The sequence below is a fragment of the Aspergillus ochraceoroseus genome (genome assembly GCF_002846915.1).
Source record: "Aspergillus ochraceoroseus IBT 24754 chromosome Unknown P175scaffold_7, whole genome shotgun sequence".
NCBI lineage: Eukaryota > Fungi > Ascomycota > Eurotiomycetes > Eurotiales > Aspergillaceae > Aspergillus > Aspergillus ochraceoroseus.
Window position 1 is genome coordinate 1,082,071 of NW_024468482.1, and position 819,863 is coordinate 1,901,933.

Sequence of the window (819,863 nt, forward strand, 5' to 3'; positions counted from 1 at the left end):
GAGTAATATCTAGTTTTGGACTCGCGCTACTTGGATCTACACAGCCGCCCTAAGAGGAGGATGGAAATTTGCAGACGCGGCTAAAGTGGACCAGAGAGCAAAAGGTCCACGCTAGTGAATTAATCCCATCGTACTATAGGCTGTGGAATCAGGTTGATGGAGGGGGTGTGGTTCCACTGTCTACATCCTGTCTGGAAGTTGGACGTTGAAAGATTGGGGCGACTGGTGTCTAGTGATTCGGCTAGTGAGTGGCATTTGATCCAGTGAGATTCTGGATACCAGTGGGTTCTTCTGGTCTTGGGAATGTCATCTTTCCTCTCCTATACGGAGTTCAGATATAGCATAGCATGTACACTCCAAAGTTATCGGCCCCCATGAAAATTCATAAACTACATATACAAATAATGTAGATGTATCACTCAATACCTAGGTATGGTTGTGAACAGGCATATGCAATCCACCACAAACGTGATTCTCGCGTACTTATATCTATGCCTAGCAATATACCTCCTACAAACAGTAGCTCTACCGTCCACAATCATCCATACTAACCCAGGGAAAATAATCAGATAGCTCCCATCACCTTACGATTCACGAGACACCACCAGGTTCAAGCAAGAGGTGTTTCCAGATCAGCCCAACCTATACCAGTCCTCCGTAAGAGACGCAGGTAGAACCGAATGACCAACCCCAAGTGGACTGCTAATCTTCTTCTTCTTCTTCTTCTTCTTCATTCATACCACATGCAAGGGGGGTGAATGCGACTTGACGACCTTTCAATCTCTCCTCTCGAGCCGCTTTCTTTCTTTCTTTCTTTCTTTCTTCCTTCCACCCTATCTATCTATCTATCTACCAGCTCCCGTCTTCTCGCTTAATTGGGCTTTTCCTTGCCCCATGATCCGGACCTGACTCGCTTGCGGCCGTTTTACCCTGTACAGCGCACTCCTACTACTTCACCGGACTTAGGTAGATATTCGGTAGAGCATTAGGTAGGAGGTAAGTAGGTACTGCGCACCAGACGCAAGGCAGCCTGACTCTCTGCATAAATATTGGAACCCTCGGCTCCGGTTCCAAGTAACATACATAGCTAACTCCGCTGCTTGGGAGTGGGTATCGGAGTGTTGCAGACGACTTACCGTGTGCAAGCAAGCAGCTAACTATGTATGTATGTATGTATGTATGTATGCATTTCAATCCGATATTTCGCCGTTGAACATGGTGGTTTGTTTTGGCTGCATGACTCGCGTGGGTGCCACTGGTGGCGAGTTTGGGGATGCTGTTTCATGCAGAGGATTGGGAGAAGGGGTAATGACGAGTATGCAACTATGCAGCGATGTGCAAGTATGTGAGTGTATGCGTGTATATGGGTCTAAAGAAGAAGAAGAAGATGATGATGATGATGATGATGTTGTTGTTTTCGCTGAGCTTACGAGCCTACGTAGAGGATGGACTGTTTACTGTCTGCCTGAAAGCATCATATCATGGACTTGGGTTCAGGCTACCGTCTTAGTTAGCATCACCTGGTACAGTCGAGGCGTTGAAGAAAACGTAAGAATGATTGTTACTCTGCTGGTGTCTATCCTCTCGTGCTAAGGAATTCAGGCTGTCTCAATAGAATGCAAGAATACATATCCGCTCTGCCTGAGATACCCTTCGTTTCTGTGGTTCATTCTGCGCGGGCATTCTAGGAGTTTGTAAATCGCAAGTCCACGCCCGGCATAACAGGGATACCGGTTGTTGGTTGCCCTGTCCCTGCCCCGGAGCCTGGTCCCCTCGGGTACGGTTGTGAGGGAGTCGGTTGGACTCTCACAGGATTGTCCTGGTTATCTTGACCAAGGCCGCTATCAGCGTTTGCCTGGTTCTCTTTTAGCATCAGGGACAGGGAGGAATGGTCTTCATGGTAACGTACACTTAGGGCGAACCGTCTCCCAGGCATATCGACATAATCATCAAACGAACTTGCCAATGTTGCAAAGTTGAACCCCCCGCGCGACGTGACCGGTGCAAACCGCTGGCCTACACTCGCACGAAAGTCTACCGGCCGTCGACGACGACGGACGGCGCGGTAGCTGGGAAGAGCCAACCACCACCGAGGATAGCTACCAAACCAGGACTGAATCACCGGGTCAATCTCCAGGACGAACTGCACCCGGCTATCCGCGTGCGGTTTCTGTATCAACATAGCAAAGGTGAATTCGCGCGGCAGTCCCGATCGCTGGATATTATTCTCCTCCAGGGTCCAAACAATCTCGCCGGCGGCGACGTCGAACTTCTGTCCGCGGGGGCTCCTGAGTGATCGCACTGACCCCTGGATTCTCATCATTTCATACCGTCGAACCTTCCCGCCCACTGCTCCGGTGGGTGAAAGGCTAGCTATCAGCGGCAGCTGCGCAACCCCCAACGACCCAGACAAGCTGTAGTTCCACTGCAAGGTCTCCGGGGATACTGCCCCGTATAGCACATGCGGTGCGTGCATCAGAAACCGCGGGCTTCGGTTTGGACGACCCCCACGGGAACGTCGGGGCCTCGTGGATCCCTCCTGCTTATACCCATGCACAGAGGCGCGAATAGTGGCTGCTTTAAACCGGTGTCTGATCGTATCCGGGGAATGAAAAACAAAGCTCACCCCGAGAAAGTCGACATGGTCGTGATCTTGGTCTGAGACGGCAGGGGTCGAGTAGAACCCGTGCTGTAGACGCTGGACGTGTGCTGTGATGTAGGCATTTCCGGGGAGTCGACGCTCATAGATACAGGCTCGGTTGATGCGGAAGCGAGGATCAGATATGTTCGGGTCCGTGCCTGGTTCCGTCGTGTCAGGGAGAGTATCCTTGTCTGGGTTGCTAGGAGATGTATCTGGAGGTAGTGGAGGGGTTTCCGACAGTTTCAAGACTGGTGCCGTGAAATGGTTCAGCACCATAGTCATTCTTAAGCTCCTGGTTTGGATTTCGATGGTCCATGGGGGGATTGTTATTGAATGGGTAGACGTGGGTGAGGAAGAACTATTTCAGGGATGTAGGTAGTAGTGTCTTGTTTATTGCCTCCTGACAAAACAGCGGCGGTGATTGTTGTTGGGTGAATGCCCACGTCAGGTGAGGTTATCACGGCCATGTCAGATGAGGTACACCAGCTATAAGCGAAACAGCTGGGTAATCTGGGTAGTAAATAGAAACAAGTAGGCAGCTGCTCTGGGCAAGATTAATCGATTAATAAATTCTTGCTTTGTTTGCTCATCTTTTTACTGTTTTGGGTGGTTATAAGTTCTACTGAGGTGAAGCTGCACTCTATAACTATACTTCGGGACATCCGCAAGTCAGCTACACCACAGACCACCCTTATACTAAACCACTAGACAACAGTAATCAGTTCACATACTAAATACCAATCACCCCATGACAGGAAAATGAAGCAAAAGGACAAATCTGGAGTAGTTAATTCAGGCCTGTTGGTCATCCAACGACATCACATGACAACGGACTAACTATTATCCGGTACCGCACTTCCCGAGCCACAAGCCTCAAATCGGATGGATTTTGTATAGATTCACTTTTCATCTTTGATACTTTACCCAGTATACTTGTCAGTTTCAACTCTGTCACTCATTCTCCACCATAGAATCACCTCTCACTCTTTTGCATTTTCAATCCGTGGGTGCCACTGCGCAGCTCGTCCATTCACCGTCTATAAACCTGGGCCTCCACGTGAGCGCTTTTTTTTTTTTTTTGCAACCTGGACCTGGCTCGCAGGCGACTAGTGTAGTTCCGAGTAGGATTGCTATACGGATATCCTATTGTTCATATATCAACTCAATTAACATTACTCGAGACCTTTTTTTCCGGGAGTCTGGCTGGACATGCACCAGGTTGAATGAACCTGCAGTTGGAAGCACCCACCTGATTGTTTTCTACCTATTTATCGGGGCAATTCTTTATTCCAAATCTCTCGAATTGGGGCCGAGCCAGAATGGCAGCACGTCCGCTTTTGCCGGTCGCTGTTCGTGCGTCCAGACAGTGTCCCCGGTTGCTGGTGCTCAGCAGAATCCCGTCTCATTCATTCGGGTCAACCCTTTGTATATCCAAAGGATTTGAAAGCCTGCGAATTCAGAAGTTCCGCGGGTCATCCCTCTTCACATTAGCTGCAAATCAACCCCGGAAGAGACCCGGCATACCTGCCTGGGATCGTCAGAAATGTGTGGCACAGTTCGGACTGCAGAAGAGAGGCTCCGCTAAAAAGCCGACTGATGCACCTGAAGCTCCAGAGTAGGTCCTCAAAGGCAATTTTGTGCTTGTTTGAAGTCTGAGGTTCCACCTGGAATATAGAACTGACAACGCGTCCAGATCCCCCGAGTCCAAGAAATCGCCAGTTCTCTCGCGGCTTCCACTCCGCACTCACGAAAACATCTACACCATCCCCAATATTCTGACATTTTCTCGTCTGGTTGCTGCCCCGCTAGTAGGATACTTCCTGGTTTACGACCACCACGCTGCGGCTTTGGCTCTCTTCGCCTATGCCGGAGTCACCGACCTTGCCGACGGCTATATCGCCCGACGATTTAACCTGCAGACAGTCGTCGGGACAATCATTGACCCGATGGCAGATAAACTGCTAATGACAATCAGCGTTGCATGCCTAGCAGTCAACGGATCGATACCAGGTAAGCTATGTCTTGCACTCCCACAAGGCCATCCGGACTGACGTCGTTTATAGTTTGGCTCGCGGTCATCATTCTGGGCCGGGATATCGGACTTGCCCTATCTGCGATCTACTATCGATGGATATCCCTCCCGCCACCAAAAACCATGGCCCGGTACTGGGACTTTTCTCTCCCTTCTGCAGAGGTAAAGCCAACCAATATCTCGAAAGCCAACACAGCCCTTCAGCTGCTGCTTGTGGGAAGCGCGATCGCACTGCCCGTCGTTCCGGAGACTTTACTCGAGGCATGGCACCTCAAAGAAGCCATGATTGGATTTCAGTAAGTTAAAGATTTTTTTTTTTTTTTTTGCTCCTCTCATTTATGAATTTGAATTTTCCGGGAAGTGTTGGGATGTTTCAGCGGTAGATCAGCTACATTTTGGGTGAGATTAGCACATACGACCATAGGAAGTGGAAAACAGGGCTTCCCGTCCGCTCAGCCGTACTTAAGCCACTTGCCGGTCAGTTAGTAGTATGGTGGGTGACCACATGCGAATCCTGACTGTTGTATGTTTTTTTTTTTTTTTTTTTTTTTCCTTCTTTCTTTTCTTTCTTCTGCACATATTTCTCCCATGATACTAACCTAATTAGATACCTCGTTGCCGCAACCACTATCTGGTCTGGCCTGAGCTACGTTTTTTCCAAAGACGCCGTTAAAATCCTGACCAAAGAAGAAGTGCAGAAGCGGATCGTGCAGGCAGCCGGGAAACAGCGGTCTTGAATTGAAATACTACGAAGTAGCTGTACAGTATGTTTGAGTATATGCATTATATATCATAGAATTGAGCATAGGTAGGTAGGTAGGTAGGTAGGTAGCTAGCTAGCTAGTCAGTTGTTTTTGCTTTGCCTCTGATAGTATCTTGGGTCGGTAGCATTGTGGATAGATATTTGCATTTAGCATTGAGCTGTTGATTGACGATCAACTAATCCAATCCAATAAATTGAATGAACTCAAAGTAAGCCAAATCCTGGGTTCTAACAAAATTACTCTCGTTAGTAGGATCCTTCATCATAAAGTACCTACTTTGTAGAATCGGGCACTTGGGTGTTGAATGACTCAGTTGGACATACGTACATCGATTCGATAAAGTGAAGCCACGCGGTTATCCCCGATATAGGGAAGTACTAAGTAGGGTAATCTGCAGGAATGCTGGATTATAAGGTATAGGATAGGTCAGGAGAGGTAAGATAGTTGCATATGGTAGTAGTAGCCTGCTATAGCTGCATAGCACGGATAGTTAGTTAGTTTTAGTTACAGAGTTCAAGGAGGATTAGTAAATTGTATTACTGGGATTATTACTAGGATTGAAACCTAAATCCAACTTGTTTCATACAATTCCTGAGATCTCAAGGGATTAAGATTTTGAATGGGAGGCGGTAAACCTGAATCATGGAAGCTGCAGCGCCCCGAAAATGAAAGTCAGAGCATGACTCGTGATTGCGGCTCGGAGACTTTTGCGTTGTTACCGAAGACGGATTGTTAATCATCCGAACTGATAATAGTTAGTTAACTAACTAGTTAACGACCCTTTTCTTGGCATCATGAGTCATTCTGTGTCTTAATGATTATATTCGGACAACGACGAAGCTTCAGGTACTCCGTAAGCCGGATGCTTATCTCCGCTGGCATGCAGTCTGTTGAGAATTTTCTTCTCCATTTCCTATTCTCTAATAATGGAATTATCACTGGCAAGATCCACTATAGTAGTGGGTCTTGCTCTGAAACCACATCCTTAGCAAAGACTAGCCTATGGAAATTGCATTCATCGTCTGCATTCTTTTCTTCCAAGGACCCTCATTCTGCTCTCATGTATGTGTCTATCCTTATCCCCTTCGGCTACTTTCCATCTGACAAATCCTTGCTGACCTTGTCCAATTTCCAATTCCCTCCCCGGAGTGAGTAATCCATTTTTGGTCAGACATCAAGCGTCTATAATATGATGCACACCTCGTTTGATTTCATCGCATTCCTTTGATACCCTTCTTATCTTTTTTATCTGTCCCCTGGTAATCCTTGGGCTTTCTTTGGGCGGGGGAGAATTTCTATTTTGGCTGCATTGCCTCCCACTTGTACATATCCATCGCCATCATACCAATCGTATATATCATTGATTTTGGATGGATTGATTCATTTATCGTCCTCTCCCCCGCTGGTCGCAGTTTCTGGTCCCGTTCCATCATCACGTCGTCCACTGGCATTGCTGGAAATTGCAATTGCAAACTTAATTCATTAATCGGCAGTTTGACTGGGCAAGGTCAAGATGGCCACCAACCAGCCTCATAAGGAGGGCCTGGCCCAGGTATCGGCACCCCCCGAGGAAGCTCCTCGGATCACCGGCTCGGATTACACCATGATCTCTAGCTCAAGCAGTAACACTGATGTCTCAACCGACGGCCAATGGGGAGAACAGGGCGTAGAGCCCGTCTCTCGTCGCGGGGCGATGGAGGACTTCGAGGAGATGCGCAGAGAATTGACCCGTTCGACCACCAGGGATGCTGCTCATCGACTACGATCCCGGGCGAGCCAAACCCAAGATCCAGAAATGGCTCTTGACGAAGAGACTCTTTCCAAGACTGAAGACGAGTTTGGTACGTTTGACCTTACTGACTTTTTGATGGGCGGCCACCTGGAGCGACGGACGACTACGGGAGACCCTGCGAAGAAAGTCGGCGTGGTTTTTAAGAATCTCACAGTCAAGGGGGTTGTGACTGGCGCATCCTTTGTTCGAACACTCCCGGACGCTGTCGTCGGTACCTTTGGGCCCGATCTGTACAAAATTATCTGCCATTTCATTCCCCAGCTGCGGTTTGGCCAGAACCCCCCTGTTCGGGATTTAATCCATGATTTCACAGGCAGTGTCCGTGAAGGAGAGATGATGCTGGTATTGGGCCGGCCGGGAGCTGGGTGTTCGACGTTTCTAAAAGCTATCGCCAATGATCGGGCCTCGTTCGCCGCGGTAGAGGGCGATGTCAGCTATGGAGGGCTTACCGCAGAGGAACAGCATAAAAATTTCCGTGGCGAAGTCAACTATAATCAAGAAGATGATCAGCATTTCCCGAACCTGACTGTCGGGCAGACTCTGAAATTCTCACTCATGAACAAGACGACAAAGCATGACAAAGGCAGCATTCCGATCATCATCGATGCCCTGCTCAAGATGTTTGGAATCACTCACACAAGGGAAACCCTTGTGGGCAATGAATTTGTTCGTGGTGTTTCTGGTGGAGGTAAGTGTTGAATATCTTGTGCTGTACCGACGACGGTACTCCAACATGACTGACCCCTTGCAGAAAGAAAACGTGTTAGTATCGCAGAGACATTGGCGACCAAGTCCACGGTCGTCTGCTGGGACAACTCCACTCGAGGTCTCGATGCCAGCACTGCGCTGGACTATGCCAAGTCCCTTCGTATCATGACTGATGTCAGTAAGCGAACCACTCTGGTCACCCTTTACCAAGCGGGTGAAAGTATCTATGAGTTGATGGATAAGGTACTTGTCATTGACTCGGGACGTATGCTTTACCAAGGCCCTGCTCACTTGGCTCGGCAATACTTCATCAACCTTGGCTTCTACTGCCCTGGACAATCGACCACCGCCGATTTCTTGACCTCGGTTTGCGACCCAAATGCTCGTCAGTTCCAGCCAGGTCGGGAAGCGTCGACCCCAAAGACCCCAGAAGAGCTCGAGGCAGGGTTTAAACAGAGCGAAATCTACAAGCGCATCGGGGCTGACGTCGAGAGTTATGAACGACGACTGAGAGACACTAACCGAGAAGATACGCAGCGTTTTCAAAAGACTGTCGCGCAATCCAAGAGCAAGACCGTTTCAAAGAAATCTAGCTATACCGTTTCCCTTGCTCGACAGGTGGCCGCTTGCGTCCAGCGCGAGTTCTGGCTCCTGTGGGGTGACAAGACCTCTCTCTACACCAAGTATTTCATCATCATCGGCAATGCCCTTATCATGTCCTCTTTGTTCTATGGTGAACCCTTGGACACCAGTGGCGCTTTTTCTCGAGGTGGTGTGCTCTTATTTTCCGTCCTGTTCCTGGGTTGGCTGCAGTTGACCGAGTTGATGCCGGCGGTATCTGGACGCGGAATTATTGCTCGACACAAGGATTATGCATTCTACCGACCGTCTGCTGTCTCAATTGCTAGAATGGTTGTAGACTTTCCGACGATCTTCTGTATGACCTTGCCTTTTACCCTTATCGTCTACTTCCTCTCTGGGCTTGATGTCTCTGCTTCCAAGTTCTGGATCTATTTCCTCTTCGTTTACACCACTGCATTTTGTATTACAACCCTGTATCGCATGTTTGCCGCCCTCTCTCCGACCATCGACGATGCTGTCCGCTTTGGTGGCATTGCACTGAACGTTCTTGTCTTGTTCATTGGTTATGTGATTCCGAAGCGAGCTCTTGTGGACGGCTCCATTTGGTTCGGTTGGCTGTTCTTTGTGAACCCGCTGCCCTACAGCTACGAAGCAGTCTTAAGCAATGAATTTTCCGATCGAGTCATGGAATGTTCTCCTTCCATGCTGGTGCCCCGGGGTTCTGGCGTTGATCCGCAGTACCAAGGCTGTGCTCTTGCTGGGTCTCGGCTGGGATCTACAAGCGTTTCGGGAAGCCAATATCTGGAACAGGCATTCCAGTTCACCCGACACCACCTCTGGCGGAATTTTGGAGTCTTAATTGCCTTCACGGTGCTATATCTCTTGGTTACCATTGTTGCCACCGAGCTCGTCTCCTTTGTGGGAGGCGGTGGTGGCGCCTTGGTATTCAAGCCGTCTAAGAGAGCCAAGCAACTTAAAGCAAGCATCGACAAGGTTGATGACGAGGAAAATGCTCAGGATGCCGCCGGCGAAAAGGCTGCATTGCCGGGAAACCCTGTTCTTGAAAACAATGAGACTTTCAATCGTATCTCCAATAGTGACCGCATTTTCACCTGGCACCAGGTTGAATACACTGTTCCTTACGGAAACGGCACAAGAAAGCTGCTTAATGGCGTCAGTGGATACGCCAAACCTGGCATAATGATTGCTTTGATGGGTGCCTCCGGCGCAGGCAAGACCACGTTGCTCAATACCTTGGCCCAGCGACAGAGGACGGGTGTTGTGGGCGGAGATATGCTAGTCGATGGTCGTCCTCTGGGAACTGATTTCCAGCGAGGCACTGGGTTTTGTGAACAGATGGATCTGCATGATAACACTGCCACAATCCGCGAGGCTCTTGAGTTTTCTGCTTTGCTCCGCCAGGATCGCAATACTCCTCGTCAGGAGAAGCTTGAGTACGTCAACCAGATCATTGAGCTTTTGGAACTCGAGGAGATTCAGGATGCCATCATCGGATCCCTCAACGTGGAACAGAAGAAGCGGGTGACCATCGGTGTGGAGTTGGCTGCCAAACCAAGCCTTCTACTTTTCCTTGACGAGCCAACCAGTGGGTTGGATAGCCAAGCTGCTTTCTCGATTGTGAGATTCCTAAGGAAGCTCTCGCACGCCGGACAGGCCATTGTCTGCACCATTCACCAGCCATCGTCTATGCTGATCCAACAGTTTGACATGATCCTGGCCCTGAACCCTGGAGGTAATACTTTCTACTTCGGACCCGTTGGCGAAGATGGCGGCGAAGTGATCAAGTATTTTGCTGAGCGTGGCGCTGTTTGCCCCCCCGCAAAGAACGTGGCCGAGTTCATCCTTGAGACAGCTGCTAAGCCTACGAAACGTGACGGCAAGATCATTGACTGGAACGCGGAGTGGCGCAACTCCGAAGAATTCCAGAAGGTCCAACAGGAAATCGAGCGAATCCACGAGGAGCGCCGCAATATCCCCCTAAACGACGACAAGGCCGCAGAGTATGAATTCGCAGCCTCGACTTGGACCCAAACCTCGCTTCTCACCAAGCGTATCTTCACCCAGTACTGGCGTGACCCATCGTACTACTACAGCAAGCTGTTCACCAGTGTCATCATTGGTGTCTTCAATGGATTTACCTTCTGGATGCTCGACGACTCGCTCGCCAGCATGCAGAACCGCATGTTCTCTCTTTACCTGATCATCCTGCTCCCGCCCATCTTCCTGAACGGCATCGTGCCCAAATTCTACATGAACCGCTCTCTCTGGGAAGCCCGCGAATACCCCTCCCGCATCTACGGCTGGGTTGCATTCTGCACCGCCAACATCGTCTGTGAAATCCCAATGGCCATCGTCTCATGCGTGATCTACTTCCTTGTGTGGTACTTTCCCGTGGGGTTCCCCACGGACTCCAGCAGCGCCGGTTACGTCTTCCTAATGACGCTGCTGTTTTTCCTGTTCCAGTCCAGCTGGGGACAATGGATATGCGCCTTTGCCCCCTCATTCACCGTCATATCCAACGTAACCCCCTCCTCCTTCTCCCCCATTCCACTTCCCTTTCCTTTTTTTTTTTTTTTTTTTTTACTAATTTATATAAAAAAATAGATCCTCCCCTTCTTCTTCGTCATGACCGGCCTCTTCAATGGCGTCGTCCGGCCCTACAACGCATACCCCGTCTTTTGGAAATACTGGATGTACTACGTCAACCCCATGACCTGGTGGATCCGCGGCGTCATCTCCGCCGTCTTCCCCGCCGTCCAGGTCTCCTGCGCCACCAACGAATCCACCCACTTCAACCCGCCCCCCAACACCACCTGCAGCCAATACGCCACACCCTTCGTCGACCACGTCGCCCGCGCCGGGTACCTCGCGAACGCACACGCCACCACAAACTGCGAGTACTGCCCATACGCCGACGGCACGGAATACATGCGAACCCTGAACGTGCACGCCGGCGACAAGTGGCACTCGTTCGGGATTTTCTTGGCCTTTGTGGTCGTGAACTGGGGGCTGGTGTATTTCTTCATCTACACGGTGCGGGTGCAGGGGTGGACATTTGGAATGGGCTATCTGTCTGCTGGTCTCGGGAGGGTTGTGGCGGGTGTGAGGGGGGCGGTTAGGAAACTCTTTTCTTCTTCGACTGCTTCGCCTGGCGAGGAAGTGGGGCAAAAGAATTAATGCTTCGTTTCGCTCTGTAGTGAGAGAGAGAGAGGGACGATCTATATAAATATGTGATGTGTGTGTGTGTGTGTGTGTGTGTGTTTATAGACTAAAGCAGGACAGCAGAAGAAAGGGATGTTACGTGACTACTAATAGATAGAATAGAATCACTAACTAGCTAATTTGCAATCTGCAGGTGCAATTCCAGGGTGGATTTTGGCAGCGTTGTGTTTGGGTTAGATTATACATACATATATATAGGAATTCATACTGGTGCATGTTTGGTCGAGGCAATTTGTTATATCGATATATGCATATATATATATATGTAACTACGGTAATAATAGAGAATATTCTATGCACCAAATAGGTAATCTATTCCGAGTGACTGAAAGATGTAGAATGTAAAAAGAGGTAAGGAAAGGGTAATTCTGAAAGAATTTAATTATAATTTACATCTCCATAAAGTACCACGGCTTGCGAGACGGACCGTACCGCTGGCCCGGGAGACGCATTGGGATGGGTACAATGCCCTGGAACATGTCCAGCAGCCCTGCAGACTCATCTCCAGCAGTTGCCCTTTCTTTCCCTTTTTTGGTGCACGAGGACGCGTCCTGCTCTGCGTCCGATGTGGGCTGAGCGGTGTTGTTGTGTTCGATCACTGGAATCACCACGCCACATTCCCAGTTCCGACAGTTGAGTTTGGGCTGTTTGGTAGATCTGTCTTGGACGAGGTGGCCCCTAATAAAGCGCGGACGTATTAAGTTCTATCTTTTCGGAAATATAGGAAGACAGTGGAGGAGAGGCGGAGGAGGCTGTGTGCACTTACCAAGCGCTTTCGGAGAGATTCGCACTTCCTATATAAGCCCATCCTCGACAGCAGAGGGAGGAGGTGTCTGACATAGGAACAGGCTCGTCAGGTCGTACGTATAGGATCTAATCACGCCAAGTCAATTCTTAAGATTAGATTTTTTTTGCATCTTTTTTTCTCTTTTTACTTTATGGATTCAGGTAAGGGATCACCAAGGTAACGTGCCTTATTGTGCATCAACAATCCCTGACGCCGACTCTCACAGTCCCGTAGAACATGCCCAGGAAATTTCGGACCTTCGTACCATCTTGATTGGAAACAAACTGTTCCTGCGCACTGTGGACCGCCTTTGGACCGTGAAACGGTCTCCTGCGAAGGGAAATACACCCGGAACCTGTCCGTCCATTCATCAGCCGTGTTGCCCTGGATGAGTCGCTTGGGGTCTGAGAGGCTTCGCGCAGGGAACGATTTTGCTGTTCGGAGAACGAGCTCGGTTGCTCCGTCGTCTCCTACGGGTTTTTAGATCGCTGACTGGGTTTATATCCGCGTGGAAATAGGAGGCTTACCTTGAGCAGCGAGGTAGATGGATTTCATAAATTCCGCATTTAACGAGCCTAATGATGATGTCTGTTTGGGATTAGAACGTGCTCTGTAGTGGGGAGGTATGGATTTTATGTATATACCACGAAATCTAGGTTTACCGGGTTGGAAGTTCTTAAACCTAACAGTTCTATTGAACGACCCAAGCCGCAAAAACCCGTTCGTTTCCATGCGGTTCCTGAATGAGAGCCTCCACTATACAAAGTTAGATTTTGCTTTAACTTCGACTGCTGCAGAAGATACCTACATGGAGTGTACAAATGCAAGGCGTTCTGTCTTGCTAAAGTCGAAGCTTCCGAGCTTCGAGATGATATTTTCGTGCAAAGTACTGGATTTCAGGAAGTGGACCAGCTCGTTGTAAAAGTGTGTGCTCGGCTCGCTGCCCGGGGGTTTATCGTCTTTCTTGGGAAGATCGATGAGAAATACGCTCTGATTTCCTGGGTTAGTAACCTATTATAAGAAAGAATAGGGGTGTGTACGTTTTCCATAATACCTCCTACCTCACCCCAGTCGTAAGGAACAAGGTTTGCGGTAGGCACTGCAACCCGAAGATATCCAGGGTGGAAAAGTAACATGAGCTTCGAATGCATGCAATTAACTTGACCGTCCATAGGGGGGAAACACAGGCGAAGGTTTTTCATATCAGCTGTCTCTGATTCGTACTGTCTTTTCTTTCCATATAGTTAGCACTCTACGAAAGCAACATGACAAGCGTGGCTGAATATTTCAATATCATGAACATAATAGTGAAAGTAAACAGAGAAAGGCATTGCAGACAGAACAGGAGCAAATTAACATATTGACTTACCGTAGCATCATCCTTGGCCTGCATAACCATAATAAAACGTGTACTTCTGGTGTTGAATTTCGAGAAAAGCCATTCCATGTCCCACATGAAAGAGCTCAAGACCGCAAGCTCGAGATCTGATTTTTGAAAGACTTCCTCGATTTTAATATCATCGCCTAACCTGCGACAGCCAAATGCAAATGTTTTCTTAACCACACCTTCGGGAAACTGAATTGATGGTGTGGGTAATGGTTCTCGTCTAATTTGGGTGCTCTGTTTTGTTGAATTATGTGACTCTAGTGTAGAGCTAGAGACATCCCCAGTACTTTTCCTTGGGTTTGACTCAGTTCCAGTTCGTGGTTGCTTCGTTTCGCGTTCATCGACCGCCGTAGAATCCTCAGCTTTTCTTTTCGCAAGTCGTGCAAGTCGTTCTTGCTCCATCATTTTCCGATCCAGGCCAGAAACCCCTGACTGAGGTGGCTTTTGAACTCTGTCCGATGGAGGAGAAGGTTTCACATCTAGCCCAATCGAGGGCCCTTGGCCGTCAGAGTTTATCAGAGACAGTGCGATGGCTCTTTTCAAGTCTTCGTCTTCCTCATCTTCGCCGTCGTCGTTGCCACTTGCCTCATGACTTGTATCGGAGCCAATAACTGAGTGAGATTTTGGGAAGACGGGGATCACATCATCGTCGTCAGTATCTCCAGTCAGATCAACAAAATCTGTACTCGTATTCTGAGGCTGATCATGGCCGGAACCCTGGGCATCATTTAAAGAAGCAGCGATTGCTGCTCTCAGGTCAGAATCCTCTGAGCTGTCAGAGTCCATCTGGTTGAGTATAGTCTCAAAATGGTGGTTCTTTGAGGCGTAAAAAGGATGGCATAAGTGAGGAAGAAAGAAAATCGAAGCTATGATTGTCCGGTAGTTGGTCGGAAAATAGAACTTGAACGACGTTGATCTTGGAGGCTTTGATGTTTACTCCCAGAGCCACGAACGCGAAAAACACCACTGCATATATTTGGATAGGGACGGTTGATGGGCCTAAGGGGCCTCAACGGCGATTCCCAATCACAAAACTAAAGTGATATTGATGGAAGCTAAAGAAATCACAAATTATTTTGATGAATTTAAGGACTCAAGCATGTCGAGGAGATGAAATACTCCCTGGATCTCATCGCTGACACGTGACTCGCAACGCGCTCTAAGGGATGGCTTCAAATTTGATTCTAATGCGAATAAAGAAGCACGTCAGCGGTATCCAGAGATAACTCTTTCCTTGAGGGGCGACCTAAAGATGGTTGGGTCCCGGGTTGCACGTATTCATTCTACTGCCACATTCAAAAATTGTAGCTAATGGGCAGACAATTATGTATTATCTTGTCTTCAAATACTGCGTCTCATCACACTAGCAAAAATTACGTCTTGTTCACTAGATCCTCAACCTTCTTGATTACTTTGCTGTTCCGCCTCTGAGCTTTGCTAGATTCTGTTCCTTAGACAGATAATGAACCCTAATCTTGAGGAAGAGAATTTCTTGGAGGACACTGGTTGTCAGGGATTTTGACTGTCTCGACCCAAAAACACTGGTCAGTCGTACTGGACTTTGTCACATTCGCTGCCTGCTATATCGTGTCCCTCTCAAAATCCAATTCAAGATATACGAAGAACTGCTCAAACAGATGGTGCCATTCTGGAGATCGGAAACAAATGTACCCGCGCAGCAGGCATAGGTATCCTTAAGAGTTTCACATGCGATCTACCACGGAGCCTGGATTGCTTTGTACTATTCCTTGAGCTATCGCAAGGTTTTTATCCGCAATTACATCTCCCTCTCGGCAGACATTCATAGGCGCATTCCTAAGAATTTGCCATGCTCGAAGAAAAAAGGTACGAGATTTGAGTTGAATGTCCGTGTTTCAGCAACAAGAGTGTATGGCAGCGGTCGTTTGGATCTATTTCGCTATTGCTTGGGTCTTCCGACCCCAGCACAGCATTGGGGCGTCGCTGGTTACTCTCAGAGGTCATCGCAACTTTGTGAATGGATAAGCCTCTGCGCGCGTACAATCTGACAATTATGGCCACCCGGAATTGGAAAAGGACTGGCTTCGAGGAAAGAATCTGATCAAGGCTCTGTTTGGTGGAACATTTGAATTCCTCGGTGGATTCAATTTCCTGGGGTTTAATGAGCAGGGACGCAAGCACATTCACAAGCTAATCCAGGCCCTAAAGCTTCCATACCTGAAAGCTGCCCGCGAGAAGCAAAGAATCCGGCCAGGGGGGGTTCAGCTCTGATCTGTAAGTTGTCATATTATTGTTTCTGCTGTTCTTCAACAAGCAATCCTTAGATGCATTGAAGTACAAGATCAATAATGTTAAAGAAAACGTCCCGGTCAGCTTCAGCTGTTTCCAACCCCAATCCTACAACAAGCAGGCGACTCTCATGTGGCGTTTTCGTCACGATGGCACTGGCTATTTGACGAGCGTATAGCTGACCAACAATATCTTGGCTAGGGACCCGTCCTCCAAGGACTGAAGTAGCAGTTAGGTTGCTCAATGGGAGAAGGCTGTCGTCTCCAGAATCGGGAACAGTATGAAGCCCCTCTGTCCCTGGATTTCTATTCTCTAGCGGAACATGTAGCTGTGAGGATCCATTAGGAGCAAGTCTTGAGAGAAAAAATAACACTTATGAAAACCAACCCAATGTCCAAGCCGGCCTTTCTGCGATATGGTGATCATGATTCTATCACTAAATTTGATGCACATAACATCGGTGTGAATCCCATTAACCACCCCTGCAACTTGATTGGTGGCAGCGGGGAATGGAAGGTTTAATGCCTCCTGGAGATGATTTGAGTCGAAAATGTCTGCCATGACTGCAGATTCGTAAAGAAGGGTATTCTAGACAAGAGGTGTAAATATACCATGGTTTTGTTGTGAATATTGTTCCAGGTGGTAAATGAAGCTCCAAGAGGGGGAGGCCTGGGCGGTGAGAATAGATCTCACCGCTTTATGGCAGAATCCTACCGCCGCCTGATTTTTTTTCTTGGAGATTCTTCGACATCACCAACATTATACTTTGCATATAGCCTTTTTCGGTCTTCTTTTATCTCAAGGAAGAGATAACGGGCATTCCGGCATCATTTAAATCATGCCGAAGTTTGTCCCCCGTCAGCGAAAGCAAAAGCAACGACAGAAAGAGGCCGCAGATGCTCTGGTCGACAGCAATGTGGTTGAAATACTGCCTGCCTCCAAGAGCGAGAAGGAAGCAAGGAAGCAAAAGCTCAGAGACGAATTGAGATCACAGCACAGCAAAATCTCCGCAAAGAAACAGAAGCGCCTTGATAAATATATTGTATGCGCAGTCCCTTCAAGCAAAATTCCCCCATTCTTGGTTCTAACCTGCCTCCCAGGAAAATAAATTGAAGAAAGAAGAAAATCTTGCGCTACTTAAGAAGCTTGCTCAGTCCAAAGTTGAAGTCACCGGTCTTCAAAGCTCCAAAGAAATAGGAAATGGCAGGCGGGATTACTCCGACGATCAACCTTCCAGGCCTTCGGCTAGAGAGGAGGTCGATCAATCGCGGCCTGAACCAGAATGGTCTAGCGATGAGTCGGACGATTCCTTGCCGCGGAAAAGAACCATTTCTACCGCTGACGAAAGGAAAAAATCTCAAAGCCAGCCAGTGGCGATTCCGGCAACGGGAAGCGGTTTGAAGCGCCCACTCGAGCTAGGTGCGGATGGATTTCCAATCCTTAAAAAACGGAAGCGGACATCGAAAGCCCAGCCTGCGAAAGTGACGCTAGAAGACATACCGTGGGAAGGATTTGGATCCGAGGATGAGTCAAAGGAAGAGTCTGGATCTGATAACGATTCAGAGAGAGAGGAGGAAGGAGAAAGCCAGGATTCTGAGAACTCTTCGGTGAACTCTTCAGATGAAGATAGCGACGAAGGCGATAGTGATGAAGACGAAGATACAGACGAAGATGAAGACGATGAAGACGATGAGGCCAAGGAGGATTCTACACCGTCAGGTCGCATCAAACCCCGTCAGTCGGCCTTTAAAACATGGGCGAGGCAGCAAATCAATGAAGCTGTAGGCTTCAGGCCTACAACTGGCCCTATCACCTCCGAACCACAACCAAACATTCCTAAATCTAGCCTGCCAGTTCGGGATCATGCTGCGGAGCAGGAACCGTTGCCCCAAGAGCTCGAGGTGACTAAAGGGAATCCTTATCGCAAGGCTTTCAGTGTCCAGGTTGATCGTTCTGAAGATGTGCAAAATGCACGCTTAAAACTACCTGTTGTTGGAGAAGAACAGAAAATCATGGAAGCTATCCATAACAATTCTTCGATCGTAGTTTGGGGAGCCACTGGCAGTGGAAAAACAACCCAACTCCCCCAGTTCCTGTTTGAGTCTGGCTACGGTAACCCTGAGAGCCCCAATCCCGGCATCATTGGGGTTACTCAACCCCGCCGAGTTGCTGCAGTCAGTATGGCGAAACGTGTCGGCGATGAACTTGGTCAGTTCTCAGAGCAAGTCTCTTACCAAATTCGATTTGAGAGTACTGCTTCGAGCAAGACGGCGATCAAATTCATGACGGACGGCATCCTTATTCGAGAAATTGCCGAAGATTTTTCTCTGAGCAAGTATTCCATCATTGTGATTGATGAAGCTCACGAGCGCAGCGTCAATACGGATATTCTCATTGGAATGGTTAGCCGTATAGTTGATCTGCGAAAATCTATGAGCGAAGATGATTCATCTATCAAACCTTTGAAACTCGTGATTATGTCTGCAACCCTGCGCATCTCTGACTTTACACAAAACCCGAGCCTTTTCCGCCAAGGGCCACCACCTCTTGTCCAAGCACAAGGCCGGCAATACCCTGTTACTATACATTTCTCCAGGCGCACGCATCGTGACTATGTAGAGGAGATGTTTAGGAAAGTCTCTAGAGGCCATCGTAAGCTGCCTCCTGGAGGCATGCTTATCTTTTTGACCGGTCAGAACGAGATTAGGAATCTTTCCAAGCGTTTAAAGCAGGCCTTTAAACCAACACAAAGGGGCGAAGCAACCCAAGTGAAAGTCCAGATCTCTGCAAACGATGCACCTCTTGAGGAGGAAGATATGGAATTCGGTGGCGCCGATATCTCGAATTTTGGCAATGAGGAGGACGAAGATAGCGACCTGGAGATTACGGGTCTAGATGACCCCGAGGAAGATGATGAGTTCAACCTGGGGGAGGAAGCGATGGACTCATCTACCAAAGTCCATGTGCTGCCTTTGTACTCACAGCTCCCTACCAAGGAACAGCTTAGAGTGTTCGAGCCACCCCCAGAAGGCTCTCGGTTGATAGTCCTAGCCACCAATGTGGCCGAAACCAGTCTTACAATTCCAGGCATCAAGTATGTCTTTGATTGTGGTCGTGCAAAGGAAAAACGGTATGACTTGGATACGGGTGTTCAGAAGTTCCAAATCGATTGGATCAGCAAGGCCAGCGCCAACCAAAGAACGGGACGTGCTGGTAGAACAGGCCCCGGCCACTGCTATAGACTTTACTCGTCTGCTATATATGAAGGTGAATTTCCAGAATATACCGACCCTGAAATTCTACGGACACCCATCGAAGGCGTTGTTCTTCAGATGAAGAGCATGGGTCTTCACAATGTCATCAATTTCCCATTCCCTACGCCACCAAGTCGTCAGGGCCTTGCAAAAGCCGAAAAACTCCTGAAAAACCTGGGGGCTCTTTCGGCAGATGGGAGGATTACTCCCATCGGCAAAAGCTTATCCACTTACCCTCTGTCGCCTAGATTTGGCAAGATGCTGCATGTTGGCAACCAACATGGTTGCATGCCGTACGTTATTGCATTAGTCGCGGCTTTGGCGGTGGGTGATGTGTTTATCCCAGAGAACCAAATCGACCCCGTTCCGGGAAAGGAATCCTCTGGAGCCGATGGAGTGTATACGAACGCGGACCGTCTCGAAGACACTGCCCGGGAACAACGCCATAAGGACTATGCACGAGTTCATCGTCTGTTGAGTAAGCACGATGACACTTCGGATGCGCTCAAGTATCTATCATCGATCTGCGCGTATGGATATGCTACAGATGGCGACGTTTTCTGTGAACAGATGTTCCTGAGAGCCAAGGCGCTCAAAGAGGCTACCCAACTTCGTCGCCAATTGACAGATATTGTTCGCACCAACAACCCTGGTCTCGTTGAAGCGTATCAAGCCCGTCTTCCAGAGCCAACAGACAAACAGGTCAAAGCCCTTAAGCAAATTGTAACGGCCGGTTTCATCGACAACGTTGCCATCCGTGCAGACCTTGCCCCCGTTCCTCCAGAGATGCATCGAACACCCAAGCGGGCAATCGACGTGCCCTACCTGACGCTCTTCAGATCTCGAGATGGTTCTCCATCCCAGGAACTTAACGAAAAGGCCGTCTTTGTTCATCCTTCGTCGCTTATTGCCCGACTCTCGCCCAAGGAAATGCCCCAGTACATCATTTATTCTCATCTCCAGCAATCCGCTCCTTCTGTGGTATCGGGCGAACTTCCCAAGATTAGAATGTATCCACTCGTGACTCCCAGTGGACTCCAGCTATCTGCATTGGCCCAGGGAACGCCCCTCATCGAATACGGAAAGCCTATCGGAAAGCTAGAACAGATTGATGGGGTGCCTCCGCGCCGTTCGTGCTGGGTCATCCCGTCGTTAGTAGGCGAGGTGGGCAGTACAGGATGGCCATTACCAGCCAAGAAGGTTATACAGAAAAAGGACCCCAAAGAGGGCTGGGTGATTGAAAAGTTTACTTCTTAGATTTTGTACATACAACCAATGTCCAAATGGTAGTACCACGAATGTACGTACAGTACATACAGTACATACATGTTCATATGATTTCAACATTTCTTGCCTATGTAGATAAAAAGTAGAAAGATGATGGTCCATTCCCATTCAGAGTTTTTAACTCTCCCCAACGCCAAAACGAGCAGAAGAAAAGCAAGAAGAAAGAGAAACAACAAAGTAGGCAGGGTAGAACTATCGATCCCCTTTCTCCCTTTCCCTCTCTGCCTCCCTCTCGCGTCTCCTCCCACCATACTGCCCCCTCGTACTAGAAATCTCCCCAGTCTCTTTATCCTCGCGGATCCCCAACGCCCTCCGCAACCGCTCACTCTCCTCGATCTTCGCCTCCGCAAGCTCGTGCACCTGGTACGATTTAAACTGTCTTCTCTCCTTCGGCGGTAAATCCCGACCGCCACCCGGAAACCTCCTTCTCTCCGCGCGTCTATCCCAATCTCTCCCCTTCCTCTCTTCACCCGCACCACCTCCCTGCTCCTTGCGCAGATGCTCCTCCCTCTCCTCCCTCTCCTCCTCCTCCTCATCAAGCTCCTTAAGCAACTTCGCCCTCAACGCCTCACACCTCTCTTCAATCTCCTCCTCAGACAGCGCGTTCGGCGTCTCCTTTCCGTCCGGGCCCCCGGACCCCCGCGCCTCTTCAATCCTCTCGTTCTCCTCCTCCATCCTCTCCCGCTCCTCCATCACCTTCACCTCGATCGCGCGCCGCCGATCGTGTTCTAGAATCTGCTGATCCGGTACCCGCTGCTTGAATGCGCGGTCTCCCGCGCCAGAGGAGGAGGCAGACAACCCCGAGGATACAGGCGGGTAGGGGGCGCCGTACCCTGTGTTTCGCGGTTTCATGAACGCCCAGTTGCGTTGGACGTACCCGGATGTGCCACTTCCGCGCGGAGTGGAGAGGCCGACGTTAGAGGACATTTTTGTTTTTTTCTTTTCGTATTCCTGATACTGTGTGTGCGCCTTTCTTTCTTTTGAGGTGTGAAGGGTTGGTTATGCCCCGGGGGGGGGAAGAAAGAGTTAAGCTTGAGTGAGGTGGATGCGAAGCAGGATATGCTTGAGATCTGTTGCGGTTTGGGAGGGGTTTCGTCCGTTGTAGAAAGTGGTTCTGGATATCCCAGTGTTCGAGATAGAGCGATTAAAGCCGTAAAGCACCCCGCCGGAGGAAGTTTTGTTGTTATTGCGGTGCTCGTGGCGATGAAAACGGGAGTGAGGGTTGGAGGCTGCGGTGCATCACGTGATACTATCGGCGGTGTTGAAGTGAGTTATTGATTGGATGACTATCTAAGACGACCTTGCTACTCTACCTCTATTCAGGGCTATCACGTGTAGTTATGTGACTGTCCATAAACTTGTATACCTTGCAAACTCGGGACGAAACAGCTGAAAATTCATAGCGAAATGGCTCATTTCTCATTAATAATGGTCCCTAATATTTTCGCCCTTGTCACAATCTAAGCTACGTAAACTAGTTAAACACACATTAGAAAAGAAACCCCATCCTAGTCCATTTGAGCAAGGTTGCGAACGCTTTTTCAATCCAGCTGACTGTATACCGAGGAGAGAAGTCTCTACATGCTCCAGGCATTCCGTGTAATCTTCCTATTTTCAGGTCGCTCCATATGTTCAAAGGTCCCATTTTGCAAGCCGGTCAGGCCAACCAAGTCAAGCGTAATACCCCCATATCCGTTGTTCATCAACCAAGCAAGACGCCGACCCTCCATATTTGGACAAGGAAAAGAAAAGCAGAACCATTGATGGATATGGGGACGTATCCTCATTGTCATAACATCAAGCAAGTCACAGAAGTGAAGAAAAAAAAAAGCATCCACAATTAAAAAGAAGAAAGAAAGCGTAATAAAAAAGGTTCAACAAGTATAACGGGAGGGGGAAAAGAAAATAGAAATGACAAACTGACTCCCGCCATGACCCATTTATCCATATTTTTGCGCCGTTAAGCCGTTAAAAAGGTTGGAAGTTAGAAAAGGACAAAAGGGCAGATCCATGTATGTATACGCCCGAATTAAGAATAAGTTAAAACAACCTGAAGGCATTGAAAGTGAAAGAAAATATGTTAAAGAAGCAAGAGAGAAGATGAAAGTCGTTTCTTAGGCGGTGTCACTGACTTCTGCCGATCCGCAGGATCATAAGCTGCTAGAGTCGGACTCCGCACGAGGGGTCATGGTTTTAGAGTCGGAGGAGGCATCTGCATCACTCTGGCTATCAGTGGGCGGCGGAGTTGGAGGGGCTGCTCCAACAGACACATGGCCATTGTCAGTTCCATTGACTGAACGCTTGGACAGTTGTGGAGAGGATTTGTGGGAATTGGGAGGCGTGGTAGACGAATCCATCTGGCTCGGAATGTGGCCAGTCGAAGGTGAAGTCGAGTCTGGGATCAGCTTTTCAATGGCAGAGATTTGCTTGCCATAGCTGATTCTCTTCAATTGTCCTAACAGCGGAGTAAGAACATCCACAAAGGCCTCTCTTTCCGCCCCCTTCAATGTACAGAGGATCTTCTCTGCATTGGTTGTTAGTAGGGGGTTAATACAGGCACAGTGAAAGTAAGACTTACGAATAACATAGTTCCCATATTGATCCCGCATCAACCCAACGAGGTAACATTCGCCACCCTCTGGTGCAGAGGCTAGCGTGCTAATGATGTGATGGCGCTGAGTCTCGGACCCATACTCAATGCTTTTTTCAACGACATTGCTAGCAAACTTGTGCTTGGAGTGGGTAATGAGCTGCGAGATCACAACGGATACCATCGCGGACCGGTCCTTTTCCTCGCCATGCTCGATAACGTGTTGAATCACGTAGTTGCCGAATTGGTCGGAAATCAGCCGGCCAGTGCAGGCATGAAGTTCACCTAGTATGGATTCACGATCGGGCTGCTCGCAGTGCTCTAGCATCCGCTGAATGACACGGCATCCGTAAGGATGAGTGGCGAGTTTCTCCACCTGTCCCTTGAAGGCATTAATGATGAATTGCACATACTGGGAAGGAACTCGTTCGATGGCCTTCTGGATGACATGGTTTCCATTCTGATCCTTAACACAGCGAACAACATGGTTCTCCAATTCCTTGACCATCGAAGCTTGTTGGTCGGTGAGAATATGTTCAAGGGCCTATGGATGGTTAGATACTATCAGATTTTGAAACGAGAAAATGCTGCACATACCTTCTGAACTACGCGGCATCCATACATCTGCGTCGACAGGGACAAAATATGGCCCTTCATTTGATTGGCAAGAATCTTCTTCTGCGCCTGGTTGCCGTGCTCAAAGAGTTTTTGCACAACGTAATTGCCGAACACATCGGTCATGAGTTGCAAGCTGTTGGATTGGATTTCCCGGAAAACTTGCTCTTTCTCGTCGCTGTTGGCGGTTTCCAACTTCTGTTGGATAAATCGAGAGCCATGCTGGTCACCACTGAACTCAACTATATGGCCGTATATATCCTACCACGTTCATGTTAGCGGAAGCTATCTCACGATAAAAATCGCTATAATGTTGGGAGAGTAAACGTACCTTGAGATCATATCTCTTGGCTCCTTTGCTATTGACTCTAAATTCTTCCAGGACAGGACTTCGAACCGTTTGAGATGATTCCTGCTCACGTTGACCTCTGGAAACAAGAGCTGCAGCAGAGAGATGCGCGACAGGATAAAATCCTGACAAGGCTGACAAGCGCGCAGCCTGATAGCTCGCAAGGTCATAAGGACCTGGAAACATCGGTCTTTGAAGCGGATTGGCCGGTTGATGGGCTAGGTCGGCCTCAGGATGCATGGCTCTGAACTTGTGTTCCAGCATTGCCGCCTGAGTGTCCGAGAAATGAGTTCCAGAGGCGTTCCGATAGTGCGGACCGGCCATCGTACCACTGCCAAGAGGAGAATAGATAGGGCTATCCAGACGAGAATACTCTGCTGGTGAAATAGGACCAGCCTCGCCAAAACGCGACCTGCTCGCCTGGTATGCCATGGGGAGTTCTCCAGAAACAATGTCGTTTGGATAACCTCCTGCATTCTGGTACTTCGCTTCATCGGCAGAGCCTTGGTATTTCAACTGATGCATCGAGCCGTCCAGAGATGTCTGAGATACATATGCAGGGCGGCTGACACTGGGATGGCCAGTAAAACCTGCTTCATTTAATTGCAGTTTATCGAAATTTCCACTCAAGTCAACCGAGTTACTTCCGTATCGACTGTCCGAACGAAATGAGGGAAATGAAACATGCCCAGGTCTTTGTGGAGCAAATGAAGCTGAGTTATGGGAGGAATGGGCATAGCTGCTGCGGCTAAGCTGTTGAGGCATAGTTTCAGGAAGCCCTTGAGCAAGAGAGATACCCATTGATGCCTGTATCTCATCGGATCTGGCATTATCGAGAGTACCAGGGAATGTGGGTTTGCTTGGAAATGCTGTTCCCACAGGGCTACTGAACGTGGACGTATTAACATGTCTCCTTTCTCCGTTACGAAAACTAGCCAGGTTTGACAGAGAAATTCCGTCGCCGGAAGGAGAAATCCCATCAGATCCCGTATTCAAATACTTGGATGAAGGCCCGCTCGAAGAGGTCATTCCAGATCCTCTGGGCATACTGAAATAGGATGGATCGGTGCTATCGGAAAAGGCTGGACCGTTTCTGTCTGGAGCGCGACTTTGGGCAGGCGATGTAGCCATCGCGGAATTTCGCGCCCTTGGCAACCCAGCAGATGATGTGCTGATAGTACTCCAAGGCAGAGTTGACCGAGTAGTATTCCATGCATCAGTGTCGGCGGCAGCCAGGAGAGAGCCGGAGCCAGTCTGTGCATCAAAATCACTCTCCGTGTTATGTGGATCTGTAGAGCACGCAGCGCATCAGAATTTTCCGCAGTTAATCAGAAAACGCGATATGTATAACATACCTTCAAAGCTATTACCCCAGATGTTGCTGGGTTTCCAGCCTGAGTTGTTACCGAAGCCCTGGCCCATGCTTGCGTGGGTTCCGCGGGCTCTTTCACCATTCATGCCCATATTGGACCCTCTGTTCGATCGTGCCTATTCAAGGCATGTTAGTGAATGACTCAGGAGATCGCGGACGTAAAAAAAGACCAACATTGTGTACTGTGCTAGAATTTACTGCCATGACGGCCATTCCACCATACACAAACTACCTGAGATATTATCGATTATATATCTGCGTAAAGATCACAAATGTCGTACCCCTAAACTTCTCTCCGTCTTCTCGAAACGCGAAACGGGACGAAGGTGTGGGTATATAGATAGCAAAGACACGGTATCCCTATCAATGATGGCAAACTGCACGAGTGTCAGTCAAACAGGGATCACGGGCTTTGCTTATCAACACGCGTGGATGTTTTCTTTTCTTTTTCTTTTTTTTTTCGGGCAAGGGACAAGGTAAACTCACCAAAGAAGGGAGAGGCCTCAAGCGAATGCGGAGAGAAGGGATATGGAGGGGGAGAGAAAATAAATGAAAAATGATCCGAAGAGCAGGTTATGTTTTGATCACAACGGAGTGCGATAGTGTATGGATTAAACGGGGGATCAAAGGGGGATGAAAGGGAGGAAGAGTGGCAGGCGACAGGAAGCGAAAAATGCTAAATAGAGGAAACCCGTGAGAAGGGGAAAAAAATCAACGCAAGGTGACGACAATATCTCCCTTTCGTTTGCCAACGTAAAGCTCAGCAAGTAACCGTGGGCCGATATCGTCAAATGAGAATCGCAACGTTACCACGCTCCGTGCATGTTCAGGAAGCTCGAATCTCAAAAAACGCCCTCATATGCCGCTGTGGGGAGGAGAGGGATAACGGAGGATAGGACGCAGGTCTCTGAGAACCAGACAAGCGTTTGGAGCTTGGATGGGTCGTAGCGGCAAGGGATATGAGGGGAGGAAGGGTTGAATGAGATTGCAGCTGGTATGGGAGGAGAATGTGCCTGATGCGCAAATCGAGAAGCGATTCGACGTTATTAGTGGAGCGTCGAAGGGTGGGAATGTGGACGAGAGACAAAGCACGGCATTAATGTAATCCAGCTGTGACACAGGCGCAAGCAAGCATGACACCCAAAACGGCTGGAGCAGATCGATCTTTATCGCAGGTCTCTGTCAACCGCCACAACGGGAGGGAAGGAGAGGATGGAGGGGATGGAAGAAAATGCCCGCCAGGTGGGAGCGTTGCAGATCGATACGGAGGGATAATGGGAGAATAAATAGAGATGGAATCGACAACGAGCGAGGGCAGAAGCAGAAGGTTAAAAAACCCTGATGGATGAGGAAGAGAGTGGTCGCACAGAAGCAGCAATAAAAAGCCCGAGCCTAGAGGCGAAGCCAGACAGACAGAGAGAGAAAAAGAGAGTGAGAGAGTGAGAGAGAGAGAGAAAGAAGGGGGGGGTGATGGGCTTGGTGGAGAGGATTAGAGAAAATCCAGGGTTCGAAAAAAGGAAAAAAAAAAAAAAAAAAAAAAGAGTAAGAAAAAGAATTAAATAAAATGGGGGAGGGAGGAAGAGGGTAAAAAAAAAAAAAAAGAAAAAGAAAATATATGAATGAAGTCTTTTTGGCCGCTGGAAAAGAGGTGAGTGAGGGCAGAAATGAATAATGATAGAGATGAGATGAAGGGTTGACTTTTGAGCTGCTGGAAAAAAGATGCTGCGTGTCGTCCATGTTATTATTACGAAGTACAGTACAAGACGATCCGTCGATCTGGACCAGATACTTGGCTTCAGTATGGGCCCTACGCTTTGAGGGCAGGTACCCCCAGTGACCCCCGTGGTAACTACTACAGGCAGGGTTTCCGTACCTTACCAAATGCTGACCATTCCTGACCATTCCTGAACTCCGAGTCTGGGGCCGCCCAAATTCGCTCCCGCCGCTTTCTTTCCTTGTTTTAGGCTTCAATTCGACAGGACCCTTTCTCTGAAACTTTGCTAGCAGGAGGGGGGAGGAGTTTGTCTCTACAGCTTCGTTTCTATCATTTCTTGGTTCTCTCCCGTTACAGTGACTCGCCACAGTTACTCTGACTCCCTATTTCATATGTCAGTCCCTGCAATATCAGCCAAGTCGGAACTCAACCATATCTGACCGCCAAAACAAGGCTTTTTTTTGGTTTTGTTCCAGTCTTGACGTGTATCCATAATCTGCATTGGCGTCATCTGTTGCATTCACTCCATTTTATATAGTGTAAAATTAACAATTGAATTATTATATATATAAAAAAAATTGTCACTGAGACAATATCTTGAACAATGTACATTGATCGAAGCTCAAGCAGAAGAATCTGGTCTCGGACTCAACCTCCAACCATCCATCCAGCGCCGTTCAGGCTCTGAAACAATCCCGGACTCCTCCTCCAGAAGAGCATCACGGACACAAGATGTCGTTACTGTACGTACGACTCACTCACTCACTTTTCTCTGGGTTTTGATCCCAGCTCGAGATATTCCGGCCAGACTCTAGAAGGTCTAAAAAGGATCCGTACAATTAAACTGTCCCAGCCCGAGCGATCGGATCCACTAAACTAGCCTATTTATTCTTCTCGTCATAACTAAGGTACTCCGGCAGAGCAATTAATAGTATAATACTAATTTACCCCGAACTGTATTACCACTTCACCTATACTGCCTCCGCACTAGTGGTCTTTATAGAATCGGCCTTACGTCTAGCATTCCTCTTCCCTCGAAGTGTGGAGAGCATACTCTTCTACTGTCATCAATTTGGACCTTAACCTGACTTGAGTACCGCTCGTGGTTTCTGAACACCAGTCGCGTGACTCTATAAACAACTTCTATCTATTAAGTTTCAGCAGGAGGACGAGTCAACGACGACTCGCCCTGGTTTTCAGGGGCTTTAAATCAAAACATACTCATTTAGATTGTACTGTATCACATTACCGCTTGCCATCGTGTTAAATGTCAAACTATCGGCTGCCCTGGAGATATTATCGAATACAACCCATATCCCCCTCTCCTAAACCATCCACACAACACCGTTTAGATCATCGCGGTGCAAGACAAGCGGATATTGTTGAATGTAATATTTGTCCTTACCGCTTGTTCCGAATACATCCATTCCCGACAGACGTGCACTCCTCCGGTACGTAGCATGGAGCCGCTCGACTATCATCTCAAGCACGCATGGCGCATCTCCACCCCCCTTGCGTCGCGACAGTAACATTGATTTTTGTTTCATCCGCCCCGGAAATCAAGGGATTCCTTGTCTTGTCATCGTTTTGACCCACTTCCTCACTGCGTATGAATCCTGTAAAGCAGTAGAGGCTACGAGTACTGGTCCTACCAGTAGTATCTCTGGTGTACTTACTCTGTGGCAACATTCCCCAAAGTAGCTGCAGTAGACTACGGAGCACCGGTAGTTAGTAGTATCATCGGGCTACCTGGGTTACCGGGACCAAACACCAATTGCGATGATAAACAGCTTTTCTCAACGGCTCTCTTCTTTATTCCAGCTCATTTAATTTCTCATTCGAGAGATACATACTCGCTTCCTTAGATTAGGGTTTACATACACCACCAACCTATTACAGTGGTAATGATACAGCATCAACAACAACAACAACAACAACAATAATAAAAACAATAAAAAAATACATGTCCCGATGTACTGCTACCAAGAAGTAGTGGTAGTAGTACCTACACTAAGTATTATCAAGATAATGCTGGGGAAAAATATATCATTTGCGGAAATTAGTTCCACCCATTCTGCTCCTCCCCTGCTTGCCCCAGCATTTCTCTGTATTGCGTGCGATTGTAGATCTATACCCTACAAAAATAAATTGGATGATTGTATGCTCCTGTGCTATTCTAGGCTCCACGGGTCTGTTGGTGACAGTGACGCTTGACAGTGACAGACAGCACGGGTCCTATCATACCATGGATTCCTCATCCATATTTTGTTGAGCCTAGTGGAGGTAGGTAGTAAAAAGCAAGTTCACTTTGAGTTTATCACATTTAGGTATCCTATGAGCGAATCCTGTGGATCATTAAAGATGAATTTTCAAGATAATTAGCGTGTACCTGATAGTATATATGTATGTTACATATATATATATTCCGGAAGTGTCATCCAGCGTATGTTCCAGGTGTACGAGACATATATATATATAGACATATATATCCATGTATATCCATGTATAACATTACACTTTAAAAGCTAACAAGAATTTTTAAAAAAAAACTCTATGCTTTGAAAACCTTCCTCACAGCATCTGCACATAACATTCGGCCGACTGTTGGGACCCAACCCAACCAAATACTCAGTGATATAGCCTAGAGCCTACAGAGTACTAACGACTACCACCTAAATAACACCCAGCTATCTAAAGTTTTCACAACTACCTTTTAGGTTGGGCGTTGGTTACATCCGCCAGCGCCTTTCGGACAGGAGCAAGAGTATATTCGGACACCAGGTCGGAATCCAGGAGGCAAATTCGGGAAGTATGAATGCAAATGCCGAGATACTGACAGGTTTTACCTGGAAGATGGTGTCCACGGAAGACTGGGAGCTGGATCCTACCTAGCGAATTCTACCTAGATGAGGCACTAGGTAGCAACCTTGAACCCGGAAGCTTCGGAGAGTGAGGCAAGGCTTTCTCTAGGTGAAGAGGATTAGATCACGATGACATGATCGGGATTACGTCGCGATCGCGTAGATTGATATTTTTGGGTGTTCATTTTTGGTAGTACATATAGTATAGGTTTACAACTGAAGCAGGGCTTAACATTTCTCGTGGCTGAAGTACCAATACAGTAGGATGTGACTTCTCCTTCCCTCCTAAACACATACACTGACAGTTCCTGAACCCTAATATGCTAAGTTCTCTAATCCATATACGGTTAGTGTATATTACGCTGAATGTATGGAGATCAAAGGGTACAATACCAGACAGATGGATGGGCCACATGAGCTGTAATATGTGTGACAAGATACTCTGTAGATACGGCAACTCACCACCATGATGTCATCTTATTGCTGCTATAATTCAACCATAACACCTCAAATAGAGATATGCGCGCCGTGCAGTTTACCTACACCAGAGTCATATTAGGGTTTCGCGATATACGCGTGTTTGGTAGCATACGAAATATAGTGGCTGTGAACTTGAGGTCGCAGCAGTTGCGGTTCGCGTGGATTTAGATAATGCGGAGTTCCAGAGGCGTGATCTTCAACGAAGGGTGGGATACTGCCAATGCCGTTCAGGTTATGAGCTCGGCTAATATCATTATTCACCTGTTTTTGGGTGGGCTGGCTTGCTCGATAAACTTGGACATGTTTACCAAACCGAACTATTGCAACAGGGAGATTGTTTTGATCTGCTAGGTGGCCCTTCTCAGGATCGTAGTCGGTATTCGCAATATCAAATACAAGAAAGACATGTGCTAACCACCTTCTCTTCGCCAACAGTTTCATTGGAGGATGCTTGTAAGAGACATTCAGAAATCCATTGCTTTTGACCTCGCAAAAAGCTTTTGTGAGTAGGTCTTCAGGAGAAGACCAAGACTCCCCCAGAAAGCATTTACGCGCGAGACCATGACAAGGATGCGGAGGGGAGTGTCTTCCATTTCAGCTTCTACATGTTTGTCAATATTGTTAACTACAATAGTAATCTAGATATTCTCACTGTTAAACTCTTAAACATGCGGCTTTCGATTCTTGGAAATAAGTTAAAAACAAGTTGGATATGTAACTTGGTAGGATGCCCTCTTCTGACGGGAGATGGGAATTCTGCCCCAGCTCCTTTCTGGCTGGAGGTACACCGCCAACTTTTCAAGGCCATTTATTACAGGTATTATTCAAGCCATGATTACTCTTACATGTTTGGTACGTAGTTTTTAATTACAAAACCAGGTATATTAACTACGTTAAGCTTAGCGTAGCCCTAGGGTTAGGGCCCAGGAGCTCATATCTATGGGTTGATGGGAGTCGCATCCTACTTCACTATATAAAGGATATTTGGTTATAGTCCTCAAGAAATATAAAATGTAAATCTGGTTTGTGATAATCCAGACCTATTATTATTATTATTATTATTCCTATTTATTTGTAGCAGAGTAATCAAGGAACACTCGTTTCCAGAATAGAAGATTTTAATAATATATGAAAGTCCCCCTCAAACACCCGTGGTATGACCCGTACACCGTGCTGAGTTCTACGCGCACTGGCGGTTCGGAAGAACTATGGCCCGCAGGGCCATCTTTTCCGTGCTATAGAACCTGGGGATGTTGGTTAACCTGTTAGCTATGGAGATTTCTATATTATCTACTTTTATAAGCTATTACCATGCTAATACCTATTTGAATGCCTACTTGAATGCCTGCTTTAATACCTGCTAATACCTACTTGAATGCCTACTTGAATGAGTACTTGAATGCCTACTTGAATGCCTGCTAATACCTGCTTCAATACCTGCTTTATTCCCTGCTAATACCTCCTTTAATATCTACTTTAATACCTATTTTAATTCTAACTTCCATACTTACATTAATATAGTAGCTATCATACTAATATGCAAGCCGCCGAGCATAGCGAGGATTTGAGGCTAGTTACCCCTGATGAAGTACTGCTTAGTTCAGGTGATTCTTCACTAGTCCTTAAAACCAAAGCTTGCTTGCATCTCCTAATATCATCTAATCAATACATTTCTCCAATGGACCCCGAGCGTTTAATTACTCAAACCTTAGAGGCCTCTGTGGTGTTTGAAATCCTTAATATAATTCCTGGTAGTATCTGAGCTAGCCATAACTGTCATATGAGCCGCCTAATACTATTTATAGTATCACCTATCATGAATGGAGAACAATTCGACTATGTTCGACAGAAGGGCAAAATTGTACTGTAGACATGTATTACTGTAAGACGTATTTGAGGAAGGTTCTAATACAAAACTGCCATTTACGACTGCTATATTGGGCTTTTGCCTCGTTTGAATCGCTGCTATCAGAATTCAGGAATATTCTTCTCTTCTGGTCGACTCCTCTTCGAAACTTCTCCGTAGCGTGCCCGTCACTAAATAGTACGGGTATTAGCGCATCCGCCTCCACCGCAGCCGTACTTAGACAAGTCACATTTACTCCGTACAACATGACGAGTGGGAGAGGACATGGCCATGCTGAGGTTTTTGGAAACAACATCACCGACTAAACCGCCAGCGCTGCTACATAACACATTTCCCAGCTGTCTGTGATCCCTGGCTGTGAGGACGCAAATTATGTTTTCTGTGTCATGGTAGTTGATTAATTTTTGGCAAAAGAATCCGCAATCCAGCAAGGACAACAACGTAGTTATCTCGTAATTCAAGGGGTAGTGAGACAACAAAAGAAATTAGTGTAGCTCAACCTTCAAGTAATGTTATTGTCTCTGTCACTCCGCGTGCTTGGGTTTGATTAAATTGATTCATTGAACACTCTGGGAGGACTGTCATAAGTAAGTACCTCCTACTGACTGCATTGGATCCCTAGATGATGTACTGTGTAGTGTGTACGGAGGATTGATAGTGGATCGTCAGGGAAACTCGACGACTTGGGAATGGGAATACAGCGGTCTCTCATTTTCTGAATTCAGGGCGAATAAAAAACATGGATAACTCCGTAGGTTGACCAAGCTACTGGGCCATCAGAGTTGTACTAATAATAAAACCATCGTCATGGCCTGATTCTGTTGATCCGCCCAGGGGTCAACGCGGAGCCCTAAGAAAGAAAAAAATCCTTCCTTCGATGACGGACTCCGGAGTGAGTTGCTAACATTAGCAACAACCCCATACCTACCAGAGTATAGGTAGAGTGAGATTACGAACTCCATCGAGATTAAAATAAACCAATTAAGGAGGAACTGACAGGAACACAGCGAATAGGCAGACTGGGAGAGCGGGAGAGTGGGAGACGTAAGTTCACGCTGTCTCAGGAACAATAAATTCCTGATAGGCTCTGCTGGGAGATGGGGAAATTATAACTGGTACTAGTTAACACACTAAATCCAACTAGAGCAGAAAGGAATAAACAAACAGTCTCTTTATTGGACTCGCTGGTGATATTTTGTTCCCTCTAGACTGAACGTAGTTGGCCAAGTTTAGTCTGCAGCGTTCTAGCCCTGTCTGGTTGTCAGTTGAGGTGCCTAAACACCCTTGCGCCTCGTTCCTGGTTCTCTCCCTCTCCCTCTCTCTCCCTTTCTCCTCATCCCCCAAATCCTAACTAACCCTCCTCCTCCTCCCTCCTTCCTTCGTTCTCTTCCATTTTCTTCCTTTTGTCACCTCTTCCTCCTTCATTCCCTCTCATCTACCACGTTCTTTCGATCCCTAAGCAGGTGTCAGTTTCACTCTTTCAACTGTCCACCTTGCTGTCCGTTCTTTCCTTTAACCCAGCCGGCTTGATTTTCGAATCGCCCAACTCCCTCCTAACCGACCACACCGACCGACCGCCGGACGAACTACCCAACCCAACCGACCCCATACATTCCCTCTTTTTTTTTGTGATTGACCCAATAGTCTCGGAATAATTTTGGACTTGTATCTCCCTATTATTCATTCTTAAGAGACTTACTGGGACTTGGAGTACGTGGTTTTTGAGTTCCTTCGAACTCGATTTTGGGATGTTGACGCTTGACAGCACATCTTCGATTCTTGAACCATATTTGCCCGCCAGTCTATAAACCCATCATTCCCGTATACAAGGAATCTACGCCTCAAAGCCGTGTTTTGAGTCCCGACCGTCAATCTATCCGACCCATTTATCAAAATGCATTCATTTCCCCGAATTGTGGTGCGAGATGACAAGAGCGACAACGGTGATGGACTCTCTCCTGCCATGGTCGATCTTCTGATCTCTCTGTTGGTGCTTGTTTTGCTTGGTCTTGCTCTTGTCGGCGCCCTTCTAGTTCTACGTCGCAAGCGTTTGAATCGACAGTCACAACTTCCTATCCACAATGGACAGTGCGCCACCCACCACCACCGCAGCCTTACTATCACGGCAACACCGTATGGAAAAAACGAATCCGTATTTGTTTATGATGAGAAGCGCAGCCTGATGGAGAACTCGTCGAGCCCGCCTCCCAGCCCTGTTCCTGAGATTCGAATCACATTCCCAGAGGAGGAAGACGAATCGGGTAAACGCAAGTCGGGTAGAGTCGTGGTGGTGAGGATTAGCGAAGCTGGTGGTGTTGGCCTTGAGCCTTACCACGAGGAACTTCCGCCCTACCAGTCCAGCGATGCCGAACGTTTCCAGTCCTTGGATATCGAGCGCATGGGCGGACTGAAGGAGAAGGATGATCTCAAGCGATATTCTTAAAGGACTATGCAGCCGTGCCATTCGGATTTGTGTTTTAATCGACTACATTCATTCACTCTTCGTTTCTCCGCCTCACACTTCGACGACCTTCTAAAATCATAATGACAACTGGGGAAAGATCTGCTTCGTTCTTCTACCTGTACATCTGGACCATCCCGTTTGGATGCGTCTTAGCGACTTGCACATACCCAGATCGCCCCGTTCTAATCTTTTATCACGCTCAGATAAATATGTTCGGGGGGGTTTTTTTATAAGATTTGCTTTCTTCATATTCACCATCGTTGCCCGGACCAATCGACCACTAACCTCAAAAATTTCCCGCTAGACATCCCGAGTTTGAGCTGTGTACAGCAAGGGTTGCTAGTTTACTTGGGTTTTGCATTATCTTCCCCTTCTTTTATCACCAGGCGTTCGTTTCTTATGCTTGGTCACCGCTTTTCCTTTCCACCCTGCCACGTCACTAGGGCTGGAAAGAAGTTACGTACCGTTCTTGCTGAAGGTTTATTTATCATTCTCATCTCCCTTTTCTTCTTTACCATTATTATTTTTTTTTTTTAACCACGTTCCCCTTACAATTCTCGGTCTGCCTTTTGGTGACTTACTGTTAGATAATGTATGTAGCTAGTCAAGCCTGTACATTGAACGGGCCCCTTCCTAGGCGTGAGCCCCAATGAATGTACCTATTGATCCACAAGATGTACCTAGTCCTTGTGAGTTTTCTGAATACTGTGAATAGGTTATTATTGTTTCCCTGTGGCTTGAGTAGTGTCCTTCCAGTTAAAAAAACAAAAAAGAAAGAGAGCAAAAAAAAGCTCCTGATGAAGTAAACAGATGTCCAAAATTGGCAATGACCCGCTTAGAAAGGGGGTTTGATTATCCGGACCGTGTCCACCAATCAAAATGCGTTAATTCGCAGGTTGAGCTGCCGAAAACGCCGATTCCCCCACGTCACGGGAAGGATTTGGAGACCGAAGCTGGTGGGAGGTGCTCCGTCCAACGCTTCCCACCATCTGCAATTAATTGCTCTGCATCGATCCCCTATTTCTCCTGCTCTGTCATTTCTACCAGCTCGTATATAATGGAGTTTTCACTGTGAGCATGCGCAGCTCTATTTGTTAAACCTAATTCATCAGGAAGACCGTTTGACAGCTCCTGAACGCGGGAGCTCCGGAGGCAAAAAAGAAAAGGGCAGAACTAACCTTTTTCCTGATTTCAATGACTCTAACTTTAGCCCTGAAAACCCCTTGACCTGGTTTGAGCTACCAAAAGCCTTGTATTCCGATACGAGACACAATTCACCTTCGTGCCTGCGACAGGCGAAGAGAACACCGACAATTCTTCTATGCTCTCCGCGTTGGATGAGGAGTGTCCCCGAACCCTTTAAAAGTTGCTTCCTGTGGTGGTATCCGCGGCCAATACAGGCGCGGGACATGCACGCTCTGGATTAAACAACGTACCCCCCCCCCAAAAAAACCGTCGTTTCAAGATTCACCATCGCGGTCTTCAAAATTTCAGGACCTCCGGAAAGCACAGAGGCAGCGGGAACGTCGGAATGCAATCTCAAACAGCAAAGGCAAACAAGTCCCAGGAGGAGGATGTGAAGGAGTTGGAGCAGGAATTTAAACGGAAACACTTGAGCTTGCTTGGTGTATTCGTGTGGATATTGTGAGCTTTCCATCTCTGGCCACCCTTTTGTTTTAGTTTCGTTGCTCGAGTCGCCAAATCCTAATTACGTTGATTCTGAGTATAGGTCCCTCCACGTTGTGGGCATATTTTTCTTCACCAAGGGATTTCTCCTTACTCGCATGGTCCTGGAAAACAAGTCGTCGTGCGATGTTCTTCCATTTACCGACTCAGCGTCGTTTTCAAAGAGACCGGGAAGCGACGGATGCTGGCACCAGAAGTCATTTGATAAGGCTATTGTGATTATCATTGATGCTCTGCGATACGACTTCACCGTGCCATTTGTCCCAAATGCAGAGACTGAGAGTGCTCACCTCTTCCACGATAACATACCGGTACTGTATGAGACTGCGGTCAACCACCCGAAAAATGCCTTCTTGCTCCCCTTTATCGCGGATCCACCGACTACAACACTGCAAAGACTGAAGGGATTGACTACTGGCACTCTGCCGACTTTTATCGACGCCGGATCTAATTTCGCTGGAACGGCCATCGACGAAGATAACCTGGTTGCTCAACTACACGCAGCTGGGAAGAATCTCGTCCAGCTTGGCGACGACACCTGGCATGCTCTATTCCCGGGCTACTTCGACCCGGAGCTGACAAGGCCATTCGATTCCTTTAATGTCTGGGACTTGCACACGGTTGACAACGGCGTTAACGAGCACCTGTTTCCTCTCCTCGAACCACAAAACTACACTAAATGGGACGTCATCTTTGGCCACTATCTTGGCGTTGATCATGCCGGACACCGCTACGGTCCGAATCACCCCGCCATGGCATCAAAGCTCAATCAGATGGACCAGACCATTCGTGATATTATGGCCAAGATTGATGATAACACACTACTCGTTGTAATGGGCGACCATGGAATGGATTCGAAGGGAGATCACGGAGGTGAATCGAATGACGAAGTCGATGCGGCTCTGTGGATGTACTCAAAGAAGGGTATTTTCGGCCGCACCAGCTCTGCGAGTCTTCTGCCACCCAAGTATGCCCGGGAAAGATTTGTCCCTCAAATTGATCTTGTTCCCACACTCTCGCTGCTTCTTGGGATTCCGATTCCGTTCAATAACCTTGGTTCCCCCATTGAGGAGGCTTTCTCTGGCCCTAGTGGGAATGACTGGAAGAACTTGGTTGCTGTGAACCGCTTGACATCTGCTCAAATCAAAAGATACCAGTATGCATACGCGCAAACTCGTGGGGCCGATGACGGCCAAGAGTTTCAATCATTAAAGTTCCTGGATGCGGCAGAAACCGATTGGCACACTCTTTCGAAAAGTGGCAAGCCGAATGTTGCAAGCCTCGTTTCTGCTTACGAGTCTTATAAACAATACCAACGCCATACCCTCCACATTTGTCGAGGATTATGGGCGAAATTTGATGTCCCGAGCATGATGCAAGGCATTGGAATCCTTTTTGCTGGCATCGTCCTACTGGTTTTCTATGCCCGAGGGCTGCAGACGGACCGAACAGAACTTACGTCCACCTTGCTTACTCGTATCGGAGCAGGATCTGCTTCGGGTGCAGTGATTGGTGCTATTTTCGCATTTGTCGGTGTAGTTGAGGTTAAAGCACCTGAACTAATGGCTTTCATGGCTGCCGTTGGTAGCATCTTTGGCGCTTCATGGACAATTTTCGGCTCGTCTCAACGCTTGTCTCTGCCTCTACCGAACTCGTTGTGGGGTTGGCTCGCAGTCATTTTTACTGTCAGTCAGTCTATCGGATTTGCATCTAACTCATACACCATCTGGGAAGATGAGATCCTTTTGTTCTTCCTCTCCACCTTTGGTGTTTTTGCCGGCGTGTCCTCAATGCGCCAACAGTCAACTGCGGACAGAGTGTTAGGAGTTTATCATTCAATCATCTTCGTTATTCTAGGGAGGGTCGCGTCTCTGTCTCGTCTCTGTCGCGAGGAGCAGATGCCATTTTGTCGCTCGACTTACTATGCGTCTAGCACATCTTCCACCTCTGCGCCATGGCAGCTTGCCATTCCTTTTATTGTCACCCTTCTCCTCCCAACTGTTGTCAAGTCCTTCTACTCTGGGTCAAAATCCTATGAAGGAGCGGCTAGCCTTTGGATTGGAATTGGATTTCGTCTTGGATTGTTCGTCACCTCTATTTTCTGGACGCTTGAAGAATTTGACGACAATGAATGGTTGCCCCTTGGCAAGGAAACTCTGAAATCGATCCGAGTGTTCTTAGCTCAGCTTGTTCTTGGCCTTGCATTTGCTGCAGGTACAACTGCCTTTCTATACTCGAAACCATGTGTTACTGTCAGTGTCGCCCAAAGCGGCCCTGAACCAGAAACAAAGAGGCCGTCATCTCCTGGAGCACAGCAACCAGGACGAACGACAGTCACAATCCTGGGGTTTGGCAATGTCTATGGAACCCGCTTTTTCTTTCTTGTCATCAACTTCTGCCTCGGTATTATCTTGATGCAAAAGCCTATGGGCCAAGGCGCCATGGGCCTCCTCCTCTGGCAAATCCTTTCCTTGCTCGAAATTTTGGATACAAATGCGTTGGTAATGGGAAACTCCGCTATTGGTCCCGTCGTTTTAGGTCTTCTCGGTTCCTTCTACTATTTCAAGACCGGCCACCAAGCTACTCTTAGCAGCATTCAGTGGGAGACGGCTTTCATTGCCTTATCCACAATCAAATATCCCTGGTCCCCCATCCTAGTGATCCTCAACACCTTTGGTGCTCAAATTCTCACTGCAATTGCTGTTCCCCTCACAGCCCTCTGGAAACGTCCTCTTCAACTCCACGACAAAACTGGCTCCCAATCATCCGGAAAGCCGAAGAACCCTGCAACCAAACTCCTCTCCGACGTTGCGCAAGCGGCCTGTACCTATATTCTATATTTTGCCACCATCAACTTCGCAACTACGATGTGGGCTGGCCATCTCCGTCGCCATCTCATGCTGTATCGTATCTTCAGCCCGCGATTCATGCTGGGCGCAGCTGTTCTCGGTGTTGTGGATATCGTACTAATCTTGTTCTCCGTAGCTGGTGTGCGATGGAGCACATTGAGTGTTGGAGAAATTTTTGGCTGGTAGTGGTGGCTAACCCCCGAGCCAAAAAAAGAGAAGGGGATAATAAGAGGAGGATGTTGTTCACCTTCCAGAGAGAAAGGGCTCACCCTTCGTTTTCTTACATACTTTTTTTTTTTTTTTTCCCCTTCTCCATATATACCGAAGCGAAGAGAAGCGCTTACTTACACTTATACTACTACTCTTATAGTTAGTAGTAATATTGGGGGATCCTTGAGATGTATGAATTCTCCGAAGCCAAAGATTCATCCATCTAACTTCTGTTGTATTGAAAAAAAGAAACCCCCTCTTGTGATTTGTTCAGTTTCTGTTATTTTATTCATATATAGTATATAGTAAATAAAGCAATGTATTTATAGAATTCAAAACAGATATATCAGGTGTATACGAAACGTATATCAGAATGGCGTTGGGGGGGGGGGGGGGAACCTACGGAGTAGCTATATGTACTTATATACTACTGTAGTAGCTTAGAGAGAGAGCATGTTCGAATTGAACTTGCCCTAAGAACGACCGAGGTACCTACCTACCTACCTACCTACCAAACTAGGTACCTGCCTGCCTGCTGTCTGCCGCATATACTGTCAGTCTGTCGTGTTTCTATCTATGGCGTTAATAAAATCGGAATCTTCGAAAAATGGTATGAAGTTTCCGAGGTTGATCCTGGTGCATGATCCAGGACCATATGAACTTGACTTGGGGAAAAAAAAAAAAAGAGGGAACACTGCTTGGTTGATTCAAGTAATAAATATAGTTATCGGTATAGAATAGAATAGAATAGAATAGAATAGAATAGAATAGACCAGGTATTCTACTTTTGTGAGAGCTAGATGATAGGTGGAGAGATAGATAGGTTGGTAGACGAAAGACAAAAAAAATAAAATAAAATAAAACGCTGTCATCAGTCGTAACAGAACGAACAAAACACAAAAAAAAAAAAAACTTTTGGGATCCCCTCGTCATATCCTTTATTATCACATACATGTTGTTTTCTTCCTTCTTGCCAGTAGTCCTTCTTCACACTAATCCAGCCTCATTTTTGATCCTTCTTTTTTTTTGGCTTCTGTCTGTCACCCACCCTAACAAACTCATTGTACGATAATGTACACCAAAATATGGCAAATAGGAGGAGTAGTAAATAAAAACCCCAGTAAGGAACGCTGCAGAGCTCTGTCAAAACTTTCACAGGCAAGGCACTGTAAAAGATATCAGTTCTCTTGGGGAGGGGGTCTTTCTAGAGCAAATGCTGAGGCTTCAAAAGAGAAAAAAAAGGCCTGATGGTACAGTCACACCCGGTGCGTGGATTAAGTAGAAGAGTATTATGAAAGGGTGACATTTTTTGGGGGGGGAGGGGAGAGGGAGAGAGAGAGAGAGAAAGGAAGAGGTAAGGAAATAGTAGAAAGTATTGTTTTACTTTCCCTGTAGATGGCTTTCACAGGTAGAACCATTTGGGGTAGTGTCGTCACATGCGGAAGCAGATAAACTAAAGATATACATTCATAGTGGTTTCAGGAAAAAGATATATGATGAGACGGATTGTAGAGATGGAAATTTTCATAATGGCCAAGTTCATTTTTAGCCATGGTGAGTCATTTCCAGTCGTAAGTCATTGCTTGAAAATGCAGAATGGGGGAATCCTTTATCGGCCCCATCGGGAGAAATCCAAATTTTGAAGGATATTGGCATCTGCTGCAGCGTTCCAATCGGTGGCAAAATCAGTTCTTGCGGAGTTGCTGCGGAATGGCACTTCTTCGGAAAGGATATTTGCTTTGGTGTTGCGCCGTTGAGTGGGATATGTGGCTTCCGTGGTATCCAAACCCTGAGACTGGGACCCTAGCGCTCGTTCTCGAAGCCGCTTAATCTCGCGCAATCTGTTGCGCCAGGATGAAATATGTTCACCCTGGCTGTTCCAGACAAGCGAGAACACAGAGGCATTCAATGCGAGAATCCGGACAAAGGCTGCGAGGTTCTTTCCAGAAATTATCTTGGGAGACGCAGCAGGAGAAATCTCTGGGAATCCAGGCTTGCTCATTACCTTCACACTGTAAACCAGTTTCTCAGGGTGAATTGGTCCACAAATCGTGATTCCGTCCTCTTCTGCGAGTCGGCATACGGGGCTAATAACGATGTTGAAAAAGTTGAACTGGGAAGGGATTGTATTGAAATTGAACGGGGCATTCGACCGGTTGAAGATAATGTTGACGAAGTCATTGCCGATGTGACTTTTTTTCAGGATACACGAAGGATCAGTGTCGAAGTTTGTAGGCATCATAGTTGCCACATGGTAGATAATCTCTGTGACACGATCGCGCCATGCGTATGTGAATTCGCCGTCGATTTCAGCATGCAACCCTTGAGTATTGAATCTTGCACCTTTGAGGGGAACCTTGGTTCCGAGGCCTGACAGGAAGTATTCATAATCTGCACTGCCACTAGTGTTGGAAAGAACTTCGGCTTCTGTAGTTTGACCATTGTCAATATAAACGACACCGATTTTATGCCCATCTACAATATCATTTCGATCAAATATATCCAGTGCTCGACGAGTCATATCATCATCCGCAAGAGGAATGGGTTGCATCACGGTAGGTGTAGGGAAGGCTGTTGTCGTCAACTGGAGTAGAACATGGCTAGGCAGAACAGCCGTATGCATGTTGTCCGAATGAAAATGGGCGTCATGGGTGGCCGGGACTTGATGGGGGTGGATAGGTGCGGTGCGCTGTTGGTACACTGCATAGGTAGTCCCCGAGGCCTGTCTCTTGGTGATTTGGGTTAAACCGGAAACCCCAGCGGTCTCCACTGTGACTATGCTCATGCCAACAACCCACGATTTCTTGATGGCTGGCCCATCCTCGGGAGACGGTGGAAATGTTGGGAAAGGAATTGTGTCGCCCAAATCTGAAAATGCAGCGCGTTGCATAAGGTCGAGGAAAACTTGACTCTGCTCTTCAACCATCTCTTTTCCATTGTCATCTCTGAAGATCAGCCTGCTGGTTATCCAATTGACGTGTTTGGCCCGATCCTGCAGCTTCAATGACAAAAACCAGAATACCATGACGTGATGTGTCGAGGCATAGATATACCGGGACATAGCCTCTTGGAGAGATGAATCAGAAACCTCGGCAGAAGGAAGGCCTGAAGTCTCGCGGATAACGCTTCCTAGTCTTGCAGAACCCTGGAGGTTCCGCGTAGGCGATTCAGACGCCTTAAGTCTGTGCTCCCTTGATGTTTGCAAAAAACGAATACAGATACCAAAGACTGTGCGAATTTCTTCCTCTCGTAAATTGACGTACACTTCTGGTAGTCGTGCAAGAAGTGCCAAAAATTCAAGAATATGGACGGCAAGGTTGGATAGCGTGATCACTTTGGACATCTTGTCAAGGATTCCATTCAAAGACTTCGTGACAGAGAGGGGAATTTCGTGGCAACAAACCGAGAGGGCATGAATACAACCACGAGAAGTTCCTCCCCATGAGCCAATGATACCCATCATAAAGGACCGGACGAGTTCATCTTCCTCGCTCTTTGCAAAATGCTCATGGTAGCTGATTAATACACAGAGAGAATCAAAGATGTAGCCCGCCACATCGGATTTCTTGACGCCAGTAGATGGCGGTGGCTCACGGAAGGAATCATTTTTCACTTGATCGCACAAGACGCTTCGTAAAAGCTTGATCTGAGGAACAGCGTTACTGAAAAGGTCCTTGTTCCGAAGTTGAGGCGCCAAGTGCGTAAGAACGTAGCTGTAAAGGTCCCAGTTCGTTTCACGTTGTAGCAACATAATAATGGTTTCTAGCCAAACGTTTGCCTTCAGCGCGGCCCTTTGGGTTTTCTCAGAGTCGATATGAGTTGATGTAGCGGGTGTCGCATATGCATACACAAAGGGACTGGACTCGTCTGGGGGTTCTTCTGGAAGGACCTGGGGAGTAGTGTATGCCCAGACTGGATGAGACAATCTCGGAACCCGTTGGGAAATGCTTGTGCTGCGCCCTGTGGACCTGGATAAGGCACTAGTTGACGAATCACTTGTCGACTGTCTCCCTGGGGGGGTTGGCCGACCGTAATCATTGTTTGTGCTGTGATCACCACCTGGGTCTTCAAAAGCATGCGACAATGAGCTAGAGTCAACAATGCGACCGGAAACACTCATCCTGAAGTCGTTTTCAGAAAGTGGCACGACTGTAATGGAGCCAGAAGAATCGCATCGAAGTCTAAATAACATTTTGAGAGATGTTAGGCGGGAGTCTAAAGGCCGGTCTGTCGATTCCCCTATCTTCAAAAGGGCTTCGTACACCGTTACTGCCTTATTAGCTGACGTATTCATTGATCTTAAAAACATTCTCACCAGTCCCACACAACAGATGTTGCCAAGGGACACTTCCAGTGCAAAGCTTGACAGACGGCGCTCCGAGGAAGACATGGAGGGCGAATCGACCTCATCCTTATCCGAATCTTTGGTCATGGGCGAACTTATGGTATCGACTAGATATTTAAATGTGGAGTCATCGGAAACAGCGACGAAAGTGTCAACAACAAAGAAAACGAGACCCTCCAAAAAAAGGGCGCTATCCTCATCGTTGAAGTTCTTGAGCATAAGTTTCAAAAGCCCTTGCTCTTGAAAGAGGGACAGAGACTCGTAACTGACAAAAGCCTCCTTCAAGGTTTCTAGGGCTATGATTCGAATTTCGGCTGGCTTATTGCGAGCGCGAATAAAGCAGTTGATGACTTTTTGACAACACTGAACCCATCCAGAAGTTTCAGGGGAACAAAGCCTCTCGGCTCTCACGGTATTGAGGACAAGTTCAGCCTGAGTAGGTTCAATATGTTGACAAACATTCATTAAGAAGTTTGAGATATCTAGTCTCTGCTGCTTGCTCAAGCTGTCCCAAAGGGATCCCACGGCGGATGCAATTTGAACGATATTGGCAAGGATATTGGGCTTTACGTCGTCCACATTGATTCCTTTCAGTTGCGGTGACTGGGGGCTATGAGCAGGAACATAATCCAATTCAGGCTCTTGGATAACTTTGAGAGAACAGGAGTTCAGGACAGAAACAAATCCTAACCAGCTCTGCTTCAAGGCAACCTCGGCAAATTCACCATCTAGAGTGTTCAAACATAGTTCTAGAATATCTGCCTCTAACCGGCCATCGTCTTTTCTCACGACGATTTGGAGAGAGTCCATAAGACGCTCGAATTCAAGCTGTACTATTCCGTCCTGGCCGTGTGCGCGAACGAGTTCGGTAAAGACGTATACGGCTCCGCGGAGAACATTGAGATTGCGGCTTTGATTTTCAGAAGACTCGAGCAAAAATGAATAAAGAGTATCCACCATCTCAGTCCGTCGCTTTGACTTTGCCAGATTCCTAACAGCTCTTGACGTTGGGCCCGAAAGTGACTTCACCGAGGCAAGTATGCTACAAAGTAGCTCAAGCATTGGAACAAAGCTTCCATCCGGAACATTGGTATACAGAATTACTGCGTCGAATACGGCCAGGGAGTGCTTGATATCGGCAGCTACACTTGTCTTTCTGCAGATAGTAAAGATTTGGTCAAGAAGCTCCTGGACCTCCCCACTCTCAGGCGACCTGCGTTGTAATGTGATCAAATCCACGGCGAATTGCAAGAGGTCGTCTAGTATCGTGTCTTCATAGCCAAGACCATTGAATTTGCCGACCTTGGCTTTCCTGGCCTTTAGTCGAGCAGAGGAAATCACTTCATATAAAGGGACTATAAATGATGAAATCATAGGTAAGAGGGATCCTGTGGAGAACTCTAATCGCCTGCCATGATCTGATAAAGATATCAGTGACTGAGCCCGGACTGGGATAACATCGGATTCCGACGAGGCTGAAATCGATTCGAAGACTACCCGTCGAGCTGCGGGGGAAAGATCCTGGCGAATTGATATAGTCTCCAAGAGGCGGGAACCGCTGCGTCGAACCTCTGGAGATCCCACATGGTGTATGAGATGCGATCCTGCTTCCCAGAGAGCAATGGCTTGTTCTGGGCTATAACATTGAAGAGATTTTGCCACTTGTTCAGCTTCGTCAGCAGCATGATTGAGGTTCTGGCTCTGCGCCAAAACCTTAAGAGAGGCCTCGAAATCCCGGGTTCCTGAAGCATCCGAGGAACTTGATATGACGCTTCCACGATGCATTGAGTCGAACCCTATCGTACTCTGATTACTTGTGTGTCCATCCGTGTGCTGCTGGAGAGAGTCACTGCTATCCGATAGCGGGACTGCGGAGAGGGGTTTGGACCGGGAGACGCTTAACGACTTGAAAACGTCCGCGAAACTAGAAGCTGAGTATTTAGATCGAGAAGAAGATGAAGCATCGTCAGAAGACATGCGTCCCAGTGGACGGGAGAGGATATATAGGAATCGATTTCAGTCAACGGATTATATAACTAACTGGAGAAAAGCTGGTTAACGATAAGAGCAGTGATAATAAGGACATCGCCAAATAGACCAAGATCCCGGACCTCTCGAGGACTCATACTTGGAGTGGGAAAAATAGTCCACTTACCATTGGCAGATCAAGGAGGATTCCACAGCATCAGGATCCAGGAAGGCCGGGAGATGACGAGGAGGCTTGCAATCAAGTGCTAAGAGATAGACCCGCAATGACGGAGGCTATGTATGGCAACCAGCACATGAAGCAAAGACGGGGAAGGAGAACAACGTAGAGAGGAGACTATTAACTGGCGACTCTCGGGGAATAAATATAGTATAAGAATGCTGGGACGAACGAACGAGGTATCTCCAGGTTCACGACGTGCCAAGCCGCTTTTCCCCCTCCGAAAGTGCTGATAGGTAATGATGATTTGGGCGGAGTGACGGGAAAAGTTTGATCCGCAATTATCACATGACCAGGCAGAAACACCCCGCGGCAAAACATTCTCACCGCCTTGGAAATTCCAAAGCAACCGCCAAACAAACTGCCCGACCTGGAATAATAATCGAGCTGGGCCCGCATTTTTTTGTCCTCACGACTTTCGCTTTGCATATATACAGGGAAGCACTTCTGTTGTTGGAACTGAATCCTCATCTCCTATAATTAAATTGATTTTACATACTTTCTTTCCCCTTCTCTAACCCCTTACATCTCCGTCATTTCTCTCACCTTCTCTCAGCACATACCCCTCTCCAACCATGGCGGATGGTGTTGGAGCTGTTGCCCAGCTCCTGGAGGCGAGCTTGGATCCTAGACAAAATAAACAGGGTGTGTACAGAAGTCAATTTTTCTCCCTCTCTTTGTATTGTGATCATTTCGATATCTATTCGCTTTATTTGGGGGAGATTGTTGACATCCACTAGCCGAACTTGCGCTTCGCCAGGAAGAAAGAAAACCTGGCTTTTCCCTACAACTTCTCCAGATCACTGCGTCCACTTCCTATCCCTACAATACTCGTCTGGCTAGCGCACTATGTTTCAAGAACTTTATCAAGCGGAACTGGGCCGATGAGGACGGAAATTATAAGCTCCAGCAGTCGGAGGTCACGACCATCAAGCAAGAGCTCATTAGCTTGATGATTTCCGTGCCACCGGGTATCCAAACTCAGTTGGGAGAAGCTGTCAGTGTGATTGCAGACAGTGATTTCTGGGAGAGATGGGATACACTCGTGAAAGTAGGTTTCGGCTTTGGCATTTTTTGTGGCGCAGTGAAACTCATTTCCTTAGGACCTTGTCTCGAGACTTCAACCCGACAACCCGTCAGCTAACAATGGCGTACTACAAGTTGCACATTCGATCTTCAAGAGATGGAGGCCATTGTTTCGATCTGATGAACTTTACAGAGAAATTAACCATGTTCTGGATCAGTTCGGAAACCCTTTCTTAGCCCTGTTCCAGGTACGTACTTTAGATTTCCAATAGATATTAGAGTGTATTGACATGTGATGCTAATTGTGGCTTAAGGGCCTGGACACTTACCTCGAGGCGAACAAGTCCAACAAAGAGCAGCTTGTTCAAGGATTTACACAGCTCAATCTCATGCTCAAGCTGCTTTACGATCTTTCCTGTCACGACCTTCCTCCAATGTTTGAAGAAAATCTGAATGGGATCGCGTCGCTTTTGCTGAAATACCTGACATACGATAATCAATTGCTTCACACTGATGATGACTCTGAGGCTGGTCAGCTGGAATTCGCTCGGGCGGGGATTTTTGAAGTCTTGACACTTTATGTGCAGAAGTATATGGACGAGTTTAACCCCTTCGTTCAACAGTTTGTGGAAAGCTCTTGGAACTTCTTGACTACAATTGGGCAAGAGACTAAGTATGATATTCTGGTTAGTCGCGCGTTGAAGTTCTTAACTTCGATTGCGGGAATGACCGAACATGCATTGGTTTTCCAAGCAGAGGGTACTCTTGCCCAAGTCATCGAAAAGGTTATTTTGCCGAATGTCAGCCTTCGTGAATCAGATGAGGAATTGTTCGAAGATGAACCGATCGAATTTATTCGACGAGACCTTGAAGGGTCGGACAGTGACACCCGACGACGAGCCGCGACTGATTTCCTGAGGAAATTGGCTGAAAAATTTGAGGAGTCTGTTACCAAGACTGTTCTTCAATATACTGAGCACTACCTGAATGAGTCCACAAAGAACCCGTCGTTGAATTGGAAAGCAAAGGATACTGCAACCTATCTCTTTTCTGCGATTGCGGCGAAGGGAGTTGCCACTGCCAGCCACGGAGTCACGGCCACAAACGGACTTATAAGTATAACCGATTATTTCCAAAAACATCTCGCTGCTGATCTGGTTGCCGGTGAAGGTGTACACCCTATTCTCAAGGTTGATGCTATCAAGTATCTGTACCTGTTCCGCAGCATCATAACAAAGGAGCAATGGCAGGAGGTGCTTCCATTATTGGTGAATCACCTTGGGTCTTCGGACTATGTCGTCTATAGTTATGCAGCAATTGCAGTCGAAAGAGTGCTCTACTTAGCAGATGGTCAGGGCCAGCCAATTATCTCGCCGGATACTATCAGGCCGTTAGCCAAAGACTTGATGACACACATTTTTGCACTAATTCAAAAGGACCCTGCACCCCAGAAAGTACAGGAGAATGAATTTTTGATGAGATGTGCTATGAGAGTGTTGATTGTCGTGAAGGACGGTGTAGTCCCCTACACTGACATTGTTCTCCAACAACTGGTCAACATTACTCAAATTATCAGCAGCAACCCTAGCAACCCGAGATTTTACTACTTCCACTTTGAGGCTCTGGGTGCTTTCATTCGGTATGTTATCACGGGTCAAGTTTACTCCTTCGATGTGCTCCCCTAACTGCTATAGCTTTGCGGCACCCGCGAATCCCGACAAGCTCGAACAAGCTCTCTACCCACCTTTCGCTGAAATTCTGCAAGGAGATGTTCAAGGTGTGTATTGAAAATATTCTTCTTTATGGCTACGTTATCTAATTATATTTTAGAGTTTATGCCATATATCTTCCAGCTCTTTGCTGCTCTTCTTGAGGCCAACCCGTCCGGAACACTGCCTGCCTATTATCAGAATCTGATAGCCCCTATCCTTATGCCAGTCATGTGGGAATCGAAAGGAAATATTCCGGCTCTCGTGCGACTCCTGTCGTCTATTATCGGTCGTGGCTCGCAGTACATCATTGAGAACAATCAGATCGTACCCACGCTTGGAATTTTCCAAAAGTTGTTGGCCACCAAGGCCAATGAGAGCTATGGGTTCGACCTCCTGGAATCTGTGATTGAGTATTTCCCATCGTAAGTCGAACTTTCCAGATAAGGAAGAGTGTATCTGACTGAAGACTCTTTTTAGAACCACACTGGAGGCGTATTTTACCGATATCATGCAGATCATTCTCACTCGCCTACAGAATTCCAAGACCGAAAACCTTACCCTCCGATTCGTCCGCTTCTATCATTTCATGTGTGCAAATGATGCCAAGGGCTATAGCGCCGACTTTGTTATCCAGGTTGTCGACAAAGTGCAAGCTGAGTCAGTAATCTGGACTCCTGATCATATACCCTACGAAGACTAACCTGCTTCAGTTTGTTCACACCAATCTACCTAAACGTTATTCTGCCAGATACACAAAAGCTTGCGCGCCCGCTTGACCGCAAAACAGCCGTTTTGTCATTTACCAAGACTCTGGCTAATTCCGAAGCCTTTGCGAGTCGGTACAAGAAGGGTTGGGGTTTCACGTGTGAAGCTCTTCTCAAGCTTCTGGAACTACCACCCGTTCCTACCAGCAAGGACGATGTCATTGCCGAGCATGATGTCGAAGACATGGCGTTTGGCGTTGGATTTACCGCCCTTAACACCGTGCGACCGCAGGCTAGAGATCCTTGGCCGGAGACAGGGGCTGATCTGAAGATCTGGGTTGGCAAGTATCTAAAGGAGGCAGATAAAAAGCACAACGGACGCATTTCTGCGTTTGTCCAGGAACGATTAGGAGCGGAAGCAAAGGCTGTACTTGGCAGCTATATTGCATAAAGTGTACCTATTTGAAATGGCAATAGACCACTTGAATCTTTTGTTGGCTATGATGGTTAATTTGATTATCCCGACGCACCGTGAATATCTTATATGTTCCCCCCTCAAAAAATCTTCACAGGCATATTATTATGAATCAAGATTCATGCATTTCGCAAGCGGTAGCCTATTTCTACATAGACCCATATACAGTCGGGATTATTGGTACAACAGATGTTGCTAATAGTACGGAAAGAACTTGGATTTATCGTCCAAGAGAGCTGACGAATTGAGGGGTCCCCTGGGTTGTGTTGGATCGCCCAAGAGGACCGAGAGAACCTTGATTGAGAGTGTTCAGTTAATCATTACCCGTTGCCACGTCGTAGGCAACTTTATACGTCGTCCTTGTTATTATCCCGAGATCCTGCGTTTTCCGCGTTTTCTACATTCTCCGAAGTCTCCTCCCCTTTCTCTAGATCCCGATATTTGCGTCGACTTTTCTTTACCCTGCTCGCCTTCTTTTTGCGCTCGCGCTCCGCCTTAATCGAGACACGGCTTTCGTCTCCCTTGAGAAGCTGCTCGACCTTATCTGCTAGAAGATGGCGGGCGATTTTCTCATTCTGGGACCGGGATCGGGTGGCTTGGGATTTGACGACGATGCCGGTTGGTTTGTGGATGAGTTGGACGGCGGAGTTCGTTTTGTTCTGTGGGATTTTGTTCATAAGTGGATTGATTTCTGATGTATAGATAGATAGATAGATAGATAGATAGTGAGGCAGAGGGAAGGAAACGCACGATTTTCTGGCCGCCTGGGCCGGTGCCTTTGAGGTAGGATATTGTTAGGTCGGCATCTTCGATCTTGAGTCGGGGAGGGAGGGGTTTGTCGGAAAGAAGACACGAGGAGGAGAAATGTCTTTTGCAGGTATACAGGGATAACAATGGGTTTCGGGAGGGTATCAGAAGATTGGACCAAGTTATGGAGCGGAGCTGCATGATCGTTCTCCAAGAATTGAGCTCATGGCTTGACGAGTATTGTGACGTTGGGAGGAGCTTATGCTTAGCGCTCTGTGATTTGGATGCGGGTAGTACAATATGTAGGTATTAGTTCATAATTTTATGCACAGTCTACTAAGAGATGATGTACTCTCAAGTCTACAGAATTCGGACGCTTCAGATTGCCTGGAACTAAAATCACTACATAGATCGATCAGTATAAACTCCGTCAGTCAACTCAAAAATAATATCCCCAACAGACCAGGGGGATCTAATAGTTACAGTCTCCTCCGGTACTTTCCTTCCCGCCAGTTTGCCTCCCCGCATTCACAATTTTTAATTCTTTGAATCTGGTGGATCAACGCGCAATCCTCCCTAGTTGTCATTTTGTTGGGCCTCTCTTCTACTCTGATATAGTCTACTCCTTCTCTTTCTTTTGTTTTTCTTCCTGTCTCTCCTTTGGCTTATTTTTAACTTTTCGATTCATTTTTATCCTGGGTGCCTAGACCAGCATAAATAAAACTAAGCCACTCCATCCCGCCGCTCCTGACAATCTTGATCTGTGCATACACCCTTTAATTCGCAGCTTCAGGGGCCCCAAATTGAAACCGTTCCAACGTGCAAATCCTCTTGTAGTGTTTTGTTTTTTTTTTATAAGAAAAGCATTCCACATCTTGCAATTGCTCTTGGTCAATTTGTACAGAAACACACACAATAATGATGACATTCTTCCTCTGGTTGGCATCCAGCCTCGTGCGCTGGGTTCGCCTAAAGATCTACCAGTATGAGGTGACTTTCGCTGTATACATGCTGACACCTACCGAAAAGTTCATATTCAGTATGTTCTACTTGTCCGTGACGGTTTCAACGAGATATTCTGACAATTACATTGACTAGATTCCCTCCTCCTCACCCTCCTCTCCATGATCCTCACCGGAATCTGCGTCTACCTTCCCGACCACCTCAGATCTATCTACGGCCACATCTACTATTACTGCGTCGGCGAACGTCCTTTTATCGTCTCGAATCTTACATCCATCAGTTCTGTTTTCCGTGATAACGGCACCCCCAGCCTGGAGGTGATGTACGAAACTGCCAAACATGCCGCCGCGACCGCCACGAACACAATTCAAGAACTCTGATGATGATGCTTCACCTCCTTTTCTTCTCTTCACCTACCATGGCATGACAGCGCGGGTGTTTTCTTTCTGAGTCGATAGTTGGCTATGAGTAAAGCACGTCCCTTTCTCACCACGGTACCGACGGGAAACTCTTTCCTTTTTTTTTTTTTTTTTTTTCGTTTCGGGTCTAATATTTCGTCGTTATTGTTATTTAATCAACCTTAATACCCGTGCTCGGACTGCCCGCAGCATCGGTTGTATTGTCACTGTCCTCGGTAGGACTGAAGTGTCTTTCATAGTTTGGTTCAGAGTGGGAGTTGCGAGGTTGCTTTTTTGTTTCCCTTGGAGTTGGTGAGGTTGACCTTGGTGGCGCATCCTAGGACGTCTTGATCATGTCCCGTCTTCTCTGCTAAGACTTTTGCGGGGGTTATTCTCTATTGACACCTCTATTGTTATAATAGAATACCCTAAACCGTATTCCTTATCTTTCGATTCAATGTTATGGTTATACCAAGTAAGCCGATCACGGATATTGAGAAAGGATTTTCGATCAGGCCAATCTTTGCATACCGGATATTTTTCAAGGGATTGATGTCCATTTGACTGGCTGAGGAGCATAATGAGGAAATAACCTTTTTAGTTATATTCAAGATTATATGTAATGTGAAAAAAAAAAACCCCTTCCCAAAAAATTAAACAGACAACTCCACCATGCTCAGAGAAGAGTGTTATACAACGGGTATTCATCGATGTACATGTGTAACTTTCGCACACACGTACCTTCCCAGAAAGTCATGAGACGCCGCTCAATTCCGGACCCTGCCGAACAGCAGCTCTTTTATTTTCCACCTCATTTTGTCCTGAAAAGACTCCCCTAACAATTCTGTCCATGATCTATACAGCCGCACACACACACAATCACTCCGAAGCTTGCGAAGTAGACTCCTGGGCATGCGCCTCCAGGGCTTCTCGTCGTTCTCGTCGAATCGCATCGGCCATTCGCATCCTTGCTAGTTCACGATCAATCTCTTCCTTCTCGAGAGGGATCTTATGGGATTGATCCGCGGCAGGCCAGAATCCGGGTACGCTGAAGCGCTCGTCGAGGTTCGTCCCGAAATAGTACATCCATCCAATGGGGAATAAGACATACATGCCAAACTAGCAGAAAAGTTAGTGATGTGGCCCCCCCTCCCTGGAGAGGGGTATTCTGCTGAACAAGCGCACCTTGAAGACTTCCAGGTTGCCTCCCTGGAGTCTGCGGAGGATGGAGGACATTGTGGGTGGATGCGGGTTGGAGATTGTTGATGGTGTGAGAGAGAGAGAATAATTCAATGTAAGTAGGCGAGTGCGTTTCTTTCTCCGCCAGATAGTCTCTGATTGAACTTCCCCAGCAATGGATTTACGTCTTAGTCAATGGCCTGATGATCTGATCCGGTCGAGGCTATTCCGATAAAAGAATAGGTAGGTATGGATTATTATTATCCTGGAGCTTCTGACAGGCCGACATCCAAAACAAATGCAAACCATGCAAACTGCGAATCCAATCACGTGCATATCACCTGATATGTCTCACGTAATCTCACCTGGAGACAGCCTCGGCTCCCTCGTCGGTTCGTCGGTCACTCCCCCCCGCAAAAACCACGGCTGGTATAGCCGTCACAGGGAGACCGATGGAACACTAGAAGTTGGCTTCCAGGGGAGCTGGACAAGATACTAATCCTCGACTAATACCTCGGAGTGTTGCTGGCCAATTCCCCACGTTTTAGTTTTCTCCTTTGACAACCTGGGACAAGAAGCTGGCATAGGTACATCTCCGCTAACCTCCCCAGCTGTCTGTCTCCTTCCCTTGATAACGACTGGAATCGATTTATACTATTTAATCCTGAATTCGCACCTCCTGACTGTGCAAAATGGCCGAGGAAGCGATCACCCTTACCTACCAGGGTCGCATTGCGATCATCACCCTCAATCAACCTAAGAAACTCAACGCCCTAAACCAAGACCTGTACTACCTCCTCGGCGAGCGTCTCCGGGAAGTGGACAAGCGCGATGAGATTACCATCACGGTGTTAACCGGCAAGGGTCGCTTTTTTTCCGCGTACGCCTCTTTTTTTTTTTTTTTTTTTTTTTTTCTTTCTTGACTCTATACCCTACAAGAATTGCAACCTCCCCAAGTCTCAAACAGCTAACATATACGTATCTACTACATACAGTGGTGCAGACGTCACCAGCACCCGCCCCGGCGGCGGCGGCCTCAGCCAGACCTCCCGCCGCGAACTCGTCCGAACCTTCGTCGCCAACAACATCGACATCACACACACATTTTCACATCACTCCAAGATCCTCGTAGCGGCTCTGAACGGCCCCGCGGTCGGACTCTCCGCGGCTCTAATCGCCATGGCTGACTTCGTCTATGCCGCCCCGCACACTTTCCTCCTGACTCCCTTCTCCTCTCTCGGCCTTGTCGCGGAGGGCGGCGCCTCCGTTGCCTTCGTTGAGCGCTTGGGAATCGCAAAGGCCAACGAGGCCCTGCTCCACAGCAAACGGATTACCTGTGACGAGCTTGTCGCGGCAGGCTTCGTGAATAAGGTTATTGCGGCTCCCTCGGGGAAGCCCGATGACTCTGCAGGGTTCTTGGAGAAGGTTCTTGAGGAAGTGGAGGATCGGATGGGGCCGCATTTGAACCAGTCAAGTTTATTGAGGATTAAGGAGCTGGTTAGGAAGCCTGGCAGGGAGATCATGGATCGACAGAACACCATTGAGGCATTTGCGGGATTGGAGAGGTTTTTGCTGGGAGTGCCGCAGGAGGAGTTTAGGAAGTTGGCCAGTGGAGAGAAGAAGCATAAGCTATAAATAAGGTGAGAGGAAGGTGATTATTACTCCATGAGGAAGCTGGATACATGACTAGGACTTGTTATATATATATACACATACAGAGTAGGTATAGATATAGGTATAGGTATAAATGATCCAGGGTTTTAGAACCTTGAATGCTAGACCTCCAATTGATTGAGATTTAAAACTTCTCGTAAAAGGCTAAGTTCCCCGATATTCCTGATATTAAAACAAACGCCCTGTCCACCATCTAAACCCAACGCTCCCAAGAAAATACATGCTTTTGGTAGTTTCGTCTCATATGCAGCAAACATGGCTGGCTTTCACTCCGAGTCCGACTCTTGTGCCTGTCGAGCCAGGATATCCTGCCACTGGCCGAGGAATTCGCTCATCCCGCCACGCCCAGTCATCGAAGCCTCGACCACTTCCTTTGGTAGTTTATGCGCTGAGTATTGTGGGGTCGTGAACGCGTATGCTTCGGGGTCATCATGCTTGACTAGGCGGAATTCAGGGAGGAATGGTGAATGATCATCGTCGTCGTCACTGCCATCATCTATTTCGTTTTCTTCCGACTCTGATTCTTCGGCTTGGTCCGGGTGTGTGGCGTCGACATGGTTTCCCCTGAGGGATAGGCGAACAAATTGCTCTTCTGCGCCACTGCTCTCGTCTTCCTCCTGCACCCCAACCGGATCCTTCATTCCCAAGATCTCTAGCCAACTAAACAACAGCGGATCAGTTCTTATCGCCCACGGGTTGATATCGACAAGCCAGACGCGCTGATGCGGAGGTGGGATATAGACGTCGAAGACAAAGCTAGGGTCGGGGAATGTGTCCTTGAGTTTCTCGTCGAAGAACGCTTGGATGCGGGACCGAAGGGAGTCGCGCATCGGGAAAAGGAAGTCGAAGTGATTTAGGTCCCGCTGGCAAATACATAGCAGCACTCGATTGCGCACGAAGCATCGAAACTCAAGGGAAGGGTTAAAGTTGACGTATTTGCGGAGTACGAGATGGTATTTGACCTCGGGAGGATTGGATGTCGGAGTAGGAGAGTAGGAGGTATCAGGCACGCATCCGTCAAAGGGGTGTTCTAGGTCGTGCGTAATGAAGTCGCTGCTTTTAAGGAGGAGGTAGATATCGTTTGGTGTTCGGCACTGGAGATCATTCGTGGCGGACATCCAAGTGGCATCCTTGGGAGCGCTCCAGTTCAGTTTTGGAGTGACTTTGCCACCCAATTCAGATATTGTGGATTTGATCTGAGAGTGAATCTCAGCCCACTCGTTTGAAGGGTCTGGCTGTTCCTCAATATCAGAATCGTCTGAGAACTCATCTAGATTATCATCGTTGGTTGGCGGGGTAGTTTCTGGTGGAAGGACGATCCCGTTGGCGCGGAGATAGGAAATGAATGGCGCTGTTAAAGGAATTGCACGGGATTTGGGCGCAAGGGTACGGTACCTGCGACAATGACCGTCAGTTTATAATGCCAGATTTCTCTAAAAATAGATGAGAGAGAAGTAGAGCATACCGAGGCTGCCAATAGTCGTAGGAACAATGTAGGATATGTGAGTAAGGAACGGGAGGGAAAGGGAGACGTCGCAGTGGTTCTGACGGACCAGCTACGTCTGACTCGATGAGAGGCATTATTGATGAGAAGAGACGCAATCTCAGTATGTTCTCTGCTTTGTGTGTTGAATGCAAAAAGATGTAAAGAGCAACCCAAAATCTGGCCGCGGGGACTTTTTTTGCTGAGTCAAGAGAACTGCCTGTTCTAGAATGGTCGATCCCGGATTCGACCACGTGCGGCCTCAGGCACCACTGATCGTCATTCGTTACTTGTCCACTTGATGACACCAGCAGAGCTTCTGGCTTCCGGTTGTTCTTGGGAAGCACTCCACGCCCGTTGCTCGCTTTTTCCATCATGGCACTGGATGGGCCTGATCCACAGAGCCTAAAATCATGGCAGGATGCTTTCCAGTACCCAATTCCGACCGTGCGTCGCGTGGAGCAGGAACTCCGCCGAGATGTCGCAAGCAACAAGGAGAAGTTACGGGCTTTTGTTGGGTATGTTGTGGTTGAATTAAGACTGTATTCTCAACTGCTAATAGAAATGGCACATTTAGCACACGGTATCGAGAGCTTGTCGGCACCGCTGAGACAATTGTGTCCATGAATCGCGAGATGGAGGAGGTGGATTCGACCTTGGCCGATATTGGACGAAGATGCAACCCACGATTGATGGGGAAGAAATATGCACATCTCAACCAGATAAATAGTGACATCAAAGACCAGGGTATGTGTTGTATTGGAGAAATCTAGACCCACTGGCTGATAATGGAGGTATAGATGTTACGAAGCGGGTGTTTGGGGCACAACTTGCGCTGCTCCATCGTTGTTCGATTTTAATGTCGAGGCTGTTGAGGAAACGTAGCTCACCGTTACTAATAGCAAAGCTGTTTGTCATTTCTCGTCCTATCCACAAGACACTTTCCGAACAAAAATCCGTACCGCCATTCCTGGAGATTCTCCGTAACCAGCTTGCATCTCTTAAGCGCTCGCTGCGGAACCGAATTAATAAACGGTTGGCCTCCGCCAAATCGACCGCTGAAGAGGTTATAGAGGCCCTGGCCGCTTATTGCCTTGCTACGAGTTCTTCCCTAGATGATGCCGTCGCCTACTACCACAAACTCCGCCTGGATGCTATCGGAAATCAGCTAGAACTAACCGATACGTCGGGTGAGAACATCTTGGCCGCGCTACGTCTCTATATCCAGACCCTTCAAATTTCGAAGACTCTTCTCTCTCGTCGCTTCTCAGATGTTCTCGGCAAGTTAAAGGTGCGACCTCTCTTGGCTGATCCTGAGATACGCAACCTAGATGATTTGGGACTTGACGTCCTAGGCCGTTGGGTGGCCGCAGACATTATCAATTTCACCCCTTGGATCAAACTCAATGAATTCTCCAAACAAGATGCAGAGCGAACTATTAAAAAATGGTCAAAGAGTGCCTTCGACAGCTTTGTGCACAATTGTCAGGCTACCCTTACCAAATGGGTGGATTTCTCAAAGTTGCTGCTACTACGTAAAGAAACGCTGGAGCTTTGGCTTCGTTCCTGGGGCTCTACCCCTGTCCACTCGGCTTTGCAAGTACTAGAAGGAATCCGGACCGTGTTTAACTCGCGTCTTACGGATATCCTATCGGACGATGTCAAGGCCTTAGATTCGTTTGGTCAGACAGTTGCGTCTGCAATATCGGGTTGGGATAAGGGGGAACATAGTGTTTCTCAGTCTCTCTGGGATGATGCGCTGGTCTCTCTTGACTACTCAAATGGTGGAGAAGCTTTTAAGGAATCTATCTCGGACAGGCTGCTTGGCCGGGACGAAGATACATCCGCGGTTTTCGAAAAATACAAAGACTGGCTTTGTTGCGTTGAAAACTTGAGAGAAGCCATCGACGGGCTGCGACAGATTCGATGGTCTGATGTCCTCGATGAAGCTACGGACGAGGACATTGATATAGATGTTGCAGCGATCCTAAGCGAAGATGATAGACAGCTTTTATGGGAAGCACTAGGGTTATCCGTTAAGAAGGCTTTGGATGCTCTGCAAACTTCGTTTAGCGAGACCTTCAAGCCTATCGAAGACTCTAAAGAAGGTGTTAAGGCGGCATTCTTGCTAAAACTCGTCAGGCTAGTTCGCAGGGATCTCCCGCGTGAGTTTGTGTCTAGCGACTTAGAACTCTCTAAAGAGATTGTGCCCCAACTCCAGGAATTGCTTGCCGCAGATGTGGTCACAAACACCCACCCCTTGACATTCGCAACTCCCTCGAAATATCAGTCTCGTCAAATTCCAGGAAGAAGCCTCTGGGAGGGTGAACCCGAGATTCCTATTCAACCATCGCCATCTACGTTCAAGTTCTTGCGCCGAATGGTAGGGTCCATGGACAGGTATGGCCCGGGACTTTGGGATACTGGCACCGTGTACGTTCTCGAAAGCATCCTCCAGAAGGAATTGGCCGACCGAGTCCGCTTCTTCATCGACGAACTAAAGTCGTCTACTATGGACAAGTCAGATTCTGGGGAAGAGGCATCCCCAGTTCAAAACGGAAACAACCTTTCCGCGACTGCGGCGAACAAGGAACAGCATTTGGACGATCTCAAGATGCAGCTCTATTTCGATACAGTATTCTTGAACTATGCCCTGGCAGGCAAAGATGCAAAACAAAACGAACTGTCAAATGTTGCCGAGCAGCTTCGAAATAGTCTTGGGTCTAATACCGAAAGGACGATCAAGACCATGGATCAAAAGGCACAAGAATACTGGCACCGCACACGATTGTTGTTTGGCTTATTGGCAGTTGATACTCAGTAGCCGAAACATGTAATCGCATCATGTAAATAATGTTAATTCTTATACACCGATTATGTATAATGAATGCTTCCAATTTCTGACCCTTTCCTAAGTTTCCGCGGGGAGAGCCTCACCGCTTACGTCACGTTTCCCAAAGTTGGCCGCGGGAAAAAAAGAAGTAACCTTCCGTGATACTCCTCCGGTAACCTCTTCTTCATCCATCTCAACTAACTAGTCCCTGGTCTCCTTCTTCCACGCAGGAAACCAACCCGGAACTCTCGCCATGGCGAACCCAAGGCTTCCATTCCTTTATCCAAATTTGATGCGAGCAGTTAAAGCCTGCGAACCATCCACGTATCGCTCCATCCGCATTCCGTCAAATGCCCGCCCACCGCGAGCCCCCTTTCACACCACTCCAAGACACGCCCAAGACACATACCAGCGAAGATATGGGCCTGCAGTAGAGCCAAATCTACCCCCTCCGTCCCGGCCGAAGGATGGTTCTGCCTCCCAGCAACCCCATAATCACTCTCCGGAGAACACCAGCAATGTTAGTTCCCCGCCGGAACAGCCTCCGCTACAGGACAGCCAGAATACCCAGAAAAGCGATCCCACCACGACTGCTTCCCAGCCAGATGACCAGAGTACGACCAAATCTGACGACAGCAAGAGTCTTGAGGAGCAGGAACCGCTGTTGGAGGAAGAGCCTATAGTCGAAATCCACGAAGACAAGCAAGAATCGACTTCGCCCGAGGAGCCCACCAGTGAAGAACAATATGCATCTCAACCATTGGGCGATAATCCCCTTGATGAAGTCCTCCATATGCCCTCTCCTACGTCCTATCTGACACCAACTGCTACCCTCAGCGAGAACCCTCCGCATATGGCCCCTCCCCCTTACATTCACCATTTCGACTCGTACACTCTCGTGCGTGATCTCGGCAACGGTGGTTTTTCCGACAAGCAATCGATCACAATTATGAAGGCGGTCCGGAAGATTCTCCAGAAAAATCTCGACTTTGCAAACCACAGCCTGACCTCCAAGTCTGATGTCGAGAATGAGTCATACCTTTTCCAAGCGGCTTGTTCGGAGCTTCAATCTTCACTCCAGACGGCGAGAAACGCTGAAACCCAGCACCAACGTGCGTCGCGCGCACATTTGGAACATGAGTCGGATATACTTTCCCAGAGGACGAATCAGGAGCTCGCCGGTCTAAAGGACGATATCAAAGGGATGTTCAACGACCACAAAATGGTAGTCCGGGAGCTCCAGCGAAGCATTGATACATCAGTCCAAGAACTCAATTATAAAATCACTGTGTCCTTGAACAGCGATAGTAAGAGCGAGATCGAGGGTCTACGTTGGATTCTCACGAGACGCGCTGCAATGGCTATTGCCATTAGTGCTTGTAGGTTATCCCTTGTTGCTTTTCTCATGAATCATACCCTCCCTAACTTACTCTTTTTTTTTTTTTTTTTCAGTTATGATCATTCTCTTCCTGAAATATCTTTCTGTTCAAAAGACCCAGAACAACGCCGCCAAGAAGGAAGAACCCCCCAAGGAGTCTAAGGAGACTCGCACAACATCAGATTTTGCCCCGCATGCTAAAGAATCTGTCCCCGCGGCCCATCTCAGCGAATCTTTGGGCTGAATGTATGTATATATACACCTTACCTATTCACACCACCCCTCTTTTCATTTTTCACCAACTGTATATTATCTGTCTTGCACTACATCAGCATTCTTTAGACTTTCCTTGGCTTTCATATGTCTTCAATTTTCCCTATAACACTTGTCTTAGGTAGGGGTTTTTTTTTTTTTTTTTCAACATAACCTCCTCAATTCGGGCGTTAATCAAGGTTCAATACCTCACTTCGATACCCTCTAGACAGTGACGCAAATAGATCTCAATTCTTCTGACTATAAAATCCCATTTTTCCATCGTGCTGCCTAAACATAATAATACTTAATCCTAGTTTATATGCAAAAAAAAAAAAAAAAACAAAAGGAAGACTCCATGCATAGGAAGCTAAGCAGCAAAAAATGGGGTTTTCTATTAAGAAACGAGGGAACGATGATGATGACATGAAGTGATATCAAATCAACTCTTGTAAAGATCACCCTGTGTACAGGTAAGTAAGTAGGTAGGTAGTAGTAGGTATATATGCAATAGCCCCTTCGTTGTTATCGTTATTCACAGCATCATACGTTGTTATCATCAAGCTTATACGTATCAATCAAGCCCACCACGACGCACGTAAATCAATCAAGTCAAATAAAGGAAGAAAGAAGCAAAAATGGTATAGAAAGGTAAGATTAAAACACAGAGTGTGAGTTCGAAAGTAAAGAAGAGGGGGGGGGAAAAGAAGAAGATAGAATCATCAAGATCGTCAGCCTGACACAGTGCTTAAATTAAAAATCGAATCTCAGAGCAATACTGGGCATGTTTTGTTGCTCAGCTGCTGCATGCTCACTATTCTTTCGGCCTCTGTTTGTGCCTGAGCTGATATCCACGCTGCGAAGGATCTCCTCAAGAAGAGTCTTTTGTTCGCCCTTCATGGTGGCTACCAGGGTGCGGAATACGGTTTGATCGGCCTTTGCGAGCTCGAGTAGATATCCGGCTGTTTCTTGATACACAGATTGGCCCTCGCGTTTGCCGCGCGCGAGGATGGCTGACATGACGAGGGAGATAGCTGTTGGCATCTCCCGCCCCGGGAAAGTGGCGTTGGTAACGCAAGAAACTAGGGTGCGTGCGACGACTGTTCTTGAATTTTCTAGGTCACTAGGAACATCTCCGGCTTCGTTTGGACAGCTAACTAGGAAAGCGATGAGTCGCGGCGTCAGGTATCTAGCGATCACTTCGTCCGTGGGCGATTTTGGATTGGGCGTTAAGAGGATAGAACGAATGCATCCTGCTGCAACGCTGGCGAGACCAACATCCTGGAGGCAGTCGAGGAGTTCGTTAAGAATCTGGGGGATCACCGGGTCATGAGGAGGAATGATATGGCCTCCAGTTGTTAGGAGAATAGTGATAGCCAGAAGCGTGTTCTTGGCACAGGGCAATGACGATTCAGACTCGCGACGTTGAGCAATCATCAGGGTCGTGAGGAAGCGAGTAAGGCACCCGCGTAACTGGCGTGACACAACAGTAAGGCTTTCCAAGTCCTCTGCTCCAACCTCATTTTGGTTGCTAATGCTTGCAATAAAATGCTTGAACGTTGGGAGGGCCTGGGGCACAACGTCTGCTTGGCATAAGCCCGTTGCAAGAATCGTACTGAAGATGTGCAGGATACATGCGTGGAGATCATTTCGAATGATAGACGGGAAGATCGAAGCAACATTAACAAGAGACGCGAGAGAGACGCGAATAAGCGCCAGGGCATCTTCGGATCCGACACTGAAACGTGCAAGGGTGGTAGACTCGCGGAGATTGGGTAGCAACCCTGCGAGCACCAAGATGATGCTCCTTGTCAATTCGAAGAGCTGCTCGATGTCATCTGAAAGATGATCACTGCGATCTTCACTTCCCTTCGCAGAGGGATGATCCAAGGCCAGATTTCGAGCTATCGCAACAATGACGTTCTGAACAGCTATTCCTTCAGTCAAGGCCAGCCGGTCAAGGCTGTCCATTGTTTCGGAGAAAATGGCATCCTGATAAATGGCATTGCCTGAGATAATTGGCCTTAAAATTCTCTTGAGGGCTTGAAGAATTTCCATCCTTTGGGGTGCTGAGGTGGACTGATCGACAAGGGCTTCAAAGGCCAACCCGAAAAGAACAAAGAAAAATGCAACAGGCTCGTCGCGATAGTTAATGTCGTGGCCCTTTCCTTGCTTCTCCCCGTTAGGAAGATCGTTATCGGGTTTCTCAGATTTGTCCTGCAATTCAGGATTTGACTTTCCATCCAGTGCATCGAAGACAAAGTCGATGTCTCTCTCTACCAAGCCAGCAATAGCATCAACTAGGCTCAGCCAGGAGTCTTGATAAAACTGGAAGATTGTTAGTTCTGCGCGGCAAAAGATAATCCAAGTATAGGGAGGGTTTACCTTGAGAAGGGTTTCCCGGTTAAGTGCGGCGTAAACTTCGTTCAAATTGCCATTCTCCGGGCCTGTACCGAGGCTGCCAGAGATATCTGGTTCGAAACGCAGTCGAGCGTATTCTTGAAGGGAAGAAAGCCACAAGGGTGTAAGCTTCATAAGGTAAGGCTGGACAACATCTGTGAGGTATTCATGCTCGATACTTGCAATCTGAAGACGCGCCCATGCTGCATAAAGAGCCATTTTAACCATCACTTGTGCATTCGAGTTTAGGCCTTTCAGATCCCCAATCTCAGTAGTGTCGGGGTTTTCTATAGGCGGTTAGCAGCAGGTACAGCTGTGTGAAAGTCACGCTATCACCAACCTGAGAAGTTCTCAAGTCCCAGGACCATCAACTTCAAAATCCTCCCCATACGCTCGACATTTGTCACAATTCCTGTCGCAATAAAGGTGGCAGATACATTGATCGCCTCTGACGCCAGCTCTGGTGAAGAATCCACAGCAAAGGCCGGGGTAAGCGCTGACCCGATTTGAGCCTGATATTGCTCAAGTAGCGAAGCTTCTGCGAAATCTGGATCTGGAGTTTTGCCAAACATCTGGAATGAACCATTAGCCATCACAGGCAGCCGAAGCGAAAAGATGATGAAAGCTTACCTTGAGAACTTGATCGATTATTTTGAGACCCCAGACGCGGAGCTCGATTACATTAGCAGTAGACGCCGAGAAGGCCATTCGGACAATATCCCCAACCTTTTGCTGGAGAGCAAGCTCTGCAGGGATTGTTTGATCTGGTAAAATGGCTTCTTGGACGAGGTCCAATAGTTCACTCAGACAGCTCATGACAAAGTTTCGTGTTTGCCATTTCAGCAGTTCTTGCCCAGACACAGCATCATTGGATCCCTCCCCCTGTCCCGCCCCCGCGATGGCAGATGCAAAGCCCGCAACCTCATCATCGGGGATGTCATTGGCCGAAGGTTTGATGGCTGACATAGGAGGTAATTCTTCAGTTTTCACTCGCGTCTTTGTCAAAGTGTTGTGGCATCGTTGAATCCAAAGTTCCGTCTCTGAAAGTGCCGTTTGCTGCAGCCAATCCTTGATCAAACTCCTTAAAATAGGGTTGTCAGGTGTATCGTCAAAAGCCAACCATATGTCGTCCTCCAGTGCAGGTGAAGCCGCATTGATGACGGCTGTTGCATCGCGCTTCATGAGGTTTGTCAAGCCACGAATAGCCACATCCTTCATCAAAGGATCATTGGCTGAAAGCTCATTCTGTAGGCGTCTAACGTATCCGGAGAAGTCCACATAGTTTGGGGCATAAAGGGAGAGATGATCCAAGCATCTAGAACTCTCAGTGACTAACGCTGGGTTTTCCTCTAGTTGAAATTGTCGGAGGAGCGTTAGGATCAGATTGCGTGTTTTCGTGATGTCTTGGAGATCTGGACCCAGGACGTTGATCAAAGAATCAACACAGCGGCTTATGACGACGGGTGTAAGGAATGACATCTCGATATTTGACGTAGCCAAGGTTTGAGCTTCCTCATTATGGCTATCCGCATTATAAAGCTGCGCTAACATTCCGAGGGTACTGGAAACAAATGGAGAGAATGTCAAACCAGCAGAATTTGCTACCCTTTCTAGCCCTCCAAGGGCCCAGAAATGGACAACTGGGTGCGGATCATTGCAAAGGGACATTAAGACACCAACAATTGTTTTAAGGTGCAGACCAGCTGCCATGCCGCCGATCTGGGAATGGATACAACCCAATGCAGCGGCACAGCCAGCACGGGCATTCGGCTCCCTATTCTCAACGATAGTATCAACTAGCCAATTAATTTGAGTATTGGTAAAGGTATTTCCAGAATTTTCGCATATCCGTCCAAGCGCTTCAACGCCGATTGTGCGAACAACTGGATCTGGATCCATGACGAATTTCTGAGATGGTTAGTTAAGACGCAGATACTGTTAATAAGGATGTAGGCGGCATACCCGAACAAGCTCTTGAAAGACTTTCTCCGTCGCCGGGCTAAGTTTCCCAGACGTAGAGCCATCCTCTTTGACAGCAACCTTTAGAACATGGAGGAGCGCTACAGAAATATTGACAACCATGGCTGCCTTGCGTCCAGGATTACGCTGCAGACTCGAGGAAGAAAGGAATGTTGCGATCTGCTCCACGCTGCTTTCTTGCACTTTCGGCGCATGCAACGGAATAGCCACGGAGAAAAGCTCAATGGCCGCATTGACAACCCCCGTAGGGTGAGGATCAGCATACAGACAGTCTCTTTGCCTTGCGCAATAAAGGAGAATCGAATCATGTTCGCTCGCCTGAGAAACGGGAAAGTTCAACTACAGCTGTTAGTTGTTTAATTCGATCGAAAAGTGTTCGTGGATTCCATTCCATGACTTACAGCATCATCAACCACTTGGTCCGCCGCATCAATTGCAGACCAAGCAGGACCGTTTTCACCCTCATGCTTGCCAGAAAGAGTCACGCGAACGTATTCTCTCGCGAGACCTGTTAGTCCAAATCCGAAATTGTCGCATAAGTCCCACAGATTCTCAAATTGTGCTGTCGATGCAGCAATGGAGCTCTCCAGCGGACGTAATTGGGTGGCATCTGGGTCAGCAAACGACGAAACCGCTAAAGTCAGGAGGCTTGACTGTGCAATCACGTCTGCATGACTAAGCGGGTGGGCATGGAGGAGCTTTGTAAAACATTGCAAAACACGCAGTCGGACCAGAGTCTCAATATCTTGTAATTTTAAAGTGGGATGCAGGCGCTGTGAGAGATCGGCCACAGACTTCTGTCGGGGTATCTCATCGAGAAACTCAACTGTGTTTTGTAGCATGGTGGCTATTCTTCGCGCTCCATCCGCAGTGATCAGTTTGCTGTTAAACTCTATGAAGACTAGCAATGCCCCTAAGGCGCATTCTCTAACATGTGTTAGGAAACTCATCTCCAGATATCCACGTTGAGCAGAGTTTTCTTTGCCCAGATGCGTTGGAAGAGCGTTCTTCCACAACAACATCAGCTGGGAGAGATGAATCTTCACAAAATTCGGGCCAAGTGGCATCAATCCACCGATTAGAATCCAGGCCACTTGAATCTGCGTGCTCGCGGCACGAAGCTCAGAGTTGCTACTTGTCTTCAAAAGATCGGTTGCTTGGGTGAACACCCTCGAGTATACTTCAACGGAGCCGTACAAAGGCTGCAGACGTGAGGTACTCAGCATTGCAGAGAGTCCATTTGCATAACCAACACATCGCCGTGACGATTGGCGTGGAGTAGACAATTGTCCAACCTCCCTGTTGAGGCTATTGAGGCAAATCGTGACACATGACAGGAGCTGGTGGGGACAAGCGAGGACAAAATTACGAAGGCAGTGCGCAGCGTGGATTTGAACAGTGTAGTTAGGGTGAGGGAGAACCTGGAGCAAAGCGTCACGACAGGTCTCGGCCAGAGACCCAAATGCAGAACCAAGCGACGTAATCAGGGAAGATAAAGCATCTAGGGCGCTTGTTAAGGTGTACTTGCTGGGTTCTTGACGCTCCTGGATGACCTGCGGGAAATCCTTTAGTACCTCATTTATCAACCACTTAGTGGCTGTCAGTTGGCTGTTTTCCCGGAGCAAGTCGCGACCGACTGTCTCTTCCAGGATACTTGCGACAGCCTTTCTGGTCATGAGCAGTCGAAATCGGTTATAGGTCACCGTTGGATGATTGAGAAGGTCGAACAAAAGATGGCGGGCAATCTGATCGTAGCGCTCCTCGACAATTTTGTCCCCTCCTAAGATCCGAAGAACATGCTTATAACAAACCGCAATCCCAGCCCGCGCACGGTTGGACGTCGTGCTTCGGAAATATTGAGAGGAAAGTTGGCGAAGCAGATCTGGAAGTAAGAAGAACAGGCGCGGCTCGGATTTCTTGGGGGCTGAGGATTCGGAAACCTCTGCCTCATCCTCATCATCTCCAGGTCTAGGTGCAGGCTTCTTTGACATTCTTTTAGCTTTCTTAGGCTTCGGAGCAGGTAGAATTCGAGAGTCCTTTGCGTGTAATTTTGTCAACGCGCGCGCTAGACAGACGGCCGCTGCGTGTCTGACCGGAGAAAGAGGGCTGTCGATAACCCTCCATATCAGAGTCTTCAAGTTCTCAAAGTCGTTAGCATTGTCGAAATATGGCGTCGTATGGATCAATTGTTCGAGGCAGCGGCAAGCATGGACCTGGACGAATGTGGATTTGTCCCCGGCAGCAGCATTGCGGGCTTGCTTCCAAATATCTCTCGCCGTTCCTTCATCTACTGGGACGCCTGTACCGCCGACCACCTTCCTCAAGATCGCAAAGATTGACCCACGGCAACCTGTATGATTACTCGATGGCTTCAGGAGTTTAATCAGGCTAGAAACAACTATGCCCGACTGTGCAAACACGCTCTCCCCGGCAGCAGCGAAAATATCTCCCAGGCAATGAGCCGCGGCGAACTTTGTCTTAAGATCTGCCTCATTTTTCCCAGCATTCAAAACGCCCAGCAGGTCAGCCACCGTCTCGAAAAGTATACCGCGATCTCCCTTGCTAAATATAGCTCCAAAGCATCGTCCTAGATTGTTGCGGATAACTCGTGTGATCGCCGGCGATGAGAGGGTGAGGACTTTAAACAACTCCTGTTTCAAGAATTTCTGTTGAGAGGATACCTGGGCTTTATCCAGGGCTGAAATATGCTGTACCAAGTCCGAGGTAAACGTTAGGAGATAAAGATCTTGCTGTTCGGAGGGCAGCGCATGGAGCTTGGTGATATCGAGCTCCGCACGAGGGGTCGCATTGTTACTATTATTGTCGGAAGAAGACCTGGCAATTTCCGATGAAGACATTGGTTTCGACTGTACCACCTAGGGTGTCTGTCTCCCATACGGTCCTCCAAAAGAAAAAGGCTGAACCAAAGACAAGAGAAAGATAGTGAAAGATAGCGATATATTTGTACTCTGGGATGAAATTCACATTCAAGCATGTGTCCAGCTGGACTTCATCACCGATGGGGCCCCTTAATATCCATGTGTCTGGGGGCGGCGACGGAGAAACTGTCGGACCGGCTCCGCATAACTCTGTACCTCGATCATGTCGCAAGGCGCATTTAAAACCCCTTGGGGGGTATCGTTTGTTTTCGTGATGGCATCGATAGTGAGCAAAAGACTCGTGCAGCAGCGAGTTCGCGCAAACCAGCTCGGATGTGATCTTCGTCGGACCTTTACAAGCTGCCCTTCTTGGTCCGCGGGACACAACCGGTGGTCGCAGATCAAACATGGCAAGGCAAAGAATGACAAAGCAAAGAGTAAGGAGAGGCAGATGGTCGCAAAGGAAATCAGCTCTGCTGTTCAGAGTAAGTGGCCCCGGCATCCTAGCTGCACCCTATCATCTCTGACAGATTCCCAGTGTGGGGACCCGATACCAAGTTCAACCCACGCCTTACCCTCGCCCTCTCAAACGCGAAGCGAGCTGGAATCCCGAAAATAGTAATTGAAGCGGCAATTGCCAGAGGTCAGGGCCTAAGTGTTACCGGAGAAGCTCTCGAGCAAGTCACCATTGAAGCTATCCTACCGCATTCCGTGGCAGCTGTGATTGAATGTCAAACAGAACAAAAAGCCCGTGTCTTGCAGGATGTCCGCCACGCCATCAAGGAGGCCGGTGGGACCGTCACACCAACCGCGTATCTCTTTGAGAAGAAAGGAAGGATCCTGTTTGAAAGAAAGGAAGGTGTCAATGCGGATGATTGCTTAGACCAGGCAATTGAAGCTGGTGCCACTGATATCACCGCGGATGAGAACGGCCGCATTCTGGTGTTCACTGAACCAACTGAGACAAAGAGTGTGGGCGAAGCACTCTCCAAGCAATCCGGGCTCGTAATTGAAGAACTAGAGATTGTCTGGGTCCCAAACAAAGACACATTGGTGGAAGTCAAAGATGAGACAGAGATACATGAACTAGAGGAGATAATGAGTACTCTGCGGGAGGAAACCAGTGTCCGGGATATATACCTGAACACGACCGATGCGCTCTAATGACTTCAATTGTATATTTCACCACTCAAGTGTATACTAGTTGCATCCTAAAAAATGTATTTATAGAGACATTAGATATGTCACAAGAATATAGAGCATATTGACATTGTAATTGCCGTGGTTATTTTGTCATTATCTAGCCTGCTATTCTTTACGAAGCGCCTTCATTGCGCTGCGCATTAAAATTCCAATTCCATTGCTTCCCGTCGCATCCAGCCAATCGAGCATCTGTACTCTGTAATCCTTCCAGGTCATTTTGATACCTCCTTTGCTCTCGAGGGCATTGAGAGCTTTCTGGGTCACGGGTTTGCTTAGCCTTGGCTGGGTTTCTCTGATATTATTTTCCCTCTCAATATCTGCAAAGCAAGAAGCAGACATATTGCACAGTGCGGGATGGTGACTCAAAGAGAACGCTGAAGTGATAGGGTATGAGAAAGCAGCATCAGAATTTCGTTTCCGGGAATTTTCATTCGTGTGGCGGATAAACTGAGTGAGTGTATTTATGGTGGGCGGGGGTATTAAGCAACCAAGAGCGTTCTGATCATCGCTGTTGAGGGCTCGGTTTCGCCATAAGAGGTTACAAATGTCCATAATGTATCCATTGAATTGTCCTACCAGCTGGGTAGGGTAGAGGTTATCCGTGGAATTCAGACTTTGGAGGACGTCTGAGGTCAGGGATGCTTCAAATGACGATTTATAGCTAGCAAGCACAAAGCTCATAATCGAAATGATGGAATTCACGGGGGTGAACACCAGGCCATAAACTGTGGGAGCGAGAGGTATAGTAAGTCGGATATTCCCATTTGTAGATGCATAGGAGAACAAGTCTGCTAAAGTGGAGTAGAATTCCACAATAGTCGATGTATTGTGTTTGAGATCATCAGACTCTAAAGGTTGGTGCGTGGGGCTTTCGAGGATTGACAAGGCCAGAATCTCAACATGCGGGATAAGACGACCGAGAGGCTGTGAGTTTTTAGGATCGAACGGCCGGGTCCTCAATGTTACGCCCCATTGGCGAATCAAAGCAGTGTAAAAGTCGAGCAAGATTGCTTTAGAAGAGACCGAGTCGCCCAGCAACGCAGCCTCTAGAGGGAGTAAGAAGTCATTACGGACAGAGTCAAAGTTATCAAGAGAGAGATATTCGAGCAGCTCAAGGATCTGCTCTCTATTATCGCTGCCATTCCACAACGGTAGATATGACCTTAAGAAAGAAATGAATGCCTCCGGGATGTCCTACAATATTATGAGTTTTCTGCGTTAAAAAAAAAGGGGGGGGGGGGGGGGGGGAAGCCATACCTTAATATAACGCACGTAACTAACCGCCAGAGTAAGCACATAACCTAGAGTTTCTACTCCCTCATCATCAAAATCTCGAGCGTATTCTAGCTGGTCACTTAGGAAGCTTCGCAGCCAGTCATCCAAGCGACGGTTTGCAACTTCCGGCTGAGCTAGAAAGAGATATTTCTGAGCCAAACGGTCTCCAATGGTAGATATTATCTGGTTGGGGAGCTCGATTTTTTCAAGCCTTTCGATGAAGTGATCAACGCCGCGAAGTTCCTCCAAGGACGTGCGATTGTATGCAACCCTTGATGTCTGCACATCAGGCACAATAACTTCCATCTTACTTCTCTTCACAGGTCCACGATGGACAACCTGAAAACTCGAAGACTGGGTCGTTTGAAGCCTCTCCAAATTCGTCTCCTGAAGTTGGCGTACATGGGTAGTCCATTCAGGATCCGGGTGCTTGAAGAACAGGCCCTTTCTACCCGCATCTCCCATTATGACATCGGGGCAGTAGTTCTTAAACACTCTAAGTAAGGTAACAAGCTCTCTATCATCACCACCTGAAGTGGCAATAAATTCCATTAGCGCTTGGATCCTGAAAGGCTTGACATGCTTGCGTCTCGTGGTGAAAGACAGAAGGTGGCATAAATATTTGCGCAGACTAATCATATCAAGATAATTGAAAAGCGCTGCATAGAGTTTCGACAGGTGAGATCTATCTTCCATGTTGTCATACACAAGTATCAGCCATCGCAAGAGCAAAACCTGCGTGGCAGGACTAGGCTTATTCTTGGTCGGACCGAGGCAGCAGACAACTTGAGTGACAAATTTAGACGGCACCCTATCCAATGGATACAGGTTTTTAACAAGGGTGGTGATTGTTCCCTGGTCCAGATGGTTGGTCTTTGTAAGGATGTTCAGCAGGCGCTCAAGCGCAGCCTGAGAAACTCCGCTCTCGTACGCGTTTTCAGCTATCTGTTTAGCCAATTTCCCAGCATCTGTATAGCGCTGGCGGGAAGGCACGAAAGCAACTATGGTTGATTGTCAGTGACTCCAAAAAAAAAAAAAAAGGCAATATCCTGAAGAATTGATCCATTGAGGGACATACCCGCTTCAAGATGCTTGATTGCATCCCACATGTTGCTTGGTCTCGCTTCATCTGCGCGTAGTCTGTTAGCCCAGGGTATTCAAAAACTTGTAGGGAACAAAACAACACAAACCTCTCTCAGTATCTGACGACATTTTGGATGATATCAGAAGGAGATTTTCGTCAACGTAAGCTGGATTTCCTTTACTTGCGAAAACGCAATTGCGCAAAAACAGGGTGCCTCATAACATCCAGAAACATAGATGAGTGTGGAGGAGAGGGGTCGCGTCGTCACAACTAGCTTGCACCAAAGAAAAATGCGATGTAAAATACAGACAGTACGAGCTATGCGATCAGGGTGATTGTGGATTCGAGTCAGAGCCAACAGGCGCGTTGTTTTTTATTGTTGTAGATAAATTTTGTTTCCGATGATTATCGAGCGCCGCAGCGGGAAGATTGTATCGTCGATAACTTAACCAAATTTGGCGACTACAATGGGTGGATTCCGAAGGCGCCTCGACAAATCTATACCAACACCGCACGCTCTCTTCGGGTCTACGCAATAATTTAGACATTAATTCTGGAAAGTTTAACATTCGGCATAGATTAAATTCAATTTCAGGAAAAGAGAGAGCATATTTATGCATCATGTTTAAATTATTTTCACCATCTCGACCCCTTTCTACAGTATAGCATTCCATGACAACATCATAGAAGATACTGAATCATGCGGGTATGGATATCACAATGAAACACGGGGAATATCCATTAGGAATTCTGGAGGGAAGAGGAGAGAGAGTTGTGAATCAAAGAGAGCAATGACAGGTCATCACTTCCTCTTTCGAGCAGAAGCTTCAGAGGTCTCTTTTCCGGATGCCTGGGAGACCTCTGCCTTTCCTTCCGCTTTTGTGGCCTCTTCTTCTGGTTCTGGTTCTTCTTCCTCGTCGCTATCGCCTCCCTGGCCAAACTCGTTGACACGATGGTAATCGACCTTGTACTTATAGCCCTGATAGAGCCAAATGAAGAATATAATATCATCTCGGAAGGTTGCAAGTCTGTGAAGCCAAGGCATCTTGACGGTAAATGCAAAGAGATCATCAATGAAGGTATTGAGGAACTTGTAAGTCAAGGCTTTTCCGGGCATATGAGCGACGGACTACATAATTCCGTTAGAGCGTTGTCAATCAAAATAGCGAAAAGTACGAACCTTTAGTCGGTAGTTGATGTACAAGCTAGGCACCATCATCAAAAATCCGTAGGCGTAGACACTGCCAACAAGAGTTTCAATGACATAAGAATACCACGACTTGTGGGTATTATACATCAAGCTGTACACGGCATATGCACCCAACAGGGGTACTGCAGCGATGTAGAGATAGCGGAATGCAATCTCATCATACTCCTGGGTTTTTTTCTCCGTCTCAGTGAGTTGATGCTTATCTTCAAAGACAATCACATAAGGCAGGAAGGAGTAAAAGGACCCAGCGGGGGGTGGGCGTAGGCGAACATCCACCGTCTTCGTGATCTTCCAAGCTTCCAGCAAGATTCCAAATCCTTGGCTACCAAGAATCATCCAGGAGGTGTTTTCGCTGTTATCCACGAGGTAAAGGAAAATGATGGTTTGCATAAAGACATTGGCCAAAATAGTACGGACGGATGTTCCAACCACGTCCTTCTTCTTACGCCAATGAGACTGCCCGAAAGATTGAAGGTTAGCTATGCGCCCAAATAAGTTCATCAGCTTCGCGGAGACATCCAGTGACCTACAATATCGTTCTTGAATGCCAATGTTTCGAAGACCATGTGAAGGATAGTGACCACGCCCGTGGTAGCCAACAACCAAATGTTCGTATCCAGGAGGACTTCCTTGATCATCTCAAATTCACTGCCGTCACCACCGCCTGGAGTAGAACCTCCGAATGCAGCTTGTCTAGCAGTGGCCTTAGCGCTGTCATCAACACTGGCCATCATGGAGAACTTCCAGTTCTGGAGGTTGTTAAGGGTGAAACGCAGGGGCATTGTCTGCACCGTAGAGTTCAATTGCGTCATGTGGCTCTTCAGCTGCCAGAAGGTGTTCAAGAAAACAATAGGGTAATACCACCCATTCTTTCCGGAGGCATCCCTAGCACCAGTCGCCTCTAATTGCGTATGATGTCGGACAGCGGGGTGAATCTGAGTGAACTTCTGGACCCCGGAATCGGGAATCAACGAAAGGGTGAAGTTGGGATGGTAGTAAGATGCGACCGATACTTGGGGAAGACCATCATCCTCTTCCTCCTCCATCTCATCGGAGCTGGCGAGGAGATTCTTAAGCTTCTTCGTCTTCCTCTTCGGCAAGTACTGGTTGAGAGGACGGAGAAAGTGAACAGCACTGTCAGTGCTGAAGTCCTTGGCCGTAGGATCCAGCTGATGTCCGCTCAACCCAACAAAGAAGTGAGCCCAGAGAGTTCCATTATTTTGGACCTCCTTGGGAATATCAATAACAGTATCCACTTCCCTAACGTCACTGTAGTTTCCGAGAACAAACTTCTTCTCCTCCATAACGAGAGACTTGGCAGGAAGCGATTTGAACGAAGGGAGAACAACAGATGGAGAAACATAGACTGTGATGTCCAACGGGCTTTCCGCGGGCCAAATGGGGGCAATCAGGTCAGGGATGTTGCTATAGCTTTCGATTTCGCTCCGAGCCGGGCGATCTGCAAAGGCAGGTATAGCGCCTGGTCCGGGGTTTGCACCGCTGCCGGGCGCTGCATTCTGCTTATTACCGAAGAACTGACTCATGGCGAACTGCGTGACGAGGAAGATGGCGACACCTTGGATGAGAGGCCGGAACATGGACGACTAGAGAGAGAGAGGGAGAGAGAGAGAAAGCAAAAGTTAGCTAACGGATGAGCCATGCTGGCAAAAGAGTTCAGACGCACGCCTTGCTCCGGCTCCTCTCTGCGTTGCCTTTGTTCAGGCATTATGGCCTGGTTGAAGGAAGAAAAGGTCGGGAGGTGCTAAAGGGGAGGAAGGAAAAGGCCACGGATGAGGGCCGCCGCGATGATGAGGTTACTATCGCTAAGCCTCTAGTAGCATCGGCGAAACGGTGGTCCAGAAGCCGACGGTTTTCCGCCTCCAGGTCTTATCGTCAGCGCAGAACGGATGGAAAGCTGGGGGAACACTTATTGATTTGCGATTCCTCCCTAGACAAGATTCCAGGCGCGTTCTCGTGCGCAATGGGTATGCTGAGCTAGTGAACATCCCATCCCCCTTCTTTGGCCCTAATGACAGAGAATAACCCCTCCCCCGATTACTCCCGTCCGCAGTTTCCCTCCCATAATGAGCCGCGAGTCTGGGTAATTACAGCGGGGGATTCACCCATTGGGATTTCGGTTACTCGTCGCATCCTTGCGCATGGAGACTATGCCCTCGTTGGTCTGGCATATTCGAGCCTCGACCGAGATGAGTGCCGCCGCGATGGGTTTGAAGCCTTTATGGCTGAAATCGAAAGCCATCGTGATGATGGATGGGTAGAGCGATTTAAAGCCGTTCCGTTCGATATAAGGTGTGCAAAGGCTCTAGGATAGATGGGAAGGATAGTATGGGCTTATTCCTTACTATACAGGCTGATTGGTGAATGTCAAGCAGTAGTTGCTGAAGCAGTTGCGACATTTGGGAGGATGGATATCCTGTTCTGCTGTACCAGTCAAGGTCGGAAACCCATTCAATAACCCTAGTTTACTACATATCCAGTTCCCTGATTAGATCTCCAGCTCTTGTTGGCACAGTGGAGGAACTCGCAGCATCCCAGCAAACCTTGAACCTCGTCCGGGATCAGTTTGAGATGAATTATTTCGGCCCTCTCAACATCGTTAAGGCATCATTACCTCACATGAGAGGACAGAAGTCGGGGCATATCATGATTCTCTCCGGAATTAGTAAGGCATTTCTGGTCTTCAGTGTCGTGATTGATGTTTCATTCTAACCACTCGCAGCCGCTCATATCGGCACACCAGGGCTCGGGATGTATTGTGCTGCCGGTTGGGCTCTTGAGGGCTTTTGCGATGTAAGCGATATCGAAGCGCATCCTCTTTCTCTTGCTAATGACGACTTTATTCAGAGTCTCGCTTACGAAATTGCCCCATTCAACGTCAAACTCACCATCTTTCAATGCAGCATTGAAATTCCCATCCTCACCAACCTAGTCACAAGTGTACCTCCGATAGTTCCTACATACTCAGCGGGAAGAAACCCAGCACCGCTTTTTCGCGGAATCCTCAATCGACTCGTGCCTCAGTTACCAAATACACCAGATGCCAACTGGACAAATGGTCCCCAGAATCCGAGCCCACCCAGTTCTGTGGAAGAAGGGCCGTTTTCGGTTCCGGATGTCGTTTCAACCTACCCTCCACTCAGTTCGGCACACATGGAAGTCTTGGTCTCAGAGACCGTCTACGCCATTACTGCAATCGGCGGACACGAAAATCCCCCATCTCGCCATATTGTAGGGCAGGAGGGTGTCGCAAGCGTAAAAGAAAAGCTAAAAACTGTGAGTGAGGAATTGGAAGATTTCATTCAATCGAGTTTTGCGGTCGACTATGCCGCTGATGCAGACCCCAACCGAGCATCACGAGATGAAAATGCGATGGCTGGGTCAAACAATGACGGACTCTAATATGTACAATGTAATAATGTAATGAATTAGTTTTCGGATGATGGAAAGGGACAGAACGAAATAAATCCTGCCCAAGACTCGTTTATGGGCCTACCTAGACCCTACCATAGTAACGACACAGCTGTGGATGAAGTAATTAATCTGACACCTCTAGCTGTGCATAGAAAAAGAATCGAAAGATGGAGAATAGAAATGTGCTCATACGAAACCACCCGGAAGACTGCAGGATTATTTGTTTTTGACATACCAAGCCTGTCTGATCTCCCAAAGGGTCCCCATGTCCTGATTATCTCTGTAAGAGCGGATCTCTTTCCAAGCATTACCATTGGGGGGATTTTTGACACGTCCATCAACCTCCAATATCTTCGCGGAAAGAGCGGTAGGCCCTTGAACGTTTGAGATAATTACCTCTTCGGTTTCTGTATCATCCTTTACCGTCAACAGAGATTGTGAAGGCCCGTTTTGACTCAGTTCGGAGGCACCTGGAGACTTGTTGTCAAAGCCTGTGTCACTATCCTCCAGTTTCATAAGGGATTCCCCATCATTTATGGGACCCAACAGTGTTGATTTATTTTCAATAACAACGCTGCACACTGTCTTCCCGTTCTGAGCCGGCTGGACCTTGCGTGGGCGACCACGCCGTCTTTTGATGGGTGGAACTTCGATTTCAACATCAGCGTCTCGTTTGTTAGAGGATCCAGCCTCTGTAAAACATTCTGCATCTAAGGTGGGACCTAAATCAGTCTCGGGTGGATCTTTAGGCGAGAAAGATGGGGATGGTGTTGAATCAATAGCTAAATCCCCGGTTGTCGCTGGAATTTGAGTGTCGCTTTTCGGCTTTGTTGCAAGAAATACACGTTGCCCAGGAGGGACAGCGAACGTCAAGCGGAAATCGTTGATATCCACGATCTAGAAGAATTGTTAGACACAGGCGCGATAGCACGAGACCGAGGCGATTACACGTACCCTGGCTTCTTTCTCAACCAAAATACTTTTACAGCCCTTATTAGTGAAGCCTTTGGAATATTTCCAGACATCGCCTTTTCGAATAACTTCATGTTCAATGAGTTTGCTCAGCTTCACCCGAGAACTTTGCCCTGCAGCTAGGCTTCTATCCATCTTCTGTTTTTGACCCCAAAACTCTTCGAATTCGCGATCTTTGAAGTTATCGAATTGGCCCTCAGCCCTTTGTTGTATAGCTTCTTCAGCTTCGCGAAGCCACCCCGGATCGTAGCGCCCATTCTGGAGGTCTAATTGGAAATTACGGATACCATCGCGCCAATGATTCGAATAACGTAAGAAGGATTCTGGCAACGGTGGAATCTTCGCATTTGGGCCATCTGAAGGAAGATGGGGATTTGGATGCACATCGCTAGGGAGCAGGTTCAAGATTTCCTTTTTCTCATCTTCTTCGAGGCAGCCCCAAGCTTCAGGTAGCGCAAGTAGTCTCTATACCTCCCGATACCAGGCATTATTAGTATTTGACTGGGCTCTCTTAACCAGCAGCAAAGATCCATTCGCATAACTGACCACTATATCCAAATCTATAAGCTGTGAAGTATCGCTACTCATCAGCTTTTGTTCCTCCCATCGATCCTTGACTGTCCTCCTCGGGTTTCTCTTTGGCTTGGATTCGGTAGATGCCATTGCAACGCGCGGTCTTCCCACGTCGCTCGGGTCGGCTGCATCAGCGGAAGAGGACATGCGACAACTCCTGATACATGGTTGTCAATAAACCAGTAATAATTCGCAGCTAATAGGCCTTCATATGACCCCTTGTAACAAATCTGAACAGCGTATGCTTACCTCGGAGGCTGCTTCCTCGTACTGCCAGCATCGACCGCCTTGCGCTTGCGGGCCATTGTTCTGCAACGTCAACGGGAGCTTAAGATAGATGAGGACAACAAATCGAATGCAGCCGATAACAATCCACCGCCTAAGTAGCAGCAGGCTGTTGTCTTTATACGAAATATCGCCGATAGGATAGAGGTGAAGCAGCACGATGGTCAAATCAACCCAGATTGCCAGGCTCGACGGTAAGATACAAAGCAACGGATGGAGATGGAGGATGGGTGTAGCTGCTAACGTTCCAAAAAGGCCTGATGCTCGCAGCATCGGTAGACGATGACCAGGTGAGTTCTTAACTGGTCATTGGTATCTTTGTGTTTAATGAGCGCAATTCACTTAACGCCCACTAGGCTGAAAACGAGCTCTCTGAAATCAAATCCCAAGCTAAGATGATATTCCGTCGATTGAGCCGCAACTCAGCACCCCAAGCCAGCATTGAATCTGGGCAGTATAATCTACAGTATGTTCTTCGTGTGTGTGTTTTGTTCATGGACAGATTGTGAACAAAGAAAAACTAACTCATTTCTGAACATAGCTATCTAATCCAAGATGATGTTTGCTTCCTCTGCATATGCGATCATTCATATCCCCGCAAGCTTGCCTTTACATATCTCGCCGATCTTGCAGCTGAATTCACCACTACCTACTCTCCTGCTCAATACCAGTCTCCCAATCTGCGACCATATGCCTTCGTAGAATTCGATACTTTCATCCAGCGCACCAAGAAACTATACCAGGACAGTCGAGCTTCGCAGAATCTTGACCGGTTAAATGACGAGCTTCGAGATGTGACCAAGGTGATGACAAAGAATATTGAGGATCTGCTCTACCGTGGAGATAGCTTGGAGCGGATGGGCGAACTTTCTGGCCGCCTACGAGAAGACAGCAAGAAATACAGGAAGGCTGCAGTGCGCATCAATTGGGAGTTGTTGCTAAAACAGGTGAGTCTCTCGCGTGTAAGTCAGTAGCGGCGATCTAACTTTTCGCAGTACGGGCCGTTTGCAGGGGTCGGGTTCATATTCATCTTCCTTCTCTGGTGGCGCTTCTTCTAATTCCTCCGTGGAGCAGCCATATCACATAAATATTCGCTTGTATGACTGTATGCATAGATAATAATATCTTTGGTGGTTGCAGGACACCATCCTTATCCTCAACAACTTAGCCAATCCCAAGCAAATACACGATCCAGTGTTTTGATCCCAGGGTTGCCGGCTCCGCCCCGCAAATAAATAATGCCCTAGCCAATCTCATTCGTGGTCGCCATGCAAGACATGCACGGATTACGGCTAACTGGAATGACCTCAGCTATCAGGGTCGAATAACAGAAGCTTGCTTGCCTACCTGCATCACATTCAAATCTCGTCCTCTTCCTCGTCAAAGTCATCTTCCTCTCCCATATCATAAAGAATACGACCCCCTTCTCCAGGGCCATCACCATGCTGCGCATCAAAGTACGGCAGCACCACGCCCTCTCTTTCTCTTCTTTGTCTCTCAGTGAGGCGTAATTCAAAAGTAGACTCAGGCTCCTCGTCCCCGGCCCCGGCATCGGATTCCTCTGCCGGGCGATAAAGCGGATGATCATCCAGCAAGGTCACGATTTCTTTGACCTGCGTAGATGGATACCTGGAGGCCGGGGGCAAGATGTACCATTCCAACACGCCACGTCCACTCTTGCGACGATGCTCCATTTCCAGAACGACGCCCTCCCCGGACTCTTTGCCAGCTGGTTTGTCTAGCCTCCCAAGCAGGATTCCATCTTGCTCTTCTTCGAGACCAAAGACAGGCGCAACTAAGCTGCGGTCTCTCGCGGCTTTCTGGGCGAGAATGTGAGAGAAGGAATGCAGCCTTATAACGGTGGTGGCGAGATAGCTCAGTAACGTGAGAGGGGAGGGAGAATAAGGCGACTGAGCAGGGCGACCGGGGACATCTTGATGGAATGTGACGACGAGCGAAGTTTCACCTTTGGAGGCCGAGGCTATGGAGGGGGCAGCGGGTAGTATAAATGAGCTTAGGAAGGTAGATAGGTGGAAGTTCTTGTCGGCTCTTGTGGAATGTAGTAGTAGTGGGTTGATTGAGTCAATCAAAACAAGCCTCCCTTTTAACGATAGTCAGTCTAAGAAACATCTTTTCTTTTCAAAACTTCCAAGGAAAAGCCAAGCGAAGAAAGAGGGGGAGGGAGGACCTTACTTACTGCGTGCAGAGGTACCGGTGGACGACTCCCTTTGATAAACGGCCGCAACCTCTCTGACAACCTCAACCGGAGTCTTCCTGCGGGCTGAGACAAACGCATCCACGCCATCTAGGGGCTTCAGAGTTTCAAAAGCAATAAGGGTAACATGAACTTTGGAAAGCTTGTACAGGAGATGAATGATAATATTAGCCCAATACGTTTTTTTTCTACATGGAGCCTATGATGCAGCCTAGCTTACCCGTGCACGCCTAATGTATTCCTTAATCAGCGGTGTAGCCGGTTGCTCCAAGCTATCCAAGAGTAACGTCAGCGGCGACGCGGTGTCTCTCAGACTGAGGAGCTTCGAGATCAGGAGTAAATTATGGGTTTGTCGATGCGACAAATTCGAGGGAGCCATAGTGAGGACCGGGAAAAAAAGTCCCCCCCCCCCCTTTTCAAAACAAACCAAGTAGTAGAAGAAGAAGAAGAAGAAAAGGTACTCTCACGTCGTGCAAAATATTGCGGGGTTCCTAAATTTGTCTGATGAGGGGTTCATTTTTTTTTTTTTTTTAAGTGCGAAGATTTTCCCCGACCGCAATTTCCCGCTTGCGATTTGGGCTGAGGCTCGGCGGGACGGCCCGTCATGTCCTTCATCTTTGCGTCTAGGGCTAGGCTGCCTAAGGCTATCTATCTATTCCTGTTTGCAATGTAGGTATGGACAACTAATCAGTTTCATATGGGCTAAATGGGAGAGATCCTATCCCGGATTATTTCTAGTTAGGTACTGATGAAGCAGAATATATAATACTAATAACCAAAGTGAATTAATGCCTTTTAGACTATAAGCTATTGGTTGCAAGATAATTAACCAGTCAATAAGAACTGAGATAAACCACAATAATTTGATGTATGTGAACATTATGAGTGTCTAAAGACTCCACTCGCTGGAAACCCAATACCTGATCCGGTAATTCATCATCAACCCTGGCCAAGGGAAAGAGAAAGAAGAATGCATTATTGCAGTGTCTATATACTAACGTGATATCGAACAGTGGAGGAAAGAAAGATAACATAAAACAAACAATACAAAGTGTAAGACGAAAAGAAAAAAAAAAAAAAAAGATCAATTACCCGCGGACTTTCCGATAACTAGGAGGACTCCAGGATTGCTTGATCAGTTTCCCAGCCCATACGGGAATAATGGCAACAGCAGAGACAGCGATTACGCGCCAAACCCAGTCCACTGTGATCACATATTTGAGGTCAAAGTAGCTACCCAGGAATGGAACGCTCGCGGCATAGAACAAGGTCGTGCCTAGCAGACAAAAGATCATCACAGGGTGCCACGTAGTGACGGCAATGGCCACCATCAGCAGCTCGTTGATCACAAGGGCCGTAAACGATACGCTGATAAGTTGGGGTCCCGTGATAGTATCTAATAGAATTTGCGACACGCCCTGGATTACAGCCCCCTGGTAGACAGAGACAAGCACCCAGGTGAAGAAGGAGCGATAACTGAGACTGCGACCAGTCTTCAGTTCCTTGTAGAGCTCCGGGTAGAGATTAGCCAGCTGCTCGTCCACATCTCGATCAAGAACAAGCGAGAAGACAGGGGCGTTGGTGTAGACAGTGGCATAGCCGACCATAAGCCAATTGATGAACAAACCCTTGGGGTCAAAGTGGCTGGCAATACTGTACATGGTCTGGCAGGCACTGATAATAAGACCACGGTGCATGATAAATTGGGCCAGTTTCGCTGAGCGCTTGTAGGAGTTGCGTCCGTGCCAGACCAGCAGTTTGGTGATATGATGAAATTGAGTGATACTAAAATCGGCGGCGAGAGAAGCCTGTCGACCTTCCTTTCCGACGATACCAATGCCTACATCGGCTGCTTGGATCATGGAGACGTCGTTACCACCGTCTCCAATACAGCAGACGCGTTTCTTTGTATGATGACGGATCAAATCAGCGACCTCGGCCTTTTGAGTAGGAGAACACCGGCAGGCAATAACAGCAGGGAGTAAAACTGCCACAGAGATAAACGCGGTTTTAAATTGACTGAGCATGAGAGCCAAAGATTCACCGTCAATCAGCAGACAACAGTCAGTCTTGTTTCGGAGGAAATCCAACGTTTCCTGTGCAGCTGGCTTGTCCTTGAGCTTGGCGACAGTGTGAATATACTGGCCGCGAGCAACTAGTTTCGCGGAAATCGCAACACACCGTGCAGTCTCGACCTTGTCTCCAGTCAACATCCAGATCTTCACCCCCGCGTTGCGAAGAAGTTCAAGCGACGGTTTGACATCCCTCTGGAGGCGATCTTCAACACCAGTCACTCCGAGAAGTTCCAAATCGTGTTCCAAAAACTCGCTGATAACCTTGGCCATTCCAATATCTCGCCCTTGGAGGGAAAGAGAGGCATGCTTATATTTGCTAGCAAACTCCTGGTATTGCAGCGAGGAAAGCCGTTTTCGTGCAACAACCAACGTTCGCAGGCCTTCACGGGCCATATTGGCGGTTTCCTCATCAAGCCAGTCATTGGCAGCAACGATCGATGTCATAACAGTATCAGCGCCCTTTTGATAAAACCAAATTTCACAATCATCTTTAGGAGAATCCAGAATGTCGCCGCCGGCTTCAAATTGCACAATGATACCCATGCGCTTGCTATCCGATGTAAAAGGGAAGATCTCGAGGATACGCACACGCACAACAACATGACCGGTATGCGTAGACTCGAGGACTATCGTTTGACGGTCACGATATGAGAGCTTCAGGCCAACCTCTTCTGTATACTGGACAATCGCAATCTCGTCTGGCGATGAAGCTTGGTAGGTTGTGACTTTCACTCCATCTTCTTCGTCTGTCGTCGGAGTAACGTTGTGACATAAGGCAAGCGCCATAACGATGTCGCGAACCCGTGAGCCAATCTCTCTCCTTGTCCGTGGAGCTGTTCCAGTGCCTGCCTGGGTTCCAAATGCAGCAGAAGGTGTAGTCAACGTGTTCCCTGCAAAGCTTTGCCGGACATATGATGCCACTTCCTCCATAGCATCATTTGCATAAGAAACAGTACCAACGTGGATCTTTTTTAGTTCCATTTCTACTCCAGTCAGTTGATCAAATCATGCTCAAGAACGCGTCTATAAACTCACCATTTTGGGTTAGAGTTCCCGTCTTATCGGAGAGTAGATACTCAATTCTCCCCAGATCTTCAGGAATCGTACTGGTTCTCACAACCGTGTCAGGAATATCCTTGTCCCTTTCAATGAAACGTCCGTAGACAGATTTCGCCATGTCCAAATTGACTCGCAGACTCATAGGGATAATTGTGGAGAAGAGAATCAGATAAATCATGATCGCAATATACCACTGCTTGTCATTCGTTGGTTGGAATCTCTCCAATGCAACCAAAATGATTGAGAGGGTTAAGGTCAGAATACACAAGATCTTCGTGAGGTTATTGATCTCATATTCAAGCAACCCGACTTTTGATCGAGAAGGGGACGTAGAAAGTGCAGCTCGCGTCTGTGATCCAGTGTAGATGATAACGGCGTACGTGATGGTGTTCGATGCCAGAACAGTGTTGGCCCAGGCAGTGTTGTCGATAGTAAGTGGTGCCGAGTTATTTTGCTCAACTTCGTTGTCGTATTCTCCTTCATTGTCCGACTTGTCAACATGGGGGTCATAAAATCCTGATGGAGGCAAGACTTCAATATTCCCGACAAACTCATTAACTCGTTTATCGGGCGCACTTGCAGTGATCTTCAGTCTTGCAAAGTCAGCAAGTGAGATCGTCTGGGACAACACAGAGGGCAGACGTAGTTTCCAGTCCGTTTCGCCGTCCAGCTGGTCGGTTCGAATGAAGGTATCACTGCCGGAAGAGGCGTTTGCTTGCTCAGTCCCATGGCTTGAGCTGGGATCTGCTTCTGCCGATGAGGATTCCGCCTCTATACTTTCACGAATGGCACCAGAATCGTTTGATATACTCTTCAGAATAACAACATCGGCGGGGAGACGCTGGCTTTTGCGGACCTTCAAAACATCGCCGACTTTCAGGTCTTTAGACTTTTTGGTAATCACGGGGATATTTCCTCCTTGTGCGCCGTTATCCTCCGACAAAGGCCTGCGTCCCACCAGCTTGTCCAGCGCCAAGACAGAGAACTCCTCGGCATTAGCCTCTGCATCCCGCCTTCTCCTCCTAATATCGTCCAGAGCCTCCTTTCCCAAAGATATAGATACGACAAAGGCCAGAGGTGCAATGTATGAGGACATATAACCTATCCGAAGCACAGGAATAATCTGCGAAAGAGCAACAAGAAGAAAGTATATGTTAAAGAAGAAGGAGAATTCGTTATAGAGCGTGCGAGGAAGGAAGCTCCAGGGGGTGTATTTGGCGTTCGAGACGACGTTGGGGGGGTATTTCGTTCCCTGCGCCTGTCCAACGAGAACATCACGCGGGGGCTTCACCACAGCCTCATTATTCCCGCCTTTGGCTCTAGAGCCAAACCGGATAATTGCAGATTTCAACCATCCTAGCCAAGATCCTCTTTGTAGCATTCGTTCGGCGTCGGCAAAGGAGCGGGCAGAGCTTCTTCTTCCTTCTCGAAGCAAAGGTGCATTATCGTCGGTATAGTTGGTAGAGCTTGCATGGGACCGTCGAAGGCCATCCTCGTCCTGGTCTTCCAGTAACCCATCCATATCCTCCGCATGGGCTCCCGACATACTTCGTTTCCACATCCGCTTGCCAGCTCCCACGCGTAGGCTCCTCAAAGCTATACCGGGCCCATGGTGTCGTTGCGGGGCCGGCTCATCTCTCGACATTCGGGACCCGTGAAATGCGCTCGATGGATCGAGTTCCTCCAAGTCTAGGTCATCGTCGGAGCCGGAGTCGTCGGGAATGCTCGCATGCTCGTGAGGGGGGAGGTAATCTGATGATGAAGGCATGGTTATTTCTTGACGGTAAAGAAAGGGTCCTAAAATTGCTTTTTTAATGTCCACGGAGCTATCCGAGGGCTCCAGCGCCAACAAAAAAAAAGGGTCATATCCCGCCCTGTCCCTTCACACTGTGCTGCATCCAGGGTGTCCCGCCGGGACCATTGTTATTCTCGTAGGTACTAGTGGCAAGGACGTCGACGGAGCTGGAGGATACGTGCACGGCAGAAATCTATTCGGGTGCCACGATAGGGACAGTATCAATGTATCCCCTAGGACTGTTGTTCGAAGCGTAGAAAATAACTGTCTTGAATAATAAATGATGGGGGCCTATTCAATTGTCACCATTGGCAGGCTGCGATGGGCCATAGCGGAGACAGCGCGGATCACATGACGGGATTATGTATGAAACCGCGTAACAGGATAAATGTGCCCCTTTGGTGTTTCAAAGCGCTGGAGACGCTTGTTCCTGAATGATATCAGGAAATATTGGTGGAATTATTGCCTTGAATCGGTTGCCCTTTTCACCAGAAATCCAAGCAAAGTGATCGACGTCATATGAGAGGATTAAGGTAGACCCGGCGCAAATATATGTCTCCGCGTTACTATAACATTAATTAAGGAGTGTTTACTTATTGCCTTGACGATAAAGGAGTCGCGTTCTACGGGAGAGGCCTAGTAGCTAATATCGAAAGATTATATGCATGAATTAAACTCCATCGCAGGGGATACTTGGATGTTTACTTCGAAGCCTATGCACATGAAGCCGTGGTAATCGATTCCCAACCTCGGGTAGTTAACTATGGACTAGCACTACCTGCATAGGTACGGAGTAGTTAGAAAGGCAAAGGAAAGCATAACAGTTAAATGTAATCAATAATGGAAGAAAATAAGAAACAGTTTTCTACATTAGCTGAGCACGAGTATTCCCAACTGTTGCTCCAAACGAAGGCTAGACAAAAAAAAAAAAAAAAGTTGAATACAATTTCTATGGGAGTAGCGGAAAACCTGGGTCATCATATCATCGTGTCGTATTATTCTATTATCTTGTAGTAGTGGTCGCAGTAATTGCCGCAGCGAACAGACAGACAAAAAAAAAAAAAAATAAAAAATAAAAAAAAAGTAGACAGAAGCCGTCCGTTTATCGAATTCGGCCCGGCCCTGGATTCATCCCGACTGGCTTCCGAGCACTAGGATCGGAGGCACCAGGGTATTGGTTTGGACTAGGGGACCGGCCCCCATGAAGCCTCGCACGTAGCCGTTCCTGAGCAGACGTCGCCCGTTCCAGCGGTGGTGCGGGGGTTAACGGCCCCGGGGCTGTCTGATAAGATGCAGCCCGCTGACTAGGCAGTGGTCGTGATCCAGTAGGGTGTAGTGATGTCGAGGCTGAGTGTGAAGAGGGTGTTTGGGTGGGAAGTGAGTGGCTTGACCCGACAGCGCCTCGTCCTCGTCGCAAACTGGCTGTCTGGGAGGGAGGTGCAGCGCCACCTGAATCTCCCCACAGATCCGCCAGCCCACCGCCTCGACCGGAAGACATGCTCGAATTTGGGTTAACATTGGAGGTTGCAATAGTCCGTGAGGGAGCTTGGGAGCGTTCTTTCGGGTCCGGTGGGAGCCATGACGGATAAGGGCGGCCTTTTTCAGTGTAGTACGCGCGGAGAACGTTGGAGATGTGCGAGCAATCTTCGTTATCGGGGTCGTCTGCCTCGTCACCTGAAGTGATCGCGCGGCGCAGGGAGGTGAGGCGTGTTCCTAGGTTGGAAATGGCAGAGGAAGAGGTAATGGAAGAAAAATAGGAAGACATTGTGTTCAGGGTTTGGATTGTAGAGGGAAGTCAGGAAGAAGGAGGGGAAATAGGGGAGAAATGAGTGAAAGAGATGGTGGCTTTTCTTCAATCGTACAATTCTACCGTTTCAGTTTCTGCACGTGATCTGGAGGGTCATTTATGAGGCTTTGTCGCAGATTAGATGTACCAAGTGGTCCTATAACCGTTAATCGGACTAATCAAAATTACGCACCAGCTGCGAGACGAGAAAAGAGCGTGGAGCCGTAACCTAGGTATGTATATGTATATGCAATCGCTGGGTATGAGACGCCCAATGGCGGCGGCAGCAGACCAACACGACAGAAACCAAAATAACGCCAAACAAAGTAAATAGAGTTGACAAAAAGACCATGATATTGATGCCTTGCTTTTCTGTTTCCGTAACCCAACCTGGGAGATAATGGCTGTTTCCTCTATGCGAAGAGGCTATCCTTAGCGGCGCCCTCAGTTTCATACTCGATCTCAATTCGACCACCCTTCTTCCTGGGCTTCGGCGGCGGTGCAGAGAACTTTCGCTTAGACCCAGGCTTGGCCTTCTTCTGCTCTTCCTCATTGTCCTCGGAGTCGCTTGCCTCATCGCTGTCCTCCTCGTCCTCCTCGTCACTGTAATCATCACTCGAGTCGCCCGACTCGCCACCAAGCCAGTCCTCAATATCTTCCAAGTCTTCATCCTCATCAAGATCACTAACATACTCAACCTCACCAACACCTTCTTCCTCCTCATCCTCGATTTCCTCACCATCATCCAGGTCCTCATCCCGCTCACCCTCTCCAGAACGCTCTAAACCCCTCAACACCTTCTTCCAAATACCCTCCTCCACATTAAGCGGCCGATCACCATAGGCTCCACTGCGCAACCGCTCAATCAACTCCCTCTCAATTGCTCTCTCCACCTTAGCCGCAGACTCGGCCTTGCGCTCGCGCGTCTCCTCCCGACGTCGGATCTTCGGCGCCAACTTCGGCACAATCTTCTCACCCAGGCGCTCTTCCTCCTTTGCGAGTTTCTTCATGCGAATCGCTACCTGTGTCAGCCGCGTAAGACGCTGCTTGCACTTGTGTATCAGGAATTTCGGCCAGTAGATAAGCCGGTCGTCCAATTGCCCTAAGGCCTTGGCGTAGTTTGAGGACAGCCGGATCCGCTCCCACAGTTTGCTGGGCATGTGTGCTCGTTCCACAGTCTTCATGTATAGATACATCACGCCAGTCTCTGGGTCTGATCGGACCGTAGCGTAGCGAGAGTTTGCCAGCGGACAGGACTGGCGGTTGCACAGACCGCTGACGTTGTATTCATTGCGACAGAAGTTTTGGCCCTTAGTAGTCCTGTAAGAAAAAAAAAAAAAAAGGGCATTGTTAGCCGGCAAACCCTTGAATGAAGTTTCCATGGTGGAAGATCGAATTGGGGGCTGGGGGAGAAAAAAAAAAAAAAAGGCTTGAGTGGTGTTCTATTGACTTACTTGAGCTTGTAGGAACAAAATTGCTGGTTAATAACCTGCCAGACAATTTCATCGGAAGACATCTTGTCAAAAATTCAGCCACGCCGGCTTTGGCGCAAAGAATTTGGTCCGCTTGGGTTTGGGGGATAAATGTTCTCTTGGGGAAGATGAGATGGTGCAAGACCTGGCTTTGAGTTTGGTTGTAGAAGGAGAAAAAAAAAAAAAAAGGTTTCGCGGATTGTCACGTGAGAACATCGTTTCTTATCGATAAGAAGTGCCAGGAACAAAAATAAAATAAATAAAATAAAATAAAATAAGAAAAATATTCCAGCAACTCCAAATCTCGAAGTTGGTTGGTAAATACTAGTCAACCAAGTATAAGTAGTAAGGGTTGAAAATTTTGTCGAAGTTACGGAATTCATGATTCTCATTCACTATGGTGGCTCGTGTCTATATACAAGGAAGAGGGCCTGCGGATACAGACCTAGTATTTTGCGTGTTTAACATCCTTCCATTTGCAATGGTGCTCCGTCCCATTCTGTTCCGTTCGCCAGTGGGCCGCCTGCAGCCAGCTCGGCCTCATCAGTGATTCCATTTAGTAGCTCTTCTCCGGCGAACCCCCATCCCATTGCTTCAAGCTCACGTACGAAAAAGTCCCGCTCTTCATCCATGAGCGATGGCCCCTCTTCGCCACCCATTACGTCCTTGTATCGTCGTAAATGCCACCAGTGTGTTAGCCCACGAAGGGCTTGTTCAAGGGGCAAGGCCTCCTCGACTTCCGCATCGATATCAGATCCAGCTAGCCAGTCATCCCGTAGTTCGGGGCGGCAGTAAAGGTAGATTGCAGTAATCACCCGCATATTGCTTTGGCGCCATTTGCGACCACAGTAAGGGACTTGCGACTTGAAGAGCTTGAGGGTGTAGAAGCGCAGATGAGGGTCTGGAATCTTTAGTCCTTTACGGAGTATCGTGCTTGACTTATACTGGACAAGCAGGAGACATCGGTGAGCCTTGTCCCGGGTAATTTTCTGCATAATGTGAAGAAAGTTGATAGCCGAGAAGAAGTTGCGAAAGGAGAATGTTGTAATAGGCTCCTTGGGTGGCGGTGCTGTTGGATACCCCAATTCGTCGACTTCGGGACGATGGGGACCTTCTATAAATTCCTGGTTGGTCTCATCCAGGGGTTCCCCTCCAGGATTATGGTTGTGGAAGACTGTGTCCTGCCTATGTCTAGCAATAGGAGGCGGAACAGCCTCATCGTCGCTGTCCTGGTCTAAATCACTGTCGTCAGGAGGCTGTTCGGAGTGCAAGTGACAGAAATGGAAGAATCTAGAGGTTGTTAGTGTACTAAGACGACATATGAAGCAAACTGGCACATACCCCAATTCATCCCGGTCTGTTCGCTGCGCGACCGCTTGATCAACGTCTTGGTGAGCAAACATTTTTAGAATTAGAGGTAAATAATTCGAATCCAGTAGGAGCTGTGTCATGTATTCGAATTTCAATATATCTGGGTTGATTAGTATCTGGATGGTAGAAATAGAGTATAGAATGCAACTTACGAGATCTCTTGAACCACTTGATTAAGAGCAGGAGAGACCCGGAGATGGCTTTCCCGGTGATCTCACGTAGCCGAATATTGTCAAGTTCGTCAATAGCAGGATCACAGTTGAGATCCTCAGGATGATTGTTATAATTTGCTGCAGCCCCATTGACTGCGTTGTAGTTGTCACTATTGTTGAAGGTTAGGATTCTGGTTCACCCCAAAGGTATTATATGATACCCACATACCTCATGCCGTTTTGACCATTTCCCTGATTGACCATTGCACTCACATTTGTTAATACAATCTTTAGGAAAACTATGGTAATTGATTGTAAGTGCACTAGTGCTTGCGTCTATTGAAGATCGTGAGTAGACAGTTTCGATCGGGGAGAGACCATTCATTTTTACTCACATAAAAGGACTCAACCGCATCTAGGCGCCGTTGAATATCCTCATTATCGGTTTCCTTTTCGTAGGGCCTATCAACCATATGTTCTTTCTTCTCCTGTAAAGTGAGATTTTGTATGTTTTCTGCTACTTCCTCCCCAGTGTCTTCGTCAGGCGAAGAGTTGTTGTCATCTGGATGCCAGCCGCGATCGTACTTCATGAAGCGCTCACGTTCTTCCCAAAGTTGGCTCATCGCTCTGGTCATTTTCACATGGGTTGAGAAAAGCTTCCCAGCCTCAATGATAGAAGCTGGAACATCGCTGCCTTCCCATCTCTTCCCAACCAACACATCTTGAAGTTCCGTGGTGCCTTTCCCTCCAAGATCGTTGCTTGAATCATCGAGCGGGGGGTACATGAACGGGAAGTTTTGATTTGTTTGGTAGTTTTGTTTCTTCCCTGCCTTTCCACCGGGGCCAATCGGAGATGGCGGGGGGGATGGAGCTGGCGTTGCGATGTGAACGGACTGGTGCAAAATCGAGCCATTGGCACCCGCTATGGACGGACCAACCCCAGAAAATAGACCGTTTGAAGAGTATGCTCTGCTGGGATGCTGGGGTAGAGGAGGAAGGATCGAGTTGTTTTCTAATTCTAGAGGCACCAAGGGTGGAGGCGGATTGTATGAAGGATACTTAGATGTAATCTCTTGTCGAAAGACGTGGTAATCCAGTGGGGATGCAGTAAGAAAAGGCGTCCTTCGCATTGGATCATTTTTCCCATCGTCAACGGATGGTTCCAATTCCTCTTTGGCTTGTTTTAGACTATCACTACCTCCAAAAAAGAGAATGATACACTTCCAAAACAAGAGAATAATTCTCGTAAGAGGAACATTGGTAGAGTCATCCCAGCGCAGCCGTGCGATAATCTCAACTAGGAAAACCATCAAGTCCGGCTTTAGCCCCATAATTCCATGCTTTATCGGGGTGTGCTTCGGGTCCTGTACCTCCTGTCTTCGCCCGACCTCTACAAGCATGTAGAAAGCTGTTAGCACTAAGTTTGCTTCTTGCTCAGCGGCAGCCAGAGACGCGGCGTTTGTGTTTTCTGGTGCCGTCCCGTTGGGTTCCAATGGGGCGGAGACACGGGACTTCTCAAACGCCCGAAACAGGCAGTTGAACAACGGTTGTAGACCTGAGCATTCAAGGACCAAGTTTGCGTTGTTCTCTATCCACCGGATTTGTAAAGACTTTGACTGGGGTGTTTCTGCAGCGGTGAAAGCGGAGGGATTCTCGGGATAATCTGGGACACATTTCCCAGCAGTCGATCCCCAAACTCCAGTCACAGCATAGCAGATAGACTCTAAAGCTTCAATACGGGGCACGATCTCGTTGTCTTGCAAAATTTCAAGCACTTCGCTCATGAACAGCTTCTGTAAATCATGAGGGGCTTCAATCCAAGAAGTATGGGGGGAAAGCGCGGGCTGGTTATCGCAGAACAAGTCCCACCTACGCTCGAAGGACGATTTCATGCTGGTGAGCATGTCCCTATCAAACTCGGTGTACTGAAACCATTCTTCGATCTCCTCGGGAAACGGTTGAGAGTCCGCATATTCGAATGCATACGCGGGCTGTTCAGCCTTTGGCATCTCCTGGACCAACTGTCTTAACTGGGCAAGGCTCAACGAATCAGTTGACATTTCCAGATTCTCCTGAACCGGTGCCGGTGGTGGAGGTTGAAGAGGCGGCGGAGGAGCAGCAGCATCCCGCCGCAATTCTGGGCGCCTGGGAGACATTAATGTAAGCACTGGTGGTTCACTTCTAAGGCCAGGAATAGTTTGTGCAGCTTGCTCCTGTCGTAGTTCTTCCGCGACCTCTTCCATCAGCTGATCATCCGAGACGGGGCTAATATCTGTTCCAGTCTGGTCCACTTCATCCGCCTTTACGATGTGCTGTTCCTGCACACCGATATCGTCGGAAGCTGATGGGTCATCCATGATGAAGCTATGCGGAATCTGGAAGCTCTAAATCTGCAGATAAACTCCAACGTGGCGCTGAATGGCTGGCTAAACAATAAACAAGGGTATATGGCGGAATAGGAATCAGGAGAGAAAGAAAAATAAACCGGTGAAGAGAAACCTTTAAAAGGTTCGGAGTAAAAGATATTAAAGAGAGAGTGCCAAGTATAACATGTCAGCCAGTCAAGCACAGGGTATACATGTTGTGTTGCGTAGAGACTTGGACAAGAAACCTTCCCCGGCTTTGACGAATCTCCGATGTGGGCGAAAGTTGTGGATCGGCGGCGATAGTGGTCACGTGCAAGGAACCGCGGTGGAGGCTAGATCTAAGATCCATTAATCGAATTAATCGAGGTCGAACAGGGAAAGCCAAAGTATCTTAAAAATATTTTGAGCTGTTATGAGGGACAGTGTGTTGGAAGGGCTGCGCATCGATGCAAGCATTATGATTCGGACAAACTAATAAAGTACCTATAACTATACGGAGTAAAAGACTACAAACCCAAAGACAGGCAGCACACGCACTCTGGAAACACCATCGCCAAGGCTAAGGGCCTGTTCCTCAGGATTTCCTATATTCGTGGTATATCACAAGGATTCCGTGTAGACATGCAGATAATCGGATCTAATGGCCTTTTAAAGAATCAAAGTTTCTACCAGTTTCCCATGGGTTGGTGACGTTAGTCTACCTTCGCGGACGAGTGGTTATCCTTCTCTTTCCGCTTCAACTTCCTCTTCGATTCCCATCGCTGCCAGCCAGCTTCAATAAGATCTTCACTTACCACCAAGTCCCGGAATCTCAGCAACTTCGCTAACGAGAGGTCCAACGCCCAGTCAATCCATCCCGTGCTTCGCAGGAGCCCAGTGAAGTAGAACCAAGCGAAAGCAAACATGATCCCAACACTAAATCCAGCCAAAACCTGTCGGGGGGTATGATACGTCAAGTAAATACGACTGCCAGCCACGGCGATGGCACCGAGACCTAATCCAAGGGTAGGGAGGATGCGGCCGATGAAAAGAGAGATTAGCCCTGGGTTTGCGGGGTTTGGGGAATGTCGCAAAAGCAAAAAGAGGCCAAGATAAACTGCGAAAAAAGCCATGAATTGGGCATGCGATGACGGCATCCCATAGCCTTTCCCGAACATTTCTAACTCGACACATCTAGTGTTAGCTTTGGGGGTACCTCCAAGGCGGGGAGGCTCTCGCTCTTTTTGGTCCACATACGCTTTGGTCGTTCCTCTTTGATGATCCGCTTAAGAACGAAGTTCACAGCTTCACAACCCATCTGGCCGGCGAACATCAAGGCGACTTCCGCCTCCCTCGAAGCCCAGATGAGAGTAACATATATCACACATAGTGCTTGGGGAACGAGGGCGAGCCACGCTGACAGAAAAGACAGCGGATCATCGGGGTTCTATCACAAGAGTGAATTCTAGGTTAGCCTCTCTCCTAACTTTCTCTTGTCCAAGAACAACTTACATAGTGAACGTGGGTCAGAGACAAAGACGCTAGCGGTGTTTCCTTCATGATTGATATATTTATATTTATTGTATATCCAGATAGAGAGAGATACAGATAAGGAAAGACATATATCAAGAGAAGGAGGTGACAGCCATGTCGGACTCAACCGTACTCTCAGCAGTTTACTCAACCTCAGTTGTCGGGTGGACTGGGACTGGGACGATAAAGCCTCGTGTCGATATTCGATAACAAATCACAGCAGGTCTAAAAAGGCAAAGGATTTCGGAAAGAGGTTACTCCGGATCCGGTTTCCCCATATGGATAGTATTCAATGCTGCTATTAGCCACCCAAAAAGATCCCGCCCTGTCAATTAAAAGCAGCGATGGAAATGAGGGGGAGGGGAAATCAATGCCGGGCTGGCCTGAGGCCCACACCACGGATAACCGTTGATTGGAAACACTTCAGCAGCCAAAAAAACTAAGAGAAGAAGAAGAGGAAAAAAAGAAAAAAAAAAAAAACACAGAGAAGGGGATTATTACAAGAAGAAACTATCATCCAGGTATAAGTATGAATTGGTCTATTTGAGCTGAACCTGAATAATGAAGAATCATCCTTGATTCTGTTGGCACTGGGCACCAAATACTGCCTGACGCCGATTCTTTTCCCCCACAGTCCTCTTTTCTATCTCGAGTCTCTCTCTCTCTCTCTCTTCCTTCTCTTTCCTTTCCTTTCCCTCTTATTCTCGTCTTGTACCTCTTTTCCCCCTACATCGACAGCGGAAATCTCTTTAGTCTTGCATCTACTTGAACTCTCTCTTCTTATCTCGGGACAAACAATGACGCACTTTCTCTCCCCACGTCCGTACTCGACTTTCTCATTCTGCTTCAATTCATCGTTCTCCGCCACCGCTCAACGAGCCGTCTCTCGCTGCCACTCAGTTATTCTGTCTCGTCGTCTCCCACACGCTCATCCTATATCGTCGCTACCTCCAGGCCGCTTACTGCCTTGATCCTCAATTTCTCCCGATTACTGTCCCTTCCCGGCTGCTTTGACCCACCGATAATATAAAAATATTTTATACCCTGTCCCCTGGGCCCTTTTATCCGACGTTCTCGTCTTTAGTTCTCTCCGCTTTCCGCCACCACAGGGCTCGGTGCTTCTAGAAGTATATAAATTCTGGAGACTTTCTTTTTCTTCTTTTAGCCCATGGTTTTCTCGATTCTGCTTCTCCAACATTAAACGCTCACTGTTGTTGCCATTCTATTCGCCTGGTTCTCTGCCTTGATGATAAACTTGGTTCTTTTCTCCCTCTTCCTTCGAATATAAAAAATAGAAAGGAAGGTTCCGGCAGAGGAATCCCCCTCCCTCCCAAAAAGGAGAGGGGTGAATGCTTTCGGTGACACTTGCTTTGGGATACATTTACACAATTATACTATGGTTTTATTAGTAGCCCGTCACTAATCAGCCCACCTTGCCACCCGCTGCTATCGTCCATTGCCATATCGATACAAAACCCTGCCGAATACTCGCACCTTTCCCTTCTTTGCCCACCGTGATGGAGGCGGATCCATTGTCCGACGATGAGCGATCGGAAGAGGTCTCGACTATTGCTGCTATCTACCCCGAAATCAAGATTGACTTGTCGTCTCCATACAGGGCTTCGCTGGATCTCCCGGTGATTCCTTCGACTCCGTTAAGGGTTTGCTTTTACCAGCACCCGGAAGTTGGCTTTCCTACAGTCCTGACTCCTCCAACCTCCCTTGACGCCAGTGAAGTTGGTCTCGGCTCCACAGCGAAGATAGGTGACGGCCAAACAACCGTTGACCCCGAAAAAGACGTTCATGTCCTCTCTCACCTGCCTCCTCTTTGCCTTGAGATCGAACTCCCAAAGGGCTATCCCTCGGAGAAGCCGCCTATTTTTAAGCTGAGCACTAATCCACAATGGTTGCCATTGTGGATTATCTCAAGGCTCCTGGATGATGCCAAACGCCTTTGGGAAGAATTTGGCAGGGCCCCCGTTGTGTTTAGCTATATAGATCATCTCCAGCAAATGGCAGACACAGCGTTTGGGATTGACGCCATCCCTGGTTCAGAAGTACGGCTGCCGCGTGAATTGAAGATTGCCCTGTTGGATTTTAATAATAAAGCAGAGCGCGAGAAGTTTGAGCAAGAAACCTTTGAATGTGGGATTTGCCTTGAACCCAAGAAAGGAGTGCATTGTCATCGTCTCTTATTATGCTCCCATGTTTTCTGTGTCCCCTGCTTGCAGGACTTTTACAATACCTGCATCACCGAAGGAGATGTTGAAAATGTCAAGTGCCTTGCTCCTGGCTGTGGTAAAGAAAACCCCCCTACTGCGAGTGCCTCCGGACCTGTGAAAAAGCTCAGAAAGCATGATCGGACGCTCAATCCCTCAGAACTCCTACAAATACCCCTCGAGCAGGAAACCGTGCAACGCTATGTCTTCCTTAAACGAAAGAAGAAACTCGAGGCCGATAAAACTACCGTGTACTGTCCTCGACAATGGTGTCAGGGCGCGGCCCGGTCAAAGAAGCACCCCAAACCTCTTGATCCAATGACAGACAGCCTGGAGAGTTCTGATGACGAAGAGGATAGTACTGTCTTTGACCCTCTTGGAGATGAAAGCCAGCTCCCTCCAATGGCGGATCGCGTTGCTATCTGTGAGGATTGCAGTTATGCTTTCTGCTGTGTTTGCAAGAAAGGCTGGCATGGCGAACTCGTGCGGTGCTTCCCCCGACGAGAAGCAGAGCTCTCTGCAGAAGAAAAGGCAACGGAGGAATATCTCAGGCTCTATACATCTCCTTGTCCAACATGTAATGCCCCATGCCAAAAGCGTATGGGCTGTAATCACATGAAATGTTTCAAGTGCGATACACACTTTTGCTACCTTTGCTCCAGCTGGCTGGCTGAAGCAAATCCTTATCAGCATTTTAACGATCTCGCCAGTAGCTGTTTCAACCGTCTCTGGGATTTGGAAGGTGGTGATGGTATTGACCCCGAAGGCGCAGACGTTTTACATCAAGTCCCCGGAGAACTAGTTGAATTTGATGAAAGCAGCGACGATGAAGAATTCCAGCCATGGGAGTTAGAGCATGGCGAAGATGACGTGAGGCCCCGCAGACGACCTCCACCACCAGCTCCCATCCCGCCGCGGGTCAACCATGCAGCCGGCAATCATGACTTGGGGCGTAATGCCAATGGTTTGGATGCCGCTGGTCGGGCCGCCGCGGCTGAAAGACAAGCGCAAGCGCAAGCTATGGCCGAGATCCGAGCTGGCCATGGGCCTGAACGAGCCCAGCAGGCGCCCATCAGACGTGCTGGTCTTCAGCGATTCTTAGACCTGGTTCAAAACGACCGGGAAGATGAGTGGGATAGTGATGAGCTAGAAGACATCTTCTAATTTCATTGTCATGACAAAAATGCTTTTGATGCCTTTCTTCCCTATGATTTACTTTCTTATATTCTTACGACTTTGTGTTCAATCATCAGTGCATTCTTAAAACATTTTTACGACTTCACGATCATGACTATAAACCGGTTTTGGGGGCAACTTTCTGATTTGCAAATTTTTGTATTTATGATGACTTTTTTTTTTTTTTTTTTTTTTTTTTTTGCATTTGTATTAACGAATGATTGGTCTCTAGTGTTGGTTTACCAAGCTAGTCACTCATGTACAAGCTGATTTCCATTGTTCTGTTGAGATCAAGTCTGGTTCTCCATGTATGTATGTACATCATATCATGATTCTGTTAAGAGGTTTCAAAAAAAAAAAAAAAAAAAAGGATCAATAGTAAGCAATGGGTCGAGGGGAATAATATTGGATTATTTATTTATTTTATTTATAATTATCGGTGGAGTTTTATTTTTACGACGAAAATTTTCGCATTGAGGGCAGTCTGCATGACATGCTGGATCGGGATATCTTGCGCTCTCCTTCCAACGACTTTTGAACCCCGAAAAAAAAAAAAAAAAAAAAAAGAAAAAAACCATGCCCACTACCGAAACAATATATATACAAGAAGCTCGCAGATTCGGACTAAATCCTCTCTCCGCTCCGCAAGGGACTAGAAAGAAACAATCGAACCAAGTTGGAGATGGGATATCTTAATTGACAAACACACTTTCCATAGAAGTAACCAAATAAGGGATCTTCTACAAGGAAGCCCATGTGATATGCTGTGTCTCCCCATGTCCACTCTAAACGATAAGATACTCATCTTCGTCAATGGCAAGGCCATCACCGGTATCGGAAGAAGAATTCCACGTATACCAGAACTCATAGCTCATAACGGTATGGTCCGCAAACATGAGTAGAAGGCGATACCGGCGAGACGGGTTCCAGCCACGCCAGCTCTCCTCGGGCCGATATGCGCGGGTAGCTCTGGCATGGCACTCTGGTAACGTGAGAGGCGGTTGCTGTTGTCGGGGGTCTGGAGTTGAGGCTGAGGAATGCTCATTGTTGCCACCACTACGGCGTGGGCTACGAGCGGATGTAGATGATGTGCTGCTGCTGCTGCTGCTGCTGCTGCTTGGTAGTCGTGTTTCGGTTTCGGTTTCGGTTTCGGTTTCGTCGTTGTTACTGTCGGTATGGGTGTGTGTGTCTCTGTAATGGAACATGAGGGTATTGTCGTCGGCATTGCGAGGGATGTATGGGACGTCTGGGGGTGCTTCGAAGCCTTGCATAGGACCAACGGTCATGCCTAGCAGGGGGATAAGCGGGCGGTCGCCGTATTTTTCTTGGCTTTCGAAAGGAACAATCCAGTCTATTCGGAAGGAGAATCCAATATTCTTAGATTCGGTCAGTGCAATGACTGCTGCGCGGCCTTTTTGGGAGGCTGCTATGACGATACCGTGCTCGGGGATGTATTTGACCATGTTAAAGCGGTCGCAGGCTCGGAGGGATACTATAGGGTGAGTGAAGGGTTGGCGCAGAGGGGCACCGCAAACAACGCTTGCGTGGGAAGAGAAGGGGTGACAGACTAGACGGATGTCTGTTTGCGAGAAATGAAGAATTGGGAAGTTTGAGTTAGCTGGAGCTGAAGTGGTCGAATATGGATTAGCATATCTTTCCGTCTAGTAAGGCGGGGGATTTTATGTAGAGATACTAGGGTACATACGATCGAAGGTTTGGTATGCAAGACTACCGACTTCTGGGCTGTCGCTGTCTGAGTCATCGTCCGCTTCATCCATCTCCTGATCATTAAGATAATCATCCTCGTCTGTGGAGTCGTGATCCATGCTTTCACCAAGAAATTGCTCGATTTCATGGACATCACCGCCGAGCGCTTCGAGAAGAGCAAATTGAAGGAACTCTGGGGTTGTCAAAGGCCCATGTCCGGGAGGAATGGGGGTATTGATGTGTTCATCTGAACCTCCTAGGGCCCTTAGAAGTTCATTATGGCTTGCATCTTGCTGATCGTCCGGTTCTGGGTCTGTATCTGATGGACTATCATCACTCAAGTGATCTTCATGAAAAGAACCGTCCACAGCCCGGTGGCTAAAAGTGTCAGCGGATTCAGAAGGGCGAAAGCTACTGCTGACACTGGGAAGCGGGTTGATCGCTGCAAGATCACTAGGGTCGGGGGGCACTGAAGGATCACGGACACCATGAACAGCGGATTGGAGTGAACCATTTTTCGTACTTATTAGACAATCGGCTCCGAAAATATCAGGTAATACTGGCTCCTCTGGCTCGGCCTTGGCTGCGGGAGGGAAATAGTTGTACAAATGCGACGCATTAGATACTCGACTAATTAGTTTTGTCAAGTCAAGAATTGCATTTCCGTTCTTTATCCGTCGTTGGGGTTGACCACCACACGCTTCTTCTGTTGATCTGAGCAAGTGAAAGCTACGTGGGTCAAGAGCAATGACAGCCCATCCACGTTCGCTGCTGATAAGGTCAATATGTATATTGTCTTTTAACTTGATCAGAAGAATCAGAGCTTACTCGTTACGCAAAGTATCCGGAAAGGTCCTAAATGTGACTTCATTGAAATGGACCAGATTAAATGGCCCAAGGCTATCCCAAACCTTCCAAACTAGGAGTTTGTTTTCGATGTCTGTACTAACCATCCACACTCCATTGGGGTCAAGGTCACAGTTCAAAAAGGAGACTGACGGAATGTTGGTGAAATGGCCAGTGTAAGACAACTTAATGTTGCGAGTGCGGTGCTTTTCTGGCATCCAGTGTCGGAGCTGTGCGAACTGGTCGCTGGTCCTAATATGTAGCCAAGTTTGACCGTAATCAGCAAATCCACCATTGCTTTCCAACTGGGAGAACGAATCATCGGCACTCCCAGAGGCGGGATTAACAAGTGCGAAAGCGAACACAGTAATTAAACCAGTGTTTGCCGATACGGCGATCAAGCGGGCGAATTTGTGAATCGCCAGACCCCAAGCACTGGCCTCAACATACTCGACGAAGAAAGGGTCCACCTGGGAGCTATCCAAAGGCTTGGGTTCTTTTTCCTCTGAGGCTCTTTTTAGAGCTGAAAAGATTGCTTCAACTCGGTACCCGCAGACATTCCCAGAATCAGTAACGAGTAACAATACTTCCTCTCGACCCAAATCATCTACCAGGATGTTATTGATCGCGTGAGGGAAGGCCTGTGAAATATATCCACCGTTGTGTGGTTCCTTCATGACTGGCGTAATGATCATCTCAGGTTTAGATCCCAATATTTGGAACGATCCAGCGGGCTCCCAGACATAGATTTGATGATTGTAAGCAACAAACAATAGGTTACGACGCTGGGAGAGCGCAGTCTTCAACCAGTCAGAAAGAATAAAGTAAACGTAAATCGAGGACAGAAATTCTAGTTACCAAATTGTTGCGCCAAGTGGCAGTCTGGGGTGGGAAAGGATAGTCTGTACTAGAGCCATATTCAGTACCTGCGCCGGCCAGGATCAGGCAAGATAACATACGAGGAAAACTGATCCAAATGTCAGTGGACGAATCCTAGGGAGTTGGAACAACGTGCGACATAGTAAATCAGTCAATACGCACCCTTTTCGATCCTTTCTCGACGTTCAGCGCTCTCAGATGTAGGCCTTCGCGATGGCGAGACTTCGGACCTGGAGTCGGTCGATGAGCGTTATTATTGAACGCCATTCTGGAAAGTTACAGTCGTTATGGCTAAAATTTTAGTCACAGAGCACGACGGGTTGGGGAAATATAAAATTCCAGAAAAAGATTCATATATTAGAGAAAAGAAAAGAAAAAAAAAAACACAGTTGAGGTGACGGGAAGATACTGATATTTTGACGACACGAGGGGTATATGTATCAGATCCCGAGTGACATCACATGGAAGGAGGCGTCTATCCTCTGCAAACTACTTGCGATAAGCATTTTCAAATAGGGAGTAGCTAGAGTAGAGAAGAAGAAGAAAAAAACCCCAAAACACCCTCCAAAGTTCTCGGAAATATGGGGGAGTGTTGTCTCAATGTATGAAGTGCTTGAATGAAGTCTTCGAAACTGATGGGCTGATTGGCTGATTGGCTGCCTCAGGCTAAAATGCACGTGCCACATCCAGGTCTACTGCAGACCTCAGTTTGCGCGGCTTCATGCAGTCGACTGGTCTGAAGCCACTTGTGGAACGGAAACTACGTTGATATAATGGATCTTGTTGCGGGCGTTCGCAAGGAGGGGAGCCGGTAGGAAGCAAATCCGCTGTGATTAATCTGCTTTCGTCTGTGTAATTGACTAATCTCATATAGCGGCGGCCGCGGCGACTTCAAATGGTCCGATGTCAAAGATTCTACGCATCGCGAAAACTACCTAGGCCATTCTCTTATGGCTCCGGTAGGGCGCTGGCAACAGGGGAAGGATTTGCAGTGGTATGCTCGCGGAGAGGATGACCCGGATGAACAGGCTAGGAAGGAGCGAGAGGAGAGACAACGCGTCAAAGAAGCCGAGGAGGAGGCCATGGCGCTTGCTTTGGGTCTTCCGTTGCCGTCTAGAAGCACCGAATCAAATGCCAATTTGACTCCATTAGGCGGGAAGGATACTCAGAATGAGGGCGCGCTGCCCCGTGAAGCATTTTCTGATGCCGTCACAAAAGGTGGCAATATCCTTTTATTTACCCACCGGAGTGACGCTGATATGCTGATTATTGAGGAAAACATAGATCGCGATGATAGAGACAGTCGGAGACGGAGGCGCGACCGTTCAAGGAGCCCAAGGAAGGAACGCCAGAGGGATCGTAGCGGTGATCGGAACCGGGAACGCAGACACCATAGGCCTCGAGATGATCGCGATCGCCGCCATCGAAGCCATCGAAGCCACCGACACACATCCAGATCGAGGTCACGAGACCGGGACCGGGACCGGCATAATAAGCGATCGTACTCTCGATCTAAGAGTAGAGAGAGAAGACACCGGGATGATCGTTCTCGTAGATAGGTAAGCTACGGCAAAGTCTTACTACGCTGGCGACATTGGGTTATCTATATGCTGGAGGTAATGGACAGGGAGTTTGGCGTTTCATGGATAATCATTGGTGTACAAATTTCCGGAGTCCCATGTCTGCCCTATGGCTCTATACAAAACTTGAACGAAGACAAGAATTCTAAAGCTCGTCATGGCCCTTCTTTCCGCTGGCGGGGAGGTCGGGCATGGACATCATTTTGGCTACCAGGCTAGTCCACCCAGTAAAATGCTGTATCCGCTGTCCGTTTCCTGTCTCAGGGTTATACTGTTCCCATGCAAATCCAGACTTCTTCCATTCTCGGAAGACATTCTCGACCAAATTCTTTCTGAGCTTGGAGTACATCACACGGGCCCGTTCCTGTTGAGGGCCGGGTGCAGTTGCGGTATCCTATTTTAAATTGGTTAGTATCAGGTTAATTGTGCGGGTAATTGTAAAACCCACATGTAAGTTCTTAAGAACTAGATAGTTGATATTCATCCAAACAGGGCCCCTCCAATAGTTCTCCGCTGTTCCATATAGTTCGTCCCGCTTGCTCAAGCTCCGGATACCGTAGTCACTCCAGAGTTCCTCCGGGTCCTCAATGAGGTCCAGCATTGCCTTCAACCGCGGGCTGTCGGGGCCCACCATACCTGTCAAGAAGGGGGAAATGGAAACGTATCCTTTATGGCAAACATGAACGGACTCTTCATACTCGTCGATTGTAGCATCGCAGTACGTCTGTGCTCCGTCATCCCAATGAAGATCGTCGATGTTTCGTGCGATAGCGGTTTCATAGTTTTGGAACATCTCGGCATCTTCAGTCTCTCCAAGGGCATTGGCAATACGGCGAAGAGTGCGGGTCATCATACCCATCCAACTGATAAGATCAGCGTGGAGTTCACCTGGGTGCGGAGGCTGAGGTCGAGGGTAATCATCGAGGCCGGAAGTTAGGATGTGTTGGACAGTCCGCCCACGCCAGCGGTATGCCTCCTTGGTGGAAAACGCCTCCCGGTCATAAGACGTAATATCCCCAGTTTGAGTGGATCTGTACCAGAAATAATGCGTCTTTAGTAGAGGGTAAATCGAGCGCATGTAGGCCTCTCCCAACTCCGGATGCTTTAGGAAAGCAGAACGAAGGCTCTCTGTGTTATCGTCTTCGGCAAATATCCCAATCGAGCTGTTCTTCTTCTGAGCATCAAGTTTGTCGACAAACGCCTCGACAACTAGGAAGAGGGTCGGGGGATTGGCATAATGAGGGTACTGAACTGTGAACTCAGCTGGAACTTTGCTTCGAGCCTCGGCACCTAAGATTTGCTCCCTAGCAATCCAACCGTTTTCATCCATGAGATTAAACCAACTTTTCACGATCTCAAGCCTAATGGGTGCTAGTTAGTTGCATCGAACTTGCTTGCGGGTATTAAAGTAAAGCATGCTTTGATGCACACCCTGGGCAGTACATACGCGAGATCAGTATCCCAATCAATAACGAGAAGCAAATGGAAACCTTCATCCCAGAGAAATCCCCTCGGGAAAAAAGGGCGGGAAGGTACACAGGTAAAGAGATCCTTTGGCCCTTCCATCACAGGCTGTGCCCGGGCTCTAGCCTCCGCAGCTTCTTCCCAGAAACCCTCATCTTCTTCATCATACGCTGATGCAGCAGAACGGTCCACCAGATCAGAGCCGTGGAAAAAGCCGATACCGCCAACAAGGTTTGAGAACATTGATTTAGAGAACTCAAGGTACTTGGGCGAGTTGAAGGGGGCTTGGGGAGAGAGGATCTTCTCAAACCTCTCGGCGAAGGAGAGAGAGGTGCTTTCGATCTCGCGTGTAATTGTCTCGGCTTTAAATAACGCCATCAGTATTAAGTTCATCGCTCCCTAGAGTTTCGGTTTTACTCACAAGTGAGAGGTTGTGGCGCAGATCCCGAGGAGAAAAGAATATCGAACTACAAATCGTAAGCTTGTCGTTTGGGTAATACGGGATGCTGCATACCTCAAAAGCCCCTGCAAAAACCTTCTGCACGTACTGGACATTACCGTCGCCTGGAGCATTGTTGATGGTGAAAACCTGCGGCGGTGGAGGAGGATCCTCCGCTCCATATTTCCCGATGCATTCATCAACTGCCTTCTTCATCTGAGAGAATAGAATCACTGTATGAAATTAGTACCTAAGCATGAAAATTCAAGAACGGCAAGAATGGGGCCCTGTTACTAACTCTTTGACTGCCAGATGTGCTCTGGCTGTACTGATAAACTGGCTACGAAGGTCCGATCTAATGGCTTGTCTTCATATGAGGGATGATCATGCTGAGGATACGCATTGGTCTTAGCACCCGTAGTTATATCAATTGTAAAGTCTCCAAGATCAGAAGTGTAGCCAGAGAGCTTAACATCGTCTTCGAATCCTCGAGGATCTTCGCTTTCTGTGGTGACACCTAGATTTCCTAGCCCTTCCAATCCACTATAGAAGACAATCGTTACCGGCTGGTCGGGTAAGGCATCATCACGAGGAACACCTTTCACCCTAGCAGCCCAGCTGCCTCCGTGCTGTCCTCCAGGGACCTTGATGAAATCAATTGTCAAATCGAGAGAGTTTCCGGCATCGTGAATTGTTTCGCGCCCGCCCTTTCGGATATCGTACTCGTCCCAGCCATAGCCTGCCATTCCGTCATTTTGTTCGCAGGTGTGTCTAAAGTCTTTCAAAGGATCAGCACACGGTTATCTCTTAATTCTTGTAAGTACAGTTCAGGCTAGCTCTGGATGTATACTTTGTTGCGCAGTAGCGAAATTGTCCACTTTTGCCCACATCAAACCTGCGGAAAGACTGTTCGGAATTCGAGGACCGACTCCAAAGTACAGATTGGGCTTGTAAGGACCCCAGAGAAGTGACTGGTTGTTGGCTCTCGCGGCCTCGCTGGCCAGGACTGATACATCCTCCGTGGAGCCTTGCGAGAGGACCCCGACCGCACATAATAGCGGTGCTAAGAGGGGGGGGAGAATAGAGAGATGCATTATCGACAAGATATCACAAAGAGAGAAATCAATGCCTCTGAAATTGAGGCTGCAGCATGGATTGTGGCTGCGCAAATAGGCAGCTCCTGCGAGCTTGTCGGTGTCGTTGTCCGGAGTTTGTTGCTACTACTTATCTGTCATCAGCCGAGGGGGAGCTTTTCTCATTGCTGGCCTCCGGACCGCGCAACTTACCGTGGCTCCAAGCTCTTTTACATTTGACACACATTTGACACACATTTGACCTACAATTGATCTACAATTAGATTACCCTGATAGTCTTATCTCTTCGCTGTTGTAAATTCTATGTACATTAATCTGTTCTAGGGATTACAGAAAACTCCTGGGGTCCAAAGACCTGATATTCGCACTCTTTGCCCTACCATCAAACACAAACTCGCTGATTAGCTTTCCTGTGCCTGGCGCATTCTGAATCCCCCAGCAGGTATGGCCGGCAGCAAGGTAAAGTCCCTTAGTACCCGTATGGCCAATTAATGGGCCCCCACGGATAGCAGTGACATTGGGCAAGTAACAGGCCTGCCGCGCACACACCTCTCCGTCCCGTAGGACGTCAGAGATAGCACCGACTTGGTTGATGATGTCCTGGCAACGCTTTTGATCGACTTCAACATCAGCAGTGGTACTTGGCAGCGGAACAGTCTGGTCTCCTTCTCCACAGGCGTAGACTGTATCGTCGGGGCGAGCGTAGATCTCGGGGGTTGCCACAGTGGGACGTGATGGATTGGCCGGATCAAAATCAGCTGGGATCTCAATATTGGTGAAGAGAGTATGTGCGCTAGTTGGCCTAGTAGGGCGTATAACAACGCTATGCGCGCGTGTTGCAGAAATTGGAGCTTCGGGCATGACGGAAGTGGTCCAGGGGCCCGCAGCCACTACAACATCGGTTGCAGGGATGGTGTGCGATTGACCAGTTTCCTTGGCCGTGTATGTGACGGATTTGACGGCATCGTTCTCATAATCAATACTGGCAACTGATCCTAATGTTATCTTGGCGCCCTTCTCCTCCGCCAGCTTTGCAATTGACGTTGTAAAAAGATATGGGTGAACTTGTGCCGTTTCACCAGGGTCACTCATGCTTTCATAGCCTCTTACAAGGCCCGACTCAATCCAGTCTAGGCCCTCGGGCATTTGAGCCGTTTTCAACTTTCCCATAGCTGCTGGGCTGCGTTTCTGAAGAGACACCGAGTTGCCATCTCTGCCTGCGTCCTTCTTTTCCTGCAGTGGGCGGCCTCTAGCAACAAGCTGTCCGCAGCCAACCTGTCGATACCCCCATATTTCTTTACCATTGTGCTCCTTGGCCAGTTCCGCATGTAGTTTGTAACTCAAGGGCACAATATTGCTTGGGTATGCCCATAATGCCAAAAGACCGCCCGCCTTGCCTGATGCTCCCCCCGCAATTTCCGACGCTTCAAGAAGAGTCACTGAATGTCGCGAAGAGTCAAAAGAGGGATGTCGAGTTAAGTAATAAGCGGAGCAACAACCAATGATACCGCCACCTAAAGTGAAATCGAATTATCAGTATCTAGGATAGAGAAAACCGCCTTGGTCGTGCGGGGTAGCCCGCACAAACTCGTGGCTCAGCCATACCTATAATAACAATCTCACGACGCTCACTTGGAACTGACATCTTGCCGCACTGCGCGACCCGAGACCCGAGAGCACTTAAAGAAACCACGATAAGAAAGAGTTGGTAGTTTGAAGAAGCAAGTTTGACAAATCAAGGAGATAAATGGGCCTACGTCACTTGAGTCATGTGCCGCGCCCCTCCATTTCAGTATTTACCCCCCCAACATCGGATTTTTAGATGAACCAGGATGAACCAGATTTCCAATACTTGGGTGGATATTTGTTGTTAATGTGTCAATGTTTCAATTAATGCAAACGTGAGGCAAATAGCGTTGAGATTCTTGAAGATCGGGTGTGTCGAAAAAAGCACCCCTGAGATAAACCCGATAACCCATAAATAGCTCTAACTCCAGTGATGCATGTAGTTACAAACCCGTAGCGATAAAACGGCTCCAGTATTGAATCATTTGAGAAAAAAATTGACGACGAAATCCAAGCAAATGTTGCAGAATCGCAGACAAGGATCTAGCACCTTTCACCTCGAGGGACTGAGCGGCCTGTTGAAACCTCCTACACGGTTCATATATTGTCTGTATTCGCTCTTCTTTTCCTTTCGCACTCCGTAGATGTTGTTACCGGGTACTTTGGTGTTCTTGGTACTCCGGAATTTGGAGAATCCCATGCTTCGACGAATCATTTCCTCGATATCATCTTCTCCAGCCGCATCGTCAAGATCCATGTGAATATCATCCTTGTATCGGTCTGATTGCTTCTTCAAATCTGTGGTGCCGTTCAACTGGCCTCGGGGATCTTTGCGTTCGTTCCTGCGGTCGCCTCTAGAGCCTCGGGGTGGTGATCTGTCCCTGTTACCGTTTCGTGTCGGCGATCGAGAGCGGTCGCGATACCGGTCACTTTTCGAAGGATAACCTTTTCCACAATTAGAACTCTGGCCAATTGAACGGCGATAGAATACATACCTCTTCTATCATAGTATCTGTCTGCACTGCTGCTCCTCTCGCGAACTCGCGTTTCCCGTCCGTCCCTATCCCTATCCTTCCAGTCCCGGTCGCGGCGATCCCTTGACCTGCTTCTTTCTCGCCGCCGTTCTTTTCGGTCCCTTGACCGGGAGCGGTACCTTCTATCCTCGCGCGGGCCATCGCGCCTTCCGTCACCAGGCTGGGGTTCGCGTTTTTGGCGCCTATCCAAGTCGGAGTCTAACTCAGGAGAGCGTATCCTTCGATCGTCCATGTCCCACATTGCTGAGCTATCAACCCGGCGAGCGCGCTTTGCTGGTGGCTCTGTCATTGTCGCCAGCCGAAATTTCAGAGCTTGGTTGAGTTCCTAGTCAAGAAAGGTGGAAGTTTAATGTTCTCGAAGGCTAATAAACCGGAGAGTGATAGCCAATAAAATTAAGTGGATAAAAGTAGGCCTTAGACGTGCATGGGACAGATAGCGGAGCAGTATTCGAAGTGCGAAGAGTATTTCTCACAATCCCCCGTCGTTGTTATTAGATGATTTGGGTGTCGAAGCTCCCTGGGAATTATTACGGGAGGTGGTTTGTACCGGTTGCGCGGCTAGTTCCCTACGACAAGTTTCTCCAGATAATGGCACAATTCAAGACACCAATCCTAATAATGTCTTGAAAAAGGCAATGTTTAGCATTAATCATATAGCTTAGATGAGATATTAACAAGTAAGGTACCTACCGAATATATATATATATACATTCAAAAATCGAAATTGGTATGGGGAAACCGTCGGAGTATAATCCGCCGGACCCTAAGAAATTCCGGCCCGAAGATGACACGACCTGATTCTATGTTAGAATCATCATAATATAGCATCCACGAGGAGAGAAGTTGGCCGTTTTCAATTCATTCTCACCACGCAGTCATGTTTTAATCTTCCCTTCCTTGTAATGCTTTTCTCATTAATTCTTCACATCGGTGAATTCCCTTTTTAATTTTTATTTTATGCCATTCTATTCTATTCTATTCCTTTTGGTTTCCTCTTCCTGAATCTGTTTCATGTCTCGCGGAAATTCGACGTCTCCCCCATATACCACCGTCTACCCTGCCGATCCTAGGGCTGAGTAAGTTAGCTTAAAAGGGAAAACGTGTCAGATTCCTGTCTGACATCCTGCGGATGCGAAATCTAGTCTCTACGCATCATGGAGCTTAACGATGCATCCGCCGTCTGGCATCCGGCGCTGCGATCCGAAGATAACGGAAATCTCGTCGCGGCTGAGACGAGCGACGCATTGATCGAGTCCGCTTCTGCCTCCTGTCCTCCCCCGATACCCACCATGCAACCTGCCGATTCAAGCGCCATTGATACACCTAGTCTGGATGAACCTGCGCCTGTGCAGGACGCAGAAACACCGTCGGCTTGCGGTGAACTTCTCATTCCTACCGAGACACCAGTTGAGTCTCTAGAAGAGGCTTCGGAGGTCGTACCTCCGGTAGTCGAGGATAATCACGACTTGAAGACTTTCGAACCTGAACCCGAGTCCCGACCCGAACGTGAGCAGACAATGGTTGAGGCCGCGTCGGATCCATCACAAGACCATGTAGCGGAATTCGAGGTCTCGCAGACCCGCGAAAAGTCGTCCGAATATGTTCTCAATGGCGAAGCCGCTGCTGCGGGCCCGGTACAGGGGCTGAGTGTTTACAACGATGATCCATGGGCCATCGAGCGTCAATCGGAGGAGCCTCCTACGCCTATTAATGGGCATATTGGCGGTACCAATCATGACTTTTGGGGAAGCCCGAAAAGTGTCGACGATGGCGAGGGCGACTTCTTCGACCAGCTGAAGACACAAACAAAGCCGATTTTCGCCCCACCAGAAGCAGAGTCCAGATTCGAAGAGGGCATGCCTCTGTTGGATGATAACCTAGAAACACCGATTGAGCAACCGGCGAACCAGGAGAGCCAGCTGGACACTGTTTTTGCTAATGATGAGGATGAGGACGACGGGTTTTTCAGTACCAGTCGGATGCCAGCACCGGAAAACGGAAAGGAAGCTAAAATTCCGTTTCATATCAAACGCAAGAGCACCTCCCAGGTCTTGGGCACACTTGATGTTTCGCAAACCTCACCTACTAGTCCTCTTTCCCCGACGGCAGAAGAGTTCGACAACATCCTCGCGGCTGCGGCATCGGGATCAGACAATAAGGCACAGGAGCATGAACAGGAGCAAGTACAGGAACCAAAAGAGGAAGAGGACTTGGCGGCGAGGTGGGAGGCAGAACTCTCTGGTGATGAGCTCCCAGCTGCTCCGGCTGAGGAGGACCTAGCAGCACGTTGGGAGGCAGCCCTTGATGATGACGATGATTTACTGTTGGACGACGAAGCCACCGGGGATGCGAAAGCTACTCAGGAACAACCCTCTCAGACCGTTAATGGATATGTACCGGATGCGACCCCCCCAGGGCTCCGCAGCCCCTTTGGAACTCCGCAAGGCTCGAGTAGGCCCAAGGCGCAGCAAACTTCATACACTCCCCATCAGCCCTCTACTTCGGATCTGCTCCAAGGGGTCGTCCCTCCAGCGAACTCCGCATATGCCGCTGACTATTTCAATCCCCAACCCCAGCCACCTGCACCGCTGGGCAAGGCGGAGAGCTTTGCGGAACGCTCTAAAGAGGGCTACAAGTCTCCTTACGATCTCCCGGAAGATATTACCCGACGCCGCAGACCTTCCCAAAAGCCGGTAGTGGCGCAGGCTGCCCATACACCACCAACAATACCCCCCCCCCGAAGTAGCAGCATTCCAGTACCACCCCCAAAGTCATCGTCTCCGCTATCAGCCCCGCCGTTGGGCTCTACTTCCCCACCCAAACCAGTGGTTCCTCCGGTTGCATCTTCTCCGAAGAACTTCTACGAGGATCTTCCCCTACCCCCGGTTCGACCTCGTTCGCGGCCTGCAAGCTCGGGGCGTTATGCACAGAATTTCAACGCACCAGCTCCTCCTCCGGTAGGCCAGCTGCCTCCCCCGAATGACCTCTCAGTTCAACCCCAGCTACAGCAGCCGGAAAGACTAGCACCATATGCGAACACATTAACCCCGAGCGGCCTAGGCCCTCCTAGTGTCCCTAGTGTTGCTTCCAGGTATTCTCCAAAACCACCAAGCCTGCAACCTGGACCCAAGCCAGCTGCGAACCCCAGATACTCTCCCGCTCCTCCCCAATCTACCGCCCTTCCCCCCCAAAATCGGTACGTCTCTCAGCCGCCTAACATTCCGGGACAAGGGGTTGCTTTACCATTCCAGCCACGTACCTCGAGTCCACTAGCCTATCACGAAAAGGTTTCCTACCAATCCCAGGAAATCCCTAAACAGCTTCCTCCCTCGCAGCCCGCTCCCCCGGAGATACCTCCTCCTGAGCAACAATCCCTAACTGATACGGGGGTTATCTATGCATCTCCGCCTCGAGTCCACCCGGTTACTGCAGGTGTTATTGGCGAGGATACTCAGGGGGATGCTTCCACCAACTATCAGCAGACCTCTCCACCCAGGAACCCATATGCACCTCCTTCATATGTGGCGGAGTTTTCGCGCCGTCTTTCGCAATCAAGTACCGGCCCGTCAGCCTATGCGCCGTCTTCAGATGACTCGCCCCTTGTTCCTCCTCGGAGATCGCAGACACAGTCCCCTACTCAACAGAAATTAAGTCAACGGTTGTCTGTGCCACCCATCGATCCATTGAAGAGACCTGCTTCTGTTCATGGCTCTACTTCTCCGACCAAGACAGCTAGTCCGTACGCGCCTGTTGTAGGCTCCAGCCATACTCGCGCCATCTCCCAGTCACTCGAGTTCATTCCGCCCACCGATGGGCAAGAACTGGATCCTCTTGAAAGATGGAAAGGTGCCCCGATCGTCAAGTTCGGGTTTGGTGGTGCCGTGGTCTCTTGTTTCGCTAAACATGTCCCACGGTACAGTGCTGGCCAGGCCGCCCCGAAGATCAAGCCCAGCCCTGGAGAGGTGAAAATACTACAGCTCAGCGATTGGACTCCTTCACCGGAGAGCATTGTACAGCACCCCGGCCCTCTGAGAACCAAATCAAAGAAGAAGGACCTGATTGCCTGGCTTTCCAGCAAGATTGCTGCCTTTGAAAACGAAGGGGTTCCGGAAGCTATTCAGTCACACCTTGACTCCTCCGCGCGCCACGAGGAGAAGATTCTGCTCTGGAAAATTGTGCGAGTTTTAGTTGAGCATGATGGCGGCTTGCAAAGCTCGCCTGAGCTGCAGACCTCTGTGAGGAACGTGATTTTCCCTCACCTGCAGAATGCTGAGTCGGATCTTACCTATGGAAATAACGTCCAGTCTTTTTCTATGACCCAGCCTGACGCTAGTTCTCGACCCGATTCCACTGAGTCCAAGTCCTTAGGAGGTATTCAGAACAGTCTTCTCCTTGGTGACAGAGAGAAAGCGGTTTGGACAGCGGCTGACAGTCGCCTCTGGGGACATGCGATGATAATTGCGTCAACCATGGAGAAGTCTGTTTGGAAGCAAGTCGTGCAAGAGTTCGTCAGACGCGAGGTTAGGTCTACTTGTGGTAAAGCCGAGTCCCTGGCTGCTCTGTATGAAATCTTTGCTGGAAATATCGAAGAAAGTATTGATGAACTTGTTCCCCCCTCTGCCAGGGCCGGATTACAGATGGTCAGCAAAGTGGATGGACAAGGGTCCTCCAGGAATGCTCTGGCTGGCCTTGAGTCTTGGAGAGATACCTTGGGTTTGGTTCTGAGTAACCGCAGTCCTGAAGATCATCAGGCTCTCTTGGCTCTGGGCCGCTTGTTGTTGACGTATGGCCGGGTTGAGGCAGCTCATATCTGCCTTATTTTCTCCCGAGCTTCTGTGTTTGGTGGGCCGGATGATCCACAAGGCAACATTGTACTACTCGGAGCTGACCACCGCTCATCCTCTGCTGCTTTGCTAGATGATGATGCTATTTTACTTACTGAGGCATATGAATATGCTACATCTGTACTAGCGGGCTCTCCGGCAGCTACCCTTCCGCATCTTTTGGCATTTAAACTTATTCACGCTCAATCACTTGCAGATCGTGGCCGCATCTCCGAGGCGCTTCAGTACTGTGAAGCTATCGCCGCTGTCCATAAGACTAGCACAAAGCCCTCAGGATATCATCACCAACGCCTGTTCTACGGAGTTGACGAACTGTCTACGCGCCTGAGGCAGACCTCTGGTGATGGAGGATCTTCTTGGATATCTAAACCCAGCATGGAGAGAGTCTCCTCCTCTATGTGGAATAGGTTTAGCAATTTCGTTGCCGGTGATGACAGTGATGCCGCGTCTACGGGGTCGACTAAGGCTGGAGAGCCAGACATTGGCCCTTTCGCCAAAATTGCCGGCACACCCACCGTGAGCCGTTCACCTTCTGTGACAGACTTGTATGGCCCGTACCCTATCCCTGGACCGCAACCAATCCCCACCAGTGGACCTTCACGATATCAGCCGAGTAACCAATATGCGCCGAACTCGCCGCCCGATCAAGGTCGTGGTAGGTCGTCCCTCGACTCGCAGAGATCTGCGTCTTTTGGGCACTCCTATGGCCAGCGACGCGGATCGCAAGAGTATCCTCCTCCAGCACCCGATAACAGCTCGTATCAAGGAGGTCCGATGTATGGTTCACCCTCTGCTGGGTACCAGTCCACGCCCCCTCAGACCTCATGCATGTCTCTTGCCCCTGTTGACGAAGACATGGCAACTCAAACCTACCCAGAGACACCCTCTGCGCCACCGCAAGGGCTGTTTGCCAATGACTCGCCCTACCAACCCCCGGTACAGAATTCGTTCGATCACTCCCTGGACAACGCTTCCGCGCCAGATCTCCATATAGGTGAAGGCGGAGGATACATGCCCCCCGCTATCAATACTGGATATGAGCCTCCTGCTGCAAGCACTGACTACGAGCCTCCTACTGCAAACACTGGCTACGAGCCTCCTGCAAGCACTGGTTACGAGCCTCCCTCTGGCAGCACCGGTTATGAGCCTCCCTCCGCTAGTATTGATGGTCCAGAAATGGAAGTTAATGAAGAGGGTGATGAGCAGCTACGACACACCAGTTCAGACATGCAGGATGATGATGATGACCTTGCTGCTCGCGCCGCCGCCTTGAAAAAAGCCGAACGCGAGCGTAAGGATCGCGAAGCCGAAGAGGCCTTCCGGAAAGCAGCAGAAGCTGATGGTAAGTCATCTAATTTTTTTTTTCTTTGCTAATCACCTTGCTAACCATTTCTCTTTAGCTCAAAAACCTGCTCCTGCAAAGGGAGGCTGGTGGTTTTCTGGATGGGTCCGGCGTGGAAATAAAGAGGCCGACAATATTAGCGGAGGACCGATTCGCGCCAAGCTTGGCGAGGAAAGCTCCTTCTATTATGATAATGAGTTGAAGAAATGGGTCAACAAAAAGGATCCCAATAGTGCCACACAAGCTCGTGCTACTCCACCCCCGCCAAAGGGACTGGCTCCTCCCAGCAGAAGTGCCAGCGGTAGCACTGCACCTCCTCCGGCTCCTAGTTTGGGAGGACCCAACAGCCGGCCTCCGTCGTCGGCAGGTGCTCCGCCACCGCTCTCCGCTAGCCCTGTGCCATCATCACTTGGTCTTCCCCCACCAACACTGGGGCGATCTGTCTCTACTGGTGCTGTCTCTGCCGGTGCGATGAACTCCCGGCCAGGAAGCTCCTCTGGGCCTCCCCCTCGACCTGCAACGTCCTTGAGCAACGCGAGTTCGATTGACGATTTGCTGGGGGCTCCGCAGGCGCGCAAGGGCAACGCTGCCAGGGGGAGAAAGAAGGGCCGTGGCTACGTTGACGTAATGGCCAAATAAGATGGCAGCTGCTTGCTTTCAACAGCGAAGGCCTTTTAACACTTGGTGTTATCATGTCTTGACGATTCTCTTTCGCATCCCCTTAGCCCCCATTTGCATGCTGTAAAGTGTATACTCTGGTCTGGTCTTACACTTATTCCAGAATCTTGCATGCCGTATCTTTTATCTTTTTTTCGGGCGTTTTCGTTTGGGATGACTTTGCGTCAAACCCGAATCTTGTATCCCCCATCTGTATGGATCCATGTACATTTACAGACCTTGCTTTTTTTTTTTTTTTTTTTTTTCTTGTTTTAATTCCCTTTGTGAACATTGGAGATGATGGCCATGGGATGGGTTGATGGAAGAGGTTTGAACCATTATGATGGTTATTTGTGATTTTATGAAATATGATTCTAATTATGTGCTTAATTTAATAATATCCTTGATGACAGAATTTTCCATCGAGTTGCGATTCGAAGTCGTCAGTATGCCGGCTTTGTTACGAGTGCAGCAGGTTTCGTTCAAAAGTACTAGTTGAGGTATGAGTTGATGTAATACTGTCCGGATATTATCATTAGCATATATGATCCTTCCCATTAATTAATCTTGTATGAAAAGAAAAGAAAAGAAAAGAAACCCCACCGTTAGACATGAATCCTCCTCATTCCAACTCCCGGGAAGATACACATAGAGAATCAGCGCCGTTTCATGGATGAAGCCTTGGATATCATTAGACAGTGTGCTCGATGGAAAAACAAGAAAAAGAAAAAGAAAAGATGAGGTCAAAACTCACAAGCAACAACCTTGGGATTCAACCGTCCCACACTCAGAACCCTCGCCCAATCCTTCCCATCAATCCTCACTTTCGCCCACCCGGCCTCGTCGTCGCCCGGTAACGCCCTCATCCGCTCACTCGGCAACTGGTCGAGCTGCGTCTGGGACAACTGACTTGGATCGAGCGCCGGGTTCACGAGATCCGTCCACACACTCGAAATCCGCAGCTTGTCTGTTGTGATGGCCAGCCGTAACGAGCCGTGCATGTTGGCGGATAGCTCTAGTTTCGGCGATACCGAGGTGGTGGCGGAGGTAGGCGCGCCGCTAAGACCAGAGGAAGAAGAAGAAGAAGAAGAAGAGTCGTCCGCAGCGAGTTTCGTGAATCGCTCAGAGATACTCTTTAACTGGGCCAAGCCGGGGAGGATGATGTGGACGTCGGGGTCGCGACATCGCGGCTCGTGGAGAGCTTCGACCGCGGACTCGTGCAGGATCTTCACGGGGACTTCTTGCGTGATGACTGTGTGGCGTTCGCGTTGGCCTCTTGGTCCTAGTCCTTGTTCTTGTCCCTGTGGTGTGGTGGTGGTGGTGGTGGTGTCGTCTTGTTCTCCCTGGTTAACGTGAACGCCAATCGCATTCTGTGCTTGGGTCCAGGACTTGGTGCGAATGGTTAATGCCAGTAACGGGATGTTGCCTTTCTTGGTGAGACGCAATTGCACCCAGGAGGCGTTTGCGGCGGAGCGCAGCGCACGGTGCAGAGCGCCCAGGGGGACTTCGAGATTAATGACGCCGGTGTTGGATTCGAGGGTGTATGCGTCTTGTTCGAAGATGGAGTCCTGATTGTGTGAATATTCAACAGGAATAACGGATAGGTCAGATACGTACAACGGGTAGTTGAGCCCATACTTGGGTGCCTTGATCCGGGATTATGGTGAATCGGACGAGGTCATCCTGGAGGCGCATCCAGCAGACTTTTCCCAGGGATGAGAGAGACCCGATGAGTTCTTAGAATATTCGTTAGTCCCTCCACTTCAATCAAGTGCATCCTTTTCAAGTACTTCCCACGTACTGGTGAGGGTGGGATCATTGGTGAGTTGGCTGCAGAAACGCATCTTGGATCTCTTCGGAATTCTTCACTCATTCAGATTCCTGGGAAATGGATCATCTGCAAGGAGCCTTTTGTGAATTCATCCCGGGCGGAATTGATATTATTAGGATGCAGAAGAAATGTCCCGAGATGACGATAGACACAGAATTAAAATGAAGATTATAAGATCATATCATCATTAGAATTAGAGATGGTTAACAATAGTTCCATCAATAGTGCTCTTTTCTTCCCCCTTTTGGTGCTGGATCCACCTCGCGTTTTCTTCTTCTCTTCAGTTTTCTGTCTTTCTATTCTTAGGATTCAATTGTCATCCGAGACAACAGCGCTGGTCCTCTCTCTCTCTCTCTCTCTCTCTCTCTCTCTCTCTTACACTCTTTTACTCTCTGTCTTACTCTCTCTTACTCTCTTACTCTCTTTTACTCTCTCTTACTCTCACTTACTCTCTCTCTCTCTCTCTTACTCTCTCTTACTCTCTCTCTCTCTCTGTGTGATCTATCATCTCTCTCTCATCGTATATTCCTTCGTTACCTCCTCACATCTGATTCCCTTTCTCCTGCTGTTCCGGATTCTTGGTGAGATCGCGTCTCAGCATGCTGACTCTTCACCCTCTGATCATTTCTCCCATTTTTGATTCTGCTACCCGACCTCCGTCCATTAATTGATCCGCTCCATCCCACTCGTTATCCCCCGGAGCTCCGGCTTTTCACCTACCTCGTTATGGCGACCAGCCGCGTCACCCCGCCTCATCGGCCCATACAGCCCTCGCCCTCTGCCACTTCGCAACCTCTTGGTTCGGATCGGCTGGCCGTTCCGAATTATCATACCATCGATCCTCTCCTCGGTAATTTGTCGCCAGAGTCCACGCTGCAGGCCCTTTCGTCAACCAATCTGGTCCCCAAGAATGAACAGGTGGCGCATGATATCCTGACCAGGAGCATCTCGCAGGTCTCTCCCGCGGAACGAGCTCTCGGTATTCGTGCCGCAATCGCAGCCCAGAAGCTGGGTCTGTGGTACAAGGAAGTTCAGGCGTGGAACTGGCCGAAACGCAACGATGTTCACCTGGGACAGGGGTTCATCCCCCCGCCGGATGATACCCAACCTGCATCCTGTGGAAGTCTTCCCATATCCGTTGTGGAGGGACATGAGAAACGCATCGAAGAGATTCAGGAAGGGATGGATGGCTTAGGTGTGGAAGAATTAAAGGAACACGTTCTCAATGCCCACATTCCAGGCAGGTCTCGGCCCTCATCCTCGAATAGCACCATGTCTATGCCCCCTCCGCTTAGCTATGTTCAATTAAGCGACTTTACCGCCGTCATTACGGCTACCATTCTTCGCGCCCTTCCCCTACTATCCCGCCTCAATAGCCTACTCTCCACTTGGAATGTTCGCCTGGTCGTCCTCCGCCAGGTCCCCGGCCTGCTGCATAGCCTCAAGTTCGCCCGGTCCGAGTTAAATGCTGCTCTAGATCTGCTGACGTCATCGGATCCGCCGACCGAAACGGATGCGTTGTATTCCACTGCAAACTATCATGTCAAACGCGCTACCTTGGAGTCCACTGTTGTATCAGCTGGGAGGCGCATGGATCGGATATTAGACGCGCTGGAGGGACGCGAGGACTCCCTACCAGAGAGCTGGATCGACGACTTGGAAGCCATCGAGTCCGAGTTCGGGACGTGGGTTATGCAGGCGGAGAAACGTTCTGTGGAGAATGAATGGCGCCGCCTGGCAACGAGCTCTACCATGCACAACCGCAGCGAACAGACACAGCGCGATCTGACTGAACCTAAGATCCAAGAGCCCCTCGTTAATACTCCCCGTCCTGCACTGGTCGAATCTGTCTCTGAATCCGCAACCGCCCAAACTGACCTCGCAATCGTAACTTGCATCCCTGAACCAGAACCTCAACCCCGACTCACCCCCTTGCAAATCGGGCGAACTCCAATGGAAACGATTGTTGAAGAAACCGGCAGCCCTTGCAGACCCACCCCTCCTACTACTACTTGGGATCACCAGGCAATTTCGCCAGTGACACGAGAAAATCCTCTCCCGGCTCATCCAACGTCCCCATCGACATTGCCGACTGGCGATTGCGAGGTACATGAGCCTCTTTTTCACGCAAGTCCGATTATCGATGCGGATGAAGTCTGCAGTGCCCCTGCCCCTGCAGAAATGCCACAACCCGACATCGGTGCTGGAGCGCATATTGCTCCATCCTCTGTTGACGAGTCACCTGTAGAAACAGCTTCACCGCTTCTCGAAATCCTTCCCGTCAGCAACCCACAGGGCGAGGAGGTGTCTGTGCGTTCCTCGGAGTCGGGTTCGCAGAAACCCCACCTCGAAGAGCTGCCGCCTGGGACTGAGTCCGACATCAGTTCCGCAGGTCCCTCACATGATCCTCCTACCCAAACTGAACCAACATTGCAGGTGGTTGACGACATTCCCAGCCCTTCCTTGGCTTCAAATGCTCAGCCCCAGGTTTCTCCTGCTCAGGAGTTGGAGGCAGACCCCAAAACTCTTGCTCCACGTCTAGTCGATCCCTCCCCTGAAGCTAGATGTTTCCCCGAAGAGCCCATTGCATCGGTGGAAGATGCTGGGCTGCCAAAGATTCGTGAAGAACCGGAGCCTATCACCGATGTCGATGATCGTCCCCAATTCGCACCAGTCAAGGATACAAATACCATCCTAGCTAATGTCGTGCTCGCAAATGTGACTCCGAATCCCCCTGCCACGATATCGCCGATCCGGGGCGCAACGTCCCCTGTCCATCATCCAGTGACTTCTCTTTTAGAGTCCCCAACCCTTTTCATTCCTTTTGATAGTAGCAAATCGCCGGTGGACAATCGCCCAGTTGAAGTACCGGAACAACCAAGTCCGGAGAACACTCCAAAGCAGCATTTAGAGAGTCCCATTAAACTCTCCAAAACCCGGTCTGGACGGCCGGAGCATGACTCGAAGAAATCTCGGGTTCGACGGACTTCCCACGGATCTGACGGATCTCTATCCGATTTCCCATCACTCGTCTCAAGTCCCGAGATCCGTGAACCCCGAACTTGTTCCTCAAATGCAACGCCGCTTCTTCTGGAAACGCCTCCTCCTCCTCCTCATACCCCAACAGCCTACAAGCCATCTGACGCGGTTTCACCAAATAGCGATCATACATTGCGCGAGGACCGCCTTTTACGCCTAGACGCTCAAAAACCATCTCCACGAGACGTCTTTGCACATAATCGGGCACTCAGCCTCCCGTTGCAGCGATTTATCAACGAGCGGTTAGAAATGAATTTCGAACCTGGATCTGGTGCGGAGGATAGCGATGCCGCCACCCATTTAAACCCCCGACTGGGGCAGAAAGAGTCCGCACGGCGGCGCGACAAGACTACGTCCTCCACCCCGACCAGTGATATGCGACGTCTTGCCGGTCAACACCTTGCATTTACCCGGGAAGAGAGCTCCGGTCCCGAGTCCGACAGCTCACATGGGGTGGTACCTCAAGAGAAACCCAAGACGGCCATTTCGAAGAACTTGAGCCATGCCACATCCCGGAGTGACTCGCTTGGCCACATAAAGGCCGCTCGGCTGAGGAAGCAGCTTACTGCACATCCTAGCCTTGAAAGTATTGGAGCATATAAGTCCAGAGCTTCTTTTTCCGAGGTCCCCACCACCAATCCAAATCTTAACAAGACTCAGTCTCGATCCTCTACTCCAATTAATCGACTTCTGAGGCCGAAGGACCAGATGGACGAGAAAATCAACTCGATCCTGACAACACTCCCAGCCAGTATCCATCTAGTTCCAGCTGATCAAGATGATGACGGGATATCGGTCACCTCCTCCCTCCCCTTCCGACCAAGGGAAAGGTTCCGATCAAGCTCGCCTCAGGGCACGCCATCACGCAGCGGCACCCCTACGCCGTCTCTTACTCTTCGGCCTGCCGTCTCTCGAAGGCGGCACTCGCATGCGCACGCCCCAGAGGAGAGCTCAGTGAAGCTCTATCATCTTCATCGAGGTGGCAAGTCTGCTCCTACGAAGCTATTTGTCCGCTCCGTGGGCGAAACTGGAGAACGTGTCATGGTGCGAGTTGGAGGTGGCTGGGCAGATCTGGGTGAATATTTACGGGAATACGCCATCCACCATGGTCGTCGGCACGTATCTGAAACCCCAAGGGTCGAAGTGGAGGGAATTTCTTCCCGTGAATCCCCATCCTATTCACCTCCGGGAGGTCGACCGCCACCGCCGTCTAGCAGCGGCCGACATACGCCTTCCCGTCCCCGATCCGTCATCGGTCACCGCCCGTCGTCTTCCCTGGCCCTTCGCAAGACTCGGCGATTCTCCAATGTCTCGGACATGGCAGAATTCGGAGCAGTCAGTGCCGGTGAAGCACCGAATGTATCTTTTTCTCCCATGTCTTCTTCTACATTCGCCCGCAGGCGACTGTCGGTTTCCTCTAGCGTGTCCTTGGGCGCTATGTCCTCTGTCAGCGAGGCTCGCTATGGTTCTCCTTCAACCATTGCAGGAGGTGCATCATCTCATGCGATACCTCTTGGTCTTGCGGGGCCAAACCCACGAGCCAAACATGCCTCCATCAGCCCAGAAAGTGAAGCCTGGGTGGAGGATATCCTTGGCCAAGCTCGACGAAGCTCTTCCTTGAGGCCATTCAAATTCGGGGTACCGCCGCAGGACAATGAGCCTGACGCCAACACGCCCACTTTACCCAAGGTTCGGAGTATCAGTGATATCGGAAAAGCTGGCTCCAGCAAGCGTGTCGCATTGCGCGGCCTCGGTAGCCGCTAAATCCCGCAGCACCCCTATTCTCCTCATCCTCCCCATATACGTTCGAACCCTCCTTCATGGGCGTTGCGATTAGTTCTTCGGCCCTTCATATATATATTTTCTGTTTGCGATCTACTTGATCTACTAGCATGGCGTCTACCGTTTCCCTGGGTTTCTTGTTTCGGATCGGAATGGAAAAGTGTTGGGTCCTGCTCCTTTACATTTGCATTATCGGTGTTTTTCGTTTCTTCATCCATATCTCCCACATTATCGTCTGCTTAGCGAGTTGCGTCGATCGGGATTGCTTTCCTCTTGCCCCGACTCGTGGTACCTTTTGACGGTCGTTGGATTATTCATTTCTTCCTCATTCTTCGTGTCTTTGATGCGGATCCTATTTTTGTCGTTGTTTGTCGCAGAAAGATACCCTCAGATACAGGTTAGGCAGTTCCTTTTTTCCCCTTTGACTTTCTATTTTGCCATATAGATCTATTTCGATCGGGGGTGCCTTTTTGCTTCGATGTACATGTTAGACATGGTACCTAGGCGGGGATTTCAGAATACACTACTTTTATTTACCTTGCGTCGATCGTAGTGTACGAATAGGATTGAGGTAGTTCGTTCATCCATCCTTAACCGTGCATAATGGTATTTGTTACAAATCTGCCATCTCGCGGCAAACAATAATATGGGAGATGGGGAATAGTAAACGAACTTGAACAATCCCCAAGCAATACAAGGATCCAAATTCCCAGCTCGTTATCACAAGCATCTGGCAAGATGGCCGAGTGGTTAAGGCGTCAGCCTCGAATATGCGAGTACTACCAAGTGACTTCCATCTTTAGCTGATCCCTTCGGGGTCCTGGGTTCAAATCCCAGTCTTGTCGTTTCTTTCTTTTTTTTTTTTTTTTTTTTTTTTTTTATATCCCGCTTCCTTGTCCCGATAAACAAACCAACCACTTTGATTGATGCTAGTAAATAAATCAAATACCCCTTTGGGTCTATTATTTTCCCGATGCATAGGTGAAAAAAACCCCTATTGTTTGGACGGAATACTTCTTCCCTCGATGACATCAAACCACCTTTTACTGTAAGACAATCAATGCCCTTCATGATTCAAATCAGGGCACGGCTCGGATTCTATTGGACAGAATTTCTCCCTCGAATACTATCTGGGTACCTAGGTAGGTAAGTAAGTAAGTTCGCTTAACTCAGGTATTGACGATCACCGGAGCGGCAAGCTGTATGACGCCATGGGCTTGTATATTCTGTCCGAGACGATACCAGCCAGGTATGATATGATATGATGGTTTGGGGGAAGTGTGAATTGTGTAGGTGGTTGGTTCGTTCCCTTATTTCGTCGGTGATGTCACTTGTAAACTATATACATATATATACTATCTATATATATACAGTATGTACATACAGTACGGGAATATATAAATAGTACGACTTCTCTACATACCCATCCCAGGCCTCTTCCAGCTCTCCAAATAACAACCCAACCCCATTCAATATGGGTGCTGTTGTTTCGTGCATGCAATCGCAGCCGGAATCAAAGCCATCGTGTATGGCGTCGTCTCGATCATTGGCGTGCTTGTTTCCTGTCTTACGTGCGGGTATGGTGGGCGGGGACGGCGGCCGTTCTATAGATCGAGACGACATGGGAGGTTGCGTGCTGTTTATTAATGGGGTTATAAGTGTTCTGTTTTTCTCTCTTTCTCTCTTTCTCTTTCTCTTTCTTTTGGGATTAATGATGATGTGATTTTGTATGGGGTGTGAAGGTTGATATTTACTCTACTACTACTGCTACTACTGCTGCTGCTGCTGCTCCGGAGCAGTATATACTCATTTCTCATCATATAAGTATAAGCACAGCATACTAGTATCGACTAGTCTCTAACTGCACGAAGAAGAATCAACCATGGTTGCTTGCTAGGTGCTACAAGTAGTACCCAGGTATACTAACCAGGTATTCCGTCCGCCCGGTAAATAAACCAACGCGGATTCCACGAGTATAACCGGAGCAAGCGAAATATATTATAATCCCAACAGGACTGGATCTAAGGAGTGGGCCAGAGATTGGCGCCTGGGGTGGATGCTGGTATCATTAAGTGTTGTCTCTACGCTACGGGATTACGATTGTCTCGTATCTCACGGAGAGGTGTTCGTGGGGGGTTTTGGGCAAGACTACAACGGCGTCGGCGTTGAATAACCAACAGCGCCGGAATGGCCTGCGCGGGGATGCCGATTCAAATCAAATGGGGGATGCAAGTCGTACAATACGGGAGACTGGAGCGGATGTGGATTCCCAGTGCAGCAATTGAATCATCATGAGAATGCTCTACCTCTGTGGGAAATTAGAGTAGACATCGCAACCGCTGGCTGGGCCCAAAGTGATAGATGTATATCATCATGCTCAAGGAATCTCACCACGCCGCACCGCATCCACTGTTGTCGACCAAAGCCCTGATAGCGATTCTTCTACCGGTTGCCTTGCGCAGATCGAATTCTTGGATTGCCTGTTAAGAGTTCAAATTCAAGGTGGAAGTGGAAGTTTGGAAAGATGAAGGTAGATCAGGATGCAATTCGTGATGCGAAATAAAAACCCCTGGACTCTAGCAAACAAGAATTAAAGGTTCCATCATGAGTTCCATTTGCCCTGGTATAGTCAAAAATATCCTTTTCTTTTTTTCTTTTTTTTTTGTCCCTTGAACATATCATGATCATCATGAGTATCCGACCCGTAATAGCCCCCGGCCTTCATCCAACAACCATCTTTCCGTTCGACGTGGTTTAAATCGTTTATCGGAGGCGGCGGGCCTCACGTTCGGATTCGAGGAGGCAGAGGATGTCGTCAACACGGACTATACACATGTCCCATTGTTAGCCATTTCCTTCATTGAATCTCGAACTCCCCCCTCCCCCCCAGTTATCTTGTTTCTTCAATTTCTTCATTCTAGACTCGTTGTCCTTGTCGCTCCCCAGTCCTCGCCATAAATTCCCAATATAAAAATATCACGTACCGGGTCCCTTGACGTTACGGATGATAGAACGGGTCTGGTCATCCATGAATTCGACGCGCACCTGGGTCACACCACCGCGAGAACCTGCAGTCATTCAAATCAATCATCGTTAGCCCCCTTGTCTCCTTCAAACACGTATAATAATGACATCGACCAAACTCCCCAGCAGCCAGCCAACTCGATCGAAAACGAAATTAAGCGAGAAAAGACGTCGGTCGCGGGCGATACGGTTGGCTGGCTGCGGTTGCTGGTCGGAGGGTTGGATGTAGAGAGCAAATGCATACCGGTACGGCCGAGGACGCGGGTCACCTTCACCAGCTTAGCAGTAGAATCCATTTTGAGAGAGAGTGAACTCGGGTTGTTGGATTTTTTTTTTTTTGCGATTGAACAACGACACGGGGGAGGTGATAAGAGGAGGGAGAAGGCGTGAGCGGATAATAATTAGCGATGACCGCTTTTGGTGATGGTTGGGGGGACGAAAAAAAAAAAAAAAAAAAAAATTCAGTTTCAGTGCGATTCGGCAGGGTTTGGGGGGGCGGAACCCTCGGGAAAGGATTGGACCTATCAGCGTTGAGGATTGGTCACTTTTAAGAAGGTTGTATACCTACATTGTCCACCTACCTAGGTACCTCAGTACCTCCGTACGGCTTCTTTGATGGTTGAATAAGAAATCTTGTCCATTTCTATTTATTCAATCTTTGTATAGAAAGTAACCTTACGTAGTGGTTGTGAGGTTATCTACTTGTGTCAACGTGGATAGGTACCTGAGGCTTGGCATGATGGATGCCTGGTTATAGCACCATCGATTCGACTCCAAGATGGTATTACAGGTGGAGGGACACGACAAGTCATTCTTTTCACTAGGGTTCATAATGCTGAATTAACCTAGCTTTCCCTATGTTGGCACTTACTCTACATAGCTCAATGCTCCATGTCTTGAGCACCAGTATTATCTATCACTGCTGCGTATACTAAATCTCTGCCCTTTGACAACCCTAGGTTACGATCTCATGGTAGGAATACCTAAAATGATAACATGTAGGACTCGACTGGTGTTTCTATAGTCGAATGATATCTCTCTATAATATCCTGCATCGAAGTATTGCAATATCAATCAAGCAAAACAAAGAGCCCTAGTCAACAAGGGGGAGACTTAAGTTTCTATCAAGAGAGTCGGGTCTAGAAACCTTATATAAAGACTGTATATGGCCCTTTACTGGAGAACATGTACGAAAGAATTGCGGAAGATCTTCTAAATTGAACAGTTTCTATACACAACCCGACAACCGGCATCACACTGCCAGATATAGAGCTAAACACGCTTGGCCGGAGGGAAAACTTTGTCGTGTGAATAACATTGGTCGAAGGATAAGGGAACATGCAAGTGATACAGGGAATTAGTCGGTTTAAACAACGGACAGATCACCGAAGCGCTCCTACACAGTCCATTAGCACCAGCCAGCAGTGATTCAAAGGCGTGCGGGAAACCAACCTTGTATCCGGCGGGCATCCATCTGCCCCTGGAGACCAGGGAAGCGGTCTTCTCATCGATCTCAGGCTGAGCAGCAGCAACCTCATCCTAAAGTAAAGGGGAAAAGAGTCAATCAACCAAGCCCAACAACCGTAATATGGCCGCAACAAAATCCACCGGCAAGCAAAACATACCACAGTGAGTTCGTCGAACGGCCGGGCGGTCTCGATGTTCTCCAGGGTCTTCTCGAGGTTGCGGAGTTCAGACTCAACCTTGCCCTTGGTCTGCTCAGCGTTCTGGACGGCCTGGGCCTCGAAAGCGTCGATGGCCTTCAGTTGACGGCTGACATCGTAGGAAGCAGGCTTGAAGGTCTTGAAGTGGTTCTCAATCTCGTTGACGATGGCCTGGTTCTTCAGGATCTGGCGGTAGTGGGAGAAGTCGACAGTCTGGGGCTGCTCGGAAAGGAGCTGGACCTTGCGGCGCGCATCATCGTTACGCTTCTTGAAGGCCTGCAGAGAGGCAGCGGTCTGACCGCGGAGGCCGAGGGAGTTGGTCACCTTGACCCAGTCGATCTTGAGAGCGGCGCTACGCTGTAAAACGGGGAGCAGTTAGCACTTCCAATTCCACCACCAACTGAACAGGGACCGAAAGTAGAATCGGATTTCAACGTACGGCAGCCATTTTGACGTGTGAGGTGGAGAGGGGATGGGTGGAAAGGAGGAGTTTGACGTGCAAAGCTGGACGTTCCGGGATGAGGGTTGAACCGGCAAGGTTTGGAATGGAGATGGAATCACGTGACCAAACATGCTTCCCGTGCTCCGGAATGGCACAAACAGGTGCATGCAGCAGCAGCACAAAAGGGATGTGATTTGAACCCCGAGTATTCCGTTACAAATTATGGTTACAGGTGTTTTATGTGAATATGACAGAAGTTCAAGCATTGCAAAAGTGTTTTAGATCATTCAATTTTGCTTTTTTTTTGGGACTAAATGATTTACACTAAGGAGCTTGGCAGCACATACACCCGAGGGAATATCAGAATATCATTGATCTCACACCTCAAAAATCCATTCTGCCAACAGAGACTAACCAGTTTAGCCACCGGTAGCGTGCATTAAACCGGACTGACGTTATATGCTAAGGGCCATAATCGAGTTGACGATATCGTTGTCGTTTTCCCGCAGGGCCTTGACGGCCTTCTTGCGGGACACGTTGGCCTGTGCAATAACCAGCTCAATATCCTTGGGCTCCAGGCCGGTCTCATCAACTTCCTCGCCGTCGTCCTCCTCCTCTTCCTCCTTCTTGGCCTCGGTCTCGGGGGCCTTGCCCTTGCCGTGGTCGTGGTCATGGTCGTGGTCGTGACCGGCGTGCTCGCCAGCAGCAGCCTCAGCGGCAGCGAGCTGCTGAGCGGCGGAAGCCTGGGCCTGGGAGTTCAAGTCCTCAATCTTGGCCTCACCGAAGATGCTGTTTCAATGCGTTAATCACCCGATACACCGATAACGTATAGTGGGGGTTCGTTTTGTGGAGGGGGGTGGGGTTCTTGTTGTATACGTACATCCAGGTGTTGCTGGAGGGAGAGCGGTAGACATCGGGCTGGTTAATGACGAAGAGGATCTGAACCGGATGAATTAGCATCTAAGTTTGGTTTTCATGTTGAGAGCGACAGTCGAAGCAATCGTTTCAGGTGGAATGCGGGGAAAAGTGTATTCGTACGTTCTTGGGTCTGCGGAGAGTGACACGAGTGATGCCAGGGACGTGCTTCAGGCCGAGCTTAGCAATGGCTTTCCTGGCCTTCTTCTCGTTGCGAGAGTGGATGGTGACGGCGGCACCACCGGGGATGGTGGGCTCCTCGCCAGCCTCGGACTCAGAGTCGCTGCCGGCATCTTCGACGTTGGTCTTGGGGACCTCCTCGTCAGGGAGTTCTTCGACACGGGGATCAGCCATTTTGTGATGTAGGGAAGCCTAGGATGGCCGTAAAGTTGATCGTTAGCGAGCTACAAAATGGTCACAAATCTGGTGGTCCAGTTTTGAGTATTGAATCATCGAGCTCGAAACGCCGGTACTCCCACAAATCCGAGCAAATTTGGCATTTTCAAGTCTAAAATCCATCTCTGCGGCCACTCATTCAATTTGGACATACCTGGTAATAGGATAGAGAGCTGTTGGGGGGGAGGGTGGTTTTTTTTTGGCCTTGTTGTAGTTGGAAACTCGCAAAGCTGTGTGAACGTCGTCCTGCCGAAAATCGTTAGCGAGCTTATTGGGGACCCTCGCCCGAGACACACAGAAGCGACGCAACAACTATGAGGATTATCGCATACAGACTACCAAGGCAATTAACAACAAGGAATTTACAGTATTTCTTTTTCTTTTATTTTTTTTTCATGCATTTAAAATAATCGAGTAGATTTTTCTTTTGAGGTTTACAGAAATTCATGGGGTAATGCCGTCCAGTATCAAACGGAAGGCCCACCGATGTCGAAGAACAGATCCAACAAATGCTAGCCCTTCATGACATAACGTTACGAGAGTTAACTTCTTGTCAGGATATCAAATGCTCTTGAATCATTTTTATGCTGTCATTGATAATGCATACAGCGGATTTTAGCTGAAATAAATTAATCCCTCAGCAAGGTAAAACCGTCCCTAGGTACCCCATCACTCTATGCACCGAGCCTCATAAAAACCATCTATGACTTAGGAGCAGCCGCCCTGATCTTAGCGTGAGCCTTCTGGACCTCGAAGCGAGCCTGTGAAGAATCCAATGTTAGCCGTAGTCCGCAAAGTATGCCTGCCTTTCGCGTTTCCATTTCCCCTCCTGTACAAGGCTCATAGGACCACATGTATGCCTCCCCCAATATGCGCTAAAGCCAGAAAATTCGCATGTCGCAACGTACCTGCTTCCTGAGTCTGAGGACCTTGAAGCGCTCGAAGTCGGTGAGGTTCTTCCTGCGCTCATCGCGCTCGGTCTTCTGAGCAAAGCCGCTCTTAGCCCACTTGCCGTCGATCTCGTTCTTCTCCCAGAGCTTCTTCACGGGGCCAGTGCCGGCAGAACGGGGGAGCTTGGGGATAACGAAGTGGGTGAGGGTGGCGTGGGCGAGAGGAAGGACGTGGCGGGGGACGATCTTGGTCTCCTCGGTGGAAGGACCGTCAACGAGGACCTATTTGATGCCGATCGAGTCAATATCACGTTTTCGTTTTCACACCCCCGGGTTTCCTTCCACCGGAATCACGGAATCCTTCGCTTTCAAAAAACACGTACACGTCTGTGGTCGACAATTTCGACAATGGTAGCCAGCTTGCCGGCGAAGGGCCCGCGGCGGATCAGCACCACGCGGCCAACCTCGACCAGCTTCCATTCAGCAATCTTGACATCGATATCGGCCATGGCGAAGGCTTCCTAGAATGCGAACCAAAAATCGGGTATCTCAGTCACAAATCCCACAAGGACAGCAGGGCGAACAGAAACTCACGGTCGACAGACTCCGGGAGGACGGGTGGTGGGAATTTGTTGTCGAAAGATCGGGGTTGTCGAAGTCGTCCGAAACGCACAACTTCACACTGGGACTACTGGGATCGCGAATTTCGGTGTTGCCCACAGACTCTCGCTTACCAGCCAGTAGCAACCCTGCGAGTCCCGTGTGCGTGCGGCCTAGGGCTGCTCTCCACAAACGGGTTAGCGTTCTGCTGTCGGATCTACGTATTATTCCGTTCCGTCCAGGTGACTTTTAAGCGCCTTGCTTTTTTTTTTTTTTTTTTTCTATCTCTTCTTCTTCCTAGATTTTTCCAAACAACAATATCATGATGGCTTCTCGATACTAACCTCCCTGGTTCTATTATCTCCCACTAACGGTATGTATACATGCTTGTCCTCCATCTCTTTCACATGATGCGGTAATTTGCGATTGACCCAGTATCTGTGAAACTCTCGCCGGAGTCTTCAATACAGTACTGTCGCATGATATTCAACTTCTTACATATTCTGATATTCTCTCTCTCATTTCCTTGCTGCTACAAATTCCTACTGGCAATTTTTCAGACTAACCTGTTTTGAAGATAACACCGCAGAGCACTCCGCCCAGACGTGATTCAATCGTCCCAGTTGGTACGTTTATTTCGTCTTCTTCCCCCCCTGTCCGATGATTACAACCTATCATGCCTAGATAGTACTTGATGCCTTTGGCAATGAAATTTCCTTAATCACCAAGATCTCTGAGGAACTTCATATTCCAACTGGTCATTCATTCCTGTTTCTGGACGTGGACTAATTTGGTATTACTAGGGATCATTCGGATTGATTAGATCTAGCTATATATAGCTACCCCAATGCAATATTGTGCTTCTATTATCATATATCTCGTGTTTGTAGCTTTGTAATTGGTGCACTACTTGTCCTGTGTAGTCTGTAACTATCCCTACTAGCACATGATATCATGCTCAATCCCAAAAAAAAAAAAAAAAAAACCCTTCGGTATCTGGCGGATACTGGGTTTACGAGGTTGCCTTCCTTTTCCAGTATCCAAATGAAGTATTGTAAATATCACATTTTTCTAGCGTTTTACAACCAACCCCAAGTACATGAGAGTTTTCTACATTTGCTTGATTGGTTTCATGAGGTCCGTGTATATCATTATGTGCAACCCAAAGCCCTCGAAGCTCTCTATGATGACCCCGCACTACCCATGCCCGCAACTGCCACAGGGCCCTCCCGGCTTAGCACCCACATGAAAATAAACTGGATAACGTAGGCGTAAATAAACAAGAACTGCGTGCGCCGGTTGCGCTGAGAGCGAGCCACCGTGTGCATCGAGCCAGTGCGTATGGACGAGTCACTCGTCGAGTCCGGAAGCAGAACGTACTTCAGGGATCGAAGCTATAAAGCGTATCTCATTAGAATGATGTATGCTAGCAAGGTAGAAAGTGACGTACCAGGAAGAAAGCGTTTGCTAAGAACGTGTAAATAAACGCTACCCATCCCACCCAGCCGCCAGTTCCTCGTCCAGGTGTCAGGATTTCTGAAGCCAGAAGGGTGACAATAATGCCCACGAATTTATAACCAGAGTAGGCGACAAGATCTAGTAACTGCGATTCGTTGTTGATACTCAGGATATACGTAGCCAGTTTCAAGCACAGTATCTCAAACAACATCACCGCGATAGCTGTAGTTGTCGTTGATCCAAGAAGCTCTGGATGGAAGTTTCCCCGAAAACCCGCAAGCATTGAGGAGAGAAGGATGTAGGTAACAAGTGCCATCACGGGGATGTACATGTCTGGCGAGTTGAGATCATCTCGCGGCGGTAGGAACATGGATGAGTACTGCTGCTGGGATATTTGGCCATCTGGTCCTACTGAGGCGGTAGCAAGACGTGCCTGTTGGCGAGACCAGGGCTTATGCCGCCAAGGGAAGAGCACCAGAGCGAGTTTGTTGATCACATACGAATTCGAAACGTTGAAATAGTGCTTCAGCGCAGGTATGGATACGTAGCGGTTGAACTGGCGGTCGCAAGACACCAATTAGCAAGGTGTATTGCACCACTAAACCAGATCTTGAGATACGACTTACATTCTGTTCCATGTACTCCTGCCCAGCCGCCATGGCACTCTTTCCTACCTGGAACCCCATCTGCGCCGTGGGGTCGTTGATAAACCCCCCGAATCCAGGGGCATATGTCCCACTGCCACCCTGTGCGGGTGCTGGCTGATACGGGTTGCCATAACTTGAGGGTTGAGACTGCTGGGATGTGGGCGGAGGAGGCGAGCGCATCATGGGGACGGTTGAGACATGCTGAGGCACTGGGTGGTGCAGCGGAGGGGAGTGTGCAGGCGGAGGAGCGAAAGATTGGCGATACATGATACCGGAGTTAAGTAGACTGATCAATAAAAGGGTATATAGTAGCTTGCCTCGTTCGAATATGAGAAAAGCGCTCGAGGAACAGATTGGGAGTTGGGTTGGTTGAGTTATAGCAGGGATGGAAGGTTAAAAAAGGGAGTTTATACGTGGCTGAAGCCTGGAGACCAGATTATTATTTCTCTCGCCGCCGCAGCTGCTTGGTTGGACTCACTTCCTTCTTCCTCGCCGCCCGCAAATTCCCCACTCCGGCGCACGCAGATCTACGCCTCTCGCAACACAACCCAGCATAGTGACTACGATAAATTATAAAGATGCTTGAAGCTTTTGAGATTTTGACTAGCTCCGGGGTGGTGCTATGGTCCAAGTCCTACGCACCAGTTGGCTCCCACGTCGTGAATAGCCTCATCAACGATGTCTTCATTGAGGAGAAGGTCCAGCTCCAGAACACCACCACAAATAGTGCCTCTCCGGTTTTCAAAAAGGAGAAATACACCTTGAAATGGCGGAGGTCGAAGGATTTCAACTTAATCTTTGTGGTATGCTCTGCCCCTTGCGATGTCTTTTGCGTACTGTCGCATGTTCTTATGCTGAAACCTCTACTAGGCCGTCTATCAATCGCTTCTCCATCTCGGGTGGATCGACAAGCTCCTCGACAACATATCGACCATCTTTATTGACCTATACAAGACTCAACTAAAGAGCGAGCGTGTCCGGATAATTGAGTATCCATTTGATAAGTACTTTGACCAGCAAGTCCGGGAACTGGAGGATAATGCCGGATTTGCCTCCTCAGACGCTGCTATGGTGCATTCGGAGGCAAGAAAAGATCCGCTTGTCTCGTCTGATAATGGTGGCCCGCCGCCGCCATCATCCCCTGACCTTCTTAAAGGTACGTTACCATTCTCTCTTCGGCCATTAGAAAGTTGTGCTAATTACCCTCAAGCGCAGCATCAAGCTGCGCCCGGTGCGGTAACTTCTGATGAAGGTACACCCCCACAAACTCCCGAAATTTCTCGGTCATCTACCCCTCTATCATCCCATATCATCGCGGCCAAAGTTGGTCCCGGTGGGCGCGTTTCTCGCCGGGCCCGCAAAGCTGTAAACGCGAGCGCGAACATCTCGTCCGGTGACGAGCAAATTCGGAAAGGAAAGACGCCTAAGAGTGGGAAAAAAATGCGCAAATGGGATGCTGATGGGCTTGCGGATGAGGATGATGGAACTGTTTTAGATTACTCTGCGACTGCTGATGCAGAGGGTGCATCGGTGCCAGCGGTGGAAGGCGTCCCGCAGGACACTTGGGGTCGCCGTACCGGAAAGGGCCAATTTGTTTTGAAGGATCTTGGTGATGAAGTCCACTCCATTCTAGAGAATGCAGACAATGAGAAGGCCAAATCCGCGGCGCCCACAGGCTTTGTCGGCTCTGGCTTCAGTGCAATTGGAGGCCTTCTACGCAATATTGTTGGCGGTAAGGTTTTAACTGAAGCTGATCTAGAAAAGCCCTTGAAGGCCATGGAAGATCACTTACTCAAGAAAAACGTTGCGCGGGAGGCAGCAGTGCGGCTGTGTGAAGGAGTGAAACAAGAGCTTGTTGGGAAGAAGACTGGAAATTTCCAGAGCGTGGATGCTGCCTTGAATACGGCGATGGAGTCATCGCTGCGCAAGATCTTGACGCCTACCTCTTCCCTCGACCTCCTGCACGAAATTGATACCGTCACTCACCCCAAGAGCAAACAAGCCACCTCTCGGCCCTACGTGATCTCGATTGTGGGTGTTAACGGGGTCGGAAAGTCAACGAATTTGGGAAAAATTTGCTATTTCCTGCTACAAAACAATTACCGTGTTCTTATTGCGGCTTGCGATACTTTCAGATCTGGAGCCGTTGAGCAGCTCCGCGTTCATGCGCGGAACCTTGCGGAGCTTAGTGCCCGTGAAAGTGCCGGCGAGGTCGAGTTGTACGAGAAGGGATATGGCAAGGATGCCGCAAATGTGGCCAAGGACGCCGTGGAGTACGGCGCCGCCAACAAGTTCGATGTGGTTCTCATTGATACTGCTGGACGTCGCCATAATGACCAGCGCCTCATGTCGTCGCTAGAGAAATTTGCCAAGTTTGCCAAACCCGACAAGATTTTCATGGTTGGAGAAGCCTTGGTGGGTACAGACAGCGTGATGCAGGCTCGGAATTTCAATCAAGCCTTCGGTGCCGGGAGGAACCTGGATGGATTTATCATTAGCAAGTGCGATACTGTCGGCGATATGGTGGGTACCCTTGTAAGCATGGTGCATGCTACAGGTATTCCTATTGTGTTCTTGGGCGTCGGCCAACACTACGGTGATTTGAGGGGATTGAGCGTCCCTTGGGCTGTCAATTTGTTGATGAAGTGAGATTTTCCATGGGGGACTGGTTCCATGAGGCTGGACTCTTTTTTCTCTTCGAGTAGTTTGAATTATTAATTGTTCTTGTCGATTATATATTCTAGAAGAGAGACCGGTAGACGATGCCCTGTAATTTCACCAGCCACCCTAAAGTACGGAGTACTTGTGTAGTTAATAAGGAATTATAACATAGCAAGAAGGCCTAGAAGGGCCATTTAGCTTGTTGTCTTTCAGAACTATTCAAGCTTACATAGGTAACAATAGTTAACTAACTAGTTAGTTACTGGGGTGTAGTAGGTAGGGTAGCTTTGTATAATATATAATTTAAGATATCCGGATCCACATCATCTTATCCTCCAACTACAAAGAAGTTACCTAAACTACAGGCCTGCCTAGGATTGTCTCTGACGCCCATTAGGCAACAGAGACAGTCTCTAATACAATCATAACAGCCATCATCACTTCCTTCTACCTCCTCTCGATCCACCGAAATCCCCTTCCCAGCGCCCAGGGCGGGGTGAAGTACCACGTGAGAAACCTGGGCAGAGGATGGATCCCAGACCACGGCTTGACTGGAGGCATTTTCCAGTCCAATTTCCTGTGTATCCTTGTCGAGATCGCAAATGTCCCACAGGCAAATCATGGTCGTCTCGATCAGATGATGAGGTCTCGGGATGGAGACGTCAATTCAATTCCCGGGATAACCTGCCGGGTATGTCTAATGGTCATCCTGCAAGAGCTGATTCGACATGGGATAGATAGTACGCTGCGAGCAACATTGACGCATTGCAACAGGAATGTATGACTTTCGGAAACCAGTATAGTGCAGGGGCAGCAGACAACAGTCAGCCATGGCCTGTCGTTATCGCGGGAACACACACTATTGGGGGGAGCAGCGGCGGTAGATGAATGAGAAAACTCCACTGATTGAGGTGAGCTTGGGAGAAGGAAATGATGAAGGGTGTTATATACATGGAGATAATGAAGTATCAGGGCCCTAGTCCGGAAATAGTAAAACTAACCGCAATAGGGAATCCGCAGGTCCTCCGATTATAATTTCAATTGATCAATCACTTGCTTGCTTGCTCACTCACGCACCTTCCATCCAGCTTGCATGCGGCTTGTCGCAGCCCACTCTCCTTTCTGTCAATCAGTTCTCTTAGTATTTCATCTCTCATCGTCCCTTTGGAAGCAGAATTTCAGGCTCTACGGCAACCCTTACTTTTCGTCCGTTGAAAACCCAGTGTCTGCCCTCGCGCCTTCTTGATCTTAGTGGGCTTCTCCAGCCCACCCCGCATTTCAGTTCGCGATTGAGCCCCAGTATTTCTGTCAGGTCTTGTGTTAGAGGTCCCCTTGCTTATATCCTGCAACACACGCGACGATGAGGACGCCCGAGGGGGATCCGCTCCCGCGGCGTCGCTCTTCAACCCTTCACTACCACACCTTCGACACACCACCGCCAAAGTCTCGTGGAAGGCCAAACTCTGGCCAATCCGGCTCATCGGGCGAGGAATCGCGTCAACATCAAAATGACTTGTCGTCCGATGACTCATCCGCTCATTCGCCCCTCCCAAAGAAGCAGATGGCGGTGCTGGCGATGATAGCTCTTTGCGAACAGACAGCTTTCAACTCGATTAGTCCTTATCTTCCAGACATGGCGGCTTCGTTCCCCGAGGTGAAGCCAGGTATGGTTGGTGTCTACGTCGGAATGATTGCCACGGCGTTTGCGGTCGCACAGCTAGCTACAAACTACTTCTGGGGGTGGCTTTCTGACCGAGTGGGACGAAAACCGGTAATTTTACTCGGGACGGTTCTTACAGCAGCATGCTTTGTTGCCTTTGGGTTTTGCAGGACCTTGTACCAAGCTATCGTGGTACAGGCAATGATGGGTGTCGTGAATGGGAATCAGGGATTGGTGTCTACCTGTCTTGGGGAAATTACGGACCGGAGTAATCAGTCCAAGGCCTTTACGTACCTGCCTGTGCTTTATGGCATCGGAGGCATTACTGGTCCCCTCCTTGGTGGCTTACTTGTGATCCGACAGAACCCTTTCAACAAAGGCGACCCGAATCCGTTCCCTTACCTTGCCCCAAATTTGTTGTCCGCAGCAATTCTGTTGATAGACTTTGTTCTCTCCCTGATATTTTTGGAGGAGAGTCTGGACGATGCGGATGCTTTGCCGAAGTTTGGAAAGAAGGTTCGCGCCCTTTTCGCATGGCTGTGGCAGATTACCAGCTTCGGGAAGCGCCCCCGACATATTCGACCGTCGGATCATCTTCCATATCGCTTGATACGTGAGCAATCGGAAGAGAGCCAGGAGCATGACAGTGACTTGGATTCTGCCTCTGAAGTATCTGATATCCATCGCGGCCACCACCAGTCGTTGTCACGAAGTGAACTCTGGAACCGGGATACCATCCTCCTCCTCCTGACATACCTCATTTTTGCGCTGTGTAATATTGCCTTCAACGCGCTGTTTCCAATTTTCTCACAGGCTGCCCCACCTATTGGGCGTGGACTCAAGCCCTCCGAGATTGGCCTGGCTCAGGGATTCTCTGGAGTCGTAACGATTATTTTCCAAATCTGCATTTTTGGTCAGCTCAGAAATAAGATGGGAAATCGGTGGTCCTATCGAGCTGGTCTTTTCGGATTTGTGATCTCATTCATTCTCATGCCATTTATTGGGTACAAAGGCGATGACTCTGGAAAGGGAGTGACTGGTAAAACAGCTTTGATGGCAGTTGAGCTCTGCTTTGTCTTACTGGTCAAGACTGTGGCTGCTGTTGGTGGGCTAACAAGTGCTCTCCTGTTGGTAAGTTCTTCCCTTTGGCACAAATGGGAATGAGTTGCTAATCCCCCCCCCCCCCAGATCACCAATTCTGCACCAGACAATGCAGTTCTAGGCGCTCTTAATGGCCTCGCCCAAACGCTTTCGGCAGCTGGGCGTGCTCTTGGCCCATTCCTATCCGGAAGTTTGTTTTCCCTGACGGCCAGGATCCAACCTAGAGGCGAAATTATCCCATTTGGTGTCTTTGCGGTTGTTTCGCTGATTGGATTCGTCCTGAGCTTTGGCATTCAAGGTCGCTCGCTGGAAGCAGAGGACTGGAACAGCGATAACGAAAGCACCAAGTCAGACGATGAGGAATCATAATTACTACGACAATAAATCAGGCTTAGGAGCCTTTATGATACGATGAGATATTATTACAACTTAGATGGAGAAGTGGCTTTCTCTGGCTCCCCGGATACGGTAATCAACTTTCAACTGTCCTTATTCCATTATTTGCATTTCCGGTTTTTCGATGAATGGCGGAACTTATGGACTCAAAGAGTATAAGAAAAAAAAGAAAAAAAAAAAATCTAAAACTAACTAACTATCTAGATACGTTACGAGTTACGATCCTGCCAACAAGCTTAGCATTACAGCTTTCTACCCTCGGACTTTGTCGAGGAGACACGTCCGTTGGATTAGAGTCATGTGTGCAATGTTTCCCCCCCCCCCCCCCCCCCTCTTGTAAATAGCCCCTGTGGCCGAGCAAGTTTTGTATCTTTACCTCTTCTCTACACCCAGACTTGGAGAGAATTCAGTGTTTGCGTGACATGTATAATGAGAACCATTAACCCAGAAACACCAAGATAAATGTATTTGATATCAATAAATCAATCAACCAACCAACCACTCCAGAAGCTCAGCTTCCCAAGCAAAAAGATACATTAAAACAATAAAAACAACTATATACCCCTCCTCCCATACTTGAACAATGAAAAAAGAAGAAAAGAAAAGAATAAAGAAACACAAACGAAAGCTCCCAACCGCAATGTAAGTAGAAATAGACAAGACATAGAGAGCCAACTACTCCGTAACGTAACCAGGTAGGTAGGTCCGCTCACTTCCACCCCCACTCAATAACATACATAAATGCCTCCCCTAAATACCCCGTCAAGAGCAGGCCCTGCGCATACTCGATAAGCTCAGCGTTGGGCAAATCCAAGGGCCGGAAGAGTTCTTTGTCGCCACCCCCCCCGCGCGCACTGATTCGCTTGTCGATGATGGACTTGAGCATTTCTTTGCCCGGGGTGACGAGGATGTATTTCTCCTCGCTTTGTTTTGGGGGCGTTTTTTCTGCGGACGACGGGGATGGAGACGGGATGTAGGAGATGGATTCTTGGCGTTGCGGCGTGAGCCATTGGATGGGGGTTGATGCTGTTCCTGGGGTCGGAGTGGTAGTAGTGGTAGTGTTGTTGTTGTTGTTGTTGTTGTTGTTGTTTGATGATGACGACGACGATGACGAAGAGGAGGAGGAGGAGGAAAGTTTTGTTTTGGATGAAGATGTCAAGGGTCTTGTACTGCTGCTGCTACGCTTCGTTGGCTTGTTCGACTCGCATGCCGAATTATTATGAGTAATTGTTGCATACTGGATATCTGAATCAAGCGAGAATAGAATCACGGTGTTGACGTCGGGATTGAGTTTCATTCGGAAGGTGGTGAAGTTGCGCGGATCCAGGTAGAAGGTGTAGCTTGCGATTACGTTGATGGTTTTTAGGGTTTGGCTGATACTGACACTATTGGTGCTGCCACCACTAGTAGTATCGCAGTGGCCAATTTTGGAGAGGGCTTGGTCTCGCGCTGAGGTTGGACATTTGGTTTTCACGGCGAGAGATTTGGATTCTCGGAGGGAGACGGAGACGATGCATTGGGGTTTGTGGGAATGTGAGGAGAGTTTACGACAGGAGTCGTTGCAGAAGTGGGTAATTTTGCAGGCTTCAGTTGGCGGGTGTGTTATTATTACAGTATTCTTTATAGCGGAGAAAGGAGAGGAGAGCTTACTAGGACAAAGACTTGTAGCTGGAGAACCACAGCTCTCGCACCGGCCGGGGTTGTCAAGCCCCCATTCTTTTCTTTCCGAGGAGAGAATCTCACGTCGGCGGTTCAGTTCAGAGATCCGTTTCTCTGCATAGGCGATTCTTTTCCGCGAGTGGTGGTCCTCTGGTGTTCGACTGGCCATGTGCACGAGTTGTTTGTATGCGAGGATGGCTTTATCAATAGAGTCAAGGTGTTCGCGTGAGACACAGAGGGCGCTGAGAGCGTCAAAGGTTTCTGGAGCTTCGGGGCCTTTGGCGGCGAGAAAGTCCTCCACGAGGGTTTCGAAGAGGTTTGCTGCGTCGCGGTTCAGGCCCGAGTCCATGTAGGATCTTCCTAACCTGTGAATCACGCGGAGGCAATCGGGGTCGCGGGAGCGTTTGTAATGGTCAAGGATGTCTTTGATTTCTGGGGGGAAGTCGAAGTTATCCGAGCTTTGGAGATACCTTACCACTGCGTCTCTGGTGACGGGGCTGTTGATGCCGAAGACGCTGCGGCAGTTAGGGATGGTCTTGCTGCATATCGCGCGAGATTCTTTGTCGAGTCCGAGTTTCTGGTACAAAAGAGATAGCTGGTTCATCGCGTTGAGGGTAGTTGCATTCTGTATCCCAAAGACAGTATCGAGGGCTGGCACGGCCTTTTCGAGGAGGAGAAGAGCGGATTCGAGGTCTCCTAGAAGAACCTTCAGAGCAGCTAGGTCCTGCATGCTGCTAAGAGTCTCTGGGGCGTTATGCCCAAGCGTTTTCAGTCGACCTGCGAATGAACGTTCGTACAGCGCTGCTGCTTCGGTTGCGTAACCGTCTCTTTCGCATAGACTTCCTAGATCGTGGAGGACTGCAAAGTTCTTTGGGTGGTCGCGTCCCAGGGCTCGCTTGTAGAGACCCAACGATTCCAAATAGCATGCTTCTGATTCTGCGGCCATGTCAAGGTCACGATAGGCCTGTCCCAGGGAGTGTAGGATTGCTGCGCGGGATTGTCTGTCGATATCTAGCACGGGCGTGTCGTCCAGCATTCTCATGGCATCATGGAACTCAACCACTGCTGCTCTAGAGTCTCCCCGCTTGAGCAAAGCTTCTGCTTTCGTACGCGTTGTTACTGTCCGTGACCAGGTTGCCGCTGCTGAAAGTTCGTTCTGCAGGTGCAGAAAGAGCTTCGCAACCTCGTCCACCTGCAGAATTCTTTGGCGTCCCGATGCATCATGAACAATTGCTCCTCCAGAAAGATACTGCATATGCACAAAGATGCTCTGGCTACTGTGTAGTAGTGTAACGTACTCGGCATCTTGAAATGTGGCAGAGCTGGTATTCTGGCTTCTCTCGATTACCTCAGTAGCTAGAACTTCCTCAGATGACCCTTCGATATCCCGCACCGTTGTTCTGCTGTCGCTTCTTGTATGTTTGGCGACGAAGGAGAATCGTATGGTGTTTGCGTGTTTCATTAATTTCTTGCCTCGATTCGAAGTAGATCGAGCTCGAGATAGACCTACAAAATGAGTTCCTGTCCTAATAAGGGGGTAGCGTAGGAAAATGACACACCTTTTGGCACCTTACGGCCAAATATTTTCTGGAGGAACGATTGCCGTTTACATGACGGTACAGTATCGTCCTCGGGCTTTCTGCTCTCGTCGGGAAGCTCCTGTGAGTCGGCAAGGCCGCTTCTGTGATGATCGTTGTCGTCCTCGCACATAAGTCTCCCGGACCTGCTAGACTCGATAACTTTTACATCGTTAGATCCTGCATGTGGGATCGAGGGGGAATTGCATATATATCTAGGGACTCCATACCGCTCGAGCAGAAGCTCACATCAGATAGACCCATTCCACTCGTAGACGAAAGTTGTTGGTATATCCCATTGGGGGCGTGGACTGCCAACATTAGCTACCAGGCAGAGGATAGCAGACCGCAGCTTACCTCGCTCTAAATCAAATAACCCGGCAAAGCTAATTGCTAGTAACTCGTCTTCGTCGCCTTGAGATAATTCTACTGACGTTAGCCCTAGCTACCGAAAACGCTAGAGACAAATCATACTTCGGAATGACCATGAATCACGCAGCTTCCTCGCCCTCTTAGCCAGTGAGGGCTCTCCAGTAGATTCTGCCATGGAGAATTTCGAGGTCATCGAGCTCTTCTGAACTAGGCTAGGGCTTCGACTATGTCCGATGCTTCCTATCTCCTTCTGGATATCTCGGAAACTTGGGTCGTCTCGGGGGTCGTTTAGGACCGGTTCATATCTGAAGAGTATAAGAATCCAAGCGCTTTCACGGCCATCACACAAAGGTTAAACTGACAAGATATTACACTTGGTACCGCAGTAGGTGCATTCAACAAAGCATGGCGAATCTAATTTGGTTAGAATGTGTGTCGAAGAGTAGGAGGGTACACCAAGAACCTACTTCGCGGTCTTTCTATGATTTCCCCATCGTCACTGACGGGGAATTGTCTTTCACAAGTGTGGCAGAAGAACCGTATGGGGCGACACTCCAATGGGACAAGTCGCTTTTCCATGCGATAGCCCTTGGTAATTAAGCTAGGGAAACGCAAAAATAATTAGCAGAAGCCTCGAGCAGAGACAGAAGAAGTGAAGCATACCGATCGCGTGTCATCACGTATACAGCCACAGCAGCTCCGGCACAAAATCTCGTCAGATAATGTTGTTTCAGCTCGTTTCTAGAGTCCCGGTTAGACCATAGGCCATCTCCAAAGAGCTGTGAGGTGTTTGCATACGAAGAGGAAAATACTGCATCGCAATCGGGGCATTTGACCTCCATTGCACCAAAGGTGGCCCCATCATCATCACGGAAAGGAGGAAACAAGCGCAGAGCTTCTTGGAAGCTCTCAACTCCGGGTGAGCTTTCGAGTCTCTCTGTTTATTCAGGCGATACCGTATTAGCTGCACGCCGTAGCCATTCCCATGCAAATGGTGTATAGTATTTGGGTACGTATGTAATCAAGGAAGAATATACCGCTTGTGGACCTGCCGGCTAAGGACAAGAGGATATCCGATGCTCTTAGGATACGTGTCTTCGCTTCTAATCTGTTTGATGTGCCATGGGACGAGCCACTGAGGTGGATGTCCTTCTCTAATTCACTTTTCGCCTCATTGGGCAGTTGATATTTACTACTTCATTAATGATTGAGGGGAAGTCAGTAAACCGCCAAGGTTGCAGCTCAGATTGCATCATGGGTTGTATATTCTCTCACCTGTCTAACGATGGCTTCTTTGGGTAGGGAGCGTGGCGGTCCATACTCATGTTGACAAGGGGAAGAGCGAGCGAGTGAGATGGACGAAAAAGAGAGGGGCAGGGAAGAAAGAAAGACGGTGGAAGGACAAGAGAAGAGCAAGAATGAGACAGACTGTCTCAGGATATCTCAGCCCGTGGGCTCTCAAGCAAAATAGGGAAACAGAAATCAGACCCGAAGAACCGGGTGAGGCGTCATTTTCAATGAGCTGTTGGTGTTGCATATGTAGTCTTCTGCACATCCAGGACAGACAGAGGACAGCTGCGGGCCAACTGTCCCTCTGGTGCCAAACGGCTTTCCCACATACTTGCTTGTTTCAAGGAGAACTAGTGCCAGAGCCAGAGTTTGTTCCAGTGCCAGTGCTCTCCATCCCTCGCATATCCTCGAGTGGGACACAATAAGCCCGAGGAAGGGAGGATGAGAGGGAGAACGAAGGCGTGTTTGGTGGTGAAGACGTGCGATGAGATATATTGACTGATCAGTTGTTGATCAGGGGGGGATGGTGAGAATTGAGTTTGGATGATTCTGCTTCTTTTCGTCTTCTTTGCATGAAGCCAGTCTTTCAAAAAGCATCCAAGATTGAACAATCCCCAGAGAAATTCCAAGTTTTTCTTTCTTTGCCCTCGTTTCCACGCCCTGGTCGATTTCAATAACCATCCTCCCCCTTGCATCCACTCCTGTCTTGGACGGTAAGTTAGTTTAGCGATTTTCATCAAGTCCTCACTGACAATTTGACCTTCATTTAGAAAGGACCATAAGATTGGCATCTCACCTGTCAGAATTCCGATCCATTTCAGCTCAAACGCAGTAACCATCGTTGGGGATCGGCTTCGCGTACTTGCAGAAGGGATCGATACATCACACAACTCGATGGAATTATTGAATATTGGAATCCTGGGCTGATGATGACATGGTCAACCCACCTAGTTGGCAAGAAGAAGCGAACTCTTCCCATCCTCCGCTCGTATCGGCTGGATTAAGCTCCAGGTACATCAAACTAACGCAAAGTTCAGGTACATCTGCACTGTCGTTGGTATGTGATTCCTGAGTTGTCTTTCACAAATGATGAAACATTCCGCGAAGTGGCCTAGAATCCTCGGAAAGATGGCTGACTCTAGTACTATTTGTCAGTCATTTCACTTTTATCATTCGGTGAATATTGCTCCATGTTTGTTTGCATTTATCTTCTCTGCACGGACGCGGGATGCAAATGCAAGGTCTTACTGCACGTCTCTAAGCTCTACGGCGAAATCTCTACTTTAGTGCCGTTTATTCCCTGCATACAAACAGACATATTATAGACTATAGAGGATAGATTAGGTAGGATTTCGGAAAATTGATCCTATCAAGGCCCAACTCCTGCTGACCGGTTTGTAGGCTTGTAAAGCCTCGACTGTAAGGGTGGTGCTTCTAAAAACTAGACACGATCCTCTATGACTACAGGAATAGCGGATTAGGTGAATATTATTCTACCTGGTTTGAGGCTTTGGCATCCTTCCTGACCCTTATAATAAGGTAACTAACAAACACCTAGTAAATAACCAATGCATAAAATGTTAGCATCAGCATTATTAGTTGAGAAAGCAAATTTACGGTAAACTGGCCTTGTTACCGAAATCAAGTTGAAAGCATTAACATTGTGATGGGTTCTATAGGCTTACTACGAACTATACAGGGTTGCTCGGTCTGTAGCCTTCATTGCATCCACACCAACAGCCTGCCCCTTTATTCGGTTCATCACCTGGAAAATAGCTTGGCAGGAACCTCTAGGGCTGACAATTCAATATCCTTCAAAGCTGATCTCCAAGGATCTAGATTTGCCCTACTGGCCTTAGCTATACCAGGCCTTGTCAGTGGCGCGGATGGTGCCTGCTCTTCCTCATCTGGATGGTGTCCACCAAATGCTGAACCGGCATTGATGAGTGAGTTTCGCTTCATATTATTCGAGCCTGATAATCTGTTGGGAGTACCGATATGTTATTCTATGACTCTCTCCCGTGGTCCTGGTGATGTGTTGGGTTGGCGAAGGAGTTGTAAGCTTTCAACATCAGGCCAGACCCCGTCGATTGACATACCCATTTAGACGGAGAGCATCGACCAGTCTTCTGGTATATTACATAGATACCCGGGGGAGGGTGGGTCAGCGGAGATCCAGCAGATGCACAGTGCGTGAAGCACTAAAGATGACTTTCATTCGAATATTGAAACCGATCTCGATGTGCTTGGGCCACAACGACAGCTCTTTCGCTTTCTGTCCTCTGGCGATAGAAATCATCAACTTTGACATAACGTGGCACTATCTGCAATGAATGACTGGTTTCGAGTGGTTCGACTCGAGCATCCGTATGAACTCGGACCAGCTTGGAGACGTATCGATATTCATGTCGAGAGGAGTCAAACGTGCACAGATGTTCCGATATCACCAGTAGTAGCCTTGATGATTCAGGCCCTGGGTGACTAGAATCTGGCTAGAGGTTAGTGCTTGAACTGCTGTTGGACAATTTCTCACTTTCAATTCACCTCGAATTTGGCTTTCAATTCAATTACTGAACAGAATATGTTACCTTAGCCTGTAAGTGAATAAGAGCCTGTTATTAAAGCAGGTTCATTCATCATACCCTTTTTTATATATGAGTCACTCATTTTCTTTCCTCTCCCCAACGCTTCCCTTCTTCCTCAATACTGAGTTGCCTCCTCTCTTCAACCCTGTTCTTCTCGAGAATCTGAGGTTTTTTTTTTATTACAATATGTCTAACCCACCAGCAATACCCGAAAGAGTATCCTCGCTGATGCCAAAAAATAGACAGCTACCGGATCTGAGATTCACTGAATTCTGCAATTCACTGTACGTATCGCAGTTCGCTGCGCTCTTTGAACCAAGACACAAACCGGTGTCTTAGCCTACGGGCAGTGAAGTCTATCTTCGCCTGCATCGAGGATACAACATTGGCCCTGGGCCAGTAGGGTTCTCTCAGACTCCCAACAAAGCTACAGAAACAGTACGCAGGACCGTTTAAGGTCATCGGACGAGTGGACTTGTCATATTCACCCTGTGGTATCTATCGCGCAGCTGGAGCCTGCCCCGACTAGAAAGGATCCTTATGGCCGGGAATTACCCAAGCCAGGTCCTATTATCGACGGCCAACCCCAGGAAGAAAGATCAGTACGAGATTGAGAAGATAGTTGACAAGCACACTATTAAGGTTGGCCGCATGCGTACTCCGTTCACAGAGTATCGTGTGAGATGGAAGGGTTATGGGCCAGACGATGACTGGTGGATTCGCGCAGAAGACTTGACTGATGCCAAAGAAGCTTATTCGCGACTTTGAAAGTCGCCCTCTGCCACAACCAATGGTTGGTTGTGATAGATAATCGGCCACGGCGCCGAGATCGAGATCCATTGTTTGAAAGTTTCTGATTGGTTATGACGGCATCTTCTCTCAGGCAGGGTGGGCGTCCCCGCCGAAGCAATAGGGTCAAGTAGACACAGGCTGACCTTGCACACCAGGAGAAACGGTTCAGCCGTGTTCGAGCTTTTGGAGGCCAAAGTAGCCGCTATGGAGGCAGAATTAGACTGGATACGGCGTTTGAAGAGCCGGCCACGGACTTTCAGAAGTATCTGAAAGTTGTAGATGAATGCACATGGGCAGGGCCATTGCTCAGGGGAGACCCAGACAGGCCGGATGGGTTCAGAGCCATCCAAGAGCTAGAGCTGCAGGAACAAGTGATTGCGCTGTAAACTCCCCAGTTTCGTTGCGTGATCGTTGCCCTTTCTTTGCTTCCTTTTCTGACCCAAATCAAATCAAAATCTTTCTTTTCTCGATACTTTCGTTGACCTTTCGGTCCCCTTTCCACTATGCCTTGCACTAGAGCCACCACTAATGGCTCAGTCGTAAAGCCGAAGTTCCTCTGGTGTTTGCATTGTTTTAGGACAGTGGTAGGCGGATGCTCACCGATGCAGGACAGCATCCACGTCGTCAAGCCGGATGCGTTGGATGAGGTGAACGCGGCCGAGTTGCTAACTAGCAACGAGTTCATCGAGCACAGCCCGGGTCTCCTCTGAGCAATGTCCCTCTGCCCATGTGCATTCATCTACAACCGTCGTGGCCCCTGTACGCCCCGAGCTGGGAGAGATCCAGGCGATGGCCGGTGGCGCCGCCGGCGTCGCGGCTTGCAATATGTAAGTGGGCGCATGATACGGATATCCTCCTTCGGCGCTTGAAGAGGGAGGACCAGACCGAGCGACTTTTGCGATCAATAAACCGCAATCTCTTCCAGGTATTCGACCTTCAGCGCGTGGGGGCTGGCCCTCAACGAAATGGAGGACGACTTTTTGAAGAAATATGGGATGGTTATATGACGAATGAGGGTCTTTTCGCTGTCACTCTACTGGCGGCTGGCATCAGTTTTTTTTTTTTTTTTTTTTTCAGTTTCATATGTATGTATGTATGTTGGCCATCCTTTCCAATTGACCAGGTACTGACTGGTCTTTGCCCCGTACTTGTCGCCGTGCGAACAATCCTATACGCATTTATCATATTCTGAAGAAAACCAACGCTCTCACAATTCCTTACATATCCACACAATGCCCTAAAACAACCCTCCAACTGCCTCCCGAAACGCCAGCATGACAAGCCAAGCGCCAGCGGAGCCTCTCTGCCAGAGACAGCAGTGCTCCACACAACCTTTCCGGCCCTCCTGACGCTCTTCCAAATGACTATGGAGAACAACTGGGGGGGGAACCCGGCTCTCTGCCATCAACAACCGGCCCTTCCTCTTCTTCATGATCCCGGCTGCTTTCGGGGAGCTGCTTGTAAGGTATATCTTGCTTGTTATATCTACTTGAGATTCTATATAGTATTTAGGACTTGAAATAATCTAATAAATCCAGGAGCCAACTTTGGCGTAGGAACTCTAGAGAATTGTCCCTAGTTCTCCACTAAAAATCCCGGCGAATACCTGTATAATGAGTGGAATGGAGGGAGGCATTTTTGTAGTTGCATTGAATGCATTAGTTATTGTAAGCGTTATTCGGCAGTTCTCAATACATACATAGCTTCGGCCAAGTTGTTGTTTATTGAGTACATACATATCGATAAATAATCTGCTAACACGGAGCTACCCTCTTTCAACTTAATTTAATTTATTCACAAGCACAAGCACAAGCACACGCTCAAGTAAAATATAATGTATTTCCATTCACTGACTCAAAGCTATATATATATATATATATATATATACTCATACAAAGACTACGCGTGCAATATAACATAAATTGGGTATCGAACTCCTGAAATACCGAGCTGAAAAGAACAACCAAGAACGCTGACAGTTATATAGATATGTATATATATAAATAACTGGAGAAAGGCAGAAAAAAAAAAGAGCCAACTAAGCCCATCTCCATCCCGAATTCAGCGACTCCTGGCTTTGAATCACCGACTCAAGAATACTGGGTTGTTTCGGGTGCAGGGAGAACCGACTTGCGCGCTGCTCGGAGTTCTGGTATTCTTTCATGAGCAGCGACACGGCCGCGTTGGCATCGATGCCTTCGCCTGTGTCTGTGATCTTGAGAGCCCATTTTGCGTCTTCTTCGTTGAAGCCTAGTTCGCGGACCATCATGTCGATGGCTTTGTCGACGGGGTCGCGGACTTGGGGGGGCTGGTGCTGGTGGTACCCTTGGGCCGCGGGGGGGTTGTATGGTGGAGGGTCAGGGTAAGGGATTTGGGTGGGCTGTACTGGTGGTGGTGGTGGTGGTGGGATCACGTTCACTCTAGGGAGTGGTGGATGCTGCTGGGGGGTTGTGTGTGTAACTCCTGCGAGACGATCCATGATCATGCCAAAGCTGGAGATTGGACGCTCTTCGGCAAAGATCACTTCGGTTTGGGGCTGCGGTTTGTTACGTCGGTCACGGAGCTGGGCGGCGTACGCGGCTTGTCTGCGACGAGTGAGTCGGAGGGCGGGATGTCGGTCACTGCCCCGGCTGTTTGTTGGGGAGCTCTCGCGAGAGGAAGAGGATCGAATGGATTTGTTTGAACCGGTCTGCGAGGATTGCGGGGATCGTCGGCGGGTCAGGCCATCTCGTGGTTTGTAGGCTTTCGATACGGCCTCTCTGAAGAAGGCGGAGCGGCTGGAATCAGCCGGTTTCCAGGTTGTCAAGCCCATCGATTGAGCTTTTTGGAAGGTCTCGGTGGCTTTGTCGCTGTTTGTGATGGAACCGAGCGCGAGCACGGCGGAAGGACCAAGGGTGAGGATGTAGTATGTCCATTCCTCTGTTGATTGTTAGCTGGGACCTAGCTTAGTTTCATTGTGTGGCGTGTGTGTGTGTGAGAGAGAGAGAGAGAGAGAGAGAGAGAGAGAGAGAAAATACATACCTAACAGGTTTTCCGCTTTCTTGTCATCGCCTTCTGCTACGTCGTGGCCGTCATAGACCCCTGCGCTCCGTGCCTCGCTGCATCTCCCGTGCATTGGTTGGAGAAGTACCCCAAGACAGGTCCAGATCTCTGTCATATCGTAGAGTTGGCTCTGTGAAAGGCCACCCTTGTTTCCGAGTCCGAATCCCTCCGGAGGCTCGAACAAAACATCGTGCATGCCAAAGGGCTCGGTGACGGACATGGTGACTGCGGTGTGTCGACTCATTGCCATAATCCCGCCGTTCAGCCAGTCCATCTGCCCGACAATATCGCCCTCTCGACCCTTCCCGCACCCGAAAATGCGACAGAATGTCCAGACACGCCAGAAGGCATCATCGATTTCGGACGCACGAGAGTCATCCATGCCCGCCAGACCCCGAATCGTTTCCTGGCGGAGGAAGGTTCCGCAGCGCGCCAAGATGAGCGATTTGAGTTTCACGAGGGTGTAAATATCCTGCGTGTAGCGATCCAGGTAGAGCGCAGCTGTGTATTCGGGGACGGGGGCATCCACATCGAGGAGGACCTGCCACTCGTAGTCCCAGGGAGGGCTCATCTCGCGCAGTTCCCACGCAGCGGGCGACATGGCGAATATTGCACATTGGATGAGGCTGAGTTCGTGCGATTTGAACACCCGGTAGAACTGGTTGTTTATGATGGCGAGGTGGAACAGGTCGGGGAGAGAGTCGCATTGTTGCAAGATCCCGTAGACAACATCGTCCGGCAAGACAGGAGGCCAGATGATCTGGCCCAGCGGCGCAAACGGAGTAACAGGCGATTCGACCGGGTTCGGTGGGCAGTCGGCTGCCAGTTCGTACACCATCTCGGGACCGGAAACTAGGTCCATGGATCGACTCCCAGCCCGATCAGAGACTGCCCGTCGAATTTCCGTGCTGGAATCGTTTCCCAGCGAGGTGATGGGAGGAGAAGTGGGGGTTCTGGGCTTTGTGATGCCTTGCTTTGTTTGAAGGCGGGGGAGTCTTAGGCGCAACTCGCGCTCGCTGCTGACGGAGGTTGGTCTTTGAGCGGGTGTTCCCCCTAGTCCGACCGCGGAGAGATTACCATTTCTCTTGGTTTCGAATGCCTTCGCTGCAGAATCCTGGAGTTGAGGATCGGACTCGATGCCAGGCGGCCCGCTAAGCGTGCGGAGATGAATACGATGATGCTTCTTCCTCCCAAACCCGGGCAACGTGAAGGAAAACGCCCTGCGTCTGTGGGGGGGTTTCTTAGCGCGTTTCATGTCTTCGTCCGACGAAGCTTTGATCAGGAGTTCCCCCCTGGGGGGACAATCGATCGGTGGTGCCGGAGCGGGTCGTGTCGCGATCATGTCCATATTACCGCGACTGACTTGTAAAGGGCGGTCGAGACTGAGGATGGACGTCCGTGGCTTCTGGCGTTTGGTCAGGCCCACTAGAGCGTTTTCGAGCTCCTGGGCTGCCTGGGACAGGGTCGGGTTATGCTCATGATGATGGCGACGACGATGCGGCGGCGGCGTGGGACGTGTGGAATCGAGGGAATCCTCAAGGATGTCTTCGGAAATGGTGGCGGGATGTGTGTCTTTCCGACGGATTGATAACGGTATCAGTTGGATCGGGGGCTCGCGAGGAAGCGGCTTTCGTTTGGATTCAGCTACAGACGGTTGTCTCTGGGTAAAGCTCGAGCCAGACCGGATGATGGACACGGAGTCGTCAAATACACCTGCTTGGGTTGGCGAAATGATCGAGAAGGCGTCCGCTGATTTGTACGCAGACACGGAAGCCTCGGAGCCCAAGCTGGTGACGGATGTCCGGCGACTATAGCACGAAGAGGAGGAGGAGGAGGAGGAGAAGTTGTCTCTACCCTCGTCGGAGCAGAGTGAAGACGGGCTGGGTTTAATTTCGGCGGTTTCTCTCAAGTCTGTCGAGCTCTGGCGCTTGTGGCCTGTGACCGTGGGAACCCGATAGACGATGGGAACCGATACAGTTCGGGATCGAGTGCTGGCGGGAGGCACGAGGGAAAAGTGCGAGGAGAGCTCCGGAAAGAAGCGCTGCCAACGGGTACCCGACCATGGAGGAGGCGTTTGGTCAGAGATGGGGGATATCGAGGAGTCGTCCGAATCGTAGTAAAAACAGTCGGACAAGCTCTCGACGGAGTGGTGTCTCTGTACCATGTTGGCTTTGGATGGAGTAGGAGGTTTGCTCGAGAAATATGAAACAGCACACCAGCGGTTCTGATATAGGTATGCTCAGTCCTTATCCCCAATCAGGATCATGACCTGAAGTTATTTTGCGGTCGTCTTTGTTGCTATACAAAACACCACCTAGGAAATTGGCCGGGTTCTGCGAACTTCTCGAAGCCTACCAGTCCCAATTATAGCCGCCTGTACATAGGCATAAAGGGTTTCAGAAATATCCCAAGACAAAGAAGATGTTGCAAGAACCAATTGCGCCTTTGAGTTCGGAGCAGGGCCAGACAAAGACCAGTCTGCAGTATTGAGTGAGCCCAGCCTCGTCCTCATTGGTGATGATAGCATACATACATACCTTTGTGGAGCAGTAAAAGAGAGACAAAGAGGTCTCTCTCAATATTTGGGCTAAATGAGTTCAAAGGATGGCAGGAGATGCTCTCTTTTTTTTACTACTGGGAACTGGCAACACCACGTAAGAGATGTCAGCTCGGATCGGTTCTCTTCTGCATACGAGTCTGTAGAATCATAAGACTATTAAAAACACCCTAAGATTGTAAATCATCCTTGTTCGCATAGAAGCGCGAGGTCGTACTCCGTAAGGATGGGGGAGGATTTGTGCAGGAGTCACACATGGGAAGGCTGAGTAGAATTATTATAAGATACAGATACCTGATGATGTCAATCTTGAGTAGTCCTAAGATGAGATACTAGTAGAAAGATACATAGAGAACTGAACTGACTTCTGTTTTACTGTGGAATGTTGTTGTGATTCCGGTCGAAGTTCACGATGCCCTAATTCCCGGATCAACTTCCAGTCTTCAGATCTTCAACGTAGATAGCAACATTCTAATCTTTCTTTCTTTCTTTCTTTCTTTCTTTCTTTCTTTCTTTCTTTCTTTCTTTTTTTTTTTTTTTTGATATGACTCGTTCTCGAAGATCTTTCCTCCGATCGACATGACATGCATTCCCTCGTATTGGCCGGCCCCGTCTGCACCTAAGACTCTGCCCTAATATAGTAACCTGGAGTAACCGGCTTGAGATTAGTTGCAGTCCGCAGTCGGGGGCTATGTTTTTCATTTTGCATTCTCTTCCAGCTAGGCTGACTTGAATATTCCCTCCCTTCATAGGTACGGAGTGGTTCTATTACTTATGGTCAGGTTCCCTTTCGGTAAGAGGAGCATCGCATTCTAGTCCAACAAAGCCAGCATTCAGACCAGAACCATTAACCAAGCCCTCATTATCTGATGCACTCTTCATATATGTAACTGAAGTACAGTAATCCCGGAAGGGGCTGAAATATCGGCCCCCTTGCCCCCATGTGCGTTTCCAGATTATGCATCGAAGCACTACGGGAGCTCGGGAATGTATGACCCATCGGGTGCTATGCGAACGAATAATGATCTCTTCTCTCGTAGATAGCCATTCTGTGGAAATTATCTGGTCTGGTAGAGAGATCGAACTACCTCCTATCGTGAAGGCCACTTTACAGGCTGGGCTCGAAGGGGCCGATGGTATACTCCGGGCTTATCTGGAAGATGTGAGTAGGGACCCGAGTACCTATGTTACAGTCTTCTCTTATGGATCAAGATTCGCCGCAGAATAGCCGAATGAACTTCTGGAAGATAAACTAGGGTAGAATTTAAGAAGATAGGATTGGCTTGTCCCGTTCTTATTATAGCCAAGTGATGGTTATCGTGGTGGCTACTATTGTAGTATACTAACTAGGTACGAAAGACTTTCTTCGACTGACTGTGGCCTTGCATTACCAGCTTGCATTATGTATAATTAGAATAGACTATTGATTCGTCAATTCATGCTGCAGACTACCGGTTGCTATTCCATGCCCGCCAACATGCGATCGAATTGTGAACTGATTCCTCCAACTGAAACACCATGACTTCAACTACCACGAAAGGTTCTTTTGGCCTGTGCCGTTTTGGCAATCGAGCTCTCTGCATACTATAGAGAAGTTAGCATCCCGTCGAGATAGAAGCGGAATCACGCACGCTGCTCAGCTTGCTCATATTTGGCATTTGTCCTGGGTTCTCTCGTTGCGGGGAAGACTTCAGTCCCGCGAGCTTTCTCCAGCTGCTTGTGCTCTTTCAAGAGGTTAAGGATGCGCTGCTGCGTTTCTGTTTGCCGCTTAGATCCGGCACAAAATGTCTTCTTGGATTGCGAATTACATACCTGCATCTTCGGGGTCAAGCTTCGAAAGCAAAGACATCGAGTCCCTATATCTTGTTAGTTTTTTTTTTTTTTTTTTTTTTTTTTTTTTGCTTTTCTTAACGCTGTATGAGCCGCACCCTTTTTGAATAACGTATGAATCATATTCGGCCTCTATCTCTGCGATTTTTTCTTTCAAAGCAAAAGTAAACTTGGCGAGCAAAGCTTTGGTTGCTTCGTCTTCCAGCTTCTTGTAGCTGTACAGGTCGTACCGAACAGAGGTCTTCTGCTCAGAGAGAGGAAGCAAGCTCAGAGAGAACCAGCACCCTGAACTTGGGGTAGTGAATAAAGAGGTAATGGGAAAGAAGAAGGATGATCCTTCTGGCTTTCGCTGAAGATAGCTCAGCAGGGCTCCGATTGGAGAAGCTTTTTGGTCTTCGAATTCTGTTACATCCTGAAATTGCTTTGATCTCACTGATCCCCAGTTAGAGCCAGAGGTCGAAAAAAAAAAGGAAAGAAAGGAAAGAAAGGAAAAGCAAAGCTTACGGGCGGTCTTCCAGTTGAAACGCGCCTCTAATGTCTGCCCCGACACCCAGCTGCTCTGCGGAGAGATTCGATTTCTACAAGCAAACGTATCAAGGACCTCTGTCTCTGGCGAGGATGCAGTTGCATTGGTTTCGAAATTGACAAACACAAACCCGGAGTTTGAGGTAAAGGTGTGCACTGCGAAAAGCCCGTTCTGAGCTTTATCAAACCCTGGCACACTGTCGAAATGAGGTGCCCTGATGAGCTGCCCGTAGGTGTTATAGCTCCACCCGTGATATCGACAGCCCAGCACCGTGGATGAGCCACATTCTTTCTTCGTAACCGGGTATGCGCGGTGGCGGCATACATTGTGAAAAGCCCTGACGACGCTGTCCTTTCCGAGGATCAGAACGATGGGAAACCCAGCTAGGTCGATTGACTGATAGTCTCCGGCTTTGGAGAATCGGGCGCGATGGGATAGACAGACCCAGGCCTGTGTTAAGTATGAGATTATCATCGTTGTGCTGTCCGTTCAACAGATGTGATATACCAACCTTGCTGAAGAGAGCACGTCTTTCCAGTTCGAAAACCCCCTTTCCCGCCAGCCAGTCTTCCGGGAAATCGGACTCTTTGGACACAGCGTGCGTTTCATTCTGAGTCACCGCTGGAATTACCTCGTGGTGAATTTTTGCAGGCGATGGATGATTCCATACGAATGGACGAGACCACACTCGATACAGAAAAGTGACCCCGGCAAGCAACGCCACCAGTGCTGGGAAAGACGAGGTTAGACTTTCCATCTTGGCTCAATTCTTGAGTTCGTTGTACAGAAGGATTTGACCTGAGCTTGGTGAAACTTGATCGCATTTAAAGAGACCCTGGGGTGGTCCCCTCTCTATCTTTGCTATATTGTTGGCATCGATCAGACTAACTGAGCGGCAGATTTAGCTCTGAATCCCCCCCCCCCTCTTCATGCGACTTGCCGGATTTGGTGCAGTTTTCCTGAAGCATTGCTAATAATTAATGGCCAAAAGGAGTAGGCTCGTCCATTCATTCGTTTCTCGTGGATTAGGTTGTGTTCTATTAATGCTGCTAGACGTGCTACGGCCTTATCTCTACCTAGTGCTTGAAAGGGCAATTTTAAACTGCAGCATCAGCATCAGCATCAGCCACCTCTCCACCGTCGGTCCGGTTGCCATTCTCCGGTCTCCAACCAGGTCGGTCGATCACGCAGCTGTCTGAATGCTTCCCAATGCTGGCTCTTGGCCTGCCGGTTTGGCTTCGACTTTGGCCTCCTGCAACCGATCCAATGCATGCTGTTGGCAAACAAGTTCAAACACGCGACCTTGGTAGACTAAAGAGGTGTTAGCTTGAGTACACAGCAGTCATAGATAGGAAATACCCACAAGATACACCATTCTCCTTTTCGGGATTCAGGATTCCCTCGCGGTATACGCCTTTGGTAAGATTTTCCTGTGCCTTTTCACACAGCTCATAGTCTTCCGTAGCTACCTGGCGTACAAATCGATAGTACTCTTCGAATTTCTCGCCAGTCTCCATGTGGTAGTAGTCGAACTCCATTCGGCTTACATTGGGGTCCTCCGTTGGGCAAACCCGAAATGAAGACATTCCTCCGCCGTACACATTCAAGGTGCAGTTCGGGAAGAAGTAAAGGAATAGGCCATCATCTGGTTTCTTGGGGTCTGCAATATGCTGTGAGAAGTTCTTGTGGTTGTGAACTTTGTACCAGGTAGGAGGATAGTACACCGAAAACGATGGATGCGTATATTGACAGTGTAGACATTCTTGATAGCCATCAACCCTGTAGATACCCACATTAGATTCCACGGGCATGATCTATAAGCGATGGAAGACCAGAACTTACATCGTCTTCCAGTTGAAACGCCCCTCGTACTTGATGCTGCGCCTGAGTGGTAGCTTGGTGAAATCTACTCTTTGAAGCAACGGCTCTAACTCTGGGAAATACTCGTGGAAACTCGGTGCATCATCAGACAGGGTCGCAAAGAGAAGACCCGTGGGAGTAACATGATGACGCAAAGGCCGCTCCTAAAAACCAGTTAGAGACGCTGAGGAACATCCCACGGCCCAGGTTTCGAAAAGAGACTCGACATGCCGTTCTCGCACACATGACCTTAATTTCTTTAAAGGTAGGCAAAGCAGCTTCATCAAAACCCCGAACCGCCAGTATTGGCTGCTGAGCTATCTCATAGTTCACTATTTCGCCAACATTGCGGAATCTCGTCACAGGACCGAGCAAATACCAAGCCTATCAGTTTATCAGAGACCGGATCGCTCAGGATGAGTAAATCAAACCCACGACATACCTTCAAGAACACAGCCCGTTTCTCGAGCTGATAGAGCGGGAGGCTACAATACCAGGAGGCTGGGAGCGTGCGTGCAAGTTCAGCCATTGTGAATTATCGAGGTCTCTGCGTCAGACAAGCTCAGACTGCAATTCATCACGCAAACAGAGTGACTCCGCGATATCTCCCCTGTATCTTAAATAGAACTTCGATCTGGTCGGAACATTTCTGACGGATGGTTGGCGGGTGTCGTCCAATTGGCCAGGCGTAGTGTTACCTGAAGTGGATATGAGTTCCCGAATACTCCTTCGGGATCCATCCTGTGGGATAGGTGATGGGTGAAATGGTCTCCAAACGAGACGGTGGAAGCTATGACTCTGAAGGGAAGAAGCTCTATCGGGGTTGAATGTTTGGAGGGGAGAAGTTGCTGCGGTTATTTTCGTTATCACACAATACTTCCCCTCCTTAGGTATCCTCACTCATTTTGTCAGCTTCCAAGTGAAGAATTGGATTTATCAAGATAGAACAGATTCAACAGAACAAGAGAGCATAAGCAGCCTGAAGGGAAAGCGGAGAATAAATCCCCCATTGCCTCCATTTGCTATCCTATACCCCAATCAGGCAGACGATGATGAAGATATACTGGGTACTAGGTAGAGCTACTCCGTACAGGTGAGCATCTATGCCATATTCGAACTGACGAATCCTATAAATATCAGTTTCCACATCCTTTTCATTCCATCTAAAGAACCAAGCTAACCTGCTGATATTCGTTGAGAGGAAATCGATTTGCTGCTGCCTGGATCCGGCCGTCTTTGCTTGGTGGCGATGAACGCCCATCACGGAGAATGGAACCTCCTCCATCTTCTTCTTCTCTACTTCATCTCGGATTGTTGTCTTGCAGCTACTCAGCCCTCGCTCTGCTCGTTCGCTTTTCTTCAAATCCATCGTAAACGCCATATTTCGATCACGACCACTATCTTCTTCCATCTTGCCGCGGAGATCACATGGCTGGACCCCGCGTCTTTTGATTACGTCGTGACGGGACTTTCTCTTCAAGTCTCTCCCAGTCTATTTTGTCCCCCCGTCCCTTCTCTGCGTTTCGAAGTTACAAGGGGAGAAGAAAAACGAAAAAAATCTTCTATCTCGGGAGGCATGAGAGACTTCTCCCGACGATCGCCGTTTCAACCACATCTTTAGTTTCCCCGCAGAAATGGCCGGCTCCAGCAACATCAAGTACACCCCTCCTCCCTCGCCGCCTTCTCCGACAGCATCCTTTTATGACTTGAGCGACGATGAGGAGGATGAATATAATACCATCTCCCACTCCGCCTCTCGCAGAGGCGTAAAGTTACTCTTCTCCAAGAGCAAGGTGAGTCCTTCTAATCTAATCGCTGCCGGGGGTTCCGGGTCTGATCAAGTTATGTTCATCTCAGGTTTACGTCCATCCAACCCCTTCGGCCAGAGATAACATTCCTGGCTTCATTGCTCTCGTTCAGCAAAAGCCCCTCTCCCCTTCCTCGCAAAATAATACATATGCTAGTCCTTCGCAGCGTGATGACGTCGCATCATATCTCCTAGCCTGGGTTCCTGAATCCTCCCTCGGGGATGCGTACAGCACTTATGTTAAGGTCGACCTCTCCGATGACGATTCCTCGCCCCGGCAAAAATACTTGGTACCTGCTCTCCCAGCCACAACAACCTATAAGGATCCAATAGGGCTCTACGCTTTCGCTGTACCCCTATCCGAGATTTATTCTTTGCTTGTGCGGCCCCCCAGCTTAGGCTGGTGGTTCGGGAGCCTTGTGATCAATACGAAGGCAGGTGACAGCTTTCCAGCGTTGTTTTTCCATGACAGCGAATGCGAGTCAACTATCTTGCAAAAGAAGAAGAGGACGAAGGAAACCTTCGATCCGTTCGGAGAAGATGGTATTATGTTTTGGGGCGGCGATGAGGTCCTACGGTGGTTACGAAAATATGTGGAGGTGCAGCGGTCAGCCGTCGACAGTACCGTCTACTTGATTAATCCTTCCGAAGAAGATCAGATGTCTTTCGGGAAGCCATTGGCTGCTGGTGCTGCGGCGGCGACATCCCGGGATTCCAACGCCCCCGAAGCTCAACGGAGCGGGCCTGTGGAACGTGACGCTGGAATGGACCCATTCATGAAAGCGATCAAGGAAACAAGGTGGAAGGTCCTCGAGCAGCTGAGTAAGATCACTACATTTACAAAACGCACCGCAAACGAAATCGCCGACAATCCCCGTATTCCTCCCCAAGTGCGTCGGCTCATGCGGACCCCGGAGATCCAAACCTTGCAGGATGAATTCGATAGCGCCAGGATTTATCTCGCCCGATGGGCCATGAGCATTTCGGAGCAGAGTGAGCGCGAAAGAAACCAGCGAATCTGGACTGCTCGGGATGTTCTCGAAACGGAGAATAGCTCCGTGGGAGATTTTGAAATCCTTGATCTTGAGACGGGAAATATGTCCATCCATGAGCGGCGAAAGACAGTCACTCTAAAGGAGTGGAAAGGGTTTTTTGATCCACAAACGGGGAGACTACAGGTTACTGTTGATGAGGCAAAGGAAAGGATATTCCACGGAGGCCTGGACCCCAATGATGGCGTGCGCAAAGAAGCCTGGCTTTTCCTTCTTGGGGTCTATCCTTGGGATAGCAATCGTGACGAACGTCTAGCTCTGATGAACTCGAAGCGCGATGAGTACATTCGCTTGAAGGGAGCATGGTGGGAAAGAATGGTTGAAGGCGAGTCTACCGCCGAGCAGGACGAGTGGTGGAAAGAGCAGAGGAACCGTATTGGTCAGAGACCTTGTCAATCCTGTTACCATACGATTCCAATCATACTGACTATCACATGCAGAGAAAGATGTTCATCGTACGGATCGGACGATACCTCTGTTTGCTGGTGAAGATATCCCTCACCCGGACCCTGACTCGCCATTCGCAGATACCGGAACCAATGTACATCTTGAACAGATGAAAGATATGCTTCTTACGTACAATGAATACAACCCTGACCTGGGGTATGTTCAAGGCATGAGCGACTTGCTCGCACCGATCTATGCAGTAATGCAAGACGATGCCGTTGCATTTTGGGCATTTGTCGGATTCATGGACAGAATGGTTCGTTACCAAAGGGACTTTTTTTTTTTTTTTGCCTAGATCTCTCCATTGACACTTGGATATAGGAACGGAACTTTCTCCGCGACCAGTCTGGGATGCGTGCACAACTTCTCACCCTTGACCATCTTGTCCAACTCATAGATCCCCAACTCTACCTGCACTTGCAATCAGCCGATAGCACCAATTTCTTCTTCTTCTTCCGAATGCTTCTTGTGTGGTATAAGCGGGAATTTGAGTGGCCGGACGTTTTGCGACTCTGGGAAACTCTATGGTCAGATTACCTTACCAGCAACTTCCACCTCTTCATCGCTCTGGCGATCCTGGAGAAACACCGAGATGTGATCATGGAACATCTCAAACAATTTGACGAGGTCTTGAAATACAGTATGTATAGTCCTTGGGCTGTGGATCTTCCTCACTGCTAATCCCAATAGTCAACGAACTATCCAACACCATGGACCTTATCCCAATACTCACACGTGCCGAATCGCTTTTCCACCGCTTCAACCGTGCTGTTGAAGCGATCGACAAGAAAAACAACTTCCCGACCCCTTCTACGCATCACCGTAAACCCTCGCAACCTTCCTCTGACGCCAGCAAGGGCAAATCGCCCGAGCGGCCATCCAGCAGCGCTTTCAGCAGCAGTGTCAATCCAGGAACATCTCTAACCCCGGGAGACAAGTCAGAAGCAAAAGTCATCTCGCCGGAGCTCAGAGAGTTGTTTAAGAAGGATGTTTTCTGGAAGCGTCGAGCGAGCATTGATCAGGGGCATGATTCTCCTGCCCTCCCACGAGACTAGAGTAGACATATTTTGGAGTTTCATCCCCCCCCGATATGAAGTGATGTGTTGACGACCTCTACTTGATATATTATTTGTTCCTTTATCTTATATCTGTATCACTCTACAGTTTGCTCTTGGCCAAATTGGTAGGCTGGTGGCGTTTTATCTTTATCGAATTATACGAATCAATCAAACTTGGAGATACCATGTGTGGATGGAGTATTTGATATACCGAGGGTAATAAATAACAAAATAAAAATAAAAAAGAATCCAAAAACGACAAGACTGGGATTTGAACCCAGGACCCCGAAGGGATCAGATTTCAAGTCTGACGCCTTAACCACTCGGCCATCTTGCCACTTAGTGTGAAATACGGGAGTAATTTTGAGCTGATTACTAAGAAGCCTTTCCCCCCCCCAATGCTTGACCATGTCGAAATCTCCTCGCGACAAGTAAAATTCCACTCATCGTCAACCCCCCCCGTATGCTCACCCCGATCAAGATCCGTGGCCGCAGAAAGAGACCCTGGTCCCCCAATGATGGAGTCCCCAAACCAATCCCATCTGGTCCGAAAGGAGGCCGACCGATGTTGTCCCCCGAAGCCATAGCCGCAAGGTCCCAATCGCACGGTATATTCAAACGGTCCCGTCTGCTCGTCGCCAGCCCGGCGCCGCTGCGCAAGTCGCGGAGGAAGCTCTCCCGATTGGAAACTCTGCCGGTTGAGTTGATCGAGAAAATCTTCCTGTATTCGCTGAATGTCAATCTGCCGCGATGCTCCCGTTCCCTCGCTGCCGCTGTCTCCAGCGAGCGCATTTATCGCGCGTTAACCTTGTTCGCCTTCTGGGATGATTCGCTGCCGCCACAAGGTTTTGTTGCTGCTGCTCCTGGGACAGAGATTTCCAAGCTCCTTAGACCGCTGGAGTACGTCCTCCCGCTGGATCGGGACGAGCGTCGAGCCTTGCAAGCTTCCATCCTCCGGTGTCGATGGTGCACAATCCCCCATCTGCTCAACCAACTACCCGATCTCATGCGTCTCACCATCCACCGACACTGGCTCAATCCAGACATCCACATGCCTCCCGAGGAGAAAGAAAGTCTCCGGCTTTTCCTGGCCCGAAAACAAGACACTCCGCGCACCTTCACCGGCAGGGACAAGCAAAACACATACACGCTCACCATCACCCCACTAGTCTCAATCACCATCACCACCACCACCACCACCACTACCGAATTCACCCACACCACCACCCACCACCACCGGTTCCTAAGCATACTAGAAATCCCCGAGAAACTCCTCGCCCCGCCCCCAGACACCGGCTTCACCCCAGCACACATCCAACTTCTCGAAACCCTCCGCGTCGCCAGCGGACTCAACCAGCCCGACCTCCATCCAACCAGCGTCACGCTCTCCCGAGAAGCCCTGCAGCAGGGGATCCACACGGCCCTGATCGAACACAACGCAGCGGCGCTCTCCATTCTCCTAAAGATGGACGAGTACACCTTTCGCGCCGAACACCCTGCCCCGCCAGCTCCAGCAACAGCAACAGCAATAGCAACACCCTACATCCTCCCCGCAGACCACTTCCGCACAGCCGTCCGCGTCGCCCGAGACGACCCCGCCCTCTTCCAGCTGCTGCTCCGCGCAAACGCCGAGTCCCTCCCGCCCGACGACTCCGAGATCACCGCGTGGGCAATGCACGTCGGCGGCGCCCTTGGCGCGTGGCTGTTGGATTTCATGGTCCGCTTGCCGGGGCAGGTGGATGCGGCGCGGCGGGACCCGGGGAACAGCGCGGTGTTCTATCTGGGGAGATTGAATGTGGGGGTTGAGATGGGGCGACGATATCTGGGGGAGGTTTTGCGGGTGGCGGAGGAGGAGGGTGCGGAGGGTGCGGAGGGTGTGCAGGTGGGCGGGTGGATGGGGGAGGTGGTGTTATGATGTTTCTGGGGGGGGGGGGGGATCCTTGGATAATTTTTTAATACAATGTATTATATTATTCCTTGTATGATATGATGCTGGGATAGATGGGTATAATAACTACCTCACTCACTAACTCACTAGTTAGTTATAGGATTTGGTTACCAACATCCAGTAGAGGGATTTTTGCATATATATATATACAGCGATTTACTGCTACGTACGAGGTCGAAATTTAGAATGTTAGTGTGGGTGTATCGTATTAACTATCATTATGACCTATTATACATATACATATACATATACATATTAAGGGCTACATATTTTTCAATAATCGAAGAATACCATTCACCCTCCCAGCAAGCGTAAGCTGGTACCCCGTCTCAACGACGCCCTTGCACATCTCCCACGCGCCTGTCCCGTCCAGTTTCGTGGTTTCTCCCTTCTGGATCGGATAGTCCACACGCGGTGGGATCGCTGTGCCCACTAATTTCGGGAATCGATCTACACAGATCGCCTTGATATTGCTCACAGCGCGCAACCCCTCCTCGCCAGCAAACCGTCCGTATCCTGATCCCTTGACTCCGCCAAAGGGCAGCTGGACAGCGTAGTAGCTGCCGAAGTCGTTGACAGCCACCATCCCGGCCTTGATACTCTTCACACAGGCAGTCACATCTCGGTCGTTGAATCCGAAGACGCTGGCGCCCAAGGCATACTGCGTGGAGTTTGCGATTTCAATGGCGTGCGACACGGACTCGGCGCGCATCATCAGGAAGACGGGGGCGAAGAGCTCGGTCTGCGCGATTTGCATCGACGGTGTAACGTCTGCGAGCAGGGTGGGGGTAAAGTAGTGGCCGAGAGGGTGGTCTGGGTGGTTGAAGCGTTGCCCGCCGCAGATGAGACGAGCGCCTTGCTTGACGGCCTCGATGATGAGGTGCTCCAGGCGGTCGAATGAAGCGGGTGAGATCATGGCGCCGACATCTGGAGTCCCTGCCTTGCCCGGTTTGGCGTCTAGAAGAATCGAGCCGAGGCGGAGGGTTTTGATACGAGAGGAAACGGCGTCGAGGAGTATATTGTATGCACCTGAAACGGCAATGACGCGCTCTACACCAATGCAATTCTGTCCTGCAGACTGGAATACGCCGCGCATCAGGATTGAAGCGATTGACGATATTTGGGCGACTGTCCTGCTGTCGTCCAGGATGACCGCTGGGTCCTTTCCACCTAATTCCACGGTAACTGGAGTGAGAGCCCTTGCAGCCGATTCACAAACTTTGTGTGCAACTGGCCTTGAGCCGATGAAAGTCATCTGTGAGATCTCCGGGTGAGAGGTCAGGACATCCGCAACCTGAGGTAGGCACACGACGCTGTGCACAAGATCCCCAGAATGGCCGCAGCTCTCCAAAGCACCTCTGATAATATCTAGGAAGAACATTGTGCACCATGCAGTCTGCTCTGACGGTTTGACTACAATCCCATTTCCGGCAAAGATCGCACTGATAACCGGGGAAATAAAATTGTGGAATGGGTAGTTCCAGGAGACACACGCAGACACCACACCCAGAGGCTCATACGTGACCTTGTTCTTCTTGTACATCATGAGGAAATTCGTGGGCCGCGACTCTGCAGCCAGGGCCTTTTCGCCGTGATCGATAGTCCACTTCAGCTTCTCTGCAGTGACGAGGATTTCTCCGAACGATGCGTCGACTTTGGTCTTTCCGGAATCGAGGCAGCATGCGGTAACGATTTCATCTTGGTGATCGAGTACGTATCTTCACGGATTCTCGTTAATGATTACAGTGCACTTTTTTTTTTTTTTTTGTTTTTTCCGAGATTCAAGGACTATCACGGGACATACTTCAACAGCGTTCTGAGGACCTTCCTCCTCTCAGCAAAACTTGTATTGGCCCATTGAACCTGCGCGGTCTTCGCTGCCTGGATAGCTTGGTTGATTCCCGCGGCGGTCGTAGCTTTGATTCCTGTCCCGAGTACTCGTCCGTCCGCAGGGCAATAGCTCATAATTAGCTCTTCGTTCCATTTCTAAAAAGAATTACAGAAGAATCAGCACACACATGGCGGGGAAAGCGGTATGTCGCAGCGTGAAGGGAAGACGGGATGAAGACCTACCCCTCCGATTTGTCCCTCAATAATCTTTCTTTCTTCTCCCTGGAGCTCCTCCCATTTCTTGCCGACCCAATTGGCTCCGATTTCCGGCGGATAAGGCACCGTGAACGGCACTGCAGCTTCTCTGCCACTCACAACGAAGAGGTAGCCCAGGAACACGGCGCTGAAGGAAAGGAGGCTGACCCCGAGCGTGGAAGCATGGCCCCGCAGCAGCTCTGCGAGAGGGAGCAGAGCATCCATTTTCACGGCGCGCACTGGGGGGAATTGCGTTGCAGGGAGCGAGTGGTGTTGAGAAGGAGGGAGGAAGTAAATCAACAAAAAGTGGTTCGATCATTTCGCAGAAGCTCCGTGATGCCGGGCACGTGCCGGGGGTTTCTTCACAAACAACAAATTAATGGAAAGACAGATAATCGGGATACAGTAAGTCTGATTTATCATTAGAGGATTCTATGATTTAACTAGTATAACATATTGTGACTTTCTACAACCCACCCTTTCTCTTTCCTGTTCGTTTGACCAGGTGGTCAATCACACAGCCATCCTCCCAACCAGCAGAGGTTTGCCCGGTGATCGCCCGACAGCGTGGACACGACTTTCCATGGCGGATAAAGAGCTGGTGGAGAGAGTATTTCAGATGATCGGGAATCCGGACCTCGAGGTGACTGAAAGCCGTGATTTCTGTAGCCTTAGCTGGTGGTACCCAGTTGAGCCACCTGCAGATGCGAAAAATGTGGGTATCGACAGCAAAGCATGGCCGCCGGAGACAGAAAAGAAGCACGCACGCTGCAGTCTTGGGCCCAATCCCAGGGAATCTCACCAGTTCTGTCATAACTTGGTCTGTGCCGAGTGAGTGAAGATGGTTGAGGGATAGCACATGTGGGTCAGCGCAAGTAATTTCGTACTGTTTGTCGACCAAATTGGACGGTCTGTCGTCTTCACCCTTGCCCAGCGCATTTCTTCGTTGCTGATTCTCCTCATGGACCATATCTAATATTGCCTTGAGGTTTTTGCTTTTGATATCCGCCAACCCACCACGCTTGATGGCTTCGAAGACATCTTTCACAGAGGCCCGACGGACAGCATCCCAATTCACACTCCCCCTGCCGATCCCTTCTTCAAGGATGCCAAATCTCTGGACCAGCCCATTAAACGCCATAGCGGAGTTTTTCCCCGTCGTGGCACCACTGAGTAAAGTGCGTATCAGCGCATCAAGAACAGAGGGGACCTCCCCACAGCCGGTCACAGTAAGCGATGGCTCAGGAATCGTAGTGGGAGGAACAATATCCCCATGAAGGCTTGACAACAGCCTATTGACCTCTTCGCATTCCTCTGGCGTGGGATGAGCCCAGGTAGGAAATGGAGTAACGCCAGGTGTGAGGCCATAGGTATTGGGTTTCTTTGATTTCTTCTTTTCGTCTGAGCCTGGCTCTATATGTATTTCTGTAGCTTTGCTAACAACAGTCTTTTGTAGTTCCTGGGCAAGGACATCTACTAACTCTTCTTTCTTTATCGTGGAGACCGACCCTCTGGAGCTCTGTCGGCCAGTAGCAGCAGCCTTGGAAACTGAGGTAGTCACGGAACCAAGATTATGAGGGAGCTCGTCCAGATTGCTAGATTTAAGAATTTTGGCTTTGGTCCTTTGCTTCTTCTGAGGAGGGCTGAGATCGCCAGTGACCTTGGATGACAGACGCTTCTTTTCTCGTGGGGAATTTCTCAAACGTGTCACCCTCCCGGATATTCGGGACGAAATGCTCTCACTCTCGACATCGGGGGGTTGAGGGTATATCTGTTGTACTTCTGCTGCGAGCAATGCAGCCTCTCGGGCGACTGCAGAGCGGGTGGTACAAACCATTTCAGGAAATAACGCAGAGAAGAAGCCTTGTCATGAAACTGATCAAGGGTTAAGATTCCACCATCCGATTAAAAAGCCGACTGGACGTTGCACAACGACCGAGGCTGGTTGATGAAGAAACCCGAAGAAACCAGACGAAACCAAGATCAAGATAGTCAGGACTTATCACATGATCGCTTACACTGGAAATGGTTCTTCTTCTATGCATCAAACGTTGTGGTCATTGATCTAAAATCTCTGTACATCATAAAAATCAGGCTGTATTCAAATCTCATATCTTTGCCATGCAATGAATATATCGTCAAAAATAGCCTCCCTTTATCTTTTTGTCTACCTTCTACAAACTCCAGGACTCCGAACAAACATACCCCAAGCGTAGCAATGAGTGAAGGGGGAACCAGGTTGTATGATCATCAGTGGTGATCGGCGATATTGTGGATGCTGATATCCATGCGATCCTTGACCTTAGGAGGCTCTTCCTCGGTGGGGTACTCCTTGGTGGCAGCGTAGACACTGACTTGGGGCACCTCCGATTCGCTGGGGTTCGCAGCAGGAACAATATCGCCATTGCTAGCGACCTTGACACCGTTTGCAGCGATTTGGAAATCGGTTTCGCTGGCGAAGCCGTGTGTGACGGCTTCCTTGGCCCGATCTAGCGCCTTGATCTTGCGGCCTTCACCTCGGACTTTCTCCAGATGATCGAAGTATCCATCTGCAACAGGAGTGACGTAGTTACCACAGAACACGCCGACTTCAAAGTCGCGGGGCTCCTGTAATCCGTTTTCTTGGGCAATCTCAGCACAAGATCCCTTCAGGTCATCCAAAGTCTGATAGATGACGCTGTCGGCGCCGATGTGCTTAGCGATAGACTCCGGGGTCCGGTTATGGGCAACCAGCTCGGTGGGGGATGCGAGATCAATACCGTAAATGTGAGCGTGGCTATAAGAGAATTAGGTCAGGATATTTTCTTTTACAGAGAGAGAGAAAAAAAAAAAAAAAAAAAAAAAAAAAAAAAAGGGCGAGAACATACGTGATTTCAGGAGAGCAACTGGCAAAGTAGACCTTCTTCGCACCAGCTTCCCGAGCCATTGTAACGATTTCCCGACTTGTTGTTCCACGAACAATGCTGTCGTCGACCAAAAGGACATTTCGGTCCTTGAACTCAGCTTGCATAGCATTCAACTTGCGGCGAACACCCTTTTGACGGGTTTTCTGCTCAGGCATGATGAACGTACGGAAGACGTAACGGTTCTTAACAAAGCCCTGGCAGTAAGGCTTATCGAGGTAACGAGCGACGGAGAAAGCTGATGTGGTGGATGTCTCGGGAATAGGAATGACAACATCGATATCCTTGACGACTTCGGGTCCGAGGACATCGAGAACCCTTGCAGCAAGGCGGTCACCCATCCTTTGACGGCTGCGGTAGACGCTGATGCCATCAATGACGGAATCAGGGCGGGCAAAGTACACAAATTCGAAAATATCGGGGGCATAGGCCTTGCGAGGAGCCACTTGACGGAAGACAGGTTTGCCACCCTTTTCGATCAGAACGGCCTCACCGGGCTGGATATCACGGATATTGGTGAAACCAAGCTGGTGCAAAGCCACGGATTCGGAGGCCATCATGTAGTCCGTTCCAGGACCGTCCAAGGAAGGCCGTTCGCCAAGGACAAGAGGACGGATACCGTAAGAGTCACGGAAGCCCAAGATACCAAAGCCAGCCAGCAGGGCAGTGCAGGCCCAACCACCTTCGCACCGTTGGTACATCCTGCTCAAAGCGGCAAAGACGTCCTCCTGGTTGACACGGGCCTTCTTGGTTTCACTCAACTCATCAGCAAAGACGTTGAGCATCAGCTCACTGTCACTATCGGTGTTGATGTGACGGTGGGCCTCGAGATCCAGGTATCTCTTCAACTCGGGCGCATTAATCAGGTTGCCATTGTGGGCAAGGCAAATGCCGTACGGACTATTGACGTAGAAGGGCTGGGCCTCCGCGTTTGCGCTGCTTCCGGCCGTAGGGTATCTTAAATGGCCGATACCCATGGAGCCTGGAAGGTCTGCCACTCTGGAGCCGTCTTGGAACACCTTGGCGGCCATACCGTTGGCCTTGAGCTGGAAGATACGACCGCCCGCAGCGCATGTCGCAATTCCTGCGGCATCTTGACCTCGATCTACAACGAAGACCCAGTTTTAGCGCCATTTTTCTTTCCCTTACAAAAATGACGTAAACCGGGGGAGGGGGGGTTGAAATGTTTACTCACGTTGTAGGAGGTAGAGGGCCTCGTGAAGGTCAATGGCCGCGGAAGACGACGGATTCGCCTGAATCAGAGCGATAATGCCACACATTTTGCTTTGTCGGTAGGGATACTCTAAATTCAACGCACAAGATCAGTGGGTGTGTCCCAGCGTCAAAGCAATGGCAAATAAAAAAAAATAATATAAGAGAGCACTGATCAGGCCGAAAAGTATCCGCAATGATGCTTAGGAAGTCTAACATCTATAAAAAAAACGGAAATTCATCATACAGAGAGGGGAGGGGAGGGGGTTAACGGACAAACGGAAGGAAATACAGTACTCACATACGAAGCAAGAAGGAGTCGGAGGGGTCTGCCTTGAACACACACACACAGGGTGGTGGGGTAAAAGTGAAAAAAAAAAAATGGAACTCCAGGGAAGAGAGCGAAGTCGGGATGGCAGACAGCTATCGAGACATAACAGAATGAAGGGATGAAGAAGACAGAGAGCAGAGAGGCCCAAGGACAGGGACTACTCAAGACCACGGAGGGTGAGAAGAAAGAGAAGAAAGCAGAGGCGATAACATGGCTTCAGAAGAGTTAGGAGAAGAGGAAAGAGACCAAGTGACCTTCAGCTCAACCAAGAAAATTTCACGAACCACGAAAAATGGAGGGAAAAAAACGGTCCGGATCGGAACGAGCGGATCCGGCTTAGTCATTGGCCGGACTGGGAGAGAAAAAGAAGAGAAGAAGAAAAGAAGAAAAGAAGAAAAGAAGAAAAGAAGAAAAGAAGAAAAGAAGATGGTCGCATTCGGAGAATATATCCTCAAAAATAATGGGACCCTATTAACATGTCTCAGATCCAATCCCGACTGGCTTCTATTCCTCGATCATACTTCCCCCATCCCCCCTGAACATGACCCCACGATACCCGGAGGCTCTCATGTTGGCTATATCGTCGCACTCGCTCATATTGTTGCTTGATAGATTCTCGATCAACCGGCTGGGTGGCAGCTAGTCCACCGAAAAAGAGTGGAATAATCGCTAGGGGTGCCAGATCTTGTGTCTCAACTCCCGATATATTGGACAGAATATCCTGGAGGGCATCCTGGAGTTTCCACCCATCCATATCATTCGGATAAATGACAAAGTATACCCAGATGAAGAGGGCGGATCTATACGAGGCATACAATCTGCAGAGTTCTGGTGAGGGCCCTGCCTCTTCTGGATCCCAATGGTCAAGCTCATGCCAGATTTGAACGGCCTGGGAGATGCTCCGGGCGCTCACGCTGGAATCTCGCCTCGCTTTGCCGTGCAAGGAATGAATCCTTTGGATCAGTTCGAATAGCTCTCCGCCGGAGTTTAGGGCCGTTGCCTGACTCCTCGTGGAAGGGGTTCCTGTAGAATGAGGAGGAGGAGGAGGAAGAGGAGGAGGAGGAGGAGGAGGAGATCTGTTGACTTGTCTCCCGCGCAACACGTAAGCGAGAAAGAAGTCGAGAGTCGAGTCCATTGCAAGAGGATGGTGTCTATTTAATCACATTAGTTCGGATATATATATATATAAAGAAAGAAAGAGCCAAGAATCTGAGGCGTACTATCTAAATATTTGTCCTTTCCTTTCCAAACCTGTCATTTCGCAAGGGGCTCTCGCATTTCCATTCCACAGTAACACACCACAACCCGCTCAATTTATCATCCCAGACAATCGACTCCGGAGAATTGCCAGCGCCTGTCGCGGCTGGCAGTAATACATTCTGTTTGGATTTGCCGTTTTTGGGACGAACTCTTTAATGGAGATGGAAAAGTCGGTACGGAGCGGTGGGGAGAGGGAGAGGCCTAGCCTTTTGAAAGCGGCTGACAGCAGTCGGTCTACCAACTGTGTCTCTCTCTCTCTGCTGGCGCTCGGTAGGGTTGGGAGTGATTATTGGACAAACGTAGAGCTTGGTAATGCCGCCATGCTAGGAGTTGTCGAGCAGAGATAATGGGATAGACACGTAAATCGTGGCACAAGATAGCCCCAGTTAACTAGTCTGATCAACATGGAAAAAAATTGAGGCTACACGCAGGCTATTCCTGCCTGAATAATAAAGCAAAGATTACTAGTATCTAGATATCTGCTTCCAGTATATGTAAAGTAACTGATTATTTGGAAATCTGATCAGACTGGGTGTTATAAAAGAGTTGCATACAGAAGTATGCCTACGGAGCCATCCAGAGGGAAGCTTGCAGTGTATAATAAGAGGAAATATGTAAAAAAGAAATATTATTACTTTATTTGTTTCTGGATTAAAAAGCTCTATTTCCTGGTAATCCCTTTATTAGAGCTTTCTTTGAACTGGATACTGTACAGAATCTTCTCTCTCTGTGTATAAGAGGACATCAATCTCTTGTAGAGAAAAACTTTCTCCTTCTGCTTGTTCCGTTTTCTCTCCCATCCTGATCTCGTCCAGAATGACAGAACCGACTCACCTTATTGGAGACGACGACAGTGACACCAGCAGTGTCACTATCGACAACGATCCAGACCGGCTATACCTGTTGAGTGAGGCTGACTTTTCATCCCCTGCAACTCCTTTTCTCTCGCCAGGTTCCACGGAGATAGTCGATCTGACAGAGATATCTGGAGAAGCACTCTTGGACGGCGACTATGTCACCGATGAATGCGTTGAAATTCTTCGAGAAGACTGGAAGAGTTCTGTTCGCGTGCCTAAATCCCCCCCCCAAGCCGCCACCCCGTCCAAGAAGTTCCGAGAGGACGCATGTGTTGATGGAATCGTGTATATGCCAGGCCAGTCAGTTGAATTGCACGATGATACCTTTCTTCGGATTTCCGCAGTCTGGGAAGATTCGAGAGGGGAGGTCTATTTCGATGGACGACGACTTTTGAGAGCCAAGGGCCATGTCGGCACCTATATTCCCAAATGGTCTAATGAGTTGATCTGGGTGGCGAATGAGACCATGGAGATTGCGTTGGGCCTGGTGAGGCGGTTTGTGAATATCCATTTCACGAGTTGCTGTCACATTGATCGGGACGAGCACAAGATTAGCCGTCCGGGAGACCTGTTCTGCCGGTTGAAAGAGATTCCTGAGGGTGACATGGTTTCGGTTGAATATGTCTCCTACCACGACGCTGATCCTGGGTATGCGGTGGAGGCGAGAATCCTCCGTCAATCATGGCGCGGAGAGACCCAAGCATTTGGCAGCCGGCAGGACTCGCAGCAGCGGTGCCCTGTCATTGTGCTGGATGAAATCGAAGAGACCCCCCCGCATTGGGAGACGGTGCACGCCAGAGACGGGCGGAAATATACCTTTGGAGATGGGTTTTGCGGTGCTGGTGGTGTTTCTTGCGGCGCGCAGAATGCCGGCTTATCTCTCCACTGGGCATTTGATCTCTCTCCAGATGCGGCGACCACCTATCGGTTGAATTTCGACACGGTCGAGTGTGAGACGAGCGATATCTTTAGCTTTTTAACCAACGATGAGGCCTTCTTGAGGGTCGATATCACGCATGGCTCGCCGCCCTGCCAAACATTCTCGCCTGCGCACACGGTGGAAAGTAAGAACGATGATGCCAATTCGGCGTGCATTTTCTCCTGTGGAAATCTCATCCGCAAAGCAAAGCCACGGGTGCATACAATGGAGGAAACGAGCGGTCTGTTCGAGAGACACAAGGAGACATTTTACGGGGTCATTCAGGACTTTATTGAGACCGGGTATTCGGTTCGGTGGGCGGTTTTGAATTGCATGGAATATGGAGTGCCTCAATCGCGAAAGAGGCTGATAATCATCGCATCGGGGTAGGTTTTTATCATCATATTAACTATTAACTAGTTAACTAGTTATCTAGGTCGCTGCTGACTTAGTTGCAGGCCGGGAGAAACCCTTCCATCCCTTCCCAAACCCACCCATGGCTTGCCAGGATCCGGACTGCAGAAACTAACCACGATCAATCAAATGATATCGAATATTCCCGCGGGAACGCCAGATCACGACGTGGACAGAGCCAGGAGTCGAGCAGTGCAAAACCAACGGATTCCCTTCGATGCGAACCAGCAAGCGCGGACCATCACCTGCGGAGGCGGCGACAACAACTACCATCCATCGGGCAAGAGAGGGTTCACGAACCGCGAGTTTGCCTGTCTGCAGACGTTCCCCTTGACCTTTCGGTTTGGGCCGAGAGAAGTGCGCAAGCAAATCGGAAACGCGGTGCCCCCTGTTCTAGCAAGGACGATTTACGGAGAGATCGTCAGATCACTGCAAGAAACGGACGCGAGGGAGCTGCACGCCTTGATCCATGGAGGGAGCGAATAGCCGCGGGATCAGGGAGAGTTACATACCTGTCTGACCGACCGCGGGCAATTTCAGCACTCAGCCAGCCGGGAGATTATTCTTGACGGGAGGTCTTTCTTTCTCATGTCATAAACCATCAATGGAATCCGGAATATGTGATACCCTCTTCGCTGCTCCAAGTGTTAGTTACTACTAGGAAATAGGAAGAGAAATATCCGAGATCGGAATGAGCAAATAGACCGTGAGTAACCGCAGGAAAGTGAAGCTCAACGGACGGTTAATAAGTAAACAAAACTGCCTCGGTCCAGGTCGGTCAACGGATCTCTCTCTCTCTCTCCATCTCCTTTGTTGTCTCTCTCCTCTCTCCTCTCTCCTCTCTCCTCTCTCCTCTCTCCTCTCCTCCTCTGACTAGACACTTCTCTGCATCCATTTATCTCTGAGTATAGCTTTTTCTTCTTCTCATCATCATGTCTGCCTCTTCAGCTATGAGACGGCTGACCCACAGGTCTCCCCGCACTTTCCAGTCGTCCCGCATTTCGTCCCTTTCCCGCCCTTCGTTCATTGCCGCTCATCACAGCTTCAGAATTTCTACTTCTCCGGCCCTGCCTCGTGTCTCCAGATTCTCGACTATGGCGTCCCTGCAATCCGCTGCTCCGATCCCTCCTGTCGGTGACAAGGCCTATGATCCGGAAATTCAGGATATGGCCGACTATATCCACAACTATAACGTGGATTCCGATCTGGCTGTAGGTGGTGAACTTGTGTTTTGAATGTAATCGTGAAATAATTAGATTAATTGGGTCGGATAGTTTGACACTGCTCGTCTTGTCTTCCTCGATACGCTCGGATGTGGGTTGGAAGCCCTCAAGTTCAAGGAATGCACGAAGCTCTTGGGCCCTATTGTGGAGGGCACTGTGGTTCCTAACGGCACCCGCGTGCCTGGAACCCCCTACCAGCTGGACCCCGTGAACGGTGCCTTTAACATTGGTGCCATGATCCGCTGGCTCGACTACAATGACTGCTGGCTTGCTGCCGAGTGGGGCCATCCTTCCGATAACCTGGGGGGGATCCTCGCTGTCGCCGACTGGATCTCCCGCACCAACCGGGCGGGCGGGAATCTTGCAGGTGGTCGGATTTTCAAGGTCAAGGATGTCCTGGAGGCCATGATCAAGGCCCACGAAATCCAGGGCGTCTTGGCTCTGGAGAACTCCTACAACAAGGTCGGCCTGGACCACGTTCTTCTGGTCAAGGTCGCCACCACCGCTGTGGTTGCGAAGATGCTTGGACTCAGTGAGAAGCAGACCGCCGATGCCATCACCCAGGCTTGGGTTGACGGTCAGAGTCTGCGGACCTACCGCCACTCCCCCAACACCATGTCCCGGAAGTCCTGGGCTGCGGGGGATGCCTGCCAGCGCGCGGTGAACTTGGTTCTTAAGGTGCAGAAAGGCGAGGGTGGTCTCCACACCGTCCTCTCCGCTCCGGTTTGGGGTTTCTATGATGTCCTATTCAAGGGCAACAAGTTCCAGTTCCAACGCCCATACGGTAGCTACGTCATGGAGAATGTTCTCTTCAAGGTGTCTTATCCTGGTGCGTCGTCCCCGAATTAATGACAACGGGGAATTATGACTGATCGATCTGTGCAGCCGAGTTCCACTCCCAGACGGCCATCGAGGCGGCTGAGAAGATCAACGCCACCCTCCAGTCGATGGGCAAGAGCGCCAAGGACATCAAGGAAATCACCAACCGTACGCACGAAGCTTGCGTTCGCATTATCGACAAGCAGTTTAAGGCTCTGGATAACTTTGCAGACCGGGACCACTGCGTTCAGGTATGTCAACGACCCCCGGACTTTCGTCCCGAGACAGCAGTACTCACAGGATCTAGTACATGGTTGCCACGATGCTCGTCTTCAACCGCCTGACCGCTGGTGATTACGCCGATGGCTCCGAGGCCGCGACCTCCCCCCTGGTTGAGGATCTCCGCCAGCGCATCCGTTGCGTTGAGGACCCCAAATTCACCGCCGACTACCACAACCCCAGCAAGCGCACCATCCCCAACGCCCTCACGGTTACCCTGAACGACGGAACCGTGCTGGAGGAGGTTATGGTTGAGTCCCCTCTTGGCCACCGTCTGCGGCGCGAGGAGGCCAAGCCCGAGATTCTGGCCAAGTACCAGCGCCACCTGCAGGCTCACTTTGACCAGGCTCGCATCGACGAGCTTGTCAACCTGGGTAACGACAAGGCTACGCTGGAGGCCTACGAGGTGGACAAGTATGTTGACCTGTATGTTAAGGATCAGATGGTCGCTGCTGCATAGGATTTCCCAAAAAAAAAAAAAAAGGAAGGGGGTATTAGATTGTTTGATTTGGATTGAACTACGAAAAGAATCTGTTATAATAGCACACATACAACTTCCTGAGTTAGAAAATGCAGAAGTTTCATCCATCCATCTTTGTATTTTTCCAGATGGGATTTTTTTCTGAGCGTTAAAACCCAACAACGCCTTCTACTTAACCAGAAGCACCAGAAGTACAAGCAACCCCCAAATGCGACGGAGTATTCCCGCAAAGAACCTCGCCTTTCCCCGAAGGCGCCTTCACCGAGAAATCCCGCACCGTCACGCCGCAAGTGCCGCGCGCTCCGCAATTCAGATTCGCCAGCGCCGACCCATACTTGCTGTTCGTGGTGCCCGTGAACCCGGTAAAGGTGACATCCTCGAGCACGGCGTCGCCGGGGTGTTTCTCACAGTCCGCCGGGCTGGTGCCATAGCAGCTCTGGATCTGGATGGCGTAGTCGCAAGCCTGCACGTCGACATCGGCCCAGGTCACATTGCGCACGGTGGCCTGGCCGTGGCCCGCGCCCGCGCCCCCGGGGTACGTCTTTATGCCCGCGGCCTTGCTGCACCCGATCATCGTGGCGCGCTCGATCCAGATGTTCTGCACGGTGTCGGCGTTGGTTTTCCCCAGCGACCCCACGGACAGCCCGTGCGAGCCGCGGCAGGTGATGTCCTGCACGGTGATGTCGCTGCTTCCGGACTGGAAGGCGATGCAGTCGTCGTCGTTGGCGACGGTGGTCTTGGTGATGCGGATGTGTGTGGATTGTCCGATGTTGAACCCGTCCGTGTTGATCGCGGGGTGGCGCGATACGGACCGCGCGTCCAGGCGGAGCCCCGAGAATACGGCGTGCTCCGTGCCTGATTTCACCGAGACGAAGACGTTCGGCGGGTTCGTGAGGCGGAGGTTGCTTACCTCGAGGTTGCTGCTTCCGCCGATGCCCAGGAGCGTTGGGCGCCGGTAGTTGGAGTTGGAGGCGAATAGGTCCCATCTGGCAATACATCCATCCATCAATCAATCAATCAATCAATCAATCAGGATGAAGTTTGGATTTCGCAGTGTCGAGTAGAGAGAGAGAGAGAGAGAGAAAAAAGCATACGAATCTTGTCCGCTTCCATCAACCACTCCCGCCCCCGTGAGAGACCGCATCTTCAGCCCGGTGATCTTGTGGATGTTGATCATCGCGTACTTGCCGTTCCAGTAGCTGGTGCTTCCCGTGAACTTGAGCAGACCCTCGATTTGAAAGTCGCAGTTGGAGCACCCGCCTAGGTCCAGCACGCTGTTCAGATGGTACGTGCTGCCCTTGGGGATGATGATGGTGCCGCCGTGGCCGCACGAGGCGAAGGCCTTGGTGATGGCCGGCACGTCGTCGATCTTGGGCGAGCCGCCGGCTTTCGGAGTGCAAACGGCTCGAGCTTGCTGGACCCCAGAGGGATTCGCCCAGCTGGCTCCGACGAGGCCGAGAAGCACGACGCTTTGGAAGAAAAACATGTTGTTGTTGTTGTTGTTGGCGGCGGAGGAGAAAGCCCTCGGTGAGAATCTGTGCGGTTTATATACTCCTATCTCGTCTTGAATGAGGCATGCGGTGTAGATCTCATCTAGCAGGCATCGGGGAACGTGAGACAGAAATCATTTCCTAGTATGCTACGCCGGACATTGCAATCTACTCTATACCGTCGCCCTCAACGATCGCCGGTGTCACGGTGGAGAGATACTGAAACCCTCCGCGGCTTCCCCCCCCCCTGGCGCCTAGTGGGGAACCGTTCATTTCTGCACCGTAATCTCCTCGTATTCCTGAGGATCTCTGGATCCCTGTGTTTCAGAATCAAACCCTTCCAGTCAACGAGACCAGAGCATTCCGGCTCTCGACCGGGGGGTCTGCTGGGTTCGGGGAAACTCCGAGACGGGAGGGAGAGATGGTCCCATGCATGGCACATTTTCATATAGAGCAATTTATAGCAGACACCGTTGCTGTTTTGGATCCTCTACGGTGATGCCTCCGTGGCGGGCGCAAGGCCTCGGGATAGGGGTCAGGAGTAAGTGCAGGTCAGGTATTATTCACCAAGCGAAACTTGATTGGTATTGAAGCAATGCGACTGAGAAAAGGATCCGAGGTAGAAAGTGCTTGAGTTGAGACGTGACAAGATGCAAGTCTTGCTGATTCATGAGAGAGAGGTGGATTTAGGGTTGCTTGTCTAGAAACGCCATCATGCAACAAGCATCAATGGAAGAACCCTGGTCAGGGTTAATATCCAGCTCTAGCGGGACCGGTTAACTAGGTTTGACTGCAATAATGCGTAATAGGAATTCCGATTCACCGTGTTCCGCTGGCTAACGCTATACCGTGATTGTTAGAACCAGAGCCCTTATTATGAGCGGACTGTATTACCTCTGCTTCAGGACTCTTCACGTCAAGCAACGCCAATAACTTCAGTACTGACAACTCTTCATGCAGAAGTAGTAGGTCATGCGCTACGATGAAATCTTCCGAGCAATAAACAACTCACGACTTTGAGTACTATTACCGCACTACCATTACCGCTACCATCGCAAGAATCACAATAGATGCCATGTCATGTCCAGTTATTCATTCATCATCCGGACCATTTAAAGAGCAGGACCAGGACTATGCATTGGACCATAAGATGTTTGACACGTTGGGCACCTGTACTGGCCATACTTGAACCACGACACAAGACAGTCGGCGTGGAAGGCATGCTTGCATTGGTTGAGAATTAGGATGTTTGCGATTGTATCTAGAGCCGGGTCTGCCACGGTTGCCGTAGTGGTATCGTGACAGTGCGTTGCACCGTGGTCTGGAGAAACAGGAAGAGGAGAAATCGTGCATGAAGTGTGCAGGAGACGACGAGACGACGGTGGTATACATGCCGGCTGCGGAGGGGGAGGGAGACAAGGCCCTAACTTTGCGGTTGCTGCTAGCTCCGACATCGATGAGTGCGAGGGAGCGAATAGCGTGGAGAGACAGATGGGACTAACAAGGCAAGAAACCCCGGGCGATTTTGGCCCATTGATGCAATCAGTCAGCATGACGCGTCAAGAAAATCTATTCCCGCCAAGCACCGCCTAGTTCCAGCCCTGTCTTCTCATCCTCAGACCCAACCTCGACTGGGTAAGATTGAGCGCGGACAAGGACTCGGAGGAGACGGGGACGGACGGCCTACCATTGCTCACTTCCGTATCGGGCAAGATTATCCGAATGGGGCGTGGTTTGCTGGTCCAGCAGCCATCTTTGGATGGCGACGTATCGCATGGATCCGTTGCTTTCGAGATTGTGCAGCTCGTGTGGATGCCGTGCTGCTGCTCTGCGACGTTGGTACCAGATCACTATGCTAGATGGTTGAGACTGGTCAATTCATCGCTCAAGTGGTCTGGTGTCGCGTGTTTCGGTGCATCTTGGGATTTTGGGGGAAAAGAGGGGGGGGAAGGGGGCTCGCCCGAAGATAAAGAACGCACATTGGAATCACACTTAGGGCGCCGAATAAGAGCACAGCTCCAGTAACGACGCCGATTAGATTCTTGCCGGTTGGGTTGTTCTCTGCCATTGATTGGAGGAGTTCAAGAGATTAGGGCATACGAGACGAAAACGAACGAGCTAAAAAAAAAAAATCCCACATATCCAATAGTAAGAGACAACGGAACACATGGGGATCGGGGAAATCCCATATGACCGGTCAATTAACACCCGGACGGATTGATAAGAGGACCAGCAGAGACGGGGCCTTGATCTGGTGGGGAAGGGTTCTCTCCCAACAACGTAACAATTGCTAGCGGAGGGGGGGGGGAATCTGGCCCATTTTTGAAGGGCCATCCAGGCTGATGTTAGATCTCACCACGGGGTTCTCAGCTTAGGCCTCTCAGCGCTGCAACACGCCAAAGCTGCAGGCGGGAAATGGGCTCCGAAGAATCCCTAAGCGCCAAGGCTCCCGCGCTTCGGATACGTCTTGGCATTCCGCTGGGTCCGTCATGTCATGGCTTTGTGCCAATCAGACGCTGTGCCGCCACCGGATTTGCGCCAGTTTCGCTTTTCATGGACGTATGCCGAGATATTGCCCAGCTCTCCCGTGGCCCAGCCTGGTCGTATGCGTCATACTAGTCGGAACCGACAAGAATCCCATATCTCCAACCCAAGGTTACGGGCCAAGACGCCATGCCCCAGCACCTATCATTGGCACTTGGCGGGACTAATCCCGGAATCGAACTTGGGTGCCCGTCGTCACTGAGCATTTCGAGTTAAATAGAGTGCAACAACCCATGTTCTCGGGGGACTTCTTTCGGAGCAGGGACCTAGATCTCAAGAAATAAATCTCTCCGTTGGTGCCCACTAAGTGCAAGCTCTCTTGGTGTTGCATGGACTCACACTCTTTAAAGGATACGATCCATATGGAGCCACCCTAAGACAAGCCCATAGTAGAAAACGTGCAATCATCGAAACAACAAAACGACCCAGAATGGAGAAAAAGAACAATGGACAGCAACATGCCCAGCCTTTGTCACAACCGGCTCATACCCTCCCATACGAGGCCATCCTCCAAGAGCTTAGAGCGAACTCAGAGGAGGGTCTCACCTCCGCGGAGGCCAAGAAGCGTCTGGAACTGTATGGGCCCAATGAATTACAGGGGGGGGAGGGCGTCTCGATAATCAAAATCGTTATCCGGCAAATTGCAAATGCTATGATGCTGGTAAGTTGCTTCCTTCCAAATGTGTTGGGGGGGGGGGGTGCAGCGACTAAAGCTGGGTTCAACCGTAGGTCCTTATCATTGCGATGGCCGTCAGTTTCGGAATTAAATCCTGGATTGAAGGCGGCGTTATCAGCGCTGTTATTGGTCTTAACATCGCAGTAGGCGTATACCAAGATTATGCAGCCGAGAAGACCATGGATTCTCTCCGGTCTTTGAGTTCCCCGACTGGCGTTGCCACGCGTGATGGTAAAACCAATACTATTCCGGCAACTGAGATTGTCCCTGGCGATATGATTGAACTCAAAGTCGGAGACACTGTCCCTGCTGATGTTAGGTAAACTATCCCCCCCCCCCCCCCAAAAAAAAAGCGAGAGAACTTCTAAGAACCCAATTAATCAACCCGAGTTTAGACTCGTGGATGCCATGAATTTCGAAACCGACGAGGCTCTCTTAACTGGCGAGTCACTGCCGGTCCAAAAAGAAGTCGACGTGACATTCGACCCAGACACGGGACCGGGAGATCGTTTAAACATCGCATACAGTTCCTCTACCGTGACCCGCGGTCGAGCACGCGGAGTTGTCGTCGGAACCGGAATGAAAACTGAAATCGGTGCTATTGCTGCTGCATTGCGTGCTAGCGATTCAAAGAAACGTCCGGTGAAGCGTGGCCCCGAAGGTGAAACCAAGAAGCGGTGGTATGTGCAGGCATGGACGTTGACTTGTACGGATGCGGTGGGACGCTTCCTTGGTATTAACGTGGGAACTCCCCTGCAACGCAAACTTTCCAAGCTGGCCTTGCTACTCTTCGCCATCGCAGTTGTGTTCGCGATTATCGTGGAAGCGGCAAATGGGATGCGCAACGATAAGGAGGTCATCATCTACGCCGTTGCGACTGGCCTTGCGATGATCCCAGCCTGCCTGGTGGTGGTCTTGACTATTACCATGGCGGTGGGAACAAAGCAAATGGTCGAGAGACATGTCATTGTCCGGAGGCTAGACTCCCTCGAGGCACTAGGCGCCGTGACTAACATCTGCTCAGACAAAACTGGCACTCTCACGCAAGGAAAGATGGTCGCCAAACGCGCATGGATCCCATCATTGGGCACATACTCGGTTGGAGCCTTTAGTAACCCGCTGAACCCATATGACGGCCAGGTCAGCCTTCTGCCAGATGCTCCCGTTAAAATTGCGCGCGACATGGATGGTGAGGCTGCTGACCCGGCCGAACTGCTAAAGGACAACAAAGCCCTTGAGGATTACCTGAACGTGGCCTCTATGGCAAATCTTGCCCATGTCCACAAATCCGAAAACGAAGAATGGCAGGCTCGCGGTGAGCCGACCGACATTGCAATCCAGGTCTTCGCATCCCGCTTCAATTGGGGACGCAACCGCTGGATCAAGGGTGAGAATCCTGTCTGGCGCCAGAAAGCAGAGTACCCCTTCGACTCGACAGTAAAGAAAATGTCCGTGATTTTTGCTCAAGGCGAAGACTCCGAGAAAGGCCGTCGCCAAATGGTCTTCACAAAGGGGGCCGTGGAACGAGTTCTTGAATCGTGCACATCGGTCCTTTGGACTGCTGGAGAGCCACCAGTTCCCTTGGACGACAAGATCCAGCACCAAATTCTGCAGAACATGGAAGCTCTTGCAAAGGAAGGTCTCCGCGTTCTCTGCCTCGCTTGCCGGGATGATGGTACCGCCGTTGCCAGCAGCGAAACCGTTCCGCTTCGCGAAGACGTCGAGAAGAACCTCACCTTCTGCGGGCTGATCGGTCTTTATGACCCCCCTCGACCTGAAACTGCAGGGGCTATCGAGGAGTGTTATCGTGCTGGGATTTCCGTTCATATGGTCACGGGTGATCACCCGGGTACGGCCAGAGCCATCGCAGCGCAAATTGGCATCATTCCTGCAAATATGGACGAAGTCGCCAAGGATGTTGCAGACGCCATGGTTATGGCTGCTAGCCAGTTTGACAAGTTGACTGATGATGAGATTGACCAACTGCCTGTCCTCCCGTTGGTGATTGCCCGATGCGCCCCGAACACCAAGGTCCGTATGATTGATGCCCTGCACCGTCGTGGGCGTTTCGCCGCTATGACCGGCGATGGTGTCAATGACTCTCCCTCCTTGAAACGTGCAGATGTTGGCATTGCGATGGGCCAATCCGGTTCAGATGTGGCAAAGGACGCGTCCGAATTAGTTCTGACTGACGATAACTTTGCCTCCATCATCAATGGAATTGAGGAGGGACGTCGAATTTTTGATAACATCCAGAAATTTGTCCTCCATCTTCTAGCCGAAAACGTCGGGCTTGCACTTACTCTCCTTATTGGTCTGTGCTTCAAAGACGAAATGGGCCAGTCAGTCTTCCCCATCGCTCCCGTCGAAATCCTGTGGATTATCATGATTACATCTGGTCTTCCCGACATGGGATTGGGTATGGAGATAGCCGCTCCTGATATCATGAACCGCCCACCGCAAAGTGTACGTATTTCATATTACCATTCACTCTCTGTCTTCCGATCGTTGCGCTAACACATCCTAGAAACAAGGTATCTTCACATGGGAGGTCATTATTGACACCATTGTATATGGAGTTTGGATGGCTGCGCTCTGTTTGAGTGCGTTTTCTCTCGTCCTCTTTGCCTGGGGAGACGGAAACCTGGCGACAGGCTGCAATAGCAGCTATAGTGAATCATGCGACACCGTCTTCCGGGCGCGTGCTACCACCTTCGTCTGCATGACCTGGTTCGCTCTCTTCCTGGCCTGGGAGATGATCAACATGCGTCGTAGCTTCTTCCGCATGCAGCCTGGATCGAAGAAATACTTTACCCAGTGGATGTACGATGTCTGGCGCAACAAGTTCCTTTTCTGCGGAATCATGCTTGGATTCATCACCACCTTCCCCATTCTCTATATCCCCGTCATCAATGATGTGGTCTTTAAGCATGTTGGTATTTCCTGGGAGTGGGGTGTTGTCTTCGTGGAGGCATTCCTATTCTTCCTTGGGGTGGAATTGTGGAAGTGGTGCAAACGCATTTACTTCCGTCGCCAGGCTCTTCGCAACAAGGACAAGAAGGACGTGTATCAGGGTCCAAAGGACTTTAGCCGTTACACGACCATGAGCCGATCTGACACTCAGGCGACTGGCGACATGAAGATGGAACAATCCATGGTTTGAGAATTAGATACCCCCGACAGGTACGATGAGCATAGATGGCATTGCCCGGGTCGTGCCACTTTTCATTTCACCTCTCATTGTAATGATTCGATTGCTATATATTTTGGATATGCGTGTCAGTGTTGCATATAATGACTGTCAATAGACTTGCAAATATTACTTACCGTTAGCCTTTCGAATGTTATTATAGCCATGACAGCCGTCCTGGTAAGCAAGAACATGAAGTCGAAGACAGCTAGGACTCAGCCACAATACATCGATGGGGCTGGAAACGAGCCTCTCATATATTGATGATAGACTGTATGAGTGATTTACTCAGCCAGTTGTATTAACTAGCATTGTCTGAAAGAACTATGCATGATAGCGACTTCCAAGACTAATCCATTTGGTTGGGCACAGATTGTGTATTAGTCCTGGCCGCTGATCTAATTGACAATACGGGAATGAAACAACATTAAGTCAGGAGGAAAGAAACTGTAGATTGGAGAAGAAAGTTGTCAGAGTGATGATGTGTATATCGTAACCAAGATCTGCGCTGAACCTCAAAGGTTGCGGATGCAAGACCAACATAACATATATATAGATATCCAAAAAAGCGGAGTCATCTAGGCAACAATTTTACAAAGTCATGCTTCCAGCGGGTCTGCATCTCTCTTTTTTTTTTTTTTTTGCCAAGGTACCGGAGGATATAGGTACATGATTAGAAAGTATTTCTTTTGAGATTGGAATAATCATATTGGCTCTAACAGCGCCACAGGTGGTAGCGCTCCTCTATCAATCATACAAGGTGCCTGCGGCCGGCGCAGCGGAGGACTTTTAATTTTCAGCGGCAACAGAGTCGATCTGTTGCTGGGGGGAGACAACACTGGTCTCTTTCTCGAAGCTGCGCATGGGGTAGAAGCCCCATCGTTCGAACATCTCACGGTCTTCGTCCCAGCCGTTGCAGTCGGTGGTCAGCATCTTCTCACCGGTGAAGACGGCGTTGGCCCCGGCCATAAAACAGGCGATCTGCTGCTCCTCACTGAGGGAGATCCGGCCGGCTGCGAGACGGACGATCGTAGCGGGAAGCACAATACGGGCAGTGGCGACGGTACGCAGGAGCTTATCGAAGGAGATCATTTTGCGTTCTCCTAGAGGGGTACCGGGGATGGGAACGAGGGCATTGACGGGGAAGGACTCGGGATGCGAGGGCAGAGAGGAAACAGTGTGAATGAGACCAATACGGTCAGAATCCGCCTCTCCAAGACCAAGAATTCCACCGGAGCAGACATTGATGCCAGCATCTCGGACGTGTGACAGGGTCTGGAGACGTTCATCGTAAGAACGGGTTGTGATAATGGTTGGGTAGAATTCGCGCGAGGTGTCGAGGTTATGGTTATAGGCGGTCAGACCGGCGTCCTTTAGCTCTTTGGCCTGGTTTTCATCGATCATGCCCAAAGTCACGCAAACTTCCATGCCCATCTCGCGAACACCGGAAACCATCTGCTTGACATTCTTCAGGCTTGTCTTGCGACCCCGCATGTCGCGCCAGGCGGCCCCCATACAAAAACGAGTGCTTCCGTTCGCTTTGGCGATGCGAGCTGCCTTGAGAACCTCATCGACAGGGCTCATTTTGGTCGCCTTTAGACCGGTATCGTACCGAGAGGATTGGGCGCAGTAAGAGCAATCTTCACTACATCCTCCGGTTTTAATATTCATCAAGGTACACATCTGGATGGCGGAGGGGTCATGGAAGCGACGGTGAACGGCAGCCTGGTGGGATTAGTCAATGCTCGAATTGATTCGCATGTAATCAATAGAAGATCACAGTGTTGCAACGTACTGCAGCATAGGTTAATTGGTTCAATGGGGTTTCGTAAATTTGTTGCACCTCTTCACGAGTCCAGTTCGTCCGCGGGGTAGAAGCGGCTGTTGCGTCACGAAGGGCGGGAGGAATTTTGCTGGAGAGAGACGCAGCGGTCGAGGCAGACTGAACGGTGCCATAGGACCTTGTGAGGATGGCCCTGGATAGGGACCGTGGAAGCGACATGATGGTGGGATGAATGAGGGATGAGTAAAACAGGAGAGGGGGAGGGTTGGTCAGAGCAGAGCCAACTCAAGATAAGCGGGGAGGGGATCAAGGTAAAGCAATGGCGAAAAGCAGCGGAGTCAAGAGAATATGGGCTAAAAGAAACCTCGGCAGCGAAAGGAAGACGGACGTGTTATTGAGTGAGTGAAGAGAGAGAGAGAACTCGGAGACGGGTTGGAAGTCCCGAAATGACGATAACTGACTTCTTTCTTTTCTCTCTCTTTCTCTCTCCACAACCAACTACGCAATGCAACTCTACCTCTGTATCGAGTCAGTAAGAAACTGCTAAGTGGAGATCTCTTCCAATTACTCCGTACACCTCAGCACTACTGCAATTACGACCGATTTCCTACTGATAATTATTCCGGGGAGAGGTGTTGATGGTTGGGGCCAACAGTCTCAGCATTTTGGGACCTGGTTAACTCTCCCCCAGGGCCCCAAGAGCCAGAACCCGGGACACAAGGGAAGTGGATATTGCAGTGGGGATGACTTCCTGGTCCCTTGGCCACTCAGATCCTCCAGGTATTTACTCCGGTAATCTTTCTCCATGGTGCTGATTGGATCCCGAGGTTGACAGGCTTAAAGGAAGATGTTGAGCACTGGGAATGCGGGAGTCAACTAATTATTCTTTTCCTAGTTCTGGACTCTGAGTCTGAGATAAACTTCTTCTACCCATGGATCTAAAAATTCTGACGAACCACCCGGGCGTTTGTTGACTTTTACCCGGAGTATGATTGGCTTCCGTTTGACCGAGGTTGTCGCTCCTTCCCCCTGGAAACGGCAGTCGGTGTCTCGGTGAGACTGCATTATAGGATTCTCACAGGAGATTGGAAATGAATCGAACGGATCCATTGCAGACTTGGGGTTTGTGATGAATCACTGCAACAGTCCCTTCCGAACTAGCCTCTCAATATCCCTCAGTGTCTCCCTCTTCGAAGTCAAACTGGACATCAAGTAAAGCACATTCCCCAGAACCCTTGAATGCACATTAAACCCCGGACCCCCAGCTGCCAACCGTTCCTGGAGTCCCTTGGCTGCGGTCGATGTGTAGCCTGTTCAGTTGAGACGTCAAATGTTAGTGTCGCTAGGTTACAGTCGGCCATAGTAGTGTTCTCGAGGGGACAGAAATGCTTCGGAATGAATTCCTTACCTGCTCCGTGGAGATCTTTCAGTGAGATACTGAGCACAGTGCCAATTGCAAACACACTTTCTACCGATTCCGCGCAGGACAGGTCGTGCACAAAGCCCTGCGACCACACACTCCAGACTGCCGGGGAATTCTGCGACCGGGTTTCGTGCTCCGAGAGTGCGGGGCTCCAGTCGCTCTGGTATTCCGACCAGGACCCAGTTTCCTCCATGCGGTTCATCGTACGTAGGGAATCGACGGCGACTTGGCAACCGACTGCATGGGCGGTGTAGCTGTGTCCATGTAGAAGAGCATCTCTCTTTTCTGGGCTCGTAAATGCGTGGAAGATTTCGTTGCTCGCGAGGGTCGTGCACAGAGGGATGAGTCCGCCGGTCAAAAGTTTAGCGTTTACAGCAATATCGGGGTTAACTCCCAATAATGACGCTGACGAGCGACGGCCCAGACGGTACAATCCGGTAAAAACTTCATCAAACACAATCGGAAGACCAGACCAGGACAGTTCCGTCCGAGGAGAAGAATCACCCTTGGCCGGGGCAAACAATTGCGGGTTACTGCGGACGACATCTGCAAGGCACCGCTGGAAGAGCGGGTCACTGGAAGAGTGTATTAATTGTCAGCGGGCTTAGCCTTCTCCTTGCGTAGCACAGCACAACATTGGAATACTAACCAGAACAACATTCCACCAGCTCCTAGGATGATAGGCTCCATAATAAGAGCGCCAAACTTCATTCCCTGTTCCTTGACCAGGTGTTCAATAGTCTCTTTGATATACTTCCTGTAGCGTGCTCCAACATCCGAATCGACCCGCTGGTTGAGGTTAAAGACAGAATTCAAAGACGAAAACTGCTGATCTTCACCTAGAGCGGATTTCAAGGCTTCCGGGACCTCGACCTTCCATACTCCTTGTGACATTTTGACCAGAGGAAAGTCAAACCAGTAGCCACGGCCCCGGTACCATTCCACCCGCTGGTTGTATGTCGAAGGATCAGAGCAGTCCATCACTCCGATTGTATCGCCGTGATAGCTTCCCCGGAGGCCCAGAATGTTGATCTGCTCGCTGCTTCCATCCCATCCGTATCGGTCACATGCAGCGCGCAGACCCATCTTAAGCGCGACCTCCATTCCAGTGCTGCCGTTGTCGGTGTAAAAGACTTTTTGTAGACGAGGATTACCCACAGTTTCTAACAAGAGCTCGGCCAATGCGAGTGCCGGTTCGTGGATATTGCCCGGAAACATGACATGCCCGTAACGCCCAGCTGCGTAGGCAGCCGAAAGAGCAAGACCCGGGTTTCCGTGACCAAGGCCTTGAGTCCACCAGGATGCTGATCCATCAAACGTAGCCTGTAACTTCCCCTGCTGGGTGGAGCTCTCTGAGGCCACATACGTCTGGAAGTAGTCATCATAGGCAGAATCTATCGGAGTGATGTCTTTGCTTTCCATGCCATGATGCTGGGTGAAGGGATACCAGATTGTCTTATGTGCTCGGCTGGCCATCTCCTCTAAGCGTTCAATCCGGTGCTTATTCTTCGTCGCAAGTTCATCCAAGAGTCCCACAACATCTGTGCGTTCCGAAACGGAGTCGTAGTACGTAGTCATGGCTTCCCTATCCCGGGCCAACAAGTCGGGATGCTGCGATTGAGGTTTTTGGGGGGGTGGAGGCAACGGCACCAAGGGGATACTCTTATTACGGAAGTACTGACCCAGATACTCATGGTTCTGGTAATAATCGTCTCTGAACAACAGGACCGATTGGACATCGTATCCACGAAGCAACAGGGATTCGTAAGCAGAAATGGACGAAGAGATGCCCCCTAGACGCGAGTCGGCAACCAGGATAATCGGCAGGCGGAGCGGTCGGTAAAGATCCACCTGGGAATTGCCATTGGGACCTGGTGAATGGACGCCGCCTGCAGTCTCGACTAGAGCGAAAGTGATGCCGTTGTCTGCCCAGGTGGAAAGGGTCTTGTGAATAGATGCGACCAGTTCGTCATCTCGAGCAATCTGGTGACAGTTAATGCGTGATGATCCATTAAGCCTAAGAAGAAGAAGAAAAACAAAAGGCCTACCGTAAACTTCTTCTGCTGGGCCGCGATATGTGGACTGACAGGTTCATCAAACTGGTAAAGACACCTGGTGACGGTGTTGGGGGCGTAGCGTTGGAGATGCCTGAGGTAGAGGTCACGAGTAAGCCAACTCACTCGCCTTTTGTCTTCCTGCGTCTCAATCTGTCTTACCTATCATCAGCTTCACCCAATGGCCCCGTTGATACTGGCTTGAGAAACGCTGCCTTCCCTTCACCTTTTTGACGCTGAATTGCATTGCAAAGAACAGTCGAGACAATGGTCTTGCCGACATCTGTGTTGGCGCCGTACACCTGGTGGGCGCGGAGAGAGCGCCAAAGGGCTGCGCCAACAGGTGCCATGACGGGGAACAAAACAGCCGAACACAGCGGAGTGACGGAAACAGAAATAGGAAATGTCATCCGAATAAGAAAAGAAATGCAAATGCGAGATCATTGGCAGCCGGGAGCGATGGAACGGAACCAATGGACAACACCAGTTAGCTCTGACTAGCTTCTTCCATACCCCGAGGACCACGAGTAGATTTCCCTGGGGGCCGATAATATCAAGGATATCAAGGGCCAAAAATGTGGCTCTGGTATTTGTCAGTTGGGCTCTCTTGAATTAGTCCACTAGTTCACTATGAGGGCCGTTTTCTGACGCAGGACCAGGACGGACGCACCGCAAATTCGAACTCACCGTTGATCCCCAACAAGTCAGAAAAGAATAATTCCAGCGGGGCGAGGGAAACACAAGGTGGACATTTATGTGCTTCTAGCCGATGACGGCGCCAGAACCTCTAAAATTCAATGGATCCGGGTACCTAGTATTCACCATGCTCCAGGCCCCCAGTTGCTGATTCTCGGACTATCCGATTAGTGACAGTTATATTCACCAAGCCTACAAATCTTAAATGAAATCTGGGTATGATGGATAATCAAAAATCTTGTGTTATGTCTCCATTTTTCTCCACAGGTGAATATTGTAATTTTTTTTTAATTTTTTTTTTAGCAACTTTTGTTTGTATGGTCATCTATTTCTTCTCTTCAGCTGCTCACTTACTCACTTACACATCCCTCTCTACAAAACCCTTCTTGATAACAATTGAAAATTTGAAGCTCATCGAACCTACTGGATCCAGATGGGCGGTGCATCCTCTCCCAAGAGTCTTAGTGACTCATTACGCCAGGCTCTACAACAGAGAGAGGCCAAATCATCACGCCGAAAACTCACGGTCTTGCCGTCTTCATCGGTGGACTTCTCCTCCAATGACTTTCTCTCACTTTCAACATCGCCGGTCTTCCGTGCCCGCTTTCTAGAGCATCTGCAGCAAGCTCCTCCATTGTACCCGTTTGCTAGTGGAGGATCCCGGCTGCTAGACGGGAATTCGGCCTATGCGGAGGAGCTGGAGGATTTTATTGCAACATTCCACAATTCCCCCGGCGGTCTCTTATTTAATTCGGGATTCGACGCCAATGTCGGAGTCTTGTCGACCATACCTCAACCGGGGGACCTGATCGTTTACGATGAGCTGATCCACGCGAGCGCCTATGAAGGAATGCGCCTCTCTCGAGCGGGAAAGAGAGTCAAGTTTTCACACAGCAGCCCAGAGAGTCTAGAAGCTGCCCTACAATCGGAAGTTTCGGCAGATGCTCTGATTCAAGACGGCCGCCGGAATGTGTTCATTGTCATCGAGTCAGTTTACAGCATGGACGGGGATGTTGCGCCCATCCGGGAATTCATCGAGGTTGTCGATCGTCTCCTTCCTCAAAATAATGGGTATTTCATTGTTGACGAGGCGCATGCCACGGGCGTGTTTGGACCGCGCGGCGCAGGCGTGGTCCAGGAGTTGGGAGTGGAAGATCGTATGTTCATCAGGACGCACACGTTTGGCAAGGCCCTGGCAAGTCACGGCGGTAAGAAACTTTCATTGCGCAATGGAGGATGAATGATGCTGATACTCTATGTAGCCATTGTGCTATGCTCTCCCGAGACCCGAGATTATCTGGTGAACTACGCCCGCACTCTGATCTATACCACCGCGTTGGGATTCCCATTTCTAGCTTCAATCCGGACAGCCTATGAATTATTAGTAGAAGGAGAAACTGAACAGGTATAGTTCATTCATGTCCCTCTCCTCTAGAGTACCGCGTTTGCGAGAGAAACAAAAGAAACGAAAGAAGAAAAATCTAGCTAATCCCATGCAGCTTCAGCGCAAACTCGGAGAACTGATTCTGGATTTCCGAAGCCGACTTGAAGACCTCAGCTCGTGGGGCTCTACCACCTTTGAAGTTGATCATTTCACCAGCTCTCCCATATTCTCACTCCGCAGCCGCGTTCCCCGTCAGCTCGCAAGCGCATGCCAGCAAGAGGGATATATCGTCCGTGCCATCATGCCACCTACCGTTCCCGCAGGCAAGGAACGTGTACGAGTGTGTCTGCATTCCGGCAACTCCGTGGAGGAGATTGACGGGCTAATCGAGACAATCGAGACATGGCTTCATCAAAGCGAGAAAAAGGCAGCTCGACTGTAAGCATCTCAGCTTTTACGGATACGGATGATGTCTCGAATTGGAGTAAAGGGAAAGGAATAGATTTCTTATGAAAGCTTTTTTTTTTTTTTCATTCGTTCTGTTTGATTAAAACCAGCCAGCAATTGAATGCGTTTCAAATTCAAATTAAAAAAAAAACCATGTAAAAAAGAATTCATTCTGTTATCATAAAGCAGCACACCCCTCCAAAGTCAAGAAAAAAAAAAAAAAAAAAAAAAAAAAAAAAACCTGCTAGAATTTCCAATTCCGCCGACACAAAGGACAAGTAACCTCTGCTTCATCGGGAAACTTCGCTATCCACCGATTCATGCATGCAGCGTGGAAATTCACTCCACAGGAAGCCTTACACCACACCACCCCGTTTTTAGCATAATAGTCTCGCCCATCTATATCGTCGTCATCATCATCCTCGTCTTCTTCTTCGCCGTCGTCGTCGTCGTCGTCGTCATCATCATCCTCATGATCCTCATGATCATCATCCTCGTCCTCATCGATATATCGTGCTGTAGGGCTCCATCTCCCCTCATCAGACTCATTGAATTCATACCAGTATTGCCTGTGATGCTCGCTTGCCTGGTAGGTATACTCTGGCTTTTCTGAAAACGTAAACAAGCAAATCGGACACTCCCCCTCCACGGGCCGCTGGGTTACTTTCCCTTTTCCTAAAGGATTAGCGGAGACGACTACTGGTGCGGGTGCTCGGGCTGGTGGTGGTGCTGGCGCTGGCGCTGGCGCTGGGGCAGGTGCCGATACACGCGACGGCTGGGACCGGACCTGCTGAGCAGCCGCCCATCTCTGAGCCACCAGCGGCCTCGGGATCTGGTGATACACCGCAGGGATTTGATTTTGAGATTGATATGGGGAAGCGGGCTGGTGCTGGAGATGTTGGGTCGCGCGGGGAGGCATCGGGAAGGCCTCCAGCGGGATTTGACGGCGTTCGGCCTCCCGCGCGAGTGCAGAGTGGATCATCTCGCTTGCGATGAGTTCTAGCTCTCGGTTACTGCGGATGCGTGTCTGTGTCTGTGTCTGTGTTGTGGGTGGTACACGGATTGGGTCTCTGGACGTCATGGTATCCGGGGATATGCGGTGGTGACAGGCGCGAGATGCGATTCGGTCGAATGAAGGGGGAGAATCTGAATCCGGCGCTGGGAGCTCAGGATGCATGGAAATTCTGGTTGTGGTTCTGAGGCAGTCGTACAAATGGCAGCCCTTTGCATGTGGATGTGAACTGGTTGAGTGAGTGTCTTAAGAGTTATAGTTATACAGTTCATTTTGAAACTGGTGCCCCAACCATATGTATATTCTTGGGTTCAGCCTAACCTCTTTTGCTATGGCTCCGAAACTTTATTTTCAATTCCGGGATGGTATGGTATCGAGAGGTCACATGATAAGTAATATATTACATTACACGTTTTAGCTTTATGAGCGGTAGCATTGGCATGGAACATTGTTGTTCCATTCTGCTAGAAATTCAGTAAGCCGGCTGCCATAGTTATATAATACATCAACATATAGCCGTGTAATACAAGCAATAAACATGACATCATTTTAGATACGGTTTCACCCAATACAGCGGAACCTTCGGAATATCACTATTCCGGTGCCTTTCCGAATGCGGCATAGCGTCATAGCGCATATTTACGTTAGGGTTTGGTTTGGGGTGACACTGTAATCCTAACTATGCAGCAGAATTGCAACTATGCGCGCGGGTTATGATTCCTTAACAAGAAGTGCTGGGTGCTGGGACGGAGGTGGTAGACAATACCCACATGCGGTTGATTGATTTCTTCACCACCAACCCATCTACCTAGACATCTTCAGGGTCTCGACCGCTTCTCATTGAGAACTACTATGCGCGCCGATTCCAGTGCGCTGTATTGGAATTAGCAGAAGGCCAGGAGCGTAGGAAGAAAGTGATGGCCCCCAACGGATCCGGGAGAACTTTGGCTACGGTAATCATGACGATGCTAAAGAAGAACGTGGGAAGTCGACTATTTCAATCCGGGAAAGCATGACCGGACACGCTATCTGCGAGGCAAAGAGGTTTAACGAGTTGAATGAATCTGAACCCGGAACTGCGTTCCAGACCGTCATTGGAGTAAATCAATTAGGTACGTTCCGCAGTTGCCACTGCTCTCTCTACCTTTCAGGCGGCCGTCCCTTCCTATCTCTGCCAGAATTGGGGAACTTCACGAGCACAAATCGGGCCATCCATCTGTGTAAAAACGGATCAAACTAGCCAGGATGATATCAACGATATCAATTCGCACTATACCGACGACCACTCAAGATCAGCTATATGCATTTGATGCAAAATGTCATGTCATGTGAGGTGACTGAAACGCTACGGGCGGCATAGGTATCTCGAGCAAAATACATATATGCATTATAGCAACAAGTCTATAGGTATATAAGAAGACTAATAAACACCTGTCTAACCCACAACAAAAGAAAAAAAAAAAAGAAAAAAGAAAAAAGCAAATCATACAATCGTCCAAGCAAATCCGTTAAACCAAAGCGAAATTTTTATGCCTCATCGTCAGTATCGACTGGCTTGGGTGTGCCAGGAGGGCTGTTGAGCCTGTAGATGGAATGAATGTGTTAGTATCATCGAACCCGACAACACAAAAGGGCGAGTAAAACATACCATTCGATGTGGCGCAGGCGGCGGCGCACCTCACGCTCCTTCATCTGGGCACGAGTCATCTTCTTCTTCTTTCTCGCCTTGAACTTGAGTTCACCGGTATCCTCCGCTCCGGAGTTGACGGCGGATGCAGCAGCGCTGTTGGCCACCGAGTTGGCGGCGGTGCTGCCGGGCTGGGGAGAAGAGGCTGCGCTGTCCTCAAACCGGTCGAGGGCGACTGCGGTGTTGGTGCGGGACACAACACGACCCTCCGCGACATGCAGCTGCTCAGGGCAGAGAGCCCCGACGAATTCTTCGTTGTGGGAAATCATGACCACACCACCCTTGAAGTCACGGATCGCCACGGCCAAACCACCCAGCGAATCGCGATCCAAGAAGTTAGTCGGCTCGTCCAGCACGAGCAAGTGAGGATTGTTCCACATGGCACCAGCCAGCACGACCTTGACCTTCTGTCCACCAGAGAGACCGGAGATCTCATTGTGTGTGGCAATCTCCGGGTCCAAACCGACGTCCTCGAAGTGCTTGGCAATGACCTTGGGGTCCAAAACACGGAAGCCAAGACCTTCGCGCGAAGCCTCGTGGTCATCAAACTCTTGAATCATCTTGAAGAATCCGAGGTTGAGGAGCGTCTCGCGGGAGATCATCGTGTTGTGCTTGGGGAGGAGACCGACCCATTTCCTAGAATGTGTTAGCGATATCAACGCAGAAGGTAGTTCGTGGAAGGGACATCATCATATCATACACTTCATATTGGAAGGACTTCTTCCACTTTTGTCGACCAATAAGCGCTTCAACGCGACGGGGACCACGGCCATCACCGAGGTCGACAGGCTTCTCCATCTGGGCCTTGTCTTCTTCGGTGAGCATGCGGGTCTGCTTCAGGAAGACCTCGCGGTCGTCTCCGTTGGCGTACCGCCACTGCAGGTACTGGCTGGGAGTCTTCTCCAGATGCATCTCAACGTGCTCCAAGGCATGCTGTTTGATGTATCCAATGCGCAGATTGGGATGCTTTTCCACTTTTCCAATCTGGGGGATAGTTTCACCGGTCAGCATCTTAATGAAGGTGGATTTACCAGCACCGTTTCCGCCGATAATGGCGACACGGGAAGACAGCGTGAGCGATAGAGAGGCATCCGCCAGAGATGGTTTACTAGCCCCAGGGTAGGTGTAGGTGCAGTTGGTCATTCTCAGAATGGAGCGAGTGTTGGACTTGATGCCGGAAAGAATACCGGGGGCTGGGAACTTAAACTGCACGTTGCTGGCGGACAGAGTGTAGTAGCTCTTGCCTTCGGGCTTCACCTTGACAAAGCTGGAACTATTGTTAGAAGAGGAACGAAACTTTTGACAAGAGGGAGGACAAAAAGCTTACTCCGCCAGGTTTCCCTTGTAACAGACAAGCTTCTTCTGCTCGTAGTGATAGATGTCGGTGCAGACCTCGTCGAGGAAACCCGAGTCGTGACTGACGATCAAACTAGTAATATCGGTGTGCTTCTTCAGGTACTCTTGCAGCCACTTGACGTTGGCGACATCTAAATGGTTAGTAGGTTCGTCCAGCAGCAAAACATCGGCTTTGAGAAGCATGGCGCGGGCCAGCGCGAGCTTCATCTTCCAACCACCCGACAGGGATCCAACGCGCTGGTTTTGGCGTCCTTCGGGGCCATCGGTGAAACCGAACTCGAGCAAGACACTGCGGATATGATCCTCTCCTTCCGCAGCGATCTGGGGGTTCTTCTGGACGAACTCAAAGATGCTCAGATCGGCATCTTCTCCCTGGTTGTGCTCCACGAAGCAGGTTCTGACCTGATCCGGTGGAGGGAAGCCCTCGAGCTTATCATTGGCAATACTGCGCATGAGAGTCGACTTTCCGGCACCATTGCGTCCGCAGAGACCGTAGCGGTGACCCTTGAGGAGACGCAGGTTCGTGTGGGACAGCAAAAGCATACCGCCGTACGCCAGCGAGAAATTGGCGTTGACAATCTCGATCTCGTTTGGATCATCTGGAACCGGCTTGCCGTACTTGCGATGGTCCTCCTCGATGAAATGATCTTTCACGGCGGCGGCTACCTCGTCGGGCTTGCCTTCGGGAAGCATGCCTTGCAGATAAGGGGCAACGCAGGCCGGAATGCGGGCGAGCAGGCGACAGTTGACATCCTCACGGACCATTTCTGAGATATAGTTCTTGCCGAGTTCGTAGAGGGTGACGGCATCAGGGCGTGCAAGACCGCCGGCCTCCTGGAGCTTGGCATTGAGAAGAGACATGACTTCGTCGGGAGTGATCTTGGCAATGGAGCCGGCAGCCAGGTTGTTATCGGCCATCGCCTTCTCCATCACATCCATCGCACGGGTAGCAAGTTCACGAACCTCGGGAAGGGAGGCGCGGTCCTTGACAGCTTGCACACCGGGTTTGAGCTTGGGCAGGAAGGTGCGGGCTTCGGCGGGATCGTGGACAAGTTTGGTTAGATTCTCGACGACGACGACAGTCTGACGTAGGGTCTCCTGGGGAGTGGTTGGAGCATTGAGGGACCGCTCCAGAAGCGGGGTCAGCAGGGCGAGGACGGGGGATGTGACAATGGCAACGAAGGTGGTTTGGGAGAGAGCGTGGATAGCCTTCTGGAGGGTTTGCTCCGAGGGCTGCTCCATCGTCTTGATAAGCAACGGAATGCGGGGCAACACATCATCGTTGGAGAGAAGGGTGGTGAGGGCAGTCATGGTCTTGCAAGCGCGCTTGACGACTTCAGCCTTGAGATCGTGCATGCCGGATTCAACGAGGGGGATGAGATCCTTGAGCGTCTTGCCCATAGCCTCCCGCAGGACATCCTTCTGCTCTTCCTCTTCCTTGGTACCCTGGCCCATTTGCGATTCAAGGGCCATCTTCTCAAGGAGCGAGTAGGCGCCGACAAAGCCCTGCCACTTGCCGGTTCCCCGGCTCAGATAGCTGGAGAGCGCAGGGAGCAGGGCATTGACCTTAGATTCAGGCTTGAGGGCAGCATACAGGGCATCGATAGCGTACTGGGCAGCGTCACGTACAACGGCGCCTTTGTCAGCCAGCGCATCAAGGACCAGACCGAATACGCCTCCATCCTGGAGCAGGAAAACGACTTCACTCAGCGGATGGGCGGCGGGGAAGCGTTCGAACAAAGCACCAAGGATGAGCATAGCACTCTCACGTTTGGTGCCATTTTTCTTATCGAGAGCAGCTTTTCTAATATCGGGCAGCAGGGTGCCATAGGTCTGGAAGGCGAAGGGTCCGACGCTCTGAATGAGCAGATTGGTCAGGGCGTACGAGGCATCGAGAGCCTGTTGTGAGGTTTCGGTGGTAAAAATGGTATTGAGAAGAGACGAAACCTCTTGCTGGGAGGGGGCAATATCAGAGGTGATTTTAGGGACGATAGTAGCAGCCATGGCTGACTCTAAATGCGGCATTTCTCTCTCTATGTATTGTTAGTCCTCATACACCACCGAGACAATAGACGGCAGACGTACAGAAAGTAGTAGTATTATGCCAATATCCAAACTTTTAGGCTGACGGGTATCAACAGACAAAAAAAAAGATGCACAGAGAGGAAAGAAAAGATGATAAAACAGCACAAGAAACAAGAAAAAAAACCCCCAGTGATAAAAACTGATGGGGAGAAAGGGAGAAAGCACCAAAAAAAAGGAAGAGTGGAGGGGTTCAAGTTGAAGTCAAAGTGAAGAAGAAGATTAATTTTCGATGGAGGGGAAAAGGAAAATTATTTGCCGGCGATAACGGCCATCAGCCTGAGGCAGAGATTTAAGGCGGCGATAAAAGCTGATAGCCAATCAGAGGCGAGCCATCGAAAATTCTGAGAGCCAATCAGGAGCGAGATCCAGGGGTGTGGTCTCCGGGGTGGCGATCACGTGGCAGTGCAGCTTAGTCATCAATATATGCTGACTAATCATAAAAACTGGATGCCTCAATAACAAGGCAACCAGTACCCCATGTTCGGTCCTTCCTAATTGGGATTACCCCGCACTTCCTCGGTTGCTGCCGGCGTTTTCTCTCTCTCTCTCTCTCTCTCTCTCTCTCTCTCTCTGCTTCTTGCAGTGGATTTCTGTCCAGAGAGATTGAATATGAATCAAATCCTACTGGATTCCTGTCATTCAGCAGAGAAACCACAATCATCACCTACCATTGCTTCATCAAAAGCTAAATCAATGTGTGTTCTATAGTACCCCATATTTTATATACTAACTTCAGAATCCCGTCTCCGCTTATGTGATAATAACAACAACAATCACAACCATCATACCACCACCTTCAACCCGTCTCAATAAGACAAACATAGTAGAAACTGAAGGACCCTGGTATTTAATAGCTAGTATACCATGAAGTAGGCGTACTGCTAACATCCTTACTCGGCTTAACCTGTGTAATCGGGCCTCGGCCTATCCTTGCCTTTTGTCTCCGCGGCCAACCGGACCGCCTCATCCTCTGGCTCTTCCGTGATCGTCATCTGTCTCTTGTCTCCTCTCTCGCTATCTCGGAGTGTCTGTCTCTTCTTCTCTTCTCTCCTTCTTCTGAGCTCAGATCATTTCTTGCCGGTTATCCTGTGCTTGTATAATCCAATTTCTCTTGATATCCACCCCTTGTTATGGCTCTCCCCCTACGCACCGCCCGTCATGCTTCCAGGCTGGCCCAGGTACGTCCGTCCGGCCGTCCGGCCGTCTACAGAAAACAAAGAGAAAATGAAAATGAACTTTTCAAGACTTGGGGATCACTGAACCAATGACCTAATTCAAACAGACTATCTCTCGCCGCAGCTATACCACCGCTGAGCCAGACCTTAAATCTGCCCTCAGGGCCGTCATCCCTGCCAAGCGCGAGCTCTTCGCTGAGGTAAAGAAGCAGGGCGATGAGGTGATCGGTGAGGTCAAGGTCGCGAATGTCATCGGTGGTATGCGTGGACTCAAGAGCATTCTGTGGGAGGGATCCCTCCTTGACGCCGATGAGGGTATCCGATTCCACGGCAAGACCATTAAAGACTGCCAGAAGGAGCTCCCAAAAGGTCCCACTGGCACCGAGATGCTCCCCGAGGCCATGTTTTGGCTTCTGTTGACCGGCCAGGTTCCCTCCACCAGCCAAGTCCGCGCTTTCTCCCGCCAGCTGGCGGAGGAGTCCCACCTCCCTGACCATATTCTCGACCTGGTGCGCTCATTCCCGCGGACCATGCACCCAATGACCCAGCTCTCCATCGCGGTCGCCGCCCTGAACACCGAATCCAAGTTCGCCAAGGCCTACGAGAAGGGTCTGAACAAGGCTGACTACTGGGAGCCTACCTTTGACGATGCGATTTCCCTCCTCGCTAAGATTCCCCGGGTCGCAGCTCTTGTCTTCCGCCCGGATGAGGTCGACCTCGTTGGCAGACAGACCCTCGACCCCTCCCAGGATTGGTCCTACAACTTCGCAGAGCTCCTCGGCAAGGGTGGCTCCAAGAACCAAGATTTCCACGACCTGCTCCGTCTGTATCTTGCCCTACACGGGGACCACGAGGGTGGCAACGTCTCGGCCCACGCGACCCACCTCGTCGGTAGCGCCCTCAGCGACCCCTTCCTGAGTTACAGTGCGGGTCTTCTGGGTCTCGCGGGTCCTCTGCACGGTCTTGCTGCCCAGGAGGTGCTTCGTTGGATCCTCGCCATGCAGGACAAGATCGGTACCCAGTTCACCGACGAGGATGTCCGCACCTACCTCTGGGATACCCTCAAGTCTGGCCGTGTAGTTCCTGGCTACGGCCACGGAGTCCTGCGCAAGCCTGATCCCCGTTTCCAGGCCCTGATGGACTTTGCTGCTACTCGCCCGGATGTCGTCGCCAACCCTGTGTTCCAACTGGTCAAGAAGAACTCGGAAATCGCCCCGAGTGTCCTCACGGAACATGGAAAGGTAATTCCCCCCTTTGCTATCTATCCCATTGGACAACGTACCCTAACCAGTATATAGACCAAGAACCCCCATCCCAACGTTGACGCCGCCTCTGGTGTGCTCTTCTACCACTATGGCTTCCAGCAACCTCTGTACTACACTGTCACCTTTGGAGTTAGCCGTGCACTCGGTCCTCTCGTGCAATTGGTCTGGGACCGCGCGTTGGGTCTTCCTATCGAGCGACCCAAGAGCATCAACCTCCTGGGGTTGAAAAAGTAATGCGATGTAGTTTGCAATCGATCGGTTTTTTTTTTTTTTCTATATTTAGCAGTTAGTTCTTGTTCGATACACTAGATCATAAAGTCTACTACTTTCCTTTCTTATACACTATCTACACACACCTATACTCCGTACAAGAGACCCAAAACTAAAACGGAAACCAAATCAGCAAGGCCGAATCCATGGAAGGAAGCAATACCTCTCTGTAATACAGAGCCAAAGTTTGACCCAGACTCCACATATCCTTCCTCCCCGGGCAACCAACCAAAAGAACCGATCCGCCTCTCCCGACCTTTAATCTTCTCTGGATCAACGCCACTTTCCCCTGCTTGTGGCTATCTGGGTTGAGTTCTTCACGATCCGCAGGAACACTGGAACCGCGTACTTGGGGGAGTCGGGCTCGCGCGACCCCAGGAAATAATCGAAGCACAGGTAATTTCGCAGGAATCGGAATAAGACGAGGGAACGTGGCAGTGAGGGAAATAATAGCCTCGACAGATTAATCTATTTTGAATCCGCTATAATCCGATCGGTGATGCTCCAAAGGCGGATCGAATTGCGCGTCGAGCGTCGTTGCGTTTTTGCTTGGCTGGCGGCACGTGGAAACCCCGTGCCTTCTCCTGCTCCTCCTCCTTCTCCTTTTCATTTCCCTCTTCATGATTCTTCCATCGCTTGATAGTTAGTCGTCCTCTCGTTTCTTATCTGCGTTCTCTTGCTTAGGGCTAGAATTATACACTAGCCTGCTGTCTTTCTTCCCGTCCACCCCCGCTCCATGCCCGCCTCGTTTCTCCCACTAAGGCACCATGCCTAAATCCTACACCCCGTTACAGGAATCCATCCCCGAGGAAGACCCCCCCGATGAATTTAGCTCCGACTATGAGAGTAGCTTTCGCTTGCACGAAATCGATCGATCGAAGTCGTCTAGATCCCGTTCCCCCAAGGAAAACACCGAGCCGTCGATTCTTGCTCCCCTGGTCCGCAAATCGACCGATCTTGAGGCCTACTTGGACGCCCTGACTGAGGACGAGCAACACCTTCTCTCCGCTTCGAAGCAGTATGAATTAGGGGACGACTCGGATTCCGATGGGCCTGGGGACGGGAAGGCGCGTGCCGTGCGCCGTAAGATGATCGAGGCCACCAGGAGGAGGAACAAGAAGAAGTTGCTAGCAAACCAGAAGGGCTGGCGTGCGGTTTACTATTCTAAGTTCTGGTGGCGGACGCTGGTCGCCCTCATTGTGGTACTGGGATTGATCGTTTGGGGGTTTTCGAGCTACCCTTGGTCGAAATATCGTGAAACAGAGGACTATGTGTGTTGTTGCACCTGGGGGGGGGGGGGGGGAATTAACGATATTTGAGCGCTGACATGATTAATTAGGCTATGCCAGGTCCAGACTCGTGGTTCCCCACCCCGAAAGGAGGGACTCTAAAACATTGGAAGGAGAGCTATGCAAAGGCCGAGGCTCTAGTCCGGCAGATGACCTTGATTGAAAAGGTCAACATCACCACCGGGACCGGCTGGCAGATGGGGATGTGCGTTGGAAATACAGGTCAGTTGAAATTGCTGGGGTCTGGCTTGATGATGTACCTGACAACACCAAATTCCTAGGTCCCGCGGAATTTGTCCGCTTTCCCTCACTATGTTTACAGGACGGTCCCCTCGGACTGCGTTTCGCAGACAATATCTCCGCCTTCCCTGCTGGTCTCACCACCGGTGCTACCTGGAATCGTGAACTCATGCGCGAGCGCGGGGTCGCCATCGGCCGCGAGGCCCGCTTAAAGGGAGTTCACGTTATTCTTGGCCCTTCTATGGGCCCTATCGGTATGATGCCCGCCGGGGGTCGCAACTGGGAAGGATTCGGATCGGATCCTGTGCTGCAGGGAGTGGCGGCTGCGGAGACAATCCGCGGCATCCAGAGCAACGGCGTCATGGCTACGGCCAAACACTACGTGATGAATGAACAGGAGCACTTCCGTCAGCCATATGAGTGGGGAATCCCCACCGCTGTCTCTTCAAACATTGGGGATCGCGCTTTGCATGAAGTTTTCATCTGGCCTTTCGCCGAAAGCATTCGCGCAGATGTTGCCAGTGTGATGTGCGCGTACAACCAGGTTAATAACAGCCATGCCTGTGAAAACAGTAAACTTCTAAACGGGATTCTCAAAGACGAGCTAGGCTTTCAAGGATTCGTACAGTCCGACTGGCTTGCCCAGCGGTCTGGTGTGAATAGTGCCTTGGGGGTCTGGATATGTCTATGCCGGGTGACGGGCTCCACTGGGCGGATGGCCGGTCCCTGTGGGGCAGCGAACTGACTCGTGCGGCACTCAATACTTCCATCCCTATGGAGCGCCTCAACGACATGGTGACCCGGATTGTGGCTGCCTGGTATCATCTTGGCCAAGACTCGTGGAATCAGTCCGCTCTGCCGGGAGAAGGTGGTCCTAATTTCTCCTCGTGGACTAACGACAAGTATGGTTTGTTGCACCCCGGCAGTCCCGGAGACCAAGATGCTGCTCTTGTCAACAAATTCGTGAATGCCCAGGGGAACCACTCCATCATTGCCCGCAAAGTTGCCGCTGAAGGCATCGTTCTCGTCAAGAATGAGGATCGTTTCCTGCCTCTCTCTCGCGCCCCATCCGCCCCTGGTCGGCCTTACCGCGTCGGCGTGTACGGAGATGATGCCGGACCTGCTGCCGGCCCCAATGTATGCGCAGATCGCGGATGCAACCAGGGTACACTGGCCGTGGGCTGGGGGAGTGGTGCCGTCGAATTCCCCTATCTTGTTAGTCCAATCGAGGCTCTACAGTCGGCATGGCACTCCGAGGTTCAAATGACACCTTACCTAAGAAACGCCGTCATGCCAGCCGATGCCGCCGACAAAGACCTCTGTTTAGTGTTTGTCAATGCGGACTCCGGCGAAGGATTCATCTCCTCGGGTGGCATCCACGGTGACCGCAACAACCTCTTCCTTCAGAAAGGCGGCGATACGCTGATCGAGACGGTGGGCACCACCTGCGGTGGGCCGACTGTCGTCGTCGTACACGCCGTGGGCCCGGTTATCGTGGAGTCCTGGATCGACCTCCCTGGTGTCACAGCCGTGCTGTTCGCCCACCTTCCCGGTCAGGAGAGTGGCAATGCCCTAGTGGACGTGCTCTTCGGGGATGTTGACGCTAGCGGCCGCCTCCCTTACACTGTTGGAAAGACCCTGGAGGACTACGGCCCTGGCGCCCAGGTGCTATATGAAGCCAACGCCCCCGTCCCGCAGGTCGATTTCTCTGACGCACTTTACATTGATCACCGGTATTTCGACCGCAATAAAATCAGCCCGCGTTTTGAATTTGGGTACGGTCTATCGTACACCCAATGGGGCCTCTCTAACCTGGACGTCCAACACCTGAGAAAGCGCAAACCCTCCCGACTCCCCGCCGCACGCCCAGCGGACTCCGCCTCCCCTCCCACCTACGACCACTCCCCCCCGCCTGCTAACGCCTCTGTCCTTTTCCCTCTCGACTTCCGCGCCGTCTCCAAATACATATACCCCTACCTCCCCGCGCTCGACGCCACCACCCCGCCCCCGCCCCCGTCGGCCTCCCCCAGCTCCGAGCCCCAACGCCCCACCAAACCCTCTGACGCTGGTGGCGGCCCCGGCGGCAACCCCTCTCTCTACGAGGAATTAGCCCGCGTCGAGCTCCAAGTTCAAAATACTGGCCGACGGTCGGGCCAAACCGTTATCCAAGTCTACGTCTCCTTCCCGCGCGACGTAACCGAACCGCCTTCGTCGAACTCGGGATCTAAAACCAGCAATGTCAGCGGTGGTAACTCGCGCTTCCCGACTGAAAAAATCGACTTCCCCGAACGTGTACTGCGGAATTTCACCAAGGTGGCGCTGGCGCCCGGCGAATCCCAGACGGTCTCGATGACTCTCACGCGCAAGGATCTGAGCTACTGGAGTGTCCATGAACAGAACTGGGTGATGCCCGAGAAAGAATTTTATATTTCGGTTGGACATAGTTCGCGTGATTTACCCTTAGGGCAGCCTTTTGCAGCATATTAGCGGTTTTTTTTTTTTCTCCCCTCTCTGGAGAAAAAAAAAAAAAAGGGTTGACAAGTTATGGTATTCTTTTCATGTACAACTACAAGCTTTCCCGAGTGGATATGACAGAAAGAATCTTGCATTTTTGGGGCTCAAACTAAAAAAAAAAAAAACAGATAGAATTTCGTGGTCATAATCTAACATGTACATATATATTAATAATTTTCCCTTACAGTTTGGAGGCGGCACCGGGCGTTGAGATCTCGTTGTACAGCAGAGACGTCAAGAAGTCTGCGTATTCCTCGCCTGTCACCTGGCCGGCAAAGTAACTTGCCGCCAACTGGTACTTGTTGCCCTTGGGGCCCTTAGCGGCTAAGGAATCGGCCTGCTCCTGGAGCAGACGGAGAGCGTAGGCCTTGTCGACCTTCTTGCCCTCGGATGTGGTCACACCGTGACGGGCCCACTGCCACAGTTGGCTGCGGGAGACTTCGGCGGTAGCAGCGTCCTCCTGTTGTTGTTGTTTTCTTTGGTTAATATCCGGGGGTTGCAACTTCAGTCACTACCGGGGAGAGAGAAAAAAAAAGGGAAACATACCATCAGGTAGTTAATAGGGATACATCCCACACCACGGAGCCAACCCTCCATGTAGGATAGACCGATATTCAGGTTCTTGCGAATACCCTCCTCGGTGATCTTTCCGGGGACGTTGGTGTTGAGCAGGTCCTTCGCGGTGATGTGGACGTCCTCGCGACGAATGTGCATCTGGTTCGGGGTGGGCATGTACTCGTTGAAGACGTCCGAGGCAATCGCGGCAAGAGCAGGGTGGGCAACCCAGGTACCGTCGTGGCCAGCACGAACTTCACGGAGCTTATCAGCCCGGACACTCTCCATTGCCTTGTCGTTGGCAGCGGCGTTGTCCTTGATGGGGATCTGGGCCGCCATCCCACCCTGTAGAGGTCTGGTTAGTTGACAAATTTCGCACTCCTGGGAGAAAAAGAAAAGAGAGGGGGGGGGGGGGGGGGAGGGGGTACCATCGCATGCACGCCACGGCGGTGACAGGTCTTGATGAGGAGCTTAACGTAAGAGTCCATGAAGGGCACGGTCATGGTGACATCGGAGCGGTCGGGGAGAACAAAGTCAGGGTGGTTGCGGAACTTCTTGATGAAGGAGAAGATGTAGTCCCAGCGGCCGCAGTTGAGGCCGGAGCTGTGGTCGCGGAGTTCGTAGATGATCTAAACCAGCCAGCCAGTCATTAGCATTGATGGACCTAACTGGTAGCAAGGTGAAAACGTACCTCCTCCATCTCGAACGCAGCAGTGATGGTTTCAATGAGGACGGTACCACGGATAGTACCGCGAGGCATACCAATGTAGTCCTGAGCCAGGTTGAAGGCGTCATTCCAGAGACGAGCCTCAAGGTGCGACTCCATCTTGGGCAGGTAGAAGTAAGGACCGAACCCGCGGGCCACCAACTCCTTAGCGTTGTGGAAGAAATACAGACCGAAGTCGAACAGACTACCCGAGATAGGCTCCCCGTCCACGGTGAAGTGCTTCTCCTCTAGGTGCCAGCCACGAGCACGAGCAATCAGAGTGGGCAGCACGCGATCAGTCCGGAGCTTGTACTCCTTGCTGCCCTGCTGGAAATCGACCTGGCGACGGATAGCATCGTACAGGTTGACCTGACCGTTGATCATGTTGTCCCAGGTAGGGGCGGAAGAGTCTTACCACGGATTAGCTTTTATATATATATATATATATACATAAACAAGAGTTCAAGAAGCAGAGAGGGGGAAGGGGGTTATATGCGCACCTTCAAAATCAGCCATATAAGTCCACACATTCGCGTTCAAAGCGTTCACCACCATCTTTCGGTCAGTAGGACCGGTAATTTCCACCCGACGGTCCACAAGACCGGGAGCTGGGGCGGCACCCTTCCAGGTGGGATCATCACGGATATGCTTGGTCTCTGGGAGGAAATCGGGGAGTTGGCCCTTATCGATCTCGGCCTGGCGGTCGATACGGCGCTGGAGGAGAGCTTTGCGGGTAGGGTTAAAGGTGCGGTGCAAGATGGCCAGGAAAGCACAGGCTTCCTTGGTGAGGATCTTACGGGCCTCAGCACTCACGGTACCGAGGACGGCAACATCCTTGAGCTGTGCGTCGACTTGGGACATGGTGATATATGTACGAATGCTTTCCGTGAGGTTTTTCGTTTGGAGAGCGCGGATGGATGGAAGGATGGATGAATGGATGGTGAAGTCCCCCCCCCAAAAAAAAAACAAAAAGAACAGAAGAAATAACAAAGACTCTAAATCAAGCTGTCTGGGGAAGTGCCTAGACCGGACTTATATATATATGAAGAGAGCCAGACTTCCCTCCCCTCCCACGGGCAATGACTCTTCGGCAGGAAGCTACGTCAGAGAAGTATGTACAACCGCGGTCCATTGTAGGGCTCCCGGCTGGAACCGCTGATTGGTGCAGAGCGGGCTTTTGGATCTGAAGAGGTTTTCTCCTGGGACGAAAGGAGCGAAATCGGTAGCTACCCGGATTGCAGCCATTCAGAACTGATTGAAGTCCACTTTGGAGTCGCGATGCCTGTCCGTTTTGGGTAACTGGCAGCCTGAGGGTGTCGCGTCTCGTGACTTTCCCGCGGCAAAACCACGTGCACACTCGGTAATACGAATACCGCGTTTTTTTTCTTCTCGGCCGATTTGTTCCGGGCGAGGAATGCTTACATAATAGGGGAGGGGGTGCCCTGCAATTCAAGCAAAGACACTTCGTCTCTCTCTCTCTCTCTCTCTCTCTCTCTCTCTTCCCGATTCTACGACTTAATGTCATGATATAAAACTATCACAGCTGCACATGCATGGTGCTAGCAAATTGTTACAGACTGATTGATGCTCTGTAAGGTATGGAAACGTTCCCTAATGCCGAGGGACAAGTGGAAGAGATGGAAAGACAGGAATAAACTCCCCGCACGCCCGAAGCTCTGAGCTCTAACAACCGCGGTTGGTCCCAGAATCATTGCTCCAGCAATTCGTCACCAATCGTTGATCGAATCAGTGCAGCGCGAACCCTTGTTTTTCAAGAGCGGTGCGGCACCGACTTGTCCCGAGTGTTATCGCGACCTTGGATGTGGCGATTAGGTACAGTCACCAAGTACCCCCGCCGATCTGGGTATCACCCTTTCCTCTGCCCTCGTACACACGGGCAGCCTGGGAAAATATTACACCCAGGCCAGGACAATGACTGTGGATAGCAACTCATTTGTTTGTTGTCACCATGTATTAGTTAACTATGTCTATCCTGAGACTCCCCTGATCCCATCGCCAGCATGTGAAAATCATGAGAGCCTGCCCACTATGCAAATCACATGTGACATCGCCTGGCCTCCATCCAAATTCTTAGTTTCCGGGTCACTCCCGACCCCAGCTTAGAGTTCGGGTTCGAACGGGTCAGATCATCTATTTACAAGCATCGTACCGGGAACTTCCCCCAACGCCGTCCCGATCTAGACCGTTTCGATATACCGTCGCACCTCCCTACACCCCAAATCAAGTCAGCAGATATTCCAGTGCTAAAAGAGACAGCAAAAAAAAAAAAAAAAAAAAAAAAAACCTACCAATCCGTTACGGCTTCCTCCCACAAGCGCAGCTCATGCTCTCGAGTTCCGCCAAAATGATCCACGAACTCGTCCCCGAAGACCTCCCTTGCGATACTGTCCTTGTGCGTGAAGGCAGCGATGGCCGCTCCCAAGTTCTTTGCTAGTCTTACACCCTTGTCACCGGCACCACCCATGTCCTCTCCCTTGGATAGGGGAGGAACGGGGATTTCGAGCTTCTTCTCGACCCCGCGCCACCCCAGGGCGACGATGGCAGCGAGGACAAAATGCGGGTTCGAATCTGCCCCGGGAACGCGCACTTCGAATCGTGTAGACTTGGGGCTGGAAGTTGGCGGGCTGATCAGTCGAACAGAGGCAGCGCGGTGCTCAAGCCCCCAAGATACCGTAACTGGCGCCCAGAAGTTTTCCACCAACCGTTTGTAGGAGTTCACCGTGGGCGCCAACATGGGCATGATATCGGGAAGCCCGGTGAGAATGCCGGCGAGGAAATATCGACCCAGGTCCGATAGGTAAGCTACATCTGGATACGGCGGGTTGGGATCGGGGGTGGGACGAATAAACGCATTCGTTCCGTCCTGATTCACCAGGGATATATGCATGTGGCCGCTGTTTCCTGGCAGGCCTTCGCGCGGTTTCGCCATAAACGAGGGAGTGATGCCGTGTTTGGTGCCAATGGATTTGACGACATATCTATGGAGTCGACCCATCAGCAATTGTGTTCAGTCGTAAGCCCGCGCAGCCAGGGACGGACGTACTTGAAAAGACCCGCTTTATCAGCCATCTCCTGGGCCTCCCCAAACTGTAGTGCCTGGCTCCATTCCGTCAGTAACGGTAAATGACCTCAAGTAAGAGAGTGGAGTGTGTGGGTGAGGGTATGAAGAGTAATGAATTCCTTACAGCTTCAAAAACCCCCGGCCCGCTCTCCGTATGCCACCCCTCAATCTCGCAGTTAAATTGCTCGCAGGCGTCAAAAACCCCGTAATACCAGTCTTGATTATGAACAGGACGGGTCAAACTGTACCCAAACATCCCCTCCGTAAGCGAGGGTAACGCTTCGACAGGATTCTCTTTGAGAAAAGTCGCCGTTGACGAGGCATTCCGTTCAGGCGCGCGAAACTGATAAAATTCATATTCCGCTAGATCAATCCCATCAGTTAGCTCAGAATCACCACCCTTCCTTCCACCGTAGTACATATACATCAAAATCAAATCAACCCAACATACCTCCCGCCATAGCCCGATACCCCGCGGCACCCAACTTCCCCAACGCCCCCTTCACCAACCCCCTAGGACAAGCGCAAAGCGGCTGGCGCGTCTCGGGATCCAAAAAGCTCACCAGAAAAAAGGGCACGTTGTCCTCCCAGGGAATGCGCCGGAAGGTGCTCAGATCCGGAACCGCCAGGATGTCGCGGTACCCGTTATCCCTGTTGCTGATGGCGAGCTCGCGGACGTAGGTCCGATCGTGCATATCCCAGCCGAATATCACGGAGCAGAAGCCAAAGCCATCGGAGACGATCGAGAGGAATTTTTTCTTGGAGACCAGCTTCCCGCGGAGGAGGCCGTCGACGTCGATGCCGGCGAGCTTGACTCGGGTGTCGTTGTGGAGGAGGCCGACGATCGTTTCGGGGGTCGCTAGGGACATGGTGGGGGAATCCTTTGTAGCTGCGAGATGTGTGCGCAATGTTGTCAGTTGTGAGAGAAAGAACTTGAAGTACCTAGGTAAGGTAGTTGTGTGGAGGAATGACAGAGAGAGAGAGAGAGAGAGAGAGAGAGGTTTATCTCAGGAACAGCTTATCAGTGGAGTTCAACCTCTAGTCGGGTATAATTTCAGGTAAAGTAGTATTAACCACTTTCTTTTCTTTCTTTTCTTTCTTTCCTTTTGAATTTCAACCTCGAATTCAAGAATCAAAGAATTCATCGGCTACGATTATCCTGCTATTCTACCCTGCTCCGTCAACGGTATCGTCAGTATTGTCGCCTCGTTCGCCATGGAACCCATAGCAGACAAATCACCAAGATCTACCATGGAGAATGAAACCAATGGAGAGCTGATTTCCTGAATTGAATCTGGAGTTCAGTTCTGCAGTTCCGTGGATCGACCATGAGGGGACAGAGTGGCAATCAATCGTATGACGGAAGATCAGGCCATTCCATTCGGGTTGATGATGTCTCATTCCCACCACCAACACCACCTTAGCTTTATATCAAGCTTACTTCACTCTTATCTTCGATTCAGTATAGCTTGACTCCTTCAAGAACATCAAAGCTAAAAGGACAAAAGAAAAGAAAAGAAAAGAAAAACCAAACATCCCTCATATCATGCAGACACCGACTACACCCAATCTACCACAACAATCTCTCTTCAAACGTGCCGGGCTCAACAGACCCGGTGCATTCGGGCGCTGGTATCTCCCGGTAATGGTGACCATGGCTGTTGGTATATCTCTCGGGTCCCGTCGACGGTGACGAAAGAAGGAAGCTGAACGGGCCAGGTTTCGGAATCTCCAACGTCTATACCTCCAACCGACCGAACTATTACGACCAAGTCCAGGAGGAGGAGAGACTGCACAAAAACCAGCAGATCATGGATTCATACGGGATGAAGGACAGTGTTGATGATTTGGAAAGGGCACTGGAGGCTTACGATATCCAGTAGTTTTATGAGCCCAGGGCGTATGGCGTCTGACATTACATCGATTGTTATTCTCTTAAGGAAAAAAAAAAAAAAATCGTTCTCTGGATGATGAGGAGTTATCAGGTTTTCATTTTTTTTTTTTTTTTTATCTTTTGATCCAGGCTGATCTTAATTGCATGAGGTGTACATTCTGTGCAGGCTACCCGAATGAGAAACACTTCAAATCCCACCCGATATTCATTCACCAATTATTCCATACCTACCTACATACATACATACATACATAATATGAGCTGTCTCTTCCCCTATCCAGGAAGTAGTGCACGACGCCCTGGTTGCCAAGCTGTGAGGAGTTAAATCGAGGAAGAATCAGCCGGGCTGCTAACTGTACGAGGCGTTAACCGTGCGAATCGCGGGCCCCGGAGGGTGATACATACTAGGTAAGACGTCTTATGATCTCGATAGATTCGGGAAGCCCAAGCGGCGGGCAGGAAAATAACCAAGGGCGATCTTCCAAGCCGAGCCGCGAGAATGTAATTCGCAGCCTTACTTACGGATGCGCCTTGGATAAGAAGACGCCAGCCGACTGGACCTGCCCCATCTGGCATTAATTCCTCTTCCAAGAAGAAATGGTTCTGCTGATTCCCTTGCATATCGACCTTTGATCATCCGTATTTTTGGTGCCAATCGGAGTTCGCTGATCACACGCCAAAGGGCACACACGTCTTATCAGCAGTGAAGCCGTCAGAACAGAAGACCGACCAGGGACGGGAAGACTCGGTCAAGAAGCGAAAAGGGGGGGGGGGGGGTGGGTAGGCGTATATCTACTCCGTACATGGCCTTGGTTTTCTTTTGCACTCTGTCCTTCTATACTAGACTCCGATGCATCCTGTTGCCGTCTCGATCCTTTCTTGTCTCCTCGTAACTGGGGCTTTCGTCCGGCTTTGCGCAGGTTATGTGGCTCAGACCATCTTAAATGATCACCAATGTACAAAGACTACGGTTGCCATCCTGTAGGTTTTCTCTGTATTCTGGATATACCGTCTTGGTAGGGTTAGGGCAAGCTGACCTGATATTCGATAGGGGAGGTGGGATGGCCGGTATCACCGCTGCTGTATGTTGTTGACTCGATTCCGGAGAATAGATAAGAGGTCTAACTTGGCTTAGCAAGCGTTGACAAATGCCTCGATTACGGATTTCATCATCCTCGAGTACAGAGATACACTTGGAGGTCGGGTCTGGCACTCGGACTTTGGAAAGGATGAGGAAGGGGATCCGTATTTGGTGGAGTTCGGAGCCAACTGGGTAAGGAATATATATATATATGGCATCAAAACCCCAGGAGAAGGCTAAAACTATCCATAGATCCAAGGACTGGGATCAGATACTGCTGAAAATCCGATCTGGCGCCTGGTAAGAAGATCGATCAACTTTTGCCTTGGGAATCAGATGAAAAGAGCTCACACAGACCAGGCTCAAAAATATAACCTGCGCAACACATACTCCAACTATAGTTCCATCCGGACCTACAATGAAACGGGATATACAGACTACAGCAACCTTCTCGACACCTACGCGGCAGCCCGGAAGCGAGCCTCTGAGCATGCAGGGCAAATCCTGAACCAGAATCTCCAAGACATGACAGCACGCTCCGGCCTGGCGCTTGCCGGCTGGAGACCGCGCAAGGACAACATGGCAGCACAAGCGGTGGAATGGTGGAACTGGGGTATGAACCGAAACGCGGTGGAAGAGGAGGAGGGCCCATTGCGTATCGTTTGAATTCTCGACGAAGAAAAACAAAAAAAAAAAAAAAAAAAAAAAACCCCCTCTCCCAGCCGCCCAGCTAACACAATATAACAGATTGGGAGGTAGCCTACACCCCCGAAACTAGCTCGCTGGTTTTTGGCGTCGCGGGCGAGAACCTCACCTTCAACCAGTTTGGCGGCCAGAACAACCTCGTCCTCGATCCGCGAGGGTATAGCGCCATCATCCAAGGCGAGGCCGAGTCCTTCCGGCCTCACGCATCGCGGGATGATGCTCGAATCCGCCTGCGCACAGAAGTCACGACGATTGAATACAGCGACGACGGCGTCCTCGTGCACAACCGTGACGGGAGCTGCGTGAGCGCTGCATACGCGATATGCACCTTCTCCCTCGGGGTCTTGCAGAACGACGTCGTGCAGTTCCACCCCGAGCTGCCCGAGTGGAAGCAGACGGCGATCGAGAAATTCAACATGGGCACCTACACCAAGATCTTCATGCAATTCGAGCAAGCCTTCTGGCCACCGGACACGCAGTTCTTCCTGTACGCGTCTCCCACGACCCGGGGCTACTACCCCGTGTTCCAGTCGCTATCCACGGCCGGCTTCCTCCCGGGATCGAACATCATCTTCGTGACCGTGGTCGACAGCCAGGCCTACCGCGTGGAGCGACAACCCGACGCGCAAACCAAGCGCGAAGTCCTCGAGGTGCTCCGCCAGATGTTCCCCGACAAGAAAATCCCAGAGCCCGTCGCCTTCGCCTATCCGCGCTGGTCGACCGAGCCCTGGGCCTTCGGGAGCTACTCCAACTGGCCGGCCGGCACAACGCTGAAGATGCACCAGAACCTGCGCGCCAACGTGCACCGCCTGTGGTTTGCCGGCGAGGCCACCAGCGCCCAGTATTTCGGATTCCTGCATGGCGCTTGGTACGAGGGCCGCGACGTCGGCCAACACGTAGCCGCCTTGCTGCGGGACGAGTGTCTTCTTGGGTTACAGGGGGCCACGACGCTGGCCTGCGGGGAACAACAACAACAACACGCCCATTACGATGTTTTGCACGGTACCACGCCGATAGATGCATATACCCCACTGAATGGGTGGAGTGTTAACAGTACCAACTGGTAAAGCTACTCGAGAAAATCCCCGGACTGCTAAAAAACTGGACTTCCCCCTGTTTGACCGAGGGGAATGGTGTATGTGTTGAATCCAGAGTCGGCGCCGTAGCGTAACACAGGGGGTTTCAGGGCATTAGCTGAGTTGTACGGAGTACAATATGTGGTGTTTAGATTGGCTAGGAGCCGTCGTAGCCCGGTTGTATTTCAGGGAGGGAATCGATGTACGACTGTGTCCCCTGGTCCCTAGTCCCTGGTCTCTAGCTACCTGCTTCTTAGCCCTGGCCAAGTAGCTTGTTACTGGGATGGTATCCTCCTTGGATGTTGTCCAATTGGCATTTTTTTTTTTTTTTTGACAATGGTCATACCGGAACCTGTCTTGAAGTTGGTCAACGGATTGATATTCCCTGTACTATAAGGAATCAGGGGGGAGAGAGAGAGTAGTTCATCCTACGTTCTGACGTGCGCGGGGGAGTTGTTCGGAATCCGTATGAAAACCCTAAGCTATACTGGCTAAGGCAGCTACAGATACTCTGTCTGGAAGTTGGTAAAAGCAATCTGGAAGTTCATCTTCAATAACTGATCAATATTCTCAAAGTCCGTATCTTTAGGCAAAGGAAAGAGAACGTCCCCCGCTCGTTCGGGCACCTCCTAGAGTTAGGGTACAGAATTTAGATGGAGTTTGAAACAGAAACAGAAAAAGAAAGAAAAAGAAAGAAGAAGAAGAAGAAGAAGAAGAAGAAGAAGAAGAAGAAAGTCTCACTGACATGAGGATGAACAAATCACTGAGTGACACCCCGTAAATTCACAATAGAAACAGGCTGTCCATTTGCCAACAGAAAACGCATAACGGGGTAAAGCCACATAGGAGACGCCCATAGGCAGAACACCCCAACCCAGATGTAGCCAACGAGACGCCTGAGCGGAGTGTCTGTGGTGAAGACACCATATCGTTTTGCCAAATTCTCGGCGACATCCTCTACTGCAAAGGCAATGGGCTGGATCGTGAAAAATAATAAGCTCCTGCTCGATTCTACCGGTATGCCCGACGCCTCGTCAAGAAATGTATGTATCACTCCAGACAAGAAGAACACGACGAAGTAGCGGGCGTATCGGGCCCAGATCGTTCCAGGGCGGAATATCGAGAATACCAGAAAGTCGGCATTGGAACTCAGGAGTTGTCGGAGCGTTTGGTGCCAGGTTCGCCTATTATCGATCAGATATCAGTCTCGAGTCTCAAAGAGAGGATAGGGGTAGTTGGGAAATACCCCCATAAGCGGCGAACAGTCCATGTTTCACTCAAAGCACCTTGAAATGGTGGCCAGTCTGCAGGGTCCGATATACGAGATACTACCGCGATGACCGATGCTATGTTATAAATAGCTCTTTGGGAGAACCAGGCACTCGTCATGAACGAAATGACAAAGTAGAGGCGCGCGGATAGTGCTTCTGTCGAGAACCAGTATTGATTTGGAAATAAACTCTGCCGTTCTTCGGAAAGTAAGATATGCAGTCTAGTGCAATCATTTTCATCACACTGTGGGTGATACTGAGTAAAATGCACACAGAGCAATGCTATAAGTACCGTCAGAAGTCGATGTGCGACGAAGGTCCACCGATTCGGAACATATCCAGGCTCGGTTGGATCGAATGAAGGAATGTTCTTAATTTGCCACTTGGTACGGACTCGACGATAATTCCACGGAATATTCAACGCCAATTCGACTTTTTCTCTTGTGGTGTTGTAAAGAACGGGTGCGTCCTGGCTGGGATTGTGTTTCTTCCACTCCATGTGTTCCGGGTAGTTGATGCGACTGTGGAGGAGGACGTCTAGAGAATTGAGCACACTCATCCAGGTAAAGATCGAAATTAATCCAGCAATCAGCCAGCTCGCAGCCACGGCGCGGATATAGTTTTGCACGGAGATAGCTAGAGAAAGGATCACAACCGCTGCGGCGTATCGAGCTTCTGAGGAGGGAGAGGTGAAGGCAGCGACACAACCACAGAGCAGAGGGATAAGAACCCACTGAAGGAGCGGGAAGATCCAGTCCGGCATGGGTTGATCCTTGATTTCAACGATTGTAAGAGTGTATAGATGAAATGAGGTTGACAGATGTCTAGGAAGAACCACCAGGAATCCCTTCAGTAAACGCACAAGATGAAACTTGGTGCTGCTAGATGGAAATGGAGAAGACAGAAAATCGATGGGAGATACATATACTTGAAGCTCTTGATGGGAAGTTTTCAGAAAGGAATTGTAAGAGGGTTCAGATAGAGAGAGAGACTTGTGTTGAGGTCGAGGTTTTTGTTCACTTTAGTAAATCTGGCTGCATTCACCCAACTGTCACACCCCATAAATCTCCTAGAAGGATATATGAGAAGTATTTACATTTCTATATTTAACAACCTCACCCTGACACGTCATGATTTGTATACGGCCCAGAGGACTATTGATAAGTCCACTATATTCAAGCCTTCTATTATCAATTCTGGCTCTGGACCTCGAAAGGCTCTGACGTGGTAGCTATCGCCCCCCAGCTCATGAATAAACCCCTCGGTAGTTCTGGAAATGCTTCTCGGCTTTGCTTGAACTCATATGGAAACCCCAGCTACAAGGTTGGATGTTGTCGAGGGCCGTTGACGCGGTTGCTCACCCATCTTCGGGGCTCGGTTGAAGTGTCGATGGTTGACGCAAGCCGTGGAATTTCGCTGAACGTTATGCTTTATAAAGCAATCGCGGATGACAGTGTTGATATAATACTGTGCATGGATGGCTTCGTGACGGTATGGTATATATTGTGGCCATATTCTCTGATGCAAACCCCTAGATTCATGACCGTACGACATGCCGTGCGTTGTGCAGGTAACACATCCCTTGTACCAGGTCTAATGTCTATGAAGTCGGGATCTGCAGCTTGCAAATCCATCGTTCTCGCCTAGGATAATGATAGGTTTTACAAGCTACTCAAGCTGCTACACCAAGTTATCGAAACATCGTGCATCTCACCTCAAGGGTATGCCAGTGCAAAGACCCCAACAGAGGCATCCCTAAACCCCTAAGCAAGGGATATTTGCAACCCCCGTTGGTTAGCGTTTCGACTCCTTTGCCGGCAGATTCAAGTCTGTTGATGGTACTTTCCATCCACCTTCACGCGGATTCGATTAACTCTGCGTGGCTGATTTCCAATGCAACACCGATGGAGCTGTCAGGAGCATACTGGCAGATTCTCGCTTTGATAGTGCCCACTGATCCTATCGACTTGACGGTCATAAAGCAGTCAAGCAGTGCATGAGTTTCTAGGAAGGAGCCTAATTAAACAACAAAGTCCTACTCCTGCAAGGGCATAACTCCCGAACCCGAGAATTGCGTCGATCAATGTAGACATAAACAATGCAAGGTTAAAATATGCACTATATAAATAAGCAGTCACGCCAACAGTCCCCAATCCCCAGCTGTCCACCTCGTACCGATATACCCCCAAGCACGACCGAACTAGTATGTTGTTTACCGATGTTTCCACATGGCCCTGACTGACTCCATGACTAACGATTGCATACATAGACGAACGCCTTCAACATGAAGTTCCTCGTCACAGCACTGGCCGTGTTCGCCGCCACAGCCACCGCAGAAACCAGCAAAGACAAGATCGAGGCGTCTGTTTTCCAGGATTGCATCGACCATCTAGCGACAGACCTCAACGCCGGCATGAACGGAAACCTCACCGTTTGCTACCTGCTGGACTGCTCGAACGATATGGCCACGGATAAAGGCTACGGAGATGCATTCACGGACATGTTCAAGATTCTAGACCCTATCTGTGATTTCGACAAGCTGCACTAAGTACGTTATGTTGTGTCTTTTTTTTTTTCCAGGTTGTAGGTATGGATGCTAATGGGACTAGGGTGTTGTGGGATCCTCTTTGGATGGCACTTGACTTGGACGCGGGTTAGGCGTTGACGACACATCGATGTTGTATGAAGATATACTTAATGCAAAGTTAGACAGATTAAATGCACAATAGACTAAATGTGGCTACTCTTCCTCTATCCACTAGCACACGATGACTTGTCTTTACAAGTTTAGATGATAATTATGAGTTGCACCAGGGATTGATATTCGATTTTCTATATATGTATACCTGTATGTATATAAAGATCTCAGTCCTCTAAATGCCCTGGAGTGAACTCTACCTACCCTGGTATCTGGTTAATAGATATAAACATCAATCAGCAGGGTCGATACTCGTGCACAGTATGCACTATTCATACTCCCGGGATTTTCCTGCGCCTCTCAGATGTGCATTACCCGTGCCGAAGCTGAGTTTCCCGGGTGAAGCCTGGATAGATGTGGGTCGAACCAGCCGGGTCATACTGTGGTACCGTAGCTGTGCAGCTTTGTGGCTGAGTAGATCTATATCAGTCAGCTAGCTCACTTCTACATGCTGGAGAATGCCATGACATGCATTACTAGCTATATATATATATCAGCGTGGAGAGAGTGGTGGCGGTGTCAGGAGTGGACCCTGAACGGAGGTATTTCAGAGGCGAACACAGCCACTCTGCTGGGTTCTTGACATTATTTTGCTAGTTTGGGAAATCCCCTCCCTGGGTGTGTAGAACAAACTGCAGTAAGTCGAATATGCCACCTGCATCACGAGGTTATCGCTGCCTGCTCGTAGGGCAGCCATGCCGATTGACTCCACAGTAAAGCGGTGTGCTTCGTATATGTACTGTACGGAGGAGTACATAAATACCTTTACTTCGACCCTCTTCCAATTCGTATTCCGTTCCCCAAATCTGCCCGACGACAAAAAAAAAAAAAAAAAATGTCCTTCCATCTTTCTTCTCAGGATCTCAGAATCAGCCACGAGAATGGCTCCACCTGGCTTAATGCCCAGGTAAAAGATAACCACGGGAATCTGTGCCCGAGGCGGATCAGGCTAGACGACCATGTTGGCAACACAGACGGTATACCTACTCTGCTCCATGCTATACAGCACAACACAGCACAGCACGCGAGGACATTCTGCTGACGGGACATAGGATGGTTCATCTGGGGCGGTCACAATTTCACCGAGACCGCCAGAAACGTCCAGCTTGAGTTCACGGAGCGCGGCCCCAAGCTGACGGCCGACTTGGCCATGAAAGATGGAGGGTCGCGTGGTCTTCAAGGGCTTTTCCTGGCGGACAAAATTATGAATGTCGACGGTCATTTGAAATTCATGGTAGGTGGGCTGTGTTGATTTGCGGGTTCGGGCGGCTGATTGTGGATGTTTTAGGGACCTTGAGGAGGGGCATGCGGGGTGCATGGCATGTATGTATCTTACAGAGAAAAGGCGTGGACTAGCAAGATTTCTAGCGAACTTGAATTTAGCATAAATTCTTAACAGTAATGTAGTCGATTTCTTCAACTGGGCAGCCACAGCGTCATCGGTTGAGACTAGCGGAATTTCTGCCTGAGTTGGCCACCCCGCCATCGAGTGATAGAATCTCATGAGCTGGAAGGATTAATAGGGGCTTCTTACGTGTCATGCACTTGGGTAGTTGAACTTTGAATGGTTAAGAAGAGCAGCAGAGTAGAGGAAGCGTGAGGAGAAAGGGCAGGATCATGGCCTGAGGTTGGGATAGATTGGGTCAGCGATGCAGTTTAAAGAATACAGTGAAGATGGACAGGCAAGAAAAGGGAACTAATTGCATTATGAAGTCAGAGTCAGAGTCATATGTACATACTACAGGCTACCAACAGGATGGGGTCTGAGCTTGTAAGTAACCCATTCAAAATATTTCCCGTTAGACAACCTAGAGCAGATGTGCTTCGAGAAGACGGGAAAAAGACCCGATAGGCTCCCACGTATGTTCAAGATTTATTGTCTCGGCCTCAAGAGGAATAATTTAGGCTTGTCTCCTCTGAGGTAAGAATTGCCATTAATGCTCCTCGAAGCTTCGGTGGTCATGTTCTTCTTCCACATCAATCTGGTCCACTCCCTTCCCAGTTAATGCTTATCAAGAGAGGCTGCGAGCAACAGACCCAGTATGAAAGAAGACAGTCGGTCTAAAGTGAGGGAGATGAGGTAAAAACGGAGTCAGACGACTTCATGGGGCTGTGGCTGGTTGGTCAGGTTGTGGGATAACCATCTGAAATCTTGAAGTGACTGTGTACGGTAGTAAGGTATGTGGCAGCGGTGTAGAAGAGAGAGACAGGACGAGATCTCCTGCACTAGGCACGGAGCAATACACGAATGGGAAGAAGAGATCCCTCCCTGGTTGGCAGACTAAGGGAGAAACATTAACTAGGTAGTGCACAGTGGGCTGTAACATGGGCCGTTCACTACCCTCGGAAGCCTGGTCCTTAATATCATTTTCCTTTGAACTGAGCAGTGAGTGCTCCATCGATAACCCGGCCTGGCAGCTGTTGATGATATCCCCATTGACGCAAAACACTCACCGGATTCGAACCATGGGCACGTATCCCTGGGCATTGCTGGGTTCAAACAGAATTGTGTTCTCTTGATTCTTGGGGTTTCATTTCCTCGACCTCCTTTTTTACATGATTCCCCGCATCAAAAAGTCAACGACGGGGTATTATTGGAGTTCAAGCCTTCTCGGGGGCGGTTGAGGAGACACTAGCGCTGTAAGCAAAGTTAGCAAACCGTAAAAACTGCGAGTCAGCAACCACCCATGATGACCCAGGTTCGGACTCTCGGGTCGGGATGTGATGTTTGTGTGTGTGTGTGTGTTATGCTCGGCATTGGGGAAGTTGTAAGCGACGACCGTCGAACCCGGGGAGAGGGGGGGGGCGTTTATTGGGAATGCCTGTTTATATATGTTCACAACATATTTTTATTTTATTTTATTTTATTTTATTTTATTTTTTTTGATTTTGGAGGGGAAACTGGTGTCGACTGTCAAGTTCAGTATGCCGAGGTTTAGTTCGGGGAAGTCAGGAGGACTGGGGATGTCAAATACTCTATAGGCATGTTATCCGAATATAGCAAGTCTGATCACCGAATGCTTACCTACACAAGCTCCGTAGTCTTTTAGCCTCCAAGGGGAAAGTAAGAGAGTAAATTCATATCCCTCCCGGGATTGTGAGACAAGTATGGAGCATCGTCGAGAAACCGATCCTTCGGGATTGACCACGAGCCTCGAGCTACTTGCCAGGCATGGCTCTCGGCGAGGTCCGCGACCACTCCCGGTTCAGCTTCGGCCATTGGTTAGGGGCCGAAGGGACTGAGGGGACGCCTAACTAATGGATTAGAAATTTTCTAGCTCTGGAGAGGCCGAGGCACGACCAGAACCCCGAGTATCAACTGATTTGGCTTTTTTGTGGCTTACATACCACGAGTTCCAACTTCCAAACCACGTCCGAGCAGCTCTTTCTTTCTTCTTCTCTCCGTAGAAATAATAATATTGACTCATGAATCCAGAGTTGGCGCAAAGACAAGTGGCGCCTTCCAGAGGCTAGGCGGACTGGTATTGGATCTAAGAGCGCCACCGTCCACGTTATCATTAAGGTTACATCCTGGCAAGTCATCGGGTTTAGGTTTTCTGTACTCCGTACCTAGGTAGTATTATCCCAAGGATTTTAGTTTCTATGAGGCTTAAGTCTTGTCTTGATGTTGCGCAATGTGGCTGTTCCAAGTTCGGATATCATGATGGTTGTTGAGTTAGGGATAGGGCTTTCAACTCAGATCAGGGACAAGAGTATCTGAGAACTGATCAGGAACTTCCAGGAGCCTGAAAACCGGGTTCCTTTGGTTTGTTAGAGACACAATTTCTAAGAATAAACGAAGCTGATTTTTGAGCCCCAGATTGGGGAAAAAAAAAAAAAAAAAAAAAAAAATTCTCCGCACCTGATCTAATACACGTGATGTATTGTGCCATACCTTGTAGTAATACAACCCCGTGACTTGAGTCACTCTAGCCATATATAGCCTAGTGTAATGGAGATAATTTTAGATTCTCGCACATGATAGGTCAGTTTTCCTACCCCTGTCACTATTATCCAATCACAATCTACCTGAAACGGAGACTAACCTAATCAAGGAAATATGGCCGTGCAGCCTGGCAATTTTGGCATCAACCAAACTTTGGCTCAATTCTGACTTCTCTCGCTCTCTCTCTCTCTCTCGCTCTCTCTTGACCTCGTCAAGACCACCGACTACTTGTTTTTATGAATTGTCCCCAGCCCGAATGTCCGTCCGATGCAGACCCGAGTTTCTGTTTGGCTGAAATTTCCTGGCTCCACCTCTTGCCATGGATCTCAGTCCAATCATCTCTTACATGCCAAATTAGTGTCCTCATAGCATCGGGTCTACTCCGTACTTTGTTCGCTCACTTCTCAGTCCGTGGTTGCCTCCATGCAGGGTCAGCCTAGGTTGGACGAAGACCCGCCCCCAGTCAACTTCGATATGGGGGGAATTCAGAATACGACCTATCAGCAAAGCCGGGAAGGCACCTCTGTGAGCCCCCTGCGATGCCCATGCTCTTTCCTTTTTCTGATCGAAGCGTGTTAGTTCTCTGGGGAAGACTTTTCCCGCACCTGCGCTGTTTATGCCGGTCTACCTATGGAGTACGAAGTACCTACGTAGGTCTATCCAAGCGATTAACCAATGGCAAATCAAACCTCCCGGTGGCGTCTTTCAAGATTACTGTGTAGTCTAATAGATTGACATATGGGGCGAGAATGAAAATTTTTTTGGCTATGCATGACCCGTGGACTTGTGGAGCCGAGTTGCCAGGTGCATTCATTCCCCGTGGGCGATTCCCCGGAACCCGATCCTAAGCCGATGGACTCATGGTTTCAACCATTATGGGGAAACGGCGAGGGGAGGAGGAGAAATTTCTATTATTCTGGGCAGATCGAGCTCTCCTGCAAACAGGCTATAAATTGTCTTGATTATCCTCCCCAGCTGACATTTTCTGTCCCTGCACCTCATCTTTGTTTCTTTATTATCTACTCTTTTTTAGCTTCCCGGATTTGGTTACCTGGATTCATACACCCTTTCTTTCTCTGAGAATAGACAAGCTCTTACTATTGTGTACTTCCAACACCCCCTGTCACAATGGCTGACGGAGTCGCTACAATGCGGGTCGAGGCCCCCGTTACCATGAAGACCTACATGATGTGCGCCTTCGCTGCGTTTGGTGGTATCTTCTTCGGTTACGATTCGGGCTATATCAGTGGTGTCATGGGCATGAACTACTTCATTCACCAATTTACTGGAAAGGTGCGTTGGATTGGGGTGCACCATGCTTGTGCTGGATAGTTGCTAATTTTTTCCCCCAAACAATATAGGACCAGGCTACTACTCCCGCTGCTGAATTTGTTATTTCTTCCTCACACAAGTCCCTCATCACCTCTATTCTCTCCGCTGGTACCTTTTTTGGCGCTCTTATTGCCGGTGATCTTGCCGATTGGTTTGGCCGTCGTACCACCATTATCAGTGGGTGCGGTATCTTCATGGTGGGTGTCATCCTGCAGACTGCCTCCTCTGCCCTGGCTCTTCTCGTCGTTGGCCGTGTCATTGCCGGATTTGGTGTTGGATTCGTTTCTGCCATCATTATTCTCTACATGTCCGAAATTGCGCCCCGCAAGGTCCGTGGTGCCATTGTCTCTGGCTACCAGTTCTGCGTCACCATCGGTCTGATGGTTGCCTCCTGCGTCGACTACGGTACTGAGAACCGCACCGACTCTGGCTCCTACCGTATCCCCATCGGCCTCCAGCTCCTTTGGGCCTTGATCCTCGCTACTGGATTGTTCTTCCTCCCCGAGTCTCCTCGTTACTTCGTCCGCAAGGGCGATCTGGCCAAGGCCGCTGAGGTTCTCGCCCGTGTGCGTGATCAGCCCCAGGACTCTCAGTACATCAGGGAAGAGCTCGCGGAAATCGTCGCCAACAACGAGTACGAAATGCAGGCCATTCCTCAAGGTGGTTACTTCTCCACCTGGATCAGCTGCTTCCGCGGCAGCCTCTGGTCCCCCAACAGCAACCTGCGCCGTACCATCCTGGGCACCTCTCTGCAGATGATGCAACAGTACGTTCTTTGTGTCTTACCTGAATTTTCTCTTTTCTACTTGATTTTTTCTAACTCATTGACAGATGGACTGGTGTCAACTTTGTCTTCTACTTCGGAACCACCTTCTTCAAGTCCCTCGGAACCATTAACGATCCCTTCCTGATCAGCATGATCACCACCATCGTCAACGTCTTCTCCACCCCCATCTCTTTCTACGCCATGGAGAAGGTGGGTCGTCGTCCTCTGCTCCTCTGGGGTGCTCTGGGCATGGTCATCTGCCAGTTCATCGTCGCCATTGTTGGTACTGTTGATGGCAGCAACACCAAGGCTGTTAGCGCCCAGATCTCCTTCATCTGTATTTACATCTTCTGTAAGTCCACCGACATCGATAAACTGCCTCAAATGGGGCGCTCAGCTAATACGGTACCATAGTCTTCGCCTCTACCTGGGGTCCTGGTGCTTGGGTTGTTATTGGCGAGATCTTCCCTCTGCCCATCCGTTCCCGTGGTGTCGCTCTGTCCACTGCTTCCAACTGGCTCTGGAACTGCGTAAGTCTCCTCTGGAGCTCGTGCCATTTAGTTCATAAACTAACGAAGTCTCTAGATCATCGCCGTCATCACTCCCTACATGGTGGACACCGACAAGGGTAACCTGCAGTCCAAGGTGTTCTTCATCTGGGGCTCCCTGTGTGCCTGCGCGTTTGTCTACACTTACTTCCTGATCCCCGAGACCAAGGGTCTCACCCTGGAGCAGGTTGACAAGATGATGGAGGAAACCACCCCCCGTACATCTGCCAAGTGGAAGCCTCACGGCACCTTTGCCACTGATATGGGTTTCGTCGACAAGGAGCTTGGCGTCAAGACTGTCGAGGACGTTGCCGCTCAGGCGTAAGCTATAGGGTTCGCTGCTTCCTAATGGATGCAGAACCCGTTTAACCCTTAATACCTCTTATATTCCTCTTTTACACCGATATGCGATATCCCAGATACCACTAGCTATGTATTATGTCCTGATTATTTTTACGCCTTACTATAACTGAAACATTAATTTTATGTACGTCTCATGAGTTAAATGCCTCCAGACCCTAGTAAACCCGCAAGCTTAAAATTGTGTCCCTGATGCTATGGAGCATGCTTTGTTTCAAACATCCGCTGCATTATATTTTATATTTTGGTTCCGCCATGTAATTGATTCTAATCCAGCCCTACACAGGGACATTGAATAATTCATTCATTCATTCATTCATTATTATTCTGGTTTTGAGTTGGTGGCTATCTATGTCTACCTACCTACCTACCTATGTATGTATGTACGTATGTACTGCACAGTATAGGGACTGAGTACGGAGTACTTGAGGGAGGCAGATTTTAGGCAGGGCTTTTGAATTTGTAAGAAGCTCAGGTACCGTTTTACCTGTAACTGCAGTACATGTATATAAGATACGGTATGTATGTGCATAGTCGGAGACAGTGTAGGTGAAGACCAGCTGCTTGATGATATTAAATTATAATAGGATATGATATGATATGATATGATATGATATATATATATATACGTATCTAAGCCGTCCCCCCCCCCCCTCCCCCCGCTGTAAATGCAAGGCAAGGAAACCAACCAACCCACCAACCCACGCTTGCGCTTGCGCTTGTTTAACCGGCCGCATACGGACTCTTCTTCCGCAACACCTCGCCATATTTCCAGAGGAAGATCGGCGCGAGACTCCCTATCCCAAGAGCAACAAACCCGAGCAAACTATTCCCCCACCCGTAGTGAAGGGCGTCGTACATATACGGCGCGAAAAGCGGGAATCCAAATCCTGCCAAGGAACGCATGCAGGCGGAGGCGGCGAGCGCGCTCGCGGCGAATCGCGTATACGCGTCAACCATGTAGGTCTGTGCGCATTGGAAGGCAACGATGGTGCCCATGCCGAACAGGAAGGCGCCGATATCGGGGCCGATCCAGTGCGTGTGTTTCTGTGCTGTCCAGCCGTAGATGAAGAGCCCCGCGGGTGTCATAAATGCAGCGACAACGAGCAGCGGCACCCGGAACTCGGGCCTCCCGACACCGTTGTTGCGAGCTTTGAGACGGCGGTAGATGCGGTCGTTCAGCGGGGCACAGATCTGGGATCCGCCCCAGAAGCCCAGTCCGATTGCGATGTAGTTTAGGCCGCCGATGCCGGTGGATTCGTTGTAGTAATCAGGGCTGGTCCAGAGAGTGGGAAAGGTCGAGAGCACCAGATACATGAGACCGTAGGTGTAGGCGAGGTAAAGCGCGAGAGCCTGCACAATGGGCTGTGTGCCGAGGAGGCGAAAGGGACGGACGAGAGCGGTACGGAGCACTTCTGACAGTGGTTTGCCCTGTCTTTCGATTTCGGTTTGGTAGGCGGGATCGTTGGTTTCCGCGCGGATTTTCTTGGCACGGTCCCGGAGAATTTTGGGGCCATAGGTCTCATTGAGCAAAAAGAAGCCTGCAACCTGGATGACACCATCGGCAATCGAAGTGGCGTAGAATACCCAGCGCCAAGTTGTGTTTTCAGCAATAAACCCACCGGCAATTGGGCCGATGGCTGGGCCGAGAAGAGGCGCGAGACTGTAAATAGCCATACTTTTACCTCGTTGCTCGGGTATAAAGCAGTCCGAGAGAACACCGCCACCGATCTGTATCTCGTTAGAGCCTGGTGCGTACGTATCAAAGGAGAAGCGACACACATACTGCTAGCGGTGCACTACCACCGAGACCAGCTAGGAATCGAAAAACGATCATCTGGACCTTGGTTCGAGATACTCCGCACGCAATGTTGAAGACGAGATAGAACAAGTTGCTGAGCTGGAGAACGATCACTCTGCCGTAGATTTCGGAAAGAGGGCCGAGAAACAGCGGTCCGACAGCATAGGCAAGGACGAAAATCGACAGAGTAAGTTGCGAGATAACTGAGCTAGTTATGTGCAGATCCGCCGCGAGCGCAGCCAGAGCGGGCGCAACCATAGAGGAGGTGACAGGTGAAATAAAGGTGAACGAGGAAACCATGATAACAGTCACCCACTTCTTCCTCATGGGCCAATTTTTAGGGTTTTCGGGGTCATGTGGACTAGTCCAGGTTACCTGCCGTCGGTTAGATACTGTAGAGGGTTCCCCGAGGGGTCAAGATGGTTTCTGACTTACAAGTTTGCGGTCTGCCCATGATCGAGTTGATTGGGCAGTTCTGGTATTTTCCAGGCCAGATGTGCCCTGGCGTGTGTTTGCCTCTAAATCGAGATCTCGTTCATTTACTATTCCTCCTCTAACTTCCAGAACGGGCTCTACCTCTTTCTCAACACTATTTTTCAGCGATGAGCGGTCGACGTCGTCAGCTAAGCCATCAGCATCATTATCATCGGCACAATCGCTGTGGTAAACAGAGTGGTCGTCCAAATGTCGACCGGAATAGATTTGATGGATCTGGGCAGACCTAGGATCTGAGAGGGTGGAGTCTGAGTCCGAACTGGATAAGGACATTGAGTCACGGTTGAGAGATCCAGCTCTATGAGGTTCATGATGGTCCGGCATGGCTGTCAAATCTCAATCACAGAAGGACCAGGTTTTCTGTGGAAGATGTTCGCGGAGAATGGCAGGGATAGATAATCTTATAGTATGGCAAATCCCCGTATATATCGCATCCTCCCGACTCCAAACAGGGGAGTGAGCGGTGATAAAAACATATTAACACCGACTGTGGAGTCATGCCGTAGATCGATCAGCTACATACATCCCCATGCCGAGACCGGTAGTGAAATTTTTCGTTTCCAGAGCGGGCTGACCCGTCCGGAGATGCCCAAAGCCCCGGTCAGGAACCGCATTTTGGTCGGCATCGTCATCATCTGCTGGACAGCGATTGGCGCAGGCTGCAAACGTCAGCGATGAAGCCCAGAAATTTCTCCCCAACAAGTCGGAAGTCGGCATTTCTGATATCACGTGGTGTCACGTTATATCCTTATCGATAAGACACGTGCCGTCCATTCTGCATTTTGCCTTTTTTTTTTCCATGTTGTAAAGACGCTCTAGACAGATGTTTTGATGTCTCTGGATGTGTTGTCCCATTGCATACTTGATCTATCACTCCGAGGAAGAGGTGAGTACCAACTGTGAAGTCTGAATGAACTGTTTTGACGGGTTCTATACTAGACCGTGCCGAGTGCCGACTTTTTGGTCATCATCCCGTCGCCTCTCTATTTTTAACTGCATACTCTGGAAAATACTGCTACAGGGTCGAGTTATGCTGCCGGATTGCTCAGCAATCATGATCTAGTTAGTTCAGATTTCTGCTGCCTAACTGGAAACCTCGGAGTACACATATATTCCCAGGTCAACCTAATCTAATGCACTCAGACCCAGAAGGGAGCGATGAAGCTAGCGGACCACCGCACGACCTTAGTTCCAACGCTAACCGATTTATCGGAAATAAACGTCCCAAGTGCGAATTCGAAGCATCAGTCAAGGTTTTAGGGATCGGCTGGATATCAAGCGAGGTCATCAGGTAGTTAGAGTGTTTATTCCCTCGTCATTTCCGGCTTGAACTGTGACGCGGAAGGTGTTTATTCAGTCCATTGCTCAGCGCGCTGCAGCCCCGAGAACCGGCATACTCACAACACCAGAGTAATTGGTTTGCTTGAGGGTATTTAACTAGGCGTGGGTAGCTTGAGGTAGGTTCCGATGATGACAGCCTTGGGGGTCCTGGTTATATTGGACAAAGTTACCGATAGCTTCAAGGACTACCGGCGCTTGTTCAAACACGTACAATACTATACTGTGATGTATTCTCTCCGACTTTTGGTATAATTAAGGCTATATCACACCAGTGCTTTCAGGGCCCCAGGCGTTATTGATGCAAGTATACTAAAGTGCTATTTGACCTTCTTAGTCTGTATTAGGAAAACGTAAACATTCATTACATGATAGAGATATGAAAATAGAGCAAAATGGAGCTTGGAGCTCCTGAAGAGATTGTTATTACCACATAATCCATCTACCGTAACATGTCTACAAGTATATAGATATGGAATTTGCCTCACAGGATACATGGGAATGGTTTGGGAAGGATTGACTTAGCCGCGAATGAGTATATACTAGTATCACTGCGGGACGGGATTCTATAAAAGCAAGAAATCAACTGGTAATAACGATGGATACTATTTATGCCTGCTACTCCTTGATATGCTACAAAAGATACAAAATAATGGTACTCAACATTCTACCAATAGCATCCATGCCCTGCATAACAACTTCGATTAAATAGCCCGAATACATTGCTGTAAGTACTGTTCCACCCGCTTCACATCATCCAGCGCTGCAATTGTCCCAATGTATCCATCCGGTCGCACGACAGCTATAGCCCCATGGCTGTGGTCGACGCCGTAAGTCGAATATACGTCATCGATCTCGTACCCACTATAGAACCGCATTTCTGAGTGTTGTTTCAACTCATGAGGCACGTCCTTCCATGTAAATTCTCTCGACAATCGAGGATGGATAACAACCTGCTCAATAATGGACGCAGGGAACCGCTGTAGAACGGACCCCAGGGCTTTTAGGGCGGGTGCGGAGGTTCCTTGTGTGTCCAAGAGATCCGCGGAAGTCAAACACAGAATACGAAATCGACCCGTTGAAAGGAAGTCTGTTGTTGGATTATATTAGTTTCTATGTTTCTTTCTTTTCTTTTTGTCTCTCAGGGGTCATCCGAGCAGAAAACACGGGGTCAAGAACGTACCATCTTGTAAATGGCGTCGATTACCATCCGCATGCCTCTTCACCCTCACATCCAGAAGTCTTCTTCCAGGGCGAAGAATACCGCGTAGATAGTCAGTTCCTTGGATCGGGTTATTGATACCTGCTGCGAGTGTCTTTTCGACCGTCACATTTTCAGGATATTCAATACCACAGCCACTCGTGAACCCGTTTCCGGTGTTGAAAACCTCCAGGAATTGCTCATGTGTTAAACCGTCCGCACCGTCATTTTCTGAGCCGATCCTGCCGGAAAACATGGATGAGAATGCACGGTCAAATTCGATGAGCTGCTGGGCAATTGTGTGGCGTTCTAGGTGATATGTATCCAGGACTGGGTCAGGCTTTGCAGCCGTTGCTAAACCAGGTGTGAGGCCGTGGATAGAGTAGGCCAACTTCCAGGCCAGATTATACGAGTCCATCATGGATACGTTCATGCCTTGGCCGGCCTAACTTTCGTCAGCATCGGTTGACCTCCTCGAGGCTTGAATAGGCTTAGTAGGCAGTACGTACCTTTGGGCTGTGTGTATGGCAAGCTATGAGGTTATTTGTTAGCGAGGTATCCTTGAACCAAAAAAGTTGAGGTGATTGTGCATACCATCTCCAACAATAAACACTCTGTTAATTCCCTTGGAATCCTGGACAGTGAACTTCCCCGACACGCGCTGCCCAATCTGATAGGCCGCCCACCAGTCCACAGCACCGCCCTCCTTAGGCTTGATATAATAAGGCTTGAACGCCTCTGCAGCATGCTGGAAGATTCCCTCTAGCGTGACCTGAGCTCTGCGCGCTCTAGCATCCTCTTTCCCACTCGCACCCGCCTCTCCCTGCTCAGCAACAAGCTCCATCTCCGCCTGGGGAACCTGCACATACAACCTGGTCAAGTACTCCCCCGTCACAATCCGCTCGCGCGGGATAATCATCACCGACCCCGCCGGCGAATGAATGGCCGTGCGTCTCCGAATATCCGGGAAATCAGTCTCAACGACCAAATCCACGACGCCCCAGATATGATCCATCGACTCGCCCTCCAACGATAATCCCATCTCGCGCCTGACAACCGAATGCGCCCCATCCGCACCAACCAGGTACTTTGCGCGCGCCACCCTCTTCACCCCGGCTGTCTCCAGCTCCGCCACAACAGGAAATTCATCCTCGTCATCATCCACCCTCGCCGAAACCAGCCTCGTATCCCGCTGCACCCCGCGCTTCGAATACCGCAGCAAATCCGTCTCCAGGATCCGCTCAATCCGCCCCTGGTGAATCGTCACCTCATGCTGGTACCGCGCAGGCACACTCACATCCGGCACGGTGGAGGTCCGCTCAATCACTTCGTCGGGGTTCGCGGAGGGGTTCCAAAACGCTACTTCCTCCATGTGGCATCCATCGTTGAGGATTTCGTCCACGAGTCCCAGCGACTTGAGGACCTCGAGTGTCCGCGGCTGTAACCCGTCGGCTTGGCCGGATTTCAGCGTTCCCGGTTTGGCATCCACGCAGAGGAGTGAGTCGTCATCTAGACCGTAGCGGGCGAGTAGTAGATTGAGCATTAAGCCCGCGGGGCCGGCGCCAACGATGACCACTTCATATTGTTCTAGTTGGCCGGGGTTAGTAGTAGTAGTAGTAGTAGTAGTAGTAGTAGTGTTGTTACTGTTGTTGTTGTTGTTTTGAGTGGGGGTAAAGGCGGGGGAAAGACGGGGAAGCGGCGCGGCAAAAGAAGGGAGAACACGCAGTTCGCGAGAAGATGCAGTGTACTCGGTAAACACTGGCATTGCTTTGATTTAATTGTACGATTGATAGAAAATAAATAAATAAATAAATAAATAAATAAATAGGTAGAGAACTGAGGAAATTCAATTAAAGCGCGACAACGCATTGTATTTAAACAAAAAGCGAGGCCGGTTAATCTACTCTAGTATAAGGTTATTATACTCAGTATGATCGACAGAACTACTCGGAGAAACGGCCTAAATAGACCAGTTTATTTGAATTATTAAGACCTGACTGATGGGAAAGAATATCCACATTCCCCCTTTCTTTGCCCTGGGCTCTTGGTCCGTGAGTATTAAATTATGGTCTGATTGGTTGTGGAATCATCTGCGACCTCTGGCTGTAGTAGGGTGCTGCATTTATGAGCCCTACATTATGTAGATATATTGATTGAGACAGAAAATTAATCTCTAGAGAATATCATCCCTGTGCTTTTTGCCCCTGACATGTGCCCCCCAGTAGTTTTGCGCAGCCGGATTCATTGGCCACTATATATATTTGGGATGAGAATACCACTGAGCGGCACGACTGTGAGAATCACAATTTCTGTAGACCAGTATAGTACTATGTACTCCGTACGTACAAATTAGCGATCCCATATCGTATATACCAGAGTAGAGTGGAATCAAGATTGGGTTCGTCTGTTGGCGATCGATCAGTGGAGTAAATGTACAACGACGGATATCCGGATATATCTGGGGAACGAAGCGGTTTTACCTCGGATTTCTAGTCTTGTGCACATTCCACATGCCATCACTAAGAATCGTCACTGCGGGGAATGGGGCGTTTCCGTGATGGAACTCCCGAGCTCGGACCGCAATGTTTGTGGATATAAGCCTCGGAAGAAGGCCATATAGTCAATACAAGCCACCCATGAGAAGGGGGCACTCTGTATGTTACTGCCGGGGTTTCTCCATGTGGGCCTCCCTCCTTATCTCTTTTGGAGCGGTGCGATTCCGCCTCCAGGTTGATCGTTCTAGAATTCGGTTACCGAGTACGGAGCATCAGTGCTCTGAAACCATCGGACAACCTGCCTTGCTTTCACTCTAAATCACACAGCCATCCCTCTACATAATTGCTCCCGTCGTAAGCGTGAAGAGACATCAGATCAGGTACACTACCTAACGATGCATACTTCCCGTATTTGGACCCCATCCTCGTTGAGTAATCAGTGGCCGAACTCCTCAAGTTTTCGAAGGAAGTACTTACTGCTTTTCTTGCAAGTTTACGTTGCAGAGACCAGTTACAAGCTTCTTGTTTCCCCGTTTCCGCGCAATATGAGTGTTGGGGGGGGGGGGGGGAGCACTGACGAACCTCGGATTCGCTAGGGAAAGAAGTTGGAGCTCGCATAACTCCTAGTAAATTAGGATCCACTTGGTGAGTTATCCCAGCAAAACTCGAGAGTCACGGAACAGCCAAGGCTAAGAAATGAAGATAAAAATAGGTCATTGATAACAGCTGTGAATCAATATCTGAATCAACCCTATTTTGGCCTGCACGGGGAAGGCGCCGCTACCGGCGGAGGGAAGCGTCGTTCTGGGGGGTTTAGAACTAATAAATCTCCTCCCCCCAGAAAGGCGCATGTAAAATACTTCCTTGAAATACCCTCCTAACAATGGTTTTTCCTTGCTCTTCTCAAGCAAACAAAGCAGAATGAGACGCCTATCGCGATTCCTGGGCCTTGGTGGCTCTGAGCCCAACGGTCACAAAGGCACGGCGCCTGGAACGAAAGCTCCTGCGCGTAAGGCAAGGACATCAGGCCCGTGGGCTGTAGAAGAACGTTCAATTGATTCTAGTCGCCCGATCAGGGTTGTGGTCATTGGGTCTGGGATTTCTGGGATAATCTCCTCGATTCGCTTGAGGCAGAGGGTTTCCAAGCTAGAGATCTGCGTGTATGAGAAGAATGCAGATATTGGAGGCACTTGGCTGGAGAATAGATACCCGGGTTGCGCATGCGGTAAGTATATAGATCCTTTTTCTATTTGAATCTGTTCCCTTCCACGCCTGAAAGGCTGTAATGAAGACTTGTTGACTGATAATTGTGTCAATGTAAGACATTCCCGCGCACACATATCAGGCTACCTTTGAGCCGAACAAGGAGTGGTCAACGTTTTATGCTGCAGCCCCAGAGATCCACAGGTATTGGAAGCGTGTAGTAGACAAGTATGGCTGTATGAAGTACGTCAAACTCAAACACCAGGTTATTGGGGCAGTTTGGGACAACGCTAAAAGCAAATGGCAACTCGAGGTTAGAACATCACTTACTTCACGACATCAGGTACCTAAACTAACCTCCAAACGCTAGGTCAAAAACCTCGACAGCGGGGAGGTTTTGCAGGACCAATGCGATGTACTGGTCTCCGCAAGCGGCGCATTAAACCAATGGAAATGGCCTGAGATCTCAGGCCTTCACAATTTCGAAGGGAAGCTGCTCCATAGTGCTTCTTGGGATGAATGCTATGATTATAGTGTAAGTGACACGCAGGCTTGCGATTGCGACGAACTAAACGACTCGATAGGCCAAAAGAGTCGCCGTGATAGGAAATGGGTCAAGTGGAATCCAGATAGTGCCTGGAATGTTGCCCAAGGTGACACATCTCGACCACTACATCAGAGGAAGGACCTGGCTTTCGCCCACATTCGCTCGGGAACACATTGACAAGCGTGGTTCTGAACTTGAGAATTGTAAGATTGTTTGAGCGAGCCACCCATTAATGAATATTACTGACATCAGTTCCAGTTTCCTTTACTGCAGAGGAGATCGAGATATTCAAAAAGGATCACTCAGCGTATCAGAGATTCCGCAAAGGTGAGATTGGTGACACGTTCCCATAGATCGACACGACACTGTTCCTAATATCGTCAGATATCGAACGAGAGCTGCAGTCTGTTCATGGCTCTACGCTTATCGGCACGCCCGAGCAACTTGGAACTACGAATATTTTCGCTCAACACATGAAGCGCCGTTTATCGAGAAAACCGGAGCTTTATGATGATTTGCTGCCATCCTTCCCACCAATCTGTCGTCGACTTACACCTGGACCTGGTTATCTTGAAGCACTTACGGATGACAAGGTTGCAGTGATCACAAGTGAAATTGCGAAAGTCGTCGAAGACGGGATCGTGACGGTGGATGGCAAACACCACCCGACAGATGTCCTTGTCTGCGCTACGGGTTTCGACACCAGCTTCAATCCCCGATTCCCCATCATTGGTCAAGACGGGATTTCATTAGCTAAGCGATGGGAAGATACTCCTGAGACCTATCTGTCGCTGGCCATCGATGGATTCCCCAACTACTTCGTCTGCCTCGGCCCCAATGCCGCTCTGGGCGAGGGCAACTTACTTCTCCTGATTGAAAAGGAAATCGACTACATAACATTTTGTGTTGAAAAGATGCAGCGGGATAATATCCGATCGATGGAGGTGAAAAGGGAGGCGGTGGAGCGGTTCACTCAGCACTGTGACCAGTATTTCTCACGGACAGTATTCAGTCTCAAATGCCGGAGCTGGTACAAGGGAGGAACAGAAGCCGGGAGAGTCACTGCACTATGGCCTGGTAGGTATCTTTGTCGCGGCTGAGGTAGGTGAACTCCGCCGTGCTAACACCAACTAGGCTCGTCCTTGCATTCGATGAAGGTCCTTTCTTATCCTCGGTGGGAGGATTACAGCTATGAGTATGTGAATGATAACCCGAATGGCTGGCTCGGTGACGGATGGACGGAAGACGAAAGAAACAAGATCATCCACGTCGACTATCTGGATGATGAACAGGTCGACTTTCCACCAGCAGAGACGGGAAGTCCCTAATGCAGTGGGGCATTGAAGCTGCTGCTAGGTCCGTAGTAGGCAGCAACCGCAATCTTAGGGAAACGCCTTGCGAGGAAGATCCATATTGCTTTTTTTTCTCCATCAAACCATCAACCTCTGGAGAAGGAAGTACTGATACGCATTATGGGTCTTTGATAGTATTCCCGGGATAGCATCATCCCATGGGCTGGATGGAGGCTGCTTCGCGGTCAAAACGGGGAAGCCAAACGCCACGCATGGTCAGGAATTGGGGGGGGGGGATTGCCTATTTAGAGCAATATAGAGGAAACCTGAGTTATTAGATGGCGCTGTAGTGGTGCAGATGCAGGTTAAGTTTGTCAATGTGAACGAGAGGAGATGAAACGCGAAACTGTGGTGGCGTACCTCTGTAAGTACTCCGGGCCGTAATGTATTCCGAGATGGAATACGGGGTATTACCGGTGGTATTACCAGAGACACCTTTCACCTTTCAATCATTCTCTGTTGTGTAGATTATTATTATTATTATTGACTCTACATAGTGCCTCTCAAACCCCCATCTCTCAGTATTAAATTGTCAAGATTGTAGTGTTATTTTATGGAACCTCAGCCGCTAAGTGGGCCTTGATATACGTGAGTCGTTGCTGCAGGGACCACTTCACTTATACTCTCCTCTCCGCAAGTCCACTCTACTCTTGCAGCCGACTCCGAGTCGATACAATACGGTAATACGGTAACATCCTCGTCGATGACAAGACCCAAACGGTAATTCTGCATCCTCGTCGCTGTTCTCCCCGTCTGTAGTCGTTGATTGATCTCTTTCTCTTTCTCTTCATCTTTATATCTTTTGTCTTCTTTGCCTTTTCTCGACTTCTTCATCTCTCTTGGGTTTAAAAGGTGGTGTTCATATCGCCATTTTCTCGGTTCCAGAAACACCCAATCCTTGGGATATAATTTCCATGGTTTCCTCTGTACATTCATCCATCCCCCGTACATACCGTGACACTCGTTGAATACTGCTAACTACTAACCTTACTGCACCCCTCCTCTCCTTTACCCCAGAATTTTCCTCCGCTCTCCTCCCCGATGCATCCCAGATTATCGTCATGAAGCCAAGTAAGCATTTCTGCTGTACAATCTGCCAACGAGGTTTCACACGCATTGATCATTTGAAACGACACCATCTGCGACGTACGTTGCTGCCTCAGTTCCCACCCCTCGGGTTTGCGCTAATCCAGCAAAATCCGCCGCTTAGACTCCGGTGTGAAGCCTTATTTGTGCACTTTTTGCAACGAAGCTTTTGCTCGCTGGTAAGATTTTAGAATGCTTTGATCGCTCTGTGCGCTAGATAAGATCAACTTTTATTCTTGGCTCGACAGGGTGTCCGTCTCGCCCCCTCAGAGCACGATGCTGATGCTGGGATCCCAGTGATAATTTGCGTGATCATTACCCAGATTGCGCCAAACGTGGGGACCGTCAAATTCCCGAAACTGGACAGAGAGGTAGACGACGACATGCATGCCAATCAGTGAGCTTGTCCTGGGCTTCATTCGCGTCGAATTTTACTCATCATCATGTTCAGTGTACCTCCATGAAGTTGCGCTGCGATGGGCAGACGCCTTGTAGCTCCTGTGTGAAGAGGAACCTGGAATGTAGTAAGGACTGGACAAGTCCAGCCGCCAGCAACGACCTTAACTTCAACTCAAATTCCCCCGTAGTTCCAGGTTGGTGGTCCCCCCTTTCTTCTCTCTCTCTCTCTCTCAGGACATGTCTCATCTTGACAGGTTCTCCATCGGTGAAAAATGAGGGTTATGACCGACCTTCGGACCGGGGATCGATCAAATTTTTGCTGAATAGAGGCACGGAAAGTTTCACAGAGGATTTTCTCCTACCTCCCCGGAGTGATCGAACTCGTGGCCTCGACTACCATCACCAAAAAGAGGAAGCGGAGAGTTCCATGCTGCCATACCACCTAAAAGATGACCCTACAAGCTGGAACCCAGCATTCCTCGAATCAGAACCAACCGCTCTCTCTTTCTTTCAGGATACCTTCCTCGACTTTTTCAATGGTCCATTCGGCGACCTCCATAAATCTGTAGGCGATCCATATGCAGGCGGAATGGCTGGCTACCAGGCCACCCTCCTTCCTGAACAAAATCATAGCTTGGGATATCCAGGGCAGCAACCATATGAACCCGAGAAACCGTTTGCGACTGCCATGATTCAGGCGATTATATCAAGGGCTTGGTTGGTGCCTTTGGACGCAAAGCTCCATGAGGAAATCTCAACCAGTCTCACATTTCTCCTAAGAACATGGCGAATTCGGAAGTTTATTTCGCTCTATTTCAAATACTGGCAACCAAGCTGCACAATGATACACTGCCCGTCTTTTGATCCTGAAACCGTTTCTCTACCTCTTCTCGCGTCCGTCATTTTCATGGGCGCTATGTACTCCAAGGACGAGCGAGAGCTTTACATTGCAAAGCGCGTGCTTGACTTCGTCGAACTTTTCGTCTTCTCAAGCGAGCTCTTTTCGTGTGAATCTGAAATTGCCAGGACAATTTGCGGAGACCGGAATCCAGACCATGGGGCCCTCGACTGGCCTCAGTTTCAAAACTTCCAAGCCGGATTTCTGATGGTGGTCGTGCAATACTGGGCTGGGGGACGCGTCTCTCGAAACCGAGCAATGGAAAATCGATTTAGTGAAATTATCAAGGTACAGACTTATTTAAAATGAGAGGAATTTTACCGCTGTTAACATCTGAAGGTTGCTCGCCGGATTGGATTGATTAGATATCATCACAACCCGGAGGATAGTATGGACGAAACCATATGGATTCAAAGGCAGTGCCGTATCCGGTATGTGCCTTGTGATGCCTAAGAAGAAGTCCTAGCTAACCGAACCAGGACCATGAATATGGTTTCCCTCTTGGATTGTGCCTTTTCATTTTACCAAAACTACCCATGTCACTTGACGCACACTGAAAGCCACTGGGAGTTCCCATGTCTTGAATCCACTTTTGCCTTGGAACATCCATTTACGGATCCAGACTTCCAGGTCTCCAGGGGTATCACCATAGCCGATGCCTTCGATAGTTTATTCGAGGATTACAACGCCCAGGAAACTTCCCAGACCGCTTCAGGCATACCGGCCTCGGAAATCATTGCAACCCTAACAGTGCTAGACATGTTTATTCTCATCCACGGTATGGGTCTCCTCGCTGCATCGTCTTATATTCAGGCTAATTGCTTAAGTTCTATACGCTTTCATCAACACCCACATGACTGTTCTGGCACCCTTATTACGATTTCCCCAGAGATCCTCTACCAAATCCGAGGCTGGCTCCGCGAGGTCGAGCAAAAGGCGACCTTCCCTGATTCAGGAGGACTCGACGTTGACTGCCATTCGAACGGCACTATCGCGCTGGCGCGACCACTGGTTGGCACTCCGCAGCACCGTTTCCAGCCACGAATGGGCGTCGATGGGATTCTTCAAGAACGGATACAACTTCTGGCTTGTATCCCAGCTCCTTATTACCAAGAAGGAGAGCGTAGACGTGGTAATGAAGATGGAGGTGAGGTGCGAGGACAAGCTAGAAAAGCTGAAAGTCCTATTGAAGGACGAGAACGACTGATGGCCTTTACGCAACGAATATCCTTTTTTTTTTTTTTTTTTTTTTTTTTTTTTTTTTTTCCTGGCTGCTTTGGGGGACTGGCGTTCAGGAACTATATATGCAGCAAGCAAGATGGTTGGCACAGAGGACAGCGCCTCCTTCATGGGTTGTACATTAACTACCTAATATAGATTGTCAAGGGCAACAACTTTAGAGGGCCTAATATGAGAAAAAAAAGCCATTCAAAAGACACGCGACGAACGCAACTTGTTATGACGCGCTTGATCGATATCTATCTCGAGAGTATTCATCCATCGTAAGCACTCCAGCACTCCAGCACTCAGCACACCCAAACCAGAGCAGTATTCGATGACAAACCTCACTTCCAGAGTACAGACAGACAGACAATTACAATATACAAACAGATATCTCGCAGAAAGAAACGGATCTCTCAATGTAGAACTGAATCTATTTCCGGATTTCCAGAGCCCCATCCCCATCAACGTCATTCCTGTAAATAACGGGAGGAATCGATGCGGCTTCTACCGTGCTTTACTTCATGAACCAATCGATTCACCCTGTTTAGATCGGTGCCCTAGGCAGGATAAGCTTTTCTACCTAATCTTGGAAAATAGGGCAACTAGTAGGTAGATGTGATTGACCGTGTCGAAAATCAAAATATTTCTATATTCATCTCACTTGATTCATGAAGGAGTATTGATCTGAGTTGTATCGAAAATACCGCCGAGCGTGTGTACATGTATATATATATATATATATATATATATTATCCTTTTCGCAATTTAACCGGATGAGCAGTTAACAGCGAGCAGACTCTTGTCAACCTAGGATTTCAAATGTTAGCTCCAAGGCCAGACAAAGGTTGATTAAGGACTTACATTGGTGCAGACAAAGTTATCGGTGCCCCTTGGACTAACGACTTCAATGTCCTCCGCGTAGATATCCGAGCACACCTGTTTTTGCATCAGTGGCTGCTTCGGGTCTCTCCTTGAGCAAAGCGGGGACGGCAGCTTACACTGGGACTCGAGCAGACAATTGTGCCGACATTCGGACTGCGTTTTGCGGAAGTTACTCCCGTGAAGTGCTTGAAGTGAATGTCTGAGATGGTCAGGTTGCTCTGTTTCGTTGGTGTTAGCATGCGTCTCTGACAGAAAGGAGGGGGGGGGGGGAATATCGTACCGGGTACTTGTTGCAGAGGGTCAGATTGCTCTGTCCATAGCACTGGGTGACTTCGATGGCCCAGTCGACGTTCTCAACGTACATCTTGTCGTAGGTGATGTTGCTGACGGAGCCAAGTCCACCGCCTCCCTGGAGGTCCTCGGACAAGGCAGACGACACACCAGGCCAAACCTTGATACGGGCTCCATCCTAGTCAAATTAGAGTTGTCAAGCGCCCGGGGGGGGGGGGGGGGGGGAGATCGTACAGATGCATTGAACATGGAAACATTGTAGACGAGAACGTTCTTCACAATGTCTACCTCACCCTTGTACTGGCCGAGAGAGCCCACAGAAATGCCGTGGGAGCCGTTGCAGTGCAGGTTCTGGACGAGGATATCGGTGCTGTTGGGCTTGAAGGAAACGCAGTCTAGGAGGGGGTGTGTGTGTGTGTCAATTGAAGCTGAATGTGAACAGGGAAATGCCACACATACCATCGCCGTTGTTGATCACGGAATTCTGAATGACAATATTGCTAGAGCGGTAGACGTCCCTAAATCATACATGTCAAGCCTTATTCAAGAGGTCTAGACCCGGGCTCACTCACCATCCATCAGTGTTCTTCGCGGTGTTCTTGCTCGTGCTGTATCCCGAGATATCCAGGCCGTCAAAAAGGACGTCCGAGGAGTTGGCAACAAAGTGATACCACTGAGGCGAGTAGCGCAGCTTCAGCGGGCCAATGGTACCTCCACGGAGGCCAATGATGCCAACCAAGATCGGACGGAGGATCAAAGCGTTTTCCGCATAGAGATCATACCAGACCTGGCCGTTCCCGTCCAGGGTGCCTCCACCGTATACGTTGACGTCCTCTCCGCCGATCTGGAAGAAGGTCGTGGCGTTCTGGTAAACTTGCTTGAAGGCGTTGGCCTGCCAGTAGTCGGTGTCATTGGTAAAGACAACTCGTCCCAAGATCTCTGCAGGTGGAATTAGGGCCAAGTGATCACACAAGTAGCACGTACTCCTTCTCAACGAGCGACATACCCAAGTCGACATGCTTGAGGAAAGTCATGTCTAATGCCGTGCCAATGGTATACTCCTTGTCTTGATCGAACACAACCTTTCCACCGTTGTTGCATTTCCTCAACGCAGCCATGATATACTTGGAGTCATCGGTTCCGTCTCCATTGCTGCGCACATGGCAGGTTCTTTTCCGACCATGACTTTCAGGAAGGGGCCGGAATGCATGCTTAGGGCCGACAGCATCGTTTCTTGAGGGTGTAAAGTGTGCCTCTACTGTCAATCCCAGAGACAACAAGCTCACTGCTTGGGTGAGGAGATGTGAGAACTTCATTATCCCACTGATCAAGGAGGACGAAAAAAAAAAAAAAAAAACCAAAAAAAAGAAGGGAAAAGCCCAGAACCCTCAAGCTTGAATAGCTAGCTAGTGTATTTCCTCGCAGTCATCAATCACGAAAAGAAGAATTTTTATTTAAAAGAAGAAAGGAATCAAGGGTGATGGGAGCTTTATATCTGCTCCCTCCTTTCTCCCCTCCTTTCTCCCCACGGGGGAATTCGATTTCTCCCCAGAAAATACATATATTACCCGGGGGATCGAAGCGTATGAGTCGGGGGATTGTGGGGAACTGAGACCCATGTTTTGATGCTTCAAATGACGAGGTTACGAAGAAGCACAGAAGCTCTCTTGGAGCTATTTGAGCTGCGGGTGAAGCTGATAGGAGGGATAACTTGCGCCCGCAAATCACCCGAGTGGGCGGGAAAATTCCCCAGATTTCCCCTAGGAAATTAATTGGAACACGCTGAATATCCGTTTCCTATAGCCAGTCGTTTAAAAAAGAAAAAAGAAATGTATAGCTGTGGCTGGGTGGATTCAATCGTGGACTGGCCTACTGAATACAGTGCTCGACGATATAGGCTGACAGTACAGAGTATATAGTATAGTTACAGATCGCTTTTGTCTTCATTGATTGACAACTTGCTTGGTACAGTTTGGCGCGAAGGAAAATTCCACGGAGTCATCGTCGTTTCATCTGCACCAAGCTGTGAAAAAGAATGCAAACAATCTATTGACGTTGCGATAGATATGCCGTGTTGAACTAGTGTATTCCCCATGCAGCTACCTCATAGCTCTATATAGACAGTTTAAGCAGACTTCTTCACAATCTCCCCAGCCTTGGTTGCCGCAGCCTTCGCAGCATCCGCAACCTCGTGTTCCATATCCTTCACAGCTTCTTTCGAAGAGCCTTCGAGGCTTCGGTGGTACAGGAAGATACGTGTGACCTGAGCAACACCGACACATCCAAGGAAGAAGTTGACAGCAGCAAGACTAGGCCGAAGTTAGTCAGAAACCATCCCCTAAAAAACGCTTCCTATGCAGGCGCAGAACATACAGATAGTTCTTGGGCGTGATGATCAAGCACCAGCGAGTCCAGATAGCACCAGTAGCCATCAAAGCACCATTTTGAGTCAGGGACAGCTTCTCGGCAGGGCGGCTGAGATCGGAGATACCGGCGATGACAAGAGCCCACTGTGTTCAAATAGAAAGCAGGGATCAGTATTGTACATATCAAAAGGGCAGCGCGATCAAGGGACGAGGGCCGTTGCTTGGTTGGAGATGCAAAACGGCGCTGCAAAATGGTGGCGATAATATGCGTACCTTCATCACGGGGGCCCTGTAGATAGCCATCATCAGCACATAGCTCCTCTCACCAAAGACAGCACTGAGAGTGAGAGAGAGATAAGAATACATACCAGAAATGGACCGTCTTCACACCGACGGGGCTATTCCATATACGCTGGAAGGTGCTCTGCTGCTCAGCCGTCGCATCTGAAGTCTGAAAGCGGCGTCCCTGGGCACCAGGCCTGCGGAAAGCGCTGCGGAAAGCCGCTCTGGAGTTTTGGAAGAAACGAAGACCAACACGGGGCGACGACATCCTGATAGAAACAACAGTGAGGGAGGGGAGATTCAGTCGACACCAAGGGGAATATAGAATCTTTCTTTCTCCACCGATTACTCAAATTGAAGCTAAAGCCGACGTCGGCGACCGTTGGTTTCCGGCTGAGGTAAGCGGTGTGACAATCCCGCTTGACCAGATTGGTTCAGATGGAATTCATTCTATTCTGCTCGTCACATCTCCAGGTGAAGTCCACCACCAGTCTGCCCTTGTTGACATTGATATCGATTCCCTGAGTTTCTGTTTCTACCCGTGTTTCCTTGTCTTTTGTCCCCGCTAAATTTCCCCCGACAATGTCCTCCAAATACGTGTTCACCAAGGGCCTCAAGGAGCTGCGCTTCCTTTTTTGCCAGTCCTCTGAGCAGAGCGCCGCTACAAGGTGAGTAGCATATTCAATTCCGTGGTAGGCCCTGTAGCTATAACCAAGAGCTAATCAAGTGTTCACTTCCGGCAGATCATTCTTGATGCGCGCCTATCCTACCATGAAAAAGCACAACCCTCACACCCCCATCATGATGCGCGAGGCTGCGGGCACCCTTCCCCGGGTGTATGCTCGATACGGTACGTGGCGGAAGGATTGTGTTTACTCTTTATTTGGCGGACAAAGACTGACATGATTGATTTTTTTTTTTTTTCCGCCGGCAGACCTGGGAAGAGAGGAGGAGAAGACATTGAGCGGTAAGGGATCCCCCTCAATTTGTTCGTATTTGCCGGAGAACGCAGCAGTTGCTAATATCAAATATTTAGGCCTCTCGGATAAACAGATCGAAGAAGCTGTTACGCTATTGGTGAAGGCCTCTTCATAGAATTCTCAGCAGCGCGTTCGTTTTATGTCCATGTACCGCATTTCCAGCTGTGTCTACCTTGTATCTATAATCCAAATGAATTGGTTGGCCGATCATACTAGAGGAATCGAACATTTCTCGGTTTATTTTAATCACGAAAAGAAAAAAAAAAAAAAAAAAAAAAACACATTGGTTGTTTACAATTTCCGCCTGATGACGCTTATGCTATATGCTAACTATAGAGAACTACTGGCGTTGGCCACTTCACCAAACCGGTACTGGGCCCAGCTCATGCTTCCCTCCTTCAACGTCCACAATCGCTTTCCTAGGTCATCCCCAGCAGCGCCAGCTCCAATGTGAATGGGAAGCAAATGGTCGAACGTTGGGTGTGCCTGCCGCGCGTCTCCGCGCTTCAGCAGATCAGCCATAGCCTTGGCTCGTTCCGCTGGAGGAGTGACGACCGCATCTTTAAGTGCCTCGTCGAAGCTCACGGTATATGGCAGCGGGCGTGGATCCCCCCAAGTAAATTGCAGATCCCGCAGATTATGGACCGCCATTCCCGACACAACAATCAAAATGTTCTCATCGCGAAGTTTGGACACCGCCTGTCCCAGTCGGTAGTGCTGCATGGGGTCTTCGGTTTTGAACAGCGAGACTTGGACAACAGGCACATTCAGAGGATTCGAATCCGGTTCAAAGGCTAGATGCCGTTCCTTGCGTTAGTCAAACATACCCGACACGGGACAGATGAAGCATTTGTAGACACATACCGCATTTGAAGCTCGCCCAGACTCCGTGGTCCAATCCCCGCTTGACGCCTTCCGCCTTGATACCGGCCTCGCCCAATGCATCCAGTACCTTGGTCGCAATCTCCTTGCTACCTACGTTGGGATACTTTTCCTTGTAGTAATGACTAGGGAAGCCATAAAAGCTAGAGGGCGGAGAATGTCAACCGACCGGTCTCAAGCAAGCATGGGCTGGGCACGTACTCGTAGATCAAATCCGTAATTTCCGCCGTATTGACCTGGATAGTGTCCGTGCCAGCCTGCCAATGGGCCGAGAACACCACAACAGCACGCGGCTGGACTTTGGACGTAATTTCCCGCCCGATCTTGGTCAATTGCTTGTACGCGGGGTGATCAACCTCGTACATGATGTTGGGCTGTTGTATCCGTCAGCTCCGCGCTCTAATAACTAACTATACAGAGAGAGGGCTCTGGAATCATACCCCGCCATGGCTCAAGAAATAAACCGGCGTCCTCATCTTGAACTCGTCTATCCCCGGAATCTTTTGAATATTCTGCGCACGGTCAACCCCAGCCGCGGATCCTAGAGGTCTGCGAGCGCCTGACGATAACGAAGCAGCACCCCAGGAAGCCGGAAGCAACCGCTTGAGTCCGAACAGGTTGCCGGAGTTGCTGGTATTTGCAGTATAGCCGAGGAACAGGGCTATTAAGATAGCAACGACCAGAGTAAGTAATGAAAGCACTGTGACTGAGGATTTCCTACTGTCTTGCTGCTGGTTCGGCGCGGAAGCAGCAGAAGACATACAGTACGGCGGTGATGGGGATCTTTGAACCGGTGGGTGGTCAATTGGCTCTTTGGAGGGGGCCTTAACCACTGTATATAACGCAGGAAGTGCACCTATATGTAAAGAATGAGAGAAATTGTCATCAATTGTCATGGTCTGATTCTTCTTCTTCTCTAGAAAATAATTAGTTAGAAAACATCCATTAGTCAAAGTGCGGAATGAATCCGGCATTACTAATCCCATCTCCAACGGCATTACTTTGGCTTCATTTTCCCAGACGATCTCATTCCATAGAAAAGACAGCAGGAAGCAATCAAAGAAGGACAAGGGAGGACGTTTCCCACATGGAAAGCAAAAGGCCTACCTAGTGTTCTGGATCACTGATAATTTGGGCAACCTAATCTTCAACGACTGGTACCAGCGTGAATTAGGGCATCACGGACTAATGATATACAAGCTACTTGCTACACTTATGGATCTAACCTACCGGTAATTCTACTATAGTACCAAGTAGTACCAAGTAGATAGGAAGTCATCCATGATACCTAACTGGAACTTAGCCCTACCGTCTTACTGTTTTCTGAACAGTCAACTCGAGACATACTTGGAAGGAAAGACTCAATACGGCTGCGATTCGAGGCAGGTCCAAATGGCATGGAAATTTCTCAAAATCTATCTAGCAAAAAGCACATCCTTTTCTTCTTTTCAATCTAGTATCCGCTACTACATTACTCTACCAGATATCACGCTCTTTTTACCTTGTTTTTCTGCATACGTCAAGCTGTCTCCTATCCTTATCCCAAATTCCCACTCCATCTTGTGGCAGACTCAAAAGAAGTCATACTTGGAGTTGCTTGTTTGGTATGATCATGATGATGATTATCATGATTTAAATTCTCCAAAGTCTAGTCACTAAAACTCGTGTCTTCCTCCAAGTCGGTCTTGTTAGGCTCGCTGCTGCGTCGCATTAGTCTATACAACAGATACATGAAGCCTCAACATCCGCTCATAATTCACGGAGAGTTTCGATTAAATAAATAACGCAATCAATCCCCCAGTTTGAAATGGAGGATCCCAAAGATGCAAAGATTATTAATTTCACGCAGAACCTAAACAGGACGTGGCATACATACGTCGAAGCAGCTCCAAAGGACCATGTTCAAGATATCCGCAACCTCGCCCTCATTAATAAATGTCTATACCCTCCTTTCGACAATTGCGGTTTGTGCACCGCGGTTGTCAAGGAAGATTTTGGGACGTGGCAACAAATTTCATCAACTGGCAACACCCGCCTATTCTTCTCCATAGGCGGCGGTGCGGATATTCCATACTTCAGCCTAAGACTACGCCTGGGTAGTCATGCAGGCGATTTCCATGACCTTGATTTAACGGCTATCTGGACAGCCTGGCATGAGAGCGATTATGGTTATCGTCGGCCTGTCAACGAACCCTGGACGACCCCCAGAGACCTAGACAAGCGCACGTTTTCAAGCCGACTGCGCGACGTCGAATTCCAAATCTGTAAGCTTGATGAGTATCAGGCAGAGCGCTGTGGAGGGAAAGCAGGAGCACCCTGTTGTCGCATCTCGTGGGCCCATAAAGACCCGCCGTATAGATTCAACTTTCCGGATCCACGCAAGCACAGGAACCGGTTGAGGCCTATGGAATACCATAATCTCGAGATATTTGACCTGCTCAGGAGACCTCACGTCATGGTGTCTGTTGTCACCCGAGAAATAGGGTTGCTCATAAAGTATTGGACTTTCATGACAGCAATACCAGTCCCAACGCCGCCGCTGTTCCCCAATTGTGACTGCCGCTTCAATCCGAAGAAAAGATGTATTGAGCCCATAACAAAAATACCTCTAACTGTGGATCGCGCAAGAAACGCAATGCAAATTATGAATATTGGGAGTGTGAGCCAAAGCTTGTCCACGATATTCATCAATTCCAGACACTATGAGGCAGCTATGACCATGGATATTCTTTGCGATATGCAACACCAGGAGTCGTATCTGCATATTCTGAATTATGACCCGAAAATTCGCCTATTCCCCGTCACAGATGCCTACATGAACATAACCAGACCTATCGATGGCCTCTTTTACGCCATTGTTGATATGTGTGCACACGGCGGAGACAATGACTTGGGACCAGGTTTCGATCTGAGTCTCCCATCGCCCGCACCAGGAACGCTCGTGGAGGTTAAAGTTCAAATTAAAGGCCAGAACGGGGCCGATGATGTCGAATTTCGGTGCAAGGAAGTCGTCGTCAGTGGTCCTCCATGTGTTGATCTTAATTGGTATTGCCGAAGAGCAACAAACCCTATCTGTATTCAAATGGCCCATACATCCAAAATGCTGAAATTTCACTCTGCTGCTTCCTTCAACGTTATTGAGTTGCCCGGAAAAGTCAGTTTTCTTCCATCGGTTCTTCCTCATGCGCAAGCACAATCTGCAGTACAGTCTTTAATCCACGGGAACAGTCAGTTGAAAATGCCCTCTGACAACTGGCTACAAAGTATCATCCTGGCCCAGGATAATGGGCTCCGCAAGTTCTTCAGCACACCCTGGGCAATGACACAGCAAGTAACATCGTATATGGAGCATTTCCAGCAGTCTCTCAATGCCGACCAGATGTCTGCTATCATTTCTGGCCTGAATTGTGATCCACTTCCAGAGCTTCTGTTCACACTTATTTGTGGTGGCCCTGGTACCGGGAAGACTCTGGTTTCAGCACATATTATGAGCTTTTGCCTTGACCAAAATATCCCTTTCTTTATCCTGGGCTCGTCAGCCTCGAGCCTTGAGGCCCTGGAGGATAGGTTCATGGGTGTTTCCGATGTCAAGGGTTTGTCGAACCCGTCCGCGAATTTCTACCGGTTGGATTTCGAACTGGGAGACTGCCACGAACGCAGGATGGCAAACGGCTACCAACACCGCTGGTTCCGAGACTCACGCATTGAGGCAATGAAAAAGACAGCAATTCTAAATTCGGATTTTGGCCCTGAGGTTCTTATACCTCTTTGGGTTTGGCTAAAAAGTCGAATCTCAAGTGAAAGTAAGTTCTCGCTGGGGGCATACATTCTTAGGCGCCTGAAAAAGGCCGTTTTAATAGGTCCTTGCGGATGGGAATCTCCTTCCCCTGATCGGGATAAGGAAGAATTTCACCTCCTATGGGATGTTATTTGCTGGTATAGGGCTTTAGAAAGGGATGGGTGCGTCTTTGACGAACCTTTGCAATCCGATGGGAGCACTCTGCAGTCAGCCAAGGATACGCTTCTTATCGGATTCAGAGATGCGTTGGAAGCTCTTCAACGGTATTACACGGCCCGGGGCAAGGGCATCCTTTGTCCCGCGAGGTCTGTCGGGAAAGCTGCCCTCCGAGAATTACGGCCGCTGTATATCCTCATGGAAAACGCTTCATCGATCTCCGAGCCTGCTTGTCTAACTGCTTTGGTGGAGCACTATCCTTCAACAAAGAAGATTACGCTTGTTGGAGACTCGTGCCAGAGCCCTGTTCCCGTTACTTCCTGGCAGGGTAACGATTGCCTCGAAGTCGAACGAATCTCTCTGTTTGAGAGACTCCAGGCCACTGGAATGCCTGCTGTCGAGCTTCGCATCCAATATAGAATGGAGACCACCATCGCCCGTCTTGTGTCGGATATATTCTACCCTGAGAAGCTTCAAACTCATGCGAGTTGTATTGATCGGCCCCCTGCCCTTCTATATCGCGAGGTGATGAATGCTTTTGCTACTCACGGCAGCCCCGGAAATCTCGCCTTCATTTCAGTCAATAATCCCGCAACATGGCGACGACCAAATACTTGTTCTATGTTCAACCCGCAGTATATACACTGCGTAGTGCAGTGCGTTAGAAACCTTGTCGAAAATGGATTCTCGGATGATCAAATCCTCGTTTTATCCTATTATGCCGAAGAATGCCGGGAACTTCGTCAAGCCTTGCATGTCGACCGTCCATACTCCAATGTCGAGATCGCAACCATCGACTCATACGAAGGCAAAGAGAAAGACTTTGTCATCTTATCGACTTGCCGTCCGGGTGGGCAAGCGGGGCTCGGAATCGTAGCTGATAGAAAACGCACATGTCTCGCCTTGAGTCGTGCGAAGCATGGCCTTACGATCATAGGACACGAGCGAATGGGGTTCGCAAAAGATGGGTTTCGACAGCATGTGAAATACTGGGCTGGTTGGGAGGCTATCGTACGACGATTAAAACGAAACCATTCTTTTCGGATTTGGTCTGGCTCTGTACTTTTGGATAATAATCTGGAATTCCACGAGACCCGGGACAGGGAGGTTGTGGCGACATATAACTGGGCAAAGAAATGAGACGGATGTGCATCCGCTACAAAGTCAGGGGGGCCTCCTTCCAGGAGGTCGTTGGTGCTCGACGCACTGCATAGGCTGAACTCATACCTAAGTAGGTAGCTTACAGACAGACCCTTTATATAGATATTAGCCACAACACACATTATAACTCTCTGATAAAGGATGGAAAATATGACCTCGAAAAACTTGCCTGTCCCGGTGTTCCAGAAGATGATCGTATTCCGACTATGTCCCAATCATCTAAGGCTAGCTTGATATGACGGGATGAAAAAAATATATATATGTACTGTATGAAGAGACACTGCAATCGCGAGTAGGTATAATAACATAACCAGACCAAGGGGGAAAGAACCGACACAGGCAGAAAGAAGAAGAAGAAGAACCATTAAACAGCCAGGCAAAAGATAAAAGGGGGAAAGACGGGACGAGCACAACGGAATATCGTAGGGAAAATTGAAAGAGAATCAAAGGGTAGTAGAAAAGAAGAAGAAGAAGAAGAAGAAGAAAAGGTGGGAATTAGTTTTGAATTACATAGCATAGCACATTGCATCACATTACATCGCATCGCATCGCATTGCATCACGTCCATCACATCACGACACAGTCGCCTTCGTTGGGTTTTTGTTGATTCACGGCCGATCGCGAAAGACGAGTCTTTTGCATTCGGGCTCCGCCTTTCTTGAGTTCTTCGAGGCGTTCGCGGGCTTTAGGGAAGCCTTGGGCTGGAAGGGACAATAATATATTAGTATTAATTTTTGTTTTTTTTCGCCAGTGGTGGGAATTGTTGAAAAAAAAGAAAAGGAGGAGGTTTTACCTGCTGCTCGCCAGTACCATCGTTTAGCGTCGTCTAGATTAGCTGTAGCACCGATTCCAACCTCAGTGAAGTAACCCATTGCGTACTCGGCCTTGGCGAGACCCGACGCTGCGGCTTTCCTTGCCCAGAGGTAGGCCTCTGTGTCGCTTTGCTGGAGGATACCCTCGCAGCCTGTGAGATACCAGCCGCTAAGGGCGAGTTCACTTTGGTGTTCACCCTGAGCCGCCGCAGCGCTGTAGAGCATGATGCTTTGGCGCGAGTCGACGGGGCATCCCATCAGGCCGTATTCGTACGCCATTCCGAGACGGAATTGGGAGAACTTGTACCCGAGTTCTGCAGCTTGATGGAACAGTTGAGAGGCGTACGCTTCGTCTCGGATGACGACGTCGTTATCGCCGGCATTGCCATACATGAGAGCCAGTTCATGGAGAGCGTGTGGGTTTTCCTCGTCCGCGCGTTCTGCAGCGCGCTTGAGCCATGAGATACCCTCGCGAGGGCTCCGGGCTTGGCCCAGCAGTCCCTTGAGCTGGATCATTCCCATCTTATACATTGCTGGTGGGTCGCCAAGGGAGGCAGCTCGCTTATACCACTGCACTGCCTTAAAAGGGTCGCGTTTCGTTCCGCCTCCTTCCTCCTGGCCGATTTCGCAGCAGACAGCAACTCGATATGCAGCCTGTGCGTGTCCCGCCTTTGCTGCTGACTGGTATAATTGGAAAGCTTCCTTGGCATCCACCTGAAGTCCTAGTAGGCCCTGTCCGTAACAATCGGCGAGATAGAATTGCGCATCAGGATAGCCATTAGAAACCAGCTTCTTGACAATCTTATATGCATCCATAACGTATTTCTCCCGAGCCTTGCTCTTGGACTTGGGATCCATTCTACTGCTTTCAATTAAAACTCCGGAAGCTTCAACCAATTTTTCGGCGAGCAGCAGCTGAGTCTTCTGATCGGAAGGATTGCCTCGAGCTTGTTGCTGAAGGCGCTCGAGCTCAGCATGTGTCACTGGTGCTGGAGGTGGTGTCGGGTCATTTGGAGGAGGAGACTGCGGTGCCGGGGCGGGCGGTGCTTGAGAGTTAGGGGGGCTGCTGTACTGGCGCACAGGAGCTGGCCCTTGATCGTGTCCAGGACGGAAGGGTGCTGGGTGATATGGAAGAGCATCCGGGCTCTGTGGATCCATACCCTGATGCTCATCAATCAGCTGGTCGTTGGACGGTAAAGGTTGGTTTACCATATAAGGCTGGAGAGGACCGTTGTGAACAGAGCTTTCGCCAGGTGGAGACATATAACCGCCAGCCATATAAGCTGGCATAGCGTTACCCCGGCTCACCTGTTGTGGCGAGTACGGTGTATTCATCGGGTCCTCATACGGTTCATACCCATTACCCATCCCATTCTGGGGGTATCCAGCAGAGGGTGGTTCGCCAGGCAGGTCGAACTGGAACCCAGCAGTAGCAAATTGATTCGCCCCGGTGGGTGAGGTTGGTTCTGGCATGCTCTGCACCGGAGCCGCCTGGGGATTGAATGCTTTGTACTGTCCTTGAGGGGGCGCAGACTCCACGGGTTTCGGTTTCGGCTTGGGCTGTTCCAACCCCGGCAAATCTTCATCGATGGTGCCACCGTTGCCGTGTTCAGGAATCGCATCAAAGTTCGGCATATCGGGATCGTCAGGGGCCGTGTTGTAGTAACTATCCAGTAAGGTTGTTACAAAAGCGCTCTCTCTCGGGTCACGATACGTGCCTTGGCCAGGGTATGCCCCGCCTCCAGGTACGGGCATAGTCGCACTCCGATTGACATAGGGCATTGGGGGAGGGCCTTGCAAATCAACAGGAGGTCGCATACGACCTGCACTCGCCGATCTCATAGGAGAGCCAGAAAGGTCTGGCCGTCCACGGCCAGGAGACCCGGGTCTTGGCTGCCGCGGCATATCTGGAGGTCGTCTGCTGTTCGAGGTATGAGGACGGGGTGGCATTGGGCCATTGATGTTCATCGCAGCCATGTTTCTTTCAATTCCTTTCATTCCTTGTTGCTCTTTTGAAGGGAATGTTGGGAAGGGGTTGTCAAATGACATTTTATCCGGGGACATTGTGTCATTGCGCGGAGCTAGATCAAAGTCAGTCTACTACTGAGGTATCCAGAAAATGTCCCCCACTTCCTACTCACGTTGTCTCATGTGATCTTGTGACAAGGGTGGGCGCCTTTCTCCGTAGCCTCCCCGCTGACTATCATAACCTCTTGGGGGTGGTCGTCCATTTGGCGCATAGCCGCGGCCACCTCGCGGCCCATAACCTCCGCGAGACGACAGGGGCGCGCCCCGTGGAGGGCCATAGGATCTTGGAGCCGCCTGTTCAGGAGGATTCCCATAACCTCCGTTACTGTAGCCTCCATCCCCAGGTTCATACTGATTGCCATAGCCATAGTCGTAGGCCATACCTCGCGGGGGAGCTCCTCCGCCCCGTGGAGGAGCACCACCATAGTTCCTCACCGGAGGAGCTCTTTGCTGTGGATATGCCATGGACGGGACGAGGTTCTAAGGCGCAAGAGGGTAAAGGGTTTTTGGTACTGCCGATTAATCAAGCAGGCACAGGACGGTTCTCCTCCTGGTAAAAGCGTGAGAAATATGTAATTCGCAGCGAGTCCGACCGGACAGCTCTTTGTTTCACTATTTTGTTTACTCATCGAACGTTAGCAAATAGTTATGGCAGGAGGATGGAGTTGTAACAGGTTCTGTGTTGGGCGGGCGCGTACCTCCCCAGCGGAGAGAAACCACGAATCCGGGGGGAGAGGGGGGGGGGGATACGTACCAACATCTAAAAAAAAATCACCACATTGGATGGGAAACAGAGAAGTATTATAGTTGCGACTCCGTCGCAGAGAAAGGACTCTGCTCGATCGCAGCGAGAAAAGGCAGAAGATCAGCGAAATTTGCTGGGGGTGAGTTCAGCACTGGGGAAGTCGAAATCGTGATCAGAAAGTCCAGTGACCTAGGAACTGACACGAGGGGGGAAGAATGACAGTTTCCTGGGAAGAATGAAGGAGGGACCAGCAACAGAGTCAGGAGCAGTCGATAATGACAGAAAAGAAGAATGGGCGTAACGAACGTGTGGTTAGAGGGGGGAATTAATTATGTACTACCTACTCAGTAGGTATTAGATGAGACAACGGCGTGAGGGGGGGAGAAAAGAGAACAACAACAGCAGGAGAAGAAATTAGGCTGCAGGAAGCAATCTTACGGCCAGCACGGAGTAAGAATGAAATCCTTGAGAACAAGAAGAATAAAAAAAAAAAAAAGGGTCAATCATTCTTACTTCTTTTACCTCAACTTTACTTTACTTCACCTTGTATCTCCACTTCACCCACTGTTTCTTCATCCTCCTCTTCCTCTTCATCTTCCTCCTCAGGGCCTGATCGGATATCTTTCTACAGAGTACACTGCTCTTATTCTCCATCTCTACACAATCACTGAATAACTTATTCATCTATTTAGGTTAACGAATCTATTCCCCCATTGATATATTGGCAATTTATCGATTGACAATTAACGCTGAAGACTGAAAAACGTCTCTTAGCGGGTCTAAATGAGGATCTTCTTCCGGCACCAGAGCCACTCACAGCAAGAGCCGTCCATATTTATCACATTTCATTTTACTTCCTAAATTATGCAATATAGAATGAGAGGAAACCCGAAAGCCTATCCTGGATTATCGAGCATCAGGTCAGGGGCCGCCTTGGAGGATATGCACCTACATGCGCCAATCTATGCCATCAGGGTGCAATCTCCGGGCGAAACACAGGGGAACTTCAGCATGCTTCTCGTTTATTGGCCTTTCATGTCAAATTCCCGTTGTCTGTCTCCAGCGCGGCACTAACTACGGGCGACCTATAGTTACTGGATTCCTTTCTAGATCACTTCCATACAAACGCTAAGCGACACTTAGGCGACAGTTTTTATTTCGTCAATTTGTCCTTCAACTTCTTGTATCTTGTCCAACTTTTAGCCCACACTTGACACAAAAATTTTCAGAGCCTTTTCGCTAACTCCACAGCAATCTGATTCCGCGAAGAGGCTCCTTGGTGTATTCATCAATGATGATGGAGTCAACTGAGCAATGGAAAGGGGCTATAAGCCTACGAAATTAATATGTGCTAACTCGACCATATCATTGCAAAAGACTTATTCTTTACTTTTTTTCACGTATCTTTATGAAAGCTTGACTGACCTAATATCAAATATCAGGTTAGCCCTATTCTATTGTACTTCAAGGATGTTACTTCTCGAGAGCCTGTTATGGAAAGTAATGTGATGGAGACTCTTGAAGGGTTTACAGACTATATGATTATGTAGTTTTTCTGTGTATATTTATCATATCTCCTACTTTCAATCACTCTCTAACTCAAGTAATCTAGTCAGAGCCTTATCTGTTAAGATACTGTAGCTAATACCTTAGTAACTTGTTGTCTATAGTTAGTTAATACAAGCGTTGACGGTGTGTAGGCCAGACTGACACAAGGCATCCTTCTTTAAATCTGCCCACTCCCCCGCTCCCAGGCCAGCAGGAGAACAGTCATCAATCATAATTCGCATACGTATCGGCTTGGTCGATGCGACATAGGAAGAGAGAGGCGAAATCCGTTGATACAAAGTAACAGGTGTAGACTGCGAAAGTCCGCGGCCAACATGCAGTTCTCCACGTTGCCGTCGGGACCCGTGGGCGAAAGCACTCCGAGGTCCCTGATAGACACGAGGGAACGATCCCAGGCGACGAATTATCATAAAATGGGTTCCCCGGGATGCTAGCTAATTCTTACAATACAGGTCGAGTTGAAGTGTTACATTAAAAAAGCTTGCTCAGAGTTTAAAAAGCTCCTGAGCAAGGTTTTCATGCCTTCCTTCGGGAATTCCTTCATAATGTCGGCGCAAAAAAGAAGAGTGTCGAAGACCATCTCCGACATGCAGAGATAACAGCAGAGAGAGAGAGAGAGAGAGAGAGAGAGAGAGCCATATTTCAGTTATGTGCATACGATCACTAGCGTGATAACTTGGTTTTTGAGGAATCCGAGTTCAATAATATTTTGTGTTAGGGGGTAGACCCTCTCTCTGGTCATTTTTCTGGGGTTCGTGATGGTTAATATCTGATATTTAAGGCAACGAAGCAACACATACCAAAACCTTTCCGAAACTTTTGACAAGATCGACTTCATATTCGCCGTATTCTTTCTCACGGGAGCCCATCATATCAAAAGTTGTTGAGACATCGAAACCAATCCATACAATCCTACTACCGGATACAACCAACATATTCCTCGGGTAAATATCCTGGTGATGGATAAGAGCACCGTGTATCTCTTTAATACTCCGTACCATCAACTGCATACTGAAAGAGAGCATCGGAATAGTTCACGCAATTTAAACTTTCGGTATTTGGTAAGTACTCAAGCAAAATCACCCTTGGTTGGGATTGATCGATCATTGATGAAATGTTTAAGAGGCGGCGAAAAAGCTGATGGATCAATGTCGTTGAGCGAGCTACGTAGAGCTGAAAGTGAATTTGGCCAAGCATGAGGGCTTACAGCTCGGCGTTGGTAGAAACCCGGAGCGGATTAACCCTCGGCGTGGGTAGACTACCCACAGTTAGCTATCTATATTCTATACAGTGACAATCATCATCAACCAATAACTACCGATCGTCTAGTACAGAGTAGAAGATGACCTTTTAAAAATAGACTATTATATTATGTAAAAATAATAGTAACTAGTTAACTAGTTAACTAGTTAATTAATTAATAACTTATTAATTCGCCCCTAAGTCCAAAATTAGAAACACACACAATTTTGCAAAGCAATTCCTCCAATTGGTTATCCATTCGAATGCACAGCCACAGTCCCTATGCACCGCCCTACGTCACCAGCCACATGATCTCTGCACGGGAATCCAATGATGCCATCTCCAACTCACATTTGGGAAATACCCATTCTCGCTCCTCACTGATTTTTGGGCTCCTTGAAACGCTACCCACTTACGGAGTTTAATACTTCCCCCTCGGCAATAAATCTGCAGATACTCAACTTTCCCATCTGACATTACCGTTTCACTCCGCGCACCCAGCAATATGTCACGAGCCGGAACCTGGCTCAAGATGCTCGGAACGTAAGACAACAACAACAAAACACCATTGCTACTTCCACTTCTTCCGTGTCTCCGCCCGCCACTGGATAATGTCTGGGTGCTAACATCTCTCGACCAATCTAGCGGTGCCGTCATCTGTATTGGCGGCCCAGCATTGGTCCAGTACATCCGCCCAACAGACGAGGAGCTCTTCAAGCGCTATAACCCGGAACTCCAACGCCGGAGCATCGAGGACGGGGACCGTCGCGCCCGCGAATTCGATGAATATGTTACTCGGTTAAAGGAGTGGTCGAAGTCGGATAAGTCGAGTGCGTTCTTAAAACCAGTCGGGAAATGAAATGGTCCCGCGAGCTAATTGGCAGTGTAGTTTGGTTTGCGGCGCAGGAATATGAGGAGAAGCAGCGGGCTGAAATGGAGGCACAACGGAGCCAGGTTAAGGAGGATGCGAAGATACAGCGAGAGGAGATGCGCAAGGAGTTGCTCGGTGGGAAGTAAGTAGCGGGGGTTTCATTCCCCTTTTTTTTTTCTTTCCCTCGTGGGTTTGATATCCTTGATATCCGATTTTGTTCATGATCTCATTATTATCCTGTATTTATACCCCGGGTTGGGGGACATTTTTATGAAGAGAAAAGCAGCGTTTTTGCATAGGGTTGGGGATTGAACCCTTTGGAGTTTATATGTGGCGCTTACATGTGTTAGCAGTCGATGAGATACATATATGTATACGTACAGTCCAGACCTCGCTGCTCAGGGTAAATCAGTCAATATCCCTGTGTATTAAGAAGTTTCGTGGCTTCAATAATACTTGGATTCAAGGTATTCAAATTGGGGACGTGTTTCTAAGTATGCCAGTTAGCTAGTATTTATAGAAATGTACCTGCATATGATTCAACTCCGGTATGATTCTGCGTCCAGTTACCATCAGCCATCATATACTCTTGTCAACCTAGTTCCAATTCACATTGGAAGCTTGGAGGTCTATAAGAACTGTCCTGTCAATATGCACTACGCTAATCATTATAGGTACAAATCTAATATCATCACTTTCTCTCATTGCCTTATATCATCAATCAGATGATTTATCTGCGAGAACCAGCGCCATCTTGTTAAACAGTTCAGCAACCTCGTCATATCCTCCCATTTGAGCCAGTTCTTGAGCGGTTCTCCCATTGTCGTCCTTCCCATCAGTGGTCGCCCCGTGGCCCATCAGGAAATGCGCATCCTCCTCCAGCCCAGCCTCTGCGGCCATGTGAAGGGCAGTCTGGCCGTACATGTCCTTCGCGTGGACATCAGCCCCTTTATTAACTAGTAACCTCATGACATGGTGCTTGGAACCAACAGACTTGTGTAGTGCTGTCCGTCGGTAATCATCGCGCGCCTCGATCCGGGATCCGCTCTGAAGGAGGAATTCCACCATCTTTCGGTGCCCGTTGGCTGCTGCCCTGTGTAATGGCGTTTCTCCAAGGTAGTTGGTGACATTGATATCGGCTGATTTGGCTAGGACCATATCAACCATCTTGCGACGACCGCTTGCCGCTGCGAAATGTAGAGGTGCATCACCCTGCTGGTCCTGTGCTTCAGCATCGGCTCCCTTGGCGAGTAGAATGTGTGCTATATCTTCGCGCTCATTCAGTACAGCGCGGTGCAATGGAGTGGTGCCATCTTCGGTTGCGGTCTCAACGTTGGCTCCGCCCTCAATCAAAGCAGTAATTAGCTCCAAGTCGCTCTCCTTGCTGGCGATGTCGAGACTTGTCTGGCCCATTTTATCCGCAAAGTTCACGTCCGATCCTTTCTCCAGCAGCATGTAGATAATTTCCCGGCCGCGCTTGGTCCGATCCCAGAGCATGAGAGACAATAACAACGACACACCGAGCTCGCCATTTGCTGCGTTGATTTTCGCGCCCTTTTTGAGCAGGTACTTAACCGCCTCGATGTGGCCTTTCCGACCAGCTTGAAATAAGGGTGTTCCGAATTTGTCCCCTGCCCCTGCATCATTCGTATTTTCCGGTTGCAGTTCCTTGTCCGCGCCGTATCGCACGAGGCACCGCACGACAGGCAGATGTCCACGTCGAGCGGCCCACCACAGAGGAGTACAGCCGTTGTCGTCCGCAGCGTCAATGTCGATTCTATTTGATTCAATAAGCTGCCAGACTATTTCCACATTCCCCTTATCTGCGGCCCAGAGCAGAGGGGTTCGCCCCCGCTTGTCCCTCACCGTAGGGTCCGCCTTGGCCTTGAGCAGCATGTGCACTATCTCTTCATGTCCTTGTTCCACGGCGCAGGATAGCGGTACTCTCCCGCCCTCATCTTTGAGGTCTGGATTAGCTTTGGACTTGATTAGGAGCCTCGTTATCTCCACATGCCCTGTCTCCACAGCGTAAGACAACGGCACCCTTCCCCTGGTGTCAACGGCATTCGGATCTGCCTTGGCTTTCAACAGCAGCCTTACAATCTCCTGGTTCTCGTTCTCCACGGCATGAGATAAGGGCACCCTTCCATCTTTGTCCATCACAGCTGGGCTGGCTCCAGCTTTGAGGAGTAGCCTTACTATTTCTGGTTCTTCTTGTTGAACGGCATGGGATAATGGTGTCTGTTCATTGCCGTCAGGAATGTCTGGATCAATGTTACTATGCGCCAAAATAAGCTTCACAATTCCCTGATTGTGCTTCTCTACAGCGCAGAACAACGGGGTATCTCCACTAGAATTTGCCGTATTTGGGTCGAGATCCCCGCGGCCTGTGAGCAGCGTGACTATTTCCAGGTTTTCTTTCTCCACGGCATGGAACAGAGGCGTCTCTTCATCTGGACCTAGGACGTTGGGGTCAACGTCTCCGCGACCGAGCAGCAGCTGTACCATCCCCTGGGATCCCTTCTCGACAGCACTGGCCAACGGGGTATACCCTTCCGGATCAGGCTTGTTAGGATCCACATCATTCCGGTCCAGAAGAAGCTTCACTATCTCGTGGTGATCTTTATTCACGGCGCAAGATAAAGGAGAGAGCCCGTTGGGATGGCAAGTGTTGCATTCAACATCACTATAATCGAGTAAGAATTTCACTATCTCCTGATATCCTTTGTCAACCGCACAAGACAGGGGCGTCTGCCCGCTGGGGTCTAGGGAGTTAGGTTCACCCCCACGCGCCAACAGCATCTGGACTATCTCCTGGTGACCATTTTCCACCGCCCACGACAACGGGCTCTGTCCATTGCAGTCTGCGAGATTACAGTCCACATCCCCCCGCTCCAGCAGCCGGCGCACCACGCCTGTATGTCCGTTTTTGGCAGCCGCACACAGAGGAGAAAGGCCTTGCTTTGAATGTTGGGAGTTGATCTCCACATTGCCCGTTTCCAGTAACAACTGGACTACATTCTCATGACCTCCGTCAGCCGCCCATGCAATGGGGGTCCAGCTGGTTTCGTCGGTGCAGTTCAGGTTCACGCCAGGCGTTTTCAGCAACAGCTTTACTATCGTATCGTAGCCCTGGGTGGCGGCAAGGAATAGCGCTACCTCTAATTTGTCTCTGGGACCGGCAGCTGCAGATGCCATGGCTCGTTTATGGGGTGTGTTTCATTCGAATTCACGTGGGGGAAATTGGGTACCGCGGATCCAAATCCATGGACACAGGCCGATAATGGATGGTGGTGAACTTTTTTTTGATCGTTCACGGTTCTTCCAAGGTCAGCGAAAGATAGGAACGGATAATTCCTTTTAAAGGAAACGAAAACCCCCCCAAAAAGGGACTCGCTAGGGATTAGAATTAGACTAGTGTGCAGCTATCCTGCAAACTCTGTTCTTATACTCTTTGTCTCGTCTTCTTCGAAACTTGCAAGATCAGCAGCCACTAACAAGGTGACTTTGAGAAGATACGCAGTAGATAAATAGTTATATTCCAAGGCCCGCACTAGGGCTCGCCACGTGTGTCATCGTCACTGGCCATTAACTATTAACTAACTAACAGAAAAAAATCCTAAAGTCATGCCAGCAAGAAACAAAATCTAATTTTTAATTTTTTTTTTTTTCCCCTGTGGATGAAATTGTGAATGTGGCCCCATGGGATCGATGGATGGATACAGGCTTTGCCGGTTTGGGCAAAGCTATCACTACCCAAAAACTATATACATGCCTAATCACACGCAGACACACCCCTCAGACCTTCTTACCAAGGTTAATTGAGGGGAACCTGACTGCCAGGCATAGTATAGTTCCTGTCAAGTAAGCTCCTGTTCGTTCAGCGCTAGTTTCCTGGCCGTGGAGAGTTTCTTGTCGGTGCCGATGTCGATGTATAGAAGCCGTGTAAAGAGTAATAGCCCATCCCTCACAGATTACACCCCTGTATTCCTCTCTGCTTTTGCCTTTATGAAGCATGTATTCTAGTATATTAAACCACTTTCTTTGTAATAGCCAAGACAGACCCCTTTTGTGAGAAATCACAGACATCACTAGCCCCGCTTACTGGGATCCCCGCCCTCCCCAGCATCTACATACCAGACGAGAATCAGATCTCATAGGGTAGGTAGGTTGATACCTAGGTACACATGTTATTGTCATGCTTGTTCCATTGCATTAAGCAGTCTCCGTCTCTACCTATGGTAGCATGAGCAACAACAGCACTTCTCTAGGTGCAATTCACAGAGTCTACAGAGTAAGTACCTAGTCTAGATAGTAAGAAGTAGTTTCTGCAACATTAACCCGTTCCTTTCAGCATTGACGTGGTCCACTGATATCTATTGCAGGCTTTGGTTTCGGACGCACAAGTGCCCATCGTGCAGTTCTATGAACGCGTCTCCCCCTATTGGGAAATCAACCAAAAAGGCCCGGCTCGGGCTAATATACATACATCTTTCTGCAACTTTGGTTTCTCTTATCTTCATGGCTTCGTTTGTTGGGTATATTTACTCTTGCCTCCAACCATGCCTTGTCATAGGGACCTTGGATCAACGGGGAATTACAATTCTCGGGGCCAGTACTCCGTATGCGAAGTAGGGCTTTCAACCACGATAGTAGACATATGAGGGACTGCTATAAGTATTAAGGGATTTCCCTATTGTATTCCGCATGGTAGCTGGTAACTAGTTAACTATTTCCTTAGGTAGGTACATAGTTGTAGAACCCAGCGCTATTTTAGGAAAAGCGTACCGGCTAAACGCTATAAGGTTCAGGTTGACAGGCAGACCGTTCAATTAAATCTGGATTCTCAAGATTGTAGACTACCTACCGAGAATAATATCAAAGCCTGTACAATTTTCCTACTTTCCACGTGGGAGGTTATGTACTGGCTAGGTAATTAAGCGCGCATAATGATAGGCCGGCGAGTACAGCACGAGAATCACCAGTTTCCGCTTCTCCCTGAAGCCCGATCCGTGGGATCCGCGAGGACCATAGGTGGCTTATGATGCACTATCCATATATAATAGTTGAAGAATGCTTGTCAGCTATCTCTCACCTACTCCGTACTGAGGCAGAGGAAGTGTGGCTGTCCTTGTATGAAGGTCAGACAAAGAAGAACGGGTGCGACTCTTGGGTTACCCTTTTTGGATGCTCGAACACGGCAGGGAAATTCCCTTCCTGGTCGAGAATCAGTAGTCCGGATTTCTCGACCCCTTTTGAAGCATGTCTGGATTCTGGAAGTACTCCGTATTATAAGAACGCTCCCTCTCTTCCAGCCCCTCATGCATGATTGGTGCTCGAATTGATCGTTGCCTGTTCCCAAGAAAAACCTAAAATAACCAGGCTGGGCGCTGCCAGTCACGTGTTGCCACCCCGACCGAACCGAAACGCCTGTAATCTCCAGAAGGCGGGCGGCGATTCATCACACCTTGTCAGCTTCCGTTTCTCTTTCTCCTCCTCCTCCTCCTCTCTTCTTTGTATCCTATCTTATCCTCCTTTCCTCTCCTTCCCCAACAACCAGCATCCCTCCATCTTTGAGTCATCTCGCTGAGCGACCGACTTTCCCGCCTCCCTTCCTTTTTTCGCCCTTTTCTGTTGTTTTCCCGTGACGAACTGCCAACGAAGCCTACCACTCGCCAACTACGTGGCCTCGCGAACCACCTAATTTAACGACCTAAAGACCAAGAATATCCAGCCTCTCGTAATAACACCATGGCTGAACAACCCTACGATCCCTATATCCCTTCTGGCTCCAGCGCCCCCAGCGGCAGCACCGCGCAAAATGGCGACAATAGAACACGGGAAATCGACAAGGTGAGCAGCCGATTTAGATACCTGGGGTGTCGTGTTGCGAGATATCTCTGTCGCATTTCATGGTCTTGAGATCTTCGAACTGAAGGCTCTATTTTCTCAACCATTTGAAGACGCTACTTGGATGATGTTTGCCTGCGACGATGCCCCCTTTAATTTTGGTTCCCGAATGCCATAATAGCAACGTATTTCATTGCGAATATTCACTAATCCCTCCTCCGTTGAACAGAAAATCCAGGAAACCGTCGACACAATGCGTTCAAACATCTTCAAGGTCTCCGAGCGCGGCGAACGTCTAGACTCTTTGCAGGACAAGACCGACAACCTGGCCGTGTCAGCCCAGGGCTTCCGCAGAGGCGCCAACCGTGTGCGAAAGCAAATGTGGTGGAAGGACATGAAGATGCGCGTATGCTTGTTCATTTGTATCATTCTGCTGCTTGTAGTGATCATCGTTCCTGCTGGTAAGACCCACTTCTCCTCTGAACTACTTTCCTCTCACCAGGAAGGAAAAAAAAAATATACTGATATAGATTTTCCTTCTTTGCTCTAGTTGTCACTACCACGAAATAAGATATGAGAATTAGCGAAAGTCATGTTTTTCTCTCGATAAGTGGATGCGAGTTCCACGTGGATTCTGCGGGTTAAAACCGTTGAAGCTCTGTTTTCAGCCTCTCTAATACCTTCTGTGCTTTTGTGTTGGGCGTCGACTCCTCTTGTTCTCACGAATTCCGCCATGTCTTTGCGGGCTTTGGGCGCTATGAATTGATCTGGTTCTTTCGAATGAGGGCTATGTATGCCACACGATTCGTCGACGGTGAAGATGTAAATGATACTCTGGTGTTTCCCCGTGTGTTTTGACTATGTTATTGTTTGTGTTTCTTTTTCCCTCTCTTATGTGCCTCCTTTCTCTCTACCTCTATAATGAATGTTTCCATACCTCTATCCTCTTGAGGGTTTCTGCCTACCTTAGCAGATAATACCAGTAAAAAGCGAGCGGTCGGAGCCGATCGGATTCCACACGTGGTAAGGTAAGACTGACAGGAGAGCCCTTGGACAGTGGGTTTAATTAGCAGAAACGATATCAGATAATGAAAACGACCCAATGCAAAAGGGCTCCAAGGCTCCATCCACACGAGTCCAACGAGGGACTGCGATTCGTCGAGACCCCAAGAGTGGACGAGAGCGAGAGGGGCGTTAGAGGGAAGTAAAAATAAAAAGAAGAGAATAGACGAAATGAAAGATCTAATCTGATCATCAGCACAGCAAACCTGGGCAAAATTCCTGCTGCAGCGAGATATTTTTAAATTCCATCAATTAGGATTAGATTGAGAAATTACATACAGTGATTTGACATGAGAATTTCGGATCTGCTGGAAGAATCCATTTACTTAGTACTTGCTAAAAAAAAACCCTGCAGAAGTCGATAAAATTACTTGGTCATTTATGTAATTCAGTTTTGAGTCACGCTTTCCGGCTCCGGACGCCGAAAGTCGCTCGTAACGATTTGTACCTGATTTCTCTCTGTCTTCTTTCCCTTCTCTAGATCTTCTTGTTCTGACTTCCTGCACGCCAGCGGTTGGGTTGCTGCTCTTACATTGAGAAAAAAAAAAAGAATACATCAGATCCCTGTGCTTTCTCCCCTGTTAATCCCTCACCTCCCAACTTGCAGCGTCATTTTTTTGTCGCCTGCAGGATTTGGGGTTGCAAGCCGATACCAAAAAAAAAAAAAAAAAAAAGGTCCGTCAATATCTGCAGTGGTTTAAATAAATATTCCCATTTTTTTTTACCTTCCCTGTTTCTGTCTATTTCTTCCCCTTTTTAGGAAGAATCAGGGAAAAAATAAAATCGCGCTGCAGCCCAGGTTGTGGCCGATATCGATCTGGGCGAAGCAGTGCGGCAAATTCCTTGCAAACTCAACACCGCCAACCAAACCCATTTTTCCCTCATAGTGACTCCTCCTCCAACACACCCCCCTTTGTTTTTATACCTCGTCTAGCCCCTCCCTGACAATTCCTCTCTTGGAATCTCCTTCAGATCCTTTTTGTCCCGAGCAACCACCGCAGCTGCCGCATGTTGGCTGGTAAGATGTTCTCCCTTCGCACCGCTGTGCGGAGAGCTTCCACCAGCAAGCCCCTCCGAGCGTTCTCCGCACCGCACGTCGTCTCTCTCAGGGCCTCTGCAGTTCCGTTGCTGCAGGGCCGCCACTATTCCCGAGCCTCCGATTCGCACCTGTCGTCCACCCGGTCCACCGTGGTTCAGCTGCTGAGCAACATCGGCTCCAAGCGTGAGGTCCAGCAGTACCTCTCCCACTTCACCTCTGTTTCCTCCCAGCAGTTCGCTGTGATCAAGGTCGGCGGCGCCATTATTACCGAGCACCTTGAGACCCTTTCATCCGCCCTCGCCTTCCTGAACCATGTCGGACTCTACCCCATCGTCGTCCACGGTGCTGGCCCCCAGCTGAACCGCATGCTCGAGGCTGCCGGTGTCGAGCCTCAGTTCGAGGATGGTATCCGTGTCACTGACGGCAAGACATTGGCTCTTGCCCGCAAGCTCTTTATGGAGGAGAACCTGAAGCTCGTGGAGGAATTGGAGCGCATGGGCGTGCGCGCTCGTCCTCTCACCGCGGGTGTCTTCCAGGCCGATTACCTCGACAAGGAGAAGTACAACTTGGTTGGTAAGATCAACGGTGTCAACAAGAAGCCAATCGAGTCCGCCATCGAGGCTGGTTGCCTCCCCATCCTGACCTCCATGGCTGAGACCCCCGATGGTCAGGTCCTGAACGTCAACGCTGATGTGGCTGCGGGAGAGTTGGCGCGTGCCCTTCAGCCCCTTAAGATCGTCTACCTGGCCGAGAAAGGTGGACTTTTCAATGGCGACACCGGTGAGAAGATTTCCGCCATCAACCTCGATGAGGAGTACGACCACCTGATGACCCAGTGGTGGGTGCGCCACGGCACTCGTCTGAAGATCAAGGAGATGAAGGAACTGCTCAGCGATCTGCCCCGTACTTCCAGCGTTGCCATCATCCATCCCGCCGACCTGCAAAAGGAGCTCTTCACCGACTCTGGTGCTGGAACTTTGATCCGCAGAGGCAACAAGGTCCACACCAAAACCGCCCTCTCCGGGTTCGAAGACCTGGGTAAGTTGAAGGATGTGCTGGTTCGCGACCGTGAGGGTCTGGATGCCCGCGCAACCGTTGACCGCTACGTCGAGGGCCTCAAGGAGCGTGACTTCAAGGTTTACTACGATGAGCCTATGGAGGCCCTGGCCGTGGTCCTCCCCCCCCAGCAGGACGCCGTTTCCCCCGCCGCCCACCTGGCTACCTTTACTATTACCAAGGCTGGCTGGTTAACCAACGTCGCCGATAATGTGTTTGCCGCTATCAAGAAGGACTTTCCCAAGCTTGTCTGGACTGTGAAGGAGGATGACGAGAACCTCACATGGTTCTTCGACAAGGCCGATGGCAGCTTAAGCCGCGAGAATGAGGTTCTCTTCTGGTACGGCATTGAGAGCGGCGAGGAGGTTAAGCAGCTGGTTCAAGAATTCAACCAGCACGGCCGCCAGATGTTTGGCGATATTAACCTCGAATCGCGTCTGCACCGTGCTGCCCAAGCCGCTACCAACATTGGTAAAGGGTTCGGTGCCAGCGGTGCCTCCGCTGAGCAGAAGCGTGCGTTCTCCTCTGCGAGCAATGCGCTGCGCGCTGCTCGTTCTGGACGCCCTATGGTCCCCGTGCAAACCGTCCGAACTTACGCCACCACCAACCCCAACCCCCCTCTCGGTGCGAAGAACAACTCCAACCCCAAGCCCTCCAAGGTTGCTCTCATTGGAGCTCGTGGCTACACCGGTCAGGCCCTGATCAACCTGATCAATGGTCACCCTCAACTGGACCTGCGCCATGTTTCTTCTCGCGAGCTGGCTGGCAAGAAGCTGCAAGGCTATGACAAGCGGGAGATCATCTACGAGAACCTGAGCCCCGAAGATGTCAAGCGCATGTCCGCCAATGGTGAGGTCGACTGCTGGGTTATGGCTCTGCCCAACGGTGTCTGCAAGCCATTCGTCGATGCAGTCGACCAGGGTGCCCAGGACGGAAATGTCATTATTGATCTGAGTGCCGACTATCGATTCGACCCTAAATGGACCTACGGTCTGCCGGAGCTTATCAGCCGCTCCAAGATTGCCCAAGCTACTCGAATTGCTAACCCAGGCTGCTATGCTACCGCTGCTCAACTCGCCATTGCCCCTCTTGTTCCCTACCTCGGTGGACAACCCACCGTCTTTGGTGTTTCCGGATACTCTGGTGCTGGCACCAAGCCAAGCCCTAAGAATGATGTTCAGAATCTCACGAACAACATCATCCCCTACAGTCTGACCGACCACATCCACGAGAGGGAGATCAGCGCTCAGCTTGGCACTTCCATTGCCTTCATGCCCCACGTTGCTGTCTGGTTCCAGGGCATTAGTGTACGTTCCCGAGGTTTTTTTTTTTTTTTTTTTTTTTTGAAGTTCTGTCAATGATGCTAATAATCTGTCCAGCACACAATCAGCATCCCTCTCAAGGAGACCATGTCCTCCCGGGATATTCGCAACATCTACCAAGATCGGTATGCCGGCGAGAAGCTCGTTAAGATCGTCGGTGAAGCTCCTCTGGTGAAGAACATCTCTGGCCGCCACGGTGTGGAGGTTGGTGCCTTTGCCGTCCACTCCAGCGAGAACCGTGTAGTGGTATGCGCCACCATTGACAACCTCCTGAAGGGTGCCGCGACCCAATGTCTGCGTAAGTGCTTTCTATCTACCATGACCCTTCAACCAAACTAACTCTAGCAACAGAAAACATGAACCTTGCCCTCGGATACGGCGAGTACGAGGGTATTCCTCTTGAATAGATTTTTTTTAGCGTTTGATATATATATCTAGCCTCGTACCAAACTGGTTGGTCTAGTTGAATGGTAGGTATGTGAGATAATTCGAATCAGGGTCTGTTTTTTTATTTATATTTCTTTTTTTTTCCCCTCCTTCCTTTTTTTTTTTTTTTTTTTTCTTTTTGTGAATCAAAGAAAAAAAGATATTTCTCAGTGCCCACTCACCTAGTTAATTTTGTGCCTTGTCTGTATTGCTTTAACGCACCTGCTCATACCCTATGTGCGGCCTCCTGCATCGCTATGGGTTCTAGGATTCTAAGAGTGACGTTTTCTAATATCTTAGGAAGCTCCATAGTGAACATACTTTTCTTTTCTTCTTTGCTTGGTTACCTTTGCAATTTTCAATAGACACAACACCTCCATAGCCTCGTCTGTTTCGCACTGCCTATTTTCTTTGGTTTAATTCAATCTGCTTGGGCGAATATTCTCGGCGCTGATGAACCTGGACTACCCAAGTATAGAGGTTGGAAATCAAAAGTCTTCCTTTTATCCTTTGAATAGGGCCCTGATTTATAGTCTCCTTTTTGGTGCCTTCTTTTCTTGTCCCTTCCTACTACTCCCTAGTAGTAGTTGGGTAGCTTTTTTCTCTTTTACAGGTATGGCATGGGTCAGCGTATCACCGGTCCGGCTTGCTTCTTGCTTCAAACTTCAATTCATTAGGTCAGATAGGTAAATGCAGATCAAGATCAAGTACATATTATTCTAATACGCATCTTTAGATACCTATAGCGCTCGCTCCTCATAGAATTCCCTCAGCTCATGGTGGGCAAGAGGGCAATGGGCAGAAAAATACCCTCTCGGTCTTAAGAGAGCCTGGAGGAATCCATTACTTACCCTTTCTGCCACTCCTTTTACCTTTGATCTCATCTCTCCCTTCACAAACTTGCCCTTCTCTTTGACTTCTCTCGATATCCAACTCTTTTTTTTACCGTTCGAATTACTGGATAGGTCGAAACTAGTGCTTTTATAACGAGCTTGATAGGTTTCGGCATAATTGCCTCCAACCCCGTTATTTGGTTGTCAATTAGGCTTGGGATCAGTGAGTTTGGACTGCTTTCTCTGATTCTTGCGGAGAACATTCCTTGTCTATTTCATTCATGACTTTGATGATTGACTATGAATTCTTCTTCCAAGGTGAAGTTCGAATCGCCGTTGCTGATAGACGAGGATCTATTCAGCTACAGAAAGATAGCTGCGAGAGAAAGACATCAAGAATATCTTAGGTCAACGATAACTTCAAAATGTTCTATAGCCATGAAAGTATGTCAAGACATTCTGCTAGTCCGATTTGAGGTTTCAACAACGACGACTAAATACGATCCACTCGTCCGCTCCTAGTTCTCACATCCCCAGAGCATGGAGTAGCCACAGTATGGTATGTAGCTCCTTCTGCCAGGCCATTTAAACTTAGGACTGATGAATCGTGCCTCTGTAGGCTTGTCGCAACGTTGGGGTCGAAATCTATATCCAGACGACTCAATCGAAAAACGATATTAGATGTTGACGTCCCCAAGGCATGCGGTGTGATTATAGACCCAGTTGCGCCAATGGCATTGAGGCTCCAGAGTAACTTACTGTACGTATTCTTTCTATGCTCAATACAAGACCGGGGGGATTCATGACTGACTGTATCTAGGTACGGAGTCTCTCGAGTTTACAGCCAGCAATGCGGATACACACTGCTAGACACGCAAGCAATGCACGATAGGATGAAAACGATGCTGAAATCCATTCCTGCAGGCGGACTGGACCCTGCTGCAGGGAAAGCCAGGTTTGTGGTCCTTACTGTTCTCTCAATTGTTTACCTGGAAGTGAACTGAGTTGTACTGCTCCTAGGCCTGAACAACTCGTCCTACCCTACGATCCATCATTCCTACCGGAGAATAACCTCCCAGGGCTAGGATTGGATCTCTCAAAACTGAACATAGTGTTTGAGTCGAATGCAAGCCAGCAGTCAAACGTATTCTTGCCGGGAACCCCGGATCTAAGCCAGTCTGCGTTTTCGGGGATCTCTAGTCTGCAGCTGGATCTGGACCTGCCTTCTAATGACCAAATTATGGGAGGCGTGGGAGGTTTTAGTTCCGAACCTGACATTGTCGGTGCCGCTCAGTCAGGGATTGATTTCGGCGGGATGTCAGGTTCCATCTTCAATGAGGAAGCGGGTGTGCTTTTCCAGCCTGACTTTGAGTTTGACGAGGATGGAAATATTATTGAGCTTGGGGGGAGGCAGCACCATGAATCAAGAACGAACAGACATGTCAGCGAGGCACGCCAGGCAATAGCAGGTAATATGGATGAGCTTTCATTTGAAGATCAGGTAAAGCCCTTTGCTACAAGCAAATATACAACATGGTCTAACTTTGCTTCCGCTCAGCCTATGCTTGTTGGCGATGATATAGAAGTCCCAGCGGCAAAATTGCAGGCTACTCACCCCTCGACTCCTAGGCCAAGAGGAGTTTCTATCTTTGAACCGGAGGAAGAAGAAGAAGAAGAAGAAGAAGAAGAGAAGCCAAACGAACTAACCATGCGTCAACGACAGAGAGCTCCCAAAATCTTTCCTTTAGATAACAATCCCACACTACGCAATTCCGACCTATTGCACATGAATGAAAATTACCTAAAAAATATGGCTTCAGCCGCAAAGCAAAAGCAACAGAATAAGATACCAACTCAAGCAAAAAAGAACGCAGCTTACTGGGTCTTTCGAGCTGGGGTTGGATGCGTAGGTGCCGGTGTGGGATCAACTCATATCGTACATCCATTGCATTTGTTCTCTGGCGATGAGCTCTACGAGTCCCTGGTTCCGACTACGAAGAGGAACAGTCGCAAGCGTCCATGTGAAAGTGGCGAAGAGGGTGGCGGGAGACGGGTTCGTTCAAAAGAAGGAGACGAAGAGAACATAGCTAGGGGAGAAATAGAAAATAACAATCTTTGGAACGAGGTTGGTCGACCCAACCCACATACAACCAGGCGCTCGTCAATGTGGGTATCTCTAACTTCGTGTCTAGGAAGTTGAAATTGGCCGCCACCCCTCACCAAGCTTGAAAGATGGCAACTCTTCCCTAATGCCATGGAACATCACTGCCTCTATCCAAAGCTCTCGACATGAGACCTCCGCCGCCAATATCCTCCGCGGGCTCGGAAGCGTGGGCGGGCCCTCCTCCTGTGGTATTCCCGAATCCGCAGGTTCATTCGAGAGAGATGTCGGTCTTGCAGGGTTCAGAAGATCGCGAAGCCGTTTAACAAGCGCGAGTCCTCTAGCTGGACGTGGCTTCCCATTTGATATGGACAGAATCAACAGCCTATTCAGCCCAGGTAATCAAGAAGAAGACCTCGATAGACTCGAGGGTTTCGATCTCAGCAATTACCTCGAACCCGAGAATGTGATGGGTAGTAACTCGGTCGTCGACGGAGCAGGTGCAAGTACTTATACAAGCCAGGTTGCGCTTCAAAGCGGTCTTTCTCAATCATCCATGGACCAGGAGAGCCTAAATTTCCTTGACTTTTTAGCTGCCAAGATGGATTCGCTGAAAAGTGCAGAGGATGTGGAACCTCACAGCGATGCAGTCACTACTCCTCCTAGAATTGCCGCGGGAAAGAAAGAAATCACATTCTCGACTCTCCTACCTACTCAGAAGACGTCGCGCACGGTTGCCACACACGGCTTGATGCATGTTCTCGCCCTGGCTACCAAAGGGTTCCTTTCAGTCCGCCAGTCCACGTACACCGATCAAAGTAGCGAGGAACATGGTGTGCAATACGAGTACGGAGAGATCTTGATCCGTCTGCCCATGGTGTAGGCCAGGCTACCTTTTCATATTGGGTTTTTTTTTTTTTCATTTCGGGTTTTCTCTACATATTGTCGTATTCAGCATCATTTATGGTCTGATTTAAAACAGAAAAAAACGTACTCTGTCTTTCACATGGGTTTCTGTCTCATTTCATGCGTTCTGTGCGGAGTAAGTACATTGTCGGCGTCACTCTGCCGCTACAGTAGTCAATAGACAAGGATGTAATAATTCGGCTCTCTCTATCTTTAAATAACTTCCCGATCGTTCAGTAGTTAATCGTCAGGAAATACTTATATAGGTGGTTTTTTTTTTTTGGTTAGGTATGTGGTAAAACCACCGTCTGTGCAATTTGGATTCAGATACCCGAATGAAAGTAAGTACAGTATAGTAAGTAAAGTAAAGTATGTATGGTAACTAAATAATACAACCGAAAGATATCCCAGCCTTAAATTACTGTCTAATATCTATATCGATATAGATATAGATATAAACGCATAATTTTTATTTCAAAATCTATTCTCCTACTCTCAAGGATGATTGAGGAGGGAAATCCAAATGAGTGACCCCTCCCTCCTGCGCTCTCTCCACCTCACAGACCAAGCCCACCCACGCCCATAATTGGGCTGGTTGGAGGAAAGTTCGCGTGGATTGTGGTGGCTGAGTCCCAGGCGAGTTTGTTGAGCTGGCGGGGGATTTGGGTTTAAAGTGGTGAGTAGAGTAGAGTAGCAGCAGCGAGTATTATAGATCTATATATATATATATATATATATATATATATCTATATAATATATATACTCGGTATATACGGAGTATTCGCGATATGAAACTGGAGCTAGTGAAGATGAAAAAAAAAAAAGGAGTGCTGAAATACCACGTATTCTGTTGGGGGAAATAATTCGTGCCAATCGACAGGACAGCTGGTAAATTTAGGTTGTAAATGTGGTGGTGGTTCAATACCATACCGGAATTATAACCACATCGACTGGATCGATCCTATGGCGTATTATATATCTACAACTATTGCTTGAATATCTTTCTGCCCCTAAGTTTTAGGTATGATTATCATCAGAGTGAGAGGAGGGCAGGAGAAAAGAAAGTGCGATCAAAATTACGCAGCTGGTAAGATCTCGTTCTGACAGCCTCGCGTAACTTAACCGCCACGGTCCGTCTCGTCTCGTCTTGTCCTCGTCTCGTCTCGTCTCGTCTTCTGCCACTTTCCTTTTCACTTTCCCTCCCCCAAGTCGTCCCAGGCGTGCGTGTCTTGTCCTGCTCTTCTCGTCCCTCTCATCCCAGCGTCCATCGCCAGAGACATCTCAGTTATCTTCTTTTCCAAGTCAGGGACTCCCGCCAATTCTTCCACCATCGATTTATTCGCTCCTTTCGTCGTGAACATGGGTCGGACGGTCGACCAGGAAGTTCACGCGGCGTTTGTCGAGTTCCGCGCCAAGGAAGACGATAAGGTGCGTGACTTTGTATTTCCCGTAATATTTCAGCAAACGACCCGACACCACCACCGTCACTGACATACAAACCAACCATCGTCTATTTCCCCCCTTCTTAGTGTCTTTCCGTCCAATGTATCTACTGCCAGCAGATCCGCGCAAAGAACACCTCACGCCAGAAGCAGCACCTCCTCGAGTGTCCTGGTCTGCGCGGCCATACCAATCCTCCCCCTCAATCCCAGTCCACCCAGTCTGCTCCCAACGGCATCACTACGGCAAATGGATACCCTCCGAATCCCAACGGTGCTGGTGCGGCGGCACCAGGCGCTGGCCCAGGCCCGGGTGCTCTGTCGACGCCCACGGCCGCCATGATGTCTAACGGGGTCAATCCTCATGCTACTCCCATGCAAACTCCCCTGCAGAACATGTCCAGTCGTGCCTCGTTGCCCACCTCTGGTCCTCCGGGAGGTTCTTCGTCCGCGTCCGCTTCCCAGCAGGCAGCTCGCAGCACCCCCAAGGCAAAGCCAAAGAACGCCAACTCGAACCTCCCCGCCCCTCCTCTGGATGACGTCCATGCTGCGTTTGTTGAGTTCCGCGCGAAAGAAGAAGACAAGGTAAGACACGGTATCCCGGGAGTGTCAAGAAAGGAAAGAAAGAGGGAAACATGGCCTAACGGAAATAGTGTCTCTCCGTGCAGTGCATATACTGTCAGCAAGTCCGTGCAAAGAACACCAGCCGACAGCGTCAACACCTCCTGGAATGTCCCACCTACCTCAGTGTCATGAAAGACTCCATTCCCGCCAACAACCTTCTCCATACATTTCCCGAAGGCGATGTGGCGCGTTCGCTGCAAATCCCCGCGCCTAACCTCGAGCTGGACTTCCGCATGAGCCTCAAGATGAACCCGAAGGTCGCCGTCGGACCGAGCATCTGGGGTCAGAGGGATTGGGTCACATTCATCGGTGGTCAGTGGGCGGGCAGATGGGGTAAAGGTGTTGTTCTGGTAAGCTTTTGCAACTCAAAAAAAAAAAAAAAAAAAAAAAAAAAAGGCCCGATCGAGTATCAACGTTCTAATTGTTATTAGCCTGGCGGACAAGACTCTCAGGTGATGACCAAGGATTCTACCAGCCTTCGAGCAAACTTCGTGTTCCAGACCGCGGACGAGCCTCCGGCATATATTGTCGTCAAGACCACTGGATGGTTGACAGGTGCGAAGGATGTGCTTGACAAGGTCAACGACCCGGGGATGGCCGACTCGATCAATCCCAACTCGTACAAATATCGCGTCAATCTTAGCATGGAAACCGGTGATGACCGCTACACTTTCCTCAACACATTGATGTGGATTTGCAGCGGCTGCCGCAGGGGTCATGAAGGTTAGTAAACAGCGTTGATTCTCTGCAGTAACATTTTTTGCTCACCAAGCCTAGTCATCTTCGATGCATTCCGCATCAATTAGTCTGCTACGATATTGCAAGTTTTTGTGTCGGTTTTCGAGCGAGTAATAATTGTTTTATGGGGTAAAATTGTTCTCTTTGTTCCTGTATCTTTTTATATTGGGGTGAATTCTATATGTTTTGCGACGTCTTGTCATTCTGGAATCTATCGGATCGCAGGTTGATGCCTCATCACAAGTCTACCAAATGTTTTCCCCGAACATTGCCGATGTTCATCTTACTTATGACCTTTCCCTTTTGTGATCTTCTCTTCTATCTCTACTCCCGCTCTCGTCTGAGAAGCTATTTGATTTTTTTGAGGAGCAAGAATGTGAGTTCCTAGTCCCTAGTCGCTAGCCATTTTTTTTTTTTTTTTTTTTTTTTGTTTCCCTCCATGTTGGTGCTTGATTGGTTTTGATCGAGGCAATGAGGGATATATCCTGTACCTTTATTTCAGAATGGACAACCAACTCACTATCACTGTTCGTGTGATTGTAGATGATTACTACAATATATATTTTCTCCAGTGTTGTCTACTGTACCACAAGTCAGGTATAACAGTACTGTATTCGTACCCTGTACAAGGTCCAATACAGACTAACTAGCTGGGTACATATACATGTAAGCAAAGTTAGATACCGTAACAGGGAACAGTACCCGCGCCAATTATATACATACCTATGTACGGAGTAGTACGTACCTTAGATGAGGTAGGTAGTTTAGTTACCTTACCTCCATTGCACCGCAAATAGCAACAACAGCAACAACAACAACAACAAGAATAATAAAAAGGATGTAAGTAAATAAGCAGTCAGACCAATGAAAATTACTAGGTGGAGAGGTACATTACCTGAGTAGATGCTTCTGCACGGAGTACTTGTCTAGTCTATGTATACATACATAGTTAGGACTCCGTACCGCTGGCCTTTGCAAGTGCGCTTTACTACGTACATACCTAGGTACTAGTTACTAGTTACTGGACTTGCAATAGGTAAGAGATACTACTACTACGACTACACACTGCTAAAGTAATAATCATGCGCAGATAGGGAGTTGAGAAAGATGCTGGGATTTAGTACTGTAGAGTAGACCAATCTGTTTGACTTTCGCGGTGGAGAACCCTGATTGATTGATTTTCATATGTACAGTATAGTAACTATGGTCTGGTCTGGTCATGGGAACTATAGTTTAATTTAATTATATTATATCAGGATATATTACATTATCTAAGAACTTAAATGAGTCAAGTTGACGATTTAAAGTCAGAGTAGTAGAGTAGTGGTAAAGTAGTACTACTATCCATGATATCTATTTATAAATCTGTTTATGAAAATGTGCATTGATATACCTACCCTGGTTGTATTCAAGGTTACAGACTACTAGTAAACCTCATAGCTTGTTCTAATTGTATGATAATAAAATATATTGAGTGAAATTAATTAATTTCACTGATTAGTATGATATGCTGATTGATTCATAAACCATGAAATATATGATTTTATAAATATAAAAGATTTGATCTTTCTTGTCTTACTCCTAGCGTACTTAAAAACCTGTTAGGTGTTAGTCTTCATCTATCGTGAGTAGACAGAAATGACTCGCCTGTTTCGGTGTTCCCCTCTCCCATACTTTTGCTGCTGCTGCTCCCGCTTTGGATCGCACTGAGAATCCCGTCCATGTATGGCGCACCGCTCCAATTCTGGTGCGTGAGCACGTCGACGCCGAGTTCCTTCTCGCGCGCTTGGACTAGGCGGACGTATGCGAGCATTCCCTCGTCCTTGAATGCGCGAGAAAGCTCTGTGGTGATGGTGGCGTTGGAATGTAACCCAGCAAGGGAGATTAATTGCAGAACGAAACTGTTGATGAGTTTCTAATTAGTTCTGGTACAGTGGAATTGCATTGCAGAAAAAAAGTACACTTACCCGTGTTCCGCTAGATCCCAGATGAACGACTTGAGAGATTCCGCAGTAAAGCCTTGTCCCATCCAGTTGAACGACGGGCTCAGGTTGTAGACGAGTTTCTTGCCAGGGAGTGTAGCTCGCACATCTCCTGCGAGTTTTGCAGCTTTGGCAACATCCGGATCGCCGGTTTCAACCCACAAGAGGTCTGCGTAGGGTCCGAATTCCTTGGCTCGCTTTGTGGCCGCAGGGAAACCGGCACGGTAGTGGTAGAAGCCCTCCCTGGTGCGGGAGGCATCGCAGGACCAAACCACAGGAGTCTTGGTGTAGTCACTGGCCAGATCCCTTCTGCGGGAGATGGACAGGTCTGGGTTTTCATTCACATGCTTCTTGTACGTATCTCGGACGGTTTGGGATGCACCTTCAGCTTCGAGGTGGGCGTCCACAGCTACCAGAGGGGTTAGTGTAAGATCGATTAGAACGTGACAAGCTACAAACCTTCATCAAAGGTCACAAGCTGGTGCTGTTGCACCCAGGCCAACTCGAAGGTATCAATCTCTGCCGACGCAGCTCCTTCTCTCTCCATCGCTTGCAGGGTCTCTGCAAGAGGCGCGACGTCCTCTGCAACCCCGAGGATGAACTCGTGATCTCGTACGTCGATAGCGCTGCTGATTAGTCTCCCACTCTCAGAGTCGGTACGAGCAATGACAAGGTTCTCAACACCCATCATGTCCCACTGAAAACGAGCCGCAACAAGTCTGTTGATGTGCTCTCCCATTGGAACCAGCACTTTACCGGCCAGATGGCCGCACTTTTTGCCACCGTGAAGCTGATCCTCGAAATGAACGGCCGCAGCACCGTTTTCGGCGAACAGCTTGGCTAGCTTCAGGACAGCGGACAGTCCTCCATGCCTAGAGTCTCTTTAATTAGCACTCCCCTTGGGCTGGGTGGAGTAAACATACCCAGTGTCTCCATCTGCAATGATCGGCCGCATAAAGTCGGTATAGGGAGTGGTCTTGCGCTGTTCCGGAGTCATTTTCCGCCGCGAATCCCATTGTTTCCGATCATGTAGCTGTTGAGCTTTGAACAGCCGTTGGACTTGGTTTGGGACTGTGTTGTAGGGATAATCTCCAAAATCCGGGGACACCTCATTGGTAGTCGTTAGAAGAGATGAACAGGCCCAACCGGAGATATAGAGAGCTTCCTGGTTGGGAGCTTGCTGTGTCATTTGTACGGGATCAATTGCACCCACTACAGACGAAAGACATTAGCAGCGGAACAGAGAACTATTCAAGTTAGTAATCAAACATACTAGTGTGGACGGGCTTGTTTTCTGCAGCTCGCTCATTTAGTAGATTGAAGAGCTTCCTCGCCATCAAGGAACTAGGATACGACTGCTGCAAGGTTCCCCGTTTGCAGACCACATCGGCAGCTGAGTAGGGCCGCCTGATGCCCTCAAAACGCGGTGTCTTCCACCAAGCTTCCACATCCTTGATCTGTTGCTCATACAGGGCATCCTCTGCAGCTCCCACTTTATCAGCTGTTGATAAGAGTTGATACGAATCGCCTGGCAACGAAGTCGAGACGGGGGGTTGGACGGGAGGAAGTGATGACGGCGACATCCGAGGATAACCGCACGTGAAAGCGCGCAGGACGAGGCGCGAGGGACTGGACGCTGTCGAGAAGCGTCGAACAATTCGACAAGGAGCTGAACGCAGCATCATTCAAATCACTAGAAGAGAAGTCGATAGTGAAATGACCGACATGCAGATAAAGGGAGAAGTTTTGTCGGTGGGACAACAAAGGACGAGGTTTATCTCAGCCGGTGATCTTCCCCCAGCCGATGCAGCGACCTCGGTCTGGGGATGCCGTTTCCCCGCAGCACACGGTGTAATCGCTTATTAAACAGCGAATTATCATGGCTCCCAGGTGGAGTGGAATGGCCTCTATAATTCATTACTCTACGGCCCGAGTTTCGAAGGATGCTACCAGAGAGGTATTTGGAAATGTCCGAAAACCGGCTCTTTCTAGATTTACAATCCTGTGATGACAACCCAACCTCAGCAGTTTGTTCGGAACTGAGTACGGAGTACAGAATAAGAAATAATATCTATTGATAGTAATGTGACAGCATCCGGAAAAAGTAAGCATGATCGAACTGACCATTTTTTGTTCCTTGGCTCATATTCCTATATCGATATCATGGTCGATTACTATAAGTCAACGTACCACCATCGCTGTCTGGCTGTATGTCAGAGCCAGAAGAGTCAAGATTCGTAGATAACTAGAGGGCTAGTATACAGAGTCCTAGCCTAGCTAGTTGGTTCTTCCTAGGAGTTCAATCTAGGATGACTGTTGGGCAATCCGGTTCATGCAGCGTGCAAGAGTCCGCTTGAACATCCACGACCCAGATTAAACTTTCAAAGTCCAGATGTTATACGGGGAAGCCTATCAAATTCTAGTCGTTATTGGGTGGTGTTTTGCTAGATTCAAGATCCCCGTGGAGGTATAGCAGCGCTGACAGGAAGGGGACTAAAATGATCCAACTCGTTACACATAAATTTCTTTCTGAAAGGGAAGATCTCTTTGGCTCACATGAGATGGAGGGATTCCAGAAGAACCCCGTCTGAACTTTAGCCCAAGATGCTCGACTTTGGCTGCTCGACTTTTGACCTTATAACCTGGGGTCCTTTAGCATCCTTCCCAAACCTTCATGATATAATAGTGGCTGATATGGACGACCAGTAGGAGGTTCCCGGGTTTAGCATGGGAGCTTATCGGGTAAGACGAATTTCCGGGTGTTGTCGACTGTCCAGAATGGCATCTTCCTCGTCTCCAGCAAATGTTTTGATTAGAATCGTGCATGATATCGAATAATCTCCCAATATACAGCAGGACCAGCGTATCTAGAGAGCCCTAGGTCCTTTTTTCGTGATCCTACAGCATCCGTGCGTCTGCGGGATGCAATAATTAGCTTCAGTAAGCTCCAACAGGTGGATTCCAACAACCGGAATAGAGAATGATTGTAAGCAATGATGAACTGAGGGAGTCATCTGCCCCAAGAAGGTATCTCGGTTGTTGGATGTTCAGCAATAGACCGTCCCACTGGGAAGGATCCTCTATCCGCTATTACGGTAACCAGGGGTGTCTCCATGGTACTACCTAGGTACATACCATGCAAAGGCAAGGTATTTTCCAAGATAATAGTCCAATGGAATCGTGGTTTTCAGACGTTCTGAATCAATTCCATTCTGGACCACTGGCTCGGCCTGCTGCCGAGTGCTTTCCCATGGAATTCACTCGTATTGCCTCCTTTTCACCTATTTTGTCATCGGTCTCCCCGAAGCCAATGTCTTCGAAAAGGGGAGGACACCCCAGCAGCTTAGGATGACTCTTCAGTCTTGGATCTTGATCCATTCCTTCCTTCAACCCACGATCCAGATCTTTGGTAACCACGTCAGCAGATTCTCTTAGGCAAGGTGGATTCCCCACAGCCAACCGCGTCCCTTTTCTCATACCCAAGTTACTGAGGTCCCAACCAGTTGGCTTAGAATCCCTGTCAACCTAGAAACGACTGAAGACGCATTAGACCAAAGTCCAAACTTAACATGGGACAACATTGCAGCATCCCTGTGGGGATTTACCCTCTTCCTGCTGAACGTTGGAACTATGGATATGCGATTGTAAATTTCTTTTTTTGTTTCTTTGTTGCCGCGCTGCCAGGATTTAGGATGCACTCCTAACTTCAAATTTCCATTTCCAATGTGCCTTGGGTACGAGAAGTAAACAGAAAGTGAGGCGCTGTAGCATTTGAGGCGGAAATTAGGGAAGGTAAGGAAGCGCGATTGATTGCTGAACTCTGGTCAGGTGGATCGGGACTGCTCCAGTCTTCTCTTCGATCGATAGTGTATTCCAATCATTCCAAGTAGCAAATCCCTAAGTCCTATGTACTTAGGGAGTTCTCTGCGTAGGAAACCTTGGTTCCTTCCGAGATCCGTCCACCGTCTCCACGCCGAGAAACAAGGTGGATCGGCGCACGAACCTGATTATGGGACAGTCCTGTGGAAATGTTTCTTGCGTGGGACGAAACATTAATAATGGCCTCGTGGACTCGACTATATTTAAACCGTCAGCTACCAGACTTTTAAGATCGTCGTCCCTGAAAAGCTTGGGCCAGGCCTGATCTTGTGTCTTACATCAAACCCGTGTATCTCTCTGTCACTCACGGCCACCATGTGCGGACTAACAGCTTTCCTTGCCCTGGGTAGGGGGGATAACGGCCGTCAGTGCGGGAATTGCCATGGCCCACATCTCTTGAAAGGACAGATGGATGAGAGTCTGGAGTTGGTCAAACATCGTGGTCCTGATGCAAGAGGCCAGTGGTTTAGCCCTGATTATCGTGTTGGTGAGTAACATCTATATGAGATATCATCCTCTCACAGAACTTTCTCATCATACTTCCTAGGTCTGGGACATGCTCGTCTATCAATTATCGACCTAAGCCCTGCGGGAAACCAGCCTTTCCATGACAGTGAAGATGATATCCATGCCGTGGTCAACGGAGAAATCTATGACTATGAAAAGCATCGAATGGAACTTGCCGGAGAATTTAAATTTAAGAGTAACAGCGACTGTGAAGCAGTAATTGCTCTCTATCGCCATTATGGTGTCTCCTTCCTCTCAAAATTAAGAGGAGAGTTTGCTCTCGTCCTCTGGGACGCCAGGCGAAAGCGTTTCTTTGCGGCCCGTGATCGCTACGGTATCAAGTCTCTGTACTATACGGTTGTGAACAATAAACTGCTAGTTGCCACAGAAATGAAATCTTTCTTGCCCTTTGGATGGCAGCCGGAGTGGAACGTCGAGAACCTCATGGGAAAGGGTTGGTTGTATGACTCCGAGATGTACTTTAAAGGGGTACATCGAGTAAGCTTAAACCGAATGCTAATAGCCTTCTTCTACCCACCTTACTTACTATAATCTAGCTGGAACCTGGCCAATACTTGGTCAGTTTGAACCATCAGTCTCCAGAGGTGAAGACGTACTGGGACCTTGATTATCCTGATAAGGTGAGCAACATGACCAAGCCTAGTTGTTTTCGGTGTCTTACACGGCAAATAGAGAGCCCCTTGCCCACAGACTGAAGAGGAGATAGTCCTTAAAGTGAGAGAGCTTATGCTAGAATCAGTGAGACTCCGTCTCCGCGCTGATGTGGGAGTGGGTGTTTACCTTAGTGGTGGCCTGGACTCTTCTGCTATTGCAGGGATGGCTGCCCACCTTATCAAAGAAGGTCAGCTTTTGGGAAATGATGCTAGCGGGGATATCTCAAAGATGAGTTGCTACACTATTCGATTTGGAAAGGGAAGTGGAGTGGATGAGTCTGGTACAAACTCCGGTCCAATTTTGCAAGGGTCATAATCTTTAACCTGCTTAGATATCGCGCAACGAACTGCCGACTGGTTGGGCGTTGACCTCTATCCCGTTACAATGGATGAGGAAGAGATTGCCGTGAGACTTGAGGACACCGTTTGGTATACCGAAGCACCCATCCCAGACGTTAATGGAATGGGTCGAATGGCTGTTGGAGAGCTTGCTCATTCACACGGGAAGAAGGTCATTCTTACTGGTAAGCAAGATGACCAAGAAATATGAGAATTCTTTCTCCTATTAACATACCTGCTTATGAACTAGGCGAAGGATCAGATGAACACTTTGGAGGCTACCCTGACATGCTCACCAAAATTCTTCTGGAGCCAGATTACGCATGGCCCTCTACTCCATTCCCCCCAATGCCTAACGATGCCAAAATCTGGACAGCGGGAAGAGAGCCTGTACCACCACCTGTGGAGGCTCCTGCGTCAACAAAGAGAATGCTGAATAACACATCGGTATTCGCTCGTATAAACTCATTTTACGCCCTCCCCTTCGCTTCGTGGACCGCCAATCTTGGGATGGACAACCCTGAAACAGTCTTTGCGGAAAACCTAGGGGCTCAAGTCGTCGCCAATATCACGGATAAGTGGCACCCATTACACTCTGCAAGCTACCAGTGGACTAAATCTATTCTGGCGAACTACATCCTCCGCTATATTGGAGATGGAGTCGACATGGTCCACCAGATTGAAACCCGCCCACCATTCCTGGACCACCATGTGACTGAATATGTGAACCAGATCCCTCCAAGCCTAAAGATTAAGTATGACTCTGGAAACAAGATCCTCCGTGAGAAATACATCCTTCGCCAGGCTATGTGCCCATTCATTACTAATGAGATCATGAACCGTACCAAACGTGCGTACCTGGGACCAACGATCTACCGCGAGGGTGGACCGATCCACAATGTTGTTATAAAGCTTCTCACGGAGGAAAATGTGAGGAATCTTGGGTTTGTGGACTGGAATCAACTACAAAAGCAAATTGTGAAAGGTTTCCGCGATGGTGATGGACGATGCTTCCGAAGCTCGCTTTTTGTCGCTCAGCTTGTAGTACTCTCGCAGAGATTTGGAGTGAAGAAAGCCACTGATCCATTCCCAAGGCTGCAGCCTGAATATACTGAACGTGATGATCCCTATCTGGCTTTTACCCAGACTAGGAGCCGTCTCTAGTTATCCGCGTCTCTCCGATAATCCTTCTTGAGGAGACATCTTGGCGTCCCCTCAAATGACCAAAGCTTATGAATCAAATGCGTCATAAGATTATGTTTCTTTCTCTTTCTCTTTCTCTCTTATTTGGCCTGAAGAATTGGAAAAGGCCTTGCGCGTATTATTATCCATATGAGAATCTCGCTTGCCCAGACTACCAATGATAAGACGAATACTCTTTCTCACAATCGGCGAGCAGGGACATGAGATGAGGCCCAAAAAGTTTGATGTAATGGGAATATCATCATTGTACGACCTGTGTCGACGGCCTTGAACTATGCGACATATTACCACTGCCCAGATGAAGCTTCGGACGCAGAGGCTAGGTCACAGGTTTACACCACTAACTTGAAACCTAGGGAACTGGCTATTCTCTTCATTCGATAGAAGCGGCTGAAGACAGGATATATATATATATTCTCTCTGATGGAGGAAGGTGGTTGGGCCCAAGACTTTGATCAGTTGCATTGAAATAAAGTTGATTTATGCAAATAAACTTCGCCATCATGATAGCATAAACCGCTTCCCTGTGTATATACTAAAAACTACTAGGCAATGGCATCCACTTGATTTCAGAGATCCTAATGGCCAGGCAAGCATTAAGGTGGGAGTACCTGGGAGCTTCCAGCTAGACTGAAGCCCAACTGTTTGAAAGCATGCCTATTGGTTGCCATCGTGAGTGATTGATCGAAAGTACTTTCTGCTCTTCAAGTTGTGCAAACCGGAAATGCGCCCATCAATTCCAGGTGGATTTCAAATGCTGTAAAGGTCACCAGGCAACAAGACTGATCCAGTCACACAAGAACACGAGGAGTAAAAGTCTAGACTTCGCCATAATTCCCAGTAAGCTGTCCGAGGGCCCATGACATGTAACCGTAAGCCTTTTGTTTGACATGAATATCATATGTCAAGATAAACCACGAGCTTCCCCCTTTCCTTGCGTTTCAGTCTCCCCATTTATGTCACATCGTGAGGGTAGGAGCTGATGTTGAACTTTCAGAAGAATGCATTGGCTATGTAGGTCAGTTATCAGATAAAAGTATGCTGATTTGTCTTCCCTTTTTAGAAAGATTGAGGTAGTATACTTACTGAGTACGGAGTATGTCAAGTCGAATTGAGTTCCAATTGAGAACATGCACTGTGAAGTGGGAAGTTAATCACGGGGATGTTGTGAGCCAACCATGCCAGGCCTGCATCTTGATTTCTCGTCATTCCCAACTTCTTCCCCATTCGCGTGGCGTTTTCCATCCTATCAGCATCAATGCTCTGCCAGAATCTATTACATCTATTTCTCGCTGCTTTCTGTTTAATCATGGGTTCCATATTATTCCACGACCCCAGAGTCGTTTCAGCGTGATGGTATTCCCGGGAGCAAGGTATCTTGAGCAGGGAGCATGGATTGCTTCTTCTTCTTCTTCATTCCTTTCCTCAACCATCCTTCGTCCTTAGTTTACGTTACTAAATAATGCATGCAGAATGGCTCTCTATCTCATCGAGTCCCTCTGGGCTGCTGCTGCCCCAATAGGATTCGAGATTTTTAAGTCCAAGCTACGAAGTACATCACCAGCCTTGGATCGGCACATCCGCGATTCGTAACTCGCCCCAACTGTCTCCGCAGTCCGCTGGCTTAGTGCCAACTCTTATCAACCTGATGTCGGCTTCTCCTCACGCTTTAGGGTGACTTAGACTTGGGGCACGTCGAGTTATCTTTCCTTCCCCGACGTTTCGTGCCTATCTATCCTTGGTTGTCGGCTCCAGCACGACTAGAAAAGGGCCTTATCTGTGAACGACTACTATAATAGTGTTTCCAGCAGAACCCAACCCCTCTCGAACACCTTTACTGACCTTTACTACTTACCTACCTTTGTGTTTCCTTTCCATAACTGGAACAAATTCAATATCTTCACAAAATTGACTTGCTCCTGTCTTCTTTTTTAACTTCTTATCATCTTTTGTGTCTGCCCATCCATTTCTTAGCAAGACTCATGTATTAATTGCCGTTTGTTTCTGGCATGGAACAGATCCGGATTCCTTCCCCGTCCTCTATTCTGGACCCTCTTCCCACTGTTGCTTCTGCTGGGCGTTCCAAAGTACCCGCCTCCACTCAGAAGGGAGCATCAGCGCAGACCGCTACATTTGTTGCTGCTAACAAACCTAAGCAGTCAAAAAGCCGTAATGGTACAGTATTACTGGTTCTTTAAAAATGTTTGATCACAGATAAATAAAATAGAAAGAGAGGGAAAGGAAATATATATATATAAAGCAAGGCATGGCGAATCTATTAGTGCTCAGTGCGCTGACCTTCTCCTCCTCTTCACCTTCCAGGTTGTATCACCTGCAAGACAAAACGACTCAAATGCGACGAATCAAAGCCTACCTGTCTTCAATGCAAGAAACGAAATGTGGAATGTGGAGGATATAAGAGAGATTTTAAATGGCGCCCCTTTGGAGAAAGCAGTGTTCCTGCTAGAAACACTGTTCCAAAAGGCAAGAAAGGTTAATATGCCCCATTTAATCAACCCTTAGAAGTAGTATCCCAATAGTAACATTTGAAATAGTTACCTCATCTCCTACTACAGGGAAGCCTACCCTACACAATTTCATGACAGCTCATACTCAGCACGGTGGTATAAAGCCTCCCTCATTGGATACAAATGAGTCACTTTGTTCTCAACAAAGCTCTCCGCGTAATATTCCTTCCCGTCGTTCAAGCCGTTCTTCGGCTACGCAGAAAGATCTGTCAGCGTCAATGGACCAGCTGCTTGGATACTCCTTTCCAGAGAGCCTCAACGAAGATGACCTTGTACCACAGCTGGCAGAGATTACACCACCAGATCAGTCTCCGTGGTTATCAGACTTGCTATTTTCTTCCACAACAAATCGTGAGCACGCTGCCTTCATAGGAACCATGCCTGAAGCCCCACACGGAAATGAAATCTTTAGCTTTGAAGCCTTGCTCGAGGGGGATGGCGATGAAATTGAGGAAATTACACGGCTTCCTGATAGAGCTATAGGAGCTGAGATATTCGACTTCTCTGAAATGACCATGTCCCCGCATACTGAACAAACGAATGTGGCACCTAGCCTGTCTAGAGAGCCTGTATTTAGCGCAGAAAGTCCTGAAATGTTGGTCCTGCATTTCGATAGATCTACTTGCGGAATACTATCTGTGAAAGATGGTATTCACGAAAATCCATGGCGCACCCTAGTGTGGCCGTTAGCTAAGGACACCCCTGCTTTGCACCACGCAATCTTCGCGTTAGCCGCCTTCCATTCAAGCAAGGAAAATCCATCATTACGTGTTCATGGAGTGAATCACATGCGTCAGAGCATCACCTGTATGGTGCAAGATATCCAAAGTATGAGAGCTGATTCTGCATTGGCCACAAGTCTAGCACTTGCTTTTGCAGATACTTGGGACCAGCACACGCGAACGTGCATTCAACACCTCCGGGGTGCAAAAGCGTTGGTATCTCAGGTTGTAGAATTTGGGCTACAAGGAGGGGTCTTTGGGGGTGATCTCAGCAGGGTTCGGTTTCTGTATAACACTTGGCAATATATGGATGTTATTGCTCGTTTGACTTCTCGTGAGGAGAATGGAGAGCGGGAATTCGATGCCCCTTTTTTGCAGCTCCCTGATAATACCGTGCATGAAATTGACCCTTTGATGGGCTGTGCTACCACTCTTTTCCCACTGATCAACCAGGTTGCCCGGCTAATCCAACGAGTCCGCCAAACCGAATCCAACTCAATATCCCTCATCTCCCAAGCTATCGAGCTGAAGCGATTGGTAGAGCAGTGGGAACCGTCGGATTGGTTTGAGCCTCCGGAGGATCCAACCTCCGAAGTACAGCACAGTATTCAGACCGCGCATGCGTATCGTTGGGCTACTCTGTTGTATCTTTATCAGGCAGTTCCCGAGATGCCTTCAGAACCAGCGTCAGTGTTAGCAAAACGGGTTTTAATTCTTCTTGCCACCGTGCCCCCTAGTTCTCGTACGACGATCATCCAGATGTTTCCCCTTCTAGTCGCTGGTTGCGAAACAGATCAAGAGGAGGATCGGAATTGGGTGCTCATTCGCTGGAGTGCAATCCAGTCCCGACTAATGCTAGGATCTATTGATCGATGTATCGAAGTAGTTCGGGAGGTCTGGGCTCGTCGAGATGCGAACGAAGTCGAAAAGCAGCGGCGGCAGCAACTCCGAGGAGTCAGCCGCTCCGGAAATCCTGTTGCAGAGGCGCTTGGGAAAGACCGGGTTTTCTACAGCGGTCGAGGTATGGTAGCTTCTTCCCGACGGAGATCCGCAGTGTCTTCTTTGGAGAATATTGAATTCGACAGGACGGTGCGAGGGAGATCGCATTGGGTTTATGTAATGCAAGAATGGGGTTGGGAAGGTACGTTCCTTATCTCATCTTTCCTAAAGCTTTCTATTCGACATTCAAGATACTAACTCTTTGTTGTAGTATTCCTAGGGTAAGAGCATCATTTACCAAGTCGAAATGCGGAATCTTCCTTGGTAGCTAGCTTTTTAACACCAACGCGGTTATTCTTTCCGCCACCTGCACAAGTCCTCTCAGGTTGAGAATTTCGAAAAGGCTGGCGAGCCATATGGGGCGTGATCCCTTTGAGTTCAGTTTCGGATTCAGACGCAAGAGGGCTATCCTCCAAGTACATGCGAAGCGAAGCCAAATACGGCTCCAGATCACTTGTGATTGACACAGTCGCCATTTTTTTTTTGCTGGAATTTAAGGCGTTCTTCTTCTTGACTCTTTGATACGAATATGATGGTTATATGGAGTTGATTTCGGGGATTTTGGGAGCCCGGAGCGGGATCTTATTTCAAATAGCTGTCTCTACAGTCTAATATGGCAATTCATTAGTAGAGCGTTCTTGTTGGCCATTGCGGAAAATGACTTGCTATTCAAACTAGCTCACAGTTTAAGAGCCGTTCAATGGAGTTTCATTTGTTGCAAGGTTATTTCTCACTTTCTGGGCTGTACCAGTTGGGATCATTCAACAGGCCTGGTTTACTGGCGCATGGGACAGAAGTGATTGGTAGGACTTTTCACTGCCTTTGCAAGGGGCTGGCTGGATATTCGCTTTGGGGGGGTAATGGACAATACTATTGTCCGCAGTTGTTATATGTTGGATGTGATTCACACAAGCTGGCGTGAACTACTTTCAGTTGCTGAGGTTGACCCTGCGGATACAACTCGGGACGTGGAACGTGGAGTTAAGAGAAATTTCCGGTCCCGCCTTGGAAGTTCAGAGGTCGCTGAGCAGGAAAAATAGTAGCGGAGATCTGCATTAGGCCGTTTGACTTGGCCCCGTGGATGGTGCTGCTTGGGTATGGTGAGATGGGAGTTGAGATGATTGCGAGGTGCAAAAAGAGGGAGGGGAAATGTACCTAGTATTTAAAATGCCATCCATGTACTCCTAACGGATGACGCTCGTGGAGAGGAAGAAGAATTTTCCAAGCGGGGTAGAGCCATTCATTTTTTGTTCTCTCAACATGCCACCGGGACATAATCAGTCTTCCTTCAGTCTTTACCAATTCTGGTGGTAGTGGTGATGATGATGCTGGACTGGCCTGCTTGATAGGGGAACCTGCAGCAGCTACGAAATTTTGAGAGTTCCATTCTGCGTGAGGCCAGATTTGCAAGTCTTGAGAGGACCTGGGGAAGACGCTATCTATGGAATCAGGAAGGGTACGTGTAGTAGGTATAGTTGGGAGTTGGGAGTTAAGGTCAAAGGGAAATACTAACCCATCAGGGCAAAAGAATCCAGGCCCGGGACCTTGGACATGTCCGGTATCAGTATGGGTATCCTACTCCAGAAGGTGAATCCGGTGATGATTCCGATACCGCATTAGTATATCATGAAGAAGAGAGAAATGAAGAGTATAAATGGAGTTTTGTACTTGCGCTGGTATCAATCAAACCTTCATACAATCCTAGAACAACCACCACCAGATCTATAACAACTCAAAATGGCGACTGCAATGGTGTACCACGCAAAGGCACAATCAACATTCAAGCCTCCTCTTATTGCAAATGAGAATGCTTATTTGGGTGATGTTGACTCCAGGTACCTACCTCAACTCTTGTCCCCCGGAAGATCCAAAACTAATCAGCAACCGAACAATGCTCCAGTGACTCCTACAACACCGAAAAGCCCATCTCTGCTGGCTTCTACCGTCTCGAGAAAGGCACCCCCCTGGTTTATGAGTACACCTACGATGAGATGAAGATCATTCTCGAAGGAGAATTCGAGATCTCCGATGAGACTGGTCAGAAGGTGACGGCGACGCCGGGCGATGTGTTTCATTTCCCCCAGGGGTCGAAGATTACTTTCACAACGCCATCATATGGGCTGGCGTTTTACGTGAGTTCTGTTCTTTGTTCCGTTTACACCTTCAATGGGTTGGATTTTGGCTGACATGGGGGGTTCTTGATGATAGACCGGACAACGGGCAAAGGGAGCCGCTTAGTGGCATAACCTATGAAAGGAAGTTACTTGAAGCGAGGCTTATCGATCCCTTGATAGAGATTCTCCTTAGTTGGTCGACTATCAATGGATATTTCAGATCTGGCGTGTTTCCTGGGAGAGGAGCCCATTTGTTTACCCTTACCCAGCTAGCGATGGATATATATAGTGAGAAATAGAAAGTGCAATTCCTCGTAAGCAACCAAAACACCCTTGTGCGGTCTCTCTCTCTCCAAAAGGTTCTCTCTAAGAACTAGCGGACATGACTTGCATCCGAAATCCCAATTGCGACTCCATCACGCCCCTTGTTTTCCTCCCAGGCTTCCAATCAAGACGCAGAATCTCAGGAAGAGAGTCCAGATTTGTAGATTGAGATCGGGACAAGGGAGTTGCTGGGGTAACACGTTCAGGCACTTGGAATTGGGATATCCATTGATCATCGATAAATCCACTTGGCTTCTTTTCCTTTTGGTTTTGGAGAAAGCGATTTGGTGGCTGGCTGTTCAAGGGTGGATTAAAGAGTTGTAGACTATCTTAGTGGTGGGTTCCGCTCATCCTCTTCAGCTTCATCTTCATCGCGTCCACTGCTTTATTTTATCCCTCGCATTCTGTCTGCCTCTGACTCCTGGAAATCCTTATTCCCTCATCTTATTTCCCGGTTTCACATCCTGTTTGCCCCCTCATTCCTGCTGCTTCTTCAGAGCTCCAAACAAAGCCATTCTACTCCTTCTCTTTCCTCTTTGTCGCGAGTCGCGCCTATCTCTCTCTCGGCTTCCCGCTCGTTGCTTTTTTTTTTATTATTATTTATTTTGCTCTTCGGATCATAATCTCGGGGATTTTTTTTCCTTTCCCCTGTGATCCTCGTGCCAAGTTTGATATTTCTTTTTCCCACCCATCTTACCTCGAATCTTTAACCCCTCCTCGATTCCTCACCCAGTGGACAATCGTTTGAATCACTGTCGCGCTCCAACCACAAACAACAGCTACGGTGTTGAGGTCGGAAGCTCATGCCATCATGACGCTCGATATCGATGCGAAAGATCGCCCAGCGTTCCGTCTTCCCCATCCTCCTCCTCTCCTGCACACTCGCACCGGCAATGATGTTCTCGATCGCCCCTCCACGTCTGGCGAGGATGGATTTACCAGCCCAATCCAGACACCGCAAGGCAGCCCCAGCAAGAATCGGATGCCTCCCGGTGCCCTCGATCTCCCCAATGTTTTCGATAAGGCGTTGAAATTACAGCCCACGTCGCCCACCAAAAATACTCACAACCACTATAACCATCCCATGTTTTCGAGACCTCGAAGTGGCGAGTCCCTCAACGAGAGTGTCGTGCGCCCGGCGAGTCCCACACGCAAATCCAACAAAGAGAACACCCCCCCAAACTCCACCCGGCTGACCAAGAATCTGGGTCCGAATCCCGCGGCGGCAGCCATCTCGCGTCACGAGCAGTATCAGACCCGGGACCTGGAGAGTGTTCAAAGAAGGCAGGTTGCGATGCGGGGGCTGACGCCAGAGGAGTTGGAAAAGCTTCAGAGCCCCCGCGTGAAGCGTCTAGTTAATGTGACCCAATTATGTAAGTGGTGGGCTACTCTTCTCCGTGCCCGTCATCTTCACTAACCGATGTAGACTTTCTCGATCATTATTTCGATCTGCTAAGTTACGTTCACAATCGGCAGACGCGCTATTCCCAGTTCCGCGCCGCTTATCCAGAGCCCCCCACGACATCCATGGAAGAATACGAACCGGCCCTGTTGAAATATTTGGGTCGGGAGCGGGCCCACCTCCGCAAACGTCGTACCAGACTTCGCCAGCACGATTTCCAGATCCTGACGCAGGTTGGCCAGGGTGGGTATGGACAGGTATATTTGGCGCAGAAGAAAGACACCCGCGAGGTGTGCGCACTAAAGATCATGAGCAAGAAGCTGTTGTTCAAATTGGACGAAATCCGGCATATTCTCACCGAACGTGACATCTTGACGGCGGCGAAGAGCGTGTGGCTGGTCAAACTCTTGTACGCATTCCAGGACGATAGTCAGATCTACCTCGCGATGGAGTATGTCCCCGGGGGGGATTTCCGGACTCTACTCAACAACACCGGCGTTCTTCACAACCGCCATGCTCGATTCTACATTGCGGAAATGTTCTGCTGTATCGATGCCCTACATGCACTCGGCTATATCCATCGTGATCTCAAGCCAGAGAACTTCCTCATCGACTCGACTGGTCATGTTAAATTGACGGACTTTGGCCTGGCAGCGGGCATGCTGAGCCCCGGCAAGATTGAGTCCATGAGGGTGAAATTGGAGGAAGTGGGCAACACACCGGTGCCGTTTGGCCGGCCAATGGAACAACGCACCATGGCTGAGCGCCGCCAGGGTTATCGTAGTCTCCGGGAGCGACAGGTCAATTATGCCAAGTCCATCGTCGGATCTCCCGATTACATGGCCCCCGAGGTGCTCAAGGGTGAGGAGTACGATTTTACAGTGGACTACTGGAGCTTGGGCTGTATGCTATTTGAGGCGTTGGCGGGCTATCCACCGTTTGCCGGTGCAACCGTCGACGAAACCTGGCAGAATCTCAAGTGCTGGCAGAAGGTGCTTCGCAAGCCGGTGTACGAGGACCCGAACTACTTCCTATCGCGCCGCACGTGGGATCTGATCACTAAGCTGGTGGCTTCGAAGGAGAACCGATTCAAGAATATCCAGGAGATTCACGGACACGACTACTTCAGCGAGGTAGATTTCAATCACCTGCGTGAGCAACGAGCCCCGTTTGTGCCCGAACTGGATTCGGAGACAGACGCCGGTTACTTTGATGATTTTACCAATGAGGCAGATATGGCCAAGTACAAAGAGGTGCATGAGAAACAACGAGCGCTGGAGGACATGGCTGAACGCGACGATAAAATGAGCAAAGGACTGTTTGTTGGATTTACATTCCGGTTTGTTTTTTCTTTCTTTTTAGTTTACCAAGCTAACTCGTGCAGGCATCGCAAACCGGTACTTGACGGAGTAGGACGTTCTTCTCCACGCAAACCGATTGCAACGGATGGATCGTTCGGTACGATGTTTTAAGGGGGTTCCAGAACAGCTTAAGCTTTTATTTCGGTTTAGTTCTGTCCGCGAGCTGGTCTCGATTGATATGGCCATGTTGTTAGCGAGTATGAGTTTAATGCATGATCGGGTATGGGTCATGGATGGATGGAGTGGAGTTTGTATGATACACAAGCGTATCGTAGACCTGATAATACATTCTATTCTAGCCATCTTTTTTCCTCGTATGTCCGATTACTCGTTCGCCCGTCGTACCATTTTAAGAATCTCCGACTCATTATCCCCAACAACAGCCTGACCATTCGTCCAATCAACCGTCTAAAAAGTTCAGCACTCACTCAAACCCACTCAACGAAAAAGAAAAAGAAAAAGAAAAAACATACAATAGGCCGCACAAACCTCCCCGCATCCTCCTTAAACCGCCTCAGCGCATCCTCCGCATCCCTCGCCCCGCTAACAATCCGGCCAACCTCATACTTGCCGCCCGCGCCGCCCGCATCCCCCCCCGTCGCCAAGTTCCCAGCCACATTCACGAAATCCAGAATGCTGCGCAGCTGGTCGGGCGTGGGGGCGGCGGTCGTGATCTCGAGCTGGAATTCGCCGCGTTCGCCGGGCGCCGGGGAGTCGGCTGCGGCTGCGGCGGCCGAGGCGGCTTTTAGGATGTTGTAGGCGCGGGTTGAGGGGGTGCTGGAGGGGGTGTGGAAGAGGGTTATTGGGTCGAGGGTTTTGGGCTTTATTTTTTTTTATTTTTTTTTTATTTATTGTTAGTTTTGTTGTTTGTTGTGAGAGTTGATGTTAATGTTAAAAAGAGTTTTGGGGTGGGTGGTTGGAGAGAAATCAAAGGGGGGGGGGGGGGGGGACGTTACGAAGCGGAAAACCATTGTGTTTGTGCTTTGGGAGTGATTATTTGGATAGATTGGTTTGGTTGATGGATGGATGGATGGATGGATGGATGGATTGATTGATTGATTGATTGATTGACTGATTGCTTGTATGGTGGTTAAGATGAGGTTGAGGTGATGAGGACGAGACGAGACGAGACGAGACGAGACGAGGTAACGGTAAGTCAGGTGTTCGATTACATCATAAGCTACAATACATAGTTCACTAGGTAGTTACTTTGATAATCTTATATTTACAGATCTATCACCAACCATAATTCTCTACATGTAAATATATCCCCTGGGCCCCCGTCCCTTTATGTACCGCTCGTTCATCGCTAAGAGACACTACGCTTCGCCGCACATCGTCGGACAATCCCTGCGGTCCGCACACGACCACAGCACTCTCGCCTTCGGCCTTTTCGAGGACCTTTCGGATAATCGTACGTGCGATCGGTCGCCCAGATATCATTGTCAGCTCTGGGAGATTAGGCTGCGTTTGTGACGGAGTCTCCCCCGAACAGGTGCATCGGTGCGGTTGCATTGCGTCCTCGTCCTTAATAGCTGCAGTGCAGCAGCACCCACCATTAGGTAGGCAGCCCTGATTGAAAGAGGGTGGAGGTGGGATGGCAGAGTGAATGGAGGCGGTTTCTTTTTCGGGTATCTTTTCATCGGCCGTGACTCTTGTGGTCTCGGGTAAGACAGGAGCGGTTCCTCGTGGTAAACAAGATGTGCCCTGTGACGGCTGTTCGAGCTTCTCATCGCAGGTGATGTAGATGCTAATTTCGATCTCTCGGATGAGGTCGGGGTTTGCGCGTCGGCAGGCGTTTGCGTCCACAAGAACCGTTCGCAGCTGCGAGTCAAACCAGCTAAGCTGCGCGCGCGATTTAATCACCCACACAAAGCGGATGCGTTTTGTTACAGCCAGACGAGTGCGTGGGGGAGCGCCACGCTGATTGCTAGGTGGGGAACACTCTGCTTTCCATTTGGCAACAATATACCGCAGGCATGGCATCGTAAACGTTGCGCCCATACCCCCCGCAAGTAAAACCACGCTGTCAAATTGCCGGAGGTCCCGAGATGTCCCATACGGCCCATCCAGGAACACTGTGCGTGTTTGCTTCCCCGGGATTGCAGAGTCCGGGGCTCCAAGGACCTGGTGGTGTTTGGATGCGTACCGAAAGAACCGTCTCGTTCCTCCCTTCTCCGCGCGAACGAGGAACTCCATTTTATTGTCCTCGGGAATCGAGGCTATAGTGAATGGGTGGGATTGTAGGGGCACGATTGAGTGGCAAGTGAGGAAGACATGCTGGCCCACCTGCCATCGTGTTCCGGGATTCTCAATGGTGATCCGGGTGACATTTCCCGGCAACGGAGTGAACGATGCTCGGTTGGCCCAAAGCGCGTGCGAGGAGGACCGGTGGAAAACGGATAGATTGACATATGTTGCCCATGCGTACCGTGCAACACGGTCAAAGACAAGTAGTCCGATTGGAATCCACACCCAAACTTTAACCTCGTTTGTCGCATGGAGCCAAACTGCTGCGGTAAACCCGACAAACATCACTAGATGCTGGATGACGAAGAACTCGTAGCTCAGCCGGCGGACCGGACGTGAGGAAGAAATAACAATAAAGGTGAGAATAATCCACGCGGCAAATCCGCGCTTCGCAAAATAATCGTTATGCAGCTGGTACAGAATATAATCATATCGAGCCCAGCTTCGAAACCAGAACCCCATGTGGAAGGTAGCCGACAGCCAGACAGTTCGTGCGACCCAGCGATGAAACCAGTTCAGACGCTGGTAGCTGATGCCCGCTAGATATCCGATAATGTTCTGCCGGCCTCCGAGCAGATATATCATCGGCAACTGGGCAATCGTCACGAACCCCGTGCGATAGCCGATATCCTCCCATTCCCATTGGTTTGTCGTGTCGAGCTTGTAGAAGCAAAACACAATAACCACGATAACATTGGCCAAAACGATGGCCAATGGACCCAGCGGCGCAAAGTGGAATTGGTGGCCGAAGATGGTACAGGGAGGGAGAGATGCATAGCTTGCCTCACGAACCATCGCCGTGAAAGTAGCATATGTGCTGAAAAAGAGGGATTTGGGTTTTGAGGGAGTCAGGGTTGAGTCCCGTAGTCTGTCCCACGTTAGTGGCTGTTTCGTGGGGGGGGGGGGATGATGAAGAAACCGACTGACCTTTGAAACGCAATGAAGCGATTTAGAATATTGACGACAGTTGCGGCACCGATGGCACTCCCTATAACGGCCCAGTACATCTTCTGGAGGTAGAAGAGGCTGGGAACGCCATCGCCCATGTCCATATTCCCCATATCCATCTCCATGGCGGCGGTTATGGTATCAACGAGGTCAAGTCACTAAATGGTGGGGTATCGTTGGTTCTGGTCCTTCATACTACTAGTAGGAAATTCGTTCAAGAGTCATCAATCAAGTCATTGGGTGTCGAGAGCTCTCTGTTCATCCATTGTCTGATGGTTGAGAAGATGCAGGAATCATCAAAAGAGAAGACCAGGATAGTGAGATATATGGGTACCCCAACGAGAAACAGTACCACGTATTGTAATGGCTTTCTTTTGGTGGTAAAAAGAAAGACTAATAATCTGCTCATATGGAGATGTTTTCAGATATTATCTGGTCCATTGATTGGCTACCACGGGGGAAAAATGTGCTCTAGCGTCCCCTGCCAAATTCCCCATCGTGAGGTTCCTCCATAGGGAAGCCATCGCACGTTCCATGACCTTTATTACATATTATGGGTGCGGTTCTCCTTAAGATCCCGTCTGTCATCCTTTAATTTTCCTTCTATTCCTCATCTTGTTTCTTTCCCAGCCCAGTATATATATATCTATCCTCCATTGAACTTTTTTTATACTTCCTCTAAGCATCCCAGCCGTCAACTGCAAACTCCGCTCCACTATCATCATGGACATGAGTGGGATGGACTCGTCCTCCTCCTCTTCTTCCTCGACTATGTCAATGTCGATGGTTTTCGCCAATTCTCATACGACCCCTCTCTACTCCTCGCAATGGACCCCCTCCTCCAGTGGCTCCTACGCTGGCACCTGCATTTTTCTTATTGTCCTTGCCATTATCGGCCGATTGCTCGTTGCATTCAAGGCCTTCATGGAGCAGCGCTGGCTTAGCGCTCACCTCAAACGCCGTTACATTGTCGTTGCAGGGAAGACCTCTGAGGCCGGACGCATCGACACCGATCCAGATGCGAAAACAGGCAGTTTGTTAACTGCGCAAGGTGTGGAAGAGTCGGTCAGGGTGGTCTACCGTGCAACTCAGGAGCCTCTACCTTGGAGATTCAGCGTTGATCTTCCCAGAGCGTTGATCTTTCTCTGTATTACAGGCGTTTCGTATCTACTGTACGTCTTGATTTCCTGATCCGTTGTTTCCGGGCTGCTTCTAACCTTTTTTTTTTTTTTTAGAATGCTGGCGGTAATGACCATGAATGTGGGGTATTTCTGCTCTGTGCTCGCAGGTGCTTTCCTTGGAGAGCTTGCCGTGGGACGATTCATCCAATGGAACGAGGTGCATGGACATTAATACATGAATAAAGCTGTGCTTTTTACGACAATTTATGGTCTGGAGCTGACACTGTTACGATTGGCATCATTGGCGTTGGGTTTCAGGCGTTATCGCATCATTCATTTATCGATACCCATTCATTTCATCTCCTGGTTGGAATTTAGAGAATCTCGATCCGCCACATATGTAATTAGGATGTTTTGAATCCTTTAGCTCGTTAGGCAATCCGATCACAACGCAAAGTAAAGGCGTAGAGGAAGTTAATCACATTCAATGATTACGGGAGACATACACATACCATTGGGCCCTCTATCATATACTCGATGATGTGGAGACAGCAAGATGCAGAGTTTGGCAACAGTTCGAGTGGGTCGAGTTTTCAATTCTTGAGCGCATATGAGCACATTTTCTTACCGGATCCGTCCTAGAGTTGCCCGCTAAATCTGCTCTCGAATATGGCCTCCGTTGGTTTCCACTCCCAGAAGATATGAGATCTTCTTATACAAGTTGACATTTCATTCCAATGTATATAACTATTGCTATTTCGGACCGACTCGACTCATAAAACCTACAAGAGTTATCCCAATTTCTTACCAATTACTTCTTCTCTCTCTTTTTTTAATACTCATCACCAATTCACCTACATACCCAACCAATCACCATGAAGCTCTCTCTTTCTCTCCTCTCCCTGGCGCCTCTCGCCTCCATGGTCTCTGCCCATTTCGTCCTCCACTATCCTACAAGTCGGGGGTCAGATGAAGGCACCATGGGTGAATTCCCCTGCGGTGGATTCTCTGCCTCCTCCAACCGCACCCAGATCTCTCTCTCCTCCCCAAGCTTCCCGGTTGCATTGACAATGGGCCATGATCTGACTGTCGTGGAATTCCTGCTCGCCATCGGAACAAACCCGGGAGACAATTACAATGTCACCCTCAAACATACCTTCCAAGTAGAGGGTATGGGAGCTTTCTGTGTCCCTGACGTGCTCCTCTCCGAGGCCGTGCTAGGAACAAAACTCGTGGACGGAATGAACTTGACTCTGCAAGTCCAGACTAACGCAGACCCTAATGGAGGCCTGTACTCGGTACGTTATATTATCTCACCTGCGTGCCATATCCTAGGACTCTGAATAAAGCTCTAACATTCACATCTAGTGCGCTGATCTCCAACTCACATCCACCAGTGTTGAAAGCCCCTCCGCGTCCACCTGCGCTAACAACACCGGTGTCACTGCTGTTGCCTTTTCTGGAGCTGCTGCGCAGCGCAACGCCAATGTCTCCACCCCTGAGGGTGGCTCGCAGAGTGGTTCATCCGGTTCCTCGTCTACAACTACCGCCAGCACTTCTACTTCGACCTCAACCGGTGCAGCATCCGCTATGCAGACTGCTGGTTGGGGAATGTTGGGTGCAGCTGTTCTTGGTGGCCTTGCAGCACTTTAAGTGGTTAAGTTATGGGAAAAGAAAGATACGAGCATTTACGGACGATGAGTTGATGAGTTATTATACCATGTACAATACATTATTATGCACTCACCCCCTCTATATTCACACTGGAGCAATATCTGGTGGAAAGAGGCCAATTATGTATATATTCCCCCTGAACCCCCTGCAATAAATCGGCCTTGAGACCAAAGTATATCCTCTATGTAATTGACCATCCTCCACATGAAAATATGTATAGCTTCTTCCTCAATTTTTACGCGCCATGATAACCATTTGTTGCCGGGTGAAATGACGTTGATTCCATAGTCAACATAACTTGCCTATAGGAATTATTTAAAATAAACAACCCTGTTTTTATCAGTCTTTCTTTGCTTTCTTGTATTTTATGCTGGTACCTGGCTGCGGTCACGTGCATACTTATGCCCACAATCGGCTCTCTTCGTATTGTTCTCCATCCTTTATAAATCCTAAAATCCCCCGGGCTGCTTATTTTCCCGCACGTCTGCCTGATCAATGGATGTCGATTGACTCATCTTCGGCCTCAATTGACCATATAACAGCAGCCATGGACAAACTTGAGAAGCTGCGTCCAGTGGGTGGGTGCAGAATATTTGTCCAGCCCTGATTACCCCCTGACAGCTGTTGACTCCAATTAGGTTTACTGGAGAAGTTCTCCACCGCACGGCACCCTCTGGGGTTTTACTACAACGTTGCTCTGGCGGCGTCCTACACGCTTCCGGAATCCTTCGCTCTGCCACTGAAGGACTATATATATAAGGCTACTGAAACACTCATCAACCAGCATCCGATTCTGTCTGCAATCCCCGTGGATGAGGAAACGAACGACCCCTACTTCGCTCGCCTACCAGAAATCGACCTCTCCCAGCAGATTCTTTTCCAGAAGCGCTCTGTCAGCCCCACCGATATAGATGAGCCTGACACTGAGCTGCAATCTCTTCTCCAAGAGCAGCATGCCATCGGGTTTAAAAACCCGCTCCCCTACTGGAGACTGTTGATCCTCACCGACGATGCCAAGGACAAGCCCTTCACAGCTGTCTTCGTCTACCATCACGCAATTGGGGATGGCGGGTCGGGAAAGGCCTTTCATCGAACATTTCTAGAGGCTCTTCGCGGCGCGGCATCCCTGAAACCAGACGAAGCCCAGCAGATTGTCGCCTCCCCGGATACACCGCTGCTGCCTAACCTCGAGGCAGCGCATCCTCTCCCGCTCTCGTTCTCGTATCTCATGAAGCTCCTATTCAAGGAGAAAATCTACACCAAGCAAGACCGCGCTCTGTGGACCGCTGCAACGATCCGCAGCCCGCTGACAACGCACCTTCGCCTCATTGCGCTGTCCGCGGCGCAGACCTCCGCCTTACTCAAGCTCTGCCGCCAAAACAACACCACCGTCACCTGTGCCGTGCAGACCGTCATTGCGCGCGCGACCTTCCCACATCTCCCTGAGGAATACGCGCGCGTCATGTGCAGCGGGGCCATTTCGTCCCGGAAATGGTTGCCGGAGGTTATCAATGACGACTCGATGGGCGTTTGGGTGCAGGAGTTCGCTGAGATATACAGCCGCAACGCTGTAACGGGGGGGTCGTTTCCGTGGGCCGAAGCGAAGCGGTCTCGCAAGACGATCACAAAGGAGCTCCGTTTGAAGGGGAAAAATACCTCCGTGGGTCTGTTGAAGTTTGTGCATGATTTCTCCAAGTATCTGATGGAGGATCGGCTGGGAAAGCCGAGAAGAGCGTCCTACGAAGTGTCGAGTCTGGGCGTGGTGAAGACGGAGAATCCGGAGGACGCCTCGCTGCCGCAGATGGGGAGAGTCATATTCAGCCAGAGTGCGTCTGTCACGGGTAGTGCTTTCGAGGTCTCTGTTATCACGGGCCCGGATGGATGTTTGGCTATGGGCATCTCGTGGCAGGCTGAAATCCTCGAGGACGATTTGATGCTGGCGGTGATTGAATCGCTTAAGAAGGAGCTAAATGAGCTTTGCATATAAGTTCGGGGGTATATATTAAGTTTTTATAATGTGTATAATAATTATACTATTGTTTATATCCAATATAATATAGTGCTGCTGGTCCGCTTTTTATTGCTGCAAGAGATCGTGATTTTAATACAGGAATATATATATATATATAGATACAACAATATGTCAGAATAATTTACATCAGTATTGACTTTTAGCATTAAATATCCAGCTTAATAGAGGATATTTGTCAGTCTGAAAAAAAAAATTTAGGAAAATTAGTTAGTTAACTAGTTAACAAGTGTAATTAATAATATTTAGAGTCCATAATGATTCCTAATATAATGCGCAGGTACGGAGTATTCCGCACCAGTCGGAAAAATAGCTTCGTTCCGAGTGCTACCGACAAACTTGCACTCGGTTCTCCTATAACTATTCCACCAACTTTGCAACCCACTTGCTTTTGTCTCATTTCAGGATCGTCTAGCCACACAGTTATACAATCAAAATGTCACGAAGTCCTTATATCGTCCCCGCGCTGAAAAAGCACACCGCCACGGTGATCATGGCCCACGGATTGGGCGACAGGTTCGTCCATAGTCTCCGCAGATAGGTTGGATTATCGTCTCAAGTCCAAGCTGGCTGATCTTTGGTTTGGGGCACGGATAGCGGTGCGGGATGGTAAGTTTGCGAAATCTAAATCCAAATCACTCGACCGTGAGAAAATGAGAGGCGGGGCTGATGTGGTGGTATTCTCGAGGAAAACAGGGTGTCGATTGCTCACAACTGGCGCCGTCGCGGCATGTTCGATGAAGTGACTTTTATATTCCCCAATGCGCCCGCGATTCCGGTCACAGTGGTACGGTTATCTCCGAAGTAAAATTGAATCACTGGCTTACTTGATATTCTTTTTTTTTTTTTTTTTTTTTTTTTTTGTCGATCTACAGAACAGGGGAATGACAATGCCTGCATGGTTTGATATTGCCACATTTGGTCGCGAGGTGAGCTACCCGTCATTATAGAGAGGCCGTTGCCATTTCCATGACTGACATCCTCCCTAACGTACTTAACAATAGTTCGATTTCGAAGAAGCCCCCAAGCACCAGGACGAACCTGGCATGCTCCGATCCCGCGAATACTTCGACTCCCTGGTTAAGGAACAGATCGAGAAAGGCATCAAGGCGTCGCGAATCGTCCTCGGTGGCTTTTCGCAGGGCGGAGCAATGTCCCTATTCTCGGGAATTACAAGCAAGGAGAAGCTCGGAGGTGTCTTCGGTCTCTCGTGCTTCATGCCTCTCACTGACCGCATCCAAAATTATATGCCCGAGGCATTCCCAAATAAGCAAACTCCGATCTTCATTGCCCACGGTGAAGAGGACCCGGTCATCCCCCATGAATTTGGCAAGCTGTCGGCTGAGTTTGTGAAGAAGTTGGGAATCGAGGACGTTTCATTCAAATCTTATCCGTACGTTCCTGGGAGCTAGGGTTCGGAATTAGGGAGGGCTGTATTTTGCTAACAAGATGTTTCCTTAGTTATCTTGGCCACTCGGCTGATGCGACTGAAATGGAGGACCTCGAGAACTTCCTGCACAAGGCTTTACCTTCAGTGGGAGACAGCGAGGCTACACCAGACTTATGACTAGGCGACTCTGGTCCAGCACAGAGATGGGCGTTTACAGGAACCAGCATTTCATACAGCATCGTCCTGGGAATAGTGCTCCTATTAATAGCCGTTCTGGTATCTAGACGGGACCGGGAGTCCTCGAAGAAGCGATGAACATAGAAAACAGAATAGCATAATATACCAGATCAGATCATAACATTCCGAGAAATTATCCCAAGTTAACCACTACCCGGAGAAGAGGTAGAAGGGAGAGGGGGGGGGGTAGAGAGACAGCTTTTAGAAACATGCACTTTATCTATCACGAATAAAGAAAGAAAGAAAGAAAGAAAGAAAGAAAAAAAAAACATTTTTCTATCCCCTGAGTGCCCTCTGAATCGTCCTCTCAATCACCGCCACCATGGCATCGTTATTCTTCACATCAAACGGAATCATATGCTTCGAGCCATGATCATACAACTCCGCCATCGACGGCTCGCAGGACGCATAAAGGTCCATGCTCACCGGATACAACGGATCCAATTTCCCCACGATATGCGCCGTGGGAATCGAAACAGGGTACGCCTGGCCTTCCTTGAGAGAGAACAGCGTCAGTCCAGACAACTCGTACGGCGCCGCACCGCAGATAAACACCGCGGTTTTGAACAACGGCGGCGAGGAAGGGTGCGTTTGCGCATGGTGCATTAGCAATGAGAAGGCGAGGGCCGCGCCTTGCGAAAACCCCAGTACGGCGTCAAAGGGGCCGTCGCGGGCAATGATATCGAGAGTGTACTCGATTGCTTTGCTGAGGTCTGTGCCTGGGGCGGTGTCGCGGGGATAGTGGCTGTAGAAGGGGGGAGGGAAGATTCCCTTTAGTTCTGGGATGGTATACTATAGTTAGTACCTACGTAATTTAGGGTTCCGATGTTGATTACTCCGTATATCGGGTTGAAGAGAGAGAGTAGATACCAGGCTCGACTTCCGTGTTGACTTTGCCGTTGATGAATTTGAATTTGTGGCCTTGGCTTTCGAGGGCTTGGATTATGCCGCCTTTTTTTTCGGGTTAACTTTGTAGATATTTGGTTATATATGGAGTGGATAGTATACCGGATTGGATTTCAAATATCTATAGTTTAAGGGGTTAGTACTCCGTAGTAGTAGTAGTAACGGGGAGACATCAGGCAGACATACCTCCGCACCTGTGCCAGCACCATGTAAACACAGAAACCGCATGGTGGTGTAACTAATTGTCTCTATGAGGATTATATTGTAATGGATGAGGTGATTGCTGATGAATGGTTTTCTTCAATTGTCGGATGATAATTCCCATTCAAGGTAGTTTCCTCGTTACAGGTGGTGAAGGTGAAGCTACAGTGGGGTTGATATCACTTATAAGGCAAAGCACGGGATCTCGTTTCGGTGTAGTTCTTTTGCCTTTCCCGATCTCATGTCTGCTTATCCACTTGCTTCAATAATAGCTGGATAGTAAAGGTATATACGGTACTTGTTGGGGAGAGATAGATTGGACATTTTATTCTGTATTTAATTCAGGATGTCATTCGGTATGGGTATAATTTTGAGACACCGTCCATTGAATATTTTATAAATACTGGATTTATGTCGAGAATTGCTTGTCCGGAGTGCAGTGGCCTGAGGCAGGTTGGTTCTGGCTGATTACCGGATTCGGCATGAGATGCCCACTTGGAGGAGGTGAACTCGAACGCCCTCTTAATTTTGGAGTCTGGTACAATAGAAGTATTTTTTTCGGATACCTTCTTGCCCAATTTTATTCAAAGTCTTCTAAAGGATTCAAGAGAAAATCAATCATCCTCCGTTGTTGGTTTGTTTGGGAAATTGTGACCTCCCGTCTCCCACGATGATTGTTAGGGTTTAGCCGAGCAGCCTCCCAGAATCGTTCGTTCCCTTGAGAATCCCACAATAACCACCAAAGATTCTCTCGACCATCACAACAATATCACTCCAGCATGGAAAGCATTCACGTAGACCATCTCGCAAGTCTAGCTATACCCTCGTAATCCGTAGCAGTAATTCCTCCGCAGAAACAGACCGGGTTAGCGAGCGAAAAGTCTGCAGCCCGCTTTCGCCATTATTCTATTCTTCTTCCTGCTTCTCTGCTTCTCCCCACACAAACTCACCATCTTTGCGCATCATCCATTCTCTCCTCCATCACCACCTCACCCCCTCCTCTATCTCCAGGTAAATCCCGCCTATTCCCTCTCCGCTCCCTCTCATTCTCCCTCTCCAGACTATTCCTTTCTTAAGCGTATACCTTCGCCCCCTCTTGAACTCTTCCCTTCCCCTTCAAAGCCCACTCGCTCCATCTACCCGTCTGACGTCGTGAGAAATCCGAGTCTTGGCAGCTCTCTCTTTCCCACACCACACACATTTCTGCAAAAGACCTTGCCGAAGTTCCACCACAGCTACTGACATCCTGCTCTTTTTTTTTACCCTCTAGGTTCTATAACAGACCAAACAAACTTCCGTCACAATGGATCACGCAAAGTTGGCTAGGATGCAGGCGAGCGTGCGGATTGGTATGTGAATTTTTCTTTTTTCGCTTCTTAAGGATGCAATTGTGCGGCATGGGAGAACTGCTGGGAAGAACGTCAAAACCAAAACAAAGGGAATCAGATGAATTGCAATTTAAACTACGTTTCTCTGGATTTTTCCCTCTCTGTTTTTCTCTCTGGGTTTCTCCAGCTACAGCCTTTTTTTTTTGGGTCGAGAGAGGGGTCTGGATCTTTTCTTGGAATTTATGGAAATGATCAATGCAAACCTGGTGACATAAAGAACCCATTGTGTGCTAACATTTCTTTTTCTTCTTCTTCGTTGTAGGGTATGTATCTAGTTCTCGATTTCGCTTTCCTACTCCTACTACGACCCTCGAAATGATTTCGGAGCCACCTATTTCGTTTTACAACCAGATTCGCTAATCCTTTACCCCCCGGTTCCAGAGGCAAGGGTACTCCCCGCCGCAAGGTTAAGAAGGTCCACAAGACCTCCGGCGCCGACGACAAGAAGCTCCAGGCTACCCTGAAGAAGATGAACGTCCAGCCCATCCAGGCTATTGAGGAGGTCAACATGTTCAAGGAGGACGGAAACGTCATCCACTTCGCTGCTCCTAAGGGTGAGTTCAGCACCTATCTGAATTAAATACCTTGCCAGTTTCTTCGCCCAGACGCAAGAACCAAGAATACAATCCCAGTACAAGAGGAAAGCCAGAAACTAACTAGGAAATCAAAAAAAAAAAATGAAAATGAAAAACAGTCCACGCCTCCGTCCCCTCCAACACCTTCGCTCTCTACGGCAACGGCGAGGAGAAGGAACTCACCGAGCTCGTCCCCGGTATCCTCAACCAGCTTGGCCCCGACAGCCTCGCCTCCCTGCGCAAGCTCGCAGAGAGCTACCAGAACATGCAGAAGAACCAGGCCGGTGCTGAGGGCAAGAAGGATGACGATGAGGACGATATCCCCGATCTGGTGGAGGGCGAGAACTTCGAGAGCAATGTTGAATAAATATGACGCTTTTAATGTGTGTGTTTTTTTTTTTTTTTGAAATCCTCCTCCTCATCCTCAGCCGTCAAATCAATCAAAACCAAACCAATAAAATTTGAAAGGAATTGAATCCGAATCGAATCAAATCAAATCATCCCTGATATGATATGATATGATAAGATATGATGTGATGTGATGTGATATCTTCTTCTTCTTCTTCTTCTTCCATCTTTATCTGAAATGAAAAAGTACAAGGCAGGCAGGCTATTGATTGCATATTACATCTTGCATTTTTCTCTGCTTTGTTTGTTTGTTTCCCTTCCTTTCTATATTGCTGCACGAGGCCAAGTATTCGAGGCCTGGGACAGAAGAATGGTTAGAAAGGCGCTGGCGGTACAGTGAAGATAATAGTTTTATCTCTACTGCACTGGTATTTAGTACAGACTAGTACTAGTAGTAGTAGTAGTGTAATGGAATGAGTTGCGGGAGTTGAATACCTGATTCATCCTAGATGTAAACAAGAGTCACTAGATAGAATATTAGGGAATTTCGAACCAGTTCACGCGTTTTATTAGCCTCCGCTGCTAATTAACTACCATGATGCCGCAATTACAATATCCTAAGCGCCCCTGACGAAAAATGCTATTATAACCCCCCGTACAAAGCAACAGGCCCTGGAAAGAAAATTCAGGAACGATACACACGCCACATAAACAGTATATCTATCATACATGCATCAGGGTATAAGAATGTGGTAGGTAGGCAAGGTCATGGAACGTGAGCCCCCTATCGATTGCAAGAAAGTATCGATCGTAATGGGAACGAAAACGACCAAGGGGTTGGTTGGTGGGTTGGTTGGTGGGCTAGTTAGTGTATCACGATTCCTCTCGCAGCCCGCAGATATCGGTCCCCAAGATTTTGTCGACCATATACCAGAATCGCCAATACGAATTGGATTTATCGTAATCAAAGGTCCCATCTTCCCGGAGCTGCGGACCGTCGCCTACGATATCACCTGTGAACCAGCTGAGAATCGGGATCGACCGTAGCACACGCTCTGTGACCGTGGGCTGTGGCGGAAGAGCTTCTGACAGTGGTCGAAGCTTCGTTCGACGGACAGTTGGGATATGCGTCATGTACTCGGACTCGGGATTGGGTTCTTTCGCGACATGTCGCTGTTGAAGTGTGGCTTGCTCGATTCCAGTGGCTGTTGCTGAGCTCACAGTCGTGGTGGTGGATTGCAGAGATGCGAGTTCCTCCGCATCAGCAACGCTGGCGAGATTATTCAGGGCAAAGGATCGAGGCAGGGTGGAACGTTCTTTATCTTTGCTCTGGAGGAAAGTGGTGGAGTGCGAGGTAGTCAACGTTCTGGCCGCTTTCGACTGGAAGCGGTGGGCCTCTGTCGAACCATTAGGGATTGCAATGTCCTCCGCTGGGCCCTGTCCATGATATAATTCACAGAAAACAAGATGCCCGTCGATTGTCTGGGGAGAGTAGAAGCAAGCGACGTCTGCGGCATTCGCCGAGTCGAATGTGACCTTGATCCAATGGTAACCACCTGCATATCGCTTCGACTTCCGGTTTGCATCCGCAGACAGATTCGCACGGATAACTACATCCCCGCCGCTGAGGAGCTGGGAATACCCATTGCTAGAATTGGGGTCGCTTCGCGGATAGTCTTCACAGATCACTCCTCGCGAAATCCGCTCAAACTTATCAATCACCTTCCACTCGGAGTCCTTATTCCTATATCCATAGAGTATACATTCTGTCGCAATCTTTTCTGTCTGGTTTCTCGAGTTTTCGATGTTGGATGACGACGACGACTTGGGAAGGGTGTTTCTTGTCTTCTCCTCTTCTTGTTGTTGAGCGAACAGTCTTCCAAACTCTGCGACATTAGGATTCTCTTTCTTGGCTGGAGTTCCAGTACGGGTACGCGATCGGGAATGTTCGTAGCGCGCGTTTCTCCTCTTTCCGAATGGTCCAGTTTCCTCTGGTGGCCGTCGTGGGTTGCGAGATTCACTGTGTTCAGGTTAGAGAGAAACCAATCCTGGAGGAACGAGGAGAGCTTGCACAGCAGTTACAACATCAAGTACAAGTACTAGGGCTAACTTACTCCTTGTATACATAGCCCCAAGGCAAAATGTTACCCTTGTCGTCCTTTGCGCGCTCCTCCAGAGGAACGGCGTGGTACTCCATACCAAACTGAAATCAACAGTATGTTCAAATATATTGCGAGAAAGGAGGAGAGAGGGTGAAAAGGAGGATATCAGACAAGGTGCAGGCAGGGTGTGAATCAAGGGCCCTTGGAATTTAATGCACCTGGGAGGAAGTTTTGAATTCTTTCTGGCAAAAAATTAATGCTCCAGGCAACTGGACCCGACCAAAACTTTTGTTAGCAATAAACAGTGTCCGCCATTGCTGACGTAATGCATCCGAGGATCTTCTCTCGGCACGGGTTAACTATAATACGCCAGTCACGTGGTTACAAAAACTATCCCAAATTAGGAAATAGACTCTATTATGAAGATAGCAGCAATTAACTAACTACCTCTTTTACTTTTTATTACTCCGTTCTACCTTGGAGTTGGTGTGTTTACACACCCCATTCTATTTAGATCAGTGGCTGTCGCTGGGCACAGCAAACCACGGTGCTGCAGAAGATAATAAAGCCAAACCCGAAGGCGTTCTAACTCCGCGTGAAAGGTCTAGATTGATTACGGCAGACTGCATTGTTCCCGTCGTCCTGGCAAAGGCTTGGAACTGACAATAGCTGTTCTACATCACCGACATCGGATGACACTGGAAGTCGTCCCTGCAGGCTTTTGGCCCCGGCGGAACTGCTGCACTTTCTCAGCATAGAAAACTTATCCCCCCTGCTTCCAATGTCGGGTGGATAGTCAGGGGCACGGATAAAAACAGAGATCTAGAGGCTCCATGTTATGGCTAACAAAGTATATCATACCTATCATTTTTACATGTCTTTGAGTTGGGTCATATAATAGGGGCATTCGCCACAGCTCAGAAACCGGGTGAAAGCAGCCCTGAGGTAGCTATGAATACCCTTGTTAGGTTCTACTTCTCAGGGTAGAAGAGGACCTGTCGACTACCTACGTACCTAAGGAAATAAAGATAGAGCTACAGAGGAAGGTAATAGAGTAAAACGCATATTACTACCTAAAGACTAAGTAGCCTGATCCTGAATCCTTTCTTCTGCGGAGCTTGCGATCTCCCTTATAGGCAGATATAGATAGATGGAGAATAGCTAAGAGCCATTGGGCTAATAATATTTATGTTATCCTCTCTCTCTATTTACCTAGATAGGAGACTTTTTACTCCGTCTTCGTTTTCTCCTAATCTCCTGCTAGCTTAGCCTGAAGTAAAGGTTTAAGAAGGCGCAGTGGATGGCCAGTGGAGGATCTATGTCTTCTGTATCGGTTAATTCAGTTGATACTAGTTATGCTCTATGGTTACAGCACGAGCACAGGGATAATGGGGTATCTGAAATTGAAACCCTGGAAAAACTGGAATGGACAGAATTCCTGCCATCAAGACTAAATCTAATAAGAGGGTTGTAGTTGGCACATAACCGGTACTAGATATATAAGATTAAGATGTACTATTATAACAGGATGGTATTTTTTACGAGTCTCTCTTCCAAAAAGATACTAAGGTATATAAAACTGTATGTACATGAGATATACATACATTCCCCTCCCCCGGAAAGAAACAGGAAGGATGTTGCTTGCTTAGGTAGTGTATCGGAACCGAGGGCTTTTATCCCCCATTTCGTCAATTTCTTCGTCTGTCATGCCCGCAACTCTCTCATTCTCCAGACCTTGGTCTCTGCGCTGGTTCTTCTTATGGTAATAAAACCACATAAGTCCGTAGACTATCCCTGCAAAACCAACCAACGCCAGAGTCACTGCATTGCCTCGAACATAACGAGGTCCCTCCGTCGTCTTGTATAGAAACGGTGACATAACCCCGCTAACATTTCCAAACGTCAGCTGGAGACCAGTGGCAAAGGTACGCTTTGCGTAGCGAGGGAGAGTGGTGGGTAGCCATGCCAAAGGCAGACCGACGGCTACATATAGCCCCAACGCCACAAGTAGTGCGCCAAAGTAATGCACACCGGCAGAAGAGTCTGAAATGAGGATCCCGTATCCAACGACAGAGATTGCTGCAAAAATGCAGATGAAAATACCGCGACGCTGTGTACGGTCGCTAAGCCAGGCGACAATCAAGTACGCTATAGCTCCCAGTGCATAGCAGGGAATGGTAAGGGCCTGGATCTGTGGGGTTGACCATGTCCCTAGTCCTTTGATGATAGTTGGGAGGAAGGTGCTGTAACCATAGAGCATCGTATCAACACCGAACTGACCGATACAGAAGGCATAGATCCTCCAGTCCAGTGCGCCTTCTTTGACATCTGCCCAATGGAACTTTTGTGCAGATGCAGTGTATCCGACATGGCGGCTGCGGCACTTGACAACCAATGCTTTCTCCTCCGCACTAAGATAATAAGCAGTGTCCGGATCGTCCGCAAGAAAGAACCAAACTGCCACCCCAATGATAAACGTAGGGATGCCTTCAAGGATCATGATCCATCTCCAACCTTTTAGCCCACTGAGACCGTCCATAAACCCAATGGCGTATGCGAGGAGACCTCCACATGCCCCAGCGAGAGCTGCACTGCTGAAGAGATATCCGGTCCGCAACGCAATTTCGCGTTTGCTATAGAAAAGAGTAAGGTATGTCATGAGTCCCGGAAAAAGACCTGCCTCCACGATGCCTAAGAATAAACTTATAAGAACCCAGGGATTAACATGGGAGGACTGGAATAGCTTACCAAGCAGTAAACGGCAAGCAATAAGACCGCCATAGTTCTGAGTGATGCCAGTAAGAGTTGCAATGATACCCCAAATGACTGTTATCGATGCAATGTAACGCGATGGAGTAAGCTTTTTGATGACCAGGTTTGAGGGGACCTCAAACAACTATAGATAAAGACGGTCAGAGGCTGTATCAACTTTTCAAACGTTCACTGCTTAACATACACAGTATGTCACGAATAGAATAGATACTGCGACTTGATACTGATCCCCAACCAAACCCAAGTCATCCTCAAGCCCATATAAGCGGGCATTCCCAATATTTACTAAGATCACCTGGTCAATGAATGGCGCACAACAAGACAGCAAATCCAACTCACCTCTGTCTAAGAAACTGAAAAGATAAAGCAACACAACAAAAGGAAGGATGTGTATATCCATTTTTCGAATAAGTTTCTCTTCCTCCTTCTCATCAATGACTGAGCTATCGGAACTCATTTCGGTTATCGGCATCCCCATTTCTTTGGCCGGGGGCGCTGATTCAACGTCCATCTTGGAGGCCCCTCTATGCTCCATTGCCGAGCGCGATTTTAGATCTTTTCTCCGCCCTGTTCTCTTGTATGAGCAAGCTGTAAGCCGCTTGCGAAATCACACTTCCCTTGGTACTAAAGGATTCCCATGGCGCATATGTTCAATAGGAATCAATGCCTTGTATTCCGCTCAGATCCCTTGAAGCAACACCGAGGAACTCGTTATCCAACAGTATAGCCAGAAATGCGAGATCTTGGAGACGAGAACAGAGGAGGGAATGACAAAAGTGGGTGAAAATGTCGTGCCAAGAATCCAGACCAGATGCTTATCAACGATTCGGGGAGCGGAGTGGATTTTGTGTGGCCGTTCGGAATGGGATAGAACTTTACTAGTCTTTGCATATATCCTAATCTTGCACGGCGCTTCTCAGTATGGAGTAACTAGGTATGCAGCAAATATCTATTCCATTTCCCTCCTTGCTCTCCTTTCTAACGTCAATTTCTCGGCCGTATCCTTTCTTAATCCAGTGAAGCGTTCAAGGATCCATCCCTTACTCCAATCTGCATGTTGCATATCGATGAGTTCACAGTAATATTGAAGATTATCGGTACATTTTCTTGCATTTAATTATTGTCATACGTGATATGGTGAGGAAATTTCATGCCTGGTAAGGCGGTCGAAATGCCGTTCGGACGGTGTCAATCAAAGGCAGCTTACCTTGGTTGATATTGAAAAGTCCTGCGGTGAGGTTGTGGGTGAAATCGATCCAACCGATCATGGATCATTCGAGAATAGCATATATGAGACTACCTTGGAGCTGGGTGTAATTGTGCCTGGTAATCGTGCAGGGGGTGGGTAGGTAGGTGTCGCCTAGCCATCTCTTGGAATTTGACGGCTGCCATCGTGGATTCGGGTCAAAATCTGAGAGGGAATATCAAAAAGCATTAATCCGACTGAATCCAGAGTCTAACGAAGGGTTTCTGTCGAGTCACATCACATACCTTCGGTAAGCGAAGTTGTTACTCGGTAGTTAATGTTTCCACGGATAGGTAGTTGAATACAAAATCATTCATAACGCGACAGCACAACCGAAGCATAAGATACTCTGGAGTGCCAGCAGAGTAGTAGTACATAGTACTCCGTACTAAGAGACCTGTGGAGGTCTGGGGTTGACAGCTGGTTGGCAAATGAGGAGGCCAGAGTGGACGAAATTAATCTGTTTCTGTTTCTGGGATGGCGCCTGCGTTGTTCACATGGGGATCAGCAAGTGGAGAGTCATGACATTATGTAAACCAGCAGGAATAACAATTGACACCCGAGGAGTTCTCTTCCCTTTTCACATTTGATGAGATGAATTATAGAGTCTTTTCACCATAAGAGTCTCGAAATGCCAGAAAACTACGGACAGTATCAAACAGAGATCTACGGCCAAGGCGCCTTACTAGGCCTCAAGCCGAACGTCACCACTGATCCTCGGCTACTTGAAAAACAGGCCCGAAGGACGTTGAGCAACCGTTCTTTTAATTATGTCGCCGGTGGCGCAGGGGAGAAGTCCACAATGGACAGTAATCGTCTGGCTTTTCGTCAATGGAAGCTGTAAGCCCACGTCTCTGAATCATACTATCAATACTAGCTAGCTACATGAATCATGCTAAACTATCTGTATATAGAATCCCCAGAATGTTGAAAAAGGTTAGTGGTCTTTAGCTTCATTATTCTCCCTGCCATTCTTGAATGCATAATAACCATCCCATCACGATATAGATGGACAGGCAGGACCTTGCCATAAACATTTTTGGCCAAGAGTATCCTACTCCTCTTATTATGGCACCTATAGGCGTCCAAGGTCTATTCCACGATGATAAGGAAACTGGACTGGCTGAAGTCTGCGCAGAAGTCGGGGTGCCGTACACTCTTAGCACTGCCAGTACCAGCTCTATCGAAGATGTAGCCCAGGCGAACGGGAACGGCAAAAGATGGTTTCAGCTCTACTGGCCAGGCGACGATGCCATTACCCTTTCATTGCTGAAACGCGCAAGAGAAAATGGATATACTGTTCTGGTTGTAACACTGGACACATGGTCTCTTGCCTGGCGACCTGCAGACTTAGACAACGCTTATATCCCATTCATTCGGGGAGTTGGAAATCAGGTCGGATTCTCCGACCCAGTCTTCCGCACTAAATTTGAAAAGGAAACTGGCTCTAAAGTAGAAGAAGATATAGTTGGAGCTTCTAGGGCATGGATCGGAGGCGTCTTATCCACCTCACCCCATTCTTGGGACCAGATTTCCTTCTTGCGAAAGAACTGGGACGGCCCTCTTGTTCTGAAAGGAATTCAGCATGTAGATGATGCGAAACTCGCTGCTGATGCGGGTTGTGATGGTATCGTCGTCTCTAACCATGGAGGTATGTTCTCAATTACAAGGGCTGTACCGACCAAACTACAGCTTCCCTTTTTGTCCTCCCCCCACCTTCTGCTGTATGTTGATTTTTACCCAGGTCGACAACTTGATGGAGCCATTGGCTCTTTAGAAGTGCTCCCTGAAATAGTTGATGCAGTCGGTGATAAATTGACGGTCCTTTTTGATTCCGGCATTCGAACAGGTTCCGATATTATCAAGGCCCTGTGTCTCGGCGCTAAAGCGGTGTTGGTAGGTAGGCCAGTAATCTACGGCCTAGCAGTTGATGGGAAGAATGGAGCGAAGGCTGTACTAAAAGGCCTTCAAGCCGACCTGTGGCAAAGCATGTCGTTGGCTGGGATCTGTACTGTGGCAGAGTGCACTAGCGATAAAATCAGAAAGGTCCAATACCCTGGTGACGTGAAATCCATGCTGTGATATTTTGGGGGTACCGAATTTACATTGAAGGCTCCCTCGTTTCTCCAATGTTGGATGTCAATTGGCAATGTGTTGAAAGCAATCTACCTAGGTCCTGTGGAAGAAGACAGCCTGAAAGAGGAAGAGGTCCAGGTAACCTTCCTTAACCGAGGGGGTCATCTAGAGGAGAGAAAGCTGATTATTCCTGTATAAATCACTTTAAGGAACAAACCTACCAAGATATCTAGCCCAAGGTTCTAATTCTTTGATATTATTTCTGTCCAATCATGCATGGAAAGGTTGAAACAAGATTATTAGTTTGATTTCAAGGGCAATTCATTGCGGGGGAGGGGGTTTGGAAAGATGATCACATGTCAACTGCCCAACTAACTATCCCCAGACCAAACGGAGTACTAATATTAGGATCAGGGAGTTGAGCCTCCCAACACAACAACAACACCCGCGTTATCATCGATCATTAACATTCTAGCCCATTTCTTCCATTGTATCTCTTAATCCCTTCCTATTTTTAGTTCCCGCCCAGCTGTATGGCGGCAGGACGTGTTGTTTCCCCCTTTTTCTCGGAACCCATCAAACAGAACCAGATTTAGATCTAGCTCTTACGTCAATGGCTCGAGATGCCTAGGCTGCTAGGCTTTGGAAGCTGGAAAACGGATGGGGTTGATGGCGCCGATTCAAATGTCAAGGGCAGCGCAAGCCAGGCAACCTCATCTCCGGGCACGACACTACTTCCCAGGCCAGTCGCGTCTCTTGTGTCACTCGTAACCCAGTCAACTTCTCTTTCCCTTCGCTTGGGGACTTTCTTTGGTGGAGTTGCTCTTGATGGGGCAAGAATAACAACGTTAACGGGCTTGGAGCTTAGTCGCGCCGTTATTGAGGGCATTCTGACCAGAGCTGGCCGGGATGTCGCGATTCGAAGTAGCGGGGCCCATGGGAGAGCAGAGGCGGAATCTATGCTTGAGAGGAGTGTAAGTTCTATTTTCAGTATCTTGACATTCTTTTCTCTCTTTTTTTATCTTCCTGGTGACTAAACTAAGACTTAGATTGCTGCATTGCATACCACTGTGACGTCTGCGTCTTTCTTTGCGGCCGCAACCTTCCACTTTTCATCCACCACACTCTCGTCTGCCGCCAATATGTCCCAGGCCTTGCTTTCAACCCTCGATGCTATTCTTGGGTCAACAGAGTCATCAAGGGCCATTGCAGCTATCATAACCCTCATCCGCAAAGAGTTCAGAAATCAAGGCTCCGAGATTGGCTCCGAGAAAATCGGCGTTGGCGATCTCCTAGTGGGTACTGTCGGGTTTGCAATGCTCCAACGCTGGGGAAGAAAGAATACAGAAAGGTATATACGAGCTAACAGCGGTGAGGAAACTGTATGGGACGTGGTCATCTTGGACAATGGGATTAGAGCGGATGTTGTCGAAACACACCAAATAGACTCCACAGATGGGACGCATGAGAATATGCGTAATCTATCACGTCAATCCTCCTTTATGTCCCCAGGAATTGGGGAGGAGGAGTTCCGTGCTGTGCAGCGTCCGGTGAGCACCCCAGGCACAGCAGAGAACCCTTCCACTATCCTCCCAGAAAATCAACACCAGATATCAGACGAAGACATTCACTTGTACATAATGAAACAGCTCCCTCAAGGCTGCCGTGCGTCGATCAGAACTGATTGGGTAACTGCACGTACAATAACCGTTGATGTCTTTGATGACGACAATAGAGAAATTGCTGCTCCGCCTGGTACGATGATTGTCGAAGAGAGATTTCACAACGATCCTCACAACGGTAGGAGAACTCCGACCGGCTCACACACCCCAAGGCATACGATTGTATTTCGAACAGCATTCAACAAAACTCAGAGTGCCGATGTGCGACCCCACTCTAGACAGGTGGTTGGCACAAGTGAGGTAAATGACGATCAACAACGTTATAACCCACAAGGCCTTCAAAAAGTATCTCTCTCCGAAGCCCCAGACAGCGAATCCAATGTCCCAAATGGCAGCCTAGATATTGTGATAAAACAACCTTGGCCAGATGTCAGCATGCATCTTCAGAAGCAACATCGCGCCGAGGCAAGCGATGCCTTTAAAGAAAACTACGCGGCTTCAAAAAGCGGATTCACCAAGAGTTCACTGACCAAGATCGCTCAAAAGGTGAAGCCGATTACGAGGGAAAAGAATGAGCTTAGCAAACGGCCATCAGTACGTCCGCCCTTTGATAGGTCCAATACGCAACCTTCCCCTGGAAACTCAATCCAGCGTAGTAAGGCATATAAAGGATCTACTACTGAAAGGAAAGTACCAGCTCAGGCTCAAGCTAGCAAATCAGTTACGCAGGCAAGGCCTGGAAAACTATTGGTGCCTTCCAAGACCGCACCTTCGTCCTCTGTTGCGAACAGAGGCGTCCCAAGGACACCACTTCAAGATGCTCGAATCCGACCGAGTTCCCCAGAACCATCCTCACATCGCACGAATAAATGTGATCCCAATCATGGAAGAGGCCCAAGAGCCGGATATTATCAAGTCCACGAAAAAGAATCATACATGGCGCGGACAGATGCTTACTCTCTCTCTCGCGACTCTCGCTGTTCTTCACCAAAAGCAACCAGGACTCATGTTCGCAGTAGCAGCTCGTTATCACTCACAAGATCTGAGACGGAGACAACAGTGACACTGCATAACGATACTCGACAAAACCCTTCGTCTTTCTACCAAAGATCCACGTCCTATTCATCTAGTATATATTCTCTCGCCACAGCAGGATCAGAAACTTCTCTTGTACTCGCACACCGCTCCTCTAAGAGTGCATACGATGACACTTCTATAATTCAGGCCCTCAATCGGGATGGTCTTGTCCCGGGAATCTTCCCCCAGAAACACTTTGTTCAAAACATACGACGTTTTTGCCGATTCGCCTCTGCATCGTATGGCTCCAATGCTTTAAAGGTAATGGGTGTGCCACAGGCGCCTAAGATTGTTAATTTGGAGGATATTGGTAGCCAAGAGCACAGCGACTTCTCAGGCCATACGGGACTGCCAGCTTCAACCATTCTACTTTCATCCTTTGTCGATCCTGAGGGTGGCTCCAACGCAGCAGGGGAGACGGAGAACGGATTTCCTCTGGTCCATTATCTCTTTCTAGACCATGAATCGAAAGCTGTTGTCCTTGCGCTTAGAGGCACGTGGGGCTTCGAAGACGTTCTCACAGATATGACATGCGACTACGATGATCTTGAATGGCAGGGGAAAAGCTGGAAGGTCCACAAAGGAATGCATGCGTCTGCAAACCATCTTTTGATGGGAGGAGGAAAAAGAGTCATGATTACGATCAGAGCCGCGTTGGAGGAATTCCCAGAATACGGGGTCGTCCTATGTGGCCATTCACTCGGGGGAGGCGTGGCAGCGCTCCTGGCAACCATGATATCTGAACCCGGCAATGAGGCTTCAAGGACATCGTTCACAACAACTTCATACTCTAGCAAGCAGTTTATGCTCCGAGGTGGAAAAGCAGAGGATGAGAGCCACTCTGCCATTTACCTACCCCCTGGGCGTCCTATCCATGTCTACGCATATGGGCCCCCTGCGACCATGTCGCCATTTCTACGACGCGCAACGCGTGGATTAATAACGACAATTGTGAATGGCCAAGATGTGGTTCCCAGCCTTTCCTTGGGAATCCTACATGATATGCACACTGCGTCAGTGGCGTTTAAAAGTGATGTTTCTGACGCCAAATCACATGTACGTTATCGTGTCTGGGAAAGCTTACGACAAAGTATATTGAACAAATTTTATGTTCACGAGACACCTATACTCTTGCATGCTGGAGATGGTCTGGGCGAAGATGCATGGGCGTGGAAAACCCTAAAAACTCTGCGTGAAAGCATGTGCGCTCCTAAACTAGTACCTCCTGGCGAGGTGTTTGTCGTCGAAACCATGCGTGTTCTGCAGCGAAACGCCTTCACCTCCGATTCAGGCGAAGATGGCTATCCGCGACTGGGAAAACCTGCGACAAGGGTGCAGTTAAAGTTCATCCGAGATGTCGAAACTCGGTTTGGAGAGCTCAAGTTCGGTTCAGGAATGTTCAGCGACCACAACCCAGCAAGGTATGAAGCTAGCCTTGCTGGTCTTACACGAGGTATTCTGGATGAATAACAAGTGATGAATCCGTTTTTGGAAATAGGATAGGGATGTTGCATCAAGGTTATCATTGCTACCCTTATTGGGATCGCGCAAGTGATGTATGTAGACCTGTATTTACTTTTTTTAATATATACAACATCTCGATTAGAGATAGACTAGAAGAATGAACATCCAGTTAACACTCTCTTCCAAAAACATCTTGAGCGATTTGTATTTAGTCGAAAACCAAGGCGAGAGCAATCTTCCGGCTGCTAGGAGATGGTAGACGCTCAGTCAGGCCCCATCCACAAAATGGCTTTCACCCGAAGCCATGTATGTGTCTTCAAGCCGCTAGTGATTGCGATTCCCCAGTTAGGACGGGTATTGCAAAGCACTAGCATCGACACAGATTCTGAGCGGCCCAGGTGGTTGTCACGCATGTCGTTGAAGCTGGCCGTGGGAAGAACAATAGCTCCGTAGTAAATTCTCGGGGAATAACGAGACTAGAGGACAATTCGCTGGTCCCATCGGCCTCGGACCAGGGCGATAGATGCCTGAAAACAATAAGTTTCATGCAGCAATGAGGAAGGTTGTGCCAGCCGCTAAGCGTACCAAGTCGTCTCGGCCAGTGATCTCTTCTTATGGTGTCATCCATCATCCTCTCTTATTATCAAGCCCTTTATTCTTTCGTTCTTCGATCCTAGCGTCTAGGTCATGTATTTGCTTTTCCACAAGATGTTTCTTCATAGCTAAACCCTGCCGGTGATTCCGAAGAGAGGCAATGTGTTCGTCGATGGTGATTTCTCGAGACTTCTGGACTTGCTATTGCCCACCGATTAAAATCAGCATCGGATCGAGTAAGCAATTCACAAGGTCCTTACCTCAGAGACTTCGTTTTCCGTCTTGATGCCAGCACCGTAGAGTGTTCCGGCGATTGTAATCATAGTCACAGCACCGGTTAAAACGAGGCGCTTTGCATTTAGAGGTTGGCCCATGATGGCTAGCGTAAACCCCTTTCGGAGCAAAAAAATACTTCCACGGTACACTGGGTTCTTTTCTCAACAATCCGTCAATGTCCACTTGTGTATACCGGGGAAGTTGTTGAAAGTTGATGCAGGGACAATAATTTTGCCTGTTTATACCGCCTACTATACTCGGTTATAGATTGACTGGGGCGCGTCGCGTCCCACATGAGAGTCGCTGATTGTAACAAAGAAACTGTGAAGACATCCTCGCCTTTGAGTGCTTGATGGGTATCTTGAACACCATCATACCCATCAAGTATGTCTTCGCTGAAAACAGTACCCCGTCGGCGACAACGGTCCGAAGAAGAGGAGGAGTCTGATGAAGCCGCATCCTCATCTTCCCCGGAGCCCACCCCAGCAAGCAGCAGCAAGCGTCCTAGGCTATCAGTACCGGAGGAGGAGGATTCTGAACCCAGCGATGATGGTAGCCTCGACACAGAGGGAGGCGAGGACAGTGAGGAGGGCGGCAGTGCATCTGGACCTACTAAGATTGCCAATCATGGCCCAGCAAAGAATCTACCAATTATCCAAAATAGTGCAAATGCAGTCGGGCCAGAGGGATTCAAACCCGGGGCTATTGTTCGCATAAAGGTGACTGATTTCGTGACATATACATCTGCAGAGTTTTTCCCTGGGCCGAAATTGAACATGGTGATTGGGCCGAACGGGACAGGTAAGAGTACACTTGTGTGTGCAATTTGCCTAGGTCTGGGATGGGGTCCTCAGGTATGTGAAACCCTCAGCTATGAAGTGTCTCTGTTTGAAGTATGTGAATGCTCATGTATCCTGCCTTCTAGCATCTCGGACGTGCGAAAGACCTCGGAGAGTTCGTCAAGCATGGCTGCAGAGAGGCAGAGATCGAGATTGAGCTTGCAAAGGGCCCGAAGCATTCTCGAAACCCTGTCATATGTCGAACGATCAAACGAGATGGCAACAAAAGCTCATTCACGATTAACGGTAAACAGGCCTCTCGTGCAGACGTTCTAAATCTTGCACGGTCATTCTCAATTCAAGTCGACAATCTATGCCAGTTTCTCCCACAAGACAAAGTTAGCGAGTTTGCTGCCCTTACACCAGTTGAGCTGCTCAGCTCCACACAAAGGGCGGCGTCTGGACCGGAGATGGTTGAATGGCATGAGAATCTCAAGAGCCTAAGGGCTGCGCAAAAGAAGCTTCAACTGAGCCACGAGGGCGACAGGGATCTTCTGTCAAACCTTGAGAATCGACAAGAGATGCAAAGAGCCGATGTCGAGAGAATGCGCCAAAGAGTCCAGATCAAAAGGAAAATCGAAATGCTGGAAATGTGTCGTCCTTTAGTGACATACAAAGAAATGCACGATCGCTTTAAGGAATTAAAAACAGAGAAAGACAATTGCCAACGCGAGCTGCAAATCCTCGAAGCAGAATTAGAACCTGCTCTGAGATCCATGAAGAAGAAGCAAGACTATGTTCTTCAGTTAGATGAAGTGACCAAGCATAAACAGCGAGGGATCGAACATGCAAATCAAACTGCATCAAGATTCGGCAAGAAGATTGAGGAGTTTGAAGACTCTACAAAATCTTTAGAGTCGCAAATTGAAGACGAAAAGAAGCGCGCTTTAGGTTATCGACAAGAGGGCAGTAAGATCCAGCAAGCAATCAATAAACTTAAGCGCCAATTAAACGAAGAGCCTGTCGAGTTCGATGCTGATTGGTATAACGAACAAATTGTGAGTATTTCTACGCGCATGTTATGCAGCCCGCGCTAATTCGTTTAAAGAGGGAGAAAAGGAAAATGATAAGAGAGTATGAAGAAAAGGCGAACGAAATCAAAGCCAACCGGCAGTCGCTACTGGAAGAGCTCAACGAGAAAAACGATCGTTTAAAGCAGGCAGAGCAACAACTGAAGGGACTTGATTCACAAGCCGGACAACAAGAGAAAAAACTCCAGAGCGCTTCTTCCGACTCCTATAGAGCCTACAAATGGCTTCTACAAAATCAGCACAGGTTTGAAAAAGAAGTTTTTGGTCCTCCGATCGTCACCTGCTCAATTAAAGACCCCAAATACGCCGATCCAGTCGAGTCGCTTCTGCAGCGAACGGATTTCATGGCGTTCACAACACAGACTCGCAACGACTTCCGAACTTTACAGCGAGCTCTCAACGGAGAGCTGAAACTTCATGATATCAGTATTAGAACATCATCTATTCCTTTAGTGAATTTCAACCCGCCCGTGTCTGATGATGAACTTAAGCGTCTGGGCTTCGAAGGATGGGCCAAGGACTTCCTCCAGGGCCCAGAACCTGTTATTGCATCCTTGTGCAGTGAGAACAGAATGCACCAGACCCCCATCCGTCTTCAAGACATCTCTGACGAAGTATACGCCACAATGGAAAGCGGCCCGATTAGCTCGTGGGTTGCAGGGAAGCAGGCATACCAAGTTATCCGACGGCGAGAATACGGCCCTGGAGCTACATCTACTCGCGTGCGGCAGGTGAGGCCAGCCAAGGTGTGGACCTCCCAGCCCGTAGATGCATCTGCAAAGGGAGAATTGGAGCACATGGTCCAAACACTCAGAGATGCAAAAGCGGCCGTTGAAGAAAAAATTGAATCTGAAAGGAGCAGACTTCATCAGATGGGTGAAGAGTATAAAGGTTGCGAACAAGAAAGGGTAAGCAGCCTTTTCTTCTTGTTTTTTAGAGCGCGTTCTAATGCCACATACAGAGGGAGCTTGAGCAACAAAAAGCCGATAAACAGACTGCCTTCACTCGCTTTAGGGCAATTCCAGAACTACTCCGTAAGCTCCGTCTATACACTATTTCGGTTATATTACAACTGATACTAATGCATCATAATAGACCAGCAAGAAGCCAAGAAAAAGAGCAACCAAAGCTTCTTTGATGCGGTCAAAACTAGAGTGATAGAAATTCGCAGCCAACAGGATCAGTTGTCTATCAAAAAGGCAGAGGCAACTCTTGAATATGCTGTATGATTTTCTAGAATTCGAGGATTATTATTATACCATGCTAACAGTTACAGGATGCCGTTGAAACGCTTCGCGTCCTTCAAGAAGAACTGATCAAATTGAGTCTTCAGAAGATCGAAGGACTGTCGGACTATGAAACCCTAAGGACTCGCAGCACTGAGCATCGTAACAAGCTTAGTGCCAAGGAAGACGAAGTGAAGCAGAAGAACCAAGATGTCAAAAAAATGACAGAAACAATCAAGGAAGTTCGCAAAGATACGCAAAAGGTTCTGCGAATTGCAACACAACAAGAGGACCTGAAAGAGTTGATGCAGTCCGTGGGTTCACACTCTATGGAGCAGCTCGAAGTGGATATCGAGTCGGAAAAGGCACGACTCGAGCTCACCCACGGGGGCGGCAGCCACCTAATTCAGGAGTTCGAAGAGCGAGAGCGCCAGATTGAAAAGATACGCGCAAAGCTCGCCGAGTTTGAAACACAACTAGAAGACTACTCGCACGCCATCAACGAAATCCGAGGCAAATGGGAACCAGAACTCGACGCCATTGTCCAGAGTCTCAGCGACGCATTCTCTGACTCCTTCGCGCGCATCGGCTGCGCCGGCCAAGTCAGCCTCGATAAACCAGGAGACGAATCCGGTGCCGATGGCGAGTGCGCCGGAAATGACTTCGACCAATGGTCTATCCAGATCCACGTGAAATTCAGGGAACACGAGAATCTCTCTCTTCTTGACTCGCACCGCCAGTCCGGCGGCGAACGAGCCGTCAGCACGATCTTCTACCTCATGGCTCTCCAGTCCCTCTCGGCGTCGCCCTTCCGCGTCGTCGACGAAATCAATCAGGGAATGGACCCAAGGAACGAGCGAATGGTCCACGGACGCCTGGTTGATATCGCTTGCGCGCCGGGCCGCGACGGAAGCAACGGCGGTGGCCAATACTTCCTTATCACGCCTAAGCTGCTCAACGGACTAGTATATAAACCAGGCATGCGGGTTCTCTGCATCGTCAGCGGCGAGCATATGCCCGACGACTACAATTCCATTAATTTCGGCGGCGCCTTGAGCAAAATGCGCGCGCTACGGGGCCAAGGAAAGGGCAAGGGGCGGTCTATCGGGGGTGGGACAGCACAGGCTCCGAGCGTTTATGCTTGATTTCATGAATCCCATGAATTCAAGTGTTTAATAGCCGGGGTATTTTGCAATTCGTTTCTTTGAGCGGCCTAGGTGTTTCTTTTTTTTTTTTGAGCTATACTGTTTGGTTTGGGTTTTGTGTAGAAGAAGAGACGGATCGGCAGGTGGTTTGGTGGGTATATATGGGGGGGGGGGGGTGGTTTGTGTTTGGGACTTGTAGATAATTTCCTATGATACCAGAGATGGCTGCGTGGCATTTTCATTTGAATACTATCAATGCATAGTTAACTAGTTAGTTAGTTAACTAGTTAGTTAGTTATTTGGGCTGGTTATTGACTAAGAAACGTAATGTAGGATAGTTAACTAGTTACAGAGATATGCTTCCAATTCCAACACATTACAGTGGCATGTCTAATCCAAACACATGTATACTGACATACCAGTTAGAAGTAATAGTGTAAGGAGAATATAAGTAAAGTAGCTTAATTTCATTATATTGCATTGCATCTATATCTCACTCAAGGCACATACACATACACATACCCATACCCATACCCATGCCCTGGATATCTATTTCAAAGCCAGGAGATTAGGGTTCTAGTTACCATTACTCTGTACTAGGCAACAAACATAGAACAATAACATGAGTTTGGTATTTATTTTTATTTTTTTTTTTTTCTTTCTTTTTCAATTGAGGGGTCATTTCATTATCAGATCAGATCGTCACAGCAGAACAAAGGAAAATGACAAATGGCATAAAAGAAATGGGGAATAAATATATATATATATATATAACCCGAGGGAGAAGAAATATATAGGGGGGGGGGGGGGGTTAATGGTGGTGGTGTATATAAGTTGTGGTGGTATCTTTTCCCAATTTCCAAACCTGATTATGCCAGTGACGCCCTTGCTCCTTTGAATAATGGAATAAGTCAAATAAAAGAAGCCGTAACCGTACCTGATTGAGTTCCGTTCGAGATATGAGGGAAGAAGAAGAGATGAGAAGAAATGCATGTCTGTCCTTTCCAAACACCTGGGGTCCGTTCAACTCTGAAAATTCATTCCCAGTAATAAATAACAATGAGTCAGCACTCCAAAGGAAGAAAAGCAAAACATGAGAGGGTATCATGCAAAAGAGAAAAAAAAAAATATATAAAATAAAAAAAATAAAAAAAATAAAAAATAAAAAAGCCCCAGTCCAATCAGACAGGGAGATGTTTGGGTGGATATTATGGAGATATGCTTTGATGTGAAGCGAAGTGCTCCTTTGCTTTTGCTCTCCTTTTCGACCTCAACTCGTCATGGTAGATTCGCAAGGGTTATACAATGGCCGCCGCGACTGGTCGGCCAGTGTGACAACCGCGCTCGTGGCGCTTCATGTTGCTTCTCACGCTAAAGGCCTTGCCGCAACCGGCGTGTGTGCAGCGGAAAGGTTTCTCGCCTGTGTGGCTGTGAGAGTGAATGCGCAGGCTGGACGGCCGGGAGAAGGCCTTATGGCAAGTACGGCAGATGTATCGGTCATGGTTTTGTTGGTATGGAGTGGAGCTGGACGGAGGGAAGTAGTGGTGGTGCTGCCAGGCGGGGGTCACCGGGGAAATCATAGGCTGGTGCGACGGGGGTGGTTGAGGTACGCTGGCTGCGCTCTGGTATGTGCTGGAGGACACTGGGTGCTGGTAGTAGAGGTTGGAGGACGTCGATGGCTCGATGGGGGAAGAATATGACGAGGCACTGGGAGCCGGGGAGGCGTAGGCAGCGCCTGATGCATGTTGAACAGACCCTTGGCTTGAAATCGACGATCTATCCGTAGGGCTGGGGAGGGTAACGGGCTGTTGCGGGTACTCTGTCTTGATGATGATTGTGCTGCTCCCGGTCGAGACGGAGGTGGACGGCGAGTGAGCGGTGCTGTGGAAGCCAGAGCCCGGACGGAGTGGGGGAGTAGGTGGCAGGCGGACGGGAGGAGCCTTGTCAAATGAAGCTCGAGCATCCAGCTCGCGCTGGGTAGGCGAGCTCAACCTTTGGCGCTCTATATTTGTATTCCATTAGTTTTGCGCGACATTATGCGGGGCGTAGCCTTCAAGATAGAATCATACTTGCAGCCTGGGTGGAAACACCATCTGCGCTGTCAAGAAGCGCAGAGATCGAGGGAAGAGAGCAGCGCGGGGACCTGTCCTCTACTGGGGGTGACAGAGGGCCATGTGCGAAGTGGGAATAAGATGTCGTCGACGCTGTAGGATAGAAGGCGCCAGCATAAATCGCGGGAGGACTATTAGATGGTCGAGACCTGACAGTCAAGGCAGGATCAGGACCCGGATGGGAGATGAGGCTTGCGAGATCCATGACGGCTCTTGTCCAACGCACACCAGAGTATACCAGGCAGGTGTTGTTGATATATGGAAGGGGGAGTGTCTGGGAGAGCCGGAGACAAAGATTGGAGATTTGGGGAAGAAGGAATGCGGCTATGAGCGACCCATATATGAACAGACGACGGAGGTAGTCGAATGCGAATCGGATCCCAGGTACGGTACAGACACAAGTATGGCCTTCTATGGAGTGGAGACAAGTATGGGAACAGGGGGGAGAAGAGGAAGAACGAGGTTTATAGACCCAGTGGAGGAAAGTAGCGACAATGGGGATTGCTGGATGAAGTGGGGAGCAAGGTTAAGAGAAGAGTAATGTAATAAATCAAACAACCACGATTATAACAGTAAAATAATTAATCCCAAGAGGATCAATCCCAAGGTTAATTATAGCTGGGAGTATCTCCGCCGTAGTGGAAAATGACTCGGGAGGAGTGGAGAGTAATGGATACGGAGCCGAGCGACGAGAGGTACGGAGTAGTAGTATAATAGTATTACCTGATGCTCCAAAAATTGAGCAGAAAATAATATAATATTCTAGACCAGACAGGATGAAGGGGGAGAAAAAAAAAAAAAAAAAAAAAAAAGAATATAGAGCCAGAAAGCAAGTTGAAGTTGGTGATGAATTGTTGTACTGTGGTAATGGTATGTATTGTATGTACTGTATGTATTGTATGTACGGTGTATGTCACGGAATAATATTTTATTTTAGAGCCATAATTTTCCCGAGTGGCCAACCTGGATGGGAAAACTCTCGATTTGCTTCAATAAGGGCTGATACACCTCCGTTCCAAAGCTTAATTAATGACCAGTGGATCGGTATTTTTTTTTATTCTTTTTGATTTTAATTTTTCTTTGCTTTTTCTTGGGGGTTAATTTTAAAATTCCCCACTGGTAAGGTGTAAAATACGATCCCTCCCCCTAAACTGACTTGAGAAAGGAGGATGTATTATCAATTGGTAATGTTGTTCCTGTTTAAGGTAATTTGACGAGCTGCTTCTTTTGTTACTATCTATCTGCATCTACATCTCTGTACATTCACAATCCTACAAATTAAACCATATCATCTATATTCTAGAGTACTCTATCTATCCCTACGTATCCTGACTATATCTATCTTGTCTTTCAAGTCAAACCCTTGATACTCGAAAGAAAACAAGAACCAAAAGATATAATAATATAATTCACTAATAGTAAGTCTTTCACTAGTGCAGATCCACGGACACCTTTCCTTCTCCTCCTCCTCCTATCATGCGCCCAAAGTTCCCAACCGTAATCAATCGATCACCATTACGGATAATCATGGGGACAATTAAAAAAAAAAAAAAAAAAAAAAAAAAAGAGGCCCCACTGTACTACTATTCCCCCAATCCATGGCCATTCCACTCGTCCAGTAGAAACTAGAGTCCGGTATTCATTTAATTACCACGCGCTCTCTGTCTCTCTCTCTCTCTCTCTCTCTCTCCCTTAGACTCCGTGTGTCGGAATGGGCCTCGACACTGGACATCCGATGATCCTTGGGGTAGGTGTGGGTGTGCGCCATGGTGGTTTTACCTGTCACAACGATCCTATGCCCCATTAACGGCTGATCGTTGCCGCACGATCACGCATATTTTGTGCTGAGAACCTGATCTCATGTTCCAACAAAATTGCCCGTCGATCCTCTGGTTAAGTTGTTTCGGGGTTGGTCTCGGGAGAAAGAGGGCTTCCTAGGTATTCTCAGAATCCAGATGTCCCAGAGATCCAGTTCCCAATATCCACTCTATTGGGTATTTCTATTATTAAATGGTAATTTCGGTTGCCAACCATGGTCAAGGTTGGAAAAGAACTCACCCTCATCTGGAAGCTGTCTCATGCACACCATTCAACTGTGTAAGCTGGAACACGGCAGGCCCGGGGGGGGGGGAGGTCAGGGAGAAAGAAATAAAAAAAAAAATAATAATAGTAAAATAATAAACAAAGGCTGAGTCGACCTTTTCTCAGATTGGAAGTGACTCCGACTTCAGTGATTTTCAACCCAGCGTCAACCACGCTTCTGGGCTTGGACCAACCGAAAGCTAACCTGGGCAAGGACTCCAAGAAAGGAATCTGGGAACGATTTCCATCCTTTTGCATCCTTCGATTGGGGGCCAAGGGACTTGGGACTCTTTAGTGTGATAAAAAGGAACCGGAGATTATCGTGGAGTTGGCAAGAAAAAAAAATACACTGACTAAGCGCATGATGCCGGATTTCTCCCGCGGGCCATACTGCTAAATATGTCGTCTTTGGGGGGATCATTTTTGATTTCTTGCCTGATTTCTTGATTTATTTTTGAATTTTCCCTTTCTTGATTCGTTCTTTCAGCAGAAATGGATCATCCGCTGTCCAACAGGATGAGATTTCAGGAGTCTTGGATCAAAATTGGGGAGAACTCCCTCTCCTAGCTTCCAACCAACGCAGGCCCTGCATCCAGAGTCGACTGATCAATCATGCTCCAGGGCACAGCACCACTATGACTGGTCATGGCTGTGACGCGGCACTTTGTATTCGTACATAGATAAAATCTGTCCGATAGAACGGAAGACAGACAGACTTGCAAAAGGAGAAATGCAAGGCTCATCCTCATCTCATCTCATGCCCATGAAGTGGCAGCCTGGTAGCACCGCTCTGCATCCACATCCTGTCCGGCGATGCACTCCTCTCACCATTGATCTCCGGGGTGCAATGCCGATTTGTCCATATAACCCGCAAGGAAGGACGGACGCGTTCCCAATTTCCGTCCCATTGGGATCGACCATGGAAAGGCAGAGATCACAAGCCCTCCGACTCGACAGCTGATAGCTCCCGAGTCTACTCCATATAGTTAAGGTATATAGTAAGTATACTCGATACTCCGGAATCAGACCAGACCTTTTGCGTCCAAGCGGGAAACGGAGTCGGCACTCTTTAAAGCCGCAAGATGTAAAGCTAGAACGCCAAAGCGTCTTCCACGAGTTCCATGACCTCATCAAACCCAGCAAAGGGGGCAGAAACAGAATTGGGGGCCCGGGGGGGGGGGGGGGGGAAGAATCTAGCATCATCCTTGGTTGAATGTCTGGCTCTATCCGAGTTTTCTTGACCACATGTGCTGAGCCTCGGCCGGGCTGTACAGTAGGGAATAAAGGGACAACAGCCCCAAAGTGGTGTTGGAGACGAGCAGAACAGCCACTTAAACACGGCTAATAGATGATCATCAGCCTGCCAATCTTCCGGAACCGAGATCATGTCTCGCAAAAGCGTATTCTGTCATAAGAATATCATCCGATTTTGAGTCTATCTCGTCAAGATTTCCATGTGTGTGATCGTTACATCGTATACCGGGGACTACCCTGTACGGACGGAGTACAGTTAGATACCTAGCTAGGTCCTAAGATAACATTTTCCTGCTATTCTTAATTCGACTCTTTTTATTTTTCTTCCCGAGATGATCGTCCCATTCCGGCTACGGAATGGCACTACTACATAGTTAGCGTCTGCCAGGGGGGGATTTTGATTCGATTTCTTACTGGTGGTGGTGGGCAAGTGATCAAGGACGACGCTATACAGAGTATCCGTATACCACTATGACCATTCAAGACAGCAAACCAGTTAACTAACTATATGTAGAAAACTTTCCCGGTCCTCACCATCTACTGTATCCGTACTCCGCGACAGGCCCCAGTTTCCATGTGTGAAGTGGCTCCAAGCCGCCCCATCCCATCCCATCGTCCTCTCCAAACCTTAATAAATGAGATTTCTAGACATCCAGACGGGTGTCTCGTGGAGGGGAAGCTTACAAAGTATTAGTTAGTTAACTAGTTAGTTGGTTGGTTGGTTGGTTGGTTAATTAACTGGTAACTAAATACTAACCACTCTCAGGATTGATTTTCCACCAAGACGTTGGCGCTTATTGCTTACAAGCGTGAGGGGAAACAAAAACCTGCCTCGGAAAGAGAAAACTTACGATAAAAAAAAAAAAAAACCTTACGAAGGGGAGCAAGCACGTATTATGTACGGAGTACGGAGTACTGGTGCTATCTAACCTACTGTAACTCTATGGTACGAATCAACTCGAAAATGAATAATGAACCTAAACGTGGAAAACTTGGTGAACCCCGATCCTTGGTCCAGTGATACTACTTTACCTTTACTTATGACTGAGGTAGACTCCGTAGGCTCCGTGGTCCGTACTCTGGTACGTGAATGTACTTACTCCGAAGTATATCCAGAGGTCAAACTTCAAACGAACCCGAGATATGTTCAGGTTATTAGATTAGAATACGCAGTACGGAGTAGACAAGGCATCATGAGACATTCTTCTTCTTCTTCTTTTTTTTTTTTTTTTTTCCCCCTGAATTGTCTTTCCGGAACTGTACTTATTATTTGGCTCCCAGTCTCACTTCGTAGTAGAGTTCACGGATAGCCAAAAAAAAAAAAAAAAAAAAAAAAAAAGACAAAAAGACGGGAAGGGCACACATTCCCAATACAGAAAAGCAGATAAAGAAAGGGCCGACGAAATGGGAATGAGGAAGAGTCGGCCAGAACCGATCCACAACGCGCAAACCTGCCCGAGCTCTACCAAGCACGGAAATACGGAGTACTCCGTACTAACTATGAGGATGATCCTCGTCTGGATCGCAATGGTGATGATCATCAACCACGGTCTTGGAATTCATGAAAATTCCAGAACACAAAAAAAGGCCGGGTAATCTCCAATTGCATACGCGTTTCGGGCTACCTACTACTACTAGTAGGTTAGGTAGACCCGTACGAGCCAACCTATCGGGGAGACTGTGAGACTGGAGTGGTTATCCATGGAACTCACTGGTAGGTCGTACCTAGGAGGACAGGACCTCGCTTAATCGGCTATGGCCGCCAGCATTTATGGTTCGAGAACTTAATTAAAGATTGGGTTTGCGCATGAAAAAGGAAAGTAAGACTCAGACTCAGACTCAGACTCAGATTCATTGCCCCAAAAAAAAAAGACAAAACTCAACTTCTGCAAAAGGGGCTTGATCTTTCGTTGCCTTTTACGTTGTGTTGTGGCACCACTACGGGCTATCACCAGGGGAAACCGGAAACATCGTTATCGGAATAGCTTCCTAGGGCTTATTTGAGGCATTTGCTTGCCCATTATAACTCATTCCTCCTGGCTGGAAGGGATGAATAGACTTTGTGGCGTGCATTGTTCTCGAGTTCAAGGAATCCGCTTGATGTATGGAGTACTACTTCATAACAGGGGAAGCCAAATGTCGCAGCCGGACTCTTTCGTATGATGCATCAATCTATAAGGCGGATAATACTCCGTAGACTAAAAGTCAAGTAAAAAAAAAAAAAAAAAAAAAAAAAATACTTTCCGAATTCGTACAGAGTCTTGTAAGCCGGAGCATAACTCAAGTAGGCAAGTTTTCGGGGCTCCCCATCAGATTCGGACTAGTTGGCCGTACTTAGACTTCAAAAAAAAAAAAAAAAAAAAAAAAAAAAAACGAGAGAAGTTGAGATGAAATGATGATGTGCGACGATCACCCAACGCCCGCCAACGTTTCCAGCTTTGACCGCCAATTTAGTGCGCGGATGAACTACTGCAACCCGTCTAGTGGCGGGTATCTCAATCAAGTTTCTAGTTTCTAGTATTCTACATAGTCCGGAGCAGCGCCCTCAAGCTGGAAGCTATGCAACCCGATTCACTAGTGTTACTTGATATTGATCCTGATAATCGGCATCGAATTTATGACTATAGTTACCTAGAAGTACTCTGATGTTTCAAATCAAATATCGAGCATGATCTGTACATCGCTGTCGTCATGATTGAGGTTCTGAACTGACGATGGTCATCAAATCTCGGACTTCGCCGTATTATTAAATCAGGGTTATTATTATTGATGATTGCGACCGTCGGGCTTGATAGGAGGCAAGGGTCAGGTCAGGAACAAAGAAAGCAAAAAAAAAAAAAAAAGGGAAAGCAAGATCTCATGACACTGGAGGCTTTTTTTTTTTTTTTTTTTTTTTTCGCTTCTGTGCGCCTCATCAGGTTAAGCCTTGCACAACCTGACCTCTCTCTATCCAAGGTGCAAGGGTTTATGGCTGACGAGTCGACGGCATAACAAGATGTGATTCCAGCGACAGGAAGTAAAAATAAGCCAGTCATGAGAAGCAAACAGAAAAAAAAAAAAAAAAAAAAAAAATACAGGTTCAAAATAGGTAGTAGACAGTAGACCCCTACTGACAGTTGGGGAAAACAGTCGATAGACTGAGATAGGTTTGCGACCGGATGTGTGACGGACGTCGATCAAATTTAACGATGAGGTCATTCTCCAGGTCCAGAGGCCGATCCGCCTCTCAGGAGAAGAAATTTCTAAATAATGAGTCCACAGGCCATTGGCCAGACATCCTGGCTAGAGGTGAGCCACGCCGTGATGGATGGATCAACGCAGCTCCCGCCACGCGCGACTGTCTCTCCGTAATACGTACGGGCCACTGGACAAGGGGAAGTCGATCATTCCCGCGCCAATCGACGCCTCCCGCCTCCTTTTTTTTTTTTTTTTTTTTTTAAATCTCTCCTGGGAGCGAATATGTGAGTCTATCATTTGTGAGGTAGTACTCCGTACTAGTTATTGCTTTTGCCCCTTGCCCAATCAGTGCCCATGTAATGCGAATCTAGGTACCAGGCACTGCGATTTGTCTTACTGCGGCGCTTTTTCTTCTGCTCGTATTGTCGATAGCCGATGTTGCACCAAGGGGCATATTGCGAGCGACAAACACATGGAGACTATGTTGCAGCGGGATCACCATACTTGCTGCGGTGCAGGCTGCCCCTCGCAAGGTGACACGAAATCTGTAGAGTGTACTGTCGCGCAGATTATGTACAGTCGCATGAAACTGCATGGTCGTTTATAGATCACATCTGGAGAAGGGAGAAATTCAGCCTGGCTGCGATGACAGACATCAGTGCTAAATTGCAGGTTGATGGTGAGTTCGAGAATCGAGACTCTTATGAAATAGGGATAACCAGAGAGACAAAAACACCGGGCTCTGGAGTTTCAGAGCAGCACCAGAGAATATTAACCAGATCGCAGGCAGCCGCGTGTCTGGACTCTGGAACAATGACCCCGACCGCCACGTTGGTGAACCCAGCCATCGAGCGCAGATCGTCATCAGGGAAGCTCACTAGAAAGATGGTTGGGTGGGTGGGTTCGTGGGGAACGAAATCGCAAGCAGCCAGGCAGCCAGGGGTACGGAGTAGAGTCGGTTGGAATTCGATGGCATATACCTACAGCGCAGGCTCGTAGTAACTTGTGTACTGTGACGATGCAATAATAATTTATTACACCCTGGTAAAAAGACGCGCAAGAACTGCTGGAGCGGGCGTTGATGACCAGATCTACATTCGGATTAGCGTCCCTGCTGGAGTCTGGACCCTGGTTATTTCACGTGGCAGATTGTCGCGCCATCTTGAATCATCCTTCGGGCCTTCCCGAGTTTGGCACCAAAGCCGATGCGCTAGGATGACTGACACGCCTCATAGTGTTACTAGTGGTATGCTGGTAAATACCATACCATGACCGGTATTACCGGTATTACCCAACGCTTGCGGCCTTGAAAGTAATCATATCGTAAAGATCAAGAAGACAAATCAGTCTCCCTCAGCCTTGTTTCTTTTTCTTTTTCTTTTTCTTTATTTCTCACATGGCAAGAACACTCCAAAGCTAAAACTAACCTTGGGTGCCAGTGCGTAATGTAATTTCCGGGTGCTTTTTGAGTTTTCGATCCAGTCGATCATCTTATACACCAATTAATGGTTGATATTTCTTTGCTACTACCCTTCATTTGTTAACTGACCATCGGTGTCTGTCATAACTGTCACTGATCGTCTTCACTTCTACTGGTAATGACCCCCTAAGGACGGAGGAGAATTCTTCTCCTTCCCATGATTTTTCTCCTTTCCAATGAGTGAAACGAGTGACAGACTCAAACCCTCCTCTCTATCCCGTCATCAGACCAAGTAGTGCATCGAGTCATGTCACCCAGACCAACCAAGATCCCAAGTCTCGACTGATCTCCATGTATTAACAACGCATGCATTCCCCCCTTCCCAATGATCTCTGTTTCAAGGGCCCCCCACTGCCTAGTACTATACACCGTACACTGGTACAGCCTATGGAGCATCTCCTGCATATATGCCTAGCATATATTAATCTAACTCTTTATCCCACCTCCACTACGGAGCACTGGGTATAAACTAGTGAGTAAGTAGTAAGCAATAACTAACTAACTACGTACTGTGGTGGTAGACCGGGGGAACCTTGAAAAGTCAAAAAAAACCCCCCCCCCCACCACTCTCCAATAACCGCTGATTTGCCTGTGATTCCTATCATTGGACGTAAGGACATCTCATCGTTCTTCGGACGAAACCTGCTTCCTACGTAGGTAGCCAGCCCCCTTGTAAAGAGACAAGGGTTGATCTTTCTTGTCTTATATATATTTTCGTTGCGTGGAGGATATACAATACTATGATTTCCAGTGTACCTACCTAGGTCACCAAAAAAAAATTCAAAAAAAAAAAAAAGATTAAGCATCTAATTTCAACGCTCCCGACTTTCGACCGAGTGCTAACCATGCATAGGCTTCAGAAAAAAAAGGCTAGTAATGGAGAGAGTGAGCGGTTAGCCGGTAGGAATTCGTCCTCGCCCGCCACAATATGGAGTACCTGAGTGCGGAAACTAAGTCCTCCTCTCCAAAGACCAAGGAAAAGAAAGGAAAAGAAAAGAAAAGTGGAAGGGTCCACTTTTCGCTTCATCTTTCCGAATCTACGCGTCGGATTTCGGGCTTGGTTTATTTCCTACCTGTTTCTTGAAGTAGAAGTAGGTACCTAGGTAGGTACTCCGGATACTCTGTACGGAGTATACACAGCTAAAGTCAATGAGCACCTAGGTCCCAACTATGGTTCTTGATGCAGGTGGGTGATCATTGATACGATATGATAGGCTATAGAACCAAATCCGAGTAGATGGGACGATGGCAGGCCATAACGAGGCGGAGGAAGAACCAATAATGAAAGAACTATACTGATCCTACGATGTACGTATATTCAAACGACCAAATACACACAACTAACCCATACTACATAGTAAGAACAATCTCTGAAAGGTATGAATTAAAAAAGACCCCCACAAGCCCCCCACAATCTGTGCACTAAAAATCCAGACAGAATCCCGGAAATCTTCCCAGTTGTCTGCATCCACCGCAGCCAAAACTCGGTCAGGAACAACATCATCTTCTGGCCATAGCTCCTCTTCCAGGTGCCAGGTGGGCCAGGAGGATTGATCCTTCATACGGTATGGGTGGTGTTCTTCCTTGCGAAGTCTGTGAAAACAGGGAAGAAGATTCACAATGGCACATCCCGTAGTAAGTGAGTCATCGGATCGTAACTTAACTAGTTATCCCTACTAACCCCTTTTTCTCTCACCAGTGATCGTGTCATTCCATTTCATTATTTCACGTCCCAGGCAGATCTTCGGCGTGGCAGACGGAGCCTTACCGAAGCCAGTCTAGCGATTTGCCGTGCCGTGGGAACCCCCCCCCCCTCCCTCCCTCCTTATTGCTCACGATCATGAGTCGAGGAATCTTCTGGAGAAATTCGCCTGGTTAGTCTCCGATAAACGGATAGCACGGCCCATATGCTTTTTCTTGGTGTGGGTGCTGCTCGGTTCTAGCTGTTCCATGAGGACCCGAGGAAGGACCACAGTTACCACGGCTGGCCCCCTGGGAAATAATCATGACAACGACCGAAGTTGTTCCATATGTAGGGAGAGATCGACATGGACCGCCGCCGCCGTCTATTATCTTTGTCGAGGGAATGGTCGCAGGGGGGTGTTTCAGTCCGCTCAGCAACTTTGTTGTGTGGATTCTTTCTTTTTTTTTCTTGCTCAACCCCGATTATGATTGGTTCCCCGGATATAGGTATTATGAGAGAAAAAGAGAGGCCACACTTTGTTTACCTTTGTTGGGTGCCCACTACGTACTCCGTACTCCATCCTGGGGGCTGGTCGTCTCAATCCTGGAGATTCATCACTAACTAGTTATGGATTGGCATTGAAACCTTTGCAATCTGGTTAATATGAAGCTGTGTGGAGGATTCGGATTCTGTCACACATGGAGGACCAGGAGCATCCGTGCAGACAGACAACAACGTGGGATGTGATCCTGTATGGAGTAATTAATCTCTAACCCTACTTAACTACCATCTCCATGCATCTTTCTACAGCGTTAACAGGACTTGACAAGGCCACACACACATGCATACAAACCAGTCTAATTCAACTGTATATATCATAAAACTCAGCTGAAGCGCTTAAACATTTTCATACAGTAAGGTGTACAGAGTAAGAGTACAAATACAATACAAATACAAGTAAAACATGAATTGGCGCACAGACATCCTCTCCACCTGCATCAGCGCATACATACATACATACATACATTTTTTAACCTGCAGGACAGACAGACAGACAGACAGACAGACAGACAGACAGACAGACAGACTCGCAAGCACTAAACGGAGGTAATGATTTGATTACCATGCGAGATACCCCAAGAGAAGCTTGGTCTCTACCTACCTACCTACATTACTTACACTCTCAAGTCCCAACGCAAGTGAGCGAGTGAGCAAGACCTTCCTTGATTTCCACACGCATACTGTAACTAGTTATTACTACATGCTGTGCTCTGTATGCCACCCCATGCACTATGATGAAGGCGGCGGCAGATTATTTCCGATGACCACCCGGCGGACGGACTACTAACCTACCTACCTACCTACCTGCGAGGTTGGACTCGGACATCTGATAGCTTACAGAGTACGTGCAAGGACAAGAAGATAATCATGCATGCGTGCGTGCATCTGGTGTGATGAGGTCTGCAGGAGGGCGGTTTCAGCCTTCTTTCTTACCGGCATGAGACGCGACTCCTGGTTCGTATGGAGAAGTATGAGTAGGAGTAGGAGTAGGAGTAGGAGTAGGACTGTGCTGCGCTGTGGGCTCGGGGCTCTAATGCTACCGCGAGGGAGGCTTGACTTTGTACCTAGAGCAATGTATGGAGTAAGTCTATTGTAGGTTCTTTGCAGTACTTGCACTTGTGTGCTACTAGTATGTACTTCGTACAGAGTAATACACCATGTACGGAGGAGGATTTGGTCAGGCGGAGGCGGGGAGGCGGCCCGCTGTCTCTAGAGAAGGGCTCACGAGCTGTAAGATTTTCTGGAGTACACTACGGAGTATAGAGGGTTTTCTCTTGCGGGGTTTTCTTTCTGTCTCTATTTGCATCTGGACTGGAAGAGGGAAAAAATTCCTATCTAGTCTGCTTATGTATATCGGAATATGTCCGCAGGGGTAGTGTCTGGGTTACAGTACAATGCAATATACTTAGTTAGCTAACTAGTTAACTAGTTAGTTAGTTAGTTACCTCCTGTGATGATGACAAAGTGAGCTATTTTTTTCATTAAAAGGATCATTATTAATTATTTTTAGCCTCTTGTCGTCGTCGTCGTTGCTGGAAAGATCTTGGCTTATTGTATCCTAGTTGTATGCGAGTCATCTAACCGACGTCACTGTGGCGGTTATGTTCGGTGATTTGTAAGTGCTTAAGCGTGGTAAATTAATCAAGGCCATGATTCCTGTCCTGTGTTAAGGCCCGTGCTACCTTTTTTTTTGGGTGATAGATGACGATCAGGGAGCATGGCCTTGCAGTAGTACCGGCGCTGTCCCGTCCTCATGCTCAAAAACAAAGGTTCAAGGAGGAGCAGTCTGTCTCCCCAAACACACCCGCATGAGTCATCTGGCAATAGGTGCTCGCTCCTGGGCTTTCGTTCCAAGGACAAGGTCAGTGCAACCACCCTGTGATTAATAATAGAGACTGGGTTGCATACATCTGTTCCTTCCTGCTAGTCAAGATGAGTTAGTCCCGGAATCTAGACAAGGCGCAGAAGATACGGTGTAAGAAAATGGAGCTTGGAGATTGATGTACAATGGATCCGTCGTTTTGCCCCTCGTGCTACAACTACCTACTCCGGTAGCCTAATAGTCCTTCGCTTATCGATCGCAGGGTTGCACGGCTCGGCCGTTGGAAACAATTCGGCTTGGTTCAATACGGAGCATGGCTGCTCGTGGGATTGACAATCTGGGTGTCTATTTAGGATACGGAGCTTTGAGGTCTTGGGAAATACCCTTCCCCCGCCGAATTGATGATACTAGAGCACATGAGTCTTGTTAGCTCTGTAGATTGCATCATCTGTCTATGACGAAGACCCAAGTATATCCCGGGGGGGGGGAACGCCGTCCATGTCCAAGCATACTCGTGTATACTCGCTGCATGTAGTGATCCAGATAGGTAAGGCGAGAGAGAGACACTACCAGGCAGCTGGGATGAACCCATTTTAGCGGTTCCAATGCCCGCATCCAATTTGTATCACCTGGTCACTCGATCCCGGTCATACCCAATACTGGCTACGCCGAGGGAGTGGACCAACTCTGAACAGCCCGTATTATGAGCCCGATTCCCACAAAGACTTGATAGTGGTATTTCCATGCCCCTGGACGGACGGAACGGGAGGTCAGGAATGGCTACGGTCCGCTCAATCGTCCTGTATCCAGAGCGACGGCCATCGCAAGGCCCAAACGTCGTCGACAAACCATCCGCCACTTGTGACCTGGTTTTTTTCTCTCTCTCTCGTTTTGGTGTGATAAGTCGCCGGGGTTCTGCAGCTCCCATCGGAGAACGCCTGAATTGAATGGGCCACGTTGGCCCTCTACTCTCATGATTTACCATACAGAGGGACTACTGCCGCAATCAGTTAGTCTGTCCACAGCTTGCTGTTAGACATGCAGAAAAAAAGGAACCGGTCAAACCTTCTTTGGTACGAAGTAGGAGGATTGACAATTACTCTTTGTCCCTCGTCGCATTCACTCACCTCACTCCACCTAGGATATCACGTTGGCGCAGCATTTCTAGAGTACGACCCCGTCTCCACACGAGAAGGATGAGGCTAAGCTCAAAAATCACAATTTTCTTCTCTCCGACACAGACATAAGCGAGTGTGGCAAGGATAGTGATGGGATCATGAAATCATAGCAGGGTCATCGCTATATTGGCTCCCAACGGGTTTGTTCTCGCAAAATATTGCACCAATCACTCCTGCACCCCCACACATCCAATCCAGGCGATGGATGTGTCGATCTAATTCTTGGAGGGTGGGGAGACGGCAAATCAAAGACACGCGGGCAAATGAGCATAGCGTCGACTGCGAGCCCATACGACCATTGGGAGTCGGGACGTGCAGGACAAGCTGGGTCTGACTCTGTCCAATGTCTTGCCTGCTTGTTCTCTTGGAATAAAGTTGGAGGGGGACGGAGACGGTCACCCACTGGGTGAGTTGCGCTGGCCATCATTGACGCCTAACATCGACCATCACCCAGTTTCTGAGGCCTAGTGATTGGTGAAGAAAAATTCCGACCTAGATAGACCATGCGTTTCGTGAGTGATCCGCCACGGAAATGCCCGATTGTAAACCACAAGGAGGAAAAAAAAAAAAAAGGAAGCGGTCAGATCACCAATCAGCCTTGATGATCACCAGCATTTCGCGCTTTGATTTTCAACCTGCAGGTTTTGGATTCCCTTTGCCCACTTTCCTGCTCTTTGATCATCTGGTGTGCCTCATCGCCTCAGGCTGAGTACGACTCCAAGCCTAAACTTTGTACAGATCTCTCTCCTCATTATACAGAGAGTACGCGGGATGATGGCATCTTGCAGGCTCGCGAGGTTGGCTAGCTATGCAGCCTATCCGACATCCTAACCTGTAACAGGTGCCAGAGTCAGAAATGCCATCCCACGCCGTGAGCACACCGTAGCGCTCACTCTTGATACAACCGTCTCCATCGTAAAAGCAAAATCTAGATGAAATCAAAGCACCGCATGATGATCTGCGCTTCCGCTGCAAGCTGTTTGCCCTGTTCGATGTTGTTTTGTTCAATCTATCCCTGCCCGGGGGGTTTCTCCCTGGTTATTTGTCCAGCGATACACGAAGACCATGCTCCCAATACCATATGCATGGCCTCGGTTTCTGTCACACTTTTCCTCCCACACCTCCTCCTCCTCCTCGTTGCAATGTTCCCAAATGCATGGGCTGGCCTTTCCGTAGACGGTGAAACTCGACGACGAAGATTTCACGGCCCTGCATCGCCCCACCTCTTGGGTTTGCTGAAATTTTGAACTTTGCGGTTTCCTTTGTATTCCCTCTGTGCGCAGATAAACTCTCGAGGACGAGTGAAAATGTGTATACTTGTAGCCCCAAAGTATCGCACTGACTCTGCGGTTCGGTGCGCGCCCTAAAGTGTGGGGGATGCCTCGCCCTCGCTGCCAGAAAAACGGCGTTGGTGGTAATGTCATGTTCCTCGTCAATAACAATGTCGTATGAATTGACTCAGCGCTTCATGCACCAGGTAATAGTCATACTCGATGAGTAGGTGTCCGTCCAGACGGGTCGAGTCCTCACACTCCTCCCTGATCATTTCCATGTGATCGCTACGTGGTATTGCATCTGCTTCCTCATACCGGTTGTGTTGTCATAAATCCGATGCAACTTCTTTTCTTAGGACTCGGCATGTCTCGAGTAAATTTGCCATGTGCTCAATTTGGCCTGCTGTAAGCGCTTGCCTTTCAATGGACCGAGCGGTTTCACCATATTCTTCTTCACTTGTGGTCAGCGCAAGGCTAGAGTATGTTCAATATGGAGACGAATATGCCATGGGAAATCAATAGAAAACATGTCCATATACAATCAGTGATATGATATCACCGCAAATAGATTCAAAGATGAATTCTTTTGAACCAACAGCTAAGCAGAGACAGCGTACCCAATGCATGGAAATCTACTCTTCTGTTCTATGTATATATATGTATCACTTCTTCTGAGACCGTGTGAATGCGTATACTCTGTGTAATGTCGTCAATCATCAATTTGTTTGTCTTCCGCTGGGGCTCATCCACCATCAAAGACACTCTAGGCGTCTAGATTCAAGCTCTCCAGAATATCGTCAAGCTTGTCCATGAGGATCCGGTAGTTGATTGCGTCCTTCGTGAATTCATCAACTGCAATCTCACCATCCAGGGTCCGAATGACAGGCTCGTCGTGATTTGCCCCGTTCGAAACCAGGGGTTGCGCTGAACCATTACCATTGACAGATGCGGAATGGTCTTGAGAAAGATCAATTGCCTCAACACCACTGGTGACCTTCTCAATACTTCCATCAGCAGAATTGGTCTCCATCGGCTGCTGTTGCGGCATCTGCTCCTCCATCATCTCTTCAATACCCGCGTCATCAAACCTCAGTCTGAAACGCTCCCCTAGATAGAATCTAATGTCGTCCAGCAATTCGATAGAGTCGGTTTCTTGTCGTCCCCGAATACGGGACGCAGACTCTTGAATAAGCTCGGCGAACTCAGGAGAGTCTATGTGGGCCTCAAGACGATATGCAAGGTATCGGGCAGCAAATTCTTCCAGGCGCTGGACTCTCGTCATCCACGCTGCCCGAATAATGGCGTAAATATCCAAATAATCCTCGTCTTCGCCTCGGGTCTTCGCAGCTTCTGCTTGTGACATGTTACCACTACCAAGCGTGCTGATCACGACAGCAGCTCGGGTCTTCAGTTTCTCGATGAACAACATATCAGCCGCATACAACACATCAACTGCAACGTCGAGCGGAAAGTCGGCCCGCTCAGTGTACAGGAATGAGAGGATAATCTCCAAAACTTCCGGGGAGCAGTCTACTGGAATAATGTGCAGATGGTCGCCCATATGGGCTTCTCGGAACGGGGAGCTGAACATGGTTTGGAAGAACTCAGAGCGCAGAAGTATCGCTCTGTGACACGGGAACAAGGTTGACTTTTGTACAGGGTTTTCCTTGCCGGATGGCCCTGCCGGTCCGATAGGCAAAGCAGTCGACTCAATATTCTCAGTTGACCCAGTATCTCCGTTCGGGTAATCTTCTGACTCCTCAGGGAGTTCATCAGCTTGGAGCAAAACATCTGCAAAAACTGCATTGTTATGCCCCCATTTGACATCACTCGCCTTGGATGTTTCGATTTCGATTTTATTTCGGAGGACGTTCTTTCGGAACCATTCCTCAAGCTGGTCCCTTCCTCTCTCAAGCTCCATTGTTCTCCTTTGCCGGGCCAGCCGTCTGTCACTGCTGTCGAGGATGCTATCTAGAAGGGTGCTGATTTCGAGGTACTTGGCAATTTTATCGATCCCAGAAAAAACTTCTGATTCTGTAAACCCTGTTCCTGGTCCGCTCCTCAAATCACGAGGTGCCTCTCCCAGGTAGAGATATTTGATAGCAGTCCCAAATGCCTGTGGCGGTATGTTACTAGGGAGCTTCCATATTGTAGTGTCCGGCACAGCTTCTAGCTTGTGATGAAAGTAAGGCGAGCGTGCAGCTAAGAGGAACTTGTGTAAAAATAGAGACTCATCGGCTGCTGTCACGGTTATATCGGAAGTTTTAGGTTGTTCGCGCACGAGAAGTGACGCTATATGGGCAGCGAGAGGCTGGAGAGGATCTGTCGACTTCGAGTAATCATACTGGAGGAGCAAGTTTCGTATACGATCGTTCAAAGCATTATATAAACATCTTGCAAAGAATACAAGTGTTAGTTCCGTGACAAGCAACAAAATGTTAGATTTATAAAATCAAGTTGGGTAAAGGAAAACAAGTACCTCTCACCCTGAAAGGTGTCTCTTTCACACAATGCTCCAGACTCCAGAAGTAGCTGAGCAACTTCATAATGACCACAGAGACTTGCCTTGGGGAATGAAATGATTGTTGGTTACTACTTCACTCAACCATCTCAACTGAGGAGGGGTAACGAAATGCAATCAATCTGCACATCACTCACCAGAATCAAGGGCGTATAGTCATAAGGATCCCGTGCATTAATATTGACTCCCTCGGTAATCTTCTCCTGACAAACCTTAAGATCCCCCTTACGACAGGCTTCACAGAGTTCCCGAAAGGGGGCGCTTAGATCCAAAGGGTTGTCGTCCTTGATAGTCCCCTCACGGATCAGCTGCTGCTCATTATGCAAGCTGATCTCCAATTGATCTTTGCGCAGCATAGTCTGGTCACCCATTGCGAAGGGGTAAACCAAATCTTTGTCTTGGGATGATAAGAGGTAGCGGATGATGGCTCACTCGGAGACAGGAAGAGGAGGAGGAGAAGGAATAATGCAGCGGGAGTGCGGGACCCAAAACGGATGATCGTTGCTGGAGATGGCATGGCTTATCGATAAGCATCGGTCACGTGAGAACGACCGTTATGGTGTCCTGGGAGGAGAGTCAAAGGGGGGTGGACTCGGATTGAGTCCTTGCAAAAGGATAATTTGGAGCAATAGTTTCAGCTCGGTAAAGCTACGCTCAGAACATATTGAAGATTTGATCATGCATTCTGGGGATAGCTTTTCACCTCAAGGGATGCATCGATGCAGTTCACGACGATAATTCTGCGGAGAGCGTGGTTTATTTTTCACCGCCTTCTATTTACAGACAAGAGCGATGGCAGCCAGCGTTGCTCAGCAACAGCCATCGCTCTAAACATTTAATGCCGTCGACCCCGTTGCATACTTACTTCTCAAACGCTTCAACTTTTCTTCATACCCCAGTCTCATTGCGTCGTCTACTAACAAAGCAGGTTACCATCTGGGTTGGATCTAATTTTCAATGAGCTAGGATCCTCACCATTCATTCCCTTAACTACTTCTTTCCAAAATCACCTTTACCCTGGCCCGTGACGCTTAAGTACCTCCCCAGTCGCCACAATGGCAATCGCATTGGCGGAGGCAGACAAGTATGAAGTCCTAGAGAAAATCGGTAAGAAGACCCGTGCTCTCCCTGGCCCTATGGCTGGCAGGAAATTTTGAAACTAATGAAGCTTTGTCCAGGTTGCGGTTCCTTTGGAATCATTCGCAAAGTCAAGCGGAAATCCGACGGTTTTGTAAGGCAAAGTAACTGGTCCGGTGCTGGCAAAGGCTAACCAGGATTTGATCACAGATACTATGTCGCAAAGAGATCAATTACGTCAAAATGTCCCAGAAAGAGCGGGAGCAACTGACCGCAGAATTCAATATTCTCAGCTCTCTCCGACACCCGAATATTGTTGCCTATTACCACCGGGAGCACCTCAAGGCAAGTCAGGACTTGTATCTTTACATGGAATATTGCGGCGGCGGTGACCTTAGCATGGTCATCAAGAATTTGAAACGGACGAACAAGTACGCAGAGGAGGACTTTGTCTGGCGCATACTGTCACAACTGGCAACTGCTCTATACCGTTGCCATTACGGCACGGACCCGGCAGAAGTAGGACCAAATGTGCTGGGTCCTGCTCCAAAGCCTTCCGGTCTCAAAGGGAAACAGGCCCAGATGACCATTCTGCATCGTGATCTCAAGCCCGAGAACATCTTCCTAGGGACAGACAATACCGTGAAACTCGGTGATTTCGGCTTGTCCAAAGTGATGCACTCCCACGATTTTGCATCTACTTATGTAGGCACTCCCTTCTACATGTCGCCTGAAATCTGCGCAGCGGAAAAGTACACCTTGCGTTCCGACATTTGGGCCGTCGGCTGCATCATGTACGAACTTTGTCAAAGGGAGCCTCCTTTCAACGCCCGCACACACATCCAGCTCGTTCAGAAAATTCGCGAAGGCAAATTCGCTCCATTGCCGGATTTTTATTCAACAGAGCTCAAGAATGTTATTGCGAGCTGTCTGCGTGTAAATCCTGACCACCGTCCCGACACCACAGCGCTCATTAATCTCCCGGTTATTCGCTTGATGCGGAAAGAAATGGAAATCACAACTCTATGCAAGACTATTCGAAAGCGGGAGGAAGCCGCGGTGCAAAAGATGAGGGAAGTGGAACAGGCTGTCTCCAAACTCGAAAAGGAGAAACAGCAGATCAAAAGCGACATCGAGAACACGGTTCGTCGGGAGTGGGAGGTAAAGGCCCGCCTAGAGATCGACAGGCAAGTTCAGAGCGAGCTTGACAGACTCCGTAAAAGGTTCGAAAGTGAAGTACAAGAGCGCGTGGCTCTCGAGGTGGAAAAGCAAAAACGAAGTGCAAACTTTAGGGACGGTGCTGGTCTACGATCAAGCGGCCATGGATCCCAGTCTTCTTCCAGTAATAACGACGACACTGACTACCCTTCGAGCACTGATATCAGCCAATTGTCTTTGGAGTCTCCATCCAACAAACCGACCAGGCCTGCAAAGAAAGAGACGCGTACCCCGTTCAGTCGCTCTAAAACGGTCGTTGAATCTCCCATGGACGTGCAGATGGCTGAGCCATCTCCTATCTCAATCGCTTCCCTTTCTTTGTCGCCTCGTCGCACCTCGGCAACTTACTCGGGCAAGAATATCTTTGCTGAAGGGGAGCGGCACCGCGCTAAGTGGGAACCTTCTATAGCATACTCTGATGACGAAGATGACACGCCTGAACTTCCGTCACCTACTCGTCCCAAGGTCAAGCCTGACCCTTTCAAGGCGCCAGCTCGCCCTCTTCTTCGCCAAAATACGGCTGCTTTAATGCAGAAGCTAAGCACCCAACCGCCTCTCTTTCCGTCCAACCCTTCGAGGCTACCTCACGTTTCAGGAAGCAATCAGCCTGATGGCCATACGAGGGAAAACAAGTCCAGGTCTCCTCATCGCCGCCTATCCAAAATCCCATCATCTGCCAACTTAGCTGCCGATGCTGGCTCCCCAACCCGCAAGAGCGGCGCCAAGCAGGTCTTCTCCAAAGTGAACGGGGGTGGCGAAGAGATGTTCAAGGCTGTAATGCAGCGCAACATGGGTGGCCGGACTTTGGTGGAACTTGCACAGGCACGTGCTGGTGGCCGTCCCATCGATGAATTCAAGCGCTGTGCGAGTGATTCCCGTACCGTGGCTTGCTCTGTTGCATTGAAATCTTCGGATCGCGATCCACCCGCGGTGTGGGATCCCGAGAAAGACGAGATGCCGAGTCCCTTCTTAGCCCGTGGAAGAAAGGTCCTTCGCAACCTGAGGTAAAGGCAACCCCGAAGGGTTCTGGAATGGGACTTCCATGGGTATCACCTTTCAAGGAACGTGCCTCGCCCTACAGTGAATACTATATCTAGATGGGTTTGCCTGTGGGATGCGTGCATACTCTTTCCGCGGTTGATCCGCGAAAGACATTCCAGCAGAGCTTTCGCTATCTAACTGGGGCTCTTGCCTTCAATTTCTATCACGCGTTTTAATAATTGCACCATTTCTTGGAGTTACGGCTGGGTGGAATACATTTTAAGCAACCCCGCGCTCCATGCGAGACATGGAACATTGATGCATTTCCTTGCGCTACTGCATCTTTGTTGAGATTTTTTTTCATTGCACTGCGATACACCCCACATTTTCTTTTGTTTTAATGCAGTGACGACCCCCTTGCACCGTTCCTGGCAGTACTGTAAGCTACGTGCATCTGGCCCTTCGAGTTCGGCGCAATCTTGTCTTCGTGGCGCTGCACAGATCGTCTGATGCTCGACTAAATGAGTATAACGCGACTGACTGTGCATGTACTACCGAGGGATTGCTAGATTCTTCCACTCTTTTGGATTGTACATTTCATATATTTCCTTTCTCTTCTTGGTGTTTCCGGACGGCGTTGCTATAATGGATCTTGGGTACGGGCGTGCATGTCTTCAAAAGGCCAATGTATGTACATACGTACATTTGTACATATACATACCGATTTTTTCAACGAGTAGAGTCTTTTTAACATTGCTAGTAAGTACATCATGGTAGGTAGACTCCCAAGCAATCGAGAGAGGTATTTCTAGCCCAGTCGTCGACCACAACCACAAGCGCAAGTAAGTACTGTAATCTCATCATAAGTATATCGATCTATCTATCTATGTACACCCTTCCTCTACCTCACACTTCTCCCCCGAAAACAAAGTTATGAAGGCCCTTTTACGCAGGGCAATTCACTAACCGACTCACTAAAGTATACAAGAAATCAATCTACTGGCTTGAAAAAGGAAGGGGGATATAACTAGCTAACTACCTAGGTACCTACCAGCTAGGCACTGGCACTGCCTTGGAAAAAACCAAGTCTACCTATCGATCTGGATACCTCTCAAGGCAAGTGAGTGAGTTTGCAAGGCGATCGAAATGCGTGGACTACTACTACTACTACTACTACTACTACTACTATTACTAGTAAACAAGGTCTATGTGGCGAATTCTCAAGCTTGTTGCTCGAAAGGCACCAAATGATCCGATCGGTTCGACTGTCGGAGCTGGATGGTAATACATTTGATTTGGGTTTCAGCCGGTGGTATTACATAAATGTATATATATATATATTAAGACCAGATAAAATAGGGGCTTCTTTCTTGTCCATGTTAGCCCCAAGCACGGGGGATCCCAGTCGTAGTCATTATTTAGATCATCATTTTTGTTCTTCGGGTCCCCAGGGGGCATCATGCTTCCTCGTCCTCGACTTCTTCGATCTGGACGGACCTGAGCTCTTGGTTAAACCGCCGCTCTTCCTCTAGTAGCCTTGCCTGGTTGTCTTCAGTGGCCGCGTCGGATACTGTCGTTGTCCCACTTTCCTTTTCCGCAGGACCAGCATGATACCCTGCCTGCTCGAGTTTATCCATCTCCTCTGGCTCTAATAGCTTCCCTTGGCCTCTTATAGACTCCTGCTTCATTCGTACAGCTGCTGGGACAAATTTATTAATGGCCTCTTGTCGGAGATCTCGAATTTCGGGTTTTGCCTCGTATACCGTCCTTGATTCTACCGCCGCTGTAGGTCGTGCGGGCAGGGAGTGCGGACCCCGGCCACCATGGCGATTCTCGCTGTTTGCATTTGCTTCTCTTCTCCTCTGGTATTCGCGTGGGATAGGCGGAGGTGTATCCCGTGGCATGGGTATCCTTCTTACCTCCTCGTCCGTTTCGCTGCTGTCATTTTCTTGCTCTCCAGAGTGTTCGTAGCCATCTCTCCTCCGTTTCCCCAGTACGCCTCCATCCCTTCGTTCGCGGGGGTGGCCATCAGGTCCCCGCCTGTGCTGCGCGCCTTCAAATTTGGGCGCCTTATCACCTAGAGCTTCGCGGGCTTTCAGCACGGCCCGCAGATCCCGTTCCAGAGCTTCCAAAATCTCTTTCTCACGTGGCCGCAAGCTCTGTCCAGACTGCTCCATTTCTTTCAGGTCGTTGATCTGCCGCTGGATGCGCTCTGGATTGCGACGGGCCAATTTTTCATTTCGGCGGACGAGCGCCTCAGCCTTGCCTTTTTTGAGACTCTTCTGCTTCTCCAATTTCCGCTGCGCCATGGCAGGGTTAACGGAACGTTCCTTGTCTCGCGGCATTGTGGCTTAAGACACCCCGTCTTTTCTTTTCTTTTCTTTTTTTTTTCTTCTCTCTCTCTCTCTCTCCCGGAGCTGTGATTTTCAATTGGTCTAGAAGTAACGAGGTGGCCCTTAAAAGAAATATAACAAGGTTTTGGCTAGGAGGGGATTTCAAGCGGTTCGGGTACCGGAATGGGACACTAATTGATTATTCGACGAGAAGTCTGTTGAACCCCCGGGATATGGCGTCAGTCAAAGTCTTTCATATCTTCTCTCTGGAACATAAGACATAAAAAAAAAAAGGGCAACTGACGACTTTGGAGGGGTAGCGGAGAAGCCAAAGAGTCCTGCAGCGGACTAGACAGGCTTGAGGCGAATTGGGGGATGCTCACAGGCTGAGAGTCCAAGTAAGCTGCAGGCAGAAAAAATAGCCCACAATCGGATTCCTACTCCCCAAGCGTGGGACCTTCCCAGATCCAATGGAAAAAACCAAGGCAAGGGCACAGGGCTCTAGCCTCACAAGTTGGGCAGCGGACGTTTAGGTTGGAGGGACTGAGTCCGGAGATACGCGCAGGCAGAACGATGCGGCTGGAGGAGCGTCAAAAGCGGTAGATCTGGAGGGGGTGGGTTAATTTCTAGATGATTGGACGAGAGCAAGTAAATAGATGCGATCAGATTGGAGAGAGAGGATTTTGGGTGGTGGAAGAAAACTTGTCTGGAAGCTGAAGCTGAATGCGGAGAAAGAAAGAAAGTTGTTGATAGAGAAGGCGGTGGAGAAGAAGAAGATATACATAGCGATTTAAGAGCAGAATAGTGATTTCTTAGAAGAAATCTCTAACTATTATATATATACAGTTATAGAGGGATATATAGTTATAGTTATAGTTATAATATTATATATATATTAAAATACAAGTTATAATTGTCTCATTCCACCATCACCTCTCCTATTATTACCTTACTATAGTCCTATTTGAGTAAATATCTCCCCATCCCTGAAGCACCTCTTGTTTTAATTGTGCCATTATTATTATTATTATTATTTAATTCCCCTCCTTCTTGTTCGTTTTACTGATTCCTAACCTCTGATGAATTGATTGATTGATGAATTGATTTGCTTTGATTTTTCCTCCTCGTGCAACTTCCCCCCACCCTTTTCTCTCGTCCCTTTCATCTTCTTCCTTTTCGTCGTTCGGCTTCTCCACTTCTCCATCTTTAACTCTGCCACACCGCATCGCATCTCTTCCTCTCCCCCTGTCAGTTTCGCTCGTCAGCATCATGAACTTCGGTCCATTTCATCTCCATACATCGAGATCGGCCGGCGCTTCCTAGACTCTTGTCGCGGTTGGAGCATGTCTCTGTCCGGAACCAAATGTCCGTAGCCTCGATTCCCGATACCTCGCTTGGTCTCACTTCCTCCGAGATCCAGATCCTCCGGCAGCAGCAGCAGATTGCTCTTCAAGGTGGCCATACCGGTAATGGGATTGCCAGGGGCAGAGGGACTGGCCGTACTAGCAACTCCAGCTCGCGCGCGGCCAGCGCTGCCAGTAGCCATGGCCGTTTGCTGCTGGATCCTATGAGTCTTCGAGCGCTTTCGCATCAGTTAGACGCGTTACAACAGCAGATTCAGAATCGCATCGAATATGTACGTATATAATTTCATTCAATCCTCTAATTTCCTTTGCAAGGGCTTTTTGGGGGGGTCTCTGTATGTATTGCGTGATCGGTTTGGGGGGTGGGAGGCTTCTAGGGCGCCAAATCGCACTGCGCTTCATTTCAAAATGCCGTATTTCAGCCTCACACAACGCCCAAATCTAGCACCCGTTGCATAACATTAGTTCTAACGCCTACTAGCTAGAGGATCAAATGCAACTCTCTATTCAAAACACCTATGACCGCGCAGGAAACGTCATTCACAATGCGGACGCCGAGATCGCGCGTACTCGTTCCATCTTAGCCTCGATTGACGACTTGGAGACCGAACTCACAAAGATCGGACATATCAGAGAAATTGTGAAAGCCTATCGTAGCCGAATAGAAGGCTTAGATCAGCGCCTTGACCAAGCTGCTCGCCGACGACGTTGATGCCGCTACTTATACGCTCTGGACCTTTTCCCTACAACACATTATCTTACCGAATCGCATCCTTCCCACAAACATTCTCTGTAATTTCTTTATCCCTTATGTTCACGCGATCCCAGTATCTAGCTTAAGGGCGCTTTACTCTCAGCTCTGTGCCTTTGTTCGACTGATGCATAACCACTTATACCTTGCTCCCTCCTCCCCCGCCGAATGATACTCTGAACCTCTCAATGTGACTACGACAGCACGACCGACAAGTTCAACGATGGCTACGAAACTGCATTTATGAAAGCTACGAAAAGGAGAGAAGAAAATGACAACCATTCCAGAAGAACACAAACACTCGCGTGCCTATATATTGAATCCGTCCTCACGGACCTTGTGTTATTACAAATTTACGCCCGTCCACAGCCTTCTACAACCCCCGGTTTAATGTTTTTGAGATGTGACTATTGCCTGTGTGGTATTTTTTCGTTCTTGTTATTGTTCGCTTGCGGGTTTGGAGAGGATTGTTATTTAAAGATTGGATACCTGCCTCGCGGCGATTTTGGCTTTTAAGGAACAGTCATATTCAAACGAGAATCGACTGAGAAACACTCTTATCATGTTAATAGCGTCGGAGTTGATTTTCTCTTGGTTGGGGTTTAGAGGTCTATTTTTCATATTTTTTTTTTCCTGCCATGATCACTACTACTCTTGACTCAGAATCGTACTTGTTATTCGACGAATTCCTTCTTGTATTTCTCCCCTTCCGCACTGACACTGCGCTCTCGTTATCCCGTTTCAGTTTCCAGGAGGATGCCTGCTGTGACATGACGCCCACATGACCTTAATGTTTTCCGATTGTCTGTCTCGTCCCGAGATCCTCTGTGCACCTGTATACAGATAAAATCCTGATAACGATGCATGTTAAACGCTGCAGTTTAAAACATGGCTGCGCCTCATGATATATGACCGTCATCAGTCTCAGGTCCTCACCAAGCAAAATAAAATAAGGTTCCTAGCCGTCCTGGAAGAACCCCAGAGGTGATTTTCGACTTCCACTAGATTCCTCTACAGCCTTTATCAGCCCCTACTGTGCAAAGAGGATCGCATTATTATGAATACAACTCACTCTTGAGATGGAAGGGCCGTAGGGCTTGGAGCGTTTGACCTCGCGTCTTTCGCCCAGACTAAATCAGTTTGGGGTATCTTGACCGAAAAGCTGTATCACAATGTTTCGCCAGGCGAAGACTGGACTCTGGTACAAAAAGTCAATTTTGCATTGGCCAAAATTCGAACCATTGGAACTAATTCGCAGGAAATTATTCCCAGTTTGGCTGCACCTAGGGAAGAGCAGGGGATCAAGCGGGGGCTGCTGGATGCCCTTGTTCAGATGATTTCTGTTCTTTCTGTTCTTTCTTGCGTTGTGAAAGCTTTTTGCTCCGCCTCTCAGTTTGAGGGAAACGCTTTTCAGTGCCGCAGGTGTTACACCGAACAATCCGTACATCAGCCCATGGTTTCTTGGCTCCTCGACTTGCATTTCTGATCTCTTGCGTACAGTTGGCGCCAGTAATCAAGAGAGTGTCGCAGCGTTTGCAAAATGACCTCTTCTGTTCAATGGGTAGTCGAAGCTGCGATTTCAACGACACCCCGCGCATTTGAGAGATGCATACACGGGAGATCTGAGGGAGGGGTACACCAGACTTTTCAGTCCCGCTACCGCAGAGCGAATCTTTTCCAGAAACAGTGCTAGAGTCCATAACATGCGGCACAATGCGCGATGGGGTTGACATCATTTTGACCTCTCCGCTATTCCCCGTATTATCAATGTCGTCATTTTTGGATTGCTTTGCAGCATTTTGCAAGTAAATCGCGGCGTTATAGAGGTAGCTTAGCCGCGCACGTAAATGGCTATTGGCTCCCCCACCAGTTCCCTTTTGACCCTTTACTTTTGCCATTGTCGGACAGTGACTTTGATATGCGCAAAAATGATCATGGAGAGAAAAGTCTCGAAGCAACCCGTGACGGATGGAGCTAGCCCAAAACGGAAAGAAAGCGGCTCCTTAATGACTAATCAATGTCACGTGTAATGGGCTTCTTCCCATCCCTCGCAACCTGCCATCCATCTCTCCTCCTCCATCATCGCCCTCCCTCACCCTACACATCCGATTTATGTTCAATTCATCCCGCAGCATTTAGAGAAGCGGCTGTTTACCTTTTCCAGAATTAACCTCAGTCTCAAGTTCCAGTTTTAAGCCTTCTTCGCCTTCCCAACCGGCCATCCCCAGGTGTCGTGACCTTAGGGATCAAAGAACGCGCCGCGGTAATCAGAGTTTTTTTTTTCTTTATTCGATCCCATCTCGTTCCCCCGCCACTATTCAACATGTCTCACGAGGAGGATCTCATTGACTACTCCGATGAGGAGCTTCAGACCACTGATGCTGCCGCTACCACCGCTGCCCCCGCCGCGAATGGCGCACCGGCTAAGAAGGGCGATCTGACGGTGTCTGGCGGCCGTCCGGACAAGAAGGGAAGTTATGTCGGTATTCATTCGACCGGTTTCCGCGACTTTCTGCTCAAGGGAGAACTCCTACGTGCTATCACCGATTGCGGTTTCGAACATCCTTCGGAGGGTTAGTCCATCACGTATTCTTTCCCAATAATCTCCCTCCACTGGTCCAAGTTTCAACGTCCGTCCATCTCCTCGGGAAGAAAAAAAGAATAGTCGCTTGTCATCTGTTTCTTTCGGGCCTCTGAGCGGAATGAAAGATGTCTCTTCTAGACAGAACTTCACGAGCAAGGTCGCGCCGCGCAGAATGTATTCTGCAGCTTCTACCTGTTGCTTCATTGCTTCAGTAACCTATGGCGAAATTTACATTCGCCAAGTTTTCCCAGATATTTGTCTCGAGCAATACTGGGTGAATTTGATGGTGCGCTTCCAAAGCTACGGGGCGTTAGGCCACAGCTTCCAGACGGAAAAGCTTCTTCGTGCCGTTAGCAGAGGGTCCAACGATTTGAATTCCTCTCGCAGATGATTATATAAGTTAGCTCGTTTACGACTTGCACTTTCTTATAGTTTTTGTGGAGGAAAATGGCCCGCATTTTCCATACCTTACATAGTCGATCACTCGAGGGATGGACGGACGTTCGGACACGGATTGCCTTTCCTTTTTCAAGTTTATGGATCGAACAAAAATCTAACATACCGTTCCGCCTCATCACAGTCCAGCAAGTCTGCATTCCGACCGCCATTTTGAACGTCGACGTTCTTTGCCAGGCCAAGTCTGGTCTCGGAAAAACCGCCGTCTTTGTTTTGACTACCCTTCACCAGCTGGAGCCTGTTCCTGGAGAGTGCTCTGTCCTCGTCATGTGCCACACCCGTGAGTTGGCGTACCAAATCAAGAACGAATATGCCCGATTCAGCAAGTACCTTCCGGATGTGAAGACCGCCGTCTTCTACGGTGGTACTCCTATCCAGAAGGACGTCGAGGTGCTGTCGAATAAGGATACCTTCCCCAACATCGTCGTTGGAACTCCAGGTCGTCTGAACGCTCTGGTGCGCGACAAGAAGCTCTCTCTGCGCAATGTTAAGGCTTTCGTTCTTGATGAGTGCGACAAGATGCTTGATCAGATTGGTATGTTTTTTTTTTTTTTCTTTTCTCGACACATCACGCTTGACCATACCGCTTACGATGGCTGTTCAGATATGCGCCGCGATGTCCAGGAGATTTTCCGTGCTACCCCCGCTGACAAGCAGGTTATGATGTTCAGTGCTACGCTTTCTCAGGAAGTTCGACCTATCTGCAAGAAGTTCATGAGGAATCCTCTCGAGGTTTACGTCGACGACGACACCAAGCTCACTCTTCACGGTCTGCAACAGTACTACATCAAACTTGATGAGGCTGAGAAGAACCGAAAGTTGAATGAACTTTTGGACAGCCTTGAATTCAACCAGGTCATTATCTTCGTTAAGAGTACGCTCCGTGCAAATGAACTGGACAAGCTTCTGCGCGAGTGCAACTTCCCCAGTATTGCTGTGCACTCTGGTGTCAGCCAGGAGGAACGGTAAGAGATTTTTTCCTCTGGAATATTGAAGATATATATTTACTAACGGGAACGATAGTATTAAACGCTACAAGGAGTTTAAGGAGTTCAACAAGCGTATCTGTGTCGCTACTGACGTGTTCGGACGTGGTATCGATATCGAACGTATCAACCTTGCCATCAACTACGATCTGCCCGCTGATGCCGACTCCTACCTGCACCGTGTCGGTCGTGCTGGTCGTTTCGGTACCAAGGGTCTGTCCATCTCTTTCGTTAGCAGCCCCGAGGATGAGCAAGTTCTTAAGGATATTGAGAAGCGATTCGAAGTTGCCCTTCCGTAAGTTTTCACCTCTGTGATTCTCACCACAATGAGGGTATTGGGAGCTAACAGTGTTTACAGCGAGTACCCCGAGGGCGGTGTCGACTCCAGCACCTACATGGCCTAGTCGATCTCGCCGTAGTCTGTACCTGATCTGATGTCTGGTCTTATTTTATCATTGATTCCTCGATTTGTTTTCCTTTGGCGCGATGGTTTCGGATGTAATTTGTCTTGTAGCTTCACGTGAAGCATTGTTGGAATGCGCTGGGAAGGGGTCGGAAACATCTGGGACGAAAAATGTACTTGCCATAAGATATTTAGAGATGTCTAACTCTTCCCAATCTGCTTTCGTGACTGTATGTAATGTGGCCTCGAACCGCGCCGTTGGCAACGTTTCGGCGACTCAATAAGAATAAACTGAGTGTAAACCATTCCTAGTTACGGAGGCGCGAGAGAGAACACCATGCATCTAATTTCAGGTGCACAAAAAAATTGGGAAGTTTGATGACGCAACGTCTGTTTAAGTTGGTTGTTGATATGTAGGTATCCGTACTGATGTTTCGATGGCCATTATCTACGGAGTACTCCGTACCGGGGACCGCGTAGGCATGTACGTATATAGTTATATATATATTTGTAGTTTACCTACGCAATCCTCGGAGTCCGTATGTCTTCTGGGTTCTGCAAGGTTGAATTCAGGGCTCTGACTGACTTCCATGTGGAGTTTCCTGAAAAGATATCTATGGATAAAGTAACCTTTCTTTTGCAATATCGTGCCTACTCTGTCCACTTGATACAGAAGGATATTATGATAGACACGATGACGAGATGGTATGATGAGATCCACTCGAGACAGACCAGTCAGCGTCCATTAGCAGAGCAAATAAGGTACATAGGTACCTACCTAACTGTACAGCTGTACTGGAGGGTGTTGACGTGGTCTACCAGTTATACTGAAGATAAACATTCTTCAGCCAGGAATGAACTGTTGACCTAGTGATATCGGATATCGGACCTTTTCGGACATTTCGCATGCCCAAGAAAGTTCAGGGCTAAAGAGAAGCGAAGGTAATCTGCCAGCATCAAGAATTGTGAAAAGTTTTCCTGTTCTCGGTAAAGCCAAGTCCTCCGTATGTATCCTGTCCCGATACATACATAAATAATAAACAAATGACCCACCTGCAGATATTTTGGGCTGTCGTGATCATCTTCAATAACTAACCAACTAGTAGTTAATGTTCTGATTCAGTCCATTCCCGAGATTCTCTAAGAAAATGATTTCCCACCTACACGGGGAGCTGCTTGTTCACATTATTCGGTCCACTATGTAGTAATCTTGCTAGTGTCGCCCTCGAAAACATGGAAGCCATCCCAAGTAGATCAATCCGATTGGATTGTTGCCAGATGTAATACAGGAAGGAAATCACTGGCCTAATATTAATTAGTCGTATGAACGCATCCTCCAGGACTATCTACTCCTAGGAGAGAGTAGACTCAGTAGAGCCCCGACCCGGACCTTAAAGTGAGGGCATCAATATATGTCAAACCCCAACAAGCCACAACCCAACTTCGAAAGATCCACTTTTAATACCGAGTAATATGTGTGGTATCGATTCTAATTTTATTTGCTATATCATTCTATCCCATACAAAGAGAAGAGCGCATGAGCCTTAATCTCTACATCCCTACAGGGTCATAAGTTGTTCTATCAAGGAAACAACGGACGGACTCCGACGGAACAAGCCACCTGCCACCATAGTATACTATACTAATCCATCGGCCATAGTTATCTTGCATGAGGGTATCCGGATGCAATCGACACCTGCAAACAGCGTTGGCCGTCTCCTGTTCCAGCCCGCCGATCCCTGCTTCGGTCGAGTTCTGGCATGCCAGATGAATAACACTGCCTCCTTTTTGTTGTATCCCTAGATAAATTTACAGAATAGAGATGGGTTGAGTGATTTGAGGGGAGGGCAAAAAAAAGACCAAAAATCGAGGGACTTGACTGAAAAATTATAATATAGAAAGGAGGAGGAAAGAAAAAAAAAAAAGCAATACCAGGTACTGACTAGGTAGCTTGTCCTACCCATTCCCGATAACCCCGTTCAAATGGGAGGCACAGATTCATCATGGTGTTTCCCCCTCCCCCCCCCAAATAAGAACATGGAGATGATTAGGAGGTAGGGTTCTGCATTGGAAAGGGGTACGGACGTAGCTACGGAGTACAGGTACTCTTGACGAATAAGGGACAATATCTGTTTAAAAAAAATAGATTCTCTATAAAGTGTATAGATTGGGGAAGAGCACGTACATTAGGTACCTAGATCGAGGATTAGGATGAACTCCTTAGCTCGAGGACTTCCCGAGTAGAGACTAGTCACTAGAGAGCAACAGCGGCGAGCCTAACCAGGTCCGACCGATCGCAGCGCCGCGCCTCTGATCTCGACCAGCGACCAAGTGGGCTTTTGGGTGACGGGAGGATGTGCACCATCGCTGGTGGATTGGACCGGGCTCGCATGATGGTTGGTTCGGCCAGTTTTGGGGTGGGTTGGTCTGTCTCAGAGCGCGCATCCACCATAATCAGGATGATTCATTTAACTAGTTAACTAGTCCACCTGGTTTGTCAGGATTAGGGAGGGAAAAAAAAAAAAAAAAGGTATTTTTAGGTCATTTGATGATGAGAATATGAACTTATGAACCTGGGAGCTGCTTGAAGTATCATCTAACTAGGTACTTACCTAGATATGTATTTGTTGTGATTTCCGTCTTACCACCTGGGCAGATACTAAGTAAGTACTGGAGATATGGATATCAGAATGGATCCTAGATTGCGTATTCAAATACTCAATACTGGCTCAATTTCTGGTCCTACTAGATTCCCTACAGCTCACCATTATTCCTCCGATTGGAAACCTTTTTCCCCTTGTAATTCTGTAATTTCCCATTTCCGATCCCATCTTCACTATCACCTTTTTTTTTTTTTTTTTTTTTTTTTTAATGGGAAAAGCAACATTCCTTCGAGTTTCCCGTTTAGACAGTTCCTCTTCTCCCATCCCTCCAAAGTCCCTCCCGCTTTTTCTTTCTTTCTTTTTTTCTTCGCTTGCAGCCTGTTTCCCCTCTCTGTGTCTCTCCGTGGACAGTCATCCCTCCGTTTCCGGTTCGAGCTCTGGCGGGGGATCCACGACCGTTAAGAGGCTCGAACAACAGTAATTCCTCCTGCAAAGAGAGAGAAAAAAAAATTTAAAAAAAAAGAGGAGAAAAGAGGAGAAAAAAGAAAGAACTAGAAAAAAAAAAAAAAAAAAAAAAAAAAAAAACCGATACGCACGGTTCCATAAGGTCTCTCGGAGGCAGCCTTTTTGCCTGAAGCTGACTGTTCTTCTTGCTCTCGACTACTAGTTACTGAACTCATCCATCAATCCCTCTTACGCCTTCATCCCATCCTCCCCTTTCATCTATCTGTCATCCTCTCCTTTCCTCACAGCCTTTCTCTCCCTCCTCCTTTCGTTTCGTCCCTTTCTTCATCGCCCCTGTGCTATTGTTCTTTTCATATCCTCTCTCTTTCCCTACGTGATTCCCCGTACCTTCGTTAGCTTGGTCTTGCCTTTTTTTTTTTTTTTTTTTTTCCTTCTCTCTCTCTTCTCTTTCTGTCTCACTAGTTTACGTTTTTTTAATCCTGCACTGGAATCACCCTGGCTTTGATCAGCTCATCGCGTTCCTTCGTTCTGTGGTAGGCAGCGTTAATCGTGCCTTGAATTGTGTGTCCGACTACTATCATCTTTCGTTGTCAACCTGGTCTGTTGCGTTTTCTCGGCTTCCGCCTGGCGGGAACAGCTTCCTTCCATTTTTGATTCTTGACCATGGCTCCTCCGCCGCGCTTGCGCATTTTATCAGGTTGGTATTCCCTCTGCCCCGATTCCTACGACTCTCCCCTCCCTCTTCCACCTTGCAATCAACCCGTCAGACCTCTCTCCCGCAAACCCGGAAGCTCCGAGAATGGTCGTCCGTTTTCTAACTCGAAGAATCTGTATAGTCGGCAGCAATGCTATCTCTGCATTCCTTTCCTGGAGACTTCAGGCCACCACATCCTGCGACGTCACACTAGTTTGGAAATCGGGCTTTGAGTCGGTATCTCAATATGGTGTATCCTTTAAGTACGTCCGCCCTGGGCTCTGTTTCAAATGCATGGATCTCTAACAGATTGTGATTCAGGTCGAAATCGTTTGGAAATGAACGATTCAAGCCTCGCCATGGTAAGTTTTTTTTTTTTGGATCTGAGATTTCTTGAAACTGTTCATGAGTTGGCTTACTAATTCCCCTCGTTTGCAGTCGTTCGTACCCCAGAAGAAGCTGCCTCGCGCGAAAACGCCTACGACTATGTCATCCTGTGTATCAAAGCACTCCCCGATGTCTACGATTTAGCTGCAGTAATCGAATCCGTCGTTACCCCTCAACATACTTGTATTTTGGTCAATACGTCAAATACCCTCGGCGTTGAGTCTCACTTGGAGCAACGGTTCCCCACAAATGTTGTCCTGTCGCTTGTTTCGGGCGTGGAAATCACTCAGACTGGGGCCAGCGAGTTTGAGCACCTCAACTCTTCAGATCTCTGGGTCGGGTCAACAAGTAGCAATTCTAGCATTCCTGCTGAGATCCAGGACGACATGGCCTCCGCATTGGCGATGACTTTGGCCTCGGGACAGGTTGATTGCAAAGTATCGAAGAATATCCGACAGGAGCAATTCGAACGGATGATCGGGTAAGCAGCTAAACTGGAAACTTTTGGAAAAAAAAAAAAAAAACATCGAGACTAGTTCACTAACTTTCTCCTCTTTCCTTTTCTCTCTCTCTCTCTCTCGCAGACCTATTGCATTCTATCCAGCCAGTGTCGTGTTTGAGACTGCGAATCACAAACAACTCTTGGAAAAAGTAGGAGTCCGCCACTTGGTGACAGATGTCCTCGACGAACTACTCGACCTTGCGAAGGCTTCGGGCTGCTCTTTCCCCTCTGATTTCAGCCAAAAAACCATTGAAAAGATGACCAATACCGAAGCACCCAGTACAATGTACCAAGATTTTCAAGCTCGACGTCCGATGGAGATCGAGACCTACCTCGGCTCTCCTATCAAACTGGCTACCGATCTCGGCATCAAAATTCCCCGCATTGAAACCCTCTATGCAATGCTGCATCATATCAATACCACAAATCTCAACCGACCCCGAGCCGGCGATTCGCCACCACCTTTGCTAGCTCAACCCCCTCCACGAGTATCTTCTGTGCCTCCTCAAAGAGGTATGGCCAACGGCCCGATGCGCCCCTCCCCTAGCCGGATGGGCTCAGGAATGATGCCCCCACGCCGCGGGCCACCTATGCAGGGAATGCCTAGACCTCCAAGCGCTCAGCCTCCCGCCCCTGGACCCGGTCGTATTCCTCGTGAGCCTTCATTAGAAGGCCTAGAGGAGTTCAGCCACTTGGTTCTATATGACGATGCTGGCGAGGGTGGAATGCCCCCGCACCCTGGAGCCAACGGTTACCATGATAGGCCCGCTGGCCCTCCCTCGTCTTCTGCGGAATTAGCCTTGAGAGAGCGGGAGCTAGCGCTCCGGCAGCGAGAGCTGATGGTTCGGGAGCAGGAAATGGGTATGAGGCGAGGAGGCCCACGGAGAGCGCCCCCCCCACGAGCGGCGTTTGATGAAGAGGATGAGGATGACTACTTTGATCCAATGGATAGTCTGCCAATTCCGCATGTTGACCCTGATAGCGTGGATATGATGAGTATAACTTCCCGCAGAGCCAAGAAAGCTCCCTCTGCGAGTCAAATCCGCAAAAATCCAGAAATTAATGTGAACGGTGGCCGACCGGGGTCTTCATTCAGTCGCTACTTTGGAGGAGGGCGGAAACGCGCCAGTGATCGTATCATGCAAGAAATCCCCGGTCTTCATGACTCACTCATGGATAACCCCATGATGGCGTACTCTTCCAACCGATATGGAGCCGTCGACAGAAATCAGATGCAAGCCGGTTCTCGTGCCAATTCTCTGACGGCGAGTCGAATGGGCGACTTCCCACATCCTGGGTTCCCCGGGAGTAGAAGAAATAGCCAATCTCCGGGGACGCCATATGGCGGCCCTCCAGGCCCTCGAATGGGCCGGCCGGCCACTGCCCAAGACCCCGGTCTGGCTCCACCAAATGGTCCGATGAATGGGATGAATGGGATGAATGGCGGCCACCCGTCGCCTCCAGGGGCCATGCGAGCGCCTGTGCCTAGGTACCCGCCGGGACAAGGGAATGCGGTAGGTCCGCAGCAAGTGGAGCAGCATTATGGGGTGAGCAACCCGTATTCCGACAAGGGTCCTCCAAAACATAGAAGTCTGACCGGAAGTGCGAGCGCCAGCGCGGGGAGTGGTGATAGCGGAGCCAGTGCCAACCTTGATTCCGAGAACTCGGCCCATAGCAGTCAAATCAGCCTGGGCCGCCAACAAACGGCGGCTCCTGTCCGTTAAATCACGACGTCCACCCGTGCCACGTCGTCCCTTCCTCCTCCTCCCCCTTCCCTCCCCTTCACAGCATTCGCGCGATATATCTTCGAGAACCTTTTCCTTATGTACACGTCTGGTTTAGCATTCATTTCCTTATTTCCTAGGCCGGAAAATCCCTTTTGCAGCGCTGTTTACTTGTTATAAAGAATACCTTTCTAATGAGATGCCTGGCAAGGAGAATCAGAGCCGACTCCCTGCCGTACTACGTTTCTGTTCTCTACATATACACTAGGGACATAAGGGACATGTTTTTTTTTTTTTCCTGCTTTTCTTTTCCTTCCCCCCTTCTCGTTGTCTTTTAAAGTGGTTGGGCGTATGTGTGGGCTGTGGGTGTTCATATTGCATGTGGTTATTTGTCTTTCATTCCTGCGACTTTTTTTTTTTTTTTTTTTTTTTATTCTCATGAACACGGAGCAAAGAAGCTCAGCTGGAACAGGCGTGTCTTTTTGTTGGCTCGTTCCAATTATACCAAACGTTTCATTTCTAAATACAGCCGTGAATCATATCCTTGCATGGCAGATTGCGGTACACTACCTCGGTCTGCACCACATTTCATGCCGGTATTTTGTCATGACAATTCCCATCTTTCCTGTCCCTCGATTTCTTTCTTTGCTTCTTAATTCTTCTATTCATGCTAATACTGTTTTCCCCGTGCTGTTTTATACAGGCTTGTTAAGAGCCATTCAATTATCTTGTCATTTCCTTCATGGTCTGGTTTGCGGCGCATCAAAAAGAGCAATGGGTTCTTGATTTATTCGGTTGATTGATCATTGAGTGACTTTAATTGGCTGGATTTTCCTGTTCTTATAGCTTATTCTAATGAGTGAAGCGCGGTCCTGCTATGGTTCACTAGTTCCCGCCCTGGACAAACCATCGAATGCTTTTGGGTGATTCTTCTGACAAGGCTATAAGGTTGGTTGTAGATTTGCAGCTTTGCAGATAATGTAGTATTCTGCACCCTAATAAATACATGAGTTTTTCAAACGGGTCTTCAACAGAACAGCCACTTGAAAGCAATAGTGAGTTATTTACAATCACCGCCAACTAGTCAGTTTTGTTAGTTAATGCTATGGAAGAACTTACCTAGTCAAGACAAGTAAATCACCTGACCCACGCGCAAGGAAAGAGTGCAGTTTTGGAAGAGTAGAACTACACCTACAACTACCTCTACAACTACCAACTACCGAGTATCATCCTGAAGAGAGCAGCAGTACAACAAAACAATCCACAATGCCACCCTCCCACCACCACCACCACCACCACCACCACCACCAGCATACAACCTCTCAATCCTTCCCTCGCCACTCTATTCTTCCCTCCTCGTCGTCATCATCATCATCACTGAACCCGAACATGAACAGCAGCAGCAGCAGCTTCAGCAACGCGAATGCCTCATCCATGTCCGCTACCAAAACAAGACAATACGCCCATTTACACTCGCAGCTCGCGGTGCTGAATGCGCATCTCGCCGACACGGAGAACTTGCTCCGGATGACGGCTGTGCAGGCGGAGGATATGAGGTTTCTGGGCGGGTATGTTGGCGCGTTGTTTATGGGGTCTGCGAAGGTTTTGGGGGAGGAGGGGGTGAAGGGGAAGGGGAAGGAGAGGGAAAGGGAGAGGGAAGATGAGGAAGATGGGGAGGAAGAGGAGGAGGAGAAATAATGGTGTCCCCCCCGGAATATTACGAGGTAGGTTTTCTATTTTTTTTTTTTTGTTTTTTTTTTTTTTTTTTTGGATTTGGTTTACTTTATAGAGTTCTATGTGTGTGTGTGAACTAACTCTACTCCAACCCTAGCTATCCACGACGAAAGCTCCTCCGAGAATAATCGCTGGTTCTTCGATGTTCTGGTGCTCGTAACTGTGGCTGTCAGCTCTACTCCTGGCCATGGGAATTGGCGATGAAGGTCCTGTCCTGTCCTACCTTAAGGTGCCGACTCCGCCCGCTTCGAGGATCAGTGTGGTTTCTGTTAAAGACTTTCCCGTCCAGCGCATGGCGAACGCGCGCAGAATGTGCCCGTGCGCGACGATGAGGACATCGCCCTTGCCTGAGGCTTCCGACGAGCTGTCCAAACACGGTTGGTGGTATTTCGCCCTGATATCGGCGATCAAGGCGTCCAGGCGCTTGATGATGTCTTCCGGGGATCTTTTTGGACAAATTGCATGAGTGCCGTTATTGAAAGGGAAAGAGAAGGAGAATGCAGTTCTTACTCTCCGCCGGGACAGCCATCCCGCCAAATATCCCATGATCCCTGGCCCTGCTCCGCTCTCATCTGCCTGATCTGCTTGCTGGTCAATCCTTCGTAGTCACCATAGTCCCACTCCCGGATTGCATCTGTGACTTCGACCTTCGCTTCCGTTCGAATGGGCTCCTCATCTTCTGACTTTCTCCTCCCCGCCCAGGGAAGCCGTTCTTTGCAGCCGATCTCGAGGAGCTCCAGGGTTCGTTGAGCGCGGGCGCGGGGAGAGACATAGCTAATAGAAGATCGCGCGTCAGTCGCAATACAAAGCAAAAAAAGGAAATGTTAAAAGATATATAATAAGGGTTCCACATACACATGAACTAGCTTCTTCGGTGCAATAAGGCGGTCATTCCCAACGAGAGCCTTGCCTGTAGCCTTGATACGCTTCTCACCATTTGGTGTTAGCGGTAGATCCGTTGTTCCGGTGTGTCGGCCATTGAGGGACCATTCGGTCTCGCCGTGGCGGACAATAAAACAGCGGGGTGTCATGATCGAGTATAGAATTGTTATTTTGGGGGGATGGTTCTTTTGTTTTCTTCCCTTTCTTCCCTTTCTTCCTTCCGGTTTTAAATAGTTTCCCCGGTTGACTGTTGTCCGGAAGGTTGTCGGACGGACGAAGGTTAAATGGTGGGGGGGGGGGGGGTTTGCGTCATGCGAAAAGCAGTTCGGAGGATCCCAACCTAACCAACCAAGTATGTACTCCGTAGACTATACTTGCAAGAATTGCTTTTATTTACTTGAAGCTTCCTCGCCTATCTCCCTGTTTCTCTCTCTTTCGTAGTTATATTCTAAAGGGTTTCTACAATCTCAACACTGAGAAAAGAACGAGCGTAGATCGAGTGAATTGCCTTAATCGCAAGGCTGCAAGATGCATGCACACAGTGGTTGCAAGTCAGCATTTACCCTCAGATGACTCAGCATTAGGTTCCTCCCACGAAACCATGACCGAATATTCATTCACTCATCTATACTCGCTCCCCAAGGGCGAGATACTGGGCCAGTAAAGGCAAAAAAAAGGGAAATGGGCAGACACGCCAAAAGACCCCGAAGAGATGTGACCAAGCTGTCTGGCAAGGCATTATCTGAAACCCTAGAGCCGTCCTTGGTTCTGAGTGCGGAGAACACCACTGCAGAAGAGCAGTGGGTGACCTCGAACGATTTAACGGAAACTGGGCTCCATTTCATTCCAGAGGTGTTCCAGCAGACGACACTGTATCTGCTGACTAACGTCAACAAGTCTTCGAGTGTGCTGTTTCGGGCTGATATTCTCTTTGATAGTGAGGCGGGGTTGAGCACGCCCAAGGAGCAGGAGAGAGACTCGGGAGGGCTATCTGTCGAGGACGGAAGTGAGTGTGAGAGCGGGAATGATAGCGAAGAGCCCGTGGATCCGTTGCCTGCTCGGGAGGTCAATGGCTTTGTTTTGACCCGGACGGTGGTGAGGAGGTTGATTCCTAGGAATCCACAACTGGATCAGTCACTGGATCAAACATGTCATTTTTATAAGGAGGAGGATGCTGCTGCTGCATCGACTGATGGGTCGTCGACGATGAGACGGTTCCTAGTTGTGTATACGGCCCATGTTGCCTCGAAGGAGGATATGCCGTATTACCACCCGGTTGTTCGGTCTTTGGCTATGCTGTATGATTATGATACTAGTTTTATAGAGACGACGGTGTCTAAACCCGACCCGGGAGCCGAAACTACGCCTGAGACTGCAGGCGGCGGCGCAGCTGCAATTGGAACTGGAACTGGCACTGGTGTATTGTCCGTCCATTTTATCCCCTACCCAGACGAACCAATCCCCACTCGCCTCGAACGGACCCTAAACAACATCATCGAGGTGCAGATTCGACTTGCACAGGGCGCTCGTCTAACCGAGACTCTGGAATCAGCAAACCACAATCCGACCAAGGATAATGTGCTTCCGCAGCATCTCGTCCAGAATACATACAGTCGACTCAAGGCCAAATACAGCGCGGACCTCTGTGGCCGCTGGGTTGAGGCGACCGAGCCAAAGAAGCATGTTTTTGAAGATATAGCTGTGGCTGCGTTTCTCATTGAACTCTGGAGGAACATGTATGGATGTGTTCCTTCAGACGAGCAGTCCCAAACCCGACCAAATAACAGCACGGAAAGAAAACATCCATCAGAACCCTTCCCCGGCTTCGTCGACGTCGCATGTGGAAACGGCGTGCTCGTCTACCTTCTCATTCAAGAAGGATACCAAGGCTGGGGCTTCGACGCCCGGCGGAGGAAAACCTGGACTATATTCCCCAAGTCTGTACAAGACCGTCTGAAAGAGGAAATCTACATCCCGAAACCCTTTGCAGATGAACTCTCCCCTCCTCCTCCTCCTCCTCCTTCATCCCCTCCTACCCGCCCCTCTGACGACGACGACAAGGAGAAGAAAAAGAAACAAGATCCCAAGAACGACCTAATCCCCGGCGTGAAAACCCACACGGGCACCTTCCCAAAACACACCTTCATCATCTCCAACCACGCAGACGAACTCACAATCTGGACCCCGATAATGGCCACTCTCCTGAACCCAGCCTCGCCCTCGCCCTTCCTCGCTATCCCATGCTGCTCGCATTCCCTCTCCGGCGCAAGACACCGCTACCCACCGCCCCCGTCCACCCACAACCAAGAACAAGACAACGACGACGGCCCCGGCCCCGGCCACGCACTCGAACAGCCCAAATCCGGCTCCCTCAGGGACCTCCGCAAATCCAAACAAGACGCCGCAGACCCCAACCATCATCCATCGGCAGCATTCCTGAAATCCACCTACGGCTCGCTAACGGCCAAGACTGTTGCGGTTGCCGAGGACGTCGGGTACGCGGTTGAGAAGACGATCTTGAGGATCCCAAGCACGAGGAACATGGGAGTTATCGGTGGGAGGGTGCGGGCAGGAAGGGAGTGGAGGGCACTAGCTTCGTCAGAATCTGGCCTTTCTTTATCGGGATCAGTAGGGAATGCGAGTGCAGGTGCAGGTGCAGGTGCTGGTGGAGGGTACGATCATAAAGCTCTAGAGGTTGTGAGGAAAGAGTGTGCGCGTGAAGGAGGGGTATACGTTGCAGCGAAGACTTGGATTGAAGGGGCGAAGAAGTTGCATTTCGTTCAGGGGCGGTGCAAGTCAAGTCAGCATGGTGGTTGATTAGGGGGTTCGTTCATCTGCTTGATGGGATCTGGGCGTATTGAGGATCCGACGAGAACTAACTAATCCGAGGGATGTTGTAGATAGATAGATAGATATTAGATTAGATCCTTGATTGGGTTTGTATATACCGCATACATACATATATAGCACATGAGTTACGACTTAGGAGGTATGTATGGTATCAGCCAATGAAGTCAGTGTCATATCATGTACATTGATTGGGGTGTTGGCTACCGATGTTCTAGCCATATATATCTAAATCCGAGGTATAAAATCTATTTAGGGCAAAAAAAAAAAAAAAAAAAAAAAATCCAAGATCCAATCCGGAACAAGCGAAGTCGAGAAAAAAAAAATTAGTACATGAGTAGAGAGAGAGATGCACCAGTCACTCATACAGCCTACTAGTAGGTGGACTGGTAGGTATCAGTCATTCGATAAGCAGCACAAAACAAACCCAGACTCCTTCCTGTCTTGGATGAATTAAAACCTCAATGTGGAAATCGATAATGCATACAGTTAGCGATATGTGTGTATGTCATGAACATGAGCATAACACGGAAGAGAAAGGGAGATGGTTGGGCATTGAGATTTATGTGGAGGAATTGCCTTGTATATCGGCCTCTTGCGTTCCCGGTGCGCCACTCTTTGGCGAACCGGACCCAGCTGCAGAGGGGAAATTCAGGACCTGCTTCAGCGAAGCAGCTCTCTGCGACGCCGCGGTGGAAGCCGCAGACCGAGCCGCGTCCGACGCAGCAGACCGAGCTGCAGCTGCGGCCGCCCCGTCCCTGAGACGTTTCATGCGCTCCGCGCGGCCTTCACCGGGAAGACTGCTCCAGACCGGCTCGATCGAATCGGCTCGCCAATTTGCTCGGCCCGTAAGTGCGGCGCTTCTAGAGTGGAGAGGGACGATGGGGGTGCCGCCAACGCCAGCCTCACCCCACATCCGGACGCGTTGCAGCTTACGTAGCTTTGCGAGTCCGTAGACGCAGACGATCGCGGTGATGGCAAAGCAGGTGACTGAGACGGCCCCAAAGCCGAGATCGGATTCCTCGATAAAGTTTTTCAAGTTCATGCCGTAAAGGGCGGAGAATAATGTTCCTGTTGCGAGCCCGAGGGTGCCGATGCTGAATTTCAAATCGAGGAGCATGAGAGAGTTGCGGTTAGCGTCGAGAATAGCTTTGACTCTGTTTCAAAATTAGTAACGGTTGTCGGCTCTATTCCTCCAGGCGAGAGGGGGGATCTTGGACTCACACTTCCTCTGTGTTGCGGATACTAGTCACCAGGTTGCCACTAGATTGTACAATTTCATCGCACACTTTGTGATATGATTCTAGAAGCATTTCAACTTCCTGGTGGTCCTGCTCCTCTCGCTGGACACCCTTCGCTCGCTCGCTCAGGTACATGGCAGCAAGGTCATCGTCAGCGTCTAGTAGGTCGTCGATTGCGTCTCGAACCAGTCGCGCCTTTTGTTCGAAGGTGCCTAGCTTCTTGGAGTAAATGAGGAGGTGTCGCAGTTTGTCCCGATCAATATCTTCTTCTAGGGCTCGGAGAACACGCACAACTGGCTCTCGAACACCATTGAATTCCTCTTCCAGGCCGGTGGTGACGCTAATCATGACGGCTTCTAGAGCCCGGAACTCATAAGGCAAGGCACCTGCGCCCTGGGGCTGCTTCTGTCGTAGCTTTCCTTCCAAATCATACACAAATAATGACTGCATATAAGAATCGGTTGATCCGTACGCATCAAAGACCAGGACGCGATCCGCTTTGATAAGGACGCGAAGATGGAGAAGGTTGATAAGGATGGTGCTCGGACGCACAAAGATGTGAGGCAATGTCGAGGAATCGATTTTGCGAAGATCGCGCGGCAGAAGACCATACTATATGTACCACTTAGTTCGCTGTCTAATTCATTGGCGGCCTTATCACGCAGGTATTTCTATACTCACCTTGGCGATCAATTCGCTCTTCTTAAAATCTCCGTTCATCAGGGTCACATTCCCGTTAAGATCAAACTCCGTGCATCGAAGACGCAGTTCATTTGAGGCCTTGGCTGCCAGCGCTCGTGCAACACTTAAACTTCCGTCCACCCCGTCGTCAAAAATCGCCGGTCCACCCATAGGATTCAGCTTCGCATCAGTGACCGCCTTGTCACGTCTGAAATCCCAAAGCTTGCGAAAGAAGGAACGGCTCTTAGTAGACGCCGCTCGCAAGGGTGCCGATCTCGAGAAAGGATGGAACGCATTGGTAGGGGTGGATGAGCCTAGATTCGTTCGGGATCGGGAAGCGATGCGGTTTCGAGATCCAAAGTTGGGGGTAGGAAAGAAGCCCGCCTCTAGGGTTGCTCTGCATGGTAGGGGATCAGGGCTTGTCCAGCCCAACGGATCATTCGATGAGAAGAAACTAGATCGAGGACGAGTCGGAGCCTTCGAAGATGCATGGCGGCATCCTGACGGGTGGTTTGCTGTGAAAAACAGGGCCGACTCAGATTGAGCGCGCAGGAAACGGAGGAGTGACGCTGACGGAGCGGAGGGTTTCCATGGAGAAGTTGAGAGCATTTCGGTATGGCTCTGGCAAGCAGCTGGACAGAGACGCTGCTGCCTCTATCTTTCTTTTCTCACGCTCTTGTTTACACTCCTTTTCGCCTCTGTCCTTGGAGTTGTGCTTCTGGATGACTTTTGGTCGTCAGTTTTTCCCGCATACAAACAGCAACGGTCGGATCAACAATCTTCCGGCTCTCCTCTTTCCCCGGTGTTGTTTACGGGCGAAGCAATACTAAAAGGCTCTTCTTACGGAGTATGAATGCACATATAATTGAATTCACTCTTGTCTATCCAATCCGGAAGGGTGTGGTTGGGTCAAATTAACATAACCTCACAAGTCAACAGTGAGTATAGAACTGAGAGTCAAAAGAAGACAATAAAAACGAATTTTCGGCGCCTGCAAAAACAAAATTCTAAAATTGACAAAACGCCTCCCAATAGCTCACGCCTGATGAACAGCAAAATGAGCCAAAAAGGTAACGGAAGAAAAGACGGCAGCAAGGTATCAAAGCCCAAAGAAGTCTAGCACATGGTGGCATCGGAAGGAGAACGTCGAAGAGGCATCCGGCTATCAGTTGCTCACCAATCATCATCGTCATCTCTTTCGTCGTCTATGGAACCAGTTAGATACGTGACTCACATTCGCAATAGATTGTGAAAGGAATTAAACACTTACCGCTACCGCTGACCTTCTGCTTTCTCTTTGCCAGAGCGTCTTGCAAGGCTCCTGCCAAGCCGCCTTGCGGACCAGCCCCTGCGCTCGGTGTCGCAGCCGATTCATTGGCGCCTCCCGGAACAACTGCTCCGCTGCGGTCTCTTTTCTCGGAATCCTTGACCTTTCGCAACCCTCCGCCTCCTTGACCTCTAGATGCTCGAATGGCAGCCATAAGGTCGTTCCTACCACCACTAGGTTGCGGCAATGCTGGGGCTGCACCACCGGGGGGGGGTGGAGGTGGGGGTGCACCTGCTCCCGGGGGCGGCGGCGGCGGTGGCGGCGGCGGCGGTGGCGGGGCCGATGCGCCTGGTGCTGGAGGTGGTGGAGGCGGAGGAGGAGGCGGACCGGAGCTCGATGGGGGTGGCGGTGGTGGTGGTGGAGGGGGTGGAACGCTTGCAGATGGACGCGGGGGAGCATGCGCAAAAGGAGGAGGCGGGGGAGGAATGCTCGCAGAAGGAGGGGGGGAGGAGGAGGGGGGGGTGGGGGTGCAGCGCTCGCCGCAGGAGGGGGGGGAATAGGCCGGGATGCACCAGGTACTGGCGGAGGCGGAGGGGGAGGCTGTGAGGCTGGGCTTCTTGGTGGAGGAGGGGGAGGGCCTGGCGCTGAAGCGGTAGTATTGGGGATTTTGGGGGGGAGTTGGGGCGGCAATGCGGGGCTAGTTGTTCGTGGAGGCGGCGGCGGGGGTCCTGAAGGCAACAGACCGCGACTTGGCGGCGCCGGTGGGGCTGAAACCTTCCGCTCTCCTTGGAATGGCGGCGGAACCCCAAAACGGGTTGGAGTTTCATCCACGGGAGCTTTTGGTGGTCGTGGAGGGGGGGGTGGTCCAGGGTTGGCACTTGACATCGCTCGCGCGCGGGCAGGAGGAGGGGGGCCGACGGTATGGGCGAATTTACCAGCATCAGCGATCGGGGGCGGCGCACGGAATCTTAGCCGTGGTGGTGATGGTTCCCGTGGTGGAGGAGCTGGCTCTTCTTCTGCCTTTGACTGGGTCTTGCGCGAAGGAGGTGGTGGTGGCGGAGCACCGCGTCGGCTGCCTGCACTGTTGCCGGTGTTCTGAGGACTGATAGGGCCTGCCTTGGGAGCCGGGGGCGCAGACGGAGGGGGTGGAGGGGGAGCCTTTACTTTTCTCTGGTCGTCAGCAGGCGGTGTCGCGGATCCCAGCTCGTTAGCCTGCTTTTGTTGAATATAGGTCTTGATAAAGTCGGAGTTTTCCGCCAGCATGTCCTCCGTGAAGCCCATCTGCAGAAGCTCGTCAAGAACACCTTTCATTGCGGGGTCACTAGTGTCGAAAGGCAGCTCCTTGCGTGGTGGGGGAACAACCTGGACTGAAGGCGCAGGGGGGAGATCATAAGGGATTGGAGCTGGTGCACTCGACCCAGAAGCTGACCGGTGCCCCAATAGGCTGCCAAAGAGCGAACGACCTGTTCCGCTGGACTTTCCGTTGACCACCGGTGTAGGACCTTGTCCTCGAGCCGATGCAAATGGAGTTTGCTTTGTCTCTTTGCTCGCGGTCTTTTCCCGATCTGCCATCTTCTTAATGAACGTCTTTGCCTCCTTCTCGTCGACGAATGATAGACCGGCGGGGCAATCTTCAAGCTCGAAGGTGTGGAAGAACGTTCGATCCTGGTTGTATTGGAAGTTTTCGTAGATTTCTTGGTCCCATATAACACCCCTTCCGGCAGGCTGTGATTCCAAGCCGAAGATTATTATGCCGTTAGCCATCTGGATCTATTGATAGCAACCCTTTTCAACACTCACCGATACATCCACCAATTTCAACCAAAAGGTGCGCCCGACCAAGTCATTCGCCAACACGACGGCGCCCTGTAAACCGGTATATGTCCATCGGTGCGGATCTGGATAGGCCACATAAAGGCGTGCAACCGCTACCGCGTGGATTTTATTTGCCGGCTTCGGGACATTTCGCTTGACCGTCTCCTTGTCGGCCTCACTGAGAATAGAGGGCATTATCGAGTTAACCGGGAGTCCGGGGGTTCCAGCAAGTAACTGTAGAAGAAAAAAGAAAAAAGAAAAATCAGGTAATGAATAGAATAGCGACTCTTAGGTAGAATATCGTGAACGCATTGCAGGAGGCTGTCGCAAGAAGGATTTAGAAGCGCTTGTTCCCTAAGTGGACAACGGTAGCTGATCGTGTCAGCGGGCGACGGAAACGATTCTTGGTAGGAAACCGAGGGGGGACGGATACCGGTTGTTTAGTAGAGGAGAGAGCTGCCGAATTGAGAGTCGAATATAGGGGCAGGGGAAGGGACAAAGAGTATGAGGGAGAAAATGGGGGTGTGGAGAGGAGAAAAGAGGAGAGAGAAAGGGAAGAGAGAGTCGATGGTGAGAGCGGAGTGGCAGAGTGGCAGGCACCGCCGCTGGAGTGGGGAATTAACCATTAATTACCAGCCTATCCCCATTAGTGAGGAGAAAGTTAGGTCCTCCAAGATATGTTTTATTGGAAAACTCTCCATCTACATCTTTGATCTATAACTTGGTGGTTAGGTAGCAGAATTTCTGTATAGCTACCTATATATATACATACACCCTGATTCCTCAGGCACCACTCGAAGTATATCATGAAGTCAGCCGAGGGCACCTTACCATTCTTTCGATCAGGAGAGAATTTAGATAGAAAACATAGTGTCTACTAGCTCCAATATTACTATAATGAATACTAAGTATCTCATTAATACCTATAAAGGGCTGAGAAGTTCTATACAGAGTATGTACGGTACATATGTGGCAAGGACAACCTAAAGCTTCAATCTAACTATGTACGAATAACACCTGGAGAATCCCTGAAAGTGAATGAAGAATAACACTTGATTTCTCTTGATTGCTCTTGATTTCTCTGTAACCTCCAAGTTTTATTTTTATTTTATTTATTTATTTATATTTTTTTACACACCTAAATTCTTTCCCACACGAGCCCAGTTAAATGACGTCATCTTCTCACTCTCCTTATTGTATAATAAACCCGGCTTTCGTCCTTTCGTCCTGCCCATTCTACATACATCCTCCTAAACGCCCACTTGATGCCATTCCGAATCAGAAAAGTGCAGGATATTACAATAACTGGAGTCTGTGAATATCAACGATCCCTCAAAATCAGGATGCCGATTATTCCGTCCGATTCAGACCCTCATCCGCAGCAAGGAGGTAGCGGGAATTCCTCGAGCACTCACGATCCGAACTCCCAGAAACCTAGCATCTTTGATCATATCCGAAAGGGCCCTCAGATTCCTGACAGTGAGAAGAAGGCCTTGCCACGCCCCGGGGCTTAGGAGCACATTAAACTGCTAACTAGACTTGATAGACATGCCCCCAAAGGCATCCCGCGAAGAGATCGAGGCACGCATGAAGGAGTTGAACAAATAAAATAGGGCTTTGCTGGACAGTGATAACATTGGAATTCTTTTAAAAGTCATCTCATTCCTAAGTGTTGAGCGCTGACCTTGTTAACGTCTGGGGTTTACAAGTTAGCATACCTTTTTTTTTTTTTTTTTAGGAACGGCTTTCAAATTTTGTTGGTACAATCACTGTCGAGCTTATTATTTACGAATAGATGTAGAAATAGTGTTGACGGGGGTGCATAATTTGTACTTTTACGATCTTCTTCAAGAGAAATCTGATCTATACATAGAGGCTTGCATCATACCACGTGATCGCGTGTCCTCTTTGCTTCTCGCATCGCGACAGAAACTACCCTCGTGTATAGAGAGGCTCCCCATGCCGCCTGAACGCCCAAATGCACCGGTGAAGCTGTCCCTGCCTTTGGTAAGCTCCATGATCCTGTTACCGGAGTGATACTTCCCCAACGCTAACATAGGCGGTAGCAATACCAGCAGGACATCTTCACCGAACTCCGCTCAGAGGATGAGTTGGTCATCCTTGCCCGCGGCCTTGGGCTCCTCCGTTTGATAACGAACCTACTGCACTTTTACGATGCTGCTGGAAATAATCTAGTTTTACTAGTCGGGGCCAATGACCGGGAAAACGAATGGATCGGGGAAGGTATGCGGGAAGACCTCGGAGGGAGAGTACTGCTGACACCGTGACAGCACTGGCGGAGCATTATGCTATCAGCAAGTCTCCCCTTGCCCGGGGACTCAAGGTCATTAACACTGAGAGGGCCACGGTGCCAGTGAGGTGCGAGATTCCCTGAGCCACAAAGCAATTTAGGAATTAATCAAGATCCAGAGAGAAAATATATGCCGAAGGTGGCATCCTGAGCGTCACGTCTCGAATACTCGTGGTGGACTTGCTGTCAAGTACTGAATTTTGACTATTGACGTTCGGTCTCGGGTTACTAATTTTGACATCAGAGCTGCTCGATCCTGAAAAGATTACTGGACTGGTTGTACTCCATGCCGACAGGTAAGATCCAACCACTAGCTTGAATATTAGACTTGACTGAGATAGGATAGGATTGTTACGACCTCAACCGAAGCATTCATTATTCGGATTTATCGACATGCCAACAAAAATGGCTTCTTAAAGGCCTTTTCGGATTCTCCAGAGCCATTCGCTACAGGCTTTGCTCCCTTGGCTACTTCGCTAAGGAACTTGTTCCTGCGGAAAGCATCGTTATGGCCACGATTTCACGTTACCGTTGCCGAAGCCCTAGAAGGCCATAGGAAAGCGGAAGTCATTGAGCTGGAGATTCCTATGAGTGACAAGATGCGTGAAATACAAAACGCTGTACTCGAGTGTGTGGAGCTCTGTATCGGAGAGCTCAAGAAGGCCAACACAGGCCTGGATATGACAGATTGGACTCTGGACAGTGCGTTGCACAGGAGCTTTGACATTGCGATCAGGCGCCAACTTGATCCAATGTGGCATCGTGTAAGTTTCAGGACTAGGCAAATTGTCAGCGACCTCAGTGATCTTAGGGCGATTTTGCAGTATGTTGAAGCCCAACCCTCTAAACCTTCTGAGTTTCCCTTACCAATAATCATCAGTGCCCTACTTACTTACGACGCTGTCTCCTTCGTCAAATATCTTGATACTATAGTCACTGCAAACTCCCCACCCCCTGGGTCTACGAGGCATAACTATTCGCCATGGCTTTTCTTAGATGCGGCTCATGTCCTCTTTCAGACTGCAAAGTCGAGAGTGTATGAAGGGAAAATAACCAATGATTTGGCTCGCTCATCCTTGACCTCATTGCCTACCACTCTTCGGCCTGTACTGGAGGAACAACCGAAATGGGATGTTTTGGCCGATATACTTGAGGAAATTGAAACGGATGCATATTTCAACCCTGTCAGTGCAGATGAGTCAAACAGTACGGTACTGATCATGTGCTCCGATCAACGAGTCTGCCGGCAGATTCGCGAGTATCTGGGAACGATGCACACCCGATTAGAAAACGAGAGACCGGAAAACGCGGACAGCGATGAATCTAGTCAAGAAAAGGCACGCTCGGCGAATGTGATGCTGCGCAGACGACTCAGGGAGTATATTGGTTGGAAAAGCTCCTTGTCCAACGTCAATAAGAATCTATCCACAAAGTCGCCGAACGGAGAACCCCTGGCCGCAAAGGGCCAGGATTCACCCCGACCTTCAGCCCAACAAGGCAGACCACCTCCTAACAAACGGCGCCGGGTCCGCGGTGGGGGTACGGGCGCTGTGACTCCTACTCCTGGACGTGCACCAAATACCAGTGTACAGATGGATGTTGAAGCTTCAGATCAGATGTCCAGTCTTTTGAACGAGATCCAGCCCACAGAGGCTGAGGAGACCCAAAAGGAGGAGATCGTTATCGATGACTTTGAGGATATGGATGAATTTTACGAGCTATATGATATGGATGACTTGGTGATGGTCCACCCCTACGATGGTGACATGGATGAGCATATCCTCGAGGAAGTACGGCCACGGTATATCATAATGTACGAACCCGATTCCGCATTCATTCGGCGAGTTGAAGTATACCGCAGCTCTCATATTGGAAGGAATGTACGGGTGTACTTTATGTATTATGGAGGATCCGTAGAGGAGCAACGTTATCTGAGTGCAGTGCGACGAGAGAAAGATTCGTTTACCAAGCTCATCAAAGAGAAAAGCGTAAAAAAGCCCCCCCCCCCCCCCCCCCCCTCCTTTGGAGTTGATTTGAAACACTAACCCTTTCTGCACCACAGACTATGGCCGTCACCATCACACACGACAGAAGCCTCGAAGACCCCCAAGAGCAGTTCCTTCGAACAGTGAACACGCGAATCGCCGGAGGCGGCCGACTGACAGCCACAGCATCACCCCCTCGAGTTGTTGTAGACGTCCGAGAGTTCAGAAGTGCTCTCCCCTCCCTCCTACACGGGAACAACATGATCATCGTCCCCTGCCAACTCACAGTAGGCGACTATATCCTTACCCCGGACATCTGTGTCGAACGCAAGTCTGTGCGAGATTTGATCGCCTCCCTCCGAAACGGCCGTCTCTACAACCAAGCAGAGACCATGCTCCAACACTATAAAACCCCGCTCCTCCTAATCGAATTCGACGAACACAAATCCTTCACCTTCGACGCCTTCACCTCCGCCACAACCCCCGGCACCGCCTTTCTCACAGACTACAGCTTTTCCTCCTCAGGCACAGTCACTACCTCCGTATCCTCCAGCAGCTCCCTCGTGAACCCCTCTAGCCCCAAATCCGCCCAACACCTGCTCGTCCTCCTCACGCTCGCCTTCCCCCGCCTAAAGGTCATCTGGTCATCCTCTCCCTACCAAACCGCCGAGATCTTCGCCGAGCTCAAGAAAAGCAATCCCGAGCCGGACCCCGTGCGCGCGGTGCAGATCGGCCTCGATATGGATATCTCCGCGTCTGCCGGCGCCGATGATATCATGACTGCGGCTGGAGTCGAGCATAGGGTCTTCAATCTCCTGCCGCAGGATATGTTACGTGCTGTTCCCGGGGTGACGCCTCAGGTGCTCCAGCGGCTGATTGGCGAGATTGGGAATATCTCCGAGCTTGCGAATATGGACATTGACCAGCTGAATCCGCTTGTTGGCATCGAGACGGCTCGGAAGATCGTGGGGTTCTTCCGAAAGAGTGTGTTTGATCAAGGTTAAGCGGGATATTATTTTATCTTTGCTCCGGAATCTATCTCACTGCTCTGGGAAAGGGTCTGTTATATACATCCTACAGAGTATCTATGAAATTAAAGTTACGAGTAGTAAGTAGTGTTTGGAATGTGCGTAGAAAAGTTTCATGTTCATAACCCTTTCATAAATCTATCATCCAAGATTTTTTTTTCAGAGGAAAAAAAAAGGAGCAAAGTAGAAAGAGGAACCAGACAAAAGAATCGCTAACACGCAATAGGCAGCAAGTAACTGGAGGGGTTTTTTTTTTTCGTACGCGTCGCAACCAATTCTCTGTGAAAACCTTGAGAACGTCCCTCATGATGGGGAAAATGCGGTAGATAGATAGAAAGAAAAAAAAAAAAAAAAAGGATGTTTTTTTTTTCGCCCAATCTATTTGCATCATGAAGTAAGCCTCAGGCATTCCCCAAATCAATGATTCATATCCTAATGTTTGGGAGCAGCACTGAGCGAGAAGGATAGACCTTCTGCGGAGCGGGGAAGGCGCCGCAAGCCATGATTTCTCATCCTCACCGTCCTGTCACCGTCCCGGGAATATAAAGGGAAAATCGAAAGAAAACCGAAGTGCCAAGAAGAGCCTTTTACTGGCGTAAAAGGTTCTCTCCGGGGTAAAAATCAAAAGAGACTTGGTGTCGGTAAAAGAAGGAAAGGCCAAAGAAACCGTCGAGGCTGGCGGGAAGAACCCAGTGGCTCTTGGGAGGAGTATGAATGCAAAGATATGGGAGGTTGTGGGGTGGGGTTTAGAGCTCATCGACATCGATCTCCTTCTCGTCTTCGCTGTCGCGATCCTCGTCGAATTCGACATTGTCCTCGAATCCTTCGTGGCCATAGGTATCGGTCTCGTTGATCTTGGCGTGCTCGGGCAGCTCGCCGTAGGCCTTGAGACTTCTCGCCTCGTCGGCGGTGTACTTCATGATCACGTCACCCTTTTCGTCTTGGTAGTCACGAAGCGAGAGAAGGATGATATCGCCCTGGTTGATCCAAACCTTCTTCCTCAGCTTGCCTCGGATGTGTGCCAGTCGCTTCTCGCCGTCAAAGCAGAGGGCCTCGAGACGGCCGTTGCCGAGCATCTTCACGACCTGAGCATACTCCTGGCCTTCCTCCTTGAAGACGAGTTCACGCTTCTCGTTGTCGTTCTCGTTCTTTCCACGACGACGGTTCTTACCACCCTGTACGCATAATTGTGTCAGCCTGTGGTCTCAGTGGCGAAGGATGGATGCGCCTTTTGTTAGACCGCTTTTGCAACCCAAGTTCGTCTGCTCCAAAATAATCCCTCCAGCATGATGTTCGCACCTTACAGGCTTCACAAACACCGATCGTGCTGAAGGTATCGTGGGAGGAGCAAGGGGGCGAATTTGGGCGGCACAAAGCGAAAAGTCTGGCAAAAGGCGGGGTCTATCGTTGAGGGAGGGGGGAGGGCAAGAGTTTGGAATCATACCTTTCCCTTATTCTTGGGCATTTTGAAAAGGTCCCTGACAGTCGGACAGCAAGTTCAATAACTGAGGAGAATATAGGGATAGACACAGATGTCGATGGACAGCGCCAAAACGACGTGGAGGTGGGGAGAGGAAAGTGTGTTTTTAAATGTCGGTATTTCGATTTCAATTTTTTCCTTACGGCTCGCGGCTTATGTCAGCAATACAGCCTGAATCTTGCCAGCGGTGCCTTAGGCTTGCACGACGGTCGCCACAGGGGTTGACCAATAGAATCCGAGAATCCTCACCGCCTTCGTTTTGTCGATGAATTTCTTGAATGGATTCGACGATTCAATCCTACAGGACCCTTTCTTTCCCACGCTGCTTCCTTTCTCTGGATTTTGAGAAGCTCTGGTCTTACCCTACAGAGCGGGTCCTCTACTGTGCCTATAACCAGGCGGTTTTGTGGCGATTTAGTGACGATCAAGAAGACTACCTACCGAAGAAAGGTCACATCACATGTCCATGCCGGTCGTTCTTTCCAAGCCTCCATGAACTACATACAGTCCTGTGATTGAACCTTCCTTGCGTGATGAAGGTGCTTGTCTCAACGAAGCAGTTTAGCTTGCGCTTTTCTCCCAAAGCCGTCACCCCTCCGATCGCTTTGCGGTACCTGTCCTCTCCCGTGAATCCGATTCGACCCAAGATTGAGCACCTATGCGACAACCGCGATCCCAATACCCTCTGGTGGAGAGTTTCGGTCAAGGACATCCAGGACCATAAGCGAGTGGTTCGATCCTGGTGCGCTCGAAGAACCCGACATGCCTTCATCCGGGAGTTGAAAGGTCGTGGGTTTGATGAAGAGGGCAGAAGGCTCCCCAATTCTATCAAATCCCCACCCGAAGACGGAATAGGTGGTAACCTGAGAGGTTCTGTCAACATTTGGATTAAGCCGACCTGTATTGAGGAGAAATATTCCGCAGTTCAGGCGGAGGTCAAGACTTTGATGGACGCCTTGTTCCGGGAGCTGCAAATCCACCACCAGAAGCAGTTATGGCAGTCACGAAAGAACGAGAGTAAAAGTCGAGAAAAGCCCAAGGACGGGGAAAGCGAGAATGTGGATTAGGATTGACGCTGTCGCGCAATAGACCTTGTCAGATCTTTGAGAGATTGTACTATATTATTATCGATGATACCCTTGTATTAACAGATCGAATAGAGGACCAGACCCAATAGAATAATGATAATGAAATGTCAGGATGTCAAAACCACCCCCTTGCGATTTGCCGCAGCGCTACATGGAAATTCTCAATAAAGTCCGTCCATGAATTGAATGCATCCGAACCCTTCCGACGGCGATCAAGATGGGAAAATTCCGTAGTTAATTTTCCTTCTGTCTTCAACTTGATATCAGGTTATGTATATAGTGTGTAGATGCCGAATGCTTGTTGGTATTTCGCGATGGTTCAGACGGTGCCTGTTTTGTTCCTCCTCCTGCTCCAGCTTGGCATGTTCGCTAACTGCCGATCTCGAGACAACAACAACAACAACAGCCAGCTTTCCACTCCATCAACGAAGCAGGCAGCTCATCCGGTCCTCGTTCCCATCTGTTGATGCGCACCATCTAGAGGGGCTCCGCTATATCATCTCATTCGTCAATATGTTGGTCTCCCTGACCGTTGGAAAGGTCGATGCTGGGGTCGCCGTCCTCTTGACCCAGGATAATCGACTCGTAAGCTCACCCCGTCTTGCAGCACAGCAATGAATGCATTATGACCAATTATGGTTCTCTGTATTCAGGAAGCAATAATGGCTTCCTGATGAACGATCACATCTTTGCTCCCCCCTCCCCACCCCTTGATGGTTGTTCAAGATCTGTTGCTGAACCCTTGCTTTTCTGCTACCTAGATCGAATTCCCCTCTGTCCTTCTCCCCAAAAATATTACCTCTGGCAGCATCGTTGATATCACCGTATCGCGCAACCATATCGCAGAAACGGCCAGCGCAACCGCCTTCCAGAGCCTCCAGAAACGCATCCTCAACACCTACGGCATCAAGACCCCCTCCCCCCCGGTGCTTCGTCTCCGCAACGCTACACAAACCTCCCTCGTGCTCGAATGGGACCCCATCGACCTAGCCACCGCGTCTCTGAAGTCCCTTTCCCTTTACCGCAATGGCTCCAAAGCTGGCTCAATACCCCGCCCCCTCGAGACTAGTAGCACCAAGATTAGTGGTCTGGCCATTCACAATGAATACTCATTCCACCTGGTTCTCCGCACTACCGCAGGCACCTATCAGTCGGAGAAATTGACCTGCAGGACGCACAAGATGACAGACCTGTCGGGTATCACCGTTACAACGGGAGTCCTACATGCCCAGCGAAAGGAAGCCCTGGCTGCTGCGCTGGATCGCATTGGCGGAAAGTTGATTGACTCGGTCCGAATCGACACAACGCATTTTGTCTGCTCCGAGGGCAGAGGTCCACTCTGGGAAAAAGCGGTTGAGATGAACATCCCCGTGGTGGTGCCCGAATGGGTGGATGCCTGTGAGGCCGAGGGTACGATCGTCAGTGTTCGAGGCTACTATCTCAACGCGGATCCCAAGGCCAGACACCTCGGCCCCATCCACGGAACAACACAGCACCAGCGCACCACGTCCTCTGCCACCTCCACGCTGCACCGGCCCCAGTCCCAATCGTCCTTGGCTTTTAAACACCTTAAAGCGGAAGAGAAAGATCAGAATACCCCCGAACCTCCGTTGACTCCTTTCCCTGGAGGAGATATGAACGGCCAACCCAAGGCGCAAGAGGATGATAGGGTCTCTTCAGAGAATGCGGAGTCACCACCATCTCTCCGGCCTCCGAAGCATGAGGAGAGCTCAGCCAAGGAGACATCCCCGGAGAGTCCCGCTGCGCCAGACGGGGAGTCCACGTCAGAAACAGCATCCCAGCCCGACGAAGAGAAGAAAGAGAGCGAATTCGAAAGCGCTTCGGGGAGCACACATGAGCTGCCTGACGAGCAGGAAAAGGAATCGCCTGAGCATGAACCTGTAGACAAGGGCAAGGCAAAGGATAATGGGGAATCAGATTTTAATGAGGTGCCTCTTTAATTAATGTCTAGCGTTTGAGTACTGTATATTTTGCCTAGTATGATTCTTGTCGGGGGCTTCGGTTGAATGAACTGGATTGCTTCTATTCTTTATCATGTCATTATGTATTCTTCATTCACCCTTTATTTTCTTTCTTTTTTCTTTTAACTATTCTTCCCAATTTTTCTTTCCTCTATCCCCACTATGACTATCATTCTGTATAGTATAACTATAGGTTAGATCGTTGTCTTTAATATCAATGATAGGGTAAATCTTCCTTTCATATATATATATATATATTTATTAGGGTGGAATACCAAAAACCTACCCTAACCCAAGTAATATATACCAAGGCACCTGCCCATGATAGTTAACACAGAATCAAACCACTGCATAATCATTTATTTATGTTGGAGACCTGCCTGATTCCATTAACAATGACTATAAGCAAGGCAAGGCAAGACAAGGCAATGCAATGCTATATAAAATACACCACCACGCTCAACACAAACATGACATGAGACAATGAACGGAATCTCGTCTATTCTATGCTAACCGAATATATATATATAGAGAGAGAGAGAGAGAGAGTAAAAGATAAAGCACCGAAATAAAAATATATCCAACCGTCCATGCCTGCCTAGGCTATACTTTTAGTTGGTGTTTCTCACAATATCGTCAACTGCTCGAGCTACGTAGGTTACGTTCTTTGGGCTCACTGTGGATGATCACGATAATTAGTTGACTGTGCGCCCTTTTTTTTTTTTTTTTTTTTTTTCGCTGCCCTGTTTTTTTTTTCCCTATCTGGTGTATGGTATATGGAAACACGAAAAAGGAAAGAGGAAAAAAGGGGGGGGGGGGGGGGGGAAGACTTACAGCCGCTGATCGAGGCTCTTCCGGATTTGAGTAGGTAAATGTGGTATTTGTCCTTGAGGGCGTACACTTGCGCGGGAGTTAAGCCGGTGTAGGAGAACATACCGATCTAGTTATTTGGTTGGGGTTAGTCAGGTCAGGCAAGGTACCCAAGGTAGAGAGAGAGAGAGAGAGAGAGATCGCTCTCGGCAAGGCAAAAGAAGCAGAGACAAGGAAAGGGATGAAAATGGGGGTAGGTATACCTGTTCGACAATATGTTTCCAGGTTCCTGGAGTCTCGAGTCGAACGAGCTCATCGTAGAGCGCCTTGCGCATGGAGATAATGCGGGAACTCATGATTTTGAGCTCCTCGTGCCATTGGGCCGTGAGCTCGGGGCTGGTGAGCACCTTCTTGACGATGTTGCAGCCTGCCGTGGGGCCCATTGAGTACTCGCCGCGAATCAAGTGGCAGAGGTTATTGACGACGACGTCGCGGAGGTCCTCGGAGCCCTCGTTGAGCACGTAGTGGAATACGCCGACACGCTGACCGTATAGGCCGAAGTTCTTGGAAAAGCTCTGGGCGACGCACATCTCCATGTGCGGCTTTTCGGTGAGGAAGTAGCGGACGGCCCAGGCGTCTTCGTCGGCCGAGCCGGAGGCGAACCCTTGGTATGCGGAGTCGAAGAAGGGAAAGATGCGCTTGCGATCGCAGAGATCGGCGATGGCTTTCCATTGTTCTTTGTTTGGGTCGAGGCCGGTGGGATTGTGGGCGCAGGCGTGGAGGAGGATGACGTCGCCTTCCTGGGCTTCGGACTCCAGAGTGGACATCATGCCTGTGAAATCGAAGGAGCGGGTTGCCGCGGAGTAGTAAGGGTAGGTTTTGCGGGGCACGCCGGCGAGCTCCCAGATGGTGAGGTGGTTGGCCCAGGACGGGTTGGAGAGCCACACGGTTCGGGGCTTCATGTGTGTGGAGAGGAAGAGAGCGCCTAGGTGGTTTGCGCCGGTGCCTGCAACGGTCTGCACGGTGCCAATGCGTGCTTGCAGGGCTTCTTGCGCGGGGGTTGGGTTCTGAGCATCGAAGCCGAACATCAGGTCCCGCGCTAGTGGGAGGAAGGCAATATCGCCCTCGATGGCTGTGTATTCATGGCGGAAGAGGCTGTTCTCGGCCAGAAGCTGCTTTTCTGCTTCCTGGACGACAGGCAGCGGCCAAGGCTTGCCTTCGTTGGTGCGGTAGACGCCTACACCGAGGTTGACCTTCTGGGGATGGTCGTCATTGGTATACGCACGGTTCAAAGCGAAGATCTCATCCGGGGGCACCGGGGCCACATTTAAGACGGTCATTGTTTGTGATTGTGATTGATTGTGTGAGCGGGAAGGTCCTGCCGGAGAAAGTGATTGTGCTGGGACAAAAGAGTTCTGAGGGTCTGGTGGAGAATTGGAGTCGATCGGGTCGGTGGGCTGTTTATATTAACAGAGAAAAATAACTGGACCCAGAGATTGATCAAGTAGGCTAGTGTGTATAGGTCAATGCAAGACTCTTGTATATATTCCTTCGCATTGGAATCTGCAAAAGGTGGATCTCCACAGGCCTGGGGAAGAGAGTTAAATTATAACTTGTACGCCTTCGGACTGGACCGATATCGCCTTCATGCTTGGCCTGGCTGCTGGATCTTCACTTGTTATTGGCGGTTTGAAATTTTTTTCCCCAGCCGACGGAAAAGCGGCTAACTGAGGAGTGAACATTGGGACAGTTGTGGCGTGTGGGCCAACCCAAGGTTCCGGCGGCAGTAGAGAGCAAAAGTACCTGGATAGTGACGCATTTTCTTTGGCCTTGATGATCTGGTCCTTGATGGTGATCCTGCAAAGGCTGCACCACTAGGCAAAGGAGAGAGATTGGCTCCATTCCACCATCCTGTCCCCAGGGCGCAGGATCTCCAGAGGCTCAAAGCCTTGGAACACTCGAGCCTGCCTAACTGGACAAGCAAGAATCCCATGGTTTCAATTTGAGAGGAACCGCACGACCGGTTCATAAAGTCAGAAGTCAGCTGGATCAAGCCAGACAATAAATAATATCCGCGAGTTATCCGTTCAAAGGCTGGTGGAAACAGCCGTTGGTAACCGAGTCGCATCTGTCTTCATCGAGGCATCGAAGGAAGATGGCCGAAGATGTCAATAATCTAATCCATATCAGCCTAGTAACAGGAGATAACAGGGGATGAAGGAGGGGGACTGGTGGAGAGAGGATGTTGGAGATGTGGTGATCATCTGAGTGAGGGGATGAGATGAGATGAGATGAGATGAGATGAGTTAAGTTGATAAGATGATCAACATCGGAAACCCCGCGTTTAGGATTAACAAGAGAGCGATGGTTAGTTAGTTAGTTAGTTAGTTAGTTAGTTAGTTACTCACGTTCTTTGGTTTTTAATCTATTCTGTAACCTGAATCTATTTTCTATCTACAATACTTACCTGTACGTCATCTGTTAACTGCGTAACCAATGGATGGAAACAAGGACCTGCATGGACTGCACCCAAAAGGTCATTCAATGGTTCAGCCACTCCATAATAGTATTCCTTCGGAGTTACTTCCTCGCTTTGACACGGTTTACGGAGAGTACTACAACAAATACAATGCGGGACGACTGCACACGCATGAAGTACTACTGATCGAGGCCTGCTGCAAGGAGCCAGCTAAGTACTTGGCTGCCTATGGTCGTGCGACATGTCCGGAATGTTTTCCGGACCACCGAGCAGAAGGGCCCGGCTAACAACGGACAGATCAAAGTTCGTATCTTTTGAGCCCATGTCAATCGTTGATGGACCAGGTCAGCAGAAGAAGCGAGCTGGTTATATCAACTTCCACGGAGGGGTTCAACTAGGTTCGTTTCGCTCATCTTGCTTTTCTCTTCTTCACAGAGACGGTGTTCCTTTTACGAGACCAATCCTGGCTGTAGGTCCGATTCAAGTTCGAGGAGTTTAATCTCGATGTGAACAGAATCTCCATTGGCAGTGCATCGGCTGGAGGCCATCTGCCAGCGGTGGTAGCTCACCACTGTCGGAACGTCAATATTCCGCTGGTCTTCACTGCGGAAATGGATCCTCTTCGAGATGAAGGGGAAGTCTGCGCAGAGAAATTAAAAGCAGCAGACGGAGAAGTAGAGGTGAGAAAGTGATTGGACGGATGCGGGGGATTTCATTGTTTAAAGTTGGAGTTGGAATTCAAATAGCAGAGAGGATGATGTCAATCGATATATCTTCGTATAGGCAAAGAGAGCTCTTTGAAACTGTAGCCATATCGTATATAATCTCAGCAAGTTGTCTGGCTTGGATTCCAGGCGAAGCTGTAGTTGGAGTGATGCCTCAGGCGGAAAGCCACATGAGAAGGATAAACCCAAACCCGGAAATACCGATTACCATACCATACACAGATTGGCAGGCATTCCGCACAGAAACCAGTGATAGCATACGCGGTAATACCGGGCCGGGAGGAATCGGCAGCTGGATTTCGGATGTCAGGGAAAAAGAAATAGAGCCAAAAAAAGGCGACAAGGCATCGACCCTAAGAATTGTTTCCTCAGGCGTCGTTGAATCGTCGGAGCTCTCTTTCTTTCTTTCTTTCTCTCTCTCTCTCTCTCTCCTCTCGCATTGTGACCCTCTCCAGCTGTGACTGCTTTCTTCTCCTCTCCAATTGCTTCTCAATTCCCTTTCTAATTGTTAAGGGATACCACTTGTATACCATCAACTCATTGCTATTATTATTATTGTTAAGATCTTCCGTCGGGAGACGTTGGTGATCCATTTATACACCCCCTCGGCATTAGGTCTTTCGCCATGTTGAGCTCTCATCCCTCCCGAACCGCGGTGCGCTCCATGTGCTCCTTGACACAGGCGGTCGCCAGAGCACCAGGCAATTCACCGGCAGCTTTCCGCTCTGTGTCGCTCTTGGCTCGCTCCCCCACCTGCGTTACCCGACGCTCGTTGAGCTATACACTGCAACAATTCCCCCGCCTTCAGTCTTTCCAGTCCCTTTCCAGCAAGAGAGCCTTCAGCTCAACTGTCACAATGGTGCGTGGTACTCTCAATCCTTTGGTATTTTGGTTGTGGGGACAAGTTAGCCCTCTCTGCTCCGCTCCAGGGTGGCTGCGGTAACAGCGGGGGACATGAACGTTGTGTGGCAGTTTGGAAGGTTGGGCTAACTGCGAGGCTTATAGGCTTCCGAATTCCGCACGGAAAGTGATGCCTTTGGCGAGATCCAGGTATGTGAAACCAGTCTATTGACAAAGCGCTACGCTGGACAGACATCTGATCGAGTTTGGATCTAGGTCCCCGCCGATAAGTACTGGGGTGCGCAAACCCAGCGGTAAGGCGACCTACCACACGGAAATAGATACAATGTTTGGGGATACTGATGGATCTGCAGCTCCCTGGGCAATTTCGATATCAACCAGCCCCAGGATCGCATGCCCGAAGCCGTCGTCAAGGCTTTCGGTATCCTGAAGGGTGCTGCTGCTGCTGTCAACATGCGGTATGGCCTGGGTAAGGAACCCCTCCCCCCTGAACACTTGTAGAAGGCTTGAATGAAGTGATGTTAATGATCCTAGACCCCAAGGTTGGTGAGGCTATCAAGCAGGCTGCTGCCGAGGTCGCTGAGGGCAAGCTGCTGGATCACTTCCCTCTCGTTGTCTGGCAGACCGGTTCCGGCACCCAGTCCAACATGAACTCTAACGAAGTTATCTCCAACCGCGCCATTGAGATCCTTGGCGGTAAGATGGGCTCCAAGAAGCCTGTCCACCCTAACGACCACGTTAATATGTCCGCTTCTTCGAACGACTCCTTCCCCACTGCCATGCACATCGCTGCTGTTCTTGAACTGGAGAACACTCTCCTCCCCGCCCTGCAAAGCCTCCGTGACGCCCTTCAGCAGAAGGTTGAGAAGTTCCAGTCCATTATCAAGATTGGTCGTACCCATTTGCAGGATGCTACTCCTCTCACTCTCGGCCAGGAGTTCTCCGGTTATGTCGCCCAGCTGGACCGCAACATCGAGCGTGTCCAGGCCAGCCTCCCCCACCTGCGCCTCCTGGCACAGGGCGGTACCGCCGTCGGTACCGGGTTGAACACCTTCAAGGGGTTCGATGAGGCTATTGCCGCTGAGGTCACCAAGATGACCGGCACTGAGTTCAAGACCGCCCCCAACAAGTTCGAGGTCCTTGCCGCTCACGATTCCATCGTTGAGGCCTCTGGTTCCCTCAACACCCTCGCATGCTCTCTGTTCAAGATTGCGCAGGATATCCGTTACCTTGGCTCCGGTCCCCGTTGCGGTCTCGGTGAACTGGTCCTCCCCGAGAACGAGCCCGGCTCTTCCATCATGCCTGGAAAGGTCAACCCCACCCAGTGCGAGGCCCTGACCATGGTCTGCTCCCAGGTTATGGGCAACCACGTCGCTGCCACTGTCGGCGGTATGAGCGGCCAGTTTGAGCTCAACGTCTTCAAGCCCCTGATGATCCGCAACTTGCTGCACAGCGTCCGCATCCTCGCCGATGGCATGAATAGCTTTGAGAAGCACCTGGTTGTTGGCCTCGAGGCCAATGAGCCTAGAATCCACACTCTCCTTCACGAGAGGTATGTCTTTTTCCTTTTCATCGGTCACTCAACCAAGTAAAGTATCCCAAAGCTGACCTCCATCTAGTCTGATGCTTGTTACCTGCCTGAACCCCGTCATTGGCTACGATATGGCTTCCAAGGTCGCCAAGAACGCCCACAAGAAGGGCATCACTTTGAAGCAGAGTGCCATGGAGCTCAAGGCTCTTAGCGAGGAGGACTTTGACAAGCACGTCCGCCCCGAGCTGATGCTGAGCCCCAAGGAGAAGAAATAAACGCGCGGGTCTATGATGTTTGGGCCAGGGGTGTTTTTGGCTTAGATTGGAGTAGAATCAGATAGCGAAGCTCTAGCTGGCGCCTCGTTTTTGATACTTGTATACCGACAAATAAAATTGTACTATTTTCCCACATCTTCTCTTTCCTGAAGAGTCCTGGTTTGTCTTAAGAGTTATTTTTGGAACCGAACTATAGAAGTTTTCCGACCATTGAAAAAACTCCCTCCCTTTTTCGATCTCTTTTCGAGGATGGAAACGCCAGGTGGCCTTCCAATAATATGCGATATTATTTTGCACGAAAGAAATCCTAATAATAATCATAGTCATAATAATAATTCAGCTTTTGCTAAATTTGTCGAGAGTGGGATGAATCTATAAATACGACTTGAGTAGGTTGTGCCTGTGCTGCTTTCAAGTGGGACCGCAGTTCGGGCTCACACTTGGTTCTTATATCCTCCTCTCCCATCTCCCACATTGAACCCTCACAGTCTCTCGTTAGTTGCCATCTTCTCCTTCCTTAACTTTCCCTCGTTCCTACTACTCTCTACTCTTCTTCCCTAGCCCCGAGTGAATGAATTGAATCTCCACCGCAACTCAAACCCCGTCCATTCCCCTTGAAAATCCGGCTCAAGACTTAGAAAAAAAAAAAAAAGGAAGAAAGAAGACGTAAAAACAATTCTACAGGAACGGCACAGAAACAGTGATAGATAGACACCCCACAACAATGTCCGCCATCACCGAAACCACCTCCCTCTGCGCTGATACCCCCCTTTTCTCCACCTCCCTGATCTCCCCTGAGGTCGCCTCCGTCCTCCCAGAGGGCTACAAGATTCGCCCTGCGTGCCGATCCGACTACCAGCGCGGCTACCTCGACGTGCTCCGTGTCCTGACGACCGTCGGCGAGATCAGCGAGTCCCAATGGAACCAGCGGTACGATTGGATCTCTGCGCGGAACGACGAGTATTATCTACTTGTTGTCTGCGATGGCGAGGACCGCATCGTGGGAACAGGGAGTTTGATCGTTGAGCGCAAATTCATTCATTCCTTGGGGATGGTGGGCCACATTGAGGATATTGCGGTTGAAAAGGGACAGCAGGGAAAGAGGCTGGGGTTGAGGATTATTCAGGCGTTGGATTATGTCGCCGAGAAGGTTGGATGCTATAAGGTTTGTTTTGTTGTCTTTCTTTCATTCATTCATTCATCCGCTTGCATTGTTGCATGGTTAACTGATTCCTCCTTGCTACCGATGTATAGACTATCCTCGATTGCTCTGAAGCGAATGAGGGCTTCTATCTCAAGTGTGGCTTCAAACGCGCGGGATTGGAAATGGCCCATTACTACCACTAATGATTCTTACTTCTTTTCTTGTTCCCCCCCCTCCTTCTATGGGTGACTGGGTTTTGCGTCCGTGGCTATGTATGTGTTTTAATGGGGCTTTTTTTTCTTCTTTTCTTTGTCTCTGCTGGCGTCCAGAGACTGACTGATGGATCCTGTTTCTGTTTCTTTGGAGTGCTCTTTGTCCCAAATTCTTACCTTGGAGAATAGAGAATACATAGACTAAAGGATATTCGGGTTTACTTGTCATGGCTTTTTTTATATCAAAAGAGTTATTGTTATGAGCGTTTGTAGGCCGAGGTGCATCAAATAATGAACGAGTGGTTGGTTGTATAACTATCACTTGGAGATACCTGGTTAGTGGACTAACCCCCATTTACGCTATTATCCCCAAGAGAATGTGTTACACCCCCTACAATATTACAGGAAGAGTGACTGAAAATGGCTATCAAATTCAGGACAGAGTACCAGAAAGTCCGTTACGCCAAACATCATTCCGTTTGATGATGGGGCAAACAAGGCTCGAAACAACAGTAGAAAGACATATTTTTGAAATTCCCAGTAAGGAGGAGGTCGCATTTGATGATGATATTGTGCTCAAGCCCAAATAACTAGCCATGAAAAGTAAAACCACCCCGTTCCCATGTCCAACCCAAGCCAAGTCCGGGATATCGTTTCCTCCTCTCGGGTTGAATCTCAAGCCGTCCACGTCGGTTTTGGATCACTTTTCGCTGGCGAGAGGGCGACCGTGATCTGGATCGCCCTGGCCTTGCTTTTCCTTTGCTTTTTCTTTCGTGGTCGTCATCGTAATTTCGCCGCCGTCTTTCTGATTACCAGTTTCCCCCCAAGCTAGGCATTTAGTTTCCAGGGTTGGGGTTCATCTGTAGGTAGTTGAACAAGTCAGCGTTCTGTGCACGGAAAACCTTTTGCAGCCCACACGATTACTACGACAACTCCCGCCCAGGAGAAGCCCTGTAGTAATCACGCGGCCCCCCCCCCGCGAATCCTCCCATCTGCTATTTCGCTTCATGTGGATTCCGAACGTACCTTTCGCTTGCCACCGGTCATGGTAACGTTGACGAAACGACGAGTGTACTTGAGACGCTTCATGGCACGGCCCTTGGGGAGCTTCTTCTTCTCCTGGGGCTCGACCTATATTGTTGAAACAAAGAAATCATCAGCGGTATCCTTTTCAAGCATGATTTCCATCAAAAAAAAAAAACAGATTCATCATCGCATCTTCATTCCACAACCTCCCCCCTTTTCCCCCTCTTTCCCCTTCCTACTTTCCATGCACCGTTCTTCGCCCTGACGAGTCCCCCGTCTATCCATCCATCCATCCACTCCCCCATCACCCCCCAAACCCCCCATCAACAGAACAAAAAGAAAAGAGCTTCACCCACCTTAGGAGTCGCAGACTTAACCTTACCCGCACGGGCGAGAGATCCGTGAACCTTACCCATGGCTGCTGGTGATGTGTAACTTGTCGGATCGAGATGGAGAGTTGACTGAAGTCGCGGGCTTGAGGGGAAGGGGGATTCAGTCACACTTCTTGTGGGCAAAGCACGCTAGCGGTACTCGGTAAGCGAGATGGCAAAAAAAAAAAAAACCCCCCGGCCATGACTAAGGATGGGCTTTGCGGCTGCGCACCTGACATGGGTGCCTGAGGCATCACAATCATCGTTCTCTTGTTTGTTTTTTTTTGTTTTTTTTTTATTGTGGTTTCTTAGGGATTTAACTAGGCTGCTTCACTACATCTTTTATTTTTGTCTAGTCGATGCAGGCCGGTAAAGCAAGAGGTGTGTATATGTTACTTACTGTTCTTCGTCTTGGTTGACTCCGGACGACTGATTGATGGATGGATTTACTTGATGATGTATACGGATGCCTTAATCCGGTAAGAATAGGTTTGAGCCCTATAGCCCTTTTTTTTTTTTTTAGGGCCGTATTGTATTGTACTGTAATATCGTCATCTGTGGCTGACTGTATCTCTGGGGTAACTGTCTATGGCATGGCATCGGCCTAGGATTTTTGAATATCAAGACTGATTTACGTAGAGACCTGGCGTGGGCTTAAACTGGGGGCTCTTTAAAAGATGTGCTTTACTGGCTCTTCTCTAGGACATTGGAAGGTGATAGATAACCATCTGCACGTGTAAGTAAACCCGCTGGAGTTATATCCATATCGAGCCCGGTACAAGTATTCGGGCTGCTCTAGATTATGAGCAGCATATGATGCTACATTCAAATGTCGAATTATGCAAGTCGAGAGAGTCGAGAACGACGTAAAAACAACAGGATATCATATCACATCCATTTTTCTTTTTCCCATTTCCTGGTAAAATTCCATGGCGCGTAAATGATAAAGCCTATCTGAGAGCTGTACGGGATTTCTTTCTAAATCCGCAAGAACCCCATCTCGCTTGTACGCCGGTATGTTGGTAAACAGTTTATTTTGTGTGACAGGTAAAACACAAATTCCAGCTCCAGAAACCTCCCAAATTCCGTCCATGAGATTTTGCCTTCCTCCTCCCAAGCCCAAGCCAGACCGTCTTTTATTCCATTTAACGAGACTTGGCAGCGACCTTGGGGGCGGAGCCCTTAGCACCCTGCTTGCTCTGGATGCGCTGAGCAGCACCCTTGCCAGCAGCGGCGGCGTTCTTAGCCTTCTCGGCCTTCTTGCGGCTCTCGGTGGCGGCCTTCTTCTCCTTGGCCTCCTTGATAGCCTGTTGACGGGCAGCGGCACGAGCCTCGGGGCGCATGCTACGGCGCTCCTTGATCACATCGAGGGAGGCACCGACGATAGCACGCTGGTGCTTGACGACACGGCGAGTGCGCTTCTTGGCAACTTCCTGTTCACGGTGAAAATCCCCCGGTCAGCATTCTCGTTTCCCAATTTAGTAAATGTTCCCCCAATAGTTTCCTCAGGTTTTGCTGTCCCCATAGTCCCTTCCGGTTCTCCCGACCGATATGTCGTTCTGGCTATCGAAACAATCCTTCCCGGTTCCCACAACACACACAAAAAAAAGAGCAGTTCAATCCAGGGGGAGAAAAAAGGGCGGTACTGACTTCAGAGATACCCTTCTTGTGCTGGCGACGGTAGAGGACAGTCCAGGCGATACGGCGAGGGTTCTTGCGCTGGAGGAAGAGGGACTCGGACTTTCCATTTTGGAAGCGGAAGATCTTGCTGTCGCCACGGACGTACAGCTTACCCTATAGTTCACGAAAAAGAAAAAAAAACCAGTATGTTAACTTATATCCTCAAAATTATGTTGGGTGACAATGTTCATGCTCCTCTCCATTGATCTCGGGCTAACCGGGTCGCGGCGAGTGGCTGAATTGTCGAATATCGTGTCTGGCGGATGGGACAAAACGCACCTTTCCAGGGTAGATCTTCTGACCGCTGAAAGAATCGTCGTAGGTACGCATCTTGAATGTGTGAGATGCGCAGCCGGGTTGTCGGTAGGCGTTGGGTGGTTGAGTCGATTCGGTCTCTTCGGCGGCGTGCTGTTCGCGAGACTGACACAATTGTGAGGTGGTGCGGTGCGGAGCCTCGCTAAAGTGCTTCACGTGATCGCGCCTGCCCTTGACTGGTTGGCCGGCCTCCACCTTTCATACAACAACTACTCGAGTATGGGTATAGGCCTTGAATTACATACATGGCTTTTTATTTATATCACCTTTGCTTGTGCTTTACGATGTTTCTGTATGAAGTAGCGGTTCTTCCTAATTTTTCTCTAAATTAATTTTCCCTTTTTTTTTTTTTTTTTTTGGAAGCCCTTCAGAAAAAGTGGTTCATAAATATCCCATTAGTACGGAGTACGATCAAATTAAGTACGGTAGACCCAACTTGACGATTCCAAATATCATCTTTGGGCTTGTTTTACGCCGTATCTTGAACCATTCCATATGCATTCCCATTCCCTCGCCTTATTCGACAATCCTCTTGCAAAGTCTCAGTGTATCGCGATTTCACCCATGCCAATCGCAGGGCTCCCAGACAAGAGGTTTACACTCCTATATTCCCAGTAATCATGATTGTTAGCAAGACCGCTCGCTCTTCATTTCGAGAACCGAATAGGAAAAGAATTCTGAATCGCCTACCTTGCACTGAATGTCTCGACAGATCTCATTTGGACAGACACCGCAGCAGCTTCGACAGACATGTCGTCCGCATCCTCCTGGCTGGGAACAGAGAGAGAATGTACTAGCTTCCTTAGCGTAGGCTCCTAAGAAGTCGATAATCTTAAGGATTTTCTTTGCTTGCTGGAAATCTTGAGGATCTGTATTCTCATTCGACACCTTTCTTCGAGCATCTTCGCGCAAACAACATGGAGAGTCACATATTGGGCAGGTTCCACGGCAATTAATGCACTGGAGATTCTTATGATTCCATCCTCGCACATCATTCAGCGTGCCCGTGATGTGGCGGACGTATTCGATCTTCACTATTGTCAATACTCTGTCTTTGGGATCATGGGTAAGATTTATTCGTTACCAATTCATCAAATGAGCAACTTTCAATATGGGGACAATCTTTCTCCGAGCTGGGTAGATGTGCCACTTCTCGCTGACGCTCAGGAGATGGGTGATCTCCATTGGACGCATCGTTTGAGCCCGGGGCCGAAGCACTCTTTAGACCCTTATCCATCTTTTGGTTTTCAGCACCGCCTAGATCAAGAAACATATAATCTACATATAATTTGATCATCAGCCCTGAGCCCAAAGACAGAGAGCAGCAACGAGGAGGTAAAACCAACGAATTAACATACCACTTGGAGATCTCATACACTTCAGAACAGGCAAAGGAGTCGAATGCGTGGCCAAAGGAGCTGGTTTTGGACCCTTGTTTTGCTTTCCCTTTCCCTTGTATATTGGACTTGGGACGTTGTTGTCAAGCGCTGTGACAGGGCTGGAGCTTGTCAAGTTGGTGTTAAAAGTTGTGTCTGTATCGGAATGAACTGAATAAGGCACTCCTATTGTTAAGGCTTGGGTTTGTTTGCGGAAGGGGGGTCGTTTCAATGAACTATTATTACTTGGATTTTCCTCCTCAGGGGCTGGGGGAAGAGGAACACTGTTGTTGCATTCTAGTGACAATGAATGCTTGGTTTGCTTATTGTCTTCGATGTGGAAAGCTGTCTGTATAGGCTGTTTTATGGTATCCTCAGAGAAGTTGTCCAGGTTAGTAACACGGGGAGGTTTATTGTCCCTGTAGTGTTTGTCAATTGTTAGAACAGACATGAGCATGTTAACCACTCTTAGACCAGATGCTTTCGTTCGCACTAAAAGGAGACTCTTTTTACCTTGTGTGTACTTTAGAACTTCGTGATTTCTTCTTGGCTTTCTTTGGCATGTTGCTGGAGGGTGGGCTGTAAGTGTGCAGGTTCAAGGCACTTAGACGGCTATGTTGTGTTGGAAGAGAAGGAAGGAGATAAGTCTAGCAATCCCTAGGAGAGGAAGAAGAAGATAAATAAAAAAAAGCCTGACCTTCATTTTACTGCGTGATTTAATACAATTTTTGTAAACTGCTTGTCCTGGTGTATTTTGTAGCCGTCTTCACTACTAGGCTGGAATTGTCACTTAAGATGATGAATGCTAGTTTGGCTCCCAGGTATAGAAGAATAGGTACTTGATGATGAATCATTTAGAATACAATTCTATATTCACTTGGGCATTTGCACAGGAAATCCACTATCTCTTTTCATGTACCAAATCCATCTTAAGTATTCACGGCCACAATTAGAGTGAGCCAACTAACTACCTCCTAATATTCAAGTCACAAAATTCTAATAAAGAAGAGACAATGAGTCCTAATGGTGAAGTGATATTACTAGAGACTCGGGGCCTATCTTCTTGTGTCTGAAAAATGGCAAGTTATACAGAGATCGAAGTTCTATTGAATATGGAATTCTATTGAATATGGAATTCTATCGCAAGTTCTCGGGTAGTTAAACGGCAGTTGAATCATGGTTCCAAGTAACGCAAAGAGCTGAACCTAGAGCATGCCTGGAATATGAGCAATGAGCCGTTGCTCTTTTGCCGTCAATCAGCACATAAGTGTAAAACGAACCAACCCCAGAAAGTGCAGATTTATTGGCTGTTATGAAGCACCTGTTCTCTTCGACAAAAAGGATCAAGAGCGAGAATTTTTAAAAAAGATGAAGCTGATCAAAAGATCAATGCGGATAGGGCCAAAAGTTGTATGCATTTTCCTCATGGTCTCATCATGTCGTCGCTTACCATTTTCCATGGTAATTGAATCAGGGTCTTTTGTCACATAATATCTAAGTCATTGCGTGGGTCCTAGTCCATTCCCTAGCGGTTTGAATTGCCGCGGCCTCATCCTCCTTCCAGCGTTGAGCCACATCGTTTGCAAGGGGATCATCGGGATTTGGGGCACCGAGCAAGATTTGGATCGAGAGTAGGATTGTACGGATTTGAAGGGCCGGAGACCAGTTGCCTATCCAAGTGTTAATAACCCGACAACTGACTAGGAGGATAGATACCCCTTCCGTAGGACATACTCTTCAAAACATCTAAGCAAATTCGCCCAAGGCGGTCGATGTTGGGGTGGTAAATCTTGGTCAGAAATCGGATTTTCGGAGGAGTCATGGGATAGTCGTCTGGCAGGAACAGCTCAAGCCGGAAAATTCCACCTTTTCTAACCATTAACAACCTGTTTAAACTTTGGGATTTATGGGGAGTTTTACCTTCATACGGGGATTGGGCTGGGCCGTGGATGGTAACATCGAAATATCGGAGGTTGTCGTCATGAGGAACAGCCGTAATGCCGGGGACTCTGGAAAGAGAGAGAGAGAGGTACATTAATATAGTATACTCGCCTCGAGAATTTCAGCCACTCACGGCTCCGCCAAAAGGCGCTCTGTTTCCTTGATAATTCTCTTTGGCAAGGCCATCTTTTCTTTTCTTTTGTTTATAAACTGGGTCCTCCGGTCTTTTGAGGGCTTCCCAGGTGGGGGGAGATCCTTTAGTCTCTTCTGCGCTTCTAGCGATGTTCCTCTAGCAGTCTGAGGGGGTCGAATATCTCACCCAGGGGCACAAAGTGAGGCAGACTCTAGTCACACGGAAGTGACGTGAGCTGGACGGCAAGATCGGCAAGAAATAATCTAGGCGGGAGGATCCTTGTATGAGAAGCGCTATATCAGAGAGATATTAGAGCGACATCGTGAATAATGGAGGGGCTCTGCACTTTGGGTCCATCCCCCCCACCGTACACTATACGGCCAGTGGAACCAACCCCAGATGCAGCTTCCTGGCCATCCTTTTGCTCCTGCTTTACCTCGCTGGTGCATTTTTATACTCCAACCTTCAATCTGCATCCTTGAGGTAGCTCAATTGATCCTGTCGACCTTCTCCACGTGCACTGACAGTGAATCCCCGAGTCTTTAGAACGGAGCTCGTGCGAACGCTTTACTTTGATTCAAAGCTGAGTTGGTTGATCGATATCTGTGCGCAATGCACTATACGCCTGAGTAAATCCTCGAGCCTTTCTCCATCGCATATTCAGCAACAAATATTTTCATGCACCTTATCGAGATGAATGTGCAATATAGTGTTACACAGGATTTGCGGTCAATGTGCCGTCTAGCGTCTTGAGGCTCAATATCTCTCCAGACTGCGCTGGTGTAGCAGAACACAGACGCGGCCGTTTGGTGACCGGCACCCGAAAACGCAAAAAATAAAATAAAAATAAAAAATGTCCGACTCAAACGAACCACGGCCGCCGACTTCGGCCTTCGAGAGTCCAACTTTTGGAGAGGATAGCTCATTCCACGTGGATCAGCCAGTAGGCTCTATGTCCATATCCCCATGTGGACGGGATGTGGTCCTGGCTTCGAAAGAGGGTCTTCACATTATTGATTTAGATTCCCCATATTCACCACCTCGGTATCTTCCGCACCATACACCCTGGGAGGTTGCCGATGTTCAGTGGTCTCCATTCGCTGCCCGGGACTACTGGGTGGCCAGCACGTCCAACCAGAAGGCCTTGGTGTGGAACCTGGCGATGCAGACTTGCCAGAATTCCATTGAGCATGTTTTACACGGTCATACTCGCGCTATCACTGATATCAACTTCTCTGCACACCATCCGGACACCTTAGCAACGTGCGCTGTCGACAGCTTTGTTCACTGTTGGGATCTTCGAACTCCATCCCGACCGGCCTTTTCGTTTTCAGATTGGTTTGCAGGAGCCACGCAGGTAAAATGGAGTCGACAAGACCCAAATGTCATCGCTAGTTCTCATGACAAATTCCTCCGTATATGGGACAAGCGGATGGGTGCTTACCCAATTAGATCGATTGAAGCTCATGATACCAAAATCTACGGAGTGGATTGGAATAGGGTTCGACGCGGGGCCTTGGCGACGTGTTCCTTGGATAAGACAATTAAATTCTGGGATTATACCGTCGAGGACGATGTTCCAGAGAAAGTAATCAAGACGCCGTTTCCTGTTTGGAGGGCACGAAATACACCATTTGGCTGGGGCATCCTAGCTATGCCCCAAAGAGGCAATAGCGACCTCCATCTTTACAGCCGCAGAGCTGGTGATAGTGAAGATCCTGATGGGTATCAACCCCCCGTACATAGCTTTCCTGGCCACAAAGGCCAGGTGAAAGAATTCCTCTGGAGGGCGCGCGGTGGTGTTGTCGACGGTACCGACCACAGAGAGTTTCAACTCGTCTCGTGGGGTACCGATAAAGAGCTTCGTCTACACCGTGTTGACTCTGATGTTCTTCGAAGGGTCGGTCACGAAAAAGGAAAATCATATATATCTAACCTGAATGTCACCCGGAAAGGGGCTATTTACAAAAGCTTTCGTGACGAGAATGTTGGTCTGGAATATGCGGACACGGACCCATTGTCACCGACCTTTCAACCTGCGGTCCCTCCGCCTTCCCAAGAGATGGGTATGAACACCATCTCAGTCCCGTACCCACGGGCCTGGGTTCAAGGAGCCTCTGTCGGAATGCAAGGCAGATCGAATATTCGAGCGGATACCAATCCTATCTCCTGGATGCGTGGGGTAAAAATATCAGGATGGGATATTGAAACCTTGGGTGATGAAATCACACATGTAGGCGAGAAATTCACCAAGGTCGTCTTTGAATCAGTTGATATCAGGCGTCGAAAAACAACAATTTCTCTTCATGGCCCATGGGGTGTAGACGGAGCCTCCCTCTTCTTGAGGGTAGATATCAAATTTCCACCGGATTATCCTCGAGACTCAGTCCCGTCGTTCAGTGTGCAAAAGACGTCAGCTGTCACCGAACAACTCTCAAATAAGATTATTGCAGAGTTGCAGACAATCTCTGAAACTTATTTGTCACATAAGAGAGGCTGCCTTGAGGGAGTTGTACGATACCTTTTGGGCGAAAGCAGTCTGGAAGACAGCATCGCATGGATTCTGGGCGAAACAGCAGAAACTATTAAGTCACCGACAAATGGCCAAGTTGCGGACGAAGAATCAAGTGACGAGGATGAAGTCGGAATGTCTCAAAGTCAAGAGCTAGGAATGAGTTCTGAACTACTTCGGCCGATCAATGCCAATGTGATGGTACCGATGGCCAAGGTATGCGGTGCAGTCTGGGCTAAGGATGGCCGCCTGGTGTGCTTTTTCCCTACGAAGAAGGATAAGTCGGTATATTCTCTGGAAAATCTAGGGTTGAAGGAGATGACAAGACTGTCGAGATCTGACAAAGTCTTTGAGGGCTTTGGCCGTTTGCAAACGAGCTCGCCTGGTCCGCGAATAACCGGAACGATCACCAGCACCGACGATGGTGCTTCTGAATACTCTGACGATTCCGAGGCCGAAACTTCAAGTTCCTCCGGGTCTTCTGGTATCCTCTCAGGACTTCAGCATCGCTTCCCGACACCCCAAACATGGCGGAGTGTTGGTAGCCTTGGAATGTATCGACCTCGTTCGACCGATAACTCACAAAGATCGACTGTAGGGGGGATGACCACGAAATCGGCAGATAATCCACCAAATATAATTTCGATACATGACTTCGCCGATCTACTACCAGCCAAGCGAGAACTGGCCAGTAGTTATCGAATCTGCGGCAAAGTTGTTGATGTCTGTGCTCACAATGCGGCAGTCGCCCTCGACCATGGCTATCATGAGTTAGCTCGGATCTGGGGCCTTGTCAAGCTTATTCTCCACGATTATAAACCACCGCACTCATCAATTTCGAGCATTGCGGATAAGGCTTCACACATCCAAAGAAAAGATAGTGCTGTGGATTTGAGCTATGACGCCTTGAACCAAGATCAATCCTCTGATGAAGCAGGAGGAGGGGTTATCCAATGGGGCAATCATCCTTTCGGTGGTCATTGGCTCATTCCGGCTCTCTTCAAACATTTCGAACAGATTGGGGACGTCCAAATGGTTGCAATGCTTTCATGTGTATTGTATGAGCCGAACCTCGAGCGCATCCCGCTGGAGAAGGATATTCACCACAGCAGAACGGTTTCTAAAGGAGGCGACAGCCAGTCTTTTTCGTTGGAATTTTACGCCACCCCCCCCACGCCAGGGCAGAGTAAGTCACAAATTGCAACGCCTCTCACTTCTACTCCAAAGGACAGCCATGCAACCCCTGCTACACAGAGCTCTGGACAATCGTCCTCTGAGCTGTGGCGTACGGGTACGACACCACCTTATTCCACCGGTACCACACCTCCTTTCCTTTCACGTGCGAGTGGGTTGGCTGCAGAAAGAAAGGCAGGTACCCAAAATGCGTCATTAGCTGCTTCTCCAGACCTGCAGTCACAACCGCGGAGTGGCTCTGGATTTGGCTCTGTTCTTGCCTCTTCTCTCTCTCGGTCCTTTACATTTGGCCCATCCTCAGCATCACCTCCCGCGAGTATGTTGCCAAAGAAAAAACAAAGCCCTGGCGATAGCCCTCACACAGCGGGAGGACCTGGCATATGGACTACCACTGCCTTTACGGGTAAACCAGCTTCTGCAATCCCCGATTATCTGACTACCTCCACTGTTCTTACTTCACAGACTCACTCTGATACAGAGAGTGAACGGCCCCGAATATCAAAAGGGTCTGGGAAAGTTCAGGCAACTCTCAAGAATCAGGGCGCCTTTGATGACGAGACAAGGACACAAAATTCGTTCCTTGACCCGAAGAACGACTGGCTCTACCGATCATACCGTATTTCCTACGCTCGTTTACTCTCTAATTGGGGATTACCGGTGCAGCGCAGCGAAATGCTCAAGATTGGTGGAGCTGTATTTCACCCAAATCACACTTACGTAAGTCATTGGAATCCTAATGGCCCGGAAGACTCGTTTTCACTCTCGAGTCTTGGCGGCCGCCGGGCCTCTATTGCTGCAGGGATAGCTGTTGGCAAGGAAAGCCAAGGTCTAGAAATCCAAAGGCATTGTATTGGATGTGGGGAGGCTCTCCAGCTGTCTGTCTTTGCGATTCAAAGTGTAGCCGATGCAGCGGCGGCAGCAGCAAAGAATCATGTCAAGGGCAATAATATTACGTCGATGATTTGTCCAAATTGTCAACCAAAACGAGCCTTGCCCTTGAAGATCCCCTGTGTTTTATGCGGTGAAGTGGTGGAGGGGATGCTCACACCCTGTCTCAGCTGTGGTCATGTCTGCTGCTTTGATTGCTACCGTTGCTGGTTCTCAACCACCTCGATGGACACTTGCGCCGAAGAAAATACCCTACAACACAATCCGGATGAAGAGCTCGAGTTTGGATTCTGTCCCAGCGGTTGTGGTTGCAAATGTTCAGACCACAGCGAGGGCGAGCTACCGACTCCCTGGAGCCCATCCTCTCCGGCTCCCGAAAGCGAAAGCTTTACACATAAACCTCAGGGAAAGCGATCAGAAGGGCCCTCCCGATCCATTGACCAAGTGACCAATTCTGTCCATCCCGAAGACGAGCTTGAGCACTGGCAGACTTCTCCTTTTGCATCGCTTGCACGAGGTTTAGGGGGCGGCCTTAGTAAGGGGCTGCGTGGGAAAGAAGACAAGCGGAAAGCCAAGTCCTCAGCCACCACGTTTGTTCCCAAGAGATCTTCTATGAATCAGGTTCTGAGCTGATGGGGATGATGGGGGTGTCGAATGACTTTTTTTTTTTTTTTTTTTCCATATAGATATGCATATATATACCCACTGGCGTTGATATGAAATTCCAATTCAAGACACATGGAGTACATCATACTTTTATAAATGTATATATTTCTCGGATATATTATCCACACTCTCGGAAGTACTCACAGGATGCTGCCTAAATGTGTACACATACCCAAATGATTCGAGAAGAATAATCTAGTATCTAATATAATTTGCCTCGGAATGAATGAACCTTTAACAACTACTCGTCATTCAGAGGGCTCTTTGGTTGCACCGTGTAAAAGCAATCATCTGTAGGTATGGGGCTGACATACATACACACACATAACTATACGTACATACTGTATACATATATACCAAACGTAACCCATTCATTATAGCCATTAGGACTTTTAAAAATTAAATATAAATAAACATGGGGATTAATATAGTTCCTCGGATGTCCCACCCACACCCACACCCATCCATCCGCCCATCACTTCACCCAAGAACACCCGGACAGAGGAAGGGGGGGGGGAAAACAATTATACATGTTAGTGAATCACCACAGCAACATGGTCATTCATGTAATCGCCAATGTTCCCAAGGAAGCACGAAGCAATAATCGCCACGCTCCCGAACCCGATACTCGCATAGTACACCCACTTGTAGCTCTCCGCGAAGGCGATCTGGCCTGCCCTTACGACAGCGTCATACGCGGCCTCGTTGCCAGCGATTCCAGGGATCTCGTGCAGCCCCTGGAGAAGAGAAGCGCCGGTGAGTTCGATCGCCTCGCCAATTAGTTCGGGGCTGGTGATGTTGAGCTGGGTGGCCATGACACCCCCGATGTAGGACTTGGCGTTGGGGACGAATTTCTCAATGAAGATGTTGTAGTAGATGGTGTATCCGATGCTGCCGCCGACGACGCGGATGGAGAGGGTGAGGGCGGAGATGGTGGCGATTAGGTCCTGTGAGTTTGTTAGAGATCTTTCTTCTTTTGTTACAGATGGACGGGTCTTTTTTGTCTTTTTTTGGGGGGGGGGGGGGGGGAGGGGAGCATACATCTGGACAGATGATGGTGGTGATGATAGATGCAGGAACGACGATTCCTCCTATTCCCAGGCCGGCGATGACGAGGAGGCCCCAGAGTTGATGCAGGTTGTTAGTGTTTGCCACGGCCAACGCACCGCATCCTGTTATGGGAGAGATTAGTCGCTGGATATAAGTTTTTGAGAATGGGTTAAAAGGAGGGGGGGGGGGGGGGTTCTCGACTAACCTGCTGTCATGAAAACGCTGCTGATAATCAAAAGTTCCTTGTTGTGGCCTCGCAGGACGCTGAGCAACCACAGGACGATACAAGCACCGCCCATAATACCGAAACCAACGGGAAGGCTACGAATTCCAACTTCAACCGGATCATGGCCGTAGACATTGAACGACTGGGTAGGCCAAAACATAATGACGGAGAAAAAGTTTGCGCCGGAGATGAAAGTGATAACAAGAGTCAGACCTAGAGTGCGAGGCTCCTGCTTCAGACGGCTGGGGAAAATGGGATACTTTGCGCCGAAGATCTCCCAGAAACCGAAGGCGACCAGCATCATAAATCCCAGGATGAGGGGGACTAGGACGTGAGCAGATTTCCAGGGGTACTAATTCAGGGAAATTCGCGTTAGTCTAAACCCTACCTTGTCGAGTATTCAGATAAAGGTAGAAGTGACACTGCTTACCTGGTATCCACCCCATTGCATACCAGCCAAAAACAAGATCAGACCGCATATGCTGAGAAAGCCGCCAACGAAATCAATTCGCTTGATAATCTCAGACTTGCTAAGACCCTCAGAGTTGACACGGGGTGGTGGGAAGTAGAAAAGAGCCGTGATGAGCAAACCTAGACCACTCCATGCACCGCAGAACGCACCAACATAACGCCAGCTGCCTGTGTCCGCAATGAGTTGGGCCCAGAGCACGGAGGGGGCGAAGGGCGCAATTGTAAAGATCAAAACTGCAACGTATTTGCCACGCTTCCTGGTGGGCGCCATTTCAGATGTCGCCGCCAGCGCAGTTAATTCGTTAATGCCTGCGCCTGCGCCTGCAATTGCCATGCCCCCTAAAAGTGGCGGTTAGTGGTTACGCTAGAAGAGGGCGAGTGAAAGAAAAACCAACCGATGAAAGTATTCATGGTGTGTGCGGTCGAGCAGATAATCATTCCAACGGTGACCAGAGTAGCACCGATCAAGGCAACATAACGACGTCCGATGAGATCGGAGAGGGACCCAACGAACGGACAGACACCAGCAAGAGCAAGCAGGTTTGCCAAAACCTGTTAGGGTTGAGTACCGTGAGTTAATCTTCTTAGACCCCATACTGGAGGATGTTCTTGAAACGTACAAACCAAACCCATCTGTCTGCCCCCCCAATAGAGGCGTAGATGATGGGAGGGATGCCTCCGAAGAAATAAACAGGAATCTGACTCCCAGTCCACAGGAAAGCCATGGCAGTGAAGCCCATGAAACGGCCGAAGGTCATCTATCAATACCTAATCAATACCGTTTTGAATCGATATCACCCATCTCTCTCTATCCTTCGTGTCCTAGTTTTGTACCTTATTGACATCTTCATTCTGTCCAGTCTCGTCTGCATGCGGCCCAAAAACCTCGCGAGGGACCATAGCCGACTGGCCCGCAGTCTTCTCATCAACCCGGGAGTCCCCAGAGTCCGTAGAATTTGAAGCCATCGTGGAGAATGTCAATTCAAACCAGTAGTATTAGACGACAAAAGGGCGGGCAAAAAGAAACAAGAAAAGCCAAGGGGACGGGCGATATGTCGCGCATGGGCTCAGCATTAAAAAGAAAAGAAGAAGACAAGAGAATAATTCAAGCTTCGACTAAGCCTGGGAGTATTATCATTATACATGGGAGAAGAAAACCCCTCTCTTGCGGTAGGTCATTGGTGCTTGCGGGTTTGATGTATGTATTCTGGACGCAAAAGTGCGGAGACGAAGACAACGAACCATGGACATGATCTGACAGGCATACAAAGGGTTTATGAGGGAAATATAAAAATGCCGGTCGGCTTTCATCCCTTTCTAAGACATGCCCGAGGCAAGTTTCACACCGACTGTACCTAGTTGGATGGTGGCAGTGAACATCCACGACGGGTTGAAAGGCGGGGGTTGAGATAGAGAGTAATGTGGAGATGGAAAGTCCGGGGGTGGATTGGATCCAGGCGATTCTTTAACGACGACCACCGGTTTAACTGCATGATTCGGAGTTAGTTCGTTAGCTGGGAGTCAAAAAAAAAGGGGGGGGGGAAGGGGGACAAATTACTCTCTTCTCTCTCTGTGTCACTCTCTTCATGGTGGAATTCTCGTGGGAATCATATTTAAAAGATAACCACAGAGTCCAGTGGGAGTACAACTTCTTCCAAGGGGGCTCTAGACCCCAATGGGCAATCTTGTATGACTCCCCCAGCCCTCTGATTTGTGCCTTTTTTTACTACTTAGATTTATTAAATTGTTAGGGGGTATGTAGGTACTATAGACAGCTTATTCCAAAATCCAAACACGAAGCCGTCACAAATAAAAAACGCACGCCATGCCGATCCAAAGAAAATGCCCCGGAACCTGTCCCAACAGCGCGGTGATCTATCTCGTTTTGATGCGAGAATCGCAGGTGTAAATTTACTGTCCAGACAATTGGCTGACGGGGGTTATTCTTGCATGAGCCACGATCAGCATGAATGTCAGGGTCGGAGCTCAGCACCTTTTTTGTTTTTGTTTTTACCGAGTGGCTCAGTAAGTGTCTCCAATCTTGCGCAATTTATACCCTCGAGGCACCACAAAGAGTCCAGAGGCTTGGACACACAATTTCCCGAGGGGGTCGCGTATCTCCCCTGTGACGTAGGCTTTGCGATCGGTGCTTCGTTCTTGATCTAGGGTCGCGTAGATTGTGTAAAAGTTGCCCGAGTAAACCAGGCCCCGATAATTGATATCAAGGTTCGCAGTGACCCCCGTGCGTTCGGGCAAGTTTTGGATTGCGACTCGGGCCAGATGCTCGTCGAGGATGGTGCCCAGGAGACCGCCATGAACAATGGTTGGCCATCCCTCAGTGCCCGACCCTAGAAACACCACATTGACAGCTTTTTTCTCCTTATCGTTCCAAAAGACTTTCTGTGGCCAATCAGTTAGCTGGGAAGAAATAATCGGCCTAGGCTGAAGCACTTTCAACCTCCGGCACATGGTCGACTCGGCATTTAGCCCACTTTCGTGTACTCCAAACTCTGGCCTTATTATGATTTGCCAAGAATCTTTGGTACCCCCTTCGATGACTTTCGATCTTCATTGGGAGCGCCGGTGGATAGAGTTGAGAGGATCAAGATGAGACAAAAAGGAAAAACTACACACCTGCATTGCCAGTCCTCGGCTTCCACGCAATGGGCCGGATGTAATTCTTTGCCTCAGTTCTTCCTCCAGATAGTTCCCATAAACATCCGCCTCCCTGTAGTCCGGATCCTCCCGCAATTGCTTCACAATAGGCAGACCGTGCTCGAATGTGCGACGGATTTCCTCCATCTTACGCTCATCCTCCCCCGTTCCCGGGAATGGTGGCACGGCAAGCTTGTTATCCATCCACTTGCCAGCAGCGAGACCTAGGCCACCGAAAATCCCTGCATAGATAAGCCGTCGTGGCCATCGCGACGGTTCGGGAGTGACCCCGTGGGTGGTGGGATTGGTGTTGGTACTGGCATGTCTCGAACCGCGAACGATTGGCCGGGATATCAGTTGACATTTGGTCGCGGCATAGCGTAGTCGGGATTGTAAAATTTGACGAGGCCCGAACATGATTCTTACATTGCAGTTTTGAGGCGTGATTGTTATGTAGAGGGAGGTACTGTTAAGTAAGAGAGATGTGTATACCGAAGCCGCACGTCGGAAATATGATGTTCCCGTAGGAGTTACCTTTGTCGATTGCTGCCATCTTTACATAATATAGAGTTCATTTCCTACTTAGGGATGGTTCAAGTCGACAGGCAAATAGGCATTGCAGACATTGGGTTTTTTATTCTTCATCCAAGTCTATTTTCAGGTTGATGGCCACATAACTCTCAATAATCGCAATAATGAAACGGGGGAAGGCAATGTATGTCATGTCATGCTCGAAATCCAGCACCAAGATTCCCCCAGATACCGATTCTACGGTAATATATCCATAATCCGTGTGGAGCATCATTCATTCAATAGGGAGCACCATGACTCTATTCTGCGGTGGGCAAATCGACTGCACGATAGAGGAGAATAAGGGCGGAGTGGGATTCACCTAGCACAAGCCAAATCAGCGTCAGAACTCCCCCCATCTTAATCTTGAGGGGTGGCCCAGGGGTAGAAGCGAGGTATGAATAGGGAAAAAGGGAAGCTTACCACCACCAGCCAGAGTCTCGATCTTCGAGCCATCCACCTCAGTCACCTTATCGTCGTTGAACCACCACCACTTGCTTTCACTCTCGTCCTGGTTACCGCTGGAAGTATCCTGTTTCTTGACATAACATGTATAATGCCCACTATCGGCACTAGCACCTTGATGCGTAATCACACCTCTGAGATCATACAGTCCGGACTTGTTGGTGCCCGCGTCTGTGGACAGCTCAGGATTGAGGAGTTCGGCCAACTCTTTCTTAGCTGCGAGAATAGACGCGTTCCTTTCAGCCTCGTATTCGGCATCAGTTTTGAACACATCAGTCATCGCAGCATCCTCGTCCTTGCCAGAGCTTTTGGATTCCTCCTTACGCTCCTCCACAGCTTTCTTTTTCTGCATTGGTTCCATACTGGGCTCAGGCTCGACTCCTGCCAGTGCATTCCGCTCTTCTCTTTGATGAGCAAGCTTCTGGCGTTTCCGGGCACGCTCAACATCGACCTCGTCCTTTCGAATATCCCGTACTTTGTCCCTAATGGGGACAAGTTGCTTCTTAAGTTCATCAGTACAAAAGTCCACCACGTCAAGCTCAGCAGGGAAAGTGACTTTGCGCATAATCTTGGCCTTTTTCTGGGTCTCGCGTTTCCAGAAGAAACGAACAAAGTGAACAGTTAAATACTTGGGTAGGCGGGCGATGCGAGAACGCTTTGTGTATACAGCATCCCGATCCAATGTAGAAGAATGCTTCTCAATTTTCTCTTCGAGGCCCGCCATTATACCATCGTGTAAATGATTCGTTTCTTTGCCGATGTGGCAATCGAGCTTGTAGAACACATCGGAGCTACGGGTCGCTTCTTCGCCAGCCTCCTTTGCAGCTGGTTCATCGCACTCGGTAATTGACTCGAACCTTCCTCCAAGATACTTGTCTACAAATGACACTTCAGTAGCGGACTCTCCTTCGCCCTCCTTTATCATGAGCTTGTTTCGTAGTTGCGACACAATCTGAGACCAGGCCTCCTCCGCATCTTGTTGAGCATAACCATGACCATTTCGATCCTTCTGGGCAAATTGAGGGAAAGCGTTTCTCAAAGAGTTGAGGAACATCATTGGAGGGAACCCTTCCTGCGTTTCGGACATTTGCTTAAACAGGTCCCTCAGGGAGGCAGTAAGGTCCATAGAAAGGCCACCAAGGCCTAAACTGCTGAGATTTGAAAGGCTCGAGCCACCACTGGCAGAAGGTCGGTATTTCTGAAGCTCTTGCTGCAACTCTGGAACACTTCTTAGCGTTTGCAGCGTTGAATTCAGATAACACGTATTCCCCAGGTTTTGCAGTCCAGCCGGTGTTGCTCCCTCAGCTTTCGCGGCTTCCGCCTCGCTCATATCCTCAAGAAACTTCACTGCTTCCTTTGGACGTCCCAGGTCTCCAGCAGTCTGGCCCCCGGATGGGGTACCCATCATCATGAACGTCTGGCCAGGTTTGGCGTTGAGAGAGGATAACAAGGTATCATCTTTAAGTTGGCCGCCCTTCACCAAAATTTTCTGTCTCTCGGGTTCAACACCGGTGAGTGAGTATAGCTGATACTTGAATGTTTCGCCATTGGATGTAGGGTCGAGGTCGATGTCGTAACGCTTTCCCTGGTGCTTCACAACAACTGGGGTATCAGGTTAGTCAGGTATTCGCCAAATTTAAGCGACTGAAATTGTCATTGAAAAGCCATGCCTGGTGTAGAAGCCATCTTTCCGTCTCAAACGTATCTATTGGGCGTAAATGGGAGCTTCTCTTCAGCTTGGTGTGGTATATTGTGGTGTATAAACAGCTCCAGCTTCCGTCAGCGCCTTTGGAGGGCGTGGGGCTCACACTGCAAACAAAACAAACATCTCCAGGCGACACTGCGGGACGTTGCCGATTCCAGGTGTCGACCACTCAACAACACCTTTCGATTCCCCAAGCTACACCTTCTAACCAGCTCTTGATCCTAAGCTATTAATGCGCCGGAGGCTCGATTCGTAAGTTCCCGTCTTTATATATCCCCAGGCTTGCTAGGTTGGCGTTAACGGGCTTGCCACCAGAATAACCCCCCAGCCAGCCCCCGGATAGTCGCATTCTACGTCACTCACCAACATGGTAAGAATCCAGAACACCAAACGATATGAAGAGTGATACTAACAGTCGTAGTCTCAATCCTTGCGCCCATATCTTCAATGTGTTCGGTCCTCGCTTACTGCTGCGCTCGCCGTCTCCAACTTCGCCTCCCAGACCTCCGAGAGACATAATGTACCTGAGATCGAGGCCCAGAGCTCTCCTGAGCTTCTCCTCAACCCCCTTACGGTCTCTAGGAACGAGAACGAAAAGGTTTTAATTGAGCCTAGTGTGAACAGTGTCCGAGTCAGCATCCGGATAAAGCAAGCAGACGAAATCGAGCACATCTTGGTCCATAAGTTCACCCGATTCTTGACGCAGCGCGCAGAGTCCTTCTTTATTCTACGAAGAAAGCCGGTCAAGGTACGGATGTGCTTACCGGATTCCTCCTCTTCCACAGGCTTACAAACAAATAGGGATACGATATTTCATTCTTAATCACAAACTTCCACACAGAAGCTATGTTGAAGCACAAGCTGGTCGACTTTATCATCCAATTCATGGAGGAGGTAGACAAGGAAATTTCCGAAATGAAGCTTTTCGTACGTTATACCAATTAATTCCTCAATGCGCTGCGTGGATCAAGCCTAACTATCTACAGCTTAATGCTCGTGCTCGATTTGTTGCTGAATCCTTCCTGACTCCCGTAAGCCCCCTTCGATTCCTTTAAAGACATCTTCTAATTGAAATGTTCTAGTTTGACTAAATTATGCCGAACTCATGAACTTTGATCCGTAAATGATCGAAAAGTTCAATCCACCTCCTCTTGATTTCCGCCTTCATAAGTTTCTGTACAGACGATCTGGGCTGGTATGGGAATCTTCCTTTCTACAAAGTATTGTTCCCTTTCTTAGATCCTCAGGCTCGGGGTTACCTCGAACATAAATTTCCCTAGCAATATTGATTATTTCCTCTATATCTTTGTTTCATGATGACAATCACACCAAGTATATCGAATCGCCCGAATCGCGACTTAATTGTAGCCTATTCGTCCTTATGCAGCAAATTCTTACTTTGTTACCTGTCTAGCCTTAAGAGAATGTTCGCACTTGGATAATGAATTATAATCTCTAGTGCCCTAAAATCTAACTTACTTTAACTACACTGGTCACCGCGCCTATAATTCTATTCAGTATTCATCTGAATGTTTAAATTCGAACCTGACGCCATACCCTCCATTTACAAGTATTCATTGTCGTGGATAATCATACCCCCTGCGCAGGGGAATGAATATCCTACCATCAACGGCCTTCGCTATGCCCCTGATATACTTCAGAGAACATATTCTAGTACGACTCTAACATTATTCTGAAGGTTCCCAGATTTGACCCAAGCAAACTGGAGAAGAATTGATATTGCCTAATTAGGCTCTTATCCATAGATCAAAGTCTGGCATAGATAGACCTCATTGTGTTCACTCTGTAGAGTATCAGTCCTATCTTGCATCTATTGGTGGTAGTTACCGCTGTGTTCGTATAAGCATGAAAAACATCCTTTGCTACTGCATCTCATGCCTTGAACCCTTTCTGTGTTTACTGCTTGAAAATTCACTGTTTATGTGTTACATAGAGCGTTTTCTCTCATGAGTCTTGGAAACAATATCTCCCAACTTTTAGCTAACCTTCATTTTGCTTTCACCCTACTTGTTTTCTTCCCAACTATCAAATACCCTCTACCTTCTTTTTCTCGTGGAGGATCCATGGGACTAAGCTCCCAACGATCAACTTTTTTCTGGACTCAGGATGAATCCTTTCTCCCCCGTCTTCGTTCCTGGCTTCCCTCCCCCGAAAGGTCAGTGTGTTACTGAGGAGAACACTAACAAAAGGGATTCTTCATCCAACAACACTACCCCCATTCCTCCTCATTCGCTTCCTTTGTGGGTCATGAATCCTCAAAATTCAATCATTCATAACCCCAGTGCAGGAACGCGAATTGCCCCTTACCCTTCCTCGATGGCTCAGTCCCAGCACAGGCATCGTCAGGTGGAGATCGTCTCACCCATTTCACAACGTACTGCGTGCTCTCTGCTGCAGGATCTAAATAAACTCGATATTCAGGATATCCCAGAATCATCTCAGAACTTTATGTGTACGGAAAATGTTGACAAAGTTACTGACCCTAGCAAAATGCCAATTGGTAGCCTCGTACATCTCATGGAGCCACCTAAGTTGGGTGTTATAAAGATCTCAAATGTAAGAACCCTTGGTTATCTGCAAGAGCTTGGCTAATTTAAGTAAGATTCCTTATTCCATTACGAAGCAGGAGATCTTTCAGTTCCTCGGTCGTCCGGCACGTCTCATCACTCCTGATAGAGGATGTCCTGTTCATATCATAATGGAAAGATCTACTGCAAAAACTATGGAATGCTATGCAGAATTCGAAACTCCGTCGGAAGCGAGAGAAACCGTGGTTCGCATTAATCGGATTTATGAGACTGGTCGTGCTCCTCGCCTTGGTAATCGTCATGTTGACCTTGAATTGAGCAACCAGGATGCCCTTCTAAAAGACTTGTTTCCACGCGCGAAGTGCGTGGTCTGGAGAGATGGTATGCCTTATGTCATGCCTAACACTGATCCTTACTCCACTGGCTTTACCGGTTTCTTCACCACTGAGGAGATTATTGGTGCAATTCGCCATGCCGAGATGCCTCATCGCGTAAGTACTAGCCCGCCGAAGCCCTTGGACCACGACGACAGTGACAAACATTCTATAGTCTCCTTTTTGTGACAAGTGCCCTCAGCGCACCTATGAGTCAACCATAAGTACGATACACAAGGTAAAGGTTCCCTTGGATCAATTCATACCCTCTGCCTTGCTTGGTTTTGTTTAAACGTTAAGAGTATTGCGTCTCTCAGTTCCCTTGGTATGCCACCGAGCTGTACACGGTTCACGATCGTAATCAGCTGTTCGAATTGGTCAATCGTCACATCATCTCTCTCGTCTCTCGCGTTAAAAGAACCAATACCGTTGGACTTGACCAGAAACTGCTTCACGATCTCCTTCAGGCAGGCCTGAAATGCCCTGCTTTCAATGAGCGCCAAAAATACACCCTCTGTATTCACTCGGAGAATGTAACGGAGATTTTCAAATTCCCAGAAATTGGGAAATGGTTCCCGTTTGATACACTCGTGAAAATGCCAGGCTTCAAGGAGGACGTCTTTTTGGTAAGTATTTTTGTTTTCCATCAGAAGTAGATATAACTTAATTTGTTTTTCTTTTCCAGTACTATGTGAGCTTGATCTCACAGGGCTCCGTGCCCAATGTCAGAAACTCAGACCTTCCTAACATGTTCTCAATGCCCAATCCTGGGCTTCAGTCTCCCTATGGAGAGATTTGGTTCGAATGGCCATTAGATGTTACAAATAATGTTACTTGGGGAACCGCTGTTCATCATGAAATGGTTCTGCTCTCTAGCCTTGTTCTCAGTGGCTGGATTAATGATGACAAAAATAGCATGAACAACATTACGAGCCTCAGAAGAGTTTCTGAACACTCCTCTTCCTCAATCCCCCGGGCTGCCTCATACAACATGCACGCCTCGTCTTCCAGAGCCGATAAGCTCCACGCTCGCACCGAGTCTACTCCTCATGCTGATGCCCTTGCACCTACCTCCCGACGCGCAAGCGAGAGTACCACCTTTAATTCCTTGAACTTTGAAAGCAATGAAGATACTGGGAACCCTTGGAACCAGAAGCTGCTTTTGTACCCTCCCACCAGACCCCACCCTGGATTCCGTGGTCACAGAATCACTCAGTCGTCGCCAAATTGTCTCCCGTCCCCCACCGAGAATTGGCCCAGAGAAAACTAACGCTCCGCGGGTCCGTGGGACTGTATTGCTGCTCAGTCTGGGGTCATGTTTTTTGTTTATTCATGCAGGCTTCCTACCGCCGATACATGCATATGAAGATATCACGATTTAGGATGAACTGAGCTTGTTCGTGGTTGACGGCAATTTAGGATCAGGTCTTCGATATCATCGTTATGATTTCGCGTTGAATGAAGAACGCATGCTTAGCTTGGACCTTGGTCAATCACTTTCCTTATGTTGACATTGTGAACCAGTCATTTTATGAGACAATTATCCCTTTTTCCAAATAGCTGAAATGTAAATTAGGACTCAATCCAATCACGATTTATTGGGCTCTTTCCCTTACTTGCAAAAATTAGAATTCTTCATTGTGTTGGGCTAGTTCATGATGGTCATTCTGTTTTGCCTGGTTTTCAAGAAGCCTTTTCCTCATCAGTCCTTCTGCCCTCATTCTCTCTCTGCGTTTCTCGGGGTCCTCCCAACCAGGAGGCTTAGTTTTCCCCTTCGCCTTGGCGGTATTAGCAGAGTGTGGGAAACATGAACTGAGGAGAGCCGTCCGAAATCTTTCCTTGCGCTCCATGTTTATAGAGAATCTTTCATTTGAGATCGCAACCAGCATCTGAAGGTATTCTTCCGTCACCAAACTGCGGATGACGACCTCCTCAGTACCGGATCCGTCGTCATCGTCATTGTCATTGTCGTCGTTATCATCGCAATATCCAATTACGGACTCGAGTGACAATCCCGCAGACCGTACGGCGATAATAGGACTCGGGCCCTCGTCAGTTTCTAGGCAGCGGAGACTCTGTAATCCACTTTCACGGAACCCAGAGCTAGATGCTGCAGAAAGAACAGGTTGGGCGTGGTGAAGAGTTGCGGTCATTATGTGGAGGATCTATTAGGCGACTTGTTAGCATTGTCAATACTGCGGTCGTTTGTCTAGATACTGCTCCAGCGGTTCGAGAACAGATGAAAGGCTAACCAAGGGTAGTGACATGGACGAGTAGCAGGTGATTCTCGAGGAGTGGGGAGCAATGAAGCATATGTCTTCAGAACAAAGACAAGGCCAGTTTGTAAATGTTGGGGAAGGAATAGAAAAAGACCAAAGACTTACCATAGGCTCAAAATGGAAGCGTACGAGACGTGGGGCTTGACCTTGTCTATTCACGCCTGGTGGCTTGCCGTCACCAGGAACCATCCCAAACATCTCATGCAAAGACTTCCTCTTTTCATTCTCTTGGTTTTCAGAGCCGTTGCCCCCAGATTCTGCATTATGGCTGCTCATTTCCAAAGGTTCATGAGACACATACAGCCATTTTCCTGCTCCTTTACCTCCAGATGGTACGAACTGTCTCTGATTGTCGTCCTGGGTTTCTTGTCGCTTCTTTCTTCCCTCCAAAAACACACTGATTCGACCAGCACAGCTACTGGTCGTCACCAATCCAGGCAAAGCATTGATGTCTCTAATAAGATCACGGATCCCTTCGTCAACAGATCCTTTGGGTGAAAGGTCTGAATATTGTTCATCTGGGATGGAGAGCTCTGCAAGAATCTTGCTCTTGCGAGATTCGAATACTTGCGGTATCATCTTTGTCTGGGTCTTGTTCAAAGAGTATCTTTTTCCTTTCCTTATTTTCTATTCTTTGTTTCTTTCACTAACGGTTCGACCTTTATAAAGAGTTCCTTTGAGAAGACGAATGAATAAGCTATTATTAGTTGAGAGAGAGATACGAGGCCTGCCCAAACCTCTTCCTCGTCTTCCAGGTCCTTGTCGATGTTCGAAAGGAGGCGGGCGGAACAAAAAAAAAAATCGAAACGATCGATGAAGGTCTAGGCAAATAGCCAATCAGGGAGCGAAAATTAACGGGAAAATGTGAGAAGAGATACAGCGCTCTAACCTCACGCTCTCAAGACAAAAATCCTGGCGCATTTCTCTGCTTAACAATGTCTCTACCAGGTAGCCAACTCGCAAATCCTTCACGAAAAATCATGTTTGGCGGACAAGCGCACTAACTTTAATGGTGCCGGAAGCAAAGACATTCGCCCCCCTTCCCACGCGAAAAGCTGCCCCAGAAGCTATCAGCCAGCCCTTTCGGTCTTCGGTCCTTTGTGAGCTTGAAACCGTTATAAAGTCAATCGGCGACTAACTAACCACAGGCTGTTCAAAGAACTTTGAAGCAGCCGCCATAAAAACGACTTAAATGCCATCCGATTCTCTCGGCTTTTCTAACCCCCCCCTTTGCTTTCCTTTTTGTAGCTACCTGTATCTACAAGAACAGCTCTTAGGATATCGCTTTCGTTCTAAGGCCCGAACAAATCGCATTTGAAACATACTGGGCTCTCCGTTTGCGTTCGCCATGCCTCCTCGATCGACTCGGGCCGCTCCCGCATCGGCAGCGGTTCCAAAGCCAGCACCAAAGAGGAGCTCCTCCTCCAGAGCCTCAGGTACCGCGGCAAAGAGACAAAAGTACAACGCTAGCCCCGCCAACGAATCTGTGAAATCTACTACGAAGAAGAGCAAATATTTCCCGGATGCAAAACCCAAGAAAGTTAAGAGCTCAAACCCTTCAAATCGGCCAGACGACTTCATCTCAGAGAACGACGATGATCCAGACGCCGCATCCCCTGATCCAAACTGGGACTCACCAGAGCCCGGCCCTGCAAAAGATGAATCAACAGATGAGTCTTCTGCAAATGAAGAGACAGAAGCTGATGAAATAGTTCCAAAGAGAAGAAATAACTCTTCACGAAAGAACAGCGATTTCAGCAAGAGTACAGCACGGTCGAAGGCTTCGATCTCTTCTAAAAAAACCAAGGAATTGTGGAGAGAGGGTGTGAAGACCGGCCTAGGACCTGGAAAGGAGGTTTTTATCGAAAAACCCAAAGCACGGGACCCAGGAGACATATCGTACAAGGATGAAACCTTGCACCCAAATACCCTACTTTTTCTGAAGGACTTGACGAACAACAATGACAGAGAGTGGTTAAAAGGTACCGGTTAATAACATAGAGCTGAATTCGTACTTCGATTTCTCGCTAACCATGAGCCCTACTAACAGCACATGATCCGGACTTCCGTGCTTCAAAGAAGGACTGGGAAACATTTGTTGAGACCTTAACAGAGAAAGTCGCAGAGAAGGACAGCACGATTCCTGAGCTACCTGCCAAAGACCTGGTGAGCTTTGCACTATTGAAAAGCAAAATCAGAAGTATTTTTTAACATGATTGATCCCATTCAGGTCTTTCGCATACATAGGGACATAAGATTCAGCAAGGACCCTACTCCATATAAGGTATGTATGAGCTAGCTCCAGAAATCACATCATGTTATATTATAGACTCTGGTTCTAAGCAGTCACCTGCATGGCTCCGCTAACCATAATGATCGAGCAGACTCACTTTTCAGCTGCCTGGTAAGTGGATCTTACTGCCATATGCGATGCAGATATCAGCTAAATTTGTTGTCAGGTCCCGCACTGGTAAAAAGGGCCCTTACGCTGCATATTATGTACACTTCCAACCAGGAGCCTGCTTTGTCGGTAAGTTATGCGTGATACATTAATGCAATCATTCCCACAGTCACAGTATCCCCAGACAATCTGTTTCCATTATCCATTTACACACTGTGGACGGTCAAGGGCGCTTTTCTTTCATGGATTGAACGTCAACGCCGCTTCCTGCCGCCTTCACTCGGCTTGATATACTCATTCAAAGTCTACCCCAGCTTCAGGGAAATTTTGAGCCCCATGTGTACTGGAAGGAAGCAGAATGACTATTGCGGACAAACAGCTTTCCTTTAAACTTTGTATACCGTCACACATCATATTGACTAACAATATCTTTTTTCGCCTCGTCACTTTAGGGTCGGGTCTCTGGCATCCGGAAGCTCACAAACTCGCGCTTCTTCGCGAAGATATCGACGGAAGCTCACATCGTCTTAAGGCCGTTCTTAGGGAGAAGGAAATGCGCCGCGAGATTTTGGGGGGGATACCCGATGATGAAGGGAAAGCCGTGAAGGCTTTTTGCAGTCATAACAGTGAGACCGCTCTCAAAACCAAACCCAAGGTACAGTCCTTTTTCTCTTAGTATTCCACGCATTGATGCACATCACCCAAAACAACCATATCCTTTCATTCTTCCGCCCCTTCAAATCTTCCTTCACCAAAACGTAAATTCAGGGCATGGAAAGTCTGGGGTCGTCGCCGTCTGGCGGCTTTCGGACGCGTTCGATCAACAAGAAGGAAGATTGTTCTGGCTGTTAGCATGGTGTATCTTCACAACACTTCATTAGTCACAAGAAGAGGCCTAGGGCTTTTTCATGTTCCAGGTGATTTCAAAGTCAGTCTCGTCGGGGACGTGTCTCTGCTGTTGTCTCATCTCTGTTGCGAGCAGCCGCAGATTACGCACTTCGCACGAAGTGACAGACGCCAGGTGACGGGCATCAAAAGGCAGAGGCGAATTCCATGGCCTAAAGATAGTGACGCGAAAATTCTTCATAAAATGAAGAGTACCATGCTGCTAAAGCACCGCAGTTCTCTTTCCTGATATGAGAGTTTGCCTGTGTTGATGTTGCAAGCGCAGCCGCGTACGGGTGTGGCTCTGCCGTGTTTGGCTCGCTCCCTTTTTCCCAAGACCCCCCTAGGCTTTGCTTTCTCTGTGTCTGGCCGCTCTGGCTGGTCGAAATGTGGTCTTCTCTGGGTCTGGCGCGGCAATACCTTTACTGTCCCACACTGGTGTACCCAGTTTGGAAAGGTTTTTTGCGCCGTCTCATCTGCATTCCATGGTTCAGCATCTGACTCTGCCCCAACTGGGATTTTCTCTTATGATATTGACCATTACAATTTATTGCAAGACTAATTCTTCTCTTCTACGCAGGGCTATGAACTAGATAACGAAAATATCCAACTACTCCGGCTGCGCAGCTTTACCATTGGCAAACCACTCTCGGATGAAGAGCTTTTGAGTTCTAACGTGCAGGAGAAGATCGCTACTCTCATTGGTATCATGGAGCCATTTGTAAGCCATTCTTACCCTTCGCTTTGCAGCCAATTTCTGGCTTTTCCCCCTCCATTTGGCCGCGCCTGCGCCTATTGGATCCTAGCCCCGTATCAATTACATGGCCTTTCCTTATTCTCCCTGCCCCCCTCCCCGAATTTCCTTTTCTAGTACCTTCAGCGGTGTGGCTCCGGTCATAACGATGCCCGCTACGGATTCAGCCATGACCAAAGTGGTGACAGGGGTGCATTGACGAAATGACTTTTGTTAGCGGGATTTTACTGACCAGAAGAAACATTATCATGAAAAAGGTTACCTATCTCAACAGCGTCGTCATGCCTGACCTAACAGATCATGATAACATTGTTTCCGATTCCCCCCAAGAGTATTGAAAACGTTTCAGTGGTGGTATCAGGGCCACCAGACGGCCGCGATATTTGCTTACTTGCCTTGTCGGTGTGTGATTTCGCACTTTTCTGATACCAATAATATTAAAGTCCTTGGCGTTTCTCTGATTTGTCTTGTATCCCTTTCTTTTTGGCCCTTTTTTTGCTTTTCATTTTGCATCTTATAGACCTCGAATACAGTTTTCTTCATGACTTACACGTTTTGCGAGATTGGCTGCGTGCAATCTGGATTGTAACCCTTTCTTTTGGCCGGTCAAGGATGCTTGCCTTCCTGGGTGATCTTTTGGGCTCTGAATCAGGCTCGGAACAATCATATGCTGTCGCTTCCGTTTCTCTTTGAATGAATTTTTTTGTAAAATCGTTGCCAGATTGATCCTCGCTGAGCTAAGGGCTTTCATACCTAGCCCCGGATTTCCCTTACCGCCAGTTCTCGTCCCCCCCAATGATGGCGGTCCTCGTGTCAAGGCCCTCGAAAACTTGACAGGAATTGAGTCCTAGGCCTTCACAGTAATATTATTGACGTGCATAGTATGGCCTGCTTGCTGTCCGCGCGCCGCAGCCGGCCCGTCAAATGTACAGCTAGCTCCACGACACTGACTCTATTCCAGCAGCAATGATATCCACATCTGCACGCGTGCAAATCGGTCCATGGTTCGCCAATTTCGCCCTTCCCGCCCATCGAACCGACATCAACCCTCTGCATCAGTGCCCAAGCACCCCCCTCGACGCACAGTTACCTGTTCAGGTCCCTCTTGTCATGTCATGATCATGACAAGAGTGGGGTCTATGCGCTCGCCAGGCTGGTCATTTCTGAGGCCAAACAGCATGCATTTTTCTCTCGCAAAGAGGGGGTGGCAGGACTGGAGGGAGGGAGTGGACCAGCTGGAGGAAGAGAACACAGTTTGCATCACATCACACTCTTGAGTGACATGCAAGCCATGAACTTTGTCCCCTCGACATTGATCCATTGTGACCAAGTAAGTCAGCAAGATCCTAGTCGCAATTGATGCTTTTCCACGCCCCATTTTCCTGAATTGGCGTAGAGTGTCATCTGTTTCATGGCCGGCCCCCTCTCTCTCTCTCATTCTCAATTGACGTATTTTCGTCCTACATGTTTTTGTTTTTTTTTTTTTTTTTCACCGAGTTCTTTCTTCTTCAGACCCAGTCTTTTTTGTTACATGTATTTGTGTGAGAATTTGTACGTGTTTTTATTCACCTGCCCCTGGAATCTGTAGCTGAATTTTACGCTATTTTTTTTTGTGTGTGCGTGAAGCACGGATGGCGAAACTTAATATATACTAGGGGTTATTATGGGTAATGAGGTAGTATCTATCTAGTTGCGTTGGATATGACTGTTATTGAAGTAGAGGTCAAATTCGCCGAATAAAAGGATATTTATAGCATTGAGAAGAACAGTCTACGAAGTCTGTACTGTGAATGTATATATGTATATTCCTACCTGCATCCTCAATATCACCAAACAGGCAACTACTATTTATGATAAAGCATGCTATTTTAGTTTGAATTATCTTAAATATATATCTATAGTTATATCTATATATATATTCGTAATATATAAGAAAAAAAAAACAGGTTACACAATAATAAAAACATCTCATGATGCGGCTGATAATAATCAAAACCTCGCAGCAGTAAACAACACAGCGCAATCAATACACAGATAGCAAAAGAAAATAGATCCTTATACATACAGAGTCTAATCCCATTAACCTTCCAAAGATACTTAAAGACTTCTTAGAGCTAGTTAATAGCCTATAGCCGTTGGTAATATCCGGTAATATCTCATAACTAGTTAACTAACTATAACTACTACCATGGTAGTCCAGTAGAGATGATCATCTTACATATACTCCGCACTCTGTAGGTAACTAGTTAACTATAGTTATGAATGAACTTGGCTCAGAATCTATTCCAGAACCCGTTAGCAGAAGGAGGCAAGTTGAATTGACCGATACTCGAACCTTGGTACTCGAGATTCGTATTCGATAATCGCATTTTAAACAGAGTTACCACTTGCAATAGTTGCGTCTATCGTAATATTCATTTCCAGAAAATACTAAATGGCGTCTGTCGAGGTTAGTTAGTTAGCAGGTTGCAATGTAGGTAGTCCCGCTGTGTGTAATTGTTTTCTTTTAGCTAGGCAATAGTCATCTCTATCTCTTTTTCTCTCCTGCGAGGTGGTTTATTCTGTGTAGAGTGATGAGATCAAGAAGGGGGGGGGTGTTTTGTCTATCTATCTTAGGTCCTTTTTTGTCGAGTTTGTTGTGGAATTAGGCGCGATGCAGGACAAAGTAAGACCTATATATACTAGCTAACTAACTAACTAGTAAATTACTATACAGTGTATGGCAGGTTAGTTGACATGATTTCATGAATATGCAAAGCCAATGCTCATGTACTGATTAACTACCGACACAAAAATTGGATTCGAGAAGTGATCATGCGGGAGTACAAGAGAACTCACAAAATATGATACATCAGATAGAATACCTCGCATAAAAAGAGTGTGCTGAAAAGGAATTTATTTTTATTTTTATTTTCATTTTCATTTTCATTTTCCCAGTATTATTCCTCCCCCGCTCAGGGGTGTACGTACAGAGCACAGACAGACTGATGGGAATTGAGATGGAGATCGTATCGTATTCCACTATTTCCCCTTATTTTTAATGAGTAGATAGCAAGTGCAAGCCACGATTGAGACTCTGGTATCTCGCTATTTTTTTTTTTTTTGGCTGGTTCTCTGATCCAGTAGAGAGTAGCCCCGGAGCCTGTACTTACCCACCATCCATCGGCTCTAGGACCCGGTACTCACTCATAGTAAGGGATAGATGACTCGAGTCAGATGGCGAGCGATCATTTCTTCTTTTCGCCTTTGGAGCCTTGGGCACTTGGAACGCGTCTAAAGATTCGGGTTTTCAGGTGCCTGATCGCCGATTGTGCATTTATCATTTTCCAAGATGGGAATAACGTTGGCTGGCGCTTTGGAAGCGTTCAGGGGGGCTTGACTATATTAGACTTAGGACCTGGCCGAAATTCAAGATCGCCAGTTTGCGGTGGAGAGCTGACTGGTAGTTAGCCTTTCAGAGCCTAAGATAACTAAGAGGCGGCTGGTCGCGAATTTACCTTAGCCTGGGAAAGAGGGGTATGGAAAGGTCGTATAGCGCGTGGATCGCCGCGTCCAGGGAGTCCAGGATCCGGGATGGATCTCCCAGTAAGAAGGGGGGTTGTATGCTGGGGAGTTGGGAGGCCACGTAGAGAGTCAAGTGATGGTGAATTATCCGCGTAAAAGGATAAAAACGTCAGGCTTTCATTAGCAGGGTGCCCTTGCGAGACTAATTAATGTAATTCAACATCACACGATGATAGGTGAGGACGCTGGACAGAGAAGTTGAACTTGCCTGTATAAACACAAAGACAAATAGTTCGTACATGATCCAAGGCTCATTACCCAGATCACCATGCAGAAGTCCCATACATGGATGGAATAAACACGGCACCAAGTAAGAGTTCGAGATTGAAGTCAACTTGTTTAGTTTTTTTTTTTTTTTTTGTATTGACCAAGGGAAAATAGGGGTACACGGTCTGGAGGCACTGTTATCCAAGATAGAGAGAGAGAAAGCATCGATTTTGCTTCTTGTTTCGCCACGTCACTACCTATTTTAGGGGAAACCATACCTCTCTCTCATACATACTCCGTACACACAGACAGATTTGCACCCAAGCACAGACAAGTCTGGATTTACCCAAAACCAACGGTTGGCAGGCAGTGTGTGTCGCTCGTCCTTCCCTGTTGATGCAGACCGGTATCCCGCCAACCACAACCCTGGGCTTGCCGCCCTGTCACACCATTAGCACACCTCCAAGTGTTTACTGGCGCACAGGCAGGCCCAAAACGATAGATAAAGTAGTGATAGTCTTTGAATCCCTTTGCTCTCATAGGCCGGCGGGCTCTCACGTGACTGAAACCGTATGCGGGCTGATCGATGATCACAGGCAGCATGTTTCCTTTTGCCTGCACCCCCGGGGCAGCCGCAAACTAGGCAGTAAACTAGTCCATTAGCTCGTCATTAGTTTGTCCAGTAAGCAACCCACACTAGTCCCTCTCTCCCCCTCTCCCTCTCTCGTCATACCGCGCTGGCTGACAAACGCGGCTGCTCGGTCAGAGTTTGAGTGACTGGACTGGACGGTGGGAAGAAAGCGAGACACACAGATGTTGGGAGTCAGGAGTTAGTGGTACTAAAATCCTGGCGCTCACGGTCCTCCCTTCTTCTTCTTTCTCTCTTTCTTTCGTTCCTTTCCTTCTTTTAGACCTCAAGCCATCATTCATCCACCGTCTGTCCCGTCCGTTGATAAAAATCGCTCGTCAAACCCGCGTCGAGAAAAAATGTATGTTTGGCCGGGCACAGCTCAGGTTGGGCCCCTACCCTACCCTACGAGTTCTGAGCAGACATAAGGGCCGTCCGTGGCTTCGCAGACAACCGTGGAACCGCACGATCCGCTGGCGGTCAAGAGTCACGACAAATGGAGTTGGGAGTTGGTTGGGTGGAGTCGAGATTTCTGGAGATTCTGGAGACGAGGACCGGACTAAGCAGGTGATTGTGGATTTTGGTGGCAGCGGAAAGACGCGGACGGCAATGCACCGAGCCGATTGGGATCGAAAAAAAAAAACGTGGCAAAAGGAGGGAAGAATAATAATTAATTAATTAATTAATTAAAAAAAAATAAAAAGAAAAAATAATTTTTAATAGGGGAGAGAAATACCCAAAAAAAAAAAGTTTTTTAATTAATTGATTAATTAATTAAAAGAGGAATAACTACTGAAACCAGGTTTGTAACTTACAGGTCATGGTAATACCTGGTATTGTCTTTGAGCTCCTGTTTTGGTCCTGTTCTTTTCTGGGCTGTATTTCCAGGTTGCTTTTCTTTGTGTCTTGCGAAGATTATCCCATCATGTTAATGGGTGCCTATTCTTAAATCTATTCTTATAGAGAGAGGTATTGGAGGCAAGTGAGACGACCTGCGACGCCGAATTTGTGGATCCTCTACTTTCTACATGTGAAGGCACAGGAAGTAGGTGACCCAGCATTCTTCATTTGTGACATTCAGGAATCAGGACTGATTTCAGGTTGCAATCCGGTTCTTTTTTTTTCTACGTTGTAAAGTTCCCTCTTCTGCAGTTCTCAATAAAATTAGGAGCTATTAGGATCACTTCGCCTTACTTGAGGTAAGGAACAAGACGCTACTGACCCTCCGCAAAAGGAGGTAAGGGTAACTAACCAAGACCAACAGAAGAACGAATCTCCCTTTAGCCGTCCATTTGAAGAGGTATGGATCTACGAGTATCTTTCCCCTGGAAATACCTGTAAAAAGTAACTAGATTCAAAGGATCAGAGTATTCCTACCCTGATAATAATTTCCAAGGTAGTAGTAGGTATGCCACCGCCTACACTTCATGCATTAGATCGGCGGGAGTCGGCGCGGCCCGTCATAGACATGGGAAGGCGATGATTAGCGGAGGGATGAGCGGTACAAGCACCTGCATCCCATGAAAAGTCTTGGTTTGCGACCGCAGTCTTCCGATGGTCAGCGATTAGTGGGCGACAGACAGGTAGTGGACGGATTGAATGGATGGGATACCCTTGCTATTGCCATCGCCATCGGTGGACTCTGATTGACGAATACTGCATAAAATGATTGATAATGTGTAAAACAAGGACGCATGTTCCAATACCTAATCAAGGGGCCATCGCGAAGAGGATCAGAATGAAGTCATTCTTAAAAAAAAAAAAAACTCCCCCCCCCCCCCCCGAGTCACACGATCCCAGTCACGGGTCATTGGTCACGCAGCTCAAATCACGCCAGCGCTATTCTTCTTCTCCCTGCGGTCACCAGGGTATCCAGATCCAATCAGGATTCTGGGACGAGGGATGAACGGCTTGATGGAGGGCCGGGAGGAAACAGCATTAGTCGTCCTTATTGAAATGTGATGGAACTGCAGGTTCCTAATTGCGCGTATGTACACCTTGAAGTTCGGAAACTTGTCATCCTGGACGCCGTTGAGATCTCAATCTCGTCGGTTACTCTGCGGGTATATACATATGGACAACCACCGTAGTTGGGATCAATACCTTGTTGCTGAGCATTCGCCCAATACTCGCATCTTACCGTCATCGCCAGTTTTATCCTTGAATAAAAATCGCGATATTACGCTGCAGCTAGGATCCTATCTACGGAGTACACCCGCCAGTTGGATCCTTAGTATTTGTTACTCCGTAACCACCACAACCACTCATTACATAGGATTTAGTTACCTTGGAGAGTACAGATAAACAGTTTACTAATGGAGTACAGAGTACAGAGTACGGAGAACTAGTAGTTATTTACCTAGTTACCTAGTACTGGTTGGTAATTAGTCGAATAACCAGCATAAAACTCGAACCCAACACCCTCTCCCCCCCTCTCACCTAATTATTGGGTCTAGTTACTAGTAGTTAGACGTAGACCGTCGTAAGGAACCAGAAACGAATCCGTATCTTTTAAATTCCTAGCGGTGTGCATCGTACGGGGGCGACGAAGTAAAAAAAAAAAAAAAAAAAAAAATTAGTGGCTGTACTTTTCTTCAGCTGGGCTGGTTTCACTTTACTTTTCCCGAATCCGAACCTCTGGCTGAGTCGCGCTAATGCACACTTATTTTAAAGGGTAACAATGCCCTCATGGCGCATTCCCAGGGCTGTAGCACTGGGACCGGGACCCCTCCCTGGTCTTTCCCCTCTCTCTCTTGGTTCGTTCGCTCTTTCGGCGTTTAATCTGTTCTTATTCGGTAGGTAAAGGCTACTTGACGGAGGAACTTGGAATAACATTACGGAGTATTACGGGGATTAAGATTGAGTTTGCGAGGTGGTCACCCGGTGCGGTTGGCAAAAATTACTGTTTACTGTTTACTATTTACTAGTATTATGATGATTATTTATGTAGGGTAGTGTGTTATTATTTCCATCCTGGGCTAGCTACCTAGTAATCTCCCCATAGGCTGGGTTCGGATTAAAATTGGAAGCCAATGAAAAGTGTGTAGATGGGTTTGTGTTGTGACCTTGATTCATGATTCATTTAACAGATGACTCGATACTCAGAGTGCAAACTGCAAAGACGTCGCCGGGTGGTCTTTTGATTCCACTCTGTAATATCCATAGTTAAGTGTTGAGCGTGGAGTGCTGAGTGAGTAGATGACGGAGTGGCTGGGTTTGTCGTGGTGGTGGGAATTGTAACTTGCTCGTAGAAATCACTTCTTTTTTTAATTTCTTTTTTTTTTTATATTTATATTTTTAGTATGTGAGACAAGAACTACACATGCATATATAGTATTATGTTCTATTACTATTCACTTGTTATTCTTTATACCCAAGTTCATGAGGTTTAGTGTGGTGAGAATAAGTCGTGGTTCACCGCCTGATCTTGCCCTTTTGGTTCGAGTACATAACTACCGGCCGAAGCCGCTTTGTCCTAATACTAATAATAATCTAAAAAGGCACTACTCCGTACTATGGAGGATCCTAGAGTGAAATCCCTCCTCCTCACCACATGGGAATGGAGTTTTGAACCAAAATAAATGAAATGGAAAAAGTGGATGATGGTCTTAAAAAAACCGTACTCCGTAGTCGTCCTCTTTGTCCTCCACTTCGACGACCTCAGCGCTATATCAATGAGATCCATGGAACTGCTGATTCCCAGGACCCGCCGGATCCAATGATAGTCCGGAGCTACTCCTCCTGTGAGATGGAACTAGGTACTTACCTAGGTACCGAGTGCTACGAGTAGGAGTATCTTTTTTAGGTAGGCAGTATCTTTAATCGGAACCCGAATTACTCCCGAAACTGTAAGCTAACTGCTTTGCTAGTCGTGAGAGATGAAGAAAACTAGACTTCAGGTCGAGTGCCAGTCTCAGCGTCAGCTTCCGTCATATTTCCTGATAACCGTGGTTCAACTCCGAGTTAGCTCCAGGTTAGCTTGCTCATCCGCGCTGGTTGGGTCCATATCCCGTCCCAATCAGCTCGGCTAGTTACGCTGTGATCACTATCTACCAAGGTAACCAGGGAAGTTAGTTGGAGCTAGTAGTACCACCGACGGTTCGGAGCGCTCCTTTCTATTCCTCTTTGCCCCCCCCCCCCTCCCCCCCCAATGTGGTCCAACCAGAATCCTGCACTAAGAGGTCTGTTCCGAAGGGGTTAAGCCTTTCTTTGTTCCACTGGTTAAGTGCCGCGGCTGTCGCTTAGTTGGATAAACCTTTGGAATCTTGGGATTGTTTTGGAACCGCCTCGACTTTACCTACCTGGTAACTGGTTACTGGAGTCAGAGTTATTTCGCGGGGGTTCTTTTTTTTTTTTTTTTTCACTATTACGTGGCTAGATCTTTGGGGTTTGCTTGCTCTTATGTCGCTGTATATCTTGAGGTAGTACGATCGAGCCTATGACGACATCGATTTCCCCTCATGATCGTACTTCCAACTTCACATAGCTGAGCGCATGTCCCTAGGCAGGGATGGAAACGCTCTTTTTTGAATGCAGTAAATGATAACGCAACTCTCGCTGCTCTAGTCCAGCATTGAGTTATGGGGTCTGGACCGGTGCAAGGAACTTCCGGCTGTAGAGATTTCTGTTCCTACATACCTCCCATGCTCCTTGCAGACCCGGGAGTACTCCGTACGTGGGATAGACTATTACGCTGCAAAGGCTAGACACTGGTGTAGGCACATGCCTACCTACCCACCGATGTATTTCATCCTTGGATGATTAGTGTTAACTACCGGAATATAACGGTATCGGAATCTTATGCGTACTATTTCGAACTGCGCAGAGCACCTTTTCAAATCCCGAGTCTTAGGTCGTGGGCTGGCCAGCGGGTAACTGATCCCTGGACAATTTGCCTGCAAGGGGTTCCAGGTACCTGGGAGGGGGTGTTCCCCATGCATGCAAAGGCCTTATCAATCCTTGAAAGCGGATTTATCACAACCTTGGAGCACAAGCTAGTTACCTAGGTAAATGGTTACAAGCCCAGCAGCCAATAGTTAGAACTAGGTCAATGATGGGCATGAGAACCTGAGGAACTGTGGTTAAGGAGAATTGCTATCACGGCCTTTCGAGTAGAGATACCCCCTGTCTCGATGCTGGAGGTCTGGGTGAATACGTCCGCTACCAGCCGCTGCATGCGTGCGGGCACTACTGCGAGATGCACATGCTGAACTTAGTCTTGGATGCAAGCTGAGCAGATCATGTGTTGAAAAGGTCTATACTGTGTATACTCCGAATAGACCCGACAACGCTATGAGGTCTGTGGGTAGGTTACCACTCATGTAAGGGCCATGGCGCACACACATAACGAGGGTTAGGACTGTGCAAGGACTTTTATGTGCGTAGGTAGTACTAGTATCCGTGCTTGTTCCTTTCGACCCTCTGGGTCTAGTTGGTTAATTCATGTAAGGAGTCAGCACCACACCAAATCCAGGTAGCAGCAGCAGTAATTTAAAATAGTTGCCTGAAATGGTGGATCAGAATTGAGACGATTTTTGTTCAGAAGAAAGGGGGGGGAAAATAAAATAAAAAAGCAAAGGAAAGGAGCAAGCGCTTGTTGCGGTGACCTGAATTCTGGTACACTAGAAGAACAGTCAACCATGGTTCTCAACTTGTTCAAAGGATGGATGTCCTGCGGGATAAAGAAAAAAAAAAAAAAAATCGACCCGATTATCGAAAGATTCTGTGTTTTCGTTCCTTCGTGTGTTCCAAACTCGAGACTTCCATGGGTCAACGGTGCGAACAAGGTCGCACAAACCATACGGAAGTAAGGCTGCGGGACGTCGAGAGATCTGATGTGGTTGCGATTTGTTTGGGACACTCCAATCGCGGAGATAGGGATGGATTGCGCCACGTACGGTACAGGACTGTTGATTGAGGAGATCCGGTATGAGTGTACCTCGATCGAAGGAAACCGGATCAGAGAGTTGCAACTTACAAATTGTTACTCACAAGCCAAGTGACAAGGACAAATTATTTTTCTGCAACCAGTGTTGGTGTTGAGGACTGCGTAGAGCAGTACTCCATAACCCACCTGGCACGCAGCAAATAACGAGTCCGGTAGGGCTTCAACGACTTTTTGCCATCCACGGGCCGCTCAGCCCCTCTTCCTTCTAACTTTCTAAAACTCGGGCTTTACCCGGGTGGATCCAGGATTTCCCCTTCCCCGAAGTTATTGAATTCAACTCTGGTTGACCTTTTTTATTATCGTGTTCTACCAATGGGAGGTTGTTTCAAAGGGAGTTTTTTCCTTTTGGGTTCATTTTTTTTTTTATAAAATGACCGGGCAAATGGGCAGTCTAGAAGAGCGAGTTTCTATTAACTAAGCCAAGAATACGTACTACTTTAGTCCAGTCGTACTACATACAGTCAGTCAGTCAGTACCTTGACCATGGCAGCCTTACCGAGTATGACCTGCATAAGTACCAGTCGACAACAATCGTATTAATGGAATTATTGTGAGTGTAGGATACCAATGTACGGAGTACGAGGTACCCTCTTTAAGACCGAGTACTACTGCAGGTAGTTCCTATCTTAGTAGGTGTAAAGTGGCCGCCCAATGCGCAAAGCACCCACCGGCTTAGGAGCTGGAATCGGGATAGTCTCAAAAGTCCGTACAGCCATGGGTCATCTGTACAATCCACGACCGATTTCCCTTACTTTTGAAGAGAATAATACCAATAACAACATAAACCAGGGACAGAGGTAGTTTAAAAAGGAAGGTATTAAGGAAGGTGTAAGAGTAGTAGTAGTAGTAGTAGTAACAGCAGTACGGTACAGGTAATGTAAGTCGGGATGTATGAGTATTAATGTAAGTAATATTACACCAGGCATAACCACCATAATAAATTAAAAAAAAAATCCCAACTAGAGACGGAAGTGGAAGCGGTGGGTGGAGTTCCGCACGGCGCCTTTACCCGTCCCGGCGTATCCTCCTCTCCGTCATCAGTCGTCACTGGCGCCTTTTTCCCAAAAACTTACGCCCCTCTTCAGGCTCTAGACTCGATAGGAGTCGCTCCTCGGGGACTGCCAAACGCCCAACCCGAAGCGCAGACGGTGATTCAGCTGATCCTCATGGAACCATGAATGCCTTAGCACCGTCTTGGGGGGTGTCCTTTCCATGTCTATGGGTCGTTGGTGTGTTGGGTAGGGTCCACCTGTCCACTACGGACCGTTCATCTGTGCTTTTTCTCTCTCTCTTCCTTTCAATGACCGCTTTTTCTGAAGATAATTTATTTTGGTTGGGCCAGAAAAATTCTGTACTAGTCTGGAAACTAAGATTTGAACCTTTGAAGTGAAGTGATTGGAGAAAGTTCCTGATGTTATGATGCGTGGGACTCTTCATCTCTGTCCTAGCCTCCTAGGGATTCCTATCATCGCTGAAGCCCAAAGATACTGCATAAATAATCGACGCTTATACTGACTTCCTCGTAGCATCCAGGGGATCCAGGATCCAGTTCGAGTTCGAGTTCCAGCTCCAGCCAGACCCGGTTTCTGTTGCACTTGCATCCCTTGCAATTATTCCCCATCCGTGAATCTTCCCGCCTTCCGCTTTCCGCCAGCCGTGGAACTCGTACCCTGCGTCTCGTGTCTCCAACCGTTTTCTCTCTTTTTGCCTCCCGAACGGACCGGCGAGTCGGTGACCCAGACTTTGAGATGGAGTACTTGAGATCATCTTCATCCTCTAGATGAAGGCCTAACTTCATGAGAAACAATTTTTTTTTCTCGAGGTGGAGGATGCGGGTTGAAGTTCTTTTTAGGCATAGAAAATAAATTGAGGGAAATAAAAATGATTAAATCAGAATTCCAACTAACTACTTATTTGCGATTATTCAGTCACCACCATGCTTTCCTACTTCTTCACCAGAGCTTTCCTTCCGTTCTTTTCTTCCTCTTCTTCTTATTCTAGACAATTTGTTCAATCCTTTGTGTCACCCAACATCCAATCTCGATTGAACGAACCAAACGACCCCAGGGTTAGTCTCAACTATCTCACTGCGTTCTGCCCCTATAGAATCCTTTACCTCTCTGTTTACGTTCTATCCCAATCCAATATCGAAGAGCTTTTTTTTTTTTTTTTTGCTTTTCTCTCCTCTCGACTTATCATCCCGAGAATAGCAAGTTCGAAAAGGTCAGAAGAAGAAACGGTGGGCTGTGGCTAAGATTCCAGGATTATTACTGCAGCCGCCCCTGTCGACAGGCCGACCCTGTTCTTCTTGCTTGATCTATACTGACATTTGCATTGAACTACTGCCAGGCTATGTGGACACTAGCTACACTTGCTTGCTGACTCTCACCATCACTACTAGTAAGTATAATTTTTTTTTTTTTTTTTTTTTTTAATTTTTCTTCTCCAACGTTCATGTCATAATTAAAAACTCCCGAGGCTCTTTATGATTATTCTTTTTTATTTTTATTTTTATTTTCCCTGCTTCTTTGTCCCTTTTTTTATTTTTCTTTTATTTATTCTTGACTTATTCATTCGCCTCTTTTCTCTCTCTTTCTCTCTTTTTTTTTTTTTTTTTTTTCTCCCAACCACTTACTCACAACTCCATCCTCCCCCGTCTCTTCTACAACCCCTGCAACTTTTTCCTTTCTCCTCCTTCTCGGCCTAATCTTCCCTCTCAGGGTTAGATTTTTCCTTAATTATTGATTTATTTATTACTATTATTCTGATTATTTTCCTTTTCGTCATTGCTGCTTCCCCGTTCGGTTCCAGAGTGACCACGAGGCTATGCTAGCCTTGCACATCACCCGACGGGAGCTGTTCTGATTTGACCTATTTTCTTCTTCGCTTTTTGAACCTCTCCGCATCCTTTTCTATCCTGGTCGCCTTACACACATCTCTACTTACATACTTACGTACATCCGTTCCTTCAGCATACATACATAATTACGACTATTATTATTATTATTTTTATTCTTATCTTTCGTTTCTTTCCTCTTTCTGTTACATACATACATTCATACATACATACGCTTACATACCCTCTCCACCCCTACGGACTAACCCGCCCCAGACGTGACTCTCAACTCACATCATCCTGCATTCGTCCTCTCTCTCTCCTCCCCGACTCTCCCGTGTTTTAAGCAGCCTTTTTCGCTCCCTCGTCTACAAATGTCCAGCAACCCCCACGATTTCAACGACCCTAATCGACAGGGACAGTATCCACCGCCGCAGTGGAACGCTAGTCAACCTGAGGATAACCCTTCCGCTCACTACCCTCCAACCTCTCAATACAATGTAGGTTTTTTTTTTTTTTTTTTTTTCCCTCCCCGTCTAGCTCTTGGTTATCCTCGCTCCTCGCTATATATACATCCCACTCCCCCCCTTCCCCCCTCCAATTTCTTCTTTCCCTGTCCTTTGCGATCTTACTCATCTCCTCTCCCCCACTCGCTAATTGCTAATCCTATGGCATTGCTCCAGTACCCTCCAGCTTCCTATCCTCCTCCGGCTGGAGAACACCAGTATCCACCCCCACCGTCGCAGTATCAATCCCAATCGAATATGGCTGCCATTCACCCGCACGTCCAGGGACCCCAGGATGCCTATCGACTCCCTCCGCCGCCGGGTGCCTACCGTCCTCCAGATGTATACGCCCAAGCACCACCTCCTCCTCCTCAAGTTGTCTACCAAGCCGCGGCCCCACGACAGAGGACTGCCATCGCCTGCCGTTATTGTCGGAGACGCAAGGTATGCTGCCCACATGAACCTGGGTCTTGGGGGAGGTACAACAATATGGGGTTTTGCGTGGTTAACAAGTACTGGGGTTGAACATATAGATTCGATGCTCCGGGTTTGAGAGTTCGCAGGATGGACGCTGCAGCAACTGTATTCGCTTTAACCAGGAGTGCATGTTTACTCCGGTCTCTTCCCAGGCCCAGGCCTTTGTTCCAGCCCATGCAGCCTACCCTCACCTGAGAAACCCCCAAAATCAAGCACGTGCGGGTGCGCAAGGTGTGATGCTCTATGGTGCCCATGGCCAGCCTCTCCCACCTCAACAACAACCTCAGCCAGGACCCGAGACTACCCTTCCACCACCTCAAGGAATGTATCAGCATTCGTACGGCAATGCTCCACCGCCCCTTCCATCCGTGCCGCAAGACCATGTAAGTAACTAGTGACTCCCTGCGTCACCTTGCCCTTAGTCCTCCGCACGGCTAATCCCTTTTCCCCACTAAATATAGAGATCTACGGGCCGTCGGGGCTCCGGCTCTGGGTTTGAGTATCCTGATCCTACCAACCTTGCTCCGGTCACCCCAGCCACCTCCGCTGGGTATCAGTCACATACGGCGCCTTATTACCCTCCACCTCCACATGACCGTCGCCCTTCTCCCCAATCTGCCTATCCCTACGACAGCCGTCATTCATCCTCTCCTCATGGCTCGCCATATCCCCCTATCCACCATAGACAAGGGGCAATTACCCCCCCACCCACATCTATCCCCGGTGCTTCCGCTCGAAGTGGTTTGAATGTGCGAGATATGTTGAATCCAGGCGATAATCAAGGTCGTTCTAGTACCGACAGTGATATGCTCAATGCTCTGAATCGCCGGGGGCTGAACCAGTAAATACCACCAGTCAATTTCGGCTCGGGCTGGGTTTCATTTTCACATCGACGTGAAAATGGAATTGCGAACGGTCTCACTGGAAAATGGTTGGTGATGGTGGAGTGATGCAATTGATACTTGTGGAAAGGCTGTGTGCTGGCCACACAATTCTCCCACGTTTGGAAACCTTGAAGCTCTCTATGTTCTTTTTACCGGTCCAGATCACAGCGGCTGTTATGGGGAAACGAATGCAACAAGAAAAAAAAATTTTACATGAAAAAAGGGTGGGAAAAAAAATATCGGCGAGCTCTCATGGCGTTCATTACAAACTCTGGTGGGTAAAGGTTCCTGCTGGACTCTATGGACACGGATGATTATTGCATCAGTCATTTCATAGAACGAACGGCTACTTTTCGTAGTCAGAAGGGACGAGCATGGATGACATGACCTACGATCAAAGACTTAAGGTCTAAGGGAAAATACACTTCATACGCCACGTGTGTTCGACTATGAGTCAATGAAACGAGAAGCAAAATAAGATTACTATGAGTTGCACGATCTAGGTATGGGATTTTCCGTCTTGGTTGGCTCGTCTCCGCCCGAGACGAGGTCTGTGAGCTTCAACTTGGCTACCGAAGTTTTAGCCACTGCGCCTCGACAGTCGACCTCTCGATCTAAAATACAACCGACAGACAAAAAAAAATCTCATAAATCTCGCTTACATATTCCATTTCGGAAGACAAGAATCACGACTTTATACACTATTTGGGGCAACCCACTAATCGGAATTTCTTTTTGTTCCCCTTGTCCGATTCTGTTTGTATATCACCCGAGCTTTGGGAAGATTTCGACCAATGCCACGGCTGCATTTGCAATCGGAATCTCCCATGCTAGTAAGGTATCCCGGGATTTAGCATGAGACATCTCTGCGGCGAGGCCCAATATCCTTCCACAATGCAGTGAATTCTGGGACAATGGAACGATTCAATTGCACGACTGCGGAGCTAGGAAGACATGCATCGAAACCGGTGGCTATTTTGCGTCAGTTATCATGAAGCGAAGTCTGGTGTGGGATTCTGCGTTGTCCTTCAATTTTGAGGGACCATTTGCGAGGCATTTCGATTTTCTTTGCCCTGGTTACATTATTCTGTTCCATTACATTTCGGGTGGCTCTTTGTCCTGCGTTCATGCTTTGGTTGGCCTCAGTTGACTCATTTTGATACTCTCTATCTTATCTATTATTGGGAGGGCGAACTACACAGTCATTTTCGAAAAAAGGAGGTTCTTTTTTTAGCATCATTTTCGTTTTCGTTTTCGTTTTTCATTTTGCTTGTGATTTCCTTGTTATCTTATCCTGGGAGGCTGTCTGATCAATTTTACTCATGATTTGCAATTTGCAACACCCTGCGTTTTGTTCCTGTTTGTTGGTTTTCTCTTGTTACTTTGGCATTGTGCATATTACTTGATTTATCTATTGATCGATAGCTTGATCATTTATTTAACATCAAGTACCGTGATGGTTTACAGAGTCAATTTCTTCACTTTTCTTCAAGCTAGTATCCAAACATATTAATAGGGCTTTCTCTCTCTGCGTGTGTGTGGGTGGGTGGGTGCATATGTATGTCTATCTTGTCTTGTACTAATGTTGTCAGTCGGACGACTGTATGGAATCAAACCGCATTGGTATCAAGGTAGGTAGTTATAGTTTATGCATGTTGTAGGTTTATGCATGTTGTAGGTTCTTGACTTACACAAGGCTCTCAATCAAAGTTTGAGGAATAGATAAGTACATAAGATTAGAACTTGGTTGGCATCAAAGCAGATAGATATCAATCGCGTCGGAGAAATCATCCATCCATCGACTGCATCTCGAGTGAGGGGGAGTCTTGAGATTAATTAAAGCAGTGCGATAGTTGACTGATCGACAGGACTAGGTGGCGGCTCTACATGTAAGGAAATGAATGGTAAATCAATTAATTGAGTTATAGATACTATAGCTAATTTGCTAATTACTTATTACTCCTCTTTTCCAAGTCCCGGGACGCTGAGTCCGTGTCTGGAAACAACTGTACTCAAAGACAGACTAGAGAATGAACAAGCACCCCCCCCCACCTGTGTCTCATTTGAGTGAATGTTGGTTGGTTGGTTGGTTTGGGAATGCTCAACACTAACGAAGGCCAATAAGGTCAAGTTGATGAGTGACTTTTGATGCACTAGAAGAAGGTAATCAAACAATGAGAAGGGAACGAAAGGAAGTATATCAATCAATCAGTTTCCCAAGTTCGCCTGATCTTAGATCAGCGTGCAAAAAGAGCGTGGGAAGGAAAGAAATTCCAAGCAAGATAAGAACAGTGAGCGTGTGTAGAAAAAGTTTCCACTAAAAAGACGTTTTTTTGCTTGAAGTGTCTTGTACTCCGTAGGGTTGATGCTGGGCCTTGGAAGAAGCGAGACAATATGGTAGAGTGCAAATGCTCAGATACAAGAGTGGGTGCAAAGGTTTTGGGTGGTATAAAATGTAATTCAAAAAGAAAGAAAGCAATGACAAGATATGAGACCTAGAAGTTCGTGCATTGTTCAAGAGCTGGGGAAAGCATCCAGGACTTGAGCCATCTTGTTTGCGCGCGCAGAATCCTCAACCAGCAAACCGCGCTGCTTCATGGCCATGTAGAGAGTATCTACAACTTTGTGAAAGGATGAGGCTGCACCACGCTCTTGTTTGAAGCGAACAATACTAAGGTTAGCTTGTCGGCCGTCCTCGATGACAGTGTAGAAGTCAGCGGAAAACTCGACTGGTCGAAGATGCAGGACTGCTATCTGTTAGGCTATGACAGGACGGAATGAGAGAGGACAGGTGGTCTTACAATTAGATTCGCCTATTTTGCCGTAGATGATGCTGTTGGGTTTATCGAGATGGATATCCTGGACGCCGTACTGCTTCCATTCACAAAGCATTTTATACACCTCTTTGCGGCCCTTGACTTTGGAGGTATTCAGGGCTATCACTCTCGTGGCTGGTTTGAACTGGAAAACGCGGGCAAACCAGTTCTGGTTCTTTCCTTCTAATCGGGATTTACGTGGACTGCTGTACTCCATGTCCTCGGATTCAAGTATGTGCTCGGAGTCTGGGGATTGGTTGAGAAGGGGGTTTGTGGCCGCGATTTCGATATCTACGCGGAAGAGTAAGCTGTCTGGTCTGTCCACAGAATGATGTTTCCCTTACCTTCTCCAAGTTGTCGAGCATTCCTGTTAGTTTTTCTCTTGATAAGCTTCCTCAAGAATCCACCTTTGGATGTGTCGGGCGAAGACTTTCTGGGCGTTAGACGATCTTCAGCGTCGACTTTTGGGGTGTCCATTTGATGATTGATTTCATGAACGATAACCGTTGCAGAGCTGGGATGTAGGGGCTTGGCATTTCTGGATGACCTCGTCATATTTTCCTCGGAGGCCTGCGATCTCCTAAACCAGGACCATTTCTTGTGGTCGGAGGTGCGGGTGTCGCTGGGCCGTTGTGATACTGGTGCTTCATCAATGGGATCCAAGCCACAAGGATTCCTGCCCTGGGTGGAAGACAGGGCGCGTGGAGTCAAAGTGTTTTCATCGTCAACTTCAAACTTGGTACCATTTTTTTCAAATTCGGGGCGTGTCTTGCGAATAGTCAATGGTTTCGGGTCATTAATTGAGTGCAAAGAACTATCAGGCACCATGCGGACTGAACGTTTTCCTTCTTGGCCCACATGACTTCGACGATTAGTTGACGCATGTGGATTTGGAAATTTCTGTACTAGCTTTGGATCTGCGGTTTTATGAGCTGTTTTGGCCGCAGAGCCTTGGTTTTCTTCGGAGATGATAGGAAGCGGATTCGGCTCCATTGAGGCATTGCCATACAGATCGTTCGTCGAACTCCATGCCTCGTCCTTTTGGGCCAGTTTACCACGTTGCATCGCCTGGTCATGTTCTATAAGACGATCCAGGTGGCCAATTAATGTCGCGACGCATGCTGAAAGGTCTCCAGATCCATCCTTCTTCGAGTGCTCGATGAGCTTGCGGCGCGTCTCTGCAAGTTCCGTGCTTGGGTAGGTGAATTTTGGCGAGCCACCTGGACTTTGAGGTGTAGGACATGCTGCAGAAATTCCACGAGCCACATGATCATTCGATGCTCCCGTGCTAGTTATCGACACAGAGGTAGCTGGAGTCTCTGGCTCTGGGTAAGTGCTATCCGTGCAGCCCGTTGACATAGAGCTTCCATTGAACGCCTCTTCACAGATCTGACTAAGTTCATGCGAAACCTTACGGGCTTCGTCCCGCCATATAATATCACAATGTCGGACCCTCTTCGACTGCGGGCACTGTTTTATGGTGATTCCCATCCCACGGACCACAGTTGGCTGAGCAGGTAGCATGGGACTGCTCGGTAGATCCGAGAACGGATCGCCATCAAAAGTTGATATAAAACTATTTTCGCTGGGGTGTCCCTTAATGTTCCCTGCAGTCTTTTGAGCTTTTACAGACATTGAACTGTGCGAGCGGTTCCGGTTGTGCCGGAAACAGACGTTTCGTTTGTAGCTAGCAGATCGAGGTGTCGAGTTAGGGTTTAGTCCTCGGCGTGAGCCTGAGTACGAAGCCTTGGACTGGAGCGACTTCACGGAGTTTCCTTTCTTCCTTTTCCGTACTAATGTGAAAGGAGGACTCTGCGAGCAATATAGTTCGCCATTGCCATGGTCGAGAAATGGATTTGATGATGGAGGAGGGGCTTCTGGTTGGGTCTGTTTTGACGCCTCATCGGACTGGTTGCGGTGAATAGTTATGCGAGTGAATTGGGGTGATTCATCCGATGGTCGATTGATCGGAGAGCGGAATGGGTCATAACTTTGCACAGTGCCAGATGACATTGGCTCTCTCTGGGAAGCCTTCCGTTTACCAGTTTCTTTGATGACTGGAAACTGGGAACGTCTCCAAGAACCGCATTGTGAGCGATTGCGGGTGTGCTTGGACAGTCGAACTTGGCCCTTGGATATGTGGTGATAATCACTAGCGGAGTATTCCAGGGGCTGACCTTGGTAATTTTCCAGTTGCTCGTTCCTGAACTTTACCAGGGCATTGTAAAACATCCGTTCCTGGGTCGGTCTTTAATTCAGCTTGTCAGTATCACGCCCCGTGAAGCTCAGAACCTGCAGTTGAGAATGATTTTTCCCGTGTCCAATGACACTAGTGAAGAGGAAGGACTTACTCCGGCCGCAATAGTCTCTCTAGCAGTTCTTCTGGACGTACGTCATGCCAAAGTGTTTGCAGGTTCCTCAGAAGATCGACGTCGAGGTCGTGTTTCGCAACTGGCATCCCATAATCCTGAGGTTGCAAAGGAGATGCTGGTCCGATGTAATGATTTGCTATGGCCTGGTGGAACCTTTCATACTTCTTGAGGAGAGGATGCTTCCAGATATCGTCCATACGGATCCTGGAATCAGGTCTTTTCTGCAAAATACGCTGGATAAGGTCTGCCGCTTCCCTGCTTAAGTTTGGTGGAATAACATAATCTCCTTTCCGCACGAGCTTCAGTGTGGTACAGACATCGCCCCCGTCGAATGGCAGGAAACCCGTAAGCAAGGCGTAGAGAATAATTCCACAGCTCCAAAGATCTGCTTTGTCGCCCTGATACTTACGGCCGTAGATAATCTCTGGGGCTGCATAATGCGGGCTTCCACATGAGGTGTTAAGCCAGTGCCCTGCTGGTTGGAGAGCCGCCATCCCAAAGTCTGCCAGCTTGACATTGTGATTAGCGTCCAGCAGAATATTTTCCGGTTTCAAGTCTCGGTGGCAGATGTTGAAACGATGGCAATATCCGAGGCCGGCTATTATTTGTCGAAAAAGACGAACTGCCTCCTCTTCTGGGAGTGGCCCGTGAGTCTGGACATAATCGAATAATTCACCCCCTTCGACGTATTCCAGCACAAGATACCTAGGGCAATCATGTTAGTCCTGATACAGTAGAAGTCTTTCCATATCGTCGCCTACAGTTCTCCCCGATTCTCCCACACATCATACAAGCTTATAACGTTCGCATGTTCGATAAGCTTCATGATAACTACCTCACGCTCAATCCCAGAAGGCATTTGCCTCGTGCCCGTTCCGATAAAGTTCCCCGCTTGTCGATCCATCGCTGCAATACTATCGCTCTGAGAGATTGCGGCACTCTTTTTGGATACAATCTTGATAGCTGCTGCTTGTCCTGTAACAGCATGCTTCGCCAGCCTCACGCGGCCAGTGGCCCCGCTCCCCAGTGTTCTACCCAGCTGCCATGGCCCTACATGAGTTTTCCTCTTACCCCTCCCTGAGACAATTGAGCCAGCAGAAACGGCAGAATTTCGTTTTGATCCAGGCGTACAGTCAACCGCCGGGGAGATACAGAGTCTATCCACGTTGCCCTTGGGTGCCACTGGGCTGTCCACGAGAGACATCTGGTCCGGTGACGTTAGGAAATATATTCCGTCCCTAATTGCTCCTGGGTCCGTAGTTGGTGTCAGACAATTGTTGATTCTGTGACTGGCGTCCCTTAAAGGAGACCGCATCGTTTTTGTATCGAGAACAAAGCCCTTCTCCTCCATTGCCAGGCAAGCCCCTAGCACGATAGGTCAGTGGTGCCCAAATGGCACATATGGAGCGCCAAGGTGAATTGTTCCACGGCTAAAAACTGTCAATGCATCACGGTTAGAGTACTTCCATTCTAGTGACAAGGTGTTCATTCGCCTGAGGATATACTGACATCCAAGGATTAAATTCCCAGTGTAAACAGCTAGAATCACGTCGAAAAAGGGTCTCTAATTGCTTGGGGACCGCTTGAGATGAGAATCAAACACTCTTCCTGGAGTTGAGTGCCAAAGTACGCGATATCAATGTTGCCGGATGATTCCGTTTTTACCTAAGTTAGTAGTCACTTCATCACCAGTTGGACGAAAATCAAGCTGGAGGTGATGAAGGGTCCAGAACAACTGTGAGTGAATGCAGCAGTTTCTGGCGTGCGGTTGACAAGGGTCAATAGCACTGGACGTCCTGATGAATCCTAAAGGTAAGTGTAATTTCCCGAAAAAATGTCCAAAACACAACACGCCCAAAATCCACCACGAGCACGACTGGGCAAAAGAGCACGACTGAGGCATGCCGTGGCGAGGTAGAATGTTGTGGAATGGACCTTGAGTTGTTTGTTTTGCGCTGGATTCCTCATATCCCCCAGCCATCAAAAGACTTCAATTTGTGGAATGCACCACCAACACCATCATAGTCATCAGCCCCTTCCTTTTTTTTTCCTAACAAAAGCATCTTCATTGAGTCTTGAACTCTTCAAACACCTGAATATGATTGGTATTAGTTGTTATTCACTCCTATTTGAGGTATTAGTGGTGATTAACGCAATTCGAATTACAGCTACTACTAGTACTGGAAGTAGTCCACATGGGCTTGGATCAGCCAGGTCGTGGCTTGGTCTCACATATGAAATTCTAAGTTCAATACCTTACAGACCCGCTTTATTTCGAAAGTATAAGCTTTATACATACCATCATGTCTCTTTCCAGGCCACACAGCGACTAGATGGCACGTGAGTGTCCCTTTCTGCTCGGATACCTCCTATCTGCTCAAGTCCAAGGCAAATACAACACCATGTGTATCAAGCAATACTGACGAAGGCTTGTTGGCTTTCTCTCACGCTCACTTACTATCTATCTTTCTTTATTGAAAGTGGAAGCGCAGGGGGGGAATATGTTCAATTCCGCGAAGCCAAGGGAGAAGGGGCATTAACCTGATCCCAACCTAACATAGTTTACTAGCGAAGGGGCATTCCAACCACACTATCGCCGTTAGTTCGAAGCTTAGATGGTTTACAAGGATGAGGAATTCCATATTTAAAAGCTAAGACTGTGTTACACAGCTCCAATTACACATGAAAGTGAAACGACCGTATTTGGAAATGCGTAGTACTCCGGAATCCAAGACGACCTTAGATACCTCGATACTGGTCCTATAATAACTGCCAACCGACAGCGAAATAATCACTTTATACTCCGTACTCAGAGCCCAGTTAAGGAGGCCGCACCTCGAATCAATCACCAGTGTTCCTCCCCGATCACCACATCCTCGACATCCACCCCGTCTACAAACCACCGTCCCTCGCCGTTCCCATTAGGTCCAATAAGGATATCATTCCCGCTCATCATTCGCTTGCGCATCTTTCCAGTTTCCCTATCGAAAGTCCAATCTTCAAGCCCGTAGCATCGCTTCCACCGCATTTCATCATCTGCATCCTGGTACTCGTACCAGAACTGTACGGCGATGCGATCGTCGGTGAAAGAAAAGAGTTCTTTGCGCAATCTGTAGCTCCGTTCACGATTCCATTTGGCTGTCAGAAAGGCGATTATTCCTTCTGTCCCCGAGAGGAATGAGGTTCGGTTTCGCCAAATACACTCTGGTGTGTATGCCTGAGCAATTCGGACAGGATCCCTATCATATTATCAGTATAAGGCGTAAACGAGTCAGCTAAAACAGGAGGGAGTCATTGAAGACCTGGGATCATAGAAGAATGAGCAGTACAGGTGCATGGAAGTGGATGGTTTCAGAGAAGTAAGGGATGAAATCCAAAATACATGCATTCAATGCACTTACAACCCGTCATTGCAGATAAATAGATAGGGTTTCGACATATGTATCGGTACTCACTTGGTATTCCACAAATTCTGGGCTACCTTGACCTTCTTTCTTGCGGTTTCTTCCGTGAACGGAGGTTTAATGTCTGCCATCCTTACTCAAGTCAGGATAGGTAAAGAATCTAGACTGTTGTAAAGGAGTCATTTCTATCGATGTCATATTTATAAGCTCCATCACGTGTTTCCAGTCTATGCGTAGCGCCGCAGATAACAATAACCAAAGCCCGTTTTCGAAAATCCAAATCCCGGATTGTTGGTTGCCTATCTGACAGTAGGTAAGCGCATTGGATGATAGAATAGGATGTATACGGTCTCATATAGATCTTTCCGCCGAAGACATAAGGAGACCTTCGATCTATGTGCTAGTTTGCTCTCTTTATCCATATTTTCTTGGGTAATGTTTGATGGATGTAAACAATACCTTAGGGTAAGGTGGCGCCATTTAGACCTATCTGTTTTTAATAAGAAAAAGACAAAAAAGAATCGAGCCTGGCCCAAAATTTGGTCACAGCAATGATGTAAACCGCAACTCTTCTAGACCTTACTGATCAGTAATCGCTACCTAAGTTATCGCCTTTCAGCTTCAACTTGGCCACCCAGATGGCAAGAAGTCTAAGCCCGATAATCGGGGATATATATCTTAGAATCTTCGCAAACAGAGACTCTTTATCACTACTAGTAGGTGCATGTTGTAGTCAAAAATTTCGGGGATACGTTGCTAGCGATCGCCCTAAAGCGCCCAATGAAGCAGCCACCTCGTGGATGAAATCTTATCAGATTCTCGCCACTTCGACAGTAGCCGAGCCCAGATCCGATAGATGGCTCGGGATAGTTGAGGACGAAGTGACGAACCTCCCAGCAGCGAAATAGAATATTCATGAAGCGGTATTAAAAAATACGGGTCTGTATTCCAGTGCGTGTTTCTTTTTCATTGTCTGTTTCTACAAAGAACCTACCTCCGAGAAACGCTCTGCTCGGAGGAGTCGGGGATAAACCCGCCGGGTACTTCGTGGTCGTGAAAATACTGCCGAACTTATGGAGGGGTAACATACGGGCGGTGAGATATTCGGACGGCGAGCATGACGGAAAGGGGAAGGCGGTGGGTGGTCTTGGTGTTGGGGTCAAGCACAAAAAGCATTAAAATCGAATCGTGACAAGTCAGGAAAAAGGAGGGGCAATTTGGATGGGTTTTCTATCAGGGATTATCAAGAGGAGGGTTATTGAGAACCCTGTACTCAAGAGACTAACGGGACAGGGAAGCGAATGGAAACTAATTCTGAGCGAAGAGTCAGTCACTGAAAGTGCGGTGTGAAATTCTATTTATTATATTCGTAGTCTAATTCCCCCTCACTATACCGACCTCGCATATATATGTTGGGACTACCAAGCAGATAGATTATGGCAGTTTTCGTTGGAAGGTGTAGCTGCTACTGCTCCTCCTACCTAACTTGTAGGAGATAGTCTATAGATATCATTTCATTTGCACCAGTTCAGCCGTGGATTTGTCAACCCATTCGGTCTAGATAACCCACAGCCAGTATTGCGCGGTGCATCACCGAAACGGTCATCCATGGTGGGGGATTTTGGTTGCGAAGTCAGGTACTGGAAAGTCATTGGCGGGCCCCTGTGTCTCGGGCGGTCTTCTTGATAATACGAATTACACCAATCGAAAAGATTCGGTATCTTTCTGATTCGGATCAACTGATAGTCTTCCTCTCTGCGGCCCGGCACTGGTTACTGCGCCATTCGCTGTGTTTCTCGAAGGCGCGATCTCCAACTGGAATTGAATTTCTGGATCCGCGTCGATTTAATAATAATACCTCTCCCACCTCGACCCTCTCCACTCTTTGTCTTTCCCTGTCTCTCCCGCAGTACCCGCATTATAAAAGGTGGACTTCCTCCCTCAATCCTCCTTCAAAACGTTTCTTCATCTCTCCACCTACCTCACCTTATCTACTTCTTCCAAGTATCCCAATCAACTCTCTAACACCCTTCACAATGTCTGGATTCAAGGCCGGTGACAGCTTCCCCGCTGACGTTGTCTTCTCGTAAGTCTTGAGATTCTCTTTACCCCCCTCTTTTCATGATCCTGTAGCCATTCTGCTCCCTAACACTCGAGGCTTGGTTAGTCACATCCCCTGGTCTGAGGAAAAGGGCGAGATCACCTCTTGCGGTATCCCCATCAACTACTACGCCTCCAAGGAGTGGGCCGACAAGAAGGTCATCCTCTTCGCCCTCCCCGGTGCTTTCACCCCTGTCTGCTCTGCTCGCCACGTCCCCGAGTACATTGAGAGACTTCCCGAGATCCGTGCCAAGGGTGTCGATGTTGTTGCTGTCCTCGCCTACAACGATGCCTACGTTATGAGCGCCTGGGGCAAGGCCAACGGTGTCAAGAATGACGACATTGTACGTTTTTTTGTCACGCATCGCTCTCTTTCTTCTTCTTTTTTTTTTGGTAGAAGCTGGTTCCCTCATACTAACGGAATCCTATAGCTTTTCCTGTCCGACCCCGATGCCAAGTTCTCCAAGAGCGTTGGCTGGGCCGACGAGGAGGGCCGCACCAAGCGTTTTGCCATTGTCATCGACCACGGCAAGATCACCTATGCTGCTCTTGAACCCGCCAAGAACCACCTCGAGGTAAGTTGTGATGCATAATACATATATACCCTGTTGGATTGTACTCATGCTCACATTCTGTGCTACAGTTCTCCAGCGCCGAGACCGTCATCAAGAACCTGTAAATGCACTAATTAGAACCGATAGACAGGGCATGTGCTTAGTAGAATGCAGGCGTATTCCACCTGTGGGGTAATAACCTGCAAAGGCAGAGCGATTCATATTAGAATTAGACCTTTTCACCCTATAGAGGAATGCAATGCAATTACGACGCTATGAAAACATTTGTTCTGTTCCTTCTCTTCCCTATACGCGTTAAGCGATTGATGATGTCAGCTGAAGAATGATGTGAACCGTGAAGAAGAAAAACGGAGACGAAGTAAGCTTAATATTATTTTACCCCAGCTTCTATGAGATCTACGTGAATCAAAGCGTTGATGGGCTGTTCCCCTCCTTATACTGCTCTTGTTATTGGTTCCCACCTGGGGGTGTGTTTCTTTCGGCCGGGAGGGCTGCCACGCTAAAAAGTTTCATGTTCCATCCAGCACAAATTATTACGAGGTAGCTTCAGTCCAGGCCAGTCACGCTGCAGGCCTCCGAAGCTTCAATTCCGATAGCAAAAGAAAAAGAAAAGAAAATACGAAAACTCCTCTCGCTCAGTTGAAACGTCCGAACTGGGCTATCATGGCCCTCAATCCTCCCTCGAAGCGCAAGTCTGCCTTTCCGGGCCAGGGCCACCAGAACAACAACACCGCGGCTTCCCGCAAGCGTGCAAAGACTTACGATGCCCGATCCCTAGCCGTGCAGTCGTCTGAAGCTGCACTCTCTGCAACAGGAGAGCTCGATGTTGCTGCTTATCTTGCCGCTCGAGAATTTGAAATCCGTTCCCTGGAGTCAGGTATTCAGCGCTCAAAGGGTGCGCTTACCAGTCGTGCGTTCCAAGGAGTGCCTCGATCGCTGAGAAGGCGGACGGCGAGTCATAATGTGAAGAGGGTTCCAAGGAGGTTGAGGGCAAGGGCGAAGAGAGAGGTAGGTCTTCTTTTCTTTTCTTTTCTTTTTTGGTTTGGGAAAGGGGGGGGGTTCATACGCGCAAAGTATCTTGCATTGTTGTATTAATTCACAGGATTCAGTGATGGGATTCATGACGGGTTGCTAATCTCTACGTGAACTAAACTGAGTAGATGATCGAGGATAACACCCCCACCGTAACGGCTCGACGACGAAAACCGACAGAGATAATGCGTATTCGTCTCGAAACCGCCAGACGTCTGCAGAACCTCAACGCGAAGACCAAAGCTAAGCGAGCTGCCTTGAAGGCAAAGCGTGGTAAAGAGGAACAAAAATCGTTAGAAGAAGCTGGTGGCCACGCGTTCGATATCGCCCCGAGAGTCCCTAAGATCAAGAAGAACAAGCTTTCGCGACCCCCGGCGCCAGAGTCGAAATATAGGAAGCGGCAGCGCTGCAAGACCTGGCTTCCAACGCACTTGTTTCATGCGAAACGTGCGCACATGACGACTACGAAGGATCCTTTGTGGAGGTTTGCATTGCCTTTGTCTCCGACTGAGAAAAGTTACAGGTCTACTCATCGAGCTAGGGGAGCTAGGGGAGCGGTGGCATGGGATATGAGCTATGTGTCTACAATTCAGTTGGAGGGTACTGAGGCAGCGTTAGAAAGCGTGCTGAGGGCTGTCGGCGTTAACGGGGATGACGCGTGGGGTGTTAAGGGAAGAAAATGGAGGGCTGGAGTGAGAAGCTTGCGAGCTTGGGCTGTCGAACATGACGGTCAGCGGAAGCCTATTGCGCCGATTACATTGATTCGATGTGCTCAGCGCGTGGTAGAGGACGTGGAAATGGTTGATATTGATGACGATGGGAATACCGCCCAAGGCAAGAAGAAGCAGAAGCAGAAGCACAAGGATAGAACCAAAGTGTTCATTAGGGTCCACCCATCTGCGTTCTTACAGCTGTGGAATGAGCTCCTGGGCATTTCGAAAAGGCAGAGTCCACCGGTAATGGTTGAGGATCTTCGCTTTGAGATAGGCAGCATCGACGTCACGGGCCCGGGGTCTACAGAAGCGCTGATTTCGGCTTTGAGTCCATTGGCAACGAACGACAAGGAAATCCCCGTAGGCAGTACAGAAGCCACATGGAACTCCCTGTTAGGGGTCTCGAACCCTTCATCGCTACCCCAAAATGCTCTGTTGGCATTCTCTATATCCGATCCCCGTCTTCACTTCCCGCCTCAAACACTCAAGCCTCCATCTTCTGAAAAGCAGATCCAAGACTTAGCCATGCTACTCTCTTCTTGGCCTCCAGACAAAACCCAAACAACTCCGCCAGATCTCTTCGACCGTCCCACCCGCTTAGCTGCTACCCGCCAACTACCTAGCCAGAAGGCTATCAACCGACGACGAACCCAGGCTGGAGTGGGGAAGCACCCTTCTCCAGAACCTTCAGATCCTCAAATCCCAGTCATAATCCTTGCCACTCGCAGTAGCTCCCAGGCGAAGAACAGCAATGCCCCAGGGACTTGGACTGTTCTTCTCCCCTGGAAGTGTGTACTCCCCGTATGGTATTCCCTAATGTACTATCCGCTTTCCAGCGGAGGGAAACTGAGATTCGGGGGCTTGAAAGAGCAGCAGCAGCTTGCCTTTGAAGCTGGAGAGCCATGGTTCCCGGGGGATTTCCCAGGCACCCAGGCCGGCTGGGAATGGGGATTACGTGAACAGGAAAAGGCCAAGCAGGAATGGGAGCGGAGACCGAAAGGACGAAGGGTTGAATTTGACACCCTTGATCTAGGAAACGGCCAGAAGGGCGAGTTCGGGCGCGGCTGGGCTTGCGATTGGGAGCGGTTGATCAGCCCAACTAATAATGAGCCTGTCGTCAAAGGTCAGGATACCAGCAAGGAGATCAACGAAGTCTCCAAATCTGATAGCAAGACGGACGGAGAACCCCCTGCGGACGTTAGCCTTGGCCTCCCATTGAATATCCACCAGCTCCCTACTTCTCAGGCAACCCTGGCAATCAGCACAAATAACAACCCCTCCTCACTTGCAAGTGTGAAGATCTCACTCCAAGCCCGAGGCAGTCCAACCCCGCGAGCCCGTATCTATCGGCTCCCAACAAACAACCCAGACCTCCGCCAGAGATGGATCGCCCTAGCATCCAAACAACCATCTAGCAAACAAAAGGAAAAGGACAGAGAGCGAATAACAAGCGTGGGCAAAAAAGAAGACGAAGCAGACGCTAGACAGCGTCTCGCTGCGTCGCTCTTGACCCCCGTCTCAGATGAGTGCCCAGAGCACTTAGCTCTGCCGGGCGAGGAAGATCTCATTGGATTTATCACGACGGGGAACTATAATCTGTCTGAGGGTAAGGGAACCGGGATTGGCTCGATCCAGGTCTCAAAGGTTAGTGGTCCAGTCCCGGGTCTGGGGAAGAAAAAATCCTCCTCCAAGGCGCAAGAGAGAGAAAAGCATATGTGTATTGTTCGAGGAGCTGGGGAGACGATTGGGCGGCTGGGGTCTTGGGAGCTTGTTTGAGTTTTTATATCTTTGTGATACCCGGTAGGTAGAGTTACTCACTATAGTAGACTTGGGCAGTTGTGTAAATTGTATGTCCTCTATTGGGGCTTACCTTCTAAGAGAGAACTTGACAATGTATACATATTCTAAATGGAAATGAGCATTGAACTGACACAATGTAAGTAGATAGTAGTAGGTATACACATGCACGACAGCACAACAGCATGATAGCACGACACAGAATCCAACGAGTCTATTTTATAACACACTCACACTCACACAGCATGAAAGAGATCGAGAAAGAAGGAAGACAGGGAGGGAGGGAGGGAGGGGACAGGCAGAGAAATTATCCTACACCCTCTCATCCTTAACCAACAATCTTATCCACAAAGGCCGACTCCAGTCTCGCAACCTCCTTCTTAAATTCTGCCACCTCCTTCCAGCAATCCAACGGCCGTCGATCATTCAACCGCAAACAGCTAACCACATCCGCCTTGGCCTTCTCAATGCCGTCATCCAGCTCAGCCAGCTTCTTGCGGCCTGCAAGCTTCGTCCGCAGCTCCTCAATCTCCGTGTTCACCGTCTCCCGGCTCAGCTCGCGGTTGATTGGCTGTGCGGCTTCAACGGCAGCAGGGGGGACAGGTGTGTATTCGCGGCCGGCGAAGGGGATCCGGGGCGCGTCGAGATCCAATGATCCAGCTGGGTAGCTGTAGCTGTAGCTGGCGGGGCTTGGTGTGGAGGTAGTAGCGGCGGCGTTGTTCCCGCTGTCTTTAACTTCTGCAAGGCGTTTTTCGATCTCAGCTAGGGTCTGCTGCTCGCGGGCGCGTAGGCGCTCGAGTTCCTCCGATACACGGGCTTGGATTTGGAGTTCAAGGGTCTTTGCACGGGAGGAGTCGGTCTAAAAGAAGGAGATTGTTAGATTTTGGAGTTTTGGCTGCTTATTCGCCCTGGGGTAGAGACGTACTTCGGCATTGGATTGGAGGCCGTCGACCAGGTTCGAGGAGAATTGGATGGGGGAGTTGCTGTTGATTTTGGAAAGAAAAAAAAAAAAAAGCATTAGCGGGTTGAATTTGTCATGCATGGATAACTGGACAGCCTCGAGGGTGTAAATCTTTCTGGTGTGCATCGAGATATAGAAATCCGCAAGCCCAGGGTCTAGGACTTGATATGATTTCGCACGCGAGCCATTGAGATGCACACCACGCATCCTCCATGTCTCCCATCATCCATCTGGTAGCACACAGGGCGGGGAAATGAAAAGATCGAGAAGGCCCTGCGAGATATGACCCAAACAAGAAGTATCATACCTGGAGAAAATGTGTTTTGACCCGGCCGATGCCTCGGGCTTAGAGCTACCGGAGCCCATGATGTGAGTTTCAATGAAGTGGCTTTTCCTCCTGTGGCCCCTTTACTATATGATCCGTTATGTGTCGGCCCGATGCGACGCAGCAATGACCGTAAAGGCAGGAGATTCGTGTGGTATTTGAGCGTTGTCGTCGTCGTCGTCGTCGTTGTCGGAGAGAATAATTGCGCATCGTCCTTCTGCAGCCGACTTCCGCCGGCGGAGGTCACGTGGGTTGTATTAGTAATATTTGTTAACCATTCTGGGAAGAACTTCACGACCGGCTTCCAGGGTTCTCTCTACTCCGTACTGTATAGAGCACGGAGTACGGAGTACCTAGATAGGACCCTTGATTATAAGTTGGGCGAATGATTTTGTGCCTTATCACCTGTTTGGGTTGAGAACTACCTAGGTAGTTACCTAGGTAGGTTAGACATGTGAGGGAGGAAGGGAATTTGTTGGAGATTGTTTCTAACTCTACGACGTACATACTATAGTATGTTGTTTTGCCCATGGACCTCATATAAGTAAAAGAAGCATACATGATCCCATGGGAAAGAGAAAATATTACCTCTTGAATATACCTACCAAGTCTGCATTTTGCATTGTCTGTCAGGCTGCCATCCCACCTGCAGAGTATGTAACTATTATTTTTCCCTTTGTCATGGATTCCATAAAGCCTCAAACCTCAAACTAAGCCATTACATTTCTCTTGTGCAAGATCCTATCCTAACCATTGTTTCTCACCGGTGAAGAGGAGCCCAAACCATCCCCACTATGTTTCATGGCGTCATGGATGAAATTGGATGGATTCGATTCTTCAACAGGAACTTGGAATCCTTTTCTTTCTTATTGTTACTTAGATAGGCGAGTCAATAGTAGCAGCAGTGAACAATAATCAGAAGAATCAGTACGATATAATCTAATGATAATAATCGAGTATAGCCAGTCCATTGCAAAGTCCATGTGTACTGTAGTAACTACTTTTCTGGTGCCCCGCCAGACCCGACTCTCCCGCTACTGTTTTACCCACAGAAACTGACCTCATCGAACCCCTCCTCCTCCTCCCCCTCGGTTTCTATCGTCAATGGCGTTTTTTTGTGCATTGATCAATTGACTTTTCCTTCTTCTTCTTCTTCTTCTTCCCTCTTCTTCGCTCATGCATCATTCTTATTCCCCGTATTATTATCTTTGTTATTGTTTTATTTAACTTCCTAAGGCTCCTTCTGCACAGCCGCCTCCAAGACTTTTCCCCATTGTCGCATCCCACGCTCCGTTTCGTTTCCCCTCCATCTTACTACCCCTCCTCATCAGCTAACCCCCATCTCATATATATATATATATATATTATATATATATACCCAATCAGTACGATATTGATTCCTTTTCCTACTGTTAAACCTACTCCTCAAGTCCATTAATTCCATCCCTTTCCACTAACTCCCCTGTGCCTAGTTTGTTGTCACTACTCCGCCAACCATGTCTGCTTTGCTGCAAGAGGCTGCGCGCATCGCGCGTGAGTTCGATTACCCCGCGGAGGAGGTCCAGCGTGGGGTAAAGGAGTATATTCGGGAGATGGATGAAGGATTGTCCCAGGAGAATACAACCTTGAGCCAGATCCCGACGTTCGTGACTTCCGTGCCCAACGGCACTGAGAAGGTAGTGTATGATTCAAGAAATCTGAATTTGGCCGCGATTCTGACCTTGTCTTCCCTTCCTTGCAGGGCCTGTATCTGGCTGTAGATCTCGGAGGCACCAACTTCCGAGTATGCTCAATTGACCTTCATGGCGACAATACCTTCTCTCTTACACAGTCGAAAATCATGATCCCTCGGGAGTTGATGGCTTCAGGGTCATCCAAGGATCTCTTCATGTTTTTGGCTCGACAGATTGAAGCCTTCCTGCGTATTCACCACAATGAGCATTTCGAGGCTCATCTCCGAAGGAAGAGGGCGGGGAAAACGGAGGAGGATTTATTTGACCTGGGTTTTACCTTCAGCTTTCCCGTGCGTCAGTTGGGGATTAACAAGGGTACATTGATTCGCTGGACCAAAGGCTTTAACATCCCCGATGCTGTGGGCCAGGACGTTTGCGCGCTTCTCCAGAATGCCCTGGATGATTTGGAACTTCCGGTTCGCGTGGCCGCTCTGGTCAACGATACCGTGGGAACCCTGATGGCTCGTTCGTACACATCACCCGGTGCTACCGGGACATTCCTGGGTGCTATCTTCGGAACAGGCACAAACGGAGCCTACCTCGAAAAACTTGACAGAGTTACCAAGATGGACAAAATTGAACACTCCAATTACGACAAATCGACTGGCGAAATGATTATCAACACGGAATGGGGCAGCTTCGATAACCACCTGAGCGTCTTGCCCAACACAAAATACGATCAACAGCTGGATGCTGACAGCAACAACCCGGGCATCCAGATGTTCGAGAAGCGTGTGTCGGGTATGTTCCTTGGCGAGATTCTGCGTCTGGTCTTGCTGGATATGCACCGCAATAAATCCCTAGGGTTCCTTCAGCCTAACGGGTCGTCGGATGTTCATATCCCAGAGAGCTCGTCCCTCTACCGCCAATGGGGCGTCGATACTAGTCTGCTCAGCTTGGTCGAAGCTGATAAGTCTCCTAGCTTCGAGGAGACCAAGCTCGCTTTGAAGGACCACTTGAAGATCGAGCGTCCCAGCGATACTGATTGCAAGGCCATCCAAACCATTGTACACGCCATCGGCAAGCGTGCTGCTCGTCTGAGTGCTGTCCCTCTTGCTGCTATTCTCATTTCCACGCGTAAACTGGAAACCGATGACATGGTGGACATTGGCGTCGATGGAAGTCTGGTCGAATTTTACCCCGGCTTTGAGGGGTATATGAGGGACGCCCTACGAGAGGTACCGGAATTAGGCCCTGCTGGCGAGAAGAAGGTACGGATCGGTATCTCCAAGGATGGTAGCGGAGTTGGGGCCGCTTTGATTGCGCTTGTTGCAAGTAAAGAGGAGAAAAGGGCGTCCAAAAACGTGAAATGATTGAGATGTGGTGACGACTTTCCTTTTCTTGACCCCCTTCCTTATTCCGACCTCTCTTGTTCTTTTATCGCATAGGCCTCAAGGGTATTGCTACTAGCCGAAGCGTCTTGATATGTTCTTCATATACGCACCCGGGTTATCCTCCCGGATGCTGGTCTGGTTCTACCCTGGCCGTAGTCGGGTCCTTGGTGTCGACAAGCGGAGCTGGTTAGGAAGAAGGGAGATGTATCATTATTTTCTGGATTGAATGGCGTTCTTACTTATGTGTTTCTTTCTGCACGCATCACAAAGAATTCAGTATATACCTCTCAAGATAACCTTCGATGACAGAAGCAATAACAAGAGTTGTCTTTTGATTCTCCGTACCTCAGCACCCAACAGTCGGTATGAAATTCTGCCACCGAGTTTCCTGCGTGTTCGAGTCGGACCAATCCCAAGGCTATCTGATATTACCTTAGTTCTAGGGATCTCTTATCTTAAGATACATATGCAGCTAGGAGATTCCTGCAAGACTTGCGAAATCCGGTTGTATACTCTGGACTATCGTGGCAATGATGAATGCAAGGGACTACCCTAGTAGTAGAGACACCACAAGGAAGATCTTTGCTCAGATTATCACCTGGTTTGCAGTGCCAGGGAATACTAGTAGAATCGACGGGAATACTTTGCCCGCAGGAGCGAATCACTCGAGGTGCCGTCAGCCACTTTGCTTAAATAAAAAAGAAACGCATGGAATTTTCACCGACAGGGTCATTTTTTAGCGAAATTCCATTGGCTCTTAAAAGTCGAGCAACGCATTTTGTAGTGAATCAGAATAAATCGACGGGGTCCGCGGGTTCCCCCCCCCAGGTCTATAGCAAAATATGGTTTGCTTCAAGGAGATGATGCGACATATGTCATGTCAACGTACCTCTCTATAAACTTCCCTCCTCCCACGCTTGCTGATGTACCTTTCTGTCAATTCGGGGTATTCAAATATCTTTGGGGCCATACCCCTGATTGTTGTCCGCATTCGTCCCGCTACTGGTGGGCTTGGACACAGTCTCTGAGGGCGTGTATTACTCGCAACACGAATAAGAACATACCCTTTCTCTTGAAAACCCATCCTCCATCATGGCAGATACTCTCCCTCACGAAGTAGGGGATTCGATTCTCAAAACCCCCCTGAAAAATGAAAAGGAACACAGCGCGACCCGTTCATCAGACCGAGATAGCACCCTCTTTGATCCTTCCGACAGAGAACGCTCCCCTTCACTTGCCCCTAGCTTGACGGAGGGCAACAAAGACCAGCAGACACAAGACGAAGACACAGAAGAAAATGTCGAGTACGCACAATCTTGGGAGCTTTATATCATCACCATTGGGCTTTGCCTGGCGGTCTTTTGCTTGGCGATTGTAAGTACTTGCCATGGGATTTCTGCAAAGTCATCGACATCCTGCTCACCCCTTGATAGGACAACACCATTCTAGCCACGGCTATACCAAAGATCACGGATCAGTTTAACTCTCTGGGTGATATAGGCTGGTATGGAAGTGCGTATTTACTTACCTTCTGCGCGTTGACGCTACAGTTCGGAAAGATGTACACCTTCTACTCGACTAAATGGGTCTTTTTGAGTGCCCTCGCATTCTTCGAGATCGGCTCTCTCATCTGTGGAGTGGCCCCAAACTCACTTGCTTTGATCATTGGACGTGCGATAGCTGGCATCGGGTCCGCTGGGCTGTTCTCGGGCGCCATTTTGATTCTGGCGCAGTGCGTGCCACTCCAAAAAAGACCCATGTTCACCGGAGGGCTCTGGAGCATGTACGGAGTCGCCAGTATCGCTGGCCCTTTGATGGGTGGCGCTTTCACAGATCATGTCACCTGGAGGTGGTGCTTCTACATCAACCTGCCTCTGGGGGGGATCACTCTAGTCTTTATTACCTTTTTCTTCAAAGCCCCCAAACCTATCAAGGCCCTTCCAAGCTTCAAGGATGAGCTCGACCAGCTGGACCTTGTCGGTTCTTTCTTCTTTGTGCCAGCGATTATTTGTATACTCCTTGCTCTGCAATGGGGAGGGACCGAGTATGCCTGGGACAATGCCCGCATCATTGTTCTCTTCTGTCTATTTGGAGTCTTGACCGTTATCTTTATCATTGTCGAATCCTTTCAGGGCGAAAAGGCTACGGTACCTGGGCGCATTTTCAAGAACCGCAACATCTGGGGAGCTTCAATTTACTCTTTCTCCCTGGGGGCTGGATTCTATTCGTTCGTGTACTATGTGCGTCCACCCCCCCCCAAATTTTTCTTAATCCTCTATAATGAACTAACCTTTTTTTTTTTTTTTTTTTTTTTTTTTTTTTCAATTTAGATTCCCATCTGGTTCCAAGCAATTAAAGGCGTCACTGCAACCAAATCCGGCATTATGAGTATCCCTATGCTTCTTTCGTGCATCATCTTCATTTTAATTTCCGGTATCCTGGTCACTCGCTTCGGACATTACACTCCACTTATGTACATCGGTTCCATCTTCTTCGCCGTGGGTGCAGGCCTCATCACAACGTGGCAGGTCGACACCACACACTCGGCCTGGATCGGGTACCTGGTGATCCTCGGGATTGGGATCGGACTGGGGATGCAGGCTCCGCTGATCGTCGTGCAGGCGGTTCTGCCGGCGGAGGACATTGCAACCGGGACAGCGCTGCAGGTGTTTGCCCAGATGCTTGGCGGCACGATATTCATCTCTGTGTGCGAGAATATCTTCCACAACCAGCTGCTGAAGAACCTGGCCGCGCAGGCGCCGAACGTCGATGGGGCTAAGCTCGTTGCTGCGGGAGCGACCATGGTGCGAACGATGGTCTCGTCTGAGGTCTTGCCGACTGTGCTCCAGGCATACAACAAGGCGCTTGTACAGACGTTTTACTGCAGTGCCGCGATGGCAGCGTGTACGTTTATCGGGTGTCTTCCTCTCTCGTGGAAGCCGCTTAAGGGGAAGAAGATTGAAGCGACGGCAGCTTAGGTGTGAATGACTCACATGAACCTGATAACTAGTTATGATGGATCAGACTCGTTGTGTTTCCGTGCTTTCTTTCTTTCTTTTCTTTCTTTTTCCGTTCGGTTTATCTTTGGGAATCCCTCCTAGATGGAATAGAGATACAATACATATACATATACAATATGTTGAATAACCTGTGCCACACTCGTACTCGTAGCTCTCTACAACAGTATACGGAGTACTCCAAGATAACTAGTAGTACACACACACACACACACACACACACACACACATCCTCGCTAAACAGCAGCATAAAGACTCAAATACACACTCCAGATTACCCCACACGCACTGCCAAACACCACTCTCCGATCCGGGGCCACAACCGTGTACATCAACGTCGAAACAAGCGGTCTATACTTGAGCCGGGCAATCATAATGGGGGTAAAGTCCTGCAGGTCATGGTTGGTTAGTCAAAGAGAGCAGAACAGCAGCAGGCAATAGCCGTAGAAGAAGAAGAAGAAGAAGAAGAGATCGTCATTACCTCACAAACCAACCCATATATCCGACCCCCCCCACTCCCCTTCAACCCATTAATCAACACAATGAAGAGCACGATATTCGCCACCGACCCCACCGTCTGATCCAACAGAAACTTCATCGCAAAGTTGTACATTCCGGATCGTTTCCTGCCGCTGCTGCTGCTGCCGCTGCTGCTGCGAGGCACGGGCTTTTCTTTGATTTCGCCGCTGCCATCGTCGATGGTGATTGCTAGAGCGCCATTGTCGCTGTCGCTGCCACTGCCTAACCCTAACCCTAACCCTGGACCAGAACCAGAACCAGAACCTGGAACCGGAACCGAGACAAGTCGAGGAAGACTAATCGTCGGTGTTGATGTCGTCGCAGCGGTAGAGGAGGAGTTCGTCGCCGTGATGCGTCGGAACGAGGGAAACCCAGGATATCGAATCTCAAGCCATCGCTGCCAGGCGTAGTTCAGGGGCAAGATGATGATAGCATAGGTGACGAATTGGATTAAAGCGGTGGTGTTTAAGCTGAATGTTTTCTTTTTTGTTCATATTCAATTTTGTTTTTGTTTTTTTTTTTGTTTTGGTTCTTACTAGGGGGGGGTATGGTATGTATGTATGTATGGATGGATGGGATAGGCAGGGTAGGGATTTGGTCGGGGTTTTACGAACTAAGAAACGGGTTGAGAAGAAAGGGTTGAGAAAGTACAACGTACATGTTTCTTATGCTGGTCTATAATCTGGGCCAGGACGTTGGATATCGCGTTTAGAATTGTCGATTGGATCAAGGTCGTTGTTAGGGGGGATGATGGGCGCATGCTTTCCTTTCCCTTTCCTTTCCTAGTTGCCTGAGTTCGGGTCTAGGTAAATAGGAGGAGGAGGAGGAGGAGGAGGAGTGCGTCTTGGAGGGTGCTCAGGTAGAGAAGGTCATTGAGATAAGATGAAGATGAAGATGGGAATGAGAATGAGAAGAAGTCAGAAATGTATACGGGGATACCTTTAAGAAAGGGTTGTTAGGGGTGTGGGGCACGTGTCCTTCCAGCAGTCCAAATAGTCGACTTCCTCTTCTACTCCGTACAGATCCTACAATCGTTAATCCTTAATTACTTTATTTGCCTATTCAGGTATTTCTGATTACTTATATTTTAGTATAAATAACTACCTAGGTAGTTCACATACTCATCGCCACCATCATGGCAAACCTCATGAAATGCGTCACAAACGCCATTCGACGGGGTCCCTCCCCTCCTATACGTTTTCCCACCAGCGGTGGAGGTGCTTGAGGAGGAACAGTTTGAGCAGTTCAAATAAGAATAATATTACCCTGCTAACATTAGTAACTTGATTAGTTCCAAATACTAGATTATCAGTAAACTCGGATTTGGGACTACTTCTACTGTATGGCTCACTCGCAATCTTGAGTAAGTTAGGGGCACTTGATTTCAACTAAACACTAAACCTACTAATACAAGCAGAGGCCATCAATACATGTCACTTAAAATCTACATGCGCGACAGAAGTGACCAGGAAGAGTTTCAGATCTATAAGCAACTAGATCAGGGGAACTCACAGCACCCTGGCCATGCTTATATATATAAGGAAAGCACTGGATATCTTTACCATTGATTTACTGAAGACCTACTTAAACCTGGTCTGGTATAGATCTTTCTTGTACTAGACTATCTACATAATAAATACAAGCTTGTTTATACCAGTAAGGTATCTTTATACAACTTGTTAAATAGTATTACCCTAATATATATTCTAATAGATATTAAAAGTAATAATATTCTCCAGGAAATAGAGGACAAGTCAATCCTTGAAAGGTTTACTCAAGCTGAGCTAAAGAATCCTTTACAGTACCCCATAAAATTATTAATGGTTGGCCAGTCTATGCTTCACGGCGTTTTGACTTACCCAAGGTATTTAGCCAGGCTATTTTAAGTAATTTTAGCTCTGCTGTACAAGGAGATAAGAGGAGGAACCATAATATATAGCTAAATATTGCTCAAGAAATATCCACAGTTGTAATGTGGAAGCTTGTCAACTTCGTAAAAGCCCCCATGAAGGAGCCGTTCCCATTCAAGGAATTATTTCTATAATGCGGTTAACCTAGCTTCTATATACAGTGCCAAAAGTCCTCAGGAGCTATATAAAGGCACTTCCGGCTAATAAAATGCTCCTTCTTCTTCTTCTTCTTCTTCTTCTTCTTCTTCATGTGAACGTTAAACAGACCTACTGGATTCTCAAGACTCTACATTCAAGTCCGAGTGCCCGTGAATCCCCCCGTCGAGAATCCATTGTTCATTATCATTTTCGGCGTCGTCTTGAACACGACGCCATGTCTGCTTTCGTTGCCGGTGACCATCCGCCGTTTTCCCATCGGGTGCCTTCCAAATAGGTCGCATAAGCCCACCAGCGGCCAGTAACGGATTATGGCTGAACGCTTCGCTACTTCTCTGGCTGCTATCGTAAGTGAGATCCTCTGCTTCTTGCTCGTCCACTGGAGCAGAACTGGATTCCGTAGGTGCAGCTTGGTAAACCCTTGTAACGCGGCCACCCTTAATATCCAAGCTCATCACGGTCTTCTTCTTCTCCCACTCCGGTCGTGCTTTTTCCTCCATCTCGCGCATAATCCGCTGCTGCTTTTTGAGCGCCAAAGCTCTTTGCGAAGGAGTCATCCAAAGTGTGGACGACACATTGGGCGTCTCAAAATCAGCCGCTTCGTCTACCACTCGCGTGCGTTTGGCATTTTGCGCCTGGAACTGGAGTAGCTTGTCACGATGAGCCCGAGCGGCGTCTAGTTTGCTGGGAGACGAGCCCGGTCCCAGCCCAGGCCCGCCCTCGCGGTGAACACTCTCGTTGTGCGCGCGCATTTTTTCTTGGCCTCGCTCCGCCCGCAATTCGCGGATCATGCCCTGAATTTCCTCATTCGAGAGCAAAGGAGTTCCGCAAAATGAACAGGGCTGAAGGCCCTCCAAAGAACAGATAATCTTCCCGCAGTTTAAACAGTTCGGAGCCGGTGCAAAAACCGGATGGATAGCCGCATAGCAAGCGCATTTCCTTGGTTGGTTTGATAAAGTTGGATTTGTAGATACTTCTAAAGCAGCGATTGCAGCTGTCAGATCAGAAATGTTGTTCGTCGTCAGGGAGCCTTTGGACGAAGAAGGCGCTGCGGTGCCAGAACCCCCAGCGCCGCTTCTTGAAGGCTTCGCCGCCTTAGATTTGACATTTGGAAGAAGGTCCGAAATTACTAGTCCAGCTGCGGAGGGTGGGGCCTTCCCTACTGGAGGAGCGGGAGACGGGTTGCGCGAAGATGCTGCCGAAGCTTCGCGTGAAGGTATTCCCTTGCTTGGTCGAAGAGTATCTGCTGCCTTCCTTGAGCCTGGTTCCTGTGGCCTGCTCCTACCGGAGATGTAGTCCTCCTCCTGGTCCGCTTTCTTGTAACCCCCGGTGACATCTCCAAAATTCTCCGGTCTCCGTGGAGGCCCAGCGCTATGAAGGGGAGGTTTTGTTTTCTTGGTTTTCTTCACGCCCTTTCCAGCATTTGACGTTTGAGCAGGTGGGGGGGTGGCGGAGCGCGGTTGTCGAAGGGAGGGATCTTCTCGTCGTGAGTTAAAGGCAGATATAAATTCAAATGCAATAGGTGAATCTCCCAAAAGATTCTTGAGGTGGTCAGCGCCTTCTTCTTTGGATAGATCACCAGCGTAGGTGAGGATCTGGATGAGAGACTCTTCATCAAGTGGGAGAATTTCGGCAAGACGAGGTACGCCCCAGGCGATGAGACTAGGATTACTCATGTCAGTTAGGAATATAGAGAATTTAAGAGGCAATCTCAGATCATCTTCGCTCTAAGCATGGTTTGGGGACGGTGAAGGGAGAATTGTGGCGGTGGTGAAATGAATCATCGTGATACCTCCGGGAGGCCCTTCGGGGTAGTGTGCCTATCTTTTCAGGCATCAGCACTAATACTCAAGCACACAACAATATTCGACCATCTATAAAGGCGCAGCACATGTAGAAGGTACTAAAAACAGAAGGGAAAACATGATTAAATTCATTTAATCTAGCCCATTTATTAAACCAATACAAACCCTAAACCTAGCAAGTTATGAGCAAGTTATGCGAGGATACTGTAGATGCGTGCACCCATCCATTTGCATAATCATCTATCCCTAAAGTAAAAAGGAAGGGTGAAAAAAAAAAAAGACTTGGTGGAATAAGCGTGTTAAAGGGAGTAAAAAGAACAATGAAAGGCACGCCGAGGATTTCCCAGACTTTTAGACATGTGATGGTACTAGAGCAGCTCCCTGTTGACGCCTGTGATGCCGGATATTTACGTCGCGGTCATTATTAAAAGGGGTGAAAAAAATATGTCCAAAGGCTCCTTCGCTGTCGTAGATACACCCGTATATCTAGAACAGAAGGAGCGAGAAGTGAAAAGAAGAGAGGAAGAAGGAAGAAAAAAAGAGGCAATGCTCTATGCGGGATCGCCATTCGCTTCGCTCTTAATATCACCCTCCACAGATGCTGCGGCATCGGCGGCCAAAGCCATATCAGGCGTCAAGCCATTCTTCAATTTACTACTCGCAGGTGGTGGTTTCTTTCCGGATAGCTTCTTGGGGGCGCTCAGCTTTTTCTTCTTCGTCGGCGCGGCCGGAGTGTCTTCGTCTCCTAATGGACGTTTGGGAGCGGCGGAGCTCGGTGTGCTACTTCCATTCTCCTGTGGTGTCTTGTTCCGATTCACTTGTCTGCCAGAAAGGCCCAGGCATCGATCTAAATGCTGCGCGACACGTGTCACGACAAAATATCGAGGACAATTAGGACACTTGACCGTTGGAAAGGACACTTTCTCTGGGGCTGCCTGTTTAAAGGAGCTATCGGGGGTAGTAGGTGGACTTGACGCCGGTGTATTAGAGGCATTAGTTTGTTTCTTCTTCTTCGGGTTCAGTTTGTCAGTCGCAAATGGGTTGCCATGCACATCGTGGCCTGGTTTGGAAATCATCGGCTGTTTCTGGCAGTATTCCCGATACGGATCGGGGGGAGGACGAGCGCCAGCCCCAGTCACGGGGTACAATAGACGGGGTAATCGGCAGTCTGGGCAGATAATCTCTTTGGTTGTTTGGAGCGGGTTGCCCTTAAGATAAACCTTGCCGTCCTCGAACACAGCCCCGTCGGTCTCGACATGAATATCCTTAAATTCTTCGGAGTCGGGATCACCGGGCTTAATCAAGCCAGGCGGTTTTCCTCCGGTTTCTTCGCGACGTCTAGAGGCCTCCTCTTCGGCTTTCTGTCTCGCAATCACCACCGCGGAACGCATCCGGGCAACCTTTTCATCTCGATGGACTTTGGCGACGATGTCGTGGATAATATTGTAAAACGTATCGTTCAAGATATCACAAGTCTGGTCAGTCAGCATCGGAGTTAGAGGAAATGCATAAGACACCTAGGATCTATTTTCAGAAACATACCAGTTTCGCAACCGTTCCGGGAGGGAAGGAGCTTTGCGATTCTTTTGTTCCGTTTGATTCGCCCATTGTAATGATGTTCTGTCTAGTCCTGCAAACGATCAGATCTCGGAAACACCCCAAAAAGCAATCCAAGAATCCAAATATTCTCAAGCGAATAATTTATAGAGGAGAACATAGCCGTTAGAAGGATAGCAAAGGCCCCAACCACATAACTATCCACGGCATCGTAGGCTATCCCACACAAGGCCAATTAATGTGGGCCCAGGGAACAAATGGCCAACAGCACCCTCATATTCACACATATTCCCATATGAAATGCTATCACTGACCTCAATATTCCTAGAATCTAGAAGAGGCTCTCGAGCTCTCGACTTCTCCGGCGCAAGGAGAACTAGTAGAAAGTCTGATGCTTCGGCTCTGAAGAGACTGCCTAGGCTTGGAGTTATAACTCCATGTAATTCGTGACCGAGGAACAGGAAAGGAATTTGGGAGGAAATTATATTCCAAGTCGGTAGCTGCTCAACGGATTTGGGTAAGATGGTCGGGAAGGTGCGGTATGGCCGGGGGGGTTGAAGCGACAATTAAGAACGAGGACAAAGGAGCGCTAGGTGAGCAATGGAGAGGCAGGGTTTAGGAGGATAACACAAAGAAGCACAGTCATTTGCAGCCCTCAGCTTGTAGGGAGTGAATGGGATGATGTCTATTGTATTCACCAAGGTAAGAGCGCAGGTCAAGGGAGCCAGTGTTCGCATGGCAACAGTAACACGGGAGCGGGCTTACCTAGTTCACATCCAACAAACCATAAAAATAGTTGAGTTATATATATATAAAGGGCAATCAGATCAGGCGACAAACAAAAATAGCATGCTATATCAACTGAAAGTTGCGCGATGGTGTTGCTGTCGGAAGGAAAGCATAGGATGAAGAAGTCGTCAAGAGCCGCCGCCTGCTGTGTTGGCCTCAGGTTTCCATCCTTATTCATTCTGCCTTTTTTGGCTCTCCGGACATCTTATCTTATCGCATCTCCGCCTGATCGCATCACCTGTTGCCTTTCTCCTCTCCTCCCTCTTGCCCTTCTTGCTATTTCTCTACGACTTGCTCGCTCACAGCCTCATTCTCTCATTTACTCCGATATAAATCTTCTAAGAGTTGAGTTTCTCTTTCTCTCAGCGGGTCTCCGTATCTTCGATGGCCTACCAGTTCTTCGCAAAGGTCCATCAGGCCAACAGGTCATCGTCCGTTTCTCCCCCTCTCTCCCCGCCCCAGAACTCCTCGTCACCACCACAGTCTGCCAGTACCCATGCCAGACCTCCAAGATATCCTCCGCCCATGGTTGTTGCTCCGCCGTCGTCGTCCTCAACCTCATCTGTCAGTGTAGCTGCCAAATTCAGACCACAAATGGCGAAAGACGCTTCCTTCCAGCCCCCTGCGTACCCTCATCCTATTCAACCGGGCTATTCAACTCCCCACCCACATATCACAATCGAGCCGGTGAGCACGGCTCATATTCCTTCATTAACCCGAATTACCGGTCTCCTACTTCCTATTCGCTATCCCAACTCGTTCTATACCGCAACTATTACCGATCCCGTGATCGCTTCGGTGTCGCGCGTGGCCATATACCACGACCACCCAGTGGCTGCGGTACTCGCATCAGGGGCCTTGTCCTCGTCGCCAGCCACAGCGACAACCACTGGAGGAACGGATAAAGTAATCGGAGGCATCCGATGTCGACTAGAGCGCCATTCTCCAATCACCACTGAAGTTCTTCAAACGCAATCGGACCGACAGAAACAGGAACCGACCAATCTCTATATTCAAACACTCCACCTGCTCTCTCCATATCGTGGCAGTGGCGTTGCGGCTTCACTACTCAACTCATTGCTGTTTTCGTCTCCGCCAACCCCTGCCACGGCTGCCACGGCTGCGCGATCTACGTACCAGGTCTCGGAGCTTGTGAAACACTACAATATCCGGACTGTCACAGCGCATGTGCACGAGGCCAACGAGGATGGACTCAAGTGGTACATTTCACGTGGCTTTCAACTAGAAGAAGGCATAGTTGAGAACTACTACCGCCGACTGAAACCTTCCGGGGCCAGAATCGTCAAGCTTGTTCTCCAATGGCGTTACAGTGATGATAGCATACCTATGCAGAGTCCCGTTCAAGCTCCATCTGAAACAACGCAGTTTGGTAGAAAATCCTCCGAAGAAGACGAGGACTGGGAAAAGGTTGAGGCAGAAGATGATGACGACCAAGACGAACACGGGGTTCAATCCTTTACGGACTCTAAACTTTTTGATATCGAAGATTCCGCGAGCAGGAAACGCAAGGCCGATGAAGAGCCACAACGGCTATAGTGCTATTTCCCTGCCATTTTTCTTGCATATAACCCCTATCTCTCCTATGTATTCTCATCATATTTCATTCGTTTCCTTTTTATTTTTGCATGCTCTCACCAAGGATACCCTCATCAACTTTCCCACTATATAGCTCTCCCCCTAAGTTAGAAATACCTATACAAATAGACCGTTAAAGAAATCCTTATGTACGAGTTTACAAGACCACAAGATAAGTACCACCAAAAATATGCAATAAAGGCGGAATGAGAATGAGTATATATGAGTGTTCTATGCGTAGATATTCAATATATATGTACATTAATAATCACTCCATATCCTGTCAGTAAATGGGAAGGTCAAGCGGTCGCATACCAATCAAAAGCTAAACATCGAAATCAAAGTCGAACTTGACAATGCCAATGGTATCCAGCTCCCAAACGAGAAACAACATTGGGCTTAATGATAAAAAAAAAAATCAAACAGACAGCGAGAGCGATAGAAGAAGAAATTGAAGATTCATGGGCGTTAGGTTAGATGTTGTAGTTCTCAGCATGCAAGAAAACCTCATCTTTCGTTGGGTCAGTCATAACCAACTGCTGGAGTCGAGCAACAGCAGCAGAAACGTCTACTCGCAGACTTGGTGGGCCGCAGACATACACGCAAGTCCGACGACCAAACGTCTTGGAGAAGTCATTGAGCATTTTCGGAATATCTGGGCGGGCGTAGTCAATACGCCAACCGCTTCTCTTCTGTAGGGGAAGAGATGCGAATCGGGGGACTGCGCACGGTGCTGATGGGGCGAGTGATGGTAATTGGGAGGCTTGGGCTTGGGGTTTACTTTGGAATTGAGATTCGCGTTGGGGTTGTTGGTGATGAAGCTGGGGTTGGGCGAGTCCAAAATCAAAGGGAATATTAGCTGGGCCTGCTGGAGAGTGGAAAGTGGGTTGTTGTTGGTAGGGAGATTGATGAAAGGGCGCTTGTTGTTGACAAGGAGATTGCTGGAAGGGAGATTGTTGCTGGCTGGGAGATTGATAGGGAGACGGCTGGTATGGTGAGACGGAGAGGTTATGCGTTGGGTTCTGGAATCGAGACAAGTTCGACGTGTAAATTTTCGGGGGCAGAGCCGTGAGAGTATCTTCATTTTCTCGACGAAGCTCCTTCTCACGCTCTTCGTCACCTGCGGCTTCTTCACGAATGTACGCGGAACCGCGCTTTTCAATTTCTTGAAGCGTGTCATAGATTTTCTCCTGTACGATATCACGGTAATGCCGCTGATCTTGGGCCGCGAATGGCTGGCCATTGGCGTCCCTAGCTCCAGTAAGGAAGAAGTAGCAGTGTACCGTGTCGAAGGGGGCATGGTCCCTACAGATACGTAATTCTTCTTTGAACCAGTCAATAGATTCTGGGTCTCTCAGGGCCCAAACCACGCGAACTGACTTGGTGACGGCTTTGCCCTCGCGCATTTTCTTGATGAGGTTCAGTAAATGGCTGGCAATCGCAGTAATGCCACTTCCGCCAGCGAAGAAAATCACGTCATCAAATGCTGCCATCTCACGTCGCATGCCTCCATACGGCCCTTCGAGGAATGCGGTCCAGGTCTTGTATGGACCATATTCAATGGACTTGAGAAGCACATTCTTCGTGAAGCCATTAAAAGGGCGAAACACAAGGGCTAAGTCCCGATAATCCTCTCCATAGCTTGACGGGAAATCTACGCTGCACAAAGAGGCAATAGTGAACGGATGGTTCTGGAAAAAGGCAATGCCTGGCATGCGCAAATACACGTATTGTCCCGGTTTCCATCGCATCTGCGTGGGAACTGTGACCTTGATGGCGTTCTGTGGTAGAAGAGTGACTGCAGATTCCTCTCCGATCATAAATGAAAGCCGGAATGGATTGGTCCAGTTAAGGTAAACGACCCTCACAGCATATGAAAGTACCAATATTGCAACAGTGGCCCAGAGATAGCTCCACGATGACAGGAAGTTCTTGGTGTGCCAGAATAGCATAGCAATAAAGACCAGTGACACGGGTAGGTGAACCTTCACAAAAAGCTCATACATCCAGTGCCTGAGAATAGGAAGTGAATGGATGCATAGAAATGCCAGTGGCACAAAGGCGGCTAATCCAGTCCCATACACGTATATGTTCCGTGGAAGATATTGTTGATAGTATATCAGCATCCCGTCTTCCCAAATAGGCATAATATAGAACGGTATCATATGGATTAGACTCAGGAATAAACAGATGTAGCCGCCCCAGCGGTGTAGGACATTCAGCCTCTCGTGCCCAATACCAGTCAGCATACTGATGAAATTCGCTCGAGTACTAAGTGCCACAATCCATGGAACCATAGACACCGCGAGCATGCCAGCCCGGGTTGCCAAAGGAGGTGATCCAATGACAATGGATGTGTAATAAAGCGGCTGTGGGATAAAACAATAGAGCGTAACGAAAGTCAATGATGAAAAGATAATCGCAGAAGCTCCAGGAGACGGTGAAGAAACGCGCAATCTCCCAATCCCCATCTCCGGAAGTGGTCGATAGAAAAGCCATCGCACAAATGCGATAGTATTGTTCAGTAGTGCACTTGAGTCAATAGACGACGGTTTCTTCTTCTTGCCAGGAAGGGGGCCGTGGGCGGGGAAAAAATGAGCAGTAGAGCTATCAGTAGCGGCACTTGGAAGCTCATATTCTTCTTGAGGCGTTTGTGAGATGTCTGTGCGGTTCTCTTTATGTAGCTCAATTCGCATCTTATCGGCCCAAACATGGTAGAAGCGGACGGCCGTGGAAATCCCAAGCAAAATCAGCGAGAAATACACCCATCCTCTCCCATATTTCCCAGATTTAACCCATGGGTCGCGTTGACGTTCAGCGAGTTCGGCCGGGGTTGTGGATGCGACAGTTGGAAGGTTGATGCGCTTCACAAGCGAAGCAACAGAGTCCCAGGACGACATAGCTGCTTGCCTCGGAAGGCAGTCTAAATATTTTATAAGCGAGCGTATGATTTAGTGGCTTCGACTGTCACTGCTTCCAAAGTAACCCCACGCCCCAAAAGGCCAGCTTTGGGACCTTAGTTTTCAGTGAGATAAAGATGATCTGTCACTATCCAAGTTCTTCCTCAGGTGATTGAGCATGACCATCAGTCGAACACCATATAAAATATCCCAGGATACTCGAAGCGGTCGACAAACTCAACCGCTGTCTGTCGCAGGATCGCAGGGCAGAACACGTGTAGATCTGGAGATAAATGGGAGAAGATCGGCCCTGAGAGATGATATAAAACAGACGACATCCGCCGCGGGAGAACGAGAGGAGAAAAGAGAGCATTCCAGAAGAGGGGAAGAAGCAAGCAGAAGCCAGCGGGCGGGCTTAAGCTTGCGCAGTATTCTGCCGACCAGCCAAGATTATCTGCAGTAGATGATAGGCCATCACATTTTTTTCATGCGGGGAGAAGAACATCTTGACTATCTTCTCAGATCTCCAGCCAGTGGCACTGAATACAGAGTACCTAGATTGGATATTCGGGTTCCTGCTCGGGCCACAGCCAACCATCACCAGGAGCGGGATGTGCCATCCTCCACTAATGCAAGTGCCTGGACCTCCGTCACCTTCGGCAGCCCATTTACGGGGGTGATTGGGCGCTTACTTTGACCGTCAGCGGCTAGTCCGGCCTTCTCACTCGCTCTGTCTTTAGTTTCCCCTGGTGACTTTTGTGAGTATGTGTGCAGTGTGATTCGGGGTTGGCTGATTAACTGATTCTGTAGTCTCTCACTATTTGGCGCGGGCAACTTTCCGAACACTTGCTAGATATGGTTAACCATGGCTAATTCCTTAATGACGGCATCACCACACATCAAGACTGGTCAAGGCCGGTATCAGAATGTAGCGGTAGTTGTTAAAAGAGAAATACCGGTGGCCTCACATCGTCCCGATGTGTATTCGTGGGGTTATTTCCAAGAATTTGTTTCGCGCTCGGGTAGTTTTTTTTTAATTGCTAGTACGGAGTATGCAGTCATTCCTCATCATAGGGAACAGACGGAAGCCCACACGGAACGTCCATGATAATGAAGTCCAGGGAAGAGGATGAATTCCAAGTAAAGCTCCACCCAATTGTATCCCAGGAAAGATAAGTCTTTCATGCGTTGGCAAGTGATAAGATGTAGAAGGCCATAAACACGGGTTCATAGCAATAGGCAAACCCACGCAAAGGCGGCTTCATAGCGGCTTCAGCTCTCAAGCAGTCAACAAGCAGATATTTCCAGTTGGCTGATAATAAATTACATATCAGGGTAACCAACTATTAGGTATATACCTGTTGGGAGGAGCCGGATGAGGTTGGAGTGGTAACTTGCAGTTCTGACTTATAATCCTGTTTTGTCTGCTCTAATCTTACCGCCTCCAACACTGAAACTATTCTGCCGCAGAAAAACTGATTTTCACTGTGTCAATTGCATGAGCAAGCCTATTCATCACAAAGGAGATCTACACTTTCAGGACTCGAGATATTGGGGTCGCCATTATTTCAGAAGCTTCAAGTCTCACAGAGTTAGTTTCGGTGCAAGAGCCATGGCAGCCCAATCTGCGCCTCCGTCTCTCTCCCTACCTCCCTCGCAGTTTGCCCGACTCCAACCTCATGCCTACCTACTCGCTCATCTATCACCTCCGGCATCGAGTCAACAGCCCTCCATCCGAGCCAATGGTCGGTCTCCATTTCAGTTTCGTGTCACATCTGCAAACACAGGCTCTCTTACCCACACAAATGGCAGCGCTGTGGTGAGAGTCGGTGACACCACTGCGGTATGCGGCGTGACGGCGGAGATCTTACACACCGAAGATATCGCATCATGGAGCGTTTCTCGCCCATCCGTCTCCAACAAACGACGAAAATTGACAACCCCCTCTGAGAAACCCGGTGAAGACCGCAGAGACCAGCCTACGGAGATCGAGGATAACGAAAACCAATCCCACATCGAAGACTTTAACCTACTCGTACCTAATGTTTCTTTGAGCACCGGCTGCGCTCCTGGTTTCATTCCCGGTGCGCCACCGTCTGCGCTAGCCCAGTCCTTGTCACATCAGATTCTCTCATTATTGCACCGGACTCGCCTTGTGCGTGCTGAGGACTTGCAAATATGGTACCAGCGCCCAAACCTAGGACCAGAGGAGCTGGAACGTCATAATGAGAGCGAGCAGATGGATATGGATGCTGAACAGGCAGATTCCGATGGGGGATTTATCCCGGCCCGCGAGATTAAAGCATTCTGGGTGCTTTACATCGATATTATGATCATTTCCCTGGCTGGAAATCCGTTCGATGCTGCTTGGACAGCGGTTTTAGCTGCACTTCGCGACACAAAGTTGCCACGAGCATGGTGGGATATTGACAATGAAACAGTGGTCTGTTCTGATCTTGTTTCAGAGGCTCGGAAGCTTTCTCTACGAGGAATTCCAGTTGCCAGTTCCTTCTGCGTCTTTGAGGCTGATGCAGCCTCCGGGTGGAGGGCAGTTATCCTCCCCGATGCTGAAGAGGAGAGAAAAATTTCGGAGAGCAGTAGAAAGGGTATCCAGCGGAGGTGGATTCTAGCTGACCCAGATGGTTATGAGGAGGGTCTGAGCCAAGAAAGGGTCTGCATTGTGGTTGATAAGGAACAAGGCGGAAAAGGCAAGACGACTATTGTCAAAATGGACAAAAATGGTGGATTCGCAGTGGATAGGCGAGAGTTGAAGCAATTAGTAGATGTATCTGCTCACAGATGGGATGATATAAACCAAATTCTGGGGCAGTGTTGAGATGATAATTTCACGCAGCATTAATGGCAATTTTATACTGGATGATACCAGTCTTAAATTTATGCACAACCTTGCCTCCGTTGATCTACTACTACTATACATGATAAAGATTCCGGTAAACACCACCTAACGCCCCCTACGCTTTCAAAAAGTATCTTCCACCACCCCCAATATGATTAAAATCTTCAGTCAGAAATCGCAGCTGTCGTTCTAGGACTCCGTCGACGTCTTTTGGCAGGGGGCTCGTTGCCTTTATCTGCGGCACCGACATAAGACCAGCTTTCCCCATCCGACGAAGTGTCCTTATTGTCGGTCTGAGTTTGTGGCTTTTGTGGCTTTGTCTTTCGAGGGACGTAAAGCGAAATCGAGACAAGATCGAGGTGGTCGGAAATAGGCTTATCCTTATCATCCAATTCGGACCCTTTCTTTGGGGGTTTCTCATTCTTTTTAACATCTCCAGATTCGTTTGATCGGTTTTCAGGACTCGTGCTTCCATTATCGGTACCCTTCTGGGCATTTTGGGTGGGCGTGGTTTCGTTAGGTCGGAAGAAAATGCGGGAAAAGAAACCAGGTTTCTGGTCTGAAGAATGCGCCTGTTCGTCATTTTCCTTGTGGTCTTCTTCAGAAGATTCTTCAGCTTCCTCCTCAGAGTCAGTGAATTCCCACATGTCGTTGATCTGGTTCTTAAAAAAGGCGGTTCCCCATAAGGCAATCAGTACTCCTGGCACCAAGTACAAGAGCGCCGGTTGAGGGTGGTCGAATATCTGCATAACAACAAGAGTTGCAATCATTCCCAGCGTGTATCCAACGATGCTGGCTTTGAAGTATGTTTTGGGGAACGAACGAGCATCGTGATATGGGGGGTCCAGTTCTAGTCTACCCAACGAGGGCGACTGTGTCCAGAAGCGCTCTCCCCATCCTCCCGTTGCGGTCTGGTAAACTGGTTTGACAAATTCGGAAGCTTCACCCTGTACTTTTGCTTTTTGTACGCCCTTCCACTTATAGTAGAGGTACAAGTCAAATCGAAGCGCCAGTCCCACCATCATACCCGGGATGATAATGTCACCCAAGCCTAGCATAGCCAAGGAAATCGTGTCAGGAGCTTCCCCAGGGGCAGACGGACGAGGGAATAATAGTTTAATTGGGACATCTAATTTTTTTGCGACCGTCACCATTAACGGGGTGAAATAAACAAAGTAGATGTCGTAGAAGAACAGAGAAGTCAATATGAGCGACCCTGTAAGGAAGGTGGATGGTGACATGAATTGAAGCGTGCCGTAGCAAAAGCTAAAGCCCAGAAAGTTGGTTAACCACCAGGGCTTCGAGATGAAAGTAAAGTAGGCAACTGTCGGCAATGAGAGCAAGCCACTCAAGAGATCCAGGGTGCCAACGGAGCATTCAGCGTGGAAAGCACGGTGGATATGGACGCGGAGTTTTGCCCTCCAGTAGAGAGCGCTGCGGCAAGCCCAAAGTGTCGCTACAACAAAGCTAGGCAATGGTATTAACGCCAGACTGCCCGGGAGAGGAGACTTTCGCACTTCAGCGGGCTCTTGGCTACTGCAGTCTTGGGTAATGATAAAAGTACGGTTCGATGGCTTTTGTTTCCAAATATTACCGCCACTTGAGTACTTGCGGGGGAAGATAAAAGACCTCCAAACCGAAAGGCAGTCTTTCACAAACGCCATGGCAAAGAATATTCCCATCTGGGAGAAATAAAACCCGAGAATCTTATTCAGGGTGTCGGCTCCCATCCACTTGATCACTAAATACAAACCGCTAAGGGTAAGTCCAGCAGTCAATGGAAATATGAGGGCATCACTTGGTGCCAGTCCTTCCATTTTCTGGTCTTCATCCTGGTCTTCATCCTCCTCGTTCTCATCCTCTGACTCATCTGCAAGCCCACTACCGGACTTTTTGGGGGGCTTTGCAGCTGTATTAGGCCTTGCAAGCGATGCATGGGCTCCAATAACAATCGGAAATAGCGCAGAAAGAAGAAGATGCCCATACGTTGGCAGCAGGGGCTTGATAACCGTGAACTGGTAGATCGCCTGCCCCAAGAGCTCCGCGAGGGGACTCACACCAGCCATGTCAATCTGACAGCTGTCTATGGTATGAAACGAGCGTGAAATATGTGAATCAGTAGCTTAATAAATTTCAGATGTGAAAAGGGTGTGTATATATGTAAACTGCAAAAGCTTCTCAAGCCATGCTATGGGGTGTTGATTTTGTTTGAGAACCAAACGGCCGCATTGTCCTGAACAGCATTTGATGCCAAGACCACCACATGTCTCTCTCCGCCTCGCCGAAAGCTCAATCAAACTCAACCCGGAACTTCTGATCATTGACGACAGGTAGACATTATTCGTGACAACGGCTATTTTCTACAGTATGGCAACAGATGTGGCTTTTGATACGAGCATGGTAAGCTCTTTGTCGCATATTTACGTTGATATTGAGCTCTAACATATCTCTCAGGGCTCCTTCACAGTTGAGCTTTACAACACACATGCGCCAAAGGTCTGTCGCAGATTTCCAGCGCACAACATCTCCCAAACTATATCTTACTGACGCCTGCTTTAATCGACAGACCTGCAAGAACTTTGCGACCCTTGCCCAGCGGGGCTATTACAATAATGTCATCTTCCATCGTATTATACCCAATTTCATGGTCCAGACCGGCGATCCTACTGGCACCGGAAGAGGGGGAAGCTCTATTTACGGCGAAAAGTTCGAAGACGAAATCCGCTCGGATCTAAAACACACTGGAGCTGGAGTGTTAAGCATGGCGAATAGCGGTCCAAATACCAATGGAAGTCAGTTCTTTATCACGCTAGCTCCAACTCCATGGTTGGATGGGAACCACACAATCTTCGGCCGGGTTAAGAGTGGAATGAGGGTTATCCAGCGTATGGGACTTGTCAAAACCAATTCTGATGATAGGCCAATGGACGAGGTCAAGATCATTCGAGCGAGAATAGTGGAAGAAGGCAGTGAGGAGTGAAGGGGGCTACAACCTGGACTACTATCCCATAAGCCACCTTTGCTAAAGGCCACGCTCTAAATTCACCCGATCAACACCTCCCTCGGCGAAGGACGGAGGGTATTTATGGATGTCCAGCCTGAGTTGGGCACACATAGGCCACCTTGGCACTACACCACGCGTCGCTTAACCCCCATGGACAGCATATGTCTCACAGCGGCCAGTTCTTATACCAGGGGAGTTACTTGAGAATCCGATCTGCTAAACATACAAGATCTCGTGTCTACGATAGAAAACAGATACAATGCATGAGTGGGAGACAGAAGGTTCTTAAAATACTAAAAATGTATCACTACAAACGAACCGCTTCCATCAGTTGTTTCCATCCGGAGCAGCAGATACAGAGTGAAAAGTCCTATCTACCACTCCTATAGACGACAAGACCAGTGAAGGCTTGTACGAGGGAGACATTCTGCTACGGACAAGATCGCAGCATGCCTATGCAAAGCACCAGGAGTGGTGTGTAAAAGAAAGAAAAGATCTTTTTCGTAGTGGGAGAAAAGTTCCTTAAGAGCAAGTTAGCCTAACCGGATTTAGAATGGTGCACTTGGCGAGAAGCGACCACATTAGGCACATACTCTATAATCCTCAGGCATCCAAAGCTATAGTTATCATTGTCGTGATACTCCCCTAAGCTAAACGATCATCCAAGAGTAGCAAGAGACCGTCTCAATTACAATCTAAACCATGTTAGTCCCTTAGGAAAGCTCTAACCCACTACTTATGTAATGTCGCAAAGCTTCAAATCAACCGGCCTAGTTAGATCACGTGATTATAAGTAGTGGGTCCTATTGTATTTCTTTTCCAGCGCACCTTGATTTTCTCATTTTCTTTTCTCCCAACTTCTTCTCGTTCTCTGAACGAACGACTACAGTTGCACCACCAATGGGCCGTAAAATCCCCCATAGGTGTCTATCATCTATTCATCCAACGTGATGTTAGTTGGGTTTTCTCGCCACACAGACAACGTTGCATTTATTGCCCAACGTTGATCAAGTACGAGAACAATGGAGTCACTTGGAGAAACCCAGTGGGATGTAGTAATCTCTGGGACTGGGCTTACCCAGTCACTTCTGGCTCTGTGAGTATAGCTCTTGTTCTATATCAACTTCAGTTTTGCTCATGCTGTCTCAAATCAGAGCTCTTTCTCGCTCAGGTAAACAAGTCCTTCATGTGGACAGGAATTCATATTATGGGAGTTCAGAGGCTGCCTTCAGCCTCCAGGAGGCAGAAGAGTGGGCCACGAGGGTAAATCAAGGTGAGTTCCTTGTCAGTTGCATGAGACTTCGACATTTTCTAACCACTATATTGATAAGCTAGACACCGGGAATCTTCCATTTGAGGATGCTACCGTACTCTCGCCCAACCCTTCCGGAGCAAAGCCAGGGCTTTCGTCTTCCAGGGCATATACACTTTCTTTGTCCCCCCAAGTGATCTACTCCCGCTCTCGTCTATTGCCCGCCTTAATATCTTCTAAAGTTTATCGGCAGCTTGAATTTCAAGCAGTCGGAAGCTGGTGGATATTCAAACCCACAAGTAGTGCAAGCAAGCAACTATACAGAGTTCCTAGTAGCCGTGAGGATATCTTTGCAGACGACATGATTGGTGTCAAGTCAAAGCGGACACTGATGAGATTTCTCCGCAATCTCAACCAGAGTCAGCCAAACAGCGAATCAGCTGAAGAGGATAAATTCGCGCTAGAGGAAGAATTGGGGAAGCCTCTTCCCGAGTATCTCACTTCGAAGTTCCAGGTCCCAGCTGAGCTTTATGATCCTCTTCTTTCCCTTTCCTTATCTCAGGCCTCTCCTCAGAATACTTCGGCCAAGTATGCTGTTCCCCGCATACAAAGGCATTTGGCATCTATTGGAGTGTTCGGCCCTGGGTTTGGAAGCGTCCTTGTAAAATGGGGCGGGGGATCTGAAATTTCTCAAGTAGGGTGCCGTGCCCTAGCTGTTGGAGGCGGTGTATATGTCTTGAATTCTGGCATTGAGTCGGTAGATCGGACAGAACATGCCAGTGGGGAGGATTCACGCATTCAGTTGCAATTATCCAGTGGGGAATCAATTTTAACCCGCTACGTGGTTGGTTCCAGCTGGGATCTTCCCGCACAAGTCCGGTCTCCTTGTGACTGTGATAAAGTTGCTCGATCGGTGACCATTATTTCATCATCTCTAGAAACTTTGTTCCCAGTAACGGCAGAAGGCGGACCTATCCCTGCTGGGGCCGTTGTGGTATTCCCAGCAAGCTCCCTTGGTGTTACGGACGATTTACCCCCCGTTTATGTTTTTGTTCACTCGAGCGAAACCGCCGAATGCCCATCTGGTCAAAGTAAGTTCAACATTCCCTGCTTGTGTCACACCTCCGCACCCACATTCCTATGATGACTTATTTCCAAAACTTATCTACATTGCCTGAGATTGCATTGATGAGAATTTTATGGGACTGACTTGTGGAATTCAATATTCTTGACTGTTGACCACCTGATGTTCTTATGTCACTTGCTAATTGTTCCGTGCGACAGGTGTCTTATACAGTAGTACCAATATTCCTGGTCAGCAGGGGCAATCCTTGATTGAGAGTGCACTACAAAAGCTTCTTGAGTGCAGTACTGAACCCGATGCCGAGATTTTATGGTCTCTACGTTACACCCAGCTGGGACGGGGCGACAATGGGGGTAGTCGCCCTCTCAACAGTGTCTCCGGCAATATTATCCAATTCCCCGTAGGCAGCCTTGATCTTTCATTTGATGATTCTGTGATTGACTCGGCGATGGATGCCTGGACCCTGGTTATGGGAGATGAAGCATCTCCAGAGGATTTTTTGAAATTTGAAGATCGAGAGGAGTACAATGACGGGGAATAAGGTTGTGCAAATATAATCGACATGGTGTCTGTAAATACTCTTGTTATGCCGTTGTATTGCAGGCAGACAACGGCAAAATGAATTGCACATGGCCGCAGGGTTTTCTTTCGACTTTGGCTCCAACTCGGACCAATTTCGTCAGCACCTTTATCTAACGTACAACTACATTCTCTGAGACTATATATGGTAGAACAAGAGTCATCCATTCTTTCAAATACACACACACATATATATATATATATATATACATATCCGACGGATGCGGTAGTATACCAACATTGTTCAGCGTCTGTGGTCAAAAAGTTACCTAGGTACTGGTTATCCTCTACCAGGCAGGCTGGAATACTGCATTGGGAATCCCGAAGCTCTGACCCATACATAGCAAGGAAAGACAACGCAAATTACTTCGTTACGCGGCCCAGTAACCCCAAGAGATTTCAGGGTTCAGGGGCTCCCTCCATTCTTCAATGGATCGAATTAATTCCAAACCGGAACATTGTAATCCCCCCTTTCCCGATATTAGACTTGGTTGGCCCTGTATCGTAACCTAATCTATACCCACAATAGCGGAATATTGCGTGGCAAGAGGCCGGTTACTTATTTTGTATCGTTCAACCCATCTCTGTACGGAGCCTGTACTTCAGGAGTCCTCCTAAGTGAACACTTGGTGTTTAGAGATAGTCACATGGGGGAACTGCAGAGACCGCTGCTGCGTATCTATGTAGTATTGGTATTTAGTGTTTAGTTTTACGTTGAGATATGAAGGTTCCCACATGGGATAATATTAGTTAGCTGTTAGCTTAACTGTGCCAAAGTCTGGAAGTCTGAAAGTAAGTTTGAGGAATAAGTATTCAAATTAACCATAGCGGCCTATTTCTGTCGTTAGTTATGGTGCTGATATTGTCTCAGCGCCACGCCGGGAAAAAGAGAAGAAAAGGAAAAAAAAAAAAAAAAACACTTTGCCCCATCCTGATGGGGTAATCAGCATTAGTGATATGGTTTACTCCGTAGTATAGTTAGTTAGGAATTTATGATGATATCAAAGAAAAATAAGCCCCTGGTTGGGTTTGAGACAGTAGTAGGAACCGCGCTCCATGGAGAAATGATAGGTTACGTATTAATCCAAGACTAGTGCGCTTAGCTTTAATCTGGACTCAAGGATAATATCCGTCAATTGTGTCCTCGAATCAAGGAAGGAATTGATGGCTTAGTGGACCTAGGGCTATATTCGTCAGGGAGGGTTGAAATTGAAAAGAGCTTTAGTTGGCATAGATCATAGACAGTAGTTTCTTTCCAACGGAATCCCATCTTTTGCGATGTGTCCTCTTCATATTGACACTTGTCCTCAGCAACGAAGAAACCAGGGTCCGTGCCTCGGCAATTTTAGCTCTTACCTGCCAAGTTCCTTGTTGGAATCTGTGCAGCGGGAGAACGGTCAAGTAGACTAGACTATTCTGTCAGAGATGTGGTGATCAGGGGCTTGCAAATCTGACAGCCAAGTCCCCCTCACCTATCTTGCGTTTCTCGCCAAGGGAGGAGTTCCGAATTCCAACTAATCGACCAGATGGAATTTCATGGAGTACTCCAAAGGATTTACTGATTACTCTGTACCTAGGTAACTACTCCGTGTTCGAGCGGCGCATCAGGACGATCTTCTAGACTATGGCGGAAGAATGATATCACCAGGAAGATGTGAGAGTCTGCTAGTTATAACGACATCAAGGATCTTCAGACCTGGGAGGATATTCCCTCCTACCCTATATACCTTTGATGCTTACCATTGGATCGCTCTGTTCAGCTTCCGAGTGTTATGGCTGAACATGGCTGATCGCTCCCCACCGCATCCCAAAGTCTCTTCCCAGGTACGGAGGCGAAAGAAAACCTGCAAAGTTCTGAAGCTGGTGACTTTTGTTTGCCACGCTCGGCTTGTTCTCTGTATATTTTGGGATCCAACCCGAAAATAGCAGCACGGGGTTCCCATGTTTGAATGATGTACAGAGAGTATGATCAGCACACCCACTCTGAATAGTCATCCTAATCAGCTGGGTCAATGAATAATATTCTACTCTGTAGGTATCTAGGTAGTACGGAGCACTGGGAGGAAGAGTGAAGAATTAGGAGACATCCGAATCCATTCTCCATGTGTGAGGGAGGGTGAAGGACACGCGGCCCGTGGGGCTCTCCGACTGAGGATTTTAGAGCTGAGTGGCTGGACTGGCGGGAGGCCGCGCTGATCGACTTTTTTTTTTTTTTGGCGTATAATTTAATTATTATTTGCCTCAGCTGGAGGGTTTCATTTTACGAGCAAATGCAGTATATCAATGTGTTATTTTTATTTTATATCCTTACCTATCTAATACCGCCACAGTCAGAAAAATGGGTGGATTTTCCACAACCGTCCAATTCGAAAAAAAAATTACCCTTCTTGCACGCATCTGGTCGCCCTCCTCATGTTTGCAGCCTGAGATGGATCAAGAAACGGCGATCATTTGTTTGAGAATTACCGGAGTAGAAATGAAACAGCGACACATTTGACTTTCGAGTATCCAAAGATGTCCCTAGATAAGTAGAAGTCGGAACTTTTTCTACCGTTTAGAGTGCACAAGTACACAGAATATGTATCTGTGAGAGAAGAACGGTCCAAATCAGGAAGACTTGAAAATTACCAAACCACCTTGGTGGAGGGGAAGATCCAATCCATCTCGACGGCATTCTTAGACCAAAAGCTTTGTCGTTTCCCCTGGATAAGAGATGGGGAAGGCAGGCAATAACAATAGAAGAAGTATCATAAAGAAGAATTATTTCCCCCCTGTCTACAACTACCTTTTCTCTAATAGTGATCATCATTCTTCTTTCTTGGATCGCCTTGGATGCTCCGCTCCAACCAAAACCCTGGAGAGAATAGCGCAAAATTACAGTGTTACCTGACCACAGGGTAAATTTGCAAGATTAATTTACCGTCGAACAGAGAAGACAGATAGACAGCCAGCCTGTGGTCGAATTCCCGCTTCCCATTCTGTCTCTCTCCTGTCTTCATCCTTCCCTCTTCCGCTCTTCTTCTTCTTCTTCTTCTTCTCCTTCTTTCGTTCTGCACGCTTCCCTCCCCTCGTCCCTTTTCTCTTCTCCCCCTCTCAACTCTCAACGCTCGACTCCACGACTCTCGAACTCGATCTTCTTCTTCGGCCCCGGGCGTACTGTCCAGTACAGCTCTCCTTGCCTTTTACCTACAAAGCGTCTCCTCCCCCCCCCCCGTCCTCCGCGGCTCTGGATCGGTCACCTTCACAGGACACCACTTGTTTCTGTGGTCGTCTTGCAGATCTCGGCGCTGCAAGTCTCTCGTTGACAATACACCGGCAATAAATCGGTGGATTCATCAATTCCACTCTTTTGAATACCACTTCCTAGGAACTCCCGCCTCCTTTTTCTCCGTACCGGGGTGCGACACAACGGACTTCCGAACTCGACTGATGATCTTTTGATACACCAGACTACTAATATTTTCCTTATTTGTTCCAAATTTCCAACCCTTTCATGTTGAAGAACAATTATAATAATCCGAGCAAAATGCCGACATTCCGTCTGAAAACAGCCTTCCCCCTCATCGCTCTCGTCTCGATAGGGCTTTTTTTCTGGTGCATCGAGCGCTATGACCGTGAGGCTTTCCTTCGCTTCAAGCGCCCTATCGATCGCGTTGCCTCGCCCGGTGCGGCTCAAATCCAGCTGCAGTCTTCGTCGTCCACTTCGCAACCATGTGACGCGGATCCTGGTGTAATGCCCCCTCTGCCTTTCAACGAATGGCTTCTCCGCAAGAACTATACCCGCGCCTACTTCCGCCCCCGTCACGTTCCTCCTAAGACTGAATTTAGCTCCCTGGAGGAAATCGAGACTCCTGTGCTTCCTCCCATGACTGTGTTGGAGCGTGGCATGGTCATTTCCCCGAGCAATAAAGAGGAGGCCATGGCCTGCCCCCCGATCATCGATGTGGATGTCGCCGCCGACCATGATATTGACGAAACTGACAAGCTCCTGTTTGGCTTAGCTACCACTGCCGACCGCTTGGATCGTCTGCTGCCTTCCCTGCTCTACTCCTATGGAAACACCAAGGCCGGTATCATTGTCCTCGTCCCCGAGTCGGGTGATGACATCCCGAAGCAAGAAACTTATTTCCGCAACCGTGGTTTGGACTTGACTCTGATCCAGTCTCCTCTTGACTTCACCGCTCGTTACTTCGGCCTGGTGCAAGCCTTTGCTGAGCATATCCGAACCAAACGCCCCCAGACCAAGTGGGTGAGCTTCATTGATGATGACACTTTCTTCCTGTCTCTCTCTACCATCGCCCAAGAGCTGAACCTCTTTGACGTGAGCAAGAAGCACTACATTGGAGCTTTGTCCGAGGCTAGCTGGCAGGTCGATACCTTTGGCCACATCGCCTTCGGAGGAGCCGGTGTTTTCGTATCTAAGCCTCTGCTTGATGTTCTGGAGCGTTTCTATGACGAGTGCCAGTCTTGGGGTGAGCAGCCTGGTGACCAGAAGCTGGGTCAATGCATTCAGAGATATGCGGATACCCCGCTTACCCTCTGGCCCTCCCTGTACCAGATGGATATGAAGGGTGAGGTCGATGGCGTGTACGAGTCTGGTCGTAGGATTGAGTCTCTTCATCACTGGAACAGCTGGTATACTAAGGATGTCGTGAAGATGACCGCTGTCTCTGCCGCTGCTGGTCGTCGCTCTGTTCTCCGCCGGTGGGTCTTTGACCAGGAGGAAATCGTCAACAACTCGACTGGCAAATCCGTGCGAACCTTCTGGGTCTTCACCAATGGCTACTCCCTTGTCAAGTACACCTACGACGAGAACACTCCTGATGATGCTATCAACTTCGACCATGCTGAAAAGACCTGGGAAGAAGATCCTCGCGGCTATGAGGCCCGTCTTGGACCTCTGCGCCTTCGGGATCAGGAGGGTGTTATCAAGGATCGATGGCTCCTGCGGGAAGCCTTCGTTGTCGGTGACAATGTTCACCAGTGGTATGTGCGTGAGGAGGACGAGGGTCACAGTGTGATTGAAATTGTTTGGCTTGGGCCCAAGGGTGGCGGTGGTGCTGGTATCAGGGATTTTGCCGTCAACATGCATTAAATGTCTTTGCCTTATGGATGAAGTGAGAACCCAACAAACCTAATACCGAGGCTGGACCTTGGGATCAGTGAAAGACTTTCAATTCTTGCACATTTTTTTTTTCTCCTTTACTAAATTTCTGTTGCTCGACTTTCGAACTTTTTTTTTTTTTTTTTTTTTTTTTTTCCTGTTCTTCTTTTGCTACCACCACCAACGACAACGCATAACATCAAATGAATGCGGCAGAAAGACGATCCTGCGGCATTCCTATTTTGGATTGATCATTTGCCCGGCGTTGTTTTGGCGCAGTTTCCGATCGGAATTTGCGGGTTTGAGCAACAAGCGCATCTCACACCACCTTTTGGGTCTCTTGGTTGACCTGACTGACTATTCCCCTACGATCCAACCTCGCTCACAAAGTCGAATCTTTTCCTGGCCTCGATCTTTGCTCCTTGCTTTCCTATAATGGGGGGGCGTTTTCGTTTTCCTTCCTCTTTTGTGCATGTGTAAAAATAGAATTTCAAGCCTTCTTGTGGTCAATCTTGCTTGGTGATTAGCGCATTTGTCCTTATCCAAGAATATGATGAGTTAAAGTCTAGATCTTGTCTTGTTACAGACAGACAATATAGCCCGCTAGCTAGTTAATGTGAATGCCTGGAGCAGCAGTTGATTTCTTACCTTATTCTCAGTTTCAAATTCGTAGTAAAGTTGTTTACCTGCGGCAGTTTAGCTAGCTTACGTAGACCACTACCCGAGCACGCAGTCGCGCCGAGTCTTGTGTTTCAAATTAATGTTGACGATATCACATCACATCACATCACATCACATCACACCACACCACACCACACTATACCCTAGATCAGCTCTCATCTTGGAACATTACTTTATCCTAGAGAGAGAGAGAGAGAGAGAGAGAGAGAGAGAGAGAGAGAATTGCAAATTTACCTACCATTCATTACTCCATACAGCATGTGTATCTACGCTGTAAGTTAAGTTAACCTGTTCCGATCGGTTCCTCTCGGAACCCTGATAAGATGTCTGGGTGCGGAGTACTAATAGCAAGAGATAGAAATAGGCTTTCCCGTTATTCCGAGGTAGTGATCTCATAGAAAAAAAAGGAAAAAGGAAAAGGTATGCGGGATCCATGATATAGAACGGTGGGATGGAGCTGTACGTGCTTGGTATACTAAGTAGTATTATATAGTACTCTGTATAAGGTAGGGCCAGGCAGAGCAGGATGGATGTGTAGTGTGCTCGGTATAGGAATGGTTTATGTTAATATAGTTGGATTTCTTTTATCACTGCTGCTAGGATTGTATACATCTCTCTCTCTCTCTCTCTCTCTCTCTCTCTCTCTGTGTGTGGGTGTGTGTATATATATATATCTTACACTCACACTTATACCTATATATACTTACCTGCTAACGTGATATTTGCACCTCAATCAGTACTGGTACAGGTACAAGTAAGCTGTGAATATGGATTTCGGATGCGAATAAATGAGACTACCCAGGTCCTGTCCTGTCTGGAAGGGGTTGATAAGTTCCACTAAGGCTGAAGCAGGGTTAATAGAGGAGGAAAGTAAATGGAATAGATACTAGGGTAATAGGGAACAAGACGCGCAATATGCTTGGGTTTAAACTAGAGAAGCAGATTCCTGAAGAGATAAATAAATGAGAGAGAAAGAGAAAAGAGAGACACACACCGGTTCGTCTCACGGATCTACTTTTCCATCGATCATTAATGGCATTGCCATCGACTTGAGTTAGTCCACTTCCGCTTGGATGAAGCTGAGGAGCTATGCAGATGGGAAGACAAAGTACAGAATAGAATACGACACTGAATAGTCCCTGAGTCCCGGAATCTTGATCCACATGTATGGAGCATGCGCTGTGGTTTATATTCGCGTTGTAGACAACTGGCTTGGCCTAATTATAGCCCCTTCAGTGAGCAGTCGTTAAGTTGGAGGCGAGACCTATCATAGCCAAGGTGCACTGGAACTCCGTGACTCTTGCTATACCGGAAGAAGTACGAAGAATGGGATATATCAATTGCGTATTGGGATTTGCTGGAAGAGAGATAGGAGTCGCCGGGTAGGCCCATAAAGAGAGTTCGCTGGTAGAGGTGTGAGACTCTGAGTACTCTTGGATGCTTACCCCTGAAGCTCTGTCTTTGTCGAAGAGCTTTGATCTGTCTGGTGCATGTGTATGGGAGTTCGCTCCTCAGCACGTCTATCGACTGTGTTGACTTTATTCAGGGAGAGTGAAGGGAGGTCTGACACATCGCGAGTTGACGAAGAGAAGGTGGACTGTGAGGTCTATGTTAAATTTGTTAGCTTCAGAGATCTAACTTAGGATAACCATAGTAGGCTAGTGTATATATAGCTTTCTCAACACGAGTGTATGATGCTCCGGTCGAGGAGAGTGTATATAATAGGGCTGTGATGGGGGGTTCTGACTTTGTAGCATCTTGATCGGTGGGATGAATAACTTCTCTTCATGGACTTGATCATGCATCTGTAGGACTGCGGAGATCGGGTGGAGGTTTGGTAGACCTCGTACTGCTCATCTTGATTCCAATAATGAACTGGAATTGTCTCGTTGATCTGTTGTCTTGTGTGTAGGATAGAAAGTGGTTCAGGTACCGACGGACCCATCGTGATAGATCGCATCAGGACCAGTGATACTGACTGACTTACACCTTGCGTCCTGATAGAGAGCCAAGCTCCTGAGGTTCTTAAGATGGGCCTAGACCTATCCTTCTCTACGCTGTAGTTCTAGCCTGGGGAATAAGCTTTCGATGAAGGTCGTCAGACGGTGTGAAGTCGATACATCATCTGTAATTCCGCACGAGGGAGGTCTGCTCGTGCTGGAAGCTGCAGGGCAAAGCTGAGTTGAGTGAGCCTTATTGGTACAGGGGTTGCAGGATGATATTGGTATGGCTGGAATTATTGGGTGGACTATCGCTGTCTATAGTCTCTAGTGCGAGATCATTGGGCGGATATGATGACGGAGGTAAAGTACTTTGGTTCTCATTGAAATCTACTGGTGACTATTATTATACCGTTGGAGTACTCCGTAGGTAGCTTGTACAACAGTTCACGGTGCCTAGATTGAACTACCTATATACGGAGTAGCTACTCTTTTGAGTCTCTAAATGGAGCAAGGTACTTCCGACAGTGTGAATTACTACTAGTACGGAGTAGTAGTCGGAGTGGTGGACTATCCTGCATTCTTTACCCGCTGATCACCATATTATTATATTACTACTCCGTACTCGAGTGTATATTGGTTAGGGGCCAAAGGAGGTGGGCGCCGGTGCTTAATGGAATAGTACCATGCCCTAAGACTCTTACATAGTAAAAGAGAGAGAGAGAACTACGTAACTACCCAAAAACTAAGTAAGTAAGCTGAAGACTCTTCCTCTCACCAACATTCTTTTCTTCACTTTGAATGCTAATTTTGACTTGCCAAAAGTCACAAAATCATGACTCGGACGATTGCCGTCCAAACCCACTGATAGTCTGATACACAGCATGAAGTATCGAAAGTACGGAGGCAAGAGGTGGTAATATTACGCGCTTCCAGTGGGGAATGTGAGGTGGCCATCGAATCAAATTCTTAATGCCTCACTGAGGCTAAACCAATAATGTGAGATGCCAAGACAAGATCTTCCCCACCGTCGGGTCTGGACAAAGCCTGTATGAAATTACAGAGTACAACTTTTGTGATGGATGTGCTTAGAAGAAGAAGCTGGAAGACAAACTTGGAGAAGAATAGATATTATCCGTAGCAAGGTACAATTATAGTGGGATATAAATCATGAAGAAATGGAATCAGAATTACAAAACGTTATGTACGCCAGTAGGGAGAAAATAAAGTTTTACCGGCTCTCTCTTACAGCGCACGCAATACTAGTCGCTTACCGAACCGCCGTATGGTACGGTACGAGGCCACGTGACTGACCGCCTGCCTGTCCCAACCAGCACTTTGCCTTCTTCGATCTTCTCCTCCCCGTTTCTCTTTCCTTCTCGTCCTGAACCCAAACCCTGCGAAGCAAACGCGTTACTCGATTTGGTCATTCTCCCTTCCCCTCAAAAGCATCATTCCTCTTTGGGCATTCGTGTTCTCTCTTCCCAGTTCTTCGCCATTTCTATCTGGACCACTGGACTCGATCCATTTCTTGCTCCCCTTTTCTGCTCCTTTACCCTCTTCCGATCCCCAGCATGGCCGACATCACCGCCGTCGGTGAGGAGAACCCTTCTCCTACTCAGGACGACCTGCAGCAGGCCGCCGGTAACGGCGCCGCTGACAACCGCGGTTCCAAGCGCTCTCGCATGAGCGCTGATGATGATGACGATGATGATGACAAGCCCGGTCGCGAGCGCAGGAAGATTGAGATCAAGTTCATCCAGGACAAGTCCCGTCGCCACATCACCTTCTCCAAGCGGAAGGCGGGTATCATGAAGAAGGTTCGTGCTTCCCGTGTTTCTTCCTCACCGTTGGCCTTCCAACGAGTAGTTCCTTGACTGCTGCATTCCTTCATCGCCTCGATTCTCGTGCAGTCGATCCTCTAGTTTTTGGTTTCGCGCCGAATGATTGCTGTCCGACCCAGGCTAACGGTTCAATGCGATCGCGCAATAGGCCTACGAACTTTCCGTCCTCACAGGTACCCAGGTGCTCCTCCTGGTTGTGTCGGAGACTGGTCTGGTCTACACTTTCACTACTCCCAAGCTCCAGCCCTTGGTGACGAAGCCCGAGGGCAAAAATCTCATCCAGGTGGGTAACCCGTATTGAACCTCCTTCTCGAGTCCTTTGGGGGCCAAGACTGATGGTTTTCAACAATAGGCGTGTCTTAACGCTCCGGACCCAACTACCAGTGAAAACGGTGTTGATGCTCCTGAAGTCCCCGCGGAGACTCCAGAGGATGTGAGCCATAACAACGTCAATCCTCAGCAGTCCAACATGCCTCGGCCCGCTGGTATGCACCCGGGGTACATGACAAATGAACAACAGCAGCAGATGGCCTACTATCAAAATCTCCAACAGCAACAACAGACTAGTGGACAGTATCCTGGAATGCCTGTGGGCAACCGCATGCCACCGCATCAACCTGCTTAAGCATTTACATCCGTTCCGAAGAAACGGAAAGGCCCAGATTGTTACTCTGCATCTATGCAGATTCAACATGCGTAGCTGCGCTTCTTCCCGGTCTTCAATTGATACCCGACGAATCTGTTTCTAGATGATTGTTCCTCATAAAACCCAGTCTTCATTGTATCTCACCGAGCCACGCAAGATGAGGAGATCATTCTTGTAACCTGTGTATATCCAGAACCAGAAGTTCTGAAGTTTGCAGGAAGCTGGGTTGCCAATCTTAGTGTTAGCAAGAGTTTTTTTCTTTTCTTTTTTTCTTTGCGCTATTTATCCTGTTTAATGAAGTTTTCCTTTCCCCCTCTCTTTATCACTCGAGAAGAACACAGCAACAGAGAAAAAAAAAATTTAAGAAACAGAGGAGAAAGAAATACGGGTGGGCGGGATGGTGACTGAACAACGAAGGATGCGAGGAACTGATCTGGAATCCCAACTTTGTTATTTGTTCGTCCTGTTCGTCATTCCGAATCGTTTCCTAGACGAGGGGGAAGGATGGTGTTTCTGGTGCTTTTCCATCTACCTATTCTTCCATTACTTACCGGCGAAAGTGGTTATTTGTTTGATTCCATAATTTGCCTCTCTCATCGTGCGTTGACCAATCTTGCAACCTATTTGTTTTTCTTTTTCTTATTTTATTTGATTTCCCCTATGCGTTGCTTGTGTTGCCCTCCTTTCCTCGAAGATTGAATGTCTACCTTGATACCATACTGGCTTGCGGGCAAGTGGAAAATGACGGCTCAGGAAGCAGGAGACCAATCCCTATGGAAAAGGCACAGTAGGGCTTTCACTTATATAAGTAGCCTATTGATACTGGATGGAATCCCTTGATCGGGTATAAGTATGTTATGTATGGTACGGAAAAAATTGGACTGTTTCTTTCTTCAGTATCTTTTACCTCCACCCCATTTCTTATCAAATTTATGTTGATGCAAAGATCCTCCACTCTTCCTTTTTTTTTTTTTTTTTTTTTCTTTTTTTGGGAGTGAAGTAGGGCCAAGTACGTATAACTCTTTTAAGTGTCGTGAGAGATGGCAGGTAATTCACCTTGACAATGGCAAATGCACATAACTTAAATCTTGGACAGAAAAGGGACCGAGGCCAATTCAATTGAAAGCGAATGATCTTTTCCAGGGTGGGGGTAGCTGCTGTGTTGTGTCTATTCGCATTATAAAAGTTCTGCGGGAATCGAGGTAAGAATGCAGGCGGACGTAGATAGAATTGGTAAATTGGGAATAATAGGAGAAGGACAATAAAATACTATCGTGTCTAAATTGTTAATGTACATTTGTAGATCGGTCAATAAGAGAAGGCCGGGGGAGGGGGGGTATTGTAGATACAAATGTGGCCGATTGTGTGCTACAGAGGAAAACCTAAGGAAAGACCGCCAGGGTCAGGTACGGCAAAAGGGTCATTATTGGTCTGTTGAGTCGCTGTCTGAGGGGGTGGTAGGATCGGCTTCAGGGTCACGCTCCTCTCTTTGTCTTCCATGGCCGGTGAAGCGCGAGAGGTATTGTAGACCGGTTCTCCAAGCTCCGAGGGCGCTCCTCGAGCCTGCGAGGAGGCGACGCGTGGTTCCGCTGAACGTTGTTGTGTTTGAGGGTGACGAATGACGTTGCTCCTGGCGGGCATGTGGTGAGACTGGCTGATTGCCTCTGGGTTCTGAGGTTAGGACTGAATCTCGACTTGAGTAAGACACAGGCCCAAATGTCCGTCTTTTTGAGAGCAAGAGCCTGTATTCCGGACCCGGCAAAGATGTTCTTCGCTGTCGTTTACCTTCTGGGACAGATGGGGGGATCCGACGGGGGCTCCAGACTTGCTGGCTTCCCGATCCCGTTGAGAGATACGATCCCCGCAGTGCGGTGCTTTTACTTCGGGGTCGGCTATATACGGGATCGATAGAGAAACGAGCGAGTAACGATGAGCGCACGTCTGTGCCAGAGTCCTCGCCGTCAGAGTCGTCAAGTTCAGCCCAGATGGAAGCCGGGTCCATATTTGACGTTGAACTCCGTTTGGAAAACGTCGAGTACAAAGGAAGACTTGGGGTTCGTTGGTGAGGGGCCCGAAGAGGATGTAGGAGGGGCTCTTGCTCCCCTATCTGACCTTCTTCATCTTCTAATTCCAATCCAAGTGGTGTCGGTGCGTGTTCATCGACTGCTGCCATTCCGGGCCCTAAGGTCGCCTGAGATGGCCCAACGACAGGAACATGGCTGTCAATATCTTCTAATCGCCAGGACAGGCAGAGGACTCCAGCTAAAAGAACAATGGTGCCCAGTGCGACAAGTCCAGCATGCAAGCCTGCTAGCTGCGACATCTGTTGGAAGTAGATGAGACCATCTAGAATCGCGATAATGTTATAAATGCAAAAGACAAATGGGTAGAGGACACTGGTGCTGCAAAGTTTCAGACCACGGTGAAGGAAGTATAGCTGCGAGAGAGCCAGGCCGATCATAGCGATCAGGATGACCCATGATTGCCAGCGATTGAATTGATTCACGCGATCCACGATTGTCCGTACCAGAAGCTCCACAGCGGATTTAGCCAGGAGGAGAGAATGCGCCGAGAGAATACCGCTAATCAGTCCATAGCATAGCCCTCGGATAAGGCGGATGCGAGAGTGCGGTATATTAAGACGCGGTGCGTAGGAGTGGCGGACAGGATGATGCTTGGAACGAGAGCCTGACGTGAGGGCCTTCAACACTTTGGATCCAGCAAAGATAATAAGGACCAACACGGCTGTCCCTGCGACCCAGAGGATAAACTTTCGGCCCTGAAGAAGCTCGAGAAGTTGATCAAGGCTATGCGCCGGTTCTCCAATGGCACCAAAGATTGCGATTAGCACGGCACCAATACATACTAAGATGGTGCCAATAAGTGAGTATCTAGTGAAAGCCTCTCCCAGTATCAATGTCGCAAAGATGGTATTAAAGACGAGCCCAGACTGTTGTTTTAACATTTTAGCAAGGTTCAACAGGCATGGAGTCGGCACTACTGACTGCTTGCAGGGTCGAAAGCACGGGTAGTGGAAGTGTTGTGATCTGGATAGTACTTCCTACAACGTTCGAGACAACGAACATCAACATACCCAGCTGGAGCACATCAGTATGAGGGGAGTTTCGCAAAGTTGTGTTCATCTCATCCATACCTGCCATCTTCGCCGCTTATAGGGAGGCCTTCGTAGATCGTAGGGATGTTTTTCGTCTTCGAGGAGATGCGACTTGCGCTGGAGGGTCAGTCCGATCGCCTGGAGACTGGTTGAGATCACTCCAACAAGAACTCCGATCTGGCATATCATTTTCACGTCAGTCTCATTCAAGCCGTAGGATTTATATATGGTAAGAGGGACCCTACCGCAACGCTCCCCTGAGGCGACAAGTCACCAAGATTGCCCATCATGGGGTATCCTTATGCATTGGTCGTTGCGCGGGGAGAAGTGAGGACTAAACGCGGCACAGCATTAGACAGGACGAGGAGAGGATGGGAGTAAATGATGAGCCATTATATTCAAATTATAGTTGGGGATTAATGAAGCAGCAGGGGGGAGGGGAGAGATAGAGAGAGAAAAGGGGGACGAGAGAACAAGAAAAGAGGCAGAGAATAACACACAAAGAGGGGGGTGATCTCATATAGGATGCGGGCGGGAAAGGAAGAAGAAGATGAAGAGGTTCAGAGCTGAGAGCAGCCGCCAAGTCATCGGCTAAGAGAGACAGACCTCGTTGAACTTCCACTGGAGGTTTGTCTTTCTCCTCCTCGTCTGGTAACCCATTCTTCTTCCATTCCTAATTCTAATTCCCTTTTACAACTCATCTGGAGTTTGAAGATAAATAAAAGCTAGGTGACTATGCCTTCCCCCCCTGCTGAACCCTCCCCTTCTGACCCTGCCACATGCTCTTTCGGTATTCGTGTTGGGAACCCACTAGCTGACCTTGCCGTTGTTCAACCTCTACTCCAAATAGGAAGCTTAGCTCTCGCTCATTCTCTCTCCCTCTACGTCACCTATTCAGCTCTAGTTTCGGTTGGATATTTCAGACAAGATGTCGCAAACCCATGCTCTTTCCGACGATCAGGTATGCTGTGGTCCCGACCGGAGATATGCGGTGGTCCTCCTCCTCCTCCTCCCCCTCCTCCGATGCTCATGTATTCTCGATGGAAATAGGTCGCGGGGGAACTCCGCAAGATGACTGCCTTTATCCGGCAGGAAGCTTTGGAGAAGGCCCGTGAAATTCAGCTCAAGGCCGACGAAGAGTTTGCCATCGAGAAGTCGAAGCTCGTCCGCCAGGAAACCGCCGCCATCGACACCCTATATGAGAAGAAGTTCAAGCAAGCCTCCATGTCCCAGCAGATTACCCGCTCCACCCTTGCGAATCGCACCCGTCTTCGTGTTCTCTCCGCTCGCCAGGAACTGCTGGATGAGTTGTTCCAGGAAGCTCGTGGCCAGATCTCCGGAATCGCCACCAAGGATGCTAAGAAATACGAATCTGTGCTGAAGGCTCTGATTCTCGAGGGCTTGTATGCTCTTAACGAAGATAAGGTGGAGATCCGTGCGAAGAAGAGTGACTACGATGCTATCAAGAAGGTTGTGGGAGAAGCAGAGAAGGAGTTCAAGGAGAATGTCGGCAAGGATGTATCGGTAAGCTTGGACGAAGAGGAGCCATTGTCAGAAGATTGGTGAGTGCTTTTAGTCTGCGCCGTGCTGCGATCTCCGAAATGGCTTTCTAACACCTGATTTCCAGTGCCGGTGGAGTTGTCGTCATTGGTGGCCAGGGCAAGATCGAGATTAACAACACCTTTGAGGAGCGACTGCGACTGCTCGAAATCGATGCCCTCCCCGCTGTTAGGGAGACGCTATTCGGAAAGAACACCAACCGGAAGTTCCACGACTAGAAGCATACCTCCTTTTCCAATCTACTATATCTGCGCGCTTTCTTCTTGTTCCATCCTTGTATCTATGTAACTTCTGACCGACGTTTCTCAGCTTCCTGCTATTCCTGGGAAATCACCACAACTTGTATACAGATTTACCCTTTTCTGCGTTTCTCTTGTTCTTTTAAGATTTGCTGTTAGAGCGCTGTTAGAGCGCTGTGCGGAGCAAGTTCTTCAACAGGTATCATCTTAGAGGATAATGAAGTCATATATGGTATAAAGATATGACCTCAAGTAGACCATTGGCAGTAGCTCTGGGTTGAAATCACCTATACTCAAGTGGGTTCCCGAATATATAATTCGTAGCCAAAATCTTGCCATGCTAGCAACTGAACCAAAATCTCCTTCAATCTGCAATCAATCCAGGCCCCCCAATGCTGCCTTAGTATAATAGCCTGCCTCGATCAATCTAGCCATGGCTGAGCGAGCGCATCAATCCATCCCTCCAACCAGAGTCCTGCGCAATGCAAGCAATCCCCGAAATTGATTCCAGCCAATCTTCCAATCCCATAGTCCCTTTCCAGGTCTTCTTTCCCGTGTAGCCCGGAATCCAACGGACGGGACCTATGTATATCTTTTCTTCTTGCTCGGTAGAGAGACGGGAGGGACGGGAGGAGCGGGAATGAACAAATATAAAACGCAATGCAGGTGCAGGCAAAAACGTTCGATGGACGTGATCGATTTTGCTCGTGATGTACCTAGGTAGGTGGGCAGGCGAGGGGTTAGTTAAGCTGGCTGAAGAAAGGTAATGCGGTTGCGGGATTTATTAGAGTACCCGACTAACCGAGCAAGCAAGCAAGCAAGCAAGCAAGTAATTGCAATTGACTCCTGGAGTTAATTTCTTTTAATGGAGTACGGAGTATGGATGGGATTCATCCTTTGGTTTCCACTTCCGGAGCACGATTATCATTTGGCGCATACTAAGAAAAGGTAATGAATGCAATGCAATGCAATGCGATGTCTGATGAAACTACCTACCTAAGGGGCACTGAGAGTTTGTTGATCTGGGGTGAGGTGGTGGTTGGATGTTTCTATTTTCCATTCTTTCTCTCCTCTGACTAGATACCTATGTAGAAGCTAGGCGATTCTATACCTAACCCCCCCTCCTTTCCAAAACAGCCAGTGTCGGACGCGTCGCCGCTCAGCTCAGCTCACTACACGGCTTCAACTTCCTGACCGCATGTAGCTTCCGACGTACAGATTTGCGATCCATCTTTGACCCGATTGGGTGTTCGGGTTCATCAGCTACCTGGGTACTGCTTTGAAGAAGGCCTTCAGTCGGACCGCTAAGCTACCTGACTGACGCTACATACGGAGTACTTGTGTACCGTGCAGCCTGGGGAGGAGGGTTGGCTGGGGAACAAACATCAGGACTGTATTGACGTGGTGCTCGGTGCTATTCCTAGGGATTTCAGGAATCTAGAGATGGGAAGATTTCCGGATACAAGATTGTTCACAAGGTCTGAGTATCTATGAGAGGAAACCATAGCAAAGTAGAAAGGTAGACGTCTATGTTCATATACGCTCTATGCTTGGATGTGTGCGCTATATCTATCTGTGTTTCCAGCCTAAATTCCAAATAACATCAAGTCAAATAAACTAAAATGTCCTTGGTATTACCAATCATTCCCAAGCCGATAACTATTATTCAAGGTAAAGTGCGGGTCGACGCGAACAGCATCCACCTTTATTAACGGGTTGCCCGATCATAGCAGCTGGATAAGAGTAGATGAAAGTAATAAGATAGCTGCATTGGGGGTGTAGATAGTCAATACTCCGGGATCCTCCTGTAGGCGTTCCTCCCCCATGCCGGGATATATGGATCGCCAAGCGTCGAGAGACTGATTGTAAGTACTCTGCATTGTGTATTATTCACTGGCGACTCCCCCCCAAAAAAAACATCCACTTGCATCAAGTTTCAAGGGCTCAGCAGGAAACCTTTCTCACCGCCCGTTTCATGTTCCAATCTTGAGTTTCAACCTTCCATTTTGATGATGTGGACTAGTGGAGCCGTTATGAAGACCGAGTGAGTGAGTGGGTCGACGGAGGACTACTCAGGGGAAACCAAAATACCGCACCGCGTATGCTCCGTCCGTACTCCGCAGATGGCGTATAGTGCTAGGCACCCAGTATTAAGCCGGGCGGAGTAAACTTGCTGGCGCATATCCTTCGGAGATATAGTAAAATTGGACGGCCAAATAAGCGGGTCGAAGTGTAGAATTGTTCTGACTGCCAGGGTTCTCAAGATACTGTTTCGTTCTTGAAAGTAACCGTTTTGTCGTTCTTCTTTACGTATTTTAGAAGGTTGTGTTTTTTTCGCGGAGAACCGAGTTCACCAAACAGAGCCTTTTGCGGAGGTGGCCTTGATCTGACCGAGTACAGGATGCGATAATGCAAAGACTCGAGAGCTTCTTTCGCGAGGGTTCGCTTAAGATGAGAGGCACCGGAATCTTCAATGGCCGTGAAAATCTTCTTAATTCGATCAGCGAGCATGTCAATTTCGCGATCGAATTCCTTCTCTGTACCCCTGTCAGGAAACGAGGCCGCAGACCATCCAGAGTCAATGACAATGTTGAGGAATGTGATAATAGCACCAAGCTCTCCGTAGTCGCATTCCGTGTGCCTGTTCCGTTTGTGACGCTTCATATCGAATCGGTTGTCTTTGAGAATGTTGACGACTCGTCGTACTTCATATATCCTATCTGCGGACCCAACAGTAGCCAAGGGATCGTTGGTCAAGAATATCATGCCAAGACGGCGTCTTAGTGACGCGATCCAATCATTCGTTGGCGCCATATGTTCAAGAAGACGGGCCTGCAGTTCTGCGTCCTTTAGGGTAGTGTGGGCAGCCAAACAAATCCGATCGATCTAAGATTATTAGCTTTGTCTCTTAGCTGTTGGTGTAAAATTGAGGTTGTACAAATTCATTGGCATTCCCCCGATTTATGCTCTCCAAAACTGCAGCTATAGTTCTCTCCAGCTCGGAACAGATTATAGAATTGCGTGTCAAGGAAGCGTCAAGTGTAAGGCGAAACAGAATGTTTAGGACATACTCTCGAGTATTGTTCGAGAAGCTACTGGTGCGTTAGAGAGATCCAGACAACACAAGTATTATGAACTCACTGGGTTATGGTATCGCGAAGAAAGTCTAGAATGAAAATCAAAGCTGTGTGATGTTGAAATTGCCCATGAAGTGGATCACCTGTGAATAAGCATTTAGTATGAAGTAATCCCGTCCAGAGCGCATGTCTTACTCTTAGTGTGCGAGTCCGGGATAATTGGCTCGGAGATGGTTAAGGCTTTGGAGCTTGCACCTATTTGTTCAAAGATAGTTTTGATATCTTTTGGCCGAATTAGGGACTCTAAACGTTCTGGTGCGGTATGCTGGAGAGATTTTAGCCTGAATTATTTAGAAACAAATAGATACGATAACGTACCTTTAAAGCCCTGCAGTATGCGTGTCTCAAATTATCGCGTGATTCGGTAGGGACTTGACGAGAGTAAGCGACGTAGCTGCTTGGAATGAAAGGGTAAACTAACTAGAGTAGAAGATCCATGTAATTAATTCATCAGGGAGCATGTTTCTCGATGACGCGAAGTCAACCACTCCGGAATGGAAGGCTCGCTCTCTAGACTCAGGCTCTATGGACTGTGAGAATGGGAAATAACACGGAGAGAAAACTAGCAATGTACTAACCTCTCAGAGTACCCAGGTAGGTCAGAGGCAAGACAGAATCTCGAGGGAACTCCGGGGGAGGGGGGATAGGCCGTTCGAAATCAAAGAACGACCAGGACTTCCCTAAGTCGAATGCCTCCGTTCGTCGGACGGCGTCGAGCAAACGTTGAAATTCGGGACCATCATCGACATCATCTTCTAAGGCGGTTGCCAGAATTCCTTCGTGTAATTGCTTATTCCGGTTTGTACTGGACCAGTCAGAACTAAGATCGCGATCTAACATGGCTCTCAGTTTTGCGATACCAGCCTCGGTCTCATTGTCATCAACAGCTTGTGTGACTAGGTTATCAAGCGTATTTTTATACATTGGCACTGAGGCTGCGGCCTGGGAAATGCTCCAGGGGTTCTTCTTGTTCGCGGACCTGCCAGAGCGTAGCGACATTCTCTCAGTTTCGTGATCCATTTGGTCACCCCTTACAAGAGGAGGCTTTGGAGGCAAGAATCTCGCAAGCATATCTTCCGGGTCCTCAATAGACCCTATAGAATCCGTGTCATCGCCATCCGAACTGATTACAACCTCCTTCCCATTCTTGATCACACGCTGGGACAAATTCAAGGTTGATGCTGTGTCCGTGCTCTGAGAGCTCTCCTGGGTCCGAGAGGCAGTTTCAGTGATTTCTTCAGTGGATAAAAGTAACGATCGTTTCAACTGGGATGCTGGTCCATCTGGTGTTTCTGGAGAGGCAGCCTGTGATGGAAAGGATGAGGGCGAGAGCGACGGCTCGGGAAGAGGGGAGGCGGACGCGGGGTCTTCCACCTGCTGTGGTGAATGATGTTCCTTAGCAGTCACTACGAAATCCGGCCGCTTGAAATAATCGATAACCCTCCGCGCCCGAGGCATGCCGGATACTGGGAGAAGGGAATCCTGGTTATCTGGACCTGTATCCGTTTCCTGGTCCTTTTTAACTTGCACGTCAAGCACACGCGTAGCGCTTCACGAAGTCACCTGACTATGAGTCAGCAGTGTGCATTTGATGGAGATTTCTTTGTTTGTGGGGTTTCCAAAATGCTCTTTTATCCATGTTTTTGATAGTGATTCTATTTTTGAATCAGTTAGCGCAGCTGTTTTATTGTTGGAGCTATTGCTTCGCGAGAGAAATGGGTTCGAGTTTCTTTGTTTCTTTGGCCAGCTCAATTATCGAGCCCAAATGCCTCTACACTATAGTGTTGGATGTAACACCAAATTAATCCAAGTACTTTTCAGAAACAAAGAAAGATATGCGCGTCGTGGAGGATTTATCATTGCCGGATATCCTCCTAGATACAGAGTATTCCTGTCAGCTGGAACAATTGAGGCATGCAAGTTATACCTCCTCTTCTGCCTGGAATGGAATGTAACGTCCGCAAAAGCGTCCTGGGACATCAAGTAGCTAACAATGATCTGCTCTCTACAGTGCTTGACGGTATCAATCTTAAGCATCCTGGCATGTCTTACTCTTATGGAGCGTTCTACATCTGGAGGACAAACGAAGGTTCAGCAAGTTCAAATAGCCCATTTCGGAACAGGCTGGAAGGGGAAGAAGCGTCGATCTTCTCTTAGGCTCGCATCTTATTCCCCACCACAGTTCATGGCTGATCGGACCCGGGCCGTATTTTATTGCTTGGGTTTTCCAGCTGAGGGGGGGCTGATTTTGGTATTTTGGGGTGTACACTGTATGGAATATCGGGGAGGTATGCAACAGTATCTCCACATGGACTGTTCGGAGTCAGACGGAGTCCGTTTGGAAAGTCCGTGGACCCTGGGGTAAGATGGGTCAGAATTAGAAACACTGGAGGAGGGGGAGGTAAGATGACGGCAGAAAGATTTCAAACAAATCCGGCCGAATCACGATGTTGCGGAAGATTCAGGATAACTTGGGATTAGTAGTATGTAGTAAGATTCTACGCACCTTTTAACCTTTAACTTTATACTTGTAATAATAAATTTTGCTCACGTACTTCTGCCGCAACACAGGAAATCCAAAGACAATTGATATATTACCAGATACGGGTTTAGATACGAAACTGATGGCGGTCTATCTTTAATTACAGAGTACTCTGTATGATCTTCGTAATAAATACCTTTCCACCAGATTTTTAGAGCAAAGTTGGATGGCGATGGAGTATACCTATCCGTAACCTAGTATAAATTAAATAACGGGCAGTGCCCCCAGGGCTGAAACTATAGAAGATGATAAGATTTCTCCTTATGCCCAAGAGAGGCAGTGTAGAGATCAGGTGCTATTTTTCTTACGCCAAATTGAGTTGTATCGAAACGGTTTCGAGGAAACAGTCTGAGCTCTGAGGATTCGAAGATCATCCCTAAATCCCAGCCCAGCCCCTGGGAAGATGGTTGGCGATGGAAATTCATAAGCGCAACAGGGGGCCACAATTTACTCTATCAGGAAGGCGAGGTGGTGGAAGCCAAGACTTGAAAAAGGAGATGGAGAACTGAAGAGAAAAAAAAAGGGGGGAATAAATTGAAATGAAGGCTCGGAAATAATGCAGAGAAGCCTGACCGAACATTTTATCAGCGGAGTTAATTCCATGTCAGGACTCAAGAGTTAGCACCGAGAGGAGCCTGCAAAGATCGAAAGATAACTTGTGAGTTATGGGGCCTGTCACGTTAGGTTCCTCTCCATCGCCGACGGAGTACTGTATCCATAATTGTCATATTGCGTACACTCAGACACTGTATAAAGTGTATATTTGGAAACGACAGCCCTGGGCTGTGTTATGCATCTGTCCCCTGCCATAGGTGGGTGGACCTTCTGGCATCACCATGTGCCGTCCCAGGTGAGTCTTAGTCTATTAGCCTGTTTCAGACTACATCTTCCGAGTATGTGCTATTTCGGTGCACAATCAATTGCTGTCCCAGCCTTGGGATAGAATTGTTGCCATTTGGGAAAGAAAACTTTATGCATCGGTTGCTGTGGCGGCAGAGAATACATTCCCCAGATTGATACTGGTGAATAGTGACATGCCAGGGTAGGAGGTACATGCCGTGACTTCCGGAGCAGAGAAATCAAGACGACAGCGCGGCAAACTTAAGGATGATTGGTTTCAATGACGATTATTTTTCTGGTTTCCTTGGTAGCACTTTAGACCTAGCCCAAATGTTCCGTGCGGAATAAACTTGGGACCCAGTATCCGCGGGGGGGATTCATGAACATAGGTAGATAACTAGAATAGTTAACAAAATTAGTGGATGCTGAATAATAACTTCCTGGATCGGATCGGAAATTATTAACGGACTGAGCAATCGCCGTCTCCGAATAAGGAAAAAAAAAAAAAAAAAAAAAAACTAAAGCTTGAATCCAATACTTGGGACAATATTGTTATTTCTCTTTTAACTGCGAACCAGCATCGCTCTCTGTACAGTCTCTGGTGAGGCTGGAGGTTCCTCATGGTACTTCGTACTGTTGTACGTTATGTGTGTAAAATTACCGGGAGGCGGGATGTTGGCTGCATCATCAGCCTGCTAAACCATTTAGTAGGTTACCTAGTAGTGCTACCATAATAATCATGGATGCTGGGTTATGAGTAGAAGGTAAGAAAAGTAAATAACAGATTTCTAGACACAGAAATCACATGAAGCTGTTGAACATTCTATATCAAATACAGAGTAGACCTGGTAGAAATTTAGTACTCCGTACAAAGTAGACTTATAGAGTACTGTAGTATCTAAACGATGGACGGTATTTAAAAGGGTTGGAATTTACAAATTTCTCCCGGAGTTATGTAAATGGTGTTCCCGTATTACCGATGTGTTGACTCAGAAGAAATTAGTCTGTCAATCCCCTTAGCATTGTATTTGTACTGCATTGGTAATATACGCTCCTCGTTTCCCGCGCCTTCAAGAGGAGGGATTGTCAGCCTGCGGTCCAGGAAATGCTGTCCTTAACGAGTTTTGATTTTCACCTTGGACTCTTCCCTTCAGTTTCCTCGAGTGCTTGAGGTTCTTACCTGTTGATACTCTTGTCTCTTATATAACTTTCCTTAAGCATTTACCTGGCTTATGGTGTTTAATTCCTCACATTCGTTTCCTCTTTTCTTCTAAACCCGCCATCCTGTGTTTTGTCAGCCGCCGAACCTCCGTGTCTCGTCCTGATCAGCTCCTTTCAGCACCAACCAACCCTTGTTGCTTCACCAATTGCAACACCTAGCAAATATCGTCCCGAGTCCTCTCTTGATTCCGATCGATTCTCCGGCGTTATCCGCATATTTATCGACGGACTGGCTGCGCTTTAGGATCCGGCTCGTAGGAGCGGATGCTCCCCTCAAACTTCAATCTAGCACGGTTGCCCAATCTATACCCCTTTGCTGGCCAGAAGTAATCTAGATGGCTTCAGTTAATTTTGGCGCCGAGGAGAATGAGCCGACCCCGGGGGTTCGCCATGTCGACAGCAATATCTCGAAGCCGACGCAGCGCCAACGATGGGCGACCCAACGAGCTACTGGCACCGGAGGTATGCGGAAACGCGTTTCCATCATGGATCGCTTTCACAAGCGCATGGAAATGAGAGATGAAAAGCGAAGGTCTGCTACGGGTAACTCAACGATAGGGACCCCTCCGCCAGAAACCGTGGGGGAGCCAGGAAGTAACAGAAGGGTCTACTTCAATATCCCGATCCCTGAATCGGAAAGGGACGAAGATGGCCATCCCATCGCAGATTTCCCTCGAAACAAGATTCGGACGGCCAGGTACACGCCCTTGACCTTTATTCCCAAGAACCTCTGGTTTCAATTTCATAATATTGCCAACATTTACTTCCTTTTCATTATCATTCTTGGCGTAAGCTTTCTCCCCCCAATGCCTGCAAAGCGCAAGCTAATAGCTTTCTAACAGTTCTTCTCCATCTTTGGTGTCGATAATCCGGCGCTGAACACTGTTCCTCTAATTGTTATTATTGTTGTCACCGCTATTAAGGATGCTGTTGAAGATTGGCGCCGGACGGTTCTGGACACCGAGCTAAACAACTCCCCCGTATATCGATTAGTTGACTGGCACAATGTGAATTCCACCGAAGATAATATTTCATTGTGGCGACGGTTCAAAAAAGCTTGTACGCGAGGCACCATCTTGATATATCGAAAACTGAGGAGTGCGACGCAGAAGGATGATGACTCGGAATCCTCTGATGTCGATCGACGTGCGTCATTTTTAACCACCGCTTCTCCACGAACATCCATGGCCTCTGAACCAGGCAATCGTGGGATTGACGATGCTATTCAAATGACACCTGTTCCGTCCCCGGTACCCGACGCGCGCTCAGACTGGCCACTCCCAAGCCCAAATCGCAGCCAGTTCTTGCACCCAGACGAAGCTGCTCGTGACAGCATGGTGGCCTCCGAAGGCTCTGCTACTCATCCAAAAAAGAGTGGTAGTGTTGTGGATATGTCGAAGCAAATCGTTGGTAACGCTCGGTTTAAGCGCGACTATTGGAAGTCTATTCAAGTTGGTGATTTCGTTCGACTGTACAACGGCGACCCTATTCCTGCGGATGTGGTTGTTCTGTCGACATCCGATCCGGATGGTGCTTGCTACGTGGAGACGAAGAGTCTGGATGGTGAGACCAACCTGAAGGTTCGACAAGCCCTCCATTGTGGTCATCAAGTCAGACATGCCCGCGACTGCGAGAGGTCTGAGTTCGTGATCGAGAGTGAGGCTCCACACCCTAACCTATACGCTTACAACGCTGCTCTGCGCTGGGACCAGCGTGATCCTGATTTCCCCGAAGCTCCTCGGAAGGAGATGGTGGAGCCAATCACGATCAACAACTTGCTCCTGCGTGGATGTTCTCTTCGTAACACTGAATGGGCTCTTGGTGTTGTTGTCTTCACGGGTGTTGAGACCAAGATCATGCTTAATTCTGGCGTGACACCGAACAAGAGACCTCAACTCGCTAAGGATTTGAACTGGAACGTCATTTACAACTTCATTATCTTGTTCTTCATGTGTCTCATCTCAGGCATCGTCAATGGCGTTGCATGGGGCTCCGGGGACAGGTCGCTCGATTATTTCGATATCAAGTCCTACGGCGGTACTCCACCAGTCACCGGTATTATTACTTTCTGGGTCGCCCTCATCTTGTTTCAAAACTTGGTGCCTATCTCACTGTACATCTCTCTTGAAATCGTTCGTACAGCCCAGGCCATTTTTATTCACAGTGACATTTTCATGTACTATGAGAAACTCAACATTTATTGCATTCCGAAGTCCTGGAATATCTCCGACGATGTTGGACAGATCGAATATATCTTTTCCGACAAGACTGGTACATTGACCCAAAACATGATGGATTTCAAGAAATGTACCGTGAATGGGGTGTCTTACGGCGAGGCCTTTACGGAAGCTCAGATCGGCCTCGTTCGACGACAAGGAGGTGATGCGGATGCGGAAGCTGCACGAGCTCGTGAAAAGATCGTTATGGATACTACCAGGATGATTGAGATGCTTCGAAAGCTGCATGACAATCCGTATTTGCGCGACGAGAACCTGACTTTTATCTCATCGGACTTCGTTGCCGATTTGGATGGACAGTCTGGGGAAGCTCAGAGACAGGCTACTGCGCATTTTATGCTTGGCCTGGCGGTATGTCACACAGTGATTACTGAGCACACACCTGGTGACCCCCCACAAATCGAGTTCAAGGCACAGTCTCCCGACGAGGCGGCTCTAGTCGGTACAGCGCGCGACTGTGGCTTTACCCTTCTCGGTCGATCTGGCGACGATCTAATCGTGAATGTCATGGGAGAAGAACGGACGTACACTGTCCTGAATACTCTAGAGTTCAATTCCACAAGAAAGCGCATGAGCGCAATCATTCGTATGCCCGATGGCAGTATCCGACTCTTCTGCAAAGGTGCAGATAGTATCATCTATTCCCGTCTAGCCCCAGGAAAACAGCAGGAACTCAGACGGGAGACAGCAAAGCACCTTGAGATATTTGCGCGTGAAGGTCTCCGCACTCTCTGTGTCGCAGATCGGAAGCTTACTGAGGAGGAGTATCGTTCATGGAGCAAGGAACATGATATTGCCGCCGCCGCACTAACCGACCGTGAAGAGAAGCTCGAAAACGTTTCAAGTGCCATTGAGCAGAATCTCATGCTGATTGGAGGCACGGCTATTGAAGACAAACTTCAAGACGGTGTTCCAGATACCATCTCTTTGTTGGCCGATGCGGGTATCAAACTCTGGGTTCTTACTGGCGACAAAGTCGAGACTGCTATCAACATTGGATTTTCGTGCAATCTGCTGAACAACGATATGGAGCTGATTGTGTTTAATATCTCGGAGGACCAGCGGCAGCAAGCATCGCACGAGCTTGACACACACCTGCAAAAGTTTGGGCTTACAGGCTCTGATGAAGAGCTTATATCTGCCAGAGAAGACCACTCCCCTCCTGGGGCAACTCATGCCGTGGTGATTGATGGCGAAACCCTCAAGCTCATGCTCTCCGATGAAATGAAGCAAAGATTCCTCCTCTTGTGCAAGCAATGCAAGTCTGTATTATGCTGTCGCGTCAGCCCTGCCCAGAAAGCGGCTGTCGTACGACTGGTGAAGGAGGGTCTAAATATCATGGCTCTTTCCGTTGGGGATGGTGCTAATGATGTCGCAATGATCCAAGCAGCTGACGTTGGTGTTGGTATTATCGGTGAAGAAGGTAGGCAGGCTGCCATGTCATCAGACTACGCCATTGGGCAGTTCCGATTTCTACAACGTCTTATTCTTGTTCATGGACGGTGGTCCTACCGACGGATGGGAGAGACTATTGCCAACTTCTTTTATAAGGTATGTAAACCCTCAGAACAGTTTTGCTATCATTAACTGACAACCCGGGAAAGAATTTGGTATGGACTATCGCCCTTTTCTGGTATTCAATCTATAATGACTTCGATGGCTCGTACCTCTACGACTACACCTACATTGTCTTGGTCAACGTCGCATTCACATCGCTTCCTGTGATCTTGATGGGTATCTTTGATCAGGATGTGGATGACAAAGTGTCGTTGGCAGTTCCCGAACTCTATATGAGAGGTATTGAGAGATTGGAATGGTCGCAGACGAAGTTTTGGTAAAGTCCCTGCCAAAGGTATTTTGTGGGTCTAATCGCACTAATTGATTTGTAGGCTATACATGTTTGACGGACTTTACCAGTCCGTCATGTGTTTCTTCATGCCATATCTTCTGTATCAACCAGCGACTTTCATACACTCCAGCGGAAAGGATATCAGCGATCGCACACGAATGGGCATCCTTGTTGCTTCTAGTGCCGTGATTTCTAGCAACACATACATCATCATGAATACCTACAGGTGGGACTGGTTGACAGTCTTGATCTACGCGATCAGCTGCTTACTTATCTTTTTCTGGACTGGGGTCTACTCATCGGTTTCTACATCCGCCCAGTTTTACGAATCTGCGGCACAGGTGTATGGAGCGCTCTCTTTCTGGATTGTCCTTCTCTTGACCGTTACGCTCTGTCTCCTTCCTCGATTTACTGTCAAAGCCTTCCAAAAGGTGTTTTTCCCACGTGATGTGGATATTATTCGTGAACAAGTCACGCAAGGCAAGTTCAAATATCTGGATCAGTATGAAGCCTTTGTCCCGCGTAGGGCTGGTGGTGGCTCTAGTGACGATTCCACAGCCTCATCGGATCTCGGGAAACCGATAAACCCGAACCCGAGGCAGGATCCCTTTTCGGATGATCAGCGAATTTATCCAGAGTCCGTTGCCCCAACGGTTCGTACGCACAATCCACGCAGCCAAAACGGTAGTAACGGAACGAATTATGCATCTAGTCTTGATACCACTCAATATCCCCACCTTCAGCCAGTGGATTATGTACGGCCCTCGGCGAAACGAACCCGGCACTCCTTCGATAGAGTTCGACACAGTTTCGACGCAGCTGAAGACTTCCCGTCAGTTAACACCTTGAGCCGTGTGGAGTCGACCATAACAACCGGTAACCACGAACCGCAAAGCCCCCATGGCCCATTGAAAAGTCTTCACGATCCCCCATCGCACCGCGCATAAGTCTATCTGAATCATTTCTGCTATACATATACTAACATTATGTCCTCGACGGTTCCTGGCCGTTTTCTTGCCAACGCAGTTTGATCTGTTTCCTATCTTGTTTGACGAGTATCTGCCTCCTGTTTGTTAACTACCCTCTTGCTTTTTTAAAACCACTTGCTTATTCCCCGATAGAAGGCGTTCGGTATACATAATTGGGTGGTTGGGCGCAAGATTCCTTTTCACTTTATTCCCACGCTGAAGCTTTCACCCGTCATCTTTTGCCTTGACTGGCTCTTCTTTCCTTTGGCGTGTTGCCTAACTTAACATTCATTTTCAAGCTTCTTTTCTTGTACAAAAGCATTTCTGTGAATGCGTCTCCCACCCGAGATTTTTCTCTATATTCTTCTTCTTTGCCGTTTAATTTTCCTATAAATATTTCTTTCTCCTTTGATTGAAGAACACACAGCTGCTTTTGAAGCTAGCATGGGACGGGAGATGAGCTAGCTATACGTGGAGCGGAGGTTTATGGATGTGATGTGATGTATTCTAACTAGAGCCTCCACATACACCATTAGTGTGGATAATTCCCCGAAGGATAATGGGCTTATCTTTCAAAACCTGCATGTTTTCTTGGCCTAAAGCTAGGTCTTCTCTTTATGTATCCTGTAGCTCGTAGCGGTAAAATCTCGATCAAGAGCGCGCGTCTCTGCGCGTAAAGTGGTTCATTAGCGCGGTTCACCCACCCACCGCCTTCCGGTCAATATCCAACTAAGTAATGCCTCCAGCACCCATTACGATTTTTCTCCATTTATTGAAGGAACCTTAGAATTCGATCACCCTGCAATTAGATCTTTGATACCAGTGAGGGATTTTATGGGCTGCTCGATTCGGAGATTTCTCGAGTGATATAATCCCCCTTGGCCATTTGTTCATTCATGTTTCTCTTTTCGCACGATAGTGGCATAAACGTTTATCGCGCCTTCGAAGTGTTCAGCTTCTACAAGCAACTATGGCCATCTAGGCTGCGCTTTTAGGAGATCTGATAACCGGGTTGATTCTTGCAGAAGCTCTCTAACTCAATTACATTCACCCAACTGCTATCATCCCCACTTTCTCCCAGGAATGTGGTGTGATTTCTTGTCAGCGGAACAGACTACGCCAGGGTTATTAGCTGATAGCCATGGAGTTTATGGATATTGTCGCGTAAGCTATGAAAAATTGATTCATCTGACATCTACTCTTGTTTTTGGTTATGGCTACTGAGCGGTTTTCGATTTGCAGAGAGCTCCAGGCCCTCCCCAACGATGTCCACATCCTATGTCCCCGGCAGCATGATGACGACCACGCACGATATGACGATGAGACGGAGGTAGACGAGTCAGGAAAAAGTGTTGCAGAGTTGGTGTTGGAGGCCAACACTCGCAGGGAAAAGTTCTTGTCTTGCATGCGAATATTGGCCTTTAACCAGGAGGAGGTTGAAGAGCTGCAGAACTGGATTTGGCGCAAGATAGATGACGCGCTTGAGAAGTGCGATCTTTGTATCAAGCAGTACTACATGGGTAAAATATGGCTTATGGATCAGCTCAAGGAGAACTATGATGAGGAGGATATCGAAAAATTCTCGCGGATGCTAGACGAGTGGGACATCAAGCGGATCACAAAGAATTTGACGACAGCAACAACAAAGCTGAGAGAGGTTCCGGCGGAGCAGATTGGACTGCATGTGTTAGATCGGGCATCACTACTGTCGATTTTTGAGACGCTGAGCTGTGATGCTATGCTGCGTAATGATAGCCTGCTGAAGGAATATTTCGACGAACCTTTCCAGCTGATTCAGACCAAGCGCACTCTCAAAGTATCAGATTATATCCCGGCTGTCTCCCGTTTCCTGTTTGATCCCAACCAAAGCCGCAGCTTCTGGGCTATACATTCTTGGATGCGATATCCACGACCTCCCACGACCGCGGAGTTCGATTGGGCGATTAAGGAGGGGTTGCTTGCTGCATTGAGGACGGCCTCTCAACAGCCGATACAGGTAGCTGTCATCCAGCGACTTTGGCGTGGTATGCAGATTGTGGTGAAGAGATTGGATAAAGACCAGATCACTCATAATTTGCGCGCCCTTGAGATTGATCCCTGCCGGCTTTCCGTGGATCACCTTGCAATCCAATCTCCTGGGCTACGCTTTACTCTAAATACAATCCAAACTTTTCTGGAAAAGGCTCCCGGCGACTTCTGGGATGCGATGCAGACAATATCACCCCAGGCTATCGTCGAAGTCGTTTTTTATAACCCTCAAGTCGATGCTTTTCTAACGCAGGCTACCGACGGAGAGCCCTATGAAAAGTCCGCGATGAAGGATATACTATCGTGGGTCAGTCCATTCATGTCATCACTCAAAGGCGCCCATCAACCTACAGCATGCAGATCCCTTGTATACCAACTTCTCGATCGACTGCAAGATGCACGATTTCCAAACCTGGCTAGGTATCATTGCTTTCATGTGGGCCTAGTTAGTCTGCTTCATACACTTCGCAGTTTCACGGACCACGAAGCATCAAGAGGTTCAGTCGCCCGTGTCGTTTTATCGGAAACTCTAGGTGTCGTGAGTGAACATATAAATAAAATTCTTAAACCTCCTCAATTCGCCGTGGAGCAGGGACGCCAAAGGGAGATCAAGTCACTTTGTATGGATGTCATTCGCAATACACTAGCCCTTGAGTGCCAATCCCTAAAGAGTGATTATGAAGTCATTCTCCGGCAGAACTCCCTTCAGCACGGTGTCAGCACATATTCCTCTACTATTTGGGATGCGGTCGTTCAACACCTTCATGAGGATGACCTGGCTCTCTCAACATCGGCCTTGCTAGGTATATTACCCCTAGTTGGTCTAGAGAAATTCCCCACCAAAGGGGAGTCAAGCCCAGAGAAAACACATTTTAACTCCATCTATGGCCATCTTACTCATCTTTCTTGCCAAATTATTGAAAGACTGGCCGATTTCAAACCAGATCATCTTGACGAATTGTTTAAAAGCCAAGATACTGGCAGCGCTCTAATATCTGCCCTTTTCGCAGCCGATCACAATACCTATCAAGCTGCAGTGGATCTTATCAAAAATGTTAGCGGCCAGTCGGCTAGAAGGGATGCAATCTCTCATCTCCTCGAATCTTTCTTTACGACGACAATGTACGGACTCAGCTGGTCGTTCCGACGTATTTCGAATATGAAAACATTTGCCTCTGCACCAAGAATGCTCCATACAGGGACAGATATCGTGGATATACTCTGTGACAGCCAAACCGGTATGCTCAGAACCCGCAAACTTGCTGACCGCAGAGAGATCCTCTCCCTCCAGAAGCTCTGGGAGTACCTATGGCAGGCTTTGACGACAATTTTTGACGAGACGGAATCATGGCATCTCAGAGGTAATGATAAGGCTGTAATGCTAGAATTCTGCCGGGACAGTATCCAGTTCGCCGACCTCCTGTTCAGCCAGTATGGCGTGTTTTTAAGTGCTGTTGTGGACGCAGATCCGAACCAGGAGAGCTCTGCGCGCGAGAACTTCATTAAGCCTCCGACTGCTACCATGAGTGGAATGGTCAAATGGCTCCGACTCAAGGATGAATACCTGGCAACAACATTGGTTGGCCTTGTTGCGAAAATCCTCCGTCGTCTGGGAGAACTCAGTGTGACAACAGTCAAGGAAGACGCTTTGAATTTTATCGAGGGCGTTGCAGTAAAGTCCACTATAAAGACCATCATTACCCCACGGGAGAAAGCAGAGCTTGTCCGCGCACTAGAGGCTTACTATAAGAAGCCTGTCGTAACCGCATCGACGGCTAGTCTCAAGAAGCAGAGTATGATTACTGCATTTGCAAAGCCAGCCGAGCCTTCAGCTTCTCCCAGCCCTTCAAGAACAGCAGACGAGTTTGAAGAGGCCGATCTTTCCGATGATGTTCTGTTACAGCTTTCCCGATCTGTTGAGCTTAACAAAGAAAGGCTCGCCGCGGAAGCGAAGAAAAAGGCAGAACGGGCTGCAAAGGCGCTCCCTGTGATTCCGAAGCCCGCCCCTGCTCCACCGAAATCAAACCTTTCAGTTCAAGCCTTCCGCGAGAAACGCGAACGGGAGCGAGAAGCTAAGAAGAAACGTGATCTAGCTGAACTGGCACGGTTGAAGAGAGGTGCTCCACCGCATGGTGTTGCTGAGCAGACTGCTCATCAGGGTTCTGCGATTGCTGGGATTGGCATAAAAGGCAAGGACCACACCCCTGCTGAGAGCATGATGGTTTCATCCGGCTCGGAGTCGGAATCGGAAAGTGAAGATGAACTTGATAAAGAACTCTTTGGTCCCAAGACTGGTTCAAAACCAGATGCGGTAAAGGCGTATGAAGAGAGTAAACGAATGTCTCTCAGGCAACAAGGCCCTGTCAAGAAGATCAAGCAAGTACGTTCCGCAAAGGATATGCGAGCTCGTTTGGCGCCAGACCTATCATCTCTACATCGGACCATTCTTGCCTGGGACTTTTTTGCAGCCGGTGATCTTCCACCGAATTCCGGGCGCACTGATTACAGTCTGGTGTCCAATACATTTAGAGACCCTATCGAGTATCAGAGGACATTTGAGCCCCTTTTGATACTTGAGGCCTGGCAGGGGTTCCGGTCTTCCAAAGAGGAAGGCTCCTTCAAACCCTTCGAGGTCAAAGTCGCCACACGTCTGTCTGTGGACTCCTTTGTTGAAGTTAGCACGGTGATGCCAGCTCTTGAAGTCAAAGATTACGGTCTGGGTGAGGCAGACATTGTTCTCCTCTCTAAAGGCAATTCCCCTGCAACGGATTCGTCAGCACCTCACTGTCTGGCAAGGGTTTCTGGCATCAACAAGAAAAAAGGCACAGTCGAAGTTTCTTATAGGGTTAACCCAGGTATTCCTTTCATCAACTCGCTAGGCCCCGGTGCCACAATCTGGGGGGCTAAAATAACATCTCTCACACCACTAGAGCGTGAATATGGCGCTCTCATGGCCCTGCAATACTATGATCTATGCGAGGAGGTTATCAAAGCGAAGCCCTCACCAATCCTCAACTATTCAGATGCAAGCCTCAAGCTCGTGGCTGACAACTACAATGTCAACCCAGCCCAGGCAAAGGCCATTAAGTCTGCGTTAGACAATGACGCTTTTACCTTAATTCAAGGTCCCCCTGGTTCTGGTAAGACTAAGACGATTGTAGCACTCGTGGGTGCTCTTTTGAGTGGTGTACTCGGTGAACAGGGAGTATCAATATCACGACCATCAGCGACAAGCAGTACACGTGGACCAGCAAGGACGACCACCTCGAAGAAGCTCCTTGTGTGTGCTCCCAGTAACGCAGCTGTTGATGAATTGGTCATGCGTTTCAAGGACGGTGTTAAAACAATCACAGGTCGTCACGAGAAGCTATCGGTGATTCGCCTGGGAAGAACTGACGCCATAAACACCAATGTCCTTGATGTAACCCTGGATGAACTGGTGAATGCCCGATTGAATCGAACTTCACGCAGAGAGGGGGGGGAGGTGGACCTGCAGAAAATTTACATGGAGCACAAGGCTGCTGATACTGCTTTCAAAGAGACTCGCTCTAAGATTGATCAGTGCAGGGCCCAGGGCCTTCCCGTCCCGCTAGAGCTAGAGCGTGAATTTGATCTACTCAAAAAGAAGAAAACGCAGCTCAGTCAACAGATTGACAATGCTAGAGACAAAAACCATTCCGCGGCCCGTGATGCCGATTTAAATAGACGACGAATTCAGCAGGAGATAATTGATGGTGCTCATGTTATCTGCGCTACCCTTAGTGGAAGTGGACATGAAATGTTCCAAAACTTGAGCATTGAATTCGAGACTGTTGTTATTGACGAGGCAGCGCAGTCTATCGAATTGAGTGCCCTCATTCCGCTCAAGTATGGATGCTCCAAGTGCATTCTTGTTGGAGATCCGAAACAGCTGCCCCCAACGGTTTTGTCGAAGGTTGCGTCAAAGTTCCAATACGAGCAGAGTTTGTTCGTGCGTATGCAAGCTAATCACCCGAGGGATGTCCATCTACTGGACACCCAATACCGTATGCACCCGGAGATTAGTGTCTTCCCTAGTACGGCGTTCTACGATGGCAAGCTTCAGGATGGCCCGAACATGGCTCGCCTTCGTGCTCGCCCCTGGCATCAAAGCGAACTTCTTACTCCGTACCGATTTTTTGATGTGCAGGGTATGCATCAGAGTGCCACAAAAGGACATTCCTTGATTAATATCGCGGAACTGAAAGTTGCCATGCAACTATACGAGCGACTGGTGACGGATTTCCGTGACTACAACTTTAGTGGTAAGATTGGTATCATCACACCTTACAAGGGTCAGCTCAGGGAGTTGAAAAACCATTTTGCTGCCAAATATGGCAATGCAATTTTCAGCATGATTGATTTCAACACGACGGATGCTTTCCAGGGTCGAGAGAGTGAGGTTATCATTTTTTCTTGCGTCCGGGCTTCTAACAAAGGAATTGGTTTCTTATCCGATATTCGTCGTATGAACGTCGGGTTGACTCGTGCCAAGTCATCGCTCTGGGTCCTTGGTAATTCACAATCCCTTATTCAAGGAGAGTTTTGGAATAGTCTCATCAAAGACGCCCGCCGGAGAAACGTGTATACTGAAGGTGAAATTCTCAAGGTTCTTCAAAAACCACAATTTACCGGTTACAAAAACATCGATATGGTTGATGCAGATGCCTCTGAATCTGCAGTTCCATCTAGAGCTGCATCTGCTGCATCTATATCTCGACCATCATCCGCCTCCCTGGATAATCTTCCTTCGCAATCACCATTTTCTGCAACCGCATCCGCCAAAGGCACTCCACCCGCTTCTTTACCTGACGGTCCTTCAGGAGGTCCAAATGGCTTGGATGAGACCCGCATGTGTGGATACTGCGGGAGCTTCACTCATATGACGCATAATTGTGATAACGAGGAGGTCAAAGAAATGGCCAAAGGCACCTGTTATAGATGTGGAGAGCCAGGTCACACGCGTTTTGCTTGTGCTGCGGAACGCTGCACAGAGTGTGGGCAGTTCGGCCATGCATCGAATAGCTGTCGTTCGACCAAAGTTTTACCAAAACACGAAAAGAACCGAATTGCACGGGAAGAATACAACCACGCAAGGAATCAAAAACAGCGAACTGAAAAGCAACGGCTCAAGCAGCTTGGTGGACACGATCCCAAGGTGCCGGTTATCCAGGTTACCACCGAACAACCTGCCAATGACAACAGAAAGTCAGAGAGACCTAGGCCTGATCATGCTGCAGGCTCCAGCAAGCGCAAGCGTACCGACTCCCCAGTCGCAGATGCTTCAAAGAGTGCCCGGCCCCGAAAGTTCGAACAAGGCGCGCCACCTACCGGCCCCAAGAACCAGCGACACAAGATTGACGCTAATATCCCGTCCAATACGGAGGTATGTTCATACATTTTCAAATGTTGCTTAATCCCAAACCAACTGACACGCCTCTTAGAACTTGGTTAAGCCGTCTAGAGATGGACCAGCCTATACTCCCCTAAGTGGCAAACCTTTGAGCAGCACTCCTTCCGGTCCGGATCCTACCAGGGTATGATTGACTACCAATACGCTGATATATGAATTGCGTACTAAACCCATCTTCACGAATATAGCAAGCTCCTCGGCAACCACAGCAAAGACCAAGCAACGGAACACGGCCTCCACCGCCGATGCGGAAAAGGAAAGAAGTCGATCCCTTTATTCGCCCAAAGCGAAGATAGTGATATCCTTCTCTTCAAGCCATGCCCGCATGAGCACACATCATTTGAAGACTGATCACATGCAGTTGGGGATCAACTGATGTTTCTCCAGAACCATGCGTGTGTTTCTACTTTTATGCGCACGATTTCAACGGAGCTCATTCACTCGTTCTTACACTCTCTTTATTTTCCGTCTTTTTTTTTTTTTCACTTGGGCCTCATTTTGCATCCTTTATATCATGTCGCTAGGATCGGCCCGTTTTTGATGAAGCATTATTTCCGACAGCTGGCCCGTGGGGGCGAGGGCCGAGGTATTTTTGTACATGATGCCTTTCTGGCACGAATAAAACAAGCATACTATGGCGTTTGGGCATTTGTTTCCGATTTATAATTGCATCAATCAAGCAAAAGGCTTGAGCATCAGAGGGGGGAGAAAGGAAAGCTCCCTGTTGTCGATACATCTATCAAGACATGGAACAAATCTAGCATTTGGGTTTGAATTTGGAGTTACCAGTAGACATTGATATCCGGGATTATGAAAGTGCTCACATTCAGGGAGAAGAAGGAGAAGAAGAAGAAGAAGAAGAAGAAGCAGTTCATGGGGCCCAATTGCTTTCGAAAACCATCCGTTACAGGTTCGACCTTGAACCTTCAGGAGGTGAATCAATTACTCAAGAGATTATCATTTTGGGCTGTTCTGTTGACATGTTGGATGCTGTGAAGTCGAATGACGCCACCTCTTGAGGAAGTTGACCGGAGGAGAGGTTGCTAGGATGTACGTATCTCTGTTTTAGCTGTCTACAGTATAGTATTGAGTATTCAGAGCGCTTACCTCGAATCCCGAGCTCAGGTTCCTGGGGTTGAAGTTTCATCTTGTATACTCCGTACTAGTAGTTGCATATACTCTCCGTACTCCCCGGTGGTATACTATTATGCTATCAGTAGAGAACCCACACGGCAGTAGGTACCTTAGTCCGCATGCTGCTGAAGATCTTTTACTAATGAATTCTCGATAGCACCATATATTGCCATTTTTCTGATATCTGAGCTATTATTGGGAGAATGAATTAGGCATTGAAACTATGAACTATCTGCTGTAAGCCTCAAGGAGGTGGGCTCTGGGTTTCCTTTTTTTTTTTTCCTTTTTTTTTTTCAGTAACGACGCGGCTAATTTCCCTTTGACTTCAGCTTTGCTTATAGTCAGTACTTTCTTTCTCCTTTGTCCGCTGGACTTGGGATATCAATTAGGGCTCGGAGATGGTTAGTGGACTTACTATACGCCAATGGTTTGTTGTTATTTGTGGCTCTCCACAATATTAGTTAAATAGTGGTCTCTCTTTTCCCTCTTCATAATGATTCTTTTTGAGGGATTTGAGAGTAAAATTGATTCTCAATATTGGGGGAAGCTGTTGTCTTCTTGATTTTACTCTTGCTAGTTCAAAGCTGCAGTACGGAGTAATGTGACCTGTAAAAACGCCACTGGTAGTTTTCCCATTCAACTTAGCACTTCTCCACCTCCTTTCTTTTTTTTCTTTACGGAGTACATCCTAGGTATATCCATCATCCTGTGATCCACTCTCCCGTCTTTGCATCTGTCACATTCGCGCCTGATCTGCAACTATCCCATTGGCGTTAGCAAAAAGCTGTGTGCTCTTTTCCGGGCTTGGGATCAACCTCCCTATTCAGCTAGTTGATAGCAGGGTCCAGTCCAGTGAGCGAGGTATCATCCCTTCCCCATCGTTACACCACTCTCTGATCGGATCCACAGGTGATACCTCATATCGTTGGGCCAAGGTTTTCGAGCTGGTCTAGAAACAACCTGACCACCCTGCATCCTGGAGATATTTGCGTTCTGAAATGACAAACCTCTCCCCGTTGTCACCGGGAGGACTGTGGGTGTGGAAGGGATTGGAGGAATATAACTATCCCTTACGGACACCGGTGTTACAGGGTGATCCATGTCTGTCAAAAAGAATAAAGTCACATAACTGCCCGAACTCGGGGTCTTCGAGTCTCGGCCATTCTGGAAATTTGTACCAGGATTCAATGGAGTACAGTAACTACGGTCTAACTACACCTCTCCACTGCAGTTTAGCTGGGAACGGTCAGCTCAGAATGGCCAGCTCCTCTGGATGAGGCTGTTTAAGCCCAGGTCTAATAAGTACCTCCGCTGATTTAACACCTGGAGGCAACAGATCTTCCGCTTCGGAGTAAAAAAAAAGAGCAAAATGAAGATCGAAAATCACACCCATGTATTTGGAAGACGAAGATCTGTGTTCTTCTCTAGAGCTTCTGCGCTTATGGCCTGCCACCAGCAAGACACTAGTCTTGAAAACTAATCTGTCAATTTTCTTGGGCCCGATAGTCGATCATTCGCGCCATCAGGCACCATAAAAAATCCCGATCGAACCGCTTACGGGTGCCTCGAGAAATCAGGATTTCTTATTTTTGGGATTTGCTTTTTCTTCTTTGGCTCCCTGCTACGCCGCTAGCTCTTTGATTTCGATCAATTATGGATCCACTAGCCTTGCTTGTCGCTTCTCCCTGGTTCATCCCCCTTCTCATCCTACTATGAAGAAATGGTACGTACTACTTCGAACTTAGATCCAACTCTATCTTTCAATCTATCGAGAACGAGGTGTGGACATCATTTGGTGCTGCTTCACCTTTACATACCACTCTCTCACTCAGAAAAGATGTTTGACAACTCGCGATTTTGAGATAGTTCTTATTAAATCTTGGTGAACCTCTCTTTCAAGCGCCTTTTTGTTTCCTTTTTTTCTCTTATTTATAGGGTATTATTCCGTGCGTCTCGATTTTCAGAACATAGCCTCGTTTGCTAGCTTCCTAAGCATAAGATACACACACACACACACACACATACTGACACGCAAATTTCGATCTTTCCATATCGCTACGTTTCTTCTCTTCAGCGTCTTGGATATTTACTTAGGCTCGTTTACCTGATGGTGTCTCTATGATCTGATTATTATTCTTCCAAACGACAATTTTAGCCAACGAGATTGCTCGCATTGCGTTTGATACCTCTCGACTTCGGACATATTCTGCACTCTCGTTTACGGCCTCCACAGACATCAGATGCTGACCTCTCATCTTCCTCGTGGATATCATTAATATCTCACTAGTGGCTGACGTCCATCTCGAATTCCGTATGCCGGGGGTTAATAAATTCCAAGGGACCCTAGTTGCTCCGAGTCCAACTATTCCAACCTACCGCCCAAGTTCACAATCATCGAAACGACCAGGCTACAACATGTCTACCTTATCGCCAAAATATCAACAGTACCTATCGATGGCAGATGACATCCAACCTTCAGATCCCTCAAGCAGTCAACTGAATAGTGAGAACATCTCAGAAGTCATGCGATTTATCCAAACCCATGTGTCTTCACAAGGGTCTTCACATTCAAGCGGAGCTCGGGAAATGATAAAGGCTGGACAAAGACGTATACGACTGGCTCTTCGCAATAAGAAAGGAGCGGACCCGAAGATAAAGACCGACGAAACCTCTCGACACATGTTGGCACTCCAACAAGAAGGTTATCTCACTTCGTCTCTAGCTCGCAAACCAGGCCATAAGAGTGCCGATTCCACGGCATCTACTTCGAGGTCCGTCTCGAGCCTCAGTTTTAAATCAAACCCGAAACGGGATGTCGAAACTATCGGTCAACCATGGCTGGAAGATCCGCTCGAGGAAAGGCATTCGCCCAGTTCTAACGGCAGTCAGGTGTCGTCACTCGACCTTCGAGATCTTGCGTCCTTTGTTGAGGCTGCAGTGAACTTCTCTTGTCAGCCCGAAAGTCTCGCCCCTTCTGAGCACAACAGCTTGAAGGGTATCGAGCAACCTCTCGGTCAGAATCCTGCCTCCCCCACAAGGCCAGGACAAACCCCAAGGCCTCCAGCACCGTTGGTGACCAAACCTAATACCTCAGTCAATTCAGGTTTGAGCAGCTCAAGTGGTAACAATGGGACCGAGACCTCAACACCGTCGCAGCCTAGTGAATCGCGCCCAGCAAACATTTTGCCGAATACAGAAGTGAGACTACATCTATCTTACAGCATAAAATCCAGTGCTAATTTCTAGCAGTTTCACGAACCTCTCGAAGACGTCAAGTCAAAAGAAGAAACCCGAACACTCGTCGCGAAATTCCCCCAACCGTCAGCCGGCTTACAGAGTTCATCCGCTCCAACAACACCGGCTTTAAAGCTCTTCCCTGACACCATGCCTCCACGCATCTCTAGTAAAGGGGCCTTGCGCATTCCAAATACCCGTGCGCCAACCCCTCACCGGCCTATGTCAGGCACGTCGACCTCTGTCCCAAAAGTCTCTGCAGCAGCTGTCTCCGAATCGAAGAGCCGAGAAACCAAAGTTTTGTCCCACGCCTTGCCTAAGATTCAGGAAGCCCCTCGGGAGGCACACAATGAAGACCTAGCTGCTGCTGAGCGACAAGAATGCACTTTGAACCATGACGAAGCGAGCCCGGTGCAAGAGAACTTTCCCCAAGCAAAAAATATACGGCGGTCCTCATCTCTCCCAATGGAAACGATCGAGGCCTTTCCTCTCCCAGCACCGTTAAGACCACTTCCTACAGTTCCTAAGCCAGAGTTGCAAGACTTAGAATCCACGAACTTGATATCCTCAGAAGACAAACAGCCCAATCAACGCGAGCCAAAGCAATCAGATCTTGATCCTCCATTTGAACCTTCTTCCAAAATAAGAAGCTCAAAGAATGCCGCAGAGAATGACAATAGTTCTCTACATGCCCGAGTGACACCATCGCCGAGACTAGTATTAGGTGCTAAAGAGCCAGCAATTGCACAGAGCAGAAGTGCGGAAACGGATCCATCTGGCGATTCCGGATCTAACCCATTCGTAAGAACCAAACAAAGTCGAGCAGAAAGGGCGCGTTCATTGAGAATGCAAGACCTTGCCACGAATCGCATCTATCTTGACGGTTTTAATGACAGCCAAAATGAAGAGCGGCAATCGTCTGAGTCACTCCGAGAGCCGGCAATTGTGGAAAATCGGGATTATAAAGCCCGAATTCATGCTGACCGACGATGCCGAAGAGAAGCCTCGTCAAGTCATTCATCACCACCACCACCTCCCCCTCCATCCAATCCTCTACGGCACTCGTTCCCCGTACGACACAACTGCACTTCCCCAGGGAGCTCAAAGGCGGAAACTCGCGAGAGTAGCGAAACTTTGCCTATCCCATCTTCCAGCAGAACCTCTCGGGCGTACCGTAGTAGTCGTGCACAGAGTGCAGACACGAAACGTGAAAATCCCACCCTGGAACCCCGTATCCCCGATCTCTCAGAGGCTCCTCTTCCTTCCTCAGATGACGAGGTCACAGCAGGCGGGGTGTCCATGCCACAGCCACGGGCGACATCCGGGCGACGTCGACGATCGAAACACGCACCTATTGTTGTTGATGAACTACCTTCTCACAGGGGACGTTCATTGAAAAAGCACTACTCGAGAAACATAAGCCCCCCAACACCACAGGGCCGTCGAAAGCATGTTCCAGGGAATCGCACACACAAGCATCGTTCTCAGGGTTACCAGTCTTACAACTCTCATGACTATCAAGTTCCAGAGCCGAAGCCGAACCCTTCTCTCGAAGGGCGTATCGAACACCTGGAGCGGCAAAACAAGATCCTCCAGGCTGCGCTCCTCGCAGCTCTGGATGTCGGGATCAAACAGGATCTTTCAAGTATTCTGGGAGAATCGACTGCGTCGTTCTCTACAAATGCAATCCATCCACTCAGGGGACGGTCTTCCTCAGCTACGGTCAATACCTCTGCCTCGGAGGAGCCCAAAATCACACACGACAGACATAAGATGCACGACAAGCAGGAAAGACCCACCGGTAAAGGCAAACCTTTTTACCGACCAGAAAGTTGGATTGCCAGTCCTGATTCATTCGGGAAAGACAGTTATGCTAGTGAGGACAGTTCCAACGCCAGAGAACTGGAGGATATGATTGAAGAATTCGACCTCAACTGGGAGTCAGACAACTCACCAGCCAGCCAGAGGACCCGAATTATGTTTTAAGCCGCTCTCTCAACCTTTGGGTGGCCATCTCGCATTCGTTTTTAAATAAATTCTCCTTTCCCTGCTTGCTCCTTCTACCCTAAGTGACCTCAGCTCAACGGCCAGCGTCGTTCAGACAGACACAGTTTCCTTCTCCTAATCGTCACTCATTCGGGCTATTTTTATTAATAATATTCTTCGTGTCAATTATCTTCCCTTCTCTTTTGACGATACCATCTAGTGTTTTCTTGCTGCTCGGCTGCCTTGTACATAAACGAGTTTTATTATTCCGTTCGTTGGAAAGTTCATAGTCAGAGAATCCCAATCTACCCATTTAATTCTGGAAGATGTTCAAAACTAGAGACGAAACCAACTTGGATTCATCGTAGAATTGACACAAATTAAAATAATGCCGGTAAACGAGTACTAAGTAGGTATACGATCCGTTAAGTTAAGTTGGGAGACGGTTTTGCCTGACATCGCTTAGTCATCCACGGTTTGGTTGTGTCGAAGTTCTGGATGGACGGACGGACGGGATTGTTATTATTGACAACCACCGAATAGCTACAATCGCTTGCAATTAAAGACATTGGTTTGGTGTATACCCTGAGATTCCAGGCTATGCTATGAGAAGACTCTGGTGTGCCCAAGCATCCTCATGACATTCTCGCCTCTTCTCACCCGACCTAAACAAACACCTCCCTTCTACTCCCCGCACCACCTTGGGAAATGGCGAACTCTACCGTGGTATGTGTGCCCTTCAACAGACAAACCCAGAAATATCTAACCCCCTCCCTCTTTTTTCTCCCGAATCGCGAAACTAACAATGATAGTGAAATAGTCCCCACAAATCCCCCAACATGTGGCCGCTCTGCTCTCCCATCTCACCTCGCGCCCAGGAGTGCAATCCACCTTTATCCTCTCGCGCAAAGATGGCTCCATTATCCAAAGCACCGGACTCCTAGCCTCCTCCCCCTCCTCCTCTTCTTCGTCCTCTTCTAAACCCACCAGAAATGCTCCCACATCTCCAGCTCCCCCGGCACCTGGAACCGAAGATGCTATTCCGGACTCCGCTTCCTCCCCTCCTCCTCCTCCTACAGACCTACCCTTACCCGCCGCCCCTAGCACCAGCGCAACACCACCGAAACCGCACCAGCCCTCTCAGGCAGAGGCACTAGCGGCGCAGGTCTTCGCGTTCGTCAGCAGCGCGTCGACCCTCAGCTTTTCACTATCGCATCCGCTGGGGGAACATCCGACCCCGAAGCGCAGGGATTCAAGCAGCGTCCCGGACAGTGCAGCGCCGGGGGGGGGGACTACTCCTCCTCCTCCATTAGGCCGCGAAGACGGGGACGGCGATGGATCGGAACGGGAGGATGACGACGAGGTCAAGCTTCTCCGATTGAGGACGAAGAAGCATGAGATTGTGGTGGTTCCGGACCGGAAGTATTTGCTTTGTGTGGTGCATGATGCGACGCATCCGACGGCGGGGAATGTCGTCGTAGGGGCGGGCGGAGGACGGTTGTCGCGATGATTTTTTATGTTTCAAAATATATTATCTTTTATTTCTTTTTTATGTCTTGTAATGTCTTGTGTGGTAGGGAGGGGGGCTTTGTTCTATTGCTTGACTACGGAGCACCTAAATATATTATGGTTCTTTGAGATGACTACTGGTGTTTGGTAGTTATCCCTCAGACTTGAGGGTCGGGAATTAGGTTAGTTACATATATGGAAGGGAATACTATGTATGTACCTAGTAATATTTTCTTCCTTCGTCACAAGTACAATCCATCCATCCTTCTGACGTGTGGTGGCGGGCGGAAGACGAGATATTGGCCAGTCAGGGGAGGGCGATGCTGAGGAGGCCGGATTTGCAGGATGTAGATTGGATGGACCAAAAGTGTACCGGTCGGCATGACTCAAAAGTACGTAGCCTTACTCCGTACTGTTTATGAACCATCCTGAAATTCAAACAGGCAGTGAGGTTATTCTTAGCCACAGATATACACAGCTGTACGGATACTCGGTAGTTCAAGGTAGAAGAATGAATGCTGCCTGGTGAGGTGGAGGTTCCACAGCCAGTTGTTCATCCAGTCTCCAGCTTCTTTCTTTCTTTCTTTCTTTCTTTCGTGAGAATAAAGATTGATTGTGAAATCATTACGAGTCTTCGGATTGAAAGTTGTGGCGTGGTTGGCAAATCCAAATACGGTGGTTGGTTGGCTGACCACCAGAATTTTCATCTTGACGGGATTCTCTTCAGTTGGGTATATTATCTGTAGTCTGGTGTATGGTAGGATCAGTTAGATAGAATCATAATAATAATCAGAGAAAAAGAAGAGGATATATAAAGAAGAAGCCAGGATAAAAAAAGAAAAACAAAAGTGCCATGTCACTATCTGGATGACTCCCGTCTGCTTCCCTCATATCCGCATCCGTCCTCATCTTCCGATCCTCATCTTCTCTTTTTCTTTTCCTTCTCCGTCTTCCTTTCTCAGGGCTGACTTTTCCTCCTCTTGCTCCCCCCCCCCTCCCCTTTCTTCCTCATTATCTTCAACTGTATCTCGGGTTTCTTGATGTTTCTGTTCTTGTAGTTCGTATTAATATTCTCTTGCTTTAGAGTGGTCCCTGCATCCGCTCTCTCCCTCTCAGCTTCGCCACTCTTGCCACCAATTCCCTGTGAGTAACTGCTCCTCCTCCTCCTCCTCCTCCTCCTTCTTACCACTTCTCCCTTCTCCGTCTCTACCTGTCTGCCTGACTTGAAGATATCTACCTAAAGATATCTTTTTTTTCCCCGCCACTTAAGCTTTTCTTTTTCTTTTTCTTTCTATCCTCTGGGCAGCCAGGGTTAGTCTTTTGCCTATTACTCCGCCGCCTCCCCGTATAGTCACCCGGACGGCGGACCCTTGGGTTTTTGCCCGCTAAGACTCCGACTCGGAGTCATCGTCAAAACAGGCGCCAGAGGTTCCATAAATTCTCCTGGTTCTCTTTGCTGACTAGTTTCTCTTTGCCATCGCAGCCTCCCTTCTCTCATCCTCTCCTCTCGTCGCTGGATCTCGTGTTGCCTCCGATAAACACCTGACTGCCTACACAAGCGCCGGTCCCCCCCCAACGGTTCCTGCCTGCTTGTCTGTCAGTCCGGCCGTTCTATCGGCTCGCTATAACTTCTTTTGCGCCCCCCTACCTCAAGATGTACTTTGTTGCTTCAAAGTCTACTGTTCCGGTCACCTCTGTTGCAGAATCCACTACCCCAGATCTCCGTGTTTCCTTTGGTATGGTTGTTGCCTCATTTTGAGTCATATCCCGTCCAACTCTTTTGTCCTTGGGGAGTCACGTTCACTCTTTGACGTGTCTCGTTACTCTCATACGATACCCCCGGCTTGATCTACTTGGAATCTACAATAGGTGATCGGAACATTTAGACCCTGACTCTTTCTCTCTCTGTCTTGACCTGTTTGCCACCTGCCCCCCTCTTCCTTTCGACTCTCCTACATATCCTCCTCACCCTCTGGTGTTGTTGAATGACTCTTCATTTAACCTCATTACTCTAACCCCCCCCCCCCCCCCTTTTTTTTTTGATACTCTACAAACCTGGAGTACCATCGCTCTTAAGGCTCGCCGTCGCCTGCGAACAAAAGACGGTATCTTGTCTTATCGCTTCTCGTTAACGGTTATTTGCACAACGGTATAATTGATACACTCACGGTTACAAACTAAAGATCTTTGCATCATCCTTTCCCATATTCGGCTAGTCCCACGTTTTAAGGTTGTCCCTTTGGATCATCCTTAGAGAATACTTTTCTACTTCGATATCTTGTTGAGGGTATTCAGGTCGCGAGACTCTGTAGCTTCTCGGATATGTCAGGGATTGACGTGTTGGGCTCAAACCCAAGCATTCAATACAAAGCATCCTACGCTCACCCATATGCATCGTCGATCTCTTCTTCAGCCTCCTCCTCCTCCTCCTCCATTTTCTCCCTCGATGGACTCTCCACCCAGAGCTCGGTTTCATCCACATCAACGAACTCCGTCGATGTGATTTGGGAACATGATGGTGAATACCCTGCCGGAGGAAGAGGACTGGCTGCCCCTGGTGGTGTTCGTTCTTGTTCAAGGGGAACTGCCCCTAAAGCTGCCGAAGTTGCTGTTCCGCGGGAAATGCGCAAGCATCCCCGACGTACTAGCAATGTAGTGCAGTCAAACGGCGTGTCTTGCACGCGGCCTCCGCCCTGTCTGCTCCGGCAGTCCGAGCGGAAGGTTAACTTTGTCGATAATCTTGTCGGTGAGTGAATGAGAGGATACCCATGATTGGCCCTCCCCCCCCCCCCCCCCCAACACCTTCCTTTTTAGGGGGCGGCTTTTTTATTGCTTTTTCGAACCATGGAGCTAAGATTTTCGGTCCCCAAGACACCGCGTCGCAGATCGTCGAGATCATTTGGCCCTTATCCGCGGTTTCGCTGCGCAGTGATTCTAGCACGGGATGCAAGGGTGTTTTACCCCTGCGTACCTTTATCCAAGAAACTCTCCGCCGCTCCCGGACTAGTTATAGCACGTTGCAGGTCGCGCTCTACTACCTGATTAAGATCAAGTCACACGTGCCAAGCCATGATCTGACCCACGATCAGTCGCGGGCCAAACCTGTCTGTCGTGCCATGCAGTGTGGTCGACGCATGTTTTTGGCCGCTCTGATCTTGGCGTCTAAATATCTTCAGGACCGTAATTATTCTGCTCGCGCTTGGAGCAAGATTTCCGGCCTGAATACGACAGAAATCAACCAGAACGAGTTGATGTTCCTCGAGGCCGTTGGTTGGCGACTTCACATTTCCGAAGCCACCTTCCAGCGCTGGACAGACATCGTTCTGAAGTATACTCCCAGTGCGGGGGGTATGATTGCTCTTGAAGGACAGTCTTGGCGCACACTGATTCCGAAGCTCACTCCGGAGCTGGAGGAAATTGATGTTGAGCCCATGAAGCCTTCGAGTATGGGCGAATTCAACCCTCACTTGGTGACCGACTCCCCCTCGCCTCGCAGCACTGGCCCGCGCGGCGCTGACTGCCCGGCCCCCGTTTCTGTCGAGTCGACCGCTGTTCCGGCTCCCGAGTTGAACAGCCAAGCAGAAAGCTGTGTCCCAGTCCTCCCAGCCCTCCCCGCGATGCCCCGACTGCCGATGCTGCCCACCCCTCAGATGACCCCCCAGTCAAACAACGCCGCCACTCCTGCTGCGAGTGCCGGCGGCCAGGCTGCTCACCGGCGCCATATGTATGCTGCAATGTCTCAGGCGCAGAGCATGTGTACTGCGCGATCGATTTTCGATCAGCGCCCGTCACTTCCGCTTTGCCCTAAAACTAGCACGCTGGATGGTTACCCAACCTTGCTGCGCCGGTCATCCCTGGCTTGCTCGACGTCATCTGCATCTTCACCAGAGTCGATGGTTTCGGATGTCTCCACGCTTTCTTCCCAATCTTCCCAGTCTTTCCAGTCTTCCCAGTCTTCCCGATCTTCCTTGTCCTCGAGTTTCTCGGGTACCAATGGAGCTGCTTTGCCTCGTCTAGCGGTCCAGGCCACCATGCGATCCACTGGCAACTCTTTGAAAGAGACTCGGAAACACTTGGGTGTTGCATCTCCCATTGATGAAACTTCTTTCAGCGATGCATACAGCTCCCCGGAAACCTACTTTGGCCGCGGCGGCCGGGTTCCTGATCTCTCTAGCTTTTCGCTAAGAACTCCAGTAGATATCTCGTCTACCCATGAAGCCGCTCAGAGCCTCTGCGAATTGTCGGGTGCCATTTGCCGTCCTCAGAAAACGGTCGCGCCAGGGTCTCACCGTCGTCAATGTCGCAAGCGTGGCCGCACTGGATCCGAAGACCTGCAATTGCAGAATCACGTTCGCCGATTGATGCGCACTGACTCTGTTTCTGAAGGTCCCGTCCTGGCGGATGGTACTATGGCTAACGTCTTTCGCAAGTCTGAATCAGCCAACCAGACCCCTTCGTCGGTCTCGCAGCTCAGCGCTCTTGGCTTTGGTGCTTCGCTCTCTGGTCCCGCCGGCATGAAGCGTGCATGCTGTGGGAGCGAAGCTCGCAAGATTGCGCTCCATCCTAGCTTGCGTGCCGACTATATGAGCTAGATTAAACTCTCTTTCAGCTCAACTCCCCTCCCTTCCTTTGACCCTACTCTTATGGAACCCGCACCTCCCTTATTCCCTCATTTTGCGTTTCTTTTCTGTATAGAAAGGAAAAGTTCTTATTATTAACACCGGTTATTGCATAATCATTATTTTTTTTTTATCGACTCTACGAACTCGTCGATCGAGTAACTCTCTTTCTGAACTTCCCTCTCAACGCTACACAAGGAAGAGATGCGGACGATGGGTCGGGAAAAGTTGTGTGCGAACTCTCTCTCAAAGATCCTCTTTTTGCAATGGGAAAAAAAAAAAGTGTCTAATTTTTTTTTTCTCGTCATTGTATATACCCTACCGCTGTTGGGCTTCGGAGATGGGAGTCTGTATTGACCATTACTTTATTTTAGCGGCTTTGATTGAGCTTGCTGGTGTATGATGTATGCCGGGGTAGGAATCTTGCGATGTGTTTTTTATTTTATTTTCTTTGTCTTTTTTCCTTGGTCATTTTCATTGTTGTCACTTACTGGTTGCGTGCTTTTACTATCATCTGAACTGGAGTGTGATGGGCAGGAGGAACTGGAATGGATTATGGATTCTTTCGTCAATATTTTGTCCTTCGCTATTCGCCACTGTCAGGTAGGATTGCACACCCGCAGTCGTGGAGTTTACTGGGGTTGCTAGGAGTCTGCTAGGTGTTTTTTTTTTTTTTCGATTGAGAGTTTCTTCTGATTTCTATTCGGCTTTTTCCAGCGTAAGACCCCCGTTGCACGTACACTATCAGGTGTCTGGATATTTCCCCCCCTCTTGTATACTCGCATGTGCGGTAAGGACGATCTTTTCATCCAATACCAGCAGAATCTGAACTCTCACTATATTCCGCTTCCTCCAGTGCTCAGATTAACAACTACATACCGAAGTATGACTCACTGGGCCCCGGTAACTAACCAAGAGCCGGATCACGGACCAGGTGAGTCATGCCCGGAACGGTGGCGATGGGCTTGCAGCCTCAGGCGGCAAGGCTTCGGTGAGGTCCAAAGGCTGCCAGGCAGTAAGGCACCAATCATTACGGGAGATGGCGGATTCAAGGCGGAGAAAAACGGAATGGCGTGAATCAAACGCTAGCCTCATATAGAATAGCACGATCAGATAAGATCAGCCCACTGTCACGCGTCCCCAGAGCCGGTTATCAGTGGGGGGAGGGGCCCGGTATATTATGGACCGTTGACTCTTCCCCTCTTCCAGTTCTCCTCTCTCTCCGTAGCATTCTTCCATCACCTTTTGTCATCTTCTACTTCTCTAAGTCTCATGAGAGTCATGGGTCATTTCCTGATTACAGGGTTGGTTTCCGCACTGACTCTCTCTGGCTGGTTCTCCCTTCAAGCTACAGCTACTCCTGTGGTTACGGCGAGGGACAAAGGTCCCGCTCAGGCAGTCCTTGGTGAGTCTTCCGAATCATGGTCGACAATCCTGCGGGAGGAAACGGTCCCCCACGATGCCGTCTCTGTGGACGCCAGCGAAGGTGACGTGGAGGAGTCCATGTTCCCCCCTCCGTCCTGGTTCACCTCAACCCTAATGGCACGACGCCTCCTCGCCGTCTCGACCTCCGGTGTGGTCTCGACCATTTTTCCTGATCCCTTACCCTTAAAATCCCATGCGCCAGCCTCCGTCGCAGGCCAGCCTATTAGTCTTCGCGAGTACTTCGCCGACTGTGACGAAGCGCTCCCACTCGACTCTGGCTCTGGAGGAAACGGCGACCCAACTTTCCTCGCTCTCCGCGTCGCAACCACCTTCCGCAACACCGCTGCCGGCTCCAACCTCAGTCTCTCGATCGACTGGTGGGACCACGTCAACAGCACCAACCCCGTGTTCCCAGGCTTCCCGCTCAGTGAAGCTGGTCTGCCACGCGTCACGTTGTTCGGGTACCTTGAGCCCTTTGAGACCCCCATACCGCGTGACACTGAGGCCGCGCTGCGCGAGTGCTATGTGGATGCACATCCCGATGCCAAGGTATGGCTGCCCGGGAAGCCGTTGTCTCCGCACTCTAGCTTTTGGGCGAAGATGGTGGTGACGCAAGTGTATTGGATTGGAGGGTTCGGCGGACTCCAGCAGATCGGGTGGATGAATATCTCGGAGTGGAAGGGGATTCGACGACTGGGGAGTTTACCAGGGATCGGGGATGGAAGGGGATGGGAGGATGTGAAGCTTCCGGGGGAACAGTAGCAGGTTATCTCTAGGTAGTACCTACCTATGGCACGCAAGGGGGAAATTGATTGCAACCAGGTCTACTATTACTTATACTTACTAGCATAAGTAATCTCTTGCCTAGGACCGGTCAACAGCCGTATAATACAACATACTATAGCCAAGCAAAAGGTATGCAGGGGCTTGGAAGTTTTATAGCTGGAGCGGTATTTTTAGCCAGGAATAGCTGTATGCTGTTTATAGTATTTGTAGAGCGAGTTAAATGCCTTGCACGCCTCTGGGGCATGGCAACTCAATTTTACCCATCAAATAGCTCAAATGTTTATCTTTGCATGACGGTAGAAAAGTTTCCTATAGGCTGAATACAACAATTAGCTATTATCGATATCTGCTCATACATTTTATATACGAACCAAGTATTCATACTGTGCTATATTATATGACTACTTTTTGCAAACCCCTTGTTATACTAAGGGTGCTTTTAATGTGTTCTACTGTATAGGGTTAGCAAGTGTTCTAAACTTTTCGCACTTTACTAAAAGGGGGAGTACGGGAGTAATATAGCACTACTGCTTCAATATCCGTCAACCTACTGTGTTTATCCTTACCAACCTCTGCTTGATCTCTTGACAACATGACTTCATCAAACCCTCTCCTGAAACTAGGCCAGTGTCTTACTGGCAGAGCTAACTAGTAAATATACAGTCACTAAGCAACTTGGAGAATTTGTCTGGCAGGGAAGGTACATATTAAGCACACATTCTCATAATTTTAGTTGATGCTAACATGCCTGGATCGTTAACAGTACCCAAATTGGTGAGACGGTAATAATCAAAACTGCGCGCCATTTCCGTATCACGAAGGAAAGGGATGTTCTGAGGAAGTTCCAGCCCAGAACACCATACCTGCGTCCCTTGCTCGACGAGATCATGGAGCCACCAGCCCCACTCGCAATCGTATTGAAGAGCATCTCGAAGATGACCTCCAGACCGCTTCAGCAACCAGGAAGCTTAATGGAAGGGAGATCAAATATGTCTCGAAGATGGTACTTGAGGCTCTGAAGGTGCTCCATGAAGATGGTTATGTGCATACCACCGGTCAGGACCAAACCCCTGGATAAGTCTTTCGAACCAAAGTGCTTGTTTCTGACGGAAAAAAAAAACCCCCCCCTTTTTACAGATATTGAAATGGATAATGTTCTCGTGAACTACGCGCCAACTTCCTAGAGCGGCAATGGGCAACGTTTTACAGACGTCCAACTTGCAGACCTCGAGAGTACCGTGCACATAACCTCCCGCTTCTGTGAGGACCGGGACGAAATTGGGACGCCTATTTGGCGGAGTCCGGAGGCCCAGTTAGGACTGAAATGGGGCCCAGCGACCGATATTTGGTCATTCGGGACAATGGTAATGAATACGCATGCTGCTTCATGTTTGCTAATCAATCGAAGACTGATGGATTTTTTAAAAGGTTATATCCATGATCTGGGGCGACAATTTCTTCATATTTAAGCCCAAGGTCCCCCGTGGCCACGATGAATACGAACTGGAGATCCTTGCCAAACACCACATCTATTTTGAACCGTTTCCACTTTCGTATGCGGATCTTGCTGATCAGGAGACATTGGGGGTGCTATCGCTTATTATGAACGATGTGCCGCCCGAGAAATTAAAACCATTCTCCCTGGCTAGTCAACGAGAGATTTCAAAACAAGATAAGGACTTTCTCTTGAAAATAATGAAGCTGGATCCACGGGACAGGCCAACTGCAAAAGAGCTCCTTGAAGACGAATGGTTCAACCAAGGATGAAGACGCAGTATTCAATTCAAGTTCGGGTTTATCTCCCTATTGCAGACTGTGACTGATCCGTACGTCTAACAAGATGGCAGATGTGGATTTACACGCTATACGAGTCGTCTGAATCATTCATTACACGAACCGTTGATTTGCAGGTCAGAAGGCCAATCTTTCACGGTATATTTCGACCGAAAGCACTCTGTAGGAGGGCTGATATGATATGACTGATCTTTAGACAACCTGTCCCGGAGATGTCACGAAATCTAGGGTTAGTGGACTGTAGGAATTAGAACATATGATTCTAGATTAGGCTTAATGCCTTATCCAAGGGACTATGGCCGAGCAAAGTGAGAATGAGATATCAATCATGATATACACAAGACAACAGGATAAGAGATAAGCCTACAGACTGCTGGACGCGGTTTCCTCCAATGATGGGCGCTGGCGCTGGCGACTATCACCACAACGACAACCACTACTTATCATGCATAATCTTTCGGCAGGGGGGGTCACCAAGATGACCGGCATGTATAAATACAGTACATGCAGGGTCGAAATGCAGCAGGTTCTGGGAATCTCGATCTCCCTTCCAACCAACCGCCAGCCTCTCCAGATCGAACGAAAGATGAGGTTCCGCCGTCCCCAGCTCCGTGTCCCCCAGTCCAAGTCGGCGTTCGCCGATGGAAATGCACGCTGGACCAATCTTGATCTGGACCCGGTCCCCCAGTCAGCGCGACTCTGGGGTCCCTTGAGTTTCATCGGTACGTCGAACTTGAATTTCAAGCCCCCCTTCCCCTTCCCCGCAAACGAAAAGCGTTTTCGGTGACTTACCCAGATTTCGCAGCGTACTGGATCTCTGATGCCTTCAATTCGGCGACATGGCAGTTTGCTAGTAGTATCATCGCCGTCGGTCTGACCTGGAGGGAATCCATTGCCATTGTCGCCGTCTCCTTCTTCATCATCTCCTTCGTGATTTCCGCCAATGGCGCTGTCGGGGCAATTTACCATGTTCCCTTCCCCGTGATCGCTCGTGCGAGCTGGGGATTCTGGGGTTCGTACATTGCAATCCTCTCACGCTCGATTCTGGCAGTGTTCTGGTTCGCCATTCAAAACGTCAATGGGGGAAATGCGGTGAAGGCGATGATCGGCGCCATTTGGCCTAGTTTCTTGACTCTCAAGAATCACATCCCCGAGAGCCAGGGGATCGAGACCAATACCATGATCGCGTACTTGATTTTCTTCATTGTACAATTTCCTTTTCTCTGCATCCACCCTAACAAAGTGCGCTGGCTGTTTATAGCCAAGTCAATCATCGTGCCCATTGCCTGGATTGCCATCCTCATCTGGGCGTTCGTGGCGGAGGGCGCTGGCCCGATCTTCCAACAAAAGGCCACTGTCTCCGGTTCGCAATATAGCTGGCTGTTCCTGGCGAGCATGACCTCGGTGCTAGGAAACTATGCGACCCTCAGCGTGAACCAGGTGAGGATCACTGTCGGTTCTCCTTTCCGATCGGAACTAACGTTCACCCTAGTCTGACTTCTCACGATACTCGCGCGTCACCCCGAAATGGCAACTGCTATATGTCCCGATGCTCCCCATTGTCTTCACCTTTATCTCCTTCATCGGCATCGTCGCCTCCTCCGCCGGCTGGTCCCGCTACGGCGGTGACATCCCCTGGGACCCCATCGAGCTGATCAGCAACTGGTCTAGCCGCTCCTGCCGTTTCTTTGCCGCCTTCTCGTTCGCCCTGGCATCCCTGGGTGTCAACATCTCCGCGAACTCTATCTCGGCCGCAAATGATCTCATGGCCCTTTTCCCGACCTACGTCAACCTCCGCCGCGGCCAGATCCTCTGCGGCCTGCTCTCCTGGGCCCTGGTCCCCTGGAAAATTCTGGAATCCGCCGGAAACTTCCTGAACTTCATGTCCGCATATGCAGTCTTCCTCGGCCCCATCGCCGCCATCATGCTCTGGGACTTCTGGCTCATCAAGCAGCGCAAATACGACACCTTGGCCCTCTACCAACCGCAAAACCCAATCTACAGTTTTGCAGGCTGGCTGGTGAACTGGCGCGCGGTGGTTGCGTTCCTGGCTGGCGTGGCCCCGAGCTTACCGGGGCTGATTAACTCTGTAAATTCGGGCATCCCTGTGGGGGTGGGTGTTCATCCATACCAGTTTGGGTGGATTTTGGGGTTCGTCGGCACGAGTATTGTGTATGTGGGGTTGTCGATGCTCTTCCCAGTGCCGGCGGCGATGATTGAAAGGCCGGTTCTGGCTGATGAGATTTATGATATGCGGGAGGGGGCGGTAGACAGTGTGGCGCCGGAGTCGGCGGAGGAGATTCGGGTGCAAAATAAGGGAGAGAAGGAGTTTATCTGAATTATCTCCATTCCATCTCTCTACGGTATGTGTCCTGTTTCTGGTGAACTGTAATGTTGGTTAAATCTACTATTATTTATCATATCATACTTGCCCGGACCGCTTTGCATCAAGCCATAAACCTCCACAATCTGTCTACAAACAGAAGTAAATCACGATCATCGCTCCAAGCCCTCCGCCAGAGTGAAGATATATATTGTGTCAAGTCTCAGTTGCACATAAAAACTGCACAGTTCAATTGCGCCAGATCCGGACGGACACCACCACTTGGTTATAGTCAGGTCTAGCCTTACCTTGAATATGCGAGTACTCTGTATGTATATCTGTGCTATCTGAAGAATGCGAAACAATGTCATATTGTACCGGTATTATACTATATATGAGCTCCAATCCATAGTTCCTCCATAACGACCGACATCCAGACCACACATATGTACCTCAAGACAAGTCCAGTGGAGCCTAACCTACTACATAACTACGGGAACTATACTATACTATACTATACTATACTATACTATACTATACTATACTATACTACATCCTAGCGAACAACCTGCAAATCCATAGCCTTAATCAAGTCGGAGATAATCTACCCCAGTCAGTCAGTATCTCTCCATCAACCGAACAATAGAAGGAAGGAAAAAAAAAAAAAAAAGGAGCAACAGATAAGACTTACGGTTCCCACGTAAATATCAGTATCTCCGCCCACGCTCTCAAGCTTGCTGTCGATACTATCCTGGTTGTAAAGCAGGATATCCTTCGCGCCGGGCGCAGTGTGCAGCTCCTTCAGAGACTCCTCGGAAGACTGATCGTTCCCCACGCGGTAGAGAACGAACAGGACCGCGGGTCCAGTGTTGTTGGTTGCGTCAAGCTGGGCCTTGAAGTTGGTAAGGCCGGCGCCGAATTCCACGACGTTGCTTCCGAGCTGGGTTTGGAAACGGTTAGTATATATATATATATATATATAATATGGGGAGTAACTAATTGACTTACGTCTCCGTCCGTGATGATGACTACCACAGTTGGGTTGAGAGTCTTATCCGCTGCGGCTTTGGATAGCGGATCGAGGATCTTGTTTCTGAGCGGTGCGGCGACGCTGGCGCCAGTGTTGAAGGTCATTCCCGAGATGACGTCGGACAGATCCGACTCGGAGCTGACGTTGTCGTGATTGGAGCCTTCGAAGGAGCGCACTGAGAACGAGTTATCCGGGTTCAGCGTTTTGGCGGTCTTGTATAGGCTTCGGATGGTCTCCTGGGTCGTGGGGATACGGGATGCTTCGGTGGTCATGGAGCCGCTGTCGTCTGTTACATTTGCATTTCTTAGCATATGGATCGAGATAGAGATAGAGATAGAGATAGGAACAAGTTCACCATAGAGAATAGTAAAGTCGTAGAAAGCCAACTGCGCTGCCTTGGGGATCTCCTCGTCGGGAATGTTCGACTTGGCCGCGATACCCTGGATGCTTGCAGCCGCTTGATCCGTGATCTGTTCAATTTTCTCCTCGGAGAACTGCGGGAAGCTAGCCAGGTTCTTGCTCGCAAACTCGTTCAGCTGCTTCTTGGTCTCTGCTTCAGGCGTGGGCGGTTCTTCAACGGGCTCCGGTTCGGGCTGGGGCTCCGGGGTCGCCTCGGAGGGCGTGGCTGTCGAGGCATTGCCCATGTTTCTAATGGCTGGGAGGTCACCGGCTCCAGGGAGGCTCTGCTTTATTTGTGAATGGTGGTGTTCTTCCATGCTTCCATGCCCCATTGCAGGGTTGGGTGAACGAACAAAACGCACCTTTCCAAGAAGAACGGACAGCTCTGGCACGAAATCGGCAAGAATCTGATCTGCCACCTTGCCCGCGAAGAGGGCGAGGGCGCTCTGGAGCTCCAGACGCCCGAGTCCCGTGAGGGAGCCATTGGTGAAGCCCTCGATTTCCTTGCGGTACTTCTCGTATCGGCATCCACCAAGACTGGAGCTGAGAATCAACAGGAATTGCTCCATGATGGTGTTCTCGCTGATTAGGTGCGAGACCACCTGCACGCCCACAGGGACGCGGAGGTTGAAGGTAAGCAGATTATCCATTACGATCACGGAAAAGACCCTGGTTATGGTTCAAAGTATAAGGATGGAATAGTAGGGAGGCATGCAGGTTAAACTCGACTCCTCCTACGTGCTTCCACACGGGTGGGGGGGGGGGGGGGGGAAGCTGTCTTATATACGCTGCACATTCACTCCACACACTCCTCACCGGGTTGCATTCGCAATGCGAGTTCGGCTCTGGGGCAGCAAACCTATGGCTCCGTGCTTACTGAGAGTACTCTATGGTTCAAGACAAGATCCATCCTGTTTTGCCCTAAACTAGTGCTGTTCTGCCCCCCCCCCCCCCTTTTTTCTCTCGTGTCTTATCGTTTGGTTACACGGCAGGATATGACATCCTGCGGGCATCGTTCCGCCAATGCAAAGTCTTCCCTTCCAAGCATCGTGGGTCTGAAAGGATGAATGCGGAGCTGTCACCTGCCTGCGATCTGTGGGTACATGGTCTCGACCCACGTCGTGGGACACTTGGAGAAGGTGCAGAATTGTGGCCGGCTGAAGGGCTGCATAGGAGGAACTACAGCTTGCAGGTGGGAGTTTGTGAAGACCGGGGGTAAACGAACAATGGCAGGGATTATAACCGGGAATAAGGTTCGAACGAGGCCAGGATTAGAGGAGGAAAGAAGGATCTATGGGGTCCAATTGGTACAAAAGCAACAGTGCCTAGTACTAGTAGAATACATTGCTCTATACGTCTGATACGGGTGTATACAGAGTAGTGGCTGGCTGGCTACGTCCGGAGGAGCTCCAGTATCATCAGGACATGTAAATCATTCAATTGGCTTAGAGTATTGAGCTACGCGAGGCAAACGGCTGGCTTACAAGTTGCTGCTGCTGCTCATCAATCACAGTATCATTCGACTCAGATGGAATCCCCCGCTGACCAACGCGCATGGAGTGTCCTTCCTATCAGCTACATAACGGCTAACAGCTAACGCTTACTCCTGAATCCTCGGCGTCCCCCCCCCCCCCGTTCAACTAATCCTCTTCACGTATGCCACGCCAAAGTCACCCTGTGTGCCGACTCGTGGGATATTGTCGTGGATTGCGCAGAATTGCTGGTGGGGGAGGTAGTGGAGCGCCACGCAGTTACTGTGATCAGCACACATCTTGATGCAGTCCGCTAGTTTGTGCATTGTCGCCGTTTTGAACCCGTCCCCTCCGACCCAGCGGTAGCAGTCCACTTTGTAGACATGTCCCTTGTACTTGACTTCGTGTCCGTGTGCTTCTTTACACTCTGGGACACTCAATCCCTTTTCCTCAGTACCGCCGCCGCCGCCGCCATTACCACCATTGCCGCCGCCGCCGCCTGTCACTGGAACCAAAGCAACCCAGTCACCCTTGGGCTGGAGAGAGATGGGTGCAGTAGCGATGTAACACTGATTCCCGCGTAGAGAAATACCAGTACACTGCTTATTCTTAGAGCACTGTAGCGCACAGTTCATGTCGTTGCTGCTCGGAACAAGAGTCCACTGTCCGCCAGATGTCAACCAGGCGTCACAGTGATACTCGTAGCGCACACCGCCGATGTCCTTGACAGCCCAGTCTACATAGGGACATCCATAGCCAGGGAGCGGCTCCAACCCAATAGATCCGGGCTGCTTTGACGCGCTGGGTTTCTTGTCTGAGATACAACAGTGTCCGGCGGAGAAAGACGCACTGGCACAGTTGGTGTCCGTCGCGCACAGATTGGCGCATTCTTCATACGACGATGCTGGATGTGGTTTGCATGTGGCGGGATCTGTCACGCGCGTGTTGCAACGCAGGAGGAACTCCATTCCGTGGATCGTGTGCCGGGTGTTGTCTATCTTGGAGCAGTCATCGTTCGACTGTGGTGGTTTAGGGCCGTTGATTGGCTCCAGCACGACAGAGCCGGGGCCCTTCTCGATTGACCCGACTTTCGTAGCCAGGGTGCATGTCTTCCCGTTGTGGGAGAGCATCTTGCAGGCTGGGTCGCGCGAGCATTTCTCAGCACACTCGCTCAGCGTGTTTGTAGTGCTGACGGAGCTGATGGTAGTCGCGCAGAACCCGCTATGACAATGGTAGATGTAGTCCTTGCCGCCGAAGCGCTGGATTGTGCCGTCGATGGCGGGACATCCGTACATATCATTGAAACACTGGTCCGTTGAACCCGGCTTGGTAGGACAGCTACTGGGACACTCAGGCGGGTCGCAACACTGGTCGATGATCGAGCCATCTGGTCCCACAGTGACTTCGGCGTAATCGCACTCCATGCTCTTGCTGTTCAGATGGGGGATGGCCACATTTCCACAGTTTCCGGAGCATGAGTATGTCACCACGCACTCTCCACCTCGAGGTCGAGGACGGAGAGCTCCTTTTCCGCATCGTGGAATTGCCGGCGGAGGAGGAGGAGGAGGAGGAGGAACCTTGTTCTCCTCGCATTTATGGCAGATGGGAATCTGTGCAGGTTGGTCGGCGAGTACCCCAGAGAGAAGGGGGATAAACGCCGACACGAAAACGAGATTAAGCACACGCATTGCACTCTGATATGAGGAAGAGAGTGTAGCCTTGATAGAAAAGAAAGAGAATAATCACGCAACCAGCTCTGTGGATGTAGAAGGGGTTTATCATCTATATAAACCCCCCCCCCCCTGGGTCCCCCCAATTACTACGTATCTAATCTATTTCAACTCAGTACAGCTTCCAGGCTAGTAAACATGCATTGCCTGGCTTTTCTGTTTTGTATCTACTACGTCCCCGCTGCTGCCCAAAGGATACAGTGCTCGTCTGCCTATTCGGATTCGCCGGACTGTTGCTCCAAGTTCCACCCCCGGGGCTGCCTGCTACTGGTAGTGACTGAAGAACGGCGCGACGGCGACTGAGTCACTCACAGACCCAGAACGTTCAGTGTGGCTCTCAAAGCCTTGCTAACCTTGCAAATTTGAGACCAGTCAAGGACATCTTTCTGAATAACAGAAGGACGCGCGCCATCTCTTCTCGGTGGCTTGCGGAAATCAATCTGCAGCTAACCCGCGCCAACAGCCAGTAGTGGTGCGATTATTGGTCACAAAGCACTGAAAAGTAGTTACGGGGCAGAAGGATCAAGGAAACCACCGGCATACAAGAACTGAACTCAATTGACCCATGCTTGGTCCAGCCAGCCTCGTTCTTTCAAACCTCTGCAAGCCTTAACGCTGCATTGGATTGCAGCCAGCGTGGAACGGGGTGGGGTGAATCTAGCAACCTACTCTGTCAAGTCCGTGGTGATGCATGTAAGATGGCTTTTAGGGTTAAATCAAGCGAGCATCGAACTAGGACTCCGTATACCTAGTTCGTAGTACACGTACGCAGTACGGAGAATCCCAGGATTCCACCGCTTCGATAATTTGTCATTGATTTCAGCAGGAGACGTTTTACAGAGTATGGTCTTGAATTCAGAGTTTACAGTGTAAACCTTTATGCTCCTTGGGGCTTGCTTTTGTCGACACGACCTCTGCAGCACGCGGACAGTTTACAGACAGACTGACAGACAGACTGCCTTATACTGTTTATTACGTCTCTTATACCCGAGAGCTTCAACGTCCGTCCGTATGTACCCAGAGCACTGGCCATGGTCTCTGCCCACTACCCCAAATCAAGCATCGCCTTCATCGTTGGCTCGGTTTATTCAACATCCTGCACAAGCTTAACGCATAGAGATTGTGCACCCGCCATGTCAGTTTCGCGAGAACTTGCTACTCCTGCGCCTCCTAAGTGGGACTGAAACTAGGACTGAGACACACTTCATATCGAACGAACCGGTTAGCACCGAGTAATCAGACACAGCTTTATCCGGAGAAGCCGAACAACTGATCGAATAGAGCACCTAGAGGGCTTGAGCGATACGGTATGCCTAGAATTAGACTTACCTGACGTGGCAGCAGCACTCCATGTCTCCAGCCAGCCACCTCTGCAGCGAGAAAGCCCGGTGGGTGGTTCCCTTGCCTGGGGTTGACACGGTAAACTGAGCCGATCCTCTCTTGCGTGCAATTTCTTCGTTCAAGTCAGCTGGGGATGCGGACTCTATTTTTCCATGGGGGGGGGGGGCATGAGTGATTTACTAGGGTACTTGACTTGCCGTTCATGTTATATCCATGTGAATGTCGTAGCTATCCAATAAATCCAATCCAATCTTGGTAAGGAATGAGTCTAGCAAACAGAGACAGACGGCGGATCTCGCCCTCAAGAATAGCTACAAAAAGCAGTTGGGACATCCTCCGTACATACGAGTGTTCAGCGATCTACGCGTAGGGTACATACGGGGGGGGGGGTCCTAGTTACACAAATCCAAGCCAGCGTAAGACATCCACATCCCCCCCCCCTGGCCTATACAACCAGCATCTTATAACTAGTGACCCTGACCCTGACTCTGACTCTGACTCTGACCGACTCCTGTCTTGCTCCCCCCCAGGGCCCAGCTAGGATTCCGAATAGCCCAGAACCTTTCCAGCTGCGATAATATACACTGCTCCGAGCTAGTCGTAGCTACAGTAACATAGTCGCTTCGCACAAAAAAGCTGATATACGGAGTAGTTCCATCCAGTTACTCGGTAATGAAACTGATGACAGCAACTGAGCAAGGATGCCCCGTGTATAGAAATCCTTCCAATATACGGAAATACAAACTAACCAGCCCTTGAAAAAGCAAAAAAACAAAAAGGCCTGAAATTAGGGAACGACCTAGCCCTAGCCTGTACGGAGTAAGCGCTCCAATGCTGACTGAAATTTAGGACAGCGGTAGCTACCTAGTTATATATATATATATCTATATATAGTTAGCATGAAATATGCTGATAGGAGGTACACTACGGAGTAATATCAGGGAGAACTGACCAGATACTATACTTTAAATTTTTCAGGGTTGATGGGCGAGACGCGAAATGCAGATATAGATATGTACTCAATCTACCCTGGGCCTCAGTAATAAATAATAGCACATAGGGGCACTTGTAACTGATGGCTTATCTTATATTGAGCATGACAATAGCACTCATTCAAACGGTTGGATAGTTCAAGCAGTGAGAGTGCTTTAATTCAGTAGGTGCCTGCTCTGTAATGGTTTCCTTCAATGGCCTGTGGGCGTTCCTATTAATGTTTCGTGATTGTGTTGGCTAACTCGTCGATTATATATACATACATTTAGCCAGGTCAAAAAGGGTAGTTGGAATCTGTACTTGGTCCTCCGTAGTGACCGAGGATGTCATTGTGTTGATGAAGGTTATACAATATGGATGGATGGACATTGTTCATAAGCTTGAGTAAACATGTCGCTGTCTATCATGTGTAGGCCGATCTATTGGCCTGTCTATACTACCTAAGCTATAGCAAACAACCGGGAAGAAATCCATGTGATTTACCACCAAGCAAGCCAGCATTTCGATGCAGTACCCGAAAGGTCGAATCGAATCAGTAGTTGGGACCTGGTCTAGAGCAAGGTCCACGCTGGAATGGCTGCGTTCGCGTGCAAGCACAGTTAGGTGGCTTGTTGCTGTGGAAGAGACGTGGATAGTCTCTGCTTAAGAGGAAGCAGTAGATATCTGGATGTTTTGCACCGCATCAGCGCGAGCTAACGGGGCTCCTCTAGTGTAGAACGTGGAGAACCGACTAGAGACAGAGCCGGGATCCAAGTGTGATTAGCCGTGAGTGGAAGCAGATAAAAATGGTTCTGCCGTATTTCCCAAGTGGATGTTTTATCTTCTGACTGCATGATGGTGCTCAGACGGCATACTCTCCACTTTCGAACGAGCCTGTGGTTGTGGTGGAAAGCTTGACCTAAGGGTTAATAACGACCTGTCAGGGTCTGACAGCAGTAGAAAGAAAACAGGTCTAGTTGAGAGCTGTGTCCTCCGCATCTGATCCTCCCGCGTTAGCCTTTGACCCGCACTACAGACCAAGTCCAACTCACAGTGGTGCTGCGCTGCATCCAGCTAAGTCCTCCCCTCCGCCAATGCTCTTCTGACGCCTGCAGAAGCCCTTCCCACCTCCCCACCCTCTTGCCTCGCCCCTTCAACCCCCTTCTCCACCGCAGCCAAGAACCGGCTTTCGAACACCCGGTACCGGTCCTCGCGCGTCTCATACATCTCCCCCTCCTCGTCACGCGGCTGCCCAAACAGATTCAAATAGAGGTACGGCGCTGCAGTCCGCGGAATCATCTGTGCTTGCACCTGCACAATCGGAAATGGACCCCCCGCAGCAGCAACCTCGTCACCCTCGGAGTCAGCCTCCTGAAATCCAAACCCAGCTTGTAAAAACTCTGCAAGAACAGCAAGAACCTTGACCTGTGGCCTCCCCGCCGCACCGGCCTTCCCAAACGTTGACCGATTGGTCGACGTCTTCGTCGTAGCCGAAGCCGAAGCCGAAGATATAGACGTCCACTTTGAGGAAGCTTCCGTGTGCCATCCCAACAGCGAAAGAAAACAATTCAGCGTTTTAACCCAGCCGCCCGCAGAGGAAACAACTTCCGCCCCCGCGACGTGAAGAAGCCACGAAAGGATCTCGATTGCTGAGAGCCGGATGTCGGCTGCGAGGTGGGTCATGCCTGCGCGGATGTACGGCAGGAGTTGGATGACATGGTCCTGGACGTCAGATTCGGGGAGGGAGCGGAGGAGCTTGAGGAGTTGGGTGCGGACGCCGCTGTTGGCATCTAGGATGAGCGGGAGCACGGCGGGGAGGATCATGCTCACTGGCTGGGGGAGAGGCGAGTCGACGGGGCGCGCGGTGATGGAGGTTGTGAGGTGAGCGATTGAGTCACGTCGTTGGGCGTCTGACTTGGAGGAGAGGAGGGAGAGGTGGTGCGTGAATTGGGCGTTTGCGGTCGGAGCGTTGAGTTTGAGGGATTGCTGGTTGAGAACGATTGCTGGGGGTTGGTTGGTTAGTCTGCTACGTCTCACGCGGAAGACAGCCAAATCGTACATTTGGATTTGAAACTGGTGTCTGTAAAGTTATCCGGCTTGGCTTTTGCCTTGCCCACCTTCAGCTTGGGTTTCTGGACCTGATTAGCTTTTATCTCTGCTGTAGGAAGCTCAACGCACCTGGAAGTCTTTTTGCTTCTCTTTCTTCCTTTTTTGGCTGGCCCCCATGTTGCAGGTCCGTTCCGCAGCTGGCGATTCAGGGGTAGGGTGGCTGCAGCTAAGATCTCTCTGTGACCAAAGATATTGGAATCCACAAGAGAGCAATGAAAGCCTAATTGAGAAAAGAACTCTGTTGTTGGTAGTGGAGGATGCCGAGGGTTGAAGCTATAAAATTTATGCCATCACGTGGGGTCACGTGGAGATTAGATCTTGTCGGAGATACTATTATTCCTTTGGAACCAGCCTCATACCTAAGATGATAATATAGATGCGCAAGAAATTATAGTCTATTATTCACTACCTTAAAAAACAAAGAGATGCGCACTTCTGTCCGGCCTTGGCCTCGTATGCAAATGACAAACGAGGAAAGAAAAACAGAAAACTGACGAAGGCCAGGTTCCGGGACAGACGCGATTGTATCAAGCAGAAAGCACAAAAACACACATTGGGATCAGAGATGGGACAATCCCTCCCAATAGACAGACGTTCGTATCAATCGACTCCTGTCTCCATCCATCGAGCCTAGCCGCCGCGCCCACATTACATGAAAGAGATGGGAGAAGAAGAAAGACCCGGAGACAAAATAACCGAACCGAAAATTGCATCACTCGTCAACCATTAATCAGCGCCGCACAAGCCATCCTGGCCTTCTGACGCCGGTCGTATTAGCAAACGCCTGCTTGTTCTAGAGAGAATCTCAAACCGCAGCCGCGTAGTCATCAGGTCTATAGGTCATGGCATAAAACGTCCACCACGGGAGTTGAAGGGGGGGGGGGGGGGATAAACAAGGGGGGGAGAGTAACATGGGTGGAGAGTAACATCGTCAAATAAAACAGTGTAAAAACGTAAAAGAATAAATAAGCGGAGAATGAGAAAAGGATGGAAAGACGGGAGATGAAATCCAACTACAGACTCATCGTCAACCACTCCCACTCTTGGCTGGCGCCTTGGCCGGCAGCGATACTGTGATTGGCGGGGTTGGCTGCCGCCGGGGGCATGGCCGGAGCCAATGGAACCACTTTGGATCGTCCGGTCGATGAGGTGCTAGATCGACTAGCGTCATCAGCGATATCGATATCGAAGGCCTTCTCCAGCCGACGCTGGCGTTTTGGCGCCACCTGCATAGCGCTGCGGCTGTTGGTGGCAGCAGGGGACGTAGTCGAAGGCGTGGACTTGGGCGGGGCGGCAGCAATCGGTACCACGCCCGATCCACGGCTGGACGGGCCCCCAGACATGGCGGGAGGCGATTCGGATGTCGTTCCGCTCTGTGCCCTGCTCGAGGTAGGTGTGGTTACGGGAGGGGCTTGCTGAACGGAGTTCTTGCGCGCCGACTTCTTTGAGGCGCGGGACGATCCGACCGCAAGGCTGTTGGCGCTGTTGCGGTTCCGCTTCTTGATGACATCGGTCTTGAGCGATAAAGGACGCACCACGCCGTGCAGCTTGAGGAAGAGACCACAGGCGTTGCACAGCGGTTGACCCGCGGGGTTCCGCCGCCATAGGGGAGTAGTTTGGGTGAAGCAGTTGGTACAGGTGGTTGGGCCATTGTTCTGCTCGCCGTTCTTGGAGCCGCCAGGGCTCGCGGGGCGAGACGGAGCGGCACTGTTCAACCCCGATTCGGGCGGAGTGTTGGGCGAAGTATGCGAGGTAGGGGCGGAGTTCATACTCTGGCGCAAGAGTTGGGCGGTATTTGGGGTCGAGGTGGTCCGCGCAATCTTCTGGCGCCGAGGATCCTGCTCGCGGTTGCGCACCTCGCTGACCGATGCCGCCGATCCATGCGTGCGACCCAGGCCGCCTCCCTGGCTCCATTCGCTCGGGGTCTCCATCAAGTCCGTGGAGCCGATGGTGACATGCTTGCGATGTTGTGCGGTAAATCCCGGCAGCGAGTGGAAGGAGCCGGGGAACGATGCATCCCAGTGCAAGCCGGCATTCAAATCATTGATATTGTCATCGCCAAACTCGGCAGGCATGGCCAAGCCCCCCCGAGAGAACAGCGCGCCATCGTCATCTTCAACATCGGAATCAGCACCAAAGCTGAACATGGCAGTATTGGAGCCACCAGCCGCGAAATCGCTCGGACTCAAGACTTGGGTGGGGTCGACATGTTGCGGAATGGGGTAGCCCGGGGAGGGTACCGAAGGCGACGGGTTGCTCACGTGAGCAGTCGGGTGGGACGCCTCCTGCGAGGCTCTGGGGTTGTACATATACCGTGGCTGCAAGGAGGCAGACAAGTTGGATGATCGCTGAGCGACGTAGGTGGGGACGCGGCGCTGGGTGCGAGTATCGGTGCCCATATCGAAGTACATGGAATGTTCCTCGTCGTACAGCGGCTGCGGGGTGGACGCGGTGGACTGGTACCCGGAGGGAGGCGGGGAAAAGAAGTCGGTCGAGGTGAGCGAAGAGGCCACCGGGGTGTGAGCATAAATATTAGCGAAGGCGTTGCCGGTGGTCATGGGCGACTCGCTTGGGGAGAAGGTGAACTGGGACTGGTATGCGCTCGCCGAAGGGAGAATGGGGTCGTCGCCCAGGTTGAAGGTATCCAGACTAAACGGCACGCCCGGAGAGGTGTGGCTGTTGGGGTTGGTCGTGTGAGCCTGACTATTCAGTTGGCTGTGGTGGAGGGCAAGACCGGACGAGGCGTCGAGGGTATAATCCGGCACCGCACCCGCGAGCTCGGGGTCATGGGCCAACATGGTGTTGGACACGGGCGGGACCTGGGGAGAAGACTCCGCCGGTCGCTTGCGCGAGGGAACCTGCAGGCCGAAAAACTGGCGGTCGTCAATGCTGGTCTTGCGGACTCGACGTGGCACGTAGCCAAATTCACTATTCTTGCGCTGATCCTGAGGAGGGTGCGGGAATGAAGCCGGGACAGGGGTCGACTCGAAGTGCTGGTCTTTGCGCAGCTTGATGGGGATGGCGCCCGCAATGGCGCCGGCGGCCTTGGTGGTGGGTGGGGGTGGGGACGGATGATCCGAGGGAGATTCAAAGGGAACAATGAAATCATCGAGGTTCATGGGATCAAAAATGACGTCTGACGGGTGTGTGAGGTTCGAGATGGGGTCGGACTCGGACAAACGCAACTGAGCGATACCACTGGTACCGGTGATGACACTTAAAAAAAAAAAAAAAAGCAAATATCTAGTTAGCAAATTGAAAGCTTCCCATGAATATATATATAAACGGCCAGTGATGACCTACCGGGCCTGCTCAGCGCGTTCTCTCTCTTTTCGTTTTAAACTCATGGCCATCATCCGCCAGGTCAAGTTTTCCATGCGCTCCTGGTTGGGCAATTGGGCCTTGGTCCTAGAATACAGCTTCCATATCTGAGTCGCTAACGGGTCTTTCCTTTGCATCTCATCCGGGCTGTCAACCGCCCCATGGACGGCACTGGACTTCCATTCGGGGAATAGCGAGTCCTGGAGCAAAGAATCATGGAGCTGGGCGGAATCGGGCGGACTGATGGGGGACTCCAGCGACAAGTCGTCCGAGAGCTGGGAAGAGGTAGGGAAATTGTGAGAGATGGAGCCGTTGCGCTGGAAAGCGTAGGGCTGGTGGTAGGGGATTTTGGTGACCGTGGCGGTGGTCGAGGAGGAGGAAGACAAGCGATCGGGGTCGGTGGGAAAGGTGGTCACGGTTGGCGTTCGTCGCACACGGCCAGGAGGACCTCCCCCGCGGAGAGTCAACCCAGACATGATCATGGGTTGGGGATCTTGTGGGCTTCTCTAATTGGAAGCCTCTTTTTTGGATTCTTTTTTTGGAGGAGGGGGGGATGGAAAATGGGCCAGGAGAAAAAGCACCAGAAGATGTAGATTGGAAGAGCGGGAAGAGAAAAAAAAAAAAAAAACGAGACAAGACAAGCAAGACAAGACGAGACGAGATAGGATGAAGGCAGGGACGAAGATCCAGAAGAGAAGAAGAGATGAGAGGGAAGATGGAGAGAAGAAGAATGAAGGCGAGAAAGAAAGAGAGTTTCTCTCTCGAATGATTGTATAGCAGGAAATTCCTCGCTTACCGCTGTAAACGAGCAGAACCCAAACCGGAATACGACAGATTTCTTCCTCTGCTTCAAGATGGTTGCATACCCCGGGTTTTTGGCTTGAATCTGGGCAATTCCAGAAGTTCTGGGCTCTTGCGAATCCTGTCCCTGGGATTGATGGATTCTTCTTTATACTCGATGACGATGAAGCGAATCGATTCGGGTGGTATTTCTTGTCCCTTGGGTGGTCAGTGGGGGGAAGGGAAAGAAATGAGAGGGTGGGTTTTGAATGGTGGAAAGGATGATGATGACGCCGAGACTGCAGGGGATTTTGGCTACGGCTTCATTTCATCTCCCTGGATCATTTAAATAAGAGGAAAGGAGGGGGTATGATTCTGAAGATGAGATACTACTACTCTGTAGGAATAGACAGGGACCAGAATGGAGTCTTAAATTCCCCGCCCTTCCGACTTCAAGACTCCGGATTCTTATACAGATTCTATGGACAGTCGTTGATTCGTTCGAGGTTTCTTTCTTCCCGCCGTAAGAAAGCGAAAATCGTGCTGCAGAGCACTGGCCTCGGTTCCTTGGAGACTATTATTAGTTTGGATTCACTGGATTGATTTGAGCTTGGAATGTATCCGGAGTAATATAGAATTATAGATTATAGGCAGATTCTCTGGATAGACCAGAACAAAGAAAAATACAGGTCATTGTATTACGATTACCACTAAAATAGTGGGTGGGTTCCAAACTTTCCCGGGGTTCTCGAGAACATCAAGAATTCCGATTATAACACCGTCCAAGGGTCGGTCGAAGATTCCTATTCTCTTCCGCAGAATAAGTTTTCAACTCGATATAAAGACACGGGTTGATCAGAATGATCAACAGACTTCTAGTCGAGGATAATAAACTCGAATCCAAGACTTAATATCCTGGATAAGGATATTGTGATCCAGCCACCTCGTGCTAAATTGCACGCGATTCATGCCCTTTCCAGTCCGGGATCCACTCTTGTCACACAGATGCTTGATGCAATTGCTGTTCTCTCCTGAACGGTCGCAGCGACAGCGGGAATCAACCAGGAGAGTCCGTTGTCCTAGCTCCCGATATAGGACGTAGAATTTAAGTCTGAGCGCGATCGAGTCCACGGCGGGGCGGACGACAACTATCGGACAGTCCGTCTGGTCCGGAATATGCCTGGATTTCAAAGCTCGGGAGAAATTCGGAGGTATACCAACCTAGTATTCAATAAAACGATTCCTATCTTACCCGAAAAGGTATGACCCAGTATTAACCCCTCCGTACCGTTGGTCTCGTCAGCCCGTTTCAAGCGTACGATTGCTTCCTGATGGAGGATTCTCTTCCGCTCGTCAAATCTATCTCTCTAGCTCATCCACTCGAGTTGCGGGGCCCCTGGTCAGCACAGAATCATAACTGTCAACATCCCTCCCAGCCGTCTTTTTTTTTTTTTTTAACCTCCTCACTCCCGAGAGATGGGTTCCCGACCGTGCGCCTGGCCTTTGATCCGAAGCGAAAAAAAAAAAAAAACCAGCGAAGGATAGGAAAAGAGCCTCCGCCTGTGGCAATACCCGAATCCGAACGGGACGGCGAGATTGCCAAAGCGAGACAAGGTTGACATCAGCACGCTAAGTGACTCCAGACTCTTGAAAGTCAAGATTCGAATGGATGTACAATAATCGTTATCATGAAAAGCAGGAAGGTCCAGGACCAGTTAGTTCATCCTCCATCTCCATCTCCATCTTCATCTCCAAAACGGGAGAATCCACCGGAGCACTAAGGATGCAAATACAGACAGAGTACGAAAGACGTACCGAGCAATATTATTTGCCCCACTGACAGCATATAAGTTGTAACTTGGCAAGGACTCTGTAGACTAGTCTACAGAGTCCGGTTTGAATTCTAAATAGGGTCCACTGCGCTAACAGTCGTAGTCAACATTCAATGCAGAGAGAATCGATCCTTATAGGTTTATCCCACGCGGCCGCCATCACGGAGGCTGATAAGATGATAAGGAACAAGACGGTCATAATAATGCGCTTGATTCATTGGGGTCTTGTCTGGATTTCGGCTGGTGATGTGGTCAGTACTGCATATATCCGTATACAACCCTCCAGCCAGGTTAGAGTACACCATACCTCGGGTGAATCAAGGAACTGAATCATGTACAATCCGCGTGGCAAGAAGGACCTCCTCGTCTTTCCAACCCGCCGAGTGGATCAAGTGGCGGGTCGTAGTTCTCCAATCCTCCACTAACCGTCCTCCTAGACCCAAAGAAAGTGTCCAGATGCCTCGCTGAATTTTACCTCACATTCCCGCTGCTCCAGGTAATCAAGCAGCGGGGGGCCACCTCGAACCTTGGATCAATGCCAATCGTACTTTGTTCGAGACAGTCCAGTCAACACCACATCGGGTGGTCTTGGAAACACCTGATCGAGGACCGAAACGCTGTCGTTGTCGTTGTCATTGTCGCGTGCTCTGGACTTACTGGGTTGGCTGACTTGCGACCGACAATATCCTGTTTGCACCAACCAGCATTCCAATCCTCTTGTACAAACGAGGACATGGCGTCCGGAGGGAAATCGTAAATGACGCAAGATAAGAGTTGATCTGTCGCCTTCCCACTATCCAGCCCATTAGCCTCAAACTGGATTGGCGTTGAACCCCCCCCCCCCCCCCCCTCGGCTCAGGATGTTTGTCCAGGTCACTGAGAGTTGATAACTGGGAACGTTCTTGTTGGCGCATGTTAGGATACCTGATTAGTGAGTGGGCTCGTGAAGGTACCCCAGTCTGCGTTTGCGCTCGGAGTGGATCTCATGCGGGCTGCGCCGCACAACTAGCAACCAGGGCTGGAAGAAGAAGAAGCAATCAGGTTGGAGACAAAGTAATCAGAAGGGATCAACGCTCTTTTCCACTTTGCTTGCAACCCCATCCTGTTGTAGAACTTCAATCTGCAGTCTCCTCCTTATCCCTGGTTACGTTTCATGGAATTCACATCTTGGGAGTGATCCTCCCCCACACTATTTGTGCATGCAATCAATGCCTTGCTTCCCCCCCCCCCTTATCTTTTCTTGCGTGCTTCCCCTCTTTAGGGTTGGGATTGTTTCGGCGGCTGTGGCGGAGCTTGGGGGGAAAATCCCGCAGGAGGAATATTGACCTTGGATATCAAAAATGGAATACCCGGACACCGGAGACGTCCGTAGCACTGTCCAGGTGTCCAGGCCCTGCAAAGACATGAGTGAATAGATAGCAGAATCATAGGATGAAGGGGGTCAGACGCATCCAAGTCGGCCGAGAAGGAACAAAAGGAGGGCGGTTGGTTAGGTCGGAGATAGGATCTGGAGAGCACTGTCACTCTGTCTGGATGTCCACCAGACACACTATCATATATTCCGTATGGCCTGGTAGTCTCCGCCAACAAGAGGTAAGAGACGGGGAAATACCACCAACAGCTGGAGGCTTTCTTCTAGGCGACGTGAGGGAGTATATATGGTCTAGGGTTGTACCTTCGCTCACCCCCACAATAGGGCAGGGAAGTTGACCGGGTTTTGTATCGCCAGAGGACACTACGACGGCCAGAGAAAAGGGAGATAAATAAATAAATAACAGGCTGTAGACAGTAGGACACGAATGAAACCCACACCGACCATCGGACCCCAATCCGTGATGATAGTCAAAAGTCAAGATAAACACCAAGCAGGGCCTTCATTTGCCAACCACCAACCCTTGAGATAAGAACCCAGAAGCAGCCGCACCACGTCAGACAGCACCCTTACCGCCGGCATTTGGATACACAAGATGGACCAAGGGAACTCAGCGCGATCTCAGATTCAGTTCCTCCGTGCGGGAAGAGGGGTGACTCCGCATTCTACTCCGTACCCCAGACGGATTCTATTCCCATTGCGATGGGCCAATCCTCCCGTGGATGGATGTATCTGGAGTCCTCCCAACAACCCCCAACACACCCTCTTTTACTTACATAGTTAGGTATACAGAATTCCCCCACACTCAACTGCCTTCCACTCAATCTGAAGGGTATGTATGCCGGCTGGTGCAAGTTCGACCTGATCCTGATCGCATGCCGGTCCCAGCCGCTCCACCATTGCATCTCTGGGGATCTGTAGGCAAGTGCACCAAAGATAAGCCAGGTATGTAATCCATTGCTTTTTTTTCTTTTCTTTTCTTTTTCATTGGCAGAACCACCTAATGAACAGATATGTGGCCGTTATCAACCCAAGACATTGACCCGATCTCGCCTCAAACCTACTACCTAAGCACGACGATCACATCAGAGGAGCTCTGCTTGGTTGGTCCCTCTCGCTATGCCACGGGCATATCTAATCTCTACAGAGTCCGCGCGGTGGATACAACGACCATACACGTTTGATCCCCCGGATGTGACATCTGCTATCTTACCTACTGTATCTGAGCCACGGAAACCCTACGTGACTTGTCTGATAGCTCCCGAGGTATTTATAGGCGGGCAAGACGTGGAGATTCTCAATTGATCTACCTACATAGTTAGGTAGCTATCCTCACTAATCAATCAATGTGCGAAGATAACGCGCCCAATCAGATCGGAGTTATTGCTGGCTATCACCTTGTCTGAAATCGCAGGCAACTGTGAGATATTCCAAGTCTCCGGGAATGCTCTCTTGAGATTGCCAGAATCGGAAGTATATGGGATAAGCCCGACCTTTATTACTTTGACCTTTTGAGTACTTTGGCAACGGCAAGTTATCCATACTTGTACAAACGTAGAGAGAGATTCTTATAAGATGGCTGCTTCCCTATCTTGTCCTGCATGACCATGGACGACATACATCAAGAAGCGGAACCCGACGAAGAGTACGACTTGGAGCTTCACGATGTTGGTGTCATATATGAACCGACGAGTCATTACTAGAGACAGCAATTTGCTACTTATGCCAGCAACCCCCAAGGAATAATGTACTAGCTGAAAGTGAAAGCGACTACTATCTCATGCTGATGCTAACGATATATCCCTTCTGCTTCCATTTAGAGCTAAGAACAGCAGGGGGTTCGGCGTTCTCCACCCAGCCACCGATTGATTGATGATATATACTAGGTAGTCGGCGCCGGTCAGCCGCCGACATGTACGCTGCACTCAACGGAGTAATAATCTACCAGTAGAACGGAGTAGCTAGTGGACACGAGTGGGAGATGTGGCTCATGTCTTACGATGCCAGATGATCAGGTACATACTTAATACGCCATCCGCCGAAACGAAACCCTAAGCAAGTCAACCCGGTTTCACTATTCGGATCCCGTGTCATGGCACGATTCGACCCAGAGCCATTCCTGCTCTACGGACTAAGAGGAAAAGTCATCGTCCTAACCGGTAGGTAGGGTTTCCTGCATATTTCCACCATATCCGCCGGGATTACTGGAAGCCTGACAACGAGCTGAGACAGGGGGCGCCAATGGAATCGGAGCGGCCACGGTAGATCTGCTCTACGAGAACGGCGCCCTGGTGGTCTTTGGGGATCTGGATGCCGATGCAGGAAAGAAGGTAGAAGCCAGGTATCCGGAGCGCGTGCAGTTCGTCTCTACCGACGTGTCGATTTACTCGTCGCTTCTCAATCTTTTCCACGCGGCGTACGCCAAGTATCACAGGGTCGATCACGCATTTTCCATCGCGGGCGTATCGGAGCAGAGCAGCTGGTTTCATCCAAGTCTGGACCTCAACAGCCTTGAAAATGTATATATATCCCTATATGTTTATGGATTAAGGGAGTGCGCATTCCGGAATAAGTCGAGTTGACAACAGTCCCAGGTACCCGAGCCCATTGTGCTGAAAGTAGACCTGCTCGGCCCCATCTACTTTTCGCGGATTGCAGCGGGTTTCCTACGACAGCGAACCTCTACAGATGGGAACGAGGGCGGCACAGCGGAAAAAAAGTCGTTAGTGCTGGTGAGTTCTGTTGCAGGGTTCATGGAATCACCGGGGCTCCCGATATATTGCGCGGCCAAACACGGGGTCCTGGGCTTGATGCGTTCCCTGCGCTGCTCCCTCCCCCAAACCCACGGGATCAGCGTGAGTGCGGTCTGTCCGTGGATGTCGGCCACGTCCATGGTGGATGACATCGAGGGACCCTGGCAGAGAGCAGGGCTCCCCGTCAACCAGCCGGCGGAAGTGGCCCAGATTATCGTCGGACTTGCGGCCCTGGGCGACGAAGGCAACGGGAAATCCATCTACGTAGAAGGCGGGAGAGGCTGGGATATAGAAACCGGATTGGAGCAGACCCGGAATCAGTGGATGGGCCAAAAGCAGAGTGAGGCATGGCTGGAGGGAGAGAAGTTTTTACGATCTCATCCAGCGTCGGCGGCATACTGGTTAGGACAGAATGGGATCCAGGGGTCAACGGCAGAGGAAAAGAGCGATCAGGGCTAGATTTACCATCATCACTTCCAACTAGGATCCGATCCGATCAGACAAACCGTTTGAAGATCATATAGAAGCCGTAGACTCCCGCAGCCAGGAATGGGCGGAGCAAAGGCTCCACCGCCGCATTACAGTCGTAGGAGGCCCTCAGAATCACCCAGCGCTCGATCGTGGCGCGTGGCGCCCCGGGGCTAAAGTACATGCATTGCATCATGTTGTAAGTCAGCGACTGGGCCCTGTCTGCTCGCCGGAACATCTCCTTCTCATAGAGGGCAACCCCATCCAGTTGACGGCGGACCCCCCCGCGCGCATTAGCAACGATCACGTCCGCCAACCTTTTCGCATCATCCAGCGCGATATTGACCCCCTCCCCCGCAAACGGCGTCATGAGATGGGCTGCATCTCCTACGAGAGTCACTCCCCGGCGATGCGGCCATCGAAACCCCAATGGAAGCATGTAAAAGGCACTAGTTCTGATCGTCCCCTCTGTATGTCGAACCAGGTCAAGTAGTTCCGGCGTCCAGCCAGGGTGTTCAGCGCAAATCTCATCGCGGCTCGGCTGCTGCTGCTGCTGCTGCTGCTGCTGCTGCTGGTTTCTCTTCTCTCTCGCCCAGGCGGCATTAGCCCTGCGTGACCAAACCGAGACATGGATACTTCCATCGCCCATCTGCTGTCCAATAATCGATTGACCCCCCGAAAAGGCAAACAACGACCCACGACCGACGAGCCGATCACTGTCCGGCGCGGCCTCTCTGGCGTTGGGAATGGTCAAATCGTACCCGGCAATACCAGAGTACGTCGGCTCCGTGGGCGTCAGGCTCGCTCGCACTCTGCTCCAGGCACCGTCGGCCCCGACAACAAGATCGAATCCGCGCTGAACGGCTCCTCCGCCTTCAAAGCAGAGACTCCCGTCCTGGTGATCGATCTGCCGCAGGCGGTGATTCCAGCAGATGCTCTCGGCCGGAATCGAGCGCAGCAACAGCAGGCGCAGCTCAAGCCGGTCCACCTCGGGGTTTGCAGCGAGGAGCCTCGGAAGCTGGAAATAAGGCCGGGCGCTTTTGTCGCAGATTGTCAGCGCTGATCCCTCGAAGCGCGCCACTTGGAGGAATTCCTCGTAGAGCCCCGCGGCTTTGATGGCTGCGATGCCGGTCTTGGGATGCAGATCGAGAGTGCCGCCTTGGTTTCGGTGGTCTAGCGACGGCTCGGCTTCGAAAACTGTGAAGGCGATGTTGTTCACGTAACACATCCGGGCTAGTAGACAGCCTGCAGGGCCGGCTCCGATGATAGCCACGCGGAGCGACATGGTCGTGTCGTTTGCGGACTGCGTCACGATGGAAACTGTGAGTGATTACGAGGAGAAGGTTTCCTGGGCTGTCGAGGCTGCCACAAAGATTATACAGATATATATATATATGCGGCTTCAAACCGGTGGCCCCAACGCTGATCAGGAGATTCATGTACTTTTAGTAGCAACTAATCCGCTAAGACTATGGGGTATGTATAAGTGGGGTAAATATTCTGTGAACCAATCCAATAGAATACTGCATCAGCTAGAAATGGCTGTCTTGACACCTTTGTAGCTCAGCGGTAAAGTTCGACATATTCCTGTGGAGCCAACCGGGCAGTACGTATACTGATAAACGTCAAATCCTAATGGCGATGATGAATTCCGGTATAGAATGGGAATTACGTATGTTGAAGTGTGGAAATAGTTGGATTGTAGGCTTCCAGAAGGGTTCCAACATATACTACTATCCATGCCATCCATCAGTTCCCGGGACAAGGGTTGCGTGATTTCTACATGAATTCTCAATGACCTATCTACTACTATTAGGTCAATCCTCATAGGGATTCTTTCCGCAGAGTCTTCTGGCCTAGATCATCTAATGCCTTCCTCAAACGAGCCTCCTGCTCACTCAACGTCGAAAGGAGCAGCTCAATTGGCCTAGCCACCGGGATCAATTCCGGACCTTCACTCAACCCTGCGTCAAGGCCAGTTGCAGCTCCGGAGATTTGATCAGCGTCGGTATATCCCAAGTACGACGCGAGATATCGCCGTGTGCACCGGCTGACGCGGGTGATGAGATGCAAAGCGAGTTGCGCTTTCAGGCCGACCTCCAGTGCGGGAATAGACGGCGGCAAAAGAGACGCCCCAAGGGTGGGATCGGAGTAATGGGTTACAGAGCTTAGGGTAATTTGCTCTAGTCGCTGCTGCAGAGCGTCCACAAACTCAATATAGAGCACCAGCAATTGGATGTAGCAAGAAATCAGGGCCAGCGCGGTCGAAGGTCTTGAAGAACCCGAAGACGGCGATTCCACGCCGTGCGTGTAAAGGCTGTGGATGATAATGATCAGGGTTTGAGAGGAATTGATTATCTGGTTGGTCCGGCTTTCTCCCGCGGGGCCGTCGTTCACACAAGAGGTGGAGGAAGAGGAAGAGGAGGAGGAGGAGGAGGAGGAGGAGTAACATCCCTGGTAGAGGTTGAGGTGGAGTTGAAAGAGACTACTCATGCAATCATCGAGGGTTTTAATCCCGGCATTCACTCCGGTTCCGTTTGATTCAGGGTTATGTACCGGTAGCTGTTTGGGTTGCATTTCCATGCCCATTCCTGCACAGGTATGCCCCGAGGGTTCGGGGAGGAACTCATAGTCGTTCGGCAGACTGGTGGACCACTCATGGGGCAGGGGGAATAGCTGGAGCTGCTCCTCACCTAGGGCAGCGTCTACCAGGCCTGTTGGAAAACTGGGATTCGTGTCTCCTGCCTGATGAAAGGGCTGCGCGGCCGAGGTCGACGGCAGCTGGGGTGGGAGGAGGGCTGGCGCAAGGTCTGAGCCGGTGGTCTCCACGTCTCTGGTCAGCGGCGGGGGGAGGAGACCTGTGTTCAACCACGAGGCCGACTGAGGAATCGGCCGTAGATCGGTTTCATCTGAAAGCTGGTTCCCGGTTGAATGCTGTCGAGATCGGCCCTTCAGTTGCGTCGAACCGTTCTCTGCAACGTGGCCAGAATGCTGACGACCGGTTTTAGAATTGGGATTTGGTCTACTGGAAGGAGCACTGTAGACGCACGTTGCACCCACGCGCTGGCATCGGACACAAGACCCATAGCCGTTCGGAGCCCTTGTGCATCGGACCTTATGGCCATGGCACCGATCGCATGCCTGCCGTTCCATTCGCTTGGATAGATCAGGGAGATGGGGGTAGGGACATCAGACTATCAGTTGGCATTCATAATAGTTCACGCTTGAGCCATGAATCAGGGCCCGGGAAATGCACATCGGGGCTCTATAAGAGAAACGAACTTGAACAAGAATTCTCCTCTTCAACCAGCACAACCTAGTGCTTACAATTTTGATCATGGTGGCAGCGAGCACTTGATCGAAACAAAATGACCAATTACCTGCATACCTCTCCCTTGATGATTGTTGGTAGTAGAGACTCAGAGAACCATGACAAACGGCCCGTTATCACAGCTGTAGGGGATAGGAGATCGCTGCCCTGCTCTGTCTGAAGCGTCACTAATAGGAAGAACCAATGGAAACCAACCTGCAGCTCTTATGGCTGACTAGATCCGTTCGATTGAAATCGGGGGACGTGAATCCCTTCCATGTGGTGGGCTTCAATTCTGGCCCCATGCATACGGTATGCTGAAGACTACCGAATAGAACATATATTAACCAGCATATGATGCTTTCATCATACGACTATGATATGGGGGGGGGGGGGGAGTACGGAGTATACGAGGAAGCGTTCCATAGAGACGCTCTCGACGGTATAGTTTCAGCTTTGGCCCATAGGGGGGTTTCTGGGGCTGTCATTCAGTATCTCGATTCCAAGATGTGCAGAGAATTACTACATCCAGCAATTGGCGTGTTGGTGATAATGCGTCCAGACTGTATTCTTCGTTGGACTCAGAGTATCTGAATCGTAGTGAATGAACTTGCCCAATTGTTAGAGAGTTGGGCTATGCGCCCAGCAGTTAATGAACAGGGGGCAGCGGGTCTGATGAGCACAATTGCGCACATAAACCTGAAACTAACTTTCGAATGTCATATTCTGGCGAAGATGTGTCTAGGCTGCTTGTTCAAAGTCAAAAGAACGAAGAAGGATCGGTAACCCTACTACGTGCTGGCGTGGGATTTGTCCGGGGAACCAAGGGCTAAACCATAGTCTCCTTCATTACACTAAAAGTCAGGACAAAGAACTGCCAGATTATAGAAGTACAAAGCACCGGAGTAGATGAATTTCAACAAGCTACTTATTTCGAAGTAATGCTCAAAGATATGGCTGATATAAGGACTGACGGAAGGGCTGGGTTGTCCAGGCAAGGGGAGTACAAGATTAAGAGATGAGATATATGTAAGACGAAGATGAAATCCAAACAAGCTTCTTCCAATGAGACTAAAAGGATCATCATATCATGGGCTGGTTGGCTCGAATTGCATGACGTATATCTGTCTGTTCAGGCAGCTGCGACACCTGTCAGACCAGTCTTTGGCGTCTCGTATTGTCTACGATTAGTTGAAGGATGAATCTATTTATATACCAGGATTACGGTTGAATAGTATACCATAGTAACTATACATGATAACTGCTAGGGAACTATAGTGAATAGAATCGTTCTACAGGAGCCAATCCGATCTTATCAACTAGGGCAAGAACGTAAAGTCTATATACAAGACCAACATTCAGAACATCACCCTTAGCCAGGTATTATTGACCTGTAGGAAGGATTCGATACGTTGTTCAGAACGACAGGAGTGAGCCCTGAAATCTGCCGTGATTGGGGTTCGTTCCAGGACTTGACGCCGGCTGCCTTATAGAGAGAGGAGTTGAAATACCAAGCGATATTCCCCATAAGCCTCATGAAACCATTTCATGAAATAGATAAAACAAAGAAGCAAGCTGTTTACCATGTCGACCCAACTCCCCGACACGCCTGCTTGTGCGGAATATGATCCCACAGTCAACCCCGGCAGCTATGGCTACCGTCCGAGCCTAGCCTGGGGGATCACATTTACAGTGCTGTTTTCGTTAATAGCAGCGGCCCAGCTCTTCCACATGCTACGGACCCGGGCTTTCTGGACCTTCTTCTTCATTGTTGGGGCTATTCTGGAGATCATCGGTTGGGTCGGGAGGACCGTTAGCTACCATTGCCCGTACTCGCGGCCGTGTTTTCTCATGCAGACCGCGACTCTCATCATGGGTATGGCTCTCCCAACCGACAGGACGAACACATGAACACAACAACTCCCTGGGTGCTCACCATTCATACATAGGCGGGCTAACGTGCGCAACACATCTCGAAACAGGACCCTCCTGGACCCAGGCCGGCATTTACGTCACGCTGTGGGTTCTGATTCAGAATATCGGTCGACATGTCTCCCCCTTCCCCCCGAAAACCTACCTGTTCGTCTGTTTCTGCATCGATGTGATCTGCCTCACCACTCAAGCAACGGGTGGTGGGCTGGCCGGGAGCGCATATACTGAGGGGAAGTCAACGCAGCCGGGCACCATCACAATGGTTGTAGGGATCATCGCGCAGTTGGCCGCAGCGGTCGTCTTCTCATTACTTCTTGGGTTCGTTCTATACCGGGGCTCTCACGAGCTTCGCGTGAACCGGCCCCTCTTCTACGTCGCGGCCGCTACCGTTTTCGCGACATCAATGATGATCATGCGTAACGTGTACCGGTCAATTGAACTTACCGAGGGGTGGCGAGGGTACCTCATTACTCATGAGAAATATGTGCTCGCCTTGGATGGGCTGCCGATGGTCTTGTCGATGGGTATTTTTGTCTTCTTCAACCCAGGAGCTCAGTTTGGGCTACAGGCGGGGAGGAGGGAGAGGGACGAGCAGGAGGAGCTTGAGCTTTCGCAACAGGAGGGGGAGAGGCCGAGGAAGCATAAGCTGGAGCGCTATTTCCAGCTGTGATGATGATGGACGAACGGGATATTGAGGGGGGGGGATTTTGTATGGCGCACTACAGTCTAGATTTCGTCAACACCACACCTGATAGGGAAAACATAGGCAATACATGCACTGCGCGTATGATATCCGGGTCCTTTAAGCAAGCCACTGAGTTAGTTTCATGTGCCAAAGATCGTCTGACGCACTGGGCCCGTTCCACGGCGGATCTCACCTTACATGAGTCTGCTATCTACAAGTACTAAGAAAGCCCCGGAAAAGACTGGTTTATGTATGACTCGCCCCCCAACTATGAAACAACCCGCAAATATGCCTACTGTGCTATTTGATGACTTTGAGCCTCGGCGAGTAATTTCTCTATCCCTCCGCGTCGCTTGTTTACCACTACCAACAGTCCCGCGACGAGGACATTCGCCCCGGCAAAAGCAATCATAACAGCAAAACCACTATTGTATCCCCTGCCATAAATGCGACGAATGAAGTCTTGGTCGGTAGTGCTCAGACCGCTCCCTGGTTGGTCCCAGGATGCCCGATCTTGCATTACCTCCTCGGCGGTTAGCGACGAGGGGAGTTCTGCTGAAAGACGAGCACTGAGCATGGCCGTGTTGATAGCTAGTCCAACGCAGCCCCCTAGCGCACGTAGCATATTCATAGAACCTGTGGCGGCCGCTTGATTGGATGGTTTTTGTGTGAGCACTGTATTCAAGGGAAAGACATCATAACCTGTTAAAAGAGAGACTGCACTCACCGGTATCACGCGGGTGGAATATTATCTTGAGAGCGAAATACTGCGCCGTGGAGGTGATTCCAAGGCCAGCTCCCATAATCACTTGGAACCCGTACTGCGCATCAGAGACGCTTGGATTGATAGACAAACAGCTCAGGCAGGCAGTGGCCGCCAGTATGAAAATATTGCCCAACCCCAGGACGAACATTGTCCATTGCGGTCGTTTCCCGAGCACAAATCCCGCGATCAATGAGAATAGCGGGAGACACAGTGTCATAGCGAGGAGGAGCACCCCGGCTCTAGCAGCACTAAGGCCATTGACGGCCTGGAAGCGTTGTGGGAGAATAATGATCGCCGTGTAAAAGGCAAACCCTGCTAGAAAAATGTTTCTTGACCGGTGAGAAAGCGCGTCCGTCCATCACCGAGGGACTGGATACTCACAGTAATAAGAGGGCTTGCAGGGAATCCCGAAGGAACACAATGGGGAATATTGGTTCTCTCGCTGCGTGCTTCCTATGCAGCCAGGCTTCATACACAAGAAAAGTGATGAGAGCGACAATGCCACCGGTCAAGGTTCCAATAATCACACTGCTGTGCCAGGAATATTGAGATCCGCCTTCCTCTAGGGCAAACAGCAACGGGACGAGCCAGCAGACGGAGAGAATCGCCCCCGGGATATCGAAGTTTGCCATCCTTTTTTCACTGCCCTGGCTGTCTCGCGGCGCTGGCATTGCAAAACCAAGAATCAAGATTGAAATTGCGGATAATGGAATACTAGAAGAGATTTCTGTCAGTAGCCGTGGTACGTCCCGTTTAAAATATTGTGAGGTATACGTACTTGAGGTAGAAGATCCATCTCCAGGTTGTATGGTCCACGATCAAGCCGCCAGACAGCGGCCCCAGCAGGTTGGATAGGGCAAATACGGAACTGATAATACCGGAGTAAAACCCCGACTTCTCAAGAGAGATCAGCTGTAGGATGGCGATGAATACCAGACAGTACAGACCGGAGGCGCCGATTCCTTGAAATGCCCGAAAGACAATCCTACTCGAGTCAGAGCACTATGCAAGGCGACGATGGCCAACAGACAGAGGCCTACAGTTGCTGCATGGACTGAGAAACGCTGCACGCAATTGAAAAGACAAGGAAAATGGCATTCGAAAGGAGGATGAGGTGCTTTAAGCCCACAATATCACTCAGCTTCGCTAGAATAAGGACAAACGCTAGAACTGATAGTGAGAAGACAAGCCCACACCGGTGACTTGGAGATGACTCCTACCATTGTATGTGAGAAGATAGGATGTTATCACCCAACCGGACTCACTACTGCCATGGAGACTATGGGATATTGAGAAGAGTGCAGTAGAAATGATGGTGCTGTCAAGGGCAGCAAGGAACAGCGAGATCCATAGCCTAGGGTTACGGGAAATCATTCAGTTAACGGCCATAAACGTTACAGGACCATGCTACCAACCCGCACACAATGATATTAATGCGAAGAGAGCTGAGTTTCTGGTCTTGATCCGCGAGGGGTGTCTCCTCTGAAGTGCTCATGCTTGCGCCGGGGCAGAGAAAACAATGCAATAGCTTCGCCAGCCAACAGGAATGAACAGTCCACCGTCAGCCATGACGGCTTAATTTCAATCATTCCCCAGTCGTGCCCAGGTGCGATGGCTCCGACTCGTATCGCCGCCGGAGTCGGAGGCGGCTGGTAAAGGGGATTTTACAAGCAGCCACCACTCGTCCCTCGTCCTGTCACTGCAGGTTCCAACCATCATTTCCTAGATTTCATCTGCCTCAGAAATGGAGACTCACAAATTACAGCACTACCAGACCGTGATTGTGGCGCGCAACAATCAATACACCATCAATGAACACGCCCCGATACCAGAGGTAGAGCCAGACGCTGTGCTCATTCGCAGCGAGGCAGTCGCGATCAACCCCGTTGATGCCAACAGTATCCGGAATTTCGCCTTCGACGGCACTGCAGCGGGATTTGATGTCGCCGGAACCGTTGTTGCTGTTGGGAAGGAGGTAGACTGTGGGCTCCAAACGGGTGACCGAGTCGGTGCGACGGTGCATGGCATGAATCCTGTCCGACCTGCCGATGGTGCCTTTGCACAATATGTAGTCGCCGCCGCCGATCTGACGATGAAAATCCCCGCCGACCTACCGATTGAATCGGCGGCCAGTCTGCCCCTGGGCGTCGGCACTGCTGGGTTGGCCCTCCGATCGCTGACGCTGGATAAAAATGTCTCTGACGGCGTGGGCGGCCATCCAGTGTTAGTGAACGGGGGGAGCACCGCGACAGGGACCCTGGCAATTCAACTTCTACGCCATGCAGGCCACCGACCAATTGCAACGTGCTCACCCAGCAACTTCGATCTAGTGCGCAAGGGTGGAGCCGAGGCCGTGTTCGACTATCGGTCCCCCAGCTGCGCGATCGATATCCGGGCCTACACGCGGAATGGCCTTCGCTACGTGATGGACTGTATCTCAGAGACCGCATCCATGGAGCTCTGCTACGCGGCCATTGGGCGTGCAGGCGGTCGTTATACGGCATTGCACCCGTATTCATCCCGGATAGCCGCCACGCGTCCTACTGTCAAGGCCGACTGGGTGTTCCAGCCAGCTTTGTTCGGCCGTGATGTGAACTGGCCCAGCCCGTTTGGGCGTCCAGCAGACCCTGCACTGAGAGCCTTCGCGAAGCATTTCTATCAAGAGGCGCAGAAGCTCTTGGAGCAAGGGCAGCTTCGTCCCCATCCTGTCAGCGTCTCGTCGGATGGCTTCCCCGGCATCATAGCTGCGGTGGGCCAGATGCAGGAGAAACGTGTTTCGGGGGCCAAGCTTGTCTGTCGAATCCCCTAAGGACCCGATAACTGCGCAACAAATGCCATGGGGTTGATAGTTGGTTGGGGGCTGAAATCCTACAGCGGTCTCTCATTGGAGCTGACTTGAATAGCCCATAGGCTGCGTAGATGCAATCTAACATGTCCCCTAGTATCGGTGCTCTCGGGGCGTGCAATATTCACGAGGATAGCAAGTAGAGTCGGTGGCCCTCAAGGGAATATGTTGCCAATTCTGTAGCAAGTCTCATCACCGATGTAGTCTAGAAAGAGTACAAATACAGTGGATAGATTGCTACTGCGAGGGCCATCGGAGCCATATTGTTTTTCTACATTCATTACTTTTGATATCTCGAGAACGCAGACCAAGCAACCATGAAACGACAACAGAATGAGCCAATCGCCATTATTGGTAGCGGCTGTCGCTTTCCAGGCAACGCAAGCAGCCCTTCCAAGCTTTGGGATCTCTTGCGAGAGCCCAAGGACTGTCTGAGTGAAATCCCCCGGGATCGATTCAACTGGGAGGGCTATCACTCTGGGGATGGCCCGCGTCATGGTAGTAGCACAACCAAGTATACCCACTTCCTGAAGGAGGACATTCGCAAGTTTGATCCACACTTTTTCAATATCCAGCCGGGCGAGGCCGACGCGATCGATCCGCAACAGCGGCTGTTGCTGGAAACCGTTTATGAGGGCCTGGAGTCAGCTGGCCTGACAATCGAGGGACTCCAGGGCTCATCCACAGCAGTCTATGTAGGCATGATGGGTTGTGACTATGCTGATGTGATACAGAAAGATGTAGACTGCACTCCTACGTATGCCGGTACAGGAACAGCGCGGAGTATTCATTCCAATCGAATCTCGTATTTCTTTGACTGGCATGGCCCATCCATGACGATTGACACCGCTTGTTCTTCCAGTATGATGGCCATCCATCTCGCCATCCAATCCTTACGCAATGGCGATTCACAGGTTGCCGTTGCCTGTGGAACAAGTATAATCATTGGCCCTCGTATGGCCCCTTCTTCCCCTACCGGGTGTTGTTTGATCATAATACCACCCTTCCTTTTCTGGAGCTGATTCACTATTTGTGTAGACAACTATGTTGTGTTGAGTAATCTGAACATGATTGCTGCCGACGGAAGGGCAAAAATGTGGGATGTCGATGCAAATGGATATGCACGGGGCGAAGGAGTCGGCGCCGTGATTTTGAAAACATTGAGTGCCGCAGAAGCTGATGGCGATTACATTGAATGCGTGATTCGCGAGACCAGCGTGAACCAGGATGGGCGCACCCGCGGTATCACGATGCCCAGTAGCACAGCACAGGCAGAGTTGATTCGACAGACATATGAACGCGCCGGACTCGACCTCTCTAAGCGGGAAGATCGGCCTCAGTATTTCGAGGCCCATGGTACCGGAACTATGGTGGGCGATCCCAGGGAGGCCGAAGCGGTTCATAACGCCTTCTTCACGAATGGTGACCTCTTGGGCCCTGAAGATACCATTTATATTGGCTCGATTAAGACTGTCATCGGCCACACCGAGGGTGCCGCCGGGCTAGCAGGCGTTCTCAAGGCCTCACTTGTCCTGCAGAATGGGCTTATCCCCCCCAATCTGCTGTTTAATCGCCTCAGCCCAGCAGTGGCGCCGTTTGCGAAACATCTCCAGCTACCCACAGCCCTGACCCCCTGGCCGGCCCTACCAGATGCTCTCCCGCGGCGAGCCAGTGTAAATAGCTTTGGTGAGTTCTAAGCGCGGCCTTTGATAGGTGCATCAGAACAACAATCTTAACAACTATGGTTCCATTTTAGGCTTCGGTGGCAGTAATGGACACGCAATTCTTGAGAGTTATCAGGGAGCACGGCGCAGGAACGACGACAGTCAAAGTCCTCCACCGGTGACAACTCCATTTGTATTTTCAGCGCAGTCCGAACGAACCCTGATATCGACACTCGAGCGCTTCTCGGAGTATTTGAAAGCAAATAAGACCGTCTGCTTGAGAGATGTCTCTTGGAGTTTGCAGTACAGACGGTCCACACTACCAGTTCGAACCGTTATCACAGCCCTGACAGTTGATGATCTGCTGTCCAAACTGACCGAAAAACTGAGCGCCACACAAGACCAAGGTAAAGTCCAGGCTGGTGTTAAGTCCCTGGCGAAGCATAATGCCCAGATCTTGGGTGTATTTACAGGGCAGGGAGCTCAGTGGGCTGGAATGGGCCGAGAGATCCTGCGCATATCATCAGTAGCCCGGGAAATCGTGCGCAAACTGGATGACTCTTTGTCTCAACTCGCTGCTTCTGACAGGCCGCCTTGGACAATCGAGGAAGAATTATCCAAGGATACGGATACCAGCCGGATTGGCGAAGCTTCCATCTCGCAGCCTTTGTGCACTGCCGTGCAGATATTGCTCGTTGATATGCTCGAAGCAGCCGGAGTGAGATTCCATGCCGTCGTTGGGCATTCCTCTGGTGAAATTGCAGCGGCCTATGCAGCCAAGCTTCTCACGGCGTCGGATGCAATTCGCATTGCCTATTACCGTGGTGTTTGTGCCAAGTTAGCAAGAGGTGCAGATGGGCAGTTGGGAAGTATGATGGCTGTGGGAACGTCCATGGACGATGCCCGAGAGCTCTGCGCCGTACCCGATTTTGAAGGCCGGCTATCCATCGCCGCGTGCAATTCATCCACCAGTATCACATTATCTGGGGACAAGGAAGCCATTGATGGAGCAAAGCTTGTCTTTGATGAGGAGAAGAAATTTGCCAGAGTCCTTAAGGTAGACACGGCCTATCATTCGCACCACATGCAGCCCTGTGCCGAACCCTACCTCGCAGCACTGCAAGCATGTAATATCCAGCCCCTGACGCCTGGCGCCACAGCACCAATATGGCTATCGAGTGTCTATGGCGGCAAGCGTATGACTAACTCGCCAGACCTCTCAGCGGCGTATTGGGTGTCGAATATGACTCAGGCTGTGCTCTTTTCGAGCGCTGTCGAGAGCGCCCTGGCCATGCAGGAGTCACTCGATCTGGCTTTGGAAATCGGCCCACATCCGGCGCTGCAAGCCCCTGCAATGCAGACCATCCAGGATACATATGGTAACGAGATTCCTTATACCGGCGTGTTGAGTCGCGGTAAACACGATCTCGAGGTCTTTTCCGGAGCGTTGGGATTTGTTTGGACTCACTGCGAGCGCAACACCGTCCAGTTTGCACCTTACAACCAGCATTTCTTCCCTTGCGAGGCGCAGCCAGTATTTGTGAAAGACTTGCCTACTTACCCCTGGGATCATGAAAGATCCTACTGGTTCGAGTCCCGTACCGAGAAAGCACAGCGTTACCGCTCAGGCCCTGTTCACCCTCTGCTCGGGGTCCCATATGGCGATACGACGGAGTCAGAGATCAAGTGGCGCAACTTCCTCACCCCCAAGGAACTTCCTTGGTTGTTGCATCATCAGCTTCAGGGCCAAGCTGTCTTTCCTGCTGCTGCGTCGGCCGCCATGGCATGGGAAGCGGCCTTGTTGCAGGTGGGCGAGCAGCCCGTACGGCTGATTGAAGTCACAGATCTCGTGATTCATCGGTCTATCTCGTTTCAGAGTGAGACCACCAGCGTGGAGGTTGTCTTGACGCTTTTAAACATGCATCGTCGTGGTGCCAGCCCGGGAGAAAGATTCACGGCAGATTGGTCTCTTCACTCGCCCCTGGCCCCAGAGTCCGAGAAATTGGCCCCGGTGGCTAGTGGATCAATCTCCTTACTCCTCGGGGCTCCCACCATCAGCATGCTTCCAGTTCGGGGCGCATATCCCCCTAATATGGTGCGGATAGACGCTGATGAATTTTATGCCGCCTTATCGGAGCTTGGGTATGGATATACAGGCCCATTTCAGTCCATAACCCACCTGGAGAGAAAATTAAACTACTCCTCGGGTACATTTGAAGCCCCAACATGCGACCTGTTAGTCCACCCGGCAATGCTTGACATGGCGTTCCAGGCCTTATTTGCCGCCGTGAGCTATCCCGGAGATGGCGGGCTCTGGAGTCTTCATGTGCCAACCTCTATCCGAGGCATACGGATCAATCCATATCACTGCCCTAGGCCGGACGACCTCGGGGTTGACCTGTCCTTTGATGCTATTCTAGCAGAGTCCTCATCGAAAGGAACCGCAGGAGACGTCGTTATCTTCTCCGCTGACGGACGTCAAGGGCTGCTGCAAGTTGAGGGAGTCTCGTCAGTCCCTTTTACCAGGGCCACTCGCGCCGATGACCGTAACATATTTTCCGAGGAAGTCTGGAATCTTGCCGAGCCTCATGGTCCAACAGCGGTATTAGGTCACCGTGCGACGCCAGAAGAACTTGAACATGCCTATGCCTGCGAACGCGTGGCCCACTTCTATCTGAAAAGACTGCGCGAGGAGATCACCCCTGCAGAAGAGAGTGCCGCTGCCCCCCATCATCAGCGCCTTATGGCCTTTGCTAAAAGCCTGGTCTCCGGCGTGGCTAGTGGAAATTGTACGTACGCAAAGGCAGAATGGGCAAACGACACAGAGCACGATATTATTCCCACTTTGGAACGGTGAGTTCCATACATAAAGCTCCCAGTAACGGAAACGGAAAACAATGACATGGCGCAAGCTGATAATGCCTTTACACTTACAGATACCCAGATTCTATCGACCTCAAAATTATGCGGTCCGTTGGAGAGGCCTACCCTTCGGTTGTGAGGGGACAGTCTAACCCGCTGGAGCATCTCACGAAGGATAACATGTTAGATGATTTCTACACTGAGGGTCTCGGTTTCCAACTGGCGAATACGTGGGCCGGTCGTTTGATCAAGCAAATTTCGCACCGGTACCCGCATATGAACATAATTGAGATCGGTAAGACGAACTGACCCTATACGCGGGTATTGCTAAAGAATGAACAGGAGCTGGAACCGGCGGAGCAACAAAAACGGTGCTTGAGCACCTGGGCCAGTCATTCCGATCGTATACCTATACCGATGTGTCAACTGCATTCTTCGAAAAGGCACAGGAACGATTCAAGGATCATGCTCACAAGATGGTTTTCAAGCCATTTGACATGGAGAAAGAGCCCGGGAATCAAAGTCTCGAAGCGCATTCCTTCGACCTTGTGGTTGCATCGAATGTGCTTCATGCTACCAAGGATATCAGTCAGGCGCTACATCACGTCCGCGCACTATTACGGCCGGGAGGCTATCTAGTACTCCTAGAAATCACCGACCAGAGGCCAAGCCGTATGGGCTTCATTATGGGCGGTTTACCGGGCTGGTGGCAGGGCGAAGGGCGTCGCCAATGGACACCAACCCTGCCACCGGCCCAATGGAACTCCCTGCTACAGAAAACCGGATATTCTGGAATCGATACGATTGCCCTGTGTCCAGATAGCCTGCCTTATCCGTTCTCTGTTTCTGTGGCACAAGCTGTGGACGATGGCATTGCATTCCTGCGGCAGCCGTTGTTCTCCGCAGGGACGGACAAAGACCTTGGGGATCTGCTCATTATTGGCGGCAGCACCTTGGAGTCCTCGAAGTTGGCCACCGGCGTTATGCCGGTGCTGCGGCCACGATTTGGCACCATCGCAGTCTTCGAGAGCTTAGAGGATCTGCAACATGATTCGTACGTTGAGATCCCGAGCACAGTCCTCGTCCTCGTCGACATAGACGAGCCGATATTCCAGGACATGACGGCTCTGAAGCTCCAGGCTTTGAAAACCCTTTTCCAAAATGCGCGAAATGTGGTGTGGGTAACGAAAGGGTGCAAGAGGGCAGAGCCGTACGCCAATATGACCGTGGGCCTTGGACGATCCTTGAGTTGTGAGATGCATGAATTGCGACTGCAGTTCCTGGACATCGAGGAGGACTGGGACCTTGACGTCGGCTATCTCAGTGAGATGCTCTTGCGACTGCGCGTTACCGATCTCTGGGAGAGCTCTGGACCGCTCTCTCACGAGATTCTGTGGACTACGGAGCCTGAATTCCGTGCCGCCAACTCGAAGATTCTTATACCTCGTATGTACGAACACTCTGCGCAAAACGACCGCTACAATTCCCAGCGGCGGCAGATCTCGCACGAACAGGAGCGAGAGGCAGGCAGAATTTCCATCTCCCATTCTGGGGCTCCGAAGACATTCAAACTTGTAGAAGATCGCCTTTCCGCGCAGAGCACTCGTGCCGGAATGGTTTCGATCCGGGTTCTGTACTCGGTCCTATCTGCCATGCAAGTCGCAGACGGGGCATTCCTTTTCTTGTCAATCGGACGGACAGTAGCCGGAGGAGACACTGTTTTGGCTGTGTCCGACTCCAACTCATCCACCATTGACGTTCCCAAGGAACATATGGTGCGCATCAACGTGCCGAAGGGCGATGAGAAGCGCTACCTTCTTCTCGCCGCGTGGGAGCTGATAATACACCAAGCCCTTTCCAAGGCTACCACTAGGGCTGCTACAATCTTGACTCGCGATGTCGAGAAAGGTCCGTTGCAACTGCTCCAGCATCGCGCAACTCGGCTTGGTATCCGCGCTCAGACTATCACCAGCGATCCGAACATTGAGGATTCGGGATCGATCTTCATTCACCCATTCGAATTCCACAATACGGTAAAGGGCAAACTCACTTCGGGTGTCGTCGCATTGCTCGATCTCTCCCAAGACCCTCTTGAGGACAGTGTGCATAGACTATTAGTGGGCAGCCTCCCTTCATTCTGCACAGTCTTGACCACCACGACGCTTCTCTCCCCTGATGCCTCCAACCGTCAGTTCACTGGTGATTTCAGCAATCTGATGATCCAAGATGTTCTAGCAAAGGCTTCTGCAGAGATGCAAGATTCATCCTCCACAGAGGATCAGCTCGGGAGCATCAGCATCTGCTCCCTGAAGGAGCTAACTCAGGGTGCTAAATTGGAACCACTCCAACTGATCGACTGGCTCGCAGACACCCATGTTCCCGTAGAAATTGAGCCAGTGGGCAGCAAGGTTTCCTTCTCCCCGGAGAAGACCTACTGGCTCATTGGGCTCACTGCCGACTTGGGCCAATCGCTGTGCGAGTGGTTGGTCGCCCACGGAGCAAGACACCTGGTGCTCAGCAGCCGTAATCCCCGCGTTGATCAAGGCTGGTTAGACACGCTGAGCAGTGCAGGCGCGAACATCAAGGTCTGTTCAATGTAAGTCCAATATGTCCTCGTCAGCAGGAGCGCCGGACCTAACGATGACCAGGGACGTCACAGATAAATTGTCTGTATACAAGACCCACGAAGATATCTTACAGACCATGCCCCCCATCGCGGGTGTCGCAAACGCCGCCATGGTGCTACAAGACATCATGTTTTCCAACATGAAGCTTGACGATCTACTGCCCGTGCTGCGGCCGAAAGTCGACGGCAGCCAGTACCTCAATGACCTGTTTGCAGACCAACAGCTGGACTTTTTCATTCTCTTTTCGTCTCTGGGGTTAATTGTCGGAAACAGTGGCCAGAGCAGCTACACCGCCGCGAATGCCTTCATGGCATCCCTGGTTGCTCAGAGGCGCCAGCGCGGACTTTCTGCAGCCGTCATGGATATTGGTGCCATTATCGGTGCCGGATATATCACTCGCGCGGGACAGATCAAGGCCGCCGACCTGGCAGCCTACGGAGCCTACCCACTCTCCACGTCGGATTTCCACCAAATGTTCGGAGAAGCCGTGTTGGCTAGTCATCCAGAGTCCGGACACAACCCTGAGATTGTCACAGGGCTGCGCATGATTGACCCCGTAGTAGACGACCGGGTGTCCTGGCGCGCAAACCCTAAGTTCTCGCACTTCTGGCGCACGGAGGATGAGTTCAAGACCGACTCGGGAACCAAACACTCCATGGCCCCGGTCAAGGTCCAGCTGATGGATGCCACAACTAGAGCTCAAGCCCGAGAAATCATTCAAGGTATTTTTTGTTTTTTTTTTTCCCTCACCCGCTTTCCCGGTCAGTCCAAGTCTAACGAGACCCGCAGAATGCTTTTCGGCACGTTTGATGGTTCTCCTGCAGTTACATGAAGAAGACATGGACGATAACGCCGCCCTTGTTGAGCTTGGTGTCGACTCCCTGGTAGCAGTGGAGGCTCGGGCATGGTTCACTAAACAGCTTGGTGTCGACATTCCCGTCCTGCGCATGTTAGGCGGCGCCTCTGTGGTTGATCTGGTCGATGATGCTTTGGCAAACATAGGGCGCGGGTTGATACCCCAGGTCAACTTGGATCACCACGATGAACCTGCTGCAAAGGCGAATAATTCTAGCTTTCTTCCGCAGGAAACGGAGCTAATATCGGATCCCGCTTCAAGCGTTGCATCTATTGACACGCCATCAAGTGACAGCGAGCAGCAAGGGAGCTCCCCCACAGCCAGCTCCTTGCTGGATGATTTCCAGGACGGGTTCAAACCAGTGATCGTAAAAACCGAACCCATGTCCTATGCTCAGTCCCGTTTCTGGTTCTTGCGGCGGTCCGTGGAAGATCCCACGGCGTTCAACATTACCTTTTCTCACAGCCTTAAAGGGGACGCGCACCCAGCAGAACTGGCAAAGGCCGTCCAAGCAGCGGCCCGTCTGCATCAGGGGCTCAGAACCTGCTTCTTCGAAAAGGACAACCAGCCGGTTCAAGGTATTTTGGAGACCTCGCCGCTATATCTGGAACGCCGGCCAATCAGTTCCGAGGACGAGGTGAAGGCGGAATACCACCAGCTGCACCAGCACGAGTATGACCTCGAATCAGGGAGGACAATGCGGATTGTCCTGCTGGAAATGGGCCCTCGATTGAGCTACTTGATTGTCGGGTACCACCACATTGCTATGGACGGGGCCGGTTTCACCGGGTTCCTACAGGAACTGATGCGTATTGGAGGCGGAGAACAGGTCCCCGAGCCTATCCAATACGCCGACTATTCACGCGAGCTCCGCGAAGCCGTGGAGGCGGGGAAGATGGCCCGCGAGATGGCTTACTGGCGGAAGCAGTTGGCCGATATTCCACCCGTGCTTCCTTTGCTGCCCTTGTCCAAGGTACGGGTCCGCGCACCGCTGAGGACGTACGCGCTCTCGTCTACCAGCGTCAGAGTCGACCCCGTGTTGGTGGCGCGCATCAAGCGCCGAAGTCGCAATTTCCAGGCCACGGCCTTCCACTTCTACCTCACGGTCTTCCAGACTCTGCTATTCCGGTTCCTGGACATCGAGGACCTGTGCATCGGAATTGCCGATTCCAACCGGAGCGATGCCGACCTGCAACGCACGATGGGGATCCTCGTCAATCTCCTGCCGCTGAGATTCAAGTCCCACCTATCCCAAACATTCAGTGAAGCCGTCAAGGATGCCCGCCGCACCGCGTATGCCGGGCTCGACCATTCCAAACTGCCATTCAATGTGCTCCTGGACCAGCTGCCCGTGGAGAGATCGGCCACGCAGTTCCCGATTTTCCAGGTCTTCATGGACTATCGACCGGGCATCCAGGAGCGCTTAACGCTGGGGAACGTCGAAGTGCAAAGACTAGACTGGTCATACGGGAAGAACGCGTACGATATCAACCTGGATATCATGGAGAATACGGAAGGGAGTGCCTTCATCACGATGAGCACGCAGGACTACCTGTACGGACAGACCGAGGTGGAAACCCTGATGAAGGTCTATCTTACTCTGCTTGAGTCTTTTTCGCGAAACCCAGCTTTACACTTAAACGAGCCCCCTCTCTTCAACGAATCCGAAATCCAAACTGCTATTGATATTGGACGAGGTCGGGAAAAAAAAAAAAAAATCCATTTCCCCCCTACTCTATTTAGATGCTAACGTTGCAAAAACAGGACCTTCTTTGCCGTCGGATTGGGCCCCAACGCTGTCGCAGCGCGTGGAGGAAATTGCCCAAACGCATGGCAGCACTGTCGCCGTCAAGGATGGCGAGGGAAACCAAATCACATACCAGGATATGATGACCGAGGCTCACAGGATCGCGGGCGCTTTACTAGATGCCGGGGGCATCGTCGCCGGGGACCGCGTGGCGGTTTTCCAGCATCCGACTGCGACGACGACCATCAGCTCGCTGCTGGCGATCCTGCGAGTCGGCGCCGTGTATGTCCCACTAGACCTCCGGAGCCCCATGCCACGGTTGGCGGCGATCATACAAGACTGCCAGCCCAAGGTGATCCTCTCGCATGCCACAACGGCAAAATACGCATCGGCCCTAGCTTCCTCGCCGCAGGTGAAGCTGATCAATGTCTCGACGATTGAGGGCGGCGAAAGCCCGCGCGTCGTCCCGAACCAGGCCGCCCCCGACGGCAACGCCGTGATCTTGTATACGAGTGGCTCGACGGGGGTTCCCAAGGGGGTTATCCTGCGGCATGCGAACATCCGCAACGTGGTCGAGATGACGACGAAACGGTTCAGTCTCGGCGCCGAGACGGTCCTGCAGCAGAGTGCATTGACGTTTGACCTGTCGATCAATCAGATCTTTGTGGCGCTGGCCAACGGCGGCACGCTGTATATCGTGCCGCAATCGAAACGCGGGGATGCGGTTGAAATCACGAAGATGATCGAGGCGGAGCACATCACATACACCCTGGCCACGCCGTCTGAATATTCCTACTGGTTTCATTTCGGGGTTGATAGCCTCACAGCCGCCACCCGCTGGAAGTTCGCGTTCAGCCTCGGCGAGGAATTGAAGCCGCGCTTGGTGGAAGAGTTCCAGGCGCTCCAACGACCGGATGTGCGTCTGATAAACACCTACGGCCCGGCTGAAATCACTGTCCAATCGCACGCGGCCGAGATCGCGTACGGAGGCACTGCGGAAGACGTGATCCCGGCTGGGTGGTCTCTCCCGAACTACTCGGTCTACATTGTCGACAGGGATATAAAGCCGCTGCCGGTGAATATCCCTGGGGAGATCTGCATTGGAGGCGCCGGCGTTGCAGCAGGATACCTGAATCTAGAAGACCAGACACAGGAACAATTCCTGCCCGATGCCTTTGCACCGGCTGACTGGGTTGCAAAGGGCTGGAACCGCATGTATCGCACGGGCGACCGCGGCCGACTGCGCGCGGACGGAGCGCTTCTGTTTGACGGCCGCATGGACAGCAGCACGCAAGTAAAGCTGCGCGGGCTGCGGATTGACCTGGGCGAAATCGAGCATGCTATCTTGCAAACAGCATCTCCAGCCCTCGACGAAGCAGTGGTCTCAGTGCGTGGAGGGGGAGGCAACAACCAGCAGGCTGCTGAATTCCTCGTCGCCCATGTCGTGTTCTCGCGTGGATTCCATGGCGACAATAACCACGAAACCCGGCAGACCTACCTGCAACGTATCCTCGGCCAGCTCCCGCTCCCTCAGTACATGGTGCCCGCGATGATGATCCCGCTGGACCGCATGCCGCTCACGCGCCACCACAAGACCGACCGCCAGGCCATTGCAGCTATCCCGCTCCCAAAGGACAGCGCCACAGCAGCGGCCGGCACAGAGAGCGCGCAGGACCTCACGCCACTTGAAACAGAGCTGGTTCGTATCTGGGAGGTCGTCCTGTCAAGGGACCTGCTTCAATGCGGATCAATCAGTCCTAGCTTTAGCTTCTTCCAACTCGGCGGCAACTCGCTGCTGTTGATCCCGCTGCAGTACCTCATCAAAGACACGTTCCACGTCTCCCTACCCATGATCGACTTTGCCCAGGCGCATACCGTGCGCAAAATGGCGCGCCAGATCGAACAAACCGCCACCGCGCAGCCGCTCGACTGGGCGGCCGAGACCGCTGTCCCCGAGGACCTGCCCCTGCCCAGCATCCCCGCCGCTCTCCTTTCCCAGGCCCGCCGCCAGGGCACGGATCTCAGGATCCTGTATACGGGGGCCACGGGCCACTCGGGCAAATACATCCTGGAGAAGCTGGTGGCGGACGAGCGCATTTCCAAGATCTATCTCGTGGCGGTGCGGGCGACGACGGAGAACAACAACAACAACAACAACAACAACAGCAACGGCAACAGCGATGGATCGTGGCGTCCGCGCCAGCTGGCCGTGGTGTCTGACAAGATCGTCCAGTTCCCGGGCAATCTCCTCGACGAGCGACTCGGGCTGTCCGCGGCGCAGTTCAACTTCCTCGCCGGCGAGGTCGACGTGATCCTGCACAGCGCGGCCAATCGCTCTCTCTGGGACCACTACCAGGTGCTGCGCCAGCCCAGCGTGCTTGCCACGCAGGTGCTGGTCGGGCTCGCGGCACCGCGCCAGATCCCGATCCACTTCATGTCCTCGGCGGCGATCCACCTGTTCAACCGCGACGCGGCCGACGATGAATACCCGGAGACGATCGCGGTGGCCCCGCCGCCGGTCGACGGCACCGAGGGCTACCTGGCCTCGAAATGGGCGGTGGAAAAGCTGCTGGAGAAGGCGGCGGCCCGGTTTGGAATCCCCATGTACTTCCACCGTCCGGCGCCTGTGGGCGCGGTGCAGCGCGTGGCCACGGAGACCGTGTTTGCCGAGTTCCTGCGCGTTGTGCGCGCGCTGCGGCTGCATGTCACCCGCGACAGTATCCGCGGGTACATTGATCTGATTGTGCTGGGGGATCTGGCTGCCGTGTTGCGCGACCAGCTTATTGACAGTGCGAGCACCAGCAGCAGCAGCAGCAGCAGCCCCCCCGTCCACTATATCCATCACCGCTCCGATGTGCGCGTGCACATGGGCCAGTGGAAGGCATACATGGACCAGCACAACACCGACCTCACGCTGGACATGGTAGAGACAGAACATGCCGTGGAATGGGTGGGCCGCGCAAAGAAAATCGGGTTCCCTTATATGCTGGCGGCGCAGAATTTTGACATGGCAGGGGTGATGAGTACGCTGCCAATTGTACAGAGACGGTAGACTTTTTTACTTTTTTAACTTGGGAGTAGTCAGTATTAAGAGTTGAATTGGAAATAGCAGACTTTTAAGTATACAAATACTTTCCAGCTGGATACTTGACCACATTCATTCTATCATGATGCATCGCTTCCGTACTATATACAATGCACTATATCTGAAGTAACAAGAATGGAATCATAACGAGGACATAAGATAAAAAAAAAAAAAAAAAACAAAAAAGACTAAATAATGCAAGAGGACAACCAAGAGAGTGATGGAGCAGTTGGTCAGATTCAAGGACTGATCTGGTATCCATGATGCATTCATTGCTTGGACTGGATGAATGCCGGCACCTGTCCTGCTGGTGACTTGTCACAAGTCCACTGGATATCCAAGACGAAAAGAATGGAAATGCCGCCCAAAGATCCCTGGCGCCCGCTAATGACCAGCTGGTAAATCAACCCAGATATAGAATCAGGGATATATGAAGCGAAAGAAACGTAATACATCGCAGTGGGGTATTATTATAGAACAGAACCGCCGTCGTGGCCTTGTTTTTTGGCTTTTTTTTTTTGGCTTTTTTTTGGCTTTTTTTTTTTTTGGGGCTTTTTCCTAGCAATGTCACGATCCTTGCGGCTGACCGTGGGAAGGGTGGTGACCCATGGGCGCATTGTTAAATCCTGCTTGCTCTGGCACATCCGCTGTATACACTGGGTACTGGACCATCACGTCCGGCCATGACGGATACCCCATGGCGGCGGGCTGGCCAGGATACGAGACAGGCACCGGTCCCCCTTGCAGGTCTGGACCCCCCGGGAACCCCGGATTCGTCATTCTGCGCTTGAGATCCGTGGCTCGTGGCTGTGCGAATGACGCTCCCGGGGTCCCATACGGCGAAGAAGTCAGGTCGGGTGGCGCCGGGAACGTCATGGCTCGCGGGGGCGCCACGTGCCACAGCGATCCGTCCGGCTGCACCGCGTACGGGCTGGCTGGACTGAGCGGTTGTGATTGCGACGGGACGGTGGGAGCCCCGGGGAGCGACATGGGCGGCATGGGCGGCATCGGGGGGGGTGTTGGACTCCACACGCCGGGGGGCATATTCACCAAGGTTGGTTTGCGTGTGGCGGACATGGATCCTGCTGCTGCTGCTGCTGCGAGCATCTGCGGGTCGGCGGCGATGGTGGTGAACTCGTCCCAGGGGACCGAGGGGTCCAGGGTCGGCATCGCATCTAAATGCTGATCAATCACTGTGCTTTCTCTGTGGTTTGGATAGCGAAGAGAAGAGAACGCACCTGGCGCAAACCCCGGATAAGCGCCCCCATTAAACGGCGCGACGTCTTGCCCGGGACTCAGGGCAATGGGCTGATAGGCGAAAAAGGCGTCGGTCTGCTCGCCAACGGTCGGGGGGGACGACGAGGCCGTCGACGGGTCGGTGGACGCGGTCTCTATGCGGGAATTGGGCCGGGATTTCTTCTCGATCGGGGGCTGCTGGTCGACGGGGAAGAATTGGCACTCTTTGCACAGGCGAATGCAGTTTTCGCATCGACCCTGGACGTCATCTGCGGCGACGAGACAGCGAATTTTGCGCCGTCGACAGTGAACTAGCCAGAGCAGATTAGTACAGGCAGGGGGGGGGGGGTAGAGGTCTCTCTGCCAGACTGACTCACCGCATGCGACCGATGTCCGATGATACCCCAGCTTGTTGCGTTTCTTGTCGACGGTCGAGGGGTCCATGACGGCGATTTGTGGATTGGGAGTCGTCGAGGCGATATACTGAACCACGGCGGGCATACCTGGGAGGGAGCCAGCAGGACCATGAAGGAGGAGCAGGCACAGAATTCTCGATTCAGGATTCCAGCAGGAAGAAATCAAGAAATAAAAAGGAGTCGGATTTGATTGTTTTTGGGTTGGATTTCATCCATTTTTGATTCTACTTTCTGAGATTAGATTTGAATTTAGTGTGAGGTGAGAAAGGGGGGTTTAGATTAAACAGAAGATCCGATACTATAATATAAAATAATATCCAGCTTCTGAATAGGGGTATATCTCGAATGCAAATCTCTTTTTGAATCATTCCCAAGTCCTAATTTAGTGGTTTCAGAATTAGTTTCAGAATCTAATCTTACTAATTATAGGATTGTATAATCTTGATTAAATTATCTTATTTTAGATGATATTATATATATCTTTTATATAATATTTATTATATAGAATATAGAATATAGAATATATAAAATATAAAATATAGAATATATATAATATAAAATATAAAATATAGAATATATATAATATAAAATATAAAATATAAAATATAAAATATAGAATATATATAATATAAAATATAAAATATAAAATATAAAATATAAAATATAAAATATAAAATATAAAATATAAAATATAAAATATAAAATATAAAATATAAAATATAAAATATAAAATATAAAATATAGAAAATCACTTTAGGTACCTTATTTTACAGGACTAATTCCTCTCCTCATCTTCTCTCATCTTCTTTCTCTCTTCTTTCTCTCTTCTTTCTCTCTCTCTTCTTTCTCTCTCTCTTCTTTCATCTCTCATCTTCTCTTCTCTCTTCCTATCCTTCATCTCATCTCTCATCTTCTTATCCTTCTCTCTCTCTCTCTCTCTCTCTCTCTTTCTGTCTCACTCTTCCATCTCAAATCCCCTGGTTCCACTCCTCCACCCGCTGGTTTCACCATCCTCGGCCACTGGCCCCAATCCCTATCTTACGTGTCCTTCCCTCTCTCATACTAGAACCCTTCTGGCTCAAATCGGTACTGATCCCGACCACAGACATCGGATCCACCGGTCGGAACTCTGGTTGCAGAATAGAAATGGCAACCAAACTAACCTTCGCACAACTTGGTCACTCGAATCACCACCCCCACCTTGATCGCCCGCGCTTCTCGGATACTGCACGCGAGGCACGTTCGTCCAACGCGACCCAGGATCGCATGCTGCCCGACCGACGCACACCACGCGCGGGCGAAGGCTTCTCGTTCCCGTCCGCCACGCGCATCCAGCACCATGATCCCCTCCATCATCCAAGAACGGTCCGATTCCACCATGTCCGGCAACGAGTCCAGCGGAATCACTTGATATGCGTACGATCGGTGAAGCGGATGCCCACGCAACCGATGTCTCCGGGGACCACGGTCCTCCGCGTCATCATGGTCCACCGGTGCGCAATACGAGAGGAGTCCTCCCGGGGGACGACATTCGTGCGAGGAGATGAACTGAACATTGTACTGGAGCGGGAACGTGATCGTTCGCGCGGATCCCCTCCGGCCGGACGGGAGGGAAAACGCCAGGGAAGCCTTGGGAGCCACCATCCCAGGTGGTTTATCTCCGGGTGGCCGCTTCGCATCAAACATCAGCGCCTGAAAGTCAATCTTGCCCAGAGGCTCTTGGCCATGAGCGTCATCCACGGGTAACGAAAACGCGCCACTGGTCACGTCGCCCAGGCCGAGCGGCGTCGACTCCAAGGAGATCTTATTTCCCTGCTGGATGCGTGGCTTTCCCGGACCCGGTTGCGGCTCTTTCACGGAGATCTCAACCCACGTGTTATCCAGGGCCTCCATCGACCGCGAGTCTTGCGGTAATATGTGGCTCGCTATCCATCCCATGCAAACCTGCGTTCCACCGAGACTCGAAATGACCCGCCCAACGATGCAATCCTTGCTCCACCAGCTCCGACCGCGATAGGCAAAGCCCCCCGACAGGTCTGCCCGGGGCCCAAGCAAGGCCATGGCGTCCGCATCGTTCTCTAATATCGTCGCCATCAGGAGATGGCTGATCCCGTCCCCGGGCAGAACCAGCCCCGACAGCCAGGTTCGTGTGATCCACCCATCGATATCGGTCGCCTCCGGGTCGTTCGGTGCATATTGCAGGTGCATGATCGGTCGGGATGACAAGCTTCGGCTGGATGTGTTCTTGGAGTGGTCCTTTTTATTGGCCGTCAACAACGCCGCCCGCCGAACCGGCCGATTATAGGCATCTCGCACCGCGGCCGATTTTCCCTTCCCGAAGACCGGCTGGAAATGCTGCTTCAGTTCATCCAGCCGAGGCCAGCAGATGTTCTCCGCAAACACGAAAAGCCCTTGTAACTGTTGGTCGACGTACTCGGGTGCCAGATGGCATTTCCACCACGCCGATTCGTCACCGGTCGTCGCCGGACTAGACGTGCGATGGGTCAGGGTCTCCAAAAAGGAATGGTGCACGCTTTGCTTTTCCCTGGCGTTGCGCAGCGGTGCCGGCGGGTGGACTGGGTTAGACGTGAAGTGGAAGCTTTCCATGAGTCTGCGAACTGCGATCATGTCCCAGTTGACTTTGGCATTGCGCAACTGCTCAAAGTCGTGGATATCCTTGGCCGAAATGTCCAGCTCCCGGGAATTCTGTAGGAGCCCCACGCGCACGGTGGCATCCAGGCGCAGCAGCAATTCGGCCGCCAGCACCATCTGGACCAGAAACCACTTGCGCTCGAGGGTTGGGTGCACCCATGGCTTCTCGCACATCGAAGGGTCCAGCAGGTCCTGCTCCGCATGGGGCGGCAGCTCCCACAACACTTGCCCGATGCGCATTCGCCACTCAACCCTGCTAAAGTCTATCCACGCCCCGGGCGTGGCGAGGACCAAGGTCAGGGCCTTGATCTGGGACTGGAGGCTGTACGGTTCTTCGCCTTCCATCAGCATAAATCGAGACGGAGGATAAAGGAACTTGGTGAAGAGTCCACTGAATAGTTCTCGCGTCCCTTCCAGGTCCAAGATGGTCTTGGCCTGCTCCCCGTGCAGGATCTCATACCGGAGATTCTTCAGCGTCTGCAGACGCTCTACCAAGTGCTGCAGATCAATCTCGCGAACCCCGATTCTCTTCCAGGAGAGGGGTCCCTCCAGCAATAATGTTTTTCTGCTGTGCACGGTCCCATCCGCGCACAAGGCGTACGGATCGTTGTGGTGCTCCATCAGGCTATACACTTCCGTGGCTGGTAAGGTCGATAACCGCAACAGGTCCGCAAAGGGGCTCACGGGCGAGGATCCCGGGAACCGAAGCGAATCGGCTACGGGCATCTCCAAGAAATAATGGAACCCCACAGATCCGGGCTCTGTTCCATTCATGGACAGCATGTTTGGCACCTCAAACATCCCCACGTCGAAACTCGCTCTCTTGGGCGATCCCGTCGGCTGCCAGCGATCGAGATGACCGGGGGCATCTCCTTCGATCGACCACTCCGCGGGAATGGGAAGGTGGGCATGCAGCGTGCAGAGGGTGTACGAGGCATAAGGCAACGCTCGTCGATCCCATAAACTCTGAATCGTCGGATCGTGATCGTCGAACGGGAAAATCACGTGCGGATACCACTGATCCTGCTTTCCTTTCTCGAGGAGAAAATACGGCGCCCCAGAGAAGATCATCTCGACATCTTTGCGCGTCAAGTGATAATTGCAGCGGGGGGTGTTCTTGGCGATGGCGTCCGCCCGGGGGGGGTGTACCCCCCCGCTGTCTTGCCGAGCGTGCACGCTTGCATGGCGTCTGGGTGGGTTGGATCCCGATGCGGGTCGAGGGCTCTTGAGAAAGTGAGAAGGATGGAACGATCAGGCATCGCGCGGCACGGAACTTACTCCTGTCTTCTCGATCCCGGCGACCACTGGTGTTTCCGCGCGATTCGGGGAGGGCTCCCTTCGCCTCCGGAAGAACTCGCGGATTTTCGTCTGCAGGCCATTCTCCGGCACCTGGATATGCGGCGCGGATGCGCGTCTGCGTCTCAAGTTTTTTGACAAGCCATCATCCTGGGTTGGGGCGACGCCAGCGATGGAATGACGACGTCCGAAGAACATGGCCTATCCAGGTATATGGGGTGTAGCTGCTGTAGGTTGTAGTGTCTTTTTTCTTTTTTTTTTTTTTTTTTTTTTTCCCTTGCTTGGTTTGGGTTCGTAGTGAGCGGTCTTGGAGGTGGCGGGCTGGAGAGTGGAAATCGTACGATGGGATGTGATGACGTCTGCGATTCAACTTGCGAACCGCTGTACGCTGTACTTATCCTCAAATCAAGCTTCATAAATTTAGCATATATATATATATATATATATTTTCTTGTGTCATTACAGCTATTTGGCCACGTTCATCATACGAAAAGGTGCTTTGGTCACAATCTTACCCAATCGTACGACTAAGATATATGCAGACTGACTCGCAGCATCCCCCAACCGAAGGGAAAACAAGAAGAAAAGAAACCCTAAGCATGCTTGTCCAAAAACTCCAACACCGTCCGATATCCCCTCTCGTACTCCCTGCTGACCTGCTCATCCGCCAAATCCGCCCGAGCCGCCATCCAGCCATGAATCTGCGAGGCAAAGGTCTCCACATAATGCGGCGGGGTCAGATTGGCGCCAAAGGCCTCGACATCCTGGGGGTTCTCATCCTTGGAGGCCAACAGGGCCATGGGCACCTTCACGGCGCGAGCATCCCGCGGATCCAGCATGGCCGGATGACAGAGCACCGCGGCGCGGAACCGCGGGTTCTCGTTGTCGTTCTCGTTCTCTCCTCCTCCTCCTCCTCCCGACGACGATAACACGGCGATCTTCCCTCCCCAGCAGTATCCCAGGATCGACCACGCGCGGATCCCCGGGATCTCAGCGGTAGCGCGGGCCACGCAGCCGGGGATCTTCGCGAGGGTGGATGGCGGGGCAGCGGTGGTGTGGAAGAAGTCGGCTAGCTTCTTCTTGTGCTCGGGGGTTCGGGGCGGGAACCAGGAGATATCGGCGGGATGGCCCTGGAAGAAATCGGGCATGACGATGCGATATTTCTGGGAGCCGGATGTGGCGAGGAGATCTGCCCCTTGGATGGTTTGGGGGAAGAACCCGAAGATGTCTTTTCCGTCCGGTTAGTTCTTTTTTTTTTTTTCTTGCTGTGGTGGGGGGGTTCGAGGGTTGGTTGGTTGGTTTTTACCGTAGATCACTAGGATGGCTTTGGTCGCGGTTTCAGGACCGGTGATATCTGGATGATTCATTCATTCGCTCCTCGTTTCCGAGTACATAGGTAAAAGAGAAGAAAGGAGACAAAGTACAGGTTCTCAAGCCATTGATGGTCCGGTATTCCCCCTTGGGCTGATACCCTTCCGCCATGATCGGAGGGATCCTATCATGGTATTAGTGTGAATCTCGAACGGTGTAAATACACACGAGCAGCAAGCCTTGCTAGTAGACATGTTATGCTGTGGGTAACCATGTGGTTAACCAGAGGGTAGAGATACCTACCTACCTACCTACCTACCTTTATATATGTAGAGGTAGGTAGGTAGGTAGGTAGGTAGGTAGGTAGGTAGGTATCTGACATCATTATGGAGTATACTTCTGAGTTAAGAGTAGAAATAAACTACACCAGAAACCGCCACGGCGCTGAAGAAGTCAGACTGATTGTTATCTGGATCAAGGCAACCAGGGCTGTGGTTGAGGTCTAGAACTCCAGAGGCTCTAGACCGAGTCTCGTGACGGACCCCTTGACTTGACGAGACCGGAATGTATTAAGGGCTAGACTTTGGTTCTTTTGTTCTTTTTTTTTTTCTAATAATATCAAACTATAATAGATTCCTTTATATTCTGTCCAGCAAACGCTGGCGAATCGCTTACGGGAGTGTCTCGGATCATCTGAGAGAGGGATAAAGAAGCGAGTGACAGACAGCATCTGACTGGTCATTCGGTTATCCATGAGTTCAGGGTCCGAGACGAGTTTATACATTCATTCCTCCCTGACTTTAGGTTGAGTTACCGACCTTGGGATCCATGGAAGTCTGAGTCCCTCCCTAGGTACCTCTAGTAAGTACTCCGTCCCCTCGTAAGTCCCCTCGTAAGTACCTCAGACTGAAAGAAAAAAAACCGAGCAATGCAGCGAAACCAATCAGGAAGCAGCAGTGGAGCCTCGAAATGATGATTGGATGCAAAGGGCCCCACTTGTTCTGACCATTTGTGCACCAGTCGCTTATTTTGTCTTTGTTTGAATACGATACCAATACCGATACCAATACAAAGAATCCCAGGAACCGCTGACTGGAATATCCTTTCATGTCGGATCTACACTACAGAGTACGACGGAGTACTATATGGGCGGCTGTCAACCACGTTGCGCTCAGGTATTTGGACGGAATTTCGGTCACGTACGGTAAAGAACCCCCCGCGTTGGCCAGACCGGGTCCAATGCCAGTCCAATGCCAGTCCAATGCCAGTCCAGTCCATTCCCAGACTATTATCACAATAATCATAGAAATTAATTCTGGAAAATGGTTCATTCCACCCGAGAAAAATCTCTCCATTTCTGATGATGATTGTGGTTCATTTGGGCGGTTTGTTTTTCTCTGGTTTTCTTCGTAATTAATCCTCCTCCTATTTGATTCTTAGCTTACTATCTATCTTTCTTTCTTCTCTTTCTGCCTCTTCTCCCTCTTCCTCTCCTCTGCCATCTCTCTCCTCCTCATGGCCATCTCTCCCAATTATCACTATCAAATCTAACCTACCTACCCTGCGCGGTCTCGACAGGCATGCCGTTGTCTTGACTCGGATTCTCCCCCACCTGTCGCACTTTCTTCACTTCGCAGCCCCAACAACAGCATCCAATTCCCAATCTTCCCCTTGGGATATGCCTGTCACTTAACATCCTGGACGTCACTTGTGGATATCCCTTTTGGATTTGATTTGATATATTATTGATATATTTGCGGCCATCCCATCTAGGCCCTTCCTTCTCTCAGATCGCGCTGCCCGCGATCCGACCCGCCCCTCCTGGATCCTCCAGATCTCTCTGGGGGCTTGTCTGGTACTCGATACTGGGCTCTGGGACCCGATCAATTCTCGTTTCCCCCTGCTCATCCTCATCCGCATCCTCACCAGATTTCCGCCGCGCCCGCGGTCGATCCCGTGGATCTCTTCCCTCCCGCCGCCGCCACCACTGACCACCCACGACAGACCTCCTCCTCCTCCTCCTCCTCCTCCGTCACCCTGGCTACCCTTGCGATTCCTCCGGGTATGGGGACGGCGCTTGACGCGCTGGCACCTCCTCAACCGTTGAATGCGCGCCGCCCGGGGGCTCCCAGTTTGCCCAGCTTCGAGCTGCCAGCTCCCAATTTCAGCGCCGCGGCCTTCAAGTATCCACCGCATCACCCCCATCTCCCCCCACCCAATTCCAGTGTCAGTACCCTGATCACATCTCCGGCCACGACTCAACATAGCGATCCCATCTCTGCTGTGACGACCACGACCTCCACGACCACTCCCGCGACGACCTCCACGACCTCTTCCACCCCCGCCACGACGACCACTGCTGCTACCGGTGCCACGGGCATTCCCGTGTCCGCCTCACCCGACCTGACTTCTTCGTACTGGGCGCAGAGCGCGTACGGGAGTGCGTCGGGGGCCGCCGCCCGGCAGGCCTGGAGTTCGGGGCTCAGCTCTTCCTATTCCAATCGAGATACCTTTTCGCCTTCCTTCAATCCGCTCCACCGGAATCCGGCCACCTCAACCCCGGGGACTGAAGCCATCCCCTCCGCTTACGACATGAATCAGCTCCCTCCTTTCCACCAGCCGCCGCCACCGCCGCCGCCGCAGCACCAACACCATCACCATCACCTCATGGCGCATGCCATGCTCACGGCGCAGAACGGCCTACCCAACCCGGCCGCGTCTCCACACCCGCTCCCATCAAATGACCCTTATATGCCCAAATCCTCGTCGGCCCCGGCGTACGGAGCCGTCCAGCAACTGTCCAGCCCCGCTGGAGCCGCCTACCAGCCCTATGGCGCGGCCCCCCCCGCGCTGGCAATGCACCACCCTCCCCGAGTCGTGTCGAATCCACCCCACCCGGCCGCGGGAGCTGCCCCGCATCACCTGAGCTATCAGCGACAGCCGTGGCCGTCGTATTCACTGCCCGCGATGAACGGGCCGGTCATGTCGAATGTACATAGTCCGGGCAACCAGATGTCGTTGCTGGGTCCCCTGCAGACGGGACTGCTCCCGGGCTTCAGCAGCGGACATATGGCGAGTATGCAGCAGATGTATGGCGGTCATCCGCCGCATCCGGGCCATGGGGGCCCAGGGCCTACGAACGACCGCCCCTTTAAGTGCGATCAGTGTCCACAGAGTTTCAACCGGAATCATGATCTGAAGCGACACAAGCGCATTCATCTGTCGGTGAAGCCGTTCCCGTGCAACCACTGCGACAAGAGTTTCTCGCGGAAGGATGCATTAAAGGTGAGTGTTCCCCGTCTTGAAACACTAGTGTCTACCGTGATACTAACCCCGTGGATAGCGACATATTCTCGTCAAGGGATGTGGCAAGGAAGGGGCCGAAGGCTCGAAACCGGTGAAAGAGGAGGACAAAGCGGAGGACGAATCGAATGGACAGTCTTAGGGTTTTTTTTTCTTTCTTTTTTTTTTTTCCCCTGTTTGTCTCTTCCTGGTTTCTTTTTCGGATGGAACTTCGGAACTATGCGTACCTTTTTTTCAGGGGGTACAGGTACAGATATTGATGTGTATGGCGTTGTTCGAACATCGCGTTGATTGATCCCACACGTGGAACGTGGACGGTGTTTGGTGTGCTTTGGACTTGACTTGACTTGCGTTGGCTTGAATTGAACCTGTATCTGTAGCTAATTGGCATTTTCTCTGGGGTTGGGAGCGAGGTCGCCTTTTCTTGGACTGGATTTTGGTCGCACTGTTTGATTGACCTACACCATGTAACCAGCACTCTTTTGGCGTTAGCGATATATTAGCCTGTTCATCTACCTTTTTTTTTTTTTTTTTTTTCAATTCGAATACTAATCCTCAACCTCAACACTTATCCAGACAGTTTCAACATCTATCAGAAAGAAAAAAAAAAATGAAGTACTCCTGGTTCTGGATGACTACTACCACCTTGGCCCCAGTCCTGGCCAGATACACCCTCACCCTTCCTCCCTCCATCAGCATCGGCCCCGTCAATGCGGACTTCTCGGTACCCTCGCTCGACCAATCTGACCTGGCCGCTCCGAAGCTGGACCGCGTCAACGCCTCCTCCTTTGACTGGTGGTACTTTGACGCCATCGCAACGGATAACCCTAACACGACGGTGGCGGTGGCCTTTGTCTCTGCCGGGCCGTCGGGGTCGCCGTTCCCCTTGCCTGGGTCCGAGGGAAATGGCACCGGACCAGGGATCGGAGTCGGCAACGAGACCGCGGCGCTCTTTGCGCATGTCTGGGTGACGTACCCGAATGGGAGCTCCCTGGTGAAGAGCGGGATTGCCTCACAGGCGACAGTCTCGGGGTCTGGCGATTCCAGCATGGGTCTCTGGAGTGGTGGTGGGGGGTGGATGGGCAGTGAAGAGGGATACGAGGTATCTTTGGAGATGCCTGGTGTGAGGGGGACAATTAGTATGGACAAGGTATTTTTTTTTTTTTTCTTTCTTTCTTTTTGTTTTCAAAACCGGTAACTCCAACTGTGCACTGGACTGAAGCATAAAACAGATCACACCTCCCCACTCCCATTGTTCAGCCCCCGGACAGTTCAACACCTCGCTGGAACTGGGGCCGCTTGGATGGGTGAGTATTCTACCGGATGCAATTGCCTCTGTGGACATCGACGTGCACAACGGCGAGCGACTTCGATTTGACGGATATGGCTATCATGACAAGGTAGGACACACAATCCTTCCCCCCACCAAAGAAAAGAGATAGATAGATAGATACATACTGAAAAAAAAAAAAAAAAAAGAACTGGTCCAACCGCCCGTTTGCCCCCAGCACGAAATCGCTCTTCCGCGGCCACGCCCATCTCGGAAACTACTCGGTCGTCTGGGTTTCCTATGTCCCTGCCGCGCCACCTTCCTTCTCTCCATCCAGATCCCACCGCGAACTGGACATGGACATGGACATGGACATGGACATGGAAACGGAAATGGACCTCCAAGCCGACCCCGAAATCCTCAGCGTCTACATTGCGCGGGATGGCGAAACCGTCAGCGCCTCCTGCGCCGCCAACGCGGTGAGCTACCGTGCGGTCCGCGAGGAAACCGAGGGCGGCCCCGTGTCCGGGTACGAGGTTGTGCTTCCGGGCGCGAGACTGCAGGTTGCGACGGATGTCGAGGTGTCGCAGGTGGGCGGGAGATATGTGCGGTGGAGCGGCCGGGCGCGGGGGGAGATTTTGGGAGGGCAGGAGGAGGGGGGGGCGGTTTTTGAGAGGTTTTTATACTGAGCTTCTTCTCTTCTCTTCTCTTCTTTATCTGAGTGAGAGTCTTGAGTAAGAGTAAGAATAACAGTGACAGTGACAGTGAGAGTGGAAGAGGGTTTTGCTTTGTTGGTATCATATCATGGTAGTTAGATTGGATTTAACCCTAGCAGCTACTGTAACAGCAAAAAAAAATGAGAAGAAATCAACATGGGCATACAGAACAGAACCAAGAAAAAAAAACAAAAGGCCTAATCTAATTCCCACTCATCCACTCCTCGACTACCCCCCCGTAATCCTCCATGCCATGCGGCTCGAACCACTGCTTCATGCCCTGCTTCCGGGCCCGGCGCACCCCCAGATCCCGCAGCAGGAGATCGACGTAAGGGATCACATCGAAGACAAAGTCCGGGTTGCGGCGGCCTAGCCCCCCCGGGTAGCGATGGACGCCGAACTGCGAGTGCAGGGCGGTCTCCCAGAGGAGGTCGGCGCCCATGCCGGGCGAGACATGGGCCGTCTTGTGCAGCATCGCCCTCAGGTCCGGCGGACAGGGCTCGTGCGGCAGCAGCGGCAGGCGATGGGCAAAGTAAGCCGCAATCCAGAGGGCCTGGGTCTGCACGACGAGGGCCGTGTTGATGGTCATGGCGACGCCCATGAAGGCCACGGTGCGCGACGCGCCGAGCGGCGTGGGCGGCACCAGGAAGCGCGCGAGCCGGTAGGGGTGCCGCGCTTGCGACCCGGTCTGCGCGTCCGGCGCGATCGCGGCATACGGCGCCGGGGAGGCGTGGACGGGCTGCGTGGCGAGGCGCGGGAATCGCGCGAGGATCTCCTGGTCGGCGGCTGCGACGAGGGATGCCGGGAGCGCGTCGGGGGCGTTGGGGAAGCCCAGGTCGCGCGGCAGCGTAGCCGCGGGGCGGAATTCGATCTCCGGCCCCGGTTTCCAGCCCGAGGCGACGACGAGGGCGTCGACGTGGTCCAGGGTGCCGCTGGTGGCCAGGTGCACCGTGTGGGCGCTCAGGTGCGCGATGTGGTCGATGTGGACGCGCACTTGGCCCGAGGTGACCAGGTCGAAGAAGTTCGTCGGGTAGTTGAGGATGCTGAGGCCCGAGGCCACCCAGAACGGCGAGATCCAGGGCGTCAGTTTGGCGGTTTCCGGGTGCGCCGCGAGCCGGTTCCGCGTCACGACGTCGTTGGCCAGCAGGGACCAGAAGGCGTCCGTGATCTTGCGGCCCAGCCAGGTGCCGTGCAGGAAGGATCGCACGCGCGACCCCCCGTCGGCGACCGGGTCGGTCCAGATACACGGACTGAACCAGCTCAGGAGCCGCGTCGTGACCAGCTTCTCCAGCCACCGGTGCAGCGGCGTCACGTACGGAGGCGCCATCCACACGGGGCCGTGGCCGTTGTCGCGGATGATCCAGTCAACCGTGGCGCCGGCCGTCGCGGCCGTGTAGACGGCGTCCCAGGCGGATTTGGTGCCGCCCAGCACGACGATGTGGTTGCTGGGCTGTCGCAGGACGCTCTGGTGATACTTGGGGAGCTCGCTGCTGTGGAAAAGCGGACGGTCGAAGCTTTCCTCGCCCCGGATCGCGGGACGGTAGGGCTGCGAGGTGATTCCCGTGGCGATAATCAGCTTGCGACTGAGCACCTCCTTCGTCTCCCCGGTCGCCATATCGAGATACGTCAGGGCCCAGGAGCCGTCGGGACGATGGTGGTCGACGACCTGTACACGGGAATTGAGACGAATCAAGGGCGCGACCCCGAAGTGCTCCGCATATCGCTCGAGATAGCTCTGAATGATGTGGCCCGGGATGTGCTCCCCCGGCTTCACCCCGAACGAATCATCCATCGGGAAGTCGGAGAACTCATACGTCCCGCGCATATTGTTGGATTTGAGGCCATCCCAAAGTCGCGGCTTTGCCCAGACACCCCCGACTGATGAGGCACTCTCGAGTAAGCATAATGTCGCCGAGGGATGTACCTGGTGATATGTTTTTAGGGCCGCGAGGCCACTCCAGCCTATCTCTCTCTCGTTAGTGGGAAAGAAAAAAAAAAAAAAAAAAAAAGGAGAAAAAGAGAAACGGAAAAAAAGAAAGGAAAGGGTCCGCATGCTCTAGCTTGCTAGAGGTGTAGATTAGAAACATACCGGCTCCAATCACGACCAGGTCGAGGATCTCCATGATGCAGTGATTTCTGATGGATACAAAAGACAACAACAGGGGAAGTGTACTTGAACGATCGATAGATATACGGAATAGTCTCCCCTCCCCCTCCCTTGGTCCAGGCCTTGCACTCGCTAGTACGAAGTACCTCCTTCCCTTCCCCCCCCCCCCTCTCGGGTGCTTTGTCCTTGCTTGTTTAGTTGGGGAAACTGTGGCAGTTGAATGGATTGGCATGCAGGCAACGGTTTACCCACTTGGTCTTCCTTTTCACTCCACTTGATGATCCCCAGTGGCCTGTCCGGTGTTTCGCTACCCGGCTGTCAAAAAGCCTTCAAGAGGATCGATCGATCTATGAAGACAAGACTGGGGTATGTATGTATGTATGTATGTATGTATGTATGTGTGTGAGTTGGGTGTGAGGTGTCGTTTTCGATTGATGAGATATAGATCTATCGAGTCTCAAGGGTATTACAATTCACAGCTCAACTGGCTTCTGTTCCATAGCGTTTCTGCATGAGATGATTTTCTAATGCAATTTAAACCCCCCTCCCCGAGTAAACCGGCAACGGGAACCTGTCGCGAGGCCCACCACTGCTGATCGTTAAGCCATCATCCCATATACGTCGCACAGTTTTCCGGCGCTTGTGTCAACGGCAGACACAGGATTGGCGAATGATGAACGGGGGGGTCCTGTCAAGGAGATTGCTACGTAGTAGCTTTTTTTGCCCTCGCCATTCATGCCCTATGAGATAGGTAATAATCTGGTCCTTCACAGTCTCCAATTGTGTACAGTATACTTTGAGGCGGATTTCAGGGCTTAGTACGAGTCGTAGTATTAGTATTTAGTATTTACAACCCACGATCCCCTTCTGCTTCAGTCCCTCTTTTATTCATTCCTATTCACGGCATTCTTTAATTAATCCCCAGTTTCTGCGTATTGCCCCCCCATATAACCCGGTTATTGATGGCGGGCTCGTTCGTCATCGAAGCCTTTACGCTCCTTGGTCTCGGCATTCTGGCCATTATCATTCGAATAATCGCCCGCTGGACAACGGCCGGGCCCAGAAGGTTTCAACTCGATGATTACCTGATGTCGTTAGCAGGGGTAGGTGTTTTTTTCTTTGTCTCCGAAGGATTCGAAGCTAAGAACGACAGGTGGTGTACGCGCTCGAAACCGGGGCTGCTTACTGCGTTGGCGCATGGTGGAGAGGACTCGCAAACAACGCAATGACTGATGCCCAACGCGAAGCCCTCGATCCGTCGTCGCAGGAATACGCCTGGCGAGTCGGGGGCTCCAAAACCCAAGTCCTGGGGTGGTCGTTGTACACGACGCTGCTGTGGCTCCTCAAGGCATGCATGGCGGTGTTCTACTCGAGAATCACGTAAGTCATACTATCAGGTTCCTGTCTAAGGCGTACCTGCATTTATCAATATAGATTTATCAATATAGAGAGACGCTTTGGCTAACGAATTTAGGGCGGGCCTGGTCAATATGAAAATCCGCCTGCAGATTGCTTACCTCCTCATCGGAACCACCTACATCGCCGTCATCTGCTCCATTCTTCTCGGTTGCCATCCGATCCAGAAGAACTGGCAGATCAATCCGGACCCAGGCAATTACTGCCAGCCCGCCGTCTCCAAGATCGATATCTACGTGACGGTGGTATTGAACGTGGCTACAGATATCTACCTGATTTCGATTCCTACTCCGGTATCTTGACCTTCATCTTTGCTGTTTTACTTCCATATTCCAATCAGGATCCAAAAAAAGCTTATGTGTATTACGGGAATAGATCCTTTTTAGGGCTCGTCTTCCATGGCGCGAAAAACTCGAACTCCTCGTCCTCTTCAGCGGCGGTATCTTCGTCATGGCGGCCGGTATCCTGCGCTGCGTGTTAATCCTGACGGTGCGTTTCTTCACAATTTCCCCCTGCTTCCATTGTCCCCACCGAGGTTTTAATAGCAACCCCAGGCCGGCGCAGATGGCGCCTCCCAGGCAGGCAGTTGGGCATGCCGTGAAACCTTCGTGGCCGTGATCATCGGCAATGCGCCCATGATCTACCCCCTTGTGCGACGGATCGCCAAACGAGCCGGCTGGTACATCAGCACCAAGGGCATCTCCTCGCAGAGCTACCACCTCACCGACGGCGAAGGGGGGGAAACCCGCAACAACGTGAATACCTCGTCCCGGCTCTCGAAGAAACGCCGTTTCCGCCATCCGCTCTCGATTCCGGATACACACTGGAACGGCACCGTGAGTGATGAGCAGATCATTCTCCCAACCCGAGGGAGAATCCCGCCCGAGATCTTCTGTACCAATGGAGTGGCGGATTGGGATGCTCTGAGTCGGAGTTTGAGTAGTCGCGAGGGGGGGGGGATAAAGGTTGTCCAGGAGACGATTATCCAGACCGAATTAAAAGAATGACCTTCTTTTCTTTTCTTTTCTCTTTGCCCCTTTTCTTGCTTACAATATTATCTATATTTAATCCGTAGTGATCATGGGTGAAAGGATGTAAAACTTTTATCTGTACATTATCTTTCCTTCAAGGCTGTCTTAGGGTTTCCATGGAAGATGGCCGCCGACTCCTCCAGGAGCGTTTACACGTTTACTTCCACATTTCCACATTTCCACAGATAGAAAATAAATAATCAGTTCAAAGGTATATCCCGGAAGATAAACAACAGTAATCCTTCCACCCGGCTTGCGCAAATGCGGTTGATTCCCCATGACGAAGGTAAATACCATCTGCAGCCACTGGAATCCGCACCCTCGATCCAGCTCGTGCACCAGGGAATGAAAAGTCCCAGAATACCGCCGCCAACAAACTACAGCACGTTGTATCTAGAGATCTGTCATGGCGCCAGGGATACGAAGAGCGTGCTGGTAGAGGTGGCCTTAGGAGAGAGCTAGGGGTTCAGGGTCATACCTCGTAGATGTCCAATGGGAATCACCGGCAGGAATCAAACCAGAGGAGAATGCCGTTCATTTTCGTTTCTTAACTGATGATGATCATCAATGAGTTCCCAACTATAACCAGTATACACTATACAGGGAAAGATGGGCAACTGAAGAGCACCTCACTTTCCTAAGTGGGCATTTGGAAGAAGAGATCAACCTGTCCAACCGGCAGAGACCAACGCTATCGATCCTCCCTGATAGCCGCCCGGCTTCGGACCTAGGAAACAGACTTGAAAAACGAACAGAACCTTCGGCCGAATGTGGAGACTGGCGCGGGATATAGGCTGTGCGTTAGTGCGCAGAGTGTGTCTTGTGAATGATTAAAGATAGACCGCACTAGTCGAAAGCCTTGCTAATGGCTTCAATAGTTTTGAGTTGCTGGAGTCTATTCAAACTCTATCGGTCTATACTGGACAATGTGATTATAACTATAATATACGGAGTACGGAGGACCATTGCTTGTTTCTGCAAGGCTGATGTTAGGGCTAAATTCCCGAGCCGTTTGATTAAGACAGACAGACAGGCAGACAGTCCAAACAAGCGAAAGGAGCTGCATCCGGGAGTAATCGTACATTTCAATTCATTATACATATCACAGAAATCATAGGATACAAACTTTTTAGGCCGGCCTAGCCCCCTGTACTCTTGATGATATCTGCCCTTTCCTCCGGGCTGACGTACAGGCTCAGCGTATAGTATCGTCCCTCGATCAACTCGGAGTCTCCCCTCGGATTCCCAGCCAACACCAACCGCGTCCCCCCAGCAAAGGGCAAGCCGTACCACATCGGTTGGCCCGTCGCATCGGCTCCCTCCCAGAGCGCCTGGTGGCAGGACATGCTGCTCCCAACCAGTAAGGGATTGAACCCATTGCAGACCGCTTCGGGGATGTGCAGCACGCCTTCGAGCACGAGCACATGCGCGGTGGGATCGTTGCGCCCCCGAGTCACCGTGACATGTACGGTCCCTATCCCGGCAACCTGCAGCTCGTCCTGGGGATTGAAGACATTGTGCTGGAGTGTCGCGTGCGCGGGGCGATAGGTGGAAAACGAGGCGGCATCGCGCGCATAGTGACAGTTCCCCGAGACCACCATCCAGTCGTAGCAGATGCGCTGGGACGGGTGGACGATGCGGGTTTTCTTGTGCCGTTGCTCGTCGTCTTCGTGCTCATCGTCCACTTCTCTCCGGCGCGTGCCCACCAATCCAGTGCTGTTGTTGGCTATATCGCGCATCAAGTCATCGTGCGTTCTCATCTTGGATCTGCGCTAGGTTGGTTAGTGATACATACATATCGATCGGGGGTTTGCGCCGGGAACTACGGGGAGAGCAGACAGACGGACCGACCGGGGTCATTTGGGTCAATTGCATAGAGACAAGTCTGGGCAAAGTGATCCAGCGATAAACAGCATCGACCGATCGTGTTCTGGGAGGAGAATCGAGCAATTTTGGATCTGAGTCTTCGCTGGGGATGTGGTTCTGGTGGATCTCCGAATCCGGAATCTCGGCAAAATCCTGGGCGGTCAGTCGAGGGACTCACCGCCTTCGACATGACTTCAGGCACCAAGGCACGTTTTCTCTCTCTCTCTCTCTCTCTCTCACATCAAACTAATTAAATTCCTTACTAAAGGTACATGCATTGTTGGAGCTTATATATGTGCAATACTGAAGTCACAAGGGCCACCTTTTGTTCCCTGTCCGAAAACCTATTGAAAGCGACCATTGCTCGGATGTTAGTTAGCATGTCGAAAAAAATATCAAGCCCGGTATGTCTTGCAACCTACACTGGAAGAAGCCATTCATGTTCCCGGTTCAAGTAGTTCCTCCATTCGGGAGCTTCCCTTTTCAGGGCTGCGATGACTACGGGAGCGTGAAGGAGAGTCGTCTCCCATCCCACTCAACGGGGGAGTGAGGATATGTCAGCTTCCTGAAAGAGCTATAGGGGCACATCAAGTTGTGACGCAGGGAATGACATTTTCTTGTCTGTTGAGACAGGCGTGTTTTCGCGTTCGCTTGAACGTCACGCGAGGACATCGTGTCCGTTACGTGCGCGCATCGGTTGGAGGATGCATCCCAGGCAGGAGAATCTCCGGTGACACACTCCCCCCTATGCTTTTGGATTCGGAATCTAAGAACCCGGGATCAGAGCTCCTTCCGGACCCGCCTGTTGCCACTTGCAGCTGAGTAACCGTACACTTGAGTCGGTGGAACAGTTTTGGGTGGGTGATGTGCAAGTCGGAGCCTATCGCCATAGTATAAAATGCAAATAGCGAGTCTGACACCTCGTTCAGGTTTTCTTCGAGCTCTGCTACGCGCTCTTGTAATGTTCGGAACATGACCTCCTTCTTGTGGCGATACGTTCGCTGAGCACATCGGATCTGCGTCCGGCGATCCTACGTCCATGTTAACTAACGCATCCCAAGGCAAAGCTGTGCAGGGCAGCAGTAGGTGAGGCCGGCGTACCATTCGGGGACCTCCAGGAGATGACATCCTCGGCCGGCCACGTTTCTTTGGTTCATCATCAGATCTCGGGTTATCTCGGATAACAGATTCACTTCCAGAGGTGTCCAGCGGAGATTTACGGCGCTGGCTCTGCTCGTTCGGAGACCCGTAGGGAGGCCCGGGCTGGTAATATCGAGCGGACAAGGTCTCGGATAAGGTGCGATCAACCATCTCGCCAGGGGTAGATGCCCGTTCAAGCTTTTTGTAACTCTTATGAGATCGTTTGGCAAGATGTAGTTTTTTTTTGGCATGATCCTCGGCCCAAGCAAGAAAATGATATTCTAATCATTTCCATCCCTCGGATAAAGGAATGGGCCAATAATAGGGCTATTCTGTCGGGGAGAGCGGAGGGCGCCAACTCCACCAATTATATAACTAACTAATCAGGTCTGCTACGTAGTTAGTTCCCTCCTTTTGTAAAGATCCCTTACGAGGAAGACCCGTGCCAAACCCAAAAAGGGCTTGTTATCCGACCTGCTTGACTTGTATACGATTGATCAGACTGCAGTGTGAAAGTCTAGCAGACATGATGCTACACTAATGTCACATACATGATATGATATCCCATCTTCTTATGTTTTAGATAGGCTCCTCTTCAGGGTTAAAATGAGACACCTCTATACCTTAAAAGGTTTAGCCGGGTAGAAAAGTGAGATAGAAAAAAAAAAAAAAAAAAAAAAAAAAAAAAAAAAAAGAAGGATGCAATGGACTATCAAGTCGGTTCTTCACCAACCTCACCGGATTCTCCCCACCTATTAGCTACGTAAAAGGTCATATCATCCGTAGGTATGATTCAGGTACCCGGTGCAACGGACCCTCCCAGCGGTTCCAGCTTCGAAAAGGATGCCGCGCTGGCCGTTGTTGCCGATGAAGCACAGTATATTGACCCTGCTGTGGAGAGGCGTGTGCTGCGCAAGATAGATCTGTTTTTTATGCCTGCTATGCTGATTGGTATTTTCTTTCCATTCCATCCCATACGCTTCCCTTGAAACTAAGCTGATATGAGATATGAACCTGTAGGGTATGGGTTTGTATACTGGGATAAGGTGGACAACTCCACGCCTCCCCCCTAATCCGTGGGCTCCGGTACTAAATCACACAGACAGGCAATCTTGGGAAGCGCGGCACTGTTCGGGATGACAGCCGATTTAGAGCTGCTTGTGATAGACGATAGTACTACGCCCCCGTCAAGGGACACGACACGCCTGAGCTGGGCCACTTCGATTTTCTACTTTGGTATGATGGCCGGCCTGTATCCGATGACGTTTCTCCTGCAGCGATTCAAGATCCAGCGTGTGCTGGGCCCTATTGTGATCCTGTGGGCTGTAACCTGCGCTGCCACTGCAGGTGTCAAGACTTGGAAGGGACTATATGTCCAGCGGTTTTTTCTCGGTAGATTTCTCCTCCAACGCAGCCACGAACCCTTTCTTGCCCGGTGCTAACTAGAGAAGGGTTTGTGGAGAGTGTCATCCCGACAGGCTTCATGACGGTAGTAAGCGGCTACTATACGCAAGAAGAACAGGCCCTACGCCAGGCCTGGTGGTTCTCCGGCACCGGATGGTTTACGATTATCGGCGGAGCAATCAACTATGGCTTCGGGCAGATTTCCTCCGGCGCTTTAACACGGTGGCAGTATATCTACATCGTCGCCGGAGCCTTGACCTTTCTTTTTGGTCTGTGGTGCTGCGCAATGCCCAACTCGCCAGTTTCCGCCTGGTTCCTTACAGCAGAGGAGCGCGTGGTTGCCGTCGAACGACTCCGAAAGGGCCAAACAGGCGTCCGATGTCAAATGATCAAGTTTGATCAGATCAGGGAATCCCTCCTCGATATCAAGTTGTATCTCATTGCCATTATGATGGCCGCTGCGTATGCTGGCTCTCTTCGCTGCTAGAAGACCCTCTGTACTAATCCAACGACCGGTTCAGATATACAATCAACGGCGCCATCTCCGGCTTCGGTCCTCTCATCGTCTCGACCTTCGGCTACGACACCCTCCACTCCATTCTCTTCCAGTTCCCCGTCGGGGCTATCTGCATCATCTTCATCCCCCTCTGTGGCTTCATATCCTCCCGCATCCCCAACACCCGCATCCCCATGCTGATCGCCTGCTGTCTCCCCGTTATCGCCGGCTGCATTCTCATCTGGAAATCATCCTGGGGATACCGACCCGCTGCCCCCGTGGTGGGCTACGCAATTACGGGGTTCTTCGGTCCCGTCGTCAGTCTCATCATCACCCTGGGGGCTAGTAATGTTGCCGGCGCCACAAAGAAAACCGTTATGGCTGCTACCGTCTTTGTTGCGTATACTGTGGGCAACATTATCGGGCCCCAATTGGTCAAGTCCCCGACAGTTCATCAGCATTATCCTGAGCTCTGGGAGGGGATGGTCATCTGCTACTGTATTGTGATTGCTGCGGCCACCGCATTGTATGTCGTCTTGTGGAGGGAGAATCGTAAAAGGGCCGCGATGGATCTGGACGAAAGCCAAAGGGATAAGATGGCCTTCCAGGATTTAACCGATAAGCAGAACCCGTTTTTTCGGTATGTTCTGTAGGTTGAAATCACGCCTTCACCTGTGTTCCCTAGAGAGTATTGATTTTTGGAGGAAAAGCCGGGTTGGCAGTCACTCTCCGCTCTACGCAAGGGGACAGGATATCAATATATATATATATATATATATATTCAACACAGAATAAATTATTTACCAGGTATAATCGCATTATCGGGCAACTCCGCCCTCCAAGAAGCCCCCCCCATCTCCGAGATTGGACCTCCTCCAGGCGACGAGATCCGCCGATTTCCATCCGTCTCGTCCTGCATTTTCTCTGGGATTGACTCCCAGTGGATCCGAATCGGACCCTGACTTTGTCTTTCAGGGTGTCCCTGAGCCGCACTCTGCATCTGGCTCTGTGTTCGGATTTTCTGGCCCGCGCGATTCCACAGCTCAAATTGTAGGCCCACAGGCTCGATAATTAACTTGACGATTATCGTTGCCATGAAGTACACCGGGTGGCGATGGTACCATCGGTGGTTCTTGGCTTTCTTATCCACATTGGACATATCGACTTCGAGTTCGCAGATAAGTCTCGCGCCGGATTGTGACATGCTTCGGGGGAGTTGGTGGAGAGGAAGCGTGGACATGACGATCTGCGCCATCCACGGTCGACATATGTCTTTGGGGTAAACTTTTCGGGGGAACTCTTTGGATACCCCGGTTCGTGGGACGCGGTCACCCTGTAGAACCTACGTGTGAGAGAACCCTTAAGAATTAGGAAAAGGGGGGGGGGGGGGGGCACCTGTAATACAAGCCAGTCGATCTGGTTTACGGCGTAGGTCCTGCTGTTGCGTTCGTCGTACCTTGTTGGTTCGCCGTTGTGCTTTTTGGGATCGTATACCCAGTCGCAGATCACACCGTAACTGACGGGGCTGTAAAGATGATCGAAAACGGTGGCACCTTGTTTGAGCTGCTGGATTCGATTCATGACCTGGCCTTGTACGACGGCCAGTTGTCTGGATCCCATTAGTGATGTATCTCAATTAGGGGTAATGAGCGGGACATACGGCTCGTCTACCGTAAGGACTCTGATCCCCTCTGGAACGAGATAATTTTCACTCTGATATCGGTCTGTCAGTCGCTTCTTGACGTATGGACAGCTTCCGAAGCCCCCAGATAGAACCAAGAAGGACTAATATCGGTTAGTGAGTAAGAGTGGGATTGCTGGGCGTTGGGAAACAAACTATTTTCTCTGCCGGATGACTCAATTGCAGTCGACGAATCTGCTCGTCGAGTAGGCCGAATAAATCCTCGATCTTGCTGTTGAATACTTCTTGAATCTCATCACTAATGCACGTCAACAACAGCCCAGACAAAAGCAGGGAGGGAGGGAAGTGAACCTGGACATATACAGCTGTCCGTTCAATATTCCATGATCTGGAGAATGTGACTCCTGGGCTGCAGCTGGTAGATCAAGCTTCAGGGCGGGAAGTTCCATTCCCTCGGCGCCAAATGAGCATTTGAAGCGCTCAAATCGACCAACCATAATTTGCCATGCGATATCGTCGATTGGTCCTGGTAAAGCATGGCGAATAGCTTCGAGCTTTTTGCAGAGGAGTTGATGTACCCCAAGGTCAATAAAGACAGAGCCAATCGGTTTTCCTGTCCGTAGGTAGTCAGCAAAGATCAGACAACCCAGCGGGTGGCATTTTCGGTACCTTCGACATACCCAAGCGGACTATACACAGTCGGCTCATGGGGTAATGAGGCTAATTTGAGAACGTTGACGTCCTATTTTTAGCGTGCGGTTCAGCATTCTCGTCTGGGAGACTAAATTTCGACGGGTACTGACTGTGGTACCCCCTCCAGCATCACAGACAAGGATAACATCGTTTTTCTGGCCACTCATCAGCACCTCTTTGCCAATTCACCCCAGGAAACTTCGATATACCTGATAGTGCTGCCCGCTAACGTAAACCGCTGCAGCCTCGGCCTCCGTCAACCCTATAACGGCCCGATGATTCGGCGTATCGAATTGAATTGAGCTTCGCAGCTCAGCAACCATTCGCGGGTCCTTCCATGTCGTCGGAACACTGAAGATAAACTCAATCTTACTCCCCTCGAACCGCGGCAGACTCTTCTTCAAGTACGTCACGGTGTATTGATAGATACAGTAGATATAGTCCTGGAAATATCTCGCGGCGTCTTCCCTCGTGGGTGCGTTGGGCCGTGGGTCTCGAAACTGCGGGTCCAAGTTCAGTTTGAAGTACTGTTTAATGTCCTTTGCATCGGCGAGGGTTTTATCGCATTGGAATCCCCATTTTTTCGAGCCGTCGCAGTACAGGAGGTGACTAGGGACTTTCGTGGCGATCTCGGAGCCCATCAGGCCTGGCCAGTGTTGGATGGATTTGGGCGCTGGCCAGCTCGGTCCGTACGAATAGGCGACACCTGCACGAGAGCACCATTAGCTAAAATGACACAAAGGCATTGCGGGAAGTTTATCCAGGTAGTCTTTGGTCCTTCACTCAGCTTGTACCTGTGCAAGTCATGCCAAAGTCGACGCCGACCACAATGTCCGGTGTCCAGTCCTCCGCCATAGTAGCGGAAGTGGCGTTGCGCTTTAACGCGAACCAAATATGGAGGTTCAAGAGGGAATAAAGTGTCAAAGGAAAGTCGTGGTCCTGACAAGGCTTCCAGGGGGCATTTTGGGCGTGTTGAATCCCAACAAGCGATGGGAAACTTGTCAGAGGGATGAAGCTGAGCGACACAGCAGTGACCAGGCGCCAAAATGGGGCACTGCCTTTCCTCTTGGTTTAGTCCTCGTATTGCTCCTTAGTCGCAGCCTCTTTCCACGCACGCATTAACCTGGATAGATTCCTGTCCCAGTTCGCCTGGCTTAGCTCACCTCTCTCGCTTTACTGGTGTGGGGACAGAGCTAAGAATAAAGCGTTGAATTCCTGGATAAGCATCTAACTCTACATCCCAAAAGGAGCTTTATTGCGTTTCTCGTGAAATGAAAATACAGGCCAAAGCACATCGTCCTCCAGGTGGAGGGATCTTTGGTGATTCCAATCCAATGCCCACCGGAGTTTCCACGCCGAGCTCGTATTCTTGGTCCACCACAAGATCCGACCGTGATGACGGGTTGCCCAGAGGGCCAAGAAAGAGGCCTGACAAGTTTATTGATGACGATAGGGAGCGGTCTTTGTTACTCTATCGAAGCACAGGTTGAGCTTTCTGTTTCGGTTCGCTGGTGTTCTGATTATGAAGCCGAGCGGAGATGCCAGTTGGTATTGTAAGACCAATACGATGACCTACCGTTATTGTTTGCCAGATAAAAAAAATAATATGCTGGTAAGGGGAGACCGGGCCTCTAGCCCCGTTTATAGGCTAGGAAGATAACTGTCTGTTTACTGCCAGTCGAACGAGCATAACAACTTGGCGGCAGGGTCCATGTGCTTCTTTCTCTCTCTCTCTCTCTCTCTCTCTCTCTTGATAACCATGCTTTTAGTTGGCAAGCAGCGGCCATAGAGATGTTCATATACAGAGAGCAATTCATCATTATTCTCCTCCGTGATTTGGTCCAGGCGTGCAGGTATGTTGCATCAGCAAACGTAGCAACTGTCGTTAAAGTATTTTTTCTTGACCTTATTCGTAGGTTCCCCCTTGATCCGAAATGGTCAAATTGTCCCATTTTTCAAGAAATCGATCCATAGCCACATCGTCCTTCCGCAACGGGCCGTGCTGGATCACAGACGCAAAATGAGGGTAGAAGCTGCTGAATGCCTGACGATCCTTCTCTGTCCAGCTTTCGGCTTCAAAAGCACTGAACAACACCCCCGTCTCCTCCGGCAGCGACACCTTCATCTGGCTGGCGGAAAGCTGCAGCATGCGCATAATGCCCTTGCCCAGAGGAAATCGTCGCGAGAATGACCGGGACAAAATGCAGAGCTCTATGAACGCGTTGCGGTTTTCTACCGAATCCAGAGCGGGTAGTAGAGCAAAGAGAGAGGTCGTAAGCCATTGTAAAGTGCAAGGGGCCATTCGATCAATTCCCCAGCGATTGCGGTGAATACTGATAAGATGGGCTATTCGTCGAGCGTTCGCATGCGTGGTAGCTTGTGCACTTTTCGCTTTCTCATGATCCATCCTGGAAGAATAATATGATTGGAGAAACCAGAAAATTTGGATCACAGTGGTATGATAGTACAAGCTAAGTAGATTAGCCAAGTTCATCAAGGAAATAATGTTATTGAGAGGTAGAAACGGGCTTACTGTAGACCAAGGATATGAGGCACTACTGCTGTATCCACGTTGAGGCACTCCGGAAGATTCGCATACCATCCCTGTAGTTGTCGGTATACATCATCCACAAGAGATATGGTTTGAGACTGAGGTAGCCTGTCCTCGACGGAATGGAATGCTCTGCTGATGGCAATTGTAATGCAGCAAAGGTCACACCAGCGATCGAACACACAAACATAGTGTCCTTGTACGGGTTCAATACTCCTAGGATATGGTGACCAGGTATCATGGGGGTTCTCGTGGTGAATGGGAACACGGGGTCGTTGGGGGGGTTGAGAATCGATATGTTTCATAAAGGACACCGCAGCAGTCCTAGGAAAATTAGCTCTGATGCTCCAAATAAAGATCCTGGTGGTTTAAAGGGCATACGATGCGATGCTAAAATTGCCCCAGAGCGTCCAGTTCACAACATTCTCGCTCACCCTGACGGACTCATCTTCGATCGGTCGTGGAGGATATGTTGCGGCGTACTCCTCTGCCGCACGGCCAGCTAGATCTAAATGCATCCAACCCATGCGATCTTTCCCCATCATAACCATACTATCATATGTATGAGCACACGGGGGAAAAAAACAGCCCATGGCAACGCGGGCATAGACGAAGGACAACATACCGAATAAAGAGTATGAGGAGTCCCTGGATGGTTGGGATGCTGACTGGGCCATCCCGTTCCTCTTGCTCAAGTAATCGACGAGCTTCTTCGTAAAAGTGATCTCCTCGGGATAGGGGGTCATGGGGGACGGTAAAGGCTTCGGCGTAGTCGGAATTATACTGACCAAACGCGATCACGGGTTAGAATCTCCTCCAGCAGAGGTAGGTAAACGTTTACCGTCGTCAGTATACTCCACATACACTCGCTTCAGAAAGGATTGCATTCACAAGGAACGGTGTGCAGTATGGACTGTTCAAGTCTCCCTTCTGCATTTCGCTGATAAACACATCTCTATCCATCCAGCAGAAAAAGGGGTAGGTCCAGGTGAAAAAGAGGGAGACCAGGTGCGAAACCAGATCATCGTCATCAGTGATTGTTGTCCAGGGTTTCGCGGGTACTCGATAGATGGGATTATCCGCCAGGCGACAGACATCGAGCATGCGACGGGGCGCCCGCTGCGGTTCGCCATCGTCCTCAATCTCCTCCTGCTCCAACGGGCGAAATATCTGACGTTGAACCTCACGTAACCCGGGAGATTTCTCGATTTCCGACCGGGAAAATTGATCCTCTAGAAAGACCTTGAGCTCCTTGACCGAGGCATTACTCCGAATTAAGTTCAGCAACTGAGCAACACGTTTATTCTCACTGTCACGCAAGACGCTGACAAGCTGAAGCAGAACATCCTCCGATTGTTCGAGACGGCCTAGCTTCCTTTTCATAGCAAGCTTCCGCCGCATGTCGGCCATCTCATCGACGTGACACTCAATACCGTTGGCAACACAATGCTGACATGGCGGGTCCCCCCGACACTAAACCCGGAGCCCCGCGCCAACTCGTTAGCATCCCCCACTCACTCACACACAAAAAGAGAAGAAAAGACTCACCTTCAGCTTCTTTTGCTTGCAAGCCCTGCAGGCAGTAGTTTTGTGCTTCCGACCAGGGTTGTCCTCGTTCGAGGAAGAGGGAGTGGCGGTAGTGGGTGCATCTTGACTCTGTTGGGAGAGGCTCGGAGCAGGAGCGAGCGGACGAGTGGAGGGCTGTGGATCGGACATCAATAAGGAGGCCTCTCTCTCTCTCTTCACTGGTCGGAGAGGCGGAGAGCGGAAGTTGAGTGATTTGAGGGGAGGGGGTGGTGGGATTCCAAGGCAGCGTGTAAGGGGAGAGGAGTAACGAGTCAAAGGGGAAAAATAATTCTAGTCAGCGATGATTCAGGTGAAATTGAAGATTCCCGGGGTGGAAGCCAATCACATCACCCACCAGGTGGGATCTTGCCCTGTCTGCCTGTTTCTGCCCGAGGACGATGTGCTACTAGTAGTAGTAGTCTAATGAGTTGAATCTAGTATACTCCATACATACAAGTAGTTCTTTTCACTGGAATGATTTGTATTATTTTAGGTGAGTACGGAGTTAGGTAGCTGGATGCCTGCCTCTCTTACTGTACTATGTTTGCTAGTTTGTTAGCGGAAGAGAGTCCCGTCCAATCACCATCTATGAGCAGGTACCTGCCAAAATGACGTTAATCTAAGGATTCCTTTGGTCTTGACCGCCTGCCCTTTCAGTACCCCGTACGCCTCAGACACCTGATCATTCAGGCAAGAACCATGGCCTATCCCCGTTCTTCTTCAAACTCTCGGAAGCTAAGCATGAGGTATTCATCTTGTCTCTTTTCACACTATGTGATTGGCTAATATAGGCGACCTCGACGGTTTAAGGCCTAGACCCACAAACTACTCCATATCCCCCCTTATAGTTGGCTTGTTTACTGATTACTATACAGGCTCCACAGCTAACTTTTGTAACCTCATCCAAATACCGGCCGTATTTAGGAAATGACCACGCGATTCACAGGATACTTGGATCTCAGAATTATAGGAGCAAGCCTTGCTTGTTATATGTTCGCCGGGTGACGGTGACACCGTCCCCAATATGTATCGCTCCTCAATAGATTGTCGATCTTGGTAGATTTATTTCGGTACGCAATTGCAATTTGGATCCATTCAAGCAAAATATGTTCAATAATAGCCATGCAATATTGCAGATTTCTTGTCTTATTAACCAGGGGTTCTAAATAATGCGATTCTAAAATAAGGTACCATCACCCGAGTTCAAGATGGGACTGGACTTTGTCTCGGGACGTTTTGCGGCAGCGAGCTCTCGACCGGCTTTCCATGAACCGGCTTCCAGAACCTGGGGAAGAGATAGCCGGACATCGCCAAATCGTGCACTCGATAATATACGCTGATGGAGCTCGTCGAGCAGCGCTACTGTCATTGCGCGCCATTCGACGATCTCATCGTCTCCCGCTCCAAAGCACGGTAAAGCGCTCCTTGAAATACGTAGCCCCTTCTCCATCGCCTCCGGTTTAAGAGTTAGAACCCCCATATCAACAAACAACCCTCCATTTCGGTACTCGGGCAATCCCGTCCCCAGCTCGGCGTTAGTCCAAGACAGCGAGAGCAAGCGCTCGAAAGGAACTTTCAAGGAATATGCAAGCCATTGAGTTAGTTTATGGAACGGCTGGATTGTAGCTGTTTCGGGAGGTTGTGTGCGAATGGATCGATCTTTTGCCAGTACGCTTAGCGGCCAGGCGTCTCCAACTAGATTTCCTGCAATTCTCGTCCGGTCGGATGGCCAGATTGGGATGAGAGTTTTTTGTAAGATACTCCAGAGGAGAGAATAGTCAACTTTGTCGCCACCAGTGCTGGTGAGACAGTCTTACAGGTTACTATAGTCAGCATGCTTTTTAACGGATGGTGAAGTTGCTGCGACATACCCACAAGTAAACCTGGGCGACCTTTCGGCCCGAAAATGTCCTCATGGTTTAGCATCGATTTCCCAAGCTTCTGGATGATCTCAACCCGAGCGCTTGCGCCGACTAGAGGATTTTTATCCTCGTCGATTTGAAAGCCACGATATAACGTTTCGATACTCATGTCTCGTAATGCCTCTCCTAGCCGCAATCAGTGCTTCAGCATTGGAGAGCGGATGAGTTAAGTCCTCACCATGTACAACATCCTTCCTTGGGGAATCTTTATTGGCAAAGTCGCCATTTAAAAACATATATAGAGAGGCCACTGCAATCCCCTCACTTCGCGTATAAATATTTCCGCTATCCGGCTCTCGAAACGACCACCGATCACCCGCTCCCGCATCGAGCAAAACGGACACGAAAAACAAGTCGATTAGGCTGCGTACCTTTTCAAAATTATCGTATCGTAGCTCGTCCCATCTTTTCATAAGTTCGGCTACCCTAGGCACACCACCAACTTCGAAATGCTGCCAGCGACCGTGAGGAGGGATTTCGTGGTACCTGTCCGGACCGAAGTCACGCTTCAAATAGCTCTGTTAGCGAGGTAGCGGTTGCGCGGGCTCGGGTATTTACCTCAATAATCCCAATGACATAATCGACAGCCGCATCTAAACGTTCGGCATGGTAGTCAAAGTGGTTTAGAAGACCTTGTTTGGCAAGACCGAACACAATCTGGGACTTCTCACGAACAGCCTGTAGGCTCAGGATCCGCTGGACATTTGCATCCATGTTCGCGCCGTAGGCTAAGATTGTCAAGTTCTGAAGTAAAAACAGTGAAAGCGCTGTATTCCACTCACGATATGTGTCAATAACGAGGAGACAAAGCCAAGGTGGTTAGGAATGAGGTTGCAGATGTACTTCTGGATGTATGGGTGTCCAACGGGTAGATCAGCACAAGTCCCCTGCTCTTATCAGCCATGTGATGTGGAAGGGGCGATGGACAAGTGGAAGGTGCATATGACATCCCAGGATATCCTTAACCTCCTCAACCCCTCCAAACTTCCTTCCTATACATGACATGTCTTAGTTTCAGAAGAATAATTACAACAAGTATTATTTATTAGAAATTATTTACTTACAGGCTAAGCTACCTACCTTTAATATAATTATTATCTTTATTATTTAAAGATTACTATATAATACTTTAGGGCTTGAACTGGGAATAAATTCCCTAATACCTTATCAATATATTAACTATTACAAGGCTTTATTATCATGTTAAGTTTAGAGATAATCTTCTTAGGAAGGTCTAGAGAAGATATTAAACTATACCTAAATTAATACCAAGTCCAGTAACTAGAATAAAACTTATCTAAAAATAATTAGAAAATAGTAATTATAACTATTATTAGAATAGGTCTCTAGGATTCCATGGCATAGTTTATTAAAAACTTAAGAAAGATAGACTAGTAGGACTTAATAATCTTGCAAGAGAAGCTTTTAAAAAGATTTTAAGAAAAAGATAATATAAACCTAGAATTAATTATATTAGAAAAGATTTCTATATTAATATAAGGGGGCAGGCTATTAAATATTTATCTAGATAAAGCCTAAAATATCTCCTATATCCTCCTAACTAAAGAGAAGTAGACCATACTCCTTGCAAGAGAAGTAGTTCTAGGTCTAAAAGATCCTCTTATAAAGAAAGTTCTCCTAAATCACGTGAAAATAAGATGAAATACTAAGAACTTAATAATATTTAATAAGATAACTACTCTAGTAATAGATATAGATAATAGTAGCCCTATAGAGAAATATATTAAGAAACTACTAATAAAGTCTTAAGATAAGCTTCTAGCTAATATTCTAATAGCTTAAATCTAGATAATACAAGAGAGTATAACTATATAGAGCTATATATTTATAGAAATATTAAAGTAGCTAGCCCTAGTATAGTTAGTACTACAAGGAAAGAGAATACCTTTATCTAATCCTACTATAAGAATAAGTAAGCTATACCTGGATCTAGTTATTAAAGATTAGACCATAAGATAGTTTGCCTTAGCCTAATAATTCTACTTTAATTACAGGGACCTAGGATATTAATAACCTAAATATATATATCTAGCTAAGATATTTAATAAATAAAATTAATTACTAGAGACTCTTAGATAAGAGGCTCTATAATTTCTTAATAAGGTAACTAATAAATCTCTAGAGCTAGAACTATTAAAGTTAAATACTTTCTAGCTATTATTATAATATCCTACTAAAGAAAGTCTAGGAATTATAATACTAACTTATATAGTATCTATAAATACTATTATATATATAAATATTAAAGATCTAGAATTTAATTAATAGGGAACTAATTATTTATAAATAAAGCTAGCTTCTATAAAAGAGAAATAGCCTAATAAAACCTTTAAGATTCTAGCCTAACTATATATAATTAGAAAGTAAGAATAAGACTATAAAACTATAAGTAATATAATAGTAGGGAGAAAGTACTTATAAAGACTGGTAGAGAAAAGATATATAAAGGTAATTAAAGAGCATAAGTTAGTAAATTTTCAGGATTTCCTTAATACCCATAAGATTAAAATTAGCTTAACTTAACTATTCAATCTCTTCCTAACAGCCCGGGTAAAAATTAGTAAACTAATAAAACTATAACTAACAAAAAGGGTAAAATTATTCCCTTAGTCTTAATAAATTCCTAGGAAGGACAAGGATCTAGACTAGGAGATAATAGATATTAGAATAAAATAGAAAGTCTAGTCTTATTATTTAACTATAAGGTCTAATTAGAATAGGGAGTAATATAATAACTATCTTGTACCAAGAAATCTAAATATAGTAACTTTATTTATAACTAAAGTAACCATACAAGTAATAACTTAGGATAATTAAATAATAGCAGGAATAATAAAAGTAGTCCTTATTAATAATAGCTCTACTATTAATCTTATTCCCCAGAAGATCATCACCAAATTACATTTGAGAATTATCCCTATTAAACTAATTTCTAGAGAAATAGTATTAGAAGACCATTTAATCTTTTCTATACTAGCATAGCTAGTAGTAAAAGTAGCCAGCAACACTCAGGCAATTACAGCTATTATTATGGAAGGCAGCCCATAGTTCATACTATTATTAGGGCGACACTAGATATTAATAGTATAATTTAAGGGAAACTATACAAAGAGGATATATACTCTAGTAGATAATTAAGATTCCTAGATTAAGGTCCCTCAAAGCAAAAATAGTACATAAAAAAAGGTTTATAATAAATTATCTTAAAAAGAGATCTTGATTAAAGTCAGTCAATATAAAGATAAAACTAATAATATAGAATACTTTAAGGATTTTAATATCTTATTAGAACAGAACCTAAAAGAAATTAGAAAGGAGGCTAAAGAATTCTAGAAGATAGAGACTAAGTTAAAGAATTATTAAAAAAATAAATCAAGTTTTAGGTTAGATATAAATAAGGATTTAGATAAATTAATTTTATTATTAAACTAGGTCTATCCAGTAATACTAGGGTATTGCTAGATAGGGACTTTAACCCTAGACTAGAGTTAGGTCTAATTACTATAGCTAAGGTAATAGAACTATCTAATATAGGAGGCTACTTAGGATTCTTAATTACTAACTATCCTATCTTTTATTAACAAGAAATAGACTAGGATAATCAAGTAATTAGATAGATATATAATTATTAATAACTTCTAGGGGACATAATTACTACTAACTATAAATAGTAATAAGCCGCGGTACTATTATAAATTTAGTAAGATAAGTTTATTTTAGATATAAGGGAGGTCCCAGTAACCTCCTTTATTACTTATTTAATTTTAATAGTTCTAGGTACAAAGCCATATACCACAAAGCTAGCATTATATACTCTAAAGGAATAATAATAGTAACTAGATAACTTTCTACTAATAATTAAGGTAAGAATAATTAAGTATTATTTATTTTTATAGTTAGTAAAAATAAAATACCTATAAAAATTAAGTAGTAAACTAAAAATAGTCTATTAATATATCTATCTTAATATATTAACTATTAAAGCAAATTATTCTATAAGGAGACTAGAACTAATCTTATAGACTTTAAAATAACCTAAGTTATAGATCTATTTTAAAGTAGATACTATAAATAGATATTAGGCTATACCCCTAAAACTTAAATATTTATTAAAAACTACTTTCTCTATAATTCTCAGGCAATTCTATTACCAATAAATAGGATAAGGATTGACAGGAGTACCAGGAATATATTATTAATTAAAAGATATAATTACTAGACTAATTCCTTTACCACATGCTAAAGAATAATTATTAGATAATTTAAATAATACTATATTTAAATATTTTATAGATAATGATTAAGGGAGAGCTAGTTCTTTTTTAGCTCTACTTAAGTTCCTTTATAAAAGATATTTTCCAAGACTCTCCTGAGCTAGTTTAACACTAAGTCTAGATAAGACCAAATTCTTTACCACCTAGATAAAGGTCCTAGGACATTCATGCACAAAGTCTAGAATTTGACTATTAGTAAATAAGGTAGCCGCGTTACTATCTTAGCTAGTTCCAGATAATGAACCATCTCTAATACAGCTTATTTATATCTTACCATTCCTTAAAACATATATCCTAGGGCAAGCAGACCTGGCCTGAATCCTAAAATAAGTATTAATAGTCAAAGGCAAAGGTTCAAACTAGAAGATAGTAGGCTTTACCTAGACTAAGTCTTAACAAGAAATATACTAAAGAGTTATACATATAATTAAGTTAATATATCTCTATAAAGAAGTACTAGAGAAGTAATATTATATAAGTATAAATACCTCACCCTATAGAATTAGAGGAGTACTATTCTAACTAGAATCTAGTAAGATAGGAATAATTACAAGCTATTTAACTTATTAAGAGGAACTACTAATTATATATTTATTATTTACTCTTACAGATACTAAGATATAGTATACTTAGAATAAGAAGGAAGTATTAGCAGTATTAAAGTATTTAGAGAAAGTTAGGTAGTTAATTCAAGGATTAATTTATCCTATCATTATCTATACTAACCATATAGCACTACATTATTGCCTTGAAGACTAGTTAGATTAGATAAGGAGGATAGCTTACTAATAATATTACTTATAAAAATATAATATCTTATAGGTCCATATCCCTGGATAACTTTAGGTTATAACTAATAGACTATCTCATATTCCTTACTAGACTCTATACCAAGAAATAGATACTAAAGATAATTTCCCCCTTCTAATATTTATAGTATAGAACTAGGAAGAAAAATTAGATTCTCTATAATACCATTAAAAGAGTATATAGTATAAGGAGATTCTAAAGTAGTTAAAAATAAAAGGTAAGTATAAAAGATTTTAAATAATATAAATTACAGAGATAGTATATTTAGTATATATTAAGTATAATAATTAGTAATCTTAGTATATACTACCCTATTAAATTAAAAGAATTTTTTTTAAGGTTTATAATATTTATAAATATTTTATAACCTATATCTCCTTTATAAGAATTCTAGGATAATATTACTAGCCAGGTTAATATAAGAATATAGAATAATACTATACTACTTACTATTCCTATTAACTTATGGGTCCTTGACTACCTTATTAACTATCTAGTCCTATAACCATGATAAAGTACTTAGATATCCTAGGAATAGATTATATTAGACTTTTTAACCTAATTATAAAAACTAGAGCTAAATATATTCTAATTAAAATTAACTATTTTAGTTATTATATCTTTACTAAAGCTTTAAAAGAAGCTATTACTAGAAACTTCTTTAAATTTATTAAATCTATTACCTATTTTTATAGATGGCCTCTTATTATCTATACTAATAATAGTAGTTATTTTATAGAAGTGGAATATACTAAATACCTAAAGTTAATAGGAACCAAGCTAATTACTAGTCTAATCTCCACACCTTAGACAGTTAATTTAGCCAAAAGAGTAGTACAGCTCATTCTTGTAGTCTATTATTAAAGAATTATAATAGAGCCAATATTTATCTTTTAATAGGATATACTCTTATCTAATATAGTTCTATCTATTAATACTAGAATTATACAATCTTATAGATTTACCCTAGCTAAAGTATTCTTAGGTTTTTAACTAAGAAATAGTATATAATCCATAATAAAAAATTTAATAATTAAATAGTTAGTTAATAACTAAATCATAATCTCTACCAAGTTAATAAAATATAAGGATATAGTAATATCTTTTAAATAAAGCTAGATAATATAATAAATAATAGCCTAAACTAATTTATAGAGAAAATAATTACTAAATCTAAATTATTAGATTAAGAAGAGAGACCTAGTTTTACTCTAGAATATATAAAGAGAAAAGACTTATAAGTAAAAACTAGAACTAAAATAGATTAGATTACTTTAAATTTAACAAGTTTATTAGAAACAAATCTTAGCTATATTAGAAGACCTAATCACCCACTAGTTAATAGGATAATATTACTTAGATTACCTAAAATTATTCTATATAAGGTCTCTAAATTAAGAAAAGAAAGTAATTCAATTATCTTAAATAATATAGTAATAAAAGACTAAGTTACAAACTTATAACTAGTCTATAAAATATTAAAGATCTAGTCTTCCCTCTAGCCCTCTAACTAATTAGAGTTAACCTCTCTCTAATTTAAATCTCCTCTATCTACAAGATACCTGCCTTAATTAATTTTAGTCTAGTACTATTCTTATTTTAATTAATTAGATAAAAATTCTTAACCCTAGGTCAAGAATTTCGAGATCCTTATATTATATAGAAGGGGTGATAGACAAGTAAAAGGTACATATAATATTCCAGGATATCCTTAATCTCCTTAACCCCTCCAAACTTCCTTCCTACACATAACATGTCTTAGTTTCAGAAGAATAGTTACAACAAGCATTATTTATTAGAAGTCATTCACTTACAGGCTAAGCTGCCTACCTTTGATATAATTATTATCTTCATTGTTTAAAGATTACTGTACAACAGTGATGGGTTATCTTATCTGCTCACTGATAAGATTTCCCGTCTTGATGAATGTCGAGCAAGGGATGCTTGGGAGGAGCTCTGCATTATTCTATGATGATTATGGTTGAAACATGATTGGATCTGGGATAAATCAGCTTGTCAGTTCCCTAAGCAAAACAATATCCGAACGCATTACCAGGATATTGAGGTTTATAGGTTAATCCACCAAAAATTAATTTTCATTATGATATACGAGTAGTGCAGAGGATGCGAAATATAATCCATCACGCGTCATTCAAAATACTTGCAGTAGATATATGTGTGCTAAAATAATATAATATACCTAACCGTACAAATTCAACCAAAACCCCGGTGTTTAAACGCAGCTTGCTTTGGGTATCTAATCGCATGTACCATAGAATCTATCTCCGAAATCCCCCAAACCAGGACTAATGTAGCTGCACCAAGTATTAGTATTAGTAGCCAGGGGATATAATGTAAAAGTGTAATACTTACTTCTGAGGTGTTAGATCTGGGTCAATCGCCGCTGTCACAATATTTAGGGACGGGAATCTTGTCGAAACAACATCGATCCCTTTCTTTGAGGATAGAACGTTCACCAGAACAATTGACTCCTCAGCCACACCATTCTCAATGAGTGTCTCAACGGCTTTTATCACCGATCCTCCCGTTGCTAGCATAGGCTCGAGCAATAGAACGACTGCAATGGTCAGTATTTCAGAGCACACCGAGAATTAAAAAAAAAAAAAATCCACTCACCGTCATTTACGATGCTACGAGGGAGCTTGGAATAATAGATACTTGCGAGACTGGTTTCCTCGTCTCTCTGGATGAGCAGCTTTCCAAAGCTCAAAGAGCCCCTAAGCAGAATTAATCAAGTGGTACAGAAAGAAATACAGAGAATCCAAGACTTACATCCACGTTTCTCGCAAAACATGTTCCATACTGGCTCCGGCCCGGAGAATGCTCACACCACACACAGCTTTGGTAAAGCGCACCCCTTGATATGGGGTGTTTGTGGGCGTCTGAATTGTATATTTCTCGTGGGGAACATATTTCAAGGCTATTTTCGATCTTAATATTCCCGTTACCTTGTTAGACGAGCCCAGCTATCGAACATACCTAATGTGATAAGTCGTCGCGCTACCTTTTCCACCGCGGAACAAAACTGGCGATCCGGCGTGTTCGTATCACGGATTATGGTCATCAAGCTCAATAATGGAATATCTTGCTCTAGCACAGAGATACGACTGATTTCATTGGTTGCCGCCGAAGGATGCATGCCGTTGGTAGACACCATTTTTGCCTTGAATATTTGGAGGAGATCGGGTGAAATCGGGTGATATTAGGGTCAGACACCAACTGAGGTAGACATGCTCCAGTAGATGGAAACCGCAGGCAAAGCCGAAGATGTTATAAAATACCGCTGTGTAGCGGCTTTTTCATTTTTGTGTGTGCTCCGATAGATAGCCGATCTCCGTTTATCTGGATGATAAGGCCCACCACTGATCTAATCTGATCAGCAATCTTTGTGTATGCCAGATCCTTCCTTATCAATCGGGATATTTTGATTGATCCACGATATATACGAAAAGAGGGAATGATAGCCGCAATTAATCATATTGGCCTGGTAATGCCCGCTAAGAGTATCCTGGGACCATCTAAATGGCCGTGCAAGCATGACTAGCCCAAAAGATATTACTCGGAGTAGGAGTGTTGATTCCGATGGAGACGACAGTCTTAGCACCGCCACCGACCGTCGCGCATCTATTCATAAATAATGAACGAGTAATGTCTAAAACCCAAACATGGATTAATGTTCTAGATCCGGTATGTGTCGCAATAACGCCATTTACGTCTCAATTCATGATGATTCCTCTTGGGTCGATACCATATGCTCTCATCACTGGTAACACAGTGGTTTTGAGACCTTTAGAGATGGCCCCAGCAACATCAGCCTTACAATCCTTACCGAAGTGAAAACGTACATTGAATGCTATCAGACGGAGAGTTTTGGACCCGTTCTCATATGCCTGGAGGTTGATACTCTTGAAGAAGCTATTGATCTTATCAGTCAAAATCGATGTAAGTTTTCACTTGAGTGCTGGATCACATTATATACACATGACTAAAAGGGGTTTGTTTCTTAGATGGCAACAGTTGTATCATCTTTACTACGAGTGGGAAGCACGCCAATATGAATGTTACCTAGATTAGCATCAATGTTCTATTTATAGGTAAGCGCTACTTGCAATGCAGGGTATAAATTCTTAATAGCTAATTTTAAAATATTGCAGCCCAGTATAGATTAGCCATTCAAACAAGCAACAAAGATTCCTTCAATTCTTATAGCCCGTATTCATTAATACTAATCAATGAAGCCATTATGGATTCGGCACGCCCCTGGGAAGACATACTAGCCCTTTTTTACCAGTACCAAAATAATACCTTAGGGGACTCCCCTTTAAACCCAAGCAGCATCCTGCGACGAGTACTAAACAGATCTGGACTTTAGTAACCTCGTATTTCCTCAGGTGTGGGAAATGACAGCTAGTTACTTAATGATGTACATGATGCAATAGTTAAATCAGACTGCTTAATAACATTTCCTCTGCACCATACGGCTCCATTCCCATGAAGTAGGTAGTGGTGGCATGCTTTTTAGACTCCACAACACTGTTGAACTCTGCGGATTCACAACCATGGCTCTAGACAAGAATGGAGGCGGGTGCATAAGGAAGAGATTCATCATTAGTTATACTTTTCTATTGATCAAACCAGGTTTATTATACCTAACCTGAACCAAGTTCGCTCATTCTATGCATAAACTCCGGAATTACTGCGAAGAGAGCCACCCCTAATATTCTCTGCCATATATTCCTTCTTCTATAATTGGACCTGCAACTCCGTCCATTACCACTGCCTTTAACTTAATGAAAACCTGTTGACACCGGTAGCTTGGAACTGGGCGCCAGCAGTTAAAGAAGTATCAATGAAACGGACGGGTAAACCCCCCGTACTAGCCGGTGGCTCCAGCAAATTGGCGGATGCTTATCCACCAACTATAATTCATTTCATTTCCACCCTCTCCTCCTATTTCCAAGCGGGGTATTCTCATTTTGTCCTCATTCAGGTCATCGGACATGCCCGACTTTTGTTTGTGAATGTGCACCTTCCTCTAACCAACGTCAATTGGAAGGATGACAGATCCATTTTCAATCGAAGGTGGCATCACTGGCGTCTGTCTGCTTTGTCAAAGTCTGTCCATCACTCTATCTAACATTCCAACATCTATCAAATGATTTGAGATGTGTTTGAAAATCCCCTGTGACAGGGGTATGACAACAAGATGCGGTTCCGTCTAGCAACATTACCTGACTCAAAAACTTGAGACTAAACCGACCCGGAGGGAAGATAATTGGGATTGGCTCCACATCCAACAGAGTATATTCTGATATCCCGGATTAAGCTGATCAGAGCATTGGCTCGTAGACTAGCATCCCATAGAAAAGGTACGTTTCTGTGCTGAAGATGATTCGAGGGTTTTAGATTGAGCCAAGCAGGGGTCACTGTCTTCATCTTGGCCACTATAGATACCTATTCTTTTGTTTCCCCCTCCGCAGTTATCCATAATTGACGGAGTGTTGATATTAATCGTGTGGTTGAGTTATGTAATTTGTTCTGTGACACTCATTAGCAGTAGGGGAAAGGGGGGGACGTGAAAAGGATCAGATAAAAGAGCCTTCACTGAGTTAATGATTCAAGGAATGAAGCCAGGGGGAATTTTCAGACATGACCTGAAAGTTCTGATACATCTTGATCTAGTGTCCAAACGACTCTGGGGGAGTACTTGTGAGAGCTACTGAATGTGCCTTGATTTCAAGGTGGAACATGTCCGCTAGGGGATAAACTGATGCATCCATCACCGCCTATTAATAGGAGCTGGTTGCTATTATACAATATTATATGCCTCTCGATTCAACCTATCGAGCAACGGAATTTGACGTACTTGAATCGTTCCACCAGTTGTCCAGCGCCTCCACAAGCTGATCCGTCGGAGCTGTGAGAAGTCCGATAGCGGTCTCGAATGGAGGCTTTTCAGGAGCGCTATGATGGCAATGCATGGGGATAAAAATCCTAGTCTTTCCAAACAACTCATACAGCGCCGCACTTTCGCTGGATGGCAGGGTGTCTTCCAGCTTTGGCAGATCCCAGGTCTCCTCCTCCCGGATAACCCTGGACAGGTCCCTCATCAACTGTTCAATGGCGGGAATAAATGCACCGTTCGATGTTTTCATCTTCTGGAAGATTTTTAATTCTTTTTTAACCTGTAGGATGGTTCTCAGTGAGACTGAAATTACTACTGTTATTTCTTAGGAGCATTGACTGCGCCTCACCTTCTGGTTTCCTTGCCGGCTTTTTCTGATCAGGAGGGCGTCCTTGGGTAGGTATTTTTCAAAGGCAGGGAATAGAACTATTTCTTTCGCAATGCAGTGGCGGGCTAACTCCCAGGTAAATAATTTCTGATATTCAGCCTGGGTTTTCCCATCGTCAGACTGGATTATTTGTCCATACCACTCCTGGATCTCAGTGTAGTGATCTCTGATTGCTTCCGTGATATTGGGAGGCATTGTGACTAGTGAAGGGAGAAGTTGATATATAGAGATGGGAAAGTTTCGATCCTTTAAATGATGGTCGAGCTCGAGATATTCCAGATATCGCAATTTGCAGTGGTGCCCACGAATGAGGGGTGTGGATGGACGAATGAATGAGGCTCTACCCCTATGTACTACGAGTAGCTTAAAAATGCCCTATAGGCAAATATTTATACTAAATGGTATCACGGTATTTCATGGACTTCTCAAAGATCCGTTCCCTTGAACGAAGGCGAGGTTGTCCTCATATCCAAGACCGAATCCTTTCTGCAGGCTTCGGTAGGCAGCCCCGCCGCTGGCTCGAGTGGGAGTCGAACTATACAAAATGCGAGTATTCCCATGGGAAAGGAAATGAGAGGCAATTGTCTCCTCCTACCGTGGAAGCAAGAGTTGATTCCGCGTCATGATGATCACAACCGCTGAACTCAGAGGAAGGCCTTTCTGGCCTATCTTGTCGTTCTCCGCTTCCTTTGAGCTTAGGGTTGACATGGCGCGCAATAAAGAATCGGCAGGAGTATGCGGGGACCTGCTTGTGGCGGTGGTCTCTGGACCCAGGGTCAATTCCCACACATGGCACTACTATAAAGATTAAAAGGGGGAAAGAGTAAATCTAAATCAGGACTGGTTTTTCATAGTATATTGCCAACCAGGGGATTTCCGGAAGAAGCTTCTGAACAGTGCTGAAAATACCCACTGTATGACATATGAAGAGCCCGTTAACTCACCTTTCCCTGTCATCGGGGGATGTGGTGTAGAAGAAGAGTGGTAAAGTTTCCTCATTCAATTGTTAGGGTTCCAAATTTCGGGGTACCATGTTTTCTTGCCTTTTTGGCGTCTTCGAGGGTTTAAGATGTCCATATGGATAAGTAAGCCGTAATTCCGAAGCGTAACTAGAGCCCCATCCCCGTCCCAGCATTATTCCCAGGCGTCAGTACGTTTTCTGAACCGATAAATACAATCTACCGTAAAGGATAAGTCCTGGATTTTGTGGTAGTATGCTAGACCGATGTTCGCATTGGTGGGGGAGTATCCGAGGGTTCTCCTCGGACAGCCGTTTCTCCTCGGACAAGTCGTCCCTCCCAGCGCAAAGCCCCCATTTTTGAAACACAAACCCGTCATGCGTAGTAGCATCATGCGAAAATGGGATTAATCCTCGAAAAGTGGTACCGGCAACGGTTCCTGTAGGTCGTGATTGTTGCCCACCTATTGCATCACTACCGCGCCACAGGAACAGCAATATATTCACGCCCATCCCTCGAGGTTCATTTAAGAGTTAATTCTAGCCATTTGGTTGTATTTTTCTAGCCCTTCGCCATGGGTTCTACGAGTGCGCGCCTACTTCGAGCGGTCCACGCTGCGCGTTTACAAGCCACCAAGTTCCCATCTCGGGGTTATGCTACAGATCAACCCGAGTTGCAGAGGAATAAGAATAACACATGGTAAGCCTGGACGATATTCGATGTCTCTTCTTCAGGGAATTCTAACTAACAAACTATCCTGTAGGCTCGTCATATCAGCCTGTTTAGGCATTCCTGCGGCCTACTATCTCTTGATGGGAAATAGTTCGAAGCCAGCAAAGGGTAGCTTGGCAATGCCATCGAATGTGGAAGAGGTAAGAAGAGGTTATCTCATCCAGATAGATAAGAAGAGACTAATGCGTGTTGAAAATGAAAGGCTGCCTCTCCTAAATCGTCCAGCGGACAAAATACGATGTCTTCCAATCAGGAAGGGTTATCAAATACCGATAGGGCACATCCTTACGTCAATAGCCCAAGTTTCAACAAGAAGCGCGAGGGTCAAACGGACTCTGCGAAGGCGAAATGAACGGGGTCACCTTCTCGAACTTCAGGTTGAACGGTTGAGAACGACCTACGTGTGAGATTTCCAGGGGAACATATGTGAATAGCATTGTTTTTCTATCACTCAAGGTGGAAAACCAGGGGAGGGGCGATATATAACCCCCAACTTGAGATACTCTCTCCGGCCTACATCAGGATCAGAGATTGGAGTTTCTCACTGGCTGGTAGAGATATGTGCGCTGAGGATCCTGATATTTAATCTTCATACCATTAATTGCAGGTTATGTTTTATTCAAAGTGACAGTGGTAAGATAGAAAGAAGGTGGACGCTTTTGAGCCCATCAGACCATGACAAAGGCGCAAGTATACATAGGATAATCCAAGAGGATCGTAAGAATATCAGTCAAATAGAGTTGGGGAGATACAAGGGCAAGAGGAGACATGGTTAAGGGATGCTAATCTGATAATCAAACACATTCCTGGCTGGTTGAGCCAACAAATCATCCATAACGGTCTTTTCAAGATTCCCACATGAAAATCCTGACGTATCCTCGATTTTAGGAAGGCGCGGTTGACCGGGGCTGTGACGTCCTACGGCGACTGGTGGTTGGGGTAGCATCGTATGTTCCGGTTTAGGAGGAGTTGTCTGTGTATGCATCGGTACTGAAGATTCTGCTTCCTGTGTGGCGGCCTGTTTAGCCATCTGCCCTAAATAGAGCCGAATAGCTTCATCGCCACAGTACGAGTGCTCCAGTAACTCATCCTTGAGGGTTAAAAGTTTACTGTGAAGCGTTTTTACCTCCCATTCAAGCTCTTTCTTTCTATTCGATACCTCTTGGTATCGGTTCTTCAGTTGGTCGGTTTCTCTCTTCTTCTTCTGGCGGCTCTTACTCGCAGCCGCACGGTTCCGCTCCAGGTGTCTTTCTCGCTTTAGAGTCTCCTCTCTGTCCAGGACATACATAGGGGATGACGACGAATTTGTACTGCTGAGATCGGAGTGCCTTGCGGAGCTGGGAGAATGGTTGAATCCAAAGTGTGGTTGCTCTAGGTTTGCAGAGCGGAGAGAGGAAAGGCCGTGGCTCTGCGTGGTTTCAAGACTAAGATCAATGTGCATATCGGCCGAGTTTTTGCGTTTGATGCCGCGCGAAGAGGGTTGCACTTGGCCATGGTGAATATGTAGCCGGTTGGTATCACCCCCCAAGCTAAAATTCTGATTGCTTGCGTTGTCCAGCGAATCTATTGTAGGGGTTGCCACATGAACTTCATTTCTACAGTAATTCCCCTGATCTATAATCGCCAGGGATAGGAACTCGGGGGTGAAGCGATTTCTCAGCAGTAAAGCGGGTTGGACTGTAGATGACCCATCCAATGAAGGATTGGCCGTGAAGCGTGCCGTTTCGGTAGACATGCTGGATCGCTGTCACTCTCTGCCGGTTTAGACAATTCCCTCGAAAGGAATAGGACAGAGAGGTGATAATACAGTCGAATGCTTGTGGTTGCACTCTGACCTGTACGGTCAGGCCGAAAAGCTTCAAATGTGGGAGCAGCCGGACCGGGCAAATTGCAGGCAGGTCCAGAGAGCGCTTCCAGCCAACCCAAACGGATGGTTCAACGACAATTGGGCCGTAGATATGATGACGTTCGATGTATATCCAAGATCAAGTAGCCGATTAGCGTTCGATAAATCATGAAAGTCACAATGTCCTGAAGGGAATAAAAGAAGAGAGAAAAAAAGGGTAAGTTGGGGATTGGGTCCGAATATCAACCCCAAGGGCGAGTGTCGGACTAAGCAGGGACCAGGCCTGCTGATCAAAAGAAGAAGAAACACTAAATCCCACCAAAACTGCCGATTCTTTCATGGACTAACGAATGGCAGTGGGCTATTGGGATTCTCAAAAACAAAAAAAGAGGAACGATCAAGCTCTAACCTGCTGTGTTGAAAAGGCACAGGGGGTGGGGCGATATAGTATGACATCGAACCGTGATGACACTTTCTAGACGAATCCGTCAAGAGGTTCTTCCGAATATCCAAGATTTTCTTGGATCAACCCGAAATCTTCTGACTCAAGGAGCCCAGTCTGTTGGGGCCAGCTAGCAGGGCGTTGGAATTCACCTTCTATTTGGGAAGGGGATAGAAACCTGCCGGTAGTGTCAACTGATCGTGGTTCTATGGTGTTATCAACGGGATGAGTATGGTAACTTTAATTCCAAACATGAATTCTAGGCCCTAGTCGTCTGGGCCAGAGCCAGAGCAGACCGATCTGACTGGATGGATTAGTTTGCCGGTCTGAGGCGATTACAGCCGGACAGAGAGCAGTTCCTGACTGGACATTTCGAGTTGTAGGGCCCCTGCAAAAAAACGAGGAGAAGAAAGCAAAAATAAAGCTTTCTGAGCTTGGTCCTGTGGGGACCTCCCAGCCAGTCGTCTCTCAGAGGATGGGCGAGAGCAGAGCTATAGATCCTCCTTTACGCTTCTGTCGTTCGTTTAGCTCAAGTAAGACAAATATACATAATTGCCCCGTCCGAAACCCGCCAAATCAAGCTGTATGCACGGAACTGGATGTTGGGGCTGCTGGTTCCAGTTTATCAGAGCCCGTCCCGCTTGCTCTTGCTATCAGGACGACACGGAGATTCGCTAGGAATTTCACAGGCTTGGAATCAACTCAACCCGAGAGGAAACCCTTCCCCAGCTGCACTGCTCCTTCGAGGATTACCCAGGGATAACTCGGTTGTCTGGCCTGCTTCGTGACGTCACGGGAACAGCTCTTGGAGTTCCTCGCCAATGGTGCATAACATACTTCATGCATTTGGGCGGATATCAAGGAAATTAAGTTGTGGCTGAAAAATGTCAGCGAAAGCCGCCAGGAGTTTCCGTCCTCTTGTTGAATTGCTCCCATTGCTGAGGGTTTCGCACCACCGGGGCGGTTCCAGGGTTGGTGGCTGGTTCTCCTCAACTTTAGTCACTTTAGTCCTATCAAAACAAATGGGAAAGAGGGACAAATGAGATACTACTGTCTATATGTAATTGTTTTTTTTTTTTTTTTTCGCATGTGATATTGTGTCTCCTCTCCATTCCTGTCTTCTTGTTCTATAGGAATACTCAAATTCGAACATGTCGATTTCCACTTTCAGCTTGGAAGCACTTTATGATATGCAGTTATAGCCATAAGTAGTGGTTCTATTGTAAGATATCTAATCCCCGGGGGTTCATATTTCCTTTCTCCTTTCTCTCCTTTCTCTCCACAGCTAGGGAATCCATGTCCGTTCACCCAGTTCTACTTGGATTAGTGACACTGCTACTTAAGGACAGACACAGTATCTGACTGGCACCTGGGGCAAGGCCGCGGCCACATGCTTAACAGGATCAACTCCAGTGGGTGAATGCCACTGTTAAATATCGCCGGTGATATCGGACAATAGAAAGCGGGTAATTTTCGTTCAGGTGCTACTGACCCAATTTAGTAATAAGCCCCGAGGAGAAAAAAATCCCGGTGGTTAACGTGTAGACTCCGATCCTCAAGCAGATAGGAATAGATCTCAACGAGCAGCGTCATTACTTTTACCAGGAGGTGTTTCGATATGAAGAGCGTGTTTTAAAACTCCTCTCCATTCCTGCTCAAGCAGACATGTACCGCAGTATGAGCTGCCCCGTTGTTGATTCTCCTCCTCCTCCCCCTTGTCCGGATCGGGATAGGTTCCGAAGTCTGCTGCAAGGGGAAGGATCCTGATGGCAGTAGTGGATGACTCCAGTTTGATTAATACCTCAGTGACGTCGTTTTGAGTGCGGAGAAGGGACAAGAAAGTCGCAATACCCGGAGTAACGGAGTTCTAAGAAGTAGTATTGACCGACTTGGGAGGTGAAAAAATCACGGGCACGGATTATAGTCAAAAGTCGCAATAGCAGACGATATAAAACTTCTCTCAAGTATATAATAAGAAGGATCTTGTGATGGAGGGAGCGATTCATTCGTGTTCCTGAATTTCGCAACTGTTGAAATATAGAAAGAAAAAGAGAGAGAGAGAGAGAGAGAGAGATAGACTTTTGTTGGTGGCCGGTCCCCGTGGGTAAAATATGGCGAAAATGCGGGGTTGCGATTTTCGTCCGAAAGGGCGCCAGACAGCGAACGACCGGAGAGAAAGAAAGAAAGAGACACAGAGAAAGACACCCACATACACAGAGATTGAGAGACTACTACGACAGAATCCGTCTGGATCCGAGTCCAAAATCATAGTAGTCTAATTATGATTACTATTCTTATTTCCACCATCTTCAACCCTTCCCTCCCTTTCACTCCAACCTCAAGAAACAACTCTATTCATCCCGGTGCGGGCATAAATAGGAATCATGGAGATAGAACATCCTACACCCTCAACCCTTGTAGAGGGGGCACAGAAGAAGCGACGACGCACCGAGGCCCAGTTAGCCCGCAAACGCCAGGCAGATAGGATTAACCACAAAGCAAAGCGCGAGCAGCAGAAACGACAGATGGAGAACCTCGAGACACAAGTCACGAATCTGCAAGAAGCCGTCCAGACGCTCACGGATCAGGTACGGGTGCTCAATGAAAGACTCCGAGACCAGACCAAATATCTCTCGCGTCTTGAATGCGCCTCGACACCAAGCACTGCGGCCGACGGGGGCTCACCCAGCACTCTGAACCAGACACGACCGCCCTACCAGGGTCAGGATATGCTCCTGCTGTCGGCTGAGAACCTGTCGATGAAGTTTCCTGGGCCCGCCCTCGGAGAACCCGACAATAATGTGCCTGTTGACTGTCGCTGCGGCGTAGACCATCAGTCCTACTACGAATGCCTCGAATATTCGACTTTTCTGATTCTCTTTCGAGCTCACCAGGGCCTCAACAAGAGTATTTCCAATAGCACACGTCTTCCTCGGACCCCATCCTTAGTGCATGTCTTCCGCCCGACTTCTACCGATAATCCTGTCATCCAGATTTTGGGCTTGGTATTTAGCCAGGTCCGCCCTGCGAATGTCCGCACCCTCTTCGCCTGCTATCTGATTATGTATCGTTTTCTTCGAGTAAGTGTTTGACTATCGCATATAATCTTGATTGTTTTCCAAGATCGCCACGCTAAGGGAGTATCAGTGGCGCCTTTGTCCAGACGAAGAAACTCAACGCGACGTTCCAACTTGGCTCTACCCAACTGAGATCCAGAAAACCGTCCCCCACCCGGTCTGTATTGATTTTCTCCCCTGGCCCGGCCTACGAGATCGCCTGATTCGAAATATTCAACATATTCAAGACCCGCGGCATTCCGTCATTTTATACATGCGCTCAGTTCGATTTAGTTGGCCTGAAGACCAGGAATTTGTCTATACATCTGAGCAAGGTGAGCTCATGCCAACCGAGAGCTTCGAGGCGGGGATATATGCGTACGAGAATTGGCAAGTGTCGCGCGAGTGGGCAGCCACGTTTCCGAAACTGAAAAACGTGGTAAATATCGGAGACGAGGAGGCTTGATTGTTATTATCTTCGGTCACTCTGTCCTCTTGCGGAGAGGACGCGCACATATGTACATCCACTTACCCCGTCGATGGGACTATCCATCACGGAAATAATTATTTAAGAACTTCCAGTTTTGTGGTCTTCTCGCTGTCGCACTAACATGGCATGCTAGTTGATTTACTTGACAATGAACATAGTTTACTCTACAACTGCTTCTGTCAGGTTAACAGAGATATAAGAATCAAACGCAGAGGAGGGATAGGATACTTTCCGGTCAACAAACGAGCCTGCTAAATAGAAATCTTTACCCCCTCAATACTAGGTCGTAAATCAAGGGCCGGGAATGACTTGATCTATCGCATTTGGACGGCATACCGGAGTGGTCCTCATCCATGAGCAGTGCCAGACTGGTCTTTGTACAATTCCAAGCTGGATCAGTATGGGCGAAAATAAATCAGCTGCATCCCACAGCCTTCTAGACTGGCATGAGATGCTTGAGAACCAAGAATAAACCGAAGCGCAAAGGTCTGAAAAGGGATTTGGGGGGCCAAGCTCAGCCAGGCAACAATGGGGGCGAAGCTGTTGTAATGAAGACTGCACCATAAGTATCGAGACTTGGTATACATATTGCTTCACGCGTCTGGACCGGAAATTTAACCCGACAACAGCGCCCATCTAGCGTCATTGCTCTGGACTAAATTCTCAATAAATATAAATAAAGGTATGGTCTCTCAGCTTTCTCCTCATCTTTTTGCAAACTGATAAGGGCGAGGATCTGACTTGCAAATAGGACTGGCTCTTTATCCTTGCTTCCCTCAGAATGTCGGCCCTGTCTCAATCCCCCACATTGGGCCTCATAGCTAGAGCTCTCTCGATACTCCCCATCGCCTTCGGAATCAACGCCTTTTTGCGCCCGGCTCACGCACTCTCATTCTTCCATTTCGATCCCCCAGCCTCCGAGGCCGACCGCAAAATGGTGGACAGCTTGATGGCAGTATATGGAGCAAGAGATATATTCATGGGCCTGGCTCTCTTCTCGGCAGCCTCTCTGGGATCGCGTAAAACGTTGGGCTGCACTCTCATTTCCACCAGTGCGGTCGCCATGGTGGATGGGTTGGTATGCTACTCCCATGGAAACAGTCCATGGGACCACTGGGGATATGCGCCGGTCCTTACAGCTCTAGGAATCGTTTTCTTGGGTGTTTTTGACCGCACGTAAGGATTCATCTTCCGTGTCGACTAGCATGGGTTTAATGTTATTGGGAAAACACGTCATCTGTTTTATGGAAAGCACGCATTTCTCTCCCACGTCCAGCCTCTATGTGTGTGTGATCAAGGCCCTATAAAACCTAAGGCTTTGAAACCCTGTCACTTGGGCCTGTGAATACTTTCTTTGTCTTAGGGCGACTTTTGAGCCTCTGCTAGCATTAAAATTCTTGTTGCAACATGATGCAAGTGTATATATATTCCGAGCTACTTACGAGTGAATGAGCCAGCACAATAATATCCTTATCTCAAGGTGTTTGGAGGTACACAAAACACCTTGCAAAACATGGCTTTTACTAAACCTGATGCTTCAGCAAATACATGCTTTATTATGGCCCAGGATGGCTAGTGATATGAACTTTTCTATCCAGTATTTTAGAGAAACTTCAATACTGCAAGCAACACGTGATGATGCCCAGGAACAAAGCCTGCAGATTCCTACGTCTGACGATGATTCTTTGGCTTTCAACTTCGCAGTCACTTAAGACTGAATTTACTGATGTCTAGAAAACGAGGGAGATCCCAAAGTCCGGGATCTTCATGGCAACCCCTGCTTCCTGACGAAGAGGAATCCACTGATTTGAAATTGGCGATCCTAGCCTCACTACATCCCACCCACGAGGAGGAGACTCTTCTCGAAGCTCTAATTCTGTCTGATGGGTCTGTAGCACGCGCCTCTGACGCGTTGAAAGACCAGAAGTCTCGTCCGGCCCAAAAACAGTTAGGGAAATCCGGTGTTGGTCATCAAGCATCCCTCTCCTCCTATCTTGGTGCTCCGAGCAGAAATGTCCGTTCCCCAAAGAGGCAGATAACCAAGAGAGGGAAAACAACATACCTTTACAGACCGGAGGATATCGAAACCCATACGCCATGTTCAATTATCCATAATTTTCTCCCTGTTGAAGAGGCAGATGCACTGCTCCTCGAGTTACTGGCGGAAGTGCCCAGCTACAAAAAGCAGACATTCCAGTTGTTTGGGCGGGAAGTCTCAAGTTCGCACACGTTCTGCCTGTATGCGCAAAATGAAGAAGCGGCGGAGAGACAGAAAAATGAGTATTTTAATGATGGGAAGAAAACTGAGGTTTGTAGCTTGTTCTCTCCGAGCGACTCTATTTGAACACCCGTTATCTCTCGGATAACGGTTTCTTTTACTGTGCCTACGTTTCTAACGGCACTTTAAGGATGTACGCTATCTCCTCCCCGAGATGCGTAAAGCCTCTTCAAAGGTCCAGGAAGCAGTCAACAGGGAAATTCAGCGCCGAATTCGAGACGTCTACCCGGACGGCAAGAAATTGAAATACCAATCCCCCGACCCCTGGGTGCCTAATATGGCGTTTGTGAACACCTATGCGACGCCTCGGGAAAATCTAGGCTACCACTCCGACCAGCTCACGTATCTTGGGCCTCGAACTGTTGTTGGAAGCCTTAGCCTTGGGGTTGCACGAGAGTTTCGTGTGCGCAAAATCGTCGCCCCAGACGAGGATTATCGTAAGGACAACGGGTCTCTCGCAGATGCCCAAGGCCAAATGTCTATTCATTTACCGCATAATTCCTTGCTCGTGATGCACGCCGAAATGCAGGAGGAATGGAAGCACTGTATTGCTCCTGCTCGCACGATTGACCAGCACCCACTCTCGGGAACTATGCGCATCAACATCACCTATAGGCAGTACCGAACGAGCTTACACCCGAAATTCATGCCGAAATGTCGATGTGGGGTACCAACTATCCTCCGCTGCGTGCAACAAAAGAAGGAGAATCATGGTCGTTACATGTGGATGTGTCACACCAACTACATTCCCGGCCAGAAAGGATGCTCTTTCTTCCAGTGGGCGGAATTTGATGATGATGGGGAACCCCCCTGGGCTTCTTATTCGAAACGGAAAGAGGTAGAAATAAATACTGGGGTCTCTTAGTTATTGTGGTCGGTGGACAACCCTTTTCCACTAAAGCCAGTAACGAAGCAAGGCTTCCGAAATTTTACTTTGAATTTCGCAAAGCTTTTGATGTGACCCCAGTGTAAGCGATAGGTGGATTGAGCGTCAGATTGGAGATATTTCGCTTTGTTATCGGGACATTATAATTGACACAAGGTTAAAGAGAATGCCCCTAGACTTCGATTGATCAGTCAAAGTGATTTACTACGGAAAAGACGCTTGGAAGATATCCCGGAGTGGTATATCTGTGACTCATATAACCAAATACTATTCTACCAGACCCCCAAGTGATTTGTTAAATCATTACAATTCACTACAGATGTATAGTCTAAATTAAAACGACCTGGTAAACGACCTGGTCGGGTATATTGCAGAATGGTTGGGTTCCTGCGCCCTTCCCCCTGACGCTGACTCCCGAGTCAATTGTGCGTGCTTTAACCTATCAAAAGGGCGTTAATTCCCCTTGGATCCTCCGAGATCTTCACTCGATGTCCTCGTCTGACTGAACTCAGTCGACCTGTCGATGCCCGCACAAATGTCAAGAGGGATCGATATACTGGGTTGTGAATGTACCTTTATCTCTGATGGAGTGAACCGATATTCATCCGTTCTGTATTCGGAGAATCTTGGGTTGGGAATGGAGCTTCTGTTCTATGGCAAACAGCTCAGATATATAGCATTGCTATGCTCGACGAAGGATTTCAATCGTCTCAGAGGATATGGCGCGAAGGCGCTTGCGAAGATCTTCTTCCAACTGTGAGAAGGTTGGACCCGAGAATGGAGATGCCCGCATTCCACCATGTAGCGAGATATCGCCCAGGTCAGTTTTGCTGTTGGAACTGGATATAGAATTTGATGAGAGACAAGTTCTCTGTCGAATACTTTCTAACCGAGCGGACAGCACATTGACCAGGCGCTGTACCCGATGCAGCTCGCTAAGGACGAGTTGTGCCGCCATCCGACTTTGATCATTGCCCTCGATGCAATAATTGCCGACGACAGTAGGCAAATGCAAGACTTGTTCATGGAACGAAGCAGGGCTTGACCGATCCAAGTGGGTGGTGAAATCCGTGCCCCATCCCATCATGTCTTCGAAGGTTGAGGTGCTATCTCTTGCTGCAGCGACATACCACCCCATAAGCTTGAATACAGCCAAGGATACGATGGATATCACGTATTCATCCTGCGAGCAGGGACAATCTAGAATGGTATTGATAGTGTCAATGATTTCTTTGTTTTGTGAGATGACAGACTCTATTGTTCGAACTTGACTAGGACCTGGCTGATTTCCGGGCCGCCTACACGCCGTCGGTGCGTTCGGGAATAGATTGGTGAGGATATTTAGCACAACGGTCAAACAACAAGTTGGTGGTTTCAATGAGGGACTTGAAAAGCCTATATTCTCAGCATCGACAAGCCCTGGTGCAGGGAATAGTGGTTGGTCGGCAATTGAGAGGCTATCCCTCAAGCCCTGAGCGGGGAGGGCATCCAAGTCGCAGGCGTCGAGTTGGGGGGATGGTATTACCGAGGCGAATATGTCCCCGACATCCACCCCCATGGGCATGAGCGAGGAAAACGCCTCGACATCCGGGCCTAATGCACTCGGCGAGAGAATAGAGCGCCAGATGTCTGGTGTGTGGGGTGGACAGTGTTCCGGGGAAGAATGGGCTGTAGGAAGAGTTGTACTGGGTGTTAATAAAGGCGTCTGAGAAGGAGCACTTGTGACAAGGCCAGCGGACAAAACACCAGAGCAGGCGTCGATATTCGTTGTGTGAGATGTGGGCGATGTTGCTGTGGTGCTGTTGGTCTTGGATGATGCTGTCGACGCCCCGGATATCTGGTTGGTAGTACGTGAGGTACGACCAGTTCGTCGAGACACCTTATATTCGCATATCAGACGACGTCGCACACAACGACCACATACCGGCTTTTCTTTATTGCATTTGACTTTGGAGTTCGCACAATGAATGCAGCTGTCGCGCAGCTTTCGGGGTTGTTGTCCATTCGGTAAACGAGGTGGTGGATTCGGTAACGAGGGAGCAAGCTGGGAACCCACGGTGTCCGTCATAATCCACCCCGGGTTCAAGAGTATATTTCAAGAAATGAGCTAGAGACGAGAATGATGATGGTATCCGCCCTGGGAGGCCTGGATACGCGGTAAAGAGGTGTATAGAGGAGAATAAGGTCATATACAAGGCAAGGCCCAGACGATGAATGCGATGAATGTGATGCAACGTGCGTCTCTTATCGCCCTCTCCTTTTTTTTGCTTTTCTTCTGCTCTCATACCAACATCTTCGGGGTCTCTCTGGGCTTATTTCAATCTTCAGCTACTCTGACCTTAGCTTTTCTATTGGAGGAACGCACCAGCCTTGTTACAAGTGTCCTGATCCGGAAATCGCGCGATAGCATCGGCCTTGCTGTGGGTCGATCAAACTTGGGGGCAGGACGACTTGTTGGACCTGGAGAAAAGCAATACGCAACTACTAGTAACCTTAGGGGACTAGAGGAGCTACAGATACTACGGTACTCTGGATTTGAGCCAGGGTAATCATGCGCTAGTGCTGAGGTGGGCACGGACAAAAATCCTTCTAGGTAGCTGTTGATTTTTCCTCCTACGCCAGCCAATGTTATGGACTCCTTGCGGATTTTCGGACGCTTTCCATTGCTGACTGGGTCCTGGACCATCTTTACCGGAATAAATTCACGGGGACGGAGTGTGCAAGTGTCTTGTGAAAGTTCATTTTTATTGGTAATTACGCCTGGCGATCCTTGTCCAACCCACCACCTGCTGCAATAGCGTTCCTGTGATCTAGACCTACCTCTGTTAGTCAATATGTCCTTGTCTAGGGTCGTTAATACGGGCTCGGCACCTCCTCCAGTAAGCGAGCACCACTGGGCAATGTGTCTGTCTGGCTGTTGAGTGCGAGCAGGCTGACCCGAACCAGTCAAGTGAAGAGGAACTGTCGGAATACAGCAGCACCCGTCACTCATTGCGCTCCCAACGGCTTTTACATAGGATCTCCATTTGGAAGCCGTTGATCCTCAATCTCGCCAAACTCCAGGCGGCCCTCAGGTAGACGGGTGTGGCTACTTTCCGTGTGGGGTGTTTACAATTGTTTGGGGGGGGGGGGGGGGGGTATCAGTTTCCTGGGTCCCACCGTGCTTGCAAAAGTGGATTGAATTCACTGATGGGCTTCTTACATTGGCAGCGCAAGGTCCAAGCCATTGCATGCATCCCATACAGTAGTTCATTCACTATCTGCGGGGCTCTAGAAGAGTCGTGCACAGATTACAACAAGTTGGTCGAATGAGGGTATCCGCCGGTGTTTCTTTGCCACATTTACCGAGGTTGGGCCTGTACTTACTCCCTTATCTACTCGACTAGCTACGTCGCGCGGGTAGGTGAGCATTTCTTGATTGTGCCCCAACAAATCCTGCAAAGCGTAAGTGGCTTCTGGTACGGGCCGTCCCGATCAATCTGGATATGAAATGGTGATCTGGGCTTCTGGTTTCTTTGTTTGAATATCAAGCCCAAAGCTCTGGTGAACAGAATCATCCACATCTGATATAAACAATTTGCTCACAGGGCGTTCAATTATGCCAGGATGCCACTCCTTTTTTTTCTCTGCTATATTTTTAGTTCAGGGACCTTAGTTACTCCGTACCATGTACTCTACTACTAGCCTCTCACATTCATGAGGCAGGGGTTACTGAGCCTGTATATAGTAGTCTATATGGCCGCGCAGTGCAACAGGCAGCTCCTATGTAGTCGTCTTTATGTACAGAATGGATCTCACCCGGGGCTACTTCCAAACCGAGGTCTATCCGGGTAGTTACCTAGGTACTATTTGCATTCTCCACTTATGATCGTCCCTGGTTAGTTTCGCTGGAAGTTATAATCTTTTCTTTGCTCTCAAGGGGGCAGTCTATTTCCTAGCAGTGGCCCTTTGTATGACGTCTCTGCCCTATCCTGATACGTAGTACTCCGTCATAGCAATCCGTACCTGAGAGGTAAAATATTACATCCCCCGAATGAGCCTGAATGGCAGGGCACTGATGGACTCGCATCAATCAATAGGCTGATGTCCATGAACAAGCTTTGTCACGGACACGAGATCCAGCCGGACGGAATAGAATGCATTGCGCATGGGAGTTTCCCGGAGCTTCTTGCCTTCGACTTTAGAGGGGAGGGATATGATGGTGCGTTTAGCCCTAAATGACGTGTTGATCAACTCGAGCTGAGGCGATACGCCTTTGTTTGAGCAGGAAAAAAAAAAAAAAAAAACATTTTTCCTTTATAATAGCTCGCGATAACTGGGGATGCATGGGCCAAATCAAATTGCCAGCAATGAAGAAGCTTCGGCCTCCAGTTCGGGATGGACACCTATGAATTCGCGCCTGTGATATTAATACCCTGACTATTGACTGAACTGCAGGTTATCGGGGTCTCTTTACTCCGCTTTCTCGCCCTGAATGACCAATGGATGGTCTTCTTAAATCCTATATTGATATCTTGCCACCTCGGGTTCTTTCCATGGCGGAAAAAGTAAAGGGGTTGCTGTTCCCAGGAAGCAAGTCATATTATTAGGTGACTCTTTGGGGGGGTTGTGTTCTCGAGAAAAAGGGTTCGGGCAAAAGAAAAGTTATCAACTTCTACTCTTTACTCTCCTGAAATGGAGTTGAACCCCCTGTTAACATTGAGCCACCAAAGGTCGCCATAATTCTAAATCTATTTCACTCAACTTTGCCAGAACGCAAACAGTGGGGCATGGACATACGCCATGTGAATACCTCAGGTCCTCTTCTTCCGACAATCGGCATCTCTGCTAGAGCCTTTCGGCCCTCCATGCTTGACAAGTGTCCCTGGGCAATATTGCCACTGCGATGGGGCCTCATGCACCAATTTGACATATGCATTAGTGGCATGGTAGCTCCTTGGCCACTCACGGGGAAAGAATTCGTCTCACTAGCAGCAAGGCACTCCTTTGCTGGAAGCGCGAACTCTGTGTTGGTCAGTCAGGATGTGGTCAATGGACACAATCTCCTCATTTAGTTGTGATTGCTTACCGACTAGGGCCTGGAGGAATGCTGCAGATTGCAGGCAGGGGTGTGGCCTGGACAAAATCGAGCAACACACGAGTACATCACAGGCGATACTCCGAGGCCACGGGAGAACAGAAAAGCAGGTAGTGAACCGGAGACCTCAAGTGATATCGCAAAGGGTGAAAACCAAGACACAACACAAAGAAAAGCCCTGGAGAAGCTGTAAATATGAGGACGGTCTTTTTCGATTTCTCAAATCAAAATTACCACCCACTTGATATTATTCATGCAACTGATATTGCTGTCGAGAATCTTCTAACCGCGGGTAGCTATCGCCCAGTTCGAAAGTAAGAAAGTAAGACCCGTCCATATCCACATTTACGTCTCTTTGACTAGTCTGAATGACTCTTCCAGCGGTTTCCGTACCTTGGATCTACCCCATGGGACTTGTGTATCTTTGGGCAGGAATCCATCTGCCATTCATCACATGTACTCTGACATAGGATTTGGGGAAATCTTTCACGGCGAGAGGTGGATTTTCGTTAGACCTGATCCATAATGCTCAACCATAATAACGCCTTTGCTGGTTCGGATCCTGGGTGGTGCTCTGCCGTCAATGGCTTTTGTTGAATCACTCGATGGCTGATTCGGGATGGGCCCTAGCAAAGATTACAGGGCTGATATATGTATGCTATCCAGGTGGATGCTTTCCGGGAAGCCACCTAGAGAGAATTTGCAGACTCTCGTTTCAGGGATTTCTGTTACAAAGCGTAGACGGCAAATAGTTATCATGATAGCGATATCATCCTTCTAGGCCTGATTGATGCGTGGTAAAATATTTACAGGCCATCCGGCATAGTACGTGGTGTGTGAAGCATGATCGGGTTATGATGGCTCTAAACTCGGGAGTTGAACAGGGACGTCGAATATCTTTCAGGGCTATCAAATTGGCCTTCTCTCTTGGTTGTTCAGTCACTTAAATCCAGTTACTCTTGCGGTAGATGACTTCTAGTTCATTATCTCGCTTGTGCTCCCATATCTCGTTCATTTTATGATCGACTAGTTGCTATGAGCCCTGATATTAGACTCGTAAGGGCACTTTCCTTGTCTTCTCTATTCAGTCAAAACCACTCTCAAATCCCCAATAGCACTTGTCAAGTCATTCCTTTCTTTTTCTTCTTTTTCACGGTGGCTATAGTTGCAGCAACCCATTCCATTCCACCATGATTCCAAGTGCGTTGACTCCTCAATGCTAAGGGAAAATTGAATCCATTTGAAATCGATTTCTAAATGATACCAGCCGGAAAAGGGGTTATCAATCCGTAAGGACATGCCAACCCTGGTATTACAGCGATACGCTGCCAACGTGTTCAGACAATTATGAAGGACTGAAAACAGCATCTAGTCCGGATTGCAACTCCTGCTCCTGCACCATCCACTCCGTCCAGATAATAGAATTCCACCTTGCAAGGGGCTGGGAATAAGTTTTCAACCAATCGTTGACTTTTCACTGTAAAAATGAAACAAAAGTACATCCCGAGAGGTTGAACTTCTTGCTGACAGAATGTAGTTGGCATCAGCCTGCGCCCTGTCAGGGAGACTGTATTTGAAAGAAGCCCCAAGGTTAGATCAGCTACATAAGTACGATGGCCCTGCTTGGAACTTGCTTGTATTGCATACACGAACCGAGTCTTACTTCAATATCCTCGTATCGGAGATGACCGAGCGCATGCTGATGTTCGTAAAGCACCTCGACTTCAATGGATCTTGAGCGAACACTGATTATGCAATGTTCATGCACCATTTTGTAATAGGAGGGAAAAGCTGTGAGTATTTCAAACGTCTTATACACCGAGTTTGAAAATTGGAGGCGAAGCTGATGCTCATCACTAACACGGGTTTTGATAGCCACTGCACAAATACGAGTTCACGGTGCCTGCTTGCCTCTATATTCTCCGAACTTTCTGTATGTCAAGATACCACTATATGAATATTTAACCAATTCGGTACCATTCGTGAAGTAACTTGAGTAGAGCTCAGAGCAGTATTTCCCCGGTTTCTATGCATGCAAATTATGGAAGATACCAGCCGTCTTCGGTGTATCATTTAGATATTGTTTTTAGAATGGGGGAGGGGGGTTCCTGGGACGCACTGGGAACTTCTGACCCTTTTAACGGGAGAACACCTCTCGAATCTGAACAAATCTTTACGCTCAATCTTTGTGGTCTTCCCTGCGGTGGGACGAGACTAAAATTGCTCCATTGGGACCAGGACAATCATCTCTTCTTGCTCCTGCATGGGCTAATATACTTGACCAACTGGACACATGGAGTGATGCCACGGCCTATATTGAATTTAGTCTGATGGAATTTGCATTGATTTGTGGAGAGGCGTTGTTGATATGGAGTAGTAGCAAAAATAGTCACTGTATATGTCCCTTGAAGGATTGCGAGAACGGGTTACGAGACAACCTCAATAATCCAGCCTTCATCAACTGATATTATGTCTTATCCAACGGACTTGGGCTTCTCTCCAAATCCAATGTAAGACTTGGATAATCTATCGCGAACGTACTGCTAGCAGTTAGCATGTGACCAACGAGCAGGAAGAACAAAAGCCTACCTGTCCGGCTTTGATTGGGCCTCTCTTCGCGAGCTCACCACCTTCACAACTGGGTAAAGCTTGGATTGTGGCATCGTAGTTGACGCCAAAGAAGAATGGGATGGAGTACCGGTTTTCTCCGGTTAGGTTTGTTGCTCGGTGCACGGTTGATCTGAATTTACCACCGGTCCTGACAGTATCTCAGTACATACTATAAGTAGTTACAGTTGGATTTGGCCATATACCAAAGTGACATGAAGTCTCCAATGTTCACAACTAGAGTTCCTGGAATAGGCGTTGCCGTGACCCATTGGTTGCGTGAGTTCAGCACTTGCAAGGCTGGAACGCTATCTTGGGCAAGTATAGCGAAGCATTCGTAGTCCTAGCCATGATTTTTAAAAGAGCTAGGTTGGAATCGAGATGATGTACATACGGTATGGGCTTCAATTCCCACCTTTTCCTCTCCTGGAACCGGCTGTGGAGGATAGTGCAGGATACGGGACATACCGCCTGGGGTGGTAAGGGGTCGAAAAAGGTCTCCGGTAGATCGAATGCTAGCGCAAACACTTTCAGTAACCGTCGACTCAGCTGGATACAGGAACGAAAATGATGAAGGTAAGTATCCTTGAAACCCGGTAGGGCTGTCTCAGATGGCCAGAGGTTGCCCCCATATAGTTCGAATGAGTCTTCTGGTAAGATATCGCCTGGTCTCTTTTGCGGATCACCTGCAATCTCGTACCCGATATCAAAAGATTCGGAGAGATTTTTCTGTTCGCCGTATATGTAACGGGCTGTAGCCGTGGAAGCGCTGTCTGAACTCAGAAAGATATAAAAGAACAAGGTGATAAAGGCCCTCAAAGTCCTTACATTGGATTTTCCAAGAAAGCATTCTAGTTTGCCCTCCTCTGGCAAACCAAAGAACTGGCGAGCAGCAGCTTGAACAGCTTCGATATCTTGAGCTGGTATTCCATGGTTCTGGGACCGGTCTTAGCTAGTAAAATAAATACGCCCTCATGATGTATTAATGTTACCTTGATGGAGAAGAAACCCACACGCGTAACATGCCGTGTAAATTTCGGCTGCAAGCGCCTTCTTTTCTGCAGGATCCGGGGCTATCCAAAGCTGTTAGGTCGATGATGGGGATGATATCGAAATCCCCAGATACAATCTCTTCCTGCAGCGTAATCTCCCCAAAATGTGTTTTGATTGTTGAGGATGTTGTCATACTGGATTTAGTATCCCTGAGATAGATGATTTTTTCGTTCTTTTCCGATGACGCCCTAGAGTGGCCGTGGGGAAGAATTTAAAGCCTCCAACCTACGCCAAAGTCTCTGATGCCTGAGGCATCACTCGATAGATAACTATAATCTTGTAACTATAACTTATTACTGAGTTATATAACATCTAGCTTTATTTTAATAGTTAGTTAACGTCGGCCGTCTTCGTCATCCACTCTGTATCAATGCTTTGTATTCCAATTCTAATACAATTCATATCCACTACTAGTATTTGTCTCTCTATATTCCCCATCTGCTCAACATGTTTTCTACCTCGACAAGTAGAACCTTTACAAAGAGAGCAAGGTCTAGCCTCTTGAATTCAGATACGTGATTATTGTTGCTGATTCCCAGTTGCCGGACTGGCTTTCTAGTAATGTATGGAGTAGTACTAAAAGTAATTGCTATGAGACGCACACGTAGTAAAGCCCATTTGATTAAAATCATCCCTTGATCCATTACCAATGCGCAAACATAATAATCTAGAGGGGGTATTTACTAAAAGGATAATAGTAGCCAGCTATATGACTCTACATAAGATAGTGTAGGTATTGATTGGCGTTCATATATAGTTCAAGGATTCTTTCCGGTGGAACATATAAGAATTCCACTTTTCAACGGGGTGAGGTCTTGAAAAAAAAGTATTGATACAGTATATTCGTAGGCTAGAATAGGTATATAAGGATGAACTGCGTAGTGGCTTTTGTGCACAGTATACTGGTGCACAAAAAGACACTTGAAGACTATGGCACTGAGATGGAAATAGTGGGCAGACAGGCCCTACTGACTGTAGGCCTTGACTTGCGTAGGTCCACTATGTATACAATTAATAAACGTAGCGGAATTGGTGTAACTCACGGTCCGTCTTGTCAATGAGATTCAACGAACCGACTGGCACCGGAATGCCATCAATTTCAACAATCTCCGGAACGTCTCCAAGAGCGTCTCGCTTTTTGTTCTCCCAGATGAGGTAGAACCGGAGTACAACACAGATAATGGCCGAGGCTGCAAAGCAGACAAGCATTCCGGCGAATCCGGAAGCATAGCTAGGCGCTTCACGGGCAAACATGATCTGGGGGCCGACGAGATTTCCCACACAGTATGCCACAAATACCTGGAGTTCAATCTAGTTAGCAATGCCAAAGTGAAGGGCGATATGATCCGTAGAGTAGGAAACATACTATTGCCGTCGCAGTTGATTTCTTGGTGAACCCAGCCGTGTTACTTGTGATCATCGCCATGGTCATAGGGAAGTTGGCGGAGAAGGCAATGATAAGACAATATCCCATAAAGCGAGCCCAGATGTGTGCTGCGTCGATCTGCCGAATCATCACGGTTCCGATAAGCGCTATGATAGTGTTGAATGTCATCCACCAAGTGCGCGTATTCTTCAGGTACGTGCTACCATAGGCAGTCATCAAAACAAATACCACCTGGAAACCAGTACCAATCATCTGGACGAGAAGAGTATCGAGTGTGGTGAAGCCAAAGCCTTCCACGACGATCGAGGCAAACTATTTATGCCGATTAGCAACCAGGCAGCTCTGCAATAACTAATAAGAGAATGGCAGGTACTTACCGAGCCGACACCTCCGTTGGGAACGTTTTGAGTGAACTGGAACAGGGCTAGTAGCCAGGTCTTGGGATCCAAAAACGCTTCCACAAGCTGATATCTCTTAAAATGGTGGTTTTTAATACCCGTAAGATTATCCTGGACGCGCTCAATGGCCTTCACCTGATCTTCCTTGGACAAGAACCAAGCTCCGATGGGACTGTCTGGAATCGCAAACCAGCAAAAAATGGACCAAACGAAGGTAATACCACCAAAGAGCAAGAAAAGTGCCTATATAACCCAATTTTTATCCGATCAGTAAGGAGGTTTACCAACTAGTTGGGCGGACTTTTTTACCTTCCAGGGAGCAAGATGCTTAGCATGGCCAATTCCGTACGCGAGAACGCCACCAAACAATCCTCCCGTTACATTGCCCATGAACCAAGCAGTCTGGCGAATAGGTTGTTCAGACCGTTTGTACCACATGGAGATGATGAGGCTCATAGACGGTGCAATGCTGGACTCGACAAAGCCTAGGAAAAAGCGCGCTGCCCACAAGCCGGATGCATTCTGGCATAGGACAGCCAACATGAGGATTGCACCCCAGACGGCCCTGCGAAAAGTTAGAACCCCTACGGGATATTTATGTCTGGTCTAGTGGAACTCGGGGGACTTACATAGAAGCTGACATGAAGCGGCCGATGGGCAGACGAACCAGCAAAAGAGCCACAATGCCCGAAGCGGACAGATATCCAAAGTAGAATAAACTGCTCGCCCAGGAATAGTCTTGTCCTACTAGATGCAAGTCCTTTCGCAGGCCTAGGATAGCGCTGTATCCCATCGCCTGCTTGTCCAGGTACTGGAATAGATACGACAGAAAAAGTATCGGGACCAGGCTGTACTTTGATCAGTCTGCGTGACATAGTGATATCGTCCAGCACGCACAAAGGGACTCACCATAAGTCCACCTTTCGAAGGATACGACGATCATCTTCAGGTGACAAGGGCTCTGCTAATTGGAAAGCGTCTCCAACAGCACGAAGAGCATCATCGCCGTCTTCGGTGGTCACGTTCAAGACATGCTTCGTATCATTGCTAACAGAGGCCGTTTTGGGTGGATCTTCAGACATCGGAACGTTAGACATGATGAAGACGGAGGGCGATGTGGGATATGTGGTCGAACTTGTGAACCAGACAGGCCTGGGGATTCAAGAAGTTCTGGAATGGCGAGGCGTTGAATTTATATTGCGGAAGGCGTTGATAATTCGGTTATCTTCTTTCCAGTTGGGGTATACTATGATCGTGGAGGTTTGGTTGATAGATAACATCTAGTAATTTCAGGGTCAAAGAACACCCAACTCCGCAGTTATCGTTTATCTTTCATTCTATCAGTCCCAGGTTTTTTGAATGATCCCCCCTGTACACGACGGCAATCGTCCGAGTGGTATACGACGGGAAAGGGGTGGTGTACCCGCCGGAATTTCACTATTCAGGAAATCCCGTTTACGACGGTTCGATGGGGAAGGGGGAAAAAAAGAAGAGAATGGTACGATGATAGGTCTTCAAAGTGATCAAGAAGATAACAAGGGAAATATAAGTCCGTAACACCCACGCAACCCCCGACTCTGAAGCCGTAAACTTCACCTGCCCGAATTCTAAGTTGTTACGGCGATATTCATCAACCCCATCATTATGGCTCCAATTGCAACCGCCGATATTACGACTGCCTCTGTGAAGCTCTTGCCAGAGCCGGAGAACGCCTTGTGAGGATTCAAATATCTCCCTTTGTGATATAAGCTAACGCGATCATGAATAGAGCCACAGCGCCCAAAGGCGATTGGCGTGCAGAGCTCCGAGAAAATGGCTACGCCGTCATCAAGGGAGCAATCCCTCGCGAAAGAGCCCTTGCCTATCAACAGAAGGCACGCGAGTGGTTGAAATCCTTTGGAAACGATGAGCTGGACTACAATAACCCGGATACTTGGGTCGCCAAAAACCTCCCGGTTCAGAGCTCCATCAACACTTTTAGCTCTTATGCCATTGCACACGAGAAGTTCATGTGGGATGCTCGCATGGAGCCGGGCGTCGTGGACGCCTTTGCTCAGATCTGGGGTACCGATGAGCTTCTTGTCAGTTTTGATAGCTTGAACGTCACCTTTCCCAATCGCAAGGATATGCCGCGCAAAGGAGCCTGGGAGCATGTGGACCAAAGCCCTCTCCGTCGCGGCACACATTGTATCCAGGGTATCATCAATCTGTCCACGGCCGGGCCTGAGGATGGAGGACTCGTGGTCTACCCCGGCTCCCACAAGTACCACGACGAGTTCTTCGACACCAAAACCGAAGCCTCGACTTGGGGTCCCAAGGACCTGTACTGGTTTCACCCTGAGCAGCTCGCCTGGTTTGAAGCCAAGGGTGTTCGCCCGCACAAGGTTTGCGCCGATATCGGAGACGTGATCGTGTGGGATAGTCGCACAATTCACTACGGCGCTGAACCCACAGAGGCCAGCAACACCATTCGAACCGTTATCTATGCCGCCTATTCTCCTGCGAAGCTGGCTTCGTCTGAAACCTTGGAAAAGAAGGCAGAGGTATTCAAGAAGTATGGAGGAACCACGCACTGGCCTCATGATAATGTTGTCATTCGCAAATACCAGACTATGCTGCCCGATGGAACACGGGATCCGAGAGATCGTGAGCAACCGCTGGAGCTCCCCGAAATGACGGATCGGTTGCTGAAACTGGCTGGTGTAAAGCCCTACTAACGAGTATTATCCAAATTTTTTGTGACGTTACGATTGAACATAGAACATTAGAATCCAAAATATACCAAGTCTAAGTCTTATTTTATTCGCGACCGCTTTTATGGATACCTAGCCTAATCAAGCTTTCCCTTGTAGCTACCTAGGTACTCCGTAGTCGTATGGTATCTCCAGGAATGTGGCGATCCATGGTGTCCATCATGATTCATGAACGGTTGGTGGAGATAACGGATTGAATGCCGTCGTGTAAAGGTGGCGTGGGCTGGCGGAGATGGAAAACCAGGACCAACATCATGGTATAAATATATAAGAGCGGGCAAAATAGTGAGTTACCCACTTGATTTCTGTCTATCAAAGGGATCAAAGCATTTTTTTTTTTTATCTTATCGTCAACATGGGCCAGCTTTCTCAACATGATGTGCAAGTGTTGCAGGCGGCACTGCAGGACCAAACCGACGTTGTGACGGCCATAACAAATGCTATAAATGATGTTAACCCGAAGCTTTACGATATTAATAAAAAGGTATGTGCATCTGCCACGAGTTTTAGATTTATGAATGTTAACACATGGGGTTGATCGTACTGTAGATTCATGCCAATCCCGAACTTGGGTATGCGGAGTTCCAAGCCCACGACAACATCACCAAGATGTTTGAGGACTTGGGATACCAGGTTACGAAACATGCCTACGGTCTGGAAACGTCCTTCCTTGTTGAATACGGAACTGGAGGTCGTGTTGTCGCCTTTAACGCCGAGTACGACGCTCTACCAGGCATTGGACATGCCTGCGGCCATAATCTCATCGCGATGATGTCAATTGGGGCATTTTTGGGTGTAGCCAAAATGCTGAAAGAATCGGGTATCAAGGGCCGAGTACGTCTGGTCGGCACACCTGCAGAGGAGGGAGGTGGTGGAAAGTTGAAATTGATTGATGCCGGTGCATACAAGGATGTTGATGCCTGTTTAATGGTCCACCCGGGGCCCCTGAACGGATGCCCTGGTTTCACTGGTGATGCCTACATGCCTACGATCGCTAATCATAAATTTTCTATTCATTTCACGGGGCGGTCAGCTCACGCGGCTGTGGCACCATGGGAAGGTATCAATGCTCTGGACGCAGTGGTGCTGGCATACAACGGAATCAGTATGCTTCGGCAACAAATCATGCCGGCGGAGAGAATTCATAGTGTCATCTCGGAGGGAGGGAAGAGGCCCAATATCATCCCGGAACACGCCTCCTTGGAGTATTATATCCGCAGCCCGACCTTAAAGTCGGCTGATGCACTCATGAGCCGGGCGTTGAAGTGCTTCGAAGGTGCAGCTCTTCAGACAGGATGCACAATGAAATTCGAAAAGTATACTACTCCCCATCCGTGCAACATGATGGTGAAAAGCTAACCATACTGTCACAGGATCAACACGTATGCGGATGTCCGAAATAACAAGTCCATCAGTTCCCTGTATGCCGCGGCTATGGGGAATATGGGCTCGCCCGTTAAATGTGACTTTGCCGCTCTTCCCCTCCCAGGTTCGACGGATCAAGGTAAGACATTAAAAGAAAAAAAAAAAGACCCATTTACAAAACTAACTATATCCAGGCAATGTATCCTACGAATGCCCCGCATTCCACGGCTATGTTGGTATCCAAGCCGCTCCCGGAGCAACAAACCACACTCCTGGATTTACCGCAGCAGCGGAGAAAGAGGAAGCACACACCCTTTGTCTGGAGTCGGCTAAAGGAATGGCTATTGTGGGCTGGCAAATTCTCGCGGACGAGAACATAGCGAAGCAAGTTCGGCAGGACTTTGAAGATGATAGGAATGCCCGAGAATCGGATGTGGACCTTCGCATGTATGACCCACTACCTGGGGGTGGGTGCTGTTAACTTAAGAGAACTGGACTACGGAGTATATACGGAGTATCTACTACAGAATATTATCAATACCTGTGTTCAACGGAATCAATAACGGGCAACCCGACAGATAGGCAGTCGGCCGGGCCGTAGACGGGAGAGAGCCTCCCACTGGTCAACCTCTACAGAGCTTCTCCAGACCTTCGCCTCTTCACTCTTAGTCTCTAGCCCGAAATCGTCCAGACTTAGGGAGTCTAGACCCCGCATTGAGTCAACTCGACCTTTTCCATGACCAATTATGTAAACTTGTTCTATTACCCTTTGGCGCTCCGCTGACAAGGGTTGGAAGTTTTTGGGGGGAGACATTCCCTCTGCTTCTCCCCACGAGTCACTACATAGTACATACTCCGTACACGCCGGAATTCAACCCGCGCGTTTGAATCTTCAATATCAGTCAAAATATGCCTCGTCAACGGACAGCTTGCTTTACTTGTGCGTCGATTAAGACTGCCTGTAGCCGTGGGCACCCTTGTCGTCGATGCGAGCGTAAGTAGCCTTCCCCCGGCCGATTGCACGTTATTCTAAAAATATAATCGGAACAGGTCTATCTTTGACATGTTCCTATGCGGTCAAATGCCACCGTACGCGGGCAGAGACTGATGCAGGTGAGGGTACATCTCGATGCAGAGTGACCCATCGACGCTCCCGCAATGGCTGCGTTAACTGTTTACAACGGTAAGGGCGCTTCCCGCTGGCTCACTCTTCATATCGCGCACCCCAGCCCTAATAATGCGTTCCAATATCAAGGCGAAAGAAATGTGATGAGGAATTCCCTGTCTGCCGGGAGTGTCGCCGACTTGGACTCGAGAACTGTCATCCGAGGAACAGTTCCCCGTCGAGCAGCACTTCCCCCAGGGACTGGCAGACGGCTTCAACACCAGGTTCAGAGGGCAGTCAGACTGTTGCCTCCAGTATTCGCCTGGATCAAAATGATAGCGCCTTAGATTTCAACGTCAATGAATACCTAGCTCATGTAGCCTCGATGCCTGAGAGGAATTTGGCAGGAATCCCCCGTCGTGGCCATCTGAATGAGAGCAATGCATTGAAGTCCCGAAAGAAAAATGGTTACAATACCAACGTAGAACTAACAGTGAATGGCAATGTTCATTTGGGAAACATCATTCACCTAGCGCCCGCAGGTATGGCGGATTTTGAACCGACAGAACAGCATCTCCTACTCCATTATGTCCAACACGTTTCCCGCGCACTGGCAGTCGTCAATGACGATGAAAACCCATTCCTCCATGAGATTCTACCCATGGCAATGGAGGTCAAGTCGGTTCGACATGCGATGCTCGCCTTGACTGCTTGCCACTTGTGCAAGGTCTATCCAAAGTTTGAGGATACCCTGATCCGGCAACACAGCCTCGCATTGCAGCACCTAAAACAGGACTTACAGTCGGAGACCAAGGCTGGGTTTACCCTGACTACATCGCTCCTGTTATGTTTATTCGGGGTGAGAAATACCGCTTTCCCCCCATGATTTTTCTTCAACTAAGCAATACCCATAGATCTGCCATGGAAACTCCCCAAAATGGATTCTTCACCTTTATGGTGCGAAAGTACTGGTTGACTTGCATTTGGCAGGTGGCCTTCCAATAGCCCCGTCGAAGTTTGTCCTTGATTTATATGAGTTCATCTGTTGTAAGACCAGGATTACCTGTGACAGAGTGCCGGTGGAGCGAATTGGATTCCCGTCAACGTTGCTATCTACTGGGGACAGCCAGGTTCATATCCACCCGTTATTCGGCCTTGCTGGGGATCTATATCACATCCTGAATTTAATCAGCCAGTTGGCTATGGATAAGAACAAGCAAACTCAGACCCCTGGGAACGAAGATGAGTTTCTGCTGGAGGCTCGGAGAATTGAAACGTCCCTTCAGGAATGGATTGTTCCAATAGAAGTTGATCACCACAATACCCGTCTCGTTCGTGATGCCGCTATTGCAGCAGAAGCTATCCGGTGGACGGCGCTTATCCGGCTTCATCAGGTAATGGGTGGCACGTTTCGCGATGAATCGAAGCTACAGACCGCCGTGGAGAACATCCTAAGCGCTGTCTCCTGCATTAGTCCGGGGTCATCTGTGGATAGCCAACTGCTCCTACCCGTCTTTATGGCCGGAATCAGCGCCGTCAGGAAATCGGCAAGACTGCAGTTAGAGTATCGGCTGAGCCTCCTAGAGAGCACAATTGGGATGGGAAACATTGCGGGAGCCCACCAGCTGCTGGATCTGTTTTGGGAGCATAATCGCGAACGAGATGTAGACTGGGAAGACTTGCTGAAACGGGAGCATCCATACGTGATATTCTATTAACAGAGCTACGTTCGTGACGTTTTATCTCAGGAAGAGTGTGTGCGGTACACAACGATACCGGCCAGGAACAGCTCACTCCTTATCGGAAATTTTTTCGAGGAAAACAAGGATGGTCCTACGGCTGAACTCCGATACCCATACCAACCGACAACAGACGGATGGTTGCAACCCGGGTACCGGATGATCTCCAGAGCCTTGTGATGAGAGAGTCCACGATATCCCAGTTACAAAGGGCCATCAGGGCCAACGCGCAGGTCGTTACTCGACTTCACTGCCTTTGTGAACCTATCCAGACAATATATGATCAGCACATCCATGGCATGGTGGTCCAGGATGTGGACTTCTAGGACATGAATGGCTGTTCCAACGCCCTCACGGGAGTCTGGATCAGGTCGGATATCCAAATGGGCGATGATGGATTTAGTCATCGCTTTTTTATGCCTTGTAAGAGTTGGCCGGAATGATGGTCCCATTTGTCCAGATGGCTTGGGAACTTTGACGGCTATTCTAGCAAGACAGTTACGTTGTCTAAGACGGTATAGGAAGGGCCTTCACAGCAGCGCATTGAAACTTGGTGGTATTTCTCCGATGCTAGGTTGCTTCATTACAGGATGAGATGCCTTCCGCCAACTGAATCTTGGCCGTTACAAACAGCATTTCAAACCGAATGGCCTTGCGCAGAGAAGTAGTGGATACAGGGATCTGAGGTTTGTTTGCCTCAAGAGGCGGGTTTCAAATCTCAATGGAAGTGTTTCTGGTTGTAGTTGTTGCTAATAAACAGCGTTCGCCATATTCATTAGAGTATATGTATATAAATTAAGAAATTTCCATTATCCCCCCCATGTTTGCAAGTCTATTATTATATTTAATAACTAGAGTATATCATCCACACTCTTCTTATCACTCCAAACCCCGAGGCTACGGGAAGTGGACGACATACAAAGTCACTGCGATCAAATCCAGACAGATTTCACTTACTATTCCGGAGTACAGTATCTTGTAAGCCAGTACTCTGGAGGTAGGAGGGGCGCCACTCGTCCACGAGGCGATCGGAAAAGCTCCTGCATGCGGTGTTAACCCGCGAGATTATCGATCGCCACCACACTCTAAGCATCATCATGGCTATAGCATCCGCCACCGTTATCCTGGTGCCGCCTTCGGGCCATGGATCCGCACAGTGGAAGCCCAGAGCAAATTATGGCGTTGGGAGCCGTAGTCGCCCAATCTCTCTTTGGACTCGGTCTACCTGACCGCTGGGAAGGCTGGGAATGGATCGGACCATCTTGCAAATGCCTATGTCGCTATGAGTGCACAGACAAGTTTCCACGTGTTCTCCATATCTACTAGATCCCCCTCCGAAGAAGAGTTTTTCGGGAACAAATGCTGGGTGCGTGTCCAACAGTGTCTATTGGTTTTTTTTTCGTTGCCGGGGAGTATACCTCTTTATCCGCTTCTAGGCTACATGATAGGGAAGATTTAGGGCACTAGGGTACCCTGTGTAACTAGGCTGGATAGTAGTATTTCAGATTTAAAAGGTATTTAGCGCCGCATTCACGATAACCGCATCAACACCTATGTTCCATATTGCTGGTCTACGGGCATCTGGGATGATGCGGCCGTGATGAAGCTGTTCTGGGTGACTAGGCCAAGTGGGATGCTGGCAGCTATCAGGAGATTTCACCGAGCATCCCTCTTAAAACGTCTTCCTTCACTGTCTACGAAGGATGTCAAATTAACCACACAGAAACATCCAATCACCACTCCGGGGACACAGCGCCCCCGTCAGGGCACCCTTCTCGGGCTCTAAGACCGCGGGAAAGATACCTTTCGGGGTAGTTCATCAAAGAGAAAGTGCTATAGTGCATCACCCACGCCGGCCTCTGCGGTACCGATTCAACTATAGAGAGAGATATATAGTCCCGGGCTATGAGGACACAGGAATAGTTAAATCCATGGGCCCCGACGTGAAAAATCTATCGCGTTGGTTAGGGCTATAATAAGCACGGCTTGCTGCGGGTATTGCAATCACTGTCTTACAGGATGGGAAACAATGTGGTGAGCGTAAGACGTATGCAAGTTCAACTCCAACCGGGGACCCTTTGCAAGCCACACTATCTGGTGCGAAGCTTTCCAGTTCCGTATCCCCGGAGGGCTGACCAGCAAATGTACGGCAGTGCAACGGTCTTCAATGCTCTCGTTATATCAGGCATAAAACCAACCGATCGTGTCGGAATAGTCAGAATCAACGGATTAGGACGCCTCGCGATTCGATTTACAGCGAATACGGGCCGTCATGCCGTGGTATTTTGAGGGACGGATAGTAGGAAAGAGGAGATACAGCCGTGAAAGAATTGAAAAGCAGCAGGCCTCTCGCACATCTAATTGTCACAACCGGCCAGAAGCCCGACTGGAAGTTGTATCTCGGGATTTTGGACAATCGCCTGACGATATCGCCGCTAACCATGTCCGCCGGAGACTTCGCTTTCCCTTATTACGGACTTGGTCGTGAGGGGGTTGCGTGTACAAGGCTGTATAGTCGCAACCCTAATCGCAATATGCTGGATTTTGCTGCGCTCCACGGCATCAAGTCTATTTTAATATGCTATCCGATGATAGTCGATAGTATTCAGGGGTGTTTCTTGTTTCTAGACCCTGGAGAGCGGAAAGATGCGGTATAGAAGGGTGAACCCGACATTGCAAGGCCTTGGATAGCACGGCGCGCTAATCCATGATGACGACGCTTCTAGATCATGGTGCATACTATCCGTAGGTATTTATTAAACCCAGACTAGCCCAGGATCCCTCCAGCTCGTGCTTCTGTAATTTATTCTTAGCATTGTTACCCCGGATTCAACCAGGTCAATGTGATGCCCTTCTTGCTGTCTCAGCGGGCGTCTCGTCGCCTTTCCTGCCTTGCTTCCTTTCTCTTCATCGTTTGCTTTTATGCGCTTTACCATGAACACGGAATTAATGACCGTACTTATCTCAGTAATGTCCCGTCGGATTGCCCGCATCTCCCGGGGCTAGAACACATCCTCGTCGTGCTCAAGACCGGGGTCACCGAAGCCCAAGACAAGCTACCTGTGCATCGCAACACCACTCTCCGCTGCATTCCGAATTATATCGTCTGGTCTGACTATGAGGAAGAAGTCGCCGGTATCCCCGTCCACGATGTGCTATTCAATGAATCCCAATCTCTCCACAGTCTCCCCGAGTTCGACCTCTACACGCGAGTGCACACTCAAGGGCGTGAATCCCTTACTTCCACCGATCTCACCGATGCCGCCAGCACGCCGTTTGGGAAGCCAGATAACCCGGGCTGGGTCCTCGACAAATGGAAATTCCTTCCGATGATCGAGCATACATTTCGTCGACACAGTAGCGCAAAGTGGTATGTCTTCATGGAGGCAGACACCTACATCGTGTGGCCCTCGCTACTCGCCTGGCTCGACAAATTCGACCATACCCGACCGTACTATATGGGCAATCAAATGCAGACCAGCGATGTTATTTTCGCCCACGGTGGTTCTGGGTTTGTGATTTCGCGTCCGGCGATGGAGCGCGCTGTGGATCTCCGCGCCCAGAAGCGAGACTACTGGGACAATATGACGAAGAGTAACTGGGCCGGAGATTGTGTGCTTGGGCTTTTGCTTCGCGAAGCAGGCATCGCGTTGGAGTGGTCCTGGCCCATGCTTCAGCTGGCGCCTCCAAAGGAATTGGACCATTTTAGTCCGAACTATGGGCGCTCGCCGTGGTGTTATCCACCTCTTTCGTTTCATCATCTGCGCCCCGAAGAAATTGAGGAGCTGTGGTCGTTGGATCGCAGGTGGACGCACAAAACGAGTCACTTGTTGTATCGCGATGTCTTCTGGCAGTTGGCGTGGCCGCGTATGAGCGAGAACCCGGTTGATGACTGGGATAATCTGGCGGGAGAGGAGAGATTAATCGTCAGCAATATAGAACAATGCCGAGAGGAGTGCAAAAACGATTCCGAATGTCTACAATACTCTTTAAGAGAGGGGGATAACATGTGTCGCGTTGGACATGGAGCACGATTGGGGGAAAAGAAGACGGGCTTCAAGTCCGCCTGGCTGCTCGACCGCATCAACGCAACAGCTGAAAAATCAGGAACCTGCACAGATCCTGAATGGATTTCATAACCTTTTTTTTTCATTACTGCTTGACAAGAAGTGAGAAGGGAGGACCATAAATGACCCTGTCTTGATTATGTACATAGATCAAATAATTCCAAACCACTTTACTGTTGACTACACTTGCGTCGGTACAACATTTCTAACCCCCTTCGTCAGATACGCCTCGAATTCGGTCCGATCATCAAAAGATAGACTGCGTGTATCCGCTTAGTGGAGATTTGGTATTCTTCTTTCTTAAGCTGACGCCAAACACCGTAGACCATTGCTTGATCTCCCCCTTGAAGTTTGAGCGATGAGGGACAGTATCGGTTGTCCCATACCATGCCTGCACACGGGGATAGCTTCCATTATACCCTGATCAGGCCTGATGCACCTCTACGACGTCAGCACCGACGAGGTTTAGGCCGCGGAGCCCATGGATGTATCGTTTGAGCTCGCGCGTGGTCCAACCTCCGGATTCCGGAGTACCAGTCTAGGATCGAGCACTGTTCACGCCAGTGTCAGTTCTATCATCATTTCGAGTAAAGTGGTTCCTTACCATCAATGTCAATCCAAAGATAAACAGGGTTGTTGCCCACAACATCTAGTATGCCCTTGACAACCCCTTCAACTCCGATCTCATCAATCTCATGCGCCTCAATGGGATGGAATCCCACCACCCAGGTGCTCATCGATCTCGTAATCCTTGGGACCAAACAACTTCGTCCTAAGTCCCCCATGCGCTTGCTCCTTTATTGATACAGCCCTCCCGTGCTGCATGCCAGAAGTTCCATGCGTAACGGCGGCTTCCGCGGTCAGCCTTGGTGTGAGGTAAAAGGCAGAGAAAAACCTACGGTAGTATGAGACGGGGAGAGGCACCTTTGCCATTCAAGATGGGCAAACGTAACAGGCTGTGAGAAAGGAAGATTCTTATCAAGATCTACTGGAGTGAGAAAAAAAAACAGGGGTTACTGTATACTATTTATGACCCGACATGCAAGTACCTTCTTGCCTTTCTGCAAGTCTCTGAAACATCGGCGCAAGCAAAGTGGCATTCAATGCAGGTCTGACGACAGCCTCGTTTCGGTCTGCGCTTCACCCAAATCTTTTCCCTCTTCAGGATATTGCGTGCGTAATGCGGTGTTGAATCGGCCTAGGGTACTCCGTACATATAAAGTCTGTAGGGGTCTGTCTGTGTTTCGGCTATTCCCGGTAGTTCGAGTGTACTCTGGCAAAAGTATCCTAGACGTAGGTAAACGACATTTTATTTTCTTGTTTTCTTGTTCTCGTTGAGTTCAGGGTAAATTTCCACTACTCCCTCTTCTGGAGTGATTATAGAAGCTTGCCTATCAAGAGAAATACGCCCTGGCTGCCGACGTCAGGTGGAGGACAATGCTATCACCACGGATTTTAATAACAAGACTATTTTTCTATTTAACTTTCAATGCTATAAGTATTTTCTCTTAGCAGTCTATTGTTGACAATGCAAGTATCAAAATGAGGAAACGGTTTTGTATAGGTCCTATGCATCGATACCCATTAGTTATACCTTTTTGAGAGGAAAAAACCCCTTCACCAACAGCGATCGCTGTATATACATAGAAATCATCATTAAAATATTGGGATTAGTAGCATGTCTACAAAGAATAACCAGAACTTGCAAGGCTCAAAGAATGCCCGCTTTTTCCCGGCAAACAGTCATGATTAGACTTGCCACTCCTACTCCAGGGTTTCCAGGGAATATTTGGAGTATGCGGCTCATTGGGGACATCCTTGACTATTTAGAATAAGATTATTTCGGGGGGGATCATAATACTGGCGTTCTCAGCTATTTGAAGGGGTCACGCCAAATTTTGGGATAGCCTACAGGATAGATAGCCTACCATTCACACACCAAGTACAACTTTTATGGAATATTCGTGTGGTATATCTCAACTCTGTTGCTTCAAGTATATCCTAGGATTTCTATCACGACGTCAGACTTTAGTATATCTGCATGTTCCCATGGCATGCAGCTAGTTGAGGCTCTAGGAAACACTGTCACATAGAAACATAGAAAAGGGAAATCTAACTGGAATAGAGGCTGCAATGATCTCTCATTGGAGGTCAACCCCTATGCACACCCGTGAGGGTCTAAAACCTGCAGCATGCTAAAAATGTCAAAATCATATATAATAGGGAACTAAAAATAATATCCTACTTGGTCATAAAAGTAGTGCAGACAGAGCTAGTTAACTATGGAGAATAATAACATGAGGAAAAACATTTAATCCTAGTATTAACTTTTGTGTCTCTGAAATTAATAGATGTATATAAATATGCAAAGAGTCATTACGATAGCATTCATATGGGCCAAATTGTTTACTTTATAATTGCAGAATAGTCCCTTATAGGGCTTGCATTCCCGAGCGGGAGTGGAGGGCTGAGATTGGACGACATGGGGTAGAAAACCCCGGGCAAAAATATAAAGAATATTGGTTAAATGGAAGGCCGACGACATTAGCTGTACCCTCCAAGGCAAGCCCTATAACCTTGTAGCCGCTTCGGAGACACAGAGGGCGAAAGTGGATATGCTGTCGATGCATCCCTTCCGTTCAACCCGAACTCATTTCACCGAATTCATATGCCTCTTTTCAACAAACGTTTTACCCCAAGATATTTATTTCGACTAGTTGCCCCCAGGACTGCGGGGGAAACTACATCATTAACTGTAGTGTCATCGGCTGCTACGTCAGGGCAAACACAGGATATATTCCATCTACCTGCCCACAGAGCCGCAAGCTTACTCTTGAGTCACCTGCTCTGGCAGCGTGGACATGAGGACGGATGCAATCTAATGAGTTGGACAAGCTCTCTGTTGTTTGCTCTGCAATATGCTCTATACCGTCATCATCAGGATGGTGACAGTTTGAGTCAGATTATTCTAATCATTCTTGATACTCAGCAATTCTCCAAGGGAACATTGGTGCAGGGTATGGAAATAATACGTGCTTTCGGGGGAGTAGATAGGGAACTACAAAGGTTTCTTGAGTTTCGGGAAAGTAAGCTACCCTAATAACATTGGAGTCTGGTATTAAGTGATACAGCGCGAGACATGCAATCCTTATTGCTGCAAGACATCAAGTTGGATGAGAAACGATTACCAGAGGTTTCCCAGTTCAAAATGCTACTGGACTCACTCCATCGTCAATTTATGGGCTTCGATGTTGACTCTCTCATCAGCTTAGTGAAGGGGCTGGGTATTTAGTAGTTACTATCATTGGCCATGTATTAGTAAAGCATATCTCTCGGGATGAGATAATATAATGTTCATAAATGAGGCAGGTGGCCGGGCTTTTGGTTTGTCTTACTGATTCCAGTACCTTGGTCTTTCTATGTCTTTGCTGGTCTTTTGGTGGATATTTCAAGGGTTTTCGGAGGCACCTCATTTGGTTATTAATTCACTTGGCAGTTTTTTGTGTGTGAAATACTTGTGGAATTAATTTCTGGAAAGAAACCCCTATGCCATGTTGTTCTGGAGCCACTTTACTCTCTATACATAGCACCCAGTGTGTTGGCCTCTACTCGGGCATATATTGTTTGAGCTCAGCCAGTCCAATTATTCGAATGCAGAAAATTGGCCGGCCAGGCAGATGGACCTGTTCCCGCTTCTCATTTCTGTCTTCATACTCATCTCCTGTTTCCGAGAATTCGTTGATTTGTGCATACCTATGACAAAGACGAAGCCATTTGCCGAACAGCCCTGGAAGCTAACAGTCCAGGTAGCTCTGTACGAATCAATAGGCATAACGATATGTACACGCCAAGTCACCCAACAACTCCTCATCCTCCTCCGTCATTTGAATGGGACCTTGTTCCATCAGTCGATCACGGCTTCGATTCTCAAACCAGAGAGCCGCCAGGTAGAGCGTAGCCATTGCTACTGCAAAGCACGCAAATGACAAGCCGATAGTGTAGCCATTGCGGTAGAGCGGGGCATCCTTCTCCAAGAAGGAGTATGTAGCAAGTATACCCCCAACTGTTCGACAACACCATTAATTTTCCATACTATTCGGCAGAAGCAAGTCACTTACTGTTCCCAAATCCAATCTGCCAGGCTGTACCCACACTTCTCCGACGATGCCCACCAAGGTTCATCCCATACCAGCACAGCATTATTGGCCCCGCACTGAAACAGCCACTTGTGAGCAGAAATAAGGCCCCGTATTGAAGATGGTGTTGCGCAGGATCATGGACATTAAGCAGAATTCCGTATCCAATCATACATATGCACATTGGCAGGATAGCGAAGATGTACCTGTTCCGGAAGAAATCAGAGAGACATGCAATCACCAAAGATGCTACATAAGCTGCGGCCCATGGGGGAATTGAATAAAATTGCGTTTTTATGGCTTTCTGGTGTTAGTTATCTGACTTGTTCCTAGTACACACTCTTGTCTCAGGTAGTACTCACGTCCATAGCCGTATGTTTCAATTATAGTTGGAGCGAAATAAGCATATGCTATAGTCAGTCAGTCAGCCTAAAAGGCCCCGAGGTCGTCATCAGGATCTAGAGTGGATCATACAATAACCTGTGACTACCTGACCAAAAAGCATGAGCCCACCGATGAAAATCTTATCTGTCTTCAACGTCAGTCACTTGGGGCTAGGCTATGGCTTTGGCAGTAGAAACTCACAGTCCTTAAAGACATCAAGTACCTCCCGCCAACCCAGCTTTACGTTATGGGTGAGCCTTCCTGTTTCGTCTGCCAGTCGATCACGATGAAACTCCCGCTCCGCTTCAGTTAACCATTTGCAGTCCTCGGGGAAGTCAGGAATTAGGAAGAAATTGACGAATGCCATGACGCAAGTCAACACACCCTCCAGGATAAATACCCATCGCCAGCCACCGTAACCACGTATGCCATCCATTTTTCCGATAGCACTGGCAAGTAGCCCGCCGAATGCACCAGCGAGGATTGTAGAGTTGCAGAAGAATGTATATCGTTTCTGTGCCTCGCAACGTTTATACCACATTCCCAATAGATAGATGCCTTGAAAGCCAATCAGCTTCATTCCCAAGCTGGATTCTGGGAGACTTAAATACTAACACCCCGGGAGTAAAGCTGTTTCAAACGTTCCCAAAAAGAAACGGGTAATCATTAGGGCAGTCCAGCTTCGGACAATACCCTGACATATCAGCACAAACCCGAACCCAAACATGCATAATGATACTAAGATGATGAAGATTAGAGGAAGGGAAATCCGGTTAGGTTGGGACAGACGTACACCATAGATGTGGCTTGAGTTTCTTCAAGAGGATGTTTGATGGGATCTCAAATATAATATAAGGAATAAAGAATATCATTAATGCAGCGTTATATTTGGTCCCTGTTGTAATATCCAAGTCTTTTTTCATACCCAGAACGGCTGCATTTCCGATATTGACCCTTCATGAATGAGCAACTTTTTCAGTATAGGGTATGATATAGTGAAGGCCATTACCTATCAAGATATGTAAGCATGTACATCACACAGAGACACGGTAGAAGGTGAAGATCAATCTTGGTCAATAGCTTCCGTTCATCGATAGGATTAATTGCTGTAGTATCGCCATTCTCAATCTGTTTATCATCTGTAAAATCAGGCATAGTTACTCAGTACTGAAATTCTGACTGGTATATTATTTGTGCCAACCTTGCATTGCCATAATGATGACGAAGAGTGTAGATATCGTTTCCCACGCAGAGGACGAAAGTAAACAAAAGCTCTCGCTACTGGGGGCTTATTCTAATCCACGACTCAAAGGTCTTCTGGAGGTACGGTTAGGAAGATATAGTTGAATAAATCAGTTCTACTTGAGGCCCAGATCATAGTCCGTCCAAACCGTTTATGCACTGGCTCCCTGGATTGCCTGTAAGTCAGCATGCAGACAGTTCCTTACTGACCAGGTACTGTCAAATCACCGTCACACAGTCCTTATCAAGTTGGTGAAACACGATCCACAAGAAATACCTCAACCCATGCTATAGGTGGTGGGACACAGCAGTGAGTTTTTTCGTCAGGTCTGGTGATTGAAAGTGCCTTACTTACTAGTCTCTCTGGATAAAAATACTGACAAGAAAATGCATGGTCTGAGCTAGTAATTGTGGTTAATATCTCATAGATATACTAAGTTCCTGGGCTGAATAAGTGATATATACTAAATAATGTATATCAGCACTTTGTATAACCCTACAACTTCGTGGGAGACAGAACCAGAATGTAAGCGAACACATTATATCAATATACCAAGATGGAGTATATGTTTACTGGGTGACTTACTGCCTTAGATCTTACCACTAAGTGTCCCTTGCATTCCTATACTTAGACCATGAATAGGTGAGCAATATAATATGTCTTCGCTTAGTTGAAATTGTATCCAGACATTGTTTCAGCCAAAACAAGTCCACGCGCTGACGACCTAATGTATTACATGCTCCTGGTTTGTTCTCCCCCTTTTCTATAAAATTTTCATAAAAGTAGTAGACTCATAACATTCTATAGTGACTGTTACTTCACATATTTAATGGTTTTCATGATTCGCCAGTGCATTTGTCCATATCCGTGATGATGATGATGATGAGAGTTGCGAGTCCTCAGACTCAATATATCAATTTCCCTAAGGCAGGGAAACTGGCCCGTAATTCTCATAGTTGCCGTAACTGCCGTAGTCTCCATATGATCCATATCCACCCTGGCTAGTAGTCGAGGTTGTGGAGGTTTCTGTCGAGGTCACTTCCGAACTCGTCGACGTCGATGTTGATGTCGGTATAGGGGATGATGTCGCGGTTGGCTCATCGCTTCTTTTAGCCATTGGATACGACTCATAATTTCCATATGTCCCATATTCTCCATAGTTTCCATAATCTCCATAGTCCACGGGGGACGACGTTGGCCCCTGGCTAGACGTGGTCTGTGCCGGGACTTCAGGAAGATTGCCCCTCTTTTTAACATTATAGGACCCATAATCGCCATAGGTCCCGTAATTCCCATAATTTCCATACTCTCCATAGGCAACAGAAGATGTCGAAGTAGTAGAAGTAGAGGTAGTATCCGTACTCGTGGTGTTTAACATCGGTCGAGCCAGAATCATCGACAAGTGAGTCGATAAGGCAAAAGCCACCAAAGGGATGAAATGCATTGTGGCTGTAGCTGGATACAGAAGTTGTGTATAGAAGTCGGTGACTTTGGGAATGGACTTGAGAAGAAAATATGAATTTTGCTGACTTCCAGGAATACTAAGAGACCTATGGCCATATTTATATCAGGAATGGGTTTTTTTTTCACCCCATATTCATACAGTATGTGGAGAATCAAAGAATCAGATCGGGAGTCCACGTTGCCACCGTAGACATTTCATCCCGTTTCTTCTTTGGAAAAGTCTGAATCATTCTTGAATGCATTCTATTTGGCGCAGTCAACATGATCGATCATAGCCTGGCTTCCACAGAGACTGTACTACCACACCGCTGTATCACCATTGACCAACGCATGGTCACGTCGTTTCCCAGAAATAAACCAATCTAAATATATCCTAGCATTAGTCTGGAAGGGAAAAATTGCCACAGTCTTATTTCTGACTGAATCCAGAAACTTGTCTGGAGGCGAGCTATGCCAGCAATGCCAGGACTCTCAGTCCTTGCATTCTATCCAGAAATCCCTCCTTACATGGGGCTCACACCATTACTTATTTGGCTTCCTTCGTGCAGGAGGAGAGCAAATAATAGCTAAATAGAGCAGCTGCAATGATCTTCTCATGCATCCAGCATATGAAACCAACATGCAGCTTACCACAGGTTGTCCTACTCAGCAACCGACCAACAAAGAAGGGTCTGGAAACCTACATGAAATTCCCATGAACCATCGCTCAAACCCAGAGATGTGACCCTTTTTATTTTTCCTTCGTTTTTTTTTATCTCTGTAACTACTGTCATCATCAGATGAGGAGCTGTTCGCCAAAGGTGGAACTCTCAGACATCGCCTCCAAGCAGCCACGCCACAACAGGAAACATACACCCGTCGAAGCCAGTGTTTCTTATCTCCTCCCTCTTCCTTTAATCCAAGGAAAATACTTATCCATCAAGTGGACTGTGGTGACAACGACAATTAATTGATGATAAAATGCATGTTTTAGACGATCCACGCACCAGTGTTGAGGACCGACTACTAGATAACAGCGAATTGGAGACAAATGGCTGGATAAACGAGGATGCAAAACAACAACCAAGACCATATAACAGATGGTGGATAGTCGGCATGCTCACCCTCATTACTGGACTCTCTTGCTTAATCGGCATCTTTGTGGGATACCAGAAACATCACCTTGACGAAATGTGCACGCGACACATTTCCCAATACTGTATGGAAAGGAGAGGTCGGTCAAGATATAGAAGGGAGCTAATAAGAGATCGGTCGCAGCTCCTGTTCTTTCTCAGGTTCCGATAAAATACCACCGACAACGTTTTAACGGGTCTCTTCTCAAAGAGAACGTTTTCCGTCAGGACGCAAGTCCAGAGGTGGATGCAGCATGGGAGTCACTCGGTGCCAATTGTATGATCCCTTTGCTTCGCTTCGGGCATTTGCTGATCTTTCTAGACCGAACCCTAAGGGTTCCGGCTGAAGATGCAGCAAAGTCCGGTATTGCGCCCGATCAGGTTCGGATCAAAGAGAAATACGGAGGAGGGTTTCCCGCAAATGTCGAAGGTCTACACCACCTACACTGTCTTGTGAGTCGTCACAAGAGACTTGAAGGTAGTTATATATGAGCATTGACTAAGGCTGTAGAACCTCCTACGCCAATCATTGTATTATAACTACGAATATTACCATTCCCGTGGACAGGGAGCCTTCTCAAACGAGGATTATATCGTCCGCAAACACGTTTGTAAGTACTATATGCAAGGCGATGGTAGCAAAGTGCAAAGCAAAGTTAACCTTGTTTTTTCCAGCTCACTGTCTAGATATTCTGCGACAACAATTGATGTGCACAATCGATATTGGAGTCCTAGGCCAGGTCTGGCTCCATCCTGAAAATCCAAGCGCATTCGTAGATTTCAACACTGAGCATCGATGCCGCAATTTTGAGGACATTCGGGAGTGGGCGGAGAAGAACCAGCTCCCTGAGCATGCTCCTTCGGATTTCTTACAGCCTCCAGGAGAAGGAGACCGGGTTTATCCCCAAGTTCCATAACCCCTGGGCAAAAAGATAGGGAATAGAGTTGATGAGGCGAACTTAACGACTACGGTTCAGTATTCCTACATGGAGATTACAGGATGTACAATAGATCTCTCAACAACAAGATATACTGCGAATTACTATAGCACACTTTGATACACTTGTAGTTTTCACTCCGCATTTACTCGCCCTACTGCATTTCCTATGACTGAACCTAAACCCGATGTCTGACAAGCTTCACCCGCGGCTGAGAAGATAAGCCCGCAGATGATGGTGTATTTAAAACCCCCAAGTAGCAAGCGCACTCCGCATTGTATTCGAAACTCTCGAGGTCGATGCACAATTCCTCGATAAATTCTGCAATCCCTATTGCTGTCTTTTTCCTTCTTCATTATCCACCTCAACCACCTAATGCTTCGGGGTTAGAAAGGGGTAAGTACAAACACGCGCACGCGCGCACACACACACACACAGAGAGAGAGAGAGAGAGAGGGTTGTATGCATTTACTATTTCTAACTTTTGCAACAGGTATTGGAGCACATGCAGACTTTGGAGCCGTCACCATTCTTCTCCAAGACTCAACGGGTGGTGGTCTCTAATTGGGGTTAGGAATGGCGTGTGATCAACAAAACAGGAAAATAAAGGTACAGCATCCCGTTCTTCTTTGATAGGAATACATATTTTCTAGTTGAATATCTCCCAACTTGCATCAGACCTGGAGATGAGGCAAAACACAGCCCAATCACAGTAGGCGAATAGATGGAGGGTCGGTATGCAGATACCTATGGGAGCTCAACTGTTCAGGCGGCAAAAGACCTTGTACATATTTCTCATTGTACATGTAACAAATTAAACTCATTCAAATCTTTTCATGTACATATTTGTAATCTCCAGCATCCTAGAGATCAAAATTTCTCTAGAAATGTTGGCTAGCTCTGACACACAATGCAGCTCCACTTACCAATTCTCACTCTCTTCCAAGCCTAATATTCGAGGATTTCATATTCATCTTCGATGCATCAACTATATTCCCAATCCACTGTCTCTCTGGCTCATGACCTGTCTTCCCTTCAGTAGCGCCGTGGTGGGAAGATTCCCGGGATTTTATGGGAAACTTTCCCGTCGCTGTCCGCCCACACACACCATAATAAGTCAGAAAATTTGTTGAACAAGAAGCAGTGGGGTTTATGGCGTACGCACCAAATCCGCTGGGCTTGTAATTCATGTATATGTTCTCCCAGTGCCCAGCAGGGGCCTCATAAACCTCATGCATTATGCTGATATCGGGATGCTCCTTAGCAGTGCGGTTCCACCAATCCCAGCCCTTGCGGTGGATCGGGCCATGCGCAAACTTGTGTAGACCATCCATCGATTGAAAATAGAATACTGTCATGACCTCTCTTGCAGCGTTGCAGGTGGGATCGCTATTAGAGATCCAAGAAGTACTCGTTATATCTGCGTTGGAGGTAATTGGTGAGACGTTGCCAGCAGACAGAAAAGGGTCTTTTACACCTACAGGTGTATTCTTCACGGTTGGCTTCCATATCCCGAACCATCTCTGTAAAAAGCTTCACAGTTTCGCGGTAACCTGGAGACAAAATGCCCAATGGGCTGTATGAAGTTAACAAAAACGGCAATGTCTATAGTGAGCTAGCTCAATTGGTACCAAGGACAACGTACTGATTTGATTTTGAACCTAGGAATAGGACCACAACTGTCTGCGACGATGGTTTCTCGCCGAAATTTCCTGTTCCATCTGGGCACTGTGCGGAGACTTTCTGTTGGATCACCCCATCCATATATGGATTCGGACGATAGCCATACGTGATCAAAATCATATCCAAAACCCGAGAGCCTAAGATGAGAAATGAAGGGAGCAGGGTCAAGATTGTCGGGAAGAGCAGAGTAAGCATGCCCTGGAGAAGAGCAGCCGCCAAAAGCCAGCTAGATTGTTGAAAATTGCTGAACAATACCTGAAATAAGAATGAGTCAGAGTGCATTCATTCATTGATTGTGAAGATTGTCAACTGACTGTGTAGAGAGCTGCTTTGTGACCGAGAACAGACTGAGGCCTTGAATTGGTCGGCTCAACAAGAGGTTTAAGAGGCATCATTTTGGGATGTTGTTCTTCTACTGGCGCACAGTTGTAGTTGGAGGATTTGTTGTCTTTTTTGGGGGGTCTAAACTTATAAGTACTTTTCACAGTTCAAAATTAAATTGGTATACACTAGCTAAGGTAGTGTTTTTTAGTATATACACTATCTACAGACCCTCTCGCTACTTGCATTTCTTAGTTGCGCACTCGTCAGTGAGTCACCCAATGGTATGACTTTATTTACCCTCAATATCTTAAAGCAAAATCACCACAAAACCAGTATTCATCACTCAAGCACTTGAAAATCCGACTCCCATAAAATTCAGGGAGACGAAAATAAGCCATTTAGCTCCAATTTGTATCAGTAACCTATTCTACAATGATCTAGAGTGTTTTCCGGAGGGTACAGAGTAAAGTAGGATATAATTGTAACTCAATTTATCATCTTTTGGTGGCATCAATAACTAGAACAATTCAAATGGCGATTTATTATTAGGCCTTCTATCCACTCCCAGGCGTCATCCAGTTATCCACGCGAGACGTTTGAGAGTTTGCCGGCCTTTCGCACTGGATCCGGGAAGCTGTGGATCGTGTCTTGTTAATTGGAAGATGTACATCTCTTGCTCCATGCCGACCGTGACTCACTCTTTTAGGAGGATTGGGCCACTTTCTCTACATCCTCAAGCCCCCATCCCAACACATGGCTGGATTTGCCAGTCCTTGGTGCATATGTGTCCATTTGTCCTCTCGACATGAAGCTCTTTATAGAGAGGAAACCATCGAATTTCACTCCATTACAATGGGAAACTATTCAAATAACAAGTCGCCTTGTCTATGCCTGTTCTTGATTTCTATACTAGTGCTGTCAGTGGACACCTCAATATGTGGTTCTTCCAGCTCTAGCCACAATGTTGACAGCCCATCGCAGAAAGGTACGTTGAATTATTCATGCATATCTCCCCCTGCGAGGCTTATTTTTACTACCAAGTCATCGGAGTTCACCTTGGTTCCACAAACTCTCGTGTTGGAGCCGTCATCAACAATCAACCAAGGATCTTTACGAACCCCCAAGGAACGACTTATGTGCCATCCTACGTAGCTGCGACGGATTCAGGTCTCTTAGTGGGTGAGGCTGCTCGGAGGACATCCTCTCCCAATTTATTCCAGGCGATGTTGGACATGAAGTGAGTCTGAGAAGCCATATATCCCAAGAGCGGTCCGCTGATTTCTGGTGTTCAGACAATTTAATAATGACAGCGTGCAACCCGGAGCTATCGAGCCTGATTTACACAAATCTTCTAACACCACGTATATGAATATAGACGGGCGATATTTAATTCAAACCAATCACAATGCAACGTGCAGGAGATTTGCTGCGGAGGAAATTTATGCAGCTCTTCTCGCAGACATACGATACATTGCCGAGGCTTACGTAGGTCCAAATATCACAGGTGCTATAGTAACGGTACCTGGGTTTCTTGATGAATCTGAGTGGGATATTGTCCGGAACGCCGGAGTACTCGCTGACTTGCCAGTGTTTCGCATTGCGAAGGAGTCAAGCGCTGTGTCTATGGCGTATGGCTTAACCGATGAGGGAGATGAGATTACGGCTCTCAGCTATGATCTTGGTGCTCATCATCTCGACATTTCACTTATGGAGATCGATTATGGTTCCATAGACACGGTTGCAAGCTTGCGAAAACCGAACGTGGCCGGTGAAAGCTTTAATCGTCGTGTACTAGAGTACTTTTCAAATCTTTATATGACAAAGTACGATATTAATTTTACAGACAATACTACAGCGGTTGAAAAGCTCATGTTCGAGATTGAGAAAGCTAAGCTCATCCTCTCCTTTAAAGAATCTGCCCAAATTGAAATTCCCGACGTCCATCATGGCAGGCGCTTCTCGGAGATTCTAACTCGCCACAAGTTCGAGGAACTCAACATGGAACTATTTGAACACTCGTTGGTATTTATCGATGAGGTTCTTCAAATAGGCAACTTAACGAAAGATGACATTACAGATGTGGTCCTCGCTGGGGGTTCTTGTCATATCCCGAAGATCCAAGGTCTTGTACACGACTACCTGCCAAATGCTAGGGTTAGAATGGGTACCAACCCAGATGAAGCAGCTATTTGGGGTGCTATACTTCACAGTAATTATTTCCAGGAAGAAGCATCGGTGCCTTGCTATTGCTTCATAACTCATCCTCAGTTCGGAATTGGAACAAGGCAGGGAGTTGTTGAACTTATTCCGGCGTGCCACGATGTCCCAGCCTACCAAACACGCCTATTTTCAGCATCACCTGGAAACCCCAGCAACACGCTGATACAGATATATGCAAGGCGGTACCTCGATACAAAACAGCCCCTCGTACCTGACCTGGTAGCAGAAGAACTCGTTCAGTCGGGTGACCCCAAGTACATTTTGCTTGGAGAAGTTGAACTTCCAACAATTCAGGGCTTACAAGAAAAAGACACCGAGATCGAGATTACTGCCTATTTAAGTCGTCATTCCGTTCTGAAAGTTCGCGTCACGAATAAGCAGACCGGTGAGACCAAAACGATTACATTCTCGAATTTACACTCCCCGTGTGGGCAGGCTAGAAGTCTTCACGCGGCAAATTTTTCATACATCCAGAACTCTGACCTCAGGGTGGAATACGAGAGTGAGCTTCGATCCTTTGTCGGTTCTGTTGCAAATCAACTGCAGGTATGGACACGCCATTTGTTCCCTCTTCCTGCTTCTAAACGTCCCAGCTAATTAGTTCCCAGGTTCAAGAATTTCGTAAGGCCTTCTAGTGGCGTTGGTGGTATGCACTGTACTGTATGTGCATGGTGCTACAGCCTCTACTAGATTGTATAAATTAGTCGCCAAGTGCCTTCATTATAGGGTGCACGATTTCTCTATCATATGATTGCTTCTTCTCACTACCTTCAACTTTGCCACCAGGTTCCAATAACATCATTTGTTCCAAATGGCCAACTGTGGAGATAATCCTTGTTTTTGTTGACTCGACTGTCCCGATGTCGTGATGTCATCCAATGCTGTAACGGGAAATTTTTCCTAAAACAACCGACAGTCAAAGGAAATTAAATGAAGCTAATGAGTCTCCTCATACTGGCATGAATAATTCTTTTATCTCCAGTGCCATCAGTTTTGTACAACAACAACTACCCGCAACCCTAAGTGCAACCTCTCCGTCATTCCTTTTAATGCACCCAACCACGATGGACTGGATATGATCAACAGCCCTAGCAAGGTTGTAGGGGCCAATATTTCGCTATCGTAACGGTTTAGATATAAACCGTGGCGGGCGAGCATGCGAAATCAGGTATACGAGCTATTCTAGGCAATTATCGGCACAAGGACTTACCCGTTTTCCCAGGATTATTCAGGCCGAGGGCTCACTGTCCTCGTCTTCAGTGATGTTATCATGTTCCTGGCAATTATCGCAGTTTTGATGAGACTCTTTAGCCGGTACTTTATACTGCGTACTTTGGGAGTAGACGATTGGTTTGCCCTAGCTGCCTTGGTCGTATCCATAGGGATGGTGTTGGCCATCAACCTAGGTCAGTTTCTGCATTGGAATCAACTTCATAAAGCTCATTCAATCTATTTCTAGGTGTAAAATATGGAACAGGCAAGCATGACGCTGATAATAACATAAATACAGCCATACTTGGAAAGGTATATCCTCTGTCTAAGACCCGAGTGACTATAGTCAAAGCTCACACAGATATTGACAGATACGATTAGCAATCCAAATACTATACATCTTCTCTAGTGGACTCATAAAAATCACTATTCTAATGCTCTATTACCGACTATTCCACAGACTTCGCATTTGGGTTATCATCACAATCGCCTTTGTTGTCGTGATGAGCATTGCCTTTACCTTTGTTGCAGTATTCCAATGTGAGCCGGTAGGAAGATTCTGGACTACCTATCATGGAGTAAATTGTAACTGCATCTTGACTCTTGTTTTCTGGTGCATTGTTGCTGTTATCTTTCTTGTATCCAACTTGTGGATCACGATTCTGCCCCTCAAAACTATATTAGGTATACCGTCCTTCTCGGATCTGATTTTTAACTGCTCACATCGTTAGGACTTCATCTTGCTTGGGATAAAAAGATCACCGTTATAACGTTTTTAGGCTCGACAGGATTCATGTAAGGACTGTCCCTCCAAGATATCCGGATAGACCGAATATTGACAAGAACCTGCATAGCACTTGTGTTTCCGCTGCCGTCAGACTTGCTTATGTGGTTGTGCTTTACAAACACCACGATTATTCCAGGAATAGTATTCCTGTATATCTTTGTTCGGTTATCGAGATCTGCGTTGCGTTGATTGCATCCAGCATTCCATCACTTAGGTCAGGGTTTCCAAAATCTATGGATAGGTTGAATTCGTGGAGACAAAAGGCAAGCGATCCTGGATCTTCAAGTTGTACGGTTTGACCTCTCACAACCATTGGTATGGCATCTCCAGCAACTTCCGGGTCTGGCCCTATGTTTAGGCGGACAGGTAGAAGCCTCAGAAGATTTGAGAAGAACAGGAAGCATATTTTACACCTGTAATCAAATATTCACTATCCAAAGGGTATGTGTGTCTTGTGGGTTGGTCGGTTAGTAGGGTACTCGTACTCTGTATTCGTTACTACTGAATAGGATTCCTGCGGAAATCGAGTCAGTTTCTTTCAATCTGTAGATGTCCTACGTTATGCGGGCCAGAATTTGGCCGGAACTCGTATTTTATGATATTTTGATTGAAAAGGTTTGCGTAGACTTGGGGCGCCAGAAACCTCTTTGGCTAAAAATCAGACTATAAAAGCAATAACGCAGCAATTAGAAAACAAGAATAACGAGGGATGTCGCCTAGATGATTGCATCATTTAATAGGCTTGTACCTCAACCCTTTTTTGCTCCTTTTCCTGGATGAGCTTAGTGACGGGGCCGCTGCAGACTGGTCATGCTCTTTGTCATTCCATTCCCCAGATTGAGGATCAGAAGCAAGTATTGCAGACTTTTCACTGATAGATTCACCTTTCTCGCATTTAGTCCCAAACCCTTCGTCATCTGAGCTACCACAATCATTCGAGACGCTAGGGCCCGCAAGCTCAATGTGCAACAAAGTATGATCATACCGGTCCCGGGACTTACCATCGAAACGGCGTGCCCCTTGTATTCCATCCGTCCCCATGCCTCGACTGCCAGCAAAGCGTTGGCAGGTTCCTAAGCCGTTCCCAAGGATTTGTATCTTTTTGTTCAGTTGTTCCCGTAGTGCACGGGTTTCCTCGGACTCGCCGGCGATGCGCGACACCAGATTAGGTGGCATTTCGAATACCTTAACCGGTGTAAATATGGAAGCAAGAGACTGGACCAATTTGACCTCTACGACTTCAACCGCGACATCGTCGATGAATCGTTTCAATGCCACCTGTGGTAGTCGGGACTGATCAGATGAGAAAAAGGGATTCACTAGCATTTTGCCTTACCTTGTAATAAGCGAGCATGCAATCCAAAGCCTCAGCCGAAGCGAATCTCATCATATCTGGCTCACTAGACTCTAGAAGTGATTGAACGAGATCCTGAAGACGGTATGCCCCATCGAGGTAACGGGACGTCTGTAGATCGTCGACCCTGAAGAAGCGTTCAATGATTCCGCTTAGCTCACCTTCGCGCCTATCAGCACGGATCTTCTGCAGGGTCTCCGTAAAATAGTGATTATAGGTGATTGGGTGGCCTTTTTGATGAGTTTCAAGGATTTCTTCACATCTCTTTACCAGAACCTCCCGGAGTTGATCTAGTGCAGGGGAGATTAATTCAGCGAAAAGAACGACCGAAGTTGCTTCATCAGATATATGACCTATCAAAAGTGACAAAAATCTCTCGGCTGCCTGCCAGGTCGTAAGAATGTGTTGGCGTGTTATAGCTTCCCAGGGACCGCATTGTTCCAGAAATAGTTCGCTGACAATCATAGGGTTGAACGTGCCGGGTAGTTCCCGCCCTCTCGTCTGTTTCATAAGCTCCTGAATATGGTTGATGAAGCCGCTTCGTGTGACCAGAATCTGGCCCTCGATATCAGGTTGATTCTCCTGTCCTGTTATTTTCCGGTAATGGCCTCCTCTACTGAGTCGCTCTGCGAATACCTCATTCAGATTCTGGACAACAGCGCGAATACGCTTCTGACGTCCTGCAGACGATTGGATGCCTTCAAAGAACACTTCGTTGTACGTGCCATCAACAGCAGCCTTGACCAAAGATTGAAAATGTTGACTGATGTGCAAAAGATAGGACTTCTGTTCGTCTAAAGTGGCTCGCGGTTGGCCAAGCTTTTTCAGTTGCTTTATGCATTCGTACTCCTTTGCTTTTATCTCCTCAATGAGACTTGGAAGCTCAGCCGCAATTTGTCGCAGAAGCAATTTGCTGAGACGGGTTCGCAGCGAGCTGATCCCAACCAACGACGATGGCATTTCTCCCCAAGCTCCTTTAGAGAAAAAGTCACGCTCCTTTTGATCCCGTTCCACAAGTGTCCAAGTTCCCTGGTCGGTATCCATATTCCTTAGCGCATGCCATCCAAGCCGGAATTCAACGTCATGATTATTCGCCAGGGATATGAACATCTTTTCGCTTTCGGAATTTGCGATCAGTGTATCGGGTTTAGTGATGACGCCTAAGGTTCGATTGCCTGACTTATCAGCGTCCCTTGCCAGCCGTAACACGATCTGGTTCGCGTAGTCATTCTTCGCTGAGATCACTGCTAGGATGATACTTCGCGGCTCTTTCATATATGACTGAACCACACCTTGGACCAGCTGAACATCAGCTGCAGATTGTTGTTTTGTCTCAGAGTGTATCAATCCCGGAAGATCGACGATGGTCAAGTGCGGCCTATCAGGCCCTGACACCTCGACCCGTAGAAGATCATTTGAAAATGCATTCCCATGTGTGGATATGCCCATTGCCGCTTTGGCATTGTCGATAAGCTGAGGAAGCCCTTCGAATCCATCAAGCTCTTCACAAAAGCTCCCCAGTGAACGTTGCTCTGCTTCGCTGCGCGAGTGATGAGGTACAATAGACACTCTTACTCCGACATTGGAGTCTTTGCGGAGCACAAGCTCTGTCGGAAATCTGGTACAGAGGTTGCTTTTGACAGGGAAAGAGACTCCAGAAATTGCCTCGAGTACAGAGCTCTTTCCAGAGGACTGGTCACCACACACAATAATCTGTGGCAGAGAAACATAATGGCTAATACCCTGGGATCGAAGAGTGTCAATAGAATTCAAAAGATCAAGTTGTTCATCAGTACATAGGCTATCCAGAGCGCTCGAGTGGAACTCTCTAAGAACCATGTTGCAAGAAAGTGAAGGACCCGAATAGCCACTTCGCAAGATGAGGGGAAGAGTAAACGAAGTTGAGACTGTTGAATATCAAGGTGTCACTTCCTACCCATAGTCAAATCTGGCCTCCGACACAGAAGTATTTATGTAGCGCTATGTAGCGCAGTGTGCTAGCAGCCTTTCCTCATGTCTTGTCTAGACGTTGCGTTCTGGATGGGCCTATCTGAGTTTGCACCAAGAAGAAAGCAAGGATCATGGCATGCGCGCGGGTTTTCTGCTGTCAACTAATGCAAGAAACCACATTATGTCTCCTAAGTATGTGGCAGTCTGACAGGCATTCAACCCTCACTGCTCTGCATCAGGAAGTAACAAATTCTCGGCCTGGTAACCTCCAAATTTGGAGGAGTTGCCATGTATGCATAACTCTCTACCTACTACTGCTCGTTTTCAACATGCCACCTCGCCTGTTATAGTAATTGACGGTACGGCTTCCCGACTAAGAGTCTGCCGTACTACATGTCAGTTCTGACTGTAGGGTGAAAACGCTCAAGTCGAGCAGTACATTAGGGTTCATGCATAATTTAGCAGCTTGAGTTCCATGCAGAGCATTCTTCGTTGTCTTCTAAATCTCTTCATCCTCATGAAAATAGTTTCCACAATTGATCAACCAGACCCAGTCCTACACAGAGAAATGCCCTCACTAGTACTGGGCTTCATACTTTCAAGGTAGCCTAGAACTGCTGATCCGATAGCAGGGATGAGAGCGAAAGGTTAAGCGTGATAAAATGTGTGTAGACGCTAGCGAGGTCTAGCTGGGGCTCGGACGCCAAGTGATGAGCTGGCAAACAGGTACCCGAACCCTCCGACTAAGTCTAGGTCTCGGGACATCATCTAATGTACTCCGTAGGCATGGTGTCCTGACAGGAAAACTGGGATAAGACTAGACTTTCGGCTTGACTATTGATGCTTGAAACTTAGAACTGAGAAAGAGACGGGGATAGAGGCATAGTACTCACTCACTAATATTTGTTGACTTCTTCAATATTTATTGTAAGGCAGTTATCCTCAAAAGTCAGGGAGGCAAAGCCATATTCTTAATCTTTCTATCTTAGACCCACCTCTTGGGAAAGCGGGGGGAGGGATCATTTATTACATGCTTTTTCTGGAGGGCTCGTGCACTACGTAAAAGACAGAGAGATTATCTACCATACCCAATATCCTTCCTCTATCCTCGTACTACTACCGTGTAACTCCGTATTACTACTATATTTAGGTCCATTGGAAACTAGCATATATATATAGGGTGCTGCTATTCTCACGGCTCAGCTGGTCATTCTCACGGCACAGCTAACCATTTTAGGTTAGTGGGTGGGGTACCTAACTAACTATAGTTAGTGTATGGGTCCTCGCTAGTTAGCATGTAGTTATGTAGGGTACCTGGATCATCCGTAGATTATACCTCTCTGATTTCTATGACTAGTAGCTACTCAGAGAAAGATCTTACATGATTATACCTTCACAGCAGCTTTAAATTCATCCACCAGCACCTATATAACCTTGTGGAAGACCTCGCGGAGCTATGAATTATACTACATAAGATCTGTCATTATTTGAATGTACTGAGCAGCTAGTATCAAGCCAGGCAGGTAGGGAATCAATTACTTGGAGGGAGCGGGAATAGTTAGATCAGCATGTGGCAGAGGAAGGATTCCTAATTAAATAAAGCCTTCTAATAGGTTAGTAAATATGTTATATAAATATTAGAACTTACAGTCTTATTTATTACTTTAAAATTAAATTCCTAAGTATTATTTTTATATAAGAAATTAATAAAATAACACCTCGAGGTTCTCTAGCGTGTTTTTCATGATCATATGACTAGTCTAGTCTTATTTAGGTCTAGCTAGTTGGCACTATTCTATAAACAGGTAGGTTCCTGCTGATGTGGAGCTGCTATGCCCAAAGAGGCTAGCTGTGCCGTGAGAATGACCAACTGAGCCGTGAGAATAGCAGCACCCTATATATATATATCCTAATTTGGGATAGTCTAATTCAGAGTCACATGATTTCGCGCGTATTTCGTGAAAGAGGGGCGCGGTGGCGCGTCATGTCTAACCTCACGCGGAAATCATATGCGAACTCCATCATAGTAGCAGGGAGATGGGGGACTCGAATGGAAGAGTCTCAAAGTGAGTCGGTTTTAGACGACAATAGTGCGAAGGGGATATAAATATGTGGATCATGGCCCCCCATTCTTTGTCCCATTGGAATTGCAGAAATTGACCCAAGATTTCAAAATACCAAGTAACCTGTATTCGCCTCGAGCTCCCTTAGAGTGAGTCCTTTCCCCTCGTGCGATACCCTCATGCTAATTAAATAAGATAAACCATGTCTCGGCCCAAAGTGTTCTCAGCGTCCGCGCGGGTTCTCTCATGGGACGAGGATAGATCACCCGCCACCCAATCTACCTTCCCTCGCTTGACCCCGGCCACCGTGAAAATGAGCCTCGACGAGCTGAACTCCCGGGTCACAAGCAGCTATCAGATGCTATATCTCCCTGCAGGGCCAGATTGTGCGAAGGACGGTTCCGCTGTTTTCGTCTTCACCGATCTCATAGAATCGGATGGGTTTGAGGGCAAAACGGGTAGCTTCATGACTCAAGGTACGGGAAAGTTTGATGCAACAACGTACCGGGTAGAAGGCACGTTTGAAATTGTGCCTCGCAGTGGGAAGGGAGATCTTGGGGAAATGTTTAAGAAAGGTGGTAATGGGAGCTTTCAGTCCGATGAAAAGAACCCAAGTCAAGTAAATTACAACTTTGTTCTTCCCTAGGTCGGAGCTTTCCTGCTTCTGACTACCTAGCTCAGAAATCAACATCTGGTCAGCAAAAGGATTATGGGGTGATGCTTTAAAAGACTAGCGAGAAATGGACATCTTTCAATGTATCCTTTTTCTGAAAGTGGTAGATAAATAAGAACTTATATAAACACGATATCTATATAATGAAGCAGGAATAGAACGTTAGTATGGCCCAATTGTCAGGATGTCATTAGAGAGGCAACATTGCATCGCAAGTATACGTTGTATAGTGTGCGAAATTCCAGAAATTGCAATGAGTCCTTACAGCCGGGATAAGTGAATAGTACACGGGCTTGGCACATCGGTCTAAAACCAGTGGGCTGGAATAGTAACAAAACGCAATAAAATGAAATTTTTCAGAGACAGTCATTTTCGGGAATCGGAATAGCAATAGTTCAAGTCTTTTGGTATGTCTGCGAAAGCTCTGTTTTGCCCTGCGGGTTCGTCCAGTATACCAGAAGGAACAAAGCACTCACTTACATCCTTATATTATATTACATTAATTAAGCTCACTTATCATACAAGCGGGCTTGTGGTTTAGGGGTATAACGCTCCATTCGCATTGGAGAGGTCCCGGGTTCGATTCCCGGCGAGTCCACTTTCTTTTTTCATTTTATTTTTTCTCTCGTCTTTTTCGACATCCATCAAGGTACCCTTCCTTTTTGTCTTTTTCCTTTCCTTTTCTTTTCCTTTTAACAGTATTTAGTATCACTTAGCTTTATTCCCACTTTATTGTTGTAGAAATCTTTGATTGTTGGCTAGCTGCTGATTTACGTTGATTCCCTCGAGATATATATTTTGAACTAAGTAGAGCAGGGTAGGTATATGGGTTCCTCCCTTCTACTCTAGTTATTTTCCATCACGGATATTGCTCCAAATTAATTCTTGCACTACACAGCAAGCTGTAGCTTACTATGTAGCCAGGAGTGAGCCATGAGGCTGATCAAGAACTACAGAGTGTTTTTCATTTTTGACATGCCATAAAAAAAAGCGCTAAATCTGGAATGTGGGAATACACCTTGTGCCCTGTAGGCTTCCCTTTTGCTGTGGCATCCTCTATTGAAGAAATGAAGCCTCATATCCTGCTGTTTCTTACTACCGGGGATTTATAGGGAGGTGGTCGGAGAAGTCAGCGCACATGACGGCCCTAAAGGTGATGCCTACGCGTGTAGAATACTTGATGTTGATGACGTAGTGTACGGCGTATGCATCATCATCCTCGTAGTCTCCGGTGACGAACTGGTGCATCCACTTGGCGATGGGAGGTGAGGTTGGCAGCGCTGACGAAAAGAGTTTCGCCGGTGCAGCCCTCAACGCTGAAATTGTCGCATCTGCACCCGTTGTCGTCACAGTAGCAAGCCAGCACGCGGGAACGGCCAAACACATCGGCGAGCTCAGGGGTTTCGGTAGTGATGGCCAGCTGCGCAAGGACCTTTGCGTTTCAATCTTTGACAAGGATCTGGGTACGCCCGAGCAGGATATCACAAGATGTCTTTAATGCGTCAGACTTCACAGTGGCAGTCCACACACGTGATGAATCCTCTTCATACTCAGGAGTGTCCCAGATGTCTGGCACGACGCGGAACGCCAACCGTACTTCGCACATTTTGAGAATGCCATCCGCACAAGAAAGCTAAGGAAAGAACACAGAAGCGGCCGCAGGTGGATCGCTAGTCTAGGACCCACGACATTCCTCAAACTGGAATGATAGCTATTCTCGAATAATCTTTGCTAGAGTGCAAGGTGCAACACCCACAAGTTGATCCTGCTGCTGCCAGCTGTTGATGGCCATATCCAATAGTGGATAATGCATCATCATATTCCATCCAGATTCAGACTGTATTGTGGCCTGGCATTTCGCGGCGTTGTTCACCATAGATGTAATGTTATGTCAACTTTACCGTTCAGCTAAAAAGGTGTCAAGACAGCCATTTCTAGCTAATGCAGCATTATACTGGTCCACAGTTTCAAAGGGGAGGATCGCACGGATGCTTGTGATTGTCCTGACTGCGATTCTGTATTGTGCCCTTTTCAAGCTTCGCCTCTGTCTCTTAGGCGTCGGGGGCAAGTCGCTCGTCATTGTTAGACTGCTATTGTCGGTCGGGCACGCATGGGGCTTGGAGGTAACTTTTGGCAGGGTTTTGGATGAAGACTTGGTCAGCTGTATCCAGTCGCTAATTTCTTCAGACCTCATGTTGTTGCTTTCTAGTGGGTTGAGTTCCGGGCCATGAAGCTGCCTTGGTTCGACCGTTGATCTTATGTATTAGGGGATACAGCTCATCGTGGGTAGAACTAGCGCCAACAATTTTCTACCCACGATGAGCTGTATCCCCTGCTCCCCTGCACCCTCGGGTGGGTAGAATCAGAGAGCTCTTTATGTATTTGTCTGACTATAAGAGGTCTCGCTTAAGAGAGACAACAGGTCGCAGCGGTGGTCATCCTAGTGAAGAGACACATAACCATCTGAATCAATATTCATAGGATTACCTATTATCCAACATCTCATATTCATCATATGACTAGCCCCTGTCTGAAAAGGGTGGTTATAGCTGACTGACATGAACTTTTAGACCCCTGTGACCTGCTTTCACCACTTAAGATTAATACTGCACTAAAACTGATCACCACCATAATAATGGAATAATGAATAATATTTATTATAAAAATATTACTACTATAGTGCCTATTACTAGTATATTAGAAGTGGTGAATATTTTATTCATGTTAGGTGTAGCCCAGGTTGGCCTCCGGAATTCCATCGCAAAGCCATTTCGACCAAATCAGGAAGCCGTCCGTTAAACCAACCTGAAGCACTCAGCTTTATAGGTTAAGAGAGCTCTAGTTTCATCCCCTGCAGTTGCATATATACTCACCAGCATCATTTGTGGCATGGCAATCAGCCCCATACTTCAACAGTGCTCTGAGATTGGTGAGTTTATGCCACCTCTATGACGTCCAGGGATTCAACATCCTCAATCCAAAGTCCTGAGATTTCAACGTCATGCTCGCCATCATTGAGAAACTTTATTGTGAGTATTTAAAAAGGAGCTCACCTTGCAGACATAATACTTTGTCCTGGCTACGTGACTACGGACATCTCCTGAATTTCTCTCTGCAACGGCGGAAATCTATGAAATCTCTGAGAAATACTCAATCAAGACACCGTTTGAATATCTAACTAAACCTGGCACAAAATGTTCCAAATTCTTCTGGGTCGCTCAAGCCAGCAGGCAGGAGCCCTGAGGCATAAGCTTCGCTCGGTGCGTTTGCATTCAAGCCAACCCACCACTCCTCGATGCATACATGTACATGCTAACGGCAAGCAGAAGCCATCCGCAGATGGTCACATCCCATTGAACTCCTTGCGACGCCAGGGGGCTGCCTGGGCTGCAGGCGGAGTGGGAGTGGGATCGACCCTTTTCGGTGTCTATAAGCTGTTCAACTCTTTCCGGAGTCTGAAATACATCAAGTAACCGCGAAATGGACACACCAACTAGTTGATATCTAATCAACCAGCATTTAAAATCACGATTCTGATTTCCCAACTCTGAAAAGGATATTTCAACTTCTCAAAACTCTGGATTAGCCTGGGGTTATTTGTTGCATCTAATTTGATATGGGTCTTTCGAGTGCATACTTATCATTCCTTAACCTACAACAATACTATCCTCTGTGATGAAATAGTGCAACAATGTACCGAAAGTAGGTAACTGGAGCTGGGATGAGCCCATAGAGCACAGAGCAGAGGGTAGCAGAGTCCGACCAAGTGGCGAGACGTTGGCTTGACTGCGTTCCATAGTTGATACTACTGGGAGCTCAAGCCACTTTGAGTGCATTTTAGAGCTATAGCTAGCGGTTGATGGTTCTCTATATATCTTGCAGGAGAAGTTACTGAGAATATGGAATGAATAGACTGGAACCCCTTTCCACTTCATGACCGTTTAGAATAATAAAGATTCCTACTCGGTAATAGAAGGAAGAGTATCTACAATAACAAGACGAGCCGTTTAAAACATTACAAACTATAAACCACAATCCGGATACTTTGAGATTGGAGGCCATACAAGGCAATGAGCTTAGAGTGGGAATGACGTCAAGGAGAAGTGGACAACCATGGCCACCATTGAGGGAACCAGAGAACCAGATTGTACATAAATACTAGCAGCCTGCCTTGCTGGTGTTGAATTTTACATTCGTAGTTTATTGCAGAACACTGCACCACTGAAACATGGCGTCCTCCATCAGATCCTGCTCCCAGATCGCTCGAAAAGCCTCTGCAAGCATTGCCTCTCGGCCTTCACTCTCATTCCCACGTCGAACTATAGCCTCCGTGCCGAGTTCCCAAGCCGAGAAGAGACAGAGGGAAAAGGAACTCCTTGAGCTTGAGCGGCAGATTCTGAATCCTGAACGAGCCGAGACAGCTCAGTCCGGGACAGATAACAAAGTAGGCGATGACAGATATGCTTATGACCCATCCACTACCAACCCGGAAATCGAATTCCGCATATTTGAAGAAGCGACACGTATCAATGGTGATATCGATCCTCTGTTTATCAGCCCTGCTAATCGGGACTTCAGCCAGCTGCTGAGCCCGACAGCCGGAGGGGCGGTGCATAACCTAGACAAGACCGGGCCGAGCTCCAGGGGATGGACAAGAAAACACAAAGAGGTTCATATTAAGACTATGGGAAGTGCGGAGTACGATCAATACGAGAGACTTCTCCGAGGCTTGAGAAAAGTTCAGAAAAGGTCAGTCTGTGCGGGCAGTTCTTTAATGATTTGGGGTAACACACTTTAGGGAGAAACTATTCGGATCCAGCGCCGGGAACTCAGAAAAGACTCTTTAGTGTTTCATATACGTGTTGGACTAAGGGATACAAAGGGAACAAGAGGCTGGATGAGAAGTGGACAATTGTGAATCCAGTATATGTAGTTCTCCATTGAGTTTCAGGGCGCTCTTCATCGTTATCCACTTTCGTGGTATCGCGGCCCACGCCGAATCCGGGAATTCAATGCGTTACCAGGTAGCAAATCCAAGTTACATAGCAGCATTAATTATAATGATTGATTATCATGGCGATAAGAGGCTTATGTCAACTCGGGGAGAGAGAGAGAGAGAGAGAGAGAGAGAGAGAGAGAGAGAATCATGAGCAGAGGATTGAAATAGCGACGTCCTGAAGGGAAACACTATGCATGGAGTTAAACTCCCCATTCAACCTTCAATAGGTTCTTCCATGTCTCGAAATCCATTTCTTCGCCGTCGACGAGCATAGCTCCACCCTCCACCTTCTTTGACCGCGGAGGAATATAAATGAAATCCTTAATGTGTGTCGAATTGCACCTGTTGATTGCCATAGCTTGATCCCTAAGCAGCTTCATGCAGTCCTCACAAAACCCCGTGTCGAAGCAGATTGGACACAGATAGTAGTTATCCATTACCGGAAGCGTTTTACGACATGGGCCATCGCAAGTGATCCCACCTGAATCCTCATCGGGGGTTTCTTCCCCTTCATGACCTCCTGTATATTGTCCAAGCGCATATGCGATGGCAATCACATTCTTAGAATCTCCAGCAGCTGCCAGAGCATTCATCAGGTCGAGAAGTCCGAAAACATCGTTCTCTGGGTCGTCATCAGACAGAATCTGAATACCCCGTTTGACGGAGGGTTTGAACAGGGCTCTGGCTTCCGCTTCCCGCCCGCATAGCCGGTAGTATAGGCCTAAAGAGATCGCGCGTGCGCTGGAAATAGTCCACCACACGGAGTTGTTATCAGTGTTGGCTTGCTTTACGAGCTTTTCAAGCTTTGCTGCCGCGGCTTCAGCTTCGGGAGTGCCAACCCCAGCCTCAACAGCGACACCCAAGAAGTGTCGAGCGAGTTTGTATGAAGCTTCTAGCTTCGTCACGCCGATTGAAGTCTCGTCTTTCGACGACGCGTATGTGTTCATGATCTTTTCCCATCTCTTGACGGCTTTCGCCTGATCATTTAAGAATTCACTATAGATTCGAGCGAGAGACATGTCTAGGTGAGCCGCAATGACTGTTTTTGCCTCCATTCTCGCCGCTCGTGCGGCCGTACGCCAGGCCGCGACCATAAAGTCCAGGTTGTTAGTAGCGAATGCTGCGTCCGCGGCGTAGACAAAGTAGACTGAATCTTCATCTGGATTATCCCAGAGAGACATTGTCAGCATTGAGTAATCTGCACCTTCAATTGGCGTATTTTCTAGTGTCCGAAGAAACTCAATGGTGGTTTCGTGCGACTGCGTCTTGGAATGGTGTTGAAGGAGCACGTTAATACACTTGTCGCAGTACTCAATATTGTCATATGCCTTGGTGTAGACCTCAAAGCGCTTTTCCAAATTTCCAATTTCCTTGTAGCAGTCGCCCATACGTTCAAGACATAGGTGGAGAGAACTCCGAAGCTCTTTGTCGTCTGGGTGCTCCTCGATGCGCTTTAGTATAGCCTCCACGCATTGTTCATCCAAGTCAATTGCGTTTTGCCATTCTTGTCTCGCCACATATGTACGTGCCATGCCAGCTTTTGGAAGCCAGTTGTCCGGGGCAAGTTCAATGGCCTTTGCGAAAAAATCTAAAGCTTCCTCGGAATGCTCGCAATTGCGCAGAACCATCGCACACCGTTGATACCAAAGGGCATTCTTCTCAGTGCCGCCAAACTCGGCCGCCTCAATGATTTCTTCAGCTGGTGGTTTGAAGGCTTCCGAGAAATTCCCCTCCTTACCTTTCGAGAAGGCCAGATAGCTCCAAACAACAGCTGCGACGGGAACTGGACCCCATGCGTCGTCGCCAACCCACTTCTTAATACAAAACATCACAAGCGGTTTGAACGTCGTGATAGGGTCGTCCTCCGTGGAAGCGATGAAATCCCTCTCCTCTGCGGTCAACGACTCAAGGACTTCCTGATCCTTCCACCACTGACGAACTGCTTGGATGCCAGCCTTGGTGGAAACCCAGCTGCGTTGCCCAACCCAGTCGGATAGCGCTTCCTCGGATCTGAATGCATCCAGTAACAACTTGGCAATCTCTTTCTTATCTTCAAGGGAAGTCTGAGAAGGTGATACATTGAGGAGGTGGTGGGCCCAGTTCTGGGCAGCATGCGTGAGCATACCAGTATCGTCGGCCTTGCTTGCAAATTCTCGATCTGTGAATATCCTCAGGAAGGTTTTTAGGACATGAGCTTGAGCCTCGTGATAGTTTACACCAACAGCGATGCGATCTTCTCCCGAAGAAACTTTGCCCTCAGTTTCATCACGGAAGAAGTCGCCAATAGATGCGTGGCAGAAGGTTACTGTAGTAGTGCTCTTTTCGGAGTCGAAATCGGTGGAGTTTTCGACATCCTCGAAAGCGTCCTCCTGCGCGCTCAGCGCCTCTTTCTCATCATCTGAGTCGTCCTCCAACCCAGCATTCGTTGCTAGATTTTGCAATTCAGCCGTCGTCAGGCCGTCCAACCGGTCTAGGTTGAAAAACGATGCAAACTGCCTCCGGAGTGCTCCTTCGGTATAGATCATCCCATCGCCTTCCGGGGATTTCAGCTTCAGGATTGCTTCGATGATTGATAGAGTCAAAGGCTGCTGCGAACAGGTGACCCACAGAAGGAGTTCATTGAGGTATTCCAGTTCTTCATCGTTTGAGCTATCGGAGAAACTTTCCAGGACGTGACGAAGCATATCCTTGAGACCTTTCGGGGCTTGGTCTAATGCCTTTCGCATGCTGCTTTCGTTTCTTTTTTTGACCAGCTCCTGTAGCATGAGGTTCACCCAGAGGAACATGCCCTCTGCCCCGGCGGCCAACTTCTCCACAATCTCTTGACGCATCTTTGCCGACACCCTCCGGAGAACAACCGACTTCTTGATGCTAGCATGGATGTATTGGTTGATATCACCCGAGTTCTTATTTGTGGTAACATGGATAGTGGGAACTTCTGTCTCTAGACCCTCAAGTAGTTGTTCACTGATATGGGGTCGACCGACGATGGCAAGGTGCAGACGGGACTTTTCTGGAGCATCATACAAGTCCTTTGCCAACCCAAGAAAGATTCTCCTCTCTTCATCTAGTGCTTCATCCACAGCATCCAGGAGGATGTACACATTACTGTCGACGTTTGTCCTTTTTAAGAAAAACTCGACAAAGAGAAGGCGCCATGCGCTTTCCAGGGAACCGATCCTCTCGTAGTCCTCAATGGTGGCAATGTATTTCTGGTATACTAGGTCGGTCTTGCTGATTTGGAAGGCAAGGTCTCGCAAGGCCTGGTGGAGATTTCGCGTGTCCGGATTGTCATCCTTGAAGAAGAAGAATCCCACGGAAATTATCGAGGTGTTTTCAACGTCCTGTGGGTACTGATCGCGCAGAAAAGTAATAATATTCGTTGACAGATAGGATTTCCCTGCCCCAGGATTACCTGAAACGAATATGATTGGCATATCCATGTTAACCCAGCCTTTAAAGATGTCCTCCTCTCGGATCCAGTCTCCCGTGCCTGGTATACGGGCCTTGTTGATCTTGTCGTACCAATCCTGTGCCGAGTCTGTCTTGGATGGCTTCAGAATATGTTTGACCAGGTCCTGCTGGGATTTCTCGCGACTTTCGCTACTGTCCTGCTTGGTCTCATTCACCGATACGATCAGAGTACCCAGCATTTCTTGCACTTCATTGACTTGGACACTCATCTGGCTCACGGTCATCCCTGTCTCCATCATTGTGGCATTGGTAGTGTTGACGGTCACCGAGATGTCGTCCACAACCCGTCCGGTTCTCTTCGACTCGGTCAGCGTTTCAGCCCCGACCAGGCCGGCTTCTACCCTGGTGAGTTTGTCGAGTTTCCCCATGGCCGCTTGTATCGCATCATCGTTACCCAAGAGGATATTGCGTGTGAATTTGAGAAGCCGTCCTCGTCGAATGGTCTTAGTAGCGAGTGCAAAGATCTCGATAAGGGTCACGAGCACGTCGCTCAACTTGTTGCTCAAATCCTCGGAGATTGCTTCTTGACTGTACGTTTTGAGCCGGATCGTAAAGTCCTACTATTGATTTAGAACCGCCAATGCGCAATGCCCCTCTCCTGACGATTTTCCACGCCATCTCACCCCCTCGAAGAATGGACGACTCTCTCTTACCTTCAAGGAGCCCATCAAGTCTTGAATTGCATCGTATGACGATGAAACACCCTTCGCAGCACCCATGAGGTATGTCACCGCGCCGAAAACCAGACTGCTAGGTGGAAAGACCATCGACGCCCCTCCGGCCGCGAGGTTGCCGAACAATTCGACAGGAATGAGTGCGGATTGCAAGGCATTGAATATGACGCCACGCTTCTCTCGGAACTCGCGAAAGTTTTTATTCCTCGCATCAATTTCTTTTGTCAGGTCGTCTACATTCTGGATCTTTGCGAGGAACTCAACATCAAGAGATTCATCGGTAATTTCCTGGTATCTCTGGATCGCCCGCGCGTAAATAGCGGGGATCTGGTTCTTAGGAGCAACCACCATTTTTGTGATTTATCTAGATGCAGCAAGAATAACGGTTGAGATGCATGATATTTCGGGACAGATAGTTCGGTAAAGGCTCGACAATCTGACCCTGCATGAGGGGTCCTCGCTATTTTTATACGCGGCTGGCCTTTAGGTAGAAATGAATTGGACTTTAAGCCGTCCACCAGCAGTTTCAGCCGTCATCATGCCACGCACGCCGTCCTGAATCTAGCGAATCAGCCCTGACCGTTTCCTTGTGTATGTACTTGGGTGTGTGATTTCCAAGAACTAACTAGTAGTTATTATCTGCATGCTCACTCATCCTCAGCCGCAGCTGACCGAGGTGGGGTTAAGTTGACTGAGGAAGACTCCAAATATGTTCGTACATATGTATCTATTATCACCGTTACCAGCGGCATGCCCGCGCCTTCGCGAGCGCTAGACTAGCTATAGGTACCTGGGTAGGGTTCATTGAGCCCATTCTTGAGTGCTATTGGAGTAAAAGGTGGGCCTCGAATCCGTAGCGCAGAGGAATTTTCACAACCTTCACAACCTTACCGGCTTAAAACTTGGGATAGTTACATAGTCAATATCCTATTTCTAGTTTCTAGATATGCTAGGAACTCCCAGGGACAATCTGAACCAGAGCAGGTAAAACGTACATGTAGCTGTTCTATTGAAGAGTACTATGAGGAGGTATCTAGATCGACAATGCTTTCAAAACACAATCAAGCCATGCAAATTGATTTTCTTTCTTCCTTATTTCCCTGGCGCCGTGTAGCCGGTCCCGATTTCTCTCAACTCGGAATTCTTTTTCTTCTGTTGTCGGATAATGAGCCACAAAGCAGCTATGATCAATGCCAAACCAGCAACACCTCCAACAACACCGCCAGCAATCGCCGCAACATTGGTCTTGGACCCGTGGTCCGCTGCGCCCGGTTGAGGTGTAGTATCGTTGGCGCCCAATGAATTCGTGGAGGTGGCGGTTGCTCCGCTGGTGGTGGTTGTGGTACTGGTGACATTTAAGGTGGCTGAGGCTTCGGGAGAGGCGGTGGTGGTCATGCTATCCACGGTTACTAGCATTCACCTTACTGTCAGTCCGGTCGTAAGCGCGTGGGATCACAAAGCCTTACCGAGAGTGAGCTGGGTGCCGACCAAACTGCGGTAGATCGAGGTGGGATTGTCAGCGTCCACGCACCAGGCCATGGTTGCAGACCATCCCCCAGACGGAGACATTTGGTATATTGTTGTTGACACGCAAGGGTTATCATTTGCGCTGAGAAGCTTACCGTGAGCCAGAGTCCAGTTTGCTTGAAAATCGTTCGGTCTCTTCTTACCAGGTTACCCTCTCCCCATTCTCATACACCATCATACTCGCGGAACATGTTTGTCTGAAACCACAATTCCCTCGACTCGCTGTCATACAGCAGATTCCGTATGTACTCGATACCAAAAACTCATATTCAGATCCGCAAACGATTGTTCCCACTGCAAAGTCATCCTGTTAGCAGAGGCGCAGGTCGTGATTCCCGCAAGTCCATCCTTACCCTCGTTGTTTCCGCTAGGATAGTAGCCCACAACGCTCACTTCATTCGCTGGCGGAATGAATGTGGTGGTAATAGCAGATGCGACGACGGTCATTTTTGGCGTGTCTAGCCTGCTCGATTCAGTCTGATATCTTGGATTTCACCAGTAATGGCAGCGACACCGAGGCTGCACAGGATGGGTTCAGTCTGCGGATACAGGACTTTGTGCAACACCACGATTTACCAATTAAAATACTCTTCTTTCTGTCTTGAATAAAACCCAGCTATCGACTTTAGTATGACGTCTTCAGGTTGTAAGCTCGAGAATGAATTGATATCCGGGCAGCTGGGTTGAAACGACGAAGAGAGTGATCAGGGGAAGATCTATTCTTCGGGCAGGAAACACTTCCCCCATTTTGAGGGAGATGTGACTGCGCCAAAAGCAAAGTCAATAGTGATCTTTTTTCTGCATCTTCCTGTCCTGGCTCTCTATGCTAGAGATGTCGATTGGTTCACAGTTCCCCGTTGTTGCCCTAGTCGACGCGAGCCTCGTATTCAGCCTACGCCAAAGCGTCTTCAACCAAGTCTCGTGAATGAACTGCCACTTTCCTCCCATTGGGGGCCAAAGCTGTCAAATAGGACGACCTCATGAGGCTGAATCTACTGGGATTTGGTCCCCTCGGAAACTGGCAGGATCTGGCGAGACCTGGTCGCGTCTTCACTTCGGGGGAGAAATGAACCCTTATCAGAAGACTGTTAAAGATCACGAACATGAAAATATAGACTCTTACCGAAAGATATTTGGTCTGTATGTTAGTTCAGTTAATACTCTATTTAGGGGTTATGCTTATGTTTCAGTCGAAGTATCTTTTGAATCCGGCTACAAAAATACGATGCTGCGCCTTGTTAGCTGGAACAGAGCATTCTCCACGACATAGATACAGAATTCGAAGTTCATTTAGGGTGGTTTAACATTTATGTCGATTTTGATGCGCCAATCATGTTGGCGTAGCCCTACCCTAGCAGGCAAACAGTGAAGTGAAGCTAATATACCCAAAGCCACAGGCAAAGGTGTCCTCTTGATCCCATGAAAGCGTCGGAGGTCTGCCTTTTCTCTTGTTATACAGAAGACTACAAGCGGTGACACAAACCAAGAAAGACAGCCTACTATAAACGGGCAAACAAAGTCATTCATCCAGAAATTTGGGAGAAAACTACGGAGTACACATACACAAGGAAACATATTGGTTACACCAACTCTCCGGCATATTTCTGAGGAGTACCATTAAATACTCGGAATAACCCACCCCCCCCCCAATGCTGAGAGTGAGGCAATGATTTAGGATGGCAGCATTTCTTGCAGCAGCTTTGAACCCTACTAACTATATTGGCGGAGTCAGTTTCCATCCTGACCGGGACATTCAAGATCTGTCTGAGAAGGTTGTGTTGGTGACAGGAGGTAAATCAAAGGCCTCATACATAAGCGAGATAATAATGATGATTGCAAAACAGGGAATACTGGGCTCGGAAAGGAGACTATCCGACAACTGCTCAAGCATAATCCACGTCAAGTATTTCTCGCCGCTCGGTCTGAAGCTAAAGCAAGGAATGCTATCGGTGAACTGGAATCCGGTACTTCGAAAGGTCTCAAGATATCCTGGCTTCCCTTGGATTTGGCGTCAAATACATCGATTGAAAATGCAGTGAAAGAATTCCAGGCCCAATCCTCTCGGCTGGATATCCTCATTCTCAACGCTGGTGTGATGGCACTTCCACTGGGAGAAACGGAAATGGGCCACGAAATACAATTGGGAACTAACTATATTGGCCATTTCTTGCTCACAAGACTGCTTTTGCCGATTCTCTTGAAAACGGCCGAGGAGCCGCAGTCTGACGTCCGGGTCGTTACGCTTTCATCAATCGGGCACAATCTTGCTCCTTCATTCTTGACGATTTTAAATCAAAGACGGCTTAAGGATACCAACGCCAACACTCGGTATGGAGCCTCCAAGGTGGCTAATATTCTTTTTGCAGCAGAACTTGCCCGACGACACCCCTCGATCAGGTCTGTTTCTGTGCACCCCGGGATTATTTTAACCGATTTGTATACGCCATTTAGCGAACAATCGATCTTAGCTGCCGCGAGCACTAGGGTCATTGGCCTATTCGCTTCGTCGGTGTATGAAGGCGCACTTAACCAGCTGTGGGCGGCCGCTGGGGCGAAAAGAGAGGAACTAGTCAATGGAGGGTACTACATGCCGGTTGGGATCCTGAAATCGCGAAATAAGTATGCCAGAAGTAAAGATATGGGGAAGCATCTATGGGATTGGACCGAGGCAGAGTTACGCATAGCCGGAATTATCATTTGAGACCGCAAGACTTGGGTTGAAAGATGAACCTGGCTACGAATATACCTTTAGTACACTTTAAGTTATCAATCCACTTGCTTTTCAAGTGATGACGTTCTCGACTGCTGGGCTCGCCACGGAAAGCTAATTCCAGGAATAATCGATAAGCTAAATAACGTAGTAGTCGAAGATGAACGGCTGGTATAAATGTTCGGGAAATACCCCCGCGTCTAAATGAAATGGTCTCGATTCTGTGCAACAGGCAACACTACTACTACTAGATCCTCCCTCTGAACGAGCTACTCGAACCCAAACATGTCAGAAGGTTCGTCAGCCTGAGACCAAAAATCCTACCAAATCTCACAGCTGCTAGCACCTAAGCCTCATCAGAAGGAAGGGTTCATGGAGAGGTTCTTCCACCACCATCGCGAGGAAGCCAAACGAGAGGATGAGCAACACCAAAATACACAACAACACAACGAGCATGGCAAGGAGCCTCAACATTCCAAGGAGTCTAAATTGGATAAGTTTAAGGACTACATGCATGAGGAAGAGGACCTCGATGAGGCTGGACAGACTTATGCTGGGCTGATGTGAAGATCCTCATCCAGTGTTTTAACTCTTTGACCAAGGGTTGTTTTAGTGTCGTCCAAACAATAAGCATGTTTATCATTCATATTTGATACTCATCATCTCTGGGAAAAGAAAGAATCATGCTGTGGAAAGAGGTCCATGAGCTGGCATGCGTTCCTTGATGGGCAAGGGAACGAGTATGGCATGAAAGCCTCGGTGTGTCTTTCCCTCCTGACCATAAGTAGCTGTCGTCGGTCAAAATGTATTCCTAGACAGTAGCACAAAATGCATTTTCTACGTACGTAACGAAGACTGGTTCTATCGGGTGCAGACTTGTCAGGAGGATTCCTACCACGGCCCACCTTCTTTCACTTGGTAATCTCGCCTCTAGTTAGGGGTTTTAAGAGTCGATGGGAGGTAATCTTTGCGGGGCAAACATGCTTATAAAGCTGTTTATAATTCTTACTCTAGAAGATCCATATTATAACTTCAGCATGAGTCAAAATCTAGATCAATTGGTTATATGCTGGATGCTGTATGATGTCATCACTGGGACGCTACAGTTTTCCCGGTCAAATCTTTGGACAGTCTTCTCTCAGACCATAAATTACCGCCCCAAGAGACTATTTAGGGGTGAACATGTACAGATATAGCATTGCTATTCCTGATCACTGTTTAAGGGGTTTCCGGTCTGGCATTTGCATTGGACCACGATTCCCTTCTCCAACAATCTCTCTCGCAAGAGGTGGAACCCAGAGCTTTTGGAGTCAGAAATACAAACAAAACATGAGCACTCGCGCGGGCAATCCACAAGGCGTTGGCGCGCCGCTCACCCAGTGCGCCACATTCCTGGTGCTGTCGGTGGTGAAGGGTGGTCCTGAAGCTGTGCGGACGGTGCGCTCCACGCTGGCGGGAATCGATGACCTGGCAAAGAATGTCAGCTTTCGAGGTCTCAACTCTTCATTTACCTGCACTGTTGGCATAGGGAGCAATATCTGGGACGACCTGACGGGCCTTCCTCGTCCATCCGAGCTACGCCCATTTCAGGTGGTGAAGGGTAAAGCCCACACAGCGGTGTCGACACCTGGGGATCTGCTCTTTCATATTCGCTCTGAACGAAGAGACTTATGTTTTGAGTTCGAGAGGCAACTGTTAGACAAACTGGGTGATTCAGTGACGGTCGTTGATGACACGACTGGGTTTCGGTACTTCGATGTGCGCGATCTTCTAGGTTTCGTCGACGGGACAGCAAACCCCATCGGGCCTGCAATCCCAGACGCTGTATTGATAGCCGAGGAGGATCCGGCTGCTGTGGGGGGAAGTTATATTGTGGTCCAGAAGTACCTGCACGATCTGAAAGCGTGGAAAACACTTCCAGCGGAACAACAGGAGAAGATCATTGGCCGTACCAAGCTGGACAACATTGAATTAGAGGATGCTGAATCCGGTCAACAGTCGCATAAGTCGTTAGCGACGATCGTGGAGGAGAATGGCGAAGAACACGAGATTCTGCGTGACAACATGCCCTTTGGTTCTCCCGGCTCAGGCGAATTCGGAACATATTTTATCGGGTACACAAGGCGATTGTGGGTAATTGAGAAGATGCTAGAAAGGATGTTTGTGGGCTCTCCTCCAGGCTTGCATGATCGTTTGTTGGACTTTTCCACGCCGATGACTGGCGCAACGTTTTTCGCCCCATCTGCCAGTGTACTGGCTAACCTTGAGAGTGACTAAGAATGGGGTCTGATGGACGAGTTGAATATGATGCTACAGTGAAAGTTGCAATCATGCGAGAATCCAGGGGGTATACCGGGCCAGCAAACGGGTAGCGTCGGGTATAGAACCAGACTTGTCAATCCTAGAGCTATCCAAAGAGCCCTTCGAGCACCAATCGTTCAGACTATACTGGGATTTAGTGCTCATAGTAGATTTTCAACGTTGTAGCGTGATACCCAGAAGATCCAAGCCCTGGGCTTAGATGAACTTCTAGAACAAACTAGCTGCGGGCTGTGTTATTTTGTCTAGGTATGTTTCCAAGTCAACAGGGAGCATTACATTAGCAGACTGATTTCATTTTTGTGCTGCTGTGGCTAATTTCTTGTACTGTTCCCGGATGAGCTTAACAAGGAACTTGGTACAATTTTAGCAAGGCTAGCCTCGATTTCCAACCTCGTGAAACAGGGCGCCGATTTACCTGTTTGACAGATCAACTACCATATCAGAAAGCTTTCTGAGGACTGCAAACCAAGGTGGGATGAACTTTTAAAGTTAAAGTGTGAAACTATTATCTTTGTCACTATAGCTTTTAGCAGCTTAGGCTCTCTTCCTGATAAGGAGTTCTCCTGGCTAGTCATAAATCTAGAGAGTTATATTAAGAACAGGGCCCTTCCTGCCCATTGGATTTTACGGGACCAGATTCGGAAAGTTATATCAAATACTCTAAGGAAGGATAATACAAAGCCTTTTCTTGCAAGTTAGTTTACAGCGCTGCTATTATAGAGATAGTACTAATTATATTTAGAGTATAACAAAGAGGAAGTAAAGTAATATGAGACTCCAGTAGTAGCTTCTGCAGGAATCTATTCTACCCACTCGGTCTCAGCTGGGGGAACTAAAGCTAGGGGTAAGATCCTTTCTTGCAAGGCCATAAGCAGAGATAAGGCTCACATGGAAAAGATAAATGCCCACTAGAAGATAATATGACTACGATATCTATTACTTATAGAACAAAGCATCCTCGGATCTATAAATGTACGGGCGAGAGAAATAAATAACATAAACTACCCTCGAGCGAGAAAAGAGATAAGCAAAGAGAACGAAAGAAAACTATATATATAAATAAGTAATTTTTTTGAGCAGAAATAAAACACGTGTACTTAAAACATACCTGCCACCAATATTTTAATCTTGCCAGAGCCATTCAAATCAGCCGTCATGAATAGCCGTCTTTGGAAATAGGAAAGAAGTCAAAATATTAAGACAATAGGATGCATAGCCAGCTTGTTTCCAAAGAATGATACACAAGATGTTTCGTTCACCATATAGTGTAGGCATAATAAAAGCGATCAGTTAAATAATCTCTTTTGCATGTAGCGGGCAAAATGAACATATTCAGGCTTGAAAATACACACTAGCTCCCCGAATATAACAGGTATACCCTGGAGGAATCTCATAGGATGTAAATTCAGCTATATTCTCTTTAAATGTATGGCGATGTTCTGTTTTCTCATTGTAAATAGAGAGGTATTCGCCTTTAAAGTGTATAATTCTCGTGCTCGTAGGATGTGGGGGAAATCGGTGACTAGGAATATCCTTTTCTTCTTGCCCTAAAAGAGCAGCTTGACCTCGCTAGAGGGATAGTGTTAGTGATATATTAAAGTTTAGAAGGGAGAGTGCCTGACCTCCATGAAGGTAATAATGGAGTCAAGGCTAAAGCCCTGAGCTTTGAAATTTCAGTGTTAAGGTCCTAACACGGTTATGATGGATGATCATAAGTCTGTAGGGGCCGTATGATATATGAGAAATCTGGTAACAGGCAGATATTTTAATAGTAGTGAATATTTATTAGGTATCAATGCATGTTGACATTTTCTATAACAAAATTATCAGGACCAGGTAGTGAAGTTGAATACCCCGCCTTAACAAGATTTGGGAACAGTTGGCAAGCTATGCCTAAAGTAGCCAGCTCAATTCTTAAAGGGTTCCCATCAAAACATGGTGAAACCTCACTGTTTGGCCCTATATATGCTCTATCACAAAAAGAACTTGAGACCTTGCGCCATTATATTGATGAAAATATCCAATATGGCCGAATTCGACCATCAAAAAGCCCAGCTGGAGCTCCTATCCTTTTCATTCCAAAGAAGGATGAGCCACATGTCGCTGGGGCAGCCTCTGTTAGACTCAGAGATTGTTAAACAATAAATCTCAGTTTGAGCTTGTGAAAGGTGTACAGGTTTACCAGGTACAGAAGCAGCTGACTGGGCTGTCTGGGATCGACTGAATCGAGAAAGATTCGTGCCCCAGTCTGTTGTGATTCTCACCAGTAAGTCTGATCAAAAGGATCCAAGATGAGGATTCAAAAAGTCAAGAACAAATATCAAAAATTGGCACGGCTACTAGTCTAGCTCACTAGAGCTTGGATACTGAGGGCATCCTCCCATACAAAGGCAGACTTTACATTCCTAGCAGTGAAAGCTTAAGGATAAAGTTACTCAGCCTATACCATGATGATCCCCTGGCGGGCCACTTTGGAAGGCACAGAACTGAAGAATTATTGAAACGAACATTTTATTGGACCAATCTACAAGATAATGTTACGAAATATGTACAGGAATGTCCCACCTGCCAAGGTGTAGTGGCTAGAAAGCACAAGCCATATGGAGAGCTGAACTCGTTACCATTTCCCCAACAACCATTCGAAGAATTATCTATTGTGAACCAATATACGGTACATATGTACTACCACCCCCGAGTTGCCTCTGGTGTAGGCAACACTACCGCTCCCTGGGGAGCAGCGTCCACCATCATCATTACCGTTGGGGCGGGTGCGGGCGTCACCACAATCTGCGCTCTGTCCAGTGGGACCATTGTCACAGGTGGGATATACCAATCCCGGTCACAGGCCGTCCACACGGGATCAATTTGACGAACCTCCTCCGGGAGTAGGACCCATGGCATGTAGTCATTGCGAATTATTGTACAGGTGTCGCTGTCTGGGATTGGACACTGCGAACCACCACGGTACTGCGGCCAAGGAATCAGTGCTTGAGTAGATTGGCCGACTTCGTGCGGCATGAACTCGGCGAAGTTGAATGGATACGCAGTCCCAATAATTGGATATCTGGCGTTGCGATGGCCGCGCACTGACGATACATCCGTGGGATTCACAGCGATCACGGTGTTGCTGTGATCTACGCCACACTGGCTTCCCGGGTGCGCGCGGCGGTTACTCCATGCATATATGGACGTGAAAGAAAGGTAAATGGTGGGGGAGACGAAAGTCGAGCCGTCGACAACCGCGGTGCTAGGTCCCGACGCTGGGATTGTAGTTCCGTTCTGCAAGCACAGGTCTCCGTTCGCCGTAGTCACAGGCCAATAAAACAGGGTTGCCGTTCCAGGGAGAAAGTGACAATTCGAACACGGGTTTTGTTCTGGATACTCGCGGGTCGTCTGCGGACAGTCCCAGGGTGCAATGGGGCTATTGGTATCACCTGGCGGGACGGTTGTAACGGATGAAAAGTACGCGCTTGAGAGACTCGAATATGTTTCCCAAATCGGAATACAGTCTCCCGTTTGGAGGGTGCAGCTCGGTACGGGGCTAGGTGCCCGATAAAGGGACGACTGGACGGTGTAGGTGGAATAACCGGTGACACAGGGCCCATTGCCAGGGTAGTAGGCCGTCGCTGTTTCACGGGGGCCTAGGGCACGTCCCACTCCGTCACAAAGCGTCGTCAGCGGACCGGAATGCGTATTTGACCAGTCCTCGGGGGAAATCGATGTCCTACATGCCCCTTCGCTCGTAGTGAACGACTCCAGCGAGGTTATTATTGCCGTGGGCCCTAGGGATCGCAGACCGGACGAGCGACCGGCATACTCAACAAACGCCGCATCGCACCAAACCGCGGAGGCCTTTGGACCTGTTGTTGGTCCATACAAATAGTTGGTTGAAGTTGGCCAAAACACGGACGTATTGGAAATAATCAGCCATTGGCCGCTGGTGGTTCCTTATATGAGTCAGTATCACCAACAGCCCATTGTTTCGGCTGGCACCATATGGGACGAACCGCCATTCTGGCCAGCAGCCAGACCAAATAGCAAGGGTAAAAACAGCATGGTTGGGAAAATGGGGTGCTTGAGGAAATGTGTGTCAGCCAGGGGCAACGGAGCTTGTGCTTCTCTTTTATACCAGCACTCCGTAGTTCGATCTGTTGAGCTCAAATTTCAGACTGTCAGATTACATGGGTTTATTGGATGCGACTCATGTATTTGTCTCGGATCTGCAGATGCACTGCAACCTGGCACCCTAGGCAGTTTATGAGATTGGCCTTTGTCCTGGTCTAGGTGAGACGACAGCAAACTCACGGCGCGTCATATCCTAGCTTCTTGAGCGCTGGAGGGAGCGAGAGGGGACATGTTCAACATAGCAGCTCGAAGGCTCATAGGGGAAAACAAGCATATCTCCTCAACACCGATAGTGAGCTAGTAGGGAGAGACAATCATGGCCTCGGGGCTTTTTATAGGCTGTTATCTCTCTCAAGACTAAGATTCCAGAAGTAATCCAGGGGTTGTAAAGCAATGAGATCCCTTCAGAATTGTATGGGCCCACAGTGAGAGAAAGCGGAGTGTAGTTATTCGGACCATACTATCGTAGGCAAGGAAAGGGCTGAGAGCGATTAGGAACATCCTTCCCCTATATTGCAGTAATGTTATTATTTATCCAGGGGGGCTTTTTTTCTTTTCTTTTTTTGATATTAGTTTTGTCAAACATTAGGAACAGACATTGTATCTCCAAGATAGGAAACCCTCATAACATCAACCAACCAAGGTACATAAATCCCTTATCTGATTGAATAGGATATTGGGGACCAATATAATACTGTATCAGCTAGAAATGACCGTCTTGACACCTTTCAAGTTTTAGCTGAACGGTAAAGTTGACAGAGATCAGTCTGCTGTACTCCATATCCTCCTCTAGGGCAAGAACGAAAGAAAAGAAAAGAAAGACCTTTGCTCGCGGATACGGAGTGGTCCGGTTCCCCGAGTGTCGGTAGAGGAACCACCGACTTGCCGATACAATATTTCGCATCCGGCCTGGCCAAAGCAATCGGAGCGCATTGTGATACGAGTCGGGTGGCTGTTAACCCGCCAGAGATGGGTTGATACTGAGGTTACACTTGAGCATTAACGGTATTTCTTGAATGGCAAGATTTATTAAAGGGAATCATCATGTTAAAAAAGGAACATGCTAACTAGTACATCGGGGTCTATCTATTTATCAAATAATTGGCCGCCAGGAGTATTTTGATGCCCATAGAAAAGAAAACAAAGAGAAGTAATTGAATGCGTTCAGGCTTGTATTTTAGGCTCGACATCAAGTTGATCTTCCCACGAGAACTGTTCCTTCGCATTGGTATAGTCTCCCGGACGCGTAGACCCGTTTGGGATGTGAAAGCGCTTGTCGATGCGACTGAAAGTCAAGAGACTTAGCAGGAGAATCTCCAACACGAAGTTGAAGACATAGAAACAGGCCTTCGAGTCAAACCAGGCGGGGTCGGTCACGGGGCGCGGAGGGCTCCAGTTGGCACCGGATTTAAAGCCAGCAATCAAAACACACATACACGTCGACAAGGTGACAATGGCGATTTTGGCATTCATGCTGCCCGCTCCGAACGTCTCCTCGTCCTTAGATCGGGGCAACAGAACCGCCACGCCGAGTTGAAGGAGAGGAAGGCAGGCGAAGACGAGCATATAGGTTAGACCAGCGAGTAGAACATCGCGACAGGTCGCACGGGTGTCCCGATTCAGAGTGTACAACGAGACCACAATCGAGGTAATGAGCATGATAAGCGAGCCAGCGATCAAGATAAACGAAACTTTGGTGCCCTGGCGTACGAGCGGGTGCCAACCAACATGGGGTTGCTTGGCTCGGAGAATACGCTGGGAGAGGAGGATATTGATAATGTAGATCAGGAGAATCCCGGCATTCACAAAAATCTGGGCTGCGATGGCCAGGCGAACATTGTGTGGTCGGTTGGCCCATGCGATTCGCAAGACGAGGGTGGTGATCCGTGCCATACAGAAACCGAACATCATGCCAGACAGAACGAATTTGTGATCTCTTCGCCGGTTCTTCTGAAATATCGTCATATTGGTCGCGGCAAAACCGATATACAACACAATAAAGACAGCACACACAGGAATGTCGGGCGTGATGGTTGCAAGTCCACCCAGTGCAGCAGTGGTGGAGGCATAAGGACCGTCTCGTTTCTCCAGCACGGACGCCATTTGTTGTATAGATCCAACTCCTCTCAGATGGTTATGGAGGGTAATCGTGGGGGTCGATTGCTTCGAGAGTTGCTGCGAGAGTAACTGCTGAAGAGGGAAAAGCTGCTTTCCATTCTTGGTGCATTGTATATACAAAGGGCGCACGTGTGAATAGTGAATAATCGGCTTCGGGGTCGGCGGTTTCCCAACGCGAAATCCCGGTGTTTTTCAGCCTGAGACGGGACTTGGAAGAACGGTCTTTGAGTTTCAAGCAGAACCTTCACTTCAGCAAGATACAAGATTCAAAGGGGAAATGGGATAGTATACCACGATACCACATTAGGAAAGGTGCGGCCTGGGGCACCGGTCGCGAAACGTGACAGGCCGTCCGCGGGTGATTCTTTTCGTCCGCATCTCCGTCTCCTCTTGAGCATCGAGTGAAGAGAAGTGAAGTGAACTCAAATGATTAATGGGTACCACGGCTCTTAAACTTGAATCTCTCTCCTTAGATCCGTCGCAATTCTCTTGCCGCATGATTGGAAGATTCTCGGAACTGGATCTCTTCCACGTGGTGCGTGATGCTCGCACAGCAGAACGAGTCCACTCTGCGGAGAGGGACCAAGAGCTGCACTGAGTGTATGTGGCTGTGCTTTATCATTCTCTTTCCAGGTTAGCCGGCTAATTACTCGCAAAAGGCAGGAGGCGAAAAGTCCGTTGCGTTCGTATCCCTGAGGATGCGCCAACCTGTCGGCAATGTACGGAGCGAAAGACCGACTGTCTTGCGCAAACATCATCGGTGTCCCGTCGCCAGCGGCAGACGCATCGGCTACCGTCGCGATATCGTATTTCGCAGTTAGAGTCCCAGGTGAGCCGGCTGACCAAGATTGTCACCAACATCGAAGCCAAACTCGGAGGCAAGCTTTCTCTCGGCCTCGACTCAACCCCAAGCCAGGGCCCTGGCTCGGATGACTCCGATGGGGAATCTAGTGCGTCGGAAATCCTGAACGCGGAAGGACCATCGCATCTGCGGTCTCTGTTTCAGAATGACTGGCTGAGTGTCGACACGCGTCGACATGATGAACAGCTACAGGAACGCCGGGTTAAAGCCTCCGCTCATCTATTGGAGATTGCGCGACCAGCGCTGCAGAAGCTGATTCCTTCAAAGGAGGACACCTCTGATATGACCGTATACAATTACGATTGGCTTAATATGCTCCACATGATGATTCCACAACCATTCGCAGCCAAGTCACAGCAAGAAATGCTGAAGCATTACGAGGAGATGTGCCAACCAGATGTGGACGTGATCAGTCTGGCTTCCTGGCTTTTGACAGTAGCCATAACCGCTCAACAGTTTCCCAGATCCAGCGGTAATATAGAATCTCCGCCTCTGAGCTCGCAGAAGCGACTCGATTTTTCCCGTGCCGTCTCAGATACCGTAGAGAATCTAATTTTAACCCATGACCGACTCGTCGGTACCGTTCAAGGGCTAGGGATGGCCATACACTTTATTCGGCTGTGCGTCCTTTCTTTTACCTTCCTAGTCTCAATCGATAATATTGCATGCTGACCACAGCTAGGCAAATGGGCCGTGGAAATTTTCAACAGGCGTGGATTAAGCTGCGCCATGTTATTGCGATCGCGGAGCTAATGGGACTTCCGAAGACATCGCAACAGTTTCCCACAAGAAAGAACAACGGGTCAGAGGATGATAGACCGTTGTCCCATAAACTGCAGTTATGGGAACTAATTTGCAATATAGATAGACTTCTGGGGATGGTTATTAATTTACCTCCAGGAACCAGGCGATATAGGATTGGGAAGTCTCCACCTCTAATGGTCAACGGCGTTGTACAACCCCGGGTCTACGTGAGCAGACTGATGGATGCGGCGTTCAAGATTCATGACCTGGAAGACTTGAATGCGGTGCAAGGTCCAACCCCAAAGATATACACTTCTGCCCTGGAGATCACTCGTGAGGTTAGGGAGCTTGCATCTCACACGCCCAAATCTTGGTGGGCTATCGGTGGTGAATTGCAGCCCGACCATATTGTTCAACTCCTCCATTACTGTGTTATCATGAGGGCTCACCTTCCGCTCGCCCTACGGCAGGATCAAAGCGAAGAATATCTCTACAGTCGGTTGGCCTGCATGGACGCTTGTGAGTCTGTTGCACAGCGATATCAATTCGTCCGACAAAGACTCCCACCGGGGCTATTTACATCACGACTTCTGGATCTTCAGGCATTTACCGCCACCGTCGTCCTGCTGTTGACATCTAACGCCTGTCCATCAGTGGACCGCCGCAGCTTCCAAATTGACAAGGCTCGTCTCGAGGGGATCGTGTCAGAGGTGATCAAACTTATGAGTGAACGATCAAAAGACACGTGTGGCTCTGACTTTGCAGAACGTGGGGTCCATACCCTTTGCGCTCTGAAAGAACTCCTCCAGCAAGATGAGAGTGCTGCACATGTCCAGGAACTGACGTTGAATGTTCCCCTTCTTGGAAAGGTTCATATTTGTCGCAACCCCCTTACATCGCGATTGCCTAGACCACATAACCAATCTTCTTCTGAAGTTCTCTCGCACCCATACGCTCGGAACCCAGGAGATCAGGTTGTGCCTGCAATACGTGATGACCCCTCTTTGTTGATCCAAAACGATCCCCCGGGCGATGCCACACAACCGAGCTCCTTCTTTCAATGGGACCAGCTCTCCTGGTTTATTGAAGATACCAATGAGAATCTATTGGACGATGCTACCATGACCGAGACGTTGGATCAAGGGGTCATGTGGCAAAACGCCTTCTACAACACGCCTTTTAGCTGAATAGTAAACGTGAGAGAATACCTTTACCTCACCGGGAAGACGCGTAACCAGATGATGCACCCTACGTGGCCACCAACAGATATCGCGCTTCATATGCGGGAGAAGTTGCGGAATCTTTACCTGCTTGATGAGTTCGGTGAGGCTCTTGAGCCCTCAACACGCACTGGTATTACCTACATATTCTGCACATAGCACATTAAAAGACAAGCAAGGAGACTACTCAATTTCCCACTAATAGCAACCCACGTGAAAACAGTGGTGGAGATTTTCGAACCATTGTCGCGGAAGGGTTGTTTTGACGAGACTGCTCCAGTCCAAGGCAGCATCCGAGCTCGGGGTTACTATGGCTCTATATTGCCCTCGGAGCACGCCAAAAACGCTGCTGCCCGCCGTAAATGTCATGAGGCATTGACATTGACACACCTCCCCTCCCCTTACCTGTCTTGGTTGTTGAGGTCTTCCGAGGCCGTTTGATCTCTTCTTGGTCTAGAACCAAGCTCTTGCGCAAAAACGTAAGTATAACTCCTAAATCACCGATACATTTCCTGTGCGCAGAGATATTTGCCGGCTGTATGATACTGGGCGCAATGTTCCTGCAGTGTATTTGGTATTCAGATGCAATGCGTCGCGACTCCTAGGATTATAATATGTTGGAGAAGCCTTCCACCGCTTCACCTTTCTATTCCATTCTACCTTCACCATGCAAACGCTAAGCGACACGCTGGCCAGTATTTATTTCGCCAACTCACCTTCACCTTCTCCCTATAATATTATCATTCTATAAAGAAATTCATTACTTTACTCTTATCTGGTTATTATTCTTGATCTGATATATTACCTGAGTCAGGGCTGCTCAACACTATTTTAAAGCCTGGGTGGGAGGGCTACTTGATTTATCAAGGGGTTTTCTTTCTATATCCAGCAAATATTACAACAAGATGATAACTACCACATCTCCAGACCTACCCTGGGTCATGAAGAAGGCGGTTCTTATTTCTATACCTCATTCTGCAAGCCTTTGTATCCTCCATGATATAAATCCCAACTAAGGATCTATCTCCCTCAAGATTAGAGCAGATCTCGCTAACATGAGGAGTATATTATGGGACCGGACATTAAGTATCCTTCTAAAAAGAGTTGAAGAATGTGTATTATTATTAATAAACAACAACAACAGCTAACTACTTACTATTCTCCTCGATTAGTTTCCATGCTCCGGGCATCTGTATAAAATCAACAACAGATCAAACCGCACTCCACATTGGCCTTTACTTCACCTCAGCCACACCCTGCCTGAGCTGACGAGGCATTTCACGGCCGGTTAAGATTTATCGTAACTACGGAGGATCGAGCGATTCCCAAGGAGGTCTATCAAGTATAGATAGTTACGGGATGGCCGGTATTGTTTCATTGCTATCTATTCCATCAGATGTGTTTTAAACCATGTCCTCTGGGTGAAAAAATGAACAACAGCGTTCAATTCACATGAGATAGAGTATTCACAAAGATGTCAAATTGTATTTTTGTCGTTGATATCATGATACTATTACCTCTAAAGGGCTCTCCATATAAATGCTGGAGATACTCGGCCCCTCAACAAAGCTGGTTGGGTTAGATTCTTGTACCTCTTTCCATAGAAGCATCCCTTCTACGTCGCAGGGGGTGTCTAGCCATATTATGGAAACCATGATCTCTTTTAACTGCTCCCATGATTCAACCCCGAACATCTGAACCATCCAGCGCAGCCGCTGAACGTACCAGGGTCGATGCACTGTTTCAAAGGATGAAATCCCGCCTATGGTCAATACCCAGAGCAGCATTTCTATCATTGGCATCCATAAGTCTAGCCTCATTTGCGTCAACTCCAGCTCATATCTCAGCAAGTGTGCGAGCCTTGGATAGGGTTCGATTGTTAACGGGATGGGGAATAAGACAAGCAAGCTGTATGCGATCAGAGCAAGCCGGAGAGATTCGTACGTCGGTGGCAAGACTTGAAGCGTTTCCAGCATCTCAGCGGAGGTGGGAAGGCTCATCAGGTGGTAATGGACCATATTCCGAAGATCGAGGACGTAAGCCATGTCCAAGGTAGGGCAAAGCCCTTGCGAATACTCGTGCACCAATGCGTTGTATCCACGGATTGCGTGGAATTCCCAAGCCATGGCGGTTGGAACTACGGAGTTGAGACAGGATTGTAAGGGCATGGAGTTTGTAGGCCAGCTGGGTTCGAACGCCGATAGAAACATTGCTACTTCGTCTGGTTGTAAACGCGCTCGAAGGGGCCAGTAAGGTCGTTCAAGGTATTTACTCGCGACGATCAGATTAAACCTAGATCGACATCGTTAGCCGTGTTGTCTGTCGATATACCTGGAGTTGCAGAAGGCTACGCATACGTACGTTGATAGACCTTGTTTCAACCCAGGCATCTCAAGTTTGTCAAAGCCTCCCCTCGTGTCCACCAACTGGCGCAAGCCCCGTATGTGTCCTTCTGGGATCACAATGTCTGTGAATCGAGACAGCCACTGTAGGTTTGAAAGTGGAACTTGCCTCATACGGGCAGTCGCATTTCGCTTTCGTTCTGGAGGGTGCAGAGCCAGAGCAAATGCACACATCACAATCTCATCTGTCACTTCATCCGGGCTGCTATTATGAACGAACTCTTTTAAGCCTACAATTGCCTCTCGCTCCATGAGCAAAATTTCGTAATTGTCTTGGGTGGAAGGTTGCAGGGACTGGTCATTAGCTTGCTCACGGAGCTGCATATGCTCCGCCCCGGAGTGAAGCCAGGCGTTGAATAGAGGAGGACATTTCATTGCACAGTTCATCCATTCGTGAACGAATGACTCGCCTTTGTAGGTAAAGCCTGGGAAGAGTTTGGGCCACATGTCCTTTATGGCTGTTGCTCGACGTTAGAAATGAATCAGTCTATGTCCGTCTAGGAAGATGAGGACCCACAGTAATTGAGCACTCGGCTTACGCAGTCTGGACTGAGCTTTGAAGGGTAGGTTTGGAAGGGATCGAGTTGGGCATGGCTGTTGTGGTCGAGGGTGAAGAGAGTCTGGTGCCGCTCAGGCATATCTGCAGCTAGGATATTGTATACTTCTCCGCACCCCCGGGACTCTGAATGAAATTGTACGTCGTCGTTGTGGGTTTCGAGGATAACCTCCGACGGCGGCCTTGTCAGTGGTCGGTCGTAAATACATGGCACCCCCATCCTTCCAGTAGTGAGACGTTCGGTGGTTAGCAGTCAAAGAGAAGTCCCAATGGGAAGTCAAATACTTACTGCGAGCATCGGGAACATCGCGGGAGTGCCCTGCTGCAGAGCCTCTTGCCCTCCCTACATCTTTGGCAAGCCGCTTTTGCTTTGGGGGGTTCGAGGGATAGTACAAGCATCGAGAGATCGGGATTAGTACTAGCCATGAAATGTCAGTGCCAGAGTCACCGAGTTCCGATGGTATATGCCATCGTATATACACACTACCCACCTTAATCCCCAAGAATCTTCTAAATCTGGGGTAAGGCTTCTCTCCCCCCTCATCGCCTGTTCAGGATACTGGCAAATATGAGACACGCTAGATCACGGGTCAGCAATGAGACGTCCCTTTTCACCCAGACGGGAGAAGTAATCAGGTAAACCCACCGCTGGCACCTTGAGCATGAGGGTAAAGTCTTGTCACATTTTCTCTTTTTTGACTTGCACTGTAAACACGCCTGTGGTGCAAGTTGTATTGGTAGACTCGCTTCGGCCATTATCATGAGGCGATGTTTAACGAGCAACTCTCCGGGATCTCCACATCGACAGACCGTTCTTATACGTTCTAAGTTTGTCATCAGGACTGACTTGGCTTTTTCTAGGGTTTGCCACGAGCCGTCAGCCCTATAAGCTTGAGTAGGTGTGAGTAGGCGTGGCTTAGACACCCGGTGCTTCTCTTCAGAGGTCGATTTAACAATAAGGCTTTAGTCAGGAATCAGCTTCGGCCACCGATGAGCTAGAAGGATTGGGGGAATCTCCAGTGGTCGAAATTACTGGTAGGCCTAGAGAATGTCCCTTATACCAGATTAAGACAGAGAAACCTGTCCCAAGGCGTTGGTGCACAAGGATTGGGGAAGATTGAAATTGTGGAGCGTAAAGCATCCAGGGCCCGGCTGCAGTAGCTAGGGATTCAATGGGTGTGAGAACACCGTTCGATACCCTGACAGGGACGTCAGATACAGAACCCTAACGATGATGCAACAGGGTGACACGGGTTATCCATCATACACTGAACCACGATAGGACATAATACCCGACTGTCAAGCAAACCGGCCGTCTGGTTGCTTATATTGCCCCAAAAGACAGCATACACAAGATCATGAAATTGAAAATTAGTGAGCCGGGATTCTCCTCTTAGTCTTGTATAGAAGAAATGTGGTGGCGTTTGAGCTGGCTCAACCGGCCCAACAATGTGGGCCTCCACATCGACTACAGCACTGATAGTCTGGACCATCGTCTAAGGCGTGGAACTCTTTTCCGCCGTGTCCCTGAAAATATCCATTCCCTGAGCCAAACATTGACTTCGTGCTTGCCCATATGTAGTCTACGGTCAAGGAGACGGCGAGACGACAATGAACCGTATGACGCACTACATGCACTAGTGAACAGGTCGATTTGTACTCGTATAAATCCAGGAGTAGTCAATACTTACGTACAGTACCAGACAGCATGTTGAATAGACCTCATTTCATGTCCATCATCGAATATCAGAAGCCACCAAGTGGAGAGAGGCTGAGTCATGATGAGGTGAAATCTCCACTGCTTACCGGGGTTATTACTCATCCTGCAGGAATGAGACGATGAGATGGAATGGAATGGAATGGAGAAATCGAACTACAGAGTACTAGTAGCGATCCGTCAGATTGGCTGAGAAGGGGAGGGTTCAAAAAAAAAAAAGAGCGGTTCGTTGCCCATCGATTTAGATCTGTGGATAAAAAAGGTCTATTCCTATATAAACCCGCTCCTGCAGCTTTCCAAAACCAATTCAATTATGGGGTTAACTCAACCGGTCACTGCTAAACTTGATTTGTGCAAACACGAAGAGAAATGAAATATAGTACAGAGGGTAATGAAGGCACTAAACTGAGGGTTTGAGGCAAAAAGTGCACAGCCCTACGAGCTCATAGCTGGGACGTTGATGGTTTTAATGGTCCACACCTTACCATCTTCGCTGGAGCTGAGACCAGTGTATGTAGCGCCACCAGCCGAGGCGATGGTGCTACCGAAGGTCTCATCTGCAGATGCCAAAGTGATCTCGGTGTTCAAATACTTCTGGGGGTTGACAGTGCCGGTACAGCCGCCGTCGCACTCAGTTCCTGTACCATATCTGTACAAAGAGACATGGATGTTAGCCCAAAGTTCAAATTTTCATCGTCGCCCCAATGATCAACCTACCCGGTCATATAAGGTCCAGACTTATGGGTAAAAGTCGAAAGGACAGCACCGGTTCTAACCCGGGTAACGTTTCTATCCCCCGTTAGCCAAATGATCCCATGCTTTATGCGGGAAACAGGTTCAATTTCTTACTGCAGCCAGGTCTCTCCATCTTCGAGCAAGAGGTACTCAATGCGGACGTGGTCATGTCCTTTAACAATACCGGCCTCGCCATCCAACTGGCCAAAACTTCCAAAAAGACTAGCGCGCACACACCATTCGCCGGTTTTCGCTCCGCACCAGGCATTGCTTGGCCAGCTTTCCAGAGTAGTCTGGACGAGGTCGCCGGTTCCATTGCTCATACCAGGCCAAAGGAACAACTCGCCGTTCTGGGTTGGAGGAGCGGCGCCAGGGACGATCGTAGTAACGGCCTTGGTAATGGTAGATTTTGAAGGACCAAGGGAGACGCTGCCTCCCCACGAATCTCGCTTAGCCGGAGCCCCCGTTGATGCCAGCGCAAGGGCAGGGAGTGCTAGAACTGCAAGGAACTTCATGTTGGCGACGTGGATTTCGGGCACCGTGTGTGAATGATTGTTTGATGTGGGGGGTAGAGGAGACCAGGGAATGTTCTGTGAAGTTTGAATGGAAGCAAAACCCGAGAACGGGAGAACTGCGATGCGTTTTATACGCGACCTGACTATGAACAGGACTTCATCTAAGTCGTGCAAATATTTCCACCCTGATTTTCCCCTGCAATATGCGTTCATTAACTGACGAACCCCTGGTTCTGAAGATGCAACCGCGGGCGTCACAGCCCCCGCCACCGGCATGGGAGCTTGATCATATTTGAAACCGACGGATAATTTTCTGAGGAGTCGACTCAGTCGAGAGATTTTAGGTATCCACCGCGTATGTACTCTTAAAATAACGGTTTCGGATCGTATGCTCATATACCAACCGGACCGGGCCTTGGTGGTGGAGAAGCATTTGAATTGCCCTAAACTGATTGATTCCTCGTGTACCTGCTTCAGAGGGTTTGATAATATAAGTTTCATATAGCCGGATAGTTGAATGACAATCCTACATCATCCATCCCTTAACGGACCCGAAAACCTGGACGATAACCCTCATCCCCTGGCTTAGACTGAATCTTTTCCGCTATGTGCTAGTGCAGTGGATCTTGATTGTAAGACATTGCCCACCAGAGTCCTGTTTCAGCATGCATCCGAGCTCCACAGGCTTGTATCTTCTTCCACGTGTGGATTGTAAAAGCTGATGCTGAATGGCCGTTCATAGGGCATTTCCCTGACGAAAGCAATAACGGTTTAATATAGCTTATATATTGCCAATGTAAAGCTCCGAGAGTGGCGTCTCCGGCTCTTAACAACACACGGACTTTTGTCCAAGCTTGAAATAGCTTCCCGGCGCAGGGTTTTCCTGGGTTGTTTCGAAAATTATAGCCGTTGATTTCGCACGAAGGACCTGTTGAGGGATGATTGCTAGAAACTTTTACGAGCCACGGCGACAACAAACCTCTGAACTCTTAGCGGTACAAAATATTACGACCAAAGGGCTGTAACCGGTTCGATTCTTCTTTTACAAGAGCAAAAATGCTGTTCCAGCCTGGTCCGGCCTACTGAAACGAAACCAACTACTGCCGCAATCCGAGATGTGCCGGACTCCAGACTGCATCCTTGTCTGATAGAAGGGACATGGCGGTCCAGCCCATAGCTTCTAGGGCATCAACGGTGTCGCAGACTTAGGACTAAAGGATCTAACATGACTCACGGAATTACCACGTCTCCTCGTCCGTCCTCCCCCCTTTTCCCTCCGAATGATCGCAACTCGTACAACTTCTTGAACTTACTATCGGACATCTTTCCGGATTCTACGACCCTCCCGTCATGAAGCACGACAACGCGATTGAAGTCGACGATCGTGTTCAGACGATACTCCACTGAGATAATGGTACGACCGTCACACCGTGGAATTCCTTCCGGATGATCGCCTGCATGATCTGATCAGCTTTAATGTCGACACTGTATCTGCCGTTAGACGCTGGCAATTTGGGAGCTTGCAGCCTGACGAAGCTCACCTTGAGGGCAGCTCATGCAACACCACAACCGTGCTCCTCAGCAGGAAGCCCTTTTTCATGCATGATCGCATCCAACCCGCCCTTCGCCTCGATCGCCGGCCAGATCTGGCATGTCTTCAGGGCCCAAATCGGGATCTCATCGTCTTGGGTTGGCGCTCCCCACGGGCCAAGGTTAAGGCATCGTCTCGGAAGGAACCCAGCATGGGTCCTGGGCGATGATGATGGTAATGTTAAGGGTCTGGCGTAGGGCCTCCCAGGAGCGAAGAGCCAGGAACCAGGTCCTGGCCGTTGATGGCGAGGGAGCCCTGACGGAATTCCACGAGGTGAAAGAGCAAGGCTAGAATACAAAGAGGGATGATTCACTGTATGAGGCGGCAAAGTGGTAAATGTCGGAAAGAATCAATCCCCTTAAGCAGGATACTCTTCCAGAGTATTCTTCCCGCAGCCCAGTCGGACCAACTATATAACACGAAAGGGATCCCCGTTTGATACGAAAATCGAGATTGCGCAGCCACGAGTTGTCATCCACCATCGCGAGGGCTTCTCTTTCCCGATCCTTGACGTGGACCCTGAATAAATTTACCGGAACGAAATAGCCGCCCTCTGGGTTGGAGTGGGGAAGGCGAGTTCCTGGAAAACTCTCATAATCCGAGCATCCTTCTGTCGCATCATTTGGCGCCTTTGGGACTAAACCCCATCATGAAGCTTTTGCTCGTAAGCCACCACGGAAGCTTCCTGTAAGGGGATCTAGGGGGTATAGCAGCAAATGGGCAGGTAGGGTTCAGCGACAGTATCCGTCATATGCGCAGGATCGATAACCCAGCCGACGCGCCAACGAGGGCAAAAGAAGTGCTTCCCAACAGAGCATACAGTGAGTGTGCGATGGTGAATCGCCGACCCCAGTGTGGTGATACGCATGAAGGGGACGCAGGTCATGCCCCGTATCAAGAGATTGTGTAGGTCGCACGTCGCCAATACGTTGCAGCTCCTCGGTCGAGAAGACCTTGCTGGTTGGATTGTGCTGGGATTAATGGCCCCCGTCCTACCTCAGCGAAGTCAAACATGTAGTCGGATGAAGAGGCGATTTCGATGCCGCCCTTCTGAGGAGAGTGTAGGGGAACATATCGGATCACACCACACTCCCGGCCATCGGAACGTCATCCAGGTATCTAAGTGGACGCCACAATTGGTCGCTGTAATTTCTCACGGGTATTGCCAAAGGGATATGGCACAGATGGTCGAAATATGCGCTAAAGAGGATGAGCCTGTCTCCAGGATCGAGAAAGGCCACCCAGACACTGAGCATGCCCATGCTAGATCGGCATTATACGCTTGAGAAGGAGGAGTATTTGCCTATCTTCGTCCACACCTGTTGTCATGGCGATTTCTGTGGCTGGATTCAACTGTTGGTCTTAAGGCGGGTAGGTAGGTTTGTGAATGGTTTCTCGAAGTCGAAGACGACCCTTTGCAGGAGCGTACTTATTGGAATCAACCTGATCTAGGGCCTCACTAAAACCTTCTATGATGAACTCTGGGTGATTCAACCCACTGCATTTGCCACTACTCGCGTACATTACGCTCCGTTATTAGGGACACGATAGTGACATTACAAAATAGTCCTGGCACATCTTCATGACCAGATGGATAAGAGAAGCTGATGCAGCTATACTGATCGGTGAACATACATCCCGCTTGCCCACTCCCTATACTCCACCAAGTTGGATCTCGTGCAAGCGGGTTTGGGGGTTGATATACACTAATAAGGTGTATCTCAGGATGAGTTACTGCGCTGTACTCTAATTTACTGTTTACTTGAGCCTTTACTCGAGTATTTTTTTCTCTTCTTTTCTTTTCGTTTCGTTTCTTTTTTTCGTTGTTGTTTAACCGTCGTTCCTCCTCGGCGTCACATCGCGCGAGAAGCATCGGAAAGGGGGCCTTCCAACAGAGGTAGATAACAATCATAATACAATAATAAGCCATGTTTTATACGTCAGTTGATCTCCAAGCCGTGGATAGAGCATGGCTATTCCACAATATCCTGATCACACAAGCGTCGTAGGAGTAGACTACGGCATTTCTCCACTCAGGCAGATCGCCAGATCGAGAGATCGGGGGTTGTGCAGACGCTTGTACTGCATTAGCTTAATTGTCACTAGGCGCTTCTATTGTACTGTAGGCCTGGGGTTGGTCATGACGGTCATGACCATGACCGTCGAAATTTTGGTCATGACCGTCATGACGGTTTCCAGGTTGTCAGATCGTCATTTTGCCTGCCTGATCGGGTTAGCGCCCGCAGGCTAGTCCTAATTAGGAATAGGGGTATGTATAGTAGTTATGTATTAGTTATTGATTACCTAATCTTATTACTAAGACTTTAGAAGCTCCCTATTGGCTACTAACAGACCCACCCTAATCACGTGCGGTCAGGTCATGACCGTCTGAAAACACCCGGTCATGACCATGACTGACCATGACCGTAATTTTCTGTCATGACCACCAGGGCTATTGTACTGTTATCTGGTTGCACAGATGTGCAAGCGGTTGTATGGGACGATACCGGGGTATCTCCAGCGAGTTCTGTTGTTTGAAGTGGTTTAGAGGCGAACCATTGAGACTTTCCCAAAGACATTGTTGCCAGGTACATAGAGAAGAGATATTCCAATGGTGTAAAAATACCACAATAACACCAACAGATTCCGCCTCATACGAGAAAGCGCAGATGGTCGCATAATCTAATGGTTAGGTAGGTGCCAGCGCCAGCCACGACGAAGCCAGAGACAGACCATAGCCCAAGGTCCACGAACTATCGAAACGCTTGCAGTAACCCTACCAGGATCGGGGTGATTCATGCTGCTGCATTCCAGGCCTGGTGTCTGGTCACAGGAACAGCCCGAAGACCCCCTTGTCGACCCTTAGATATGGATATTCTTACTCTGCAGATACCGCCAGCATCCTGTTCCAGCGCCAGAATTACTGTTAGTCGTCAGCGGCCCATCGGTCATAGTTCAGTCTCCGTCGTTTTTTCTTTTCAATTTCCTATTTCGGCTAGTGAGCTAGCCCCTATTGTTTGTGAGACATCTCTGTAGATTTGATGAATCAGACCCGCATAGGTAACTGCATATTACATTCGGGGTTGGGTCCTAATTGATACGGAGTACTCCGTATCTTGGTGGCAAGTCCAACATCGTCAACTCCTTCAGGCTTTGCAAAATAGAGCACACTCCTCGGTGATGTGCAAAAAAGGCGGGACGTCTACGATGAGTGATCTGCCTTCTGGGTCCGCGCAATCATGGTCCTCTCTAATCTCTGAAGTTGTCCTCCCCCGGGATCCATCACCGCCAGGCCGGTATCCACAAGCGTAAACCCAAACAGTCTCCTCCCCCTGAAAAGAGAGACATTGACCGCTCATCCGGGTTCGGAATTGAGTTCCACGGGGAAGCTGGACCTGTATTCCCGGCTTAAAGCGCTGATTCTGTTGGCGGTCTTCAGCTGCTCGAATGGCAGGTGTGAGCCACATGGGACAGCAGCATGTATGGGTCATCCGGAATCAATCCAATGACCGCTTCACCACTGACTCGCATACCGTGTTTTTGGTTGAATCAAGTTGGGATAGATAGTCTCTCATCATCTGCCCAAGAAATTGCGATACTTTACGGAGTTGATGGGTATCGCTCAGGCAGTGACCGTCTGGAGCCTTGCTGAGGCTTTGAAGAAAGAAAAAAAAAAAAAAAAAAACAAAAAGAACAGAAAAAAAAGACCCTGGTAATGCATTGAGAAAATCCCTGTTTTCCACTGATCGTGAAGTTACGCCTCGAGATCATTGTGGATAAACCCTGGGGGCCCCCCCCCGGTAGACAAAACCATTACCAGAGGTCCAGACCTGCAGCTCAGAAGAGATAAGCAGTTTGTCGATAATAAATTGTGTATCTTTCTGTGGATTAGCATTGTCTATTCCGGAATTGGTGTTGCCTGACTCAGGGACCTGCCGCCTTCTCCAGTTATAACTACAGGTGGAGTGATAGGTATATAGAGTAAGTAGACTTAATCTAGTTAATAGATTCAACTTTTATATAATAGAATAGGTCTTCTTTCTGCTCCTTTTGATTCAACAACCCAGACTTTCCTCTCTTCATTCATTACCTTGCTCATACATCTTACGAGTAACTATCGAAGAATGTCCTTGTACTCTCACATCGGAGAATCCCCCACGTAAACTCACCACCAAAGCTAGGGGACATTCCGCATATGTTATGAGGCGACTTGACTCCGTAGTTGATGTTCCACTCGACGAAGCCGGTTGTAGAATTGCACGCTAATGTTGTCGGAACCAAATGACTCCCTCCCCCCGATGTTAGCGCTTACCCCTTACTCACGGGGAGGGGGATCACTGCATGGATGGATGGATGTATGTATGTAGCTGGATCCTCTTTAGCAACTGGTAGAATATGGCACGATGGGTACGGAAGAAGCAAGTTTGTCAAGCTCCAGGACCAGCACTAGACTACTGGAACCTTCCTTCCTTCTCCCCGAATTAGCTTGGGCAGCGTCCCTCGTTTCCGGGTTGAAATTGGCCAAAGGTTAATTGACTCGGCCGAAGCGGCTCATTAGTCTCCTGCTCAAGCACCGGGTTTACCGTTTAGTTATCGCCAAACTGCGGCATTTGTCACTCACGAAACCAGGGACTTTTGACGTTTGGCAAAGGAGCTTTTCCAAATAGCTCCGGAGTACAAGCAGCACATAAGCACACAGATGTAAGCCGGCACCATCTCGACCACGTGTGAGACATTCGGAATTTGGCAACAAGTTTGTTGGGATTATATCGTACATCTTTATCTCCCTTGGGCCTAGGTGGAGTGATCCGTGACTGCCGGGGAAATTAGCGGATTGTACCCCGTAGGCGGTTTACAATCCTCCAATTGGTGGCCTTGAGAGGGGGCCTAGTGAAGTCAAACCATGATTGGAAATATAATAGGAAACGGGCGACGAAGGTCTAGTTTCCCTTCGTGACCTTGATACATACTCGTGGAAGAGTTAGAAGTTTCGCGACGTTACTGGAATTTCCAAATGGAGTATCACACAAGAAGAAACAAGGGAGTCCTTAATTAAAAGTCGGTCATATGGTATTAAAGCTTGCAAATAAAATTACTATGACATGACTAAGAATAGTTGGCCGGAAAGTTATCATTATTCTCCTCCGTGCAAGAGAGAAGTGGGTATGGTAAATCAGAAAAGATAGGGCTGGTGCCTATCCTCATTTGGCAGTATATCGTGGGAGTTGGAGATCCACATGCGAGGATGCATTGACTCCACAACAGGGGTCTGCTGTTCACAGAGGAGATAGGCATTGTCCTGGGATTGTATTCTTTGGCGGGCCTCGAGCTCTAGCCAGGGAAGCGCATTTCTGCATAGGGCAATGCCAGCCTGATATTGCGCGAGTGGATCCGGGTATCTGAGGCCACACCCCATTAACCACCCTGGGTAGCCAAGGGTTCCATGGGTGGCGGAGAACACAGGAGACGTCTCTGGCTCGCCATCCAGGAGACCGTGGATTTGTGCTATGGGTGTGCTGGGTTCCCCGGACCTCGGTGAGGCAGAATCCTGGGATTGGTAAGTCGTACCTGTCGTGTCCCCACTGGGGGAGGTGAAGCTGTTCGTAGTTTGCGAAAATGATAGTTTATCCATGGTCTCTGTTCCCAACCCCACTGTTGGTGTCCTTAACGTGGAAATATCGGAGATGCTTGTGAACGAATCCATCTGACCGTAGTTTTGCGTATGTGTCGGGGGACTGCTTGGAGAACTGGACAGATCCGTCGGGGGAATTGACGGAACAAGGGGATGCCTTCGCTGTTCTGAGGGAGGAAAGTCGTGTTCCCAATAGTGGTTACCAGGCGTACAGCTGGTGGACGCTGAACTGTGTGGCGTATTGCTGCAGGCTCCATAGGCCAACGCGGGTCTCTGCGATTCTTCCACCGAGTGTCTTTGTTGAGTAGAGCGAGACTTGGGTTCTTTAGAGCTCCGTCTATGGCAAGAGTATTTCTTGCGAGAAGGCTTCGTAACTTGCCATTTCTTCAGGCGGGCCCGGAGTTGTGTTTCACTGAACTAGTTGGTTAGCCGAGTCTCGTTCGATAACCAACCACAACGTGAAATAGGGATGGATTCTTCTTTGGCTTACCTGGGGTGAAAGTCTGGAGTCTGGATTACTTTGATGACCTGCTTAAGAGGCCATTCTTCCTCTTTGTACAACTTGGTAATCAGAACGCGCTTGGCCTCCCAGGTGTCGGCGGGGATGCTGCTCTTCATCGCCTAAGAATATGCCGGTCCGTAACCCCGGCAAAACGATCGTGTCTGTTTTTTTTTTTTTGTTTTTTAGAGGTTCAAACAAAGATATGACTTTGGGTTTGGTGGGTTTGGTGACACGTCAGAAATTTGCGACAGTATTCGATCTCATCGGAAGAAAGCATGGGAAGGAATGGTGTATATAGGGCTGGTCCAATCCACCACCATTATTAGATCAACAAAGCCGTTGTACTAGACACGCGTGTGGTCCTTGTCATAGCCGCATGGCATGGCCTTCATGTCAGCACGAATGTGGCAAATAGGGATACCTCTGCAAGCCGGGGCTCGAACAGGCCGGGAGGTGCGATCGCCAAATTGTATCCCCACATTAATCAAGGATAGAGAACGTGGATTGGCAGAGAAGCAAGATCCGTGATACCGCTTTCTACTCTGTAGCTGATCATGATTCACGGATCCAGGGCGCTCATTAACCAACCCTAATACGGTATATGTACCTACAAGGATTCTCCGTTCTCTTTCCCGGAGAGGTAACGTGTTGTTCAAGACGGTGGGATGATCGGGAGATGTCAAGATAATTCATATGATTATTAAGTATGACCAACCTCCCATTTCTGTCCAGACTGTCCAATAGCGGTATAATGTAAAAGTCTATCGCGTTTCATGGACCTTAAACTGGTGTTAGGGCAGGTAACAGACACCCATGCCATTAGCCTACGGGACGAGATCCGATTTTCTCGAATCCTCGTTTTAACACCGAAACAAGTCTGAGTCCTGCTTCAAGACTGCTTCAAGACTGCTTCAGAACTGGATATCCAGTGACTCCAAAGCCAACATTGAAGGAGTCAATTACGCCGGTGTGTCCCAGGCCCATTTTTCCTGATGATGCGCACCAGTTTGCGCAGTTTGGGCTGCAGCTTTCACCCAACGAAGCGCTACAACTAGAGAGATAGATGAGATGCAATATGGTGAGCTGATCATTGTAAGCATCGGCCTTCTCAGAGTAAGTGCCTCTTGATCTGAAACGGTTGAGATCTTGAAAATGAGATTTCGATTTAGACCCTTCTTCTTTCTCATATCGCCTTTATTTTCCTAATGCTATCTAGTAACACCCTAGCTGGATCGAAACTGACTAGAAAGGACCTTTGCCATGGGCTAGAGCATTTGGCATCGGGGTTGAGTCCTCATCCAAAAGAATCTTGTCTCCTAACGACAGTCACTTCATGATGTCCACTTTTAATCTTACACTGTGGAGGACCCCGGGGAAACAGGCGCAATTTAGGTGAGCCGACTTCAATCTTTTATAAATCTCAAACTCACTAATGTATTCTACTGATATTGCTGCTGTGGATCTCGGGATTGAGCACTACCCAGGGTAGGGCAATGCGAACTGATATGCATGTTAGAACTATACGGCCAATATCTTGCATTACAGACGTTGATTGCGCCTGCGTCGACGGATCAATTACAAAGAGATTCGCAGTAACCATTCACCTTCTGGTGTATTTCACATCCAAAAGCTTTCTCTGCGAGTTATATACTGGCGATTATGATTGTCTTTTCGAGCTCCATACTATGTTCACTAGGGTTTCTGTATATCCCAGACAATTTCGAACGAAGAAGAAACCACCCTAACATAAACAAGAAACCATGGAACACGAGTGAGCTAAGCGTATAAATTCCAGGCGCCTGGATATCTAAAAGTGTAACTCCCCAAGCGGCAGCTTGCAACTAGTCTCATTCATTCTGGCGACTCCCAACGCCGACGGATTCACCTCCCCGACCTATCATTCAGAGCGCTGTGTGGGACCACAATCATCTTGAGCTCTAGTAGGCTGAACTGTTGAAGACGATGTCTGCACTTTAAGTACCTTCAGCAAGGCAATCGGATCCGCCCCACGAGACGTGCTTCCGTGGCAGCCTGTACTGTTAGGGCATATTACGGCCAGCGTTAGGCTGAAGCTGTCGAAATGAAAACATCATCGCGCATTCCTTCCTTCTATATCCATTCGCCATCTTTTGTGAATACGGCTATAGACTCATAATTAGGAGACCAAAAGTGTAGTTCATGAGCCCCAAGGGAGATCGTATAAACGGTGGTTTAATAGGGGCCAAGGGTTAGTATGCCACATAATAACCTTAATGGCCTATACAGACTTAAAAGGTTATTGCGTGCGGCCGTAAGGGAAACTCTCTATCAACCTAGCTCCTGAAGTATATGAATTCTGGATAATGGAATGCCCCGCAGTATACCGAAAAGAAGGGGCAGAGGACCTCCAACATCTCATCTCGAACACAAAGACAGCCACCACACTGGCGGCGGATGTCATGTTACGTACGGGACTCCTGGGCAATTCAGGTACGCCCAAGCAGACCAAGAGCAGCTATCGGAAGGGGAGGACACTTCAGATAGCTTAGAAACAGATCGTGATAGAAGAAGACGGAGTAAGATGTGCACCGAGCACTGAGTCCATACCAGTTACAGATATACACTACATGGATATATATATATTTCCCAGATATCATGATCGATATAGATCCCCGACATCACCGGTGACCTAGCTGCGGATCAAGCCATTAAATATCTGTTTTGTGTTTTGGGCTCCATCCTTTGCTTTTCTTAGGTTGGTTTGTGTGCTTTGCGTGCTTTCCAATGTTCAGGGAGGCAGTAGGGCAGCAGTCTGGTCAAACCCCCCTGCCTGGAATAGCCAATCTGTAGACTAGATAGGTTGAAACGTGTAGGAATACTGCTGCTGCTACTGCCACTACAACGATACTTTCTGGATACTTGTGACATCCTACTACAGGCTACCTTGCAATCTCCGGTATTCATCACTAGGATGGAAAGCCCCGTCAAGAAAAAGCGTTTGAACCCTTTAAGCAAGGAACAATCGCCTTGTCTAAAATGGTCAAAATGCATTTCGCGGCGTTGTAGACGACCGACATCATGGGCTACGGTTGCTCAGGGTGCATTAAGGATTCTTGTAGAAAGCCCTAAAGCATTGCATTCAGTACAATAGATACATCTGGATGGTTCCTGCAATTGCAATTACTCATAAATCAATAAATACATGGGGCTGGCTTAAATCCCCTGCAGGGCTTGTCTTCTCGACTTGGACTGAGCATCGAAGTAAGGAGCTTCACCAAGACTACAAACCCGATCACCGGCGCGGGCTTCTGCATAGTCATAGGTGGCACAGTGCCAAGTAGATCGGTTGTCCCAGACTGCCATGTCGTTTTCTCTCCATTTGAATCTCACTTGAGCATCGTGATTGTGCGTAACCAGCTGTGTTTTATTAGCGGGGGATGGGTCAAACGCATAGCTCAGGCCAGCTTACATTGAAAAGATACTGAAGCAACATATCAGACTCGTCTTTGGTGACACCATTAATGCGCTTGGTGAAACCTTTGTTCACATAGACTGACTTCCATCCAGTCACGGCTATAACATCGTTAGTGGCTTGAGAAAGTGCAAGGAGATTCGAGGAGAGCTCCGAATAAACGTACGGTTTGTTCTGATGACGGGGTGAACCGCCGTGAGGTCTTCACCAACATTGAGCGGGGATCCCCGAATTCCTTTGCGTAATGGATTTCCAAGTCTCCGTGCTTCCTCGTGGAAAAAGTTGGCATCGTGAGTCGCAGTCAATCCCTCTAGGAAGGTAGCCATCGCGGGCGACAATCGATCATAGATTTCATATCCAGATGCCCAAAGCGTATCTCCTCCGGTCACAGGGAGAGTATGGATTTTGAGCATAGCATAGTCCGAAGGCACCCGCTCGAAACTGATGTCTGTGTGCCAGCCCACAGAGGCAAATCGGCTGGTGTCGCTCAGCTGATGGGTGAGTCCGCCTCCTGTCTTTTGCTTTTCACTGCTGATGACACTGATCTGGTCCCCTAGTTCACTTCCTTCCTCTGTCAGGGGATGCACATGAAGTCCCGACGATTGTGGCTGTATTACATCGTTAGAACCAACCGAGATTCGCCAAAAGCGTGGGATTCAGGGGCATACACAGCCGGCGAGAAGGGTCAGTTTCTCCCCAAATTGGCGCATCTGCTCGGGGGTCACATCCTGGTTTCGCAGAAAAACCACTCCACGAGTTGAGACTAGATATGTCAGTGGGACACAGTTCACGGAAAATCTCGAGTTCTGATTATACATACTGGTTACCGCCAGGTCTTTAATGATCTGGTCACAGTTTTTGGATTGGAGAATCTCCGCGACCTGAAGGCCCACATATTCTCTGCCAATGACTGGGGTGATATCATTGGAAGTATAGGAGTCAAGACCCCCCGAATACTCCAGAGGTTGTGTGATTTGTGGGCGAGCTTCTTCGTGCCCACCTCGGATGGCCGAGGGCAGTGACTCAACGATAGTCGGCATGATTAAAATCTCTCAAGGTAATAACGGGTGGTGTATGCGATGCGAAGGAACACGGTGATCGATCAAGTGGTATCTCGCACAAGACTGATAATGTTAATGTTATAATAAGATCTGACCGGGTTGGGATCGCGTCATTCATATATACCTCGTCGTCGTCGGCTGGGACTACCTCGTAAAGATGCCTGCTGCCGTGCCCTCTCCACCAAGGAGAGAATGAGAAAACATGAAGAGCATGATGCCATCGCCGGTCCCACCCACCTGTCATGGGTTCGTGCAGCCAACGCCTCCAGTGTCGTCCTTTCCCTAGTATCCGCTTTGTCAGTCGTCAGACCAGCGCATTCGGGTTTCTGGTCGGTGGGACATCGGCGAAATTCTCGGAGGTCGAAGCAAGGCACCGCACGCATTTCCCAAGGCGGGACAAAGGAACATGGGGTAGTTTCGGATCCTTCATACACTTGAGACGATTCTTCACCATGATTGTCTGTTCTATTCCCACTATGTTTCTCAACAGGAAAGGCTACCCCGGACTTTACTACCCTGCACTACACTGTTAAAGTTTGGTTGCCGAGAATGAGAGAGTGGTCATGAGTTGAGTGTTGCATATTCCCCACGTTGTTACTTTTACTCCATCGGACGCTAGAATATACCCGAAAAGATGGAGAAACAATGGACCATTCAAGTGGGAAAATGACACCTGGAAACGCGCGGATGGTGTGCTCGGGGATCTCTCTGGTGTAATATGTAGGTAGCCCTAGTCCGCGTTTGGCCGATGCATCTCGACCCTCGGGGCTGTTTGGCTGAGACTTGACGGTGAGAGTGCGAATAACTACATGAAAAAAATAAAATAAAATAAAATAAAACCAAAACAAAACAAAGAAAAAATAACAAAAAAAAATACGTGTTTCTGCAGTTGCTATGTCTTGACATTCGTATTTAAATCTTCCGTCTGCATTTTTGCTTCCCCCCCCCCAATTTCTTCTCCATCCATCACATCCTCCAAAGGCTGCAATGACGGATATTGAGCGGGTTTCCAGCAGTTCCATAACTATGAAGGGAGGGGAGGATAGTCAGTCCTCAAAGTCATCGATTGATGTTGGACAGGAGCATCTGGCCCGAGTGACTCCTCCCAGTGAGTCTTATGAAGGATATCATCGGTTTGATCCCACGGCGTCATGGACAGCCAGAGAGGAGATAAGAGTGGTCTGGAAGACAGACTTCATGCTGCTGACAGTGATTTGTCTCATGGTACGTCGCTAAACGATATCCAAGTACATTGGAATTACTCGAGTCTCCACGAGACGACCTGGGAAACGAAGATTCTAACTCCCCACAAGTTTTTTGGCCTCCAGCTTGACCGGGGAAATCTGTCCAATGCCTTAACGGACAATTTTTTGAATGACCTCGGCTTGACCACCAACGACTATAACAATGTAAGGAAGGGCCGGTCCTCCCTTACTCACAGCATGGGATCAGGACACAGCACTAATGTCGATTTCCTATAGGGTACAACTATCCAACTTGTCTGTTTTCTAGCTGCCGAATTCCCGGTACAGCTTCTCATCAAACGCTTTGGATTCAGAAGGGTCTTGCCCCTGATGATGCTTGGGTGGAGTTTGGTCTCATGGACCCAAGCCTGGATATCCGGACGTAATTCATTCTACGTGACGCGTGCGCTGATCGGGGCCTTCGAGGGCGGATTTATCCCTGGAACTATCTTGTTCGCAACCTACTTCTACAAAACCAGGGAGCTCTCTGTGCGACTGGCCTTTCTTTGGTCAACATTAAATGTAAGCGGGATCCGCAGCCCCGTCCTCTGAGCGAGACAACTAATATGACCAGGTTGCGCGTATCGTTTCTTCTCTTCTTGCGGCTGGAATCCTCGAGATGAGAGGCGTCCGGGGAAAGCCCGGCTGGTTCTGGCTCTTCCTCCTTGATGGACTTATCACCTTTGTCATCGGCTTGATTGTAAGAAATTCCCCAGCGCGTTATGTACCGATCCTGCAAGCTCTCTAACAATTCAATCCAGGGCTTCCTCTACCTCCCCAGTTCCCCGACGAACACCAAAAGTATCATATATCCCCGGGCATGGTACTCAGAACGGGAGGAGGTCATTATGGTCAACGTAAATAGTCTCCACCCCTTGGAACAATGCTCCTTGCAACTAACCTTCTCAGCGGCTTCTTCGCGACGATCCATCCAAAGGCCTCACCGGCATCCACGAAGCCGCCACAGTTCGAGATGTCATTGACGCCTGGAGCGACAAATCTATGTGGGGGCTATACTTGATCGGCCTGATTGCCTATATTCCTCAGACTCCGGTCCAGGCATACCTTTCCCTCACACTCAAACGGCTCGGCTTCTCGACTTTCGATTCCAACATGCTATCTATCCCATCTGCTGTACTTCAAATCATCCTGATGATTGCTCTATCAAAGAGCAGTGAATATTTCGAGGAGCGCACATTCCACTGCCTGTTTGGTGAATTTTGGTCGCTGCCGTTGTTGGCTGCATTGCTCGCCATTCCTGCCCAGGGATATAACTGGCCCCGGTTCGCCATTACTACCTTAATATCGGGATATCCTTATTTCCATCCTATTGTTTCGGCATGGATCTCTGAAAATACTTTTGACGTAAAGAAGCGAGCGATCACGGCTGCCACATATAATGTCATTGTCCAGGTTGGAGCTGTGATATCTTCTCGTGAGTCTTTCTCCTCAATCCCCCATTTCGATGGAGTTGCCATTTACCTGCGAACGCATTTTTTTTGGGCTAACACTAGATAGAAATCTACCGCAGTGACGACGCGCCGTACTACTACCGGGGGAACAAAGTTCTGATTTCTGTCTGTGCCCTTGCGATTGTAGTTTTCGTGATTCAGCGAGAGCTTTTGCGACACCTAAACCGCCAGAAGGAACGCAAATGGGAAGCCATGTCTCAAGAGGAACGCATGGTGTATCAATCAGATCTTGCAGAGCGCGAAAAGGAGGGAAACAAACGTCTGGATTTCCGCTTTAAATATTGATCACGCAGGGACTGGTATAATGAAAAGCATTGAATATGACAACAATTCATGAATTCGATAAATACATTCCCTCCCATCATCAGGTAAAATGTAGCCTCTTGATTATATATGACATTTCAGGATCAGAAAGGGGATTCTTTTTGGGTTCGTCTTTTCAACATTATATCAGGATAGTAGTCTGTTTAGGTGACGGTTGATCTGCCAAAGAATTCGGCACCAGCATGTCGGTTTCACCCGGAAAACGGGTGGCCGTGTCCTGGGCTATGAAATCTTCCAGTAGCATATCAACGGAACCCACAGGTAGCGATGGTGAGAAAAGGGATAGGTTAAATGGGGGATCCCTTGCGTTGGAATCTAGCCATGGTTGGCCTAACGTAGCAGGAAATTGGTCATAAGTACAGAAAGAATGCGGTCTTTCGGGGCGGAATTCTGCATCTAAGAAGTCGGAGAAAATCATATCTTTCCATGAAGGTGGGGAGTAATTGCTGAACTCCTGTTCCTCCATTTTGTTAGCATTAGCATCATCATCATCATCATCATGCACATGGTCATTTTCGGGGCATTGGGTTGCGGGTCGTTCGTCCAGATCTGTTGCTCGGATTGTATTGCTCCTCGACACCAGATTCACGTCAGCCACTGTTGTCTTCGCTCCCGAATTTGAGGCGCTTTCGATGGCCGCCGTTAGGTGTTTGGGTGCGATTGGTCGAGATGCGTCATGAACTGTGGGTGAGAGGGCTGGACCATTGGTGTAGTGGACTTCTGCCATTTTCTTATACAATACCTCAGCTAAGTTTTTCTTCCCTCCCCCTCGGAGCGAGCAAAGCATGGAATGCATTTTAGTGAGAATACTGCTGGGGGGGCTTTCCGTATCCCAGACTCCGCTTTGTGGAAGCACTGCCAGGCTGATGACTGCATCGGCTAGCGAGTTCGCAACCTCATAGAGCTTCATCTCCTGCCATCAAGCGTTAGTATTGATTGCTATGCACGTCAGGATCCCAACATAAATATCATACCATGCCTAGTCCGTGAGCCTCAAGAGCTGTTCTGGGTAATTGTGATACTATATTGAGTAGTTCCTTCGCCACCAGGACGGGGAAGAACGGTGATACAGGGGACTGAGCCGAAAGCTGGCCTGTCACGCTCTGCTTGGACAGCGCTTTCCATAGAAGAATGCGCATCCAGTGCCATGTGACACATAAGTCTGCCCTTTGAACGTCTGAAATATGCTCGGAAATGGGCGACCCATCTCTAAGCCCACCATGTAATAGGTCGACAAAGCGCGCGTCAAGACTGTTGACCGCGGCTTGGGCCGACTGCGTTCCCAGGTGATGGTCTTCAAGTATCTCAAACATTCTAGATTGCTCGAACATGGTAAATAAGGCAAGCAGTTTGAGGAATGCGGGTAGAACTTGGGGATCGGCACTTGCGTCGAGTTGGGGGGTTGCGATATCGGTTTTAAGAACAATGGGGAGTTTATGAAGAATACAAACTCCACTGCTCGAGACTATTTAGATCTGTATATAGGGATGGTGTGGGAGAAAACAAAAGGGTGTCTTACCGCTCTGTGATATATAACAACCATAATACGCGACGACGAATCTGTTGCTCCTCCGGCGCATACGCTGCGTACGACGCTTCTCGATGCAGATACATCATTTGAGCGAGTGAGATAGCCTCTCTCAGATACAGCAGGGACTCACTGCCCCCAGATTCCATATTCTCATAGTATACATGCAAGAAAAACGCGGTTCGCACATTATTCAGATTCACTCTAGATCGATAGTCGCAGAATCTCCTGGCCTTCATACACTCTTGCGCAAAGGTATCCGCCGAGACTAATTGATCCGCCAGGCAATCTTCCCCAAGTCTTAACTGGGCGATGGTTCCTGCTGCGACGGCGGCTGCGAGTGCATAGGTCTCATAGTCTTGGTTGTCGCCATCTTGTTGTAGCGTAAACAGGATATTTTCGACGTCGACGATCGGCCAAACTGGGTACATGTGCGCGTGGTAAATATACAACGGGGAGGCCAGCACATTTACTGGAATCCGGGACCTAAGAACCCACGGGTGACGAAGTCAGCACCGCCCAGCCTAAGCACTTGGGGCTTTCCTTTGGAATACAAATCTATCGGATACCTTTCGGATTGCGTCGACCGGACATCATCATCTCCTGCATCTCCCGCCATCTGAGCAGAATGGGTTGACCCGGTCCCTTGCGCCTGTTCAATGAGAAATTTGGTCATCGGGCGCAGCTTTTGAGGCCCTCGACGCTGGTGAGCCCGGAGGTAGGTGCACTTTACTCGGGCATTTATACACGAGTGGCACGGCTGTCCACCACCGCAACGGATCTTGCGCACTTTACACCCATCACAGGCCTTTTTTGTGATCGCAGAATTTGAGGGCATCCTGATAGCTTCGTCTGTGGGAGAATCGTGGCCCAATATACGTCGCGTCGCAATTCCAACAGGATAGTGACACTGGCCTGAGCACTGGGAAAGAATTATCCCCGGCTGCGGGTTGCGATCAGCTTCTTCCCCGAATTCTTGCGGGGTACACGGCTACAACCACGCGACTTTTCCCACGTCATCCCGATCAAAGCATGAGCACCAAAGGATTCAAGTAGTCTCTGGGCAAGAGGCGCCACTGTCCATTCAGATGGCGTGCCGCGCGGGGGAAAAGACGCCATCACAAGACCCACCATATAGTAAGTACTCCGTATTGGGCCTAGAATCAGAGGAGTTCCGAAGAAGGAAAAAAAAACAAAGGGCTCGAGGTTTCTTTGGTGCTTAACATTAACTACTGATGCAGTGGAAAACTGCAAGGCAAATGGATTGTGTATGTTAAGCTATTAAGGGGAAAGGGAAAGTCGTTGCTCTTAACTGACATATAGGGTTCCTTCACACCACGGGATATGGAGGGAGGTAGTTGGTGCCTTGGCCACCGGAAGGACCCCGAAGAAACGCGGGGGGGGGGGGGAGATCTTAAGCTATATATATCTGTCTGAACAAACATCTTTTTACTTTCAGAGCAGGGAGGAGAGGGGGATATTCTATTCGAAACTTCCATCTGTTGCTTTCAGTCGGGCGAGTTGAGTTGGCCGCCGACTTTTATGACTCCTGCTACTCAGAAACCACAGGACCCTCCGAGTATTTCACCGAGAAACAGACCATTTTACAGAATGGGTCCCCGTTAATCCCTCTAAATGGAGTAAATTGCAATCGATCCCGCCCACCCTGGCCAATAGTGTTGCAGGCTAGCATTTCGAACTGATTCCGGTCGGGGGTGCAGCTCCTGATTAAAATACTCGAAAGTCCCCCCCCGATGTTGCACCTTGTCGAACACTGCTCTCATTCTTTTGAAAAAGATTGAATCAAGTTCTTTCGAGGAAATCGATAGCAGTCAAAGTCGAGACACAATGGCGTGGCCCAACAAGAATAAAGATATGCTCTACCGTCGAGTAGGCGATTCGGGACTGCATGTCTCTGCGCTCGGGCTAGGAGGATGGCTAACGTGGGTGACTCCTATTAGTTAATTTGGAACATTACAAGGGCTAACTTTTCCTAGTTTCGGTGGCCATGTTGACAACGGTATGGGGGTTGCCTGCCTCGTTTTGATAATGCACTGACTGGGATACAGAGGTCACATTCCAATGCATGAAGCAGGCCTATGACTGCGGAATTAACTTCTTTGACACTGCGGAAAGGTAAGATAGTTCTGCTATTTTTCCGCGTCTCCCATCTCCTGCTAAAACAAATCTAAGCTATGCGGGAGGACAATCTGAAATCGTAATGGGCCAAGCGATCAAGAGGTTCGGATGGAGTCGCAGCGATCTCGTTATCACCACCAAGGTTCGTCTAACGCCCCGGTGGTTTACTATTTCACGAGGAATTCGAAATGACGAAGAATCCTCCTAGCTTAACTGGGGCCTTGCCAACGGAGAAATCCTCATCAACAACCACGGCCTTTCACGGAAGCACATCATCGAAGGCACGCAGGCTTCGCTGAAGAGACTCCAGCTTGAATACGTCGATATTATCTACGCCCACCGGCCTGATAGACTGACCCCAATGGAGGAGACTGTGCGGGCCTTTAACTATGTGATTGAAAAGGGCTGGGCGTTTTACTGGGGAACTTCCGAGTGGTCGGCCGATGAGATCATGGAAGCATGTGGCATCGCTAAGTCGCTCGGACTGATTGCTCCTATTGTCGAACAGCCCCTCTATAACATGTTGGACCGGGAGAAGGTCGAAGGCCAATACCAACGGCTGTACTCTCGGTGCAAAATTGGTCTGACAACTTTCTCCCCGATGAAGATGGGCCTTCTCAGCGGCAAATACAACAACGCCACCACACAGCCTCCGGCGGGTTCGCGCTTCGCCGAAAGCAACGATAAGTTTGCTAACAGTGTCCGGGCCGACTGGGAGAACAAGCAGTGGGCCGAGAACATCCAGAAGATCAATGGTTTACAGGTACGGGAAATAGGGAACCCCCGTGTCGATTGATTCATTGGCACCCGTTAACCAATCTGGACAGACACTCGCCGATAAACTTGACGTTAAGCTATCGCAGCTTGCTCTGGCTTGGTGCTTGAAGAATGAGAACGTCACTTCTGTTATCACGGGTGCCTCCCGGCCAGAGCAGATTGTCGACAATGTGCAGAGCTTGAAGTTGCTGCCTAAGTTGACCCCTGAGGTCATGGAGGAGATCGATGGCTTCCTCTTGAATAAGCCCGCGCAGGATCCCGCTAGACAGGATTAGATATATGATTTGGAGCTGAATATGGCTAACCATATTATGAAGTATAGATTAATATGATTGACGATAAACGAGCGAATCCCTCCGCGTAAGCAGCTAGAGCAGACGAACAGATATGTAAAATGATGCCATCAGGCCACTAGGATTAGGACGTCAATCACAGCGGTGGAAAATATCTACTCTTGGAAGCCAAATCCCCAATTTCAATGCCTCTCCAGCTAAGATATAATACCACTAGAACGATATCTGTAGACCAGAACAATATACAGCATCACATCGGCCTGGCTGAAGCAGTTGTTAGTAGAGCATGCATCAGTATCAGGGGGCGGGGGCTGTTATCACAATACTCTTGATTTATTTCCCTGCTTTAGTGATATACCAAAGGTTTCTACCATGCCCATGCCCGCAAAGTGTGAGATCAGAAGCAGCTAAACGGTCCAATTCATCGCAAACCAATCTTCCTGGTCCCCCTCAACATTCCCAGGCGCTAATTCAGCCATGCTGAGGGACATCCACGGATCTACCCCAGCACAAATGTCTTCTCCGCCAGGGAAACTAGTGGCAGCATAGTCTATCGGTGTTGATCCCACAGGCCCAGTATTGTCCATATTTGTACCAGCGACCGTCGTGTCAGGGTCAGAATTCGCTGCATGCTGAGCTGCCTTCTCCATAACGGCCGTCACGATTGTCGGCGGTACGGGTGACTTTCCTAGTTGTATCAGCGCAGTTTCACGGGCCTCCCAACCCAGCAGCACAAGCCTTTTGAACGTTTTGAAGAAGAGGTTGGGAGATAGGCGTAGAACCATGGCCCGAATCGCAAAAACCTCACTCATAATGTCCCAGGCATACTCCGCATATTTGCTTAGAGGACGTCGTCTCAAGTCATGAAGAATATGAATGAATGCTGGGAAAGGGAAGTGGAAGTGGAGTAGCCATTGGTATCCTTTGGTAAGGGGCGAAGACATGATATTTATGTCACACTCCAGTGTACGGATTGCATGTGAAATGGCCATGTCACGATGTTCTTCTGTCTGTGGCCCGCTCGAATGCCTGGAGTAGTACTCAACAAGGCGGCATTTTGCGAGATATCCGCGCGTCATCCAGATTGAGATCAGATGCAGTGGAATTTCAGGATTGCAGAACTGAAGATATGTATCCTCCAACGTTGCCTCCAAACTGCCGAGGTCACCGGTATCCGATGCAGGATTCTGTTGGGAACCCCTTGCCAGGGGCTTCATAGCAGGACAGGAGAAGTCAAGATGGGAGGGAGATTGGCGCACAAAGTCTCCCATTGCACTTCGAAGGACAACAAAAAGTGCCTCCGTCGACTGGGCTTGAGCCACTGGACTCTCTTTCATCTCTGGTCGGAGGTCAAAGTCATTGACATTAAGAGGAATTCTACAGTCCCAGAGGGGGGTAAGCGAAGTGTTTCTGTAATCAACCATCTCTCCGATACGGTTGTCAAATATAACCAGAGACCACCAAAGCCTTCGGCGCATCTCCGCCTCAAGGGGAGGGTATCTGGCGCAGCTTGCCTCACTGTGTAAGCCCATGCGATGCGCCATACGCATCGCAATTCCCAGCATGGATGCCAAAGAGCGAGGATCAGTCGCAGGGCGTATCGAGACCTAGAAATTGTCAGCTGAGAACGGTACCACAAAAGTGGCCAACTGGACTTACAAGGTAGAGGAAAAATGCAACCAGACAGTCGCGATTGTCCGAGCGTAAAAATCCGCAGTTTATTAATGCTTGCTGGCAGGCAAACTGGTATTTGCTCAGAAGCTCCTGTTTGGGCGTCCCCAGAAGCATATCGCAATCCTCGGGGCTGATGCTCAGGATGGACACACAATAGATGCTAAACATAAGAGTCTCAAGTGTGGATTTAATCTCCCCCTGGTTACTGATCGCCTCAATGATCTGACCTTGAAGGGTGGGAGTATGGGTGACTTTCAGCAGCGGGTTTACATTGTCTAGATATATCTGCCACAGGCGGAAGATCTGAGCAGGCTGCGGGTGCAGGGCCGACAAATCGACAGCTGTCTTCCGGGAACCAAACAGAGGGTCATTGTTTCCATAGACTTGGTCCCAGGCGCTTTTCACGGTCTTTTCATCTATCTCGTCAGACGAGAAATCGCTGTTGTCGCTCTCGGGGGACTGTTAGCGCGTAAGTATGGGGTCAACTGTAGGAGGATGAAGAGGTCACTTAAAACCCACCGTCTGCTTGATTATATTCCAAAAGTTCCTAAAGAATGTGAGCAGTACTGCCCAATCTACATTGGGCACACACATACTTGGCCTCGTAGCGCCGGTCCTCCTGGACAGTTGCAGCGAAGGGAGACGACCAGTCCGTTTCTCCCTCATTATCGGGTTGCGCGTCAGCTATGGCAGCGCCAACCCGAGCATTCGGGGGCTCATTATCCCCGGTCGGGTCTTTGTGGAGCGGCTCAAACTGGATATCATTCTGGCGCAACAGAGTCTCATACTGGCGCAGTCGATCAAGCAGCTCCTTCTCTGGAAATCTGCGTTTTCGGCGCCGGGGGACCTGATCGGCTGGTACACACTGCGCCTTCGACTTGACACAGTTTGTGCAGGGGAACTTGCGATTACATTTGACCTTTCGCTGTTGGCAGAGAATACACGCCAGGACACGCGGTGACCGAGCAGCCTGCGTATGCTGCTGCTGTGGCTCAGGTTGGAGGGCAGACATGGTCCATTCCAGGGCCGCAAACAATCCGCTTCTTCGACAGCAGGCCACAAAATGTTATCCCCTGCTGCCTTCCTGCTTCCTGTCGAAAAGCCGGGGGTTTCTAACGTCCGAAAGATACCGATGACTCAGCGCATCCGGGCTTTTCTGGCGTCCGCCGAATATATTGCAAGTTGCTTGGGAGCCCCCGATTCTCGTGAAGTCGAGGTAGTCTATCCGGATTTTTATGATTATATATAAAAATGGATCCGGTACAGATTCAGGAGTAGTCCGGTTAGCCAGATCCTTATTTTTTTTTTTTTTTTTACCTGCTTGTGTACACATTACACTAACAATGTCGGCCCCAGCAGAGTCTAAGCGAGTTGACGGAGAGAACGAATACGCAGATGCTGAGAGGAACTATCAGCTCAAATCACCAAAGTTCTGGACGATTATTTTAGGGGTCTACTTGTCGATCTTCCTGATTGCTCTGGTAGGTCAACTTTGGTGGTTGATGATGCTGCAATTCGCTGACGTACCCATAGGATAGAACTATCATCGCAACGGCCATTCCCCGTATCAGGTACTTCGCATGCTTTTCGGTAGTGTAAGGTGGATGTCACTAGGTTGCTAATACATATCAGTGACGAATTCCACTCGATCAATGATATTGGTTGGTATGGCAGTGCCTATTTGCTCACGGGGGCCTCATTTACCCCGATCTCTGGTAGACTCTACCAGCTCTACTCCACCAAATGGTGCTTTGTCACGTCGATTGTGATCTTTGAGGCGGGATCTGCCCTCTGTGGAGCCGCGCCGAGTTCAACTTCCTTTATTGTCGGACGCGCTATTGCTGGTCTTGGAGCTTCCGGTATCCAGTCTGGAGGTATGATGATTATCCTGGGGATTGTTCCCCTTCGCAAGCGCCCGATGTTCACGTCCTTCTTCGGCGTGGCCTTTGGGATATCATCAATCCTAGGCCCCATCATCGGTGGATTATTTACTGACAACGTGTAAGTATAAAATATACACTATAGGGGGCAATGTTGAACTCACGCATGCAGGACTTGGCGATGGTGTTTCTATCTTAACCTGCCCATTGGCGGCTTCACGCTATTTGGGATCCTTCTTTTCCTCCATCTGGATAACCCCAAGCGGGAGATGCCAGGATTCACGGCTCAACTTAAGCGTCTAGACCCAGTCGGAGTCATCCTTTTCGTTCCTTCTATAGTCTGCCTCATTCTCGCGCTGGAATGGGGGGGGACTACATACGCCTGGTCAGCACCCAAGATTATCGGGCTTCTTGCTACATTCGCGGTGCTTCTTGTGGCTTTCATAGTCTTTGAGACCCTCACTCCAGCGACCGCGGTGGCCCCGAGCCGGGTTGTCTTGAACCGTTCAATTATGGGCTCCATGGTGTTTATTTTTCTCGCAATGGGGGCCATGATGTCAATCGTCTACTACCTCAATATCTGGTTCCAGGTCGTCAAGGGTGACTCGGCAATGACCGCCGGCCTCAGCACAATTCCCATGGTGATTGCGTTGGTTTTAATGAGCATTCTGTCCGCCGCCGTGACCCAACGGATCGGATACTACGTTCCAGCCATGCTCGTTTCCCCTGTACTGTGCTCTACAGGCGCAGGTCTGCTGTCGACCCTTTCCCCAACGTCGAATCACAGCTACTGGATTGGCTACCAGGTGCTTTTTGGGCTTGGGGTAGGGTGCGGATTCCAAACGTCCACTCTCGCGGCTCAGAGCGTTCTATCTCGCGTGGATGTCCCCACTGGGATGGCTCTCATGTTTTTCATGCAGCAGATCGGCGGCTCCATCTTCCTTTCTGTCGATCAGAATCTGCTCTCTAGCAAGCTCGTAGACCGGTTGTCGGATGTCGCCGGTCTAGATGCCAACACAATCGTCAACAGCGGTGCAACCAACCTACGCAATGTTGTACCACCAAGCGAACTTAGCACGGTGATCAACGCTTACAACTACGCACTAACTCAGATCTTTGTGGTCGCCGCTGCTATCAGCGCGTGTGCCATTCTAGGTGCAGCCGGGGTAGAGTGGAAGAGTATTAAAGGAAAAGGGGAACCCAATAGCCAATCAACCAGTCTGGAAAAACGGGGGGAAGAAAGGACCCATGTAACAGAAACCGAAGGGGGTCTTGATACCGAGGAGTCTAGGGCTATCATGCGCGAGATGAGCAATGATAAGAGAGGGGAGGTATAGACTAAGAAAGCCGTGCTGTACATTGACTGTATATTACTTTTTATTGTTCCCCAGGGACCTGGATATTATGATATAGACAAGTTCAATCCAACTCTTACTTTTTGCATCATTATGGTCTAGGTCTGTTGCCACTGAAGGCATACGCAGAATTACCAGAGTCTATGCATGGATTCCACCATCGCATGTTCTTGATAGATCCAAGTAGCATTGGGTCTAGCCTATAGATAAAGAATATTGTTTAATTGCCCCCATGTTTCTATTTTTTTTTTTCATTCTTCTCTCTGAATGAGGTTGGCAACTACCCCCCAAGTTGATTCGTGATATGTTATCTTTTCTCTCCCATATCACACCACCAAGCCAGCTGAAGCTACAAAGCCTGTGAACCCCTGCCTCTTGATATGTGTATGTATGCCTGGCTGGCTCGACCCTAAGTAAGATTCCCAACACCTACAGAAAACCTTAGTCGCCCAGAACAACCTAGCATCCCTTCTCAGCCACATCATGGAAACAACCGAAGCTGACTATAATCCCTGCCTCATGCAAACAATGCACTAGACAGGAAAGCCCTCATAGAACGCATTACTCCGCCGTGGCTGCAGTTTCAGCACACATAGATAGTACTGGATCTGTTATCATCGGCCATTCCGCGACTTGACTAGCGCGTTGTGATGCATGGACTCGCATTGCTCCCCCCCCCCCCCCCCCCCCAAACAGTCCTGGATGATAACCTCGCTACTACATATATATGGAGTAGGCTCTGTGATACGGTCCAGTTACCGGCCTGGTGAGCTTATTAGCTGCTGCCGAGAACTCTTGGAAGCTTCTCCTCTCATGCCCAGATTGGCCGAGACTGGAAGACGCTTGTCAACTCTTACACGGCTGGTCCGAAAGAATGATTTGCTACGACGAGGATACAGATAAGCGAATATAAAGGGGTGCCGCTGCACATCTGGCCCGATTGGCAAAGGCATACTCAGGTATGTTTGCTTTTATTCCTTTATCTGTCAAGCAGCCTAAGAACCGGCTAAGAACCCAGAGGAAAAACCATGACATTAAGTTTGTAGACTTGGCACACCTGCAAGCGCGAAGTTCTGGTTTGTGAAACTGAAAGAGGGCCCCCTCTGGCTCATCCTTCCTGCATCTCTCCGGGTGAAGGGGTTGTGATCCTACTCGGATCTAGGTATGCCTGCTTTTCCACGGATAATGAGGTATCACTCAGCCATTAGATCCTGGTGGAATCGGAATCGGAATACGCGTCACCCTTCCAGAACGAAGGTTAATCGATCCTAACGCCAAAGACTCCAGGCAAAAGATTGGGGAAAAGCCACCCCTATCGCCACATTAACCACCCGGGCAAATTTTACATGGCTTATCACGCGCAATGACGCTGCCGGACTGTCTCCCTTGGGTCAGCTATTGGTTGAGAAATCGCCCCGGGGACTGTAATGGTAGATACGGGCCTATCGCCTGACAAGCCACCGCTGGAGAATGGGCAGGAGTAGGGGAAGAGTAGGTAGGAGTGGGCACACTACACTGACTAGACGGCGCCCAGGGCATTGTTGCCGTCCGAGGCCGTATTTTCTGGCGTCACTTACTGGTGGAATCGGGCGATTTTTTGGTCTTATCAAATTGTCATATAGTATATAGTTGGTGCAGCACGAGATTAAAATCAGACCCAGTTCCTCATCTATTCCCCTGGCTCTTACGCTCTGTCCTCTTTTTCCCTCAGGGAGTCCATCTAGGCGTACAGTTCCTCAGAGAAATCTCTCTCGTCACTGTTCACAATGTCATCGGAAAAAGTGGAAGGGGATGCCTCTCCGCCCCAAGCAATACCCGCCGACGTGGGCGAGATGGGCTATGGCTGTGAGATGCGCGATCATGGCGCTGATTCGGGCTTGATTCGCTCGCTGGAGACGCGCCACTTGCTCTTGTTCTCGGTCGGTTCATCTATTGGAATGGGTCTCTGGCTTGGTTCAGGTACCTCGCTGACCAATGGTGGTCCTGTTGCCATCTTCCTTGGATATCTGCTCGCTGGTTCCATCGCTTGGGTGCTCAACCAGGCCGTCGGAGAGCTCGCTGTCTTGTACCCTGTTCCCTCTGCATTCCCCCAGTGGACCCGCAAGTTTATTGATGCGGCGCCTGCTTTCACTGTGGGATGGGCCTATTGGTTTTCTGCTGCAATCACGCTCGCCAACGAACTGCAAGGTATCGTCACCGTGCTGCGGTTCTGGGACGATCAGGACAAAGTCCCGACTGCTGCCTGGCTCTCGATCTTCCTCGTGCTTATTTTCCTGATTAACGTCTGCGCTGTCCTCGTCTTTGGTGAAGCTGAAGCCCTCATGTCAATTGTGAAGCTTTTCTGGATCTTTATCGTCATCGTCTGCTGTATTGTCATCAGCGCTGGGGGTGCGCCCAACCACCAGAAAACCGGGTTTGAATACTGGAATTCGATGCCTTTCACCAATGGGTTCAAGGGATTCCTCTCCGTCATGGGTACCTGTATCTTTGCTATGAGTGGCTGTGAGTTGGGAGGTGTTGTTGCGGCCGAGGCCAAGAACCCGCGTAAGGCAGTCCCGAAGGCAGTGAACGCCATCTGGCTCCGTCTAAGTCTGTTCTATATCATCGGTTCCCTCATGGTGAGCATCACAGTCTCCCCCAAGGACCCGAACCTATTCGGAGGCGAGGGTATCAATGCGAGTCCGTTCGTCATTGCTTTCCGTAACGCCCAGATCCCCGGTCTTGCCCACGCCATGAACGCCATCATCTTTATCAGCGTTTTCTCTTGTGGTAACGCTCAAGCTTATGCTGGAACACGTACTCTCGTTGGCCTTGCTGGTATTGGTATGGCACCCAAAATCTTTGCCAAGTGTGATAAGCATGGACGGCCGCCTGCCGCCATTGCTCTTACGTTCTTAATCGGCGGTGGCTTGTGCTATCTTAACGTCAGCAACTCCGGCTCGACCGTGTTCGGATGGTTCTCCAATCTCACCTCCCTCTGCACATTGTACGTCTGGGCCATGATTTTCGTGTGTCACATCCGCTTCCGAGCTGCTTGGAAAGCACAAGGACGCGACGCGCAGGACCTTCCCTGGAAAACCTGGACCTGGCCCTGGGGCTCCATCTACGGCCTCTTCTGGTGCTTCCTTCTCATTATTAACGAGTTCTATCTTGCTGTCTGGCCTCTCCATGAAAAGAGCAGCGCTGAAACCTTTTTCGCAAACTATATTTCCATTGTGGCTATCCTTGTGCTGTATATTATCGCTAAGATCTACTTCCGAGGCCCCTTGTGGATCAAGGCCCAGGACATTGACCTCGACAGCTCCCGCCGCATCTATGTGGGAGATCCTGAAGCCCTAATCAAGAAGTCCGTTATTCGCAAGACAGCAGATTTCTTCACTGGGGACTCCACCATTTAGGGAGAAGCTAAAGGCACCAGAGTGGAGTTCTTTTGTTTTTGTTTGTTATGCTTGCTTCATGTTGTCTTCTGGAAACAATCATTCCTGTAAAGGCTGTGGCATGTATAGCCATGGATCACATATAAAGATCTCTAAATCACCTCGTAGGTAGCTAACATTTCTATTATTTAATCCATGCACATCTCCTGCCCTTATTAAGACATACCTTATCAACAATACCCTCAAGCAGGAAGCCCATTTGTCTCGTTTAGCTGATTTGATTCTCCATCCCGGAGGAACTGGTCTTTAAGATTGGCTCCGTACAGCATCTAGTGAGAACGAGAAAGCTTTAGCAAATCAATCAACGGAAAGTAAACGGGACCTGATCCGCAAGAATTCTGGAATGCTAGCGTAGTGTGGGCCGGGCCCTTATGCATGGATGCCATTGTGAGTGGTTGATTCTGTCCGGATAATGACGGGAATACCAATCCCGCTTAAGGATGCAAGCTTGGGCTTTGAATACTCTGTATATCAGATCAGGATCGAGGCGCCGTCTGCCATGGTCTCTTGAGCTTGCATTTCCCCACTCTACTTCGGCATCCCCTCGGTTGATAATCTGAATTTTGTCGGCTATCGTCGTATCCCCATTCCTGTGTCGGTCCTTTTTTTTTTTTTTTTTTTTTCTCCCCTCTCTCTCTCTCTTTGCCTTTTTCTTTCCTTTAACCCTACCCATTCATTTAATTAGTGTGTATCTTGAATTGTTGCGCCCTCCCTTGCATAGAGTTGGAGTGGCACATATTATCAAATCGTATACTGTTCTGAGAAATTAGACAACATCATCTTGCGGGATGGTGATAATTCCATTCCTAGGAAACTGAAGCTGAAACTGCAGACCATAAGCAAGGATGGCATCAACAGTGGTAGACGAAGAAGAACCGAGTAAGGGCAGCAGCGCCAACCAGCGAGCTTTAGTACCCAGTACGACAAGAGACTCACATACGCCGTATTCCGTCTTCACCAAGTCACAGAAAAGATACATTGTCTTCTCGGCATCATGGGCGGGCTTTTTCTCACCGGTATCATCGCAGATCTATTTCCCAGCGTTGAACAGCCTGGCCCACGACCTAAATGTGTCAAGCTCGCTAATTAATCTGACCCTCACAAGCTATATGGTAACCAATATCAATGCCAACGACTCGCGTGGCTGATTGAAAGACTGACCAGTCCAACCTGACAGATATTCCAAGGATTATCTCCCATGTTTGTCGGTGACTTTGCCGATAAAGCTGGTCGCCGGCCAGCTTATCTTGTGTGCTTTATTATCTATATCGCCGCCAATATTGGCCTCGCATTGCAAGATGATTTTGCCGCCCTCTTTGTTCTTAGATGTCTGCAGAGTGCCGGCAGTAGCACTACAATAGCCCTGTCATCAGGCGTGGTAGCTGATATCGCTATTGCGGCAGAGCGTGGGTCTTATATGGGCTTTGTGACTGCAGGCTCATTGCTAGGCCCTGCCCTGGGGCCCATTATCGGCGGTCTTCTGTCTCAATATCTCGGATGGCGTGCAATTTTCTGGTTCCTGATTATCTTTGCAGCGGCCTTTCTGGTTCAATTCATCTTGTTCTTTCCCGAAACCGCCCGCGCAATCGTAGGTGATGGATCAATTCCTCCCCCGGCCTGGAATCTATCGATCGTCAGTTGGTTGAGGACGCGGAAGCTACCACCGCAGGAGAATGCCCTTCGTCCCAAGCTCAAGTTCCCCAATCCCGTGAAAACGCTCTCTATCGTGTTCCAAAGGGATACAGGAATAATTCTTCTCTCCAATGCTCTTCTCTTTGCGGGCTTCTACGATGTCAGCGCATCTATCCCGTCTATCTATAAGGAGCTCTATGGCCTAGATGACCTTCAGATCGGGCTATGCTATATCCCGTTTGGATTGGGAGCGACAGTAGCTTCAATCGTCAGTGGGAAACTACTGGATCGGAATTACCGTCGCCTAGCGAAGCCATTAGGCTTTTCTCTCCTTGAGACTCGATCTCGTAACCTGAAAGGGTTTCCTATCGAAAAGGCCCGTTTGCAGATTGCCCTACCTCTCCTGACCATAGCCAGCTTTACGGTGATTGCCTTTGGCTGGTGTCTGAATTTTGCCGTTCACCTTGCTGCCCCTACCACCATTCTTTTCTTCATGGGCTTAACATTGACCGGAGCTTTCAACACAGTCGGTACCCTGCTCGTGGACCTCTATCCTACGAATGCCGCTGTCGCAACGGCATCCAATAACTTCGTCCGCTGTTTGCTAGGTGCTGGGGCAACTGCTCTCATTGACCCCATGTTGAGTGCGATGGGAAGGGGCTGGTGCTTCACCTTCATCGCGCTAGTCATGCTGTCCACTGCCCCGTTGTTAGTGCTGGTAATAAAATTTGGACCTCGATGGAGGGAACAGAGGCTCGCGGTGCACGAGATCTCTGTAGAAAATTCTAACAGCGAAAAGGCGGCCTGAAAGTGGACTGGGTATCTTGTCCAGTGTCTCGTTTGAAAAAAGGGTTCTGCCCCTATAAGACAATCTGATCAACGAATACAATGATTTAATGTTGGAGTGCTGCACTCAGTGAATGCAATCAGCACCACCATAAAGCAGCATCACCATAAAGAAGAAGATAGCGACACGTGACTACTTTGTGTATTTAAGGCTACTGTTTCCTTCTAGATCTTCATGCTTCCTCCAAGCATCTCTCTATTTCCTAGTTAGACCCAAATTAAATTCATTTCAGTTAACTTTCTACTATTATAGTTTGATGATCTCTTATCAGGTTATAAGCCCTTCTTAAGGTTCTATTTTATACTTTATAGACCTCTAAAAACTCTTATTATACCTCTATACTAGAAATCTGCTCCCTGATTGGAAAAAGATCCTGGTAGAAATATTACCTATTACTATTATGTTATACTACCTATACTGCTATTATGTTACTCTACCTAGGCGATAGTATGTGGAAAATCTCCATAATTTGACTAAAAATAGTAACTAAACCTACTCCTAGTAGATATCCTAATATCCCTAACTTACTACACTTACCTTTAATGGCTACTACCCTGTTTACTGATGGCTGAAATCAAGCAATAAAGCTAAAGAATAGTATATTTAACTTGAGCCTAATAATAGTATTAGAAAATAATTTAAAATTCAAAATCTAGGCTTTATTTATATAAATAGAGCTAAGGCTTTATAAGATAAATAAGCTTCTTAAAAGTAATATTTCTAGACTATAATTTAATAATTCTAAATATAAATTATAGGAACTTCTTTTATAAATAATAGCTAGTTAGATATTATATTTAATAAGTAAGAAACTAATAAAGAAACTATTAATAAATACTATTCTATATATTTTTATAGATAATTTTATATAGAAGTTATAAAGAATAGTTATTAGTAATAATTAAAGATATATATATTAGATATAAAGAGAAATTATTAAGATTAAATATAAAAATTATATAATTATTAATAAATTTATATTAGACTTTATCTAGAAAATAAATATTTCTAATAAATTAAAAATAATTATTATACTCTATTAAGTAATTACTATAATATTTTAGGAATTTAAAAGAAATAATATAAGTTTTATAGATTTAATCTTAAATAATTTAAGTAATAATCCTATTAAAATAACTATATAGAAGTATTTTTATACTATATATAATATAGTAAAGGATAAGGTTTAGGAAAATTTATTATTTAATATTATATTTAATACTATAATACTAGCTATAAATATACTAAATTCTTAACTAATAATAAATAATAGAAGGAAGTAGTAGTAATAGTAGAAATATATACTATTATAGAATATGATAGTTACTAGCTATATTAATTATTAATTAAAATAATTTAGGAAACCTGGAATACTATACCTATTTTATAAGAAGGAAAAACATAATACTAAGAATTATTTATATTTAGTAATTAATAAGTAGAAGGAAGGATAGAGACTAATTTTAATATTTTAATATTTTAAGCTATATAAGTTAAAGAATAAGAATAATTTAATCTAAAACTAAGCTATTACCCTAGTTATATAAGCTAATACTATTCTAGATACTAATAATTTTATACTATCTAGAGTTAATATACTAATAGCTTTAATATTAACTACTTTTAGGAATAGGTAGCTATATAACTCCAGAGCAGGCTATATAATATATAATAATCATGATCTCTTTAATAATTTAATTAAAGATTTAAATAGCTTCAAGAATTATGATTTTATTACCTCTAATAGTAAGGTAGTATATCCCTAAGGTTATAAAAAAGTAATAATTTAATTTAAATTAGATAATAATACTTTAATATTATACTAAATAGAATATCTTTAGAATCTAAATATATTATATAACCTAATACTAGTAGAAAGAATAAAGGTAGAATTAGGAATCTATTTTAACTTAAAAAATTAATATATTTATAAGATAGTAATAGATAAGGTAATTAAATATACTGTCTTAGATAATAATATCCTATTTTTAGTTCTAAATAAGGCAGTAATCATACCCACTATATTAATAGACTTATTATATCAATAATTAGGTTATCTATCTATCAAATAATTAAAGTATAATAAAGTAATACTTTATAATAAAAGTAATAACTTAGTTACTAATAACTTGCCTGCTATTAATTAGAATACTAAACTATATTATAAAGTATATTAATTATTAAAATTAAAGAAAAAGATATTCTAAAAACCATAATTATATATAATAAAATTATTGCAATTCATATATATAGATCTCTAAAAAATCAAATTAATTAGAAGAAATAGTATTAGGTATATTCTACTAGTTTTAGATAATTATTCTAGATACCTTTTTATATAATATTTAAAGGTAAAAAGTAAATCTTTAAAAGTATTAAAGGAAATATATAATAATTAGCTAAATATAACTAGTATTTATATTAGAAGGGTTAGATTTAACTCTACTCCTAAATTTAATAAGTATGCTAGGTAAAGCAAGGATTTTGGTACTATATATGAACCAATACTACCATAAACCCCTAAGGAAAATGGCGCTATTAAATAGTTTAGTAGCTATATGATCTAGACTGCCCGCATAATATATATATAAGTAAAAATAGAGCTAATTATATGACTATATAGTATAAATATAGTAGTCTATATTTTAAATAGATTGGTTAGGAAAGGTAATAATAAAGGAAAGCTACTTATATAATTTTTTTATAAAGAATTAAATATCCTAATTAGAGATATTAATCTATAATATATTTATATATAAGGATATAAGGTATTTATAAATATCCTATATAAGAATAGAGTTAAAAGTATAAAAATATTATCTAGAGTAAAAATTAGTTAATTAATTAGATATAATAAAGATTATATCTATAAGATATAGTATCTAGATATAGGGAAAATAATTTAGTTAAGGAATATAATATTTAATAAAGGTAATATTAATAAAATAAATAAAATATAATCATGACTTCCTAATAAATTAAAACTAAATAATAATAATCTATCTAGAGTAACTATACCTATTAATATTAAAAGGGGAAGAATAACCTATAATAATATATCTTAAAATAATATTATTTCCTAAACTTTATTATTAGTAAATAATAATAAGGTTATTATAGGAAGAATTTAAATATTAATACCTAATCTAGCCCTATCTAAACTAAGTCTATCTAACCTAGAGGCAGGTATTAAACTCATTATACTAGAGTGGCCACCTGCCTCTGGGGCTGCCCCTAGGGCTATCTCCAAGACTACCGAGCTTATTATATTAGAGTAGATACCTGCCTCTGGGCCTGCCTCCAGAGCTATTTTTAAAATTATTACCAGGTAAAATAATCAAGTAATTAGTAAGAATATAGAGGAGATAGTAAGATCTAGTATAGAGGAATAATCTAGGCAGGGTAGATATAAAGAAATAATTAACTATTTTACTATAGATAATCTATATACTAGTTAACCTATTTTTAAAAAGATACTAATATTATAACTAATATAAAGGTTTCTAGAGTTATTTACCTAATATAGGGAGGTCTTACTAATTTTAGAACTTTTTAAAGATAACTATACTCTAATAACTCTAGATATATTAAAAAGAAAGTATTTAAAGACTAGAAAGTAGGTTAAATTTAATATTAGGAATATAGAAATAATTAACCTAGTAAAGGTATAGAATCCTGTTAGTAATAATACTAGTAGTAGTATTACTACTTTATAAAGATCTTTAAGATTTATAAAGGGTTAATACTAAAGTATTTACTTTAAAGATAAGCAGGCAAAGTAACTATAGGAAGAGAAGGTAAAATAGAAATAATAATCTTAATTCTAGTCTATATTATCTCTAAAAATACTTCTAGAAATACCTTATCTACTAGAATCTTATCTAAAGCTAGGAGAATTACCTAATATAATTATTATAGTATTACTAGATCCTAGTAGTTTTATACTAGAGATTAAGTCTATAAAGACTTATAAAGTCAGAATCCTATAGACCTATACTTAAGTAATAAAGTTACTATAAAAGGATTACTAGATACAAGTAATATAAAGTTAAATTAGTAAACTTAAAGTTATTTAGACTTATAAATTTATACTATTACTAAAAGATATAAAGGTCTTACTAGGAAAATAGGTATATAACTTAAAGTTAAATATAAATAATAATATATTATAATTCTATATAAGATAGGTTATATATAGAAACTTCTAAAAATTAGGTATAGACTTTAATTAAGTCTACTCCCTAATAATAGTAAATACTTTAATAAAGCTATTTTTAAGTATAGTTACTTATTTTAATTTAAAATAAGTATAATTTAATATAGTAACTACCTATCTTAATATAATAATTAAGGATTAAAAGATCTATATATACTAACTAACTAGTTTTAATAAGTAAGATAATATAGTATATCTACTATTCTAAACCCTATATAGATTATAATAGTTAGTATTTCTTTAGTATAAGGAATTTTATAATATTCTAGTAAAAATTAGTATAAAGATAATTAATAAAGACCTATATTTTTATTATAATCTAAATTAATAGCTAATACTTATTATCTATATTAATAATATAATAGTTGCTGGCCCTAATAAAGTAAATATTTAATAATTTATAGATAAGCTAGAAAAATATTTTAAATTAAAGTAATTAGGTAAACTTATATAATTCTTAAGATATAATATTTATAGACTACTTAGTAATCTAATATTAATATTTTAATATATATATATTTAAAAGATACTTTATAAATAGAATTTTTATAGTCTTTAGCCATGTTATATACTAATAATTCTAGGATAGAAATTAACTAGAGAGATACTAAATACTAGTAGTATTATTCTAGATACTATATATATCTCTATAGATAAAGATAATATTATCTACTACTAGAAACTAACTAGATTATTAAATTAGATTATTATTTAGACCTAACTAGATATTTAATATATAATAATATAATTATTATAGAGAAATTATAATCTTAGTAAGTTAAATTATAATATAGTTAAATAAGTTTTCTAATATTTAAAGAAGATCTTAGATTATATAATAGTCTTAAATTATTTAGATAATCTATTATATATATATATTAATGCCTCCTATATAGATTATAAAGATAAGAAATTAATAAAAGGCTTTATATTTTTTATATTTAGAATATTAATTATATAAAAATTAGTAAAGTAATTACTAATTATTTTAAGTTTAATTATTACTAAATTTATTATATAAAATATAATAATAAAGCTAGCTATATAATTATAAAAATTATATATAACTATTAGACTAGAAAAGTCTATAAAAGGTACTATACTTTTATATATTAATTCTATAAATATTATTACTTTAATAAAGAAGCTAAATTATATATCTATACTCTACTAAATAGATATTTACTACTTTTTTATTAAAGAAATAATTAAAAATAGTAGAATTTAACTATAAATAGTTAGTAGAGAGGATAATATTACTAATAGACTAACTAAGATACTACTAATTACAAAATTTAATAAATTTATTAAGAAATTAGATTTTAGCAGGTTAAAAATAGACTCTAAATAGCTTTATATAATAGACATATTGCTAAAGGGGGTATATTAGAGTACTATACTTAATAAATATAATTAGCACTACTATAAAGCAGTATCACTATAAAGAAGAAGATAGTAACACATAACTACTTTATATATTTAAGGCCACTGTTTCCTTCTAGATCTCTATACTTCCTCCAAGCATCTCTCTATTTCCTAGTTAGACCTAAATTGAATTCATTTCAGTCAACTTTCTACCATCATAGTTTGACGACCTCTCATCATTTAATAACATGGCATAGACTTTTAAACATCAGTAATCGCTCGTTTCTTACACAACATAACGCGTTATCTCAAGTCCCCGAAGATTGGACAATATCACTAGAAATCCGTATAGCCTTGAACCCATATGTCATCGGAGTTCCAAACAAACCCTTTCCCTGTGGGCGTTCGAGTTTGCTTTGTCCTGAAGAATTCAACGACCAAGGCCGGGATCTTGCTCGGTATGGCCGTTGCTGATCCCCTTTTATAAAAAGGCTGTCCTCTCGGCATCCATTGAGGCCAAATGTAAACAGAATAGACTCCGGTGGAATATGGACACCGCCAAATCCATTCAAGTAAACGAAAGTCCGAACACGGGGCTAGATGGAGGTTCTAAGAGCAGCTCCGAGAATAGGCTCAGTGATAAGCTCTCCCTGGAGAAGATGTCGTCGGCAACCACGATAATCCAGCATCTGATGGAGGCGTTACGGCATGGCGAGGGGTTTTAGGGGTATGATGATGTACGATCTTTTGCAGTATGACTCGCTGACCTTGCTTGTTATCGGCTATGGCGCTCACAGGTTTCCTGTTAAGGCGTGGGCACGTTTCAGAGTTACTGTGAAAGGACTTTTCTCCACCAATACTCCGCTGCCACTATCCCTTGGATTCCTTCCGTACGAGTATTCTTCATGTTCGCCATGGTAAGTGGATTTGCCCAGCACTGTCTGCTCGGGATTCGTCCAGTGCCTGTCTTTCTGGCGTCTTCGGTCTCGGTCCCTTGTCAACTCCGCAGCACGATCACGGAGCGTTAGCACGAGCAGCTATATAACTCTGACGTCCGGGTGTGAACCGCGGCTTGACCATGTGGAGCACCGGCCCTCGGGGAAATCACTTTGGCTATGTTGACCGCTATGCAGGATGGCATTTGGCTCATGAGACGGTCTGTTGTTGGGAATATCCCCCCCCCTTCATTGGTGCCTAGCTGACAGAGGTAGGGTAGGGACGAAGGAAGCTCTTTGGCCATCACTGAAGGGTGGGGGAGACTTTTAAGCCCATGGTATTAAAACCAGCCAATATCATGCTATAAAGTAGGTATTGGTATGCATGAGAAGATAGTTCCTTCATATTTAGTGCTCACTCAGTAATCTCCGGGTAGTAACTGCTCTTACATGAATGATCCCCCCCACATGCTGGTTATAAACAATATAACTAATCTTTTTTTTCACTTACAGCATCTTGCTGGCACGAATGTCTCTCAATACTTTAGATTTTTACTAGTAGCACCATGCGAGGATTGTATGAAAGTATATGCATAAGTAATAGTACAGGAATGGTAAATTCAGTGATATGTTTCCCCAGAACCTAGCAAGACGTCCTTTACCATCTCATGCCCATTCACCACTGCGTGAAACAAAGCTGTTTGGCCCATGAGGTCTTGTGCGTCAATGTCCACCTGTGCTGTTTCGAGCAGGAGTTTCACTACAGAAGGATGTCCCTGTTTTGAAGCCCAGGATAGCGGGGTCAATCCCCCGGAGTCTTTGGCATCGATATCAACCTTTTCAGCTTCAAGCAATAATTGAACGATATTTTCATCGCCATTCTCTGCGGCCCGAGACAGTGGTGTTCGGCCACTAAAGTCCTTTTCATTCACGTTCACCTTTGCGGCCTTAATCAACAACTTTACAGCAGTGTCAGATCCGTTTTCGGCAGCCCGAGAGAGGGGTGTTGAGCCCCTTGAGTCCTTTGAATTCACATCAACCTGTCCGGTGTCGAGTAAAAGGCTGACGACTGCATCGTGTCCGTTTTCCGCGGCCCAAGATAGAGGGGTTGATCCCGTAGAGTCTTTTGGGTCTATTTCCACAAGCTGAGCCTGAAGGAGAAGCTTGACCACCTCTTCATGTCCCGACTCTGCAGCATATGACAGAGGCGTTGCAAGAATAAAGTCTCGTGAGTTCACATCGGCTAGATTTGTGTCGAGTAACAACTTCACGATAGCCTCGTGTCCGGTCTCAGCAGCGAGGGATAAGGGGGTTCGACCCTCGCTGGAATCTTTCAGATTGATATCAATCTCTCCAGTTTTCATTAGGAGCTCGACAATCGTCTCATGCCCCTCCCGCACAGCCCACGACAATGCCGTTGATCCCGAGGAATCTACAGTATCAATCTCAAAGCCCTCATGGATACATATTCTGGCCGTGGCTTCATTTCCATGTCTCGCAGCCCATAGCAGCGCCGAACCTCCCGACTTCTTCAAGTTGTGGCGGTAAAGGTATGGATTAGCGAGAAAGTGAAGTTGGCGGTTGACTTGAGAAAGAGCATTTATGTTACTTTCCGCCTCGAGCAACGCACACACCAAGAGCAAAAGTTCGGAGGGCAACCGTAAAAGTGACATCCTTTAGCTAGACGACTTTTGTCTGCGTGTAACTCTGCAAGGATAATGAGAGCGAGGGCCGGCCGGTGATGGTAGGAATGACTTTAGGCATAGTCACTGAAGGATTAAGAATCCATTGGGAGCGCGAGTAAAGGTAATGAATGATCCTGCCCCAGGGTGGACTTCAATACCTGCCATATCTTCCATCCCTATACATATCTCCGAAGTCGATCTCTTTTCTTCCAAACGCTTCCCATACATGGGCAATGTAAAAATTGATGATTGGGGCCTTGTGTCCACTGCCATTCGCCTACTCTCGCTTCTCTTTACCTGTCGTGAGAACGATAACTCCACTACTACTGGATTTTTCAACTGCACTACATCGCGTGCGGCATCACCGCTTCAAATTGCGGGAAAATGGCTATGATTGGTCAGAGACGCTTGTAAAGTCGGTATGCGCACCCTATGCTTCATCAGGAATGGCTGCGAAGATAAACGGGGAAAGGTGGATAGTCCCCTACTAATTGTGCAACCGCATATTTGACCTATTGTACACGAAAGGAGGGGCCATGGTGGAGAGGGTGTAACGACGTGAACGCATCTGCCTGCTCCAGAAATGGAAAAATACCTCCCTCTTGCTCTCTGGGGGCTGAAGGGTTGGATCACGGTCCTCTTGTCCATCATTGTAGCTGTTCTGGAAACAGGCAGTGGTTAATGGGATTCACCCCAGGCCAAGTGGTGCAGGAGCTAGGCAGCAGCAGAGTGCAGGCGATTGATAGCACTCTGACGCATAGGGTCGTCAAAAGGTATAAAGTGTGCGAATGGATGTCAGACTGCCAAATTGGGCTTTTAGATCAGGCTTCTATCGCGAGGGCAGGTATTACGTTCTGTGGTGCTCTCTGGTACATATATTCCTATTGGTGGCCATTACATGCACTTTCATCATGGCTCTTCGAATAAAACCATTGCAAGTATCATTAGGTCTACCCCAGTGGTATAGCTCTTCCGGGATCAAGTAATGGTTCCATGATTCGAGACTCATATTTGACTAACTAGTTAACTAGGTCCTGCAAGATGACAAATGTCCCATTAGTCAGTGGTCGCTTCCAGACCGGATTCATGACGAGTCCTGGAATATAAGCATAAAGAAACTGGCTTAAAATAGTCGAGAGTATACCCTAGAGAGAAAAGAGCAGGGAGTCTTCAGTATCACCCAGATCCTACCACAAAAATGGCCTCTCATCCGGAGCCGGAGACTTCAACAATATCCTCGGTCCCTGGTACGGGATCTGTCCCGACATCCTCCTCACACATTCGTATAGCGCGACCATCAAAGGATTTCGCCTCAATCGAGCACTTTTTTGTTGCTGGCCTCGGCCTCAAGGTCCTGTGGCGCAGTGGACCGGCTCATGAAGTGGAGGGTGGTCATCAACTGCTGATGCTCGGCTGGTCTGATGCTGCCTGGCATCTAGAGCTTGTGCTCTGCACGGATGATGATATACTGCCCTCACCAACCGAAGAAGATTTATTGGTCATCTATATGGACGGCCCGATTGATCCGTTAGTGGTAGAGCGGTTGATAAACGCAGGAGGGAGACGGGTGCAACACAGTAATGAGTACTGGGAGAAATGGGGGGTGACTATTCAAGATCCAGACGGCTATTTATTAGTTTTATGCCAAAGAGGATGGCGTAATGTTTGACACTGTGTCTTATGTGCTGTTTTTTTTTTTTTTTTTTTCAGTCCCGCCATGACTATTAGGTCATATGAATGTAGATATACAGCTCAGTCTTGTTAAATGTGAAGGTCTTTCTGCGTTCCAATGGCTTGAGCCTGTGAGAAACAGATCGAAACCCGGGTTATACGACTGAGATTCTCGGATGTCCTCATGGCTATTCGATTCGAGGTAGGTAGGGTTTACCTAGGGTGACCGGTAGATCGGGGAGACCGGGTAACACGGCCGGGTTGCGCCAAAGCCGTTACTTGATGACTTGACTTAGCATCGGTTTGTATATAGATATACCTATTATACGGTGCGATACCGACCCTGGCTGAGGGGGTCATTAATGACTAGCTTGCCGCATCATCCAGGTCCCCCGATCACAAGCACTCACACGTTGGGCCTAGAAGATATATTGAACAATCATAGCTTGACCTCCAAGTAGTTTCATAAGTAATGCCCATGCAGTCCTCAACTTCCGTTGACATATAGTATGTTGAGCAACCAACGACAATACTATACCAGGACGAAATGGTTGTCTAGACACCTTGTTAGCTGAACGGTAAAGTTGTCATAGTACATCCTGCGCCATATACAGATTGGCCTCTTGAAGTTGACTACTTCGGATCCCACCGGACACCCATGCTTGTTGCCGGTTCAGCCATCGGCTATTTATAGTCAGTTGTTCCCAGCTGTCAGTCATGACTGCTTTAGTTTCGGACGAATTCATTGAAGAGCTTTCACTGGAAAACGTGGCGCTGATCCGAAGACAATTCATTGCGCTATTCTCGTCTATACAGCAGCTGTTGATTGCGCCTCCTTCCTCTGGTAAAGTTTTCATATAACAATAAGCCGCAAAGTAGTTCGGGATCCGTGCCGCATTGTGGATATCGTGGATGTCAATATTTCAAGCTTTAGGCAGCTACATTTCCGCATCCTCATAGTCCTCAAGCCCTCCCTTTTGCCCCGAGCTGGCATAAGCCCCTCCGATGTATCCGACCATGCCTCGTAAAAAGGCCCTTTTGATCGGCATCAATTATGTTGGGTCAAAGCACCAATTGAATGGATGCGTTAATGATGCCAGGAACATCGGCGAATACCTCGTTCAAGACTGTGGATTTTCCCCAGATCCACGGAGCATGGTTATGTTGACCGATGTCCCGGAGAATCAAGGGACCCCGTTCTATCCCACGGGGGCCAATCTGATGGCGGCCTTCAGGTGGTTGGTCTCGTGTAACAATGCAGGCGATTCGTTGTGGCTCTCCTATTCAGGTCATGGCAGTATGTTGAATTGGGACTTGATCGTCGTCCGGCACTGACGGGGCATGTAGGTCAAATCAAAAACCCTGACGGGGATCGAGAGTATGGGTGTGTCTCCAGTCCCCCATGGGCATGCGGGAACTCTGCCAGGGGGCTAATAGAATAGAATATAGGCTTGATGACACTATCTGTCCCGTGGATTTTGAGCGCAACGGACAGATTACCAGCGACACTGTATGTCTTTTGCCTGCGCTCCCCTGACTCTCGGACTTCCATAAAACTAAACGCGCGGAAGCTTCATAAAGCCATTGTTTCCCCCCTGAACCCTCGCTGCAGACTTACCATCCTCTTTGACTGCTGTCATTCAGGCTCTGCGGTAGAGCTGCCCTATGTTTTCCGCCCAGACGCGGACGGCCGGGTAAACCTGATGAACAATGTGAGGGAAGGGATCTCTCTGGTCCGCGAAGCTTCACATCTTTTGCACGGCGGATTCTCAGTTGAAAAATTCCGCGATGTTGAGTCTTTTCTTGGTGAAGCGCACTCGTTTTTCTCCCAACTTCAACACCCGCCAGCGCCATCGGATGAGAACGGACTCGCCGACGAGAACTTCACGGAAGACTGGCGAAACGAGGGAAAGGACGTATGGATGTTTAGCGGCTGCGCGGACGACCAGACCTCTGCAGATACTAGTTTCCAGGGCCTTGCGACCGGTGAGTGTAGTCGTCAAACCCCCGACACTGAGTACCCTCCAGCCGCTGACCGAAAGCTAGGGGCTATGTCGTGGGCATTTATCCGGAGCTTGAGGAGCAATCCTCACCTGAGCTATATCCAGGTACCGAGCAAGCCCTTACTTATCCTATGCCCACATGGTTCGGGGGTGAGTTACTGATCGAGATGCACAGGTGCTACAGAACACACGAGCCCTACTACAATCCCGGTACTCTCAGGTCCCCCAGCTGTCTGTTGGCGGTAAATATGACTTGACCCAGCGGGTGTACCTTTAGTCTCTCTACCGGGAGGAACTGGAATGGGGAAGATGCATCTCTAGGGATTTGCCCTCAGCGGGACTGTTGTGGAAGCCCTTACGGGGAGCACGGAGACTGCGTACGGGAATATGTTCAGCTAAATCCAGTTAGGCTACGAGTTTTTCTTATGCCGAGGTCCTTTTTATCCCCTTCATTTCGGGGAACTTCCCGTAAATTTGTCCACCGCTTTTCTCACGTCCAACTCATCCCAATATTATCACGCCTCCCCCCTCGCTATCGACTCTCGTTTAACTTGTAAACACCATGGTCAGGAGCACGAGTAGCAGTTTTAAGCTGAGTGATGGCACTGAATTATATTCGCGAGTGTGGGAAGTGAGTAACAAGTGAAGCCCGGACAGAACAGTCGGACGCCCCTGGGGCTCCCTGTGCCAGGAGTCATGTCAAGGAAACTGATCGGTTCACCACTGTCTCTAGCCAGAGCAACCTCCCCAGTCGCATGTAGCCTTTCTGCACGGCTTTAGCGATCGCTGTGATCATTATGATGACTTCTTTTCGCTCCTCGTTTCCACCTATCCCATTCAGGTGCACGCCTGGGACCGACGCGGTTGGGGGAAATCGGTGAAAACGAACGATCAACGCGGTGATATTGGTCGAACCCGACAGATTCTGCTTGAAATCAACGAAGCGCTGCTGCATATTGCCTCGTGCATTCCGGATATCGAGCGCACTCCACTCTTTATCATGGGCCATAGCATGGGCGGCCAGGAGTCTGCATTCTACCTGCTGTCCACCAGTCCTGAATTGAGCCGCGGACAGCGTCCGCCCATTGCGGGTTGGATTTTGGACGCTCCTTACATCGGGTTAGATGATGCCAGTCGGCCGAGTTGGTTTACAGTCGAGGCTGGCAAGATGGTAGCGCGGGTTTGGCCCAAATTTAAATTCACCCAAACGCTGAACGTGAAGTTTGTGAGCCGAAACCAGGGCGTCCAGGAGATGTACCGGACTGACCCTCTGTGCCACAATACTGGCACTCTCGAGGGGTTAAAGGACCTGTAAGTTATGCTGCCGACTCTACTAGCCCGCCCCTTCCCCGGCTGACGAAGAGAATTTGATTCCAGACTCCAGCGTGAAACTGACTTGACCAACCTCTCTGAATCCGACCGGCCCACTCCCTCCCATCTCGCATCGCGACTCCCGTGCCCTGTCTTTTGGGCGCATGGGTCCCAAGACTCGATCACCTCCCACACCATTTCGAAACGACTCTACGATAGACTAGCTCCCCATGATCCGCAAGAACCGGATGCAAAGACGTGGAAATCGTTTGAGGGCGGCTTTCACCAACTGCATGCCGAGCCGGATGGAATCAAGGAGGAGCTAATGCGGGACATCGGCGAGTGGGTGGGAAAGATCACTGCGAAACAGCTGTCCCGCCAGCGAGTAGACGAAGAGCAGCAAGATCAGTGTTAGGGGCCTTAGACGTAACTTGGAATATCAATCGTAACTCATGGCAAGTAGGGAATTGAATAGTCATGACCCTGAACTGCTGCTCGGGCATATAGCGAACGTAAAGACTACGCACTCCAACCCAGATGCATACTAGAAACTTCTTTCATATCTTGTCAGGGGGTTGAAATCCTCCAACCAAAGGACCTTCCATGGGCTTGCTAATATTTGACAAATGCTGGAATCCGTGATGTCACTAACGAGCCTTCCAGAACGCTGCTGCGGGTTCTTACAAATTCTTGACTAATTTGCCGTCATCCACTTTTGACAGATATGGAATGTATATATAGATAGGGTGGTGCTGTTGCTCTACGATTTTCCTCTTCACCTCTATCAGTATATCTCAACCAAGGCCCGCAATAATGTCCAAACCTCTTTCCCACGCTAAGATTGTCGCCCGGCGCTCTAAAGAGCGTGGGTACGCCGAGCATGGCGGGTGGCTGAAGACTTTCCATACCTTCAGCTTTGCCAGCTACTATGATCATCAGTTCACACAGTTCGGTAGCCTGCGCGTGCTGAACGAGGATCGCGTTGCTGCACGGAATGGATTTCCCACCCATCCTCACCGCGATGCTGAGATCTTCAGTTATATCCTGGGCGGGGAGCTCACCCATCGCGATAGCATGGTGCGGAAAGGCGCCGAGGGGGCCCAGGGCAAGCAGTTTTATCGGATGAGACGAGGCGATGTGCAATTTACCACTGGCGGCACAGGCATTGCGCACTCCGAACAAAACGAGTCCGACAAACCCGTCCACTTTCTGCAGATATGGGCCGTTCCCTGGAAATACGGGTTGAAACCGCAGTATCACACCCGCTCGTTCGACGAGGCTGCCAAACGCAAGGCCTTTGTTCCCATTCTATCGCCTCTGGCAGCTGGGCCGGATGCAACGGCCGCAGAGGAAGATGCCGCGCTCCCCCGGATTCCGGAGACGATTCCGATCCACGCGGACTTTGTGATGGCGGCGGGTATTATTGAGCCAACGCAGAAGTTTGCATGGACAGTTGGGGCCGGGAATAATGCTGTCACCCAGACGAAGAAACGGAATGTGTACGTCCACCTACCCATGACGAAGAATGGGAAGGCAAAGGTTCGCCTGGATTATCGGGAGGATGCGATATTGGAGGAAGGGGATGGCGCCTTTATCACCGGTGTGAACGCGGGGGATGTACTAAATGTGGAGAGCATAGGGGAGGCAGAGTCGGAAGTTATTGTATTAGATAGTAATTAAGACCGGGATGAGGTTAAATAATGTGAACAGTGTATGCAATTTACAGACTGCTTTCTCCCCACTCCCTACCTTGATACCAGCTAGAACAGCCTTAACTAAGAGAGATCTTTGACACCGGTCCTTACGTGTTTCCCCATACTAACTATTTGACCTGGCGAGGCTTATCCCAAGAGAACGACGACCAGATGAACGCTTCATCAGTGAATCTGAAGAGCTCACCCTGTTTGATATAATTCGGATGTCTGTAAGAGCAGCAAAACATGGAATACCCCGTGTTGTTTAGTGATGATGATGATGCTCATGGCCGCCGCATCCATTATGGTTCTTATAAAGCGTAGCCGAATCCAAAACGGTACCGTTAGCACTGGCTATAGTTTTTTTGGCACACAAGAGTTAGTCACAGCCTGTTAGGTTATTCCAATGCCAGCCCCCAGGGCAACTTACCAATGAAGTCCTGTGTGATATGGGTGCAATTGTGTACGGTAAATCGACTCCATCCGTACACCGTGTCAATAGCCTTGTCTGTATAGTTTGCCAACGGTAGGTCCAACGTCCCCAAACCAGCATAATGACCCGCTGCACCACTAACCAGATACCATGGAGCAGAAGGATTATCAAGACCGTTAGGGTCCGGCTCTCCATTTGCAATAGGGGTAAACCGTTCGTAAAAATGCTTGTGGCCAAAAAGCGCAATATCCACCCCATATTCTAGCAATAGGGGTTCGAAGGCTGCCTGACAACTATCACATTTGCTACCATCGACATACCAGGGTCGGTGACCGGCTACAATCACCCAGGGAGTCTTCTTGCGGTCGACAGCGGCAAGGTCGTCCTTCAGCCATTTCAGCTGTGTACCGTTGGGAGCAAAGGGGCCAGCGTTCTCGGCCGCACTTCCACCTGGGAGGTCGGGTGCATCGGGGAACTATGCATCGGTTTTTGTTAGAAGACTGCTTTTGAACCGGATTCTCTAACATGGAGCTTACATCGGTCTCCGTGTTGAATTGGATAAAATGAACCATGCCGTAGTCCCAGGAGTACCAGAAGTTCTCCAGACCCCCCGACTGCTCCGACGGCATCCGAAAGTGGTTGCGGAAGCCAGTGAAATTGGTTTGACCTTCAACGCAGATGCTCTCCGTATATTTCACGCCAGTCGCTTTATCCTTTTTGCCACCGTTATCGCAATTCGCCTCGTGGTTGCCTGATTTTACCGTATTAGAGATGGTGCGTCCTATACGCCATCAAGTCACATACCAGGGCCAACCATGTATGGGCGATCCATCGTCACATTCCCGGCCATCTCGTCGTAAAACGTGTTCAGGATATCCTCATAGAGAGTGGTTCCATCTTCAATGGTCATATTGGGAAGAAAGCCGTTGATCTCCTCAGTGAGCCAGTCATCAGCGTAGGCGAGGTCACCATCTAAGCTGGGTCAGTATCTTACGCTACACGATTCCAGTCAGACAGACAGCTTACCCTGCCAGACGAACTCAAACTGATCCTTAAATTCTCGCAGCGACTGCATTGTGTTTATCTCCCCCGGCTTCAGAGCTGCTTTCTGTCCGTATGTGGTCAACCCTAAGGGGCCCATCGTCCCCAGGTCACCAAAGAACGCAAACGCAAACGGTCTAGAGTTACCAGCAGGTAGACTCGTTTTGAACTGGTGACGTTCTTTCTCGTCGGCACAGTGGACGGCAAATTCATAGTGGGTGTCTGGTTCAAGATGTTTGATCAAAACATGGTTGCTGTAGGTCGTCGAGGTAGGATAAGTAACGGAGACCTCCGAGAATGCAATATGATCCAACTCCGGGCCTCGGCCATATCTCACCGTAGGGAACGAAAGCTTTTCCGGGGTATTCCAACTCACAATCATACCGCGATCGCCGGCGTAATTGAAATGGAGCTGCTCTGGTTTAGTGAGGTGGCCCTGACATCCAAAAAAGGGGTCCTTCCAGGGATGTTGGGGAGAGCCGGCGGCATATCCAATAGCCGTCAGGCTGAACGCCAGAAGCAACGAAGATGCCATGTTGGGGGGAGGTATGGATAGCAGTCGTTCTTGTGCCGGGTTATCGAATTTTTTCAACCGTGATATATGTATAGCTTCCTGTCATAGTGGGATCGAATCCCATTCCCCTGTGCCCCACGCAGCGATCTAGGCTGCCATCATACGGAGTAAGCTGCAATGATATCGTATCAGGATAAATTTTGTTTGCACGTGTCTTAATGCCACTTTTGATGATTGCTAAGATGTGACGTTGAGACTTCAATGGATTTGTTGGATAGCAGGAACTAATCAACCATAGCGCGAAAGCTCGGTTGCACAGCTAAATCATTGGTGCCCTGGAATACATTCATCCCTTACTCCAAATCCTTCAGGATCTCCTGCCAGTAGGATCAGGATGGCTCTCCACGTTATCCGCCTTCTCCACCAGCAGGGCAACTCAAGCTTTTCGCAAGCAGCGACAGCCATGAGCTTCCGCAGTTGTACAGGGCCAATATACTCAGCTTAAGAACTATAATCCATGAACATCCGGTGAATCCCTGGTGTAGTCCTCTCCCCCTTGAAGTTCATTGGGAGATGATAGGTTAGCCCACTCAACGGAGCGGCTCTAACAAGCGAAAGCAATTGGGCCTGCAACGGGTGGTACCACTTGAATGAAAGGTGGATGAGGTGTTTTGCCACGGCTCTTACTCGGAAAAGGCCAGGTCAGGATGTTTTTACATCAAGCTTCCCATCCCATAGAGGTGCTTCGCCTGCAGAGCACTTCTGACTCGGCCGATGACTGCAACGATGACGCCCGTGGGAGAGGACATCCGAATTATGTGTGATAAAGCGAGGGTTTAAGGTTTGTTTTGTGTACATACAAAAACTGTCTATAAGTCGCTGCTACGGGGAATGTTGGTAGTCTGGAAACTTTGGATCGATGCTGCCCGTCCGGATAGATAGAATTGTTTGATATTATCGTCATCGGCCCTAGGGGCCATCATACCCCTGGTCGTCAAGATATTCCGAGATCTCGTCTACTTCCTCTTCCTCAAGCTCGTCTCCCAAGATATCCAGCGATTGCCAGATCCTCTCGCTGTGGCGTCGGATATCCGTTGCGGGTAAGGATTGCTGCCCGGGGTCCCACGGGCCTCTTCCGGTCGGACTCTGCGCTGCATCGGTAGCCAATCCTTGGGATGTTGTGCAATGGGATAGATCCGGGGCCAAGCTGACAATCCGAATGAGCACAGTCGGGAAGATACCAGCAACGAGCTCGTCTTCCCGTTCGGGGATGTCCCCAGGTTGGTCGAAAAGAGATTGCCGCCGGCCGAGGGTCTGCACGGTTCAGGGTAAGGAATTTTCTACCGTTTTGTCTGTGTAATCAGCGGGAGGTGGTAGTACATACCGTGTAGGTAGTCATAATTGCATCGTCATATAACGACATGAAACTGACCGGCACACTGAGCTGCGGTGCAGAGCCCGTAAGCAAGGAGTATGAAGCGCGTACAGGATGATTAACTTCCTGGACGCTGTTATTCTCATCCAGGGCGACGACGTAGATACGGTCTTGGATCTCGAACATCAACCGCCCATTTCGCACCGACAGCCAGCCCCCCAGGTCGAAATTAGACCCATCCGATTCGCATTCGATAATCGCGCTGGTTGCTGCGAGACTAGCTGGATCGCGGAGAGCCCTCCGCCAGTCTGAGCACACGAATACATGACCAGCGCGGGAAAATCCTACAAATAAGTCGTTGTCCAGCATACCCGCTCCCCATTCGTTTTCGCCAGGCCAGGCATGTTCAAGGCCGGTCGGTGTCGGTAGAGGGCCTGTGGAGACCTTGATTGGCACCAAACGGTCTCTACAGTGTGATCTGGGGGGGAAGACCGGATGTCGTGGCCCGTATAGTGCAGCCCCTGCCACCGTCGCGGTCGCGTACGAGGAGCTGGCGGGAGGTGGGCGGATGTGATACTTCTCGGTGCAATGGGACGGCTGCAACACGCCCAGCAGTGAACCGGACGCCTTGTCATGAACGTGGTACCCTTGCGGACCCATAGAGTAGACAACTATCTCGGGGCCTTGGTCCAGATGGCCGACGGCATCGTGCGCGATCTCCATATGCGTGGTCAATTTGGGCGGTCGCTGCGTCATATCATATACGAACCCCTGTCCTTCACTGGAGACGACACAAAGCGTCCAATATGACAGCTGAAAACCTCGGGTCTGGCAAGTGTGATCTAAGACGGCGATGCGTCCAAACTGCCCCCGGTTGGCACCCTCCAAATCCGCCTGCCAAACCTCGACGGCATCTCCATCCCGGTCAAACACAGCGATGCCATCCTGATACTCCAAATGGGCATACGGGCGAACTGCATGCTCATGATCAGTATCCAGGGTCGAGGGCAATCGCCACAGGATGCGACCGGTATCCATATCCGTGACATTCAATCCCCCAGCGTGCGATGTAGAAACGAAGAATCGCCGCTTGAAGTCCGGGCGGAACCGCCAGACGGGGTCATGGCCGACCTGCAACAGCGACTCCCCAGTGGACGGGCGTGGCTGGGCCCAGTTGCGGGCGAGCAAGGTCTGTCGCTTGCACAGCTCCTTCCATGACGCCGTATCCTCCCCATACCACTTGGAGAAGCTTGTGCTCTCAGACAGAAAGGCCAGCGATCGACCACTTCCGGGGGGTTGGGCAGTTTTGGATACGGACGAGTAGATGGCGTCTTGGTGGGTGACGTCAATAAACCGGTGCCAGGCGGTTGAAACCAGAGTAAGAGACGCCAGAGAAGAGACGGGCACGAAGTCCAGGACGCGAAGGACAAGCTCAGGGGGGAAGACTCTGAGAGGATCTGCTACGGGGGAAAGGGCCATGATGGCAAATGGACAAACCCCTCGACGGGAGATACACGGATCTCAAACGTAGCCTGCAGTCAATGTCGAGAATCCAGGCGGAATCCATGCGAATCCAAGCTGGCTCTCGTTCGTCCGTCCGTTCGTTCATTCGTTCGTTCGTTCGTTAAGGAGACGCGGTTCAGGGCTTAGTCAGGTATAGCACTTGAGGCCCAATAAATAGTTACCTACCGAACAGGATGATTAGGGTTTAAATAAAGAGGACAAGCCTATGAATGCTTTGATTTTGTTCCTTGATAAAGAGCATACAGGTGCATAATCCGACTACCAAAAGTCGACTTGGAATGATCGTGTATATAGGGCTATTGGCCCTCAATGGCACCTCGGATTATTCGTGAGTGTCGTGGCTCTTGACCTACATATATATATATATATATATATATACCTAGGTAGAGGATAATCTGCTAGAACCAGAGGTCTAGATTCAATTATCAAACATGCCCTTTATTTTGCTGGAGACCGATCACATTGATGTCTCGCCAAATGATGACTCCCATGAAACCTGCTATCCAAACTGTGGTTCCCACGGCCAGCATCCTCATCTGGGCGTCCGCGTAGGCATGCTGAATGGCAATCCGAGTCTCGGACCCGAGTGAGTATGAAAGTTGGGTTGAGAGGTTAGCATATATTTCGCGCAGATTTGCAAGTTCTGCAGGAGGGAGGTACTGCATAAGACTCTTAGGAAAGACCTCCTGCCAAATAGCAGAGGCCACGGTCAGCCCAATCGCACTGCCAATATTGCTGAACATCCCCAGTACCGCTAGACAGACTGCGGCATGATGATCCGAAGCAGCGGCAAGGATTGCGACTTCGTCGCAGACCATTATGATGCCGGCAGCGATGGAAATGAAAACCTGGCACATGATGATATAGCCAACGCTGCTTTCCATCTTGGAAAAGCACATCATCAGACCAGATCCCACGCCGCTTAGCGGAATTCCGACGTAGAGGCAGACAGGCTTGAAGCGCCCAGCATAGTGGATCAGGGCCCCCACAGCAATGGAGCAGACGACCGAGCAGACAGTATACAGCTGCACGACGTAGCTAGCACTCTCGACGCTAAGGCCATTTACAACCTGAAGGTACGACCCAAAGAAGCTGTTCCAGCACCAGAAGCTGGTAAAGAGCGTAGCGGCGAGAAGACAAGAGCCCAAAACCGTACGGTCGAGAAGGAGAGAATACGGTATGAAGGTGATGGCTGCATAACGTCTTTCCCACATCACAAAACCGCTAATGAGCATGCTCCCAGTAATCAGGATTCCAATTGCCAGCGGCAAGTTCCACCCTGGTAGGGCATATACATTAAATGGCAGGAGAAAGAGGGCAACGCCAGTGGAGAGCAGAACGAGACCCACTGCATCAAACTGCCGACAATAGTAGAGAAGGGACTCGCTGGCCGTCAGATCGGCGTCACCGTTAGTCTTCGGAACAAGACCCAATTTCCGGGCCTGCAGGTAATTCCTCAAGAGGGTGTTAAAGAGTGGGAGGGTAATGGCCGGCACAAGAATCGTAAACATGCCAAACGCCCACCGCCAGCCAGGTCCGTTCAAAAACCTCGAGGATATTGGGCCGGCCAACCAGCATGTAATCAGATTCGGAGAACTGACGACGGCCTGCATTAGGCCCCGGCTGCGCAGCGAAGAAGTGTCGGCGACAAAGACGGCCAGACTGTATAGGATGCCGTTATTCCCGACGGTCTGCAACACCTGGGCGGCGGCATAGGCCTGGACACTATTGCACACAGTCATCATACCTAATCCGATCGTCGCAAGCAGGATGCAGAAGAGGTATCCCTGTGGACGGCCAAACACATCCAGGACTTTGGCAAGAGTGAGGTTGGTGACCCCGCCGATGACACTGCTCAGGATGCCGACGGTGGGTGTGAGCGAGTGCAGGGCAAAATCGGATGTCACATAGGGGGCCAAGATACCTGTCGTAGCTGACAGAATACCCTCAGCAAAATAAGTGAGCCAAATGATGATGTAGACGAAGCCCAAAGCCCCAGTGGTCCAGGCAACAGTCACAGCTTCGATATCCTGGACGCCGAGCTGAGGTTCCCAAGCCGGGGCAGACTCGTCATCGTCATCCAAGACAACATTAGTAGGTTCATTATGGTTGCGGTCATCACTGAACCAGTCCCAGTCCTCGTCGTCAGGCTGGGAAATGTATGGGGTGGATTGGGCGCCGATGTGAGAGGAGTCCAGCGAGGCCATGGTCTACCCAGTCTCGGTGGAATACAGCTGTAGGCAAAGAAGTCGATTGAGAATCGTATGAGGTGAGAATGCAAGCAAACTACGGGATAAATGAATTAGTACGTTGGTAGCCAACCACATATTTAATAGTAACCGTAGTATGGACATTCTATATCCGAGATTACTTCCCACGATCCCGGTCCTATATCATATCAGCCACCGTAGGACTCAAAACCCAGTCTATTCCTTGTTCTTATTATCTTTAGCTCATATATCTACATTCACATGAGTCAATTTCGGTCATCTTTTAGGTAATGTGGATTACGCCCGTATGGAGAGTTATTTATAGTCCTGGTTAATCTCGGATCTGACAGCATAAACATGTACCTAGTAAAGCTCTTATTGCAGCAATACTTCTAGGATAAGCGTCATTATAAATCTCGGAATAACCCTAGATCTTACCGAATATAGCTCTGCCATAAAGATGTTAGAGCTGAGAATAGTACCCTTTTTCGAATGGGATATGGGTCATAGGCAATTTACCCGAGAAAGAATACAACTTTCCTGGTGCATTAGCCGCGCAATAATTTGCGCATTCTAAAAAACTCGCTCAGAGTGGGTACGGCCTCGCAAGGTTCCAATATCCCCCATAATATCAGCCGTGGTAGATAGGAACTGCCGCTATATGGAGGGTTGAGTCAAGATGGCTGCATGGAGTAAGAGAGCAGGGGCCCTACACTTGATATTGTGAAAAGTGCATGTCTTTTACCGTAGTTCTGCCGAGCTCTGGAAGGGTTTATGTGATAGTACAGCCTTGTCCAAGGGCATACCGAGAGTGGAAGCATGGAATACACCAAGGAATATAGTTTTGAAGCCTGAAAAGTCTACTTACACTACGTATACACTACATAGTCCCCTGACTTTAGTAACAATAGTCTACAAGATCCGCATACTTGGTAAACTCCTCATCCGACTGGAACATGTCCAACTCCTCCGGGTGCGTGCCCAAGACAAGCTCAACACCGCCATCCTTCTTTATGGGGAAGATGACCAGGAAGCGGAAACGGCCGTTCCCCCGCTCGAGTTGCGGCCGCATAGACTCCGGGGAGCCTCCGTTGGCGAAGAACTTGTCTCCAAAGCAGATCTCGCCGCTTGGGAATAGCATCATATTGGAGATCATAGCGTGCATATGTTCGAGGCCCATGTTGGCGGTCGAGAATCGGCTGTGGTCCGGAAGTGACTGCAGAATCGTGAACGCGTCATGCACGAGTGATGGAGTAATGCGCGTAGTAGACTGACGAAGTAGGAACGCAACTTCTCCAATGGTTGTTTTAGGAGAACAGAGCGTCTCGATAGGCATGCTGGAGCGATTCAAGATGAGCAGGCTGCCCATGTAAGTCGATGGTAATAGGGAGGAAAAATATGGGCGGCCATCGGTGGGGAGCTCTAGAATAGACATCTCCTCAGGTCCGAAAGTCTGCTTTCTGATCTCGGTGGCCACGCGATATCGTGCCCTGATGGCGGCGCGCCAGAAGAAAGCTTGTACAATATCACTGATAGATTTGATGACCCCCTTGGCCGCGGGGTCGGCGATCACGTCCTGCTTCATCTTCTCCAGCTTGTCGGGCGGGATGAGGAATAAGGTTGTCTTTAGGCACCTTTCGGCGCGAGGCAGTGGCCAGACAGAATGAAGCGGGAAAATAGGTCGAGGAGGAAGGGCCCCTTCATTCGAAAGATTTTTGGAACGGCGAGACTCACCATGGATTGTAGTGGTCTGGCTCTCATTCTCGGGGGGGAAGAATGGCAGAAAGCCCCATGTCCCAGGATCAACCTCCTGAAGTGGTTGGGTCCAACCTTCTTGCTCATGAATGATCTCTGGCAAGCTGTGGTTGAAGCTCTCGGGATCATACCAGTCGCATGTTGCTGCCTGGTCCCCCTGCAAATATCTGCAGTTTTCAGCCCAGGCTTTGAGAGCGACCATGGCGCCGAGGCCATCGAGGCAGCAGTGGTTCAGGTCAACGGCGATTAGACAGCCACCTTGGACGAAGTTGGCCTGTCCGACCAAGATAAGGGCGGGCATCTTGGGGAATGGGTCATCCCGTAGGACAAGACTGTCCTTGAAGGCAGACGGCGCGAAGCCTGCGTCGCGTAACTTGTCGAATGACGGGAGAACGCTAGAGAGGTCTTTGTAGACCAGGCGATTGTGGGCAGAGTTGGCCCTAGACCGCGGAGGAATGGTGACACAGAGATCTCCCTTGGTGTAGCCGATCTCCTGCTCTGAGCAGTTCATCATCTTGCCACCGAGAGCGGGAATGAGATCAAATGTCCGGTTGAGACCCTCCTGTAGATTGGAAAACACTTGCTCGTATTTAACTCCTTCACGCAGTGGGAGGTATAAGACCAAGCCCATCCCATGGTTAGGGTTAACATAGTCGAACGCATTCAAGCGAAATGATTGCCGCGCCTTGTGCTGGGTAATCATGGTCTTCATGTTAGCCAGCTCGTCGTCGGCGGCGGGCTGGTCCGATGAGGCGGCTTCACTGGCGCTTGTCATCTCAGCCAACAGAAGCTCGACGGTGGAAGAGAGACCGGAAATTGTGGGATGACCATAGACATGGCGAGGAGCAATCCGATCACCTAGCCCCGTAGCTGCTCGGATCGTCTTGATAGCCGCAAAGACACCCAGAGAGTCCAGTCCGAGAGCAAACAGGTCCATGTCCAGCCCGACATCCTGAGGTTCAGGGAGTAAAGGCACGAGGATCTTGTGGATGTTGTCCTGGATTGATTCGGTGGAGCTCATGTCGATAGTGAAGCTGCCAACAAGATCGTCGCTACGCGAGCTATAAAAACGCTCAATGTAGTCGGTGTAAAGCTTCAGGGTTGCGGCTCGTTTTACAGTGCCTTTATCCGTGCGGAAAAATGGTTTATCGGGCTCTGCAAAGGTGACAAAGTCCCTCAGAAGCTGGTTCTTGTGTCGAGACATGGAATTCGCCTTCTGGACTGTTTCCCAAATGCTGTCGAGAAGCTCATCGGTCTTATGCGATGGATCCTTCAACTCCACCAGCAAGCCGGCCTGGGGTTTCCCAGTACCGAAAACAAGGCATCCCTTGATGGCAGGGTGCGTGGTGACAAAAGCTTCAGTCTCCAGGGGCGATATCTTGTACCCGTTAGACAGCACGACAAGATCGTCGCTTCGTCCTTTGAAGGCCCACAAATTCGGCTTGGTGGGGTGCTTCATATACAAGTCTTTGAAGTTAATTGATTGCTTATCCGGGAACGTGTGAAATATTCCCTGGAATAGGGGCCAGTGCTCGTTGCGATGCACCCAATGTTCGTAGGTGTCGGCTTCGATTTCCTTGAATTCGAAGCCGGAGTAGGGGTGGAAGCAAAACCAAAACCAGTCCTCTCTTGGTGTTATAAGGTTCCCAATAAACAGGCCCTCCGTTGTGCCCGTCAAGTTCAGTACCCTGATGACCTCGTTCACCTTGCCAGCACTCACCGGGCTGACGGGGCCGCCAGATGCACAGATGAATTTGGACGACTTGAGCTTTGACAACACTCCAGGCGTTTCACCCAGCTCATCAACAAGAGACGGCACCATGCTCCAGATATCGATCTTCGCATACTCTGCAAGAGTTTCCACCAGATTGACATTGGGTAGGACGCCCACCGGCCCCAGCACGCAGTGGAGCTCAAAGAGGGCGGGCATGAGAATATCCATAATAATACCAGCACCCTATCATTCGAGTAGTCAGCTCACAAGGTTCGATCCATCTATGACCTTACGGGAATATCAATAACAGTTATACATACGTGACTCATGGGGAATGATGAGTAGATCTTATTGCCCGACTTCCAATCAGATGTCCACGGCAGCAAATCGTTATCGTTGCCCACCGGTGGCAGCAGCCGCACCGCATCCATGGTGCCGATGAGTCCGTGAGACCAAGGAATAGGCTTGGGCACTCCAGTGGTCCCAGAGGTATGTAAAAAGCAGAATGGATCATTGATAGCCTCGTCAAACGTTTTGGTATATGGAAAAGGCTCGGTGGACGCGGCATCCAGAAGCTCGTCGAGCAGAGGGAGCTGCAAAACGTTCATGGCCCGTTTCTGCAGGATTTCCTTGACCAAAGGGGCCGGGGACACCTCGCCAGCATTGACCCAGATATTACAAGCTGTCGCCTCGAGGACTGCAAGTGCCCCCTCCGTATTATTCTTTGGCGAGAGGAACAATGCCTACATGGAGGAAAGTCCTTGTCAGCTAGTTGCAAATATTCATCCCCGGGGGGGTGATTGAACTTACCGCATATCCAGCCTTGACGCATGCATAGGTCAGCAAAACATGTCGCAGATCATCTATGTAAATAATCAAGTCAGTGCCTGGGACTTTTAAAAAACGGTCCGGCATGCAACTTACGCGGTCCAATGTAGCCTAGAGGCTGAATTGAGTTGGGCTTTCCAACCTGATTCTGAAGCCACCAAGCGGTTTTGTCCACAGCCTGGGTGAAGGCGCGTGCAGAAATGGGCCTGAATTCAGGTGAGTCTCCAGACAGTGTCGTCATGGAGAAAACAATACGCCCCGGCTCGGCAGCGGCCAAACTGTCCATTATTTGTGGGATCAGTCTTTTACCATATGGTATCGAAGCAGCTCCATCAGCCAGCTCTGGGGATGGAGCACTGCTTAACTTGCTCAACTTGTCCTCCGCGGTGAGATCCGGACCATTCGATGCTAAGCTGAGAGGCGACTGTGTCCCCGGTGTAGTGGCTCTGCTGGTGCCCACGGTCATACGGGGTGAGAGCGTGGTGGAATTGCTGGCCGACGCTACAGCGGATGAGGCTATGCTGGGTGTTGATGCTCCATTGAGATACTCACTCGCGCTCACAAGTCGGGCCTGTTGGAGGTAGGTTGCTGTGGTCTCGCTGGTGCCGAGTGCGTGCCCTTCCTGTGGCTTCTCCTTGAAGTAGCTAGGCCGGCCATCCTCGTACACCAGCTCCAGATTGTTGTCCTTGCCGAACTCACCCATGGGAGCACTGATCCACTCTCCATCTGCGATTTGAGCAACGCTGCAGTGCCATGGAGTCGTAAACCCGGTTCTGGTGTTGAGGAGACATATCGAGACCTTAGTACTGCCCACCGATTCATGAATAGAAAGTCGCAAATGGTTGGGAAAGGCGTTCTTGACCGCGCCTGCAAAAGCCTGTCGAGAATCAATGTCAGAGACCTCGCTCATCTAGAGTGGATCGTCCATTCACGCACATATCCTCTGATGAGCATTTGCTTAGCAAGATACTTGCAGTCCCGCTTATAGCTATGGGCACTCCGGTCGGCCCCCCGGGGGAAGATGTGCTTCAAATCCGACTCCAAAAATCTCTTGTACCCGAGGTAGGTCAGTTTCGTATCGGGATTCGAGCTAATCTCGTGGTCGATATTGAGATCATCCCGTCCATACTTATTGAGGAGCAGTCGGCGAAACGTAGTACAATTAGCGACGTAGCTAATCTCACTTAGCTTTTCCGGCAGAGGGAAATCAAGCAGGTCTCTTATTCTAGAGAAACCGATCCAGTGAAACTTCTTCTTGGTGGCCATCTTACGGAGCGCCTCTCCGTAAGCCCAAGTGTCTTGGTCCGATATACATAACAAATCTAATGGCACACGCCGGCTCGACTGCATTAACCCAGGCTTCTGGTTGAAGCGCGTCCAGTAGGCTCGAACTCCGGGACCATAAACGTACCATTATATGTAATACCATCGGAGATGATGGTGACTTGAGCGCCAGGCGGATATACTTCCCTTATCCGGGTGCACATCGTATTCAACCGGTCCAGTGCCAGCTCTTCAGCCTTATCGGGCAGCTTACCGAGGACCTTGTATACTTTGTTCGCTGATTTGAACGGGAATGCCGGGAGACAAGCCTCGACCCGCTTTCCCACCGCAACGAACGGGTCGATGATCGACAGGAAGTGATCCGCACCCGCTTCCAGGCGATCCCTAGAATCGTCGAATTTGTTCAGTGCATAATCGAAGATGATGTCCAGGATGAGACGAGAGGTCTTCCTGACCTCCTCATTGGGTTCCAGGGCCTTGGATGAGGAGTTGTCATTGCTCGGGCCAGCACCACCGACGCGGGGGCCATCTTGGGGGTTCTCATGTGTGGTGGTGACCTTTTCAGACACCCTATCCGGAATCATGAGCCACTGTTCTGAGGCAGTTCCCGGCTGTGATCCGGCGTCTTGATGCATGTTTTTTGATGATAAAGGGGATAGGTTGTAAAGCACAACAATAATATGCAGATGCAGACGGAATGACAAGTCCTGTGATACTACAGATGTGCAACTAGACCAGAAAAAAGAAAAGCCCGCTGGTGTTGATATTTACTAGATGCGCAGGTAAAGAGCATAACCTTTTTAATAACCCCAAAGCCTCATCCAGTGACATAAGCCTCCGAATACGAGAACCGGAGCGTCTTGCCGAAAGAAGCCGCAATATTTTGCGTGTGGAACAGGGCCCCCGAACGCTATGGAGCTCGGAGGTTTCATTGCAAGTCATCAAGATGAAGAACGTACATGATGACTCGGCGTGATTCATACCACTCGTATCAAGATGATTTCGCCCCCACGAGTATGCACGAGCAAAGAGCACATTTGAGGCAGTTATCAGCAGTGGTCAGCATGTGTAAGACCAGATATAGACCAGGGTACGTAGTCCCGATGCTATATAGAAAGGTGAGGGCCTGGGATTGCGCATAGATCCCCCGACTTAAGGCCGATCTAGCCAGGGTTCACCGGCAATAATAAGAGTGAAGGTACCGTATACAAACATCTCTCAGATATTGCTGACCCCGAGTTCAAGCGACATCAAGTTCAGCTCAGCTTATATTACGCAACTCCAGCCCAAGAGTGCTCCGTAATATTCTCAGAAACCAACAACTAATGACAAATTTGGAAGATGGCATACATCCAACAGCTCGCAAAGTTGCGGCCATTAGGTATGTCCCCGCCTATCAAGGACGTCTGGCCACTGTCTAATGCATTACCACAGGCAAGCTCGAGCAAGTCTCAGCATCCTGCCATCACATGGGTCTCTTCAACAATGTCGGGCTCTCAGCTCACTACAGACTGACGGGGTCCGATTCCAAGCTTCGCTCTATCTCCAACCTGCGTGATCTCATATTCGCCGCGACAGGAGATGTGATTCGCAAGCATCGCATCCTATCTGCCATTCCTGTGAATGAAGGCGCTCCGGACACTTATTTTGCCTCTCTTCCTTCTGTGGACCTCAATCGAAGTATTACCTTCCTCAAAAGATCCCAGCCTTTAGCGACAGCTGGCAATGGAGACGACAAAGAACTTGACTCAATCCTCGAGGACCAGCACAACACGAACTTCAAGTCCGAATACGGTACTTTGCCGTTTTGGCGCCTGATTATTCTACAAAATCCTGGATTGGGGACGGAGTTTACGGCTTCCTTCATCTACCACCATGCCATTGGTGATGGTGTCTCTGGTCTAGCTTTCCACAATGCGTTCCGTAATGCTCTAGAGGCGGCTTCCGCCTCTCCATTGGCTGATTTCAAGGCAGAGGAAACTGTTGTGCCGAGTGAGGACACTTCGCTTCTCCCACCCCTTGGACAATTGCATCCTCTCCCCATCAACCCAAGTCCACCCTCTCCTCCCGCAACGAACCTCCAGGAGTGGACGGGTAACTCCATAGATGCGCCTTGTACTTCCCGCTGGGCATCTATTTGTCTGTCCCCGAGCGTCTCGAAGGCGTTCTTTCAAGAATGTAAAGAGAAGAACCTATCAGTAACCTCTGCACTCTCGTCTATCGTTGCCACAGTCTTGTTTGGAATCCTTCCACCGACCGTGGAGGCCCTCACCTGCATTATCCCGGTCAGCTTACGACCATGGCTCAAGCTACCGCGTGGAGTTGTAAATGACGCGATTGGAACGTACTTCGATGCGACTAGGGTACAGTTCACGCGGCCCGAGCAGAACTTCCCGAATCCTGGTTCGACAGATATCTGGTCTGGGGCCGAGAAAGCTTCGAAATCGATAAATGACTACCTCTCTAATGTCTCGCCCTCTGGAGAGCCTTACACATCGGTTGCAGTCTTCGAAACCATCCCAGATATCTCTGCAGCCTTAGTTTCCATGTTCGGAAAGCCTCGCGACGCAGCTTTTGAAGTGACGAATGTTGGAGTCTTCTCATCTCCCACTATTCGTAAGGCCAACGAGGATACTCCTCTCTGGGAGGTAGAAAAAGTGCTCATTAGCCGGAGCTCTATTGCCACCGGAGCCGCAGTTACTGTCAGTGTAGCCACTGGTGGTAATGGAGCCATGGCGATAGGTTTCAGCTGGCAAGACGGTGTCCTGACGGAAGATGTTATGGAACACGTCATTCAAGGCGTCAAGAAATACTTTGAGAAGTATTAAAAGGCCGTAACTGGGGTTGCATATAGGCTGTAGCCCAAACTTCCCAGACATAGCATGGATCTTGCAACATTACAGAGACAATAGACTAGGAACCCATTGCTCTTAGCATGGTTATATGGACAACTTTGGGATGTAGAGCAACCACTCATAGTGCAAACCCGGGTATGAAGCAACATCATATATAGAGATCTATATCTATGCTTAGTTGATGTAGAAGTACAGAACGTACCAGACCTAGTATGAGCATAATATCTAAGAATATCCATTTTAGGCTCCAGCTTGGTGGCAGACCTTTTGCCGAGTACTATATATTGGAAGCAGTCGACTGATTCTGTGGGCTACACAACTTCAAATACACCAGTCATTCTAAATATTAGCTCTTATTCTCGTCTGTTAATTAGTCAGTCACTGGGATCCATCCTTCAAAAGGTAATAACCAATGAAAAATGTACTAAATAAGCTCTTTGTTCTGATCCTTAACGGTCTCTCCCCCCTCATCTGCCCATATTTAATGCCCACTCACCCGCAGAAAATGGTACGTACCACATAACATGTCAATTCCAAGCACAGAATATCTACTGTTTTCAATCAAAAGCATACTGCAGTTCATAATTTCTCCTCTTCGCAGCCGGTAATATCACTTCAAAATGACTAAAGGACCGGAGACCTATCCTTTCTTTTACTCCGAGGCCGCACAGCTCGATCCTCGGATCAAGATCCCACGGCCAGTCATTGATCCCACACTCGCACCCATCATCGATTCATGCCTGCTCCCCGAAGAGGTGAGTCTCGACTTCATGCGCGGCGTATCGGCCGGTGGAGATGACGAGAAGGCATTTGTCTACAATGCCGACACTGTGGTCGAAAACGCGCCACACCTCAACCACACGGAGCATTCTGTTCCCGGTCCTCATGGTAATAGTGTTATTCTGTCGGTATTCGCACCCAAGGAACCAACCACCGCTATGCTGCCGGCCTTATACCACATCCACGGTGGCGGCATGATCGCCGGGGACCGTTTCACTGCCGTCACCGAGCTGTGGGATCTCCTCGGGGGCATTGAGTGTGTTGTTGTGTCCGTGGAGTATCGCCTTGCGCCAGAGACTCGCGCGCCCGGACCAGCGGAGGATTGCTACTCCGGACTGGTCTGGACATCTGAGAACGCTGCGAACTTGGGTATTGACCCGGCCGGCATTGTGGTCTGGGGCGTGTCGGGTGGTGCAGCCCTGGCAGCAGTGATATGCCTCATGGCCCGGGACAGAGAGTGCCCGACAATCCCCATTAAGGGTCAGATGCTCTTGTCCCCCATGCTGGATGATCGATGTGAAAGTGTATCAGACCAGCAGTTCGAATACGGAAGTCCGTGGTGTGGCCTTTCGAATCGCATGGCGTGGGCCCATGTCCTTGGGGAGGACCGCGGTACCGACCGGGTTACACCATATCAGTCCCCATCCCGAGCAGGCGATCTGTCAAATCTCCCAACAACCTATATCGACGCTGCAGAATGTGAGGTGTTCCGGGATCCCGCTGTCCTATATGCCATGAATATGTGGCGTTGCGGTTCAACCTGCGAATTGCACGTCTGGCCAGGTGCCTTCCACTTATTTGATGGGATGGATAACCCGGATGTGCCACTTATTCATGCTGCCATTGTATCAAAGAAAACCTGGCTAAAACGGATTATGCAGTCTAAACGTGTGGAATGCTAGTCAAGATATTGTTGAGATTTCTTAACGATGACCGTTTGAAGGTTCCTGGGAGGATCGTGTAAGAAATAGGGATAGAATGGAAACTCCTAGTGAATGCCTTTGTCCACATGATAGACGATGAATCAGTGTGTGTCGAAGGAAGACTGGAACGCATCTCAGGTCCATATCATTTTTGCTTAGAGCTCGGCAACCACAGCGGAGGCCTGGCGGATTACACATCTTATTCATCTATACTACCCAATATTGTCATATTCTTCTGGGTATCATTATCTCCAGCGCCTGGTTAATCCTGGATTGAGCAAATTCTCCGCCTACATCTAAGTTATCGTAACTCCCTGCAACTGGTCTTGTAACAAATCAAACCACAGTCCAGTGTATCCGGTGTCCCGTGCTGCCGTTACGAACCTGATAAAATCCAGAATCATTTCAGAGTGTTGCTGGCGAAACCTAAGTGGCTCGAAGGCTTTATAGATGTCCATGCCCGGCCCCGGCATCTCCAGCGTGGCTACCAACAGCGGAAAATCCAGGCCAAGACCGGTTGCCTCATCCGATGGCCATGTCTTTAGGATAGAAAGCTCTCTTAATATGTCGCCCGCATAGTATTGGCCGACACGATCATTGACCCCAAGCGGAAAGCGCAGACGGTGGATAACCAGCAACGTCGCGAGGCGGTAGGACCGGGCCTGTGCCAGCATGACACTGACCTCTAATGCCGAGAATGTGGTAAAGAAACACGGTGGTAGTTCCGGTGCCCAGTCGCGTATCTTGCGTTCGATATCCGAATATGTGTCATGCCGGTCAGGATTCGAAGGCGATGAGTGTTCCTGAAATCCGTTGGTTTTGGCCTGGTAGCTCCGCTCGCACAGGTCATAGAGAAGCGGAAGCAGCGACGAGCAAACGCCCAAAAACCGGTCTATAATGCAGCGATCTGGGGTCGGAAGCCGGACCACCGGCATATCTCTCCGAACCAGGCACTCAACTGTGTCTACGAGGACGGGAGTTAGAGTCACGGCGTCCAGGTAGGGCCGCTTCACCAGAGCCGAGTACCAATGCTTGACACTCAGCAATGTCCCGCGTGTGATCACCTGGGTGGTTGGGGATGGTATCAAGGTGTTGTAGACGAGCAAAGCTTGCCCGAGCAAAATTATTACCGCAGCATCCTCCGGGTGCTTGATGGATGAGGATTCCGCCATGAGTGACCGGAGACAGCGAGCTCCGATCGCCAGGTCATCACCATCCAGGCTTGGGAACGTTGCATGCCGGGCGCTCATCAGTCTGAAGGCCACGGAATACGCATCAGTGAGAACCTGCGGAGAGCGCGCGAACAGTCGCCGCACCACGGACTGAAACCCGTCGACGAAACTTCGACCGAGCATGAAGGTGCGGTGAACTTGAAAAAAGCCCTCTGCGGTGTCGATTAGCTGGTGGACCTGCCACGAGCCCTGGAGAGGTAGCCGGAGAGCGTGGAAACTTGGGGGGCCGTAGTGCAAGCCAGTCCGCGCTGTAGCATCGACCGGAGCCGCCGTGTTTGGGTACGGGATCCTCACATCTGATCTGCGGCAGCGTCTATGGGGATGCCCAGTTAGGCTGGTTAGGGTTACATTATCGCTGATGAACTTGCCCCCAGAGATCGGGTTTACTGAGTGGCTCTGGCTGTCCTCGACCAGCTGCATGACGGAGGTCGTACCGTAGGGCAGCTTCTGGGCTACAGGGCGGCGCCCCATACGTTTCCTCGGCCTCGGATGGCACTGCTGGCCCAGCGCCTTGCACCTGGAGCATGCTTCTTGCCCCGTCCGGAAGCTGCATTTCTCCTTGTACCTATGACACCGCTCACAGGCTCCCGTGGATAATCTTGTTTCCTGCTTTGAGAGGCTGGTGGTGGGATTGGGTGGGCCATCCAACAAACCGGGACTGGCCACTGAGCTATGAGACATGGCCTAGGAGCTTGACTCATTTGAGAGCCATAGACGGAATTGATTTCACAGAACAAGCATTCTCGTCGCCAGTCAGATCCAGATTTGTTGTGCGGGCTTAGCGCGAATGGGGACGAACAACGACCGCACAGAGGTCCAGCCAACTACAGTAACTATCTAAATTCGAGGGACTACGGAACGAATCAAAAGCACGACGCCTACTGGAGTCCGCACACCTTGCCAGAAGGAGCAAGATATCCCCGGTCTTATTAATTCACGGACCGCAGACTTTCTACCAAGCATGGTTTAGTACGGAGTTATGTATACATAGCTTCGGATTTTGAGCGGAGTGGACATTGCGCAACAGTATCGACAATCCCTTTTCAACTATTTATATGCTTTCCATCCTACCCCCGGAAATGCCTCTCAAGACAAGTTTTTCGCGATCTTGAGCGCATTTTGGACACTGGGCACGAACGATATATGAAAAAAGGAAGACGGTCATCAAGATGAGGTTTGCTAGTAAGTAACGAATCGGGCAAGCTTCCTGGCGCTCAATCGTTGACCAGCAGCAGGCCCGAACGAACAGCGTGTGATTAGCCGAGAGTACTGCGGTTTCTACAACGCACTCGTTATCGGGGCAGTTTATGAGTTCTCTGGGTCGGCTATTGATGTTAGATTGAGTAGATCCTTCTTCGGTGCCGCCAAAAGATGCATTGAGAAGCATCCGTCGTTGAGCGTGATCGTGCAAGACATGCATACCGATGCCGCGTTCTTCGAACGGGTGCCGACAATGAACCTCGAAAACCATATTTCTATCGTGGCAGGGGGTGACAACAGCGCACTGGCATCCACTAAGGCAGACGACGGCGATGAAATGGCGCAAATAGAGAGGCTACTCCCTTCAATCCTGGACCGGCCTTGGCCGGCGTCGATTCCACCCTGGAGAATCGTCGTTCTTCCTTTATCGTCGTCGACACTGCAAGGTAGCGAACGGACGCGCTGCTTCATTGCGTTTTCATTGTCACACGCCCTGGGGGATGGCATAATTGCACTTGCATTCCATCGCACGTTCAGAGACGGGATCTTTGATCGCATCGAAGAGGATTGCTCAACGCTGGCCACTCCGGTCGCCGACTTCCCGGCTCCTTTTGACACGGCGAAGAATCTGCCCATCTCATGGCGGTTTCTACTTAGGCCACTGGTCGCCGTTCTTCTGCCCCCCTTCGTTACGGAAGCCCTGGGACTGCGCGCGACTGCCAGTGCCGTCAATTCCGCCACATGGACCGGGGTCAAGATGTTTTTTGAGCCCGAATCCTTCCACAGCTGCCTTAAATTGATCGAAATCCCAGGCCCCGAAGTTGAGAAGGTGCTGCAGGTGGCAAGGAAAAATGGGGCTCGGCTTACTGCGACCATCCACCAGTCGATCGTACGAGCGTTAAGCAGGGCGATTCCGAATAGCGAGGCTGGGAATTTCGTTTCGGGGACAGCAGTCAACATGAGGCGTGCTTTCGGCATATCGGATGACGATATGGGGTTTTTTACCAACGCATGTTATGAATCTCATTGGCGGGCAGATGATTGGGCGTCTCCCTGGTCCGACGATGCCTGGCATTGTGCGCGGTCTTTAACCGAGAAGCTGGCGGACTGCGCGGTAACGCTCCAGGACCAGCCGGTGGGATTACTGCGATATGTACCCAGCATCAGAAACTGGACTGCAGCCAAGATGGGTAAACACAGAGATTGTTCCTACGAGCTCAGTAACCTGGGAGCTTTCAATGCTGCCGAATCTCAGGACCCCGCAAGCGGTGCCCAGTGCAATATCACAAAGATGATCTTTTCGCGGCCTGTCGACGCAACGGGTGCACCGTTGATGCTGAGTGCTGTTAGTGTCAAGGGTGGTAACCTCGTTATTTCCGTCGTGTGGCAACCCGGAGCATTGGGAGTCCCTGTAGAGTCGGAATCGACATTCGTCGATGGGATATGTACTTTTTTGAAGGAGGACTTGAGGAGTCTCGAATAGACAGTCCTACTCCAAATAATATTATGAATCGCTCGGATCGCATTGGTAAAGTTGTCACTGCATTACAGGCCCTAATGGTAAAGACCACGTCACATTCAAGACATATCCTCGTATAAATTTTCAATATCGATTATTGATAGCTAGGGCTTGGACCATAAGATACATGACGAGTATCTAGTCAGTTAAGTCTCTAGCGGGGGACTCGTAATAAAGATCTATCCGCGTCTTGGGCACATTCTTGGGCTGATTCCCCAGAATAGCATCTAGAGCTTTGACAAGGCTATCCTCCAACGACGTAAACCCTTCTTCGTCCTTACCCATCTTCTTCAGCACCTCGATACTGCGCTCATGATCTACTTCACCGGCATCCAAAGCCCGTTCATCAACCGATTCTAACATGATCTTGTGTGGGTAGCGTCTATACAAGATCTTGAGAATCTGCGTCCACATATATTACCCTGCAAAGGCAAGTAGGTGTTTATTTCTCAGTTTATCAGGGCTGATTCATTGCTATGACGTCTCCATTCTCATTCTCCCGCTTTCCGCAATTCCTATATCCAATGTCCAACCTACAATACGGACCATCAAAGCTTCAGCAACACAGTCCATACATTCCTACATCTAATAAGAGTAGCCGTTTTAACCACCCTTACGCCATAGTCGAATTTTCTCTCATTATATATTATCAAATATAGCTAAGTTACGTATATGGTAGGTGTCCGCGGGCATTGTCAAGGACTAATCACAACTTGGCCCTTTCGCCTGTGAAAATTTGGAGCGGCCGCCATAGAGTGGTAGGTTTCCCTTTTCACACTGTTAGTATAGGAACCCATACATGGAAAATAAAAGAAGGCCGTGCAAAGAATAACGCTTACCCATCTGTTCACGCCAATGAGCTAAAACACCGCTTACTCGCCCCCCCAGCATCAGGGCCGTCACAATCTCGGGTTTAAACCCCCTGCGCATGTATGCGTGAGCCATGTTACACGTCGATTAAAGAGCCGAAAAGGGGGTCAAGTCAAACTTACATGGCAGAAAACACAAAGCATCCGTAGAGATCGGCATTGGTGTTCAAGTTTCGAGAAGAGAAGTAAGGGTCTTGGGAAGCAATTCGGTCAATCTCCAACGCGACGGACAAGTGGGAATTCCCAGCAATGTTGCCTGATAATTCTTCCAGTGCCTTCTTCAGGTGTTTGACACGAGGATCGACTGTTTTGTAGATCCGGTGCCCATAGCCTGAAAGCCGGAACTTTTTTGCTTTAACATCTTCTATCGCCTGCGGCACATTCTCCTTCTTGCCGATGCGCTCAAAGGCCTTGTATGCGAGATCAATTGCTCCCCCATGCAGAGGGCCAGAGAGCGAACACGCAGCGGCACTGACGCAGCTCATGGGATCGGCTAGCCCAGACCCAACATGGAGACTCGCTGCAGTTGAGTTCGTCATCTCATGGTCTCCGTACACAATCCAAAGACTATTCAAGATGCGCACCATTTTGGGATCAGGCAACTTGGTTGTTTGGTCGACGACTCCCATCATCAGGAGAATATTCTCTGCCAATGAGGCATTCGGGTCGGAGGGGCTGATCTCCCGCCCTTCGTAATGGCAGTAAATTAGGGCTGTTAAGCCGATGGAGGCGGCCATCGTGCGAAGAACGCCTTCATCAACGGCATCCATTTTGCCCAGATAAAGCTCTTTACCCATGTAAATGGGGATCGTGGTTGGGTTCGTCGCAGCCCAGGCCGTTAAGCCGGCCACGAATATCAAGTGGTATGGGGCATTGCGTCTAACGATGAGCAAAATGCATCAGTAATCAGTTGCAGGTGGTGTATGTGTTTCTTCATCTGAACACCATCCAGCAGTGGTCGCGAACTCAAAGATGGTGCAGAAACAGCAATGCAGTACTAGACACTCTTACGGGAAACATTTCACGGTATCGGCCACGGACTGTGGTGGATTCATCCTACCGGCAAGTTTTGTACGATAATCAAGCTTCTTTTCCCTTGACGGTAGATGGTTCCACACGAGTAAAAAGGATACATCATCGAAGTCATGTTTTTCGATCAGTTCATCCAGCATATAGTTCCGGTACTGGATTGTTCCCTTCACTCCGTCTCTGGTTATAGGCTGGTTAGTATGCTTGCAACATTAATTTGGAACCGGATAGGGGAGGAGGTGAATCAGAGCGGGCATTTTCAGATACTAACATGTAGGTAATTGAGGACTCGGCGACGGCGGTATTCTGGAACCCAGGATCCAAAATCTTTAACCCTGCTGCCCCCCGTTCAAGAGGGCTTGCAGTGGGTTCTTGGGCCGATATCCTCCTGAAATCCGTAGCCTTGACGGCATTGTTGATAATTGGGATGTCGTAGGACAAAGAGGTGCGGCTATCAACCACAGTAAGCTTGTCTATTGGCGCCCTTTCTTCGCCAGCGGCACTGTCCCTACTCCTGTCCGACATTGTGTTTGTTTATAGAATGGAACTTGTTGGATTGAAGACCTAATGGCACTCCAACGACTGGGGATTGATTTTAAGAGTCGGGGGCAATCAACTTCGGTCGTTGGGAGTCTTTTGCTCAGGTTCCCTCGCCTAGGCTTACCCAGTCTATATCGAGAACTCGAACCATTTCCTTTCTTACGTCTTTGGCTGCCCCAGGAGGCGTTCCAGCGGTCTGGAACTTTGGATCTCTGTTGGACAGGGGTGGTTCTCGAGCCATCCGACAGACTTACGGGAAGTTTTAATTGGTTAGTAGTCACTGTCTTTTTTGCCGGATTCGTAGGTTAATTACATGCCGAAGCGCAGGGGATTAGGCGGGCTGAAATTCAGCTGCGCCTGTCTCTGTCTGAAGCGTTAGCGCTGCTGAATCGTCTCTAGTAGTTGTGCCTAAAAACCCTAATTTGCGTTAAGGGAGCATTAACTGGGCATCTATTGATCATTAGCCTAGGTTGAATGCTCTGCTGGGACGAATTAGCAAGTGCCAACTCAGGCCACCTCGAAGCGTAACCATTTGTGTACCGCCTGGATGCCCTCATTTAGTGGACCAAAAGATCTTGTAGTTGTCAGTCCCTAATCCAGACCCTTCACAAGCATACGAGTCAGGGAGTAACATGCTGGACACGTGGATATTACTAGCGTTTTAATAGTTCATAAATTACTGGTGGGCCTCCTGGAAAGTTGGGATTAATACCTCTATACGGATCACTACTCCGTACTAACTTTATCGAAAGACGAGAAGTCAGAAAGCAACCAGGTGCAATGCCGAACGAACACGCAGAGTTTGATCCTATCTTACGAGATATTGTCAATTATGTCTACCACAAGCCAATCACAGATGAGAAGGTTTATCAAAGAGCCCGAGTAGCGTTACTGGACGCGCTGGGTTGCGCCATTGAAACGCTCCATCTCAGTCCCGACTGCAGACACCTCGTGGGACCGGTCGTGCCAGGGACGGTGGTCCCAGAGGGCGTTCGTATCCCAGGCACCGCCTACGTTGTCGATCCTCTGAAGGGTGCGTTCGACCTCGGTGCTATGATCAGATATCTCGACCACAATGATGCCTATGCGGGTGCGGAATGGGGTCATCCCTCCGATAATCTCGGTGCGATCCTCAGTGTGGCGGACTGGTTATCTCAGCAGCATGCCAAAGGACATGCCAGGTAAATTTCCCCTCTGGCATTAATTGCGAATCTCGGTTCATGCTGAGTATCATGACTAAATTAGACCAACCCTGCGCACTGTCCTCGAAGCGCAGATCAAAGCCTATGAGATCCAGGGAGTTCTGCAACAGCGAAACGCTTTCAATGAACATGGGATAGACCATGTGATCCTAGTCAAGGTAGCCTCGACTGCGGTAACCGCTTGGCTTCTGGGTCTGCCCGAGTCGGCAGCCCTGGCTGCTGTGTCCCATGCATGGATCGATGGCCATCCGCTCCGGATCTATAGACAGGCACCCAACGCAGGACCCCGCAAGGGTTGGGCTGCTGGCGACGCTTGCATGCGAGCCGTGCACCTGGCGTTCCTTACCAAAAAAGGCGGCCATTTCGACCCCAGTACTTCGACTTGGACCGGGAGGGCCGCTCTGGGAGCACCCTCTGCTCTCACGGCGCCGAGATGGGGCTTCAGTCACGCTCTATACGGCGGAAAGGATGTCATCCAAGCTTTCCCCTATGGCACTCGAGTGATGGAAACCGTGCTATTCAAGGTCATCACGGCGGAGGGACATGGAATCTCCGCTGTCGAGGCGGCCGTCCAGGTTGCCACGATGCTCCAATGTCGCCAGCTAGTAGCCGAACGGGATATCCGTACTATCAAGATTCGAACCCAGAAACCCGCCGTGATCATTATTGACAAGACCGGTCCGTTACGAAACAATGCCGACCGTGATCATTGTCTGCAATACATGGTCGCAGTCACCTTGCTCAAGGGTTCAGTCATCGACACTGCAGACTACCTGGATGATTCTCCGTGGGCTAAGGATCCCCGAGTTGAAACCCTCCGGGGGAAGATGACCGTCACCGAGGATGCAAGATTCACTGCCGACTACTACGACCCCGCATATCGGAGCGTTGCAAATGCAGTCACAGTAGAGTTGAACAGCGGGGAAGTTCTTGACGAAGTTGTCGTTGAATTCCCCGTTGGTCATCATCGGAGAGACGAAACCTTGCCACAGGTAGTAGAGAAATTCCGCCGCAATATGGCCTTCATGTTTACTCCCGCAGAGGTAGACCGGATTATTGCCGCTGTGAATCACGATGAGATGCCCGTAGAAGAGTTTATGGGGTTGTTCGTGCGGCAGAAGGCAACATGCAGTTTATAGGAGGAATACATCGCCCTCTAAATATGCTGCTAGTCAGGGAACTAAAACTGGGTTTTATGGTGTATTAATTTAGATTTACCATTTATTACAATACATAAACACACAATTATTATTGGTATTAACTTGCGTTGGCTAAATTAATATATTCTGGATATATATTGGCTAACCACCTAAACACATCCATTTTCCTTCCGCTTTCCCTCGCTCTCTTTTTGCAATGCAATCAATCAACTACTAGACAAGGCACCTTACTTGGTTAAAACCACCATGACTGATTCTCCCCCATTGGTAACCCCAAAGCTGTGTGATTGGATTTCTGGCTTGTCTCTGTCTGATATCCCACCGGAAAAAGTGCAAAGATGCAAGTATTTGATTCTGGACGGACTTACCTGTGCCCTGATCGGAGCACATCTACCCTGGTCTAAGGATGCTGTGAAGGGAGTTCTTTCGATGGAGGGTGAAGGAAGTTATAATATAGTCGGATGGGAAAAGGCATATATTCTTTTTCTTCTTCCTAAATCACAATAATAATAATGATAATAATAACAGAAAACTGGACTGCTGGCAGCGGCACTTCTCAACAGCACGTTTATTCAAGGATTCAAACTGGATGATTACCATCAAGAAGCCCCAATCTATTCTAATGCTATTGTACTCCCAACCATGCTGGCCGCGCTTGAGTTCTGCCATGTATCCGCATCATCCACAAATACCATTCCAATAACCGGGGCCGAATTCCTTCTTGCGGCTATTATGGGCTACGAAACGGGCCCACGAGTCGGCCTTAGAATTTACGGCATCAATGTTCTGTCTCGCGGATGGCACTCTGGAGCAATCTTTGGCCCTGCTGCCTCTGCGGCGGCAGCAACAAAACTCCTCTGGCTTCCTGCCCCCTTGATTGAGAATGCTATTGGGATCGCGTGCACCCAGGCAGGGGGGTTGATATCGGCTCAATACAAAAGTTCTGTCAAGCGGATGCAGCATGGCTTTGCAGTTCGGAATGGTCTGTTCGCCGCGTTTATGGCCCGGAGTGGGTATTCTGGTATCAAACAGGTTTTAGAGCGGCCTTATGGGGGCTTCCTCAGTACCTTTGGTGCAGGAAGTGGACGAAATCTCGCGTATCGGGCCGACCGTGTAGTGCAGGGGCTCAGTTCCATTTGGGAGCTTGATCAGATTATTGTTAAACCATATGCGTCGATGGCGGCAACCCATAGAACTATTGACGGCATCAGCTTGCTGCAGATAAAGTATCCCGCAAAGTTGGTGGCAAATAGGATTCGCCGGGTCACTGTCGAGCTGTCAGAACCGGCCTTTAAAAAGGGGGGCTGGGAGCCAAAGCAACCTTTAACAGTTACTGGGGCCCAGATGAGTTGCATATACGCGGCTGCCATGCAGCTGCTAGAAGGAGAAGTGCAGCCGGCCCAATTAGAGCGGGATGATGTATAGACTCTCATGAGGAAGATTCAATATGTGCACAACCAGGCCTTCGATGAGGATGTAGATACAATCTGGCAGCAGCGAATCCACGTGGAGCTATGGGATCAAACGGGGGAGCCAAAGACCCTGATCGAGTTCGTTGCAGCGCCGCGCGGTAACAAGGCCCCTCTGTCGGAGGAGGATATTCTCGATAAATGGCGCCGCATAACAAGGGATGTTATCGACCAAGAGCGGCAAGCCGCAATTGAGAATCTGGTACTTGGACTGGAGCAGGTTGCAGACATGCGTCAACTGACTCAATTACTACGTGGCCGGACAGGAAATGTGTTTGAAACTGGTTGTGGCCATCAACACCAACGCCCTGACGACCAAAGGGAATCAACTAGCAGTAAAGAAAGAATTTATAGCCTGTAAATTGACAAATTCATTTAAATACCACTATGCTGCAATGCTAATGCCCAAGTATTTACAAATATGGCCCACTTGTTCCATCTGTTAGGGTATCGGAGCTTCAGCTCTTCTGCAATTTGGCCGCCAACCGTCGCCAATAGCCTTGTTTCTTTTCCACCGTTGTAGGTATCGGCTGATCGTGTCTCACCTCCTGCTGTTCCTGTTTTGGAGGTTCGGTCTTTTCTTCCTTCTCCTTCTTTTCCGATTCAGAGACATTAAACATGGGGTCCTCCGGCAAGTCGACGCCCCAATACTTGCTCATGCGCTCCCTCAATAGCTCATACGAAGAACCCACCCGAAGGACCTTCATATTTTCAAAGTCAATGATTGAAGAAGGACGTCCACCGTAGATGTGATATCTTTGGAGCCCATAATCCACAATAATGTCGGCGGCCTCCTTGATCTCCGGATCGATATCCTCGACGCGGAACTTCTGCCCTGTCCCTGTCAAATTGGCACTCGACCCAAGCATCAACTGACCCGCCTCATCATTCAGCCGACCCAACTCAATCAACAGCGAACTCCCACCGATGTATATCCCCAGGGTTTCATTTTTCGTGGTGTTGGCCAACGTGGCAGGCGTGAGCTGTTGAAGGATCGGATGCTCCGATCGAAATGGCGCGACGATCCCAAATGGGAGATCGAGGTCCTGATGCAGCACGCGGATCATGTCCATTTTCTCGTCGGGGAGCACATGCAGCTGCTGATGCAATTGGTATGATCCAATGATGCCTTGCGCGTGGCCCGGTCGACGTTTTTTTGCCGCGAACGCTTTTTGGATGGCTTCGGTCGATGAGGCCATGAGACCATACCCGACTTCCGTGGGAATAAGGGCTACTCCCCCAGCGCGGAGCACTTCAAACACGCGGAGAGCGTCAGATTTCACATCCGGCTGATTGCCTGGGGCGGGAATGATTGTGCATTTTACATCCATGGCAATCAATTTGATCAAATAGCTGGCAAGCAGCGGAGCACGAAAATTGAAACGAAAGCAGAAGAAGGACAAAAAATAGAAGGACGAGAAACAGAAGAAGAACAAGAGGAAGTAGAAGAAGGGTTAAATGCTATAATACAAGTAATTCTTCGAAATCAACCCAGCCAGCCTCTATCCCGAGTCATGCAGCCGCGAACAGAGCTAAATTAGTTCAGTCAATAGTTACAAGCCAGCGCAGCCCGGGGTTGCTGTATGCCCTATGTCATGATCCAATAGGGGTTCAGAATAGGGTAATAAGAAGAATAAATTACTCGCCACAAACATCCGCACCTGTAGCATGGGTTCTCTATCAAATCATAATTTCACGTTAGTTGTTTTGCTGTCCGCCTCTCTTTTCCTGGAATTTCAACCCGTCCCGCGTAGCTAATAGGCCTGCTAAATTCTTGCTACTACGATACAGAGAGTGGACAAGTTAGGGCGAGTGATATGCGGGTAGCATTGTAGCCATCTTGGTTTGGTATCTGTATTGGCTGGTAAGATGACTCTATAGAATAAATCAGGTTATACTTGTTGCATCTGGCATGGCGTCACATACTGCTGGTTCCTCTCTAAATAGCCAGTGGAGTAGCACCTGATCCGAGTTCTGGAGTCTTGATATGTGCGGACAGGGAAGCTTTTAGTATTAGAAGCATCACTCAGGTTAGCTATGATAGAACTGACAGAAACATGCAGGACCATAGATAGTTATTGTTCAGAAATAAAGGTTTAATTCCTCGGCCTGGAAAAGATAATCTTTACTTACTAACTACTTAGGACCCATAAGTCAAAGCTCTTAAAGCAGGGAATAAAGAAAATCGATTACTATATAGAGTACCAGGTCTGTAAACCCTAAACCCTAACCGTACTTCCTGGACAATAGATGATCAGGTTAGGTCTGTAACTACATATATGATTTCTAGTAGATTGAATTTACTAGATATATAGAACTAGTAATTCTAATATCGCTTAATATAATATTTAGCATATTATGTTATGGGATAAATCAATCATCCCGGTGGGACTATATGGATGGGAGCCGGGGGATAGACAAACCCTACTCTCACCTACAATACAGCAAGACTTTTAATTATATAGTAGATTATGAGAAACGGACTGACTGACACAATAAAGGTAGAAAAGATTAGTACGTGACTTCAATGGTCTAGATATCTGTATCCATACTTAGGGATTATTTGGGCAGACACTTAGAAACAATACCCTGGAACTGGTCGTCCAATGCTTTAATCTCCGAGCCTAGTTCCGCCATATCATTCTTGCTCATGGCCCTTCTTGCCGCGCCCATAGTGGAGAAACTATCCTGATCGCGCATGCCACTTGCTAAGAGGGTTTCCATAATAGTCAGGGGGACCATCTTAGGGTCTTGCACGATGTTATAGATGGTGGTAGCGCCGACCCCTGCATCCCCAATCATCCTAATAATCCTAGCCAGGCCTACCAAGGTATCCGCCACGGCGTCCAACTCACCCAGAAACGGGACGAGCAGGAGCACCCCTATCAGGATCTTGTTAATCATCTGTTTTTTCTTGGCTGCCTCGTACGAGTTGGTGATGGCGACCACCGCCTGCATGTTGGCCACCGCCTGGCTCAGCAGGAAGACCGCCATGGACAGCGACTGCACAACATCGTCTGTGGTGCCGAGCCACGACCCCAGCGCGAGGTCGATCTTCGCCGTGGAGATGGTTGCTGTGAGGTTCTGCAGGTTGGGCAGTGCCTGGGTTATAATCTCTTTCGGGTTGGCCACCATGATGACGCTATCAGGCGCCTTGACGGGGAATCCAGCATACACGCGGTGGAGCGCCATACATCCTATCTTATACCTGGGAGGTATACACGGTTCGTCAAGCGTGCTGGTCCCGAAGCGCACCCAGTCCCGATCGATGCCGTACCCCGCGGATAGGTTGCTGTAGAACCCATTCTGCATCCACCAGATCGTAGTAGACCGTAAAGGTCCCCGAGTCGATGCCAATATCCCCGGGGCACGAGCCCGTACTTGAATCCCCACTATTGTAGCTGTAGGTGCACTGGAAGAACTGGTTCCCTGGGCCATAAGGGGCGTCGCTGCTTATAAACTTAGTTAACTGTTCGGGAATGATCTCCTTAACGTGTTGAACGTAGTCGTCGAATTTGGTGTCGTAGCTACTGGTAATCTCGGTGTAGTTGATCAGCGTCTGCTACAGCACCGTCGCCAGTCCGTCCAATGTGTAGAAATCCACGCATGCGGGCTCGCGTGTATTCACCGCGGCCGCCAGCACATCTAGCGCGGGGAAGATCCGGGTGAAGTCGCAGACCTCAGACTCGGCGCACGCGGGGTCAGATCCATCATCATCCGCACAGCGAGCTGTAATGTTCGCGTTGTCGACATAGGTAGGACCCGGACAGTAACCCCACTCGCAGGCGAAATGGCAGAGGCCACTATTAGCGCCGATGGTAGACAGGCCGTTGATGCTCGTGTTGGCGGCCGCTGGGACATTCAGGGGGCCGGTGGCTGTGCAGGTGCGGTTGTGAATAGGGCAGTATCCCACATTGCAGCTGTAACTGCACAGGCTGGCCAAGGCGCCTGGCCCGGAGCCAGCGGTGCAGGTCTCCAGAGTGAACGGTGACATGGTGGGCACGGTGAGTGGGACCTCAGCAGTGCCACAGACACCCTCGATGCAATTCCTGTAGTTACAGGCAAAGGAGCACAGGCCGCTATAGCTAGCACTCTTACCTGTAGTGGGATATCCTTGAGTCCCTGTGGCTTTGGGCATCATAGGCTGAGGTCCCATCTTTGAACACACGCAGGCGCCCGCTGGACAGTATCCTAGGCTACAAGTGAATTCACACCACCCGGCAAAGTTTCCCTTACCCCAACCCTCAATGCAGACTTGGTCGGCGATCGAGCTCGGTTCAACCGAGATTGACTGCCCACCCAAGCATTCCAGTTTTCAATTCCTAGGGTGCTGGAACACCCACTGGAGATTGACTCTCCGTCGAGGGTGACCAAAGTGCTCCCAGAATGAGTGACGGTGATTATTACACCCTAATCTGGAAGTATATAAGGGACTTGAGCCCCATCGATACATAGAGCTAACCTATTCTCAACTAGTGATCAGGGCTAGCACATTAACTACATTATTTAATGTCGAATGGATCGCTTAGTACAATGACTAGTAATCTACTATTCAGGGATAAAGTTCTGATTCTCCTGATCTTGAAGTAGTTAAAGCAGTTGCTAGTGGTATCCAAAATTTGACATTTAATTACCTTTGGGACCCCTCCTCAAGCCTCCAAATGAGAATCAACTACTCGACCTAAACTCACTTTACGATGGCAATGCTTACCAACGCCGGTGACGGTCCGCTGCAGGTCCCTGGATTCGGATCCGTTCCCCTGGATTTTGAACTCCCCTGGAGGCCAGCTTTGCCCATGGGTTGGTTGAATATCGCCACGCACCTCTGTTAACCAAGCGCGAGATGGCTATGCTCCGACTTATGCAACACATCACGGAGCAGGCTGGGTGGGATCGTGCGATACTGGATTCGGATGAGACCCAGCTCGCGCAGTGGTTCCGAGATGCGACAGAAGGACCCGAAGGCTGTCTTATCAGTACCGCCGCATGGGACTGGTGCACGGCCGAACTGCGCGACAAAGCGGAGACAGGCAGAGAATAGGCCGTGTCTTGATCTTTGATAGCTCCTCGGCTGTGTGTTACATCGAGGAACAATCCATGGACTGTTATTATGGACTTCCTATTGTATTCTCCCCTTTATCATGTATATATCTTGTCACGGCCATCATTATCATGTTGAGCATGAATAGAAATAGTTCACTACCTTATCAAGCCTATTCAGCAGGATCAGCCACGCAGGAGTGGGGAGATTGGGCACAAGATCAATTCATGTAAAAATCGCGCTATATTAGAATTAATTATTTGGTTGAGAGATCCTGATTTGGAATTTTGTAATGGGGGTAGGTGTCCCGTGGATGACGTTATTATGCTTGCAGATGTACCTTCCACATTGCTTATCCCTCATCCTACCTACCTCTCAACAGCTCTAAACCTTGCCCTCTTAGTCTAACACCTCATCCTCAAGACTCCTGACTTCTTTCTCTTTGTCTCGTCGGGGTTCTTTCATTCGGACTCGCAACTTTTTCTGGCATCTCTAATTTACATCATGGAAGGAAAGCGCCGCAGACTTGGGTCACCGATTCGCTACAATACCCTACCTGTCCTCAACACTGACCTCGGCTTTTCTCCTAATTACCAGTTATTTTCTACCAGGCGTATCCCTAGTGAGTTGACTTTGACTTTTCCATTACGCGGTTTGTGGTGTACTCGAGTCGCTGACTACAGACAGAATCAGATTCACAAAAATGGGGGCCCCTAGAATTAGCCAGGATCCGCGCTTTTCATACTACAGAGATTACACCGGAGACTGAACCGCTAGTTCGGACACATCATCCAGCTTTGCGAGACCATGCTCAAGTCCACGTTTCACATCCGCAGTATGGCCCTGAAGTCTGGCTTGTGCAGGAAAAGTGTTCAGACATTGAAGCAGGAGGGAGACCAATCCATTATTACCCTGGAGAACCAACACATCTCATTTCGTCGACAATAATAGTCCGGTCACCTTGGAAAGAGGAATTCCTCTTTAAGGATGGAATTAATCCCCGAAAGCTCTTGTCCTATGAGCAGCTTGATAGTCTTCGCGAGCTATTCCCTACCGCCATAGGGGCCCGTGTTCTGGTTACTGGTTTCATCATCATTCTATTTAAATCTCCCTCTGACATACAAGATGCCTACAAACACTACGGGGTGATAGAAATTGGTGGCTTACGGACGATCTACGATGAGCTTCGGCTGGAAGCTAGTGCGGACACCGTCGTGTCTGGCATGGAAGTCTCAGATCAGCCTAACAATATTCATGGCCTAGGCTGCTTAGGTCTGAGAATTCGGATGACAGATGGGAAAGAGGCGATCACAACGGTCACCCATGGCTTTGTGAGACATCCTCAAGGGTCTCGTGTGGTAAATATTCTTGGTGACTGGTACTTGAGGACTAAAAGTGCTCTCCAACAGTTCTTCCGTCCACCGCCTCAATCGGAAACCTGTGCAATAGGAGTCGTCCGAAATCTTGGTAACTCCCCAATCGGAAAAGAGGTTTGGCTTACAAATGTGAAGAAGAGGGTAAAGTTTCTTCTATTGCTTTTCTATTTTTATTACTAAAGGCGCTAACTTATTCCTCTAGATTGGCAGGATTACAGAAACATTTGATAAACCTAGCCCAATTCTTCCATATCCCATGGGTTATAAACACGATATCAGCCTTATCACGGATAAGGACCTTCCTCTACTCGTGAGCCCGCCTGGCTATCCAGTCGTGTTAGGGTGGGCGGATTACTCTGCCGCGCTCGCCGGCTCTCGAGTTTACGCAGTCCGAATGCATACCTTGGTTGGAAGATGGAAAAGCCTTGAGGGAACGATTGATCCGAATGCAATACGTGATGCAACAGTTGTAGGGGCACAGTATCTATGGGATCATACTACACACTCACAGAATGCTTCCCTTTTATGGAAGACAACTGAACCTTCTACCCCGGCGCAGGGATGGTCTGGATCCGTGCTTTGCCTTGGAAGGCCTACGGACGAGTCTAGTAAGGCAATCTTGTTCCAGAACTTTGAAGTGTGGTGTCTTTCTTACACCAATCCGTTGACCGGCATCAAACCGATAATCGCTGTTAAAGGGGGCTTTTTGCTTCCTGAGTCGGTCCGATCATCAATGATTGTGACTGGCAATGAACAACATCGGGAGCGAAATCCGGACACATACCCTCGCCGCAGTCGAGAAAATACAGATCCTGGCCGTCGGGTGTTTTCGGACGTATGAAGTTGCTTGGGTTCACTGTAGCTTTACCCTTATTAATGTTTGTTTGGAGAGTAACTAGTTGCTAGTAGTATTAACTTTGCTCAGACCAGATCCTGTAGGGGCTTTTAGAATAATCTGATGAGAGGTTGTCAAATTATGACAGTAGAAAGTCAACCAAAATGAATTGCATTAGGTCTAATGATAGGAGATAGAGAGATGGAGATGGAGAGATGCTTGGAAGAAGCATGAAGGTCTAGAAAGAAATGGTGGCCTAAATACACAGAGTGGTCATGTGTGTCATGTGTTGCTATTTGCTTTATTGAAGTGAGTTGTTGATTTGGATTACTATCTGAGACTACTCCATACCTTGCTACTCTACCTCTATTCTGTTGAAGTAAGTTATTGATTGGATCACTACAGTTGTCGGATATATAATGATCCTAGGGGTAGCTCAATGGAAGCAGGTGATCGGATGAATAGATGTGTCTATGTTTTGGGGGGTTGTATGCTTGCCTAATGTCACGGCGGGCAGGCTGGCAGTAGGTGTAGCTAACAGTAGGTATATATTCAGGCTACCTGCGTACAGGTCCAACAGGTAGGGGTCAGGTTAGGATAAGGACATAGCTTGAAGAGCTATAATAGGATTAGAAGTAATATAGTTTAAATATAAGAATAGAAATAGATAATTAGAGTAGAATTTTAACTAGATAAGTATATAATTATATTATAATAATATTCTTTTTTTTAGACTAAGCTCTATGTCAGGGTGCAGAATCAGATTCAGATATTCATTGACTAGGAGCTAACCAGACAGAACAGCAGAATAGTAGGTATCAGGTAATAGACAGGACATAGCTCAAAGAGCTATAATAGGATCAGAAGTAATATAGCTTAAATTGTCACAGGGGGCAGGCTGGCAGTAGGTGCAGCTAACAGCAGGGTGTATATTCAGGCTATCTGCATATAGGTATAATAGGTAAAGATTAGGTTAAGATAAGAATATAGCTTAAAAAGCTATAATAAAATTAGGAGTAATATAGTTTAAATATAGGAATAAAAATAAATAATTAAGATAAAATGTTGGAGTGCTGCACTCAGTGAATGCAACCAGCACCACCATAAAGAAGTGTCGGATTTATTATGATCCTAGGGGTAGCTCAATGGAGGCAGGTGATTAGATGTGTTGATGTGTATATATATTAGGGGGTTATGTGCTTGCCTAAGGTCTTAATATAGGGTTTTAACCCCCCCCCTTTACTTATTAAGTATATTATAGGATATCTCTTTAATTTAATACACCCTCTTAGATTTAAAAGATTTTATCTAGTTTAAACCTATAATTATATAATTTAAGATATTATTCTTATTCTAAATAGGTTTAAATTATATTTAATAGTAGATTATTTATTAATTTTAATCTTTTTATTATTCTTAAATCCTTTATAAATACCTTAAAACTTTAGTAAGGTAGTATTTTAATTAATCTATCTATAATTATTTTAATAATAAAATAATATAATACTTTTATTCTTCCTTTCTAAATTTCTTATCTAATCTAGTAATTATAAATATCTATATAATATAGCCTTATATTTAAGTAATTAATTTCCTTATTTACTAATTAGATAATTTATATATTATTATATTAAATATTAATAATTAGATTCTCTAACTCTATCTAGATTTTATTTAATAGATACTTAATAAAGATTCCTTTCTTTATTATATATAATAATATTAATAATTCTACTTTAGTTATTAAGATTATTATAATTACTTACTTACTAGCTTTCTACCCTATTATATCTTTAAATAACTTTATAATATACCCCTATAAGCTTTTCTAGTCCTAATTATCTATAAATAAGATATTACTATATAATAGGTAATTATTTAAATCTTTAAGTTATAGAATAAATTTATTTATTCTTTTTAAATATTATAAGTATTAATCTACTTTAATATAGTATTTTTTACTAGAATTTATAAGATACTAGAATAGCTAGAATATTATAAATATAATATCTAATTATATTATAATTATTATATATATTATAGATCCTATCTTCTATTAATATTATTAAGTATATAGATAAAATACTTTATTTTAATCTCTCTAGGGTACTATTTTTACTAATATAAGAGTAGTATCTAGACTTTTTTTTCTATTTACTAGATTAGTAATCTTATTAATATATATTAATTAATCTAGCTAGATAAGCCTATTCTCTCTATCCTAGGTAATCTCTATTTCTAGAAACTATTATAGATTATTTCCTTCTATTATCTTAAATTAGTCCTAAAGCTCTTGTATAGTGGCCTATATTTATATTAATAATTTTTAATAATAAGTAAATATAATATTATCTATATAAAAGAATATTAGAATCTTATCTCTAGTAATATAATATAGTTTATATAAAATAGATTTATATTCTAGTAACTTTAAGATCTTTTAGAAAGTTATCTACTATAAGTAAGGAAATTATTTAAATTTATATAATATTTTCTTTAATTTTAATACTTTACTTAATTTTTAATATTTAGAAGGTATTTTTATATATATTTCCTTATTATTATTTATATTAATAAATATATTTATAATATTATATTACTTTAATTCTAGATTAAATTAGGCTACTATTACTAGAAAGGTTTAAAGAAATCTTACTATTAGAGTTATAATATATAAGTTTTTTATTAAATCTTCTTATTAATCTTCTTTTATTACTAGACATGCTTTATATTTAATTAAGTTACTATTTTAATTATTTTTATATATATATATTTATTTATATTCTAATATTTTTATATACTTAAGTCTATCTATCTTTATCTATATTTTTATTATTTTATAACTAGCTAGATAGTCCTACTCTATCTTTATAAATTCTTTAAATAATAAGTAGTTTTTAACTTGGTGTAAGCGTCTCGCTGGCGAGGTGCTTGGGTATGGGTAGTGTTGGTAAAGGAAGTAAAGCTACATGGAGTACAAGGGTAGTAGAAAGGTATTAGAAGTAATAAAATAAAATACTTACTTCTTAATACTTTAGGGGGTTATTATATTACTATTTATATTATCTAATTAAGTTACTAGTATAGTATAAATAACTTAAATATTATTATTTTTTTAATTATTTTTAATTACTTAATATATAGTTTAATATATAATTTAATATATAGTTATATATTATATAATTATTATAATAATTATTTTTTTTTCTCTTAATAGTATATCTATATACTATATATATTATACCTAATCTAGCTTAGTACCTTATCTAGGGGGAGCTAGTCCTAGTTAGTATAATATAACCTACTTTTTTATTTAATACTAGAGATAATAATAATATATATAATATTATTTTTATTAATTATACTTTATTAAATAAAATATAAATAATATTATATTTTATTTTAAATAAAATAATAGATAAAAGTAAATAATTTACTAGATATACTAGTAATAAGTAAAAATATTATTATAGTATAAATATTATAGGGGAATACTTCTCTATATATATATTTCTTAATCTAATTTATATTCTAAAAAGACCCTTCTAATAAATTAATATATTATTTTAAGTAGATTATTATTATTTAAATATTATAATAATAGCTAATTTATATTATAAATTTTATAGCTTTTTTTAAATATTTTTTTTTAAATATTATACTAATTATATTCTTATAGAAGAGAGCCTATTTAATTACTATTATTTTTTTTTTATAAGTATCTTTATTCTAGTAATATAGATTTATTATATTAACTATTTATAGGCTCTTATAATAAACCTCTTTATACTTATATTAATTATAATACCTATAATTTCTATTATTACTAGTATATTTCTTATAATTTTTACTATTATTATTTTATTATCTAGTAAAATTATATCTCTCTTATTTTTTATAATTACTTCTAATATTATAGTAACTTTTATTATCTCCTCCTATACTTCTTTTATTATAATAACTCTAGCTACTCTAGCTATTATTATTATACTAGCTCCTATTATTATACTAGCTTCTATTATTATACTAGCTCTTATTATTATACTAGCTCTAGTTATTCTTACTATTATTATAGCTCTAATTATTCTAGCTATTCTAGTTACTCCTAATAGCTTATTTATTATTATATAGATACTATATTATCTATATTATATTAAGTTTTAGTAATATATAAATAATAATCTTATAAAAGTTTATTTTTATATATACTTAAATCTAGAATAATAATATATTTATTATACTTACTTATATAAAAAATATTTCTTTATTATCCTATCTATACATGCTAGTCTTAATAAGATCTAGGTAATATCTAGTAAGGTAGCAGGTATAATAGCTTATACTTACTAGATTTATACTATTTAGATTTTTATTTATTATTTTAAGACTAAGGACTAGTTAGAGAGGTTATTTTAATCTATTAATTATAATTTATTTTACCTACTTAATATATAGTATGTTAGGGGTAGTATAATAGAATTAGAGAATAGTAATAAAGAGATTTAGAATAATTATAATAATTAGGGATTTACTAATATTATAATATAGGTATTTATTATTTCTATTTTTATATAATAAAATTAAATTATTTAAAATTTCTTAATATCTATAGTATACCCTTATTAAATCTTAAAATTTAGTAAGAAAAAGAAGAAAGATAGTATTATTAATATATTTTTATAATTTTTTTAATTTCTTATTTAATTAACTTATTATTTTTATATTTTATTTATTTATAATATTTTACTAGTACTTTACTTATATTTTATTTATTTAATAGAATTTATTTAAGATATCTTATATATTTTTTAAATTTTTTACTAATTACTAAGTATTCTTATATATTAGCTATTCTTTTTATTTAACTAGATATTAGTCTTTACTATTGTCACGGCGACCACGTGACATGCAACCACATGCCGAACCACATGCCGAACCACATGCCCAGTAACTAAGGGTAATCAGGAGAACAGTAATATTTAAGTCACCTATATCATGCTAGTAACTTAACTAGGTAATATAAATAATAATATAATAACCTTTAAAATATTAAGAAATAAGTACTTTATTTTATTACTTTTAATACCTTCCTATTACTCTTATACTCTATATAGCTTTGCTTTCTTTACTAATACTACCTATACCTAAGTACCTTACTAGTAAGATACTTATAATTTAAAGTACTTCTTTAATTAAGTAAAGTAATATAGCAAGTATAAGAAGGACTACTTACTCTTTTTCTTAAGAAATAATAAATCTAAACTTTATAAAATCTATAACTATAATACTAGAAACTATTATTAAGGAAGGTTTAATAGTACTAGTAACTTTCTAGTACTAACCTATTAAATTAATAGAAGATAATAAGCTATAGTATATAGCCTAATATATAGTACAAGCTATATAAATAGATAGGAAGAAGATACCTAAATCTAAGTTCTTTAAGATATAAAACCTAAAAATAAAAAAACTTAGTATTTTTTTAGAAGACTTCTAAAACTACTTTAGATTATAAAGGAAACTTTATAAGAGTAATATAATTAAAATTTATTATATTATAAATTATTTAAAAAATAATATAAAATAAATATAATACTCTAAATATAAAGTAAATTTTAAAAAACTTATTTATATAAAATTTATTAAATTTCTATAAAATTTCTTAAAATTAAAAAAAAATTATAAGTAAATAATAGCTTACTAGTTTCTATATATAAAATAAGAATTATAATAGAGTATATAAACCCTAATAATCTAAATAAAAGAGTTTATTCTAATAATTAAAGTTAATCTTAAAAAATTTCTCTACTAGTTAATTATTTAAATAGCCTAGCCTAAATTATATAAGGAAATCTAGTAGGATATAATAATATTATAAAATCTAATTAAAATTACTAAACTAAGAATAAGGTATAAGAAATTTTAGAAATAAGAGAAGTAAGAAAAATTAAATAAAGTATAATTAAATTAATTCCTAGAATCTTATATATTAAAGGATAATTTAAGAAAAAAAAAAAAAATAATAATAAAATAATAAATTCTTAACTAAATAAATTCTAGTAAAAAGAATTAAAGAAAGAGTAGTAGAATTACTAGAACTAATAAAAGAAAGGCTAATATTACTAATATAATTAAATTAGTTATATTATAAGAAAATATCTCTAGTATAGAGAAAGTATTAAGAGAATAAGAGAATTAAAAAATTAAGATTAATAATAATTAAATACTCTAGAATTCCTAGTACTCTAATAAAATAAAGAGGTACTAATAAGATCTCTCCTAACTATTATAGCTATCCTAGTAAGCAAGAAATAGATTATAATAAAGATACTTATAAATACTAGAGTAAATAAGAACTTTATTTTTTATTATTTCTTAATTAAAGAAAAAATAAATCTTAATAAAATAAAAATAAAGTAACTTATATATTTTACTAATAATTTAATAATACTATATTATATAAGATTCTAGATAAAAAATTAAATTATAGATAGTCTTAATAAAATTAAAAAATTTAATATAAAATATTATATAATAAATTTAAAAAAAAAAAAATATTAATTAATTTTAGAATATAGCTAGCTAAATTTAATTAATTTTAATATTTTTTTAGCAGTAAATACCTAGTACTATTAAGGAAAAAAATTAAAGATTAAAATTAAATTACTTAAGTAATTTAAGAGTATAATAAGATAAGGACTTACTATACTAGTCTTAAGCTAACTATATAATAATAGTAGTATAATAAGAGCTCTCTCTAAATATTATAAAGAATAGAAATTAATATTCTTAAAGAAAGAGATAAAGATATTCTTCCTTAAAAAAGCTAGTTATAATATACTATTAATTACTAGTATAATATTATTAATAGGCTAGCTATATAATATATTAAAAATAAAGTTAGTAATCTTAAAAAAGTATATTAATTAAATATTAAAAAAAAAATAAATCTAGTTCTTAATAAATATAGCAGGCATGCTAGTACTTTTTATATAAAAGGCTAATAAATTACTATAGCTCTATATAAATTATAGAGGCCTAAATATAATTATTATTAAGAATTAATATCTCTTCTTATAAATTAATAAACTAATAAATTAACTAGTTAGAGTTAAATAATTTATTAAACTAGATCTATAAAATACTTATTATTAGATTTATATTTATTAGAATAATAAGTAAAAAATAATATTTTATATAAAATATAAATATTATAAATATCTAGTTATATCTTTTAAATTATATAATATTTTAACTATCTTTTAAGTATATATTAATAAAGTAATAAAGAAGATTTTAAATAAATTTTATATAATATATTTAAATAATATTCTAATTTACTTATAAATAAAGAAAGAATATAAATATTATATTAATAAAATATTATTATATTTTTAGAAATATAATTTTTATATAAAACTTTTAAAGTATAGCTTTTATTAAGAAGAAGTATATTTTCTTAACTTTATTATAGAAATTAAAGAAATCTAAATAAATCTTAAATAAGTATATACTATAAATAACTAATTAGAATTATACTTATTCTATAATATTTAAGTATTTTTAGGATTTATAAGATATTTTTAAAAATTTATTTATTAATATTCTAAGATTACTGCCCTATTAAGTAATATATTAAAAAAAATAATAAAGGGGAAAAAGAGTAGTCCTTTTAAAATAATAAAGAATAATTAAAGTATCTTTAAGGTACTAAAGTAGATATTCTCTAGATTCCTAGTACTATAATATTTTAACCTAAAATAAGAGATATTCCTAGTAACTAATATATTAGATTTTATAATTATAAGAATCCTAATATAATATAATAATATCTAATTTATAAAGATATAGTATACTACTTAATAATCTATAGTCTTTTATTTAAGGAAATTAATTAAAATAGAAAGGAAGTATAAAATTTATAATTAAGAATTACTAATTATAATAGAATATTTTAAGATATAATACTATTATTTTAAAGATAATTTATATATAATATATATATAAATAAATTATATAAATTTAAAATATTTTTATATTATTAAGACTTTAAATTAATATTAGACTAGATAGACTAAGCTCCTAATAATATATAATTTCTAGATTAAATATTAGCCTAGTAGCCTTAATCTAGTTAATATATCTTTAAGGTAAAAGAATTATAAACCTACTTAATAAAATATAGTTAAGGAACTCTTACCTATACTTTAAGTAAAGCTAGAAAATTTATAGAATAATTAAAGTAAGAGTAAGATAGTAACTTTCTAAGAAATCTTAATTATATAATTAAAAAATCTAGAACTTTTAACCTAAAGAATACTAATATAAAAAATACCTAGTAATAAATAAGCCTATAAGATATTATTAATTACTTTATAAGACTTACTTTAAGAGATATAATATAAAGATACTTATATAAGTTATATTTAGAATAATACTAGTAAAGAATATCTAGTATATTAAAAATATACTTAAATAGTAGAGAAACTACCTAAATAAAAAATAATAAAATAATTTAAAAATAATACTAAATAAAAATAAATTTATAAGAATAAATAATATATTAATAATAATAAGCTAGTATAATATAATAAGATTATTTATATTTCTTTTAATTAAGTAATATATTAAGAATTACTAAAAATATATTATAATAACTTATATATAAGCTACTTTAGTTAAAAAAAAATATTAAATCTTATTAAATAAAAATTTTACTAGAATATCTTATAATATAATATTAAAAAGTATATAAAGAGCTATCTAATCTACTAAAAAATAAAAATATCTAGATAACTTTTACTAGACTAGCTTATAAAGCTCCTAGTACTAGAATATCCTTAATAGAACCTAACTCTAGACTTTATTATAGGCTTATTACTATTAATATAAAAGGGGTATATATATAATATTATTTTAATAATTATAAATTAATATATTAAGGAAGCTAAATACCTCCTAATAATAAAGAATATTAATACTAAGAAGCTAGCTAATATATTTATAAAAAAGATTATATTTAAAATAAGAGTATTAAAGAGCTTAATAAATAATTATAACTTATTCTTTACTAGTAAATATTAGATTTAGCTATATTAAGGATTATAAATTAAAAAATAATTAAGTACTATATTCTATCTATAAATAAATAATTAAATAAAATATTAAAACTAAATATTAGAGACTTATTTAAAGATCTATATTAATTACTAATAAATTAACTAGATAAACTAGCTAGATATAATAGAATTTATATATAATAATATAAAAAATATATTATTAGAAATATTCCCTTATAAAATATAGTATAATTACTAGCTAGTATTATTTAAGCTTGCTAATATTAGGGACTCTAGTATAGTTATAGTAGTAAGAGAATAACTTAATTAATTATAAGTAAAATATTATTAGCTAGAAAAGAGCCTATACTATACTACTAAATAATAAGTAAGGAACTATAATAAGAGATATTATCTAACTAAATATTATATAGACTAATAAGTACTACTATTTATAAAGAATATCTATATATAAAGACCTAGTAAGAAACTAGATACTAAATATAAAAGGCTATTTAAAATAATTAAAATAATAAATTAATAAGTATACTATCTATAATTACTTAAATTATATAAGAAAATCTACCTAATCTTTTATATATTATTCCTTAAGAAATAAAATATAAAAAATAATAATTTACTAATACTATTCTAGCTAGTTATTATTAATAATAAGAAAAAATAAAAGGTAAAATAGATTATTATATAATAAAAATTATATAATAAAGATTAATATCTAGTAAAATAAAAAGAATAATTAATATATAAGAATACTTAATAATTAGTAAAAGATTTAAAAAATATATAAGATATTCTAAATAAGTTTTATTAAATAAATAAGATATAAGTAAGGTACTAGTAAAATATTATAAATAAGTAAAATATAAAAATAATAAATTAATTAGATAAAAAATTTTAAAAATTATAAAAATATATTAATAATACTATTCTTTCTTTTTTTCTTACTAAATTTTAAAATTTAATAAGAGTATACTATAGGTATTAAGAAATCTTAAAGAAAATAACTTAATTTTATTATATAAAAATAAAAATAGTAAGTACCTATACTATAATATTAATAAATCTTTAATTATTATAATTATTCTAAATCTTCTTATTACTATTTTTTAATTCTATTATATTATTCCTAATATACTATATATTAAGTAAGTAAAATAAGTTATAATTAATAAATTAAAGTAATCTCTTTAACTAGTCCTTAATCTTAAAATAATAAATAAAAACTTAGATAGTATAAGTCTAGCAAGTATAAGCTATTATACCTACTACCTTACTAGATATTACCTAAATCTTATTAAGACTAGTATATATAAATAAAATAATAGAGAAATATTTTTTATATAAATAAGTATAATAAATATATTATTATTCTAGATTTAAGTATATATAAAAATAAACTTTTATAAGATTATTATTTATATATTACTAAGATTTAATATAATATAAGTAATATAGTATCCATGTAATAGTAGATAAGCTAGTAGGAATAATTAGAATAGCTAGGATAGCTAGAGCTATAATAGTAGTAGGAATAACTAGAGCTAGTATAATAATAAGAGCTAGTATAATAATAAGAGCTAGCATGATAGCAGGAGCTAGTATAATAATAGTAGCTAGAGTAGCTAGAGTCACTATAGTAAAAGAAGTAAAAGGGGAGATAATAGGAGTTACTATAATACTAGAAGTAGTTATAAAGGATAAGAGGGATATAATCCTATTAGATAATAAAATAATAATAGCAGGAATTATAAGAAATATACTAGTAGTAATAAAAATTATAAATATTATAATTAGTATAAGTATAGGGGGGTTTACTATAGAAGTCTATAAATAATTAATATAATAGACCTATATTATTAGAATAAAGATACTTATAGAGAAAGAAATAATAGTAGCTAAATAAGCTTTCTTCTATAGGAATATAGCTAGTATAATATTTAATAAAGAATATTTAAAAGAAGCTATAAGATTTATAATATAATTAATTATTATTATAATATTTAAATAATAATAACTTACTTAAAATAATATATTAACCTATTAAGAGGAATTTTTTAAAATATAGATTAGGCTAGAAAATATATATATAAAGAAGTATTCCCCTATAATATTTATATTATAATAATATCTTTATCTATTACTAATATATTTAGTAAACTATTTACTCTTATCTATTATCTAATTTAAAATAAAATATAATACTATTTATATCTTATTTAATAAAGTATAATTAATAAAGATAGTATTATATATACTATTATTATTTCTAGTATTAAATAAAAAAGTAGGTTATATTATACTAGCTAGGACTAGCTCCTCCTTAATAGGGTGCCAAGCCAGATTAAGTATAGTATATATAGCGTGCAGACACACTACTAAGAAAAGGAAAGATAATTATTATAATAATTATATAATATATAACTATATACTAAATTATATATTAAATTACATGTCTAGTAATTAAGGGTAATTAGAAAAATAATAATATTTAAGTTACCTATATTATACTAGTAACTTAACTAGATAATATAAATAGTAATATAATAACCCCTAAAGTATTAAGAGGTAAGTACTTTATTTTATTACTTCTAATACCTTCCTACTACCCTTATACTCCATGTAGCTTTGCTTCCTTTATCAACACTACCTGTCACAGTGTGAAGCTGTAGTACCTATCTAGTTAGATTCTGCCTTGACTGTCCGCCCTTATTCCTGTATTTAAGCTATGTTATCCTTGATCCTGTTATAGCTCTTCAAACTATATCTTATCTATTACCTAATACCTACTATTCTGCTATTCTAATATTATTCTGTCACAGACCCTCCCCAGGGTCTGCGCAAAATTTTAGGGTCTCCAGGGGGGAGGGTCTGGGTCTAACACAGACCCTGGGTCTAAAATTACCAATATTAGGTCTTTTTAAATAAAAATTAGATATTTAGAAAGCTAACTAATTAAATTTTAATAATATAAAAAAAAATTCGAAATTTCCTATTTAGGAAGGTAGAAAGTTAAAATAAAAAAAGTAGGTTTTTTTTGTTGGGGTATGCCAAGCTATGGGTAGTCTAGACCTATTTAGGTAACCCTAATACCCTATCCCACAAGGGTTGAGGAAGGCTACTAGGGTGGCTCTAGGGTTTTGCAGAGGACTAGTACTGATTGGTTAGCTTATCATAGGGTGGCTCAATTTTCAGGAGTAGGGTGCCTGTAGAACCTGTTGTATATTATAGCTTAAATTTTTACTAGATATAAATTAGTTACTTAAATTATAGATTCTTAAGTTTTAGAGCTTATAGATATTAGGTAAATATATAATAATATATTAAAATTAGTTAGGATTCTATTAAAGATTTAATAAGAAATAGACTTAAATAGTTATATATAGTAATAATAGATTAATTATACTAGTAAACTAAATAATTAAGGACTAATCTAATTAAAAAGTCTAATTAAATTTTAATTTCTTTAAGTATTTCTATTAATTTTTCTATCTAATATTATATTTTTATTTATATCTAGCTATTACTTATTTATATTTTATTATAAAATATTAATTATTTAAAAAAATCTTTATACTATAAATTATTATATATTACTAGTATTAATATAATATTTATTTTAAGAAGATTATAATATACTTATAAAAGAAGTATTTTTTTAAGCTATAAGATAATTAATCTATTACTTAAGTAATAGCTAGCTAGGTAAAAATTATCTAGTAGCTAGATAATTTATATATTCCTTATATACTAGATATACTAATTCTTATTATCTTTATTTATACTAATAGGCTATTATACTAGTATAGCTATAATAAGAGACTAGAGTAATATATATATATTATTACTAGTATTAAATTTATATAAAATTACTAGAAAGAAATATATAATTAAATCTAGTACTAGTTTTATAAAGAGATTCTTATCTAGAAGTAGAAGAAATAATAGATCTAATTTTAGTAATTATTTTATCTAGTTACCTAGTAATAAGTATTCCCTAGCTAGAAAAACTCTTATTTAGTATATATCTTATTATATAATTCCTAGCCTAAAAAGTAATCTATCTTAATTACTACTTATAAGTAGCTAGTTACAGAGATTAAGGTATAGGTAGTAGTAGATAAGTAAGAAATAGCTACCTAGATTATCTAGGCTAGAGAGCTCTAAGATACTAATCTATAGTTATATATAATCTACTAGGCCTAATATTTAGCTAATATATATATTCTAGACCTGCTTATAATAATAGCTACTCTTAATCCTAAACTAGAGGATTCTATAAGTAGTATTATATATATAGTATAAGATACTATAAAGTTACTAGTCTAGTATAACTAATATATAATAAAGTAGTATAAGAATAGAATCTAAATAATTATTATATATATTATACTATATTAAATCTTATACTAGCTATTATAAGTATATATAAATAAGAAAAATATCTAAGACTATATTTAATTATAATAATAGATTTTATTATTTATTATCTATATATAAATAAACTAGCTATAAAAATAATAATTATAATATATTATAATTATCTAGTAATAAAAAATATAATAATAATTATAATAAATAATTATATAAGAATCCTAGTATAATTCTAATCTTATAAAAATTAAGAATTAGCTCCTTATAATCTAGTTATTTATTATAATTATAATTAAGATTATATACTTAAAATTTTATATTAAATTATTAAATTAGAAGATTAAGATCTATAAGTATAAGAGTCTATTAATCTATATTATAATTATATTAAGTTAGGGGAAGATAATCTAGTAAGGCCTTAAAAATTACCTACCTATTATTTTCTAGATATTAAAAGTAATATACTTTATATTTATATAAAAAGTATTATAGCTAGATTTATAATATATAAAAATTATCTATATATAGGCTATAATTATAAAGTAAGGATTATAAATAAAAGATATTATAAATAAAAAATTAAGATTTATTATTAATAAAAAATATATAAAGAAATCTAATACCTCTATTATATTTTCTCTATCTAGTTTACTACCTAGCCTACTTAGCTTATCTATAGTCTCTATTTACTAAATTTCTTAAATCCAGGAAATACTATTCTAAGCTAGAGTAGACTAGATAGTCTAGTAATTTATAATTTATAGCTAGTATAGGCCTGTAAAAGTATTATTAGATTAGCAAATCTTTAGATTAAAGATTTATTATAATATTATTACTCCTAGGCATGTAATCTAGATAGGATAGGAATAATTATTATATAAGGAAATAAGTTTTATTATAAATAAATTCTAGGAATTTATATATAACTTAATTAGGGCTATATAAGAATTTATAGTAGGGTTATTATATTAATCTAATCTAGATTAATAGCCTACTATTTTATAGAATTAGTTATTTAATAACCTTACTAAAGCTACCCCTAGCTAGAATTTTTTATAGGATATATAGACCTAATAGCCTATAGCTAGATATAGCTAGCTACTAGACTAGATTATATAGGAACCTGCCATGACCTATATATTTATTACTTAGAGAGAGATTAATAGCCTTAAGATCTAGAAATATTTTTAATAAGTAGCCTAGTTTAAGAAGAAGCTAGTAATAACCATATATTTAACTAGTAGGGCTCCTATACAAGCCCTAGAGTTATTAAGTATCTAGTATATAAATACTAAGATTAACTAGTACTAAAATATATATATTAAAAATAATATAATAATATTTATTACTATATATTATAAAGAATTTTATACTAGTAATAATATAAAGATTATTTACTAGTATTTATTTTAAGTAATTAATAAGTTAATTATATAATATTTATAATTAATATTATTATTTATATAATAGCTAGTAATATTCTATATTAATTAATACTTATATTACTACCCTAATTATTACTATAATATAAGATTATAGGGACCTAATATTAGTAGTAACTAGGACTAGACTAGTAAATAATTCTATAAGATATTAAAGTAAGAAAGTTAGACTAATATAAGATTATTATACTTACTTAATATTACCTATTATTAGGATATTATAATAAATATTAGCTATTATTTTTTATACTTATCTAGTATATTCCTAAATAATATATAGGTTAAGTAGGAGTAAGAAATAACTACTATAAAGGTAGATAAGGATCCTAATAAGATTAGAAATATTATAGATAAGCAGGCTAGCTATACCCCTTATATAACTAGGATAATATATAGCTAGGAGATAACTAAATTTAAAGATAATACTATTATATAATAATTAAAATTCTAGATATTTAGTATAGACTAGTACTAATTTTTAAGATTTACTTAGAAGGACTATCCTATATTAGGTAAGTAAAAGAACCTATAGGAGGAATAAGTAATAGATTACTAAATCTAGTAATAGATATAATTATAGATAGCTAATTTAGAGCAGGTATTATAATATATAACTAGGTAAGAGATTATATTCTATAGAATATAAGGGCTAGCTATTAAAATTATCTAGGATAATACTAGCCTAATTATAGTTATTATATTTATTAGGAATAAGAAAAATATATTATTTATATTATTTATATATATTATTTTAGGAGGTTATATTATTATAATTATTTTATTAATTTTATTACAAGCTAATTTAATATAATAGTACTAGATACTAGAGATTTATTATATATTATAGGAAAGTTACTACCCCCCTAATAAAGTTATAATTATACTAGTTATACTTAAATTTATTAAAAATTTTAATTTCTATATATTTTTAAACTAGTAATAGTTACTATAATAGCTAGACTAGATTATTATTAATAAATACTATATAATATTAAACCTATAGAAGAATTTCTAGCCTGCTATAATTTAATTAAGTTAATTAGCTAGTACCTATATATAAATAGTATATTTAATAATTATATTACTCTTATCTAATAAAGCTATATTTTTATAGTAAATCTAGCACTAGTCTAGTAAGGTTAGTATATATTATAGCTAGACTAGCTATCTAAATATAGTATATTACATGTACTAGCTAATATTATTATATAGGATGCCCTAGAAGCTATATTAGTAGTTAACTATTTCTAAAGTAATTAGTTTTATCCAGGCATGTATCTACCAGGCCTGTAGTAACTAGGTTATTATATATACTAATATTAAGAGTTAGGTAGAGACTATTAGTTAGGAAATTAGGTATAAGCTATATTATAGTATAATATTAGATTAAGCTAGGATTATATAGTAATTCCAGGCTAGCTAGACCTAGATTATTAATATTACTAGTATATTAGGTATAAGGATTAATATTCCTAATATCTAGTATATAATTTATATTAGCTAGCTATAAATATTATTAGATTATAGATAGGAAAGTAGTTATACTAGGTATAATAATATTATTAGTAAAGCTATTATTATCTAATCCTAGGGATAAGATAGCCTAGATCTATAGATTAACTAGGTTACTAAGGCTAATTTTAAGTAGGTATAATAATATATAGAGATCTAGGAGATTCTATATTAATAATATATATTAGACTAGTACTTAAATAGGATTATTAATAGGTATTCCTAATAATAATATTAGAATATTAATTTAAGAAAATTACTATATAATATATATAATCTTAAGTAAGGAGTATAAGAGCTAGTTAGTCTTATCCTAATATTACTAATCTTTATAGTATCTAGCTTAATATCTTAGGTACTATTATTTTTATTACCTACTTAATTAATACTATCTATATTCTTATCTACTTCTTATCTAGTTACCTATATAATATCTATTTAAATAGATAATTTATTCATGTCCTAGGTATCCTCTAGGTCTGGATTTAGGTATAGAAGTAGCCCTTATATAGTAGCCTCTATACTAGTAGCTAATCTATCCTATCTATAATACCTCCTAGCAGCCATCTATTAGCAGTCTAGAGCTATATAAGCTAGAATTAATCATAAATTTATTAAGTAGGAAGCCTGGATATAATTAAATTAGTATTATATTTATACTACTAGTAGCTAGAATAATAATTATAAGTTATATTTATACTAATACCCTAATAGTCAGGCTATTAAATAATAGATAATTTAGGTCTAGTTCTAGGTAAATTATATCTTATTCTAGTATTATTATATATATAGTATGCCCTAATCTATTTATTTAGGATAGTAAGCCCGCTAGCCATATATATAGTATAATATATTAGTTCTATTTATTACTAGAATATTATATAGACTACATAGGGAGGCTATATATAATATATTTAAGTAATATTTATATAGCTAGATAATTAAAGGCCAGGTAATATTCCCTAATAAGAGAAATTAGTAGGCTATTAAGCCCTATATTATAGATATATATTAGATTATATTAATTATAGTATTTTTTAGGCAGGGAATTATTAATAAGTAAGGAGTTAAGATCTAGGTAATATTTTATTAATTATAATAAATTTATAAGAAGATTAAAGATATATTAGAGTAATTTTATATATATTATACTATTTAATTATTTAGAATTAACCTATAATAAATATATAATATTAATAATAATATATATATATTATAAATATTAAAGATTAATTATTAAATTATAATTAAATATAAGAATATTATATAGGTTTTATTAGTAAGTTTATATATAATTTAAGGAATATATTTTAGTTTAAAGGAAGAATAAGAGATTATAATAAGTATATTAAGTAGTTTAGTAGTAGTATATTATTTTAAGTAGGATTAGAGTAAGGCTATCTATAATTATATTATCACAGCGTGCACTAGGTGCACTGGTGCCAAGGCAATGATTACTAGGGTATATAAGGTGGGATTCGGGCAGATCAGACATCAGGTCTGATCATAGTGACCTTTTAGTCCAATAGTATAGTATGTTGCCTGAATCACATGCTCTTACAAGTATGATCAGACCTGATGGGTAGATGGCTATGGTTCGAATCCGGCTGTTGTCATTATGCGATAATGATAATTAAGTCCTAGGGTTGGGTAGTCCTGCTAGACCTAAATAGGTGCTAGGGCTGGGTTGAGTCCTACTAGGCCGAATAGGTGCTAGGGCTCGGTTAAAAATCCTGCTAGACCTGGATAGGTACTAGAGGTCCCCTGCTAGACCTGGTTGCGCTACCAGATTTGAACCACGCCTACCTGCTCACAGCCCTTAGCTTAGCCTAGCTAGCTTAGGGCTGGGGGTCCCTACTAAATATACGCTAGTCGGCTTGCGGTCAAGCCTTATCTCAAGGAAGGAGATAGTTGTCACGGCGTGCACTAGGTGCACTGGTGCCAAGGCAATGATTACTAGGGTATATAAGGTGGGATTTGGGCAGATCAGATATCAGGTCTGATCATAGTGACCTTTTGGTCCAATGGTATAGTATATTGCCCGAATCACATGCTCTTACATATATATTAGATATATAGGTAGATAAGCTAGAATAGTAATTAATATTTAGATATTATTAAGAATTATAAATTAGTAGGAAGGTCTATTAGTTTAGGTAAAATTTAAATTATATTTTTATAATTAAGATTTAGTAATAATATATAATTAACAAGTAAATAAATTAAGTATTATAAATATTAAAAAAATAGTTTTAATTAATAGTTTATAAGATATTTAATAGAGTAGTAAGTAAAATAGTAGGTAGATAAAATTAGTAATAAGTAAATTTTAAAAAGTAAATAATAATATAAATTAATTAAGAGATAAAAATAGATAAACTAGTAAAAAAAAAAGTTAAATAAATAATTAGATTTATAAGAATAAATAGAATATAGGATTTTAAATAATATAAAAATAAAGAGATTTAATATAAGAAAAGTAGGGATTTAATAATAAGAATTAGAATAAAGAATTAGTATAAATAAGATTATAATTATAAAATAAAATATAAGAAAGTTTAGTAGAATCTATAATATAAGAGAGGGAGATTAGAAGTATTAGGGTAAGAATATTATTTAAGATATAAATTAATATATAAGTTTAAATTAGGAATATATTTAATAGTTAGGATTAAAAGGTTATATATAATTAGGAATTAAGGAAATTAGCAGGCAAGAATTTTCTATCCTATAAGGGTTGAGGAAGGCTACTAGGGTGGCTCTAGGGTTTTGCAGAGGACCAGCACTGATTAGTTAGCTTATTATAGGGTGGCTTAATTTTCAGGAATAGAGTACCTGTAGAACCTATTATATATTATAGCTTAAATTTTTACTAGATATAGATTAGCTACTTAAATTATAGATTCTTAAGTTTTAGAGTCTATAGATATTAGGTAAATATATAATAATATATTAAAATTAGTTAGAGTTTTATTAAAGATTTAATAGAGAATAGACTTAGATAGCTATATATAATAATAATAGATTAATTATACTAGTAAATTAAATAATCAGGGACTTATCTAGTTAAAAAGCCTAATTAAACTTTAATTCCTCTAAGTATTTCTATCAGTTTTCCTATCCTACAAGAATTAAGGAAGGCTACTAGAGTAGCTCTAGGATTTTATAGAGGACCAGTACTAATTAATTAGCTTATTATAGGGTAGCTTAATTTTCAGGAGTAGAATACTTATAGAACCTATTATATATTATAGCTTAAATTTTTACTAGATATAAATTAGCTACTTAAATTATAGATTCCTAAGTTTTAGAGCTTATAGATATTAGATAAATATATAATAATATATTAAAGTTAGTTAGAGTTTTATTAAAGATTTAATAAGAAATAGATTTAAATAATTATATATAGTAATAATAGATTAGTTATACTAGTAAATTAAATAATTAGGGGCTTATCTAATTAAAAAACCTAATTAAATTTTAATTTCTTTAAATATTTTTATTAATTTTCTTATCTAATATTATATTTTTATTTATATCTAGCTACTACTTATTTATATTTTATTATAAAATACTACCTATTTAAGAAAATTCTTATATTATAAATTATTATATATTATTAGTACTAATATAATATTTATCCTAAAAAGATTATAATATACTTATAGAAAAAGTATTTTTTTAAGCTATAAAATAATTAACCTATTACTTAAGTAGTAGCTAGCTAGATAGGAATTATTTAATAGCTAGATAATTTATATATTCTTTATATATTAAATATACTAGTTTCTATTATTTTTATTTATATTAATAAGCTATTATATTAATATAGCTATAATAAAAGACTAGAGTAATATATATATATTATTACTAGTATTAAATTTATATAAAATTACTAGAAAAAAATATATAATTAGATCTAGTACTAGTTTTATAAAGGAATTCCTATCTAAGAGTAGGAAAAGTAATAGATCTAGCTTTAATAATTATTCTATCTAGTTACCTAGTAATAGATATTCTCTAGCTAGAAAAACTCTTATTTAGTATATATTCTATTATATAATCTCTAGCCTAAAGAATAACCTATCTTAATTACTACTTATAAGTAGCTAGTTATAGAGATTAAGATATAGATAATAGTAGATAAGTAGGAGGTAACTACCTAGGTTATTTAGGCTAGGAAGCTCTAGGATACTAATCTATAGCTATATATAACTTACTAGGCCTAGTATTTAGCTAATATATATATTCTAGACCTATTTATAGTAGTAGCTACTCTTAATCTTAAGCTAGAGGACCCTATAAGTAGTACTATATATATAGTATAGGATACTATAGAATTACTAGCCTAGTATAGCTAGTATATAGTAAAGTAATATAGAAATAAGATTTAAATAATTATTATATATATTATATTATACTAAATCCTATACTAGTTATTATAGATATATATAAATAAAAAGAGTATTTAAGATTATATTTAATTATAATAATAGATTTTACTATTTATTATTTATATATAAATAAACTAGCTATAAAAGTAATAATTATAGTATATTATAATTACCTAGTAATAAAAAATATAATAATAATTATAATAAATAATTATATAAGAATTCTAGTATAATTTTAATCTTATAAAAATTAAGAATTAGCTTTTTATAATTTAATTATTTATTATAATTATAATTAAGATTATATATTTAGAGTTTTATATTAAATTATTAAATTAGAAAATTAAGATTTATAAGTATAAGAGCCTGTTAATCTATACTATAATTATATTAAATTAAGGAAAGATAATCTAGTAAAGTCCTAAGAATTACCTACCTATTATTTCCTAAATATTAAAAGTAATATATTTTATACTTATATAAAAAGTATTATAGCTAGATCTATAATATATAGAGATTATCTATATATAAACTATAGCTATAGAGTAAGAATTATAAATAGGGAATACTATAGATAAAAAGTTAGGGTTTATTATTAATAAAGAATATATAGAGAGACCTAATATTCTTATTATATCTTCCTTATCTAGCCTATTATCTAGCCTACTTAGCCTGCCTATAGCCCTTATCTACTAGATTCCCTAAATCTAGAGAATACTATTTTAAGCTAGAGTAGACTAGATAGTCTAGTAATTTATAATCTATAGCTAGTATGAGCCTATAAAGGTATTACTAGATTAATAAATCTTTAAATTAAAGATTTATTATAATATTATTACCCCCAGGTATATAACTTAGATAGAATAGGAATAATTATTATATAAAAAAATAAATTTTATTATAAATAAGTTCTAGAAATTTATATATAGCTTAATTAGGGCTATATAAAAGTTTATAATAGAGTTATTATATTAATTTAATTTAGATTAATAGTCTACTATTCTATAAAATTAGTTATTTAATAACCTTATTAAAGTTATTCTTAGCTAGAGTTTTTTATAAGATATATAGACCTAGTAGCCTATAGCTAGATATAGCTAGCTACTAGACTAGATTATATAAAAACCTGCCATGGCCTGTACCTTTACTATCTAGGGGGAGGTTAGTAATCTCAAGATCTAGAAGTATTTCTAGCAGGTAGCTTAATTTAAGGAGAAGCTAGTAGTAGCTATATATTTAATTAGTAAGATACCTATATAAGTCCTAAAGTTATTAAATATCTAGTATATAAATATTAAGATTAACTAATATTAAAATATATATATTAAGAATAATATAGTAGTATTTATTACTACTACTATTCTGTCACAATACCGGGGGGGGTACTCTGCAAAAATTTAGGGTTTCTAGGGGGGGGGTATTGGGTTTGATACGATACCCCCCCCTAAAATCATGAATTCTAGGTCTTTTTTAATAAAAATTAGATATCTAGATAGCTAATGAAGTAGAATCTTATAATATTTAAAAAAAAATCGAAAATTCCCTAATTAGGAAGGTAGAAAGTCAAAAGAAAAAAACAGGTTTTTTTTGATGGGGTATGCCAAGCTGCGGGTAGTCTAGACCTATTTAGGTAACCCTAATACCCTAGGGTTAACTAGATGGGTCAGGCAACCATATAGGTGCCTTATTTACTAGGCAGCAACTATTAATGCCTTATTTTTCAGGCCTAATATTATTCTGTCACAGACCCTCCCCAGGGTCTGCGCAAAATTTTAGGGTCTCCAGGGGGGAGGGTCTGGGTCTAATACAGACCCTGGGTCTAAAATTACCAATATTAGGTCTTTTTAAATAAAAATTAGATATTTAGAAAGCTAACTAATTAAATTTTAATAATATAAAAAAAAAATTTGAAATTTCCTAATATTATTCTGTCACAGACCCTCCCCAGGGTCTGCGCAAAATTTTAGGGTCTCCAGGGGGGAGGGTCTGGGTCTAACACAGACCCTGGGTCTAAAATTACTAATATTAGGTCTTTTTAAATAAAAATTAGATATTTAGAAAGCTAACTAATTAAATTTTAATAATATAAAAAAAAAATTCGAAATTTCCTATTTAGGAAGGTAGAAAGTTAAAATAAAAAAAGTAGGTTTTTTTTGTTGGGGTATGCCAAGCTATGGGTAGTCTAGACCTATTTAGGTAACCCTAATACCCTAGAGTCAACTAGATAGGTCAGGCAACCATATAGGTGCCTTATTTACTAGGCAGCAACTGTTGATGCCTTATTTTTCAGGCCACATTTTTTAAAATTAAAATATCAATAGTAGCTAGTATAGAAATATAAAATAAAATAAATAAAATAAATAAAATAAATAAAATAAATAAAATAAATAAAATAATTAAAATAATTAAAAACTTAGGATTAATATAATTAAAGAGTTAAGTTTAAAATAATTAAAAAATTAAAATTAGAAAAATTAAAGAATTAGTATTAGAATAATTAGAAAGTTAGAATTAGAATAATTAGAAAGTTAGGATTAAAATAATTAGAGAGTTAGGATTAAAATAATTAGAGAGTTAGGGTTAAAATAATTAGAAAGTTAAGATTTGAATAGTTAAAAAATTAGAATCATAGTTAGCATGAGAAGACACTACTACTATTCTATCCCACAAGGGTTGAGGAAGGCTACTAGGGTGGCTCTAGGGTTTTGCGGAGGACCAGCGCTGATTAGTCAGCTTATTATAGGGTGGCTCAATTTTCAGGAGTAGAGTACCTGTAGAACCTGTTGCATGTTATAGCTTAAATTTTTACTAGATATAGATTAGCTACTTAAATTATAGATTCCTAAGTTTTAGAGCCTGTAGGTATTAGGTAAATATATAGTAATATATTAAAGTTAGTTAGGGTTCTATTAAAAATTTGGTAGGAGATAGACTTAGATAGTTATATATAGTAGTAATAGATTAGTTATACTAGTAAACTAAATAATTAGGGGCTTATCTAGCTAAAAAGTCTAGTTAAACTTTAATTCCTCTAAGTATTTCTATCAGTTTTTCTATCCTACAAGGGTTGAGGAAGGCTACTAGGGTGGCTCTAAGGTTTTATAGAGGACCAGCACTAATTAGTTAGCTTATTATAGGGTGGCTTAATTTTCAGGAGTAAGGTATCTATAGAACCTGTTATATATTATAGCTTAAATTTTTACTAGATATAGATTAGCTACTTAAATTATAGATTCTTAAGTTTTAGAGCCTATAAATATCAGGTAAATATATAGTAATATATTAAAGTTAGTTAGAATTCTATTAAAAATTTAATAGGAGATAAACTTAAATAGCTATATATAATAATAATAGATTAATTATACTAGTAAATTAAATAATTAGGGATTTATTTAGTTAAAAAATCTAATTAAATTTTAATTCCTTTAAATATTTCTATTAATTTTTCTATTTAATATTATATTTTTATCTATACCTAGCTACTACCTATCTATATTTTATTATAAAATACTAGCTATTTAAGAAGATTTCTATATTATAAATTATTATATATTATTAATACTAGTATAGTATTTATCCTAAAAAGATTATAATATACTTATAGAAGAAATATTTCCTTAAGCTATAAGATAATTAACTTATTACTTAAGTAGTAACTAGCTAAGTAAGGATTATTTAATAACTAGATAATTTATATATTCCTTATATACTAGATATACTAGTTCTTATTATTCCTATTTATATTAACAGGCTATTATACTAGTATAATTATAGTAAGAAACTAGAGTAATATATATATATTATTACTAGTATTAAATTTATATAAAATTACTAGAAAGAAGTATATAATTAAACCTAATACTAGTTTTATAGAGGGATTCCTACCTAGGAGTAGGAGAAGTAATAGATTTAGCTTTAGTAATTATTTTATTTAATTACCTAGTAATAAGTATTTCCTAGCTAGAAAAACTCCTATTTAGTATATATCTTATTATATAATCTCTAGTCTAAGAAGTAACCTATCCTAATTACTACCTATAAGTAGCTAGTTATAGAGATCAAGGTACAGGTAGCAGTAGATAAGTAAGAAGTAGCTACCTAGGTTATCTAGACTAGGGAGCTCTAGAATACCAATCTATAGCTATATATAACTTACTAGGCCTGGTATTTAGCTAATATATATATTCTAGACCTACTTATAGTAGTAGCTATTCCTAATCTTAAGCTAGAGGACCCTATAAGTAGTACCATATATATAGTATAGGATATTATAGAATTACTAGTCTAGTATAACTAGTATATAATAAAATAGTATAAGAATAAGATCTAAATAGCTACTATATATATTATACTATATTAGACCCTATACTAGTTATTATAAGTATATATAAATAAGAAGAGTATTTAAGATTATATTTAACTATAATAATAGATTTTACTATTTATTATTTATATATAAATAGATTAGTTATAAAAGTAGTAACTATAGTATATTATAACTATCTAGTAGTAGAAAATATAGTAGTAATTATAGTAAATAATTATATAGGAATCTTAGTATAGTCTTAATCTTATAAAGGTTAAAGATTAGCCCCCTATAATTTAGTTATTTATTATAATTATAATTAAGACTATATACTTAGAGTTTTATATTAAATTATTAAACTAGAAGATTAAGATCTATAAATATAAGAGCCTGTTAATCTATACTATAGCTATATTAGATTAGAGAAAGATAATCTAGTAAGGTCCTAAGAGTTATCTACTTATTATTTCCTAAGTATTAAAAGTAGCACGCTTTATACTTATATAGAAAGTATTATAACTAGATCTATAATATATAGAAATTATTTATATATAGGCTATGGCTATAAAATAAAGATTATAAATAAGGAATATTATAGATAAAGAATTAGAATTTATTATTAATAAAGGGTATATAAAAAGACCTAATACCCTTATTATATTCCCCCTATCTAGCCTACTATTTAGCCTGCTCAGCCTATCTATAGCCCTTATCTACTAGATTCCCTAAATCTAGGGAATACCATTCTAAGCTAGAGTAGATTAGATAGTCTAGTAATTTATAATCTATAGCCAGCACAGGCTTGTAAAAGTATTACTAGATTAGTAGATTTTTAGGCTAAAAATTTATTATAATACTATTATTTCTAGATATATAATCTAGATAAAATAAGAGTAATTATTATATAAGAAAATAAATTTTATTATAAATAAATTCTAGAGGTTTATATATAGCTTAATTAGGATTATATAGGAGTTTATAGTAAGATTATTATATTAATTTAATCTAGATTAATAGTCTACTATTTTATAGGATTAATTATTTAATAACCTTACTAAAGCTATCCCTAGTTAGAGTTTTTTATAAAATATATAGATTTAGTGGCCTGTAACTAGATATAACTAGCTACTAGATTAGATTATATAGGAACCTGCCATAGCCTGTACCTTTACTACCTAGGGGGAGGTTAATAGCCCTAAGATCTAGAAATATTTCTAGCAGGTAGCCTAGTTTAAGGAGAAGCTAGTAGTAACTATATATTTAACTAGTAGGGCACCTATGCAAGCCCTAAAATTATTAAGTATCTAATATATAAATACTAAGACTAACTAGTACTAAAATATATATATTAAAGATAGTATAATAATATTTATTATTATATATTATAAAGAATTCTATACTAGTAATAATATAAAGATTATTTACTAGTATTTACCCTAAGTAATTAATAAGTTAATTATATAATATTTATAATTAGTATTATTATTTATATAATAGCTAGTAATATTCTATATTAATTAATATCTATACTACTACCCTAGTTACTATTATAATCTAAGATTATAGAGACCTAATATTAGTAGTAGCTAGGACTAGACTAGTAAGTAGTTCTATAAGATATTAAAGTAGGAGAGCTAGACTAGTATAGGATTATTATACTTACTTAATATTATTTATTATTAAGATATTATAATAAATATTAGCTATTATTTTTTATACTTATCTAGTATATTCCTAAATAATATATAGATTAAATAGGAGTAGGAGATAGCTACTATAAAAGTAAATAAAGATTTTAATAAGATTAAGAATATTATAAATAAGCAGGCCAGCTATATCCCCTATATAACTAGGATAATATATAGCTAGGAAATAATTAAGTTTAAAAGTAATACTACTATATAATAATTAAAATTCTAAATATCTAGTATAAACTAGTATTAATTTTTAGAATTTACTTAGAAGGACTATCCTATATTAGGTAAGTAAGAGAACCTGTAGAAGGAATAGATAGTAGATTATTAAGTCTAGTAGCAGGTATAATTATAGATAGCTAATTTAAAGCAGGTATTATAGTATATAACCAGGCAGGAGATTATATTTTATAGAGTATAAGGGCTAACTATTAAAGTTATCTAGAATAATACTAGCCTAGTTATAGTTATTATATTTATTAAAAATAGAAAGAATATATTATTTATATTACCTATATATATTATTTTAGGGGGTTATATTATTATAGTTATCTTATTAATTTTATTATAAGCTAATTTAATATAATAATACTAGATACTAGGGATTTATTATATATTATAGAAAAGCTATTACCTTCCTAATAAAATTATAATTATACTAGTTATATTTAAATTTACTAAGAATCTTAATTTCTATATATTTTTAAACTAGTAATAATTATTATAGTAGCTAGACTAGATTATTATTAATAAATACTATATAATATTAAACTTATAAAAGAATTTCTGGCCTGCTATAGCCTAGTTAGATTAATTAGCTAGTACCCATATATAGATAGTATATTTAATAGCTATATTACTCCTATCTAGTAAAGCTATATTTTTATAGCAGATCTAGTACTAGCCTAGCAAGGTCAGCATATATTATAGCTGGACTAGTTATCTAAATATGGCATACTACATGTACCAGCCAATATTACTACATAAGGTGCCCTAGGAGCCGCACCAGTAATTAACCACCTCTAGAGTAATTAGTTTTATCTAGACATGTATCTACTAGGCCTATAGTAACTAGATTATTATATATGCTAATATTAAGAGTTAGGTAGAGACTATTAGTCAGGAAATCAGGTATAAACTATACTATAATATAGTATTAGATTAAGCTAAGATTATATAGTAGTTCCAGGCTAGCTAGACCTAGATTATTAATACTACTAGTATATTAGATATAGGAATTAATATCCCTAATATCTAGTATATAATTTATATTAGCTAGCTATAAATATTATTAGATTATAGATAGAAAAGTAATTATACTAGGTATAATAATATTACTAGTAAAGTTATTATTATCTAGCCCTAGGGGTAGAATAGCCTAGATCTATAAATTAACTAGATTACTAAGACTAATTTTAAGTATATATAGTAGTATATAGAGGTCTAGAGGATTTTATATTAATAATATATATTAAATTAGTATTTAAATAGGACTATTAATAAGTATTCCTAGTAGTAGTACTAAGATATTAATCTAGAGGAGTTACTATATAATATATATAATCTTAAGTAGGAAGTATAAGAGCTAGTTAGTTCTACCTTAATATTACTAATTCTAGTAGCCCCTAGCTTAATATCTAGGGTACTACTATCTCTATTACCTATCTAATTAGTATTACCTATATTCCTATCTACTCCCTATCTAGTTACCCGCGCAGTATCTATTTAGATAGATGATTTATTTATATCCCAGGTACCCCCCAGGTCTAGGTTTAGGCATGGAAATAGCCCCTATATAGCAGCCCCTATACTAGCAGCCATTCCACCCTATCTATAATACTACCTGGTGGCCATCTATTAATAGTCCAGGGCCATGCAGGCTAGAATTAATTATAAATTTATTAAGTAGGAAGCCTAAATATAGTTAAATTAGTATTATATTTATACTACTAGTAGCTAGAATAGTAATTATAAGTTATATTTATACTAATACCCTAATAGCCAGGCTACTAAGTAATAGATAATCTAGATCTAGTTCTAGATAGATTATATCCTATTCCAGTATTATTATACATGTGGCATGCCCTAATCTATTTATTTAGGGTGGCAGGCCTATTAGCTATATATATAGTATAGTGTATTAATTCTACTTATTACTAGAATATTATATAGACTATATAGGGAGGCTATATATAATATATTTAAGTAATATTTATATAGCTAGATTATTAAAGGCTAGGTAGTATTCCCTAATAAGAGAAATTAGCAGGCTATTAAGCCTTATATTATAGATATATATTAGATTATATTAATTATAGTATTTTTTAGGTAGGGAACTATTAATAGGCAAGAAGTTAAGATCTAGGCAATATTTTATTAATTATAGTAGATTTATAGGGAGATTAAGAATATATTATAGTAATATTATATATATTTTATTATTTAATTATTAGGGTTAGCCTATAATAAATATATAATATTAGTAGTAATATATATATACTATAAATATTAAAGATTAATTATTAAATTATAATTAAATATAAGAATATTATATAAGTTTTATTAGTAAGTTTATATATAATTTAAGGAAAATATTTTAATTTAAAAGAAGAGTAAGAGATTATAATAAGTATATTAAGTAATTTAGTAGTAGTATATTATTTTAAGTAAGATTAGGATAGGGCCATCTATAATTATATATTAGATATTTAGATAAATAAGTTAGAATAATAGTTAGTATTTAGATAGTATTAAGGATTTTAATTTATAGAAAGGTCTATTAGTTCAAGTAAAATTTAAATTATATTTATATAATTAAGATTTAGTAATAATATATAATTAATAGGCAAGTAAATTAGGTATTATAAATATTAAAAGAATAATTTTAATTAATAATTTATAAGATATTTAGTAGAGTAGTAAGTAAAATAGCAGGTAAATAAAATTAGTAATAAATAAATAAAGAAAAGTAAATAGTAATATAAATTAATTAAGAGATAAAAATAGATAAACTAGTAAAAAAAGAAATTAAATAAATAATTAGATTTATAAGAATAAATAGAGTATAGGATTTTAAATAATATAGAAATAAAGGAATTTAATATAAGAAAAGTAGGGATTTAGTAATAAAAGTTAGGATAGAGAATTAGTATAAATAATAGAATAATTATAAAATAAAATATAAGAAAGTTTAGTAGGATCTATCCCACAAGGGTTAAGGAAGGCTACTAGGGTGGCTCTAGGGTTTTACAGAGGACCAGCGCTGATTAGTCAGCTTATTATAGGATAGCTTAATTTTCAGGAGTAGAGTGCCTGTAGAACCTATTATATATTATAGCTTAAATTTTTACTAGATATAGATTAGCTACTTAAATTATAGATTCCCAAGTTTTAGAGCCTGTAGGTATCAGGTAAATATATAATAATATATTAAAATTAGTTAGGATTCTATTAAAGATTTAATAAAAGATAGACTTAAATAGCTATATATAATAGTAATAGATTAGTTATACTAGTAAATTAAATAATTAAGGGCTTATTTAATTAAAAAATCTAATTAAACTTTAATTTCTCTAAATATTTCTATTAATTTTCCTATCTAATATTATATTTTTATCTATACCTAGCTACTACCTATTTATATTTTATTATAGAATACTAGTTATTTAAGAAGATCTTTATACTATAAATTATTATATATTACTAGTACTAGTATAGTATTTATCCTAAGGAGATTATAATATATCTATAAAAGAAATATTTCCTTAAGCTATAGGAGAGTTAACCTATTACTTAGATAATAGCTAGCTAGGTAAAGATTATCTAGTAACTAGATAATTTATATATTCCCTATATACTAGATATACTAGTTCTTATTATTTTTATTTATACTAATAAGTTATTATACTAGTATAATTATAGTAAGAGACTAGAATAATATATATATATTACTACTAGTATTAAATCTATATAAAACTACTAAAAAAAAGTATATAATTAAATCTAATACTAGTTCTATAGAGAGATTCCTGTCTAAGAGTAGGAGAAGTAGCAGATCTAGCTTTAGTAATTATTCTATCTAGTTACCTAGTAGTAGGTATTCTCTAGCTAGAAAAACTCTTATTTAGTATATATCCTATTATATAATCCTTAGTCTAAAAAGTAACCTGTCCTAATTACTACCTATAAGTAGCTAGTCACGGAGATTAAGATACAGGTAGTAGTAGATAAGTAAGAGGTAGCTACCCAGGTTATCTAGGCTAGAAAGCTCTAGGATGCTAATCCATAGCTATATATGATTTACTAGGCCTGGTATTTAGCTAATATATATATTCTAGACCTACTTATAGTAATAGCTACTCCTAATCTTAAGCTAGAGGACCTCGTGAGTGGTACCACACATGTAATATAGGATATTATAGAGTTACTAGCCTAGCATAGCTAGTACATGGTAAAGTAATATAGGAATAAGATTTAAATAGCTGCTATATATATTATACTATATTAAATCCTATACTAGCTATTATAAATATATATAGATAAGAAGAATATCTAAGATTATATCTAGTTATAATAATAGATTTTACTATTTATTATCTATATATAGATAGACTAGCTATAAAAATAATAGTTATAGTATATTATAATTACCTAGTAGTAAAAAATATAGTAATAATTATAATAAATAATTATATAGGAATTCTAGCATAGTCCTAATTTTATAAAGATTAAGAATTAGCCTCCTATAATCTAGCTATTTATTATAACTATAATTAAGACTACATACTTAGAGTTTTATATTAAATTATTAAATTAGAAAATTAAGGTCTACAAGTATAAGAGCCTGTTAATCTATACTATAGTTATATTAGATTAAGGGAAGATAATCTAGCAGGACCCTAAAAATTACTTATTTATTATTTCCTAGATATTAAAAGTAGCATGCTTCATGCTTATATAGAAAGTATTATAGCTAGATCTATAATATATAGAAATTATCTATATATAGGTTATGGCTATAGAGCAAGGATTATAGATAGGGGATACTATAAATAAAGAATTAGGATTTATTATTAATAAAAAGTATATAGAAAGACCTAATATTCTTATTATATTCTCCTTATCTAGCCTATTATCTAGCCTACTTAGCCTGCTTATAGCCCTTATCTACTAAATTTCCCAAATCTAGGGAATACTATTCCAAGCTAGAGTAAACTAAATAGTCTAGTAATTTATAATCTATGGCTAGCACAAGCCTATAAAAGTATTACTAGATTAGCAAATCTTTAGGCTAAAGATTTATTATAATACTATTACTTCCAGGCATATAACCTAGATAGGACAGGAATAGTTATTATATAAAAAGATAAGTTTTACTATAGGCAAGTTCTAGAAGTTCATGCATGGCTTAGTTAGGGCTATATAAGAGTTCATAGTAGGGTTATTATATTAATCTAATCTAGATTAATAGCCTGCCATTCTATAGGATTAGTTATTTAATAACCTTACTAAAGCTACTCCTAGCTAGAGTTTTTTATAGGATGCACAGATCTAGTAGCCTATAGCTAGGTATAGCTAGCTACTAGACTAGATTATGTAGGAACCTGCCATAGCCCGCACCTTTACTACCCAGGGGGAAGTTAGTGGCCCTAAAATCTAGAAGTATTTCTAGCAGGTAGCCTAGTTTAAGGAAAAGCTAGTAGTAGCTATATATTTAACTAAAGAGGCACCTATATAAGCCCTAGAATTATTAAGTATCTAGCATGTAAATACTAAGACTAACTAATACTAAAATATATATATTAAAGATAGTATAGTAGTATTTATTACTATATATTATAAAGAATTTTATACTAGTAATAATATAAAGATTATCTACTAGTATTTACTCTAGATAATTAATAAATTAATTATATAATATTTATAATTAGTATTACTATTTATATAGTAGCTAGTAATATTCTATATTAATTAATACCTATATTACTATCCTAGTTACTACTATAACCTAAGATTATAGGGACCTAATATTAGTAGTAGCCAGGACTAGACTAGTAAGTAGTTCTATAAGATATTAAAGTGGGAGAGTTAGACTAGTATAAGATTATTATACCTACTTAATATTACTTATTATTAGGATATTATAGTAGGTATTAGCTATTATTTTTTATACCTATCTAGTATATTTCTGAATAATATATAGGTTAAGTAGGAGCAGGAGATAGCTACTATAAAGGTAAATAAGAATCCTAATAAGATTAGAAATATTATAAATAAGTAGGCTAGCTATACCCCCTATATAGTTAGAATAATATATAGCTAGGAGGTAACTAAGTTTAAAGGTAGTACTACTATATAATAGTTAAAATTCCAGGTATCTAATATAGACTAGTACTAATTTTTAGGATTTACTTAGAAGGATTACCCTATATTAGGTAAGTAAGAGAACCTATAGAAGGAATAGGTAATAGACTACCAGGTCTAGTAGTAGGTATAATTATAGGTAGCTAATTTAGAGTAGATATTATAATATATAATTAAGTAGGAGATTATATTCTATAAAATATAAGAACTAGCTATTAAAGCTATCTAGAATAGTACTAGTCTAGTTATAGCTATTATACTTATTAGAGGTAGGAAGAGTATGTTATTTATATTACTTATATATACTACTCTAGAGAGTTATATTATTATAATTATTCTATTAATTTTATTATAAGCTAATTTAATATAGTAGTACTAGATACTAGGAATTTATTATATATTATAAGAAAGTTATTACCCCCCTAATAAAGTTATAATTATACTAGTTATACTTAAATCTACTAAAAATCCTAATTTTTATATATTTTTAAACTAGTAGTAGTTATTATAGTAGCTAGACTAGATTATTATTAATAAATACTATATAATATTAAACCTATAGAAGGATTTCTAGCCTACTATAGTCTAATTAGGCTGATTAGCTAGTGCCTATATATAGATAGTATATTTAACAGCCATGTTACTCCTATCTAGCAAAGCCATATTTTTGCAGTAAATCTAGTACTAGCCTAGCAAGGTTAGTATATATTATAGCCAGACTAGCCATCTAAATATGGTATACCACGTGCACCAGCCAATATTACTACATGAAATACTTCAGGAGCTATACTAGTAGTTAACTATCCCCAGGGTAATTAGTTTTATCTAGGCATGTATTTACCAGGCCTGTAGTAGCTAGATTATTATATATACTAATATTAAGAGTCAGGTAGAGGTTATTAATCAGGAAATTAGGTATAAGTTATACTATAATATAGTATTAGATTAAGCTAGGGTTATATAGTAGTTCCAGGCTAGCTAGATTTAAGTTATTAATACTACTAGTATATTAGGTATAAAAATTAATATCCCTAATATCTAGTATATAATTTATATTAGCTAGCTATGAATATTATTAGATTACAAGCAGGAAAGTAACCATGCTAGGTATAATAGAGTTACTAGTAAAGCTATTATTATCTAGCCCTAGGGGTAGGATAGCCTAGATCTATAGATTAATTAGGTTGCCAAGGCTAATTTTAAGTATATATAGTAATATATAGAGGTCTAGGGGGTTTTATATTAATAGTATATATTAGACTAGTACTTAGATAGAACTATTAATAGGTATTCCTAGTAATAGTATCAGAATATTAATCTAGGGGAGTTATTATATAATATATATAATCTTAAGTAGGGAGTATAGGAGCTAGTTAATCCTATCCTAATATTACTAATCCTAGTAGCCCCTAGCTTAATATCTAGGGTACTACTATCCTTATTACCCACCTAATTAGTACTACCTATATCCCTGTCTACCCCCTATCTAGTTACCCGCGTAGTATCTATTTAGATAAATAATTTATTTATATCCTAGGTACCCCCCAGGTCCAGGTTTAGATATAGAAATAGCCCCCATGCAGTAGTCCCTGTGCTAGCAGCCATTCTACCCTATCCACAATACCTCCCAGCAGCCATCCATCAGTAATCTGGGGCTATATAGGCTAGAATTAACCATGAATTTATTAAGCAGGAAGCCTAGATATAATTAAATTAGTATTATATTTATACTACTAGTAGCTAGGATAGTAACTATAAATTATATTTATACTAATACCCCAATAGCCAGGCTATTAAGTAGTAGATAATTTAGGTCTAATCCTAGGTAGATTATATCCTATTCTAGTATTATTATACATGTGGCATGCCCTAATTTATTTATTTAAAGTAATAGGCCTGCTAGCTATATATATAATATAATATATTAGTTCTATTTATTACTAGAATATTATATAGATTATATAGGGAGGTTATATATAATATATTTAAGTAATATTTATATAGTTAGTGTCACGGCGACCACGTGACATGCAACCACATGCCGAACCACATGCCGAACCACATACCCAGTAACCGAGGGTAATTAAGAGAACAGCAATATTTGAGTTGCCTATACCGTGCTGGTGACTTGACTAGGCAATATAAATAGTAATGTAATAACCCCTGAAGTACTGAGAGACAAGTACTTTATTTTGTTACTTCTAATACCTTCCTACTATTCTTGTACTCTGTGTAGCTTTGCTTCCTTTACTAATACTACTTATACCCAAGTACCTTGCTAGTAAGATACTTATAATTTAAAGTACTTCTTTACCAAGTAAAGTAATATAGTAAGTATAAGAAGGACTACCCACTCTTTCTCCTAAGGAGTGGCGGATCTGAACTCCATAGAATCTATAACTATGGTTCTAGAAACCATTATTAAGGAAGGTTTAATAGCACTAGTGACTTTCCAGTACTAACCTGTTAAGTTAATAGAAGATGATAAGCTATGGCACATGGCCTAATACATGGTGCAAGCCATGTAAATAGGTAGGGAGAAGGTGCCTGAACCCAAGTTCTTTAAGGTATAAAATCTAAAGGAACTTAGTATCTTCCTAGAAGACCTCCAAGACTACTTTAAGTTGCAGGGGAAACTCTATAAGAGCGACATGGCCAAGGTTTATTATACTATAGGTTGCCTGAAAGATAATATAAAATAGGTGTGGTACTCTAAGTATGGAGCGAACCCTAAAAAACTTACTTATTTAGAATTTACTAAGTTCCTGCAGAACTTCCTAGAATTAAAGAGAGATTATAGGTAGATAGTGGCTTACCAGCTCCTATATATAAGATAAGGACTATAATAGAGTATATAAATCCTAATAATCCAGATAGAGGAGTTTATCCCAATAATTAAAGCTAATCTTAAAGGATTCCTCTGCTAGCTAGCTATTTAAATGGCCTGGCCTGAATTACGCAAGAAAATCTAGCAGGATATAATAATACTATAAAGTCTAGCTGAAGTCACTAAACTGGAGGCAAGGTATAAGAAACTTTAGAAACAAGAGAAGTAGGAAAAGCTAAATAGGATATAATTAAACTAACCTCTAGGATCTTGTATGTTGAAGGATAACTTAAGGAAGAGAAAGAAAGATAATAGTAAAATAATAAACCCCTAATTAAATAAATTCCAGTGGAAAGAGTCAAAGGAGGAGTAGTAGAACTGCTAGAACTAAAGAAAGGAAGGCTAATACTACTAGTGCAATTAAACTAGTTATATTACAAGGAAATGCCCCCAGCATAGAGAAGGCACTAAGGGGGCAGGAGAATTAGAGAACTAAGATTAATAATAATTAAATACTCTAGAATCCCTAGTACTTTAATAGGACAAAGAGGCGCCAGCGGGACCCCTTCTAGCTACTATAGCTATTCTAGTAGGCAAGAAATAGGTTATAATAAGGGCGCTTATAGATACTGGAGTAAATAAGGACTTTATCTTCTACTATTTCTTAGCTAAAGAAGGAATAAATCTTGACAAGATAAAGATAAAGTAACCTATATATTTTATTAATAACTTAATAGTACCGTGCTATGCAAGATTTTAAATAAAGAGCTAAATTATAAATAGTCTTAATAAAACTAGAGAATTTAATATGGAATATTATATAATAAATTTAGAAAAAAAAGAATACTAATTAATCCTAGGGCGTAGCTAGTTAAGCCTGGTTAATCCTAATATCTTCTTAGTAGTAAATACCTGGTACTACTAAGGGAAAAAATTAAAGATTAAAATTAAATTACCCAAGTAATTCAAGAGTATAATAAGGCAAGAACTTACTATACTAGTCTTAAGCTAATTATATAATAATAGTAGTATAATAGGGGCTCTCCCTAAATATTATAAAAAATAAAAATTAGTATTCTTAGAGAAAGAGGCAGAAGTACTCTCCTCTAAAAAAGCTAGTTATAACATACCATTAGTTGCTAGTACAGTGCCACTGACAAGCTAGCTGTATAATATATTAAGAATAGAGTTAGTAATCTTAAGGGAGTATATTAATTAAATATTAGAAAAAAAATAAATCCAGCCCTTAACAAGCATAGCAGGCGCGCTGGTGCTTTTTATATAAAAGGCTAATAGATTGCTATGGCTCTATATAGATTATAGGGGCCTGAATATAATTATTATTAAGAACTAATATTCCCTCCCATAAATTAATAAACTAATGGACTAACTAGTTAGAGCCAAATAATTTATTAAACTAGATCTGCAAGATACTTACTACTAGATTTATATTTATTAGAGTAATAAATAGAAGATAGCATTTTATATAAGGTATAGATACTATAAATATCTAGTTATACTTTTTAGGTTATATAATATCCTGGCTACCTTTCAAGTATATATTAATAAAGTAATAAAGGGAATTCTGGATAAATTTTGTATAGTATATTTAGATAATATCCTAATTTACTTATAAATAAAGGAAGAATATAAGTACTATATTAGTAAAGTACTATTATACCTCTAGAAGTATAATCTCTATATAAAACTTTTAAAGTATAACTTTTACTAGGAGGAAGTATATTTCCTTGGCTTTATTATAGGAATTAAAGGAATTTAAATAGACCCCAAGCAGGTATGTACTATAGGTAACTAGCTAGAATTATACTTATTCCATAATATTTAAGTATTCCTGGGATTCACAGGATATTTTTAAAGATTTATCTACTAGTACTCTAAGATTACCACCCTACTAAGTAACATGCTAAAGGGGATAGTAAAGGGGAGGAAGAGCAGCCCCTTTAAGATAATAGAGAATAGTTAAAGCACCTTTAAGGTACTGAAGCAGGCATTCTCTAGACCCCTAGTACTGTAGTATTTTAATCTAGAATAAGAGATACTCCTAGTAACTAATATATTAGGTTTTATAATTATAGGAATCCTAATATAATATAACAGTGCCCAGTCCGCGAAGATATGGCATGCCGCTTAGTAACCTATAGCCTTCCACTTGAGAAAGCTAATTAAGGTAGAGAGGAGGTATAAAATTTATAATTAAGAATTACTAGCTATAGTAGAATACTTTAAGGTATAGTACTACTACCTTAAAGGCAACCTATATATAATACACGTGCAGATAGATTATATAAATCTAAAATATTTTTACACTACTAAGACTCTAAATTAATGCTAGGCTAGATAGGCCAAGCTTCTAGTAGTATATGATTTCTAGATTAAATATTAGCCTGGTAGCCTTAACCTAGCTAATGTATCTTTAAGGTAAAAGGATTATAAACTTGCCTAATAGAATATAGCTAAGGGACTCTTATCTATACTTTGGGTAAAGCTAGGAGGTTTATAGAATAATTAAGGTAGGAGTAGGATAGTAATTTTTTAAGAGACCCTAATTATGTAGTTAAGAAATCTAGAACTTTTGACCTAAAGAATACTAGTATAAAAGGCAGCTAGTAATAAGTAAGCCTGCGGGACATTATTAACCACTCTACAAGACTTATTTTAGGAGATATAATATAGGGATACCCACGCAAGTTATATTTAGAGTAATACTAGCAAGGAATGCCTAGCATGCTGGAGGCATACTTAAATAGTAGAGAAACTACCTAAATAAGAAGTAATAAAGTAGCTTAGGGATAATACTAAATAAAGGCAAACTCATGAGGATAGATAGCATGTTAATAGTAATAGGCTAGTATAATATAGTAAGGCTATCTATATTCCTTCTAATTAAGTAGTGTACTAAGAATTGCTAAGGGTGCATTATAATAACCTATATATAGGCTACTTTAGTTAAGAGAAGATATTAGACCTTGTTAAATAAAAGTTTTACTGGAATATTCTATAATATAATATTAAGGAGTATATAAAGAGCTATTTAATCTGCTAGAAGATAAAGGTGCCTAGATAGCTTTTACTAGGCCAGCTTGTGAAGCTCCCAGTGCTAGAATACCCTTGGCAGGACCTGACTCTAGACTTTATTATAGGCTTACTACTATTAATATAAAAGGAGCACGTATATGATGCCATCCTAGTAGTTATAGACTAATATACCAAGGGAGCCAAATATCTCCTAATAATAAGGAATATTAATATTAAGGAGCTAGCTAATATATTTATAGAAGAGGTAGTACTTAAAATAGGAGTGCTAAGGAGCCTGGTAAGTAACTACGGCTTGCTCTTTACTAGTGAATATTAGACCTAGCTATGCTAAGGGCTATAAGTTAAAGGATAACTAAGTACTATATTCCACCCACAGATAGATAGCTAAATAGAATATTAGAACTAGATATTGGAGACCTATCTAAGGACCTATATTAGTTACTAATAAACTAACTAGGTAGACTAGCTAGGCATGGTAGAATTTGTATATAATAATATAAAAAATATATTATTAGGAATATCCCCTTATAAGGTATAGTATAACTACCAGCCAGTACTATCCAAGCTTGCTAATATTAGGGACTCTAGCATGGTTACAGTAGTAAGAGAATAACTTGACTAACTATAAGTAAAATATTGTTAGCTAGAAGAGAGCCTGTGCCACGCCACTGAATAATAGGTAAGGAGCTACAACAGGAGGTATTACCTAACTAAATACTATGTGGGCCAATAAGTACTATTATTTATAAAGAATATCTATATATAGAGGCCTAGCAAGAAGCTAGATACTAAATATAAAGGGCTATTTAAAATAGTTAAGGTAATAGGCTAATAGGTATATTACTTGTGATTATCTAGGTTATATAGGAAAATCTACCCGGTCTTCTATATATTACTCCTTAAGGAATAGAATGCAAGAGATAGCAACTTACTGGTGCTACTCTAGCTAGTTATTATTAATAATAAGGAAGAATAGGAGGTAGAATAGATTATTATATAATAAAAGCTATATAGTAAAGACTAATATCTAGTTAAATAGAAAGGATGGCTAATATATAAGAATACTTAGTAATTAGTAGAAGACTTGAAAAATATATAAGATATTCTAAATAAGTTCTACCATGTAAATAAGACATGGGCGAGGCGCTGGTAAAATACTATAAAATAGTAAAATATAAAAATAATAAGTTAATAAGGATTAAGGAACTAAAAAGACTATAGAGATATACTAATAGTATTATTTTTTCTCTTTTTCTTACTAGGTTTTAAGATTTAATAGGGGCATATTACAGGTATTAAAGAATCTTAAAGAAAATGACTTGATTTTACTATATAAAAATAGAAATAGTAAGTACCTGCACTGTAATATTAGTAAATCCCTAATTATTATAACTATCTTAAACCTTCTTATTACTATCCTCTAACTCTATCATGCCGCCCCTAACACACTGCATGTTGAGCAGGCGAAATAGGTTGTGGTTAATGGACTAAAGTAACCTCTCTAACTGGTCCTTAGTCTTAAGGTAATGAATAAAAACCTGGGTGGTATGGATCTAGCAAGCACAAGCTGCCATGCCTGCTGCCCTGCTAGATATTGCCTGGATCTTGCCAAGACTAGCGCGTACAGGCGGGATTACAGGGAAACATTTTTTATGTAAGCAGGTATAATAAGTATACTACTATCCTAGGTTCAGGCACACACAGGAATAAACTTCCACAGGACTATTGTCTATATGCTACCAAGACTTCGCGTAATGCAGGTAATATGGCGTCCATGCAATGGCAGACAAGCCAGCAGGAGTAACTAGAACGGCCGGAGCAGCTGGAGCCATAGTAGTAGCGGGAGCAACTGGAGCCGGCACAATGACGGGAGCTGGCGCAATGACGGGAGCTGGCGCGATGGCAGGAGCTAGTGCGATGATAGTGGCTAGAGTAGCTAGAGTTGCTGCAGTAGAAGAAGTAGAGGGGGAGATAGTAGGAATTACTATAATATTAGGAGTGGTTATAGAGGACAAGGGGGATATAGTCCTGCTAGATAATAAAGTAGTAATAGCAGGAACTATGAGGGATGCACCGGCAGTGACAGGGGTTGTAGGCACTATAGTTAGTATAGGTATAGGGGGGTTTGCCATAGAAGCCTATAAATAGTTAGTATAATAGACCTGTGCTGCTAGAACAAAGGTACCTATAAAGGAAGAAGTAGTAGCAGCTAAATAGGCTCTCTTCTGTAGAGACGCGGCCAGCACGGTACTAGATAGAGGATACTTTAAGGGAGCCATGAAATCTATAATATAGTTAGCTATTATTATAATACTTAAGTAATAATAACCTACCTAGTATAATATATTAACCTATCAGGAGGGACTTTTTAGAATATGAATCAGGCTAGAAGAAATACGCGCGGAGGAGTATTCCCCTATAATATTTATACTATAATAATACCTTTATCTACTACTAGTATATTTAGTAAACTACCTACTCCTATTTATTATCCTATTTAAAGTAAAACATGATATTATTCATATCCTATTTAATAAAGTATAATTAATAGAGGTAGTATTATATGCACTATTATTATTTCTAATATTAAATAAAAAAGTGGGTTATATTATACTAACTAGGGCTAGCTCCTTCTTAGTAGAGTGCCAAGCCAGATTGGGTGTAGCACACACGGCGCACGGACGTGCTGCTAAGGGGAGAGGAGGTAATTATTATAGTAACTATATAATATATAACCACATGCCAAACTATATATTAAACTATATATCTAGTAACTGAGGGTAATTAAGAGAATAGTAATATTTAAGTTGCCTGTGCCATGCCAGTGACTTGACTAGGCAATATAAATAGTAACACAATAACCCCTAAAGTGCTGAGAGACAAGTACTTTATTTTATTACTTTTAATACCTTCCTACTATCCTCGTACTCCATGTAGCTTTGCTTCCTTTACCAACACTACCCATACCCAAGCGCCTCGCCAGTGAGACGCTTACAGTTAGATTATTAAAGGTTATATAATATTTTCTAATAAAAGAAATTAGTAAGCTATTAAGTCCTATATTATAGATATATATTAGATTATATTAATTATAGTATTTTTCAGGCAGGGAATTATTAATAAGCAAGGGATTAAAATCTAGATAGTATTTTATTAGTTATAGTAGATTTATAGGGAGATTAAGAATATATTATAGTAATTTTATATATATTATATTATTTAATTATTCAGGATTAACCTATAATAAATATATAATATTAGTAGTAATATATATATATTATAAATATTAAGGAATAATTATTAAATTATAATTAGATATAAGAATATTATACAGGTTTTATTAATAGATTTATATATAATTTAAGGAATATATTTTAGTTTAAAGAAAAAGTAAGAGATTATAGTAAGTATATTAAGTAGTTTAATAATAGTATATTATTTTAAATAGAGTTAAAATAGGGCTATCTATAATTATATATTAGATATATAGGTAGATAAGCTAGAATAATAATTAATATTTAGGTATTATTAAGGATTATAAATTAGTAGGAAGGTCTATTAGTTCAAGTAAAATTTAAATTATATTTTTATAATTAAGATTTAGTAATAATATATAATTAGTAAGTAAGTAAATTAAGTATTATAAATATTAAAAGGATAGTTTTAATTAATAATTTATAAAATATTTAGTAGAGTAGTAAGTAAAATAGTAGGTAGATAAAATTAGTAATAAATAAATTTTAAAAAGTAAGTAATAATATAAATTAATTAAGAAATAAAAATAGATAAACTAGTAAAAAAAAAAATTTAATAAATAATTAGATTTATAAGAATAAATAAAGTATAGGATTTTAAATAATATAAAAATAAAGAAATTTAATATAAGAAAAGTAGGGATTTAATAATAAGAGTTAAGATAGTAAATTAGTATAAATAATAGAATAATTATAAAATAAAATATAAGAAAGTTTAGGAGGATCTATAATATAAGGAAGGAAGATTAGAGGTATTAAAGTAAGAATATTATTTAGGATATAAATTAATATATAGGTTTAAATTAGGAATATATTTAATAATTAGGATTAAAAGATTATATATAGTTAGGGATTAAGGAAATTAGCAGGCAAGAATTTCCCATAATTTTAGCAAAGAGTAAGGGTTTAGTATAATATAAGGATAAGAGTTTAGTATAATATAAGAGTAAGGGTAAGAGTATAGGTAAGGGTTTAGAATAATATAAGGGTAAGGGTAAGGATAAGAGTAAGGGTTTAGAATAGTATAAGAATAAGGGTAAGGGTAAGGGTAAAGATAAGGGTTTAGAATAATATAAGGGTAAGGATAAGGATAAGAATAAAGGTAAGAGTAAGGGTAAAGATTTAGAATAATATAAGGATAAGGGTAAGAGTAAGGGTAAGAGTAAGGGTAAAGGTTTAGAATAGGATAAGGGTGAGAATAAGAGTTTAGAATAGGATAAGAGTAAGAATAAGGATAAGAATAAGAGTAAGGGTTTAAAATAGGATAAGAGTAAGGGTAAGAATAAGAATAAGGGTAAGGGTAAGGATAAGGGTAAGGGTTTAGAATAGAATAAGGGTAAGGGTAAGAATAAGAATAAGGGTAAGGGTAAGGATAAGGGTAAGGGTTTAGAATAGAATAAGGGTAAGAATAAGAGTTTAGAATAGGATAAGAGTAAGAATAAGGATAAGAATAAGAGTAAGGGTTTAAAATAGGATAAGAGTAAGGGTAAGAATAAGAATAAGGGTAAGGGTAAGGATAAGGGTAAGGGTTTAGAATAGAATAAGGGTAAGAATAAGAGTTTAGAATAGGATAAGAGTAAGAATAAGGATAAGAATAAGAGTAAGGGTTTAAAATAGGATAAGAGTAAGGGTAAGAATAAGAATAAGGGTAAGGGTAAGGATAAGGGTAAGGGTTTAGAATTAGGGTTTTAGGGTTTTAGGGTTAGGGTTAGGGTTAGGGTTAGGGTTAGGGTTAGGGTTAGGGTTAGGGTTAGGGTTAGGGTTAGGGTTAGGGTTAGGGTTAGGGTTAGGGTTA

At 47.4% G+C, this 819,863-nt stretch overlaps 289 protein-coding genes and 3 non-coding genes across 292 annotated transcripts; 148 read left to right on the forward strand and 144 right to left on the reverse strand.

Moving 5' to 3' along the window:
- Positions 1 to 1,906: 1,906 nt before the first annotated feature.
- Positions 1,907 to 2,794, reverse strand: P175DRAFT_0401711 (uncharacterized protein; the record flags this gene model as incomplete). Its single annotated transcript, XM_040892995.1, has 1 exon — positions 1,907 to 2,794. A coding segment is annotated over one exon (888 nt), but the record flags the coding sequence as incomplete, so codon positions are not given.
- Positions 2,795 to 3,632: 838 nt separating this feature from the next.
- On the forward strand, positions 3,633 to 5,652 carry P175DRAFT_0559591 (cardiolipin synthase). The gene is made up of 4 exons (XM_040900930.1): positions 3,633 to 4,256; positions 4,335 to 4,651; positions 4,705 to 4,969; positions 5,281 to 5,652. Exons 1-4 carry the CDS (start codon positions 3,961 to 3,963, stop codon positions 5,408 to 5,410), a joined length of 1,008 nt encoding a protein of 335 aa, XP_040750155.1. The 5' UTR covers positions 3,633 to 3,960; the 3' UTR covers positions 5,411 to 5,652.
- Positions 5,653 to 6,587: 935 nt separating this feature from the next.
- On the forward strand, positions 6,588 to 11,989 carry atrF (ABC drug exporter AtrF). Its single transcript, XM_040897659.1, has 3 exons — positions 6,588 to 7,917; positions 7,981 to 11,060; positions 11,145 to 11,989. The coding sequence occupies exons 1-3, from the start codon at positions 6,951 to 6,953 to the stop codon at positions 11,715 to 11,717; spliced, it is 4,620 nt and encodes a 1,539-aa protein (XP_040750156.1). The 5' UTR covers positions 6,588 to 6,950; the 3' UTR covers positions 11,718 to 11,989.
- Positions 11,990 to 12,151: 162 nt separating this feature from the next.
- On the reverse strand, positions 12,152 to 14,722 carry P175DRAFT_0534536 (uncharacterized protein; the record flags this gene model as incomplete). The annotated part of the gene is made up of 8 exons (XM_040900143.1): positions 12,152 to 12,440; positions 12,529 to 12,595; positions 12,723 to 13,019; positions 13,077 to 13,137; positions 13,194 to 13,305; positions 13,358 to 13,539; positions 13,611 to 13,781; positions 13,919 to 14,722. 8 exons carry the CDS (start codon positions 14,720 to 14,722, stop codon positions 12,152 to 12,154), a joined length of 1,983 nt encoding a protein of 660 aa, XP_040750157.1.
- Positions 14,723 to 16,235: 1,513 nt separating this feature from the next.
- P175DRAFT_0511226 (uncharacterized protein) lies at positions 16,236 to 16,765 on the reverse strand (the record flags this gene model as incomplete). Its single annotated transcript, XM_040898578.1, has 2 exons — positions 16,236 to 16,532; positions 16,592 to 16,765. The coding sequence occupies 2 exons, from the start codon at positions 16,763 to 16,765 to the stop codon at positions 16,236 to 16,238; spliced, it is 471 nt and encodes a 156-aa protein (XP_040750158.1).
- A 277-nt stretch (positions 16,766 to 17,042) lies between these two features.
- On the forward strand, positions 17,043 to 20,715 carry P175DRAFT_0484275 (ATP-dependent RNA helicase ECM16; the record flags this gene model as incomplete). The annotated part of the gene is made up of 2 exons (XM_040895562.1): positions 17,043 to 17,246; positions 17,305 to 20,715. The coding sequence occupies 2 exons, from the start codon at positions 17,043 to 17,045 to the stop codon at positions 20,713 to 20,715; spliced, it is 3,615 nt and encodes a 1,204-aa protein (XP_040750159.1).
- cwc21 (U2-type spliceosomal complex subunit CWC21) lies at positions 20,713 to 21,932 on the reverse strand. Its single transcript, XM_040897660.1, has one exon. The coding sequence runs from the start codon at positions 21,670 to 21,672 to the stop codon at positions 20,938 to 20,940; it is 735 nt and encodes a 244-aa protein (XP_040750160.1). The 5' UTR covers positions 21,673 to 21,932; the 3' UTR covers positions 20,713 to 20,937.
- A 963-nt stretch (positions 21,933 to 22,895) lies between these two features.
- P175DRAFT_0511229 (mRNA-binding protein PUF3) lies at positions 22,896 to 25,763 on the reverse strand (the record flags this gene model as incomplete). The annotated part of the gene is made up of 5 exons (XM_040898579.1): positions 22,896 to 23,269; positions 23,324 to 23,879; positions 23,933 to 24,211; positions 24,282 to 25,588; positions 25,655 to 25,763. The coding sequence occupies 5 exons, from the start codon at positions 25,761 to 25,763 to the stop codon at positions 22,896 to 22,898; spliced, it is 2,625 nt and encodes an 874-aa protein (XP_040750161.1).
- Positions 25,764 to 30,732: 4,969 nt separating this feature from the next.
- Positions 30,733 to 31,421, reverse strand: P175DRAFT_0559597 (uncharacterized protein). The gene is made up of 3 exons (XM_040900931.1): positions 31,379 to 31,421; positions 31,213 to 31,327; positions 30,733 to 31,144 (listed from the first exon to the last, which is right to left on the reverse strand). The coding sequence occupies exons 2-3, from the start codon at positions 31,317 to 31,319 to the stop codon at positions 30,802 to 30,804; spliced, it is 450 nt and encodes a 149-aa protein (XP_040750162.1). The 5' UTR covers positions 31,320 to 31,327; positions 31,379 to 31,421; the 3' UTR covers positions 30,733 to 30,801.
- Positions 31,422 to 34,278: 2,857 nt separating this feature from the next.
- Positions 34,279 to 35,084, forward strand: P175DRAFT_0331193 (uncharacterized protein). Its single transcript, XM_040892854.1, has 2 exons — positions 34,279 to 34,303; positions 34,359 to 35,084. Exon 2 carries the CDS (start codon positions 34,488 to 34,490, stop codon positions 35,034 to 35,036), a length of 549 nt encoding a protein of 182 aa, XP_040750163.1. The 5' UTR covers positions 34,279 to 34,303; positions 34,359 to 34,487; the 3' UTR covers positions 35,037 to 35,084.
- A 1,504-nt stretch (positions 35,085 to 36,588) lies between these two features.
- On the forward strand, positions 36,589 to 39,778 carry P175DRAFT_0511231 (mannose-ethanolamine phosphotransferase GPI13; the record flags this gene model as incomplete). Its single annotated transcript, XM_040898580.1, has 2 exons — positions 36,589 to 36,701; positions 36,787 to 39,778. The coding sequence occupies 2 exons, from the start codon at positions 36,589 to 36,591 to the stop codon at positions 39,776 to 39,778; spliced, it is 3,105 nt and encodes a 1,034-aa protein (XP_040750164.1).
- Positions 39,779 to 41,083: 1,305 nt separating this feature from the next.
- On the reverse strand, positions 41,084 to 46,551 carry P175DRAFT_0331246 (putative GTPase activating protein (Tsc2)). Its single transcript, XM_040892855.1, has 2 exons — positions 46,303 to 46,551; positions 41,084 to 46,183 (listed from the first exon to the last, which is right to left on the reverse strand). Exon 2 carries the CDS (start codon positions 46,122 to 46,124, stop codon positions 41,412 to 41,414), a length of 4,713 nt encoding a protein of 1,570 aa, XP_040750165.1. The 5' UTR covers positions 46,125 to 46,183; positions 46,303 to 46,551; the 3' UTR covers positions 41,084 to 41,411.
- An 18-nt stretch (positions 46,552 to 46,569) lies between these two features.
- P175DRAFT_0331301 (putative chromosome segregation protein Cse1) lies at positions 46,570 to 50,543 on the forward strand. The gene is made up of 8 exons (XM_040892857.1): positions 46,570 to 46,998; positions 47,094 to 47,404; positions 47,457 to 47,627; positions 47,694 to 49,018; positions 49,074 to 49,156; positions 49,210 to 49,513; positions 49,569 to 49,748; positions 49,802 to 50,543. Exons 1-8 carry the CDS (start codon positions 46,929 to 46,931, stop codon positions 50,244 to 50,246), a joined length of 2,889 nt encoding a protein of 962 aa, XP_040750166.1. The 5' UTR covers positions 46,570 to 46,928; the 3' UTR covers positions 50,247 to 50,543.
- Positions 50,250 to 51,240, reverse strand: P175DRAFT_0518215 (peptide chain release factor family protein). Its single transcript, XM_040899041.1, has 2 exons — positions 51,021 to 51,240; positions 50,250 to 50,929 (listed from the first exon to the last, which is right to left on the reverse strand). The coding sequence occupies exons 1-2, from the start codon at positions 51,216 to 51,218 to the stop codon at positions 50,618 to 50,620; spliced, it is 510 nt and encodes a 169-aa protein (XP_040750167.1). The 5' UTR covers positions 51,219 to 51,240; the 3' UTR covers positions 50,250 to 50,617.
- Positions 51,241 to 51,459: 219 nt separating this feature from the next.
- On the forward strand, positions 51,460 to 52,494 carry P175DRAFT_0525552 (serine palmitoyltransferase small subunit family protein). The gene is made up of 2 exons (XM_040899418.1): positions 51,460 to 52,056; positions 52,116 to 52,494. The coding sequence occupies exons 1-2, from the start codon at positions 51,936 to 51,938 to the stop codon at positions 52,358 to 52,360; spliced, it is 366 nt and encodes a 121-aa protein (XP_040750168.1). The 5' UTR covers positions 51,460 to 51,935; the 3' UTR covers positions 52,361 to 52,494.
- Positions 52,495 to 53,257: 763 nt separating this feature from the next.
- P175DRAFT_0534550 (uncharacterized protein) lies at positions 53,258 to 53,614 on the reverse strand (the record flags this gene model as incomplete). Its single annotated transcript, XM_040900144.1, has 2 exons — positions 53,258 to 53,497; positions 53,564 to 53,614. 2 exons carry the CDS (start codon positions 53,612 to 53,614, stop codon positions 53,258 to 53,260), a joined length of 291 nt encoding a protein of 96 aa, XP_040750169.1.
- A 539-nt stretch (positions 53,615 to 54,153) lies between these two features.
- On the forward strand, positions 54,154 to 55,345 carry P175DRAFT_0331294 (dodecenoyl-CoA isomerase). The gene is made up of 2 exons (XM_040892856.1): positions 54,154 to 54,437; positions 54,553 to 55,345. The coding sequence occupies exons 1-2, from the start codon at positions 54,250 to 54,252 to the stop codon at positions 55,190 to 55,192; spliced, it is 828 nt and encodes a 275-aa protein (XP_040750170.1). The 5' UTR covers positions 54,154 to 54,249; the 3' UTR covers positions 55,193 to 55,345.
- Positions 55,346 to 55,497: 152 nt separating this feature from the next.
- cdc123 (cell proliferation protein CDC123) lies at positions 55,498 to 56,812 on the reverse strand (the record flags this gene model as incomplete). The annotated part of the gene is made up of 2 exons (XM_040900145.1): positions 55,498 to 56,626; positions 56,697 to 56,812. 2 exons carry the CDS (start codon positions 56,810 to 56,812, stop codon positions 55,498 to 55,500), a joined length of 1,245 nt encoding a protein of 414 aa, XP_040750171.1.
- Positions 56,813 to 57,033: 221 nt separating this feature from the next.
- P175DRAFT_0463777 (uncharacterized protein) lies at positions 57,034 to 59,609 on the forward strand. The gene is made up of 3 exons (XM_040894825.1): positions 57,034 to 57,232; positions 57,292 to 57,461; positions 57,515 to 59,609. The coding sequence occupies exons 1-3, from the start codon at positions 57,090 to 57,092 to the stop codon at positions 59,536 to 59,538; spliced, it is 2,337 nt and encodes a 778-aa protein (XP_040750172.1). The 5' UTR covers positions 57,034 to 57,089; the 3' UTR covers positions 59,539 to 59,609.
- A 27-nt stretch (positions 59,610 to 59,636) lies between these two features.
- On the forward strand, positions 59,637 to 61,425 carry P175DRAFT_0463781 (uncharacterized protein). Its single transcript, XM_040894826.1, has 2 exons — positions 59,637 to 60,926; positions 61,000 to 61,425. The coding sequence occupies exons 1-2, from the start codon at positions 59,801 to 59,803 to the stop codon at positions 61,167 to 61,169; spliced, it is 1,296 nt and encodes a 431-aa protein (XP_040750173.1). The 5' UTR covers positions 59,637 to 59,800; the 3' UTR covers positions 61,170 to 61,425.
- Positions 61,426 to 61,503: 78 nt separating this feature from the next.
- P175DRAFT_0559608 (AP-1 complex accessory protein LAA1) lies at positions 61,504 to 68,542 on the reverse strand. The gene is made up of 6 exons (XM_040900932.1): positions 65,959 to 68,542; positions 65,540 to 65,896; positions 64,208 to 65,485; positions 63,918 to 64,149; positions 63,563 to 63,864; positions 61,504 to 63,505 (listed from the first exon to the last, which is right to left on the reverse strand). The coding sequence occupies exons 1-6, from the start codon at positions 68,413 to 68,415 to the stop codon at positions 61,931 to 61,933; spliced, it is 6,201 nt and encodes a 2,066-aa protein (XP_040750174.1). The 5' UTR covers positions 68,416 to 68,542; the 3' UTR covers positions 61,504 to 61,930.
- A 145-nt stretch (positions 68,543 to 68,687) lies between these two features.
- P175DRAFT_0484304 (post-initiation translation factor DPC29) lies at positions 68,688 to 69,690 on the forward strand. The gene is made up of 2 exons (XM_040895563.1): positions 68,688 to 68,921; positions 68,975 to 69,690. The coding sequence occupies exons 1-2, from the start codon at positions 68,711 to 68,713 to the stop codon at positions 69,598 to 69,600; spliced, it is 837 nt and encodes a 278-aa protein (XP_040750175.1). The 5' UTR covers positions 68,688 to 68,710; the 3' UTR covers positions 69,601 to 69,690.
- A 54-nt stretch (positions 69,691 to 69,744) lies between these two features.
- On the reverse strand, positions 69,745 to 72,126 carry P175DRAFT_0525558 (Mis6 domain protein; the record flags this gene model as incomplete). The annotated part of the gene is made up of 4 exons (XM_040899419.1): positions 69,745 to 70,833; positions 70,897 to 71,915; positions 71,993 to 72,043; positions 72,105 to 72,126. The coding sequence occupies 4 exons, from the start codon at positions 72,124 to 72,126 to the stop codon at positions 69,745 to 69,747; spliced, it is 2,181 nt and encodes a 726-aa protein (XP_040750176.1).
- Positions 72,127 to 72,551: 425 nt separating this feature from the next.
- P175DRAFT_0503590 (CLPTM1 family protein) lies at positions 72,552 to 74,977 on the reverse strand. Its single transcript, XM_040897661.1, has 3 exons — positions 73,739 to 74,977; positions 73,179 to 73,664; positions 72,552 to 73,127 (listed from the first exon to the last, which is right to left on the reverse strand). Exons 1-3 carry the CDS (start codon positions 74,804 to 74,806, stop codon positions 72,801 to 72,803), a joined length of 1,881 nt encoding a protein of 626 aa, XP_040750177.1. The 5' UTR covers positions 74,807 to 74,977; the 3' UTR covers positions 72,552 to 72,800.
- A 95-nt stretch (positions 74,978 to 75,072) lies between these two features.
- P175DRAFT_0484313 (short chain dehydrogenase/reductase family protein) lies at positions 75,073 to 76,711 on the forward strand. Its single transcript, XM_040895564.1, has 5 exons — positions 75,073 to 75,518; positions 75,579 to 75,664; positions 75,727 to 75,891; positions 75,949 to 76,019; positions 76,074 to 76,711. The coding sequence occupies exons 1-5, from the start codon at positions 75,238 to 75,240 to the stop codon at positions 76,626 to 76,628; spliced, it is 1,158 nt and encodes a 385-aa protein (XP_040750178.1). The 5' UTR covers positions 75,073 to 75,237; the 3' UTR covers positions 76,629 to 76,711.
- Positions 76,512 to 78,402, reverse strand: P175DRAFT_0484317 (uncharacterized protein). The gene is made up of 3 exons (XM_040895565.1): positions 78,159 to 78,402; positions 77,595 to 78,077; positions 76,512 to 77,537 (listed from the first exon to the last, which is right to left on the reverse strand). The coding sequence occupies exons 1-3, from the start codon at positions 78,330 to 78,332 to the stop codon at positions 76,857 to 76,859; spliced, it is 1,338 nt and encodes a 445-aa protein (XP_040750179.1). The 5' UTR covers positions 78,333 to 78,402; the 3' UTR covers positions 76,512 to 76,856.
- Positions 78,403 to 78,531: 129 nt separating this feature from the next.
- Positions 78,532 to 79,937, forward strand: P175DRAFT_0503594 (SNAP receptor SEC22). Its single transcript, XM_040897662.1, has 5 exons — positions 78,532 to 78,664; positions 78,726 to 78,760; positions 78,827 to 78,936; positions 79,012 to 79,417; positions 79,466 to 79,937. Exons 1-5 carry the CDS (start codon positions 78,631 to 78,633, stop codon positions 79,526 to 79,528), a joined length of 648 nt encoding a protein of 215 aa, XP_040750180.1. The 5' UTR covers positions 78,532 to 78,630; the 3' UTR covers positions 79,529 to 79,937.
- On the reverse strand, positions 79,829 to 81,064 carry P175DRAFT_0534562 (Elongator subunit IKI1; the record flags this gene model as incomplete). Its single annotated transcript, XM_040900146.1, has 3 exons — positions 79,829 to 80,571; positions 80,668 to 80,827; positions 80,906 to 81,064. 3 exons carry the CDS (start codon positions 81,062 to 81,064, stop codon positions 79,829 to 79,831), a joined length of 1,062 nt encoding a protein of 353 aa, XP_040750181.1.
- Positions 81,065 to 81,465: 401 nt separating this feature from the next.
- P175DRAFT_0463806 (aminophospholipid-translocating P4-type ATPase NEO1) lies at positions 81,466 to 85,784 on the reverse strand. The gene is made up of 2 exons (XM_040894827.1): positions 83,796 to 85,784; positions 81,466 to 83,743 (listed from the first exon to the last, which is right to left on the reverse strand). The coding sequence occupies exons 1-2, from the start codon at positions 85,585 to 85,587 to the stop codon at positions 81,774 to 81,776; spliced, it is 3,762 nt and encodes a 1,253-aa protein (XP_040750182.1). The 5' UTR covers positions 85,588 to 85,784; the 3' UTR covers positions 81,466 to 81,773.
- An 803-nt stretch (positions 85,785 to 86,587) lies between these two features.
- Positions 86,588 to 87,428, reverse strand: P175DRAFT_0503596 (uncharacterized protein). Its single transcript, XM_040897663.1, has one exon. It carries the CDS (start codon positions 87,377 to 87,379, stop codon positions 86,717 to 86,719), a length of 663 nt encoding a protein of 220 aa, XP_040750183.1. The 5' UTR covers positions 87,380 to 87,428; the 3' UTR covers positions 86,588 to 86,716.
- Positions 87,429 to 87,532: 104 nt separating this feature from the next.
- On the reverse strand, positions 87,533 to 89,018 carry P175DRAFT_0559618 (ribosome biosynthesis protein MAK16). The gene is made up of 2 exons (XM_040900933.1): positions 88,855 to 89,018; positions 87,533 to 88,720 (listed from the first exon to the last, which is right to left on the reverse strand). Exons 1-2 carry the CDS (start codon positions 88,914 to 88,916, stop codon positions 87,814 to 87,816), a joined length of 969 nt encoding a protein of 322 aa, XP_040750184.1. The 5' UTR covers positions 88,917 to 89,018; the 3' UTR covers positions 87,533 to 87,813.
- A 217-nt stretch (positions 89,019 to 89,235) lies between these two features.
- P175DRAFT_0484336 (FAR11/STRIP family protein) lies at positions 89,236 to 93,006 on the reverse strand. The gene is made up of 5 exons (XM_040895566.1): positions 90,791 to 93,006; positions 90,625 to 90,731; positions 90,396 to 90,565; positions 90,214 to 90,343; positions 89,236 to 90,162 (listed from the first exon to the last, which is right to left on the reverse strand). Exons 1-5 carry the CDS (start codon positions 92,750 to 92,752, stop codon positions 89,334 to 89,336), a joined length of 3,198 nt encoding a protein of 1,065 aa, XP_040750185.1. The 5' UTR covers positions 92,753 to 93,006; the 3' UTR covers positions 89,236 to 89,333.
- Positions 93,007 to 93,363: 357 nt separating this feature from the next.
- P175DRAFT_0559620 (phosphatase PAP2 family protein) lies at positions 93,364 to 94,682 on the reverse strand. The gene is made up of 3 exons (XM_040900934.1): positions 94,253 to 94,682; positions 93,998 to 94,187; positions 93,364 to 93,920 (listed from the first exon to the last, which is right to left on the reverse strand). Exons 1-3 carry the CDS (start codon positions 94,298 to 94,300, stop codon positions 93,454 to 93,456), a joined length of 705 nt encoding a protein of 234 aa, XP_040750186.1. The 5' UTR covers positions 94,301 to 94,682; the 3' UTR covers positions 93,364 to 93,453.
- Positions 94,683 to 95,790: 1,108 nt separating this feature from the next.
- P175DRAFT_0495157 (RBR-type E3 ubiquitin transferase) lies at positions 95,791 to 97,656 on the forward strand (the record flags this gene model as incomplete). The annotated part of the gene is made up of 1 exon (XM_040896057.1): positions 95,791 to 97,656. One exon carries the CDS (start codon positions 95,791 to 95,793, stop codon positions 97,654 to 97,656), a length of 1,866 nt encoding a protein of 621 aa, XP_040750187.1.
- A 532-nt stretch (positions 97,657 to 98,188) lies between these two features.
- P175DRAFT_0559621 (uncharacterized protein) lies at positions 98,189 to 101,690 on the reverse strand. The gene is made up of 6 exons (XM_040900935.1): positions 101,263 to 101,690; positions 101,181 to 101,188; positions 101,080 to 101,128; positions 100,204 to 101,021; positions 99,374 to 100,146; positions 98,189 to 99,292 (listed from the first exon to the last, which is right to left on the reverse strand). Exons 1-6 carry the CDS (start codon positions 101,365 to 101,367, stop codon positions 98,454 to 98,456), a joined length of 2,592 nt encoding a protein of 863 aa, XP_040750188.1. The 5' UTR covers positions 101,368 to 101,690; the 3' UTR covers positions 98,189 to 98,453.
- Positions 101,691 to 101,873: 183 nt separating this feature from the next.
- Positions 101,874 to 102,394, forward strand: P175DRAFT_0495159 (MMtag domain-containing protein; the record flags this gene model as incomplete). The annotated part of the gene is made up of 3 exons (XM_040896058.1): positions 101,874 to 101,911; positions 101,975 to 102,318; positions 102,375 to 102,394. The coding sequence occupies 3 exons, from the start codon at positions 101,874 to 101,876 to the stop codon at positions 102,392 to 102,394; spliced, it is 402 nt and encodes a 133-aa protein (XP_040750189.1).
- Positions 102,395 to 102,825: 431 nt separating this feature from the next.
- On the reverse strand, positions 102,826 to 105,677 carry cwh41 (mannosyl-oligosaccharide glucosidase; the record flags this gene model as incomplete). Its single annotated transcript, XM_040899042.1, has 7 exons — positions 102,826 to 103,074; positions 103,129 to 104,041; positions 104,128 to 104,506; positions 104,566 to 104,611; positions 104,659 to 104,816; positions 104,882 to 105,361; positions 105,434 to 105,677. 7 exons carry the CDS (start codon positions 105,675 to 105,677, stop codon positions 102,826 to 102,828), a joined length of 2,469 nt encoding a protein of 822 aa, XP_040750190.1.
- A 248-nt stretch (positions 105,678 to 105,925) lies between these two features.
- On the reverse strand, positions 105,926 to 107,354 carry P175DRAFT_0503602 (NAD(P)/FAD-dependent oxidoreductase). Its single transcript, XM_040897664.1, has 2 exons — positions 107,283 to 107,354; positions 105,926 to 107,191 (listed from the first exon to the last, which is right to left on the reverse strand). Exons 1-2 carry the CDS (start codon positions 107,320 to 107,322, stop codon positions 106,005 to 106,007), a joined length of 1,227 nt encoding a protein of 408 aa, XP_040750191.1. The 5' UTR covers positions 107,323 to 107,354; the 3' UTR covers positions 105,926 to 106,004.
- A 442-nt stretch (positions 107,355 to 107,796) lies between these two features.
- P175DRAFT_0534572 (uncharacterized protein) lies at positions 107,797 to 108,566 on the reverse strand (the record flags this gene model as incomplete). Its single annotated transcript, XM_040900147.1, has 2 exons — positions 107,797 to 108,188; positions 108,239 to 108,566. The coding sequence occupies 2 exons, from the start codon at positions 108,564 to 108,566 to the stop codon at positions 107,797 to 107,799; spliced, it is 720 nt and encodes a 239-aa protein (XP_040750192.1).
- Positions 108,567 to 109,431: 865 nt separating this feature from the next.
- sec16 (COPII coat assembly protein SEC16) lies at positions 109,432 to 115,102 on the forward strand (the record flags this gene model as incomplete). The annotated part of the gene is made up of 2 exons (XM_040896059.1): positions 109,432 to 114,463; positions 114,522 to 115,102. 2 exons carry the CDS (start codon positions 109,432 to 109,434, stop codon positions 115,100 to 115,102), a joined length of 5,613 nt encoding a protein of 1,870 aa, XP_040750193.1.
- A 355-nt stretch (positions 115,103 to 115,457) lies between these two features.
- On the reverse strand, positions 115,458 to 117,094 carry P175DRAFT_0503605 (checkpoint protein HUS1 family protein). The gene is made up of 5 exons (XM_040897665.1): positions 116,922 to 117,094; positions 116,738 to 116,856; positions 115,875 to 116,688; positions 115,724 to 115,800; positions 115,458 to 115,638 (listed from the first exon to the last, which is right to left on the reverse strand). Exons 1-5 carry the CDS (start codon positions 116,962 to 116,964, stop codon positions 115,612 to 115,614), a joined length of 1,080 nt encoding a protein of 359 aa, XP_040750194.1. The 5' UTR covers positions 116,965 to 117,094; the 3' UTR covers positions 115,458 to 115,611.
- Positions 117,095 to 117,215: 121 nt separating this feature from the next.
- P175DRAFT_0503607 (GAS2 domain protein) lies at positions 117,216 to 122,195 on the forward strand. Its single transcript, XM_040897666.1, has one exon. It carries the CDS (start codon positions 117,678 to 117,680, stop codon positions 121,752 to 121,754), a length of 4,077 nt encoding a protein of 1,358 aa, XP_040750195.1. The 5' UTR covers positions 117,216 to 117,677; the 3' UTR covers positions 121,755 to 122,195.
- Positions 122,196 to 122,504: 309 nt separating this feature from the next.
- P175DRAFT_0t109 lies at positions 122,505 to 122,617 on the forward strand. The gene has a single exon. It is a non-coding gene; the product is annotated as a tRNA-Ser (tRNA).
- Positions 122,618 to 124,422: 1,805 nt separating this feature from the next.
- Positions 124,423 to 125,111, reverse strand: P175DRAFT_0503608 (40S ribosomal protein eS28). Its single transcript, XM_040897667.1, has 3 exons — positions 125,041 to 125,111; positions 124,757 to 124,840; positions 124,423 to 124,597 (listed from the first exon to the last, which is right to left on the reverse strand). The coding sequence occupies exons 1-3, from the start codon at positions 125,090 to 125,092 to the stop codon at positions 124,536 to 124,538; spliced, it is 198 nt and encodes a 65-aa protein (XP_040750196.1). The 5' UTR covers positions 125,093 to 125,111; the 3' UTR covers positions 124,423 to 124,535.
- Positions 125,112 to 125,800: 689 nt separating this feature from the next.
- On the reverse strand, positions 125,801 to 126,949 carry P175DRAFT_0503609 (F1F0 ATP synthase subunit d). Its single transcript, XM_040897668.1, has 4 exons — positions 126,900 to 126,949; positions 126,422 to 126,817; positions 126,249 to 126,335; positions 125,801 to 126,192 (listed from the first exon to the last, which is right to left on the reverse strand). Exons 1-4 carry the CDS (start codon positions 126,906 to 126,908, stop codon positions 126,163 to 126,165), a joined length of 522 nt encoding a protein of 173 aa, XP_040750197.1. The 5' UTR covers positions 126,909 to 126,949; the 3' UTR covers positions 125,801 to 126,162.
- P175DRAFT_0503610 (nascent polypeptide-associated complex subunit alpha) lies at positions 126,937 to 128,411 on the reverse strand. The gene is made up of 3 exons (XM_040897669.1): positions 127,941 to 128,411; positions 127,783 to 127,841; positions 126,937 to 127,691 (listed from the first exon to the last, which is right to left on the reverse strand). The coding sequence occupies exons 1-3, from the start codon at positions 128,169 to 128,171 to the stop codon at positions 127,358 to 127,360; spliced, it is 624 nt and encodes a 207-aa protein (XP_040750198.1). The 5' UTR covers positions 128,172 to 128,411; the 3' UTR covers positions 126,937 to 127,357.
- A 445-nt stretch (positions 128,412 to 128,856) lies between these two features.
- Positions 128,857 to 129,728, reverse strand: P175DRAFT_0503611 (60S ribosomal protein eL14). Its single transcript, XM_040897670.1, has 4 exons — positions 129,698 to 129,728; positions 129,487 to 129,624; positions 129,122 to 129,385; positions 128,857 to 128,974 (listed from the first exon to the last, which is right to left on the reverse strand). Exons 2-4 carry the CDS (start codon positions 129,610 to 129,612, stop codon positions 128,915 to 128,917), a joined length of 450 nt encoding a protein of 149 aa, XP_040750199.1. The 5' UTR covers positions 129,613 to 129,624; positions 129,698 to 129,728; the 3' UTR covers positions 128,857 to 128,914.
- Positions 129,729 to 130,721: 993 nt separating this feature from the next.
- Positions 130,722 to 132,200, reverse strand: P175DRAFT_0463850 (protein transporter YIF1). Its single transcript, XM_040894828.1, has 3 exons — positions 131,788 to 132,200; positions 131,154 to 131,717; positions 130,722 to 131,097 (listed from the first exon to the last, which is right to left on the reverse strand). The coding sequence occupies exons 1-3, from the start codon at positions 132,073 to 132,075 to the stop codon at positions 130,885 to 130,887; spliced, it is 1,065 nt and encodes a 354-aa protein (XP_040750200.1). The 5' UTR covers positions 132,076 to 132,200; the 3' UTR covers positions 130,722 to 130,884.
- A 105-nt stretch (positions 132,201 to 132,305) lies between these two features.
- On the forward strand, positions 132,306 to 134,628 carry P175DRAFT_0484370 (signal recognition particle receptor subunit alpha). The gene is made up of 3 exons (XM_040895567.1): positions 132,306 to 132,611; positions 132,679 to 132,964; positions 133,019 to 134,628. The coding sequence occupies exons 1-3, from the start codon at positions 132,387 to 132,389 to the stop codon at positions 134,455 to 134,457; spliced, it is 1,950 nt and encodes a 649-aa protein (XP_040750201.1). The 5' UTR covers positions 132,306 to 132,386; the 3' UTR covers positions 134,458 to 134,628.
- A 918-nt stretch (positions 134,629 to 135,546) lies between these two features.
- On the forward strand, positions 135,547 to 137,890 carry P175DRAFT_0484375 (MFS transporter). The gene is made up of 2 exons (XM_040895568.1): positions 135,547 to 137,260; positions 137,318 to 137,890. The coding sequence occupies exons 1-2, from the start codon at positions 135,830 to 135,832 to the stop codon at positions 137,597 to 137,599; spliced, it is 1,713 nt and encodes a 570-aa protein (XP_040750202.1). The 5' UTR covers positions 135,547 to 135,829; the 3' UTR covers positions 137,600 to 137,890.
- A 193-nt stretch (positions 137,891 to 138,083) lies between these two features.
- Positions 138,084 to 142,559, reverse strand: P175DRAFT_0518245 (tetratricopeptide repeat protein; the record flags this gene model as incomplete). Its single annotated transcript, XM_040899043.1, has 12 exons — positions 138,084 to 139,210; positions 139,277 to 140,791; positions 140,845 to 141,084; positions 141,123 to 141,173; positions 141,220 to 141,288; positions 141,337 to 141,539; positions 141,597 to 141,648; positions 141,702 to 141,835; positions 141,898 to 141,975; positions 142,033 to 142,171; positions 142,272 to 142,426; positions 142,510 to 142,559. 12 exons carry the CDS (start codon positions 142,557 to 142,559, stop codon positions 138,336 to 138,338), a joined length of 3,561 nt encoding a protein of 1,186 aa, XP_040750203.1. The 3' UTR covers positions 138,084 to 138,335.
- A 3,052-nt stretch (positions 142,560 to 145,611) lies between these two features.
- Positions 145,612 to 146,908, forward strand: P175DRAFT_0559636 (uncharacterized protein; the record flags this gene model as incomplete). The annotated part of the gene is made up of 6 exons (XM_040900936.1): positions 145,612 to 145,787; positions 145,858 to 145,902; positions 146,057 to 146,283; positions 146,419 to 146,538; positions 146,582 to 146,728; positions 146,827 to 146,908. Exons 1-6 carry the CDS (start codon positions 145,650 to 145,652, stop codon positions 146,906 to 146,908), a joined length of 759 nt encoding a protein of 252 aa, XP_040750204.1. The 5' UTR covers positions 145,612 to 145,649.
- Positions 146,909 to 147,787: 879 nt separating this feature from the next.
- On the reverse strand, positions 147,788 to 150,162 carry P175DRAFT_0484381 (uncharacterized protein). The gene is made up of 2 exons (XM_040895569.1): positions 148,923 to 150,162; positions 147,788 to 148,820 (listed from the first exon to the last, which is right to left on the reverse strand). Exons 1-2 carry the CDS (start codon positions 149,803 to 149,805, stop codon positions 147,940 to 147,942), a joined length of 1,764 nt encoding a protein of 587 aa, XP_040750205.1. The 5' UTR covers positions 149,806 to 150,162; the 3' UTR covers positions 147,788 to 147,939.
- Positions 150,163 to 152,858: 2,696 nt separating this feature from the next.
- On the reverse strand, positions 152,859 to 154,826 carry P175DRAFT_0332287 (putative iron-sulfur cluster-binding protein). The gene is made up of 6 exons (XM_040892858.1): positions 154,368 to 154,826; positions 153,835 to 154,306; positions 153,429 to 153,762; positions 153,313 to 153,356; positions 153,132 to 153,257; positions 152,859 to 153,084 (listed from the first exon to the last, which is right to left on the reverse strand). The coding sequence occupies exons 1-6, from the start codon at positions 154,611 to 154,613 to the stop codon at positions 153,029 to 153,031; spliced, it is 1,278 nt and encodes a 425-aa protein (XP_040750206.1). The 5' UTR covers positions 154,614 to 154,826; the 3' UTR covers positions 152,859 to 153,028.
- On the reverse strand, positions 154,726 to 156,245 carry P175DRAFT_0550900 (aromatic ring-hydroxylating oxygenase subunit alpha; the record flags this gene model as incomplete). Its single annotated transcript, XM_040900441.1, has 5 exons — positions 154,726 to 155,167; positions 155,220 to 155,635; positions 155,699 to 155,880; positions 155,939 to 156,100; positions 156,159 to 156,245. The coding sequence occupies 5 exons, from the start codon at positions 156,243 to 156,245 to the stop codon at positions 155,040 to 155,042; spliced, it is 975 nt and encodes a 324-aa protein (XP_040750207.1). The 3' UTR covers positions 154,726 to 155,039.
- A 678-nt stretch (positions 156,246 to 156,923) lies between these two features.
- On the forward strand, positions 156,924 to 160,254 carry P175DRAFT_0503621 (GTPase-activating protein GYP7). The gene is made up of 5 exons (XM_040897671.1): positions 156,924 to 157,509; positions 157,574 to 158,954; positions 159,016 to 159,278; positions 159,344 to 159,662; positions 159,713 to 160,254. Exons 1-5 carry the CDS (start codon positions 157,351 to 157,353, stop codon positions 160,075 to 160,077), a joined length of 2,487 nt encoding a protein of 828 aa, XP_040750208.1. The 5' UTR covers positions 156,924 to 157,350; the 3' UTR covers positions 160,078 to 160,254.
- An 82-nt stretch (positions 160,255 to 160,336) lies between these two features.
- P175DRAFT_0t111 lies at positions 160,337 to 160,417 on the reverse strand. Its single transcript has one exon. It is a non-coding gene; the product is annotated as a tRNA-Ser (tRNA).
- Positions 160,418 to 160,543: 126 nt separating this feature from the next.
- P175DRAFT_0409451 (uncharacterized protein) lies at positions 160,544 to 161,929 on the forward strand (the record flags this gene model as incomplete). Its single annotated transcript, XM_040893046.1, has 1 exon — positions 160,544 to 161,929. A coding segment is annotated over one exon (1,386 nt), but the record flags the coding sequence as incomplete, so codon positions are not given.
- A 284-nt stretch (positions 161,930 to 162,213) lies between these two features.
- On the reverse strand, positions 162,214 to 164,382 carry P175DRAFT_0503623 (aldehyde dehydrogenase family protein). Its single transcript, XM_040897672.1, has 3 exons — positions 164,102 to 164,382; positions 163,833 to 164,014; positions 162,214 to 163,746 (listed from the first exon to the last, which is right to left on the reverse strand). Exons 1-3 carry the CDS (start codon positions 164,336 to 164,338, stop codon positions 162,291 to 162,293), a joined length of 1,875 nt encoding a protein of 624 aa, XP_040750210.1. The 5' UTR covers positions 164,339 to 164,382; the 3' UTR covers positions 162,214 to 162,290.
- Positions 164,383 to 164,579: 197 nt separating this feature from the next.
- On the reverse strand, positions 164,580 to 168,296 carry P175DRAFT_0511272 (uncharacterized protein; the record flags this gene model as incomplete). Its single annotated transcript, XM_040898581.1, has 5 exons — positions 164,580 to 165,632; positions 165,675 to 165,914; positions 166,415 to 166,889; positions 166,981 to 168,121; positions 168,212 to 168,296. The coding sequence occupies 5 exons, from the start codon at positions 168,294 to 168,296 to the stop codon at positions 164,580 to 164,582; spliced, it is 2,994 nt and encodes a 997-aa protein (XP_040750211.1).
- Positions 168,297 to 169,040: 744 nt separating this feature from the next.
- Positions 169,041 to 169,694, reverse strand: P175DRAFT_0534595 (uncharacterized protein; the record flags this gene model as incomplete). Its single annotated transcript, XM_040900148.1, has 1 exon — positions 169,041 to 169,694. The coding sequence occupies one exon, from the start codon at positions 169,692 to 169,694 to the stop codon at positions 169,041 to 169,043; it is 654 nt and encodes a 217-aa protein (XP_040750212.1).
- A 941-nt stretch (positions 169,695 to 170,635) lies between these two features.
- Positions 170,636 to 172,829, forward strand: P175DRAFT_0484402 (uncharacterized protein; the record flags this gene model as incomplete). The annotated part of the gene is made up of 2 exons (XM_040895570.1): positions 170,636 to 171,981; positions 172,054 to 172,829. 2 exons carry the CDS (start codon positions 170,636 to 170,638, stop codon positions 172,493 to 172,495), a joined length of 1,788 nt encoding a protein of 595 aa, XP_040750213.1. The 3' UTR covers positions 172,496 to 172,829.
- A 112-nt stretch (positions 172,830 to 172,941) lies between these two features.
- On the forward strand, positions 172,942 to 174,790 carry P175DRAFT_0443150 (putative 2-methylcitrate dehydratase; the record flags this gene model as incomplete). Its single annotated transcript, XM_040894161.1, has 4 exons — positions 172,942 to 173,220; positions 173,284 to 174,061; positions 174,118 to 174,302; positions 174,359 to 174,790. The coding sequence occupies 4 exons, from the start codon at positions 172,942 to 172,944 to the stop codon at positions 174,788 to 174,790; spliced, it is 1,674 nt and encodes a 557-aa protein (XP_040750214.1).
- A 193-nt stretch (positions 174,791 to 174,983) lies between these two features.
- P175DRAFT_0518256 (putative extracellular exo-polygalacturonase) lies at positions 174,984 to 176,297 on the reverse strand (the record flags this gene model as incomplete). The annotated part of the gene is made up of 2 exons (XM_040899044.1): positions 174,984 to 175,797; positions 175,906 to 176,297. The coding sequence occupies 2 exons, from the start codon at positions 176,295 to 176,297 to the stop codon at positions 174,984 to 174,986; spliced, it is 1,206 nt and encodes a 401-aa protein (XP_040750215.1).
- A 758-nt stretch (positions 176,298 to 177,055) lies between these two features.
- On the reverse strand, positions 177,056 to 178,582 carry P175DRAFT_0332669 (RING finger protein). Its single transcript, XM_040892859.1, has 4 exons — positions 178,281 to 178,582; positions 177,989 to 178,156; positions 177,196 to 177,798; positions 177,056 to 177,143 (listed from the first exon to the last, which is right to left on the reverse strand). Exons 1-3 carry the CDS (start codon positions 178,367 to 178,369, stop codon positions 177,414 to 177,416), a joined length of 642 nt encoding a protein of 213 aa, XP_040750216.1. The 5' UTR covers positions 178,370 to 178,582; the 3' UTR covers positions 177,056 to 177,143; positions 177,196 to 177,413.
- A 693-nt stretch (positions 178,583 to 179,275) lies between these two features.
- P175DRAFT_0442101 (cation-translocating P-type ATPase) lies at positions 179,276 to 182,684 on the forward strand (the record flags this gene model as incomplete). The annotated part of the gene is made up of 4 exons (XM_040894102.1): positions 179,276 to 179,506; positions 179,575 to 179,835; positions 179,912 to 181,987; positions 182,049 to 182,684. 4 exons carry the CDS (start codon positions 179,276 to 179,278, stop codon positions 182,682 to 182,684), a joined length of 3,204 nt encoding a protein of 1,067 aa, XP_040750217.1.
- Positions 182,685 to 183,395: 711 nt separating this feature from the next.
- Positions 183,396 to 184,585, reverse strand: P175DRAFT_0503636 (biotin synthase). Its single transcript, XM_040897673.1, has one exon. It carries the CDS (start codon positions 184,380 to 184,382, stop codon positions 183,501 to 183,503), a length of 882 nt encoding a protein of 293 aa, XP_040750218.1. The 5' UTR covers positions 184,383 to 184,585; the 3' UTR covers positions 183,396 to 183,500.
- Positions 184,586 to 185,352: 767 nt separating this feature from the next.
- Positions 185,353 to 188,666, reverse strand: bioDA (adenosylmethionine-8-amino-7-oxononanoate aminotransferase). The gene is made up of 5 exons (XM_040897674.1): positions 188,134 to 188,666; positions 187,966 to 188,065; positions 186,567 to 187,900; positions 185,903 to 186,492; positions 185,353 to 185,804 (listed from the first exon to the last, which is right to left on the reverse strand). The coding sequence occupies exons 1-5, from the start codon at positions 188,319 to 188,321 to the stop codon at positions 185,629 to 185,631; spliced, it is 2,388 nt and encodes a 795-aa protein (XP_040750219.1). The 5' UTR covers positions 188,322 to 188,666; the 3' UTR covers positions 185,353 to 185,628.
- A 271-nt stretch (positions 188,667 to 188,937) lies between these two features.
- On the forward strand, positions 188,938 to 190,648 carry P175DRAFT_0503641 (aminotransferase class I/II-fold pyridoxal phosphate-dependent enzyme). The gene is made up of 3 exons (XM_040897675.1): positions 188,938 to 189,875; positions 189,930 to 190,072; positions 190,167 to 190,648. The coding sequence occupies exons 1-3, from the start codon at positions 189,101 to 189,103 to the stop codon at positions 190,491 to 190,493; spliced, it is 1,245 nt and encodes a 414-aa protein (XP_040750220.1). The 5' UTR covers positions 188,938 to 189,100; the 3' UTR covers positions 190,494 to 190,648.
- An 89-nt stretch (positions 190,649 to 190,737) lies between these two features.
- On the reverse strand, positions 190,738 to 191,760 carry P175DRAFT_0503642 (uncharacterized protein). The gene has a single exon (XM_040897676.1). It carries the CDS (start codon positions 191,673 to 191,675, stop codon positions 190,743 to 190,745), a length of 933 nt encoding a protein of 310 aa, XP_040750221.1. The 5' UTR covers positions 191,676 to 191,760; the 3' UTR covers positions 190,738 to 190,742.
- A 450-nt stretch (positions 191,761 to 192,210) lies between these two features.
- On the forward strand, positions 192,211 to 192,820 carry P175DRAFT_0534607 (uncharacterized protein; the record flags this gene model as incomplete). The annotated part of the gene is made up of 4 exons (XM_040900149.1): positions 192,211 to 192,265; positions 192,333 to 192,463; positions 192,499 to 192,609; positions 192,662 to 192,820. 4 exons carry the CDS (start codon positions 192,211 to 192,213, stop codon positions 192,818 to 192,820), a joined length of 456 nt encoding a protein of 151 aa, XP_040750222.1.
- A 73-nt stretch (positions 192,821 to 192,893) lies between these two features.
- On the reverse strand, positions 192,894 to 196,849 carry P175DRAFT_0334466 (putative mRNA-nucleus export ATPase (Elf1)). Its single transcript, XM_040892861.1, has 5 exons — positions 196,639 to 196,849; positions 194,525 to 196,586; positions 193,898 to 194,464; positions 193,159 to 193,833; positions 192,894 to 193,092 (listed from the first exon to the last, which is right to left on the reverse strand). The coding sequence occupies exons 2-5, from the start codon at positions 196,576 to 196,578 to the stop codon at positions 193,038 to 193,040; spliced, it is 3,351 nt and encodes a 1,116-aa protein (XP_040750223.1). The 5' UTR covers positions 196,579 to 196,586; positions 196,639 to 196,849; the 3' UTR covers positions 192,894 to 193,037.
- Positions 196,850 to 197,713: 864 nt separating this feature from the next.
- mcsA (putative citrate synthase Cit1) lies at positions 197,714 to 199,351 on the forward strand. The gene is made up of 3 exons (XM_040897677.1): positions 197,714 to 197,816; positions 197,921 to 199,054; positions 199,112 to 199,351. Exons 1-3 carry the CDS (start codon positions 197,769 to 197,771, stop codon positions 199,310 to 199,312), a joined length of 1,383 nt encoding a protein of 460 aa, XP_040750224.1. The 5' UTR covers positions 197,714 to 197,768; the 3' UTR covers positions 199,313 to 199,351.
- Positions 199,352 to 199,654: 303 nt separating this feature from the next.
- P175DRAFT_0525601 (beta-glucosidase) lies at positions 199,655 to 203,412 on the forward strand. The gene is made up of 4 exons (XM_040899420.1): positions 199,655 to 200,619; positions 200,688 to 200,859; positions 200,919 to 201,571; positions 201,658 to 203,412. Exons 1-4 carry the CDS (start codon positions 200,116 to 200,118, stop codon positions 203,362 to 203,364), a joined length of 3,036 nt encoding a protein of 1,011 aa, XP_040750225.1. The 5' UTR covers positions 199,655 to 200,115; the 3' UTR covers positions 203,365 to 203,412.
- Positions 203,413 to 203,572: 160 nt separating this feature from the next.
- Positions 203,573 to 205,513, reverse strand: P175DRAFT_0442624 (malate synthase; the record flags this gene model as incomplete). Its single annotated transcript, XM_040894129.1, has 5 exons — positions 203,573 to 203,851; positions 203,938 to 204,291; positions 204,375 to 204,575; positions 204,638 to 205,062; positions 205,153 to 205,513. The coding sequence occupies 5 exons, from the start codon at positions 205,511 to 205,513 to the stop codon at positions 203,573 to 203,575; spliced, it is 1,620 nt and encodes a 539-aa protein (XP_040750226.1).
- Positions 205,514 to 206,380: 867 nt separating this feature from the next.
- P175DRAFT_0550980 (glutamine synthetase family protein) lies at positions 206,381 to 208,603 on the reverse strand (the record flags this gene model as incomplete). Its single annotated transcript, XM_040900442.1, has 5 exons — positions 206,381 to 206,881; positions 206,962 to 207,651; positions 207,717 to 207,769; positions 207,859 to 208,097; positions 208,186 to 208,603. 5 exons carry the CDS (start codon positions 208,601 to 208,603, stop codon positions 206,851 to 206,853), a joined length of 1,431 nt encoding a protein of 476 aa, XP_040750227.1. The 3' UTR covers positions 206,381 to 206,850.
- A 677-nt stretch (positions 208,604 to 209,280) lies between these two features.
- P175DRAFT_0534614 (uncharacterized protein) lies at positions 209,281 to 209,617 on the forward strand (the record flags this gene model as incomplete). The annotated part of the gene is made up of 2 exons (XM_040900150.1): positions 209,281 to 209,398; positions 209,454 to 209,617. The coding sequence occupies 2 exons, from the start codon at positions 209,281 to 209,283 to the stop codon at positions 209,615 to 209,617; spliced, it is 282 nt and encodes a 93-aa protein (XP_040750228.1).
- Positions 209,618 to 210,478: 861 nt separating this feature from the next.
- Positions 210,479 to 212,481, forward strand: P175DRAFT_0442412 (putative flavin containing polyamine oxidase; the record flags this gene model as incomplete). The annotated part of the gene is made up of 6 exons (XM_040894123.1): positions 210,479 to 210,609; positions 210,680 to 210,710; positions 210,764 to 210,901; positions 210,962 to 211,009; positions 211,070 to 211,322; positions 211,457 to 212,481. The coding sequence occupies 6 exons, from the start codon at positions 210,479 to 210,481 to the stop codon at positions 212,479 to 212,481; spliced, it is 1,626 nt and encodes a 541-aa protein (XP_040750229.1).
- A 376-nt stretch (positions 212,482 to 212,857) lies between these two features.
- P175DRAFT_0333001 (wax synthase family protein) lies at positions 212,858 to 214,618 on the reverse strand. Its single transcript, XM_040892860.1, has 2 exons — positions 213,737 to 214,618; positions 212,858 to 213,674 (listed from the first exon to the last, which is right to left on the reverse strand). The coding sequence occupies exons 1-2, from the start codon at positions 214,522 to 214,524 to the stop codon at positions 213,251 to 213,253; spliced, it is 1,212 nt and encodes a 403-aa protein (XP_040750230.1). The 5' UTR covers positions 214,525 to 214,618; the 3' UTR covers positions 212,858 to 213,250.
- A 1,401-nt stretch (positions 214,619 to 216,019) lies between these two features.
- On the forward strand, positions 216,020 to 216,430 carry P175DRAFT_0503649 (uncharacterized protein). Its single transcript, XM_040897678.1, has 2 exons — positions 216,020 to 216,309; positions 216,371 to 216,430. The coding sequence occupies exon 1, from the start codon at positions 216,046 to 216,048 to the stop codon at positions 216,307 to 216,309; it is 264 nt and encodes an 87-aa protein (XP_040750231.1). The 5' UTR covers positions 216,020 to 216,045; the 3' UTR covers positions 216,371 to 216,430.
- An 864-nt stretch (positions 216,431 to 217,294) lies between these two features.
- On the forward strand, positions 217,295 to 217,756 carry P175DRAFT_0534619 (CVNH domain-containing protein; the record flags this gene model as incomplete). The annotated part of the gene is made up of 3 exons (XM_040900151.1): positions 217,295 to 217,436; positions 217,512 to 217,693; positions 217,748 to 217,756. 3 exons carry the CDS (start codon positions 217,295 to 217,297, stop codon positions 217,754 to 217,756), a joined length of 333 nt encoding a protein of 110 aa, XP_040750232.1.
- Positions 217,757 to 221,333: 3,577 nt separating this feature from the next.
- On the forward strand, positions 221,334 to 223,577 carry P175DRAFT_0335233 (sugar porter family MFS transporter). The gene is made up of 5 exons (XM_040892862.1): positions 221,334 to 221,698; positions 221,767 to 222,503; positions 222,569 to 222,855; positions 222,918 to 223,033; positions 223,089 to 223,577. Exons 1-5 carry the CDS (start codon positions 221,534 to 221,536, stop codon positions 223,374 to 223,376), a joined length of 1,593 nt encoding a protein of 530 aa, XP_040750233.1. The 5' UTR covers positions 221,334 to 221,533; the 3' UTR covers positions 223,377 to 223,577.
- A 557-nt stretch (positions 223,578 to 224,134) lies between these two features.
- P175DRAFT_0511289 (putative phenol monooxygenase) lies at positions 224,135 to 230,011 on the reverse strand (the record flags this gene model as incomplete). Its single annotated transcript, XM_040898582.1, has 7 exons — positions 224,135 to 225,142; positions 225,198 to 225,587; positions 227,798 to 228,069; positions 228,225 to 228,263; positions 228,310 to 228,691; positions 228,756 to 228,778; positions 228,841 to 230,011. The coding sequence occupies 7 exons, from the start codon at positions 230,009 to 230,011 to the stop codon at positions 224,135 to 224,137; spliced, it is 3,285 nt and encodes a 1,094-aa protein (XP_040750234.1).
- A 1,651-nt stretch (positions 230,012 to 231,662) lies between these two features.
- On the forward strand, positions 231,663 to 233,819 carry P175DRAFT_0534625 (flavin-containing monooxygenase; the record flags this gene model as incomplete). Its single annotated transcript, XM_040900152.1, has 7 exons — positions 231,663 to 231,966; positions 232,064 to 232,257; positions 232,315 to 232,479; positions 232,529 to 232,694; positions 232,750 to 232,818; positions 232,876 to 233,568; positions 233,626 to 233,819. The coding sequence occupies 7 exons, from the start codon at positions 231,663 to 231,665 to the stop codon at positions 233,817 to 233,819; spliced, it is 1,785 nt and encodes a 594-aa protein (XP_040750235.1).
- An 833-nt stretch (positions 233,820 to 234,652) lies between these two features.
- On the forward strand, positions 234,653 to 237,454 carry P175DRAFT_0503662 (uncharacterized protein). The gene is made up of 9 exons (XM_040897679.1): positions 234,653 to 234,769; positions 234,861 to 234,989; positions 235,054 to 235,108; positions 235,227 to 235,326; positions 235,381 to 235,522; positions 235,583 to 236,514; positions 236,566 to 236,657; positions 236,706 to 237,004; positions 237,054 to 237,454. Exons 2-9 carry the CDS (start codon positions 234,905 to 234,907, stop codon positions 237,431 to 237,433), a joined length of 2,085 nt encoding a protein of 694 aa, XP_040750236.1. The 5' UTR covers positions 234,653 to 234,769; positions 234,861 to 234,904; the 3' UTR covers positions 237,434 to 237,454.
- Positions 237,455 to 238,215: 761 nt separating this feature from the next.
- P175DRAFT_0443178 (putative extracellular exo-polygalacturonase) lies at positions 238,216 to 239,939 on the reverse strand (the record flags this gene model as incomplete). Its single annotated transcript, XM_040894167.1, has 8 exons — positions 238,216 to 238,257; positions 238,312 to 238,386; positions 238,449 to 238,550; positions 238,613 to 238,801; positions 238,858 to 239,018; positions 239,083 to 239,141; positions 239,196 to 239,562; positions 239,630 to 239,939. The coding sequence occupies 8 exons, from the start codon at positions 239,937 to 239,939 to the stop codon at positions 238,216 to 238,218; spliced, it is 1,305 nt and encodes a 434-aa protein (XP_040750237.1).
- A 534-nt stretch (positions 239,940 to 240,473) lies between these two features.
- On the reverse strand, positions 240,474 to 241,539 carry P175DRAFT_0463935 (mitochondrial pyruvate carrier family protein; the record flags this gene model as incomplete). Its single annotated transcript, XM_040894829.1, has 4 exons — positions 240,474 to 240,932; positions 240,997 to 241,133; positions 241,263 to 241,278; positions 241,358 to 241,539. The coding sequence occupies 4 exons, from the start codon at positions 241,537 to 241,539 to the stop codon at positions 240,749 to 240,751; spliced, it is 519 nt and encodes a 172-aa protein (XP_040750238.1). The 3' UTR covers positions 240,474 to 240,748.
- A 195-nt stretch (positions 241,540 to 241,734) lies between these two features.
- P175DRAFT_0335549 (L51/S25/CI-B8 domain-containing protein) lies at positions 241,735 to 242,517 on the forward strand. Its single transcript, XM_040892863.1, has 4 exons — positions 241,735 to 241,939; positions 242,015 to 242,121; positions 242,206 to 242,238; positions 242,308 to 242,517. The coding sequence occupies exons 1-4, from the start codon at positions 241,854 to 241,856 to the stop codon at positions 242,364 to 242,366; spliced, it is 285 nt and encodes a 94-aa protein (XP_040750239.1). The 5' UTR covers positions 241,735 to 241,853; the 3' UTR covers positions 242,367 to 242,517.
- Positions 242,511 to 244,028, reverse strand: P175DRAFT_0503664 (DODA-type extradiol aromatic ring-opening family dioxygenase). The gene is made up of 4 exons (XM_040897680.1): positions 243,574 to 244,028; positions 243,335 to 243,507; positions 243,116 to 243,276; positions 242,511 to 243,045 (listed from the first exon to the last, which is right to left on the reverse strand). Exons 1-4 carry the CDS (start codon positions 243,892 to 243,894, stop codon positions 242,582 to 242,584), a joined length of 1,119 nt encoding a protein of 372 aa, XP_040750240.1. The 5' UTR covers positions 243,895 to 244,028; the 3' UTR covers positions 242,511 to 242,581.
- A 912-nt stretch (positions 244,029 to 244,940) lies between these two features.
- P175DRAFT_0534631 (uncharacterized protein) lies at positions 244,941 to 248,228 on the forward strand (the record flags this gene model as incomplete). The annotated part of the gene is made up of 1 exon (XM_040900153.1): positions 244,941 to 248,228. The coding sequence occupies one exon, from the start codon at positions 244,941 to 244,943 to the stop codon at positions 248,226 to 248,228; it is 3,288 nt and encodes a 1,095-aa protein (XP_040750241.1).
- Positions 248,229 to 248,816: 588 nt separating this feature from the next.
- On the reverse strand, positions 248,817 to 251,554 carry P175DRAFT_0442882 (putative chitin synthase activator (Chs3); the record flags this gene model as incomplete). Its single annotated transcript, XM_040894141.1, has 3 exons — positions 248,817 to 248,950; positions 249,043 to 251,142; positions 251,203 to 251,554. The coding sequence occupies 3 exons, from the start codon at positions 251,552 to 251,554 to the stop codon at positions 248,817 to 248,819; spliced, it is 2,586 nt and encodes an 861-aa protein (XP_040750242.1).
- A 2,453-nt stretch (positions 251,555 to 254,007) lies between these two features.
- Positions 254,008 to 254,710, reverse strand: P175DRAFT_0503669 (uncharacterized protein). Its single transcript, XM_040897681.1, has 2 exons — positions 254,204 to 254,710; positions 254,008 to 254,149 (listed from the first exon to the last, which is right to left on the reverse strand). The coding sequence occupies exons 1-2, from the start codon at positions 254,411 to 254,413 to the stop codon at positions 254,102 to 254,104; spliced, it is 258 nt and encodes an 85-aa protein (XP_040750243.1). The 5' UTR covers positions 254,414 to 254,710; the 3' UTR covers positions 254,008 to 254,101.
- A 440-nt stretch (positions 254,711 to 255,150) lies between these two features.
- Positions 255,151 to 255,662, forward strand: P175DRAFT_0442815 (uncharacterized protein; the record flags this gene model as incomplete). Its single annotated transcript, XM_040894137.1, has 3 exons — positions 255,151 to 255,188; positions 255,291 to 255,475; positions 255,535 to 255,662. The coding sequence occupies 3 exons, from the start codon at positions 255,151 to 255,153 to the stop codon at positions 255,660 to 255,662; spliced, it is 351 nt and encodes a 116-aa protein (XP_040750244.1).
- A 3,519-nt stretch (positions 255,663 to 259,181) lies between these two features.
- On the reverse strand, positions 259,182 to 259,688 carry P175DRAFT_0335847 (uncharacterized protein). The gene has a single exon (XM_040892864.1). The coding sequence runs from the start codon at positions 259,603 to 259,605 to the stop codon at positions 259,315 to 259,317; it is 291 nt and encodes a 96-aa protein (XP_040750245.1). The 5' UTR covers positions 259,606 to 259,688; the 3' UTR covers positions 259,182 to 259,314.
- Positions 259,689 to 261,056: 1,368 nt separating this feature from the next.
- P175DRAFT_0335866 (SNAP receptor SNC2) lies at positions 261,057 to 262,083 on the forward strand. Its single transcript, XM_040892865.1, has 3 exons — positions 261,057 to 261,369; positions 261,596 to 261,827; positions 261,917 to 262,083. The coding sequence occupies exons 1-3, from the start codon at positions 261,268 to 261,270 to the stop codon at positions 261,934 to 261,936; spliced, it is 354 nt and encodes a 117-aa protein (XP_040750246.1). The 5' UTR covers positions 261,057 to 261,267; the 3' UTR covers positions 261,937 to 262,083.
- A 1,164-nt stretch (positions 262,084 to 263,247) lies between these two features.
- argEF (bifunctional acetylglutamate kinase/N-acetyl-gamma-glutamyl-phosphate reductase) lies at positions 263,248 to 266,412 on the forward strand. The gene is made up of 3 exons (XM_040894830.1): positions 263,248 to 265,830; positions 265,903 to 266,143; positions 266,197 to 266,412. Exons 1-3 carry the CDS (start codon positions 263,437 to 263,439, stop codon positions 266,250 to 266,252), a joined length of 2,691 nt encoding a protein of 896 aa, XP_040750247.1. The 5' UTR covers positions 263,248 to 263,436; the 3' UTR covers positions 266,253 to 266,412.
- A 1,117-nt stretch (positions 266,413 to 267,529) lies between these two features.
- On the forward strand, positions 267,530 to 270,206 carry P175DRAFT_0463954 (Rad21/Rec8 N terminal domain protein; the record flags this gene model as incomplete). The annotated part of the gene is made up of 8 exons (XM_040894831.1): positions 267,530 to 267,548; positions 267,627 to 267,663; positions 267,724 to 267,864; positions 267,925 to 268,059; positions 268,125 to 268,545; positions 268,612 to 269,229; positions 269,297 to 269,453; positions 269,505 to 270,206. 8 exons carry the CDS (start codon positions 267,530 to 267,532, stop codon positions 270,086 to 270,088), a joined length of 2,112 nt encoding a protein of 703 aa, XP_040750248.1. The 3' UTR covers positions 270,089 to 270,206.
- A 1,049-nt stretch (positions 270,207 to 271,255) lies between these two features.
- On the forward strand, positions 271,256 to 272,998 carry P175DRAFT_0335988 (DUF3237 domain-containing protein). Its single transcript, XM_040892866.1, has 4 exons — positions 271,256 to 271,539; positions 271,641 to 272,135; positions 272,204 to 272,524; positions 272,606 to 272,998. The coding sequence occupies exons 1-4, from the start codon at positions 271,471 to 271,473 to the stop codon at positions 272,900 to 272,902; spliced, it is 1,182 nt and encodes a 393-aa protein (XP_040750249.1). The 5' UTR covers positions 271,256 to 271,470; the 3' UTR covers positions 272,903 to 272,998.
- Positions 272,999 to 274,405: 1,407 nt separating this feature from the next.
- Positions 274,406 to 276,739, reverse strand: P175DRAFT_0503677 (methylisocitrate lyase ICL2). The gene is made up of 6 exons (XM_040897682.1): positions 276,168 to 276,739; positions 275,818 to 276,106; positions 275,354 to 275,766; positions 274,880 to 275,303; positions 274,560 to 274,813; positions 274,406 to 274,510 (listed from the first exon to the last, which is right to left on the reverse strand). Exons 1-6 carry the CDS (start codon positions 276,577 to 276,579, stop codon positions 274,503 to 274,505), a joined length of 1,800 nt encoding a protein of 599 aa, XP_040750250.1. The 5' UTR covers positions 276,580 to 276,739; the 3' UTR covers positions 274,406 to 274,502.
- Positions 276,740 to 279,088: 2,349 nt separating this feature from the next.
- P175DRAFT_0442330 (asparagine synthetase B family protein) lies at positions 279,089 to 281,457 on the forward strand (the record flags this gene model as incomplete). The annotated part of the gene is made up of 6 exons (XM_040894119.1): positions 279,089 to 279,260; positions 279,321 to 279,778; positions 279,838 to 279,921; positions 279,974 to 280,247; positions 280,287 to 280,478; positions 280,544 to 281,457. The coding sequence occupies 6 exons, from the start codon at positions 279,089 to 279,091 to the stop codon at positions 281,455 to 281,457; spliced, it is 2,094 nt and encodes a 697-aa protein (XP_040750251.1).
- A 1,704-nt stretch (positions 281,458 to 283,161) lies between these two features.
- On the forward strand, positions 283,162 to 286,208 carry P175DRAFT_0336352 (Zn(II)2Cys6 transcription factor). Its single transcript, XM_040892867.1, has 4 exons — positions 283,162 to 283,671; positions 283,819 to 283,989; positions 284,052 to 285,887; positions 285,957 to 286,208. The coding sequence occupies exons 1-4, from the start codon at positions 283,506 to 283,508 to the stop codon at positions 285,968 to 285,970; spliced, it is 2,187 nt and encodes a 728-aa protein (XP_040750252.1). The 5' UTR covers positions 283,162 to 283,505; the 3' UTR covers positions 285,971 to 286,208.
- On the reverse strand, positions 285,958 to 286,353 carry P175DRAFT_0503679 (uncharacterized protein; the record flags this gene model as incomplete). The annotated part of the gene is made up of 1 exon (XM_040897683.1): positions 285,958 to 286,353. A coding segment is annotated over exon 1 (242 nt), but the record flags the coding sequence as incomplete, so codon positions are not given.
- Positions 286,354 to 287,093: 740 nt separating this feature from the next.
- Positions 287,094 to 288,247, forward strand: P175DRAFT_0503680 (cupin domain-containing protein). Its single transcript, XM_040897684.1, has 4 exons — positions 287,094 to 287,201; positions 287,274 to 287,580; positions 287,646 to 287,877; positions 287,954 to 288,247. The coding sequence occupies exons 2-4, from the start codon at positions 287,483 to 287,485 to the stop codon at positions 287,981 to 287,983; spliced, it is 360 nt and encodes a 119-aa protein (XP_040750254.1). The 5' UTR covers positions 287,094 to 287,201; positions 287,274 to 287,482; the 3' UTR covers positions 287,984 to 288,247.
- Positions 288,248 to 288,994: 747 nt separating this feature from the next.
- On the forward strand, positions 288,995 to 291,057 carry P175DRAFT_0443109 (serine/threonine-protein kinase; the record flags this gene model as incomplete). The annotated part of the gene is made up of 3 exons (XM_040894159.1): positions 288,995 to 289,556; positions 289,610 to 290,924; positions 290,970 to 291,057. 3 exons carry the CDS (start codon positions 288,995 to 288,997, stop codon positions 291,055 to 291,057), a joined length of 1,965 nt encoding a protein of 654 aa, XP_040750255.1.
- Positions 291,051 to 292,050, reverse strand: P175DRAFT_0503681 (uncharacterized protein). Its single transcript, XM_040897685.1, has 3 exons — positions 291,903 to 292,050; positions 291,420 to 291,767; positions 291,051 to 291,354 (listed from the first exon to the last, which is right to left on the reverse strand). Exons 1-3 carry the CDS (start codon positions 291,915 to 291,917, stop codon positions 291,271 to 291,273), a joined length of 447 nt encoding a protein of 148 aa, XP_040750256.1. The 5' UTR covers positions 291,918 to 292,050; the 3' UTR covers positions 291,051 to 291,270.
- A 132-nt stretch (positions 292,051 to 292,182) lies between these two features.
- On the reverse strand, positions 292,183 to 294,257 carry P175DRAFT_0443165 (ferric reductase family protein; the record flags this gene model as incomplete). Its single annotated transcript, XM_040894165.1, has 2 exons — positions 292,183 to 294,064; positions 294,124 to 294,257. The coding sequence occupies 2 exons, from the start codon at positions 294,255 to 294,257 to the stop codon at positions 292,183 to 292,185; spliced, it is 2,016 nt and encodes a 671-aa protein (XP_040750257.1).
- Positions 294,258 to 294,867: 610 nt separating this feature from the next.
- P175DRAFT_0442926 (copper transporter family protein) lies at positions 294,868 to 295,497 on the forward strand (the record flags this gene model as incomplete). Its single annotated transcript, XM_040894149.1, has 2 exons — positions 294,868 to 295,316; positions 295,380 to 295,497. The coding sequence occupies 2 exons, from the start codon at positions 294,868 to 294,870 to the stop codon at positions 295,495 to 295,497; spliced, it is 567 nt and encodes a 188-aa protein (XP_040750258.1).
- A 643-nt stretch (positions 295,498 to 296,140) lies between these two features.
- Positions 296,141 to 296,918, forward strand: P175DRAFT_0443152 (putative GPI anchored protein; the record flags this gene model as incomplete). The annotated part of the gene is made up of 2 exons (XM_040894162.1): positions 296,141 to 296,563; positions 296,634 to 296,918. 2 exons carry the CDS (start codon positions 296,141 to 296,143, stop codon positions 296,916 to 296,918), a joined length of 708 nt encoding a protein of 235 aa, XP_040750259.1.
- Positions 296,919 to 297,486: 568 nt separating this feature from the next.
- On the forward strand, positions 297,487 to 298,926 carry P175DRAFT_0495221 (uncharacterized protein; the record flags this gene model as incomplete). Its single annotated transcript, XM_040896060.1, has 2 exons — positions 297,487 to 297,517; positions 297,578 to 298,926. The coding sequence occupies 2 exons, from the start codon at positions 297,487 to 297,489 to the stop codon at positions 298,924 to 298,926; spliced, it is 1,380 nt and encodes a 459-aa protein (XP_040750260.1).
- Positions 298,927 to 299,404: 478 nt separating this feature from the next.
- P175DRAFT_0534647 (palmitoyl-(protein) hydrolase) lies at positions 299,405 to 300,535 on the forward strand (the record flags this gene model as incomplete). Its single annotated transcript, XM_040900154.1, has 6 exons — positions 299,405 to 299,484; positions 299,566 to 299,577; positions 299,665 to 299,755; positions 299,844 to 299,897; positions 299,973 to 300,361; positions 300,430 to 300,535. The coding sequence occupies 6 exons, from the start codon at positions 299,405 to 299,407 to the stop codon at positions 300,533 to 300,535; spliced, it is 732 nt and encodes a 243-aa protein (XP_040750261.1).
- A 32-nt stretch (positions 300,536 to 300,567) lies between these two features.
- On the reverse strand, positions 300,568 to 301,842 carry P175DRAFT_0484507 (uncharacterized protein). Its single transcript, XM_040895571.1, has 4 exons — positions 301,684 to 301,842; positions 301,604 to 301,618; positions 301,466 to 301,546; positions 300,568 to 301,374 (listed from the first exon to the last, which is right to left on the reverse strand). The coding sequence occupies exons 1-4, from the start codon at positions 301,727 to 301,729 to the stop codon at positions 300,872 to 300,874; spliced, it is 645 nt and encodes a 214-aa protein (XP_040750262.1). The 5' UTR covers positions 301,730 to 301,842; the 3' UTR covers positions 300,568 to 300,871.
- An 836-nt stretch (positions 301,843 to 302,678) lies between these two features.
- P175DRAFT_0503688 (nascent polypeptide-associated complex subunit family protein) lies at positions 302,679 to 304,497 on the forward strand. The gene is made up of 4 exons (XM_040897686.1): positions 302,679 to 303,051; positions 303,471 to 303,644; positions 303,785 to 304,048; positions 304,134 to 304,497. The coding sequence occupies exons 1-3, from the start codon at positions 303,006 to 303,008 to the stop codon at positions 304,030 to 304,032; spliced, it is 468 nt and encodes a 155-aa protein (XP_040750263.1). The 5' UTR covers positions 302,679 to 303,005; the 3' UTR covers positions 304,033 to 304,048; positions 304,134 to 304,497.
- A 64-nt stretch (positions 304,498 to 304,561) lies between these two features.
- P175DRAFT_0484511 (uncharacterized protein) lies at positions 304,562 to 306,352 on the reverse strand. The gene is made up of 2 exons (XM_040895572.1): positions 306,128 to 306,352; positions 304,562 to 306,033 (listed from the first exon to the last, which is right to left on the reverse strand). Exons 1-2 carry the CDS (start codon positions 306,208 to 306,210, stop codon positions 304,887 to 304,889), a joined length of 1,230 nt encoding a protein of 409 aa, XP_040750264.1. The 5' UTR covers positions 306,211 to 306,352; the 3' UTR covers positions 304,562 to 304,886.
- A 1,288-nt stretch (positions 306,353 to 307,640) lies between these two features.
- On the reverse strand, positions 307,641 to 309,659 carry P175DRAFT_0463995 (putative MFS transporter). Its single transcript, XM_040894832.1, has 4 exons — positions 309,227 to 309,659; positions 309,072 to 309,172; positions 308,864 to 309,011; positions 307,641 to 308,806 (listed from the first exon to the last, which is right to left on the reverse strand). The coding sequence occupies exons 1-4, from the start codon at positions 309,420 to 309,422 to the stop codon at positions 307,761 to 307,763; spliced, it is 1,491 nt and encodes a 496-aa protein (XP_040750265.1). The 5' UTR covers positions 309,423 to 309,659; the 3' UTR covers positions 307,641 to 307,760.
- Positions 309,660 to 310,686: 1,027 nt separating this feature from the next.
- Positions 310,687 to 312,348, forward strand: P175DRAFT_0503691 (lactate 2-monooxygenase). The gene is made up of 4 exons (XM_040897687.1): positions 310,687 to 310,973; positions 311,048 to 311,069; positions 311,142 to 311,784; positions 311,878 to 312,348. Exons 1-4 carry the CDS (start codon positions 310,765 to 310,767, stop codon positions 312,213 to 312,215), a joined length of 1,212 nt encoding a protein of 403 aa, XP_040750266.1. The 5' UTR covers positions 310,687 to 310,764; the 3' UTR covers positions 312,216 to 312,348.
- A 297-nt stretch (positions 312,349 to 312,645) lies between these two features.
- P175DRAFT_0464001 (lipase family protein) lies at positions 312,646 to 316,538 on the forward strand. Its single transcript, XM_040894833.1, has 2 exons — positions 312,646 to 313,183; positions 313,259 to 316,538. Exons 1-2 carry the CDS (start codon positions 312,833 to 312,835, stop codon positions 316,376 to 316,378), a joined length of 3,471 nt encoding a protein of 1,156 aa, XP_040750267.1. The 5' UTR covers positions 312,646 to 312,832; the 3' UTR covers positions 316,379 to 316,538.
- Positions 316,539 to 316,883: 345 nt separating this feature from the next.
- P175DRAFT_0336623 (uncharacterized protein) lies at positions 316,884 to 317,416 on the reverse strand. The gene is made up of 3 exons (XM_040892868.1): positions 317,227 to 317,416; positions 316,958 to 317,167; positions 316,884 to 316,899 (listed from the first exon to the last, which is right to left on the reverse strand). The coding sequence occupies exons 1-2, from the start codon at positions 317,338 to 317,340 to the stop codon at positions 317,000 to 317,002; spliced, it is 282 nt and encodes a 93-aa protein (XP_040750268.1). The 5' UTR covers positions 317,341 to 317,416; the 3' UTR covers positions 316,884 to 316,899; positions 316,958 to 316,999.
- Positions 317,417 to 317,563: 147 nt separating this feature from the next.
- On the forward strand, positions 317,564 to 321,637 carry P175DRAFT_0464004 (DNA repair ATPase SMC5). The gene is made up of 6 exons (XM_040894834.1): positions 317,564 to 318,096; positions 318,168 to 319,079; positions 319,130 to 320,020; positions 320,074 to 320,146; positions 320,208 to 320,335; positions 320,389 to 321,637. Exons 1-6 carry the CDS (start codon positions 317,629 to 317,631, stop codon positions 321,481 to 321,483), a joined length of 3,567 nt encoding a protein of 1,188 aa, XP_040750269.1. The 5' UTR covers positions 317,564 to 317,628; the 3' UTR covers positions 321,484 to 321,637.
- A 1,144-nt stretch (positions 321,638 to 322,781) lies between these two features.
- On the reverse strand, positions 322,782 to 323,799 carry P175DRAFT_0442915 (C2H2-type zinc finger protein; the record flags this gene model as incomplete). Its single annotated transcript, XM_040894147.1, has 2 exons — positions 322,782 to 323,485; positions 323,553 to 323,799. The coding sequence occupies 2 exons, from the start codon at positions 323,797 to 323,799 to the stop codon at positions 322,782 to 322,784; spliced, it is 951 nt and encodes a 316-aa protein (XP_040750270.1).
- Positions 323,800 to 328,274: 4,475 nt separating this feature from the next.
- Positions 328,275 to 328,882, forward strand: P175DRAFT_0503698 (uncharacterized protein). The gene has a single exon (XM_040897688.1). The coding sequence runs from the start codon at positions 328,335 to 328,337 to the stop codon at positions 328,524 to 328,526; it is 192 nt and encodes a 63-aa protein (XP_040750271.1). The 5' UTR covers positions 328,275 to 328,334; the 3' UTR covers positions 328,527 to 328,882.
- A 1,592-nt stretch (positions 328,883 to 330,474) lies between these two features.
- Positions 330,475 to 331,672, reverse strand: P175DRAFT_0534658 (uncharacterized protein; the record flags this gene model as incomplete). The annotated part of the gene is made up of 8 exons (XM_040900155.1): positions 330,475 to 330,696; positions 330,762 to 330,849; positions 330,912 to 331,087; positions 331,148 to 331,198; positions 331,249 to 331,317; positions 331,375 to 331,412; positions 331,535 to 331,597; positions 331,657 to 331,672. The coding sequence occupies 8 exons, from the start codon at positions 331,670 to 331,672 to the stop codon at positions 330,475 to 330,477; spliced, it is 723 nt and encodes a 240-aa protein (XP_040750272.1).
- Positions 331,673 to 338,869: 7,197 nt separating this feature from the next.
- On the reverse strand, positions 338,870 to 340,983 carry P175DRAFT_0443416 (ankyrin repeat and BTB/POZ domain protein; the record flags this gene model as incomplete). The annotated part of the gene is made up of 3 exons (XM_040894177.1): positions 338,870 to 340,499; positions 340,586 to 340,671; positions 340,765 to 340,983. The coding sequence occupies 3 exons, from the start codon at positions 340,981 to 340,983 to the stop codon at positions 338,870 to 338,872; spliced, it is 1,935 nt and encodes a 644-aa protein (XP_040750273.1).
- A 699-nt stretch (positions 340,984 to 341,682) lies between these two features.
- Positions 341,683 to 343,930, forward strand: nimA (serine/threonine protein kinase nimA; the record flags this gene model as incomplete). The annotated part of the gene is made up of 3 exons (XM_040898583.1): positions 341,683 to 341,734; positions 341,806 to 341,858; positions 341,915 to 343,930. The coding sequence occupies 3 exons, from the start codon at positions 341,683 to 341,685 to the stop codon at positions 343,928 to 343,930; spliced, it is 2,121 nt and encodes a 706-aa protein (XP_040750274.1).
- A 975-nt stretch (positions 343,931 to 344,905) lies between these two features.
- P175DRAFT_0337480 (WW domain binding protein 11) lies at positions 344,906 to 346,596 on the reverse strand. The gene is made up of 2 exons (XM_040892869.1): positions 346,541 to 346,596; positions 344,906 to 346,451 (listed from the first exon to the last, which is right to left on the reverse strand). The coding sequence occupies exon 2, from the start codon at positions 346,246 to 346,248 to the stop codon at positions 345,361 to 345,363; it is 888 nt and encodes a 295-aa protein (XP_040750275.1). The 5' UTR covers positions 346,249 to 346,451; positions 346,541 to 346,596; the 3' UTR covers positions 344,906 to 345,360.
- A 1,003-nt stretch (positions 346,597 to 347,599) lies between these two features.
- P175DRAFT_0402806 (uncharacterized protein) lies at positions 347,600 to 348,306 on the forward strand (the record flags this gene model as incomplete). The annotated part of the gene is made up of 2 exons (XM_040893001.1): positions 347,600 to 347,872; positions 348,082 to 348,306. Coding segments are annotated over 2 exons (498 nt in total), but the record flags the coding sequence as incomplete, so codon positions are not given.
- Positions 348,307 to 349,652: 1,346 nt separating this feature from the next.
- P175DRAFT_0534666 (ribonuclease P Rpr2/Rpp21/SNM1 subunit) lies at positions 349,653 to 350,249 on the reverse strand (the record flags this gene model as incomplete). The annotated part of the gene is made up of 1 exon (XM_040900156.1): positions 349,653 to 350,249. The coding sequence occupies one exon, from the start codon at positions 350,247 to 350,249 to the stop codon at positions 349,653 to 349,655; it is 597 nt and encodes a 198-aa protein (XP_040750277.1).
- Positions 350,250 to 350,674: 425 nt separating this feature from the next.
- P175DRAFT_0484541 (ATP-dependent RNA helicase SUB2) lies at positions 350,675 to 353,202 on the forward strand (the record flags this gene model as incomplete). Its single annotated transcript, XM_040895573.1, has 5 exons — positions 350,675 to 350,924; positions 351,516 to 351,926; positions 351,996 to 352,356; positions 352,415 to 352,672; positions 352,736 to 353,202. The coding sequence occupies 5 exons, from the start codon at positions 350,675 to 350,677 to the stop codon at positions 352,779 to 352,781; spliced, it is 1,326 nt and encodes a 441-aa protein (XP_040750278.1). The 3' UTR covers positions 352,782 to 353,202.
- A 2,090-nt stretch (positions 353,203 to 355,292) lies between these two features.
- On the forward strand, positions 355,293 to 355,959 carry P175DRAFT_0337570 (uncharacterized protein). Its single transcript, XM_040892870.1, has one exon. The coding sequence runs from the start codon at positions 355,459 to 355,461 to the stop codon at positions 355,843 to 355,845; it is 387 nt and encodes a 128-aa protein (XP_040750279.1). The 5' UTR covers positions 355,293 to 355,458; the 3' UTR covers positions 355,846 to 355,959.
- A 471-nt stretch (positions 355,960 to 356,430) lies between these two features.
- Positions 356,431 to 359,161, forward strand: P175DRAFT_0503711 (ketopantoate reductase family protein). Its single transcript, XM_040897689.1, has 5 exons — positions 356,431 to 356,805; positions 356,864 to 356,904; positions 356,981 to 357,410; positions 357,514 to 358,978; positions 359,047 to 359,161. Exons 1-5 carry the CDS (start codon positions 356,648 to 356,650, stop codon positions 359,059 to 359,061), a joined length of 2,109 nt encoding a protein of 702 aa, XP_040750280.1. The 5' UTR covers positions 356,431 to 356,647; the 3' UTR covers positions 359,062 to 359,161.
- Positions 359,162 to 360,339: 1,178 nt separating this feature from the next.
- On the forward strand, positions 360,340 to 361,034 carry P175DRAFT_0337573 (DASH complex subunit HSK3 family protein). The gene is made up of 2 exons (XM_040892871.1): positions 360,340 to 360,879; positions 360,987 to 361,034. Exon 1 carries the CDS (start codon positions 360,422 to 360,424, stop codon positions 360,851 to 360,853), a length of 432 nt encoding a protein of 143 aa, XP_040750281.1. The 5' UTR covers positions 360,340 to 360,421; the 3' UTR covers positions 360,854 to 360,879; positions 360,987 to 361,034.
- Positions 360,983 to 362,039, reverse strand: P175DRAFT_0559719 (histidine phosphatase family protein; the record flags this gene model as incomplete). Its single annotated transcript, XM_040900937.1, has 4 exons — positions 361,745 to 362,039; positions 361,400 to 361,663; positions 361,113 to 361,334; positions 360,983 to 361,049 (listed from the first exon to the last, which is right to left on the reverse strand). Exons 1-4 carry the CDS (start codon positions 361,918 to 361,920, stop codon positions 360,983 to 360,985), a joined length of 729 nt encoding a protein of 242 aa, XP_040750282.1. The 5' UTR covers positions 361,921 to 362,039.
- Positions 362,040 to 362,285: 246 nt separating this feature from the next.
- Positions 362,286 to 364,875, forward strand: trm44 (tRNA (uracil) methyltransferase). Its single transcript, XM_040899421.1, has one exon. The coding sequence runs from the start codon at positions 362,453 to 362,455 to the stop codon at positions 364,586 to 364,588; it is 2,136 nt and encodes a 711-aa protein (XP_040750283.1). The 5' UTR covers positions 362,286 to 362,452; the 3' UTR covers positions 364,589 to 364,875.
- A 2-nt stretch (positions 364,876 to 364,877) lies between these two features.
- On the reverse strand, positions 364,878 to 367,244 carry P175DRAFT_0484553 (CorA family magnesium transporter). The gene is made up of 3 exons (XM_040895574.1): positions 366,541 to 367,244; positions 365,843 to 366,471; positions 364,878 to 365,775 (listed from the first exon to the last, which is right to left on the reverse strand). The coding sequence occupies exons 1-3, from the start codon at positions 367,147 to 367,149 to the stop codon at positions 365,181 to 365,183; spliced, it is 1,833 nt and encodes a 610-aa protein (XP_040750284.1). The 5' UTR covers positions 367,150 to 367,244; the 3' UTR covers positions 364,878 to 365,180.
- Positions 367,245 to 367,713: 469 nt separating this feature from the next.
- P175DRAFT_0534674 (WASP family protein) lies at positions 367,714 to 369,817 on the reverse strand (the record flags this gene model as incomplete). Its single annotated transcript, XM_040900157.1, has 4 exons — positions 367,714 to 367,745; positions 367,811 to 368,504; positions 368,582 to 369,532; positions 369,608 to 369,817. The coding sequence occupies 4 exons, from the start codon at positions 369,815 to 369,817 to the stop codon at positions 367,714 to 367,716; spliced, it is 1,887 nt and encodes a 628-aa protein (XP_040750285.1).
- Positions 369,818 to 370,705: 888 nt separating this feature from the next.
- P175DRAFT_0503713 (uncharacterized protein) lies at positions 370,706 to 371,275 on the forward strand. Its single transcript, XM_040897690.1, has 2 exons — positions 370,706 to 371,101; positions 371,169 to 371,275. Exons 1-2 carry the CDS (start codon positions 370,966 to 370,968, stop codon positions 371,228 to 371,230), a joined length of 198 nt encoding a protein of 65 aa, XP_040750286.1. The 5' UTR covers positions 370,706 to 370,965; the 3' UTR covers positions 371,231 to 371,275.
- Positions 371,276 to 371,581: 306 nt separating this feature from the next.
- Positions 371,582 to 374,922, forward strand: P175DRAFT_0534676 (ssDNA endodeoxyribonuclease RAD1; the record flags this gene model as incomplete). The annotated part of the gene is made up of 7 exons (XM_040900158.1): positions 371,582 to 371,629; positions 371,689 to 371,866; positions 371,914 to 372,001; positions 372,053 to 372,123; positions 372,178 to 372,229; positions 372,280 to 373,921; positions 373,996 to 374,922. The coding sequence occupies 7 exons, from the start codon at positions 371,582 to 371,584 to the stop codon at positions 374,920 to 374,922; spliced, it is 3,006 nt and encodes a 1,001-aa protein (XP_040750287.1).
- A 115-nt stretch (positions 374,923 to 375,037) lies between these two features.
- Positions 375,038 to 375,481, reverse strand: P175DRAFT_0503714 (uncharacterized protein; the record flags this gene model as incomplete). The annotated part of the gene is made up of 1 exon (XM_040897691.1): positions 375,038 to 375,481. A coding segment is annotated over exon 1 (197 nt), but the record flags the coding sequence as incomplete, so codon positions are not given.
- On the reverse strand, positions 375,427 to 376,480 carry P175DRAFT_0503716 (translation initiation complex factor eIF1A). Its single transcript, XM_040897692.1, has one exon. It carries the CDS (start codon positions 376,020 to 376,022, stop codon positions 375,693 to 375,695), a length of 330 nt encoding a protein of 109 aa, XP_040750289.1. The 5' UTR covers positions 376,023 to 376,480; the 3' UTR covers positions 375,427 to 375,692.
- Positions 376,481 to 376,736: 256 nt separating this feature from the next.
- P175DRAFT_0503717 (uncharacterized protein) lies at positions 376,737 to 377,626 on the forward strand. The gene has a single exon (XM_040897693.1). The coding sequence runs from the start codon at positions 376,960 to 376,962 to the stop codon at positions 377,491 to 377,493; it is 534 nt and encodes a 177-aa protein (XP_040750290.1). The 5' UTR covers positions 376,737 to 376,959; the 3' UTR covers positions 377,494 to 377,626.
- Positions 377,627 to 377,750: 124 nt separating this feature from the next.
- On the forward strand, positions 377,751 to 379,716 carry P175DRAFT_0503718 (putative chitin biosynthesis protein (Chs5)). The gene is made up of 2 exons (XM_040897694.1): positions 377,751 to 378,099; positions 378,276 to 379,716. Exons 1-2 carry the CDS (start codon positions 378,028 to 378,030, stop codon positions 379,473 to 379,475), a joined length of 1,272 nt encoding a protein of 423 aa, XP_040750291.1. The 5' UTR covers positions 377,751 to 378,027; the 3' UTR covers positions 379,476 to 379,716.
- Positions 379,717 to 380,107: 391 nt separating this feature from the next.
- On the reverse strand, positions 380,108 to 381,646 carry P175DRAFT_0534680 (putative aspartate transaminase; the record flags this gene model as incomplete). Its single annotated transcript, XM_040900159.1, has 3 exons — positions 380,108 to 380,172; positions 380,331 to 380,436; positions 380,570 to 381,646. The coding sequence occupies 3 exons, from the start codon at positions 381,644 to 381,646 to the stop codon at positions 380,108 to 380,110; spliced, it is 1,248 nt and encodes a 415-aa protein (XP_040750292.1).
- Positions 381,647 to 381,696: 50 nt separating this feature from the next.
- On the reverse strand, positions 381,697 to 382,618 carry P175DRAFT_0338220 (uncharacterized protein). The gene is made up of 2 exons (XM_040892873.1): positions 382,110 to 382,618; positions 381,697 to 382,029 (listed from the first exon to the last, which is right to left on the reverse strand). Exons 1-2 carry the CDS (start codon positions 382,432 to 382,434, stop codon positions 381,908 to 381,910), a joined length of 447 nt encoding a protein of 148 aa, XP_040750293.1. The 5' UTR covers positions 382,435 to 382,618; the 3' UTR covers positions 381,697 to 381,907.
- A 395-nt stretch (positions 382,619 to 383,013) lies between these two features.
- P175DRAFT_0534681 (alpha/beta hydrolase) lies at positions 383,014 to 383,477 on the forward strand (the record flags this gene model as incomplete). The annotated part of the gene is made up of 2 exons (XM_040900160.1): positions 383,014 to 383,088; positions 383,259 to 383,477. The coding sequence occupies 2 exons, from the start codon at positions 383,014 to 383,016 to the stop codon at positions 383,475 to 383,477; spliced, it is 294 nt and encodes a 97-aa protein (XP_040750294.1).
- Positions 383,478 to 384,072: 595 nt separating this feature from the next.
- Positions 384,073 to 386,484, forward strand: P175DRAFT_0503722 (class II fumarate hydratase). The gene is made up of 6 exons (XM_040897695.1): positions 384,073 to 384,369; positions 384,516 to 384,560; positions 384,627 to 384,664; positions 384,725 to 384,840; positions 384,906 to 385,923; positions 385,991 to 386,484. The coding sequence occupies exons 1-6, from the start codon at positions 384,136 to 384,138 to the stop codon at positions 386,175 to 386,177; spliced, it is 1,638 nt and encodes a 545-aa protein (XP_040750295.1). The 5' UTR covers positions 384,073 to 384,135; the 3' UTR covers positions 386,178 to 386,484.
- Positions 386,485 to 386,726: 242 nt separating this feature from the next.
- Positions 386,727 to 387,760, forward strand: gup1 (glucosamine 6-phosphate N-acetyltransferase). Its single transcript, XM_040897696.1, has 2 exons — positions 386,727 to 387,342; positions 387,432 to 387,760. The coding sequence occupies exons 1-2, from the start codon at positions 386,902 to 386,904 to the stop codon at positions 387,522 to 387,524; spliced, it is 534 nt and encodes a 177-aa protein (XP_040750296.1). The 5' UTR covers positions 386,727 to 386,901; the 3' UTR covers positions 387,525 to 387,760.
- Positions 387,761 to 388,025: 265 nt separating this feature from the next.
- On the reverse strand, positions 388,026 to 389,060 carry P175DRAFT_0503724 (40S ribosomal protein eS30). Its single transcript, XM_040897697.1, has 3 exons — positions 388,916 to 389,060; positions 388,560 to 388,664; positions 388,026 to 388,393 (listed from the first exon to the last, which is right to left on the reverse strand). Exons 1-3 carry the CDS (start codon positions 388,973 to 388,975, stop codon positions 388,370 to 388,372), a joined length of 189 nt encoding a protein of 62 aa, XP_040750297.1. The 5' UTR covers positions 388,976 to 389,060; the 3' UTR covers positions 388,026 to 388,369.
- Positions 389,061 to 390,075: 1,015 nt separating this feature from the next.
- P175DRAFT_0495249 (60S ribosomal protein eL24) lies at positions 390,076 to 390,940 on the reverse strand (the record flags this gene model as incomplete). The annotated part of the gene is made up of 3 exons (XM_040896061.1): positions 390,076 to 390,363; positions 390,581 to 390,724; positions 390,890 to 390,940. 3 exons carry the CDS (start codon positions 390,938 to 390,940, stop codon positions 390,076 to 390,078), a joined length of 483 nt encoding a protein of 160 aa, XP_040750298.1.
- Positions 390,941 to 391,985: 1,045 nt separating this feature from the next.
- Positions 391,986 to 392,864, reverse strand: P175DRAFT_0495250 (uncharacterized protein; the record flags this gene model as incomplete). Its single annotated transcript, XM_040896062.1, has 3 exons — positions 391,986 to 392,203; positions 392,284 to 392,720; positions 392,815 to 392,864. 3 exons carry the CDS (start codon positions 392,862 to 392,864, stop codon positions 391,986 to 391,988), a joined length of 705 nt encoding a protein of 234 aa, XP_040750299.1.
- Positions 392,865 to 393,385: 521 nt separating this feature from the next.
- Positions 393,386 to 394,513, reverse strand: P175DRAFT_0503726 (E2 ubiquitin-conjugating protein UBC13; the record flags this gene model as incomplete). Its single annotated transcript, XM_040897698.1, has 3 exons — positions 394,222 to 394,513; positions 394,036 to 394,167; positions 393,386 to 393,971 (listed from the first exon to the last, which is right to left on the reverse strand). Coding segments are annotated over exons 1-3 (418 nt in total), but the record flags the coding sequence as incomplete, so codon positions are not given.
- A 297-nt stretch (positions 394,514 to 394,810) lies between these two features.
- Positions 394,811 to 399,614, forward strand: P175DRAFT_0484583 (Mtc5p). Its single transcript, XM_040895575.1, has one exon. The coding sequence runs from the start codon at positions 395,229 to 395,231 to the stop codon at positions 399,600 to 399,602; it is 4,374 nt and encodes a 1,457-aa protein (XP_040750301.1). The 5' UTR covers positions 394,811 to 395,228; the 3' UTR covers positions 399,603 to 399,614.
- A 441-nt stretch (positions 399,615 to 400,055) lies between these two features.
- Positions 400,056 to 402,392, reverse strand: P175DRAFT_0484584 (putative MFS drug efflux pump). Its single transcript, XM_040895576.1, has 7 exons — positions 402,217 to 402,392; positions 402,003 to 402,140; positions 401,778 to 401,934; positions 401,342 to 401,721; positions 400,891 to 401,263; positions 400,677 to 400,807; positions 400,056 to 400,582 (listed from the first exon to the last, which is right to left on the reverse strand). The coding sequence occupies exons 1-7, from the start codon at positions 402,346 to 402,348 to the stop codon at positions 400,169 to 400,171; spliced, it is 1,725 nt and encodes a 574-aa protein (XP_040750302.1). The 5' UTR covers positions 402,349 to 402,392; the 3' UTR covers positions 400,056 to 400,168.
- Positions 402,393 to 403,404: 1,012 nt separating this feature from the next.
- P175DRAFT_0442156 (PaaI family thioesterase) lies at positions 403,405 to 404,454 on the reverse strand (the record flags this gene model as incomplete). The annotated part of the gene is made up of 2 exons (XM_040894109.1): positions 403,405 to 403,782; positions 404,017 to 404,454. The coding sequence occupies 2 exons, from the start codon at positions 404,452 to 404,454 to the stop codon at positions 403,405 to 403,407; spliced, it is 816 nt and encodes a 271-aa protein (XP_040750303.1).
- A 134-nt stretch (positions 404,455 to 404,588) lies between these two features.
- On the reverse strand, positions 404,589 to 406,815 carry P175DRAFT_0464071 (ubiquitin-specific protease UBP6). The gene is made up of 3 exons (XM_040894835.1): positions 406,743 to 406,815; positions 405,031 to 406,674; positions 404,589 to 404,929 (listed from the first exon to the last, which is right to left on the reverse strand). The coding sequence occupies exons 1-3, from the start codon at positions 406,756 to 406,758 to the stop codon at positions 404,868 to 404,870; spliced, it is 1,722 nt and encodes a 573-aa protein (XP_040750304.1). The 5' UTR covers positions 406,759 to 406,815; the 3' UTR covers positions 404,589 to 404,867.
- Positions 406,816 to 406,945: 130 nt separating this feature from the next.
- Positions 406,946 to 408,267, forward strand: P175DRAFT_0464074 (actin-related protein 2/3 complex subunit 4 family protein). The gene is made up of 6 exons (XM_040894836.1): positions 406,946 to 407,029; positions 407,093 to 407,147; positions 407,199 to 407,525; positions 407,579 to 407,704; positions 407,764 to 407,808; positions 407,860 to 408,267. The coding sequence occupies exons 2-6, from the start codon at positions 407,145 to 407,147 to the stop codon at positions 407,866 to 407,868; spliced, it is 510 nt and encodes a 169-aa protein (XP_040750305.1). The 5' UTR covers positions 406,946 to 407,029; positions 407,093 to 407,144; the 3' UTR covers positions 407,869 to 408,267.
- Positions 408,268 to 409,249: 982 nt separating this feature from the next.
- Positions 409,250 to 411,277, forward strand: P175DRAFT_0464077 (uncharacterized protein). Its single transcript, XM_040894837.1, has 5 exons — positions 409,250 to 409,354; positions 409,401 to 409,817; positions 409,876 to 409,938; positions 410,018 to 410,330; positions 410,438 to 411,277. The coding sequence occupies exons 1-5, from the start codon at positions 409,289 to 409,291 to the stop codon at positions 410,968 to 410,970; spliced, it is 1,392 nt and encodes a 463-aa protein (XP_040750306.1). The 5' UTR covers positions 409,250 to 409,288; the 3' UTR covers positions 410,971 to 411,277.
- A 48-nt stretch (positions 411,278 to 411,325) lies between these two features.
- On the reverse strand, positions 411,326 to 412,558 carry P175DRAFT_0495258 (tRNA wybutosine-synthesizing 3 family protein; the record flags this gene model as incomplete). Its single annotated transcript, XM_040896063.1, has 2 exons — positions 411,326 to 411,865; positions 412,085 to 412,558. The coding sequence occupies 2 exons, from the start codon at positions 412,556 to 412,558 to the stop codon at positions 411,326 to 411,328; spliced, it is 1,014 nt and encodes a 337-aa protein (XP_040750307.1).
- A 509-nt stretch (positions 412,559 to 413,067) lies between these two features.
- P175DRAFT_0464081 (DUF2461 domain-containing protein) lies at positions 413,068 to 416,405 on the forward strand. The gene is made up of 8 exons (XM_040894838.1): positions 413,068 to 413,961; positions 414,030 to 414,145; positions 414,210 to 414,263; positions 414,364 to 414,383; positions 414,439 to 414,509; positions 414,833 to 415,035; positions 415,846 to 416,209; positions 416,286 to 416,405. Exons 1-7 carry the CDS (start codon positions 413,328 to 413,330, stop codon positions 416,134 to 416,136), a joined length of 1,389 nt encoding a protein of 462 aa, XP_040750308.1. The 5' UTR covers positions 413,068 to 413,327; the 3' UTR covers positions 416,137 to 416,209; positions 416,286 to 416,405.
- Positions 416,406 to 420,160: 3,755 nt separating this feature from the next.
- Positions 420,161 to 420,679, reverse strand: P175DRAFT_0338727 (uncharacterized protein). The gene is made up of 3 exons (XM_040892874.1): positions 420,602 to 420,679; positions 420,488 to 420,544; positions 420,161 to 420,441 (listed from the first exon to the last, which is right to left on the reverse strand). Exons 2-3 carry the CDS (start codon positions 420,519 to 420,521, stop codon positions 420,242 to 420,244), a joined length of 234 nt encoding a protein of 77 aa, XP_040750309.1. The 5' UTR covers positions 420,522 to 420,544; positions 420,602 to 420,679; the 3' UTR covers positions 420,161 to 420,241.
- An 8,645-nt stretch (positions 420,680 to 429,324) lies between these two features.
- P175DRAFT_0338932 (Zn(II)2Cys6 transcription factor domain-containing protein) lies at positions 429,325 to 431,301 on the forward strand. Its single transcript, XM_040892875.1, has 4 exons — positions 429,325 to 429,701; positions 429,885 to 430,151; positions 430,241 to 430,567; positions 430,646 to 431,301. The coding sequence occupies exons 1-4, from the start codon at positions 429,576 to 429,578 to the stop codon at positions 431,027 to 431,029; spliced, it is 1,104 nt and encodes a 367-aa protein (XP_040750310.1). The 5' UTR covers positions 429,325 to 429,575; the 3' UTR covers positions 431,030 to 431,301.
- Positions 431,302 to 433,582: 2,281 nt separating this feature from the next.
- P175DRAFT_0442907 (serine/threonine-protein kinase) lies at positions 433,583 to 437,607 on the reverse strand (the record flags this gene model as incomplete). Its single annotated transcript, XM_040894146.1, has 5 exons — positions 433,583 to 433,815; positions 433,870 to 434,175; positions 434,229 to 436,132; positions 436,236 to 436,961; positions 437,018 to 437,607. The coding sequence occupies 5 exons, from the start codon at positions 437,605 to 437,607 to the stop codon at positions 433,583 to 433,585; spliced, it is 3,759 nt and encodes a 1,252-aa protein (XP_040750311.1).
- Positions 437,608 to 438,886: 1,279 nt separating this feature from the next.
- On the reverse strand, positions 438,887 to 439,791 carry P175DRAFT_0525666 (nuclear transport factor 2 family protein; the record flags this gene model as incomplete). Its single annotated transcript, XM_040899422.1, has 2 exons — positions 438,887 to 439,495; positions 439,712 to 439,791. The coding sequence occupies 2 exons, from the start codon at positions 439,789 to 439,791 to the stop codon at positions 439,102 to 439,104; spliced, it is 474 nt and encodes a 157-aa protein (XP_040750312.1). The 3' UTR covers positions 438,887 to 439,101.
- Positions 439,792 to 441,606: 1,815 nt separating this feature from the next.
- P175DRAFT_0503739 (peroxiredoxin family protein) lies at positions 441,607 to 442,527 on the forward strand. Its single transcript, XM_040897699.1, has 4 exons — positions 441,607 to 441,746; positions 441,828 to 442,104; positions 442,192 to 442,335; positions 442,404 to 442,527. The coding sequence occupies exons 1-4, from the start codon at positions 441,697 to 441,699 to the stop codon at positions 442,437 to 442,439; spliced, it is 507 nt and encodes a 168-aa protein (XP_040750313.1). The 5' UTR covers positions 441,607 to 441,696; the 3' UTR covers positions 442,440 to 442,527.
- Positions 442,528 to 442,794: 267 nt separating this feature from the next.
- Positions 442,795 to 446,100, forward strand: P175DRAFT_0339185 (ribonuclease P/MRP protein subunit POP1). The gene is made up of 2 exons (XM_040892876.1): positions 442,795 to 443,343; positions 443,496 to 446,100. Exons 1-2 carry the CDS (start codon positions 442,999 to 443,001, stop codon positions 445,854 to 445,856), a joined length of 2,706 nt encoding a protein of 901 aa, XP_040750314.1. The 5' UTR covers positions 442,795 to 442,998; the 3' UTR covers positions 445,857 to 446,100.
- On the reverse strand, positions 445,938 to 447,277 carry P175DRAFT_0503741 (Mic19 family protein). Its single transcript, XM_040897700.1, has 3 exons — positions 447,146 to 447,277; positions 446,803 to 446,860; positions 445,938 to 446,736 (listed from the first exon to the last, which is right to left on the reverse strand). The coding sequence occupies exons 1-3, from the start codon at positions 447,202 to 447,204 to the stop codon at positions 446,206 to 446,208; spliced, it is 648 nt and encodes a 215-aa protein (XP_040750315.1). The 5' UTR covers positions 447,205 to 447,277; the 3' UTR covers positions 445,938 to 446,205.
- A 998-nt stretch (positions 447,278 to 448,275) lies between these two features.
- On the forward strand, positions 448,276 to 450,609 carry glkA (glucokinase glkA). Its single transcript, XM_040897701.1, has 3 exons — positions 448,276 to 448,548; positions 448,636 to 448,839; positions 448,905 to 450,609. Exons 2-3 carry the CDS (start codon positions 448,660 to 448,662, stop codon positions 450,207 to 450,209), a joined length of 1,485 nt encoding a protein of 494 aa, XP_040750316.1. The 5' UTR covers positions 448,276 to 448,548; positions 448,636 to 448,659; the 3' UTR covers positions 450,210 to 450,609.
- Positions 450,610 to 451,322: 713 nt separating this feature from the next.
- On the forward strand, positions 451,323 to 453,208 carry P175DRAFT_0518329 (MDR family MFS transporter; the record flags this gene model as incomplete). The annotated part of the gene is made up of 3 exons (XM_040899045.1): positions 451,323 to 451,604; positions 451,664 to 452,470; positions 452,561 to 453,208. 3 exons carry the CDS (start codon positions 451,323 to 451,325, stop codon positions 453,206 to 453,208), a joined length of 1,737 nt encoding a protein of 578 aa, XP_040750317.1.
- A 47-nt stretch (positions 453,209 to 453,255) lies between these two features.
- Positions 453,256 to 454,526, reverse strand: P175DRAFT_0518331 (uncharacterized protein; the record flags this gene model as incomplete). The annotated part of the gene is made up of 5 exons (XM_040899046.1): positions 453,256 to 453,636; positions 453,729 to 453,885; positions 453,912 to 453,933; positions 454,064 to 454,247; positions 454,425 to 454,526. The coding sequence occupies 5 exons, from the start codon at positions 454,524 to 454,526 to the stop codon at positions 453,484 to 453,486; spliced, it is 618 nt and encodes a 205-aa protein (XP_040750318.1). The 3' UTR covers positions 453,256 to 453,483.
- Positions 454,527 to 455,631: 1,105 nt separating this feature from the next.
- On the reverse strand, positions 455,632 to 457,590 carry P175DRAFT_0464105 (uncharacterized protein). The gene has a single exon (XM_040894839.1). It carries the CDS (start codon positions 457,506 to 457,508, stop codon positions 455,955 to 455,957), a length of 1,554 nt encoding a protein of 517 aa, XP_040750319.1. The 5' UTR covers positions 457,509 to 457,590; the 3' UTR covers positions 455,632 to 455,954.
- A 598-nt stretch (positions 457,591 to 458,188) lies between these two features.
- On the reverse strand, positions 458,189 to 459,245 carry P175DRAFT_0495269 (SGF11 family protein; the record flags this gene model as incomplete). The annotated part of the gene is made up of 2 exons (XM_040896064.1): positions 458,189 to 459,112; positions 459,180 to 459,245. 2 exons carry the CDS (start codon positions 459,243 to 459,245, stop codon positions 458,189 to 458,191), a joined length of 990 nt encoding a protein of 329 aa, XP_040750320.1.
- A 1,003-nt stretch (positions 459,246 to 460,248) lies between these two features.
- Positions 460,249 to 461,722, forward strand: P175DRAFT_0559757 (uncharacterized protein). The gene has a single exon (XM_040900938.1). The coding sequence runs from the start codon at positions 460,368 to 460,370 to the stop codon at positions 461,538 to 461,540; it is 1,173 nt and encodes a 390-aa protein (XP_040750321.1). The 5' UTR covers positions 460,249 to 460,367; the 3' UTR covers positions 461,541 to 461,722.
- Positions 461,723 to 462,052: 330 nt separating this feature from the next.
- On the reverse strand, positions 462,053 to 464,479 carry P175DRAFT_0495271 (putative metalloreductase transmembrane component; the record flags this gene model as incomplete). Its single annotated transcript, XM_040896065.1, has 1 exon — positions 462,053 to 464,479. One exon carries the CDS (start codon positions 464,477 to 464,479, stop codon positions 462,053 to 462,055), a length of 2,427 nt encoding a protein of 808 aa, XP_040750322.1.
- A 1,515-nt stretch (positions 464,480 to 465,994) lies between these two features.
- Positions 465,995 to 467,382, forward strand: P175DRAFT_0525676 (3' exoribonuclease family protein). Its single transcript, XM_040899423.1, has one exon. It carries the CDS (start codon positions 466,092 to 466,094, stop codon positions 467,313 to 467,315), a length of 1,224 nt encoding a protein of 407 aa, XP_040750323.1. The 5' UTR covers positions 465,995 to 466,091; the 3' UTR covers positions 467,316 to 467,382.
- P175DRAFT_0518337 (aspartic endopeptidase) lies at positions 467,345 to 469,402 on the reverse strand (the record flags this gene model as incomplete). Its single annotated transcript, XM_040899047.1, has 2 exons — positions 467,345 to 467,736; positions 467,800 to 469,402. 2 exons carry the CDS (start codon positions 469,400 to 469,402, stop codon positions 467,501 to 467,503), a joined length of 1,839 nt encoding a protein of 612 aa, XP_040750324.1. The 3' UTR covers positions 467,345 to 467,500.
- Positions 469,403 to 469,703: 301 nt separating this feature from the next.
- cyp1 (putative peptidyl prolyl cis-trans isomerase (CypC)) lies at positions 469,704 to 470,316 on the forward strand (the record flags this gene model as incomplete). The annotated part of the gene is made up of 3 exons (XM_040896066.1): positions 469,704 to 469,736; positions 469,791 to 469,832; positions 469,903 to 470,316. The coding sequence occupies 3 exons, from the start codon at positions 469,704 to 469,706 to the stop codon at positions 470,314 to 470,316; spliced, it is 489 nt and encodes a 162-aa protein (XP_040750325.1).
- Positions 470,317 to 471,209: 893 nt separating this feature from the next.
- P175DRAFT_0484648 (putative Rab geranylgeranyl transferase escort protein) lies at positions 471,210 to 473,441 on the forward strand. The gene is made up of 4 exons (XM_040895577.1): positions 471,210 to 471,436; positions 471,495 to 471,613; positions 471,676 to 472,683; positions 472,877 to 473,441. The coding sequence occupies exons 1-4, from the start codon at positions 471,363 to 471,365 to the stop codon at positions 473,215 to 473,217; spliced, it is 1,542 nt and encodes a 513-aa protein (XP_040750326.1). The 5' UTR covers positions 471,210 to 471,362; the 3' UTR covers positions 473,218 to 473,441.
- A 3,340-nt stretch (positions 473,442 to 476,781) lies between these two features.
- On the forward strand, positions 476,782 to 478,350 carry gfsA (glycosyltransferase family 31 protein; the record flags this gene model as incomplete). The annotated part of the gene is made up of 1 exon (XM_040894173.1): positions 476,782 to 478,350. One exon carries the CDS (start codon positions 476,782 to 476,784, stop codon positions 478,348 to 478,350), a length of 1,569 nt encoding a protein of 522 aa, XP_040750327.1.
- Positions 478,351 to 480,272: 1,922 nt separating this feature from the next.
- P175DRAFT_0534719 (uncharacterized protein) lies at positions 480,273 to 481,000 on the reverse strand (the record flags this gene model as incomplete). Its single annotated transcript, XM_040900161.1, has 3 exons — positions 480,273 to 480,444; positions 480,486 to 480,646; positions 480,788 to 481,000. 3 exons carry the CDS (start codon positions 480,998 to 481,000, stop codon positions 480,273 to 480,275), a joined length of 546 nt encoding a protein of 181 aa, XP_040750328.1.
- Positions 481,001 to 482,554: 1,554 nt separating this feature from the next.
- P175DRAFT_0495277 (MADS-box domain-containing protein) lies at positions 482,555 to 483,449 on the forward strand (the record flags this gene model as incomplete). The annotated part of the gene is made up of 3 exons (XM_040896067.1): positions 482,555 to 482,800; positions 482,973 to 483,107; positions 483,177 to 483,449. The coding sequence occupies 3 exons, from the start codon at positions 482,555 to 482,557 to the stop codon at positions 483,447 to 483,449; spliced, it is 654 nt and encodes a 217-aa protein (XP_040750329.1).
- A 983-nt stretch (positions 483,450 to 484,432) lies between these two features.
- P175DRAFT_0484655 (DUF803 domain protein) lies at positions 484,433 to 487,244 on the reverse strand. The gene is made up of 4 exons (XM_040895578.1): positions 486,831 to 487,244; positions 486,625 to 486,762; positions 486,476 to 486,568; positions 484,433 to 486,420 (listed from the first exon to the last, which is right to left on the reverse strand). Exons 1-4 carry the CDS (start codon positions 486,873 to 486,875, stop codon positions 484,894 to 484,896), a joined length of 1,803 nt encoding a protein of 600 aa, XP_040750330.1. The 5' UTR covers positions 486,876 to 487,244; the 3' UTR covers positions 484,433 to 484,893.
- On the forward strand, positions 487,163 to 488,655 carry P175DRAFT_0503761 (H(+)-transporting V1 sector ATPase subunit E). The gene is made up of 4 exons (XM_040897702.1): positions 487,163 to 487,314; positions 487,436 to 487,546; positions 487,636 to 488,147; positions 488,213 to 488,655. Exons 2-4 carry the CDS (start codon positions 487,514 to 487,516, stop codon positions 488,361 to 488,363), a joined length of 696 nt encoding a protein of 231 aa, XP_040750331.1. The 5' UTR covers positions 487,163 to 487,314; positions 487,436 to 487,513; the 3' UTR covers positions 488,364 to 488,655.
- A 1,988-nt stretch (positions 488,656 to 490,643) lies between these two features.
- P175DRAFT_0534723 (uncharacterized protein) lies at positions 490,644 to 492,979 on the reverse strand (the record flags this gene model as incomplete). Its single annotated transcript, XM_040900162.1, has 7 exons — positions 490,644 to 491,270; positions 491,323 to 491,476; positions 491,526 to 491,604; positions 491,657 to 491,786; positions 491,840 to 491,892; positions 491,943 to 492,044; positions 492,100 to 492,979. 7 exons carry the CDS (start codon positions 492,977 to 492,979, stop codon positions 490,644 to 490,646), a joined length of 2,025 nt encoding a protein of 674 aa, XP_040750332.1.
- Positions 492,980 to 493,162: 183 nt separating this feature from the next.
- On the forward strand, positions 493,163 to 493,997 carry P175DRAFT_0503765 (uncharacterized protein). The gene has a single exon (XM_040897703.1). The coding sequence runs from the start codon at positions 493,466 to 493,468 to the stop codon at positions 493,676 to 493,678; it is 213 nt and encodes a 70-aa protein (XP_040750333.1). The 5' UTR covers positions 493,163 to 493,465; the 3' UTR covers positions 493,679 to 493,997.
- Positions 493,998 to 496,459: 2,462 nt separating this feature from the next.
- Positions 496,460 to 501,157, forward strand: P175DRAFT_0442295 (uncharacterized protein; the record flags this gene model as incomplete). Its single annotated transcript, XM_040894117.1, has 4 exons — positions 496,460 to 496,912; positions 496,967 to 499,912; positions 499,966 to 500,195; positions 500,251 to 501,157. The coding sequence occupies 4 exons, from the start codon at positions 496,460 to 496,462 to the stop codon at positions 501,155 to 501,157; spliced, it is 4,536 nt and encodes a 1,511-aa protein (XP_040750334.1).
- A 1,162-nt stretch (positions 501,158 to 502,319) lies between these two features.
- On the forward strand, positions 502,320 to 508,933 carry P175DRAFT_0442009 (putative tRNA-splicing endonuclease; the record flags this gene model as incomplete). The annotated part of the gene is made up of 4 exons (XM_040894096.1): positions 502,320 to 502,342; positions 502,421 to 508,610; positions 508,669 to 508,761; positions 508,826 to 508,933. 4 exons carry the CDS (start codon positions 502,320 to 502,322, stop codon positions 508,931 to 508,933), a joined length of 6,414 nt encoding a protein of 2,137 aa, XP_040750335.1.
- Positions 508,934 to 512,186: 3,253 nt separating this feature from the next.
- Positions 512,187 to 514,991, forward strand: P175DRAFT_0495283 (uncharacterized protein; the record flags this gene model as incomplete). The annotated part of the gene is made up of 2 exons (XM_040896068.1): positions 512,187 to 512,969; positions 513,021 to 514,991. 2 exons carry the CDS (start codon positions 512,187 to 512,189, stop codon positions 514,989 to 514,991), a joined length of 2,754 nt encoding a protein of 917 aa, XP_040750336.1.
- A 708-nt stretch (positions 514,992 to 515,699) lies between these two features.
- Positions 515,700 to 516,501, forward strand: P175DRAFT_0495284 (uncharacterized protein; the record flags this gene model as incomplete). Its single annotated transcript, XM_040896069.1, has 2 exons — positions 515,700 to 515,717; positions 515,812 to 516,501. 2 exons carry the CDS (start codon positions 515,700 to 515,702, stop codon positions 516,499 to 516,501), a joined length of 708 nt encoding a protein of 235 aa, XP_040750337.1.
- A 2,321-nt stretch (positions 516,502 to 518,822) lies between these two features.
- Positions 518,823 to 521,092, forward strand: P175DRAFT_0442900 (putative G1/S-specific cyclin Pcl5; the record flags this gene model as incomplete). Its single annotated transcript, XM_040894143.1, has 2 exons — positions 518,823 to 519,246; positions 519,372 to 521,092. 2 exons carry the CDS (start codon positions 518,823 to 518,825, stop codon positions 521,090 to 521,092), a joined length of 2,145 nt encoding a protein of 714 aa, XP_040750338.1.
- A 213-nt stretch (positions 521,093 to 521,305) lies between these two features.
- Positions 521,306 to 522,294, forward strand: P175DRAFT_0340306 (uncharacterized protein). The gene is made up of 2 exons (XM_040892879.1): positions 521,306 to 521,722; positions 521,837 to 522,294. The coding sequence occupies exons 1-2, from the start codon at positions 521,519 to 521,521 to the stop codon at positions 522,194 to 522,196; spliced, it is 564 nt and encodes a 187-aa protein (XP_040750339.1). The 5' UTR covers positions 521,306 to 521,518; the 3' UTR covers positions 522,197 to 522,294.
- P175DRAFT_0340249 (uncharacterized protein) lies at positions 522,294 to 523,767 on the forward strand. The gene has a single exon (XM_040892878.1). The coding sequence runs from the start codon at positions 522,392 to 522,394 to the stop codon at positions 523,304 to 523,306; it is 915 nt and encodes a 304-aa protein (XP_040750340.1). The 5' UTR covers positions 522,294 to 522,391; the 3' UTR covers positions 523,307 to 523,767.
- A 1,943-nt stretch (positions 523,768 to 525,710) lies between these two features.
- On the forward strand, positions 525,711 to 527,462 carry P175DRAFT_0442231 (nucleobase cation symporter-1 family protein; the record flags this gene model as incomplete). Its single annotated transcript, XM_040894115.1, has 3 exons — positions 525,711 to 525,846; positions 525,930 to 526,564; positions 526,617 to 527,462. 3 exons carry the CDS (start codon positions 525,711 to 525,713, stop codon positions 527,460 to 527,462), a joined length of 1,617 nt encoding a protein of 538 aa, XP_040750341.1.
- A 406-nt stretch (positions 527,463 to 527,868) lies between these two features.
- On the reverse strand, positions 527,869 to 529,610 carry P175DRAFT_0503775 (uncharacterized protein). Its single transcript, XM_040897704.1, has 5 exons — positions 529,239 to 529,610; positions 528,833 to 529,160; positions 528,456 to 528,763; positions 528,139 to 528,387; positions 527,869 to 528,051 (listed from the first exon to the last, which is right to left on the reverse strand). Exons 1-5 carry the CDS (start codon positions 529,524 to 529,526, stop codon positions 528,004 to 528,006), a joined length of 1,221 nt encoding a protein of 406 aa, XP_040750342.1. The 5' UTR covers positions 529,527 to 529,610; the 3' UTR covers positions 527,869 to 528,003.
- Positions 529,611 to 530,375: 765 nt separating this feature from the next.
- P175DRAFT_0340767 (uncharacterized protein) lies at positions 530,376 to 532,093 on the reverse strand. The gene has a single exon (XM_040892880.1). It carries the CDS (start codon positions 532,034 to 532,036, stop codon positions 530,513 to 530,515), a length of 1,524 nt encoding a protein of 507 aa, XP_040750343.1. The 5' UTR covers positions 532,037 to 532,093; the 3' UTR covers positions 530,376 to 530,512.
- Positions 532,094 to 532,290: 197 nt separating this feature from the next.
- On the reverse strand, positions 532,291 to 535,245 carry P175DRAFT_0534732 (uncharacterized protein; the record flags this gene model as incomplete). Its single annotated transcript, XM_040900163.1, has 4 exons — positions 532,291 to 532,339; positions 532,391 to 532,524; positions 534,896 to 535,050; positions 535,110 to 535,245. The coding sequence occupies 4 exons, from the start codon at positions 535,243 to 535,245 to the stop codon at positions 532,291 to 532,293; spliced, it is 474 nt and encodes a 157-aa protein (XP_040750344.1).
- Positions 535,246 to 535,465: 220 nt separating this feature from the next.
- Positions 535,466 to 536,617, reverse strand: P175DRAFT_0442804 (IPI1/TEX10 family protein; the record flags this gene model as incomplete). Its single annotated transcript, XM_040894136.1, has 3 exons — positions 535,466 to 536,394; positions 536,451 to 536,523; positions 536,570 to 536,617. 3 exons carry the CDS (start codon positions 536,615 to 536,617, stop codon positions 535,466 to 535,468), a joined length of 1,050 nt encoding a protein of 349 aa, XP_040750345.1.
- Positions 536,618 to 537,363: 746 nt separating this feature from the next.
- Positions 537,364 to 540,636, reverse strand: P175DRAFT_0340932 (uncharacterized protein). The gene is made up of 2 exons (XM_040892881.1): positions 539,804 to 540,636; positions 537,364 to 539,716 (listed from the first exon to the last, which is right to left on the reverse strand). Exons 1-2 carry the CDS (start codon positions 540,301 to 540,303, stop codon positions 537,514 to 537,516), a joined length of 2,703 nt encoding a protein of 900 aa, XP_040750346.1. The 5' UTR covers positions 540,304 to 540,636; the 3' UTR covers positions 537,364 to 537,513.
- A 5,261-nt stretch (positions 540,637 to 545,897) lies between these two features.
- P175DRAFT_0534736 (putative 3-hydroxyacyl-CoA dehydrogenase) lies at positions 545,898 to 547,017 on the forward strand (the record flags this gene model as incomplete). The annotated part of the gene is made up of 3 exons (XM_040900164.1): positions 545,898 to 545,964; positions 546,038 to 546,324; positions 546,400 to 547,017. 3 exons carry the CDS (start codon positions 545,898 to 545,900, stop codon positions 547,015 to 547,017), a joined length of 972 nt encoding a protein of 323 aa, XP_040750347.1.
- A 37-nt stretch (positions 547,018 to 547,054) lies between these two features.
- On the reverse strand, positions 547,055 to 548,311 carry P175DRAFT_0442373 (FAD-dependent oxidoreductase; the record flags this gene model as incomplete). The annotated part of the gene is made up of 1 exon (XM_040894121.1): positions 547,055 to 548,311. The coding sequence occupies one exon, from the start codon at positions 548,309 to 548,311 to the stop codon at positions 547,055 to 547,057; it is 1,257 nt and encodes a 418-aa protein (XP_040750348.1).
- A 289-nt stretch (positions 548,312 to 548,600) lies between these two features.
- P175DRAFT_0551250 (uncharacterized protein) lies at positions 548,601 to 550,365 on the reverse strand (the record flags this gene model as incomplete). Its single annotated transcript, XM_040900443.1, has 3 exons — positions 548,601 to 550,063; positions 550,087 to 550,220; positions 550,354 to 550,365. The coding sequence occupies 3 exons, from the start codon at positions 550,363 to 550,365 to the stop codon at positions 548,851 to 548,853; spliced, it is 1,359 nt and encodes a 452-aa protein (XP_040750349.1). The 3' UTR covers positions 548,601 to 548,850.
- A 29-nt stretch (positions 550,366 to 550,394) lies between these two features.
- On the forward strand, positions 550,395 to 551,122 carry P175DRAFT_0534740 (uncharacterized protein; the record flags this gene model as incomplete). Its single annotated transcript, XM_040900165.1, has 4 exons — positions 550,395 to 550,481; positions 550,532 to 550,648; positions 550,785 to 550,878; positions 550,938 to 551,122. 4 exons carry the CDS (start codon positions 550,395 to 550,397, stop codon positions 551,120 to 551,122), a joined length of 483 nt encoding a protein of 160 aa, XP_040750350.1.
- Positions 551,123 to 551,920: 798 nt separating this feature from the next.
- P175DRAFT_0443198 (RTA1 domain-containing protein) lies at positions 551,921 to 552,938 on the forward strand (the record flags this gene model as incomplete). The annotated part of the gene is made up of 2 exons (XM_040894168.1): positions 551,921 to 552,212; positions 552,319 to 552,938. 2 exons carry the CDS (start codon positions 551,921 to 551,923, stop codon positions 552,936 to 552,938), a joined length of 912 nt encoding a protein of 303 aa, XP_040750351.1.
- Positions 552,939 to 553,245: 307 nt separating this feature from the next.
- P175DRAFT_0442716 (putative MFS multidrug transporter) lies at positions 553,246 to 555,093 on the reverse strand (the record flags this gene model as incomplete). Its single annotated transcript, XM_040894131.1, has 6 exons — positions 553,246 to 553,601; positions 553,681 to 554,048; positions 554,101 to 554,433; positions 554,498 to 554,704; positions 554,760 to 554,883; positions 554,940 to 555,093. 6 exons carry the CDS (start codon positions 555,091 to 555,093, stop codon positions 553,246 to 553,248), a joined length of 1,542 nt encoding a protein of 513 aa, XP_040750352.1.
- Positions 555,094 to 555,463: 370 nt separating this feature from the next.
- Positions 555,464 to 556,779, forward strand: P175DRAFT_0525698 (zinc-binding alcohol dehydrogenase family protein; the record flags this gene model as incomplete). The annotated part of the gene is made up of 1 exon (XM_040899424.1): positions 555,464 to 556,779. One exon carries the CDS (start codon positions 555,464 to 555,466, stop codon positions 556,526 to 556,528), a length of 1,065 nt encoding a protein of 354 aa, XP_040750353.1. The 3' UTR covers positions 556,529 to 556,779.
- Positions 556,780 to 556,881: 102 nt separating this feature from the next.
- Positions 556,882 to 569,432, forward strand: P175DRAFT_0484695 (uncharacterized protein; the record flags this gene model as incomplete). Its single annotated transcript, XM_040895579.1, has 8 exons — positions 556,882 to 557,500; positions 557,603 to 558,250; positions 558,321 to 561,081; positions 561,165 to 561,385; positions 561,433 to 563,686; positions 563,739 to 564,439; positions 564,507 to 566,270; positions 566,338 to 569,432. 8 exons carry the CDS (start codon positions 556,882 to 556,884, stop codon positions 569,370 to 569,372), a joined length of 12,003 nt encoding a protein of 4,000 aa, XP_040750354.1. The 3' UTR covers positions 569,373 to 569,432.
- Positions 569,433 to 569,972: 540 nt separating this feature from the next.
- Positions 569,973 to 575,203, reverse strand: P175DRAFT_0534745 (uncharacterized protein; the record flags this gene model as incomplete). Its single annotated transcript, XM_040900166.1, has 4 exons — positions 569,973 to 570,952; positions 571,019 to 571,144; positions 572,221 to 574,933; positions 574,988 to 575,203. 4 exons carry the CDS (start codon positions 575,201 to 575,203, stop codon positions 569,973 to 569,975), a joined length of 4,035 nt encoding a protein of 1,344 aa, XP_040750355.1.
- A 395-nt stretch (positions 575,204 to 575,598) lies between these two features.
- P175DRAFT_0511380 (dienelactone hydrolase family protein) lies at positions 575,599 to 576,570 on the reverse strand (the record flags this gene model as incomplete). Its single annotated transcript, XM_040898584.1, has 4 exons — positions 575,599 to 576,233; positions 576,312 to 576,359; positions 576,430 to 576,500; positions 576,545 to 576,570. 4 exons carry the CDS (start codon positions 576,568 to 576,570, stop codon positions 575,599 to 575,601), a joined length of 780 nt encoding a protein of 259 aa, XP_040750356.1.
- Positions 576,571 to 578,023: 1,453 nt separating this feature from the next.
- Positions 578,024 to 579,799, forward strand: P175DRAFT_0341293 (putative C2H2 finger domain protein). The gene is made up of 3 exons (XM_040892882.1): positions 578,024 to 578,026; positions 578,090 to 579,601; positions 579,660 to 579,799. The coding sequence occupies exons 2-3, from the start codon at positions 578,381 to 578,383 to the stop codon at positions 579,759 to 579,761; spliced, it is 1,323 nt and encodes a 440-aa protein (XP_040750357.1). The 5' UTR covers positions 578,024 to 578,026; positions 578,090 to 578,380; the 3' UTR covers positions 579,762 to 579,799.
- A 402-nt stretch (positions 579,800 to 580,201) lies between these two features.
- Positions 580,202 to 581,578, forward strand: P175DRAFT_0464190 (uncharacterized protein; the record flags this gene model as incomplete). The annotated part of the gene is made up of 3 exons (XM_040894840.1): positions 580,202 to 580,769; positions 580,852 to 581,019; positions 581,099 to 581,578. Exons 1-3 carry the CDS (start codon positions 580,230 to 580,232, stop codon positions 581,576 to 581,578), a joined length of 1,188 nt encoding a protein of 395 aa, XP_040750358.1. The 5' UTR covers positions 580,202 to 580,229.
- A 229-nt stretch (positions 581,579 to 581,807) lies between these two features.
- P175DRAFT_0518361 (flavin-binding monooxygenase-like protein) lies at positions 581,808 to 583,783 on the reverse strand (the record flags this gene model as incomplete). The annotated part of the gene is made up of 2 exons (XM_040899048.1): positions 583,695 to 583,783; positions 581,808 to 583,573 (listed from the first exon to the last, which is right to left on the reverse strand). Exons 1-2 carry the CDS (start codon positions 583,726 to 583,728, stop codon positions 581,808 to 581,810), a joined length of 1,800 nt encoding a protein of 599 aa, XP_040750359.1. The 5' UTR covers positions 583,729 to 583,783.
- A 794-nt stretch (positions 583,784 to 584,577) lies between these two features.
- Positions 584,578 to 586,223, forward strand: P175DRAFT_0464194 (uncharacterized protein). Its single transcript, XM_040894841.1, has 5 exons — positions 584,578 to 584,815; positions 584,866 to 585,092; positions 585,187 to 585,421; positions 585,504 to 585,617; positions 585,683 to 586,223. Exons 1-5 carry the CDS (start codon positions 584,675 to 584,677, stop codon positions 586,133 to 586,135), a joined length of 1,170 nt encoding a protein of 389 aa, XP_040750360.1. The 5' UTR covers positions 584,578 to 584,674; the 3' UTR covers positions 586,136 to 586,223.
- Positions 586,224 to 587,298: 1,075 nt separating this feature from the next.
- On the reverse strand, positions 587,299 to 587,919 carry P175DRAFT_0442565 (uncharacterized protein; the record flags this gene model as incomplete). The annotated part of the gene is made up of 1 exon (XM_040894128.1): positions 587,299 to 587,919. The coding sequence occupies one exon, from the start codon at positions 587,917 to 587,919 to the stop codon at positions 587,299 to 587,301; it is 621 nt and encodes a 206-aa protein (XP_040750361.1).
- A 786-nt stretch (positions 587,920 to 588,705) lies between these two features.
- Positions 588,706 to 589,336, reverse strand: P175DRAFT_0534753 (bZIP transcription factor; the record flags this gene model as incomplete). Its single annotated transcript, XM_040900167.1, has 2 exons — positions 588,706 to 589,056; positions 589,127 to 589,336. 2 exons carry the CDS (start codon positions 589,334 to 589,336, stop codon positions 588,706 to 588,708), a joined length of 561 nt encoding a protein of 186 aa, XP_040750362.1.
- Positions 589,337 to 589,871: 535 nt separating this feature from the next.
- Positions 589,872 to 591,722, forward strand: P175DRAFT_0559796 (putative MFS transporter). The gene is made up of 5 exons (XM_040900939.1): positions 589,872 to 590,116; positions 590,186 to 590,211; positions 590,272 to 590,557; positions 590,617 to 591,031; positions 591,091 to 591,722. Exons 1-5 carry the CDS (start codon positions 589,954 to 589,956, stop codon positions 591,716 to 591,718), a joined length of 1,518 nt encoding a protein of 505 aa, XP_040750363.1. The 5' UTR covers positions 589,872 to 589,953; the 3' UTR covers positions 591,719 to 591,722.
- A 139-nt stretch (positions 591,723 to 591,861) lies between these two features.
- On the reverse strand, positions 591,862 to 594,255 carry P175DRAFT_0442088 (Hsp70 family protein; the record flags this gene model as incomplete). The annotated part of the gene is made up of 9 exons (XM_040894100.1): positions 591,862 to 592,407; positions 592,470 to 592,674; positions 592,726 to 592,850; positions 592,903 to 593,005; positions 593,059 to 593,320; positions 593,377 to 593,449; positions 593,511 to 593,555; positions 593,610 to 594,106; positions 594,195 to 594,255. 9 exons carry the CDS (start codon positions 594,253 to 594,255, stop codon positions 591,862 to 591,864), a joined length of 1,917 nt encoding a protein of 638 aa, XP_040750364.1.
- A 1,051-nt stretch (positions 594,256 to 595,306) lies between these two features.
- Positions 595,307 to 597,667, reverse strand: P175DRAFT_0443092 (Zn(II)2Cys6 transcription factor; the record flags this gene model as incomplete). The annotated part of the gene is made up of 6 exons (XM_040894157.1): positions 595,307 to 595,871; positions 595,934 to 596,275; positions 596,333 to 596,503; positions 596,577 to 596,734; positions 596,816 to 597,424; positions 597,500 to 597,667. The coding sequence occupies 6 exons, from the start codon at positions 597,665 to 597,667 to the stop codon at positions 595,307 to 595,309; spliced, it is 2,013 nt and encodes a 670-aa protein (XP_040750365.1).
- A 1,027-nt stretch (positions 597,668 to 598,694) lies between these two features.
- P175DRAFT_0442671 (URC4/urg3 family protein) lies at positions 598,695 to 600,153 on the reverse strand (the record flags this gene model as incomplete). The annotated part of the gene is made up of 4 exons (XM_040894130.1): positions 598,695 to 599,329; positions 599,389 to 599,565; positions 599,618 to 599,945; positions 599,998 to 600,153. The coding sequence occupies 4 exons, from the start codon at positions 600,151 to 600,153 to the stop codon at positions 598,695 to 598,697; spliced, it is 1,296 nt and encodes a 431-aa protein (XP_040750366.1).
- Positions 600,154 to 605,045: 4,892 nt separating this feature from the next.
- Positions 605,046 to 605,354, forward strand: P175DRAFT_0442871 (uncharacterized protein; the record flags this gene model as incomplete). Its single annotated transcript, XM_040894140.1, has 1 exon — positions 605,046 to 605,354. A coding segment is annotated over one exon (309 nt), but the record flags the coding sequence as incomplete, so codon positions are not given.
- Positions 605,355 to 606,707: 1,353 nt separating this feature from the next.
- Positions 606,708 to 607,839, reverse strand: P175DRAFT_0503803 (uracil phosphoribosyltransferase). Its single transcript, XM_040897705.1, has 5 exons — positions 607,545 to 607,839; positions 607,338 to 607,485; positions 607,182 to 607,282; positions 606,918 to 607,122; positions 606,708 to 606,859 (listed from the first exon to the last, which is right to left on the reverse strand). Exons 1-5 carry the CDS (start codon positions 607,720 to 607,722, stop codon positions 606,802 to 606,804), a joined length of 690 nt encoding a protein of 229 aa, XP_040750368.1. The 5' UTR covers positions 607,723 to 607,839; the 3' UTR covers positions 606,708 to 606,801.
- Positions 607,840 to 608,213: 374 nt separating this feature from the next.
- On the forward strand, positions 608,214 to 609,888 carry P175DRAFT_0559802 (uncharacterized protein; the record flags this gene model as incomplete). Its single annotated transcript, XM_040900940.1, has 3 exons — positions 608,214 to 608,278; positions 608,341 to 608,507; positions 609,380 to 609,888. The coding sequence occupies 3 exons, from the start codon at positions 608,214 to 608,216 to the stop codon at positions 609,700 to 609,702; spliced, it is 555 nt and encodes a 184-aa protein (XP_040750369.1). The 3' UTR covers positions 609,703 to 609,888.
- Positions 609,889 to 610,243: 355 nt separating this feature from the next.
- Positions 610,244 to 611,053, reverse strand: P175DRAFT_0534761 (uncharacterized protein; the record flags this gene model as incomplete). The annotated part of the gene is made up of 3 exons (XM_040900168.1): positions 610,244 to 610,332; positions 610,432 to 610,750; positions 610,820 to 611,053. 3 exons carry the CDS (start codon positions 611,051 to 611,053, stop codon positions 610,244 to 610,246), a joined length of 642 nt encoding a protein of 213 aa, XP_040750370.1.
- Positions 611,054 to 612,005: 952 nt separating this feature from the next.
- P175DRAFT_0534763 (uncharacterized protein) lies at positions 612,006 to 612,329 on the reverse strand (the record flags this gene model as incomplete). Its single annotated transcript, XM_040900169.1, has 1 exon — positions 612,006 to 612,329. The coding sequence occupies one exon, from the start codon at positions 612,327 to 612,329 to the stop codon at positions 612,006 to 612,008; it is 324 nt and encodes a 107-aa protein (XP_040750371.1).
- On the forward strand, positions 612,212 to 613,280 carry P175DRAFT_0525715 (uncharacterized protein). Its single transcript, XM_040899425.1, has 3 exons — positions 612,212 to 612,516; positions 612,581 to 612,689; positions 612,752 to 613,280. The coding sequence occupies exons 1-3, from the start codon at positions 612,392 to 612,394 to the stop codon at positions 612,899 to 612,901; spliced, it is 384 nt and encodes a 127-aa protein (XP_040750372.1). The 5' UTR covers positions 612,212 to 612,391; the 3' UTR covers positions 612,902 to 613,280.
- Positions 613,281 to 613,321: 41 nt separating this feature from the next.
- On the reverse strand, positions 613,322 to 614,284 carry P175DRAFT_0495316 (bZIP transcription factor; the record flags this gene model as incomplete). The annotated part of the gene is made up of 1 exon (XM_040896070.1): positions 613,322 to 614,284. One exon carries the CDS (start codon positions 614,282 to 614,284, stop codon positions 613,322 to 613,324), a length of 963 nt encoding a protein of 320 aa, XP_040750373.1.
- Positions 614,285 to 617,221: 2,937 nt separating this feature from the next.
- Positions 617,222 to 618,359, forward strand: P175DRAFT_0511392 (bZIP transcription factor; the record flags this gene model as incomplete). Its single annotated transcript, XM_040898585.1, has 2 exons — positions 617,222 to 617,917; positions 617,985 to 618,359. The coding sequence occupies 2 exons, from the start codon at positions 617,222 to 617,224 to the stop codon at positions 618,357 to 618,359; spliced, it is 1,071 nt and encodes a 356-aa protein (XP_040750374.1).
- Positions 618,360 to 618,936: 577 nt separating this feature from the next.
- P175DRAFT_0518370 (DUF4267 domain-containing protein) lies at positions 618,937 to 619,864 on the forward strand. Its single transcript, XM_040899049.1, has 2 exons — positions 618,937 to 619,065; positions 619,135 to 619,864. The coding sequence occupies exon 2, from the start codon at positions 619,165 to 619,167 to the stop codon at positions 619,561 to 619,563; it is 399 nt and encodes a 132-aa protein (XP_040750375.1). The 5' UTR covers positions 618,937 to 619,065; positions 619,135 to 619,164; the 3' UTR covers positions 619,564 to 619,864.
- A 245-nt stretch (positions 619,865 to 620,109) lies between these two features.
- Positions 620,110 to 621,780, forward strand: P175DRAFT_0525718 (uncharacterized protein; the record flags this gene model as incomplete). Its single annotated transcript, XM_040899426.1, has 2 exons — positions 620,110 to 620,691; positions 620,792 to 621,780. 2 exons carry the CDS (start codon positions 620,110 to 620,112, stop codon positions 621,524 to 621,526), a joined length of 1,317 nt encoding a protein of 438 aa, XP_040750376.1. The 3' UTR covers positions 621,527 to 621,780.
- Positions 621,781 to 622,229: 449 nt separating this feature from the next.
- Positions 622,230 to 623,564, reverse strand: P175DRAFT_0402688 (Zn(II)2Cys6 transcription factor; the record flags this gene model as incomplete). Its single annotated transcript, XM_040893000.1, has 1 exon — positions 622,230 to 623,564. A coding segment is annotated over one exon (1,335 nt), but the record flags the coding sequence as incomplete, so codon positions are not given.
- A 300-nt stretch (positions 623,565 to 623,864) lies between these two features.
- On the reverse strand, positions 623,865 to 624,539 carry P175DRAFT_0495321 (uncharacterized protein; the record flags this gene model as incomplete). The annotated part of the gene is made up of 1 exon (XM_040896071.1): positions 623,865 to 624,539. The coding sequence occupies one exon, from the start codon at positions 624,537 to 624,539 to the stop codon at positions 623,865 to 623,867; it is 675 nt and encodes a 224-aa protein (XP_040750378.1).
- A 4,559-nt stretch (positions 624,540 to 629,098) lies between these two features.
- Positions 629,099 to 630,417, reverse strand: P175DRAFT_0495322 (isopenicillin N synthase family dioxygenase; the record flags this gene model as incomplete). The annotated part of the gene is made up of 6 exons (XM_040896072.1): positions 629,099 to 629,164; positions 629,214 to 629,382; positions 629,438 to 629,574; positions 629,626 to 629,667; positions 629,700 to 630,167; positions 630,247 to 630,417. The coding sequence occupies 6 exons, from the start codon at positions 630,415 to 630,417 to the stop codon at positions 629,099 to 629,101; spliced, it is 1,053 nt and encodes a 350-aa protein (XP_040750379.1).
- A 698-nt stretch (positions 630,418 to 631,115) lies between these two features.
- On the reverse strand, positions 631,116 to 633,316 carry P175DRAFT_0484744 (uncharacterized protein). The gene is made up of 6 exons (XM_040895580.1): positions 632,979 to 633,316; positions 632,699 to 632,917; positions 632,379 to 632,634; positions 632,049 to 632,312; positions 631,651 to 631,983; positions 631,116 to 631,583 (listed from the first exon to the last, which is right to left on the reverse strand). The coding sequence occupies exons 1-6, from the start codon at positions 633,164 to 633,166 to the stop codon at positions 631,296 to 631,298; spliced, it is 1,548 nt and encodes a 515-aa protein (XP_040750380.1). The 5' UTR covers positions 633,167 to 633,316; the 3' UTR covers positions 631,116 to 631,295.
- Positions 633,317 to 633,567: 251 nt separating this feature from the next.
- On the forward strand, positions 633,568 to 634,786 carry P175DRAFT_0484749 (phytanoyl-CoA dioxygenase family protein; the record flags this gene model as incomplete). The annotated part of the gene is made up of 2 exons (XM_040895581.1): positions 633,568 to 633,784; positions 633,838 to 634,786. Exons 1-2 carry the CDS (start codon positions 633,714 to 633,716, stop codon positions 634,784 to 634,786), a joined length of 1,020 nt encoding a protein of 339 aa, XP_040750381.1. The 5' UTR covers positions 633,568 to 633,713.
- A 303-nt stretch (positions 634,787 to 635,089) lies between these two features.
- P175DRAFT_0559811 (M20 family metallopeptidase) lies at positions 635,090 to 636,741 on the forward strand. Its single transcript, XM_040900941.1, has 4 exons — positions 635,090 to 635,306; positions 635,372 to 636,138; positions 636,196 to 636,326; positions 636,382 to 636,741. The coding sequence occupies exons 1-4, from the start codon at positions 635,178 to 635,180 to the stop codon at positions 636,666 to 636,668; spliced, it is 1,314 nt and encodes a 437-aa protein (XP_040750382.1). The 5' UTR covers positions 635,090 to 635,177; the 3' UTR covers positions 636,669 to 636,741.
- A 29-nt stretch (positions 636,742 to 636,770) lies between these two features.
- On the forward strand, positions 636,771 to 639,187 carry P175DRAFT_0341800 (uncharacterized protein). The gene is made up of 4 exons (XM_040892884.1): positions 636,771 to 637,181; positions 637,238 to 637,370; positions 637,443 to 638,151; positions 638,207 to 639,187. The coding sequence occupies exons 1-4, from the start codon at positions 637,097 to 637,099 to the stop codon at positions 639,008 to 639,010; spliced, it is 1,731 nt and encodes a 576-aa protein (XP_040750383.1). The 5' UTR covers positions 636,771 to 637,096; the 3' UTR covers positions 639,011 to 639,187.
- Positions 639,188 to 640,128: 941 nt separating this feature from the next.
- On the forward strand, positions 640,129 to 640,817 carry P175DRAFT_0534778 (uncharacterized protein; the record flags this gene model as incomplete). The annotated part of the gene is made up of 3 exons (XM_040900170.1): positions 640,129 to 640,212; positions 640,272 to 640,397; positions 640,554 to 640,817. 3 exons carry the CDS (start codon positions 640,129 to 640,131, stop codon positions 640,815 to 640,817), a joined length of 474 nt encoding a protein of 157 aa, XP_040750384.1.
- Positions 640,818 to 641,834: 1,017 nt separating this feature from the next.
- Positions 641,835 to 643,272, forward strand: P175DRAFT_0503811 (uncharacterized protein). Its single transcript, XM_040897706.1, has one exon. The coding sequence runs from the start codon at positions 641,878 to 641,880 to the stop codon at positions 643,168 to 643,170; it is 1,293 nt and encodes a 430-aa protein (XP_040750385.1). The 5' UTR covers positions 641,835 to 641,877; the 3' UTR covers positions 643,171 to 643,272.
- Positions 643,273 to 643,563: 291 nt separating this feature from the next.
- On the reverse strand, positions 643,564 to 644,031 carry P175DRAFT_0534780 (uncharacterized protein; the record flags this gene model as incomplete). The annotated part of the gene is made up of 3 exons (XM_040900171.1): positions 643,564 to 643,649; positions 643,703 to 643,768; positions 643,821 to 644,031. 3 exons carry the CDS (start codon positions 644,029 to 644,031, stop codon positions 643,564 to 643,566), a joined length of 363 nt encoding a protein of 120 aa, XP_040750386.1.
- Positions 644,032 to 645,727: 1,696 nt separating this feature from the next.
- P175DRAFT_0442502 (uncharacterized protein) lies at positions 645,728 to 646,198 on the forward strand (the record flags this gene model as incomplete). The annotated part of the gene is made up of 1 exon (XM_040894124.1): positions 645,728 to 646,198. A coding segment is annotated over one exon (471 nt), but the record flags the coding sequence as incomplete, so codon positions are not given.
- Positions 646,199 to 646,919: 721 nt separating this feature from the next.
- Positions 646,920 to 648,773, reverse strand: P175DRAFT_0442040 (uncharacterized protein; the record flags this gene model as incomplete). The annotated part of the gene is made up of 8 exons (XM_040894098.1): positions 646,920 to 647,161; positions 647,217 to 647,534; positions 647,597 to 647,644; positions 647,709 to 647,762; positions 647,820 to 648,176; positions 648,234 to 648,356; positions 648,412 to 648,572; positions 648,628 to 648,773. The coding sequence occupies 8 exons, from the start codon at positions 648,771 to 648,773 to the stop codon at positions 646,920 to 646,922; spliced, it is 1,449 nt and encodes a 482-aa protein (XP_040750388.1).
- Positions 648,774 to 649,783: 1,010 nt separating this feature from the next.
- P175DRAFT_0495329 (uncharacterized protein) lies at positions 649,784 to 650,305 on the reverse strand (the record flags this gene model as incomplete). The annotated part of the gene is made up of 1 exon (XM_040896073.1): positions 649,784 to 650,305. The coding sequence occupies one exon, from the start codon at positions 650,303 to 650,305 to the stop codon at positions 649,784 to 649,786; it is 522 nt and encodes a 173-aa protein (XP_040750389.1).
- A 1,115-nt stretch (positions 650,306 to 651,420) lies between these two features.
- Positions 651,421 to 652,354, forward strand: P175DRAFT_0442924 (oxidase ustYa family protein; the record flags this gene model as incomplete). The annotated part of the gene is made up of 5 exons (XM_040894148.1): positions 651,421 to 651,523; positions 651,583 to 651,714; positions 651,760 to 651,890; positions 651,949 to 652,048; positions 652,113 to 652,354. 5 exons carry the CDS (start codon positions 651,421 to 651,423, stop codon positions 652,352 to 652,354), a joined length of 708 nt encoding a protein of 235 aa, XP_040750390.1.
- Positions 652,355 to 652,674: 320 nt separating this feature from the next.
- P175DRAFT_0534784 (uncharacterized protein) lies at positions 652,675 to 652,939 on the forward strand (the record flags this gene model as incomplete). Its single annotated transcript, XM_040900172.1, has 2 exons — positions 652,675 to 652,771; positions 652,869 to 652,939. 2 exons carry the CDS (start codon positions 652,675 to 652,677, stop codon positions 652,937 to 652,939), a joined length of 168 nt encoding a protein of 55 aa, XP_040750391.1.
- On the reverse strand, positions 652,842 to 654,543 carry fmaE (monooxygenase fmaE). The gene is made up of 5 exons (XM_040895582.1): positions 654,373 to 654,543; positions 654,021 to 654,313; positions 653,857 to 653,951; positions 653,541 to 653,795; positions 652,842 to 653,465 (listed from the first exon to the last, which is right to left on the reverse strand). Exons 1-5 carry the CDS (start codon positions 654,451 to 654,453, stop codon positions 653,308 to 653,310), a joined length of 882 nt encoding a protein of 293 aa, XP_040750392.1. The 5' UTR covers positions 654,454 to 654,543; the 3' UTR covers positions 652,842 to 653,307.
- Positions 654,544 to 654,738: 195 nt separating this feature from the next.
- On the forward strand, positions 654,739 to 657,498 carry P175DRAFT_0341917 (uncharacterized protein). The gene is made up of 4 exons (XM_040892886.1): positions 654,739 to 655,367; positions 655,424 to 655,619; positions 655,675 to 657,148; positions 657,211 to 657,498. Exons 1-4 carry the CDS (start codon positions 655,136 to 655,138, stop codon positions 657,235 to 657,237), a joined length of 1,929 nt encoding a protein of 642 aa, XP_040750393.1. The 5' UTR covers positions 654,739 to 655,135; the 3' UTR covers positions 657,238 to 657,498.
- P175DRAFT_0341895 (uncharacterized protein) lies at positions 657,499 to 659,130 on the forward strand. The gene is made up of 6 exons (XM_040892885.1): positions 657,499 to 657,770; positions 657,825 to 658,008; positions 658,062 to 658,126; positions 658,186 to 658,498; positions 658,546 to 658,609; positions 658,669 to 659,130. The coding sequence occupies exons 1-6, from the start codon at positions 657,759 to 657,761 to the stop codon at positions 658,898 to 658,900; spliced, it is 870 nt and encodes a 289-aa protein (XP_040750394.1). The 5' UTR covers positions 657,499 to 657,758; the 3' UTR covers positions 658,901 to 659,130.
- Positions 659,131 to 659,330: 200 nt separating this feature from the next.
- On the reverse strand, positions 659,331 to 661,794 carry P175DRAFT_0442885 (uncharacterized protein; the record flags this gene model as incomplete). Its single annotated transcript, XM_040894142.1, has 2 exons — positions 659,331 to 659,879; positions 659,938 to 661,794. 2 exons carry the CDS (start codon positions 661,792 to 661,794, stop codon positions 659,331 to 659,333), a joined length of 2,406 nt encoding a protein of 801 aa, XP_040750395.1.
- Positions 661,795 to 663,916: 2,122 nt separating this feature from the next.
- On the forward strand, positions 663,917 to 664,941 carry P175DRAFT_0525731 (uncharacterized protein). Its single transcript, XM_040899427.1, has 2 exons — positions 663,917 to 664,117; positions 664,164 to 664,941. The coding sequence occupies exon 2, from the start codon at positions 664,171 to 664,173 to the stop codon at positions 664,612 to 664,614; it is 444 nt and encodes a 147-aa protein (XP_040750396.1). The 5' UTR covers positions 663,917 to 664,117; positions 664,164 to 664,170; the 3' UTR covers positions 664,615 to 664,941.
- A 226-nt stretch (positions 664,942 to 665,167) lies between these two features.
- On the forward strand, positions 665,168 to 665,239 carry P175DRAFT_0t110. Its single transcript has one exon. It is a non-coding gene; the product is annotated as a tRNA-Ala (tRNA).
- Positions 665,240 to 667,723: 2,484 nt separating this feature from the next.
- On the forward strand, positions 667,724 to 668,216 carry P175DRAFT_0342054 (uncharacterized protein). The gene has a single exon (XM_040892887.1). The coding sequence runs from the start codon at positions 667,836 to 667,838 to the stop codon at positions 668,112 to 668,114; it is 279 nt and encodes a 92-aa protein (XP_040750397.1). The 5' UTR covers positions 667,724 to 667,835; the 3' UTR covers positions 668,115 to 668,216.
- An 800-nt stretch (positions 668,217 to 669,016) lies between these two features.
- P175DRAFT_0411969 (uncharacterized protein) lies at positions 669,017 to 669,388 on the forward strand (the record flags this gene model as incomplete). Its single annotated transcript, XM_040893057.1, has 1 exon — positions 669,017 to 669,388. A coding segment is annotated over one exon (372 nt), but the record flags the coding sequence as incomplete, so codon positions are not given.
- Positions 669,389 to 669,434: 46 nt separating this feature from the next.
- On the reverse strand, positions 669,435 to 673,934 carry P175DRAFT_0503820 (uncharacterized protein). Its single transcript, XM_040897707.1, has 2 exons — positions 673,768 to 673,934; positions 669,435 to 673,671 (listed from the first exon to the last, which is right to left on the reverse strand). Exon 2 carries the CDS (start codon positions 673,480 to 673,482, stop codon positions 669,841 to 669,843), a length of 3,642 nt encoding a protein of 1,213 aa, XP_040750399.1. The 5' UTR covers positions 673,483 to 673,671; positions 673,768 to 673,934; the 3' UTR covers positions 669,435 to 669,840.
- Positions 673,577 to 674,275, reverse strand: P175DRAFT_0342358 (uncharacterized protein). Its single transcript, XM_040892890.1, has 2 exons — positions 673,768 to 674,275; positions 673,577 to 673,674 (listed from the first exon to the last, which is right to left on the reverse strand). Exons 1-2 carry the CDS (start codon positions 674,137 to 674,139, stop codon positions 673,672 to 673,674), a joined length of 375 nt encoding a protein of 124 aa, XP_040750400.1. The 5' UTR covers positions 674,140 to 674,275; the 3' UTR covers positions 673,577 to 673,671.
- An 849-nt stretch (positions 674,276 to 675,124) lies between these two features.
- P175DRAFT_0342248 (uncharacterized protein) lies at positions 675,125 to 676,001 on the reverse strand. The gene is made up of 4 exons (XM_040892889.1): positions 675,669 to 676,001; positions 675,459 to 675,609; positions 675,320 to 675,397; positions 675,125 to 675,212 (listed from the first exon to the last, which is right to left on the reverse strand). Exons 1-4 carry the CDS (start codon positions 675,760 to 675,762, stop codon positions 675,185 to 675,187), a joined length of 351 nt encoding a protein of 116 aa, XP_040750401.1. The 5' UTR covers positions 675,763 to 676,001; the 3' UTR covers positions 675,125 to 675,184.
- Positions 676,002 to 676,991: 990 nt separating this feature from the next.
- P175DRAFT_0495338 (uncharacterized protein) lies at positions 676,992 to 678,016 on the forward strand (the record flags this gene model as incomplete). Its single annotated transcript, XM_040896074.1, has 2 exons — positions 676,992 to 677,106; positions 677,160 to 678,016. 2 exons carry the CDS (start codon positions 676,992 to 676,994, stop codon positions 678,014 to 678,016), a joined length of 972 nt encoding a protein of 323 aa, XP_040750402.1.
- Positions 678,017 to 678,310: 294 nt separating this feature from the next.
- On the forward strand, positions 678,311 to 678,592 carry P175DRAFT_0534799 (uncharacterized protein; the record flags this gene model as incomplete). Its single annotated transcript, XM_040900173.1, has 2 exons — positions 678,311 to 678,320; positions 678,369 to 678,592. The coding sequence occupies 2 exons, from the start codon at positions 678,311 to 678,313 to the stop codon at positions 678,590 to 678,592; spliced, it is 234 nt and encodes a 77-aa protein (XP_040750403.1).
- Positions 678,593 to 679,067: 475 nt separating this feature from the next.
- P175DRAFT_0503826 (Dyp-type peroxidase) lies at positions 679,068 to 680,320 on the forward strand. The gene has a single exon (XM_040897708.1). It carries the CDS (start codon positions 679,355 to 679,357, stop codon positions 680,300 to 680,302), a length of 948 nt encoding a protein of 315 aa, XP_040750404.1. The 5' UTR covers positions 679,068 to 679,354; the 3' UTR covers positions 680,303 to 680,320.
- A 450-nt stretch (positions 680,321 to 680,770) lies between these two features.
- On the forward strand, positions 680,771 to 681,046 carry P175DRAFT_0406221 (uncharacterized protein; the record flags this gene model as incomplete). The annotated part of the gene is made up of 1 exon (XM_040893029.1): positions 680,771 to 681,046. A coding segment is annotated over one exon (276 nt), but the record flags the coding sequence as incomplete, so codon positions are not given.
- Positions 681,047 to 681,583: 537 nt separating this feature from the next.
- On the reverse strand, positions 681,584 to 682,160 carry P175DRAFT_0342056 (uncharacterized protein). Its single transcript, XM_040892888.1, has 2 exons — positions 681,970 to 682,160; positions 681,584 to 681,916 (listed from the first exon to the last, which is right to left on the reverse strand). The coding sequence occupies exons 1-2, from the start codon at positions 681,973 to 681,975 to the stop codon at positions 681,680 to 681,682; spliced, it is 243 nt and encodes an 80-aa protein (XP_040750406.1). The 5' UTR covers positions 681,976 to 682,160; the 3' UTR covers positions 681,584 to 681,679.
- An 869-nt stretch (positions 682,161 to 683,029) lies between these two features.
- Positions 683,030 to 684,403, reverse strand: P175DRAFT_0511408 (uncharacterized protein; the record flags this gene model as incomplete). Its single annotated transcript, XM_040898586.1, has 2 exons — positions 683,030 to 684,294; positions 684,355 to 684,403. 2 exons carry the CDS (start codon positions 684,401 to 684,403, stop codon positions 683,030 to 683,032), a joined length of 1,314 nt encoding a protein of 437 aa, XP_040750407.1.
- Positions 684,404 to 685,426: 1,023 nt separating this feature from the next.
- P175DRAFT_0559831 (uncharacterized protein) lies at positions 685,427 to 686,836 on the reverse strand. Its single transcript, XM_040900942.1, has one exon. It carries the CDS (start codon positions 686,573 to 686,575, stop codon positions 685,637 to 685,639), a length of 939 nt encoding a protein of 312 aa, XP_040750408.1. The 5' UTR covers positions 686,576 to 686,836; the 3' UTR covers positions 685,427 to 685,636.
- A 138-nt stretch (positions 686,837 to 686,974) lies between these two features.
- Positions 686,975 to 689,549, forward strand: P175DRAFT_0559834 (transcription factor domain-containing protein). The gene is made up of 3 exons (XM_040900943.1): positions 686,975 to 687,190; positions 687,250 to 688,072; positions 688,135 to 689,549. The coding sequence occupies exons 1-3, from the start codon at positions 687,133 to 687,135 to the stop codon at positions 689,381 to 689,383; spliced, it is 2,130 nt and encodes a 709-aa protein (XP_040750409.1). The 5' UTR covers positions 686,975 to 687,132; the 3' UTR covers positions 689,384 to 689,549.
- Positions 689,550 to 690,918: 1,369 nt separating this feature from the next.
- Positions 690,919 to 692,193, reverse strand: P175DRAFT_0495343 (uncharacterized protein; the record flags this gene model as incomplete). The annotated part of the gene is made up of 2 exons (XM_040896075.1): positions 690,919 to 691,708; positions 691,778 to 692,193. The coding sequence occupies 2 exons, from the start codon at positions 692,191 to 692,193 to the stop codon at positions 690,919 to 690,921; spliced, it is 1,206 nt and encodes a 401-aa protein (XP_040750410.1).
- A 2,333-nt stretch (positions 692,194 to 694,526) lies between these two features.
- Positions 694,527 to 695,341, reverse strand: P175DRAFT_0443097 (uncharacterized protein; the record flags this gene model as incomplete). Its single annotated transcript, XM_040894158.1, has 3 exons — positions 694,527 to 694,740; positions 694,809 to 694,880; positions 694,941 to 695,341. The coding sequence occupies 3 exons, from the start codon at positions 695,339 to 695,341 to the stop codon at positions 694,527 to 694,529; spliced, it is 687 nt and encodes a 228-aa protein (XP_040750411.1).
- Positions 695,342 to 696,729: 1,388 nt separating this feature from the next.
- Positions 696,730 to 696,941, reverse strand: P175DRAFT_0534808 (uncharacterized protein; the record flags this gene model as incomplete). Its single annotated transcript, XM_040900174.1, has 2 exons — positions 696,730 to 696,826; positions 696,883 to 696,941. The coding sequence occupies 2 exons, from the start codon at positions 696,939 to 696,941 to the stop codon at positions 696,730 to 696,732; spliced, it is 156 nt and encodes a 51-aa protein (XP_040750412.1).
- An 875-nt stretch (positions 696,942 to 697,816) lies between these two features.
- P175DRAFT_0534810 (uncharacterized protein) lies at positions 697,817 to 698,218 on the forward strand (the record flags this gene model as incomplete). Its single annotated transcript, XM_040900175.1, has 1 exon — positions 697,817 to 698,218. One exon carries the CDS (start codon positions 697,817 to 697,819, stop codon positions 698,216 to 698,218), a length of 402 nt encoding a protein of 133 aa, XP_040750413.1.
- A 4,700-nt stretch (positions 698,219 to 702,918) lies between these two features.
- P175DRAFT_0415718 (Clr5 domain-containing protein) lies at positions 702,919 to 703,182 on the reverse strand (the record flags this gene model as incomplete). The annotated part of the gene is made up of 2 exons (XM_040893073.1): positions 702,919 to 702,976; positions 703,055 to 703,182. Coding segments are annotated over 2 exons (186 nt in total), but the record flags the coding sequence as incomplete, so codon positions are not given.
- A 3,076-nt stretch (positions 703,183 to 706,258) lies between these two features.
- On the reverse strand, positions 706,259 to 707,557 carry P175DRAFT_0511412 (TauD/TfdA dioxygenase family protein; the record flags this gene model as incomplete). The annotated part of the gene is made up of 5 exons (XM_040898587.1): positions 706,259 to 706,462; positions 706,515 to 706,618; positions 706,684 to 707,125; positions 707,186 to 707,280; positions 707,338 to 707,557. The coding sequence occupies 5 exons, from the start codon at positions 707,555 to 707,557 to the stop codon at positions 706,259 to 706,261; spliced, it is 1,065 nt and encodes a 354-aa protein (XP_040750415.1).
- Positions 707,558 to 708,488: 931 nt separating this feature from the next.
- Positions 708,489 to 710,579, forward strand: P175DRAFT_0559845 (putative MFS transporter; the record flags this gene model as incomplete). The annotated part of the gene is made up of 7 exons (XM_040900944.1): positions 708,489 to 708,802; positions 708,892 to 708,987; positions 709,060 to 709,344; positions 709,397 to 709,522; positions 709,584 to 709,679; positions 709,732 to 710,257; positions 710,341 to 710,579. Exons 1-7 carry the CDS (start codon positions 708,566 to 708,568, stop codon positions 710,577 to 710,579), a joined length of 1,605 nt encoding a protein of 534 aa, XP_040750416.1. The 5' UTR covers positions 708,489 to 708,565.
- P175DRAFT_0343013 (uncharacterized protein) lies at positions 710,535 to 713,179 on the reverse strand. Its single transcript, XM_040892891.1, has 4 exons — positions 712,716 to 713,179; positions 712,138 to 712,632; positions 711,593 to 712,073; positions 710,535 to 711,531 (listed from the first exon to the last, which is right to left on the reverse strand). Exons 1-4 carry the CDS (start codon positions 712,982 to 712,984, stop codon positions 710,740 to 710,742), a joined length of 2,037 nt encoding a protein of 678 aa, XP_040750417.1. The 5' UTR covers positions 712,985 to 713,179; the 3' UTR covers positions 710,535 to 710,739.
- An 815-nt stretch (positions 713,180 to 713,994) lies between these two features.
- Positions 713,995 to 715,337, forward strand: P175DRAFT_0495349 (putative voltage-gated K+ channel beta subunit (KCNAB); the record flags this gene model as incomplete). The annotated part of the gene is made up of 6 exons (XM_040896076.1): positions 713,995 to 714,089; positions 714,144 to 714,166; positions 714,216 to 714,282; positions 714,340 to 714,427; positions 714,494 to 715,048; positions 715,113 to 715,337. The coding sequence occupies 6 exons, from the start codon at positions 713,995 to 713,997 to the stop codon at positions 715,335 to 715,337; spliced, it is 1,053 nt and encodes a 350-aa protein (XP_040750418.1).
- A 434-nt stretch (positions 715,338 to 715,771) lies between these two features.
- Positions 715,772 to 717,999, reverse strand: P175DRAFT_0401254 (uncharacterized protein; the record flags this gene model as incomplete). The annotated part of the gene is made up of 4 exons (XM_040892986.1): positions 715,772 to 716,962; positions 717,015 to 717,488; positions 717,549 to 717,576; positions 717,626 to 717,999. Coding segments are annotated over 4 exons (2,067 nt in total), but the record flags the coding sequence as incomplete, so codon positions are not given.
- A 373-nt stretch (positions 718,000 to 718,372) lies between these two features.
- Positions 718,373 to 720,246, forward strand: P175DRAFT_0442348 (MDR family MFS transporter; the record flags this gene model as incomplete). The annotated part of the gene is made up of 4 exons (XM_040894120.1): positions 718,373 to 718,510; positions 718,563 to 718,600; positions 718,662 to 719,030; positions 719,082 to 720,246. 4 exons carry the CDS (start codon positions 718,373 to 718,375, stop codon positions 720,244 to 720,246), a joined length of 1,710 nt encoding a protein of 569 aa, XP_040750420.1.
- Positions 720,247 to 722,030: 1,784 nt separating this feature from the next.
- P175DRAFT_0551370 (uncharacterized protein) lies at positions 722,031 to 724,160 on the forward strand (the record flags this gene model as incomplete). The annotated part of the gene is made up of 2 exons (XM_040900444.1): positions 722,031 to 723,209; positions 723,408 to 724,160. The coding sequence occupies 2 exons, from the start codon at positions 722,031 to 722,033 to the stop codon at positions 723,660 to 723,662; spliced, it is 1,434 nt and encodes a 477-aa protein (XP_040750421.1). The 3' UTR covers positions 723,663 to 724,160.
- Positions 724,161 to 724,348: 188 nt separating this feature from the next.
- On the forward strand, positions 724,349 to 726,394 carry P175DRAFT_0525749 (MFS transporter). The gene is made up of 2 exons (XM_040899428.1): positions 724,349 to 724,833; positions 724,878 to 726,394. The coding sequence occupies exons 1-2, from the start codon at positions 724,547 to 724,549 to the stop codon at positions 726,139 to 726,141; spliced, it is 1,551 nt and encodes a 516-aa protein (XP_040750422.1). The 5' UTR covers positions 724,349 to 724,546; the 3' UTR covers positions 726,142 to 726,394.
- Positions 726,395 to 733,557: 7,163 nt separating this feature from the next.
- On the forward strand, positions 733,558 to 734,244 carry P175DRAFT_0442855 (uncharacterized protein; the record flags this gene model as incomplete). The annotated part of the gene is made up of 2 exons (XM_040894139.1): positions 733,558 to 733,826; positions 733,854 to 734,244. Coding segments are annotated over 2 exons (660 nt in total), but the record flags the coding sequence as incomplete, so codon positions are not given.
- Positions 734,245 to 735,411: 1,167 nt separating this feature from the next.
- On the forward strand, positions 735,412 to 736,493 carry P175DRAFT_0503844 (VOC family protein). The gene has a single exon (XM_040897709.1). It carries the CDS (start codon positions 735,580 to 735,582, stop codon positions 736,048 to 736,050), a length of 471 nt encoding a protein of 156 aa, XP_040750424.1. The 5' UTR covers positions 735,412 to 735,579; the 3' UTR covers positions 736,051 to 736,493.
- A 576-nt stretch (positions 736,494 to 737,069) lies between these two features.
- Positions 737,070 to 738,332, forward strand: P175DRAFT_0442973 (caspase family protein; the record flags this gene model as incomplete). Its single annotated transcript, XM_040894152.1, has 6 exons — positions 737,070 to 737,349; positions 737,400 to 737,436; positions 737,502 to 737,562; positions 737,624 to 738,038; positions 738,099 to 738,160; positions 738,231 to 738,332. The coding sequence occupies 6 exons, from the start codon at positions 737,070 to 737,072 to the stop codon at positions 738,330 to 738,332; spliced, it is 957 nt and encodes a 318-aa protein (XP_040750425.1).
- Positions 738,333 to 738,617: 285 nt separating this feature from the next.
- Positions 738,618 to 739,781, forward strand: P175DRAFT_0442901 (acylglycerol lipase; the record flags this gene model as incomplete). The annotated part of the gene is made up of 3 exons (XM_040894144.1): positions 738,618 to 738,686; positions 738,789 to 739,366; positions 739,433 to 739,781. 3 exons carry the CDS (start codon positions 738,618 to 738,620, stop codon positions 739,779 to 739,781), a joined length of 996 nt encoding a protein of 331 aa, XP_040750426.1.
- A 635-nt stretch (positions 739,782 to 740,416) lies between these two features.
- On the forward strand, positions 740,417 to 741,376 carry P175DRAFT_0503851 (uncharacterized protein). The gene has a single exon (XM_040897710.1). It carries the CDS (start codon positions 740,441 to 740,443, stop codon positions 741,044 to 741,046), a length of 606 nt encoding a protein of 201 aa, XP_040750427.1. The 5' UTR covers positions 740,417 to 740,440; the 3' UTR covers positions 741,047 to 741,376.
- Positions 741,186 to 743,543, reverse strand: P175DRAFT_0343449 (purple acid phosphatase family protein). Its single transcript, XM_040892892.1, has 5 exons — positions 742,520 to 743,543; positions 742,298 to 742,465; positions 742,030 to 742,244; positions 741,491 to 741,968; positions 741,186 to 741,414 (listed from the first exon to the last, which is right to left on the reverse strand). Exons 1-5 carry the CDS (start codon positions 743,067 to 743,069, stop codon positions 741,326 to 741,328), a joined length of 1,500 nt encoding a protein of 499 aa, XP_040750428.1. The 5' UTR covers positions 743,070 to 743,543; the 3' UTR covers positions 741,186 to 741,325.
- A 474-nt stretch (positions 743,544 to 744,017) lies between these two features.
- Positions 744,018 to 745,902, reverse strand: P175DRAFT_0534832 (F-box protein; the record flags this gene model as incomplete). The annotated part of the gene is made up of 2 exons (XM_040900176.1): positions 744,018 to 744,362; positions 744,433 to 745,902. The coding sequence occupies 2 exons, from the start codon at positions 745,900 to 745,902 to the stop codon at positions 744,018 to 744,020; spliced, it is 1,815 nt and encodes a 604-aa protein (XP_040750429.1).
- Positions 745,903 to 746,372: 470 nt separating this feature from the next.
- P175DRAFT_0518401 (uncharacterized protein) lies at positions 746,373 to 754,373 on the reverse strand (the record flags this gene model as incomplete). Its single annotated transcript, XM_040899050.1, has 10 exons — positions 746,373 to 748,157; positions 748,694 to 748,697; positions 749,087 to 751,710; positions 751,732 to 751,869; positions 751,947 to 752,369; positions 752,437 to 752,489; positions 752,551 to 753,331; positions 753,391 to 753,776; positions 753,866 to 754,214; positions 754,257 to 754,373. 10 exons carry the CDS (start codon positions 754,371 to 754,373, stop codon positions 746,373 to 746,375), a joined length of 6,660 nt encoding a protein of 2,219 aa, XP_040750430.1.
- A 706-nt stretch (positions 754,374 to 755,079) lies between these two features.
- Positions 755,080 to 756,956, forward strand: P175DRAFT_0518402 (putative alcochol-O-acetyl transferase crmB; the record flags this gene model as incomplete). Its single annotated transcript, XM_040899051.1, has 2 exons — positions 755,080 to 755,119; positions 755,173 to 756,956. 2 exons carry the CDS (start codon positions 755,080 to 755,082, stop codon positions 756,564 to 756,566), a joined length of 1,434 nt encoding a protein of 477 aa, XP_040750431.1. The 3' UTR covers positions 756,567 to 756,956.
- A 257-nt stretch (positions 756,957 to 757,213) lies between these two features.
- Positions 757,214 to 758,275, forward strand: P175DRAFT_0495363 (alpha/beta hydrolase; the record flags this gene model as incomplete). Its single annotated transcript, XM_040896077.1, has 1 exon — positions 757,214 to 758,275. The coding sequence occupies one exon, from the start codon at positions 757,214 to 757,216 to the stop codon at positions 758,273 to 758,275; it is 1,062 nt and encodes a 353-aa protein (XP_040750432.1).
- Positions 758,276 to 758,592: 317 nt separating this feature from the next.
- On the reverse strand, positions 758,593 to 760,209 carry P175DRAFT_0534839 (Zn(II)2Cys6 transcription factor; the record flags this gene model as incomplete). The annotated part of the gene is made up of 1 exon (XM_040900177.1): positions 758,593 to 760,209. One exon carries the CDS (start codon positions 760,207 to 760,209, stop codon positions 758,593 to 758,595), a length of 1,617 nt encoding a protein of 538 aa, XP_040750433.1.
- Positions 760,210 to 760,662: 453 nt separating this feature from the next.
- P175DRAFT_0525761 (uncharacterized protein) lies at positions 760,663 to 762,682 on the forward strand. Its single transcript, XM_040899429.1, has 2 exons — positions 760,663 to 760,710; positions 760,758 to 762,682. The coding sequence occupies exons 1-2, from the start codon at positions 760,698 to 760,700 to the stop codon at positions 762,209 to 762,211; spliced, it is 1,467 nt and encodes a 488-aa protein (XP_040750434.1). The 5' UTR covers positions 760,663 to 760,697; the 3' UTR covers positions 762,212 to 762,682.
- Positions 762,299 to 762,844, reverse strand: P175DRAFT_0343667 (uncharacterized protein). Its single transcript, XM_040892893.1, has one exon. It carries the CDS (start codon positions 762,659 to 762,661, stop codon positions 762,386 to 762,388), a length of 276 nt encoding a protein of 91 aa, XP_040750435.1. The 5' UTR covers positions 762,662 to 762,844; the 3' UTR covers positions 762,299 to 762,385.
- Positions 762,845 to 762,880: 36 nt separating this feature from the next.
- Positions 762,881 to 764,670, reverse strand: P175DRAFT_0484853 (uncharacterized protein; the record flags this gene model as incomplete). The annotated part of the gene is made up of 5 exons (XM_040895583.1): positions 762,881 to 763,015; positions 763,087 to 763,169; positions 763,240 to 763,995; positions 764,128 to 764,325; positions 764,417 to 764,670. The coding sequence occupies 5 exons, from the start codon at positions 764,668 to 764,670 to the stop codon at positions 762,954 to 762,956; spliced, it is 1,353 nt and encodes a 450-aa protein (XP_040750436.1). The 3' UTR covers positions 762,881 to 762,953.
- A 795-nt stretch (positions 764,671 to 765,465) lies between these two features.
- On the forward strand, positions 765,466 to 767,026 carry P175DRAFT_0534843 (putative 2-methylcitrate dehydratase (PrpD); the record flags this gene model as incomplete). The annotated part of the gene is made up of 2 exons (XM_040900178.1): positions 765,466 to 765,866; positions 765,931 to 767,026. 2 exons carry the CDS (start codon positions 765,466 to 765,468, stop codon positions 767,024 to 767,026), a joined length of 1,497 nt encoding a protein of 498 aa, XP_040750437.1.
- Positions 767,027 to 767,268: 242 nt separating this feature from the next.
- On the forward strand, positions 767,269 to 768,877 carry P175DRAFT_0518409 (MmgE/PrpD family protein; the record flags this gene model as incomplete). Its single annotated transcript, XM_040899052.1, has 3 exons — positions 767,269 to 767,518; positions 767,576 to 768,466; positions 768,488 to 768,877. Exons 1-3 carry the CDS (start codon positions 767,294 to 767,296, stop codon positions 768,875 to 768,877), a joined length of 1,506 nt encoding a protein of 501 aa, XP_040750438.1. The 5' UTR covers positions 767,269 to 767,293.
- A 19-nt stretch (positions 768,878 to 768,896) lies between these two features.
- P175DRAFT_0503859 (L-threonylcarbamoyladenylate synthase) lies at positions 768,897 to 769,924 on the reverse strand. Its single transcript, XM_040897711.1, has one exon. The coding sequence runs from the start codon at positions 769,845 to 769,847 to the stop codon at positions 768,975 to 768,977; it is 873 nt and encodes a 290-aa protein (XP_040750439.1). The 5' UTR covers positions 769,848 to 769,924; the 3' UTR covers positions 768,897 to 768,974.
- A 1,151-nt stretch (positions 769,925 to 771,075) lies between these two features.
- Positions 771,076 to 772,969, reverse strand: P175DRAFT_0511437 (uncharacterized protein; the record flags this gene model as incomplete). The annotated part of the gene is made up of 5 exons (XM_040898588.1): positions 771,076 to 771,600; positions 771,772 to 771,822; positions 771,848 to 772,054; positions 772,753 to 772,894; positions 772,926 to 772,969. 5 exons carry the CDS (start codon positions 772,967 to 772,969, stop codon positions 771,076 to 771,078), a joined length of 969 nt encoding a protein of 322 aa, XP_040750440.1.
- A 215-nt stretch (positions 772,970 to 773,184) lies between these two features.
- P175DRAFT_0559870 (uncharacterized protein) lies at positions 773,185 to 773,557 on the forward strand (the record flags this gene model as incomplete). Its single annotated transcript, XM_040900945.1, has 2 exons — positions 773,185 to 773,270; positions 773,354 to 773,557. Exons 1-2 carry the CDS (start codon positions 773,214 to 773,216, stop codon positions 773,555 to 773,557), a joined length of 261 nt encoding a protein of 86 aa, XP_040750441.1. The 5' UTR covers positions 773,185 to 773,213.
- Positions 773,558 to 773,966: 409 nt separating this feature from the next.
- P175DRAFT_0525766 (uncharacterized protein) lies at positions 773,967 to 775,882 on the forward strand. The gene is made up of 3 exons (XM_040899430.1): positions 773,967 to 774,179; positions 774,251 to 775,074; positions 775,136 to 775,882. The coding sequence occupies exons 1-3, from the start codon at positions 774,062 to 774,064 to the stop codon at positions 775,772 to 775,774; spliced, it is 1,581 nt and encodes a 526-aa protein (XP_040750442.1). The 5' UTR covers positions 773,967 to 774,061; the 3' UTR covers positions 775,775 to 775,882.
- The last annotated feature ends 43,981 nt before the right edge of the window (positions 775,883 to 819,863 follow it).

What these genes read in the sequence shown, in the direction of transcription:
- P175DRAFT_0484317 (XM_040895565.1), bottom strand. Translation starts at nt 78,332, where the DNA reads ATGTCCTCTTCCGCTGATGCAGCCGACCCGAGCGACGTGGGAAGACCG. An exon ending in TTATAGATTTGGATATAGTG is followed by an intron (nt 78,078 to 78,158) that starts GTCAGTTATGCG and finishes CGGGAGGTATAG; the next exon opens with AGACTACTTGCGCTACCTGA. An exon ending in TGGTTGAGAAAGAAGCCAGG is followed by an intron (nt 77,538 to 77,594) that starts GTACGTGTAATC and finishes CAATTCTTCTAG; the next exon opens with ATCGTGGATATCAACGATTT.
- P175DRAFT_0340249 (XM_040892878.1), top strand. Translation starts at nt 522,392, where the DNA reads ATGAGAGTCATGGGTCATTTCCTGATTACAGGGTTGGTTTCCGCACTG.
- P175DRAFT_0525715 (XM_040899425.1), top strand. Translation starts at nt 612,392, where the DNA reads ATGGGTTCTACGAGTGCGCGCCTACTTCGAGCGGTCCACGCTGCGCGT. An exon ending in AGGAATAAGAATAACACATG is followed by an intron (nt 612,517 to 612,580) that starts GTAAGCCTGGAC and finishes ACTATCCTGTAG; the next exon opens with GCTCGTCATATCAGCCTGTT. An exon ending in TGCCATCGAATGTGGAAGAG is followed by an intron (nt 612,690 to 612,751) that starts GTAAGAAGAGGT and finishes TGAAAATGAAAG; the next exon opens with GCTGCCTCTCCTAAATCGTC.
- P175DRAFT_0339185 (XM_040892876.1), top strand. Translation starts at nt 442,999, where the DNA reads ATGGCCCTCAATCCTCCCTCGAAGCGCAAGTCTGCCTTTCCGGGCCAG. An exon ending in GGGCAAGGGCGAAGAGAGAG is followed by an intron (nt 443,344 to 443,495) that starts GTAGGTCTTCTT and finishes TAAACTGAGTAG; the next exon opens with ATGATCGAGGATAACACCCC.
- P175DRAFT_0525676 (XM_040899423.1), top strand. Translation starts at nt 466,092, where the DNA reads ATGGCAGCCCAATCTGCGCCTCCGTCTCTCTCCCTACCTCCCTCGCAG.
- P175DRAFT_0503664 (XM_040897680.1), bottom strand. Translation starts at nt 243,894, where the DNA reads ATGTCTTCTGCTGCTTCCGCGCCGAACCAGCAGCAAGACAGTAGGAAA. An exon ending in ATTTCTTGAGCCATGGCGGG is followed by an intron (nt 243,508 to 243,573) that starts GTATGATTCCAG and finishes CGGATACAACAG; the next exon opens with CCCAACATCATGTACGAGGT. An exon ending in ATTACGGATTTGATCTACGA is followed by an intron (nt 243,277 to 243,334) that starts GTACGTGCCCAG and finishes TCCGCCCTCTAG; the next exon opens with CTTTTATGGCTTCCCTAGTC.
- P175DRAFT_0503691 (XM_040897687.1), top strand. Translation starts at nt 310,765, where the DNA reads ATGCCAGAAAACTACGGACAGTATCAAACAGAGATCTACGGCCAAGGC. An exon ending in TCCCCAGAATGTTGAAAAAG is followed by an intron (nt 311,070 to 311,141) that starts GTTAGTGGTCTT and finishes ATCACGATATAG; the next exon opens with ATGGACAGGCAGGACCTTGC. An exon ending in CGTCGTCTCTAACCATGGAG is followed by an intron (nt 311,785 to 311,877) that starts GTATGTTCTCAA and finishes ATTTTTACCCAG; the next exon opens with GTCGACAACTTGATGGAGCC.
- gup1 (XM_040897696.1), top strand. Translation starts at nt 386,902, where the DNA reads ATGTCCGCCATCACCGAAACCACCTCCCTCTGCGCTGATACCCCCCTT. An exon ending in AGAAGGTTGGATGCTATAAG is followed by an intron (nt 387,343 to 387,431) that starts GTTTGTTTTGTT and finishes ACCGATGTATAG; the next exon opens with ACTATCCTCGATTGCTCTGA.
- P175DRAFT_0464071 (XM_040894835.1), bottom strand. An exon ending in CGAGACTCTGGCTGGTGGTG is followed by an intron (nt 404,930 to 405,030) that starts GTAAGCTTCCCT and finishes GGCTTGTGCTAG; the next exon opens with GTGAATCCCACTCCGCCCTT.
- P175DRAFT_0503851 (XM_040897710.1), top strand. Translation starts at nt 740,441, where the DNA reads ATGGTGCGGAAAGGCGCCGAGGGGGCCCAGGGCAAGCAGTTTTATCGG.
- P175DRAFT_0503761 (XM_040897702.1), top strand. Translation starts at nt 487,514, where the DNA reads ATGTCGCAAACCCATGCTCTTTCCGACGATCAG. An exon ending in ATGCTCTTTCCGACGATCAG is followed by an intron (nt 487,547 to 487,635) that starts GTATGCTGTGGT and finishes CGATGGAAATAG; the next exon opens with GTCGCGGGGGAACTCCGCAA. An exon ending in GAGCCATTGTCAGAAGATTG is followed by an intron (nt 488,148 to 488,212) that starts GTGAGTGCTTTT and finishes CCTGATTTCCAG; the next exon opens with TGCCGGTGGAGTTGTCGTCA.
- P175DRAFT_0331294 (XM_040892856.1), top strand. Translation starts at nt 54,250, where the DNA reads ATGGCCGAGGAAGCGATCACCCTTACCTACCAGGGTCGCATTGCGATC. An exon ending in AAGGGTCGCTTTTTTTCCGC is followed by an intron (nt 54,438 to 54,552) that starts GTACGCCTCTTT and finishes TACTACATACAG; the next exon opens with TGGTGCAGACGTCACCAGCA.
- P175DRAFT_0503711 (XM_040897689.1), top strand. Translation starts at nt 356,648, where the DNA reads ATGGTCGTCCGTTTTCTAACTCGAAGAATCTGTATAGTCGGCAGCAAT. An exon ending in ACGATTCAAGCCTCGCCATG is followed by an intron (nt 356,905 to 356,980) that starts GTAAGTTTTTTT and finishes CCTCGTTTGCAG; the next exon opens with TCGTTCGTACCCCAGAAGAA. An exon ending in CAATTCGAACGGATGATCGG is followed by an intron (nt 357,411 to 357,513) that starts GTAAGCAGCTAA and finishes TCTCTCTCGCAG; the next exon opens with ACCTATTGCATTCTATCCAG.
- P175DRAFT_0484381 (XM_040895569.1), bottom strand. Translation starts at nt 149,805, where the DNA reads ATGGACCTAGTTTCCGGTCCCGAGATGGTGTACGAACTGGCAGCCGAC. An exon ending in GAAAGCGGAAAACCTGTTAG is followed by an intron (nt 148,821 to 148,922) that starts GTATGTATTTTC and finishes AACAATCAACAG; the next exon opens with AGGAATGGACATACTACATC.
- P175DRAFT_0335847 (XM_040892864.1), bottom strand. Translation starts at nt 259,605, where the DNA reads ATGTCTGTGATTTCTCACAAAAGGGGTCTGTCTTGGCTATTACAAAGA.
- P175DRAFT_0503590 (XM_040897661.1), bottom strand. Translation starts at nt 74,806, where the DNA reads ATGTTCCGGCCTCTCATCCAAGGTGTCGCCATCTTCCTCGTCACGCAG. An exon ending in TGGCATTCAAGAACGATATT is followed by an intron (nt 73,665 to 73,738) that starts GTAGGTCACTGG and finishes TCTTTCGGGCAG; the next exon opens with TCTCATTGGCGTAAGAAGAA. An exon ending in ACATCAACTACCGACTAAAG is followed by an intron (nt 73,128 to 73,178) that starts GTTCGTACTTTT and finishes GGAATTATGTAG; the next exon opens with TCCGTCGCTCATATGCCCGG.
- P175DRAFT_0503681 (XM_040897685.1), bottom strand. An exon ending in GGAGGTTTGTGCGGCCTATT is followed by an intron (nt 291,355 to 291,419) that starts GTATGTTTTTTC and finishes TGAACTTTTTAG; the next exon opens with ACGGTTGATTGGACGAATGG.
- P175DRAFT_0336623 (XM_040892868.1), bottom strand. Translation starts at nt 317,340, where the DNA reads ATGGGCCAACCTCTAAATGCAAAGCGCCTCGTTTTAACCGGTGCTGTG. An exon ending in CGGAAAACGAAGTCTCTGAG is followed by an intron (nt 317,168 to 317,226) that starts GTAAGGACCTTG and finishes GGTGGGCAATAG; the next exon opens with CAAGTCCAGAAGTCTCGAGA.
- P175DRAFT_0503724 (XM_040897697.1), bottom strand. Translation starts at nt 388,975, where the DNA reads ATGGGTAAGGTTCACGGATCTCTCGCCCGTGCGGGTAAGGTTAAGTCT. An exon ending in TTAAGTCTGCGACTCCTAAG is followed by an intron (nt 388,665 to 388,915) that starts GTGGGTGAAGCT and finishes TCAACAATATAG; the next exon opens with GTCGAGCCCCAGGAGAAGAA. An exon ending in TGACCGGTGGCAAGCGAAAG is followed by an intron (nt 388,394 to 388,559) that starts GTACGTTCGGAA and finishes AACTACCTACAG; the next exon opens with ATGAACCCCAACCCTGGAAA.
- P175DRAFT_0334466 (XM_040892861.1), bottom strand. Translation starts at nt 196,578, where the DNA reads ATGCCGCATTTAGAGTCAGCCATGGCTGCTACTATCGTCCCTAAAATC. An exon ending in AAGTCCTTCCAATATGAAGT is followed by an intron (nt 193,834 to 193,897) that starts GTATGATATGAT and finishes AACACATTCTAG; the next exon opens with GAAATGGGTCGGTCTCCTCC. An exon ending in CGCCTGCGCCACATCGAATG is followed by an intron (nt 193,093 to 193,158) that starts GTATGTTTTACT and finishes TTCCATCTACAG; the next exon opens with GCTCAACAGCCCTCCTGGCA.
- P175DRAFT_0484553 (XM_040895574.1), bottom strand. Translation starts at nt 367,149, where the DNA reads ATGCTCTCAACTTCTCCATGGAAACCCTCCGCTCCGTCAGCGTCACTC. An exon ending in AGAGCGAATTGATCGCCAAG is followed by an intron (nt 366,472 to 366,540) that starts GTGAGTATAGAA and finishes TGGTACATATAG; the next exon opens with TATGGTCTTCTGCCGCGCGA. An exon ending in ATCCGCAACACAGAGGAAGT is followed by an intron (nt 365,776 to 365,842) that starts GTGAGTCCAAGA and finishes ATTTTGAAACAG; the next exon opens with AGTCAAAGCTATTCTCGACG.
- P175DRAFT_0503739 (XM_040897699.1), top strand. Translation starts at nt 441,697, where the DNA reads ATGTCTGGATTCAAGGCCGGTGACAGCTTCCCCGCTGACGTTGTCTTC. An exon ending in CCCGCTGACGTTGTCTTCTC is followed by an intron (nt 441,747 to 441,827) that starts GTAAGTCTTGAG and finishes AGGCTTGGTTAG; the next exon opens with TCACATCCCCTGGTCTGAGG. An exon ending in GTGTCAAGAATGACGACATT is followed by an intron (nt 442,105 to 442,191) that starts GTACGTTTTTTT and finishes GGAATCCTATAG; the next exon opens with CTTTTCCTGTCCGACCCCGA.
- P175DRAFT_0464081 (XM_040894838.1), top strand. Translation starts at nt 413,328, where the DNA reads ATGCCTCCTCGATCGACTCGGGCCGCTCCCGCATCGGCAGCGGTTCCA. An exon ending in AGCTACCTGCCAAAGACCTG is followed by an intron (nt 414,146 to 414,209) that starts GTGAGCTTTGCA and finishes GATCCCATTCAG; the next exon opens with GTCTTTCGCATACATAGGGA. An exon ending in ACCAGGAGCCTGCTTTGTCG is followed by an intron (nt 414,510 to 414,832) that starts GTAAGTTATGCG and finishes TCGTCACTTTAG; the next exon opens with GGTCGGGTCTCTGGCATCCG.
- P175DRAFT_0340767 (XM_040892880.1), bottom strand. Translation starts at nt 532,036, where the DNA reads ATGCGTGTGCTTAATCTCGTTTTCGTGTCGGCGTTTATCCCCCTTCTC.
- P175DRAFT_0463781 (XM_040894826.1), top strand. Translation starts at nt 59,801, where the DNA reads ATGGCGAACCCAAGGCTTCCATTCCTTTATCCAAATTTGATGCGAGCA. An exon ending in GGCTATTGCCATTAGTGCTT is followed by an intron (nt 60,927 to 60,999) that starts GTAGGTTATCCC and finishes TTTTTTTTTCAG; the next exon opens with TTATGATCATTCTCTTCCTG.
- P175DRAFT_0337570 (XM_040892870.1), top strand. Translation starts at nt 355,459, where the DNA reads ATGGATATCAGAATGGATCCTAGATTGCGTATTCAAATACTCAATACT.
- P175DRAFT_0340932 (XM_040892881.1), bottom strand. Translation starts at nt 540,303, where the DNA reads ATGATCATGTCTGGGTTGACTCTCCGCGGGGGAGGTCCTCCTGGCCGT. An exon ending in GAACGCGCTGAGCAGGCCCG is followed by an intron (nt 539,717 to 539,803) that starts GTAGGTCATCAC and finishes TTTTTTTTTAAG; the next exon opens with TGTCATCACCGGTACCAGTG.
- P175DRAFT_0484336 (XM_040895566.1), bottom strand. Translation starts at nt 92,752, where the DNA reads ATGGATGACCCATCAGCTTCCGACGATATCGGTGTGCAGGAACAGCAC. An exon ending in ATGCGGTTGAGTCCTTTTAT is followed by an intron (nt 90,732 to 90,790) that starts GTGAGTAAAAAT and finishes GATCTTCAATAG; the next exon opens with ACGCAAGCACTAGTGCACTT. An exon ending in CAAGTGGTTCAAGAGATCTC is followed by an intron (nt 90,344 to 90,395) that starts GTAAGTTGCATT and finishes TAATCAACCCAG; the next exon opens with ATATATTGAAATTCGAATAC.
- P175DRAFT_0518215 (XM_040899041.1), bottom strand. Translation starts at nt 51,218, where the DNA reads ATGCAGCTCCGCTCCATAACTTGGTCCAATCTTCTGATACCCTCCCGA. An exon ending in GCCCAGGCGGCCAGAAAATC is followed by an intron (nt 50,930 to 51,020) that starts GTGCGTTTCCTT and finishes AAAATCCCACAG; the next exon opens with AACAAAACGAACTCCGCCGT.
- P175DRAFT_0559831 (XM_040900942.1), bottom strand. Translation starts at nt 686,575, where the DNA reads ATGGCGTCCGTGCTGGAGAAACGAGACGGTCCTTATGCCTCCACCACT.
- P175DRAFT_0503859 (XM_040897711.1), bottom strand. Translation starts at nt 769,847, where the DNA reads ATGGATGTAAAATGCACAATCATTCCCGCCCCAGGCAATCAGCCGGAT.
- P175DRAFT_0333001 (XM_040892860.1), bottom strand. Translation starts at nt 214,524, where the DNA reads ATGCCGGACTGGATCTTCCCGCTCCTTCAGTGGGTTCTTATCCCTCTG. An exon ending in ACTGTTCGCCGCTTATGGGG is followed by an intron (nt 213,675 to 213,736) that starts GTATTTCCCAAC and finishes GATCGATAATAG; the next exon opens with GCGAACCTGGCACCAAACGC.
- P175DRAFT_0332669 (XM_040892859.1), bottom strand. Translation starts at nt 178,369, where the DNA reads ATGGCAGAGAACAACCCAACCGGCAAGAATCTAATCGGCGTCGTTACT. An exon ending in GCCCTAAGTGTGATTCCAAT is followed by an intron (nt 178,157 to 178,280) that starts GTGCGTTCTTTA and finishes TCAACCATCTAG; the next exon opens with CATAGTGATCTGGTACCAAC. An exon ending in CGATACGGAAGTGAGCAATG is followed by an intron (nt 177,799 to 177,988) that starts GTAGGCCGTCCG and finishes TTGCCTTGTTAG; the next exon opens with TCCCATCTGTCTCTCCACGC.
- P175DRAFT_0503623 (XM_040897672.1), bottom strand. Translation starts at nt 164,338, where the DNA reads ATGGATGCTCTGCTCCCTCTCGCAGAGCTGCTGCGGGGCCATGCTTCC. An exon ending in TTGAGGGACAAATCGGAGGG is followed by an intron (nt 164,015 to 164,101) that starts GTAGGTCTTCAT and finishes AATTCTTTTTAG; the next exon opens with AAATGGAACGAAGAGCTAAT. An exon ending in GTCCTCAGAACGCTGTTGAA is followed by an intron (nt 163,747 to 163,832) that starts GTATGTCCCGTG and finishes GAATCCGTGAAG; the next exon opens with ATACGTACTCGATCACCAAG.
- P175DRAFT_0337573 (XM_040892871.1), top strand. Translation starts at nt 360,422, where the DNA reads ATGCCACCCTCCCACCACCACCACCACCACCACCACCACCACCAGCAT.
- P175DRAFT_0503642 (XM_040897676.1), bottom strand. Translation starts at nt 191,675, where the DNA reads ATGCATCCTGAGCTCCCAGCGCCGGATTCAGATTCTCCCCCTTCATTC.
- P175DRAFT_0559621 (XM_040900935.1), bottom strand. Translation starts at nt 101,367, where the DNA reads ATGGCGTTCAATAATAACGCTCATCGACCGACTCCAGGTCCGAAGTCT. An exon ending in CCACTTGGCGCAACAATTTG is followed by an intron (nt 101,022 to 101,079) that starts GTAACTAGAATT and finishes GACTGGTTGAAG; the next exon opens with ACTGCGCTCTCCCAGCGTCG. An exon ending in CCGGATACTTTGCGTAACGA is followed by an intron (nt 100,147 to 100,203) that starts GTAAGCTCTGAT and finishes TGACCTTATCAG; the next exon opens with CAGCGAACGTGGATGGGCTG.
- P175DRAFT_0525601 (XM_040899420.1), top strand. Translation starts at nt 200,116, where the DNA reads ATGCCTAAATCCTACACCCCGTTACAGGAATCCATCCCCGAGGAAGAC. An exon ending in ATCGTGAAACAGAGGACTAT is followed by an intron (nt 200,620 to 200,687) that starts GTGTGTTGTTGC and finishes ATGATTAATTAG; the next exon opens with GCTATGCCAGGTCCAGACTC. An exon ending in GATGTGCGTTGGAAATACAG is followed by an intron (nt 200,860 to 200,918) that starts GTCAGTTGAAAT and finishes CCAAATTCCTAG; the next exon opens with GTCCCGCGGAATTTGTCCGC.
- P175DRAFT_0484507 (XM_040895571.1), bottom strand. Translation starts at nt 301,729, where the DNA reads ATGCGGTTTCTGTGTTTACATGGTGCTGGCACAGGTGCGGAGGTAT. An exon ending in CAACACGGAAGTCGAGCCTG is followed by an intron (nt 301,375 to 301,465) that starts GTATCTACTCTC and finishes ATACCATCCCAG; the next exon opens with AACTAAAGGGAATCTTCCCT.
- P175DRAFT_0484655 (XM_040895578.1), bottom strand. Translation starts at nt 486,875, where the DNA reads ATGATGGGCAATCTTGGTGACTTGTCGCCTCAGGGGAGCGTTGCG. An exon ending in CGCCTCAGGGGAGCGTTGCG is followed by an intron (nt 486,763 to 486,830) that starts GTAGGGTCCCTC and finishes ATGATATGCCAG; the next exon opens with ATCGGAGTTCTTGTTGGAGT. An exon ending in ATAAGCGGCGAAGATGGCAG is followed by an intron (nt 486,569 to 486,624) that starts GTATGGATGAGA and finishes GATGTGCTCCAG; the next exon opens with CTGGGTATGTTGATGTTCGT.
- P175DRAFT_0503718 (XM_040897694.1), top strand. Translation starts at nt 378,028, where the DNA reads ATGTTGGTCTCCCTGACCGTTGGAAAGGTCGATGCTGGGGTCGCCGTC. An exon ending in TGACCCAGGATAATCGACTC is followed by an intron (nt 378,100 to 378,275) that starts GTAAGCTCACCC and finishes TCTGCTACCTAG; the next exon opens with ATCGAATTCCCCTCTGTCCT.
- P175DRAFT_0559597 (XM_040900931.1), bottom strand. Translation starts at nt 31,319, where the DNA reads ATGGAAGACACTCCCCTCCGCATCCTTGTCATGGTCTCGCGCGTAAAT. An exon ending in TCACAAAAGCTTTTTGCGAG is followed by an intron (nt 31,145 to 31,212) that starts GTCAAAAGCAAT and finishes GGCGAAGAGAAG; the next exon opens with GTGGTTAGCACATGTCTTTC.
- P175DRAFT_0331246 (XM_040892855.1), bottom strand. Translation starts at nt 46,124, where the DNA reads ATGTCTTCTGACGATGCTTCATCTTCTTCTCGATCTAAATACTCAGCT.
- P175DRAFT_0503662 (XM_040897679.1), top strand. Translation starts at nt 234,905, where the DNA reads ATGAAGCCAAGTAAGCATTTCTGCTGTACAATCTGCCAACGAGGTTTC. An exon ending in GAAACGACACCATCTGCGAC is followed by an intron (nt 234,990 to 235,053) that starts GTACGTTGCTGC and finishes TCCGCCGCTTAG; the next exon opens with ACTCCGGTGTGAAGCCTTAT. An exon ending in CATGTTTATTCTCATCCACG is followed by an intron (nt 237,005 to 237,053) that starts GTATGGGTCTCC and finishes TAATTGCTTAAG; the next exon opens with TTCTATACGCTTTCATCAAC.
- P175DRAFT_0503605 (XM_040897665.1), bottom strand. Translation starts at nt 116,964, where the DNA reads ATGCGTTTCTGCAGCCAACTCACCAATGATCCCACCCTCACCA. An exon ending in TATGGGCTCAACTACCCGTT is followed by an intron (nt 116,689 to 116,737) that starts GTACGTATCTGA and finishes TCACACAATCAG; the next exon opens with GACTCCATCTTCGAACAAGA. An exon ending in AGGAGGATTCATGTCTAACG is followed by an intron (nt 115,639 to 115,723) that starts GTGGGGTTTCTT and finishes ATATCCGGACAG; the next exon opens with TATTACATCAACTCATACCT.
- P175DRAFT_0341895 (XM_040892885.1), top strand. An exon ending in GCCCCTCAAAACTATATTAG is followed by an intron (nt 658,499 to 658,545) that starts GTATACCGTCCT and finishes TCACATCGTTAG; the next exon opens with GACTTCATCTTGCTTGGGAT. An exon ending in TTAGGCTCGACAGGATTCAT is followed by an intron (nt 658,610 to 658,668) that starts GTAAGGACTGTC and finishes GAACCTGCATAG; the next exon opens with CACTTGTGTTTCCGCTGCCG.
- P175DRAFT_0503669 (XM_040897681.1), bottom strand. Translation starts at nt 254,413, where the DNA reads ATGCAGTTGATGGTACGGAGTATTAAAGAGATACACGGTGCTCTTATC. An exon ending in AAAGTTTCGGAAAGGTTTTG is followed by an intron (nt 254,150 to 254,203) that starts GTATGTGTTGCT and finishes CACGAACCCCAG; the next exon opens with AAAAATGACCAGAGAGAGGG.
- P175DRAFT_0338220 (XM_040892873.1), bottom strand. Translation starts at nt 382,434, where the DNA reads ATGCGACTCGGTTACCAACGGCTGTTTCCACCAGCCTTTGAACGGATA. An exon ending in GAAAATGCGTCACTATCCAG is followed by an intron (nt 382,030 to 382,109) that starts GTACTTTTGCTC and finishes CTCCTCAGTTAG; the next exon opens with CCGCTTTTCCGTCGGCTGGG.
- P175DRAFT_0331193 (XM_040892854.1), top strand. Translation starts at nt 34,488, where the DNA reads ATGCATTCATTTCCCCGAATTGTGGTGCGAGATGACAAGAGCGACAAC.
- P175DRAFT_0484511 (XM_040895572.1), bottom strand. Translation starts at nt 306,210, where the DNA reads ATGGAGTACCACGCCGTTCCTCTGGAGGAGCGCGCAAAGGACGACAAG. An exon ending in TGGGGCTATGTATACAAGGA is followed by an intron (nt 306,034 to 306,127) that starts GTAAGTTAGCCC and finishes ACCTGAACACAG; the next exon opens with TGAATCTCGCAACCCACGAC.
- P175DRAFT_0464074 (XM_040894836.1), top strand. An exon ending in TACGAAGAAAGCCGGTCAAG is followed by an intron (nt 407,526 to 407,578) that starts GTACGGATGTGC and finishes ACAAACAAATAG; the next exon opens with GGATACGATATTTCATTCTT. An exon ending in TTTCCGAAATGAAGCTTTTC is followed by an intron (nt 407,705 to 407,763) that starts GTACGTTATACC and finishes AACTATCTACAG; the next exon opens with CTTAATGCTCGTGCTCGATT.
- P175DRAFT_0332287 (XM_040892858.1), bottom strand. Translation starts at nt 154,613, where the DNA reads ATGGAAAGTCTAACCTCGTCTTTCCCAGCACTGGTGGCGTTGCTTGCC. An exon ending in GACGTGCTCTCTTCAGCAAG is followed by an intron (nt 154,307 to 154,367) that starts GTTGGTATATCA and finishes TACTTAACACAG; the next exon opens with GCCTGGGTCTGTCTATCCCA. An exon ending in TCATACGTTATTCAAAAAGG is followed by an intron (nt 153,357 to 153,428) that starts GTGCGGCTCATA and finishes AACAAGATATAG; the next exon opens with GGACTCGATGTCTTTGCTTT.
- P175DRAFT_0559811 (XM_040900941.1), top strand. Translation starts at nt 635,178, where the DNA reads ATGGGCCAGCTTTCTCAACATGATGTGCAAGTGTTGCAGGCGGCACTG. An exon ending in TGCACAATGAAATTCGAAAA is followed by an intron (nt 636,139 to 636,195) that starts GTATACTACTCC and finishes ATACTGTCACAG; the next exon opens with GATCAACACGTATGCGGATG. An exon ending in CCCAGGTTCGACGGATCAAG is followed by an intron (nt 636,327 to 636,381) that starts GTAAGACATTAA and finishes AACTATATCCAG; the next exon opens with GCAATGTATCCTACGAATGC.
- P175DRAFT_0503713 (XM_040897690.1), top strand. Translation starts at nt 370,966, where the DNA reads ATGCCGATTATTCCGTCCGATTCAGACCCTCATCCGCAGCAAGGAGGT. An exon ending in GGGCCCTCAGATTCCTGACA is followed by an intron (nt 371,102 to 371,168) that starts GTGAGAAGAAGG and finishes TAGACTTGATAG; the next exon opens with ACATGCCCCCAAAGGCATCC.
- P175DRAFT_0503609 (XM_040897668.1), bottom strand. An exon ending in CGTTCGACGAACTCACTGTG is followed by an intron (nt 126,336 to 126,421) that starts GTATGTTTTGCT and finishes CCTTTACTTTAG; the next exon opens with GATGAGGTTGCTGCTGCTCA. An exon ending in GGATGCCCGCCGGATACAAG is followed by an intron (nt 126,193 to 126,248) that starts GTTGGTTTCCCG and finishes TGGACTGTGTAG; the next exon opens with GAGCGCTTCGGTGATCTGTC.
- P175DRAFT_0559834 (XM_040900943.1), top strand. Translation starts at nt 687,133, where the DNA reads ATGCTCGCACAGCAGAACGAGTCCACTCTGCGGAGAGGGACCAAGAGC. An exon ending in GACCAAGAGCTGCACTGAGT is followed by an intron (nt 687,191 to 687,249) that starts GTATGTGGCTGT and finishes TACTCGCAAAAG; the next exon opens with GCAGGAGGCGAAAAGTCCGT. An exon ending in GCCATACACTTTATTCGGCT is followed by an intron (nt 688,073 to 688,134) that starts GTGCGTCCTTTC and finishes GACCACAGCTAG; the next exon opens with GCAAATGGGCCGTGGAAATT.
- trm44 (XM_040899421.1), top strand. Translation starts at nt 362,453, where the DNA reads ATGGGCAGACACGCCAAAAGACCCCGAAGAGATGTGACCAAGCTGTCT.
- P175DRAFT_0503636 (XM_040897673.1), bottom strand. Translation starts at nt 184,382, where the DNA reads ATGAATATTAAAACCGGAGGATGTAGTGAAGATTGCTCTTACTGCGCC.
- P175DRAFT_0559757 (XM_040900938.1), top strand. Translation starts at nt 460,368, where the DNA reads ATGGCCTACCAGTTCTTCGCAAAGGTCCATCAGGCCAACAGGTCATCG.
- P175DRAFT_0341917 (XM_040892886.1), top strand. Translation starts at nt 655,136, where the DNA reads ATGGCTGGATTTGCCAGTCCTTGGTGCATATGTGTCCATTTGTCCTCT. An exon ending in CAGGCGATGTTGGACATGAA is followed by an intron (nt 655,620 to 655,674) that starts GTGAGTCTGAGA and finishes TCTGGTGTTCAG; the next exon opens with ACAATTTAATAATGACAGCG. An exon ending in CTGTTGCAAATCAACTGCAG is followed by an intron (nt 657,149 to 657,210) that starts GTATGGACACGC and finishes ATTAGTTCCCAG; the next exon opens with GTTCAAGAATTTCGTAAGGC.
- P175DRAFT_0503775 (XM_040897704.1), bottom strand. Translation starts at nt 529,526, where the DNA reads ATGGATAATCTGCTTACCTTCAACCTCCGCGTCCCTGTGGGCGTGCAG. An exon ending in TGTCCGTTCTTCTTGGAAAG is followed by an intron (nt 529,161 to 529,238) that starts GTGCGTTTTGTT and finishes CAAATAAAGCAG; the next exon opens with AGCCTCCCTGGAGCCGGTGA. An exon ending in TCATCATCACGGACGGAGAC is followed by an intron (nt 528,388 to 528,455) that starts GTAAGTCAATTA and finishes TTCCAAACCCAG; the next exon opens with CTCGGAAGCAACGTCGTGGA.
- atrF (XM_040897659.1), top strand. Translation starts at nt 6,951, where the DNA reads ATGGCCACCAACCAGCCTCATAAGGAGGGCCTGGCCCAGGTATCGGCA. An exon ending in TCGTGGTGTTTCTGGTGGAG is followed by an intron (nt 7,918 to 7,980) that starts GTAAGTGTTGAA and finishes GACCCCTTGCAG; the next exon opens with AAAGAAAACGTGTTAGTATC. An exon ending in CATTCACCGTCATATCCAAC is followed by an intron (nt 11,061 to 11,144) that starts GTAACCCCCTCC and finishes ATAAAAAAATAG; the next exon opens with ATCCTCCCCTTCTTCTTCGT.
- P175DRAFT_0503610 (XM_040897669.1), bottom strand. Translation starts at nt 128,171, where the DNA reads ATGGCTGATCCCCGTGTCGAAGAACTCCCTGACGAGGAGGTCCCCAAG. An exon ending in CTCTCCGCAGACCCAAGAAC is followed by an intron (nt 127,842 to 127,940) that starts GTACGAATACAC and finishes CATCCGGTTCAG; the next exon opens with ATCCTCTTCGTCATTAACCA. An exon ending in CCCTCCAGCAACACCTGGAT is followed by an intron (nt 127,692 to 127,782) that starts GTACGTATACAA and finishes GCATTGAAACAG; the next exon opens with CATCTTCGGTGAGGCCAAGA.
- P175DRAFT_0335549 (XM_040892863.1), top strand. Translation starts at nt 241,854, where the DNA reads ATGTCCTCCAAATACGTGTTCACCAAGGGCCTCAAGGAGCTGCGCTTC. An exon ending in GAGCAGAGCGCCGCTACAAG is followed by an intron (nt 241,940 to 242,014) that starts GTGAGTAGCATA and finishes CACTTCCGGCAG; the next exon opens with ATCATTCTTGATGCGCGCCT. An exon ending in GGAGGAGAAGACATTGAGCG is followed by an intron (nt 242,239 to 242,307) that starts GTAAGGGATCCC and finishes TCAAATATTTAG; the next exon opens with GCCTCTCGGATAAACAGATC.
- fmaE (XM_040895582.1), bottom strand. Translation starts at nt 654,453, where the DNA reads ATGATGCCTCTTAAACCTCTTGTTGAGCCGACCAATTCAAGGCCTCAG. An exon ending in CTAGGTTCAAAATCAAATCA is followed by an intron (nt 653,952 to 654,020) that starts GTACGTTGTCCT and finishes AACTTCATACAG; the next exon opens with CCCATTGGGCATTTTGTCTC. An exon ending in CAACCGTGAAGAATACACCT is followed by an intron (nt 653,796 to 653,856) that starts GTAGGTGTAAAA and finishes CCTCCAACGCAG; the next exon opens with ATATAACGAGTACTTCTTGG.
- P175DRAFT_0484313 (XM_040895564.1), top strand. Translation starts at nt 75,238, where the DNA reads ATGACAGAGAATAACCCCTCCCCCGATTACTCCCGTCCGCAGTTTCCC. An exon ending in GTTCTGCTGTACCAGTCAAG is followed by an intron (nt 75,665 to 75,726) that starts GTCGGAAACCCA and finishes TTAGATCTCCAG; the next exon opens with CTCTTGTTGGCACAGTGGAG. An exon ending in CATGATTCTCTCCGGAATTA is followed by an intron (nt 75,892 to 75,948) that starts GTAAGGCATTTC and finishes AACCACTCGCAG; the next exon opens with CCGCTCATATCGGCACACCA.
- P175DRAFT_0503844 (XM_040897709.1), top strand. Translation starts at nt 735,580, where the DNA reads ATGGCCTCTCATCCGGAGCCGGAGACTTCAACAATATCCTCGGTCCCT.
- P175DRAFT_0338932 (XM_040892875.1), top strand. Translation starts at nt 429,576, where the DNA reads ATGTCCAGCAACCCCCACGATTTCAACGACCCTAATCGACAGGGACAG. An exon ending in CTCCAACCTCTCAATACAAT is followed by an intron (nt 429,702 to 429,884) that starts GTAGGTTTTTTT and finishes GCATTGCTCCAG; the next exon opens with TACCCTCCAGCTTCCTATCC. An exon ending in CATCCGTGCCGCAAGACCAT is followed by an intron (nt 430,568 to 430,645) that starts GTAAGTAACTAG and finishes CACTAAATATAG; the next exon opens with AGATCTACGGGCCGTCGGGG.
- P175DRAFT_0336352 (XM_040892867.1), top strand. Translation starts at nt 283,506, where the DNA reads ATGGAACAGATCCGGATTCCTTCCCCGTCCTCTATTCTGGACCCTCTT. An exon ending in GCAGTCAAAAAGCCGTAATG is followed by an intron (nt 283,672 to 283,818) that starts GTACAGTATTAC and finishes TTCACCTTCCAG; the next exon opens with GTTGTATCACCTGCAAGACA. An exon ending in TGTTCCAAAAGGCAAGAAAG is followed by an intron (nt 283,990 to 284,051) that starts GTTAATATGCCC and finishes CATTTGAAATAG; the next exon opens with TTACCTCATCTCCTACTACA.
- P175DRAFT_0503717 (XM_040897693.1), top strand. Translation starts at nt 376,960, where the DNA reads ATGAAGGTGCTTGTCTCAACGAAGCAGTTTAGCTTGCGCTTTTCTCCC.
- P175DRAFT_0503607 (XM_040897666.1), top strand. Translation starts at nt 117,678, where the DNA reads ATGGCGACCAGCCGCGTCACCCCGCCTCATCGGCCCATACAGCCCTCG.
- P175DRAFT_0503649 (XM_040897678.1), top strand. Translation starts at nt 216,046, where the DNA reads ATGAAGTTCCTCGTCACAGCACTGGCCGTGTTCGCCGCCACAGCCACC.
- P175DRAFT_0503722 (XM_040897695.1), top strand. Translation starts at nt 384,136, where the DNA reads ATGTTGAGCTCTCATCCCTCCCGAACCGCGGTGCGCTCCATGTGCTCC. An exon ending in TGGGGTGCGCAAACCCAGCG is followed by an intron (nt 384,665 to 384,724) that starts GTAAGGCGACCT and finishes ATGGATCTGCAG; the next exon opens with CTCCCTGGGCAATTTCGATA. An exon ending in CACACTCTCCTTCACGAGAG is followed by an intron (nt 385,924 to 385,990) that starts GTATGTCTTTTT and finishes ACCTCCATCTAG; the next exon opens with TCTGATGCTTGTTACCTGCC.
- P175DRAFT_0464194 (XM_040894841.1), top strand. Translation starts at nt 584,675, where the DNA reads ATGGCGGGCTCGTTCGTCATCGAAGCCTTTACGCTCCTTGGTCTCGGC. An exon ending in GTGTTCTACTCGAGAATCAC is followed by an intron (nt 585,093 to 585,186) that starts GTAAGTCATACT and finishes TAACGAATTTAG; the next exon opens with GGCGGGCCTGGTCAATATGA. An exon ending in GCTGCGTGTTAATCCTGACG is followed by an intron (nt 585,618 to 585,682) that starts GTGCGTTTCTTC and finishes TAGCAACCCCAG; the next exon opens with GCCGGCGCAGATGGCGCCTC.
- mcsA (XM_040897677.1), top strand. Translation starts at nt 197,769, where the DNA reads ATGGCTCTCCCCCTACGCACCGCCCGTCATGCTTCCAGGCTGGCCCAG. An exon ending in ATGCTTCCAGGCTGGCCCAG is followed by an intron (nt 197,817 to 197,920) that starts GTACGTCCGTCC and finishes TAATTCAAACAG; the next exon opens with ACTATCTCTCGCCGCAGCTA. An exon ending in TCCTCACGGAACATGGAAAG is followed by an intron (nt 199,055 to 199,111) that starts GTAATTCCCCCC and finishes ACCAGTATATAG; the next exon opens with ACCAAGAACCCCCATCCCAA.
- P175DRAFT_0503716 (XM_040897692.1), bottom strand. Translation starts at nt 376,022, where the DNA reads ATGCTCGGCAACGGCCGTCTCGAGGCCCTCTGCTTTGACGGCGAGAAG.
- P175DRAFT_0503594 (XM_040897662.1), top strand. Translation starts at nt 78,631, where the DNA reads ATGGTCAAATCAACCCAGATTGCCAGGCTCGACG. An exon ending in CCAGATTGCCAGGCTCGACG is followed by an intron (nt 78,665 to 78,725) that starts GTAAGATACAAA and finishes CGTTCCAAAAAG; the next exon opens with GCCTGATGCTCGCAGCATCG. An exon ending in TCTGGGCAGTATAATCTACA is followed by an intron (nt 78,937 to 79,011) that starts GTATGTTCTTCG and finishes TTCTGAACATAG; the next exon opens with CTATCTAATCCAAGATGATG.
- P175DRAFT_0464004 (XM_040894834.1), top strand. Translation starts at nt 317,629, where the DNA reads ATGTCTTCGCTGAAAACAGTACCCCGTCGGCGACAACGGTCCGAAGAA. An exon ending in AAGGTTGCGAACAAGAAAGG is followed by an intron (nt 320,021 to 320,073) that starts GTAAGCAGCCTT and finishes TGCCACATACAG; the next exon opens with AGGGAGCTTGAGCAACAAAA. An exon ending in AGGCAACTCTTGAATATGCT is followed by an intron (nt 320,336 to 320,388) that starts GTATGATTTTCT and finishes TAACAGTTACAG; the next exon opens with GATGCCGTTGAAACGCTTCG.
- P175DRAFT_0525766 (XM_040899430.1), top strand. Translation starts at nt 774,062, where the DNA reads ATGGAAGGAAAGCGCCGCAGACTTGGGTCACCGATTCGCTACAATACC. An exon ending in TTCTACCAGGCGTATCCCTA is followed by an intron (nt 774,180 to 774,250) that starts GTGAGTTGACTT and finishes AGACAGAATCAG; the next exon opens with ATTCACAAAAATGGGGGCCC. An exon ending in TTACAAATGTGAAGAAGAGG is followed by an intron (nt 775,075 to 775,135) that starts GTAAAGTTTCTT and finishes TTATTCCTCTAG; the next exon opens with ATTGGCAGGATTACAGAAAC.
- P175DRAFT_0484744 (XM_040895580.1), bottom strand. Translation starts at nt 633,166, where the DNA reads ATGTCTAACGTTCCGATGTCTGAAGATCCACCCAAAACGGCCTCTGTT. An exon ending in CTTCGAAAGGTGGACTTATG is followed by an intron (nt 632,918 to 632,978) that starts GTGAGTCCCTTT and finishes ATCAAAGTACAG; the next exon opens with CCTGGTCCCGATACTTTTTC. An exon ending in AATCAACTGCGACGGCAATA is followed by an intron (nt 631,584 to 631,650) that starts GTATGTTTCCTA and finishes ATTGAACTCCAG; the next exon opens with GTATTTGTGGCATACTGTGT.
- P175DRAFT_0341800 (XM_040892884.1), top strand. Translation starts at nt 637,097, where the DNA reads ATGCCTCGTCAACGGACAGCTTGCTTTACTTGTGCGTCGATTAAGACT. An exon ending in TGCGTTAACTGTTTACAACG is followed by an intron (nt 637,371 to 637,442) that starts GTAAGGGCGCTT and finishes TCCAATATCAAG; the next exon opens with GCGAAAGAAATGTGATGAGG. An exon ending in TCCTGTTATGTTTATTCGGG is followed by an intron (nt 638,152 to 638,206) that starts GTGAGAAATACC and finishes CAATACCCATAG; the next exon opens with ATCTGCCATGGAAACTCCCC.
- P175DRAFT_0503608 (XM_040897667.1), bottom strand. Translation starts at nt 125,092, where the DNA reads ATGGATTCTACTGCTAAGCTGGTGAAGGTGACCCGCGTCCTCGGCCGT. An exon ending in CCGCGTCCTCGGCCGTACCG is followed by an intron (nt 124,841 to 125,040) that starts GTATGCATTTGC and finishes GAATGACTGCAG; the next exon opens with GTTCTCGCGGTGGTGTGACC. An exon ending in CCGTAACGTCAAGGGACCCG is followed by an intron (nt 124,598 to 124,756) that starts GTACGTGATATT and finishes ACATGTGTATAG; the next exon opens with TCCGTGTTGACGACATCCTC.
- P175DRAFT_0484584 (XM_040895576.1), bottom strand. Translation starts at nt 402,348, where the DNA reads ATGGCTTCAAATTCTACGGACTCTGGGGACTCCCGGGTTGATGAGAAG. An exon ending in CAGACAGATGGGTTTGGTTT is followed by an intron (nt 401,935 to 402,002) that starts GTACGTTTCAAG and finishes CAACCCTAACAG; the next exon opens with GTTTTGGCAAACCTGCTTGC. An exon ending in TGCAATGGGGTGGATACCAG is followed by an intron (nt 401,264 to 401,341) that starts GTAAGCAGTGTC and finishes TCCCTGAATTAG; the next exon opens with TACCCCTGGAAATCTGCTCA.
- P175DRAFT_0342358 (XM_040892890.1), bottom strand. Translation starts at nt 674,139, where the DNA reads ATGGTGGTTGCTCCTAAGAACCAGATCCCCGCTATTTACGCGCGGGCG.
- P175DRAFT_0525749 (XM_040899428.1), top strand. Translation starts at nt 724,547, where the DNA reads ATGGCATCAACAGTGGTAGACGAAGAAGAACCGAGTAAGGGCAGCAGC. An exon ending in GTAACCAATATCAATGCCAA is followed by an intron (nt 724,834 to 724,877) that starts CGACTCGCGTGG and finishes TCCAACCTGACA; the next exon opens with GATATTCCAAGGATTATCTC.
- P175DRAFT_0464001 (XM_040894833.1), top strand. Translation starts at nt 312,833, where the DNA reads ATGCCTAGGCTGCTAGGCTTTGGAAGCTGGAAAACGGATGGGGTTGAT. An exon ending in AATCTATGCTTGAGAGGAGT is followed by an intron (nt 313,184 to 313,258) that starts GTAAGTTCTATT and finishes ACTAAGACTTAG; the next exon opens with ATTGCTGCATTGCATACCAC.
- P175DRAFT_0464105 (XM_040894839.1), bottom strand. Translation starts at nt 457,508, where the DNA reads ATGAGTAATCCTAGTCTCATCGCCTGGGGCGTACCTCGTCTTGCCGAA.
- P175DRAFT_0463806 (XM_040894827.1), bottom strand. Translation starts at nt 85,587, where the DNA reads ATGCCTTCATCATCAGATTACCTCCCCCCTCACGAGCATGCGAGCATT. An exon ending in GGGAACTCTAACCCAAAATG is followed by an intron (nt 83,744 to 83,795) that starts GTGAGTTTATAG and finishes TGACTGGAGTAG; the next exon opens with AAATGGAACTAAAAAAGATC.
- P175DRAFT_0503741 (XM_040897700.1), bottom strand. Translation starts at nt 447,204, where the DNA reads ATGGGCTCCGGTAGCTCTAAGCCCGAGGCATCGGCCGGGTCAAAACAC. An exon ending in TCAAAACACATTTTCTCCAG is followed by an intron (nt 446,861 to 447,145) that starts GTATGATACTTC and finishes CAAAATCAACAG; the next exon opens with CAACTCCCCCATCCAATTCT. An exon ending in GCCTCCAATCCAATGCCGAA is followed by an intron (nt 446,737 to 446,802) that starts GTACGTCTCTAC and finishes TCCTTCTTTTAG; the next exon opens with ACCGACTCCTCCCGTGCAAA.
- P175DRAFT_0503803 (XM_040897705.1), bottom strand. Translation starts at nt 607,722, where the DNA reads ATGGTGTCTACCAACGGCATGCATCCTTCGGCGGCAACCAATGAAATC. An exon ending in GCGACGACTTATCACATTAG is followed by an intron (nt 607,486 to 607,544) that starts GTATGTTCGATA and finishes GATCGAAAATAG; the next exon opens with CCTTGAAATATGTTCCCCAC. An exon ending in GTTTTGCGAGAAACGTGGAT is followed by an intron (nt 607,283 to 607,337) that starts GTAAGTCTTGGA and finishes AATTCTGCTTAG; the next exon opens with GGGCTCTTTGAGCTTTGGAA.
- P175DRAFT_0503811 (XM_040897706.1), top strand. Translation starts at nt 641,878, where the DNA reads ATGCCCTTCTTGCTGTCTCAGCGGGCGTCTCGTCGCCTTTCCTGCCTT.
- P175DRAFT_0559608 (XM_040900932.1), bottom strand. Translation starts at nt 68,415, where the DNA reads ATGTCTTCATCGGAAATTGCCAGGTCTTCTTCCGACAATAATAGTAAC. An exon ending in TAATCGATCAAGTTCTCAAG is followed by an intron (nt 64,150 to 64,207) that starts GTAAGCTTTCAT and finishes GGTTCATTCCAG; the next exon opens with ATGTTTGGCAAAACTCCAGA. An exon ending in GGGACTTGAGAACTTCTCAG is followed by an intron (nt 63,865 to 63,917) that starts GTTGGTGATAGC and finishes AACCGCCTATAG; the next exon opens with AAAACCCCGACACTACTGAG.
- P175DRAFT_0343667 (XM_040892893.1), bottom strand. Translation starts at nt 762,661, where the DNA reads ATGTGGACGCAGATTCTCAAGATCTTGTATAGACGCTACCCACACAAG.
- P175DRAFT_0463995 (XM_040894832.1), bottom strand. Translation starts at nt 309,422, where the DNA reads ATGGAGCATAGAGGGGCCTCCAAGATGGACGTTGAATCAGCGCCCCCG. An exon ending in TTTCAGTTTCTTAGACAGAG is followed by an intron (nt 309,173 to 309,226) that starts GTGAGTTGGATT and finishes AGGTGATCTTAG; the next exon opens with TAAATATTGGGAATGCCCGC. An exon ending in TTCTATTCGTGACATACTGT is followed by an intron (nt 309,012 to 309,071) that starts GTATGTTAAGCA and finishes CTTTATCTATAG; the next exon opens with TTGTTTGAGGTCCCCTCAAA.
- P175DRAFT_0484375 (XM_040895568.1), top strand. Translation starts at nt 135,830, where the DNA reads ATGAGGACGCCCGAGGGGGATCCGCTCCCGCGGCGTCGCTCTTCAACC. An exon ending in TAACAAGTGCTCTCCTGTTG is followed by an intron (nt 137,261 to 137,317) that starts GTAAGTTCTTCC and finishes CCCCCCCCCCAG; the next exon opens with ATCACCAATTCTGCACCAGA.
- P175DRAFT_0343449 (XM_040892892.1), bottom strand. Translation starts at nt 743,069, where the DNA reads ATGGCATCTTCGTTGCTTCTGGCGTTCAGCCTGACGGCTATTGGATAT. An exon ending in GTTTGAGTTCGTCTGGCAGG is followed by an intron (nt 742,466 to 742,519) that starts GTAAGCTGTCTG and finishes GACCCAGCTTAG; the next exon opens with ATGGTGACCTCGCCTACGCT. An exon ending in CCCATACATGGTTGGCCCTG is followed by an intron (nt 742,245 to 742,297) that starts GTATGTGACTTG and finishes CGGTAAAATCAG; the next exon opens with GCAACCACGAGGCGAATTGC.
- P175DRAFT_0503602 (XM_040897664.1), bottom strand. Translation starts at nt 107,322, where the DNA reads ATGTCAGTTCCAAGTGAGCGTCGTGAGATTGTTATTATAG. An exon ending in TCGTGAGATTGTTATTATAG is followed by an intron (nt 107,192 to 107,282) that starts GTATGGCTGAGC and finishes ATTTCACTTTAG; the next exon opens with GTGGCGGTATCATTGGTTGT.
- P175DRAFT_0503611 (XM_040897670.1), bottom strand. Translation starts at nt 129,612, where the DNA reads ATGGCCGATATCGATGTCAAGATTGCTGAATGGAAGCTGGTCGAGGTT. An exon ending in AAATTGTCGACCACAGACGT is followed by an intron (nt 129,386 to 129,486) that starts GTACGTGTTTTT and finishes GGCATCAAATAG; the next exon opens with GTCCTCGTTGACGGTCCTTC. An exon ending in TCCTCAGACTCAGGAAGCAG is followed by an intron (nt 128,975 to 129,121) that starts GTACGTTGCGAC and finishes GATTCTTCACAG; the next exon opens with GCTCGCTTCGAGGTCCAGAA.
- P175DRAFT_0342054 (XM_040892887.1), top strand. Translation starts at nt 667,836, where the DNA reads ATGTTCCAAATTCTTCTGGGTCGCTCAAGCCAGCAGGCAGGAGCCCTG.
- P175DRAFT_0338727 (XM_040892874.1), bottom strand. Translation starts at nt 420,521, where the DNA reads ATGACGAGAGAGGGAGAGGGGGAGAGAGGGACTA. An exon ending in AGAGGGGGAGAGAGGGACTA is followed by an intron (nt 420,442 to 420,487) that starts GTGTGGGTTGCT and finishes CTAATGGACTAG; the next exon opens with TTTACTGCCTAGTTTGCGGC.
- P175DRAFT_0503820 (XM_040897707.1), bottom strand. Translation starts at nt 673,482, where the DNA reads ATGGGGAAACTCGACAAACTCACCAGGGTAGAAGCCGGCCTGGTCGGG.
- P175DRAFT_0503688 (XM_040897686.1), top strand. Translation starts at nt 303,006, where the DNA reads ATGGATCACGCAAAGTTGGCTAGGATGCAGGCGAGCGTGCGGATTG. An exon ending in GCAGGCGAGCGTGCGGATTG is followed by an intron (nt 303,052 to 303,470) that starts GTATGTGAATTT and finishes CCCCCGGTTCCA; the next exon opens with GAGGCAAGGGTACTCCCCGC. An exon ending in CCACTTCGCTGCTCCTAAGG is followed by an intron (nt 303,645 to 303,784) that starts GTGAGTTCAGCA and finishes AATGAAAAACAG; the next exon opens with TCCACGCCTCCGTCCCCTCC.
- P175DRAFT_0503680 (XM_040897684.1), top strand. Translation starts at nt 287,483, where the DNA reads ATGGCGACTGCAATGGTGTACCACGCAAAGGCACAATCAACATTCAAG. An exon ending in TTGGGTGATGTTGACTCCAG is followed by an intron (nt 287,581 to 287,645) that starts GTACCTACCTCA and finishes ACAATGCTCCAG; the next exon opens with TGACTCCTACAACACCGAAA. An exon ending in CATATGGGCTGGCGTTTTAC is followed by an intron (nt 287,878 to 287,953) that starts GTGAGTTCTGTT and finishes TCTTGATGATAG; the next exon opens with ACCGGACAACGGGCAAAGGG.
- P175DRAFT_0484304 (XM_040895563.1), top strand. Translation starts at nt 68,711, where the DNA reads ATGGCATCGATAGTGAGCAAAAGACTCGTGCAGCAGCGAGTTCGCGCA. An exon ending in AATCAGCTCTGCTGTTCAGA is followed by an intron (nt 68,922 to 68,974) that starts GTAAGTGGCCCC and finishes ACAGATTCCCAG; the next exon opens with TGTGGGGACCCGATACCAAG.
- bioDA (XM_040897674.1), bottom strand. Translation starts at nt 188,321, where the DNA reads ATGGCACCTGTTGGCGCAGCCCTTTGGCGCTCTCTCCGCGCCCACCAG. An exon ending in TTGGGTGAAGCTGATGATAG is followed by an intron (nt 188,066 to 188,133) that starts GTAAGACAGATT and finishes CCTCTACCTCAG; the next exon opens with GCATCTCCAACGCTACGCCC. An exon ending in GAAAGATCTCCACGGAGCAG is followed by an intron (nt 185,805 to 185,902) that starts GTAAGGAATTCA and finishes TCAACTGAACAG; the next exon opens with GCTACACATCGACCGCAGCC.
- P175DRAFT_0331301 (XM_040892857.1), top strand. Translation starts at nt 46,929, where the DNA reads ATGGCGGATGGTGTTGGAGCTGTTGCCCAGCTCCTGGAGGCGAGCTTG. An exon ending in TCCTAGACAAAATAAACAGG is followed by an intron (nt 46,999 to 47,093) that starts GTGTGTACAGAA and finishes GACATCCACTAG; the next exon opens with CCGAACTTGCGCTTCGCCAG. An exon ending in GTCGACAAAGTGCAAGCTGA is followed by an intron (nt 49,749 to 49,801) that starts GTCAGTAATCTG and finishes AACCTGCTTCAG; the next exon opens with TTTGTTCACACCAATCTACC.
- P175DRAFT_0337480 (XM_040892869.1), bottom strand. Translation starts at nt 346,248, where the DNA reads ATGCCGCGAGACAAGGAACGTTCCGTTAACCCTGCCATGGCGCAGCGG.
- P175DRAFT_0484648 (XM_040895577.1), top strand. Translation starts at nt 471,363, where the DNA reads ATGGAGTCACTTGGAGAAACCCAGTGGGATGTAGTAATCTCTGGGACT. An exon ending in ACCCAGTCACTTCTGGCTCT is followed by an intron (nt 471,437 to 471,494) that starts GTGAGTATAGCT and finishes GTCTCAAATCAG; the next exon opens with AGCTCTTTCTCGCTCAGGTA. An exon ending in CGAATGCCCATCTGGTCAAA is followed by an intron (nt 472,684 to 472,876) that starts GTAAGTTCAACA and finishes TCCGTGCGACAG; the next exon opens with GTGTCTTATACAGTAGTACC.
- P175DRAFT_0559620 (XM_040900934.1), bottom strand. Translation starts at nt 94,300, where the DNA reads ATGAAGGAAACACCGCTAGCGTCTTTGTCTCTGACCCACGTTCACTAT. An exon ending in CTCTGACCCACGTTCACTAT is followed by an intron (nt 94,188 to 94,252) that starts GTAAGTTGTTCT and finishes CTCTTGTGATAG; the next exon opens with AACCCCGATGATCCGCTGTC. An exon ending in CAAAGAGGAACGACCAAAGC is followed by an intron (nt 93,921 to 93,997) that starts GTATGTGGACCA and finishes GTGTCGAGTTAG; the next exon opens with AAATGTTCGGGAAAGGCTAT.
- P175DRAFT_0335988 (XM_040892866.1), top strand. Translation starts at nt 271,471, where the DNA reads ATGGGTCGGACGGTCGACCAGGAAGTTCACGCGGCGTTTGTCGAGTTC. An exon ending in GCGCCAAGGAAGACGATAAG is followed by an intron (nt 271,540 to 271,640) that starts GTGCGTGACTTT and finishes CCCCCTTCTTAG; the next exon opens with TGTCTTTCCGTCCAATGTAT. An exon ending in GCGCGAAAGAAGAAGACAAG is followed by an intron (nt 272,136 to 272,203) that starts GTAAGACACGGT and finishes TAACGGAAATAG; the next exon opens with TGTCTCTCCGTGCAGTGCAT.
- cwc21 (XM_040897660.1), bottom strand. Translation starts at nt 21,672, where the DNA reads ATGTCCTCTAACGTCGGCCTCTCCACTCCGCGCGGAAGTGGCACATCC.
- P175DRAFT_0525731 (XM_040899427.1), top strand. Translation starts at nt 664,171, where the DNA reads ATGTCTCGGCCCAAAGTGTTCTCAGCGTCCGCGCGGGTTCTCTCATGG.
- P175DRAFT_0503765 (XM_040897703.1), top strand. Translation starts at nt 493,466, where the DNA reads ATGGAATGTAACGTCCGCAAAAGCGTCCTGGGACATCAAGTAGCTAAC.
- P175DRAFT_0503641 (XM_040897675.1), top strand. Translation starts at nt 189,101, where the DNA reads ATGGGCGGTGCATCCTCTCCCAAGAGTCTTAGTGACTCATTACGCCAG. An exon ending in GGCCCTGGCAAGTCACGGCG is followed by an intron (nt 189,876 to 189,929) that starts GTAAGAAACTTT and finishes TACTCTATGTAG; the next exon opens with CCATTGTGCTATGCTCTCCC. An exon ending in TAGAAGGAGAAACTGAACAG is followed by an intron (nt 190,073 to 190,166) that starts GTATAGTTCATT and finishes AATCCCATGCAG; the next exon opens with CTTCAGCGCAAACTCGGAGA.
- P175DRAFT_0464077 (XM_040894837.1), top strand. Translation starts at nt 409,289, where the DNA reads ATGCCAATTGGTAGCCTCGTACATCTCATGGAGCCACCTAAGTTGGGT. An exon ending in ATGCCGAGATGCCTCATCGC is followed by an intron (nt 409,818 to 409,875) that starts GTAAGTACTAGC and finishes AACATTCTATAG; the next exon opens with TCTCCTTTTTGTGACAAGTG. An exon ending in CCATAAGTACGATACACAAG is followed by an intron (nt 409,939 to 410,017) that starts GTAAAGGTTCCC and finishes TGCGTCTCTCAG; the next exon opens with TTCCCTTGGTATGCCACCGA.
- P175DRAFT_0342248 (XM_040892889.1), bottom strand. Translation starts at nt 675,762, where the DNA reads ATGACCGTCGTCGCATCTGCTATTACCACCACATTCATTCCGCCAGCG. An exon ending in TCCTAGCGGAAACAACGAGG is followed by an intron (nt 675,610 to 675,668) that starts GTAAGGATGGAC and finishes ATGACTTTGCAG; the next exon opens with TGGGAACAATCGTTTGCGGA. An exon ending in TGGTCTGCAACCATGGCCTG is followed by an intron (nt 675,213 to 675,319) that starts GTGCGTGGACGC and finishes CCGGACTGACAG; the next exon opens with TAAGGTGAATGCTAGTAACC.
- P175DRAFT_0559796 (XM_040900939.1), top strand. Translation starts at nt 589,954, where the DNA reads ATGATTCAGGTACCCGGTGCAACGGACCCTCCCAGCGGTTCCAGCTTC. An exon ending in GGTTTGTATACTGGGATAAG is followed by an intron (nt 590,212 to 590,271) that starts GTGGACAACTCC and finishes TCACACAGACAG; the next exon opens with GCAATCTTGGGAAGCGCGGC. An exon ending in GCCATTATGATGGCCGCTGC is followed by an intron (nt 591,032 to 591,090) that starts GTATGCTGGCTC and finishes CGACCGGTTCAG; the next exon opens with ATATACAATCAACGGCGCCA.
- P175DRAFT_0503698 (XM_040897688.1), top strand. Translation starts at nt 328,335, where the DNA reads ATGGGAATGAGGAAGAGTCGGCCAGAACCGATCCACAACGCGCAAACC.
- P175DRAFT_0335866 (XM_040892865.1), top strand. Translation starts at nt 261,268, where the DNA reads ATGGCTGAACAACCCTACGATCCCTATATCCCTTCTGGCTCCAGCGCC. An exon ending in GAACACGGGAAATCGACAAG is followed by an intron (nt 261,370 to 261,595) that starts GTGAGCAGCCGA and finishes TCCGTTGAACAG; the next exon opens with AAAATCCAGGAAACCGTCGA. An exon ending in AGTGATCATCGTTCCTGCTG is followed by an intron (nt 261,828 to 261,916) that starts GTAAGACCCACT and finishes TCTTTGCTCTAG; the next exon opens with TTGTCACTACCACGAAATAA.
- argEF (XM_040894830.1), top strand. Translation starts at nt 263,437, where the DNA reads ATGTTGGCTGGTAAGATGTTCTCCCTTCGCACCGCTGTGCGGAGAGCT. An exon ending in TCTGGTTCCAGGGCATTAGT is followed by an intron (nt 265,831 to 265,902) that starts GTACGTTCCCGA and finishes TAATCTGTCCAG; the next exon opens with CACACAATCAGCATCCCTCT. An exon ending in TGCCGCGACCCAATGTCTGC is followed by an intron (nt 266,144 to 266,196) that starts GTAAGTGCTTTC and finishes CTCTAGCAACAG; the next exon opens with AAAACATGAACCTTGCCCTC.
- P175DRAFT_0503826 (XM_040897708.1), top strand. Translation starts at nt 679,355, where the DNA reads ATGAGCACTCGCGCGGGCAATCCACAAGGCGTTGGCGCGCCGCTCACC.
- P175DRAFT_0484370 (XM_040895567.1), top strand. Translation starts at nt 132,387, where the DNA reads ATGCTTGAAGCTTTTGAGATTTTGACTAGCTCCGGGGTGGTGCTATGG. An exon ending in ATTTCAACTTAATCTTTGTG is followed by an intron (nt 132,612 to 132,678) that starts GTATGCTCTGCC and finishes AACCTCTACTAG; the next exon opens with GCCGTCTATCAATCGCTTCT. An exon ending in ATCCCCTGACCTTCTTAAAG is followed by an intron (nt 132,965 to 133,018) that starts GTACGTTACCAT and finishes ATTACCCTCAAG; the next exon opens with CGCAGCATCAAGCTGCGCCC.
- P175DRAFT_0335233 (XM_040892862.1), top strand. Translation starts at nt 221,534, where the DNA reads ATGGCTGACGGAGTCGCTACAATGCGGGTCGAGGCCCCCGTTACCATG. An exon ending in TTCACCAATTTACTGGAAAG is followed by an intron (nt 221,699 to 221,766) that starts GTGCGTTGGATT and finishes CAAACAATATAG; the next exon opens with GACCAGGCTACTACTCCCGC. An exon ending in CATCTGTATTTACATCTTCT is followed by an intron (nt 222,856 to 222,917) that starts GTAAGTCCACCG and finishes ACGGTACCATAG; the next exon opens with TCTTCGCCTCTACCTGGGGT.
- P175DRAFT_0340306 (XM_040892879.1), top strand. Translation starts at nt 521,519, where the DNA reads ATGATGTATGCCGGGGTAGGAATCTTGCGATGTGTTTTTTATTTTATT. An exon ending in TCGCTATTCGCCACTGTCAG is followed by an intron (nt 521,723 to 521,836) that starts GTAGGATTGCAC and finishes GGCTTTTTCCAG; the next exon opens with CGTAAGACCCCCGTTGCACG.
- P175DRAFT_0559591 (XM_040900930.1), top strand. Translation starts at nt 3,961, where the DNA reads ATGGCAGCACGTCCGCTTTTGCCGGTCGCTGTTCGTGCGTCCAGACAG. An exon ending in GATGCACCTGAAGCTCCAGA is followed by an intron (nt 4,257 to 4,334) that starts GTAGGTCCTCAA and finishes CAACGCGTCCAG; the next exon opens with ATCCCCCGAGTCCAAGAAAT. An exon ending in GAAGCCATGATTGGATTTCA is followed by an intron (nt 4,970 to 5,280) that starts GTAAGTTAAAGA and finishes TAACCTAATTAG; the next exon opens with ATACCTCGTTGCCGCAACCA.
- P175DRAFT_0503596 (XM_040897663.1), bottom strand. Translation starts at nt 87,379, where the DNA reads ATGTCTTCCTATTTTTCTTCCATTACCTCTTCCTCTGCCATTTCCAAC.
- P175DRAFT_0341293 (XM_040892882.1), top strand. Translation starts at nt 578,381, where the DNA reads ATGGGGACGGCGCTTGACGCGCTGGCACCTCCTCAACCGTTGAATGCG. An exon ending in CGCGGAAGGATGCATTAAAG is followed by an intron (nt 579,602 to 579,659) that starts GTGAGTGTTCCC and finishes CCCCGTGGATAG; the next exon opens with CGACATATTCTCGTCAAGGG.
- P175DRAFT_0463850 (XM_040894828.1), bottom strand. Translation starts at nt 132,075, where the DNA reads ATGTATCGCCAATCTTTCGCTCCTCCGCCTGCACACTCCCCTCCGCTG. An exon ending in AGGAGTACATGGAACAGAAT is followed by an intron (nt 131,718 to 131,787) that starts GTAAGTCGTATC and finishes TGCGACCGCCAG; the next exon opens with TTCAACCGCTACGTATCCAT. An exon ending in TAGCAAACGCTTTCTTCCTG is followed by an intron (nt 131,098 to 131,153) that starts GTACGTCACTTT and finishes TACGCTTTATAG; the next exon opens with CTTCGATCCCTGAAGTACGT.
- P175DRAFT_0518370 (XM_040899049.1), top strand. Translation starts at nt 619,165, where the DNA reads ATGTCGGCCCTGTCTCAATCCCCCACATTGGGCCTCATAGCTAGAGCT.
- P175DRAFT_0503677 (XM_040897682.1), bottom strand. Translation starts at nt 276,579, where the DNA reads ATGATGCTGCGTTCAGCTCCTTGTCGAATTGTTCGACGCTTCTCGACA. An exon ending in GCTTGTGACCTTTGATGAAG is followed by an intron (nt 275,304 to 275,353) that starts GTTTGTAGCTTG and finishes CCCCTCTGGTAG; the next exon opens with CTGTGGACGCCCACCTCGAA. An exon ending in TGGGATCTAGCGGAACACGG is followed by an intron (nt 274,814 to 274,879) that starts GTAAGTGTACTT and finishes ACTCATCAACAG; the next exon opens with TTTCGTTCTGCAATTAATCT.
- P175DRAFT_0343013 (XM_040892891.1), bottom strand. Translation starts at nt 712,984, where the DNA reads ATGCCCTCAAATTCTGCGATCACAAAAAAGGCCTGTGATGGGTGTAAA. An exon ending in TTGTTATATATCACAGAGCG is followed by an intron (nt 712,074 to 712,137) that starts GTAAGACACCCT and finishes AGTCTCGAGCAG; the next exon opens with TGGAGTTTGTATTCTTCATA. An exon ending in AGGCTCACGGACTAGGCATG is followed by an intron (nt 711,532 to 711,592) that starts GTATGATATTTA and finishes GCTTGATGGCAG; the next exon opens with GAGATGAAGCTCTATGAGGT.
- P175DRAFT_0525552 (XM_040899418.1), top strand. Translation starts at nt 51,936, where the DNA reads ATGATGACATTCTTCCTCTGGTTGGCATCCAGCCTCGTGCGCTGGGTT. An exon ending in TACCGAAAAGTTCATATTCA is followed by an intron (nt 52,057 to 52,115) that starts GTATGTTCTACT and finishes TACATTGACTAG; the next exon opens with ATTCCCTCCTCCTCACCCTC.
- P175DRAFT_0559618 (XM_040900933.1), bottom strand. Translation starts at nt 88,916, where the DNA reads ATGTCTTCCGATGAAATTGTCTGGCAGGTTATTAACCAGCAATTTTGT. An exon ending in TTTTGTTCCTACAAGCTCAA is followed by an intron (nt 88,721 to 88,854) that starts GTAAGTCAATAG and finishes TTTTTCTTACAG; the next exon opens with GACTACTAAGGGCCAAAACT.
- glkA (XM_040897701.1), top strand. Translation starts at nt 448,660, where the DNA reads ATGTCTGCTTTGCTGCAAGAGGCTGCGCGCATCGCGCGTGAGTTCGAT. An exon ending in TGCCCAACGGCACTGAGAAG is followed by an intron (nt 448,840 to 448,904) that starts GTAGTGTATGAT and finishes CCTTCCTTGCAG; the next exon opens with GGCCTGTATCTGGCTGTAGA.
- P175DRAFT_0484583 (XM_040895575.1), top strand. Translation starts at nt 395,229, where the DNA reads ATGTCCGACTCAAACGAACCACGGCCGCCGACTTCGGCCTTCGAGAGT.
- P175DRAFT_0463777 (XM_040894825.1), top strand. Translation starts at nt 57,090, where the DNA reads ATGGCACTGGATGGGCCTGATCCACAGAGCCTAAAATCATGGCAGGAT. An exon ending in AAGTTACGGGCTTTTGTTGG is followed by an intron (nt 57,233 to 57,291) that starts GTATGTTGTGGT and finishes TGGCACATTTAG; the next exon opens with CACACGGTATCGAGAGCTTG. An exon ending in TAGTGACATCAAAGACCAGG is followed by an intron (nt 57,462 to 57,514) that starts GTATGTGTTGTA and finishes ATGGAGGTATAG; the next exon opens with ATGTTACGAAGCGGGTGTTT.
- P175DRAFT_0503621 (XM_040897671.1), top strand. Translation starts at nt 157,351, where the DNA reads ATGGCCGGCTCCAGCAACATCAAGTACACCCCTCCTCCCTCGCCGCCT. An exon ending in TACTCTTCTCCAAGAGCAAG is followed by an intron (nt 157,510 to 157,573) that starts GTGAGTCCTTCT and finishes TGTTCATCTCAG; the next exon opens with GTTTACGTCCATCCAACCCC. An exon ending in TCGGATTCATGGACAGAATG is followed by an intron (nt 159,279 to 159,343) that starts GTTCGTTACCAA and finishes ACTTGGATATAG; the next exon opens with GAACGGAACTTTCTCCGCGA.